Raw genomic sequence first — 1153433 nt, 5'->3', positions numbered from 1 at the left:
CAGAGGAAGACCGCGGTGAAGGTCACGCTGCGAGTGCAGAGCAACACGAAGCGTGTTCTGCAGCTCGGGCGTGGCTTAAATAGTCTGCAGGTACCCCAGGTGCCTTCAGGCCTGACCACACCCTGAATGCTAGACCGCATGGTTCAGTTCTGGAACTGAACCATGTGGGGGCATCCATGTTGTGCTATTGTCATTGAAAGCTCCAGGCCCCCCTTCTGCCATATGAGCCTGGCGCCCAGAGTCTTGGGGGGCATGATTGGGCCCTTGGGGCCATGTAGGGACACTGTGATGCGGCCCAGAGGACCTGAGTGCCACGGCCAGGGGGAATGGTCATGACAAGCGGACACTTTCTAAATGTGAATCAAGCTAACAAGAACAAGTTCTAGGTGAGCGGGACAGGCAAATAAATTACAGAACTATCTCGGAGGGCACTTTCTAGATGCGAATCAAGCGAACAGGAACAATTTCTAAGTGTGTGGGAAAGGCAGAATAAATTACAGTACTGTTTCAGTGGGCACTTTGTAGTTGTGAATCAATGCAACAAGAACGAATTATTGTAGCAAGAACAGATGTGAATCAAGACAATCTGAACAGCTCCCTAAGGTGCAACGCAGGCTAACATTTACAGTGCTAGGATAGTTTGCAACGTGGTAAGGCTTCCAGGGTAGAGTAATTGCTCTAACTCCCACCCCAGCCAAAACTACCTTGGCTGTAGTTGCTGGGTGACGGCTGACCACTGGCTTCCCCTGCTGACACCTGCAGACACAACCTGGAGCCGCCTCTGTGGGAGCAGCCCTTTGCCTTGGGGTCCTTCGCCCCAGGGGCTGCATGGGCAGAGGGCTGCCCTAGGAAGGTCAATTATGACCGGTAGATGCACCAATTAGGGGAGATGGGCGGTCTGGGACACGGGAGGATCGGAACGGGGAAGTGAATGCATGGAGAGGGTCGGGTGGAGAGAGGTCGCACAGCGCGTTAGGGGGATTATTTGCAAGGTTGAAAAAAGCAGAAACAGAAGGCCCAGGAGGGTCTCAAACACACTCTAGCTCACCTGCTTGTCAGGAGAAAGAAACGAACAGCGAGAGTGAGTGGGGCTGTAGTCCCAGGTTGCTCACAGTGGAAGCACCAATCAGGGGAGGTGGGCGGGCTGAGAGGTGGGTGGATCGGAACGGGGAAGTGAATGCACAGAGAGGGTCGGGTGGGGAGAGGTCACACAACGGGGCAAGGGGATTCCTTGCAAGGTTGAAAACAGCAAAAATAAAAGACGCAGGATGGTCTCGAACACATGCTAGCTCACCTGCTTCTCAGAAGAAAGAACGAACAGCGAGAGTGAGTGGGGCTGTAGGCCCAGGTTGCTCACAGTGGAAGCACCAATCAGGGGAGGTCGGCGGGCTGGGAGGCGGGAGGATCGGAACGGGGAAGTGAATGCACGGAGAGGGTCGGGTGGGGAGAGGTCACACAACGGGGCAGGGGGATTCTTTGCAAGGTTGAAAACAGCAAAAACAAAAGGCCCAGGAGGGTCTCAAACACACGCTAGCTCACCTGCTTCTCAGGAGAAAGACATGTAGAAAGATGGTAGATCAGCCTGCGGAAAATGTGTGGGGGCCAATCCGCACACATTTTCCTATGCTCACCGCATGACATACACATAGACCTGTGTACTCTGGGTGGACACAGCCTACTGGCACAGCCCCCCCCTTTCATATTTAGTTGGGATCTGACAGGTGGAGTACACAATGCATTTCAGAAGGGGAGGGCCAAACCTTCCTCCTGCCATGGCCAGCCTTATTAACAAAAAAAGGCTCCATGGATCCGCCCTGTCCTTTTGTTCAGCCCTGCAGATGGTGGCAGCAATAAACACAATTAACATACTAATAGAGTGTACTTGAGACAGGCCCACATGGGGCCTGGCTGCAGAGGTTAACAAAGGAGACCGGAAACCGCAACACACTTTGATATGCAATGTGTCAACCTGAAGCCAGCTCCAATGGACAGCTCCAATGGACAGTGAAATGTCATGTCTGGGTCTACGTGTATTACCGTAGTCATCCCCACAGTCCTCAGATCTTGAGAGTTTGCAACACCACGAACCGACAATGGAGAGTCTGGAGTTGGTAGCTGCCTTTCAGGGACTGACGGTGGACGTACAATCCCTCCGTGCCGAGAATATGGCATTACGATAGCAAGTGGCTGTTAGAGATGATCAGAGAGGGGACCTACCCCGCTTGACATTTACCTTCGGGAAATATTATGGTAATCCCAGGTGTCTAAGCGAATTCCTTGACGCATGTTTGGTCTACTTCACTTTTCGCCCCTGAGCTTATGATTCTTATAGGGCCAAGGTGGGATTTCTCGTTTCTTACCTTGTGGGGAATACCTTGGCTTGGGCAACCCCCCTGATTACCATGTCAGACCCTTCACTGAATGACTATGCCCTGTTTATCCAACAGTGCAAGGCTCGGTTTGAAAGACCAGAAGTCCAGTAAGCCTCCTACGAAAGCCTGCTGGACATACAAGGGACATTAGATGTACAGTCGTATGAGTCTATGTTTCAGAGAGTAGCAGCCGAGGCCGGATGGCCAGAATCAGCACAACAAACCTTATTTTGGCATGGCTTACATGAAGACATTAAGGATGAGCTAGCTCGTATAGCCAGACCAGCAACCTTCCATGAGCTGGTCACTTTGTCCCTCCAGATAGAGTTCTGTCTGCCTGAACGGAGACTCAAAAAAAGATAAACCAGACAGTTCCAGCCCATACCTACAATCCTGCCTTTTCAGGATGAGAAACCAATAGGGGATGGATTAGCCGATGCAGATAGTAACCACCAGAGGACCATTAACCACTGCTGAATGCAAGAAGCGGAAGGAGCAAGGACTGTGTATGTACTGCAGATCCAACAAACATCTCCTAAGGAATTGCCATGAAGTACCCCCACGTCATCAGGGAAACGGATACCCCCGACCTTAATCATGGCTAAGGTAGGGGAAGACAACACCAGTCCCTGCAATCTCACCAAACGGCCAGACTCCTCAAGTGACAAACGATTGATGGTCTTTAGTTGTTCCTAGAGAAGCGTTCCCCCATGGAAGTCCTCTGCATGTAAGACTGTGGAGCAGCGGGAAACTTCATGGACGTAGCATAAGCCAAGGAAAACAACAGTTCGCTTCAGGACAAGACAGATCCTATTCCTATTGAAGGGGTTGATGGCTCCCCTTTAACCTGCAGGCCCATTATTCAGGAAACCTGCTCCATTCCGGTTTCTATGTTCCTTCACAAGGAATACATCACCTTCAACTTGAGTCGTGCAGCCCACTTCCAGTTATATTGGGTATACCTTGGCTGTGTAGACACAACCCCAGTATTGACTGGACCTCAAACACTATCAGATTCCAATCACAGTACTGCAACAAATTCTACCTGGAGGAGAAGATTGAGGAACCCCAAGGGGGAGTGATGGTATCTTTGTCCGCTTCAGTAGTGAAATCTATTCCCTTACATTATCAGGACTTCCAGGAAGTCTTTGAAGACGTGACACCAAGAGAACTACCACCACACCGGAAGGAAGACTGCAGAATTGATCTGCAACCAGATGCCCCGATCCCTTTCGGCAGAATGTTCCCTTTATCTTTGCCGGAAAAAAGAGCACTGAAGGAATATTTGGACTGCAATCTCCAAAATCGCCTTATTAGGGAATCTAAGTGAGCTGTGGCACGTCTCTTTTCTTTATTCCCAAGAAACGGTCTCAAGAGCTTAGACCCTGCATAGACTACCAATGGTTGAACAGTCTCGCCATCCGGGACAGGTATCCCATGCCCCTCATCAAGGATGGCCTTGAAGCGGTACAAGGGGCCAGCACATTTACCAAACTAGACCACCGGGGATCCTACCACCTCCTGTGAATCAGGACCGGTGGATAAATGGAAAACAGCCTTCCGGACCCCCTTGGGTCATTTTGAGTACCAAGTTATGCCATTCGGGCTAGTAAATGCTCTAGCCATTTTCCAGACGTTTATGGACAATGTTTTTCCGATCTCCTGTTCTCCTCGGTGGTGGTCTACCTTGATGATATTCTGGTCTACTCCTCAAACTTGGAACAACACCGAAGACATGTCACAGAAGTTCTACATCGTCTATGGCAAAACCGATTACTGGCCAAACCTGAAAAATATATTTTTGAAGTCTCTACTATCTCCTATCCAGGATTCATCCTTTCTAACGGAGGAATACAGATGGATATTAGCAAGACCAAGGCCACCCTCCAGGGCCCAGAACCAAGATCCGTCAAGGATATTCAAAAGTTCCCAAGTTTGGCAAACTTTTACTAAAAGTTTATTCCAAGATTTTCGGACATAGTTTTACCCATAACTACTCTCCTCAAGAAGGGTGTTAGGTTTGAATGGGGAGCCGAGGCGAATGCCGCCTTCTAGAAGCTTAAGAAGACTTTTGTTTCAGCACCCATTCTTCTTCAACCAGACCAGACAATTCCCTTTGTGGTTGAGGCCGATGCCTCTGGGGGCGCATTGGGAGCCGTTCTTCTGCAGGAAGGAGAAGACGGGATAGAACATCCTGTGGCTTATCACTCAAGAACTCTTACCCCCAGCAAAAATAACTATTCAGTTCTTGAAAAAGAACTGCTGGCTATACGACAGGCGTGTGAAGAATGGCGCCATCTGCTCCAAGGAGCTGCTTTTCCATTTCTGTTGCGCACAGATTACTGCAACCTATGCATTCTCCAACAAATGGAATGTCGAAATTCCAGGCACGCCCGATAGGGGTATTATTTTTCTCAATTTGACTTTACCATCACCTACATCCCAGGTCAAGAAAACGTTCTTGCTGATGCCCTGTCCCGCAACCTAGGAGAAGATTCTGGACTGTACCAGGGCCATGAGAAGATTCTGGCAGGGAAAAGATTCCTAGGTGAGGTCAATGCCTTCCTACAAGAAGTTAAGCAAGCCACCATTAAGTTGAACACCCCTTGCCTTCCCAGACATCCCTTAATTCTAAAGAAGGGACTTCTCTTCAGGAACGAAGCCTTGTTTCTGCCTTCCAAGGAATTGCAAATATTAGCACTGTCATGGTGCCATGATCTACCCACCGCTGGCCATATAGGCCAAACTGCTACCTTGGGACTGGTTTCACAATGTTTATGGTGGCCTTTGATCAACAGGGATGTGAAAGACTGGGTTATATCATGCCCAATCTGTGCCCAGAACAAGTACTCCAGAGCCAAACCTTTGAGTCTCTTACAGCAAGAATCTTCCCCTTTGGGACCCTGGCAACATCTCTCTACTGCCTTTATTGTTGACCTACCCCCCTCACAGGGCTATACTGCCATAATGGTAACTATAGATTCTTTTAGTAAGTTGGCGTATTTCTCCCCCCTGAGGGGGCTTCCCCTTCTGCTCCCATGACTGCCACTGTTGTCTTGAGGGATATAGTCAGGTTACATGGACTCCCTCTCACCAGCATGTCTGACAGATGCACACAGTTCATCTCTGTTGTTTGGTCTACCCGGCAGATGGCTAGGTATCCATAGAGCCCTTTCTTCGGGATATCATCCCCAGAGTAACAGACAAACAGAGAGGCTCAATGCCACACTTGAGCAGTACCTAAGTGTTTTTGCAGCAAAGGACAAGACAACTGGGCTGACCTCCTCCCCATAGCTGAATTTGCGTACAATAACACAAAACACACAGCTATCGGGTTGAGCCCTTTCTATTTTACGTATGGATATCATCCCAAGCATATACCCAAGACTGGATTCTCTCCCTCTAAAATACCCTCGGTCAACCAACTCTTGGAGACCCTAAGGTGCACCCACAAGAAGATGCTACAAAATCTGGAAACAAGTAAGAAGGGCTGAAAGACCTTGGCTGATAGAGGAAGAAGACAACATTCTTCCTGGGACACCAGTACTAAGGTTTGGTTGTCAACAAAGTACTTACCTAAGTGGATGCATCCTGGCAAGTTCTCTCCTCGTTTTATTGGGCCATTTTCCATTGAATCAAAGGATACCCCTGTGGCCTTTCGATTGAAACTACCGCACAGACTAAGGAGAGTGCATCCAGTATTTCATACCTCCCTCCTCAAGACCCATCTACCAGATCCTTACTCATGTAAGTTAAGAAGACAATGAATCCCCAAGAATGATGAACCCAAAGAATATCAGGTATCTAGACTTGTGGATTCACGTACAGGAAGGGAACATTGCAATACCTAGTACATTGGAAGGACTATTCCGATGCGGAGAGAACCTGGGAACCCTTTCAAAACATCCATGCCCCCCAGCTTATACACCAGTTCCACAGGCAACATCCAGTTAAGCCAGGGGGACCCCCGAGGAGGAGGGTTCATACTGTCATGCGCCAACCTTGGCAGTTATGGAAGCGTTGGTGGCTCCATTAACGTTCCGCTACGTTCCTTTTGCCTGCGTCTGTCAGCAGTCTAGTCTTTTCCAAGATGGCCATCGCAGGCATATACCGGCTCCTATCCCGCTGGTCAGAGCGTTGAAACCCTATCCTTTAGTGGTGAGATGCTCGTAGTTCGCTACTTGCTGCCCTGTCCCTCATTGCTTTCCCCCCTGTTTTTCACTGCCTTTCTTGTCACCCCTCTTATTCCGTTGCCATCGGAGACTCCCGCCCACGGGCTCCCTTGTTGGGCGCAGCGGCTTGTCTCCCTCCTCCTTGCTTACCCATGTGGTACGCTGCTGGATTCTCTCTCCCCGGCTCCCTCTTTCCTTGCTCAGCTGCTCTCAGTGATTGCCTGGACTTGCAAAGTGCTGCTCCCCCGCCCCACTTCTATTGGCATCCTCTCTTTCCTCCTCCAGGCTTCTCCCTCATTATTGTTATGTTCCCTAAAAGAATCTTCATACCCTTTGGCTAGGTTTTTCACGTAGTTCTCTTCCGTGGATATTCTTGCAGTCCATACTCACCTAACCTGTACACCCTCCTGGCTCAGGAACGTTGGTCCTTGTACAGACATCAGATGGATCTCCATGGTTTGTTCCGCCGCAAGGCTTTTTCCCTGGTCAGGGGTTGGCTCCTCTGAGTCCCCACTGCCTGGCGTGTTGCACATTCAGGCAAAGTGGCCTCCAGAGGAGCTCACCCTTATCTCTTCAAGAAGAAAGAAAAGAAGACAGAGACCAGAAGAAGAAAGAAGAAGAGTGAATCCCCAGAGGAATCCTCCGAAGAGCAAGGTGAGGAGATTGAAGAGGAAGAGTCCTCAGATCTCGAGAGATACTGAATCCAGAATACCCTCCATCAGCTCCAGAACCGGTACCCAGCCAGCACACAGCATACCCTGATAGGCTCTGCAGCAAGCTTCATAGGTGGAAAGTGCCAGAAAGTCTTTAACCAAACCTAGGACAAGGTAGCTGCCTGAAACACTCTCCTCAGCTTTGGCCCATCTGCTTTAGAGAATGACACAAGCCCAGTGACGAAGCTAGGAGTGCATCGTCAAGCATCTACCGAAATCCGCCTTAAAGGACATTTTTGAACCAGTCGAGCCCCTCAAGCTGCAACCAATTGCACAGCTGACTGTTGATATGCTGCAGTCGCTAAAGGCGTCAGAGGTGCATTGACCAGTGCTTCAGAACCAGCACTGAGACAACGATTCCTGACCCTGAGCCACCGTGTAGGCCAGCCTGTAGCTGTCCATCCAGCCTCGCTCCCCAAACTGCCTGCCGCCCGATACCCGCAGCTGTCTCCCATCATGCAGAAGCTGCAAAGTGCCCTGAAACCGACTCAACCCTGTCGAGCACCAAGAACTTCTACAGCACAAGGTACATTGTGGTTCTGTCCCCCTGGACCTTTCCTGTAGGCCCCTAGTGACATTTTATGACCCATTGCTCCCTTTGTGTTAAAACCAAGTATCCTTGAACTGTTGAGATTATTTACTATACCGACTACCCTCCTGTCAGTATCCAGAGTGCACCCATTTTCCTTCTTTGAGACGGTCTGTCCACTGCATTCACTTACATGGTGGGTTATATTTTGTAGTGTGCTAGAACTGTCTGTTGTGCTAATAATAAAGTAGATATTTTTGTACAACCATGACTGGACAGTCCATTTTATCATTGGGTAATAATTGTATGTTTGCTGTGTTGCAACTAACTAACACCTTGCGAAGATAAACCTGCCGTTCCGCCCAGGTTACCAAAATTGGACAAAGAGTTTTATAATTGACTTGTGTTTCCAATATGTTCGGATCCCTTCTGGTGTACCAGAGGTGGGGGCTGATTGGTGGTTTAGAAACCGATATTCATCCCTGGACCACTGGTGCCCCGTTAGTTTTGTTTGTGTTTTTACATATTTATTAAGCATATAAACAATACAATCAACAATTCGACATTTTTTACAATTTAAAAAAAACAAAAAAACATAGACAGTTCCCCCACCCACCTTCCTAGTAATGGTCAACTAACAATAATAACATCACTTTATCCATTTCATCGTATTTCAAATAGAAAGGTACATTGGAAGCATAGATTACAGCCCCAAGAATCTTTCCCAGATTTGTTCATAAAGGTTGCATGTCTTATTCCTATACATGATCACCATCTCCATTGCAGACATTTGCTGTAAATCCTTTACCCAAGTAGAGGCAGAAAGCACCTGCTCACTCTTCAAAACCCGCAGTATAATTTCCTTGGCAGATAACGATGCCTTGAAAAACCAACATCGCTGCAGGAATGACAGATCCGCTATCAAATCCTCCTCCCGCAAGACAATGCTTGCAGAATCATAATCCACATCAAGCATCAGTACTTTGTTCATAGTCATTGTGACTTCTTTCCATAATTCCCTCAAACTACTACACTCCCACATCATATGCTCAAACGATCCCAATCCGTCTTTGCATCTCCAACATGCCTCTGACTCTAGCCAACCCCTTTCATAGAGTTTCTGCGGTGTCCAGAACACTCTGTTCAAAACTTTGATCTGTCTCGCCCTTTGTCCCAAGTTTAATGATGTCAAGGTCACATTCTCGCACAAGTTGTTCCACCTGCTCACACTCATTTCTGAGTCTAATACTTCTGACCATTTATGGAGTAGCCTCCCATTGTGTTTTGTCAGATGTTTATAGACCTTTGAAGCAAAGTGCCCTTATAACTTGAATTCTTGCAGCAACTCAGCCCCGTCTTTGTACTCTTCAGGGATTCTCTCACCAACAGCCCTCTTTAATCTTCGATATTCCCCAAATGCGCAATCTTCTAGACCTGTTTCAGTAGTTAATCTGTTAAAAGTGATACATTTTTTATCTTCAAAAAGATTGCACAGCCATTGGATACCGCTCAGAAACCAATTTGGCCAGAACAGCGTTTTCCCTTCCAACTTAATCTCAGGGTTTAGCCACAGTGATGAATTACTTGAGCAGGAGACATCTTGTTTGGTCAGCTTCAAGAGGCTTCGCCAGCATTCTTTCAAGAATTTCGTCGGTGTATACGATTTGCATCCATTTGCATCTTCCGATGATTGCAGCGCCCTGGGTGACAGTGGAGCACATCTGCTCGTTTCTGCCTGTGTCCAAACATCTGGTGAATACTCAATAAACAGGAGTAAATGTCTTGCTCCAAATGCCAGGTGGTAGTGTACAAAATCTGGTACTCCTAAACCATCTTTCTCAGCTGGTATGTGTAGCGTCCACAACTTCAGGCACAGTTGTTTACCGTCCCACAAGAAAGATTGTATCAAACTCTCTGTCTTCTTCATTACCTTTTTCTTCGCCACCATAGGAACCATGCTTCAGAATGTGATTTATACATGGAGCCGAAGTCCTCTTGATTGCGTTCACTCTCCCCCACAGGTTCAGCCCCAGTTCGTTCCATCTTCGTAAGTCATCCTTCAGGTTAACATCCATCATGGGGTCCACTCCTTTGTTAGCCAAATGTCAATATTGCATTCTCTCCAGGCACCAACTGAAGCCATAATTACTCAGCCGTTGACTAGTACATGCTTCTGAAGCTGGCAAAGCTTCCGATTTTGACCAGTTTAGCTTGTAACCTGAGTGATCATGGAAGGTATCAATTTGACTCATTGCCACTGGGACGGAAGTGACCACACCTTGCAACACCAGTAGCATTTCATCCGCATAAAGCCATAGTTTTTGAGAAGCCTCTCCAAATTGAACCCCCTGAATCAAAGGATCTCCTTTGATCTTTGTGGCTAACGGCTCCATTGCAAGGACAAATAGCAGTGGCGAGAGATGACAACCTTGTCTCGTTCCTCTTCCTAGTTCAAATCCTTCTGAAGACAGTCCATTTGCATTCACACTTTCTCTAGGTTTTGAGTACAACAGCTGTACCCACTGAATTATGTTTTCTCCCAGACCAAAACCTTCCAACACGGCCATAAGCTACTCCCACTCTATGCGATCAAATGCCTTCTCCGCGTCCAATGACAACACTGCCACCTCTAATTTCCTGCTCTCATATAGGGTCAGGATATATCTGCTGTCACACCTTGGGGAAGATGGCGAGTTTGGGATCGCTGGCGTCGCGGGACGCCATTGAATGTTCCACCACGACTTTCCAAGCGCTGGGTGCGGGACTAGCTTTCTTTGCGTCGCGTACGTAACCGGTAGCACTTATTCCCCCGCTTCCAGGTTACGGACGCGTTGCAACGTTTCCTTGGTTCCTCCTTGGTTTGCCTGCGCTCAGTGTTTACCTTCCTTGCATTTTTTTCCCGTTTTGGCTTGCTCCCCCTCTCCCGCTTAGCCTGCCTCTGGTTCTGCCTTTCCTTCCTCTTGCTCTTTCTCTTGCCTCCCTGCCTCCTCCCGCTCAAAGTTTTTCCCGAGTTCCTTCCCGTAATTTTTCGGACTTCTGTCCGTCTCTTTCCTTCGCTTTGCTTCCATTTCCTCCTCTTCCTGGCTTACTCTCTCTTCCTCTGTATTTCCCGCTTCCACCGGTACCCTGACCCCGGCCTGTTTACTTTTCTGTCTCAGCCTCCCGATCTGTGTTCCGCATTGACTACCTGTGTATCAGACCTAGCCTGTTTATTGGACTGCTCCTGCCTCCCGATCTGTGCACGCATTGCTTACCTGTGAATCGGACCCGGCCTGTTTACTGGACTGCCTTTGCCACCTGAAGTGCTCCCTCTGGTCTATCCACGTGTATGCCTTGGATCTTCTCCTACTGCACCTGACTTCATCTTGATTTCCAAAGACTTCAGACTTCTCTACTACAGCCTGAGGATATCATCTGTTTTTTTTTTGTGCCTTTGGCTTTTTCCCCCTTCTGCTGACGGTCACGGGGATCATCCACCGCCCCACCTATACGGTGGCACTGTGGCGGCCTTCCGTGGCCGTCCTTACCTGCATAAAAAAAAGGAGTGACCCAGAATCAAAGAACAAAGGAAACCCAGGAGAAAAGACAAAGGTGAGGAGGAAGGGGAGGGATTCGAGACGGAGACCTCTTTTGAGGAAGAGGACATAGCTGACCCTGGTGACATCTGCGCATGTTCTCCAATGCATGTCTCCCTTGAACAAAACCTGCTTGTTCAGGGTCAATAATCTCGAGTAAATGGTTCTCAAGTCTCATAGCCAAGACCTTTGTGAAGGCCTTGGCTTCACAAAGAAATGTGTGAACGCATCAAAAACACTATGGCCCTATGGATCAATAGTAAATCCCTAGAAGAACTGATGGAGATGTTAACTCTAGAACAATTCACTAATTCCTTACCCCCTTTTTTTTTTACAGAAAGCCGTTCTACAGTTAAATCGGCCTAACCTAGCCACAGCCATTGAGACTGCACAAAACCACTCCGATGTAGCTAAACAATTCCACTCAGCCTATTGTTGGGAAGAACGGAAGCATCATAGACCTATCCACCAACCTCCACCTCAGGGAATAGATAGACAAGGGGGAGTCATATAAAAAAAAAGAAGGGATTCCACCCGAAAAAGTAGAAATCAGACAACTGATCCTAAAACCAAACATGAAAGTAAAAGGGAGGAAATAAAAAGAAGTAGACCACCTCCTTATGTTTGTTTCTCTTGTAGAGAAACAGGACATGTAGCTCGACATTGTCCAAAGAACCTAAGTGTCGAACCTATGGAAATAGGGTGCTTAAAAGTGGAAGAATGGAAAGAACCCAAAAAAATCTGGAGACCTTTAGTATATGCTTGTGTCAATCCTCTACAGATTTTACCGACGAAAAGGCTTTAGTGAATGGGAGACAAGTAAGGGCCCTCGTTGATTCAGGTAGTAAACAAACTGCTATACGGGCCAATCTACTTACAACCGAGGACCTGGAAAATGCGGCCCTAGTTATGGTTACATGTGTACATGGGAACAATGAAGTGTACCCCAAAATATCTGTAAACATTAATGTCCGGGGCGAGTCCTGTGAAATATCATCAGCCATAATTTCTGGACTCCCCGAACAGACATTTCCACCTTGCATAGGGGAAGGGTATGTGAGAAACCTGAAGGTGTCTCACTTACTAGTCCCCGGGGATCTGTCTTCCAGGTGGCTAGGACAAGCCCATCGCTATTGGATCCAGTTCCTGGGGGTGGACCAGTGCGGGAGGATCAATTGGATGGGGAGTCCTCAGGAAGTGGAAGTGGGACACCGACGGGTGAGACGCGGTATTCCCTTCTTTACAAAACCTTTTCCCTAACCTACTCCGTAGGATACTTAAAACCTCAACCACTCCCCCTTTTATGTTACACAAACACTTTCTCACAGACTGATTACCCTGAAAGACAATGGACTAACACCAAAGCCGTATACCTGACATGTCCCAACTCGAGGGTCAGGCAGGGTCAGGCAATTGCCACTGATTTCACACACCAGACGGTCCTTTCCCTTCCCCACAGGGATAAAAGGCGGAGCATAAGAGCACACAGACCAAGGCGGAACGTACGAAGAAGCAGTGATTCCAGGATGGCAGTTCAATTGTACGAGAAAGACGGCATGACCTGAAAGGACGTCAAGGAGGGAATTGCCCTTGCCCTTTTCAACCCAGACCCACAAAGCCTCCAAACAAAGAAGCGTAAGACCGGGAATCGCAGCTGGCGGATGGTGTGACGGATGACAACGGTACATGGAATCCTCCCGCACTGATAGCCAGGGCGAGGAGACAAGGTTGCCATTGTGGTACCGTCCTTGACTCCAGTGGCAGAAGAAAAGCCAACGAGTTCAGAACAGCCGGTGAGGGGGAGGAACCTTATAAGAGCGGGACTGTGTTAAGCTCAAGGATGCAGTGGCAACATTAAAAGGTTAAAGGTGCAAAATGCAAATACAAGAAAGCCCTAGGGGAGGCCGATGAAAGGTATCAAGGTGGTCATACAAGGGTGCAGCCAAATCCATTGTAAAATCAAAAGTTGTTGACACATTGTTAAAGTTTTGAGCATTGTGAAATAGACGTTTGAACCCAGCTGAGGGGAATGCCGTACGAACAACGATTTCGCGGAAACAGAGTGACCCAGCAAGAATTGATCCCCCTTCGGAAGTCTCTGTGATAAAAGTTGGCAAGTGCTATTGGAAGGTCTGAGCCCGGCTGAGGGGGACCTAAATTAATGCAATACTTGTTTAAAAAGACATTAAGACTTTTGAATACTGCACATGATGAAATTGGGATTGAAAGGCAGTAGTGAAACCGACTGAGGGATGCCAGGTGAAAAGTTAAGGGAAGTGAATCCCACAGAGGTGAAAAAAGGCTGTATGAAAGACATTGTGGTAAGAAACGGGAACCCGACTGAGGGATGTCCACAATGAGTGGTTGGTCTGAGCCCAACTGAAGGAGACTAACGTTGAGAGAATGTATCAGAGCCTGGCTGAGGGGGATCCACGAGTGAAGAATAATCGCCCGGTGTGAGGAGGAAGAAAAGGAACTTTTGTGTTTACCATATCAGACCCTCTGAAGCAAGAGACTTTGTGTGAAAAAGACTTGGGCTCAGAAGGCCCTGATAATGTGGAAAGGAACTGTAACGTTGTACTGAAGAAGCCCAGAAGTGTGCTGTGCTCGGGAGTCCCACCTTTGTCCCGTGCTAGAAAACGTGGGGAAGGGAGACCCCGGCCATAACATCTGGATTTATCATTTTGTGAACACTTCTTTCTTTTCTTATGAACACTATCCCACACAGTTTAATAACTTAGCAGTAAGGATTGGCAATAGTTATTTTTTAGATAGGCCCTTTATTTTGACAAGACACCACTAGGACTGCTATATTTTTATTTGATGGTCGTAGCTTGCTCCCATCTTAGGTTTATGTTTAGATTAGGCGTTTTCCTCACCCAGTTATACAGTTTAATAAACACCCTTGAACTGTGATCACTTGTGTCTGTCTTTACTGTTGCCACCGTGAGTTCCTTACAACATGCTCAGAGAGACCTGGGACGAAAGGGAAGAGGCACCTATTCCCCTTTCACAAACGGCTACCCAATCACGTGAGCATATGAACTTTGTTCGAAATCTACTCTACATTCACATGGAAAAAGCTCAAGCCCAACATAAGTCCACCTATGACAAGAAGTACATTTAAGATCCTTTTCAGTAGGACAAAAGGTATTAACCCTTGTACCTACCTCTGAAAATAAACTTGTCTGAAAGTGGCATGCGTCATATGAAGTATTAGAGCAAACCGGGACCTCTACCTATAAAATAGTCCAACCTGATAAGAAGCAAAACCCCCACTTTTACCATGTAAATCTCTTAAAGGAGTGGAAAAAAATGCTTCCGCTGCCTCAACCTCGATATTGCCTTGTTTGAAACCGGAGGAGAAAGACAGTTGAAAGCTCATTCCCCAAGAACTATTTAGACAAAAGCAAGAAGATTTAAAGGACCTGGTCATGCCATTCCCCGATGTATTCTGCGAAAATCCAGGGAGAGTACATTGTACTTATCATTATATCAAAACTCCAAAGGGAAAAATGGTCCATTTAAAACCCTATAGACTCCCAAAAGCCAGAAAACAAATAGTGGTAGAGGAAGTGAAATAAATGCTGACGGCAAACATTATCAAGCCTTTTTCTAGCCCATGGTCCTTCCCTATTGTATTGGTACCAAAACCTGATCATTCTTGGAGGTGTTGCATAGAGTTCAGACAGATTAACGCTATCTCCACCTTCGATGCCTTTCCTATACCGCGCATCGATGAGTTAATAGATAAACTCGGAAGTGACATCTTTCTATCTGCTTTTGACTTAACCAAGGGATACTGGCAGGTCCCCGTACATGGACCTGATAAGGAAAAGATAGCTTTCTCGATGCCCTTTGGACTATTGCAGTGTAAAGTCCTCCCTTTTGGCCTGCATGGGGCCCCAGCCACTTTCTAGCGGCTTATGGACATGATATTACAGCTCTTCTCCGATTTCTGTGGGGCTTATATTGGTGACATAGTCATTTACAGTAACACTTGGGAAAACCATCTTTTCAATCTCTTTACTATTATGATAACCCTCAGAGAAGCCGGCTTAACTGCCAATCCATCCAAATGTAAGCTGGCCCAATTAGCAGTGAAATACCTCAGCTTCTTTGTAGGGAATGACAGTGTCCAGCCCCAATGAGAAAAAGTGAAAGCTGTCCTAGATACCCCCACACCTAAAACCAAGAGAGACCTCAGGGCATTCCTGGGATTGATTGGTTATTACTGTCGGGTTATCCCTAATTTCTCAGTTAAAACAGCTAGGTTAACCGACAAATTAAAGAATGCTGAACACCAGAAAATGCCAGAACCCAATCCTAAAGGTGGTAGACTTTTCAAAGGAGTTTGTATTACAAACTGATGCCTCTCTCACAGGGTTAGGAGCAGTCTTATCGCAGATTTCTGATGGATTAGAACACCCTATCCTATCCACTAGTCGAAAACTCTTCCCACGTAAAAAGAACTACTCCGTATTGGAGTTAGAGGAACTTGTGAACAAATGGGCAATCATCTAAGATACTATCTTTTAGGAAGGAAGTTCACCCTTGCCGCAGACCACTCACCTTTAGTATGGATAAGCCAACAAAAGGATTCTAACCCTCGAGTCATGCGATGGTTCTTAGACCAGCAACACTACTGTTACACTGTGGAACATCGAAAAGACAAAGACCAGGGGAACGTCAATTTCTTTTCCCGGTTTCCCCGTGAAACAAAAGCGGCTACATCGCGTAGGGTAAGGGTATGTGAGAAACCAGAAGGTGTCTCACCCACTAGTCCCCGGGAATCTCTCTCTCAGGTGGCAAGGGCACGCCCATCGCCTTTGGGTCCAGACCCTAGGGGTTGACCGGTGCGGGAGGGTCGCCTGGGTAAGGGGTCTTCAGGGAGTGGGAGTGGGACATCGGATGGCGAGACACTGTATCCCTCCCCCTGTAACACCTTTAACCCATCCTACTAGGTATGAGACGTGTGAACTCCCTCCATCCCCCCTTTCCCGTCAGAAACACTTTCACAGGGAAAGACCATTCTGGGAGAAAACAGAATCGCACCCAAGCAGTGTACCTGACATGTCCCACTACTATGGTCAGGCCAAGTCAGGCAATTACTGACAATCACTCACACCCGAATTCCATTAAACTTCCCCATACGGATAAAAGGCGGAGCACGAGAGCAGACTCTGAGGGAGGCAAAGCACACGAAGGAAAAGCAGTTTTGAGCCAGCAGCTGAACAAAGGGAGAAAGACAGTAAACCAAGAAGGGTTTGCAAGAAGGGAAATACCCTTGACCTTTTCGGCAAGAAATTGTTACTTTCCAGAAACCTTTGAAGCAGAAAGCATAAGGTCAGGAAACCAGACTAAAGACTCCTGCATTGTGTGTCGGAGAAACCGAAGGGCCTCCTGCGTAAACAACCAAGGTGGGGAGGAGCGGCAGCCGCTGGGGTATCATCGTTGGCTCCAAGAACAAAGAAGCCTTAGAGAGATCAACACAGCCGGTGAGTTGGGGAGACCGATGCAAGACCGTTCTGTGTTGAAGTGAAGGTTGCAAGCAGCAACATTATATAACGTGCGCTGGAACGAACATTGTTACACGCACATGATGAAAGACGCGAGTGAATCTAAAATGCTGGTGAATGTTTGAACTTGAGAAGGAAAGATATGATACCATTAACAAAGTGGTCCATCACTGTGAATGTGCTCAATTGAAGGTCTCTGTAAGGTATCACGCCAAGAGAAACGAAAGACAATAGATTGATGAGAATATTGTATGAAGTGAATCGAAGTGGTCCTGCGACGGTTTAAGCAAAACCGATTGCACATTCAAAAGTCATTCGATTTTGATATCAAGAGGATCTAAGCCCGAACAAGGGAGATCCATAGTCGGAGCCCGAACCAGGGAGACCAAGAGTAAACATTGTGGTACAAAGGGGTCTAAGCCTGAAGGAGGGAGACCCATGAAAAATACTGGAAGCGAGAACTTGTGCATGTGAAGATCCTAATAGAAATGGAACTTTGATATTTGTTTGTTATGACAGGCGCTGCGCAGTAAGAGACTGTTATTGGAAAATAGACTTTGGCAGAAGGCCATGATGTCTATGCTTTGAACTGTGTCCTCCTGGCAGAGAAGCCAGAGTGTGTGTGTGAAGCTTCAACGTGCCGCCTTGCCCCGCGCTGAAAACATGGGTAACTGCTCGTCCTGACATATTATTTCTTGAACACTTTTCTTTGTTGCATAGATTATTGTCCAACACCTTTTGAATTTAGAAGTAAGGATTGGCAATAGGTTTATTAGCATAGGCCCTTTCATTTTGACAGAGATCTGACTAGGACTGTGTTATTATTATTTGATGGTCGTAGCTTGCTCCCATCCTTAGATTTAGGTTAGATAGGCGTTCAACAAACCCATTGAAGTTCAATAAACACCCTTGAACTGAGATCACTTGTGTCTGTCTTCACTGTTTGACAACATGCCTTCTTTACCTATATCACCCAATTTCATCAACTGGCTGTGGAGACTTCTTGGCCTGAACAAAAGAAGACAGCAATCTTTTACAAGGGCTTAAGTGAAGCCTTGAAAAACACTTTGGCAGTCATTCCCGCTATAGCCAGTTCCTACCTGGAGCTGGTGGATTTGGTTCTGCAGTTGGATGCCAGCATGGCTGAAAAATGTGGCGAAGCGCGACATCTGGGTTTGGGTATTCTGACTGTTACGCCATCTAGAAGCACAGACTCTGGTGAACCTATGTGGAACTGAGGCATTGAGGGCCCTCTTACCCAGATGGCACGGGAACAACAAGTTGAGAATTTGTGTTTTTATTGTAGACAGTGAGGACATTATATTTGCCTCTGTCCTAAGCAGCCCCTTAAGATGGAAGTAAACGCCAAGACTCATCTGTAATCGAGGCCAACAGAACAAGGGGCAAGGATACATGGCCTCCCAAAGGAAAGACAGGAAGTACAGTCCATGTCTACATCGAAGGTTCCTTGTCTGGGAATGGGTCACACCCTTCTTTCCAGAAAATTATGGTGGATTCAGGGGCAACAGGGAATTATATGGTCTATGCCTTTGATAAAACCCATTGTGTTCCCTTCTGAAAAAAGGAGTTCCCCAAGCCCATTAGTGCAGAGGACAGAACAGCTCTATTATGGTCCTGTGACCGAACAGACACTGGTATTGACCTTAGAAACAGAACAAGGACATTCCGAATACATTGTCTTTGACTTGATAGACGCCCCTTATTTTGGCATGCTTTGGAAACCTATTCTTCACATCATTTGGGGCTCCAGTAAAGACTGTCTCCTTTCATCCAAATCCATTGCTCTGGAGTGGCCAGATGGAAAACCCAGAGCACCTAAGCAAGTGTTGCCCACTGTGAGAAACCTGAGGGTGTTCTCACTCCCATTCCCCCTGGATCCTCTACGCAGGTGGCCATGGAAAGGCCATCACTGCTTGGATCCACTGGGGGTGGACAAGCAAGGGAGGATCACCTGGGTGGAAGGTCTGTGGGGACTGGGAGTGGGATACCCTTGGGAGAGACATGGTATCCCCCTTTCCCTAATAAAAAACAAACCAACCCATCTCCTGTCTTTATGGGGTATTCCAAAACAACTCCCCTAGACTATTCCCACATGACCACTAAAAGTACTGAGACGAGGAAGAAACAACTGAGAGCAGTAAAGACTAGTTGCTTCCACCACTTAGATACTGGGACGAAGAAGAGGCCTGCTGGGAGCAATAGAGGTCAGGCATGCCCCTTCAATGATGCTCAGGCAGGGCTAATTGTGAATTCAACATGCAGCCTGTTACTGGGCTGCAGGTGTATTAAAAGCCCCACCTAATGAGTGAAAGAATAGGAGGAATGGTGACAGAAGCAGCAGTGGTGATTTTACAGCAGCAGAGAGGCCAAGAAGTACAGCGAGGTGCTGTTCGTGAGTGACACACTTTTGGTTAATGGAGGAGCGGACCACAAGTAGGGGCTGAGTGGAACTGACAGAAGTGTGAGAGGGGAGCCATGCTGGGAGGCTGCCCCTTTTTCAACTGTTCAGGGTTCTTGTTCTCCTGGGGCCAGGAGCCGACCCAGGAGTGCCTGACGGCAAGAGGTGGAGCCCTGAAGCGAAGGTGAGAAGGCAGGAAGATCTGCGCTGCCAGCATCAAAGCAACCAGTGAGTTTCTAGACAAACAGAAACCCGGTGTGCGAGTGTTTAGTGCAGCACATAAGGATACTTTGTTAAGGAGTGGTTGCATGGATTGAAGCACGTTGTCGAAGGTCTCCCCATAGAATCTTTATGAATCAATGACCACTAAAAACCTGTTAACTCATGAAAGCCGCATGAATACTTTGTTACGGAGTGGTCACATGCAAAGGAAAGAATGTTATCGAACGTCTCTGAATAATGAGGACAAGTTCATGGCACATGGGAGTTGCAATACTTAACGAACTGAACAAGTATATTCAAACCCTAAAATCTATAGTAATTTTGAATGCTGCACTGAAATTAAATTGCATGAGAATGCTACGCAGATGCCGAACAGCAAAGAACCTTTCACTTACAAAACTGTATCATCTTGAATACTGCTTTAACCGCTTAAGTGCCAAGGACGGCCTATCTAGTCCTTGACATTACCTCTGTGTGCCTTTTAGGCACAAAACTTAAATCCAACCAACGGGCTATGTGAGGGGGAGGTCCCTCCTCACGGCGCAGGGGTTGGATTTCTTTGAGTTTCACATCCGCGTGCGTAATGCACACGACATGAAACTGAAAGTAATTTTCACTGCGGCAGCCATTTAGGGCTGCCGCAGTGAAAATGAAAGGTGAGTCTCCACCTTTCAAGGGGGAGAACCCCCTTGCTCTGAACGGCTATTGTGCCATTCAGAACAAGGGGTGTCGTTGGAAAGGGGAGACTCTCCCCTTTCCAACGACACCTTTTTTTTAAGCATTGCTGGGCGCGGATCGTGAGCAGAGCGCTCGTTCCGCGCCAAGCAATGCCACTAGACCACCAGGGATCTGTTTGTGACGTGGGGAGCGGAGGGGGCTGCTTACAGTAAGCAGCCCTCTCCCCTCTAGCCCCCAAAGCATGGGGCCATAAGTATTGGGCCCCCTGGGGGCAGATGGATGTCCATCTGCCCCCAGGAAGAACAAATATATATATATTTGGGTGGGGTGCAGTCCGGGGGGGGCCCACTAGACGACTGGGATTTTTTGTGCTTGAAAGGAGGGTTGCCTTCTCCCCCCTCACCCTAAGTGGATGGGGGGTGCCTTATGTAGCCCTCCCTGGGGGCAGAGCTCTGGCCCTAGGAAGGGGTAAATGGGATGCCCCCCATCCATTTGGAGTGGAGGGGAACCAGAAATATTGACACAGGCCCCCCAAGCCTGGGGCAGTACGTTTTGCCCCCTCCCCCTTGAGGGCAGATGGGCACACACATGTGCAATCTGCCTCTAGGAAGGAGTACATGAGATGCCCCCTCATCCATTTGGGGTGGGGGGCCAGCAGAAAACACTGGAATGCCCCCCCCAATGCATGGGGCAGTACGTTTCGCCAAACAAAAAGAAATATGTTTTGGGTGGGTGTGGGAGGGCACTAAACCCACATGGATGTTTTTAGTGGAAAGGGGGGTGGCCCTCTCCCCCCACCCCAAATGGATGTGGGCATCTCATGTAGCCCTCCCTGTGAAAGGGGCAAAACAAAAACAAAAATAAAAAAAATAGTAACTTGTTTTGGTTGGGTGGGGGTTCACTAAACCACCATGGATGTTTTTAGTGGAAAGGGGGGTTCCCATGGGTGTCTTCTTTTCGGAAATGCATGGGGATCCCTGTTTTCCTTGGTGGCTTCGACACCCTAGACCCAAATCTGTAGGTTGTCCACATGAGCAAAATCTGCTCTGCTGAAAGGCTTGGGGTTACCAGTGTTTTAGCCTTTTCCTTTTGCGCCCAGGTAAGTGCACCCACACATGCGAGGTACCGTTTTCATCGGGACACCTGTGGGAACCGAGGATGGTAGGACATGTGTTGATGGCGGCGTGTTTTGGTGGGTGGGTGGAGGGAAATGTCTGAAAATAGTGTGTTTTTTGCCAAATTTCAGACTTTTCCAGGGATTGTGGGTAATACATTCTGGGCCGATTCGATCAAGTCAGACCTCTGTGGATTCCCACGGGTGTCCTCTTTTTGGAAATGCATGGGGTTCCCTGTTTTCCTTGGTAGCTTTGACACCGTAGGCCAAAATCTGTAGTTTGTCCACATGAGGAAAATTCCTGAAACTCTGCTCTGCCGAAAGACTTGGAGTTACCAGTGTTTTAGCCTTCTCCTTTTGCGCTCAGGTAGGTGCACCCACACATGTGAGGTGCCGTTTTCATCGGGACACCTATGGGAAAGCGGGAAGGTAGGAAATGTGTTCTTCTCGGCATGTTTCGGTGGGTGAGCAGAGTGAAATGTCTGACAATTGGGGTTTTTTTGGTCAAATTTCAGGCTTTGGCAGGGATTGTGGGTAATACATTCTGGGCCGATTCGATCAAGTCAGACCTTTGTGGATTCCCACGGGTGTCCTCTTTTTGGAAATGCATGGGGTTCCCTGCTTTCCTTGGTGGCTTTAACACCCTAGGCCCAAATCTGTAGGTTGTCCACATGTGCATAATTCCTGAAAATCTGCTCCACCGAAAGACTTGGGTTTACCAGTGTTTTAGCCTTTTCCCTTTGCGCCGAGGTAGGTGCACCCACACATGTGAGGTACTGTTTTCGTCAGGACACCTGTGGGAATGCGGGAAGGTAGGACAAGTGTTGTTGGCGGCGCGTTTCGGTGGGTGAGCAGAGTGAAATATCCGACAATTGTGTTTTTTTGTCAAATTTCGGACTTTACCGGGGATTGTGGGTAATAGCTTCTGGGCGATTCACGCAAGTCAGACCTCTGTAGATTCCCACGGGTGACCTCTTTTCGGAAATGCATGGCGTTTCCTGTTTTCCTTGGTGGCTTCGACATCGTCGGCCAAAATCTGTAGGTTGTCCACATGAGCAAAATTCCTGAAAATCTGCTCTGCCGAAAGACTTGGGGTTGCCAGTGTTTTAGCCTTTTCCCTTTGCGCCCAAGTAGGTGCACCCACACATGTGAGGTACCATTTTCATCGGGACACCTGTGGGAGCGCGGGAAGGTATGCCATTTGTTGTATTTGCGTGGTCTTCATAACGTTTCACACACTTGCTGCTGCACTTTGTCACACAACCCTTTCATTTCTCAAATGTGACCTACATTTAGTCGCTGCTTTAGGCACTATATACTTTTGTAACCTGTACAAGTCACCTACCCTTCAAAAGATCTGCCTGTACTCTTTCAAAAAATGTATGCTAGCCCTTCCTCACCACATTTGTTTTCCTTATTTACACATGCTAAGTACGTCTGTTTAGGCCGCAAGCATAAACATTGTGTGTACCATGGCTCAGTCTTTGGCTTGTGGTATTGCTTGTTTTGTGAATCATTACGAAAAATGTGTGATTTCCTAACTGGAAGAGTAGGGGGAATGATTTTTTCCCCAAACTATGGAATTTTTCCCTACATAGTTGTTGCCTGACCTGCGCAAATCACTCCTTCCTAAACTTGGAATTCTGCCTACTTTTCAGAAATGTATGCCTTTCTGTCTTCCCATTCAGCTTTCCTACCCTTCTCTTCCATTCTGTTCACGCATGTCTTATTGGACAAAAAAGGCCAAAATCGCCTACCTCTCACAAAACGGATGATTAGCATATCAAAATATGTTTTATTGGTTTCCACTCAACCTACTCTTGAAAGCCTGGAAGATGGTGAATCCAGCACAGTAAACCATTTGTTCCTAGCTCTTACAAGGAAAAAACCACAGGCTTCTTTGTTCAACATTGTATTGGCATTTTCTGAAAAAACCCAACATTTTCTCACTTTTTGGTTATGTTCTCTCACCCCCCCCCCTACAGCAAACTAGGATTCGCCTACATGTGGGGAAAAAAGGGGTACATTTGGCCGAGATATCTCACGTAACGAAAAAGCTACAAGGGATTGAATGGAGACATACCTAAATCACCAAATAAAAGCCTTGGTGCTGGGGGTTGGGGGAGAGGACCCATGGCAGTTAAGGGGTTAAAAGAAACCCTTTACTTATGAAGAAACCAAGAGAAGGGAAGCTTTCTCTGAATAATTACCTACACCAGGTGATAAATCCAAAAGTGAAACCACTTTCAACAATGTTATTTCTACAAATCCAGTGCATATAACTATAAAGATACCAACAGATGATGAGCTACGAAGTGAATGCAAAGATCTGCAAACCCAATCGGTATTATTTACCAAAGTGAAGGGGAATTTGGGAAATGAACTTTGCAGAGGTGAATTTAAATGATTTCTCTATTGCAACTAAAACATTTTTGTTTTACAAAGACCAGCCATATACAGAGGGTCCCAGTGTGGCACAGAACATTAAAGAAATTGGGAGACGGCCTCAAGTAAATACATCACTGGAGTTGGCGTTGGCTGTTTGCCTTGAGGACGGAGCCTCTAGATATTTTGTGGGTTGGAACTGTGCTTTGGAACTCGGGAAGGGAACCCTGAGTATTGCTCAAACTTATATTATTTTGGAACTTAAGGCTATCCTAAGACTTGTTATAAGAACTGCTTGATACTTCGGCAAGGGGGGCTGAAAGAACATTACATGCTGACTCAGGATCTGAACTTTCTGCTGAACACTATTTTGTTGGTTGCTGACATCCATACACGTTGTAGAAGACTAGTTGTGAGGGCAAGCGTAGGTTTTGGACACAGACAGATTCTTAAATTGAACTTATTGACTTTGATTTTCCTTAATTTTGGTTTGGTAGGGAAATCCCACCATAGTATAGGGCATTTTTTTCCCACCCTGACATTTAATTTAATAAAAGAGTTTGTTTTGAACTTTGAACCCGTTGTCTGTATCTTACTCCAAGATGCCCTCTGGTTGGTGCTTTTCCACCTGGACTATCCCCTGAATGCCATGCGATCTCTGATGTCTTTGGTAAGAAACAAGCCAAACACCTGGCTCGTTATCAGCCTTATGATTGCCCTATAGATCAAGTGTAGGGAGTCTGAATACATGTATTCTTTGACTTCTACAGAAGAGCTTTGGTCCCCTGCCACCTGGATGGTGGAACACCCTCTTTGTAGGTCTCCCAGCCTCCATTGGAGTACTCTTGTAAACCTTCCAACATGCTGCATCCAACCTCATCACAGATCCAAAGAAATGTGCCCTCATCCCCTGCACCTTCAATGAACTTCTCTTGAGGCCCATATCATCTTGAAATCTGCATGCATTACCTGAATGGCCATGATAACCAAGAGACCTTCATACCTACTTAAATAAAATGCCATTTCAGGAGTCCAACACCCCAAGAGAAGCAAGTGCATTTCCTGGCTGGACAGCAAGAAGTTAATGAAAGCTAAAACAAGACAATGGACATTCTCTTGCTTCAGACTAGGACTCTAGACTACTTCCAGGAATGAACTGAAGACACTGGTCTTTAAGGAGCAGCTTGTCAGACTCTGCAAGCTTCTGTTTTCACTCGACTTCCTGTAACTCTGTTGCTCTGCTGTTTCTTCTGTGCAAAGCTCAGAAATCCTGCAAATCCAGTTCAGTGTGCACCCTACTCAATTCCAGGGTCTGGAATTGGGTTCAATGCCATCTCCCTTAATTGAGCAGCAGCCTGATTCATTAATCATCACCACTCCCAAATATAGGGAGGAGGCTGCATTTGCAAGAGCCTAAACCTGCACCACCCTTTCAGATAAGCAAAATCTTGTTCCCCAATAGCCCTACCACCAAGATAGCGGACTGAGGGTGCACACTGATGGCATGTGGGGTAACTCTGAGTGCTTAAAGTGGGGCTGGGATCTCCGGTGTTCAGCCCCAGCATCATTCAAAATTGCATTTGAGTCACTGCCCCACTAACAACACCCCTACCCCCGCGACCCCCAGGTCTCCAAACCTTTCTCTCTTAAAGCGGCAGCTAAAGCTCAATGAAAAGATGAGTGGCACTACTACTCTTGCCAGTATATGACAAAATTGTCCCTTGTTTAGATTCATATCTAGGGCTGGCCTCAGGCAGGGATGACCTAGGCGTCTGCCCAGGGCGCTGAACCACATGGGGGGCTGCCTGGAGCATCAACTTTTCACAGCCAAATTCTATAGTCCTCAGTGCTTGCAAAGGTAACTGCGAGCTAATGACACCTTCAGCCTCCACAACACTAGCAACAAAATCAGCAGGGAAGAGCATCGAGGCCTTTCAATTGAAATGGCCCATCCACGCCCTGTGTCCTTGGAGGGACGCAGTCACTCTGATAGAAAGAATGCTCTAGTGGGTATTTAGAGTTTCTGCTCAACTGATGGCTTGCTTTCTTTGTTCTGCTGAGCAAAGGGCAATCACCACCCCATTGCCTGCAAAGATAACAGACTTGCTTTACCATGCCCTCTCCTCTTTTGTGTGGGGCAGTGGCTATGCTTAGAGATTAATGAAGATCAAGGTCTCGCTCTTGTTATTCAACCCCTTTGAAAAAACTGGGGAAGCCATCCATTGCCATTTGCATTCGGAAACCTACAGTCTCTTTTCTAATCTATGCAAAACACAGCTATGACACTTCTGAAATAATTTACCTATGAATATTCACTGGATTGAAGGCACAAGCTCAGATATCTCAAATTGACCATTGCCATCTTAGCTCTCAAATTGACCATTGCCATCTTAGCTCTACGGAAGGATTTTCCTAATTTGTGAAGCTTTGAGGAGTATAGTCTGTTCCACTAAATGTATCACTTTATGCTGTCCTTATCAAAGACTTGGATAGGGGGGCTTTGTTCCATGTTTGGAACATTGTTTCAGTATTATTCCTTGCCCTGTCTGGACCTCTGCTTCCATTGAAATGCATGTGTTCCTTTGGGTATAAGAGAACAGTGCTTGGAGGGAGGAGGATTCTCACTTGCGTCTAACTCTCGTACTGATGTTGGTTTGTTTTTGTCCTGTTAATTGCTTTTTACTAATAAATTGTTCACCAATCCACCGTAATAGTCAATGGTAATTATTTTCAACAACACTCTTAAAACGTGACTTTTTCAGCTAGTAAGAAGGGTGGAACAAAACGTTTACATTGATTACAATATTTTGGGAGTCATTATAAGTTTGCTGGTCTTGGAAAATTGCTGGCAATTCCGTGACCGGCAATTTTCCTGTTGCCGGTGAGGGTTCATTGATTTACCTCTAGCTGGAGAGAAACCAGGCCCACTCTAGCAAAGAATAGACGGTATTACCGGCAGTGGTGTGACCGGTGCCGGAAATACTGGCAATCCCCTCCTTGAAGTCCTGTGGGACTCCATGGAATCGGGATTTACTGCTCTTTCTGGAAATTCCGGGATATCAGGCGGTGGAAATGGTAGGCCAGTTTGCCGATATCCCGCTGGAATTACCGGCAAACTTGTAATGACTGGATGATCAGATATGGCCTCCAGAGATTCAAAACTGCACCGACTGAAACTGTTTGTGCCCCAGAATGTGGCCATTTTCCACTGTCCTCTTGCATTTAAAATCTTAAATTACAACACATTAAAGCACCATGTTTGTCAACATATGCAAGTGCATTTGTTGGCAAGGGGCCCAACACAGATATAATTTTGACATGGGCTCCTGCGCATCTCAACCCCGACTTTGCGCATTGTCCGGTATGCGCAGCCGCATAGAGCCTATTGTGTAGGACACAAATGTCTGTTTTAGAGAGGTGGGGGCGGGGGGCGAGATGAGATAGTCTCAAAGGACAGTTTTATTCTGCCTTTGTATTTAGATAAATTGTACCTTGCACAAAGTATTTTTTTTTTAAAACTGTGTTGTTTCAAAGAGGCCCCCGGTCGTACGTGAAGCACCCAGGCAGGCTTCACTTCTTAGCCAAACGCAACTGACATCTGAGTCTCGTAGTTTCCTGTTTCTCCAATTTAGATCTGGGTGTCAGAGGAATAACTTTGCTGAAAATGTTGGGTGGTACATGACATCTAAATGAAAGGGGCCCCTGCCAAATGAGTGGGTCAAAATGGTGTGCCACAAAAGTTGGAAGGGACAAACACTCGTCACGCCCCAAAATTACGCCCACGATGGGTGTTATAAGCCCATTGGCCGGCTTGTAAAGAACTGTTGGCTAAATTCCCTGGACTGAAAAACGGTGCAGCATGTAACTTGGGCCCAGTTGGCAGCTGAGGCATGTTTTCCATCTTAAAAATAATGTGTTGCGCACAGCCACCCTTTGCAGTAGCATACCAAGCCTCTTTTGAATTATCAAGCATTTTTGAGTGAAAAAATGGCAACTTCTCATTACTTTGCAGACAGCATGTATAATGCGTGACTTCACACAGTTCAGCCTCCAGTTCTAAAATAGAAAGAGTTCTCTGCACACTGTACCCTAGCACTCATATTTCTGTCAGGTTGTTGGAAAAATAAGCATATGTGTTCATTTACCAAATATTGATTTTTATTTTATATATACCATTGGTCATTTGGCCTAGATAGTTAAAAAGGAAGGATGAACGACTTTTTTTCCAAATTGCAAATCCATCATCATGGAATTTAACATGTTTTCGGGTTCCTCAAGTTGCTATAGTTTGGCCATGCAATAAATACATACTCCACCTTAATAAAAACCAGTGGCTTTCCGATAGAAACCGGAAGGTGTCTCACTTGCTAGTCCCAGGGATCTGTCATCCAGGTGGCAAGAACCCGGCCATCGCTATTGGATCCATTTCCTGGATGTGGACCAGTGCCGGAGGATCACCTGGATGGGGGATCTTCGGGGAGTGGACGTGGGACGCCGACGGGTGAGACACGCTACCCCCTTCCCTATGACACCTTTTCCCCATCCTACCCCGCAGGATATTTAGAAACTCTACCTCCCTTTCCTACACGAACACTTTCTTACACAGTGAAAGACAACGGACTAACACTAGAGCTGTTTACCTGACATTTCCCAACACAGGGGTCAGAGGTCAGGCAGAGTCAGGCAATTGCCACCACATATGCTGGATATCTCCCAGAAAGGATTTTGAGGTGGCAGCAAGGTTGCACGCCACATATAAAGATGCAGACAGAACTGGGGAGAGAAATCACCTCATTAGACTGAAGAGATTTAGAACTATGTTATGACAAACACATTCCCTGGGAAATTACGAAGTCCCAGAGCAAACACACAGTGGCCCTAGACAACCCCCACGGGTAGAGGCTGACCCAAGGATCGCTGGAGAGCTCAAGGAGGGGCCAAAAAGGTGGAAGACCAGAAGGAATGTGGCCTTCTTTCCCTGGATATCCAGGGAAACGACTACCATGGAGGAGGTAATACATCTTTTATGTTACAGGGCCAGGGTCTTCTGTTATGGGTTAGAGAGTGGGCGAAAGTGACCCTTCTCAGCCTGGATCAAGGGGCTTTCTAAAACAAAACTCAAAACAAGCCTGCCCCAGGCATGTGAAGTGGGAGTTGGGGGAAGGAAAGAAGGGCACTGGTCCCTAAACAATCCTCTCCTTGTGCCACTTATGACAACAACGATGCCACTCATGTCCTCTCAATGCCGTCTGGTACAGTTGCTGGCTACAGTTCAGTTTTTCTCATTTCAGAACCACAACCCCCAGAATCCCATTGTGGAACGCCATGAAAACCAAGAGTGGAGCTAAACAAATGGAAACCCAGAAAGGGAGCAGACTGTGAAGCTGCACCATGTCTCAACAAAGGTCAGCAAACCAGTGAAATAGAAAGCCCTCCACCAAGGCAGAATATCGAATTCCAGCCCAAAACATAACAGAGAAACACCTGACCTGGTTTATGCTCATTGCATCGAATTCCTTGCATCTAAATGCATTTGCATCAAATGTTTTGTATCGTTTAAAATCATCCTGTACAAAAATGAACCCTTTACCCCCCAAAAACATGCATTTGATGGATATTTTTTAGATGGAATACATTTAATGGAATGGCATTAGATGGAATGACCAGATACCACATGACCCTATTGTAGGGGTAATGGAGAAAGACAGAGATAGTGTGGGAGAAAACAGCAGAGTAGTGTGCTAGTAGTAGTTAATGTGAGTAGGTGTGTTAGGAGACAGTGTGGAGATGGGTGTTGAAGTGGGGTGTGAGGAGAAGGGGTGCAGTAGAAAATAGGGGGGGCTAAAGTAGGGAGAGTGGGTGTAATGGAGGGGTGTGCAAGGCACCATATCACTGTGGTTTGTGGACAGAAGAAGAACAGTGATAGTAGTAGTAAGAAGAGCGGGGAAGTGATAGTATTTGGACGGACAGAGTAGTGAGATCAAAGGGTGGAGGCAAGGACTAGTAGTGAGGGTAGGCGTTTTATAGAGCAGTAGTTGTGAAGGCAGTAGTAGAGGGAGAGCATAGTAGAGATAAAGAGTGTACTAGTAGAGAAAGCATAGTTCTAGAGAGAGAGGCAGAGTAGTACCAGAAGAGAGACATTAGTAATTGAAACAGTGGTAGTAATAGAGTGAGAGTGGCAGTAGTGAGAGTGATAGTAGAAGTAGTACCAAAAGTAGTTGTAGTAGTGGTAGAGCAGGGAAAGTGGCAAAAGAGTGGAGAAGGCAGAGGGACGAGAGTGGTAGGGAGAGAGGTAGTGACATCGAAGAGAGACTTGGAGAGAGAAGGTGGATGGGGTTGGTAGAGAGTGGAGAGATGGGGAAGGAGTAGGGTAGTGAAGAGGTAGGAGGTGATAAGATCAGAAGGCACACATACACCACCTTCTAGGACTAACATTTGTGATAGTGTAGCGGTAGGTAGGAAGCCTCTGACGTAGACACCTAGGCAGCGTCTAAGGGACCTGAGCTTAGTGCAAGGAAGAAAACAGGCAGTCGGGGTTAGCAAACTAACTGGGGCCAAGGATGCCTGGGCTTTTTGGGAATCCCAGGTGAGGCAAAGGAGCAAGGGATGACCCTAGCACCACTTCTTAGACCCCTTTTCTTGCAGGTACCCCTTTTGTGCAACTATTGCCTTTCTGTTTCCGCAATCCTACCGAACTTCCAAAGAACCACACCATACCTCATCCATGCGTTAATAAAAATCCTTGAAATAAGAGTGAGAATCAGGACAACTGTTACACTTAGTAAATTTACACCAGCTGCTCTGGAATAAGATAAAACACAGAGAACCATCCCACAAGGTGGGAAGATGAATCAAGGGTGACCCCAGAGGTGGGTCCTAGCAGTAAAATCAGAAGGGCTCTAGATACCAAGGTTTTTCATAAATTTTACCAGAGATGAGACCCTGGGCAGGAGTGTAGCATAATGTTGTATTATTATTAATATTATTTATTTTTATATCGCACCACATGCCCATGGGCCTAAGGGCGCACAAGTAACAGTCGGAACATAGACAGGACGAAGACAGGACGAATCAGGGGGCAGGTGGGAGGTTGACTATAAAATCAGGATCTCTTCAACCTGGTGTGAGGTTAAACAAATGGGTTTTAACAGATCTCTTGAATTCTATCAGAGATCGCGATGCTCTCAGTGCAAGCGGTAGAGCATTTCACTCTTTTGGTGCCTGGACGTCAAAACCAACTCCCCCAAATTTAGTCAACTTAAAGCGTGGTTGCATCAATTTGCAGTTGCCGTTGGAGTGCAGGTTCCAACTTGGCTGATTCATGTATGCCTCTAAAGGATTGAGGTGTGGGGAAAAATACCCATGGATGCTAAAGTGAATGGTGAGAAATGCAAGGTCTGGGAGAGACCTAAAGTAAATGCTGAGAAATCCCAGATCTGTTGGAGAACTTAAGGGAAGACTGAGAAAGTAAAGGGTGGGGGAGAGCTAAAGTGAATTCTGACAACCCTAGAGTGAATCCTTGATAAGATTCAGATTTGGAACTTTTCTGTTGAACATTACTTGGTAGATTAGGAGGCCTCTGGAGGGACAATGCCTCTTAGGCATAGGTTAAGAACATTGTTACTGGAGGGACAATGCCTCTTAGGCATAGGTTAAGAACATTCTTACTGGAGGGACAATGCCTCTTAGGCATATGTTAAGAACATTGTTACTGGAGGGACAATGCCTCTGAGGCATAGGTTAAGAACATTCTTACTGGAGGGACAATGCCTCTTAGGCATAGGTTAAGAACATTGTTATTGGAGGGAAAACGCCTCTAGGGCATAGGTTAAGAACATTGTTATTGGAGGGAAAACGCTCTTAGGCATAGGTTAAGAACATTGTTGCTGGAGGGACAATGTCTCTTAGGCATAGGTTAAGAACATTGTTACTGGAGGGACAATGCCTCTTAGGCATAGGTTAAGACCATTGTTACTGGAGGGACAATGCCTCTGAGGCATAGGTTAAGAACATTGTTATTGGAGGGAAAACACCTCTTAGGCATAGGCTAAGAACATTGTTACTGGAGGGACAATGCCTCTGAGCATAGGTTAAGAACATTGTTATTGGAGGGAAAACGCCTCTTAGGCATAGGGTAAGAACATTGTTGCTGGAGGGACAATGCCTCTGAGGCATAGGTTAAGAACATTGTTATTGGAGGGAAAACGCCTCTTAGGCATAGGTTAAGAACATTGTTGCTGGAGGGACAATGCCTCTTAGGCATAGGTTAAGAACATTGTTTTTGGAGGGAAAACGCCTCTTAGGCATAGGTTAAGAACATTGTTGCTGGAGGGACAATGCCTCTTAGGCATAGGTTAAGAACATTGTTACTGGAGGGACAATGCCTCTTAGGCATAGGTTAAGACCATTGTTACTGGAGGGACAATGCCTCTTAGGCATAGGCTAAGAACAGTGACAATACCTGTTAGGCATAGGTTAGGCTTAGGTTAAGAACATTGTTACTGGAGGGACAATGCCTCTGAGGCATAGGCTAAGAACATTGTTACTGGAGGGACAATGCCTCTGAGGCATAGGTTAAGAACATTGTTACTGGAGGGAAAACGCCTCTTATGCATAGGTTAAGAACATTGTTGCTGGAGGGACAATGCCTCTTAGGCATAGGTTAAGAATGTTGTTACTGGAGGGACAATGCCTCTGAGGCATAGGTTAAGACCATTGTTACTGGAGGGACAATGCCTCTGAGGCATAGGATAAGAACATTGTTACTGGAGGGACAATGCCTCTGAGGCATAGGTTAAGAACATTGTTGCTGGAGGGACAATGCCTCTTAGGCATAGGTTAAGAACATTGTTACTGGAGGGACAATGCCTCTAAGGCATAGGTTAAGACCATTGTTACTGGAGGGACAATGCCTCTTAGGCATAGGTTAAGACCATTGTTACTGGAGGGACAATGCCTCTTAGGCATAGGCTAAGAACAGTGACAATACCTGTTAGGCATAGGTTAGGCTTAGGTTAAGAACATTCTTACTGGAGGGACGATGCCTCTTAGGCATAGGTTAAGAACATTGTTACTGGAGGGACAATGCCTCTTAGGCATAGGTTAAGACCATTGTTACTGGAGGGACAATGCCTCTTGGGCATAGGCTAAGAACAGTGACAATACCTGTTAGGCATAGGTTAGGGTTAGGTTAAGAACATTGTTACTGGAGGGACAATGCCTCTGAGGCTAGGCTAAGAACATTGTTACTGGAGGGACAATGCCTCTGAGGCATAGGTTAAGAACATTGTTACTGGAGGGAAAACGTCTCTTAGGCATAGGTTAATAACATTGTTGCTGGAGGGACAATGTCTCTTAGGCATAGGTTAAGAACATTGTTACTGGAGGGACAATGCCTCTTAGGCATAGGTTAAGACCATTGTTACTGGAGGGACAATGCCTCTTAGGCATAGGCTAAGAACAGTGACAATACCTGTTAGGCATAGGTTAGGCTTAGGTTAAGAACATTCTTAATGGAGGGACAATGCCTCTTAGGCATAGGTTAAGAACATTGTTACTGGAGGGACAATGCCTCTTAGGCATAGGTTAAGACCATTGTTACTGGAGGGACAATGCCTCTTGGGCATAGGCTAAGAACAGTGACAATACCTGTTAGGCATAGGTTAGGCTTAGGTTAAGAACATTGTTACTGGAGGGACAATGCCTCTTAGACATAGGTTAAGATCATTGTTACTGGAGGGACAATGACTCTTTGGCATAGGTTAAGACCATTGTTACTGGAGGGACAATGCCTCTTAGGCATAGGCTAAGAACAGTGACAATACCTGTTAGGCATAGGTTAGGCTTAGGTTAAGAACATTGTTACTGGAGGGACAGTGCCTCTGAGGCATAGGCTAAGAACAGTGTTACTGGAGGGACAATGCCTCTGAGGCATAGGTTAAGAACATTGTTACTGGAGGGACAATGCCTCTTGGGCATAGGTTAAAACATTGTTTCTGGGGGGACAATGCCTCTGAGGCATAGGTTAAAAACATTGTTATTTGGGGGGACAATGCCTCTTAGGCATAGGTTAAGAACATTGTTATCAGAGGGACAATGCCTCTTACGTTTAGGTTAGGATCATTATTATTGGATGTTCATGTTTGGAGATGGTGATCATCCGGAGAAAGAACACTTTGTGTTGTCCCATTCCTGACATTGTTTGGTTTAGGAACACCCTTATTATTTGTAGACGTTTCCCTGGTTCTTATAGGCATTTGACCAACCTCTTCCCCAACAGAGTGTGCGACACAAACCATTGTTTTAAACCACATTTATGTGGTGTCATGTGTGTTATTGCTCAGCCATACCACAACACACAAACAAACAGCAATACCAGTACTTGGTCCCATTAATCTCACGAGTCCGTAATGTCTACGTGACAACAGTTGGCAAATGTTGGCTGTGCCACCAGTCAGCCATATTTAATAAAATGCACAACGCAAGGCACTGCTCCCATAGGAAGTATTGCACAATATTACGTTTGAGTGTATTTTTCATTATTTGTTTGCCCTGTTGCCATAAAGTTTTGTACCGATGTGTGTGGGGATTCTGTTCCAAAAGTTGTAGCTAATGGAAATATGGATGGAAATGAGAAGATTTTAATTTAATTTTTCATTTACAGACACCTACCTTACTCCTAGCAACAATTCTGTCGCTGCCCTAACCTCTGCACTGAACTCTGCCAAATCCTCCTGCTTCTCAAACCTAATCTCCTCCGTTCACATCCCCTCCCCAACGCAAACCTTGATGTACCCTCCAATCTTTGCTCACACCTCCTAAGCCAGTCCCATGGCCTCCTTCCTTTCTGCTATTTACTTTGCTCACTACTTTTTCTCTAATATCACTAACATTTGTGACACTGTCACAGCCCTCCTCTCCCTCCTTCTGTCCACCACCTCTCCCTCTACCTCTTCTACTCTGGACTACTTCTCCCCTTCCTCTACTGTTGAATTACCACCCATCCTTCACAGTGCCAACCCATCAACCACTCCATCTTCAGTATTCAACTGGTAGTCATGTGCGTTGGCTTAAAAAGCTATTCTTTGACATTCCATTTTCTTCCATCTGTTCTTCCTTGTGCAGAACTCTTGTATTTGGGCAGGGATTGATGATGTTCTGACAGACCTTCAAATACAACTTCGGTTCTGTCAGTTCTAGCTTGCTAGTGCAGCCAGCAAGTACTTCATTGTAAACAGGTTCCTGCGATGTACTCATGCATTCCCTTGTGGTTGATGGAGAACAAACATTATGTGTTGGACTCATTGCTGTTTAGGAACTCGGACCTTTAATGCAACATATATTGAACACCATTATCAGTTATGAGTTGAGTTGGTGCACGTTGCCTTATGAATATCCCTGAAGAAGACCAATAGTGGCAACAGCCATGCTGTTTTCCATTTACTGGATTTCCGGCCAATTGGATGTATAGTCTGTAAGAACTACGGCAAAACTTTGTTCCCGATCCACATACAACATTGGGCCCATGAAGTCTAAGCCTATCTTCTTTTAGACTTCTGCATCCCAAGTCTACATTTTGCAGTGGCGCTGTTCATGTGGACATACTCTCTTGTCGCTCTCGTGACCGGGGTGACAATGCTCTACTGTCTGATCCATGTCATTGTCCATGCTTGGCCACCAGTAGTCCATCCTTATACGGATCTCTGTTACTCTTTTTCCTAGATGCCCTTTGTGATGTGTGTTCCTCTCTGTGATGTCAGTGTAACTATTTTATCAGTATGGAGTAGTAGGTTAGAATTCATTTGTAGTTTACTCACAGTTTACAGAGAGGTTGGATAGTTGGTGGTACAGTTTTCTAGGCTGGGAAACCTTTTGACATTAAACCCATTACAGCAGTACGTTTATTGTCTGCTTTCCACTGAGTGGTCCATTCTTCCTGGATGACCCCATTTGTTTGGGTTTCTGCGTCACTGATGCTGGCGATCATATTTTCGCCTTTCAAATATGTGGTATTTCTCTTGCCTTTGATGGTCATTCTTGGCCTACAGCCCGCTTCGGTCTTCTGCCAAGCTGGGCTACATTTGAGGGTGTAGTTATACGCCTGCATTCTGGATGTCAATACAACTAATCAGGGTGTGAGATTTCCCTAGATGTCGGGCCTAGCATGTTGACCAAAAGTTGGTGGTCAGTCTGAAGACCAAATTGCTTTCACCCCAGATAGCTTTGAAAGTGATTAGTTGCCCTTGTGCAGGCCAGCGTCTCTCCCGAGGAAGGAATAATGCCTCTCGGCCTCCGTGAGCAATTCAGAGTCAAATGCAATGGCTCTTGTTGTTGCCTATCTTTTGCATGAGTGCTGCGCCCAGGCCAGATGCGCCGGCGTCTAACGGCACTACGGTTTGTAGAGTAGAAACCTGAAGTGGTAATGCCCCCCCTGCTCAGGGCCTATTGCTTAAGTATTCAGCTAGTGCCATGAAAGTCCATATTTGTCTTTGGTCATCTAGTCTTGGTACTTTGGAGTGAACGCCTTCTTTTGAGATGGAATATCGCAAATAGTCCAGTTGTTTTTGCAGCAAACAGCATATGTCCTTGGGGACACAGTCTCATAAGTGTTTTAGGACTTTGTTAAGGGTCTCATTGTGCTTTTCCTTTGTTTTGCCATGCAGAGGTATATCATCTTGAAAGCATTTGACTCTCATAAGGCTGTTGCGTTCCCTGGTCATGAGCATCTGGAAAACCAATGCTGCTGAGCATAGGATGAAGGGCATTTGGGTGAACGGGGGGTTGCTAGGTCTGGAAAAGATCTGGGGCTACACTAATGTCGGGACTGTTGAGCCTGGGGGCTGGCTAGCCTTTTGGTTGTTGCCCCTGAGCTTCGATACAGGGCTACAACCAAAAGACCCGGGGCTATAGCCCCCTCAGCCCCTCCCTAGCAACGCCTCTGTTTGGGTGTATTGGAAGACAACAAAAGGGGTGATAGACTGTGAGGTGTTTTAATTAGTCATGTAACCAAACGTGGTGGTATACCATCCACGTGTCCAACTGTGAAAAGAGGGCAGCGCCATTTAAGGAAAGGACCAATTCCGAGATGTTCTGCACTTCAAAACGATCACAGATCACCTCTCAGTTTAGGCTGCAGAGGTCAAAACATAACATCAGCTTTTGTGTCCCTGCCTTTTTAGGGATTATAATTGAACTGAGCCATTGGGTTGCTTCCCCAGGTTGAATCCCACCTTCTTTCAGCAGGACTTGCAGGAGCTTGTCTAATTATGACCTTGCCACGACAGGAACTATCTGACGTTATGTTTCCCTGCTATGACATTTTTCTTCACACATCATTTGGTTATGCATCCTTGGAGTATCCTCATCCCCGGATGCAATACAGCTGTGTAGGTTCTTCTGTATGTCTTCTATTTTGGCTGTCTTGACAGTCATCCCTTGCTCAATGGCATTGGGGTCAGGTTTGGTGATGTCACCCCAAAATTGGACTACCTTTTTCAGCTAGGTAGACCCTGGCACTGGTTGAGCCATCTTTGAATTTCATGTCACAGGTATCCTACGAGCGGTTTCACCTGTTCATTGTAGCTAAATAGACGTGTTCTGGTTTTTCATATCATGCAATGGCCCCGGGCTACAACTCTTTACATGTGCTCTCCTTTGCAGGTCACTGCCCTTATATCGTTAGTCCTTGTCAAAGTCATCATTTACATAAGTGCCTTCTGTTTTCACATCTAAAACATTCTCTATTGACTTGTCTCACCACTCCTTTCTTTTGTCATCATGTTTGCATTGTACAACAGTGACTTCAGGCACACTCGGTTCTTATTTTAAGAGTTTCTCCGTGGGTACTTGCTTAGCTATTTCTTCCACGCTATTGGCACTGGTCCGGAATGTGTTGTCAGTGTTGGCACTAAAATGGCAGGTTCTTGCCATTTCTATACTTTCATTAGGTAGAAGCCTCTTGTTCCATTTGCTCTCTTTTCTCTGTTATGATATTCTGTTTGATGTGCTTCAGTGTGTTGAATATCCTGTGCCCCGCGCTACAGGCACTTGGTCTGCTCCCAGTGCTTCCATGTATAGTCCAAAACTTTGTTTCTATTGACGCCATGATAGGGTTGGTGTACCCAGCATTGGTAAGCATGGTGACTGTGGTGCGATTACCTTCGCCATGCGTGTGACTGTTTTGTCTGTTTGCTTCTCTTTCTTCTTTATCTTGGGTGGGATTATACAGCTTCTCGAAATCATCACAACTTGTAAGGCTCTGTTGCTATGTACTGTGGAGGGTCTTAAGGACGTGGACACTCTGAGGACATGTTCCAAATGTTTTTGTATTAAAGAATAAGAATAAGACCTAACTTTCCCTATCACTATGGGATGTTCCCTACATATATATTTAACTTGTCAGTCTTTCGTGAATGTCCAAATGAATAAGTCTGCTGTCCAAAACAAATCTAACTGACGCTACCGCTATTCTAAATAAACTAAGGTCAGGAGAATGGCTCCCTCCTCCTGAGGATACTTCTTGTATCAGTCTTTGGATTTCTTCTTAATAGGTCATCTTTAGATCTCTAAATACTTGCTGTATCAGTTCATGCAGTTCTTTCACGCAATTGTTAGTTTTTCTCTCCTCCTGAAGAATATCTTTCCTGGACTTTTTATACTCTCTTTGATTTCTTTTAGAGGACTCAGAACAACCTGGAACTGATTCACCTTATACTGACATTCTCGGTCTTGTATATTGTTTACTTTGGTGGTCTCTCTGGCCTCCAGTTTATAAGACTCTCTCTTTGTCTTCATTCTTTGTTGAAGGTTTTGGTACTTTCCCCTTTTCTCCAGGGTAGTGATATCCAAGGTTGCTTTATCTCCCTCTCAGGGGCTTCAATGATTCCCTTTCTTACAGAAAAGCAATTTGAGTTCATCAGTTTTTTATTTAACTTTTCGTTACTTGTACTGTGACAATTCATTTTTTTGCGCTCCCGGTCTTCCCGTTCTCTCTGTTACCTTCAACAATGTAGGGAAACGTTTCTGGGCTCTGGGCCTGTCTGGGTGCTTCTCTCTCGCTCCTGGTTGCTGTCAGCTCACTGTTGCCAACGTCCTCATCCTGGGATTCTGTCTTGCTACCGCCGCATCCCGGTGTTCCTCCAGGTAACTGGTCAGACTGGCGCTTCGTTCTCGGGATGGTATTAGCATTGGTTTGTGGGCTGCCTGCCCACCACATATCCTTTGTGGTCATTGTGTCTCTGGCGTCTCCTCTTCAGTTCAGCGCAAGCTTGAATGTTGCAGGCTTCGCGGCTCTGTTCTGCTCTGCCTCCTTCAGATGTTAAACAGGAAGGGGGCTTCCCATACGTGGGTCTGTATTCCTCTCTCTTTCTGGTATTCTGCAGGTACTCGCTATTCAATGTACTAATCTGAGTTGATTGAACACTTGTATTTAAAGGGACATGTTTTCTTTCTTCTTGATAATGATATAGCTTGATTTTTTTCTTCACTCAAGTCTTGGGACTTGTAAGTCCTTGGGCCTCATCACGAGTTGGGCAGTATCCCGGCGGTATTACCCCCGGGATACTGCTAGGGCTAATAGCGTTACCACCAAACCTCGAAACCATTACACATAACAGCATACATGGGACTCTCTAAAATACAAGCGGGGTCATCACGAGTTTGGCGGTAACCCTGCAGCGATAACGTTATTACCTGCACATTTAAAGGCATGGTTTAGTAAAATTTTTTATTGTCCCTATGGGTCGGCCATGTTTTTTTAAGCCTAAGTGGCTCGATTTTAGAAAACTTTCCTATGGACCTTACCCGAGTTTTCGTCCATTGAACGCACGCGAAAACAAGCACCAGGGAGCCGCCATTTTCTGATAATCCTATCTTTTCCCCGATCGCCCTGGCTGACCTGCTTTTGCGGCACTAAATCAATTCCGCCGCCCCTGAGCCTGACATTATCAAAACATTCATATTCCCCGCCTCTCCCCGTGACGTTACTGTGCTGCGTAGGCAAACGCGCCCAGTCGTCTTCTGCGCGACTCCACAGAGAACCCGGAAACCAACACAGATCAACTCACAACACAGCGCGCCACAATTCGGAATATGAAACTGTACTTTAAAATGAAACAGCAACACGGTACTTTTGGTAAAGTACATTTATTTGACATTAAATGTTTAGAGAATATTTAGCAATTGACATATGAACTCCGGAAGCCATTTATTTTCTTTTATCTTTATCCGCAATAACTGTTCCGTTTCATCTTGAGTCACGCGCTGTTCCTTTATGGTACACAGGGTGTTCATTTTCGTAAAAAGAATCACTTTGGAAGCACGGTGAACCGCAAGGCTGTTCCATCTACTAGGCACTAGTCCAGCCTAAAGGTTGATATGTTTCTTCTAGCCACTAGTACAGCGTAAGGGCATGTGGGCCCTTGGCGATCGTCCCATAATATGGTGATCGTGCTCCAGTTGTTGACACGAAGCTGCAGGTGTCTGCTGAAGAATCCATCCGCCGGTGTCTCAAACAGGTGGCAGTGGCAGAAAGGGATCAAATACCTGTGATGAAAACAAAAAAATGATAATTAGTCTCGCTAGCCGAACTTCATTAATATTACCCATTTTATTTATTACGGCCGATCAGAAACTATTTGCTTGCAAGGATAGTTCAATGGAGTATGTTCGTCTCTAAAATCAATGCGAAAAGTAACGAGATAAATCGAGGCCAACACACAATGATAAACGACAGTTTACATGCGTGAGGAATGATATGATATATGATATGCCATTTGTAACGCGCCTACACTCAAGTGTTTCTAGGCGTGACGAGGCAGGTGGGGAACAAGGGCAGACAGACAATGATCCTACTAGGCCAGGTGTCTTTCTAATCGCGCATGGGGAAAGGCTGAACATGGTTAGTTGAATACAAATTAAATAATAGGGCCAGCTGGTGGCAAGTGCAAGGTAAATGCCGGGAGAAGTGGCTGAAGGATACAGAGACAGTCCCGTAGTGCAGGAAAAAGTGGCTGGGCCAAGGACCGAGATCGCTGAGACCAGTGGACGTGCATGACTATGTGCCCACTACGAACAGTTTTACTTGCTTTTCCTAGCTCTTCATTCATTCATTTATTCATGCATCCATTCATTAAATCTTCATTCCGGTATAAAAGCGTGTAAAGATTTACTTACATTATATTTGAAATTTCCATTGTGTCTCTTCGTAATGCAGTCTGTAAAACAGACCGTGCTTTTGACAATAATTTTTCGTATACTGACCTAAAACTGAAACTCGGTCTAGTTTCTGAATTTTCTGCCTTATCGTCTCTTACGTTATTGCGCACTCCCTTCAAATGTAGTTCTTTCGGCATGGTCCCTGTCTCAAGGTCAAAAAACAATAGACCCTTATACTTCCAGTGCGACTTGTGGGCCTCATCTGGGCGCTGTCCTTCGCATTCTTTATTTGCAACATCACGTAGTATAGGCATCTGTGAGAACTTGAAGTTTAGAATCCGTCTATGTAGTGCGCCTCAATGTGCAAATGCGAACTGGCTTCTCTCCCAAATGCCACGGGCCACTTGGCTGGCGCGTTCTAAGTGCCCCAATTTTGTCCCCGTTGTCTGCGAGCTTTGCAGCCCAAATTGAGACATTTAATTTTTGGCGGAAGGTCGGGGAAAGTATAAAGTACCACAGAAGTTGAGTTAAAAGTGAGATTTATTGTTTGTTTGTTTTATTATTTGCAATACGCAAGCCTCCACTCCGTTAACAGTGCGCAGCATTTACATTTACATGAGATGAGACATGAGAAAAATATATACATACACATATATGAGGTGAATAGAGAGAATTCAAAGATGACACCCAGCTTGTTCGCCACCCATGATGGTGAAGGTAGGGGTTAGGGTTACAGGTACACTGTACAATAACATTTATTTACAAAAAGACAATCGTATTGCAATTATTTAAACCGGGATTTGTACTTCACAATCAGCTGTGCTTCGGGTGGGCATGGCACAGTCGCAATGTTCGGTGGCAATGGATCACTGCTCTGCACAGAAACGTCCAAAATTCCATATCTGTGCTTCTCTAACACAGCAACAATAAGGCCTTTCACAAAGTCGAACTGCATTTCATCATAGACTGGTTTGATCACCCATTGCTTACTTCGTTTTGAAAACACCTTAGTGTAGCGAGGCATCCTTACTTTACCCCTAGTCCTAGATTGTTCACGTCCGACATTGCTGTTATGGGCCAAGACCGCTAGTAGAGTGCGATGTTTCATGCCCCGAAAGCTAAAATGCAAGCGCTTTGGCCTGTACTTTAGGCACATATTGTGGAACACCTCCAAATCTCCAGTGTGACAGAATTCTGTCAGTCCTCTCAAATCTCTTGATAGAGTTTTGTCGAAAACAATCTTCTCAATGGCTTTGTGTGTCGGTGAAGATGGAATCAACCACTTCTTCTTCTGTGCCTCCTCTGGGGACAAAGGGCCATGTTCACATTGGTGGAAATGTTCATTTGCTGTCCAGCGGTGAACGTTGGTTCAGTGGTGCATCAGTGACCGCCATTTTTCAAGTAGTATTTCCACTGACCCCTCACAAGTTTTTGAGCTCCACCAAAGATGGTTGGTGATAGAATGTGACCACTGCAAAATACTTTCAAAACCTTTTTTTTTCCCTGCAGCCGAGATTTTCTTATTGATTGATTTAGCAAGATGCCATACGTCAAATTGATGTTTAATATGTGGGAACTGCTCTCTCATTGTCTTGGCAATTGAAACGTGTCTATCCGTGGCTATGAGGTCGATGTGCATTCCCCTCGATTGTAGATATTCCACTGATTTTATAAAACCTAGTTTCTCCATGGCCACTGAGGATGTACATTGTGTTACCTGCACGACCACCGAACTCACAATTTTCTTACTATCCATGTCCTGAAAGTGGTAGGTGCAGTACTTGGCAGAAAATCTAGGGCTGTCGCACTGTCCATCGCCGGCTAGCCTGAATCGTTTGCCTTCGAATGGACTTGCTAGAGACAATTGTTCAATTTTCCAAGCATCACTAATGGCCGGAAACAGATAATCACGTTGGTATGTGTAGTACAGTGCTTTAGAAATGAAATGGAGTCCCACAAACTGAAAGAAAGCCTCTAACTTTCTAAAACTGGAGCCACTAAAAAGTGATGCAGCTGCACACAGTAGATTGCCTGCTGGCAGTTTCCCCAGCATCGGTTGTGCAGACCATGAGAACCTATGATTTAATCTACAGGCGGCATTTATTTTGACGTTACTGCCTTTTATTTGACGAGTCACATTAATCAATGGCTTCCCACATACTTTCCCTCTAATGGAATGCACACATTTCAGCATACTTATAATTTCCATCAAACAACTGTCGAATACAATGTATTTGCTCTCTTTCATTAGACTGTCATCCTGCGTCAACGTTGTTTCGGCCTTTGACGTTGTGGAGATTTCAACACATTGGCAAGTTATATCGCTGATATCAAGTTCTGATGTGCCTATGGATGCTGCGGCTGGTTGATTCTCTGTCATTTCAACATCTATTACTTCGACATTGATGGGAGAACACAACAATGTCGACAGGTTTTTTGGTGGCAAATTTTTGGCGGGTGTAGATTGTGTAAATTGATCTGCAACTACTTCAGAGCTATCTTCAATACATACAATAACATCTTCTTGTGGTGGTGCGGTCGCACTGTAGCTATGGTCCAATGCAACTTTGCTGTAGTCTCCAAACACAATTAATTCATGTTCTGGCCATTGGACATGAGCATCTCGAGCCTGAACACGCCTCGCCTGAATTAATAGTTCCTCCATAGTGTACACGGTCTGGCAAGCCACATCTCTCATTCGCTTCACTGTCTGTGTGTGTGTATAGTTATGACACCCACGGGTAACTGGAGGAGAGATTGGAAAAGGGATGTTCAGTTTAAACACAAGATGGAGTGTAGTAGAATTGACTGGAAAAAAACATAAAATAATCCCCAGCACAAACATTTTTTTAAAGTTATGAACTGTTTGTAACTAACCTTTTTTTGTTTTTTTTTCTTTGCAACTTTTTTGACTGGACCTTCAACATCTGCATGCTGTAGCTCTGATTCGTTTCCGCATGTCCTCCCTTCCTCTTGCGCTGCAACGACTATATTTTCTGTATCCGCATAGACAGCACGGAATAAGGCTCCATCGTCTCCCTGAAACATAGTACTTTCATTACTATGTATCAAAATATTGTTAGCATAAAACACACGTGAGGACGAACACACAGGTACATCTCAATAGCCAAATACGATTTAAACATTGTGTGCAACAATCAAACGACAAGTATTCGACCAGTGATGATGTATTTCGATGGAACTGTCAGTATCCATACCTCTGGCTCTGCATGGACTGCCATGAATGGTTGTATTGGAGAGGAGGCATCCGCATCTCCCTGAAACACAGTACTTGGATTAGTATGGTTTTCAATATTGGAAACATAACACACAATTGGGGTCGAACGCACAGGTACATATAAAGAGATAACCGTGAAAAATGCATTGTCCAAAAGAATCAAAGAAAATCCAAATATGATCACATTTCATCGACTTATCTCAACGATTCCTTTACATCTGCATCATCTAAATGAGATGTTCTGATTGTGGTGGAAGCTTCGTCGTCTCCCTGAAACACAGCACTTGCGTTAATAGGGAAGAAAGTATAGCAAATGGAATCACGTTATATGATCACGCATGATGGAGCTGTCATTATCCATACCTCGTGCTGCTGAAGAATATCTATGGATGTTGCAAATGTAGTGCGCACTTCCGAAAGCTGTTGCGCCGATTCGTATACTTGAATGTCAGGCTCTGCATCAAGTGCAGGGGTTGACGCTCCATCAACTGCCTGAAACATAGTACTTGCATTAGTGAGGATTACAATTGTGAAAACATAACACACACCTGGGTACATATCACAGGTACATATCAACGGCTAACCACGAATGAAACATTGTGTAGAACAATCAAACGACAAGAATTCCAGCTCTGATGATGACGCTCGATGGAGCTGTCAGTATCCATACCTCCTGATGTTGAAAAACATCTAGAAATGTTGTAGATGTAGCGGACGCTTCAGCATCTCCCTGAAAGACAGTACTTGCATTAGTATGGATAACACTAATTATAACTGAAAACAAACACCAGTGGACGATAACTAAGGTGTATATCAATTGGAAAGCAGTAACCAAACATTCAGTAAAATAATTACACGATAGAATAAAACTATTACTTGACATGCATAAAACAAGTATGTAGCGGATTAGCCTAGTAAGATTACCTGATACGCGCTAGAAGTGGTTGATAACTGCGACCACGTCAAGGATGTAGAATGTTCTTGCTTCAGATTCAAGGGATAGTCAAGAAGTTGTAAAGGTCAATTAATGATTGATAATGAAATGCCAATATTAAAAATAGCCATGTAAGCCGACAGAATACTTGAAAAATGCTCAATACAGCACAGTTCCCTGTCCCCATATATATATACATTGCGTTTGTGGGTTATGAAATCGAAAAAGAATATATTGATAAATGTCATTATTCAAAAAACTATACACTCATATCAATATCAAAATTATTACAAGGGATAGAACACCTACAATATCTATTAATCCATTCGGCTACACACTACCGCAAGGCCGAAAGCTAAATCCGGACACTTGACTCACCGGTGGCGGAATGTGGACGAATAGAGTGAGAATAGCGTTTTCGCGCAATTTCTGTGTCGTTCGCCGTTTATTCTTCTTTGTTACCCAAGAAGTTGTGTACATGTCCAAGGAAAAGTTCCGGCTGCAGATGCGGTATCGATCACCCCTCTTGTCCTCTAAGACTTGTTGGATTCTACTTTCCAGCTCATCCAGTGGATATCCACAATGTCTGACCCATTCTCTTATTCGATCAACAGTTTTCGGGAATACATGCATTGTAGTTCCTTCGGATTTCGCATGGGTCTTCGAAGGGCAACCGCTAATCGAACAGGCAGGCATTGTTGATAAATCTGAAAAGTAAATATCGACATTATTATACAATCTTCAAGAGTAAAGATTTGATACAAAAGTAAATGAATCATACAATGATCAATGCAAGGTTTGTTTTGGTCGCAGGAACTATACCAGTTCATTATGTGCTGCTTAGTATTTGCATAAATTGCAGAAATGTATAATTGATGTGACTGAAATCTGAACATGTGACTCGTCCCTTGGATGTTCTGTCTTGCACGAGAAGGAAACATGCTTACATTATTGACTGGACCCCCGAAGGATGCAATTCAATCACAATAGTCACAGATACAAATAAATAGATCGATTGATAGCATAGCAATGGAAACTCAAGTCAATACCAATGAGACCAATGAACATAGCACTATTGTGTACTCTACTCGAAAATAGATAGAAATTTAAAAATCTGCGAAATATGACCAGGATACATGGCCTTACCTTGACCAACAAACAGTTGGATTCAGCAAGCAGCGCAGTATGTTGCGGGAGAATAGGTGGATGGCCACAGGTAGCGCACTGATGGGTATGCTCGAAGCGGTCACAGAAGTTAACGGATAGCACGACGACGAGCAGATTAGCATAGATCTCAGTGGTTCCCAGGTAGCACATTCAAGAGTTGACTTGCAAAGCACAAAGATGTTCTCATGAGACACATCGAGTGGTTTTTAAAGTATTAGAAACTGGGGTGTGTTTGTGAATGAATGACGTATGTATGTCGTGGTATTAGGGGGGCGGCCTGCTTGAAGGGGAGGCCTGCCTGGAGACACAGGGTCTGAGGAGGCCATGTGACCGATGGCCCCTTGGCGTGGGACACCGTTTGAAGTGTACATGCAGTTTGGCACCTTGGCCTTTCGCGCCCCTGACAGCCCCCCATGCCAGCGCTCATTCCCGGGTGTGAACCGCCTTTGATAGAGGGGGGTGGGATGGATGGGCCTGGGGCGTGCAGATAAGGCACAGGAAGACTGCTGAATGGAGACACACTTATGTGGATTGCAGGGGGCAGCCTGCCTCAGGGGAGGCCTGCCTGGAGACACGGGGTCTGAGGAGACCATGTGAACAATGGCCCCTTGGCGTGGGACACCTTTTGAAGTGTACATGTAGTTTGGCTCCTTGGCCGTTTGCGCCCGTCACAGCCCCCCATGCCAGCGCGCATCCACCGGCGCGAACCGCCTTTGATACAAGGGGGTGGGATGGATGGCCCTGGGGTGTGCAGATAAGGCACAGGAAGACTGCTGAATGGAGACACACTTATGTGGATTGCAGGGGGGCGGCCTGCCTCAGGGGAGGCCTGCCTGGAGACACGGGGTCTGAGGAGACCATGTGAACAATGGCCCCTTGGCGTGGGACACCTTTTGAAGTGTACATGTAGTTTGGCACCTTGGCCGTTTGCGCCCGTCACAGCCCCCCATGCCAGCGCGCATCCACCGGCGCGAACCGCCTTTGATACAAGGGGGTGGGATGGATGGCCCTGGGGCGTGCAGATAAGGCACAGGAAGACTGCTGAATGGATACACACTTATGTGGATTGCAGGGGGGCAGCCTGCCTCAGGGGAGGCCTGCCTGGAGACACAGGGTCTGAGGGGACCATGTGAACAATGGCCCCTTGGCGTGGCACCTTGGCCATTTGCGCCCGTCACAGCCCCCCATGCCAGCGCGCATCCACCGGCGCGAACCGCCTTTATATCAATATACAGTATATCGCCTTTAAATCAATGATAGTATATCGTTGCTTATCATTAACAAATGCCACATACCGGAGATTCTTGTGAGCACAGACCCACACTTCAACCGGTGTATTATAGTGGTCAAGACTGTATAATCCAATGGTAAATGTTAGTATAGATATATGTGTGACTTTTATAGAGACATAACCTACTGAAAGACTTTGAACAAGTGTGTTTTAGTGCTTGCATTATCGAGAATATGTTATGTTAGCTTAGATAGATAGTGACCACCCTGCTTCACAGCAACCAGACCTTCACCCATTCGGAGCACAGATGTCTGACGTCCATCCTTGAATGGAGACACACTTGATTCATTTAAAAAATCGAGACAACCGTTGTTAAAATATATGTGGTGTTTTATTTTGTATCTTATTTTCATGACACAAAAATACAAGACTTTAAAGATTATACAGGTCAGGTTGCAGCACAGCGAGAGAAAATCCCCTGTACTGACCGCTGTCACTCGGGAACGTTTCTCTAATGGCACAAACGGCACAGGCGGGTATCACTCTTCGAAGCCTCCCCTGAAGCCACCATGTAAAGGTACGATAGGCCACCAGCCTGTACCACCTGTGAAAAGGAATGAAACAAACTGTTTTTAAATTACCAAGATAAGTTTAATAAACGTTTGTTGTCAATGACAATTCTTGTAACTAATGGCATTCTGCACGGACAAATGCTATCTAGACAATGCACACTATTCAACGACTTACATGCGTTACAATGATATGTAGATGTAATTTTGGATATAGTAGAAGACCATGAAATAGGAGTGGCATGACAAGCAGAGTATACTTACTCGTTACTCGGATTACGGGGACGAACAGTTGCTCGAAGTTCGTGCATAAGCACCATCATTATTCTCAACACGGCCCGTGTGAGGCAGGCTGCCCTGAAGTCTGGCATCTCGGTGATGCATTGCGGTCGTGGCTCGCCTTCCGAAATGTAGGCCAGGCATCCCGAGTTTTCTCGGCAGCAGCAGTTCTCGTCCTCGGTTGGCATTAGCTCGTACCGATTGCATGTGCACCAGGTGGAGACGCCGTCCATTCGACTAGGCCCAGGCTCTTCATCTGTTGATTCGTCCTGCCAACTGCCGTCCGAATCCCCATCGTTTTCGCGTGCTTTCCTTTCCAGTAGTTCCTCCTCGGTATGCTCGGGCTCGTACATGTAGGGCATTATTGTAGCCATTGTGTGTGAAACAAACTAAAATAATTTATAGCGGTGGTACTGGTATCTGTTCACACGGGCTACAAGCGGCAAAGGTAGCTGACCAGAGCACTGAAACGAGTCACAGAATACTCAAAGTAACACAGAGAGAGGAATGGAATCGAAAATCGGCTGCTGTGTGTTGTGAAACGGTCTGTTTATACTTATTGAGGAGAGAGGCGTCCTGCCATTTCCATGGCGACACGTCATTAGCTGAAGCGCAGCGAATGTTGACACGAGACGTGCTTTGGCGTTGGGAAATGGGCGGTACGAGTCTGCTGATGACAGGCTCAGGGGCGGGGCAATTGATTTAGTGCCGCAAAAGCAGGTCAGCCAGGGCGATCGGGGAAAAGATAGGATTATCAGAAAATGGCGGCTCCCTGGTGCTTGTTTTCGCGTGCGTTCAATGGACGAAAACTCGGGTAAGGTCCATAGGAAAGTTTTCTAAAATCGAGCCACTTAGGCTTAAAAAAACATGGCTGACCCGTAGGGACAATACAAATCTTTACTAGACCATGCCTTTAAGGGTCCGCTAAATCACAGGTTTGCAGCGGATTTGCTGATTTTTGGTGCAATTACCACGTGGTAATACCAACGACGGTAGTCACGCCGAAAATTCCCCATTGGTCCCAATGGGGAATGGGGAATTCCTGTTGCACCAAACCCGTGATCTGGCGCTAATAGCGCTGGGGGTTTGGCGGTAACGCTATTAGCCCGTGTTCAGTCTTCCAAAGTTCCTTTTCCCTAGCAGGATATTCTTTCCAGTCTTGATACCAAATTTGATAAGGAAAACTGTTTCTTGATGCAAACAATTCCATTCCTCCAGGATTGCTTGGGAACACACACAACAAAAAAAGGTTTCTGCCATTTCCTCCTTCGAGTAGCTGCAGTCCATAGACAGCTTCTTTTCTTTCACATAAGTTATTTTGGATAGGGTGGTGTCCCGCCCTGGTTGTTCAAAGTGTTGCAATCTTTTTGGCTTTCTTAGCCTTAGTTAAAATTATTAATATCTGCTTTACTTCCCCCTTTCATGTGTTAGTTGTTTACTCAGGTTTCCCATAATCTGAATAGCTGTTTCCAGCCATTATACACAGTGTTAGTACTTTTTCTCAGTCCCTCTATCATAGGGATTTTTCCATGCCCGGATTTCTCAGGTTCCAGTAACCTTTGTGGCTTTTCTCAGCTGCTGTCTACAATATACTTGTAACTCTCAATTCCCCGCTTTCATAGGGTGTTTGTAAACTCTGGTTTCTCAGCTTTTCCAGTGGGTTTTCACAGTATTCATATTACTCTCACTTCCCTTTTATATAGGGTAATTGCACACTCTGGATTCTCAGGCTCTCATAATCCGGATACGTTTTTCCACCATCATTCACAATGTTCTGGTTAATCTCCCTTTTATAGGGTATTTGTACGCTCAGGTTTCTCAGACTCTCATCACCTGGATAGTTTCCCTTGCTATTACTCACAATGCATGTACCTTGTAGTGGTATGTCTTCCGCCTGGTTTCTCAGGCTCCCAAAGCCTCACTGGCTTCCCAATGGCTACATATCTCTGTAGCTACGGTCCGACATGCACAGAGCTCTGGGATGTGGGCCCCCTCATACGGTCTGGTGTCAGAATCTTTTACCGGCCTGCGGACCACCAGTGGTCATTCGTGGTCGCTCGACCAGAAGAGACAGGTCTCTTTCATTCTCTGCTCCGGTTCCAACCTGGGTTTCTCAGTCGGATTGAACACCAGCCTGCAGGAGTTCGGTTAGCATTTCGCTCACACTCCTTGCTTCTGCTGGCTCTGCATCCGGAGCTTGCCTCCAGGATGTCAATACTGCGAAGGATTGCCTCTCCGCAGCAGTCCCACTGCCTCCGTAGGAGTTTCTCTTTGCTCTACAGTCTGTCCTATTTTTATACACATCACAGGGACAATTTGAGTGATCTTCTTCGTTGACCAGGGCAGTAAGGTTGTGTACAGCATTACCTGCAGCCAAGAGAGGTAAAGGAGGATTTTTGTAAAATACTGTGGTTGCAGGAGATATACAAGTCTTTTCTATATTCATATATGCGGACAAGGTGGTTTGGACTAGGAGCTCCATTTTGGAATGGGAGTCCTTGTCCTCAAGAGGGGAGTCAATCCCAATGAGGCCCCACTTGCCGAGACCTCTAGGGAGGGGCATGCGATGCAGGCTCACCTGCCAATCCTCAAAGGGGGTGGCTGCCCTCTGGGGAGAAAGGATGAATCATCCAGATTCATCACAAAACACATCCAAACTCAAATGATCAATGTCACACTATGCAATGTTTGTTTGTTTGTTTATTCATTTGTATAGCGCTCCAGACCCGAGGGTATCAGGGCGCAAAGGTTACAAGGAAATTATCAGCTTAGTTACACAGAAAAGTTTACAATATGTACATAGAAAGATGCTAGATAGATTTACATTACATACATATATAAGGCGGAAACAAGGAGAGCAGGGAATTCTAATCTTAGTTACACAGAGAATTATACATTATGTACATGTATAAATGCAAGATAATTTTGACATTACATACACATATAAGGTGAAGACAGGGGTTGCATGTCTTAAAATCGTGGCAAAAATGGCTGTGAATACGAAATTTTGCCGCAAAAATGCTGTGGTTTTGCCGCCACAATCATGCAAAGGATGCGGGGGACACCCCCGCAACCCCTTGACCCATTATACCAATTAAGAGGACCGGGGGACACCGCCGCAACCCCCGCTTCCCTTAAATGGTATAATGGGGTGCACCTTTACCGGGTCAAACCACAGCATTTTTGCCGCGATTTCTTTTACTGGCAACACTTTTGCCACAATATTATTACCCAATACCAAGACAGGGAGAGCAGGTGGTATACAATATAATGCATTGCAGATGCATACATATGGTGAACATACGAGAGGAGTGAGGCTAAGTAGGGGATACCAATGACATCATTTGGGCCCCCGTGGGGTATACTGAGAGAAGTCCAGGAAGCCCAGGAGGAAGGTGAGGAGCTAGTGAGAGGTAGGGGATTAGTGATCAGTAGATTTCAGCCAGTTAGTGCAGTTATTTCTGAAGTTCTGGTAAGATTGGTCTTCCCGGATTGAGCGTTGCAGATAATTCCAAAGCTGGGCCGCTTTGACGGGAAAGCTGCTGCCTCCCACTTTCGCCAGTTTGAAGCTGGGGACCTGGGGGCAATTAGTGTAGGCAGGTCTGGAGGGTCTGGTGGAGGTCCTTCTGTGGAAATATTCTGATTGGTAGCTAGGCGCAGCGTTGTTTAAGGATTTATACGTAAGGGACGCAGTTTTTTTACTTGATTTTGTCGTTTGTGGAGAGTCAGTTGTTATGGCACCTGATCTCAGAGATATGGGGCCTCATTACGAGTTTGGAGGCAGCCATGCTCTTAATAATAACCTTGGAGGACCCGGTAATACCTCATTCAAAAAACCCATCCCCATTCCGATTTGAGCCCCCATAGCTCCCTGGTCCCCTTGCGGGACCCGCAAAGGACGTCTGGTCTGACCAGACATTCAGAGCGGGTCCCTCAAGGGAACCTCGTAATAGGGCGGAATGGGTTTACCGGCACCATTACCGGCGCCGTTAAACCCATTCCGCCCACCTCGTAATGAGGCCCATGGTCTCTCCTTGCCACTCCAAGGGCAGCTCTAAGGGCATTATTTTGGAGTGTTTGGATTTTCTTGACGATTGCTTTGTTAGATCCAATATATAGGGCGTTACAGTAGTCAAGCCTTTACAGAATGAGGGCTCTGGCCAGGATGATGCAGCTGTTGTTGGATAGGAAAGGTTTTCCAGTTCTGATAAGTTTACAAGTGTAAACTGTGGTGGAGGCCAGGGTATTAACTTGTTTGGTGAAGGAGAGTGTTGAGTCGAGGTAAACTCCAAGGGTTTTCACCTCGTTGGCTGCTTTAATGATGTTGCCATTGATTATGAAAGAGGCATATTGAGGCCCTAGTTTCTTGAGGTTGGTGGAGGTGCCCAGGATGATGATCTCTGTTTTATCATCATTATGGCATAGACCGTGAGTAGCCATCCATGTCTGGATGATGAGATAAACTCTATTCACCAAGGCCAAATCCTTGTCGTAATCCCCGGAAAGTGGGAGGGAGGAGAATCTGTGTATCATCCGCTTAGTTAGTGTAGGTGATACCGAGATTGTCTAGATCATCGAAAAGGGGCTTGGAGAATATGTTATATAGCGTAGGAGAGACGCAAGATCCCTGGGGTAAACCGCAAGTGATGGGGATGGGGTCTGTAGCTGCCGAGGGAGAGAATATCCTCTCACTTAGAAATGACTCAATCCAGATTATGGATTCCCTGGAAAAGTGGGCAGTTGAGTCTAGGTGACTGCATAAGACCTTGTGGTCCACAAGGTCGAATGCAGCCGAGAGGTCGAGGAGGAGAAGGAGGGCTAGTTTCCCTTTGTCTCTTAGTTCATTGACTTGGGTCTTTAAGTCAATGAGGGCAGTCTCTGTTCCGTGTTGTGGACGGAAGCCAGATTGACGAGCACCTAGGAGGTGGTAGAGTTCCAAGTACTTCTGGATTTGTATATAGGCAACCTTATCTAGGATTTTTAGGAGAAAAGGAACGGTCGTGATCGGTCGGTAGTTGGTGGGGATTGAAGGGTCAAGTGTTTGTTTATTTAGTAAAGGGAGCACCCATGATTCTTTGAGGTTGGTGGGGATGGTGCCGGATGCAAAGGAACCGTTGATAAGCTTGGAGACAAAGGGAGCTAGGTCCCTAGCTGCATCCTCAATAAATTGGGCTGGGCAGAGGTCCCCCTGGCAGTTGGAGGGTTTGAGTGAAAGTAGAACTTTTTCAACCTTGTGAATTGTGGTTATAGAGAAGTTGAAGCGAGTGGGTGGTGTGGTGGGGGCCAATGGAGTCATGGGACGAGAAAGTGGGACGTTGGAAGGAGGAATGTTGAAAGGCGAAGAGTTCACGGGTGTGTTCAGGGCTGCTTTCTTTTGGCCTATATTATTTTGCAGTATAGCTACTTTGTTAGAGAGTGCATGTTGGATGCCAGAGCACCATCTTTTGTCTTTAATACAGGTATCTGGTGTGGAGATAGGGGATTCTAACTCTTTGAGAATTGTGAATAACTCCTTCACACTAGAGTTAGCTTGAGAGATCCGGTTGTTATAGGATTCTTTTTTGGCCAGGCATATTTCTAGAGGGTAGAGATCTTGGTGAGAATGGTTTGTTAGCTTCTGATGGGAGTGTGGATATAACAAAAACCATTATTGCAATAAGCTAAAATTCATCCTACTAAATCCCAAAAGTGCATAGTGCTGATCTATTGTATGACAATCTTCTTTAAGTTAAGTGATATGCCTCAGGTTCTTCAGTTATAAATAGCTGAGTCATTGATACTTTTGAAATCATTCTGGTGTAATATTACAGCAATCATTCCTTCATTGGGGCTGTGTTTTGGTCTTGAATCAGTGGGCACATGATTAATCAACATTGTGGTTCAATGGTATAGCAATCATTGTTAATGGGAATATGCAACAATACAGTCTCATGTGGGGGACAGTGGTTTATGCCAGCTCATCTTCGGCCCGTCTATAAAGTCATTATGTGCTCATATCATTCATGATAGGAATTCTGCTTTGCAGCCTTTATCAATGCTGCGCTTCTACACCATGCACTGGGTAAATATTTGGTTGCTGCCTACGTGGTAACCTCATCATCCGTGCTTCTACATGAGAGAATTGCTACAATGTTACACATAATGCTGTGCCTGGTGAACTTTGGTTACAAGTACAATCTTTTTTGTTTTATATGTACGCTGTACATAGAAGGACACAATGCTCCACTTTGTCGCTCTGCATAATACAGTGGGGGCATTTATCTGACAGTGTATCATCCCACTTGTTTAAATGTAAAAGTAGAGGTAATGTACCCAATCTAATTTCATGTATAATGAGCGCATGGCTTTAGGTTGCATGTTTTCTGTGTATATCTCGTAATCTTCACTATATTTAATTCTTCAGTATGTCTATTATATGTTTGGCTTGGACACTTTTTCAAGCAAGATTGTTCTCATCTTTTCTTTAAAGGCACTTGTGATAACTGACTTAGTTACTGCTGTAATGTCTTCTGGTTTATTCCAGATGTTAAAGTCTGCCCTTCTTGATTCATGAGGTCTATGAATGCTTCCCTTTGTTTAAACAGTGCAGCCGAGGACCACAAAGTAACCCAATATAAGAGCGATTCCACTGTCGCCAGCTGACTAAAAGAGGGTAAATCCTCCTGCATATGCATTGCGATAGACGGTGTGGTGAGGGGTCAGAAATGAGAGGCAGACAATTTTGTGAAGGTTTTTCAAAAGATGCCATTTCATTAACTAAAAGAGTTGGATAAACGACCCACTATCCCCACCCTGAAAAGGATTTCCCTGCTTAAAATAAACTAAAGGAAACACTAACAACATGTTTCTGTCCCTCACACTTAGACACACACCAACCTGATATGGTAATATACGGCCGTTTCAACAGCAACAAATATAAGAATTAAACTCACATCATAACAACTGTTTCACCTTCTAATCTGGGTGAAGTCCCTTTCCCCAAATTCAAGCAGGATTTTGTTCAACAATTCCAAAAAGGCTAAGGAAATCCTGACTCTCATAACAAAGATCCACTTTGCTACTCTTTTGGTTCCTATTTGATTACACACTTTTCCAACTTGTAACACAAAGTTCCAACTTGTATTCAACCAAAAGTTCACAAGCGTTCAACAAAGTTTCCTTTTTTTAACTTGCGACAGGGATCTTGAAACAACTTCTTTTCACCAGAACAGAATATTTCCTTACTTCATTGGTTTCAACAAAAAGGACTTTGTCAGGATATTTCTGCACCTGTTCACAAAACCACTTGTTTGACAATATTAAATATTTCTGCAGCAGTACTCAGAACATTTGCTTCAATTACATCCATTTGCCAGGCTGGTTCTTGAACAACTTCATCAAGATTTGTAACCACACCACAGCACTTCAATGGCTTCCACCTGCTCGACTGACCTTCCAGGTTTACTAGGACAAAGGTCTCTGCTGTGATGTACTCTCCTGCTAGAACAGATCAAAATACTACAACGTTTTCTAACCTGGTGTACTCTCCTGCCATGCCTGAATGAACTACTACTTGCAAGTACTTCTGTGATGAAGGTTAAGCTCAAACAGGTTAGAAATGTCTTTTTCTCCACAACATCAAGTATAAGAAACTCTTCAAGGGAAAGAAGAACCACACTGGTTCTGTTTGTTACACCTGTGTGATTGCCACACTCTGCAAGTTATGCTCCACTCCTTCTTAATGTCTTTCAGAAGGGCAGCCTTCGTGCCACTCTTGTTTCTTCCCTTTCAGACTAACCAATTGCTGATAAGGATTCTGTTTCGCTTTCACACACCTTTGGCTTTGGCAATGTGGATTCAAGCCATTTTCTCCAAGAACCTTCTTTTCATATAGGCAATAATTTTTACCAACAATGAAATTCTCAACTACCTTCCTTTGGCTTGGGCAATTCAGGTTCTTTATTAATTGCCTAGGTATATTTTCTTTTGTCTTTGGCAATAATGGTTTGTCTTTTCTTATATGGATACTGTCCTTTCTTGTTGCTGGCTCTTATTATGCCCCATAATGTTGTAATCACACTCTTCTCGTATGATTATCAAGTTCTTATTCTGCCCTCTGCGCCTTTTCTAAATCAGCTTGGTTCACAATAGAAAAAATAACGTTACTTTGTTTATCTTGTGTCTGGGGTTCAGATCCCTGGACTTGGCCAGCGTGCGGTTACAGGGAACTCTGGGGTCACAATGTAACAGTGAACTCACCAGGTTTGGCGTGCACGTCTGTTCGCCTCACTGCCTCCAGGTCTTCCATTTGGTTTCCCTGTGCGGGACTTGCCTGCCACCAGTGCTTGTGTGACAGTGGGAGAATCTGCTAAATGGTGCGTTTTCCACTGTGCAACCTCTGCAGCTGAAAGGCCAGGCATAGGAAACCCTCTCTGGACCGGCATTTAGTTTACACACTACATGTGGTCCCGGCGTCTTAGGTCACATCTGACTTATGCTACCATGTGGAAGTAGTAAAACAACCCCACCTTCTGCTACTGCTGTTCTTCACTTTAATCTCTCTGGCCTGAACCTGATGATGATTTTTAAGCCTCCCAGTCTCCCTCAGGTGTGAGTCATTATTCCTAATTGACTGCAACTTGCGTTCTTGTGCCTCTGCAGTCCTCTTCTTCATCCCAGTACTTTGGGAATTGTGGGACTTGAAGTCCGCAATATCAAATTAATCTTCTTTATTGAATTTACCATCACCAAGTTTATTACTTTCCTCATACATATTCCTCAAATAATTACCATAAGGATTCCATGAAGTATTTGGCTTTACAGAAGAATAGAGTTTCTCAGAGTTTAAATTGGTAACATTTTAAGACTCCACTTCTGTATTTCTGTCAGGTGAAGTCCTTATCTTTTTGCTTCTGGACTCCTTTGCTGGGAAGAGGTAAGGCCTGTTCTTCCAGGTAGCCAACGTGCAACCTGATTACAGGATAACAGGTAAGTACTACGGCTACCCCGAGAGCCAGGTCCCAGATAAAGAAAAACCTTGAGGGGAAAAAAACAGGGTGCTGAGAAGACGTTCCAGGTAAGTTTGATAATCTGGGAGTTTGTCTTAACAGGGAGAAGACTCCAGATACCAGGTTGCAGACCCAATGAAAAGGAGCAGTGTCCAGTGAAGCCAGCTGAAGGTAAGGGTAGCTCTGCTGGCGAGCTCAAGCGAACTGAGGAAAAGGCAACGAAGGGAGCGGAGGCTTCGAGAAGGTAAGAAATAATAGGGAGAAAACGGAGCGAAGGCTCGGAATATCAGGGAAAAGAAACCGGCTGAGCCGTACCGGGGGAAAGCCAGCGCTACACGGAGGGAGCACAAGGAAGGAACCCAGGAATCCCAGATAAGGGAAAGAGAGGGAGCAAGTAGAAGATACAAGGTCACGAGGTAAACTAGCGTTCCGCAATATAAAACAATTGCAACCCAAGAAGCCTTCTGACTTAGCTCTATTTATTTACGGGTATCAGATGTTACCCGGGCACGTGACCGCAATGAAGTGACTGCGTGCCCAGAGCGTCTGGGTGCCATCTTGCATCGGGACGCAATGTCAAAGCTTTTCGGAATTGAAACCCGATCAGATAAGCGCCAGGCAGGCGAAAGCATGACATCATGCCCCCTCTGTATCTAGTTTCCCCCGGCTTCCAAGGGTTCTGTTGATGAAATCTTCAAAGCAGGCCAGGGGTGTGAACATGGCTCAATGGTTCCCAAGACCGTTCAGAGTTGGAGCACCCCTTCCAATCTATCAGAAACTGTAAGGTTCTGTGGTAGTACCTGGAATCACATATCCTGTTCACTTCAAATTTCACTAAATTGTCTTCGCAGGGAGGCACTATGACTTTCCAGACTTTTCCTTCAAAGGACTTCAACAGGGATACATGGAATACGGTGTGTATTCGAATCCAGGTAGGAGGTAACTTCAGCCTGCAGGCCACAGTGTTGATTCTTTTCAGGACTTTGAAGGGACCGAAGTACTGTGGTGCAAACTTCCAGGGCTTGAGTCTTCTGGGAAGATACTTGGAGGAAATCCACACTAATTCAATTCGCCTTCTTGATGTCCGTTTTCATCTTTCCTCTTACGATCAGCAAATCTTTTAGTCCTGGCTTTTGACTCTCTTAAGGCTTGAAGAGGTTCCCGTTGTACAGTACTGCGATGTTCCAAATGTTGTTCCACTGAGGGCATCAGGGTGATCACTGAGGAGATCTTTGGAAACCAGGTGGGGTGATAACCATATGAACAGTAAAATGGCGATTTCCAAGAGCAAAATGAACTGCGTTATTGTAGGAGAACTCTGCTATGGGTAACAACATGAGCCAGTTGACTGGGATACATTCGTAAAGCACCTTAAATACTGTTTGAGCATCTGGTTCAACCGCTCTGTCAGTTAGTTTCAGGATGATAACCAGATGACATAGCCCTCGAGATCCCAAGTTTCCTACACATGGGAGCCCAAAATATGGACGAGTACTGAACACCTCGACCAGATATCATCGAGTCTTGGAGTCCATGTAGGTAAAAATGGCTCTTATAAACACAGCACTCATTTCTTCTGCCACTGGAATCTTTTGTAATCCGGAAAAATGTGCCAGTTTGGTGTACATGTCTACGGTGACCATTATCGCAGTACAACCGTGAAACTTCAGGAGGTCTACAATGAAGTCAGTCAATATCTTTTGCCAAGGACGATCAGGTAACGTGGGTGAACAAAGGCGACCGATTGGCTGCTGGCGGGGGGTCTTGTTTTGGGCACAGACAACACATAACGTGATGTACTCCTTCACAGTCTTGGACAGAGTAGGCCACCAGAAATATCTTTGTACCAATTCCAGGGTTGTGTTTTGACCCTGATGACCTGCTACCAGTGAATCATGACCCAGTTCTAAGATCCTTTGACGAAAGGCTGTACTAGGCACATAAATCGCAGAATGGTGATAGAACAAGCCGTCCCGGAGAGAGAGCATCTCCTTAAGTCCTGCTGGTGGTTCACGGATGGTTTCACTCTGTAGCTGTTGTAGCCATGTTTCCAGAGAACAGACATAGGTAGTGGTGGGAAACATCTTGCTCTGACACTCCTTCTCTGAATTATGAAGTCCATTCCGGGATAACAAGTCAGCTTTGACGTTCTTGGTCCCGGGTATGTATGTTATAACCAGTGGATAATGCGAGAAGAAATGTGCCCACCGGGCCTCTCTACTGTTTTGGCATTCCAGGTTCTGTAAGGCCATCAAGTTCTGGTGATCGGTTCGTATCTCGGTAGGTGTTTGGGCTCCAAGGAGTAGGTGTCTCCACTTAGAGCAAGCCAATTTAATGGCGAGTAGCTCTTTTTCCAAAACCGAGTAGTTACATTCTGCCGCGGATAGAGTTTTTGAGAAAAAGGCTTTCGGGTATTCTTCATGGTCTTCAAATTTTTGTTTAAGGACCCCTCCCACAGCAGCGTCGGAGGCATCAGCTTCCAAAATGAACGCACGCGGTTAATCGGGTTGCTTTAACAATGGTGCTGATGTGAACAGGAGCTTTAAGTCCTCAAATGCCTTTTGGGCGGTGGTAGACCGGACAAACTTGGTGATTTTCTTTTACAGAGATGTGAAGGTGAGAAGGGTGCTGGAAAAGTTCTGAATGAATTTTCGATAACTATTGGCCATACCTATAAATCTTTGAAGCTCTTTGATAGAGCGAGGAGGCATCTGCAGGACGGCAGTAACTTTTCGGTTTTGTCCATGGAAATCCACTCTCCAGACAAAATGTACCCCAGGTAGGACACGGAAGGGACATCAAAGAAACATTTCTCCAGCTTCACTTTCAACCGTTGTGTCTGTAGCTGTCAGGTTCCTGGGGTCTGGAGGCTTAATTTATGCAGTTTTAGGTTGTGTGTAAGTTGTATTTGCAATACATTCATTGACCTTCATGTTAGCCTGCTGTCCTTCTCCCAGTTCAAGATGGGGATCTTCCTGATCAGCAATAATTAACCAGAAACTACTATGATGCAGTTTGGAACCTCTGTAGAGGTTCTAAACTGCCTTTCATTCTAGAAGAGCTCCTTGGAAGACTGTAGAAATCAAGTTAAAACCATACAACCAAGAAGATAGCCCAGCTGGGAAAGTCAGAGACTGAAAACCAGATAAGTGACCCTTTTAGAAAAATGTTTAAACTACTTGCCAAGAGAAGATTGCATGAGTATCTTTAACAGAAGATCTATTAACAGAAAAACAGAAGAAGAGAGTCTGTAATTAGTAGGCTGTTTAATTTTCTTTCGAAACTGTAAATATTTGAGTAGAAATCTGTATAGATTAAAAGTTAGCACGTGGTTGTAGATGCGCAAGTAAATGAAACGTTATTCTGGCGCGTGCGCGTGAGTAAAGGCGAGCATTGCAATGCTAGAATCTTTGCGTTGTGAATGACACAAACGTATTAGAAAAAAGGACCTAGTGGCGTGAATCAAAGCGTTCGTGTGCGCGCGATGAACAAGATTTCCACAGTTCAAGGCAAGTCAGTGAAGCAGTAGTCTTGGGTATTACATTTTCAAGCACTTCGCATCTACTAGTGAAGCCAGATAAAATAAATATGTGAGAAGCAGCTGATGGTTGTGCGGCAAAGAAGTTACAGTTGTGCAGCAATTTTAAAAATAATCAGCAGTCTTGGTGCTAACAGCAGTCAGGCCTAGAGACAGAGAACGGCAATCAGTTTAAGAGAGCAGTAAAGCCAAAGTTCAACAGTTTGTTTGTTTTCAAGTTGAAGTAGCAGAATAGAGAAGTAGAGAATTATTGACTACCAGAGTAAGGAACTGGAGGGGAGAGTTCATTGTCTTCAGCAACATGGCAGAAGAATGAGTAGTTAAGAATTAAATCCTGTAAAATAGCCTCTTAGCAAAGAGCAGAGGCAGACAAGGTAAAGGGAGGTTGGGAAAATAATTGTTTAAAAACTTAGATAAAGAAAGTGTATTGGTTAAACTAAATTAATGCTGAATTTTACAGGGTTTCCAGTGTTCAGAGTCATTGGAAGCAGAAGAGAACTAGAAGAACCTTGTCTGTTTGTTTTTTTCTCCACTTCCCCTCTGGTCTTGTCAACTCAACAGTTGTTCAATTTGACTGTTGGGAATTCCGGTTTGGGGGATCTGGTGGGCTATTCATCTGCTCCTGCAGGATTTCGGCGCAGGGACCTCACAGAATGAAAGGCCCACTTTAAATACCTGGCTGAGAAGAGATGGAGCCCGAAGCAGAGGTATCTTTGGGCTCATTAGCATGGATGCTAGCTGAGATGAGGGAAGAGATGTTGGAGTCTAGGAAGGAGGCATCCGAGTTGTGTGTAAGAGTAAAGGAGTTACACTTTCTGGTATCTTAGGACGGTTTGGAGGAGGAAAAGCCAGGTGTCTCAGTTATGAATTCTGATAGGGAACCGCCGGTGCTGTCTCCTGAAGTAGAGATGCGAAGAGCAGCAGGGATTAGGGAAGTGGTGAAGCATGGAGGGAGAGTGGCAGCAATATCTTTAGTTACTACTCCGTTGGCTCCAACAAAAGTTTAAGTCATTCCTCATGCAATGTGAATTGCATTATATGTGTAGACCAGAGTCGTTCCTTAATGAGAGGGCTAAGTTGGCTTTCTTGATTTCTTGTTTGTCTGGCGAAGCGGCTGCTTGGTCGGCACCTTTAGTTGGCGCCGGGGCTAGAGAGTTAGAAAACTGGGAAGCATTCAAGGTCGAATTCAGGAAAACATTTGACAGACAAACTCTGACCCAGAGTGTTGATAATGAGCTAATGGAATTGAAACAAGGTAATAGGGATTTATCTGCCTACATAACACAATTCTGAGAACTGGTATTGGAGAGTGCTTGGCCGGAGGAGAAAAGGTCTTCCCTTTTCTATAGGGGTTTACGAGAAGATTTAAAGGACGCTTTGGCGATAGAGAGACCAGTCCTTTGTGAGGAGTTAATCACTTTGGTGTTGAAATTAGATGCTAGGTTGATGGAGATGTCAGGAGCGTAGGAGGTCAGTCCCAGAAGGAAGGCTTTGGGTTCGTAGTGAGCTACCTAGAAGGGATAGTGTTCAAAGGGGCGTTAAGGGTATGGTGAGAGAACAACAGTTTAGACACTCATTAACTAAGGAAGAGAAAGAGAAAAGACGAAAAGAGAATCTTTGTCTTTACTGTGGGGATAGTGGCCATTTTGTTGGTAATTGCCCCCAGAACTCCCCGGAGATTTCAAGGTTCAGCTGTAAGAGGTCAGATGGTGGCAAACACAATTCAAGCTTCAGTACCACACATTGCAATTAACGTATCCTTGTATTAGAAGGGTGGAATGAAATGTGGGGGTCCTTGTGTGCTTGACTCAGGGGCGACAGGTAACTTTAATGATAAGACCTTGGCCATGCGGTTAGGGGTGCCACTAATAGATAAGGACATTCCAGAACAGGTCAGGGCTGTGGATAGAACTCGGCTTACCTCCGGTCTTATTACACAAACCACAGAATTCCTTGGGCTCAAAATTTCTAAAGGTCACTGAGAACAGATCATGTTTGAGTTAATTGATGCCCCTCAACTTCAGATAATTCTGGGCATGCCTTGGTTGACTTTGCATAACCCTTTGATTGACTAGGCCAAAAGAACAGTGGAATTTAGATCTGAGTTCTGTCCGGAACATTGTGTAAGAGCATGGGAAGAGTGTGATACAATAAAAGGGGAGAGTCTGGGAGGGTATTTGGCAGATGGTATGGCTGAAGAACATGTGATTGGAGTGTTATCAAGAGTTTGAGGATGTTTCAGTGAACGAGAGGCAAATTAATTACCACTACATCGTCCGTATAATTGTAGGATCGATTTGGAAGATGGGGCGCCAATCCCATCTGGCAGAATATATGCGCTGACTGAAAAAGAAAATGAACACCTGAAGAATGATCTGCAGGAAAACTTAGAGAAAGGTTTCATTCGCCATTCCCAATCTCCGGTGGCCTTGCCATTGTTCTTCGTGCCGAAGAAGGATAAAAGTCTAAAGACTTGTATTGACTACAGAGCTATCAATAAGATAACGATTAAGAATCGTTACCCGCTTCCGTTGATCTCAGTAATGCTTGATACCATCCAAGGTGCCAAGACATTCTCGAATTTAGACCTTTGTGGATCTTACCATTTAGCAAGAATTCGAGAAGGAGATGAATGGAAGACGGTTTTTCGACCTCTTTTCGGATTGTTTGAATATCAGATAATGCCGTTTGGGCTTTGCAATGCACCAGCAGCGTTTTAATATTTTATCAATGAGGTGCTGCGTGAATATCTAGATGTTTTCGTAATAGTTTATATCGATGATATTCTAATATTTTCTGGAGAGGAGCATCAGCATCAGGAGCATGTCCGAAAGGTACTATTGAAGTTACGAGAGAACCATCTATTCGCCAAGCTGGAGGAAAGTCAATTTCACACGACAAGAGTGGAATTCTTGGGATTCGTGATTTCTCCAGCAGGTCTGGAGATGGATTCCAGCAAGATTAAGGCGGTATTGGATTGGCCAACTCCTTCCTTTGTGAAAGATGTGCAAAGTTTAATTGGCTCCGCTAACTTCTATCGCCGGTTCATTCAAGACTTCTCGTCCGTGGTTACTCTAATCATGCGGTTATTGAAGAAGGGAGTTAAATCCTGGTGGGAGAAATAAACTGAGGAGGCTTTTCTTTTCTTAAAGAAGAAGTTCACCTCTGGACCAGTACTTTTACATCCAGACGTGGAACAACCATTTTTTGTAGAAGCAGATGCTCCAAATGTGACTTTAGGGGCTGTGCGGAAAGGAATAACACCATCTCCGACAGGGAGCTGCTGGCAATAAAGGCTGTGTTCGGAGAGTGGAGGAACTATTTACTTGGGGCTCGGCATAAGGTAACAGTACTCACGTATCATAAAAATTTGACCTTCTGGCGCTCAGCCAAGACGTTAAAGCTGCATCAGTTAAGATGGTCTCTCTGTTTCGCTGAGTTTGATTTTGTGATTACTCTTAAGCCCGGCCGACAAAACAGAAAAGCTGATGCCTTGTCCAGATGCAATCCAGGAAGCTTAAAGGAAGATTCTCCGACACCAGTGCTGTTGCTTAAGGGTTAAAAATTTTTAATAGCAGAGGTGCAAAAGGGATTAAGTATGAGTGAACAGGTGCAGAAAGAAATGACTATCGAGCAGATGAACGAACAGGCTAAATTGGATCCAGCTAGGGTTGTTAAGGAAGGTCTGCCGTTAATGGGTGCAAAATGATTTTTCCCCACAGTGGAATTGTGGGAGCAGGCTCTTCGCCATTGTCATGACTCTCTCTTAGCTGGACATCCGGGGTTTAGAAAAACCTTAGAACTTGTACGCAGGGAATTTTGGTGGGATGGTATGCGTAAGGATGCTTTGAACTATGTGAGGACGTGTGAGGTTTGTGCGAGAGCTAAATCTGAAAACCAGAGACCTGTGGGTTTGTTGACTCCTTTGCCCATTCCTCCACGACCATGGCACACCATCTCATTGGATTACATAGTAGATTTACCATTGGATCAAGGTTACACCACACTTTTTGTGTTTTAGTGGTGGTAGATGTTCTTTCTAAGGCCAGTCATTTCATTCCTATGAAGGGTTCTGCAACAGCAACTAATTTAGCTCAAGCATTCCTACAACATGTAGTCAGGTTACATGGCCTCAACTACACAAGTAATTTTAGATCGGGGGTCGCAGTTTGTGTCCAAATTCTGGTGGGCTTTTTGTAAAGAACAAAAAATTAGGTCAATTTAACTACAAGTTTTCACCCAGAAGCCGATGGTCAGACCGAGAGGATGAATCAGGAGCTTGAGAAATACCTGCGTTGTTATCTAAAATCAGATAAGCGTTGGGTGGAGTTGATTTGGCTAGCAGAGTTTTGTTATAACAACACATCTAAAGATTCAACAACAATGTCTCCTTTTTATTTAAATCAAGGGTTTCATCCTAGGTCTCTCCAAGACCTGACACACATGTTGGTCATGTTCTTCTTGGGTCTGTGAGAATACCAGGATGTTGTCTAAGTACACCACGACAAAATGCATTAGTAAATCTACGAAGATATGGTCCATGCATCTCTGGAAGATCGTTGGTGCATTGGCTAAACCAAAGGGCATAACACGATACTGGTAGTGACCAAAAGGCATTTGAAAGGCAGTCTTCCACTCATCCCCTTTTCTGACTCGGATCAGAACATTGCGAACCGTCTATAGGATGTCTGGAATGAGTGGTAGGGGGTATTTATTTTTATTTGTAATTTTGTTCAAGCCACGATAATCAAGGCACGTTCTCAATTCGGTCGAATCTTTCTTTGGCACAAAAAACAAAGACACCCCTCCGGGAGATTTGAATGCTGTGATGAGTCCATTCTGCAGCTGTTCGTCTAGGTATTGCCGCAAGGCTTGTTTCTCTACTGGCGAGAGCAGAAACATCTGACTGAAAGGAACACTGGAATCTGGAAGGAGATCTATGGCGCAGTCATACTCTCTATGCGGCGGCAGGATCTTTTGTTCTTCCAGACTGAACAACTCCTGGTATTGTTCATACTTGACTGGTAATACCGTGGCTGTGGATGACATGGAAGCAGGTAAGCTCAATGATACGTTCCGGAAATCCTGCGGGCAGGAAGAACACAAGACTGCATACACTGCTCTGATCCCAAGAAAAGTGTACTGGCTGACCAGTTAATTTAAGGATTATGCTTGGTCAACCAAGGTATGCCCAGGATAACGGGGTAATGTGCAGTTTTGATCAAATCAAAGCACAGTTCTTCCTGATGTTGTGATTCTGGATGGGTAAGCTGGACAACGGAGAACCGTTGACGCCTTTGGCCGGTATTGCTGTGTCTTTGCTTTCGGCAGGGATATTCATCCGATTTGCCCACTCCTGGTCCATGACTTAACCCACTGCTCCTGAGCCCACCATTGCTGTTGTAGCTATCTCCTCCTGCCCAGGTAAGGACAGACAGATACGAAGAACCTAGAGATCCATTCCTGGAGCCCGTTCTGTTTTACAGTTCTTGGGACAAGGCAAAGACTCCCGAAGGTAGGTCCCAACTACGAGCAGGAACCACCATTTCCCGACCATCGAGGAGGTGCCAAAGGACAAACTCTGGCCAAATGATCACTGGATGCACAGTACATACAAAAGTTGTTCACTCTTTGTCTCTGTCTCTCTTCGTTGGTGAAGGGCCCTCGTGCAGCCCCTATCTGCATGGGCTCATCTTTGGTTTTAGGTGCCGCAGTGGGTAGGGGTGGAAGAGTACGAGGAGGCATGCTCCGGGCCCGTCTTCTTTCTTGCTTCTGTTCCTGGAGATGGTAGTCAATTTGCAGGACCAATTTGACCAGATCCTCAAATGTGGCAGGTCGTGGTATTCCGGCAAGCTCATCCTTCAGCTCATCTGATAAGACTCTTCTACAAAGGCCTTTTCTGGCCCGGCGGTCTGCTGGGCATGTTGCTTGAATTTCGTCACATAGGTGAGGACATCCAATGTCCCCTGAGTTAAATTCAGGAGGGAATCTTGCTTGGTAAGTTCTGGGCGGTCAAAAATGCCCGAAAAGGCTTCTATGAACACTTTGAAGTCATCCATGAGCGGGTTACCAGAAACCACCAAAGGAGTAGCCCAAGACAAGGCGCTCCCGGTCAAGTGGGTGATTATAAACCCTACACGGGAACGATCAATGGAGAAGGTAGTCGGTCAAAAGGTCAAAGCTACTGAGCAGGCATCCATAAATTCTCTGAACTTCTTCGGTTTTCCATTGTCGTTCTCTATGGTTGGGGCTCGGTACTGTGATTGATCCACTGATGGAATCCCTTGAGGCAAGGCCTGATGCAGCACCGCAATCTCTGTTTTCAAATTTTGGACTTCCTGGGATAACCCCTGGACTGCAGTCAAGAACTCCTGCATCTGCTACATGGTTTTTGTCTTCTCCTTTTCTTTCTTTTGGCGTTGCAAGTTGTCAGGGTCAGTCCTTACCTCTTTGCTTCTGGACTCCTTTGCTAGGAAGAGGTAAGGCCTGTCCTTCCAGGTAGCCAAAGTGCATCCTGATTACAGGATAACAGGTTAGCACTACGGCTACCCCGAGAACCAGGGTACTGAGAAGACGTTCCAGGTACATTTGATAATCCGGGAGTTTGTCTTAACAGGAACCAGGAAGAAGACTCCAGATACCAGGTTGCAGATCCCACGAAAGGAGCAGTGTCCAGTGAATCCTGAGTGAAGCCAGTTGATGGTAAGAGTAGCTCTGATGAACGGAGGAATGGACAACGAAGGGAGTGGAGCCTCCAGAAGGTAAGAAAAAATAGGGAGAAATCGAAGCGAAAGCTCGGAATGCCAGGGGGAGCCGTACAGGGGGAAAGCCAGTGCTACGCAGAGGGAGCACAAGGAAGGAACCCAAGAATGCCAGATAAGGAAAAGAGAGGGAGCAAGTAGGAGACACAAGGTTACGAGGCACACTAGCATTCCGCAATATAAAACAATTTCAACGTGAGAAGCCTTCCGATTTAGCTCTGTTTATTTCCGGGTATCAGATGTTGCCGGGTATGTGAACGCGATGATGTCACCACGTGCCCAGAGCGTCTGGGCGCCATCTTGGATCAGGACGCAATGTTAAAGCGTTTCCGAAATGAAACCCGATCAGATAAGTGCCAGGCAGACGAAAGCATGACTATTTCTCTGGGACTCATAGGAGCTTTCATTTCTATGATTGTCAGTAACTTTAAAGCGGTTTTTCTTCCTCCTAATACATGACCGGTTATAACTGCCTTGACCCCCATCCTGACATTCATTTTGAGAAAATAACAGCTCTCTCTGAACCCAAGTCATTACATATTCCGGCATCAAGGATATTCCCTTTCTTGAGGAAGACAAATACTGTGTCTTATCTCACAAAGTCCTTCTGTTGTCTTGAGGACCCTTCTCCCAGGTGATCCCCAGGTGATCCCCCCCCCTGGCTAATAGCACCCACAGGGTCAGGATCCAGAAGCGTCTGCCTTTCCCTGGCGACCTGGGAGGAGGCTTTAGGTAGGGTTTCTGTGGGGACTTCTTGGCAGACGTAACAATCTTTTAAGAATCCGATTCGTGCGACATCCAGCCTCTTACAATCCACATGGCCCCATAGATGGTGGCCTGCTGAGCCTGTGATTTATAAGCAACCAAAACTGGATTTAACCCGCCATTCCCATGATTCCAAGCAAACTGTGCAGTTATCCCACTGTATCTCATCTGTGACTGATTTGCCTTTGCTAGTTGTAGCTCCCATTCGTCTACCCCTGCAAATCACAATCCCAGGTAATCGTATTTCGCGACCTGTTCAATTCTATTGCCCTCCGATGCAAGCTGTAATTTTGGCTGCTTCTTTCTCCTTTTAGTAAAAGCCATTTGCTGTAATTTATGGCTAAGCCATTATTTTCAAAAGCTGGTAAAAATAGATCGCTGTTTCTTCAGTCCGCCTGGAGCTAATGATATCAAGATTGCATCGTCTGCATACATTGGGATTGGGTACTTATCAACTCCTATCGTTCGGGCATACATGGGGGTTCCCTTGTTAATGAACAGTCAGAAGAGCATTGGCGCCAGTACGCACCCCTGACTGACCCCCTTCTGGACCTCACATTCTGTTTTTGATTCTACCCCCCAGGCCCTATCTTACCACAGCCTTGTTGTCTTGGTATAATAAGTGCAGTGCAGTGAGTAATAGATGTGGGATACCTAGATTAAATAGTATTTTCCACAATTGTGACATACAAGTTAATTTTCCTTAACATCACATACTTCTCTATCAACCTGGACAGTCTGAAGGACTGGTCTGTCATGCTCAAACCTGGTTGAAAGCCCCCTTGTAGATGGCTTATTACTTTGTTCCCACCGATCCATGTCTTTACATGGCCCAGTATCACTCATGCAAAAATGTTCACGGATTAATCCAATAGTGAAATTGGCCTGTAATTCGAAGGGCATGTACACCCTATACAGTGCGACAATCTCAGTGGACCTCCATGATTACGGGAACGTATTGGACGATACCACTGCATGAAAAAGAGGCACAAAAAATATTGGGCTGCGATCATATCCCTGTTTTTTTATACGTCTGCCGGTACTTTGTCCAGACCAGGAGCGTTATTACTACACTGAACTAGGATAGCCATTCGTGTCTCACTTCATGGGAATACCAGTGGATCACTTGATTTGTTCTCTAAATGAAGGGAGTTGGCCTCCACCATGCCCTAACCTCCATCTTCTCTATATAAACACTTAAAATGGTTGCCCCAAATGCTTTCTCGGATACAGCCCTGGATAGTGCTGCTCACTTCCAGGATTTCAGCATTTCTTTATTATTTATCGCTTCCAGCATGGATTCCCATGCCCTTTCAGCGCATCAGCCTCTTATCTTTAAGCCTTGCTGTGCCTGTCTCACCACTATCTGGGATGGTCATATTTTTAAAGTAGCAAATAAGGTGCTGCTTAGCATGTCTGCACTCCTTATCGCATGATGGTGCACGTTTTAGTGCCTCTTTCTCGCTGTGAAGTTGCGGTTTGGTCCAAAAAGTTTTCATTGTGTCCATTATTGCTTCATTAAGATTAATTAGGCCCTTATTCGTAACTGAGGTGTCTATAAGTTCCCGTTCTAATGGATTACTTGTTCTGTGAATCATTTTTGGAAGCACGTCCTCTCTGTTAATCTTTGCCCACTTTACTGTAGTCTTAGCGTGTCCCAAAATGTCAATCGGTGCTGCCCTGGTGCTGTTATTTCTCACATTCAGAGCTAATACAAGGGGGTGGTGATCACTGTCTGATCTTCTCACCACCTCAAAAGACTTCAGTGCGGGCCTTGGTGTAAAGCGCTCTATAAATAAATCAATCAATCAATATCAAGGAGGATATAATCTCGGTGACTACTATGCTGCCCACTCTTAAAGGTTACCTTAGCTATTTTCACCAGCAGTCCTTCCATTGCATGCTCTTAGGTACAGCGATGCTCAGGTGCACGCACGTTCTATTGCACATCTGTGTTGGCTTTTTGGTTTTGATGCCTCCGGGTCTGGAATATACATGCTTCATCCTGATCCTCTAGCAGCCCCTGCAGTCACCTTTAGTGGTTCGTGCTGCAGATTTAAATCCCCTGCTACAATAATCTGGGGTGTTTCTGGCCATCGTCCAGTTTTGCTTTTGGCACAGTTACCTATTGATAGCCCATTCCCCATGTTTGGTCTATTATACAGATTTGAGAGCAGGAGCTCAACCCCCTCCTGAAGCCCTATCTGGAAATGCTGCATGTCGTTGGTGTTACAATCAACAACCTCCAAGGTGGAGTTTAATTCAGAGTCTATCCAGGTTGCCAAGCCTTCGTTTTCTTTGTGCCCCACTTTCCTTGTATTCCGGGGAAATTATACCAAACAAATCCTTGGTATGATGTTAGTATGGTCGCCCAAGTTTCCTGGAAGCAAACTATCTCAAACAATCTTATAAATGCCTTCCAGGCATCATCAAGCCTGCTATGTTCCATAAAAAGATTCACACTCTGCCAACAGCAGAGGCCCCTACCCCGCAACATCGGCCCCTGAGGTCTCTAGCATTCACACAGTGCTCCGTTGGTCAGTCTACACCCTGAAGCCCTGCGTCTAGGTTGTTCGATAATTCTGAAATGGCAGTCTGCCATGTTCTGTTGGGTAACACCAAACATAGGACCTTTGGTGGTCTGCCATCTTGGACTAGGTAATTCTCTGGGTTCAAAGTATCATTTGTATTCACATAGGCTCTTGAGATCTCGTTGCCTTCTATCGAGCTGTGAAACTAAGAATGGTGTGCACTGTGATATATCTATGAAAACAAAACAAGAATGGCAGAATCACAAAGACACAGGAAATCGGTTCACTTCAAAGTAAAATTGCATCTTTATTCATGCATGTCACTAATCACTACATAAGCAAGCAAGTCAGCATTCTCTGAGCATAAGTGAAACTTCCCCAGCCCCTCCGGCTTCTCCTAGCAATGCTCTCAGACCAGCTGAGCCTAACCTACTGCATCTCTAGCAATGCTCTCTCATGCATTAGCAAATAGCAAAACCCCTACTAGCTCTAGCATTTCTGTGCCCCCATTCAGCTCTCTCAACCCCTGCTGACAGGACAGCTCCCTTCCCTCTAGCTCTCTCTACCAGCAGCTCTCCAACACTCCTAATCCCCTCTGCTGCCGTCTCAATCTGCCATCTGCATCTACCGTCTACCTTCTGAACTCTCTCTCGTCTGCTACCGCCTCCCTCCTAATGCTTATCTGATCTAATGAATCAGAACAGAAAAGCCATTATTATACAAAGCAATGACACATTTCTACAATTGTGTGCGTGCATTTCTATACTTCGTACGTACTACATACATTTCAGCCAGCAATCATATTTGACTAGTTCATGGTGACATTTCTACATTCTAGGGACAAAACATCATATCGTATAAGAATCCTGTCTTCGGAATGACTCCCAACCAAGACTCTCCCCCATACACTGCAGCGGTATGGATCTCTGAAGCAACTGCCTTGTATACTCTCCGGCCAGGGCTTTCTTAGATGCACTCACTTGCAATTGCCTGGTATACTCTCCTTCCAGGGCTTTCTTATATATGCTTCTTACACTTTTTACTTGCCTGGTACCTTTCCCTGCCAGGGCTTGTCTCAGGTGGGCTATGTGCATCTCTCCAAAGAGTATAGTCTCTTGTTTCTGTTTTTTTCTAATATTTTATTTGCCTGGTATTTTATACTTCCGGGGCTTTCTTATATATGCGTATCGCATACACTCACACTTTTGAAAGCTTTATGGTTTCCTTCCGTTTCCTCTTTAAAAAAAAACCCTCTTTCTAGCCCTCTCTCTCATGTGCTTCATTAATGTTTACTTGGTTTTGCAATGGCTGCCAAAACGCCCCGGCGTCCTTGTTTTCCCTGGGAGGCTCACCGGCTTTGGCTGGCGTATTCTCCTTGTCTTGTGGTAAGCCGGCAGCGTTTGTTCAGCATCTCCTCTTCGGTTGCCGTATCCACTTCTTGGCTTCTCGACATCCCGCGTTCACTGCTGGGCTCTTCTGCTTCATGGCTTCAGGCTCCGGTAAAACGACGGCTGCCTCCAAACACCCGCGAATGCTGATAAGGCCTCTGCTGGCTTCTGGCGTTCCTGTGCGCGCATCGTATTCTGCTTCGTGTCTTCAGGCTCTAGTAAGGCGTTGGCTTCTGGTGTTCCAGCAGCATGTTACTTCTTTCTCTCAGCTTCCCTGTTTCGGTTCTCGAGCCGGTCGGCTCCACGGCTGCCTCTTCAGCCTCACGGTCTCTTGACTCGTTCTGAGAGAAGCAGCTTTCTCTCTCCAGCTGCTCTCTCCTGTCAGCTGCTCCACTAGTTTAAATCTCGCAGGCACAGGTATCCGTTTGCATGACTAGAGCGCAGCCTGTGTTTCTGGCTTTCCTTGATTTGCATTCCTCTCTTCATCTTCCTCATTGCAGTTCTTTGGTAGTCATGGCAATGGAAGTCCATTCTTCACTTTCTATAGACAAAATCTGGAAAGTCTGGGCAATTGGTCTTTAAAGGTTAAATCAGCTGTAGATGATTTGTGGGTAGAAGCTGAGAAGATGTTTTCCTTAATTTTAGAGGGTAAGTCAGATCGTAATGGCTTACATAGAACTCAGATTAGAAGGTCTTTAGCATCTCTCCTAAGTGGATGAGGGGAGGTTTTACAGTAAGGCATTAGGCAGGGATGTTGTATCCTCAAAAGAAGGGGGATACCATGTCTCATTCTGATGGCATTATGATATTCTCTCGGAGGTTGTCTCCCCTCATGTGACCCTCCCTCATATAGTCAGGGGCAGGATCAGGTAGCGGCTGCTGTGGGAGAGGTCACCGCCGGGAACGAATGATACCACCATCGGATTCATCACATAGGGAACACCCTTAGTATAGGGAAAGATGGGAGTTCTTACCTTTCAGTAAATAAACAACAGCATTGTGAGGAAAAGTCTGGCTCTGTGTTCTTCTTCTGACCCGCCACAGGGGACAGGAAGTCTTGGAGCCCTAGAAAGGTCCAAGATCATGCGACTCCTCTGTGGACTGAAGCTCACCAGTGGGCTACTCTGACTCTGCCTCCTTCCTCTGTATGCCTACATCAAAGGGTCAGTAATCAGCACACTTGTGTGAAGTGGCCATTATATTGACAGATGGTCTTTGAAGCACAGGTTGCCAGTGACCCTTCCAGGGATTGTCCGCGATCTCTGGAGGAAGGTGACAACAATTTTCAGGGGGTATGGGCTGGTACCAACGTAGTTGTTGTGGTTACAGGCAGTCAAATTCCCGCTAGGCCCTTTCATGAATGAGTTACTGTTCACCATGGTGACAATAAATGACATCAAATGCTTGTGGATGTAAACTTGTGTGGAGTCTCAGTAGCCACCATGTCAAAACTTATAGGTCTTATATTTAGATATTAACAACTGCCACCAGGCTGCTGGGGTACACAATTATATTTTGAAACAGAGGTGCCTGGAGTTAAAAAGCCACCTCTATCTGTTGGAACTTTGTGGTGCAGCAGCTGTGTCTGACCCTTAAACCTGCTCTTCCACCACTGTAGGGCCTCTGCTGGGGATGTCAGGAGATGGTCACAGCAAGGTACAGGTCTGCATTATGCTTTATGTCATGGAGCATTTTGAAAGTGGGTTCTGATTAGCAGGTCTCACTTTTAGATATAGAATTACTACCTTGGGGAGGAAAGATAGCTCAGGGGCAACGTGTTTGTCTTGGAAGCAAGACGAGCGCAACGCAGGTTTGAATCCGGATCCCGTGCTTAGAAACCACTTGCCGGCATTAAGCGCGTTATAAACGAACAAAATAATTTAAATACATCATTTTATTATTAAAAATCAAACCAGTCCGATTTCCCGCACTCACAGAAGCATTTTGTTAGGCGAGGAGAGTAGAAACTAGAGTATGGCACAATAACAATAAAATGACATTGGGGCGTGTAAAAGGTCCTAGACTGAAGAGGAGAATGTGTGCTGAAGGAAACTGTGAGGGACATTCTGCAAAAGCACGACTGGTGGGACATACTGAAGTGGATCGTTCTGTGGGACACTTAAGTATTCATGGACCGAAAAGGGGGAAAGAATTCTGGTTGACATCGTCCCGCTGGACATGTCATTTAGGGATGGGCTAGTTCCTGGATAGGGCTGGTGCAGTTGAGCTGCTAGCTACAGTCTCCATATCCACTATCACACAAATGGCTTCTTAAATTATCTTTGGAAAGAAATGATCAGGCATGAAACAGGGCACAGGTAAGGGGCATGGGACCTTTGCTTTATCTCTGCCAAATAAGAAAAAGTGGAGTTTTGGTAGCTGTCCTCACCTGCATTACAAGCAAAACAAGCATTGGTACTGCCAACAGCTTTAGCTTTTATGTAGTCATGGGAAAGGCCTTTGACAGTAGTGGTATTAACTGGCCATCAATGGTAGCAGCTGCACAATACTGTAGGTGATTGGGCATATAATAGCAGTGCTTGGCAAATACCTAATACTTGTGTACAAGCCAAGACTGTTGGCTTTGTCAATGCATTTCTTTTTACAGGACTTCAGTGAAGGACGCCCATAGTGCATATACATCGAGTGGCTGAATCTACAGCTGGTTAAGACATTTGTATTACACATGTAGCCCATTTACAGCTCCAATTAAGTCATTAACTGTCTGAAGACTTCTTTGAAAAAACACTGGCATCCTCTTTGAGCACAAAGTTTGATGGTAAGGCTTGAGACAGCTAACTCAAAGAGATCCCTGGAGGATGTGTTTTGGGTGTGGGGAAGGAAGTGGGTGGGAATGGCCATGGGTGGGAATGACCATAGGGATTAGCCTGGCCATGGGCAGTGAATGGGTGGGTAAGTAACCAAACAATACCTATAGGATTTGTGTTCCTCCTCTTATGCTATTTCTCCCTAGCTGTACTCGAATGCAATCGTTTCGGCTTAGCACCACCTAATCAGCAAAACTAAAAATGGCGCCAGCAGGTCATGAAAATGTGTGAACTGAGGCGCCAAGTCTATATTTTTATGTGGTGTATTAACACAAGCTTTTCCGTCTGTTATACAGGTGGCCAATCTCGGCAGATAAGCACACACGTGCATTTGCCAGGTGCACACAATGTCTGTCAGTTGTGATTAGAGGTCAGGTCTGCTGGGTCCACGGTCGGCAATTGAACAATCACATCTAATTTCCAGGCCCTAGGTTTGATCGGTTGCCATAGGAGTATATTTATTCTGCCTCAGGGGGCACATTCCGCCACCGGTCCCTCGTGGTTTTTTGGGGGTGTGCAGGCAGCTGAGCGGGGAAGCCCATGTGCAATCGCTGTATGGATGTGAAGGGTCTGTGAAAGGTAACTCCTCCCTGTTTTCCCTTTCCCACCCTCGATAGCAGCACCTGTGCAGAACACACGTCCTCATCAGCCCCCGTGCGTTGTTGTCCGTGTGTTACATGGAAAGCTGCTGTTACAGTGGATGTCCTAGTCAGGAGAGAAAATAACCCTCTCATTAATGCAATGGCCAATGAGTGCCGTCGGCGCTGGAAAGCTGGGCTGCTCGCAACCCAGTGCCATTTTCAGCAGGGCCGGAAAAGCTGTGTTTAAATATTTATAGGCTTGGATTACTGAAAGAAAGCAAGCGATGGCCCTGGCTGACTGTACTGCTTTTCTCCAATGTGCAGTTGCAAACCAGAGTAAACACATAACACCTTTATTACATTATTTGCTGCCTTGTCAGTAACATTTGTACACCTACAGAGACGGTGCATGCGCAGGGCCTATAGGAATCGTGCTGCAACGAGAAGCCATATGGACAGCAATTAAATTAAATAAATAAATGCAAATGTCATGCAGGGGAATGCCAACATTGTGCCCCATCAGACCCTCTCCTCCTCAGCTAGTCAAGCTTATTGCCCCATTCGTGGCCTCTCACCTCTCTAAGCTCTTCAAGCTGCCCTTCTACTCTGCTTGCTTACCGTCTATTTTCAAAACAGCCACAATCATCCCTCTCCTAAAAAAGCAAGTGGCTGAACTGCACACACCGGCTAGCTATTGCTCTGTGTCTCTCCTTCCGCAGTACACTAAAGTGCTTGAAAGCAGAGGCGTAGCCACGATTATCTAACAAGTGGGACCTGAAGCTAATGTAGTTGGGCCCACCCCAGTGACATTAACATCTGTAATTGCCCACATAGTGCTGCTGAGTGGGCATTTACAGACTTTGGGTGGGCCTTGTCCGCTCAGGCCCTACCCTGTCTACCCCTCTGCTCGAAAGGGTTGTGTTCAACCGTCTTACCAATTTCTTAGACATCCACAATGTTCTAGGCCCCCTACGTTGCCTCTGCTAAGCACTACAACCTATCCTCTATCCTAATTCTCCTTGACCAGTCTGCTACCTTTGACACTGTCTATAGACACCGACATACAAAGCTACCTTCATAGACACTTTTATAGAAGTAGTCACTAACATGTCCGTTAAACATGATCACCCGATCATTCTCTGCGACTTCAACATATAGCTCGGATAAGAGAACGCAAACTCGCAGAAAACACTAAAGAGCTTGAGACAATGCAACTATGACAAAAAGTGAAAGGAGCAGCGCACAGAGCAGGCCACACTCTAGATGCAATCTTCGGCAATATAAATCCAATCAAAACAGCGCCCCCAATCCAAATACGGTGGAGCAACCACCTCATTATACCCTTTGTTGTCCAAATACTATAAAAAGCATCCAACAAACCGCAAAATAACACCCTGGTCTGGAAATAAAACTGGAGAACTGTCAAGAGCAGTGACCTAGAGGAAAAACAAGAATCATTAAAGCCATTGATCAGTTACCTGAACGCAACTGACATAGACGAAAGAACAGACATAATCCGGAACTGGATGACAAAAACAATGGATAACATCTCAACGGAAAAATCTGTCATCCCATAGCAGAAGAAATCAGTGGCTAGATGGTTCATGCCCCACCTCAAAGCAATGAACAAAATACTGAAACTAGAGTACGAATGGAGGGAAAACTAATACCAAGACAAAAGAGTACAATTTCAAAAGACAGATCTGATCATATAAAGCAGAAATTCTCAAAGCAAAAAAGAAATACTACAACAAACGGATCACTAAGGCCAACAGCACTCAGAAACAATTGTTCAACATCGTAAAGGAAATGAGGAATCCTCCTGGGTGGAGTAACACACCAGTCCCCTCGCAAAAACTATGCAACAATCTCTCAGATCATTCTAAAAGTAAAATCACCAGCATACAACGGATCGTACATAATAGACCGACCCACCCGACCGGTCTCATCAACCAACCAATCCCTGGCCCACAGACCAGGCTGAACCTCCTTCCCCAAATATCAAGAGACAAATGCATCTTTCTGGTGAACAAAAGCATCAAGGCATGCTCACCAGCTGACCCCTGCCCACCAGACATCTACAAATCGATCCTCGCACAGGGAACACCATCAGAATACTAACTGAACCTCTTCAATCTGTCACTCTCAACGGGAAGAGTACCGCAAGCCTTCAAATCAGCCTACAACAAACCGCTCTTCAAAGATACATCAGGCGATGTGGAAGAACTGTCAAATCACAGACCGATCTCAAACATTCCATATCCAGCAAAACTAACAGCGACCTATGTCGACTAACAAATACTGGAACACGTCGAAAACAATCAGCTACTGGATCAGGCACAAGTAGGCTTCAGACCCAGGAGAGGAACGAAGACGGCACTACTCTCTTTATGCGATGACCTGAAGACTAATGCCGACTCCAGCACAAACTCAGCACTGATACTACTCGACCTCTCACAGCATTCGACACAGCCAACCATAACACCCTAGTCAAGAGACTTGAAGACATAGGGATCAGCAACACAACGCTCCTTTGGATTCAATATTTTTTGTCCGAAAGAACAGAAACAATATGGCTAAAACCATTCAAATCCTGACAGCAGTACACAACTTGTGGAGTCCCCCAAGGTTCATCGCTATCCCTGCTATTGTTCAACATCTTCATGACGCCCCTAATAAACCTCATCAAAAGACACAGCCTCACATGTTACAATTACACAGACGATACCCAAATCATCTACTAAATCAACGGCAATGAGCAGGAGAACCCCACGATAACAGACCGTCTCAGTGAACTCTACCAATGATTGAACACGAATAACCTCAAAACGGAAATCATGTTTTCACCAAACAACCAAGGAAACAACCAGAGTATCCCATGGCCCACAGAACTGAGAACCCCATTGGAACCATCATCCAAAGTTGTCAAAAACCTTGGAATTCTAATGGACAACAAGCTAACTGTAAGGACTCACCACCAGAACACTGGGACAGCTCAGAATCTTCTGTCTGGACTATAGCCAAATAATTCTTCCCCCTATTGTAACCCCTTGCTGAGCAATAAATGACCTACAGAGGGATCCAATGGGTGGAAGATGAGACACACACCCACGATTCACCGGCTGCAGAGAGACAGGTTCTTGGTTAGATCAAGAACTCTTATGAACAACCCACCCTGCTCCCTGAGAGAATAGACCCACCTCTAGTACTGCAGATTTAAATTGACAGGAATAGAGAGGAGGGTGGTGATGGAATCAATCCTCTAGATCCTCCAGATTCTAGTACAAGAAGGAAAAACAAGGAACTGTACTAAGTACCAGTAGGTAACAAAAATGGCACAGCAAGAATAGAGACACAACAAAATCAAAACAAGGTTGCAGATTGTCTTACTAAAGTCACCACCGGAGGTGGAAGAGAGTCCAGACTCCAGATGTGCAAAAGGACCTAGCTCGACGGCACAAGGACACCTGAACAGTTCACAAATCCAATGTCCAATGTCCAACAGAGCTACCCCGACGGCACAAGGATGCCTACTTGATGTAGGGCACACACACAACAAGCATCTCTAGTTCCTTTTGCCCCCGTAATACATGGCAGTGTGTATAAGACCAGTCAGCAAAATATATTAGGCAAGGTAGTAACTAAGTGTAAGTGGAAAGGCAATCTGTGTCGGCAACGTGCAGGTTAGGAACAAAGATGGAACGTTGAGCAGAGACAATCCTTGGGGCTTTCCGTGTCGGCAACGTCAGCTGAGCGTCTGCTGGTACAGACGTGATGTGAACGGCCATACGTACTCCGCCCCATTCAGTGATGCGTATTGAGACGCTGAAAATGTCTCCATGGTAGCAGGTAGCGTGAAAGAGCTGGCGTCCCATTGTGCAGGGAATAAACAGGTAAACAAGGTTGCAATGATGGAGCATCAGTAGGGGACCTGGCGGAAGGAGCTGTCCTCTTAATTGCCTGCCTACGTGTGCACCCGAGATTCCTGACAGTTTCCCTCCCCAAAGGAACATCTACCCCATATTAGGCATGGAAGCGAGCCAGCAGACGATGAGCATGAATGTTGGATACCGGCCCCCAGGTATGATCCTCTGGACCACAGCCTTTCCAGTCAATCAAATAGTGCTGAATACCATTCCGCATTTTCGAATCCAGGATAGCCCGTACCTCAAGCTCAATAGTACCTTGAACTTCAAGCGACGGGGTGCGAGCAGGAAGGCGAGTACCAGGGCGGAACGGCTTCAGCAGGGACACATGAAAGACCGGGTGCACCTTCCACGACCTAGGCAAGGCCAATTTAAGGACCAGAGGTTTGATGACCTGTACCATCTCATAAGGACCCACGAAATGAGGAACAAGAGGCCGACGGCCTGGAATCTGCAAGTTCCTGGTAGATAACCAGACTTTCATTCCCGTCTGGTAACATGGGGCTGGTAAACAATGGTGATGGGCATACGTCTTGGCATGCTCATGAGCTTCGTGCAGACGCCACTCCACGTTTCTGTGGACATCCGTCAACTCCCTGACGAAATCAAGTGCTGTGGGATTGTGCAGGGGAAATGAAGGATCAATGGGCAGAGCCCGCGGGTGCTGCCCATACAGGGCATGAAAAGGCGATGTCCCAGTGGCTGTATGAAACAAATTATTGTGTGCAAACTCTGCCGCAACTAAAACTGATAACCAGGATTCCTGATGTTGCAGGATCAGACATCAAAGGTACTGCTCCAGTGTGGCATTCAGTCTCTCTGTTTGACCGTCGGTCTGCGGGTGGCACGCGCTGGTGAAGCAATCCTCAGTGCCAAAGGAAGCAGTAAGCAGTAAGCGACCTCCAGAAGTGAGACGTGAACTGTATACCACGATCCGTCACAATAATGGCCGAAAGCCCCAAAAAGCGGAACACGTGCCGTAAGAAGAGATCCGCCAAGACCGGAGCCAATGGCAGGCCTTGACAGGGTACAAACAAAGCCATCTTAGTGTAATAATCCACAACCACCCATATGGTGTTGTATTCTTGCACCATGGGAAGCTCAACAATGAAATCCATAGATAACATTGACCATGGTCGTTGTAGAACAGGAAATGGCTGAAGGAAGCCCATTGGCTTGGATGGAGAAGATTTGCACTGTATACAGATGGCACACAAGGATATGTACATCAGGACATCCCTCCTAATGGATGACCACCAGCACCGCCTCTGTAGTAGTTCTGTGGTCTTCCTGAGACCCGGATGAGCAGAGAATACTGAGTCATGGCACCACCCCAAGGCTGTTTGATGTCACTTAGCATCAGGAATTAACAAACGTCCTTGGATGTAAGGAAGTAAATTCACCACATCCAGATTGTATTCCGATATCTTCTTGGGTCGACCTGCCACCCAGTCCTGCAGAGAGGACCAGAGCGAAGTTTGAGGTGTACATGTACAAACGGCCTGATGAGCATAGCTTCATCCGCCTCAGAAGCGGGAGAAAGTCTGTGCAGGCGAGAAAGGGCATCTGCCTTTGAATGTTGGTGGCCTGGTCGATAGGATATGGTAAAATCAAACACGTCGAATAACTCATACCACCTGGCGTGACGAGAAGTGGCACATTTTACAGATTTCATGGCCAATAGATTTCGATGATCGGTGAATACCTGCACGGGATGAGCGGCACCCAAAAGGTGGTGTCGCCACTCCGTGAATGCATCGTGAATGGCCAATAATTTGCGTTCAGTCGTGGTATAATTTTGCTCATAGGATGAGAGTTTCCTAGAAAAGAAAGCCACGGGGTGTAGTTCAGCAGAATCACTGCATTGCTGGGACAAGACGGCACCAATATCGATTCCCGAGGCATCAGCCTCAACGTAAAAAGGCGGTGTAGGGTCTGGATGCTGTAGCACCAGAGCGGAGGTAAAGGCGGCTTTTAACGTATCAAATGCTGTTTGTGCTTCTACAGACCACTGGAAGGGTTTCTTGCTACTGGTGAGGGACGTTAGAGGGGCCACCATCCCTGAGAATGTATGGATGAACCGTCTATAAAAGTTGGCGAAACCCAGAAAAGATTACAATGCTTTAACTGTGCTGGGGGTTGGCCAGTCGAGAACCTCCTTGACTTTGGACTGGTTCATCCGAACCCCATGACTGGTCAGGTCGTAGCCGAGGAATTCCACCTCCATTGCGTGAAAGACACACTTCTCTGCTTTTGCGTATAAATGGTTTTCACGTAATCTTTGGAGGACTGAGGTGACGTGCTCGACATGTTGCTTAGAAGAGGATGAAAAGACCAGTATATCATCCAGGTAAACCACGACATATTGGTCAATCATATCCCTGAACACGTCGTTCATGTAGTTTTGAAATGTAGCTGGGGCATTACAAAGGCCAACGGGCATCACACAATACTCAAACAGACCGAACCGCGTCTTGAAGGCAGTTTTCCATTCATCACCTTTGCGGATTCTAACCAAGTTATACGCCCCTCTAAGGTCCAATTTGGTGAAAAGGACCGAAGACCCCAATGGATCCAATAAGGTGGAGATTAAAGGTAGGGGATATTGATTACAAATTATTATGGCATTGAGGGCCCTGTAATCAATGCAGGGCCTTAGGTCACCCTCCTTATTAGGAACAAAGAATAACGGGGAGGCCGCTGGGGAGTGACAGGGGCATATAAAACCTGTGCTTAAGGCATTGTCAATATACTCCTTGAGTATTGCGGTTTCTTTTTGGGTGAGGTAATAGATCCTTCCATTGGGTATACTCGCACCAGGTATTAAGTCAATTGGACAGTCGTATGGCCGATGGGGTGGCAATTATTTGGCTTTTGCTTTGTCAAACACATCGCCATATGTGCTATATTCTGGAGGAAGGAGAGTGCAGGTTACCGTTCCCACAGTTAGGGCTTAGTCCATAAGCGGGCGGCAAGGCCCTGTAGGAGGGTACCCATCTTGATTTAGACAGTGTGATTCACAGTAGTCGGACGTAAAGCAAAATTTGTTTTTCCTACCAAGGATACACGGATTATGGAGAGCAAGCCATTTCAACCCAAGGATTACTTTGAACTGCGGTGCCGCAATGAGGTCAAACATAATGGTTTCTGGGTGGCCACCCTCAGTGTCCATAAGCATATCGACTGTGCGCTCCGTGACTAATCCAGATACTAGAGTGGTGCCATCCACTGCGTTTACCACTTCTGGTTGGGTTTTGGGAACAATTGGGATACCATTATCCCGGGCGTATTCAATGTCAATGTAGTTCCCTGTAGCACCCGAATCTAGGACTGCTTGAGTGGTCCATGGCTTCCCAGCAGGAAACGAGAACGACACCAAGAAAGTGAAGGGCGTCCCTGTGACCGTAGGGTTGGAATCCTTACATGAATGACTCGACAGACTGATTCCATCTACTGACGAGTCCTGGCATTTCCTGATTTCTTGGCAGGATTCTTTGGACAAGAGCGAATGTAGTGTTCCGAAGAACCACAGTAAAAACAGAGATTGCGGAATCGTCTATTTACCGGTTCACCCGGTGTTAGGGGACCCCGTGCAGCCCCAACTTACATGGGTTCATCTGTTGCACCTGATGGATCCGCACGGGGTGGTACAGGTATTGCCGGCTTATGTTCCCCCTTCCTCTCTGCTCTTCGATCATCGATCTGTAAAACCAAATCCAGTGGTTCTGGGAAGGTCGTAGGAACGACAGGCACGGTGGACAAGGTATCTTTTAAGGACTCTGATAACCCTTTGTAAAATACGCCCACCTTTTTATCTTCAGGCCAGTTTGTTTCTGTGACGAGTTGATTAAATTTGGCTATGTAGGTAAGGAGGGCAGAGTCTCCTTGCCGGAGGTTGAGCAACTCCAAGGCAGTTGCTTGGGTCTTATATCGGGTGTCAAACACACGTCCCATGGCAGTAATCAAAGCGTCGCAGTCATAAAGCATAAAGCTATTCTCCTCCAAGAGGGTATTAGCCCAGGCTACCGCAGTTCCCCCTAAATACGATTGAACAAATGCAGCCTTAGTGGTGGAATCAGGAAACGATGCAGGTCGGCATAAAAAATGAAGCCTACACTGGTTAATGAACGTCCGAAACTGTTTGGGATCCCCATAAAATCTCTCGGTAGCTGCTAACGGGAACTGGGTTGACCTAAGATTTGGAACCGGATCTTGCCGAGGTACAGGGATCCCCGAGCCGGAGGCTGCTTGGGTCAGGGAAGCATCAGCCCCGATGGTGTGTGCTGATGCCTGTAAATCATTGATACGACGATGCGTCGCCTGGTGTGCTGCCGTCATGTCGGCACGTAGTTCAGAGACCAGGCAAACCAGATTCTCCAGGGCATCAGTAGGCTCCATATTATAGGTTTTTGATTCTGTAAGGGCTCACCGCCAGAACATTGGGACTGGGGAAGCTCAGAATCTTCTGCCTGGACTGTAGCCGAAGAATTCTTCCCCCTATTGTAACCCTTTGCTGAGCAATAAATGATAGACAGAGGGATCCAATGGGTGGAAGAGGAGACACACAACCACAGTTCACCGGCTGCAGAGATACAGGTACTTGGTTAGATCAAGAACTCTTATGAACAACCCACCCGGCACGCTGAGAGAATAGACCCACCTCTAGTACTGCAGATGTAAATTGACAGGAATAGAGAGGAGGGTGGTGATGGAATCAATCCTCTAGATCCTCCAGATTCTAGTACAAGAAGGAAAAACAAGGAACAGTACTAAGTACGAGTAGGTAACAAAAACGGCACAGCAAGAATAGAGACACAACAAAATCAAAACAAGGTTGCAGATTGTCTTACCAAAGTCACCACCGGAAGTGGAAGAGAGTCCAGTATCCAGATGTGCAAAAGGACCTATCCCGACAGCACAAGGACACCTGAACAGTTCACAAATCCAATGTCCAAAGTCCCACAGGGCTACCCCGATGGCACAAGCACGCCTACTTGATGTAGGGCACACACACAGCAAGCATCTCCAGTTCCTTGGGCCCCCGTAATACATGGCAGCGTGTATAAGGCCAGTCAGCAAAATATATTAGGCAAGGTAGTAACTAAGTGTAAGTGGAAAGGCAATCCGTGATGCAATCCGTGTCGGCAACATGCAGGTTGGGAATAAAGATGGAACGTTGAGCAGAGACAGTCCTTAGGGCTTTCCGTGTCGGCAACGTGCGGGTTGATATGGTAGCAGAGCATAAGGCAGAGGAGGTCCGTGTGACAGTCTGCATCGGCAATGTGCGGGCTGATATGGTAGCAGGGCGCAAGGCAGAGGAGTTCCGTGTGACAGTCCGGGTCGGCAACGGGGAGGCAGCCGGAAGTGTAGATAGCTAGAAAAATCCAAACGGAGACTCCAAGTAGAAAAGCACAGCAGGATAGACAAGGGGGTTGGACAAAGGCAGAACACACGAAGGGAAACCAAGGAGAGCAAACAGATACCAGGACTAGGCAAAAACACGGGAATCAGGCAAACGAGTCAAAAAACCTTGGAATAGAATGCAAAGGCAAGCTAGAATGCAGAAGTCCAAACTTCAATCAGAAGAACCAGTAGCAGAGCAGAGGCGGGCTTCATGGTCAGCTGAGCGTCTCCTGGTACAGACGTGATTTGAACGGCCATACGTACTCCGCCCCATTGAGTGACGCGTATTGAGACGCTGAAAACGTCTCCATGGTAACAGGTAGCATGAAAGAGCTGGCGCCCGATTGTGCATGGAATAAACAGGCAAACAAGGTTGCAATTATGGAGCAGCAGTAGGGGACCTGGAAGAAGGAGCCGTCCTCTCTATTGCATGCTTACGTGTGCACCTGCGATTCCTGACACTAACACTAGAACCACAGGTCAATGCAATCATTAAGGAATGCGTCTTCCATCTGCACACTATCAAAAATATCCTACCCTTTTTCTCCTACATGCACAGAAAACTTGCCATTATCTCCCTCGTCATGTCCAGGATACACTACGCCAACAGCATGTACTTTGGAATGCCGGAATACTTGCTGAGGAAACTACGAGTAGAGAATGCACCCACCAGACTTCTCCTCAAACTCTCCCGAAGAGACCCCATCACCAGAGCAAAAGATGCTACATTGGCTCCAGTCAAAAAAAGAATGAACATCAAAACAACGTGCATAACACACAGAGCAATTCACAGCCAGGGAGCGGAACATACAAAAAGAAAATCACCATCTACAAACCAGCAAGAACACTTAGATCCAGCAACGGCATCCAGCTAGAACCCAAACTGTATGCGAGGAAAACACTTGGAGGATCAGCCTTCTCTTGCAGAGCTGTACATCTCTGGAACTCCCTCCCGAAAGAAATACAAACTACGTGAACTACGAAGGACCATCTAAAATTCAGAAAATGTCTAAAAACCTGTCTCTTCGGCACTGATGGTGATTAAAACACCTGAACAGCATATACATACCAAGAAATTAACAAATACACGGAAAGGAACCCCTCAAAACCAGGGACTAACAGAACTCACCCGACATGAAGCGAGACTGATCAATCAATCTACCCCCATCAACACAACCCAACGCGATAAACCAAGCAAAATCCAGCACAAGAAAATGTACTAATGTACTCCAGAAAAACAACCTATTCTAATCACCTGATATCATATACCAACCAGCATTTAGCTTTCTTGCAAAGATTAGCCTTATTCGGCATGTAACCTAACTGTATAGGTTACCACTTCCACACTTGACCTGAGTGTGTGGGTTGGCCTCATTCTGCATCTGGTCTGGTGGTGTAGCTGGCACAGTGCACCCTGCTGCGCCCAGGTACAGGCCCTGTGTGGCGTCTGTATCATGAATGGTTGATTGAGACAGACTGTATGGGGTGGGAGGTGCATTGCACTTCGATGGATTGTTGGGGGCGAGAAGGGTGTCACACCCGGAAGAATTGTTTGCTCGTGAGGCGTGTGTTGCACCAGGATGGACTAGAAGGGATGGGAGATGTATCAGACGTGGATGGGTTGCTTGAGATGAGAAGGGTATCGCACTTGGGTGAAGTGTTGTGGGTGGAAGTGTGCCTCAAAAGAATGGACAGCTAGGGGCAGGAGATGTTTCGCACTTAGATGGAACGTTGGGGGTAAGAAATGCATGGCACTAAGAGGGATTGGATGGGAGCAGAAACTGCTGCACTAGGATGGAATGCTGGGGACAGGAATGTATGTTACCTGGATGAATTTCTGGGGGATATAAGTGCATCACAGTAGAACGAACGGTTGGGGATGGGAAATGTATCACATTTAGACAGAATGTCTGATCTAAGAAAAGTATTGCCACCAACTAACCATACTAAAAACTCACCATTCTGCATAAGCTATGTGAGGAAACTGAGGGCGTCCTCACTTTTGCTCCCCCGGTAGTCTCTGCTCAGGTGGCCAGGAAAAGGCCATCACTTTTGGATCCCGACCGTGGGGGTGGATATGCGAGGGAGGATCACCTGGATGGAGGAGACTTGGGGAGTGGGGCAAGGGTGTCCTCAGGTGAGACATGGTATCCCCCATTTCCCATTCACCACAAACCCTCCATCCCACAAACCTTTATAGGTTTTTGTCAACCATCTTATTATGACTCCCCTATAATAGCCCCCAAATGGCATCAATATGATGCTGGGACGAAGAAAAGGACAACTAGAATAACACACTCATTTTCTGAAAATATACAAACATCAGCCCCAACCAAGTACTCGGACGAGAAGGAGGACAACAAGACCAGGAACTGCTGCTTTGCTGATGAGCAGCCTAGTCTTTTGTGTAATAGCAATGGAGGTGGGAACTTTAAAAAGGGGACGCCCAGCAGAAATTGAGTCGTCAGCTGTAGCACGATCAGCTGTTGGAGGCATTCCGTTTTGGGCAACAGTTCTTATCACACTTTGTTTGGGCTTGCCTACTCCAAGATGGCCGCCCGCACCTAGAGCACCAGAGTGCCTGGTGTACAGAAGCTGGGGCCGTGGATTGGTTGAGGCCATCATCATCTGGGCCTATTGCAAAGCCGGCAGGCTTGGCCGGCCCTCCTCCCAAGGCCCCACTCCTGGCTGCTCCCGGTCCAATGTCTGGCATGGTCTGGGGGTCCTCTTCTTCCCCCAAAATGAAAGCATGGTGGCTGATGAGAACCTGCACTCTTTCAGAGCCCACTGAAAACTTTGTGACACTTTCACTTCCCTGTGGATTAGTCGCCTCTACTAAAAAAGCTTCCTACACTGACTGTCCCTCCCTCACTCCGTCTCACTTAGACTCCCACTCTCAATACCTCTACCTGTGCCCAGTGACTGCATTAAGTTCTAATTCTGTCCTGCTAATTTTGAGCATAGCTGTGCCTAGTGGCTGCATTGTGTTTCATTCTGTCCTGCTAATTTTGAACTTGGCTGTGCCCAGTGGCTGCATTGTGTTTTCATCTGTCCTGATGATTTTGAACATAGCCGTGCCCAGTGCCTGCACTGTGTTTCATTCTGTTCTGCTCATTTTGAACGTAGATGTGCCCAGTGGCTGTATTGTGTTTTCATCTGTCCTGCTGATTTTGAACTTAGCTGTGCCCAGTGGCTGCATTGTGTTTCATTCTGCTCTGCTAATTTTGAACTTAGCTGTTCCCAGTGGCTGCATTGTGTTTCATTCTGTCCTGCTAATTTTGAACGTAGTTGTGCCGAGTGGCTGCATTGTGATTTCATTCTGTCCTGCGGTTCCTGTCTTGTTCCGTCTCTTCTGCTTGCACCCCCCTGTGTTCTCCCCCTGTGTCTCCCCCCTCATCTCTTCTCTCATTCCCCACCAGCTCCCTCTCTCTCCTCTTTCCCCTCCTCCACATCACCTTTGGTGCTCTCTGTTTCTCCTATCTTCTCCAACTGTTTCTCTATCGTCTATCCTACCCATCTCACTAAGTCTGGTAGGAAGAAGTTAAAAAAGGATATCCTGGTCTCCAGCCCAGGCCTCCCTATCGCGGATACCTACACAAGCGCTTCCTCCAGACAGACCCTCACCAACATCCTCTTTGTTGTTCCTTCTCCAAACCTATGGACTCCTCTTATGGTCTCTGTGCTCTCTCCTTTCTCTTCCTCTCCCATTAATGGTGGCACTCAGTGGGAGGCCTGCCTGGCTTAGTTCCACTCCTCTAAGGTCATCATTAATGTTTACCTTAAAGGCACTGTCTTTGTCCCAGGCCCTCAAGCCAACCTCCTCTTCTTTGATAGATGCTTCCTAAGCCTTATCAAATCCTTTTCCTCTCCCGCTGTCCCTTCTCTCCCTTCTTTGGGTTCCTTGCCTTCACCCTCTGCCACTTCTCTGGTGCTCTCCTCCTACCTCCTCTGCCATCCCTCTGGCTCCTTCTACACCTCTGCAGGGAGTACCTCTGATTTGTACCCCTCCCTGGAAGTCTTTCAAAGATGGCAACCTTCTCCACCTCGCCACTCTTAACTCTTGCCCTGCTGTCAAACACTACTCTGACATCTGCCGTCTCCTAGAAGAACTCACCCTTGATGTCCTTGGTCTCACTGAGACATGGTTCACGGCTAGCTCTGTCATGAGCTTGGACACTCTCCTTCCTGATGGCTACAAGATCCACTCTGCACCTAGATCCAACCATTCCGGTGGGGGTGTAGCCTTGATCTACCTGGAGTGGATTGCTGCCTCCATCATTCCTATGCAGGCTTATTCTTCCTTTGAATCCTGGTTCGTAGGCTCTTTCGCTATCTCCTGGCCACTCTCTCACAATGCCTATCTACCGGCCACCTGGTCGGATCACCTCCTTCCTCTCTGAGTGGGTGGACCTCTCTTCCTCCCTCCTGGCCTCAACCACTCAACTCCTCCTCCTTGGTGACTTCAACATCCACCTGGATGCTTCCTGTCCCGCCACGGGACTCTTTCGTGACCTTTGCGACTCTCTCTCTCTCTCTATTCTTCCCTCCGGCCCGACTCACTCTGCAGGGCACACTCTTGATGTTCTGATCTCCTCAGACCTTCCCCTCTCTAACCCTCTCACCACTCCTCGCTCCTGGATTGACCACTTTCTCCTCTCCTCTCATCTCATCTCTCTCTCTCTCTACCCCTCAGGCAAAGCCTACCCCTACACTGCCACCCACCTTCTCAGTCATTCGACCCATGAAGCGTGTGTCAGTTGAGGCCTTTGCCGCATATTTCTCTCCACCTCATGCACCTCTGGCTGACTCACACCCTGACACAACCCTTTCCATGCTCCACTCTGCTATGATATGATATGGCATTTATAACGCGCCTATACACAAGTGTTTCAAAGCGCGATCAGGCAAGGGAGGGGAACATAGGGAAGACAGGGACAACAATCCTACTAGGCCAGGTGACATTGAGATTGCGGAAGTGCAGGGGATGAGGGAAGGGGAAACGTGCAAGGGGGAAGGGAGAGGTGAAGCGCAGTACATATGATAACAGTAAATAATAGAAACAATAAATAGGAACAATAAAATAAGAAGTGCGGCCAGCAGGTGGCAGGTGCAAGGGTAAGTGCAGACATCAGGTGTCAAGTGCTGTTAAGGGGCTGTAGGGATACAGAAACACCTTTCTGATACTCTCAATGTACTTGCCCCTATCAGGAGGATCTGCATGAAGCCTAAAATCAAGTGCAACACCTGGTATGACTCAGACCTCGTCACCCTTAAATACAAGTGTTGGGTGGCTGAGAGGAAGTGGTTGGCATCTTGTACATCCTCTGACAAACTGGCCTGCTCCAAAGGCAATAGAGACTCTCTTCCCTCACTAAGAAGAGAGCTCACATCCAAGCCTGTGGTTCTGCGGCATCTAATAACTCGGCCAAACTCTTTCAAATCTGCTAGGAGCTGGCCAATCCTGCCGCAGCATCTACCTCTCCTGTCCCATCCCATGCCCTCTGTACGGCCCTGGCTTCTCACTTCATCTCTAAAACCCAGGACATCCTGTCCACCATCTCGGTGTAACGTTCACCTGGTATCCATGGGGACGTCACTCAGCCTGTTCTGACCTCTTACGACCTCAAACCCTTCCCTGGATTCTACTTGACAGGAGACTGGGCCTGAAACACAGGATTGGTAGAGTTTAAATCCCTATTGTCTCTGTGTGCTTGAACCCCTTCTTCGCTGGGGTCCAACCTTTCCCTTTGATCCACAGCTCATCGTGTTTTCTTGGAAAGTGTGTGCTCCGTCCTGCTTTCAGCGCAGGGGCGCGTTGATTGATGCAGGCTTGTTGCTGCCTAGTTACTTCACTGGCAAGAGTCTGACAAGTAAGTATAATGAGTCTTTTGAACAGTTCTCTAACTTCGTTCCTCTCCTTCCATAGATGATGGCCGGCGTCCGGGGATGGCGACGTGCTGCTGAGATGAGCAGCGCTGAAGGTGAGTGAGAGCACGATACGCGATGCGACCCTTTCGTATTGAACTGAGTTCTTTTTCTGTGTCTTTTAGGTGCCGCAATGTTTTTCAGCGTGGATGCCGGTTATGAAGAAGAAATGCGGTGAGTAAGCGCGGTATGCGGCGCCTCTAGATGTTTCCACGCTAACCTGGAGTGTCTTTTCCCTCCTCTTGCAGATGGATGAGAAGTTCCGGAGACAGAGGTTCTCCCAGAGCGGCTGGGATTCAGGTAAGCGTTTGAAGCTCGTACAGTCTTTAAAAATAAGCGAAGATTTGCTGAATGCTTACTAATGCCTTTTCTCTGTTCTTTTCCGTTTTCCATAGGAAGCGACGTGCCGGAATGGGAATGAAACCGCCGAAGATGCCTGCAGAACAGAAGAAGCGATGAATGATGGGCAGAAGCTCTGCAAGGTAAGGCTGTTCCTAACGGTGTTCTTGCAGGAGCTGAGCGCAGAAGAAAGATGCAGGTCTACTGGAGCCGATCCGAACACGGTGAGTGTCACGCTGCAGGTGCAGAAAACACAAAGCATGTTTCTAAGCCTGGGCATGGCTTAAATAGTCTCTGAGTATCCCAGGTGTCTCTGGGCTGAACCACACCCAAACCACTAGACTGGGAACCGAAATATGTGGGGGCATCCATCTTGTCCCCATCAATTCACTACAAGTCCAATCCCCAATGTTATCCTATGGGAGTGAGTGAGTCTGGTGCCACAATTGCCAAGTCTGACTCCAAGTGGGTCTTTGGAGGGATGTAGAGGCCCTTGAGGGCCATGTAGGTGATTGTGGCCTGGCTCCAGCCTGACATCTTGGAGGGCTGGGGACATGAGGGGCAGGAATCATGACAGCACTCCCCCCCAAGGCCCCTCTCAAAGTGGCTCTTCTGTCTGGTCCTGGTTTGTTTGGATGGTTTTGATTAAATCGTCTAAGCAAGCGAGGTGCATGGATGTACTCACAAGGCTCCCATGTCCTGTCTTGTGGACCATACCCCTTCCAGTCTACTAGGTAGTATAATTTGGATCTGACGTACTTTGAATCCAGGATGTCCTTGACTTCGAATTCTGGCTCCCCGGCGACTACTACTGGCTGCGGTGGCGTTGCTACCCGGGTCCCAGGTTGAACAGGTTTGAGGAGAGACACATGGAACACAGGATGAATATGGATGTTTGACGGCAAAGCTAGTCTGGCCGCCACAGGATTTATCACGGTGTCAAGGAGTTCCCCCCCTTCTCACCTGGGTCCGTTCATTGCTGGAGTCTTTGGTCGCTGCCTTCTTGCGGACAGACCTGGTTTTGACCAAGGCTGCCCGAGTCTCTTCCGACTGCAGAGTGCGTTCAGTTTCTGGGACGCGGATCCAGGAATCCGAGGAACTTGGAAAGGTGCAACTAGCACACAAGTCCAGGAAATAGGAGGAAAGAAAGGGGCAAGGAACGGGTAGATAGACAGGTACAAGGAAACAATACCGCAAGCTATGGGACACACGTCGGATCGCTACTTTGCAATAGCATTGAGACGCGGTGAGCCGCGTGGTCTATTAATAGAATACGTTACGTCCAGCGCGTGGAGCGAGAAAGGGGTTTCATGCTGGACGACCATTTTGGGAGTATTATGGAGTGCACGCCCCGTTGTGACAAGGACCAGGAAGTCCAAAAGGGACGTGTTCTGTAGTTCATGACAGCATGCCTCCTCCGAAGACCCTTTCCTCCAGGTTTGCCCGGGTGTATGAGGTGAAATCTTCTGAGCAACTGAGGGGCCTTGATATTAGAAATAGGTTCCCAGGTTCTTTCACTAGGAGAGTATCCTTTCCATTCAACCAGGTATTGAAGCTGGCCCTGTTTATACTTATACTCTATATATATATACTCCAGTAGGTTGTGACCAACAGAGGGGGAGGTCTACAGGATTTCCCGGGAGGATGGAATGTAGGGTTTCAATAAGGAGGTATGAAAAACTGGATGAATTTTCTTCCAGGAGTCTGGTAGTTTGATCCGGTATGAGACAGGGTTAACCATTTCCTTGATGGGAAATGGACCATAGTACCGGGGGGCCAATTTGTTTGGTCGTAGATGTCGGGGTAGTAATTTTGATGACAACCATACTTGGTCACCGACTGCATAAGAGGGGCCTGGTCTTCTTTTGGAATATGTATATCTCTTGGTCTGCGTTCTGGCCTTCTCCAAGTATTCCTTGGCCTCCTGGTGTATGTTGATGAGGGTTTTGATCCAGGAGTCAACAGTAGGTACCGGGGTAGAATGAGGAAGAACAGAGGGTAAAACCGATGGATGGAACACTTGACTACAATAAAAAGGACTGGTTTTGAGCGCTGAATGTTCGGAGTTGTTGTAGGCGAATTCAGCTACGGGAATCAGGAGTGACCAGTCATCCTGGACCTTGGTGGCGAAACATCGAAGATACTGTTCCAGGGTAGGATTCGCACGTTCTGTGGCTCCGTTGGTTTGGGGGCGATACCCTGAAGAGAGGGCACTTTGAATTCCCAGAACTCGACAGAGATGTTTCCAGAATTGTGAGACGTATTGAGGTCCTCTATCAGATATGATTTTGGAAGGAAGTCCATGCAGGCGGAATATGTGTTCCAGAAAGATTCCAGCTAGTTCGGAGGAGGATGGTAATTTACTGAGGGGCGTAAAATGAGCCATATGAGTGAACAAGTCTATGGTAACCATGATAGTAGTGTATCCTCGAGATGGTCGTAGTTCCACAATGAAGTCTGTAGCAATGAATTCCCATGGCCTAGTTGGCAGTGTTGGTTGCAGTAGAAAACCCGCCGGTCTCTTGTTATCATGCTTATTTTGAGCACAGACAACGCAAGCTTGGACGTACTGCTGTACGTCAGTCTTCATCTTAGGCCACCAGAACTGTCTCTGTATAAGACAGAGGGTATTGGTGATGCCACAATGCCCGGAGTGAAGTGTGTCATGACAGAGGTTTATTTTTTCTGTTGTAATTTCTGTGTTGGAATGAGCAGTGCATTGTCCTTGAATAAATATCCTTCCTTGGCTCTTAGATTCCATTGGTCTTTCCTTGACATATCCTTCCATAACTCAGAGGATTGGGTTTGCGCTTGGATTTCTTCCAGGAGGTTGACTGCTTGAGCTACGAAGATCGTGGGGGAAAACATCTTAGGATAGGCCTTATCTTCAGTGGTTACGTAGTCAGGAAGTCGAGACAAGGTGTCAGCAATCAAGTTATGTGATCCGGGAACATGAGTGATGCGGCACTAGTACTGGGCAGAAAAGTAGGCCCAACGCGCCTGACGACTATTTCTACATTCCAATGACTGTAGAATCTGAAGATTCCGATGGTCCGTACGGACTTGGACTGGATATCTAGCTCCCAGAAGTGGATGCCGCCATTCAGAGAAGGCTTGGCGAATGGCTACCAATTCCTTTTCCAGGACGGAGTAGTGTGTTTCACTCGGAGTCAGGGTTGTGAAAGATAAGCAATGGGGTGTTCCAGCTTATCTTCTAATTTCTGTTTCAACACTGCCCCTATGGCGTAATTAGAGGCACCCGTTTCCACTAGAAATGGTCGGCTTATGTCGGGTTGGGATAAGATAGGAGCTTGTGTAAACTCTGTCTTCAAACGCTGGAACGCTGTGTCTTGCTGTGTGGACCAGATAAAAGGGGTGTCCTTCTTTAAAAGAGCAACGATCGGTTGAACAATCTCGGAAAAGGTGGATATGAACTTTCGGTAGAAATTGGCAAGCCCCAGGAAGGATTGAACTTGTTTCACGGACGTGGGAGCAGGCCATACCAGAATAGCCTTTACCTTTGAAGGGTCCATACCAATTCCCTTTGGGCTAAGGATAAATCCTAGGTAGTGAACAGAGGTAACGTGAAACAAGCATTTTTCGGGTTTGGCTAAGAGTTGGTGTTCACAGAGTCTTTGAAGTACTGCCTTTACGGGTTCTTCATGCTTTTGAGGGTCCTTGGAAAAGATCAATATGTCATCCAGATATACAATGATGAAGAGGAACAACATGTCAGAGAACACCCTATCCATAAAACGTTGGAAGACTGCCGGGGCATTAGCTAGTCCAAAGGGCATGACCAGGTATTCGTAATGGCCAACGGGTGTTCTAAAGGCGGTTTTCCACTCGTCTACTTCACGGATATGGATCAAATGATAGGCACCCCGGAGATCCAATTTGGTGAATATTACCACGCCTCTTACAGCTTCCAGGATATCCGAAATCAAGGCTAGTGGGTATTGGTCTTTGAGGGTGCATTGATTTAGGCCACGATAATCGAGGCAGGGTCTGAGTTCCTGGGTATCCTTTTTGGGAACAAAGAATAACAAAGCACCTGCTGGAGATTTTGAAGGTTTTATGGTGCCATTTTCAAGGTTGGTATCCAGGTATTCTTTGAGGGCCTTTTACTCGGTTTCAGAAAGGATGAACATCCTGCCAAAAGGAATCACTGCTGAGGGTTCCGTTTCTATTGCGCAGTCTTCAGGCCTGTGTGGGGGTAAGGCCTGGACTATGGCAGTCGAAAACACATCAGCGTAACCTTGGTAGGCCTCAGGGACTTGTATGATATTGGAAACCATGAGTGGTGTTTCTTGGTCTTTATGCGGTTCCTTAGGGGGTGTTAATGAAGGTTCCAGGAATAGACAGTGAGACATACAAAACTCTGAGCCTAGGAATAGTGATCCTGCTGTCCAGTTGATATACGTATTGTGTTTTTGTAACCAGGACATACCCAATACCATGGGGTAGTGGGCTGACTTAATGATGTCGGACCTAATCAGCTCTTGATGGTGATTTATTGAGGAGGTGGATCTCCTTGGTCTGCAGGCTTATGGGCCCTGAAGTGAGGGGTCTTCCGTCGATGGCTTCCACAGGCTGCAAGGTACTTCGTGTCTCATACGGAATCTGGTGACTAGCAACCCAATCATGATCAATGAAGATCCCCATAGCTCCGCAGTCTACCAAGGACAAAATGGGATGGGTCTTGCTCTTGGAGGGTGATAGAAATGCCTGTAGTATGACCAATTTGTTTTGTCCAGGAGAGTTCACGGATGAATTTGATGTGGAGCAAACATCTCTCTCCCGAAGCTCTGCGCCATCTAGGATCGGGAGCTGGCGTTTCCCGAACGCCGAGGGGGGGCTAGAGGACATTCCCTAACCAAATGTTTGTCCGAAGCACAATACATACACAACCCCGTATGAATCCTTCTCATCCTTTCTTGCGGGGATATGGGTCCACGGAAGGCTCCTATCTGCATGGGTTCTGGTTCTGTGACTGAGCCTGGGTTTGTGTCCGTTCTGACGGTGCTCTCAAAGGACACCTTGGAAGGATTTCCACTGTATTTCTTCTTTTCAGCCTTTCGTTCCTGGATACGGAAGTCTATTTGCATGGCAAGGTCCATTAGTGCCTGGAATGAGTTTGGTCCAGCCACTCTGGCCAACTCATCCTTAATCTCATCATTCAGTCCTCTCCTGAACAGGGTGAAACTCGCCTCAGAGGACCAATCAGCTTCCTTGGCCAATTGTTTGAATCGGGTCACATAAGTGAGCATATCCTGGGAACCCTGCTGAAAGTCTAACAGACGTTCCTGGGCACTAAAGACCTGCTCAAGGCGATCAAACATGTTTTTAAGGGCCTGTATTAACCCATCATAGTCATCTAGGAGGGCATCGCCGGAGTTAACGAGGGGTGTGTAGAGAGGGGAAAAACCGACCGGTGGGGGGTGTCTGTACTTCTGCTCTCTATATGGTAGAGGAGAGGCACAGAAGACCCCAGCCAAGATTCTCTATTACGGTAGCAATGGTCGAGCAATCAACGCCTAGCTTCTCAGGAGGTGATGCAGGCTGGTTCTTAAGTACAGTGTAGTCCCTAAGCCCCCACAATGAAATGTCCACACACTGTATTGGTTAGAACAGTCTTTATATAATCAATATTCAAGGTTATGTACACTTATCATGATAACTCACTTTGCACTCAGGAAGATCAACAATAGCAAATATATACAATTCTAAAGTGGTACCACCCTTTGTATTAGATCTCGTTAAAAGTGCATGAACAATACTGTAACAATGCCACACAGATCAATAGAGTGAAACCAGCAATGGAGAGAGGAGAGAAAATAAGATGGTTGAGCAATAGGCAGAATACTGGCCCCTACCACTAGACACAGTTCTGTGTGGAGATCCCCCCACCTGGGCAACCTGTAGAATAAGATATAGCACAAGCCCAGTCCATATATTGCTCTGCAAGTCTTATTCCCTCCTATAATGTTTTTACCCCCCCAATGTACCTGGTGGAGTCGAGTTCCTCGAAGAGGCGTCGACAGATCCTTCTTGAGCGACCCCCTTTCAAGCGGGAGTCACGGATCGTCGAGAGACGTTGAGAAACTCAGCGTTCGGCGACGGGGAATCGACGGCCCTTCTCGAATGCCTTCCCTTTCAAGCGGGAGGCACGGGGCGTCGAACGTCCGTCGACAAACAGGGTAGAACGGCGTCGATGAGGCGGCAGCTTCGTCCGAGCGGTGCTCGTCGGTGTCGGAGCGTCGGCGTCCTGCAAGGCAGAGGCGTGCGGGGCACCTCGGTGACAATAGTTCTGGACCGCAAAGATTGTGGAGACGGAGGCCCAGTAAGGGCGTCGAGTCGTTCGAGTCTTTGTGATCTTCGGGTGGCGGGAAACCCACCGGCAGGTTTCTCCTCGGCGCGTTGGTCGTCCTCCACTTTCTCCGGCCGGATAAAGCGGTCGACGGTGCGAACGAGGGAGTCCTTCGATTCGAATGTTCTTAGGCAAAGGAGCGGACGGCTCCGGTCGTCGGCGGCACGGCGTCAAGTGGTTCCCACGGCTGGGCAACACAACTTCGACGGGCCTCCAGCGGTTACACAAACCTGCGAACCCTGGTCGACGGCAACGGACTTCGACGGCGGCGATGTCCGGGTGCTTCACTTCCATCTCCTCGGCGGTCCCGTCTCGGGTCGACAGCCTTTCGAGGGTCTGTCTTCCAGGGCGCTTCGGCCCTGGAAGGAGCGATGCTCGATGGTCCCTCGGAGCACGGGAAGAGGGCGCCTTACCAGGTCCTCTCTCGGGTCAGCCTTCAACGATTTCGACAGCCTTCGGATCGGTCGAAGCAAATGCCACAGCAAGTCTTCTTCTTCCAGCTGGACGTCGAGGATCAGCAGTTCCAGTTACTCTTAGAGTGGAGACTCAGCTCCAGGATGCTTCTGAAGGTTCCTGAACGTTCCGGAACCTCTGGCTGCTTCTGAACCCCCTACCAGTGGTGAGAGGTCCCCAGATATACTATCCTGCCTCTCATCCACACTGCTGGCACACACTCAGCAGCCAATCATACAGAAGGGCATTCATGCAGTCAGTCAGCCAATCAGGCACACAGTGCATTCAGGCCACACTCCTCCCTTTCAGACACTCACAACAAGGAATGTGGATTGGGACAAGTACCCAGCCATTCAACACTACACACTGCATTCAGGCCAGTTTCGGGCAGGGCTGTCTCAGTCTTTGTCTCTCATGCCAGAAACCAGACAACCACAACAAGGAGTGTATATTGGTCACACACTCCATTCACCCAGGTCCCACCCACAGGAGGTACCCACAACATACAGTCACTGGGAAGGCTCCAGTCAGTCTAGCTGGGCCTTCACAACAACACCATATATGGAACTTCCACCCAACAGCTAGTCAGGGGGAAGGGACAGAGTCAGGGCTTCCAAGGACTTTGGGAAAACAAGATAACAGGCAATAGAAAGCAAGAGGCCACAGGGGCCATCTTGTTTTCTATCAGGAATCAACTGATCCCAATGGCAGGGCCTGGGTATCCCAAAATGGAGGACACCCAGACCACCTGTAAAATTCAGCATGTAGCTACCACCAGCCCATACCCTGCTCTGGGGCCACCCACAGGTGCCCAAAAACATACACTAGGGGCACAGGGTTGTACCCCTACCCATGGGTGCCATAAGGGTATCCCATGGGTCTGTTCACCAAACCAAAAGAGAGAGCTGCACTGCCAGGAGTCCCACATGGACACCTGGGCAGAAAACATGACAGAACACACGATAAAAAGCAGTAAAGGACAAGGATTCAGAGGCCCTGTCCCTCTGATGCATTTCCAGCATCACAGTCACCCCCCCCCCCCAGACTGAGGTGGAGGGTGTCTAATCTCCCACGGGATAGACACCCTCATCCAGACGGTCAACATACCTTCTGGAAAGGCCATCTGCATTATCGTGACTCTTCCCTGGTCTGTGCTCTATGGTGAAGTCTAGCCCTTGCAGGCTAATGGACCACCTGAGCAATTTCGGATTCTCACCCTTCATCTGCATAAGCCACTTCAGGGGCTTATGATCTGTTTGTACCTTGAAGATAGACCCCGTAAGGTAGGGCCTAAAACACCTAAGGCTCCAAACTATGCTAAAACACTCCTTTTCAACAGTAGCCCACCTAAGTTCTCTACCCTTGAGTTGTCTACTGATGAATATGATAGGTTGTTCTCTCCCTTTGTCATCTAACTGGGACAAGACAGCTCCAATTCCGGTGTCGCAGGCATCCGTTTGGACGATAAAGGGTCGGCTGTAGTCAGGCGCACTCAACACAGGTGCCCTACACAGACTTTCTTTCAAGCCATCAAAGGCCCTCTGACAGTCTTCGGTCCAATTAACCTTCCTAGGCTGCTTGGGTGAGGTTAGAGCTGTCAGGGGTGCAGCTATGGTTCCATAGTCTGCCATGAAATTGCGATAGTACCCAGTCAGGCCCAAAAAGGCCCTCACCTGGGTTTGAGTAGTGGGAGTCTCCCAGTTCTGTACATCCTGTACTTTACTGGAGAGAGGTTGGATTTGACCCCCTCCTACCTCATAACCAAGATAGGTAACTTTCCCCTGAGCTATCTGGCACTTGGTGGCCTTGATAGTGAGGTTAGCCCTTTTCAAGGCCTGCAACACCTTATCCAGATGTGTCAAATGCTCTTCCCAGGTGGAACTGTAGACGGCAATGTCGTCTAAGTAAGCCACACAAAAGTCTTCCAGCCCACTGAGCGCATGGTTGACCAATCTCTGGAAGGTGGCAGGGGCATTCTTCAACCCAAAAGGCATGACCCTAAACTGGTAGAGTCCCTCAGGTGTTGAGAAGGCCGTCTTTTCCTTGGCATGGTCCGTCAGAGCTATTTGCCAATAGCCTGAGGTAAGGTCAAAGGTGCTCACAAATTTGGCAGCACCTATGGTGTCCACGAGCTCATCAGCCCTGGGCAATGGGTGCGCGTCAGTTTTGGTGACGGCATTGACTCCTCGGTAGTCCACACAGAACCTCCAATCCTTGGTACCCGCCTGGGAACTTGCCTTGGGGACAAGGACCACTGGACTGGACCAGGGGCTGGTTAAGGGCTCAATAACACCCAGATCCAACATCTTGGCGACCTCAGCCTGGATGTGGTTCTTGACTGTATCTGACATACGGTAGCACCTGCTTTTGACAGGCACACTGTCACCAGTGTCAATTTCATGCCTACACCACGGTGTAAGGCCTGGCGTCAGTGAAAACAGAGAGGCATACTGTTGGAGCAAAGCCCTGTAGGCCCTCTGTTGCTCTGTTGTCAAATCTGGAGAGAGATGTACTCCCTCCACTGAGCCATCCTGAGGGTTGCTATGCAGCAAATCAGGAAGGGTCTCACTCTCATCCTCCTCTTGCCCAGAAGCTAGCAAGAGACATGAGACTTCTGCTCGCCGGTGGAAAGGCTTGAGCCTGTTGACATGGAATATCTGAGGGGCTACCCCAGAGGCTCCCATGTCGACCAGATAATTGACTTCGCCCATCTTGGAGATGATCCTGAAGGGTCCAGTCCACTTGTCTGCCAAAGCTCTAGGCTTGGTAGGCTCCATCACAAGGATTTCCTGTCCCGGAGTCCAATCCACTTGCGAGGCTTTAAGGTCATGCCAGTACTTATTCAATTCCTGGCTGGCCTTGAGATTTGCTGTTGCCTGACCCATCATCTGTGTCATCCTCCGTCTGAGGCCTAACACATAGTCCCCCACTTGCTTGGCGGGACCTGGAGGGGTGGCTTCCAAGCCTTCTCTGATCAAGGCGAGGGGCCCCCTCACGGGATGTCCAAAGAGTAACTCAAAGGGGCTGAAACCAACACCCTCTTGAGGTACCTCCCTGTAAGCAAACAGCAGGCATGGCAGGAGGAGATCCCATTTCCTCCTTAGGGGTTCTTCCAAAGCCCCTAGCATGCCCTTGAGAGTTTTATTAAATATCTCAACCAGACCATTGGTCTGGGGGTGGTAAGAGGTGGAGAACTTGTAGGTTACCCCGCACTCTTTCCACATGGTTTTCATGTAACTAGACATGAAGTTGGGTCCTCTGTCAGAGACAATCTCCTTGGGGAATCCAACACGGGTGAAAATGCCCAGGAGAGCCCTGGCAACCACCTTGGCAGTAACAGTCCGAAGGGGTATCGCCTCAGGGTACCTGGTGGCATGATCTACCAAGACCAGGATGAACCGATGTCCACCTGAAGTGGGAGGGTCAAGGGGACCGACGATGTCGATGCCCACCCTCTCAAATGGTGTGCCAACCACTGGCAATGGCTGCAGTGGGGCAATGACACTGCCTCCAGTCTTGCCAGACAACTGACAAGTTGGGCAGGTCCTGCAGTGGGACTCCACCTCTACTCCCATCCGTGGCCAGTAGAAATGGGCGGAGAGCCTCTGCTTAGTCTTCTTGGTCCCAAGATGACCAGCCAAGGGCACCTCATGCGCCAACTGCAGTAGGAAGGGCCTGTAAACCTGGGGTACCACCAACCTCTTGAGGGCACCAGGTTCAGGCTTAGTGGGCTCACCAACAAGGAGCTCACCCTCCCAATAAATCCAGAATGTCCTAGGCACTTCTCCTTGTGCCTGGGCCAGGGCCTGTTTCCTCAGTCCCTCGAGAGAGTGGCACTCTCTCTGTCCCTTACAGAAGTCTGCCCGGGAGGGTCCCCCTTCAGCTAACAAGCATTGAAGGTCAGGATGATCCTCCGGGTTGAGAACCTCTCCCACAGGGGAGTCTTCTGTCTCTTCTCCCACAGGAGTTGAGTTTGGGTTTTCCACTGGACCCAGCCCGTCCGGAGCATGGATCCCAATGGGTGCTGTCGGAACAGCAGGAAGAGAAGGTGTTCCCTCCACAGAGGTGGCCTTCTTGGTCTTCCTTCTTCTTGCCTTAGGCCTCGCCTTTGGCTCGGGTACCTGACCCACAGCCAGACCCGGTGTCACCTGTGACCTAGTGACTGCAGCAGCAGTCATGGGAAGACCATCCGAGATCAACCCCAACTCTACTAGATCATTTCCTAACAAGATGTTAGCAGGGACATTGTCCTGTACCAGGACAGGAAGCTTTGCTGTCTTGTCTCCAATCATGAGTGTGACTAAGGCTACAGGTGATAATTTGGGAGGCCCACCAGCTAACCTGGTGGTTTGCAGAGGAGCACCTTCATAGTCCTCTGGCTTGAGCAGGGTCCTGTCCACCACTGTCATGCTTTCCCCAGTGTCTCTCAAACCAGTAGAAGGCTGGCCATTCAAGAGGACACTTCTCAAAAACCTACGGGTGTTCTGTGGGATAGTCGCCAGTACTTCTGCATACTGGTCCCAGGCCCCAAGGGACACTAAGGAAATCTCCACCGGAGCACCAAATGTGATCCCGGCAGAGGAGGGGAGGACAGTGGCCTCCACCTCAGACACGGGGTAAGGGTAGGTCAGGCTGACAGCCTGTACTCCAAGTGCCTTACCTTTACACTTGGGGTCACCCCTTTTGTGATCCAGAGCCCCACAGTCCCAACAAGCGCCAGGAGTGCGGGGTACGGTACTGGAACCACTGGGAGCCTGCTTTGCAGCAGGTGGACCACTACTCTTATTCCCACCCCCAGATGACTTATCCCCACTAGATTTGTGGGTTTTAGGAGAGGAAGGTTTTGGTTTACCCGACTGTGACTGCTTGGGGGACTCCTCAGCTTTCTGAGAGGCCCCCTTTTCTTTGTCCTTGTCCTTCCCACTGGAGTCCTTAGGGGACACCCGGTGGGAGACCCACTTGTCAGCCAACCTAGCCAGCTTAAAGGGGTCCAAAATGTTCTGGTCAGCCACATACTGACGCAGCTCTGGTGAACAGGCTTCAGAAAAATGCTCAAAAAACAAGAGGTGGGACAATTCAACAAAAGTCTTAACCTTGTATCCATCGATCCACCCCATCATGTTCATGTGCGCAGCACTCACCCAGTCAACCCAAGACACATTCTCTCTTTTCTTAAAATCCCTGAACCTTCTAAGGTATTGGGTAGGTGTCTTGCCAAACTTGGCAATCAAAGCAGACTTCATACACTCATACTGACCCCTTTCTTCCACACTCAGCTTCAGAATACAGTCATACCCGGTTTGAGGCATTCTGCTTAACAAACACTTAGTCCAATCTCTTTTATCAACATCATGAATCGCACAAGCCGTTTCAAACGCTTCGATCCATTGGAGGATATCTGAACCCTCCAAAAATACACCAACCAAATCTTTCATAAACTTGGTGGCTGGGGACCTGACACTCTCACTGGTTTTAGCTGAAGTCTCCACTCTAGCTTTCTCTAGCTGGATTCTCTGACATTCAGTGTCCTGGCTCTTGAGTTCGAGGTCCTTATTTCTGAGTTCAAGATCCCTATTCTTGAGCACCACTTGTTGAGCCAACTCCTCTTTCTTAAGTTCAGCATCTATTTCCAACTTGCGGTATTCAAAGGCCAATTTCATCCTTAATAACTCAAGCTCCAAGGAATTGCTGGGGTTTGGAACAGAGGCAGCAGGAATGGCGGCATTCCCAGAAACAGATTCAGCAGAAACCCCAGGGGCAGAGTCCTCATTGGTTGCATTCCCCCCCTCATCAAGAGTTTCACTATCAGTCTGGTAGTCCACCAGGGCAGCTATCAGCTCAGCCCTAGACTTATCCACAAAGTCTAACTCCCTGGCTTCACAAGCACTCTGGAGAGCCTCCAAGCTCATCTGAGTCAATTTGCCATTTGCAATAGATTCCATTGTTTGTAATGCAGTTATCTTGTACACAACTAAACCTTAATTTAATAAAGGGCAGATATCCTTTGTAAGTGGCACGGTTATACACCGATTCTTAAAACCATAAGCATCCCACCGCTGGCCACCAGTGTAGAGAGGGGAAAAACCGACCGGTGGGGGGTGTCTGTACTTCTGCTCTCTATATGGTAGAGGAGAGGCACAGAAGACCCCAGCCAAGATTCTCTATTACGGTAGAAATGGTCGAGCAATCAAGGCCTAGCTTCTCAGGAGGTGATGCAGGCTGGTTCTTAAGTACAGTGTAGTCCCCAAGCCCCCACAAAGGAATGTCCACACACTGTATTGGTTAGAACACAGTCTTTATATAATCAATATTCAAGGTTATGTACACTTATCATGATAACTCACTTTGCACTCAGGAAGATCAACAATAGCAAATATATACAATTCTAAAGTGGTACCACCCTTTGTATTAGATCTCGTTAAAAGTGCATGAACAATACTGTAACAATGTCACACAGATCAATAGAGTGAAACCAGCAATGGAGAGAGGAGAGAAAATAAGATGGTTGAGCAATAGGCAGAATACTGGCCCCTACCACTAGACACAGTTCTGTGTGGAGATCCCCCCACCTGGGCAACCTGTAGAATAAGATATAGCACAAGCCCAGTCCATATATTGCTCTGCAAGTCTTATTCCCTCCTATAATGTTTTTACCCCCGCAATGTACCTGGTGGAGTCGAGTTCCTCGAAGAGGCGTCGACAGATCCTTCTTGAGCGACCCCCTTTCAAGCGGGAGTCACGGATCGTCGAGAGACGTCGAGAAACTCGGCGTTCGGCGACGGGGAATCGACGGACCTTCTCGAATGCCTTCCCTTTCAAGCGGGAGGCACGGGGCGTCGAACGTCCGTCGACAACCAGGGTAGAACGGCGTCGATGAGGCGGCAGCTTCGTCCGAGCGGTGCTCGTCGGCATCGGAGCGTCGGCGTCCTGCAAAGCAGAGGCGTGCGGGGCACCTCAGTGACAATAGTTCTGGACCGCAAAGATTGTGGAGACGGAGGCCCAGTAAGGGCGTCGAGTCGTTCGAGTCTTTGTGATCTTCGGGTGGCGGGAAACCCACCGGCAGGTTTCTCCTCGGCGCGTTGGTCGTCCTCGACTTTCTCCGGCCGGATAAAGCGGTCGACGGTGCGAACGAGGGAGTCCTTCGATTCGAATGTTCTTAGGCAAAGGAGCGGACGGCTGCGGTCGTCGGCGGCACGGCGTCAAGTGGTTCCCACGGCTTGGCAACACAACTTCGACGGGCCTCCAGCGGTTACACAAACCTGCGAACCCTGGTCGACGGCAATGGACTTCGACGGCGGCGATGTCCGGGTGCTTCACTTCGATATCCTCGGCGGTCCCGTCTCGGGTCGACAGCCTTTTGAGGGTCTGTCTTCCAGGGCGCTTCGGCGACGATGGAGCGGTGCTCGATGGTCCCTCGGAGCACGGGAAGAGGGCGCCTTACCAGGTCCTCTCTCGGGTCAGCCTTCAACGATTTCGACAGCCTTCGGATCGGTCGAAGCAAATGCCACAGCAAGTCTTCTTCTTCCAGCTGGACGTAGAGGATCAGCAGTTCCAGTTACTCTTAGAGTGGAGACTCAGCTCCAGGATGCTTCTGAACGTTCCTGAACTTTCCGGAACCTCTGGCTGCTTCTGAACCCCCTACCAGTGGTGAGAGGTCCCCAGATATACTATCCTGCCTCTCATCCACACTGCTGGCACACACTCAGCAGCCAATCATACAGAAGGGCATTCATGCAGTCAGTCAGCCAATCAGGCACACAGTGCATTCAGGCCACACTCCTCCCTTTCAGACACTCACAACAAGGAATGTGGATTGGGACAAGTACCCAGCCATTCAACACTACACACTGCATTCAGGCCAGTTTCGGGCAGGGCTGTCTCAGTCTTTGTCTCTCATGCCAGAAACCAGACAACCACAACAAGGAGTGTATATTGGTCACACACTCCATTCACCCAGGTCCCACCCACAGGAGGTACCCACAACATACAGTCACTGGGAAGGCTCCAGTCAGTCTAGCTGGGCCTTCACAACAACACCATATATGGAACTTCCACCCAACAGCCAGTCAGGGGGAAGGGACAGAGTCAGGGCTTCCCAGGACTTTGGGAAAACAAGATAACAGGCAATAGAAAGCAAGAGGCCACAGGGGCCATCTTGTTTTCTATCAGGAATCAACTGATCCCAATGGCAGGGCCTGGGTATCCCAAAATGGAGGACACCCAGAGCACCTGTAAAATTCAGCATGTAGCTGCCACCAGCCCATACCCTGCTCTGGGGCCACCCACAGGTGGCCAAAAACATACACTAGGGGCACAGGGTTGTACCCCTACCCATGGGTGCCATAAGGGTATCCCATGGGTCTGTTCACCAAACCAAAAGAGAGAGCTGCACTGCCAGGAGTCCCACATGGACACCTGGGCAGAAAACATGACAGAACACACGATAAAAAGCAGTAAAGGACAAGGATTCAGAGGCCCTGTCCCTCTGATGCATTTCCAGCATCACAGGGTGTAGCCCAGGTTGAGGCATTCCCGGAAAGGTGGGAAATTATGAAACCCTCCTTAGCCCTGGGAATCGAAAAGTAATAAGGCTTAAATGTAAAGTGGACCAAACATGAATCCAGGAATCCACGAAGAGTTTTTGCCGACCCATCGTATTTGTCAACAATGCCGCCCAACAAGACGCTTTCTTTTGTGGCCGAATCCCGGGATAGGACCAATTGTTTGAGTGCAGCGTTTTCCGCCTTTAGATTTTGGACCTCGGTTGATAGTTCTTGCATGCGACGCATCAGGTCCTGAACGGCGGCTTCCATGTCGAGTTCGGTCGGGTGGCGTCTCAAACTGTCAAGGAGTTCCCCCTTCTCACCTGGGTCCATTCTTTGCTGCAGTCCTTGGTCGCTGCCTTCTTGCGGACCGACCTGGTTTTGAACAAGGCTGCTCGAGTCTCTTCCGACTCCAGAGTGCGTTCAGTTTCTGGGAAGCGGATCCAGGAATCCGAGGAACTAGGAAAGCTGCAACTAGCACACGAGTCCAGGAAATAGGAGGAAAGGAAGGGGCAAGGAACGGGTAGATATACAGGTACAAGGAAACAATACCGCAAGCTACAGGACACACGTCGGATCGCTACTTTGCAATAGCATTGAGACGCGCGGAGCCGCGGAAGGTGTGGTTTATTAATAGAATACGTTACGTCCAGCGCGTGGAGTGAGAAAGGGGTTTCACGCTGGACGACCATGTTGGGAGTATTATGGAGTGCACGCCCCGTTGTGACAAGGACCAGGAAGTCCAAAAGGGACGTGTTCTGTAGTTCATGACACACGGAGGTGATGGTGAATGGACCCAGGTATCTTGGACGGAAAGTTCTGGTTCCTTTAATGGACACGTGTTTAGACGCCAGCCAGACTTTGTCTCCCACTTGGTAGTTGGGGGCCTTTGCTCGGTGTTGATCAGCAAACTTCTTTTGGCGATTCTTAGCTTTAAGTAGGTGTTCAGATGCCCCTTTAAAGGTTTGAGAAATGGTTGAGTGCAAGGTATTGACTGCTGGCATTTCCAGGGTTGTAGGAAGATCTAACTCAGAAGTACGTGGGTGCCTGCCATACCTGGTATAAAAGGGTACCTGCCCAGTGCTGGTGTGTAGGGAATTATTATAAGCATATTCAGCTATCCATAATAGGTCGAACCAGCTTCCTTCAGCTTGGTGTAACATGCAACGCAGATACTGCTCGAGCGTCTGAATTGTCCTCTCAGTTTGACCATCCGTTTTGGGATGGTGACTGGTGGATAGCCGGATGTTGATATGGACCATATAGCAGCATTTTCTCCAGAAGTTAGATACAAATTGAGTACCTCGGTCTGAGACTAAAACTGAAGGAAACCCATGGAGCCGTACGATGCCTTCAAGAAATACCTTTGCCAGAGTGGAAGCATTTGGGAGCCCCTTAAGAGGAATGAAATGAGCCATTTTTGAAAATAGGTCCATGACCACAAGAATAGTGTTAAAACCTTGACTGGGTGGTAAGTCAGTAATAAAATCGAGGGACAGCGTGTGCCAGGGTGCTGGTGGGATTTCCAATGGTTGTAGTAGCCCAGCCGGTTTCTGCTTGGATGACTTGTTTTGAGCACAGACTCCACAGGATAGGATGAATTGGAAAATGTCTTTAAGCCACGTGGGTCATCAACAATTTCATTTTGCCTAGGCTAGGGTTTTAGCATTTCCGGGGTGGCCCACGATCAAGGAATCATGATAACCGGACATGACTTGTTCTCGTAGTTCTTGGTTTGGTAAGAATAAACGATTCCTGAAATAGGGCAACTGATCTTTTATCATGTAATGTTTTCCTTGTGCACTCCACGCTTGTAATTGCTCCGGACTCATTAGGTTTTGGATTTCTTCATGTAATTCTTTCTGAGTTATGGTTGCTGTGATTCCTAGGAACTTGTCACTCGGGATGATTGCTATTGGGTCAGGGGTCCGATACCCTTGCTCTTCCACCCCCATACGTGAAAGGGCATCGGCCTTCCCGTTTTTTCACCCCTCGTCGAAATGTAATCACAGTCATATTCAGCAAAAAAAAAGAGCCCAACGTAGTTGTTGTGAGGATTGGGCCTTTGCTGTTTTTAGGTACTGGAGGTTCCGGTGGTCAGTTATTACGGTGATTGTGTGTCTGGCGCCCAAGAGGTAGTGCCGCCATGCCTTAAAGGCTGACTTAATGGCCAGGAGTTCTTTGTCTGTGATAGCGTAATTGAGTTCAGGGGGTGTGTATTTACATGACCAGAAGGCAACAGGGTGTAACTGGCCCGTTTCGGGGTCCTTTTGTGAGAGGACGGCTCCCATAGCCATGCTTGAGGCATCCGTTTCCACCAGGTATGGGAGATCAGGGCGAGGGTGGCATAAAATTGGGGCAGATGTGAATCTTGCTTTGAGTTCCTGGAAAGCTTCCTCGGCTTCGGTTGTCCACTGGAACTTTTTGTTGCTTTTCCTTAGCAATGACGTGGTTGTAGGTCATAGGATCGACGGGTCAAAGGATCGACACAAAAGGATCGATGGATCAAAGGATCGAATTTCTTTTTTCTTTTTTTTTCTCACATTTTTTTTTTTGGGGGGGTCCCTCCTCAACCCTTGTTTTTGTGGTAAAAAACACTTTTTTTCCATAAACGAAAACCCACCAAAAAATATATAATTAAAAACAAAATGTGATCCTTTGACCCGTCGATCCTTTTGTGTCGATCCTTTGACCCGTCGATCCTTTGAATTCGATCCTTTGACCGGACACCCAATGACGTGATGGGATGCACGATTTGTGAAAATCCTGGGATGAACCTGCGGTAGAGGTTTGCAAAACCCAGCATTCTTTGAACCCCCTTGAATGAATTTGGGGATGGCCAGTTCAGGATAGCATCTACCTTGTGTACATCCATTCGGATTCCATTCGGGCTGAGAATAAATCCCGGGAATTCCACCTCGGAGACGTGCAATGAGCACTTTTTTGAGCTTGGCGTAGAGCTGGTGTTGACAGAGTTTCTCCAATATGGATCGGACGTGTTTAACGTGGTCCTGCTTTGATGCGGAATATACTAGAATATCGTTGATGTACACTAGAGCACAGACATCAATCAATTCCCGTAGGACATCGTTCATGAAGTATTGAAATGCGGCAGGCGCGTTGCAAAGGACAAGGGGCAATACTTGATATTCGTACCAGGTATTGGTCAAGATAGGCCTTCAGGTGCTGGTTTCCTGGTTCCGTGAGTGCGTACATTCGCCCACAAGGAATTTGTGCACCGGGTATCAGGTCGATTTGGCAATCGTATGGTCTATGCGGTGGCAGGGTATTAGCCTGTTCTTTCTGAAAGACATCTTGAAAGTCCTGGTATTCACTTGGTAGGGTGTCGATTGCCACAGTCGCAAGCGTGGAGGTTCTGGTGTCTATTGGTTGTTTCTCTTGGCGATAACATGTGTGAACGCAAGTCTCGTGAAAGACCAATTCTTTTGCTCGCCAATCGATTCGAGGATTGTGAGCTACCAACCATGGCATTCCCAAAATAAACCGGAACTGTGGTGCCTTAATGAGGTCGAAAACTATAGATTTTTAGTGTCCATCCTGGCACAGAAGGGTTAAAGCTGCAGTGCATTGGGATACTGGACCAGAAGCTATTTCCGTGCCGTCAACAGTGGTAACAGTGCCGGTGGTTGATTTAGGGCGTAACGAAAGCCCCATCTTTGCCGCAAGATCCTGGTCGATGTAATTCCCAACGGCTCCATTGCCAATGTAAGCTCTTACTGCGTGCATCCGAGATGGTTGTTGAGATTGATCAAGACCACAGAATGGGAGGTCTGTATTTCACTTTCTTCGCTCGACAAGTGGACCCCTACACTTGCCGGGCTGGGGAGTTTTCCGTTTCCTTGATGGTATCTTCCTTGTCCGTGGCCCCTACCGTCCTCCTGGTGGCTTCACAGGGCACTCTTTAAGGAAATGACCTGACCTTCCACAGCACAGACATAACTGCTGCTGTCTCCTTTTATCCATTTCCGCTTTAGTCAAGGGGGTTCTGACCCCCCCGATTTGCATTGGTTCTCCTGAACCTTCCGTTGTGCGGGCAATATTGTCCTTTGAATGCACATACATAGGGCGAGGGTCCGGTCTGGTTCGATCTGCTCTTCGGTCCTGCAACCTATGATCCAGTTGAACAACAAGGTCAATGAATTCTGAGCAGTCTTTCGGGGGTTCACTACTTGTGCGAGAACATCCTTGAGCTCCCCCCGCAACCCCTGATGAAATAACATGGTTCTCTTCTCCACTGGCCATTCTGCTTCAACTACGAGTCTATTGAACGTGGCTATGTATGTTAATAGGTCTTGATTCCCTTGGCGTAGGGACAGAAGTTCGTTGTCTAATGCCTGCCCATGAGTATGACGGGCGAACAGCTTTTCCAACTCCTGCTGAAAGCCCCTGAAGTCATGCAGCAAAGGATCGTCTTGGACCACAAAGGGTACAGACCAGTCTGCGACGCTACCACTCAGCTAGGATAGTACAAAAGCGACCTGTGATAGGTCATTCGGAAAGGCCCCTCGTCTACAAAGGAAGTGTAGGCGGCACTGGTTCATGAACGTTGCAAACCTCTTGGGATCCCCCGTAAATCGTTCGTGCGGGGCCAAGGGAACTGGCCCAGGAAGGGTTATCTGAACGGGATTGGCTGATGGCGCTGGCATCGAGGGCACGCTTCCCGGCAATGGGGCATGCCCTGCTTGTGACTGGAGAAGTTGCCGGCTTAAATCATCAGTGCGTTCTTTGGCTACTATCAGCTCTCTCCTCAGGGTGTTGGTCTCCTGCCTGGCTGCATGTACTTCGGAACGTAGCTTCCCCAACATGTGGGCTAACTGGTCGGTTTCTGACGTTTTCATGTCGCCCAGGTGGATTTTGATGTGAGGCTTTGTGTTCGGTAACGCTCACCTGGTATCCACGGGGACTTCACTCAGCCTGTTATGACCTCTTACGACCTCAAACCCTTCCCTGGAGTCTACTCGACTGGAGACTGTGCCTGAAACACAGGATTGGTAGAGTTTAACTCCCTATTGTCTCTGTGTGCTTGAACCCCTTCTTCCCCGGGGTCCAACCCTTCCCTTTGATCCAGAGCTCACCTTGTTTTCTTGGAAAGTGTGCTCTCCGTCCTGCTTTCAGCGCAGGGGCGCGTTGATTGATGCAGGCTCATTGCTGCCTAGTTACTTCACTGGCAAGAGTCCGACAGTTAAGTATAATGAGTCTTTTGAAGCTTCTCTAACTTTGTTCATGTCCTTCCTTAGATGATGGCCGGCGTCCTGGGATGGCGATGTGCTGCTGAGATGAGTAGCGCTGAAGGTGAGTGAGAGCGCGATGCGCGATGCGACCCTTTCCTATTTGTATTGAACTTAGTTCTTTTTCTGTGTCTTTTAGGTGCCGCAATGTTTTTCAGCGTGGATGCCGTACATGAAAAAGTAATGCGGTGAGTCAGCGCGGTATGCGGCGCCTCTAGATGTTTCCACGCTAACCTGGAGTGTCTTTTGCTTCTTGCAGATGGATGAGAAGTTCCGGAGACAGAGTTCCCCCAGAGCGGCTGGGATTCAGGTAACCGTTTGAAGCTTGTACAGTCTTTAAAAATAAGCAAAGATTTGCTGAATGCTTACTAATGCAATTTTTCTGTCCTTTTCCCTTTTCCTTAGGAAGCAGCGTGACGGGATGGGAATGACACCGCCGAAGATGCCCGCAGAACAGAAGAAGCGATGAATGATGGGCAGAAGCGCTACAAGGTAAGGCTGTTCCTAACAGTGTTCTTGTTCTTGCAGGAGCTGAGCGCAGAAGAAAGATGCAGGCCTACTGGATACCGATACGAACACGGTGAGTGTCACGCTGCAAGTTCAGAAAACACAAAGCATGTTTCCCAGCCTGGGCGTGGCTTAAATAGTCTCTGGGTATCCCAGGTGTCTCTGGGCTGAACCACACCCAAAAGACTAGACTGCACATGCATTTCTGGGAACCAAAATATGTGGGGGCATCCATCTTGTCCCCATCAATGCACTACAAGTCCAATCCCCAATGTTATCCTATGGGAGTGAGTGAGTCTGGTGCCACAAGCGCCAAGTCCGACTCCAAGTGGGTCTTTGGAGGGATGGAGAGGCCCTTTAAGGCCATGTAGGTGATCGTGGCCTGGCTCCAGCCTGACATCTTGGAGGGCTGGGGACATGAGGGGCAGGAATCATGACACTGGGCTTCTCCTGCTTCTCGCTCCACTCTCTCCTCTTCCTCCAGCCCCTCATGTGGCCACCCCTCCTCCCTTCTCTGACCCTCCTCTCTTCTCCCCTGATGAGGTTTTGAGGCAAGTCCGATATATGAAAACCTCATCAAAACAGCTTCTTCCCTGTTCTTCCAAAACCATCAAGGACCACATTGACAACCTTGCTCCAGCCTTGGCTGATTTCTGGAACCACTTGTTCGCCTCTAGAACCTTCCCCTCCCCCCTCAAGCACTCTCTTGTGCACTCTCTTCTCAAGAAACCCTCAGCGAACCCCTCCCTTCCAGCTAATTATCGCCTGATCTCTATCACTCCTTTATGGGGCAAACTCCTGAGAAGTTGGCCATTTCCCAGCTTAATCTTCACGCCAAATCTGTTGGTTCTCTCCATGACCATCAGTCTAGCTTCAGAGCAGCCAGAAGCACAGAAACTGCTCTCCTGAACATCCGTGAAGAACTGCTCTCTAACCTTGATTCTAATCTCCCCTCTGTCCTCATCCTACTTGATCTCTCTTCTGCCTTTGACATGGCCAACTATGCCATCCTGCTCAACCGGCTCCCTGATAACCAGGGTATCACTTATCAGGCTCTGGCCTGGCTGACTTATTTCCTCTCGGACCGACCCTCCCAGGTCCAACTTGGGTCCTTCTTCTCCTCTATCTCTCTCTCCACCTGTGGTGTTCCCCAGGGGTCTAACCTTTCTACCTTGTTGTTCAACCAATACCTGGCACCTCTCGCCCACTGCATTGCTGCTCTCTGCTCCAACTTCAAGTGCTATGCAGATGACACTCAGCTCGTGTTCATGCTCCCCTCTGCCACCTCTTCTCCTTCTCTCATCCCGGGTTGTCTGTCTGCAATCCAGGAGTGGTGTGCCGCCAATGATCTCTGCCTGAATGCCTGCACCCTTCTTTCCAGCCACTCTCTGGCCGGCCTCCTTTGGCCCTCTTCCTGCTCCCACCTGTGTGGCTAAGAACCTCAGGGTTATCTTTGACTCCACACTCTCCTTCTCTCCTCACATTTCCGATGTCTCTTAGAAGTCAAACTACCAACTGCACCTCCTCAGAGGTATTCTTCCTTTCCTCTCCTTCCCACAGAAGCCTCCTGTCTCCAGAGCTCTGGTTCTCTCTAGGCTTGACTACTGTAACAGCCTCTTTTAAAATCTGCCTACCTCTACTCTCCGTCCCATGCACCTGATCCAGAACATGACTGCAAGACTTGTCCTTCGCCTCAAGCCAGGGATCGTATCTCTCCAGCACTAAAATCTCTTCATTGGATCCGTGTGGCTGCAAGGATCAAGTTCAAGACCCTTTGCATTGTCCACAAGGCCTTCTGGGGCCTGGGATGAAAATATATCCAGCTTTCTCCACGGAACTATCTTCCTAGTCAAGCTCTTAAAACCTCCACCTCCGACTCCTTGAGGGTCAGTCGCTTTTACAAGCAACGATTTGGGGGAAGATATCTCTCTTCGGCTGGTGCCTCCCTCTGGAACAGCCTCCCTGCCTCTCTGAAACTTGAACAGAACCATCTCTGGTTCCAGAAGCAGTTCAACACTTTCCTCTTTGCTTCTGCCTTCTCGCTTCTTCTTCCCTGCTGATCCCCTGTCTGATACTGCACTGGTTACCTGTCTACCTTCTGGACCACGGGCCCAGGTCCCTGGCCGCCCAGTTGCACACCTCCACTTGCTCCTGGCAACCCTGCACTTGGGGCTGTATCTGCTTCCCTACAGTCCCCCTACCTGCACTTAGCTAACACTTGTTGTCTGCACTTAACCCCTGCACTGCCACCCACACTTCTTGCTTTTTGATGTTTTGATCCTTTGCCTTGCACTTGCTCCTCCACCCCTTCCCCTGGCACTTTTCCCCTTCCCTCTCAATGTCACTTGGCCTAGTAAGATTGTTATCTTGTCCTCCCTTTGTTGCCCTCCCTTGCCTCGTCGCACCTTGAAACACTTGTGTATAGCTGCGCTATAAATGTCATATCATATCAGATCATAAACATGAGCACTTACATGCTGATGAGTCCTCTTCATGTAATTTACAAAGCTGAGTGCAATTGTGAGGAGTACATCAAGGCTAAATCACCTTTAATCTGCTCTTTTATACTCTGTTGAGTCCCCACAATTACACAGATGCTTTAAGAGGAGGAGGGAAAGGGAACGGTGCATGGGGGAAGAAAGGAGGAAGGGGAGTAGCGGATTGAGAATCAGGGTTTTTTATGATGTACGATGAATAAAGTGAAGTCATACCTTCCAGTGGCTCCCGCTTAATTTTTTACGTTAAGGTGATTCCATCACAGAACACCTTTGCCACAGGAGAACCCACTTGCAAAAATCGGCATGAGACTCTCCTCCACGCTGCCCTTCCTGAGACGGTCAGTCCCTCCACTGTGATGAATCTGATGATGTCATCACTACTTTCCCACGGGTAGCCTCTGCTCGTGTGGCCAGGGGATGGCAGATGCTACCTGATCCTGACCCTGGGTCTGGTTATATGAGGGAGGACCACATGGGGGAGGCGACCCTCAGGGGGATGACATGACATCATTGGGTGCGACGTGGTATCCCCACCAATCAAGAGATGCTAAACCTCCTTCCTATAACTAAGAACAATCCCTTCCCTAATGGACTCATGGGTTGTACTTATCCTACCATTCCCCTAAAAAGAACTGGGATGAGGAAGAATATCATGTACCTAAATTAAGATCTCTTTCCCAGTACAAGAAAGATCCCCCAATGACTCACAAGGGAGATATAAGATCAGTACTGTGACGAGGGAAAAGCATGGAGAATTACATGTAAGAACCACATACAGCAATCTAGTCTTTTCCCAAATCCTATGGGCCAAAGACAGTATAAAAGCAAGGAAAGACTCAGGAAGTATGTGAGAGGCCCTCCCTGGAGGACCTGGTTGGGGGAATCATTTGCTGCAGAAGAAAGGGGCCTTGGACTGCTGTTCCAGAGGAGAGAAGAGGGAACCCCCTCTATAAACATAAAAAAAGAAACTTCCCGCCCAGGTTTTAAAAAACGGTTAAAAACCTGGCTATTCAACCAATATTAAAATTAAGTACACTTGCTCGCTTATGTAATTGGGTGGAGACAACTGTACATTCTGCCTTCTGTAATAATGTCTTGTAACTGTACAAATGTATTACCAAGTTGCTTCAAGCTGTCTGTAACCACGCTGTGATACCCCAGGGTCTGGGCGTGTAACAAATGAAAAAATTAAAATAAAATAAAATAAACCCTTGTACCCCAACAGCTGGCGGAGAACCGAGGAGCACTGGGGGAACTGGTGTGGACTCCAAAGAGGGGGAGAACCCCTGAGCATCAGCAGTGTGCCAGAACGAAGCTGGAAACTCTCTCACTAGGGAAGAGGCTACCTGGAGAGGCACTGCCTGATGAGAGGCTTCCTGGACAAAGGCTGCCTCGTGAGATGTTTCCCAGAGAGATGCTGTTTTGGAGAATCTTGTCAACTCTGCACCGACCGAGGGACCACCATGCTGTTGAAAAGTCTTGCAGCCAACTGTCTCACTGAGGAGGCTGAGGAGAACAGACTGCAGGAGCCAGTCCGCTGAAAGGATGCCATGAGAGGAAGCAAAGGTAAGACTTCCTGACATACGCAGGTACCGAAAAGCAGCCTCCAAGCCGCTTGAGCATGGGGAAACCCATGAGCAGGCATGCAGGAGCCACAAGGGACACATAAGCTACAAACCAGAAGCGGCAAACCCGCAAAGAAGGAATGGAATGCCAAAGAGCCATGCTTACCATGGAGAACCGACGCACGCCACAGAAAGCCGGTGAGTCCACCAAAGGGAAGCTGGGACACTGGGGAATGTCAGCAACCCTACCGAAGGCAAATAAGAGTAAATGAAGCATATGAGAGAGAATAGGAGACTCAATGTTTCCTAAATAGACATAACGGAATTAATACAAAATGTTGTCAAGTTTGAAACATGTGAGAAAGTCCTAGCAGGAGAGTATACCAGGCAGATTCAAGTTGCAAGTGGGTTAAGTGAAGTACAGAAGAAAGTCCTGGCAGGGGAGTAGAATAGGTAGATTCAAGTTGCATGTGGGTTAAGTGAAGCACAAGAGAAAGCCCCGGCAGGAGAGTATACCAGGCAGATTCTAATTTGCAAGTATATCAAATGAAGCGTATTAGAAAGCCCTGGCAAGAGAGTATACCAGGCAAAGTCAAGTTGGACATTGTTCAAAGTAAATCACATAAGGGAGTCCTGATAAGGATATATCAGATATAGCCAAAGACCCTGTAGAAAGTATACTAAAGAGGAGAAGAAACTTGGCAGGCGAGTACACCAGATATCCAACCAAAATTAAGCCTAAAAGCCAAGTTGTTTTGTATACAGGTTGTTTTTATGACCAAAAGGTAGCTCAAAGAAAACATATAGTCTTAAAAGTTTAAAGCACACTGAAGAGAAATCCATGGGAAGGCAGTCATCCTTAAATGAAATATTGAATCACTTTCGATGTGATTCAGGGGTTATGGTTTTCATTAATATCACTGGATACTGGAACCTTTGTGTTGGAGTTACACCTTCCCTTTTTGAACATTTGTACACTTCAAGGCCAAAGACAGTTCTCTTTTCACCTTAGAGTAGATTTTTCGAATGTGAGGGCCAGGATAACATTCAGACACAGGACATTTTTGCTTTGGGCATCTTCACATTTGACAGACCCTTAGTTTTGCTTTACCTCATCCAAAAACAAAGGGGTCTCTCCGTTGGCAAGATGTCCAAAGTACAAAGACGTCATGTGTCCAAAATACTATTCTGACCCTCACACTTTATAAATTAACTCTAAGGTGCAAAGGATATTCTCTCTGGATCTCAAGGTGCACAAAGGTTCCAATTCAATGAAAAGCTATAACTCCAATCAAAATGTTCCAAGTGGACAATGTACACGATGCAGGGAATGGCCCCCTTCCCCAGTTTCTTGGTCCCAAGAGGATAGCTTCTCCCTCTTGGCACACATAGAGTTCTCAGGGAAATACTTCCCTTCCCCAGGTTCCCTTTTGCAGGTAAGTGCAAAACTAAGAATCATGTTTCAAAAAGTTCAAGATCCTAGGGCATGTGACTTCTTGTTATGGACTTGATGGTCGTGCAGAGTATGAATACCTCCGTCCCCAAGTACCACACAGACAACACCAGAAACACTGCCTGTGCGGTCTTTGAGGCCACAGGTGGTAGTCCGTCGGGCCTGGATTCAGGAACAGCCAGAAGAACACCTTGAACGCTGTAAGGCAATGGATTATGAGGTTATGCACAGAGCAGGAAGAATAAACACAAGAACAGAGGTAACTTGACACTGCTTACCTATGTGTACTGAAAGATTGCCCAGAGACGTGAGGAAGGCTGGACCCCAGGGCAGGAGCTGTATGAGGGCAGGAGTATGGGCAGGTAAACACCAAGCGTGGAGCCTGAGGCCAGGTTTCAAGAGACGTGATCCGTAGAGTATCCAGGGACGATACCGTGGTCAGGCAACAAGAGGACCAAAGTTCGAACAGTAGAAGGGTGAGGCAGAGCAATCCGTGGAGCAAAGCGTAGTCAGGCAACAGGAGGTCCAAAAGTTCGAACATTAGAAGGGTGAGGCAGAGCAGTCCGTGGAGCAAAACGTGGTCAGGCAATAGGAGGTCGAAAGTTCGAACAGTAGAAGGATGAGGCAAGGCAATCCGTGGAACAAAGCGTGGTCGAGGAACCAATGCGTAAGTCAAACCGAAGAACTAAGCGTCACGTGATCCAGGAGGAAAACAGCTGTGAAGCAACGCTCCTTGTTTCCGGAAGCCTTTAAACAATGTCAGAAGGCACGTGATACGTGACACAGAAGCGTTGCTGCGTGATGGAAAATCACGTGATCCGTGACGCGCGGGTCTCCGTGGGCAGCGCAAGCCGCTCCGACGAGACGGAATCCTCCAGTTCAGCTGCCAAGAACGGGAGGGGCGATAGACGTCAGGTCTGCCATGCTGCAATCTGCCATGATGGGCGAGTGGATGCAAGGGAGTACGTGAGTCAGGGTGCGTGTGTGGGGTAGTGGGAGGGACGGAGGCCGAGGGCGGGGAAAGAGCACCTGTAGTGGATGCACACGGTGCGGGAGACGTGACAGAGTCCCCCCTCAAAGGCCCACGACCCCGTGGGCCGGCAGGGCAGTCCCTATGAAAACGGGCAACAAGAAGCGGGGCATGGACATCACGGGAGGAAACCCAAGAGCGGTCCTCAGGACCATAACCCACCCAGTCCACGAGATACTGAAGGCGACCCCTGTGAAAGCGGGAAGCCAGGATAGCACTGACTTCGAAGACATCCGGGGAGGACACAGAGACAGATGCGGGTGGAGCACTGACACGGGTAGGAGCAAGGCAGGGCTTGAGGAGAGAGGTATGAAATACTGGGTGGATCCGCCAAGCAGGAGGAATAGCAAGGCGGAAAGCAATGGCGTTCAGGACTTTTGCGATCTTGTAGGGACCCACGAAACGGGCCAACAGCTTGCGACACCCAGGGATACGTAAGTGCCGGGTCGACAGCCATACCCGGTCACCCACGCGGTACTCAGGGGCCGCTGACCGCCTCCGGTCAGCCTTCGTCTTCATAACCGTCTGGGCCTCACTGAGATGGACAAGGGTCTGAGCATGGACACTCGCCAGGTCGCGAACACAGGCATTGGCAGCAGGGGTGGCGGAGGAGAGATCAGGGAGCGGGAGGGTGCGTGGATGTTGTCCATACATAGAATAGAAAGGGGAGAAACCAGTAGCTGAGTGTCGCGAGTTGTTATATGCAAATTCAGCGAGGTGGAGCAGATTGGACCAGGAGTCCTGGTATTGGAGGGTCAAACACAGCAGATACTGTTCCATGACCTGATTCACTCGCTCAGTCTGCCCATCGCTTTCTGGGTGATAGGCTGAGGAGAAGCGAGCATCAATACCCAGGAGTTTGGTAAGGGCACGCCAGAAACAGGAAGTAAACTGTGACCCGCGATCCGATACGATGACCTGCGGCAGACCAAAGAGACAAAAGACTGTCTTGAAGAATAAGCGGGCCAATGTCGGGGCTGAGGGTATGCCGGTACAGGGAATGAAGCGGGCCATCTTAGTGTAGGAGTCCACAATAACCCAGATGGTGTCATAACCTTGTCTGTGTGGTAGGTCCGTGACGAGATCCATGGAGATAGTATGCCACGGCCGGGGGGGAATGGGCAGCGGCTGGAGTAAGCACAGGGGACGTCCTCTACGTGACTTGCATTGGGCATATATCGAACAGGTGTTTACATAGTTCTCTATATCCCTTCTCATGGACGGCCACCAGCACCACCGGTGCAGCAGATCCAGGGTGTGTTGCTGCCCTGGATGACCGTTTATGGCAGCATCGTGAGACCAGACAAGCGCCTGGTTGCGTACATCACACGTGGGAAGGAACAGCTTGCCCTGGACAAACGGCAACCCCTCCCGAAGTACAATGTCCCATTCAGTGAGTGCATGTGGGTGTTGGGAGACCCATTGCCTAATGGCGGCAAGCATGGGCGGGGATGGTGTACATAAACAAATAACATGGCCCTTCCCCAACAATGTGTCTGGGAATGAAGACAGTGGTTCCCCCCCGGGAGAGCGAGAAAGGGCATCCGCCTTGCCGTGAACAAGACCTGGCCTGTGTTTAACCACAAAATCAAAGGCAGCAAAGAACAAGTGCCAACGCACTTGTCTACTATTCACGCACTTAAGAGAGGCCAGGTCCTGTAGGTTCTTGTGGTCCGTGTATACTACCGTCTGGTGTTTCGCCCCCATGAGGTGGTGTCGCCATGATTGGAGGGCGTCCTTGATGGCCAACAGCTCTTTCTCAGTCACTGTGTAGTGGGACTCGGCTACGGTGAACTTCCGTGAGTGGTATGCTACCGGATGCAAACTACCCGTGGCTGGACATGGCTGGGACAGTATGGCACCCAGAGCGAACGAGGAAGCGTCTGCCTCTAGTACAAACGGGAGGTCCGGGTCAGGGTGCTGTAACACCGGGGCAGACACAAACCTGGACTTAAGCGCCTCGAAGGCCTCCTGATGTACAGAGGACCAGGCGAAGGGGACAAGAGGGCTGGTCAGCGCGGTCAGTGGAGATACAATGGAAGAGAAGCCGGCGATGAAACGCTGGTAAAAGTTAGCAAAGCCGAGAAAAGACTGGAGTTGTTTGAGGTTGACAGGGACTGGCCATTCTGTGACAGCACAGACCTTTGACTGATTCATGGATAACCCTCCAGGGGTGATGTGAAAACCCAGGAACTCTACCTCCCTCGTATGAAACAAGCATTTCTCGGGCTTGGCGAATAGGGCGTTCTTCTTGAGGATGGGGGAGGACCTCTCTGACATGAGCGATATGTTCTTTCAAGGAGGACGAATAGATCAATATGTCGTCCAAATAGACCACCACGTACGTATCCAGGATGTCAGAGAATACGTTGTTGATGAAACGTTGGAACGTTGCAGGGGCATTACAGAGCCCGAAGGGCATCACGGTGTATTCAAATAATCCCTGTTGGGAGCAAAATGCTGTTTTCCATTCGTCTCCTCGCCGCATGCGGATTAGGTTGTATGCCCCTCTCAGGTCTAGCTTGGTAAAGAGGGACGCCTTCGTCAACCTGTCAAGTAGCGTGGAGATGAGCGGAATGGGGTACCTGTTCTTTACGGTGATAGCATTTAACCGTCTATAGTCTACGCCTGGGCGCAGATCGCCTTCCTTTTTTGGCACGAAAAATATAGGACTGGCAGCTGGAGAACAGGAAGGGCGGATATGACCCAATCGCAAGGCTTGCTTGATGTATTCTTTTAAGGCCCGTTCCTCAGACTGCGATAACGAGTAGATTCTACCCCTTGGTATGGGAGCATCCGGGAGAAGATCAATAGGACAGTCGTAGGGTCTGTGTGGAGGTAGACCTTCCGCTGTGACTTTGTCAAAAACCATATGATAGTCGTGGTAGTCCACGGGAATGCCTGCCATAATAGCTCCCGCTCCCACAGTATGTGATTACGTGGTGTCGGGAACTATGTCCCTGATACTGGAGGAAGCCAAAGCACTGAGGATCCTGGCGGGAGAGGAGAGTGACTCAGGTTCTGTTAGGCAGAAGTGCTGGCATTCCTCTGACTCGAACGTTACTTGACCCGTTCCCCAATTAATCAAAGGGTTGTGGTGCCTTAACCAGGGGATACCCAAAATGACACCGAACTGTGGCGTGGTGATGAGATCAAATGACAGGTTCTCCTTATGGGTGCTCTGTATCACCACTTCCAGAGGCGCAGTTTGGTGTTTGATCGGACCAGAGGCCAAGGATGTGCCATCGACTGCTTGCACTGTTTCCGGGTGTTCTTTTTTAATCAGGGGCAGATTGAGACGATGGGCTAATGCGATGTCTATGAAACAACCAGTGGCCCCTGAGTCGATCACGATCTGAACAGCATGGATGATCTCCCTGGTAGGTTTCAAAAGGGCGTGAACCACAACCAGTCTGATAGGACCGAAGGCGGGTTCAGTGGGGGTCGTGGACAGGCTCGCCGGTGCCCCCTGTATCATGGGCGAGCCTTCTGAAAACCCAACGCCTTGTTCTTTGGTCATCGGGGGCACTCCCTTACGTAGTGTCCATTTAGCCCGCAATAAAAACAGGCGTTGTCGGTTCTCCAACGTTCCCGTTCGGACTGTGTTATCGGGCTTCGAATCCCGCCTATTTGCATGGGTTCGGAACCGGCGGGAGAAGGGGCCGGGGTTGACTGGCCGGCGAACGTGGTTTCTGCCTTCCGTTCGGACCTCCGGGCGTCCACCTGTAGTGCAAGGTCTACAAGATCCGTGAACACAGAGGGAAGGGCAGGAACCACCGACAGGGCGTCCTTCATGGCGTTGCATAGACCTCGGTAGAACACGATAGCTTTCTTTTCCTCTGGCCAGGAAGTCTCAGCGGTGAGCTGATTGTACCGGGTGATGTACTCAATTAGTGTTTGTTTACCCTGTGAGAGATCTAGTAGCTCCAGGTCCCTTGACTGGGCCTTATAGTGGGTGTCGAACACTTTAGCCATCTCTGTTACGAGAAGCTCGAAGTCGTATAAAGCAGGGTGGTCGTTTTCTAGCAACAGATTTGCCCAGGTAGCCGCTACTCCGGATAGATGAGACAAAAGGAAGGCGGCCTTTGTGACAGAATCAGGGAAGGCTTGGGGTCTGCACAAGAAGTGAAGCTTACATTGGTTTATGAAAGTGCGGTATTTACGTGGGTCACCCTGGTAGCGTTCTGGGGCAGCAAGAGGGAAGGAGGTCGGGAGCAACACGGGAGTGGGGGCGGGGGCTGGAGCAGAGACAGGCTGGACTGGAGGGGCAGGGTCCCCGAACTCGGTGTCTGCAGGTAGAGGATAGCGTGTGCTCTGCAAAGCGTCTAGGCGATGGTGAATGGCGGTCGTGGCTGCGGCCATGTCGGTCCTAAGGGCCGCCACGGCCTGCATTAAAGCGGTCACTGGGTCCCCGGCGGAGGGATTCATACTCTGAACGGCCAAAGGCTTCACAGTCTGTTATGGACTTGATGGTCGTGCAGAGTATGAATACCTCCGTCCCCAAGTACCACACAGACAACACCAGAAACACTGCCTGTGCGGTCTTTGAGGCCACAGGTGGTAGTCCGTCGGGCCTGGATTCAGGAACAGCCAGAAGAACCCCTTGAACGCTGTAAGGCAATGGATTATGAGGTTATGCACAGAGCAGGAAGAATAAACACAAGAACACAGGTAACTTCACACTGCTTACCTATGTGTACTGAAAGATTGCCCAGAGACGTGAGGAAGGACTGGACCCCAGGGCAGGAGCTGTATGAGGTCAGGAGTATGGGCAGGTAAACACCTAGCGTGGGGCCTGAGGCCAGGTTTCAAGAGACGTGATCCGTAGAGTATCCAGGGACGATACCGTGGTCAGGCAACAAGAGGACCAAAGTTCGAACAGTAGAAGGGTGAGGCAGAGCAATCCGTGGAGCAAAGCCTAGTCAGGCAACAGGAGGTCCAAAAGTTCAAACAGTAGAAGGGTGAGTCAGAGCAGTCCGTGGAGCAAAACGTGGTCAGGCAATAGGAGGTCCAAAGTTCGAACAGTAGAAGGATGAGGAAAGGCAATCCGTGGAACAAAGCGTGGTTGAGGAAACAATCCGTAAGTCAAACCGAAGAACTAAGCGTCACGTGATCCAGGAGGAAAACAGCTGTGAAGCAACGCTCCTTGTTTCTGGAAGCCTTTAAACAATGTCAGAAGTCACGTGATACGTGACACGGAAGCGTTGCTGCGTGATGGAAAATCACGTGATCCGTGACGCGCGGGTCTCCGTGGGCAGCGCAAGCCGCTCTGACGAGACGGAATCCTCCAGTTCAGCTGCCAAGAACGGGAGGGGCGATAGACGCCAGGTCTGCCATGCTGCAATCTGCCATGATGGGCGAGTGAATGCAAGGGAGTACGTGAGCCAGGGTGCGTGTGTGGGGTAGTGGGAGGGACGGAGGCCGAGGGCGGGGAAAGAGCACCTGTAGGGGATGCACTCGGTGCGGGAGACGTGACACTTCTGTACACGTTGGGTTGTGGGCTCAGCGTGCAACTTGTCATCTGCTGCAGTGTTCAGTGTCTGCGGCCTTTCCCGCTCGAGCAGCTCAACCTCTGCACTCTGTTTCCTTCTACTGCTGGGGGGATTACCTTTGGCAGCGTTTCCCAGGGCGTCTTCGCCCTCAATGTTCCAGCCGGTGCTTGTGCAGGTAACCACGCAGCTCAGCATCTGCAGCTGCAGCTCTCTCTCTCATTGCTATTGGCTGTGTGGGTTTAAATCTCCCGGTCCGATTACAGAGTTTCAAAAGACTGCATCGTAGGCTTCCTGCTCTTAGTGATCTTTACTGTTCTTTGTCTCTTCCTCGTCTCAGTAGTTGATTGATGATTCTTCATGTGTTGTTGAGTGCAAAGACTGGAGGTAGGTATATGTACTGCTGCCCTCTATATGGTTGGGACAAAGGATCAGAGCACCCCAGCCAAGGTTCTCTATATGGTAGCTTGGATAAACAACCAAGGCTTAAGCACTCAGGAGGTGATGCAGGCTGGTTCTTAAATACAGTGAGTCCCCAAGCCCCCACAAAGGAATGTCCACACCCTATGTTAGGTGACAACACAGCGTCTTTATATAAAATAAGGTTCAATAAAATATATACATATAAATAATAACAATTTGTACTCAGGCAGTTATATTCAATGAATGGCAAATTTATATACACTCTATGTGGTACAACACCATACTTAAATTCAGAAATAAATGCACCAGCTGCAGTTTCAAATGTGAATTCTTAAATGAGGTGTAACAGCATAGATTAGGGAAGAAAGGCAGGTTAGTTGTGAACAGTGGCCAAATGCTTTCTTTACACTAGATCAATAATTCTGGGTGAGGATCCCCTCCACCCGGGCAACCTGTAATGTAAAGGTTAGGGAGTAACTTATCCGATATTTTACTGCCCAGTCCAATCATTTTCAATAACACTCTACTTTATTTTGAAAGGTTCCACCACCCCAAGGTACCTGAGAGAACACAGGAGAACAGGATCCAAGATGAATCTGGGACCCCTGGATGACTCCAGAGGCTGGCGCTCTTCCTCATTATAATCCCTTTGGTGCTTTGGCAGGTGAAGTGGAAGAGTTTCTTGGTTTCACTTGAGGATTCCCCTCGAGGATGAACCCCCCCTTGGAAGAAGGAGCCACTGGGATGCTGAATCAAAATAGAAAAATGGAACCCAATTCTCTCTGAAGTGCAGCAGTGTGGCTCTTCAACGTGCTCTCTGTTGCTCGACAATTTCTACGACTGTAGGAACCCTGGGAAGATGAAACTTGCTGTGGACTCCTAAAAGGCTTGGCAGATGAGCGTAAAACCCCTGGGGACCTTCGATGACTTCTGGCAGCGACGGGTGCAGAGGTCGTTTTTGGTGTTGGGTTTCGGTATATCACGGTTTTCCACCTTTCGGTTCTTCGATGCTTCAGCCACAGCACGGACCTCTGGATGGCTTCTGGCAAACTGGACTTGACCACTGGAGTGGACCACAGACCTCCACTAAGTCTGGACCCTCAGGATATCTTTGTTGGATTCTGGTGGCAGGAAACCCACAGATGGACCTTCCTCTGCACTCAGCGACCTTGGACCTTCTCCGGCAGGGAAAAGTGGTCAGTGATGATGGCCCTTGAAGTATTCTTCAGCAGTTTGGAACTTTCACAGCTCCAGGCATCTGGGTATCAAGCAGATTATGCCTGGGTCCCCCTTCTTTTGGGCGTTACAGTGCAATTGGTTTCCAGCGATCATGAACACACCTCTGGAACCTGGGTGACACCACTGGACTTCTTTGACTCCAAATGTCCAAGTACTCCACTTCTGGATTCAGAAAGACCCCTTCTCCACGTGGTAGGCACACAGGACTGGCTTCCAGGTTATTGCTTATGAAGAGCAGCAGGTTGCATGATGGTCCTTCATAGCTCAGGGAGAAATCTCCTAGCCAGGCCCTCTCTTGGATCAGTGCTTGGAGCAGCACAGCAGCCTTTGGAATTCAATGAAGAGTAGTAGCTGCAATCTTCCTCCTCCAGCTCAACTCCAGGGATTATCTTTGGTTTCGAGGTCAGCTTCTGAACAAATTGGTGAGTGAAGGGACCCTAGATATACACATTTGCCCCCCATTCACTCACGCTGAGCCAGGCTCGGTCAACCAATCACACCAAAGGGCATCCATGTTGGCAATCAACCAATCAGGCTTTCAGGCATTCAGGCCATTGACTACACTCAGACACCCATAACGTAGAATGTGGATTGGAGTAAGCCCCCAGCATTTCAGAGCACTACACTGCATTCATACCAGTTTCAGTCAGGGCTGTCTCAGGCATTGTGTCACACACAGAAACCAGACACCCACAACACAGAATGTGAGTTGACTCCCAACTCCATCCCCACAGGTCCCACCGCAAGAGTCTACCCACAACACACAGTTCCTTGGAAGGCTCCAGTCAGTCTGACAGGAGGCAGCCCCAGAGACATGTATGGTATTTCCACCCCAACAGCCAGTCAGGGGAATGGGACAGAGTCAGGGCTTCCCAGGATTTTGGGAAACAAGCTAAAAGCCAATAGAAAGCAAGAGTCCACAATGGCCATCTTGCCTTTGTTCAGGAATATATTGATTTCTATGGCAGGGCCTGGGTGTCCCAAAAATGGAGGACACTCAGAGCCACTGGCAAATCAGCATGTAGCTGGCACCAGCCCATACCCTGTTCTGTGGGCAAACACACATAAAGGGTACAAGGGTGTACCCCCACCCACAGGTGCCATAAGGGTATCCCATGTGTGTTGTTCACCAAAAGGAAAACATGAAGAGCTGCATTGCTAGAGGTCCAGGCTGTACCTCAGTGGCATACAGAAAAAACATACAGAGAAATGATAGGACAAGGATTAGGAGGCTCTGGCCCTCAAACGAATTTCCAGCATTACATTGAGGAAGCTGGTATGGGATTCTTTCAGGAGTAATCATTACTGGTCCCAGCCTCTTCCTCGTCTCAGTAATAAATGTATTACTCTGGTTATCATGTTGGGGAATATTTACACTGGACTCAGTACATGGATGAGGATGATTGCTGCAATATGCCATTAAGACCTAAGGAATGGAGGAAGCATACCTAAAGGGTAAAAGGGATATGTGTCTGAAGATATCACATATCTCCCCCAATGGTTGCCTCTTTCCCAGGTGGTCCTCCCTCATATAGCCTCCCTCAGGGTCAGGATCAAGTAGCGGCTGCCATCCCCTGGCCACATAGGGAGAGGCTGCCTCAGGGAAAGAAGTGATGATACCATCAGATTAATCACAGATATCATAATAAACATGTCCTTGGTATGATGGTGGTATGGTTGCCCAGGTTTCCTGGCAGAATACAATCTGAAACGATCTTATAAATGCATTCTGCTATGTTCCATGATAAGATTTGCACTCCGCCAACAGCAGAGACCCCCCCTAGAACATCGCCCCTGACGTCGCTCACATTCACAGAGTGCTCTGTTGGTCAGTCTACACCCACAAGCCATGTGTCTAGATTGTTCGATAATCCTGAATTGGCAGTCTGTCATGTTCTGTTGGGTGACACCAAACATATGACCTTTGGTGTTCTGCCATCTTGGAATAGGCAATTCTCTTGGTTCAAAGTATCATTTGTTTTTACAGAGGCTCTTCGGGTCTCGCTGCCTTCTCTCGAGCAGCGAAATGACTCCCAAACTAGCCTCCCCCGCCCCCGATACACTGCAGCAGTACAGGTCTTTGAAACAGTAGCCACAGATCCCCTGCAGCACTGCCTATAGAAAGGACCACCCCCACCTGCAGTGAATGGCAACACCTGTTGAGGCTCCTCACCTGGATGCCCTATTTTGCAACCTGTGGAAGTCTTTGACTTCCCGCCTCCTATTTTTGGATATTATTTTGTCATTTTATGTATTTAAAAACATCCAAAAAGGACTTCATTGATGCTCTAACCAAACTTTCAGTTACATACGCAAAATGTCTTTTAAAACTCCTTTGTTACTTGCGATGATTAGGCAGCACCAGGAACTTACTATACCGGTGGACAAATAAAGTTTTGTGACAGTAGGTCACCCTGTCATTTTCATAACCCACTTAAAGCACTGGCCACACTACACTGGGGGTGTGACAAACTTGCTTCTGCTCTGCGGGAATCCAGAGATGAGTAGTGACTTGAGGGTTTACACTACTATTAAACCAACAGTGCTCCCAATCATACAGGCAAAACAAGCATAGCCCCAAAACTATACCTCCTTTAATGTTTCAGGCAGCGCAGGCCGAAGGAAGACTATACTCCTCGGAAGGGATGTGAGCTTGTACAGAAGCAAACTAAACAATAGTACAGGGGCACCAATATAAAAGAATGTCCAACCAAGGATCTTTAAAGATAGAATCTTTAATCAAACTTAGCAAAAATACAAACAACTTCTAAAAATACCACTGGCCCACATCGTTAAAGGAAAACACAGTGAAAACAGCAGACTTTAAAATAAAAGGGTACTTGGGTTTGTAGACCGGGGTGCTCAGGGAAAGATCTCAGCAGCAAAAACCATTGTAGAGCAGGGGTATTAAAAGACTCTAGGGTCCTTTAGGACAGGCCAGGAGGACAAAGCCACATCCAATACCTTTGTTTCTGGTCTTAAAGGGCTCAACAGCATAGAGCTAGGTTTTTTGGTGTCGGATCGGGAGTCTGGACAATTTGGGTGGTGAGGTGGGGTCAAGTCGTTGAGCAAAGGTGATGGCTTCCAAAGATGCGGTTACGTTCACAGCAGTGATGTCTTGGGGTCCAAGACACCTGGGAATGGCTGGGAGTGTTGGATTAGTGGCCCTGGAAGAGTCGTCAGCCTCGGACACAGAGTGATTTAGTGTTGAGGTGCTCGGCTGGCTCAAAAAAGCATTGCTGTACTAATGCAGTGACGGCGTTTGGCCCAAAGAAGCTAGTAATCGGGCAGGTGGTGTGGAGTTTAGGATGCTAGAAGACTAAGCAGATCTCAAATCAGAAAACGGCAGAGCTTCGGCGTCACTGTCTAGCGAAACTCTGAGATGCCGAGGCTGTCTATAATTTTGGTTGAAGATGACGGTGTGTGTATTGCAAGTGCTGGGGTTGTGAATGCGACCACAGGATGGGGCAGAATGAAGCATGCGGGCCACTGTGAGAAACCTGAAGGTGTCTCCCTAGCCAGTGCCTGGGGATCTTTCATCCAGGTGGCCAGGACACAGCCATGGCTATTGGATCCAGTTCCTTGGGGGTGGACCAGTGAGGTAGCATCACGTGGAGGGGGGGGGTCCTTGGGTAGTTCGAGGGGGAGTGGGAGATCGATGGGTGAGACACTGTATCCCCCTTCTTTCAAAATCTTTTCCCCATCCTACCATGTAGGATATTCCAAAACACTGCCCCCCCTTTTCCGACACGAAAACCTTTGTACAACACGAAAGACAACAGACTAACACCAGAGCCATTTACCTGACATGTCCCAATACAAGGGTCAGGCAAAGTCAGGCAATTGACCAGCATCACACACACCTGACGGCCCTTTACCTTCCCCACAGGGATAAAAGGTGGAACATGAGAGCATAGAATGAACAAGGCAGACGCACAATGCGAGGGATAATGCAGCACGGCAGTTCAAGAGGAGGCGAAAGATGGCAGATACTGAGAGGGTGACAAGGAGAGAAGTGACCATGTCCTTTCCGATCAAGGCCTGTGAAACCTCTGGAGATCGCAAGGAAAGGCCAGCATAGGTTGCAGCAGGTGTCAACGGTACATGAGACCCTCCTCCGCTGATAACCAAGCCGGGGGAGAGAGACGCTGGTCTCCATGGTACCAACCTTGACTCGAAGGAGAAGAAAGCCAAGCCGTTCATGACAGCTGGTGAGTCGAGGGGAGAGTCGATAAGAAACCGAACTTTGATGAGCGAAAAGTAGCAAGCAGCTAATCTGAACTTTTGAAAGATATAAAGAAACTATTGCGAAAAGAGGGGGAAAACCAGCAACAGAGGAGTCTGGCACCACGTGAGTGCTCAAGTGGGAACCTCTGGGTGATTACCCGATGGTATAGACTACCATAACCAGAAGGCCTTAGGAAAAGGCGAGAAGAGATCAAAGTGGTCATACAGGGGTTTCGTAAAATCCTGTGTACCGTTGAAAGTCTTTGACCGACAGATGATTGTGAAAGAAAGGGAAATTAATCCAGCTTGGTGAATGGAGCACTTGAACTAAGTGTTGTAAAAGTTGGCGAGAGTGAACCCGGCAAAGGGAAGCTGACAATCAGGGGCAAAGCCTGAAGAACTGTTTGAAAAGACATTAAGATTCGTGAAAGTAAGAAGCATTAGAAAACCAGGGGAAGTGAATGGTCATCCTTGTCAAGTGGGTCCGAGCCCGGTCGAGGGAGATCCAGGGGTGAAAAGTTCTCACCCAAGTCATTGTGCAAAGGAACTTTTTGTTTGTTTGTTGTTGAATACATCAGGCTCTCAAAGGCAAGATGCTTTTTATTGAAAAGAGACCCCTCGAAGAACCTGATAGCTGGAACGGAACTGTCGTCTCGTGCTGAGAAAGCTCAAGTGTGTGCTGTGCTCCAAAGTCCCTCCTTGTCCTGTGCTGAAAATGTGGGCAGGGGAGACCCCTGGCAATCACATCCTGACATATTATTTGTGAACACTTCTTTCTTTATTGAAAACCTATCCCACATCTTTTTGTAATTAGTTGTAAGGAATTGGCAATAGGTTTTGATTAGTATAGGCCCTTTTATTTTGACACAACGCCCCCAGGAATGACTTATTTTTCATTTGATGTTCGACGCGTGCTCCCATCTTAGATTCAGGCTTAGAGCACGCGTTTTTCCACTCTGCGTTTACAGTTTAATAAACACCCTTGAACTTGTGTCTGTTGCCACCATGAGTTCCTTACAGCCCATGGTACACGGCTTCCGGTGTGCCTGGTGTGTGCCCACTCCCCTTACTGGTGTTAACCTTCCCTGCAGATGCCAGGGCTGGGTGCCTTGTGAGCCCTGGTGATGAGGAAGGGGAACGTGGGGCAACAGTGGTGCTGTGTGAAGGTGTGGTACCTAAAGAGGTAAGTAGCATGCCTCCTCTCCTTTGCGTACCCCCAACCTTAATAGACAAGAGTTGGGGAGCATTGGAAGCAGCGCATGCCAGCCAGCCATGAAAGGAAGGGGTGCTTTGGGCTGGCTTCCAGCCAGATTAAAACAACTGTAATATTAAGATTGCAAAGGGGTCCTACCTGTCGCCTCATTATGAGAATGATGGCAAAGGTCAAGATGTGGTCATTTAAATACCTCCCGTTTTTAAAATATGACCTAACTTTGAGCTGGGTTTGCATGGGGGTATTTACTGCATCGGGTGAATATAACCCACAATATATCCCCTCCCCCTATGCAGTTATTTTTTCCCCAAGGTTTTTAAGAATGTTTTTATTGTGTTACATGTACTGATATGTTACATTAGAGATCGCTTCATACTGCAGCTTCTATGAATAACAAACAAAGTTGAGATTTGAGGGTGTTGTTATGTCCGCCTTGCGTCCCGCTACGCAGTGACGCAAGGCGTCCAATAAAAGCCCTGCCCCCGCTCCGAAGAGGCAGTTCCGGGGCACATCACCAAGCCGAGCGAGTGTGTGTTTTATGCTCCTGCTGGAGCTGCGCAAGTGAGGCCTGCCCGCGCGGGCCCAGCCTTCCTGTCCCCCACCGACGCATCGGCTGCGACAGGACTTAACACTGGCGACGAGAGACGTGAAACAAAACGGCACACGTGCCGATGCATAACAGCTGAGCGCACCTTCACGCGACAGCGAATTGTTGGAAACACGGTGGGGGGGGCACACAAACCCCACCCTCTTCTTTCCTGCAAATTCGTTCCTCCACTGCTGGAACTCAAAATCATCTCCTGATCCACTCACAATGCTGGATTCAGCCACAACTTGCAGCTGCACAGCACCAGGAGCCATCGACACTGAACAACAGAATCCTGGCTGGGGAGAAGGCATTACACTCACGCCTCACACGTGGACACACTAGGAATGCCAAAGACCCTCACAGGGACACGCCGAGGTGAGACTTCGACCCCCACACGTGACCAAGTGAAGCCCAGCCATGGCGACCGGCACATCCACCCCCAGGCCCGGCACGCCATCCAGACTGGCCGCAAACCTGTCGGGGTCCACACCGCAAGCCCGCCCACAAGGTGGCTCCTCAGTGATGATCCAGCCTTTTGACTCCTACACTGACCCTTCATCGGTTGGCCCAAGATGGCAACTGTGGCTACAAAAGTTTTAAATGGCTATGGAGTGTAAGGACATTACCACTGCAGGAAAGATGAGATCGCACCTATTGTTGAATGTGGGGGATGAAGTGCTATGCATTTTCAATTCCCTGACAATTGATGACAGCCTGGTTGTCTACCAGCAAGCGAAGGATGCCCTCAAGGCCAATTTTCTCCCACAGCTCAACCCAAATTACGAGACTTTCATATTCTGTACAACAATCCAGCTGGAAGAGGAGACACTAGATGCATACCACACCAGACTCCGGAAGCTGGTGATATCGTGTGAATTCACAGACATCGAGAGGGAAATCCGAAGACAGCTCATCAACGGTATCCAATCAGAGAAACTGAGAAGGATGGTACTAAGTGAAAAGGGCATCTCGTTGACACGAATCATTGAGCTGGGCCGCCAGAGGGGACTAGCTCACGCCAGAGCAGCACACATGGGCACAACCCTTCAGAAACTACAGCTAGCCCTCACATCGGCCACGGTGGCCCAGATCACAAATCACCAACCCACGAGGGATGAGACCGGTGGAAACTCCACGCACTCCAGGTGGCAGCCCCGATCCCCGGGACACACGGAATGTGGGTGGTGCGGAGGGCCTCGCTACGGAAGACACAACTGCCCGGCCCAGGGGACCACATGCGGAGCATTTGGCAGGAAAGACCATTATGCCAAGGTATGCAGGTCGTCAGGCGCACAGCAACAGACTCCGCAAGCACCACAGGAAAGGAGCAGGGGAAAGAAAAAGAAACAGGCCAACGCTCGGCGAATCGAAACCACGAACTCCTCCACGGAGGAAGAAGGTGACGACGCAGCACGTGCCCAACAAGACTCCGTGAACGAACAGTGGAAGAAAGGGAGGAAAGTCTACCTGGTGTCAGCCCTCAATCATGGAAACGCCATGCCAAGGAAAAAGCTCAGAAGACGAAAATGCCAGGTGGCGATCCACAGCCAGAATGTACTGATGACAATAGACACCGGGGCCTCGGTAAATGTAATGCCACTAACCACGTTCAGGACACTCCAGCCCCAACCTGACCTGAAAGCGACGGACACGCTACTATTTGCATACGGGTGCAAGACCCCACTACCCATAGTAGGCAGGTTCCGTACCACCATCAACCAGGCCGAGAAGGCGCTACAATCAAAAATATACGTAGTGAATGCGGGCATTGAATGCCTCCTGAGTGGAGACTCAGCTGAAGACCTGGGGCTGGTGAGTGTCATCTGCGAAGTGACTGACTCACGAGAGGTCGAGAACGTGTTAGGAAAATACCCCAACCTACTCAAGGGAATAGGATGCCTGAAGGGGAAATTGATCAGGCTACACATTGACGAGTCAGTCCAACCAAGAGCAGTACGGCACAGAAGAACGCCATTCCACATATGTGATCAAGTGGAGAAGGAACTAAGGGCACTGGAGAAAGTTGGCATTATCGAAGATGTGACGGGACCCACGCCTTGGGTCTCTCCCATGGTGGTCATGAAGAAGCCGAAACAACCTGGCAAGGTAAGAATATGCATAGACATGCGCCTACCAAACGCAGCAATCAAGCGGGACCGCCATATCACCCCGACACTGGACGAGATAGTGGCAGACCTCACCGGGTCCAGGATATTCTCCAAGGTAGACCTGAACGCTGGCTATCACCAGTTGAAGCTACACCGGGACTCCAGTTACAGAACAACTTTCTCAACGCACATTGGCCTACGCAGGTACAAGCGCCTGGGTTTTGGAATCTCCTCGGCCGCCGAGGTCTTCCAGCAAACAATACAGAAGGTGATCCGCGACATACCAGGGGTACTAAATGTCAGCGACGACATTCTAATTCATGCCAGCAACAGAGAGGAACACATGAAAAGATTCCACATGCCCCTTGGCAGGTTAGAAAGCACAGGACTGACGATTCATAAAGAAAAATGTGAATTCCTGAAGGACGAAATATCATTCTTTGGGTACACGTTCAATAGCACAGGCATATCAGCGGACCCACAAAAAGTGGCTGACATCCAAGCTGCCACCCCCCCACCACGCCAACGGAAGTGTGCAGTTTCCTAAGAATGGCCACCTACTGCGGGAGGTTCATCCCAAATCTGGCCACGCTCTCGGAGCCCCTTCGTGAACTCACAAAGGCCAGCACAAAGTGGGAGTGAGGACCTGCCTGCCAAGAGGCGTTCGAGCACATAAAACCCGACACCACAATGGCCTATTATGACACAGCTCTCCCAACTGAACTGTATGTGGACGCAAGCCCTGTGGGCCTAGGGGCCATCCTCACACAAGTGACACAAACGGGTGAACAGAGGCCGATTGCCTACGCCTCCAGGGCACTAACAACGACGGAGCAATGATATTCCCACATCGAAAAAGAGGCAATAGCCGTGCTATGGGGTTGCCAACACTTCCACCTATATCTGTACGGCCGAAAATGTACCACTTATACAGACCACAAACCACTGCTCCCCATATTCATGGGCACGTCCTCTCACCCTCTGGCCCCGATCGCCAAATGGCTATTGCACCTCCAACAATACAATTTCGAACTGGCATACCAGCCTGGCAGTGGAAACCCGGCAGACTTCCTGTCAAGACACCTGAGAGCGGCAACACCTAAGGAAATCAACGTGGCAGAGGAGACGGAAGAACATATCTGCCAGGTGATACACACCATGATGCCTCGAGCAATCAGCCTGGATGACATAGTTGAGGCCACACAAAGAGACCCCTGCTGCAATTTGATAAAGGATACAATCATCTCAGGGGAATGGAGGTTGTTCCTGCGGAACATCCACAACAAGACAGCAGAGGCAAAAGATTTCCTCACGGGGGTCTTCATGATCCGGCAGGACCTCTCCATCACGGAAGAAGGCCTCATCCTCCCTGGAACTCGAATCATCGTCCCCCTGAGCCTTCAAGACAAAATCGTGGCGTTGGCACACGAGGGCCACCAAGGGATAGTACGAACCAAAGCCCGGATCAGACACCGCGCATGGTTCCCCCAGATAGACGACAAAGTCGAGCGGCTGGTCAGCACCTGCCTCCCATGCCAGATAACAGGGCCTCCGCCCAACCCGCAGCCCATCCAATGGGCAGTGCGAGGGTCCGGCAGATGGGACGCAATAAGCATAGACTTCTGCAAGTTACAGGAAGGCCTCTACCTACTGGTGGCTGTTGACAACCACTCCCGGTACCCGGAAGTCGAGGTTGGCAACTCCACTGCAGCAGAGGCGGTCATACCCGCGATTGAAAAAATGTATACGACGCACGGACTACCAAGAAGAATCAGGAGCGAAAATGGCCCACCTTTCCAAGGGGAAGAGTTCAAACAATATTTCAAAGAGCTCAACATCCGCTATCACCACATCATGCTGAGATGGCCGCAGGAAAACGGCGATGTGGAGCGCTTCATGAGGACAATCAACAAGGTAATGCGCCTGTCACGTGTCAACGCCAGCCCATGGCAGGTCGACCTGTAACGATTCCTGCGGAACTACAGGGTCACTCCGCACAGCACGACAGGCATACCACCGGCAGACCTGATGTTCGGCACCATCATAAACTCCTCCATACCACGCTCGACAATGAGCGAACCGAGTCAAGAAGGACAGGAGCTAATGCACACATGAGCATCAAGAGGCGTGCCAAGCAGTCCGATCACCGAGTGGGCGATCAAATGGTCATGATGAGGAATCCGTCCAAATCCAAACTGCACACCCGCTATGACGCAGCCTCGTGGACAATCAGCAAACGGCAAGGCACGATGTTAACCGCAAAAAAGAGGCAGAGGCAAGTGACAAGAAATGCTTCATGGTTTAAAGCAGTGCCAAGGAGACTGTGGACGGATGGCAAGTGTCCCCCAGAAGAAGAAGAGGAGCCGCCAAGGGACGAGGGACCAGAGGACCCGCACGGCGGAGAAAGCATGGATGGAGGAGGCGAGGAACTACTGAGCGAACCAGAACCGGGCGAGCAGGACAATGAAGGTGAGCAGCCCGAGGGGACACTGGGGTGGACGATATGGGTTAAGAACCGCCACCCGGCCTCCAGCCAGGCTCAGAGACTATGGGCCTCATTACACGGTAGGTGGTAAGGGTTTACCGGTAAGGGCACCGGTAAACCCTTACCGCCTTACTACAAGGTCCCTTTGCGGGACCCGACCTTAACGGCTGGTTTTACCAGCCGTTAAGGAACGGGCCCGCAAAGGGACCTTGGTGCTAATTACGGTACCGCAATTTGCGGTACCGTAATTACCTCCTTCCCTATTCCCATTGAGCACCATGGGGGCAAAATTGGGAATGGGGAAGTGCCTTGGTGAATGGGGAATTACCGCCCCCGCTCACCTTGGAATAGGGCGGTAATTCCGCCATCCACCAAGGCGGACACGGTAAAATACCGGCGGCAACCCTGGCGCTAATAGGATAATTTACCACTTATAGGGCCTCATTACATGGTTACCGCCTACCATGTAATGAGGCCCTATGAGTGGTAAATTATCCCCACAACTGACTCGATAAAGAGGGGGCAGCCAGTTGGCTGAGAAATGTATGTTTTGTTTAATTGTTCAGTTAAAATAAAGGAGGAATGTTATGTCCGCCTTGCGTCCTGCTACGCGGTGACACAAGGCGTCCAATAAAAGCCCCGCCCCCACTCCGCGGAGAGGCAGTTCCGGGGCACATCACCAAGCCGAGCGTGTCTGTGTGTTTTATGCTCCTGCCGGAGCTGCGCAAGTGAGGCCTGCCCGCGCGGGCCCAGCCTTCCTGTCCCCCGCCGACGCATCGGCCGGGACAGGACTTAACAGGTGTGAGAATGGCCCCTTGTTTTATCTCAGGCGGCGTTGAGTGTTTTTGCTTTCCCCCTCACACCTCTGTTTACAGTAATAGGCCCTTTTCAGAGAGACAATTCTCTTCATTTCTCTATTAAAATGGACGTTCGTGCAATAAAACCTTCTTTGCCAGATTGCCGCATTCCCAACTACTCCCTTGAGGAGGAAACGACACTGTGGCTATAGAGCTTGTATGGAAAGGCTTCTGTCGTGTGCTCTGGAAGTCAAGGAAACCCCAGACTGGCGGATTGGGCCCACATTTTCATGAGACTGTTTAGCAGCACCGGGTGCGGCTTCTGAAATGAAATGATTATTTATTTATATTGCGCTTGTACACAAGTGTTTCAGAGCGCAACCAGGCAAAAAGGGAAGGGAACAGGGGAGAACAAAAAAGAAATCTGCGATCTTACTAGCCCCAGTGACATTTAAGAAAGCGCAAGTGCACGGAAAAGGGGGGAGAGGAAAGTGCAGAGCAGAGGAGAGAAAACATAAAATAAATATTAAATAAAATAAATAGTAAATAAGGTAAATTAACCATGATAGTGCAGCCAGCAAGTGGCGGGTGAAAGTTAGTCAGATTAGGTCGATCTGATAAGTGCAGAAGAAAAGTGGGAGGGGGACTGTATGGGTACAGATACAGAAACCCTAGTGCAGAGGGTGGCCTGGAGGCAGCGCAGGAGGGTGGCAGGGTGAGCAGGTACCTGGACCCGAATGAACAGAGGGTGGCCAGGTGCACAATGCCAAGAGAAGAAACAGATCAACAGGGGAGAAGGGGGTCAAAGGCAGAGGCAAAGAGGAATGTCTTGAAATGCTTCCGGAACTCGAGGTTTTCCTCAAGTTTCAAGGTGGCTGGGAGGCTGTTCCAAAGGGAGGCACCAGCCGAAGAAAGATCTACCCCCAGCTCGTTTCTTTGCAAGGCAACTAAACATGAGGGAGTTAGAAGTAGAGGAGCAAAGGGCTCGAGAGGGGAGGGATAGTTGAAGGTATTTTGGACCCAGGCCCCCTTGTGGACAATGCAGAGGGTTTTTAACTTAATCCTTGCATCCACTGGGAGCCAATCAAGGGATGTCAGGGGTGGAGAGATACAATCCCAGGGCTTGAGGTCAAGGACAATTCTCGCAGTCCTGTTCTGGATTAGCTGTAGAGGGCGCAGAGTGGAGGCAGGTAGATTTAGAAAGAGGCTATTTGTCAGAAAGCACCAAAGTATTAACCGAAAAGGATATGGTACTCAAAAGGATACAGGTGGTAGGGTCTTCCGGATCCCTGTTCACGCGTTTTGATAGTTGTGAAGTCAAGTTAAGACCTTCCAAATGATACAACTCTCTGACCGGTAAAACAGGCAGAGCGAAGGATCACTGGAAAGGGCGTGGGTAAGGTATAGGAAGTCAGCCTAGAACAAAATAAAGTATCATGAATAACTGCCCCAACCTGGGTATGATGGAATAGAAAATGTCATGAATGCACACACTGACCTTGAGTCTAGGGCAGACGAATCCAGCAGAGTCTCTTGAGGAATCCAAGGTAGAACAAACGACAAGGAAGGGAAGATTAGTAAGGGAGACTTATCCCGAACGGAACGAGGCTCACGCTAGATACCGGGTTGATGCACCACAGGATAGCGTCCAAAGTACTGTTCACTGTCACCTTCCAATTATCCTTGAAAGCTTCCTTCCCACGTAGAGTAAAGTATAGAAATGAACCAATCCCCCTGTTAATATCACAGGTACAGGAGTTGAAAATAGCGCTCCTTTTAAGGTATAAACAAAGTTCACGCGGTTCTGCACAGCCGCGAAGAAAAGAACGTGTGCGTGTGGATTTACACGCGATTAGGATTCACGCAGTCCAGGCCAGCAGCGCTTGAAGATAGCGTGCGCGTGTGGATTTACACGCGAGCAGGATTCACGCAGTCCAGCAGCGCTTGAAGATAGCTTGCGCGTGTGGATTTATACGCGAGCAGGATTCACGCAGTCCAGACCAGCAGCGCTTGAAGATAGCGTGCGCGTGTGGATTTACACGCGAGCAGGATTCACGCAGTCCAGTCCAGCAGCGCTTGAAGATAGCGTGCGCGTGTGGATTTACACGCAACCAAACAGCTCCAGGAATCAGCGTGTGACGGAAAACACGCTATAGAAGGCCCAAAAAGTAGCTGTAGTAACCTGCAAGGATGCAGACCGGAGGTTCAGCTACACAACGCCAAATGATTCGATCAGAAGCAGCGAGTGAAGTTTCCACGCTGCTTAAATACGTAATGCCGTAGTTCACGTGACGAAGCAGAAAACACGTGAAGTTAGCGACGTGAAAAGTGCAAACGTCGTTTTCCCGGCAACGTATCGAACAACCGCCATTTGGAATAGAACGGTCTAGCTGTTCTACGAGCATAGGAGGTAGGACCACGTCCAGCATGCATGACAGTGCCATCCCCCAAAGGGGCAACCTCTACCCTTCTCGTGTGAAAACGCTTCAATAAAGCAGGAGCATGAATATTAGAAAGAGGTTCCCAGGACCTATCTTCGGGACCATAGCCCTTCCAGTCCACCAGATAAAACGGCCTACCAGAACGTAGTCTCATATTCAGTATGTCCTGTACTTCGTATTCATCCGAACCCCGCACAGAAATAGCAACAGGCCGGACAGGCAATCTAGTAGCTTCAGAACATGGCTTAATGAGTGACACGTGGAATACTGGATGCACTCGCCATCGTTGTGGCAAAGCCAGACGGACAGCAGCCGGATTGATTACTTGGAGCACTACATACGGACCAATGTATTTAGGCAATAATTTCTTTTTGCCTGGAATTCTCAAGTTCTTAGTGGACAGCCATACTTTCATACCAGCCTTGTAGACGGGTGCGGGTATTCTATGAGCATCGGCATAGAACTTGTCACGTCTTTTAGCCTGCTCTAATTGCTGCCTCACTTTCCACTGTAATATCTTCAGATCACGAAAGGTACGGCCTGCGGCAGGAGTATCCAAAGACAAGCTGGAATCCAAAGGTATTGATCGGGGGTGCTGTCCATAAAGCGCATAGAACGGCGAAGTGCCTATGGCACTATGATAGGAGTTGTTATAGGCGAATTCAGCTGCCGGCAGGACCGTGAGCCAATCTGATTGGTACTGCAGACACAGACACCGCAGATATTGTTCCATTGTGCAGTTGACTCTTTCGGTCTGTCCATCAGTTTGAGGGTGATAAACACTGGACATTCTATCATCAATCAGTAATGCAGAGGTTAGTGCTCTCCAAAAGCGTGACGCAAACTGTGAGCCCCTGTCCGTAATGATTACTGACGGTAGACCAAAGAAACGAAATACATGTCGGATGAATAGGTCAGCCAGAACAGCAGCGGTTGGTAAACCAATACAGGGAATATAAAGAGCCAATTTAGTGAAATAATCCACTACAACCCATATGGTATCGTATTCCTGGTTTGGTGGGAGTTCTACCACAAAGTCCATAGATATCATGTCCCATGGTTTGTTAGGGACAGGTAGGGACTGGAGTAAGCCCACTGGTTTACCAGGAGTGCTTTTACATTGGATGCATACAGAACAAGTTGATACGTGATCTATGACATCTTTTGACATGGACGGCCACCAGCACCATCTTTTGAGTCGTTCTAGTGTTTTCTTACATCCAGGATGGGCTGCGATCAAGGAATCATGATTCCACTTGAGGGCTTTATTCTGCGTTGAAGACGTCGGTAGGTAGAGCACTCCTTGTGTGAATGGTAAACCGTTATGTACGTCCAGATTCATATCCTGGATAACTTGAGGATGATTTTTTACCCACTCTTGTACTTCGGTTTTTAAGGATGGTTGAACAGAACAACTACATATTACATGATCTGCCAACAACTGATTCTGTACTTGTGCTTCTTCCTTCGCCTCTTCACCCATACGGGACAACGCGTCCGACTTAACGTGTTCTCGGGCAGGACGATATGTGACCTGGAAATCGTATTGGGCAAAAAAGACATGCCATCTGGCCTGTCGGGCCGTAAGGCATTTCATGGATTTGAATGCTTGAAGATTCCTATGGTCAGAGTACACTAACACCTGATGCTTGGCCCCAAGAAGATGATGACGCCATTCTCGGAAGGCATCCTTGATAGCCAGCAGTTCCCGCTCAGTGACGGTGTAGTTTCGTTCATATGGGGTAAGTTTGCGAGAGAAGAAAGCCACTGGGTGCTCCTCCTTGGTTTCTGTGCAAACTTGTGAGAGTACCGCTCCAGTAGCGACACTGGATGCATCCGCTTCAACGATAAACTGGCGATCTGGATCTGGATGTTGAAGCACGGGTGCAGTGGTAAATGCTTCTTTCAACTTTTCGAATGATGCTTGGGCATTTGGGTTCCAACAGAAAGGAACTTTAGAACTAGTTAAGGCCGTCAAAGGAGCTACTGTTTTGGAGAAGGAATGAATAAATCTGTGATAAAAATTTGCAAAGCCTAAGAAAGACTGTAATGACTTGACATTGTGCGGAACCGGCCAATTCAATATGGCTTTCACCTTGGAACGGCTCATTCGAGCCCCTAAATTGGTAATGTCATAGCCCAGGAATTCCACTTCCTGTGAATGAAAGACGCATTTCTCGGCTTTCACATAAAGAAGGTTCTCCCTGAGTCTTTGTAGGACTGTAGAAACGTGTTTGACGTGTTCCGAAAAAGAAGACGAATAGATCAGAATGTCATCCAGATAAATCACCACAAACTGGTCCATTATGTCCCTGAATATATCATTCATGAAGAATTGAAAAGTGGCGGGAGCGTTGCACAGACCAAAAGGCATCACCAAATACTCGTAAAGACCATACCGTGTCTTGAAAGCGGTCTTCCATTCGTCGCCTTCACGAATGCGAACTAAATTGTATGCTCCTCGCAAATCCAATTTGGTGAAGTAACTGGAAGTACCTAATTGATCCAATAGAACGTTTATCAGTGGTAAAGGATATTGGTTTTTTATGGTGATGTCGTTAAGTGCCCTGTAATCAATACAAGGCCTTAGATCTCCCTCTTTCTTCGGAACAAAGAATAGAGGAGACGCAGCAGGTGATTGTGATGGCTGTATGAAACCCATCGCTAAAGCTTTGTCAATGTATTCTTTCAACACAACGTCTTCTTTTGGGGTTAGTGAATATAAACGACCTGTAGGGATTTTGGCACCAGGAATCAATTCAATAGGACAGTCGTACTGTCGATGGGGAGGCAATTGTTCTGCCTGGCCCTTGTCAAAGACATCAGCATACTCAGCGTATTCGCATGGTATGGTAGTGTCGCTTTGATGAACCACGCTGATAGTCGAAGCTCCCAACATAGAGGCTAATATGTGTTGCTTGTTTGACACCTCCTGACTGGTAAAGCAATGTTCATTGCAATGAATCGAAGGATACTGGAGCAATCCCGAAACCCAGTCAACGGCGGGATTATGAAGGGTTAACCATGCAAGACCAAGTATGATCTCGTACTGCGGAGCAGCTATGACATCGAAGATGATTTCTTCCGAATGATTATTCGATAATGTCATCTGAACAGATACCGTCTCCTGGGTTACCATACCAGAAGTCAAAACAGATCCGTCCACGGTATTAACCGTTTCAGGTTTGTTCTTGTTTACAAGGGGTATGGAACAATTCTTGGCATACGTGATGTCTATGTAATTGTTGGTGGCTCCGGAATCAACCATGGCCTTGGAAACCAATTCTCGTTCACCACAACGTAACGTCACCTCAACAATTACGGGTGCGTGTTTAGGAATGGAACTGGAGTCCGATGAAACACTCGACATAGGGACTCCTGCTATTGTCGAGTTTTGGCGTTTCCCGAACGCTTGATGGGTTTTTTAGGACATGTCGCCAATAAATGCTCAGATGAACCGCAATACATACATAAATGGTTCTTTCTTCGGTTCTCTCGTTCTGTATTGGACAACCGGCCTCTCACGACGCCAATCTGCATGGGTTCGGGGTCGTTAGAGAGGACTGCCGGTGTCTCTGAACGCCCCGAGGCTTGCATGAAAGGCTTTTTCTCTCCTTTCCGAGCATTCCTTAGGGCATCGATTTGTAAAACCAAATCGAGCAACTCTGTGAATCCCGTAGGAACCACCGGAACTGTAGATAAGGCATCTTTCAGTTCTTCTGAAAGACCCTTGTAGAAAACAGCCGTTTTCTTGCCGTCAGGCCATTGAGTTTCGGCTGTTAGTTGATTGAACCGGGCAATGTAAGCAAAAGAGGCTGATTGCCTTGTTGTAGATTAAGTAACTCCAGATCCATAGTTTGAGTAGCATAACGCATGTCAAAGACTTTACTCATAGCAGCCAAGAGATCGTCACAGTCGTACAACAAAGGGCTATTTGTTTCCAACAAAGGGTTAGCCCAAGCAGCAGCTGTGCCCCCTAAATGGGAAAGCACGAATGCTGCTTTTGTGGTTAGGTCAGGAAAAGATGTAGGACGGCAAAGAAAATGGAGTCGGCACTGATTAACGAAGGTTCTATAGGTTTTGGGATCACCAGTGAACCGTTCCGGAGGGGCCAAGGGAAACTGAGTGGGCATAACCACATTAATAGTTTCCTGTGGGGGTGTCATAGTCCCCGATCCAGATGCAGTGGCCATTGGAACCTGTGCTCCCTGAGGGCTACCGTGCATGGCGTCTTGCATAACGTCCATACGGTGCCGTAACATGTCCTGTGCCGTAACCATTTCATTTCTCAAATCGCTGATCAACTGAGTCAAAACAGCTAAAGGATCCGTACCCTCCATGGCTTCTGATTCTGTCAGAAAGCACCAAAGTATTAACCGAAAAGGATATGGTACTCAAAAGGATACAGGTGGTAGGGTCTTCCGGATCCCTGTTCACGCGTTTTGATAGTTGTGAGGTCAAGTTAAGACCTTCCAAATGATACAACTCTCTGACCGGTAAAACAGGCAGAGCGATGGATCACTGGAAAGGGCGTGGGTAAGGTATAGGAAGTCAGCCTAGAACAAAATAAAGTATCATGAATAACTGCCCCAACCTGGGTATGATGGAATAGAAAATGTCATGAATGCACACACTGACCTTGAGTCTAGGGCAGACGAATCCAGCAGAGTCTCTTGAGGAATCCAAGGTAGAACAAACGACAAGGAAGGGAAGATTAGTAAGGGAGACTTATCCCGAACGGAACGAGGCTCACGCTAGATACCGGGTTGATGCACCACAGGATAGCGTCCAAAGTACTGTTCACTGTCACCTTCCAATTATCCTTGAAAGCTTCCTTCCCACGTAGAGTAAAGTATAGAAATGAACCAATCCCCCTGTTAATATCACAGGTACAGGAGTTGAAAATAGCGCTCCTTTTAAGGTATAAACAAAGTTCACGCGGTTCTGCACAGCCGCGAAGAAAAGAACGTGTGCGTGTGGATTTACACGCGATTAGGATTCACGCAGTCCAGGCCAGCAGCGCTCGAAGACAATATATGCGTGTGGATTTTACACGCGAGCAGGATTCACGCAGTCCAGGCCAGCAGCGCCTGAAGATAGCGTGCGCGTGTGGATTTACACGCGAGCAGGATTCACGCAGTCCAGTCCAGCAGCGCTTGAAGATAGCGTGCGCGTGTGGATTTACACGCGAGCAGGATTCACGCAGTCCAGACCAGCAGCGCTTGAAGATAGCGTGCGCGTGTGGATTTACACGCGAGCAGGATTCACGCAGTCCAGTCCAGCAGCGCTTGAAGATAGCGTGCGCGTGTGGATTTACACGCGAGCAGGATTCACGCAGTCCAGACCAGCAGCGCTTGAATATAGCGTGCGCGTGTGGATTTACACGCGAGCAGGATTCACGCAGTCCAGACCAGCAGCGCTTGAAGATAGCGTGCGCGTGTGGATTTACACGCGAGCAGGATTCACGCAGTCCAGTCCAGCAGCGCTTGAAGATAGCGTGCGCGTGTGGATTTACACGCGAGCAGGATTCACGCAGTCCAGTCCAGCAGCGCTTGAAGATAGCGTGCGCGTGTGGATTTACACGCAACCAAACAGCTCCAGGAATCAGCGTGTGACGGAAAACACGCTATAGAAGGCCCAAAAAGTAGCTGTAGTAACCTGCAAGGATGCAGACCGGAGGTTCAGCTACACAACGCCAAATGATTCGATCAGAAGCAGCGAGTGAAGTTTCCACGCTGCTTAAATACGTAATGCCGTAGTTCACGTGACGAAGCAGAAAACACGTGAAGTTAGCGACGTGAAAAGTGCAAACGTCGTTTTCCCGGCAACGTATCGAACAACTGCCATTTGGAATAGAACGGTCTAGCTGTTCTACGAGCGTAGGAGGTAGGACCAAGTCCAGCATGCATGACACTATTACAGTAATCCAGTCTGGAAAAAAACAGAGCTTGGGAGACCGTGAGCTTTTGAGGGAACGAGAGAAAAGAGTACCTCTAAGGAGGTGCAGTAAAAAGTTTGACTTTTTGGAGACACCAGAGATGTGTGCGAAGAAGGAAAGTGTAGAGTCAAAGATAACCCTGAGGTTCGTAGCCACGCAGGTGGGGGTAGGAGGAGGGCCGAGGGAGGCCGGCCAGAGGGTGAGAGGAAAGGATGGGGATGGTGTACCAATAAGGAGGATCTCAGTCTTGTTGGCATTTAGACATAGATCATTGGCGGCACACCACTTTTGAATGGTGATTAGACAATCAGAGATGAGGGAAGGAGAGGAGGAGGCTGAAGGAAGCCTGAAAATGAGTTGGGTGTCGTCAGCATAGCACTGGAAAGTTGAGCAGAAAATGGAGATGCAGTAGGCGAGAGTTGCCAGGTATTGGTTGAAAAGCCAGGGCAAAAGGTTAGACCCCTGTGGAACACCACATGTGGAAAGGGGGATAGAAGATAGGAAGGACCCAAATTGTACCTTTGAGGGTCGATCAGAGAGAAAAGAAGTCAGCCAGGCGTGAGCCTGATCAGTGATATCCAGTTTGTCACGGAGACGGTTGAGCAGGGTGGTATGGTTGACCGTGTCGAAAGCAGAGGAGAGATCAAGTAGGATGAGGACAGAGGGAATGTTAGAATCGAGGTTGGAGAGCAGGTCTTCACAGATGTTCAAGAGAGCAGTTTCCATGCTTCTGGCAGCTCTGAAGCCGATTGGTGGTCATGGAGGGAGCCAATAGAGTTGGAATGAAGATTAAGCTGAGAGATGGCCAGTTTTTCCAGGAGCTTACCCCAAAAGGGAGTAATGGAAATTGGGCGGTAGTTTGCCAGACATGATGGATCAGCAGTGGATTTCTTGAGGAGAGGATGCACAAGGGAGTGCTTAAGAGGGGAGGCGAAAGAGGCAAAGGAGAGGTTGCAGAAATCAACAAGGGCCAGAGCAAGGGTGTCAATGTGGTCCTTAATAGTTTTAGAGGAACAGGGGTGGACCTGTTTTGATGAGGTTTTCATAGATCGGACTTGTCTAGCTACCTCATCAGGGGAGAAAAGTGGAAAGGAGGAGAAAGGGGGGTGTAGTGGAAGGAGGCTCAGCAAGCTGAGAAGGTGAGGGAGGAGGAGGGGAGAAGAGGAGAGGGTGGACAGCATATCCTGGGTTTTAGAAATAAAGTGGGAGGCGAGAGGAGGGGTGGAGGCTGCAGCAGGGTTGGCCAGCTCCTTGCAGATCTTGCAGAGTTTGGCCGAGTTGTTAGATGCCGCAGAGACACGGGCTTGTATGTGGGCTCTCTTCTTAGTGAGGTCAGTGAGTCGGTATTGCCTTTGGAGCAGGTGGCAGGCCAGTTTGTCAGAGGATGAGCAGATTTCTGAGTGTGACCGTGTTACAACCTAGAACAGCGGGATAGGTTCCAACCTGCATGGTCATTCCTGGCATTCAAACAGTTTAGATGCAAAGCCCCTTTATTTTTGGCAATGGCCATTGCAGTTTTTATATTTAACTAAAGTGCTGCTAATAAATTGGCGGGAGCGTACCTTGTTTCTACACGATGTCCATTCTCCTCAGAATCGGAGCATGAGCCCCTCTTCTCTCCCCATTATCTAAACCGTACCTTTCTGATTATTTGAATAGAACACAATCTGAATGCCAAACATGGCGATCTTAAAAGCCCACCAGGTGACGATAGATAGGTGAACTGGCTACTGAGGCACATGATGGAGATGGTGTCCAGAGGACTCAATTTTGGTCAATTGGTGAAACCGCAACACCTCAGGACTTCTGGTGAGTTATGGCCCTGTCAGGCATTGAGTTATGGCCCTGTCAGGCATTGAGTTATGGCCCTGTCAGGCGTTGAGTTATGGCCCTGTCAGGCGTTGAGTTATGGCCCTGTCAGGCGTTGAGTTATGGCCCTGTCAGGCGTTGAGTTATGGCCCTGTCAGGCATTGAGTTATGGCCCTGTCAGGCATTGAGTTATGGCCCTGTCAGGCATTGAGTTATGGACCTGTCAGGCATTGAGTTATGGTCCTGTCAGGCATTGAGTTATGGACCTGTCAGGCATTGAGTTATGGCCCTGTCAGGCATTCACAAGCAATCTACTAAACCACAAATGTATCATCACTCCCTCTTGAGGGCCCAGAGACTGCTGTGCAACCTGTGGAGCTGGCATGCGATTTGTGGCACCTTATGTATTCTGCTTTATTAAGACCATCAATTGGTTTATACACGGAAACATCTTTATGGGAGAGCAAAATGGGCAAGCGCCATAGGCCCCCCCACCTTCGTAGCTGCCCCCACTTGGCTGCATTATGCAAAGAAGTCCGTGCACGTTTTTCCAAGACATAAATCACCTACCTGTAACCTTGTAAGCTTTGTATTTCCTTACTGCTGTGCCCTGTCACCTCTGGGTTTGGTACGCATTAGAAATAAATAAACAAACAAACAATAAATAACACGTGACAATAGTGTACTGCGCTGCTGAGGCTCTGAGACTGCAGCCCGGACGCTGCTGACAACTAAGTCCCAAAATGATCAATTGATCCTTTCAGATTTTTCTCTAGTACCTACAAGGCGTGCATTTAATATAACGCATCTTGTGTAGCGTTTTCTCCTTTCTTTGGGGAATATATTGCTCGTCTGCGGAAACAAAATGTGAAATCTATTTTCATAAGTATTGCATGCTTGACATGCTCAGCGTTAGCCCCCTTTGAACCGGTTGTAAAATAGTTTGCCTTTTTACTCTTGCGGAGGCGCGGGCATTGGAAGTGTTGCATACACAGTGACATCATCGATGCACCTCCATTCTTCATGCACTCAAACTATGAGAACCCCCAGGCCTAGGGTCCTTTCTGTCTAGCTTTCTTCTGCGGGAATATACAATTCTATTTTATGCATCAAATAGATTCATGGCCAGTGTGGAAGGAAGCATCACTATCGCTGACGAGCAAGCTTCGCTTAACCGCCCAAAATGCTCTTTGAAGGGGAGGTGATGGTTGCAGGAACCCTGATGACCCCCACAAGCAATCTACTTAACCACAAATGTATGAAACATTTGTGTATGAGTGCGATACAAATAAAATATCAATACCCCCACCTGGAGTGTAGTGACATTCCAGATATAGGAGGGCGGGCCTGCTCAATACAAGCTGCTGCAAAATACACCATCACACTTGCACACGTAAGAATAATGTACCACCATTAGTACCTAAAACCTAATACTTTTTAGGTCACATTTGTGTGGGTTTGGACAGTAAATTGAGCATTTTGGAAGCCAGTTTTCCAAAATGTCCATGGGAGGGAGAACCCCACTGCACCCCCCCCTTGATGTGGGTTGGGCTCGCTCGCTTACAAATTTGCAGGGAGAAATGTATGCCCCACCACCTTTTAAAGTGACTGGCCGCCACTGGGGCAGAGTCACAGTAGCCCAGGGGTGAGCTTCAGAGGGCAGAGGGGTCTCACCATCTTGCACCTTTCTAGGGCTCCCAGACTTCCTGTACCCTGTGGCGGGTCAGACGAAAGAGCACAGGTTCTTACTTTTCATCTCACTGCTGTTCATTAACTGAAAGGTAAGAACTCTTATCTTTCCCTATACTAAGGGTGTTCCCTACCTAACAAAGCAAAATAAGGTGCTTGTCAGTCATCAGTTATAGTTCAAATCAAGGTCAGTTCACTGTCCAAACTAATCTATCATAATTCTACACCTATTACAACAAAAATAGTATAGGAATAGGAGAATGACTGACTTCTCCTGTGAGGTGGCTTTTCACCAAGATCAGTTTAATAAAGTATCCGTAGGTAGTTCTTCTTAACTACTTTTATCAAATCATACAGTTCTGATACTGGGTTCTTCAAGGTTTCAACCGTCTCTTTCAGTCGATTATTCCTTCTTGCCTTCTTATTCTCTTCTTGTTCTATTCTAGTTGATTTTGCCCCTCTCCTTTCCTGGGATAAGTTTGTTCCTTTCCTGTTTTCAAACTTAAGATCTGCCTTTTATTTAATGTCCAGTCTTTATCTTGACTGGGACGAGTTTGAGGGCTTCAGTATTCATTCTCACTTCATGTTTTCTTGACACTTTATCTTCAATGGTATCTCTCACTCTTCTCATACACTCTTGATACTTTGTCTTGACTGGGACGGGTATGAGTGTTCCAGTAAAGATTATCACTCGCTTCAGGTATTCTTGATACTTTGTCTTGACTGGATGAGTAGGAGTGTTCCAGTAAGGATTCTCACTCTTCTCATATACTCTTGATACTTTGTCTCAACTGGGATGACTATGAGCGTTCCAGTAAAGATTCCGTTCCAGTAAAGATTCTCACTCTCTTCAGGTATTCTTGATACTTTGTCTTGACTGGATGAGTAGGAGTGTTCCAGTAAAGATTCTCACTCTCTTCAGATATTCTTAACACTTTATATCGATGGGATGGGTATGAGCGTTCCAGTGATGATTCTCTCTCCCCTCAGGTATTTTTAATAACTTATCTCGACTGGGACGAGTATGAGCTTTCCTCTAAGGATTTTCGGTTCCCCACCAGCGTCCCCCGTTTTCCCTGTTACCTGGATAGTACAGGCATAACGTTACCGGGTCATGTAAAAGGATAGGGCCTGGCTTCTCGCTTCTTTGGCAGTGTCACTAAAAGTCTCTCCCTTTGTTCCTCGATTGGCTTGTATCTGCGTTGTTAACAGACCTCCAGGTCCACTGCGACCTGCCTGCGGTCACCCCACCACTTGTCTCATACTCAGGTTCAGGATGCTTTGTATTCCCCTCGGGCTCTTACGTATCTTCTCTTTTCCAACACTGTGCATTGGGAGCTGCGATTAAGCTTCTCTCTAGCATCAGACGCAATGTGTCCGAGTTTTCCTCAGCATACCCTGGCCAGCTGATTCAAAAATCCTGGGTTCTCTTTCTCTCAAGGTCACCGCCTCCATGTTTTGTGACATTGTCATGGGACTTCTGCAGCGAACTGTCAAAGTCATTCTTCTATGCTTCACTCATACTCTGTTTTCTTCCAGTGGTTTTCTTCATCACAGTACTATATACATTTCCTTTCACAGGAACCAATAGGATATTTGAATAACAATAACAGATTCTGATTTGTTCTTCATCTCTTTCTTCAAAGGATGTTAGTCAAGGAGGGTTAGTTGCTTAGGGAGTTCCTCATAAGAACATGAGTTCTTGTCTTTGTTTTGAAACAGAGGTGCCTATAGTTAAAACGCCACCTTTATCTGTTGAAAGGTTGCGCCTGTCCTTTAACCTGCTCTTCCACCACTGTAGGGCATCTGCTGGGGATGTCAGGACATGGTCACAGCAAGGTACATGTCTGCAGTATGCTTTATGTCATTGAGCATTTTGAAAGTGGGTTATGATTAGCAGGTCTCACTTTCAGATATAGAATTACCTATCTTGGGGAGGAAGGATAGCTCAGGGGCAACGTATTTATCTTGGAAGCAAGACGAGCGCAACACAGGTTTGAATCCCAATCCCGTGCTTATAAACCACTCGCTGGTATTAAGCGCGTTATAAAAGAACAATCAAATAAATAAATACATCATTTTATTTTATTAAAAATCAAACCAGTCCGATTTCCCACACTCGCAGAAGCATTTTGTCAGGCGAGGAGAGTAGAAACTAGAGTATGGCATAATAACAATAAAATGACATTGGGGCGTGTGAAAGGTCCTGGACTGAAGAGGAGAATGTGTGCTGAAGGAAACTGTGAGGGACATTCTGCAAAAGCACGACTGGTGGGACATACTGAAGTGGATCGTTCTGTGGGACACTTAAGTATTCATGGACCGAAAAGGGGGGAAATGATTCTGGTTGACATGGTCCCGCTGGACATGTCATTTAGGGATGGGCTAGTTCCTGGATAGGGCTGGTGCAGTTGAGCTGCTAGCCAGTCTCCATATCCAGTATCACACACATGGCTTCTTAAATTATCTTTGGAAACAAATGATCAGGCATGAAACAGGGCACAGGTAAGGGGCATGGGACCTTTGCTTTATCTCTGCCAAATAAGAAAAAGTGGAGTTTTGGTAACTGGCTTTAGCTTTTATGTAGGCACGGGAAAGGCACTTCCATAGTGGTATGAACTGGCCATCAATGGTAGCAGCTGCAAAATGTTGTGTGTGCCTGGGCATATAATAGCAGTGCCTCTCAAATACCTAATATTTCTACACAAGCCAAGACTGTTGTCTTTGTCAGTGCTTGTTTTAACAGGACTTCAATGAAGGACACCCATAGTGCTTATAAATCGAGTGGCTGAAGCCAGACCTGGTTAAGACATTTGTATTACACCAGTAGCACTTTTAGAGCTCCAATGAAGTCATTAACTCTCTGAAGACTTCTTTGAATAAACACTGGTACACTCTTCGAGCACAAAGTGTGACGGTAAGACTTGATAAAGCTAGTTCAAAGAGATCCCAGGAGGATGTGTTTTGGGTGGGGATCAGGGGGGTGGGCTTGGCATGGCCAGGGGCAAGCAATGGGTGGGTATGTAACCAAACAACATCTATAAGCTTTGTGTCCCTTCTGGCATGCCGTTACTCCCTAGCTGTACTCTAATGCAATAGTTTCGACTGAACACCACCTAACAGGCAAAACTAAAAATGGCGCCAGCAGGTTTCTCTACTCAATGGCCATTGAAAATTTGGTAACTGAGGCGCTGTCCTGCTTGGTGGAGATGCAATGCCAGAGAAGGGGGCGGCATCTAGATAAAATTCCTCAGAAAACCTATTTGGCCCCAGGGCAGGTGTTCCTAAGCTTCTACCGTTTCATAATTGACCCAGAGCAGTGATCTTCAAACTGTTTTACACTGAGCGCCCCAACGTCTCCCTTGAGTAAAAATATTGTTTAAGGGCTCCCCACAAGCTATAACTGCTCACTTTTCTATTAAATGCCTTTACTGATTCTATTTTCTATTAAAAAGAGACACCGTAATCTTTTTTTAAAGACCCTCTCCTCCCCATCGCCCGACCACTGACCTACAGGAATAGGAGACCACCATAGGAGTGTTTCTCCTACTTCCACAAATCAGCACTAGGCTAGGACAGGCAAAGGACCGCCCTCTCTTGTAATTCTTATTTCTACCAGTGCTTAAGTTCAAGGGTCTTAAACGTTTCAGAGTGTTCCAGAGGCTTAGGGGGCCACTAACAGAAAAAAAGCTCACAACGTGCTTTATTTAAATGCTTAATATCTAAATGATGACGGAGCAAGTGCGCCATCAAGTGGTCGACACACACCATTTCCAAATGCTAAGATTATATTTGTATGTGGTGCTTATTAATGCAAGCTTTTCCGTCTGTTATACAGGTGGCCAATCTCGGCAGATAAGCACACACGTGCATTTGCCAGGTGCACACAATGTCTGTCAGTTGTGATTAGAGGTCAGGTCTGCTGGGTCCACGGTCGGCAATTGAACAATCACATCTAATTTCCAGGCCCTAGGTTTGATCGGTTGCCATAGGAGTATATTTATTCTGCCTGAGGGGGCACATTGCGCAAACAGTCCCTCGTGGTTTTTGGGGGTGTGCAGGCAGCTGAGCGGGGAAGCCCATGTGCAATCGCTGCATGGATGTGGAGGGTCTGTGAAGGGGTAACTCCTCCCCGTTTTCCCTTTCCCACCCTCGATAGCAGCACCTGTGCAGAACACACGTCCTCATCAGCCCCCGTGCGTTGTTGTCCGTGTGTTACATGGAAAGCTGCTGTTACAGTGGATGTACTAGTCAGGCGAGAAAAGAACCCTCTCATTAATGCAATGGCCAATGAGTGCCGTCGGCGCTGGAAAGCTGGGCTGCTCGCAACCCAGTGCCATTTTCAGCAGGGCCGGAAAAGCTGTGTTTAAATATTTATAGGCTTGGATTACTGAAAGAAAGCAAGCGATGGCCCTGCGGCCAACAGGAGGGGCGGCGGTCCTGGCTGACTGTACTGCTTTTCTCCAATGTGCAGTTGCAAACCAGGGTAAACACAATACATTATTTGCTGCCTTGTCAGTAACATTTGTACACCTACAGAGAGGGTGCATGCGCAGGGCCTATAGCAATCGTGCTGCAACGAGAAGGAGGCGATATCCGTAAAACACTGAGTGCACAGCAATTAAATTAAGACCAATCATTTTTAAAAAAATGTGCCAATGGTATGCAGTGGAATGTTAACATCGTTCTCTTGTGCCCCATCAGACCCTCTGCTCCCCAGCTAGTCAAGTTCATTGTGCCATCCCTCTCCTTAAAAAGCAAGGGGCTGTCCCAAAACCTACCGGCTAACTTTCGTCCTATGTCTCTCTGTCCGCACTACTTTAAATTGCTCGAAAGCTTTGTGTTCAACCGTCTTATCAATTTCTTGGGCCCTCGAGGTCCCCTACAAGCAGGTTATCACTCCTCTCACTCCACGGAAACTGCTCTCATGAATGTGTTCAACTTCATCGCCTCTGCTAAGCACTCCAACCTATCCTCTAGCCTAATTCTCCCTGGCCTGTCTGCTGCCTGTGACACTGTCCATCATTCTGCTCTCATTGGGATTCGCGATGGAGCACTTGTGCGGATTGAATCCAACCTTGCACCTTGCCAATTCCCTGTCTGCTGGAGCAACAACACCTCTCAACTCAGTCCTCTGACTGTTGTTATTCCACAATTCTCCGTTTTGGGTCTGCTCCTCTTTACACTCTAGACCTCTGCTCTTGGGGCACTAATCTCCTCCGTTGGGTTCTCGTACCAATTCTTTGCGGAATACACCCAAATCTTCTTCTCTTTTTCCTGAACTCTCCTCTGATTATTCTATTCAAATTTCCAACTATATCTATGCATCAAATATTAGATGTTTTGCACTCTCTATGACCCTTCTCCCACCTTCTTAACTTTCATCTCCAAAACTGGAACAGCAGCTTCCCTCAACCTCCTAAATATTAGGAAAACCAGGCACCTCCTTCTTTTCAACACCGCCAAGCATCTCAACCACTCTTGTCTTCTCTAAACTTGACCACTGTGCCAGCATCCTCTATGGTCTCCCTAACTATGCTTTCTGACCTCTCCACAAGATCATTAACTTCACCACCAGGACTCTCTTTGAACTCCCTCACTCCTAGAGCTGGGGGAGCCAGGGATTTCATGGATAGGGCCAAGCGAGGGCTGAGCCTGGGGGACAGGCCTGGCTCTAGGAGCCCACCACGGGCAGAGTCCATGAAATCCTTCTCTGACCCAGAAATATTTAAAAAAATAAACGTGCCCCTGGTGCCTTTTCGGCACCCGAGCTGCCATCAGGGCCAGATTATTTTCTTCATATCTAGTCATTTCTTTCCATTTTGCCTGCAGAGAGCAGGCAAAATGGAAGAAAATGCCCAAATATGAAAGAAAATCACATTTGGTCCTGATGGCAGCTTGGGTGCTGAAAAGGCACCAGGGGCGCATTTCTTTTCTTTTCATATTTGGACATTTATTTCCATTTTGGCTGCTCAGCGCCGGCAAAATGGAAATAAATGCCCAAAAAAGGAAGATAGGACGGGGAGTGGGGCCTAACTTAATTCGTTGCTGCTGGCCTGCTGTACGCCTGCCTCCTGCACCGAGTGACTACCTGTTCTGCCCCCTGCCAATCGGCCTGTCTGTGGGCAGAACAGGAAGTCATGGATCGGAGGGTGGTGTGTGTGCGCGCCTGCAGCATGCAGCGTAGGCTGAGCTGCTTTCTTTTTCTTTTTCTCGCGGATTGTGTGCATACTGCTGGGCAGCCATGATGGGGCCCATATCAGGCCCATGGCATCCAGAGTACATGCCCAAAACGAGGGTCGATCTGGAGTCCCGTTTGAGCCTGGGCTGGCCCAGACCTCGCCAGGCTTGGCCACCTCAACTCACTTCACACCTACTTCCTTGTACCGTCACCAAGCTGGATGGCTGGCGATACAAATCGGGGCTAGCTTTAAATGTCTTCTCCTGGTTCACAAACCTATCCATGGTACGGCACCACTGTATCTATCTTCTATCCAACTATACAGGCCTTCTTGGAAGCTCCACTCTGCCTCCTCGAATACCCTTGTGGGTCCTCGCCCTCCTGTGCTTCATCTCGCTGCTGCTATTTCTGTGTTCTTGCTCCACTTTGTAATTCTCTTCCCCCAGACGTCGGAGAAACAGTCCAGAGATTTGTTCAAAACCAAACTAAAAGGCTACCTCGTGGCTTACCCTCTGAAGCTACCTCTCATCTGCCTGCTATCTAGCACTCTGCCTCTAGCTAGCCTCTGCCCCTCACTTTCTCTGCCTCACTCTAGCATTTCACCCCTCACAGTCACATCTTGAGCACAGCGGCCGTAACGCCAACTGGCACTAAAAATGTCCAATGTTGGTTGTCCTTAATCTATGCATGTCCTCTGATGTTTGTCCCCGGTGACTGTTCCATTTACTCCCCACCACAACCTGGTCAGAATGTCCCTCAAACTCACTCCATCGTAAGAAGCTTGCAGCTTCGCATCAAATCTGATTTTGTATCTATTGTATGTTCTTTTGTGATCAAAAGAGCATTATTCCTATATATATATATATATATATATATATATATATATATATACAAATAAATATTAGCACTTACATGCTGATGAGTCCTCTGCATGCAATTTACAAAGCAGAGTGCAGTGGTGAAGAGTAAATCAAGGCGAAATCGCCTTTACTCTGCTCTTTTATGCTCTGTTGCGTCCCCACAAGGAAATTGACGCTTTGAGAAGAGGGGAGAAAGGGTCGGGAAACAGGGCGGGTGGGAGAAAGGAGGAAGCAGAGAAGCTATTGTGGATCAAGGATTTTTCTGCTGTATTATGAATGAAGTGAAGTCCTACCTTCCAGTGGCTTTGGTTAAATTATTTATGTTAAGGTGATCCCGCCACAAAATAACTGGCGACGAGGATCCATGAGCCTACCGTGCCACAGGATAATCTGCAAGCAAAATCGGCACAAGCCTCTCCTCTATGCTGCCCCTCCAAAGACGGTCAGTCTATCCCCCCTCTGTCAAGTTCCACATCGATGCGCAGCGTTCCTCAGCGGCATGAAAGTGAGGTTGCTCATCCACCACAGACTCCAGTACGTTGCAGACAAATGCCCACTACATTCGGGTGTTCCCTGCTCGAGCCTCCAACAACCATGGCCTCCAACATGTTGGCCGCCGCATAGACACTGCTCCTGGCTCATAGTAAATACCCCAAGCGTCCTGAAGCCTCCAGCCTTCATGTCCACTTGCACCAGTAAATAAGCATCCTTCAGCCTCCAGGTAAGCTCATATACCAAAAAATAAATAAATATATATATATATTCCTCAAAGAGGCACCGCTTGCACTCAATTTGAATCCCTACCATAATCACATCATAAAGTACTGCTCCATCATAGACTTCAGCCATGGCTCCTACATCCTATGCAGCAACTCCCACAACACCTAAATGGAAGGAGACCACGTGGCTGACACGCACGCCTCTCTGGCACCTGCTTCCAGAGCATAATTCCTGCACAGCCCATTGCCATTTCAAATCCAACCATAGTAGGACAGTGGGCTTCGCTGGGAAGAATGGCTTGAAGAGTTTTCAGATTTCATCAAGGCCGTATGCGATTACAAATCACCAGCCCTACTCGACAGCTTGACAAACCTGGTGAGCAAAGAAATCAAGACAGTTATGAAGACCTTGCCAGAGCATGACAGGACAACATATGAGCTGACAATCGCAGCCCTCAATAGGAAACTTGTCATTCCACCGAATGGCGATTATGAATTGTACGCCAGCAGCTCCCACAGGAGACGATAGATGAGTTCATCACCAGGCTTACGAAGAAGGTGACATACTGTCAATTCGCAGATTTCTCAGATGAAGAACCTTTCCGCTTGCAAATTATGGAAGGATGTACATCTTCCAAGGTCTACAAACACTTGTTGAAGAAACCACTTAGGTTAGATGAAATAATAGAGCTGATGAGGATATAAGGGTGGATATCTGAGCTGCAGTGATCAAGGCGCCAAAGAAAGGAGAAACCATACCAGCTATCCAGCTACGACAACGCCCACCAGTACAGCAGCGGCAACCAGACCACCAATGTCCAGGCCACACACCTCCTCATCCCAAAGGACAAAGGGCAGATTTGGTTGTGCGTGGACATGCACATTCCCAATGTTGACACCCAGAGGGAGAGACACCTGGGGGCCAAACATCGGGGTCATGATTGTTAAATTAAGCAAGGCTGAATGATTCGCAAAGCTCGATCTCAATCAGGGCTATCTTCAGCTGGTGCTACATCCCTCCTCCCGACCAATCATGACATTCTCACCACATGATGGTCTGTTCATATATAAACAACTAGACTTTGGCATCTCATTAGCAACAGAAATATTCAAGAAAACTAACAGACGCCTCTTAATGCCAGTCAACACCACAATTAACTACAGCAAAGATATCCTAGTTTTCAGGTAGTCACAGGAGAAACATGATCAGATGCTCATGAGAGTGTGGGCTACCCTGCATTAAGCATGCCTGACACTTAATGAGAACAAATGTGAAATCAACAAAACCTATTTAATGTTTTTTGGGACACATTTTCTTGCACAAAGGTATGAATCCCCAACCCAGAAAAAATGCAGGCACTCAATGCTCTGCCTTCTCCAAGGACCGTCATTCAATTATGCTCCTTTTTGGGATGGCAGGCTATTGTGCACAATACCTGCTAAACTATGCCACCATGATGGAGTCACTCAGGCAACTCCCAAAGAAAGATAATACATTCCTCTGGAGCCAACAGTGCCAAGATGCATTTGCCCAGTTCCCAAAGCTCTCACAGAGGCCAGACACCTGGCATAGTTCAACCCAGAGTGACACACAGGAATAACGGTGGACGCCAGTTCAGTAGGATTAGGCACCATAGGCACCTAGGCACTGAGTGAATCCAAAGAGGCAGCTGTGAGACATGTTGTTGCATATGCAAGCAAAGCACTGTCGGACACAGAAGCCACATACTCCCATGCCAAGAAGGAAAGTCTGGTGGCTATCTGGGCATGCAAACACTTCCACCACATTGTGATTGGCAGATGGTTCACACTGATCACAAACCACCAGGCGCCATTATCTCTTTTGAGGAATCCAAAAAGGAATCTAATGGTGGGGCATCCGACTACAAGAGTATGATTATCAAATCATTCACAAACCGGGAAGTGACTTGAATCCGGCTGATTACACGTCCAGACACCCCAAGGCCTCCAAAGAAAGCTTGTTGAGCGACAAAGCTGGACAATACGTTAGGTACTTAGCTGTCAATACACTGCTGCTGGCTATTACTATGGAGACATTTGGAAAGGAATCAGAGAAAGGTCCAACCATCCATCTTGCCGTGATCCTGACAAAAGAAACCAAGTGCAGAAACTATAAGAAGATCCTACCGCAGCAGCCAGAAGCCAATAGACAGGAGGTGGAGCGCATGTCAAAGATACACAAGAAGCTAGCAGTCACAAGCCACAATATCCTACTGACAGGAAACATTAGTGGCACCCAAACACTGCTGATGAAGGACACTGCGGCATAGTAAGTAGCAAGAGACTGCAGTGCAACCAAGTGTGGTTTCCACAGACGGATGAGATGGTGGAACAGAAGGTGCAACAATGTGTAGCATGCCAGTTTGCAGCGACAAAGGATCCTCCACTCTCATTGACACTCACACAGACCTCAGAGGGCCCATGGAAAAGGGTGGCGCTAAGACCTTGGTGGGACGAACAGAAGGTAGGGGAACACACTCCTGGCAGACACTAGGGAGTGCGATTCATAACAGCCACATAGGCCTGGCACGCATACTGCTTTTCGATGGCAGAAAAAGCCCGGAAGGGGAATTCCAGACAAACCATCATAGAGGCCTATACACAGAAAGAGGTCCCATAGTGGAGGCCATAGCAGCATTGAAAACAGTGCTGGAGTAAATGATCGACGCAGTTATCATTGACGTGGGCCTGCTCCGTCAGGATGTACAGTCACTGGTGGATCGTCTGGGAACAGTGGAACAGCAAGAACAGGATGACATGGCGAGCATAGCCAGTGCTCGGACCCAAGTGGCGGACCTGATGGACAAAGTGAAGGCTCTGGAACACCATTCAGAAGATGCAGAAGGGAGAGCCTGCAGGAACAATGTTAGTATACTCTGACTCTCTGAGGGCGAAGAAGGAAAAGACCCTATGGATATTGCTGAAAATATTCTGTTGCACTAGGTGGGCCCAGGCACGTTAACTCAGGGATTTACGGTCAAAAGGGCACACAGATCACTGACAAGAGACATCACCGGGTGCCTCTCGAACCTCCCCACCCGAGACCAATAATAGACAAAATCATAAACTATAAGGACAGGGAAAGGATCCTGGCTTTTTCTAGAAAAGGAGGGACGATCCTCGAAATTGGCAATATATCCTGATTACACTGCTTTGGTCCAGAGATGAAGGGCAATGTTTGGACCAACTAAAGAATGACTGAGGAGAGCAAACCTATGTTACATGTTGATTTATCCTGCTAACCTGAAGATACTGTAGAATGGGAGGTTGCATTTCTTTGACAATACAAGGGAGGCGCAATCCTGTATGGACATACAAGGGATACCGCAACTTCTGCATAGAAATAACAATGAACCATAGCGAGATGACACCAAGCGCAGTTTGGAAATGGACTCTGGGGGCTACCACCCTCTCAACGGGCCTCAACACGAAGGTGCAAGAAACATAATAGAAAGAAATCCAGGGGCATCTGGAACTGTGACATCGTAACAAAGGTCATGTAGTCACAAGACGGCTGCCTTGGCAGTGGCCGCATGCCCCAGTTGAAACTTTAGATGTCAGTTTCAAGGCATCAAGCTGCTACATGTTGCCGGTGAGATGGGAGCGGGAGAAGCAGCTGGATTTGTGAGGGAACATTACTGCTGGGCCATTGTTTGGTTTGGCAAAACCTTTTTGGGTTGTTCTTGACATAGTTGGGGATGGGGGGATGAGGGAGGAGGATAGGCAATGGATTTGGTTGGGGGGACTATTATGTTACCCGACAAGTGGAACCGAGAACATTGGGAAGCAGGTGGGCAATCCACGAAAGCAAGATGTAGTCGAGATTTCGATCAACATGTTGGGGTGATATGTGAGGATAGGCTACCATGCAACGACAGTCATTAGTGGGTAACATGGCCTCAGTTCACAAAGGGACGATTGAAGCACGGAGGACCATTAGGTGGATTGATCGGGCGGTGGGAATTAGACGGTCCGAATGTGATCAGCTATGTCAAAGTTTAAGGGCGTGGGCATAATCACCTGGAATGTAAGGGGTCTTAACAATTATGTAAAGAGATTGCAAATACATGCTTATCTGATCAGGAAGGGCAGTAAAGTGGCAATGTCATAGGAAACGCACCTAACAGCGGCCAGGCAGGCCACACTGGCTGGGAAATGGGGAGGTAAGCTGTATGGCTCGCCTTTCTCTGCGTATGCCAGAGGTGTCCTTGCCTGGATCACGCCAGCAGCTCCCTTTCAGCTGTTGGAGTTTAAAAGGGATGATGAGGGAAGGATGGTTGTGGTACACGGAATGTGGGAAAATAGGGAAGTCTGCTTTGTAAGTACATACGCTCCAAATCATGATTCCACTGTGTTCTTCAAGTCGCTATGCTCAAGGTTGTCTACGTATCAGGAGGCGGCATGAGTTTTGGGGGATTTTAATTGCACCCATAACCCTGTACTGGACAGGCTGGATGATACACATAGGAAACCTGCGCTGCCGGTTAAAGTCCTTAGCTCCCTGCTGCAAGACTGGTGGACATATGGGGGGGACGCATGGTGAAGCATGAGGTTACTCACATTTCTTGACCCCCCCACACATCACAGGGAGGGAAACGTTGGGCGACTTCGTGCATATAGAATACAAGGCCAGGGCACTTTGACCATTCCCTGTTAATTGCAACATAGCAAGGCACGGCCCGAGACCCCAGATACCTACCTGGAGCCTAAGGTCGGAAGCCTTGCAAGATGAGTTGTTTAATGACTACCTGAGGAACCAAATAGAGGAGTACTTCAACATGAACACAGATAGCATAGCGAAGATGAGCACGGTAAGGGACTGAAATACTGCGGGCCCTGGAAAATATCGAAAATGAGACAGCAGGAGCGGAAGGCGCTGAGGAGGGAATACTTGGGGAATCAAGGGAGCTGGTGGAACCGAGGCAAAAATGCATGGAAGAATAGGAAAGGCTGGGATGCTTTGACTTTGCAAAATACACTAAAAACCTGCATGCAGAGGGAGACAAACCTGGGAGACTGTTGCCGTGGCTATGTAGGCTTGAAGAACCAAAAGATGTGATCAATGCCATTGCTGATGCACACAGGAACATAGCTAGGACCCAATGTGAGATTAATGAGGTTTTTCCTGGATTCTATAAATCCCTACACACTGAAGAAGGAGTTGAGATGGACAGAGACATTGACGAAGCACTGCACCAAATCGACCTACCAAGACTAGGGGATGACCAGGTCAATGCTCTAGACTCCCCATTGATGCTAGATTAAATAAGTGAAGTGCTAAGAGAGCTTCCGATCTCCAAGACCCCGGGACCAAATGTACTCCCAGGAGAGTTCTACGAAGCATATGCGGAAATACTAGCGCCCAGATTGCTGGGTGTCTTTGCAGAGGCATACGAGTTGGGAGTGTTACCCACTAGCTTGAGCGAAGCAACTAATATACCTATCCTTAAACCAGGCAAGCCTCCACAGTGTTGTGGATCATACAGGCCTCTCTCACAGGGATCTCATTTCACGAAAATGCCAGGGGTAGCGGAAGTGACATCACACGACCCTTGACGGCATCACAGGAAGTGATGTCATTTGACCCCATCTGGAAGTGATATTGCGGGAAGCGATGGAACACGACCTTTCACCCATTGACAAAACAAGAAGTGGCATCACATAGCATTGTACACTACGAAAAATATGATTATGATATCACTGTAATGTGATGTACTTTTCATACAAGAATGGATTGCCATATGTATCGTTAAGATCAGTGTGTATAGGCCCATATTACCAAATTACAGTGAATGCAAGCAGACGCCCATGACCAAATGATAATGATGTGTTATTATATAGCACCTACGCTTAAACTCTTTATGTAGAAGAAATATACACCCAATATCACCCAACCTGGGTTGGTACTCATTTATCGACCTCAGAAGGATGAAAGGCTGAGATGAGGCGTTGAAGAACAGATTGAATTAGTGACCCCCCCCTGAAGTGTGCCTGAAATAAACCTTTAATGAGTCTAGCAATTATTGTAAAGAATTCCAGAAAGACACATTATTTATTATTCCTATTCTTTCTTATTTAGGGCAATTGCTGAAAGTGTTAGACGTGTGGCACTCCTGTTCTTATTTTTCTTCTTTTTTTTAAGGGGCCTGAACAAGAAAGCCAGCCACTCCAGACGTAAAGAGCCAAATGGTGCTGACCACAGCCCAGGAGCTTGCATTACAACAAAAAAAGTTTTTTTTCTTTTATTTTTTTAGAGGTAGCAAGGGAGACCTCAGATGTCGCACTTGCGACCTCTGGTGACCCCGAAATGATGTCCCTGCTCTCTCGCTGTTAAAGCAAGATTGTAAAATCCTGAACACGGTACTGGCAAACAGGCTCAAGAGGGCAATAGGGGATCTAGTGCACACTGACCAAACTGGGTATGGTCTAGGACGTAACACCGCATGGAACTTAGGGAGGCTACGTTATAGACAGTACTAACCAACTGACGGAAGATAGCATAGTCGTCTAACTGGACGCAATCAAGGCGTTTGACTCGGTCCGCTGGGACTGGCTCCTATCAGCCCTGACACGTTTTGGAATTGGTAAAGCTTTTTTGCGATGGGTGAAATTGATCTACACAGCACCCATAGCATGGGTGAAGATGGGAAAACAGATCTCTGAGGCATGGGAGGTGCAGAAGGGTACCAAACAGGGCTGACCATTGTCACGGATGCTGTACATTCTAGCATTGGAGCCATTGGCTGCGTTCCTTAGGAAGGAGTATTGTAAGAAAGGCATGGTGTCAAACAGTAATACAGACACAAAGGATCACAGTTCAAGGGTGTTTATTGAGCTTCAATCGGATTTGAAAAATGCCCATCTAATCCTAAATCTAAGGATGGGAGCAAGCTACTACCATCAAATAATAATAACGCAGTCCTACTCAAGTCTGTCAAAATAAAAGGGCCTATACTAATACACCTATTGCCAATCCTTACTTCTAAATACAAATAGTGTGGGAAACAATGTTATGTAAAAGAAAAGTGTTCAAGAAATGATATGTCCGGACGTTGGCTTCCCTTCCCCACGTTTTCAGCACAGGACAAGGCGGTACACTGGAGCTTAGCACACTCTCTGGCTTCTCTAGCACGAGGATGCAGTATAAAATCTCAGTATCAGGACCTTCTGTGCCAAAGTCTCTTTGCCATTCAAAGTCTCTTATTCCAGAGGGCCTGATGCGACAAAAATTAAAGTTCCCTTCTTTATAGGATTTCACAGGATTTTACATGTACACAATGTCTCAGGTGATTCTCTATTCACCTCAGACCCCCCTGCGTTGGGCTCAGATCCACTTTAACACAAAACCTTCGCCTGGTCTTCCTCTGCTGGGCTCACACCGAATTCATGCACTTTTCCAAACTTTCTCTACTTGCCCAAGATCAAAGACTTTCGACTGTGCGCAAGAATTTGCAGGACCACTTCGATTCACATTTACTTGTTCTCTTTAAATTGATTTCCCTCCATCAGGCTCGGACCAAAATTATCTCCTTTTGTCACTTCTCAGCTGGATACCTTACAGAGACCTGCGATTGAGCACCCACGTGGTGCCGGACCACTCTGTCAATGGTATTGTAGCATGCTTTAAAGTTCAATCACTCATCAGCAGTCCAACTTCACTTACGCCTCTTATCACATGCATTTTAACAATGTTTTTTCCAGCACTCGCCATAAAATGTTGCTGCTTGCAACCTAGGCTTCCACACAGACCGGTCTTCTATCGGTCTCCCCAACTTATTTCACTGATGCTGCTTTGTTTATGGAGCCAAGGTCAGAACCACGGCAGCTGCCGATTGTTCCCGCCTTGATTCTTGATGCGGGAGGGCCCTGGGTACCTCTGACAAACAATACAGGATTCTTCAGCCTGGTTTCCTGGTTTTACGCTTTCTATTCACAAGGTCTCATGAAAGTAACGGTTCTTAGTCGGGAAGGTCAAGGGAACCTCCCTCCTTGCAATCCCCTTCTGTTTCACCGTCTTTCGTCTCTCATTAAACTGCCATCATGGAACTGCTGTTTCCTCGTGTGCTTTGCCTCGCTCAGAGTGTGCTCTCGTCCTCCGCCTTTTATCCGTGTGGGGAAGTTTAATGCAAGTCAGCTGTGTGTGATGGTCAGTAATTGCCTGACCTTTCCTGACCATTGTATTGGGGCACATCAGGTATACGGCTCGGGTATTAGTCTGTGTTACCTTATGGGGGGCTGCCAGTGAGAACATGTTAGAGTAGTAAAAAGGAGGGTTGAGTTCCTAAATATTCTTCCTGGTAGGATGGGGTAAAGGTGTTATAAGGAAGGGGATACCGCGTCTCACCATTCAGTGTCCCACTCCCACAAGACCCCTCTCCCAGGTGATCCTCCCACACTGGTCCACCCCGTGGTCACCTGGATGATAGAGCCCCAGGGACTAGTGGGCGAGACACCTTTCAGTTTCTCACATGCCCTTCCCATATGCAATGTAGCCGCATCTGTTTCACAGGGAAACCAAGAAAGGAAATCGATGTTCCCCTGGTCTTTAGCTTTTCGGTGTTCCACGTGTGAACCAATAGGGTTACAGGTCTAGGAACCATTACATGACTGGAGGGTTAGTGTCCTTTCGCTGGCTTATCCACACTAACGGAGAATGATCTGTAACGATTGTGAACTTCCTTCCTAGGAGATAGTATCTTAGATGGGCGATGGCCCATTTGGTGGCAAAGGCCTATAATCCCAACAAAGAGTATTGTTAGGGCACCTACCTGGTCTTCGTCTGGAGCACATCCTCAGGCTTGGCAGTTATACCCACGGTTCCGACTCTGGAGGGACGGCATTTCCCAGCGAGTTGTTTGCCAACATAACCACTCGCATGCGCGGGTCTCGTGGGTAACCATGACCAAGGGGACATGCTTGTGTTCCAGGCCTCGTTCTGGTTCCCGCTCGGCCACGGCGCACGCGCGGTCCTGCCTGCGCTCCAAGCCTCGCTCTAACGCCGAGCGCAGTAAATAGAGTCTGGCTTCAGGAACGAACCGCGTCTTAACGCGGTTTGTTCATGACCTACCGCAGCGCATGGTACTCTACCTGCTTCGCTCCTGAACCTCTTGGTCTGCTTCCTGGCTCTGTGCTCCCTCCTCGCCAGGGTTCCTGGTTTCCTTCCGGGGTCTGGGTTCCCTGATATGTACCTGGGGGCTTCTCTGTTTCCCTGTTCCATCCCAGAGGTCTTCTGGCTCCCTTCCTTTTGGTTCCCTTCATTGTTTGGCGAGTTTCCTTTGCCCTTCTGAGAACCTCGCCCCCAAGGTTTCCTTGCCTGCCCGTCCCGGGGTTCTTGGTTTTTTCCTTCCCAGTACTTCTTGTCTGCTTGGGTTCCTTGGGTTCCTCCCGGGGTACTATTGTTCCTGTTCCACCTTCTGGACCCTTCACTTTTTCTTAGTTTGGGTGCCGGTTCTTTGCCTGCCCGGCCGGGGTACCAGATTCCACAGACTTCTTCCAACCCATCCAGCACAGCTTATGGGATTCTTTCGAAGAATATCTTCCTGTCGTCCCGGAGTACAGAGACTGCCACACACCTTGGACTTGTCTACAGTTTGAAGAACTCACCACCTTCCCTGTCAGTGCTTGCACTGTCCTGACGTCACGTTAATCCGCAGGGAAGTGTATCAGTGGCATCAGGAGCTGGTCCCCATCCATCCCTGTATCATTAGGGTTGGGTCGGGGTTGCCTCCTTGTGCCATCTTTTCCTCACCCTGCTTCTGGACCAGTCAGTCTGGCTTCTCCGGTACGAACATCATCAGAAAACACAGGTACGCAGCATTCTAGGGACGCTCACCTTAACAAGTATTTTTTTTTCACGTGGGAAGAGTTTTCGACTAGTGACTAGGTAGGTTGTTCTAATCCACCACAAACTTGGGACAAAACTGCTCCTAACCCTGCAAGAGAGGATTCCGTTTGTAAAACAAACCCTTTTGAAAAGTCTACTACCTTCAGGATCAGGTTCTGGCACAGGGTGTGTTTAAAGCTGTTATAACATACATCATCCTCGTCAGTCCAATGAATCTTCTGGGGTTCAGTGTTCTTTAATTTGTCTTTGGCATTTTAATTTTTGTTTTAAGCTGAATACCAACGTGTGGTTGGGTGTGTGAGGGAGCGCGAGGGAACTGTAGGTTTGTAGAGCTTGCTGTTAAGTGGCTGTCACTATGCGTTTGTGGTAAACTACTTGTTACAACATTTTAAGGCAGCAGAACACTAGAGAAGTAGAGATCCAATAGGACCATTCTGACATTGACAGGAAAACTCAGTTGGGCCACTTGGTTGTAAGGAAGTGAGGTAACCCCTAGCATGAAGGTAAGTACTTTTGTCAGAGGGCGGCGATTAGCAAAAAATGCAAGAACACACCATATAATTCTGCAGTGAGACCTGGGAGTGAGGAGATGCGTACCAATGTATTTAGTGGAGAATGGGAGAAATAGCTGGAGGGCAGAAGGATTAGCCCCATTTATGATGCCAACCCCACACCATCTTGATTGTCACTGAGAGAACAAAATTGGTAGACTGAGCATTTAGCGATAAAGGTAGCAGTGTCTTGGGGATCAATCCATGTTTCATTTCTCCCAGAACAGTGGGCTGAAGGAAGTCAACATGGCAGAAGAAGGATATTCTTAGTGGTTGGGCATACCCGTCACTAGTGTGAAAGGATGTGAGAAGAGTGGACAGTGCTTGAGGAGAAGGGAGACAGGATTGGTGAACTGGTAGGATCTAAAATTGTTGAGAAGTACATTCTGCTTTGATCAATTCATCCTTTAAGGATTTCTGTGTTCACTGCGATATTCCTTGCTTGTGTGCACAAGTCTGCAATATAACTCCTGTAGCTTTCCCAGCTTTCTGGGGGAGTATCTTGATCATTTACAATAGCGAAAGTTGAAATGCATATTGGTGCATTTGAGTGCTTTGATGGTTAAGAAGCTAGCTCAGTATGTTAAGCACTCATTGCAGAGATCTGTGTTCATATGCAAGATGGCAATACGAAATGTATGCATGTGGACTCAGCCCTGCTTATGTCTCAAGATGATAAGCCTGCATGTATATGTACTTGGTTTTGTAGCACAGCATGTGCTATTATTAGTAACACAACTGCGCCAGGCAGTGGTTGCTATAAAAACGAACAAAGCTTCACTATGGTCATGGTCTAGACATTGGTTTGTTCACATGGGGACTTGCGTTGATTAGGTATCCAAATTCAAGACTATGGAATCAAAGAGTGAATTTGTGTATCCTGGCTTTGACAACAGGCAATACAGTGATCCGGGACAAATCATCTAATAACAGTGATATTACTGTGTTATCTACTGTGAAAAGGGTTGACTTCTCACATGTTGGTGGCATTATTTAGCTCATTGCTGGAATGAGTGGAAGGGGTTCTACACAGAAGAGAGCGGATCAGATATCACAGGCCTCCAGCAAACATACTTTAACGTCTGCTCATTTGTGGACGTATTTAAAACTTTAAAATACAAAAGAGAAAGCCATATGAAAGCTTTTAAGATAACATCATTTGGTATGTTGATACTTATATGCTTCGATTAATGGTATAGGTAATGATGGTAGAATCATTCCCATTTAGCATAATACGCTTCTATAACATTTTGTTTTTAAAAATTGGCATGGTTTGTTATGTGATTTTTCTACTTTCCAAGTCAGTTCAATAACATGGTATTATTTTAGTTCATGGTAAGTGCTAGAAAAGAAAGTGGTAAAGTAGAGAAATTGCAAGATGAGCACAAAACTCAGCTCCACCTCTTAACCAATGTGTGATGCTGGGCATCTCATTTAATATTGTATTGCCTAACCTGTCAAAATTGCCAGTCCTTAAACCTTTCAAAATTGTCGCCCTTCAAAGTGATTTCTTTCTCAGGGTATAATCTACAAAAAAGCCCCACTCATCGTTTCACTGGCTATAGTGTTGCTTCCTCTATAATAATGGCAAGAATTAATACAATTCACACCATTGTCATTTGTTTCTTTTCTCTCGAATGGTAACATTACTTAAAAACCATATGCCTCTTCGAATCTCAATCTGTCTGGGTACGGGCACCTTCCTGGTAGCTTAATCTGCATCCACTATCTATGCTGTGGTATGTGTAGCTTTCTCCTTGCTTCCCATTGGTCTCTTGTATCCATGCTTGAGCACTATTGCATTCTGGGAGGCAGCTAATCTGAGTCGTCTGTCTATTCTAGATTATGTGCACCTTTTTCATACGATCTGTAGCCTGCATGTATACTATGGTTGGCATACCTTTCTCGTTGCTAATATTGACGACAAGTGCCCTGCACCTAGGCTAGAACACAAGTATTCTCATCATGAACTTCTAATGTTGGCTCTGAAATGCTTCTGGTTTATCATTTTGATTAAAGCATGAGGGTACGGGGACTGGCAGGGAGTACCCCTGCCTATTGTGATTGCTGCAGGGCAACACATCAAGCTATGTCTTGTGATCCTAATGAGGGGTGTGTGACCAGATATTCTGGAATCCTTTATTTCTTTGTTCGGTGGAGGTAGTCCCAAAGTTGTCTGTACCCCGGGCACCCAAAGTGATTAAGATGGCCCTGAAAGAATGGAATCCTTTGTCAAGAACGGTGCTAGGGCAGTGACTTTGCTGTCTCTATTGCAGGTCAGTGTAGGTCAGTGTGGTACATCTGGTCGACTGGACCATCAATGTGGTGACATTGGTAGGGAGCAGCACACTTAATATTTCTGCACATCTGAGGCCTTAACCCTTGTGTGGTGCCTAATGTTTGGGCATGATTTAGGGTGCCTGTGCAAATGTTTTTCTTCAAAGTCTCCATAAAATGGAAGGTTGTGTAAGGAACTCATGGTGGCAACAGTAAAGACAGACACAAGGGATCACACTTTAAGGGTGTTTATTGAACTTTATAATGGGTGAGATAAATGCCTAATCTAAACCTAATCTAAGATGGGAGCAAGCTACGACCATCAAATAATAATAAGGCAGTCCTAGTGGCGTCTTGTCAAATAAAAAGGGCCTATAGTAAAACATAAATGACTGCCAATCCTTATTCCTAAATTACAAGAAGAGTGTGGGATAATGTTCACCAGAAAAGAAAGAAGTGTTAAAAAAATGCTAAATCAGGATGGTAAGGCTGGGTCTCCCTTCCCCACGTTTGAAGCCCGGGACAAGGAGGGACTCTCGAGCACAGCTCATTGGCCTTGTCAGCACAAGGTTCACAGTTCAGTTCAACAATATCAAATCCCCTTCAGAGGCTACGTCTCTCTGTTCTTAAAGTATCTTGCCTTAGAAGGTTTACTGATTCAAAGTAATAAACAAACTAAAGTTCTTTCAGTGTTCGTACACCTTGGGTAATTGTTCTTCCCTCGGATTTCACAATGACAAACAAAGGTTCTGTGGACGATTGCTCATCGCCCCTAGAATCTCTCTCTGCTGGGCTTGGATCCTCCTTATAAAAATGGGCCTCCCTTAGGTGGTTCACTACAGCCTTTCATCAAAACAGTTCATGTATTCCTAATACAGTTCATGTATTGCTCAGTTTTATCAAACTTGCCAATTATCACAGTTCACAATTGACGCCTCATGCCACCCTTTCCTCGGGCCTTCTGGTTATCATAGTTTTAAAAACAGGTCCCGGTCAGAGCCTTTCCAATGAGGGATCACGTGGCGCCGGACCACTATGCATCTGGACCTCTACTGGGCTTTCTTTAAAGTTCAAACATACAAACAAGTCCTTTCTTCTTGCGTTCAAAATTTTGCTACATGCAACCCTGGGTTTTAACACAGTTGGGTTTGATATCAGCTTCCTCCGACTCACCAGCTGTGCTGAACCCTTTGGCTTCTTTATTCTCTGGAGTCAAGGATAGTACCACGGTAGCCAGCTTGCCTCTCCGCCTGCATTATCAACATGGGAGGCCTCTGTGTACCATTGTCGTCTGCTGCTCTGCACGCCAGATGTAACTCCCGGTCTTACGATTTCCCTTCTGGATGCTTTGCGGATCTGAGTTGAAAAGGGCAGGGACAATTCCCCCTTCGTTTTCCTTTCAGGTCTCACTGCTTTTCTTCTCTGTTTGAACGGTGGGTTTGGTGTAGCTTTCTCTTTGTGCGTTCGGCCTTGCTCGAAGTGTGCTTTCGTGCTCTGCCTTTTATCCCTGTGGGGAAGGTAAAGGGCTGTCAGGTGTGCGTGGTTATTGTAAATTGCCTGACTCTGCCTGAGCCGTGTGTTGGGACATGTCAGGTAAACGGCTCTGGTGTTAGTCCATTGTCTATTACAATGTAAAAAAGTGTTAGTGTGGGAAAAGGGGGGTAGAGCTTCTAAATATCCTACTGGGTAGGATGGGGCAAAAGGTGTTACAGGAAAGGGATACCACGTCTCAAACCTCAGTGTCCCACCTCCACTCCCCAAAAACCCCTTGCCCTGGTGATCCTCCCCCTCTGGTCCACCCCAGGAACTGGATCCAATAGCGATGGTCATGTCTTGGCCACCTGGTGGATAGATTCCCAGGGACTAGTGAGACACCCTTGGGTTTCTCACAGTCTGTTATTTGTAAAGGAAACTGAGATGCAGACTAAAAGGTTTACAGATTACAAAATGGCTTCCTCACAACCAGACGTTTCTGGTCTGCGCTGTAGGTTAACATCTCTACTGCAATGTCCTTGGTAGGTCTTCTGGCAGATGTTGCCAGGATGTCTGGATCCTAGGAACACAACTGTTGCAGCCTCTATATGGATTTGATAGAAGGCCCTTATGAGTTCTCCAAAAGTACTGAGTCTCAATGGTCCTTGTGCAGACGCCCGGCCATGAATGATCGCATTTCCCTTAAAACACTGGGTAGCATCAGGACTAAAAGCTTATTCGACCAGCCCAGCAGTCAGCCACTTGAAGTTGTCCAGCAGTCTCTCCAAGGCACGTCATTGAACAGTGATGGTAATGAACCTTCGTGAGACTAGTACACACCGTGACCATTCAATTGGCCCTCAGTTTGGAGCAAACAAGCCCTTCCCCTTATAAATGTGGAATCCTGTGCCTATCATTTGCTGTTTTTAAAGAGGTGCCTCCCTGCTACAAGGGTGTTTACATGAGGTCATTCATTGAATTACTTTACTCCGTGTTAACTGTATTCCCTTGTGCTTCACTCCGAGAGATTTGCCTGGATTGTTTGATCAGCTACCAGTGGGTATGCCAAGGAAAGCCATAGTAATCTGTCCTGCATGTGTCGGTGATCCCATTCGCCACGCTGTTGTTTATGTCACCCCAGAGGCTGACCGTTGGTTTTATCATGGATCATATGTTGGTGGGTTTTCTTCTCTGGAAGGCCTTAATATTTTGCATTTTAAGCCAGGGCACCATCTGTTGGCGTCTAGTCCCATTGGATGTCTTGCAGGCTTTGACTATGGGGATAACAGTGCAAAGTGTTGCCAAACTGGCCATAGCTAACTCATTTCTTAGCTTGAAGTGCCTAGATCTTTTTAGAAAGATTTTTCTTTACAGCACAGAAGATGGGTAACCCCTTCATCGCTGACAGAGGGGAAGCAACAGACAATATTCAAACGCAGCTCATGTCAAGCGGAACAATGCTTAATAGACAAGGCAAAACCAACAAAAATGACAAGAAGGAGACCTGAACATACACTACAAATCAGTTCTTGTGTAGATTACCATTGTTTGACTGCATAGCTCTGTTTTTCCAGCCCGGCTGCATTCTAGTGGCACGGACAGGTTAGACCATCCTTCCTTCAGATTAGCACTTTATTGTGATGCACTTTATTTTTATATAAACAATAAGCTAATATTCAATTATGTATATTTAATATGTATTTTTTAATGTTGAAATGATAATAAAATGATTACAGTTTTTTAATCAAATGATGTCTTTTCTGGGTTGATCTGTAGTGTATATTCTGGTCTCCTTCTTGTCATTTTTGTTGGTTTTGCCTTGTCTATTAAGCTTTGTTCCGCTTGACATGACCTCTGTTTGAATACAGAACTTATTACAGTGCAGTAACGCCTTCAGCTTCACTATGCTGGCTTTTGCTCATTTGTCATGGGGAAAATGACATGTCAATACTGGGAAACATTGTTTGCCTTAGTCTTGTTACTTTGTTGCCCATTTTGGTAACATGTTATCATTGTACAATGCAGTACAATGGAATACACTTTTTGTTTTGCCGTATACCAACACTCAGAGGAGATTTGGTTACTTAAGTGAGCCTAAGGTTTGTCCCTTGGCCATCTTTTCACTAACCCTTCTTCCTGGCCTGTGAGGACAAGAAATTCCTATATGGACTTCAAGGGCCTGGGAAAGCTGAGGCTTTTCATGGTCTACTGCAGGGTCATGTGTGTTGCTGCCATGAGGTGGGTTGGGACAGCCTGGTCCCAATCAACAAACTTGTTTCATTGTCTCTGAATGGTATGCATGAGCTGTGCCACCGATGGTCCTGATTGGACCACAGCACGGGTCTGTGGGAGCTAGATCCTAGATTGGCTAGTAGGAGGTTTGACTCTTACCTGTCTTTTGGATAAGAAGAGAATGCCTGCACCCATTTCCAGAGAGATCCTGAAAGAAACCTGAAGGAGCCAAGTATCCTGCACAGCTGCAAGATGTGTAAGGAGACCGTGAACCTGTTGGAAGAAGGCCTGGCAACCAATTTCTGCTGCTGTCCTTTAAGAGCCCTGTCTTGTAGGTGATCTCTAGAAATCCTGCGAAGGAGCTTCGGCAGTTGGAGTGAAGGGAACATCCATTCTCCACGTCAGTTCTGAGTCCTGTGAAGAAGAGCCCTTGGAAGTGTGCCCCTGGATCACCCAGTGGCTACCAAGGTCAGAGTTTGGGCTACCGTGCTCCAGATGCCACTGTTCCGCTTTGAAGCCTGGAACTTTGGGGATCGAGAGCTTGTGCTACATGACTCACCTCTGCCAAATGGTGTGGCTCCAGCATCAAGGGGACCCAAGATAAGAGGCAATGTCTGACCACAGGTGTGACCCCTTGCGTGGCCATCATCCAAAACAGCTTTCCTGCATCCCATCCTGTGCTTAGAGGGGCCCTGCATCGAGTTCTTCTGCATTCTCCATCCTGAAGACCTTACACCAGCATTTGTTGCCGACCAAAGAAGTGCTCAAACCTGCAATCTCTGGGCATCCAGGACCAGAGCCAACAGTGGGAAAAGTGAACTTGCACCCTTTTCTGAAGACTTGCTAAGTCCTAAGAGGAATTGGAGTACAGAAGTGAGTTGTAACAGTACTACCTTGAACTCCTATCGCCCTTCTAAAAGTTTGTTAACTTTTGTAACAGTTTGGCATTGCGATTGCTTGCTCACGCAAGCGCTCTGAAAGTGGGGGACACTTTTATTCACTAGAACAACTTGTCCTCTAACCCTTGGAATTCTTTATTGGACCACCAGAAGCCCGCCACTAACTTTTTCCCGTCTACCAAAACTGTGTGGAACCTTTGTGAACTTTTTAGGCACAAGCCCCAATACATCTTATGGATGGACTTTTAAAGTTAGTGTTGTATCTCTGTGGACCTGTAGTGCTGCATACTAATACTTACCTTCCTTTGCAGGGTGGTGTTATATATTTTGCCCTACTCCAGTGATTGTATAGATGTATTGTTTATTTAGTGTTGTGTGATATTAACTGCAAAATTTGAGATTTTGTTGTATGCATGTTGTGGCATCTGGTAGGCTGAACAGTGGTAGAAAATATTGTTCAAACTAGCTGCTGCTGGCTGTAATTCTATTGGCGAACAAAGCTTTTTGAAATTACTTCAACTTTCAACTTATCTGAAATACTTCTGAGATATTGCTTATTTACAACTGGAGCGCAACGCAGAATAACACGTGCTTGCCGACTTTGTAGCAATTGTATTATACGAAAATCAAAGTGTGCTAACTTCCTTGAGTAGGACTACATCTCCCATCGGCCCTGTGCCATACTTCTAGACATGTCAGGCGTGTCAGCGCCAGCACGTCTAAGCTGGTTTGTGCGGGTTCATGATGCGGTGGACGTGCCAGGCTACTGTTCTACTACAGGTAATCAATATATGTATACTTACATGCTCCGTCCCTGTTGATTATATGTCACACTTTCTATACAAGTAAACTATGGGCCATCCAGCAGCTCTTTCTTTCATTTTGACTGCTAGGAAAGCCTCAGGTGAAGCCATAGTCAATAGATACCTGACTGAAGCTAAGTACCTTCATCCTCCGATTACTAACTCGGGAACCTACCATTTCTGATACTGGTACCGATGTGTAGCCAATAGAGTCGGCAGCAATCGGTCACCTGTTCTTTTTGTCTCCCAAGTAGACAGATAATACATGATCTTAGTACGTCTAGCATACCTGACAGCAGTCCTGCTATTACAACAACACTCCCCTTAACTCATAATGCCATGATCAGTAGGCCTCTAACAAAACAGACCACTTCCATATTCTCCGGCCCTCAAAATAAGCTTGGCCAGACAATTAAGGGGCAAAGCTTGCAAACTATTTGAGTTGCTCTACTGAATACTGTAAGAGGATTCAATTCAACACTACAGCTAAGTCAATGCCTAGTCTGGGATACTGAATGGAAACCCTTATTACTATATCTTTATGCCCAGTTCATGCGTTCTGGATGACTACCCCTATAAACCCCTCTCTTGGAATCCCCCTGACCCCACTAAGCCAAGAAGTAGTTCTGTTTTGCAAGTTTAAAGGTTTATTTGATAATTTAAACAATAGATATATATATCACACTTTATATTTGTATTTGTATTTAGTTTATTTATAAAGCGCAGCCAGGCCCTGGGGCATATGGGCGCGTAAGGTAGAACTGGTTACAGGGGAGCAGTTAAACAAAGTTACGTTACAGTTACAGTTGCAGGAAGGTTACAGTTACATAAGTGTGCAATCAAAACAATACGGTCGGCCAGGTTCCAAAATGGTTACAGGTGGGAACTGGCATAATAAGCAAGTGCATGTGCAGAAGTTAAGCTGTCAGGAGTCCGTGTTATGGAGCCAACACTTCGTGCTATGTTTGAACCGGTTGAATGAGGGTTCTGCGCGTAGATGTGGGGGGATGGTGTTCCATAGTTTGGAAGCTTGTACTGGGAAGCTAGCTCCACCCGAGTTGAGGAGTTTAAATCTTGGTATGGTCAAGGTGTTAGTTTGGGCTGCTCTAAGAGGTCTCAAGGCGGAGTGTGGTGTGAAGTGGTTAGTGAGGTATGCTGGAGCAAGGTTAGCCCTGACTTTGTGTGTGAGGGCAAGTGTTTTCAGTGATATTCTGTGCTTGACAGGGAGCCAGCGTAGGTTACGTCTAGTCTCAGATATGTGTGCTTTTTTGGGGATGTTCAGGGCAGCTCTGATTGCATTGTTTTGGACTACTTGTAGTTTATTCATATTTTTATGGCTGGTGCCCAAGTAAAGGGCGTTGCAGTAGTCTATTTTGGAGAGGACTAGAGCTCTCGCTAGAGTGATACAGTTAGGTGCGGAGATGAATGGTCTGCATGCAGTGATAAGCTTGCAGGTGTAGGCAGCTGATGACGCTACTGCGTTAGTTTGTTTAGAGAGGGATAAGGTAGCATCGATGTAAATACCAAGAGTTTTAGTGTTATTAGAGACTGGGATGAGATTGCCATCTATGGTAAATGCTTTGAATGAAGGATTGAGGTTTTTAAGTTTGGCATGAGTGCCCAAGATAATCAGCTCGGTTTTATCGTCATTAAGACACAAGCCATGGTGTGCCATCCATGCTTGTATAACGGAGTAGATTTCATTGAGGGTCGTGCTGTCTATTTCGTAGTCACCCGTGATAGGAAAGAGTATCTGGGTGTCGTCCGCGTAGTTGGTATACGTGACACCCAGATAGTCTAGGATATCGAAAAGGGGTTTCGTGAATATATTATAAAGTGTCGGGGACACGCATGAGCCTTGCGGGACACCACAAGGTACTTGGGCCGGCTCAGCGGAATCTGTGGGAGAGAAGACCCTCATAGTTCTGTTCGCCAGGAAGGAGCTGATCCATGCCGTGGCTGCATCTGAAAAGTGGGCTGCAGATTTCAGGTGTTGGCAAAGTGTTTGATGGTTAACCAAATCAAACGCTGCTGACAGGTCAAGCAATAAAAGGAGTGCAAGTTTGCCATGGTCTTTCAAGGTTTGGATCTGAGTGGTAAGGTCAATAAGTGCAGTTTCCGTACCGTGTCTTGGTCGGAAGCCTGATTGCCTGAGCCCTAGGAGATTGTTGGTTTCTAGATAAGCCTGTATTTGTAGGTAGGCTGCTCTGTCCAGTATTTTTAATAGGAAAGGTACCGTCGTTATTGGTCTGTAATTAGACGGGTTAGCTGGGTCAAGCGTAGGTTTTTTAAGGAGTGGAATGACCCAAGCGTCTTTAAGATTGTCAGGAACTATTCCAGATTTGAAAGAGGCATTGATGAGAGTGGTAATGAATGGCGCCAGATCGTGTGCAGCTGCTTTAACTATCGGGGCAGGGCAGGCATCGCCTTGGCAATTTGAAGGTTTCAGTTTCCTGATGATGTTTTCTACTTCTACTTATAATAAATTAATAATTGAATATCACACTTAATCTGAGCAGTAATCAATAATGGATAGTCCGGCACTAGCACACTTCTTTATAATCAATGATGAGTGGTTATAGGATGGATAAGATAGCAACACTGGTAAATAGGGACAGAAGAATAATGTGGTAGAGAATGCTTTATAGGGTTCAAGGAAATGCAAGGTTGAATGAATGAAATGCAGTATAGAAATACTCAATATGACTTCAACAAAACAATGTAATCACTTTTCTCTGGCAATCCCCTCCCCCCCTTTATGCAATGCAAGGAAATGGAAGGAAAGCACACAGTTCTCAGAAATGCAATCAAATGTAATTCAGTTCACCCCAGCAAGCTTAGACCACAGAAGTTGGAAACACAAGCCCAAAATGCTTTTATATGTGCTGGCAATGAAGTGAAAAATATGCTAAAATGCTTTTAATTCCCTCTAGAGGTTCAGGGTGAGTGGTATCTATTTAATATTAGTCCAGGCTCACTCTAGCAATGATTCAGGGATGGTTCTTAAGAGGCAAACAAATTTTTAGCAAGGAAACTGCTGTTTTCACACGTGGAGAAATTTGCAAATCGTGGCAAAATTCGCGAGTGCGTTTTTCGCGATTGCGGCAATAGTGTATGGAATAGGAATGCGGTTCTAGGTTCGTTGAAAAGCCAGGATTCCCAGCTTTCAGAGGAAAGTTACTGCAAGTCTCTAAGACAAACGGTCACAGAGATATGAGCGATATGGTAAAGGTCGTTTTTCAGATTTGAAATTTTAAAGTTCAAAGTGACAAGTGACAGCTAGCTACTAGAAATGACAGGTGACGGCTTTACAAAATGACAGGTGACAGTTAGGAGGCAGTTCTACTTAGATTAAAATAGATTGAATTATATTATTTTAACTAAGAGATTGGTTCTGCACAGTTCTGCTAGGTACTCACAATATATTTAGAAATAGAATGGGCCTCGCCACGGATCTGGTCAGGTTTTAGACTGGACTCTGGTCTGGTCTCGGCACTTCACAGTGATCTGGGTCAGCTCTCTGGTTCTGCTAACAGTGGTCTGGGTCAGCTCTGCTCTCTCTGGGTACAGCACTGCTTCTGGATCTTTCTGCACAGCTTTCTCTGGAGATTGATGGATTTGAAGTCTGGATCTCTGGATGTGGTATGGTCCGGCAGCATGCTCCGCAGCAAATGGAATTGAATGTCCCTATCTGTCCTGACTGTCTGCTTTTATGTGTTTTGAAAATGGGTGGAGAGGCTAGCTTCCTAGGCCCTACCCCTCTCCACTTGTCATTGGCCACTTCATCCTCTTCCCCTTGATTGGGGAAATGAAATGAAGTGTCATCATGATGAGGTCTGTTTATGGTACAGAGAACCCACCCCTGTCAAATTACACACAATCTATATTTTGACCCAAAAGACATATTTGCACAGGTACACATTTGTTTAAAATTACATGCACCCATCACATATCACAGGAGGTATACCCTGTCCAAATCTGCTCTTCCTGAGAGCTTGCATTGAGAAATGGCAACATATTTCACTTTTTGGTCAGGTTACCAATATCAGATTCTTACTCAAATTTACCCAAATGTGTGCAAGGCATGCAGGCATTAATTGATGAAGTATCAGACTTTTAACATGCATACATTTTAAGTAATACCCTCTTAACTGCTAGCTTGCCCCCAGATCATGCCACCGGTTCTAAAAACCTCTTAAAATGTGGGCAGAAAAATCACAAGAATTATGGTATCATTTAAATAACTATGACAAGTCCGTACTATGAGTTATTCATCTTTTTCTAAAACCATATTCTGGCTACAGGGGGTGTGTCTTTTCAGGTCACATGGTACAGAAACCAGTCTTTCCACTTTCTTCAAGCTCAGCCTCTGTCTCCAGTTTCTCACCCTCCCAGTTTCTGCCAAGCCAGCTTGCTCTCACATGCAGTGCTCCTCCCCTTTCCTTCCAGGAGGAAACCACATTTACGACTCCCACCAATAAAACATTTGCCTGAGTCAGGACAGGGCTTTGTTCAATTTCCTGCAGAGCCTAGGTAATTCAATCAGAGAAGTGTCAGATCCCTTTTGGTGGGAGCAGCAAAAGGCAGCTAGGCCTGGGAACACAGCTGTAGTGCAAGTCTCATCTCCTGTCGGGGGTAGCTGGTGGGCAGAATTCAGTTCCTTAAGCCAGGCCCCAGCTAATGTCACTTTTAGTTACCCAGTTTTCTGCATTCAAATAAAACTAACCATTTTTTACATATGCAGCTAAAATGCTGATTCTAAGTTTAAACTATGACATTTAAACAATTGCAACCTATGTGACACTCAAAAGTAGGTCACTCATTTCTTTTAAACATTTAGATTTTTAGTGTCTTTCAGTCCAAATTTACTTAAACTGCTGAAATCCACAGCTCAGCCAGTCTTGTTATAAACCTTCAAGTCACTTCAGAATATAACTTTACATTGGATCCACCTCTTAGTAAGTCTTTCTTTGGCCTGCTTTGGGTTCATTTATTCAGTTTTACACAAAAAAAGTCTGGTGTTGTTTTAAAACGCCGGCTTTCTGATAGTGGTGAGTACTGGTAATGCAACCATTTTGGGGATTTTTCTTGGATTAATGCATTCCAAACAGGAATGGTTCTTACATGGTAGTAAATCCTTGCTTAACATTGTTTTGATGGGGCTCCTTACAGTAAAATGGTTATGTGGAACCCCACAAAAGGGTTGAATCTTTAAAGTGGTCCAATGAGCCACGATTTCGGCAACTTTTTGACATCAATAACAGTGGATTTTGTTAACAAAGATCTTTCTTTACACTGGTGGGTGGCAAGTGAGGTAACCATTTTGGTGTGCGCACAAACTGCGTGGTTCTCCTGGATTCTGGCGCACTTGTGGGCTTTTTGGCCATCTTGGATTTTCTAAGCCCACAGCACCAAATGTTGCAGCATGAAAGCTCAAACGTGGGTCAGGACACCCAACAGATCCCCCCACGTGACTGCCCTTTGAATTTGAGTCGATGGGGAGTCGGGTGCACAAGGGTTTTGACCCACGCACTGGTCTGTCCGCATAATCTTCTTCCAATTCTGCAAATGGCACAGTTCAGCATCTTTTCCTCCATCCGGTACTGATCGATCGGTTCTCCTCGCCGGTCCTGATGGGAATATTGGGCGGTACCCTGGGCCCCCCGCGTCTCTGCTCCCGGTCTCCGGATCGTCCTCCTTGGCCAGTCTCGAGGTTTTCTTTCTCCTAGGACGACAAAGGAAGAGCGGCAATACCTATTCATAGACATTTTTTCCCCCACCATTGATATAGTGGGGTGGCATATGAATTTTAGAACTCAACAGATATGCACATGCACATTTTTTTAAATTAAGAGACAGGAACACAAACTTGAGAAACACAGAATTTGATAGGCGATATGTAGGATATTTTAAGTTAGAACTGAATTAATCTGAGACAGTACCCTCTAGGATTCCAGAGGATTCCTCCAGTTGTTGCAGAGTGTGCCTGGGATGGCAACACTTCAACTGGTTTATGTGGACCCACTTGTCTTCCCCCTCTGCCAAACCGCCTTTGGGGATACGGATCTTGTAGGCCACAGGGGAGATTTTGTCTATAATCTCAAAGGGTCCCTTCCATGTAGGCAAAAATTTTCGCTGTTTGGCCTGGTTCCTTTGGAAATTGTATAGATAGACCCGGTCCCCCACCTGATATTCCTTCCTGGAAGTCTTCAGGTCATAGTGGGTCTTCATGGTATCAGCTGATCTTTCTAGATTCCGCTGAGCATAAGCAAAAGCATGCTGAAGGTGTTTCCTTAAATTCTCCACATACTCATGAGTTGTGGAGGCATTTATCAGTGTCTGCTCTTGGGTCCTGTAGAGCAAATGCTGAGGAAGCACCATCTTGCGTCCAGTCATCAACTCGAATGATGACATTTTAGTTGCAGATGAAGGGGTAGATCTGATGGCCATTAGGACCAGCGGTAATCGGATATCCCAACTTGGCCCAGAATCTGCCACAAACTTCTTTAATATGCTCAGAATGGTTCGGTAATATCTCTCTACTGCCCCAGAAGAAGCTGGCCTGTAAGCAATATGTAGCTTTCTCTTGACCCCCAGTATCTCCCACATCTTTGTCATTACTTCACTGGTGAAGTGGCTACCTCTGTCTGACTCAATCCTTTGAGGTAGACCAAAACGGGAAAAGATGTGGTTAATCATCAGGGCAGCTGCTGTTTCTGCCTTGCAATTCGGGGCTGGGAGACATTCCACACACTTGGTAAACAAGCATGTAACGGTCAACATGTACTTGTTTCCTCTAGTCAAGCGAATCACGGGGCCTACAAAGTCGATTTGTAAATCTGACCATGGCAGTGTCATCCCCCTCTTTTGGAGAGGCGCACGGTGCGTGAGGGATGATGGCTGAAATTGTGCACACACAAGACACCCCTTCAAGTATTGGTCGAGGTCCTGCCCCATGTGTGGCCAGTATGCAACCTCTCTTAAGATTTCCAGTGTTGTGTGAAACCCCCTATGACCGGCGGTGGCCGCATCATGGGTGTGACTTAACATCAGGCTTCGGAATGAGGTAGGAACCACCCACTGATCGTGGCCAGCTTTGGATTTCCTTACCAGCAAACCGTCTTGGATCCGGAACATTTTTGGACATTTCATCAACACCCTTAGGTCCTCTTTCCCAATGTAATCGGTATCCGTCAGGAGAAAGTTCTCAGGGTCCTCAAGGTGCTGGTAAAATTTACCAATTATTGGATCCCCCTTCTGAGCGGTAATCAAATCAGCATCAGGGGTCTCCTTACTCCATTGTCCAATTGAAAGGTTGTTGTGAGCATTTGTCTGGGACCTAGTGATAGCAGTGACCTGGATTTCCCCCAACAGGGACTCAATCTCAATTAGATCCCCTTGGATGGCCCCGGTTTTGGCCAGCTGATCAGCTAAGTCCTTTCCAGTTTTGTCTGGTCCCTCTACTTTGGAATGACCCTTGATCTTTTTCCAATAGATGGTCATCTCATTCGAGGTGACCAGATCATCAATGTTTTGGATCAACTTCCCATGTTTCAAGGGTTTGTTGTTAGCACATAACATGCCTCTGGTTTTCCAATTAACCAGGTGCTCCACGAACCCGTTCCGTACATAATCCGAATCTGTGATTATGACCAGTTCGCGGAGTTGATGCTGGACAGCAGTGAGGATGGCCTGATGCACAGCCATCAATTCTGCCACCTGACTACTTCGGGGACCAATTTTGTATCCAGCGGAGGGTTCTGGGGACTCATTCACCCATGCATTCCCTACGCCGGCCACCAGTTCTTTCTCCCCGTGGTTGTCAACATGGTACGAGCATCCATCCACATAGACAGTGGGCATTCCCTCACACTTGTCTTCTTCAAAGACTTTGTGTGGGGAATTAAGGTATGCCTCCGTGTTGTCCTTGATTTTTAGACTTTCGTCCTCGAGACAGTTTTCTCTGGCACAATCATGCAAGTCAGCCAGACCTTGCGCGAGGGGACTCTTCTTGTTTTGGCCATATCTGACCTCCACAGGAAAGCCTTGCATTGACAGAATCCAGGAAGTAATTCGGGAATTACTCAGATTTCCGGCCCGGATTCTATCACTTTGTAGATATTGCAGAGGCTGGTGTGGAGTCTCCACTATGATGTGTTCCCCCTGGATAAACGGGAGGTAATTCTTCAATGCCCACACCGTTGCCAGGAGTGCCTTCTCACAATCGTTGAATTTCTCCTCCACAGAGGATAAAGTTTTGCTCGCATAGGAGATTACTTTATTGACCTTGTCATGCTTTTGGTATAATACTGCTGTCAAGCACGTATTAGAGAACCCCGTCTCCAGGAAGAACTCCTTGTTTCTGACAGGGTAAGCTAGGCAAGGCGCTTGTGAGAGGCTTCTTTTGAGTTGTTTTACTGCCTCGGCTTGTTCTGGACCCCATTCCCACTTGACCCCCCCCTTCAGGAGATGAATCAGGGGTCTGGTGATCTCTGCGTAGCCCTCAATGAACTTTCTGCTGTAATTAGTCAGTCCAAGGAGGCTCCTTAGTTCCCGCAGAGTTGTGGGGTCTTTCAGTTTCTGAAGTGCTTCCACTTTCTTTTCCTGGGGACAGAGACCCTGAGGAGGAATCTCATGCCCCAAGAAATTAACACTGGTTCTACAACACTGTGCTTTCTGAAAGGAAAGTTTTGCTCCGGCGGCCCTCAACTGTGTCAGAACATAACGGATCTCCTCTATGTGTTCCTCCACAGATGAACTTTTGATGAGGACATCATCTACATAAGCCAGGTTACCCCTCGCACCCAGGTCGGGCATGGCCTTATGTAGGAAAATGTTGAATTCATTGCCGGAGTTGAGGTATCTGAAGGGAGTCCGGGTCCATGTGTATTGCTGGCCCCCAAAGGTAAAAGCCAGTTTGTATTGGTCCTCCCTGCTGACAGGCACGGTCCAGTATCCATTGGTCAGGTCTATTGCAGTGAATACCTGTGACCCCTGGATCTGGGCCAGCCCTTGGTCAATGTAGGGCAGAGGCCATCGGGAAGTATGGACCCGTTTGTTGAGCTCCCTGAGGTCGGCGCAGAGTCTCCACTGGCCGTTTGGCTTCAATATTCCCAGCACCGGATTATTGAAGGTGCTGTGAACTGGACGGATTATTCCCCGGGACTCAAGGTTCTTAATTATTTCAGTAAGGGACTCCATGGATGCGAGAGGCAAACGATATTGCTTCACAAACACTGGAGTCATGCCAGGGTCCGTGGGGATTGTTGTTGTGTGGATGTCGGTGCGGCCACAGTCATATGAGTCTACTGCAAAGAGATCTTGGAAATCCAAGAAAACTTGTTTCAACTTTTGCTTTTGTTCCAGAGTCACACAGGCATCAGCTAGGTTGACTCTCTCTTCCACCATCTGCCTGAAGCCTGGAAAGACTTCTGGTTTGGCTATCTCAGCGGCCTCCTCCAGCTGGGTGGAGAAGTCCCTGGTCAGAGTGCTGATTTGGACTGGAGGCTTCAGGTGGGAAAGGCAGCCCTCATGGACCTGGAAAATCACCTCATCCCTTCTGAAGTCACAAGTCACATCTTCCTTACCATAAGGGCAAGAAGTGTACACCAGGAAGTTCCCCCCATGCCGGGTAAAAATCCTGTCTGGTGTTGTATTGTCCTCACTGTCACTGTCAAAACAGTCCTTGGGGATTGGTCCTAACAGTTCATTACCTAAATCGATGGAAAAATGTCGGTCATCAACCGCCATTCCAATAATGGTGCCTGCGGCTAGAGTAATACTCTTTAAGTCGCTGTTATCCACCTCTATTAGAATGGTGTCATGTTCTATGTTGACTAATGGTGTTGGGTTTACCCCCAACCCTTGCTGTTGGAGAGAAGCGTTTAGATGTATGTAAGCATCAGGGTTTTGCAAATATTGTCCTCTTTTAACTTTCACTTCCAGGGAGAATTGTCGGGTCCTTTCTGGGATGGTGACTTCCTCTTTGATCTTAATTTCAACTGCATAAGGTAGCAATTGAGCTGACCTAAATGCTTTTTCTGGATCATCAAAGCCCATGGGATTATCCGCTAATCGGGACCAAGCTTTGAAGTTTATTAGGTCCAAACTAATGGCAAAGCGATTGAGAATGTCACTGCCTAAGTAAAAGGCGGCAGTAACGTCTCGCACGACCCAACAATTATGGACTATGCTCTTGTTGCCAATGGAGATTTTGAGCATACACCTGCTTGGCAGGAGATGTTTGGAATTAGGTGCTTCCAGGTCCATTTCCCATTTGTCTATCAGTTTGAATGTGGGAATGGCTGGATCTTTTGGGAGTTGGCGGAACATGGCTTCGCTGATGAAGCTCTTACCATTGCTCACACACACTCGAGCGAGAACAGAGTCCTTCCCATCATTTAACTGAACAGGGATGAACAACTGCTCTCCAATTTGCTGAATATCAGCCAGGCTCTGAGCTGATTTCACATCTTTCTGGACTATAGGAGTGGGAGTTTCTGATTGTGGATTAGTATAGAATTTCAGAGTATTTCCTTCCAGCGTGGAATACCACTTTAGACTGGAAGGAAGGTTGATTTTCAGAAATAGAGAGGACCCCCCATCACCAGTCTGTTGTCCTACTGCTATTACTGTCACGTCTGGAATTTGGCTATTCTGGAAGTGAAATTCTACTTGGTCAGATTTTTGTTCAACCATGTGGCAGGTGCCGTTTAAACTAACATGGTTGACACTCTGTTTTAATTTTATTGGTCGGCTAGTCTGGGTCCAGAGGACCTTGTTTACGCAATCTATTAAGGGTGACAACCTCCTCAGGAGGTCATTCTCCAGTAAACAAGGGGTGCCCTCTGGAGTCACTACTATGACCGGGTGTTTCACCTTGTGTCGCCCGATCTTAATGTCCAAGTCTGCAGTCCCCTCAACGGGAATTTCCTTCCCGTCAAAGTTCTGCAGTTGTCCAGGAAGAGAGGTGAGAGGAATTTGGTAATTCTCTCCCCTTCCTGCATTCAGTTCGTCAAGGGCCCTTCTGGACAGAAGGGTAGCTTGAGATCCAGTGTCCACCAGTGCCAAAATTGTACCCTGCCCCTGTACTTGTACCGGGACATAGTATCTTCCCTCCTTCTCCTCAAGGGGGCACAGATAATGCACATTTTTGGACAACTGGTGGGCTAACTTTCTGGTTTTGGACATCGCTAGCGAAGAGATTTGGGCAGAATTCTGTGGAGAGCCTTGGGAATCTGAAAGAAAAAATTGGCAACTGGAGATCAGAGCCATTGTGGGTTCCCCTGGCTCCGGTTCCGGGCCGCCCCCCCCTTTTTGGAGGCAGTCACCAGGATGGGCTTGAACCAGGGGATTTTCTTGCTGTTGGTTCTGGGATGAGATGGTGGGCGGCGGTAGCTCAGTCTCCACATCTCCCCAGTCTGGATTTGCATCCCTAGGGACCAATTTTTCTTTGGGAGGAGTTCCCCCCTCTCTGAAGGAGAAGATCCTTTCCCCAGGATCCTCTGAGGATCCCTCTCCCTCAAATTGGAAGATCTGTACCTCCTCCTTAAACTGAGTATGTTTGGGTCTTTTGTTTCTCCTACCCCCCCTCTGCTCCTTAGGAGGCAGACTTTCAGGGGCAAGAGATTTTGTTTCCGGTTCCTGGGTTTCCAGGGGCTGTTTACAAGTGAGGAAGGAAGCTTCCTCCAAGGCTTTACACCCCCCTTCCCTTTGTGCCTCCTCCCTGGGAACCGGTGAGTTATCGGGGTGCTGCCCCCGTCATTGTTCTGGAGCACCAGGTCCAGAGTTGGGTGCGTTCTGCGCCGGCATGCCGATCTGAGGGTTCTGCTGAGCCCTCAGTATGTGACCCAGATCCCGCACCATGTTTTGAACCTGGCGCTCTAACTGGGAAACCCGCTCAGGCTGATACGGGGCCCTGTTTTCTCCCCTGGGCTGATCCCGGGAAGGGTAGCTATCCCTTCTTTGGTAGTACCCCTGGTTGGGAAGATTTGGATACCCCTCCACCCTTGGCCTCCCCTCTCCCGGATTCGGTTGTCTGGGCTTAGGGAATTGGGGTGAGAAGGGTGGAGAATCTTGGGGCTGGAAGTTGGGTGGATACCTGGGGAAAAAGTTCTGCCCAGGATTTGGAGAATTTCTGCCCTCCTGTGGGAAGTTGGGAGGGAAGTTCCCTGGGTTAGGTGCTCGGCTGGATCCCCCCCCTTGGGCTGGAGGAGTCCACACATAACCCAGGATGGGTCGACTTCCCTTGTAACGGGGACTTACATAGTCAGGAGAGCGAGGGACCCCATTTGTGGGGCTGCCTCCCTGGCTCCCTGTCTGTGACTGGCCCGAGGACCTTCTGGGCCTAGCATTATTAGGTGCAGGTAGGTTTTTAGGCCCCCCCATCTCCAAATCCAAAACGGGGGCAACCTTTACCTCTGCCACCTTGGCAGCAGCAGGGGTGCTGTTAGTTTTGGGGTTTTTGGGCTGGTTTTTGTTTTCCACCGGTTTCTGCACCTCGTAGATGCGGGTGGCTTGTTCAATGACCCAGTCTAAAGATCTTTTCTCGTGAAAATCCCTCACGAGCTGGGTCATTATGTATTTGGGCAAGGCATGGAAAAACGTATTAATAAATTCTCTGCTATCCGTGCGCACCCTTCTTGTGGTCTGTGCAAAAGCACGCTTTAACTCCTGCACAAATTCTTGTGGGGCCTGATCCTCCCCACATTGTAAATTGTAGGCTGCCTTGCGAGCCTCTTGGGGATTTCTGTGAACAGAAAAATGTTTTAATATGGCCGCCCTATAGGTGGACCACCTGGAATGATTTTGGTCCTCCAGCCCTGCAAAGAAACTGGAGTACTCTGGGGAGAATGTCCACTTTACATATTGGATACAGCTTTGGCTGTCCTTCAAATGAAAAGTCTCCATCATTTGCTCATAGAGCTCCAAGTGTTCCCAAACAGAGTACTTGGCGTTCTTATGATAAGGCGTGATGACACTCCTGATTGCCTTAATCTGTTTCAATTGGTCCTTAATCAAGGCCCTTTTTGCCTTATTGGCCTTTTTGGTTCGGGTAACCCTTGTCCATTCGTCCTCTGACTCAGAGGCACTGCTCCCAGAGGTTCCTGTCTGACCTTCCAGGTTTTCCCGGATTCTGCGAGCCTGGGAATGGCTGGCAGAATGTGGGGACCTGGTCTCCTGTGTCCTGTACCGCTCAGAGGAGTCTTCAGATCCCTCCTTGCTGCCAGGATTTGATGGGTACCCCCCCCCACTGACCTAACTGGGCAGAGGTTTTCAGGATGCCCTTAATGGGCCTACTCTCCTGGGGTTCCCCACTAAATTGCACTGTGCTTGGGTGCCCATACCCGGATGCCCCCCCATCCATTCCTGGGAGGTACTGGCCTATGAGCCCCATGCTTCTGGCTGGATAGTAATCTGCCATCCCTGTGGCCCGGTGCTCATGTGCGCCAGGGGACATGGGGGTGGCAGAGTCCAGGGACTGAGAGAGATAAAGGCCTCTGGTACTAGGGCTCCTGAGGTTATGCTCAGGAGTTTCCCTTTCCCAGCGAACCTGGTCTCTATCGGCCCCTGCTCCCTGTTGCAATGCAAGAGCCTGCGCCTTCAGTTCCTCAGTTAAGGCCTTACTAGACTCTCAGTTTCTCCTGCATCGCTACCTGTTGTTGGAGCCTATCATTGTGCTGGCAGAGAGCATCATTCTCTCTCTGCGTTTCCTGATTGGTCCTAGAGCACTGGGCCAGTCTTTGCTGCAGGAGGGTTACCTCCTGAGCTGTGTCCCTATTGGCCTGCTCCTTTCTTGCCAGAGCATCCTCCACCTTCCTGGTGTGCTCTAACAAGTTATGGTGTTCTTTTTGGAGGTCACCCAGTCCCTGGAGGGCCAGGTGATTTTCTTCCATTTTGCTTTTTAAGTGGCAGACTTCCTGGCCTAAGGTATCCCTTTCCTGACTAAGAGCCTGCATCTGTGCCGCCAGGTCGTCCCTTTGCCTTTGGAAGGCACCAGCTTTCTGGCGCTCCTGGTCCAACTCTGCCTGGGTATCCAGGTCTTTCAAAATCAGTTTATTGCTCTCTGCCTTCTCCCTATCTAGGTGGCTTTGCAGGGTGACTACCTGCTCAGCACATGCCCTATTGAAGTCTAACTGTTGCTCCAGCTTTTTCTGGCTCTGCAGTAGGGAGTCCAAACCTTCTTGGTACTCCTTCTGCAAGGCCAGAAATCTGGTATCCTGGTCAGCCTTTTCCTGTTGCAGGATGTCCATATCCCTCTTTATTTTAATGATGTGCTGTCTACTCTCATTTTCTGACTCCTGGCTCCCCTGCAGCCTCTGCTCAGAAGAGACCAGGTCAGATTGGACTTTCTGTAATGCCAGCAGTTGCCTCCTCGCCAGATCTTGGCCTTCAGCACATTTGTCCTGCATGGCTCCCATATGTAAATATAAATATGCCGCTACCCTGGCAATCTTGTTGTGCTCATTCTTGGCCTTAGAGGACATATATAGTTCACTCAGGGCCACATGTAAGGGACCCTGGTCTCTCCATATATCTGACCCTGTTTCCGTGATCTGGGTTGCGATTGCTTGCAACCAGACCGTCTGGTCCTGATGAGTCCACTCACCTCTCACAAATAGCTTATGTAAGAAGTGCTCTCTGGCTATTTTCATGTCTACTAAGGTCGTCATTCTGGAATTTGAGTTCCTTCCTGACTTACAGAAGTTTGTATTTTATTTTTGCAAAACAGACCTTTTGCTTAGAGCGTTCCTTTGAGGAGTGCTTTACAGCGTAACACAGCGTGGTGATCCGACCGGATATGTGTATCTGGTCAGCTGGCACACTGTATTAATCTGCACAAGTGATAGATCTAACCCAAATGTCCCGCTCGAGCCCCCAATTTGTAAGAGGATTCAATTCAACACTACAGCTAAGTCAATGCCTAGTCTGGGATACTGAATGGAAACCCTTATTACTATATCTTTATGTCCAGTTCATGCGTTCTGGATGACTACCCCTATATAACACCCCTCTCTTTGAATCCCCCTGACACCACTTAGCCAAGAAGTAGTTCTGTTTTGCACGTTTAAAGGTTTATTTGATAATTTAAACAATAGATATATATATCACACTTTATAATAAATTAATAATTGAATATCACACTTAATCTGAGCAGTAATCAATAATGGATAGTCCGGCACTAGCACACTTCTTTATAATCAATGATGAGTGGTTATAGGATGGATAAGATAGCAACACTGGTAAATAGGGAGAGAAGAATAATGTGGTAGAGAATGCTTTATAGGGTTCAAGGAAATGCAAGGTTGAATGAATGAAATGCAGTATAGAAATACTCAATATGACTTCAACAAAACAATGTAATCACTTTTCTCTGGCAATCCCCTCCCCCCCTTTATGCAATGCAAGGAAATGGAAGGAAAGCACACAGTTCTCAGAAATGCAATCAAATGTAATTCAGCTCACCCCAGCAAGCTTAGACCACAGAAGTTGGAAACACAGGCCCAAAATGCTTTTATATGTGCTGGCAATGAAGTGAAAAATATGCTAAAATGCTTTTAATTCCCTCTAGAGGTTCAGGGTGAGTGGTATCTAGTTAATATTAGTCCAGGCTCACTCTAGCAATGATTCAGGGATGGTTCTTAAGAGGCAAACGAATTTTTAGCAAGGAAAGCAAGGAAACTGCTGTTTTCACACGTGGAGAAATTTGCAAATCGCGGCAAAATTCGCGAGTGCGTTTTTCACGATTGTGGCAATAGTGTATGGAATAGGAATGCGGTTCTAGGTTCGTTGAAAAGCCAAGATTCCCAGCTTTCAGAGGAAAGTTACTGCAAGCCTCTAAGACAAACGGTCACGGAGATATGAGCGATATGGTAAAGGTCGTTTTTCAGATTTGAAATTTTAAAGTTCAAAGTGACAAGTGACAGCTAGCAACTAGAAATGACAGGTGACAGCTTTACAAAATGACAGGTGACAGTTAGGAGGCAGTTCTACTTAGATTAAAATAGATTGAATTATATTATTTTAACTAAGAGATTGGCTCTGCACAGTTCTGCTAGGTACTCACAATATGTTTAGAAATAGAATGGGCCTCGCCACGGATCTGGTCAGGTTTTAGACTGGACTCTGGTCTGGTCTCGGCACTTCACAGTGATCTGGGTCAGCTCTCTGGTTCTGCTAACAGTGGTCTGGGTCAGCTCTGCTCTCTCTGGGTACAGCACTGCTTCTGGATCTTTCTGCACAGCTTTCTCTGGGGATTGATGGATTTGAAGTCTGGATCTCTGGATGTGGTATGGTCCGGCAGCATGCTCCGCAGCACATGGAATTGAATGTCCCTATCTGTCCTGACTGTCTGCTTTTATGTGTTTTGAAAATGGGTGGAGAGGCTAGCTTCCTAGGCCCTACCCCTCTCCACTTGTCATTGGCCACTTCATCCTCTTCCCCTTGATTGGGGGAATGAAATGAAGTGTCATCATGATGAGGTCTGTTTATGGTACAGAGAACCCACCCCTGTCAAATTACACACAATCTATATTTTGACCCAAAAGACATATTTGCACAGGTACACATTTGTTTAAAATTACATGCACCCATCACATATCACAGGAGGTATACCCTGTCCAAATCTGCTCTTCCTGAGAGCTTGCATTGAGAAATGGCAACATATTTCACTTTTTGGTCAGGTTACCAATATCAGATTCTTACTCAAATTTACCCAAATGTGTGCAAGGCATGCAGGCATTAATTGATGAAGTATCAGACTTTTAACATGCATACATTTTAAGTAATACCCTCTTAACTGCTAGCTTGCCCCCAGATCATGCCACCGGTTCTAAAAACCTCTTAAAATGTGGGCAGAAAAATCACAAGAATTATGGTATATTTAAATAACTATGACAAGTCCGTACTATGAGTTATTCATCTTTTTCTAAAACCATATTCTGGCTACAGGGGTGTGTCTTTTCAGGTCACATGGTACAGAAACCAGTCTTTCCACTTTCTTCAAGCTCAGCCTCTGTCTCCAGTTTCTCCCCCTCCCAGTTTCTGCCAAGCCAGCTTGCTCTCACATGCAGTGCTCCTCCCCTTTCCTTCCAGGAGGAAACCACATTTACGACTCCCACCAATAAAACATTTGCCTGAGTCAGGACAGGGCTTTGTTCAATTTCCTGCAGAGCCCAGGTAATTCAATCAGAGAAGTGTCAGATCCCTTTTGGTGGGAGCAGCAAAAGGCAGCTAGGCCTGGGAACACAGCTGTAGTGCAAGTCTCATCTCCTGTCGGGGGTAGCTGGTGGGCAGAATTCAGTTCCTTAAGCCAGGCCCCAGCTAATGTCACTTTTAGTTACCCAGTTTTCTGCATTCAAATACAACTAACCATTTTTTACATATGCAGCTAAAATGCTGATTCTAAGTTTAAACTATGACATTTAAACAATTGCAACCTATGTGACACTCAAAAGTAGGTCACTCATTTCTTTTAAACATTTAGATTTTTAGTGTCTTTCAGTCCAAATTTACTTAAACTGCTGAAATCCACAGCTCAGCCAGTCTTGTTATAAACCTTCAAGTCACTTCAGAATATAACTTTACATTGGATCCACCTCTCAGTAAGTCTTTCTTTGGCCTGCTTTGGGTTCATTTATTCAGTTTTACACAAAAAAAAAGTCTGGTGTTGTTTTAAAACGCCGGCTTTCTGATAGTGGTGAGTACTGGTTATGCAACCATTTTGGGGATTTTTCTTGGATTAATGCATTCCAAACAGGAATGGTTCTTACATGGTAGTAAATCCTTGCTTAACATTGTTTTGATGGGGCTCCTTACAGTAAAATGGTTATGTGGAACCCCACAAAAGGGTTGAATCTTTAAAGTGGTCCAATGAGCCACGATTTCGGCAACTTTTTGACATCAATAACAGTGGATTTTGTTAACAAAGATCTTTCTTTACACTGGTGGGTGGCAAGTGCGGTAACCATTTTGGTGTGCGCACAAACTGCATGGTTCTCCTGGATTCTGGCGCACGTGTGGGCTTTTTGGCCATCTTGGATTTTCTAAGCCCACAGCACCAAATGTTGCAGCATGATAGCTCAAACGTGGGTCAGGACACCCAACAATACGAGGTCTCTGAAGGCCCATGCAATTGATATACACAATTATATTCTCGAACAAGACCTGGACTTGATGTGCCCCACTGAAACTTGGCATCAAGATCCAAGTGGCCCGGTGAGGGATCTGGCAATACCGGAAAAATAGAAGTTCTTTATTAAAAACCGGCCGATTAATGAGGGTGAGGGTGTGGCAATCATTGTAAAGGAGGAATTCCATTTTCTGAAGTAACTAGAATTTGTTTGTGCACCTCAAACTCAAGCCTAATTTATTAATTGTTGCCTTGTGTACCGGCCACCTGGGGGACATGCCACATTTTAACGAGGAACGTATACAACTTTTACAGCCTTTAAATAAATCTGATAGTGCAACCCTAGTTCTCTGTGATTTTAACCTTTGGTGTAGTGATAAGGCAGATTGTTAGGCAATCCATTTGAAGCACATCTTAGTAAGTACTGAATTCACAGTTCTTAATCCCTATCCTATACATGTAAAAGGAAAAATACTAGATGGAGTAGCCTGCCAAAATGTAGATGTTAAGATCTCTGAGACCAAATCTTGTATTTGGTCTGATCACTTTTTCACTACATTTCAAATACACCAAATACAGCAACATAAAAATCAGGCTAATCCACTTAAAAAAATTAAAATGAGGAATTTAAAAACAATGCCCATCTCTGATTTTACTGAGTGGATAAGTCTAGTTATGGAGCATATGACAGATGAGGACAGCCCTCAGTCTTTTGTAACAGCATTTGAACTATACATGACTCTAATGTTGGCTCATGGTGCACCACTATGAACCATTACTGTAAGAGAGAAGCACTCTCACATTAAATGTTATCTCAACACGTGTTTCGCCATTCAAATTATGAATGGTTCAGCAGGAGAGAAAGTGTAACCTTTGTTAATGTCAGTTTTGATAAGCTGTGATGATTCATTCACAGAATCCAGTTATGCAGGATGACAAAAGATTATTGGCTGGTAAGTTCTTTTTATAGCTGTTAAGCTTGAAAATATATGATGAAATGGCCTTGATAAGCCAGGTGGTCCTGTGTGTTCCTTTCAGAAGCATATTATCCGATTGCCTCCATTATTAATAGAGATATTTCCATTTAATTGATCGTTACTTTTCTCTTTGGCTGCGGCTCACAAAGGATAGGAGGGGGAGGGGATTGGAGGGGGAGCCATGTCTAGTACGAGTTAATTGGCACTTCTATTAGTGACTGTATAATCAAAAGTTGACATTCTTTGGCCACTGACTCGCGTAGCACTTCTATTGTAATCACTAGGACAATTACCATGCAGCATCAACAACTGATATTTAAGAAACAAACTGGCCCATGCTTTTCCTTGTCGATTTGAAGTGCTATGTCCAAAAGGACCAGATTCATGCCCTTCATCTTCACACTCAGGAGAACACTCCATGTTGACATTCAGATCGCCCAACAGAATAATGGGGGTAGCTGCGTCGCATTCTTCCAGAATCCGAGTTTCTGTCAGAATGTTGGCTTTATTATACACTCTATTTGGAGGATAATAAATATTTACTACTAATATTAGAGGTGCCGTTGCCTGGTCGCATCGTACCAAGACTGCCAGCACCATAGTAGTAGACCAGATAGTGTCACAGCCCAACCCAGGGTGTCTAATTGAGGTCAGACGTTCTCGCTTTGGGAGGACCTTGGGCAATTTAATTGCTGATCTTTGTACCGTACTACGGCCATCTATTTCACGGTGTTCCCAGAGCCAGGTCTCTTGTAAGGCTACCACAAAGAAGAACTTCATTTTAGCTAGCAGACCATCTCCGCTGGTAAGATGTGAGTTCCCTCTAGTATTCCAGGACATAATGATATCGATGTCATCGATGATGTCTCTCAAACTGAGTTTTAAATTCTACCGGCAAGCATTGCCAGTAGCCTTTAGGCATGTCAGCTTGAGATTCTCCTCTGGGCTCACTATCAGCATTCTTACTATCCACAGATTTTGGATATGTGATTTTCTTACTCTTATCCTGCTGGAAATTGTCATCCATATGTGAATTCTTGCTCACAGTAGTAAGAGACCTACTAGTACTGGACTGATATTTCACTCTGTTTCTAAATATCTCAGTTACAGGAGTAACCCAAATTCCTGACATGAGTGAGATGTAGTAGGATGTATTGCAAAATAGATGGATTCGCACAACATACATTCATGGGCACGTTCGCCGAGGCAACGAGTTGATTGAAAATTTTAAAGTCCTTCGAAGACACCATACGCAGAGGAACTATAGAGTGGCATAGCTCAATTAGGCATGCTCTGTTCAAAAGGACGGTTTCATTGGTTTTCTCCGTTCCCTGGAATTAAAGAGCACGTATAGAGTCCTGAGAATGACTCTCATGGGACTGCCTATTCTTGTTACCTAGGTTATCATTATTTACCTCAATTACTTCCGGTTCTTCCTGAGATTTCTGTCTTGCACTTTTTGAGGGATTAGAATGAATGTTATGTTGTTACATACACTTATAAAGCGCACGGTCGTCCAAAGGCATCATGGCGCTGGTAAGGAAACTGCAAGCTAGGGAAAAACAATAGGGGCAGAAAGCTAGAACAAAGTGGTCTTCAAGGCTTTCCTAAAAGCCAGATGATTAGCAAAAGATTTAAGTGGTAATGGAAGAGTGTTGCAAAGCTTGGCCGCGGCAATAGAAAAGGCTCTGCCGCCAAGTCTTTCCCAATTAATCACCTCGGAGCTCTTAGATGCGCATTCGATATCTATCGTTTCTACAAAGATATTCTGGATATCAACCAGATCAATGACCAGAATGCTCATATCTTCTTTGCCTTCTTTCTTCTCTTCGTCATTCTTTTACGTTCACCTTGCTAAGAAGGGATGGGAGAAGGATGCTCCTTCTGGACAGGGCTTACTAAAAAGCACCTGATGTCATTGGGCTTCATGGCGTTCTTATTTTCTATGAGCAGAGGCCTCTCATGCGCGGCAAGTAACGCTGCTGCACGGGCATTACTACTTGAGATCTCACCAGTCGATTGCGCATGTGTCTGGGGCTGTCTCTTAGCCAGACTCGAATCTGAAGGGTTTTTAACCATATCACCCTCTGTATGGGGTGTTTGATGGTCTATAATGATACCCCCATTATTGATCAGAGGGCTATTTTTATCCCTATACATCACCGCGTGCGAGATTTTCTTATTCTTTTTTGTGTTTTTTTTAGGTTTTCAATTATTACCTTTCAGATTTGAACTTTTTTTGTTTTTAGTTGACAATATTTTAGTTTTCTGAGTAATATTAGGTCTCTCGCTTGATTGATTTTGTAATTTCTCATTAGCAGTACTATTCATGGTCTCCTTGGGAAGCAGTATGCCAACAGGTGATGGTATTATCTCAGTATTTGTGCTGCAGTCTTTCAGGACCTTTCTAGCTTTGTTGATACTTGTGTGTAACAACAAGGAATACACATCCAGTTTGCGTTCCATGCTGTCACACTTGTCAACCAGAGTTGTAAGTACATTTTGTAAAGCCTCAAACATTGAATTCAACCTCATGCTAGTAGAACTTATGTCTAACTGATTGAGGCACACTCGTTAGACGCCATGCTCAAGGCATCAGGGCAAGGGGTGTCGTCAACAGCGGCCAAAACATACTTATTCATTTTCTGTCGAGTCTCAGCATCAATTTCATCCCCATTTGTATTATTTTCAGGCACCTCCACCGCGTCAGGGCACGGTGCGTCCCAGAGATAAGGTAACATCCCGTTCCTCGTAACATAATGCACCATCCCCAATTGGCGCAACCACATACTTATTGTTTCTCATAAATTCCTCAACAGAGTCTACAGAGTGGAAATAGACACCATTCGTACTAGGTGATTCCAATTCAGCCTGACAAGGTGACAAGGGGTCCTGAGGCCTGTCTCCACTGGGTGGGATGCCGGGCGGGAACATGTCGCGCGCAACACCAGCAGGTGGGGAACAGCCAGGGGGAAACATGTTCACCCTAGGCAAAACCACAACTCCAATTTCCGATGTATTCGCATCTCCAATCATACTTTCAGCCGCACATACAAGGGCAGGTGTTGTTAGATTTATGCAGCCATCAGTTGCGTGTCTTATTTCAATAGATTGATTTTACACCTGAGAGAGTAACTTGGTGCCTATACAAGGGAGAGCGGAGCTCAACTCCTCAACTATAGAATACAGAGCATTTTCGTCTCAAATCAACACTCTAATGTACAGTGAAAAGTATAAACTTACTAACTTGCGCAGCTGTGGTCCATCTGATGTACCTGTGTTACACCAACCCGGCATACAGAAAGTATAAGGCAGATCTCCCAGCCCGCTGCAAGTGCCGTCGCTGTCGCGACCCAGCGAACAGCACTTGCACGGGCACTTGCGTGTGTGCGCGTGCGCCACTGCTAATGTAGAGGAGCCGCGTCAGGGGGGCGTGGCGAGCAAAACCTACAATTAATTTAGATAAAAACACCCCAATACTGCAACAGAGAGTAGAAAAAAGATGATGATGTAAAACCCCACTCAATACGTTTCTCAAAAATAACAGTCTGTCATGTAGAAGTGGGAAGAGTGTCCATATGCAGCAGATGTCAATTCACTTTGGTGCAGGGCTCTCCTCCAGTGAGCAGCACTTGCATGGGCACTTCCATGTGTGTGGGCGCGCGTGCGCGCCCACTGCTAATGTAGAGGTGCCGGGTCAAGAGGGAGAGTGGCGAGCAAAACTGCAATTAATGTAGATAAAAGAACTCCAAAACTTGGTGCAGGGGTCTCCTCCAGCAAACAGCACTTGCAAGGGCACTTCCACGTGTGTGCGTGCACGCCACTGCTAATGTAGAGGTGCTGGGTCAGGGGGGTGTGACAAGCAAAAACTGCAATGCATGTAGATAAAAGCACTCCACTGCTTGGTGCAGGGGTCTGCTCCAGCGAATAGTACTTGCATGGTCACTTCCACGTGTGCGCGTGCAAGCCACTGCTAATGTAGAGATGCCGGGTCAGGAGGGCGTGGCAAGCAAAAACTGTCTATCCAGCTATCCCAAATCTAGGTGTTACTGCATTTACTATTATACCCCCATTTTAGGGGGTTCTCCCTCTACCCAGCTATCCCAAATCTAGGTGTTACTGCATTTACTATTATACCCCCATTTTAGGGGGTTCTCCCTCTACCCAGCTATCCCAAATCTAGGTGTTACTGCATTTACTGTTGTGCCTCAATTTTAGGCATTTCTCCCTCTATCCAGCTATCCCAAATCTAGGTGATACATTTCCCTCCCCCTCACCCACAGGCGATTGTACATCACTCCCCCGTCCCTCCGGGCCCCTCTCCCACTGCTCAGGCTTCCAATCTAGGGAGACAACTGGCAAGATCAGCCAATCGCGTTGGACCTAGAAAAACAACACTGAAGATTAATTCCATCTGAGCTTAAGATATGTACAACGTCTGTGGAAACAGACCAGAGGCACGGCCACCCTTCCATGCACTTTAGAATGCAGCTATGGCTATGCCATTCCATTCTAGCAGCTCACATAGCCGTCCACACTGAAACCCCTGACGTACCTCAACACCTCTGCCATTAGTATACAGCGACAACCTACGAACAATGTCATTCTAGCTGGGCACACATCGAGTCTCTGACACTAGCACTCTGTCCAAAACCACCAACAGCACCCGCTCACGTGCCAGACCTCTGGGCTGCTTACTGGAGCTTAGACAGCCCACCTAAATCCTAACCTGGAAAAATGCACACACACATCTTATAAATTAACTCTTAGAATCTCCCACACATGGACTATGGTCACTGAGGGCGTTCCAACCGCAAAGCGCATTGAGGCCATACATATGGGGAAAGGGTGCTATATAAAGACAAATAGAATACAAGACAATATAGGGGCAATTCTATAACCAGAAAGGGATTCTCCTATATATCAACACAAATGTGGTCTTCTTCCCAGGTGCGTAGCACCTTAGTCTTGTAGTTTCTGAATGAGATTAATAACTAATCTCCAAAGACCTTGTCTCCCCTCAAAAGACCATAATATACAACATAAAGTCTCAAGGAATGTGGACGAATGCAAGTTCCAACTTAAGCCTGATAAGCCCTGTAGCCTCCCGGCTACCCTAAACTAACATAAGAGCTCCAAGAGTTGGCCAAAACAGGTTTCAAATCATAGTTTTAAAAGTCCATCCCTACTCTGAAATAACAAATGGCCAATGCATTGGGGAGGATTCTGCTAGCGGTTGCTCACAGTCTGGTCCAAGCCTCGTTGCTTTCGTGTGCTTCTGTAAGCGTTGCACTCGGGGTTTCAGACTTGTTAGGCCTTTCTCAGCCTAGGCACAAGTCCTTCTTCCAGGCCCTTTTGTTCTCAATGATTCTTTGCAGGCCCCTCCAAATCATTCCTTCGCTCTGTTCATGAGACAGATGCCGATTGGACTATGAGTCCCTCTCAGCTCTACAAAAGGCCCTCTCTGGACCTTGACTTTTTGTCAGGGTTCACAAGTCCCTCCTGGACCTCACCTTTCTCTTCAGATTCAAACAGGTCTTGTCTGAACCTTGGCTTACGGTCAGACTGCTAACAGGTTCCCGCTGGGCCTTGACACTTTCTTTCAGGATTGGAACACGTGTCTGCTGAACTTTGGTTTCCTCTTCAGCAGTAATGGTCATTTCTCCCTGCTTCAAGGGTTCAGGTTCTCCATTCCATACCTCATGCTCGTTGGTGGAGGGCCTCTGGCTTTGGCCTTCCATTCTCTTCAAGTCAGAGACTAGTCCAGCACACCACACCATCAAGGATCCTGTCCTGCAAGGGCTCTCCAGCCTGCACTACCTACAACCCTCTGGCGCATAGTCTGCTTGGCATTGGAATCCTCTTACGTCCGCCCACGTAGTGATGGGTTGTACATGAATCTCCCCTTGCATCAAGCGAGCAGTTTGCGATTGGTGGGTTTCCTCCGAGAGTATCCCCCTAACTGAGTTTCCCCAGCCTCATTTATTCCCCCAGACAGGGGATTTAGCTTTGAATCCTACCCCCGCCCCTAAGCCCCCTGTCTGAGTTCGTACACATCATCAAGTATTGTCAGGACTGGTATCAAAGCCACTCAATATCGACTTGGTCATAGCTATTTGGTATTGGCTAATGAGCTTATTAGGTTTTGGGCCATTTGCATGGCCTGCAAAGCTTTGCAGCACCAGCTTGGAGTTCTCAGCGTCATGGATTGCCGCTCTGCCTTGCCTCACTGCTCCTTCGCTGCAAACCAACATGGACCCTGTAACGCTCTTTTGTTGCCCGAGCTTGCAGTGTGTTGTTTGCTCATTCACTAGATGGGAAGACATTCTTGGTGTTTTTGCATTACTCATGAGCTCTGTGTTCTTGGAACAGCACTTCTTTCCTATTACCGGCTGTTCCATCAATCTTCGCTTTACTACAGTATCCCTCGGTAAATGTGGTCTTGCAGTGGGATGTCCACTGGAGTGATATTGCATCTCTGGGGGGAGAAGGTCAGCGGCAGGATCCCTCCTCTTTCACCCCCTCGGAGGCCCATCAGGGAGCACCCGGACCAGCCCAGTCACCACAGCCTCACTTCCCTCACCTGCAAGAATAGGGGGTTCAGGCAACTCACCATACTCCTGCAAGAAACATCCATTCCAGAAGAATGCTGCCTGCAATTGCCCATTTTCAAATCTGAATTGGAAAGAGACAAAAATGGCAGGGATTATTACAGGCCACGGTAGGTTGTGCGGACACTCACGGGGCTGAGTGAAGCCACCGACTATGTGATTTGACCCATGAAGGTGGTGTGTGGCGGATCTCCATAGCAGCTCTCCACCCTTAAACCTGGTAGAGTCACCTCAATAGCCTAACACCCTGAGAGGGTGAACCAGGTTATGAGTATGCCATTTTGAGGGAAGTAGGGTGCTGTGCCCTTGTGACAAGTTGTGAAGAGAGAGAAAGAGACACACAGAGGAGTAGTCAGAAGAAGAGAGGCACAAGAGAATGGTTGGAGAAGGGGCAGAGAGAGGAGGGTGAAAGGAGCTAGTGAAAGGCTGGAGAAGAGAAAGGGACAGAAACATGAATGGGAGAAAGAAAGACTCACTTGAGAAGGCAGAGGGAGGCAGAAAGCAAAGGTTGAGAAGGAGGAGAAGGTAAATGAGGGAATGATCTGAAGGTTGGAAGAAGTGAGCGCAGAGGTGGGCAAAACTGTAGAAGGAGGCAGAGGATGACGGAGGTTCTTCAGTCTTGGGTCCTGCAAGGGAAGGACATTGCGCATAGGCTGCTGGGGGCCATAGTCCAGATCATGAGACAACCTACTGGAATGCTAATCCAAGACTCTGAGGCAAAGGCGACACCAACACCAGAGCTGGCAACCCTACATCACATTCCTAGGATGCGAAGCCAGCCGAGTGAATGCAGCTTGGAAACTGATGCTGGAGAGTGAGGGGAAGAAAAGCTGGTCAGCGTCCAAAAGCCTAGCACACAGATGAACACTGTTCCAGCAGGAGTCTTCCCCCCACCAAGCCTCGCAGGGCCATTCCACAATGGAAGCTCTGAAGAAACGTTCTCAGGCGCTTTACTTTTCCTTGTGACTGTGTGAACCAACCTCCAAAAGGCAACCCTGGGCTTGGATTCTATTAGTTCAGGGAAACTGGACTCAGGACATAAGGTGCTATTTAGATTAGGATTTGTTCATACTTCAGACTTGTTTTCTGTCCCATCTACTAGCTGCCACTGTTGTTGTACTTTGAAACGTCCCCGGTGTGGTCTAGTTCCTCCCGATACTCCTTCCTGCAACCGTGCCCAATTAAGTAATGAAAGGGTTTGAAGGATGCCCCACAAAATCATTATTGGCACCATTATACCACAGACCAGGGCATTGGAAAGCGGAAACTGAGGCAATTTAGTTTGGAGACCTTGTAAAATAGCAGAGTTAGATGAGGGGAGTGAGGGAGCAAGTGGAAGGAGGCAAGAGCACATGAAGGGAAAGAGCAGGAGGAGGAAAGCACAAAAAAGGAGATGGGCGTAGGGTCAGAGGAAGGGTGATGGTGACAGAAAGAGGAAGACAATGAGGTCCAGGGAGAACACACGGCATTGGCCACGGCACGATGGCCAGAAGGAAAAGGGAGTGCCAAGATCTGGAAGGCAGAACCAATGGGTCCAATTTGGGGTGAGGCAAAGCGAAGATGCCAGGGCTGCAAATGTTAAGAGCCTTGTGGAATTGGGGATAGTGTTACTGGAAAGGTTAGTCTACAGGCCCCTGAGAAGCTAATGGATCAGAATAGAGGCATGCTAGCCCGGCCCCATAACCCAGTTCTGGTGGGAACGGCAAGCTCACCAAGAACAAATATTGTCCCACATTGGCCTTGGTGGGAGGCTAGAATTATGACAGCCTAAAAATCCACACGGGGCTGACTTGGAAGAATACCAACTGTCACTCACCACCCCCCCCCCCAACAAACCCCCAAATATCCCTCCCTGGAGCCACCCATCCTGCCTATGAACTATTGTAGAACTTTACACTCAGAAGAACACCACTGATACTCTGGAAAATACATATAGTTATTTTTAAACCACTGAAACTGTCCCTTATGAACCCTCCCCGCACTTGCTCAAATCGCCCGACACTATTTATTTAAAGGCAACACACCCAACTATTGCTTCAAATGTACTCCTTCCAGGGTGTGTTTCTCACAAACCTTGATCTATATGTCAAGGCCAGTGTTGATCCTTAAGGGCGTGACACTTAAAAGGAACTGCTTTGGGATTCTGGTTGAGAAATCATCGAAATGGAACAAGCTGTGAAGACACTATCGTCACCTTTCAGGTCACATCGTCTGTCGTGTCTGCACATTTCATTTCCATGAAATGTACCATCACTAAACCCTGTCTTGCACTTCATCTTGGAGATTTGAAGCCTTCAACCTGGCTCTTCTTCTGGCTGCAACTCCTGTTCAAATATCCCATGCAGCTGTAACCACGTGACCATGGCTCAATGCCAACCTAAGTGCAGAAACTGGCACTGTTTGCTTCCACAAGACCCCAAGCAAATAAAAGTCCTGCTCATCTTGTGAGGGTTCCTTAACTGATGGATATCATGTCAAGTCAAGTTTATCACCATTTCGATAAGCTGTCATAGGTAAACACACATTATAAAAAGCACATCATAAGACAATTAACATATTTAAAACACAATCTCAAGGCTGTTTAAGCTATACATCTCAACTATAATTATAAAAATACATTTTAAAACGCTATTCTGGCCAGAATATACAATTAAGTGCAGGTACAGATCCATACAGGGAAGAATTGATCAGGGGATGGACGGATGAAACATTGGTAAACCAGCTCAATGGCCCAATGTATGTACTCCACTTAAGTCATATTGTAATTTGGCAAGGCCGTCACTCCTTCATTGGTTACCAATCAGTCTGAAGCAGCCGGGCGGCGAATTACAACACTCCTGGCCTCTGTACACAACCAGGGTTTAGCAGATGGGGTCTTCTCCGCCATGCTCTATGGAGAAATGTGGCCACCATATGCACCAGTGTTTTATCATCTGTTCTATTGCTCAAAATCATTGAATTTCAAGTGCATCCTATTCCCGCTGCAATCAATAAAGGCCTGGTGGACTCTAAGCATAACGTTTACATCTTCCAGTTCAGAATAGGCTTTTTTTTTTATATTGTCCTTGGATGTCGGATTCAACACATCCGGTGTGGCCCAGAACTCCACATGGTTAATTTCATGGCATTGCTTCTTTACATTTTAGCACCAGAGCAGGTTTTTCCCGCCCTCGTGATGTAATAGGGCTTTCAGAGCTGCTCTATAGGTCTCTAACTCGTTTCCATATGTTAATATCCCAGCACAAATATCGCCATACAAAAATATCGCCATATTTTCGTGGCAATGTTAAGGCATGGAACCTGCGGGGGACACCCCCGCAACCCTTGTATTATTTTAAAAGGAGCAAGGGACACCCCTGCAACCCCCGCTCCCAAAAGACCCTAATATTATCCCCACTAAAAATACCGCCTATGGCTGTTCCCGACGACCGAATACAGCAATATTTTTGGTGGGGATAATATTACCGGATACCTCTAGCTCAGGAGAGCTCAAGATTCTGTCCGGGCACATCAAAGGCCGCATTTAAGAAAAGCTGCTAACATTACGTAAATTAAGTTCCATAAACAGGGTGGTACTTGACGGAAGCCCTAATATGTTTTTTATGAAGCCATTTTCAACTGTCAATAGTGAATTGGCTTTCATGTAACCCCCATAGTTCCTCACCGCAAAAGGCAGCCTGGCGGGCTTGTAATATGTAGGCTTCTAAAGACACTCTGGCTGCCCCATCCCCCAGTTTTCTTGCAAATCTTGCTATCACTTGACAGTATTTGGTTTCTCCAGCCTCTCTCACTGGTTTTGTCCGCATACCCAGGTAGTCATAGGACGCTGCCTGTTCGATGTATTCACCGTCAATATTAAATATTAATTTAGTGGGCTTGCTCCTCATTCTGCTAAAGACCATCGTTCTGCAATTAGTACTGTTTATTGCCAACCCGTTATCCACAAAGTGTTTAAAAGAATAAATTGCTCAGCGAGGCCAGCTGGTGTGAGTGGAGATCAACGCTGCATCATCCGCGGACATTCATACGGGAAGCTTGACCTTGCCTAGAACAGGCGCCACTGTGTCATTGGATAATAGTTTGTCTATCACTTGGTAAATAAATCGACACAGATGTTTTGGGGCGAGCATGCAGCCCTGGCGCACCCCTTTATGGATTGTAAAAGATTGTGTCAGTTCCCCTGAGGATTGTAAAAGATCAGTGTAGCTGAAATGAGGGCTGCTGGAATTGCCACATTTCTTAGGTGGGACCAAAACTTTTGCCGAGGCACACAATCGAAAGCCGTCTTTAGCTCAATGAATATTAAATATGAATTCATTTTCCTTAGGGCAAGGTACTTCTCAATTAGTATGATAAGTCCTAGGCATTGGTGTATTGTACTGATCCCTGCCTGGAGGTGGTGCAGAATACTATGTTCATCGATCCACGCTTCTAAATGAGTAAGAACTGCCCTTGCAAATACCCCCCCCGCCCCTGTATCTAGCAGCGAGAGGGGTCGTAAATGTGCCGGGTCCTCCTAGCCTGCCTTTTTATAAATAGGGACAATTTCCGCTTTAGTCCAAGTAACAGGAGCTACATTCTGTATCAAAATAGCATTAAATTAAATACCCATGTCAAGTAAGGTGCCCAGATGCAGGTCCGCTTTTTTAAAGATATCCATATGTATTTTATCAGGCCCTGGAGCCTATTAAACATTTGTCAATCTATTGCTCTTATCGCCCCACTCACTGTAAAGACCCGGGGTGTAAACACTGTCACACTCTGTGGTTCTAGGACTGTCCTAGCTGCAGCAACCTTGGATCCTAATGAGTAAAGATCTTTAAAATGCTCAAGCAACCTATCGCAGTGGTATTACCATGTCTGGGTGGCTGGTCATCCTCTTGCACTTGGTTAACCTATTGCCAACATTTTGCATTATCTTCTTTCATTATTGCATCGAGCAAGATATCCCATGTTTCTTCAAAAAGACCTTTCTTCTTTGTGGCAAATAATCCCTTATGTGACAGCCTAGCTTCCCCTAGGGTCTCTCGCCCATTGCCATCTAAGTTTCCAACGCATTGGATTCGACTAACGTGCCCAATGCTTTCATAGCTTTGGGGTTGCACCCGATAACCCTGCATCATTGTTAACCTGACTCTTATGAGCTATTAGTGTTAACATGTATTTGACTAATTATCAAAGAATTTGTGTTCCTTTGCAAAGAAAGAGTTAGATATGCTAATTACTGTGTCAACCTCATGGCAGGTAAGACTACTAAAGACTGTGCAGGTATGTGCTGGGGTTGGGTGGGGATAAATAATTTCTCAGCACGCAGCAATCTGTATTAATTGCTCATGGCCTATTGACTGGCATGGAAAAATAATGTTTCTTGCCAAATCTTTAGGGCTACTGTTATGACTTCTTCTTAGATTGCAATGCCAGACATTTGACATTTCCTGCCCTTTGTTTGGTATAACCATCCCAAAGATATCTGTGTCAGCAGTAGTAATTGGAAGAGCTTTTAGACCTTCTCACTCGATGACCATGTGATGAAATCCACTGCCTTGTCCTTGGGACTTCTAGTGGAGTGACCAAGAGGCCCAGGCTCTTCCCCATAACTAGTGGACAATTGGCCTGGGAGGGGGATTTTGGGGGGGATAGGGAGGATCCCCTAGTCACCCCCACTTAGTCCTTGCTAAGGGACAGGAGTCAGTCACATTCTGGGCAAGAGTGTTATTGGCCCTTTAAGGGGCTTGCCACTGTCACTGTTTTGGAACAGTAATTCTTGAAAGGACAACTTTTAGGTCTAAAAACGGCATTTTGTATATCCAGCTGACATTTTAAAAGCTGACATTTTGAAATGATTGCTTTTTTCCGTGGTTTAACATGCTGAGTGTTGCATGCGGTGGCAATGTTTGTGAATGTCCCATTTTAGATGTTATACTGCAAAACCAAAGGAGCACACACTTTGGTTAAGTACATTTCATTCCTTTCTTTAGTTAAATCCACCCACTCCTACAACCTGTTCCGCTTAACTTCCAGGCTTTCAGTCACCCAGAGCCAAAACGATGGTAAGCGAGTTAAGAAATGCAAAGATGACTTACTTAGAGTTTTGCAAATAGATTGATTCTACTTTACCTTCGGCACCCCCGACACCCCTCCCCCCGACCCACACAACTCTTTTCTGGGCAACTTAGATTGAAGCCTCCTTGGCCTTGGTTGTTGGTATTTCAGTCCACAAATCACACATTTGTGCCAATTCAACCTTTAGAATAACATAACATTTTAATACCACCATTCAATGTTTAATACTCTGTTTTTAATAGAGCTCCCATTGGTTTGTAATACTCTTAAGGACTTTGTGAAATTCTTTATTTTAGAAAAACAGACAATTTCATCTTCATCGACACATATGGGTCTCTTACCAGCCAACAAGGGAACACTCTTGTCCATTTTCCAGGGTAGATTTGATCCCATCTAACAGGGTGCAATTAAAACCTTCTGTACAGCCATTAGATTTCGGATGGTCCACCAATCATGTTCTTAATGGTTCTTAGCGCTCTGACGTTGACACAGGTAGGCAGAAGCTGATAAGCAATGCAATATCAAGCAGGAAGTGACACAGAGTGAAGCCTCACTCACACCATGCCACCACAGAAATAATGCATATCTTCACCTTATGAATGAGTTACGTCCATTTCTTAAAGTCTACTATTTAAACATTCCCAGCAGCAGTCCTCGTCTGGTCTCTTCACTGGTCTCCTCCAAATGCTTTTTCTTCTACAATCCCGATCATAACCCTTCCTCTGCTCATATTCTATATGAGTCATCCCAATCTGTGATGTCACGTTTCATGGTTGCAGAATAGTTTCTCACTATGTACAGTAGTGAAAAATGCAGCTATAACATTTCTTTCAGAACCTCAGTACTAGATTTAACAGATCTGGGTTGTTTGACCGTGGCAGAATTGTTTGCGGCGGAATTGACCGTAGCCAATTTCCCAGTGAATACAATTTTACCACGGCCAAACTCACAAAATCTAAGTCCCCCTCAGCCCCCCAATACATCCCTTCCATCCCCCCCAGTTACCTTTTCTCTGTCTGCTGCCTCTCCTGACCCTGCGCGTTAGTTCCGTCCCTCTAACACAAGTCTGATCTGACACCGCAGGGTCCTCTTTTCTTTTTGTCTGGCCCCGTCTCGAATCCTCATGAAGTGAGGACCCCCCATCATCCCTCCAAGGGCAAAAATACCAAATATGAAGTGGGGGATGACATCCCCACAACCCCCGTTCCCCATGTTTTTTTTTTTACCTAACTTGATTGAATCAATCGATCTAATGGTACTGGCCGAATTTGGTCAGATGTACCATTCGATAAATAATATTCGATCAAATTGGGTAATACCAATTCAACATTGGACCTTGCAATTGCATTCTGTGGTACTGGCACCAGTGGCACTGGTGAGCAGATTCTGGGTCTCCGGAGATCGATCTTACGTGTGATGTCTGCAACTAATGTGATACTTCAACCTGAGAGAATGTACTGTGCAACCCAAGATTCCCTTGTTGCAAGGGAAGACAATCACAACTAATATACACAAGTTCCCACCATTCAGTGTTGAAATGTTTCTCCAGAGTACTTATAAAGGTGCTGCGTCCCATATTCATCGGCCTTCAGGCCAGATTTGCTCCTTACAACTGGAAGTAGTGTGTTTGTGTGTGTGTGCATACTGCTCATATAATGCCTGGATACTAGTACAGGAACCCCCCTGGTGACAACCTAACATTAAGTTTAGTAAACAAGTTGTAATACACGGAACCAACCACTAGTAAGTGGGCAATGCACAGCATGTGAATCTAAGACAGATTTTCTGCAAAAATGCACAGACATCCACATTTACAAACGCCACATACACAAGAGATACACAAAGGACACTGAAAAATGCACTTTTTTTTAACCAAATATTTTTTTTTTTATTGTGAGTACATATAATTTATGAGTACAAAAAATTGATATACAACAGTTCACAAGTGATGGGTGCTCACACTGTTACATGATGCTTGTGTGAAAATATTTTACAGACAGTAAGATTCAACATTCCGCAGTCCTACATTTCTCAAATAACGCGACACAAACACACTTAGTTCCTACAATGCTGCTTCCAGCGCTGTGCGTAATCACAGTGTTCGTTCCGAAGCTAATTTTCACAACAATACTCTTGTGCAGCAGGCCTTTATATTTATGTATAAAAAAATAGGGGCGGGGTAGCTGTGCTGGGCCATACTCTGTCTGGGGTAGAACTCTGCGGGAGTCTAAGAAAAGAACACTCCCACTGATGCTCTCTGCAATAAATCCCTCTATGCATAAAATGGCACCAAATAGGAAAAGATTGGCAAGTGAAATGAAATGGACCCAACCTAAATATTCAAAAGGGGTTTCTTCTTTGACAAGTAGAACACAGAAGGTAGGAGACCTATGTTGTGCGTGTCAGGTGTATGTCTTTGTGAAGTACGTTTGTGGATGGTGCTCTTTGTACTTAAACAAGGTTTGCTGTCTAATGGCTTTCTATAGACCACACTGTATACTTAAAGTGCTTGCACTACAGAAAGGGCTATTTCTTACAGACGTGCCCATTCCCTCAGCTACCCTCTAGTCTACCATCCCCAAACTCGGCCGCGGTAGGTAGTGAAAACCTGCTCATGTTATACTTGCCCGCTGCACCATACCCATGAAGTATTTCTCATATTTCACCGGTATGACCTCATGACCTTGAATACTGAATTTCAGTCACTGAGTGGTCGACTTTTTTATTTATAACTTGGATAGAAAAATAAATAAATGGGGGGTAGTTTTCAATCCCCTGGACCTCAAAAATCATGCATAAGAAGCATGCATAAGTCTTTGCATGCATTGGGCATCATTATAATTCAGCCAGTCCCGTATTAAAGTACCGGTATTAAAGTATACTGGCACTTTACTGGACCGGCCGACTACAGGTTTGCCCGTGGGGCACCTGACCGGCACTGGTATTGCTGGTGCCGGTAATGACGGCAACTCCCCCATGCAGTCTCTGTCACTCCGGCACTCGTAATCCGGCCGTAATGCTGCCGGGACGAGTGCAGGAAACGGTAATGGCATTTGCCGGTATCCTGGTGGATTTACTGCCAGTATACCGGCGGGGTCGTAATGAGGCCCGTTGACCGGTATTACTGATACAGCCACCCCATCCAATCCACCATATAATACCGAATGCATTCCTACTGGCGGAAAGTCCTATGGAATCCGCCAGCTTTTTGACCCCATGAACATGGCAGGAAGCATTTACGATTGTTTATGAGCATTGTTTGCACACAAAGAAATGTATGGCGTGGACTGCGTGCACAAACATGCAAGCAGATGCAGTCCGCTCTGTGCAGTTAACACGAACTTCGAAAATGGGCACCATATTGTGTAAAATAGTCAGCTAAAATAGTTAGGGGTTCCGGGAGATGTTCACTAAACAGTCTGCATTCTCTGTCTTTAGTACCATGTCATGTCACTAGCAACCCACGATGGCACTGTAGGACCACAATGAAATGACTTGTAAGCAATCGCGCACACATGCACGCACAGTGCATTCTCCTCCGTCCCCACAGACCCTCCTCTGCCTCATGAGGTGACATCAGCAGCCACTGCAAGTGACTTGTGGAAGTGGAGAACGACTGTGGGAATGGTATGCCACCTCTCGGAGAGGTTTTTTTTAATGTTGAGAAAGAGCAGTTTGTCTTTCATACATCATGACGACTACCTGAAGGAGGGGGATGCCGTTTCTCAAAAGAGCCCAATAACGTAATATTTTCAATATTACTTCCTGTCTTTCTGCTTTTTGAAAAAACCCTGCTCTCTATTCCTCTTGGAAAACCCTGCTCTCTATTCCTCTTGGAAAACCCTGCTCTCTATTCCTCTTGGAAAACCCTGCTCTCTATCCTCTTGGAAAACCCTGCTCTCTATCCTCTTGAAAAAACCCTGCTCTCTATCCTCTTGGAAAACCCTGCTCTCTATCCTCTTGAAACAAGCCTGCTCTCTATCCTCTTGAAACAAGCCTGCTCTCTATCCTCCTGGAAAACCTTGCTCTCTATACTCTTGAAAAAACCCTGCTCTCTATCCTCTTAAAAAATCCCTGCTCTCTATCCTCCTGGAAAACCTTGGAAAACCCTGCTCTCTATCCTCTTTGAAAGCCCCTGATCATCAACACAACAGACTCACTGCACAGGCCCAAGAGCTATGTGATTCTAGGAAATTCTTACATTGCACAACTACAGTCTTAAGTTCAGAGGACTTGATTCAGGAAAGCAAAGCTTGCACCTTTTCTACCAAGAACCTTTCTCGTGACTCCAATCTACGTGTGGTGGCTGTAGGGCAATTCTGATATTCATGTTGATCTTTTGAAAAAGATATAATAATTTCAGCAAGACTGTGGGGCAATTTCCCCTGCATGATGGCGGGCCAGGTGGGGAAGGTAACCGTGGGGGAGGGTTCTGCCACCCGCTCCGTGATGCAGGGTTAAGGAAAGGAATGGAGAGGATTTCCTGGTCACCACCCCAACATTCCCATCAAGGGGCAGTGGTTTGCCACATTTATGGCACTCAGACATCTGACCCTTTAAAATATTATTTAAAACGGCAGCAAGAATGCATATTCCAAAAACCCTTTAATACTGGCCCCGTGGTTAAGAAATAACCAGTGAGATCAGATTTTTTGTGTGCGGTGGAGACAAGTAACGACATTGTGGCATGGGCGCCACTTAGTATAGAAGCCAATACTGGTGCAGCACCAGGCTCACTGAACCCTCACAGACCCTCAGGTCTCCTAGTGAATGCGGGAGCAACAAGAGAAATCCAGTATGGTAGACTGGCTTTTTTATGCCGCGGTCTATAGGACTTGCGCATTCCATGCTCCTCGATCAAAGACACCCGCATATTTGAAACTCACCAATCCTTCACCAGCAGAGCAAATCACACAGAGGCTATCCCTCATGGCAAGCATGGCTGATGAGGAGGGAAGAGGCAAATACATAAAAAGACCCCAATAGGGGCAGAGGTGTGGGAGTGCTGAGAAGGGGGTGGCTAAAGGAGGAGATGCAGAGGTGGCAGAAAAAGGAGGAACTGACAAGCAGGGAGAAAGATCTGAGGAGGTGGAGAAAGGAAGGGTGCAGAGGAGCAGGAAGGTGGGATTAAAACCCAAGAAGGAGGTAGCAATGAGAGGCCAAGAGAACAAGAGGAATCTGGAGCGAGACTAGAGAGCCACTCACACCTGAAGCCTATGAATGGTGCGAGGAGATATCTAGCAGGTCACACCCAATAGAATTTCTGTTGTCGAGGGTTCTGTGGTATTATTGGGTGAAGGCAGCGTTATATATGCGAGAACCACAGACTACCTCCTTCTCCTGTATTCAAAAGAATATTTCGTAGGTGGGAGGAGATACAGGTTTGTAGCAAAACTCTGAGTGTTATTTGAGGAGCAGAGGGGAAGCTAGCACCTGAAACCTAAGGTGAGAAAGTTACCCCAGACATGAGGTTACGTCAAGGCATTCAGTAAAATACTCTATGGGGCAGAGGGGCCACCCAGATAAGACCTTCGAAGAAAGGGGATCACCAGGGACCAGTCAGCTAGCCGCAAACCCTCCAAACCAACCTCATTTTTGGCCTCGACCATGTCGATCAAGCCTAATACAGCTGTGGTGGTGCTGGTCCAAAGCCTAGCAACACATTTTAGCTGCCATCTACGGTTGGGCCAACGCTCCATGAGAGTCGAGTCTGAGGCCCACTGACTGTGCTATCGGAGGTCATGCACACAGAATGACAAAGGAATAAATGGCTAGCCTTTTAGTCAAGTGCCATTGAACCCAAAGACTGAGTAACAGCAGGGACAGGCCCGGGGAGACTTGACCAGAATCATTTTGTATAACTTTGTGTTGATAGTTTCTATGGAAAGATTTGGCTTGAAGAGAACTGGACATTTGCATTCAAGGGAGAAGACTTGCCTGAGACACAGGAACTGTAGTTCTGACACCTCTTTGAAAGCCCTTGTAAATAACCCTAGTCAGTTTCCCTGAGACTGAAGGAACCGCCCTAGAAGGTGGGGCAGAGGAACTGTGGGAAAAGCTACACTTACATCGATTCCTCTTTGTTACATACTAAACTTTTTGTGAAGCGCCAAACTGATGTCTCCCCCTCTGATTAGCCACTCTGTGTTTCGTGGCAACTGTCAGTCAAAGTCTGCATTAGAGAGAGACTGTTCGAGATAATTAAGACTTGAACCCTGTATTTCATGCATTTACGGCCAACATGGCGATAGTTGTATCATTTGCTCTAGCCCAACCATGATATTTGTATTACGTCCAACATCAACGAAAAGTCAAAATAACTACATGCCTGAATATTGATGCGTTTCCCCATAACTTTGAAAACAGTGACAGAGATGAGGATGAATGGAGGAGATGGCTGACCGGACAAGACCCCTGGTATGTGTACAAACTCTGTTCTTTATATTGAACTATCTTTATTTTAATCGTTTCCTGCATCTCATTCAAGTCGTAGTGCAAACTCGTATGCATGGAACAATTGTTCAGATAGGTTAGAAAATGTAAAAATATGGTCAGGACATTTAAAAATAGGGTCAGGAAATGTAAAGATGCATTTGCAAGGGGAATGAGTGCTGTTTTCATTTTAACACAAACCAAATCATTTAGGGATCATTCTTTTCATTGCCAACAACGCAACCCTTTGTTATCGGTCAAACATTGAGAAATTGTGATGCGCCCAAGTTATTATGAGCAAATTAATGCAGTCACTGTTTGCAAATATTGAATTCAATCATGTGTAAACAAACATTCTTTAAGGTAGGATGTTGTTTCACGCCGATTTTTTGGGCAATCCTCTTTTTTATTACTACAACTAAGATGTATTGCTTATAATCACCCCGGTTTATTGCTAAAACAATGACTCATCCAAATTTCAAAAGGTTCATTTTTGTCAGCACTGGCTCAAAACTGAGGGTTCCAGCCCTTGTAACAGGGTGCTAACGCCATAGTAATCCATGAGGCAGCATCTCAACACAATGACGCAGCTCTCACAGTGAAAGCACAGCCACCTGTGAGTAACCTGAGGGTATTCTCCCGAGCAGACCTCGAGAAGCCTTTATTCAGGTGGCCAGGGAAGCAGTGGATTAACTTTGCTGAAAATGTTGGGGGGGGGGGGCATGCCATCTGAAGAAAAGGTGCCCCAGCCAAATGAATGGGGACAAAATGGTGTACCATGAAAGTTGGGGGGGGGACAAACACCCCTGTGCCCCCCTAAAATTACACCCATGCAGGGAAGGGCTGGCGCTCTCAGATCCCAGCTTTGGGGGCGGTCGCGCGAGAGAGTATCACCTGGATGGGGGAAACTAGGGTTGTGCTCGGGGAAATGCCCCAGGTGATAGGCGGTATTACACCAGGGAGGACAAAGTCCTGGAGGCCTTCATAGGCTATTCCAAAGTAGAACTCCTCCCCCACAGTCTCTCTCCCTTATCAAATTCCAACAACCCTTCCTCGTCTATGAATCCCAGTGGAAACCTTAACGACGTTATCATGGGAAACTACATCTCCCAGAATCCCTGTTTTCTCACCGTGTTTCAGAATACTCCTAGCCATTTTTCTCCACGTCCCTCTGATTATTATTTCCCGAATTCCCAGTCTACTTTGAAAAAACACCACTGCACCCCCCCATTCATTTCACAAACCCTACCAAACTCAACCTTCCAAATTCACCTACCCCATAGGATATCTAGAAACTCTACCCCCCTCCTTTTCCAACAGGAACACTCTCTTACACTGTGACAAACAACGGACTAATACTAAAACTGTTTACCTGACATGTCCTAACCCAAGGGCCAGGCAGAGTCCGGCAATTGACAATCACACACACCTGACAACCCTTTACTTTCCCCACAGGGATAAAAGGGAAAGCACAAAAGCACACTTCGAGCAAAGCCGAATGCACGAGGAGACAGCTACACCAAACCCACAGTTCAAACGGAGAAGAAAAGTGGTGAGACCGGAAAGGGAAATCATAAGACTGTGGGTTCCAGCTGGCGTGCGAAGCAGCAGATGACAATGGTACATGGGGGCCTCCCGCATTGATAACGCAGGCGGAGATGCAAGCTGGCTACCGTGGTACTATCCTTGACTCCAGAGATCAGAGAAGCCAACAGGTTCAGCAAAACCGGTGAGTCGGAGGAAGCCGATAGCACACTGAATTGCATTGAGCCCAAGGTTGAGCGAGGCAATATTTTTGAAAGCCAGGAATTCGCAAGATAAGGAACTTGTGTGTGTGTGTTTGAACTTTGGATAGGGCCCAGTTGAGGTCCAGGTGCAGAGGGGTCCGGCGCCACCTGAGTGCTCATTCGAAAGGCTCTGACCGGGGGCCTGTTTTTAAAATACAAAAATACAAGAAGCAGAAAGCCAGAGGAAAGGATGGCGTAAGGCGTCAGAGTTGTCCTACAAGGGTTACGTCAAATCCCTGGTACAAGAAAAAGTCTCGGACCCATTGCCGAAGGAAAGCTAGGGGAAGGGAACCCTGCTTTACAATAAGGTTGTGAATTGTGGCAAGTGTGAACCCAACAGGGGAATGCCGAAAGAAAGCTAAGAGAAGGAAAACCTTGATTTCTAATGAAAATTAGCAATGTAAGCTTAACTTGAAAGGCCATAGTGAGCCGAACAGAAAGAGGCCCATTTTTACAAGCAGGATCCAAGGCCGGCGGAGGGAGATCCTAGGGGCAAAGAGCAATCGCCCAGGTACAAAACCACAGAGAGAACTTTTGTTTGATAAATTGTTTGTGAATCCAGAGTATTACACCCGTGAACAGTTTGCCAACAAGAGTAAACCCGGTTGAGGTTTGTCTGCAACGGGAAGTTGTTTAAAAGGACAGCTGAATATGACAACCATTATTTGAAAGGATGTAGTGAACCAGGCAGAGGGAGACCCACCTTGCAAGAGGGACCCGAGCCCGGCCTTGAACTGTGATCACTTGTGTCTGTCTTCTTACTGTTGATACCATTGTTTCCATACACTGGCTATAGGCGACTCATGACATGGGGGCTAGCTGGACTAATTGGCAAATACGTACAAAAGACAGATTGCCCAGGAAACGTCACAAGCAATACAACTACCCACTTGCTTGAACACAATCTATATCTTGCCAAGTAAACACTGTTGTCAGAAATTGCTTCTGATAACTGAATTTTCACCAACATAAACATTCACCTCAATTATTGGAGTGGCCCCTTCCTGGGCCTATCTCCCATCTCAAAAAACATCTGTAACAAGACCTCTGCACTTTTGCCAGCCTTATTACCCACAATGACCACAGAGAACATACTACTGCAGCACCGAGACCTCCAATGGCTAATGGTACATCATCAGAGCATTTTCCAAATCCTTTGCATCGGCCATCACACCTACTACGGGCAGGGCCCCACTCTTCCTTTGCAGTGCGTTTCGCCAACAATGTATTGATGCAACGCTCTGTTTTATCCTCATCCTTCTCCTTGAGGGTCTCTTGTTTCTGCAAGGTCTACAAAGAGTTAGACATAAACCCCATGTCGCTCACCATAGTGACTGCTGTACTCCTAGTCCATAGTCCCATTTTCTCCATATTTATGGGACATTCCCCAGATAAGAGGATGGGACCAGAGAATGATGCAGAGCAGCATTAATTGAAATTGTTTTTATTCTTATTATTAATAAAGTATTTATTGAACACAGACTTAGCTTTGGGAAGCAACAGACTGATTTACAACCATAATGGGAATACGGTAATGGAATCAAAGAAACAAGGGAGGAGGGAGCCAACAGAGAAAGGGGAGGGCAGAACATTTGTCAGCAATGGATCTACATGCAACCAGGGGAGGAAACGGGGTGGGGGACCAGATCACCTAGTCTCCCCTTGGGTGGCGAGTGACGTGTGTGTGGGCCCAGGTGTTAGGGAGGAGCCATTCCTTGAAGGGTAGGGTCTTGAGCTCCTTCCTGAACTGTAGAAGAAAAGGGGCAAGTCGTTGATAGTGAGGAGGTTCCAGAGTCTTGGGCCTCGACAAGGAAGGCCTGTAGTCTGGTCCTTTCCTTCATGCACCGGTAGAGTTCAAGTCTGCACATGTCTTTACTTCTAGTGGATCGTAGGCTTCCGGTAATGCTGAGCCTCCCAATAAGGTAACTTAGGGACTTCAGGGTGAGAGCCTTGTATATCATGCACCAGGAGTTGAAGTTGAGATAGAGCCGATGGAGGCTGCTTGAGGAGCAGCAGCTGAGGAGGCTGGTGAAAATGTGGAGGAGACGGTTGAGGGGGAAGGCTGTTAAAGGAGGCTGCTGAGGCGGTAGTGGAGAAGGATGCTGCTGGGGGAGTCGTCTTTGGGGATTGATGGCATAAACCCTTGAGATAATGTCTCTCCAAAAAGACCTCACCACCGGAGCCATCGTAAAAGTAAGGAACTTAACAAATAAGGTATTTTCCTGGGATTCAGGCCTCATGCACAGACAGGATGGCCCCACCGTGCGTGAAGGCATATGCAGCATCTGAGCAGGCTTAACATGGGAAAACGTCCCACTTTGAATGGGAGAGACCAATTCGCTGAGGGTTCCAGCCCAGCCCTATGCGGGATGGTAAAGCCAAAATCCCCTCTGCCCATTATAACATGGTATGATAACCTGTGGAGGAACTGACCCATGTGAGGATATCTGCCCCTAGGTAGCTGATGTTCCATGAGATAAGGCAAGCTGTGGCCACAGCAGACCATAGCTGCCCGTTCCTCCAGCTGCACCCTTTGATCAGAAGGCGTATTCTTGCCCTTTTATAGCCCGGCTTTCTTTGCATCTGCCATTTTCTGCCTCAGGCGCACATGCAGGGGCTTTGTGGTGTTGCAAGAACTGGATGCCACTTGGTGGGATCCCCAAGTCTTGCACATGCAGTAGTGCCACCAACGAGGTGGCCATCGGACTCACCTTAGGAAAGGGAACAGCCTGAAAGGGGAGCTTAATGGACACGACAGAGTGGTCTTCAAGAGCACTTGAACTCACTCCCTCAGCGGTGCAACCAAGTGGTGCTGTCTGAGATGGGGAGCTTGTGTACGCAGAGGGTAAAAGAGTAATGTATAGGCACCTAGAAGCCTTTTTGACTGTTCCCAGTTGAGCCCTTATTCTGGGTACTATTTTTAATTAGTGCTGCTGAGTTCCTTGATCTGGCCCCATCCCTAGCTATCTGAGAAATGTCCCATAAGTATGGCGGACGGCACAAAGGAGTCAGGGGTCAAGTCCTAACAAAAAAGAAAATGGAGGACTTATTAACAAACCAATAGTATGCAATGTCACCAGAAATTAGCATATCAAGGTGCCCTCTGAAAAAAGTGGGGGGGGGGCTCCATCCACATGTGTGCATTCTCGACTTGAGCCCTGATGGGAGGACTTGAAGGGCGTTGAGTGTATCTGGTATGCATTTGATCTTTGGCGGGAACCTGGATGATTTGCAAATTGGGATCTATTGCAATGGCACAGATGAGAAAAAGGCATTGGTGGTCTAGAGGGCGATCGAAAGAAGAATTCTTCACTTAATAAAGTGAAGTATCCCTCGTTTGAGTTGATTTCGCACTGAATATTGTGTGTCTGAGCGCATTCATTCCTTGGGTAAGCATGCTCATATAGAGCTTTTAGAGCAAGGCCGACTGTTGGGAAAACGTGGAAGCGTTACCATTGCAAAGAACAAGTTACTTTCTTACCTGGTAACGTTCTTTCGATGGGATGGTCCGACGACTTATTCCATATCTATGACAGGTAATGTCCACAGCTGTGCTGCTTCGGAAAATCTTTGGCGTCTGCGTCCTGCGTCGATGACGTCGATGCGCCGTCCCCGAGGACCTCCTCCGACGGCCGACGTCACCCGATGTGATAAGTAGGACGCACAACGCCCATAGCCTCAGTTATAGTTTTTTCCCAGAACGTGGGCCACCAGTTTTCTGCCAGTCAGACACACAAGGCCTTGCGGAACGCAAGCTGCAATCGCATAAGAAATTCTGCAGCGGGGAAGGCAGGGAGGGAGAGATATGGAATACGTCGTCGGACCATCCCATCAAAAGAACGTTACCAAGTAAGAAAGTAACTTGTTCTTCGAGGGGATTGGGTCCTCCGACGTATTCCATATCTATGACAGACTCCCAAAGCAGTACCAAGCAAGGAGGTGGGAAAGAATTTAGAATACAAATTTTGCATGCCCAATCAAATTGCGGAATGGAGAACTGCCTTGCCAAAGGCCATATCTTGCCCCCTGATGGAATCGAGGGAATAGTGACGTACAAAAGTATGTACTGAAGCCCAGGTGGCTGCATCACAGATGTGACGAATAGGAACTCTCCTCTGCAGGGCAGTAGACGCAGCCACTCCTCTGGTAGAATGGGCCCGCAAGCCAGCCGGAGGGTCCTTACCCGCCAAGCGGTAACACTCGGAGATAGCTAAAATAACCCAACGAGAGAAAGTCTGTTTCGTCACAGCTTGTCTCAAATGCTTTCCAGCGTAACCAATGAAAAGTTGATCGTCCACTCTGACCCGGGACCTTAGCCACAGCCTTTTTAGGGGCAAACCCCGTGCCACGAGGCCCCTCCGACCCCATCGCCTCGAAAGGCGTTGAGGGCGCCGAACGAGTCAGCGCCGACAGAAAAGGCGTCGAGGGCGCCGAACGAGTCGGCACCGGCGTCGAGCGAATCAGCGTTGACATCAGCTGCAACACCTCCAGTATCGGCGGCGTCAACACAGTCCTCGAAGCCGGAGCTCCGAGCATGTCTCTCGACAACCTGGGCGCCGACGACCCCCTCGAAGACGATACCTCGAGAGAAATCGTCGATGACTTCGGTGCCACAGGCGTCGACGTCTTCTTCGAAGACGGCACAGGATCACGCGGTCTCGAGCGCGTCGAGGACCGGGACCTGGAACGGGCATGGCGAAAACGGCTACCCTTGTCCGAGCGGGACCTCTCCCGTGAGCCGTACCGACCACCCGAGCCCGAAGGCGTACGGGCGGTGTCTCTCGACCGGTGCCGACCGACCCCACTCGGAGGCGCAGACGGACCGGTGCCCTGCGTTTCCAGAATCGCTAGCATCTGCTTCCCGAAGGAAGCCCATTCCTCCGGTGTCGCTTGCATAGAGGGATTAGCGACCTGCCGACGGGCACAGTCCTCGGAAGAGGACGGGGAAGGCGACCTATGCCGGCGCTTCCTGGAATACCTAGAAGAGGCGGAGGAGTGGCGAGACCGACTCCTGGAAGGAGACCCACTGGACTTCCGACGACGACGCGGAGAGTCACCCCTCGAGTCATCGGTAGAAAGCCCTGCGGACCTCGACTTCCGGGGCTTAGACACCCCACCTACCGACAGTTTCTTCTTGCGTTCTCGCAAGGCCTTTGCAGTGAGCGACTGGCAGTCGGCACAGTCGTCCGTATCTTGGGCCTCCCCAAGGCACCAGAGGCAGGCGTCGTGCAGTCCGTGACCGACATCTTGGACCCACAGTCCCCGCAGTTCTTGAAGCCCGGACGCGGGTTCGAAGATGAGAAAGACATCGCCACAAACAACCGAACAGGTTCAGCGAACCGAGAAAGAAAACAGTAACTCCAACGAGTCGACGCATACCGAGATTCACGAAGCGAGCACGTTCGCGGAAAAAACGTAACTGAGGCTATGGGCGTCGTGCATCCTACTTATCACATCGGGTGACGTCGGCCGTCGAAGGAGGTCCTCGGGGACGGCACATCGACGTCATGGACGCAGGACGCAGACGCCAAAGATTTTCCGAAGCAGCACAGCTGTGGACATTACCTGTTATAGATATGGAATACGTCGGAGGACCCAATTCCCTCGAATATTGCATTTAGTTATTAATAAATATAGAGCAAAATGCAGTAACATTTTTGCTTTTAATGTGTCTAAAGTCATGTCATATATTACCTATCTCTAGAAAAGCTGCCATTGCTAAAAGAGGAAGACCCACTCAAGTACCCCATGTATGCTACCTACAACCTCAAAAGTGTAACGGTGGCCGATAATGATCAATTGATAAGGTGGGAAAAAGGATTTTTAATTGTTAGTACTATTTTCATTGTTAGTTTTATGTAGTAGTTTATTGAATAGGATGACATTTTGATGATTCTAATGTGTGAAAAGTTCAATTGACCTGTAGCACACTAAAATAATAAGTGGGAACATGTAAAAAGCATATTAAAATTCATTACAAACCTCTTTCTCAAAATCTATGTTTGTTACAATGCATCCAGCGTGAAAATATTTCAAATGAATGCATTAAACTCCCATTGCAAAATAATACTGTGTGCATGCCCAAAATGAAACTAACCCGCTGCCCCCGTTTACATTTCTTTTTTATAAATAAAGAACTTAATCACACTATGCATGTGTAAACCAAGACAATCCTCTACAAATACAGATCATTGACGAACTGTTTGCAAGTTTCAGGTTGACTTTGTGTAGACTTTGGAAAACCCTAGGCTCTGGAAAGAGGTATGGAATTTGGATGTTTTCTACAGCACAAAAAGAAATATAAGGGGCAAAACAACATTATTTTGCCATCAGGGACAACAGCCTGTCTTGATTCACCAGTTAACGGGCACACATATGGCGTTGACTGCGTGATGAGAATGATGACGACTGAGATGGGCGACATGCAGAAATCCAGAGAACGCCCTCCAGCACCTGTGACCACAGCCCTGTATTATTGGATAACGCATTAGCGTGCCGCCCCTCGCCCCAAGGCAGCATGTGAGCCATCATGGGCGGCTGACCTGAAGAAAATCTTCTGTGCTTGAGCCGGATCTTCGCGAATGACCGTGAGGAAACAATTACTGGTCTAAGGATCGAGGGTCGTTCAATGGCTAGCACCAACAAAGTACGCCCTTCAGAATTTCCCGTCACTAGAAAAACATTTTTTTTAAACTATTTTATTGGAAGCGAATGCCTTTATTTTGAGGAAAAGTGGTATGAGGAAATTGAAAATCGTTTCAATAAGAAGCCCTTGTCGCCTATTGCTTTTACGCCGAGTAGAAACAATGAATGCTATGTGTGAATAGGAATATTTGGTTTGTATTTTTATAAACACTCCATAACTGGAAACCTTTTATTGGTGAAGGAGAAAATGATATACTTGCATGGACCAAGGAGTACCTTATTTTCTAGTGACTAGTCAGTACCTGACTTTGGAACCTTGGAGCCAAACACATATTCTTTGCTTCTAAGCAAATCATTTAATTTGACGTTGTTTCCAATTGTAAATATGTTCAATGTAAATATTAAAAGCCGCAAATGTGCATGTGCCATCCTGTCCTGCCACAAAAGCACCGTCTCCGTTACATCTGGAATTCCGAAACTGCACAGCACACCCTTCCATACCAGCATCTCATGCTGAAGATACTCAAGCTAAGAGAATTCCAATTATTATCTTATCTCAATAAAACTTATTAGCATCCTGGCAGGGGGATCCAGCCAATCAGGTGGCTAGGAATGCCGGCTTGAACCGCTGGTGAAAGCCGTGTTCTATCCCACCTGATGGCCTGGTCCCCCTGCCGTCATCTTCCCCTAACCTCCGTCCTGTTATTTCCATTCTCCCCCCCGCACCCCTAACTTACTGTATCTCCAAGGCATTCCTCTCTGCTCCTGCAGGCCTCCATGGAAAGGGAAGAGGGGCCCCATCATGGCAGCCATCTTGGAAAAGGATTTTCCTTCATACAACGGGACGCCGCGCACGTCCTGTTGTACGCAGGAAAATCCTTTAGCATCCCAGGTTACCGCTTTGGCAACCTGGGGTGCTAATAGCCTTCGCTCTGGCCTATAACTTGGGCTGCCGGACTGTTACCCCCGTTTCAGCCCTTGGAACGGGGGATTACCGCCATATGAGAGTTCAATTACAAACTTGTCTTTTGCAGACAATTTTCATTTCCAATAATAAGTTAATAGCACTGAACACACGCTCAGGGAAGAGAATAGCACATTCTGAGCTGGGCGATGGGAGACGCTCCTGATGTAAGAACTACTTCTGCTAAGGTGTGTGGAAGCCTCCCCCCATAAATCCTATCCCTTTTAGACCGCCTTAACACAGACAGCCCACACGGGATCATGTTTTGCGGCAGAGCACTCCCCAGAGTACATGCTTCCTGGTTGACTGAGATCCATGACATTTTCTGGGGGAGAGCGCTATTTAACACAATCATATTTGGCGACACCTCTTTTGCTGTTAAAATAATATTTTCAAAAATTATATTTTTTTTATTGATATTTAGTATCAAAAGCAGCTAGTACTGTTAACATGCTGCTACCAGGTATAAATAAACTAATGAATATTTGAATTTTTATACAAAGTACAATGTCAGCGGAGTCGGCTCCAAGTCCTCAGGCTTTTTACGTGTGATGAAATGGGATGGTCTGTGGTTTCCGGGGACGGGAGGTGAAGGGGCTAAAGTACTCCAAGATACCACTCAGACAGACTCGTAAAACAAAAAGTTGTGCCTTCCAGTAACTTTACGCGGTAACCGTTACAATAAATGGTATATGCATACTTGTAGGCTGTGTCCGTGCATTACGACCAGCCTGGGTACCCTAAAGGCTTACACCTCCAAAGAAAGCTGCCAAGTTCATGAACAGCAAACAAGCAATACAACCAGCAGACAGTTAAACGCATTGGGCATGATAGCATTTTTAGAGGCATTTGGTTGAACAATGAACAATAAAAAGAAATTACTTTTGGAATCGAAACATTTGCGTGTCGATGCAGACGTGGGAAACCCAGCGGCTTGATGCAGCAAACGAAACAGCAGCTTCATGACCAATGTGAAAGAGTAGTCTTAGAGATATATTGCAATGGAAGCTTCAACTTGTTTGCATTCGTTTTTAATTAAAATATTGTTACACTTTAATATGGATACCACTTTCTACCCCCTCCCCCTTCCAATCATCCAGCCTCGTAAAAATAGAAAGAAGATCAGAGCCGCAAGCCAGTCCACAGCTGTAGAAATGCATCCTGACCTTGTTGACAATGGGGGATTTTCATTTACTAGTCAAGACAGGAACATTCTTTTAAAATAACGTGGCATGATATTTGTCATTAAAAGTCTATTTTCTTAACAGTTCAATACAAAATGGAGTGCAGGGAGGAGCTCTTGGTGGAATGGATTACATATAACCCATTCCCTGTTAATTAAAACACTTAAAAAAATAAATATTAGCCATTCCAATATGGCTGCCACATTTATGTGAAGCCGGGCGGGGCTTTACTACTCGAGTCTTACTTCCAATTTTACTACTTCCCAATTCAATTGAATAGGGTGGACCTGCTGACAGTTGACTGCATGATTTTTCTTTTTTTAAAAGAGCCTTTAAAGGCCCTCTGAAGGGCACAAGCATCCTGCCCACTTCATTGTTTATAAAAAATGCCACTGTGCTCACTAAAAACTCCACCTTGGATGACGATGATTTTTTTTGTTTTCAAATGATGGTTCAAAACTGAAAATATATCCCAAAAAAAATCAAGTAATCCCTATGTTTTCACATTAGAAAAATGCACCTTTCAAATTGTGTTGCTAAAAGGAGCACAAAGTTTTAGGAAAAGAGCCGTTCTCAATATTCATTCATGGTGCTTTCACGGAACATATTTCTGACATCTAAAATGGACGCCAGCTCCAAAATATGCTTTTGCAGGTGTATGTTCTCTACCGTGTCCTCTTTTGGCAGCGGAGGATATGTTTCTGGATAATTCAGCGTTTCCTATAAAAGAACAGAGTAGTGCAGACACATGTTGAAACTCTGCAATAAAATATGTACGTCAAATACAAATAGCAGACAAGAGAAAGAACCAAGCTTTGTTTTGTATAACTTTACAGCATCTGTATGAAATTGCATTAATCACTTTAAGAGACACAGGCATCTCCTTCTGATCCAAGTAGTCGAGTAACACTTGAGTTACGCAATTCTTTGCGTTAGCAAACACACAGAATGTGTGATTCTGGGTTGATGGGATAAAATGATATTATTTGTCATTTATAACGGACATGTACACATGTTTTTCTAGGCGTGACAAGACAAGGGAGGGTACGGAGGGAGGATAAGACAAACGATCTTACTGGGCCTTGTGTCATTCAGATCATGCACGTCTGGTAACGCAAGGGGGAGGAGACGGGGGAAGTGCAAAGGGGGGAAGGAGAACATGCAATCAGGGTAGCATTGCTCTGAGTAAGTGCAGCCAGGGCAGCGCGGTCTGGGTAAGTGCAAGGAGGCGGGGGACTGTAGAGGTTACAGTTACAGCCACTAGTGCGCAACAGAGCAGTGCTTGGGAGACCTGTCAAGAGGAGCCAAGTACCCAGTGAGACTCTGATGGTAACCAAGCAACCAGTCGATGCAGCAGACAGGTAGGTCAGCAGGGGAGGGCGGGAGAGAAAGCAGAGGAGAAAAAGGTTTTGAGCTGCTTCGGGAACTTCGGGTGGTCTGGTTCAAGTTTGAGAGGGGCAGGGAGGCCATTACAGAGGGAGGCACCTGCAGAGGAAGGTGATATGCCCCCTACTTCTTCCTGGCGAAGCTGCTGACCCTCAGAGAGTTGGAGACAGCAGAGTGAAGGGCTTGAGAAGGAAGGTATTTAAGAAGAGAGTTTTGTATGTAGTGCGTGCCCAAGCTGCAGCAAGCCTTGTGGACAATGCAGAGGGTCTTGAACTTAATACAGCAGGCACCGGGAGCCCGTGGAGAGATTTCAGGGCTGGAGAGATATGGTCCCTGGGCTTGAGGCCAAGGATATGTCTTGCAGTGCTGTTCTGGATTAGTTGCAGACGGCGGAGAGTAGAGGAAAGCAGATTGAGAAAGAGGCTGTTGCAGTAGCCCAGCCTAGAGAGAACCAGGGCTTTGGAGACAATGAGCTTCTGAGGGAAAGTGAGAAAAGGAAGAGTACCTCTGAGGAGGTGCAGTTGGTAGTGGGCCTTCTTGGAAAATTCAGTGATGTGAGGAGACAAGGAGAGGGTGGATTCGAAGATGACGCCAAGGTTTTTTGCCTCACAGAAAAGTGAAGGAAGAGGACCCATGGAGGGGGGCAAGAGTGAGGGAGGGAAAGCGGGGTCAGGGGTCCTGATGCGAAGATCTCTGTTTTACTGGCATTAAGGCAGAGATCAATGGAGGTGCACCAATCCTGAATCACGGATAGACAGTCTGGAATGTGCGTGAGAGGAGAGGAGGCTGCAGGGAGCTGGAAAGAGAACTGCATGTCATCTGCATTACACTGAAAGTTAGAGCAGAAGGTGGAGATTAGGTGGGCTAGAGGGGCCACATAGAGATTGAAGAGACAGGCTGAGAGGTTAGAGCGCTGGGGAACAGCACATGTGGAGAGAGAGGTGGTGGAGAGAAAGGACCCAAGTTGGATCTGGGAGGGTCGGTCCAGGAGGAACGAGGTCAGCCACTCCAAGGCCTTATCTGTGATGCCCAGGTTCTCACGGTGTCTGTTGATCAGGATGGTGTGATTGACCATGTCAAAAGCAGAGGAAAGGTCAAGGAGGATGAGGACTGAAAGGTGCTGGTGTCGAGATTGGAGAGCAGATTTTCACAGGTGTTCAGGAGAGCAGTTTCCGTGCCTCTGGCTGCTCTGAAGCCAGAGCCAACAGTTTCAGTGTGGAGAGTAAGCTGGGAGTTGGACAGCTTTTCCAGACGTTTGCCCAGGAAAGGGGTGATAGAGATCGGGCAATAGTTAGCCGGGCAGGTAGGATCGGCAGAAGGCTTTTTAAGGAGGGGGTGCACAAGAGAGTGCTTGAGGAGAGAGCGGAAAGCACCAGTGGCGAAGGAGTGATTGCAGAAATCGGTCAAGGCTTGAGCGAGGGTGTCAATTTGGTCCTTGATAGTTCTGGAGGAGCAGGGGAGTACCTGTTTGGACGAAACCGTCATAGATAAGACTTGTCTAGAAACATCATCAGGTGTTATCAGAGAGAAAGAGGTGAAAAGAGGAGGAGGGGGGAGGTGGCCAAGAGTGGTAGAGGGGGTGGAAGAGGAGAGCGAGAACAGGATGTCCTTAGTTTTAGTAGTGAAGTGAGACGCCAGAGCCATACAGAGGGCCTGGGAGGGAACAGGAGAGGTGGAGACTGCAGAAGGATTAGCTAGCTCCTTCCAGAGTTTAAAGAATTGAGCTGTGTTGTTCGAGGCCGCAGAGATGCAGGCTTGGATGTGGACTCTCTTCTTGGACAGGACAGAGTCTGTATTGCCTTTGGAGCAGGCAACAAGCTAGTTTGTCAGAGGATGCACCCGAAGCCCTCCACTTTCTCTCAGCCACCCTGCACTTGCGTTTCAGGTGGCGAGTTCGGAGTCATACTAAGAGTTGCACTTGGAGGTAGGCTTCAGACGGGTTCTCATGGCAGCGGCACATATGTCCAGAGTGTTGGAAATGGCAAGATGCAGATTAGAGAGGGCTTTGTCAGGGTGTGAGTCAACCAGAGGAGTAGACAGAGTAGAGAAGGTGGAGGCAAAGGCATCTACTGACACACACTTCATGGGTCGAATGACCGAGAAGGTAGGTGGCAGTGCTGGGGTGGGCTTTGCCGGGGGGGGGGGGACAGAGTGTCAGGTGAGAGGAAAGAAGAAAGTGGTCAGTCCAAGAGAGAGGAGTAGTGAGAGGGTTAGAGAGAGCGATGTCTGAAGAGATGAGAACATCCAAGGTGTGTCCGGCAGTGTGTGTCGGGCTAGAGGGAGAGAGAGAGAGAGTTGCAGAGGTTGGGGAAGAGCCCTGTGGAGGGATCAGATGCATCCAGGTGGATGTTGAGGTCTCAGAAGGCCTGATACAGCAAACAAACAAAGTTCCTTTCCTTTATGTGTTTCACATATACACCATTTTCTTAGGTGATTTACTTTTCACCTCGGATCCCCCTCCGCCGGGCTCAGATTCACTTTGACAACAAATCTTCAATCAGTCTCTCTCCGCCGGCCTCGGACCAATTTATCTACTTTAATACAAACTTGCTTTAACACAAAGCTTTCACACACAAAGCTGATCTCCCTCTGCCGGGCTCGAACCAACTTTATCTACTTTGCTATCGACTTTCTTTACTGTATCAACATCGAAGACTTTCGATTGTGCACAGGATTTTGCTTGACCCGTTGCAGGACCACTTCGATTCACAATCCTTTGCCACTCTTTCACTTACTCTCGGCTGAATACCTTACATAGATCTTAGATTGAGCAGCCATGTGATGCTGGACCACTCTGTCAAAGGTATTCCATCTTGGTATCAAAGTTCAATCACTCATCTGCAGTTCAACTTTACTTGCGTTGGTTATCACACGCGCTTCATACCATGTTCCTTCCAGCACCCGCCATACAATGTTGCGGCTTACATCCTTGGCTTCAACGCAGACCGGTCCTGCATCTGTCTCCCCAACTCACAAGCTGTGTTGATCTCTCTGAGGCTGCTTTGTTGTTGGAGCCAAGGACAGTACCACAGCAGCTGGCAATTCTCCCTGCCTTGATTACTGACGTAGGACAACCCGGGTACCTCTGATAAACAATTAAGGATTCTTCAGTCTGGTCTCCTGGTCTTACGCTTTCTATTCTCGAGACTTTGTGAAAGTAACGGTTCCTTGTCGAAAAGGTCAAGGGAACTTCACTCCTTGCATTTTCCCTTCTGTTTCGCCATCTTTCTCCTTGTGTTAAACTGCCATCTTGGAACTGCTGTTTCCTTGTGTGCTTTGCCTCGTTCAGAGTGGGCTCCCGTGCTCTGCCTTTTATCCATGTGGGGAAGTCTAATGGAAGTCAGGTGTGTGTGTGATGGTCAGTAATTGCCTGACCTTGCCTGACCATTGTATTGGAAAACGTAAGGTATACGTCTCGGGTGTTGGTCCGTTTTCTCTCGTCGCGGGCTGTTTGTGAAAACATGTTTGTGTTGTAAAAGCAGTGGGGCTGGGGGGTTGATTTCCTAAATATTTACCTGGTAGGATGGGCAAAAGGTGTTCCAGGGAAGAGGATACCGCACCTCTCCATCCGGATTCCCACTCCCCGAAGACCACTCACCCAGGTGATCCTCCCACACTGGTCCACCCCCAGGAACTGGATCCAAAAGCGATGTCCGTGTCCTGGCCACCTGGATGACAGATCCTCTGGGAGTGGTGGAAGAGATACCTTCTGGTTTCTCACCCAGAGGAGGAGAAGTTGAGAGGTAGAGGCAAGGAGAGATGTGGAGAGGTCAGCCCACTCAGAGGAAGACGGCAGCCCGACCAGGTGGCCTGTAGATGGTGGCCACAGTCAGAGAGACGCCAGGAGAGATGAAGAGCCTGCAAACCAGGCATTCAAAGGAGGAGTAGGCCTGCGTAGGAATGACAGAGGCAGGTACCAACTCTGGAAAGATGAGAGGTACTCCCCTCCGTGTCGGTTGATTCTGGGCAGAGAGGATCTTGTAGCCATCAGGGAGGAGAGTGTCTAAACTTGTGACAAGTGGCTGTGAACCATGTCTCAGCAAGAGCGCTGACATTCAGGTCAAGCTCTTTGAGGAGGTGGCAGATGTCATAGGAGTGTTTGACAGCAGAGCGAGAGTTGAGTGTGGGAATGTGGAGAAGGTTGCCACATTTGAAAGACTTCTGGAGGGGTTGGGGGTGCAGGCTTGAGGTACACCCGGAGGAAGTGGTAGAGGTGCTCGAGAGTGGACAGAGGAGATAGCAGGTGGTTGCAAGGTAGCCAGAGAGGAGGAGCAAGGTGCCGGAGAGGAGGCGGAGTAAGGAGGAGGTCGAGGGGCCAGAGAGGTGCTAGTAGGAGTAGCGAGAGAAAGAAGGAAGTTGATAAAATATGGGAGACGGCCATCAAAAAGGAGGAGATTGGGCTGAGGGCCCTGGACCAAGACGGTACCATTAAAGTAGACATGAATGATGGTGTTGGAGGAATGGAAGAAGGCCAAGAGGACCTCCCACCAAGTGCCACCATTAATGGGAGAGGAGGATATAGGGGAGAGAGCCGAGACCATATGAGGGGTCCATAGGTCCAGTGGGGGAACAACAAAGTGGATGTCGGCGAGGGTCTGTCTGTAGGAAGCAATGATGTAGGTTTCAGCGATAGGGAGGTCAGGGTTAAATGAAATTAAAGAAAAGGCAGAAGACCGGATAATAGCAGCAGTGCAATATTGGAGACGTGACAATGCCACATGTCCTGTTCTTCTGTCGAAGTAAATTACAAGGTGGTCATTTACTTTGACAAAACGTCTTGAATGGGGGAGGGCACATATGTTATATTAAGGGTAAAGGATGTAGGTGGGTTGGGGTGGTAGCAGTGGGGAACGGGAGGTATCGAGGGATCCTACCCATTGTAAACATCAAAAACCCCTGAGATAAATCAAAGAAATGTTGTCAAAGCAAATTACAACATTGTAATTTGCTTCGGCAAAAGAATGTAGAACCCAAATAAATATATTTAAATATCGCACACATAGTAAAAGGGAAAATAGAAACTCATGTGTGCAAGGATGTATGGAAGGAGGAATGCAGAGGTATGGGAAAGAATCCGCAGATGTTAAGCGCTGGACATGTGAATTCGAAGGTTTCATCTAAAAGTGGAGCATACTTCATCTTGGCAGTGAAGTGGGAAGGCTCGTATGGTGGTTTTAGCAAAGATGGTAGTTGGAAGCCCCCATCATTTGGTTGGTTTGGCACTATTGGGAAAGTCTGGCACCCTGCTGTACACCAAGATTCCAAACTGATTTGGTGAAAGTGGAAGAGAAGCTTTTGCCAGGTCACAAAAAAGCACATACGAAGGATAAAGACCTCAATTATCTCAGTGTTGAGGGGTAAAATTCAATGTTCTGGGTCACTCTGGGAGAGCTTCAAGAAGGGACTGAGTTTGGCTAGAACCTAGTCACCCATGTCTTGGGAACTTTCATCACGGGGTGCGTGCCATCTGCTTACATGTGGAACTCGGCGTTCAAATTCTGGTATTCTCCGGAGTGAAAATGTCACCAAGGAAAAAGTAGTAAAAAAATACAGCTGAAAAGTAGCCAAAAATGCAGTGCTGTTAGGGTAAATGTTACGGTTAAGGAGGGTTGAGTGGGCTTGTGGTTTCCTGGTTTATGGTTAGGATAGGGGTTAGCGCTAGTCTAGGTGTTGGGGTTAGAGTAAAGATGTTGGTTAGAGTTAGGGTTGGGGTTGTTGTGGAGAGCTGGTGGTATTGGGGTTTGGGTAATGGTTAGGGTAGGTTAAGAATCAAGGTTAAGTGTTAGATCAGGCATTATGGTAAGGCTATGGCTAACAGTGTTAGGGTTTGGGTCAGTGTGAATTAAATGGATAGGGAGATTGGGGAGGGCTGATATTGGCACAGGATAGTAGAAAGGAAACACCTAGGGTTTAGGGTAGAGTAAGCATCATTCTTAGACTTGCGGTTAGGGTAGGGCTAAAGTTAGGATTGGAGCAAGGGTTTGGGTTAGGGAAAGGGCTATGGAATTTGTGGAGAGATGCTGATGGGGTTGGAATTAGGGTCATTGTTAATTTTCTATTTATTTGGGGTTTACATTGATTCACATGCAAATAAAATTCATTAGCATGCTGAACTGTTAGGGAAAGCCTTAGGGGTCAGGGCAAAATAAGGGTTGTTATTAGAGTAAGGGTTAGGCATGGACTTACACTGATTGTGGGGGGCTGGTGATCGGTGTATGGTTCATCAGTAGGGTTACAGCCTTGTACTTGTGTATTCCAAATGGTTTTCTGACAACCTTACCACTGGCAAAATGTTTACACTTTTCATTGCTTGTATTGAATGACGCAAAAAACAAGGGGTATCCTGAGAGTCCCTCTGCCAGAAATAAGTCCTGGTTACGAGAGCCTTACCCAGAGTCTTTAGCTCACTATCTTTCACAGAGGAGAAATAACCAAAACATATAATTCTTTGTCCTGCCAGGGGCGGTCCAGCACTGAAATGCTAGGCGATTCTCCTATGAACAAGAGTACCAACAGCAACCCCAGACACATGTTTCCGTCTGGTTGGACCTCATCAGTAGGGTTGCTGTTGGTACTATTGTTCAGAGGAGAATTACCTAGCGTTTTGGTGATGGACTGCCCCTGGGTAGGACAAAGACTGAGATGTTTGGGATATTTCTCCTTTGTGAAAGATAGTGAGCTAAAGAATCTGGGTACGGCTCTTGCAACCAGGATTAATGTCTGACAGAGAGACTCCCAGGACCCCCCTTGTTTTTTGCATATTTAGGTAACTTTGGGTCTCACCCTAAGTTACTAGGGGAATCCAGACATGACCCCTTGCTCACTATTCTTAGAGAGGCACAGCTCCACCCTACTGATGAGGTCCAACCAGACTGAAACACGTGTCTGGGTTGCTGTTGGTACTCTTGTTCAGAGGAGAATTGCCAGGCATTTCGGTGCTGGACTGCCCCTGGGTAGGACAAAGACTGATATGTTTGGGATATTTCTCCTCTGTGAAAGATAGTGAGCTAAAGAATCTGGGTAAGGCTCTTGCAACCAGGACTAATGTCTGGCAGGGAGACTCCCAGGACCCCCCTTGTTTTTTGTATTGAATGACGACATTTTGAAACCGATTTTTGCTTACTACGTTTTCACCAGACTACATTTTTGTAGCAACGTTCTCACATAGAACCAATATTCTTTTTATCTTCAGTTTGCTGGTGTGTATAGTTAATAAAAAAACAACCATGGCCGGGAAGTTCTATGAGGCCCTCCGGATTCCCCGGTGTGGGACAGAGGCTTGACCTGCTGGGGAGTAGTTGGTTATGAAGTATTTCCGCCAGGCTGGGGCCAAGCTCAATATGCTGAACTAAACATTTACACTTTCAAGCAGAATCTCATGGTTGACTATATCGAGAGTGGTAGCTGCAAGAATTAGCACAGCAGGCTGATTATCATGGAGTTCGTTCATGAGATGTTCTCCAATGTCTTGGAGAGCTTGATAAGTGCTGTCTATGCGTCAGAATACCGATTGGTATTCTGTGAGTAATTGACTGTCTTCCAAGATTCACAGTGATTGTCTATTTAAGTGAGCTTAAAGATTATACATTGACAGGCTATTCAGGGTTTAGGAAGGCTTCCTTCAGGAGGGGGGTAACGATCGGCTTAGTATCCTTCTTGGGAGGATTTGTTAATGATGATGGTAAAGTATGATGCACAGGCTTTGGCTAAGAGTTTGAAGGTCACTGTTGTACAGGGATGTTAGCAGGATCCAGAATTATTTCAGGTTTTGAAAGCTTTCAGGTCACAGCTGTCTGCAACTTTGGCTCTCCAAATGTTTTGGATTACAACTCCCATTAGCTCTAGCCAGTATAGCCTTTGGTCAGAGGACATGGGAATTGTATTCCAAAGGACCTTGAGGGGCATTCGCTGCAGAGCCCTGTTTTTGGGTCAGATCAGAGAAAGGCCAAAGTAAAAAAATACTTTGCTTGCGTTGTGACGATTCATCTACTGGCGTCACTTCTCCCCTCAGGGGAGCCCCTTACCATGAGGCTAAGAGGGTGAGACTGCTACCTAATAGTCCACCTAACGGTCGTTTAATGTGGGAGGACCTCAAAGGAAGGGACAACCCCTCTGGGGAAAAGGACTATCACCTGGGGTACAGCCCACTGAATGTGTCACTCCCTGACATTGCATAACGCTCCCCAATGTTCAGAGCCACTACACATTGAGGGCAGACCTAGGTATCAATGTGGGTTGCTGGGGGAAGCTGTTCGGAGTCAATACGAATGCCTTAACACTTGTGATGCTGTACTTGTGCGGTTAAATGATGATTGTTTCATCACAATTCCGGCTAAAGACACGCTCCTTTGCGGTCACCCCTTCCTAATTGAATGTTTGGAGGATACAGCACAGAGCATTTTTTCAGTGTTGCACCGGAAAGTAATCTTCAAGCAATATCCTTGAATTGACGGGCTGTGATGGATGTGTTCAAAGAAATCCATCATGACCCATGTGAATTGTCCGGAATAAGCCCTTTTTATTCTAGTGGATCACTCAGCACAATCATTTTTGATGATTTTCATGAAGTGCTGGGAATCCATTTCTTAGCTAAATGTCCTTTGACGTCCTGATGAAGGCCCTCCAAAACAAGTTGGGAGACATCAGGGATAAGTGTACTCCATACCGTGGGGCCAAAACACTAAGTGTCGACACGTGTTAAATAGGCATTATTTGTTTGATGTCCACCGGTTTGTTATTCTTTGTGGGATTTTGAGTCCCAGTAGGGGGAATATTGGTTGCAGCACCAGCGATTTAAATGTGTTTTGACTAAGATAGGTACAGAATGACCATAGGTATTGGTTTGTGATGTGTTCATTTTTGACCACGTGAGAATAGAAAAAAATTGTCTCTGGTATGTTATTCAGCAACTGGGTATCGTATCGCCCCTATGTCAATTTTGATGTATTTGTATTTCGTAAATAGCACTTTAATGCACTTGCACTTTAATGTATTTTTGCACAAGATAACTTTTGTGTTAATATGTATTGTTGAAGATATGGAAAATATATATGTACACAATCTAAGAATAAAATAATAAAATCTGTATTTTTTTTAATAACTCTAGATTTGTCTGCAGATTTGTGTAATACAAATTAAAGAATTTTAGCTGAGTGTGCCATCATACTGTTCTTTGAGTATTGAAGAAATTAATAGACTTTGGTGTCCATTTGAACAATAGGAGGGCAGGGCGACTTACTCGATGTGCTTGTATTGCATTTACTGTGACTGGGGACATAACGCCAAAAGTACTAGGACGAGGAAGAATACAGGATACAAAGATCATTGACTGTATTTATATTGGTACAAGGTGGCCCGCGGAGGCAGGATGATCCAATCATCAACAGAGTGAAAGGGCTCTTGTAAACTGCATGGGAGGAACTGGATACAAAGTATAAAGAGCAACAAAGGACAATCAGATCTGGCCAGCATGGCTGCGGAGTCAAGCACAGCCATGAAAGGACGCAGGTGCAGGCAATCACCAGCGCAGGAGAAGCAAATCCTGCTGATGGTCCAGCAGGAGAGGGCTGTGAAGAACGCTGGTGAGCAGCTGTGGGGATTCTCCAATGGGTCTGGCGGTGCAGACCCAAGTTCACGACCAAGAGAAGGGTAAGCGGAGCTATGCAGGGAGATGCCATGTTGCGGATCCTGATCTGGAAAGAAGCCCAAAGAGTCGACAAAGCTGATTCTGGTCTCGGGAAGCCCTTGTGACATACCTAGAGCCCCAAGGGGGTATGGGAAGGTACGGGAGACTCAGAGGGGATGTGGGAGCGGGCGGGAGAGATGCTCAAACAGTTTTACGTCAGCCCAGTGAGAGTGAGACTGAAGCAGTTATTGGGCCTAGCCAGTGTCAGTCGTCACTCCAGCACCATCTTCTTTGTGTCAGTGGCAGCCAAAAACCCACTGACCACCAAGGAAGGTTTCTGGACCATGCCACGAACCAGAGAAGGGTCTGGGATACAAGAGCAGATACTGAAAGCATCAATGGAAATCTTCCTTGTTACAGTGAGAAGGAGAAAATCACTCACCATCAGAGAAGGATCTGAGACCCAAAAGCAGATACTGAAGGCAGAAGAGGAAATCTTCCTCGTCACAGAGGGAAAGAGTAAAACCACTGACCACCAGAGAAGGGTCTGGGACCCCAACAAGACTTGGGACTTTGCTAACAATAGATCAGATTGTCAAAGTGTGCAACAAAACTAAAAGCAGTGAGAAGGAACTGTATCAAGCAATACCAGGAGATGGGAGTCATTCTTCTGGTATCGAACCAGGAGTGGTATTCTAGATGCCAGGAGAAGGAAGTCATTCCCCCTGGCCTTGTTTTGAACTCTGCAAAGCCATACCAAGAGAAGGAAGGCATTCTCTTGGTCCGTAATGGAGAGTTGAGCTACAGACAGCAGGGGAAGGGAGTCATTCCCCTTGGTTTTACTGGACATTGTACAGATCCCTATGAGGAGAAGGGAGTCATTCTCCTGGGCGTGATACTGTGTAAAGACTGGCTGAAACCTGCAAGCCAGGCAAACAGAGTCATTCCCCCTGGCATTTCTTTTGCGAGAGAACATTCTTTTTTAACACTATCAAAGAAGCAGGAGAAGGGAGTCATTCTCCTTAAAGATGGAACCTTTTGTTAGTTCACCTTTTAGTTGTAGTGTGAGGAATAGAAGTAGGTTGTCATGCAGGACGGTGGAAATTACTTTGACAGACATTCTGACAGGACCCTTTAGTATTAGTTTTGAGGAAAGGAAACCACTCTTAGAAGTTAGGGATAGTGAGGATCTTTTTTTCTTATATAAAATAAAAGTCTATAACCAAACCCATGCCACCTTTTGTCAGCTTCCTTTGTTGATACCCTTACAGCGTTCAGTAGGTAGCTTTGGGTGAGTAAAAACAAATCCTTTAAATTTTGGACCAACATTTGGTGTTGAAGAAATCTTCTAGTTCATGGCCAAGATTTTGGGGATTTATTCATGAGCAATATTTGGTTTCAAAAGCTCAGTGGTGTAATATACATCTTTCTCTATAGCCTGGATGCAGTAGGCACTTGGCTAACTGATGTTGCATTTGATGTAATTCTTTGTCGAATACGGTAGGCCACAGTATCACTCTCACTTTGGTGAGGTAGAAGGCGAGACATTTGGTTAGAGCAGGGTTGTCCAACTCCAGGCCTTGAGGGCCGGAATCCTGATGGATTTTAAGGATACCCCAATATTCACTAGAAAAAATGGGTATACATTTAGAATCATTGTATGGAAATTCATCCCATGAATATTAATTGGTGGTATCCTGAACATCTGACATGTTTCCGGCCCTCAAGGCCTGGAGTTGGACAACACAGGGTTAGAGGATGGGGGTGGTGGTGGGTTTTGTAATCTAGGATTTGGAGGGGGCCTGCAGGATAAAAGCTTATTTCAATGTATGAAACTGTGTTTAGAGTTGTTGGGTAGTCGAGATAGCTGCATGTTGAGTGTTGATTGGTTTTACACAATTTGCAAAATATTATATGACATTTTGGTCAGGAACAGAAGAGAGTTCTATATGGGAAATTGAGTTTCATGGGTGGGATGGTGAAAGGGTAATTAGAGGAAATAAAGTGGTACTCAGCCCTGGAGACTGAAATGGATGTTGTGGCCTTTCAATTTTAGGCAAGAAGATGGGTTCCACAGAGTGGCCAGCATAGATGTGACCACTTTGTTAATGATGCAAGATGAGGATATCAAGCGTGGCTAGGACGTCGCCTGTGAACAAACTGCCCCAATTGGCCCAGATGTCGAAGTGTCAGGAAGCAATGACTTTGTGGAGGCATAACTGGACGTCTCCTCTAGATGACGGATAAGTGTGTCATTAATCAAAAGCACTATTTTCGTTGGTCTGAAAGAAAGGTTGATCGTAAGGTGATGGAGTGTTTGATGTGGCTCTTTGATTACCTTGAACACATCACCTCCAAGACTTTAGCGTCATACATGTTCTGATCGAAGGAGCAATGACTGCTAAGCTGACCTTATTCTGAGCAGGCCTGTAAAAGCAGATGATGTTGGAAGCTTCTGGTGTGCTATCACAGAGTGATGCTAAATTGGCGGTCTGAGAACCCAGTTTTGGTGATGCGGATAGTCCTAAGCCTTGGTAGGTTATCAAATCTGTGATCAACTAAGTTATCACCCGAGGGTCTACCATGCATTGGGCATAATATTAGTTGCAAGAACTTGAAAGAAGTTGTATGGGTAGGGGCTGCTCACAGCTTTCACGTTAGCGTTCAGGTTGGTCTTTCCAAATATGCAAGCTCTTGTTATTGGTGTGAAGTTGATAAAGAATTGTTCTGCTTGTATTGTTTTGATAACGCAAAAGCTCAATGTTACAGCACACAAGTCAATGAATTTCCTTGACAGGGATCATACTTAGGTAGCTAAAGTTTAAAGAGTTGAGAGGGTGTTGTATTGTTGTGGAGGATCCTTCAGGGATAGACATTGAGTGGGGAATATAGTTCTGGATGTAGAGAACTGTCAGTACAGTTACTGTAGAGGTTGAGTGGATCCACAGAAAGAGGAGAGATGCCAAGACACTCTGTAAAATAGAACGGAAGAGAAGTGCAGCATAAGAAATATGGGTTGTGGACAGTGGGTGGGACAGTGTGGGCTCAGTCTGTATGGAGGGCTAGAACAAGGGAGTCTCTACCAACATGGCTGCTGATGTAGTGCAATCAATGGCACATTCAGAAGATTTAAAAGAACATGCTCACTGACATTGGTGAGGGCACTTGGATATAGTCAGCAATAATAAATTTCTTCTAAGATGGTGGCAGGTGGGTGTAATAAATCTATACTTATGGAGCATTTTGGCATTCTTCAATGACAACAGACTTGATTTACCGTATCTTGGGGTACCTTTCCTCTGTTGGCCACTGACTCCACAGTAAAGGGACTGATGTCAATACAGCGAACGATGGCTTCCTAGGTGACCCGGCCAATACATTTTATATCTTCAACAGGCCTCACTTACCCCAAAAGCCCGCTAAGGTCTTTACAAAAGAAGGCATACGTGTAAGACCCTCAAATGAGCATTCGCTTCCGCACATGCGTCCATGCGCATTGCACTAATAGTCAGAAAAGGTTGCCTCAGGTAGGTTACGGTGTGGCCGTATGAATAAGATGCTGCAGGTTTTCTAACCCTCTAGAGAGCGCAGCACAAACACCAGGTGAGAGTAGATCAATGGATAACTATAGGAAAATCCCAGCTGTAATCAGGCAATAAACCAAACTGCCCTTAAAATTTATCTGGCATGTTCACAGCAGTCTATACAACCAAAAAGGTCCCCTGAGCAACCTTAAACCATGTTCAAACAGAAAAATCAATTATAAAACAAATATTGTATTGTAATGAACAAATACACAGATGGAGTAAATAATGAATTTCAAACTCAGTATGATACGTGACTTTGTGCGTTTAAACATGTATTTATTTTGTGTACTGTTAGATTGTCTTCTCAATATATTTACATAGGGATAAGTTTAGTTATATGTTGTTTGACCTGCTTTTTCTTGTTTTACCTAGTTTCAAAGATTTGTTATCATATAAGCACTGTGGCGAACTCATTTGATAAACACTTTTGTCATAATACGCGTTTGGAATTCATTATATAATAATTCCTATATTTTAACACATTTTCTTTATCATTATGTATTTCACGTTTACTTTTGTGAGTTAAATACACCACATTTTTTCATCACTATAGAATTGTTTTTCTTTGACAAGTGTTCGTTTGTATGACTGATTTCCTGATTCAAGGGACCTTTTTTGTAACTAAATGGTCAACTTGACTATCCCAAGCGGTTTTCCTGGAGGTAACCAGGAAACATGGATTCATCTTCGGAGAACGCAGGGCAAAAAAGTGGAAAAAGGGCTGGTGGGACTGTCAAGAGGGCAGCAGATGGATTTCCCTGCAGTGCTAAAAATGTGTGGTTCATATGTACACCACAGAAGGATATTAAAACTATAGTGGAATGGGTATGCTGCTAGAAAATGATTTATGAACGAAATCTGTGGGTTGAGAGTTGTGAGGATGTGTAATGAAGGAAGCAGTGTGGCGGATTCTGCCGCATCCAACGAAATCTGTGGGCTGAGTGTTGTGAGGATGTGTAATGAAGGAAGCAGTGTGGCGGATTCTGCCGCATCCAATGAAATCTGTGGGCTGAGAGTTGTGAGGATGTGTAATGAAGGAAGCAGTGTGGCAGATTCTGCCGCAACCAATGAAATCTGTGGGCTGAGAGTTATGAGGATGTGTAATGAAGGAAGCAGTGTGGCGGATTGTGCCGCATTCAACGAAATCTGTGGGCTGAGAGTTATGAGGATGTGTAATGAAGGAAGCAGTGTGGCAGATTCTGCCGCATCCAACGAAATCTGTGGGCTGAGAGTTATGAGGATGTGTAATGAAGGAAGCAGTGTGGCAGATTCTGCCGCATCCAATGAAATCTGTGGGCTGAGAGTTATGAGGATGTGTAATGAAGGAAGCAGTGTGGCGGATTCTGCCGCATCCAATGAAATCTGTGGGCTGAGAGTTATGAGGATGTGTAATGAAGGAAGCAGTGTGGCGGATTGTGACGCATCCAAAGAAATCCGTGGCCTGAGCATTGGGAGTATGTGTACTGAAAGAAGTAGTGTCGCGGATTCTGACGCATCCAACAAAATCTGTGGGCTGAGCGTTGGGAGGATGTGTAATGAAAGCAGTGTGGCAGATTCTGACGCATCCAACAAAATTTGTGAGCTTAGCGTTGGGAGGATGTGTAATGAAGGAAGCAGCGGGCGGATTGTGTTGCATACAGCCCATCTTTTCTTTTGCCACAGGTTCAAATTCAGAGTGAACTGTTGCACACGTTTCCTTCAGTTGAACTAAACACTTTGATTCCTAGGCTACATGGTGCTCCATGAAGTCAGATTTCAAGAAATACTGAAAGCCAAGGACGTACCCTAAAACTTTTGTGTAGCCGTATGGTTGCAGAACAGAAGACAAATCTCGTCAGCAGTAAGCGAAGAAATTCATCACCAAAAAATTGAAGAAATGATTGATCTGTGAATAAAAATATACAATATGAGTAAGACACAGTATATTAGCAAAGAATAATGACTTGTGTACACTGTGATAACACTGGTATTCTTTTAAATATATTGATATATTATTTGAATAAAGCTTTATGTGATCAAAGAATATTTGAGAGGAAATGACTAGAACAATAAGGTTTAGTTACCCACTATTTTCTACTCTACAGCAAGGGTCATTTGAACTGTACAATCAATGCCTTTTGTACAAGTCCTAATTAAAGTCATAGCAAACAGCATTACTAATGTTTTTATCCCACAGATTTGTGCTATGGTTCGCCATCATTCCTGCACCCTAACATAATATAAACACAGGGCTCCATTCCATCTAAAGCATTCAGTATCAGTACATTTAACACCTCTGAAACTTGCACGATTTATTTATTTCCATTTTTATGAAGCGCCACACACCCAAAGGCTTGAGAGCGCTAACAAACACAAGACAAAACAAACAAGCATAGTCCAGAGTATAATGCAGAATGCAAAATAAGATAAAGCTTTCTAAATTGCAGACATTCACTTATTCTCAGGGTGATGTCCCTAATAATGTGGTGGTCTCGTTGCTTGCCATAAAACTACAAATCTTGCGTCTGACCAAGAGTTGAAAATGTTTCAAAATGTGTGTAGTTGTCTTTTGGCGTAGCACCCGAGTGACATTTTGCAATTCCCAATGTTAAGTCCCAAAATATCCAGCAAATACAATTTTACTTTTGAATTTATATTCTTTAATCTTAGTATTCAGAAATGCAGGTGATATCATCGTAAATATAACGTTTGCACTAACATACACCCAATAACAAACTAGATTGGAATAAGTTTTGCAGGCATAATACCGACTGTCCACATAATTACCATTATGATTTTGGACTTCACAAATTCCTTTCAAAATATCAGGTCAACTAATTGGCAATTGGAAATTATTTTACAAATGTAAAGATTGCTCGAATACATATTGATAACAATCTTCACTGGAATGATTCTTTGCAGGACTAATAACTGATGTTTACATGACTACTATTCATTTTTGTCTTTTTAAAATTCCCTCAATAATGGAAGGTTGAATCTTTTGACAACTATACACCCACACATATTGCTAAAGCACACGCTTAATAGTAAACTCCGTTTTCCAGATTGCGCTTGGTAAACGAGCGATCGCGGGATGACATCATTGTGCATCATGTTATGCGCAATGACGTCACCACGTGGATTTCAATTAGCGGGTGCCATTTTTGAATGCCCAAAATTCACTGCGAGTAAGGAGGACCATCGCATCCATCCTTGCATATGTTTCTGAAAGGTAATTGAGCATTTTTTATTATATTGCAGTTCATTTTTCTAAACATAAAGAACAAGCCTTAGAAATTAAGAATAGCTTAAGGTCACTTCCACAACTGACAGTATGCCTCTTCAATTTTGCCCCTAGAAACCAGACTAATTTACCAGCCAGAACATTTACTAATTTAACTTGCATGAGCACCAGACACATTTAAAAGCAAGGCACTTGCAAGATCAGGGCTGTGTAAGTCATATTAGTTTAAATACCAATTGGTTCAGAACATTGCTAAGAGGAAACTCAAATGTATAAAATATAATGACCCAATAGTCCCGGTATTTTAATGATTATAGCCTTTTCTTTTATTTTGTACCATGTATGTTATTAGATGAGAATAAGCAGTCAATTCCTCCTAATGATCCACCAGAAGGTGGTGAAACACGTGTAGAGTATAGAGAATAAGGACCAAATTAGTTTATAGCCAATCACAGAGACTTGTGAGGACAAGTACTAAAATCATTTAGAGGCCAAAAATGAAGACTTTTGAAGAACTGTCTGAAGATTTATAAGACATAACAATTTTGTGAATTGGCAGGCTACCCTAAAGGGCATTAAAAGGATAAGCATCAAAACCATTTATTACCAAAAGCAGAGATGACTCATAATGGAGAGCTTGGATATGACACATTTTTCCTTAAAGAAATTTTGGAGAATCCGATGCCTTAAGACTTTAATGTTCACTTTTGTAAACATTTTGACCTTAAACATTTTGACCTTAACAAGAACATTCATTTTGACCTCAAGGATTGATGATTGACATTTTTGAAATCACAAAAGTCTCTCAGCGGAATTTCAAGAAGGTCTGATGGCTCAAGACTTCAATGTTCATTTTTTGTAGCACTGAAGTTTTGAACAAATAATATTAATTTCTGAATACTAAAAATTAAAGAATACAATTTCAAAAGTAAAATTTTCTTTTCAGGATATTTTGAGAATTAACTTTGGGAATTGAACAATGTCACTCATGCGCTCTTCCAAAGGGCAACTACACACATTTTGAAGAATACAAAACAAGATAAAGTATAACACAATAATGGATAAAACATTCCATGCTGTGCTGTAGATCCTACTCAAGATCAGACTACTAGTTTCAAGTTAGAAAAACCCTTAGGAAAATTTTTACAAATACTCAAAAAGAGTAGCAGGTTACTATCCACACACCCCACAAGTACACCGTCCCTATTGTTCAACGAACACCAACTATCTAGATCAATCCTCGAAGAACCTTCAGGTTGGAGGTTCTAATAACCCCAGGCCCAGTCCTCTGTCGTAGGCAAGCCAGAACTTTGTTCATCAGGGATTCCTTAGGTTAATTCCCTACCAGCTTCTCTACGTCTGTGTTGATGAAGTTTGTTTGATCCATAACCAAACCCCTTAAGATCTTGTCCTCAATCTCTGGGTTTTGCCAGCGTGCGCGCTCTTAGGAATACCAGGTTTCGTTCTGAAATTGGTACGTCGTGTAGAGCAAGAAGATGCTTGTATTAGCTCTCTGGCTACAGCCAGCAGTGTTGGTATCAATGCTTGTACTCACTCTCCAGATGCCACAGGCACAGTTGGTGACAAATCCTGGGGGGTTAAGTATAGCTTCAAACACCAGACAACTGGTTTAGTTATGGATTGTTTGACGAGACTGGTCTTATTGAGCATTTGGGCCAGTTTGGCACAAATTGTCTATCTCGTCCGGATGATACTGTGAAACACACTTTTCCAGAGATTCCACCCATAGGCAGAAGTCTGCAAAGGTATTGCACTGATTGAGCTCGTATGAGATGTTTTCCCTAACTCGATGCCACTGTGCAGGAGTAGGGAGTAGTTTCTTACCTGTAACTCAGGGAAAGGGTGCCTCAGGGTTCAAAATCCCTCTTGCCACACGTGATCTAGAATGGGTATTGCAAATCCAGCTTTCTAGCTTACCCATATGATCAAAAAGAAAGCACTATTTTCTTCTGCTGTGGTCAGCCCAAATTCTTGGCACACCTTTGAGACCTCTAACGCTCACCTTATATCCACAGGGACGCCTCTCGACTGGTCTGGGACACTGCTGGGTTCACTGCACCTTCCCCGGACTTCGTTCTGCCAGGAATCCATTCTAGAAGATAGGAGGGGGAATTTAGCGACTTCTCCTTCTCTTCAGAGACCCACCTCCCTGCGTTCCCCTTGCGGTTTCCCATTGGGACTTTGCTCACCTTGATTTTCGTAATGTCGTGCTCTCCGTCCTGCCGTGCTGGGCAGGGGCGGTCGTTGTTGGCTCGATCCGCTGAGTTACTTCACTGGCGATAGCCTGGAGTCCAGACAGGCTGCGACTCCACCTTTCAGGTATGTCTTTAGTGTTTTTTGAGTAATATCTATATCGAAGAATGCCCCAATAACCTTCTCTTGTCTTGCAGAGGCTGATGGAGAGAGCCGAGGCTGACTGCTGAGTTCGAGGAGGTAAGGATAAGCTAGATGTGGCACTGAAAGCGTCCTTGCAGGTCACGAAGAATTCCTGGAAGCAGCGATGTATTGGGACAAGAGGCCGTAGATGATGTTCGGAATGGCGGAGGCCTTCCAGGAGAGATGGTAAGTAGCTTCTGATTCTTGCCTCTATTGTCCTAAAGATGTAGCATGAGATCGATGGAAAAGTTCCCAAAGGCTCCGACTGGATGGAGGAGCTGGAGCTGAACAGGTAAGGATAGCATTGTTCTTTAGAGTTGTTCGCCCATGCAGGCCAGGATACTGAGCAGGACCCGGTGAACGTCCCGCTGCAAAAGCAGAATAACGCGAAGCGCGTGCCTTGGGTCAGGCGTGGTTTAAATACCCGGCAAGTATCCCAGGTGCCTTTGGGGCGGACCTCGCCTTGAAGCTAGACTGCTTGTTGCAGTTCTCTGATAATCCTTGTGGGGGCAGCCATGTTCACCCATTGTCCATTGGAACCCATACTTGCCAAGTGAGCCTGATGCCAACGGGGCCAGGATTGCGTCCAAGGCACCCGCAACGGGCTAGCGTGGGCCTTTCTGGCCTTGTAACAGTACTGAGGCGGGGGCCATGGTGCCCGAGACCCATTGTCTGGGTTCAAGGTCGTGACAAGACCATGGCGTGAAAAGCACCAATGTTGTCTGGTGGAGAAGGATGTGCTGGGCTACTTTGTGTTTCCTGGCCTGGGTCATCTGTATCCCAAGTATCTATCATCCTGGTGAGGAGAGTTGGAAGTGGTGGAAGAGCTTGAGTCCCTTGGATCGGTGTCCTGGTCTGTATCCACTATCTCCCCTTCCTGTTGTTCTCCCATTAATGGGCTCCCTCTCTCCATGGAGGAGGCGGCTTGGGTGGAGATTGAGACTTGTGTGCTGAACGTGAGCGTTTAACATGGTCTTGAGACAAGTGTCCTTGATCTCTTCCTTGTACTGCTTGCATTTGCTGACTTGGTGTTACCTGGTCTCCCCTGTATTGAGGGATCCCCTGATGCTGAGGCGGTTGAAGCCTAGCGTTGAGTTGTAACAGACTTTGTAGAGTTGACAGTACTTGCAGGAATAGCAGAGACTGTGGGTTGGCGTCATTCCTACCTATCCTGAGGGTGTGGAGGGAAAACCGAGGGGTACACTTTGCAGCCTTACTGGTGTTCTTTCCCAACTTGGCTTGGGCCGAGATCTGCCCTGTGCCTGAGCTTGGATCACTGTCCACTCTTCGGAATCCGAATCTGACTCCTGGGCACTCCTCCCTAGGAGGCTCAAAGTCAGATGTTATTTCATGTTGTAGGATTTCAACCTGCATGATTTCAGTGTATTTTATGGGTGACACACCTAGAGGGAGTTTCCTGGGCTCTACTGGATCCTCTGTGGGAGTTCTTAGTATCCCTTTAGTACAGGACAGTGTAAGGAACTCCTTGTGGCAACAGTAAAGACAGACACAAGGGATCACAGTTTAAGGGTGTTTATTGAACTTTTTAATGTGTGAGATAAACGCCTAATCTAAACCTAAATCTAAGATGGGAGCAAGCTACGACCATCAAATAAAAATAAGCCAGTCCTAGTGGCGTCTTGCCAAATAAAAAGGGCCTATACTAAAAAAAAAAAAACAATTGTCAGTTCCTTACTGCTAAATTACAAAAAGAGTGTGGGATAATTTTCACCAGAAAAGAAAGAAGTGTTCACAAAAATGATACGTCAGGATGGGATGGCTTGGTCATCTTTCCCCACGTTTGAAGCACGGGACAAGGTGAGACACTCGAGCACAGCACACTCCTTGGCCTCGTCAGAATGAGGTTCACAGTTCAAGTTCAATGATGCCAGCAACTTCAGCACCGGTCCTCCCTCAGCCTGGGTTCACTACAGCCTTCTTTAACACAGCACATGTATTTTTAACACAGTTCACGTTTTACTCAATTTCACCAGAAAGCGTTGGTTCCCTTTTCCTAGCTTTATTTTCGGCATCCCTCTGTCGGGTTCACACTTGCCTTATTCCACAGTTCAAAATGTTATTGGAAAGTGGGGTTCCCTTCCCCTAGCTTTCCTCTGGCAATGGGTCAGAGATGTTCGATTGAATAATTTGACATAATTTTGACATAACCCTTATAGGACCACTCTGACGCCTCATGCCACCCTTTCTTAGGGCATTTTTGTTCTTGCAGCTTCTTAAACTGGTCCCGGTCAGAGTCCTTCGAATGAGAGTTCACGTGGTGCCGAACCCCTCTGTACCTGAACCTCAACTGGGCTTTCTTTAAAGTTCAAGCACATACACAAGTTCTTTCTCTCAGGATTTCTTGTATTCAAAATGTTGCCACTTGCAACTTTGGGCTCAACATAGTTTGGTTTACTATCAGTCTCCTCCAACTCACCGGCTGTGCTGAACCCGTTGGCTCCCTTGTTCTCTGGAGTCAAGGATAGTACCACGGTAGCCAGCTTGCCTCTCTGCCTGTGTTATCAAAGCGGTAGGCCTCCGTTTACCATTGACGTCTGCTGCTTTGCACACCAGCTTTAGATCTCGGGCTTCTGATTTCCCTTTCAGAGGTTTCACAGGTTTAAGGTGAAAAGGGCAAGGGCAACTCCCCCTTCGTCGTCCTTTCAGGTCTCCCTGTATTTCTTCTCCGTTTGAACTGCCGGTTTGTTGTGCTGTCTCCTTGTGTGTTCGGCCTTGCTCGAAGGGTGCTTTTGTGCTCCCCGTTTTCTCACTGTGGGGAAGGTAAACAGACGTCAGAGATGTGTGTGATTCTTGTCAATTGCCTGACTCGGCCTGACCCATGTGTTGGGACATGTCAGGTAAACCGCTCTGGTGTTAGTCTGTTGTCTGTTATAGTATAAGCAAGTGTTTGTGAGGGGAAAAGGTGGGGGGGGGGGGAGGCAAAGCTTCAAAATATCCTACAGGGTAGGATAGGGAAAAGGTGTTACAAGGAAGGGGATATCGCGCCGCAACTCTCTGTGTACCACTTCCACGTCCCGAAGACCCCCTCGCCCAGGTGATCCTCCCCCACTGGTCCACCCGCAGGAACTGGATCCAATAACGATGGCCATGTCATAGCCACCTGGACGACAGACCCCCGGTGACTAGTGGGTGAGACACCTTTGGGTTTCTCACAATAGTATACTCCTCCTGCAGCTGTAGGATAGGTTGGTCGGGATGTTCTGTGAGTTGAGCCATGGTATAACCCGTTGTCGGGGTTGTGTGTACTGTCGTTTCACTCCCTGGAGATTTTTCGTAGTCGACGAGTGACGTCCTAATTTCATCGAAGTATGTACTGTCGACGACTCTTGCTCGGAAGAGGATCTATGCCCCTCTCTGGAATTACGGGACTCTGACAACTAGTTGTGTTTCTTCGTTGACGAAGGTGGAGTCCTCGTGGACGATTTGGCCTCATGCTTGTCTTTTGTCGGCGAATGGGAGGTTGAGGCTGTTGACGGGGGTCAGCCCTTGTTCGTATGCTTTGACGATGATACTGTTTTAGTCGTTGCTTTCGTCGATGGGTTTTTCAATGACTGTTTTCTGGCTGACTACGGGGCTTTGTGGCTAACCGGTTTCTTTTTAGAAGGAGACCACAATTGTGTGGTACTCTTATTGTGGCTCGTCGACTATTTCGTCTTACCTGATTTCTGTTTGTTCGTAGGTCATTCTTCTGACCTGATGGTGATGGTTTTTGCGAGGGAGTGATAGCTCTCCCACTCCTTGACGAGCCCGCCTCTGGCGCCAGATATCCCCCTTTTAGCCAGCAAATCAATGCTTTCTGTCCTTGAGGGTTTTCTGAGAGAATACCTGACCGATTTTGCATTCTTCTGTGAAATAGATACAGTATAGGCAGTATATACAGTCTACATGCCTGTCACCTTCATAAATGTTTTTTGGGCCGTACGTCCCACAGGCCCCGAATAAGGATTCTTGTGGAGCCCACGGTGTCCGTGTTTGTTGCCAACACCGCCGAAGAGTCGCTGGTTGTTCCGGGTTGACTGTGTTGTACGAATATATATGTTTTGTGCATAAAGAAGATTTCTTAGTGACGAGAAGAACTCTAGGAATCCCACCAGCTAAGAAGACAGTTGAAATCTGAGGGGAATCTGCTGGGGCGAGCTACATACTCGATGTCCTATTGGTAGAGACCAAAAGCACCCACAGCGACGCTGATGGGACACTCAAGGTGTCCAAAGTGTTTCCATAGGAAAACTACAATATTAAAATAACGACGGATTCCCAGCCTGACGACAGGGAATATTCACAGCATGTGAATCTGTGAAAGATCCAATTGTGGAATAATTTGCTCAGTATGAACAATATGCTCATAATCAGACCCCACAGGCCTCAAAGGAAATTGTGATGGTAATTCCATGGTAGACTTCTCTGTTCTATCCACGGGAGATTGCATAGACACAGACAGAGATGAAGTTAATCCATTGGTGCTTCCCGATTGACTACAAGTGGTAACACACCTTGATGAACACCTATGATTTACCAGACACGTAAAACCTTCTATTTCCACACCTGTCATGTAGGTGCCCGAGGACGAGCCATGGGCATCATCATCATAGGAGGTACCTGTTCACATATCATGAAGCCTCTGTCTCCATCGAGCACTTGGTCAACAGATTCCTACCAGGTATTGGTGATGCAAAAGCCATATCATGCTCAGCAGAAGCCAAATATGACACCCCATATATAGGGCCGTTTTGATAGGGCCCTTTTGTTGCCCGCAAGCCAGGGAGCACAGGACAGCTTAATATGCAAGGGAGATCCACTTACGGCATAGGTGTCATTTTAGAGGCATGGGCTCTAGTGACGGGCATACTGAAAGTTGTACATCAAATTTCCAAAAGGATAATGTATCCCCCAACAATGCTCAATGCAACTATGCAATTAATTCATGGCTTAGAGTGGACACTTCCACAATGGATGATAAAAGATAATGGACATATACTGTGTGGAGTGGGGAGGCCATCTCGCCGCCTCTATGTCACCTAATCAGCCTGTCCCAGCTACAGCCAAGGAAAATAGACAACGACAATCAAACCGAGCAGCGGCAGGGCTAAGCAGGGCGAAGGCAGGACAAAGCAGGGCAGAGTGAGGCGCTTGCACCAGAGCAAACAAAAGTCACCCTGCACATTTCTTGACAAATAATCCCTCCAATAAAATGGCAGGAAAAAATAAAAAGGTAGTGGCGGCAGTGATGACCAACATACATTACCACCCACCGCCCATCCAGAAGCACCCCGTTAAAAAAACAGAACTGCATCAAGAAATACACAGGGGGCCCAAAACGGCCAAGCCACACAGACCTATCCTTAGCCTGGGCCCTCACAACGCGCTTTGCTGAATTTCACAAGGGCAATAGACGGCGGAACCACTGAACGGTTACTGACATTACCTCGGTACGGCTACCCCAATATGCCTAATAGTTGCCATCAACGCGTTCCTTCGTGCTCCGTCCCGTGCTGGAAAGAAAACACTAGAGGAACTCACCTACAGACGTGTGGCGTGCCATCAAGCCGCACTGACCGAGGCCAGCCGCTTCCGATAGCATGATGTCATGTAAAAACTTGACAAATGATGGTCAGTTGATATTTTTTTAATACTTAATTTCTAATGCACGGACTAATTTTATGGTGGACTCAGGGAGGGGAAATGCCTGAGGCCAAAGTTAACAGCTGTTTTTAAGAGTGTGGTAAGAGATACTGCACATTATTAAGCCTGTCAGTTTTCCCTGAAATATCATAATTCCTGTCTGCACAATTCCAGTTTATTTATTCATTTTAGTCGCTGTCTGGATACTGTATAAAGTGGGTAATTACACTGATACTCTGCATCAATGCGTAGGGAATTTTGTGTCGGTGGTACGCATTGAATAACTATTTTAGAATTTGAAATTTAAGAATCATGGATGTATGAATGGATCACATCTACACGGGAATACATTCATGGTGTATACATATAAGTTGTCCTGATGAAGGCCACACCACTAATGGAGCAAAGTTAGCTCGAAAAAGGCAGAAACACATTGGGCCTCATTACGAGTTTGGCAGTAACCCGCCGGTGGTACTGGCGGGCTGCTGCCGAATTCGTAACACTGTTTCTACCGACTGATATCCCGGTGCCACCGGGATATTATAAGTATCGGTGGCCCGGGCTATCAGGCGGGGGAAAGTGCAAGTCCCCATTCCCATAGAATCCCACAGGACTCCATGAAAATGGGGACACGGAAGCACCGGCACCGTTGCCAACGCAACAGAATTGTAGTGTGGCGGTCCTGAAAGGGTGACAGTATGTTGCTACCAGCACCCTTATTTCCGGACCACCACACTTGTAACGAGGCCCATTGTGTCCGAGTCAACATTCATGATTGTGAATGACTTGTGAATCCATCATTGTGTGAGATTTTGAATCAATTGAATTGACCCGACAGAAATGGTTGTGAGCTTGACATTACTGAGCCAGAAGTTGACAATTATTCCATGTTAACAGAGACTCGTTCCGTGTATTTGTTTTTGAAGTATTTTGAAGTGTTTCTTCATAATAAAAGTATTTTTGGATATATTTTTGAATTCAAACATGAATTTGTTCTTCTGCGTGTGCACCGCTATCCATTTCTTTGTATTGCTTTATTAGTACCCGGCGAGGGACAAACAGATTGTAACATGGAATCTGATTGGCCCTCGCCAGGGCTTTACCCGACCGGGAATCCCTCTCCCAATGTTCCTTTCCTTTATGTTCCCCGGCAGGGGGATTAGGTGGGGGCGAATGGCAGCCACTCAGCCAATGAGGAGACTCGGAACGGGGTAATCCCTGCTCTGAGCCACCACACGGCTGGAGGCTGCCATCTTCCCCCGCCGGGGATCGAGGTAAGTGTTTTCTTTCCCTCCCCTCCCCCATCCAAACAATTGCCTTACCACCCTCCCAACCTCGCCTTCCTTCTTTTTGGTCCATTTCGGGAGTGGGCGCGCTGGGAACTCTTCTGTCCCCAGGGCGTCCGCTCCGATACACGACAGGCCGTCATGGAAAGGAAGAAGGGACTACACATAGTCCTTTCTCTCCTTTCCATGGTGGCTATTTTGTTTTGTGTACTTTTTTTCTATTTTTTTCAATGGCCGCCATGGAAAGGTAAAACAGACTTTGTTTCCCTTCTCCAGCAGCCTTTTTTTAAAAACATTTTACAGAAAAAAATTACTTTTAGTACCCCGGTCTTATGGGCCGGGGTCCTAATAACAATAAGCCCCTCAGATAACTATGGGTCCCGGAGCTTTACCTGACTCGGTAATGCCCCTGCGGCTCTGGGCTTATTGCTTAAAAATTAACATTTGGTGGTAAATTAACATGATCCAACAAGTAACAATATTGACACTTGTTTACAGTTCTTAACAATGTTATTGGATTATATATATGGTATACGGTATACTGGGAGGTCAAGACTGAGTACCTGGTTCCTCAGAGTGTGATGGATACGGTCTACTACACTCACTATCAATTGACATACAGCAGTGGTCTTCAAACGCTTTCATCCTGCCCCTCCTCCCCCCCCGAATCTAACCTTGAGCAGGCCGCAGGCTGCACCCCCCACCCCTCAAAGTGGCAAATAGCTAGTAAGTTCCATTCACTATGAATTATTGCATGCTGTTGCATAATTCCAGTGCTCTCTCCACCCCTTCGAGTTCCTGGACTCTGTCAACTCCGATCCCAACACAGATGCTGGGCTCTCCCATCCTTCCCCCAGCACAGATCCTGGGCCCACTCCCAGCACGGTCCCGGGGCTCCCCCCTCCCACTTAGCACAGTCCATAGTTCCCCTCTTCTAGCAGTCCCTGGGCATCCCACCCCACTTAGCACAGTCCCTTGGCTGCACCACCCCACCAGCAGCACAGTGCCTGGGCTCCCCCATCCCTGGGCCGCCTACCCAACTCCTGCACAGGAGCAAACCCCTCCGCACAACCCGCTTACCTGGTGCCACAGCTGCTGTAGGCGACTTGCCCACTCCACTGTTGGTGAAGGAAATAAACACACTGGGAAGCACGGTGGTCAGTCAAAATGTCGAAAATAAAATGTAGAATGACAATAATGTTGAAAAATAAATGTAGAAAAACAAATGTCGAATTCCCTTTTTTTAATTATATATTTATTTTGGGATCCGGGAATAAAAAAAAATAGGTAAAACAAAAAAAAAAAAAGAAGAAAAAGGGGGGTTGGAGGGAACCCCCCCATTTCGAATAAAAAACGTCATAAAATAAAATTCGACATTTTTTTTCTACATTTATTTTTCGACATTTTGACTTTCTACATTTTGTCTTTCTACATTATCACTATAAACCGGGAAGCACGGTCTCTTGCGCTTCACAGTGTGTTTGTTTCCTGGATCAGCCGCGCCCACTGACACTACGCCTGTCCCCGTCAAACAGGAGCCATGTTGGGATGGAATATGCAGGATACCACACCCCATGTCATCTTTTTTTTTTCCACCAGCTTTTTTTAAAAAAATCATTTTTCAGGCTGTAGGGCTGCGCCCCCACTCCCCGGGCATCATGGTGTGCTCCCCAGTTTAAAGACCAACGCCACACAGTATATTCCCATACAGTGCAGTATATTACTAGTGTCCGTGCAACTGCAAAACTGAATTTTGGGGACAGTTTCTAAGGATCTGTAAAACATGGCAACCTTGCCCCTGGGAGGCTACCCTTCCCATAGAACTCTTACCCAATGGAATAACAGCAGTTTCTTTAAAACGGACGCCCACCTAAAGCTCTCCTCTTCCACTCGTTCATAGCAAATTGACTGCCGGGAGATGAGAGGTACAGTATTTTGGCAATGCTTCAAGGTATTTTGCGCTGTGTTGCGTGACCCCCACCTCCAACAGAAAGGCAGCACATTAGCACAGCCTTCAATGCTTGGCGCCTTAATCAGCCCAGTGGTCTTTGTATCCTGGATAGACAGAAATGGCCCATCGCGAAAGGTGCACTTTGCAAACTGCCGAGGCAGCACCGGGCGCTGTGTAGGAGGCCGACACAAGATTCTAGATCAGTGGGTGCCTGGCTCAATATTACAATAGCACTGGGGAACAGAGAGGGGAAAAAAGGGGGGAAACACAACTCAAAAGGCTGTTCCCTTTGCCAAGTCGAGCATCCAAACCTTAGCACAACAAATACAGTGGCAAAGAAGCCCGAACAAATAAAATGAGTGTAGATCCGAACGTTGAACTGCAGCACAGCAAGGCACTACTGTATGCCACACAAAGACTAAGGGCCTGATTCACAGATCATTTTCCAATGGGATTGTGCCCTTATGAAACACTTCTGTGAATCAGGTTCTAATTCTTTTCATCTCTGTCAAATGCATTACACGTTGAGTACACTTTAAAAAAATCAAATGGAAGAAAGAAAGAATTCAGCACACGCATTTTGAATAGCATTGTGCTTTTTGAAATGTACTAATTCAAAATGGTGCTACTGTTTGTCAAGGCAAATACGAAAATATCAGCATTGGCCATTAGGGAAGTCCAACCAACTGTAGGGGAAGACCTGTCATCCTGTAACACAGCACCGGAAGCTTCCAAGCACAGAGAGACCCCCTCAGTTATCACGTCATGAGCTCGATTGCTTGCATAAATAAATAAAATGTACACTTCATGTATTAGCATTCTGTTCACACCCATGGACATTCAAAGATAAAAAAAGGGGCGTGTGTGATAGTGACACTCTGCTCCCAGCCACTCCCTTTTTGGGGACGGTCGGTTGAACCCCTGAGCTACAGTACCAATGCCATGACGTCAGGGGTCTGTTTAAGTAAACATAAGCGCGAACATAGCACAGGACAACGGCGTACCTCACCGTGTGCTCAGCCAAAACCGTATGGTTGGCATATAGCCGCAAAAAAAAGCGCGTGTCGGGCTACTCCTCCCTCTTTTGTGCAAGTGAGTTTGCTTATCTCTGGAAAAAGTGCAGTTGTAAAAACAAATACTGTACATGACCTAAGTTTTCATACAAGAAATGCATTACAACACATTTCATTAAAAAAGACTAATACGTGTGGCCTTATGACAATCGTGGAGTACAATTTTTAGTCCCAAATTTTCACAGGTCGCCACACGATACAAATGTCACACATGACATAAAAGACATCCTTATAACAAATAGCGGCAGGATCTATGCAAACGAATTTGTCTCACTCCTTACAGTAGAATGATACCATGATTATACATATACAATACACACAAGGTTTTCTAAGGGTTACTGCAATAAATTGTACCGCTCAAAAGCAGAAACATCTATGCAGCGCGTTCTACACGAAAAAAAAGAGAAAGTTAACATCGCAAGCGCAAGCTGTTGAAAAAAAGTTTGGCCGCTTCTCGCTACTCCCCGTCATTAACTTCTACAGAACGAAGGTTATACCATCTATATCCTATGGAGCAGAAGTTATGCCATGTCTCTGGAAAGCCATTTCTGGAGAACGGTTCTCAATTTGCCTAAAACAACCCCAATGGTCTTGATTAGGCGGGAACTAAGCCAACTATCTCTGCAGGGAATCATTGAGAGAAACAGCACAATGCTCTACAGGAACACGCGCTTGGAAAACCGCCCCTGGCTATTCACCCTGATCAATGTGGAACTACCAGGAGGCCGCTATAAAATATTGAATCAGTGGGGAAAAGAGAAAGATGAAAAACTGTTAGAGATCCTGAGGTCTAAAGAAGAACTGACCCAGAATCCATCAAAGGTGCAAAAGAAAAGGAACGAACTATACTGGACCCTTACCCTCGACACAGCACTAAAATACAAACTGGTATCGCACCTACCGCCGCAGACGAGGAAATTCAATGAATCTATGTCAGATAGCACAGCGAGTAGAGCACTCACTTTGACATCTGTGCAGAACCTGCTGACTCAGGTTCGAATCCCGGCAGGGCCAAACTCAGCCTTTCATCCTTTCGAGATTGATAAATGAGCACCACACAGCGCTCAGATGCCCAAGGGTTCGTAGCTCTATATAAATGCTAAATTATTATTAATGAGACAAGAATTCCTGAAAAAATATCTAAGCAGGGCGCTAAGGAACATCTTTTTAAAAGCTCTCTTCAATCTCCTTCCGACAAAAGAAATGTTGGCGATTAGAGGCTTATCAACTTCGAATAAGTGCAGATTCTGTGAGAACCAGGATCAGATTGAAACTACGAGACACCTTCTGCCGTCGTGCCCAGGAACCCATCATATTAGGTTACCGAATATGAAAAACCTCTTTTCCTCATCATACATCTTCGAGGAAGACTTCTGGTGGGCTGGTATGATCAGCGGAGGAAAGACCTCGTGGGTAACAGCGACAGCTAAAATCATGGAACTGATCTTATTGAATAAGTAAGAGAGCAAAGCCGAAGTCTGCAATCAAGAAACAACCAGCCACCCGACCCTTCAGATGGAAGAGGCCTAGAAACAAACACGGGACAGAAACTAAGAGACTGATTCATGGAATTATTTGTGCCGAAAAACAGGGATTTGTGCGCCAATCTGCCCACAAATGCCTGTTTGACAAATGATGGGTTACGATGGGTTTTTCACCAATTTTTTTCTTGAAAAAAGCTCATCTAAATTTGTTTTTCCTTTGGGGAAGGGAGGTTCTGTTTCCAACCCCCCTATTAATTTAACACTATTCCCTACCCTCACCCCTTATATACTCTTCCCTACAACCCTAATGTTTTTGAGGAGTTTAAAAAAAAAAAAATTCAGCAAAAAAACCCATCGCAAAAATGACCGTCAGTAAATGAAGGTCATACCCTGCCAAGATGTGGAATGAGTGGCGAGTTGCTGTTATTTTCTCTAAGGGCCTATTGGCGATGGGGGGACAAATACATTTTCCAGAAGTCGCTCGCTGAGACAAACGTTCTCATATCACGGAAAAGGCTACAACACAACATTACAAATGTTGACGACAAGTACTGTACATAGAAATGTCAATTGTACACCATCTATGAAGGTGCCACTCTCCCAAGACTTACCTATGGATCGGGAATGAGTCATGAGCTGCGCAATATCGCGGTGGATTTTCCTTACATACTCTTGGCACTTGTCCCATAGACCTTTCCGCATACTCGAGAGGCCACAGATGAAGAGAAACGCCATCAGAGGATTATTCAGGAAAAGGGTAAAGAGGCTCCCCCGCTGGGACTGATCTGGAAGGCAGAAACAGACGATCACAAACAGCGGGCAACAGCAGATCATGAGAAACCAGCCAACTCTGTTCAGCAACCAGAGAGACACTGGACCATTAGAGGAAACAAGATGGCACCCAAGCACTGCACTCAACGCAAGCTCACAATGAGCGCTATCCTGAGGATTCAAGGATGGAAACATGGCACTGGGATCCTGCCCACCAATACCTCCATTTCAAGGCAAGTAGGGGGAGGGGCATGGTGGCACAAGGAATAGATGGATACTTAGAACTTCATAAAGGGACCAGGGCAGGAGAGGATGAGTGTGGTATTTACTGACACAATGATTCAGAAAGGATAGTGTTGCAGTTTCCCTCGTCTTTACATGAACACACCCCTGAATATTGCTGTAAACTGTGAATAACCACATTATGCCAAACAGGTTTCAGAGTGGGTGTGGTAATAAGCATGGACCTGGTACTGGAGGACCTTCCGAACACTGCATTAACATGTGCTCTTATGGAGAGAAAACAAAAGCATGCAGAGTTAAGGGGGGGTCATTAAGGAACTTGTAGATTTAAGAACTGTGGGGGTCATTACGAGGTAGGAGGTAACCATGCCGCTATTAGTTAATAACGGGCCTATTGTTAGCACCCTGGTCTGATCGCGGGACCCGCTAAGGTTCAATCATTTCATACATTGCCAGAGGCTGAGTGTAGGCAAGTGAGTGTGTTTGCTCCAGATCGGGTGCCAAGGAGACATTGCTTCGTGAATTGGGCAGCGTGGACCCTTTCAAATACGTTGCGTTGAGCAGTTGTTTTCCAGAGTCTCATGGTTTCCACACAAGTCTGACCTCTTCATAGTACAATGCCTTTTTTGTACCTTTAACTTCCAGCTAACATAATGGTGAATTTGAAGCGAGGAAGAGGGGTCATCTGTCCTCTTTGCACAAGCTGCCGAAGTCCTGGCAAATTGCAGAAACCTTTAAGGTGCTTTCCATCTTGCTCTGTAAAGCAAGTGCTGGAAATTGACACTAAGTGCACACTCTGGATTTGGTCCCCGCCGGCGAACGAGAAGCTAAAACGAGCAATTGTAACTTATCCAGATGACAAACAAGACTGCCCAGCTGAAAACAGTCACCCATATCCCAGTAGGCAACATTGCTTCTGGTAATGCCAGAGTTTGCACACTCGTACCCTTCTCAACTAGTCACAAAGTCTAAGATCTTCAATTGTCAAGACAAATGACATTTCTACGATAATTATCCCCATCGCAAGTGTACTTGCTCTTTATTTTGGATACCCTTTAATAAATATTCTCCAAATCCATTTTATGCCATTGCTTTGTTCATAGAGCATAGACTACCTCTAGCACCGGGGTACGATGGAAGAATTTGCCAACACATCCCTCAATACATTGTCAAACCATATCCCTGCAAGCGAATCAGGCCTTTGTCGAGACTCAAAATGTAGACCTCTGGCATGTAACCTGCAGCCCTGCAGATGTTTTGCAATACGGCTCCCATGATCCCTCACTGTTGACTATGCTGGCCAGGGCTGATGGGAATTGTACACATCTACGAATAAATCACACATGTTATTATGCTCGCTTAAAAACGGACAATGGGGAATGGCTCCCCCTTGAGCTTTTGTAGTGGTCAGAATTTTCATTTGTGTTTGGGTTGGTTTTGAACATGTTGCTGACGCTGGCTTCGGTTTCCCTCTTCGTCTCGGGGCCTCACTCAACACAGTGATAGGACTCCGTTCTGAATCCATAAATGCCAACATTACCCATTCCATTCGGGAGACACTAAGCCAGAGAGGTGGTCCATGATTTAATCGAATCAGAAAGGTCTGAGGGAGAAAAAAACGAAAGTCATTTTATACAAAAATAACTTTCGGTTATTTCTCCTGCGGACATTTCTGGTAACCCGTGGCCCGCTCATCCCCCGACCGCTTTAATTACCTTTTGGCGGTACACTCCGCTGTGCGCTGCTGGCTCCTCCATCCCTCTGCAGTGACGGGGAAACGGCGCTGCAGGGTCCATTTTTTTTTGCTTTCTTTTTTACGGAATGGGGACACCCATGCAACCACCTCTGCGACTGTGGTGAACGAGGGTACGGGGGACACCCCCGCAACCGCTGCTCCCCTTGTTCACTCTAATGGCACTGAATGAGATATGTATTTGAAATTTCCGACTGTTCGAAATTTTCACTTAGCCGAAATTCGAACAAATATCCCATTTGTTTTTTTTCCATTTTATTCTATGGATTCTATCCAGGCATGGTTTTACCTTTGCATTCTGGGACTTGTAGTCATGTATTTCCCCCATTATAAACGCACGAAAGATTAGTGTCTCCTGAATGGAATGGGTAACGTTGGCCTTTATGTGAATCTCACCAGTCCATGCTTCTGAGAAGGTAAGAGTGGAATGAAAAGAGTTGAGAAGGGAGGGGTATTTTTTGCATCTGCTTGGAAAAAATACAATGCTCAATAAGTAGGCAATGGTCAAAGAGACAAAGGGTTCAGCCTTTGCTGTGGGTGATAGATTCTTAACCGCAGTAAGAAAGCGTGACAGTGTGGGTCCGCCATTTTAGCACGGCCCGCTTGGACGGGGACTTCCACATCTTCTGCAACTAAGCAGTTAAAATGAAGATGCAGGGACCAGAGCAACAATACCAAGTAATTCTGAGCACTGAGCCTTTCTTCAAGCACTACTAAGTGGAGAAGTCATTTCTATGGGAGAGAAATCCCCTGCTCAGAGCGCTGGAGCCATTTCAATAGAGAATGGCTCCCCAGGGGCGAGCCTTGGCCATTGTCACAAAACCTTTACTTTCAAGCACTTCTTTTTCCATTTGAAAAGAACAGGAGGATATACGTGCCCCACCACACAATATAGGACAGAACTAGGTCAACTGAAAACACCCACGAATGTCGCAGTGCAGGAAATCGATGCATAGCATGCAGTGCCAGCAGAAGGCCATTTTACCTTGTAATGCTTTGGGGTACACAGTTGGAGAAAGCAGGCACACCAGGGGTTGTCCAAACAAATTGGTGAAATTCTAGAATATATAAACAAAAGGAACACTGCATTTTTTTTACCATCAAACCAGAAACACACACAATTAGGGGCACAGGACACAGCAAGTGCACTTCACATACAGTAGATAGGACAATGCACACATTATACCACTGAAGAACCTAGAAGATTCTACACGGAATTTGCCTATGGCGATGACCCTTGGCTATGGTCTCATCAATCAATAACTCCTGCGTGCCACTACCCTGCCACCACAGCACCTGTCCTTATTCTGGATGGTCATGTGTGAGATCATAATGTTCAAAGCAAACCATCTCAACATGGAGAAACCCCCAAATCATTTGGTCAAAAACATGTACCTTGGTCCATAAAACGCCAATGCGCAATGCCTGTAAGAAAGGTCACGCTTGGGTGGCCACAGAGCCTTAAATGCACCCGAGTGCACTGCATTTGCGCTTTGTTTAGATGCTTTGTAAAGCGCCAACATGCTACCTTCAGGGCACTTCCGAGCATTTTGTGATCCTTTAAACCTACACCATTGCGCTAAACAATAGTGGAATTGGACAAATAGTGAGACACCACAGAAGGTACAAGCATCGGGCCCTCAAAGTGTATGAGTGAGGTGGTGATGTGAGGAAAAGTGTTCTGTGATGCTTAGAAGCCCTCTAGAGGTTCCAGAATTCATAAGTGTCAGCGGGAACTGTCCGGTAACCAGGCACGTAGACTGCCTATGGTATTTCCTCAGCTGGCGCCGCACCTACAATCTTTGACTCTAGATTTACCCTGGCTGTACAATCTTTTGCTCCAATCGAATGGTTGTAGGCTCTTTACATTTCTGCACTCTTCCTTCAGAGGCCAGGGGCGCAAAGCAACCTACATTTGGGGGTGCTAAGTGGTAATGGGAGGGGCCAATCCAAAAGTGGGCAGAGAAAACTTGGAGGCTCCACCCCCCTCTGTTCTACCCAAAGGGTTGTATGGCGTGGGGCCCAAGAACCAAATGGTAGCAGCCCAGCATTACACCTAAGTGCGCGCGCACACACACAATTACACATTTACATCCCATTCACCATAAACTCACTCATTTTCATGTGCACCCAGCCCCCATACATCACACACTCATTCACATATACATTTCATACACACTCCTTGCACACATGTATACCGAGCTAACATGCAACACCCTTTAACACTGCTAGTTTCCTTACAGGCTTCCCTCGCCTCTCAGCCTAACAAAAAGCAAGTGTGCACATCAGCCCCTCCCCTCGCATGCCAGAGAACACATGACGTTGTTTTTGTTTAGGAACACAGTAACACTTTAAAGCTGCCAGTTTCAGGAAAGACTTCTCTCCCCTCTCTAACAAAATGATATGTGTGGAAGCCCCACCCCTCAGCTCACATTTCCGCCGGATGGGGGGGGCTGAAGCCAGTGTAGCTCAATAGCGTTGTGTGCCTTCCCTCAACGCACCCCACGCACCGCCCCTCACCTCAGTCTCCTGACTCCTCTGGCTCCTGCCCCCTTTCATCTACCTTTTCGGGCGGGCCTTGGGATGCTTAGTTGATAAGGGTCTTCAGGTGGGGGAGAGAAGTGAGCGTGCTGTAACTGGGACTTGTACCAAGAGACTACAAGGCCATATGCAAGCAGTGTTGGTTGCTTTAGGTCGCCCTCTTGGCTTCAGAGTGTGAACCGCTAAGAGGTTGATTTCCAGATTCGCTTAGGGCCCTGTGTGCACCGTGAGGTAGGTCCTGCAATGTGCGGCACAAGCTGAAGACAGTCCACGGACGCCATTTCACCAAAATGCCAGAGGTAGCGGAAGTGACATCACACGACCTTGGACCTCTGATATCGCGGGAAGCGATGGAACACGACCTTGCACCCCTTGACAAAACAGGAAGTAGCATCACATAGAATTTTCCTAATTACACTACGAAAAATATGGTTACGATATCACTATAATGTCATATACATTTCATGCAAGAATGGATCGCCATATGTATCATTAAGATCAGTGTGTATAGGCCCATATTACCAAATTACTGTGAATGCAAGCAGACATCCAAGGCCAAATGATAATGATGTGTTATTTATTATACAACACTTACACTTAAGCACTTTATATAGAACAAATATAAATACAATATCACCCAACCTATGTTGGTACTCATTAATGAGCCTCAGAAGGATGAAAGGTTGAGTAGAGGTGTTTAAGAACAGACTAAGGGCCTCATCACGAGTTGGGCATAATGCCGGCGCTGATGCACTGTCGCCATCTGCCCTAGCGCCAAACCCACCGGCGCTATTAGCGCTGGATCACGGGTTTGGCGGATTTGGAATTCCCCTTTGAGCCCATTCGGGAATGGCTCAATGGGGAAATTTTGTGCTCAACCCACCGGCGGATTTCCCGCTGGTGGTATGCGCGCAAATTTTCGGGGGATTTCCCCCCAGCTCAGAGCTGGGGAGAAATCCGCCAAAGCCCTGATTTGGCGGACCCTTAAATCCGGCGGTAACAGCGCTACCGCCGGATTTAAGGGTTACAGCCAAACTCGTGATGAGGCCCTAAATCAGTTACTCACCCCCTGAAGTGTGCCTGAAATAAACCTTTAATGAGTCTAGCAATTATTGTATAGAATTCCAGAAAGACACATTATTTGGTATTCCTATTCTTTCTTATTTAGGGTCACTGCTGAAAGTGTTAACAGTTGTGGAACACCTGTTCTTTTTTTTTTTATTTATTTATTTTTTTTTTTAAGAGGCCTGAACAAGAAAGCCAACCACTCCTGAAGCAAAAACCCACATGGCACTTGCCACAGCCCAGGAACTTGCATTTAAAAAAAAATAATAATAAAAAAAATAATAAAAAAAAATAAATAAAAAAGACATTTTTCTTCCACAGTCATACGTCATGTGTGGCAACCAGGACCTTCCCAGTATTTTATTTCAGGTGCTCAAGAGTGCATTTCCTTTTAGCTGCCAAATTGGGTGTCGGGATCAAATGGAGTAGCTTGCACAGTCCGGGCTCTTCCGGTTCTCACTCGTACAGTTGCAGAGGTGCATCAACAAGCGGATGCGTGTTTTTGAGACTACCAGGAAATATACACTTGAAACAACCCTCTCTATATCTCTGTGAAACCATCTTTGTTGGCAAATGCCGCGCAAACCTTTGACAACTTGTTGTGTGGGTTACACAGTCTATAATTGTCCTCCTGATATTGTGGCAAGTTCTACTCTGCCAAGAGTCATTGGAGTTCCCCAGCGTGGCAGACTCAGACAATGCTGGGGTACCTGGGGTATCTTCTGTATACCCCATTTCGAGTCTGCATCACAGAGCATGTGGCAGACCTTTCCCCAGGATCACCCTGGTCCCATCCCTAGCCTCTAGTAAGGGGCTTCCTCACAGGTTACACAGGCCCTGAGATGTCACTTGCCCTAGGAATCATTTGTACATCTGCAGGGAGGGAAAGCATGCATGCATTCAAACTTCTATTGCACAATTTGTATAGTAAGTTGCACTTCTCAAATCTGTACATGGCTGAAAGCAATTGAAAGCAGCGGTTTAGGACAGATCACCTGATCTTAAAATGGCTGCTATATGAGTTGTAACGCAAGGCAAGATGATCGGCAAAGAAACAAGGTCACGATAGAGTCCATTGAAAATGTCAAATTGACACTAATAATAAAGACAACCCCCTAAAAGAGCTGTGCCTGGTTAAAGAGGGTGATTGTAGATGCAGGTACTGCTATGAAGGGCTAGAATGTACTGAGTTGAGTGGCATATTCATAAACATATCCTAGCCCACAGAAGCTCCCTAAATCGTGGCATAGTGATGCTCCCCAGAATCCTGTCCCGTGGAAGCTCCCCGGAATCCTGGACTGTGGAAGCTTCCCAGAACCCTGGCCTGTGGAAGCTACCCAGACTCTTGGCCTGTGGATGCTCCCCAGAGTCCTGGCCTGTGGCAGGTTCCCAGAAACCTTTCCTGTGGAGGCTTCACAGAATCCTGACCTAGGGAAACTCCCCAGAATCGTGGGCTGTAGAAGCTTCCCAGAATCCTGGCCAGTGGAAGCACCCCAGAATCTTAGCCTGTGAAAGCACCTTCAGAATCCTGGCCTGTGGAAACTCCCCAGAACCCTGGCCTGTGGAAACTCCCCAGAATCCTGACCTGTGGAAGCTTCCCAGAATCATACTGTGTGGAAGCATCTCAGAATCCTGGCGTATCGAGAATTCCCCGAATATTGGCGTGCAGAAGATTCCTAGAATGCTGATGTGTAGAGGTCTCAGAATTCTGGCTTGTGAACAACTGTCAGAAACAGGGCATGGGACAGGGGAATATTCACAGCATGTGAATCTATGAAAGATCCAATGCCGGAGAATTAAGCATTGCAGTTAACATCACCGTAGGTTCCTAATATGATGACTGTGTCATCTGTGCAATAGTTCACATGATGACAGTTGAGTGGAAGGAGGGGGCACTTAAGACCCCACACACCCCTTATTCCTATGCTTCCCGGGTGGGCCCAGCCATGGTTGCTTTAGGTCCAGGGCCCCACCCCTGGGGCACTCATGCGGGAACACCTCCGAGAACCATGACCCCTTTCTTATAAGTACATCCATGGGTGCTGCCATGTCCCCGTACACACCCTTGTATAGCAAAACCAGGACTACATTTTGTAACATACAGACTCCATTTGCAAATAGCAAAAGGCCATTTAGATTTACCTCCAGCCATCTCCGTCAAGCACGCACAGCCAACGCGGCTCCCCCGCCCCCCACTCCTCTCTGCCGTCCACATAACCACTTGGTTCCCATGAGAAGGCTGGCAGCAGGAATGCAACAAAATCTACACTGTATCACTTGCCGTCCGACTCCCTCCATTGATTCAGATGCAGCCCAGAGGGATAGGGCCAGAGCCAGGGCCATCTGTCTCTGTAAACCTTTCCTGCACCCCACAGACTCTGGCCATAAAAACATAATCCCTGTGCACCCCAGAGCAAAGTCAACAACCAAAAAGACCCTTAAATCAGTGAATGTACCTTCCCTTCTGACTTACATGAACACATTGTGGGCAAAATGATATAAACCTGCTGATAACCTAAGAAGGCTTATGAGTAAACAATGTAAATATATATACGTGTGCCACTGGACGCTTCTATGCTAACCTGTTATATTGAAAGCAGGATATATGTCGACTGATAATGTTGAAATGTTTACACGACTAACAGTAATCTCATAACAAGTAACGAACCATAGATCTGTGCAAGCTCACACAATGCTACCTCACTGTTGATAACACAGAATGTAATTGTATGTACGCTGTTAGAAAATACCACGTGAAACTTAGTCGCCCTTGGCTGCCATTGTTGTGTGATTAGTTGTCAGCAATCTCTCTCTTACCATTCCCTGTTTTGTTGTTATAACATTGTCCAAATTGTATAGAGTTAGAAGCATGTCTTAAGTATATTCCACTCAAATATAAAGCAGCTAGCTGTATGTGAGACGGTAACCCGTTATGTGTAAAAATAAAGTCCTCCATTCATGTAGTGTGGGACTAAAACTGTGAAAGGGGGGCCTTGGCCCGTCTCTGATCACCTTGGCATCATAAAGAGTTATGTCGTTTGGACCTCTAGTCACTGAAGCCCCCTCCCAAGGAAGTGCATGTCTAAAATGAAATGTAATTATTGTAATTCAGCCATCACAGCCATATATCCCAACCTTCCCCTTGTCAATATCGAATGAACACCCCTGACCATACAGTGACCCCACAACCCCCACCCCCAACCTAGCATTTGACTATGTTTAAACAAGAGAGTGATACGGTTGATAGAAACATATAATTCATGTTCACGTCCAGTAATGAATAAGCATGCTTCAGAGCCTTGTTTTCACACGTGCAAACTGCTGGCCTTGCTTTTGGACGAACTGGTCAAAAGTATGAATGGATGAGAATGTGTGGCCAAAAGGGCAAATTGTTACTGTGGTAGGATGTCAAGTGTCAAGTGCCAACGGATGTCAGAGTGATGAGCCCAGCTGAACGTTTGACCCCACGTATCACATCATCTCGTGCCTGTGGACCAATCAGCCATCACTGACCGTATAGCACCCATAGGTGCCTCCTCTTAGTGTCCAATCCCGATCAAACCTGTGCCCCTTAGGCCTTCCCCTTGTTGATGACACATAACCTGTATAAAAATGGATTGTAACATGTTTCCTGCAGAGCGCTCTCGGCGTGAGCAGAGTAGATTCTGTTTGCCCTAACTTTAGCTAAACAGCCTTTAATCATACTCTCACTTGGTCTTGATCTTATTCCCTCCTGGGATGTACCTTTATTGACTCCGTTGGGCGATTTACCAGCAGGCCTGGGGGCCTCTCACCTTCACAGATCTGCAAATAATTCAAGTCTGCAAACTGAATTAAGCCATATAAACAGATGTACGTAACTTGAGCCCATGAATGAGCTGAGTTAATTGGGTTATGTAGGTAGTAATCTTTTCATTAACTAATCTGATTGAGTGAGCCACAAAGATTTGAATAATTTTGATTGAGTTTAAACGTTGCAGCTTTCCTCTCACAGTTAACTATTAAGTGCAGCATTTGACCCCGGAAGGTTAATATATATTTGCGATCTGGCTAATGGACAGTGACAATTGTAATCTGAACACATTTACCTCTTGTTATGGGCATTATGTAAGTCCCTTGCCCACTGTTCCTTTGCAATCAAAAAACAATCTACAGCTTGTTTTGAAAATCACAACACCAGGAGTGGCGTAACACAAAAGGAAGGGACCCACCATTGAGACCTGGTGGTGCCCCGCCCAGCGTCCGGAGACCCGCCAAGCTCCTCAAAGCGTATTCTGTGCCAGAGTCTTATGCCTAATGATTATGATGGCCATGCTGCCGCAGCAGCATCATGCCAAACGCACTAGGTGAAAGATGTAAGGTTTTGAATTAAAGCTTACACCTAACATATAAATAAGGGGGGGGTGTCGCCTGTTCCCCAAATGTTCCAGCCGCTACTGCGTGCGCCCAGTAACATTATTATGCACATGGCAGTAACAGAGGCAGCTTTTGGTTCAATGGGCTCCGGAGGGGGCACTGGCATTGGAAGCTATTAAATGTCAGTGGTAGCAAAGAAATATCTTTAGTGTGTTAACATCTTCTACAAATTAGCGCAAGTGAGCAGGCATAGTGTGATAGCCCCGAGTAAAGTAGGGGAAACGCAGGCATAGCGTGACAGCCCCGAGTAAAGTAGGGGAAACTGGGTGTTTCTCCCGAGACATTTCTGTTAAATAATCAGTTAGAATAGTGCATTTCCCGGCAAATATTTGAGAAATGTGCGTAAAAAGTCTTAATTTACAATTGGCTCCCCAAGGGGAAGCGAGTCCGCTACACAAGAGACTCCGTAGGTGACAGAGCAAGTGGGATCTCACTGGGGGTAAGGGTAAGGAATCCCCCAATCCCAGCGGCTACCAGATTCGACTTGCATTCAGACGCCCACATGTTTATTAGTTATATAGGAACTGAATAGTGTCAAAATATGCAGTGGCCTTTAAAGAGGCGTGGCTTTGTCTCTGCCCCAGTGTTACTGGCCCAGTTGCCTGAAGAATGGATCCAATGGTCTCCTCTCCCGTTTCAGCGAGTATAAAGAAGCTGGCACAGAGTCACAAAGGGAGAGAATCAGCCAGGGGGCGAACAACATGTGGGAACACATGACGGAAGGGATGCCGAAGAACCTGGAGGCCGGACCACAAGCAGAACGTGGGAGGCGAGAATCCAGAGTCTTCAGAACACTGCTAAACCCAGGAAGGTGGAGAGCCCGAGAGATGCAGAGCCGCCGAACAAAGGGGGAAGTCAAGTACTGTGGCAGCCGCACACTGGTGTCCAGCTATTCAGATGCGGAAGTCTCGACGGCCCTAGGTGGGAAGAACCGATGAGCCGCGAACAACTTTTCCACCGCCACCACCACGGATTCCACGAACTCCACCTCGGGGTACCGGGAGTACTCGTCCATCAGGACCAAGAAGTGGGTGCCCATGGTGGTGGACCAAAAATCGGCACGAACCACCTCCCACGGATGGGTCCCCCTCGGCATCGCCTTGATGACCGGCTCCCGCTGTAAGGGCGAGGCTACCTGACACCAGACACAAGCCGCCACAAATTCGTCCACCTTGCGTTCCAGCTCGGGGAACCACACCTTCATCCGGAGGCGGGCCTTGATCTTGGCGGCCCCTTGGTGGCCCCGCTGTGCCAGTGCGATCACCTCACCCACCTTTGACTGGGGGACTACAATCCGGTCACCCCGAAGTAGCAGGCCCGAAGCAGAGAAAGACAGTTCTTCATGAACCTTCCATAGTTGTTCTAAACCAGTCCGGGCCTCCTGAGTGCATCCCGCCAGGGCCTCGCGCGCTGACTTCCAGGAGCCTTGCTGCATGGACTGCCTCAACACTTTGAAGCACTCATCCTGTGCCGCCGCAGCCTCCAGCTCCTGGAGAGGCATGGCATTCGGCGTGGCTGCTTCTACCACGACTTGGACATGCTCCTCAGCTTCTTGCTCACAGATGTCACGGTCTCCTTCTCCAGGTGCTCCGGGGTGTCTGGATAGGTAGTCAGCTGCGTTGTTTACCCCTGGCCGGTAAACCAGGGTCACCCCATACTCCAAAAGAGCCAGCATCCACCTCTCAATGCGTGCTGGTGGTTTGGATGACGACCCTGCTAAGATGGGCAGCAGTGTTTTATGGTCAGTAACCACCGTCACCGGGCGTCCGAGTACATAGAGCCGGAAGTGGCGGCATCCCCACAGCACCGCCAGCGCCTCACGCTCAATCTGCGAGTAGCGTTGTTCGGCATCTGACAGCGCTTTGCTGGCATATGCGACTGGCCGGACGCCGCCATCACGGTCAACCTGTGTCAACACCGCACCTAGGCCAAATGGGCTAGCGTCAACTATGATCTCCGATGGTAGGGCAGGATCAAAGAACGACATCGTGTCCTCGGCCGTGAGGGCACCCCTAATGTCATCAAAAGCCACCTGTTCCAGCGGACCCCAATTCCAGATGGTGTCCTTTCTTGTCAGGGCCCGGAGGGGCTCAGACCTGGATGCCAGGTTCTTGATGAACCGGCCACAGTACGTGACCATGCCCAAAAAGCTTCGCACCTCCGACACAGATTCCGGTGGTTGGGCCTTCTGTATGTCCAGTACCTTTTTTGGGTCAGGAGACACCCCCCCCCTCCTTGAACACGAACCCGAAGAACTCCAGGGAGGGGCGCAAGAAATTCGCACTTCTCCTTATGTAGTGTGAGTCCCAACGACTGCAGCCTCTCGAATGTTTTCGCCAGACCCCTCAGGTGGTCCATCTCCGTCCTTGCGAAGACCAGAATGTCGTTGCTTATGTTTAGGACGCCCTCGAGGTCGGCTAGGGCACCCCGAATGATGTTCTGGAATACCTCCGTGGCCGAGGACACCCCAAAACTCAACCTCTTGTAGCGATATAGTCCCCGGTGTGTGGTGAAGGTGGTAATGTACCTTGAATCGGGGTGGAGGACGACCTGATGATAGCCGGCCCTGAGGTCGAGCTTCGAGAAGAAACGAGCGCCCTGCACCTCCGCAATGATGTCATCCAGCGTCCCTCTTGATGGCTTTTTTGGGGATCCTCATGTCTACGCAGATCCTGACTGCGCCCGGTTGTTTGAGTTTCCTTGCCACCACTATGGGGGACACCCAAGGAGTCGGTCCCTCCACCTTCTCGATAATGTCTAGATCGACGAGGCTGTCCAGTTCTTTGTCTACCTGCTCACGGAGGTGGGAAGGTACCCTCCGATGTTTGAGGGCCATCGGCTGTACCGAATCATCAATGTGCAGCCGCACCGGCTCCCCGGCCATCTGCCCAATCCCCTTGAATAGGGCATGATGCTTCTCCAGGCAAGTCATTAATGTCCTCCTGGTAGACGGAGTACGCAAAGCCGACGATGCCGAGAGCCTCCGCCGCTGCACAACTCAACAAAGTGTTCTTACTCACTGGGGTCACGTAGAAGCGGGCTGTGATGTGGGAGCCATCGTGTTCTACTTTTGCTATAAAGGCCCCGTCCAGAGGGATGGGCTCCACACCACCGAATGCGAAGATGTGGGCCTTTGGAGTGACCAACCTGGGCGGCTGATCCATGGCGTTGTAATGTTCTCGGGCCATGACGTTCACCGATGCCCCTGTGTCCACGAGTACAGGGACTGGAGACTGGTTCACTTCGACCACGCACCTTGGTTGTCGTCGGTTCCTGCCTCTTAGAAGCTCCATACTTGAGACAAAGAATATGTTCTCTTCGTCTTCTTCTTCTGCTTCTTCCACCTGAGCCTCCTCCTCGCCCTGGTCCACCTGGGTGACATTGGACGGCCGACCTTGGCGAGTGGAGACAGCTCGGCCTTGGCCCCTTGGCACCAGTACAGGCAAGGCCGCCCTACACACCCTTGAGAAGTGGTCTGGCAACCCGCACCGTCCACAGGTCTTTCCAGCTGCAGGGCACTCCGCTGGGTGAGGCAGGTCGTATCCGCATTTTTGGCAAATCTCGCCTGCCCTCCCAGCTCTGTCCCGTGTGCCGCCGCCATATCTCCTAGCACCTCTCCCCCCTCGCCACATCGCGCAGATCTCTTCAGTTTTGATAGGGCGCGACCCGGCCTCCATTCTTGCAGCTCTCGCCTCTGACACCTCGTGGCACCTTCCTAGCTCAAGGATGCGCTGGAGCGTTATCCCAGGCTCCCTCAGCACTTGGCGCCTGAGCTTGCCTGATGAGCACGCCTGGATAAGCATGGTCCTGATCATGTCCTCTGCATCGCCCCAGGCGCAGGCGAGCGACAGACGCCTTAGGCGCCCATAGAACGTGTCCAAGGTCTCGTCATCTTTTTGTTTGGCAGAGAGCATCACGAATCGCTCATAGTCCGCGTTGGCTAGGGGCAGAAAATATGCCTGGAGGGCGGCCTTTGCATGATCGTAGGTTCCATTCCCTTGTGGCAAACATTCAAAAGTCTCCTGGACAGAGGGCCCTGCCGAGTACAACATCGTGGCCAGCCTGGTGTCATCATCGACCACTTGCGCAGCCCTGAAGTACATGTCCAGGCGGTCCACCCACCTTCTCCATCTGGGCCCCAAGCTGGATGGCGGGCCCGACACATCGAATTCGGGGATGGGCTGCAGGGCAGCATGCGCACGTACCTGTGCCATGGCAGGCGCCGCCTGCTGAACACCAGGAGCAGCAACAGGTTGAACTAGGGGTTGGAGGGTGGGAACCGCTGCCTGACCATCTGCTGGAGCTGCCGGTTGCTGCATTGGAGGTAGTAGACCCTGCGGGGCCACTGGTGCACGAGGATGAAACTGCGCCGCCACACCGCGTGCGCCGTCCTGATCCTCGGTGTCACTCATGAGTTTGAGCGCACAGGCACCCCCATAATGCTGATCGGGGCCGCAACTCAAACATTCAGCCCAAAGTGATCCTCAGCATGGACCACCTCTGGATGCAGTGACTCCTGCCACCTCTGTGATGATGAAGAGGATGAAGATAGGTGGAGTCACCAGGATGATGATGAAGGGGATGAAAAAGCAGTATGCCTTTGGTTGTTCCAAAAATTGGTAGCCAAAATAATAACTGGATTCAGCAGGCCCAGCCAAGATAGGCCTTCTCCTAGCTTCCACTCGACGTAGGAAACCCAAAATTGAGTCGATGCACTAATTGGGAATAACTCTGTGTAGATGTAGCTGTCAGCTACTGGAATGTCCAAAAATTAGGCCTGGGGTCGTTTCAGGGCCCAAACCGGAGCTCCTTGAAATCTCACAGCCCGTTGCACAAAATGGCCGCCAGCCGCGTGGGCAATGCACTACCCGCGGCATGAAACGAAGTCTGTCTTCCGACCTCGTTTCGGTGAAAAATTATTCCGATGATCACCGCCGGGCCCGGGCATCGTTTCCCCCACTCGTCGCCACTGTTGAGGGTGACTGACGCCCCCCGCGCGCATCGCCGCAAGCCCCGGCACCAAGAACTGAGACCCACACGTCCGTCTTGGTTCGGGCTTCCCGGTCGCTCTAACGCGGCCGGGAAACGCCCCGTTTATTTGTACTGCACGCGACGGCGTGCAACGTCAAACCGCCACGTGCGCGCCCGTCATCGGGCGGCGCCACAAGTGGAATCTGCTGAGTGTTTTTAACTATAGACTGCCCTACTTTTTACTTTTTACCAGAGGAGGTCTATTTAATTCTTAGATCCCGCACTATCCATGGACAATATATATTGCCACAGCAATTGGGGGTTCTAGTCATTCAATTTGAACCCATGGGCTAATTTAATATGGTCTCTTTTACGAGCTGGCGTCTTTATGCATAGCTCTCAGCCTTTTTTGTCAGCAAGGTGGGTGAAAACACCCGATTTTCTTTTTGGCGGGCGAGAGGCCCATAGAAGTGAATGGGCGTATGAGGGACTTGGCGGGTGATTCATCTGCTTTCAAGGCGGGTGACACCCGCCAAAAGTGGGTGAGTTGAGAGCTATGCTTTATGAGTTGGGGTCCCAGCCATTCCACTCAAGATATGGGCCATTATCTGTCACACAAACCACTATTAAGACCCTATATGGTAGAACCAAGGCGACCATAATGTTTAAACTCTTGTCTATCCGAATTCATATAGTTTTGTGATTGGTGCTCTTGTTGCTTTACCACCAAGGGACGTGGAACATCTGTGTGACTCAGCCTCGGACATCCGCATCTACCCCCTGGTTTATGTCACTAATTAGACACATTAGGTAAGATTTGTTGACTTTAAATTCTAGACCTAGATGAATGGCTCCAACCTGGATAGGTTTATAAATATATTAACATTTTACAGGGTGGGGCTCCGTTGTGAGCTCAGCAATTCCGTGTGCAGGAACTAACCCTAGGACGCTATTAATTAGAATATACAAGTCGACCCAGTCAAAAAACAAAAGGAAGCCATGTACAGTCTTCCTCCGTCAAAGCCAAGGTCAGTTACCACCATCTCAGTCTCTGGCTGCATGAATTTAATAAGTTCTACTACGGAACAAGGGATCACATTGAGGTTTCCTGTACCATCTCATACAAGCTTGGCCATTTTTCAGGTTTGACAGTTAGGACATTCATATATGTCTAAATTGTAAAAGTGAGCAATTATCTGGCCAGCAGTTTCTGTACACCTTGGTAATAACCAAGCCAGCCGGGGTTAGTAAATATCCCCTGTCTAAACTCCAAAATGCTGGTGTCGGTTCCGTTCATAACCTGGTTCCACTTGACTTTAGGACATTAATTCATGATGGTAGCACTTTTTCTGTCTGACACCTAAGGTCCACCCCAGAGAGTCTTACTCAGGGTGAGAGCAGGTTGTTGTTTTGGTCTATCATTTGAATTTTTAATGATTCTATATATGTTTTTTGATTTGGTTTTAATATATATCGTTTCATGTTGTCATCAAAATAAAGGGAACTTATGAGCTTGTGTTTCCCTTTCCTTCCCTCTTTGTAGAATGTAAACTTTTACTCTTAATAAAGATGTCACTATACTAAAGTACATACGTTGAAACCGGTAGAGTGAAATTTGTGATGAGGTCATGGTCGGAGACTTCTGGGACCCATCTCAACTTTTCGGCCACCTGCATTATCTATTGTGGCCCTACATATTGATCTAACATTCTTTCTATAAATAATCCTTTTTTGATGAATTATATGTCATGGGTTTTTATAGATTTTATATTGTACACCAATTGATGCTTGGTATGAGTGGACTGATGCAGGTGGATGAATGCTTGAATGATTGAACAGTAGGAATTTTATTATTTAGATGTGTTCTTAAAAATGTTCTTCCTGCTATGTAAATTTTTGCCATAAGTGCAGATTAAAATCATGATTTGACTCATATATTTAAATTGTATCAGGTCTAATAAATATCCTTGATACCAAACCTTTGAATTGTATCCTCCGCATGTCTTTCCGTGATTAACTTAACCAGAGAATCACCAGGCCTGGAGGGCCGATTATCCCACAAGGGGTGGAACTAGAGAATACTGAATGAAGAGGTGAACCAAACCAGGGACTATCCTAGACGGTCGACTATGCCACTGGGGCTAAACCACAGACTACTCTACGAAGGGGCGAAGCAAAGAAAGAAATCAGAAAGATAAGGCCTGGAGGACCAGACAGCTTATGCCAAGCTGAGAAACTCTAAAACGTAAAACGATCCACTCTATTGAACCTGAACAAACTCACTCCTGAGCAGCCAGGGGAATCTACAAATATTGCCAAACCAAGGACAAAGTTGGAGAAACACAGAATTGTTTGGCAGCACACAGAATTGTGAAGATTAGCCATGCGTCAAATTTAGATATTTTTGTGAAGATTAGCCATGCGTCAAATTTGGATAGATTTGTGAAGATTAGATTTACCTCACATTTAGATAGAATTGTGAAGATTAGCCACTGAGAAGAACTTTGAGAGTACCCAAAGTACTAACCACCCCACTGCTGCTCACCTCCTACACACATCCTTTGTACTACACACGCCCTAGGGCTAGCCAAACTACACACAAACACCCCCAAAATATCTAACACTCACCTAATGACCCAACAAGCCAATGCGCACAACCATAACCTTAAACACCAGCCAATTTACACATAAAACACACAGACATACACCCAACATAACATTCACATTGAGCAAATAACCCAGCCATTGGGCCTCACCCTTACGGATACAATAAACCAGTGCACACAATCAACCCAACTGCAAACGAACACACACAGATGCCAGTTTCTCTTGGTTCTGCACCTATCCCATCCCTCTACCCGCACTAACCAACCCAGTCCTCTTTCTTGCAGAGCCACGTGAGCGCCTGGCGACTGCCCCTAGGTGGTAGCAGTGCACGGTATAAATCAACATAACATAACAGAAAGACGCACACTTCGAGAAACCAGGACTCTGAATTATACGAACTGTATGAACTTTGGGAATTTTGTGAACTGTACTTGGGCAGAATTTCTGACATTTAGGTTGTTAGAGGTAGGGCGAGCATAGGACAAATTAGGTTTGGGACGGAGGGTGGAATTTTTGTAAGACATCCTGACGGGCTCTTGTTATTTTTTAAACATTTCAGCTTCGGGAACTTCATCATCTTCGTAGTCTGTAGGAAAAAGAGGCATTTCTTTTATTTAATACAATTCTAAGTTGAATCGTGTCCTCTGGTCTATCCCTGACCCCTGGCTTGCCACAATGGTCACTGTAAATCACATTGATGAAGCTACAGACACTATTTCAAAATTCTCACTATAATAAATTGGATGATGTTGCACAAGCAATATAAAGCAACATTGTCACTATCAATAACTTCCATGATGCAGCCTCCTGCAGCTAAAAACTATGGATGCATTGCACACACCTGTACATCGCCCCCAAACACAAACATCACTTACACAATAGACCAGAAGCAATAAAATGTGCAGAATTTAACTCTGGGTGTGCAGGAAGGTTCGACCCAGAAGGGAGGCATATTCTGCCTATGTCCCCAGACTTTGGAACCTCATCCCTTTCGGTTTTACATTTCAGGACAGAGCTCCAGACCATCCTCTTCAAGGACTGGCTTCTCCCTAACTCTTAGGTACACACATCTTTCATTCTCAAACTAACCTGAGACTAGGTAATGTGCTCCCCTCTGCTTTCTCACCACGTTACTTGTACATCTTCTGGTGCCAAGTTGGCCCCCCGCCATCACCCCGCTGTAAACTCCCCTTGTATTGATCCCTTGTGATATGCTTCCCTCATTCTGTGTGTCCCCTATGACTTGTAAAGCTCTAGGTTGCCCCCTGAAGCTGGGTCCACAATCAATAAATAACGTATTATTAAAAATAATAAAAATCATGAGACACTGCAAGCACGCATTGTGGGTCATTCAGCATGATCTCGGGTGTGGGGGGCCGGGGGGTGTTTGCATCCAGCATACATATTTTAAATACATTTCTCTGGCTCAGTTTGTAAATAAAACACAGTTCATGAATAAACAATTCTCTCACTCAGCATATAAATTCAATAAGCAAATAAATCTCCCTCATTTGGTAAATAAATCTAATATGGGAAAGGGAATGGCACTAAATGACACAACAGTACCTGGCTGCTTTGTATAAAATCATAGAGCATTTTGGGAACACAAATGTAAATATCTATGTCCCTTTTATCTGACAGTGATAATGATGTAAGCAACTATTTTGAGCACTCTATGCACAGTGGACTTGGCTTTTATTCAACACAATGTTAACCCTAACAGTAAAATGTGGGCAAAATAAGAGTCCTATAGATCAAATTGGGCATTCTTTTCATTCGGCTGTGAGGCCTCATTACAAGTTTGCCAGTCTGGTAACAAAGGTACTGCTAAGCTTGCCGGTACTGTTGTTACTGGACCGGCAAACTACGAGTTCAGACCTCGACGGATGCACTGGGACCATTCATGAATGGCGCCGGTGCATCCGGCCTCCCCATTCCCATCGAGTCCTATTGGACTCAGATGGAAATGGGGAGAAATTAATTCCGGCACCTGGCAATGGGGAAATGCAGGGTCCGCCAGGGCTGTAATGCCCCTGTATTTCCCCATTGCCAGGCGCCGGAACCATCTGCAAGGTCGGCGGCAGCCTGCGGGTTTTATCAGCAAGGCTACTGCCGAGCTTGTAATGAGGCCCAATGTGTCTGGTGATTAGTTGGGGAATGCAGGTTGCTATTGTGGTCTCTTTCACGACCCCTGCCCCCACCCACCGAGCCCCTATTATGACAGTGAACACAGGCCCTGCCTGGATGCCAGATTGTACCACTGCACAGCAGCAATGCCAGCAGTAGAGTCATAGGCTTGCATGAGCACTGTGAGCAGGAGATGCAGTCAGTAATGAGGTTTGCTCCCACTGTCGCATTGTTTGTATGCGCTTAAGAGCTTGGAATCTGCTGAATGGACAATAATGCTTGCAAACAGGCAATCAAATCACACTACAGGACGCACAAATGATGTCAGGCTCAAACGTTTAATTAGAACATGTGTTCTTCTCTTTAGGGAATCAGACCGTGTTGGCTCCAAGCACCAGTAGAAACCTGCATTCTATGCTTCTCCTTTGTTCTTCTCACAGCTCTTTAGCCAATCAGCAAGCTTGGAATGGAGACTCTAACCACTTGCAAAGCCTGCACTGTCCAGCCAATCAGAAAGCTTGGAATGGAGGCTCTAACCGCTTGCAAAGCCTGCATTCTAAGCTTCTCTTTTCTTCTTTTTGCAGATTCCAGCTGTCCAGCCAATCAGAAAGCTAGGAATGGAGGCTCTAACCGCTTGTAAAGCCTGCATTCTACGCTTCTCTTTTTTTCTTTTTGCAGATTCCAGCTGTCCAGCCAATCAGAAAGCTTGGAATGGAGGCTCTGCTTCTCTTTTCTTCTAGCCAGTAAGCAAGCTTGGACTAGAGGATGTAGCCGGCTGGGAAGGCAGCATTCAAGCTTCCCTTTGCGATGCTTACACACTGAGCAAGGAGAGATGGGTAAGCTGTGTCAAAGGAGGCCCCAGGTAAGGCTGCCCCCCCGTAAAAGCTTTCATTGGCGTAGGGAGCTTAGCATCAGCATCGGGCTATATTGTGTGACCATCCTCCCCATTAGAAACCTTCATCTTTGGCTTGGGGACACTCACTCGGGCAGAGGACACTTAACACACAATAGAGGCCCACGGCATGGCCACTAATGCATCAAAAGGAAAGACAGACTGTCACCTATACAGTTAAGCCATTAATACTTGCCCTTACTGGCCCCTACAGTGTAACTGACTTACACACATGTGAACTGTCGGGATAGGGAAATCATTGCTCCATTTGAGTGTTTTCCCCTTTTATGCTGGGGGTCCTCCTGCAACCAGACATGCTGCTGGAAATCACCCACCTTCCCCCGGGGCTCTCTCATGTGGCATGGCCCTAGTATGGCTAATACTTTCCTGTCCCTCCTCCCAGTATGCCCTCGCTGCTTTTTGATCCTCAGAGGGCTTAGTAATAATTCATGGTGTGATGTGTGCACTACAAACATGTAAGATTTGAGAACCAGGGAGATGAGGCCTCCCTCCCTTCCGCCCTCTAGCTGCAAAAGAGCATGACCAAGGAGGCTACAAATGCCAGAGACTTGACCTATGACAGAAACCGCAAGATTGCAGGCATTGTATTGGAATTATTAATGCTTTACCTGGGGCACTGGCTATATACCCCACGTGTTACCACTTACCTTGGTGTACAGCAGTCCTGGCACTAAGTATGTCCTCCTAACCCAAATACAGATGTTTTGGGAAACTTATTCCACGTCTGGCTCATGTCTGATCATTGTGCAACTGCAGTCTGTCATGAAGTATGCAGACAGCTCATAAGCAAGCACTTAACTTGCAGATCTATCTTTTTGGCGCTTTCCGGTAATAGTTTTACTAATAATGTCAGGTTTTATACAGTGCTTCATGTTGGATTCCTCCTGTTTCTAAGCACTGTAATAATAGGTGATATTACCGAATTTCATGGTATTCAATGTATCGCCCTAAAGGGGGAGTAAGGGTGGAGTCGACCCTGCCAGGAAGTGAAGGCTGGTCCTGGGTTTGAGGTGAGTGCCACATTGTTGGGCTACACTCCCAGACAGCCTCTGCTGTTCCACCTGCCCTGGTCGGCTACATTACACACATTCTGAAAATAGCCTGAGTTTGATATTGTTCCATTGCAGACGCCCAGTGGTCATGGGTACCCTGCAATGTTTACTTTAGACTGAGACATCTGCACATGAGAATCTGGCTCTGGACTATCGCCTATCCCCTCTAAGCGGAACATGGCGTACACCCTTTACGGTTACTGTAACCGTGCCAGGCTTTCCTTGGATGCCCTACATTATTAGAGCACTCCCCTTCACTTCCAGTCCACACATCACTACGTAATACACCGGTCAGGGAGGTGTGCTTCATTAACACTTACGCCCCCAACAAGAACGCTACAGTGTTTGTTAATTCTCTTTATTCCAGGGTGACTAGGCTCAGGGAGGCAACGTGGATCTGGGGAGGCAGACTTTAACTGCACACCCGACCCCGTGTTGGACAGGTCAGATGATAAGTACCGGAAACCGTCTTCTCCGGCTAGGGTTTTGGGTTTGTTACCGAGGAATCTGGAATTAGTGGACATTTGGAGGTGGCACCATGGAGGAGACAGGAGCTAATCACACAACGCGGCACCATGCAGGGTACTGTAAGGAAGGCATGGTATCAAGGTAAGACATACACAGGTGACCACAGTTCAAGGGTGTTTATTGAACCTTATCTATCTAAACCTACATCTAAGATGGGAGCAAGCTACGAGCATCAAATAATAATAAGGCAGTCCTAGTGGAGTCTCGTCAACAATAAAAGGGCCTATACCTATTGCCAACTCTTACCGCCAATTTACAAATAGTGTGGGGAAAAATGTTCACAAAATGATAAGTCAGGATGTTCGGGCCGTTGACCTGCCTTCCTCACGTTTTCAGCACGGGACTAGGCGGGTCACTCGAGCATAGCACACTCTCGGGCTTCTTACGATACGGCCTTCTATGCCCAAGTCTCTTTAGTTATCAACAGTCTCTTGATTCAGAGGGCCTGGTGTATCAAACAAACAAAAGAGTTCCTTCCCAAGTATTCAAGTAGGGCGATTCACTCTTTACCCTGTATCCCCCTCAGCCGGGCTCAGATTCCCCTTTTACCATTAGTCATTTCCCAATCTTCCCCTTTTCCATTCTCCTTGGCCCACTTGTGTTATCACCCCCGACTCCAGTGTGGCTGCCGCCTCCACCCAGAAAAGGCTTGGTGCTCTGAGGGCACTGTGGCAGTGGTGCCACCTCTACCCAGAAAAGGCTCGGACCTTTGAGGGCACTGTGGCAGTGGTGCCACCTCTACCCAGAGAAGGCTTGGTGCTTTGAGGGCACTGGCAGTGGTGCCACCTCTACCCAGAGAAGACTCGGTGCTTTGAGGGCTCTGTGGCGTGGTGCCACCTCTACCCAGAGAAGGCTTGGTGTTTTGAGGGCACTGTGGCAGTGGTGCCACCTCTACCCAGAAAAGGCTCGGACCTTTGAGGGCACTGTGGCAGTGGTGCCACCTCTACCCAGAGAAGGCTTGGTGCTTTGAGGGCACTGTGGCAGTGGTGCCACCTCTACCCAGAGAAGACTCAGTGCTTTGAGGGCTCTGTGGCGTGGTGCCACCTCTACCCAGAGAAGGCGTGGTGTTTTGAGGGCATTGTGGCAGTGGTGCCACCTCTACCCAGAAAAGGCTCGGACCTTTGAGGGCACTGTGGCAGTGGTGCCACCTCTACCCAGAGAAGGCTCGGACCTTTGAGGGCACTGTGGCAGTGGTGCCACCTCTACCCAGAGAAGGCTCGGTGTTTTGAGGGCACTGTGGCAGTGGTGCCACCTCTACCCAGAGAAGGCTCGGTGCTTTGAGGGCACTGTGGCAGTGATGCAACCTCTACCCAGGGAAGGCTCGGCGCTTTGAGGGCACTGTGGCAGTGATGCAACCTCTACCCAGGGAAGGCTCGGTGCTTTGAGGGCACTGTGGCAGTGATGCAACCTCTACCCAGGGAAGGCTCGGTGCTTTGAGGGCACTGTGGCAGTGATGCAACCTCTACCCAGAGAAGGCTCGGTGCTTTGAGGGCACTGGCAGTGGTGCCACCTCTACCCAGAGAAGGCTTGGTGCTTTGAGGGCACTGTGGCAGTGGTGCAACCTCTACCCAGAGAAGGCTCGGTGCTTTGAGGGCACTGTGGCAGTGGTGCCACCTCGACCCAGAAAAGGCTCGGACCTTTGAGGGCACTGTGGCAGTGGTGCCACCTCGACCCAGAAAAGGCTCGGACCTTTGAGGGCACTGTGGCAGTGGTGCCACCTCGACCCAGAAAAGGCTCGGACCTTTGAGGGCACTGTGGCAGTGGTGCCACCTCTACCCAGAGAAGGATCGGTGCTTTGAGGGCTCTGTGGCGTGGTGCCACCTCGACCCAGAAAAGGCTCGGACCTTTGAGGGCACTGTGGCAGTGGTGCCACCTCGACCCAGAAAAGGCTCGGACCTTTGAGGGCACTGTGGCAGTGGTGCCACCTCTACCCAGAGAAGGATCGGTGCTTTGAGGGCTCTGTGGCGTGGTGCCACCTCTACCCAGAGAAGGCTTGGTGTTTTGAGGGCACTGTGGCAGTGGTGCCACCTCTACCCAGGGAAGGCTCGGCGCTTTGAGGGCACTGTGGCAGTGATGCAACCTCTACCCAGGGAAGGCTCGGTGCTTTGAGGGCACTGTGGCAGTGATGCAACCTCTACCCAGAGAAGGCTTGGTGCTTTGAGGGCACTGTGGCAGTGGTGCAACCTCTATCCAGAGAAGGCTCGGTGCTTTGAGGGCACTGTGGCAGTGATGCAACCTCTACCCAGAGAAGGCTTGGTGTTTTGAGGGCACTGTGGCAGTGGTGCCACCTCTACCCAGAGAAGGCTCGGTGCTTTGAGGGCACTGTGGCAGTGATGCAACCTCTACCCAGAGAAGGCTCGGTGCTTTGTGGGCACTGTTGCAGTGATGCAACCTCTACCCAGAGAAGGCTCAGTGCTTTGAGGGCACTGTGGCAGTGATGTGTGCAGGTCCTTTACATGCCGGGAAAGTTGTAGATAAATCCGACACTATTTGAAATGAATCAACTGGGTTTTTCCATTGCACGTGAATGCGGCGGGCCCTCCTTTTCAGTATTTCATTTACAAATATGCGCTTTTCGTGTTATCCTAGTGAACACTAAGCACTCGCGGGTAAACAAAATGGTGAGTACACACAAATAAGTGCCCTTGCACATGTCCCAGGAATGTCAACATGAATGCTTCACAACTTGCTATTTGATGATTCCCATAGTGGTAGCTTTGCAAAAAAACTCAATTTCCCACTTTAATTCGTCACCTGTTTATGGCTGACCAGAGCATCCCTGCACTTCTTTTTTCCATTTAAAACACTGTGGTAAGTGAAGGGCGTATTCGTTTATTTTTTTTAATCAGCTACTGCAGTGATAGCCATTTGCATCGGGTTCAGGCGGGGTAAACTCTGCCTGGATTTGGTTTACGCTTGCATCCGGCTAAATTCGCTGTGGTCTGCGCCGACTGAACACCCATACGGATATATGGGGCCTCATTACGAGTCCGGCGGTAACCTGCTGGTTTTTCCGGCTCGGTTACCGCTGGACTCGTATTACCATTCCTCCTCCGTGATTCCCGGAATTACCGGGGCATTACAACCCCGGTGACCCGGGAATTCCGGAGGCGGAATTCGGTAAATCCCATGGAAACACCAGCACCATCACGAGGCAGGCGGGCGGTGTTAAACCAACCAGGTCAGACCTGGCGGGAATGACATCTCTGCCTGCAGGACACCGAATCACCCGGTATGGAAACAACGGTGGCGGCGGGTTTAACGCCACCGTTATTTCCATACCGGGAGACTCGTAATGAGGCCCATGGTCTTCGGCCTGGCTGGACAGCAAGCTCCATCTACAATGCTGGTCTCTCCTGCTCGAGTTCACAAAAGTCCAGGCCACGCCTCTATCGTATTAGATCACATTAAATGTCTTGAGGATGACTTAACCAGTCGCCGACATCACCGACATCACCGGCCCCTACTGATCACGTTCCCTTTGTTCATCGTCTTCTAAATGTGGATATTTTCCCACTTACGGCCAGTAGGTGGCAGCAAAGTGAAATTCAAAGAATGCAATATCCCTTTCCAGTAATACGTTCTAACAAGTGACCGGGTAGGTAAAACGGCATATTTAAGAAGCAATATTATCACTTATCAGGAAGATCATAACCCAGCCAGGGCAGTTTCTAGCCAACTTGCTAGCCAGGGCGAATCACTAGAATGTGCCCACCGCGCCGACTGGCACACATCACTCCTAAACTACACCTCTGTGTCCACTGGCGTAACACAAAATGTGGGGGCCTCCCTGCGAGCCATGCTGAGGGAGACCCACACCCCCCACCCACCTAAATCGGCAACAAATCACGGGTCGCGCCACACTCTGGGCCGACCTAGATTGTCACACGTGTGCAATATACACAAACGTGCTGCTGAAGGGGTATGCCGCACACTGCACTAAGAGAAAAATATAAATGTGTCTTAATGCAATATACCGCACACTTTCTGAGAAAAATTGGCTATAAAGCGATTGCAAGTGTTTGCAATTGTTTTGTAGGGTAACACCAATCCAATACATGCAAGTCACCAACAGTGCACAGGAACATTAGTGCTTTGCTATTAAAAATGCCATGCCACAATGAAAACATGTCCAACTGGCTGCACAATGTAGACCAGTGTAGACACGTAATAGCATTACAGTAAAGCATGCCAGGCCACCTTTAGACATACATAGGCTGGTTGCATCAAAATGCCAGTCGAAACAGTAACACTCATCAGGAAGAGAGCACACATTCAAGCCCGGGTCTCTGCGGCCTCTAACAACACGGCCAAACTCTTTAAAATCTGCAAGGAACTGGTCAATCCTGTTGCGGTCTCTACCTCTCCTGCTCCCTCCCAGGCCTTCTGTATGGCTCTGGCCTCTCACTTCTCCGCTAAATCTCAGGACGTCCTGTCCTCTATCTCCTCTTCCTCTCCCTCTTCCTCTCTCAGCCCCCTTTGGCCATCTCTACCTCTCCCCCTCCTTTTTCCCCTTTCTGTCTGACAACACCTGACAAGGTTTCTAGACCGGTCTGATCTATGAAAGCGTCATCCAAATAGGTGCTCCCCGGCTCCTCCAGAACCATCAAGGACCATGCTGATTCTCTTGTTCCAGCTTTGGCCCGTTTTTGTAATCACTCTTTAGCCACTGTAATGTTCCCCTCTCCCCTTAAGCACTCCCTTGTGCACACACTCCTCAAGAAGCCATCTGCTGATCCTACCTGCCTGGAAAACTATCGTCCAATCTCCATCACCCCTTTCCTGGGCAAACTGTTGGAAAAGCTGGCAATCTCCCAGCTTACTCTCCACACTGAATCTGTTGGTTGTCTCCATGACCATCAGTCTGGCTTCAGAGCTGCCAGAGGCACGGAAACTGCTCTCCTGAACACCCGTGAAGATCTTCTCTCTAACCTTGATTCCAGCATTCCTTCTGTCCTCACCCTCCTTTCCTCTGCTTTCGACATGGTCAACAACGCCATCCTGATCAACTGACTTCGCGAGAACTTGGGCATCACAGATCAGGCCCTGGAATGACTGACCTTCCTCTTGGACTGCCCCCCCACAAGTCCAACCTGATCCCAATCTCTCTGACCTCTCTCTACCTGTGGCGTTCCCCAGGGCTCTATACTCTCGCCCCTTTGGCCCATTTGATCTCTACCTTCTCCTCTAACTTTCAGTGTTATGCAGATGACACTCGGCTCTCTTTCAAACTCCCCTCAGCCTCTTCTTTTCTCTCGCTCATTCCGGTCTATCCGCGATTCAGGATTGGTGCTCCTCCAACGATCTCTGCCTGAATGCCAGTAAGACGGAGATCCTTCTCATTGGGACCCTGGCTCCAGCTTTCCCTCTCTCACTCTGACCATCCACCTTGGGTCCTCTTCCTTCACCTTCCTGCGAGGCAAACAACTTTGGTGTCATCTTCTATGCTTCTCTTTCTTTCTCTCCTCACATCTTGGATGTCACCAAGAAGTTCCACTACCTGCTGCTGCTCCTCAAAGGGACTCTTCCCTTTCTCACTTTCCACCAGAAGCTCACTGTCTCCAGAGCCCTGGTTCTCTCTAGGCTGGACTACTGCAACAGCCTCTTTCTCATTCTGCCTTCTTCTACTCTCCGTCATCTGCAACTAATCCAGAACAGGACTGCAAGACTTATCCTTGGTCTCAAGCCCAGGGATCATATCTCTCAAGACCTGAAATCTCTCCACTGGCTCCCGGTGGCTGCAAGGATCAAGTTCAAGACTCTTTGCATTGTCCACAATGCTTTCTGGGGTCGGGGCCTGCTTTACATCCAACGCTCTCTTCCAAAATACCTTCCTTCTCGAGCCCTTTGTTCAGCTACCTCCTACTCTCGAAGGGTTAGACGCTTCTCCAGGCAGAGAGTGGGGGGGTAGATCTCTCTCCTCTGCTGGTACCTCCCTCTGGAATGGCCTCCCTGCCCCTTCAAACTTGAGCAGGACCATCTGAATTTTCGGAAGCAGCTCAAAACTTGACTTTTCCCCTGTGCTTTCGCTCACTCCCTCCCTTCCCTATCATGCACTTAGGGGCTGTAACTGTAACCCTGCAGCCCCTTGCTCTCCTTGTACTACCCATAGCTGTGCTGCCCTGGCTGCACTTACTCAGAGCGTTGAGGTCCTGTTTTCCACTCCTCTCTCCCTTGCACTTCCCCCCCCCCCCTCCTCATTGAACCTCTCGTTCTCACAATGACACAAGGCCTAGTGAGATTGTATGTCTTGTCCTCCCTCTATCTTCCCTCCCATGTCTTGTCGCGCATAGAGACACTTGTGTACAGGCACGTTATAAATGACTTTTATCATATCATTTTATCACAGATGCCCAGAAAAATATACAATGCCGCAGTAAGAAATGGCTAGACTGGCAGCACCCAAATGCCAATCTAGTCAGGTAATTACACTTAGCAGGACTGCTTTATCAGAAATTCCCAGTTAAAAGAAAGTCATACTAAACTGAGGAATGACTAGACTGGCTGCACCAAAATGCCTCTCTAGCCCCTAATACCACTTATCATGCCTGCTTAGCCTGGATATGGACAACCATTATGATTTATCACACAATCCCGCCCCCCCACAGATCCCCTCTCCCTCCCACCCCCTACCTCCAAAATCAGTTCCTTGGCCAAGAATTACCTCCACGTCCCTCTTCCTTGTCCCAGAGCATACGTATGAGGCTCCTTGCCTCATATGTAACTACTAGGATGAGGAAGAGTGGGACTAGGAGTAATGAAGATTACAGGTAGCTAAGTCAGGCAATACCTCCATGTACCTCTACCTCATCCCAGTACTTGTGTATGAGGCAGAGTACACAAGTACTACCTCATACATAAGTACTGGGACGAGGAAGAATAGGACTAGGAGTAATCAAGGCATTAAACACAAGTAGTGGCGCAACACCATTGAGTTGACTGGGCTTCAGCACCCCCCCCCCTGACATTTTGTGCTATGTTGACTCAACCTGGCTGATCTTTAGAGCAGTTGCCAGACCGAACAGGACACAGATGTTAAACGGCAACTGGGTTTTGCTGTTAATAAGGGCCCAGCAATTACCAACGTAAAGCATTTCACTGCTAGTACCTGCATTCAAATGCCACATTTTTTAGGCAATTGAAATCGCGATGTGGGTCCAGCACTTGCATGCCAGGGGAGTGATTGGAAGGGAGAAAGTTAACTGCTTGTAACACTGGAGCTGCACTAGAATAGTCTAAAACGCGTAAAGAAGTTAGATGCCCCCACACAAATAGGTTTGCCCCTCCCTAACACCCATGAAGTTAGCGCCTCTCCCAACATTTGAAGGGTTAGCCCCCCGAAATGTATGCACATCATTCACCATATACAAACCCAGCCATCCATACATTTAAGTGTGCACTCTTTCACCATACAGGTACACGCAGGCAGCCACCTATACATTTAAGTGTGCACCCTTTCACCATACACTCACACACGCACACGTCATGGGTTTGAGGGGAGCCCTATTACTTCAAAAAGAAATTGGGGCTCATTACGGGTCTGGTGGTAACCGTGCCGGTGCTACCGGCAGGTTGCCGCCAGACCCATAAAACATTACCAGTGCCTGACTTCCCGGTGCCACCGAGCTCTTCCAAGTCCGGCAGCTGGGAAGTCGGGCGCCGGTAATTTCGGTAATCCCCATTCCCGTGGTGTCCCATAGGACTCCATGGGATTGGGGACACGGAAGCACCGGCACCGTTGTCAACGGTGCCGGTACTTCCGTGACGGGTCTGCCTTCCGTGGCCGCTGTGCCCGGCAGGGTCAGACCTGTCGGGCACAGTGGTCCCAGCAGGTAGACCTGTAATATGCCGGTTCGGAAATTACGGTGCTGATACGATTACCAGCACTGTTGTTTCCGGGCCGGCATGGTCAGAATGAGCCCCATTGTAACTTCATTAAGAAATTATTCAGTTAAGGACCAAACTATAACGGAAATCATTTCTTTATGAAGGCAGAGTGACTTCAAAAATAAACTATTTTTGAAGTCATAGGGACCCCCTCACCCCCCACACCATGACATGGAGCCCTCCAGCAGCCTAGGGTCTTCCATGTCATGGGTTGAGGGGAGCCCTCAGCCTACAAAAAGAAAGTTTCTTTTTGTAGTCACTGTGCCTTCATAAAGAAATGATTTCTGTTACAGAAATGATGTCTTTATTAATGCAGAGTAAATTCAAATCTAAACATTTTTTTGGGAGAAAAGAAAATCTTTTTTTCTTTCTTTCTTTCAAGTGGAGCCCCCTCCCAGGACATGTGCTGGTGGGGCCCCCCACACCGCAGGGGCTGCGGGGCCACTGTTACGCCAGTGTCTGTGTCGTGTGACAAAACCCCTCAATATCAATGAATAATTGCTATATAAATTAAGCTGGTTTCATTACATTGTAATTCAAGTATTTTAAAGAAGAAATGTAATTTGAAAGCTGTTGCTTCTCAAGTCAATGGTTCTTCTGTCACCTGATCTTATTGAAGGACTTGCCTGAATGTAGTTTAAAACTGTCCGTACTGGCACATTGCGATGTGAACAGTCTGCCGGGGTGTGAGGGCCCCCCGGCCTGGCCCTCTGTTGCAGATGTTCTGTTCATACCACCTCACTTGTATTTTGCAAGGGGCAATACTAGACTAATAATATGAATTATTTTTTGATAGGGGGTTATCATACCAAGAAGGGCAGTGCCGTACGCTCTTATTGTACTCTTTCAAAATACCTCTGCCAGAGTGGGAAAAGGGACACATGGCACCAATGAGGATTCCTGTATGCTTTACATTAAATCGCAGAGCATTTCAGGACTAGAACAGTGATCATAGATCTCTACATTTCATAAACAAGTCTGTGATAAAAGGATTGTAAGTGTGAATCTCTAAATTCATAACCGATCCATGGCTTGGTGCTCACATCACGGTTCACAACACTCACTAACATTAAAATGTTTGTAACCATGAAGCATACATACGTATTCGAATAGCTTACATTTTTGGATGCAAGTATAAAATTGCAGGAACATCATCCACTCAATGGGGTACAAGGGCTCTTTTGCTTCTTGCTTCTGGAGAATTTTTGATGAAGAAGGGGTGGGTCTCAGTGTGAGCGTGCCTAACCCCCAATACAGAAACATTTTTAGAGAATTAGATCTATAGACAGGAAAGGATACCCTACAAGAGATACCCAATAAACAATGCACAGAAAGGCTACACAGAAAGGATTGTACCTCTTACAAACTTTAGCCTGACCAGTAATAAGCTGATGAATCGTTAAAAATAAATAGCTTCTAATGCATGGTAAAGGGTCCACAGTTCCTCAGCCACTGCCTCCTCACTATTACACAGGCCTCAATGGGTTATTTCTGCAAAAAAGAGCATTCCTATGCTTTATGTAACAGAACTGCCGTTAGCAGCTCTGTAGGGCTGGCCCCCATCCAGTGAGGTCATGGCGTGACAGTGTAGAAAGGGCGCTTGGCCTAGTGGATGTACAATTTGTGGCAACTTGTTTGATTATGTGTTTAAGTGTGGGCACAGTATGGCATACTCGTCAGAGCCACATACACAAAACGTTCCAGATATATGTGCTGTTACATACACGAATGCCACGTCGACACCATTAACCAACAGGGTGGTGACTTGTGCAGCGCACAAATCATTGCTGCACACATCACTGCATTGATTTGCCATGGACTACTGTCTGCATGGTGACACACAATGAGCCCTGCTTTCTTAGTCAAGATGCCAAGTTACATTGAGGTGCCATCTGGTGTGCGCGCTAGGCAGTGGTTGGCTTATTAACAAAATTAAAAGACCTTTGATGCTGAGCAGATGCATTTAGGCCATGTCCCAAAGCAGCCACTAGAATACTTAAGCAAGACAATGACAGTTAACCTTCCCAAGGGATGTGCCATATGTAACTAAAAATTAATATACAACAAAAAAAAGTGTTGGTGTGTCAGACAAAGAGACATGAAAATAAAGAAAATAGTTTAAATCATTTTCTGTGTGGCACGTTAATTCTCTTTGAAGAATGCATAGGTTGGGTCAGCTAACTGATTCTTGTTCTGGACTTCTGAATAAAAATGCCCCATGGTCAGCTCTTAACACTCAAATGTTGAGCGCATACTGTGTAAAAACAATGGCTTGTTAAATGAGCCATCACTTATAAATTGCCCCACTTGAAAGGCTGTCAACACAAAGAATGAGAGGCACAGGGTGTGTAATGGCGTAGTGTGCCCTCGCCTGGGCCACCAGACTGTTACTAGTATGTGGAGGACAGAGAAATGAAAACAGGACAACAGGTGGGGTGAGGAGAGATAGGAAAGGGACGCCCAGTGCTAAGAAACAGGAAGTAAGCGTGGGATTGTGGTAGAGGGAATGTGATTGTGTAAGTACGGGTGAGTGTGTAATGGAAGGCTGTGGATCAGACGGAATTCGGATCCAGGAAGAGGGAAAATAGGAAACCCGTTGTAACGAGCATTCTCTAGTGCGAGTGGTGTCTGATGGCGTCAGAGAAGGACTAGCTTTAGTGTTAGCACGGATGTGCGAGGGCCCGAGAGATGCTTGGGAAGCCCTTGAAGTGTGGAGGCCGGAATAAATGAGAACGCGTTCAGTTGGCACACCTGCTGAAAAACCCAGGCCTGTCATCTGGGATGCAGGGTCAACTGCCAGAACCGACAGACAGGGTTCTGTCTGTCGGTTCTGGGCCATACAATTGTCTCGGGCACTAATGAAAACGTGGGCCACAGTTGCAAATGACTATTCATTCCTTTTGTGACACAGTTTGAATAGTACCAGGAGTTTTTTGATAAAATGTGAACAACACTGGTCAAAACTATTAGCCGCATAGTGAGCTAACTCATCAAACTGGCCCACTTAGACCAAAAAAACTGGCCCCCACCAGCATTTTGCGTTTTTGGTTCGGCCCTGCGCCTATTGCCCTACAGGCCAGTCCGAGCCTGGCGACATAGCCAAGGACAGGCTGTGCATAAAGGTGATGGTGGGGAAACAACGAGGGGAGAAAGGAAGTAGAAACACCTTACAAGAACCACAGGGGCACAGCCTCTCCATGAGGGCGAATCCACTGATGCCAGCTGTGGCGGATGTGGAGCCCATGATGCAAGCGAGTGTGCCACATATGAAGCTTCCTAAACTAACCGACGCTGCAGGGCAAAGATGCACAATGGACTACAAATAAGTCGCAACACCTAGGAAAGAGTGCGCAAAGTATACGCCATTACATACACATAAGAGTCTTTTGGCCCCAATTTATCGATCGGGGGCAAAAAAAGGCCTTATACCAGAGCCCGCAACCCGGTCAAGTCAACGGATTACTTATCGAAAAGTCAATAAAGTAGGACATGTATATAAACATTTTTATTTTGCCGTCTAAAAATGTCACCGTTTCAAAAGATGGTGGTGTTGAGTTCCAGTCGGAAAGATGGGTGGGGAAGGTATCCCCCACAATCGGACTATTGGCATTAAGGTAGGTCCTGTTAAATATTCTGTTTCTTTCAGCATTGGTGCATTATCGTTTAGTCCTACACACTGGGTTTATTTACTTTTTGGTGTTTCTGATCCTTCTTCATACGTCTTGTATTGCCTTTTCTACAATATTAAGTGCATTTCCTGTGTTAACACTGGCTCAGACTATTTCTGGCACTGCCTTCTGGGAACTAAATGTGAACAAGGGGCATTAACAGCCCCTGCAGGATTTCACATTTCAAAGAGACTTTTAGACGGATAACTGTGACCAAAAATTCTTCTCTATCACCACATTAAATGCCAAGAACCAAATATCAAGGAATAGTTATTTGGAAGACCAACAAAGTGTTGAGTAGGCCCCAAGGATCACAGAACCAGTCAGGAAAAATACTCAATGATGGAGGACTCAGGTGCACGTCAAAACCCAGCTTTATTCAGACAGCGAATCTAACCCGGGACAACATACAAGCATTTCCTCTTGTAGCGCTTGTATTCCAAATTATTACATGCTGGTTTTTGTTGTAATGTACTTGTTGCCAGTGCATGCCTGCAAGGAATGCTGCTGGCATCTAGCATGGAACGCTCTGTGAGCCTGCGGAATGTTTCGCTATGAATCCAGCTCCAGGGTTCAAGCTTGGTCAGTTGAGCCTGGGTGATGGGGCCCGGTGGTCTCCTAGATAACAGCTTATGTAACTTACTAATAAAGAACTTATAAATAAACCTAAGAAGTCTACAGAAGCTGCTTTGTAACAACGGCAACAAGGAATTCCAAGAACCTGCGCAAAGAGAAAGAAGGAAACGGCTGAGATGGGAACAGCAGAAGAAGGAGAGACCACTGCCCCTCAAACATCCAGAAGTAAGTACCGTCACCCAGGGGCGCAGAGCGCAGGGGGTTAGGAAGAGACAGTGGAGTTCAAGAAGTGAAGAAGTTCAGCTTTGTAACAGTTGTTATAAAATGACATCAGAAATGACATTGCATTATCAATATACAAAACCTACGTGGAATTGGGGTTGGTTAGTAGGTCAAGCTGCATATAGAATGTTTAGGGGTTAGTCACTCAATTGGTGGATACCTATCTGATGGCTCCACCAGGGCCCATCCTATCTACAAATACTATTTCTAATACATCATTATAGGGCTAATTGATTGATTGGCAACATCAACCATGGGCGGTGTGGCAAAGGGGTTTCTTATTGGCTGGCATCTAGCTTACCAACCTTGGAAACTTTGACAGGATGTCAAGATACAAGTAAAACAAAGCATGAAAGGGTGTTCATATCCGTTGCATTGGGAACATCAAAGAGGATCATCACAGCAATGTGGGGCTCTACATACCGCCCGCCGCTCAGCCGATGGACAGCCGAAATTGATAGATATATGTCCCTTGAGAAGCATGTATACAACGGCAGCGGTTGCCCCAAAAAATAGCAGAAGGTGCGGGGCGGGTGGGCTGGGGAGGATTGAGATATACAGTGGGTGTAGATCGCGAGTCTTGCCTTATGTCCTGCACTAAGATACGGATTACTATGGGAATGGAACAAGTTACTTACCTGTAACTGTTGTTCTCCAGCATGGGTCTGGCATGGATTCACATGCTCATGAATATTCCCCGTCGTCAGGCCGGAAATCCTCGGTATAGAAAAAATCAGTATCAGTTTCGTTTCTGATCTGTCTTTCTTAGTAGTAACCAATCACTGGTCTCTGGGTCATACTGCCCCCAGCCAATGACTGCCCTCTCCCCAAGCCCCGCCTCTGGCAGCCATCCTCAGATTTGGTAGCATGTAAAGTGGCAGTATGACCAAGTGAAGAGCCGCAGAGGGGTAGGCGGGAGGGTTCGCATGTGAATCCATGCCAGACCCATGCTGGAGAACAACAGTTACAGGTAACAGGTAGGTGGGGTCTGGCATGGATTCACATGCTCATGAATATAAGAATACATAGCAGTATACACATGCACAACCACGGGAGGAGGCAATAGGCTCAACATTAAGCAATACAAAAACTCAACATTAAGCATCTCTTACCTCCTCACCAGGCTTACCTTAAGCGAACAGGTTGCGCAGCACTGCTTGGCCGACCCTGGACTCCTCCCTGGAGTCCCGATCGACGCAGTAGAATCTCGTGAAGATGTGTGTCGACCTCCACGTAGCAGCCCTGCAGATGTCGAGCAGGGGCACTCCAGACAGGAACGCCGAGGTAGCAGCGATCGCTCTGGTCGAGTGGGCTCTCGGACGGCCGGGCAGCGGTCGGTTTGCCAACCGGTGACCGTGCATGATGCAGCCGGAGAGCCATCTGGAAATGGAAGCCTTCGAGAGAGCCTTCCTTTGATTCACAGGTCCAAAGTTTACAAACAGCTGTGATGTCTTCCGAAAACTCTTCGTGCGGTCCACGTAGAACTTCAGCGCTCTAGCTACGTCAAGCGAGTGCAGAGTCCTTTCAGCCGGCGACCAAGGAGACGGGAAGAAAACTGGCAACACCAAGGGTTCATTGAGGTGGAAGTCCGACGGCACCTTGGGCATGAAGGAGGGGTGCGTCCTCAGCACCACCCTCATGTCGTGAAACGTCAAGGATGGTGGCTTGCAAGATAGGGCCTGGATCTCTCCACTCGTCGTGCGGAGGTGATGGCCACGAGAAACGCTGTCTTCCACGACAGAAACTTCAACGGTGCCGAATGCATAGGCTCAAACGGGGCCCCCCCATGAGCCTGGTCAGCACCACGTTGAGCTCCCACGCCAGGGCAGGGGCCTTCACCGGCGGGAATGATCGGAACAATCCTTTCATAAATTCTTTCACCAGTCGATGAGACCACAAGGACGCCCGTCCCGTAGTTCTGGTGTATCGTGAGATGGCGGCCAGATGTATCTTGATGGAAGCGTGAGCTAGTCCAGCCTTGACCAATGACAGTAGTACGGCAATACTTGAGGGGCCGTAATCTGCAGAGGGTTAATCTTCTGTGCACGGCACCAGACAGAGAACCTCTTCCATTTATGTCCGTAGCATTCGGCCGGGATGTCGTACCCTCCAAACTCTAGTGCTGCAGGAGCCAGGCCTGCAAGTTCAGCGACTCTGGGTTATGTTGAAGAATGGCGCCTCCTTCTCTGTAGAGAAGATCTGCGTCCGTCAGCAGCTTGACTGGTGTGGACGTTGACAAGTCCAGAAGGTCCGGGAACCAGATCTGTCTCGGCCACGCCGGTGCAACGAGGATCAACCTGCACCAGGACCTCTTGAGCTGGTTGATGAGCTGGAGCAGCAACGGCAACGGAGGCAACGCATAAAGAAATAGGCCGTCCCAGGGGAACGAGAAAGCATCGCTCATGCTCCTCGGCTGTGGGAACCTGCTGGCGAACCTCCGGCACTTGGAGTTCGTCGCTGTCGCGAAGAGATCGATCTGGGGTTTGCCCCATCGTCGGAAGAGTCGATCCACTTGATCCTGGTGTAGTTCCCACTCGTGGCACGAGCGCAGCTCTCTGCTGAGTGAGTCGGCGATGGTGTTTTTTATTCCTGCCAGATGAAAAGGCATCAGAAACATCCCTTGGGCGACGGCCCAATGCCACAGATCCTGGGCTTCCGTGGATAGGGCAGGGGATCTGGTTCCGCCCTGCTTCCGGATGTAGAACATCGTGGTGGTGTTGTCGGTGAAGATCCTCACCACCTTGCCCTTGAGGGATCGAAGAAAAGACCTGAGGGCCCAGAACACTGCACGGTGCTCCAAGATGTTGATGTGGAGTGACTTCTCCTCCGGGAGCCAAAGGCCTCTTGCGTGAAGGTCTCCGGAGTGCGCTCCCCAACCTTCCAGGGAGGCATCAGTCGTCACCGTCACCTGGTGAGCTGGGGTCTGAAAGTCTGTGCCCGCCGACAGATGAGAGCAAGTACCCCACCACCGGATCGCCTGACGGAACGTCTCTCCTCTAAGCTGCCCGTCGACTGGACCCAGCGGGCCTCGAGGAACTCTTGTAAGGGGCGCATCCGAAGCCTGCAAAGGCGCACCAGATAAATGCAGGAGGACCTCATCCCGAGGAGGGACTTGATAGATCTTACCCTGGCCATGTCTGTGGCCAGTAGACGCTGCACCTTGCCCAGGATGGTCCTGGTCCTTTCCTCCGACGGCGAGGCCAGCCGTGCCACTGTGTCGAGCTTGGCTCCCAGAAACAGGGCGACTTGCGACAGAACCAGGTGGGATTTTGGAAAGTTGATGGAGAACCCCAGGTCCGTGAGCAGCTGGACGGTCTTTGCAGTGTGCTCCATGGCGAGCTCCCTTGTCCTTGCCCGGATGAGCCAGTCGTCCAGGCAGGGGTAGACGTGGATCCCCTGTAGGCGCAGCCGCGCCGCCACCGGTGCGAGGCACTTGGTGAACACCCTGGGTGCCGACTTCAATCCGAACGGGAGGGCCTTGAACTGGTAGTGCCGCCCTTGGACCACGAACCTGAGGAACTTTCGGTGTCTTTTTAGAATGGGGATGTGGAAGTACGCATCCTCCAAGTCCAACAACGACAGGAAATCGCCCTCCTCCAGCTGTCCCAGCACGTGCTGGAGGGTGACCATCCGGAACTTCTGTGCCTTGATGTACTTGTTCAGTCGTCGCAGGTCCAGGATGGGGCGCCATCCTCCTGTCTTCTTTTTTACGAGGAAGTACCTTGAGTAAACGCCGGAGCCCCGAAGCCTCTTTGGGACGAGCTCGATGGCACCTTTCTTGAGCATCGCCCTTACTTCCAACGGTAGTTGAGGAACGTGATTTTCCTTCCTGGCCACGGGTGGAACGCGAGGGCACTTCTTCTGGAACTTGAGGGCGTGCCCTTGGGCCAGGGCGTCCAGCACCCAATGGTCGGTGGAGATGGACTCCCACATGCTGACGAACCTCGCCAGCCGGCCTCCCACCGGGGTGCTTCGGCGGGGGCCCGACCCCACGGTCGGTTCAATCTTGTTTGGAGGCCTCCTTGACCTCCCTGTCGACGACAACGGGCACCACCTGACTTGCCGCATCCGTCCCCTGTAGGCTTCCTGGGACGAAGATCTGGCCGCTTGGCGGTACGTGGAGGAGCCACTGCCGGATCCCTTGGAGGCACCTTGTATGCCTCCGGAGTTCCGAAAGGAGGGCCGTCGTTGTTGGAGCACTCCCAGTGCCCGGGCAGTCTCCGTGTCTGTGTTGATGGCTTGAAGGGACTCATCAACCGCTTTCCCAAACAGGTTGTTCCCGTCGAAGGGCATGTCCAAAACCTTGGTTTGTACGTCCTGGCGGAAATCCGTCGCCTTGTGCCATCCTCGTCGTCGCAGGCAAACGCCGTTGCCCAACTGACAGAAACCGGTGTCGGCGATGTCCGTTGCCACCGTGATGGCGTGGTCCAAAGCAATCTCACCTTCCTGTAAGATTTCAAGGGCCTCAGCCCTTTTGGTGTCCAGAAGGAAGTCCAACAGAGGGGCGATTTTGAACCACAACTCCCTGTCGTAGCGGGCTACGATAGCCAGGGCGTTGGCCGCCTTGATACTCGTCGCTGCGGATGAGATGACCCCGTCGTCCCATCGTGTCCAGCTTCCTGCCCTCGCCGTCTGGCGGGGAAGTTGATGTCGAGGCCGATGCCCCCCCAGCTTTCTTCTTTGCCGCTGCCGAGACGACCGAATCCGGGGTAGGTTTTGTGCCCAAAGGCACAAGGGGGCAGCGTCGGGGACCCGGTACTTCTTCTCGTACCGGTCCCTCTTTGCCTGCGCCGTGGCAGGATTCTTGAGGAGGGCGAGCCCCATATCCCAGATGTCAGCAAGAAGTGGTACGGCGAGGACCGTCTTCCTTTTAGCCTTGCGCCGTTGGTAAAGGAACCCTTCCTTCTTCTCTTCTGGGCAGAGCTGGAAAAGCTCGGATGCCCTGGAAATCATGGCATGGAAGGATCCAATCTCGTCGGGTGGGGACGCCCGAGCAGGGGCGATGGGGGACACGTCCCGTCGTCGCCTCCGTCGTCATCTGTACCTGTCGTAGCCGTGTTCGTGCCTGTATCATCCCCGTGGGTAGTAGACCGGGGGGAAGACAGAACAGGCCGCAGAGGTGGGAGAGGTGGCGTAGGATGCGTCGACCTCTTCTTAGGCGGTGGACTTTCCGAAGGTCCCGGCTCCGGTTCCCCCGTCGGGTCTGGCTCAGGTCCCTCCGTCGGGGGGAGGGGCAACCTTGTCCTTATCTCAGAGCATAAGGACAGAATCACTGACAAAATGGCCGCCGAAGTGTCCTGCGGCACCGGAAATGACGGGCGCGAGGGCTCCTGAGGAAACTCATCGGCGACACCGTCGCTCTCGTCGTCGCCCTCGTCGGGATCCCTCCCGGTGGCCTGGGCCTCCTCCATGACTTCGATGAGCTCTTCTTCAGAGGTCGTGTCCGTATCCACGATGGCCACCTGCCCCCCCCTCCTTTTCGAACGATGACTTTGTGGGGGTCTTCTCAATGGGCCTGAAAGACGACTCCCTCCGCAGTGGCAGGGAGACTCTGGATCCTGAGGTCGCCTCCACTGGCGTAGCCTCCACAGGCTGAGCCAGGGCCGCTGCGACATCCTCAATCGAGGTCTTAGCAGGGTGAATTAAGGCCATTGTCACCTTTTGTACGCCTGGGGCCTTCACCTTGGGGGGAGGGTCTGAGCCTCGCTCCCCCTCTGCCGGAATCTTCGAGATCGACCAGGGCCTCTCCAGAAGCTTCGCCGGGTTCTCGGACTTCCTCTTACCCGAGCCAGAGCGTTGGCTCGTGGTTGATGGCGCTGGGGAGGATGCGCCCTGCCTGGCAGCCAAGGAGCCCGACCGTTCGGTGCTCCCGATGTCCGCGGACTCGCGGTGCTTGGCCTGTTGTTGGGCCCCCGTCGCCTGGGCGCCCTCACAGGACTTAGAAGACCGCTCTGACTTCTTTTTCTGCTTCTCGCCTGACAGGCTCTTCCCTTCCAGCCAGTTGGCGAGACAGAGGTGGCGATCTTTCATGATCCGCTCCGACATGTTCCCACAAAACGCACAGTCCTTCTCCGTGTGCGTCTTGTCCTCATGGAGACAGTAGAGGCATAACGAATGCTCGTCCTCCTTGAAAACATTCTGAAGCTGGTATCCAGGGCAGGTCCTGAACAGCTTCCCAGGCGTCGAGCTTACTTTCTCCTGGGCCATGTCCGGGGTAGGCCTCGGAACTTCTGGAATCCTCCAAAAGCGTAACTCGACGAAATCTTCACCCTTGAGGGGCGTAGAAAACTCCGAAACGGATCCCCGTTGATCGGATGTAGAAACGGTGGAGCTTGAGGCTCTATTTAACCGAAAAATGAGAAACAATCTCCTGAAAAAGCATGAAAACGCAGCAAAAGCTCGAGAGCTACAGCACGAGGACTCCCAACACTTGAACGTGCGGTAAAAATCCGAGGATGGCTGCCAGAGGCGAGGCTTAGGGAGAGGGCAGTCATTGGCTGGGGGCAGTATGACCCAGAGACCAGTGATTGGTTACTACTAAGAAAGACAGATCAGAAACGAAACTGATACTGATTTTTTCTATACCGAGGATTCCCGGCCTGACGACGGGGAATATTCATGAGCATGTCAATCCATGCCAGACCCCACGCTGGAGAACTATATACTACTGCATGTTGACCTCATGTACGTACCGCCAATAATGCTACTTCTAGCACTGCTACTTGTTTGCTGTGCTTTTCTTTAAAACAATTAAAAGTTATATAAAAGTGGGGGAAGAAACGTCTATGGTCTGCCATATTTTCAATTAGAGAATACCTCTAATCATCCCAAGACGTTGAGGTCTTCCCTTATTCTTTGAATTTGGCCTTGTGTGCCATCTAGTGTCTGTGTGCATATTGACAGAGTTCCGCAAATGTTTTATCTACGTTTGCCACATAATGACCAGGCATTGTTTTTCATATCTGGGTCACGTGTTGGGATACAGTGTTTGAGAGCGGATTTCCTTCTATTTATTAAGGTTTTAGCCAATTCTAACATGCATGTTTTCTTTGTGGCCACTCATGGCACTGGTTAGTCACTTTCTATAAAGGCTTTTGGCATGCTGATCATGTGCATCCGGACATCAAGGGTTGTTTTTGTGCTTGTATAAAACTTGATTAACTGTGGAGTCTACCACTTCCCGTCCTGGGAACAGTTATCTTGTGTCTGTGTTTCGTTCATCCACTACTCACTTCCTAGCTTCTGACCTTGGCTCCAGCTCATAGGCTACTGCTTGAGCTCTGCACGAGTTTCTACATTACATTTAACATCTTGGGTTCTGAGGCTTTGCTAAATATTCTGAAACCTGGTGAAGCCTCTGCGTTTCAGAAAATGGCTGCGCTTTGGTTCATTTTTTATCATATTATGCCCTGGATCTTTTACGTGTTAATGGTTTCAGGGGCTGCACCTATTTGTGTATATATTCTTCGTGACTGTGTGCAAATATGCTTCATGTCTATGTGTGAATATTCTTCATGTCTATGTGCACTTTGTGTCTATAGGTACTTGCGTCTGCTATGTGTACTTCGTGTGTATGTGTGTAGCCATCTAGTTATTCTCTATCTCTATATACATGTATATCACACCATCTATTCTATTCAAACTGACATCTTCATTATCTTAGTTTCTTTCGCCTTTTACCCCAGACTCTGGGGACCGTAGGGCTGTCTCAGTTGGTATTGTTTCTCACCTGAACGATACTGGTGAGGGGTAGGAATAGGAAGTGCTGCAAGGCATAAAATAAGCAGTGTTGCATAGCAATTTGCTATGCGATTATGCAGGTTTGCTAATTTAATTGACACTTGTGTAGCAAAACGTGCTATTTAAGTTACCCTGTTCATTGAGAGTACAGTTCACCCTACATTCCTCTCTCGTCCCCGGTCTCTCTCCACCCTCTTATTTTTGTTCACTGCAAGTTCAAAGGGGGCAATGGAGAGAGGCTGCAGCAGTAACCCTTTCCTCCAATCTTAAGCACCAAAGGCCTGTGTTGGAGTGCTAGGCACAATTTCTTTTCGTTTGTTTTTTGTTTTTTCAAATAATTGTTAACAAAACTTAATTGGGATGATACTTTTGCTAAGCAAACTATATCCGGTCTGGCAATGACCAGTATGTGTTAACTTTTCTTTTTTCTTTTGAAAGGACAGTCACATAATTGCATTCCTAAAAATGTAAGATGTTACATAATGCATAATTACAGTATTGCTACTGTAAAACACTTTTGCCTCCAAGCTTTAATTAGTGCATCTAAATTTCTATAGTTTGAACTATATTTTATTTAATTGGGGAAGATGCATCACATTGACAAGTGAACACTTTTGAAAATGTATATGATCACACAACCAAATGCTTTGGTGGAAAACCTAGGTCTGTGTCAGGTTCGTTGCATACATACGTGCAACTGGTGCTCAACCCCTGAGCGGATCCCATACTCATTGACATTCTAACTTATCACCCTGTTGCTTGATACCAGGTACCCTGAAAGTGGGATGGCCGAAAACTGAAATATTACACCTAAGTTTCCCAGTTCTTTGCCTGCTACGGCATCCACTCTGATTAGTCTCCAACTCTCTTGCATAATGAATACACAAGGCTAACTAGATGTTAACTCAAAGTAGTAATCAATAATTCCATCCACTCTGTACATCTACAGATCTGCTGCAATACCATACACTCTAGTTAGCCTCCAGAGCTATGATTGTGTCCGTTCATGCAGCCAACCTTTTACATTTTACTGGCACTCATACAGGGCCTGCAAAATCTACTCGCACACTCAAGTGGATTTTATGAAGGGCGAGTACCGTTTGCTGAGGATGTTTGAATGTTTTATTTAACATTTACTTTGTTTGCAATAAATGTCAAATAAAAGTTTCACTGTGAATGGGTGGCCTCTGGTGGCAAACATAAAGTAGGTTTGTGGTGACATGCACCATTTTCAGAAAGCAGGTTTACATTTTTTTTTAATCATCCGTTGCCATGGGCCGGGTTTATTTCTCTTAGGTCCAGTAGATAAACAAAGTTATGCGACCTGTAGGTCTAGTAGAATTTTAAAGAATTTGCCAAGCCTTACTCATCTCACTAATGTCTTACTTCAGCGGTAGACAAAAATGCTATATTGCTGCTCATGTTATGCTTTGGATACACATATCATCTGTTGACATTAAAAACATGAGTACAACATTGCTAATCAAATGGGTTGGTTTGCTAATCAAGAAAATTGTAATGAGCAAACTCTGCTAATCTATTTTTGTAAACTAATTTATGCCTTTTGGTGCATGAATACTCATCCGAGTAGGGGCGGTGGGTATTACCCGAGCCTTCATCTGCCCCATTACAAATGTTTAATGTGGATAGGTTCAACATAAGGTCTTAATGCCCTGTGTAGGGGCGCGGTTGCCCAACCTCAAGACAAGCCTTGGAGCACAGCGACCACTACAGTGGCGATTTGGTGCTGTACAAATAATGTAGGGCAATGGAAACGGACACAGGGACCCCCCTCAGATTAGAAAAAGGAATGTGAAATGTTAGACAGCATTTTCATTAAAAGTACTGTCTAGGTCAAGAGTAACAGGAGAGAGGCACCGAAATGTAAAGCTGTCAAAGTATAGTTCATCTCACAGCAAGCGATCGAGTTGGGAAATACAATCTGGATTTCAGGGAATCCTCAATGACCAGGAGAACCCTAATGACATGGCTAGCATTCCTAAAGGGGTTATTTGCAAAGGTTTCATTCATTCTCAAACAGATATTTGGATACATCTTTTCAACTCTACAGCAGGTATCATTTCGTGATCCATACTTCTATATGTGGCTGTCTGATGGCTTGACAAGCCCAGCCCTGGTTAACACCAAAAATAGCATATGTAATTGGTCCAATAATTCCTCAAATTATAAAAGGCTATTTAACTCTGTGCATGCTGACCCCATTTGCCCTCCAACCAAGAACAGCGCAGCTCCAGGGGAAGCTTGAGTCCCACCCCTCAGGGCAACAGCCTTTCCTCATAGGACATTACAAGCAAGAACAGACAGGGCTTTAAGTGGGCCAGGGTTAGCCAGGGCAGAGCCCTGGCAATCTCCAAAAAAGGCTCCTAAGCTGTGGTCCTTCTGGGGCTCCCCACTCCCCCAACTATACCCAGATACGCCAACCCCCAGGAGGCAGTCCTTTCAATCAGGGCGGTGTGGTTAAAGGGCTGCTAGCAGTTGTCTCCCCTGCCGATAAACCTCCTTTTGTCTAATCAGATGCACCAACACCTGAAGTTAGCCATTTAACCACGTGGCTCCTTGAGTGAATGGGCTGCCTGCTGGAGGTTGGCTCCTCACTCAAGGAAACAAAAGGAGATGCCGGGCATCCACGATCTCCAACAGGCAGCCCTTTTACTCAGGGAGCTGTGTGGTTAACGGGCTACATGCAGATCCTTGTTTGAAAAGGCTTCCTGCTTGGGGTTAGCGTCTCTCATTAAAAAACATTTGGAGAGCTGGGGTGCACTCATACAATACCTTTGGTGCGCCCAGCATCTCCTTTTATTTTTTAAACACGGGCTCTGACCCCCCACAAGCAGTATGCCAGCGGGGCTCTGAGCCCGTGATTTAGGAACAAAAAGGAGAGGATGGCACACTAATGGTATGATACCAGTGCTTCCCAGGTCTCCTTCTTGGATCCCACTGCCTGGCAGCCACTCACCTGTCAGGCCCCCACCAACCGTACTTAAGACATATCCCCCCCAACTAGAGCTCCTACTTAAAGCACTGGCTGCCTCAATCCATCGAGAAGCCTGAGTCCCTGCTTCACATATTACAGAGCCACAGCACGGCCCCAGGGTCCTTATCACAGGAACAACCTTAACTGTCAGGTCAGCTGAAGCCCCTGCTTTGAGCTCTCGCTCAATGATGCAGAGGAGAAACGGAGCTCAGGTAGAAGGTTAACAGACTAGAGAGCAGAGGTTAGGAGTAAGTAAACAGAGTAGAGAGCAGAGAGGTCAGAGCACGTGAACAGAGTACACAACAGAGGTCAGGGGTAAGCAAGCAGAGTAGAGACCAGAGGTCAGAGCAAGTGAACAGAGTACACAGCAGAGGTCAGGGATAAGCAAGCAGAGTAGAGAGCAGAGGTCAGAGCAAGTGAACAGAGAACACAGCAGAGGTCAGGGTACATGAACAGAGTAGAGAGCAGAGGTCAGGGTAAGCGAACAGAGTAGAGAGCAGAGGCCAGGAGTAAGTGAACAGAGTAGAGCGCAGAGGTCAGGGTAAGTGAACAGAGAGCAGAGGTCAGGGGTAAGTAAACAGAGTATAGAGCAGCGGCCAGGAGTAAGTGAACAGAGTAGAGAGCAGAGCTCAGGTAGAAGGTTAACAGACTAGAGAGCAGAGGTCAGGAGTAAGTAAACAGAGCAGAGGTCAGAGCAAGTGAACAGAGTACACAGCAGAGGTCAGGGGTAAGTAAGCAGCGTAGAGAGCAGAGGTCAGGGGTAAGTAAGCAGCTTAGAGAGCAGAGGTCAGGGGTAAGTGAACAGAGTAGAGAGCAGAGGTCAGAGCAAGTGAACAGACTAGTGAGCAGAGGTCATGGGTAAGTAAGCATAGTAGAGAGCAAAGGTCATGGGGAAGCGAACAGAGCAGAGAGCAGAGGTTAGGGGTAAGCAAACAGAGTAGCGCATAAAGGCCAGGGGTAAGTGAACAGAGTAGAGCGCAGAGGCCACGGGTAAGTGAGCAGAGTAGAGAGCAGAGGCCAGGGGTAAGCAGAGTAGAGCTCAGAGGTCTGTGGTAAGCAACCAGAGTAGAGCGCAGAGGCCAGGGATAAGCAACCAAAGTAGAGCGCAAAGGCCAGGGGCAAGTGAACAGAGTAGAGAGAAGAGGTCAGGGTAAGTGAACAGAGAGCAGAGGTCGGGGGTAAGTACACAGAGTATAGAGCAGCGGCCAGGAGTAAGTGAACGGCGTATAGAGCAGAGGCCAGGAGTAAGTGAACAGAGTAGAGAGCAGAGCTCAGGTAGAAGGTTAACAGACTAGAGAGCAAAGGTCAGGAGTAAGTAAACAGACTAGAGAGCAAAGGTCAGGGGAAAGTGAACAGAGTAGCTAGCGTATGGTACAGCTAGCAATCCTAATTCGACTTCATTGTAAAGGGAGGGCTTTAGTATTCATCACTGACGTTTAGGAAAATAAAAGTGCCGGGGTGGGAGGGGAAGATGGCTAGCTCAGGGGCAATGCATTTGCCCTGGAAACAAGACCATGCAGAGAAGCACGAGTTCGATACCTGGTCTCGTGCTTAGAGGCTGGACTGGGCATGAAACACCATATAAAAATAATCAAATTATTATTAGCATCACAACCCTTGGATCCCATGGGTTGCCAAGTGTCTAGCATCTGTTGAAGGAGGGTATTCGCCTTGCGCCCCTTCATTCTCCCCATCCTGGGAGGCTGAGAGTTCCATGGAAGAGAATTTAGGAAAATCGTAGGAAGAGGAACCACTAGAGCGGGCAGGGAAGACTATCCAGTGAATAAAAGAGTCCTGAAAAATCAATTCCCAGCAGAACTCTGTCTGAACTCAAACTCCTTTTGGAAAAGCATCCTGGACTGTGGTGATTCAGCTTATAAAATCACACCGCGATAAAAAGTGGGTCTTCTATATTACAGAATTTCAGCATTCGCGCGACCGAAGGATTCTGCTGGTTTAATTGGCTGCCTTTACCCTGAGGAGGCAACAACAAAGAGCGTGTGTTTTCTGCAGATTCACAACCTATCAATTATGCATAGAAGAATAATACACGAGTCAACTAATGGGTTTCAGCATGAGCTGCGCGAGATGCTCGGCAAACGTCCAGGGCACCCAAGTACCGAAGGCGGGGGTTCGCGCCCGCAGTAAGGGCACGGTGCACTCTACACAAATCAAATGCACTGCTGCTGGGCGAGCCCCAAAGTGATTTGCCCTGGGAAAGGAGGGTGATTAATCCAGGCCTGCCAACTCCCTTTCCACACAATGAAATCTACAATGTCATAAAAGAAATGCATTTATGATCACGCAAGGAAGTCCATCAAGCACAGAGCCAAAGCCTTCCAGACGAGCACACATAAAACACCCAGAGGCGTCTCGGCATTCCTTCATGCACGAGGACACCCATAAAATAGAGATGTTGACAAGGTCAAAATGTGCACTGGAACCGTGATCGCTCTTTACAAAAGGGCCCGGATGGTTATTCTGTAGCCAAACTTGGGTTCACCCCTTCTTTAAAGGGTGCATATGTTCCCACTAACCCGGGATGAGGGACATCACAATTGATTAAAAAGATATGGGGCCTCATTACAACAAACCCGCCGCCACCGTTGTTTCCATACCGGGTGATCACGACTCCTGCTGGCGGAGGCGTCAATCCCGCCAGGTCTGACCTGGCGGGCTTAACACCGTCCGCCTGCAGGAGGACGAGGAAACACCGGCACCATCACGAGATGGTGCCGGTGTTTCTGGGGATTCACGCCATTCCGCCTCCGGAATTCCCGGGTGACCAGGGCTGTAATGCCCTGGTAATTCCGGGAATCACGGAGGTGGAATGGTAATATGAGTCCGGCGGTAACCAGGCGGTTTTAACGCCTCGGTTACCGCCGGACTCATAATGAGGCCCATGGAGTTCATTGGAGGTGACCTATTTCAGCGGATCCGTTCTTCCTCATCAATTTGATGAAACAAATACCCTTCGATGGCCTTCCTCCTTCCTGATGGGTGATGGTCACGCTTAAACAAGCACTTTGACCGAACACACAGTTTACCCATGAGACCCAAAAGGTCTTCATGCATCTCACCTGGTCTATTTGTAAGCCAATGGTGGCCTACTAAAATCCCCTTAGTATGCAGAAGACAAGGATCTCTCTCTCTCCCCAAATACTGCTGTAAATGAATGTTTAAGTGCTTCTCTGCTGAGTGACACGCTCTGGGAAGCCGAGGAGCAGGCGACCAGTGGGCAGGAGAAGGGACCAAGATCAGGTTCCTCGAGGTGCCCCTGATCCAAGTCAAATCCTGATTTCTGCAGCATGATTTTCAAGACACTGCCTCATCAAGAAACTCTGGGACCAATCGGATCCTTAGCATGCCGATGAAGATCTTAATTCGATTTTTGGAATCCTAATTTTTTAACCATGCTTGACAAGTTTTCTGAAATTTAAAATCACCTTTGAAGAGGTTTCCTACTCAATATAGCATTTATGATGTAGTCTGATGTGTGGCTTCAGATTACATTTGTATTTCTTGAACGTATAAAGCGCTTTTGCTAAAGCGCTATACAAAAGTAAATTGGTACAATAACATGGAAAAAAAAATCAAGTGGAAATACAAAGAAACAGTTGTGAGGACAGTAAATGAGTATTTAAGAGAGGAGCACAATGTAGAGAGAGAAGGAGAGGAGCGGGCGGTGACTGGTAAGGAGTTCCAGTGTCTGGGGGATCAGCAAAGTAATGTAGCGGAACGAGAAGGCGCGCCAGGAGGGTTTGGGCCTGTTATAAGGAACAGAGATTGAGAGCGTAGAGAACGAGCAGACATAGAAAGAAACAAGAAATGAAAGATGGGGGTAGGGGCAATTAAAAACAATGAACAGGGCATGAAAAAGAAAGCGAGATTCGAAGGGGAGCCAAGAAACCGATCTGGGCGAACTTGATATAGATGTGCAAGCTGAGGAGTGGAACATAGACCGTAAAGGAGCAAGGTGGCAGGCAGGGAGACCAAACAGAGGAGAAGAGCAATAATCAAGTTGAGAAAGGATGAAAGTTGATAGAAGAAGTTTGGAATTTCAGATTAAGTCTTTTAAGTTTATGATGTCAGCCTATGTTATCGACGAATTGTTTGCTTGTACGAATCAGTGGTTACCTGCACCAGTAGAGGCTGGGAATCCATCCTTCTTGCCACTCATGTTTCACATCCAAGGGCAATGTTCCAAATCTGAAAAGATGCCAGAAGAGCGGGATCTGATCCGGAGGGACTGTGGGTATGTTTAGAAAAGTCAGAGGGTAGCGAGGGTCCCACCACCACCTTCCATGGCGGTAGAAGGATCTCTGGTGCTTTGGGTTGGATCCACTTAGATCACCTGGGACGCCCAGAGTGGAAGCTGTCTTGGTGCCCACTGAAGAGTGGTGGTGATGGGACAACAGTCACGTGACCGGATTAAATCAGCGCCAGGGAAAGAAGTCACATTTCTAAACACCTGCTGCAGGTTTCAATACACAGAAAGCTACCCATGATGCACTCGGTTTCTAGCCAGATGTTGTGCATGTTAACGCCGTTGAAAAAATAGGATCGACAAACAATAGCATCGAATAGTCAAAATGCAAAAGCACTCACAACCTCATAACCTATATTTTACATTTAAAAAGTACAATTCCATCGAAACCAGTCATTCGACAATATACATGGACTGGTTTTAATGGAAATGCACTTTTATATGTAAAAAGTAGCATTTTCATGCTTTTTTGTAACTTTACAATTTAAAGGGCGCTGTCCAGTGCTGAAATTTCAGCACTGGCCAGCTCCTTGTACCGTTTTAAAGTTTTTCTGTATATTGGGGGACGGGAGAGGGTGTTCCACCCCCAGGCCCCCGAACCCCAACGCCCACCCTGCCAACCCAAACCCTAATCTAACCCTAACACTAACCCAAACCCTAACCCTAATGTAACCCTTAATCTAACCCTAGCCCCCACCATAACCCTAACCCCCAAAAAATGTAATACTTACATTTCGATTCCACCATCGAATTATATACAACGAAATGGTCATTCATTGGTTGCTTATAATTCAATGCTTTGGTATTCGATGGTTTACCATTCGATGGTTTGACTGGATACCATGTTAACTTTCTGACAATTAAACACACACATTCCTTGGCTGCTGCTTTGGGGCTACGGAACAATGTGAAGCCACATACCAACACTGAACATAACATAATGCTTAAAATAACATGAAAACTAACCAAAGAGAAGAAACTCAAGATACAACATTACATATTAGAGAGAACATAAAATACATCATAACAAACTGTATCATAATAACACAATACAAAAACATTGGCCAACGCCAAACATCTCAAGAGCTAGTCAATGCCACTGGCACACTACCAACCACTGGCACACTACCAACACATCCTGTGGCGGACCATTTCGACGTACTACTCGGGCGCAGGGTAAAGGGGATGTACGCAATAAGGTGCCCAAGGTCTGGCCCCATGGGTCTGCCTATATAGGGGGGGCCTGCAACCTTTGGCTCTCCATACGATTTGGACTTCATCTCCCATCAGCCCGAGCCAGCAAAGTCAATGGTGAGGGATGATGGGAGTCGTGGTGCAAAACCTCTTTAGAGTTGCAGACCTACATGCAGAGAGTGCAAATGGTGGGAAGGAAGCTTTTGAATCTGTATTGCAGGGTTGACTTTGAGAGGGCAGGCAGTGGTCTCAGGGGCCTGCTACTATGCACCCATGCTGTCCACAAGCAGCCCCTGCTCCAAGCACCGCCCCCTTGTACCTTGTGAATGCTTTTTGGCTGCACGAGCATTGCAAAGAATTGACACATTCCCTTGCAATTTGCAAGAAAGGAGGGCACACGGGCCTCCTTCCTCTTTCAACTCACAAGTGGCCACAATGCTGATATTATAAATCGCATTCATAATTGCAAAACTGCAAGGTCACTTTGTTCTTTGCAAACAGGATCTTTGCATTTGTAAAACGAGTGCATTTGCTTTGCTTTTGGCTTTGCGGATGCAGAACCAATTCGTACACACAAACCCTCTTATTAGTTTGGGGCATTAGAAGGATATTGCCGCTATGTCCCACCAGAGGCTGTTGGACGAGGCACAGGCGGGGGCTGTCTTGGCTGTAGCATTGCGTTGGTAGTGCTGGATGTCATGGATGGTGGTTAGCAGAGGGGCAGGGGTTCATCAACCTTTGATACTATTGACCACGGTCTCTTCTTGTCAAACCTACATGACTTTGGCATTAGGGGCAGAGGTCTTGATTGATTTACATAGTTTCTTACGGGTAGAATGCAAAAGGTGGCGATTGCGCCCTTTGAATCAGCTAGTACGTCCACCTCTTGCGGAGTACCGCAGGGTTCTGCCCTCAGCCCCTCTGTTGTTTAATCATTACGTCAGCAAAAACAAAGAGGTGATGGCTGGAATGTTTAGACTTAATCTTAACCACTAGCAATGCTCTGGGGAACCCTCCAGACCACCGTTCTTCGCCTGCCAAGCCATTACAGAAGGGAAAGACCATATGCAAATCAGGCTTGGCCCCACCCCATTACGTCAGACCTCTGGCCGACCAGATAGGACCTTGTGGAGCCAAGGTTTTATATTTAAGCGGATGATACGCACTTGACTCTGGGCCCGGATCATTCTAACAGCCAACGGATAGATGATCATAAGCACTGTCTAGAGTAGGTAAGTCGTAATCGACTTAAGGTAAGATACGTTAGCACCCTGGAAGGGGGCACTGGCCAATCAGGATGCTAGGAATATGGGTAGTATTGTCTGGTAGGAGCCCGCATTCCGAGCAACCTGGGTGCTGCTAGCCAGCGCTCCTTTCCTTCTCCACTACCGCCCTCACCTCTTAGCATCCGTGTAGTTTCCTACCAGCACCTTGCCGCATGGTCCGGTGGGCGCAGTGGTTCTGCAAGCCCGTTTTCAATGTTTATGACGCCAGTCATCAACATTGAAAAACAGACTTCGGAAGCGCGGCACCGTGCTGTGCAGCAAGGTACGTTTCTTTAAAAAAAATAAAAAAACACAGTTAGCAGCCACGTAGGGAGCTACATGAGTGCGAATGACGATATGCCTCTCGGCATCAGGCCTACTGCCACCGGCTAGCCGCCCGCGTTAAGGGGCCCTTGCTGTGCTCGGGCCCTTAACTTGGGCGGCGCCCGTTACCGACAGGTTCAGCCCACTGCCTCGGGGCATATCGCCTCAAAAAACAGATTCTAATCTGGTCATCTCTGTCCTTTAAATATGTTGATGACCATGTCCTTAATGTTTCTGAAATAGTCTGATGAACCGGTCGTTGGTTAGAGGATCCCTGGCCCAAAGTTCTTGGCACTTGTCCACTTTCCTAACAGAACGTCGGGATCTAGGAGTTTGGGTGGACACAACGCTGTCTCTGGAGTGTCCAATTTCTGCGATCTCCCGATTCCGGTTTTTCCATCTATGCTCCTCGAGGAGATTTTGGAACTATTTGGCTTTTCCACATAGACTTCAACTGGTAAATGCGTGTCTGTCTAATCGATTGGATTTTTGTAATGCTCTTTTTTTGGGCTACCTAAAGCGCTGATCCACAGACTGCAAATAATTCAAAACATGGCTGCTGGGGTGGTGCATCACCTAGGACGCTGAACTTGATGTGTTGTTCCACTGGCGAAACATGTGCTCTAAGCTGTGTGCCTCCTGAACAAGGTTTACTATGATCTTACGCCTGTGATTTTTGGAGATAGTTGAAGTTATATAAATATCGCCACCTAGAACTTTACGTTCAGCATCGGCAGGACTACTGGTTGTGCCCAGAGTCAGTCTAGCGGGCTGGGGGGCTCGGGCTTTCTCGGTTCAGGCTGCAAGGCTCTGGAACTCTCTTCCAATTAGTCTTTGCCCGACTGATCGTTATATGGAATTTAGACAAAAATCTAAGACTTTCCTACTCGCTCGTTCGGATGTCTTCCCGCCCTTATGTAATGTGGCAAAGAGTTCAGCGGCCCGCTTCCAGAGGGCCTTTGGGTGCATGGACTGGCACGACCCGAAGCTATCGACGGCATGTGCCCGACCCAAACAACAAAGGCAGCACTTTAAGAGTTCCAATATGGGCCTCTGCTTGCCACAATTGTTGCAGGACTTGAAGTCTGAGACCCTTGGAGGAGAAACGATGGCGTTAACAGATGCCGAAGAGAAGTGGTAATTCAAAGTAGCCTGTGGAGTGCGCAGAAAAGAGGAACCAAGGAGAGGGCGCGCAGCTCTTCCCAAACATACTACATATGAAGTGACATCCAGGGTCATTGAAGCCAACGGACCTGAGCGGAGCCGACACTTGCTGAAAATAATTCAGAGGCCAGACTGAAGCTGGAGGTTATGTTTCTAAAATAAGGAATCTGTGGAATGGAGAAATCTATTGGATACTGCTGATATCGAACACAGAGTTAGTGGACAGTGGGGAGGAGGCAATCCACGCTACAATCAGTAAATTCAGAGACTATGGGAGACATGGCAACATTCCTAGGCGAGCCAGTGACAGGTGAGGCTAGTGGAAGTAGGAGACGAGGCTATGTTGTAGCCATGACAAACAATCCAGATAGACAACACAAGGGCTCAGGGGAGTGGACTATGTGAGGTAAGTGAAAACCTAAGGGAAGCCAGGATTCCTAGAGTGAAAGGGAATAAAGCTGGCCAAGAGCCACAGACCAGCCCCCCAACAAGAATCCCAGGAATACCAGTCCAGCTAAAGAAACCATTCCGACAGTTAGAAACATGGGTTCCAGTGAAAAGCAGACCCAGTCACACACTCACTTTCGGATTCATCATAAGATTATCTCGCAGATGCATTGAACATACTTCGGACTTTGTGAGGGAATGAACTTTGGTGTCAAGCATTTTTCAGAAATCGTGTGAATTATACTCTTATAGATGCCATATTATAGTGCCAATTTCTAAGAATTTTGAGTCTGCTGAAGCCTTTTGAGGCTACTGAAGCCACCTACAATAAGGGTCACCAAATATACATAACAAAACATGAAGCTACCCAAGGATGCTGGATGCATGTGCTCTTTTATGTCCTTCAGTGATAAAACAATGCAGAGACCGCGATGGAAGGGGCTCTGCGAAGCCGTGCAATGGAGCAGTAAGAAAGAGGAGCCGCTAGCAGTGTTTGATCTACGAGAGAGGGCCCGAGCCCACGGCAAGAACTGGTTATGCCAATCTGGCAGACTGCAGGTAAGGGTGCGGCAGGAGACCCGGGAGGGAAACAGGGCAGGAAGAGCCCTACGGGACTCATCATATGCGCCCCAGTGGTTGTGAATACCTTAAAGAAAGTGAAGAGTACAAAGGAGCTCATTATACCCGTCCCAGTGGTTGTGAAGAAAAATGAAGAAACTTTTCAAATACAGTTCATTAACATCAGGAAGTGGTTGAAACCTAAACCAAGGGTAGAAAGTAAGAAAGAGACACTGCAAGAATCCCAAAGGAATAACGATCAAGACCCTATCTTGATAAACCAAGGAACTGTCTTTGAAGAACGACAGGGGAGACCCAAAAGGTGGGAAAGCCCTCTAGAAGAACTAAAGGAACTTGTTCTTGTAATCACAAAGAACTATTTGAAGATAAAATATTAAGGATAGAAAAGCCTGTCCAGGAGAAGGAAGTCATTCTCCTGGACCTCTTTTTCATTTGAGATTTGATTAGTGGTAGGGTCAGCACAGGATAACTGTTGAGTATAGCTGGATTTTAAAGGGGGAACCATTAGGTGGCAGATTGGTTGGTTTCGTTTGGTTGACCTTTTGGTTTAATGTTTCTGGGTTGCCTTGCTCAAACCTTCACCTATACACATTACACAATTGAAATGGTGGTTCTATCTGCCCCGAGACACAGATGTTAAGACTACCAGACATAGTTAGCCATTGTGTTCCGCACCATAGCTAATTTGTGTTGAACATTGCCATGCCGTATGACTAGCCATCGTAAGGCGATTGGGCGGGAAGCACAACCATTACTGTGCTCCAGAAACCCAGCCACTCTTACACTACTACTCTGTAAAGGGTGCTGACGTACTTGGCCTCTGTGTTAAATTGTGCTACCCTCCATGGTCCGTCATTGTGATACGCTTCCTAGTTAGCCATTGTACTGAATTGTGGAAGGAAATGTGTTGCACCTACATGCATACTAGGGGGCCGTTGTCATCGAGGATTTAGATGTATTTTGTCGGAAAAGAAATGTGTTGCGTCCAAATGTATTTTGGGGGCAAGAAAAGTGTTACAATATACAAATTGGGAAGATTTGCCATGCGTCACACTTGGATAGAACTGTGAAGATTAGCAACCGAGAAAATCTTTGAGAGTACCCAATGTACTAACCCCCCCCCCCCCCCCCCCAACTCCTGCTCCTCTCATACACATCCCTGGTACTATGCATGCCCATCGGCTAGCCAAACTACACACAAACACACACCCAACATAACAGACATTCACATACAGCAAACAACCCAGGCACTGGGCCTAACCCTTACGGATACACCAGCCAGTAGGCTCAACCACAACCTTAAATGCCAGCCAATTCATACCTAAAACACACAAACATACACCCAACATAACAGAGATTAACATAAACAAACAACCCAGGCATTGGGCCTCAGACTTACGAATACAACAGCCAGTGCAAGCAAAAACAACCCAACACCCACAGACGCCAGTTGCTCCGGGTTCTGGACCTATCCTATCCCTCTACCCTCACTAACCATCCCTGTCCTCTTTCTTGCAGAGCAACGTGAGCACCTGGAGATTGCTCCTGGATGGTAGCGGTGTACGGTATAAGTCAACATAAGATAACAACATATGATTTAGGTTACACTTAATTTTAATATTAATGATGAACATTGTAAATGTTTTCCCTTGTCTCTGATGTTATGCTACATAACTCCACAAACCGCTGACATCTGCATGGTCTCCAGACACAGAGGTGCGTGTTAGGATAGTGGGAGAGAGGCAAAATGCAAGATCTCTTTGCTGCTGCGTTGATGCTTGTAGTTTGGAAGTAGTGGGGTACAATGTGTGGGTGTGTGTCTACGTGGTCTGTGTCGAGGGCAAAGAGTCTTTTGTGTCGAGATGGGAGCCTCCTGTGCCCATGATGCTGGAGTACATTAGCAGTGTGAGTTGTATGAAAGTTAATTATAGAGATATATAGTTCTTTTGTTTGAGGTCTATAGCGATGCCATTGCTGTGTGCGGGGGGCATAGCCGGTCTGTGTATAGTGATTTTGGGTGTCAATAAGAGTGTTAGTGTTAGGGAAAGCCATTCATAATGTGGGCAAACCATCTAGGATGCTAGAAAGCGAAATTAAACTATGTCAACAATTGCTTTAATTGGAGACATAACTTCTACTGTGTATACGTTTATCTACTACCAGCTTGTAAATGTTGTCCTTTGTGTTGCAATATGTGATGAATCCAGTGAAGTCATCACTGATTCTCCGGCGGTAACCTCCTCCCATGAGGCCAGGGGACAGCAGTCGCTACCTGATCCTGACCCTGGGGGTGGCTATATGAGGGAGGATCACATGGGAGGGAACAGCCTCCGGGGAGATGTCATGATTTCATTGGATGAGACATGTTATCCCACATTTCTCCCGGGGAGTTTCAGCAACTGGGGCCAAGCACAAACTGGGAGGGTACCAGGCCAATGCAAATCTACCGAACAAGTGTGTGTGAATACAAGAACCCCTAGTAGGAGAGTATACCAGGCAATCATAAGTGCATTGAAAGTCCTGGCAGGGGAGTATACCAGGCAATTGCAAGTCTATAGAAAGTACTGAGCAAGATATAGAACTGTGTTTGATAAGAAACCTTTGAAAGAAGTGGAAACCACAAGACTAACCAGCCTAGTAAATAACTGTTTGGTTGTGGGCTAAGAAAGACACAAAGCACTGTTAAATTAAGAATCCAGGGGAAGGGAACCACCCTCTGGAACCAGGGATTTTTTTTTTACCTTGGAGAACTTTTTTGGAGTTGGTTAATTTTCCTTTATGAACTCTTTTTTAAATCCCCGAAGGTTAAAGACATTTCCCCTTTCACCTGATAATGGACACAAGGACAGTTTGATTTTGATATCCTGAAACAGATCGATCCTTAGCTTTTGGTTTAGGTAGGAAAATTCCTCCATGCAGGGTCAAAGAGGCCTTTTCTCAACCCTTTTTGTTTCAATAAAAGTCTTTAACCAAAAACATGCCAAACTTGTGCCCGACTCATTTCTGACTCCTCACAAAACATTGTGTGATTATGAACTAAATATATACACATAGCGTGTAACTAATGATGATGCTTGTGCTTCAATCATTTGGGACATTTATGAAGTGCTGAAGTCTGCACAAGAGGACTTTATTGTGCGATAGGTGACTGCTGCCTAAGAGAGTGGACTCTAGTCGAAGGTGAGGGTCTCCAGTGAGGGCAAAAGTTGCCTAGCACAGAACAGAGCCTGATGGCACGGCCTCTCGTGCTATTTGAGCTTCAGCAGGAGGAAAAGTGGGCAGCCTCACCTGGGGCTTCCACCAACACAGCTTGTCAATGTCTCCTTGTTAAAAACACAAAGGAGAAGCATAGAAGCAGTTTTCTACAGTTTTCAATACTATTACACTCCGGCCCGGTTGAAAGAGTTCTTCCCAGAAACCTCTGGTAAATGTAGCAGGTGCGATAATGCACCAGCAGATTTTCTCCATGTAGCTTGGGGGTGCCTCGACACCCGGGGATATTGGGAACAAGTAATTAGCGGCATCGCTGGGCAAGAGGTGGAACCAGATCCGATGATGGCCCTGCTGGGTTACACCAAACCAATACCCAAACACATTAGAACATTGGTGAGACTGTTCCTGATACCGGCTAAACGAAGAGTGGCAATGATGTGGGGGGGCGGAGGGGGCAGAGTCCGAGGGGAACTCAGTGGAAGGCAGAAATTTTGTATTGCAACGATATGGAAAGCCGATGGGACACTATGACTGGTAGCCGGTGTGGTGATAGACACACATGTGGGAGGCATACACGCAATTCCTAATCGGGCAATCTGATGACGGAGAAACTGACCCTCCTACACCCTGACTCAACATCAAGAACGTGAGGGACCAAAGTATGCTGGGCATATATAGGCAACCTCTCTCCAGACAGAGCCCTATCAATTGTAACTTACTGATGGAAAATGTACTCATTAAACACTCCTCATTATGTTTTCACAACAGGATGATGAAAGAACTGTATAATGTTAAATGCGATGATGTACTGGGGTGTTTGGGGGTGAAGGGGTTAGGACTGTGTTGGCACGTGGTGCCGGTTTGTTTTAAATGCCAATAAAAAGAAATACATTGAATTTTTTTAAAATAGCTTTTTGGGCGGCTTTATTACTGGCAACAATGTCACACTGTGCATTTATTATTTTGATTGACTACATGTTTGAAACCGACTTTTTGCTGGCTACCTTTTCACATGACTGCATTTTCCTGGGGACATTTTCACTTAGGGCCGAATAATTCATAAGCCAATTGGTTCTTTAGATCCGTCGCCCCAGGAGTTCAAGAAACTGGATTTAAAAATGTCCAATAAATAACCGCTGAAGCTTTCACATCTCTGCCATCTTTACATTTCGCTGACAGAAGAAAACATATAAAGGTATGTTATCTGTGTGCATTTAGCGAGCGCTGTATATTTCCATCGCTACGACACATCTGTACATTATTCCTTGCCGGTGTTCCGTGGCGCTCATTAAATGTGTTACCGGCGAAGTAAAGAGCGAGCCGAGAAGCAGCGTTTGTTCTCGCCACGAGAGCTAGTGTCGTCATTAAAATGTCTACCTGCTGTCACTATTGGGTTATCAAACTGACAGGCGTAGAAGAATGGAAGTTGGGAAACGTGAAAACTGCCCGGCTTGGAATATTCTCCCCGGGCAAAGGGGGATCTGCAGTATTCCCACCAGCCTTAGCGCTCACTACAATTATCTGAACGTGTTCGTTTTGGCAGATTGTGGAGCAACCATCAATTGGCAACTGTTGTCATGTGCATGGCAGAGGGGCCTGACCAGACTAAGGCTCGTTAGGAGTTTGCCGGTATTCCGGTAGTAAATCTGCCACAATAACGCCAAACAGAATTACTGATACAGCCACTTGGTCAGGCCGTATTATCAGTGGACGTATTACCGCCAGACTGCAAGTGGTGGTTTGGCGGTGTAAATCCCCATTTTATGGAGTCCATAGGTTATACTGCCAGAGGAAATACCAGCAGACTTGTAGTTTGGTGGTGCAGAAAAAATGGAGGTAAACGGAATTACCTCTGCTTTTTTACCGCACTGCAAATCTCGCAATGCACCCTACAGAACTAAATTCCACGCAGTCGGTAGCCTTCCACACTCAAAATAGTGTATTGCAAAGGATCACAAAGCACAGAATCCTTTGGAGAGTATGGTTACTGAGGGGCGAGCAGGGCGTTACCTTACTCTAAAGCCAATCCACTTTGAGCCGTGCCCAACTTCCCCTTATGCATACAGGTGAGCGAGCCCGGTAGGTAGGCTCCCAGGGCTCTCCAGATCTCCGAGTGGGGCTCACCTCAGAGAAGAAGACACAACAGAATTACACTCTACAAGCTGGTCAGGCATCTGAAAGTTCCATTCTCTTAAATGGGCTTTGCAAGTCAGTAGCCCATCTCTCTGAAAGGCTAAATGACCTGAGTTTGGAGGAGAGGAAAACATTGTCCAGCTACTTCCTTCCAATTCTTCGGTAACAGAACTGCAACTCTTAAAGAGATAAGGTTATTAAGGCCTTTTCCTGCCGTGAAACGGGGAGCAAGTGCGAGTGGCCAGGGGTTCTTCCCCATACCACCCTGGGTCTCCTGTCAAAGCACTCATGGGCACATCATCTGCTAAATCGGGGAGGTCCCTGGCGCCCAGAAGCACTCCACTAGATGTCCTCAGAGCCAGGCAGCGGACTTCGTCGCAGTAAGAAATATACATGGCATAGGGAAACTGCCCAGCCAGTCAGTTTCTGGGGTACATTCTGCACCTCCAATTTACAATTCAGTAACAAAACTACTAACAGAAATAAAATTGGTGTACGCCATTTCATTATGAACCTATTGTCTTCTTCTCAGTGAATGCTTGCCTTAGCAGGGACATGTAGACATTGCAGAGGTATGTGTCTCACGTTCAAATCTCTGACACCCGCCTTTGTTTTTAAGCATTAAGGAGATCTTTGAGTGGAGCTTTAAGAATGTTGGGGGATGTGTTTTGAAGGTTTCGGTGACGAGGTGCACTCAGACATTTTCCAAATGTTGGATCACCGATAGGGACTCGTTACTTTGCTCTTCTATGGCGACTCCTTCAAACCAGTTTGGAGAATCAATGCTACACATTCAAGGCGGTGCAAAATCTTTTGCCTGAGAGAAGTTGTGCATCAGCATGGACCTTCTGCATAAGGGCTCTTCCTAATCCTTTTGGAGAGGTGGGGGGGGGGGGATTGTGATGTTCTCCAGCCAGCACTAGTTTGAATGAAATATATAAGCTTTACGTCACACTCGTCACCATTAGTTTACACGGTCACATTGCCCCTGCCCGCTTCTCTGGTGTCAAATCAATATCTCAAATCTAGATGGATAGGAGGTGTTCCCCTGGGGGTGGGGTCAGATCTCCAGTCTATCATGCAATGGCAGAGGTCAGCTGCCATGGCATGGTGCTTAGCCATACTATCCCAGGCATCTAGGGTGGTTAGCTCAAGCATTCTCACTGCAAATCTTGACTTTTTCCGGTCTGTAAAAGACTTCTTTCTTCTGTGCTCTAAGACAAGTTATCCGGAACCACAAACCGTGAGCAGACAACAGTTTAAAAAAATGCCAAGTTGCCAGGCCAATTTAAATTAATTCTAATGCGATGAGTTTCATTAGTCGCTTTGCTACAATTACCTGCCGTTCTGATGGCCATTAAAATCTTGCACAGACTCCCCTTTCCAATGTAAAAACTCAGTCCCTACAGAACAAATGCGGAGTTTCCTCTTCATAATTTCTCATCTGCTCCTGCAGGTCATTTCCTTTTCAAATTCAGAAACGCACTTCGATGTAGTAAAGGGACCACAGGCCCTTTGAGTTGCTTGACAAAATCAAGTTATTTCTTAAGGGTGAATAAGTACTAAATTGCCAGATGTGTCTAGAAGACCAGAGTTTGAATCCTCACACCGCGGCTTAAAAATATGGGCCATACCTCTGGCAATTGATTTCAACAACAAAAAGGCTGCCCCTCTCAGAGTATTTGGTGACCAGGCTAACGCGCAATTAGCAGTACACAATGTTTCATTATCTTAAAGAAAACGGTTCTGTCAGTGCAACATGTTTGTCTTGCCATCTGCCACAGCGGACAAATCCAAAAATCTAATCCTGTGAGAGGCCCTCAATGTACCATGCTCAGGTACCAATCAGTACATTTAAGTGAAGAATGTCCCAATGGCAGATACACAACCATCTAGGAAAAGTTCAAAGAAATTCAACTGTTTCCTGGTAAATGTTATGTTATGTTATGTTATTTTGCATTTATATAGCGCCTTATATACCATTGGTATGGTCTGAAGGCGCTGGTAGGTTGAACGCCCTCGGGAACCGAAGTTCGGGTCAGTAGAGAGAGAAGAGAGAGTCAAAAGTGCGTGTGTGCACCAGGTATGTGTGCAGCTGATGCGGAATTCAGGTGGTAGCTGCTTCTTAGCGGTAGGTGTGGTGGTTGAGAGATCAGGAGTATGTGTTCGCTCTGGCTGGCTTTATCCAGGACGAATGTGGCTGCGTTAGGCCTGAGGAGAACGCCTGGCTGGGGGGTGTGAAACCAGCAGTGTTTACTTAGAGTGTTGTGGAGTGAGCGGGAGATGTAGATATGAGAACAGTTATACCGAATGGTGTCATAGTATCTCTGTGTTCTAGTTGAGTGGTGATGTAAGGGAGAGAGTAGGCGTGAGGTGTGTTATGATAAGTACTCTTTCAAATGTTCACTGCATTCCAAAACATATTATGTATGTCACGCAGTTCCGAGCGGGCAGGTCCGTTCTATTCATTTTGTTCATTTCAGGCGTTCGGGATTGTACTACACATTCATGCTTGCTTGACCTATTCTTCTCCAGTGTGCCTCACGCATGCTCTCATGTGTTCCATAAGTGTGCACTCCTGTCTTTCTTGTGCATGCATTCCAGTCTACCCAGCGCATGAACTCCTGTCTGCCTACGCACTCATCCGCTTTGTATACTCAAACGCTTTCTATACATTCATCCGCACCCCACACTCATCCGCTCCCCGCACTCATCGGTACTCCACATTTCTCCGCTCTCGCACTCATCCGCTCCCCACACTCATCCGCTCCCCAACACTCATCCGCTCCCCAACACTCATCCGCTCCCCAACACTCATCCGCTCTCCAACACTCATCCGCTCTCCACACTTGCTCTGTGCTTTCCACATTCAGTCGCTCTCCACGCTCCTCCGTTCTCCATGCTCCTCCGCTCTCCACCCTCATCCCCTCTCCACCCTCATCCCCTCTCCACACTCATCCCCTCTCCACACTCATCCCCTCTCCACACTCATCCCCTCTCCACGCTTATCTGCTTTCCACGTTTCCCACCCATCCGTTCTCCATACTCATCCGATTTCCACGCTCATCCACTCTCCATGCTCATCCGTTCTCGGCGTTCATCCGCCCTCCTCACTCGTCTTTTCAACATGCTCGTTCACTCTTACACTTTCGTCTGGTTAAACGTCGTCCGCTCCGCACATTCGTCCGGTCCGCACATTCGTCCCGTCTACATACTCGTCCTGTCTATACATTCCTCCCGTTTACACAGTCATCCCGTGCACACACTCGTCCCGTCTAGACACTCGTACAGTCTTGATACTCGATTACCCGGACCACCCACACATCGGCCAAGCATACTACTCGTTGGCCTGATAATATTACTTGTCTGTTCTGCGTGACTATCCGTTCCAGACAATCATCCGCACTGTGTATTTGTTCGCTCTACACATTCATCTGTTTCACACATTCGTCCGCTCCACACAGTCGTCCGCTCCACACATTCGTCCGCACCAAAACGCTCATCCATTCCACACACATCCATTTCACACACTCACCCGACACCACACATTCATCTTTTCGCACATTCGTCCGCTCTATCAGCTCATCTGCGCCGCTCGTACGTCTGCTCCACGTATTCGTTTGTTTCGGAACACTCATCCGCTCTCCGCACTCATCCGCTTTCCACACTCATCCGCTCTCCACACTCATCCGCTCTCTACACTCATCCGCTCTCCACACTCATCCGCTCTCTACATTCATCCGCTCTCGCACTCATCCGCTCTCCACCGTTGTCTGCTCTCCAGGCTCACTGCATCCTACGCTTCTGCGCTCTTCACTCAGTCGTTCTCTACACTCGTTCTGTGCTTTCCATACTCATCCTCTCTCCACACTCATCTGCTCTCTACACTCATCCGCTCTCCACCACCATCCGCTCTCCACCGCCATCCGCTCTCCAGGCTCAACTGCATCCTACGCTTCTGCGCTCTTCACTCAGTCGTTCTTCACACTCGCTCTGTGCTTTCTACATTCAGTCGCTCTCCAGGCTACTGCGCTCCTCACACTCATCCGCTCTCCACACTCTTCCGCTCTCCTCACTCATCCGCTTTCTACACTCATCCGCTCTCCTCACTCATTCGCTTTCTACACTCATCCGCTATCATACTCATCCGCTCTCACACTCATCCGCTCTCGCGGCTCAACTGTATCTTACGCTTCTGCGCTCTCCGCTCAGCCGTTTTCCACATTCGCTCTGTGCTTTCGACATTCAGTCGTTCTCCACGCTCCTCCACTCTTCATGCTCCTCCGCCCTTCAATATTCATCCGCTCTCCACACTCATTTGTTCTCCACACTCATCCGCTCTCCACACTCATCCGCTCTCCACGCTCATCCGCTCTCCACGCTCATCCGCTCTCCACGCTCATCCGCTCTCCACGCTCCACACTCATCTGCTCTCCATACTCATCCGATTTCCATGCTCGTCCGTTCTCCATGTTCGTCCGTTCTTGACGTTCATCCGCTCTCTTCGCTCGTCACTTCTAGATTCTCATTCACTCTAACACTTTCGTCTGGTCAAGCGTCCATCTAGATCTCCTAGTTTTCTGATGATTTATTCATATTATCCACTTCACTGTTTTGATCTACATTATTCGTTTGGTATTGTTTGTCTTATGGTTTACATTCGATTTTTTTTTTTTTTTATTTTTTTTTAGTTGTACATTTCTTGCTTCCGGTCAAATTGCTGGTTAGTTTTAGGAGAAGAGCCAGGTTTTCAGTAGTTTGCGGAAGGCCGTTAAGTCTTCAGTTAGGCGGATGTGGGGTGGGAGCGAGTTCCATAGGGTTGGGGCTAGCGTTGAGAATGATGATCCGCCTTAACCTGGTTGAGTTTGTCTTAGGGATTTGTAGGAGGCCGGCTGAGCTTGATCTTAGGGTGCGAGTGGGGTGATAAGGTATTAGCTTGTCTTGAAGATATTGCGGTCCGGTTTTATGTAGTGCTCGATGGGAGAGGCATAAGGTTTTGAAAGCTACCCTACGGGCTACTGGAAGCCAGTGCAGTGTCTTAAGGGCTGGGGATACGTGGTCTCTTGGACCGAGCGCGAGTAGCATTTTGGCTGCCGTGTTTTGTGCTCTTTGGAGTTTGTTTAGTTGGTAGGCATGAATTCCGAGGTATAGGGAGTTTCCGTAGTCCAGTCTTGATATGACAATTGATTGGACCGCGGAGACTCTGTTGGGAAATGAGAGATATGGAAGGATGCGCCTAAGATTTTTGAGGTGGTAGTGGCAGGATTTTGAGACATTGTTGACTTGTCGCGAGAGTGTTAGGTCGGAGTCTAAGGTGCATCCAAGATTTTTCACTGTGTTGGAGGGTGTCGGTGAGTTGCCCATGGCGGGTGGCCAGGGTAGTGGGTGCGGAAGAAGATCGAGCTTGCCGCAAATCATGATTTCTGTTTTGGAGGGGTTTAACAGGAGGTGGCTTTGGGTCATCCAGAGTTCTATGTTAAGGAGGCAGGATGCCAGGTCGGGTCGGGATTCGGGTTTCGAGTTCAGGATTTTTAGAATTAGTTGAGTGTCGTCGGCGTAGTTGTAACACAGGATGTTGTGTGAACGAATTATTGGTGGGAGGGTGATCAGGTAAAGATTGAACAGGAGGGCGGATAGACATGCTCCCTGAGGGACTCCCGTGTCTACAGGTCGGGGTTGTGAGGTAAAGCTGGAGAGTGTCGTTATTTGGTGCCGGTCTTTGAGGAATTAAGCTATCCATTTAAGGGCGGTTCCGCGGATTTCTATGGAGTGTAGTCGGTCTAGGAGGATTGAGTGATTGATCGTGTCAAAGGCGGCCGATAGGTCGAGGAGGATTAGTGCGGCGCATCCGGCGGAGTCTGCTGTCATTTTAAGGTCATCCCAGATCGAGGTTAGGGTGGTTTCAGTTCCGTGGCGTGATCTGAAGCCTGATTGGGCTGGGTCTAGGAGGTTGTTGGTTTCGACAAAGGAGTTTAGTTGGGAGTAGGCGGTTCGGTCAATGAGTTTGGCAAGGAACCTAGTGTTTGAGATTGGGCGGTAGTTTTTGGGCTCGAGTGGGTCAAGCAATGGTTTTTTAATTAGAGGTTTGACGTGCACCGTTTTGAATGCGTCGGGAAAGATACCGGAGGAGAGGGAGGAATTTATGATAGATCTTGCGTATTCTCCTGCGCAGGTTGAGGCAAAAATTTCTTTAAGGGTTGTGGCTGGGCAGGGGTCCAGTGGTGAACCAGAAGGTTTGCGGGCAGATAGCAGTTTGAGAAACTGTTCTGGCGATATTGGACTAAAGGATTCAAACGTTGGTTGCGTGGAGGTTACGGTTGCAGGGCTGGGCGGTATGGGCGGAGGATTGCTCGGTGGCTGAAGTTGAGCCATCTTAGTGTTTAGAGTTTTTGTTCTTTCGATAGCCGTGTTGTGAAAGTGGAGGGAGAGTGAGTCGCACAGTGATTGTGTGGCGGTCGGGCTGGTTGTATTGCAAGCAGGATTGGTGAATTCTGAGATGATTTTGTGGAGTTCTTTGCTTGGGTTTTTGCAGTTTAGGATTCGGGTGTTGTAGTGGGCTTTTTTTGCTTTCCGGATTTCGGACTTATATTGATAGAGGTGACGGGCCAAGGTGGTCCTGTTTTCGTGGGTTTTCTCTTTCTGCCATTTGCGTTCTAGGTATTTGTAAAGTCGTTTAGTGGTCTTCAACTCAGGAGTGAACCATCTGGGGAAAGGGGCGCAGCGGGTTGATGGTTTGCATGGGGGGGTGAGTCGTAAAAGAGGTGCGTTGAGCCATGAGTCAAAGGCCTCAGGGGTTAATTTGTTGTCGGGAGGGCAGGTGGGTGGTGGAGATTGGAGGAGTGCCTCGGCTAGGTCCGGGGTGATCGTTAATTTTTTCCAGCATTTGCGTAAAATCGGAGGTTCGGATGCAAGTACGGGAAGGGGGTCAGGTGAGTGGATGGCGAACGAGAGAATGAAGTGATCTGACCAGATGATTGGGGTGGGGGGCTTTAAGTGAATCAGGGTGTTGGAGCTAAAGATGGCATCGAGAGTGTGTCCTTTGTAATGAGTCGGGCCGTTTATGTGGGGTTGGAGATTAATTGCATCTAAACCATCAACCAGGGAGTGTGTCATAGGGTTGGTGGGGATGTCGAGCCATATGTTGAAGTCACCAAGGAGGGTGAGGTTGGAATGGTTTAGTTGCATGGTGGCGATTGAGTCGCAAAGGTTGTTTGCGAATTGTCTATCGTAACCAGGGGGCCTGTAGATTATTAAGAAACTGTGAGAGAGCGATGGGGAGAGGGAAAGTTTAACGAGGAGAGATTCGCAGGAAGGGATGGAGGGTTGGTTGTCGATGATCAAGGCGCGGAAGAGAGATTTGAAGACGAATGCTACCCCACCTCCTCTGGATGGACGGTTCAGTGGGATGAGGGAGTAGTCAGGGGGAAAGGCTTCACTAGCGATTGGGTTGAAGTCATTGGAGAACCAGGTTTCGGTGATGAAAACTAGGTCTGGTTTGACAGAGGTGAGGAGGTCATAGATGCAATGTCTGTTTTTTGCTACGGAACGGGCGTTAAATAGGATACAGTTCATATCGGCAGGCAAGTTAGGTGTAGGTGCTGGACCGGGGTGTGGCGGTGGCGGAGAGAGCTGAGGAGGGGGGTTAAGGTCGGTGATGCTAGAAGGGAATAGTGGGCGGGCTGAAAATTTGGCAGGTTCCTGGCGGGGCTGGGTGGCTTGGTGTGATAGGATGATTGGATTTGGGTTGGGTGATTTGAGGGAGGGGTGTGGGCGGGGGGGAGTTTCAGTTGGAGTTGATGAGAAGTCGAGGGAGAGGGGTTTCAGGAAGGGGGAGGCCACGGGGGAAGGCGGAGAATGTGGGAGAGAGGGGGTGGGTCGGGACAGGGGAGGGGAGGAGTGCTGAGAGATTGGGGGGGACCAGGCGCGTTTCCTCTTTAGTTTCTTTGCTGCGACTGGTGTGTGGGAGAGGGTAGGGGGTTCAGAGGGGGAGAGGGAGGCAGCTTCGGTTCGTGCTAGGGCTCGGCGCGCAGTTTTTAGGGAGGGGAAAGAGTGCGGTCGGGGGGAGGAAGGTGGCAGGGGTATGAGGGCAGGGCGGAGGGTGGGTGATTTCCGGGTGGGGTGTGCTAGGTCTGATGGAGAGGGGAGCGGGTGTGGGCAATGCTGGCGGGTCGGGGGTGGAGTTCAGGAGATGAGTGGTTTTAGGGTGAGTGCTTCGCCATCGTGCTCCTCTGGCTTGGTGTTTGGAGAGGGGAGTGGCTGCTTGTGTGGAGGGGGGTGGGGTGATATGGGAGGGAGGGGTCGGGAGGGAAGGTAGATCGGAGAGTGGGGGTGGTCCCCTGTGGTCGTTTCTGGTAGGCTCAGGTGGAGTGGGTGCGCTCATGATTGGTGCTGGCGTTCGGTTGATTTAGGAGGGTTTCTGATTGTAGTTCTAGGATCTGGGGTGTCACGCCTTTAGGCGCAATTCTGGGTTTGATGATATTAGACTATTTGGTGCTCTCTAGGTACAATAGTCGGCCTAGGATCGGGGGTGTCACGCCTTTAGGTGCACTTCTGGGATTGACAATATTAGACTATTTGGTGCTCTCTAGGTATAATAGTCGGCAGATGATTATTAGTTTATTAGGTACGTTTCTGAGTTCTCCTGTACACAGGAGAAGGTGTTCGGTCAGTCACTAGATTCAATTTACTTGGAGGGGGTGTTAGATTATTTGTCACTGCTATTAGAAACGCTTTCTAAGTTCACCGAGAGATATATGGGACATTTTAGTGGAGCTTTGGACGGTTTATTTGGGCGTGTCACTAAATTCAACTTTCCAGACAGGCTATTGGTAGCATTTTAATTGGTCGACTTGCAATTGGGAACACTTCTAGAGAGGCTATTGGGCGAAAATTCTAAGTCCAGTTGGGAACACTTCTATAATCAACTTTTCTCAGAGAGGCTATTGGGTGTAACTTCAAATGCAATTGGGAACACTTCTAAAATCAACTTTCTCAGAGAGGCTATTGGGTGCAACTTCAAATGCAATTGGGGACACTTCTAAAATCAACTTTCTCAGAGAGGCTATTGGGTGCAACTTCAAATGCAATTGGGAACACTTCTAAAATCAACTTTCCTCAGAGAGGCTATTGGGTGCAACTTCAAATGCAATTGGGAACACTTCTAAAATCGACTTTCTCAGAGAGGCTATTGGGTGCAGATTCAGTTGGGAATACTTCTAAAATCAACTTTTCTCAGGGAGGCTATTGGGCGCAACTTCTAAGTGCAGTTGGGGACACTTCTAAAATCAACTTTTCTCAGGGAGGCTATTGGGCGCAACTTCTAAGTGCAGTTGGGGACACTTCTAAAATCAACTTTCTTCAGAGAGGCTATTGGGTGCAACTTCAAATGCAATTGGGAACACTTCTAAAACAACTTTCTCAGAGAGGCTATTGGGTGCAACTTCAAATTCAGTTGGGAACACTTCTAGAATCGGCTTTTCTCAGGGAGGCTATTGGGCGCAACTTCTAAGTGCAGTTGGGGACACTTCTAAAATCAACTTTCCTCAAAGAGGCTATTGGGCGCAACTTCTAAATGCAATTGGGAACACTTCTAAAATCAACTTTCTCAGAGATGTTATTGGGCGCAACTTCAAAATGTAGTTTGGAACACTTCTAAGATCAACTTTCTCAGAGAGGCTATTGGGAGCAACTTCAATTGCAAATGGGAAACTCTTCTAGGATCAACTTTTCTCAGGGAAGGCTATTGGGCGCAACTTCTAAATGTAGCTGGGAACACTTCTAGGTGCAATTGGGAATACTTCTAAAAACAGCTCTTCTCAGAGAGGCTATTGGACGCAACTTCTAAATGCAATTGGGAATACTTCTAAAATCAGCTTTGTCAGAGAGGGCGCAACTTTTCTTAGAGATGCTATTGGGCGCAACTTCAAAATGCAGTTTGGAACACTTCTAGAATCGATTTTTCTCAGAGAGGCTATTGGTTACAACTTCTATATGCACTTGGGTACACTTCTTGACGCAATTGGGAACAGTTCTAAAATCAACTTTCCTCAGAGAGGCTATTGGGCGCAACTTCTAAGTGTAGTTTAGAAGTTCTAGGTGCAGTTGGGAAACACTTCTAACTTCCAAACTTTTTCCGAGAGGCTAATGTGCGCAACTTCTGAATGCAATTGGGAACAGTTCTAAAACAACTTTCCTCCGAGACGCTTTTGGACGCAGCTTCTAAATGCCATTGGGAACACTTCTATAATCAACTTTCTCAGAGAGGCTATTGGGTGCAACTTCAAATGTAATTGGGAACACTTCTAAGATCAACTTTGTCAGAGAGGGTGCAACTTTTCTTAGAGATGCTATTGGGCGCAACTTCAAAATGCAGTTTGGAACACTTCTGGAATTAACTTTTCATAGAGCGGCTATTGGGTTCAACTTCGAATGCAATTGGGAACACTTCTAGAATCAACATTGTCAGAGAGGCTATTGGGTGCAACTTCAAATGTACATGGGAACACTTCTAAAATCAACTTTGTCAGAGAGGGTGCAACTTTTCTTAGAGATGCTATTGGGCGCAACTTCAGAATGCAGTTTGGAACACTTCTGGAATTAACTTTTCATAGAGCGGCTATTGGGTTCAACTTCAAATGCAATTGGGAACACTTCTAGAATCAACTTTGTCAGAGAGGCTATTGGGTGCAACTTCGAATGTAATTGGGAACACTTCTAAAATCAACTTTTCTCAGAGATGTTATTGGGCGCAACTTCAAAATGTGGTTTGGGACACTTCTACAAACAACTTTCTCAGAGGGGCTATTGGAGCGATCACCTGCTCCAATCAACTGGTTAACTGTGTGAAACACATGTGTGTGGATGCACCCTTGAGAGCCGTGGGTCGGGGTGTGTAAATCGATGTATAAAATGGCTCTGGCATAGAAGACTATGGCGATTACCTCAGATGAAGCTCAAAACGCAATCCTTTCAGTTATTTGCAAACCCCCTTTGCATTGGTCAATGGCTCAGAACTAGAACTGGAACTGAACTTCCAGGGATGGCCAACAGGTGGCGCTGTGTTCTGTGTGATTTACCTGAAACGGTGTAATCTACTCTTATGTTACAGGTAGAAACATGAGAGTAGACTACACCGTTTTCCTTGCATATTACTCCACCATAATATAGTGGTGTATGGTAAATCAAAAAAGTAATCAGTCCACGTGTGTAAACAAGTTAAATGAAGACGCATCAGTTGAATGACATGACCGCCAAGCCAGTTAGTTATCAGGAAGTATGTCATCGATTCCTTCTGATAACTGCCTCGTCGGAGATCTCCTTCAACAGTTGTTTTTGATGAGCGGCATTTGTCTGGGGGCAGAACACCTGGGTAGCCAGATGTTCCCATACTCAGAAGGAGGATTCTGTCCCGATGAAGAACTATCAGCTCTGAAATGCGCTTGCCCGATTGGACCAGTCTTCTGTACATTGAGAATCAAGGGGCCGCTTCATAAACCAGCTTACACACGTGGCCGGAATTATGCTTGGGCCACGATTTCATTGCCTGTGGTTTATTATTCTGTTTTAACGGGTTGCAGTCTGTGCACTACTGGGGGGCACCCAGTTGCTAGAAAAGCAGTTCCTTGTTGTACTGGTTACTCTTGACTTCCGCATTTGTGTATAGGTTTCCCGGGAGCACAAAATACACGTGTTTGTAAATTATAATATAACTTCTTTATGTGGAGTATTATGTCTAAACTACAGAAGGTGCAAGTCGGTATTGTTCCCACAAAAGACTGCCCAGAACACAAGCTTCCATAAAAAAATATTGGAAAGAGAAAATGATAGCACAGTTTACATGCAATGATTTTATTTAAATAACTATCTACTGACTTAATTGGAAAAGGGATTACAAAAGGGGGGTGGGGGGAGAATGTGATTGTAAAGCACACGAACTGAGAATGGGTTACGGGTTACCTGCTGCGGCGTGAGTATTTACGCCTATAAAGGATCTACATACTGACTACAACTTTACGTTCTTCATATGAGCTTTCGGGATACACACTTCACTGAGAAAAAACAATTAATGGCAGGGTTTGACATTAAGAATGAATGGGCAGGAGATAACACCAACTCCTGGGTGCTGGGCATTACCCAGTTGGCAGAAGCTACCACTGGAGACCCAGGAACGAATATACAGCGCACCACAAATCTGACTTCCACAAGAGAGGTAAACTTCAACCCTTTGCACATTATGTAGGTTACATTATGTTTAAATGTATACTATATGTGCCCTAATTCTTCTTTACTAACATTCCCAAATACTCAAAGTTAATGTCACATATGCATGCCTGTAAGTGACCAGTTGGACTGGGGAGCCAAAAGGTATCTCTTGGTAGCCCTTGGCTTCACGCTAACACTGGCTCTCCTTCGGTAAAAGCAGGAGCTGAATAGCTCCCAGCAATTTCGAACCATGAATGGTTAAGGCTGTGTTGAAGAGCTGGTCCAAATGTCTAACATTTAAGGCTCAATCTAGCAACAGAGATGCAGCCAAATATTACCAATATGTTCCTTTACTAATGAGCATTTCAATGCTTCCTTACACACTGTTATAAAGGATCCACACCGTATAATAAGGTGACGTCTTTACTCTTCGTAAATGAAGTAGTTTTGGTCAAAGCCCCAGCCACCTTTCTTACCAACCTTCCTTCAAATCAACCCTCTCCTTGGAATCTCTGTAGTCCAATGACATACCTCACTCCACTGCCACATCATACATCAACATCACCACCGATCCCAACATATACATAGAACACTTCTCCCTGCCTTTATCATCTGATTCCTCACATATAACTTGGTCTCCTTACCTTCAGCACTCTCCCCAAATCCACACCTGTCCACCTTCTATATGCATCACTCCCCTCATCACCTTTTCCACCCTTCCAGGATCAGAATATAACAAACCCCACCCCCCTTCCTACTCACCACACCTTTCCGGATCCTCAGCCAATCTACCACACAAACACACAGATCTCCTTCATCGGTCGTCTCTCTTTCGCTTTCCTAATTTCCCTTTCCTTTCTAGTACACAACTTCTCCCTCACATCCTTCATTACTACACTCGATACTCTTGCCATCCCCAACCACACAGGGCACACCACAGTATTTGATTTTCTTTGTCTCATCATCTCTAACGGATTTACACCTGTGGCCGCATACTGCATCATCCTGAGTGCACAAATCCTCTCACAGCTTCCTTTTTGCTCCGTCTACACTGAGAAACCTGAAGGTGTCTCACTTACTAGTCCCTGGGGATCTGTCATCCAGGTGGCCAGGACACAGCCACCGCTATTGGATCCAGGTCCTGAGGGTGGACTAGTGAGGGAGGATCACCTTGATGGGTGGTCCTCGGGGAGTGGAAGTGAGACACTGCACTGACAGGTGAGATGCGGTATCCCCCTTCTTATATCTTTACCCCATCCTACCCCGTAGGATACTCAAACACTCTACCTCCCTCCCCCTTTCTGACACAAACACTTTCACCCATCGCGAGAGACGACACAAACACCAAAGCCATGTACCTGACGTGTCCCAACGCCAGTGTCAGGCAAAGTCGGGCAATTGGCCAGAATCACACACACATGACGGCCCTTTCCCTTCCCCACAGGGATAAAAGGTGAACTACGAGAGCACACTATGAGCAAGGCAGACCGCACAACGAGAAAGCTAACTCAGCACGGCAGTTCAAGAGGAGGAGGAAGACGGCACGGACGGAGAGGGTGACAAGGAGAGAAGCGACCTTGCCCTTTCCGAGCCAAGCCTGTGAAACCTCGACAGAAGGAATCATAAGCCAGCGTGTGTTTAGTTTATAGTTTAGTTTATTGATTTATAATGCGCGCCTCACCCAGAGGTATCTGGGCGCAGTACAAGATAATGCAGTTTCTTAGTTACACATAGTAGAAGAAGGTAGAAACAGGGTGTTTAACATATATACATATATAGATACAGGTTATTCACAGTGTGTTGCAGCAGATGTCAACAGTACACCAGGGCTTTCTTCGCTGATAACCAAGCTGAGGGGAGACGCTTGCCCTCATAGTACCGGCCTTGAATCCAAAGAAAAGAAAAGCCGAGCGCTTCATCACAGCCGGTGGTTCGAGGGGGGAACCGATAAGAAACCGAACTGTGTTGAACAAAAGTAGCAAGCGGCTATGAAAGGGGAAAGCCAGCTATAGAAGAGTCAAGCACCACATGGGTCCTCACTCAGGAAACCCTGGACGATGACCCTGTTGTTGAAACTACCGTTACCAGAAGGCCTTGGGAGAAAGGTGAGTAAGGGGTCAAAGTGGTCATACAGGGGTCTAGTAAAATCTTCTTTACAGTCGAAGGCCTTTGAGCAACAAATGATTGTGAAGCTAAGGGAATTAAATCCTGTATTGTAAAGTTGGCAAGAGTGAACCCGATGGAGGGATGCCGATAAAGAAGGGACGAAGCCAAAAGTCCCGATAAACGGTGTGTTGACAGGAGTGAACCAGACAGTGGGATGTCCACAGTGAACTGCATAAAAAGCCATTAAGATTTGTGAAATAGATGTCACAGATGAGATTGTGTTGAAAGCCATAGTGAACCCGGAAGAGGGAGGCTAACAATCGAAAAGGGTTTAAGCCCAGAAGAGGGGGATCCAGGGGTGAAGAGGTATCATGCAAACACAAGCAGAGAAGAACTTTGGACTTTTTGTTAACCTTTTGTTTAATTTTTTGGAGCCCATCAGACCCTCGGAGCGAGAAGCTTGAATATCGAAGGGCCTGATATTGCTAAGAACTTCTTGTGGATCTAAGCCCGGAAGAGGGGGATCCGTGGTTGAAAAGACATCATCCAACGTACAAGCAGAAAGGAACTTTTGTTTATTATTTTGTTGAAGTCATCAGGCCCTCAGAGACAAGAGACTTTTTGTAGAAAAGAGACTTAACCACAGAAGGCCCTGATAATCTGAGAAGGGAACTGTTAGCTTGTGCTGGGAAAGCTTGAGAGTGTGCTGTGCTCCAGAGTCGCTCAAAACGTGGGGAAGGGAGACTTGACAACTGCATCCTGGCTTATTATTTGTAAACACTTCTTCTTTACCTGTAAACCTTATCCCACACTCTTCGTTTGTATTTAGCGTAAGGACTGGCAATAAGTTTTTCTTAGTATAGGCCCTTTTATGTGACAAGAAGCCACTAGGACTGCCTCATTATTTGATGGTCGTAGCTTGCTCCCATCTTAGATTTAGGCTTGGATTAGGTGTTTTTCCAATCCGCATATACAGTTTAACGAACACCTTTGAACTGTGATCACTTGTGTCTGTCTTTACTATTGCCACCATGAGTTCATTACAAAGCACAGCATCCATAGTACCCCTATTCACCCTCTCGAGCACAACGTTACATTCCGGATGATAAAGAGCGGTTCTTTTGTGTGCCACTCCAGTCCTCCTTAAGTATTTCTCCATCACATTCCCCACAAATTGTCTCCTATTATCTTTCAAGATACTTCTCAAATACCCTTCTATCTCATATACCTCCTCCAAAAACTCATCCACAATCGCAGTACCTGAACTTCTTGCAACCTTGAATTCCATCCACTTAGAGAGCATATCCATTAACACAAAGACAAATCGGTCACGTGATCCGCCAATGTCGACAGGAAACAAAAAGCCCATGGCCAGCTCATTCCACACCCCTTTAGGAACCTCTTGTTCCACCAACGGTTGTGCACACACCTTCAGCCCTCTACCAGCTGTTTCGCATTCCACACAACTTCCCAATCTCTTCTCCATAACTGTATCAAACATTGGCCACCAATAATCCTTTCTTAGCACTGCCTTAGCCCTCAGAATGTGCAATACCTACCAATTTATTCCTCAAACTTCCAGGAACAACCACTCTGTCCCACATATACAAAATCCCATTTTCCACGCTCAGTTCATCTCTGACTTCACACAATGCCCTCTATGCGCCTCAACCTCAATTTCTGCGGCCATCCATTTTCCACTCCCTGTATGGCACACATAATATCTCTATTCTCCTTTACTGCATTCTCCCACCCCATGCGTTACACAGATTTGGTCCATCCATTCTACTTCCATCGAACCATCACTACCACCTAGAGGTGATAAGTGATCCGCCAATACATTATCGCGATCTGGAATTACTTCCATCTTATACGCATGATTTTGCATTCTTGCCACCCAACCTGTAACTCTTTGTGATATCTTATCCAATGATATCCTTTAATGGCTTGTGATCCATTCTTAGTATGAACTCAGTACCCCAAACAATGTTTTTAAACCTCTCCACAGCCCAATCAAACGCAAGTGCCTCCTTTTCCAACGCAGAATATCTCGTTTCTGGTCCTCTTAACACACACAGTGCATGAGTAATCACCTTCATCTCACCCGACATTTCCTCTTGTGACAAAACCGCTCCTATCCCTATGTAGCTTGCATCCACCATGATTAAGGCTCTTTTTGCTTGTGTGAAATTGGCTCAATGCCTTTGCCATGCCAATTTCTGCCTTTATTCTCCCTCACACTTATTACTGCAAACAAATTCTTCACCTCACCCCAATAATTTGCGCATTGCGCTTACCTTGTCTGTAAAGTTCTCAACACATTTATGGTAAAACTCAATCATACCCAAAAAAGAACATAGTTCCCCCTTTGTTTTTGGCAACTCACCACTGCCTGATATATCATGTCCCAAATAGTCTGCTGAATTTGTCCATAATATTCACTTATCCTTCATGAACGTCACACCTCTCCTCTCTAAATATCGCATCATGTTCTCCTTCAGTATCTCCATATATCAATATACTATCCTGGAAGCTGTGCACTCCTTTGATATCTCTAAAAAATGTATAGATAGCCTTCTGGAATTCCGATGATGCTGGTACTACACCAAATTGCATCCTGTGGAACTGGAATACGCCCTCATGTGATATGAGCGCAGTCAACTTTCTCGAGTTGGGCTCCAACTAAATCAGGTGGAGTCGAACAAAAACTATAAAAGGCTAGCAAGATCTTCTTCCTGAAAATGTCTGGCTGTTAGCGATGTTGTAGACACTTTTGCCAGCTAAAATCCAAAGGTAAGACAAACAATCAAAGATTCTTGAGCAGGATTTATATTACGTTTCAATTATCTTCTCCTATTGATGCAATCATGTTTATAATAAAATACATTAAGAATGGGATGATTTGATATTTTACAAAATTGAAATGAACATATTGATGCAGCGATTTCATTTTGGCCTTTGCTACAACGAAACAGAATAGACACTGAGGGTCATTTTCCAAGTCCAATAAGTGAACAATGTGTAAAGTTAGGCATTACACATTAAGCCGTCTTAACACATTATTAAGAAAACAGGGGATTTTCTATAATTCTGCAGGCAGAGTGGGGGCATAGAAAGGGCTGAACATATCCACTGTGCAAAAAACCTTTGTTTTAACACCAGCATGTCATTTTCATTCTCCCCTTAGACCAATGGATTCCTATGGAATCCACCTGAATGTACAATCTGTTAAAAGCAGGCAGATTCCATGGCAATCCATTATAAATCCCTCTCGCAAAGATTAAATGCTGGTGGGATTTTCACTTTTTACAAAGCTGAGCAGAAAAGTCAAGAGTAAAGGTGAATTTGTCTTTGTTTTACACTTTACATTTCCACTCTGATAGGGACAAGTAGAAAATTGAACAGAGGGGATCTCGGACGTCAGTGCAAAAATACATTCTCCGCTCCAGTGCAATTTCTTTTTTAATTACCCCCCCCACTGTGATTACACTACCCTATGTATGGTTGTTGGAATACCCATAACTATTTTGCTGCAAAATACTGGTTGGTTACCCTATGCAGGGCCACCACTCCCAAGTGCATAGAAAATGGCTTACTCCTGGAATTAAGGACTACAAATTACAGACTGGACTATCAGATTAACTAATTCATTAATTTTTTTATTTCATCTTGCAACACATTTAGTGAAAGACTCCTGCTTTACTGATTACATCATTACATTTAAGTGACTAAATGTGTGATCTGTAGCCTGTTCGCGGTCCGGAGGCCACGCCCTCTAAAGGTCAACATACGGAAGGCCGGAATCAGAAGGCCGCCTCTCGAACATAGGTCTGTATGGGGGGGAGGCCTAGACGGAAGCCGGAAGGGTGGTGCCGGCAGCTGCCGTAGCAGATCAGGTAAGTGTGGTAGGAGCGTATGGGGTGGGCAAGTATGCGGTGGGGACCGTGCAGCAGAGTATCTACACAAATCTACAAATTCTGCTTGTTGTTAGCAGCCAATGGAATTTAGCTGTTAGAAGTGGTAAATAAAAAAACCCATTAGGTGATATGAACATATCCTTTTTTCCTTCAGTATAGTTGTGTAATCCTCAAATAGGCAGCAGCTATGTCAACTTTTTGTCCTGCTCTTGAAAATGACAAAATGCTGTTGACCAAACGAATAACCACAAAAGCCACCTCTACTTTAGGCCAAATGGGACACTGATATAGGCCTCCTTGACTCGGAAGAGTGGATCATAGCATTGATGTTTCTACATGAGGTGGCAATATCCCCTAGGCTACCTCTGATCCAACTACAAATCCTACATAGAATTTACTATTCTTGCACAATGATGTTCCAGTGCAGCCGAGCGAGACACCCACGCTGTTGGCGGTGTAGAAATATGGAAGGGACTTTTTCCCATAGAATTTGGGAATGCCCCCAGATACGTCCGTTCTGGCAATCGACTCTGGAAAGACTAGCGATGGTGATGGGCTGGGATGTACCCGACGATGTGAAGTTGCTACTGTTGCAGGTCTGGGGTGAAACATCCTTTTTTTTTTTTTTTCAAAGTATTTTATTAGTTTCGTGGTAAGGTGAAACAATACAAACTCGTGAATTAAACAAGTGAAGAAGAAGGAAAGAAAGAATGAGATGGGGAGAAAAAGAAAACAAAAGGAAACTTATCTTAAACAACGATAGTCTTCGTGTGATGTGGTAAGTGAAGTTCGTGATGGTGGTTCAGTCCAGAGTGTGGCTTCTCAGGAAGTGGAGGGGAACAGCTGCAGGAGGCATATACTTTGTGATGGTGGGAGCCTGTTACTGTGAACCGCAACAAGTGTTCAAGGGGGCTTATGGTCCGCATTGAAGAGCATGTTCGTCAGAAGGGCCCTCCAGGCGACCAGGGAGCCGCTTGTAGCTTCTCCGCTGGATGTAGTTCCTTCCTGCCAGGCTCTGGTCTCTGCAGCCGTCCACCTCGCCATTTCGTTTAACCAGCGCTCATGTCTGGGGCCCGCTGGTGTCTTCCAAGCCATCGCTATGGTCCTTTTGACAAGTATACATGAAATGTCCATTAGTTTCACGAGGTGTTTGAATTTGCTCGGTCTGGGGTATGTACCCAATAGGCACTCTCCTGGTGACCATTCGTATCGCTCCATGCCGGCGTCTCTGCAGGATTGCTTGGCTTTCGACCAGAGTGTCGTCACTTTGGTGCAGGACCAGAACATGTGGATCATGTCTGCCCTGTCGTTCCCGCACCATGGGCACACCGGTGGGACCTTCGCGTTGAACGAAGCAACTCTGTGGGGGGTCATGTAAGTTCGATATAGGACGTTCAGCTGTATCTGGCCAAATCTGGAATTTCTCGACACTTTCTTGGGGAATATTAGTGCTCTTTCCCATTCTTTATCAGTGAGCGGGGCTGCGAGGTCTGCTTCCCATTTTGCCCTCAGTGTCGGTCCCTTAGGGTTAGGTTTGTCGATGAGCCTGTTGTATAACCTGGAGACAGGTCTCCATCCATCAGAGAGGTCGTACATTTCTTGTAGTAGAGGGTCCGAGATTGGTTCCTCTGGCCAGGTGGGCCACTGATTCTTGGCGGTACGTTTGAGCCTATGGTACCAAAGGAACTGGCCTTTGGGTAGCCCTTCGATTTCTTGGATCGATTCGAAGTCCCTGAACAGTCCATCTTCAAACATATCTCCCCATGTGTATATCGCGGCTTCTTCCCACCTCCTTGCTATGGGGAGGTCTGCCTCCTTCTTGCACACATCTGCCATTATGGGATGGTCCGGAGAGTATGGGTGTTGCACCTTCCTGATGTGGCAAGTCCTGGTCCATATCTGTCTGCCAAGCTCGACAACCATGGGGGTTTCCGGAGAGCGGCAGATGGGAACCCATAGGATTTCCTTGGGAGTTAAGTTGGTGTGGTGTTGCTTCAGTAGCCCCAGTTCGGCTGAAGATTCGTCTGACAGCCATCTCGTGATGTGACTGAGCTGGGCGGCCAAGTAGTAGAACTGAAGATCTGGTAGTTTTATTCCACCTTCTCTGTGTGGGAGGGTCAGAGTGGCCAGTGACAGCTTATGCCTGTGAGGACCCCATATAAAGTCCTTGATAATAGCTTCCAGTTTCCTGAAGAAAGGGGGCCGTATGTAATGGCAAATATTCACAAAGAAGTATAAGAAGCGAGGGAGGATTATCATTTTGACGATCGCCGCTCTTCCCACCATCGCCAGTGGGAGTTTGGACCAGAATTTTATGGACCGTCGGAGGTTGGTGACGGCTGCTTCTGTGTTGTGCTCATGTGTGAGCTGTGGGGTGTGGCCGAGATTAATCCCCAGGTATCTGAACTTCTCGGGTTGCCATTTTATCCCTATGTTCGGAAGGTCCTCCGCTGAGACGTCTCTCAATCCGGCCAGGGGGAATGCTGAGGATTTGCGTCTACTAAATTGGATTCCGGAGTATCTCGCGTAGTTGTCGAGTACCTCCAGTGCCGTCGGTGCATTGAGCTCTGGGTCTGTTAGGTACAGGAGAACATCATCAGCGTACAATGATATTATGTTATGAACGTTGCCCACCTTGATGCCGGCGTCAAAGAGTTGCTGACGAAAGTATAAAGCAATCGGTTCCAGTCCCAGTATGTACAGCATGGGCGAGAGTGGGCATCCTTGTCTCGTGCCCCTCTGTATTTTCCAAGGTTCTGAAATTGTTCCGCCTGTCTTGACCCTGGCCACTGGGGAGTTGTAGAGAACCTGGACCCATCTGATGAAACCATTTCCGAAGCCAAAAGCCCGCAGGGCCTCCACCAGCCACTCCCAGTAGATGGAGTCAAAGGCCTTAATGGCGTCAAGTGACAGTATCGCTAGATCTTCCTCCGAGTCATGAGTTTCGGCCATGATGTGTTGAAGCCTCCTCAAATTGGCTGTGGTGTTGCGACCTGGGACAAATCCGTTCTGATCCTCATGGATTATGGACCCTAGCACTTTAGCAAGTCTGCTGGCCAGTATTGAGGTGAGGATCTTGCTATCATAATTGAGCATGGCCAGGGGTCGGTATGAGTCGCAGTCAGTAGGTGGTTTGTGGGGCTTGAGCATGGGGATGATTATAGTTTCTCTCATGGTGTTGGGGAGGATCCCGTTTGTGTAAGCTTCCTGATAGACTTCGTGTAGGATGGGGGTGAGGATGGGTTCGTATGCTTTATAGAATTCCGGCGTGAGTCCGTCGCTACCTGGGGTCTTGGAGGTGGCGAGCGACTTGATGGCCCATCTTACATCGTCGGGAGTAATGTCCATGTCTAGTTCAGTTCTCTGTTCGCTGGATATTTGGGGCATATCGATCTCATCCAGGGTGTCTGTTATTTCGGTGGTGGGGATCCGGGCTTCATGAGCATATAGTTTTGAGTAGAACTCGGCAAATGCTTTGTTGATCCCCATCTGTGTCCTGTGGGATGCACCATCTGCATCTATTATTTCTGTTGGCAAGTGTTTAGGGTGCTCTCTTCTGCATAACCAGGCCAACAGCTTACCTGGTTTGTCTGATTCCCTGTGGGATCGAGCGGTGTATGTAGCGAAGTCAAATTTTTCCAGCCTGTCCCAGGAGAGCTGGCATTTTTCTCGGGCCGCTTTCAGTTCCGTTTCGACTCCTGGGGAGGTGTCAAGAGTGGACTCCAGGCGGGTGATCTCTGATTCTTGGGCCTCAAGTGATGTCTTTAGTTGTCTGCGGATGCCTCCAGCTCTAGATATGATTTCTCCTCTGGTGACCACCTTCATGGCTTCCCACAGTGTGCTCCAAGTGGAGACGGATCCTTTATTGATATCGACGTACTCCTCTAGCCTCTCGGCAAGGTCCTCTCTGAACTGTGGGTCCTCTAGTGTCGCGGAAGGCATTCTCCACATGGGAATCGGGGGTCTGGGTCCTCTCTGCCTCCATTGCATGATTAACGGGGAGTGATCAGAAATAGATCTCCCCAGATACTCTGTGGTTATCGCCAGCGGGGCTTCGTCACGATCAATAAACAAGTAATCTATCCTTGTGTGGACGTTGTGTGGGGCTGAGTAATGGGAATAACTCCTATCGGCTGGGTGCTGTATCCTCCAGATGTCCACTAGGTTGAGTTGGTCTAGTGTTTCTGCCAAGGCACGGGTTGCAGGGTTGCTAGATTGGGGGGGAGGAAGCGATCTGTCCATAGTTGTGTCCATAACACAGTTAAAGTCTCCTCCCCACAGGAAGGTTTGGCCTCGGTGGTGTGCCAGCTTGGAGCTCAGTGTGCTGAGGTACGACGGGATTCCATGTTGCGGGAAATATGTGTTAGCTAAGCAGATCGGGGTCTGCTCTATAGTTCCCCACATTATTACATATCTGCCGTCCCTGTCAGATTCGCATCCATGTAATTGGAAGGGCACATTAGGGTTTATCCATATTAACACACCCCTTGCGTATTTGGAATATGGGGATCCTCTCACAGTTCCTTCCCATCGGTCTGCCAGTTTAGACAGAGCGTCCTCGGTGAGATGTGTCTCCTGTAACATCGCTATCGAGACTTTCTTCCTCCTGAGGTAGGACTGTATGCGGTTCCTCCTGAGGTACGAGCCCATTCCCCTTACGTTCCACGTCATAACATTGAGTTGTGATGCCATTGGTGTGGTGTTCTGAGTTTGGCGTGGGGGGCAGCCGCGGCGGCCCAGTGTGGCATCAGAGCGTGATTGATAAGTTGTAAGTGATAGGCCTCTGGTTCATCAATTTTTGAAGCGTATCTTGTGGCCATCACGGTATTTTCAAGCATCAGTGGAACGAAGACTATGGTACTAACTGAACTGATAACATAACTCAAACTGGTGCGCCCAGCGACTACAACTATGTCGCGGTGCTCAGGCGCTCTCGCGCCGTCTGTGCCCATCCGGGAGTCGGGCGCGAGTTGGGTCGGGCAGAAACTCGCCCGGTTGGTTCTTTCGCTGGGGGCGGGGTTGCTGCGAGGCGGCGAGGCCAAACGAGGGTCGTTTCCATGTGATATACTGTTAATTGAGTTACCTGCTTGGGTCCGGCTGTTTATGCTTCATGTGTGGGTGGTGTGGGGGGTCCCTGGGGTCCAGCCCTGCTCCCCCAGGGTTCAGTCTTCCCCACCTGGGTTATCTGCACCGTCGGCAAGGTTATTGTCTTCTAGCCACATGTTGGCCGCTTCTGGATTTTCGAGAAAGATTGCTCGCCCTTTGTGGATAACTTTCAGGCGGGACGGGTACAGCAGTCTATATTTAAGGTTCAGTTGGCGAAGCCTCGCTTTGACCGGAACAAACGAGTTCCTCTCCCTTTGTACTTTCTGGGTGTAGTCCGGGTATATGGAAATCTTAGCTTCGCCCCGTGTGATAGGGCCTGTTTCCCTGGAATATCTTAATATGGTTTCCCTGTCCTGGAAATTTAGTATCTTGGCTATAATTGGCCGTGGGTGTGATCCAGGGGGGGGTCGTTTCTGTAGGGACCTGTGGGCCCTCTCCACCGAAAATCCCTGAGTCAATTTGCCGGCCCCAATTTCCTGTAGCAGCAGGGTTTCAACATAGGACGTGGTATTTAGGCCTTCATTCCCCTCCGGGATACCTAAGATTCTGATGTTCCCTCGTCTGGCCCGGCCCTCGGCCTCCTCCGCCCTTTCTTCTAGGAATGTGACCTTCCTTTTCAGGTCCGAAACTTCAGATTGTAGGGTCGCCGCGGCCGCGGACCCCGCCTCTGTGGTTTTCTCCATGGCCGTCACCCTTTCCGTTAAGTTGCGGGCATCTTGGCGAATGAGTTGTATGTCTATTTTAAACTCGTCTATCTTGGAGTCGATGTGGGTCTTTAATGAGGCAATAGCATCCATTATCTGGGAGTGGTTATCTTTGGGGTCCGTCTCTTGTGAGCGAATGGTTTCGGTGGAGCTGGCCCTGGCTTGGGTGGGAGTCTTCGCCCTGGCTGAGACAAAGGAGTCCATGGTGGCGGCCCTGGTTTTATTTTTGGCGGCCATGTTGGGGACGTAATAGTGGTTGCCCCGAAGTCTTGAGTCTGGAGGGGTGAAGTTCGGGGCCGCTCTCTTGTGTAGCCCGGAGCGGTGTTCTAGGGTGGGTTGTGCCCTGGGAAGTTGTTGTTTCAGTAGTTGGAGGCTGTCCAGGGCGCATGAGGTGGGGCGCTCCTCCGTACTTCCAGGTGCTCTATCCGCTATCCTAGCACCTGCGTCGCTGTCCCTGGGCTTAGGGGTGATAGTGTTGGGGCGCTTAGGGTAGAAGTTGTCCCCTCTTGGTGAGGGAGTCCTGCTGGGCCGCCCGACCACGGGGACAATGCAGGCTGTGGTTGGGGAGGGTAGTTGGGGCCGTACTCACAGTTGCTCCTTGGCTCGGCGCACCGTCACGGCTTTCCGGGTCGTTTCCGATTTCCAGGCCTGGTCAAAGTAACGGGCCACAGTGGCCCAGCGCCCCAGCAGCTCCTCCGGCTCAGCCACCGAGCGGTGGCCTCCCTGCAGTTGAATGTAGGCTCAGGAGGGGGAAGGCCGGAGTTGTCCCCCCCTGGTGGAGGAGTCCAGTTGGGCGGCCCGGCTGCATGGACGATGCAGGCTGTGGTTGGGGAGTGCAGCCGGGGCTGTGCTCACGATTGCTCCGTGGGTTGGCGCTTCGTCGCGGCCCTCCGGGCCATTCCTGATTCCGGGACACCGGGCGAAGCAACGGGCCACAGCGGCCCAGTGCCCCAGCAGCTCCTCCGGACCGGCCACCCGGCAGCGGCCTCCCTGCAGAAGATTGTAGGCCCAGTAGGGGGAGGCCGATGGTGTCGCCGCGTGCTCCTGACCCCGGAGCACGCGGCGTGTTCGTTTTCGGCTGGGTCTCCGGTAGAGGGGAGAAAGTTGGAGGCAGGTGAGCTCCCCACCGCCGTCTCCAAAATGCAGTTTGTGCCTCGGTGGAGCTCCGGAAATAGGGCAACTCCGGCACGTAGTGTCGACCGGGGCCTTCCGAAGTGGTGGTAGGGGAGTAGGGCGAGGATCGGGTGCCAGCCGCGGTCAGGTGTTGGGATGGGGGCCGCTCCGCTGTGATGCTCCTCCGCGGTGTTCCCCGCCTGGATGTGCTGGCGGGGGTGCTATGCGGAGGCTTCGCTAGACTCCGTGAGCCGCCATCTTGGATCCAGGCGCGGCGGGGGGAGGGAGTGCGTTCGGTGATCAGCGCCGGCGTCTGGGGGGCCGGAAAGTCCGACCCCTCGAGGAGGATTTATGTGGGATCGCCTCACACACCGCTGCGTTCTATTCAGGGGGCTGCTAACCCGCTGAAGCCGGAGATAAATGATTCGGAAACGGCGTCTCGGCCGGAGCTCGGCGAATCAGCCTCTGCTCGCCATCGACTCCAGGCCACGCCCCGGTGAAACATCCTTTACCCGGTATGAGAAACTCTCTCTCCAATGATGTTGGTAAACCTTAAAATTGCTATGTTGTGGGGAAGTGCGGAGACACCCAGCTATGGTAAATGGCCTTCAGATGTGGATATCTGCATGTTGCTTGACGAAAGAATCGATAACTCCGGAGGGTGTCCTGGAAAAATCCAGAAAATGTGGTATTAATGGAAAGATGCATGTTACATAATAATGTTAGTCCCTACAGTCAGGAGATGTGGTTGTGACGAATTAAGGGAATTCATCCCTTCAAGGGGACGCCCCCATCTGAGGCTAGGGAGGTGAGCCCGCTCTGCAATACCCTCCCTAGGAGTAGAGGCAAGTGGGACATCACCGAGAGAGACTCCCCCTTAGAGGACAAGGACTCTCGTTTCGACGAGGATCTCCCCAAAGATGGACGTATTATGTTATACATGGGATGTTTTAAAATACCAGAAACTGTGAAGTAGCAAGACTGGGACGAGGAAACTCATAACAGATGTTATATTATGGAAAAAGAACAGGGCCCCTTTAAATCAGAATTTCCAATCCACTGGGACGAGCAGCATGCACTCAGAGAGAGACGAGAGAGAGGAACGTCTACGCGAGGCTGGAAAGGTCCCGAACCTCGTAATACCTGGAGAAGACGGAAACTAGGAAGTCTGCCTTTTTTCAAACTGTTGCAGAGCGGGACACCAGAGCTATGGCAGACCCTAGGTATGAGGAACCAACAGGGCTGGAGCCCAGGAGCAGGTGGTGGCAAGACCACGACAGAGAACTTGTGGTGGATCACAGGTCCACAAACCATCGCCTATACCACTGCCATTAGAGGGTCACTGGGTGTCCGGTGGAGCAGCAAAGCACCTGAACACTGGGAGGATATAAGACAGCACGGGGAGGGAGACAGCAGAGAAGAGAAGGCGCCGGCGGTACAGGACGAGAGAGAAGGTCCCAGAGGCAGCGGGCTCCCGAAGATGTTCTCCTTTAAGAATGAAGGTAACAGGGAGAACGGGAAGCATTGGAGGCCACAGGGGAATTATTATACTGCACAAGCAACCAGTCTCAGTAGAAGATATGAAACAGAGTTAACCTGGAAGCAAATAAACTCAAAATGTTGTGAAAGAAGCGAAAGAGTAATTGAAAGGCTGAGTAATGACAGAGAAGAACAGTGGATAATAAAACCCTGTGAAAAGGGGAACACATTAAATATTCTGTACAAGAAGAATACCATAGCAAAGAGAAAGAAAGATATGAGCCAGAGTTAGAGAAACTAGGCAATTGAGACACACACAAGGTCAAGTAGGCCAAAACAAGCTGAACTGGAATCACTGTGGGAAACCTGAAGGTGTCTCTCTCTAGCTAGTCCAAGGGGATCTGTCATCCAGGTGGCCAGGACACGGCCATCGCTATTGGATCCAGTTACTGGGGGTGGACCAGTGAGGGAGGATCACCTGAAGGGGGGGTCCTCGAGGAGTGAGAGTGAGACACTGACGGGTGTGACGCGGTATCCCCCTTCCTTTGACACCTTTTCCCCCATCCTCTCACGTCGGATATTCAAAACCACTGCCCCACCCCTTTCCAACACAAACACTTTTGCACAACACAAAGGACAACGGACTAACACCAGAGCTGTTTACCTGACGTGTCCCAATACAAGGGTTATGCAAAGTCAGGCAATTAATCAGAATCACACACACCCGACGACCCTTTGCCTTCTTGACAGGGATAAAAGGTGGAGCCCGAGAGCACAGTACGAGCACGGCAGACAGCACAACGAGACTGCTAATCAGGCGCAGCAGTTCAAGAGAAGGAGAAATGCAACAGGACTCGAGACAGTGGCGACGAGAGAAGTGACATTGACGTTTTTGTCCCAGCCCCGCAGAATCTTCTACGAAGAAAGCCTTAGACTGCGGACAATAGTACAAGGGTCTTGCAGCAGATTTCAACGGTACACGGGGCAAGCCTACGTTGATAAGCAGGAGCCAGGGAAGCTCCCACGACTGTGGTACCGGCCTGATTCCAGATAAGCCAAAAAGCCAAGCGGTTCATCACAGCCGGTGAGTCGAGGGGAGAACCGATAAGAACCGGGCTGTGTTCATTGAGGATCGCAAAGTGGCAAGTTTTAACCAAGTTCAATGAACTATGAAAGAACTGTAAAAGTGTTAAGGGGAGACCAGCTGCAGAGGGAAACTGGCATCACGTGGGTGCTAACTCAAGTGACTCTGGTCGATCCCCATCTGAGCGAAACTACAGAAACCAAGAGGCCATAGGAGGGCCACCGAAATAGCTCAAAGTGATCATACTGAGGGTCAAGCAAAATCCCTGTACAATCGAAAGACTTTGATCTACAATCTGTGTAAGAGAAATGGAAATGAATCCCACAGTGAGAAAACAAGGGAAGCAAATCCCAAAAGGGGCAAAGTCTAAAGTCCCAAGAAACAGTTTGTGGACAGAAGTGAACCCAGCCGAGGGATGTCCACTGGAACGGTTTAAAAAGACATTAAGATTTGTGAAGAAGGAAAAGCCATACTAAACCCGACCAAGGGAGGCTTAGATCAAGAGGGGTCAGCGCCCAGAAGAGGAAGACCCAGGGGTGGAGAATCCTCACCCTAAGTGAAAAGAAGAAACAAACTTTCATTTGTTGAAGGAATCTTTGTTTTATTATTCTGAAGAAATCAGGTCCTTTTGGGCAAGAGCTTTTCAAGTGAAAGGAGAATTGGCCAACAACGGCCCTGATAGTTGAAAACTGAACTGTCATCTTGTGTTGGGAAAGCTCGAGAGTATGCTGTGCTCCACGATCCCACCTTAACCCGTGCTCAAAAACGTGGGAAGGGGAACCCAGGGTACCACACCCTGATGGATTATTTGTGAACACGTCTTGCTTTTCTTGAGAACTATGCCACACCCCTTTTTGTATTAGTTGTAAGGTTTGGCAATATGTTTCTCAGTATAGGCCCTTTTATTTGACACAACGCCACTAGGACTGCCTTAACTTTCATTTGATGGTTGACGCTTGCTCCCATCTTAGATTTAGGTTTAGATTAGGAGTTTTTTCAACCTGCATATAGCATTCATTGTTCAATAAACAGCCTTGAACTGTGATCACTTGTGTCTGTCTTACTTGTTGCCACCATGAGTTCATCACATTATCCAGGAGGGAAAGCCTACCAGAGCAATAATACAGTAACAGGAAACACTGAAATCAACAGCCAAGAATATAGATCTTATAAGAGATCCCCCAAAAGAGGGGAGAGAACTCAATAGCCCATCTGAAGAACTAAAGAGACTGATCCAAGAAGTCACAAGAGACTATTTGCAGATTATGTATTAAAGAGTATCCAATAGACTGGTACTAGGAGTACCCTCAGTAGAAGGGAGTCATTCTCCTGACCCAGGTTGGTTTTCATAGTGTTATGGTCGTTTTGGACAGTGAACTCATTTGTTGGACCTTCACGACTGACTAACGAGCACCTTAGTTAGTAACATAGGTGGGGACCACCTATAGTGATAGGGAAAGATAGACCTTTTAATTTTACTTTAATATAATATCGTACACCATGTCCTTAGAGAGTCCATGTTCTTCGTCTGACGTGCCACATGGGGCAGACCAACATTTTATATGGGGTGTATATCATATTGACATTTTGGGAAATACATTGTAATGATTCGGGACTCTATATAAAATCAATAAATTGTATTATTAAAAAAAAGAAAATTATAAATTGCGTCAGAACTTATGTGAACAAATAATTTTAAAAAAGGGTTAGATTTAATTGAACTAATTTTGGGGAGTACAAAGTAGAATTGAAGTTTAAAGAGAGAATACAACTCTCCTTTCCCATTTTCAGACAATGATCAATGGGCAGAGAGGAGAATATAACATCTGAAGCATGGATTCATGGTCATACGTTACATGATTTACAATTACACATTTTGCAATGCTCGGTACAAAAATATAAAACAGACTTGCAGCGTCAATCCCAAACATGTCAATTGCACTGCCAATTTCATGGTCACATATTTTGAACTCGTTTAAATTACTATACTAGAGAACATGCATGAAATTCCCCAAAGATTATACATTGTCATTACGCGATAAAGCAAATTATCACTTCAAGATCACTTTCCATAAAGCTCACAGGTAAATGCCTACTGTGGTACTTTATGAGGTAACCTATAGGACAACAGAATAGACACGTGGTGGGGAAGGTTGGACAGACAAAGCCCAGAAGAAATATATTTAAACTAATAGAGATAAAGGTGTACGCGTGAAGCCATCTACCAACAAGACTACAGCAAATACACAGTTTCAAGTGTGGATAAGAGCTAGAAGTCTAAGGCAAGTTTACAAGATCTGTCAAATTCATTCATGCATTTAAAATGTCCCTCGTTTTTAACAGAATTTTTTCTAGCGAGAGGCTAGGAGACTCCTTTCTGTAATTCAGTTTTCTGTAACCCACATGATTTTCCACACTTTTAGAATGAGTCATTTGGAAAGAATGAGTAACCTGAGCATAGACTCTCTTGGACCACAATTATGGGAAGAAGCGTTGGTCTTCAGGTGTTGGGTAATAGTGGAGGCTTTGAGACTCATTCCTGAACCAGGGAGGGGTTCTTCCCTATCAGTTAAGGACGTCTACGGTTGTTTTGCTCTGCTAGAGTCCCACAGAAGGTGAGTTAAGGTCTCCCCGATCTTTGCTGCAGGCCCATCGGCTCTCATCTTCTGCTGAACATAGCAGAAACATCTTTGCAGGAGTTTAGTATTTATGAATAAATATCTGGCGTTGAATGCATGTGAGGGATTGGTCTGCACAGGTAACTATTTGCCTACCAAGGTCCTCACTCGACAGCATTACAGATATTCTACAATCTGAATCTGAGGCCGCGTGTCAAACTAAACAAAGTGTAGAGTTGCTGATCTTCAGTTTCTCCAATACAGTAAACAAGGTGTCCTTTTCTAAAGGCATTTTGCATGGAGTCTTTCTGGAAAGGAGTTTCCTTTATTATACACTCAACTTATGCTTAAACTTTCAAAGTAAACTCAAAGCATAGGCTTAGTCTCTAACAAATGTTCCACTGAGGTTATACTCTTTTCAAGCTATGTCTTTTCAGCTAACCATTTTCATATGTATTTTAAATATTTTAACATCCAACATGCATGGTTTTGTGCCATTATCCTCACAGTTCTATGCAAGCATAGAGGGTGTCTTTCGTAGCTTTCGTAATCCTGTGCCCTATGAATATGCTCCAGTGAGCACACTGACTAGGTCTAGGGGAAATGGAGAGCCATACTCTATTTCCCTCCATGTGATTTAGCACCCTCTTAGGGGGCACTTGCTACTCAGGAGGCTGACAATGTGCGTTGTATTCAGTGGTACAAGTCTGCTTTCAATCTTGCCTGAGCAGTGCCCCTCACCCCCTTTCTTCCTCTGGTGTCAGTGCAGCTGCCTGCACAGCCATTAGCACCAGTGATGGCAACACACAGGTGCTAATGACTCTTGACTAAAGAAAATGAGATACTAAACCTGAACTGAGAGATCCCTGAAGCCACGTTGAAGTTGCAATGTCCCATTTCCTTGTTGATGATGTCATGGACTTCAAGATAGTATAGAGACTTTGGAAGTACCCCATGGCTGCAGGGAACCCTTAGTAAAGTTTTGATTTTAATTTTAATTTTTTCATAGGAGCCTTCAGCATTACATACAAGGTCGGCCTGAAGGCCTGGTTAAAGGAATGGTTCGGTCAACATTTTTTATTGCCCCTATGGGTCGGCCATGTGTTTTTAAGCCCAAGTCGCTCGATTTTAGAAAAATTTCCTATGGACCTTACCAGAGTTTTCGTCCATTAAACGCACGCGAAAACAGGCACCAGGGAGCTGCCATTTTGGGATAATCCTATCATTTCCCCCATCGCCCTGGCTGACCTGCTTTTGCGGCTATCATATCCCCCGCTCCTGAGCCTGTCATCAGCAGACGCGTACCGCCCATTTCACAACGCCAAAGCACGCCTCGTGTCAACATTCGCTGCGCTTCAGCTAATGACGTGTCGCCATGGAAATGGCAGGACGCCTCTTTCCTCAATAAGTATAAACAGACCGTTTCACAACACACAGCAGCAGATTTTCGATTCCATTCCTCTCTCTGTGTTACTTTGAGTATTCTGTGACTCGTTTCTGTGCTCTGGTCAGCTTCCTTGGTTGCTTGTAGCCCGTGTGGACAGATACCAGTACCACCGCTATCAATTATTTTAGTTTGTGCAACACACAATGGATACAATAATGCCCTACATGTACGAGCCCGAGTATACCGAGGAGGAACTACTGGAAAGGGAAACACGCGAAAACGATGGGGCTTCGGACAGCAGTTGGCAGGACGAATCAACGGATGAAGACACTGGACCTAGTCGCATGGACTGTGTTTCCACCTGGTGCACATGCAATCAGTGCGAGCTAATGCCGACCGAGGAGGAGAACTGCTGCTGCTGTGAAAACTCGGGATGTGTGGCCTACATTTCGGAAGGCGAGCCACGACTGCAATGCATCACCGAGCTGCCAGACTTCAGGGCAGCCTGCCTCACACGGTCCGTGTTGAGGATAATGATGGTGCTTATGCACGAACTTCGCGCAACTGTTCGGCCTCGTAATCCGAGTAACGAGTAAGTATACTCTGCTTGTCATGCCACTCCATTTCATGGTCTTCTACTATATCCTAAATCACATCTACATATCATTGTAACGCATGAAAGTCTTTCAATAGTGTGCAGTGTCTAGATAGCATTTGTCCGAGCAGAATGCCATTAGTTACAAGAATTGTTATTGACAACAAATGTTTATTAAACTTATCTTGGTCATTTAAAAACAGTTCGTTTCATTCCTTTTCACAGGTGGTACAGGCTGGTGGCCTATCGTTCCTTTACATGGTGGCTTCACGGGAGGCTTGGACACCGCGTTCGAAGAGTGATACCCGCCTGTGCCGTTCGTGCCATAAGGGAAACGTTCCCGAGTGACAGCGGTCAGTGCAGGGGATTTTCTCTCGCTGTGCTGCAACGTGAACTGTACAATGTGTAAACTTTTGTATTTTTGTGTCATCAAAATAAGCTACAAAATAAAACACCACATATATTTTAACAACGGTTGTTTTCGATTTTTTAAATCAATCAAGTGTGTCTCCATTCAAGGATGGACGTCAGACACCTGTGCTCGGAATGGGTGAAGTTCAGGTCGCTGTGAAGCGGGGTGGTCACTATCTAAGCTAGCATAATATATTATCAATAATGCATGCACTAAATAATACTTGTTCAAAGTCTTTCAGTTGGTTATGTCTCTATAAAAGTCACACATATATCAATACTATCAATGAACATTGGATTATACAGGCCTTAGGTCAAGGGTCTTGACCACTATAATACAGTGTTTGAAGTGTGGGTCTGTGCTCACAAGAATCTCTGATGTGGCATTTGTTATTGATAGGCAACGATATACTGCAGTAGGGGTCTAATGTTAGTTGGGGATCTGCTAGGTGGCCATCATGGCGTGGTCAGTGGTCTGGCACATGAAGAGAATACCTTGCAGGGACACAGGGTCAGAATGGCAGTAACTTTCCACTGGCGAGGGTGCATGGGCAAGGACACGTTTGTGGAGATGAACGAGCCGTGTGCTTGGTTCAGGCCGGTTCACATGCAGGACCGTGATCTCAGAGAGTGATGCGTTACATTTATTAGCTGTTGCAAATACCTCTTGAGTTTTCCAGTCAGAGTGGGAACGAGGCTGTGGGCCATGTGCTCTGCGCGCTGTACTATCGCAGTGAGGCCTGGTCACCAAAATGGAGTGGAAAGGGGGTACAAAAATGGATGCCCCGTGTCCTGCTCAGTGTTCCCATCTACGCAAATGTCATTAACATCACATAAAGGCAAGGGACGGGCGCAAACGGTCAAGGTGCCAAACAGCATGTACACTTCAAAAGGTATCCCACGCCCAGGGGCCATCGTTCACATGGCCTCCTCAGACCCCATGTCTCCAGGCAGGCCTCCCCTGAGGCAGGCTGCCCCCCTGCAATCCACATAATCCACATAATACCACGACATACACACGTCATTCATTCACAAACACACCCCTGTTTCTAATACTTTATAAACCACTTGATATGTCTCATGAGAACATCTTTGTGCTTTGCAAGTCAACTCCTGAACCTTCTACCTGAGAAGCACTGAGATCTATGCTAATCTGCTCGTCGCTGTGCTTCGAGCAAACTCGTCAGTGTGCTACCTGTGGCCATCTACCTGTTCTCCTGCAACATACTGCTCGGCCTGCTGAATCCAACTGTTTGTTGGTCAAGGTAAGGCCATGTATCCTAGTCATATTTCGGTCATTTTTACATTTCAATCTATTTGCTATTACAGTACACAATATAGCTATGGTCTTTGGTCTCATTGCTTTTGACTTGAGTTTCAATTGTTATGCTATCAATAGATCTATTTATTTTCATCTGTGTCAATTGCCATCGAATTGCTTCCTTCGGGGGTCCTATCTATAATGTAAGCATGGTTCCTTTTCGTGCAAGACAGAACATCCAAGGGACGAGTCACATGTTCAGAGTTTAGTCACATAATTTAAAAAATGTCTGTAACTTATGCAAATACTAAGCCGCACATGGTGAACTGGTATAGTTCCGGCGACCAAAACAAACCTTGCATTGAGCATGGTATGGTTCATTTACTTTTTTATTACATTTTTATTCATCAAGGTTTTATAATAATCTTAATATTTACTTTTCAGAATTTTAAACAATGCCTGCCTGTTCGATTAGCGGTTGCCCTTCGAAGACCCATGCTAACTCTGAAGGCACTACAATGCATGTGTTCCCGAAAACTGTTGATTGAATAAGAGAATGGGTCAGACATTGTGGATATCCACTGGATGAGCTGGAAAGTAGAGTCCAACAAGTCTTTGAAGACAAGAGTGGTGATCGATACTGCATCTGCAGCCGGCACTTTCCCTCGAACATGTACACCACATCTTGGGTAACAAAGAAGAATAAACGGCGATCGACACGAAAATTGCTCGCAAACGCTATTCCCACTCTACTCGTCCACAATCCGCCACTGGTGAGTCAAGTGTCCGTTTTTAGCTTTAGGCCTTGCGGTAGTGTGTAGGTAGCCGAATGGATTCATTGATATTTTAGGTGTTGTTTCCAATTTGTAATACTTTCGACATTGATATGAGTGTATAGCTTTTTGAATAATGACATTTATCAATATATTATTTTTAGATTTCATAACCCACAAACGAAATCTATATATGGGCACAGGGAACTGTGCTATATTGCGCATTACTCAAGTATTCTGTCTCCTTACATGGCAATTTTAAATATTGGCATTTCATTATCAAACAATAATTTACCTTTACAACTTCTTGACTATCCCTTGAATCTGAAGCAAGAACATTCTACTTCCGTCACATGCTCGCAGTTATCAACCACTTCTAGCGCGTATCAGGTAATCATACTTGGCTATTCCGCTACAGACTTGTTTTATGCATGTCAAGTAATAGTTTGTATGTATCGTGTGATTATTTTACCAATTGTTTGGTTAGTGCTTTCCAATCAATATACACCTTAGTTGTTGTCCCCTGGTGTTTGTTTTCAGTTATAATTAGTGTTATCCATACTAATGCAAGTACTGTCTTTCAGGGAGATGCTGAAGCGTCCACCACATTGACAACAGCCCTAGATGTTCTTCAGCAGCCTGAGGTATGGATACTGACAGCTCAACTGACCGTGATTATCAGGACTGGAACCCTTGTTGTTTGATTGTTCTACACCATGTTTCATTTGTGGTTAGCCGTTGATATGTACCTGTGCGGTCGACCCCAAGCGTGTGTTAGCCGTTGATATGTACCTGTGCGGTCGACCCCAAGCGTGTGTTGTGTTTTCAATATTGTAATCCTTACTAATGCAAACACTATGTTTCAGGCAGTTGTTGAATCGTCAACCCACGCACTTGATGCGGAGCCTGACATTCAAGTAATTCCGGTGGAAGCGGGACCATGCGGATACGAATCGGCGCAACAGCTTTCGGAAAGTGCGCACCACATTGACAACAGCCCTAGATATTCTTCAGCAGCATGAGGTATGGATACTGACAGCTCCATCGAGCGTGATCATATAACGTGATTCCATTTGCTATACTTTCTTCCCTATTAACGCAAGTACTGTGTTTAAGGGAGATGATGGAGCTTCCACTACAATCACAAGATCCCATTTAGATGATGCAGATGTAAAGAAATCGGAGAAATAAGTCGATTAAATCTGATCATTTTTAAATATTCCTTGATTCTTTTAGACAATGCAACATTTGTGGTTATCTCTTTATATCTACCTGTGCCGTCGACCCCAAGTGTGTGTTATGTTTACGATATTGAAAACCATACTAACGCAAGTGCTGTGGTTCAGGGAGTTGCTGATGCCTCCTCTTCAATGCAATCATTCATGGCAGTCCATGCATAGCCATAGGTATGGATACTGACCGCTCCATCGAACTAGGTCATCAGAGCTCGAATACTTGTCGTTTGATTGTTCTACACAATGTTTAAATCGTGTTTGGCTATTGAGATGTACATGTGTGTTCGTCCTCACGTGTGTTTTATGCTAACAATATTTTGATACACAGTAATGAAAATACTATGTTTCAGGGAGTCGATGGAGCCTCATTCCGTGCTGTCTATGCGGATACCGAAAATATGGTCGTTGCAGCGCAAGAGGAAGGGGAGACATGCAGATACGTATCGGAGCAACAGCGTGCAGATGTTGAAGGTCGAGTCAACAAAGTTGCAAAGAAAAGAAACAAAAATAAGGTAGTTACAAACAGTTCATAACTTTAGACTTTTTTTGTGCTGGGGACTATTTTATGTTTTTTTAAAGTCAATTGTACTATACTTCATCTTGTGTTTAAACTGAACATCCCTTTTCCAATCTGTCCTCTAGTTACCCGTGGGTCTACGAACTATACATACACAGACAGTGAAGCGAATGAGAGATGTTGCTTGCCAGACCATTTACACTATGGAGGCTATGGAGGAACTATTAATTCAGACGCGGCGTGTTGAGACTCGGGATGCTCATGTCCAATGTACAGAAAATGAAATGAATGTGTCCGGAGAATCCAGCAAAGTTGTATTGGACCATTGCTACAGTGCGACCGCACCACTGCAACAACATGATACTGGATGTATTGAAGATAGCTCTGAAGTAGTCGCAGATCAATTTGCACAATCTACACCCGCCAAAAAATTGCCACCAAAAAAGCTGTCAACATTGTTGTGTTCTCCCATCAATGTTCAAGTAGCAGATGTTGAAATGACAGAGAAAGAACCAGCGGCAGCATTCACTGACGCATCAGAACTTGATAGCAGCGATATTTATTTCAAATGTGGTGATATGTCCTCAACGTCACAGGCCGAAACAACTCTGACGCAGGATGACAGTCTAATGAAAGAGGACAAATACATAGTATTCGACAGTTGTTTGATGGATATTGTAAGTATGCTGAAATGTGGGCATTCCGTCAGAGGGAAAGTATGTGGGAAGCCATTGATTCATGTGACTCATCAAAAACAAGGCAGTAACGTCACAATACATGCCGCCTGTAGATTACATCATACGTTCTCATGGTCTGCACAACCGATGCTGGGGAAACTGCCAGCAGGCAATCTACTGTGTGCAGCTGCATCACTTTTTAGTGGCTCCAGTTTTAGAAAGTTAGAGGCTTTCTTTGTTTGTGGGACTACATTTCATTTAAAAAACACAGTACTACAAATACCAACATGATTATCTGTTTCCGACAATTAGTGATGCTTGGAAAATTGAACAATTGTCTCTAGCAAGTACATTCGAAGGCAAACGATTCAGGCTAGCCGGCGATGGACAGTGCGACAGCCCTGGATTTTCTGCCAAGTACTGCACCTACCACTTTCAGGACATGGATACTAAGAAAATTGTGAGTTTGGTGGTTGTGCAGGTAACACAATGTACATCCTCAGTGGCCACGGAGAAACTAGGATTTATAAAATCAGTGGAATATCTACAATCGAGGGGAATGCACATCGACCTTATAGCCACGGACAGACACGTTTCAATTGCCAAGGCAATGAGAGAGCAGTTCCCACATATTAAACATCAATTTGACGTATGGCATCTTGCTACATCAATCAATAAGAAAATCTCGGCTGCAGGGAAAAAAAAGGTTTGGAAAGTATTTCAGAGTGGTCCCAGTCTATCAGCAACCATCTTTGGTGGAGCTCCAAAACTTGTGAAGGGTCAGTGGAAATACTACTTGAAAAATGGCGGTCACTGATGCACCACTGTACCAACGTGCACCGCTGGTCAGAAAACCTACATTTCCACCAATGTGAGCATGGCCCTTTATCCCGAGTGGAGGCATGGAAGAAGAAGTGGTTGAATCCATCTTCACCGACACACAAAGCCATTGAGAAGATTGTTTTCGATTAGAAAAAGAGATTTGAGGGGACTGACAGAATTCTGTCACACAGGAGGTTTGGAGGTGTTCCACAATATGTGCCTAAAGTACAGGCCAAAGCGCTTGCATTTCAGCATACAGGGCATGAGACATAGACCCTACTTGCCATCTTGGCCCATAACGAGAATCTTGGCCATGAACAATCTAGGACTAAGGGTAATGTAAGGATGCCTCGCTACACTAAGGCCTTTTCAAAACGAAGTAAGCAATGGGTGATCAAACCAGTCTATGAGGAAATGGAGTTTGACTTTGTCAAAAGCCTTATTGTTGGTGCATTAGAGAAGCACAGACATGGAATTTTGAACGTTTCTGTGCAGAGCACTGATCCATTGCCACCCAACATTGCCACTGTGCCATGTCCACCCAAAGGAGAGCTAGTTGTGAAGTACAAATCCCGGTTTAAATAATTGTAATACGATTGTCTTTTTGTAAATCGATTTTATTGTACAGTGTGCATACAAAGTACGCTAACCCTAACCCCTACCTTCACCATCCTGGGTGCCCAACTACCTGGGTGTCATCTTTGAATTCTCTCTCTATTCACCTCATATTGCTGACCTTGTCTATATGTGTATGTATATATTTTTGTTGATGTAACTAATTTTCGCAATCTCTTATAAATGCTGGGCACTGTTAACCGAGGGGAGGCTTGCGTATTGCAAATAATAAAACAAACAAACAATAAATCTCACTTTCAACTCAACTCCTCGGGTACTTTATACTTTCCCTGACCTTCCCCAAAAAATTAAAAGTCTCAATAGTTATGGTTCTTTGGGGCTTCAAAGCTCGCAGACAACGAGGACAAAATTGGGGCCTTAGAACACGCCAAGCGAGCCGTTGCAGATGGGAGAGAAGCCAGTTCGCATTTGTACATTGAGGCGCACTACATAGATGTATTCGAAACTTCACTTTTACTACGGCTTTACTACGGGATGTTGCAAAGAAAGAATGTATGCTAATTTCTAGTGAAGGTCAGCGGCTTTGATTTTCAGCTCGCGCCCTGAAGAGGCCCACAACTCGCACTGGCAGTATAAGGTTCTATTGTTTTTTGACCTTGAGAGACAGGGACCATGCAGAAAGAACTTCATTTGAAGGGGGGTTGGGGGTGCAATAACGTTTGAGACAATAAGGCAGAAAATTCTTAAACTAGACCGAGTTTCATGTTAGTTCAGTATACGAAAAATCGTTGTCAAGAGCACAGTGGGATTTACGGACTGCATTACGCAGAGACACAATGGAAATTGCAAATATAATGTAAGTAACTCTTTAGACGCTTTTATACCGGATTGAAGAATTAATGAATGGATGCATGAATAAATGAATGAATGAAGAGCTTTGAAAAGGTTTGTGGGATCGTCCTTGTAGCGGGTACATGGGCATGCAGGTCCACATTCCACACGCATGTAGACAAAAAGTCTTTTCTCATTGTGTACCAACCTCGATTTATTTAGTTCGTTTTCGCATTGATTTTAGAGCCGAACATACTCCATTGCACTATCCTTGAAAGCAAATAGTTTCAGCTCGGCCGTAATAAATAAAATGAATAATATTAATAAAGATTGGCTGGCGAGACTAATTATAAATTTTATGTTTTCAAAATAGGTACATCCTTCCCTTTTGCCCCTGCCACCAGTTTCAGACACCGGCAGACGGTTTCTTCAGCCGCCAGCTGTAGCTTAATGTAAACAACTGCACCATTCTGATGATCTTATGGGACGATCGCCAAGGGCCCATATGCCCTTACGCGGTACTAGCGGCTAGAAGCAACATATCAACCTTTACGCTGGCCTAGTGCCTACTTGATGGAACAGCCTTGCGGTTCAACATGCGACAAAAGTGCCTCTTTGAACGAAAACCAACACCCTGTGTACCATAAAGGAACAGCGCGTGACTCATGATAACATTTTAAGGATTTGCGGATAGAGATAAAAGAAAATAAATGACTTTCGGAGTTCATATGGCAATTGCAGAATATTCTATAAACATTTAATGTCAAATAAATGTACTTTACCAAATTTACTGTGTTGCTGTTTGATGTTAAAGTACAGTTTCATATTCCGAATTGTGGCGCGCTGTGTTGTGAGTTGATCTGCGTTGGTTTCTGGGTTCTGTGTGAAGTCGCGTAGAAGACGCCTGGGCACGTTTGCCTACGCAGCACAGTAACGTCACGGAGAGAGGCGGGGAATATGAATGTTTTGATGTCAGGCTCAGGGGCGGGGGATATGATTTAGTGCCGCAAAAGCAAGTCAGCCAGGGCGATGGGGGAAATGATAGGATTATCACAAAATGGCAGCTCCCTGGTGCCTGTTTTCGCGTGCGTTTAATGGACGGAAACTCGGGTAAGGTCCATAGGAAATTTTTCTAAATTGGAGCGACTTAGGCTTAAAAACACATGGCCGACCCGTAGGGGCAATAAAAAATGTTGACCGAACCATTCCTTTAATATAGCCTCATTATAATTTTGGAATGTTTTGAAGCCATTGTAAACAATGGGTCAGCAGATGACCTTAACCACTTTTACAATATAGAAATCACTCTCCCATTCAGAGGTGTGCATTGCTAATAACAGGCCACAAGGGTTTCTGCCAGATGTGTAGGGCAAAGTCCCCTTCTTTTCTATTTTTATGGCGGGATGGCGAGGGAGCATGGCAGCCGGAATTGAAAACCACAGGCCAGCAGGTAAATCGGTGGGGAGTGGAGGGAAGCGGGTGCGTGGTGTCGTGGGAGCATAGGTTTTGTGGAGGGGCAGCACCCAGGAAAGAGCTGTAGGTGGCTGCGAGAATGCGGGCAGACACTGGCAGTTTGCATCTACATTTCCAGAAACCTGATTGGTTGAGCGCCCATCCCCAGGTGAGAATTTTTGATGTTTATAACCGAACATTTCACCTCAATGCTGACCACGAGGACTGAAATAGATTCTTTTTATAGTTTACGCCCTTAGGGCTAAGAATGTAGGAAGAATTCAATGATGGAGAACATCCACTCTATATTTTAATTCAAACAATTTCTTGAACCATTTGAAAAGATTGCTGTAATTGAATCCAAGGAGATTTCTTTCAGAGAATAACAGGTCTTATGTTCACTGACAAACTGAAGTCTTATAAAATCAATATCTAATGTAGTGAATTCCCAAAGAAACTTTAGTCCTTGCCCCTTCCCAGAGACATCTAGTTCCCATCATTCAGGGTTGAAACTAAACTGCAATTTTAAAGAGAGGACTGTGATTCAACAATGCACATCTAGATTCCAAAGCCCTTACCAACAAGTGTCTGCTATTATAATATACATCACAGCTCAACCAAAAGAAGATGGACAGAGCCTATTTATGTACAATGAAAACCTCCATCCAATGTGGTTGGCTCCACACGGAGATTCACAACAGCTCTAATATTTTGGCCTTCCTTTGGGGATTTTCCACCCTGTTTGTTCTTGGTTACCAACCCTTCAGACCTGTGAACCAGACTAACAATGCGCTTTGTTAGTGTCCCGCTATGGGCTGCTTCACTGCTTCTAAATATTCCACCCTTGGTCACTACTGTATAGCAGAGAGGGGTACACAAAAGAAAGAATGAACCCAAAAGTAGGGTCCAAATAGGCTTTACTTAAAGACAAAAAAAGCTCCTCTGTGACGCAAATGCAACAAAAAAAAGGCCCGGAACAGTGTTCACCTACACGCCTCTCAGGTCCAGGCTTAAGGGCTTCCCACACCCTTCTTCTGCTTTATATTTTAGTTCTGGATTGAAGGGGCGCTCATACCCGTCTCCTCTTCTATGTTTTAGTTTCAGATTTAAGGGTTTCCCGCAATCTTCTTCCGCCTTTTGACCATCTCGTAGTTGCAAGAGGTGCTTCTCCTGAATGTCCAGTTCAAGCCAAAATGTGTCTCCTTCCCCAAACTCCATAGATGGGTTGAAGAGGACTTTATCACCTCCCTGTCCAATGGCCATGATTGATCACCACCTAACAGGTTCAGAATCGCTGGGGGCTATTGTAGCATTTGAGAACCTGGTTAGGTTGATACCGACAACTTCCAGGAGTTCGTTTTCATTACTTATGCCAACTGGCCCCATACAAGCATACAATATGATATTAACTCTGTATGTTTGAGAATGTGTAAAACAGAGAATAAAGGACACCTCTCAAGGAAATCTAAGCATGATGGCTCATATAGAATTGAAGAAAGTGAACGTATGCCTCTTATGTGGAAGTTAGAGTTGTTCCACGTTATGTACTAGCTCCCCTTTCCTCATAGGTTGTGCTGGTCTACCGGGTGTTGCCCAATATACAGGAGCTGCTTTTAGCTCCTGCTCACCAATTGTTAATGTTGCTGCCTACACCCCTCTACTCCCGCTCGACATACCATATGCTTGTTCTTCCTCTCACCATCGGATCAACCCCTTCAGACCCAGATCTCGCCATTGATTTGGGCTAAGCATGCCCTCTCAAACTGTTTTGTTCTTGCAGGACTCCTGTACCTCTTGTTGTGCCCCTGACCCATTTGCCAACTCATGGCATTCCCCTCCTGATTGTCATAGGCCACCAGTTTGTGATATTCATCCTGCCATTCACCGTCTACCATCTCCTGATATTTACCACCTATCGCCTCCCGATGTTCACCTCCTAAAACCTTCTCCCCTCAAGTCTCCAACCACCCCCACTATGACAGTTTAAAATATAATGTTCTTTATTGACCCATATATCTGGTAACAGTTACTAAAAGATATTTCAAGTATCAGAATTGGCAATCAATCACACCCAGTCACTGAACCACACTTCTACGGCTGTATATGAAACATCAGGTGCCTCCAGTCACACTCTGCCTCCAACTTGCAGCATTCTCATACATGCTCCAGCACCCAACTAACTGTATGATTAAGATACAATTAAATGGCTTCAGCCAGAGGTCTGCAACCTTTGGCTTTCCAGATGTTTTGGACTACTACTCCCATCTGCCCTAGCCAACATAGTCGATGGTGAGGGATCATGGGAGTTGGAGTCAAAAACATCTGGAAAGCTACAGGTTGCAGCACCTGGCCTAGGCTGTTCCCTCCTCTCTACAAATGCAAGACTAGGGCACATCCTAAGAATTTCCTGAACTAGGAAAGGATGGCAAAGTCTACAGTGCAGGACCTTGGACTGCTGCACACCCTCACTGCCAACTTGCACTCATAACACAACTTTCAAGATCTTCGGAAATGTTTTAAAACTCACCTCTTCTAATCCCTGCGCGTAGCCCGCTATCTTGTCCAAGGAGTGCCCAGAAGCGACAGTGATTGAGTTTTCAGCATTATGCTATACAAGTCCCATCTCTCATTTAATATTAAACAAGGCTCACAGTAGAAAACCTGATTCTTCAGCAATTCATGGCACATATTACCACATACAATTATCACAAAACTAGGTCAGCTTTACCTTATAAGCCACACTGTTCGAAGAATCAACGATGATGAAGAGAGGTTTTCGTGTGAAAGGGTAGAGATCTCCTGGATGAAGACTGTCAAAAGAATACATGACGATTCAGGAATACTTAAAAGAAATATGTGTAAAATAGGTTATTCTAAAGTCCAAGTTTTTAGTCTAACTACTGGAAAGCCAGTAGCGGTATCCTGTGGAACATTCTCCCCAACCCCCAGATAAGATCATTATGTTCAACCTTCTGCAGGAGCCCACAGACCACATGGTGAACTCTTGCAATCGGGCAGACCCCATGGATCAGACATCCGCTTGTTGCTGTGGAGCAAGCCACAAGGTTCAGCATGCCCAATCAAACCCCAGCTGTGGTGCAGGATCCTGCGAATAATCAGATCTATCCTCTCACGTAGGGCACAACCCTAGGTGTCACCATGTCCAATCAAACCCCTGCTATGGCGCGTGATCCTGCGAATAATCAGATCTATTCCCTGATGCGGTGCACAACCCCATAGTTCATCATGCCCAATCAAACCCCTAGTGTGGTGCAGGATCCCGCAAAGAATCGTATCTATTCCCTGATATGTTGCACAACCCCGTGTTTCATCATGGGCAGTCAAACCCTTGCTATGGTGTACGTTCCCATGAAACATCAGATATACTCCCCGATGTGATGCACAACCCTGCAGCCCAATTCCATGCTGAGATGGTAGGCCCCATGGCCCATTGCGTTCCATCACCCGCTTCAGTGCACGACCCATGAACTATCAGATAGAGCTTGGGCACCATGGGCAATTATGCCCAACCAACCCCCTGATGCAGTGCAGGGTGCCATGAATCAGACAGTCTGCACCCATTCTCTGGCACTCAACCCATGTCCAAACACTTGCCATAGTGCGCAACTGCATGCATCACCATGTCCAATCCCCACACCGTGGTGCACAACGCCATGGATCATGACAGTTTCCCTGCTGTGGTGGAGGGCCCCAGGGGCCATTGTGTGTAACCCCCTGCTGTGGTGCAGGAACCATCACCATATTAATGAACCCATTTCTTAAAGAAAGTTTGGTTTGCGACCTTTTGCTGACAAGCACCAGCCACGTTCTATTGCTGACCACTCTAAGCTTTAAGTATTTGGAAGTTTAGGGACATTATCACAAAGACATTACTTGCTGCATGCGGGGACCCCCGGCTTCACACATCGCTGGACCTCATTGACTTTAAACCTGCAACAAGTGGACGGCTGGACAGATGAGAGCGCCTTGCCAGCTTGGCTGATGAACAGTGAAAGGGATCTCTGCGGGCTAGACAACTCTAGACCCTTGTGGTGGGGAGAAGTGGTAGGGCTGAAAGTAAGTGCTGTACAACTTTTACAAAAGAGGAAAAGTGAAGGGAATTTTGATGTGCTGGAGAGGCCCTGGGAGAAATGGGGCAATAACAGGGTTTGCAAGGCTTACTTAACAGTATTTCACATAAACTGCCACTTTCTTGTCTACAGCGTGTAATGGGCTCAGGGAACGCTAGCAGAGGTGGTGGGTGATTGAGGGATTTGGTTTTCATTAATCACAACTTGTGTGTGGTTACGTCAGACTGCATCAAACCCATGCATAAAATTGTCCATTTTGCGCGGTGCATCTTCTCCATGTTTAATCGTACGTGCTAATGGAATAAGGCGAGATCTCGTTCGGTTTCATTTTCCATGGCGATCTTTGCCCATGATGTCGCCAATTCTGTTTTTGCTCTAGGGTCACAGGAAGCAGCAGCATTATCTTCAAGGTGTTCAAAATTCAAGCAGCGAGCTAGCTCAGCAAACTAAGCAAGCTAAGCAAGCTAGCTCAGCAAGCTGAGATTTCACCTCTTACATCTGTTTGCAACCTGCCGCCACAGGTGAGAAACTCAGTGTTGCCAAGTCAGCCTTTCATCAATCCGAGGTTGATATATTGAGTACAGTTACATTGGGGAGTAGAAACACCCATTACAGTGCTTAGAGGCAGGAAGAATCAAGCTTGCAGTCTATCATTATTACCATTATCTATCTGAGATGGACACTTCTATTGATTGTTTGAAGTGCTGTAATAACAGGGGGGATGGACCCTGGAGAGATACCGGCCGACCTTAGGTACTTCTGAGCCTTGTGCGTGCCCTGGGGAGACAATCGTCCACTGACTCTACTGAGCATGCCGAGACGGGACACAAAGAAGGTAGCGAGATCTCACAGCAAGTTCACTGCTCACCACATCCTGTTATCATATAGTTACAAAGAAGTCTGACTACATTTCCGGAGATGGTTATTCGTAAAGGGAATACTTAACCGTTGGAGGGGCACTCTCCCAATTCCTTTCTCCTGAAGAGACATTTGAACACAGTTGGGGTTTGAAGGACCACAGCAACCTCAAATGAAGCACCAGGCATGTATGTATTGAGGCCAGATGGATCATCCCCATGTCTTAATCCCCTACATTTGATTATTACACAGAAATTTGACCCAGACACATTGTAGTGCGGATGTGCTTTGATGTAATGCATTATAAGCTGCTTTTGCCAGATTTTAGATTTGTAAATATATTATATAAATACCTAATTTTATTGAGCCTCAGTTTAAGGATTAATTTTTGGTTTCGCAGTACTGCACAATGCCAACACATGTAAAAGGGTACCTAACCAGGCATCGGCATTTAGGTCATGGAAGCTTGTACATGCAAAATCTCCCACTCTACTGTTGGGTCCTCATGACAAGGACTTTATTAACATGTAACCTGTTTTTTCTATGTTTAGGTCAGTACTGCCTGAATGCCTTGGATTTAGAGCCTCATCTCACATCCTCCATCAGCATCCATCTTCCATTACAACGGAACAGGGTTCTACACTCACAATCCAATCAGCTTCCAATTCACGCACAGTAAATTTGTCCGGAATCCAACAGTCTAGGTTGGAGTTCAAAGAGAAAAAGGGAGAAAACAATGGATTTACTCCGACGCCGCATCTCCGTGGCCAACACGTCACTTACCAATGCATCTCCTTGTAGGACTGATTCCGTTTATGGAGAGAATCCCCATTCAGAACATCGCGGTTGCTGTTTGTGAGAACGCCACCAAAATCGTAGGGCCCTATAGCAAAACAAGTAAGAACACTTTACAATCATCGGTATAAGACAGCATTTTACCACTGGCAGAATGACAAATACGACCAGCAAATCATTGCAGCAGGCTCTTTCTTGCATTGCCGGTCTCTTACCTCAGGCGCCTTTGCTATTAACTAAGTCTCTACCTTTTTTCTTTTCACCAATTACAATTGTTCTGAACACTCCACACTTTACTGGATTCCAAATGTTATGCAGAGAACACAGCTAGCTAAAAGGTGAGAGGAGCATTACACATTTGTAAAATGGATTTTTATAAAATCACAAACCTTTTAGGGTTCACGGTCTTCAGGGGATGTAGGGGCAGGATGTCCGATGGGGTTCCCCAGTCGTGTGAGAGAAAGCACCTTTTGCTCTGGCACTTTGCCCTCCCTCTCCCAGTACTAGACAAAGTGATCAGTGATGAAGTGCTGCCGGAGAGAATGGATGAATACATAGCGACTTGTTTCTAATGTAAGACGTCGGCACACTACCCAGCCGACATCACGTCCCACATGGTAGTGTGTCCTACAAAACACTTTAGTGCCGAACTCTGTGTTCTCGCAATCAAATCATTCCTCAGGATTTCATTGGGGTGAATACTTTGCCTAATCCCATGAACTTAAGTGGCCCAAAGGTCAAGCCTGGACAACCTGAATTACAAGTACCTGAATTCCTCAGGATTTCATTGGGACGAATACTTTGCCTAATCCCATGAACTTAAGTGCCCCAAAGGACAAGCCTGGACAACCTGAATTACCAGTTCCTCTTCATTTATTGGGTAGTTGTTACTCTTTTGTTGTGCTTTGCTGCCAGTGAAACAAATTTGTGCTCGAGTGCTACGTGGATTATTTATTCTTTGATTGAGTCTTCACATCCTTGCACCAACCGGGTGCCTAAAAGCAACCCTTTGGAATTTACTTGAGTCTCACTGAACACCCCAAAACTGGATGTTAGCCTCCAACCTGAAATCCAGGTATTATACATAGTTTGGGGCTCATTAGATGAATACACAGAATTATGGGGCAAATTCTGATTAGCACTTCACCCTTCTCTTTCTCTTCTACAGCTCCTAGCCCAGATCCCAGTTTAGATCACACATAGCACTACTGCTTTAAGTGAAGTCCTCCTACCTGCGATTAATTACTATGGGGGAAGGGTGGTTCTCTATGAGCCCGGGTGTACTTCCTCTCGGGCTCCTGAGAGTCTCTTTACCTGCCAAGCCCATGATTGACCGGCTGTAAGAACCACCCTTTCTCTCCAGAGCGATGGAGTCAATTATCAAAGACATCCCTGCCACAGCACAGAAACTGCAGGGTGAGGTGGCTACCACCCCGCCCCCGGTCAAGAGAACGCTGTTCTATTCGTATCAATGGTGTCTGCTCAAGGGACCAGAGACCAATTAACCTGTAAAGCCCAGAGTGTAGGGAGCCCATGAGGATCAAGACACTGTGACCAGCTACAGGGACAATTCCTTGGACCAATTCATGGTCAGTTTTTAGACCAGCCACAGTTTCTGAAGCCAAAATTACACCCCCCACAATGCCAACCAAATTTGGGTGATGCCCAAGTCAAGAAGCAAGCACTGACATGATTACTGCGGTCTGTTGAAGCTTATGGAGGGATCCCCTGGAATATCTGTCCCCTGAATAGATCACAGCAGGTCGTGTAAACCCAAGGAAACCCTCCTGGGGAAGAAAACCCTGGATGCAGCTCCAGCGGCTGGGAGATGATGACTTTTGCCACAGAAGTCCTTCAGAAGAGGAATCCAACTGCTGGAGAAACAGCAAGGAGCATGAGCACAAGCGCAAGAGGAAAAGGAGAAACAAGAAGGAGCAAGGGGAAGGAGGACCAGAAACCGGCAAGGAAGGCCAAAGAGAGGTAGAGCAGAACAAGGGAAAACAGTGTCAGTGCTAGGAGAGAAGCGACGCAACGAGCTTGCCGTTGGCCGTAAATAAATGCCATCCAGCAGAGCTGTGATCGTTACTGAACCCGAGACGCACGTATGGAGCCATCTTGGCTGTCAACTGAAAAACTGTGCACAATGCGAAGCAAACCACCGACATCTTAGAGGTATGGAAAATCAGCACACAGTAGTGCGTTTCCATCCATGTCACAGGGACCACAGCGGGTACAGATTCCTGACACCACCCGATGTAAAATTATTGCTTGAATTGCCCACAATTCTATGCCTTTCGATCATGCCGAGGTTGTCTTAATATTATTTGACATGGATAGAATCGCTTTGGCATGGGCCACTCCCTATACTGAAAGTGTGAGCCCTTCACTAACCATATGTGAAGGTTTATTCAATACCTTAAAAACTATGTTTCGCATGCAGTACGCTGGACAATCTTCTAGAAACTAACTGATTGATATTAAACCAGAAAATAGGGATCTTCTCACATTTATTGTCCATTTTCAGAGGTTAATAGTACAGGTGTCTTGGCCTGGGAATGCCCAGTTGGCAATCTTCTAGCAAGGGTTGAGGGAGAACTCCACCAATACATTATCTGAATATATTGTCTTAATAGTCAGATAGGAACAATGGTGTATTGAACTCAGGTCAGAAATAAATAGACAGAGGCCCTGGTTAGATTAAGAAAACTATACCTCCCTATAGACTCAAACCCATGCAATTGTGCAATAGACTGGGACCTCTGCAGGCAGAAGAGACACACAAAGGCGATTATTTAATTTGTGTTTTTATTGCAGATACGCCAGCCACTCTGTACTCATGTGTCCCAGGATGGTCCCCAACACCAGCTGGAAACGCTATGCCTCGCCCAGAGCCGGATGCATGAGGGCGAACATTCTCTATACTGAGTCCCTACCCTCGCTCTTTCCCACAGTGCTCAGCCATTCATTACACTTGTGTGTACTAGAGATTTGATTTCCACTCTATAATGGGAAAGGGTTTGAGCTTTTATAGACAGTGGGGCAATCAGGAATTTCATTGATTTTGGTTTTGCAATGGGATCCCCCTTACTCCAAAGAGGTGGTTATGGCTCCACCCTCAACTCCAGGCCCATCTCTTTACACACTAGCCTCTGACAGATGATCTTTGCCCAATTTCCTCAGAAGGTCAGAGTTTTAGATGCCATATTTGCATCTAATTTCCAAAACATCCTGTAAATTGCTTGGTTGGGATATCACAATACAGCATTTGACTGAAAGAGCCATAGAGTCGCTTATCATGGACACCAGTGTCCTTCTTGTTCTCAGACAAAACCCTTAAAGATCCAGACAGAAGAAAAGAGACTTAGCCGTTCAGAGACACAACCTGCCCAAATTCCCCTTGTACAAGAATCGCTCCCTCTGGAATATCAAGACTTCTCTGACTTTGTGTACAGGCGCGTTATAAATGCCATATCATATTTGATCCAGCTGAAACGTATAAACTCCTTCCTGACACGGGTGATGATTGAAAAATCGAATTCCAGGTGCTCACATACCTTATGGAAGGACCTATGCCCTGTCCCAGAAAGAAAATCTAATACTCGGGAACTACATGAATAAAAGCCTAGAAATAGGATTTATCCACCACTCCAGCTCTCCTGCAGAAACCCCCACATTTTCTATACCAAAAAGGGATGGCACAGAAGTAAGACTGTGTGGACTATAGGCATTTCTGTACCATTACCATCAAGAATAAGTTTCCCCTTCCATTGATTCAGGTCTTGGTCGATCAAGCCCAGAATAGCAAGACTTACACCATACTAATTTTAAGGAACAAGTTACTTACCTGTAACTATTGTTCTGCAGCATCGGTCTGCTCATGAATATGCTCATGAATATTCCCAGTCGTCAGGCTGGGAATCCTCAGTAAAAGAAAAACAGTTTCTCCTTTCACTTACAAACTGTATTTCTCCTTTAAACCAATCACTGTCCTCTGGGTCATACTGCCCCCATCCAATGACAGTCCTCTCCCTAAGCCCCTCCACTGGCAGTCATCTTCAGATTTGGTAACCACGTAAAGTGGCAGTATGACCAAGAAGAGCCGCAGAGGGGACGCAGGGAATCCATGCCATACTCAAGCTGGAGAACAATAGTTACAAGTAAGTAACGTGTTCTTTCTCCAGCATGGGGTCTGGCGTGGATTCACATGCTCATGAATAACAAGTGCAAAGCAGTACAACATTACACAAAAACACGGGCGGTGGCAAGGCTCAACAGAAGCAATCAACTCTTACCTCTGAAACAGACTCAGCTCAAGGGAACAGGTTGCGTATCGCTGCTTGGCCGACTCTGGACTCCTCCCTGGAATCCCTGTCGATGCAGTAGACTTTCGTGAAGGTGTGCGTGGACCTCCACCTAGCCGTCCTGCAGATGTCCAGCAGGGGCACACCAGAAAGGAACGCTGCCGTTGCAGGGATCACTCTGGTGGAGTGGGATCTCGGAGGCCAGGCCTCGGGCAGTTCGCCAACCAATGGAAATGCATGATGCAGCCGAAGAGCCACCTTGAGATGGAAGCCTTGGACAAGGACTTCCCATGGTTCACAGGACCAAAGTTCACGAACAGTTGAGAAGTCTTCTGAAAACTGTTCGAGCGTGTCATGTAGAACTTCAGGGCACGAGCAACGTCCAGCGAGTGCAAGGCCCTTTCAGCCGGTGACAAAGGCTTTGGGAAAAAACAGGTAACACCAAAGGCTCGTTGAGGTGGAATTCAGATGGAACCTTCGGAATAAAAGAGGGGTTTGTCTGCAGCACCACCCTCGATTCGTGGAAAATCAGGTATGGCTGTTTTCAGGATAGGGCCTGGATCTCACCTACCCTACTGGCAGAGGTGATGGCCACAAGGAAAGCTGTTTTCCACGAGAGGAACTAAAGAGGGGCTTGATGCATAGGCTCGAAGGGGGCACCCCATGAGCCTCGTCAGCACCACGTTGAGTTCCCACATCGGGGCAGGAGCCTTCACCGGCAGGAAAGATTGAAACAGTCCTTTGAGGAACTCCTCGGCGAGTTGGTTAGACCAAATTGAATATCTTCCTGGAGACCTGATGTAGCGCGAGATAGCCGCCGGTTACCTTGATAGAGGCATGTGCCAGTCCGACCTTGGCCAGGGATAGCAAGTATGGAAGAATCTGCAGGGCCGTGACCCTCAGAGGGGTAATCTTCTGAGACCGGTACCACATAGCGAAACGATTGCACTTGTGACTGTAGCACTTCAAAGTCAACGGTGCCCTTGCCTTGGTGAGTACCCCCGCCTACAGTCCGCAGGCAACTCATCCTCCAAAATCTAGGGCTGCAGAAGCCAAGCCCTCAGGTTCAGCAATCCTAGGTTGTGGTGAAGGATTGTGCCTCCTTCTCTGGTGAGAAGATCCAGAACCACTGGCAGCTTGCCCCGAGGCGATGCTGACAGGCTGAGAAGGTCTGGGTACCAAATCTGCCTCGGCCACACCGGGGCGATGAGCATCATCCTGCATTGGCAGTGTCCGAGTGTGTTGATGACTCATAGCAGGAGAGGCAACAGAGGAAATGCTTACAGGAACAGGCCTGCCCATGGGAAGGAAAACGCTCCCCCCAGGCTTCTCTGTTGGTGGAATCTGTTGGCAAACTTCTGACATTTGGAGTTTGCCCCCATCACAAACAGATCGATCTGGGGCCTGCCCCACCTGACTATGCACTCCACCTGGTCCTGCCGAAGTTCCCACTCGTAGCAGGAGTGCAATTCCCTGCTGAGGGAGTCTGCAATGATCTTCTTGACTCCTGCTACGTGAAGAGGAACAAGGAACATCTCTTGTCCGACGACCCAGCGTCACAAGTCCTCCGCTTCCTCAGAGTGCTGGGGATCGAGTGACCCCCGCTTCCTGATCTAGAACATTGTGGTGGTGTTGTCCGTGAAGATCCTCACCACCTTGCCCTTCTGAGACGGAAGGAAAGACCCGAGGGCCCAGAACACTGTTCCAGGATGTTGATATGGGGATCCTTCTCCTCCGGCAGCCAAATGCCTCTGGGGTGCAGACGCCCGGTGTGGGCTGCCCAGCCTTCCAGGTAAGCGTCTGTGGTGACCGTCTTCTGATATGGAGGGTTTTGAAACCCTGTGCCCCGGGCGATGTTTCAGCGCATGCCCCACCACCTTATCGCTCGACGGAACTCCCCATTGAGCGGGATCTTGTCCGCGAAGCATCCAGACATCTGTATCCAGCGAGCATCCAGGATCTCCTGAAGAGGTCACATCTGTAACCTGCAGAACCGGATAAGGTAGATGCAGGACATCATGCCGCGCAACGACTTGATGGTTTGCACCATGGCGGTCTTCGTCCACAACAGCCACTGTACTTTCCTTTGAATGGCCGCTACCCTCTCCTCTGAGGGTGATGCCAGGCAGGACACCATATTGAGTCAGGCTCCTAAGAACAGCGCATTCTGTGATGGTATCAAGCAGGACTTTGGATAGCTGATGGAGAACGCCAGACCCGAAAGCAGCTGGACAGTCGCCTCTGTGTGTCCGACGGTCAACTCTCCCGAGAGGCCCCAGATGAGCCATTCGTCGTGGTACGGTATCCCCTGTAGATGCAGATGGGCCACCACTGGTTCCAGGCACTTCGTGAACACTCTGGGGCTGACTTCAATCCGAAAGTTAGGGACTTCCACTGGCAGTGCTGTCCCTGCACTACGCAGCATAGAAATGTTAGATGTTTCCTGTGACTGGGGACATGGAAGTAGGCGTCCTCCAGGTTCAGCAACATCAATAAGTCTCCTTTATCCAGTTGACTGAGCACGTGTTGCAACGTGACAATCCTGAATTTTTGGGGTTTGAGGTATTTGTTCAGATGTCGCAGGTCTAGAATGGGCCTACTAGAATGAGTAGACTCCAGATCCCAAGAGTCGCATAGGAACTAGCTCTGTCGCCCCTTTTTCGCAGCATGGTCCCTACCTCCTCCAAAAGCTGAGGAATGCTCTCTCTTTGACCCCCTGCTTCCTCGCTCACTGCACCCTGTTCCACCCTTGTGCCTTCCTTCTTTAATACTCCCTGCTAATTTTGATCTTGTCACCAATTTGCATTGTTTGAGTTTAAGGGAATTCTGCTCCATTTCGTTCTTGTTTGTTTATCCCCAACCCTTCATTTTTTGGACATAATGTTGATTTTGTTAGGCTAACTGGTTAATCCATGCTACGTCCTATTATATTATGCCATGTTTTGTTGTGTTGTATGACCTTAATGTCATGTTTCTTGGTACAAAGCCAGCACGTGTGTTAAATTAACTAGAATGTGACAGCACTCCACAAAACTCCCAAATAAATAATAAAAGGGGCTTTACCATCCAAGGTAGACCTTCAAAAGTAAGCTGGTAAGCGGACTCTACACACATGTTGCACCCAGGATCCGACTGCTCCTCTCTTAAGAAGACAATGTAAACTGCAGCTCAAATTGAGAAGAGTAGACAAGGCTGAATGATGCAGATTAACTTCCTTAAGAGCCCAGACTCAAACCAAGAGGAATCCATCCTCCCAGACCACTAGAATCATCCCCATAACGCACCTAGCAGGTCTCAGAACTGCCAGGCGCCTGGTCCAGGGCATTGCAGGTATAGCATCCACAGCTGTAAAGCCCACGCTCATTAACTAAAGTGCCCGTAGTTCCTCTGAGCTTTCTGTAAAAAGCCTAGCCATTTGTGGCTCTTCTGGGCCTGCTGAAGAAAGTAGATGGGCATTTGCTATCCTGTTCTATGGTGTATTTGAACCCATCTAGGCTAATGACACCCAGGTGTTTTGCGGAAGGCCTCAAACCTGACCATGCTGCATCAAAGACACTAGAACTTTTGAACAAAAAATGGTGGCAGACTTTCACTGCATACAGAAGGACAAACATCTGGTCCATTCCTTTTGACGTACCCTGCTTCTCTTGTTCCACATTTGCCTTTCTATTCTTGACTTGGCCACTCGTTGCTACAAGCCATGGCAGTCTCTGGATGACTTCCCTGGATTTGTTTTGTGGGAGTAATTAATCCTCATCCCATCGCAATAAAATCTGAGAAACGTTAAGGGTCTGCTTGAGCACACCTTGAGTCCATCAGACAGTCACACACACGCTACTTTGAGCAGTACCTATTTATCTCTATGTGTCACACCTCAGGGAACCTGGCGGCTTTGGGCTAAATGGAAGCTGCGCCCTCCATTGCGGGTTCCTTCACGTACAACGAAGCGCAGAGTACGAGTCTAGTCTTTTTTCTACGCATTCCGACGCCCGTACTTAAGCCACTCACTTCCGGGGTCGGATGCGTTGCAACGAACAGTTTTCCTGATCGCCTGCGCTGCCGTACTCCTTGCACTTCGCTCCTCAGTGTTTTGCGCTCTTACCCGCCTCTTTCCTCACGTTCTTCCTCTCTGTATTTCCAGCTTATCCTCTCGCCTCCGTTTCCTTGACCCTCCTCCTTCTACTTTCCGCTCCCATCTTCCTCCTGTCCATTCCTCCCGTCTTGTGTTATTTTCCTTCTGTCTTACCTTCTTTCATTCCTTTCCTCTCTGCCTTTACCTTAGCCTTTCCATTCCGTGTATCGACCTCCTTCTGTTCAACGGACTGCCTTGCCTCATCCCCATTGGCATTTTCTTGTACTTCCTGTGTATCGTCTCCTGCCTGCCTAACGGATTGCCTGCCTTTTCCTGTACTGTATTGTTACTACCCGAACACTTAACCCGTGGTACTCAGACTTTCTACTACTGGACCTATACCCGAGTTAACCATCTCTGGATATTCCTCATCCAGTCATCTCTTCAGCTGAAGCATACCTTTCTGGGGTTTTTTATGCCTCTGGCTTTTTCCCCACTGTTTAACGGCTGAGGAGGGTAGCCACAGTTCACCCATTGGGTGTCACTGTGGCGTCCTTTCACGGTCGTCCTTATCTGCAAAAAAAAAAGGGAAAGACTCGAACCCAGGATAACCCGAAGCTTGCATTACATCGGAAAATCAGAGGTGAGGAGGAAGGGGAGGACAGGGGATCAGACTCTTCACAAGTAGAAGAGGATATAACAGATATATCCGACACTATGAAAATGCCCTCAAGTAAGTATTCCCTCTCCATCAAATACCTTAGAATTTACCCTCCAGATTTTTGCAATCCTGATCTACAACCTACTTTGATTGGATCAACATGCACTCAAGCTACTACAAACATTATCCTTCTTCCTCTGAAGTTCCCCCACATCCATCTGACCCCCCGGATGATGTGTACCCTCATTTCCTCACCGCTTCACCCCTTCTCTCTTCCGTTCCGAATATGCCAACTTCCACTTCCTGGAATTCACGGGTTTGATTATTATACAATATCCTATTTATGATGTCAATATATACCCCCACCTCAATCATTACCCTTGCTTTTGTTCCTAGGTACAAGGCTTCAACTGTGCAAAATAGCTGGCCAGGACATTTAAAAAAAAAAGTTGCAATGGTGTTTGCAAGTGTTTTGCATTATTAGGAGGATGCTTGCAACATTTGCATCAAAGAAAGAGGATGGTGGGAGGATGTGATGTTACAGTGTGGGAAGTGAGAGATTGGTCTTGCGATATTAGATCTGTTAAATGATTTAAAAGGACAGAGACCCAGATTATGCTGGGAAAGGTTTATATTGCTTCTTAATCCAAAAGTAAAGATAGTGAAGCTAAACAGTCACCTATACAAAAAAGGTAGCAGGCGCCCCTCTCTCGAAAGAACACGGCATAATAACCTGTTCAGTGGTTTTTAACCACTGAGAGTTTGCAGCCATCTGCTTTTTGCTCACGGTACCTTTCAAAGATGGGAAATATCCATTTGCATATCAGTCTTTGTCCCGCCCACATGGGCAGTCCAGCAGCGAAATGCTATGGCAATTCCCTTCTGAACAAGAGTACCAACAGCAACCCCACACGTGTTTCATCCTTGTTGGGCCTCATCAGTGAGGTGAAGCTGTGCCTCTCTGAGCACAGTGAGCAGGGAGTCCACGTCAGGTAACTTAAGGTGACCAACCCAAGTGGTTTCCAAAAGTACAAAAAAGGTAGCAGGCGCCCCTTTCTCGAAAGAACACGGCATAATAACCTGTTCAGTGTTTTTTAACCACTTTGATAGTTTGCAGCCATCTGCATTTTGCTCACTGTACCTTTCACAGATGGGAAATACCCATTTGCATATCACTCTTTGGCCCGCCATTCACCTATGTATTTTTAATAGAATCAGGGCCATCATGTCACCCCTCACGCCACCTGACTCGGTAGACCCCGCACGCCCCTCTCCTCCCATCACCCGGTACAATGTACCTCTCCTCTGTCCCCCTCTGTATGCTAATCCCCTGCTGTATATCTGTTCTGTTGTTACCGTTACCACTGAAAAGCTCTCCATTTTGCATCTGTAATGTACATTTCTGTAAAGCGCTCCATTATGCTATCTGTATTGGTGTATACCTCTGTAAAGCACTCCATTATGTTATCTGTATTGGTGTATACCTCTGTAAAGCGCTCCATTACTTCTCGAAGGAAGGTCCGTGCTCAATAAATATAATAATCATGAAACACTGCACAATCCTGTACAGAAATATGCATTCTCTTCTGTTTTTTTTAATTTTATTGTGATTTAGTTATTACAACATTACACATGTATACAAATTGATCTAAATATCTGTTTAAACATTTCAGTATACAAAGTAAAAATGTCTTTTACAAAATTCAAACTTTTATCACTACCAGCATTAGAATAGTAACAATCAATTCATACAATAGTTCCAGTTTTTGCCCATAGCCCCATTCCCTGAGTGATAGAGTAGCCTCCTCTTTAGGTGTTATCATGCCCTATCCAATACCATCTTTATTTGGGTCCATATCATGAACAGTGACATATTACATTTCGAGTCTGAGGCCAGCAGGACACTCCCAATGTCTATTAGGCTGTGTACATGTGGCCACAAATACTTTATATATGGGTCATCCATACACCTACAAGCCGCCAGAACATGCTGTGCAGATTCCAGTATGTGCTTCTGATGGCACAACCTACAGTCCCTATCATTGTGTGGCTTCCCCATCTGGGGCCCAAAGTCTCCATTACAGGCAACTGATTCAAACATAGGAGTATAAGGAATCTTCTCATAGCAGGGGAAGGACACTTAATTATATATTGTTGTGGTGTCAAGTAGGTGGTTTGATTTAAGGCAAATTCTCTATATGTTTTGAGTGTGGCTAAGTGAGCATAATTTAAGCCCCAATTCCACACCTGGGCCTTGGCCGTCAATTGCTTAATCAGCTTAGATTTGTCCTTGTCCCAGTCTGGTGTCCACTCGATAGTCTCAAACAGGTTTTCTACCTGTTGACAAAAGGCTTTTAGGACTCCTTGGTTCTAACTACTTAGAATGTCACCCATACAGGCCAACATAGGGCACAGAGGCTAAATGTTTGCTTTTATGTATAGAATGCTTCGTCCTATATGTGGTTTATAGTGACTTTTTCGAATGTCACATTTTCAAATGCCTTTTTCTCGACACAAAAATGCTGAAAAAAACAAATTTTGCTTTTTTTTTATTATATTTTTTTTATTTGGGGGGGTTCACCCCCAATCCCCTGTTTTTTTAAAATTTACACTTTTTTGTACTAACTAAACAGAAAAAAACATAAAATAAAAAAAAATAACACATGCAGAATATTTTTTTTGGGGCAAATTTGGTTTAGACAAAATGGCATTTGAAAATGTGCATTCGTCAATTTAACTGGATACCCCTATATGTATCAGGCCAGTAAGCGATGTGATGCCCATTTCCAGGCAAATAGCCTAGATGGGTACACAGTTGGGAAGCCCCAGGATACATCTCCTTATACCACTTTTTTTTTTATTTTTTTAGAATTAGATTACATAGGTTTAAGAGAGGGGGGGTGAGGTTGAATGAAGACTTAACCAGAATATGTAAAGATATGAACAATGAAGAGTTGGGCAGATAGTGCACACCCACTAATTTCCAGGGCTTCCTAAGGTCAGTGGAACGGCCGGAGGAACATTTGAGAGGGCAACGCACCAAGCATCTGCACTCATTTAATGAAGAGGTGTGCACCACGAAAAGACTCCTTAGGAACTCCATAAGGGCCTTATCTACCTCCAAACTCAATCTGATTACGTACAAGTTGAAGAATACATCTCTTCAGATGGAATATAAGAATTGGGTAAGGGCCAAGACATCTGAGATACCAGAATGATAGAGAGGCAATGCTTAGAGCCTTGGGAAAGGGGGACACTCGAAATTTCTTGTCATTAATCAACCGGACAGAGAACTCCCAACCCTCGGCTCTAAGTAATGTTATGGAAGAAGAAATTGTGTAAGCATGGTGTGAGGCAGGTGAAATGCCTGGGTTTCAAATTATATATCTGTCTGTCAAAAGTACAACTGAACCTAGACTTGAATGAAGAGGTAAAGGGCTTGGTCGGTCAGATGAAGAAAGTGCTTAGAACGTATTGTACGTTTCCCATGGAGCCCCTATTAAAATTGTATATTGCAAAGGTGCTCCCTGCCTTGCTCTATGGGACTGACAAACCCCTTAATTTGGGAAACCAATGGGTACGAGTGGAGGGGCGCCTGTGGAAAAAGGTGTTGGGGTTGCCATCCTCTTTACCAATGGCAAGTCTCAGATTTGAACTCAGGTTCCCCTCCCTAAGATTGCATGTTGACTGGCGTTTAATCTCACTGTATAGAGCAATTATTGTCCCTCAGACAAACTCACTATATGAAGACATCATTGCTATCCTGGATCGGGACTCATCTGGGTTTTTGACAAAATTAAAATGGTTAGCCAAAAAGCTATTGTCAGACTGTGAAAGTAATCAAGAAGAGCTAATTTCCAATCCATTACGTATTAAGAGACTGATGAAAAGAATTGATTCGATACGACCATGCGCTCCCTATTCTTGGCTAAATCATTTCTTGTCATAGATGAAAAATTGGGAATTGTCCCTAGGTATTTGAGGAATTTCCCTAACCCTAAAATGAGACAAGATTTTCTTAGAATACACCTTAACCTACTGCACACGGGGGAAATTCTACAGTCACATGAAGGGGGCAACGAAAGTGAGATAGGATGTCCACTCTGCCGAGAGAATGTAATTCACATATCTTAAACATATTCTGATGAATTGCAGAGGAACATGGGAGTTGAGGAAACAACTATTCCAGTAAGAAGATAGACAAGAAGGATTAGGTCTGGAGATGTTCTTTTCTGCTCCTGTAGAGGTTCACGCTGTTTTGTCCTGTGCTATCACTCTGCAGCTCACTTTCCTACAACTCCAGAGACTTTTGCTGTTTGCTCACACTTGCCATTCCGTGGGTCATCCTTGTGCCTATTCGCAGAGCTTCCATCAGTTTGTTCTTTTCTCTCACGGAATTGTCTTTCAGCTGATACCACCTTGCCATGTTTGTTTTTCTAACATAATACTGCACTTCCAATTCCTCTGTATCATGTCGCATTGGGACTCTCCTTTTCATCAGCTACTAAGTCTCTCCAGCATCAAGATTGGAAAACAGTCCTTTTACTTACCTTGAAATTGGGATCCTTTGTATCAACATCAGCTTCTGGATCCATTTTCCCTCTGTCAGAGGGTTTTACCGGAATTTACTTGTCGGTCTCTCCGGGGGTTATTCTACCAGTGATTTGTCTGGACAGGCAGGCTGGCTTCATGAGAGGAACATCCGTATCTCCAAGAATCCAGAACAAGGCAAAAACCACAAAGGACCCGGTCTCCTGCTTCATCCTCACAGCGGAAACAACAGGTGAGCCCCTCATTAGATTAATCTGACACTTCCCTTGATAGCAGGGCTGCTAGGAGCCAGCCATCAGCAGAGCAGAGGTGGCGATTAAGTCTCCCTAATAAAGTTGAGTCCCAAGTAGAAGCAGAATTTATGAGTGGTACTTGGGAGTCTTACATACTTCTATTTTTTCAACCGCTAGCCAGTGTAGATTTGCCAAAATCGTTCACACTGTCGCTGCTAGAACTTCCATGATTTCCTATGAGAATTAGAATTAATGTAGACATCCCAGAAAAGTGTAAAGGGTTCAAATGTGGTACTGACACAGTCTTTATCTGAGTAGCTGCTGCATTTGTGATCCTCTACAACCATTTTGTAGATCTTAGGAAAGACAGAGCTATAGTGCATTGGTATAAGTGATCAGGTATGGCACCTGGTATTAACCACCTGCGACACATCAGTGCTGCCAGAGTTCATTCCTTTTTTAAATTTTATTTTTATTTACATTTTATAAAAATGTACAGAACAGTTGCAAGAACCCACCCACCCCGGCCCTTCCTAACAGTGTCGCAGAGATTAGTAAAGTTCCAGAAATCTGCCCCAGATGTCCTCGAATAACTTATTTTTCTTCTGATGCCTGTAAATAACTCGTCATCGCAAGCCTGCCCACAGCATCAACCCATGTTATCTCTGTGGGATGAACTGTTGACTTCCAGTGTCTCAAGATCAGTTTCTTGCCCATGAAAGAGCCTCCAAACAACCGCTTTTTCTGTGCACCGGTGCAATCATCAATGAGCGGATCATCACGCAATATAAGGTATCAAAATCTTAATCAGAGGACATCATCAGCACCCTATTGAATACCAAGGAAACATTTCCCAGAAGAGCCTCACTTTATTACATTCCCAGAGCATGTGTTTCAGTGTCTCCGCCCCTTGGGAGAACATCGCCAGCACAAATCCCTATCAGTCGTACTACGCCTATACATTTGTTCATGCGTCCAATATGCTGCTCAAGATCTTAACTTGTCTCGACTTCTCCCTCAGGCTAATAGAAGACAGAACAACATTCCTGCAGACGGTCTCCCATCGCACCTCAGTCATCTCCCCAGACAATCTTGCCGACCATTCTTGCAATAATGCAGTATTGCTATTGGCCGACGACAAAATCAGTATGTAGAACCTGCTTGCCTGGTGCCCCTCTGATTCAGCCTGAGCAACTACACCTCCAAAATCAATCTCAGCCTTCTCTGAAACATCTGAAATACTTCTCTTCAGAATGCAGAATTCCTGAATTGTGCAGTCTGGAACATGCTTAGTAACCTGTAGCTGGTTGAATGAAAGCCATTTCCAATCTGCTCTAAGGTCACCAATACACTGAACACCACCCCCCGCAGGAACCAATATGGCCAAAACAACATTTTCCTCCCACCTTTTATCTCCGGATTGTACCAAATTGAAGAAGCAAGACTTGGGAACGGCTCCCCCTCCAGAAGGTTCAAAAGCTCCTTTCAAGACGCCCCCAAGGAAAAAGATGCCTGACAGCTAGATGGTAGGCCTGGAAGTTAGGAACACCCAAGCCACCCCTATCTATTGGTAGTCGAAGTTTCCAGAGCTTCATCTGAGGTGGCTTGTCGTCCCATAGAAAACCTTTTAACAGAGCATCGTTTTCCGACAACCACACCTTGCTACCTGCTGGCAAAAGCAACATACTGAATATATAAGTAATCTTAGGTGTAGAATTAATTTTCAGCATGTTAACTTTCCCCCACAGGGACAGTCTCGACAGCCTACATCTTTCCAAATCTGATTTCTGACCTGACAGCAGCTTCCGCATAGTCTCCAACATATTCTTGGCCAATCTGCTGGTCAGCCAGACACCCACATATTCTATCCTTACATTGCATCATCGAAAACCCGAATCCACTATTGCTTCCTTCCGTCAACGTGGCGAAACAGGTAACGCCTTTGACTTGGACCAGTTCATTTTGTATCCAGATCGAACATTGAACCCTGCAATATGTCGGCAGTGAGCTGTCCAGGTCGCTCAGCAGCAAGAGTAAGTAATCTGCATAAAACCAGAGTTTTTGTGTGACCCCACCATAATTAACTCCAGTTCTTCTTACATTTCGCCTCTTTTGTGAGGCCAGGGGCTCAACTGCAATTACAAACAGCAGATGCAACAGAGGGCAGCTGTGTCGCATCGCCCGTTCCAAATTGAAGGGTTCACAGCGTATCCCTTAAAGTTGACACATCCGCAGTGGGAGTTGTGTATAATAACCTAACCCAACTCACTGAAGGCCATCCTCCTCAGCACAGCAAACAAGTAACTTCAGCTTACCCGATCGAACGCCTTCTCAGTGTCCAAGGAGAAGACCACTGCCTCCTGATCCATGCCAGTTGCCTGTGAGATAGTATGAAGTATATAGTGTAAAGGTATAAGTAATCAGATATGGTGCATGGTATTAACCACTAACAGATGGGTTAGTCTAAAGCCCCAGACTTGGAATGATCTCGAGCCCTTTGTAGACCCACCACTTTATCCTTCAAGATCCCGCTGATGCGGTTGGAGAGTCCACTTTACACCATGAGGGTCACTTGAGCATTTTCGCCGAACATTGGTTAACTCACTAGACATGAGATGGGCCATGACTGAACATTGGATTTTGCCATGTGTCAACCCTGCAGGCATATGTACCATAGCATGTCCACATTTAGTGGCATGCGCTGGCGCTGCAGCTGTCAATTCCTAATATGGCCTTTGCGCCTACCAGGCAACCACCCCATGCACGCCACCATTTTCAACGTACATCAATGCAGGTACATACACTATAGTTGAGACCGGTTGGCCTTCCAAATTGTAACCTTTATTTTGGCCATTATATCTGTGAAATAATGCCCTGCAGACATTTAGCAGTGGTCAATGGCCCTTGTTTTTTGACAGGGCATCCATAGCAACCAGAGCCAGTTTGGCTAAGGTGGCTATTCCTGTTTTCCCAGGGTGCAATTCCAACTTTGACCACATGTCGGTCTCTGATGGCGCTCTTATTAAGTTTGAGCCGTGTTCCCAAGGTTGGGTTTCCATAGCGACCTGGACACAAAGCAAGGAGACCCTATCCACCGGATTTGCGACCATACCACAGTAATCCAAGAGTTCACAGCGCGCTCGCTTCAGTATAGATCCACGATACTGTGCTTACCCTGCCGGGACCCCCCTTTTCAATCTTTCTTTTTATTTGCTTCGCTATTACAGTGATCTACTTCTTGGTGCGTCCTCAGCCTGACCCCAAGGCTGCACAACAAGGCAGCGCGGATGCCAGTAGCACTATAAGGTATAGTACAGCCTTTTTGGTCTTGCTTCAGCTCTTGCTTATCAGGTCTTTACTAATATAATGAGCCCATGTATACTGCCTCTTTGTGGCACTCTGGGGATTGCGTGCATATCACATATATATTGTTTCCCCTAGTTGCTGTCGGACGGGTTGCCTGTACAAATTGCAGCTTGTTTCAAGGCTTTCCAGCACGCTTGCATCTCTGTGTATATACTGATGGACTCCATGTGACACACAGTTGCCTCCACAACGCTTAGCGCCGGTGAAGGTAATGGTGTCTTTTCTTGCCTTGGCTCACCGGGAAGCATGCTTAGAGCCAGCATGACACAGAGCGCTTATCTTGTCAGGGTAGATGGTGTCCCCTACTTAATGTCCATTTATTCTCATGCCAATTTGCATGGCATTGGTATTGTGGGCCTACTATAGGCGCTTGTTTTTGTTCTCTTGGTCGTACCATATTAGGAATTTCAGCCTGAAGGGGGGCCTCCCTGGTGTACACTCACAGCAGTAGTTAATTTAGTGTGCATGCTCACAATCACACTCTATACCTTCAAATGACAGGGGACATCACTTGCATGGCCATTGCGCCACACTTTGGACATTCTGTTAGACTCCAACTAGTGCCCCTCTCCTCCAGTCTCGGTCTGCTGGTCTATGGTGTCTGAAGTGTTGGTATTCTCGCTATATATCTACCTATATCCTGTGCTTTGGATTATGGGAGAAAATTCTCTACCTACATATTGCATCTTAATATGACTAAGCTCTGTGCTTTTCTTTATTCTACAGAAACCTATTTATTTTTGAGTTTTTCTTAATTCACTCCTCTTCTTTTCAATTTCCTAGTGGTGTTGGGAGGGGACTGGAGAGCCAGGCACTTTCATTTCTCTATTTTATGTGACTTGTTCTTCTTTCTGTTTTTATCTTTTTTCTTTTAGGGGTCTTACACATCTGACGTTAGGTCTGGAGGAAGGTGGCCTGTTTTGATCGATATGCCGAAACGTATTTCACCACGCCATTTTGACTCTTCTAGCAGGTGTGAATGATGTGCCTGTGCACGGACAGACAGGCCACATACGTAGACCTTTAGCAGAGCTGTAAGAAACAGTGGGGTATTGTTCACACTTGAACCAATTTCTACCAGCTATAACCCTAAGTTCTACAATAATTGAACTTTCTTTGATACTGTGGGACAATTTTGACTCTCAAATTGAAGTAGAGTTGGAATACTTTTGAGACTTTGTTCTCAAATCCATTAGTTACCAATGTTTTGGAATTGGATGACTTTTTTGGAAATAAAGGATTATGCTAGAGGGATTTTTTAGCACTCTTTTCTGAAGGATAGTAATCCAATTTTTGTGATTTTTAGTGAAATGTCATGCGCATTGGGAAGCTTCTTTTCTATCTTTTCTGCTTTGCTTGTAAATATTAATTATTATTGATGATTTTGTTTAACCATGCTGGTTCTTCTTTTTCTTTTTTTGAAATATGTTTAAATTTGAGTTTGTTTAAAAAGAATTGCTATATGTTTTGCAAAATAATTGTGAGAATTGTGTACAAAGAATTGATATATGTTTTGTAATACATTGTGAAAAGTACTTCTGAGTTTATTGTTAGATTCCATGCTCAATGAAGTTGATAAATTGAGAAAAATGACTCCGGTCAATGTATAAATTCTGGACTTGCATATATGTGATGTTATCTTGTATGCATAGAGAACATTAGGACACTATCTGGGAACAGTGATTATAACATCCAGATAGGAGTGATCCGTTATTGCCCATTTGTTGCCTTTTCTGTTTGGATAAAATGGGGGTGCAGGTAATTCATATACCGCATCACCTATAGAGACACATTTTGCTGTTTTTTTATTAACCACCTGGGACACATCAGTGCTACCAGAGATCATTCCTGGTCCATGTGCACTCCAAGTTTTACACTACTGTTCAGTTTTCAGGCCTCTCTCTAAAGCAACCAACCATTTGGATTTTAATGTGATGGCTGACTTAGTTTATTTTATTTAATAAGGAAAAAACTGCTGCATTTCTGCAGAACTTCAACACATTAGACTCAGCCCGAAAAGTAGTGATTTTAGGCTCACATCAATTGCTGAAACTACAAATACCTTGAAGAATTTCAGAGATGCAACTGAGTTTTATGTACCTGAAACATACTTTGGTGTACCTTAAGGAGAATCCGAAAACATCTTGGGATATGTAAGGAAGGCATGGTATCAAACAGTAAGACAGACACAAGTAAACAAGTAATCACAGTTCAAGGGTGTTTATTGAACTTCAATTGGGTTTGAAAAACACCTATCTAATCATCAAACAATAACGCAGTCGTAGTGGTGTCTGTCAAAATAAAAGGGCCTATACTAATAAACCTATTGCCAATCCTTTTTGCTAAATGCAAATAGTGGGAAACAATGTTATGCAAAAGAAAAAAGTGTTCAAGAAATGATATGCCAGGATATTCAAGCCGTTTGCTTCCTTTACCCAGGTTTTAAGCACAGGACAAGGCGGCACACTCGAGCTTAGCACACTCTCGGACTTCTCTAGCATGAGGATGCAGTTCAAAACCTCGACATCAGTGCCGTCTGTGTGAAGTCTCTTTGCCATTCAAAGTCTCTTATTTCAGACGGCCTGATGCAACACAACAAACATTAAAGTTCCTTTCGTCTCAGGATTTCACATATACAACTTCTCAGTTGATTTACTGTTCACCCCGGGTCCCCCTCCGTCGACCCACTTTAACACAAAACATTCAATTGGTCTCCCTCCGCCGGATTCGGACCAAATGTATCTATTTTTCCAAGCTTTCTTTACTTCATCAAAATTGAAGACTTTCGACTGTGTGCCGGATTTTGCTCGACCCGTTGCAGGACCACTTCCATTCACAATTACTCATTCTCTTCTTGATATAACCTTCTTGTACCTTCCTTTTAAATCAATCACTCATCATGAGTTCAACTTTACTTGCGTCTCTTATCACACACGTTTTAACAATGTTTGTTCCAGCGTTCGCAATACAATGTTGCTGCTTGCAACCTTGGCTTCAACACAGACCAGTCTTGTATCGGTCTCCAGAACTCACCGGTTGTGTTGATTTCACAGATGATGCTTTGTTCTTTGAGCCAATGACAGTACCACAGCGGCTGGTGCTTCTCCCTGCCTTGATTATTGATGCGGGAGGGCCCCGGGTATCTCTGACACACAATGCAGGATTCTTTAGCCTAGCTTTCTATTCTTGAGATTTCTGGAAAGTAACTGTTCCTTGTTGAAAAGGTCAAGGGAATTTCCCTCCTTGTGATCCCCTTCTGTTTTGCCGTCTCTCTTCTCTCGTTCAGCTGCCGTCCCAAAACTGTTATTTCCTTGTGTGCTTTGCCTTGCTCAGAGTGTGCTCTAGTGCTCTGCCTTTTATCTGTGTGGCGAAGCTTAATGGAAGTCAGGTGTGTGTGATGGTCAGTAATTGCCTGACCTCACCTGACCATTGTATTGGGACTCATCAGGTATAACGCTCGGGTGTTAGTCTGTTTTCTCCAATAGCGGGCCGTCTGTGTGAAAGTGTTTGTGTTGTAAAAGGGAGTTAGTGGGTGGAGTTCCTAAATATTCTACCTGGTAGGATGGGGTAAAGGTGTTGTAGGGAAGGGGATATCGCATCTCACCATACAGTGTCCCACTCCCACTCCTCCTCACCCAGGTGATCCTCCCGCACTGTTCCACACCCAGGAACTGGATCCAAAAGATATGGTCGTGTCCTGGCCACCTGGATGACAGATCCCCGGGGACTGGTGGGTGAGACATCTTCTTGTTTCTCTCAGATAGCCGAGAACTGCAGAACCAGAAAGGACGAGGGGCATACAATTTAGAAGGAGGCACAACTGCTTTAAAACAAGATTTTAACCTGCTGAGTAAGTAATCGTGATTGTTTAAAAATGTTTAAAAGCTAACAGTGCTGAATATTATTAAACGGAACTGCCCTGCCCTGTGTGGGCGACATTTTCTGCCAGAAAATGTGGGTATCAATGAAGCTGTATCACAAAGGGGCCGGTTGCTTGTAGGATACTAGAGCATTTCTCAGCAAGAAACGGGTACAGTGAACAGGGGGAATTTGAAGGTGGATTATCCCCAAACATGTCAGTTCTAGGAAAGACTTTCTTTTATCCGCTGCCCAAGTAAAGAGAAACAAGGACAGCTTGCTCAAAAACCTGGGCACAAATCATTAGGCAGGCTTTCCATTTGGACAGGCGCTTGAAGTGCTACAATAAGATTCATGCAGTAACGTGGCCGTAAATCATTTTTTCCCCGAATTAGCAGCACATGGGCTGCCGCATCCGAGGCAAGCAAGGGCAGCATGCCTCGGATTACATGGTCTAATGAAAAAAGTGTCTCCGTTATCAGAGCTGCTTCAAGACAACAGCAGAAGAATCTTAACATTTCATATGCAAAAAATCAATAGGTTTTAAATACTGCACCAATCAATACAAGATTTAAAAATAGAAAGTCAGCCTACTAATAAAAGGTTCTCAAGAACAATTGATATAAATAAATAAAATCTTTTTATGAGAGTGCTGTGAGGAACCAGGAACGAGACGCGGACACAGAGGACTCATGATGATTGCTATAAACTTTTACTCAAATAATAAAGGGGGCAGAAAAGGCCTCACTGTCCCTAATCTAGGAGGTATTTTCCTACCTCAACCAAAATCGAAGGGCCTGTCCTGTGTCAAAATGTCCAAAACAAAAATGTCCTGTGTCCGAAATCCTATCCTAGCCCTCTGTCATTCTAAAGGCAACTAGGTGTTACGGTTATTGCCATTGGCTTAAAAAGTGCACAAATGTTCAAGTTCAACTAAAAAATCCAACAAAGGTTCCAAAAGGATAATGTTCACAGTTCCTGATAATGACTCCCGTGCACAGGTTTCTCTCCAGCAAAACAAAAGTTCAAAAGAACAACCAGGTTCTTTGTAGCCCCCGATGACAACCCCCTCCTCTTGGTGTTGCAGCCGAATCCAAGGGAATCTATTTCCTTCCCCAGGTCTTTTCCACATTCAATGCAGTTTAAAATTTTAAGGGCATGAATTTTCCTTCAGACTCTCTCTTTTCAGAATACCACTAGCCGGTCGGGTCGCTCTCCAGTTCTGCACGGTTCCATCTTTGAATTCCTGCGGTAGTGAAGGGAGTTGTTTGGAGCCAATCGGATTCCTCCAAAAGCTAGACCGTTCACTTTGGTCTAACTGAGTAATCTTCATTCTGTATGCTCTCTTCCTCGTCGTCGAGTTGGGAAAAACGGAGGATTACTGCCACAATATGCCATGTGGGCCTGAGGTATTGAAAGGGTGTCCCTAAAAGGGAATGGGGGATACCACGTCTCGCCCAATGATGTCGCTTCACCCCCGCACCCCCGAGGGACGACTCCCCCATGTTGTCCTCCCTCGCATAGCCACCCCCATGGTCAGGATCAGGTAGCAGCTGCCATCCCCTGGCCACATGAGGAGTGGCTAGCTCTGGGAAAGCGGTGATGACACCATCTGGTTCATCACATTGCCCAAGTATGATCCTTCTCCACATTGATGCAGGATTCTAATTTGTAGGTTCATTGTGAAAATAAGATTGCATGAAAGTTGCCCCTCCTTCTGTAATTTAATGGTTAGATGGACTGTTTTTTCTTTGAGCACTTGGACAATTAATTTGTGAAATCAATCCAATCTGATGTTTCTTTCCTTTACCCACAATAACAATCCAGCTCTAGCTTGGTCTTAAAGCTGCTCAACGTTCCTACCTCCCAACCCACTGCCATCCTGACGAAGCAAAGCCAATCGTTCACTGTGCAGTACAGCAAGCCATCGCTATCCAGATTTACAACTTCTATTTATTCACAAGGCATCTTTCTTCCCATAAGGAACTAGACACAAACTTCAAACTACATTTTGAGTGGGTGTTTTAAATGGCGTTATGCAATTTTTCACTGACCTAGCGAAGAGTTTTCAGCAAGGCAATATATTTTCTTTGGTGATAGAATCTGAACGCCATCATTTGTTTCCGACATCCCACCACGACAAATCATACTTATTTGAGGTTAGCAAACAATAGAAAACAATGCAATGTAAAGCCCTTTGACGGCACACAACATCATCAAACTCATTCTAAGGTCAGAAAGGTTCCTTCTATTGTAAGCCTCCAGCAGATGGACTTGAAATGGCCACTTACTTCAGCACATGAGCTGAGCATCTAATAAAGGAATTACGTAGACAGTGACTGACCTCGAGATGTGGGAGATTAAAGAGGAGGCCTTCTAGGATAAGCCAAAAGGTACTCAAACCAGGGTCTCATTTTAGATACATACAGCACAAAAAGCCATTTCTTCTTATCAGGATTGTTTTTGATCAACATTTTCCCACTGAAGACTGTAAAAAGTAAATGCTTTTTGTATTGCCATACAGCTGAGAAGTCAATGATATGCAAATCCCTGGGTGTTTCTGATCCCATAATGTGGTTATCTGAAAATACATTCTTTGCCTTGTGATTGAAATATCTGGGGTGGGGTGTCTCATTTAAAGGCAATGCAGCCAATGGGCTCAGCTCCTGCAAGCCTTCCATCAAAGACTTCAACATTTCAGAAACATACTGGACATGACATAACTGAACAGACAGACATGTGAAAGGGGCAGAACAGATATAATTACAACACAATAAACATCAGCTTTTTCTTAAACTCTTGTTTTCTAATGGCTTTTGCCACCATGAACAGACTACCTCTAATTGGTCTGTGTACAGCATCAAATAAACTACAGCGGCGTTCATGCAAGTGAAGCAGAATGGGCCAGCATGCTTCTGATAAAGGAATGCATATTTAAACCAACAGATGGACTGCATGAAATATATGGGATAGCCAGGTCTTTCTCAAAATCATACATTTTCCACAGGTGTGTACTTCATTGTCCTCCAATATCCGGTCTACGGAAGTGAAAGTTGATCTGTGCACACACTCTGTGGTCTACAAGGCCAGGCCAACTGCACTTCGGTGAGTGCTACATAGGAAGCTTTCGGGCCAGTCATAACCAACCTGTTACTTTCCGGATGTTTTGGCCTACAACCCCCCATGATCCACCAACACAAATTATGCTGCTTGATACTGATGGAAGCTGAAAGCTAAAACATCTGGAGTGCGACAGGCTGGCTAACCCAGTTTTGGACCATACTCGAATCCCAATATTTCACGGGTGCAAACAAGATGGCAGTATGAAAATGATGATTTAACAATATCATGACGAGGGCTTGAATTTGAACATTGACAAACACGAGACAAGTACAACAGATCCATGCTGTGGCTTTCTGCAACTGTGTGGTAGCCCAAAGTGGCCACCATAAACAGGGAGGATAAGCCTCCTTCAAGAGGTTGGGTATTTGTGACCTGGGTACTCTAGGGGCAATGCTGTCTGCACACCAGCATTTAGCAGCTAGATTGACATAGATAAACTCAGACAGAGGAATTAAAAGGTTATGATAACTAAACACACGTGAACTCAATTCTACTTCTAGAAGGTTCATCAATTTAAGGGCACTAAATCAAAGATTGAGACTGTAAACACTTATTCGATGTACGGTCGTCTCCCAAATGCCAAGGATACCATGATGCAATGACAGGGTTCCTATCCCGGCGACGTTAGCTAGCAGGGATCTACGCCAATATGATGGCGGCGGCATTCCTGATTCTTTCTTTACCAGGGTGGTTCCCCAAACCCTGCCCTTCACTCTTCCCATTAGCGCCAGAATGCCGCTGATGGAACAAAGACCCAGAAAGAGCCAATTGAAGGTGATCTCTGAAAGAGATCTTTCCTCTACGAAGGACTTTTGAGAAAGCCTCAGAGGCTGCCTTTCGCACGATACGAAGATAATTCAAGCCCTGCTCATGACAGGGAGCATTCCTTTATTGTACCTTCATAATCAGAACGACCTGTAGGGAATACGCCGGTCGCTGAGAGGTAGATCAGGAGCACGCTGTTGGCTGGCAGCTCCTGCAATAGAGAAACGCACCAATTAGCACACTCCTTGCTGAAGGGCTGGACTCTGAAAATAAATGGCAAGCCATGTCATCAAATCTAAAAAAAGACCATGTACTCCCGTCCAGCCCACCACTTTCTGTCAGTGCTTGCATGAAAATGCTTATCCAATTTGTGTCCATGGAATCAGGAGGCACAGCACCCAAGGATCTGAGAGTGGATAGAAGTCCAGGGTCCATTCCACTGAAGTCTGGGATACATCTCCTACCACTTCAACATTTCACCCAAATTTCAAAGTGTTTTGGACAGTGTGAGGCCTCTTCACGATTTTCACAAGTGTTGGCAAAGGGCGCACAAGGGTAGGGGAGAAGGGATGACTTGTGGTATTTTCTTTTGCAAGTGTAACGTGTGTATTCTCTTGTAGTGCAAGTTAACAAAGTGTTTGTATTATTCAACTTCAGGGGACATGCTTTATCATCAATCGACGAATATAAAAGCACTACAAAGCAACCGTGTTATCGGTTGGGGCTTTGTATAACTATAACAAATACCAATTAAAAAAAAGAGGCGGAGTCAGCCACACTACGATTGAAATCTGTAACCTACAGGTTAATCACAGCTGAAAGCGCCTCAGCCCACAGGCATCTTAGCAGAGGATAGATATTGCTTATTAATGGCCTACAAATGTGATAAGGCATTTCAGTCTTGGGAACCCAAACGCAGTGTAGGCAACAAAAGGTTGAGCAATACATAGTTCACATTAAAGAGAAAAACTATTTCAGGAATGTCCCTCTACCTCCCCCTGCTCAGTTATTTAACATCTGTCCTCCTTAGAATTGCTATGAGAAATATTGCATCCAAAATACTTGGGGATCCCTACTTATAATGGCTTTACTTATATCTGGGCGGTAAAGTAATGACAGACCTGCAGTTCTTCTGAACCACATGTCTATTTTCCCCTAAAAGGTAAAATATATTTCCATCTCTTTTTGAAGGACAGCAGCGATGTGGGTGCCAGGCAGGAAAAAGGCACAGAGGGGTTTAATGGTGACCCCATCTGTGCATTTCCAGGGTCATCTTTTTACCTTTAAAGTGCACAACCTTCATTTATGGGACAAACAATTTTCTGATGTGGCAGGCAAGAGACAAATGTTCCTCCAGGTTTTGGGTTGAGGTAATACCATGGCAAACAGCTAGATTTTCTTGTAGTAATTTCACCTCATACTCATGCAGTGGTTACACTGCCAGCACTCTTTCCACTGTATAGAAGGAGGCAGAGAACCCAACATTCATAATTAGCAATGTCAGTAAAAACAGGCAGCATTCCAAAAAGCCTCCGTCTTTACTGTTAGCACCACACTCACAATGAGGCCGAGTTTATTACTTACAAACTCATGCTCGTTCAATACACCTCACTTGTAATTTACTATTAATTCATCTTCTATAACGTGCTTAATACAGGGGACCAGTCTCTAAGTGTGGGAATGGGATTCAAACCTGTGTTGTCTTGCTTCCAAGACAAATGCGTTGCCCCTGAGCTATCCTCTCGGCCCTATCCTAGGACACTTGCTGTTACGTATTTAAGTTGAAAGCTTCATATAATTTAACAAGAGATAGTCATTGCACATCTCCCTTTTTACATGTTTGGAGATGACCTTCTTTTCCCCGGTTGCTGGTCTTTGTTCCATACTAAACTAATATGGCAGCCAAGGAGTCTTAAGACTGCCAGGAGCTTCCTCTGTGCGGTTGACAGGCAGTCTCGAAGACCATGTGACTAGGCACCCTTCTTTTTGTCTCACGCGGTAGGGTGGCACAGCAAAGGAAGATTTGGCAAAAAGTTTCGACTGTTTCTTGACCGGACTCGCCTTCCCCCAAGCTTAAGATGGCAGCCTACCAGTGCTACTGCTGGTCGTACTTCAAAGTAGACCCCTCTTTTTAGCTTACTCTCTCCTCCAAGCGCCACTACCATCCCTTTCCACCTTGTAAAGTGGTTACAACTACCAGGTTGCCTTTGTTTTATCACCACCTTGTTGTAGGGGTGTCCACTTACTGCCTTACTGCTTACAGCCGTCTCTTGCATCTTGCTGTTCTGAACACCATTTAATGCCTACACAATGTAGTACAGTGTGTCTTGTTTTTATACTGTTTTGTATGGCTTCTGCATATGGCCAAGTCCACAAAGCTGGGCTGCTGGATTTTTAGGACCTGGTTTGGCTATCCTGGTTGTGCCCTATATCTGTGTCCTGCACCTTATATCTAGTTCTGGCGGCAGGACATTTTTCCTGGGATGTCCTTTGTCCTCCCCTGGTCCTCTTCACTGGATGGACCCGATGTCTTGGGCCTGAGGTGTGTATGGGTAATTTTTTCAGTCTTGTCCTCCTGCCTGAAGCACCTTGAGGAAGAAAGCCTCCATTATTCAAAAGGGTAGTGTAACATTAATACCCCACCTCTGCTCCTCATCTGGGTCATCTTGGTTCGCCTCCACTCCCCCCGCCACCCCTTCCCCAATAGCAAGAATGTTTTCTGCTTGCTGGCTGCTCTGGTTTGCCCTTTGAGATGTCTAGATCCGGTTGGTTGGGTTCCTCCATCTTCCTGGTGCCTTGTCCATATATGCTTTCACTCCAGGCTGGTGGGTTACCCTCCTGGGAAGGCAGATTCTTCTTCTTTTAGGTTATCTGGGTCAGTGTTGGCCCAGGGTTCTGGTTCCTGTGTGACCGGGTCCTGTAATTTACCCTGCAATAGAAGTATGGTGCTTTGTTTTGGTGTTCCTGAACGAAAGTCTGATTACTTCCCCTGGGTCATGGTCTGGTGGGATGTTCTTCCGATTGACCCTTCGGTTCCTCCGGGTCATTGGTAATGGGTTTCTGCGGGTTCCCTTCTACTGCAGTTCGTCATTGACGTTCATTGGCCTGAATCCTGCTTCGTTTCCTTTCTTCATGTCGATTCTGGGTCTCTAACCAGGAACTCGGACTCTTCCAAGAGGGTCTCCTCTGGTGCCACCTATTGTGCACATGTGGGGTAGAACAGAGACTTACCCAACTTGTCCTCATAACTATGGCTGTGCCTATTGAATTTGTCCTGTGTATTCCAATGGGAAACTATAAGCAACTTTACAAACTCCTATTGAGTGACTTTTGAAGGTACTTACTTATCTGGACACTGACATTTTTCCTGGGTCCCCGGATCCCTGGAGTTTGCTACATGAGACCGGGATTTTAACCTCTAATGCTGATTTAGCGCATATATTTGAAATCTCTGCATTACACACCTGCCAATCAAAATGTTCTAAGTTACTTTGCATAACTGCTTGTTATTATTGTATCCAATTTGTAACTTTTTTTGGCTGTCTGGATATCGTAAGCTAGATGTTCACTCCCTGTCCACTCTCTAGGTGCTATGTGTAATATATGGTGTACATTTGTATAATTAATGCTGCTATGTAATAAAGTTGAGGGGACCTATTTTGAGTACCCATGTGCAGCATTTTGGGTCCTGGGCATGACTCTGCAAATATGTTTTACTGTTGTGTGGGGTTGCCTTTTTCTTCCCATCCCTTAGCACTTATGTGTATGATGCCACCCAGAAGGTATTGTGCATGCACTTAGATTAGTATTAGACCGGGTCTGTATATGGCATTTTACTGCTTTTATAGAAACACTGTGTCCTACTTTGTGTCAGCACCTTGGAGTTGGGCACTGACGAACCAGATGGCTAAGAATGTGGGCATGCATCCCTGCTATTCACTTGCATTCTTCTGTGGGCAGCTGGCACCTCTACCCTGTCCATCTTTATTTTCTACATAGTTGCCTTGTCCACTTGCTCTGCCCTGGCCCTAATCCTAGCCCTGTGTTAGATTATGCCCATACAAAACACTGGTGCCCATACATAATAGGGGTGTGCATGTGATTACAAGAGGAATGTCGCATGAGAATGTTTATGTGTGAGGTCACAGCTGCATTCCAAGGTTGTCAGTTGGGCAGATTACTACTGAAGGGTGGCCAATCTTTGTAACCTGTTTATCTGAATGTTACAACCTGAGCAAGTCTAAATAAAGACTCTATATTTACCTACGGACTCAAGTGCTATATTTAAACCAGCACATATCTTCAAAATACACCGTCCTAATCCGTCCTAATCCTAGCACCTCACCCACTAACTTACATGGAGCAGCCTCGTCCTTTGTCTCTGCGTCTAAGATTTGTCATTTCTTAATGGCAAATCGGAATGAGCATGACGCGTGCAACTGGATTCCATTTAATAAAAAAGTGAGGAAAATAACTATCAGCACAGCACCCCGAAGGGAGTCCAGCATGATTCAGAGGATGGCAGCACCTAGCCACCAGGACCACCCCACCCTCTACCCCAAGACACAGGCAAAGGACTTCATCACACCAGGCAACTCTGCTTCATTGCACTTGAGTGCGATTAGGCGGAGAATGAGAAATGATCATGTAAGGCAATTTTCTTGATATGACCTCAGAGCAGGAGTTCACAAAAGAATGTGTGTTATTCCCTGGGAGTGACTGTAGTTGTTGCTTCCGTGGGACTTTTCTGGAATCTGCATCCGCAATTATGCCCGGGCAATGCCTGCATCAAGGGTGACCCTCTACCCTCCTGGCATAAAAGCTGACTGTGCACCAGAAACTTTGTCAACTACTGGGATTTGATGCGGAAGATCCAAGAGGGACCAAAGAGCAGAGGGATAGCATAGATGCTCAGCACAAGCAGATTCTGGGTCTGCCTCCTGACCATGAGGCACTGTCTCCGGTGCTCCTTTCCTCTGATGCAGAGGGTGCAGCTAGATCTGTTCTGTTGGAGGCATTTCTGTGGCTTTTCAAGTGTCAGCATACGCCTATACTGCTTGAACCCTGAGCAGTGACCCCTGTTGCCTCGCCCGGACCCTGTAATCTATGATTCATCTCTGTAGGGCATCCTCCAGGCATGGAGAACTCCAGTGGCATGTCCTGCTGCACTTTCTTCAAAGCGCAACCTGTGATGCCTGCTGTGAACGACTAACACAGACTTAAATATTCAATTATCACCATTAATTGGGATCATAGGTGGCTCAGGAATAGGAGGGAGGGAAAAGGAGTGGAACCTCTCAACTCAGCCCATCAAATACTAAGATACACACACAAGGGAGGCCTCAGTGGGTCATCTGGGCCTTTTTAAGTAGATTAAGTAGATTTATTTTCAATGATATAGATCTATCCCCATCTTGTGAAGTCCATCCATTCTCACTAAGCCTGGGTTGACGAGAGCAAAAGCAAACCAGTCCTTCAACTGGTAAGAGCTGACTGGATGGCAAATTCAGTAATAATAATACAACATTTACAACCACCAGGTGCAGGCTGAGGGAGGAGCCAGAGGATTCCTCTCTGTGTTGGTCATGGTATCAGACAACCATCTTTCCTGAAGGTCAACTACATCGGCATAAGCAGAATCTTAGAGTAGTTTATACCTTAGAAGCTAAAAAGCCCACCTACCATTAACACGGCTATTCTTCCAGGCACACTGCATGAGACTTAGCAGGATCAGGTGTGGGGGCAATATCTTGAGTGCTGTGTTCAGTTGATGAAGGTGGATTCATTTTCTTGGCCCCAGTCCAAATCTATCTAAACGGAACTAGAGGTCTGTCTACCAAAAGGTCTCTGATGGAGGATATGGCCAGAGCCTTTCATGGCCTCCGTGTAACTGGCTGATTTTGGATCCGGCCCTTTGAGTTATGCCAATGGACAGTGCCAGAGCCAGGGGAGGGCAAATGGGGTTGGCGGCCCCCATTGGGTCCCAACTGGGACCCAGTGTGCCCTCTGGCCTCCCTGGCACCAAAAGCTGCCTCCACTACTGCCAACGGTACTACTCTAGGGTGTCCTAGATCTTAATGGCCACTAAAGGTTTTGAGTAAAGCCAATCCAGTTGATGGGATCACTGGAGGGCAAAATATGAGAGGGTGTTTGTCAACGGAGAGCAAGCTCATCAAGCTCTGTTAACGGAGGTAGATGGCGCCCGCAACATTCGTAAATGCGCAACCAACTCGCTGCTTGCATGATTATAAATGCATCCTGGTATAATGTAAAATCAGGTAAATGTAATCCTCCTCTTCCTTTGGCAGCAATGCACTGCGCTAGAGTTCTATTGGCGCTCGTTTGCCTTTCTAAAAGAATTTAGGAACTGAAGAGGCAAATTTGGCGAAGACATGACTTGGAGAAAGGATGTGGGTATCTTTAAAATGCAGAAGAGTTGCAAGGCATTTGCATTGTGACAGCCTCATCGCAGCCAACACAACAGCCATTTTGAAGACCATCTGGAAAGGGTAGTCCTAAAAGAGGATACAATTTTTCCTACGATTAATCAAACGGTTGCAGGCATACTTTTAGAAATGATGACTGAGTATTTCATGGAGGAGTTTGCCTACTCTAAGCTTCCTCAGAGTGTAAAGAGAATGAAGGGGCAAGAATTCTGTCTTTTAATCATGAAGGTGTCTACAGCAGTGTTGTGTCCTCCTCCTGGTTTGGATGTACCTGGTGGAGGTGAGGAATCTTCTTGCTGCCTTCCTCAGGCCCACCACTGTGGCCCACCCTGATGGTTTTCTGTTATTATTCTGGCAGGCAGGGGAGCTGGCGTTGAGTGCCACATGGTGCTGCATCAAACAGACTTTGGAGGCACAGATGTTGCAGAGTTTGATTCCATTAGCTATTATTGCTCAGTGTTGACATTAAGGACTTGCAATATGGCTTATAAGCTAGGACACATAGTTACAAAGCAGAAAGGGGATCAAACTTATCTAGGTGTCCTTGAGAAATCCTTTGAAGCTATCTCCCATTGAGTACTCCATTTTACTTGGGTTCAAAACATTCTTTACATAGGCATTTCTCTGTAAATATTACTCCATAATGGCTGTGGTGGGGGTCGCGGGGGAGTAGAAGGGGCACGCGGGAGTTCTACAGCCAGTATCAAAGTCACTTATTGTATACACATTGAAAAAGAAAAGAACCTACTTATTCCCTGCAATGGCAGCTACAATGAACAGTGGTATAGTTGCTTCAGGGTCTGCAATGGTGCATACGAAAAGGAGTGCAAGCAATGTAGCAAGACATGCATCCGGAGGCTCCCCGCATAGATCCTTGGATCCTGCAGGCAATGCCCACTGCAGAGAGACCATCAAAGAACTCTCAGCCCTGGTATGCAAGCAGCCAATGCTGCGGCGCACTCTGCCTACAGATACAATATTGGCCCCTGTCTGCAGGCCGGCAGTATCTCCGGTCTGGTTGGCTTCCGGCATGTATTACCAGATGCACAACCACATCTGAGGGATGGCTAATGTGGGAATTCTATAGTGGCTCAGTGGGAAAGGGAAAATGATACCAGCAATGCAGAGACAGTGGCAGAGTTCCCTCAGAAGGTGTCCATCTTGCACCACGCACATTAGTGCCCTCCTCTTCCCTATTGTCTTTGAGGATTACCCAATTGTCAGCTATTGCCACCCACTGCGTAATATGTAATGAAGTACAGTGCTGCGGTTGTGCAAACCCCTTGGGGGAAGAGAGGCAGGAGACAAAGAGGGACAGAGAAGGCCAGTGCAAAAGGGGGGGGGATGGAGGGTAGCCAATGGATCAAGTGGCACCCGGACAGAAAATTAGGCAATGTAATGTTGGTTGCAGTGCTAAAATGGCCCTGAGGCTACTTCAAGTGTTGCTGGTGGAGAAGTGAAATGAGAGAGGAGGTAAAAACATTTTTAAAAAAGGATGGAGAATACAGAGGCGAAGGAGGAAGGGACTGGAAGAGTGAGCAGGAGGGCATGTCAAGTGTAAGACCGCTCTCTGATTCTACATCACTTAATTTCTTTTGAATGTTTCTGTGATCTCCATCCATGCCAGTGCAGTGGGGCCACCACCTCGCAATGAAGGCACTGCACCCCATGACTCAGCTGTGAAAGACACACCTTGAAAGATGCTGCTAGGAAGGTGAATAGCTGGCTGAAGGTTGGCTTGTAGAGGAGGTATTTGTGTGGGTTCTCCCGCTTGGCAGGCTTCTCAGTCGGGTCCTGAAAAAAACAAGCACAATCCAGAGACAGATTTAATGACAGCTCTTCTCATCTGTATTCTTTTCATCAGCTGTGCGCCTACCCATTCCTGAAATGGCTTGGCATTGCTCTTTAATCAGGAGGAGAAGAGTGACATGCCATTAGCAGAAACAGAACATAGAGAAACAGAGCCATTAAAGGAGTTATCTGCAATCTGTGGGTAAAATTGCACTACTTTGGTTCAACATGCTGACAGTAGGAGTGTCACAGAAATACAACAAAAGAAATTGCCAATTTACCTGCAACGCTGATTCTTGACAATGTTCGCTCTCGACTAGTGATATTCTTCCAGACTACCTGGCATCTAGTTTAGATCTTCCTTGACTGGGCACATCGTCGACCTATCTTCCCATCTTGCCCCTGACTGGCAACTTCCACCTTTTTATTCTCTCTGATCCTCACTGAGGCATTCCATGATGGCTCCGCCTCTTCTCATCGTCACGCATTGCTCCATAGATTCCTCCACTCCCTCGAAGCTTCGATCTTCGCTTGGTTGCATGTTCCTTACCCACCATCTGCAACTAAGACACCTTTACCCGGATCTTTGCCCAATGGCCCCTTGAAATGTAGTCCAGATGATGCAAGAGATATAGAAGATAGTCCAACCAGGTCCTTGGATGGACAATCGCGTCCATCATCTTCTGCGCTACTATATTCTCCACTCATGGAAAATATAGTCCTTATTGGAACTTCTGAATGTATTATATGTTGCTCCATGTATGCTGCAGATCTATATACTGCAGATCTATATAGTTTGTGTGGAATCTTTTGACCCTAGTAGGACGTGCACTGCTAGACGGTATATAGACAACACGCAGAGTTAGTTAACATTCTTAACTATACAGTTTTAAGATATGCCAAAGAGCAACCCTTAATATTTCGGTGAATACTGAAGAGTTTATCACATTTCCAAAGTATGAATACTTAATAAAAAAAATTAAATTAAGGCCTAAAACTGATCTAAAAAAAGCTATATAAAACTGACAATTGTGTGTTTTATTTTTCTTGTATCCCTTTATTTTTATCAGCAAATCTTATACAATCAAAACATAAAATAAACAATTGCCAGCAAAAAAATAAATCCATTTTCAAAATTACTATATGTAAAGTACTTGCATAATTTAATTAAAAGTATCTTTATGGCAAGTTGATTTTACTGCAGCAAACAGTGATATTAAGTAGAAGAAAGGACGTCTGGCTGAGCCGTCCGCCTTTCCTACTGCTCATGTAGCCCGTCCCAATTGCACGCCTGTGTGAAGCACAAGCATACAATTGTTCAAGTAATGATGTTCAGTGGTGCATTGAGAAGCTACTGAATGTTTCTCAGATTTTGGTTGCCCAGATGTGTGTATACACACACCCACACACATGCACCCCAACACCACACCCATACACACCACACACACACACACCTTGTCTTTTCATCTCCCACAAAATTGCGCGACTCTAGCCCTTCCATCAGAAGGTTGTCTGTCATTAGAAGGGATGAGGGCTTATGCATTCTTCACTCTCTATCCAGTCTTTAGCAGAGTATGTCTTCTCAGGTGCCTTGGACAAATCCACAATGAAGAATTTTCTGAATGAATAAAAGGGTCGCACTAGCGCAGAAACATTCCTCATCGGTACTTATCAATAAAAAAGGGACATAGTTTTGCCAATCAGAACCAAGGAGTCAATCTAATTTCGACTGTCATATGCGAAAAAGTCTGCAGGCTTCTGAAGGGGTTAGTCAGGGGTTGGGTACCTGCGCGAGTCAGTGAAAAGTGGATGATGGGTGCATGGGCACTATGAGGAGGGTCTCCTGGTCACCTACACTTAGTGTCCGCCATCACTTGCACACAACCATTTTATCTGGATCTTTAACCAGTTGCCGCTCGTTCATTTCATTTTCTAATTGGGCGGGTGTAAATGTGTCCCTTAAGTTTATGGGAGCGACAGAGCGCAGCAAGGGAGCCCAAACCAACCAGAAATATTTTTTAAATAATGGGTTAAAATTGTCCATTTTATAGCACACTTTTGAAAAATTGGGTAATAAGTCACAGAGTTTGGAATTGCTTGTGTTGGGTAACTTAAAAAATCCAATAGATTCAAGTCACTAACTGTGCACAGGAGCATTTTCATGATGCCTTTTCCCACAATATATTCATTTATGACAGAATAAAAAAAAACATTCCATGCTGGCTGTGCCCATATATTTCTATGCTGGCTGCACCAATATCTGCCAGCACTCCAATATAAGAACATAGGCATGTTTACTTTGTGCATAATGCCTGTAATGTACACGTGTCTTTGCATGAAATAGCAACATGGGCATCAAGAGTAAAGTAAATATGAATCATGTTTGCTTTACTCTTGATGCACATTAAAAAATGCCATGCCACATTATCAAAATATACACAGACTGACCGACCAACGCACGCCAGTCTTGCCATGTAAGGCCTCAAGGGAAAAGAACAACATGATGGAGTGGGGGGCAAGTCTCTCTTTGGCTGGTGCCTCCCTCTGGAACAGCCCCTCTCAGACTTGAGGCAGGCCTTCTTAAGTTCCGGAAACGACTCAAAACTCTGCTTTTCTTTACCCCTTTACCTTCCTTGCTAATCTCCCCACTGCCACTCATACCAGTGGCCTGGTCCTCATGAATCTCACAGGATACCAGGCCCTTTATCCAGTGGACACGTGCACCGTCCTCCCCCACTGCACTGCCCCATGCGGGCCCCTGCCTAGCGGCAGTGCATCCCACCCTTGGGATTCACCCAACCTAGCACTTAGCCTGAGGCCTCCACCTTGGCACTTCCGTACCGGGCCCCCACCAGCACTTGTCCATTCCTTGCCCCCACCTACCCATCCCCATCTCCTGCACTTTTCTTCACTGCACTTGCACGTCCGAATGCCACAACGCATTGTTGGACCACAATGGTTTATTTACTGTTTTGTCAATGGTATTCACTCCCTTTGTTCCCTCCCCACTTTGCCTTGTGGCACCTGGAAATTCAATGCTGTTGTATAGGAGCCTAACAAATGCAAAAAAAAATCTATATAAATAAAAATGTAAATGTTTGTCTAAAAATCTTAAATCTCCGAAAGTTCTTCACCGATTGCTTTGAAATTTAGACACAACGTTGCATTCGAATAGGCGCGTGTTTTTGTATACCTACTATACATAGATGTCCCACCTGTGACAGGTAAAAACATGCTTTTTCTGAAAAACAGCGCCATATGTTGGACGTAAAAGCAACACACGCTATACTAAATATTTTATTGAAAAACAGCGCCATCTGTTGGATGTAAAAGCAGCTTCAGATCTGCTTCATTCTCAACAGAATGAATGCGACAGGCTGAGAGTGGTTGAAAGACGTTAACGAGAAACAGCAGATCAGTGTCAAACACGACACCGTGCTCAGCAATCACGCTATTACAATCGCCTTGCATTCTGCTACAACCCAGCTGATGATTATAGTTTGAGCAGACATGTTCTCATCGGCACCATGACTGAAGTGTGTCCTTATTGCAAGGGTCTGATTTAATGGAGAAACGAAAGGAATGTGTTGCGCCGCCGGGAAAATTAAACTGCCTCAACTTGGAGAACCGCCAGAGCCATCAAAAACTTTGCTTGCCGGATATACCACCGAATCAAAGCATTTCCTATCTCAGATCAGAAAATACTACTCATGCTTCCAAATGATGTTGTTCGGCGCAGAAATCGTAACAGCTCAAGTCATGCCAAATTGCGTTTGCAATCACCATCAACAAAGCTCAAGGGCAATCGTTAGAATTGTGCGGTTTAGAGCTAGACACAGATTGCTTCTCACATGAACAATTATATGTTGCGTGTTCTACAGTCAGCATATCTGCACAGACAATGAAACAACAAAACATGTTGTATACCCACAAGCATTGTGAAATTAAACATATTAGAAATGTGCACTTTCTCTTTTCTTTCTTTTCCATTTAACCAGACTGAGCCACAGCAACGCGTGGCCGGGGACAGCTAGTAAAATAATAAATAAGTGTTATTACGTGGCAAGAATGGCCTATGTTGGTGGGCCAGCATGTATATATATTTTGATACTCTGCCATGGCATGTTTTAATTGGCATCGAGAGTAAAGCAATAAAAAGTAAACATGATTCATGGTAGCTTTACTTATGACGCCCTTTGAAACATGCAATGTCATGGCCCTGGCATGCACCCTCTTCCTCACCCTCACTGTGAGGTTTGGGGGAGGTATGCCAGGACTTTGCAGCCTCACCCCCACTCCTTAAATCTCCAGGACTGCCTCAGATTGTGCACAGGGAAGGGAGGCTGCCACCTCCCTTACCGCGAACAATCAGTGGTAGGAATGGTATCCAACACATGCACGTATTCATAGACATTCATTCATTCATTCATTCATTTCTCTCATTCCAACACGCATCCGTAAATCCATTCACGTCCCCATTCACTTGCACACACCTACAAAAGACAGGCTCTCATTTGCTCAAGCGTAGTTAAAGATACAAACATTCGGATGCACGCATACACCCACACATACATCTATACATACAATACATTCTCCTTACCTGCAGCCCCGGTCCCGAAATCTTCCACGGAGGCCCCACCCAGCTCACACACAGCATTAACAGAAAGCAAGGGGCAGAGAGCGCGCTTCCTGGCTCATTTGGGCATGCTCGGGAGACAAGAGCCTCTCCTGAATGCCGCCCAGGGAGGCCTAAGTGTGCAGGAAGGCACAGGAGCGCCCACGACGCACATTTAGGCCTGCAGTGTCCTAGCCTGCATCCCCAATGGGCAGTGCAAGGCTGGGGCAGCTGGTGGGGAGTTTAAGTTATCATAGGAAAACTTTTACTTCCCTTTGATAGTTGAAGCCAGCCGAGGAGCACTTTCCCGGGGATTAATTTGGCTTGTTCATAATGGGCGACAAGTGGATGGGCGCCCCATCGCCCATTATAGTGGAGCTATTCCTGCCTTTAAGAGAAAGAACTGTGTGGCAGAAGCCCAGGGGTACCCCCATCCTAAGGGTTTGAGCCAGAGAAATATACAATCGTTCCACATGCCTTGTTTAGCAGGAAGGAAAACATCATTAGCAATTCCCTGCTTCACATAAACTGCGCTTCACAAGGGCTTACCCAGCAACAGCAACCAGATTTAGATGGGGCTCCGCTCCCATTCAGCTCCCACCAGCACAGGGAGAGGGGCTCGACCGTGTCAAGATGGCGGACAACCACAGTCCAGCCTATGCATGTACATCATAGCAATCTCAGCTCGCACCTTGGCCGCAATAGCTTTTCAAATAGAATCAACGGCATATCCAAGCAAATAATAATAAAACACATCTGAAAACCTTTAGCACAAGCCGAGCACCAGGGCAGGAGAAGACCAAAAAAAAGGAGTGACGAGGAGGGGGGACAGTATGGGCATTTAGAGAAGGAGAGGAGCTAGGTTTAAAGAGAGTTGGTGTCAGAGAGCTACACGGATAATGGGAGTAGAGTAGTAGGAGGAAGAGTGGTGCAGATTGGAAATGAGAGGGAAAGAAGAGAAAACAGCAAAGGGTGTAGGAGACCAGCAGGCGGTGAAAGGAGAACATCAGGTGGTAGAAGGGGAGAATAGCAGGTGGTAGAAGTTGGACAATTGGGGACGGAAGGAGGCGAACAACAGAGGGAAGAAGGAGAACAGCAGGTGGCCGAAGAACCGGAGGTGAGGGGGAAAACTAGTGAGGTTAGAACAAGTCAGAGCATAAAAGGTACAAGAGGATACTCTCTGCCGAAGGCAGTGGTTTCGGGGTGAAGCCCCCATCTGAAGTGGATGAGCCCACGATGGGAGGTGGAACAAGCACATGACAGGGCGACGAGGAGGGCAAGGACAGTAGAGGTTTAGAGAAGCAGGGCAGAGGGTAGACATCAGGACCTCAGGAAGGAGAGGTGACAAGAACCTTAAACACCCTTTTATGGAAACTGGTGCCAGACGTGCAGACTGGCTGGCCCTGCCCATAGACTCAAGTCACAACTACTACTGACCTCATGGCTGACAGGCAGCAACTGCTCCGGGGACTGGAGAGGGCAACCTCCCAACCACATCTGGAAAGACAAACAGGAGTATCATTGTGCGAACGAAGCGACAAAGCGATTGAGTTCTGGGGCGTTATTCCAAACCCTTATGGACTTTTGAAGAGAAGCCTTTTTTTCAAGTTAATAACCCTGGAAGAGAAAGACCTGGATGAACTTTGGGTTGCTAAAGCTTCAGAGGAGATCTCTTTCCTTTCGGGCCAGAATAAAGAATGTCTACATTAATTTAGGTTTCTGAACTCTTTGTAGACCTCACACAACCTTAGCACACGCCCCTTCAAGGTATGTTGCCACAGAGACCTTAAACTAAAATATATTTTAAAAAAATGTTGAATATAACTTCAAACGCAAGTAGTCGGAAATATCAAAAAGTCTATAACAACCTATACGACAAAAAGCAACAACCCACTACGATGGGGGTATATGGAAAAGACAGCTGATCTCAATAGCGGCAACGGTGGTGGTGAAAAGAGATTTGGTGGTCAAGTGGGGATCCAGAGACATGCCTAAGACAGAGAACTGGAAAATAGGAAAGGAGCATTGTCACAGCATGGAGAAAATAACATCGGGGGATGTCTTGGAAATAACGGAAAATATGGGGGAAGTGGGAGGAGACCAAGGGTTAAGGGGGAGGATAGAGACCCGGGGAAAGGTTGGTCATTGATCGCTCAAAGTACAAACTTGCAGTGGGGGGGTGGGGGGGACATGGACCGGGGTGGTCCTAAGAGGGAGGGTAGGTGGGATCCACATTCTGTACATTGATATTGCTTGGGGATGTTTATTCATGAAAATGCCAATAAACTGAGTTATAAAAAAAAACACACTTGTAAATAGATTACAATGGCGATTTTTTGTCACCCCCTTGATAGGAATGGCCCGTGTTCTTGTCATATCTTAAATACATTCCAGTGTGAAAGTGTTAGGCTTCCTGGCCATCTCCTACCACTGTGAGCTTGTGCACAGCTACACTGCTGCTCTTCTGCACACACATGGCCTCAACCCTCACTCCCACTCTGACAGAACGCCATCTGGCGAGGGCGGGGTAGCCTAAACCTTTTTGATTTCTAATAATCAAATGATGCTGGTAATTCTGTCATAACACACACGTATAGCTTGCTCTAACCGTCTCAAGGCACCCCCTGCAGCCACTCTATATTAGCAGCAGGCAAGGCTCAAAACTTGCACACAAACACAACTCTGCCTGTTGGATTACAAAGTTCCAAAGGCAGAGTCGGCTTGTTAACCATATGCACCCTTGAATCAACATACAATTGTGACACAAGCTGCCAAGCACTTATTATTAAATATTATCCATGTCTGGTTAGGATATGGTGGCTAGTGGAGGTCATATTATTTTCAGCCTGTTGAGCAGAGACTAATGCATGACAGGGCCTGGTGTGTATTAGCTGTTGGCCTGGGTGCACCCACAGCCACCATGTGGGGCCCAGCAAAGGAAGCATCTCTATGATCCCCCTGAGGATAGTCAACTCCTTCCTCCCCGGGAGGTCCCCTGGGAACCATTCATGTCATGTCATGTCAATGGCCATCTTATGGTAGACCTTTTGTTGCAGGTAGACTGAGGAAGGGGAGGAGTTGGTAGGTGAGAGAAGAGGTTCAGATCACAGAGGGATCTCTCCATCTAGGTTTTTGCTAGGGCTCTCAAATTTCCTGTCACCCGTGCCCAATTCCTGCAGACAAGGCCTGGGTATGGCCGCTGCAGGCAAAAGACATTATTATTATTATTATTATTATTACAGCAACCTGGATTGGACCACCAACAGGCTTGCTCTGGACCAATCCACCATAGCATTTTTCCTATATAAGGGGGGAGCCCTTCTCTTAGTTGATTCATCGCTGAACTTTAGGACAAGAAGGATTCACCTGGAACTCTGTTGTGGAAACAGTCTGTTGCAAATTTCTCTCCCATACAGGTGAAGACAGAGAGCTCCAATGAAGAGGAGGAAAGTTTGTCTCCCTAACAATTCCTGGGGCCTATGTGGCATGACCAACTGGCTGGACAATGCCTCCTGCAACTGAGGCACTTGTACTAGAAGTGACAGACCCACTGCAAGTGACCGCTACAAACCTTCCTGGATGGAAAGGGTAGAAGAAAGGACTCGCCTTTCTGCTGACACCCTGGACTTTGTTTCCCAGTGTCTGAAAAGCCCAGAAAGCAGTAGAAATCATGATATATGATATGATAGGTTATTTATACCGCGCTTAATACCCAGAGGTTTCGAAGCACAGACCTGGGGATCGAACCTGTGGAGCTCTGTGAAGTCTTGCTTCCAAGGTGATCATGTTGCCCCTGAGCTATCCTCCCGAGACTATCACATTAACTGCTTAAAGGAGCTTTGAGTCAGACTGACCGTGCTGGTCTGGCTTCAAGCTGCTACAGGACCTCTGATGCTGCCTTTGGCACTCCAAGTACTTCAAACCGCTTGCCTGCTATTTGAACCATCTTAGCACTGACTCAACTCATTGAACCAGATCCCCTCAACTATATTGCTGGCTCGACCCCTTGGAAGCACATGAATCGTGGCATCTCAATCACCGTTTCGATCCAACGAAAGCATCAACTCATCCAGCCTCGACCTGCTGGAATCCATAGACTTGGCCATCTTGAACACTAACTCGACCCAGCAGAAACATCGTCTTGCCACTCACTCAACCGGTCTCGAAAGCCAACTTGATCCATGGAGATCCCTGGCCTTGAACCATCTTGAGGGCAACTTGACACTGGCTGGCCTGCACTAAAGCGTCTAGAAACTGGGTCCGATACTATTGAGGTCCAAAGAAGAAAATTAAAGCTATGTGAAGAGGCCCCATCCTTGTGGTCCACCTTAAACAACACTAGTGACATTTAAGCCCCCCCCCTCTACCTTTGGAAGACCTATCCGGTAGTATCTGGATCATATCACCGGAGACCCCATCCAGGCTGACTATTTGTCCCAACGCCATTCTGCGACAGAGCATAAACATCTGGCGTTGGAAACAGCCTGACCTGGGCGTTGGATCATTCCATATAACCAAACACTGGAACAGGGGCCAGCCCAAAAATCTGCTCATCCTGTGAATCCATAGCAAAAAGGAGAATGTGTAGATACAATTTGTGAACGAGTGTGAAATCTGCAATTGCAAATCAAACTGCCTCAAGCTGCACTGGCCTCAGGACTAAGACGTGTGCATTTAAGAGCATTGCCCAGAGGGAAGAGAACAGTTTAAAAGATTTTCCAGTGTGAGGTGCTTGGTCTAAGGGAAAGAGGAGAGGAAGTTGTTTTCCATCTTGGGGCCTCAGTGGGAAAAGAGCCAGTGTCAATTAGTGGTGTGAGGCATAACTTGAGGACTTGAGATAAAAGCCTGCTGATCAAAGAGAGCAGGTGGGCTATGGAAGGAAGGTAAGCTCCACGGTCGTATACAAGCTGTATTACAATACTTTACTTAGCCCCAACATTTGCAGAACTTGAGAATGCGTAAGGGCCAGAACCATTGCTAATGCAATTATAGAATAGGCAGAGATGACAGACTGAGTCTGCCAAGTTTAACTTTCTTGATGAAGTTCAAACAATGCCTTAGCAAGCCTCAAGAGGAACCTACAAAAAACCCTGCGAGAAACACTGGTGATTCTGATTCCAAGAAAGGAAAATTACAATAAAAAAATGGCCTCAAAATAGGAGATTAAAAGCCATCAATTCTTTTCAGTGAGGAAAGTTCCATAATTATCTATCTCAGGTTTTAAACTTTGTGGTGATCATTCACAGGACTCTGGTAGAATATTCTGTTAAGGCGCTTTATTGGCCAACCTGCTAAGTGCGGGGAAGTAGACAACCTCCCGGAACCTAACCCTTTGCTACTGCTATAGTTGGCCTTGCTGTACATTTGAAATCCATCATAGTATGAGATGTTGTGCAAAGCTTCAAAAAGGCGGCCCCTTGTACAATTCAGAACCTACATGCATCTCACCTGTAGCCCTGGTTTGTTCATTTGCGATGACAGATTCATAGGTTCTCGTTCCAGGGCTTGTAGCATTCTAAACATGTCGACTGTCAGCTCACTGAACTTTACCTGAAACACAAAAACTGCAACATTTATACACAAAAACAGGTTGCGTGCATTAGAAACTAGGCATAGAGAATTCCTTTACAAGAACAGCATGCAGAACTCAGAAGAAGTGTACCCTACTGAACTCACAACAACACACCACAAGAGGGGAACAATGAACAACCTCTCAAGACAATTGAAATGCATGACAGACTATATGCAATCTAAGAATGTGCTGTTCTAGCACAGAGGCAAGCACAACTTGCAGATACAAAAACGTTTAAGTAAAATAGGAGTAAGGAGCAGGCACGTCTATGTAGTTTGGCACTGGCAAAGAGCTGTTGCGGAAGGCTACACATTCAGAAATCCAGGTATGAACAACCCATTTTGCAATGTTGCCAACATTTGCACAACCCTCCTGCAAATCACAGAGTTTGCATCACTTTATCAATTATGGAGACCAAAGGCAAAGTTGGCAACAGACAACCTGTAAAGAGAGGGGCCTGCCAACATTTATGAATATGCCATACAATTTTGGCAACAACTGTACTGAAAAGTGAGGGTGTTTTCATCACTTATGGATCTACAAAACAATGTTAGAAAAGGTTCTACTGCAAAGCGGGGGGGAGGGGTTCATCGCTTATGGATAGACAAGACAGTGCTGCCTACAACCCTACTGCAAAGAGGGAAGGTTCAATCAGCTATTGACAAGCAAGGCAATGCTGGCAGCAGCCCCGGCACAAAGCAATGGGCCTTGCATCACCTAAAGATACGCATGGCAATCTAGGGCAGGGCCGGTTGTTCACAATGGGCGACAGGGCTCCGTCCTGCCCATACCATTGCCAATCATGGAGGAGAATGGTTAAACTGTCAAAAGGAAATGTAGTTTCCTTTAGACAGTTCAGTTTCCGAGCATGCATGTCTAATGGACCATGCAGGGCACAGGGGGACATTTGCTTCACCAGTCTTGCATGGCCCGTTTGAAATGCAGGCTGTGAAACTACACCTCTGATTGTGCATGGGGTGCTTATGTGCCTCCCCACACATTGAGACTGTCTAGGGCGGCAACCTTGGGGCACTCTAGTTCCCGCGCGTATCTGCAGGAACTAGGAAGCGCGCTGTGGTTCCTGTTCTTGAGTGTGGGAGCCATCGAGCCTTCATTATAAGAGGTGGAATTGCAGCAAACGGCAGAATCCGGACTGAGGTTTGTGACGAATTGCAGGATTTCATCCCTCCTTCCCAAAGGGGAGTCCCCCTGTGAGGCTAGGGAGGTGAGCCTGCTCCGCAATACGCTCCCTAGGTGTAGAGGCAAGCAGGACCCGACTGGGAGAGACTCCCCATGTGGGAACAAGGACTCTGTTGCTGTGAGGAACTCCCTAAAGAGTCTTCGAATTTGACCTCTAACCATATCCCAACAAGGACCTGAACGAAGAAGGAATACAGATGTGTAATTGTGAAACAGAAATTGGGCCTATCCCGTTAACGGAAGAACAGTATTTTACTGAAACGAAGATGATGAATAACAAATGCGAAGAGCTTCATGAGGTCGAGAGAGACAGCCAGGAAGATGAAGGTACAGGTACGCAGGGGAAGGCTCACGGCTACTTCAACTCTGCAAGAGGAGCATAGCAGGAACTCCAAGAGGCCCACGAGTTACAAACCGTCTGTCAAGCCAGAGATGAGGTGGTGGATGTGCAGTGTCCTGTCAACTGAGGGAGAGAGGAGCAGTAAGATGTGGTGTGGCCACAGAGAGCCAGTGGTGGACCAGCGGTCCGAGCAAACACGTCAAGATCGTTATGCAGCTGAGACTGCGCAATAAACCTGTTACCTGGGATACCAAAAAGCCACCTGGAAAGAAGACCGAGAACAAGAGGTTGGAACAGGAAAAGGGCACAGGCGAGCGAAAGAGAAAAGGCAAGCCGAGCAAAACAGAAACCCAGTGACCCGAGAAAATCGGGTAATGGGGTAAACAAGAGACCCAGGGAGGAGAATGGAAATCATTATATGAACATTCATGCTCGTCACAGTCAATATAATGAAAATATACCAGTGAGAAGAGAAGTGAATGGAAATCATTATATGAAGTGAATAAGAATCACTATAAGAATATTCACATTCATCCAAGTCAAGACAACCAGGAAATAGCCTTTAGAATAGGAGGAGAAAGAGAAGATTGTTATCTGAGTACTCTTCACAGTCGAGATAATAAAACCATTATAGGGAGGACAAGAGAAGTAAAGGGGAATTGTTATCAAAGAGTTCCAAATCGTCTCAGTAAAGACATTGAAAATATAATGCGGGGGAGATAAAGAATTGGAGGATAATCGTTATAAGAGTAATCATACTTGTTGCAGTCAAAGTAAGGAAAGCATCACCATTCAAGGAAAGGAATATGTCAGAGAAGGTCCTAAGAGCAGGGATAAAGAAACATATATCTTAAAGGATATATACCCAAATGAGGCCAGAAGCCGTGAATCTTAGAACAGAGAAAGAAACCTCACAGAGAATCACAGAAAGGTTGGATACTGGGAAAGGGAAGAATACATATTAGAAAAAGAGTTAAAGAAGAAAGAAACCAACAAATAAGAGACATTAACTATAGAAAAGATATCAGTGCTGAACCAAGGAAGGCACATGTTGAGAAGAACAAAGAGTACAGAAGTTCGAAAAGAACTGTGTGAGCCAATTAAAGAAGTCACAAAGAACTATTTGAAGATTAGATATTGAATATACCTTTGCGAGGAGTAAGAACCCAGAAGAAGGGAATCATTCTCCTGTCCTTAGTTGTTAAGGTAGTAATAGGGTAATTTAGGGTTAGTTTAGGACAGTGGACAGATTCTTTTAAAACGTTCACTGACGACTGACGAGCAGCCCATTTTAGTTTGTTAGGTAGGGAATACCCCATAGAAGTAAGGAAAGATAGGTGTTAACCTTTTTCTTTAATAAATACACATTAAGAAATGTCTAACAAGAGTCTGTCTCCTTCCGACCTGCCAACATAAGAGCAGAAATGGAATTGAATTGTATTTTGTATGTTATGTATGCATGTATGTGTGAATGATCAAGGGTTTGAGTGAGAACGCGTGAGTGTATGGTTTATTGGTGCGCATGTGAATGAGCAAGTGAATGTGTGTGTGCTTCTACTGCCGGGGCTCTGCATTGGACGGGTGGGGGGGGGGAGCTAAGGTAGATCATTTTTTACTGGCCATCTAGGAAAAAGCAATCATAATGTGTTATTACGTGGCTAGACAGGCATTTAGGTGCATCCAGTCTAGCTATACTATCATACTGTGTCATGATTATTTTCTTCTTCTGGGCATCGATGATAAAGCAAGCTTTCTAAGTGTAATTAAGTGGCTAGACTGGTATTTTGGCAATCTAGCTATAATATCATACTGTGGCATGGCATTTCTTACTGGCCATCTGTAATAAAGCAAACATGCTGTGTTATTACATTTTTATTTATTTATTGGTCATTTGTAATGAGCAATATACAGCAAGAATTGTGTTTCGAGGAGCATCAAGACAAGGGGGATAGGGAAGAGGAAAGCACACATTCTTAAAAGGTCTTAAAACATTCGGAATGTGCAAGTGGTAAAGTATGAGCGTGAAGGAGGGGAGGAGGGTGTGAAGGAGGGGTAGCAGGGAGGAAGACAAAGAAAAACATTCTGGCTAGGTTGTGAGATGATTGGGAATGTGCAAGTGCTGAACATGAAAAAGGGGGGATGGGGAGGAAAGGGGGTGCACGAGGGGTAGAGGAGAATTGAAACAAAAGACTAAAACACATAAGTGCAGGGACAGGTAGGCAGAATGCATTAGGTAACCAGAACGCAAGTAGGTCAAGCAGGAAGGTTCCCTTGTGCACCCCCCTCCCTTCCTGCACACAGGAGTCTGTCCTGATACATTCTGGTTTCACCATCACTGTCTTGTGGCCAATGCTGAATTTTACTTTTATGGACTTCATTGATTCACGGTGCGTCACCCTTTCTCAACTCTCATGCTGGACTTGCTTTGCATCTTGTACTCATGGTGGCCCTGAATCATGCTGTTTCATCTTCATCTTGTATCCTGGCTTGCAACATTATGTGTTACTACTGACTTCTGCAATTGTATTTGCTCTCCTCTCTTGCTTGTCCACTCTTTTTGACTGCTTACTCTCTGTTCTCTCCTCCCCTCTCCCTTTTCCTATCTCCTCCCCTTACTTTCTTCTATGCCCTTACTCTATCAGAATTGTCCTTGGACCTACTATGATAGCAACCTCGTCTGTCGCTCCCCTATCCCCTTACTGTTGCCCCCCTCCCTACAGCACTATCTGAAACGTTGTCAGGCCTAATACGATAGTCGCTTGTTTTGTTCCTCCCCTCCCTTTCTGTGCCCCTCTCCCTCACCTTTTGTTTTTCTCCGGCTCTACCAGAAATGTCGTCAGGCCTAGTATGGTAGTCGCCTGTCTGTTTCCATTTCCTTCCCACTCTCCCCCTCCCTTCCTTCCTTATCTATGGCTTAGCTCTTGCACTATCTGAAATGTTGTCAGGCCGAGTACGATAGTTAATTTGACATCCTTACTGTTCATGGCCTGTAAGAATGTTGTTGTATTTTCCCTTGTTCCCTTCCTTGCCTTGAAGCGCTTTGAAACACATTGTGTATAGGCGCTATATAAATAAACTATCATATCATATCAGCAATGGGCGATTGCAGACTGGAAAAGCCTTGCCTCATGGAACGAGGGGCTACATCAGACATGCAGACAAACAGTTGAAGACTCAGCAGGTAGGTTACTAAGGGTTGGAGAAACCACGTAAAGGGCAAGATGAGAGACAAACAGGCAGATAAGTAACAGTGAAAAAACAAGGGGAGGAATCATAGTAAACATAGAGGGCATAAGAGAGGTCAGGAACGAAAGGAAACAGCAAGCACATAGAAGAAAATGTAGCAGAGACAAGAGAGTAGAAGAGACGGGGGAGAAATGGAGGGATGCGGGGGCTGCCCAGCAGAATGCGAAGTGTGCGTAGTAGTAAAGTCACAACCACAAGACATCAAAGCAACATGCCAAAATCAACATTATATTCCGATGTAAACAGCATGACCAGCATATAGTTTGCGAAAACAAGGCAGGCCAAGAGGAGAAAGAAATTAAGTGTCCAAAAGATGTGAGAGTCATATGAAGTGAGGGACCAGGTTCAGGATACAGAGCGATCAGGGCTGTGGCATAGGAAGCAGTCACGAGGGAGTGAGCCAGCCGGAAGGGGGTTCAGGCCATCCTTACCTTTGGTGCGAGCAGGAGTGGCAGTCAGCAAACACATCAAGATGCATACAGTAAAGAAGCGCATCAGCAGAAGATGAAGGGGAATAGCATTACACTGAACGCCCCGGACAGACCCATAGAGGCAAACAGGCCTTTCATGTGGGCGTTAGATGTGTGGCCGGCTGCGCCATCCAGCGCCGGTCCTGCTAGAAAGAATTGTGCCTGCCCAGCCAATTGCGATGCTCTGCAAGAGCAGGCTGGGAGGCGAATCTGGCCTCAGAAGGGCTGTTCGGCTGGCGGCCATGATTGTGATCGTAGGCACTGCATCAGGAAGAATGCACAGAGAGAAATTAATAAATGCGGCCAGTGCAGCGGTGATGGAAAATGCCTGCCTGCACTGCCCGCTCAGCAAGAGCAACAGGGGAAAGATGGCCCAGACAGGCAATAATGCCCTACATTGGTGAAGAGAGTTTGGACACGTTTTCTTATTGTGGCCTGGTGTTTTTAAAGGTAAAGTCGACAGAAATATGTTCTTACGTGGGGATATTGGCATATATTGGCAGAGTCAACTTGGGCATGTTTTTTTTGCATATCATGAGTTAAACACAAATTACTTTTCTCTCTGAAATGTTATTTCTGATGAATATCCCACCCAGGTATTCCTCATCTATGATAATCCTATCCAGAGCACAGCTATTCTCCGGGAACCTTTCCGCTGTCAGGGGGTGCAGCGCAGCTCCACCCGATGCCCTTTATGCATCCTGCACCGCAATCTTCCAAGAGGGGCAGGTAAAGCTGGGTGAAGAGATATGCTTGGGAGGAACATCCATCAGAAAGAATATTACTGAGAGGTAAGTAATTTGTTATTCTAATGGATTTCTTGCTCCCACGGATTCCTTCTCTATGATAGACTCCCAAAGCAGTATGAAAATCTGGAGGAGGGGGTAGTTACACCAGAAAACTCTGGAGGACGGCCCTACCTAAAGCGAGTGTACTGGCCCGAAACACAGCAGAGACGCTCATGTTGCTGCTTACCAAATTTGCAGGACAGGGACTCCTCTCTGCAGGGCAGAGGCGACAGCCACTCCTCTCATAGAATGGGCTCGGAGACCCTCAGGCACAACCTTCTCAGCCAAATCATAGCATTCCGGGATGCATAGAAGGACCCACCTTGGCTGGGTCTTTTGGGTTACAGCCCTGCCAGAATGAACACCAGCATAACCAATGAGAAGCTGGTCATCTTTCCTAGACTCTCTCATGCGAGAGACGTAATAGCTGAGGGCCTGCAGCTGGTTCAGCCGATGGAATGGTTTCTCTGCCATAGATGGTTAGGCAGATATAGGAAAATGTTTCTTCTGAGAGAGAGGAAAATCCGAGACCATTTTTGGAATAAAAGATGCCCTCGATCTCAAAGTCTCCTTCTCTTTGGAGAAAACCAAATAGAAAGGTTTAACAGATCACAGCTAGAGACCACTTACCCGTCTTGCGGATGTGATGGCAACCAAGAAAATATCCCAAAGGGTGAGCAATCTAATAGAACAGGAATGAAGGGGCTCACATGGAGCTCTGTAAGGAACTCATGGTGACAACAGTAAAGACAGACACGTGATCACAGTTCAAGGGTGTCTAGGAAAGAAGGAGAGAGTGGAGTCGAAGATGACACCAAGGTTTTTAGCCTCACAGGAAGGAGCAGGAAGAGGGCCCAGAGTGGGCAGCCAGAGTGGAAGGGAGGGAGCGGATGTCCCAATGAGGAGGATCTCAGTCTTACTGGCATTAAGGCAGAGATCATTGGCAGTACACCATTCCTGAATTGCGGTCAGACAATCTGGTTTGAGAGAAGAAGCAGAGATGGCTGAGCGGAGCCTTAAAGAGAGCTGAGTGTCATCAACATTGAAAGTTGGAGCAGAAAGTAGTGATGTGGTGGGTGAAAGGTGCCAGGTAGTGGTTGAAGAACCAGGGAGAGAGGTTAGACCCCTGGGGAAGACCACAACTAGAGGGAGAGCTAGAAGTGAGGAAAGACCCCATTTGGACCAGAGAGGGCCGGTCCATGAGAAAGGAGGTCAACCAGTCCATGGCCTGATCAGAAATACCAAGGTTGTCGTGAGACGCTTGAGCAGGATGGCATTGTTGACAGTATAAAAGGCAGAAGAAGGATCGAGGCGAAAGAGGACAGAAGGATGGTTAGAGTCAATTGTAGAGAGCAGGTCTTCACAGGTGTTCAGGAGAGCAGTTTCCGTGCTTCTGGCAGCTCTGAAGCCAGACTGGTGGTCGTGGAGACAATTAACAGATTCAGTGTGCAGATTCAGCTGGGAGATGGCCATCATTTCCAAGAGTTTTCCCAGGAAAGGAGTGATGGAGATTGGGTGATAGTTAGCAGGAGAGATGGGATCGGCAGAGGGCTTCTTTAGGAGGGGGTGCACAAGGGAGTGCTTAAAAGAGGAGGGGAAGGCTCCAGTGGCAAATGAGTGATTGCAGAAATCACCCAAGGCTAGAGCAAGGGTTTTAATGTGGTCCTTAAAAGTTCTGGAACTTTCATAGATCTGACTTGTCTACACATTTCTTCAGGGGTGAACGAGGGAAAGGAGGAGGAGAGGTGGCCACAGGCGGGCCAGGAGTGGAGGAGGAGGAGGTAGAGGAAGAAAGGGTGGACAGGATGTCCTGAGTTTTAGTGATGAAATGAGAAGTCAAGACACTGCAGAGGACCTAGGAGGGAACAGGAGAGGTAGAGACTGCAGCAGGACTGGCCAGCTCCTTGCAGAATTTGAAGAGTTAGGCCAGTACCAACTAGTCCAGCAGATCGAGTGTTTGCAGGATCTGGACTAGTGTAACAAAATTACATATGTCCTCGCGCAGGAACACATTCAACAGCCTCATATCCAGTATGGGACACAAACCTTGTCTTTCTTCATCACCAGAAAATAGCCTGTATACCAACCCTTGCATCATTCGGAGTGTGATCCCAATGCTATAGTGTTGTTTGAGATAAGCTGACTGACCACCACCTAGAGGATGAGATCCAGAGGCAAGGTGCTGGTTTAAGGGCTGTGGGTCAGAGGATGCTGCATGAAAGGGAGACAATAACCCTGCTGAATGACCTGTAAGGCTCAGGCATCCGACATGATCTTGACCCATTCCTTGCTGAACAGGGAATGTCTCCCCGCCCTCACGGGCGAAACGTGGCAGAAAACCTCAGAGGTTTCACTCCTTGCTGTGCTAAGGGGACAGTGGCTGCAGCTGTTCCCTCCTCTGGGGGCACCTCTAACTCTGCCTCTCAGGAAACACCTGGCCTGAAGTGTGCCTGGGGTGGCCGCTACCCCCAGGCCTTAGGAGTCTGAGATGCAAAAACCCTGGCATCTAGCAGAAGAGGTGAGGGCTGTTGCACGGCTAGGCCCAAAGTCTTTGCCTTGGTCTTCGATGCCTGAAATTACTGGAGAGCATCATCAGTTTCCACCCAAACAGGTTTTGGCCATTGAAAGGCATGTCCAGAAGTTTAGCCTGTAACCAAAAAGTGATGGGTGGAAGGTTTTGAATAAATCTGAACCACTGGAACTGCTCTGGGCAACCTTCCCCACCACTGATTTTTAACCTGTTTGGACCATTGCAAAAAAGGTTCAGCCATATGCAAATCAGTCAGGAACTGCCCCCAATGGGAGCAGCCAAGCTCAAACTGCTACACAAGGTTCCCTCTCCACGGAAACAAAAGCAACCCAGACATGTTTTGGCCAACCTTCAGACCGGTATGCCAGTCTTTCCCCTTTCTGTAATGGCTTGGCAGGCGAAGAACGATGGTCTGGAGGGTTGCCCAGAGCAATGCCAAAGGTACACATTAATTTAAAACCTTCCAGCCATCCCCTCTTTTGTTTTGCTTTAGTCACTGAGTGGGATGGGTATGCCCAGAAGTCGGTCCTCTGCCTGCTAGGCCTAGAGACCCAAGCTACATCGCACTGATGAAGCCCAATGAGGCTGAAACATGTCTGGGGTTGCTTGTGCTCTCGTGCAAAAGGGATGTGACCTAGCAGTTTTGGCTGAACTGCTCCTTTTGGGGTGGGACCAAGCTTGATTTGCATATGGTCTTTCCCCTTTTTGTAATGGCATGGGAAGCGAGAAACCGTGGTCTGGAGGGTTGCCCAGAGCAATGCCAAAGTTTCAGATGAATTCAAAACATTCCAGCCATCAGCTCTTTTGTGTTGTGGAGGTTTAGCTTGGACAACATGCGCGAAGCTGGACAGCCTCATTCTAGATTGACGCCTGAGCACTGCACTTTTGGCCATCGACCTGCCCACACAGCCATCTGTGTCCTGTGAGAAACCTGAAGGTGTCTTGCCTGCTAGTCCCTCGGGAGCTGTCATCGCGGTGGCCAGGACATGGCGATCGCTATTGAATCAGTTCCTGGGGGTGGACCAGTGCGGGAGGACCACCTGGATGAGGAGTCTTCGGGGACTGGAAGTGGGACATGAAGGGTGAGATGCGGTATCACCTTCCCTGTAACACCTTTTCCCCATCCTTGTCTCGGAAGGATATTTCAGGGGCAATGTGCTCGCCTTGGAAGCAAGACGACACAGAGCAACACAGGTTTGTGCCCCGGGTCCGTGCTTAGAAACCTCTGGGTATTAAGCACGTTCTAAATAACCTATCATATCATACCAGGTAGGATACCTAGAAGCTCAACTCCCCCTTTCCCAACACAAACACTTTCTCACGGACAGTTAATCGTCAGCGACAACGGACTAACACCAGAGCCGTAAACCTGACATGTCCCAACACAAGGGTCAGGCAGAGTCAGGCAATTACTCATAATTACACACACCTGGATTCCATCACACTTCCCCACATGGATAAAAGGCGGAGCACAGAAGCACACGAGCAAGGCAAAACGCACGAGGAGCAATTCCGAGATGGCAGTTTAAACCGAAGAAAAAGGCGGTGAGACCAGAGAGGGCTGAAAGGAGGGAACTACCCTTGACCTTTTCGGAGAAGGACCAACACTTTCTATAGGCCTTGAGGAAAAGAAACATAAAACCAGGAATTATAGCTGAACAACAGTGCAGTGTGTGTAGAAGGTACACAGGGCCCTCCTGCATTGATAGCCAAGGTGGGGAGAAGAGATTGCTGCTGTGGTACTGTCCTTGGTTCTGATAACAAAGCTCCAGTGAATTCAGCACAGCCGGAGCGTCTGAGAGAATGATAGCAGACCGGACTGTGTTATTCTCAAGGTTACAATCGGCAACATTGTATGAGGAAAGATGACTTGTATGTGATTGAACTTTATGAAACCAAAATAGGTACCAGATACAGAGTCGTCCGGCGCCAGATGGGTGCTCACTCAAAGGTTTCGGTTTGGTATCCAATGGAGCGTGTGAGAATCATTGAACTGTGAAATCGAAGTGGTCCTGCAGTGGGTCAAGCTAAATCCTGTGCACATTCGAAAGTCTTCGACAACTTACAAATTGAAATTAGTCTGAGCCTGGCTGAGGGAGACTAATTGTATAAAAGGGGATCTGAGCCCGGAAGAGGGGAATCCGGGGTGAACCGCGAGTCACCCGAGAAGATATTGCTGTGGCAAATGTGAACCCAACAGAGGGATGCCTGCAAACTAAAATTAGTCTGAGCCTGGCTGAGGGAGGCTAACTGTATAAAAGAAGGATCTGAGCCCAGCTGAGGGGGATCCAGCGAGAGTGAATCGCCCAACTAGAATATTTGGAAAGGAATTTTTTCCGTTGTTTTTGGTACATCGGGCCGTCTGAACCAAAAGACTTTCAACGTAAGAGACTTGGGCACAGTAGACCCTCATGTTGGTAAAAGGACTTGTATCATCATGTAGAAGAAGCCCAAGAGTGTGCTATGCTCGAGTGAACCGCATTGCTCGTGCTAAAAATGTGGGGAAGGGAGGCCAACGGCCTGAACATCCTGGCTTATTATGTGAACATTTATTTCTTTTTCATGAACATTTCCCTACACCATTTGTAAATTAGCTGTAAGGATTGGCAATAGGTTTTGTTTAGTATAGTCCCTTTTATGTTGACAAGACTCCACTAGGACTGCATTATTATTATTTGATGGTCGTAGCTTGCTTTCATCTCAGATCTAGGTTTAGATAGGCATTTATAACACCGTTGATAAGGTTCAATAAACACCCTTGAACTGTGGTCACTTGTGTCCGTCTTACTTTGTTACCATGCCTTCCTTACAGTCCAGTCCTGACTGCAGAATCCCAGCCGTCTGTCACCATAGACAGGAAGCCGTCTAGTATCTTCCCCTCAGGGATATGGTAAGCTGTATTTGCCACAGCAGACCACAGGACAAAAGAATTGCCAGCATGCAATAAGTGTTCACTGCACGAAGGGCGTGGCTGCAAGACACGAAGACCTTCTTCGCCCAAGCGTCCAGTCCTTTTGCTTTCCCGGTCAGATGGGAAAGAAGGAAAAGTAGAAGACTTCAATTTGCTGTCCCGGCTTACACCACCAAGCTATCTGGGGAGGCATGGTTGGATAGAAAATCTGAGTCAGAAGAAGCATGGGTGATGCTTCCCTGCCAGCTGCCTGTCAACCGCAGATGTGAAAGCAGGCTTCTTCCGTACTTCCAGTACAGGGGCCTCTACAGCTTGTTTATTCAAACTGACATTTTGGCCTGGATGGAGCATAGAGCCTCAGAGTATCGGCCACCTTTGCCGTCAGACTCTGAAAGGATGCCTAAGGCTCAACGGGGGCAGTCGCTGGAGGAATATCGAGCTCAAGGGAGTCATCTAGAACAATGTCTTCTTGGAGTTTGGAGGCCAACCCTTGTACTTCCTCACTCTCTTCATAGAAATCCTAGGGGAAGCCCCTCTCTTCACAAGAGACCAAAGGTTCAAACCAAAAGGGTACCCGATCCCCCTCATGTCACATATCTTAGACATGTAGGGTTTGAAAGGAAGAGGAGGATATTACTGAGGTTTTTCTGTGCCCACAGTGCTGATAGCATAGAGGAAAAAGTTGGGGCCTGGTTGAGATCCCAAAGCCTGAAGGCTGAATCGGTGGAGGGGAAACTCTTCCCTCTTCTTGGCCAGGTGTGCGGGAGTGGTCGACATCGGTCCCTGCCCGTCACGGAAGATATGGTGGCTCTCATTGGCACCAGGGCCGTAGTCAGCAGAGCTGTTGCCGAAGGCGACTTGGCGAAGATGTGAGCATCTTCTGGCAAAATCGCTCCCCTTTCTCCGGGTTGGAGGACTAGGTAAGAAAAGGTAAGTTATCTATCTCTGGTCAACCTCTAAACCGTGACTCTTCTTTTTGGAAGAGGGGGAATAATGCCAGTGCCAGTATCCACTCAGAGAGCGGGATCGCTTGCAGTGCTTCTTTTCAGTACGTGGAGGCAACCATACCTCGAACGAGACTACGTGACATCACCCTTTGTCTTGTGGACGAAGGTAAAAAGTTTTGCTGCCCATTCCTATAGAGCATACGGGTGCATGGACTGACGCAACCAACAATCCTGGGTGTCATGCTCCTCATCCAAGCAGTATAAAACACATCAGGTATGGATCTGAAATTGACTTCTGCTGGCTACAGTCCGCACAGGTTTTGAACCTTTAGGCCTTTAGAAGGTTGGGTATGGTGACGGCGAATTCGAAAATTCAGACTGCGCGTTCCTGATGCCTGAGTGCATGTAATAGCCCATGAGGGGCGTCTTAAAGGTCCCCACACCATCATGATATCATACGTAATATAGACGATTCAAACATAGCGCGTGCAATTAAGTAGATGCCATTTTGCAGATGTTGAGTAGCCATAGTCGAAGCATAGGGCCTGCAGGGCCAAGCAGTATTTAGTGTGTTAAACACAGGGCATGAGCCTGAAGGGAAATACTGAACAGGCCCAAGTGCTAATGAGAGAGTCCCTAGCTGCTAACTTCCACGGAAACCCTCTTTTGTTCTAAAGATGTTGCTAATATGTTTGTTCTAAGGAAGAATGTGCCCTGCAAGGCCGCAAGAAAGTGCTGGCCGTCTTGGTCTATGTGTTATCATAAACCGGCCAAAGCAGGCCTCCGACCCTACCCAGCCAACTACGAGTTATAGCCCTTGCCTATGCCCCAGTCCCAAGACCCCTGAATTCCAAGATACTGGTTGAGCCCAGACCACCGAACATAAACCAATCAAGGGATACATTATAGTTCAAAAGCGGGTGGAAGCCTTGGAAGCCGTGAGACGAGACCGGGATGAGTGAAATGTGTGTGTTGGTTAGTGCGACCTCAAGACTCCCCCTGTGCCAGTCTTTGAGCATGGCAGGTGCACTGTATAATGATAGTGTAGCACTATTTTCAAATGTAACTAATTGCTCCTTTGGCCTTGGTTCCCTGGAGACGATGAGCCCAGCAGACCCCACGTTATGGAAGACGGACAGACTGGGATGGGACCAATAGCCTGTAATCCCCTATGGAGCAGGCAGCCCATGTATAGGGCTGCACCAACCAGCCACGCGGGTTTTCACTGTATGTAATGTTGTCACCGGTGACGCTGTGCCTCCTTTTAAGCTTCTGCTTGTACCTTATTTTGGCAGAACCTTCACAGCCAGCAAAGAGCTCTGCTGCCAAAACCTATTTTTTGTAGAAATAAAACTTGTTATCCTTGCAAGAGTTTCTTGGGCTTTTATCCCTAGCGGGTTGTATTTCTTGTGGTGTGAGCGTTTAGGGGCGTGCCTTCAGGCATCATGAAAGTGCATTGGCAAATGCTCCTGTGCACTGTTGGTGGCTGCACATATTGTATTTGTTCATGAGTTACCCTACAAAACCGATTTGAAACTGTCTGGCTTTTCACCCAAATTTCCAAAGAAAGTGTGCTGTATAATGCACCATTGTAACTAATTATTCATAAACTTTTCTCGTTCCCGGGAAGAGAACACCCCTGATCCCACCTTGGTAGGTTCGGGCTCCTTCACTAGGCTCGGTCGCTCTTGCATATTTGTGATGCAGATTTACGCCCTTCCAATTACAAAATTCACCAGCCACCACTGGGTCAAACCACATTCACATTTTATAACTTAGAGAATCTTAAAAGCAACAACAGTGGCCAACCTGTGCTAGGATAAACCTTATACTGTCAACGCAGTAACCATCACAAAAGGTAATGGCCCAAAATGTCGCCCTTGTGATGGCGACGGGCGAAATGTCCGACTTTTTTTTTAACCCCCCCCTAACACCACATATATATGTGGTGGGGGTATGTGATATTATAGGGCTATGGGGGGTTGAGGGGTGTCTCCCCCGCATATGTATGTGGTGTAAAGGGGGTCAGAGCTGGCATAAGGCTCATGGGAACCTATACTGATGTGCCTCTCTGCAAGAGTGTGTGTATGTATATATCATCCAAAAGCATGTTAATGCATGTTAGGTAAGGTGCAAAAGTTCCTCATTTAATTAATATTGATGAAAAAGCACGTTAAAGCATTACAACATTTCATAAAGACCCCTTAATTACTTACATGTATACATATATTTTCACATGCCCGGCATTTAAGAACGTACTACACATTGGTAACCATTCAAGTAGGAAAAACTGGTCTAACGTTTATTCATCGACAGCCATTTTTTCTATGATTTTTTTCCAGACATTTTTTACCTCAGTGAAAAATATATGGGTGTGTGATCAAGGGTACGTAAGGGGTGCAGAATAGGGTACAATTAATATGGGGGAGGTGTTGGTGCAACCCCCCCCAAAAAAATATATTTTCGATGACAAATAATTAGGAAAAAACATCGAAAAAAAGACAGTCGATGAATGAACATACAACTGGATACATTATGTTCATATTGTACCCCATTGCAGACTTGACAGGCACCAGCCCCTCCTCAGCTGAAGGACCACACCCAACCAACCAAAGGATACTCCATTAGTTGATGACTTAAAATCCAGATGAAATAACAGATAAGAGGAACAGACAATTATTGTGGCTAGTCCACATGAGGGCTGATATTCCAACTTTACACAGCAGGTAAGTGCTTGCAAGGCAACCACTAGAGCTTTGCAGAGCACCTAAATAAATGAACATTGCATGCCCAAACTTGTTATGGTCTAACCGGGGGGGGGGGGTATAGGTGAAGGTTGTTTACCTGGTTATTACAGTTCCCAATAATTAGCGCATCAGCGAGAGTCAACTGGCCAACAATCATCCCCTGCTCCAGCAATGGGCTGCTTCCTTCTATGAGCCGGTTTGCAATGATGACAATGGTGTTGTCGTCATTCAAGACCATCACGGGGTCGGCCTGTAAACATAAAACAGGTTTTGGCTGGTTATCACGCAGGGATTAGCCTGTGAACAGAAAGTGAAGTGACAATGAAGACTGTATCCAACAGGGGTCAGCCTGTAAACATAGAATATCATGTTATTGCTTGTATCAAGGAGGGATTAGCTTGTGAACAGAAAATTAGACCATCAACATAAAATAACATGCTATGGCTTGTATCAAGGAGGGATTAGCCTGTGAACAGAAAGTAACAATGAAGACTGGATCCAACATGGGTCAGCCTGTGAATAAACAGGGACGTGCCTGTGAAGAGAAAATCAGACCATCAACATAAAATAACATGTTATGGCATGTATCAAGCAGGGATACGCCTGTGAAGAGAAAATCAGACCATCAGCATAAAATAACATGTTATGGCTTGTATCAAGCAGGGATTAGTCTGTGAACATAAAGTTACAATGAAGACTGGATCCAACAGGGGGGGGTCAGCCTGTGAACAGAAAGTATTGGTGGAATATTGATATCACGCGTTAGCCTGTAAGGAAATGTAACAAGTAACACATGGATCAAGCAGGAATTTTCAGCATTCAAAATGTCATCCATCTTTTCAGTCTTTGTAATGAGGGAAATACATTGGCTGTGACCCGCAGTGATCTTCACAGTTTACAGAACACTTCCCTTATAGTGCCCGAAAATACAACAAATGCGGGTCTACCCTCATGGGAGCAGGGACGGGGGGGGGGGGGGTAAGAAGTGGGAACAGAAGGTTAAGGGTGAAGTCCCAGTCCCAGCTTGGAAACAAAGGGCACCAGAAGCAATAATGACAAAAGAGCCCACTGTGCCCACTGTGTGAAGGTGGTCCAGGTTGTACAATGGGGCTTTCAATGGGCAGTGTTTGGGATAATCTCGGGTGCGACAATTATGCATTTTGGCTGCCAATGTTACAATTGGCTTGCTTTCAAACTTTCTCGTTTTAAATCCCGATAGACTTGAGGGCCTACTTAATTAAAAATACACAACAGCCTCCATGGCTCCCAAAGACATGCAGATTAGGATCTGAACGGTAAGACCAAATGAAAAATATGCTGCATAACGGAAAATGTTCACTTTTACACGTCTGCGCTTTCAACGTGCAGTTTGTGCCGCAGAGTTGGTCTATTTTTTCTTTATTTGTTTTTAAATGTAGGGGATTCCACTCCAGCTCCCCATGTAACCCAGCCCACCACATTAATCTAACTCCCCACCACATAGACATCTTAAGCACTTCTAGAGCCGGGCCACAAACACCCTTGGGACCCCCCCCTCCACCGAAACAACTAAGCTAAGTTATCCAGGATACGTGGTTGGGCCCCCCTCGTCACGATCACATCCATAGCTTGGTATGCTGCCTCACAGCAAGCCCAATCACACCCTTGGCTTGATATGCTGCCTCACAGCGATCCCAATCACACCCTTGGCTTGATATGCTGCCTCACTGCAATCCCAATCACACCCTTGGCTTGATATGCTGCCTCACAGCGATCCCAATCACACCCTTGGCTTGGTATGCTGCCTCACAGCAATCCCAATCACACCTATAGCTTGGTATGCTGCCTCACAGCAATCTCAATCACACCCTTGGCTTGATATGCTGCCTCACAGCGATCCCAATCACACCCATGGCTTGATATGCTGCCTCACAGCGATCCCAATCACACACTTGGCTTGATATGCTGCCTCACAGCGATCCCAATCACACCTATAGCTTGGTATGCTGCCTCACAGCAATCTCAATCACACCCTTGGCTTGATATGCTGCCTCACAGCGATCCCAATCACACCCTTGGCTTGATATGCTGCCTCACTGCAATCCCAATCACACCCTTGGCTTGATATGCTGCCTCACAGCGATCCCAATCACACCCTTGGCTTGGTATGCTGCCTCACAGCAATCCCAATCACACCTATAGCTTGGTATGCTGCCTCACAGCAATCTCAATCACACCCTTGGCTTCATATGCTGCCTCAAAGCGATCCCAATCACACCCATGGCTTGATATGCTGCCTCACAGCGATCCCAATCACACACTTGGCTTGATGTGCTGCCTCACAGCGATCCCAATCACACCTATAGCTTGGTATGCTGCCTCACAGCAATCCCAATCACACCCTTGGCTTGGTATGCTGCCTCACAGCGATCCCAATCACACCTATAGCTTGGTATGCTGCCTCACAGCGATCCCAATCACACCCTTGGCTTGATATGCTGCCTCACAGCGATCCCAATCACACCCTTGGCTTGATATGCTGCCTCACAGAGATCCCAATCACACCCTTGGCTTGATATGCTGCCTCACTGCAATCCCAATCACACCCTTGGCTTGATATGCTGCCTCACAGCGATCCCAATCACACCCTTGGCTTGGTATGCTGCCTCACAGCAATCCCAATCACACCTATAGCTTGGTATGCTGCCTCACAGAAATCTCAATCACACCCTTGGCTTCATATGCTGCCTCAAAGCGATCCCAATCACACCCATGGCTTGATATGCTGCCTCACAGCGATCCCAATCACACACTTGGCCTGATGTGCTGCCTCACAGCGATCCCAATCACACCTATAGCTTGGTATGCTGCCTCACAGCAATCCCAATCACACCCTTGGCTTGGTATGCTGCCTCACAGCGATCCCAATCACACCTATAGCTTGGTATGCTGCCTCACAGCGATCCCAATCACACCCTTGGCTTGATATGCTACCTCACAGCTATCCCAATCACACCCGAAGCTTGGTATGCTGCCTCACAGCGATCCCAATCACACCCATAGCTTGGTATGCTGCCTCACAGAGATCCCAATCACACTCATAGCTTAATATGATGCCTCACAGTGATCCCAATCACACCTGTAGCTTGGTATGCTCCCTCAAAGCGATCCCAGTCACACCCATAGCTTGGTATGCTGCCTCACAGCGATCCCAATAACACCCATAGCTTGCGATCCCAATCATACCCATAGCTTGATATGCTGCCTCACAGCAATCCCAATCACACCCATAGCTTGATATGCTGCCTCACAGCAATCCCAATCACACCCATAGCATGCGATCCCAATCACACCCATAGCTTGATATGCTGCCTCCCAGCAATCCCAATCACACCCTTGGCTTGATATGCTGCCTCACAGCGATCCCAATAACACCTATAGCTTGGTATGCTGCCTCACAGCGATCCCAATTACACCCATTGCTTGGTATGCTGCCTCACAGTGATCCCAATCACACCCATAGCTTGATATGCTGCCTCACAGCGATCCCAATCACACCCTTGGCTTGATATGCTGCCTCACAGAGATCCCAATCACACCCTTGGCTTGATATGCTGCCTCACAGCGATCGCAATCACACCTGTAGCTTGATAAACTGCCTAACAGCGATCCCAATCACACCCTTGGCTTGGTATGCTGCCTCACAGCGATCCCAATCACACCTATAGCTTGGTATGCTGCCTCACAGCGATCCCAATCACACCGATTGCTTGGTATGCTGCCTCACAGCGATCCCAATCACACCCATAGCTGGGATCGCTGTGAGGCAGCATATCAAGCTATGGGTGTGATTGGGATCGCTGTGAGGAAGCATATCAAATCACACCCACAGCTTGATATGCTGCCTCACAGCGATCCCAATCACACCCATAGCTTGATATGCTGCCTCACAGCGATCCCAATCACACCTGTGGCTTGGTATGCTGCCTCACAGCGATCCCAATCACACCTATAGCTTGATATGCTGCCTCACAGCGATCCCAATCACACCCATAGCTTGATATGCTGCCTAACAGCGATCCCAATCACACCGATTGCTTGGTATGCTGCCTCACAGCGATCCCAATCACACCCATAGCTTGATATGCTGCCTCACAGCGATCCCAATCACACCCATAGCTTGATATGCTGCCTCACAGCGATCCCAATCAGACCCATTGCTTGATATGCTGCCTCACAGCGATCCCAATCACACCCTGATATGCTGCCTCACATCGATCCCAATCACACCCTGATATGCTGCCTCACAGCGATCCCAATCACACCCATAGCTTGATATGCTGCCTCACAGCGATCCCAATCACACCCATAGCTTGGTGTGCTACCTCACAGCGATCCCTATAAGCTCAGGTGCTCCCTTTCAGTCCCATTGTCCCTATTCATTCTTGCTGTAATCAGAATGATAAACAAGTAGCATTTCAAGGGAAACGTTAGCAGTCAATGACAGCGACACCTTCGTACTAGTGTGAGCACAAGCCACCTTTCAACAACAGCAGCCACGAGCAAGACATAGTGGCCATACTACACCTTCCTAATAGTTAAATGCAGAAGACAGATTGTATGAAAAGAAGTTAACATAACCAGAAAAGACTAATGACTTGGATTAGCTGTCTGACAGATTGCAAAAGTGCGCACACATGCATACAGAAAACCAATTGGAAGCAAGGAGACAGCTACACACATCATAACATAGACATAGGATGAAGATTAGGAACTCATTGGAAGGTGTCCATGTCCAGATAGATGAGATTAGAAGAGGGACATGGTTTTCAAGTAGTGTTGCCATTATCGAGAAGAGGAACAAGTGGCTGTGGTGTGCAATAGATCAGTGCTCACTATTAGGATAGAGGAAGCAACACTATAGCCAGTGAAACCACGAGTGAGGCTTTTCTGAAGCTCATGCACAGAGAAGGAAACCTCTCTCCTGCCCATCCACCTGTGGATGGGCAGGGACTGGCTCCACCTTAACGGCGATAAAACCGAGGTGTTGGGAGTTGGCTCCTCTCTGGCATCCCCTGGATGGACCCCTGCCTCTGGCCTACTGAACTTGGTACCTTGCCTATGCCTCGCTATGCATGCAGAGCTAGATCAGCGCGGTCTGCCAGTCGGTCTGTTATTGCAGAAAGTCCTCCCCTATCTTCCCATCCACCTCCGAACACTGGTCGTGTCTTCGCTCGCGTCCGGCCCCTTAGACTATTGTAACGCGCTGTATCTTGCTCGGCCGGCTTTCTTTCTTCAGCGGCTGCAAGTGCTGCAAAGCACTGCAGCCCGACAAGCTGTGGGGGCTTCTCGGTTCTGCCCGACTACCTCAATTCTGATAAAGCTGCATTGGCTCCCAGTGGCCAAGCTTATGAAATTCAAGGCCTTATGTGTGGCCCATCGAGCGTTCTACGGTAGTGGGCCGGAATTTCTCCAGGCTACATTTAGACCTTACACCCCAGCTCTGCTTTGTCCCTGAGGATCACGGTTCCCCGCTTTAAGCTCACTTGTGTGGGTGGTTGTTCCTTTTCAGTTGCAGCGGCCCTGCTTTGGAACGCCACGCCACCCCTGTCTGAGTGCGACGGTGAACCATTTCTCTTTTTGTCGGGCCCTGAAGACCTATCTTTTTACATCCTAATTCCTGGCCCCCCTCCGTTTCCTGCTTTCTTTCTCTTTTCTCTTCCCCTTGTTTAGTCCCTTTACCTCTGTAGCGCCATGATGCCCTAGCTGGTGTAGATGCGCGTTAGACATTCTTTTTACATTACATTGCTATGAAGGGCGACCATTTTTAAACGTTTAGGGACTGGCAATGTGGACAAGTTAGGAGATTGGAGATTAAATTAGATGCCCAGGATTACAAATTGCTTAAGAGTTGATGCTGGGATTTGCACCCTCTCTGCAATTTCAGCACAGTACTGCTTTCTTTTCCAGTTCTTAGCATGAACTAAAATGATTCCATTTTGTCTTGGGAGGTTAGCTCAGTGGCAACGTGCTCGCCTTGGAAGCAAGAGGACACGAAGCAACACAGGTTCGATCCTCCCCGTGTCCGCGCTTAGAAACCTCTGGGTATTTAAGCACGTTCTAATTATGCAACTAAGACAACAACAACAACAAAATTCTGTAACAGTGCCTCGATGCCCACGGGCTGTGTGAGCACTTTAAAAATGCAAATAAGTAAAAAATAAAATAAATAGAACTGACTAGGCAAGTACACAAATAACAAACCAACATGATAATTTTTAAAAACAAAATGTTTATGAAATGTATTATGCAAAACTGGAATGATTCTGGGTTCATTGACTCCATCATCAAGGGAAAGTATCCGAGTAACAGCATACTAATTTATGTGATTGTAAAAAATATTATCCAGGTTTCTCTTTTGCATTTAAAAACTGTAAATATTCCCCCAAAAAAGGCTGAAGTTATTCATAAACATGCAGAAACAAAAATCAGAATTGTGCAAAAAAGCAAACCGTTTTTTGTGTCACATGAGCAGACCGTAAAATATGCTTGCCAGAAGCCTGCTATATGTGACCCACTTTTGTCTGTCTAGATCCATTCCACTCAAATGGTCTAAGTAAAAAAGACAGATCATGTAATGGGCTAAACAATGCCACCAGCATGTAAGAAGGCCACAGTATGTTGCAGAAGACGGCACAGTAATGTCAGTGATGTGATGATGTGTCTAGGATCACTGTATTGTCTGCTGACAAAGCCAGGATACAAGCATGCACACTTTTGTTCCACAGTCTTGAATTTGGATACCCAATCACCTATCCGGACTAACACTTGCTCATCATTAGTGGGGGCTGCCTAGGTTTTGAAACTCCCCATCTGAACAACCCAATTTCTAGACGCTCACCACACGGATGCTATGTTTTTATAGTAATCAGTATCATATGCAGGTACATTGCTGCTATTACCACCTGCTGTGCTACAAAACAAAGTGCATACACATGCAGGTTTATCAAATGCAGAAATAGGAAAGGCAAAGTAGCCCTTGCTGGAATGTGGTATTGTAATCTTGCACATGAACACAGATCTCTGCAAAGAGTGCTTATGACACTGAGCTATCTTCTGAACCACCGTGGCACTAAAATGTATCAACATGCATTGCAACTTTTGCTATTGCACATGACCAATATAACCCTCATAGAAAGGTGAGAACGCTTCAGGAGTTGTGCCATGGTGAACAAACAAACTATGTAAACCACAGTCAACACAGAAAGCATAACAGAATTAACTGATCAGAGCAGAACGTACCTGTCAAAACAGACAGGTGATAGGTTTACAGCCTCTGCAGCATGCCATAAAATATCCTGACGTGCTATTAAAGTTTGGTGAACAATGGGAACCGACTTCTTTAGCTCAGGCAGCTTTGTGGGGCCCCCCCTCCACGGTGGGGCCCTGGGGCAAGGGCCCCTCTTGCGCTCCCATAAAGACGTCTCTGAACCCACCACCCTCTAAACGCCAACCCCAAACACACAACACATTTGTATTTTAAAAGAAGAAAAGTCGATGGAAATGGCTGTGCCGAAAACTACACGCTGAAAGTGCAGACGTGTAAAACACTGGCGGGGAAAACACAGCAAACGCTGCAAACTGCACACAATTATCTACCACACCAAACAAATAGCAGAGGGTCTCCATACAAGTGCAGTAGGGTAGGAGGGACAATACAAAATGTAAACAATACCGTGAAATGAAACATACTCCACAAAATGCACACAAACATGTGCAGCGCCCAATACACGCATGCAACACTCCTATTTAGTCATGTGCAGTAGGGTCATTGATAAGGAAATTGTACTGGAAAAGTAAAACTGTTCCACAAAGCACACCAAATGATGTGCCCCACCACAGGCTTAGCAGGGCCACTATAGAAAGGGACAAAATAAAATGTTAATATACCACTAAATGAAAAAAGTCCTCAAAACACCCCAAAACATCCACAGTCCCCTATACAAGAAACACACCCCAATTCAGCCATGGACACTCCGACACGGCAACATGGCCCCAGGGACCAAACAAATGAACCTTTCCTTAAACATAAAACTAGCAATTACACTAAATACAACATCAAATAAAAATAATATTTTTGGAAACTTAGTACAGCCTCACAAACAAGAAAAAACGAATGTCAACACAAAGGTATACAGTTGCACCACATACAAAAAACACACAGCCAAAATACTATGCATTATAAAAACAATCATTACCATTGAAATAATTAGGGAACATGTACACTTCTTATTGCATGACCTAAACACCTACACCAGTAATCGCATCTTATATTAAATGATAACAAAACAGACACATGTAACCGCACCTTCTATTTGATGGCCTCAACACATACCCGCAATTAGTAAAACCTCTAGCTCAAAAAACATATCCTCTTGCTAACATTGCCGCACATCACGCCAAACAACTAACATTAATATGCCAATAATATACAAGCACACACACACACACACACACACACACACAACATCCGTACACAACCTAAACCAAAAACACTAGGATAGGAATACATCAACTTTCAGCAATATTGGGTTTATGTTCGGTTTTTTTATGGTTAATGTTTTGTTTTATGTTCAATAAATAGTTAAACCTTAAACATTTATAGACAATGTTTTGTAGTTTGTAAACTTAAGGTTAAAACTCACCGAAACGCATGTGCCATCTGATTTGCAATACTTCTGTGGCTAATACATTGTGATCCTTTGGATGCATCTGCACAACATTGGGCAAAGACCGAGTATGGCCTGTCCCAGAGGTATTGCTAGGTCTGGAAAAGATCAGGGGCTAAGCTAATGTCGGGAATGGCTGGACTCGGGGCTAGTTATAGTCTTTTGGTTGTAGCGCCTGAGCTTCTATCCGGGGCTACAACCCAAAGACCCAGGGCAGCCCTCTCAGCCCCCCCCCCAGCAACGCCTCTGGCCCGTCCCCTCTCCCCCGAAACAGGAAATTTCATACAAATCCATCCAACGGTTCAAATATAAAGTGAGGAAAAAGGTGTTTAACCTTTTGCTTGGTCTATCCCAAAAGGAAAATCATAATTTTGAGAGCAATGAATAGCCAAAACGGCTTAATGTCAGGTTGATTTGGCTAAAATCTGTCCATAGTTTTTTGTGCACCCACAAAATTAATAGCTATATTCCCCATGAAGCTTTGCGGGAGTGAAGGCTTTTCAGTTATGGCTGCAAAACAATAACATTTTATTAACAAAACGATTTCTTGACACTTGTGATGGTTTCAACCTGGAGATCCTATCTAGAAAACCTTCACGTAACACGGACTAGGCCTCACCGCCTCAAGCGTCACCGTTTCCTCTGTCATCTGGTCGGATCATCCTCAAAAACGTCCTCCCTCACAAAACCCAAACCGACTTAGAAACAATGACTTCTAGAGAAAGGCCCCTCAACTCATTCCCTTCAGCTGCCCCAACGCGTCACGTTCAGCTCCATTTTGTCCCTTTCAACACTTAAAGTGACATGCGCTGGTGGACTAAAGTGCTGCGACCTGCTTGCTAGTCAGAAGACCTTTGTAACACTTGTGTATAGGCGCGTTATAAATGCCATATCATATCATTTGCGCGGATAATTCTTCCTCTACCTTGTCAGATTTCCTCAATTGATTACTCTCACTCACCTGGTTAAGTTCTGTACATCCCAAAGCATTCTTGATTACCCCCCTAAACAACTAAAAAAGCCCTCCTCCGAACTCAGCACTCCACCCCCCGCCCCCATGATAACCATTTATAGAGAAAGTCTCTGCTGCTAAACAAAACGCACCCCTGAGTGAATCCCCTTACTTCTACAGAAGCTTAGTTTAGAATGTAAGCGGTCCTGCATTGTCCTTTATTTATGCAAGTATCTTCCAGCCTAATTTCTTTAAAATTCATGCATTTTCAATTGAGATTTCTAAATACTGTTGGCATTTTAAAACAATGAGACAACATGGGAGTGAACATGGCAGTTTCATTTTTAAAAAAGAAAGCCAAACTAACACTCACTTAAAAAAAAAAAAAAAACAGTATAAGCAATTATACATTCTTCTTTTCTTCAACATCCAACGTTTACCGATTTCTCTGGATTAAAAAAAGCATGTTTATATAACACCTAGTCATTGAAAAAGGTCACGCTTCTCTATAAACTCAGGTGCTAAATTGGTTCACTCAGCTCTTCCTTCAGTTATTCAGCGTGTTCATCTGCTAAAGGTAAGCCTTTAAAAGTCATTACACAATCACTGATGAGCCGTCAGCATGCAAAATCCGACAGCTGCAATACAGTGAAAAATACTTGTGCAATATATCGTGAAAGTTAACCCAAAATAAAAGGTGCCTTTGACAAAAATGATCCTTCCATATTCAGTGACGAATCGGCTGATTTGTACAGGCGGCTGTCCCTTCTGTCTGCAGCCTCTGGCCGGTGTGGCTTCGATCGCGAGCCTGCAGCCTCACCACTTTAAACCTATGTCTCCATATCACTACACCTGTCCCTCTGGTTGTGGGAGTCTTTATATGGTGTTTGATTAGCTGGCTTTGAGTCCAAAACAGCTACAGACCTTTTCACCAGTGTCTGTTCTAATAACGAAGAGTGAAGGCCCATTCTGACAACACTTGTTTATGTCAAAATATGTCCAGGTGTCCACTATGCTACTGAAGACTCCTGGCCTTGAGCCAGCTGCCTTGAACACTTGATTGAGTTGTCGCTATATTTTATCTAATCAGTTGAGAGGTCTCAGGCCGCAGGGTTGCACCAGAGACTCTCGGGAGTCAGAGCGACTCCAAATCCGCATGGAGAAGGCGGCGGCGGCGGCGACCGGAGAGAGAAGGCGCATCTAGTCAGGCAGCCACAGAGCCAGCAGTCCCGCAGACGCGGAGAGGAGCATCTGGATGCGGCTTACCGGGTGAGTCTAGACCAAGCGAGTAACTCTGGGGCGCTCTGGTGCAGGCTGCATGTGCTGCATAGACGGATCCCCCGCGAGTGAGTGAAAAGCAGAGTAAGCCAGATCATGAATACCGAACTGTTAATATACGCGAACAAGCTAGTAAGCATCACGAAAACCGAATTATTGCACGCCTACAAAGGCAAGCCAATGAATTTTACAAATACCAAATTATAGCAAACTTACCAAAGTGGCTGCCATTAAACCAAACGAAGCCTAGAAATGTGAGTTTGGTCAAACACCAACCACCCAGTGGAGAGGCCTTAGCAGAAACCCAGGCATACCACCAATACCCAAGCCAGAAGACCTTGAGAACCAGGCAACATCAGTCTGACAAATACCAGAAGGGAATGTTGAAAAGCCCCAGAGTTGTAAAGGTTGTAACTCAGGTGCTAGGATGCCTATCAGTGTGGTTGATATAAGTTCACAGTGCTACAGCCAAGGCAGAAGCAGGAAAATACTTATTCCTGAACATTATTTTCAATATGGATGTAGAAGGGAAATGAAAGGTGGCAAACAGGCTGCCCTTCTGGAGGTAGTTATCCAGAGGGAGTTGAGCATCGTTCGTGGGACGTCCCAATAAGGATCAATGTGAATGTTCTATTCCCTGAAATCTGCTACCATTTGTATGCTAAAGAAGACCCTTGAAGTTGTTGTTATTCTACTGTGAAAGTTACTATTTAAGCACTTAACTGTTTTGGTTCTTAAGAAGTAGACGGGCAGACGAGTATACCCGTAGGGCAAGAAGTGATTGCCCAGAAGAAACCTAGTGAAAGGTGTGAGAAACCAGAGAGTGTCTCACCCACTAGTCCCCGGGGATAGGTCATCCAGGTGGCCAGGACACAGCCATCTCTTTTGGATCCAGTTCCTGGAGGTGGACCAGTGTGGGAGGATCACCTGGGTGAGGGGTCTTCAGCGAGTAGTACACCGGATGGTGAGACGCGGTATCCCCTTCCTTACGACACCTTTACCCCATCCTAGCAAGTAGGATGTTTAAGAACTCCCGCCCCCCGAAAACTAACACCTGAGCCATATACCCGACATGTCCCAATAAAATGGCCAGTCAGGGCCAGGCAATTACTCACCATCACACACACCTGACTTCCATTAATCTTCCCCACATGGATAAAAGGTGGAGCATGAGAGCACACTCTGAGTGAGGCAAAGCACACAAGGAAAAGCAGTTGCTTTCATGAGCCCTCCAGATTGGAAAGCGTAAGACCAGGAAAACAAGCAGAAGAATCCTGCACTGTGTGTCGGAGATACCTGGGGCCCTCCCGCATCAAGAATCAAGCGGGGAGAATTGCCAGCCGCCATAGTGCTGTCCTTGGCTCCAACAACAAAGCAGCATCTGTGAAATCAACATAGCCTGTGAGTTTGGGAGACCAATACAAAACAGGTCTGTGTTGCAGCCAAGGTTGCAAGCGGCAACATTGTATGGTGAGCGCTGGAACAAACATGGTTTGAAATACATGTGATAAAAGACACAAGTAAAGTTAAACTGCTGGTGAGTGCTTGAACATGGAAACTGAGATATGATACCTTTGACTGAGTGGTCCGGGACCACGTGGGTTGTCAATCGAAGGTCTCTGTAAGGTAACCAGCTGAAAAGTGAAAGAGTTGTAGAGAATTGTGAATCGAAATGGTCCTGCGATGGGTTAAGCAAAACCCTGCACACAATCGTAAGTCTTCGATGTTGATACAGTAAAGAAAATTTGTGGCAAAGTTGATCAAGTTGGTTTGAGCCCGGTAAAGGGAGATCAGTTGAAAGCTGTGTGTTAAAGTGGGCCTGAGCCCGACGGAGGGGGATCCGGGTTGAAGTGAAAATACCCAGAGAAGGTTTTGTGTTGAAGTGGGTCTGAGCCCGACGGAGAGGGATCCGGGGTGAAGCGAAAATCACCCGAGAAGGTTTTGTGTTGAAGTCGGTCTGAGCCCGACAGAGGGGGATCCTGGGTGAAGCAAGCAAAAATCACCCGAGAAGGTTTTGTGTTGAAGTGGGTCTGAGTCTGGTGTAGGAGGATCCGGGGTGAACAGAAATTCCCCCGAGAATTTGTACGTCTGAAACCCTAAGGAGAAAGGAACTTTGTTGTTTGTCGTATTACATCCGGCCCTCTGAAAAGAGACTTTGAATGGCAAAGAGACTTGCCACAGAAGGCCCTGATGTCGAGGTTTTGAACTGCACCCTCGTGCTAGAGAAGCCAGAGAGAGTGCTAGGCTCGAGAGTGCTGCCTTGTCCTGTGCTAAAAACATGGGGAAGCCAATTCAATGGCTTGAACATCCTGACACATCATTTCTCGAACACTTTTCTTTTGCATATAATTGTTTCCCACACTATTTGTATTTAGAAAGATTGGCAATAGGTTTATTAGTATAGGCCCTTTTATTTTGACAGACTTGACTGGGACTGCTATATTATTATTTGATGGTTGTAGCTTGCTCCCATCTTTAGATTTAAGATTAGACAGGCGTTTTTCAAACCCATTTGAAGTTCAATATAACCTTTGAACTGTGATCACTTGTGTCTGTCTTACTGTTTGATACCATGCCTTCCTTACAAAGGGTAAACCAGGTAGTTGAGGGTGCAAGTGCTTGTGATATTTGGGGTGGAATTGTGAAAGCTGTTTGCGGGAAAGTTACAATACTTCCTGCAGTTATTCTTGAAGCCGACCATTCTGACCAAACCATTTGTTGTTGCTAAAGACGTGAAAGAGTTCCTATTCCAGAAGGAGTGAGAGCTTATGACTTTGTCAAGGTACTTTATTGAACTTTGTGTTAAATTGGATTGCCTCATGTTTCGTTTGAACTGTGGAGAAAACCCTTGTTTGGATCTGGGGAGGGGAAGTTCACCCTGTCCATGGCAAGAGACATTGATCATACTATCAACCAGGTTATATGTTGCATAAATATTTGTTGAATTGAGTTGCCATTTAATACCTTTTTGCTTTGAATATTGTATAAGTGTGAGGGTTAGAAATCCATTGGCGAGAGAGTTCCCTTTTATTTCCTTTAGGCAGGGAAATCCTTGTTAGGGTAGGAATAGTGAGGCGTTTATTCAACCCATTTTATTTAATAAAATGGCAGAAGTTAAAAACTCTACAAAGTTGTCCACCTCACATTTCTGACCGCTCAAACCCACAAGGATCTTTTCCAGAGCCAGTCCTGCCCCACAGGCAAGCTTATGAGTTGGGAGCTGTCTCTTCTACCTTTCCCTGCATATTTGAAATGGGTACCCCTTGCCTGTACTGTACAATGCTGGCCAGTTTATTTCTTGCCCCCTAGGACTTCAAGTACCAGCATGCCTAGCACTGGGAGAGATGCAACCTGACAGAGTAAGAGACTAAGAGGAGCAGCTGGGACACAGAGCAACGACGGGCAGCCAAACATAGTAAAGCCGCTATGCGACACAGCCCAGAAAAAGAGGAACAACTCCAGAGTAAATTTACCTGTGGCAGGGCCATGGAGCAGTCCCCTTTTCAAACTGGCGTCCCAAATCTGCCAGAAAGCCCTCACATAACTGGGACATTGACTTCGATTCACGGAGCCGTGGGTCACCATTTCCTGGAACCAACGGACCCACGTGCAATTAGGGGCAGGGCTTAAGACCCAACTTGTATGTTTGTTCATCTATACCATGTCCCCAGGGGAAAGCAAAATCAGTGTTTGGGCCAAGGAAACAGGTGAAGGAGAGGGCCAATGAGGCGGTAAGAGGGAGGATAGAAAGAGGCTCAGGAAACCTAAAGGTGTGGGTTATCTGGGTGAGTTCAAGGGTGGAGAAGGACGACCAAGAGACCAGGCAGAGGAAGGATGTGCAGATGAGCATGGAGGAGAGTGGGCAAGGTGAAGTGTTAGTTGGTGGGAGAAAATGGTCCTATGGTTTGAGTGTGAGTGCAAGGTGTGAGTAAGGATTATAGGCGGAGAGTAGGGAGAGAATGGGACGGTGAGGGTAGACTGCAGTGCAGTGTGGCGAGGAGCAGTAGTGTGAAGAGGGGAGAGTAATATTGGTGTGGATGAGAGAGAGTAGTAGGGAGTAGGATCAGAGGGTGGGGGAGGTACGAGAGAGAGAGAGAGAGAGAGAGAGAGACACACAGATGGAAGAAAGTGTGAGGGAGAGAGAGGAGAGATGGTGGGTGGAGTAGTAGGGAGGAGAGTGGGACAAGGAAAGGGAGAGACATAGGGAGATGAGTGCAAGGGCGTGGATGGAAAGGTCCAAGTGCGGCTTGAGTGACAAGGCACCAATCCTTGTGTTACATTATACTATATCGGGGGATTAAGGCCAGGAACCACCTATATTGTTCCCAAAGGGGGATAGCCACGAGATTTGCCTTTAGGCCATCACTATTAGGCAGACGAAACTTAGTTAGCAGGGGTTACCGATCACTAGTGACCATCACGATTAGGCAGACGGAACCTTAGACAGTAGGGTTACCGATCACTATTAGGCAGACGGAACCTTCGATAGTAGGGTTACCGATCACTAGTGACCATCACTATAAGGCAGACGGAACCTTCGATAGTAGGGGTTACCGATCACTAGTGACCATCACTATTAGGCAGACGGAACCTTCGATAGTAGGGTTACCGATCACTAGTGACCATCACTATAAGGCAGACGGAACCTTCGATAGTAGGGGTTACCGATCACTAGTGACCATCACTATTAGGCAGACGGAAACTTCGATAGTAGGGGTTACCGATCACTAGTGACCATCACTATCAGGCAGACGGAACCTTAGATAGTAGGGGTACCGATCACTAGTGACCATCAGGCAGACGGAACCTTAGATAGTAGGGGTTACCCATCACTAGTGAACATCACTATCAGGCAGACGGAACCTTAGATAGTAGGGGTTCCCGATCACTAGCGACCATCACTATCAGGCAGGCGGAACCTTAGATAGTAGGGGTTCCCGATCACTAGTGACCATCACCATTAGGAAGACGGAACGTTAGATAGTAGGGGTTACCGATCACTAGTGACCATCACCATCAGGCAGACGGAACCTTAGATAGTAGGGTTACCGATCACTAGTGACCATCACTATCAGGCAGACGGAACCTTCGATAGTAGGGGTTACCGATCACTAGTGACCATCACTATCAGGCAGACGGAACCTTAGATAGTAGGGGCTACCGATCACTAGTGACCATCACTATTAGGCAGACAGGATCACTAAACGCGCCATGGGCTCTTGGCTTGAAACTTTGCAAAGCGCCATGTAGAACTGTGCTTTTCTCCTATTAAACACAATTACAGCACACGTTTGGCTTTTGAAAAGGTGTACGCAGAATTTGGTTTTCTTCGCTGTAAATAACCCTGTAGCATACGTGTAACACGTGCCATTGACACATTTTACATTTATGCTACTTTTGTTTAAAACTAAATTTTACTGCAACACGTGTGCAATTGTATATGGTTTCATTTTTTTAAAGGGTTTCCATTTAATTTTCTGTTCAATGTAAATTGATAGAATGTTGATATGAAATTGCATCCCTTTCATTAATTATTTAACATATGCATCTGTGCCAGCTAAAGCATGCCCGACTAGACAAACATTTGGTGTGATTTATGTATGCCTTTGAAGCGCAATATTTCCACATGAAGTACATTTTAAAAATCAATGCATCTAAAACTAAAAAGCCGTTTGTCGCTTATGGAGTACATCGGTGTGTGGAGTACGAGACGTTCTCGTATGGCTGATTATATGATGGAGGGGAGGTTACCAAGGCTAGAAAACGGCAAAGAAAAGACTCTGAAAGGCAGCACACAGAAGAAAAAGAGGAGAAGAGGGATGGCAGGAAGGGGATAAAACAAAGAAAAGGTATGGACATAAGGACTATAATCGCATGGAAAAAGGCATGAGAAAGATGAACATGAAAAAAGAAAGGAAGAAAGGGAAGAGAGAAAGAAAGAAGGAACAAATAACAGCTTAAAAGTGGAGAAAAACATCAGTGCAAAACAGCATAAGAATTAGCCAATTTCAGGACTTTATCAGAATGCTTCAGAAATGTCAAATCCTTCGTAGCAGCAGCTGTGACACCTCAGAGTCCCACGGATGGTTCTGCAGCGATCCAGCCAGTCTATTCTTGCTCACGTGAAGCAGCGGCGATGGCTTCATGAAAGATGACTGCCCCAGGAGAAACGGGGGGGGGGGCTCGTGTGTATGGCTCTTTACCAGAGTTCTCCAAGTCACCGCTGACGATGACTGCGATTCTTACTAAAAGCATTCATGGCAGCGGCCCGTGGGCGTTATCATGCGCGCGCGCGCGCGCATTTTGGAGGAAGGCTGCGAATGTATCAAGAAGCATATTAAGGTGAAATGCACTTGAGCTTCGCGGATGAACACCTAATGGGCTTTAACAGTAGCTCTCTCATACATAATTAAAGAGAACAGTGTTGTCTGCCCTCTGGTACATTAAGCAAAACACGCTCATCTAACAAACCTCAGGACACCAGAAGGTTACCTGCGAGCCAGGCACGGCAAAGGAAGGCCTGCTGGGCTCGTCCATTCGGGGATTCGGGGACAGGCCTATACACCGCAAGGTAGCCTGTGCCGGAAAAACCTGCATTATTGATGGGCTGAAATAGAGGTTGACAGGCCCACTAATCCCCACTACCCTCCTTCCCGCATTAGAAATCACCTTGATGAGTTCGATTGCGCTATGATGTATGGCTCCGCTGCTCTGCTGGGAGATAAAATACATAGGTGAAGGCTGACCAACGTCACAGCCCTCAAGGTGCTCCCTGCCACCTGCCCGCCATTCAGTCTGAGCTTCCCGGGGGCTTTCAGTAGAGAATACACTACCAAGGCGCACAAACCAGCTCCTCAAAACGACGAGGAGTCCCACCATGAAAACACGGCTCAAGTCTAACATTCCCATTGTAACAACAGGACACAAACACTGATTCGGAAGGGTTACAGAAGGAAAGCGGAGGAAAATTGTGGGTGGGCACTCCTAGACAGGGATGGCTTGACCTCAATTACCAGCAGGTTTGCACCTTGATTGCAATAGACCTCAATTACCAGCAGGTTTGCACCTTGATTGCAATAGACCTCAATTATCAGCAGGTTTGCACCTGGATTGCAATAGACCTCAATTACCAGCAGGTTTGCACCTTGACTGCAATATGCATGGAAGTCATGGCTGATTAACAAATCAGCATTATATCGTTATTTAGTTCCAGGCAATCAGCAACGTTATGGGGATATTGCGTGAATCAGCACGACTACAGTTCCTTGCAATGCTTCCCCATCGGCGCTTTTCCAAGAATGATCCTGTGCAGCGCAAATAAGTATTGTGAAGGAGGAGGTGGACTGTTACAGTTAGAATTTAACTGGTTAAGGAGCTGGAAGTGCCAGGGAGAGTTACTGGGGCTTTTGAATGGCCTGGTCGCCGTCTGATGGCAGAGAGGTCTGGTAAGGTTAGAATTTAACTGGTTGAGTAGCCAAGTGTCAGCAAGAGCTGCTGGAGCTTTCGTACGCCATCATCAATGTGATGTGCGAGAGGGCTGAGAAGGTAAGAATGTAACTGGTTAAGGAGCCGGAAGCGACAGAGAAAGTTGCTGGAGCTTTCCAACACCATCATCAATGTGATGGGTGAGAGGGTAACTGGTTAAGATGTCGGAAGCGACAGAGAAAGTTGCTGGAGCTTTCCAACGTCATCATCAATGTGATGTGCGAGAGGGCTGAGAAGGTAAGAGTGTAACTGGTTAAGGAACTGGAAGCGACAGGGAGTGTTGCTGGAGCTTTCCAACGTCATCATCAATGTGATAGGCGAGAGGGCTGAGAAGGTAAGAGTGTAACTGGTTAAGGAACCGGAAGCGACAGGGAGTGTTGCTGGAGCTTTCCAACGTCATCATCAATGTGATAGGCGAGAGGGCTGAGAAGGTAAGAGTGTAACTGGTTAAGGAACCGGAAGCGACAGAGAAAGTTGCTGGAGCTTTCCAACGTCATCATCAATGTGATAGACGAGAGGGCTGAGAAGGTAAGAGTGTAACTGGTTTAGGAGTCGGAAGCGACAGGGAGTGTTGCTGGAGCTTTCCAACGTCATCATCAATGTGATAGGCGAGAGGGCTGAGAAGGTAAGAGTGTAACTGGTTAAGGAACCGGAAGCGACAGGGAGTGTTGCTGGAGCTTTCCAACGTCATCATCAATGTGATAGGCGAGAGGGCTGAGAAGGTAAGAGTGTAACTGGTTAAGGAACCGGAAGCGACAGGGAGTGTTGCTGGAGCTTTCCAACGTCATCATCAATGTGATAGGCGAGAGGGCTGAGAAGGTAAGAATGTAACTGGTTAAGGAGCCGGAAGCGACAGAGAGTTTGCAGGAGCTTTTGTACGCAATGATCAACATCTGATGGATGCGAGGTCTGAGATGGTTAGAATATTGCTGGTTCAGGAGCGGAAGGGGCCTGGTGGAAATGTAAAGGACAGCTACTGTAACTTTGATATGCCATGGTGGATGGCAGAGGCGTCAAGGGGTTGGAGCTGTTATAGACAGTGGAGTTGTGGAAAGAAGAATGGTGGAAGTGTCAGAGAGAGTTGCTGAAGCCTTTGTTCACCATGATGGATGCCTAAGGGGATTAAAACGACCTTTAAGGGGGGCGTGGCTTAGCACCGTACGGAATGGCTGCCTAGTCCCAACGCTCTCACTCTGAAGGCATATATCATCCCTTTTGACTCATTTCTACTAATATATTTTCTTAAAAAAATGCATTAATCCTTATATAGAACTTCCCTGCTGATCTGTGGGGCTCTCCGTGTCCTGTACAACGTCTGCAGCGGTGAGGCGCATTGAAGGGGGCGCTAGGCCTACGCGCCAGGGAATTCAGTGACACGCTCACCGACGTTCCTGTCAGCTGGCCGGATACCCGAGAAACGAAAACCTCGCTTACGAAGTGGGGCAACTCTCTTTTCACAACACGGACCCGGCACTGGTAATTAACCCTTGACAGCATTTCTATACGATATTTAAAGGCATAAGACTGCTTTTTTCTTCTTTTTATTTCCTCCTTTTTGTGGATTATAAGGAAAAGGCTTACAAAGAAAAAACTGTAACATAATTGCTGGCAATACTTATATTTATACTAACCTAAATACATTAAAAGTGAATGGAAAAAATTCTGAAACCAATTTACATTGTTCTGCATAAATATTATGGAAACCCGAGTAGCAATTTTTGCCACATTATTGTAAGAAACTTTGAACATAGCACCTACTACGTTATGGTGATTGCCACAAGATAAAACAAGCAGCTCGACTGTATTTGGAATTCTGAACTCAAAACAGAGACTTATTGAGTATTTTACTGCCATCTCTGACACCCTTCCTAACCTCAAAATCAAATATTAGCCGCCTTGCTAGTATATTTAGTGACACATTCGAGTGAATTTGTGCTACGTGTAAGTGAACTGTGCCTTATCAAGGTGCGCACACTTTCCTCAAAATGGCGTCCAAGAAAAATCAAGTCAAGGAAGTACCTATTCCTGTGTCAAACAAAAGACCCAAAAATGACTCGCCAACGCAAAAGGAAGACATACAAGAGGACACCATGCTAACTATACTCACAGAAGTAAAAGCTTTGAAGCCCTTTATGGAAACAATCAATATTAAGTTACAACAAATGGATGATAAATGGTCTGTCTTTGAGGCTATAATTTCAGAAGTTGAGCAAAGAGTTAGTACAGCTGAAGATGTTGTAGGAAGAGCAAGCACTTTAGTCTGTACAGAAACATACTGAAAATTTAGAAAATTCTAACAGAAGAAACAACTTGTGCATTGTTGGACTAGTGGAGGGTGTTGAAGGAGATGACAATTTAATTTGTCAACACTCTCCTGATGACACTTCTGGAATTATCACCATCAATCAAGCTAAACATCCATAGGGCACATTGTATTGGTCCATATTTCTCTACACAGCCGTCGACTAGTGCCAGCAATAATTCCTCCAGGACTATGATACTTGCTCTTTTAGATTATACACATGTGCTCATGATCTGGAAAAATTCAAAATGGCGAAACATCTTACATGGAATGGCAGACATTTTTTTTTATCACCCAAGATGTAGCTAATGTGAGAGCAGCCAGAAGAAAGGAACTCCTTGCACTCAGACCTGCTCTTAAGCAGCTTAATGCAAGATATGGCATGCTACACCTGGCCACTCTGAGAGTGACCCTCAATGGTCACACATCTTCCTTCCAAGACCCGGTTGCCCCAAGACATTTTATCCAAATTTAGAGGAAAGATGATATGGACACGTCTAAAGCACCTACCTCAAATATGCATATCAAGCCTTAATTATATGCCAATAATATATGCTATATATCCTCGTTAAATGTTTAGAATTCTTCGGAGTGTGATGTGAGGTTAGCCATCCCCTTTACAGGTTATTCCTCCCCCTATTTTATTTTCTTTTCTTCTCTCATCCAGCATGGATGGAAGTGGCCCTTCCATGTTAGCCAATACCATCATCAAAGTTTTTTTTCCAGCTTGCCATTATCCATGCTGCATTTGTTTGTCTCCCTCTTCCTACTGTGTCTCATCCCTCATGTGTCCTTGTTTAGTACAAACATGAAAATGATTATTTTCTTAACAATAACTTGGAAATTTTGGTCTAATCTACTGTTTGAAACACCCTACATACATCACATATTATGTTCCACTACAGACTCCATGTCATATTTTAGTATACTACCCTAATCCCTTAAATTCAATGTGACAACATGGAATGTCAAAGGGTTACATAACCCTCTCAAAAGACAGAAAACCCTGTCTCACCTTAACAGAACAAAACCCTTCACTGCTTGCATTCAAAAGACACATCTTTCCAAAGTAGAAGCAGCGAAACTAAGCGCCATTGAGTAGGTCAGGTTTACTCTAGAAAAGCCAATGGGAAGAAAAACGGTGTCATTACCTTGATAAGCAAAAAAGCATAAATGTCATATATTAGCAAACAAATCTGATGACATAGGCAGATGGGTAATGGTCAAACTTTTTGTTGACTCTGCGGAATTCACCATTCTTAATGTCTACGGACCCACATCGTCAGATCCTTCTTTTTGGACTCAACTTAAAAATCATGTTTTCCTTTCTAATCCCATCCACCTGATTGTGAGCAGTGATTGCAATGAAAGTATGGACCCTTATCTAGATAGGAAATCTGATGCACGCTACAAACCCAGAAAATCCCATATAGAATTTATGAAATGTATTTCTGAATTAGGCCTCGTACATACCTGGCGAATTACTCACACATCTAATCCCGATTTTACATTCTTCTCCAGGACTCACAAAACTTTATCTAGGTTAGATTACATCTTTGTCCCTCAATCCCTTGGTAGCTCTATTATTGATGCCAAAATTGATTGTATCACATTATCTGATCATGCTCCCGTCCATTTACAACTAACCTTTCAGCAAAAATCGTGGACCCCAAACAGATGGTGATTTAACTCAGCCTTACTTAAAGATGAAACTTTTATTTCTTTTATATCACAACAGCACAACCTTTACTTTTCAGAAAACCTAGATCAGGATACCTCAGTCCCTAATTAACTGGGACTGTTACAAAGCGGTCCTCCGAGGACATATTACATTCTTTGTAGCCAACAAAAAGGAAGAGCTGAAGTTACAGTCGGAAAACATTCTCAGAGAACTTAAAGCTCTTGAATCCCGTTATGCTCGTACCAATTCTGCAACTCTTAATTCCATTATCAAACTCAAGAGTCCAATACAATAAGATAATTACCCAATATACCTGTGATAACCTGCTGAAGTATAAAGTGAAAATCTACCAAATATCTAATAGAGCAAGTAAATCCTTAGCGTCCTATTTAAAAATAAAGAAAGAGAGAGCTAAGATTGCTGTTGTTAACAGAAAGGTTTCTGATGAAGAAATTGTTAAAGTCTTTACCGATTTTTACAAAAAACTGTACATGTCAGAAAAATCTCAACCACCAAACCATAAAAAAATTACTTGACACCACCCCTCATTCTACATATCCATTGGCTAACGATCAATCAATTAATGCCCCTATTTCTTCCAATGAAATTCATAAAGCCATCAAAGACCTTAAAAAAGGAAAAGCCCCCGTGTGGATGGTTATACAAGTGATTTTTTTTGCATCCTTTAAAGATATCCTAGTACCCAAACTTAAAAAACTATTCTCTCATTTTACTTAAGAGGGCAATGCTCGAGGATCCTTCTTAGAAAATATGCTTGTTATATTTCCTAAACCTGGTATAGATCCCAAGCTCCCCCAGAGTTATAGACCTATATCCCTAATCAACACAGACTGCAACATTTTCACAAACGTTTTAGCCAACAGACTTCTACCGGTCATGCCCAAATTAGTTAAATATGATCAAGTAGGTTACGTCAAAGGTAGACTTTCCTCTAATATAAGATTGTTCTTGAATTCCATAGATATTAGCAAATCTAATGACCCGTTTGTAGTGGTTGCCCTGGATGCTGAAAAAGCATTTGACAGAGTAGAATGGGACTTGATGTTTGAAGCACTCAAATGGCATGGCCTAGAAACACCCTTTCTCACAATGGTTAAAGTGCTCTACTCCAACCCAGTAACCTCTATTTTTATTAATGGTCATATATCCCCTTTATTTCCCTTATTTAGAGGCACTCGCCAAGGCTGACCACTATCCCCACTTTTGTTTATTTTTGCCCTTGAACCTTTTTTAGAGAAAATAAGAAAAAACAGGAATTAAAGGTATTACATGTGAAAAGGTACATATCAAACTAGCAGCATATGCTGACATCATACTACTACTTGAAGACCCTAACCCATCCCTACCACATATTTTAGATTTGATTTCACAGTTGTCTGCTGTCACTGGATATAAACTAAACACTGATAAGTCAGAGATTTTACCCCTTAATATTCACTGCATGAAACATCATATATCAACATCAGGTATGAAGTGGTGTCCAGAGGGTTTTAAATACCTTGGTATTCATATATCTGCCTATATTAAAAACATAGTTAAAATCAACACTGCCTCTCTCATATCAAAAATTGAAGAAATTATTAGTACCTGGTCCCCTCTCTATCTTTCATGGTGGGGCAGATTGGAATCCATTAAGATGATGATCACTCCTATTATCTTATATTTACTGTATATGCTACCAGTTCCTCTTCCCCCATCTTTCTTTAAATCTGTTGACTCTAAATTAGCCAATTTCCTTTGGGGTAAAAAGAAACATAGGCTATCCCTTAATAAACTCAAATTATCGCGAGAGGAAGGTGGAGTTGGATTTCCTAATTTCAGGAGTTATCATATTGCCTTTGTTCTAAAGCAAGTTCAGCTGTGGTTTACTCAAGAATATTCAGAAGATGTACCCCAGTGGATGTGTCTGAAGAGAGCGATGGCATACCCCCTTAATCTAGCGGTTTGTTTCTTAATTAAGACCAAAACAAAAATTATTAAGTGTACAACCACTATTCTGTCTTTGCGCTATAAAAGAGGATATTTGTTTCCCTTTGGTACTAAGTCCTACCAATATATTTCTTCATATATATGGTTTAACCCATTAACCAAGATTAAGGGAAGATCACTTTTCTGGAAGCCATGGCTCTCTCTGGGCATCAAATATCTAGATCAGCTTATGGTCTCTGGTACTCCAATTGACTTTGATATGTTTACTGAAAGGTTTAATGCACCTACCTCATTTCAACAGCAATTTATATCGATTATGAATGCTATTGTGGACAATTATAACTCTCTTATAAATAGAACGACCCCCTTAAACACAGAAAGGTTACAATTACTTTACAAGTCAACAATAACAGCTGCCATGTACTATAAAGCGCTTCACCAGAATTCCTCACATATTATATTAAGTGACACTCTCTCAGCAGGGCAACAAGACTGTATCATACCGGATAATCTTATAAAATGGCCTGAAATCTGGAACCACACAGCAAGAATTACACCAGCAGCAAATGTAATACAGACCATGTATTTCTTTCACCATAGAATTTCTGTCACTCCGCTACATATTTTCAAATGTGGTCTCCTATTAAACGATAATTGTTGGAGCTGTTTTCAATCCCTGGGATCCTTCAAACAAATGTTCCTAGACTGTAAATTTGTTTAATCCTTTTGTACTAGTATCTGGAAAACCATTAAGATTATCTTTAATATTTCAACTGAATTTTGTCCTCAAATACTTTTCTTAAGGAGTACCATTATTCAAAATATTACTCGTAAATATGAGAAATCTTTATTTGATCTGTTCATTATGTTAACTATTAACACAATCTCATCTAATTGGAAAAATGTGCATAAACTTCATTGTTTGTTGTTTTATTATTTATAATGCACAACATACCCGAGGGTAACAGGGGGCAGCGGTTACAAGTATATGCGAAGCTTTGTTACAACAGCAAGGTATAAAATCACCATCAATTATTAATTACATAAGGGTATATACAGAGGGTGCAAATGTACAGGTTGAGGGAATAAGAAAGGTATATACAGATGAAGCAGACATATTAGATCAACAATGTATGCAAGGTTTAGATGTTTGTAGAGTATACAGGCAATAGGTGGGGTAGTTGTGGTTGCCACAAAGTGTTAGATTGAGGGGAGCGGGCAGGATGATTATAAACTCTGGTGGAATTATATATGTAATACGCATAGAATGGAATGATGTAATGCCTCTACAGAAACTTTATTATATAAGCACAAAATCAAATGGAAGACTTTTATAAAATATCTTGCACAACCCTAAAGTGATGTAACTGCTTATATATTTAGATCTCGTCATGTACTCTCTCCCTTTTTTTCCCTGAACTCACCCCTCCTTTTATGTGTGTGTCTAGTACATTTTTTGTCATGTCTTTGTCCATTAAGGTATGTTTATGTGTCTCTCCCCCGTTAGTATTTTTAAAATCATTATGCCAGTTTTACCTAAGACTTTGTACCCTTATAAAGCTTCATTGTTCTAATTATAAGTTGGATATTACACTGTATTTTAGTATATGGCATACCGATATGATTAGTTAAATGTTATCTATGCAATGCTCTGTAAGATGTGATCCAAATAAAAAACCTTTAAACTTTAAACAAAACTACCTTTAATAATGTAAAAGGAGTGGAAAACCTGATTTCCTTAAAATGAACTATGTTTCCCAGAATCCCACAAGGACTGTGACGAAGAAGAGGGCTGAGAAGGCATGCAGAAGTAAAGGACGGGCAAGTATGCCTAACAGCCTTTGCCAAGGTCAGGCAAATAACATTAAGGGTCTGCATCTGAAGTCAATTGCCCCACCTTAGAGGCATAAAAGGCTGCAGCAGGAAGGAGTAGAGAGAAGGAGCTGGAACAGGAGCTGGAAGGCTGGCAATTGTAGCAGAAGAAGAAGAGCACGAGACTGGCAGTTCATGAGGAAGTGTGACCACTTAAGGGACGATGGGACCAGAGAAGAGCAGATTTCACCTACAGGTTCTGAGTTGTTCCTGTGTTCACAAACCCTGTTTAGCCGTGGCTGCACTGAGAGAGACATGCTGAAGTTAAAATTCTTCCCAGGTGCGCCTGAATCCAGAGCTAAAATCGTGCTGCAACCCGAAGTCTGTGTGCAGAAGCAAGCTGAGGAACAGAGGAGTGAAGGAGACTCCCTGTGGTCGAGGCCAGAGACACCCATTCTGCCGAGGGGTGTGGGTCCCAAGAGTGCCTGGAGTAGTAGAAGTAGCGGGAGGAAAAGTCAGGAAGTGGAAGCCACCCACAACTGCAGTGTTTCTGGAGCCGGTGAGTGAAGCTTTGTACTCGATTCACTGAAAACCGCTTGCTGGCAACTGTAACCAGCTCAATAACAACTCGCGTAGAAGGAGTGAGTAAAAGTTGTTTGTTGCTAAAAGAAGTCCTAACAACAAAGGTAATGTATCACGCGCACACTTAATACTCGTTAAGAGTGCGTACGCAAATGAAAAGCTTTGCTTTTTTCCACTGTTGACTAAATAACTTTTCTGGTGTGGTCGCGTGTCTCCAATTGAGAGGGAGAACGCCGTTTGAAATCACCCAGAAAGCTTAAAAGTGAATTTTACAAACTGTTAGAAGTATTAACACATCGAAGAGAGGTTGCATATGGAAAATTATGATTCCAGACAAGAGTCCAAGTATAACTCTGTATGAATGAAAGGAAATGCATGTCCTTACTGTTCTTTGAAGCTAAAAAAGAGTGGTCGCGTATATCTAAATCTGTTTTTCTTGTGAAGCTTGAATCTTGTAACATCCAGAACAAGTATTCAATAATTGTAGACGTTGCTGAAGTAAAGAGAAGAACATGCACTACCGAAGCTAGTAGACAATTCCTTTCTACAGTGAAACCAGACCTATTAAAATCTAACTGTCTTTTGAAGTGGTTAAAGGTCCAGTGTCCTCTGATATAAGGGTGATAAGGTTATCCAAAGCTGGAAGAGTGACAATACAGCTTTGGGCTAGCTACTGGAATTAAGAAGGTGCACATGAAGTTGGGGAAGGGAGCCGGGTGATTGTAAGAAGATTAAGTCCATAATCTGTAAGGCTGAAACTGCTGAAGATGAGAGTCAAGCAGTCTGGAAGCAAAGGCCCATTATATTGGTAGAAGTATGTAGGGAAACCATGCTGTCAACAATAAGACTACAGACACACGTGATCACAGTTCAAGGGTGTTTATTGAACTTCAAAAACGTTTTGGAAAATGCCTATCTAATCCTAACTCTAAAGTTGGGAGCAAGCTACGACCATCAAATAATACTAACGCAGTCCTAGTGGTGTATTGTCAAAATAAAATCCTTACCTCTAATTACAAATTGTGTGGGAAACACTTATGTAAAAGAAAGAAGTGTCCACGAAATGACAAGTCAGGACATTCAGGCCATTGGCCTGCCTTCCCCATGTTTTCAGCATGGGACCAGGTGACACACTCGAGCTTAGGACAATCTATGTCTTCTCTAGCACAAGGATGCAGTTCAAACATTAGCATCAGGGCCTTCCATGCCCAAGTCTCTTTGTCCATCAAGGTCTCTTCTTTCAGAGGGTCTGATGCGACAAACGAACATTAAAGTTCCTTTCTTCACAGGATTTCACTCAATCAAATATTCTCTGTAGCTTTGGGGCTTCTCTCAGCCGGGTGCAGACCCCCTTTCCAAATAACTGTCCAACAGGTCTCCCTTGGTTGGGTTCAGACCCTTTTTATACTCAAAAGTCACAATAGGTCTCACTCAGCCAGGCTCGCCCCTTTCGTTCTATTTATAATTCTTATTAACAGTTTACTTGAATCAAAGACTTAACTGTGCGAAGGATTTGTCTTAGACCCTCGCAGGGAAACTTTGATTCACTGTTTCTCTTAATTATTTCCAATCAAATTCTGCTTCGTGAGATACACTAATTCAGAGACCTTCGACTGGGCATACCTGCAGAGCCGGACCACTCAGCAACCTTGTATATTTTCAGGCTTTAATGTTCAAACATAATTATCAGCTTTCAGTTCCTTTTGCTCACGGTTTATAGTGATAATGTCGAAAAAAAATGTCGACTTACAAAAATGTCGGAAAAAAAATGTCACCCCCCCACCCTCTCACTCCTCATACTCAACATATTTTAATTATATATATATATATATATATATATATTTATTTCTTTATTTATTCAATAAATAAATAAACAAGAAGAGTATCATTTACTAGGGGGGTCCCCCCCAGCCCCCCTCACCCAACACCCCCCTGCAACCCCACCCACCCCCCACCACCTCTCACCCCTCATACTCAACACATTTTAATTATATATATTTATTTTTTTCGAAAAAATGTAGAAAAAATTCGACATTATTGGTTTTCGACATTATTATTTTCGACATTTTTTTCGACATTTTGACTGTCGACATTATTGCATTCAACATTATCACTGACCACCTTTGCTCACGTCTTTCATCAAACGCGTCCATACTTGTTTTCTTTAGGATATATTGCTGCTGCTCGCAACCTCTGTTCAAACACAGACCAGTCCCGCACAGTTTCTTCCAACTCACTGGCTGTGTGGAACTTGCGGCTTGCTGCTTTTATCTTGGAGTCAAGGACAGTGCCAAAGCAGCGGCTGTTCGTCCTCGAATCCGTATTGCAGGAGGGTCCCTGGTATTGCAGCCACACAATGCAGAATTATTTGGCTTCATGTCCAGCACTTACACCTGCTGTTCTCAAGGTTTCAAAAGCACAACGATCACTTGTCGGAAAGTTCTAAGGCAATTTCCTTCTTGGTCGCTCTTCTCGACTCGCTGTCTTTTCCCTTGATTTAGCTGCTGCCTGCAAATTTTGGACCCGAAGTCCCACTTCTGGATATTTTGCTCATACTTCTTCAGCTACCCAAAATGGCCTTTTTATAGTTTGAGAGCATCAGGAGCAAAAAAGTGATCTTCTGCTTGAGGTCGGGATCCTACCAGCTGCCCCTCAAAGGCCTGGGTTCTCTGGTTTGGCCCAGGGGAGGACCTCTGATGTGGGTGCCACCAGGTGACTCCTGCCCCTGGTTTGGCTTGCTGGAGACAGCTTCCACTCCACACTGCAGCCTGCCCTGTGCTCACTAGTCCAGTGTCTGGGCAGTTTTTTCTCCTCCAGGCCCTCCAGGTTTTCCTCTGGCAACAACGGTCTCCATCTGGCGTCTCGGCACCCTTCAGCATCCCTAGCTTGCTCAAAAGGCTGTTTCTGTCTGCTGCTTTTATACTGCCAGCTAGAGTTGATTGGAGTCACGTGTGAGTAGTTGTCCCTCCGTGCCGCACTCTGCCTGACCTCATTATCGGGATAACATGTAGACTGTCCATAAGAATCCATTGCCCATGGATTCCTATGGGTAATCCTCATGACTGCCATCTGCCTCTTCTTCGTCCTAGACCTTGGGTATTTGAATAGGGGAATGGGATGTTCTGCAAAAAAGGATAAAGATGTTGTAGATTTCTGTCAGGAAAAGGGGTTTGAATGTAGTATTGTTGAAAAGAGGGTCTTGAGGAAAGAGGGGTAAAACTCATGTTGGAATTTAGGGATGGTCGTTGTTTTCCCTTATTGTTTCTCCTTTTCCTTACCGAAAGGTACTGGGGTATGATGGGACTCTGTTGACAATATCCCATGACAACTGGGGGGATGTCGGGTATGGTTGTATCGCAACGGGAGGAATACCATGTCTTGCTGAGTGCGTGTCTCCCATAGTCCCCAAGGACCCCCTCGCTCGTCTGCCCCCAGGGGTTGGGATCCAAGAGCGATGGCCCTCTCCAAGCCACCTGAACAAAGGAATAGACTGGGAGAAATGTCTCAGGTTTCTCACAAGCAAGACAGACAGAAGAGGCAAATAGGCTGGCCCTTTCTTATGGCATAGGAAGGAAGAGTGCCTTGCCGACCTGTGGAGGTCGAAGAGATTTATCTTTGAGTTACCTAACAATCATAAAGTACCAAGTAGAAGCAGAGCTAACAGGACTGTGGTTGTCTATAATATTGGCAGAAAACGTTATTTTGAAGGTTGTTGAAGCAGTAGAACACTGTGGAGCAAAGTCGCCTGCGGCCGCAGTGAAAGTAGCAGAAAAGGGGGTTGTCGAGAGGAGAGCAATGCCCTAAGAAGAAGCATCCTGACAAATTATAATAATGACGCTGCAGAGGCTACAAACATATGGACAGTTGTTGAAGTAGAAGCGGTACTTCTATATTTTGAACTATATCTAGTCCATCCAGGATTACCAGTGGTGGCGTTTTCTTCTTTGAAGGGGAACTTTTCAACAGACGGATAAGAACTGTTGCCAACAGATTTTTCGAACTTTTAAGAACTGATTTAAGACTTTGTTTTCTTTATGGGAGCACCAGAGGACCACTCCGGTGGTGATAGTCCGCGGTACAAATGTCCTTTAACATTAACATTAACATGAACACTTGGAGGGAGTGACTTTTGACAATCCTGGGAAAAGAATCTACCCAGTGTGAGAAACCTGAAGGTGTCTCACCCGCTAGTCCCTGGAGATCTGTCATCCAGGTGGCCAAGACATGGCCATCGCTTTTGGTTCCAGTTCCGGGGGGGTGGAACAGTGTGGGAGGATAACTTGGGCGAGGGGTCTTCGGGAGTGGGACACCGGATGGTGAGACTCAGTACCCCCTTCCTTGTAACACCTTTACCCCCATCTTACCTGGTCGGATATTTAGGAACTCTATCCCCTGCCCCATTTTACAACACAAACACTTTCTCTCCGACAGCCTGCTCTAAGAGAAAACAGACTAACACCCGAGCCGTGTACCTGACATGTCCCAATACTATGGTCAAGTGAGGCCAGTCAATTATCGACAATCACTCACACCTGACTTCTATTACACTTCCCCACACGGATAAAAGGTGGAGCACACTCAGACAGGCAAACATGTGCGGAAAAAGCAGTTTCAAGATGGCAGTTTAATGAGAGAGAAGAAAAACAGCGAAACAGGAAGGGATCGCAAGGAGGGCAGTACCCTTGACCTTTTCGACAAGGAACCGTTGCTTTCATGAGTCATCGAGATTGGAAAACGTAAGACCAGGAAACCAGGCTGAAGAATCCCACATTGTGTGTCGGAGATACCTGGGGTCCTCCTGCGACAATAATCAAGGCGGGCAGAATCACCAGCCACTGTGGTACTGTCCTTGGCTCCAAGAACAAAGCAGCGTCACTGAAATCAACACAGCCGGTGAGTTGGGGAAACTGATACAAGACCGGTCTGTGTTGAATCCAAGGTTGCAAGCAGCAACATTGTATGGCGAGCGCTGGAACCAACATTGTTAAAATGCATGTGATAAGAGGCGCGTGTGAAGTTAAACTGCTGATGAGTGATTTAACTTTAAAGCAAGCTGCAATACCTTTGACAGAGTGGTCTGGGCACCTTGTGGGTGCTGAATCAATCTCTCTGTAAACTATCCAGCTGAGGAGTAATGAAAGTAGATACATTTGATCCAAGCCCAGCAGAGGGAGATCATTTGAAAGTGAACGAATAAATGTGAATCGAAATGGACCTGCGACAGGTCAAGCAAAATCCAGCACATAGTCTAAAGTCTCCGATTTTGATGAAATAGAGAATGTTTGGAACAATACATGAATCTGGTCCGAGCCTGGCAGAGGGAGACCAATTGAAGATTTTGTGTTAAAGTGGGTCTGAGCCCGGCATAGGGAGACTTGGGGTGAACGGTAAATCACCCAAGACGTTGCTCAGGAGAATCCAGAGGAGAAAATAACTTTTGAATGTTTGTTTGTCGTACCAGGCCCTCTGAAGTAAGAGACTTTGAATGGCAAAGAGACTTTGGTACAGAAGGCCCTGATACTGAGATTTGAACTGCATCCTAGTACCAGAGAAGCCAGAGACTGTGCTAAGCTTCAGTGTGCCTCCTTGTCCCGTGCTGAAAACCTGAGGAAGGGAAGCCAACGGCTTGAATATCCCGATATATAATTTCTTGAACACTTTTCCTTTGCATAACATTGTTTCCCATACTGGTATTTAGAAGTAAGGATTGGGAATAGGTTTATTACTATAGGCCCTTTTATTTTGACAACACTAGGACTGTGTTATTATTTGATGGTCGTAGCTTGCTCCCATCTTTAGATTTAGGATTAGATAGGCGTTTTTAAAACCCAGTTTAGTTCAATAAACACCCTTGAACTGTGATCACTTGTGTCTGTCTTACTATTTGACACCATGCCTTCCTTACACTAGGACAGGTGAAGGTTATCCAAGTCATTGGTTGTTGGATATTCATTTATTTATGTCGTTTATTATTCGTTTTGTATGTTTTGTTGTTCAGTGTGAGGGCCAGTTTTGTGTATGCTAGATCCAAGATTAGGTAGAGAATTCCCTGCTAGAGTAGGTTTACTTAGGTTTTCTTTGCACTTATTGGTATCAATAAAATGTTGAGAAAACCATAAGCAGTTGTCCGCCTCGCATTTCTCACCCCTCACACATTTCACTTTTGTTCTTTTACTCTTAGCTCCTAAACTCTGGAATGCTCTGCATCTTTCTGTGCGATTGTCTACGCTAACGAGGTTTCTCTCCGCTCTTAAAACTAATTTTCTCACTTCATTTGAAGGACGTTTGCTTTTCATGACTGATCATTTGCAAACATTTGTAACAGTTTGTATAATTTTGTACAGTAATCTGGTGAAAGTGCTCTATAAATTCAAATACATAAAATAAACATTTCATTCGCCCTTAATTAGCTAGACACCAAACAATAAGAGAAATACACTTTCCAAACCCATATTTCATCTACGTTCTGAAACTGGTAAGAAAAAGGTTACATGAATCCTGAAGCTTGAAAATTCTGCACGAATTTGTAGATTTCAACTGCTGTCTGGCTTACATAAAATAAGAATTATTCATTTGGAAGTACGCAGAAACTGACTTTTTCTGCAGGCATTGGATAGGCATTTGCCAGGCATGATATGATATTTTATTTGTATCGCGCTCGTACACAAGTGTTTCAGAGCGCGCAGTACTAACTACATGGCCATAAAACAGCAACAGTTGGAAAATGTTCTGAGTACCTGGACAAATGATGCCAGTGTCTGGCAAAGGCTAGTTTGCTACCCATTCTCAAGACAATACTGTTGGCTGTGCCACTGCTTGTTTTAATAGAAATCCAGTGCAATGAGCAGAGGCAACAACATATAATGCTCTGGCTGAACGCATACCTTGTTAAGACATTTGTATTGTGCCAGGAGCAGCAATTAACCATTACTACCAAAAGATTACTTAGAAATATCACTGGCAGGCCATATACAACATAAAGATTACTGCACGATAAAGCTAGCTCATCTCAAAGAGATCCCAAGAGGGTGTTTTTTGGGCCAGGAGGGGCAGATAGTGGGAGGGGCAGATAGTGGGAGGGGCAGATAGTGGGAACGAATGGCCGTAAGGATTAGCATGGCTATGGGCAGTGACTTGGCGGGTAAATAACCAAACAATGCCCACAAGCCGTTGTGTCCCTCTTCCCATGGTTCTATGTTCTTTAATTGCCAGTTGTTTTTTCCATGAGTTTTTTTCTGAAAATATTTTACCAAAAAAATAAGCAAAATGACTTTTTATATTTGTGTGTGATCCCCCAAGCCCTCCCCTATTATTTAATCCCAATACCCTCCCCCCTCCACCTGCTCCCCCCCCCCAACACGCGTATGTCCCCTTAACCACCCACTATATGCATTTTGCTGAGTTTTTCCATTAAAACATTTTCGGCGAAAAAAATGTAATCAATCGTAAAAAAAAACCTGACGATGAAACAACGTCGTAACCTTCCCATCCCACTCCTATCTGTACTCCAACGCAATAGGCTTGCCTCAAAGCGCCACCTAAGAGCCAAAACTAAAAATGTGCAGACTCTAGCATGGCTCGGACATTTTAGACATATTTTGAATATGGTAATAATATCAAGTCTTGGTAATCATCGCTTAATCACAGCAGGTGGATATTGAAGTAAGCAATGGGGTTCAGCACACAGGCTGGACAGTGGCATACATTCAATCACAAGGAAATGAGTTTCCATGACAACTGCACAGGCCTCTTTGGAAGGTTATGTGAGTGGCCAGCCACATGGGAGAAGGTGGGGGTTGAGGGGACTGCGGGGGGCAGCATGCATGTGCAGAGTTTGGAAATGCATTATAATTTTCTGATCGGGTGGCGGGATGCTGAAATGCGTCACCGGCTAAAAAGCCAAACCTCCGTCCAGCTGCGCACTTGTCATCTCCCGCCACCTCTTCGGTTGCGTGCAGAGCCCCCCTCGGACGTCCACCCCGGAAGCGCGGCCTCAGAGAAGTGATTCATAACGGGGGCGGGGGGCGTTTCATTTCTCAAGGGTGAACATGTTATTTATGGCGCAAAGTGCAGCAGTGCAGCGTCAGCAGCGCCAGCGGGTAGTACGTTTGCCCGCGCATCCCTGCACAGGTGACAGCCTGTGACGGGCGCTGCGCACGGGGGCGAGCGCTGAAGGCCAGAACACTCCAGAACCGCCACAAGACCACTGCATGGGCTGGGCATTCTTCTCCACACATACGCAATACAGTGTACGTATGTTGACACGTGGATCATCTCCACATGTAAAACAAGTGACGCAATAAAAAAATCGGGATAGGGAGGTTTTGTCGCCGGAGAATTCATGGAATTCGATTGCACTGAATTTTTTTCAACACATTTTGCCACAAATATATGTGGGGAAGGGTTTGGGTGAAATAACTAATGTGGGGATGTTATGGGGTGACCTGCGGGGGGTCTCCCACTGCATATATTTACTGCTAAATCTACCCAAAACAAACCCATCAATGACATTGAATTCGATGGATTATTTTCGAGCAAGTCACATAGCAGCAAATCAATCTATGATATGATATGTTTATTTATATAGCGCCTATACACAATGTGTTTCAAAGCGCTTCAAAGCAAGGGAGGGAACAAGGGAAAATACAATGACATTCTTACAGGTCATGAACAGTAAGGATGTGAAATTAACTATCATACTCGGCCTGACGACATTTCAGATAGTGCAGGTGCTAAGACATAGATAAGGAAGGGAGGGGGAGAGTGGGAAGGAAATGGAAACAGACAGGTGACTAAAGTACTAGGCCTGACGATATTTCTGGTAGAGCCAGAGAAAACAGAAGGTGAGGGAGAGGGGTGCAGAAAGGGAGGGGAGGAACAGAACAAGCGACTATAGTACTAGGCCTGACGACATTTCTGGTAGAGCCGGAGAAAACAAAAGGTGAGGGAGAGGGGTGCAGAAAGGGAGGGGAGGAACAAAACAAACGACTATTGTACTAGGCCTGACAACATTTCTGGTAGAGCCGCAGAAAACAAAAGGTGAGGGAGAGAGGTGCAGAAAGGGAGGGGAGGAACAAAACAAGCGACTATCGTACTAGGCCTGACGACATTTCAGATAATGCAGGTGATGGGGGGACAATTAAAGGGAGGGGGGGAGGAGACAGACGAGGTTGCTATCATACTAGGTCCAGAGAAGATTCTGATAGAGTAAGTGCTATCCCTCTTAAAGTACCTTGGTGCATATACACCAAAACCCAAAAGTGTACAGAAATAAACATGAAAACACACTATTTATACACCATATACTCTCCTACAATGATGGCTCTCAGTTTTGGTTCTAGATCCCTAAATGGCAGGAATAGACTTTATTCTGAACTTGTGGGCCCGAAATATGCACTAGGAGACACCAATTTCGGCCTAGATATTGCCAATGCTTCTGCAGAGCCTTACAGCAGATGCAAACGACCAGACCCCTTCCACTAGGATTTCTTTCACAAAATAACAAGCATTGGCAATGCCAATAGTGGTGTAGGCATGGACTAGCCCTTAGGCACTGCCGTAATGATACCAACTGACAAGTAATGGAAGCAGCTGCAAAATGAAAATGGTGCGAGTACCTGGACATATGGACTCATTCACTCTTTTTTCGGGAGAAGGGAGGGGTGGGGGAATATGATGTCAGTTTCCTTTTATGGTAGCTGGTTAGGTCATGTTATATTATGATGAAGTTTCATTAGAATGTTTGGCTTTAAATGTCTAATTTTCAAGCGCCTTTGAAGCCCTCATAAGACAGCAGGTTGCGCCCCCTACCCCTAAGCAACCCAAAAAACCGCAAAAAACAGAAGGGAAAACTTGGAAATCTAATCTGTTAACTCGACCATACACACTTGATTTGACCCAACATACGCATGAAGCCCTCTACTAACAGGACACAGTAACTGCAGCCCAGTGTGAGAAGGCTGGTACAAGGCCGGATTGTGTAAATGAACTCTGATAAGCGTCCAGCCACAGACTAAGAGGATTCCTACCTCGCACACCAATATAATCATCCCATAAGGGTCCTAGAAGGACTCTGGAACCTCAGAAGGCCGGACTGGGGCTCCTGCGACCCAAGGAATCTGTTGTCGAAATCCCACCCTCAGTTAATAAATGTGCCCATATTTCCTTCCAACTGAGCCATCTATAAAACCATTCGGGTCTTAAAGGAGTAAGTAGGGGGTCTTTGCTCTGTGCTTTCTTGCGCATGGTTTCTACATGGCTTGGCTCACCATGGTACTGTGGAGGGTTCAAAGTTCTGGCCACAGCTAAGGGTAGGTTATTCTTTTTAATATATGTATTATGCGGCTAAGAACTCCCACATACACAAAAACCAATGGTTCCTTCTGTCCTAACTGCTATCAGAGAAAGGCCCGTAATGAAGAGCACACCATGCAATAACACCTATCATTAGACCCCTCAGAAGTCAAATATTACACTGAAGGATCAGGGATCATGCATTATAAGGAATAAAATAAAGCTGAATTGCAAAGTTACACGCTGTTCAGTCAAAGTGGAATAAACTCCTTTAGACTCTGAGCTTGCAGTGACTCCATTTAAGCAACCGTTATCTGTAAGTAGCGGCGGCATCAAATCAAATACATGCATTGTCGCCATTTTAAGTTAACATTCCTTACAGGAGGATTGTACTGAAACTGTCCGACAGCCGTTTTCTCACAAAAGGAGGCTACCCTCCAAATAGAACTTGAATAGAAATTACGCCACAGTATGCAGAGGCAGTACACATTAAGGTAATGAAAACTTGCCTGGTGGAGTCTGACATACATTTATGAAAGTTGAAGTGGATATACAAAGTCTAACATTCCCCATAAACATATCATTTACAGGTGATCTGACCTTTACTTCACCTCAACTTTAAATTTGAAACAAAGTCCACTAATTCACAACACCATGAAGAGAAAGTAGGTGAAGTACTAAGTAATAGAAGTATTTAAAGTATTGAAATGTTATAATAGTCATGAGGCTAGATTTTCTGATATATTCTTTTGAATTTGTTTCTAGAATATGTTGAAAATTGAATATGAATTGATCTTTAGCTCCTGAAGACGAGATGGAAGTCTCAAAACGCAAAAGAGCTAATTTTTTTAAAATTGTTTTGCTCGGATTATTTCATGTTGAATTGTAATTAATATGATGAGGTACTAATAACATGATGTATCATTGATTGTCCAATCTGCTCATGTTGTCACCAGTAAAGAAATCACAGACTGCACAGAAAAACAGCGCATAAGAGTGTATTTTGAATATAAGATTGTAAAATTATGTAATTCAAATCAAGTAGTTGACTGAAGCCTTCGTCAGTAAAATAGGTGTGCATGGGATGGGAGTGTCCATAAGTGAAATTTAGAGATGAAATTAGGTGAGAACCTAGGGTGAGTACGCAAAACCAGTTTGTCCTTGTATATGGCAAAGAAAGGATCCTGCACTGACAAGGCTTTTATTTCACCAACTCTTCTTATGGAAGTGATAGCCACTAAGAAGGCAGTCTTGTAGATCATGCGTTTAAGACTAGACTTATGCATTGTCTCGAAAGGGGCCTCATGAGCTTAGCGAGTACAACATTGAGATCCCAACCTGGCGGCGGGTTAGAAATTGGAGAGTGAAGTGTCGTTACTCCCTCAATAAATGCTTTAATAACCTTCCACCAAGAGACGTTCTTGTGGGAGGTGGTGTAAGATGATAAGGCTGCCAGGTGGACCTTTAAAGAGTTGAATACTAACCCAGAGTCTAGCAAGTGGAGTATATAAGTTAGAATGTGCGATGGGGTACATTCTATGGGGTTAATTTGTTTAGTCTGGCACCAAATAAATCTTCTCCACTTGTCAAAATAACAGTGCCTAGTGTTAGGCTTTCTTGCTTCCTTGAGGCTATCCACACACCTTCATGGCAGGTTAAGATGTTCGAACTCTATGACTTCAGGAGCCATGCTGCCAAGTTCATTGAGTGAGGTTGAGGGTGCACTGTTATCCCTCTGTGCGGAGTGAGCAGATCGGTCCGGCACGGGAGCTTGATGGGATCGCACAACGTCAGTTTGCGCAGATGTGGAAACCAAGGTTGTCTTGCCCACATAGGAGCAACTAGGATGAGAGTCACCTGTTCCTTGTGTATTTTGTTCACCACCTTCCTCATTAGAGGTGTTGGGGGGGGGGGCGTAAGCAAATACATTTCCCTGACCAGTTCATCCATAGGGTCGTCCCCCTTGGAACCTGGCTGGGGGAACCTGGACGCGAAGTCTGGGCATTGACTGTTTTCGTTTGTAGCGAACAAGTCTATTGTGGGGTAACCCTAAAGAGACAAGAGGTGCTCTACGACTTCTGCGTGTAGTTGCGATTCGTGTTCCTCTGGTAGGGGATCTCTGCTCAGAGAGTCTGCCAGAGAGTTCCCCTGGAACGTGCTGTGAGGATAGAAACATTTTCCGTCTGAGCCCATTTCCAAATTTTCTGCGCTAGTTTGGACAGATTTGGAGAACGTTTCCCCCCTGTTTGTTGATGTAAAACATTGCTGTAGTGCTGCTGGTTAGGACTTGCACTGACTGGTTCGCTAGGTGAAACTCAAAAGCCTGAAGAGCCTTGAACACTGCTATCAGTTCTAGCAGATTGATGTGGTTTTGTGCTGTTGCATGCAACCATAGACCCTGACCTGTGTGATGGAGGTAATGAGCCTCCCACCCTGTGAGTGAGGCATCTGTTGTGACAGTAGCTTTCACTTCTCGATCGTGGAAGTGCGTCCCCAAGTGAAGGTTTTGTATTAGAGTAGGCAAAACGACAACTAGATCGTCCCACTGACCACTTGCCTGAGACCACTGTTTCGCCAACCACTCCTGCATGGGTCGCGTGCACAGGCGCACGCGAGCTACCAGGTAAATGCAAGATGCCATCATGCCTAGCAAACGCATTGCTTTGCGTACGCTTATCTGGCGGCCGCTTGATAATGTTGTATTTGCAGTAACAAGTTTTGGACTCTTTCCTCTGATGGAAAGACAAACCCCTCTTGAGAATTTATCACAGCTCCTAGGAACTCTTTGGTTGTGCTTGGCACTAAGCTTGTTTTTTTCTCGTCGATGGAGAAGCCCAATTGAAAGAGATGAAAGAGAAGGTTGATGGTTCTTTGAATGTTTTGTCTGCAAATTTGGGGAGACTTCACTGTAATCAGCCAATCATCCAGGTAAGGGTAAACTGGGATTGCTTCTCTGCGCAAGTGTGCTGCCACTACCGTCAGTACATTTGTGAATACCCTTGGAGCAAATGCTATTCCGAAGGGCAGCACCTTGAATTGGTAGGGCTGGTTCGCTATCTTGAAAAGCAAGAATTATCTGGTGTGCTGGGAGCATTGAAATATGAAAACAGGCATCTTTTAAATCCAGTGTGGCCATGAAGCCCCCTTTCTTAACAGGAGGATTACCTCTTGTAGCAATGACATGCAGAACCTTTGTGGCTTGACATACTTGTTTGCAGGGCGCAAATCTAATATTGGGCGCATTGTTAGATCTTTCTTTGGCACAAGGAAGTAGGTTGAATATACCCTTGTTTACCTGATTGGCCGGGACGACCTCTATGGCGTCCTTTAGGAGCAGCGTGGCGATTTCCTCGAGGAGGATGCGCTGGTGTTCTGGCGTGGGGGGTGGTTCCGGGGTTGGTTGAGGAGCTCTATACAATATCTGCCTGCTACGGTGGACAGCACCCATCTGTCCGAGGTGATCCCCTCCAATGCGTGGGTGAAGCTGGAAATGCGCCCTCCTACTGGAGAGGCATGGGAGGGTACCTGGAGCGGATAATCACTGCTTTTGAGGTGGGGTACCACATCGGGAGGAGTTGCCCCTACCGCGACCGCAGGATCTGCGCGCTCCTCATGGGTAATTCTGGGAGGACTGACCCCTATTGTTCCCCCAGAAAGTGCCTTGGTTCTGGTTATAGTTGGAACCCGTCTGGGAATTTTGGCTGCGTGAAGGTTTATTGATCAGTTGGTCCAATGATTTGAGTGTATCATACTCCTCCTTGGCTGTCATTAAGGCATCCTCGACAGCGCTGCCAAAGAGCACATTGGCCTCAACAGGCATGTTAATGAGGGTGGCTTGCGTCTCTGGTTTAAAACCCGATTGGCGCAACCAAGCGTGGCACTTGATAATTGTCCCTTCTGCTATTATTCTACTGGCGTCAAGGTTTGTCTTTAATAAGCAGCTTGAAACTGCCCTGCCTTCTGTGGTCACCTGGGCAAGTTGAGACTTAAGTGGTTCTGGGGCCGATGATAGTAAGGCCGAGACCTCATCCAATTTGCGGCAGTTGTAGGTAGCTAACAGGGTGGAATTGTTAGTTATCCTGGTCTGGAATGCTGCAGAAGAGGCAACCTTCCTGCCCATTGTGTACAGCCTCCTGCTTTCCTTTATCAGGCAGAGCCTCAGAGGAAGCTAGGGGAGTACCCGCCCTCTTTCTGGTTGTAGTAACCACTAACAATTCAGGCTTTAGTTGACCTCTGATGTATAACGGGTCAGAAGGGGCAGGTTTAAACAGTGTCGCTATGCACGGATTCACTGCCTGCGTAAGATTAGGAGTTTCCAGCGAGGGCTGCATCTTTCGCTGAATAGACTTAAGGAGACAGATAAACTGAGTAACAGTTTTTTTTATCTCCTAAGATTTCCTCTATGAAATCCCTATCTTGTAGGTCTTCCTGTGTAGCTATTTGAAAATGCTCCGCTGCCTTGACGAGCACTTCATTTAGCAGAGGTTGATTGTCTATGGGTGAGTCCGTCACCGCGGGGTCCTGATCAACAGGAGAGTCCATGACATACATACCTGCATCAGGATCAACCTCATCATCCTCATTATCCCCGAAATAAGGGTCTGCTGCCTCTTGAATAGAGAGGTCTTCATGATCGGAGTCCGGGTCATAGAGATCAATGACTGTCTTGCACTGTATTCTCAGGGCGAGACCACTTAGCAGGGGGTTGCGCAGGGATTTGGGACCCAGAGGGGGCTGTAGTGGGGGAGTGGAGTGGAAGCTTGTGAAATAGTATGGGTCCTTTTCATAGACATTTGCTATGAAGGACATTCTCCTCATGACCCTGTCAATATCTTCAGCCGACCATTGGGCCGAACTAGGGATGACCAATGGTTGAGAGGGGAGCCCCAAATTATCAGGTGTGGGAGGGAGTAAAGTAGAAGGAGGAGCCTCTTTTTCAGGGTGGAAGACAGTGAATCTAATCCTAAACCTAAAGATGGGAGCAAGCTACGACCATCAAATAAAAATGCAGTCCTAGTCGAGTCTGTCAAAATAAAAGGACCTATATTAATACACCTATTGCCAATCCTTACTTCTAAATACAAATAGTGTGGGGAAACAATGTATGCAAAAGAAAAGTCTTTAAGAAATGATATGCCAGGATATTCAAGCTGTTGGCTTCCCTTGCCCACGTTTTCAGCACAGGGCAAGGCGGGACACTCAGGCTTAGCACACTCTCTGGTTACTCTAGCACAAGGATGCAGTTCAAAACCTCAACATCTTACAAAAGGACCTGACACCTGAAGAATGGACTCATTCTTTCAGGTGCAGTTCCCACCTGCCAATTCGAACTATAATCCAGTGTCCAGAAGAAGGGAGTCATTCTTCTGGGCCAAGAAGATCCAGTATCTCTTTAACGTACAGAAAACTCCCAGGTGCCCTAATGCACATTCGAAAGTCTCAAACCGTAATACACTCCACACTGATCATGACCTCTGGAAGCCATCTCAACCGAAGGTCACCTCAAACCATAGTACACCAAGCTGCCATGAAATGGAACAAAGAAATCCCACAAATGGCCTTCCCTAAAAAGTGAAAAGATATGAAACAGAGTGAGAGCCAAAGGAGAGCAAGACCCTGGGAACCATGCATTACCCTCATGCCAGCCCCAACCTAAATAGCCGAAACAAGTGTTGGCCCACCAAATTAACCACTGCTGCTACTAACACCAATTCTCATACATCCATGACCATAAAATAACCGCAGAGTCGAGGGGAAGTAATAATACTGATCTTTATCCTGCCCAAATTACCGGTAGAACACTGCAATTGCTTGAAATATTGATTGCTCAAGCCCAGCGCAGGGACCCACACTATGCTACACGTCTCCAAGGTGCATGTCAGAGTTGGGGATTCAACCCACAGGACATATAACTAAGTTAACAGGGCTCGCACATAAGGATACACAAAGGATACACAAAGCAAGAGAGAACGCAAGAGAACGTGAGAGAACAGGAAAAGGAAAAGGAAAAGGTAAGTAGAAGAAAAGGAAAAGAGAAAGGGAAAAAGGAAAAGGAAAGCAAAAGAAGAAGGAAGGAACAAATTACAGGGAACATCACATTAGTCAATCTACCATGCAGAACACCCCAGATTAAATAAGTTATCCCAACCTAAAATCAGATAGCCCGTTCTAGGAAGGTCAAGTTAAGGGTGCATCAATCCATGCAATTTACACTGTGGAGACAAACACAAAGGTAATATTTTCTCACAAGTTGCCACTTAAATAAAAAAGGGGGGAGACAAATGCCTATCTTTCCCTAACCTCAAAAGGATGTCCCTGCCTAACAAACTAAGGCTAAAGAAAAATGACCTAGTGTCCTAAAATTATCCGACCCTCACTATACACAACACAATTATAGGTTTGTTTGGCAGTCTTAAATTCCACAAAATAACATATCAAATGAAACTCAAAAGTAATAAACAGTAATCCTTTGTGACCAGGGTTGGATTCCCTTCCTCTGAATCAATTCAGGAATATCTGGAACAAAGTTCAGTTTCAAGAAAGTTCAGGGTAATAACAAATGTCCATTCCATGTCACATACAAAGGGCCTCATCAGGGGTTGGGCGGAGCTTCAGAAATGTGGCGGTAACGCATTACCATTCCACGCAATCCCGAGTTTGGGCGGAAAGCTGGAGGTAAATCTCCAGCTTTCTGGCCATTTTCGGCGCTATTACCACCAGCGCTGTTACTGCTGGCGGTAATAGCACCAAAAAGCCCGTAGAATCTTAATGACTCTAAAAATAAATGGGAAATTACAGCACCCCCGCAACTCGGGATCCGGTGCAAATTGCACAGACTGATTTGTGGCAACGCTAATAGCATTGGCGGTACCCCAGCGCAATTACCGCCGGGACACCGCCAAGGCCCTGATGAGGGCCAAAGTCTTTTCCATTTAATATATCCTTTCACTTGGCAAAGTAAATACCTCTCTTCCAAAGACTTGTTTACAAATGAAAGCAATTGTAAATTTGTTAACAACCTCCTGTTTGATAAAACAAAAGCATTTATCTCCAAACAAATTCAAAAATCAAATGCAAGGTGATGGAATGAACACTTCTTTTTCACCACAACCTCTTACAGCACTCTAAATCCTTTTCTTCCTGGTATACCCGCCTGCCAAGACTAACTACAATTGGTCCTTTCCTAGTGCACTCGCCTGCCAGGATAAAACTCCTTCTACTACAATTTGTACCCTGTGGTAAAGCTTGTTTCAAACTCTCCACAGTAGAATCATAAATAAGGAGATTTGCACCAACAACTGCTTCTGTTGATAGTCTTTTGACTCTTAAAAGGTGTTATATCTCTTTCCAAGTTGATGTTCCACAAAAGAAAAAGTGCCCTCATGATGGTATTTTGGCTTTAGGCAATGCAGGTTACAGTTCTCTCCCCCTTGGTTTCTCATATGCAGGGCTTTGCTCCTGCGGCTTTTGCGTTCTGGTTGTGCAACCTCTTGGCTGCTGGCAATGAGGGTTACAATTATCTCCCAATTTACATCGCTTTTTAGGAGAGTTTTGCCCAGTTTTTCTTTGTATCACGCTTCTACTGACTTGACAATGCGGCTTACAATAGTCTCCTAATTGACATTCCTAGTTAGGAGAGTTGAGCCCAATCTGCCTTATTCTCACTTTTCTCTGGTGTTAGCAATACGGGTGAGGTATCCAGTGATTTTACCGAATAGATTACAGAGAACACTTTTTTACTGAAAACATGAACAATGAAAAAAATACCAAAATTTGGTAAAAAGGGATGTGGGATGTGGGGGGTAATGGGGTAAAATGGTTGGGGTGGGCTTAGGCTTAAAGAAAAACAGGGGGCTTACCCTCCCCAAAAATAATTTGGTATTTCTTTCGTTGTTTTCAGTTCTGTAAAAAAGCATTCTCTGTAATGGGATCCGTTAAAATCACAGATCCTGCGGGCTACAATGGTCCTCTATTTGGAATCCCTCACTAGGAGATTTGCACCCAGTTTGCCTTATACTCACTTTTCTCTGGCTTTGACATTGTGGGTTACAATGGTCCCCTATTTGGAATCCCTCATTAGGAGAGGTGCGCCCAGTTTGCATCAATTCAATTGTTTGGTATTCAAAATAAGCATTCTCACCTAGCGGTCTCCTTTGGAGCGCCCCAGCGTCACCTGCTTCAGGCCAACTCACTGGTATGCCTTGGCGTTTCCTTCTGACTTGCTGGTGTTGCTGTGGGTCTCTTTGGGGCTTCCTCTGCTTCTGCCGGCTCCGGTTGGTCTGCCGCCATTCGCGCAGACCTTTAGTCAAGCTCTCGCAGCTTCATTCACTATGCGGTGTAAATTCAATCCCGGAGCAGTTCAAGGCGTGCTAGAGCTCCTCTTCCACACAGAATGCCTTGCCTCAGCACCGCTTCCCGTGGCGCGCTCTCTGCATGGCCACGTCTCCCCGACATCTACCGCATTTCCTGCTCAGCGTCCTGCTGCCGCCACAACACCATCAGCTTCTGCTTCTCCCTGCTGCTGCTGTCTCGGTTGAAAGTCTTTTAAGGTTTTAAATGTCCTGCTCATGTGCTTTTTTCCTTTAAACAACTAGACCGCTGATAACACTTCATTAACTCTGAGCCCCTCTTCCTCGTACTATGGGCATTATGGGACTTGAAGTCCATAACGTTCTTGTTTGTTTTATTATTAGTTAACCCAATCTGATTGGGTAATAGAGTGTTCAGGCTTAGGGTAGATTGTTATAGGAGTTGGTATTTTACCCTTGGCTTTAGGACCTTGATGGAAGGTAGAATCATAACAGCTAGAAGTTGTAATATTAGCTTCCTGATCCCTCATTATACCTTTTCCATATATGTAAAAAGGGTCTTCATGTTCTGCATTTTGGTGGGGCTGAGCTTCAGATATGCACTGAACATCCAAGACTTGATCAGTGAGAGGCAGGTTTTGAACCTGTGATGTCTTTGATGGAGTCAAACTTGAGGTATAGCTGTGTGTCGTCGGCATATTGGCTCCATGTATAGACTGAAGATCGCTGGGGAGAGGATGAAACTCTGTGGGACTCCACAGGTGACAGGTAGCACTGGTGATCTAGAGGAGTCCATCTGAACAAACTGCTGGCGGTTGGCGACGTAGGACTTGAACCAGCGTAGGACTACGTCGCTGATTCCCAGGGTATCGGTGGCCTATTGTATCGAAGGCGGCCGAGACGTCGAGTAGAACCAGGAGGCAGGTGTGCCCTCGTCAAGGATGTTGAGGGCATCGTCGACCCCCTGTATGGTTGCCGTCTCTGTGCTGTATCTGGGTCTGAACCCGGATTGGTAGGTTTGGAGGAGATTATTATTGTCGATGTGTTGCTGCAGTGACGTTGTAACTTCAAGGAGTTGTCAGCTCTTAACATGTAGCCCTTTATAGAATAGTGATTACAATGTTATTTTTCCCTTTTCCCTTGTCACTTATTTTCCTTCTCTCATAACCTTACCTTTGTCCATCGCATTCCGCTAAAGCTCTCCATCCGCTTTCTATGAGGGAATTCAACTGGCTACATTTCTTTAAGTGTTTCTCGTTGTAAATTACACTATGGTTTACCAAATATTCATATGTCAACGGGACACCACTTTTGCAATCTGAGATTTCCTTTAACAGGTGTGTTAGTCCCATTTTAAAACATTTTAATAAACCAGTTCTGCAGCCCCCAGAAGGGTTGGGTTTGTTAAAGGAGTTACCTGGCATTACATCCTCTGCATACAAAAGGTAAACGTGAACAATGATGGCGCAAGCTATCCTTTCCAAGCAGCTAGAGTTTTGAGAATGTCGAGGTTGCTCAGCTCTGCTGACTGTAAAGTAGGAAGGACAGTGCAGGATGACAGATGCCACCTGACATCAACTACAGCCTCCATTCCCTACAATATCTGAAGCACCAAAGACGCCTGCTTCCCCAGGCAAAAGCCATCATCTGCATGATGGGGAGCCAGCCCTGTCGGCGTACAGGAGCCCAGTAGAGAAACGAAAGACATCATTTAGAAATTGCCACGGCCTTTGTGGGTCTTGAGAATAGCCAAGTACATGAACGGATTACTTGATAGGTTTATTCAAAAGGTTATCATTGAAAGGGCTTCCCCAATCAGCAATAACATATACACATTACAAACATTAATGTCCACAATAACTATATTATTTTGCTATAGATTAAAGATATGTGTTCCACTGCAGAACACAGGTGAATACAAGTTGGAAGATATTACAGCGCTCATCACTGAAAATTCCAAGCCACTAGCACAAATTATTATCCTCGGCGACTTCAATCTGGGTTACAACGACCCCAAGGACGCACCAGCCGCATCCTTAGCAAACGCCCTAACTGAGCACGGAGTCGCTCAACTCAGTATCTCACCGACTCACCAGAAAGGCAGAATTCTCGACTGGGTAGCAACTCTTAACTGCAACACTACCTGTAAGGACCCCCAACCTCTCACATGGACGGATCACTACCTTATCCCACTTGGAATTCACATCAACCAAGCCACGCCCGAGAAACACCCCCTGGCACCACCCTGCCCAACCAGAAACAAGCACAACATCACTGCCGAAGCCCTACTACCTCTGGTCCTACCTACCCTTAACGCTCTACCGGACAATGCTGATCTTAACCTACTAGTTGACACCTTTAACAACTCCATGGCAACCGCCATCGATACCATTGCCCCTTTGAAACTACGTAAAAGTAAACCAATAAACCACTTGAATTCGTGGTACACTCCCGAACTCAAACTACTCAGGAAAAAGAAAGCTAAACTAGAACTACTAAGGAAAACCAACCAATCACCTGAAAACAAATCCGATCTCAATAACATCTCCGCGCTATACAAAAGTGAGATCATTTGCACCAAAAAAGATGCCTATAACGTCAGGATTGACCAGGTAGGCTCTTCCACCAAAGAATTATTTAAAATTCTAAAGGAGCTAGAAAATCCCCCTCCAGACAACTGCTCAAAAGATAAACCCTGGTGCACCAGCATCCAGAATGCTCTCAACAATAAAATCACAGGGCTCCAGACCAAAATGGAGAACAAACGTCATCAACTCTTCAGCAACAAAACCACTGAACCTAGCTTAAGCCCACCAACACCTAACAAAGCCAATATAGGCTTCACCTTTAAGAAAGTAACTATCTTAGAAGTCCAAAAAATCATCACTTCCCTAAAACCTTCTAATTGCAAAGGGGACAGCTGCCCTGCCCAAATAATAAAAGACGCTTCCAGAGACCTCTCCCCTTTTATCACTAAGCTAATCAACCTTTCATTTGCTAACAATTCTGTCCCCAACAACCTAAAACAATCTTGGGTGCTCCCTCTCCTAAAGAAAACAATCCCTAGACCCAGCCATACCAACTAATTATAGACCCATCACCACTGTCCCTTTTCTGCAAAAAATTCTGGACAGAGTCGCCTACATCCAGATTCAGGAGTACCTGGAAGCTAACCAACTGCTAGGTATACGTCAATCGGGCTGCAGACCTCAACATGGAACCGAAACCGCTCTGGTTGACCTCAAAAGCCAGATTGACGAAATCAAAGACAAAGGCAATGCAGCAATCCTACTGCTCTTAGACCTCTCAGCGGCCTTCGATTTAGTCGACCACGAAATTCTATGCAACCACCTATCTATCGCAGCCCACTTCTCCTCTGCCTCCGCATGGATACAATCCTTCCTGGCGAATAGAACCATGCAAGTCTTCTCCACAACAGCTGCTGCTGACCCAATCCCCCATCACCTGTGGAGTCCCACAAGGCTCCTGTGTCTCCCCCACCCTGTACAATATATTTACGAAGCCTCTATTCGACAAACTGGACCGTCTGGGTGTCACCTACACCAACTATGCAGATGACACCCAGATTCTCCTTACCATCTCAGGCAACTACAATGCGGACGTCACCCGGATCAACAAAATCTTCTCCATCATTCAGGCATGGATGGCCACCCACAGCCTCTGCCTGAATGATGAGAAGATAGAGCTTCTGCTAGTCGGCTCTCATTATAACCTGTCTAAACTCAGTCCCAGTTACAAGAACATCATCATAGACGGTAACACCATTCCTATCGCTAAAAGTGTGAAAACCTTAGGCTTCCACCTTGATGCCAACAGTAACCTCTCCAAACAAATCAACTCTACCGCCTCGGCCACTGCCTATACGGGTAAGATAATCAGGGCTAGCAGAACCTTCCTATCCCCCAACAGCTGCCTCACTCTGGCCAGAGCACTCATTCAATCCAAACTTGACTATTGCAACAGCCTGTACCTAGGAGCCAACCAATCCGTAACTAACAAACTCCAGGTTCTCCAGAACAATGCTCTGCACGCAGCACTTAACATCCCAAGGTGTGAGCAAATCTCCACAACCAGGAAAGCGTGTAAATGGCTCTCCATACAGCAGAAAAATCGACCTCAACACTATCTGCCTCACTTACAAGGCCTTAAACAACCTAGCCCCACTGTACCTCTCCAACAAATTCACTTTAAAATCCACATCCAGAACCACTAGATCTTCCAACTCCTTATGCCTGTTAGTTCCCAGATTTGCCTTAAAAAGAGCAGGAGGCGCTAGCTTCACTGTGCTAGCCTCCCAACTTTGGAACACCCTACCACTCAAAATTAAAACCACCGAGTCCTTCCCGATCTTTAGGAAACTTGTTATTGGCTGGTTACTGAACAAAGAGTAGCATTTACCCTCATCTCTAATATCTAACAGCCGCAACCATACCTGTATTATATGTAATTGTTGTACTATGTACATTTTTTCTTGTAAATTGATGTACTCTGTAAATGTAAATGCTTATCTTATGCCTGTAACCGCTTCCTTAAGCGCCCTTCTACCCACGGGTCCGGAGCGCTCTACAAATAAATTAAACAAACAAACAAACATTTAAAATGTAACGGAATCCAGCTGACCGAAAAAATGGCAAAGCCTGTTCCTGTGCATTGGATTTAATGTTAAGTTGACTGCAAAAAAACCCGATTTAAATCAAGGAAATTACTTAAGTTAACCGTCTCCACTGTCTAGAGGAAGGTGGCGACAGCAAGATATTTGCAAAAATTCAATTATAAAGAAGCAAAATAGTCTTAAAACAGTACATTCCTTGGTGAGATTTTTTGTTGGAAGCCACTGAAAAGTTCACATTACTTTAAAATTAAAATTGGAAAGGAACGCCTTACTGGAAAGGTACTCTCATAGGAACAGCTGAGAACTGACAAAATTAATTGAACTACAAATCAGTGTCAAATGCTGCAGAATCGTATGTTCTTTAAAAACATGTGCTTGCTGACAAGCAGCAGCTCCAGGGTCATGCAGGCAGCCACAGAGAGTCAAAGTTAAGTTACAAAATAAGGCTTTTTTTAGTCAAATATAATTGAAAATTGTATACAATTGAAAATCTAATACTACTTGCAAGAAACTACTCCAGTTTTCACACCACCAGATGTGGCACACAGCGTCCTGGACAGCTGTTTATGGATCACAGTTCTGCAACCAGGCAACCAGTGCCCGCTACTATGAGGGTGCGGCTGCGTGAAAGTGACTGACCTAACCGGATGATCTCTTCTCCAGGGGCATACATGAGGCGCCACTCTGTCTCAGGCTCTCCCTTAAGAACCCATAAAGCAACAATAATAAAGTTACAATGTTACAAGCAGCAGGTGGGCTGGACTCTAATGTGCTGCTGCAAGCACAGGATGCTGCAGGGAAACATTAACAAGTCGCTTTGCAGTGCAACAAGCTTTATCTGGTTGATCGCTGGCTGAGCAGCGGCATTTTCACGTACCTTCCTGGGCCTTAATGTGGGCTCCAGTGTATCTGCATTCCTTGCACCAGTGGTAGGTAGTACTACCGCTGGAACACAGGTTTTTTTTCCCAGTGTTGCTAGCTGGTCAATAGTGACCATAAAAGAGGGTACTCAAACATCCCCAGGGGGTATTAGCATAATTGACCTAAAAACATTTGATGGCATTTCTTTGACCTTTTTTTCGGTCAAATTTAATTAAATTATATATATATATATATGCGAGTGGGTAAGGGTTTGGATTAGGTTGTGGGGAAGTAGGAGGGGTTTCGGGGGGCATCCCCCTGAATTTTAGACAGAACAAAAGGTCAAATTTGATCAAATGTGATTAGGTCAAATAGACCCAAACCATCCAGGGTAAAGGACAGACATCTCAGCCAGAACTACGCTCTGGGAAATGTAAGAAGCCAAATTCCTATCAGCAGCGCATTCAATACAGCTCTACCAATAATCGTCATTAGCCGACACACGCAATGTAGTCAGACCGAATGATCAGCTCCTTTAAAAAAAATGAAAAGTAATAAAATGTCAGTTCTCATTCATATATCCGGGCTTCTTTCTGAAGGTGAGTCTATACGATGCCCCTAGAAGCAGACTTGGCCCGTATTGCAACAGTGCCACGTGAGATTATTGTTCAAAGGACCTGTTTAACTTACAAAACCATCTAGACCGTTACTATGCCAGGACCCAAACAAGTCAGGGTGCCTGGAGTATGCAATCACCCTAGGTTAGACCAGTATCCCTGCACCAACTTCAAAGAAATCCTGTACATAGAGGGCGGGGGTCTTGGTGACAATGATGGGACTGATGGAGGAACTTCTCAATAATGCCAGGAAGTTGTCCGAAGTTACCCAATGGAGCAGACATTGCGAGAAGCATGCTATTCCAGCATTCAGAAATGCCCAAGGAGCACATGTAGGACTATACAATAGAACGAGAACTCGGATCATCCAGTCTGGTAGCCCTGCAACTGGCCTTGTTTATGCACCCCTAACAAGCCCCCAAAGGAAAGTGTCTCAGACCACTGCAGATTCTTGGCATTGACCCCAAATTCTTACAGAAGATCACCCGGCCAGATGACAGCCTCACATGCATGTGTGGTCTGCTGCTGCTGCTTCTACTAAGGAGCTTATGTAGTCTCTTATAGAAGATCACCGGGCCAAATGACAGGCTCACATGCATGTGTGGTCTGCTGCTTCTACTAAGGAGCTTATGTAGTCTCTTATAGAAGATCACCCGGCCAAATGACAGGCTCACATGCATGTTTGGTCTACTGCTGCTACTAAGGATCTTATGTAGCCTCTTATAGAAGATCACCCGGCCAAATGACAGGCTTACATGCATGTGTGGTCTGCTGCTGCTACTAAGGAGCTCATGTAGTTTCTTATAGAAGATCACCCGGCCAGATGACAGCCTCACATGCATGTGTGGTCTGCTGCTGCTGCTTCTACTAAGGAGCTCATGTAGTCTCTTATACAAGATCACCCGGCCAAATGACAGGCTCACATGCATGTGTGGTCTGCTGCTGCTACTAAGGAGCTTATGTAGTCTCTTATAGAAGACCACCTGGCCAAATGACAGGCTCACATGCATGTATGGTCTGTTGCTGCTGCTGCTACTAAGGAGCTTATGTAGTCTCTTACAGAAGATCACTCGGCAAGATGACAGGCTCACATGCATATGTGGTCTGCTGCTGCTACTAAAGAGCTTATGTAGTCTCTTAAAGAAGATCGCCCGGCCAAATGACAGGCTCACATGCATGTGTGGTCTGCTGCTGCTACTAAGGAGCTTATGTAGTCTCTTATAGAAGATCACCCGGCCAGATGGCAGCCTCACATGCATGTGTGGTCTGCTGCTGCTGCTAAGGAGCTTATGTAGTCTCTTATAGAAGATCACCCAGCCAGATGACCGGCTCACATGCATGTGTGATCTACTGCTGCTACTAAGGAGCTTATATAGTTTCTTATAGAAGATCACCCCTCCAGATGACAGCCTCACATGCATGTGTGGTCTGCTGCTGCTACCTACTAAGGAGCTTATATAGTCTCTTATAGAAGATCACCCCGCCAGATGACAGGCTCACATGCATGTGTGGTCTACTGCTGCTACTAAGGAGCTTATGTAGTCTCTTATAGAAGATCACCCGGCCAGATGACAGGCTCACATGCATGCATGGTCTACTGCTGCTACTAAGGAGTTTATATAGTCTCTTATAGAAGATCACCCCTCCAGATGACAGCCTCACATGCATGTGTGGTCTGCTGCTGCTACTAAGGAGCTTATATAGTCTCTTATAGAAGATCACCTGGCCAAATGACAGGCTCACATGCATGTGTGGTCTGCTGCTGCTTCTAAGGAGCTTATATAGTCTCTTATAGAAGATCACCCCGCCAGATGACAGCCTCACATGCATGCGTGGTCTTCTGCTGCTGCAGCTAGTAAGGAGCTTATGTAGTCTCTTATAGAAGATCACCCGGCCAGATGACAGCCTCACATGCATGCGTGGTCTTCTGCTGCTGCTGCTACTACTAAGGAGCTTATGTAGTCTTTTATAGAAGACCACCCGGCCAAATGACAGGCTCACATGCATGTGTGGTCTGCTACTGCTACTAAGGAGCTTATGTAGTCTCTTATAGAAGATCACCTGGCCAAATGACAGGCTCACATGCATGTGTGGTCTGCTGCTGCTACTAAGGAGCTTATGTAGTCTCTTATAGAAGATCACCCAGCCAGATGACAAGCTCACATGCATGTGTGGTCTACTGCTGCTACTAAGGAGCTCATGTAGTCTCTTATAGAAGATCACCCAGCCAGATGACAGGCTCACATGCATGTATGGTCTGTTGCTGCTGCTGCTACTAAGGAGCTTATGTAGTCTCTTATAGAAGACCACCCGGCCAAATGACAGGCTCACATGCATGTGTGGTCTGCTGCTGCTACTAAGGAGCTTATGTAGTCTCTTATAGAAGATCACCCGGCCATATGACGGCCTCACAATGACAGGTTCACATGCATGTGTGGTCTACTGCTCCTTCAAAGGAGCTTATGTAGTCTCTTATAGAAGACCACCCGGCCAAATGACAGGCTCACATGCATGTGTGGTCTGCTGCTGCTGCTAAGGAGCTCATGTAGTCTCTTATAGAAGATCACCCAGCCAGATGACAGGCTCACATGCATGTATGGTCTGTTGCTGCTGCTGCTACTAAGGAGCTTATGTAGTCTCTTATAGAAGACCACCCGGCCAAATGACAGGATCACATGCATGTGTGGTCTGCTGCTGCCACTAAGGAGCTTATGTAGTCTCTTATAGACGATCGCCCAGCCAGATGACAGCCTCACATGCATGTGTGGTCTACTGCTGCTACTAAGGAGCTTATGTAGTCTCTTATAGAAGATCACCCCGCCAGATGACAGGCTCACATGCATGTGTGGTCTACTGCTGCTACTAAGGAGCTTATGTAGTCTCTTATAGAAGATCACCCGGCCAGATGACAGGCTCACATGCATGCGTGGTCTGCTGCTGCTACTAAGGAGCTTATGTAGTCTCTTATAGAAGATCACCCGGCCAGATGACAGGCTCACATGCATGCGTGGTCTGCTGCTGCTACTAAGGAGCTTATATAGTCTCTTATAGAAGATCACCTGGCCAGATGACAGGCTCACATGCATGTGTGGTCTGCTGCTGCTACTAAGGAGCTTATAGAGTCTCTTATAGAAGATCACCTGGCCAAATGACAGGCTCACATGCATGTGTGGTCTGCTGCTGCTACTAAGGAGCTTATATAGTCTCTTATAGAAGATCACCCCGCCAGATGACAGCCTCACATGCATGCGTGGTCTTCTGCTGCTGCAACTAGTAAGGAGCTTATGTAGTCTCTTATAGAAGATCACCCGACCAAATGACAGGCTCACATGCATGCGTGGTCTTCTGCTGCTGCAGCTAGTAAGGAGCTTATGTAGTCTCTTACAGTCCTGTCGGACGTCCGGTCAGTGGAAGCAAGTCCCACTGACCACAGTAGCCTCAGTAAATTGCAAACAACATCATTTAAATCTAAGACATATTTTTAACTGTCTCTTTCGTATAGAAGCAGCAGCAGCAGAATATTTGCAAAAATTCAATTATAAAGAAACGAAGTCAAATTAACTGGACTGAATGCTCTTTCTGCTTGGACTTCCAGGATCCTTAACGTTTTCCAACTGCTTAATGCCAAGGTGAAAGTAGCAAGTAAGTTGGTTATATATTTGTGTTAAAAGAAGTTTGCGTCATTATTCAGTGATGGGATATGTCCGTATGAGGTACAACATGTTTGATATCATATGTCATTTATAACGCGCCTGTACACAACTGTTTCTAGGCGCGACACGACATGGGAGGATGGACAAAACAAACGATCTAACTAGGCCTTGTGTCATTCAGATCGTGCAAGTGCGATAGGCAAAGTGCAGGGAGGAGGTGCTGGGATTTTGTCGGGAAAAATGCTAATTGTTGATTTCGTCCAAATGTCGGTGGCATTACCGGCCTCGTTTATCTCCATACGCCGATCTACCAGGATTACAATCAGTTCTCATCGGAAGCTTCTGTAAATGTCTACTAGCCCTGCCACTTTGCACATTTTCAAAATGTTTATTTCAAGCTTGATTTATTGGGTAGTGTCTTTCTCGTTTAAGGGTACAACTTCCTGTACATACGGTGCTATCCCTGCCAGGTCGCAGAGGCGTTGCTAGGGGATTGCTGGGGGGGGGCTATAGTCCTGGGTCTTTTGGTTGTAGCCCCGGATAGAAGCTCAGGGCTACAACCAAAAGGCTAGCTAGTCCCCAGTTCCGACAGTCCTGACATTAGTGCAGCCCCGGATATTTTCCAGACCGAGCAACACCCCTGCCAGATCGTGAACATGTGTGGTCTTGTCTAGCAATGGCAGCGTGTAAGATTTGAAATGCTTGCCCTTTACTCGCTGTCAAGTAATATACCACTTGCACTACGAAGTGTTTTAACAGGATTAGGGCCTTCTGCAGCCACTTTCCCAATCTTGTGCAACTTTTAATACAGAGATCGCCTGTACGTTTCCATTTAGGTTCGGGTTTTTTAGCAAAATTTATTTGCAAGCTTTGATGCCTGTAATCCAGTGATTTTAATGAATAAAAAACAGAGAATTACTTTAATAACAAAATCATAATATCAAAAAAAATAGAATTTTCAAAAAAGATAAATATATGGGGTGGGGTAAGGGGTTAAAACAGGTGGGGAGGGGTGGGGTTAAAATCATAGGAAAACAGGGGGTTGGGTGACCCCCAAATAAAAAAATCAATAAAATAAAAATAAATACATTCCCAAAAATTGCATAAACAAATTATAAAATCGATATTTTTTCTTTATAAAAGTTTCGTTGTAAAATCATTCTCTAATTGAATTTGCTAAAATGACACAGTACCGACAGCCTCACTCCGCCTGATCTAGTGGACTTCTGCACGGTTTACAAGATGTTTTCTAACTATTCAGAAAAAGACCTATAGGGTGGAAATATGTTCTCTGTGTTCTATTCGCTCTTAGAGAGTACTCCAATAAGGGGCCTTTTATATGCAGTCATTGAGGCCCATCGAATGTTAGCCTGAGTCGTCATCTCTACTGTAGATTAAAATGCTTAAAACCTTTAAGTTGTGCCTGCGTATGTTTTATCAATAAAGGATTTAGGAACAGTGATCGGTTTATTGTCGAGCTTCACTAAAGAGTTTTTGGTTTCCTTCCTACCAAGCATACATTTATAAGGCAATGGTCTGAAAGACATATAGGCTTGAGAGAATGACTGATTATTTGTTCAGACTGTAATTCTGACAGAAATATACAGACAATTCTAGAGGAGTGTCAGTTGTTGGAGCTTCCAGAAAATGTCCACCAAGTCTAGATCTTTCACAGGTGTATTAATACATACGCTGGCCGCCTTCTTCTGGCACCTAGACTGGTCCTGGATGACTTATCTTTACATAGGTGGAAATATGTGTCCACATCTCCGCCTTGAATGAATGATCCCCTACACCAAATAGCTCAACTAGACGTTCTTAAAATACCTTAGGCACGTTCCACCCTGCAGTATCCTTGCTGCTCATTGGACTAAAGCAAACACAACAAGGCATCCGGGTCTGGTTATTGGGTGTTGGACCCAATCTTCATTTACAAAACTTCAGCAAGCCAGGGGGCTAAGGGAGGCCTTGGAGGCGCCCACACCTAGTGGGGACCCCACCAGCCGTGGTGATCCACCGGCTGGGGGGCTAGGGGTGCAGGCAGCTGCACGGGGAAAGGACGCCTGGCAAATGGGCGAGTGGGAAGAAAGGGAGGGCTGGTGGCAGAGAAGACGATGGCATGGGTCAGAAGGACATGGGTCGAATACTGGGGCACGGTGTATGGGCTGTCCGGGGGCGGTGGTGTGACAATGGGGGGTGGGAGGCCGGGTAATGCTTATAAGGACAGGTTTGGGGAGGAGTAGCCCCCTTTGTTGGTGGACGTGGAAGGCGAAAGGTTTAAGTCAGTAAGCAGCCTGCTATGGATCTACAGAGAGCTCTGTAGCTTTGCAGTGTCAAAATAAAACTAGAAATGAGGGTGGCACTCCATTCAAAGTCTTATCAACTAAACACGATGCCTTGCGCTAATGCCAACCACGAGAGGCGGCCTGCACAGAATTGCTTGGCCTCAACCTACATAACGTTGCATATCATGTGCAAATAACTGTGTGGGGCAAACCCCTGCTAATGAAATGTACCGAGTGGAAATGTTAAGTGAATTTTAACTTTATATCATGTTATCTAAATAAAAATAGATCTATTTTTGCTTGCAACTGTATTTATAATAAGATGAATTTGTATTGTGGTTTTTGATATTATCCTGTTTGGTTTGTGAAAAGTCGATTTATTCGGCTGGAACGGAATAAAAAAAAAAATAAGTGTGCCCTATTTACATTTATTATGTCTTGGTTGTTATAGAGTGATGGTTAAACTATTCTCTAAGATACGGTTGTGCTCTGAATGTGCTTTAAAGCCTTCATTGGTCCACAGCAAATGCCACTGATCAGCCGTCAAATGTAGACATGTTGTATAACGCATGCAAGTACGGGATTGGCACCCGTGGCATTGACCATGGCCTTTACACGGAGTATCAGAATATGCATTCCGAGGATGACGGCTTGCCGTGGGGGTAGGGTCTCTTATGACACTGCAAAGCTATGCAACCCTCTTGAACTATGCAAGCCAAAAGACCCCAAGGACTTCAAAAGACTTTGCCCCACCATCCAGACGGTCCCGCAACTCACCTCTATGAAGGCAGCCACCTCCCCACCAACCAGAGCCTCCCGCAACTCACCTCTATGAAGGAGGCTACCTCCCCACCAACCAGAACCTCCCGCAACTCACCTCTATGAAGGCGGCCACCAACCAGAACCTCCCGCAACTCACCTCTATGAAGGCGCCCTCCTCCCCACCAACCAGAACCTCCCGCAACTCAACTCTATGAAGGCGCCCACCTCCCCACCAACCACAGCCTCCCGCAACTCACCTCTATGAAGGCAGCCACCTCCCCACCAATCAGAGCCTCCCGCAACTCACCTCTATGAAGGCGGCCGCCTCCCCACCAACCAGAGCCTCCCGCAACTCAACTCTATGAAGGCGCCCGTCTCCCCACCAACCAGAGCCTCCCGCAACTCACATCTATGAAGGCGCCCACCTCCCCACCAACCAGAGCCTCCCGCAACTCACCTCTATGAAGACAGCCACCTCTCCACCAACCAGAGCCTCCCGCAACTCACCTCTATGAAGGCGGCCACCTCCCCACCAACCACAGCCTCCTGCAACTCACATCTATGAAGGCGCCCACCTCCCCACCAACCAGAACCTCCCGCAACTCACCTCTATGAAGGCGGCCACCTCCCAACCAACCAGAGCCTCCCGCAACTCACCTCTATGAAGGCGGCCACCTCCCCACCAACCAGAACCTTCCGCAACTCAACTCTATGAAGGCGGCCACCTCCCCACCAACCAGAACCTCCCGCAACTCACCTCTATGAAGGCAGCCACCTCCCCACTAACCAGAACCTCCCGCAGCTCACCTCTATGAAGGCGACCACCTCCCCACCAACCAGAGCCTCCTGCAACTCACCTCTATGAAGGCAGCCACCTCCCCACTAACCAGAACCTCCCGCAACTCACCTCTATGAAGGCGGCCACCTCCCCACCAACCAGAACCTCCCGCAACTCACCTCTATGAAGGCGGCCGCCTCCCCACCAACCAGAGCCTCCCGCAACTGAACTCTATGAAGGCGCCCGCCTCCCCACCAACCAGAGCCTCCCGCAACTCACATCTATGAAGGCGCCCACCTCCCCACCAACCAGAGCCTCCCGCAACTCACCTCTATGAAGGCAGCCACCTCCCCACTAACCAGAACCTCCCGCAACTCACCTCTATAAAGGCAGCCACCTCCCCACTAACCAGAACCTCCCGCAACTCACCTCTATGAAGGCGGCCACCTCCCCACTAACCAGAACCTCCCGCAACTCACCTCTATGAAGGCGGCCACCTCCCCACCAACCAGAACCTCCCGCAACTCACCTCTATGAAGGCGCCCGCCTCCCCACCAACCAGAGCCTCCCGCAACTCACATCTATGAAGGCGCCCACCTCCCCACCAACCAGAGCCTCCCGCAACTCACCTCTATGAAGGCGGCCACCTCCTCACTAACCAGAACCTCCCGCAACTCACCTCTATGAAGGCGGCCACCTCCCCACCAACCAGAACCTCCCGCAACTCACCTCTATGAAGGCGGCCACCTCCCCACTAACCAGAACCTCCCGCAACTCACCTCTATGAAGGCGGCCACCTCCCCACCAACCAGAACCTCCCGCAACTCACCTCTATGAAGGCAGCCACCTCCCCACCAACCAGGGCCTCCCGCAACTCAACTCTATGAAGGCGCCCGCCTCCCCACCAACCAGAGCCTCCCGCAACTCACATCTATGAAGGCGGCCACCTCCCCACCAACCAGAGCCTCCCGCAACTCACATCTATGAAGGCGGCCAGCTCCCCACCAACCAGAGCCTCCCGCAACTCACATCTATGAAGGCGGCCACCTCCCCACCAACCAGAGCCTCCCGCAACTCACATCTATGAAGGCGGCCACCTCCCCACCAACCAGAGCCTCCCGCAACTCACCTCTATGAAGGCGGCCACCTCCCCACCAACCAGAGCCTCCCGCAACTCACCTCTATGAAGGCGGCCACCTCCCCACCAACCAGAGCCTCCCGCAACTCACCTCTATGAAGGCGGCCACCTCCCCACTAACCAGAACCTCCCGCAACTCACCTCTATGAAGGCGGCCACCTCCCCACCAACCAGAACCTCCCGCAACTCACCTCTATGAAGGCAGCCACCTCCCCACTAACCAGAACCTCCCGAAACTCACCTCTATGAAGGCGGCCACCTCCCCACCAACCAGAACCTCCCGCAACTCACCTCTATGAAGGCGGCCACCTCCCCACTAACCAGAACCTCCCGCAACTCACCTCTATGAAGGCGGCCACCTCCCCACCAACCAGAACCTCCCGCAACTCACCTCTATGAAGGCGGCCACCTCCCCACTAACCAGAACCTCCCGCAACTCACCTCTATGAAGGCAGCCACCTCCCCACCAACCAGAGCCTCCCGCAACTCAACTCTATGAAGGCGCCCGCCTCCCCACCAACCAGAGCCTCCCGCAACTCACATCTATGAAGGCGGCCACCTCCCCACCAACCAGAGCCTCCCGCAACTCACATCTATGAAGGCGGCCACCTCCCCACCAACCAGAGCCTCCCGCAACTCACATCTATGAAGGCGGCCACCTCCCCACCAACCAGAGCCTCCCGCAACTCACATCTATGAAGGCGACCACCTCCCCACCAACCAGAGCCTCCCGCAACTCACCTCTATGAAGGCAGCCACCTCCCCACTAACCAGAACCTCCCGCAACTCACCTCTATGAAGGCAGCCACCTCCCCACTAACCAGAACCTCCCGCAACTCACCTCTATGAAGGCGGCCACCTCCCCACTAACCAGAACCTCCCGCAACTCACCTCTATGAAGGCAGCCACCTCCCCACCAACCAGAACCTCCCGCAACTCACCTCTATGAAGGCAGCCACCTCCCCACCAACCAGAACCTCCCGCAACTCACCTCTATGAAGGCGGCCACCTCCCCACTAACCAGAACCTCCCGCAACTCACCTCTATGAAGGCGGCCACCTCCCCACCAACCAGAACCTCCCGCAACTCACCTCTATGAAGGCGGCCACCTCCCCACTAACCAGAACCTCCCGCAACTCACCTCTATGAAGGCAGCCACCTCCCCACCAACCAGAGCCTCCCGCAACTCAACTCTATGAAGGCGCCCGCCTCCCCACCAACCAGAGCCTCCCGCAACTCACATCTATGAAGGCAGCCACCTCCCCACCAACCAGAACCTCCCGCAACTCACCTCTATGAAGGCAGCCACCTCCCAACCAACCAGAACCTCCCGCAACTCACCTCTATGAAGGCGGCAACCTCCCAACCAACCAGAACCTCCCGCAACTCACCTCTATGAAGGCGGCAACCTCCCCACCAACCAGAACCTCCCGCAACTCACCTCCATGAAGGCGGCCACCTCCCCACTAACCAGAACCTCCCGCAACTCACCTCCATGAAGGCGGCCACCTCCCCACCAACCAGAACCTCCCGCAACTCACCTCTATGAAGGCGCCTCCCCACCAACCAGAGCCTCCCGCAACTCACATCTATGAAGGCGGCCACCTCCCCACCAACCAGAGCCTCCCGCAACTCACATCTATGAAGGCGGCCACCTCCCCACCAACCAGAGCCTCCCGCAACTCACCTCTATGAAGGCGGCCACCTCCCCACCACCAGAGCCTCCCGCAACTCACCTCTATGAAGGCGGCCACCTCCCCACCAACCAGAACCTCCCGCAACTCACTTCTATGAAGGCGGCCACCTCCCCACTAACCAGAACCTCGGGCAACTCACCTCTATGAAGGCGGCCACCTCCCCACCAACCAGAACCTCCCGCAACTCACATCTATGAAGGCGGCCACCTCCCCACCAACCAGAGCCTCCCGCAACTCACATCTATGAAGGCGGCCACCTCCCCACAAACCAGAGCCTCCCGCAACTCACATCTATGAAGGCGGCCACCTCCCCACCAACCAGAGCCTCCCGCAACTCACATCTATGAAGGCGGCCACCTCCCCACCAACCAGAGCCTCCCGCAACTCACATCTATGAAGGAGGCCACCTCCCCACCAACCAGAGCCTCCCGCAACTCACATCTATGAAGGCGGCCACCTCCCTACCAACCAGAGCCTCCCGCAACTCACCTCTATGAAGGCGGCCACCTCCCCACCAACCAGAGCCTCCCGCAACTCACCTCTATGAAGGCGCCCGTCTCCCCACCAACCAGAGCCTCCCGCAACTCACCTCTATGAAGGCGGCCACCTCCTGCAGCACAAGGTTCCACTCCACCTGATCCTCCGTGTTGAAGCGGTGAGTGTAATCTTCAATTTCATCCGACAGCTCCTGAACGGATACAACAAAGGGCTTGAGTGAAGAGCGGGGAGCATGTTTCTCAATAGCAGGTGTGTGGGTTCAATTACATGCAGTGTTCCACAGAGATCAATGAGGCTTGCTATGTTCTTGGTATGAGATTAGAGAGTGGGACCTGGGCAGACAGTGCGCATTCTCTGCCGCTGCAGTAAGGATGGACATAAGTGATGTGTGTCACACTTGCGTCCCAAGCCACACTAAAAGCCATGAGAACAGCAAAACAGCCTTGGATATAAAGGATGAATGCATGGAAACAAGTGGCTGATTGTAGACACTATAGGTACTGCAAGTAGATTCCTGCTTCTGCTAAAATCAGATGGTGAACTCCTCAACCCCCACAAGTAAAGGTACTTGAACACAAAAACGACAGTCTCAGGATGTTTTAAGAGGAGTGAATGTACAGCTTCAGAGTAAGCGGCAAGTTAATCAGCATTAGCCCACGTTCAAGTCACATAAGCTTCAGCAAATGGAGGTATGGGCGGGAGGTGGGGCAACCCAAACATCTATAAGGTACAACTCTTGGCTTTCCGTGTGGGCTTTTAGTTTTCTTTTCTTCGATTGCCAATAAGAAATATTAATTTACAAAACAGGTTAATTGTATGCACTCACACTAAGAGGTGAAACAATGGGTGATTAGACTCTTTACCGGTTACCCGGCCTGCCATGGCAGACAAGGGGACACAGATCTGCTTTCATCTATTGAATGGCGAGCAATCACAGACTCCAAGGTCCAGCCCCAGCGAAGGAAATGAGTTTCACACAACCAATACGCCATGGCTGGGGTTTATATTGAAGTTGTAGTTATGCATATCAAGCAGAAAGATGGACTCTGACCGGCACCTGGTGCATTCTGGGTAAGCCGTCATCTCATAACAAGTGGAGTTTGGCGCATGAAAGGGTCTGATGGTGACAGCACATGAGGTGTGGAGATGTAGGTTAGTAGCTGAATCGCAGCACCACATACCCTGCTGCTGGGAGGATAGCTCAGGGGCAATGTGCTCGACTTGTAAGCAAGAGGTTCGATCCCCAGGTCCGCGCTTAGAAACCTCTGGGTATTAAGCGCGTTATAAATACCCTATCATATCACCGAGGTGAGTCATATTCTAGGAGGAACCTCTATGCTGTAAAACCATCTGTTTGCCATTTGGTAAGGATTATTGCACGTAATTTAGTGCCATGCGGGAACATTTTAAAAACAGGGTGAATGTCTCTTCTCTAATTCAGTACCTTGTGATAGTCAAGTTACAAGAAAGATTGTTGCCATGAGATAAAAAAGGACAAACAATGGGACAGAATTGGCCTACTTTCAGAACATTGTGCGGCACAGTAAAACATTGGATCATTTAAATCCCTGGACATATAGTTTAATGGTAAAGCAATTAAGATGTAATCCCATTCTTCATAAATTACAAGCCACAGACGTTCTGTGTGTAGTGCAGCGTCTGGTGCAACCTAAACAGCTCCCGGGCGGCAAGTGCTTACCTTGACCAGTTCCTTCACAATGTCCAGTTTGTTCAGCAGCAGGCAAACTACGATAAACCGTGCATAGTATCGCAACTTCTTCACAACCAGCTCAGGCCTACGGAGTGCAAAGACATCAGAGCTTAGGACAGGGAGACAGCTGCAGCCAACATGCAGTATTCAGGTGCCAATTCATCAGCAGGGCAGGGCCTCTGATGAATGGGACAGTACACGTTTTCTAAGCTACCCATTGCTGTTCTTGCACTCAACCAGCTCAGAATATAGCTTCATAAAAATAAGTACAGCCTCGCCATGCGGGGGGTTCAATCCCTGCAAAACTATGCTGCGGCCAGGATAGATCACATTCCCAATGGAGGAGCGGAGCTAGAATAGAATACTGCTCCAAGCAACGATTTGGTGGTAGGTCTCTTTCTTCGGCTGGGGCGTCCCTCTGGAACAGCCTCCCTGCCTCCCTGAAAACTGAGGAGAACCATCTCCGGTTCCGGAAGCACCTCAAGACCTTCCTCTTTGCTTCTGCTTTCTCTCCTCCTCTCCCCTGCTGATCTCCTGGCTGAAACTGAAACTGCACTGGTCACGTGGCTACCCTCTGTTCTCGGGCCTAGGTCCTCCCCCGCCTGTTGCACACCTGCACTGCCCCCCTGGTAACTCTTGCACTCTGGGGCTGTTTCTGCATCTCTACTGCCACCTGCTGGCCGCAGTTCTTATTCATTATTCTTATCTATTGTTTTAATTTATTTATTGTTTATCCTATGTACTGCACTTCCGCCTCCTCCTTCCCCCTCGCCCTCACACTTTTCCCATCCCCTCTTCCCCTGCACTTCTCAATGTCACCTGATCTAGTAGGACCGTTGTCTCTATCTTCTCTCCGTTTCCCCTCCCTTGCTTCGTCGCGCCTTGAAACACTTGTGTATAGGTGCGTTAATAAATGCCATATCATATCAATATAGGGAAAACATGGCCCTCATTACGAGTTTGTGGGTACCCCGCTTGTCCTACCGGCGGGTTACCGGCAAACTCGCCTTAACGTTACTGGTGCCCGATATCCCAGTGCCAGGAACGGCAGTAAGTTCCCATTTCATCGAGTCCAATAGGACTCCATGGGATGGGAACTACTGAATCATCGGCACCGCTGTTAACGGTGATGGTGATTCAGTTATTTATCTGCCGGTAGGGGCCTGAACTCCCGGAAGGTCAGACCACTGCCCCTACAGGCAGCCGCGGAGTGAGTCGGTCCTGAAAAAAAAGTCTGGAGCCGGTAGTACTGGCATTTTTACCGAACCGGCTCACCCGTAATGGGGGCCAACGTATAGTAACGGGTAAACCTATAATCCATTAATTTTGTGAAAATTCTATGGGTAATAACAGCATGAAATTTTCCAAAGATGCTTTTTGTGTGATATTTTCCAAAAATTGGAAAGGTTGGTGAAAATTCCCCCAATGGTTTCAAAGTTATAAAACAATGAAACATGGTTTGTTATTCACCTTTTTGGTTTCCTAAAGGCGTACATGTGCATTCATTGAATAGGCGCAAAGCAAAAACCTCTGGACGGACTTGTTCCAAATTCAAAACAATTTGGGCTAAAAACGGCGCAGATGTGTCTTTTGGTGGTTTGGCATAAATCAATCCAGTAGTTTAAAAAAATGATTCGGCAGCGAATAGGGTGCCCTGAGCACCCATATCATTTACCTGTCACCCATGGTGCATTGTGGCAAGTGAGGCTTTTCAGAAATGAAAGGTGTCTTTTGTTTTCCACTGATGCAAGCCATTCTCAGAACATTCTGAAAACGATATTATTAGAGGGGAAAAAGGGGACGTTTACCTTCAGGGGGTGGGGCGGCTGGAGCAGTACCATCCGTGAAGTTAGAGGGCTTCCGGTGGGCTTGGCTAGTGATCACATTTCTTTTATTCCTTTTCCTTCTATTCACGAGAATGATGTTCTCTAAAGAAATGCTTTTTTGAAGTGCATCACTGTAATGAGACAGTCTTGCCTGCCACCTGGCATTCTTGCAGCAAGACATTAAGTTCAATTATCACCGTCATTTCACAGTAAATTCTTGCTGTATATTCACAGGGTAAAACGTTGCGAGAACATTTAAGGCGGTCGTGGAAAATATTTTCAAAATGTATGATGTAACCCTACATGTTGCACACATTCGTGTTCTGGTCCTGTATTCATGCAAAGTGCCACTGGCCATGGAAAGTGGTCCATGCCCCAGTAATGGGGAAACATGCCATAATGCTTAGTTTAGAAACATACTGGCAATATTGACCTTGGCACATCTGACAACCTTAGTGCCACTGAGGGTGCAAGATCCAGCATAACAAAACCCTCAGTTGAGGTGATGTTAAGGTGATGGTTTAATGCAACAAAGACCTTCAGATTCAGCAAGTGTTGGAAGCTATGTCACCACGCGGTATGGCCAGTGGGCATGGCCCGTGGCCCACAGGACTGCTATGGGGTAAGGTGGTTACTGGATCTAGCCTAAGGCCAGGCCCAATGGCTACTGTTGATGGCCTGGACAAAGGCCATGCCCTGCTCAATGTGGACAGTGGTCATGGCCAGTAGCCCACAGTCAGTCATCTATGATTTATTTCGGTAAAGAATACCAAAAAATCAATAATGTGTAAAATAAAATCAATATCACAATCTTATGTATAAATAGGTACAAAACTTCCAATCAGCAACTCCAGACTAGAAAGATTCAAGAGAAGTTTCATATAAAACAAGCAATTAAGAGTTCATTAAATGCTTTTTCCTAATTGCTAATGCTGACCTGATATAGGTCAGTAACGCGCAAGAGATCAGAGCAGCATCAGCACCAGCACAAGCACCAGCACAAGCACAAGCACCAGCACCAGCAAAAGCACCAGCAAAAGCACCAGCAAAAGCACCAGCAAAAGCACCAGCAAAAGCACCAGCAAAAGCATCAGCAAAAGCATTGCGGGCCTAAATTGATGGAAGTTAAAATTGCGGAACAAAGGTACCTTAGTACATTTGCGAGCACAGTCGTACAAAGGAAAACAAAACAGCAAGTGTAAAAAATCATCCAGACCATGATTAGACAATTCACACATGACATTCTCTGAATCACCCGAAACCCAAGGTGCACTAACTAAGCTATAGTACTCAAACCACGCTCGTTTAAAAGCTTAGTATATAACGCATCATTTTGAGGAGAATTCGAGGACAGTAAGATATATTGGCGAGTCGCAGTTTTCATTAATTCTACTTCTTCCCTCTAAATCTGGCCGAAGTCTGTTTTGGTATATTTGCACTCACGCTCATTTAATAACAGGATTAGTATACAGAGAACCGCCATTGATCATAGTTGCTAGTTTCTGGACATGTGCGAACCAAGGAATGGCAAAACATATTTTTCTCAAGAGTTCAGAATCCAATAAATAATTGGATGAGAGAGCAGCTTTAGGATTTAGCCAGATACGTAACCACAGGTACAAAGGTTTCTAATTGAACTCGTCCTCCACCCATTTGAGCCCTAATTCCTGATGAACAGCAAAATTGGCAGCAGACTGTGGCAAGGCCAGCAACTGCTTCAAGAACTCGTTTTCGCTAACCTGTAACTGTGACAGGTTCCCAAATCCCCAGCGGCCCACACCATATTTGGCAGTGGCAATAGCTTTGGCATTGTACATTTTTAATATAATCTCAATTTGGGGAGATCTATAGGATTTAGCGAATAGATGGATTCCATCAATGGCCTGCGCCGTGCAGTTCGCTCGCTTAGTGCAGTGGTCTTTACAAGATAACCAGGTGATGAAAGTCATGCCCAGGTAATCAAAAAGAGAGAGAGAGTATCCTGCCCGTCTGGAAGAAAGCGGGGCTCAGAAATCATCACTGCCGATTTGGTCACATTGACTTCTAGTTTCAGACTGCACGTGCATTCAGTGTAAGCATCTATCACACCTTTGCAGTGCACTCGCGTCCTCGCTATCAAGACCGTGTCATCCACGCAGGCAAGAATGGGCACAGACAAATTGCCAAAATGCAGATCAGCAGCTTGGCAGCTTCAAGGTTTGGCATAAGGAACAAGTTACTTACCTTTAACTGTTGTTCTCCAGGGCTCTGTGTGGGAGCGACTCCCAACTACTTGAATCGGTCCGCAGATATTGGGAACAGGTAGGCCTAGCCACCCTCGGGGACATATGGCAGGAAGGGGAGGCGGTGGACTTTCAGCAGCTGCAGGAAGAGACGGGAGTACATGGTGGCCAATATATAACCTACACTAGGCTGGTGAAAAAGACTAGAGAAAGATGGCCGGAGACAGTGCTCGCGGAGGATCCAGATGCCTCCCTGGAAACCCTGTATAATGTATCGGAGGGCGGGCACGAAATATCGAGGATATATGAGCTCCTGCGGGCAAGGGCAGGGAAGGAGTTGCTCCAATTGAGACAAGATTGGGAGGAGGAGGTGGGAGGACCCATGACGGATGGGCAGTGGGAACGGGCCCAGAGGTACCATAAAAAGGTGTCCCGCAATGCTAGATTCCAACATCTTCAGTTGTATGTTACCCACAGGGCTTATTTAACCCCCGGGAAGATTGCAAAGTTTGGGGGATCAGCTATACAGCAATGCCCCAGGTGTGGGGAGGTGAACGCGGGACTGCTACACATGTTTTGGGCTTGCCCGGAGGTGCATAGATTTTGGAATGAGGTCAAGACGAAACTGGCTGGCGGGGGGGTAGTGCTGGATGTGGAATCAGCCTGGTCATGCTTGCTTGGACTCTTCCCTAGACCCCGGCATTTGAAACACATAAGCAAGATGAAGGAACTGGCCTATGTCTTGGCCAAACGTAGGATCGCCATGGGCTGGAAGGCGACCCATAGACCCAGGGTGGAGTTGTGGTGGACAGACCTCTTGAGATGGGCGGAAGCTGAATCCGTAGTCTGGTTTGAAGCGGTCACCAGGGGGGGGGGCGAAGAAGAAGTAGGGCCCTTGTTGGCCTGGCGGCAATCGGTGGCCTCGTTGGCAAACCCTCACCAGGGTGACAAGGAGACAGAGGACCCGGTTGATGGCAGTCTAGGTAGTGTGCCACCCAGTGATGTTCCCGTAAATAATTTGTGAGAACTGGCTCTAGTTTAAAGGGGGAGGGGGTAGTTGGGGAGTTTGGAAATGTGTTGAAATATGATGCTTTCTATGTTTTGAAACGGTTGTAGTGTGTTTGTTGGACCTTAAAAATAAAATAAAAATATATTAAAAAAAAAAACTGTTGTTCTCCAGCATGGGTCTGGCATGGATTCACATGCTCATGAATATTCCCTGTCGTCAGGCTGGGAATCCTCGGTAAGGAAAAACTCAGTATCAGTTTCGTTTCTGATCTGTCTTTCTTAGTAGTAACCAATCACTGGCCTCTGGGTCATACTGCCCCAGCCAATGACTGCCCTCTCCCTAAGTCCCGCCCCTGGCAGCCATCCTCAGATTTGGTAGCACGTGAAGTGGCAGTATGGCCAAGCTAAGAGCAGCAGAGGGGTAGGAGGGAGGGTTCACATGTGAATCCATGCCAGACCCATGCTGGAGAACAACAGTTACAGGTAAGTAACTTGTTCCTTCTCCAGCATGGGGTCTGGCATGGATTCACATGCTCATGAATACAAGAATACATAGTAGTACACACATGCACAAGCACGGGAGGTGGCAAAGGATCAATATTAAGCATCACATAAACTCAACATTAAGCAACTCTTACCTCCTCACCAGGCCCACCTTCAGGCGAACAGGTTGCGCAGCACTGCTTGGCCGACTCTGGACTCGTAGCAGCCCTGCAGATGTCCAGCAGGGGCACACCAGACAAGAATGCTGTGGTAGCAGCGATCGCTCTGGTCGAATGGGCTCTCGGACAGCCGGGCAACCGTCGGTTTGCCAACCGGTGACAGTGCATGATGTAGCCGGAGAGCCATCTTCAAATGGAAGCCTTCGAGAGAGCCTTCCCTTGGTTCACAGGTCCAAAGTTCACAAACAACTGTGACGTCTTCTGAAAACTCTTTGTGCGGTCCACGTAGAACTTCAGTGCTCTCGCTACATCCAGCGAGTGCAAAGTCCTCTCGGTCGGTGACAAAGGCGACGGGAAGAAAACTGGCAACACCAAGGGCTCGTTGAGGTGGAAGTCCGACGGCACTTTGGGCATAAAGGAGGGGTGCGTCCTCAGTACCACCCTCATCTCGTGAAAAGTCAAGTATGGAGGCTTGCAGGATAGGGCCTGGATCTCTCCCACTCGTCGTGCGGAGGTGATGGCCACAAGAAATGCTGCCTTCCACGACAGGAACTTCAATGGTGCCGAATGCAGAGGCTCGAATGGCGCCCCCATGAGCCTGGTCAGCACCACATTGAGCTCCCACGCCGGGGCCGGAGCCTTCACCGGTGGGAACGATTGGACCAGTCCTTTCATAAATTCCTTCACCAGGTGATGAGATCACAGGGATGGCCGTCCTGTAGTTCTGGTGTATCAGGATATCGCTGCCAGGTGTATCTTTGATGGAAGCATGCGCTAGTCCTGCCTTGGCCAGCGACAGTAGGCACGGTAGCACCTGAGGGGCCGTAATCCGTAGAGGGTTAATCATCTGTGCACGGCACCAGACAGAGAACCTCTTCCACTTATGCCCATAGCACCTGAGAGTTGAGGACGCCCTTGCCTTTGCAAGAACCTCTTTGCAGTCCGCCGGGATATCGTACCCTCCAAACTCTAGTGCTGCAGGAGCCAGGCCTGCAAGTTCAGCGACTCCGGGTCGTGATGAAGAATGGCGCCTCCTTCTCTGGAGAGACGATCTGCATCCGTCGGCAGTCTGACTGGTGGGGACGCCGACAAGTCCAGAAGGTCCGGGAACCAGATCTGTCTCGGCCACGCCAGTGCGACGAGGATCATCCTGCACCGGGACCTCTTGAGTTGGTTGACGAGTCTGAGTAGCAACGGCAACGGAGGGAACGCATACAGGAACAGGCCGTCCCAGGGGAACGAGAAAGCATCGTCCATGCTCCTCGGCTGCGGAAACCTGCTGGCGGACCTCTGGCACTTGGAGTTCGTCACCGTCGCGAACAGGTCGATTTGGGGTTTGCCCCATCGCTGGAAGAGTCGATCCACTTGATCCTGGCGTAGTTCCCACTCGTGGCACGAGCGCAGCTCCCTGCTGAGTGAGTCGGCAATGGTGTTTATTTATCCCTGCTAGATGAATCGGTACCAGAAACATCCCAAGGGCAACGGCCCAATGCCACAGATCCTGGGCTTCCTTGGACAGGGCTGGGGATCTGGTTTCTCCCTGCTTCCGGATGTAGAACATTGTGGTGGTGTTGTCGGTGAAGATCCTCACCACCTTGCCCTTGAGGGACAGGAGGAACGACCTGAGGGCCCAGAACACTGCTCGGAGCTCCAGTATGTTGATGTGGAGCGGCCTCTCCTCCGGGAGCCAAAGGCCTCTCGCGTGAAGATCTCCGGTGTGCACTCCCCACCCCTCCAGGGAGGCATCCGTCGTCACCGTCAACTGGTATGCTGGGGTCTGAAAGTCAGTGCCCGCCGCGAGATGCATGCGGGTGCCCCACCACCGAATTGCTTGGTGGAAGACCTTGTCGAGCGAGATCTTGTCCTCGAAACTGCCCGCCGCTTGAATCCAACGGGCGTCGAGGAACTCCTGTAGAGGACGCATCCGAAGCATGCACAGGCGCACCAGATAGATGCATGATACATCATCCCGAGAAGGGACTTGATGGACCTCACCTTGGCCACGTCCGTGGCCAGCAGACGCTGCATCTTTCCCAGGATGGCCTTCGTCCTTTCCTCCGACGGCAAGGCCAATCGCGCTACTGTATCGAGCTTGGCTCCCAGAAGCTGCGCCACCTGCGACGGAACCAGGTGGGATTTGGGGAAGTTGATGGAGAATCCCAGGTCCGTGAGCAGCCGGATGGTCATCGCTGTGTGTTCGACGGCGAGTTCCCTCGTTCTTGCTTGGATGAGCCAATCGTCCAGGTAGGGGTAGATGTGGACCCCTGCAGGCGCAGTCGCGCCGCCACTGGTGCCAGGCACTTGGTGAACAGCCTGGGTGCCGACTTCAATCCGAATGGGAGGGCCTTGAACTGGTAGTGCCGTCCTTGGACTAAGAACCTGAGAAACATTCTGTGTCCTTTTAGAATGGGGATGTGAAAGTATGCATCCTCCAAATCCAAAGACGATAGAAAGTCGCCTTCCTCCAGCTGGCCCAGCACGTGCTGGAGGGTGACCATCCGGAACTTCTGTGCCTTGATGTATTTGTTTAGTCGACGCAGGTCCAGGATGGGACGCCATCCTCCTGTCTTCTTTCTGACGAGGAAGAATCTTGAGTATACTCCGGAGCCCCAGAGCCTCTTTGGGACGAGCTCGATGGCCCCTTTTCTTTTGAGCATCGCCCTTACCTCTAACAGCAGTTGAGGGACGTGGTTTTCCTTCCTGGCCACGGGAGGAATGCGGGGGCACTTCTTTAGAAATTCGAGAGTGTGCATCCAGCACCCAACGGTCGGTGGAGATGGACTCCCACACGCTGACGAACTTCGTCAGCTGGCCTCCCACCGGGGTGCTCCGGTGGGGGCCCGACGCGACAGTCTGTTCAATCCTGCTTGGCGGCGGCCTTGCCACCTTGGCCTCCTTGGCGACGACAGCAAGATCCACCTGATTTGCCTCGTCCCCTGTAGGCCTCCTGCGACGAGGAGCGGGCCGCCCGATGGTACGTCGAGGAGCTGCCGCCGAACCCTTGGAGGCAGCTTGCTTGCCTCTGGATTTCCAAACGGCCGGCCGTCGTTGCTGCAGAACTCCCAAGGCCCGAGCCGTCTGTCGGTCTTGATGGCCTGAAGTGACTCATCCACTCAATCCCAAACAGATTGTTCCCGTCAAAGGGCATGTCCAAAACATTGGCTTGTACGTCCTGGCGGAAATCCGTCGCCTTGAGCCACCCCCTGCCGTCGAAGGCAAACACTGTTGCCCAACTGGCGGAAACCGATGTCGGCAATGTCCGTGGCCACTGTTATGGCATGGTCCAACGCCACCTCACCCTCCAGGAGGATCGCCAGGGCCTCTGCCCTCTTGACGTCCGGAAGTCCAACAGGGGGGCGATCTTGTAACATAACTCCCTGTAGCGGGTCACAATCGCTAGGGCGTTGGCCGTCTTAATTGTCGTTGCCGCAGATGAGATGACTCGTCGTCCCATGGCATCTAGTTTCTTTCCCTCGCTGTCCTGTGGGGAAGTTGAAGCTGATGCCCCCCCGTGCTTTCTTCTTGGCCGCTGCCGAGACGACCGAATATGAGGTCGGTTGTGCCCTAAGGCACAAAGGGGCGGCGTCGGGGACCCGGTACTTCTTCTCATACCGGTCCCTCTTGGCAGGTGTCGTGGACGGGTTCTTCAGGAGAGCAAGTCCCTCGTCCTAGATGTCATCCAGCAACGACACCGCGAGGACCGTCTTCCTCTTGGCCTTGCGCCGTTGGTAGAGGAAGCCTTCCTTCTTCTTTTCTTCGGGGCAGAGTTGGAAAAGCTCGGACGCCCTGGCAATTATGGCGTGGAAGGAGCCAATTTCGTCGGGCGGGGATGCCCGTGGAATCGGCAACGGGAGGTCAGTGCCGTCGTCACCACTGTCATCCATCCCCGTCGTGGCCGTATCTTTTCCGTGTCATCCCTCGGGACCGGGGAAGGCGAGAAAGGCTGAGAGGGGCAAGACTGCTGAGAGGGCGGGGCTCGATGAATTCTCCTCCTCTTGTTTGGAGGGCTTCCCGACGGACCCGGTTCAGCTGGGTCATCTGTCGGGGGTAGGGACATTCTCGTCCTTATCTCCGTGCATAAGGCTTGGATTGCTGTCAAAATGGCCACCGAGTTGTCCTGTGGCTCGGGTTGCGACGGGCGCGCTGGTTGCTCCTCCTCCACGGGAGCCTCGTCGTCGCCACCCTCGCTCTCGTCGTCCCTCTTGTCGGGATCCTCGCGTGGGACCGGGCCTCTTCCAAATTCTTGTCGAGTCCCTCTTCGACCTCGACCAGTTCCTCCTCGGAGGTTGTGTCCGTAACGACCACCGGCCCCCCACCCTCTTTTTCCACCGGGGTCTTCACGGGGGTCTTCTCGATGGGCTTAAAAGAGGATTCCCTCTGCGGTGGCAGAGAAACTCTAGGCCCGAGGTCGCCTCCGCTGGGGTAGCCTCCATAGGCTTCGCCAGGGCCGCAGCGACTCCCTCAATAGAGGTCTTGGCCGGTGGAATCAAGGCCTTCACCACCTTGGGCGCTTGAGGCCTTCACCTTAGGGGGAGGGCCACCGCCTCGCTTCCCTTCGGCCGGTTCCTTGGAGATCGACCGGGGCCTCTCCAGAAGCTTAGCAGGGTTCTCAGATTTTCTCTTCCCCGAGCCAGAGCGTTGGCTCGTGGTTGATGGCGTCGCTGAAGGAGCGCCCTGCCTGGCAGCCGAGGAGCCGACCGTTCGGCACTCCCGGTGCCCGCGGATTCGCCGTGCTTTGCCTTCTGTTGGGCGCCCGTCGCCGGGGCACCCTCACAGGACTTCGAAGACCGATCGGACTTCGCAGACCGCTCAGACTTCGAAGACCGCTCAGACTTCTCACCACCTGCTGGGCTCTTGCCTTCCAGCCAGTTGGCGAGACGGGTCCAACGATCCCTCATAGTCCGATCCAACATGTTCATGCAAAACGCACAGTCCTTCTCCACGTGCGTTTTGTCCTCGTGGAGGCAGTAGAGGCATCTCAAATGTTCATCCTCCTTGAACACATTCTGTAGATTGCATCCGGGGCAGATCCTGAACAGCTTGCCGGGAGTCGAGCTTCCCTTCTCCTGGGCCATGTTCCTCTTGTCCGCGAGGTAGGCCTCAGAAACTTCCGAATCCTCCAAGAAGCATAGCTCGACGAAAACTTCACCCTTGAGGGGCGTAGAAAATTCCGAAATGGGTGCCTGTTGATCGGAAGTAGAAACGGTGGAGCTTGAGGCTCAATTAAACCGAAAAATGAGAAATCTCTTGGAAAAAGCGCTAAACGCAGTAAAAGCTCGAGAGCTATAGCACGAGGACTCCCAACGCTTGAACGTGCGGTAAAAATCTGAGGATGGCTGCCAGGGGCGGGGCTTAGGGAGAGGGCAGTCATTGGCTGGGGGCAGTATGACCCAGAGACCAGTGATTGGTTACTAAGAAAGACAGATCAGAAACGAAACTGATACTGATTTTTTCCTTACCGAGGATTCCCAGCCTGACGAAGGGGAATATTCATGAGCATGTGAATCCATGCCAGACCTCATGCTGGAGAAGTCTATTAATATAGAAGGAAAACAGGATCTGAGTCATAACACACCCCTGCCTAACTACCAGCTGTACTGGGAACCATTTTGTACAGTGGCCATTTCTACCACTTTTGACCCCTGCTCAAAGATAATGGTGACCGAGGATTAGTATATTAATAGGTTTGTCTGGACAATTATACTCCCGAAGACATTGACAGAGCATACCTCTGTTCACTCGGTCAAAAGCCATCTTCAGATCCGTTATGCTAGTAAACGGCCAGGCCCATTCGCTACATTGGGTGGCTTGGCAGGGCCTGAGGGTATCAGGTAATATTATCCCCACCAATAATATCGCCATATATATATGGTCGTCGGGAACGACCATAGGCGATATTAGTGGGGACAATTTTTAGGGTAAATGGGACCGGGGCTGCAGGGGTGTCCTGGACTCCCTTTAAAATATTATGGGGGCATCCCCGCAGATTTAAAGGGTTAATATTGCTGCAAAAATATGGCACCATTCTTGTATGGCAATATTTTTGCAGGGATATTAACACATGGAACCGGCCTGGGGACTGCTCCGGATAATGTGGGAGCAGGCCATGGGTGTCAAAAGTATGCTCTGGTTTCCAGAGTTATCTGTGGTGTCATCGGGTAGTATAGCTCAGTGGCAATGCGCTAACAATTATAATTATAATAATCAGTGTGCTCATGGTCTGTGCAAATCGAGCCTCCAAGTTAAGGTGGCGAAGCTTCCAATACTTGCTGAATTGCTAGGGCTTTGGTGCATTAAACCATCACCTTAACATCACTTCAACTAGAGATATCTCAGAAAACTCACAGGGTGGGCTTTCCTTTTTCTTTTTTTTCATCCCTCTATTTAGTGCCACCGACCCTTGCACCACTCAACACAGCGTACCATTCAAACCCATAAAACTGCAATGTATGACGTGTTTTAATGTCTGAAATGCATGCCTTTCTGAACAAGCTACAAATCAGGTGCACAGACAGGCACAGATAAATTCCAGAAGGGGCTAGTTACGCTGTAATGTTTTTGAAGCACTTCCATTTCTTCTCTGTCTAGGTAAGTGGTCCAGACCACAAAAGCTAGCAAACAAATTACTTTCTTAGCCTGAGTTAAAGTTTTTAAGTGCTTTCTTTTGGACTGTTAGGCAGAATTATATGCAGTACCCTTTGGGAACACCACACACAATTAAGACTACAAGTGACAGTACAAACTCACCTTTGGTACAAGCCTGTACTACACAGTAAAAGTGGTAGCGATGGCTGAGCAGTCAGACTTATCTAAAGAATAAGTGAGCAGTATCAAATAGTTACACAAACAACAGCAATTACTATGATTCAGGTAAACACTGACTCAAGGTTTTCAAGTAAAAGAATATACATTTATTTCACTCTTCAGTTGTATAACATTACACTATTATACACAGTTTAAAAATCACTCTTAATACACCACACCACTCCCAATAAGTTCCAGACAAGTTAAGCTCACAAAATGAAGTGGGAGCAAAATGGCACTCTAGCAATTTAAAAGGGAGGGAAAAACAAAGTTAATAGAAATTGAACCACACCAACAGGTAAGTACTCAGGACAATTGAACAAGAGAGACTACAGTGATAGAATCAGGTAGAAAAGGCTTGGGGACAAAGTCAATGGGTAAAAAGTCTTTTGCTCAAGATCACACAGTTCAGGGTAGTTTGCGGTAAAGTTTGTGCCACGGATTCCGGACGAGGTTGGTTGGCAGAAACGTTAGTTCAAAGAGAAGGACAAGCCCTCGGCTTGGAGAAATATTTCAAACACTTTCACTGGGGCTGAACGAAACGATCAACCGGATTTACACAGTACCTTAAAATGGAGAGGAAGCTGTAGCTGAGGCGGACGTCCTGGTAGTTCCTGCAGGCTCACGGTTCCTGAAGCGACTGTCGGACTGACACGAAGTAGGAAGACTGGAGGGTCCTGCACTACCCAGGGAAGAAACCAGCAGCAGAGCAAAGCAATGAATAAAAGGTGCGCTCCTTAAAACCCAAGCAGGGTCCGACTTTCCTGGCTATCCGGCCCACTGTAGCTCTGTACAGCGAATTCGACCAGAGGAGGGGTCCTGGCTTGCAGTTTGACCGAACTGGTTGGTCCCACCAGCTCAAGGGAAGAAGTTTCCTGGCGGATCTTCTCTGTCGTCGCATTCTGAAGATTCGGACCTGCAGCAGGGCTTCACCGGGCCGTTCAGTCTCTTCCATCAGCTCCTCATTGGTTCTTTCGTTCCAGTGACGACTCTGCCTTTCCAGTCCCAAAGACCTGCTTTTTATGCAGTTTTCCCCCATTCATACAGCCTGGCTGTCAATCACACAGCAGGGTGGACAGTCGCCCAGCCAATCAAACAGGAGTGCGACTTGGGTTACCAAGGGAACCCATGGCAGGGGTCCTAAGACCCCTCCCTCACATCCTGTCTACCCAGACTTTCAGGCACCTTAAGGAGGGCTTCTGTGCAGAAGCCCGCCAAAAGACGGCGAACAAAGGGACCAATCATGGTTTGGCGCGCAGAGTAAAACACGAGAAAAACATTTACAAAAAGAAATGGCGAATAAACCCAGCCGGAGCCGTAATAAAATATATATGGTCAAGCGGGTTTATGTTTGAGGCTAATATAGTAGCCTAAAACAATACCATGGTTATTTAAGATAACCGCAGTATAAAAAATAGGGTTTTACCACTGCCACCAGCCAAGTCTTAGTGTAAAGGGAGCGATACAATGCTCCAAGAGACACAGACACAAAGGGATAAGAAATGACCCTTTCCAATACTCCATGTAAGATGTGGTGTATTGGGTCTGTAGTGTAAAGTGACTAAAGTAAAGTTAATGGCAACTTTACCTTTTCTGGGGGACAGTAGTCAGCCCTAGAAAATGGAGTCAGGGGGAAGTCTCAGAGACAACCCTGTGTCACTGCACTGAAAGGCCATGGAGTAGGTGAGGCTCCAGTGCCCAAGGACACACAAAAAGTGAAAACACACACAGCAAAACACATGTACGAGTGGGAAAAAGGTTCACACTCTTACCAGGTGAAAAAAATAAACTCTAGAAATCCAGCAAAGCTGCTGAGGGACTATTTAGGTAAAGGAAATCAGCCATTTATGAGAATTCTCGCTAACATGGACCAACACCAATAATATAGCAGATGTGTATTTATTTATTTATTGTTAGCTTGTTAGGCGCTTATACAGCAAGTAAATACTGTTTCAAAGCGCCCACAGGGCAAAGGGAGGGAACAAGGGTGTGAAAAAAATTAACAACTTTGGAGGGAAAAAGGACGAACCTACAATGCCTTATGAGTATTCAGAATGTGCAAGTGCAGCAAGGATGAGGGCAGAGGGGGTAGGTGCTGGAGTGTCCGTGTGCGTGGGTGAGCTACCGATGAAGTGCATGGTATGGTGAGTGCTACACGGCCAAGAGCCGCGTTGGGTGTAAGTGCGAACCTCCAAGCCGGAGGGTGTGCCGAAGCAAGTGCCACCAGATCCTTTGTGTTTTCTTTATCCAACAGCACACCGTCTTCTTCTCAGCTCCTCAGACGGTCTTTTCTCATCATTCGAACTGGGAAGAAGAGAGGCTCCTCTTCCAAAAAGGTCTGGACAATTGTTTTAAATTAGGCAGGCGGGTGTTTTACCACTGAAGGAGCCTGTCCCTGTACCAATGGGCAATGAGGTGCAAGGAAGAAAGGCCCTCACACAAACACTCACTATGCCCAAACATGTTCCTAGCCAGATTGCTTTTCTAACCCATCTGCCCACTTCATTGCGCTAGCACAGTCCCACGCTCATACATTCCTGCTCATTTGTGCAGTTTTAAGAACATCAAAGGGCAAAATGAAGCTACTTTTACAGTATCCGTCGAGAGACGGATAGGGGAGAGGTGGTATAACATATTTAGAATTTCAGGGGAATCATCTAACTCTAGAAAGAGAAATGATTGTATAAAATCTAAAATAAATATATGATAGGTTATTTATAACGCGCTTAATACCCAGAGGTTTCTAAGTGTGGAACCGGGAATCAAACCTGTCTTGCTCCGTGTATTCCAAGGGGAGTACGTTGCCCCTGAGCTATCCTCCCGAGCAAACCAGTTTAATGTAAATGGCTCTTTACTCATGTGCTGTAAGCAGTAAGTGCTCACAGAAAGCAATACATGTACGTTTCCAACCAAAGGATTGATTGATTGATATTTTATTTCTATCGCGCTCATACACAAGTGTTTCAGAGCGCGACCAGGCAGGGAAAGGGAACAGGGGAGAACAAAAACAACAATCTTACTAGGCCAAGTGACATTGAGAACGTGCAAGTGCAGGGTAGAGGGAGAAGGGGGAGAAGTGGATGGAAGGGGGAACAAAAGGAGAGTGCGGATCGAGAAGGAAAAAAAACAAAAGGAGGAGTACACAACAGAGTAATCGCTCCCTGAATCAAAGGAGCCAAACAGCAAATGAAAGGGAGACACACAAAAAGATGGATCCTTCAAAGTTGTGAGATTGGGCTACAATGATCAAGTCACTGTAAAAACACAGTTCACTAACAGAAGCCTAAACAACCCTGCAGATAACCTACCAACACCCCAAGAAACCAGCATATCATGATCAAATAGAAACCGTCTCGTGTTCAATTTTCCTGGATATTGCGAAGAGCAGAAAGGAGTCAGTATCCCGTGACACCAGACTTGACAAGACACAATATCCGATTAGACAGCACTTTGCAGTTGCTTCAAGGTCATTTGCCTTAGATCTGTAGCAGCTGCAACATGCAGTAACTTACTAATCGTGTGGTCCTTTGGAGGAAGCTTCCTATTGCCCACTGCTATCAACAAGTGAGCATCCAGTTTTACTTCTTCCATCACCTACAAGCAGGAACATGAGTGGGTTCACAAAAAAACCTTCTCAGGGTCAAAGTACTGACTGTGGCAAAGTCCAGGGCTTTGTCACTGCTTCCAGGGGGGGCGGGGAGGGGCTTCATAGAGGTCAGGGAGGTGAGGCCGCTACCCCATAGTCCCCCTGGGGCTGGTATTCAGCGGATGGATCTCATGGGGAGGGAAACCCTCCATGGGACCAGTGATGATTACTTTGGGAGAACGTGATATTCCCCTCCTTCATTTCAGTCCCCTCCTTCCTATCACCCCACTCAGTACCCTGTGGACCCCACACCTCCATCTGTTTAGAGTAGAGGAGACCAAGTCCCAAGAGAACACCGAGACGAAGAAGAATGCTACTGAACTCTGTGATGATCATCAGTTCAGTACTGTGATGAGGAAGGGTGAAGCAATGAGGAATACCTATTGGAACCAGCTTACGCAGGCTAGTTGCTGGAGACTGCCTATTGGTTACCCAAATTAGAAGAAGGACTATGCCATTTGCCAACCCTGCTCCCGAGGAACCGAGAGCGAAGTTTGAAAGACAGAGAGACATGGGAAGAAACTGTAGACCAGGACGTCGGTGGAGAGAAGTCGCAGTCTCTAAAGGCGCTGCCAAGAACCAGCAGGCAACGAGATACTGAAAAGAAACCAAGTACGCGGAAGAGTTGGGACGCCACCTGGAGGGAAGCCCGACTCGCTGAAGCAGGGATGCAGACGACAGCGGGAGCAGAGAGAGAAGGATCGGAAGGTCCCACAGAGAGTCGGAGAAGCCCGAGCAGGATGCCACACAGCAGGAACACAAAACAAGGTATGGGGTTCTGCCTGCGTTCATGTGAAGGGCTGGGGACCAAACTAAGGGAGTCTAAGGAGGGTTGGGATACAAATACGAACTGAAGATGATGATATATGGGTCAAGGACCCTAAGGGAAATGTAAGGACACAGACATAAGCCGCGTCAGTAGACTCTTCGCAGGAGAGTAAACCAAATGCCCTGGAAAGCCAATACAAAGGGGTCAAGGGCCCGAGTGAAACACAGAGGCAAAGCCAAAGTAAATGAATCGGGGACCTGAAAGCAATACAAGGGCAAAGCCAAGATCACAGGGTCTAAGACCCTGAGAATATCAAGAAGAGAGAGAAAGAAACAAACTTAGTAAAACATATGTGGAACAGTAGCTGGCAGTGGAATACATCAGGTCTGTTCAGTTGGACATTAAGTGAAGCTGGGGTAAAGAACCAGTGAAAGCAACACACCAGGGTCTGGGAACCAAGTGAAGTTGGGCGAGGCCCACAAGAGCAACGCACAAGGATCAGGGACCCATACAAGAACGAAGAGACATAGGGCCTCATTACACGGAAGGCGGTGAGCCATGGCGCTATTAGCGCCATGGCTCATGCCGGTAAAATACCGGCACCGCCTTGGCGGAAAGGGGATTTACCGCCCCATTCCAAGGTTGGTGGGGCGGTAAATCCCCCTTCCGCCATTGCCCTTCCCCATTCCCATTTCTGCCCCATAGGGCTCTATGGGAATGGGGAAGGCGCTAATTACGGCACCGCAATTTTGCGGTGCCGTAATTAGCTCCGAGGTCCCTTAGCGGGTTGGTTTTTAACGCCTGCAAAAAGCAGGCGTTAAAGCACCAACCCGCTAAGGGACCTCGTAGTAAGGCGGTAATGGTTAACGGTCACCGTTACCATTAACGGTGGCCGTTAACCATTAACGCCTTCCGTGTAATGAGGCCCATAGTCAAGGGGCTGAGACCTAGAGCAAGTCAGGGAGAGCCCAAGAGAATATAAAGGACACTGAGACCCAAACAGAAGAGAAAGGAGTTGCACAACAAGCCAGGGAGATCCCGAAACAGCCCAGAGGGATCTGGGACCCATGTGAAAGAGAAAGAGAGGTGAACGTAGCTGAAGCAAGGGGCCCGAGGACCCATTCCTAAAGGAAGAGAAATGTTCTAGAATTCTGAGTTCTATAGTCAAGTCTGGCAGGATAGTGCACCAGACTTGACGCTACAGTTTTGAGTTTGAAGACAAGAACAAGGGGAAAAGACTACACCCAGCCCCACCTGATACTTGGGAACTGTATTTAGAGTCACTCGTGTTTTCACACCACAAACTGAACTGTAATGGTCTGCATCCAGAATGAGAGACTCCTCCTGCTGGACCAAGAAGACGCCCAGTTTTTCATTAGTTTAGTGTAAGGGAGGGAAATAGGTTTGGACACAGGACGGGTGACTTTATACGTTACAAGACATCCTGACAGAATCCTTAGTGTTTTTGTTGAGGCAGAGCAACCCCTCATAGAAACAGGGCAAGATAGGCTTTTCCTTTGCTTTACTTGTGATAATAAAAGTCTTTACCAGCAAGCATGCCACCATGGTGCCAGACTCCTACCTCTGCACCCTTACATGAGTTACTACGAAGGGACTCAAATCGGTAGCCATGCTACAGAACAAACAGTCACCCAGAACACGGTGCAACGGAACTGGGCATCGTCTTCGATTCTTGCAGGACAGCAAAGAAATCTGCCATTAGCGTCTGACAGCACATTATTCATGCTTTAGAACCACACATGCTCTAAGACAAAATTTGTTTAAGATGTGTATGTTGCACTGGCATTAAGCTATTAAGAGTAAGGAAAAGCCAAATAGGTCTACCACGTGGTATGACAGACATTAGCATTCCCAACAACATGTTCCTGTGGCTTAAAAGATTTCCTTACACAGAGAGACCATTCAGGAGAGAATCCTTCCCAACAAGGGTGGTAAGGCCCCATGAGGCTCTGCATTCTATAGTGAACTCATTAAAAGAAAAGGACAGAAACAGTGGGAGTTGTTAAGGGACATTGATCGTGAGGAGGCCACAGGAGGAGGCAAATTACAATGTACTCGAACAAAACAAACTAGGAGAATTAAAACCAGGACTATTATATTATAGATGCGTTTGGTTAATGGACAAAAAAGAAATCCCAAACACTAAGGGTGAGAACAATAGTGGAAAATCAAAGCAAACAGACTATTGCAACTACAAGATTAAAATCATAAGAGAATTGATTAAAACTCAAATGTTATAGAGAACTCAAAATGCCCTGATGTGGCCAGGACATGGCCATCGCTTTTGGATCCAGTTCCTGGGGGTGGACAAGCATGGGAGGATCACCTGGATGAGGGGTCTTCGGGGAGTGGGACACCGGATGGTGAGACGCGCTATCCACTCCCTGTAACACAATTTCTCCATCCTACCAGGTAGGATACTTAGGAGCTCAACCCCTCCCACTTTCCCGACACAAACACTTTCTCATGGACAGCCTCTGTGAGCGAAAACTGACTAACACCAGAGCTGTTTACCTGACATGTCCCAATACAATGGTCAGGCAAGCTCAGGCAATTACTGATCATTACTCACACCTGACTTCCATCACACTTCCCCACATGGATAAAAGGAGGAGCACAAAAGCACACGGAGCAAGGCAAAGCACACGAGGAAGCAGCAGTTCCAAGATGGCAGTTTAATACGAGGAGAAAGACAGCGAGACCAGAGAGGCGTTCAAGGAGGGAAGTGCCCATGACCTTTTCAGACTGTTACTTTCGAGATTCTTGGAAAATAAAGCCAAGACCGGGGACTAAAACTGACGAAACCTGCATTGTGTGTCGGAGGTACCCGGGCCTCTCCCGCGTCGATAACCAAGGCAGGAAGGAGTGATTGCTGCCGTGGTACTGTCCTTGGCTCCTACGATAAAGCAGCACCAGTAAAGACAGCAGAGCCAGTGAGTCTGAGAAACTGATACCAGACCAGCCTGTGTTAGAACCAAGGTTGCAAGCGGCAACATTGTATGAACAAATCTAAAGAGAACGGTGTGTGAAAAGTACGCGCAACACGAATATAATTGAAAACCCAGAGGAGTGACTGAACTTTGGAGGCCAAGAAAGATACCGTAGACAGAGTGGTCCAGCCCCACGTGGGTGCTCAGTCGAAGGTCTCTGTTAGGTATCCAACTCGTTGGCAGCTGTGGAAAGGGAATTTTGAGATCGAAGTGGTCCTGCAATGGGTCAAGCTAAACCCTGTGCACATTCAAAAGTCTTTGATAGTTTAATGCGAACTGAAATTGGTCAGAGCCCGACGGAGGGAGACTAATTGTGTAAGATGAAAGGATGTGATCCCGGCTGAGGGGGATCCGGGGGGGGGGGGGACGTAAATCACATTCGAGAAAGAATATTCTCTGAACATTGTAAAAAGGGGAATTTGAGTCCGCAAAAGGGGGATCCACAGTAACGATTGTGATATAAAAGGGATCCGAGTCCGGCTGAGGAGGATACAGGGTGAATCACATGAATTGAGTAAGAAGAAAGGACTTTGTGTTTTGTTTTGGTTCATCAGGTCCTTTGAGTCACGAGACTGTGAAGTAAGAGACTTGGGCACAGAAGGCCCTAATGCTGGTAATGGAACTGTATCCTCGTGCTGAAGAAGCTAGAGTGTGTGCTTTGCTCGGGTGAACCAAGCCAGCGGATATAAACAAGTCCACTATAAAAAACACAATCCCACCAGTATTCGGGGCGGTCCCTCAATCAACCCCTCAGATCACTACACGTAATGCATAAACAAGTTTTTTTGAAAAATGTATTTATTTTTCTTTATTTAATTAGAAACATTAAAATGATTATTAAATAGATCAGAGCTCATATAAGAGCAAGTATAAATATAGGACATACAGTTATACAACATGAATAAAGTGCAAAATGTGAAGAAAAATGCTAATATCACAATAGAGCTGCTGGGAATTTGCTGCCCAATTACAAGCTGGGTAATAACCACCATCGTCCAAAATAAGTCCAAGTCAATGTCGAAGGATAAAATCTACTCGAGAGAAGGGAATCCCTCGGGTGGAAAAAAATCCTAGTCAACCGAATGTAGTCAGGATGGTTTCAAAATGAATTTGAAGATGGATTAAATCCTGATAGTGGCAGCAAAGAAAGTTGTTCGTTCCGAATTTAGCAGTTTAAACATTGCAACAAACAAGAAACTGAAAGGTCTTCACAAAAATAATATTCATAAACCCATACTCTAAAAAGTCTAACATGGGATGCTATACGTCAACTACTAAGGTGACATGCAAAATAAACCACAAATACGTAAAACAGTATCGTGAGCATGGCGCCTTAAACCAGGTAGTTTCGATGGAAAACACATGTAGCTGGATTACAGATGATGTCCATCTTCATCAGGACGTAGCATTCCCGTATAAACATTCATGAAGATTCATCTGTGTCTTGAAATTACCTACACAAATGTTATAGATTAAAAAGAGACACTAAAAATGTATACACTAAAATACATACGTATATAATTAGAAACAAACCAAAAAAAACAGCCAACCGTAGCCTTATCCATGGAGTCCACTAAACTGGCTCCTCCAGGATCGTCAACACTTCAATAATAAACCTAGGCAGGGCTAACACCAATGAAACACTATCACCCCACATCAGTCGGGCCCAGAAAGGGTCCCCCAAGTGCTTTAAAATGATGAATTGTAATCACGGTAAGTTTAGGGCAGTAAAGAATTAGATGTTGAAGGGATTCAGGGGCAGAAGTGCAACTACAGAGTCTACAATAGAAGGGGTGCAGTAATTGCAGTGACCAGGCACCAATATGTTCTAGTGTTGGCAGTTGGTTCAAACGGAAAAGCAGATATAAATTACGAGCCTTGTTGCATGGAAAGAGATATATTTCGGTACGTTCTCTCTTTTCCTCTGGAATTTGGCATATTCCTTGTAAGTCTGGTACGAACCTAAAAGACCTATTGTATCTGACCAGTCCTTAGTAAATAGCTTATGCTTTGTTTTAGCTCGTCTGGTGACAAGCTCCTCCTTGGATGATTGTATATCAATTAAAAGCTTATTGTCCTTAAAAACATTTAGCGAATTCGATTGAGATGTTAGCATTTCCCTTAAATCAATCTACATATAATTTGTTGGGGGACCTAGGATCTTTGCGCTACTAGGCAGTTGCCTCCAATGAATCCTGCTTTGCAGGGAAATCAACCCTAGTTCATGCCTGATGATAGCATAGGGAATTGCTTTGGACAAGACCAAGGTTTCCTTCCATATACCTCCCTGGTGGGTATTCAAGTAATGGCCCGTTTCTGCTGTCGCCAAGTCCAGACCATATAAGATTACTGGTTCCACTTTTGCCAAGTAGAATCGCAATAGAGGAAGGAGCGAAAATTGACATAGCTTATTGTTGAATTTTTTTTGCTGTGTTATCAAAGGCCCAGTTTTAGTTTTCAGCGAGATTTTACAAATCAGATATTGGGCAGCTGTTAGTAAGATTGTATCCCAAACATTTAATAGAAGAGACCCATTCTAGCCTTTGCTCGCCCACTTTCCAATACATAACTTTAAGTCTAGTTTTGGTTCTGAAGATGACAATTTTTGACTTGTTTCCATTAACCAAGAGGTTGTTGTAGGTGGGCTATGCGAAAAAGCTGTAACCCGAATGGGGTCTTTTCAAAGAAGACCAGGTCATAAGCGAAGGTTAATCAGTTCAAATTCAGGTGGCCTAGCTTTATCTGAAATGTGCGTGCAAGTGACCAGAGGTCATCAATATCACTGATATATGCATTAAAGAGGGCTGCGGCCAGGACACAACCCTGTTTGAGACCCACATGGATCTCAAAAGGTCCTGACACCAGCCCCGCCTTGGTCAGTCTCACTTTAATCGATGTGCCAGTTTGCAAAGTTGCCAATAGTTGTACCAATTTGAGCGGGACACCCCAAGTTAACAACTTATTCCACTAGATGGCACGCTTGACTATCAAAGGCACTACTCCTGTCTGATGAAGCCATGTAGGAAGTGCCAATGGAACCCTTCTTAACAGCCGCCAAAAAATGGGCCATGATGGTGGCATTTACTGCTGTAGCCATCGATGGGCGGAATACCACTTGGTAGCGTGAAATAATACCCAAATACACAAGCCAACTGTTTAGATCCCTCAAGAATAAAGTTCAGAAAGTTGTGCTAGGGGCTTCCAGGAAAGCGATGGGCCTATAGTTGCTAGGATTGGTGGTGTCTCCTTTGTATTTTGGGATTATGATTGATTCTAACCCCGTACGGGCAAGATACTTACAGGAGCCACGGACCGACGACTGTTTTTTAAATAAATATTAGAAACAAGCGCATAGAACACAGCTTCAGGAATGTAGAATTTTGAAGATGGGAAAAAATGTGCACTCTATGTATAGAGAGGCTATAACCTGCTCCGGTATCTGGCTACAGTACTACCAAACATTACAAAAAACATAACATAGCTCTGTTTCACTCTAGTGTGGAAGGCACCATTTTTATTAACTATGTTTAAAACCAATCTTTAAGGCCAGTGAAAACAGACTCCTTGGAACAGTTATGTATGAAGGCAGGTTCCTCCCGGAGCGGTTTCATAGTGATGCATGTAAGCAGATCTCTTACAAGCTTCACCCAGGGCGCCGGTTCTGCCCAGCTGATTGCAAAGAAATCCCCTAATGTTGCTTTATAGCTGCTAGACCAGGACGAGGACCACACGGCAGCCCAATAGAATCCTACCTTGGGCTTTATGCAAAAAGCAATGCCCAGAAAATCCAACTCCATATAGAAAGCTAACGTTGCAGCGCTGCATGGTAAACCTAACATTGACCTTACACCAGAAAATCCGCTTCCTCTACCCGTCAACTCCATCTAGAATGCTAACGTTGCAGCGCTGCATGGTAAACCTAACATTGACCTTACACCAGAAAATCCGCTTCCTCTACCCGTCCAACTCCATCTAGAATGCTAACGTTGCAGCGCTGCATGGTAAACCTAACATTGACCTTACACCAGAAAATCTGCTCCCTCTACCCGTCCAACTCCATATAGAAAGCTAACGTTGCGGCGCTGCATGGTAAACCTAACATTGACCTTACACCAGAAAATCCGCTTCCTCTACCCGTCAACTCCATCTAGAATGCTAACGTTGCAGCGCTGCATGGTAAACCTAACATTGACCTTACACCAGAAAATCTGCTCCCTCTACCCGTCCAACTCCATATAGAAAGCTAACGTTGCAGCGCTGCATGGTAAACCTAACATTGACCTTACACCAGAAAATCTGCTCCCTCTACCCGTCCAACTCCATCTAGAATGCTAACGTTGCGGCGCTGCATGGTAAACCTAACATTGACCTTACATCAGAAAATCTGCTCCCTCTACCCGTCCAACTCCATCTAGAATGCTAACGTTGCAGCGCTGCATGGTAAACCCAACATTGACCTTACATCAGAAAATCTGCTCCCTCTACCCGTCCAACTCCATCTAGAATGCTAACGTTGCAGCGCTGCATGGTAAACCTAACATTGACCTTACACCAGAAAATCTGCTCCCTCTACCCGTCCAACTCCATCTAGAATACTAACGTTGCAGCGCTGCATGGTAAACCTAACGTTGACCTTACACCAGAAAATCCGCTTCCTCTACCCGTCAACTCCATCTAGAATGCTAACGTTGCAGCGCTGCATGGTAAACCTAACATTGACCTTACACCAGAAAATCTGCTCCCTCTACCCGTCCAACTCCATATAGAAAGCTAACGTTGCAGCGCTGCATGGTAAACCTAACATTGACCTTACACCAGAAAATCTGCTCCCTCTACCCGTCCAACTCCATCTAGAATGCTAACGTTGCAGCGCTGCATGGTAAACCTAACATTGACCTTACACCAGAAAATCTGCTCCCTCTACCCGTCCAACTCCATATAGAAAGCTAACGTTGCGGCGCTGCATGGTAAACCTAACATTGACCTTACACCAGAAAATCTGCTCCCTCTACCCGTCCAACTCCATCTAGAATGCTAACGTTGCAGCGCTGCATGGTAAACCTAACATTGACCTTACACCAGAAAATCTGCTCCCTCTACCCGTCCAACTCCATCTAGAATGCTAACGTTGCAGCGCTGCATGGTAAACCTAACATTGACCTTACACCAGAAAATCTGCTCCCTCTACCCGTCCAACTCCATCTAGAATGCTAACGTTGCAGCGCTGCATGGTAAACCTAACATTGACCTTACACCAGAAAATCTGCTCCCTCTACCCGTCCAACTCCATCTAGAGAGCTAACGTTGCAGCGCTGCATGGTAAACCCAACATTGACCTTACACCAGAAAATCTGCTCCCTCTACCCGTCCAACTCCATCTAGAATGCTAACGTTGCAGCGCTGCATGGTAAACCTAACATTGAAATTCATTCAAGCTCATTTGCTGTTCATGCCCATTTAATCGCAGGCCTATTTGCTGAAGGGCCACTTGTTCACAGTTCTGTTATACATTTCCTTGCTAATAAATACGGGGGTGGGGGTGGCTTTAGGTATTTAATTATGGTGGGGAATCTGGTGGGATTGGGGGGGGTCTCCCACCGCATTTTATTTGTGAGGAAATGTGTCTACCCCCACACCTTCCATGTTACTCCCAGGGGGTGATCCCTATAGACCGCGCTCGACTGCTTCCCAGCTAGGTTAGCACGTAGTATTTTTTAATTTTATATATGTGTTGTATTTATAATCGGGTTGCAGCTACGGGCGAAAACCCAACCCGTTCAGGGTCTGGCGTGAATGTGTCAACTCCCTTACAGAAAATGGAACAGATTCTACTACAGACAGAGCCCTTTTCCAAGCAGACAAGGATCTTTTGTAAAATATAAATTACTGTAGTTTTAAAAGCAGAACCTATGAAGACGGAATCTGCCTTCTATGTCGGTCCGATAGCACAGTGAGTAGAGCGCTTGCCTTTGACATCTGTGCAGAGCCTGCAGGCAGCAGGTTCGAATCCGGCAGGGCCAAGCTCAGCCTTTCATCCTTCCGAGGTCGTTGAATGAGCACCACACAGTGTGGGTGATAATAAGCAGCGCTCAGATGCTTGAGGGTTCGTAGCGCTATATACATGCAAATTATTATTATATAAATACACAAGGAGAAATGTCCTGAAAAATAAAAAGCTAAATGATGATATATAACGAGTAGCAAAGTGGGTGAGAGTTTTCGGCTTCATTTAGAAATGTAGCTCGGCATCATTGAAGCTAAAATGGCTTGCATCAGTGCCATGATTATGAGGTGACATCCAGTGATGGGCTGTAGGGCGGCTGTGTGTTGGCTATGGTAATTATACATTCCCTGATGGAAAAACTAAAACCAAGGGTGGTCATGTGGCGTGATCAAGCTCAAAAGCTGAGTGAATGCTGGGGAGGTCGAACATGGCACTGTACAAGGGCACAGCAAGGCCAGCATCCACTAGGTCCGAAACAGAACAATCATTTTCCACTGATCAATTTGCCAAGTAAAACATAAAATAAGCGGGTACAGGAGCCTCCAGAAAGCCAATTTTCCATAACCTCTCACAGTGATCTGGGCACACGGGCATGATCACACTGCACAGCTTAAGGTGGATGATTCGGGAAGTGTCGAAAACATTAGAGCCCTGCAGTTAAAACAGATAGGAAGCGAATTATTGCCTTCCTGTCTCTATTCTTTGGACTGCAGTTCACTGCTGCCAATTTCAGTTACATGGCGGTAATTGCCACCGACATCAATGACAAACGCTGGTAAGGACACAGATCAGATATGGGCTTTTCTACTGCAGATCCCTGCCAACAAATCTTCAGGGGCCGTGCAATGATCATTCTCAAAGCTTCATTAGCGTGTGCAGGAATTGACGCTACCTCCCGGGTGGCCGGTTTCTTCGCTGCAGCTTTCTCCAAAACAATGAGAAGGTTACTTTTCTGTAATGAATTTGCCGCAAGGTCTATGGTAAGTGACGTTAAGGTTCGGAGCTGCAACCGATTTGTTCTAACTTACCTGTCCTCCTTATTGACCTGGGAGTAATAGGATCTCTGTCTTATCGCAGAGTAGAACGAAAAGGCCTCATTCAGGTAACTCGTTTCAGATGTTCGCAAGCTGCGGAAGAAAGACGATAGCAATTATGATACGTACAAAATGGAAAACGAGACGCGAGCAGCAATGCGGTTAGAGGTTTTTGGTGGGTACGGTTACGTTGTCAATTTGAGATTTGAAATTGACCAGGTAGTCTGAAAGAAAATATCACAGATTAAGGGGCTGATTCGTGGAATTTGTGCACCAAAAAACGGGCATGTGTGCGCCATTCTGCCCGCAAATCCCTGTCTAACAAATGGGGATTTGCAGGCAGAATGGCACACAAATCCCAGTTTTTCAGGTGCACAAATTCCATGAATCAGCACCTAAGTCTCACTCCACCTGCAAACGGACATGATTAACTAGAAGCATTAATGTGGCCAACTCTCGCTCCTCTACCAATTCCACTTTCCTCTTTAGTGAAACTATTTTTGGGTTTAAATTTTTCATTTTTATTATGTGTAAAACTCTTGACACACATTATAGGTTCCATCAAGAAAACAGCAATAACATTATACAAATAAGAGGACGGGGCCTTAATAGCACACATTTGGCGGATAGAAAACAAAACTCATTGTCATTGGTCTGTTTACATGCTAACCTAAGAACGGAAATTAATCACAGAAAAAGAAAACTGGACACCCAGAACAACACAGCGATTTTGAGCACTATTTGGCATTTTCAAAATGAAAGACAAAACATAGGACACGTGGTTGCTCACAGAATTAAATGATGTAAACTAAAACAGGATAGAGTTTTAACAGTTTATTTAAGTTAAGTACTGTTGGGCGGTCAGAACACTAACCTTGGTCCTTCATGTTGCCACAGTTCTTTATTCCACAGTTTCTCTCAATCTCTTTGTAAGCCACGTCTGGGAGTTTGGCAGCGGTTCTATTCGGACTCTTTAGCAATATGGTCTAGAAACCTGGGCTAGAATTCCCGGCATACAAAATGGCGTGCTTCGATCGCTTTATCACTGAAAGGTTTGGGTTTCAACTTGTACTGAATCCCCTTTCAATACCTGTGTGAACAGTGGCTGGGCACTGGGGTGTTAATCGGAAGGGGAATAGCCGTACTGGACACCCCTCTAAAGTAATCACTGTCAGACGATAATGTAGGTCAAATCTGTCTTCTAGTTCAAATGTTATTAGTCATTTTATATCAACATCTGTTTCATGCACCCGACGCTCTCCTAAAGCAACACATTAATAGAGCAATTTCAGTATGATAGCTGGCGTGCACAGGTAGCCTATTTAATCTAATTCCACTTGGCCCATGTCACGCAGGATTGTTCGACCAATTTACTGCCTTGTTAACAGGTTCCAGGTGTACGAAACGCGTGTTGGCATAATTGGGCCCCGTTACAAATTGGGCAGTATTCCGGTGGTAAATCTGCTGGATTACCGCCCAACTGAATTACCGTTACCGCCACTTGGTCTGGTGGAATTACACGTGGTGGTGGCAGAGTAAACCTCCTTTCTTCCAGAGTCCACTGGAATGTCCGCCGCGGTAATTATGCTGATTTTTCGGCAGACAGTGGGAGGGTTTACCTCCAGCATAATGCTGGTGGTAAATTCTGCACTCCAGAGCCATACTCTTAGTACGGCAGTGCGGGAAAAGTGGCGGTAATACCATTACTGCCAATTTTTTACCGCACCGCCATAGCTGTAACGAGCCATATGTCCAACAACATACGAAAAAACACATTAAAAACAAAATGAACAGCTTTTACTTGCATTATGGTGTAAAAGTTCTCCTCGTCCCAAAGTAATCAAGGACTATTAGCTTCTGAATAATGGGTGATTTTTCAGGGCATGTGGGTGCATTGCATCTTTCCTTAATCTCAGTGCCCCCCCTACTTAATAGGATTCAACAACAAGGATGCCAGTTAACTCACCCCCAATCTCTGACAAACACACAAGACAGGGTATGCTTTTGCCTCATTGTCAGAGAAATGTGGACGCTTAACAACCAACTCCCGACGTGTAATTAATCTCTTTTCAGTCTCTGCATCACCACTGTTTGGGAATCTGGACTGCAATTCCCAGCATGCAGTGGTGTGTTGGCTTCTGTAACCGAGTTCCTTTCAATCTCTGTACCAATGTTGAGGGAGCTTGCATTGATGTGGTCCACTGTCAATGCTTTTTCCAGGGGTGGCTCGGAGCTTGGACTTCCTTTCCCAGCATACAGCAGTGTTTTCCTTCTCCAATCTATTCTCTCTGTGTTCTAAGAACGATTGCTCCCAGTTAGAGCCATTAGCAGCACCCTGCAACACTTCCACTTTCTTTATATGTTAAAGGAATGTTTTTGCCCTGTTCCCGGCAGCAGCTCATTGTGTGGCCCACTCCCCCCCTCATTCTGAACTGTAAACATGGCCACATTCACATTCGTTCTAGCTTATAATTGATTGGGCTGGGACCAACAGGCAACCCCGGCACAGCCTTTTGCCAACTACGGATGTGGTTACAACCCACTGCTACAGAAAACCCTGGTTACACATCCCACATCTTTCAGTTCCTGGGAAGTCAAGTCAATCCAGTTCCCTGAAATGAATCTCAAACAGATTTAAGTCTGTTGCCAAAGTGGTCAGATATTTAAATCAATATCTCAGATGGTTTGGAGGCAAGCCACATTGGAAAGCAAGCTGGTGGCTATTGAAGGTCTTTGCCACTCCCTGATGGAACAGATCGGTAGGGCTAATCAGATCCTTTGGCCTGGTTGTATTGGGGGTATTGATCAATCTAACAGTTCAGGCGGTACGGTTGGTGCTTTGATGGTTAATGGCCCATTGGTCGAAAGGGCATGGGAGTTCCAACGCTAGCAGCTGATAGATTGTTTGAAGTGAAAGATGTTTAGGTAGTTATTTGTATTTATATTTTATTGAAGTCATGGGTGTTTCACCTAGAAATACTTGGTATCAGGTAATAAAATCGCAGCAAAAATATCGGCGGTAAAAAATATTGTGGTTTGACCCGGTAAAGGTGTACCCCATTATACCATTTAAGGGGAGCGTGGGTTGCCGGGGTGTCCCCCACTCCCTTGAATGGTATAATGGGTCCGGGGGTTGCAGGAGTGTCCCTCGCATCCTTTACACGATTGTGGCGGCAAAACCACAGCATTTTTGCTGCAATATTTTGTATACACGGCCATTTCTGCCGTGATTTTAAGACATGGAACCGAAATACTTACCAAAGCAGCCAATGGCCAACGGGACACCACCACTAAATCAGAAGCTATACATTAGATTGGGATACAGTGAGCATCTGACCAGTGGATGAAGGTGTCGTAAATCTCCCCCCGTCTCACCTGTGATCGGGATCTCCCTTGTTCGGCCGCATGACTCTTCCTGTGGATGGTTCGGGTCTTGAATAGGCTCGCCCGAGCCTCGTCAGGTTGCAGGACGCGTTCAGAGTTCCGGGAAGTTCGTGGTTCCAGGGTATCCAGGATAGCGATGAACGAGTAAGTAGGTGGGGTAATCCAGGAACAGGATAAAAGGCAAGGAAGGAAGTAAGAGGATCAAGGAAACCAATGTAGAGAGTAAACACACGTCGGGTCACTACCGAAGATAGCGTTGAGACGTGCGGACCCGCAGGGGCGTGACCAATTTATAGTACGTGCCACGACGTGAAAGCTAGTGCGTAGCACGGAGCTTGGTACGGCCATGTTGGGAGGAACAAGGAGTACCAGCCCTTCGTGACAATGACCATGAGGTCCAGAAGAGGCAATTTTGTCGGGTCATGACAGCATGCCCCCTCCGAAGACTGGCTCCTCCAGGCTTGCCTGGGTGAATAAGATGGAATCTTCTGAGCAAACGAGGGGTCTTTAAATTAGAAACTGTTTCCCATGTTCTCTCGCTAGGGGGGTAGCCTTTCCACTCGACCAGATATTGTAGTCGACCCCTCCTATACCTGGAATCACATATCCTGGACACCTCATATTCCAACTGGTCGTCCACAACAACAGGTGTGGGTTTGAAGGGTTTTCGAGTAGAACTAACGTAGGGTTTCAACAGGGAAGTATGGAAGACTGGATGTATCTTCTTACAGGAATCCGGGAGCTTAAGTCGGAAGGAGACAGGATTGATGATCTCCTTTATAGAAAATGGACCATAATAGTGAGGAGCTAATTTGTTTGGTCGTAGATGTCGAGGTAACATTTTCGAGGCTAACCAGACTTGATCGCCAACTGAATAGGAAGGTGATGGTCTTCTCTTAGAGTCCGCATATCTTTTGGTTCGAGTCTGGGCCTGTTCTAACTGATCCTTGGCCTCTCTTTGTACGCCGATCAGCGTCTGAATCCAAGAGTCAAGGGTAGGTACCGGAGTAGATTCTGGAAGAACTGATGGTAAAACAGACGGGTGATGACCTTGACTTCAATAGAAAGGGCTGATCTTGAGAGCCGAATGATCTGAGTTATTGTAGGAGAATTCAGCTAAAGGTATAAGGAGAGACCAATCGTCTTGAACCTTGGTGGCAAAACAACGAAGATATTGTTCCAGGGTTTGATTTACTCATTCCGTTGCCCCATTGGTTTGTGGATGATAGCCTGAAGAAAGGGCACGTTGGATTCCTAGAACACGACAGAGATGTCTCCAGAATTGTGAAATATACTGAGGTCCCCGATCCGAAATAATCTTGGAAGGAAGGCCATGAAGATGAAAAATATGTTCCAGGAAAATTCCAGCAAGTTCTGAGGAAGATGGTAGTTTATACAATGGTGTAAAATGAGCGAGATGAGTGAACAAGTCAATGGTTACCATGATGGTTGTATATCCTCGGGAAGGTGTAATTCAACAATGAAGTCAGTGGCAATAACTTCCCAGGGTCTGGTTGGCAACGTAGGTTGTAGAAGCAGACCAGCCGGCCTCTGATTATCGTATTTGTTCTGACTACAAATAGCACAGGTCTTGATGTATTGAACTACACTGGACTTCATCCCTGGCCACCAGAACTGTCTTTGTATAAGACGGAAGGTGTTGGTTACTCCTCGATGGCCGGAGTGAAGCGTATCATGGCATAGATTCATTACCTTCTGTTGAAGTTCTTTTGTCGGAATGACCACTGAATTGTTCTTGAATAAATATCCTTCCTTGATTGTTAGACGCCACGGATTTTTCTTCGATATTTCCTTCCAGAGTTCAGATAATTGAGTCTGTACTCTGATTTCTTCCAGGAGATTGATCGCTTGAGCTACAAAGATTGTGGGTGGAAACATTTTAGGATAGATCTTATCCTCCAAGGGAACGTAGTCGGGACGCCGAGAAAGGGCATCGGCAATCAAGTTTTGCGATCCGGGAACATGTGAAATTTGAAATTGATATTGAGCAAAGAAGTAGGCCCATCGAGCTTGTCTACTGTTCCTGCACTCCATGGATTGTAGGACCTGAAGATTTCGATGATCAGTACGGACTTGAACTGGATATTTAGCACCCAGGAGTAGATGTCTCCATTCAGTGAAGGCATGACGAATAGCCAATAACTCCTTCTCCAGAACTGAGTAGTGAGTCTCGCTGGTGGTCAGGGTCCGTGAGAGATGAGCAATGGGATGTTCCAACTTATCATCGGATTCTTGCTTTAAAACTGCTCCTATGGCGTTATTGGAGGCATCAGTTTCCACTAGAAAAGGACAATTTATGTCAGGTTGGGCCAGGATGGGGGCCTGAGTGAATTCTTCTTTCAAGCGTTGAAATGCCTTGTCTTGTGGTATATACCAGTTAAATGGAACGGCTTTCTTCAGGAGATTAACAATGGGTTGAACAATCTCGGAAAAGGTGGGAATGAATTTCCAGTAGAAGTTGGCAAGCCCCAGGAAGGATTGTATTTGCTTAACAGATGTTGGGGCGGGCCAAGCCAGTATGGCCTTCACCTTTGAAGGGTTCATACTAATTCCTTCTGAACTAAGGACAAATCCCAGATAGTGAACTGATGTAACATGAAACAAACATTTTTCTGGTTTGGCTAAGAGTTGATTTTCACGGAGACGTTGAAGTACTGCTTTTACATGTTCTTCATGTTTCAAGGAGTCCTTGGAGAAGATCAATATGTCATCCAAGTAGACGATAACATTGAGAAATAACATGTCAGAGAACACCCTATCCATAAAACGCTGGAAGACTGCAGGAGCATTAGTCAGACCAAAGGGCATGACTAGGTATTCAAAGTGACCAAAGGGTGTTCTAAAGGCTGTTTTCCATTTGTCTCCTTCCCGGATACGGATTAAATGGTAAGCACCTCGGAGATCCAGTTTTGTGAATATCACTGCACCTCTCACAGCTTCAAGGATATCCGAGATCAGGGGTAGTGGATATCTGTCTTTCAGGGTGTATTGATTTAGGCCCCGATAGTCCAAGCAAGGTCTAAGCTCTTTGGTATCCTTTTTTGGAACGAAGAACAATGAAGCACCAGCTGGTGATTTTGAAGGTCTTATGGTGCCGTTCTCAAGATTAGTGTCTAGGTATTCCCGGAGTGGCTCTCTTTTCGGGTTCTGAAAGGATAAACATTGTGCCAAAGGGAATCACTGCTGAGGGTTCAGTATCTATGGTACAGTCTTTGGGTCTATGTGGAGGTAAGGCTTGAACAATGGCAGTAGAGAATACATCAGCATACCCTTGATAGATCTCTGGAACTTGTACAATATTGGAAACCATGAGTGGTGTCTCTGGACACCTTGGTAGACTTATAGGAGCTGTGACTGAGGTATCCAGGTTTAAACAATGGTTCATACAGAACTCCGAGCCCAGAAATAAGGATCCGGCCGTCCAGTTAATATATGGATTGTGCTTTTGTAACCAGGGCATGCCCAGAACCAAGGGGTAATGGGCTGATTTTATAATGTCAAACACAATTCTTTCTTGATGATGATTTATGGAAAGATGGACCTCCCTTGTTTGCAGACTTATATGTCCTGAGGAAAGAGGTCTTCGGTCAATTGCTTCCACTGGCTGTGAAAAACTTCTTGCTTCATATGGAATGTTATGACTTCTGACCCAATCTTGATCAATGAAGACTCCCATTGCTCCGCAATCCACCAAGGCCAGTATAGGGTAGACCTTGTCCTTGGATGGCGATAAAAAGACCTGTAATATCACCAATTTGTTTTGGCCAGGAGAGTTCAAGGATGGAATTGATGTGGAGCAAACATCGCTCTCCCGAAACCTTGCTCCATTTAGGATCGGGAGCTGGCGTTTCCCGAGCGTCGGGGAGGCGCCAGAGGACACTCTTTAACTAGATGTTTATCTGAGGCACAATACATGCATAAGCCTGTGTGTATCCTTCTTAACCTTTCCTGCTGGGAAATTGGTCCACGCAAGGCTCCAAGTTGCATGGGTTCAGAATCGGTGCTCGGATTCTTGGCAGATTCTGTCCTTGTAGTATTCTCTGGGGAGTTTCTTTGAATTGAGACTTTATTCTTTTTCTTTTCGGCCTTTCTTTCTTGGATTCTGACGTCTACTTGCATAGACAAGTCCAGGAGGGCCTGGAATGAACTAGGACGTGCCACCCTGGCTAACTCGTCCTTAATCTCTTCATTTAGACCTCTGCGAAACAAGGTAAAACTGGCTTCCAGGGCCAGTCCGCCTCTTTGGCTAGCTGTTTGAATCTGGTAACATAGGTCAACATGTCTTGGGATCCTTGTTGGAAGTCAAGTAACTTCTCTTGAGCACCGTGGACCAGCTCTGGTCGTTCGAACATGGTCTTGAGTTCCGCGATGAACCCTTCATAATCATCCAGGAGAGCATCCTCTGAATTGAGTAAAGGAGTGGCCAATGTAAGGGCATTACCGGAAAGATGCGATATTATGAAGCCCACCTTAGCCCTAGGAGTTGAGAAATAGTAGGGCTTGAAGGTAAAATGTACCAAACAAGAATCCAGGAATCCACGTAAGGTCTTTGTTGAACCGTCGTATTTATCAACCACTCCTCCCAATAATACGCTGTCCTTGTTCGCGGAGTCATGTGACAAGACAAGCTGTCTTAGCGCCGCATTCTCGGCTTTTAAATTCTGCATCTCTGTGGAAAGTTCTTGCATTCCGCGCATCAGGTCCTGAATAGCATTCTCCATGGTAGAATCCGTATTGATTGTTTGGCGTCTCAAACTGTCGTAAATCTCCCCCCGTCTCACCTGTGATCGGGATATCCCTTGTTCGGCCGCAGGACTCTTCCTGTGGATGGTTCGGGTCTTGAATAGGCTCGCCTGAGCCTCGTCAGGTTGCAGGACGCGTTCAGAGTTCCAGGAAGTTCGTGGTTCCAGGGTATCCAGGATAGCGATGAACGAGTAAGTAGGTGGGGAAATCCAGGAACAGGATAAAAGGCAAGGAAGGAAGTAAGAGGATCAAGGAAACCAATGTAGAGAGTAAACACACGTCGGGTCACTACCAAAGATAGCGTTGAGACGCGCAGACCCGCAGGGGTGTTACCAATTTATAGTACGTGCCACAACGTGAAAGCTAGTGCGTAGCACGGAGCTTGGTACGGCCATGTTGGGAGGAGCAAGGAGTACCAGCCCTTCGTGACAATGACCATGAGGTCCAGAAGGGGCAATTTCGCCGGGTCATGACAGAAGGCGAATACATGTTACAGAAACAGAGGACAGGATTGAGATTACCATGGAGACTGGCTACATGCAGGTTAGCACGTATAGTGGTGATGGATACAGGTTTGTCATGGAGGGGAGTAATGCGAGTGTATGTAGAGGGTTCCCCCTTCCGGGTTCAGGGGTGTGGAGCTTCAGCAAAGAGTTGACAGAGTAAATAGTAGTGGCATTTTTAACCCGGGGAAGCAACTCCAGACCACATGGATCCAAGATGGTACCCCGGACCCAACAAACCCTGGGCGAGTAGTCCATCGTCCGACTCTGCTAACAGATCAAAGACAGCTGCAAACTTTGTAGTTCACTAAAGCGAGCACTAATCACAACGTTCACTTGCTGCCGGCAAAGAAATATAATTTGTGAAACACTTAACCATCCTGTCTGAGGGAACGCTGGTAGGTCAAAAAAGGAGCAGGAGAAAAGGTGGAATGTGGGAGTGAGGAGATGAGGAAAGAGGAGAGAAGAAGTGTGTGGTGGAGCACAGAGGAGGAGGTGGTGACAGGGAAGCAGAGGATCAGGGTAGAGGAAGGGAAGGAGGGTAGAAATGATCTAAAGCAATGAAGTTGAGAAGAAAGAGAAGAGCAGTTTGGAAGAGGCAGAGGGAGAACTACCAGAGATGGAAGGAGAGGGGGTAAATGAGAAGGGGAGGAGAAAGTCATGAGGAGCGTTGGTGAAGGAGAAGATCAGTCTGGGGGAAGGAGAGGAGAAGAACTGGGGAAAGAGGAGGAAGAAGGACAAGTAGGAGGTGAGCAGTCGGCTTGAGTAGCTGGAGAGGAGACAATCAGTACAGAAAGGAGGAGGTGATAGAATTGAGAAGGAGAAGCCAGGAGGAGAAGGTGTGATTAACATCTTTAGAGAGGAGCAAGAGAGAATTTCATGAGGTAAAAAGTGGAAGGGGAGGAACATCCAGAAAAGGAGTGGGAAGGAGGTACAAATCAGTAGATGACAGCAATGGGAGGGGGGAGAGAGAGAGTGCGGAACAGAGGTTGTGGAGGAGAAATGTATTGCATTGTGGCATGTGGCGGAGGAGAGAAAGGTGAGAGACGGCTGGTTAGGACTCAAGGCATTAAATAGGGAGGCTCCTACTTTGTTTATTTCAACACTCAATGTTCTATTTTGAAAGCTCATCCCCAAACCCGTGTGAATGTGTCTGATCAAGACCTTCCGTTCTACGCTCCATTCCGCCGGGCTCCAGTAGAATGTTACTCTGAGACACGTCAGATTTTTGTCTGATTTAACCACGCAAGCAACTATACTTTTCTACACTGTTTGCAAGAATATTTGAGACTCTCTTACAGTTCGATGTTGGCCTTCGGTGCTCGAATAGATATCCGCAGAAGATTAAATTGGATAAATCAATAGACAAATGCAATTCAGCTTGTATGTACATGGACCGTAGGTGTATATGTTTGGCCATCTCTTATGAAACTCTCTATGCTCTGAAGAAGGCTGGGCCACAGGAATCGAAAGGCCTCCTCCAGCCGAAACACGAGTAGGCAACCTGACATTAAGTAGCTGACCTAGGGGATATTAACACTTTTGTTTGTGGTATCTACCTTTTCTCTGAATGAATCAGGCACCTGTACAAATAATAGGTGCCGGGCTGACATATAATTGCAGCTCAAGGTTACTGAGCAATAACTTGTGTTTTTGATTACTTTTGTGGAAATATACATTGTTTTCGTTGGAGGTGGTAGCACATCTGGTGGCGTGTCTATATGGAGATGGTCACGGTTTGATAGTTAACAATGTAGTGTGTTAAATGTTTTATGCTTTAGTCTTTGAATATATCTTTACTTTATGTCTGCAGAGTATGTGATGCCGACTACTGCCTTGTGCCTAGTTTCAAGACTTCTTCACTGAATCCTTTTTCCAAATTTCTTTTGGAGCTTTATAAGTAGTTTTTCGAGTCCAATAGAGACCCCTTTGTTTTCTTGTATGTGATCTAGGCAGGGAAACCGAGACCTGCATCCCCAAGGAACCCATGGGTTGTTAATGGCACACTGGGGTTGTTAATGGCACACTCGGATGGTAATGCACCAACATGAACAATGTACTGACCTGAAGCCTATTGCTCTTAGTGGAATGATTGACAGTTTTTTATATTTTTAAGGAATTGGGAGTGAAAACAAACATTTGTTGTCCTGGCAACTGAACCGAAGGCACAGATTGGGGGGAAATAGACCTGTTTTTTTCCCATGGCATGTTTCAATACAGTCATCTGGCCCATCAGCGTGACACATTCATATGTCTTGCATGCATTTTACAGACCAACAAACGCAAAAGAAGAATAGTGATGTACTTACTAATAATGGTAATACAGCTGTCCAATTTTAGATGCAATCTCCCCAATCTGCCACCGCTTAAGGCCATACCTAGTGTCAAGTATTTGTCTATTTGAAACAGAAGACAGGAAGACATCATTGTACTTGCAATCAATACATCAAATCATTTACAGTATCACAGGCACTTAGTACAGAGGATAAGTGACAAAGCATAGTCCCTGCTCCCGTAGATTCAGCGTTCAAGATTGAGGGGAGCTTGGAGCCATTTAGCTCCTGCTTGTAGCCTAGAAGAGCCTGGTTAGCTTGAAAGCAACAGTTGCCAGGACCTAATTTTGGCTCCCAAGGCCAATTGAAGCTGAATAACCGCACCTATGTGAATTTAACTAACTATATATAAAAATTAGGTCACATTGATAAGGCATATAAAGCATACAGGGTCGTAAATAATGGACACAGTGATTTGTTTGCATCCTACATGCTAGCCCCTAGCGCCCCCGTGGTCACTGGTCAATGTTCGATACCCAGGAGTTGCTTTTAGCTCCCGCTTATCCAACCTTAATTTCGATCCCTAAAATTTGATCTAAGGATCGGATATTTCAACGGGATAGGTAAGCGCTCACTGCAGGTCACAGGTTCGAACACTAGTCAGGGGAACTCGGCCTTTTCATCCTTTCGGGGTTGTCAAAGGAGTATACTAATAATAACAATGGTACATGAATTGCTTTATACACATAACACATCATGATTATTATTATTGCTAATCTACCTGGATAGCGAGAAATCGCTTTACCTGCTGCAGAATTAGTTTAAAAACATGACATTGGTTTCTTATGCCGCAATATACAGCACTAAGTAGGGGATCTTTCTGCACGGTGTGCCAGTATTGCTGTACCACTGCCATTATTTCAAGATACTCCGCTAGCACTGCAATCAGGGTATGAATACTTCTGCACTGCTTTTTCAGTGAATGTACCGCACAGAATTGCAAGATAAACAAAAGGTAAACCATTATGTCTGAAAATGTAAAACGGTTTGTAAAATCAACAGAAGCCAAGTAATTGAGAAAGAAAGAAAAGTAAATTGAGAACAAATTCTGAAAATGACAGCTGGACGATTAAGGGCATTTGCCGCCAAGGCCTGGATCCGTGCGTCTCAAAGGGAATTCTAAATGAGACTGAGGCAGAAGGGAGGAATAACATCAAAGGGAAGGAACACGCGTGGCTGTCTGAAGCTTCATGTATGTTACTGTACAAAGATAAGAAACTGACGAGCACTAGAGTTACGGTCTCCAAGCGCACCCATTGTACCCCAAATGTGCTCTTACAGAGTCAAGGAGATGGCTTCATGGACGTCATTTGGGGTTCTCAGCTGCGACCCTTGAGGTCTCCTTCGCTACCTATGTGGTCTCCTCTAACAAAAAATAAATAAATTAAATATATATATTCTTTTTTGTTCAATGGAAGCTTCTGGGGCCAGCGCCATGTGGTTCTTTGTTTCTGGAGTGGCTGGCTTTCTTGTTCAGACCTCTGCAAAAAATACAGGGCGTTCCACAAGTGTAACACTTTCAGCAGTGACCCTAAATAAGAAAGAATAGGAATAACAAATAATGTGCCTTTCTGGAATTCTATACAATAATGCTAGACTCATTAAAGGTTTATTTCAGGCACACTTCAGGAGGTGAGTCACTGATTTTGTCTGTTCTTAAACACCACAAATTCACAATGCAGAAAAAAACGTCCAAAAGCATTTCGAGTAGAATAAGCATCCATTTCGGACTATGTATTTTGCTTTTCGCAGGTTGCAGTTATAGCATGTTTTTTTCTGCCGTTGTCTCTGTTACGATCATCACAAGACATTCCATCTCGGTGTCCTCGGTCACTTGGCAAACTCCTTCTGCCAAAAATGCTTGACCATAGCACATAAAGTGGCCCTTGATTTCATTGTGCCACATTGAATGCTTTGTTGTAATGTGTCTATCTTTCCTGTCTCCCTGCCATGCTGTTCAGGATGTTTGTCTACATGTATGAGGTAACGAGTGCCCAGAGTATAGGATGCCGTGCGAGTGTGCTGCTTTCCCTGCGCTACTCTAAATTCTTTAATAGACATTATGAATCCTCCCAATGGTATGCATTTTGCCAACCTCTGAAGTCTGAAAAGTAGATCCACACAGGTTGAGTGGTACTGTATGTATATTTGTTCTATATAAAGTGCTAATCATAACTGCTGTATACTAACTCATCATTATCATTGGCCTTGGACATCTTGTATACACAATAATTTGGTAATATGGACCTATACACACTAATCTAAACGATGCATATAGTGATCCATTCTTGTATGAAATGTATATCACATTACAGTGATATCGTAACCATATTTTTCGTAGTGTACTTAGGAATAATGCTATGTGGTGCCACTTCCCGTTTTGTCACTGGGTGAAAGGTTGTGTTGCATCGCTTTCAGTGATGTCACTTTGGAGTGGGGGTCAAATAACAGCACTTCCTGTGATGTCAGAGGTCAAGGGGCTTGTAATGCCACTTCCGCTACCCATGGCATTTTGCGGAAATGACGTCCCTGGGTGGCTTCAATAATTCCGTGAACGTAGAAAAAAAACAGTTCTAGTCTTTGTTATGGTGGGAAGACTGCAGGTTGATCTGATGAAGGAGTGAGCCTAACCGCTCCCTCAATGTCACATGGGCTCCTTGCCCTCCAGCCCAGGCCTCCCTATTCCGCAGAGGTGTAATGACACCAGCGATCACTAACCGCCACTAAGTTATCCTAATCGGATGTATCTTTTGCAGCATGGCAATTTGGTCTAGTTTTTATTGAAAGAATGTGTCACTTTTTTCAACCACAAAAGGGTGGTGGTGGGAGCCTGCACTTCCTCGTTCCCTCTGCGACTTTTTAAGGATTCCCTAATCTACTGGAGACGCACAACGTGATAATGATGTTTAAGATGGGCCTGTCCTCTCGCACGCTCTATTTCTCTCTCTTTCCCTTGCTCTTTTCCCTGATCTTGTTCCTTCTTGTTCTCCTCCTACACTCTCTCCTCCTCCTCACCCCTTTCTTCCCTCACCTCTAGTCTTTCTAGGTCCTCCCTCTCTCCGTCTCCTCCTGTCCCTCCGGTCTTCGCACACTCCTGCCATTTATATCGACACCCCTCCCCCTCGCCAACCTCACTCCTCTGCACCTGTCTCCTCCCCCTTCCACTTGCACTTCCACTCTCTATTTCACTCTCGCAGACTCACTGTCCAATCTGTCACCACTCTATTCTCACGACCCTCCTTACTATCACCCGCTTGATCATACACTCTTAACACTGCACTTCAAACTTTCACACTTGGCACTACTCTCTCTCAGATTCAATACCTTACCTGCACTCTTATTCAACAACCCCACACACTTCGCAGCACTCCACGCCTGGTCTCTCAGCTCCACACCTCCTGATCACACCTGAACACCTTCCATTCTGTCTTGTGAAAGCAGGAATTGTATACCCAAGACCTCTTGTTCCCTGGTTCCTCTCCATTCTGTGATGAATCAAGGGTATTCGCCCCTTCTCCCCAGCGGGGAGCCTCCCACTTTCAGGATAGGGAGGTGAGCCTGCTGTGCAAGACCCTCCCTAGGGGTCTGGGCAAGTGGGACCTCACTGGGAGAGACTCGACCTTAGAGGACAAGGACTCCGATTCCTGTGAGGAACTCCCTAATATCATAGTAGCATATATGGAACTATCTGCTATGAAGAATAATGTGACCTCTGCAGATATGGCTGAAAGCAATGCTGAAACAAACCAGCCTGAAAAAGGAAAAGAAGATGTCTCTTTAAGAAGAGATGTATAATTAACTGAGACTGGGACGAGTAGCATGGAGGAGGAGGGGAGAGTATTGCATGCAGGGGAAGCTCCGGACGTGATCACGCCTTGGAGAGGCAGAACCGAGACGAGACGCAGAGCCTGCCACTTTCGAGGAGTCAAAGAACAAAAAATCCGATATGCCGGAGGCCCGGTGTAGGCAACAACGGAGAAACCACTGTGAAGCAGGAGAGCGGAATCATGTACCAGGTGGTGGCAGCACCACGGGCATATCGTGGTGGGCAGGTCAGCGCAAACAGCTTCCTAACGCCAGCACCCATACACGGCAGCAGCCAGAAGGTAAGCAGAGAACAAGAGGACGGCGAAACCGAGGAACAAGAAAACAAACACCGAAGAGGAATACCCAAGCAAATGCCATGCCCTGCAACATTCCCCTTCATACAGCGAGGTAACGGGGCAAATGGGAGAAGCAGGCCGCCACTGGGGCAACATTATATGGAGTGAGAAACTCCCCCCAGTAATAACAAAATACTAAATATAAAACAGTTTAACAGTTTAACTGGAACTGTGAAAAGCAGATAACGAGAAAAACAAATAAACCTGTGCGGGAAGCAGATACAAACTGGAAACAAAGACCAGCGAAAGAAGCAAAAATAACCTATGAGTACAAAGGTGAAGAATGGAAAATGTATATAGCATAAAATCCTGTAATACAGGAGAGGAGATCCGACTACAAAGTGAACAAGATAGTTAACCCAGGAGGGGAGAGATATCAAATTGAATCAACCCACATCCAAGCTGAGAAAGCCTGGGTTTATAGACTGTGAGAGGTCTACAAGTTCAGACAGAATGTAGAATGTGTGAGAATGTACCACAAGGAAAGGTGTCACAGACACATCACTAAAGAGAGTACAAGGCCCAGGAATATGGTGGAAGAGCTACAATAATTAATCGAGGATATCCAGAGATTATTATTGGAAACAAAAACAAGAAAGAGAGACATTGATATAAAGAGACTAGCAGAAGATAAGAGAATACCAGCGGAATTAAGCCATTCTCCTGGCTTTGTTTAAGTTGGTTGTATTAGTGGTAAGGTCAGCTACAATTAGATTTGTACGGAAGACATCATTTCTCTGGGACTTCCTGACAACCGACAAGCAACTTTACTTCCTTAAGATAGGCAGGGAAACCACTCTAGCAGTAGAGAAAGATAGGCCTTCTTATAAATTTATTAAAAGCAAGTCAGAATGTCCTAAATGTGTCCGACTCCTTATTCTGACCCATCACAATTCCCATTGGTTCTTGCTTCATCTAACTGCTCGGCCAATCTAGTTCTAAGCTTCCCCCCGGGGCCGGGTCATCATCATACACAGTTCCCAAAATAAACTTGACACAGCCCCTTTTCGTTCACGGGTGATCGTGCAATCTTAATGGGCCGGGCAGGTTGCACTTTGCTGGGTGTCTTGCTTTCCATCTGCCTTGGGAGGCTACAGTTCATGCCGGTAAGCAAGAGGTTGATGCAACAGAGCTTCTTGGCCGTGTTTTCCCTCCATCTGATTGTTGTATTTGTTTGCTGCTGTGCTGGATTCTGGGTCTTGCAGTCTTCTAAAGGGCAAAAGAGAAGACTGGTGTGGCGAACCAGAAGAAGGAGCCTGACTAAGTAGTGACACCTTATAGTTTTTAAAGATTCAAATAATAAGAAAAACGCCTCTCTAGTCCGACCACCATGAGGGAAGTTCCCTGCCCAAACAAACTAAAAGTAAGGGTGCTCATGAAAGTCCAAAGGAAATAGTCCTTAGTCCAAATCCTAATAGCTAACTGGCCCTACAACTTAGGAAAGGCTAACAAAAACAAGAAGGCCGGAGCCTTCTGCCTGGACCAACACTTGGATCCCTTTTCCAAGAAGGTTTTGAAAGGTTTGTCTAGTTCTGTAATTCTTCCACAAAGTTAATCAATTCCTCACTTAACGGTCCTCAGTGTGAGGAACCTGACGGTATCCTCCAATCTACTCCCCTTGGATCTTCCTCTCAGGTAGCCAGGGAAAGGCCATCGCTTTTGGATCCTGGCCCTGGGGGTGGATATGCGAGGGAGGGTCACCAGGGTGGAGGGTCCTTGGGGGGTGGGGAAAGCATATCTGCAGGTGAGACATAGTATCCCCCTTTCCCTATGAAAATGAATCCTACCCTCCCCCCTTCCTTCATAAGGTTTTGTTGAACTATACATCTTGCGCACACACACACTAGAACTTTAAAATGTGCCCCTTTAAAACTGGGATGAGGACGACGCGACTTGGAGCAATACAGTTTCACCACTTTAGTACTGAGACGAGGAAGAGGCATATGAAGGATCAGATATGTCCTTCTAATTTTCATAATAGGGGTCAGGCAAACTACCAGCACCTGCAGCCTATTGAGAGGCCACAGGTGTTTAAAAGCAGACCCGCACCGCACTTCAGAGAGAACCTGCCTGAAAAAAAGGTGGCTGGCATGTGGCGTGGAGCAGACATGAACCGGACTGGCAAAGAGGATGCCCAGGGAAGGAAGAAGGTGCTGCAACCTGAGAGCCATGTGAGGACCTAAGCACCAGCACTGGCTGGTATCATGTGTTCCCAGCTGGAACTGGGGAACACAGAGAGGTCCGGATTGCTGCAGTATGCAGCCTAAAGGTTCTCCGAGAGCAAGCGATGTTCGCTATGACTCCAGACGCGTACCCGGGAGGAGAGAGAGGACCGGAGACCAGCGCAAGGACACCTGGCTGATCAGAGCAGCTCCGGTGAGCACGAGAGAAAAGGTACTCATACCGGGGTGCTCTGGGGAAACAGCAGGACAGGTCATGTTACCACATAAGCAAGAGGTGCGTAACAAGAGGGTTTGGAATCCGGGTGAAGCCAAAAGAGTGGTACATTAATGACCCAATAATTGTGAACAATTAATGAGGCTTGGAAAAGAGGCGAAGTATTGGGGAAAATACAACAGCCAATATTGAATACCGAACTAAAGAAAAGATATGGAAAGTGAATAACGCCAAATGTTGAAAGACGTGAAAATAGTTGCAAGCATTGAGAAACAAAGTGAAAGTTGGCGTGAACAATTTTGAACTGAAAGCAATTGTGAAAAACAGGTTGTTGAGTTCAGAAGAGCAAGTTGAATCCAAGTTCTGGAAAAGCCAAAATATTGCCAACATATCAAGGGTGAACTACAAGTTGTGGCTAAGCCAAAATACAGCCACTATACAAAGGGTGAAATGAAAGTTGTGGCAAAGTCCAAAGATTGCAGAAAGAAATGATAGCAAATGTCAAGTGTTGACACTGGTGCTAAGTGGAAAACCAGTGTTACTCAAGAAGGATCAAGAGCATAACAAAGTGTCATGGGTTATCGGTTGCGTGACCTGTAATGGGTAGACCGTGTGGTCCAACAACTGCGCCTAGACCGAGTAGCCCGATCTGGGAAAGAGCGAAGAAAGAGCCCAGAGACCAAGGCTGTGTGATATCAGTGCTGAAGTGAAGAACAAGCATTTATGACACAAGTAAAAGGAGTGTCAGTGAGAAGTGTGCAATACTGGTGCATCTAAAAATACTTCAACCTTTTTGGAACTGTGTTGATCTTGGGGAAGAGACCCCTGAGATACTTCTGTATTGTGGTATGCTTAGGGAAGGGAAGCCCAAGCTTTCCTTTGTGGAACTATTTGAACTTGGGGAAGGGGAAGCTGAACTAAGCCCGAGATGGAAGAAGCTCAGAATATTTAGCTTGAACAGTTTCTTTTTGTGCTGACACCTCCACACATTGTATATCTTTAGTTGCGAGGGCAAGCAAAGGTTTTGGACACAGACCGACCTTTAAGTTGAACTTGTTGGCACAGACTATCCTTAGTTTCTTTAGGTAGGGAAATACCACCTAAGCGCAGGGCAAGTTAGGCCTTAATCCATCTGCTATAAAAGTCCTTTTCATCAAGAAAGTGGAATGTCATCTGTGTCTTACTTCATGATGCCTTCACATCAGTCTCTCTGCAGGTTCTGTATGCCATGTTTTAAGGCTTTACATATATTCCATACGGTTCCCTTTTCTCAGGAAAGAGCAGGTTTTCTTAACACAATTACACCAATTACCCACTCAGGTTTTCCAGGCTCCCATAACCCTTTTGGCTCTCCCAGTCTCGAACATTAACGTCTCTCCATTTTCCAGAGCTCTCAAAGCCCTCAGGCCCTCTGATAAGCTTGCGTTAGCAGGACCTTGGGTAGGGCATCTGCCCGTTCGGGCGTTCTTGGCCCCCGTAACCTTTATAGCTTCCCCAGCTTCTGGTACCATGGTTTACCCTCTATCAACAGCATTAATTCTTCGGGGAACGGTTGCTTCCCTTACTCTGCCCGACTCTGCAGTTGTTGCACCTCGTATGCGGAGATCTGGAATCCGACTTCTCTGCTGCAGGCTGGTCTCTGTATCAGTTAACGGGTGCCAGGCCCACCACGGCTTCCGTGTTGTCACGCCACCAGGCGGGAAGGTTGCATTACCGTCTCAGTCTCGCTCACAACCTTTGCTTCTTGGTCGGTCAAGATGTCAGCCTTCTGGCGTCTTGCTAGCGATTCGTTCACTCTCCACGCTACCACTGGATCTGCGATCTAGCGTGGCTCTGCCCATCCAGGACGTCATCCCGTCAGAGGCTTTCCTCTGCCTACGGTTCTCTCTCCTCCATTGATATGATATGATATGATATGGCATTTGTAACGCGCCTATACACAAGTGTTTCAAGGCGCGACGAGGCAGAGGAGGGGGGAACAGGGGGAAGACAGACAACGATCCTACTAGGCCAGGTGTCATTCAGATCGCGCAAGTGCAGGGGTAGAGGGAAGGGAAGAAGTGCAAGGGGGGAGGGGGGAAGTGCAAGGGGGGGGAGAGGGAAGTGCAGTACAAGGTAAGTAGAATAAAATAAATAATAAATAAATAAATAAGGAGGGCCAGCTGGTGGCAAGTGCAAGGTAAGTGCAGGTAAGTGCTGGGAAGGGGGGGCTGGAGGGATACAGAGACAGTCCCGCAGTGCAGGGGTTGCCAGGGAGGCAGTGCAAGTGGAGAGTGACTGGGCCCAGGGTCGGGGAGTGGCCCAGTTGCAGATTCAGTGCAGTTTCAGCGAAGAATTAGCAGGGGAGAGGGAGAGAGAAAGCAGAAGCAAAGAGGAAGGTTTTGAGGTGCTTCCTGAACCGGAGATGGTTCTCCTCAAATTTCAGGGAGGCAGGAAGGCTGTTCCAGAGGGAGGCCCCTGCCGCGGAGAGAGATCTACCCCCAGCACGTTGCTTCGAGAAGCGGCTGACCCTGAGGGAGTTGGAGACGGATGTGCGAAGGGATCGGGAAGGAAGATATTTAGGAAGAGAGAGTTCAAGGTATTTAGGCCCCAGGCCCCAGAAGGCCTTGTGGACAATGCAGAGGGTTTTGAACTTTATCCTCGCAGCCACTGGGAGCCAGTGTAGAGATTTCAGTCCTGGAGAGATACGGTCCCTGGGCTTGAGGCCAAGGACAAGTCTCGCAGTTCTGTTCTGGATGAGTTTCAGAGGGCGGATAGTGGAGGCAGGCAGATTAAGATAGAGGCTGTTACAGTAGTCCAGCTTCGAGAGAACCAGGGCTCGGGAGACAGTGAGCTTCTGGGGGAAGGAGAGGAAGGGAAGAATACCTCTGAGGAGGTGCAGCTGGTAGTGTGACTTCTTAGAGACGTCGGATATATGCGGAAAGAAGGAGAGTGGAGTCGAAGATAACCCTGAGGTTTTTTGCCTTGCAGGTAGGAACAGGAAGAGGGCCAAGAGAGGCTGGCCAGAGAGCTGCAGGGAAGGAGGGGGTGGGTGTGCCGATGAGTAGAATCTCAGTCTTACTGGCATTAAGGCAAAGGTCATTGGCAGCACACCATTCCTGGATAGCAGACAGACAGTCAGAGATGAGGGAAGGAGAGGAGGAGGCCGAGGGTAGCCTGAAAATGAGCTGGGTATCGTCCGCATAGCACTGAAAGTTGGGGCAGAGCGGCGATGCGGTGGGCAAGGAGTGCCAGATACTGGTTGAACAGCCAGGGGGAAAGATTAGATCCCTGGGGGACACCACAGGTTGAGAAAAAGATGTCAGAGAGGAAGGACCCCAGTTGGACCTGGGAGGGTCGATTGGAGAGGAAAGAGGTCAGCCACGCCAGAGCCTGACCAGTGATACCCAGATTATCACGGAGACGGTTGAGCAGGATGGCATGGTTGACAGTGTCAAAGGCAGAGGAGAGATCGAGCAGGATGAGAACACACGGAGTGTTGGAGTCGAGATTCAAGAGCAGGTCCTCACGGATGTTCAGGAGAGCAGTTTCCGTGCTTCTGGCAGCTCTGAAGCCAGATTGATGGTCATGAAGACTTCCAACAGATTCAGCATGGAGGTTAAGCTGGGAGATGGCCAGTTTCTCCAGGAGCTTGCCCAGGAAGGGAGTGATGGAGATTGGGCGATAGTTAGCCGGGCAGGAGGGGTCAGAAGAGGGTTTCTTAAGAAGAGGGTGCACAAGGGAGTGCTTAAGGGGGGATGGGAAGACTCCAGAGGCGAGGGAGTGGTTGCAAAAGTCAGCCAGGGCCGGAGCCAGGGAGTCGATGTGGTCCTTGATAGTTTTGGAGGAACAGGGGTGAACCTGTTTAGATGAGACTTTCATAGATCGGACTTGTCTGGAAACATAGTCAGCAGAAAAAAGGGGAAAGGCAGAGAAGGAGGGAGGAGGAGTGGCTGCAGAAGGGCCAGAGGAAGAGGCGGGAAGGGAGGGAGGTGATGGGAGGAGAGTGAGGACAGAATGTCCTGAGTTTTAGAGATAAAGTGAGAGGCCAGTGCAGTACAGAGGGCCTGGGAGGGGACAGGAGAGGTAGAGACAGCAGCAGGGTTGGCAAGCTCCTTGCAGATTTTAAAGAGTTTGGCCGAGTTGTTAGATGCCGCAGAGATGCGGGCTTGGATAAGGGCTCTCTTCTTGGTGAAAACGGAGAGACGGTATTGCCTTTGGAGCAAGCGGCAGGCCAGTTTGTCAGAGGATGAACATGAGGCATGCCATTTCCTCTCTGCCACCCTGCACTTGCGTTTAAGGGTGACGAGATCCGAGTCATACCAGGAGTTACATTTGGCTTTGGGCTTCAGGCGGACTCTATTGACAGGGGTAAGGATATCAAGAGTATCAGATATAGCAGAGTGGAGCATGGAGAGGGCTGTGTCAGGGTGGGAGTCAGCCGAAGGGGGAGGAGGGGGCGAGAAGGTGGTAGCGAAAGCCTCAACTGACACGCGCCTCATGGGTCGGATGACCGAGAAGGTGGGTGGCAGTGATGAGGGTGGCATTGCCTGTTGGGTAGGGAGGGTGAAGTGGGAGGATAGCAGAAAGTGATCACTCCAGGAGAGAGGAGTGGAGAGAGGGACGGAGAGGGGAAGGTCGGAAGAGATCAGAGCATCAAGAGTCTGCCCTGCAGAATGCGTAGGTCCAGACGGGAGAATAGAGAGTGAGAGAGAGTCGCAGAGGTCACGAAAGAGTCCCGTGGGGGGACAGGAGGCATCCAAGTGGATGTTGAAGTCACCAAGAAGGAGGAGTTGAGTGGTTGAGGACAGGAGTGAGGAGGAGAGGTCAGCCCACTCAGAGAGGAAGGAGGAGATTTGACCAGGTGGTCGATAGATAATGGCCACGGTAAGGGAGTGGCTAGGAGAGAGAGAGAGAGAGAGGCGGCAGACAAGTCATTCGAAAGAGGAGTAGGTCTGCGTAGGAGTGACAGTGGGAGGAATCCACTCAGGGAAGATAAGGGCTACACCCCCCCTACACGGTTGGGTCTGGGCACAGATAGGATCTTGTAACCGTCAGGTAGGAGTGTATCAAAGCTGGTGACAGAGCTGGCTGTGAACCATGTCTCAGTGAGACCGAGGACATCAAGGTCCAGTTCCTCAAGAAGGTGACAGATATCAGAAGAATGCTTGATGGCAGAGCGAGAGTTAAGAGTGGCAATGTGGAGAAGGTTGCCATCCTTGAAGGACTTCCGGGAGGGGTACAGATCAGAGGTACGCCCTGCGGAGGTGTAGAAGAGGGAGGTGAAGGAGCACGAGAGGGGGCAGGGAGGGAGGGTAGAGGCAAGGTAGCCGAGGACAGAGGAGGGGGGCCAGCAGGAGAGGAAAGGAAGTTGATGAGGCGTGGGAAGCGTCTATCAAAGAGGTGAAGGTTGGCCTGAGGACCTTGGACCAAGACGGTCCCATTAGCGTAGACATTAATGATGGCCTTAGAGGAGTGGAAGGAGGCCAAGAGGACATCCCAACGGGTGCCACCATTAATGGGAGAAGAGGAGAGAGCACAGAGACCATATGAAGGGTCCGTAGGTGAGGCGAAGGCACGAAAAAGAGGATGTCAGTAAGAGTTTCCTTGGAGCAGGCACTAGTGTAGGTGTCAGCGATAGGGAGGCCTGGGTTGGAGACCAGGATGTCCTTTTTAAACTTTTTCCTACCAGATTTAGTGAGGAGAGCAGGATAGTCAATAGAGAAGCAGTTAGAGAAGATAGGCGAGATAGAGAGCACCATGGAGTAGGAGGGAGTGGGGGGGGGGGAAGACAGACAAAACGAGAGTACGCAGGCAGGAAGTGAGCGGCAAGGCCAAGTTTACCACATTGCAGAACAGTGAGTGCGTATTAAGTACAGAGGCCACCTAAGTTTGACAATCCTGCGGGGGGGGAAAAGTCCCTACTTTACCACATTACAGAACAGTGAGTGCGTATTTAAGTACAGAGGCCTCCTAAGTTTGACAATCCTGCGAGGGGGGAAAAAGTCCCTAGTTTACCACAAATGTGGGACACGGTGGGTGAAGACACAATGCGAACGAAGTGACCAGAAAGGATGGGGTGTGCTGGGGGAACGTGGAGATAGAAGTACAGGCGCCTGGCGTCTCCTGCGGACACCTGCAGACACACAGGGAGCCATGACTTTAGGAGTCGCCCTTGGCCTGGGGCCCTTAGCCGCAGAGGGCTGCCCAGGAGGGGGGTGGATATAGGCAGAAAGAGAGGAAGGGGAGTGGGGGTGTGGGCCTGCAGGGTGGCGGGAAGGGAGAGGAGGACCAGGAAGTGGGAGGGGGGGGCAGGAACAGGCACACCAACAACGTGCTCAGAGCGCGAGAAACAATTAATCCTCTAATGAGGAAAAGACACTCACGGAGGCCCGCAGGGGCCAGGCAGGGCTTCCTTAGCCTGAAGATTCCTCCGGGCTAACGGTGACCGCTCTCCCACGCTCAACTAAAAAAAGAAGCGAGCGGGGGGAGCGGCCGTCGAGTAGGCCAGAAGGGACCCAGGCACACAGCCAATCAGAGGGGGGGTGGGCGGGAAGGGAGAGGAGGACCAGGAAGTGGGAGGGGGGAGCAGGAACAGGCACACCAACAACGCGCTCAGAGCGCGAGAAACAATTAATCCTCTAATGAGGAAAAGACACTCACGGAGGCCCGCAGGGGCCAGGCAGGGCTTCCTTAGCCTGAAGATTCCTCCGGGCTAACGGCAACCGCTCTCCCACGCTCAAATGAAAAAAGAAGCGAGCGGGGGGAGCGGCCGTCGAGTAGGCCAGAAGGGACCCAGGCACACAGCCAATCAGAGGGGGGGTGGGCGGGCAGGGAGGCGGGAAGGGAGAGGAGGACCAGGAAGTGGGAGGGGGGAGCAGGAACAGGCACACCAACAACGCGCTCAGAGCGCGAGAAACAATTAATCCTCTAATGAGGAAAAGACACTCACGGAGGCCCGCAGGGGCCAGGCAGGGCTTCCTTAGCCTGAAGATTCCTCCGGGCTAACGGCGACCGCTCTTCCCCCGCTCAGCTGAACCGGCACGGCTACCGCCAAGGTCGTAATGACCCCCACTTGAACGATTTGGCCAATGTTCTAGCGTGTATGATTTTTTACTTGAATGTGTTTAAAGGTTATATGCTATTATGCTATGCGATTGGCTAAATAATACTTTTAGGCGATAGAATGAGTCTGTTTTTAGTTACTGTGTCATACTAATCACACACTGTTCTGCACAGATCCAATTAAAAATCATTATTGTATTACGGATCTGAGATAACGGGACTGAATATTAAAAGGAGGTGCTGTTGGCATGGCTTATGTGATTGTAAATTATTTAATTTCGCTTTGCATTTCATTGGTTTGATGATGAATATGACTAAGATGATTTATTAGTTCATAAAATTGTGATTTTTAATAAAATATTAGCAGCCTTGAAAACGTAAACGTACCTATTGGCGCGAAACACGGGTTGGCTGTGTAACACATTTTCTAAATGACTAAGGAGCTCTTCAGTCATCCAATATCAATTTGTGTTTTTAGAAAAACAATTGTAAATATTTGCAAAAATAATCTGTAAGAATGTTATGCATCTCTTTTTTTGTATTACTAAGCACAAATCCACAGGAAATTATTTGTGTTTAAGTATACATATATTGACATTTGTTGAGCCCATACAACATGCAGAAAGTCTTTTGTTGTTAAGACAACCGACTGGCTCATGGCCTTTAATAATAAGGGAGCAGATCTGTATAATTTGAAGTGGGGGAAAAGCAGGTTTTTTGAATTTTCTGGAAGGTCTTGTAGTCCAAGATGGAGTAGAGCGCAAAGACTTATTGTTGGGCAGAGAGAGGAGCGGAGTGGAGCCCTACTGGAGTCTTACTGATAGAAATAGGCAGAGTGGAGGCAGACAGAGAGGGGAATAGAGGGGAGGCCTACTGAGAGAGGGGAGCAGTGTGGGGGCCAATAGAGAGGGGAGCAGAGTGGGGGCCATCACAGAGGGTAGCAGAGCGGGGACCTACTGAGAAAGGGGAGTGGTGGTACAGGCCTATTGAGAGAGGGGAGCACAGTACGGGCCTACTGAGAGAAGGGAGCGCAGTACGGGCCTACTGAGAGAGGGGCGCACAGTACGGGCCAACTCAGAAGGAGGAGTGGAATACGGGCTTACTTAGAGAGGGGAGACCAGTACGGGCCTACTGAAATAGAGGAATGCAGTACGGGCCTACTGAGGGAGGGGGGCACAGTACAGGCCTACTTTAAAAAAATAAAAGTTTATTGTATTTTAGTCAAACATAAACAGAGAAAAAGATCATTTACACCAGCTACATTGAGAAGAATAAAAACAGAAAAACAAGAACAGAAAGAAAGAAAGAGAAAAAAGTTCAAAAAGAAAAAGAAAGAAAAATGAAAAAGAAAAAAGATATTGTTACTTGTACAATGTAACACAAAATAAACAACGTTACTAACATTCCACCCTGTTATCTGGGTAATGTTACAAAATGCAGTTCGTTTAGCAATCTGAGAAGCTCCAAAGATAGGAAAAGGTCAGTCCCCGCAGATATTCTAGACCAGAACTCCTCCGTCTTAATCCATTCCTCATGGCGTACAAAGCGTGTAAAGTATTTGCGCCTTAAGGCCTCAGTGGATTTCCACTTCATTAGGAGATGTTTTATATGTTGGGGGGTCCCTCCCGCATAGTTATCAATAACCATTCTGAGGTTCCATTTTACTCCGAATCCTTTGAATTTCTATGGTGACAATTAAATTTAATCTGAATCTCAGGAGTTCTGTTCTCCATCTGTTTCATCAGATGTTGCCAGTATCGTACATGCATTTTGTTTTAAGGCATTCTAATAATCAAAGTGTCCTAAATGCATGTGCTCTCGAATATCCTCGTACAGGGAGTTCTTTCCTGGCAGAATCACCAATCCATACAGATCCAGAGTCTTCCAATTCGCATGAGCACCTAGTGATTGTAGGCCGAGCTCATAGCATAGTCGGGCAATGAGTAAGGACCTGGGAAGAGATAAAACCTTCTTCCATAACTGATCCTCTAGGCACGATCAATTCAGTTTATGTGCAAGGGAGTTTGTTTCCATACCATGTAAAATAATCGGAATTGCTTTTCCGTTGCAAACACATGATCACGGGTAATAGCGAGAAACGACAGTGTGTGTTCATGATCGTCTTCATTTGGCATACTAACAGATATTTTACTCTCTAGGTCTTTCACCGATGGTGAGGGTCTTAGCAGGAAGCCTACGTAGTTAACTTTTTTTGTCGCCGGCAATGGGAGTGTGTCCACCTTCAAGGTAAATCTAGGATTTTTTTTTGCCGGACTATTAGAGACCATGATATTTGTTTTTATAGGGTTTACTGTTAGGTCATTGAGTACTGCATACTTGTCCAAAGTGGTAATCATGCGTTGGAGACCTACGGGAGTATAGCCAAATAGGACTATATCATTGTGTATGCCATGTAATTAAACTACATGCTCCAATTCTAGGGCTGGCTAGAGAGCTGGGAGTGCAGTACAGACCTACTAAGGGAGGGGGGAGCATAGTACGGGCTGTATGGAGTCAGAAGCCAGACTCGAATACAAAGGTGGCATGGTTTTGGGTAAAGACTTTTATTAAATAATAAAACGGTTGAAAAAGGCCTCTCTGTCCCTATGTCTATGAGGGTTTGCCTATGTCAAGAGAAACTAGTGAAATTGTCATGCAGTCCGAAACTAAAAAGTTAGTCACTGTTGCGTCAGAAAACCCTACTTCTGTTCCTGTCACAAGTCTCTCCCCTTCTCACCTGTTTCTGTTGTGTACTTGCGACCTTCTGGGATTTCTTCTTCTTTACGGTCTGGGATTTGTATAGTCCCGAACGCCGGTCTTCGGCGTCCAGCGTGAGAGTAGCGGTTCAGTTTCCAGGAGCGTTCTACAAGTCCAGGGTAATTCCAGGAAGTAATTAAGGTACGCTCGGAGGCACGGAAGACCGTGAATCAAGCGCGGAAGGTTTTCCAGGAGATTGGGGAGGAAAGGGAACAGGAGGGAATTCAAGGGACTGGGAACAAGGAATCAAGCGAGAGCCCCGATCGAACTCCGGCTAAGCACGTCCGACTACAGGTAGCGGTAGCGTTGAGACACGCAGAGCCGCGGGGGCGTGTCGCTTTTGTAGGATGAGCAGCGTGGAACGCATAGACCGATCCAGAGAATTCTGTCCCGGTCGGCCATGTTGGAAGGATAACTGCATACAATCCCCTGCGAGTCAGGGACCAGGAGGTCCAGAAAGGACGTAGACGATGGTTCATGACAGTATGCCTCCTCTGGAAACCAGCTCCTCCGGGTTTGCCCGGATGGATCAGATGAAATCGTCAAACCAATCTGGGAGCATTCATGTTTGACACAGGTTCCCAGGTACACTCACTGGAGGGGTACCCTTTCCACTCAACCAGATATTATAGTTGACCCGTCAATATCTTGAGTCACAAATCCTGGAAATCTCGTATTCCAGTTGATCATTTACAATAACAGGGGTAGATCTAGGAGCTGTTCAAGATGACTGAATGTATGGTTTTAACAGAGAAGTGTGAAAGACTGGATGGATTCTTTTCCAAGATTCAGGTAACCGAAGTCGAAAGGCCACTGGGTTGATGATTTCTTGTATGGAAAAGGGACTGTAGTATCTGGGAGCCAGTTTATTGGGGCGCAGGTGTCGAGGAAGTAGCTTTGAGGATAACCAAACCTTATCCCCTACTGAATAGGAAGGTCCAGGTCTTCTTTTAGAGCCAGCATAACATTTGACATCTTCTCGGGCCCGTTCTAGGTATTCCTTAACCTCCTTGTGTACTGTGATGAGGTTTTCGATCCAGGAGTCTACTGCAGGTACTGGAGTAGGATGTGGGAGTACAGAGGGTAGGACTGATAGATGGAATCCTTGGCTACAGAAGAAGGGACTGGTCTTGATAGCTGAATGATCTGAATTGTTATAGGCAAATTCAGCCATAGGTATTAGGAGTGACCAATCGTCCTGAACTTTGGTAGCGAAACATCGTAGATATTGTTCGAGAGTCTGGTTCACACGCTCCGTGGCTCCATTGGTTTGTGGATGGTAGCCAGAGGATAGGGCACGTTGGATTCCCAGAATATGACATACTTGCTTCCAAAACTGAGATATGTACTGAGGTCCTCGGTCTGAAATGATCTTTGAAGGCAACCCATGAAGTCGGAATTTGTGTTCCAGGAAAATTCCGGCAAGGTCTGATGAGGAAGGTAGTTTGGATAAGGGTGTAAAATGAGCCATATGAGTAAACAAATCAATAGTGACCATGATTGTTGTGTAGCCTCTAGAGGGTGGTAATTCCACGATCAAATCAGTGGCGATGACTTCCCAGGGTCTTGTTGGTATTGCTGGTTGGAGTAGGAGTCCGGCTGGCTTCTTATTATCGTGTTTGTTCCGATTGCAAACTGCGCATGTTTGGACATGGATCCTAATATCATACTTCATCTTGGGCCACCAAATCTGTCTTTGTACTAGATGGAGTGTTGGTTATCCCGCAATTTCCCGAATGTAATGTATCATGACATAGACTTGTGATCCTTTGTCTCAGTCCAGGAGTGGGAATGACTAGGCAATTATCTTTGAATAGATACCCGTCCTTAGCTGTGAGATTCCATCTGTTATTTCTCTTGTGCTCCTTCCAGAGGTCCGAAAGTCGAGTTTGGCCTTGGATACTCTCCAGGAGGGTGAGTGCTTGGGCAACAAAGATCGTGTCCGATCCTCAGAGTTTTCATAGTCAGGACATCTGGAAAGGGCATCGGAAATTATGTTTTGTGATCCAGGGACATGATGGATGTGGAACTGATACTGGGCAAAGAAGAAGGCCCAACGGGCCTGACGACTGTTCCTACACTCCAAAGATTGTAGAACTTGAAGATTTCGATGGTCCGTACGGACCTGGACTGGATGCCTAGCTCCCAGGAGTAGGTGTTGCCATTCTGTGAAGGCTTGGCGGATGGCTAGCAGTTCCTTTTCCAAGACGGAATAATGAGTCTCACTGGGCGTCAGGGTTCGTGAAAGGTAAGCAATGGGGTGCTCCAATTTGTCCTCAAATTCCTGTTTTAGTACTGCTCCTATGGCGTAATTGGATGCATCCGTTTCCACTAGGAATGGTTGGTTAATATCGGGTTGAGCCAGGATGGGGGCTTCAGTAAACTCTGTCTTTAATCGTTGGAATGCCTTGTCTTGATCTGTAGACGAGAGAAATGGTGCATCTTTCTTCAAGAGAGCAATGATCGGTTGAACAATTTCAGAGAAGGACGGTATGAACTTTCGGTAGAAATTGGCAAGTCCCAGGAAAGATTGAATCTGTTTCACGGATGTGGGAGCCGGCCAAGATAGTATGGCATTTTATTTTATTTTTTTAAATTTTATTTTGGTTTTTTCAAACCTTTAAAAAAGAAAAACAACGACCAAGAGACAATAACAAACAGTAAAAAATACATATTTTTGCATCCAGTTCCGTAGATAAATCATATCTTTCGTCGGCAGGTCGCATTTCCAACCATCCCCTCAATTAAAGAGCGGCCTTTGCGTCCAAGCGGTCTTTTATGACGCGAAGAAAGGAGACCAAGGCATACAACACAGATCTATTTGACCCGTCAAACATGGCTCTCCACCAATCTTCCCGAGATACGAGCTGAAATTTCTCTATTACTGGGCCAAAGATGGCGTTTCTTTCTTGTTCTAGCCCAGAGCAAGTCATTGTCAGATGCTTAAGAGTTTCATTTGTGTTTTACAGAGTCGACCCACTAGGTCCGAATCATTTGACTGGGACCAAAAGCATAGTCGCTCCTTGGTAGGCAGTACATTGAGCCTAAACTGTAAATATATGGTTCTAGACCACTGGTCCGGGAAACAAGTCAAGTATTCTGGAAGACGGCCGTGAACTCTCGCCTCTTCACGGGCTTCTTTCATTGTTCGTGATTCCGATCTTAATTTACAAGTGTTGATCCAGTCGGTTCTCCACAGTTTCAATTTCGGAGAGTCAGGATTTTCAAGCAAGGTTTGTGTCATGATGTCATATGTGTCAAAAACCTCGTGACACAACTCATTCCATTGATACAAGATTGTTTGAGCTTTTTCAGAGTCTGGATTGTGGAGTATTGCGATTTGTAAAGGTGGGTTCATTTGTATTGTTTTCCTGAAAAGACTTAAAAGATTCCAGGCAACTCTTGCTTGAATTGAAATGTACCCGAGTTTGTATCTCACACATGCTGTGGCAGTTCCCTTTGGGAGGTATAGAACTTTGGACCAAAAGATGTTTTCAAGCGAGTTCCACACCTCATGCCCACAGCCAAATGCGTTTTCTCCACCATATATCAAGGATGGAACCACCTTCTGTTGGAAAAAAGTTACTGTGGGTTTTAGTGAGAATTTGCCAAATTTTTTGTTGATCAGCGATGCCTGGCATGCCAACTGCCGGCATTTGCCCTTTGCTGTCTCTACCCAGGGTGCATCATTTCTACTAGCACTGATTCTCATCCCCAGATAGGTGGTGTTCTTCACAATCCTGATAGGTTCTTTATCCAGGTACCATTTGAATTTCTTCTTGTTTCCTTTAGAGCCCTGCAGTTTTTCAAAAACGATAATTTCACATTTCCCCTTGTTGATGTTAAGACCATTCTCTGTTAGATACTTTTCCACAACGATAAGTTTACGTTGGAGTCCTATTGGTGTTAAATCCAACAGAATAATGTTGTCCGCATAAACAAGGTAATCAATCTGAGTACCATGTATTTTCGGTGGAAACGTAATCAGCCCTTTGAAAATGTCTTTGATGTCTGATCTGAACAGGTTGAAAATGCTCGCTGCTAGGGGACAACCTTGTTTAACACCTGTAAATGTGTCAATTGGGGCCGATAGATTGCCCTTGAGATCTAGTCTGACCCTAATAGAGGTGTTTGTGTGGAGTTCACGAATGGCGGCCAGCAGGCTAGATGGACAGTTCCACTCGCTCGGTTCCCCCATAGTAGATCTCTATTTATACTGTCAAATGCATGAGATAGATCAATTAGTGCCAAATAGATCTTACAATTTGACCGATGAGCTTCCATCCTCAGTAGATTTAACAGTAGGAAGTTAACGCAGCATCCCACACCCTTGACAAATCCAGTCTGTCTCAGGTCCACTGGATTACATTTAGTAGACCACTCCAGGAGTTGTTGTTGGAGAAGGGAGGCATACACTTTCCCCAGCACATCAAGCAGGGCGATAGGTCTATAATTTTTAGGGTTTCTACGGTCATCTTTTTTGAAAATCGGTATGATCACTGCCGATTTCCATGATTTCAGGGTCTTGCAGCACTTGATAATTCTGTCGAACAAAATCTCACAAAAGACTGACCATTCTTCTTGGTGGCGTTTAATAGAGAGGTTCGTGAGCCCGTCCGGTCCTGGTGCTCTAGAGTCATGCACATTCTTAATGACTCGCAAGATATCTTCATAGTCAAAGGTGAGCTCCCAGTGTGTTAGTTTTGGGGATTCCCATTCTTTAATACCTTTCTCTTTGCGATAGAGATCAGAGTAGAAGAAAGTCCAGTCTCTAGGACCAAGTTTGCCTGCAAAGCGTGTTGTGGTACAAGGTTATCATTTATGAGTCTCCAATAATCGGCTGGATTAGTGCTCGCCATTTTCAGCAGCATAAGCTCTGCGTCATTTTGCAACATGATGGCCTTGTGAGATTTAAGCCAGTTCTTATAGGCTTGTTTGTATTTTCGTGATTGTTCGCTGGCATCTGTAGAGAGGGATTTTCGCAACTTTCTCAGTTGCCAACGCAGAAGTCTTTTTCGTTGCGAAATCTCAAGATCAAATTTGTGTTTGCATGTAAATTCAATGTTTCTTGGATTTTTCTTCTGTTCTAGGTATTGAGTCAGAAGGTGGTCGTATTCCAGAGTTCCAGAAGTCTGAAAATCCGCCGAGATGAGAGCTACCTCATCAGTGTCTAGGTGTAGACGGATGCGACCAGCACCCGTTCTGACTGCATAAGCCCAGCGCTCCTGATTTGATCGAGTATGTGAAGAGAATTTTAGGATCACCATGTCGTGATCACTGTGAGGCATTTTTGTGACTAGAAGACCATTGGTTCTCATATGAATATTTCCAGATACCAAGATGTAGTCAAGAGTTGAACTTAGATCTCCTCTTCTCCATGTAGCGGCCGCCGGGATATCCCCTGGTGTTTGGCCATTGAGCATCGTTAGCTCACGTAAGTCCATTTCCACACATAGTATGGCTTTTACCTTTGAAGGATCCATTCCAATTCCTTCTGGACTAAGGACAAATCCTAGGTAATGAACGGAAGTGACGTGAAACAGGCATTTCTCGGGTTTAGCTAGGAGTTTGTGTTCACGTAATCGTTGTAAGACTGCCTTAACATGCTCTTCATGCCTTAGAAGGTCCTTGGAGTAGATCAAGATATCATCTAGGTAGACGATAATGAAGAGGAACAGCATGTCCGAGAACACCCTATCCATGAAACGTTGAAAAACTGCTGGGGCATTAGCAAGTCCATAGGGCATGACCAGATATTCAAAATGGCCGAAGGGAGTTCTAAAGGCTGTTTTCCATTCGTCACCTTCCTTTATACGAATGAGATGGTAAGCACCCCTTGGGTCTAATTTTGTGAAGAGTACTGCACCTCTGAATGATTCCAGGATATCCGAGATGAGGAGTAGAGGATAACGGTCCTTGAGAGTAGACTGATTTAGACCACGGTAGTCCAGACATGGTCTGAGTTCTTTGGTATCTTTCTCTGGAACGAAGAACAATGAAGCACCCGCTCGAGATTTGGACGGGCGTATGGTGCCATTTTCCAGGTTAGTATCCAGGTATTCTCGGAGAGCCTTCCTTTTCAGGTTCAGATAATATAAACATTCTGCCGAAAGGAATCACAGCTATGGTTTCGGTATCGATGGCACAATCCTCTGGTCTGTGAGGAGGGAGAGCTTGGACTATCGCGGTCGAAAAAACATCAGAAAAGGCTTTGTGCCTCTGCAGCCAGGGCATCCCAAGAACCATCGGATAATGGGCTGATTTAATGAGATCAAATTTGATTCTCTCTTGATGGTGATTAATAGAAAGTAGAATCTCTTTACTCTGAAGGGTAATGTGTCCTGAAGAAAGAGGCCTTCCATCAATTGCCTCTACTGGTTGCATTGTAACTCGGCTTTCATGTGGAATTTTATGAGCAGTGACCCAATCTTGATCTAGAAATACGCCCATAGCTCCGCAGTCAACTAATGCCAGGATGGGGTAGGATTGTCTTGGAAGGCGATAGTAGGGCCTGCAGAACCACAAGGTTATTTTGTCCAGGAGAGTTCAAGGATGGAATTGATGTGGAGCAAACATCTCTCTTCCGACACTGTGCTCCATCTAGGATCGGGAGCGGGCGTTTCCCGAACGCCGTGGAGGAGCAATGGGACATTCTCTCACAAGATGTTTATCGGAGGCGCAATACATGCATAGACCAGTATGGATTTGTCGCATCCTTTCCTGAGGGGTAATGGGTCCACAAAAGGCTCCTTTCATTTGCATAGGTTCTGGGTCCGGGGTAGAAGGAACAGTTGACTCTGCTCTAGGGGCATGTTCCGTGATGGTCTTTTGGAGACTTGCCTTAGACTTCCTCTTCTCTGCTCTTCTTTCTTGGATTCGGAAATCTATCTGTAAGGATAGATCCATAAGAGCCTGGAAGGAGCTTCGGCGGGCCACCCTAGCAAGCTCGTCTTTTATTTCTTCGTTCAGCCTCCTTCGGAAGAGTGTAAAACTAGCTTCTGGAGACCAGTGTGCTTCTTTCACAAGTTGTTTGAAACGAGTAACATAGGTGAGCATATCCTGGGACCTTTGTTCAAACTTGAGTAGTCTCTCTTGAGCACTATACACCTGCTCTGGGCGATCAAACATTTCCTTAAGGGCTCTCACAAAGACATCATAGTCATCCAGGAGAGCGTTGTTTGTATTGACTAGGGGGGCTGCCCAAGTCAATGTATTTCCAGTGAGGTGTGAAGTCATAAAACCCACCTTTGCTCTAGGAGTGGAGAAGTAGTAGGGCTTGAACGTGAAGTGAACTAAACACGAATCAAGGAAAGCGCGGAGAGTCTTGGAAGAACCGTCATACTTGTCCACTATTCCACCCAATATTACATTTTCTTTGGTTGCGGAATCACGTGATAGAACTAGCTGCTTTAATGCTGCGTTCTCTGCCTTGAGGTTCTGTACCTCCGTTGTTAATTCCTGCATGCCTCGCATGAGGTCTTGAACGGCGGCTTCCATCTCTGAATCTGTATAGTTTTTAAGCCGTCTCAATCTGTCACAAGTCTCTCCCCTTCTCACCTGTTTCTGTTGTGTACTTGCGACCTTCTGGGATTTCTTCTTCTTTATGGTCCGGGATCTGTATAGTCCCGAACGCCGGTCTTCGGCATCCAGCGTGAGAGTAGCGGTTCGGTTTCCAGGAGCGTTCTACAAGTCCAGGGTAATTCCAGGCAGTAATTAAGGTACGCTCTGAGGCACGGAAGACGGTGAATCGAGCGCGGAAGGTTTTCCAGGAGATTGGGGAGGAAAGGGAACAGGATGGAATTCAAGGGACTGGGAACAAGGAATCAAGCGAGAGCCCCGATCAAACTTCGGCTAAGCACCTCCGACTACAGGTAGCGGTAGCATTGAGACGCGCAGAGCCGCGGGGGCGTGTCCCTTTTGTAGGATGAGCAGCGTGGAATGCATAGACCGATCCGGAGTATTCTGTTCCGGGCGGCCATGTTGGAAGGATAACTGCGAGTCAGGGACCAGAAGGTCCAGAAAGGACGTAGACGATGGTTCATGACAGTTCCTACCACTAATACTCAAAGATAAATGTGCAAGGAGCATCTTTTCTACAAATCTCAAGTGTTCGTAGTATTTTCACTAAGCAGAAATGTTCGTAGCTTCGCTGGTATTTTAAGTAACAAAGAAAGCAATGTTCCAGAATACAAAGTTCCATGGCTGAGGGGTGCTTCTTTTCCCATAGGCTTCTTACTCTCCTTTAGTACTATATAGTATATGAAGGATTGTCTCTTGAGCTCCCTCTTTGCATCCTGCCACCCTAAGATCTTCTAAAAGTGGAGGAATCTCTTTATCAGTCTCAGAGTGATAGACTTCCTGGTTTCTGGTCCCTCGTATGATGGGCAGAGCCCAGACTCAAAAAGAGTTGTCTTGGTTCGTCTTGATTCATGCCCCTGCCAAATATACAATTGTCTCTGTATTACTTCAGGATCCCAGACCCTCTCTTTGTGGTGCCGGCCCTCGACTCACACAATGGCATTGGTCTCCCCTTGGTTCACTCACCTGCCAACTCTCCCGGGCTTTATTCAGGGTCCCAGACCCTCTCTTTGAGGTGTGGGTCCTCGACTCGCACAATGGTGTTGTCTCCCCCCGGTTCACTCTCCTGAGAAGTAGACAACTCTCTTGTGCTTTCTTCAGAGTCCCGGGTCCTCTCTCTGAGGTTCCCGTGCCTCCCAGGCTCTCATACAGCTCCCGGACACCCTGCATAACTGTTTCTTCTCTCCAGGTTGCATGCGTGTTCTCCAAGCTTCCGTTGCTTCTGGAGAGGCTTTGGTCAGATGTGGGACTTTGTTGCAGTCAGCAGCGGCTTGTTTGGCGTCTGCTCCTTCCCAGCCAGGTGTCCTTTCCCCAGGCTCACTCTTCGATGCAAGGGAAGCCTGGAGGTCTCCCACGGCAATAACGCAAGGAGTCCTAGTGTCAGTGACCCCTCTCACGTTCTACACTTCCGTGCTTGGCTTCCCAGGGGCTAAGCCTCATCTCGTTCATTGCTCCCAAGCTTGCCACTGCAGCTGAGCCTGAACGTCTTTGAAACTCCCGCGAAGGAAAAATATACTGCTTTGGGCCAATCAACAGTCTTAGAAAACTCGGCCCTCCTCTTCATCCCAGTACTAGCCTTAAAGCTATGTGTCTGATATTTGGAAGTACTTAGATTCTCATACTGGTCTGCTAAGCCAGAGGGAGCACATTGGCAATAGAACATGTCCGTTCTATCTGAACAGGTATAAGAAGGGTTTATAGAGTTTCGTGCAGGATGCATTACTTTGGGTAGACCCTTTTTTTCTGGTGGTGTTTGTCTCTAACCGCACATAATCCTCTCCCTGTTACCACCTGCAGGAGAATCATTATACTGTGCATGTACTGCACAGGCCTTACAGGAGAGGCCTCCCCCTAGGGAGGAAGGGACAACATCCTCAGATTCGTCACATGGTCTACTGAGAGAAGGGAGCGCAGTACGGGCCTACTAAAATAGGGGACTAGAGGGGAGGACTACTGAGAGAGTGGAGTAGAGTGGGGGACTACTGAGATAGTGGAGCAGAGTGGGGAACTACTGTGAGAGGAGAGCAGAGTGGGGAACTACTGTGAGAAGAGAGCAGAGTGACCTACTGAGAGAGGCGAGCAGAGTAGGGGCCTACTAAAAGAGGGGACTAGAGGGGAGGACTACTGAGAGAGGGGAGCAGAGTGGAGGACTACTGGGAGAGGGGGGTAGATTGGGGGCTACTGAGAGAGGGGAGCAGAGTGGGGGCCTACTGAGAGAGGGGAGCAGAGTGGGGGACAGGGAGGAGCAGAGTAGGGGCCTACTGAGGGAGGGGAGCAGAGTAGGGGCCTACTGAGAGAGGGGAGCAGAGTAGGGGCCTACTGAGAGAGGGGAGCAGAGTAGGGGCATACTGAGAGAGGGGGGCAGAGTAGGGGTATACTGAGAGAGGGGAGCAGGGTAGGGGTCTACTGAGAGAGAGAAGCAGAGTAGGGGACTACTGAGTGAGAGGAGCAGAGTGGAGGACTACTGAGAGAGGAGCAGAGTGGAGGACTACTGAGAGAGAGGAGCAGAGTGAGGCACTACTGAAAGAGAGGAGCAGAGTGAGGGACTACTGAAAGAGGGGAGCAGAGTGGGGGACGACTGAAAGAGGGGAGCAGAGTGGGGGGCGACTGAAAGAGGGGAGCAGAGTTGGGGACGACAGAGAGGGGAGCAGAGTGGGGGACTACTGAAAGAGGGGAGCAGAGTGGGGGACTACTGAAAGAGGGGAGCAGAGTGGGGGACTACTGAGAGAGGGGAGCAGAGTGGGGGAATACTGAAAGAGAGGAGCAGAGTGGGGGACTACTGGGAGATAGGAGCAGAGTGGGGGACTACTGGGAGGGGAGCAGAGTGGGGGACTACTGTGAGAGGGGAGCAGAGTGGGGGACTACTGAGAGGGGAGCAGAGTGGGGGACTACTGAGAGGGGAGCAGAGTGGGGGACTACTGAGAGGGGAGCAGAGTGGGGGACTACTGAGAGAGAGGAGCAGAGTGGGGGACTACTGAGAGAGAGGAGCAGAGTGGGGGACTACTGAAAGAGGGGAGCAGAGTGGGGGACTACTGAGAGAGGGGAGCAGAGTGGGGGACTACTGAGAGAGGGGAGCAGAGTGGGGGACTACTGAGAGAGGGGAGCAGAGTGGGGGACTACTGAAAGAGAGGAGCAGAGTGGGGGACTACTGAAAGAGAGGAGCAGAGTGGGGGACTACTGAGAGGGGAGCAGAGTGGGGGACTACTGTGAGAGGGGAGCAGAGTGGGGGACTACTGTGAGAGGGGAGCAGAGTGGGGGACTACTGAGAGAGAGGAGAGAGTGGGGGACTGCTGAGAGAGAGGAGCAGAGTGGGGGACTACTGTGATAGGGGAGCAGATTGGAGGACTACTGTGAGAGGGGAGTACAGTGGGGGCCTACTGAGAGAGGAAAGAAGAGGCCTACAGAGAAGGGAGAGTGGAGTTCAGTGGTGGTTGCCTGGAGAATCTCAGACTTGCAGCGACCCACTTTCCGTTTGCTCAGGACATGGTTCTCTGTCTTTACCATACTATGTCCTGCTCGGATCAGTCAGCAGTTGTCCGGTTTCATTTAGTCGCAGTGGACTTAGTTTGTCGAAAAACATTAATTTTAATTGATTTAAAAGAAGGCTTCACGGAGGCCATTGCAAATTCAGAAACCTTTCTTGGTGGAAGTTCATGCCCTTCTGCAATCAATATTTTAAAGAAAGGGTTGTAAATCCCCCGCCTAAGATCTGGGAGCACAACAGCACAAGGATCACAATACACCAGAAATTGGGAGCAGAAAACGGAGACACAGAAGCAAACTAATTCCCAGAGGCGAATTCCTGCACTAGTATATGCAGTTATGATTGACTGTTAACACTCACCCTAGTGCTGGGCTGATGGTGAGCAATGGTGCTTTACATATTTAAACGGTGCAAAACACTGAATATGCGAGCACGTTGACTTTCCCGGAACCCATGGTAGCAATTCACCAAATCGTAACAAAGCACACAAACTAACAAACCCAACACAAACTAACAAACCCAGCTTCCCAGTAATGCACCAGACTCTGAAACACAGAGAAACAGTATTGCTTGCTGGATAGGAGAGCCTGCCAACATGCTGGCCAGACTAACCATCCCGCCCCCATTGCATACAGCCTACCACTCCCACTCCACCCCACCCACAAACCAAGAAATTAACCATTAGAACACCTGCTAGGCCTAGATCTTAAATAACTGTTGTTCAAATTAAGCTTTAAAAAGTAGGAATTTGCCATGGGAGGAATAACAAAATGCTTGGGGAGCCCATGGCTGTCACTGCAAAGACCTGGCCTTCCAGGGTGCCCGAAGGCAGCAGGCATAAGCATGGAGCACCGGCGTGTTTTTCAGTGAAAGTGGCTGGTACCGACCCGAGCGCAGGAGCAAACAGGGCACGAAGGGGGGAGGGTGGGGCCTCCGCTCCTTGCAGGACAGCAACTGCTGGACCTTGGAAAGATGTAGCTGCAATGGTGCTGTTTTTGTCCTAACTGACTGGATGCGTCCATGCACAGAGATGTGTGTGTGAGTGATGTGGGCATTTGTGCCTGTGACTATGGACACGCGCCCCCCATGCATGCACACACTGATGCCTGCGCACTTGCACCTTGATGCAGAAGACCAGCTACATGCATATATGGGCACCTCCAGGAACATATAGCATTACTCCTCCTCCTTGACCTGTCAGCCGCATTCGACTTAGTGGACCACAAATTCTTATGCAGCCACTTGGACTCAGCTGCCCATTTCTCCAGGGAAGCATAGTGTGGATACAATCCTTCCTCAGTGACCAAACCATGAGGGTCTTCTCGCCATCTGCAGCTGCCGACCCTATTCCCATCACTTGCGAGGTGCCCCAACAAGGATCATGTGTTTCTCCAACTCTGTACAATATATTCACCAAGCCCCTGTTTGATGATCTTGATCATCTGGGTATCACCTACACTAATTATGCAGATGATGCCCAGATCCTCCTACCACTTACTGGGGATTATGGCAAGGATTTGGCGTAGGTGAATATAATTTACAGCATCGTTCAGGCATGGATGGCTACCCATGGCCTCTGCCTGAGCGAAGATAAAACAGAGCTCCTCATCCCGGGATCTGCATCTCTTCTCACCAGACTTGGCACTGATTATTCATCATCGATGGGAACTCTATTAAGGTGGCCAAAGAAGTAGAAACTCTAGGTTTTTACTTAGATTCCACCCTAACATTCACTAAACAGGTAAACACCCTTGCCTCCTCTACAGCATATACATGCAAATGAATTAGAGCTGGTAAACGGTTCCTTTCATCCAACAGTTGCATGATCCTAGCCAGAGTCCTTATTTTATCCAAACTCGATTACTGCAACGCCTTATACATTGGTGCCAACAAATACATTATTAATAAAATACAGATACTCCAAAATAATGCCCTTGGAGCTGCTCTCAGTATCTCAAGGAAACAACATATTTCTGAAACAAGAAGGAAATACAAGTGGCTGTCCACATATGAGAAAATCTGACTAAAAACATCATCCCTTATCCACAAATGCCTAAACAATAAAGCACCCAGTTATCTGATAGAAAGAATCTCTAGAAAAACTTCTACTAGACCCACGAGACTAGTCAACTCCAACTGCCTTCAGGTGCCCGCTTTAAATTATCCACCATTGGAAGCACTGGCTTGCCAGTCAAAGCAGCCCAACTCGGGAGGATAGCCCAGGGGCAACATGCTCGCCTTGGAAGCAAGACGACCAATAGCAACACAGGTTCGATCCCCGGGTCCACGCTTTGAAACCTCTGGGTATTAAGCGCGTTATAAATAATCTATCATATCATATCATATAACTGTGCAATTCATTACCGACCCCTCTTAGAATGGACCAAACGTTCACTAAATTCAGGCAAAATATGATCAAATGGCTCCTAGAAAATGAAGATAAATGAACCTTTAGAATATGACTACATCTGTAAATAACTGCATGGATCGGCTTTTGTATAGATTGTCTGTATATTCTTTACGTCTGTTTTATTGTATGTACTTTATATCCAATACTTGTTAGTTTAGATGTTATTATACACCCTTGTAATCATTGTAACCATTCTAACCTGTGTACTAAACGTCACGACTTCTTACTTTCTGCGCCCCGATACCCTCGGCCTGGCGCGCATAATAAATCAAAAACAACAACAAAAACATAGGCTTGTGAATACCTCCAATACAGTGCATGCGTGTGCACACATAGCTGCATGCACAGATGATAGCACACACCTGCACGCAGGCTCACCCACATGTGCATTCACACAAAAACCTCTGGCAAAGCACCTTGTACACCTGCACGTGCCCGCGTGCACGAAACCACACACACTTGCACAAGTGCCCTTGCACTTCTGCACACACATCTCAACATGCAACATTTGTTTTCCATATACTACTGGTATACAGCCCCACATTCCCTTTCCCCCTCGCAGAAGCTGCAAGAGCCTGCAATGGAAATGAAAGAGGGGCTTTGCATGGAGCTCTGCCTTCCATTTCCATGGTTACCATCCTTTACGAGATTTGTTTTGTCTGAAACAAAGGGCCACATGCTTGCGCCAGCCCGTTATTTCAGACAAAATTATTGCTTTCAGCACTCTATTTAGAACACGTTGCGTGCTAATGGAAATAATCGCCCATTCCCAGGTCTGTACTGGGTAGTATCCGCCCAGTGACGCTTATTAAAGTCCCTCGCAGTGCTCGGGACTCTTAACTCTAGAACCGGTCTGTTACCACCAGGTACAGACCGGGAAACGGGCGATTATTGCTTAATTCGCACATGGAGTTTTATTAATGACCTGCTCTCAGCTACTCAGAATGCAGTCTATAACTGCTGATATTGTTTGCATGCCAAACATTGTCATTTCAGAAGCAGACAGGAAAAGAACAGAATACATTTCACTGCATTTAGGAAACAGCAGTGCAATTACCCAGCGCAAGTTACTTCTCTACACATCCAATGAAACAGGCAACATCCAATTTAGCGCACCAAAGTGAAAGTTAAAAAACAGACCAATCCCTTCACTTTCATATAATGAAACCATTCACTTTTCATTATAAGGACCATGCGAATGTTAAAACTGTTACAGTACAACCAAGTGTACCATTAAAATGCTTGACTTATAAAGGAAACCTTGCTATTACAAAAAATCACATACAATTTGCTAACAGTATACATTTACATATCCCATTAATGAATTAACATGTTTTACTTCGAAATCTATACAGCTGTCTCCACAATGTGCTCATAGTCTTCTAGGCCCCGGGAGGGAGTCATTATCACTTGGGTAATGACCACTCCCCAACTTCAGGCCCTCAGTGAACTGTGGGGAGGGTCATTATCCCACGATAATGACCTCTCCCTCGGTATGTAGCGGCTATAACACCACTTTCCAAGCACAAACTTCACTGGGACTCCCAGATCCCGAATTTCTTATGGCATGTGAAAGACATATAGGAAGCCTGGGAAAAGGGTGAGGGGCCGCTATTGCATACTGACCTGTGCTGTTGCTGAAACTTCCAAAGTTTGGTGTACACATCAAACGTTCTTCCAAAATAGGACTGCCATTGCTTCTGGCCATATTGAGGTAAATCTCTGCAAAACAAATGAGTTAATTATAGACAGACCATATGGAAGAAGGCAACAAAAGAAAAGCACATTAAGATATGCAGATGAGGTACGTGTTGATAATGCTGCGCTGTCGGCTGCAGAAAATGAGCCATTTATTGTTTACTCGGGCCTTCTACTTGAAAGGGGGCAGAACAATTGGAACTCCAGTATTTTTGAAACGCGTGGACACGCGTGCAGGCCGCGTGCCGTCTTGGCAAAATGTGAATGATGCCTATTGCTTTTCTATAGAACACGGAATCCAATTAATGCATTTTTTCAGGTAATGGAATTCCAATTTGGTGCTTCTTTCATACAAAAATTTCCTATTTTCCCAAAAACAAAAAAAAACTAAAATTCAAATGTGACATCCCAATAATCTTAAAGAACGATAATGAAATGATCAGGAAAAAAGGGTTATAAAATGGCAGGAGAAATCGCTCTTGGGCCAGTTTTGATGATCAGAACGCCACACTTACAATGGGCCTCTCTGGCAATGGAAAAAAATAGATAAATAAATATTTATATTTATAAAAGTGATGATGTGCGGGTTTGTGACTTGGCAAAGCGTTCTTCCTTATACAATTCCACACTGTTCCACCAATCTGCACCAAATGTCGCATAGTTACCTGTTAGGACCCTGCGGACATTACTGGCTACATGACATTTGGAAACCCAACCCCTTTCCCCTGGATTTCAGCCCCTTCACACATGAGAATCAGCAAAGCGGTAATGTGGTCGTAGAAGGACTGGTCCTCGACCCTAGAATGCGTGGTTTCTGCGCCATGCCAAGGCGAGGCAACAAGTGGGGAGGGAGCACATTAGGTCCCAGTATGCTGCAGCAACCCCAACTCTCGTCCCCTCCCAACACCCCCCAACATCTGCTTTGGGGTAGGTCAGCCGGCCACATGCTCCCTCTCTCAGAGTGCAAAGCACATCAAGCGATAAGCGAATCGGAACAGCGACCAACAGACTTGCAACAATTGATGAGTGTTGTCGTGTCTGTGTCTGTCCACAGAACCCGTTCGGAGAACGGCTACTTTTTGCTAGTCCGAAATAAAAAACGACCCTTTCAGTAGAAAATTAAAAGTAGCGAAAGAGTACTATCAATTTCCAACCTTGCAAATTGACAGCGACATGGTTTTATTGCGCTCAAACTTTACTACTTTATTTTCTTTAAGTTTAATACGTGTTTGTTTTTATATCCACATTTCTTGAACATAACAAAACACAAGAGTATTGCAAAGTTGAAGTAAAGGTCGACCTAAGTAACAGCACTAATGCTTCTCTGGTAATGAACTGATGGATCGCACTCCCATTTAATCTTAGTAATGAAATCCTATATCCTGTGAAATGGCGATTTCTTCTTTCCAGACATGTCGCCTATCCGATGTCGCAGTGGGGGAGCAGCAAAGGACGTGAGGCGCAGAAATGGTGAGAAATGTCCTCGTACAATCCACCCGTCTTTCCACAGGGAACAGGTCCTGGTCCCCCTAGTCTGTGCAAGAGCAGCCAATCTGCTTGGTTGGATCAAAGGGGGAGGCAAGGATGTCCCCTCACCACCAGGGCATTGCCATTCCTTGGTGACTCTGGCCCTGCCAGGAGTTGCCCTTCCTGCTGGCCGGAGGGTTCCATCAGCCCTGGTCCCATTGCCTAAAGGTTGGGTCGGTTCCATGCCCACAGGATCGAAGGTGTGCACGTAAACACGCTAAAGGCAGCCATCTTGGGAATCCAATGCCTACTCCAATCAAAGGTCCTTCAAGTGACTTCTTTGCTTGGTTCTGGGGGTTGCCCCCGGCGATGTACAAGCTTCCGGGTCTTTCTAATCCCATGATGCGCTCCTCCCAGGCAAGACCTTGCTGCGGCCACGTGCTCTTGTCCCAGAGGCCTCTACATAGCCCTTAGAGAGTCAAGCAGGATCTGCACTTGTCCCTGGTACCCTAAAGGTTCTTAGACAGGATTTCGTCCCCAGTCAGGTTGCAAGTATTATACCCCTCCCGCAGCCAAGGACAACCCTCTTGAGTTTGTGCCCATTGGAGGCTCTGGTCACGTCCACCTGGTGGCAAGCTTCCATTTCGCTCTGGCGGCTTTGCTGCAACCACCAGGCTGTGTGGAAGGCAACTTTTTCACGCTTCAATATCTTCTGGCTCCAGCCATCTTGCGGATGGGAGTGGGATCGAGGACAGGGAGTATGGGGGGACAGGTCCCAGTCTAAATATGTGGTGTGGGAGGGACTATGGGGGGCTGGCCCTCATAAAATGGGGTGAGAATAGGTGGGCACTGGGTAGGGTCTGCGGCAAGTTGGCTCATACTAACTCGTCACAGATACCCCCTACCAGCTTCAAAAGGGGGCGAGCGGAACGCCCCAGTGTGGGGGCCCAAGGAGTCCAGTGACAGGGAGACAGCATGCATTAGAGGGCTAGAGGAGGGTACATTCATTCCTCCCCCCCATGACAGAGGCACGGGGAAATCCCTCCGTTTTATTCTCCTTTCTTTACACCTTTCACCAATCTATGTTACCACCCACGGCTGGCACCCCATTCCGTGAAGTCAGGGCCCCACGTCTGGCAGCAAGACGGGAAAGAATATCAATGTCCCCATCCCCTCCCCCACATGCCAGATGGCGTCCCTGGCGCAGGCAGCTTCTCCGTGTATACCGCTGTGCCCCGTTTAACACTCGGGCCCAATGGTGTGGGCACGGACTTAGTATCCAGTGTCCCGCACTGAACACCACAACAGATCATTTTAATGCTCCTTGCATACATTTAAAAGCATTTTTAAAAAGCATAACACTAAACAAAGAGCATTTAACAGTTTTCCTTGGCTTATTCTTGAAGCCAGACGACCAGTGAAACTTTTAATTGGGTAACAATAACACTTGCCACTACAGCGCTTAGACGTGTAAGTAGCCCACCATGCTGCGCTATATTTTAAAAAAAAAGATTTACTACTATATATTATTGGCAGATTGAAGTCATTATTGACTCGCTCTCGGCCAATAAGAATGATCGGACTGCGGTCAGTAACTACTTGTATTGAACGCTTTCTGAATATTCTGAATTATACATTTATTTTTCAAATTTAACAAAATAAAAGCACATTTAATTTTGCCAACAAAGTCTGAGTGTTTGTTTTCCTCGCTATTAAACGAGTTTTTCTACTTACTAGTCACAACTCCAAAATCTGTGTGGCTGTTGCCTTTTGGGTGGGGGTAATTACCCCTTCCTCTGTCTAGAATATCGTCTGCCCAGCAGTGACCAATAATTACCTATCAGCCATGGATGTATTTCAAAATGCGAATACATGATGGCTCCACATGAAACTCTAGTCGTCTCTTAACCCCACCCGCGCCCCCACTAGAACCTCCCCCTTCCCCACACGACATTTCTTGTGTGAACCCCACTTTCACTCAAGCACTTTTCGGGAACAATCACTCCTTCGAGTGTTGGTTAAACGTTCCTATTAAATGCTTCGCTTTCGATGAAAGGGCAAGGGGTCATATCACAGCTGGGCTTGCCCATGAAATAGGGGCGCAGGCCGAGATAAAGCAGAAGCAGGGGGACCAGGTGATGTGCACTAACGAGGACCCCCGCCAAAGAGAATTTATAGCACCGCCGAATCGGGGGAGGGGCAGATGGGACGCGCCATCGACGGAGCGCTCCTGCAGGCACCGAACACATCCCGCCAGCCAGAGAAGAAATTAATGGGGCGTGGAATGAAATAACGGCCCCATAAGTGAAACGACCTTCAGGAGCGTGGAGGACCTCCATTGCCAGCAGCTCGTGAGGACCATGTTCAAGGAGCCTGCAGCACTCATTCTAAACCCCCACCCCCACCCCAGAGAGGTGGAGAGTAAAATGTAAGAGGATGTGTGCAGGGCCTCCAGCCAACAGTGTCTGCCTAGATCACCCAATCTAATCTGATGTAGCTAACAAAATAATAAAAGGCCAGAAGTATGTTTGTCCCTGTATGTTTGACTGATGCAGTTGCTTTCCTTTCTGTCACCACTAGAGGGAGCTGTTGCCTTAGGATATATAGAGGCAGTGCCAATTTGCGTAGCTTTGCCTGTTCTCGTCGCTAGAGGGAGCTGTTGCCTTGGGATATATAGAGGCAGTGCCAATTCGCGTAGCTTTGCCTGTTCTCACCGCTAGAGGGAGCTTTTGCCTTAGGATATGTAGAGACAGTGCCAATTTGCGTAGCTTTGCCTGTTCTCACCGCTAGATGGAGCTGTTGCTTTAGGATATATAGAGGCAGTGCCAATTTGCATAGCTTTGCCTGTTCTCACCGCTAGAGGGAGCTGTTGCCTTAGGATATATAGAGGCAGTGCCAATTCGCGTAGCTTTGCCTGTTCTCACCGCTAGAGGGAGCTGTTGCCTTAGGATATATAGAGGCAGTGCCAATTTGCGTAGCTTTGCCTGTTCTCACCGCATCCTACATTGAAAGCGAGCAAGTAGTGGAGAGGGCAGGATTCAAAGAGTGACAAGAAAGGTAGCCGGCACAATTAGCACCAATACATGGACATCAAAGTAGCATGGCAAACATACCTGGTCCTGCTTTTTTTGCCCCAAGGTTGTGGGGAACCAGCTATTTGTGGGGGGAAAAACTGGAAAGAGAACATTTTAAAGTTCTTTCTCGCCATTTATGGACCAAATTACTCTATGGAGAGAAAATATGCCCTTTTGTATCGTTGTTTGGGTTATGGAGGTTTGGAGGTGTTTAAGAGGCTCCCCAAGCCTACGGTGTAGGAAGGCTTAGTTTTGAGTGCATTTGAAACTAGTATATTAAAACATGGTACACATTAGGATGTCAAGGAGAATAACACCCATGCAAGATATTGATTTGCCACCAGGGAGCAAAGAAAACCTGAGCGCATTGAGGAATTTCGTTTGGCATTGAAAAGATTACCTGTCAAATGTCAGTTTAAGCCATGTTGTTAAGAGGAACAATTGAGAGGCCAATTAATGATAAAATGTGCCAAGAAGAAAGTACGTGAAGAGCTATGGAAAGAGAAGGACCAAGATCTTGACAGAGCTGTGGAGATAGCCAAGAATGTGGAACACGCGGCACACTGAATTAAGGAGTTGGCCAAAGAAAGTAGGGTCATCGTGGACAATACAAGAAATGTTGTTGGACAGACTGAAACCAGCATGGTGCACAAGGACAGGCCGCCCACTAATGCCTCGTGCAAAGGGGAAAATGTCCCTGCTAGGAATAAGGAAGGCGGCTGGAGGAACAGAGGAAAAGATAAAGATGATTACTGGAGGAACAGAGGAAGGAGGAGAGGATTTCCGAACAACCAAAGAGAATTAGCTGGCGGTCGTGAAGGCACTCACCCCTTCAAGTGTGGTCATAGATGTGGCAGTAGTGAACATTTTGCAATGGACAGAGTGTGCAGCTGTATTTGTGGAATGCAGACGCTGCGGTAGAAAAGGACATCTTGCTAAGTGCTGTTGAATTTGGAGTGGCAATGTAGGAACTGTGAAGGAGGATGTGTATGATTTTGATGACATGTATGACGGGTTGGATGTGGTGCAAGTGGTGGATGCCATATGTCAGGTTAAAATCAAGAAACCCAGGACTTTGATCAAAGTCAATGGAGTAGCGATTGAGATGTTGGTTGGCAGTGGCACAGACTATACTTTGATCAGTAAAAAGTCATGGGAGGAAAGTCTTTCCAGATGTGTGTTGAAAGAAGTCATTCAAGGATAAAACTACTATCAGCAAAATATATGTAACAAATGTAGGGGGAAATCTATTGTCTTGGAGTTGACAAGCTGCCCTTGGCATAAAGTTAGACCCCAATGGCAAAGAGCAAGTGCACAACGGATGTAATATGGGGGTGACAGAGTCTAGTGAATTGGTAGTGACAGTCTAATGAACTGGAAGAGCGTGAGGAGGCTAAGAGGGCTCCTAAAGTCTTCAGGAATGAAGCTGGGGTCTTGAGGGGTTTCATCCACAAAATCAAACTTAAAAAGTAATCTGTGCCATTTTTTGCTAAGCTCAAACCAGTTCCTTTAACATGTAGAAAGGAAGTTGAAGCGGAACTTGATAGGATTTTGGAGGAGGGCACCATTGAGCGATCTGAAGCATCAGAATGGGTGAGTCCCATCGTGGTTGTTCAGAAACCTAATGGGTCGATCAGATTATGCATAGACCTCAGACAAGTCAACAAAAACATTGTTACTGAGAGGATGTCTTTACTCAAGGTTGACAAAATAATTACTGATTTTAGTGGTTTCAAAATGTATTCATTGTTGGACTTCAAATCTGCGCATCACCAAATCTGCATGCACTCTGTTTCACATGATATTCTTATGTTTATCACCCATGTTGGTCTGTTCAAGTGTGTCAGGATGCCAATTGGGCTTATATCAGCTGCCAGCATTTTTCAAAAAGTGATGCACACCGTTTTGGGTGGTGTGAAATTATACCAGGATGACATATTAGTGGAGGGGGGGAGACAGGAGAGAGCATGATGTGAGGCTAAAAGAGGTGTTAAGAAAGTTGGAAGTTGCTGGTTTGACCCTGACCTTAGATTAGTGTACATTTGGTAAGGCACAGGTAGACTATTTAGGTTATCATTTATCTGGAGATGGAATGTGCCCCAAATTGAGCACGGTCAAGGTCACTGTAGAGATGTCATCACCTGACAACAAGGCAGAGGTATCCTCCTTTTTGGGCGCGAAAGAGTATTACGCGAAATTTGTCAAAGGTTTGGCCAGTAAAACAGTGAATATGAGAAAACTCACTAGAAAAGGGGTGAGATGTGATTGGAATGAGATGTGTGAAGAGGTGTTTGTGGTGCAAAAGGACATCAAAAGGTCACAGGTATTACAAGGGTTTAGAGAAGGAGCTCGCACAATCGTGTACACCGATGTCTCAGAATATGGCCTTGGTGCAGTGCCCATGCAGGAGGATGGTGCAGGGTTGCATAGCATATGCCTCCAGGGCACTCAAGGATGTGTAAGGACGCTATTCTGTCATTGAGCAAGAAGCTTAGGCGGTATTGTGATCCATAACCAAATTCAAGGTATATTTGTATGGTAGGGCGTTTGTTGTTCGAACGGACCACAAACCTTTGGTGGCAATTTTTAACACAAAAGGATTGGATGGCGTGTCTATGAGAATGTCCAAGTGGATTGCCAGACTGCAAGGTTCAGAATTTGTGGTAGAAGACGTACACGGTAAAGATAATGTCGCAGCTCGCGCTCTGTCTAGGCGTCCACTTGTGGAGGATGATGAACCCACACATTGACAGATGATGGTGTCAGGGACACCTCTGTTGCTGAGGAGTGTCTTCAAGAGAGTGAGTGGCTGGAAGCCTGTCAGGATGATGCGGAGGATCAAGAGGTGAACAAGCTGGTACAAGGGAGATGGAGTGGGAGTAATGATCAAGATTGGAGCCAACCACTCAAATAGTTCAGGAAAATCAAAGAAGAATTGAGTGCAGTAGATGGCTTTGTTTGAGAGACCGGGCTGGAGTTGGGACATAAGGCGCATATGGGAATAGGCACCCCCAAATCCCTCATTAGGATGGATTTCTGGTGGCCAAGTATGGATAGGGTCATTGAGACATGGACCAAGGAGTGTGAGGAGTGTAAGAACAGTGACAAGGTGTTGGAGACAAGAATACCTCCCATGGCGATACCACAGGCTCCCAGAGTTCCATGGGATACTATTGCCATAGACGTCTTAAGGTCGTTGAATTCATGAGGTGCCAAAGACGGCTATGTAGTTGTGGTCATGGATTTGCTCACGAAATGGCCAGAACCAGGTGTGATCAAAGATATCCCGTCCAGAAATGTGATCAGGTTCCTTGAAGCTTTACTTTGGTAGGGAAGGTTGGCCGCCGGTTTTGGCAAGCGACAACGATCCGCAGTTTGTGTCCAGGGAATTCCAAGGTTGGTTGGAGGAGAATGGAATCCAGCACAAGAGGCTGGCCCTATACCATTCACAGAGTAATGGCGGAAAGTTGCAGCTGTCACAGACCAAACCCCTGGATTAGAACAGGCTAGTGGTCGAAGTGAGCGGGAACAGTCGGGAGCAGAGTTCCACTACTTTTCATTTTTACTGTTAGCAATTCCACTAATTGCACTACTTTTTTCAACCATGTTCACCATTCTGGAACTCTTCCTTGTGAATTTAAAGCACTCTTCTCCACTTTACCACCAGATATCAGTTACTGCTAAACTGAAATCTGTTTCAACTCCATTGGCTGTCAAGCAGCATAGCTGCAACCCTTGAGAAATGTGTTGCACGTTGCTTCCCGCCTGGGTCACAGTCCCACTACTTTTTTTGGTACACTTCTACCACTGGCCTAGGCAGGCTTTCGGGTTTAGGGACAGCTACGGGGCACACATGGGGTCGTGTCGACCTTATCCAGGAAGTTTCCCGAACTTCTGTTACCAGCCTCATTATCTGAAAGTTATTCAAGAGATACCCCGAACTCGAAAGCGCGACCGGTACCGAAGACCCTAGAAATCTTATGCAGGCGGGGGGGTGGGGCTCGCGAGTAAAGCCGCTGTACTCTGACGATCCGGAGGCCAAAGAGGACAAGGGGCATCGTCTTCAGGCAGGTGTCTCTACTGCAGACATTTGGGCTCATTAGGAGGAGGGTCACACAACCAAAGGCGCCCAGAGGACCGACCTAAAAGCGCTGGCCTCGGACAGGAGTACTTCCCAAGTACGAATCCCTTAGCAGCCCCGGGTTAGCCTCCCATCCTTCCGCGGTCCATACATTCAGTACCATTCCAATAAAACGGGGTATTAATAATAGCTGTTATTGTAGCGCTTAGAAGGAATCCAGCATGAAGCGCTATATAAGAACGCAGATTATGCATTATTATGACTAGCTGGTTATAGTTGAGGTATAACGTAGGCTAATGTCGGGCAGGTGTCTGATGCTCGCCTTTGCTCTACAGTTCTCATTGTTGCTGCTGGAAAAGACCGCGAACGTGTCGGATAGAAAGTCATCACAGCATAATCGCAGGTGACACATCAAAGTGGCATTGCGTGACAGGAGGCCCGCGCGTCTCCATGGAAACTCTGGGGGATGCAGGAATCCCTGAGGCTTCCAAGCAATGCGCACAACTTTACTTTACAGACGAGCGTCAGATGAGTCCCTAGCACTGTCATGCATGTTTTGGTCTAGAAGTCGGTACATGGCACAATGAGGCCTTTTCTCTGCACATCGGGTATTTGAATATCACGAATATCGCCTATGTGCTCCCTTTCGCTGCATAACAAGCGCAGCAGCGGTTACTACTAGTCAGCGTTTCATCCTATCAGCTTCGGTCAGTGACTTGCAGATTAGAAACCAAGCTCGGCAGCAAGCACTCAACCCACGGAGCTACCGTGACAGCATTCCTTCACCTATTGTCTTGTCATTGCACCACAAAACAGGAACTCGAGAAAAGCACATTTGCACACGTTAAAGCCCATTGTATTATAGAATAATTGACGGGAAGGGGGACGCCACACCCGTGAATATTCGATTCGTTTGCAACCAGAGGCCACTGCTCTGTTGAGTTATCAGGTTTGTAACATTTCTTTAGGAATCGTTCACTGTGATCAAGTTTCCCGAGCAGCGATTCCTTTGACAGCAGGTGACAGCATCGTGGTGGAGCCTGCTAGTCACCCGGGAAAGTGTGTTGACACTTGAATAGTTAGCAAGCGCACTGCAAGTAATGAAACAATGCCGACACATCCCACAAAGCCTGGGCCAGAGTTAACAGCGGTTTTCCCTCATCTGAGGGGTTCCACGTCTTTAAGTCTGTGCATTTGTATCCTCATAATTAGCCCTGGTGCATGTGCTCCCCAAGGCGCTGCATGACTGCGATCCACGAGGAAAACAGGGAAACGTGGCGGGAGTGGGAGGGAACCCGGAAGAGGCACACGTGCAGAGATCTGCTCTCCATTCTTGGGCCCCTGAGGAACTTAAACTTCATCGCTTTTCCAATTGTGGGTCTCATGGCTAAAGGTGCTGAAATCAACAGGTGGAGAGAGGTACTGGAGGAAGCCGAGGCGCCCCGCCCTTTCCTCCGGAAAGAACGGGCATATAACGTAAGGTAACGTAATTGTCATTTGTATAGCGCCTTTCACCATTCGTATGGTCTCGCAGCGCTGTTGGTTGAACGCCCTTGGGGGACAGAAATCCAGGTATGCAAAAGTCGCCAGAGAGTTATAGAATGCGTGTGTGCATTTTAGTCAAAACAAAGGTAGGCAGGTAGGGGTGACCAAGACCTTGCTAGCCACCCAATGTCGAGCTTTCATGTGGATGGGTGCAGAGAGGTGGTCTGGAGAGCATGGGAGAGCGGGAGACACCTTATGTGTGCAGCTAGACCGAATGTGTATCGTGGGGGATAGCTGCATTCTAATGGCAGGGGTGCTGTGTATGCGAAATTGGAGATATCTCCAGGTGGCCCTGTACAATGATCTGATATGGCATTTATAACGCGCCTATACACAAGTGTTTCAAGGCATGACGAGGCAGGGAGGGGGAACAGAGGGAAGACAGAGACAGCGATCCTACTAGGCCAGGTGTCATTCAGATCGCGCAAGTGCATGGGAAGGGGAAAGGGAAAAGTGCGTGGGGGAAGGGAGAGGGGAAAGTGCAGTACATGGGATAGTAGAATAAATAAGATAAATAAAAAAGGCCAGTTGGTGGCAAGTGCAAGGTAAGTGCAGACATAAGTGCTGGTAGGGGGACTGTAGGGATATAGAAAACAGTCCCCATGTGCAGGGGTTGCCAAGGAGGCAGTGCAGGTGGGCAACTGGCGGGGCCTGGGCCCGAGATCAGAAAGGGTGGTCAGGTAATCAGTGCAGTTTCTGTCAGGAATTCAGCAGGGGAGCAGGGGAAAGAAAGCAGAAACAAAGAGAAAGGTTTTCAGGTGCTTCCGGTACTGGAAATGGAAGGTCCTATGAATAAAGGGTCCTTTTAAGAGCATACCAGTTCATCCTGAATGCCCGCAAGAAATCATTGCAGGCTCCGCCCACTCCTGCAGTTAAGCCATGTTGCTAAGCGGCTGGCCAATGCATCGTCAGTGAAGATGAGCTCCGCGTAAGAGGCTAGCAGCCTCCTCTTAAACTGCTGCTTAATGAGGAAGTCTGGACCGCCAATGTAGGAAGAGTTAACATAGCCCACCCTCGAGCCTATGCCCCAAGTAACTACATCAATCTAAATGAGGGTGTAACAGAATGGGAGGATTTTCTGGAGGACCTCTGGGTGAAAATGTCACGCTGGAGGAGTGCGGGGTGGAGGGCACGCCAACATGAAACTAAGTTTATTTTTTACAGAGGTGGCGGGTTCACAACAAGAAATCATAACATAGGGCCTAAACGTGAAGCCCCAGAGATCCTCGCTGCCCCTTGAATCAAAAATTCTGTCTGAACGAACTTAAGTTTAAGCCAACTCGAGAGCTGTCAAATAGGCCGACGACACCCCGTACCCATCGCCACGAAGGAGCCCATGGGTGGCGTAGAGAGAGAAGCGCAAATTGAAGGTGGGTATGAGGGCAGCCAAATGACAGATGTCGCTGGTCAACAATATTGACGACAAGAAGGACACCTGAGCCAGATGCCAACATTTGTATTGCACAGATTACATTGGACACGTGCATAGAGTGCGTCTCTTGCGGACTCCATTCAATATCACCGGACAGGCCCATCGGGCAATAGGCCCAGGGCCGAATCAAAACCGCCAAATGCTAATGGGGGCCACTTTTTGCCCAACGGGTAATTCACTCTGCGGCTAGCAGTTTTGAGCAGAATAGGTGAATACCTATTCTTTAAAATGCACAATTTGCATCACATTTAATCAAAAAACTCCCCCTTTGGTACTAAGGAATGAGTGGCCACTTGCAACTGTGGGCCACTTTTTCATTGGTGCAAGAGGCAATTTTATGCCCCAGCCCGACCCTGAATATCTCTCTGAATGAGGCTCGGTTCTATATTGGCCCACACCCACCCCCAGCACAGCAGGTTAGACATCATTACTTCTCTAAAATAAAGTGCATTAATTTATATAAACCGTCGACGCCCAAGAAAAGTGGCTGGGTGGAACCTGCCAAGTTGAACCCCCCCCCCCCTATTTCAGCAATACATTTAGTGATCTGGTCTTGAGGAGACTGAAATGGCTGCATAAAATACTTGCTAGTTCTTGGCCATTTTTAGAGAGGTAATCATTGTTGTGACTTTTGTAAGACCATGGGGGAGTGTGTTCATTTAATGCAGGGCACCACCACATTTCGCACCTACGAGCTGTTGCAATTTTCAACTTTCACAAAACGGAGTGCAAAAGGAAAGAGTAAATACAGGCCCGACTCTTCCCTTCTGCTCTCACTTTTGTGAAAAATTGTAAAAGCCACCCGCAAGTGAGGCTTTGCAGTCGGCATTTACAATGGCTTCCTCGGGAATCCGCCTGCTTTTAGCAGGTGCTAAAACCTGGTGCATCCATTGGAATCCATTGATTTCACGCAAGCGTAGGAAGCACGTGCTCCTTCAAGCTGGAAGAGGAAGGCGCGAAAAATATGAATTCCATTTCGTGCTCCTTCTCTGCCTCCAAACGGCTGATGGCCTGGAGTGTAAATGCCAGGTGCAAATGGCCCAGAGCCCGCTTTAAATGGCTAAACACGTGTTCCATGCCTTACCTTGCCACCGGGGGGCTTAGAAAACGAGCACCAGGGCATATCTTTTGGGGTGTAGTTAATTGAACTTGCACATGCATCTGTTACTCTGAGTTAGGGTTTGGAAAATATAAAATTATTAAAAAATAAAATAAGGCGGCCCAGATCTTTAGGTTTTCCGAGCCTGGGCTTGGGTTTTTCTGTGCCCTAAGAGCCGATTAATGAGAAGACTTATTCAACAGGAGAAGTTCTTGCGGCACCCATAGGAGAATCTTACCCCTACTCCCACTTCTCATAAAACTTTAGCACTAAAAAAAAAAGTCTACACAGTTATACAGTTCATCGAAGAACGTCTTCACTAAATTAGCTTCGATAGCAGAAATCTTCCATACGTAGAAAACACAAGTGTGCCCACCTCACGGAATAGACCTACCTCCTCCTGAGGCATCCCCAAACCCAGACAACCGCCGTACCGCCCGAGCGGTACAATTACATTCGATAGATGCCCTCAACTGAGAACTCGGAGCGCAAGACACGACCAATAGCGTCGCAAAGTCTCCGCAAGAGAAAAGGTGGGCGCTATATACAAACATGTTGCAAGTTGCCTGTTGACGTCCGCTGCTGTGGCATCTTTTGTGGCAAAGTCACATTGTGCCATGCTTGCAGGAACGCAGCCACTGCTGAATTGAGCGAGAAGCAAAGCTTAGACGAGTAGAATGTTCAGCGAAGAGTAATTATTCTGACATGTTACCCCAGGAGCACATTACGTCGTATTAATTTCAGAGTGAGAACTAAACGTTTAACAGCTAGCAATGCCTCCCTCGAAGCGCCTTCTCCTCTTGGCGTAAGCGTTAAGAACACTTCTCCTAAAGCAGAATATAGGACACTTAAAGTGTCTTGAGCAGGGACGTTAAGGTGAGAACTTAATGCAACAAAACCCCCAAAATTCAGCTAAAGCCACCTTAACTTCGCACCCCCTGTGGTGCAGCCCATGACCACAATGATGACATCCCTGATAACATCACTGGTGACATCAGTAATTACATCATCTATGACATCACTGATGGAATCTCGGATTAGATTACAACACTAATCTGCTATGGCCAGTGCGCACGACCTTTGGCCATACCCACTGTATAATTTAACACATTAAGGGGCCACTAGTCATGGCCTTTGGCCATTGTCAGTGGCCACAGCTTTCGTCTTTGCCCACTGTATATTTCACAACAGTAACCAGACACTAGCACTGGCCTTCGGTCATGCCCACTGTATATTTTACCACAATAGGGGGCCACTGGACATGGCCTTCACCCAAGGCCAATGACTACGCCCTTCGCCCATGCCCTCTGTATATTTCACAAAAATAACCAGCCACTAGCCATGCCTTTGACCACGGTCAGTGGCCAAGCCCTTCGGCAAGCCCTCCTTGAATGTTATAACACATTTAGGGGTAGTGGCCATGGCTTTCAGGCCTGTCTAGTGCACACGGCCTTCGGCTATGCTCACTGTATATTTTCAAATAGTAACCGCCGCCGAGCCACGGCTGAAGGCCGTGCCCACTGTATATTTTAGAACACTACCAGACCACTAGCCGTGGCCTTCAGCCATAGCCAGTTGTCACGGCCTTCAGAATTACCCACTGTATATTGTACAGCACTAACCAGCCACTAGCCATGGCCAGTGGCAACAGCCGTGGCCATGACAAAGGCCACGGACAAGGCCACGGCCTAAGTAGTTTAGTTAATCAAAGCTTTTATTAGGTAAGTCATAAATGATGTTATTTCTGATACCAACACAGATTCAATCAGCTGTGTCAAATATGATCTAATTAGTGATGTCATCAGAGGGTTCATCATTGTGGTCATAGGCTGCACAGCAGGGGGTGCCAAGTTAAAGTGGCTTTAGCTGAATTTCAGGGGTATTGTTGCATTAAGTTCTCACCTTAATGTCCCTGCAACTAACGTTTTTACCTTGAATTTCGAGAGTTTTTTTATTCCATAGATTTTTTCCACACCACTGGCCGAATGCCATGGCCAGTGTCCACGGCCTTCGGCCATTCATACTGTATATTTTAGAACACTACCAGACCACTAGCCATAGCCAGGGCTGGTGGGCACAGCTCTGTATATTTTAGAACATTACCAGACCACTAGCCATGCACTTTGGCCTTGGTCGGTGGGCACGGCCACCCGATTTTAAAACATGTGCAATCCATCGCACAAAGACGTTCATCAATCACAGAATGATTATGTCCTGTTTCAGTGCTATTATAGATGGCAGGCTTTGAGAACTAGGAAGTACAGGGGGGGTGCGGATTTGGGTTGCTAAGTATCAACAGAAGGGTTATGCCCAAGCATAACTGGTAACACAGAGAAAGAAGAAGGGGTTGGCAGGCAAACCCTAGCGTCAATGCGCCAACGAACATATAGAATGCTCATAAATGATCCTACATGTCTCAGAGGAAAGAGGAAAAAACGAGAACAATGCTCACCTGTGATCGTGTACGGTGCTGCAAAAAGCTAGCTCTGTAATCTACAGGTCACAACAAGAAGTGTCTGGGCCTGTCAGTAAGCGGCAGAGTAGTAGATTGCAAAGAGGGACCGAGAAGGTTCTAACTGTCCCTACCTCTGTGGGGTACTATCCCAAGTCAGCGCTGGTGGGCCGCCTGTCTAATAGTGGATAGAAAAAGAGAGCACTATGCTCCATTTTTAAACCGATTTTTACTTTTGTTCACAAACGGCTTATTGAACTTGTGGCCCAGACCTTGTTGTGTACAGAACTATGCAGTTCGTAAACAAGACAGGTGGCATTGATTGACCAAACTCTTGCTTCTGATCAATATCAAATGATGGAGTACTTTCGAATACCAAACAAGATGAGGGCAAAAACTATTACTTTATTGGCCATTACTGGAGGTAAGTGGACCCTGTTTAAAAAGTATTGTCTCGAAATGCAGGACTAAAAGTGGTATTGTTTTGTGAAGACTATGGCAGGGACGTAAGTGCTGGAGTTTCTTACACGCCCCCGTGGTGCAAGCGTGGTTTGCTACACTTGTGAGTCACCCGGCTTCGGTGGTCTAAGCAGGTAAAGCCACCCTCTTCAGGACTGTCTTCAAAGTTTATATGCCCGGAACATGGCTACTGAAATGCCTACTACCATGTGGCCTTCTCATAGGCTGTAACCAGTCTCCAATCGTGACAACGGAACAGTCTCACCTCGGAATTGTTCCCGGAGACATTCAGGCTGCCAAGTCACCCGTCTGACTAGAATGCATGGTAGCGGCTCTGTTGGATGCCCATAGGCGCACGGGTATTGTTGTGCCGGCCTTTGAACGCGTGACTACGTTTGTCATGTAGGTATAGTGGTGTGCTGGATAGCAGGTCTAACGGAATGACAGCCTCTCTCGGTCTGGCGCTCAGTCCTGGCAACTAGAGGTGCCAGGCAGCCAGATCCAGGCAATATTAGCCCTATGTGACATCAGCCTGTGCACAAAAAGAAGAGGCATGCGGTAAAAGAAGGAGGGGGGCAGAAGAAGGTAAGAGGAAAAGCGGGCAGCATTATTATATAGAGCTTAACAGCGCCCAGAGGGCGTTTCATGGCGCTTTAGAAGTAACGAAAGAATGGATGCAGTGGAACAAGTACTATGCCAAAATCGGGAGTCAGAATCCCTCACAGAAATGTCATGGCTTTTTTTCTACTCTACTAATCGATTTGGTGTCTTTTCAAACCCCATAATACAGCACCGTTTGGCAGCAATGCCAGCTCTCTTTAGGAACTACACGAACGCCAATGCCTAACCTTGGGAGTGGACAACTTTCTCCGCCATAATATTAATATTATTATACCTAGTGAACACTTACCTTGCTCCGAGAAGCAACGCAGCGCTTTACATAGGTGTACAACAGCACAGATGCACATAGCGCTTTAGAGGTGTACAACAACAGCACAGGTGCATATCGGAGCGCCTTACAGAGGCAGAGGTGTACAACTGCACAGGTGTATATCGGAGCGCTTTACAGAGGTGTACAACAGCACAAATGCATATAGCGCTTTACAGAGGTGTATGACAGTAAAGGTGCATATCGGAGCGCTTTACAGAGCTGTACAACAATACAGATGCATAACGGAGCACTTTACAGAGGTGTACAACAATACAGATGCATAATGGAACGTTTTACAGAGGTGTATAACAATACAGATGCATAACTGAGCGCTTTACAGAGTTGTACAGCAGCACAGATGCATAACGGAGCACTTTACAGAGGTGTACAGCAGCACAGATGCATAACGGAGTGCTTTACAGAGGTGTACAATAGCACAGATGCATATCGGAGCGATTTTACAGAGGTGTACAACAATACAGATGCATAACGGAGCGCTTTACAGAGGTGTAAGACAGCACAGATGCATAGAGGTGTACAACACTACAGATGCATAACGGAACGCTTTATAGAGGTGTACAAGAATACAGATGCATAACTGAGCGCTTTACAGAGGTGTACAGCAGCACAGATGCATAACGGAGCACTTTACAGAGGTGTACAACGACACAGATGCATAACGGAGCACTTTACAGAGGTATACAACATTACAGATGCATAACGGAGCGCTTTACAGAGGTGTACAGCAGCACAGATGCATAACGGAGCGCTTTACAGAGGAAACAACAGAACAGAGATACAGTGGGGGGGGGGTAGGATACCACAGGGAAGCAGAGGAGAGGTACAGCTGTACAGGGTAGCAGGGAGGACGGCGTCTAGCAAGTCAGGTGGCGAGGGGGGAGGGCGACGTGATGGCCTAGGTGTTGAGGACATGAATTCGGACACATTGACTGCACTAATGAACTCAATACCGTGTTAATCCACTGGCACGAGGGCCTAGCAGCAATTCTACGCATCTCTAGCCAGAATGTCTTAGCAAACCAAAATGCCCTTTCCTCGCTGTTAATAATTCATGTTGTGGGCTTGCTTTATCACTCCTGCCATTAGCGCGTCCAGGCTTCAGCCACTGGCTTTTCAATTAGTTCTCTAGCCATTAGCAACCAAGCCTTGAGAGGCCCTGCCTTAAGAGTCCGCCTTCCTAAGGGGAGCAGGACATCCATGATGGGGCCAGACCTCGGATTCGGAGAGTCCCACGCCCCTTCCCCGTCTTTCATTGGGTGCAGTCACTGGAAGGGACCAGGATACGGCATGTAATGAATATTTTTCAGTGGTCGAAGTGAGCGGGAACGGTCGGGGAGCGAGAGCGGGTGCTGTGTTCCACTACTTTTATTTTTTACCGTCCGTTAATAGCTCCACTACTTTTTGCAAGCATTTTCTCCATTCCAACAGTGTTCTTCATCAAGTAAAAGCACACTTCTGCACTTTACCACCGGGAATCAGTTACAGCTAAACTGAAATATATTCCAACTCAATTGGCCGTCAAGCAGCATGACTGCACCCCTTGAAAAATGTGTTGCACGTTGCTGCCTTACTTCCTACACTATCCCCCGCCCGATTCACAGTTTGACTACTTTTTTGTTACTATCACTGATTTATTTGTATTTGTAGACCGCACTGCAGCCCGCAGGCATCGAGGCGCTATAGCAGTGCTTTAGAAGGCTTGATTCAGGGTTACAAAGAAGCCGCCCATTGGAATATACTTGGAGCAGGGTACAATGAAGGGTAAATGGTTACTGATCTTTTATACTGCGCCAATCTCTCCTACAGTGGTTTCAAAGTGCTGAGGTTTGCCTGGATGTTGGCGCCTTAAGGCCTCGCCAGAGGGATCCAGACCATAGCCTATGGAAGAATGGAAATGGGAAGCAGGGAAGCGGTGGGGAAAGCAGTATGGGTAAATAAATCGGGGTGGGGACCGAGGTAGGTTGAAGGAAGGGTAGGATTCGTGCAGGGTGGTCAAGCATAAATAGATCACCGATCGGGATTTCAGAAATCAGGAGGGTCCATTCTGAGGCGTCTGAAGCAGAGGGAATACTTACATGAGGGATGCGCAGGTATGACTTGTGGCTGTGCGGCCTCCTGCCTGCAGCCGCAGGGTTACACAACTACAAGTACCCACCACTGGGGACTCATTTTGGTATTGCTGAAATTAGCGGTGCCAGTCCCGCTAAACTCATTTACCATTACCGCTGGCCAGTTTGGCGGTAAAACGGGCCCAATCAGAGAGTACAGGGTTGCCCACTGGGGACTGGAAGAATTACTGCCGGAAGTAATTCCATCGGCAAGAATTCCTTCCTTTTCCTGGAGGAAATCCCTAGAGCCCTTTTGCTGATGAGATTTCCTCCAATTGTCCTAAGTCCATGTAATTTGGTGGATCAGCAAAAGTGGCTGCAATTCTGTTACTGCCATTTATTTTTACCACTAGCGCCATACTCCTCAGGAGAGAGCATTAGACACATGACCTTGCCCGCAAGCCTGGTACTGAAAAGTCTACTAAACACTGCACTTTGCATAGACAACCTGCTCACTTACCTAGCCAGTGCCCCTTGATCATTTCATTAGAATGGCCATGACTTGCACATCTGTCTCATTTCTGCAGCCGCCTCCTGCGTCGTTACCTCGTGCTGGGCAATTGAGGTGGCTAGGCCTCATCTTCAGTCCAGCTGTGGTTTGAGTCTCTTTCATGTTCAATTGAGGTGGCTAGGCCTCATCTTCAGTCCAGCTGTGGTTTGAGTCTCTTTCATGTTCAATTGAGGTGGATAGGCCTCATCTTCAGTCCAGCTGTGGTTCGAGTCTTTCATCCCTTTCATCTTCAGTGGAGGGTGTCTGTTAGAGGCTTCATGTATGCTCTCAACGGTATATGTCCCTGCATGTTTCGCACCACTGTCGAAGATGGTCGAAACTTCTCATAATACACGTGGCCCTACCACTCCGAGAACAGCATCATAATTCGATTCAGTTTCAGAGTTTGTGTGAGCAGTGCTACCCCTATAACAGTGTCCCGCACCAGCTGTCCGGTGTCACAACCTTGAGCCCTTGTATTCTCCTGCCTCAGCCTCTACGTAGGTCCTCTGTCCTTACCGTTCCAGGATTACCTGGGCAACACCGGATTATGGCCTACCAGCTTTCCCAATGTTGCTATGACAATACCTCGGGCTCATTATGCTAGAGCCTTACTATTGCCTCCTAAGTTGTTGTAACCACTCAACAGTAAGGTAGTGCACCGGCCCAGATGCATCACTGGCGGACTGCTACAGATATCTCAAGCTTGTGAAAGAATCCCAATATACCTGGAAAACAGCACCACAGATTCCCCCTGTCTTTAATGTGTACACAGGGTGAGTTATCAGTGTCTTTTTTGATCCAGACCAGCAGCACAAAATTATGTTTTTCCTTAGAATAAGTCCAATAGAGTCCTCACAACACAATTGTTTTATTCTTCTCTGCCCCCTTTAGGGAGAAAAATCCCATTACATCACCCCTGCCCTGCGGAAGGCTCTAACTACTGATGCATTTTGGCACGCCGAAACGTGTTCTTCATGTTTTTGTTCCATTTTGTTTTGGAATAACATTGGGAACTATCTTTATGATCTCTCTTACATGTTGGCAGACAATAAAAATCATGTAAATTAACATCCCCCTTTAACCTAGAAGGGTAATTTTTTATACACCCTGGTAGCTCTTTTCTGCAGAAACAATTGGTTTCCTACAGAGTTCCTTTCAATTAATTTGACAAAAATCATTGAAATTGCTTTGATGATAATTTTTTTCAGTATTTTTGTAAATCATTTATATATTATGAATGCTTTGTTTTATGTATTTTTCTTTTTTCAATTTTTTTTATTACATTTCTGGAGACCAGTAGCATAAGATACAAATACAGCATCTGCAGAATAATAACTCCTCCAACTCCAACATGCTTCTCCGGAGCAGGAATTGAGCGCAGGCAGATGAGGCAGGCGGCAGTAGGGTTTTGGGGAGAATGGTTAATCCCGCCCCTCTCCCACATGCAGAAAAGCGTGCACAGTTATTTAGCTGTACGTGCAGCAGCATGCTCTTTGCAATGCATGTTCATTCCTTAAACCCCAAAAACAAAGAAATGGCCTTAACAGGGAACATGAACGGAAGGCCTTACTAGGCCCACAAAAAACCTGCTACTGTCCAGAGATTAGCCTTCATTTTTACATCGGTATCTTACAAACATGACCCTTATGTCACAGGTCTGTCACAGGTCACAGGTCTGAGTCCTTTACAGTGAATCAGAGGAGCATATATATCGCCAGAATTAAATGCACAAAGATACGGAAGAATTCTAAAAACACATATGCACACGAAAGAACGACAGTCCTCAATATGCACAAAATAATCAAGCAAATTCACTGAATGAATAATTCCCCTCAACAGTTTGGTTTTATTATTAGCACAATACAGAGAAAGCATTATCTTGAGAAGAGGATGGAGCACTGAGCTTGTTAAGTCTAGTAAAATTATATGAAGCACTCAAATTCATGTTTGTACCTTTTCAATTCAATAACTGAGTAGGAGCTCGAAAAGAGAAACATTTAAAGAAAATAAGACTTCTGTCGTATTTGTTCCATACATTTGAACTAAGGAATAGGACGGATAAAGTTGGCTTGTGTCTGCTGTGTACGACAACGGCAGGGCTTATATACAGAAAAGGAAACTCGATTTGTGTCATGAAAACGACATCCAGGTTCACCCTTAACAATTACAGGCACTGTCACAATAATAATAAAACAAAAAGGTTTACAAAAAAACATAAAACCCTTTCTTGCACACTTACTCCAGTTATACCAAACGATTGGAAGTGACGGAAAGGCATTGGCTTTTAACCTTTTGGGCTATAGAAGCCATTTTACTTTTATCTGTAAGTACTAACAAATCTGTGTTTTACTAGCATGGTGTCAAGCAAGAGTAGAATGCAGCGGTTTAGGAGATTTCTCTGGAACACCAGGTAATATCATTTAATTCATGTAATCACCATGAAAGGATTTATTGTGGCAATAAGCCACGAGACAACGGGATAATACCGCCCCAGGTAATGCCCCCGGGGGCTCGTATTAACGCCCCCGGGGGCTCATATTAACGAGCCCCCGGGGGCATTACCGTGGGCGGTATTGGCCCACTGTCGAGGGGTTTATAGCCATTAGTATCTCGGCCTGTTAGACCGGGGTACTATTAGCATTTTCTTCTGCTCCCGCGTTTCTAAACAGAAAAAAAGGCAGATAAAATGTCCGCCGGGAAAAGGAAAATGTAGTCCATTTTCTCTTTCCATTGCAGCCATCGGGAGCGGATGCGCTGGGAACAGAAGTGTTCCCAGCATGTTCGCTCCAGAGAAAAGAAGAAAAAAGAAGGAAAGTGGGGCTGGGAAGGGGTTGAAGAGTATAGTTTGTAGGGGAGGAGGGTGGAGGAAAAAACGTATCCGAGTCCCCCGTGGGGGACGAAGGCAGCCTCCAGCCACTGCTAGGCTCGGACCGGGGATGGCCCCGTTTCGAGCCTCCTCATTGGCTAAGGGGACGCCATGCCACGCGCCGGGAACAAAAGGCACGTACTGCGTGCAAGGGATTCCCGGCCGGGTAATGCCCGGCGAGGGCCAATCACAATGCTTGTTGCATTCTGGTTGACCCTCGCCGGGTACTAATTTCTATTAGGCAAGACCAATGCAAGAACTTTGTCGACTTCTGAATTTTCAATTTCTTTACAAAATAGCCCCACCACTAATAACCGTGCATTTCTCCCTTCGGATTGCCGTGCTAGATTGGTTACTTCAGCTATTAGGGGCTCCCTGGATTACTGCAATGGGATCTATCTGGGACAACCACTCTATCAGATACAGCGGCTGCAGGTGCTTCAGAATCCCGTGGCTAGGCTGGCTTTAAATGCCCCAAGACTTACTGCTTCTATAAGTAAGTTGTGGCAGCTGCACTGGCTGCCCGCAAAGTCTAGAGTGGAGTTTAAGACTTTATGCATCACTCATCAGGCCCTTCATGGCACTGGGGCAATTTACTTGAGAAATACGCTGGAGCGTTATCTACCTACTAGGTGTCTCTGCTCAGCCTCTCAAGTTTTGCTAAAAGTTCCACGATGTCAGAGAGCTCGGCAGGGGGTGGCCGTTCTTTTTCGGTTCTTTGCGCCTATCCTGTGAAAGAAGTTACCGGCCTCAGTGCCTGATATTGGAGACTATCACCAATTCCGCAAAGTCTATGCTGTGGTTGCACATTGATTGTCTGCCCCCTTTAGCGCCGAGATGCTTTCGAGACTTAGTGCTCTAAACGTAATAAAATACAATACAATTTTTGTCTTCATCAGGACATCAAAAATACCCTTCATAAATATAATTCGTACCCCAAGGAGTGGCGTGGCCTTCCGTGATTGGCCAAACTCTGAGATGTAATGCGTAATAAAACTCCCAGTTTGAGCCATATCACAAACCTCCCGCAGAGGAGATGCTGGCAACTCTGCCTCTCCGGCCACCATCTTCCTTCTCCTCAGCTGTCTCTGCCCTCCTGATTCACCCTGCCCCTGGCATCACAATCTTAGGATCCCTCTCAACCACTTGAGACATTTCTTAGTTAACCGCCCCAACTCTCTGTTCTTCCCCAGCAGTCTCCTCTTTTTCTTTGTCACCGGCTCCCATATTCGTGCCAACGGCGCTTCCCACAACCTCTCCTCCACTTCCTGGTGCAGCCCACAATTAGTACCCGCGGGGCGCTGTGGTACGCGCAGCCTCTATTGACGGTACTAATCGCTTTGTAGACTTCATGTGCAGGGTACCCTGGCCAGTAATGGACGTGAGCCAGCGTCAGCACACTTCCAATCATTATGAGCTGGTGTAACCCACCCTGAGGTCTATAAAACTATATTAGCACCAGGATTTCATTATAGAGCTCACAGCAAATCTCAATGCGCAGAATGCAGTCTATAATCTCGAGTTTAGACCTAATTTCACACTTTGAGTTGAGCAGCAGCGGTTTATAGTGATTGCATCGAATGGCAAAGCATCGAATGCCTTAGCATCTAAAAAAAAGCAATGAAAAAAAGCATTGAATGCAATTTTTTTTTCTTTTCTTTTTTTTAATGGGGCCCCCCAACCCCTGTTTTTTTAACCCTTAAAACCCATTATTAAAATAAAACCTTTACCTTTGAAAAAAATGCATTCAATGCTTTTTTTTCTCGATGCTTTTGGCATTCAATGCTTTGTATTCGATGCAATGACTGGATACCGCAGCAGCCTAAGTTCATTCATTTTCCATTTTAGTCGCACAAACCCACGTGCCGATAGCCCTCTACCCCTCAGGAAACGTGCCACTTGGGATAAACATGGAGTGGCTGATGATCCATCATCGACATTATGACCCTCGCGCTCGTCTAATTAGGATTCTGACATCACAGGGAGAACCCGTTGCATATCCTGCTTTGTTACCCTTTCATTGTTCTGCGTTCTTCACAGCGAGTCCAATATATTTGCATTCATTATTTCCTGTATGTATATTATTGCAGCATTACTTTTGCTTTGGATATATGCACACTATTTCTGAAGTGCCCTGAAGAAGTGCACAATACTCAAAACACCTGGAAATTCAATCACTGTCAGATTACGACCAATCACAGCAAAATGGAAGGAATCCAATAAAGATCCATTCCCTTATAAAAAAGTAGGCGGTCCAGTGGGTTCTATTTTTTAAATAATCGTGAACGGTGATGATAAGCCGTGAATCCCATGATGTAGTAAAACATTCAAGCTTCACCTCAGCAGCACCGAAAGTCGCAGGGACCGCAATGAACTGAGATCACCAAAAACAAGTAAAGAAACATGGCAGGTTCAGCAAAGCGGCTCACCACGGTCAGGGTCAGAGCGTGTGTCTGATCGCCGCTTGTGCTCTGGAAGCTGAGGCCTGCTACTGCGTTTATGGGACTATTGGCCTCATTACGAGTTAGGCGCTAAGGGGTCAAATTGGCAGTAACTGAATCATCTCCAATTTTACCACTACACCAAATTATGAGTTTTGGTTTTGAGTGGAGGATTAACCTCCAGCAAAACCCTGGAGGTAAATCTTCACACTCAACGCCCCAAAGAAATAGGCAGAATTGCCGGAATTACCGCAGAGGAAACGGACCCAAAATAAATGGGGAATTACACCGCCACCACCACATGTAATCTGGGGGAAATTACACCTGACCAAGTGTTGGTAACAGTAATTCCTTGGGGATATTTTTGAAGGATTTACCTCTGAATTTCCGCCCAGCTCCTAATCAGGCCCAATGAGACTCAAAAATATCAGCGTCTGGGTTGATAGCTGCCCGATCGTGGTTGGGGCAGTCAAGAAAGTCCTCACCAGTTCCCAGAAGGGTAAATTGAATAGTTCTATGCAGTCCTCCACGCTAACAGCACATTTGAAGGTTTTGAGCTCAGCATACTCTAGCAAATGGTCTTTCCCCTTCTGTAACGGCTTGGCAGGTGAAGAACGATGGTCTGGAGGGTTGCCCAGAGCAGCAACAGAGGTTAAGAATAATTCTAACCCTTCCAACCATCACCTTGTTTGTTTTGCTCTTGGGACCTCAACGGGGAGGCAGGAGGCCTATAACGAATTAACACTGTTGTCCTGTGCAAAACGTGCAATTCTTTAGGGGGTTTATGTGGGACCCAGAGAAGTCCAAAGATCCCATAGGATGAGCAAACTCATTTGTGACATAGTAACGCAAGTTACATTCATTAGAGAGTGTATGTTATTTTATGTAATTAGAATTTGTAGCGCACACCACTGTCATTTGCATGATCTCCAGGCGCTCTGTCGGATTTGGAAGAGTTCATACTCAAGTTTCCTAAGGACATTGATCACAGAGTTAAAAAATCCATGTGAGAAAAACATGCACGATTGTGATCAATTGACCAGTTATCCAACACTAATGGATTATACTGCCAACAGTCATTGAGTAGGTATAGCAGAGACAGTGTATTCTAAAGTATACACAGATGAATGTAAGGGCCATACATTCAGGGAACGCAAGAGGAACACAGAAAGTTACATTTTTGATACCCTTTGTTTACCCAAGATCCCCCACACCTGCACATTTATTCTCCTAACCAAGTATGTAGTCTTCATTAAATCCCACTACCCATCCAAAAACACTATCTTGCCTTCATCCCCACGTTTGGTAATCTCTGCTGTGGTTACATGGTACCCTGGCAAGAACCATATGAAGTGCCACCTTGAGGCCTCCCCAGGGCAGGGATAGAGGAAAACGGTTTGGCTCGAGGAATGTGCAAACCCCCACATAGAGCTATATTCATACTTAAACTTGAACATATGCGCAATCGCAATGTGACTTGGCCTAGTAAGATCGTTGTCTTTTGTCCTCCCTCTGTTTCCACTCTCTTGCCTCGGCGCGCCTTGAATTGACCTCCCTACAGAGAGGGAGGTCAAAAGGGAAATACACATGCTTCAACTAATGAATACCCACAGAAACCAGAATGACTACCAATGAAATGGAAGCCTAGTTTAGAGCTAAAATGTGACATCAATTGACTCAATGAAGATGGAACCCTGGTTTACACAAACAATGCACCTTCACTCATGCAAGGATCTCAGCAGACACCACCTCCTACAAGAACACGTGCACCTGCTCCAGAGCCCAGATCCCTCAAGATGGCACCCCCTACAAGAAACGTGCACCTGTGCCAGAGCCCAGATCCCTCAAGATGGCACCCCCTACAAGAACACGTGCACCTGTGCCAGAGCCCAGATCCCTCAAGATGGCACCCCCTACAAGAACACGTGCACCTGTGCCAGAGCCCAGATCCCTCAAGATGGCACCCCCTACAAGAACACGTGCACCCGTGCCAGAGCCCAGATCCCTCAAGATGGCAACCCCTACAAGAACACGTGCACCTGTGCCAGAGCCCAGATCCCTCAAGATGGCACCCCCTACAAGAACACGTGCACCTGCGCCAGAGCCCAGATCCCTCAAGATGGCACCCCCTACAAGAACACGTGCACCATGCCAGAGCCCAGATCCCTCAAGATGGCACCCCCTACAAGAACATGTGCACCTTCTCCAGCGCCCAGATCCCTCAAGATGGTACCCCCTACAAGAACACGTGCACCTTCTCCAGATCCAAGATCTGCCAAAGTGACACACCCTACACATCAATGTTCAAAATGGGAAACCAGAACATAAGCCATGATTGCAGTATACGGGTAGTGTACATTTTACAAATGCAGTATGCATACATACAACACCCACAAACTTTAGGTTGTCTTGTTCTGGACTAGTTATTACTTTTCTAAATGCAATTGGACAACCTCCAGAAGAAGACTATAGAGGGCACAAGTGGCGACAACTAAAAGATATTGGGTGAAATACAAAGAGAGCACGCTGAGGAGATACAAAAGTAATATGAACAGCAAACAGAGCCTTTACATTTCAAGAAAGTATCTGGATAGCTTAGAAAAGCAAAAACACGAAGGCTATGCACAGTGACTGTATCCTGGAAACGAACAAAAGGCATGCGCAACTCCGATATCTAGGAATATGGACCAGCAGCCGAGCACAGAAAGGTTTAATAGCTCACTTTCAACCAAAGAGGACTTTAAAAGATGGGGTCATTTTCTGATTGCGTAGAAGGACCAACCTTAGTAAAATGATAAAATTACCACAAGTCTTATTTTTATGCCAAATGTTACCACATACAGTAACACAAGAAGCTTTCTGATGGAAATTAGTAGATTCAAGTAGACCTAACAAATATTTAGTGGAAAAAACAGGGGCGGCGTGAAATCAAAAGAAGGGTGGGACTGTACTAACTCTTTCTATTGTCATGGTTGATCAAATGATCGTAGAATATTAGACAGGAAAACAAATCCGCAGGTGCAAAGGGAGGGCCCTATCAGATTTTTCTTTAATGTGACAAACATTCAGCAGCAAAATCCTCGGATTAAAATGTACAAATGAATACAAGAAATGTGGGCTAAAGACCTAGAAATGATGTAGAGAAATGTGTAATACTATTAGGAACGAATTACAAACATCAGGTGTTAACATGTAAGCATGACCATTAGGGTTATGCACATGTCCCATTAGGGTCTTGATCAAGTCTGGGTCATAATTGGGTAGCTGTGCAGCTTCTGTGCCCGGCGGGGAGATGAGTGGGCTTCTTCTTGTCATGGTGATCATCTGGTTAGGGAGGACAGTATGTACTAGTGTTCATGCCTTGAGAAAAACCTATGGTTGAAACACGTGTCGGCACTGTAAGCGGAAGCAAGCAGCTTATGATATAAGTCTGAAAAATGTACGCAGAGATGCACGTCACACATGTGACAACTATGTCTGGCTTAACGTACAACTGATCATATGGCATAATAAATACATCTAATCTCAAAGCACAAAATGGTGTCACTTATCATTGAAGACTGAACCTTGAGTACTGCAATTGAAATAGGTTAACACCTGATCCAGTACCACTGTACAGCAGGATTCCAACCCCAAAAATCATACGTTCACAGGATTGAGTACTTTTGGGTACTGAAAATTTCAGAAGCGGAAATCCGCTTGGGAAACAAGATAATAGTCTTCAGGCTCTTAAACAGATGCATAAGGAACAGCAGATGTTAGACAGATCACTCAGACTATAGCAAACCTGTTCACAAATTGGAAGCCTTCAGATCCACCTTCTTGCCAAGAGTGGCAGATGCGCTGCAGATAAAGCGACGCATCGAATGAGACAATATCTTAGCGCAAGCGCATTTTAATAAAAGGCAAACAGCTTTGGGCTCGATCAAAAGAGACACCGGCCAGTGAAGAGAGCAATGTACGATAGCCAGGACCGGCCAAGTTTAGTACCTTTAAACAAAATGATATTCTTTAGCTAGTCAATGTGTTATATTATTGTGTTTGTTACACTGGTTGATGTGTGTACTTTTCCATTATGTGAGAGATTTAGTTTGTGGGAATCCGGTCTCATGAAAAATGAATTAAAGCAAAAATGCAAATACATTATTTTGGATATTTCACAAAGCACTGGGGAAAAGGTTGATAGAGCATGAGAACATTTAATTAATCTGTTCCCTAGAATTCATTAATTCATTTATTTATAAGCTAACGATTAATGGTGATGCAAGACTGTCTCAACCATCTGTGGGTGGCTTTAAAGAGTTGAGCTTGTTAGGGCAACACGCATCACTCAAGTACCCCATCCGCACAGCTCTGCATGCCTGCCTTTCCCCAAGCAAACCATGCTTCTTCCAGACCCTCTGTGCTGAGCTCACACAGGCCAGAAGGAACAGATCCCTCCTGATTTTAGGAAGCCTTCTCTGAGAGGATCCATCAGATCCAGACGCTAGCTTTCACTGCTTCGTCCACGCATGTAGCGGAAAGATCTTCCTGACTCGATGCTGACATTGTGGAAGAACAAACGTTGAGTCCAGTATGGGAAGATGGTCCATGACCTTCCAGCATTTGCCAGGCTTTTTCAAACATTCACCCCTGCTCAAGGGGAATGTTTCACGGTTAATGAGTGGAAAGGTGATGGTGGATGTATAGGGACCCCAGCCCCTATCTTCCACCGCGCGTGGCGACACTCTCCAATGCACGCTCAGACAAGCCTCAGCACCAGGAGACCACCAGGATGACAATGGGTGCAGTATCAATGCACCTTACATCACACTGCGGTCACAGCACTCGCTCTCAGTCTGATGAAACATGACAGCCCAGAATACTCTAAGGAAAGGGAATGACCAAGGGGGGGGGGACTAACTCGAACATATTGTACAAGGTGAGGGAAGGCATAAATGGACTGGTGATCATTAAATGAATTTTCCGCATCACTTGCCAGTTCACTTTCTCCTTCCCTGAATTTCAGGTGTGCTCAAGAGACCCACGAGCAAGAAAAATTGCTATCACTTTAGAAACAAATCCTGCAAAGAGAACAAGAACTAGGTGTCGTGGATACAAACGAAAGCACGCAACTTTAAGAACTACCTGCATAACAAAGAATCTGGGGCGGGTAGATGTGTTACGCAGCGGGTTCGCTATGTAGAACACCACTCTGGCCTATACTGTATAGTGCACACCGCTGCCATTTGCATGGTCTCCAGGCGCTCTGGCAGATCTGAAAGTGGGGGATGGGGCCATGAGGTTAGCGGGGAGAGAGGGGCAAATGCAACATAGCTTTGCTGTTGTGCTAATGCGTACAGACTGGAAGCACTCCGAGCTCGGTGTGGGGGTCCGCTTCTGGGTGTTCTAGGTGTTCTGTGTTAAGAGCACAGATGCATGTGTGAGAAGGGGAGCCTTGTGGGCCCGTGATGCTAGGATGCAGCACTGGCTTGGGGTACTGCATGTTAATTGATTGCAGCGGTCGAATGGTTGATGTCTGTTGTGAGGGTGTTCAATTGCCGTGTGTGGGTCACTTCGCTGGCAAGCGCATTTTGCGCCGCGATGTAGAATTTGAGCGCATTAGTGCAGGAAGCAGTCAGGGAGCTTGATGGGCAGGCAAACCTGAAACCGCATTTAGTAGATCCTAGCACGGCATAGCCAGGCATGAAAGTCATCACAATGCATTAGCAGTCATATGGAGAAGCCTTCCAGCCTGGCGCGCGCGCGCTCCCGTGCTCCTACCACTAGCCTCTTGCAGAGAGGTTCCATTTCACTTTCTCACATTGCCACTGCCAGACCGGGTCTGTCTATCGATCGATCGATTGATCGATCTATCAATCAATCCCTCGGTCTATCTCCCTCTGAAATTACATTTTCCCAAATGTACCACAAGAATCTGGAAGTTGGCTGATGCAAGGAGCGTTTTCTGGACACTCAACCAATGACCATAAACTAGGTGGTAAGGGTTATGGCAGGCAATGAAGTTTGGATCAGAGAATCCGTTTCTTTATTTATTTTATTGCTTTTTTGAAACTTTATTTTCAATTTTACAAAATACAGAATTATGAAAATCATTTAACAATTTCAGAACAAAATAAACCGAATAGACAGCAAAACTATATACACAATTAAGGAAGTACATATCAACACCCCCTTCTCAATGTCAACCTCAACTCCCTCCCACCCCCAACCACCTACCACCCCCAAACATCTCCCACCCCCCTTCACCCCAACCCTCCAGGTTGACATCTTACATATATTAGGTTTAGTACATTGAAAGAAATGTCCCCCAGATCTTTTCAAACAGCGCATTTTCCCCATCTTTTCTGGACAATACTCTTTCCATTTCTGCCAGGGCGTGCATATCCGAGACCCATACGTCTATTTTGAAGGTAATAGCAGATTTCCAATTGCTTAAGATTATTTTCGTCCCAATCATGGCACCTCTGAACAGCCACTGGCATTCCTTTCAGCTTTCTCAGTATGTAGGTCGGCAGGCCGAGTGCAGTCGCAAACCACACTGCAACTTGCTCAGGTGCAAAGCCTGTCTGGGAATAGGACGGCGTTGGTAAGGCAATCTCCAGGTGATCAGGGAAGTGCGCCCCCAGAAAGAAGTCTACCCCAGGAGACGCCAAAGGTCTCACACTAGCAACACGGGAAAAGGAAGCCACCCCCTCACCTGGTTTTGGGCTCTTTGCAGAACTTCAGTTTCGAAATGATGCTGAAACCCTGGAGGGGTTTCGTCATGGTGAAAGGAAGAGCTGGAAAGTTAAAAGGAGTAGTCAGGATTCAGGGAACTGCTCCCTGAAACTCGTGCTCCATCCTTCAGGTCTAAAGGGGTGGCACAGCTGCAAGAAGGTTTTAGAGACACATGCTGCCAAGTCAAGGGGAGTGGGGGTTTAGGCAGGGGGATTGGGAATTTGCAGTAAGGCCCGAGCTCCTAGTAAAGCTTTGGGCCAGAACTAACTCATGATAACAGGGCGGGGGAAGGTGTACAGTATTTATCTATGTTTTAGGGCACTCCTTACAGAGATAGGGTGGGTTATCGAATGCCAAAGGTGTTACCTGTCCCCAGCGGGCTTCTCCTGGAACCGGGAAGGAACCGCCTCAACCATCAACAGCTATTTCCATTTTAGGGGGAGGGGTGGGGTTGCCTTTCTGGAGCAAGCAGAGGTGGACCAGTTTGTACCCTTAATATTGACACTTTTACACAAGTTGCCAGGTTTGTATTCTGGGAGGCGTGTTCAAACATTAAGCTTGCATGCTTTTGAAGCTAGTTCCAAAGACGCATATGTTTTGTTCATGTCTGCTCCCTTCGCTGGCCTAGTTATGGTCTGCCGCCTTATGACAAAAAGGGACCTCCCGCGGGTCCCAGTTTTCCTTTGCCCGACTATTGCAGGCCCATCCCATCTGCATATGTCCTCCCATCTCTTGGCACACCAGTTTAGCGTGGTCTCAAGCTTTAGCCTTGCCTCTTCAGTAGCTACTTGCTAGCGGTACGCATGGTCTTCATGGTCTCCATCCTTGCCTGTGCCTCTTCAGTAGCTACTTGCTAGCGATACGCATGGTCTTCATGGTCTCCATCGTTGCCTGTGCCTCTTCAGTAGCTACTTGCTAGTGATACGCATGGTCTTCATGGTCTCCATCCTTGCCTGTGCCTCTTCAGTAGCTACTTGCTAGCGATACGCATGGTCTTCATGGTCTCCATCCTTGCCCGTGCCTCTTCAGTAACGTTCACCTCCTTCTGTCTGTGCCTGTTCTGCTTGCTAGCTACACGCATGGTCTTCAAGGTCTCCATCCTTGCCCGTGCCTCTTCAGTAGCTACTTGCAAGCGATACGCATGGTCTTCATGGTCTCCATCCTTGCCTGTGCCTCTTCAGTAACTTTCACCTCCTTCTGTCTGTGCCCGTTCTGCTTGCTAGTGATACGCATGGTCTTCATGGTCTCCATCCTTGCCTGTGCCTCTTCAGTAGCTACTTGCTAGCGATACGCATGGTCTTCATGGTCTCCATCGTTGCCTGTGCCTCTTCAGTAGCTACTTGCTAGCGATACGCATGGTCTTCATGGTCTCCATCCTTGCCTGTGCCTCTTCAGTAGCTACTTGCTAGCGATACGCATGGTCTTCATGGTCTCCATCCTTGCCCGTGCCTCTTCAGTAACGTTCACCTCCTTCTGTCTGTGCCTGTTCTGCTTGCTAGCTACACGCATGGTCTTCAAGGTTCCATCCTTGCCCGTGCCTCTTCAGTAGCTACTTGCAAGCGATACGCATGGTCTTCATGGTCTCCATCCTTGCCTGTGCCTCTTTAGTAGCTACTTGCTAGTGATATGCATGGTCTTCATGGTCTCCATCCTTGCCCGTGCCTCTTCAGTAACTTTCACTTCCTTCTGTCTGTGCCTGTTCTGCTTGCTAGTGATACGCATGGTCTTCATGGTCTCCATCCTTGCCTGTGCCTCTTTAGTAGCTACTTGCTAGTGATACGCATGGTCTTCATAGTCTCCATCCTTGCCCGTGCCTCTTCAGTAACATTTCACCTTTCAGGCTGTGCAGGTTCTCTCTTCTTGTGACATGTGGCCCCTCGGGGTCTCAGGCATGTGCATTGTAGGTGGACAGCTCTGCTCTCTAAACCCCGACCCTGTAAGGTGCATGATCAGCGATTTAGGGGAATCGCTGTACTGCCTGTAGCCAGACCCTGTGTGAGTGAAGCCTGTCCTGCTGTGGTCCCTGCTGTACTTGTTCTGTGGGAATTATGCCTGCACTTGCTGTACCCATACTGTGTGCAGGGAGCTCGCTGTGCTGTCGCCTAAGCTGCATCAGTTCTGTGCAAGTGAATCTTCCTCTGCTGTGGACCGTGCTGTGCCTATTCTGTGTGAGTGTGGCTTGCACTGCTGTTGCCCATGTTGTGCCTGTTTCATGTGGGAGAAGCTGACCCATGCTGGGCCCGTTCTGCGATTGAAGCATGCTCTGCTGAGCCCAATCTGTACTCCTTCCTATTCAGGAAAACTTGCATTGCTGTGGCCCTTGCTGCACCCTTTCCGTGGAGTGCTGCATGCACTGTTGTGGCCCATGCAGTCCCATTCTGTGAGAGTGAAGCTCCCCCTTCTGAGCACATGCTGTACTGAATGAGGGAAACTTGTCCTGTTTTCTGCTATGGCCCTTGCTGTGTCTATTATGCGTGAGTGAGGCTTGAATGCTGTGTCTGTTCATGGATGGTGCGGATGCCGTGGATGGTGCCGATGTTCGGGATGGTGCCGATATTAGGGATGGTGCGGATGCTAGCGATGGTGCGGATGCTAGGGACGGTGCGGATGCTAGGGTCGGTGCGGATGCTGCAGATGCTGAGGATGTCCTGGATGATGCAGATGGTGCTGATGTTGCCGATAGTGGCAACACCTGTTCGCCATGATGTTACCAAATATCTGTACCTCCTAGATATCCTATGTACCTGTATCCCCATATAGACATGTGTATCCCATTTATACCTCTATCCATCATGTCGCTATAAATATGTATGTCACTATGTACGCCCCAGTGTTCTGCTCACATACCTGGTCTCAAGCGTTAATACTGATGGCCACCATATCACACCACTATGCCTAATCTCTACTATACACCATCATTCAACCAGAACACAGCTATACTCCAGTTAATTCGGCCTAGCTGTTCACATACGAACACGACTCCACGCTCACCTCAACAACCTAATAAAACACAGCTAGCTGAAGCACATTCCGGGTTAGCTTAGGGGTTCCTCAGGCCTAATGCAGCCAGAATCCAGTCTGGGTGTCCACCCTCCAGACTGGACTCATCCAACCGATTTCCTCCGCACCACTCCTACCACTAAGAAGCAGCCATCATCAAACAACTACACCAGCTGCACACATATCCGTTGCACCCACGCACCATACAACACTCTGTCTCTACTGACTTGAACTACCGTTCCCGAGGGCCTTCAACCTACCAGCACTTTGATGTACCGATGATACATAAGGCGCTATATAAATGCCAAGTAACATAACATAACGTGAGACGCTTTCCCTTCTTTGGCCCTTGCTGTACCTGCTATGTGAGCGGGAAGCTTGCTCTGTTGAGCCTGTGCTGTACCTGTTCTGGGCAAGGGAAATGTGTGGAACCTGAGGGCATCCTCACTTCTTTTCCCCTTTTATCCTCTGCTGAGGTGGCCAGGGCAAGGCCATTATTTTTGGATCCCGACCCTGGGGCTGGATATGCGAGGGAGTATCCCCTGGGTGGAGGGAACTTGTGGAGAGGGGAGAGGACCTCCTTCTGTGAAACATGGTATTCCCCATTCCCCTTTCAAAATGAACCTTCTGTCCCAACAGCCTTTGCAGGTTACGGTCAGCCTTTCCCCTTTTCTTCCTTACAAAATTCTTCTCCGAAATCCCATTTTTATCAGGGACGAGGAAGAGATCAACTAGGAGGACACCTCCCCATTTGGGTGGGATAAACACATATCAGCCTCCTCTTGTTAATACAGACATATATCAACCAAGTACCAAAAAGAGAAGCAGGCCCCATAGAGTTATGGACACTTCCTTTAATGTAAACCTCCCCAAACATCACTTTGGTACTGGGACGAAGAAGAGGGCTTTGGAGGATTTCAGTTGGAATAGCCAGGGATGTCCAGCTAATAGGTTTCACCATGGTCAGGCAATTAAAGTCAATAACTTGCACCTGTGGTCATTTAACAAGCTCCAGGTGTATAGAAATGGTGACAACCCAGCACAGGGGGAGAGACGGCCAGGTTAGAAAGAAGCGCCCTGGAGTATCTGAGCGGGCTGAAGAGGAACAGGGGCTTGAGAGAAGCAATGTCGAGCAGGAGAAAGATGCTGGGGCCAAAGCTGGCAGTGAAAGGGTCTAGGATCCTGCTGTCCTCCCCGTCCAGTGCGCACACCAGGAGCTGTGGGGCACCAAAGCCTCCCGATCGCCACAGGTCTCCGAGAGGGTGAGTGGTGCTCTCCGTAGCTGCCGCCGCTGGGGAAGAGCAGCGCAAAGTGCTGCAGAATACCAGGATGGTGAGAGCTGATCGCGGGGGCTCCCGCGAATGGAAGGCGGAGCACATAGATGCTGGAAAGCCGAGCAGAAAAACACGAACGAGCTGTCGTATACTACCGGTGAGTGAAAAGAAGGGAACACTCATACTGGTGCGTTCCGGGGACTGGGATCAAGAATGTATGAATGCTGAGCAAATTGAAAACTGTTATTAGTACTATGGAAGGCCAAAACAAGGGATTTTAGATACTAAAGAAGCCACAGGCTATTACAAGCACTTTTGAAAGTTGAAACAAGTAATATTGAATAACGAATTGACTGAAAGACATCGTGAGCATATTTGAATGCCGCACAGAACTAAAGCAAGTGATGAACACTTATGAAGTGAACGCAAGGTGGTGCTAACGTACACACCCACCACGGAATGAGTTGTGTGAGCCGCAAGTGGTGGCAAAGCCAAATGATTACCAAGGAGGATATAAAATTAGAAAGTAAGTATTGGCCAAAGATAAAGGAGCCCAAGGAACTACAGGTTAAGAAACGAAACCCGTGTTGGCAAAAGCCAGATGAGTACAGAAAAAATAAACACAGTGCACAGGGGTATCAGTCGCGTGACCTGTAATGGATGGACTGGGTGGTCGGACAACTGCACCTGGGATGTGTACCCCCTACTGGGAAAGAACCAAGGAAAGTAAAATGTAAAGAAGCTTGTGTTTTGCAACAGTTGCTGAAGCGAGTTTGAAATGAAAAAACAGAGCAATATATGTGAACTATTGAAAAGTCTGCATGACCAAAGATTTGAACTGGTATTAATCTGTTGAAAGCTGGAAGATTTGAACTCTTGGGGAAGGGAACCCCCAAGACTTTGTGAACTGTGTTATCCACTTGGGGAAGGGAGCCTGTGAGAAACTTGAGGGCATTCTCACTCCTACTCCCCATGGATCCTCTGTGCAGGTGGATCACTTTTGGATCCTGACCCTGGGGCCGGAGAAGCGAGGGAGGATCACCTGGGTGGAGGGTTCTCCACAATTGGAAGTGGGGGGCCCTCAGGCAAGACATGGTATCCCCCTTTCCATACTGACAACCAATCTAACCCTCCCCAACCTTTATGGATTATTGTAAGTCAGCTCCCCTCACTTCCCCTCTTGTGACACATGACAGTACGGAGACGAGGAAGAGGCAGCTGAGAGTAATGAACACAATGCCATTTCCCTACTTTGGTACTGGGACGAAGAAAATGCCTGCAAGGTATTGTGAAGGTCATGTATGTCCTCTTAATCATGGTCAGGCAAGGCTAATTGAGAAAGCACACCTGCAACCTGTTAGAGGGTTGCAGGTGTATAAAAGGAGGGGGGAAAAGCAACACAGAAAGGAGCAGCAGGGAGGCCTGTGTGATCAGCAGGGAATTGTGTTGGAAGAGAGGAGAGTGGCTGGAAGAAACTGCTTTGGGATGGTCCGGTGGGTGTGCGCAGCACGCCGAGACGCTGCAGACTGCAAGTAGAAATGTTCTTAGAAAGCTTGGCCTGGGGACTGGGGCTCAGTGGAGCAGACTGACGGCAGAGGAGGGAGCTGTGTGCAGATGCTGCCCTTTTTCCTTTCATTCAAAGTGCTTGTTCCCCTGTGTCAAGCCGGCACAGGAGTGTCTAAGGGGCAGTAGTTGGTCCCATGGCAGCAGAGGCTGCAGTTCGTATGTTCGGCGTTGCTAGGAGAGCAATTACAGAGAACAGGGAGTTTCTACCAGATGAGAAACCTGGTGCGTAAATGATTGAACATTGCCATTATTGCAGAATACTTTGTATCAGAGTGGTCGCCTGTTTCTGAACAGAGCTTTTGCAAAGGTCTCCGGTGTAAAGTCAATTCCATTGTTGAATGTTGCAGCATAAGGAACATTTTGTATCAAGGTGGTCGCATGTCTTAAGAAGAACGTTTTTTCGAAAGCCTCTGTAGTGCTGGGCATTTCAATTCAAGTGAAACAAACAAAGATTAAACCGCGGGCTGAACGAAACTGAACTTTAAGCCAAAGCAATACCTATTGAATACATAACTGATAAACGTAACCATTAAGCAAAACAACAGCTTGTTGAATCCAGAGGTGAATGGAAGCTTAAAATCTAAGCAAAACCATTACATGTTGAATTCTGAATTCAATGCAACTTCAAACTTAAGAAAGATTGAATTAACAGAACTTTAAAAAGGAGCAAAAGAAAGGCACTGCAAATATCAAACTGAGAGCCTCAAAAGCATGAATATATATTGAAGTTAATTCTATTACATGAAGAACAAAATAGAGAAAGTAGCCAAGAGGTCACCTGTTTGCGATACTTAGATGAAAGACTTGGGGAAGGGAACCCCGAGACTTGAGGAGCTCCACTTGGAAGGGAATGCTGAGACTTTAGGGGCTACATTTGTTGTCCGGAGCACAGAGCCTCAAGACCCTTTTGTGCTTGAATTGTGTTGCATGAAACTTTGGGAGCCACGAGTAATGTTTATAACTGTATAACCTTGAACTTAAAAAAGGTAACCTTGAGACTTTTTGTTGACCTGTTTTAAACTTGGAGAAGGGAGCTGAAATGAAGCTGCGAGCTATAAGAAGCTCAGAACTTTTTGTTGAATGTGGTTTTCTTTTGATTGCTGGAATGCCTACACATTGCTTAGCTTTAGTTGTTAGGGCAAGGATAGGGTTTGGACACAGACACTATTCTTAAGTTGAAGTGGTGGACTCAGACTTACCTTAGTTTCGTTCAGGTAGTGAATTCCCACCTTGGTATAGGGCAAGTTAGGCCTTTTACCATCTTGACATTTATTTTAATAAAACAGTTTGTTTTGAACTTTGAATCTGATGTCTGTTTCTTGCTTCCCGATACCTTCACAAGCTCAGATGACTTTTGAACAGTTCTGAACTTGGGAAAGGGGAAGCTTGAGTACAAGCCAAGAGCTGGAAGGAGCTCAGGGCATTATTTTGAACACTATTCATTTTGCCGCTGACATCCCTACACATTGTATATAGTTAGTTGTGAGGGCAAGTATAGGTTTTTTGGACACAGACAGACACTTGAGTTGAACTTACTGACACAGACTATCCTTAGTTACCTTTGGGTAGGGAAATCCCACCTTAGCATAGGGCTAGTTCGGCCTTACTCCATCCTGACATTTAAGTAAAATAAAACTTTTGAATTGAAATTCTGAATCGGTTATCTGTGTCTTACTTCATGATGCTTTCACAGATGCTTGACCTTCTGTGATCCTGATTGCTGTACCCATTCTGTCTGAGTGAAGCGTGGCCTGCTGTGGCCCATGCTGTACCGGTTGCGTGTGAGGGGAGTTTGCCCTGCTGTGGACACCCATGCTCTACCTGTTGCGTGTGGGGGAAGTTTGTCCTGCTGTGGCCCATGCTGTACCTGTTCCGTGTGGGGGAAGTTTGCCCTGCTGTGGCCCTTGCTGTACCAGGTCCCTGTGGGGGAAGTTTGCCCTGCTGTGGCCCTTGCTGTACCTGTTCCGTGTGGGGGAAGTTTGCCCTGCTGTGGCCCTTGCTGTACCTGTTCCGTGTGGGGGAAGTTTGCCCTGCTGTGGCCCTTGCTGTACCTGTTCCGTGTGGGGGAAGTTTGCCCTGCTGTGGCCCTTGCTGTACCTGTTCTGTGTGAGGGGAATTTGCCCTGCTATGGCCCATGCTGTACCTGTTCCGTGTGAGGGGAGTTTGCCCTGCTGTGGCCCATGCTGTACCTGTTCCGTGTGAGGGAAGTTTGCCCTGCTGTGGCACTTGCTGTACCTGTTCGCTGTGAGGGGAGTTTGCCCTGCTGCGGCCCATGCTGTACCTGTTCCATGTGAGGGAAGTTTGCCCTGCTGCAGCCCATGCTGTACCTGTTCCGTGTGAGGGAAGTTTGCCCTGCTGCAGCCCATGCTGTACTTGTTCCGTGTGAGGGAAGTTTGCCCTGCTGCACCTGTTCCGTGTGGGGGAAGTTTGCCCTGCTGTGGCCCATGCTGTACCTGTTCCATGTGAGGGAAGTTTGCCCTGCTGTGGCACTTGCTGTACCTGTTCCGCGTGAGGGATGTTTGCCCTGCTGTGGCCCTTGCTGTACCTGTTCCGCGTGAGGGAAGTTTGCCCTGCTGTGGCCCATGCTGTACTTGTTCCGTGTGAGGGAAGTTTGCCCTGCTGTGGCCCATGCTGTACTTGTTCCGTGTGAGGGAAGTTTGCCCTGCTGCACCTGTTCCGTGTGGGGGAAGTTTGCCCTGCTGCGGCCCATGCTGTACTTGTTCCATGTGAGGGAAGTTTGCCCTGCTGCACCTGTTCCGTGTGGGGGAAGTTTGCCCTGCTGCGGCCCATGCTGTACCTGTTCCGTGTGGGGGAAGTTTGCCCTGCTGTGGCCCTTGCTGTACCTGTTCCGCGTGAGGGAAGTTTGCCCTGCTGTGGCCCATGCTGTACTTGTTCCGTGTGAGGGAAGTTTGCCCTGCTGCACCTGTTCAGTGTGGGGGAAGTTTGCCCTGCTGCGGCCCATGCTGTACCTGTTCCGTGTGGGGGAGGTTTGCCCTGCTGTGGCCCATGCTGTACCTGTTCCGTGTGGGGGAGGTTTGCCCTGCTGTGGCCCTTTCTGTACCTGTTGCGTGTGAGGGGAGGTTGCCCTGCTGTGGCCAATGCTCTACCTGTTGCGTGTGAGGGACGTTTGCCATGCTGTGGCCCTTGCTGTACCTGTTCCGTGTGGGGGGAGTTTGCCCTGCTGTGGCCGCCCATGCTGTAACACTGTGCGAGTGAAGCTTCTACATATTGCACATCTTTAGCCGGGCTACTAGGGGTGAGTCATTTGAGAGAACAGCGTATTGGCGGTAGGCAGCCCACGATGAGCCCACAGCAGACCACAGATGGGCCACAGATATGCGTGGGAACTTGGCCAAGCCTTAGCTAAAGGTACATGGCTGTACCACTGCATCTGACATCGAGGGTTATTGCCACAATGGAACAAAATGGAACAACCTGGGTGTACAGAACACAGTTTACTTTCAAAATGAGTGACTGCATCAATAACATATAGAGTAACAGTTAAATATATAGGACCAGCAATTTGTAAAAGATAAAAATGCTCATGACATACTGACTTCTTAGCAAGAGAGAAACTTTTGACTGCTAGCCGTTCACTCCATATGTAGAGGTGAACTAAATAACTACATTATGCAACAACTTGTCCAAAAATCGCTCAATGATATGCATCCAGAAGGATTTCATCTGCAACTCTCTGATTCATCAGCCTGTCCTTCCGGAAACACATAGCCAAGAAGGCCCGAACCGCACGGCTCTAAATCTCCACGCTCCGCAAAATCAAACTATTCATCCCGCCAAAGGACTTTCAGACCATAGTGCAGGCCCTTGTGGTCTTGCACATTGATGGGGGAATGCCCTCCCAACAGGTCTCCCAGCCACTCACTTGGCTTCCCTAAAAGCAGTCCACCGTGCTGCGGCAAGTCTTATTAGGGTGCACTGAAATTTGACCAAATCACCCCATTCTATGTGAACTATATTGGCTTCCTCTCCAGGCCATGGTAATGTTCAAGACTGCACGTATCATCTACAAAGCAGTCACGAGCCGCACATCAGCGTACCTGGCGGCTAAGCTCCACATATCTGGTGGTACACGCTTCTCACGCAGCAAATCGACCCAACCGCTCAAATTACAACTTGTCTGCAAAAAGAGGACCCACAAACAATCCTTTTCTTGTCACACACCCACCCCCTGGAACTCGATCCTAGTATAGGCTTGGAGTGCCCTACTATTCTCCAATTTAGCAAATCTCTCAAAACATGGCTCTTTCAACAACATCTGGGCACAGACCGCAACTCACTAGGCAACTGTGCTACTATTAAAAGATGCCAGTACAAGTGCTGGCTACCCACACCCTGTACAGCGCTTCACTGCTCTTGAACTAGGTCCGTTCTTTAAACAATAAAATAAAATACATCATGCGCAACCAATCCTCAGTAATTTGCGGACCAGAGATATTTGGTATACAAGCAGCCCAGGATGAAATATTTGGCACACTTGAGAGAAAGAAAAGTTGTATGTAATATTGGAAATGGGATTATTGTGCATTAATGCACCTTAAAGGAGCCCTATCACACATCCCATTTCCCAACCAGTGACTCTGCGTGCATCTTGTATCAGCCACTGCATTCATTAAGCCACATTATCTGCCCCGAAGTTAGTTGGTGATGGATAACATGCTGTTTTCGAAGTTATAACTGTTGGACAATTAATCGATTAATTGTGAACTGCTTAGACTAACACTTTTTGGGAGGTAAATGATAGTTATTTCATGAACATGAAGCACATGGATCGCATGTTCAGACCATGGATGGTTTCACTGTTTGCAGTTATAGAATGTTACTCATTTTATGTATGTTTTTATCAACTACCTTCGTACAACTTATGCTAAGCAATACAAAGAGTGTGATTGAACTAAAATGCACACGTCTGCTTCCTCAGAAAGGCCCTGGTTGCATGGGGGGGGAATCCCTTCTGCCTCCTTGCTCCACGCCAGTGAGGGGAGAATGAACGGCTGCTTCTTGTGGCTCGGAATTGATGGCCCTCATGGTTCGGCTGTGGGTGCCTCCTGTAATGACTTCCCAAAATGGGCCGCCTGAGAATTATTTCCACTGTCAGGAGGAAGGCGTGGGTCGATGCCAAGTGCCTAGAGCTCAGTTTCCATCGATACCTGCTGTCCCGGTGGGGGCAAACCATAGGGTGGGACGAGAGAACGCCTTCCCCACAGTGCAGCTGCCTGGGCAGCAGCTGATGGGCTGTCCCGAGGCAAAGCATGGCTTTGCGGAGTGGCCCACGCCCAAGTGGAGGAGTATTGGCCACTGCGACTTCCTATTCCGCGAGCACATTTTGACTTTCAGCTATTAGGCGGTGCCTCCACTAAGCCAAAACTATTGCATTAGAGTACAGACAGGGAGAAATGGCAAATGAGGAGGGACACAAAGCTTGCAGGTGCCGTTTGGTTATTTACACACTCACAAGCTAGACGGGAGGCCCACTGGTTGCCAAATAAAGCCTGCATTGAGTTCAAGATTCTATCAATAACCCACAGATGTGTCTGCCACGTTGCACCCGCTTTTCTCAACCCTCGCTGCCTACACTCGTCCACTGCCTTGCCATTATCCATTCCCAGGTTCACGAGGAAAGGAAAGAGCAGGGGGTGCCAGTTTCACAGTCATTGCTTCCACCATATGGAACGCCCTCCCCATCCACATCCAAGAAGAACCATGTTACCGCATCTTCAGAAAAAGACAAAAAACGTGGCTATTCGACAAATATGACTAATCTGACTACGGGTGACTCCCCCCCCCTACTGTACCTAAAGCTACAATCTCTGTATATTAGGGAGAGGGGCAGTTGACTGAGCGCTCCCCGCATTTATTGCAAATACATCATAATGCATATGTAATTGGCTTGGGTCCCATCGCAGCGCTTCTGGAGGAGCAGGGTAACTAGGTAACTCCGTTATCTGGACAGCATTTTTTCAGTCGTGGGTTTTCAAATTACTCTGGCACTTAGTCAAATTATTAAAACTGTAGACTACACAGCCCAGAATGCATCTTTGCTAAATGGAAGCCCAGGACTGGAAAACTGAAGCCCTGTTAACATGAAGTAACCTAGTAACTCTGACAGGAGCAAGCATTCCCAAGATCTAATGTGGTGTCCTCATGTGACTATGAGAGGGTACAGAGTGCAGACTAGGGGGAAAGCTGGCAGTGATGCCACCCCACTTCTCTACAAGAGCATACATGTCAACATTATACATTCCATTCGGAAAACACTAGTCCAGTCCTGGTTTTAACCTTGCATTCAGGGAGTTGTAGTCCCGGATTTATAATGGGTAAATCCGAGCGTACAAGTCCTTGAATGCAAAATTGAACCCAGGACTGGAGTGGGATCTCCTGAATGGAATGGATAATGTTGGCATGTATTTTAGTTTCTTTATTTTCTCATTTAGAAAGCGTGACAAACCGGTAGGTATCAAGGCGCTGAATGTAAGAGATGATGTAAAGGAGAGGGGAGGAGGCGAAAGATGTAAAGGAGAGGTGAGGAAGCGAGAGATGTAAAGGAGAAGGGAGGAGGCGAGAGATGTAAAGGAGAAGGGAGGAGGCGAGAGATGTAAAGGAGATGGGAGGAGGCGAGAGCTGTAAAGGACATGGGAGGAGGCGAGAGATGTAAAGGAGATGGGAGGAGGCGAGAGCTGTAAAGGACATGGGAGGAGGCGAGAGATGTAAAGGAGATGTAAAGGAGGTGAGAGATGTAAAGGAGATGTAAAGGAGGCGAGAGATCTAAAGGAGAAGGGAGGAGGCGAGAGATGTAAAGGAGAAGGGAGGAGGCGAGAGATGTAAAGGAGAAGGGAGGAGGCGAGAGATGTAAAGGAGATGGGAGGAGGCGAGAGATGTAAAGGAGATGGGAGGAGGCGAGAGATGTAAAGGAGATGGGAGGAGGCGAGAGATGTAAAGGAGAAGGGAGGAGGCGAGAGATGTAAAGGAGAAGGGAGGAGGCGAGAGATGTAAAGGAGAAGGGAGGAAGCGAGAGATGTAAAGGAGAAGGGAGGAGGCGAGAGATGTAAAGGAGAAGGGAGGAAGCGAGAGATGTAAAGGTGAAGGGCGGAAGCGAGAGATGTAAAGGAGAAGGGAGGAGGCAAGAGATGTAAAGGAGATGGGAGGAGGCGAGAGATGTAAAGGAGAAGGGAGGAGGCGAGAGATGTAGAGGAGATGGGAGGAGGCGAGAGATGTAAATGAGATGGGAGGAAGCGTGAGATGTAAAGGAGAAGGGAGGAGGCAAGAGATGTAAAGGAGATGGGAGGAGGCGAGAGATGTAAAGGAGAAGGGAGGAGGCGAGAGATGTAAAGGAGAAGGGAGGAGGCGAGAGATGTAAAGGAGAAGGGAGGAGGCGAGAGATGTAAAGGAGAAGGGAGGAGGCGAGAGATGTAGAGGAGATGGGAGGAGGCGAGAGATGTAAATGAGATGGGAGGAAGCGTGAGATGTAAAGGAGAAGGGAGGAGGCAAGAGATGTAAAGGAGAAGGGAGGAGGCGAGAGATGTAAAGGAGATGGAGGAGACGTTATGGTGGGAGGAGTTTATGATTGTAAAGATGTTAGCCTTGGCTGAGAAAGGGAGTGGTTTTGGGTTGATCGGGGACAGGCCACCCGTGTAGCTTGACCCGTGAACTTGCAGGGAATACATCTTAAATGTACACCACAGGGGTCAAGTCCTAAAAATATAAGTGGGGGGACTCGTCAACAAACACAATGGGATGTGAGGTCTCCAGAAATTAGCATATCGAGGTGAAATTTGCACATTTCATTAAATTGGCTTTGCATAACCACCCAAATTGCACAGGACAAATGGCATTCGCCTCTCATAAAATCAACTAACACACACAAACAAAACCAAGAGAGGATATTTTCTTCTAATAGGGCCAGATTCATGGAATTTTTGCAAGGTTCAGTGTAACTTTGCACTGCCGAGACAACCCCATATTCATGGAACTGTGCAAAGTACATTTTTGCAGTGTGAAGTCAGTGCAAGTGGTCATTTTTGTAGTACAAAATGACTTTGCACTGCTGACACAAACCCCGATTCATGCAATTGTGCAAAGTCACTTTTCAGCAGTGCAAAGTCACTTTGAACCGTGCAAAAACTCCATGAATTGGGCCCATAGTGTTCTTGAAAATGTTGAAAGGTGTGCATGTTTTAAATTCCGAGGACCAATACAAACATTTTCCCTGGAACATGCAGTACCGAAATGTGTCATTTCACCTTTAGTTGTTTGTTATCTTTAATAAGTTTGTATAGTGCAGTGGTGAAGTGTCTGGCCTGCAAACCTGACAACAGCAGGTTCGATCCCCGAGGTCGGCTTTAACTTATAAATTCAAGAAAGACTTTCAGTGTTTCTCATTTTAGCTGGGGTGGGATTGAGCCACCCTCAGAAAAAGGTGGGTGGACTCTGTCCACCCGCATGTACCCTCGACTTTAGCCCTGGTCCAATAAGACACAAACCCAGGGAGAGTTTGCACTGCAGAATGGCGTCCACTTCTGGGAGATTTTAGGAATGTCGTAAAAGGCTAAGGGAGAGAACTCTTGTTGGGAATGGCCCACTCAGTAAAAAGCAGTAGGAAGCAAAAGGCAGCGGTTGAGAGTGGAAGTTCATTGCCACGTCGTTTGGCAGCAAACAATTCCCAGGAGTAGGACGGTGGGGGCCAAGCAGGCAAATGCTGGAAACTGACCCATGTGAATATAGCTTCAATGCAATTCAAGACTAGAGTGAACACATGTTGACCTCCTATTAAATGCATTGTACAACAAAGCAAACATATGGACATCAGGATGTGAGAAACCTGAAGGTGTCTCCCTAGCTGGTCCCCGGGGATCCGTCATCCAGGTGGACCGGACACGGCCATCGCTACTGGATCCAGTTCCTGGGGGTGGACCAGTGAGGGAGGATCACCTGGATGGGGGGTCCTCGGGGAGTGGGACACCGACAGGTGAGACACGGTTTCCCCCTTCCTTTTACACCTTTTCCGCATCTTCTCACGGCGGACATTACAAACCACTGCCCCCCCACTTTCTAATTTTAATACTTTGGCACAACACAAAGGACAACGGACTAACACCCGAGCCGTTTACACGACATGTCCCAATACAAGGGTCAGGCAAAGTCAGGCAATTGATCAGCATCATGCACACCTGACTGCCTTTCCCTTCCCCACAGGGATAAAAGGTGGAGCCAGAGAGCACAGGACGTGCAAAGCAAGTACAGCACGACAAGACGGCTACCACACGGCAGTTCAAGAGAAGGAGAAAGGCAGCAGGAATCGAGAGGGTGGCTAGGAGAGAAGTGACCTTGCCCTTTTCATCCCAGGCCTGCAGAACCTTTGAGGAAAGAAGCCTAAGACTGCAAACAATAGCATGGGTGTCTTGCAGCAGATGTCAATGGTACACAGGGCAAGCCTATGCCGATAAGCAGGCGCAAGGGAAGCCCCTACGCCCGTGGTACCGGCCCTGGCTCCAGAGGAGCCAAAAAGCCAATCTGTTCGACACAGCCGGTGAGCCAAGTGGAGAGCCGATAAGAACAGGGCTGTGAGGAGTGAGAATTGTGAAGTGGCAAGTTTTGAACCAAAGCTGATGAACTTTGGATGTACTGTAAAAAGTGTAAAGGGGAGACTAGCTGCAGAGGGAAAGAGACTGGTGGAGCCCCATGTAAGGAATACTACAAGTACCAGAAGGCCAGCGAAATATGTCAAAGTGATCATACAGAGGGTCAAGCAAAATCACTGTACAATCGAAAGACTGATCTGCAAGCAGTGAGAGTATAAATTGAGAAACCAAGGGAATTGAATCCCGCAAAAAAAGTCAAGAAGGGTCCGAGACCACCGAGGGAGATGCAGGGGTGGAGTCACACCCGAGAACTAAAGTCAAGAAGGGTTAGCGCCCAGAAGAGGAGAACCCAGGGGTGAAGTCATCACCCTACGTGAAACTGATAAATAACCGAGAAGGGTCAACTCCCAGAAGAGGGGGGATCCAGGGGTGACCCGTAACCCAGCAAACTTTGGAAAAAACTTTCATTTGTTAAAGGAATTTGGGGATTTTATTATTTGAACACATCAGGCCCCAAAGGCAAGAGACTCTGTGGAGACGAGACTTGGCCATCGACGGTCCTGAGAGCTGCCATTGGAACTGTCATCTCGTGCTGGAGAAGCCCAAGACTCTACTGTGGTCCAAGCTCCCATTTTATCCATTGTCCAAAACGTGGGGAAGGGAGACCCAGGCTATCATAGCCAGACATATTATTTAAGAACACTTCTTCTTTTCTTGGGAACTATCCCACACCCCTTTTTGTATTAGTTTTGAGGTTTGGCAATAGGTTTCTTAGTATAAGCCCTTTTTTTTCTTTACAAATTACGCCGATGATACACAGTTAATCTTCGAACTTGGAGGAGATTATGCTACAGATAACGCAAAACATAGCAGAGGTCCATAATACGATAGACCTCTGGATGCAACAACATTGGATGTGTCTGAATAACACCAAGACCGAATTGATGATCTTCGGAACACGACAGGCCAGATCCAAGCTTGGGGCGGAATATAAAGCTTTACTATCCAAGATGCTAATATCCCGGTAATGCCTCAAGTTAAAACGCTCGGGATGATGGTCGAAGCATCAATGGGCTCAGAAGTACAGGTTAACTACCTGCAGAAAAACAAGGCTTACTATCTGCGCTTACTGAGAGCTCCAAGACCATTTATCAATGAAGTAAACACAGCCACCATCGCGGGAACAATTATATAAGCACTCAGATTACATAACGTAACATAACCAAACCGACGCTCATAAAAATGACTTCAGTACAATTGCGAAACTCTACAAATCTGTCACCATTGCTGCGAAATCCAACTCTTTCAACTCTAGAATAAGCAACGCAAACTTTGATGTAAAATATATTTTCAATATTTACAGAGAACTTGAGGTACCGGCCCAACCGCCCTCTACTCTCACCAACGACGCCTCGTGGTGTTCTGACATTCAGGCAGCACTACTTGGCAAAATGAATACCCTAAATGCAAAAATGATCTATCAACAAACATTATTCAACGCCCATCCCATAGCCACCAATACAAGCTGCTCCCCCCTCACGACATCCTACACACAGCAATCCACACAGTTCTACTTCAGAGATCTCTCTGAAAACGAAGTCCTTAAATTGATGAACAGCCTAAAGCCCCCTTATTACAAAGGCTACCATCTGCCCTGCTACTCTCATTAAAGATTGCGCCGACATGCTAGCCCCAGTCATAACCGCCTTCATAAATGATTTCTTTTGCAAAGAGTATCGTCCCGGTCAGCCTTTAAGAAGCCTGGGTCTTCCCGCTCCTAAAAAAACAAAAAAATACACTCTTGACCCCGCTATTCCATCAAATTATAGGCCAATCACCACAGTCCCCTTCTTACTAAAAATCTTCAACCGTGCAGCCTATCTGCAGGTCCAAAATTTCTTGGAAAACAAACAAATTCTAGGGAAGCGTCAGTAAGGTTTCCGCCCAAGCCATGGAACTGAATTTGACCTTCTCGATTTAAAGAATCAACTTGACGAGATTCGAGACAAAGGTAATTGTGCATTGCTCCTCCTCTTAGACCTGTCTGCGGCATTCGACTTGGTCAACCACCTAATCCTTTGCCACCACATCACTACCCACTCCAACTTCTCCCCACCTGCCACTGCATGGATTGCATCCTTTCTGGAAAGGAGGGTCATGAGGGTCTTTTCAAACACTGCACATTCCGCGCCGTCTCCAATCACTTGCGGAGTACCACATGGGTCCTGCATTGCACTAACTCTCTACAATATCTTCACCAGGCCACTCTTCAACATCCTTGATTCATTAGGCATAGCCTACACCAACTATGCCGATGATACTCAAATCTTGATCCCTCTATCAGGCAACTACACAACCGACTCCACCTCCCTCAATAATATCTACTCGGCCATACAGGCATGGATGGCAGCCAACCACCTTTGCCTGAACAGTGATAAGACGGAAATTCTAATTGTGGGCCCTCCATATGCCCTGAAGTCCCTCGACAAACAATACTCTGCCTTAAAGAAAGCTAACTGCACAATTCCAGTCTCATCAACACTGAAGACCTTACAAGTCCACCATGATGCCTCTCTTAAAAAGTCCATGCAAGTAAGTGCCATTACCTCCTCAGCTGCCTATTCAACCAAGGTCCTGTACGCAGCCAGACCATCCCTCACCAAAGAAAATTGCCTCACAATTGCCCACGCAATCATTGGCTCCAAGATCGACTACTGTAATGTCCTATTCACAGGCACCTCAGCAAGTAATATACAAAGATTCCAAGTGGTACGAAACAATGCCCTCAGAGCGGCCAAAAAGAGATATTTCTCAAGCTAGAAGAGAAGCACACTTGCTTCCCATTCAGGAGCGCATTAGATTTAAAACCCTCTCCATCACCCACAAATGTTTATCCAACACAGCTCCCCCGTACCTCACTTACAGAATCATCAAGGCACCTACCACCAGGCCTATAAGGTCCCCCTACACTGACCGCCTAGTCGTGCCCAAAGTCAAGAGATGTAAAGCAGGAGGTTCCAGCTTCCCATATATTGCTACAAAACCTCCCCGCCTCCCTTAGAGCTGAGAAACCTTACTGGCCGTTCCGCAAAGCACTCAAAACACAGCTCTACGCATAGCTTGCATCCCCTGCCATTGCAACCCCCCCACCCATCCTCTAGACTTGTATTTGCCATTGTATGCGGTCAATAACATGCATGATAATACGGTTGTTCTTGGTATTGGATCCTATGCTCTCACTACTGATTGACGTGAACTGTATGAGAAACTACGCTTACCTGACTTGTACCTGTATGTAACAGCGCCTCAATGCCTCTGGATTGTTTGTGCGCTTTATACATGAAATAAATAAAACATACGAAAAAGGCTACATTAACACAGGATTCACCATTACCATATCCGACCCGTTGCACAGCCACAAGCCCTCTCCCTCCTTTTTCCCCCCCATCATCCACCCCCTAAGAAAATACCAATTTAACACTGCATATGATCAAAATTTCTAAATCTCTTTTTGGGCTTTTTTAAAATATTTACCATTGTAATTTGCATTACCCAAGACTTGCGAATGTACCCTGGCCCTGATGGGTCAGTCTAGTCTACTGAGCAAGTGTCCACCATTGATGGTCAAGAAACTGTGGTAACAATGTGCCAGTTGCTCCCGCGTTCCCGGCATAGACTTGGCGTGGCAGTTCCGGGGTGCGGTAACCATGCCATAAAGGAAATGAACTTTGGAACACTGCAACCACTGAATCACCATCTCTTTAGGACCTGCACAAAGAATTGGAAGACCAAACCACAACGCAGAAGCTCCACATCTATGTAGGCCCCAATCTCAAGCGGGAACCTCTTGTGGTTTGGCCGTCCACATTTGGTGGTCTTCCACATTTGGTGACGTATGACACGCAAGGCCAGCCTTAGAGCAGGGCGGGCCGGGCAACTGCCCAGGGTGCCACAGCCCCCCAGGGCCCCACTAGCCTCCCACCATGCCAGCTTGGGGGAGTCTTTCAAGGGCTCCCCGAGCTGGCGTAACCCGACAAAGTGGCGCACTACCACAAGGAGAACACGCTCATAAATAACTCACTCCAGCAGTTCATCCCCGCCATGGCACCGCTGCCAGGCTCCACCTGCTTCATCCACTCCGTGGCACCGCTGCCAGGCTCCACCTGCTTCATCCCCTCCGTGGCACCGCTGCCAGGCTCCACCTGCTTCATCCCCTCTATGGCACCACTGCCAGGTTCCACCAGTTCATCTGCGCCATGACACCGCTGCCAGGCTCCACCTGCTTCATCCCCTCCGTGGCACCGCTGCCAGGCTCCACCTGCTTCATCCCCTCTATGGCACCACTGCCAGGTTCCACCAGTTCATCCCCTCCATGGCACCGCTGCCAGGCTCCACCTGCTTCATGCCCTCCATGGCACCGCTGCCAGGCTCCACCAGTTCATCCCCTCTATGGCACCGCTGCCAGGCTCCACCTGCTTCATGCCCTCCATGGCACCGCTGCCAGGCTCCACCTGCTTCATCCCCTCTATGGCAGCGCTGCCAGGCTCCACCTGCTTCATCCCCTCCATGGCAGCGCTGCCAGGCTCCACCTGCTTCATCCCCTCCATGGCACCGCTGCCAGGCTCCACCTGCTTCATCCCCTCCATGGCAGCACTGCCAGGTTCCACCAGCTTCATCCCCTCCATGGCACCGCTGCCAGGCTCCACCTGCTTCATCCACTCCATGGCACCGCTGCCAGGCTCCACCTGCTTCATCCCCGCCATGGCACCGCTGCCAGGCTCCACTTGCTTCATGCTCTCTATGGCACCGCTGCCAGGCTCCACCTGCTTCATCCACGCCAGGGCAGCGCTGCCAGGCTCCACCTGCTTCATCCCCTCTATGGCACCGCTGCCAGGCTCCACCTGCTTCATCCCCGCCATGGCACCGCTGCCAGGCTCCACCTGCTTCATCCCCACCATGGCACCGCTGCCAGGCTCCACCTGCTTCGTCCCCTCTAGGGAACCGCTGCCAGGCTCCACCAGTTCATCCCCTCCATGGCACCGCTGCCAGGCTCCACCTGCTTCATCCCCTCTATGGCACCGCTGCCAGGCTCCACCAGTTCATCCCCTCCATGGCACCGCTGCCAGGCTCCACCTGCTTCATCCCCTCTATGGCACCGCTGCCAGGCTCCACCAGTTCATCCCCTCCATGGCACCGCTGCCAGGCTCCACCTGCTTCATCCCCTCAATGGCACCGCTGCCAGGCTCCACCAGTTCATCCCATCCATGGCACCGCTGCCAGGCTCCACCTGCTTCATCGCCTCCATGGCACCGCTGCCAGGCTCCACCTGCTTCATGCCCTCTATGCCACTGCTGCCAGGCTCCACCTGCTTAAATGCCCTCTATGGCGGCGCTGCCAAACTCCACCTGCTTCATCCCCGCCATGGCACCGCTGCCAGGCTCCACCTGCTTCATGCTCTATATGGCACCGCTGCCAGGCTCCACCTGCTTAAATGCCCTCTATGGCAGCGTTGCCAAACTCCACCTGCTTCATCCCATCTATGGCACCGCTGCCAGGCTCCACCTGCTTCATGCCCTCCATGGCACCGCTGCCAGGCTCCACCTGCTTCATCCCCTCCATGGCAGCGGTGCCAGGCTCCACCTGCTTCATCCCCTCCATGGCAGCGGTGCCAGGCTCCACCTGCTTCATCCCCTCCATGGCACCGCTGCCAGGCTCCACCTGCTTCATGCCCTCTATGGCACCGCTGCCAGGCTCCACCTGCTTCATCCCCTCTATGGCACCACTGCCAGGCTCCACCTGCTTCATCCACTCCATGGCACCGCTGCCAGGCTCCACCAGTTCATCCCCTCCATGGGACCGCTGCCAGGCTCCACCTGCTTCATCGCCTCCATGGCACCGCTGCCAGGCTCCACCTGCTTCATGCCCTCTATGACACCGCTGCCAGGCTCCACCTGCTTCATCCCCTCTATGGCACCGCTGCCAAACTCCACCTGCTTCATCCCCGCCATGGCACCGCTGCCAGGCTCCACCAGTTCATCCCCTCCATGGCATCGCTGCCAGGCTCCACCTGCTTCATCCCCTCCATGGCACCACTGCCAGGCTCCACCTGCTTCATCCCCTCCATGGCACGGCTGCCAGGCTCCACCTGCTTCATCCCCTCTATGGCACCGCTGCCAGGCTCCAACAGTTCATCCCCTCCATGGCAGCGCTGCCAGGCTCCACCTGCTTCATCCCCTCCATGGCAGCACTGCCAGGCTCCACCTGCTTCATCCCCTCCATGGCACCGCTGCCAGGCTCCACCTGCTTCATCCCCTCCATGGCAGCATTGCCAGGCTCCACCTGCTTCATCCCCTCCATGGCAGCACTGCCAGGCTCCACCAGCTTCATCCCCTCCATGACACCACTGCCAGGCTCCACCTGGTTCATCCCCTCCATGGCACCGCTGCCAGGCTCCACCTGCTTCATCCCCGCCATGGCACCGCTGCCAGGCTCCACCTGCTTCATGCCCTCTTTGGTACCGCTGCCAGGTTCCACCTGCTTCATCCACGCCAGGGCAGCGCTGCCAGGCTCCACCTGCTTCATCCCCTCTATGGCACCGCTGCCAGGCTCCACCTGCTTCATTTTCTCTATGGCACCGCTGCCAGGCTCCACCTGCTTCATCCCCGCCATGGCACCGCTGCCAGGCTCCACCTGCTTCGTCCCCTCTATGGAACCGCTGCCAGGCTCCACCAGTTCATCCCCTCCATGGCACCGCTGCCAGGCTCCACCAGTTCATCCCCTCCATGGCACCGCTGCCAGGCTCCACCTGCTTCATGCCCTCTATGGCACAGCTGCCAGGCTCCACCAGTTCATCCCCTCCATGGCACCGCTGCCAGGCTCCACCTGCTTCATCCCCGCTATGGCACCGCTGCCAGGCTCCACCTGCTTCATCCCCTCTATGGCACCGCTGCCAGGCTCCACCTGCTTCATCCCCGCCATGGCACCGCTGCCAGGCTCCACCAGTTCATCCCCTCCATGGCATCGCTGCCAGGCTCCACCTGCTTCATCCTCTCCATGGCACCGCTGCCAGGCTCCACCTGCTTCATCCCCGCCATGGCACCACTGCCAGGCTCCACCAGTTCATCCCCTCCATGGCACCGCTGCCAGACTCCACCGGTTCATCCCCTCCATGGCACCGCTGCCAGGCTCCACCAGTTCATCCCCTCCATGGCATCGCTGCCAGGCTCCACCTGCTTCTTCCCCTCCATGGCACCGCTGCCAGGCTCCACCTGCTTCGTGCCCTCTATGGCACCGCTGCCAGGCTCCACCTGCTTCATCCCCGCCATGGCACCGCTGCCAGGCTCCACCAGTTCATCCCCTCCATGGCACCGCTGCCAGGCTCCACCTGCTTCATCCCCTCCATGGCACTGCTGCCAGGCTCCACCTGCTTCATCCCCGCTATGGCACCACTGCCAGGCTCCACCTGCTTCATCCCCTTTATGGCACCGCTGCCAGGCTCCACCTACTTCTTCCCCTCCATGGCACCGTTGCCAGGCTCCACCTGCTTCATGTACTCTATGGCACCGCTGCCAGGCTCCACCAGTTCATCCCCTCCATGGCACCGCTGCCAGGCTCCACCTGCTTCATCCCCGCCATGGCACCTCTGCCAGGCTTCCCCTGCTTCATCCCCGCCATGGCACCGCTGCCAGGCTCCACCTGCTTAACAGTAAGGACATATGCCCCCTTCTTAGCCACTTCTCCACGGCTCAGTTTTCTTGATTGATTTTGCCTCGCCTTTATTCATTTGCTCCTATAAAAAAAAAAAAAACCTTCACTGTGCTACCCACACCGTCTACAACCTCTGCCTACCTGTGCACACTGCCTCCATGCTGGCTGCCGGAATACGCAAGACTACCCCTATGCAAACTCCTTCCACTAGTCTAAAACATTCCTTTAAAACCAAACCACCTGTACCTGGTATCTATCAAACGGGATTATTTCAGTTATTATAAATTACGCACAAAAGAATTTCTCCTAAAACTGAAACCATTGCGTATTGCTTCTGGTTTACGAATATTCAGACATGTATGTCCAAAGGGCCCAAAAATAAAGCAGGGAAAAAAGGCGGCCATTAAAATCCTGTTGCATAATTATTTCAACAGCTTTAAAAATGTTTGGACCCCAATGCACGTTTGACTGTAGACGTTTTCTTCAGGGCCCCTGTGCGTGATTATAACTTTACACTAATAAGTAAGGATGGCATATGACCACAATGCGAGATGCCAGAATAGCGACGTGTGGTGACAGTGACACGGCAGAATGTTGGAGGGCTCCAAATGAATACATTGATTGCGTTGCAAGTGGGGATTTATTTATTATTTTTTTATTTGTTGGCATTTATTTTTTTAAAGCGCACAACAGCCCGAGGGCATCATGGCGCTGTTACAGACAGCGCACTTCATTGCAAAATACAAACTTAATTACAAGAGGAATGCATAGTACATACTTAGTTACAAGAAGAGTGTGTGAGAGGGGAATCATACAACCATTCACGAACACACACACAAACATCTGCATATGGGGTTCAGGAGTCAAAGAATCTCATCTGACCTTCACTTGACCTTTCTTTAAGAAAAAAACAAGATGTATAAACACAGATGTATAAACGATATGCCATCCTTGCTTATTAGGGTGACGTACGATTAATACACCCAGAAGTAAGGTGTTGAAATCTTGTGAGCGATGACCGCCATATTGCATTTGATTACACACTTTTGTAACCGATTGGGTTCAAATAATATCTCGCAAAGAGTGGTTGGCGTCCGGAAGAAGGCTATATCTTGTCACCGTGCTGATAATAGGATGGCAGCAAGTATATATTGTACATACTTGTGCCAACAATGAGTATTATTCTGTATAGAACTACTGACCATATGAGTCTGTCTGTGCTGTCCCTCAATGTCACCACTCTGCCCCAGAAACACTCCCAAACCCCACCGCTCCTACCAAGGCAAAGACCCAGAGCCCTCCAGAAAGACATTCCACCATCACATTCCCTCAAGAAGCGGGCGATGTAGCAACAGTGCACTTGTCATTTCAAACAGAAACAATACGGGGGCTCCACCTTCCGCTTCTTAGCAACCAAATTGTACCTCAAAACCCTCAGAGCAGAAGAAATCTTGCTACCAGTGCCTGAAACATGGCTCTTCAACTGATCCGCCCACAAGAGCACCGCCGAAACCTCTCGCCCATTAGACCCAAGAGCCTTACTCTCTACCCAAGGATATCATCTTCATCACTACAGATAATATCGGGCGCCCTCCCTTACGCCAATGACCAGTCCTCCACAACGAACCTACAAGGATCGGATGCGACAAAACCAAAAGGCAGACCAACAACTATCCCGGAAACATGCACCAAACAGCCAACCTAATCCACTAATAGGTGCACACTTCCACGGAGACTAGCCCGCTTGCACGTTTACTTCTTCCCCTCCCACCATTCCTTCCCTCATATATCCCCCCACTAACGCTCACTCCATATGGCAGCGCCCTACTGACCAACCCCTCTAAACCTCACCCATACACCATACCCCATGCCTCATGCCAGAACGCATCTCATTGAGTGCAATCGCAGGCCTAGTCAACACCGTAGGAGATCGCGACGCTATGAACAGACGCCCCTATAATCTCGACCTCACGCCCCGCTGTGGCAGGAAACAATGCCCACTGCGTTCCCTACCCATACCCCAAAATGCCCAAATGACTGCCGACTACACAGAAAGCCCACCGGCACACAGGAACTGGGCGCTTCCAATCTGCGCCCATCAAAACCACAGGTTTCACATCTGCCTCTCCCCCTAACCACCCCGCCTGCTCCTTCTTAATAATAATAATAATAATAATTAGGCTTTTATATAGCGCTACAAACCCTCAGGTATCTGAGCGCTGCTTATTATTACCCACGGTGTGTGGTGCTCATTTATCGACCTCGGAAGGATGAAAGGCTGTGTTTGGCCCCGCCGGGATTCGAACCTGCGTTAACAGGCTCTGCACGGGTGTCAAAGCGGGCGCTCTACTCGCTGTGCCACTTGACCGGCTTGCAGTGCCATGCGCAGCGACGCCAAAAGAAGATGGCGGAGGGGCGCTTCATAAGACCGCATCATTACTCTCATTATCTATCACATGGCCACTGCCCTTTAATGATCCACTTGCCCTTTTGTAAAGTACCCTTCGCTGTGATGGCCCCTCTTCCTACTTTGTGCCCCGATATGCTGCATTTCGGATCGAAATGCTCCCCTTGAAAAGAAATATATAAATAAACCCAGCCATGCACTCTGGGAGCCGAGGCGCGCCTTGGGGTGGTCGGTGATCATCGTCCGCACATGACGTATGCTTCCAATAACCCTTGGCGCGCGCGCGCTGCTGCGGCAGCTCGTGAATTTCCATTATACTGCGTGATATTGCTAATTCCGCAAAATCTATCTTTCATGCACTTTCTTTCCAATTACACAAATCTATATGGTTTGCTCGTTGTCGATGCGCCAAGTCATAAAAGGACTACAAGCTGATGGTGACTGTGTATCGACTGTTAATGGCTGTAATGTATTACTCTCACATGCCATCGCTAGCCATGTCACATTGGCCCCAATTCACAGACAAATGTGTCAGATCACAGACACGGATCAACAGACAAGAGCAAGCGTGTTGTATGGTTTTAAGGAATTTGTAGTTTTATTCTTTATAATACAGCAACTTGGCGTGGAACTCCAGCCTAAACTCCCCTCTCCCGAGGCCACGGGCGTCCATAGTGGACAATGGTCCGTCGCCACGCCGCTCATTCTGGACGATCCAAGCAAGTCCAGTGAAAACACTGAGCGATCCCCCTAGCTGCAGCAAGCAGACGAGGGAGCACTCCTGGGATGGCTTTAAATGTCAATGTATAGTTGTATTCCTAACAAGGCTTCCCTGTGACAGTTTACAGTTCCCAAAGAGCATGTCCAATGGACCATGCTAGGCCAGGGGCGTTCTGCTACCCCAACCTTGCATGGCCCATTGGGGATGTGGGCTTGAATGTATGTAAGGGGTGCTCCTGCGCCTCCACGCACTTTCAGGGCTCTGGGGGCAGCATGAAGGAGGTGGTGTAGCTCCACCATGCATGCCCTCAAGTAGCAGAATGCCGTCTCCGATTCCTGCTTCCTGTCGCTTGCTGCACAGGAGCCGGACCGGAATGCAGGTAAGAGAAAAGATGTATGGATGCATGAATGCAAGGGTTTGTGTCTAAGTGTGCACATGAATGAAAGAGTGTATGTTGTTTAGGTATGTGTGTGACAAAGGGGGTCATTACGAGATTGGTGGTAGTCATGGCCCCATGACTGCCACCAATAACGGTACCGACTCCGGTTTGGTACAATGGGGACTCACCGGTCCATTCCGACCCTGGAGGGACCGGTAAGTCCCCATTGACTAAACCAGTCCCCATTGACTAAACCAATCCCCATTCCCATTTGAGCCCCCATAGGGGGGCTTGCGAATGGCAAGCCCGTTATTTGTGCACTGGTCCCCTAACGGGACCCGTAAGGTACGTTTGGTACGGGTCCCGTTAGGGGACCTCGGAATCGGGCGGTAGGGGATTACCGGCACCGGTCTCCTTAACGGTGCGCGGTATCCCCTACCGCCGACTCGGAATGAGGGTCAAAGTGTATGAATGCTGTTTGAGTGCCAGTGCTTTAAGTGGGGTAAGAAATTGAGGGGGGGGGGGCTCGTTTGGGGGCGTGGCTTCCATTGTGGGCGTGGCCTAAAAGTGCACAAATCATAGTAAGGTGCGCAAACAAATATGTAAATGTATTTGAGCATCTATATATTTGTTTGCGTACTACTATGGTTTGTGATTTTTCAAGCCTTCTTTTATATACATAGCAATGTTACATATCTCTATGTTTAAAAGGTGGCTTGTAAGTGCACAAACCATAGTAAGTTACGCACACTTGTGTGCTTACCTTACTATGGTTTGTGTACTTTTCAAGCTGCCTTTTATAAACATAGACATTTGTAACATATGTCTATGTTTATAAAAGACGGCTTGAAACGTAGGCATCTTTTATAAAGCGTTGAGGACGGACAAAACCCAAGGTGGCTTTGTCCGTCGACAAAGCTTTATAAAAGATGCCTTGAATTGTGTACGATTCAAGCAGTCTGTTATAAACCTAGAAATATTTCTACGTTTATAAAAGATGGCTTAAACGTACACAGTTGAAGGCATGTTTTATAAAGCCTTGCCAAAGGAGAAAGGCGCCTCGGGCTCAGTGATCTCTGCTCACAGCAGATAGATCACAGAGCCCGAGGCGTCTTTCAGCCTCTGCGAACCCGCGGGCTCCGTGATCTAATCTGCATATTAGATCACGGAGCCCGCGGGTTCGCTGAGGGTCAGTGACCTGGTGATGGAAAACTAAGGGACTCTAGCTTCCTCTGATGGCCCCTCAGATGAGGGGTCATCAGAGAAAGTGACTGGAGGAAGTGCCAGTAAGTCACAGCAACGCTGTGCCTGGCTACACTTCTGTCAGCTTGCCTGACGTTAAAGTGGCGGGCGCATCTCCCATCGCGTGGCGGGATAATGCGTCCTGCCATGGCGTGATGGGGCTGGGGGGGCCCCGGCCCACTTAAAGCACTGTTGAGTGCACATGTGTAAGTGTATGAATGTGGCGTTGGTGCGTATGTGAATGAGAGAGTGAAGGTTTATGAATTAATTCTGAATGAATATGTAAATTACTGACCGGGGATCAGGTCTGTGATTGGGGGTGCGATGAGGAGGTGTCCAGGACATGTTTTCTTACTGTGAAATGGAATTGCTTGCTGGGCATAAAGGATAAAGACAACATGATGTGTGTGACGGGCAGTGGGGGAGATAAGGTGTGCAGGAGAAGCCCGATTTCATGCTTTCTTATTGTGGCATGGTATTTTTCCTACTGGGCATCAGGTGTAAAGCTAGTATGATAAGTGTTATTGCTTGGATAAACTGTCCTACAGTGGTGCAGTCAGTCTGAATGTGAATTCTTACGGTGGCACAGCTTTTTTTTACTGGGCATCAAGGGCAAAGCAAACATAAGTGGTACAATTTGCTAGACTTGCCTACATTGGTGCAGCAGGTCTGGACATATACTGTTACTGTGGCATGGCTTCTGTACTGGGCATCAAGGGTAAAGCAAACACAATGAGTGTTCTTATGAGGGCGTGTGTGGCAGGGGGACATCATTTGATGGGTGGCAGTGTGGATTATATGCTTTCCTACTCTGTCATGACATTTTTTACCGGGCCTCAAGAGTAAATCGAGCATGATGTGCGTCATAACGTGACTAAATGTACCTACATTGGTGCAGCCAGTCTGGATACACTTTCTTACTTTGGCATGGCACTTTTTACTTGACATTTAGGGTGTGATGAAATGACTACTGCTCTGCTAAACAGCCAATTCAGCAACCCCCAACTGCTACTAAACCAGCAGTGCTCCCAATCAAAGATGAAACGGGCACAGACTGACGGGTGTACAACCTTCACCTCTTTTAGTAGTGCAGGCGAAAGCAGGATAGATCTTGAGGAAGGGTGAGAAGTGTTATCAGTAGTAACCCTAACCGCAACCCAAGTACAATGGGTCCAAAATAAAAACCTCAAATCAAGATTCTATAAAAACCTACACTTTTAATCACACAATACAATGCAGAATTAATCTTACTGTGAATGTGGGTACTGTGTCCCGAGAACCTTGTCCAAAAAATACCAACTGTTAAAGCCCAGCATCTAGTGTGCCTGAGTTTTGTGTGAAAACAAGATACAGCAAAATAGCTGTTGTGCCAGTAGAAAACAGCTTTTATGAGTACATAAAAAATACAAGGCAGCTATAGTGTGTCACTAAGTCAAACAAAACGTATCTGTGTCAAAACCGTTTCTGTACCTTACCAGTAGACCGCTTTTATGAATAAATGAAAAAATAGAAGGCAGCTAGTTCATTGAGTCAAATAAAACACAACAGAAACCTTCTGTGCCAAAACAACTTCTTTGCCAACATATGTTTCGAGCACTGAGCTCTTTCTCAGGGCACGTGATTGGTGTTTGTTAGTAACCAGTGATGATCATATAAAACGTAACATGATCATTAGACATTAATCTACAGTTAATATCAAGAATTCCTGTGATTGCTTCTATAAAATATTTGCAGTGTAAGCGTTAAACTTAACCACTATCCTATTGTATTCGGCATTAGAAATCTTAACTTTAGTTCTGTTATATATAGTGAATGAGTCACCTGCAATGCCTAATCGTGACTGCGATGTGGTCGTCTCTTCATTTTTCAATATTATGGAGCTGTGTGCCCAGCGTGATAACTAAATGCATTTTCCTGTTTCCAAGACACTGAAAACCGCAATCAACTGATTAGAAACTGTACAGATGGCCCCTAATATGGATGGAAACCTGGTATACAGTTGTCTGCCGCGTTGAGAACGGTCTGTCTTAGGTTGATTACGCCATGCGCGTAATTTTAGGGGGGGCAGGGGTGTTTGTCCCCCCCAACTTTCATGGCACACCATGTTGTCCCCATTCATTTAGCTGGGGAACCTTTTCTTCAGATGTCATGTCCCCCTCAACATTTTCAGCAAAGTTACTCCACTGGATTACACGATGTATAAAATAGCACTTCCCTGTACGAAAAGACAATTATCTGGAGCAAAAGGCTTGCATTTGGGATAATGTGCAAACCCACAATGCTTTGCTCATTTGGCTCAGAAGTGGCACTGAACTTCCAGTGATGGCTACTCAATGGTGCTGTGGCATGTGTGACTTGGCTCAAATTAGTTATTCATCTTTGACATTTCATGTGTTCAAAGCGGCTATAAATTTGCATATATATATATAAATATGTAGCCAGAAACGTCAGCAAATCACCTTCCTGATGTTTTCGATAGTTATTATGTGACATCAAATTACTGCTATATTTTCTATTAGCACCCAGGGCGGGGGGATTAGTCAATCAGGTTCCTCGGATCGCGGGCTCTGATCTAAGCCAGAGTTCCATGGAACCGGTTGGCTGCTTCCCCCAGCCCGCTGTGCCATCTTCTCCCCACCCTCCCTTCCCTTAATTTTTGAAGAAATTCCAACCTCCCTCCCCAGCCCCACCAACTTGATTGTGGCGACCGTGCCACCCGCCGCCTCGTTCCTTCTCCCTTTGCCGGCTACCGTGGAAATGGAAGAGGTGCTCTGTAAGGAGCTCCGCCTTGCAGCTCCGTGGCGGCCATCTTATGTAAGTATTTTCTTTCCATGAACACGACGGCAAGAGGCGTCCCGTTCATCGGAAGGAAATATAACGCTCTCAGCACCTCGGGTTGCCAGATTGGCAACCCAGGGTGCCAATAGCGTTAACCACCCATTCCAGGGGATGAAACGGGTGGTAACGTCCTGGGGCCCTCGTTAAATGGCATCGCTATGCTCGGGCCTTTAACTCAGACCCTGGGCTGCTACCACCCGTTCCAGCCCTTGCAATGGGTGTTTAATGCTATAATATCAAGCTACTTCCGACATCTCAACACAACTGATCTAAGATCATGTAACAATTCCCCATCAGTGGCTTATTACAGGTGATTTCCCATGCTGCAGCAGTAACTGTCCAAGCACATACAGCACCCCTTAACTGCTTTCTCGCGGTGTTAGTAGGTGGGCAACCATGCACTTAAGCAGTGAACCATTGATACAGGAATTGTGGGTGCCCCATGCTGGCAGCACAGTGTCAGAGCTGGCCACAAAGCTGCCATCTTCCCCAAATGGGCACGTAGTGTGGGAAGGCAGACTGGAACTCCTGAGCTGGCACTGCATTCCTTTGATGAAGGCTGCTCAGGAGAACAGCTTTTCACTGCTTTACCAACTCAAGCAGGTTACCAACATCACACTGGGCCACAACAAAGTCTTCTTCATCGATTTGATGTCATGTTAAGAAAAGTGGTCTTCTATAAAGGCACTTTGAGAGCCCTTATTTCTGCATCCAACAATTGGTGCATGTTATGGCAGCGGGTAAGAAGAGCCTTCTTCCAGAGAGGGTCTGAAGAAACATTTCCTCTCCTTCCTTGATTGACATGAAGTCAACCATGGCCAACATTCTGGACTTACTATTCAACCACCGAGGAGCTGATGAAATTCCCAACTGGACACCAGCTGTATTAGAAATGTATCAAGGCCAGCAGTGTTACTGGGGAACAGGTAAGGAAGCGGGGCTGTGTATCAGGGGTAGAGGGGGTTGGGCACTGGGTTTAGACGCAACTTGCGGGGCACTGAAATACTCCTGGTGTGTTTTCAAGGTTTTGCAGCAAGGGCACGGGAAGAGGAGGTGTTGCCCACACCTCGTGCATAGGCTTGGACGTAGTTTAGGCCGGATATCTTGCGCTTCCAGAATTACTATTCAAATTCAGGTTTCCAGTGGGTTTCGTGTTTATTTGGGTGAGATGGGTGGTCAGCCTGAGTATTATGAGGCATCAAATCCAACCAAAGGTATGGCACTGGGATACGGTGTGCATCATCAGAGCTCTAAGATACTGTGAAAGCAGATGTATCAGACCCTTTTGGGACAGGCGCCCCTTTAACCTGTAAAGGCAAGACGCCCTTTAACCTGTAAATGTAGGAGTTCCCTGACCATATAAAGGCAGGCGTCCCTTCAACCAGCAAAGGCAGGCGTCCCTTCAACCAGCAAAGGCAGGCGTCCCTTCAACCAGCAAAGGCAGGCGTCCCTTCAACCAGCAAAGACAGGCGTCCCTTCAAGCTGTAAAGGCAGGAGTGTCCTAAACCAGTAAAGGCAGGAAGCCCCTCAACCAGTAAAGGCAAGGGTCCCCTCAACCAGTAAAGGCAGGAGTCCCCTCTACCTGTAAAGGCAGGAGTCCCCTCTACCTGTAAAGGGAGGGGGGTCCCTCAACATGTAAAGGGAAGGAGGTCCCTCAACATGTAAAGGTAGGAGGTCCCTCAACGTGTAAAGGGAGGAGGTCCCTCAACGTGTAAAGGGAGGAGGTCCCTCAACGTTTAAAGGGAGGAGTCCCCTGACCTTGTACTGTGACCTTGTAAAGGCTGGAGTTAAGTGTCATTGCAAAGACAGTTGTCCAGTGGCCTTACAACACTGACACAGAACCCTCGTACCTCTATATGGTCAAAGAACTCTCTAGGAACTTGCAATCTTCGGACTACGTGCTGTTAGGGGCCGATTGCTCAATTCATGGCAGAGTTCAATGTAGAGTGGCAATTATCAAGTTAGTTTCATAAGGGGCTAGTATTGCATCTTGACTGCAGATGCTCACCCACCCTGTTTATCATAACAAATGGGCACCTTTTTCTCAATAGAGCGGATGCCCTCAGTACAGTACGTTCCAGCGAGGGGGAGAGCAACCCCCTCTATCCGAGAAGAGGGGTGTGCTCTAGTGAGGGTGAGAATAGCCTTCTGAACCCCAGAAGCGTGGTGTGTTCGTGTGAGGAGAGCCCCTGGAATCCAAAGGAGGGGTGTACAACAACAAAGAGCGAGAGTGTAAGCATGTCACTATATCCCTGGAGTGTGAGCAGGGCACTATATCCCTGGAGAGTGAGCAGGGCACTATATCCATGGAGAGTGAGCAGGGCACTATATCCATGGAGAGTGAGCAGGGCACCATATCCCTGGAGTGTGAGCAGGGCACTATATGCCTGGAGTGTGAGCAGGGCACTATATGCCTGGAGTACGAGCAGGGCACTATATGCCTGGAGTACGAGCAGGGCACAATATCCATGGAGTGTGAGCAGGGCACAATATCGCTGAAGTGTGAGCAGAGCACTATATCCCTGGGTGTGGAAGGGCGAGCAAGGCAATATAACACCAGATCCGTGGAGTGTGAGCAGGGCACTATATCCCTGGAGTGCGAGCAGGGCACGTTATCCCTGGGGAGTGAGCAGGGCACTATATCCCTGGGGAGTGAGCAGGGCACTATATCCCTGGAGTGTGAGCAGGGTGAATGAGGCATAACACCAGAGAGTGAGCAGGCCACTGCACCCCTGGAATGTGAGCAGGGCACTATATGCCTGGAGAGTGAGCAGGGCACTATATCCTTGAAGCATGAGCAGGGCACTATATCCCTAAAGTGAGAGCAGGGCACTATATCCCTAAAGTGTGTGGAGGGCACTATATCCCTAAAGTGTGTGCAGGGCACTATATCCCTGGGTGTGGAAGCGTGAGCAAGGCATTATAACATTGGAGAGTGTGCAGGGCACTGTATCCCTGGAGTGTGAGCAGGGCACTATATCCCTGGGTGTGGAAGCGTGAGCAAGGCATTATAACATTGGAGTGAGCAGGGCACTGTATCCCTGGAGTGTGAGCAGGGCACTATATCCCTGGGTGGGGAAGGGTGAGCAAGGCAATATAACACCGGAGAGTGAGCAAGACAATATAATACTGGAGAGTGAGCAAGGCACTGTATCCCTGGAGTGTGAGCAGGGCACTATATCCCTGAAGTGTGAGCAGGGCACTATATCCCTGGGTGTGGAAGGGTGAGCAAGGCAATATAACACCGGAGAGTGAGCAAGGCAATATAATACTGGAGAGTGAGCAGGGCACTATATCCCTGGAGTGTGAGCAGGGCACTATATCACTGGAGTGCGAGCAGGGCACTATATCCCTGGGTGTGGAAGCGTGAGCAAGGCATTATAACATCGTAGAGTGAGCCGGGCACTGTATCTCTGGAGTGTGAGCAGGGTGCTATATCCCTGGAGTGCGAGCAGGGCGCTATATCCCTGGAGTGCGAGCAGGGCGCTATATCCCTGGAGTGCGAGCAGGGCGCTATATCCCTGGAGTGCAAGCAGGGCGCTATATCCCTGGAGTGCAAGCAGGGCGCTATATCCCTGGAGTGCAAGCAGGGCGCTATATCCCTGGAGTGCAAGCAGGGCGCTATATCCCTGGAGTGCAAGCAGGGCACTGTATCCCTGGGGAGCGAGCAGGGCACTGTATCCCTGGGGAGCGAGCAGGGCACTGTTTCCCTGGGGAGCGAGCAGGGCACTATATCCCTGGAGTGTGAGCAGGGCACTATATCCCTGGAGTGTGAGCAGGGCACTATATCCCTGGAGTGTGAGCAGGGCACTATATGCCTGGGTGTGGAAGGGAGAGCAATGCATTATAACACCAGAGAGTGATGTTGGGTGTCCTGACCCACGTTTGAGCTATCATGCTGCAACATTTGGTGCTGTGGGCTTAGAAAATCCAAGATGGCCAAAAAGCCCACATGTGCGCCAGAATAGGAAAACTGTGCAGTACTGGCATGGAAAACATCATGATGGCCAGAACTTCCCAGAAAATGCACAGGGAAATGCATGAAGAATAGGCTGCCACCCATTTTTGCCTATGTTGTGAGCACAGGAGGGCACTGCCTAAAACCACCATTGGGCTACCCACACAGTAGCCTGAAACCATTGGGAATGGCAATGCTGATTGCCAAAAGCAACCTAGAACTGTGGGGAATTCATTTTCTTAAATCCCAAAAATGGTTGCATTACCAGTACTCACCACTATCAGAAAGCCGGTGTTTTAAAACCACCAGACTTTTGTGTAAAACTGAACAAATGAAACAAAACCAGACCAAGGAAAGACTTCCTAAGGGGTGGATACAATGTAAAACTATATTCTGAAATGACTTGAAGGAAGTAATTATTTAATGTGTATGTAAAAATCGTAAGTGATTTAAACTGGGAACAAAAAAATGACATGTAGCTAAAAACTGGCTTAAAGAGATTGCAATTCTGCCTGACATCTACCCCCACAGGAGTTAAAACCTGCTCAGCCACTCTTCCCCTTGCCAAAAGGAGTCGTCACCTCTCTGATTAGATTAGGAGTGGAGCAGCTACAGGGAGTTGAACAAAGGCCTGTCCTGGACTCAGGCAAATGTTATATTGGGGGCGTCGTAAAAGTGGCTTCCTTTTGGCAGAAACGGGGAGGGGCAGCCCCCTCTGAGGACAGGCTGAGCTTAAAGAAAGTGGATAGACTGGTTTCTCCACCATGTGACCTGGGAAGACACACCCCTGTTGGCTAGAATATGATTTTAAGAAAGATGTATAACTCATAGTGCGGACTTGTCAAAATTATCTACATGATACCATAATTCTTGTGATTTTTCTGCCCACATTTTAAGAGGTTTTAGGACCCGGTGGTATGATCTGGGGGTTGCTAGCGGAAAATAGGGTCTCACTCCAAATGTTTGCATGTTAAAAATCTGACACTTCTTCAATTCATGTCCATACTCCTTGCGCACATGTGTGTAAATTTGGGTAAATGTCCGATATTGCAAAACCAGTTAAAAAGCGCAAAATGTTGTCATTTTTTAATTCAAGCCCCCAGGAAGAGCAGAGTTTGAATAGAGTATACCTCATGTGATATGTGATGGGTGCATGTAATTTTAAACAACTGCGTATCTGTGCAATATGTATTTGGGTCAAATATAGATTTGTGTGGAAACTGACAAGGGGAGGTTCCTCTGACCATAAAACCTACAGCATCACTCTGACTCACATTTCCTTCCCCCAATCACGGAAGAGGGGAGAATTGGGCCAATGACAAGTGAGAGGGGCAGGTTTAGTGATGCTGCGTACACACCCACTTTCAAAACACATAAAAAGAGCCACTAGAAGCTAGAGAGGACATTCAAATCCAGTTGCTGTGGAGGGTTTTGCCGGACCACACAACATCCAGAAGATATCAGTTCCAGACTGACTCCAGCTACATACTCCAGAACCTAGAACTTATACTTTAGAACCTAAATCAGAGGCCTAAAACCACAAGCTGAGTTCTCTGCAGCAGGCCTCAAATCATTGCAAGCTACTCACAGCCGGGCGAGCTGCTTGAATCCCTTGCCAAGAACTTTTGCCAGGACCAGTGCAGAGATCCAGGAGCCGTGCAGAGACCGCTGTATCCGGACAGACCAGACCAGTGCCAGACCAGACCAGACCAGACCATGCAGAACCGCAGACCCAGAGACCAGATCGCTGTGAAGTGCCGCTAACCTGATTGATCAGATCCGTGACGAGGCCCAGTCCTTCCAAAATATATTTCTGAGTACTTAGGTCAGATTGTGACAGAAATAAGCTCTTAGTTTAAAATAATCTAATCCAAACTATTTTAATCTAACCAGAACTGCCTCCTAGAAGTTGTCACTTGTCATTTTGTAAAGCTGCACCACTGTCATTTGTGAATTCTGCAGCTGCAAAGCTGTCACCTGTCATTTTGAGTTTACTTTAAATCCGAAAAACTACCTTTATTTAATCATCCGTATCTTTGGAACCGTTTGGGCTAGGAACTTGGTTTAACTTTCCTCTGAAAGCTTAGAATCTCAGTTTTACAACAAGCGTAGAACCTACTCCTTATACTATTTCCGCAATCACGATTCACGCACTCGCGAATTTTACCGCGATTTGGTTAAAAATCCAGCCACGTGTAACCATCAGCAGTCATTTCTTTCCTTGATAAAAATTCGTTTGCCTCTTAATCACCATCTATGAATCATTGCTAAGTGAGCCTGAGCTCATCCCAAGTATCTCTCACTCACCCTGAACCTCCTAAAGGGAATTAAAAGCATTTTCAGCATATTTCTCACTTCATTGCCACCACATTCAAAGCACTTGGGCCTGTGTTTTAAAACCCATACCGGTTTTCTCTAAGCTTGCTGGGGGGGAACTGAATTTCGTATTGTATTTGATTGCATTCCTGAGAACTGTGTGCTCCTCTTTCCATCTACTTCCATGTCTTACATTGCATAGGGGAGGGGGGTGAATTGCCAGAGAAAAAGTGATTATATTATCTTTTGCTAAAATCATCTCAAGTATTTCTGTACTGCCTTTTATTCCTCATTGCTTTTCCCTTGAAATCATAAAAGTATTTTTGCTACTTGATCCATCCTATACTTACTCCTCATTTATTATAAAGAAGTGTGCTAGTGTCAGATTACCCATTGTTGATCAATATCATATGTCTAAGTGTACTATCAGATATTAATTTATTATAAAGTGTGATATATATATTGTTTAAATTCTCAAATAAACCTTTTAAACTTGCAAAACAGAACTACTTCTTGACTCATGGGGTCAGTGGGATTCTAAGAGAGGGGTGTTATATAAGGGTAGTCACCCAGAACTCATGAACTGGACATAAAGATACATCAATAAGGGTTTCCATTCAGTATCCCAGACTAGGCATTGACTTAGCTGTAGTGTTGAATTGAATCTTCTTACAGTGAGCAGGGCACTATATCCCTGGAGAGTGAACAGGGCACTGTATCCCTGGAGTGTGAGCAGGGCACTATATGCCTGGAGAGTGAGCAGGGCACTATATGCCTGGAGAGTGAGCAGGGCACTATATCCCTGTATGTGGAAGGGTGACGTGATCAAGGCACTATAACACCAGAGAGTGAGCAGGGCACTATATCCCTGGAGTGCGAGCAGGGCGCTATATCCCTGTAGTGCCAGCAGGGCGCTGTATCCCTGTAGTGCCAGCCGGGCGCTGTATCCCTGGGGAGTGAGCAGGGCACTGTATCCCTGGGGAGTGGGCAGGGCACTGTATCCCTGGGGAGTGAGCAGGGCACTGTATCCCTGGGGAGTGAGCAGGGCACTATATGCCTGGGGAGTGAGCAGGGCACTATATACCTGGGTGTGGAAGGGAGAGCAAGGCATTATAACACCGAAGAGTGAGCAGGGCACTGTATCCCTGGAGTGTGAGCAGGGCACTATATACCTGGAGTGTCAGCAGGGCACTATATCCCTGGGTGTGGAAGGGTGATCAAGGCATTATAACACCAGAGAGTGAGCAGGGCACTATATCCCTGGAGAGTGAGCAGGGCACTGTATCACTGGAGTGCGAGCAGGGCACTGTATCCCTGGAGTGTGAGCAGGGCACTATATGCCCGGAGTGTGAGCAGGGCACTATATGCCTGGAGAGTGAGCAGGGCACTATATGCCTGGAGAGTGAGCAGGGCACTTTATCCCTGTGTGTGGAAGGGTGACGTGATCAAGGCACTATAACACCAGAGAGTGAGCAGGGCACTATATCCCTGGAGAGTGAGCAGGGCACTGTATCACTGGAGTGTGAGCAGGGCACTATATGCCCGCAGTGTGAGCAGGGCACTATATGCTCGGATTGTGAAAGGAAGAGCAGGGCAGCATATAGCTTAGTAACAGAACAGCAGGGGAGCGCGTCTTGGCCACAGAAGAGTGGAATAAGTAACAAAGAAGGTGATCCCCCAATGAGGGGAGAGGACTTTTGGGGCACTTGGCAAAGGGAGGAGGAACCCGAGATCCTGAGGAAGGCGGAGAGGCCTTGGGATCGCAAGTAGAAGTAATAAAGACGGAATGCTAAATCTGCCTTACCAGGAGAACTGTCTGGAACGTTTTGAATGCATTTTATGAATGGATATTTTCCGCTAATTATATCCTGCTTTAATGTTTTGTAAATCAAGGTTAGCCAGTGTAATCAGGTGCATGGAACTCTGGAGATAAATCTGAAGAGTGGCTTCTATTCAGAGTTGCCTTATGAAGCCATTAAACACTGGCACAGGAAATGGCAGGACAATCTTTGAGGTGCTGCTTACTGACTTTTGGGGCCCACAAGGGCATTACTATAAAAAAAAAACAAGATGTGGAAAATGTGGTAGGGTCTGCTTACCGGTTTGCTACCTTGGGAATGTTGCTCTTTTAGCAGAAGAAGGCAAAGAAGAGAAGCACAGAAGTAGAACGAGGACCTCAGCACAAGTTATGAAGGTTACATTGTGTGAAACTCGCAAGTGTGAATAAGCTCCAGCAAGACCACAGCATTGGATCCACCAACAAGTCATTCAAGAAGGGGCCCAACTCCCATCCTTAACTTGAATCCCTTGCCTTTAACCATCAGTCTCCTCTCCCCAACATCTTCTAAGGGTACCCTTAAGAGTCCATCCTAATTGTATAAATATTGTAGCCCATCACTGTGTGCCCTGGTTGTACAGCACTTGGGAGCTTCACATCTAGGTGTGTGCTATATAAAACCAAGCACACACATAGATACACGCATACACCGACAGACGCCCTATAGACCATAGGTCTGCAAACAGTGGATCACCAGATGTTTTGGACTACAAATCGCAGGATCAATCACCATTGACTGTGCAGGCCAGGGTTGATGGGAGTTGTAGTCCAAAACATCTGCAGTGGCAAGGTTACAGACCCCACCTTGCTCTACAGCACCCAGAATCTTGCTTAGACTTGTGCTTCCTATTGTTCCCGTGTCTTAGGTCAGTGGTGTGCAGATAATCAGTGTATGTTTCACTTTTACTGTGCTGCAGAGCTCAAGAAAATAATGTGCATGGGAAACATGTGGTTCAATCTGAGAGGCTTCCAGGTGTTTTACCTCTAATTATGTAATCCCGAAATGTTTCATTTTTTAACTGTTACCGTTTTTTTAAATTCAGAGCAGCACAACAAAATGGGAAATGGGGATCCTCCCCGACCTCTGCAATTCCCCATTTATGTCCAATCCCGCCGCCACCCCTAACAAACATTATTGCTTTTCCCAAACTATCTGTTCTTTTTAAATTCTATATTGTATGATATATGTCATTTATAATGCACCTGTACACAGGTGTTTCTAGGCACAACAAGACAAGGAAGGAAAGACAGAGGGGGGACAATAGAAACGACCTTACTAGGCCATGGGTCATTCAGATAGTGCAAGTGCAACAACGCAAAGTGCAGGGAGAGGGGGAGTGCCAGGAAGAGGGAAGGGGGAAGTGCATTCAGGGCAGCATTGCTCTGAGAAAGGGCGGCAGGGCAGCAGGGCTCTGGGTAAGTGCAAGGAGGAAGGGGACAGTAGCTACTACAGTGACAGCCCCTAGGTGCGTGGTAGGCCCAGGGGGGCAGGGCAGTTGAGACTGCTCATGGAGGAGCCTGGTACCCAGTGAGACTCAGAGGGTAGCCAAGCAACCAGTCGGGGCAGCAGACAGGTAGGTCAGCAGGGGAGAGAGAGAGAGAAAACAGAGGAGAAAAGGAAGCTCTTGAGCTGCTTCCGGAACTTCAGGTGGTCCTGCTCATGTTTGAGAGGGGCAAGGAGGTAATGCCAGAGGAAGGCACCTGCAGAGGAGGGAGAGTTGCCCGGTACCCCCTCACCCCCATTCTCTGTCTGGAGAAGCGTATGGCCCTCAGAGATTTGCAGGTAGCTGAGTGAAGGGCTCAAGAAGGAGGGTATTTTGGAAGAGAGAGTTGGATGTAGTGCAGTCCCAGGTCCCAGAAAGCCTTGTGGACGATGCAGAGAGTTTTGAACTTGATCCTTGCAGCCACTTGGAGCCAGTGGAGAGATTTCAGAGCTGGAGAGATACGATCCCAGGGCTTCAGGCCAAAGATAAGCCTTGCAGCCCTGTTCTGGATTAGTTGCAGAGGGTGGAGAGTAGAGGAAGGCAGACTGAGAAAGAGGCTGTTGAGGTAGTCCAGCCTAGAGAGAACCAGGGCTCTGGAGACAGTGAGCTTCTGGGGGAAAGTGAGAAAAGGAAGAATACCTCTGAGGAGGTGCAGCTGGAAGTGGGACTTCTTGGCAAGGTCCATGATGTGAGGAGAGAAGGAGAGAGTGGAGTCGAAGATGACATCAGGGTTTTCTGCCTCACAGCAAGGTGAAGGAAGAGGGCCTAAGGAGGGTTGCCAGAGTGAGAGATGGAGAGCGGGAGCGGGAGTAGGGGTCTCAATGAGAAGGATTTCCGTCTTGCTGGCATTAAGGCAAAGATTGTTGGAGGCGAACCAATCCTGAATCGTGGATAGACAGTCAGGAATGACCGAGAGAGGAGAGGAATCTGAGGGGAGCCTAAAAGAAAGCTGTGTCATCTGCATAACCCTGAACGTTAGAGGAGAAGGTAGAGATCACGTGGGCCAAAGGGGCCAAGTAGACATTGAAAAGCCAGTGTCAGAGCATAGAGCCCTGGGGAACACCACATGTGAGAGAGAGAGAGGTGGTGGAGAGAAAGGACCCAAGTTGGACCTGCGAGGGTCGCTGCAGGAGCAAGGAGGTCAACCACTTCAGGGCCTGATGCGTAATGCCCAGGTTCTCACGGAGTCGATTGATCAGGATGGCGTGATTGACTGTGTCAAAAATAGAGGAAAGGTCAAGGAGGATGCAGATAGAAGGAAGGTTGGAGTCAAGATTAGAGAGCAGATGTTCACGGGTATTCAGGAGAGCAGTTTCCGTGCCTCTAGCTGCTCTGAAGCCAGACTGACAGTCATGGCTAAAACCAACAGATTCAGTGTGGAGAGTGTGCTGGGACATGGCCAACTTTTCCAGGAGTTTGCCCAGGAAAGGAATGATAGAGATCGGGCGATAGTTTGCCGACCGGTACGATCGGCAGAAGGCTTTTTAAGGAGGGGGTGCACAAAGAAGTGCCTGGGGAGAGAGGGGAAAGATCGAGTGACGAAACAGTGATTGTAGAGATCGGCCAAGGCAATAAATATAATGCATTGAAAAATGTGTGCAGTGAATATTGTGCAATTAAATCTCTGGCTCTAAGTACCATTGAGAGAGGTTGGTTTTCTACTCATCTGCGCTAAAGAATTTCCCATTGGTCTTAGTAAGCAGAGCGGTCACTTGCCGGCTGTGCCCTCAGAAAAGGCTCAAGAAATAGTGTCCCATTACTGACCTTAAACCGTTGAAGAGCTGCTTAGATTTATCCAGAAGGTAGCAGAAATCGGTTACAGTCTTTCGCTCACCCTGAGGGACATCATCCTCGGCACCCCCGGTGGACATAATTTCGTCAGAGGCAAGATCACTCCTGGAAGAAAAATGGACACAGTGATGATCAACTGATCACAAAGATGTACAAATCAGGATTTGTTACATTATTTTGCACACAGCACACTTAAGAATGCACAAAATGGGTTTATATATTTTGCAATCTCTGTAATTTGTCTTGGACAAAACAAAAAAGCAACCTCATAGACTTCGACTGATGCACTGGGACCAAAGCACACCCACACTTTGAATAGCGGGTCAGCAGCAGTCTGCTGGCATGCTTTCTTCCAAGGTTACAAAGAGCTCCAGCAAGCATGTCACCTATGGGCCCAGAAAAGAGTATTGCCAGTGCTAAGGAGGTGGAGTAGGTGTCCCCTTGGCATACTCCAATCTCAGACTTTCCATGTCACCCAAAGAATCCATAAAAAACAATGGTTGCGACATATGTGACTCATGCGCCAAAACGGCAGACGTTTGCTATACAAGGCCACTTTAGATTACATTGCTCCAATGAAGGCTAACACAGACATCCTCATGATGAATATGGGACTATATGAGAGCCAACATCCAACCGACATATAGTACACATGCCTTCATGTAATGCTACAACATCCAACAACCATGAAGTACTCAAAGCTCCATTGAATGCTAGAACATCCAAGGACCATGAAGTACGCAAGGCACCAGGGAATGCAACACCATTGAATCACCTTGACTTACATGAGGCCCCATGGAATGGTACAACATTGAGCCGCCATGAAGTAAGACTCCATGGAATGCTACAGTATCCATCTGACAAAAAGTACATGAGGCTACACAGAATGCTAAAACATCCATCCAACATGAAGAACACAAGGCTTCATACAATGCTAGAACATCCAACCACCATGATTTACACAACTCTCCATAGAATGATACAACATCAAACCACGTTGAAGTACACAAGACTCCATGGAATGCTTCAACAGCTAACCACCATGAGGTGCACAAGACTCTCTTGAGGTTACTACAACCACCCAGCATGATGTGTCTGATTACCGGGGACCGCAACATCCAACTACCGTGAATACCTCAAGTTTCCATGAGATGTTAGAACATCCTTCCTCATGTATACATAACAATGCCTCTCGAGGGTGCAATTCTTAACCCCTCCTGATTTATTGACCACACATCCATGTCCTGCCCCATCGGTTAGCCATCTTAGTAACATATGCCAGTGTAAGGTGTTTCTCCCTTTGTTTCTGTATGAAGGAGTGAGCAGTAACCTGTAGGAGACCTGAGCTGGGATCCTTACACCTTACTGCGCACATGTGTAAATGAACTCCGGAGGGATAATTGATGAACCCTCATATGGAGGCCTATGGCATACCTCCGTATATGCAGGCTGCCCTGAGGGAGATTAGGAACTCTCTTAGGGTAGGCCAGCCCTGATGACTGACAGTTGTACCTGAGGACCTGGTTAAATAAACAGCCACAGTCTTATTTCATTTAAAATGATTGAACAGTTTTTTTTATAGAACTGAATGGATAAAACTGGTTTTCGTTACAACACTAGCACCTTTACAACTCTGTGCCCTTAAGAGTGGGGTGCGCTCAATTCATACATGAAATAAATAAATAAATAATTGACCTCATAATGATTACTTAAATAGCATCAATTCAGTCACCTGGCAGAGGGGTGTTTGGATGGGGATATTTCATGAATGAATAAATAACTGGCTAGGCAGCACGAGTTCATTGACATCTGATAATAGCCAATTAGATAGCAGGCCTCCTAGTTAACCTTTACGGTGTCCATATATTTGGTAATGTCAACACTGCCACTTTAGGATCCTGGGCCTCCAGTTCCCTGGTAATGACTGGAGGCAGCACCTGGACATCTTAACTAACGGTAGCTGCAGACTACCGCAAGACACACAACACACAAGAAAAAACCCCACACGTATAGACAGCTGAACTCATTTACTTAAACCGACCACTGCTCCTTGTCACAGCGTGGTTCTAAATAAAGTTAACCAGAGTCTCCCATATAAGGAAGACCTAAGATCCCTTCCCCCCCCTTGACCTAAAATGGCAAGTGACCTCCTTTAAGTACCTGGGAATCACGATACACCGGGACCCATACACGGAACATATACTCAACACGGTTAGAGCTAAAGACTCTCTTGAAAAATCTATGGAATTCTGGGGCAAGCTCCCGCTCTCGATGGCCGGAAGGGCAGGTCTCCTCAAAATGGTTGCACTCCCCCGCTTACTATACAATTTTACAAACGTCCCCTACAACATTCCCCCCTCCTTCTTCAGAAACATTAATAAACTATGTAGACCGTTCCTCTGGCAGGGAGGCAGACATAGGGTGGCGCTGGACACACTCCAAAGACCCTACGAGAGAGGTGGAATCAAAGTCCCCAACTTCGAACTGTACTACCTTGCAAGCCAACTAAGGCACGTGATGCGATGGATGGCCGACGAGACCTCCACGGACACTAGGCTCCTCCAACCTGCATTGCCCAATCTCCTCCTAAGGGATCTACTCTGGGTCCGGAACAGACTCCCACAGCCCTTCCCATAACTAATCAAACTTGGAATAAAGCTCTGGAACAGAGCATGCAGAACAGTGGGGTCAGCTGATCCCTACTCCCCACAAATCCCCATCGCAGCAATTATGGCCTACCAGCCATGGGGCTCTCTCGAATCGCGCACCCAGTGGGAACCCTATGGAGTGGCTACCCTAGGAGACCTAACACGAGACCAAGAGATCATACCCTTCCCCGATCTCACTGAGACCACGGGATTACCTGCTGGCCAATTCTTGCTCCATAGGGCAGTGATACAAGCCATAATGGTTAGATGGCCAGAGGCTACTACCCCAAAGACGGAAAACGAGGTCATAGAAACATTATTAAACACAGCCGAAGGTGGCCATGAAACCTCGCGACTGTACGAAACCCTGCACCAGGGCACGACAAACAACAAGCTCAAAAGCAAAGTAAAGTGGGAAACCGAACTAGGCCAAGACTTTGCGGACGAAGAATGGGAGAAAATAACTCACTACCACAAGAAAGTTTCTAGGAATGCCCGTTTGCAGCTCATTCAATTATACATCACCAACAGAGCCTACCTACCACCTGAGGCCATATCTAAATTCAAGGGGGCTGAGGGCCAAGTATGCCCCAAATGTAAGGTGCCCAGAGCGGGAATGACGCATATGTTTTGGGGCTGCCCAGAGATACGCAATTTCTGGACACAGATACAGGAGAGGGTGGCGAACGCAGATATTGAGCTTGAAGTGATCAATCCCGCAGCCTGCATCTTGGGCCGATGCAAACGTAACCACAAAAATAAGCCTCTAAACAAACTCAAAGACCTGATATACATAACGGCGAAGAGACGCATAGCCATGGGATGGAACAGCCCAAGGGCCCCGACCGAGGCACAATGGTGGGGGGACCTTACGAAATGGATAACGGCTTAGACTGGCGCATGGGAAACGGCTATCCTCGAACAGAGGCTGGACTCCAGTGGGGAACTGCATCGCTGGGTGGCGCTAACAGTGCCACTACTTCATCCTAACAATACGGACGATACCTCGGACGGTTCGGACTGTCCTAGCCTTCAATCCGGCCCAATAAGAATGGACGATAATGTTGACTGTGGTCTTGTGTTTGGGGTGGGTGGGGATGCGTAATTCTGTTGATTTGCGGTAATTATTACTAGTGATGCCAATTATGTTTGTTATACTGTTAAAATCAATAAAGAAATTTAAAAAAAAAAAAAAACAGTCTCCCAGACTCTCACAGGTCCCACTATTCCCTGGAGTCAGTTGCTTGGCAGTATGAAACACTTGGCCGGACTCCACTCAATGTCGACTCACAGAGTTCCGTGTAATCCCGAAACCATGGATGCATCAGGCAACCAGTACTCTGTCCTCCTGAGTTGTCTCCCTCCAACCTCTTACTCATTCACCCCAGAGCTGAGTTTAACTTCACCCACAGGAGCGCAATAGGGGGTAAAGAGGAAAAACCCTTTTTGTGAGCACAGCGCCCCCAACTGGCCATTTGCCCATGCTCCTATCCTCCTCCTGGGCTAGCTGATCGCCAAAGAACAAGTTACTTTCTTACCTGGTAACGTTTTTTCGATGGGATGGTCTGAAGGAGTATTCCATATCTGTGACAGATAATCACCACAACTGTGCTGCTTCGGAAGATTGTAGCGGGGCAGGTAGGGGAGGGAGCGATATGGAATAAGTCGTCAGACCATCCCATCGAAAGAACGTTACCAGGTAAGAGAGTAACTTGTTCTTCGAGGGGATTGGGTCCTCCGACGTATTCCATATCTATGACAGACTCCCAAAGCAGTACCAACGTGTGGAGGAGGGACAAGAATTTAGAATATAGAAATTTAGAATGCCCAATTAAATTGCAGAGTAAAGGGCCGCCTTGCCAAAGGCCAGATCCTGCCCATGGATAGAGTCTAGGGAGTAGTGTCTTACAAAAGTATGGACCGTAGTCCATGTGGCTGCTTCACAAATGTTATGAATAGGAACACCCCTCTGCAGAACAGTAGAGGCAGCCACACTCCGAGTAGAATGGGCCCGTAAACCTACCGGAGGGTCCTTACCCGCCAAGCGGTAACATTCAGAAATTGCCAAGATAATCCCCCTAGACAAAGTCTGCTTAGTAACTGCTTGTCCCAAACGCCTTCCAGTGTATCCTAGAAGAGCGGATCATCCACTCTGACCCGGGCCATGCGTGAAATGTAGAAACTTAAAGCTCTCCTAGGATCCAACCTATGGAGCCTCTCCTCTTCCTTACCAGGTTGCGGAGGAGGCTAAAATGCCGGAAGAATGACCTTCTGGCTTCAATGAAATTCCGACACCACTTTCAGAAGAAAGGAAGGACGAACCCTAAGGACAACACTGACCTTATGAAACACCGTGAAGGGTGGCTTAACAGAAAGTGCCTGCAACTCACTCACTCCGCGAGCGGAAGTAACCACAACTAAAAATACAGTTTTACGGGTTAACAGTCTCAAAGGACAAGAATGTAAAGGCTCAAATGGAGCACCCATTAGGAATTTTAGAACAAGGTTCAAATCCCAACCGGGCATCTGGAAAGGTGACGGTGGAAACACATTAGTGAGCCCTTTCAGAAACTGAGAAATTAAAGGAATTTTAAAATAAGAACACTCCTCAGACGAGCGCTTAAATATGGACAGCGCCGCCAGGTTACCTTTAATAGTACCCACTTGCAGGCCCTTGTGGGCTAAAGAAAGCAAAAAAGACAGAACCACAGGAATGTCACATGAAAAAGCATCCACATTCTGAACCCTGCACCAGTCGCAGAACTTTCTCCAACGGCAACGGTACAGGGACTTAGTTGCAGGCCGTCTGGCCGAAAGCAACACCTCCATCACGTCTTCAGGGAGGTCCCAATCCTTATACCTCAACCTTTCAGAAGCCAAGCGTGAAGGTTGAGGGACGCGACCTCTGGATGGAGAACCTAACCCCCTCCCATGAGAGCAGATTGTCTCGGTAGGGAAAACGGCGTGGAGGGCAGATGGGCATGTCGAGAAGGTCTGGGTACCACAGTCTCCTGGACCATGCCGGAACAATGAGGATCATCCGGGAACCGAACCTCCGTAAACTCCGCAGCACTTGCGGGATGACAGGGACTAGAGGAAACGCGTACAGCAGTGGGAAGGACCACTACACCACAAACGCGTCCCCGAAGGCTCCTCTTGGAGGAAATTCCTGCGAGCAGAACCTTTCGCACTTCCGATTGACACTGGAGGCGAAGAGATCCACTTGTGGGGTCCCCCATAGGGCGAAGAACTCCAGGAGAATCTCCTGAGCCAGCTCCCACTCGTGAGAGATCGTGCTCTGCCTGCTCAGAGCGTCCGCTGACTCGTTTTCGTCTCCGGCCAGATGAACTGCCGAGACCTTTCATCAGATTGCCTTCGACGGCCCACCACAGAAGGTCCTGGGCGACTGAGGGCGGCACCTGAATGGGGTCCGACATCCTGCCGGAGGACTATGACCACTGCATCTTGAGAGCCCACTGCAGAGATCTCATCCACAGACGAGCCTCTGGCACCAGAAGAATGCAGGATGCCATGAGGCCGAGCAAACCTCAAGAACTCGAAATCCGGGAGACTCTGGGCATGTTGAAACTTGTGCACCATCTGCAGAATGTGATGAGCCCGCACCTGGGGAGGGAAACACTGCCCCAGGGATGTGCCGAGCAATGCTCTGATGTACTGGAGCCGCTGGGTTGGCGTCAAGTGGGACTTCTTTAAATTGAGGGACTAGCCCAGCCTGTGAAGGGAGTGGTAGGTGACTGACAGATGATCCAGGACTAGCTCCGGAGAGCGCGCCATGACCAACCAATCGTCCAGGTAGGGGTAGACATGAATCCCCCCCTTTCCTGAGATACGTTGCCACCACCACCATGAGCTTGGTGAAAACACTCGGGGCGGAGGTCAATCTGAATGGCAGGACACGAAACCGAAAGTGCGAGTCGCCAACCGCGAACCTCAGGTACTCCTTGTGCTTGGGATGGATCGCACATGAAAGTAAGCGTCCTTGAGGTTGAGAGACACCAACCAGTCCTGAAGTTGAAGGGCCTGGAGGACTTGAGAGAGAGTAACCATCTTGAACTTGTCCTTCCTAAGGAGTTTGTTCAAACCACGCAAGTCCATGATGGGTCTCAATCCCCCGTCTTTCTTCGGAATCAAAAAATAAGGAGAATACCATCCCTTGTTCCTCTCCGCTACAGGCACCAGTTCTATGGCGCCTTTCTCCAGCAGGGATTTGATTTCCTGTGCAAGGAGTGGATCCGGACTCTTCAAAGAGAGATTCCCTGGTTGATTGTCTTGAGGCCTCTGCCGGAAAGGAAGACAGTAGCTGTGGGCTATGATCTCCAGAACCCACACATCTGAAGTAATGGCACGCCATTCTACAAGATGCTGTGCCAGCCTTCCCCCAACCAGTGACCATGGGACATGGCCTCATGACTGAGCTGAAGCGGCTGCGGCATTGCCTGAGGGTAAAGAGGCAACTGCCCGGGCGGCCTTGGCACCACGAGTACCTTGTTTTCCACCTCTGGCACTCCTAGGGTGGCCCCTTTGACTTGCAGCCCCTCTCGATCTACCAAAGGAAGAGTAGTATCGAAAGGAACCTTCCCTCCATTGCTGTCCCCTAGGATGAAAAGGTGCAGGTTGGCGAATTGCAGCGCTCAACAACTTTGCTGCAGCTTTGGAGGTCTGCAACCTCTCAAAGCTCTCGTCAGCCTTGCTGCTAAAAAGATGTTCACCATCAAAGGGCATGTTGAGAAGCCGGGCTTGCACATCAGGAGCAAACCCCGACTTCCGCAACCATGCAAATCTGCGCATTATGGTGCTCCCCGCCATGGACCGGCTGACACAATCTGCCATGTCCAGACCCGACTGAACGGATTCACACATGGCATCCTTGCCATCCTGAACAAGAGCAAGAAAGCCATCCCGTTCCTCCCCTTCGGGAATATGTTCAGCCGCCAAAGAGACAATTCCACAGAGTATGAGTGAAACGTGCTAAGGCACACACGGAGTTGGCTGCCTGTAAAGCCATACCCCCTGAAGAAAACACTTTCTTCGCCCAGCCATCAAAATGCTTGTCGTCCTTATCAGGAGGGATGGTAGGGTACGACGCCTGTTTTGCTGGTTCCATAGCCGCCTGCACCACCAAACTCTCCGGAGTGGGGTGCGTAGTCAAGTAGCTGGGGTCGCTACTGGCAGAATGGTATTTTTTGGCAAAGACTTGCCCACAGCCGGGAGACTCTCCAGAGCAGTCCAAGCCGCTACCACCCTTTTTTTGCAAGGCCATATGGAATGGCAGTACCTGGTCAGTTGGTGGACCGTGGTCCAAGATTTCCGTCAGGTCATCCTGCAGAAAATCCCCTGGTGGTGCAGACCACCCCAAGTACCCGGTCACCCTCGACATGAGGTGCTAGTACGAGGATTCAGCATCCATACCCTGCTCAGGCCTGCCAAACTTAACCTCCGTGGAGGTGTCCAGACCACTGGCGTCGTGCAACGATTGACACAGGTCTTCTAACTGGCTATGACCAGATAATAGGTCATCAGGAACCTCCTCAGGAACCAGACCTTCATCAGACCCTTCATCCACCTCAGAAATATAGTCAGGAGGCTGGAACAACTCCCTTGATGAGGGCACAGAAAAAGGCACGTGTTTGGACTTGGCCAGAACCTTCCTCGGGGTTTCCACCCGTCTCCGAGGCACCTCTGAGAAATCCTCCTCAAAAGGTGTCGACGGACTCAGCGTCGACGTCGAGCGTGGTGCCGATGGCTTCGACACAGGCCTCGAGGGCAGAGCCTCAAGCGTGTCCTTCGACAGCCTCGACGTCAATGGCGTCCATGGCTTCCTCGGAGGCGGAGCCTCGAGAGAGTCCTTCGACGGCTCGGCACCGATGGCTTCCTCGGAAGCGGAGCCTCGAGAGAGTCCTTTGATGGTCTCAGCGCCAAAGGCGTCCACGTCTTCTTCGAAGACCTCACAGGCTCCGACGGTCTCAATGGCGTCGAGGACCGGGACCTGGAGCGGACATGGCTAGAGCGATCCACTTGTCCGACCGGGACCTCAAAGGCTCCCGGTGATCGCGACGACCGCTTGAGCTCGAAGGTGTGCGGACATTGTCTCTAGCACGTTCCCTGCCGGCGTCTTTCGACGGCGCGGACGGAATGGAGCCCTGCGACTGAAAAATCGCCATCATCTCCTTACGAAATGAATCCCATTTCGCAGGAGAGGAATGCTTGGTGGGACAAGCAACCTGCCGACGGGCGGAGTCTTCGGACGAGGACGGGGAAGGCGACCAGTGACGGCGCTTCCATGAGTGCCTCGAAGAGGCAGAGGAATGGCGGGACCCACTCCGGGACCCAGACCCCGTGGACTTACGCCGACGATGCGGAGAGTCACCCCTCGAATCGTCAGTCGAAAAGCCCAGTGGATTTCGTCTTCCGGGGCTTGGACACCTTACCGATAGAAAGCTTCTTCTTACGCTCCCGCAAGGCCTTCGACGTTAACGACTGGCAATCGTCACAATCGTCCGTGGCGTGGTCCTCACCGAGGCACCAGAGGCAGGCATCATGCGGGTCCGTCAGCGACATCTTGAAACTGCAGTCCCAACACTTCTTGAAACCCAGCCGCGTGGTAGAAGAAGGCAAAGACATCAGGAAATCTTCACAAACGGGTTTGAATAACCGATAGAATAACTCAGAAGAACGAGGTACGCCGGGATCTCCGAAGCGAACACGTTTGCAGAAAAAATGGAACTGAGGCTACGGGCATCGTGCTGTAACGCTCACCTGATTCCCACGGAGGCGCAGGTCTGGCTTCGAGTGCTGATGCTTCTTCAATGGTGAAGCGCAGGACTCTGAAGATGGACAGGAAGGGCCCTCAACTCTGGCTTCTCCGGCTCGCAGGAATATTCCCCTGTGCGTGAAAAGGGAGTATTACCTACTGACTGAGTTATGATCAAACCTCCCACTCTCTTCCAACCCTCCACAACACCCTTCCACGATTCCCCGTGAAGTCTCACCTTAGGGTCAGGAAGGATGAGCTCTCCATCCTGCTTCTGATGCAGGGGCGCGTTGAAACGCAGTTACTTCACTGGATTGAGGATTGATGGGGGTTCAGGTAAGCTTGACTATTCAGGTAAGGCTCTGTAAAAGTTCTGTTGCAAGTTCAAAAGTCCAAGCTTAATAATAATGTTCATTGTCTTTTTGCAGCAAGCGCTAATGTTTATGTCCTTTTTTCCCCTTAGGGGCCGGGGTTCGGAATGCCGGAGATATGGCACCGACCCGAAGTGAAACGTGCAGTTCCAGTTCCAGTAAATGGCAGGTTAGTTCTGGATGAGCGCTCGGGAACTGACTTTGCATACGCTCATTCAATGTCTTTGTCTTTTTTCCCCATAGGGGCCGGGGTCCGGAAAATGCCTGGAAGCGGCAAGACCCAAAATGAAATGAGGTAAGTCTTATTCCCTTCCTTCTCTCACCTCTTATTCTTGTCTTTTTCTCTAGGCTCTGCGAAGTGGCTGTGTATCCGGATGATCGCTGCTGAAGATGGAGGAACCCAGGAAAGGTGAGTGAAATGCAGCGCTGCAGCGATCGTAACGAAATGCTTTTAAAAATGTCTTCCCTTTCAGGATCGTCGGTGATGTCTCCGTGGTGCAGATTTAGCTGGTAAGGTCTCTTGTCTCCCTTTGCAGGTGACCCAGGATGCTGACAGGCGTGGCTGAAGCCCAGAAGCAGGAGCTGACACGGTGAGCGTCCAGCTGCGAGGAGCAGAACAACACGAAGCGTGAGTTGCTGATCGGGTGTGGTTTAAATAGCTTTGGAAGAAGTCCCAAGTGTGTATCCTTCCTCCGATCAGGTATGTATCCTTCCCCGACCACACCCGGTTGGAAAGTAGTCCCACAGGTAAAGTAGTTCCATTCAGGCCTCAAGAGGGCCTGGATGTGGCAGCATGGTCTGCATCAGGTAAGTGCACATGAAAACACTTCCACACATGTATAGCTTTATGAGCCTGGCACCTAAGGTGCCAGGACAGAGGTCCAACATGAGCCTGGCGCCTAAGGCGCCAGGACTGCATCCAAAGGGCCCCAGCTTGGGCCCGCTGGCACTCCCCTGGGGGAAATGATGCCTGCCTCTGGGGTCGCTGGGTCGGACCTGGCTCCTTGGAGGTAGGCATCATGACAGTACCCCCCCTCAAGGCCCCTCCCAAGGTTCTTCCCTCCGGGGGTTTGGGCTTGTTTGGAAATCTCAGGTGAAACCTTTGTACTAATCGAGGTGCGTGGACATGGTTACTAGGCTCCCACGATCTCTCTTGAGGTCCATATCCCTTCCAGTCAACAAGATAGAAGAGTTTCGACTTTACCACCTTGGAGTCTAAAATGTCTTTAACTTCGAATTCTAATTCCCCTTCAACTTGAACTGGATCTGGAGGCTTGGACAATCGGGTTCCTGGTTGTACTGGCTTCAAAAGTGATGCATGAAAAACTGGATGAATACGCATGTTGGACGGTAGATCCAGTTTAAAGGCCACTGGGTTGATTATAGCTTTGATGGGATAAGATCCTATGAATCTGGGATTGAAGGTTCGCGGGCCCTTGAGGGGTAAATGTTTTGTTGCTAGCCATACCTGGTCTCCTACTTGGTAAGGAGGAGTTTTACTTCGGTGCAAATCAGCGTTTTCTTTATACTTTTTCTTGGCTTGCTGTAAATGAGTTGCAGCTTCTTTGACGGCTCGGGTTATTGTGGAATGCAGATGATTTACTGCAGGCATTTCCAGGGTCAGAGGTGGATCTAGGTCAGAGGTCCGAGGATGGTGACCATACAAAGTATAAAAGGGGGTTTGTCCGGTTCCAGAATGCACTGAATTGTTGTATGCATATTCTGCGATCCAAAGGATGTCTTTCCAATTTAACTCGGATTGGTGTAACATGCACCGAATATATTGCTCGAGAGTCTGATTGGTTCTCTCGGTTTGTCCGTCGGTCTGGGGGTGGTGGCTGGTGGATAACTGCACATTTATTTGTGCTAGTTGGCAACACTTCTTCCAAAAATGTGAGATAAATTGACTTCCGCGATCCGAGACTAATATGGAAGGGAAACCATGTATGCGAACTATATTCTCCAGGAATTCCTTGGCCAAGGTGGAAGCTGAAGGCAAACCCTTTAAAGGGATAAAGTGGGCCATTTTGGAGAATAGGTCGACAATTACAAGGATTGTGTTGTAACCAGCACAAGGAGGCAGATCTGTTACAAAGTCCATTGACAGGGTGTGCCATGGCGCCGGTGGAATATCCAAGGGTTGAAGTAGGCCGGCTGGCCTTTTCTTTTGAGCCTTGTTTTGGGCGCAAATTCCACAAGACAGTACAAAAGACTTTATGTCTTTTCTCCAAGAAGGCCACCAGAAGTGGCGTTTGATTTTTTTCCTCCGTTTTAGCGATACCAGGGTGTCCTTCCATTAAAGATTCATGATGATGGGCAATAACAAGTTCTTGCAATTCTTTACTTGGCAGAAACAACCGCTCCTGGAAGTAGGGTAAGACATCCTTAACGGTGTAATGAGGACCCTTTTGACTCTATTCCAGTAAGGTTGAAGAGTCTAGAAGTTGTTTTACTTGTGTTTGGATGTCCTCAATAGTTTGCAATGAAGTTAAGCCTAAGATTCTTTGCTCAGGTATGATGGGCACAGGTTCTAAGCTCGAATTAGGTTCTTCCATGCCAATCCGGGATAAGGCGTCCGCTTTTCCATTCTTGCAGCCAGGGCGATAGGTAATTACAAAATCAAATTCCGCAAAGAATAGAGCCCATCAGAGTTGTCGTGAAGATTGAGCTTTGGCCGTTTTTAAATACTGTAAGTTTCTGTGGTCCGTAATTACGGTGATGGTGTGTCTTGCCCCGAGAAGGTAGTGACGCCAAGCCTTGAAAGCAGATTTGATGGCCAGTAACTCTTTATCGGTGATTCCGTAGTTGATTTCAGGAGGAGAACATTTTCTGGACCAAAAGGCCACTGAGTGTAGTTGGTTAGTTTTTGGGTCTCTTTGCGACAGGACAGCTCCCATGGCCGAACTGGATGCATCGGTTTCCACTATGTACGGGAGATCTGGGTGCGGGTGCTTCAATACAGGTGCAGAGGTGAATTTGGTTTTCAGGTCCTGGAAGGCTTGTTCGGCCTCAAGAGTCCATTCGAAGCGTTTGTTTTTCTTTAGGAGAGCAGTGATGGGTTGGACTGTTCGGGAAAATTCCGGGATGAATCTTTGATAGAAATTGGCAAAGCGAAGCATGTTCTGAACTCCCTTCACCGAGCTTGGAGATGGCCATTTGAGGATGGCGTCCACCTTTCGCGAGTCTATTTGGACTCCTTGAGGTGTCAGGATGAATCCGAGAAACTCAACTTCTGTGGTATGAAAAACGCATTTTTCGAGTTTTGCAAATAATCTGTGCTGGCGCAGTTTCTCAAGAACTGCCCTAACATGTTTTCTGTGCTCAGATTCTGAAGAAGAGTACACCAGGATGTCGTCAATGTAAACACTGACACAGACATCGATAAGTTCCCGAAGAACATCATTCATAAAGTACTGAAAGGCGGCAGGTGCATTGCACAAACCGAAGGGCATCACCTGATATTCGAAGAGCCCAAACTTGGTGCGGAATGCAGTCTGTCATTCGTCGCCTTCTTTTATGCGCACCAGGTGATAAGCTCCTCGGAGATCTAACTTGGTGTACATACAAGCGTCTTTCACCTGGTCGATAAGCTCAGGGATCAAGGGCAGAGGATAACGATTCTTAATCGTTATTTGATTTAGGGCGCGATAGTCTATACACGTTCTAAGGTCGCCTTCTTTTTTCGGCACGAAGAACAGAGCTGAAGAGACAGGAGACATGGCCGGGCGGATAAAACCATTGGCTAGGTACTGATCTAAATACTGACGCAAATGCAGGTTCTCAGGTTCCGTAAGAGCATAAATCCTACTACAAGGTAGTTGAGCATTGGGTACCAGATCGATTTGGCAATCATAAGACCGATGGGGAGGTAACGTGTTAGCCTGTTCTTTCTGAAAAACGTCTTGGAATTCTTGGTATTCTGACGGTAGCTGTACAGGGGTGGAAGTTGCTGAGGCTAGACCCATAGCTGGATTTCTTGGATAACAAGTTGGTTCACAATCAGGAAAACTTATCTTCTTTGCTCGCCAGTCAATTCTGGGATTATGTGTTTCTAACCAAGGAATTCCAAGAATTACTTGAAATTGTGGGGCCTTGATCACATCAAACACGATTGCTTCCCGATGTCCATCCTGACCCACCAGTGTCACTTCAACAGTGGAATGCGTTACAGGCCCTGAGGCTATTTCGGTTCCATCTATTGTAGTAATGACATGTTGGGTTACTTTCGGGCGGAGAGGAAGCTTAATCCTGGAAGCCAATTCACGGTCTATGTAATTTCCAATAGCTCCACTGTCGATGTATGCTTTTATAGCATGCAACTGCTGAGGCTGTTTTGGGTCCACGAGCACCATTGGCATGACAAAATGCGAGGGCAAAGAGTTAGTTTTCAAGCTCGGCAAGCGGACCCCTACGCTTGCCGGGCTAGGTCGTTTCCCGAATCAGGTGTCACTAATTCGCTATCAGTAGCTCCAACCACCTTCTTAAGCGGTTTAACTGGACAATTTCGAAGAAAGTGACCGGAAGTCCCGCAATACAGACAAAGTTGCATTTGCCGCCTTCTCTCTCGTTCTTTCTGCGTTAATGGTCCTTTAACACCACCGATTTGGATAGGTTCAGATACGCCGGTACTCTTGGAGTTAGCGTGAGTTTTGATCGGTGCTCGGTTTTCATACTTGAACCGATCTGCTTTTCTATTTTGAAGTCTGTGATCAAGTTGAACCACCAAGTCAATGTAGTCTGCGCAGACCTAGGGTGGTTTTACTATCTGAGCTAGAACATCCTTAAGCTCTCCGCGCAGGCCTCGATGAAACAATGTGATCCTTTTGCTTTCTGGCCATCCAGTTTCAACAACCAGTCTGTTAAAGGTGGCTTTGTAGGACAGAAGATCCTGATTACCTTGTCGTAAGGATAGCAGTTCGTTATCAAGGGCCTGTCCTTGAGAGTGTCGAGCGAACAATCTTTCCATGCTGGCCTGGAAGCCCTGAAAATTCTGGAGAATGGGATCATCCTGATTTACCAATGGAATAGACCAATCGGCAGCACTACCACTGAGGTAAGATAGTATAAAGGCTACCTTAGTCTGGTCGTTAGGGACGGCTCCGGGTCTGCATAGAAAGTGTAAACGACATTGGTTCATAAAGACGGCATATTTCTTGGGATCCCCCGCAAAACGTTCAGGCGGGGCCAAAGGCATGTGTCCAGGTAGATTCATTTGTACCAGGTTACTCAAACCCATTGATGTGGAAATGTCTCCGGAATTAGGTAAAGGAGTGTGCCCTGCCTGGGCCTGTAATAACCTTTTGGCTAGGTCATCTGTTCTTTCCTTGGATAAGATCAGTTCTCTTTTGAGAGCGTTAGTCTCCTGGCGGGCTGAGTGCACCTCTGCCCGTAATTCCCCCAAAAGCTGGGCCAGCTGGTCAGTCTCAGAAGTCTCCATAGCGCCCGGGTGGGAAATTGTGGGTAGGCTTCGCATTCTGTAACGCTCACCTGATTCCCACGGAGGCGCAGGTCTGGCTTCGAGTGCTGATGCTTCTTCAATGGTGAAGCGCAGGACTCTGAAGATGGACAGGAAGGGCCCTCAACTCTGGCTTCTCCGGCTCGCAGGAATATTCCCCTGTGCGTGAAAAGGGAGTATTACCTACTGACTGAGTTATGATCAAGCCTCCCACTCTCTTCCAACCCTCCACGATACCCTTCCACGATTCCCCGTGAAGTCTCACCTTAGGGTCAGGAAGGATGAGCTCTCCACCCTGCTTCTGATGCAGGGGCGCGTTCAAACCCAGTTACTTCACTGGATTGAGGATTGATGGGAGTTCAGGTAAGCTTGACTATTCAGGTAAGGCTCTGTAAAAGTTCTGTTGCAAGTTCAAAAGTCCAAGCTTAATAATAATGTTCATTGTCTTTTTGCAGCAAGCGCTAATGTTTATGTCCTTTTTTCCCCTTAGGGGCCGGGGTTCGGAATGCCGGAGATATGGCACCGACCCGAAGTGAAACGTGCAGTTCCAGTTCCAGTAAATGGCAGGTTAGTTCTGGATGAGTGCTCGGGAACTGACTTTGCATACGCTCATTCAATGTCTTTGTCTTTTTTCCGCATAGGGGGCGGGGTCCGGAAAATGCCTGGAAGCGGCAAGACCCGAAATGAAATGAGGTAAGTCTTATTCCCTTCCTTCTCTCATCTCTTATTCTTGTCTTTTTCTCTAGGCTCTGGGAAGTGGCTGTGTATCCGGATGATCGCTGCTGAAGATGGAGAAACCCAGGAAAGGTGAGTGAAATGCAGCGCTGCAGCGATCGTAACGAAATGCTTTTAAAAATAATGTCTTCCCTTTCAGGATCGTCGGTGATGTCTCCGTGGTGCAGATTTAGCTGGTAAGGTCTCGTCTCCCTTTGCAGGTGACCCAGGATGCTGCCAGGCGTGGCTGAAGCCCAGAAGCAGGAGCTGACACGGTGAGCGTCCAGCTGCGAGGAGCAGAACAACGCGAAGCGCGAGTTGCTGATCGGGTGTGGTTTACATAGCTTTGGAAGAAGTCCCAAGTGTGTATCCTTCCTCCGATCAGGTATGTATCCTTCCCCGACCACACCCGGGTGGAAAGTAGTCCCACAGGTAAAGTAGTTCCATTCAGGCCTCAAGAGGGCCTGGATGTGGCAGCATGGTCTGCATCAGGTAAGTGCACATGAAAACACTTGCACACATGTATAGCTTTATGAGCCTGGCGCCTAAGGCGCCAGGACAGAGGTCCAACATGAGCCTGGCGCCTAAGGCGCCAGGACTGCGTCCAAAGGGCCCAGCTTGGGCCCGCTGGCACTCCCCTGGGGGAAATGATGCCTGCCTCTGGGGTTGCTGGGTCGGACCTGGCTCCTTGGAGGTAGGCATCATGACACGTGCGTCCTACTTATAAAATCCGGTGATGTCGGCTCGACGGAGGCACTCAAGGACAGCGTATTGACGTCATCGACGCAGACGCCGAAAATTTTCCGAAGCAGCACAGCTGTGGTGATTACCTGTCATAGATATGGAATACGTCGGAGGACCCAATCCCCTTGAATATCCCCTTAGAGGGGAAAACAGGTGAGGGTCATACCCCAGCACCAGAAACCATAAAACAATATAAGGGAAATACCCCGCTACCCCCATGGCCAAACTGGGCCTCAGAAGCAAAACACAGGGCTAAAGCCAGGAGAAGGGGTCGTCGGCCTTCCACCAAGACGGTACCCCTGAGTGCTACCCAAAGCTGTTCTGAGGGGGGAAATACGTCAGCCACACGTCACCGAGATCAACAGTAAACAGGGGCCTTGCTCCGTACACACCTGCTGACGGGACTTGCCCAGTCCGGCACGCCTAAGCTGGGCTGAGGTGTGATACTTCAACTCCACTTAGCAGAGGCTGACCTTAAAATGGGCCTGCTCTCTGTAGCTACTAGCTGACAGGACTTACCCAGAACGGCAGGCCTGCCTGTAAAGACAACAGTGGGAGCGTTCAGCACACACGCTGTATTTATAAACTGCTCCGCCCCCTCACACTTTCCCACTCCTACCTCGCAGCAGCGGCACGGAAAGAGGAGAACTCATCTAGGCTCTGTCCCTCACCACTGTGCATAGGACAGTACCAGCAACTTTTCTCCCTCAGTTCTTATTCCAGCACACCCCCTCAACCCTGGGTAGGGGAGAGAGAAATACTGTCCTGGAGACTGGACGGCCTCAGTGGACGTCCCTCTGCAGCGGAGTGCCTGGCTGCCCTCTGTGATTCCCCGGAGACTCTTCGCGCCACAAGAGGGCACCCTTTATTTTCTTTGGTCCCTCCCACCTGCTGCTATGACACAGGGCACTTCTGACAGGAACTGAGGTGGAATCACCTCATCCACACTCCCCTTCCCCCTGCTATCGGAGCCTACCATGTCCCTTGGGAACTCCTTGTGCTGGACGCATGATAGAAAAAGAAAAAAAAACGCCCGCCAACAATGTGCACGCACAGCCCCCACTCACACAGAACACCACAATAAATTCGGGTTTACACCGGTTATATACAATTTCTTGTTTTTATATTGTTTCAAGCAGTACAACAATGATGCTATTAACAGTATTAATTCAATAAGTGAGTGTGGTTCAAATAACGCCTCCAAAATGTTTGGTAAATTATAGCTATCTTGGCCTTCACCATCCTGTAGGCACAGTTCGAATACAGAACTGCAGTAATGCTGGTCAGGTTTCTTTTTAGGTTATTTTATTAATTGGGTTTTTATAATGCGCCCATACACAATGTGTTTCAAGGAAGGCCCAACAAGACAGGGGTGGTGGTTGGGAGGGAACAGGGATGACAAGACAAAAACGGTCCTACTAGGCCTTGTGACATTAAGATCATGCAAGTGCAGTAAACAGAAGTGCTGGGGAAGAGGGGTGGGGGAGTGCCTCAGGGTAAAGGGAGTGCCAAGGCAGGTGAGACCAGGTGGACAGAGCCAGGGGAAAGAAGAGTGCAGGGGCAGAAGGTCCACGTGCGAAGTGCGGGGAACGGGGCTCGAAGGGCTCAAGGGATGTAGGCCACACCAGAATAGTGCAGGCAGAGGGCGGGCAGAAGGCAAATGCAGGTTGGGGGGGGCATCAGAGGAGACCAAGTGTGGGGGCAGACTGGTTGGAGAGGGCCTGGTGCCCTGTAGGAATCTGAATGACCCAGGCAGCCAGTCAAGTGGCAGAGGGGGGCGATTAGCAGGGGATAGGGAGAGGGAAAGAGGAAGAGAAAAGGACGGTCTTGAGAAACTTTCGGAACTTAAGGAGATCTGGCTCAAGTATGAGAGGGGCAGAAAGGCCATTCTTAGAGTGAGGCCCCTGCGGAGGAGAAGGATCTACCCCCCACTCTCTACTTGGAGGAATGCCTGATCTGCAGAGAGTTGGAGCTAGAGGAATGAAGGGCTCTAGCAGGGAGGTATTTAGGGAGAGAAAGTTAGACGTAGCGGGGTCCCAGGCCCCAGAAAGCCTTGTGGATGATGCAGAGGGATTTGAACTTGATCAGTGCAGCAACCGTGAGCCAGTAAAGAGGTTTGAGGGCTGGAGAGAGGCGGTCCCTGGGCTTGAGGCCAAGGATAAGTACTGCAGTCCTATTCTGGATTAGTTGAAGGGGGCAAAGGGAGGAGTTAGGCAGATTGAGGAATAGGCTGTTGCAGTAGTCCAGCCTGGAGAGGACCAGAGCTCTGGAGTTGAGTTTCTGGGAGAAGGTGAGGAAAGGGAGAATGCCTCTGAGGAGGGGCAGCTGAAAGTGGGCCTTCTTGGCCAGGTCGTTGATGTGAGGAGAGAAACAGAGAGAGGAGTAGGGGGCCCATGGATGACCGCCAGAGTGTAGGAGAGAAAGAGGGAGCTGGGGACCAAATGAGAAGGATTGCACTCTTACTGGCATTAAGGGAGAGATAGTTAGCAGCGATCCATGCCTGAATAGCAGACAGACAGCCGGGAATGAGAGAGGAAGAGGAGGAGGCAGAGGAGGAGGCAGAGGAGGGAAGCCTGAAAGAGAGTTGCGTGTCTTCCGCATAACACTGGAGGTTAGGAGAGATGGTCGAGGTCAAATGGTGTAGGGGGAAAAGGTAGATGTTGAAAAGCCAAGGCGAGAGGATAGAGCCCTGAGGAACACCACAGGTCGAGAGTGAGATGGAGTAGAGAAAAAGGGGCCAGTTGAACCTGGGAAGATCGTTCAGAGAGAAAGGAGGTTGGACAGTCCAGAGCCAGGTCTGTAATGCCAAGGGTATCAGGAGAGTAGGAGGGAATCTATCAGAAAAAAAGAAGTATAGAGTCTGTGAATCTCCAAAACTGCGCCAATGTGTGCGAAATTATAATATTATCCAAAGTTCTGTCAGTGAAATCTAATTAGTGATATCTCCTTGCTGCATGCACCTTATGTGGTGGCTCCCTTCACCCGGTAACAAATATGAAACATGTATTACCATGTGTCCTCGATGCGCAAAGGAGATACAGTGAGTATCCTGTATCTTTGTATGTGATCCATTTGTATGAGTGGGTACACATTTGAATATACATCTTTGTATTCTTACTTTGAATTATATAATATGGCTTTCAATAAAGATATTGTCAAAACTAGTTGGCGTCATGCATATAGACGTGATGATGTCATATGTTGATGATGTCAATTTTATATAAACATATGCTAATATGGCGGCAACCAGCCCAACACGCGGAACGCTGCCAATAGTAAAACAATGCAGCCGAAATAAGCTACCAACATTCAAGGTAGTTCACCAGTAGATTGAGTCGCATATCATGCTCAATTTACATTCCCAGTTACCACTACCAGCAACATTTTCTTTTTTTCTTTTCGGACTATCCAGTCATCGAGAATTAGACACACGGAAATACCTTGCGAATAGTTGGGAAACCATATTAATAGTCACCACACACATCTCTAAAAACCTAACAGGTGAGAATGCCAGAAGCTTGTGATTTCTTAATATTAACTCTATAAACAATACACATGCGTCACTATAACATAGGACAAAAGTATTTTATCCTCATATTGTGGATTTGGAATCCATAATTCAATTCATTTCGGCCATTCCACATTACATTTATGATGCACAATGATTTGATGTATATCACGTGATTCTCCAGATTCAAAATCAAAACATAAGAGGTTATGTACTTTAAGGGAAGCATGATAACAAAAGCAAGACAGACACAAAAGATACTTTTGGAAAACCTTTATTGTTCTCGAAAAAGGGGTTGGAAGAATGCTGATCTTGCCCTACGTCTAGGGTGGGAGAACGCTCGCCCATCAAATAATATATAACACAGTCCTAGTGGAGTCTGTCAAAACAAGATGGCCTATGCTAACAAAAACCAAATGCCAGCCCTTACTGTAATCTAACAAAATGTGTGTGGGACAAATGTGTATGCTAAAGGAATAATGTGCAAAACTATAAAGAATCAATGTGGCTAAGTCAGTTCTCCTCCCCATGTTGGACAGCACGGGGGAAGGTGCCCCCCTTAGACAGGATGACACACTGGCTCAGGTTCTTCAAAATTATAAGCAGTTCAAAACGTGGATAGAGGCCCGCCTGGCCTTCCACCCAAATGTCTTTCTTTACAGCTTCAATATATAGTTCAACAAAAGGTTCACACCGGTCTCCCTTAGTCGGACTCTGACCTTTTAAAGCCTCAAAGGTTCACGTTGGTCCCCTTCTGTCGGCTTCAGACCTCAAAACGAAATTCACCTAGGTCCCCCTCTGTCGGGCTCAGACCTCTTCAAACATTGTTCAATAAGACTTGCAAGGAGGCTCCCTTCCCCAAGCTTATTACACTTCGGGTCTCCCTCAGTCGTGGTCAGACCACTTTCTGATGTCGAAGACTTTTGAATGTGCGTGGCTTGCTTTACAGACCTTTGCAGGACCACAACGAATAACAGTTCACTTGTTTTCTCGCTACAAAAAATGCACCTTTCGCAGAGACTTTCGAGTGGGCTACTTCCTTTCACCAGACCATTCCATTACTCAGTACCGCTGATTTCACAGCTATATTTTTACTTCAAAGTTCATTCCCAGGTCTGCCACTTCAATCTTTAACACACACCGGTCTCTCTGGTCGTTTGCCAACCCACCGGCTGTGTTTGCCTCTTTCTTGTTTCTCTCGAGGGGTCTCCCTCAGTCTGGCTCAGACCCCCGCCAAAGGTCACGGATGGGTGTCCTTCAGTCCGGACCGGACCCCTCTTAATGTTCACAAAATAAATGTCCTTGGACTTCCAGTCCCAGAATCCTTAATTCTGATTTTGCTCCCACTTCACAAGCTCCCCCTTTTGGCACTCTGGCGGTTTTGGGAGATGCACGAGTTTATGGGGATTCTTGTTGAGGTCACGGTCTCGCAACCTGCCCATCAAAGGCCTAGGCTTGCCGTTTGCCCATGGGAGGAGCTCTGGTGTGGGCACCACGAGGTAACAAAGCTGCCCCTGGTTTGGCTTCCTGGAGGTACAGTTCCCTTTCCACACTGCAGCCTCCCCTCTACTCACAGGCCCAGCAATCAGTCAGTCCTCCTTCCTCCAGGCCTTCCAGCTCAAATGTTCTCCCTCTGGCTTCTGTGCACCATCCAGCATCCCCACCTGGCGCGTGAGTGTGCCCGTGTGCTCTGCCTTTTATAGTGAGGGGGAGGCTTAATAGGTCTCAGGTGAGACAAATTGTCAAGGGAGGCCTGACCCTTGCCTGTCCTTGTTAAGAGGATAGTGTGTTGTCAAAAGGGAAGAGTGTCTCCTGTGTCTGAGTGTGTTTCTTCTCAGTGATCTCAATTCTCTCAAACCCTCTCTTCTTCATCTCAGTGTTTGTATAAAAAGGGGGGGGATGCGCAGTCATAGTGTGTTCTGGTAATTATGGGAAGATTGGGTTTAACATACCCCATGTAGACTGAGGGGGTGTCAGGTAGGGGTGTGTCAGAAAGGGGGGTATACTGCGTCTCTCCTGGGGGCATTCCTCCGGCAGTCCCCGAGGACCCCCTGTCCAGGTGATCCTCCCGCACTGGTCCACCCCCAGGGTCTGGTTCCAAAGGCGATGGCCGTGCCCTGGCCACCTGAACAAAAGATCCTTGGGATCTATTCTCACAGTACCCAATTAGAAGGACTTGATTATGTATACCTTCATACTAAAGGTTTAATTTTATAGTGATTTTTGTGTGATCAGAAGACCACTGTTACTAATATCGATTTCTTTTTTGTCTCCCCTGACCACACTATCTTCCTCAATATCCACACATGCAATGTAATGATCTTGTCAACTGATTGTAATTTATATATTAATTTTCTTAAGAACTTAACAGGCATGAATCTTTAATGCCTTGATCGATGTATAATTGAATTTTTATCAGCCTTCACAGAGCCACAGCACTGGCGAAGCGCAAGCACTTGCAAAAGTGCAGGCTTATCAATATGAGTAATGAAGTATCAATAAAAGCAATATAAAGGCTTAATAATATGAGTTACAAATCTTTAATAAAGCAATATCAATGGACTATATTCAAATGTGTACACACTCATAGGAAGGGTTGACATGCATAGGTACAGGATACTCGCTGTATCTATTTTGTGCATAGCTACTTTGGAAGACACATAATGCATGTTAGAAGCTATCCGGTGTTAAAGAAACACGGTATTAGGGACTACAACGCCCAAAATGCATCAAGCCTAGAGAGCCAAAACCCGGAGCGGATTCCAGATGGTCTTTTAGGGATTCAGGGAAAGTTAAGCTATGATTAAACATTAGCACGTCCGCAGAGGCCAATTATTCAACATGTGCAGATCCTCAAAGGGAAAACCTAACTTATGCCAACCGCTTCCCCCTCCCCAGGGTATACTCAAAATGCTCACCCTTCTGCATACAACCCTCAAACGCTGAACTAAATGCAACTATACCTCTACAGCACAACAAACTGCACACTGTTCACAACACCACCACAACGACGACGACTACAAACCACACATTTTCTTGCCCAACACCAGTGGCTACCGACCAAAAACCACACCTATGCTCAGTAAACGGTGTCACCGAACTGAAGATGCCAACAGCACATCACAGCTCTCTTGCTCTTTTATCCTGCTCAGACCTACTAACTTTCCCGCCTTCCTCCTTGCCTTACAGATCTGCCAGAACGCCAAGAAACCACGCTGGCAGCAACAGTGCGTGGTTTAAGAACCTTTAACATGGCATAACATGTGAATGAGAACGGTTTTCCCTCATCTGCAGCTACAGCATTTAAGAAGAGAAATACTTCCTTCCCCTTTGGCCCCGGGGGTCGCTTTTAACCGCAAGAAAATCTCAAAACTTACTTCTGGGCCGGGGGACAGTCGGGCGGCTAGGCAGGAGCAGAGCAGGAAACACCAGCTCCTGCATCGGAAACCAACTGAAAGAAATCCAAGATGGCGGCAAGCCTGTCAAAGACGTCCTTCCCCTGCAGGGGTCAAAATTAAGGTTCGATGAGCAGGAGCTAAAACGGCATCACCCAGTAGGCAGGAGCTACAGCTGGGGAACCAGGAGCGAGTACACAGCGGACTGCAAATCTAACTTTCACATGAGATGCACACTTTAATTTTTTGCCCATTATGTACGATCCATTCTATTTAAATGTGTTAGATGTGTCGTACTTTTTCTTTATTTACACTTTATTTCACATATACGCAGCTTTGTATGGCACTAGTTGGCCTTGGGAGCCAAACGTATCTCCTGGCAACTGCTGATTGTAAGCCATCCAGGCTGTACTAGGGTAGAAGCAGGTGCTCAGTAGAACGCAGGTATTTCTGCACCTGGCCTGGAATAGGAAGCAAATCGATCAATGAATTCAAATGTTCGCCTCAGCCAATTAGACGATTGGTAACTGAGGCTCGGAAGCACAGTATCTTTTGGGCTGGAAGCTAAGGAACGGGGCCTGCTGAGGAAGTGGGAGAGCACCAGAGCAGGGGGGCCTCTGAAGCCCACTAGAGGGGGGTACTCCAGTGAGGGGGTGGTAGCCTCCTGCAATCTAGAAGAGGGGTGTGTTCAGGTGAGGTGGGGAGCAACCAACCCCCTCTACCCGAGAAGAGCGTGTGCTTTAGTGAGAGGGAGAAGAGCCTTCTGTAGCCCAAAAGAGTGGCGTGTTCCTCTGAGCAAGAGGCGAGCCCCTGGGAGCCCAGAAAAGGCTGGGCTCCACTGAGGGGGGCGAGAGCCCCTTGAGACCAAAAGACCGAAACCAGCTGACCCAAGAGGAGGGAGGGGAGAGACTTGGAGTGTTTTAGGGGGGCACAGGGGTGTCTCCCCCCCCCCAACTTTCATGCACACCATTTTGTCCCCATTCATTTGGCTGGGGCACCTTTCTTCAGATGTCATGTCCCCCCCGCCCCCCACCGCCGCCCCCCAACTTTTTCAGCAAAGTTACTCCACTGGCGGCAGTCTTGTGCTTTGGTGGTACTGGCCAGCAGCTCCTGCATCTCTCCAATGCAAGGACTTAAGGTAAAGAGAAGCCGTCAGCAGGGGTCCATTAAAACCCCAGGACAAGGCCGTTCTGCTCAGAAAGACTTTCTGGCTGTGTTTATGGGGATCGCGTCCGCCCTTTTTATTTGGTCGCGTTCATTTAATTGAAACCTGCGCCAAGTGCCCGGCGGCCGCTGTTCAGTGCATGCAAGTGGAACAATGAGGCTTCTGCGGCTCTGGAAACCCGAACTCGGGAGGAAGCTCTCGCATCCCGGGGCGAACACGCTGTTGTTCAATGTGACCTTTACTAAACAAACCATTACTGCGCCTCGATGGCGACGCAGCGCCCACTGCGATTAAGCCATAAAGTTGCACGCTAGAAAAACTCCGGGAATATAGAGTTCCCTCCCTCTCGCCGGCTCTGGGTGGCACAGGCGGCCGCTGCATCGCGAAAGCCACAAAAATACACGGTGCCCTTATGCGTGTAGCGAATACGCAGTATTATCCCACCCGCCCCAGAGGGTACATCCCCAGAGTAGCGGGGACGGGCCTTATGGGGTCACAGCTCTCGACGCCCACCCCATGAGGCCAGGACTCTACTTGTCCTTCCTAGGGCCAGCTCCTAATGGTGCTGGGAAGTGCAGGGTGGGCGAGTCCTTGGCAATTTCCCGGAACATATAATGGAGAGTATGAAATGCAACACCTCCGCTTATCGACAGAGTAACGCGATGAGCCGCGCGGAGACGTCATTATATGGGCTCACGCGTCTTTAGAGGGAGACAGGATTTCAATCCGGGTGACCCCGGATTGGATGTGAGTGAGGGTAGTCTCCTACGTGTAGCCGGTGGACATCTTTAAATTCTCAAAAAGCCAAACACATATCACCTCAAAATGCAGTGAGTTGAAGACGTGGGTGTACACTGCAGTGTATTTAACATATGACTTCCATTTGCGCAGCCTATGAAGAATTCAAACTTGCTGATGTTTTTTTTTTTTAGGGGGTTTGGTCACAGAAGACATTTACTCCCTACATTGAATGAACTGGAAGTTTGTTAGTTTCTATAGAAATTGATTTACTGGCACATTTTAGGGATGACATAAACCTTCCTCTCCCAAAATGTGAACAGAAGTTTTGCTTGTAATGTTTTTTGTGGACTGCCCTGTTTGCATTTTTTATTTATTTATGTTATTTACGTAGCACCCAGACCCGCAGGTATCATGGCGCTTGTACAGAATCAGTAAAAAGACAGAGGAACAGTGTGCATAGTTACACACACGTTATACGTATGTGTTGAATAAACAGGTTTTTAAGAGACTTTTTAAGGCAAGGTACGGTGGTTCATTTCTAATTGGTCGGGGAGAGTGTTCCAGAGGGTGGCAGCAGTGATGCCCAAACTGGAGCCCACTGCTCGCTTGCGATCGAATGTGGGAGTGAGCACGGCGCAACAGAGTGAAGATCAGAGGCATCGAGTGACTATTGGCCGGCCGGCATTGAGACATCTCAACCCTTCATAGCAAAAGGAGCCCGTATAACTTGAGGGACCTCCTGTGGTTCGCGACAGAACGTTCAGAATGTTTATACAGTGGTCTTGTCGGACTCCCCCACTCCATTGCTGATGCCTGACTTTGGTCAGCACTGCAGTTAATTAGAAAAGCCTCCCTTGCTTGATACTCTTCCATGAGATGATAGTGCCGATCCATCAGTCCAAAGATACTCTTCCATGAGATGATAGTGCCGATACATCCCTCCAAAGATACTCTTCCATGAGATGATAGTGCCAATCCATCAGTCCAAAGATACTCTTCCACGAGATGATAGTGCCGATACATCCCTCCAAAGATACTCTTCCATGAGATGATAGTGCCAATCCATCAGTCCAAAGATACTCTTCCATGAGATGATAGTGCCGATACAACCCTCCAAAGATATTCTTCCACGAGATGATAGTGCCGATCCATCAGCCCAAAGATACTCTTCCACGAGTTGATAGTGCCGATCCATCAGTGCAAAGATACTCTTCCATGAGATGATAGTGCCGATACATCAGTCCAAAGATACTCTTCCACGAGATGATAGTGCTGATTCATCAGTGCAAAGATACTCTTCCATGAGATGATAGTGCCGATACATCCCTCCAAAGATACTCTTCCATGAGATGATAGTGCCAATCCATCAGTCCAAAGATACTCTTCCACGAGATGATAGTGCCGATACATCCCTCCAAAGATACTCTTCCATGAGATGATAGTGCCGATACATCAGTCCAAAGATACTCTTCCACGAGATGATAGTGCTGATTCATCAGTGCAAAGATACTCTTCCATGAGATGATAGTGCCGATACATCCCTCCAAAGATACTCTTCCATGAGATGATAGTGCCAATCCATCAGTCCACAGATACTCTTCCACGAGATGATAGTGCCGATCCATCAGTGCAAAGATACTCTTCACGAGATGATAGTGCAGATCCATCAGTCCAAAGATACTCTTCCACGAGATGATAGTGCCGATCCATCAGTCCAAAGATACTCTTCCACGAGATGATAGTGCCGATCCATCAGTCCAGAGATACTCTTCCACGAGATGATAGTGCCGATCCATCAGTCCAGAGATACTCTTCCACGAGATGATAGTGCCGATACTTCCCTCCAAAGATACTCTTCCACGAGATGATAGCACCAATCCTTCCCTCCAGAGATACTCTTCCACGAGATAATAGTGCCGATCCATCAGTCCAAAGATACTCTTCCACGAGATAATAGTGCCAATCCATCAGTGCAAAGGTACTCTTCCACGAGATGATAGTGCCGATCCATCAGTCCAAAGATACTCTTCCACGAGATGATAGTGCCGATCCATCAGTCCAAAGATACTCTTCCACGAGATGATAGTGCCGATACTTCCCTCCAAAGATACTCTTCCACGAGATGATAGCACCAATCCTTCCCTCCAAAGATACTCTTCCACGAGATGATAGTGCCAATCCTTCCCTCCAAAGATGCTCTTCCACGAGATGATGATAGTGCCAATCTGTCCCTCCAAAGATACTCTTGTACGAGATTATAGTGCCAACCCATCCCTCCAAAGATACTCTTCCACAAGATGATAGTGCTGATCCATCCCTCCAAAGACACTCTTCCACAAGATAATGCCAATCCTTCCCTCCAAAGATACTCCTCCACAAGATGATAGTGCCAGTATGTCCCTCCAAAGATACTCTGCCACAAGATGATGGGTCCAATCCATCCCTCCAAAGATACTCTTACACGAGTTGGTGGCCTTCCAAGATACTGTTCCTTTTACATCTGAGAAATACTGTAAAGCCCAGGGCTCAAGTGAGAGGTGCAGGGAGGGGGGTCGGGTAGGGGGTGTGGGGGGGGGGAGGTCGAGTATCTGAGGTACACACCCGCCTTTCCGTAAGTGCTCTAGGCTCCAGGGATCACAGAGACATCACAGTTGGGTGAAGGGACATAACCAGGGAGCCGATGATGAGATTCTGATACCTTCTTCTGACGCAGGAAGTGTGGCTGAGGATTTAATCGCCCAATCAGATAGATCAGGCAAGAGCTTGCTACTGTGGCCTGTACTTAACACATGTGTTTCATGTATTAATCCCAATTGGGTCTTCATCGACTACATATCATTGGATTGAGTAATAACATTTGTTATTTACAGCACAAACGAGCACCAAAAACAAACAGTGGTAGCAAGCACTTAAGATCCATGTATTAGCACTCTTATTTTCACTAGTACACTCAACTGGATGTTGCAGCGTCCAAGAGGTCTTGGCAGAACAAGGACTTGGGTTTGCGTTTCAGATAATTGATGCAGGCGGGATGTACACCAGGGGGGTCACCAGCCTTTAGCTCTCCAGATGTCTTGAAGGACAACTCCCATCCGCCCCATCTATGAGGGTCAATGGGGAGGAGTCATAGGGGCCATAGTGCAAGATATCTGGAGAGGCACAGGTTGCAGAAGTCAGACATACACCTTCCGCAGAGGAGAGCAGAAGCATAGTATTGGGACTATCTAGGAGGGTCAATGGGGAGAAGTCATAGTGCAAGATGTCTGGAGAGGCATAGGTTGCAGAAGCCCGAGGTACACCTTCCGCAGAGGAGAGCAGAAGGACAGTATTGGGACCATCTAGGAGGGTCAATGGGGAGGAGTCATAGTGCAAGATGTCTGGAGAGGCATAGGTTGCAGAAGCCCGAGGTACACCATCCGCAGAGGAGAGCAGAAGCACAGTATAAGGACCATCTAGGAGGGTCAATAGGGAGGAGTCATGGGGGTCATAGTGCAAGATGTCTGGAGAGGCACAGGTTGCAGAAGCCTGACGTACACCGTCCACAGAGGATAGCAGAAGCACAGTATTGGGACCATCTAGGAGGGTCAATGGGGAGGAGTCATGGGGGTCATAGCACAAGATGTCTGGAGATGCACAGGTTGCAGATGCCTGAAGTACACCTTCTGCAGAGGAGAGCAGAAGCACAGGAGGGTCGTCCCTCCCCCTCCCTTTGCAGTTCTCATTATGATTCATGGGGGCGCGTTCTGTGGATTGTTCTGGATCAGCAATATTAGGTCAGCCTTGCCTTCCAGGTGACTTTAATTAGCTGGGGAGTGTGTTTTAATAATTGCACACCACGACTGCTCTACGCTCCCCATTAAGAAGCGCTTTCATTTGATGTCCGCATCATTACTGTAACATCAGCCACTGGCAGGGTACGCATTACTCATTCTGCGTGATCTCTTTGCAGCGTGTACATCAGTGCACGTCCTCGTGTCTGTGCATACACGCCCCTCATGGTTGAAGTGGCTGCTTGGAACATTTTGGAATGTGCCTATCTGCGGGCCCGGCTCCTGTTACGTGACTGATGCTTGTGTTATGACACCGACAGAGAAAGAACCTAACCAATCAACAGCACAAGCAAGAGAGGAGGCGTTCCTCACATACCGTCACTCGTTCTGTAATTGAAAGAGCTAGTCAATTTGCTATGTTGCACATTTAATTTGTGTTGTTAAAAAAAAGTATTATTTGGGAATGTTTTTTGTTCCTTTTGAATATTTTCCACAGCATATTGAATCTTGACGGTCCAATATTGGGTTGGGGTTTTGGTATAGTGTCCTATATGGACATATCCAGCCATTTATTTAATTCCGAAGAGGTCCTAATATTATTGTCTGAGAGAAAGAGGGGAGAGAAAGAGAAATAGAGAAGGAGGGGACGAGAGGGAGAGGCGAGAGAAAGAGGGAGGAGAGAGAGGAGGGGAGAGAAAGAGGCGAGAGAAAGAGGGAGGGGAGAGAAAGAGGCGAGAGAAAGAGAGGGTAGAGTGGAGAGAGAGGGAGAAAGAGAGGGCAGAGAGAGAAAGAGGGGGGATGGAGGGGGGATAGAGGGGAGAGAAAGAGGCGAGAGGGAAAGAGGGGAGGGAGGAAGAGAGTGGGGATAGAGAAGGGAGAGAAACAGGCGAGAGAGGAGAAGGAGAAAGAGAGAGCGAGAGCGAGGCGAGAGGGAGAGACATACACCTGGCTATGAAAACCAGCATGAAATAAAGGAGAGCACGGGGGCGAAGTAATTATTAAACCCCACACTGCACTGCTGCTATTTTGAACGTACTTACTTTCAACATATTTCATGTTTGTGCACCAAAGATGAAATAGCAATGAATGACGGGAGTGATTTTGCAGTCAGTCCCCGAAGCATGGACCCGGAACCCAGTTCTTCTGGTTCGGAGCTCAGTAGCTTAGCCAGTAAGCCACGTCTCGACATGGCCGCCTTCGAGAGAGAGAGAGAGATCACCACCGAATCACCACTGTATCGTATCCGGCAACTAACAGGTATCCTTCATTACTTTTGCTCCGATAGTTCACCATTTGTCCCCAAAAAATTGAATCTGCTTTTAATGTCCATTTATCACTGAGCCAACATTTTACAGAAGTAAAATTCTCGATTCTAACATTCCCTCTGTCCTCATCTTACTTGACCTCTCCTCTGCGTTTGACATGGTCAACCATACCCATTACTCAATCGTCTTCATGACAACCTCACCATCACTGATCAGGCTCTGGCCTGGTTGACCTCTTTTCTCTCTGATAGACCCTCCCAGGTACAACTTGGGTCCTTCCTATCTTCTATCTGCCTCTCCACATGTGGTGTTCCCCAGGGGTCCATCCTCTCGCCCTGGCTTTTCAACCAATACCTGGCAACTCTCGTTTACTGCATCTCAATGTTCTGCTCAACTTTCCAGTGCTATGCTGACAACACCAAGCTCATTTTCAGGCTTCCTTCAGCCTCCTCCTCTCCTTCCCTCATCTCCGATTGTCTAATCGCCATTCAAAATTGGTGTGCCGCCAATGATCTATGTCTAAATGCCAACAAGACTGAGATCCTCCTTATTGGTACACCATCTCCATCCTTTCCTCTCACTCTCTGGCCGGCCTCCCTTGGCCCTCCTCCCACCCCCACTTGCGTGGCTAAGAACCTTGGGGTTATTTTTGACTCTACACTTTCCTTCTCCGCACACATCTCTGATGTCTCCAAAAAATCTAACTTTTTACTCCACCTCCTTAGAGGTACTCTACCTTTCCTCTCCTTCCCTCAAAAGCTCACTGTCTCCCAAGCTCTGGTTCTTTCCAGACTGTATTACTGTAACAGCCTCTTCCTAAATCTACCTGCCTCCACTCTCCGCCCTCTACAACTAATCCAGAACAGGACTGAGACTTGTCCTTGGCCTCATGCCCTGGGATCGTATCTCTCCAGCCTTGAAATCCCTGCATTGGCTCCCAGTGGATGCAAGGATTACATTTAAAACCCTCTGCATTGTCCACAAGGCTTTCTGGGGCCTGGGTTCAAAATAACTTCAACTATCCCTCCGTAAATACCTCCCCTCTCGAGCCCTTCGCTCCTCTACTTCAAACTCCCCCAGGGTTAGTCGTTTTGCAATAAAACGAGCTGGGGGTAGATCTCGGTCTTCGGCTGGTGCCTCCCTTTGGAACAGCCTTCCGGCCACCTTGAAACTTGAGGAAAAACATCTTTGGTTCCGGAAACTTCTCAAGACCTTCCTCTTTGCCTCTGCCTTTGCCCCCCTTCTCCCCTGTTGATCTGTTTCTTCTCATGGCATTGTGCACCTGGCCACCCTCTGTTCTTTCGGGCGCAGGTATCTGCTCATCCTGCCACCCTCCTGCACTGCCTCCAGGCCACCATCTGCACTAGAGTTCTGTATCTGTACCCATACAGTCCCCCTCGAACGTTTCTTCTGCACTTATCAGCTATACCTTTCTGACTAACTTTCACCTGCCACTTGCTGGCTGCACTACCATGGTTTAAAGCCCTTATTTATTATTTATTCTATTTAATATTTATTTATGTTTCCTCTCCTCTGCTTCGCACTTTCCACTCCCCCTCCACCCCCTGCATTTCTCCCCCATTTTCCTTTCCCTTGCACTTGCGCTTGCGCTTTCTTAAATGTCACTGGGCCTAGTAAGATCGCAGTTTTCTGTTTTTTCTTTGTTCCCCTCCCTTTCTGCCTGGTCGCGCTCTGAAACACTTGTGTACGAGTGCGATATAAATAAAATATCATTTCATTTCAAGTATAAAGATTGATATTGAAAGATGAGGCGAGCCAGCAATATACACACAAGGGTGATTCAAGAATGTCAACCTGGTCAACTGGAGTTCAAATGACCATTCCAGATAGAGGATAAACAACGTCCTGCCAACTAACAGAGTTCAACAGCTCCCCAATTCACAGCGGAAAGAGTGAGTGAGTAACCAATCAGCCAATTAATGAATTCCGGATCGCAAGAGCCAGGATCCGAAGGTAACTGAACGCAGGTAAAGGGTGGCCAGTGGTTCTGGGCTACCAAGCCAGTCATCTTAGACCAACTAGCAAGAGCGACTTCCTAAGCCGCTGCTACAGAACGCCAATAACTGCTTGGAATGGCGGTCCGGTACCATTGTTAGTTCACTGGCTGAGAAACCAGGAGACCAAACAATACTCCAATATCAGGCTGCCTGCTCATCCACCGTGCTCATTCCTTCCCTATGCGCACCCAAGAAAGGTAGAGGCTAGCCGGAGCAACCACAGAAGCAAGCACCAGGGAGGAGAAGGCTGCAGACCGTTGTTGCCATCCTTGGTGCCGGTTTCTACATGCTAGCCCCGTGGACGTGCACTGTGCTGGTGCCTTTTCTCCAGAAAAGCGCACTTACTGCTGAAGGTAGGTGGGTGTCCTCGGCCCAGCCTATCCACCACAGGTAACAGTCATGTCTATTGGAAGGGGGAGGCACTGACGTCCTGCTGGCCAGTGCTGAGTGCAGTTGAGTAGTTTGGGACAGGGGGACCCATCATTTGAGTCAAATAATCTTAATACATCTGTAAGCGACCTCTAAAGAGGTAAATCCATGGACCAACTTTAATCTACTCCCCACTGACTCAACGCATGTAGGTACAGCATTGCATTACAACTGCACCTTCTCCTTACTTCGACTGTAGTAATTCCAATGTACGCCCTACGGAGTAAGGGGAGCCAACTGGATTCTATTCCGACACAAGTGAATAATAAGGACAAAGAGTAGGAGTTGTTGGATAGGGGTCCGGCTTCTGTACCCCAACCACATTCAACTAAACCATGTGGATTTAAGGGAACACCGGCTATTACTACTTTCTTCCAAACGTCCCTAGACCCCGAACTTTGCTTGCTGTTGGGCGAGTCTTCCAGAAGTGTTTCACCTAGCCTTTCATCAGCAAAAGAACTAACTTTGTCTTTGGTCAATGATGAGTCAATGTGCCAGGTGGCCTCCAAGCCACAGGATGGAAGCAACATGTTAAACAACACCAGTGGCTCTATTTCCTTTGGTGAGACAGGGGATCTTCCCTGTAGCCCTTCTTTTGATCCCGTCAACACAGTGCCACTCCTGCTGAGATATCACCAGGAAGGGAGCACCATCTCTGTCGATGACCAGATTAATGGGGCTGACTGCAGTTTGAGAAGCACCCGTGAGTGAGTAATGCCTCGAATGGGTGTGGGCACTCTATTGCCTGAACTTTGTTCTTACTTCCTTGGTGACCTTGTACGATAACATTGGTCACGACATGAAAAAAAATAAAGCTATCTTGCCAATAATAACTTCAAAGATAAGCTTTTGGAAGGATGCAAACAAGCCAAGGACTACAGAGCTACCTACCAAGCCTCTATTAAAGAGCAACAGGGATTTTACCTCAGCTGGATTGTCACCATATTTTGCATCACATTTACCAGAGTTAAATACTCAGAACAATGTGATCACAGTTCTAGATAACAATTTCACAGATCCAAATACAGAGGAGGCCGTTAGGCCCTAATCTTCTATTGATTTGCAACTGTCTGTTTGGTGATTCCTCCAGTGTCCCCCATTAGTAAAAAATAAAAAAACAAAAAAACAAGGAAAAAGAAGAAACCGAACCCTCCTAAAAGAAAAACATCTAAAAATGTGAAGAATATCCCTACAAAGAAAAAACAGTCCTTGCGAAAATTCCTAAGAGCATTAAGAACGTCTCCAAACGCTTTAACCCTAGTGATAGAAGACACTGAAATTAGTTATTCCCCATCTTATACAAAAGAGATGGGTCCAGCAGCAACATATCGAATGGCGAAAAAGAAATTCTGAAACATAAAGGCCCCCGCAATAGCCCAGTTCTTGAGGTGGGCACAAATAAGGTTCAGAAGGATGGTTCCATAATCCCTTATCTAAAGAAAAGGGGAGCATCTGCACCTGTTGTCAATGACGGACAGTCCCTACTTCATCTTTCAGTATAGGAGGACTACTCTCCACAAGTGGAAGGTGACTGTCGGATGGGCCCGGCTAAATCCCTAGATGACAAATTGTAGCAACAACCTCCACAATGACCGTGTGCTTCCAATCCACTGGATTCCAGGGTCTGCGTTGGGGCTTCGAATGCAACCAACCTTCCCTTAAGCCACTCTATCAAAACTTACCAAAGCCTGAAAAAAAATCATGGGAATTGAAATTCCCCAAAAAGACCCACTCCTTTTCAAGTAAACTGGGACTCTAACACATTCTAAGAAAAAACGTTCTATAATTCTTAATCGAGACAATGTTCCAAATCTATTTTCAGACATACCAAATCTATGTCTTTTCATCAAAATACTTGGAATAAAGTGAGTATTACGATGCCCGCCAAAATGATATTGTGATCTTGCATTTGCTTGCAAAACTTTAACAAGATCTGCTGTTAGCGGAAAAAGATGCTTTGCTGGCTATGTGTTACGATGTATTTGTCATACCAGAAGAGTCATCCTTGTGTGACTTGGTCAATGTGTCATACCCATCTTCTCACACTATAAGGGAACAAGCCCATTGGCCAGTTGGCTAAAAAATCCAGGAGGACATAAATGCCCCAGGGATGAAAGAGGTATGATCGGAGAACCCAAAAGACACGAACATCTTAAAATCCTCTGATTTTTCTTGGCTCTGTACTGCATTGGGGGACTCGTTGCCGACCGACCAGATAGGATTCATATTGAAAGATTTGTCATGGAACATGAAGGGCTTCAATCGCTTAGTCAAACAAATTGAATTAGTATTACTTTGGAATAACTATCACATTTTAATTCTGCAGTAAAATTGGCTTTGTGTGGCCTCACTATTACAGCCTGCCTTTTAACCGCCATCAAAAGTTATTTGGGGGTGAATTCTAAACGCATGAAAGGAAATGAGTTGGGATTTAAATTGTCCAATATATCCAAGGGTATGTCGCTGTTTGAGAACGTGTTAATTTTAAACGTTTATTGAATGAATTTACTATGAAGGAATTATCTTTTATTGATTTAATTTAATTGCAGAATGGTCAAGCAATGGAAACCCTGATTATATTATAATGGCAGGGGACCTGAATTAGGATTGTAGGAATTATTTGCAGCACCCTAATTCGATAAGAAATGGCCATGCTGATTTGAACGGCTGGAAATGGTGTGATCTAATGGGTCTATGGAATCTACTCTGCCCTAACCGTGAAATGGAGTCTAAACCAACGCTTACTTAAACTTAGCAGAGAGGTGCCCAATCATCAACCATAGACTATATCTTCCTAATGCAGGCTCTACGCCAGAAATGTATCAATGTCAAGATATTGCAACCAAAATATAGTGATCATAGGGTGATAAGCTGTACCTTTTCCAACACTTATTTTAGGCAGAGAGCACATTGTGTACAGGGTCTTGAGACTAACAAATGGGTAGGAGCCTCACCTGACTACATCATGCCAAAATCAAATTTAAATAAAAGAAAACTACAGTGGTCCCTTGATAGCTTGACTGACGGGGAAAGAAGTCCCTATTTGGAGTAGACATCTATTCAAAAAAGTTCATACAACTAACGTGTACTCAATCAGCTTCTCAACCTAAACCTGTACCTCGTCATTATACATTTAATTGAAATATACAAGAGGCAAAAAAAACTAAGAAAAAAGCTCAGAGACCTCAAAAAGAACAATTTCCATAATGTTTTCGCTCTGATCAAAACACTGAAACAGCGTCATAATAATTGGATCAAGAACTATACATACACCCTCTGGGCAAACACGTGTAATCTAATGCTCTGTACGTTGTTAAACAAAGAGGGGCATTGCTTTTGGAAACTTATAAACTCAGCAGAAGGAAATCAAGATAAATCACTTATAAATCCAATACCCGAGAAAATCTGGAGGGACCACTACAGCGAGTAGTATTCAGACCCAGGAGGGAACTATAAGATTGCTAATTCAAACCAGGGCAATCTCCCTACTTTGGAGCTTACATGGAAAGATATTTATAAGTGGGTGATCAGCTGAAACCTTCAAAAGTGGCTGGCCCAGATGCCTGTCCAATGTAAAATTAAAAGATAACCCAGCACTGTAGTCAACCGTTCTCTTTACCCTTTACAGGAACATCGGGCAGAATGAGATTATCCCCCTCCTCTTGGAAGGTTTCTTACGTCATGCCATATTTCAAGAAGGGTCATCAGGAATTACTGCCAAATTATCGCCCAATAGCCCTTCTTGATGTGATCGGCAAGGTATTTGCATCTATCATACTAAAAGAATTAAATGATTGGACTAAACTTACCAACCACTTTGATAAGTTTCAATCAGGATTCCGGAAAGGGCTGGAACTAAATAAAATGGTCTCCTACTTTTTCTTCTGCAACACCAATCTCCTGTCGAAAATTGGCCAGTATATATAGCGGCCATTGACCTACATTCGATCTGGTCAACAGAAACACCTTATGGCACAAGCTGGAAATGTGGTGTTTTCCCATCACACTATTTGATTTAATTATGCAACTCCACTCAAACACTAAGATCAGCATTAGATTCCTGCCCCCATGTGGCCAGGGGATATCAGCCGCTACCTTATCCTGACCCTGGGGGCAGTTATTTGAGGGAGCACCCACTTGGTATTATCTGGGGAGCGGGGGTAGCTCTTAGGAAAACTGGATAACATAAATGGAGGAAATGAGATGTCCTCCTTCTTCCTTAAAGGGTACTTTGCCAGTCCCCCACATGCCCTAATGGCATGTTATTACCATCAATTCTCATCTCAGTGTAAGGATGGAGTGTCTAGCCATCAAATACCTAGTAGGGGGACTATGTGGAAGAGGCAGGGGGTGATGAGGATTAGTCTCCAGGTAACTGATGTTCATCTCCCTCAAGGTATCAAAAACCTGACTTGCCATCTGAAACTATTGGAAATGCTTTTTCCCACTCTGTAGCTAAGCTGCCAAACCTCCGACCTAAAATAACTGGAAACATTGCTTCCACCCCGGCACATGAATCATCCAACGTGTCCTTGAAACATATTAAAGGCATCTCCTCAAACTCTAGCAGGAGACCAGGTGAAATACCCAGTCATACAGCCGCTCTCCGAGATCCCAATCCCGAGTCTGCTCTGACCTCTCCGTTCTCCGTGATGATACCGCTGTAGCTGTCTCTGGCCTTGAAAAGTATATAGATGTTCAAAAGTAGAAACATTTAACTCCAACACAAGTTCCAAGTACATATAGCTCACAGCACCAAAGGGTAATTCCCTTCCCCTGGATTTGCAGGTTGCAGTTGCAGAACGGAGAGGTCAGTCTGCTCTGACCTCTCCGTTCTCCGTGACGATACCGCTTTTCAGTGACACGTACCTCACTGAGCTCGGCGGGGCAGTTCGTTTATTTGACTATGACAGCCCTAATTCAATTTGCTACGTTTGACTTACGTTTGATTTACCATTTTCAGACTTGCCCTGATGAAGGAATATCTATTCCGAAATGCATTGGCATTACTTAGTCTGATTATTGAGTTATTGTGGCAAATTCTTCCTCACTAAAACGTCATTAGTGACAACCTTCTACTTTTTCATAAAACTATGGTTTGACAGATAAAATCATCGTTGAAACACAACAACATTTTTTGAGTTTTTTTTAACATTACCTCTACAGTTGATACTGAATGCCTATATGATCTGAAATTAATTATAACCCAGATTGGGATCTCGGAGAGCGGCTGTATGACTGGGTATTTCACCTGGTCTCCTGCTTCAGTTGTTATTGTTGGCTTGGGTGTCTCCAAACCTTTTACAGCCTGCTCCTGCACAAAGGATTACTTCTGAAAAGACTGGTATCTTTTTGAGATTTGGTATATCTTTTACAAGTAGATGAATTTTCCAGTGGTGCCCACTCATTTTGCTTCCTGCTTTTTTCTTCATCTCCTCAAACTCTGCCTGTAAAAGAACATAAGTTGACTTTCCTTTTTCTAATGTTGAAAATACTGCCACGAGGAAGATGAGCTGAGTAATGAGGATCATGAAAGGCCAGGAACACACGCAGCGTTCTAGCGGTTACGAGCGCCTGACTGCAGGTGGGGCATTCAAACAGAGAGATCAGCTGAGTATAGAGACTTGAGGGGAAGACACCTATCCACTTGTTGCTGACTGAGGAACTGCCAGCCAGAAACAAGGTCCATGGAGCCAACCACCTCAGGAGAGGAACCGGAGGAGAAAGACTGCACAGCCCGGCAACAATGAAGAGGAAATTGTTCCGACATGCAGCTGTACCAGGGAGCAGCTTCTGCGCTACTGGAGTCCAGAAAGACGTGAAGCAGGCGAGCTAGACATGCAAGCAGGATGGGAACTGTTACGGCAGAGGCGGCGAACCCCTGAGAGGACACCAGGACACCCTCAGGCCATTGATGGTTCACCGCGAGAGAAGCTATTCCCGTTGCAACAACCCGGTGAGACCGCCAGAGGGACAAGAGGGGCACCGGGACATGCAAACAGTGGTGCTGAAAGGAAAGCGAAGTAAATGTAATGAATGACACGGAACGAAAGATGCCATATCATTTAAAGAAACCAAACTATATAATAACTAGAGGCTGTCAAAGTTGCAAATGTGTGCATTTATTCAAAAGATTGTGCTGAAAGGAAACAGAGCAAAGGAGCTGAATGAGATGGAACGAAAGGTGCCAGATAACAGAGAAACCGAAAAGTGACAGAACAAGAGACTAAAGTTTGCAAGTGTGTGCAGTGCAGGTATAGGAATACCAGGCAGGAGAGTATACCAGGAAGTCCTGAGCTACAGAAATGTGTATTTGAAAGGAAGTGCTGGCAGGAGAGTATACCAGGCATTTCAAGACACAAGATTATGGGAATGAGTGTAAAGCCCTGGCAGAGGAGTATACCAGGCATTACAAGTCACAAGTAAAAGAAACCCTGGCAGGAGAATATACCAGGAATTACAAGACACAAGTGTTTGAGAATATGAGAACAAGTGTATGAGAACAAGTGGTGTACAGATAAACAAAGCCTGGCAGGAGAGTACACCAGGCATTTGCAAGCAAGAAGTGTTAATGTAAAAGGCAATCCCTGGCAAGAGGACTTTCCAGACAAGATCAAAGTGGACAAAGTTATATGAGAGAATCCTGACAGAAAGATAGCAAGAGATGATCAAGGAGTGTGAACAAAACATATCCTGGAGTAAGAGGATGCCTGGCAGGAGAGTACACCAGGCAGTATATCCATCATTCTATTCAGATAAAGAAACTCTGAGAACTGCAACCTGCAAATCCAGGGGAAGGGAATTACCCTTTGGTGCTGTGAGCTATATGTACTTGGAACTTGTGTTGGAGTTAAATGTTTCTACTTTTGAACATCTATATACTTTTCAAGGCCAAAGACATTCCACTTTCACTTTAAAGTTGATTTTATAATGCAATGGTCAGAATAGTACTTTGGACACAGGACTTGTTGATTTGGACATTCTGACAAAGGACCGACCCCTTAGTTTTGTTTTGGTAGGGAAAATACCTCTTCGAGCAGGGACAGAGACGTATTTTTCCATGCCCATTTTGTTTGATCACAGTGTATGGCCAAAAACAGGAATCCACTGTATCCGAGTTTCATTCCTGACTCTTCACAATTGGCTAATTCAGGCTCAATGTCTGAACCCATCGGCACTCATCAGTAACATCGACAGGTATGCATCTTAGACTCCTGCACTTTTTTTATCTTTACATATCTGGACTAGGATCTTTGAAAATCCATTACCTGACTTACGCAGACCACCTTGTAATTTTTTATAGGAGCCTGATCAGACTTGAACGTAGCCTGAATCCTCTTGAAGGCTATACAACTGCTAACAATCTAAATATTAATAGCAACACATTAAATGTTTTATTTTTGACAAGGCCAAACGGAACGATCTTTTTTCATGGCACTCAGAACATGCAAAACTGGAAGTGGTGGATGAGTTTACCTATCTGGGCTTCTTCCTAGATAGGAGGCCGGCAACTACTCTCACGTTTAATAGGCTTTGCAATAAATGCAAGAAATTTGCAGCCCAAATTAAGTCAATAAATTCTAGGTTTGGTCGCTTTCCTTTAACATCTGTGCTAAAGTACTAAATGGTGAAGGCAAGTACCAGTTTACTTTATGGAGAAGAGTTTTGTTTTCTATAAATGGTACGTTTCTGGCTGAAACTGGAGGAAATCCTTTGGAAGAGGACTTTAGCTCTCCCCAAATGCCTCCCTATGCCAACTCTAAGGTACGAATTGGGCCTAATCTCCTCTGATGCACATGTTAGCTGCAGAGTACTAGCACTGTATAGAAAAAAACGTTGGACCCTCCTCAACGTTTGTCCTCAGAACTAAATGCAATGATAGCTGATCATAAAGCAGTAGGCTGGACAGAAAGGTTGATAACTGAGAGGCTGCTGTGGATGTTGACTTGAACACATTGGGTTGCTGGAGAGACCCAGGCTGTCAAAGAAGCCATCTGCGATTTACATTGGTGTACCACTAGAGACAAGATTTCAACCTCTCATCTGTTGTATATTGTAGCGTCTGAAGCGAAAACCTATAATCAAGTAATATTTATCCCAATTCCCATGTCACAAACCGAGCTCTGATCTTACACTTTCGCCTAAACCTATTGCCCACCAGGGAGGTCCTAGGGTTAAGATCCAAAATTGCTTCGGAAAGTCTAGTTTGATGCTTCTGTGACAACATCAGGGAAATTGAAACTTTACAAGACTTGATTATTCAATGTCCCAACTCACAAACTATAAGATATGAGTTGTTTAAAGCACCCAATGGTAGGAGAGAAGCTAATAGGTGATCAACTATGGCTTTGTATCTGCTCTGGATCAAACGTCTCAACACTAGCCACGATAAGAGATCTATGTAAGGTTTTGGATCTTTGAAACAAGATTGGGAATCGCAAATTCTTCAGGGTTGATTATAGTCTCTGCTCTGATAGATTGCCTATGCATAGTATGTTCAAGATAGAAAACATTTAATATTTTAGTATGTGGACATATAGATATCTGATAAATGATAAAGGGTTATGCACGAAATATTTAAAAGCTTATGACAATAGTATTGAACTGGATGATATCTCTGATATATGGACTACGTTTTTACATGGTTGTGATTCCAACTTAATATTTCATCTTGTTAGATTCTATTGGAAGTGTGTTGAAATTATTGAATATTGTAGTGTGATGCTGTGATTAATTTTTAAGAACAGTGTATCGTTTTATGCTATTATATTAATATGTTATATTTATTCATGCATTTTTATTACAATTGATGGTTTTAATTATTATTCTTGATTCTGTTTTATATCATGGATTTTTTACAGCTGGTATTATATCAATATTAGGATATTAAGTGCATTGTAATGTTTGTGGCAGTGGCATCTTTCTGAGCGCCACCAGATCTTGAAACCCTCACCCGCACTCTGAAGTACACTGAAGTACTGTTAACGTTGGGAAGGACTCTGCGAACGTTACCTTGCACTTTCTGTTGGACATTGACAGAGCTACTTTGCCGGCTTTAAACCAGGAGGACTGCATTCGCGGCAACACTGGAGTGTAACTGGCCGTTTAAGAAAAGTAATTAATTGTGTGGATTGAACAGACTGTTTGTTGTGAATACAAGTAGAGATTTCAAGTCCCTTCTTTTTGTTTGATGTTCCCTCTAGGAAAGTGACTCCACCCCCTAAATCCTATCAAATCTCATCATGTGAAGTGCACCGAAGTACTGTTAACTGTTCACCATGCACGGTGCTGGGTGCGCTGGCGATATACAATTGTTGGGAACTTAAACAATGGTGATTTATTTGTTCAAGTGTGTGGACAAAGGCAGGAGCCTAACAGAGGGTGCTTTCTATCTTACGACATTTTACGTGTGTTCGAGTGAGGGGCTGCTAATATAGCAGGTTGTATAGCTGGGCAGTGGGCTGCGATACTTGTAGCAAACAGCGAGCTATTGGTGTATCATAGCAGTCTATTGGTGTGACCCTTAAAATAGCGGAATCTTTGTAAAACATAGGTGTATATACTTTAAAAACAGGTATGCCCTGTGAACCTGACATGGCTGATGGCATCTAGTACCGCTATTAGAAAAAAAATGCAACTCCCGAAAAATGTCAAAACAGGAGCTTTAAAAAAAATAAAATTCAGCGCTCAGTATCCCTGGCATCTGACATTCATCAATTTTGCATCAGCGATCTAAAACCATTAGTTCCGAAAGCATCGGACCCACGGGAATAAGATCTTACCATGCAAACGCCAGCAGAGATACCAGGCTCATTGAAATCAGTCGATAGCATAAATACACGTCTAAATCAACTGGAACACACCCACAATGTAACATCTGAACCCGCGAAATTACGAGTGGAGACAATTAAGTTCCACACTGGAATCCTCACCGAAAAAGATGGGTAGGACACCTCAGGATACAGCTGCTACCATACATATTGATTCTGTAAAGCAAGCTGGCACTGACACAAACGATCCAAATGGCTTTAATCCATTGCAGACCTCAAACATCTGATTCTACAATGCTCACTGCATATAATAGCGGCGAATTGATGGCTACGCAGCCTACTACAATGCCACATATCTTGCACCCATTACAAGAGACTCCGTTGTTTGATTTACCCCCCCCAACCTTGCACTGTTGTAGCACAACAGAAGCTGGGAGCATCGCATGAGGCGCTGATAATTGCGGGTGAGGTTGATGAAGATATGATAAGCTTCATGAATACTACTAACAACACTTGTATTGAGACTGGTGATGTGATGTACATATGTTCAAATACAGGTGATTTAACTCAATTGAGCCGTAGGAGCACATCATCAGAAACACACAAAAAAACACCTTCTAGGCAAAGAACACCCTCAAGGCAACTCACAGGGGAAAATGAGACAAAAATTACATGCCATGAGTTATCTAAATCACTAATTATGTTTGATAAATCACCAGATCATTCATTAAATAACTCGGTCTCATTTATAGCATCAACACCACGAGGCACCCGATTTGATGAGCTGGCCTTAAAGCATAATTTCTTCATTAATGGACAACGATCTGGCCGTCCTTCTTTCCCTGAGGCACCAGCGTTAAACAATACTTTAAGCGCTATCAACACTGCCCTGATGTCCATAGTGAGATTATACGAAGTACTTGAAAGTAAAATGAATATTCAAACGAAAATACTAGAGCAACTGGTAAGAAAGTGCTAAAACTACTGATATATCCAAATTATTTTCAGATGTACCACCTCCAGTGGTTGCTAAGATTCCAGTGGGACCACATTTGTCACCTCTTATAACTCCCTCTGATACCCAAATTAATTCACCAAAGATCACCAAAAATGTATCGAATGGAACTTTAGAGGTTGAAATAATTCAGAATAGAAATCAAGCGGCTGCCAATGGTAGAGATATATTGAGTGAAAGTTGTGCTGTTAACAGTAAAATACAAGTAAAGGCATGCTCAATCCCAACCAGCTTGGAAGGAGATAGGATTGTCAACAAGAAGACACAAACCTAAACACTGACAGCACCTGTCAACACGGATGAAGTTAGGGAAATCCCTGGTTTAAACTTGTTGAAGAAGGTGGTTGATTTTGATAGTGCAAATTCACAAGTGTTTGAGAAATGTAATAGCCCAAAATTGACCAATCCATTCTCCTTTTTAGGGAAAACGACGACGTGCTATCAGTCACGAAGACATAAGCCGGTGATGACAATGAAGCGGAGAGCCCCTAAAACTTCACAGACACAGAAACTGACTGTTAAAAAAACCTATTTAAATATTTCAAAAATGAAAAACTCAGATTTAGTACAAATTAACCAATCTAGAAAAGAACAGACAGGACATACCTCCCCCTCAAGAGCATGAACCTTTAAACAGTCTGGTAGCCATGATTTCTAACCCGACAAATCTAAAGGTTGAGATAGAAAAAGACAACCACGTTCAACATCTAGTCCAACAAGAAATGAGCAAGCCAGCCTGCCCTACAATTGAGGAACTTCGAAATGAAATCAGGGTGTCTATAGTCCAATATATTACAGAAGCAAAAATATCCACTGCGGTACAAGAGAAAGAATATCAACCACAACATGTAGATGGTAAACAACAAGAGATAGGCAGACAAATGCCCCCACCATACAAGAACTACGAGATGGGATCAGAGAGTCCATAGCCCAATACATCACACAATCCAAAGATGCACTGGGAACTGTAGCAACATCTCAGAAACCTCAAATACTGATACCAAAATTGTCCCTTCTGTTGAAAGGACCAACTGGTGACAATGATGGTTCTGATTAACCATTAGTAAAATCGCATATTACAAATGCATCTAGTAGCAAAGACATAATGGGGCAAGACAGACAAGCTCATGACTGTAGCGAATATAAGCATTGCCATCGATTAAAAAGGATGTGCCGAGATCACCCATTTCAAAAATATGATCTAAACCGCATGAGCATTCTAAATATATGCACTGAAATCTCAAGCCTGCAGGATTTAACAAGCTCAGATATTGACTTCTTTGAGTTCACTGATCATAGTGATTTGTCCAGCGTAAGATTATTTATGAGATCTGGGATCACGCTGAATGCTCTTTGGCAAGCAAGATCTGAATTTTTTAATTTGGGTTTTCTTATTGCTCAGGATATAGCAATATGGATGCCCCCAGCGACAATTTCAATGCCTCCCAGAATGTATCCAAACTTGATGGACACACATCAGAGCAATTGATTGAAAAGGTATTCACATAGTGGTTGGAAATCACACACAAATAACTTATAACAATACGAGACAGATGAAAATGTGAAATTACACTCCTGGAACACACAAGGTCATAAACATTTCATAAATACGAAGAACAAGGAACTTAACGCCTTTGAAATCATCGTGCTCCAGGAGACGTGGCTCATTAATGAACCTATATGGGATCCATACTATATCTTCATGACACCAGCTATCAAGAATTTATTTGGCTGACCTATGGCAGGCCTCCTGATAGCTCCATGAATCTCAAAATAACTCCATGCGTCTCTCCTTCCTCATACGTCCAAGTGATAAAGATAAATAAGGCCTCTCTTACGATCGCCATAATTAATCTATATTGGGGAAGACAGCAATTGGCATCTGACAAGTTTTTTTCTCTTATGAATGACGTGCTCAATTCCGTGATTCTGGATAAAACCATAAGCCATACGATAATAATGGGTGATCTTAACCTACATTTACTCCCATACAAGTCCAAGTGACACTTGTATGATGACTTGCACTGGATACAGATGATGAGGGAAAGAAACTATGCAATGTTAAATGGATCCATTAAGGGGGACATTCTGGCTAAGGCAACCTGGCATAGGGAGTCATCCTTTGCGTGCCTAGATTACATCTACTCTGATGAAACATTTTTTAATATGGTCACTTCATTGGTCATAAAAGAAACCAAACTGAGTGACCACAGTCAACTATGCTTAACATGGAAATGGCCGTGCCTTTCTGACCCTAATGTCTTGAGCATTCAGCAAGAATTAAAACATATCGAAGTCAATCAAGCATGAAATTGCTTAAAATGGACAAATCATAAATTGCTGATGTTCGAATGTGCACTAGAATGTGATTTAGGAGGCCTTAATGCCAAAGAGGGAGGATGTTCTATAGAATCAATGCAAATGTTTATGGAAAGGGGGCACCCAGCCATCAGCATAAAAACAGAAACACCCGTGCATTTGACCTAGATTTAAAAATAAGGAAATCTCAGCGGAGAAAAGACATACAATATTTATCCAAAGAATTACCTCAAAAGAACATCGAAGGGATAAAACATCTAAAGCTGATTTATAAAAACTGGCAATGAGCAGGGAAGTCTGCTCAATATCAGCTTGATGGCGAGAGAATGGTGAGCCAAATTATATCAAAGTCATCAGGCAGCATTTGGTCCTTACTCAATGAGGCCACCTCCACGATGCAAATGGCATTACAAACAAACCCAATATCAGAAGAAAAGTGGACTGAATATTATGCTGATGTCTATTGGACCCCTTTTCCCCAAATTGAATTTGATTGGTCAGCGTTAAAAATGAATCATTGCTTCGTCTTTGACAAAGATGATGCAATTCATTGCATATCAAAGCTTAGTCAATCCAGAGCACCTGGCCTGGATGGCCTGCACAACCTCATGCTGAAGCAGAACCCATCAGCAAGGGCTTCCATTCTCTATAAAATGTTCACACATGTGTTGCGAGTAGGTACAATCCAGCAGTCTTGGAAGAAATCCATAATAGTCCCGATCTATAAAAAAGGGGCCAGAACTGATCCAAGGTCATACCGACCCATTGCATTATTAGACTGCACGGGTTAGATCTTTGCACGACTTCTATTAGCTGCATTTAACACCTGGCTAACAGAAATAAATTTAAGGGATGAATTTCAAACTGGATTTGTACAACAATTAACTTGATCGCTCTCAATATAGTTATCGAATTAAGCAAACAACGCAAACAGCCGATCTTTGCAGCATTCATCGATTTTCGGATTGCATTCGATGCTGTAACGCGTGAACTATTGTACAAAAAACTACTGAATGAGGGCTGTCCCTGGTCAGTTTTGAAGTGGCTAGTGCAGTTTCATACCGATACAAGCATCCAAATTCGCCTAAGGAGAGATGGCTTGCTGTCTAAAGATATAAAAACAGAGTGTGGCTTGAAACAAGGATGCTTGGTAGCCTCTGCAGAATTAATTTATTTTTTATTTCTGATATAGGACGTAACTTCAAAGGGTTGATCACTGATGCACCGAGACTCATGGGGACTCCTATCAATTGGTTGCTATATGCCGATGACATGGTCCTTTTGTCAAAAACACTGCAAGGTCTTAAAACAATGCTGAGGGCACTTGATGATTATGCACAAATAAGCAACCAACCTTCTGATATACCCTATGATGAAAGTAAACATATCAAATTACACACAGCTATATCTCAAGCCAGGATCATTAGAGCCAAATATTGTAAGTTTTCTATACATCCTCTAATAGTCTATTATAAGCAAAAGATGACACCAACTTTATTATATGGCAAAGAGACCAAAAGATTGCGCTCATATGCCTTTTGGGCCCAGATTGAGGGTGCATATTGGACAGAAATCTTACAATTACCCATGGCGGAGCCTCTTCCGTTAATTCGGTATGAACTAGGCCTAATTTCGCTACATGGTATGTATAAATAGAAATGGTGCACACTGTACCGGAAACTGTTGATGGGTGACCATAAAAACGGCCTAATTAGATTAATATCAACATACATGTCTCAAGAAATGCATGATGAGTTTGTAAATTCATGGAGGCTGAGAGCGATGAAATTGCTGCACGATGCAGATATAACGATAAAATTGCTACTTGATAATCCAAATAAGGCGAAACAGAAATTGTGGGAGTACGATTGGAACTTAACACGTGCCCATTGTTCACGATATGAGAAATTTAGAGAAAATCCTTTTGAACTAAAAAAATATGGACACGAGCACATTATTTACTAATATCACCTAGCCCACAGCATCGTTCAGCATTTCTGCGCTTCATGCTTCAACTTTGTTTAACTGCAGATTTATTATGCAGGCGCAATTTATTGTCTCAAGATAAAATATACTGTCGTTTGTCACATGGAAGTTGAGACATTGAGACATTTGCTAGTTGACTGTGTTAAGTTGCTACCACTGAGATGTAAATATTTCAAACCTTTCTTTGAAGGATACGAAAATGTCACGCATGATCAACTGTGGCTTACCGTGTATCTGTATAGAATTTCATTTTTAGGAATCACAATTTGATTAAGTTGTATAACCATGAAAGTTACAATTTTATTGCAGAATTATTTATGAACTTATTTTCAGATAGTTTGAAGTTTGTTTTGATGAAAAAGAAGGATATGTAATTTTCTTTTATTTTTGTTGTAAATAAGAAATAGAAATTGTTTTGTATTCATATATTATGTAAAATGTTGAAAGGTTGGGAAATTTCTTTTTCTTCAACCAAAACAACAATAAAGTAAATAAAAAAAATAAAGAAATAATGTTGTTTGTATGTTATGTATGTTGTATATTCAAAGCTAATTGCTGTGTGCGTATTAAATTAAATAAATAGATAAATGATTTGTCTTTCAAAGGAATTTTATATGTATTTGATCTGTAGGTTTCTTTTTTCTTTGGATATTTTTGTACAATATGTGTAAGGTCCATAACACAATAAAAAGCTTTTTTTTATAACATGTGTTTATTTTAAACCAAGGAATGATAAATTACAAACAGTGCATGAGAATTTTCCTCCTTTATGCCAATTCCCTTTAAACTTATACTCTTCCTCATTTCCCCCGTTCATCAGACCCCCCCAGTGTCCCCATTCCGTAGGGCCGACCGGCACTTCCGCCCCTCAAGTGGGCTCTTGATCCTTCAGGGCCCATCGAGTGTTGGGCGGTTTGAATGTTAAGGCGGGGAATCGCTGGTCGTAGTCTAGCACTGGGGCCCATACATTCTCGAAGCGGTGCAAGACCCCCGCCCTCGCTGCGGTCACTTTTTCCGCGATCAAGATGTCCCATAATTTTCCCCACCAGTGGGCCATGCATGGGCCGTCCGGGGACTTCCAGAAGCGGGCCCGCACAGTTTTGCCTGCCAGGAGGCATTGTGTCACTAGTTTCGCTCTGTTTCTGGAACGGGGGTATACCCCCGGGGGTCGGGACCCCTAGAAGGACCGTTTCGGGTTCCAGGGGGAGTGTTATACCAGTAATTTGTTCGATCGTCGCCAGACACCGTCCCCAGAATTGACAGATCTTTGGGCAGGTCCACCACATGTGGAAGAAAGAGCCAGGCTGGGGGCATCCTCTCCAGCAGGAAGAGTTCACCCGTGGGTTCATGTGGTGCAGTCTAAGGGGGGGTGGGGTGTAGTACCATCGCAGCATGAGCTTATATGCACATTCTTTATTGGTCACGCAGGTAGATGAGGAGTGGGTACTTGACCAGATGTCCACCCAGGTCTGGTCGTCAATCGGGTGGCCCAGGTCAGCCTCCCATTGGGCCATAAATCGCATTCTTGTGTTTAGGAAGTCCCCCAGGAAGCGTCTGTACAGGGTTAAGATCCTGCTCTAGGATGGTAGGTCCTTAAGCGTCAGTTCAAGGGGAGTAAGGGGGCGAGTGGCAGCCCGGAGGGTCCGGGGGTGCGAGCACCAGTGTCGGAGTTGGCAGTAGGTAAATCTATCTCTTTCCTGTAATTGAAACACCACCTTACATTGCTCAAAGGTGCGGGGAATGTTCCCAGCGTATAGCTGTTCCAGGGTCTGAAGGCCGCCGTCGATCCAATTCTGGAAGTTCCGGGGGTTCAACCCTGGTGAGAAGTTTGGGTTATGGAAAATAGGGGAGAGTGGGCTCTGTCCTCTCGGGATTCCTTTTTGTTTCAGGACCCAGTCCCATGAGCTTAGCGTGTGTTTGGTAGTTAGGAGAAGTGTCTTCCAGTGTTCTCTCTGGGAGGGCTGGATGTGCGGGAGGAATCGCAGGGGGAGTGGTAGTTGCGCTTGCTCCAGTTCCACCCATGTGGGGCGGTCTGTGAGCACCTGCCAAGCATGGACGGGTGCTAACTGTGCTGCAACCCTATAGGCCTGGAGATCGGGGACCCCCAGTCCTCCAAGTCTAGAGCTGCCAAGGAATGTTTGTGGGGGATTCTGTCTTTCTTGCCTTTCCATATGAACTTCAGCATTTTCTTCTGGAGGTCCTGGAGGGCCGGCTTTGGGATGGCCACTGCAAGGGAGGAGCAAGCATAGAGGAATCTCTGAAGCACGTTCATTTTGGCTGCCGTGATCCGTCCCATTAGTGAGATTTCCTGAGTGGACCAACGCTTCAAATCCCCTTCCAGTTCCCGGAATAGTCTGGGAAAGTTTGCCTGGTATATGTATCTTGGGTTTGCAGTAATGTGAACTCCCAGATAGGGGATGGCTTGACCATTCCATTTGATTGGGCATAGCCTGGTTAGTGCCTCCTGTTCCTCCCGATGGAGGCCAAGGCCACTGATTTAGGGAAGTTGACACCGAAGCCAGTGACCCTCCCGAAGTTGGCTATTTCCGGCAGGGTGTGTTTAGCTGAGGAATTGGGTTCTGAGAGCGTCAGAAGAACGTTGTTGGCGTATAATGCAATTTTGTGTTGGGATGGCCCTACTTGGGGGCCCTTGATGAGCTTGTGCCGTCTGACTCTCTGGGCAAAAGGTTCCATTGTTAACGCAAAGAGAAGGGTTGATAATGGACAGCCCTGCTTCGTCCCGCAGGACATGGGGATCGAGGTCGATAGGGAGCCATTGATCCTTAGGAGGGTCTTAGAGGATTTATAGTTAGCCATTATCATAGACCGGAAGGTTGGACCAAAGCCAAAGGCCTCTAGAGTGAGCTTCATAAATGACCAGTCTACCCTGTCGAATGCCTTGGTAGCATCTAGGGCCATCAGTGCCAGGCCCTGGGAGTTTCGGTGGGCGATGTCTATCAAGTTCAGGGTTCTCCTGATATTGTCCCCTGCCGCTCTGTTCAGGATAAAGCCTGTTTGATAGGGGTGGATTAAGGCCGGAAGGATGTGCGACAGCCGGTTGGCCAAGATATTAGAGTAAAGGTTAGCGTCTATGTTCAACAGGGCAATTGGCCTGTACGACGCTGGGTCTCTCGGGTCTTTCCCTGGCTTGGGGAGGAGGATAGTAGTGGACTCCTGCATTGAGAGGGTCACCGAGCCTGTTTCCTTGAATGAGTTGAAGAGTGTCACCATAGGGGGGGGGGATCAGTTGGGATTTAAATACTTTGTAGAATCTTGAGGAGAAACCGTCTGGGCCAGGGGCCCGTGTTTTGAGGGATTTGATGGCTTCGTCGACCTCCTCGCCTGTGATCGGTGCTTCTAGGCTCTCTCTCGTTGCAGCGGGCAGCCGTGGCAGAGCTGCCCCCATAGGTATTCCTCCTGCTTGTACCGGTCCTTTGGGGGTGCATTCATTACTTGGGTTAGGTGGTCCATTGCCAGCCGTTGTTTCTCTGGCTCAGAGTAATGCATCGTCCCTTGTGGGTCGCGGAGCCCCGTGATGGTATTAGATCATCTAGTTTTGGCCAGTTTGGCTACTAGTAGCTTGTTAGCCTTGTTATTCTTGGCATAATAGAATTGCCTAGTCTTGGCCATTAGTTGCGTGGTATGTTCGGCATAGTGCGCCTCTAGTTTCTTTCTGGCTGTGCGGACGGCTCGTTGGGTTCTGGCGGACCACCCCTTCTTCTTTTAGATATCCTCTGCTGTTTGCAGTTCCTCTTCAAGGGCTTGCCGGGTTTGTCAGCGGTTCCGGTGGAATGCCACCCCTTGTGCTATCAGGGATCCCCTGATCACTGCTTTCATTGCGTCCCAATTGTTTGCGGGAGAAGTGTCCGAGACCGGGTTTTCCTCGAGGAAATTTTTAATAGTGGTTGCGATCCTATCTCTGATCAGCATGTCGTTGAGGATCGGGTCATAGAGCGACCATCTGCGTGTGGGGTTGGCTTTGGGGTCATGGGTCCGGAGCTGCATGATTATTGGAGCGTGGTCCGATAAAATTATTGGGCCGATGGAGACCTCATTGGCGTAGGCGAGGGTATGGGGCGAGGTTAGAAGGAGGTCAATCCTCGAGAAGGTGCGGTGGACGTGGGAGAAAAATGAAAAGCTTTTTAAAGATATCCCGTTTGAAATAAATAACAGTAATTAAGTGTCCTCCCAATGTATGAAAGTCTGTAAAAACAACACTATGTCAACAACTCGAACTCTGTCAAGACTGACACTTATGCAGCATCAGTGGCTAGTGCACCCTACTGAGCCAACGTCGAAGGACGGTATCCTAAAGAGTTGCCAAAGCCAACTCATGTGCTCTGGACAACCCAATACATAGAAAAGTTCCAATGGCAGCCAGAATTCAGGCAGAGCAACTTAAAAGCATCGAAGACAATCTACAGCAAAGTTAACTTTCTAGAATTGCAAGGAGGCTTCAGCTGAAGAAATTATCTACGTGGGTTCACATCTTCAAAAGGGTGGCTGAAGACGGACCATAGACGGGTGGTCAAAAGGGTGCCTGGTTTAAAACAAAGTTAACATGAGGAATGGCAGGTGGCATCTAAATAAACACTGCAGGGAAGGAGCGGGTGTCGGCATGAAACACATTCATGTTCCTGAACAGGATAAACTGAATCTAAGGGTTGAATATGCTGCAGCAGAAAATAAATAAATAAATCTCTGGCATGAGCTGGAATAAGGGTGGCTCAACAGTCAAGACATTTTCCTGGGCCGTTGTAGTGAATGTAGGGACCACCAATGCTCCCAGCTCAAAACAACACTAACATGGAACACAGGTTTATGGGGCTTTTGATCTAGAAATCTTCTCAATCCTCACTCCTCTTGGGCTCTAACCCCACCCACCCCCTCAGAATAGACATGGACCTTCTGGGAATAGCCTTCCCGGAAACTGCATTTGCTTTCCCAACATCAATGTTAATTGTACATCTATCGGGTGCAGGATACTCCTGGGCTGGTCGTGAAATACTAAATATTGTACATTTATTTCATCAAATGTGGATAATAAGCGTAGACGAGGTAGCTAACGTGGAGTAGACGGTAATTCCATACCCTTCCATAAACAGGACACCACGTCCTCAAAGCACAGTGCAGCATCTGGGCATGTACTAAAGCCCTGAAGACGAGATGCCGGCAAGCTTGATTCAGCGAGTTAGTGGGCTCCACCCCCTCCTCCCATCACCGACCACAAATTCCTGCAATAGCCAGGCTGCTTCTCACAAACGTTTGCAACACATCGGTCTAGCAGTTCATGGTGTACGCAAGATCCAGGTTTTGTCTATGTTAATTTTAAAGGACATTTGTACCGCACACTCTCACCACCGGAGTGGTCCCCTGGCGCTCTGGCGGCTCTGAAAAAGGGAGAAGGGGGGGGGGTGTTCGTTAGTGGGAATAAGCTGGAAAAGTGCAAGAGAGCAGTGATGTGCTGTTGGCAGCCTCAGCCCGGTGGGTCAGTTGGCTGGGCTTGGGGTGTTTTACAGTCGGTAGTCGTCGTGTGCTGTTCTGCAAGTCTATGTGTGGTTTGTTTTGTTGTTTCAATGTAGTGAAGTTTGTGCGGATTGCTGTGTTTAGGCTTGTGCTTGTGTTTGGTTAGAGTGGATTGGTTAGTTGGCATTGCTGTTCTTGCAATTGTGTCTAGGTGTGATGCCCGCTATCATTCACTATTCCATCCAAGTGTGGCACTTGACATCACTCACAGTTTCATTCAAGTGTAGCACATGCTAACATTCATAACCCTCTCTAGAAGTGACGGAATCTAAAATTAAGGATGACATCTAAGTGTGGCACATGCTAACGTTCACAATCCTGTCTAGATGTGAAGGAAGCTAAAGTTAGGATGACATCTAAGTGTGGCACATGCTAACGTTCACAATCCTGTCTAGATGTGACGGAAGCTAAAGTTAGGATGACATCTAAGTGTGGCACATGCTAACGTTCACAATCCTGTCTAGATGTGACGGAAGCTAAAGTTAGGATGACATCTAAGTGTGGCACATGCTAACATTCACAATCCTGTCTAGATGTGACGGAAGCTAAAGTTAGGATGACATCTAAGTGTGGCACATGCTAACATTCACAATCCTGTCTAGATGTGACGGAAGCTAAAGTTAGGATGACATCTAAGTGTGGCACATGCCAACGTTCACAATCCTGTCTAGATGTGAAGGAAGCTAAAGTTAGGATGACATCTAAGTGTGGCACATGCCAACATTCACAATCCTGTCTAGATGTGAAGGAAGCTAAAGTTAGGATGACATCTAAGTGTGGCACATGCCAACGTTCACAATCCTGTCTAGATGTGAAGGAAGCTAAAGTTAGGATGACATCTAAGTGTGGCACATGCTAACGTTCACAATCCTGTCTAGATGTGAAGGAAGCTAAAGTTAGGATGACATCTAAGTGTGGCACATGCTAACATTCACAATCCTGTCTAGATGTGACGGAAGCTAAAGTTAGGATGACATCTAAGTGTGGCACATGCTAACATTCACAATCCTGTCTAGATGTGACGGAAGCTAAAGTTAGGATGACATCTAAGTGTGGCACATGCTAACATTCACAATCCTGTCTAGATGTGACGGAAGCTAAAGTTAGGATGACATCTAAGTGTGGCACATGCCAACGTTCACAATCCTGTCTAGATGTGACGGAAGCTAAAGTTAGGATGACATCTAAGTGTGGCACATGCTAACATTCACAATCCTGTCTAGATGTGACGGAAGCTAAAGTTAGGATGACATCTAAGTGTGGCACATGCCAACGTTCACAATCCTGTCTAGATGTGAAGGAAGCTAAAGTTAGGATGACATCTAAGTGTGGCACATGCTAACATTCACAATCCTGTCTAGATGTGACGGAAGCTAAAGTTAGGATGACATCTAAGTGTGGCACATGCTAACGTTGATATTTCTATCTAGATGCGATGAGGGCTAAAGTTAAGGATGACATCTAAGTGTCTATGGAGAATGAAAGGGAACACATAAGGTTTGGGGCATCACATTTAGAAGCCACTCAAAAAGTGTGCTTTCTGTGGGTAATCCAGGCTAACTAGAACTACAGAGTCACTGTTGCGGACTGCATGCACCCCACAGGACCGTAAGATTCTAGCTCTGTTCTAACACAGATTAGGTTGAACATTACACGGATGGTTACACCAATGATTGAAGCTGGAATTGCTGTAAATATTCATGCCAAATTGGGTCACTTAATCAAGGGTTAGAATGTGGTTGGCCACATCCAATTTAGAGCCGCCTATATGATGATATGATAGGTTATTTATAACGCACTTAATAACCAGAGGTTTCTAAGCAAGGACCCAGGGATCGAACCCGTGTTGTTCCACGTCGTCTTGCTTCCAAGGCGAGCATGTTGCCCCTAAGCTATCCTCCCAAGATATACATCGAAGCTGCTCAACAAATTACAAAGAGGTGAAAAAGGAGGGGGCGCAAGAAGGCACTTGGTGGAACAGACTAGCAATTTGGGGTTTCAAATTATAAAAATACAGGGTGCACCTTGAGTAAGAGCACAACAATATTGGTAAACTGGGCGAAACCCAGATAGAGGCTGGCAGCAATACTGATCTTACATAAATGACAGTCCTTGTGCTGCTATACAGCCATCGATGCATATAGACTTCTAATTGTGCATCATTAAAAGATGCAGCTTTGGCTATCAGTGACTCTAAAGTGCCACGCCCAATGTCTAGTGTCACTATCATCACTACCCCCCTCCAGTAACCACCTCCTCGACCCCTAAGCAGGCAGACCCAATGACGTAAGGCCAGAGAAAAATAGCAGGTCTGCTTGCCAGAAACCAGCTCACCAGCTTCCAAATGCAGACTATACTGGCTATGAATAACGTGAGTTGCAGTCCAAAATATGTGGAGAGCCACAGGTTGCAGACACCCAACTAGATCAAGTTCCTGGGTTTCTGTCTGAAATGTCAGTGGAGGGAGTGGGGCATTTAACCCACGTTTGTTGAAAGCAAGAGAGAACTTTACGAATGAAAGACCTCTAGTGGGCGGTGGCCTGGTGCCCCCACTGAAGCCTCAATCGTAGCACCAAACAGGAAGTAAAAACAGCTGCAAGAGCAAAGGACAGCTTTCTGTGGGGAGGAGGGAGGTGTCCGACTCTAGAGTGTGGGGAAGCAGGAGCCGTTCCTACTGCCCAACTCCTGCAGAAGGAAGGATGAAAGAGCAACAACAATATCACAACACCACCAGGCAGACCTTTGGCACACAGAAAGGCTTTGAAGGGAGGCCTCAACACTGCAGGACTGGGCAAAGAATGGCTGAGTCAACCGAGCCTCCCAGACATCCCTAAATCAATCGACACAGAAGAAGGGCAATGATCCGTGTGCACGTATCACACGCACCTGCACATTGTGTCTGCACGTGGACAGCCAGGGAGAGGCTACGCTATCAAAAGTACTCGACAGAGAATTTGAGGATATCGCAAATACGCGACTTCCGCAAGCAGGTCACCTCCAGGTTATGCTACGTTTTTGATTAAATTGATCAAATAGAACTACAAAAATGAATAATAACAATTCATCCAAAAACATACCACATTGATGTTCGCCCCATGACACAGACTGGTTGAGATGCCAATTATATCAAGGGATCAAAGCCCCTATAAGATTGGGGTGCAGTACTGGCAAACTTGCTGTGTCGCTTTGGGAAATTTATTCCTTCTGTTAAAATAAACCTCTCTGGCATTGTTCTCGAATCTCATTTGAATAAAACAAACATTCTGCGCCATCATTTAGGGAACTGCTGCCGACGTTTATCTCAGTTTGAAATTCCTTTCCGCTAAATTATCGCTTTACGAAAATTGCCAATTTCAACGCGCCTTTGCAAGATGACTTATGGGTGGCGTGACAGTCTGTGTGCGGCGGGAGGGAAGTAGCCCCCAGCAGATAAATCTCATTCCATAAAATGGCAGAGTGCAAAGTAGATCGGAGAGTAGGCGTCCCCTGAGCAGGACGCCTGCACCTCAACCCCATTGATTCATCGCCCTGATTTTTGACGAGGTTCCCGATATGAAATACTCACCCCGAGAGCGGTAAATCTCAGACAGCCATAATCAGCTCCCGGAGAGTAAATCAGAACCGCCATCCATCCTGGAGACGGATGACCCAGCCCTCGTGCTAGAACCAACGAGAAATTGTACCGCTATACAGGTATACTAATCTTCTCGTCGACGTTCCCCTCAAATGCAGACACTAGATATCGGTGACTTTGCACCTGCTTTCCAACTGGCCATCTGCGGCGATGAGGTATGTAATGTTCTAGCCACAACTTCTGTGGGATAGTAGATCCACCAAGTACTGCCGGTCTCTAAAAAAACAAATATTTACATTTCACATCGGTTTTCGACCTTACACAGACCGTGGTCACCAGAGTACAATCACACCTCCACTGAGAGGCTTTCCTCTTGGATTGTCATCAGAAGAAAGGACACAAATTCCACCACCAGCTTCCATCATTGATCAGGATGGGTCCTGTGGTCCCAACTCTGCATCAATTATGGAGGCCTTCTCTGAAGTGCCTCTAAACTAAGGGTCACCAACGCCGATCTCCAAAGTCCCACCCAAACCAGATTTTCATGATGACCACTGACTTTGTGGCCACCTCACATCTTGAGTCACTACATATGTATTCTGTGAGGCTAAACCCTGGACTGGATTTCTCTCTTGAGGGCCAAAATTGAAGCCCTCTGCTCTATTCTTGCAATCCAGGAGAACTGGGCTGCAGAAAAGCGCATTACCCTTCTTCAATTCCCCATCTCCACGCCTGGCCTAGAAGGGCATTTACAGGTTACAACTACTTCAAAACTCTCCCACGTCATTAAGAAACCATGGAATCAAAATACCCCTCATCAAAAGAGGGGCACGGGTTGTCTGTGGCATCTTACATCAAATAAAAGGTACTTTCTTCGATGTATGTATGAACTTCAGCGAAGGGTGATAAATGACTCCTGCAATATATACATCTTTGCCACTGCATCTAAGAATGTTTGTCAAGCTAGACTTTGGTCACAGCTGATAATAGAATCTCCACCTTGTGTTTGGCTTGGCATAATATTCTATGTTGCAGCCCTGCCAATCTGTGTCCGCGGGGGTCAAAGTATCAACAATTCTGTTCCAAGTATATACAAATTCTGAGTTGAATGCTGCAGTGAGAAAGTGCCTCCAGGCACTTTACTTTGCTGATGGTCCTACACAGGTAGCTTCCCTAAACAAAAAGGTATCCAGTGGCAACAACACCTTCCTGCTACTGACGCTTCCTCGAGAAACATGTTCGGTATGGTGCTGGGGTCTGCAACCTTTGGCTCTCCAAATGTTTTGCACTAGGACTACCACCAGCCCTAGCTAGCAATACCAATGGTGGATTATCATAGGAGCCATAGCTGAAAACATCTGGTGAGCCACAGGTTGCAGCATCCTGGTCCAGTGACTTCAGTATCCTTGGGTCTCAGGCTGCTGGCCTATTTCCATCCAATGGGTGCAGCCACATCATCGGATTGGACGACTACTCCGAAAAGAGCAGCTACGGGGCAGTATCTGAGTGAGCTACACAAAAGTAGTCTGCTGCAAACAGGGGCATAGCTGGAAGCTTGACTGTAGTGTAATGCGCTAAACGGATAAGCGGCCGTGTGAAGAAATAGCCCTCATATGCAGTAGCATGTGACTAGCCATGTCAGCGCTCATGGTTCCCGCTACTGCAAGCCAATAGCACAGTCTATATGCACAGCCAAGCACAAGACACATCTCAAGGTAAGACCTACCGCAAGTTGCCCAATTCTTGGCATCAAAGGTTGATCATGGCATCCAGGATATACAGGTAAGCAGGGTACAAGCCACATTTATGATCTACAGGGGTCTGCAACCTGCGGCTCTCCGGGATTGTACAACCCCCATGAACCCCTCACACCATCGGCGATGATCTAGAGAGCCAAAAGGTGACAGACTCCTACTCTAAAAACAGGCAAATGCCCACTCACCCCAAACAAGTAGAGACTAAAAATACTCCGAACCCAAAACAGCAAACTTGCCCTCGGCGTCCACCCACACAGCTCCACAGAGGTTTACTTGGAAGTGGTGCCAGCAGTGAAGGGGGACAGGAAGGAGCCCCGCTACTGCCACTGCTCCACCTGTCGATGGACTTTAAGCAAAAAATGCACCTTTTAATGTGCATGAATTGCTAGTATGGATTACACAACGGTATGTGCATTTTAGAGTAAAAACGATTTGTACTCACCTAAAGCTAAACCCCATCAGGAATGGGAATGCCCATGTTATTCCTCCAAAGATCCATGAGTCTCTTACTTCAATGCATAGGGAGTACAAATACTCCTAGTTGAAAATCTCTTCTGGAGCCCTGCCAACATCAATAGTGAACTGCACATTTTACGTGGCACCGAGAGGATGCAGAATATAGAGCACTTTGTTTAATATTCCGAGAGCCATCCGCAGGGTGTCGCAAGTAGTCGTAGCAAGTCGCGCTGCGCACAAAGAACAGTGGGCCACTGTCCTGCGTCCAAACATGAACCTCGGATGAATCGCCAACACATACACTTGAGCATCAAATGTTTTCGGATCGCGATTGCTGGCGGTATTAATGTGTTTCTGTATCTAATTCTAAACACAATGGCCATTGTTCTTTCTAGACTGGAATAAGAAAGCTATCAGCTTCACAGACCTTGCAACCCTGTAGAGCGGTACTGGCATCACCCCAACCCAGGACCGGGACAAACACTAGGCAAACTAGGCCACTGCCTAGGGTGCTGGCCAGCAGATGCGCCAAACTGCAGGGTTTTCCTTCTGCTTTCATGAAGACTTTCAACTAGTCTATTGCCAAATGTACTGCCTCCAATGCCGTTCCTATGTAACCCTGGAACACTCTCATGTTTTTACCTGTAACACTGCCTATGAATTATCTGTACCATGTCATAGGTCAATATCCTGCAACAGGGCCACGATGCCCTCGGGCCGCTGGGCACTTTATAAATCCAAATAAATAAATAAATAAATAAGACAAAAGAGACGTAAACCAAGCAGAGTAAAAGTAGCTGCATAATGTCCTCCTGCAATTAGGGGCTGCCCTGCTGCTAGTCACAATGCTCACATTTCTAGGAATCTCCAACGTGGCAGTGGAAGCAGGCCTATTGACGTGTTTGAGCAGCACAGTACATGGTCTAGCTAAGAAACAAAAGAGCACAGAGACCTAGCAGGAATAAATGTTGAGAGAAAACGTGGTCTGAACTGGAGCACTCACACCAGATAATGCCAGTCAGGGCAGAAGCCGGCTGACACTTGTGGCAGGAGTGCATGGGTCGGACGAAGTACACCCTTACAGGCTGGAACAGGAGGGAGATGGGGTGAGCGTAAAGGGCTCATGCAAGTTCAGCAAAAAGGATTTAAAGGGTCATATCCACATAGTCTCAGAAGAGGTCAAAGTGTGCTGTGCTTGCATTACATTTACCCTGAAACATTGTTATTATCTTGAATAACTGGATAGAGATGGCTTCAGGCAATGCTGGAAGGGCCGTCCCCGAGTACTGACCCTACAACCCATGTGTTGCAGCATTTGCTCTCAAGTGGAAGTAATGCATATCTATTCTTGCAACTTTAAAAAGTACTTCATGAGTAAGAGTTTATTTTGGGCAGACACGCTATTTGAAAGTTGAAATTCTTTGTATCTTGTGTGGCGAATAATAGGATCGCGTCACTTCTCCCCATGGAAAGACCTTCCCTGTGAGGCTAGGGCGGTGAGGCCACTACCCGACATTCCCATTGAAGCTCCTGGGCTGTGACCAGCGCCATGTGGCTCTGTTTCTGGAGTGGCTGGCTTTCTTGTTCAGGCCTCTTTAAAAAAACAGGGGGTTCCACAAGTGTACCACATTGACCCTAAAAAAGAAAGAACAGGAATAACAAATAATGTGCTTTTCTGGAATTCTATACAATAACTGCTAGACTTATTAAAGATTTCAAGCACACTTCAGGGGGTTAGTCACTGATTTAGTCTGTTCTTAAACACCTCAAATTCTGTTACGATTATCGCAAGACATTCCATCTCGGTGTCCTCGGTCACTTGACCACGTCCCTGTTCCTAAAAGCTTGTGTACAGTGTAGAAATGTTTGACCATAGCGCATACAATGACCCTTGATTTAATTGTGCCACAGTCAATGCTTTGTTGCAATGTGTCTATCTTTCCCATCTCCCTGGCATGCTGTTCAGGATGTTTGTTTGCATGTATGAGGTAACGAGGGCCCAGAGTACGGGATGCCATGTGAGTGAGCTGCTTGCCCTGCGCTACTCTAAATTCTTTAATACACAGTTATGAACTCTCCAAATGGTATGTATTTTGCCAACCTCTGAAGCCGAAAAAGTAGAGGAACGCAGGCTTGACATGTGGCCACCTTTGCACCAGACCTGCAGATAAACTGGCCTGCTGTTAAATCTCAGTTACCAGTGTAATGGTATTCACTAGAGAGTGTAAAACGCTTTTGGACTTTGAGAACATTCAGACATGTAATTGCTAATGTTACTATCGCTAGTAAGAAAGCTCTAGCCAGTAATATAGCTCAGTCTGTAAAGCTCTCGCTGCTGCAATGTGTGTGTGATCTGCAGGTTGCAGGTTCGAATCGCGGCAATGCCAACTCAGCATTTCATCCTTCTGAGATTGATAAATCACTACCAACACAGGTTGGGTGATATTGAATGTATATTTGTTCTATATAAAGCGCTTAAGCATAAGTGCTATATAATAACACATCCTTATAATTTGACCTTGGAAGTCTGCTTGCATTCACAGTAATTTGGTAATATGGTACATACTGATATTAATGATACATACAGTGATCCCTTTTTGTATGAAATGTATATCACATTACAGTGATATCGTAACCATATGTTCTATAGTGTACTAAGGAACAATGCTATGTGATGCCACTTCCTGTTTTGTAAAGTGGTGTTCCATCGCTTCCTGTTCTACTTAAAATGACATCACTTCCTGTGATGTCATCAGAGGCCATGGGTCGTGTGATGTCACTTCCGCTATCCCAGGCATTTTGGTGAAATGACATCGCTACCGACCAAGGCAGAAGTGATAATCCGTTTAACAATTGTGTGACCTTAGCGAGGTGGACCGTTGGGTGCATTAACCACGCCGATATCAGAGGCCCTGCAGGACCGGAGGAGGGTAGAGAGAAGAGATGTAAAAGTGGCGACAAACGCAGAATAACGGCCCCATCATCCCAGAATAACCGGTGACATGGTCCCAGGAATTAAGAGGTAAAGGGAACCACGCTAGACCTGGTAGGGGGTTAGGGGAGACTAACGAATGCATCAGTAGTTATTTCCCTCATCTCAGAAAAGACCTGCTAATCTAATCAAGACATCAGGTGCAATCTCCCTTGTCTCAATAACTGTGTTAAAACCAAACAAAGAGAGGTAATCTTCGGGTAATCTTCAGGAGGGCCCTCAACCCCAGCCCCTCATCGAATTAGTGGTCATAAGAGTAACAAAGATGAACTAAAACTTGCGACTGGTCCTCCTTCTTGCAATACTTATTATAAGAAGAAGCAAAGTGGACTAAGCAGTAATTATTGTAAAGACTATCAAAGTCTCAGGAGTGCTTTCCCTCATCTCAATGATTCTGGCAAAGATAACCAAAGACACCGGTTGAACCACGAAAAAGATTGGGGAACCATCGCAAATAGATGGAGAAACATGTGTCGAAGGAATCATTATGAAATGAGGCTCAATGTAAAAGGATCAAATATGTAATTGATGTACAATGTTCACATGGAAAGTGAAGATAATGCTCAGCAATTAATGTATAACTGCATGCGAAATTCACAGTGAATTAAATTTGGGGTGCAAAAGTAAGAATGCTCAAGCTTTCTTTTCTTTCAAGTTGATCAGTTTTATTGGGCAGCCTCAATAATAGAGCATCCAACCATTGCAGCCTGCAATCATCAAAAAACGACTAGTAATCCACAACTAGGAGAGATTTGCCAACAATTGTTTAAAGGCTGCATGAACTGTAGCTGAGGTGGAATCTTGCAGTAGCCCCGTCAATGCTGTATGTATGCTTGGTTCTTCTGGTCTTGCCTGTGCTCGGTCGATACCGGTTTTGTTAGTGAGGGAAGCGTGTGCGGCTCCTAAGCATATAGTAACTGCACGTGCTGTATTTGTGAGGAAAGTTTGTACTTCTGGAAGCTTTGTAGCACTACTGCCCAGACAGGTGTGTGGAGATGTGTGTGGGAATTTGGACCTGCTGATACCCATGCTGTACCTATTTGGTGTGTGATAGTAGCTTGCAGTGCTGCTGACCCTTATGTTATTTGTCCAGTGTGTAATGGAAGCTTTTCTCCCTAAGCAGCCCCTGTCTTTCGTGTGAGGATCACTTACACTGATACCCATATGGTACCTTTCGTGTTTGTCAGGGACGTTTCTGTTGCATGCGTTGTCTTTTCTGTGTGTGAATTAAGTTAGCACTGTTTGGACCAGTACTGTGCCTGTCTAGTGAGTTAAGGAAACAATGTGGCACAAATTCCTGAAACACAATTAATTGCTTTCCACAGAAAACCGAGTAGTACCAGAAGGACCTTTTGGGGTAGTTTGTGCGAAATTGGACATTTAAGGGATATTGAACCAGTAAAATGGCTGAAATATCCCAGATGCACAGCACACTAATACCCATATTTAGAAAACGCGGTGGAAGCAGAGCTTTCACCTCCTCTCCATTCCATCTCGTGTCGGCCTGGACAGGAGGCTGAGCCCCTGTTCCATTTTCATATCGGCCCTAATAGTAGCCCATTGCCGCTCATCAGCCTGGCTAAAGAAGGTTCACAGGGTGGACTCCTTGAAACACCAAATTGCGCTGTGGATAGTGTACCATCTGCTTGAGGATGGCAGGGGCTGGCTCACTCCTGTTCCCATCTCCATCTCTGAGATGCCAAAGAGATTCCCTCCACGAGCCTGTGAATGTAGTCATGCAAAAGGGTATTTCTCTGCCATTCGGGATACCTGGGAAGAGGATGCAAGAGGGGGGGCTACCATCACCCATTGCTAACGGCGGTGGTAGCAAAGCTACTGAGAGCCACTAGAACCCTTTTATTTTCAGTGACTCGAGCAGCGGTTCCTGCCACTCTCTTTAGTCAGACCCTCCAGGATATTGCAGCATGAAATTGAATATTTTGCAATATAAAAAAGCTAATTTTGTGGCACAACATTGTATTTATTGCAGCATTTTTGCAGCACAATTTGTATTGACCGGAGGATATAAGATTTGCAGGTTCAAATAAAGTGGCAGTGTGTGTGACTACAAAGATCCAAGTTGTCATTATTTGCATCTTTGAATCAATTGAATAGGAGGAGTTCCAGATGTCCCCAGCTTGGCAGACAGCATTTGTTTTCCTCCGTTTGTGGTTTACTATGCGTGTCTATTTAATATTTTTAACTTTATTGATCATTATCAGTTGTAATGGTGAATATATTCCCCTTCTCTGTTCTTCAAGCAACCACACCCCCCACTCGCCAATACCCCTTACACTCACCAATTCCCCCATCACAATTTACACTCCCAAAACTCCCACTTTGCCAATCATGCGCATTCCTCACTGTGAGAAACCTGAGGGTATTCTCCCAAGTAGACCTCGAGAATTCCTTTTTCAGGTGGTGAGGGAAGGGCTGGTGCTCTCAGATCCCAACCCTGGGGGAGGACGAGTGAGGGAGGATCACCTGGGTAAGGGAGCCAGAAGTTGTGCTCTGGAAAATACCCCGGGTGAGACGCAGTATTATACCATGGAAGGAGAGGAAGACGAGATCCCAGAGACCTTTGTAGGTTGCACCACATCTGTCTCCCTTCCTCCCAATGGAGCTCCCTTGATAGAATCGAACCACCCTACACCTCTGGTAAACCAACAAGGAGCCCAAACCTTGTTACTCTCAAAAACCACAATTCCCAGAATCCTTGGTTTTCTGTTGCCTACCCGGATATTTCCAATCATTCTTCTTCACGTCCCTCTGATAATTCATTCTTGAACGCCCAATCTACCTTAACAAAACATCACTGTTCCCACAATCCTCTGTTCAGTTCATGATCCCGGCTATCCCCGTTTGCTTCAAACCCTACCACTCATGTCCCTCTGATTGTCATTTTCCGACTTCCCAGTCAAAGGTGACCATCAACTACAGTCCCCACAAACCCTCTTACTCATGGCACAAACACAACAAAAACCACCCTTTCAAGATTATATCACAAACCCCTTTAGTACAAGGGTTATAATCCCATACAACACCTTTTCATCTCTATATCCCGTAGGATACTCTAACACTCTAACCCTCCCTTTTCCAAACCGAACACTTCCTTACATTGTGACAGACAAGGGACAAATGCTGAAACTGTTAACCTGATGTGTCCCAACCCAAGGGTCAGGCAATTAAACAGAATCACACAAACCTGAGGGCCCTTTCTCTTCCCCACAGTGATAAAAGGTGGAGCACCAGAGTGCAATACGAGCAAGGCAGACCGCACAACGTGAGAGCAAACTCAGCCCATCGGTTGCAAAGGAGGAAGAGGACAGCGCGAGTGAAGGATACCAATGGGAGAAGTGACCTTGCCCTTAACGACAGAGACCCGTGAAGCCTCAAGAGAAGGAATCGTAAGACCACAAACAATAGCCAGCATGTGTCGCAGCAGATGTCAACCTTAAGCGGGCGCCTCCTCTGCCGACAGCCAAGCCGGGGAGAGAGACGCATGGCCCAATGGTAGCAGCCTTGACTATACAGACAAGAAAGTAAAGCAGTTCATCACAGCCGGTGAGTCAAGGGGAGACCCAATAAAGAAACCAAACTGTGTTGAACGAAAGTAGCAAGCAGCTAATAATTGAACTTTCAGTAAACAAAGAACTGTTGATATAAGAAAGGGGAAAACCAGCATAGCCGAATCAAGCAGCACGTGGGTGTTCACTCGAGGCAATTACCCTGCTGTTGAACTACAGTTACCAGAAGGCCTTGTGAGAAAGATCAGAAGAGAGGTCAACGTGGTCATAGAGGGGTCTTGTCAAATCCTCTGTACCGTTGAAATTCTTTGACCAAAAGTTCATTAGGAAACTAAGGGAAATTAATCCTGCTTGGTGAAATGAGCGCATGAACAGTGAACTGTTTCGTAAAGGTTGGCAAGAGTGAACCCGACCAAGGGATGCTAACGAAAAGGGGCAAAGCCTAAAGTCCCTAGAAAGAGTGTTTTGAAAAAAGTGAACCCTACTGAGGGATGTCCACAGTGAACTGTTTTTGAAAAGGTGGCCAGAGTGAGCCCGGCAGTGGGACGACGACAAACAGGGGTGAATCCTGAAGAACTGTTAAAATAGACATTACGATTTACGAAAGCAATAAGTATTGTAATACAAGGGGAAGTAAAGTGTCTCCCGTGTCATTTGCAGTCCGAGCCCCGCCGAGGGAGATCTAGGGGTGGAAAGTCATCACCCAAAGTTTGTAGAGAAAGGAACTGTTTAATTGATTTATCGAATCTGACTGCTGAGGGGTCTGCGCCCGGAAGAGAGGGGACCTAGGGGTGAAGCCGTCACCCAAAGTCATACGTGAAACAGAACTTTGTGTTTGTTTCTTGAGAACATCAGGCCCTTGAAGGCACAAGACTTTTATTGAAAAGAGACTTAACCATCGAAGAACCTGAGAGCTAGAACTGAACTGTCGGCTCGTGCTGGGAAGGGTCGAGTGTGTGCTGTGCTCAGGAGATCTACCTTGTCCTGTGCTTAAAACATGGGGAAGGGAGACCCCCTGGCAATCACATCCTGATTTATTATTTGTGAACACTTCTTTTCTTATTGAAATCCCTATCCCACGCCCTTTCTATAATTAGTTGCAAGGATTTGGAAATAGTTGTTTTTAGTATAGGCCTTTTACTTTGACAAGACACCACAAGGACTGCCTTATTTTTCATTTGATGGTCGACGCTTGCTCCCATTTTAGATTTAGGTTAGGCGTTTTTCCAACCTCCATATTGTTTAAATAAACACCCTTAAATCGTGATCATTTGTGTCCGTCTTTACTGTTGCCACCATGATTTCCTTCTATCACATGCTATCACACTGCCAAGTCACAACTCGCACTCCTCAGTCCCTGCCACACTTCCATCAATGGTTCCCAACTCACACCTTACTCTCCCCAGTTCCTCCTGCAGTCTACATTAGTTCTTACGTCTTCTGCATTTTGCATCCGTTCAAGTATTCTCTCGCATTCTTCCCCATCCTTTCTCCCAATTTGCAGATTGCTGCTGCCTCTTTCCAGCCGTCCTCTCCCTCTGTGCTTCCTGCCCCTCTGATCCCCTTCTGCTTCTGGCCCACCACTCCCACCAAGATTTCTAGCTCACCACCCCACTTCTGGCCCACCAAGCCCTCTCTGCTCTTTTGTCCACGCTTTGCCCTCTGGCGCATCACTCCCCAACTGGCCCCATAACTATAAAATGTGATCCACACCCGGTTTGATTAGAAATTGCAAGTGCAACAGCAAAGGTTCATACCGCTGCTGTGCAATTAAAACAGTTTGCATGACATGGTCAGGAAAAAAACCTGTCAACCCCCCCTGCGCCTGTTCCAAGTAGGCCCATGGGGATGGCTTAGTTTTCTTCCCATTTAAAAGCACACCCTGTTTGTGAATATGGGATGCACTTTTAAATGAGCCGAAATGCCCCTTGATTTGCTGATTTGCGCAAATTCTCAAAGGGGTGAAAAGGGGCTTCTGAATGGGCACATATACAATGCACCAATTCAGATGTCCATTATGAATTCAGGTGCTGCTTTTTCTGTTACAAGTGTTGAGATGCGCTAGCGCATTCCATCACTTGTGCCAATGAATGTTATGAGAATCAGGCCCTTTGTTTTTTTTATTATAAAAAACTGCTGTTATTAAACACTGATGGGGTCGCAGTTGAGCAGCCGTAGAATGCAGACGTCAGCCCTTAGTGCTCCCCAAGGCTGCTAGTGTCCTGCAGGGAAATCCTGGTCGGAAGCGATACATTTTGATACATTTGAATGGGGTGAGATGGTGGATGTCCCAGCTCTGCTGCCTTCCTGAGGCCAATTGGTGCCTGGAAGCCTTTGGAAGAAGACAATCTTTGGCAACATTCTAGAACGGGCGCCATCTTGTCCTGGAGCCGCTGATGCTTCCCATCGCATCAGGCGGATGCGTCGGCCCCTGTGAAGCCGCAATATGGATATGGCTGCCACTGGGACTCATAGGCTGCACCGTGGCTGACAGCAAGAGATAGAAAGAGGATTGTGGGGACACTGCGCTCGCCACCTGTGGTGCAGGGTCCCGTGTGGGCCGACTGCTTCACTGCCAGTGTGATACGCGGCAGAGCTGCCTGGGTGCTCAGAATCAACGAGTGGACACTGACTGGTAAGGGGAGGCTGCAGGGGTCTATAAATACGCTGTGAGCCCGGTGGTGTTGGGCTTCCTTCAACCTTCTTTCTTGCTCCCCCCACCCCTACCGGTCCAGTCCTCCTTCAGCCCTAAGCTCAGCAGACACACGGTCTTAGTTAATCTGACCGGAACTGGCGTGTCCTGCCGTTAGGGAGCCTTACTCTACACAGCACCAAAAATTGATGTTGGGTACCCTTCTTTGCAATTTGAGTCTATCTCTGAGCATGATACTAGAATATATCCAGTATTTTTAAATGGGGTGGTAACTGTTATAGCCATTTGCACCCAGTGATGTGAGCGGGAAGGTCACTGCTTATCCTGTCAGGGTCTCTTATTTCTCGTGTGTCAAACACTATTCGTGCCTCGCTGTGAATACCGAGGCCTGTTCAGGTACATTGACGCCATACAACTACTAAGAGCTCCATCAATACTCCTGCGAGGAGGCAGCGCTGCATGCTGAATTCTACTTCATCTGAACGTTCTACACAGCAACATACTGAAGGATACATTCAGGAAATCAGCGCAACAGTGCAAAATAGATTGATTCACAGTTAATAGTCCTCCACCTTCCCAACCTCCAGTTTCGAATACTTAAACTGTGGGGGCAACTGGTCAGGATCTTCCCATCACGCTAGCGGACATCGCAGGGGCCATCGCTGAATCTCAAACTTCAGTGGAGAAGATGGACTGTCCTCAGAGGTATACTTCTTGCGCCAAGACTTCCACAAGTTATCTTCGACAGCGGGGGAGGCGGAGCAACGGATATCAGATTTGGAGGATGCCATCAGACAGATGGAGAAGCAACTGTCCTCCATCTCTCAAAAGCTTAAATCTCTGGAAAGCCGTGAAAGGAAGCTCAAGACGGAATAACTTTCATATTTTAGGGCTGACAGAAAAGGAGGAAGGGCAATGTATGGAACATTTCCTGGAGCAGTGGTTGACTAACGTTATGGCAACGAAGAAGATCTGCAATTTCTTTCCGGTCGAACGAGCCCACCAAATTCCTTCTGGCAGACCGGTACCGGGTGCCACCCCACGCACCATGATAACAAGGCTATTGAACTATAGGGAGGGATATGGACACACTGCTACAAAAGGCAAAGGCAACTGGCCCGATCAAGTATAACCGCTCTGGGGTTGGGTTTTCCCCAGATTACACTAGAGAGGACCGCATGCACGGCAATCATTTGATGCTGTAGAGAAGAAGCTAATCTTGCACCGCATCAAATAAGTGTGTGGTTGAGGATGCTAGTGTGCAAGTGAGTGTAGGCATGTGGTTTCTTAGGTTAGGTACCAATTTGTGGAGCAAGAGTTGCTCAGGTCTTGTGCCAATTGTGGTGCGAGTTTGGATGCCTTGTGGGCAAGCGAGTGTGAGCATGGGTTGCTCAATTCTGAGCATTTGTTGTTCAGTGTTGGTGCCTGTAGATGGAGCACATTATGGCTCATGATGGATTGGTAAATGTCGAACATGTTTAGGTTCATTTTAAGTTTTGCCACCAAAGTATGGATTTGGTGTGTTAGATGTGAGTGTCTGGTCGAAAATGCCACAGGAAAATGTATGCCACAGGAAATCCTGGGAGGTAGCGCCCCACGCTGAGCAAATAGTATGCCTAGGAATGGACACAGCATGGGTTTGGTCTACGTGTCTGGTGAGGTTTCTTACAGGCTAAGTGAGAGGTGTAAGATATGTGTGGATTTGTTGATCCTATGAGTTGTTGGGGTAGTGCCCTGATGGATGCTGAGTGTTGGGGTAGCGCCCCAGTGTGCGTGTGTACATGTGCTGTTGACCTAGCTGGGTTTGTTGATTCTATGAGTTGTTGGGGTAGCGCCCTGATGGTTGCCGAGTGTTGGGGTAGTGCCCGGAGTATATGATTTGGGTAACGCCTTGTCTATATGCTGAAGTATGCGGGAGTTGTCTCCTGGTTAGGATAGCAAAAGAGGTAGCACCCTAATCGCTACAGTGTAGTATTTATGTCAGATAGAGTTTATAAGAGGACTCATTGCAAAGGGACAGGATGTTTTGTTCATGAACATAGGTGGAGGTGACTGGCAGGGGAGGCCTGCAAGGTTGTCAAATAGGGGAAAAGTGTAGGATGGTGTTCAAGGTAATGAATTTGGTTCATAGATCATGGGGTGAAAAAGCTTTGCTCTTAAATAGTCCACGCAAGTGATGTGGGAATGGTTCAAAACACATTCAGTCTGGACCAGTTTCTGCACGATAGAGAGATGTCCTGAGACCGAAGCAGGAGTTGGAACTATCCTCTGCCCCACTGAATCCCCGGGTTACAGAGTTGCCCGATGACAATACCGATGAGCGTGAGATGACGGTCAATGGATGATGCTATGTTCTGCTCTGGTTGGTTGCTTGGGTGGGTCCAGTTCACTCAGTGCTGATCAGTCTCCTTCTTCCAACTTGTGTAACTCCAACTTGTATAGCATTTGCGCATTTGAGTGCAAGACGATGAGGTCTTTTGTGCCTTGACTGTCCCAGAGGACTCCCTGCATATGGTTGATTGTTAGATTGTGTCTGTTTTGCAAGGGGTTAGGGCGACAGGTGCTTCGGGTAAGGGTGATGGGCGGGTTTGGGGAAGTTGGGAACGTTTTCTCTTTAGGGTTTACCTATATTGCTTGGCGTTGTCGCTTGGGATTGTGTGGGATGGGGGCCTCTCCCCCTCTGGGAAGTTAGGTGTGGGTACGGGTTCTCTTAATGTACAACCTCTGCAATGGCTCTTTGGGGTGAATGGCACATGATGGGATGGTCTCTATTAACATGGAATGTGAATGGGCTGTGTTCTAGCATCAAACAGAGGCTGGTATTGCAGTGTCTCAATAGATATTCTCCAGATGTTGCCCTTCTCACAGAGCCTTACTTAGCAGGGTCAGTCTGCCAGTTCTTCTTGAGAACAAAATCTGCCTTTCATGCAGGACCTTCCAGGGGAGCACAGGGCCCTTTGATTCTTGTACATAAAAGTGTCCCACCAAACTTACAGAGGTACGGCCGGATTCCCAGGGATGGTTGGTTTTTATCAGGGTGGAGCTGTGGGGAGCCATCTCGAGCATTGTAGCGCTTTATGCACCTGCTTCGCTCACGTTGTATTTACTAAATGATCTTCAGAAGCTAATCGTGCACAGTCAGGTTGATTCATGGGTTTTACGGGAGGATTTCAATGATGTCATGGATCTGGGGTTGGACTGAACCCACCCTGGCAGCAGGAGCACTGCTTTTCCCACTAAACTAGGCTTGTTTGCCTCAGCAATGGGTTTGGTGGACACCAGGAGAACGTTTCATGCCTTGGAACAAGGGTTCACGTTTTTCTCTGGGGCTCATGGCTCAATGTCAAGACTGGATTATTTTTTCATCCCACAATATAACAGTCATAAGCCTTTCTCTGCAAGGTTTTTGGCAAGAGGGATCTACAATCCTTCTTTGGATCTTATTGAACTAAAAAAAAGGGTGTGTAAAATCCAGTGCAAGATGGCGATTAAACTCGCACTATTTAGGTTTCCCTGAATTCGCAGAGGCAATATCTCTTACAACATCAGAGTACTTTGGACCGTTTACAGACCCTTCATTAATGGCAGTTACTTTTGTGGAGGAATACAGAGATGTTCTCAGGAGTAAATCAATCTTGCTGGTGTCTGCAAAATGGAAACCACACACGTCAGCGGTGAGGGAGGCTGAACCGGCCTCATTAGCAGCCGATGAGGATTTCCTTGCCAATCAGTCCTCAAAGGCGCAGGAAGCGCTCCTTGAAGGTCCAGGATGAGCTTCGTAATATATCCTTGGACAATGCTCATGAGGTGCACTGGGTTGTACGTAGTGTAAGGAAGGCATGGTATCAACAGTAAGGCAGACACAAGTGACCACAGTTCAAGGGTGTTTATTGAACTTCAAAAAGGGTTTGAAAAAAACCCATCTAATCCTAAATCTACAGATGGGAGCAAGCTATGACCATCAAAAAATAATAACGCTGTCCTAGCCATAGTGGTGTCTTGTGAAAATAAAAGGGCCTATACTAATAAACCTATTGCCAATCTTTACCTCTAAACACAAATAGTGTGGGAAACAGTGTTCCAAAAAAGAAAGAAGTGTTCACAAATGATATGTCAGGATGTTCAGGCCGATGGCCTCCCTTCCCCACGTTTTAAGCAGGGGACAAGGCAGTACACTCGAGCTTAGCACAGTCTCTGGCTTCTCTAGCACGAGGATACAGTTCAATCATTAGCATCAGGGCCTTCCGTGCCCAAGTCTCTTTGCCTTTCAAAGTCTCTTCTCTCAAAGGGCCTGATGCAACAAACAATATGTTGTTTGCCCCTTAGGATTTCACAAGTACTCAATTTCTCAGGCGATTCACTATTCACCTCGGATCCCCCCCCAAGCCAGGCTCACAGCCTCTAAACACAATGTTTGCAGGATATTTAGACATACAGATTCTCGGGGTGATTCACGGTTCACCCCAGATCCCCCTCAGATCCTTTTCAACACAATATTCAGTCTCCCTCTGACGGGCTTGGACCGATTTCTATTTCCAACTTAACTTTTAACACACACTTGTTTTAACCAAAAAGCTCTCAGCTGATCTCCCACTGCTGGGCTCGGACCAACTTCATATACTTTGTCATTGTAACAATGAGACAGTCAGGCGGTGTTGAGAGAAATAAAAATGGGTCTTTATTCAGACTTAAGAAAAAAAATGGTAAAGAGTAAAATAGCTTCACGCAGACTTATTTTCTGCAATGTCCTTCCTTGTGCTTATGCTGGGTTTCTTCTCCGTTCTTTGCAGGGAATGGGGTAAGGACTTCTGGCAAGGCTTCTCCTCCTAGTCCTCATACGCCTAGTCCTCATACGCCCACCAGCCTTCAGTAGCTCCGGATGTTCTGTCTGGTTAGATCTGCAACAAAACCAAGAATTAACACCCTCTTGCCTTCCAGTGTTGTCTTTATATAGCCAGAACTTAACAGGCCAATCAGGGTTCTAGTCTATATAAACTCCCCCAAACCCCTCCCCTTTTCCCCTTGATGCATTGCAACTTGTCTTCGTCCTCGACCTCCATCCGCTCCCTGTCCCAGTCTCCACTACCCAGGTAAGTGCTTAATTTCTCCCTGGAAGGGACTGTGTGCGTCTCTGTGAGACCCGTGCTTTTGGGCTGTATTGTTATTGTGTCACAAATTTGTTCTTTTATATTCCGCGGCTCCGCGGCACTTATGTGGGCTGTTGAACAACCGCGGCTTCCCATGCCGCGGCAACCCCGCCTCTCACGGCTTGCGGTCCTTTGACTGCTGCCGGAGTCGAACGTTGATTGCGCTGCTACTTCGCATGAACATGCATTACTGCTCGAGTGTGACCGCCCGGAGGTTCCATGTCTTCCTGACGACTGCCAGAGTCGAACGTCGGCATCTCTGCCGTCTCGCATAAACGCGACGTTCCTACTCCTGTGTCCCCGTCTTGGAGCTCCACATTATATTTTCCTGTCCGTTTTTCTCCAGGATTAGCCTGCTCCTGACCCCACCATTCCCCAACCATGTGGGTCTCTGGGCCTCGGGCCCCTCCGTGGTATAACGGACCCTCTTGACTGTTAGTCATCAACTTTCTTTATGCCATTGACATCAAAGACTTTTGAATGTGCACAGGGTTTCGCTTGACCCGTTGCAGGACCACTTTGATTTTCTTAACACAATACTTTATCACTCTTTCGCTTTCCCACTTTTCAGTTGGATACCTAACAGAGACTTTCGAATGAGCACACGCGTGGTGCTGGACCACTGTGTCGAAGGTATTGTATCTTGGTTTCAAAGCATCTGTTTCATTATGTTTGCTTCGATTAACATATATGCTTCATACACTGTTTGCTTCAGCTTTCTCTACACAATGTTGCCGCTTGCAACCTTGGCTTCAACACAGAATGGTCTGGTACCAGTCTCCCCAACTCACTGGCTGTGCTGACTTCACTAGCGCTGCTTTGTTTTTGCAGCCAAGAATAGTGCCACAGCAGCGAGCGAGTTTCCCCTGCTTGGACCTCCACGCGGTAGAGCCCGTGTACCTCTGACACACAATGCAGGATTCTTCAGCTTTGATTCCAGGTCTCACGTTTCCTATTCCCAAAGGTTCATGAAAGTAACAGTCTCTTGTTGAAAAGGTCAAGGGTACTTCTTTCCTTGTGATCCCCTTCAGTCTTGCCGTCTTTTGCCTTGTATAAAACTGCCATCTTGGAACTGCTGCTTCCTTGTGTGCTTAGCTTTGCTCAGAGTGCGCTCTTGTGCTCTGCCTTTTATCCGGGTGGGGAAATGTAACAGAAGTCAGGTGTGTTTAATGCCCAGTAATTGCCGGACCCTCACTGACCATTGTATTGGGACATGTCAGGTATACGGCTCGGGTGTTAGTCTGTTTTCTCTTATAGTGAGCTGTCTGTGAGATAGTATTCCTGCCGGGAACGGTGGGGGGTTGAGTTTCTACCTCAGTATCCTAAGTATTCTACCTGGTAGGATGGGGTAAAGGTGTTACATGGAAGGGGATATCGCATCTCTCCATCCGATGTCCCACTTCCACTCCCCAAAGACCCCTAACCCAGGTGATCCTCTCGTACTGGTCCACTCCCAGGAACTGGATCCAAAAGCAATTGCCGTGTCCTGGCCACCTGGATGACAGATCCCCGGGGGCTAGTGGTGAGACACCTTCAGGTTTCTCTCATTAGTAAGATTCATGAGTCTTGGGGCTGAATTGGGCAAAATGTTAGCGTGGTTAGAAAGGAGGGGTAAGAGTACTGGATCTGTGACAACTTTGCACAATGATAGTGGGAATGTTCTAATGGACGATGCTGTAATTTGCAGCGTATTACGAGTCCTTATATCGTGCCCAGCAGGAACAGCCCATATCCGAAAGGCATGCAATGATTGTGCTAGCAGGCCTTCCACACCTCACAGAGCAGCAGGAACTGAGTTTGGAAAATGATATTTCAGAGGAAGAAATAGCCACCTCTCTCGCTCAGCTTTAGTCTTGGAAGACCCCAGGCCCAAATGGTTTCCCAGTGGAGGTTTGCAAGAAGCTTGGGGATCATCTTGTTGGGCCACTTCAGTACTTATTCACTCAATGTCGGCAGGTTGGGTGCCTCCCCCGAGACCTTAGGAAAGCATGCATCTTAGTTCTGCCCAAGCCAGGAAAAACGCCAGAGCGTTGCGCATCTTACAGGCTGATTACGCTCATAAATGGAGAGGGGGAAATGTTGGCAAGAGTTTTAGCTAACCCCTTATTAAGGGTAATTGACCCCTTAATTCATCCCGACCAATGCGGTTTCATGCACACTAAATCCACAAGTATGAATTTAAGCAGAGTGCTTTTAGCCAGCTGTCAAGCCTCTACGATACCAGCCTCACTGGCACTTCTCTCAGTAGACTTTGAGAAGGCTTTTCATTCTGTTCACTGGGACTCTCTCTGAGGCATTATGGAAGGAATGGGGTTTGGGGGGGAACTTTTTAAGAAGGATACACCTACTATATAATTCTCCAGTGGCTGAGACCAGAGTTAACAGGGTCTCTTCAAGCACCTTGCCCAAGGGACGGGAACTGACAGGGGTGCCCCTTCTCTCCCTTACTTTTTACTTTGGCTATAGAACCTCTGGCAGTTCAACTTAGATCAGACTCTGGTTGGCAGGGATTCAAATGGCCTTGGGGGGTGAGGACCGGGTTTCGCTATATGTGGATGACCTATTGATCTACATGTGTAACCCCTCGGACTCCTGCAGTTCAGTGACTCAAATAGTGAATAACTATCAAGGGTTTAGTGATTTGAAAATCAATTGGCAGAAATCGGTTTACTTCCCTATACAGGAGTGGACTTAGCAAATCCACCCTGGATCTACCCCTTTGGAATGCAATCGCCTGCCGGAGATACTCAAAAGGGGACCCTTTCGGGTTTGGAAAAACTGTAGGATATTAATTCTGGCAGATGTGGTGCGAGAGGGATGCCTCCTCCCCTTTGAGACTTTGCAAGAAGTGTTTGGTCTCTCGAGTAAGCAAGCGCTTCAGGTATATGCAATTAACCCGCGCTATGAGATCCCAATTCTCATTTCTGTATGATATTCACCAGAGTTCCCCCTTCCCAAACGCATTGACACCAAGGTAACTTTTTGGGACCAAGGAACTGACTCGCCTTAGGGATAGGTTAGAAAGAGATGTAGGTTCACTAGACCCCGAGGAATGCATAGAAGCGTTAATGTTTCCCCGAGAGATTGGGATAGCTGCTAGACTCCGTCTTCTACAGTATAAGATCTCAAATTGTGTTTATTATTCCCGAACAGCATTGTTTGAATGAGGGAAAATGGACAGTGATTTCTGTCTGCGATAGGCCGAAAGATACAAAACTTGTGCTTCTTGGAATCTGGAGAAAAGCTGGGTTCACTAAATGAGAGAACGTGTTTTTGTCTGTAACTTTGGGACTGGCAAAAAGAATCATTGCCTCGATATGGGGTGGTCCGGCACGTCCCCGAATGAGCCAGTGGTCTGCCGAAGTGGACATGTGCATGGCCCTGGAGAGGAGAGTCTATACGTTTCATAAGGTTTGGGATAAATCGGATGGAAGGGGTTTAAGAATGTTATCAGATCTTACTTTGCCTTCCGAGACTTTATTATCTGACCCTGTTTGTGTCCTTTCTGTCGCAACTTCTTTGTTGATGATAACATTTGTGACAGATCCGGTCGAGCAATGGTAAATGTTTTTTGTTATGCATTAATACGAAAACCAATAGTTTTATTTTTTTTTAAAACCTCATGATGTCACTGCATTTTGCGGGATTGTGAAATCGCGATTAGCTGGAGTGTCCGTTTAGTACAGGATAATGGCTTCAGGTGGAGGCAGAGATGAGGTACTTCCAACTCTAAATAGGTGGTGCTTGCAGAGAACTCGTGGGTTTGGTGGAACGAAGCGATAGCCTCCTTACAACAACCTTTAAATAGATGCCGACTCTATGAGAGGCCGTTGTCTTGGCTATTGTGAACCACTTTAATTACAGAGGCACACATGTGTGGATGTGTGTGGGCAGGGAGGGAGGTGGCAGGGTGTGACAGAATGTTTGAGGGACATTGTTTTCAATTCTACTGAGATCATAGATTTTCCATGATTCTGTCTATTTGCTGATCTGGTCATATTGTCTAATGCCGCCTAAATATTATACACTGTGTGTGTGTCTAAGAGAGAGCGATTTAATTTTACATAGCTATGAAACGTTTTCAAACATTATAGAGAAACTGCAGCTTGTGAACGTGGTTGACAAGACGTGCATGTGCAGTGGTGATAACACACCTGGGATGAGAGTGTTGCATAGTTGGGACACATGGGGTTGGTAGTGGGGACGGCAAAAATACCTTTCACCTAGGGTGGCAAAAATACTTGCACCGGCCCTGACCCAACCAGATATTCCAAAATGCAAAGGCTGAGAGAATTAACCAACTTCAAGGTTAAACATTTCTCCAGTTGATCTGGTCGGGGCCTACGTACAACCTTACAGAAAAGATAAGGATGCAAATAACGGGGCCTCGGTTATTGGGGTGTGGTCCACTTGATGTTCAAGGCCCGAAAGAGTAGACTGATAGGAGACGTCTTCAGGTTCTTGAGAGTGTAATGATCGATCGAGAATGTTCCACTGCGGGTCATGGAGTGTTCCAGAGAATACTTTACCAAAGGAAGTGGCTTTGTGGCTCTGGGGCCACATTCCCTCCACTCCCTACATAACCTGATACTGGGCGATCGCCACCCACACCCACCTGTTTTCATCCCCTGGTTCCTTGTAGATCCCTTGCTGTCAAATACTCTGCCCTCCCCCTTCGCCGTTGTTAGCTGCCCAATCCCTTGCGATCTGCTTCCCTTGTCGTTTGCTTCCCCCTATGATTTGTAAAGTGCTCTGTTGCTTCGCAAAGTAAGGTCCGGGTTCAAATAACCTAATAATAATAGTAACATCCACCGCCATGTTTTAAGAGGCAGCTGAAGATGAGGCACTACCTCCTTCATGATCACCATGGAGCAATGAGAACTGATAATGAGAGCAAAACCACAAAATTGAGGAGATGCAAAAGATAAAAGTGCTGTGTGAGGCTCAACTTGAATCCAAAGTATTTAATAATGCAGTGGATCCCGGAGAGGGGAACACAACTATTGCTTTGTCTTGTGACCAAAGTGAAATATTTTGCAAACATTCCAGTTCTATATGAATAGTTCAATAGCTGGTGACTGATCTGATTTGTTTCCAAAACAAGGCTTCTGAAGAGTGGCACATGGACGGAATGTGCGGCAATATGCTACAGTCGGTGTGGAATCGGCATCAAGGGATTTCAGAGAGGCGTTCTAAGGATCCGTCAAGCAGAAGACTTCTGTGGACTCTGCATTCCAACCCCCACACCCCACTTGAACTTCTGAAGCTGTTCCTCCAGAAAGCCATGTAGAATTGGATCCATCACGTGGGGACAGGTAGATCCAGAGCAGGGCATTGCCCCAATGACCTCCCAAACCTCAGTAGAGAAGCTCATCAGAGGTCGTCCATCGTGTATCGGGATATCTATCCTTTATGGAGCAGTCGTGGTAATAGACTAACTGAACTGCATGGACGTAGTGCACGATGTCCAACATTCATGGAAGAGAGAGGAAATCCGGAGTCTGGAGCCCAGCGGTGTGGACAATGGGTTCTGGGTAATATGGTCAATGGATAATGGTGCAAACTTACCTTTGATACTTCTCCAGGTAAAGGAGATGTGGTTGGTTGGGGCTGCAGCTTTTACAGCAAACTGAATAATGCGTCCTCATACACACGGGAACCGACAGCGAACGCAGAAACATAAACCAAGGGTCAATAATACATATAAGACCCGATTTTGTGAATGGTGCAGAGGAAGGTTTTTAATTCAATCAGAAACCTCTCCTTGATCTCGCAGTAAAGTGTATTTTAGGGTCACAATCCGCCCTTTAGAAAATATATGCGGGGTAAAGTAACCCGTGCAAAACAAAAGAGGTGATAGTTGGAAAGTTAAGAATAAATATTAACCTCTGGCATTGCCCTGGACAACCCTCCAGACCATCGTTCTTCACCTGCCAAGTCATTACAAAAGGGGAAAGACCATATGCAAATCAGGCTTGGTCCCACCCCTAAAGGGGTAGTCCAGCCCGAACTGCTAGGTCAGATCCATTGTGCACGAGACCAAGCTGCACCTCACTGAGGAGGCCCAACAAGGCCGAAACATGTCTATGGCTGCTTGTGTTTCCGTGCAGAGGGGACCTGGCCTAGCAGTTTGGGCAGGGCTGCTCCCATTGGTGGCAGTAGCTGACTGATTTGCATATGGCTGGACCCCTTTTTGCAATGGCACAGATGGGCTAAAAAACTGTGGTGTGGAAGGTTGCCCAGAGCAATGCCTGTGCTTTAGATTTATTTATTCAATACCTTCCACCCATCACTTTTTTGGTTTCAGTAAAGTAACCCGTCCCAAGTGTTTCAAGAAAATGCTCGTCACGCAGGTGTTGAATGACCGAAGGGAGAAATGAGGCTGAAGGCAGAGTTCCTTTATCAGCAAACTTGTACTATCCCTTTTACTCAGGTTAGGGGAAATTAATTCCTTATAATACATGGTTGCAACGCCTTCAATGATTGGTCTGATTCAAACTAATGCAAGATATCCTCCATTCATTCATAGGCAGAATACATTTACAATGTGTTTAATGTCGGCAAAAAAAAGAAAGCGACAACAACTCATTTGCAATATGTTGCGTATAAATATGGTCAGGAGATTTGATTAAATTGCATTTTAGAGTAAAGTTGTGCTATGAAGTAGGTGCTAGCATGCAGACAGGTGACAACTGCTGCAATAAAGCCGAGCAGCGGACTAAAGACACTACCACCAATATCTCCTGAACAACTAATGGCTGTGAATTGCCATGGGCAGTTTAGAAGAAAGGAATCTGAAAAGCTTGTTTAAAGCGCAGACCTAGCTCGAGAGCAGCAGAGCGCTCTACAGAGTGTGGGTTGGCAGCATTTTGGCTGGCATCTTTAAAAAGTAGCGCAGTACTGCGAGTTGCTTTCTGTGCGTCTGTACGTGCGTCCATTGGAATTAGCCCTTGGCCAGGTGTTGTTGAAATAGACGTGTTTGAGAGACTTGGAAAATTGGAGAATTGTGGGGTCATTCCGAGCCGACACCGGGATCGAGTTCCAGAGGGTGGGTGCATGACAAAAGAAGGGTTATTTGCAGGTCCTTTGTTTGCAGACGAGTTGTGATTCAAGCCGGTTGGTCGATTTGCTGCGCGAGGAGTGTGCCGAATTGACCAACCGGCTTGAATCGCAACTCGTCCGCAAAGAGAGGTCCCGCAAACAAGAAACACCTTGATTTAAATAGTCGAATGGCATCTGTAAAACTGCTCTCTGCTGGCTGAAACAGCAGCTATTGGGACACCACAAGCCAGCTGTAATACGCTGTTACAGTTAGGTAGTGATGTCATCTTCCTAATACAGGCGAGTCGTGGTGTCACAACTAGACTGTGATAAGAACATTATTTATGTTTTCACACAGATGTTGAAGGCTTAGGCTTCTATGTGCTATATTCTCTCCTCTCTCTGTATGACATTTTGCAGTGTAAATTACTTCGACACGTAGGATTAACTAACACCAAACGGAGTCTTTGTGAATCTGCTCCATATTGTCTTAGAATAACCGAGAGTTTAAAATGTATAAAAACATTTGAATAGATACCGAACATCTAGTTGGAAAAACACATTGTACATGCATTTCACAAGGAAAAGTTATGAATAAAGCAATCACCCCTGCATGCTGGAACGTACAGGGCCGGTTAACAGACCGCTAGCCTGAGCCTAAGGTAGGTCCATCTATAATATGAATAGATTTAAAGTATTATTTGACAGGAGATGGGCACTGCACATATTGCCCATGCACAATTTTCCACCAAAACTAAAGGTGAAACCAAGATGGCTGCTACCATGGGAAATAGAAAAGGGAGTAAGTACTGTTTCTATTTCCATTGTGGCAGTGACACGGAGGGGGTGCAAGAGACCCTGGGACAAGTAAGTAAGCATGGGGGGTGTGGCATTCTGTGGGGGGACGGGAAAGGGTGGGGATGTGGGTGGGAAGGGGTGCCAGAGGAAAATAAAAGGGCGGTGATCCGGGAGAGGTGCTCGGGTGGTCGAGAAAAAGTCAGCGCTCAGTGACCATAGGGTTTCCGGCCACTTAATGGGCTGAGCACACCACTAGGGAGTGAGTGAATCTTAACCACAGGCAATTGCTCTGGGAAACACTCCATACTATCGTTTTTCATCCTGGCATACCAGCACAGAAGGGGAAAGACCATATGCAAATGAGAGTTAAGCCGAAACATCAGGAGAGTCAAAAATGGTAGACCTCGCCTACTAATAAAATACGGAATCATCATTACATGTCTCGGGTTAGGAGACATTTATCAGGTTAACTAAAAGTACATAAACATCGTTTGCTTTTCCGACAAAGACAAAGTGGCCCATGTCCACTACAACTCGGGTGCAGAATTTATTTTCCTCTCACTTAAAGGACGGCTGACCAGGTTTCATCTACTGAATATTTAGAAAGAGTAGTCTGTGACAGTCCTTGCCCTGGTTACGGGGAATTCTATGGGGTACCAAAAATACTCCCTAGTCGCCCTCGTCACATGGCATGACTGGGCAACCTCAGAACACTGCCCCATTAAGGGAACCGAGGAACGGCCCCCTTATACCCTCTTGTGAATCTACCAAGAGAATAAAATCCAGACAGGAAAGTCAGACAGCCCTCCATGAATCCATCCATCAGACCAGACCCCACTCTCTTACAATTAAGAACAGATAGGCTAAGAGAGTTCACCCAAGGGACAGGGCTATGGTGTCACAAGCAGAGAAAGAAATGCCCAAGAGGAAAGATTGGGCAGCCCGAAGTCCCACATCAAAACTGGAAGCCATCCTCAGGGCGTGAGCCCACCAGCCAATCCCTGCAACAGCTTTCTCAAGTAGGAAATCTGAACCCCCTGTCACCAGAGAGACTTGAAGGCAGGGCCCAGGATGGCAGACAGTGAGAGGACTGACCAAGGAGAGAGAAGAACCAATCACAAATCTCACATCAGGGCTATGATCCATCCCCAGAGATAGAGCCCAAGAGCCGAACCCCATCCTAGCCATCATACCCAGGTCCCTTTTCACCAGAGGAAGGTTAAACGGTCAGGCAAACGCCCTATAAACCCCACAGTTTCAGTCTAGCAGTCCAGGGATAGAGATCATTTGGAGACGGCTGGCGAAGAGTGTAGAAGGTGCTGGAAAAGAAGCAGAGAGGGACCCAAAAGGTCATAGGGCCAAACAGACCCACAAGGCTGAGGGACAAAATAGAGCAAACAGACGGGCAAAACAGAGCCAATAGGCCACAGGGAAAAATAGAGGAGGGGGGGGGGAACAAAGCCAAGAAGCCGTGGGCGGGGGGTTGGAGGGAACATAGACAAGAGGTTGTAGGGGGGAATCAGAACCAAGAGGCCACCGGAGGGGGGGCTCCAGAACCAAGAGGCCAAGGGGGGGACAAAGCCAGAAGGCAGCAGGGGGGAAACCGAGCCACCAGACGGCAGGAGGGAAACAGAGCCACGAGGCGGCAGGGGGGAGGGGGGTAACAGACCCTGGAGGCGGCAGGGAGGGGGTAACAGACCCTGGAGGCGGCAGGGAGGGGGTAACAGGCCCTGGAAGGGGCAGGGGGGACAGACCCTGGAAGGGGCAGGGGGGACAGACCCTGGAAGGGGCGGGGGGCAGACCCTCGAAGGGGCAGGGGGGGCAGACCCTGGAGGCGGCAGGGGGGGCAGACCCTGGAGGCGGCAGGGGGGGCAGACCGCAGACCCTGGAGGCGGCAGGGGGGGCAGACCCTGGAAGGGGCAGCGTGGGGGGAAACAGACCCTGGAGGCGGCAGTGGTGGGCAGACCCTGGAGGTGGCAGTGGGGGGGCCAGAACCTGGAAGGGGCAGCGTGGGGGGAAAGCAGACCCTGGAGGTGGCAGGGGGGGACAGACCCTGGAGGTGGCAGGGGGGGGACAGACCCTGGAGGTGGCAGGGGGGGGACAGACCCTGGAGGCGGCAGCGTGGGGGGAAGCAGACCCTGGAGGCGGCAGCGTGGAGGAAGCAGACCCTGGAGGCGGCAGCGTGGGGGAAGCAGACCCTGGAGGCGGCAGCGTGGGGGAAGCAGACCCTGGAGGCGGCAGCGTGGGGGAAGCAGACCCTGGAGGCCGCAGGGGGGCGGAACAGACCCTGGAGGCGGCAGCGTGGGGAAGCAGACCCTGGAGGCGGCGGGGGGGAAGGGAACAGACCCTGGAGGCGGCGGGGGGGGGGAAACAGACCCAACCCTGGGGGCAGCAGGGGGGAAACAGACCCAACCCTGGGGGCAGCAGGGGGGGAGGCAGACCCAACGCTGGAGGCGGCAGGGGGGGAGGCAGACCCAACCCTGGGGGCGGCAGGGGAGAAACAGACCCAACCCTGGAGGCGGCGGGGAGGGGGGACAGATTGAGGAGGCAGCAGGGGGGGACAGACCCAGGAGGCGCAGGGGAGGGGACAGACCCAGTAGGCGGCGGGGGGGAACAGACCTAGGAGGAGAGAAAGGGGATGAGGCATTAAGAAGGAGATGCTAAGAGGAGTTGAGGAAAAGGAGGAGTCGCTCAGAGCAGTTTGGGGAAGGACATTGTGGCAGGTGGTTGGGGAGAGTTACGAGTGTTAGGGTAAGAGTTTGCAGTGGAGGTTTTAAGACAAAAGGGGAAGAAGAGGGTGGAGAAATTAGGTGAAGGAGTGAGTATACCAGAATGAGGAGTTTAAAGAGTGTATGAAGAAGGTGGGAGAATATCAGAAGAGGAGCGAGTCTCAGGAGAAAGTTGGAAAAAATTAAGAATAACTTGATGGAGAACCATAGACAGCTCAAGAAGGTTTTGGCAGGCCTGGTTGGCCCTAGGCAGGTTTTAGAGGCGGGAGAAGGAACAAGCATACGACGAACTTTTACAAAACGATCAGTTTTGTGTCTCAAACATCACAACATTTTCAACATCTTCCTTGCTGGATTACAGGCCTCCCAGATCAGTATGATACGATAGGTTATTTATAACGTGCTTAATACCCAGAGGTTTCTAAGCGCGGACCTGGGTATCGAACTTGTGTTGCTCCGTGTCGTCTTACTTCGAACTTGTGTTGCTCCGTGTCGTCTTACTTCCAAGGCGAGCACGTTGCCCCTGAGCCATCCTCCCGAGACACATAATGCCAAGTGTGACTTCCTTAGTGAATATATACATACCCACAGCTTTTTTATCTTCTTGTTTTCTGTAGCGCAGCGATCACTGGGGATCCAGTTTCAGAGCACTTGGTAACTAATGTTACCCACAATGTATTACTCAATTTATCGGCCTGGGGAAGTGGAGGGGTGAAGGGCTCAGTCGACCAGACTGGGGAATCAAACCCATGTTGCATACGTTGTCCTGTTCCCACTGTGTGTTGTGCTTGAACTAACCTCCTGGCTTGGGCCGTGAACCGGTTGCAAAATCCTAACTACAGCAATGCAGTGGGCTTGTGGTGTGCAAAAAAAGCAACTCGCAGGAGAGCTGAAACCCTTAATGACCACTTAGAAGGCTTTGGGCATTCTTTGTCTGCGCCACACCCCATAATGTGGAGGCAGATTTCAGATGAAATGGCTGAACTTCCCCGGATTGTATGGCCATGTGTGAGTGAGGGAGCGAGCAAGGGAGACTACAGAGGAGTGAGCAGAGGAGTACGGTCAGGGGTGGACTGGGAACCAAAAGAGGCCCAGGAAATCATTTTCAAAGTGGACCCATAATAAATCTTTTCAGCAAGGCCAGCCCTTTTCCTATCGGAACATTTGATAATACCCCCACAAAAGCGGCCCGGGGTGCAGAGGCCTAGCGGGAAATCTCCAGAGTTCCCTATAGGCCAGTCCAGCCGAGTACAGTGAGGAGAAAGGAGGAGAGAACAGAGAGGATGAGTATAAAGGAGAAGAATATCAGGACAAAGGAGGTGGGGGCAATAGAGCAGATCAATGGGAGTAGTAAGATCGGGGGGAATGCGGGGAACAGAGATAAGTGAGAGAAGGCGTAGAGGAGAAAGGAGGAGAGGCAGGATAAAAACTTAGCACCTTTTGGGGGTATAGGGAGCTTGGGCCAGGGAGGAGGGGTCCCCCTCCAAGGCTGAGGGAGAGGCGAGAGCCACTTCTTCCAAGGTTGAGGGCAATAGCACAGGACCCATCCAGAGCCTTGTAACACAATTGCCCTTAATCTGTATGTTTCACATTAATAAGAACTAAAGCTCGTTGATTCGGTCACATGGTTTTGTTGAGGAAGGGGTCACATAGGGCTTCTGACAGCATGGCGGCGGCGGCTCTGGAAAACTAGACGACCTCTGGCTCCCGCCCTGCCAAGGAGCAGAACAAATGCATAAAGGGACAGTGCCTTCTCTGCTTTTCTGTGGTAAAGAGACAAGGGAGAGTTGAGGGGGTGGCCAAGGCAGTCCTATGTTCTGGTGTTATGTCCTAATGGTGGAATATATATGTATATTCAAGACGTTACATCCGGTAGTAGGGCACCGTCTTTCAAAAATCTTTCATGTGCAAATGGCATCCTACTTAAGCCATACACAGGAAGCCCAATGTTGCTTATAAGGTAGATTCTGGGCGAGCACTCGTCACAGGTACATCACGCGGTGCGAATACCAGTAGAACTAGCATTCCCGCTTACACATGGGTTTCTTCACACACGAAGGGGTTAACTTTCATACCAAGAAAGTAAAGTACATCAAAGCAGCGCCAGCCAAGTCCTTATCTGTGTCTCGGGAGAGGCTGGTGGGGGGGGTGAAGCCGGAGTGGGAGTTGTCAGGAAGCAGAGAAATTGGGCTTTGAACACGATTGTAGCGAGTGGCGGGCGGGGGGGAGGGGGGGGGCATAAACGAGGCTGCTTTTGTTCAGCGCCGCCGCCTGCATGCAAATAAGGGCCGACCACGCGCAGTCATTCCCATGACTTTCACAAATAATGTATACGGAGCAAAAACATAGAGGACGGACTTCAAATGCTCTGCTGCCACCTGGGCCTCTGTTCGGACCAATAGCCCGGGCGGAAGTCCAGAAGCACGCAGTCCGCCCCCCTCCCCCCAAGAACCCACCCACCATGGTGTGTTTAAGGAATTGTCCGCATCCACGTTTGTATTTCAGATTTCTCCATTAACAGTAAATGCATGTACGCAATACCACCCATAACATAGACACTACATCTAGTTTAACAGCTTCGCCATCCACTCCAAATATGTGCTGTTAAAACAGATGATGTCAGATCAAATACAGGAAGTTCCTCATGATGGCTCGAGTCCTGTAGCATGCAAGATGGGCAGCCTCAGTGTTACAGCTCTGTTTATAAACTCGGCTAAATTATATAAAAACTGGGCGTCCTCGGAGAGTATTACAGAAGACATGGCTCCCTTGCACGGAAGTATGGTCTCAACCATTCAACCCACTCCTTGTGGTATTGCGGGCACATCGGGAGAAAGTGAGCCAGGCCACACTGACAGCTTTGTGGCACCTTCAGCCAGCTCGTCCTTTTGAGTAGGGGGATGTCATAATCTGTGTGGGATTGATTATGGTTATTAGTGTTGTGGTGAAGGGCGGTGATGTCACTGACATTCTAGGTGGAATGTTGGTGTGGGGATGTCACTGGGACTCTAGGTGGAATGTTGGTGTAGGTTTGATTGCAACGTTCTACTGATGGCAGTTAGACCTAAGATACTGGACCAGATGGATGTCCCAGTGCTTTCTCTACTTACTAACTAAGAGAATAAAACTTACATGTAAACTACTTACCTTCTGGTGTTCCTGATTGGTGAAGGAGGCTTAGTTTATGTCACGGGAGTAAGTTCAAACAGGCCATAATTAACCGCCTCCTGCCTGCTGGTGAGTTTATGTCAATGATGGGCCCTGAACTCCCCTTAAAATTCGTCAGATCTGCATACATCGCCAGACGGCCAGAGACGATCTAGATGGAATTTTCTCTGCATCAAATTCCAGAGCCTTTCTTCAGTTTGGATGTTTAATTTGGCTTGCTTCAAGGTGCCCTTGACTGAGTGGTCCCCATTTGCAGCTATAAAGTCATGCCATCCATTTCTGTACCACACGCATATGCCCACGCTCTTGGATGCCTCCATCCCTGAGAACCCTGCGGCCACGTTGGGTTTGTCTGCGTGGCTTAGTTTGGATTTTGCAAAATAAGATAAAAATCCGGACTCTGTCAGTAGTTCCACACTCTGGAGCCCCAGCTCAATCCTCAAAGCGCAGCTTGGACTACCCGGTGGGTGGTCCGGTAATTGTCTCAGGAATCTGTTATGTTCTACCTCCCCATACATCACCCATGATGATACCTTCAGCTTGGAAACATCCATACACTTCTCGAACCGCAACACCCCATGCAAATGGTAGAATCTCAGGGGCCCTTTTGGCCCAAGGACTGCTCTCTCTGCCGGATGTCTTAAATGGGTGGTCCATAGGCCATTCCTACCAAACAGCAAGCTTAAATACACACGAGCTTGCTACTTCAATTGTTACTCCTTTTATATTCCAACTGTAAGATTTACCTTGCTTTTCGAAAATCATAATTAAGGAATTAAAAAACAAAAATGGATGCTCCCACTTGTGCAGTAGCCAGGATTCGAACCTAGGTCGTGCGGCTGTGAGGTGAGACACTTTCTCACAAGAACACGAATAGCGTATCATGGACTTGTGATGTGTCTTATGTTTCCAGCTTGCTTTACAGGACATGTTTTATTAGAAAATTGTTGATCCAATAGGTGCATACCTTCGATAACATCCGTTCTTTTGGCAAATGCCCAATTGTCCTGTGCACTTTCTTCAACTGTGAAAGACAAAATTAATTTAATTTGCGTATTGTGCTTCAGGATATGGTCACTTCCTGTGGCATCACATCGCAATTCTTTTTTTTAGCACTCGAGCCCTGAAAAGAACTCTGAACTAGTCGTAACAAGGCATTGATTCAAATGTAAATGGTACAGCGGCAAACCTATCAAACAGAACATGTGGTTTACTACAAGCGATAGCTGCAAAAAAATAGTAATTCTTCTAAAAAGAGGATATTTATTAATCAGCCAAAATACATTTTATTGTATTGTTATTTTATCGGTGTTTTATAAAGTGCACAATTACAATGACTCATTTCAAAGCACATTAGAAACAACAAGGTTCCCAAAACAAAAAAGTGGGAAGTGGTGTGGGTCTGTGAGGAGAGGGGACCATGAGAGGGAGTATGAGAGGGGGGGGGGGGCATGAGGGGGAGCATGAGCCACTGCTTGTTGTGAAACAGTCACAGATTCCGGGATGGCCAAACCGGTAAAAAGTAGGTGCATTGATGTGTAGGGAGAGTGAAGTATAGCTCAAATCTCTGACATAACCAAATAGTGCCAAATTATTTGGCTAGAGGCTTTACATATTAAGTGCGTACACACTTGACAATAACCTCTGTCTGTTCATTAATAAAGTGTATTTTGGTCACTCTAGGGGCCTGGAGACAGACGACCACCCGCTGTATGTTGTGGGTCCGGGGGGGGTGGGGGAGGGGTAGAGACCTCTGTGAGAAACCAGAAGGTGTCTCGCCTTCTAGTCCTCTGGAATCTGTCATCCAGGTGGCCAGGACACTGCCATCGCTTTTGGATCCAGTTCCTGGGGGTGGACCAGTGCAGGAGGATCACCTAGGTGAGGGGTATTTGTGGAGTGGGAGATCCGATAGCGAGATGTGGTATCCCCCCCCTGTAACACCTTTACCCCATCCTACCCGGTAGGATATTTAGGAACTTTACCCCCCCCAGCCTCTTTCCCTACATGAACACTTTTACACGGACAGCCCGCTCTGGGAGAAAACAGACACACCCGAGCATTGTACCCAACATGTTCCACTACTATGGCCAGGCAAGGTCAGGCAATTACTGGTAACCACTCACACCTGACTTCCATTAAGCTTCCCCACATGGCTAAAAGGCGGAGCACAAGAGCACACTCTGAGCGAGGCAAAGCACACAAAGGAACAGTATTTTCCAGACGCCAGCTGAACGAGGGAAGGAAGACGGCAAACCAAGAAGGGTACACCAGGAGGGAGATACCCTTGACCTTTCCAGCGAGAAACTAACTTTCCAGATCCCTTCATATAAGAAAGCGTAAGGCCAGGAAACCAGACTGAAGAATCCTGTATTGTGTGTCGGAGATACCCCGGGGCCTCCTGCATGGCTGACTGAGTCGGGGAGTAACAGCAGCCGTCGTGGTACTGTCCTTGGCTTCAAATTCAAGCAGCGCCAGAGAGATCAACACAGCCGGTGAGTTGGGGAGACCGATGCAAGACTGGTCTGTGTTGAAGTCAAAGTTGCAAGCGGCAACATTGTATAAAGAGCGCAAGAACAAAGATTTGGTAACGCTCGTGATGAAAGACGTGAGGAAAGTTTAATTGCTGATGGATGTTTGAACATTACGGAGAATAGATACAATACCAGTGAGAGTGGTCCTGCACAGCGAGAGTGCGCAATCGAAGGTCTCTGTAAGATATCCAGCCCAGAAGGGACAGAAACGAAAATAGAAGAATGATAAGTGGTCCTGCGACGGTTAAAGCAAAACCCTCTGCACATTGGAAAGTTTTAGATTTTTGATAAAAAGAGGAAAACTTAGCAAGTGAGGTTACATGGTCCGAGCCCGAACAAGGTAGACCAATTGTGAATATTGTGTTAAAAGGGGATCCGAGCCTTAAGGAAGGAGACCCATGATGAACACTGGAAGCGAGAACTTGTGAATGTGATGCTTGTTTGTTATGACAGGCCCTCTGCAATAAGACATTGTTTTGGGAAAGAGGCTATTGCAGAAGGCCTCGATACCTATGCCTTGAACTGTATCCTCGGGGCAGAGAAGCCAGAGTGTCTGCAAAGCTCGAATGTGCCGCCTTGCCCGGTGCTGAAAACGTGGGGAAGGGAAGCCAAATGCTCAACTATCTTGACATATTATTTCTTGAACACTTTTCTGTTTGCATACATTATTGTCCCACACCATTTGTATTTAGATGTAAGGATTGGCAATAGGTTTACTAGAATAGGCCCTTTTATTTTGACAGACTCCATCAGGACTGCGTTATTATTTGATAGTCGTAGCTTGCTCTCATCCTTAGATTTAGGCTTTGATAGGCCTTCATCCAACCCATTGAAGTTCAATAAAACCCTTGAACTGTGATCACTTGTGTCTGTCCTCACTGTTTGATACCATGCCTTCCTTACACCACCCAGTAGTGGGGGCCAGGAGAATTGACTGTGAGAAACCCTAAGGTATCCCCAACACCTATTCCCTTGGATCCTCTTCTCAAGTGGCCAGGCAAAGGCCATCGCTTTTGGAGCCTGACCCCGGGAGTTGAGATGAGAGGAAGGATCACCTGGGTGGAGGATATCCAAAGGTGAGACATGGCATCCTCCCTTTTCTGGTGAGAATCAAACTTTACCCTCCCCTATTTTTATAGGTTAATAGGTTATCACTCTTCACTCTGTTACATACACCCACTGTCCCACATTCATATCACCATAGTACTGGGACGAGGAAGAGGCGATTAGGAGTAGTATACACTAAATTGTCATTTCACCACTCTGGTAATGGGACGAGGAAGAGGCCTGAGGACTGTTGAGTCGGGCATGGCCCAATAACTATGGTCATGCAATGGGAGCTAAGAACTCACACTTGCAACCTGTTAAATGGTTGCAGGTGTATAAAATGAGAGACCAGCAGAGAGACCAGGAGCAGAGGAGAGATACAGCTGGGCAGGAGAGCGCAGCAAACCGAGGTAGAGCGGGCTGAATATGGACTGGTGAAAAGGATGACGACTACTGCCGAGGAGCCAGAAAGACGCAGAGGCCAGAGTGGGCCGAGAGAGGGTCAGGAGCTGTGCAGAACCCTATGCCATGTGTTCCCCGTTGGGAGTGGGGAACACAGAGACTTCCCAGACGCCGCTGACTGCTGCAGGAAAGTCTGGAGGAAGTAAGTGCTGCTTGCCTGAGCTCCCCGGGAGTGAGAGAGAAGCAAGCGAGAACCCGAGAGTGAAACCAGAGGACCCTGAGGAGCGGCCGCACACCAGTGAGTGACAAGGAAGGATCACTCAGGCCGGGGCGCTCGAGCGGTATGGTGTGTGTAACGGCGGATGCTAGTCAAGTAAAAGTACATGACAATACTGAACAAGTTGACAAGCATTTAATGAGTTTTGAATGCTGAACGGAGGAAAAGATATAAGGATATCACCCAAATGAAACAGAAAGTGATGTGCACTTGCAAACAAGATGAATTTAGAGTGGCAGCATTGGCGCACTAAGTGATACAAGAAAAAAGCAAAACACTACTGGATAGTGTGAAAGCAAGGTGGTAACCGGGAGAAATACTACGAAGGAAAATGTGTAGAGTCACATGTTGGTAAAGGCAAGAAGTTGTTAAAGTGAACCAGAAGCATATGTGGACTTATGACACGGATACACAAAGGAAACCAGAGTTGTCGAGGAAGCCCTATGAGAAAGAATGAACTGTTGCAAAGTGCCTAGGTTTATCGGTTGCGTGACCGGTGATGGGTGGACTGTGTGGTCCGACAACTGCGCCTAGACTGAGAAACCTTTACTTGGAGTAAATCAGTGGAAGTCAAGAGGCTGGACGGCCTACGTTTTTTCAAGTGACAGAAAGGAAAAGGTAGACTAAGCACGTTGATTTGACTGTGAATTTGAAGCCAGAAGAGCTGCCTACTTGGGGAAGGGAACCCCAAGGCCATTTTGTGGGACTGTGTTGAACTTGGGGAAGGGAACCCCAAGACCATTCTCTGGAATTGTGTTGAACCTGGGGAAGGGAACCCTGAGGCCATTTGGTGGAACTGTCTTGAACTTGGGTAAGGGAGCCAAGAGCCTGTTAGGAGCTGGAAGAAGCTCAGAACTTTAGTTTAAACACTGTTTCGTTGGTTGCTGACATCTCTGCACATTGTTCATCCTTAGTTGTGAGGGCACGTATATGTTTTGGACACAGACAGACTTTCAAGTTGTACTTACTGACTCTGGCTATCCTTAGCTTATTTAGGTAGGGAAATCCCACCTTAGTATAGGGCAAGTTAGGCCTTCCACCATCCTGACATTGGAGTTAATAAAGATCCTTGGTTTGAAATTTGAATCTGTTGTCTGTGCGTTTCTTCATGATGCCTTCACAGGACCAACACAATGATATATGATATAATTGTATGATATGGCATTTTTAACCCACCTGTACACAAGTGTTTCTTGTGTCTAAGCGAGGCATTGAAGCTAACACAGCTATTGTCCCTTTATGAGACGCCCCATAAAACAGAACTTTGGACTCTGCAGGCCCAAGGTGCTTGCCACAATTGGGTAACCATCAGAATGTAACCAGAAAAGTGTAATCGGCTCCCAGACAGAGTGGAGAACCGTAGGAGAGATGTGGGAATGTCCACCCACAAGCCCTGTGTGCATGTCCCTCCTCACAGGTCATCTCCTGCCTCTGTGTACTCCAATGCAATAGTTTCGGCTTATGGGTGGCGCTTAAACACTACCTGATAAGCAAAACTAAAAATACCTGTGAGCGTGGAACCAGAAACCCTACCAATACCAGGGGCAGGGAGAATATTATTCACAGTGACCACTCATTACAGGAAAGCCGGCCAAGGGGGGATACTATAAAAACGCCTGTGGGGGAAGAGCCCTTTGAGGTAGCTGAACAGTGAGTGGTGGAGAGGCGCACGGGCTGAAGGAATTGAAGGTGCAGATGGAGGTGGTGCGGATACATTGACGCTGCAGGAGGAGGGGAAGGACCAGGAGGGAGCACAGAGAGAACAGAAGGCTTTGGACGCAGTTAACATCAAGAAGGAGGGAGAAGTAGAAAATAAGGAGAAGGGAAGAAAGCAAAAAGAGGTGAAAGGAGGAGAAGGAGTGGTGAATAAAGAGTTAAACCATCGCCCGGGGAGTAAGTCAGAGAAACGTCAAGGAGGAGACAATCAGGCAGAGGAGTGAAGTGGGAGAGGAAGAAAGGGGATCAAATGGAGGAATGAGGACAGCAATAGCCAGAGATTAAGAAAACACCACTCAACCCATTGTCTGGGGACGACGGAGGAGGAACGAGTACGAGGGCAAACATCGAGAAGGTTAGGAGTCAGTCGGCGCGAGGGCTAGTGGCAAAACTAAGCGACGGGGCCCCCAGGCATAAAGGAGCGTCAGCTCGGCAAGAAGGAAATTAAGACGAGATTAGGAAGTACGCTCAGGCCCCCAAGACAGGGAGGGCTCCCAAATCATGTCCAGCATATGGTGGCCTATTGTAGCCTTGCTCACCCCTGGGAGATGCTCCGTGCTTTGCTGCAAAGGAACCTAATCTTTAACACAAATACTTGAGGAACCTTCCACCAAAGGGGCAGTCAGTGACCAGGCTCTCACTTGGTGGAGCTACTTTTCAATTCAGGATTGCAAGTGACCCAGGGAAATTACTCAGACAATTATGGTTTTTGGGTGACATTACTTGGTAGAGAGCAAGACGGATCCGTCCTGGAAATTCGTTTCACCTTTCAAAGCACTTTGTAAAACTTGGAAAAGGACTAGTCCCGCCAAGTGAGCCGAGGGACTTTGGTGTGAAGAGGAAAAAGAACCACGGTGCCGAAAAACCTCACAATAATGTAACCATCAAATTTGGAGGGCAATCCGGGTAATACATTGTAGTAGCAGGGCATATGGCCCAAATACCTATTTGCATATAGAGGGGCATGGCCTATCGTCAAGACACATGTTGCGCAAGACGAGAACAGTTAAGGAGACATCCATTGGATTAGTTAAATGGTTTTTTTTGCACAACCAATAGGAAGAGCTTTATTCTATTTTGTTTCCATTGCAGGATAGCATCACTCTTCATTTGAACGAGGACCATAATCCCCCCAAAAGGCAGAATGGCGGTCTCCAAAGAGAGCTCCGAACACTTAAACGGTTACAGATATGACAAGTCCTCCAACGAGGGCTTGTAACTGTAGCACGAAAAAACGGAACGTTTGAAGCGTAATATCGACAGCCATTTGTGGAACCATTTCAGTGGCCTTCTCTATATTCCATTTGGGATAACAATTCTAAGGCCACTGACGCAGTGGGTGTAAAGGTCTTAAAGTGGCTGCGGGTGAGCCATACCTTCTATGGAAAGTCTTTCTGCAGCAGATAAGACATGTGCTCAAGTGTGGCTTAATACAACAGTAAACCCAGTCAGAGTCTGGTCTGCTGGCGTTTACCGAGAACAAAGAGGGCAGTCTCGAGATACTTCAAGCAGGTCAAGAGATTTGGCCTATTCACTGAAATCCAGGCCAAAGGGGGGACTTGCTTATGAAAAGACCGACCTTGTCAGTTTCCAGGCAAATACATTTCAGATCATTGGCAGAAGCGAACATGCATGTACCTTCTGGGAGGATGGAATCCATACTCACACTCAAAGGACGTCCCATTTCTGTACTTTACAGACACTTGATCTGGGAACCTAACCCCTTTCCCCTCAATATTTCAGCATGTGGTCCTTACTCTAAAGTAGAAAAGATGTTGCTGCGTGTTCTTGACCCTGGCATGATTACCCACAATACACTTTGCATTGAATAAATAGCACTGCAAAGAGCTTAACTGATGTATCATCATAATTAATTTTTCTAAGAAACTAAAAGGAACTATAATTTGCACAAAGTAACACGACTCACCTTACCAAACCGAAATCTTGACAACCCAGTAGCCTGATAGCTCACAAAGTTAAACCCTTTCTTAAAACATGTGTGTGCAACCTGGAGTCACAGCTCCGAAACCCGGCATGGATGACTAAGCCCTCTGTAGTCCATACATTGAGTGCCATTAAATGAATTGGTAATAACACCCATGATTGGGCCAGGAGGATAGCTAAGGGGCAACACGTTTGTCTTGGAAGCAAGATGAAGTTTACCGACACAGATTCGAACCCGGGCTTCTGCTTAGAAACTGGTATTAAGGGTGTTCTAAATGAACAATTGTAAATTATTATTCTAAATTATAAATTGAAGCTCTTAGAAATGGGATGAATTCACCACGAAGCGCTATATAAAAACGTGATAATATTCATCCCCATTGGATGATATTGTGAGGAGAGATTTGCAATAATTCCCTTTGCTCTGATAAAAGATTAAAGATAGAACCACCGTTCAGGACTCGTTTAAAGAAAAGGTTATCGGGAGCAACTCTGGCTTACCTCCGGACTTGTCCTTTTTCCAGGAGTAACTAAGAATTTTGCCCAATAACGTCTTTGTGAAACGAATTGTCTCCGAGTTATTATTACCTGTAACAACGACCAGCGTTAGTACCCGTAACTTCTTTGAGAATCAGCCACTAAATGTTTATTTTGAAACCCTCAGTCCAATGTTGATATGCCGCTTATCTCGATAATGCAGAGTAAAAAAAGATGCATGGGCCCAGGTTGGTCGTTATAACTTGAAGAAACAGCAGCTGCATAATGTCTCATTTGATAGGATCAAAACGGTTTCCTTTTCATTGTGATCTTGGGTATCCATTTTACATTACTTCTCAGATATATTTATTAACGTTTGCCCTGACGAAGTTGTGCTTTTTTTTTAAGCAGGAAACACGCATTGGTTTACTGTGTAAGCCGTACCTATCTACTAAGTCTTTTTCAATACATGGGAATACTGAAACAGAATACATGCATTTAATGTGGAAACAGGCATGATGTGTTTGTGAACGTTAAACAAGAACAAACAGATGTTAAGACGAAGGATAAAGCAGGAGCTTACATTTTCTAAACTACAATTGATACCTGTAAGCAATTTTGCAGCAAACTGTTTTTCTTGGCTGTTTCTCAAGGGCGCTCCTGAAACTGTTCATGCGAAGAACAAGGCAAGGACGAACCCTATCGATTGCATCTTCCTGCCTTTGAAAAGGGCAGATCAATGGACAATAGAAGCTCTGCAAAAGATCCAGGAGGAAGTGTGCCCTTGCGCATCAAACTCAGGGTTTTTCACAACTCCCCTCCCCGCTGCTCAACCAGTCGACAATAAGACAGCCTTTAATCCGCCGTTTACTCTGTGGGTCATTTATTCGAGGAAAAACAGAAAGAAACCTCTACATTGGCAATGGACAAGAAATACACTTTTTGGAATCAATGCATGCCCACTGTACTCACCATGGGCACACCCCCATTAAGACACATAGACACACACCCCCATTAAGACAGAGATTACAAGACTCGCCCATTGCCGGGCCGAAGATGGGGTGGAAGGGCAAAAAAAGCTTTTAAAAAAAGCATTGAAGCTGAAAAAGAACAGAGCGAACAGCAACGTGGGCATGTTCCCAGGCAAAGAGCCATCACAAGAACGAAAAGAATCATCTTCAAAACCCTTGCCCTGACGCACAAGTGCCTCCATGACATGGCCCCACCTTACCTTGTCCAAAGCATCGCCAAACCCTGCACCACCAGGCCAGCCAGAACAGCATATGCCAACATGATCACGGTTCCCAAAACTAACAAAGCACGTGCTGGAGGGAACCAGCTTCCCCACCATGGCTGCCACCCACTGGAACACCCTACCACCACACCTCAGGCAAATGGAATCCCATGGTGCCCTTTGTAAGGCCATCAAAACCAAGCTCTTCGTGTGAACCTGCAGGCCCTACGTGTCCATCCTAAACAATCTGTACGTTTACTTTTGCTAATGTATGTACCAACTTGTTTGTAACCTGTAATTTCAAGACTACTTGCTGGGCGGCTTCACAGGACCACACTACTGTTGTGTTACTAGTTACTATTTCCCAGAATGTGGACTTAGTTGTATGCATTTATATGTCAAGTCTTATGAAGGGCAATCCGAGCAGAGGGCCAACGGAGCGCAGTACAACAAAGGGATACATTAATTTATGGTTCTAAGGATCAGTTAAAAGGATATGGAGAGAAGCAATCCACATGCCAGCAAACACCAATCGAATGCCAGGTTTAATGTAATGGGTTTGCTGCATGGCTAGCATGATAGCGTATATCAGTATCTGTTTAAAGGTAACCCTAAACTATAAAGACATTGTTGATAGGTGGACTATCATGAGCACCCCTTAATCTCAAACACAGGTACTCCTCGCCCTAAGAACCAATACTGACAACAGGTGCTTATTTTCCAAGCATAGGCTGTGCCCTAAAGAAAGCACAGCGGCCAACGCAATCCTGGAAGTGCTGCACGAACACCATTAGATATGAGGCAATGGCCAACATAGCTGGGGAAGCAAGCTTAACGCTACCTGTGCTCATCTCCACGTATTTGTATAGACCAACAATGGGTGTGCTCATATTTATTTGGCTCATAAGGCATCACGGGTGGATAGCTCAGGGGCAACACGCTCGCCTTGGAAGCAAGACCACGTGGAGCAACACAGGTTGGATCCCTGGGTCTGCGCTTAGAAACCTCTGGGTATTAAGCGCATCATAAATAACCTATTATACTTACACTTATTTAACTTTCATAAGCAGAACACATTCTGAGTGGGAATTGGAAGGTATTTCACATTACTACCCTGCATTCCTATCCTCTCAGATATCGTTTGAAGTAATGCTGTTACCACAGTTTCTGTATTTTGAGTGTTGGGCTCCAGTCTATTAATATGAGAGTTCAAAGTGAAGTCAATCCAAGTAAAAACATTTTTAAAAAAGGAAGAAATGACTGCTTGTGTTTTTATAAAGCGCTCAAACCATGGGGTGCTGAAATCCTCCAATAAGACACTTTTTGTGTCACCCCACTCAGCGGCTGATTTGCTAATTTTGTGCAGCTTTGAAGGATGAATGTTTGAGTTAGCCCTTCTGGGATTATATATCAGTTAATTAGAAATCTTTTTTGCAGCCGCATTGCTTTTTATTTGACTGGGAATGACTGCCCACGGGCTAGAGTTAGAACTCTGTAGCAGACATCCAGGGGTGGACTGGCTTATAGGGAACTCTGGAGATTTCGCTGTAGGCCTCTGAACCCTGAGTCTCTTGTGTGCCAACTTTTTTTATTTCCAAATTTTCTCATAGGAAAAGGGTTGCGCTTGCTGAAAATGTGTAGTATGGCGTCATTTTGAAAATTATTGTCAGGGCCTCTTTCGGTTCCCAGTCCATCCCTAATGAGCCACTCTGAGTACTGGGTGGGATCTTAAACAGCAGAATTGCAATCTGTGACCTATTTGAAGGTTCCAAACACATTTCTGCGGCAACCAAATTAACCCTTGATCACTAGTAACTGAACCTGCAGCCCTTTACACACATCGCAGCTGCAGGTAAATATGCGCCATGAACATGTGAGCATCCAGTTGCACAGAGACTGAGTTTGGCTTATTTAGGCAATATAACCATCAGAGGAGGGGGCATTACCAGTAAGGTAATGCCCCCAGAGCCATAGTTAGAGGCCCGAGCGAAGCAAGTCTTAACAAAGCCCCTGAGCCTACCGGTAATGCCCCCCTCTGAGGATTACATTGCCATTAGTACCCCAGCACGTCGTACCGGGGTACTAAGAGCAATTTCTTTCAAGTTGAGAAACCACGCTGTGACAGTTTCTCGACTCGAGAAAAAAAAGCAAAGAATATGCCTGCCAGGGATTGGGGAGAAGGGGCTACACATAGTCCCTTCTCCCTGTCAAGGGCGCCCATTAAAATGAATGAAAAATAAAGTTAACAAAATCGCCACCATGGAAGGAGCGATGGGACTACTCATAGTGCCTTCTCCCTTTCCATGGCGGCCACTCGAGGGAAAGAACTCTGGGACACTGCAGTGACAAACCCTTGTCGAGCAGTTAAGGCCAGGACGGGGACCAATAAGCTTGCTTTTAACAAGCTCATTGAACCTCGCTGGGTACTAATGCTCAATGTAACGGCAATCATTTTAGTGAACTGGGAGCGATGAAAAGCTAAGCTGACCCATCCGAGAAATAAACATGCGAATCCCCGACAGAGCTCCACTGAATGTTCATTCAGCCACTGAGCTATCTTACCAGACTGATTAGTGCGCTGTGCATGCTTTGATCTAATAATCATGTTTTATGTTTAAATTAATTTTAAGCTCAAAACCAAACATTGTTTAATGTAAAAACAGCAACAATAAATTAAAGTGAGTGAATTCGGGATGCATCTAAAATCCCCAATAGTAAGATCAAGTTGGTATTGGACCCTTCAGCACCATCGACCATGAGCTGCAGTTGGACCCCTCGCCAGTAGGGAATAACTATTGTATTTTGGATGGGTTAGCATCATTCCTTGACAATCTCCGACCCTTTACCTTTTCTTCTGACTCATCTCCTATTACTTGTGGAGTCCCTCTGGGGTCGGTGCTGTCCCCAGTTTGATGTTTCATCCTGCATTTCTATATGCACACAGATGTAACGAAAATTTAATTTTGCCCTAATGATTCACCAGACACTGTAGTCAATTTCCAGGCCTTGGTTGGTTATGAAGTGATTCAAGCTTAAAAAGGTTCTAAAACTGAGGTCTTTCCCCCTTTGTAAAACTCTGTTCTTGGCTCTCCAGCCCAGCCCACTCCACCCCACTCCACCCCATCTAGATGGCAGTCCTTCTCTTATCCCAGAGTGAAAGACCCAAGTGTCAAAAATGAATTCCCCTCGGACTCCTGCACCACATAAGTCTAGTACAATCCTGTTTTTTTCAACTTTGAATCCTGCACAAAATTCTTGGTTTTTTTCGTAATAGTTCACGATTATAAACGTTGTATTGCCGGAAGATTAAACTATTCGAATTCTTTTTTCTTGGTCTCCCTAAATTCTAAATATCAATTTGACAAGCTTCAGCGCATGCATAACTTGGCAGAGTGGCTCCTAACGGGCCTACACCACTCTGACCGGGTCTTTCCTGTAATATGTTCCCTTCTTCTGACTCCCAGAGGCGGAAAAGTATAAAATGGAAGGCCCTCTGTCTTGTATTTAAGACCATGCAGACTCAACGCCCTACATTTCTTGCATCCAAATTCTCAAGATAGCACCGTCCTCGTCTCCTACGTACCCAATCTATAATCATCTTCCTGGTCTCACTTTACACTCTTCACAGCTTGGCGACCGTGCCTTTTCCATATAGGCTCCCCACCTATGGAAATCTTTGACTGCTCCAAGTTCACGGCTTCTCTGAATTATTTCTCTTTGGAGAGCAGTGGAGACCTGGATTTTCTCAGATGATCCCTGAGGGGTCTTCCGTTGCATGCTTTACCATGGCTTTCCTCGTAACCCACCTAAGTGCTTATCTAGTTTCTTAGCGCCAAGGTACCAGCAATGGCGGAGGCAGCGCTATAAAAATAGAATAAATAGAAACAGAAATGTTGGCATGATTATTAAATATGAGCCAAATGTACCCACTACCACTGACCCTGGCCTCACCTCTGGCTTTCAACTACTCTACAAGCCACCGAAGGTAACCCCTGATGGTAATGGGGGAGAGGTTGAGGGGGCAGGAGGGTGACCAGTCTGGTCTCGAGGACGACAGAGCAATGCCTGAAGAGCCGGTTCAACGGTCTCATTATTTCTGGGCCACCATAAGCCAGTTTCATTACTTGTATCATAAAGATTGCGTAAGATGCATAAGCACACTGCAACCTAATGTGACTTGAATCAGTAAAAGTTACTTTAAACCTATTTAACAGCTCGTGTGATCTGATACGAAAATAACATTTTGTTTGTATTTTATCATTGATTTATTTTTCTTTCTCTCTCTCTCTTTTTTGGTTGATACCCACAAACCACCTACCCTTCCCCCTCCCCAAAATGGCCATTTATATTTTATTATTCATGTTTACATACAACTGTTTTATTTTCCGTTACAATGCACATGGATACTTACAATGTTGATTTTTTCTCTCTCTTTTTTCACGTTGAAACTTGGCAATGATTACACCAATTGCGAATTATTATGATTTAATTTGTCAAACAATTGTGATTTATTTTGTACTGTTGGTAAATAGCCCTGATTTGAAAAAGACGGTTAATACGTCGAAACACGTGTCATCACAAAAGGGCACTGAAATAAGGAATATATATAAAATAACACTGTGTGAATCAAACAAAAAGACTTTGGATCTTTTTCTTTTGAATTTATATTTGAGAAATGGGTGCATTAGCATAATGTAGTGTAACTATCCCAATCAACACAGTTTCATTACTTGTGGGTCAAAGATACCAACTACAGAGTTCACGGTTATTAGCCCAATGTTCTTTAAAATGTCTCCTTTGCCACCAGTGTTCTCAGAATGTGCCCCTCAACAGTAATCTAGCACATTATCACAAAAAGTTGCAAACTGTGACTAGCAAAGCTGGGTCCATTTCCTTTGCTACCGCAGGCACCTATATTATTGTGCCAGTTCAATCGTGGGTTGGGGGAGGGTCACGAAAGAGAGAGGAGGAAATGTCAGCATCCTGTCTGAGCCTGTGGGGAAACCATTTTCTGGGCCATGGAAACTGGCAAATTACCTTTTAGGGGGCATTTCAAAACGACAAAGATCATGCCATTAGACATGGAAACTAGCACAATAACCAGAAATTCAGTGAATAATAGTTTGAACCAATTAAAACAAGTGAACAGGGCTCCAGATATGTTTTTGAAGTGGGAGTATTTTACTGCCTATTTTTTAAAGTTGGGAGTAAAACTGATTTTTTGGGCATAAAAACGTAAGCCCAATTCCCAATGGGAGTATTTTATAAGCGAGTAAATATATATGTTTTAACTGGAAAATGGAATGTTTTTAATAATTATTCCTTTGCACCCAGTTATTCATGCACAGTAAAAGATACAGGTTTACTTCTTCAGTTATGTCAGCAAAAGTAGTAGTTTCTTCCTGTGGCTACATGCACTTCTTGTCTCCATTTTAATTTTTTGGCAGCATTTGCCAATTTTTAGGGAGTAAAAGTGGCCGATACCGCCCCCCCTTATCTGTAGAACTGCAAGTGCCAAATAATTGCAATTCAGTAATGTGTTTTTGCTTAGAAAAGAATGTTTACAAGATCATATGGGCTGTGTGCATCGCAGTATTCAGCCATTTCTCCCCAGGGGGAAGCATTTCCTTGTGAGCCTAGAGAGGTGAACCCACTACAGGATACCCTCCTTAGGGGTAGAGGCATGCAGGACCTCACCGGGAGACTGCCCCCTATTTGGGACAAGTATTCCGATTTTGAAGAGGAATTCCCAACGTTACTCACTCTCTACCCACCATTAACAGCTACAACACCTAGAAGAACAAGCTAATGTTTGTTACTGTGGTGTAGAACCATTGTTTCATCAGGAGGAAAAGTATTCTTGAAATACTGAGAAGAAGGGTGCCTGAATAATACAGAAAACTCAGGCAACAAAAAGAAAGGACTATGAGGCTCCACTGGGGGGGACCCAACAAATGCGTTATGAAAGCAGAAGGAGGAGTTCTATTGGAAGGAGAACCCGAGAGTTTCAAGTCAGCTGTGCAGCGAGAGATGAGAGAGCCTGGAACGTGCAGTGTTTAAACCTGGTTGAAAGCTGGCGTGTGAAGCTGACACAAGAAAAGCTGGAACCAGGAGAAGCTGGCGAAAGAGAAACCCAACGAAGACACCAATCCTTAGGGGGTGGCATGACCATCGGTGAACAGTTAAGTCCTGCAACAACGCTGAGACCACAGACACGCTCGCATCACGGCGCAGACACCGAGCGAGCAAAAGAGAAGTAGAGAAGCTCAAAGCCAACCTGACGACACGAGAGAAGCTTTCCGTCTTAAATGCAGGCCCGGTGACGCTAACCCGTGTGAAAAGAGGGGAAAGCGGAAGACTCGAGAGGGATAACAAATGCATGCATCATATTCCTTTCAGTGAAAACGAAATAACGGATAAGACTGAGAATTACTATATGAACTCTGAGGAGGAGAGAGCCCTACAGAATCAAGGGAATCATTACTGGAACATCCATACACATCCCATTCAGAGTAAAGAGTGGAAATCAAGTGAGAATCATTATTGGAGTATCCATACTTGTCCCAGTAAAACTAAAAAGAGGTTGAAGCAAGTGAAGAGCATTACTGGAACCTCCCTATTCATCCCAGTAAAACCAAAGAAATAGAGAAAAGTGAGAATCCATTTGAGAGTGTTTCTAACTGGCCCAGCAAGCGAGAGAAAAGTGTACATTGTGTCAAGAAAAAGTAAGAAACCTAATAAATCAAGCGAGAGAGAAGAACCTCAGAAGGAGAAAGCAAGGTGTCAAGGATACAATAGAGAAGCTGAAGAGCCCTATTTCTTAACTGTATGAACTGGCAAAAGGAGTTTCTAAGAACTACCTACTAATAAGGGGATAGGAAAATTGCATCACAGGAGATTTGGTCATAACAAATCCAACACATGTTTTTGACTGAATTTCCCCTCCAATATATGTAGGGTGGGGGCGTGGGTAATACTTAAGATGGGGTTAGGGAGAATGTGGGGTGGTCTCCTCCTGCATATATCTGCAGCCAAATGGATTTTAAAAATAATTTAAAAAATACATTTAAAACAATTAAAAAAAACATTGATTCAGATTCGGCTATATCTCGATGAAATCACATAGGACCCAATTAAGTTAGTAAAGTGACTGTGCTGAAAAGCAGGCCACATGAGAAGGGAGTCATTCTCCTGTGCCTTAGTTCCTATTGATAGTGGCAGGGACAGAATAGCTAGGTTTTGGACAGAGGACAGATCTTTTGACGGCTGACGAACACCCTAGTTAGTTTTGTGTTAGGCAGGGAAATGCCATAGTTAAGTGATAGTTGGGAGATTGCACCATTTCATTTAATCAATAGAATACTTGGAAATGGAAGAGATCAGTCTCTGTCCATCTTCTGACCCACCACAGCACCTTACTATGAACAACCTCTTTCATCCTCATTTTAATACTAAACCAATCCCACATATCTTCAATGAAGGCTTCTTTGAAGCTTTGGGGCACTTTTGAAAAATTAAAGCTTGTGGAGCTTTGAGACAATTTAGCGTATGAAAATATGTACATCCTAGAATGTTGTACACACTTTCACCAACAGCATTTAATAGCACAATTCTTTTTGGAAACCTCACTGTCATCTAAGGGGAATAATAATATTGTTTGTGCTGGGGAGTTTGTACATGCACGGTTGGGCAGTTGAGCTGCAGATAAATATGCAACTATCCTTTTAATCATGATTTGTGGCACGCCCCCATCACTTTACGCTTTGCCACTGATCTCAAGCCCTAAGAAGACATCACTTCCTCTGACCCAACCACATGACCCCCAAAGCCTGCCACCCTAATCAACAGTAGATTGGATGCCAAGTTGATCACAAGTTAGATAAAAGAACATGCTCGGAAATTGATACACATCACAACAATCTGGTTCTAGGCTTCTGGGTTAGCCTCACAAGAACAGATCTTGCAACCATAAACCACCTGAAGAAGCTGTGAGGGAGGCATATGATCACAAGGAGACACTGACAAGAGCTGCAAGTTTCAAAACCTTTATTGAAGGTTTAAAAAGGGTCGGAAAACTCCTCTCTTGCCCTATAACTAAGAGGGGAGTATTCTCAACCATCAATCAAAAAAGAAAATACAGTCCCAGTCAGTATTTGGTCAAAATAAAAAAGGCCTAAACTAATAAACCTAATGCCTGCCCTCTTTCTAATACAATACATGTGTAAGGGGAATGTGAAATACAAAAAGGAAAATCAGTGTTTAAAAGAAATGTCAATATGGCCGCGTAAACTCCCTTCCCCGTGTTTTGTAGCACGGGGTAAGGTGGCACACTTGGACCTTGCAACACACTCTGGTTTTCGGACACAAGGATGTGGTTCCTTTTGTGGACCTTGGCCCAATTGGCCTTCCACGAAAAGTCAACTAAAGGTGGTTTCCTTCTGGTTACCACAATGCAGCGAACCACCCTCCAAAGAAAACCTAGTGGTAAACATCTCAAAATCTAAACTTTCCAAATTTGAGATACAGACACTACAGAAAGGGATATAATTTGTCCCACATTATAGTAGTACACTACTTACAGAGAAAATTGCATTTTTCAGACTGACCAGAAAAATGAGGTTGAAATTATTCTTTGCTACGGTAGAAATTTCAAAGAACCAATATCGCTCTGGGTTCTTGGAGCTGAAACCCAAAAGCACCTTTTCACCGCCAATACAGAATACAGTATCAGATACTTTCCAGAAGCAGGTGTTAAAAGATATGAAGAAGATCAAATTCAATAATAGAACAAGAGGAAATCTTACCTCAATGGAAAAACAAACATTGGAGCGCCTATGGGAGAATCCGGAGATTATCGTCAAACCAGCAGATAAGGGAGGTGCCTTAGTGATTATGGACACCAGTAAATATAAAGCTGAGGTAGTTAAACAACTGAATGACCAAGACACATACTTGGAAATGTTTCAAGATCTGACTGAACAAGTACGTGAAATCATTAGGAAAACATTGGAAGAAGCAGAAGAGGAAGAGTACATCACTCATAAAACCAAAAGTTTCCTCACGGATGAATATCCATTGACACCTGTCATCTATATTGTAGCCAAAATTCATAAAAACCTGATGGAACCCCCGGGACGACCCATCATTGCAGCGAACAATAGCCTATTGGAACCAATCACTCAATACATTGATAAGATTATCCAACCACTTGCTCAAAAATGTACAACATATATAAAAGACACCAACCAATTCTTGGAGAAGTAACCTTTGACACAAGTACTGACATTCTATTTTCAATGGTCGTAACAAGCCTATACACCAACATCACGCATCAAGCTGGATTAGAGGCTGTCGAATGGATGTTACTGAATACAGCAGAACCAGTTAAAAGCGATCCACTTTTCATTTTAAAACTCCTGACGATTGTACTGAACAACAATTTCTTTTCCTTTGAAGATAGATTTTTTGTCCAAATATCAGGCACGTCAATGGGTGCCGCAATGGCCCCAAGTTACGCGAACATCTACATGTCCTATTTGGAAGAAATACAAGTCATTAACAACCCAAGATGGAAAGACAAATTGAAATTCCTTACAAGATTCATCAATGATTTATTTGGAATTTGGAAAGGAGAGGAAGATGAGCTCTTAGAGTTCTTTGACTTCATGAACAACTTAGCCCCACGCATTAAATTCACATACAAATACAGCCGGACCACCATGGAGTTCCTAGATGTTCAGATATATTTGAAAAATAACAAATTGGAAACAACGATCTTCACAAAAGAAACAGATTGAAACAATTTACTTCTGGCGACAAGTTTCCACCCAAGGAAGACAATATCTAGTATCCCACTAAGTCAATTTTTGAGGTATAGAGGCATTATCTCAGAAGAAGATGAGTATGATACAAAAACAAGATAACTGAAACAGAAATTTGTCCAGAGAGGATACAATGACGAAACATTGAGTCAACATGCGACAACAGTCAAGAATATCACTAGACAAGAATCTCTTACTACAAAAGTAAAAAACACAAAGACAGATTTGATATATGTGACCACTTCCTCACAGCAAAGTGGCACAATTAAGAAAATAATCAAAAAGAATTGGGAAACATTATCACAGGATGCCACCATAGGCAAATTATTTCCATCACCCCCATTATTTGCTTACAACAAAAGCAGATCACTGAAAGATCATCTGATCAAATCCGACTTCAGTCAGAGATACTGTACCACTAAAGAAATATACAAAGGTACCATACCGTGCAATAACTGTGGTTCGTGCAACAATGTGATGAAGGGCAAATTAATTAATCATCCTCACACAGGACAACGCATCTTGTTAAAACACACCTCAACCTGTGACACTAAGAATGTCATCTATGGCATTAAATGTCCCAGTGGACTGTACTATATTGGATTAACAACCAGGAAAGCAAAAAACCGTTGGGGGGGAACACAAATGCAATATTCGGAACCATTCAGCCAAATCGCCAGTAGCACAACATTTCGATGCAGCAAAACACTCAATCGCAGAAATACAGTTTGTCATTCTAGAACATGTTAAATTACCGAAAAGAGGAGGCAACATCATGAAATTGTTACAACAAAGGGAAATATTCTGGATCGAGAAGCCCGATACAATGAACCCCAGAAGGATGAATTTAGATTGGGATCTGAATTGTTATCTATAGAAATGTTTTCTTGAAACTGAAATGGACAGTTATGTTCTGACCGATGAAATGTGATGAGTTTATTATATGTGGATTTTCTGACCAATGAAATATGATGAGTCTTTTATATGTGGACTTGTTGTAAGCAATGTATTAAGCATCATGAAAACACACAAACAAAATTACGGGGAGTATTGTAAATACATAGGGACCCAGCGGTCACCCAGGAGAATTGTGTGTATATTTGATATTGACTAGTTACACGATAGATCAACACACTGTGTCATATTTTGTATCAGGAATTATTGGGTATAAAACTAAGAATTATATATCAAGGCTTTATGAAGATCGCCCAGCTTTAAAAAATCTAACGCAGACAAATACGTACGGTGCTAGATCAGTAGATTTCTTAATACGCTAAACGATCTTAGACGTTCTTTAGGGTTTGTAACACCCTCTTAAATTAGAATCTATTGTCAGGCACCCTGGCTAGTAGATAAACCTAATTACAATAAGTATCACTTGGTTTAAACTATATCTAAGTTCTTTCAATATGGCGCCGCTAATAACAGAGATTTTTGCTCTGTTTAAACAACATTACAGTTCTTCCAATATGGCGCCGTAAACAGCCCATGTTGTTCTAACTTAGGCATAGATGAACAGCCGCGGTTGCCTAGCGACACGCGCCGCCGCTCACCGCCCATGAGCTTCACTTGGAACAGCAAGTCGCGTACTCGAGGAGCACCCACATCGGCTCTTAATGGGTAAGAACAGCCCATCGCGTCTGATCGCGTATCACAGATATAGAACAGCTTCTCACTGTGGTTCCGCATGCGTAGTAATAATTGTATATCTATATTTATAGATCCCCGAGGTCAGCCCCGACAGAGGCAAGACACATCACGGCCGGTTGAAAAGCCATTAACTCTCCTATATCTGATCACACAGAGATATCAAGCAATCCTTATCAGGAAGGCAAGATATGAAAGGTGGACAACCACACAAATATACCCATGTTACTTTGTCAAATATTTGATAGCACAAATCTGTAAGACTCGTACCTGTTTTTTCAGGTACTTGCCCACACGTCTACAACCACATAGATGACAGTGGAAGCCAACTACAAACTTGACTACTGGTCCAGTGGTGAGTTTGACATTGTACTCGTCTTATTATGTAATATTCTTCCGAATTTCCATTTATTAGGTGATGTGCAGGGGGACTCAGCGCTAACCACAGCGACTGTTCCCTCTGCACATCGCCGCCTCACACATACAATTATCACCCACTAGTGAAACACATCTTTATTATTGTCTTTTACAGCCTCGTAAATTTACCCTATTTGGGCAGCAAGCCTTTCTGGAAAGGGAGATGCGAATTCTAAAGGTTAGTCTATCTGCACTGAGCTACCACAAGAGTAATTTTTCTAATCTTGGTAAGTAATTGAAACATACCAATTTATGTCTTTCAGAAAAGAATCCAATATTCTTATAAACCTGAAGAAGGGTATTTACTACCCGAAACGCATAGTTTAAAGGATAGGAAATAAGATTGGAAACCTATCAAGTTTATTGGATCACGTGAACAAATAACATTTGGCAACATATAAGGAAATATGTGAAAGAAACGTGAAAGAAATCTGTATTGTTTTTCTGTAAAAACACATCTGAGTAAATATGTCACATTTTTTATAATGTACTACTTGGATTTATTTTATGAAGTCAAGTTCTTGGTGAATAACTAAAAATAAATGTCTTTTTACATTTAAGATACAGTGAATTTGAATGAATAGAAACTCATTGAACAACCAATTATATGAAAATACTTCTGGTAATAGAACAGAATCTTTAGCAAGACTTGTTTTTGCCTCAAGCTGTGCCTCGGTTTGTACATCAAGGTTTGTTGTTGTACCACTTAGTTACCACAATGCAGTACAGGATTCCCTCTGCCAGGCTCCAACCTTTCAATCACAATTTGTGGGGTTCCCTTCCCCAATCTTCAATCACACCTTCACAGGCTTCCCGCTGTCGGGCTCATGCCTCCTTTCCCTTTCCTTCTGCTGTCGAAGACTTACGAAACTGAGAGGTTTTTGCTCTCACCTCGGCATGATCACGCCGATTTTCTTTCCTCAAACGCCACTTTTCCTCTCATACACCAAGGCCTCTTGGTAAATATAGTTTCGAGCACAGAACTTATTTCAAAATTCTAAGATCTCTCTCACATCCAGGTTTCCCTCTGCCGGGATCAAACCTAACAGTTCAAACCTTGCATCTCAGTTTCGTTCTCTTCCCGCCGCTTCTACGGCATCAGACATTTCACAGAGACTTTCAATTGGGAAATCTTCTTTTGCCGGACCTCTGTGACTTTTATCTTTAATTTACAGTTCTTTACAATGCTCTCGTGTCTTATCGGCCCACGCGCAACCTTCATTCGTGGGATACTGTTGTCGTCAAGTTTCATTTAACACAGGCCAGACTTTCATTGCTTTCATCAACTCACTAGCTGTGTTAACTTCTTTCAAGGCTTTGATCCTGAAGTCAAGGCTGATACCACAACTGCTGCTGCAGCTCCCCAACTCTGCCATTAATCCGGGAGGGTGGCTGATAACTTTAAAACACAAAACAGGCCTCCTGGGTCTCTCCTCGGTCTGGCTCTGACGCCTCTTTTAGCTTCTCACACAGTTCTCCCTCAGCCGGGCTCGTACCCTCTCGCTTTGCACAAAAGTTCAACTATAAGAAATAACTCTGGACTTCAAGTCCCATAATGCAATCTTCTTATTTTACTCCCAGTTCGCCAGCTCCCCTAAATAAGCATTCTGGTGGTTTGGGGAGCTACATGTTTTAAATAGGATGTTTTCTGAGATCATCGTCTCACCTCCTGCCCCTCAAAGGCCTGGGCTTTAGTATCCGACCCAGGGGAGTGGCTCTGGCTTGGGCACTGACAAGTAACCCCAGCTGCCCCTGGTTTGGCTCCCTGGAGCCAGAACTCCCTCGCCATACTGCATCCTTCCCTGTACTCACCGGCTCAGTATTTTGGCAGTCTTTCTTCCTACAGGCCTTCCAGGGTTCCTTCAGCTGCAGTTCCCTCCTTCTGGCCTCTGTGCTTCCTCCAGCATCCCCAGCTCGCTCAAAGTGTGCCTGTGTGCTCCACCTTTTATACTGGCTGGGAGAATTAGCAGGAGTCAGGTGTGAGTGGCTGTCCAGCCCTGGCTGACTCTGCCGGACCTGGTTAACGGGACAATATGGAGACTGCCTATAGGAATGCATGGTATATTGGTTCCTATGGGTAATCTTCATAGCTTCAGTTTGCTGCTTCTTCGTCCCAGTTGTTTTTGGAAAAAACAGTGGGGAGGAATTATGGGAGTTGGTGTTTGAGTGGTGGTAGGACAATTATAAAAAATTTAGTTAGGAAAAGGGGAACAATTTTGCTGCAGTAAAACATAGCATGATGCATGTGCTCTCCTTTTGCTGGGTCTCCTACACCTCCCTTTGATCTTGGTATCTGTTGGCGTTGGGCAGGGGGCAACAGTATAGGATTCAGATTGGTATATGACGGCCGAGAGTATGTCGGGTAGGGAGGTGTTAAGAAAAGGGGGACACCTTCTCTCACCTTGGGACGCCTCCTCGCTCTCTGATCCATTACCCGGGTCCGAACAGCAATTACCCTTCTCTAGCCACCCCAGAAGAGGATACCAAGGGGGTTGATATCCCTAGTGTGACGTCCACTGTACCCATGAACCCTCATGCGTGTAGGACCCTCAGATTGTATTTTTTCTGACATGAGGTAGCATGAGGAGTAGCGCGAATACAGATTATCCAAGCAGATAGAAATATAAGATTACAAACATCCTTGCGCCTTCTCTCAGAGGGGGTGAAGGGTGGGCGCATGTGAATCTAAGCAGATACAAGCATCAGAAATACGATTACGGTGAGTAATGTATCCCTTCTGAGGCTTGTGGAATCTGCTTAGATCACATGCTGTGCATAGATTAGCGAGCAGTGTTAGAAGGCGGTGGGATGTGAGAAGGGCCATGAGCAAATAGATGTTTTTGAACCGCTTGTCCCACTGGAGTAACTGTCTTGGAATGAGTGTCAATGCAGTAGTGCTGGGTAAAAGTGTGAATAGAGCTCCATGTAGCTGCTTTTCAAATGGTGTCAAGGGGTACATTTGCAATGAAAGCCAGAAAGGCCCCAATGCCTCTTGTAGAGTGGGCTCTTGGCGTAAAAGGCAGAGTCTTTTCAGAAAGGGAGTAACATAGTTGGATACAATTGACTATCCACTTGGAGATGGCACCTTTAGAGACGCGATCTCCTTCTCTGCCAGTAGCTACGGAGACAAACAGTTGGTCTGATTTTTTTAGCGGCCTGGTCTTGTCTACGTAGTAGAGGACCGCTCTTCGCACATCTAGAGTGTGTAGTTTCACCTCAGCAGAGCTTCTGGGTTCTTGGAAGAAGGCCGGAAGCTCAATGGACTGGTTAACGTGGAATTTTGAAATGAAATTAGGTGAGAACCTAGGGTGTGTTTGTAGAACCAGTTTATCCTTATGAACAGTAAAGAAAGGATCCTGCACTGACAGAGCCTGAATTTCACTGACCCTTCTTATGGATTTAATGGCTACTAAGAAGGAAGTTTTATAGGTCGGGTGTTTGAGACTGGCTTTATGCATGGGTTCAAAGGGTGGGCCCCTGAACTTAGCAAGCACCACATTAAGGTCCCATCCAGGTGGTGGGTTTGAAATTGGAGGGTGGAGTCTCTTTACCTCTTCCATAAAGGCTTTAACCACTGGTACCTTCCACCACGAAACCAGGTGTACCTTGAGTGAGTTAAATACCAACCCTGCGTCCAGCAGGTGGAGCATGTATGTGACAATCTTGGAAGGAGTGCAATCAACCGGGTTGATTTGCTTATTCTGGCACCAGATAACAAATCTTTTCCATTTATCAAAGTAACAGTGCCTCGTGTTAGGTTTCCTAGATTCCTTTAGGATGTCCATACATCTCTGTGGTAAGTTGAAATGTCCAAACTCTATGACTTCAAGAGCCATACTGCCAGGTTCATTGAGCTGGGATGAGGATGCACTGTTTGACCTTGGTGCTGGGATAGTAGGTTGTACCAGCACGGGAGTCTGATGGGCTCGTACACCGCTAGTCTGCGTAGGTGTGGGAACCACGGTTGCCCCCACATGGGAGCAACTAGGATGAGCATCATTGATTCCCTGTGCATCTTGTTGACCACCTTCCTCATGAGAGGGGTTGGTGGAAAAGCGTAGGCAAACATTCCTGACTAGTTCATCCACAGGGCGTTCCCTTTGGATCTGGCTGAGGGAACCTGGATGTGAATCCTGGGCATTGCCTGTTTTCGCTTGTGGCGAATAGGTCTGTAGTGGGGAAACCCCACTGTGAGAAGATGTCTTTTACGACTTCTCTGAGTAGACACCATTTGTGTTCTTCTGGGAGGGGATCCCTGCTCAAAGCGTCCGCTAGCGAATTGAGATCCCCTGGAACATGTTGAGATGACAAGTAAATGTTCTGTCTGAGTGCCCATATCCAAATTTTCTGGGCAAGCTTGGACAGATTTGGCGAACAAGTCCCTCCTGTTTGTTTAGGTAAAACATTGCTGTTGTCCTGTCCGTCAGGATCTGCACTGACAGGTTCAACAGGTGGGGTTCGAACGCTTGAAGCGCTCTGAATACTGCCATAAGCTCTAGCAGATTGATATGATTCTTGGCTACTGTGTGAGACCAGAGACCCTGAGCTCCCCACCCTGACATGCGCCTGTTGTAACTACAGCCTGTACCTCTGGATCGTAAAAGGGTTTCCCCTTTGACAGGTTCTCTCTTGTCCACCGTGAAGACTTTGTACAAGTGTTGGCGAAACGACCACCTGATCGTCTTACTGACCACTTGCCTGAGACCACTGTATCGCCAACCATTCTTGCATGGGTCACATGCGCAGGTGCGCGTGGGGGGGAATCAGGTAAATTCAGGACGCCATCATGCCTAGCAAATGCATCGCTTTGCTCACCCTTATCTGGCGACCAGGCTGGTATAGAGGAATTTGCAGTAGTAGATTCCGAATTCTTTCCTCTGATGGAAAGGCCAACCCCTCTTGAGTGTTTAAGACAGCTCCTAGGAACTGTTTGGAGGTGCTTGGCACCAGACTTGATTTATTCTCGTTTATGGAGAAACCCAATTCGAAGGGGAGGCCGATCGTTCTTTGAATGTTTGATCTGCAAATTACTGGGGTCTCCCCCGTGATGAGCCAGTCGTCCAGGTAAGGGTACACCAAGATTGCCTCCCTGCGCAGGTGTGCCGCCGCCACTACCAGTACCTTGATGAATACACTTGGAGCTAAGGCTATACCGAAGGGCAGCAGCTTGAACTGGTAGTGCTGACTGTCCACCTTGAAGCGTAAGAATCTTCTGTGCGCTGGGAGCATGGAAATATGAAAATAGGCATCTTTCATATCCAATGTTGCCATGTAATCCCCCTTTTTTAGGAGGGGGATTGCCTCTTGGAGAGTAGTCATGTGAAACCTTTGGGGCTTGACATACTTGTTTGCAGGGCGCAAGTCTAAGACTGGGCGCATTGTCAAATCTTTCTTTGGCACAAGGAAGTAAGGTGAATAAATACCCTTGTTTACCTGGTTGCCCGGGATGAGTTCTATCGCGTCCTTTGCTAGAAGATTGACGATCTCCTCGAGGAGGATCTTTTGGTGGTCCAAGGAATGTATCTTTTGATGTGGAAGGTGGTTTCGGGGACGCTCGAGTAGTTCTATGCAGTATCTTGCGGACACTGTGGACAGCACCCATCTGTCTGATGTGATCTCTTCCCAAGTTTGGGTGAAGTTGGAAATGCGTCCCCCTACTGGGGATGCGTGAGAAGGGACCCTGAGCGCAGCGTCACTGTCTTGCGGGATGCGTGCCACCTCTGCTGGGGCTGCCTCTACCACGGCCCCTTTTGTTTCCTCTGCCGTAACTCTGCGTAGTCTGCTGGTTGTTACCCCATGATGTACCCTGCCCCTGTGTATAATTGGAGCCCCTTTGTGAATTTTGGCCGCGTGGGCGATGAAAATTACCATTGCCACTTTGATTAGGGGGCTTGTTGGTCAACTGTCCCAGGGATTTCAGAGTATCATACTCGTCTTTGGCAGTTTTTTATGCATCCTCAACCGCCTTGCCAAATAGGAGATTCGGTTCCACCGGCATGTCAATTAGGGATGCTTGTGTCTCGGGTTTAAACCCTGACTGTCTTAACCAAGCATGCCTCTTAATGACCGTCTCCTCTGCTATGAGCCTGTCTGCGTAATCCGCGGCATCAAAGGTTGCTTTAAGGATGCAACCGGACACGGCTCTCCACTCCGACGCGACCTGGGCCAACTGACCCTCTAGTGGTTCCGGTGCGGAGTCAATGAGGGCAGCTACCTGCTCCCACTGGTGGCAATTGTAACTTGCCAGCAGAGTGGTGGTGTTGGCAATCCTTGTCTGGTAAGCGGAAGTGGAGGCTACCTTCCTTCCCAACCTGTAAATTCTCATTCTCTCCTTTTCTGGGGGGCCTCAGATGATGATGATAGAGGTGTCCCTGCCCTCTTTCTGGTGTTAGTAATTACCAAGAAGTCGGGCTTCAGTTGACCCCTTATGTAAAGTGGGTCTGACTGGGCTTCCCTGAAGAGTTTCTCGATTCTGGGGTTTACGGCTCTGGTGATGTTAGGAGTAAGAAGGGAAGGATCAATTCTCCGTTGGATGGACTTGAGAATTGGAATGGTTTGGGCAATGGGTCTCTTCTCTCCCACTAGTTCTTCTGCAAAGTCCCTCTCCTCCTGTGCCCCCTGAGTGTCTATGCGGAAGTGCTCCGACGCTCAAGCCAAGACCTCATTTAGGAGGGGCTGGTTGTCTACTGGAGAGTCGGTAACCTGATGTTCTTTGTGAACATGAGAGTCTATCCTGTAGACTTCTGCGACGTCATATTCCTCCCCATCTTGGCCCTCGTCATCCCCATAATAGTCCACCCCAGTTTGGTCATCCAACATTACCAAGTCTGGATCCTCATCGTACTGTTGTGGATCCTCACCATACTGAGTGTAAGGTTGTATGTAAAAAGGGTCTGAAATCAGTCCCTGAGTTGGAGTCTCAACCCAAGGTTTCTTAGTAGGGGGCTGAGGGTCCCTGGATCCTGAAGGAGTAGCACTGTCAGGGGTATAGGTGAGGAAGTGCTCTGGGTTCTTGGGAGTAGAAGTCAGCTAGGGAGTACATTCTAGTCATTACCCTGTCTATATCTTCACTGGTCCATTTTTTGGTGCTGGGAATGACCATTTCCTGAGAGGGTTCCCCTTCTATTCCTTGTTTGGACCTAGGGGCCTGGACAGGGGTCTTGGATTTATGCTTATCTGAAGACTTTGAACTCTCCTTATATGTCTGTGGTGCAGAAGAAGGGTGAGATGGTTTCTTCTGCCGTTTACCCCCTTCCCCATGAGTAGAACAGTGTTTCCCTGATGTTTTCACCTTCTCTGAGCTTTTCGACGCCTGGCGTTGAGATTCGGGGGTAGTGTTTCTTTCCTTCGAGTGAGCACGTCGGGACTCTGAAGCAGCCGCCGAACGGTCTGCCGGAGCCGACTCCTGGAGTGCGGCCTGGGGCTGGAGGTCGGATTCGTCTTCTGACGAGCGTACCTCTGTGACTTTGGTGAGTGAGGCACCTTTGGCAACTGTGGACGGTTGCCTCGTGTCATGTGGCGATCATGACCGGGAACGCCCAGAGGACACCGATTCGGTGGACTGCTCTCTTTGTGCCTCTTTCTGAGAACTCGACACGCGTGTCGAGTCTCGGTTGGACTTCGAGTGTTTAGGTGTAGAAGTGGTGTGGGTAGCACTCGTGTCGCCAGGTGTGTTCCCCATAACTGCCCTGCCAGGCAATCGCCCGAGGTCGGGGACTTGCGCTTGGGCGTCTTTCGACACCTCTTTGCCCTTGCCGTCCGAAAGTACGGCCTCGCTGCCATCACTGAAGGAGCCCTCCGCTTCCATGGCCTCGAGTTGCCTGGCATGATGGGCCCAACGTTTGGTCGAGCGGTCCTTTAGTGTTTTAGCCTTGAACTGGCTACACACTCTGCAGTTCGCCTCGGGGTGATCCCTCGGCAAGCAGAGGTTACAGGTGGTGTGTTTGTCAACCCAAGGGTACTTGCGGTTGCACTTGGGGTAAAATTTAAATGGGGTACCCTCCATACGCACCCTGTGGCAGCGGGCTATTGTGTGTAGGAAAAATAAGTGTAGAGTATGTTTCCACCCCCCATTCTCCCTACTTGCAGGGCCGAGGACAGAGGCCTTCCGAGGCCCAAAGTCTGTCATGCAGCTCTCGACGGTTGTTTGTTCTCCGGACCGGCATCGATCTTCGAACTTCGATGTCTCGACGTGGGAGTGGAAGAATGGGGAAATTATATGATATTTAGCAAAATATGGCTGAAAGCCAGGGAACTCCGCGCAATGCTTCCGACAAGTATGGCGGAAAAAAACTGAGGACTGAGGGTCCTACACGTGTGAGGGATCATGGGTACAGTGGACGTCACACTAGGGAGAGTATTACTGGCACGCCCTGTGTCGACGCCCATTTTCGAGGTTTCGAAAAACAAACTGTAATACTCCACAGCTTCCACTAGATGTCAGCATGTGATCTAAGCAGATTCCACAAGCCTCAGAAATATATATATAATATTCATTCAGGGAAAAAACATTGTTAAAGGGATGTTACGGTTAAGTTACACTAATAAAAACCTATGAAATTCAATAAAAAAAACTTTGTTAAAGGGACGTTATGGTTACAAGTAAAATGGAAAACACCCAGGAATTTGCCAATGGGTGTTGCCAATTTACACAATGGTAAGATAAGCAACCATAACTCGTGCCACCACCGTGCACTGCTAAGACTAACACACAGGACATGAAAGACGACATCACAAATGTCATTGAGCGCAGTACTTGAAAAGACAATGAAGAAGACCAGGAAGATGAGGTGGAGGAAGTGCCTACCTCTAGCACCCAGAGAGAATCATGGGTGTCGCAGTTCTTTCCAACTCTTGGGAATGCACCAAAGGCTAAAGCTACCAAAGTGAAATGCACTGAGTGCTCAGGCGCGGAATACCTGGGCAGTACTCCTACGGGACCACCTCTATGCGCCGCCACACCAAATCCAACCACTGCAATGCTCTTAGAAAGGCTGTTCCTTTCTTAGGAAGTAGAAGGCTGTCTTCCTCTACCTCATCTTCCTCAATCAATACTGTAACCACACAGCCTACCTCTGTGGGACACAAAATCCCACCAACTGCCTTGCAAGCAATAAAAGAGGCTGTTGATCCATATCTTTAGAAGACAACAGTACTCTGCAGGGGGGAGCAATTTCAAAGTGCTTTTGAAGCTGTAACCAAGGAGCATGAGGAAAAACTTCCCCGACCTTAGATGTAACACACACGCAATATCGTCCCCTGTCCACCTGCCCCGCCAAATTTGTGGTTGGTGCCCCTTCCCTTATTTCCCTCTCAGTCTTCTTTCTGGCCTCTCCTGCAGAATAAAACCCATTAAAAAAAGGTTCCTTTAGGAACCACTTTTCAAAGTAGAACAAAAAAAATTATCTTATAGACTCCATCTACTTTAAATTCATTTTTCAGAGAAGTATTTAGATTCAATAAGATTCTCCAACATTCCCATTAGAATGTTCTACTATGCTAATGGAAATAATGGACAATTGTGTACTAGAGAAAAAGAAAAAAGCACAAACAATTTTCTGTCTGAAATTCTTCTCTCTAGTATACAATACACAGTATATAATCCATTGCCCTTCATGACTATCCCCGGTCTCGCACATTCACACCATCACACAAGACAGCCCTTCTACACTTTACTTTATGTTTGTAACACTCCCTCATTACCTGCTTTAAACATCCCCACATATATCCACCAATCACTTACAATTATTCTACGTATAGCCTATCAACATATTAAACTTCCACCCACCAACTGCCAATTAACAATGTTCAACAATTCCTTTGCATCTACATTTCCAATACGTGTACCAACAAATTAGACAGTGCTCCCATAAATGCACATATGGATTGAGCAGTGAGAGAACTCCATAAATAAAAGGGGCAGAATGGATGGACAAGTGCTCATGGGAGTCCAGGAGGAAAGTGCCAACGGATGCCAAGGTGGGAGGATGAAACACCCTGGGTTGGCTAAAAATGCTGCATGCCCCAATAAGTAGGCACTCATCCTTGCTGAGGGAAAGGCCCATTGCTCATGCACCAAACATATATCACTATTTTTTGTACTTACATTTGGACACTTTGGAAAAATAAAACACAAAACAGATTTGCAAAAGCATGCTTACTGATACTGCTCGCGCAGGTTTGTTGTAATCAAGACAGCACTTCAGGCTGTAGCTGCAGGCAAAATATGTTTTCCACATTCAAACCTAAGACTTGGGCCATGGTGCATGCCCCAATAATCAGAGCACACAATGATCAAGTAATTTCACAGCGGTAGAATGAGGAGATGACTGTGCTTCCTCTAGTGCTTTAAACAGATTACCCTGCTGCTAGTGATGGTAGTGATAATAGTGATATATGTTTGGTGAAGGTGCCCTTCCTTCTTCAAGTGTTAGGTTTCGAATAGGAGAGGGAGCCCTGTGCACCTTAGCACTCGGTTATTCAACAAGTAACATTTGTCATAATAAAGCAGTCTTGAAAACCATTGTTGGTGCTATTTTTATTGTTAGAAGTCACCCAACACATGTTTCGACTTTCTAGGGTCTTTCTCAAAGCGTGTGGATTGTGGGCCAGTCATTGCTGCGAGGTTGTGTAAATTAGTCTGGCACGCAATCCTAATATCTTGTCCCGGTATGGTCACAAATAAAGGTGGTTAATGATTTGAAGGGGTGGCCTGGAGACCATGTGGGCACCTGGTTCAGCGTCCTCTGTAATTATCTGCTGATTAGCATTGTCTCAGAGTGTATGCAGTGGTAGTCACTGCGATTTGTTAATGCAATCCTGTGCAGCACTTTGAGCTGTAGCCGCAGGCAGAATTTTAGCCACAGGAAAAAAAAATGTCCCATTCAAACCTATCCCGATTTTGAAAAACATTACCACGTAGCCATTCCCTGGGGGCCATGACGACTGTAACCCCATTGTCAGTTCGTTGTGGTCATGGCCAGTAGCCACATTACTGGGTCATGGCCTTTGGCCATGATTCAGACATTCTGGCCACTGCCCATGGCCACATCCATGACTTGTACAATCTAGCCACTGCCCATGGCCACAGGCTACACCTCTGTCAACAAAAGTATATCACTATTTTTTGTACCAACATTATGACATTTTTCAAAAGATAAAACATGGACACATTTGCAAAACCATGCTTCCAGGTCCTTGCCAATGCTACTTGCACGACTTTGCTGCAAATTGGTCTATGTTCTATTTTTTGAAAAGTGTCAAAATGTATGAACATAAAATAGTCATAACTTAGCTCCCACTTGACAAAATCCATTAGAACCTTGCACAAGCATTCAGGGTCGGGCCTATAATCCTTCCACACTCTTTTGTATACATTTGTCACACGGCAACAAAGTTATAAGCTATCTAAAAATGTTCAAAACCCCCTTTAATTTTGCCCCCTCTTGACAAAATCCCACTAAACTTTGCAACAACATTCAAAGCTGGGTCTTTTTGCAAACATTTTTGTAGATTTGTGAAACGGCACCAAATGTATAAGCCTTACAAATATTTTGGGACCCCGCTGTGAGTTTGTTCCCTCTTTGCAAAACAGCACCACACTTTGATATCATTCTAGATCTGACCGTGAATATTTCTACACACATTTTCATTCAGTGACGCCAAAGTTATAAGCCATCCAAAAACTGCTTTTCGCCAACCCTGTAATGCAGAAATATGTATGTATGCCCCCCGAACATCTGAGATGTTCCCAAACATTACAGGGCTGTCCCAAACGGTTTGCGAACTTCACAGGTGGAAAACCACCTGTTTTTTGGCTTTTTATGTTCATATCCCATCCCATCCTGATTACCCCTCACCTCCCCAGAGATTGTTTCATTAATTTGACATGTGCAATGTTGTATTTTTTAAATATGGTTTTACCGCGATGTCCACAAACAACGGGTGCTGTTTGCTAATCCAACATTGTGACAGTTTCAAAATATCTGGCGCAGCTCACATTTTTCACCATGCAATCACCGGGTGAGTCTGTTGTCCGCAGACATCACGCCAGACCTTGATTGGTCCAGGGGGCTGCCCGCTGAGCGAATAGGGAAGCGAGTACACGGGCCGAAACCCAATAACCTCATCAAACGTTACTTAATCAATCCGAGGGGGCCATAAACCTTTTTTTGCAAGGTTTCGTGAAGAGTCGTCCAGGGGGCACGAAGTTACAAGCCGCCCAAAAAGTGCTGTTCCTATGGGTTGAGCAACTTAAGCATAGCTACACGGCCGCTACCGCAGGCTGTGACCAAGAAAGTTATGGTGGGGTAAAAAGGTTTGAAAAAAAGCCTTTCTCCTGAAGTGTGAAAGTAGGAAAATCCATTTGAGCCGAGTCACACACTCCACAGCGCCCCTAGTAGCCATTGCTGGAAGTTCACTTCCAGTTTTGAGACACAGCAGCAAGGCACTGGGGTTATGCAAATTAGCCCAAATGCAAACATCCAGGAATGCAAACCTTTTCTCCTGGCATTTAGCTTTCCCGATAGCCTTGTAAAGGGTGCGTTTTGGTTGATTACGCTATGTATAAAATAGCACTGCCCTCTTAGACAATTTCCTGGCGAAAAGGTGTGCATTCCTGGAGGTTTGCATTTCGCCTAATTTGCATACCATCAAGGGCTGTTTCTGGTGACCCTGGTACACTGAGGGCTGGCTGCCAAGCTGGATGAAGGGCTGGCTGGAGGCCTGTCCCCTGATGATAGATGGGGGCCCAGCCCCTCTTCTTTCTTCCGGGTGACCACGGCATCACATGGGGCCAGTGCGATCTGCTTGTCTTCTGTGTTACCCCCTGCATGAGTGGGGGTCCGGCCGCAATCACTGTCACTCTCCAAGGCCTCTTTCATTCTTCTGGGTGGCTCAGTTGGAGTGGGGGCACCAACGACCACAGCCGCCTCTACAGCCCTTATTAAATCTTCTGGGTGGGCCCCGTTGGCGGGGGATTTGACCCATACGCCATCTTCCGTCAACACACAGTTGCCTGCTACGGCAACGAGCACCAGCGCTCATTACCTTGTACAGAGGGCACTAGCGCTTTAAACAATCTGGACCAATCACAAACACACCCCCTGTGCTTCACACCGATTTGAACCTGACCTCTAGACACAACACTTTTCTAGCATGAAGAGGGCAGCATGGGCGTCCTTTGGGGGTTACCAGTGGTTGCAACTGCGACCCGAGGTCTCCCTTGTAACCCGTAAAATAAAAAAATGAAAATATATACATTTTATTTTTTAACAACTGGAAGCTCCTTGGCTGTGGCCAGCGCCATGTGGCTCTTTGTTTCTGGAGTGGCTGGCTTTATTGTCCAGGCCTCATAAAAAAAAAATAGGGCGTTCCACAAGTGTAACACTTTGAGCAGTGACCCTAGATATGAAAGAATAGGAATAACAAATAATGTGTCTTTCTGTAATTCTATACAATACTTTCTAGACTCATTAAAGGTTTATTTCAGGGACACTTCAGGGGGTGAGTCACTGATTTAGTCTGTTTTTAAACACTTCAAATTCACAATGCAGATAAAAACGTCCAAAAAGCATTTAAAGTAGAATAAGCATCCGTTTCGGACTATGTATTTTGCTTTTCGCAAGTTGCAGTTATTGCATGTTTTTTCTGCCATTGTCTCTGTTACGATCATCACAAGACATTCCATCTCGGTGTCCTCGGTCACTTGGCAAAATCCTTGTGCCTAAAAGCCTGTGTAGTGTAGAAATGTTTGACCTTAGCACATAAAAGTGGCCCTTGATTTCATTGTGCCACAATTAATGCTTTGTTGCAATGTGTCCATCTTTCCTACCTCCCCGGCATGCTGTTCAGGATGTTTGTTTGCATGTATGATGTAACAAGTGCCCTGAGTACGGGATGCCGTGTAAGTGCACTGCTTTGCCTGCGCTACTCTAAATTCTTTACTACAGTGTTGAGAACCCTTCCAATGGTGTGCATTTTGCCAACCTCTGAAGCGTGAAAAGTAGATGCACGCAGGCTTGACATGTGGCCAACTTTGCACCGACCTGCAGATGAACTAGCCTGCTCTTACATCTCAGTTAACAGTTTAAATGGTATCCACTACAGAGTCTAATTTGCTTTCTGACTTTGAGAACATTCAGACATGTAATTGCTAATTTTACTATAGCCAGTAAAATAGCTATAGCCGGTAGGATAGCTCAGTGGGTTGAGTGCTTGCCGCTGCAATGTGTGTGTGATCTGCAAGTTGCAGGTTTGAATCCCGGCAAGGCCAACTCAGCTTTTCATCTTTCTGAGGTTGATAAATGAGTGCCAACACAGGTTCGGTGATATTGCATGTATATTTGTTTTATATAACGCGCTTAAGCGTAAGTGCTATATAATAACACACCATTATCATTTGGCCTTGGACATCTGCTTGAATTCGCAGTAATTTGGTAATATGGGCCTATACACACTGATATTAACGATACATATGGTGATCCATTCTTGTATGAAATGTGTATCACATTAGGGATTTCATAACCATATTCTTCGTAGTGTACTTAGGAATAATATGTGATGCCACCTCCTGTTTTGTCAAGGGGTGAAAGGTTGTGTTACATCACTTCCTGTGATGCCACTTCAGGGTGTGGTCAAATGACATCACTTCCTCCGGCAGAAGACGCTTTAACAGTTTTTATTAATTCCCGGTAAGACTAATTTTACCAATGCAGCCAATTACACCCCGCCTGGAGGGTCCGTACCAACTTCAATTAACCCCTCTGCCTTCCATCCTTTCCCTTTTCTCCCGCTCTATAAGTCCTGTGTTTTCATCTGGTATTTGTTTCTCCCTCACCCCCTCATTTCACACATCTTCTCACCCACCTCTGGGCCACCCATCCATATTCATGACATCATGTGTTGATCGCAACTGCCCAAAAATGTAGGTGACACAAACTAGTTGTAAATTGTCATGGGAGGATAGCTCAGCTCGCCTTCGAAGCAAGACGACACAAAGCAACACAGGTTCGATCCCCGGGTCCGCCATTATAAAAATAACAATTACGAACTAAAAACAAGTAAATCGTGTAAAAGCGCCTCGATGCCCGTGGGCTTTGTGAGCGCTTTAAAAATGCAAAAATAAAATAAATAAAACGTTATTATGATAAGCCTTGAGAATGACCCCCCCTGAGGTCGCTGAGGTTGAAACACGTGTCAGCAATATCTTAATAAACACCTCAATCTCCAAACCTAGGCTGAGAACTTGCGAACATAATTAGAGAGAAATACTCCGCTGGGATTTTGTAGTGTCCAGTACGAATGTGTTTGGTCTCAACACAAACTCCGAATTCCTACCCAGGAACAGTAGGGCACTGTTCCTAGTAGACCTACTACCCACGCAGCAGGGCATGAGACAATCTCACCTGGAAGCGTGGTGGTCCAGCTGTTCTATTGCTGAGACCCAACAATACAGTACAAGTTTTTAACAGGGCTTCATTGAAGGATATGCATAGTGCTTATAAATAGAGCGGCTGAAGACAGACCTGGTTAAGACATTTGTGTTACAGTAGGAGCCCATTTACAACTCCAAATAAGTCATTAAGTAGTATTATTATTATTTGATTCGATTCATTAAAAGAACCTTTACAAAAAATATAAATTTACTTTTCACATTTCACCACCATTATCTTATAATTTATTTTCACAATTCTACTAATAATAAAATCCATCTGTCTCTTAAAATCTACAAAATCTATACAATTTAGAACTAGGAGTACAGCATAACAAGGCATATCATAGCAACATAATATACCATATCAAGACATATCGTATTAGAAGCTAATTTCACACTTTCCCAATCTCGTGATCACATTTAGTTTAATTTCAATTTTAGCTTATAACAATCCTCCCTTCCATCCTGCTATTTTATAAGGTAGGTTGCCATCACACTTTCCTCTTCTAACACGTCAACCGTGTCGATATCAACCTCCAGATTTGATACAGGGCGATAGGGACCCTTTCTAAGTCGGTATTTGAGCAGAAATCCCAAATCTCATTGGTTTTGATAGCATCATACCTGCCTACAAACTGTCCCAAGAGTGTGATATACATATCCTTAGGCAGAGTGTCAGTACATGTCTTGGTGTTTCGATGTTAGCGTGGGACTTACAGATGCAAAATATTCTTTGGTCCCTTGGGATTTTTGCCCAGGCCCTCTGTAGTGCTAGCACAGGGAGTCGATTGACGCGGAGGTGCAGTACAAAATAACGCACAGCTGGGCTCGGCGATTGCAGAAGATATCGCTGTGGTTTGAGGTTGGTGTCGCTGATCCTATTTACGTATTTAAAGTTGCGTAATGTTTCGTGGTGTTAAAGATTATTGGTCCAATCCCGTTGCTCGACCTTGTTCTTACATATAGTTTTCAGCACCGCGAATGAAGTGCCACGTTTAAAGTCCGCGGACCAACATATATTTGCATTGCACTCTTCGTTTAGCTCCACATAGTTACGGGAAGCAAGCATGTCCTAAATTGTGCCCATAAAATGCAACAACGGACACTTCGGTTGCGATCAAGTCTTCATATAAAGCAACCCTCTACTATCAGGACCCGACTCTTCAGGGAAACTAGTCCCAACTCAAGACGGAGGTAAACCATGGGAATAGCAGAGGATAGGTTTAATAACTTCCTCCAAAGTGTCCCTTAATTACATTTAGCCATCCCAGTTCCTTCATGGTTAAGGATTCTATGCCATGCACAATTGCTGGTGTGTAGCTCCGCTTGTAAAGCTTAATGACCCCTTCCACGGAGTAACCAGCCGTTTGTTTAGCAAACGTATTTATTACGGCTGTTAATGGCCTGTGGCTTTTCTCTTCTTCCCCTCCATAATGGTCCAATAGTCCGCGTCAGCCCTTAGGTCGAGTCCAAGGTAGCTCTGCACATAGTCTAGGTTATTGTCTATGCCAGCCTGTTGATCTTTCCTCCGGGCAGCACCATCATCATCATCATCATCATCATCATCTTAGTCTTGCCATTATTGGTTATTAAGTCGCTTTGCGTCGCATATGCACAAAGTTCTTTATATTTGTTTTTAACTCCCCTTATCGTGCGATCCAGCAAAACCAGATCATCAGCATACAGTAAGCTTGCTATGTGTCAGGGGCCTAACTTAATTGGACAGCTTTCAGCTGTCAAGAGTCTCGGGGGGAGGTCAGCCAGGTAGAGGTTAAATAGCAGGGAGGGACGCTAATGAACAACCCTGTCTCACCCCCTTATTTGTCCCCACTGGGGTCATCACCAAGCCTGCATTATTCAGTCGCACTTGCACTCTGTTATTAGAGTAGAGTTGAATCACCATGGCCAATAACCATTCTGGGCACCCCCGTGTTTGTAACTTCTGCAATAGCCGTGTGCGATTAACAGTGTCAAATGCCGCACCGAAGTCCACCCATATCACATATAGCACGGGGTTCTCTTTCTTTAACGCCTCCGTCATCATAGTATCTAAACACTGATGTTACCATGGATGTCATTTGAGGGTCGCAATTGCGACCCCTAAGGTCTTCCTTGCTACCCCTGGGGAAAAAAAAGAAAAAAATATCATTTCTTTTTTAATGGAAGCTCCTGTGTCCAGCGCCATGTGGCTCTCTGCTTCTGGAGTGGCTAAATTCTTGTTCAGGCATTTTTTTTTCAAAACGGGGTTGCACGTAATTATATATAATAAGATATCATTATCATTTGACCATGGATGTCTGCTTGCATTCACAATAATTTGGTAATATGGACCTATACACACTGATCTGAACGATATATATATGGCGATCCATTTTTGTATGAAATTTATATCACATTAAGGTGATATCAAAACCATATTTTTCGTAGTGTACTTAAGAACAATGCTATGTGATGCCACTTCCTGTTTTGTCAAGGGGTGAAAGGTTCCATCGCTTCCCGTGATATCACTTAGGTCTGGGGTCAAATGACATCACTTCCTGTGATGTCATCAGAGGTCAAACGTCATGTGATATCACTTCCTCTACCCCTGGCATTTTGGCGAAATGACGTCCCTGGATGTTATGTATAGTTGCCGAACCTGGGCGAAAAACAGTTCGCGTAAAATGCAGCATATTGCTGTCATCAGCCCACTGCTGCAGAGCCTTTAATACGAATGTTGAAAACTGTTTGCCAGTAACGTCTAATAAAGACAAGAATCTATATAATGCAAGGGGCTCTCTCTATCACCCTTTTTATAAACTGGCACTAAAATGGCCGGCTGCCATGTAACTGGCACCATTTTATCCTTGCAGACCTGATCAAATAACATTTCAGCACACCAGCCCATAATCCTGGGTCAGCCTCAAGTACTGAATTCCACAAACCGTTGGGTCCAGGTGCTCGGGAACCATTTAGCCCCACAATGGCGGTTATAAATCTCCTCCACACTGTGACAGCAACCAATTCCCCTCATATCTTTCACACTCAGTTTCCTCCCTGTTCACCACGTATTTTAACCTGATGTGTTCAATCCATTTACACTCAGGTATTGGGTTTACCCTGGCACATCTGGTATCCCCCTTTGCCTTACCCAAAATCTGCCATATTTTCCCCACATTGCCACTACAAAGTACAGTGAACATGTGCTGCAAACCTCCGGCATCTCGACCAGCACTTCTATTCTTTTTTAATGTTCCTTATTTTTTGCATTAGCAACCATTTGGGGCAACCCCTCCGTTCTGGTTTTTCGTATCTGTCTACGCATCTCACGCTTGGCGTCTCTTACTTATACGTCAAAACCGTTGAATGCTTTCACTCAGAAAATGTCCCGTGGTAATGTTTAACCGTCCCCGTCTGCGGTGCCAACTTTTCCAACCAGACACCTATAGCATTCACACTGTATATTTCCAGCAAGTTCCCCTCCTGCTTTACCCGCTGCTGTAGTGCCCTTGATGCATTACTTATATTTCTGCCCCCCCCCCACCCCGTTCAAATCTACGCCACTCACCCCCACCAATTTCTCAGGCATTACCTGAAGGTTCAGGGTGAGTATCGGCATACTGTGGTCACTATATACAGTATTCCGGGACTCGAGTGACAGTACTTTCGCCGAACAGGAGTTTGTTCCGAACAAATAATCTAATGTAGCGGCTTTGTTCCGCGTAGACCATGTACACTGGCTCAGACAGTCCACTGATGTTCGTCCATCCAAATTTCTGGTTACCTTTTGGCTTTGACATCTTACTGGTAGACTCCACGCATCTATATTGAGGGCCTGTGTCATAATCTCGGCAACCGGCATTTAAGTCCCCACCAAGCAGTATACGTTCATGCCCATCTACAACTACCCAGGACGCCCCTACTTGGTTAACAGCCGCATGTATCTATTCCAAAGCCTCTATCTGGTGATCCGTAAATGTTAATAAATAGGGCCGCCATGTGGGTAAGCTCCCCATTCACTACTACCTCAATGGACAATATGTTTTCGTACTCATTATCGGCTTCACACTTATCACAGGGACCGTCTGCTTAATTCCCATGATTAAACCTCCTTATGGTCGCCACCGTTCCCCCCTTTTCTGCCAATTGCTGGTATAAAGTGAAACCATCCATATGGATTTTAGCAGTTAGCCAGGTTTCCTGCAAGAACACTACATCAAACTCTTCTAGTAGAGGTCGTGACCCACTTATCCCCAGCAAGTGGGAATGGCACCTGGTGTTCCAACTTTCAATTTTTAACAATCATTTGGTTTCAACCACTTGCCTCATCAGGAACTTCTTAAACCATTCCCAATCGATTGCGTCTTCCAATACTTACGGTGGGATCTCAATATGTGTCGGGCAATCCACTACGTAGCCCGCATTCTCAACAGACCTTAGATGACTACGTATTAGAGTGGATACCTCTACTGTGGCACAGTGTACACGTACGAAGTTTCCACCCTTAATATCAACAGGTTCCACGAAGCTCAAATCTGCAGTAGACAGTACACGTAGGGCAGGTACATTCTTACATAAATTCAAAAGATCTGATCTGTTTTTCCGTAAATGTTTTTGGTTCCGTACCCATGGTAAATGCTTTTGGTCCGTTCATTGTACAATCCGACACCTGTGCCACAATCAGAGGTGCGGGGGAGGTTTGTATAGCCAACAGCTGTATGGGATCGATGTCCCTCTCCTCCAACAAGTCATGTTCGTCTAATAAGGAGGTCAACTCCCCCACTCTCCACTGTCGTCTTAGGCTCGTACTCACCTTACCACTGTGCCCTTGGTGTAGCAGTCTGGAGGATATCCGCTGCATTCACCCTGTAGCCCCAGTATAGCACGGTACACCACTTAAGGCCACTTTTCTGCCCGGGCGGTCTGGGGGATTAGAACAGTGTTCGAAGCAGGTCACACTAAGGGGCTCCTCCTCCAGCAAGAGCAACTGAAGAAACACTGTAGCCTCGTTCAGCACGGTACACCAGTTCAAGCCTCTTCTCCGCTCGGGCGGTCTGGGGGATAAGAACAGTGTTCGAAGCAGGTCACACTAAAGGGGCTCCTTCTCCAGAAGAGCAACTGAAGAAACACTGTAGCCTCGCTCACCACGGTACACCACTTCAGGCCACTTCTACGCGATTAAATAGCAGAAGACTGCTTTGAAAAAAAGAGTGGCAAGCACTTTGGGTGCAAAGCGAGCGCAAAGAGTTCCCATGAGGAGGTGTTTTGGGCAGGGAGGGGCACGAACCGGGTGTGAATGCCCATACGGATTTGCATGGTCATGGTTAGTCAAATAACCAAACAACACCTAAAAGCTTTGTGTCCCGCCTGAGTTTGATGGGCCTGAGAAGCTTATTTATCACAGCTGTCCTAAAGAAAATACATTTCGCTCCTGCAGAGCTTAGCAGCTGCAGCCAGTCCACAGTACTACCATGGCCCTCCATGATAGTAGAGAAAACTTGTGCCTCTAAACACCAGCATCACACTGAGAAACACACCATACCCGATCGCTGCCTAATTTGGTTTTCACCCTCTTCAGTTCACCCACAGGAGCTCCGTCTGGGACAATCTACTCAATTAAGCAAACTAAGTCTCACTCTTAAGGCTGAAAATACTCAACTTTTCCGCATCTCTCAAAGCAGTAGACCATGGTGTACTGGGCTGACTGTGAAAAGTTGCCAGTGTCCAAACCTCCCTTCCCGGTTCCAGTCCTTTACACTGAGAAAATGGATGCATGGAAGTCAGGAACTTCACTTCCTAAACTAGGACGTGTTGTTTCTCAAGTCCCTCAATGGGTAAAAACAGAAGTCACATTAATCAGAACCACACCGTTCCCATAACCCAAATCCCGTAGTCTCCATCCTAAAGCAACCACAAAATCCAGGAAGCGAGCCTTGCTAGTCAGCACCTCACTATCCTTCGGAACCCCAAATCAACTCAATCTGGAAAAATGCCAATTCATGAATTCACAAGCTGGGGACCTGAAGACCCTTCGTGAAAACCTGCGCATTTGTGAGTGGCCTAGTACTCCCACACCTAGACTATTGCATTAGCCTACCGGAAAAGTCACTAAACAAATTCCAGTGGCAGCCCAGAGCGGAGCTAAAACAAAGAGCTGATAGCTGGAAGGTTTAGAATGAATTTAACCACTGGCATTGCTTTGGGTAACCCTCCAGACCATCGTTCTTCGCCTGCCAAGCCATTACAAAAGGGGAAAGACCATATGCAAAACAGACTTGGTCCCACCTCAAAGGGGCAGTGAGCCCGAACTGCTAGGTCACATCCCTTCTGCACAAGACCACAAGCATCCCCAAACATGTTTCGGCCTTGTGCCTCATCAGTGAGGAGTAGCTTGGGTCTCTAGGCCCAGCAGGCACGGGACCCACGTCTGGGCATACCCGTTCCACTCGGGGTGACAAAGCAAAAACAAAGAGGTGATGGATGGAAGGTTTAGAATTAATCTTAACCACTGGCATTGCTCTGGGCAACCGTCCAGACCATAGGTCTTCGCCTGCCAGGCCCTTAAAGACTCCAACATGGAGTGAAGAGATGACCTCTGAAGGACCTTCAGGGCCATCGTCAAACAGCGGGTTACCCTCAGGATCGGAAGCATCATCTGCAAAGGACTTCCTGGCTCTGACCCAGATCACGTAGGTAAAGTACTCAAACCCTCTGCACGCACCCAAGCACACCAATTAGTCAAGCAACACCCCAACATCAAGGAAAACAAGAACTTCCGTCACTGTACCAAACTTGGGGAATACGTTCCCAGATCCATAGGTAACTATCGGTAATTAAACAAAAGTAAAGATCCACCTCTATTCATAAACGAAATGGAAATGCCTTCAGATGCCCACCAGCAACCACCCCATGAGGCATGTGTTTGCCCATCACCTGAGCCACCCACCGTCCATGTGAACCACCGTCTTCATTTTCATCCTACCACTGCACAAAGGGCTCAAAAGCATGCCCAAGCCATACTCAATGTTCACTTTTAATACTGGTGTAGTGCACTAGTGTTGTCCAGGCTCAATAATGAGAAGAACAGCTACTTTCCACTGCCACGATTCGCTAAAGATGGCCACGATAACATAAAACAAATTGGAAGAACTTAGCAGTATAGTGCTGTATCACATCCTAAGCCCATACACATTCAAATCTGAATTGGTAGCTACCACTTCATCCCACACAATTATAGAGGCATCCCAGTACATCTGGGTAGATCTCTGTCCTCGGCTGGGGCCTCCCTCTGGAACAGCCTCCCTGCCACTGTAAAACTTGAGGAGAACCATCTCCGGTTCCGGAAGCACCTCCAGACCTTCCTCTTTGCTTCTGCCTTCACTCCCCCACTCCACTGCTGACTCGGCTCTCTCTTGGCACTGTGCACCTGGCCACCCCCTGTCCCCTGGGGCCAGGTACCTTCTCACCCTGCCACCCTCCTGCACTGCCTCTTGGCCACCCCTTGCACTGGTGACTGTATCTGTACCCATACAGTCCCCCACAACATTTTCTTCTTTTTCTGCACTTATTCAGTCTGCTGCCATAAACACAGCACCTGCCGCTTGCTGGCTGCACTATCATTGTTTATTGCCTCATTTATCTGTTTAGTTTTATTTATTATTATTTATTTATCTGTTATCGTCTGCTCAGCACTTTCCACTCCCCCCCCTTCCATGCACTTTTCCCTTTCCCATGCACTTGCATGTTCTCAATGTCACTGGGCCCAGTAAGATCGTTGTTGTGTTCTCTCCTGTTTTCCCTCCCTCGCCTTGTCGTGCTCTGAAACACCTGTGTAAGAGCACATTACAAATAAAATATCATTCATTCAAACAAGCCCCTATCGCCCCAAAACCTAGACCTAAAACTGGTTGGGTAGCAAAGTCCTCATTTTCTCCAGCAGAGTTAGTTCTGAAGCGCTAACCCCAGGGAGCGAGCCTCTCTGCGCGGGGATCTAGTGCCTGCATGGGCCCAGGTCTCTCTCTGCTGCCCTCTGTAGGAAGGAGGAGGTAACTGCAGCGAAGTCCGAGGAAGTAAAAGATGTGTGTAGAGTTGCCCAGCACCAGCCTGATAGTAACTTAACCTCCCACAGTGTCAATGCCATCCATCCACATAATGCTTCAAACCGGGCTCATGATTGCTAGGTGAGCACCATTTATGCACTCTACCATTGTGAGTGTGCGCTCTTAGCTGCATCCAGCTCACTCCCTAAATCAGGGTTGTCCAACTCCGGGCCTCGAAGGCCGAAAACCTGGTGGGTTTTCAGGATACCTCAATATTCATGAGCAAAAAATTGCATACATTTAGAATAATTGTATACACTTGTGTCTCATAAATATTAATTAGGGGTAGCTTTAACATCCGACATGGATCCGGCCAGCGCTGCTCTAAATGATCTACCCATTCACGGCCATTCCACAGGTGAGTACAATCGAGGCGGGGCAGAAGGGCTGCACTACCCGACCGCCTGGCCATTTCTGCTGCAAGCGGAAAAAGTGGCAGAGCGCAAGACGCTACTCATGTCAAATGGAAATGGTATTTACAGCAACGTGCGAAAGGTCCAGTGCACAGCTTTTACATTCACTACAGAGCGGTTATGAGGCATATGGCGGGGATAAATATTCGGCTGGGCTTGAAACCAGGCAAGGGGAGGTGCAATGGCACAGGACTTGGATCGGACACGCGTGCCCTTGCCTCTGACTCTGGAATGATAGACATGCATGGTTATCGGCCATCCTTGAGGGTGGCCGGTGGGCTGTTTTTCTTGTTCTTCCTGCAGGTGGTAGAACAGAGGCACATCCACTGCCCCCAAGCCAGCCCCCATGGGATCTGTCGCCCATGCTGCGAAGGACTGAGCCACAGCAATCGAACACTCCACCTTCTATTCTCCTGCAAGCTCCAGATAACACATATAACTGATGGGTCATTCAGCCGGTAAGATAGCACAGCGAGTAGAGCGCTCGCTTTGACATCCGTGCAGAGCCTGCTGATGCAGGTTCGAATCCCGGCAGGGCCAAACTCAGCCTTTCATCCTTCCAGGTCGATAAATAAGCACCACACACCGTGGTTAATAATAAGCAGCGCTCAGATACCCGAGGGTTCGTAGCGCTATATAAATGCTAAATTATTATTATTATTTATTATTATTCAGACGGTGTGAGCTTCTAGCTTGGACGACAAGTGTGCAGTGACCAAGGTGGGGTCCTTCCACCATAGAGCACACTGGAACCAGGTAAGTTACTTGTAGTTTATTGGGCCCAGTTGTACAGGTAAGTTCATCAGTACAAGGGAAGAATTGACAGTGGCCCATCCACCCAGCTCACTCTCTCTCCAACTGACACTTTGGAACCTCTACACTCCAAGCTCCACACTCCACACCAACAGTCCACCCACTAAGAGAGTCCACAGCACCAGTACCTCACTGCAGCACTTTAAATTGGCTCTAGGCGACATGCATGAACAAGGAAGGCCGAAGGCTTGCACTAGACTTTAGGGCACAGACCCTCATGAGGGTTTACATCTGCGATGAGGATGGAGGACGCGCACTTGGACACCCGCTCTCACCGGTCACAGACAGTGGAGGCCGCGACGGGTCACCAGCGCTATACAGGCTGCCTGGCATCCCGATCATGCTCAATGCTGCGGGTAGTTGCTCATCCTTGCACCGGCCCTTTGAATGCTCCTGCCCTTGGCAGACATGTTCACTACACAGTGCATTCAGTGCAGTGCAGTGAGCCGTGCAGAACTTTCACCGCACACCTTCCTCAAGTCATCACCGAGTCATGCAGTGATGGGACCAGCATCGCCCATATCGCCTTCTGCCTTCCAGTTCTTAGAACTGGCTTCGGCAGAGGCAGCTGAGGGTGCAGATGGCTCCTGAGGGGGCACCAGGACTCTAAGACTCATGGCGGAGCCCTCCCAGCTGATGGATATTTCAAACAAAGACCGCTAAATGTTTCGCCAAATTCGCGTCAGCAAGTGAGGGAGCCCGAAATGGGTCATGGGATTTTCAAATGGGGGGTGGGGGGGGGGTTTCTTCCCCTGAGAACATTTTTCAATTAAGTGCCTTTTGCAATACCATTTTTGTAAAAAAAATTGGAGTAGAGAGCCATACACATTACAATTAGTTCTCTACCATAACATACAAAAATCCAGTAAATGTCATGATTGTGGACCAGTCAAGTCTGACTATTTTTAGCATCAATATTTCCCCAAATTAGCGAAAGCGACCGAGGATACCAAGGAAGCCCCAAAAAAAGCACATTGGCATTTGGAATGGCGCTGGAGGGGGGTTCTCCTGAAGAAAAGTTTATAAAAATGTGTTGAAATGGTGTATTTTAAAAGCATAATTTTTGAGAAATATGATGTACAAAGCCAGAGAATCTGCAATGGATTCTCTTGGGTAACACATAAATAACACCCAGTAAACGGAACGCCATCAATCGGTGCAGCACTGTTGCCACAATCTATCAATGCTAGTAATGGTCACCGTAAATCACTTGAATGAAGCCAAGCCCACAATCTTAACTATGACATGTAACGGTCATGGTAAACCTCTCGCATAAGGTTCCGACCACGTCTCCATGCCAGTAAACGTACCTATGAATCACATGCACCCTGATGCAGGCACAGGCGATCTATGCCAGTAATGCTCACTGTAGAAGAAATGCATTAAGCTGCGGCCACAACTTCTGCATGCCAGTAATGGTCATTAAATCCCATGCATGACACGGCACATGAAAACAATAGAAATCAGCATTGTTCTGCCCAGTGCTCCAGACATGATTTTGCAGTGGGATTATTTTACTCCCTATTTTTTAAAGATGGGAGTAACATTTTTTAGGGAGTAAAAAAGAAACTGGCATGCCCAATGGGAGTATTTAATAAGCGAGTAAAAATATGTTTCAACTCCAAAGCTGCAATGTTTTTGTAATAAACACTCCTTTGCAACTAGTTACTTATGCAGATTAGAAGATCCATTTTGCCACTTTGGATTAGTAGTAATAGTCATTTCTTCCTCTGGCACTATGTGTATTTCTGGTCCAAAGATATCCAGGAGCCGGGTGATGGGCCCTTCTGGGTCTATTTCCTATTTTTGCTTGGAGTATTTGCACTGTCTATTTTTATTTTTTGGGAGTATTTGCCTATTTTTAGCGACTAAAAGTGTCGTATGCACCCCTTATCTGTAGGGCTGGTTCTGCCCCTTCACCATTTTATGGTTGTGGGAGGAGCAATACTGATTTTTTTTTGTTTTCTGTACGACCATGTGCACGCACGCACACTCTTTTTTGTTGCCGTTAGCTGCTTCTGACAGAGGCAGGCATCAGTGCAGACCATACCGGAAGTGCAGACCATACCGGAATACACAGGGGGCGTGGCGCTGCTAATCAAAATGCCTATGCCGTTGTATTGCCCCTGGGGAGGTAAGGTGGCAATCTAAGCATCAATGGATCAGGGGGTGGCGGGGGGAGGACATCCACCCCCCACCCTCCACCTCCCTGGCTCCGCCACTGGGCCTCGGCACGCTTAACTCGGCGCCTTGTACGTGCTTGCCAGCTGCTCTGTTAATGCTTGGTCTGCAATGGGCATGGCATAATGACACATGGAGGTGGGGCTACTTGCCAACATAAGATTTAAAATGATACAGAAGTGGGCCAACGTCAACTGCTCACTTTAAAACCGAGGGCCACAAATTTCGAAATGCACAGTTTTAATATCAAACTTAAAAAACGAACAGACTCACATTTTTATCGCACATTTCAGAAATCACAAGTCAATAAAATCCACTATCTTGAAAAAGCGCCCACGGAAGTCGTTGTTTACAGGTTTTGGGTCTATACAATTCCAAGCAGATAATTAAATGCAATTGCACTAGGGTGACCAGACGTCCGGTTTTACCGGGACTGTCCGGGGAAATCACCCTCTGCCCCGGGGTCCCCCGAGTTTTTTTCATTTTTGAAACCCCGTCCGGGTTTTGCAGGTTGGGGGGACTACGGTATTTAAAACCGTAATTATTTTTCGCAACAGTTTCAAAATTTTGAAGTTGGAGGTTTGGCTCGAACCCCCAACCCTCAGGTACAAGTCAGAGCACTTATGGACTGTGCCAGAGACTGGCTTGGAAATCATTGTACAGAAAGCGATGTTATATCAATTGGAGCAAACGCTCGTTTTGAATGAACATGCCACGATTCACAGACAAAACTGCACAAACGAGATTATATACAGTTCATAGAAAGGAGAAGTGGTGGAAATATGGGTGAGGGCGTGTTGGGGGAGGGGCGGTAATTGGTGGGCTGCGATGGGATAGTGCCTCTTTTATGTTGTTGGCCGTCCCGGTTTTTTGTTTTGAAAATCTGGTCACCCTAAATTGCACCCAGTCTCTCACCATGCCCAACACAACATGACCCTAAAAAAAACACAATGTAAATCGGTATATTATGTAGTGAGGCCAGAGACAACTTGGGTGTGTTTTAATTGATAGGATTCAGAGCAGGTATTCGTGCTCCTTGTGTTAATGTTAGTGGGGACTAAAGTAGATGGAGCACATACGAATTCATCAAAATCAAGAAACACTCTCCCCAAGCTGTCCCCAGTCTGAAGTGTGAAACCTCCAGTTTATCAGAGCAATCAGCTGACAGCATCACCAGACAATTCACTTTTCAGACCTTTATTCATTAATATGAAATAGGTTTACACTGCAGAGCAACTCAACTCGTTATCACCCAACGCTATACGCTGGGCTTAGATTTTAGGATTTTATTAAAGGGATTTTAAAAAAAAGACGAAGGAGACCCCTGGCTGGATCTTTCCGTGCGGCTAGGCATTTGGCTGTGTATTTAAATAAATCGCTCGATAAAAGATGGAGATTATCCGTGCTCCCTGAGCGCAGAATCTCTGGGAAGCGATAGAATAATTTACCATGCCAATTAACCAATTTTTTTGAGCAGATGCTGTTCCTGTCTCAAGTGGTCACAACTACTACATTACTTATGATATGTCAGTTATTACGCGCCTGTACACAAGGCTGCTTCTCCCATCAGAAACCTCAAGAATTCCCCCCAAAAAGCCATCGCAACCATCTGAAAAATCGCTGTGCGGCATTATGAGTCTGCACACAAAATGGCTGACACGCCACTGCGTGGCGTCGTGCCCCCCGGTGGTTCAAGAGCAGGCCGGTGACAGCTGCCTGTAGAGCCTTTTTTTGCTTGCTTGAGAGCACCTCCAGTTTAACTGTTTCCAAGGTTACGGGTTGGAACTGCGGTGAATCGCTCAGCTCTTGCAGAAGCCGCGTGCCGGTAAGAAAGGAGGTTTGATTGGCACCGTTACCTGATTACTCAGGAAGGCAACACTCGTAGACTTCATGCAAGGCCAGAGGGTCAGTATGATGTTGTCCACAAAGTGGAACGGGGCCATGGGGTGGCAAATAGCACTACGCAAAACAGAGAAGTGCATAAGACTGAGTGGGCCTCTGGGAGGTGGGGCATCTGGCAGCTATCTAGGTAAGATATCACCAAGCGGTTAATGCACTCTGTAAATGCATTGTTATAATAGCAGAAGAAGGACTTCTAGAAGGTGAAACAATGGCTTTTTGGTGGCCACTGATCACTAACCTGTGTTTTGTGCCCCACACACCACTTGCCTCCATGATAGGTCTACCCACGATGGCAATGGTCCGTGGGGGCCCTCGAGGTCGTCAGTCGGTACAGGCGGCAGTTGCATGGTATTACGGGCCGGGCATGGTTCAGCAGCAGCCCCGGCTTCCATGGGAACCGCCATCTTGGAGCAACCATGCATGCGCAATATGGAACGCATTCCCCGCTGCCATGGCAGCTGGTACAGAGACGCAAAGCCTCAATTTATTGCCTGCGGTGCATTTAAACCGCTGGCAATTAAGGTTCAGGTGTCTCAATGCTGCCAGAAACACCTTGTATTTCTGGCTACTTTTTTTTGCCAGTTGTGCCGACTCTGGACTATTCGTCCCGTCTGCCCAGTGGGAAGCCAGCACAGTTGAGGCTAGGGAGGTGAGCCAGTTAAGACCCTCCCTGGGGGTCTGGGAAAGTAAGACCAGACTGGGAGTTAGTCCCCTCTTGGGTACAAGGACTCTGATTCCTGTAAGGAACTCCCTGTCCAGAATACATTGTCTGTCTAAATGAGAATCAGAAAGACTGTTATTTCCATTTTGGACTCTCCAAATAGCAACATTTCTTCCAAGCACTTTGACTTCAGGTAATGCTGGATCTCGCCTGAACGCCACAGTCAAAGAGGAACGACACACCCCTTTTGTTTGTGACGACACACATAAAACAACAAGCGACTTGGAATGGAAGAAAGAATTCTACACAGTGCCCACCCCCCCCCCCTCTGGCTGCAATTTCCAGTACGCCCCCCTGTACTTATACCGCGCTGCATTGTTAGAGCCCCCTCAATTCCTCATCCCACTTAAAGGACTATTAAAAACTGCAGCTAATCAGGTTGCTCAAAACTTTGGCTGAGTGTAACTGTGTCCATATGCATTTGGAGTATGTTGGCTGTTCTGCCTCGCTCCTCACCACAATTTCTTTTAAAGAAATACTCACTTTCTTGCGACCTCTGTCATTCGGCTCCTCTGTCTTTTTCGTTCGCCATGGAAATAGAAATGGGGCTCCATCAACAGACCTCTTTGCATCACAGGCAGGTATTCTTTTATGAAAAACAACTTTGAATCTCCCTGCTTACCCTATTCTCTCAAATAAAGAACCATTAGTACCCCCAGAAGTTCAGCCGGTTTGCCAACGGCAACAGTGCCTTGTGTGATGGGCTATGGGTGTACCAGGCTGTAACATCCAGCCGTCCTATTGGCTCAGGCCAATCTACTGCTGCAGCGGGCCGTTACCAACCGGTACAGCCCACAACACAAGGCATTATTGTGTATGCGTGGTAAATCATTTAGAGCAGGACGGGCCTCAGCATGGGCAGCGCCGATCAAGGATTGGGTCGGCGACAGGGCAAAGCCCACAAACATTTTGGCAAACCGATGTTTGGTAGTGTCCCGGTAGGGCTGCATGCTGGACTGCAGTTCTCCATTTTCTTTTAAGCAGAGCTTTTGGATGGGAAGGGCATTGCTTGTCTTAGGAGGATGAGACAAACAAAGGTGTGGAATTCAGAGTGGGATTTCTCTCTCAAGTCACAGTTCACTGAGCTTGGGCCATTAGCGCTGCAAAGCCCACTTTTCAGTCTGTGTCTATTCATTCATGAAGTAAACCTCTTTAGTTTAACTTAACAACGGTAACTAGTCAGCGATGTCTCATTTGTTGAGCCCAAAAAAACGTGTTGAGCTTTTTTGTGGGGCTGCAAATTTGCATTGACATTATGCATAACAGCAAATTGCATGCCTGTGTTAAACAATGACTGAAATGCGTCGTGGTGTGTGTTTACATTTTGAAAGCGCTGCAAACTATGGTTGAACGTAACACAGAACCTGAACCACCAAAGCGCCAGAGTCAAGAGATCAGGACAATCTCATGCATTTGAAACAAAATACTCTAAGAATATGTTTATATACATTTTCAGAGTGAGCACAAAATACATAATATCAGCCAACACGTGTTTCGACCCACTGGGGTCTTTTTCAAGGCACAATAGCTAGACTCCAGTTGGTGGAAACACGTGTTGGCTGATGTTATGCCCACTCTGTAGTATTTTGTTTTATATGCATGAATTTGCGCTTTGGTGGTTTTGGGTCTCGGTTGAAGCTGCTGCAGGTGCTCATGTTTCACCCTGTATCGGCTTTGTCTAGGCTGCAACATTGTTTCTCTAAAACTGTAAAAAGAAATCACGGAATCATCGGTAAATTGATCATTAACTTGTGTGCATAAGTGCATCCCTGTGTCGACTTTGTCTAGACTATAGCATTGTTTCTTTGGCAAAGGAAAGGCAAATCTATAAACGATCATCTTGGCCGTTTTTGTGGATTGTGTGTTGAAACCTCGAAACATTTGTTAATTGAGTGCAAACAGACAGTTAAGCAACGTTCACTACACCTTGGAAGGTTTACCCCTCTAGACGAAGAGATGGGTGGGTGGTGGACTAGGAGTATCTCCAGGAACAATATAAAACTCGCCTGTGCAAGTGTGAACTACATGGACATGATCTTGAAAGGAGATGCTTAATGTAGTTTCACTGTTGTTAAAACTGACTTTTTGAACGGTTTTGCGATCATGCCAAGAAGGAACATAATGAGTTGTGAGATTTTAGTGTTAGGAAATGAGGGAGTGAACACTAATAATTTTGCTTTGGAAAATGTTCTTTTTGGTTTTATTATTGGAGGATTTGGGTGAATTTTCTCTCTTCCTTTTTTGAAACAAAAGTTTGTTCTTGTTTTTAAACTGCAGTTTCTTTCAATAAAAAAACAACAACATTGTTTCTGCTAAAAAAGAAAAGAAAATCACAGAATCACCAGTACATTAAGTATACACTGTTGTACAAAAATTTAACGCAGATAATCCTCCTGTGGATTGTGTGTGTTTAATGTATGTACAAGCGTGTATAGTTAACGTCCTGGTGATTGTGATTTTTTAAATAGAAACAATGTTGTAGCCTAGACCAAGCCGACACAGGGCGAAACATTGGCACGTGCACCAGCAGGTAGATGTTGCCATCGGTCAGTCCAGCAGCCACAGCTGCAATCTGTGTAATTTGATTTAGACATCAATGCATACATGATTTGTGAATAATAGCCAACATTACAACTTGGTGAGATGGATGGGAGGAAATGAAGACGTTTCAGTTGTTACTTCTATTTAAGAACCCTATAGCGCCACCGACACTGGAGGCGTTCGCTTAGTGGCAGTTAGAGCGTGGTTGTTTGCCCCACTCCTTGTCCGTTGCAAACTATGGAACGGTATTCAGTGATGTACAGAAATCTCACAGCACTCCACAGCCCTATCTATGAATCACCTATGATGTTTGTGCACAACGTTAGAGGTTCATTTATTGGGGTAGATCATGGCACCCATCGATGTAGGAACCGCTTCTAATTAATCGTAATATTCCAATCTTATTAAAAGGCTGGGTGATCTGTCAGAGTCAGGGTGCCTCATGCCAGCTGTGAAGTAAGCTGCCAGTCCTGGCTTTCTGGCTCACTTCGGATAGCTTTCTGGCTTTCACAATATGGAAAAACTGCAAATCTACAAGAATTCAAAATGGCGTGCACAAAACAGAACTTCTAGAATATTTCTCAAGAGCTCAGCATGAGCATATGTTTGAGAAATAAGAATGGGACCGAAATAGTTATGTCAGGTGGTTTGTCTGCGTGACTAGCGTACACGAGATTCAGAACGCATGTATAACCAGCAATTCGACTGCATACACATTACACCTGTGTTGGTGAAGAGAACACACTTACTAAAGCCAATTAAATGGGTTTCACCCCCATAGATCTGTCGAGATCTGGAGAGCTGTGCGCAAGCGGCATCCCATTGGGCAGTCTCCGCCTTTCATCCTAAGGCAGTCTATACAATTAGTAATACCCGGTAGTTGGAATGCGGTTAAGTAGCAAGGGTTACACAAAGACGAGTCTTGGATGAGAACTAAGGAAATGAAGGAGGCCATGTCAGAAGCCCTTAGCCGGATGGGCATGGATGGATGGGGGAAGACCTGGCAGGATGGGCATGGATGGATGGGGGAAGACCTGGCAGGATGGGTATGGTTGGATGGGGGAAGACCTGGCAGGATGGGTATGGTTGGATGGGGGAAGACCTGGCAGGCTGGGTAGGGATGGATGGATGGATGGATGGGGAAGACCTGGCAGGATGGGTATGGTTGGATGGGGGAAGACCTGGCAGGATGGGTATGGTTGGATGGGGGAAGACCTGGCAGGATGGGTATGGTTGGATGGGGGAAGACCTGGCAGGCTGGGTAGGGATGGATGGATGGATGGGGAAGACCTGGCCGGATGGGGATGGATGGATGGGGGAAGACCTGGCAGGCTGGGTAGGGATGGATGGATGGATGGATGGGGAAGACCTGGCCGGATGGGGATGGATGGATGGGGGAAGACCTGGCAGGCTGGGTAGGGATGGATGGATGGATGGATGGGGAAGACCTGGCCGGATGGGGATGGATGGATGGGGGAAGACCTGGCAGGCTGGGTAGGGATGGATGGATGGATGGGGAAGACCTGGCCGGGGATGGATGGATGGATGGATGGATGGATGGATGGATGGATGGATGGATGGATGGATGGATGGATGGATGGATGGATGGATGGATGGATGGATGGATGGATGGATGGATGGATGGATGGATGGATGGATGGATGGATGGATGGATGGATGGATGGATGGATGGATGGATGGATGGATGGATGGATGGATGGATGGATGGATGGATGGATGGATGGATGGATGGATGGATGGATGGATGGATGGATGGATGGATGGGACCTGGCCGGATGGGGATGGATGGATGGGGAAGACCTGGCCGGATGGATGGATGGATGGATGGATGGATGGATGGGAGGGACCTGGCAGACTAGTGAAGGGAGAAAGGGAAAGAGATTTGGTTCAAAATGGAAGAGGAAGCACAAAGAGGCCGACACAAGGATAAGATTCTTAAAGTTCCTAGTTACCGAAAACACAATGATGTGTGGATACGTCTCCTCAAAGCAAACTGTGAGTAAAATAAAGAGTCACTTACACATTTCTAGTGTGGGCTGGTCCCTGTGCCAATGCCAACATTCTAGGAGATTACCCTCGCCTTTGTCTTCCAATTGAGGGCATGTATAGTTCCCCTTGCCCTCTTCTGATGAGTCGGGGGGTACAAGCCGTCCAAACCCACAGTTCTTTGACAGTGAGCAGCAGTGGAGTAACTTTGCTGAAAATGTTGGAGGGGACATGACATTTGAAAAGGTGCCCCAGCCAAATGAATGGGGACAAAATGGTGTGCCATGAAAGTTGGGGGGGAACAAACACCCCTGCCCCCCCCCCTAAAATGACGCCCAGGGCGAGCAGTCTGATGGTCTCCACCAAGAGAATGGAGTACTGGTGTAGCTTATCTCACAGAGGTCCCTCTCTCCAAAGTCTAGTATCTTCTGGTGACCTTCCGGCTCTGGGGTTCTAGTCCAGGGACACAGCCACATTGACTGTCCCCGCCGTAAAGCTCCCAGGCCCCCGTGTGTGGGGCGTGGGGGGTTGCACCGTCTTGTACCTCCTCCCGCCTCTGAAGTCTGCGCCGGACTGATACGGTCCGACAAAATATTCCCGCTCTTTATTACTAGTATGGGTACCTGTTCTCCTCCCACCTCCTGAAGTGTTGTCATTGTATCCCCCCTCCTAGCTTTCTTCCATACTCTTACCCAGAAGGTATTGGGTCTTTTTTGTTCTGTTAATCTCTCCACCTTTACTCTACGTGATCTCTCTCTCTCCACACACCACATCCCGCCCCAAGTGGTACTAACTCCACTCATCTCCTTCCAACCTCCAATTCCCTCCTCTAGATGGTACTGGTCTCCCTCCAACCACCAAGTTTCACCTCCAACTCTGAATACAGCTCTAGCTCGGCAATCTTCTCGAAACACTTTCCTCCTGCTCCTTCTCAAATGCCCCACCTTAATATGGCGGTTCCCCTTCCCCAGGGTGCTGCTTGGGAGTATTAGATGTACTGGGCTGTGCAGCCCGAACTGTTTTGTGATTGGGTCATGTGCTTCCGAGTCATGTGGGCTGAAAGGGGATTAGACTAGGCTTATTACATACCTGATGGCCTGGGTGTGTGGGAGGACCACTTAACCCTTCTAGGAATCTCTGTTTCCACTGCTTTCTTTACTCTGAGCTTTTCCTCTTACCGGTGTGTGAATTAAACCTCGGAAAACTCTCTGGCAAACCTGAGACTTCTTCACTGCAGAAGTTGCCCCCCCTCTCATCCCCCCGCCACCCAAATGTTCACTGCAGTGGTAGAAAGGGCTTCATTTTCCTTTTCTGGCATACAACGCAAGTCGGTTTCACATTTTTTCACGACATGCTCTATGTGTGGGGTCTCCCTGCTGGGATCTAGTGTCACTCAACATGGAAGACGGTCCCCTCTACATTGGCGCTGAAGAAAAAAACTATTTCCCAGCTCGCTGGCAGCTTTGAAGTATTGCAAGTTTGATTCTTTTTTTTATTTTTTATTTTTTATTGTGCCTTCAGTTTATATTCCGTTAAGAACAAACTTTTGCACATTTAATATAAAAAAATACAAAATCACATTTGTCAATCCAAATGATTAAAATAGGTCATCAGACAGCACCGTAATAAACATATAATGGAAATATTCTTATATTAAAAGTAATCTTACAATCACGTAGTCTAGTTATCAAGAGTTGCCAATTTCCAGATGTTATGGGCCGCTGTGTTAACTACAATAGAGTCACCGCTTATTAAGGCTACCCAAAATTGGTTCCTGCTTATATTATCTATTGAGCGGACAAATCCCACATATCCTTTGCTATACAGTGCGTTCGATGCTGGAGAAGAAGTCAATAAATGTCTGCTGCTTTCAACTTCCCCAGTGCAAGTTTGTTTCTTGGATTCTAGAATGGCAAGCTATAGAGTAGCTGCTTAGTTCAACTGCTCCTCGACCTCTCCCTGAAGACATTTACAAGAAATTATGAACTCAAAAAAAAGATTTCTGGGGCTGAAAATCCTGCATCAAAGAAACCTAAGCAAGTTGGAGAAATGGAAGATACCCCGAACAACCAGGACATCTACAAAATTCTTCTCCAGGTGGCCCAAGATGTCTGTGAAGTCAAGGTCACTTTGGCTGATCTCAATTCAAAAACAGGTCAGCTTGATAGCACAGTGACTGCTTTGGAAGAAACATCTTCATCTATTAGCTCTGAAATTGCAGGCAGCTTTCAAGCTTCTAATAACTTGAAGACAGATTTACAGAAAGAGAGAGAAATGCGCTTGGGGCTGGAAATGGGGCTGAGGGCTAAGAACATCAGACTGGTTGGTGTGGAGGGCCCTGCTGATATGGAAGATTTAACATCTTTGGTCATTCAAGTATTTAAGAACAGTTTCAATTGTGATTTGTTCTCTCCTTTGGACATTGACAATGCCTACAGAATCGGTAAGGCTATGGGTCCTAAAGCGAGACACATCCTGGTGACTTTCCAGAGTCAGAAATCTAAGGAGAATCTGATGTCTGCTGCTAGATCAAAAGGAAAGCCCAATTTTAAAAATGTTGAAATTTAATTTTTCTATATATTATGTCACTCCAGAATAAGAGGCTGGAGAGCCATTGTAATTTTGTATTTAGTATTTTCTTTATTTTTCAATTTTTATCCAAAATTGATTGAATTATTCTAGCTACATTTAGAATTGATTCTTTGATTGTGTATGCATTTGGAGATTGGGAATAATATTAGGACCCCTTGGGTGATCCTTTTCTCTCGTAAGCTCCTTTTCCCCTTTCTCTTTCCTTCTCTTTTTGATTACGCCCCTGGGACGATAGACGCGGTGTCGTCTGTATTTTGTTCCCATCCTGTACTGTTGGGTGATTATTTAGTTGTCATGCACTTTACCTTTTTATATTCAATATTTATTGTTTGTTTTTATGCTGTTTTATCATGAATTCAGCACTATGTGTTATGTGATTTAATATGTGAATAATAAAGATTATCTGATTTTATATTATCCTTGGCCTGGCCTATCCCTCATTGGGTTCTCATACTGATGGTTACTTATTTCGCTTGATTTTTCGAGCGGTCAGTCCCGCGTGACCCCATTCTTAATGGTTGCTTAATTTTAAAGGTAAACCAGTATTTATTTACCCCGATTACCCCAAGGAGATATTACTTTTAAGGAAGTCATTTCAGGGTGTCAAGGATTTGGCCAGACAACTTCACTTGAAGGCCTTTTTGAATAAAAATAACGTCTTCACTATTGTGCTGCCTGAGGGAGAAAAGAGCACTCAAGATCCTGTACAAGCCATGCACTGGCTGGAGCAACACAAGAAAGATTCCCCAATTAATGTTTTCTTTGTCCCCCCCCCCCCCCATGTTCCCTGTTTTGAGTTTTTTTTTTTACCCCTTTTGGATGTTTTTACAGTGATTTTATTGGACTTCATTGGTTTTAGAATGGCGCCGGATACATTTTACAGTTAATTTTCAAATGCGTATTGGAATCCTTTTCTGCTGTCCTCGGTCCTTTTCAGGCATCATTGTTGGTAGTGGAACGCTGCTTGATACTTTCTTCGGCATTTGTATTCACTTGTGTATTACGAAGTGAACAAAGTAAAGGACCTTCAGGTGCCCCGATCAGCTGTCCTGGAACGTCGATCACGTGCAGCAAGTTGGAGCCGGAGCGGTCTTCTAAGTCGGCGAGAGGATCAGCGCCCGCGACGGGATGATGGCTGCCACTGGAGAGAACGAGAATACCTTGACGGTAAAGTGTTGACATCTTGCATCGTAATACCCCACTGCAAGGGCTCTGTAATCATATCCCTTGAGCGTCAGTTGCACAGGAGAGCTACCCAGTCCTGAGTATGTGTCCTATTGCTATTGCGGGGCTTGTGCGGCACGCTCCGGGCCGCTATGCTGTGTGCCATTTCCCAGTTGTAACATCATACTTCATTTTTGGTACGTGACAGGCTCTCATACACTTGGATTATGGATTGCAGTCAGCTGTTTTGAGCGTTGTATTCAGCCCCAGATATAAACAATGCATGCACATTTCAGGGATGATAATCCCATTGAAACATTTCCCTACACCTTCCACTAAGCATTTAATGCAGGCGATGTTTGGCACTTTGAATTGCTTGGCGTCAACATGTGTGCAATTGGACTATTTTCTATACTTAGCATGCAATGTGTCACAGATTTAAGGATGCTGCAATCATTTTTGGATACAAAAGTCCTATGTCTCATTTCTAACATGTCATATAACCTACTGGAATGGCTCTGAACTTCTCGTTACTACTTGAAGGAATTACTTTAAAAAGTGGATCTCACTACATTAATTGTGTTTGTGTAAGTGTCTGGCTATAAACTGGATATCTGGAAATCTTGAACAGGAAACACTTTACCTTCTGAACATATCGCCGTATATTGATGTTATGATGTTATGAATGTCAAGCTTTCGTTCTTCATCCGTTTTGCCAGCATTCATGCATTCCATCTTTAGGACCCAGGATGTTTATTCCGGCCCCATGTTTTCCAGACTATGTTCTGGGCCGATTACAAGTTTGCAGTGACAGTGGTTTAGAATGCGTTTGCCCACCTTTTGAGAGACTGACATGTTCATTCTCTAATAGCCCAATATTTGGTTTGCTATTTTTATATTTTTTATGTTGTATGTAGGCGTGGATTTTGTGATTTAGCGTGAATACTGTTCATGAATAGGGACATGGTGCCTCCTGCAAAGGATTAATATGTCTGTCTGTATTTTCTGTGCTATGCAATTCTTCTGGTCTGTCATCTGTTTGTTCACACCTTTACCTTATTTTTTCACTTCTGTCTATATCTCTGCGTCTCTTTTAGGCACCTATGCTTTAATTTAAGGACAAATTGTTATATGTTTTTCTTTGCCTTATGTTTCAGTCATTTATAGATGGAGTCTTGGGGTACTTATGTATTTTTGTTATCTTGTATGCCGTTTTATGCTATTCGTTATGTTTGGCTCACTCTGTGGGAACTCGCTTTTGTTGTTGAATATTTACTTTTGTTGGGGTGTTGGAGGGAATTGGAGGGTATTTTTCTCTCATTTGCTGGTGATTTGGACATTTAAGGTTAAAATGTTGCTTTTGAAGCTTTTGATCTATTCAATTTCTGAAGATATGAACTTGCTTGTTTAATTTTATGCTTAAGTGATTAGTATTATTGCTAGGTTTTGAGATTTTGGGAGAGGTCCTAGGGACTCTCCTTTTGATGTTTTTTCCTAAATTCATTAGGCTGAATAGTCTTTATGGCTCTGCCCGTTCTGTTAATGGTTTACTAATTTTGGGTTTTTGCATTTTCTTTATTTTTATTTTTTTTGTTTCTGTTTTTCACATTGATTGTGACACAATGGCCCTGAAACCGAATTGTAAGGCTAATGGGGACTTTAATGTTGTGTCTTGGAATGTTAATGGGGTTAATAATACCCTTAAGAGAAAGAAAGTATTTGCAATTTTGAATGATTTGAAAACTGATATTTGCTTTCTACAAGAAACTCATTCTGTCTGGTGAACTCTCGAAATTAGAAAAATAACGGGTGGGCTTGGCCTTTGGCTCTTCTTTCACGTTGAGATCTAGGGGAGTGGCCATTCTGATTCACAAAAAGTTCCCTATTAAAATCTTGCGAGGATGTACTGACAAGGAAGGGAGAATGATTGCTTTATTGGTGGAGATTCAGGGTGAGCAGATGACCCTTTGTAATACTTATGCTCCCACGATTGACAACGGTTCCTTTTTTAGGATGGTAGCCCAGACTCTCTTGTATTTGAACTCTATCATTCTTCTTGGAGGGGATTTTAATACTATTATTGACCCGTTGATGGATAGGAGTAAAGTCAGGAAAGTGAATTGGAGTGATTTCCATCATCAAGCTCTTATGGCATTGTTAGATGAGCACAATTTAAAAGATAATTGGCGCCTTATGCATCCGGAAAGCCGTGAATATAGTTTATTCTCAGGTGCACATAATATGTATTCTCGTCTAGACATGCTTTTGACCGGTGGGGCTGTGACAGAGTTTTATCTCCTGTGACATAGGAAACATTTCTGTGAGTCATCACGGCCCTGTGACAATGCACTTGAGACTTAAACACCAATTTCACAGGACTTTTTCTTGGAAGATGAATACTTCCATTTTGATGGATGATGATATTTTGGAGAGGATTGTCTCTGAGACTAATTTCTTTGTGGAGGAGAACCGTTCTGATGAGGTTAGTGTACTATCTACATGGGAGGCTTTCAAGTGTTGTATGCATGAGATTTGTTTGGGGTTATCGAGTGGTAAAAAGAAGAAGGAAGAGAGCTCTAGACTGGAACTCGAACTAAATATTAGCGAGGTTTCCAAAGAATTGATGATTGACCCGTCAAATTCAGTTAAGCTGATCGTATTGAAGAAGCTTAAAAGAGAAATTAATGATATTCTGTCTTGGAGGGCGGAATGTAGTTTGTTCTACTCGCATTGTACTTATTTTGAGAAAGGTGAGCGATGTGATAAATGGCTCGCATATAGATTAAGACAGAAAATGTTGGAGGCCGCAATTGCTTCCATCATTCTGATGGTAGGACTACATTCGATCTGCATAAAATTATATCGTAATGAGGCAGAAATTACAGGGGTTGGAAAAGATTTGTTTGGTAACCTTGAGCTCCCCAAGATTTCGGACGTTGAATGTCAACTTCTTGCAGCGGACCTAACGGTCGATAATGTGAAAACTGCAATTTCTAAATTGAACATAGGTAAATCGCCTGGCCCTGATGGCCTTCCATGTGAATTCTATAAAATTCTTCCAGAATTGGCTCTCGATTTGCTAAAAGATATGTTAATTGCTAGTAAATCAGCTAAGGCGCTTCCTGTCAGCACCTGCATTGCCTCTATATATCTGTGTTTTTAAAGAAGGGAAAGGATGGCAGCTATCCGGCAAATTACCGCCCTATCAGTCTCATCAATACTGATGATAAGATTTTAGCTAAGATTTTGGCTTTACGATTGGAAAAACTTCTTCCCAACTTGATTAGTATAGAACAATCGGGTTTTATGAAGAATAGACGCACGTCCAGTAACATCAGACAACGGTATCACATTATGGAAAGGGCTAATGAGATTGATTGTGATGCTGCTGTCTTCTCCCTCGATGCAGAGAAAGCGTTTGATCAGCTTAATTGGGACTACTTGTTTTCAGTTTTGAGGGAGATGAACCTTGGCACAGAATTTATCACATGGATAGAACTTTTATACTCCAATCCGACAGCTGATGTTAATACAAATGGAATCAGGTCAGAAAAATTTGGTTTGGAACGAGGAACTCGTCAGGGCTGTCCCATATTACCACTTTTGTTCATTCTGGCGATTGAACCGTTAACCATTTCGCTGAAGGAGGACCCTGGTTTGGATGGTGTTAGTTGCTGGGTTATTACGCAGAAAACATGGTTTTATGCAGATGATCTTTTGTTAGTTCTTAAGAATTTGGATGAATCTCTCCCGTGTTTAATACAAATTGAAATTTTACACATCCTCTGGTTACAAGGTGAAATGGTTGAAATCGGAGGTTTTACCTCTCTCATCACGTTGTAATAAAACTTTGGTGACTGGACTGGGATTTAAATGGTGTGATTTGCGAATTTAGGCATTTGGTTGATGCCCTCAGTTCTGAATATTGTTGATGAGAATATGTGTGTGATTGTGTGTGATTGGTCAGGAATGCAGACTAGACCTTGATAGGTGGTTACTTCTTAATTTGTCTTATGGGGGTCCTTATGGGGAAAAGTCAACGCCCTTGAGATGAATTTGGCTCCCAAGGTTAATTTTGTGACAAGTATGCTACCATTAATAATCAGTAATCGATATTGGAAGGATTTAGACCGTCTCATCCAGGAATTTTTCTGGGACAAGAAAACCCCCGAGATTAAGCATTTGGAAACTGCAACTTCCAGTTCACAAGGGTGGACTGGGGGTTCCGAATTTTAAGGCTCATCATTTAGCCTTTTCTTCACATACTTTCATTCCCTTTCTGAGTGAAAGTCCGGATCGTTGGGCTTTGGTGGAGTCAAATGCCTTTGGTCCGCTTGGCATAGAGGCCTTGTTAAGCACTAATACTAAAGTCCATGGGTGCAGATCATTAGTGATGACATATTTACGCGCTACCTGGTGTGGATGCTTTCAGATGCTCACGAGATTCCATTTGGCTGAATCCTAAGATTAGGGATGATACCAAAACCATTTTTTGGCCCGATTGGTTTCTTGCTGGCATTAGACAAATTGGTGATCCATGATGGTCGATGGATGACTGCGAAGGAATTGAGAGGGAGATGGGAATTCAGAAGTTTGACAGACTCATCATATAGACGTATGAAAAGGCTGATGGGTGATGTGGATTGGTCTGATACCTTGGATTTGAATATTTTCCGTGTATCATCTGAACTCAAGGGTGGTGGCTTGGGGAGTCGAGTGTACAATTTGGTTGTGTCAAACTATCGTAGTAATGATGCCCTGCGGAATATTTGGAGTATGAGGATCGGTTCAGTAATTACACCAGATTGTTGGCAAAATATTTGTAGGACTGTTTCATTATGCTCTTTGAACTTGGGTGAAAGAACGCGACAACTCAAAATTCTTAGTGAGGTTTATTGGTGTCCAGAAAAACTAAAATTACGGGGGATGCTAGATAGTGATGACTGTTGGGGTTGTATACATGCGGTTGGGTCCTTGGAACATATGTTGTGGAGTGGTGTCAGGGTTGCTGGTTTCTGGTCTGAAGTTTGTGAAGCTTGTGTTTATATTTCCGATGGGGTTCCCAATTTGGATTTCAAGACTATGGTGTTGGGTGATGATTCTGAGCTTGGTGATCTCAGCTCTTCCAACAAAAAATGTCTTTTTAGAGGTGCCATTGTTGCCAAATGTTTGATACTTCGGGGTTGAAAAAGCAGGATTTCTCCTTTATTTGAGGATTGGGTGGAGGAGATGCAAAAATTGTCAAGGGTTGAAAAATTGATTTATAAACTGAAATGCAAATTGTCTTTTTATGATAAAATATGGGGGAAATTTAATGATCTTTACTGAAGGTGTGTTTTTCCACATATATATGCTGTTCTGGATTTGTATTGTATTCTGTTTCTGTTGTAAATACCTGTAAACAGATGATAAAAAATAAAAAAGCAAGTTTGTTTCCTAAAAGCAGAAAGCTCCATTTCCCACATGGAGTGCTTGGATCTGCATTGGAAGCTGGAATGGCTGCCTGAGGGGGTCAATCTTTCAGATGAGGAATCTTCAGGGGGTTTTGACCCCAACCCCCACCTTCCTTCTCTCCCTGTTGTCTTTGGATGTCTGTAGGGACTATGGGTGACCACCCACTGCCTTAGTGCGGGCAGCCAGTTTGTGTAGTCAGGGGATGCCCCCACATACCTCCTCCGAGTCCAGCATCCACAAGCTCAGGGCACCCCCGGATCCTTTGATCACACCCCCCTTTCATCTCCAAGCTCATGTACACAAAAATAAAATCACTTGTGTATCGGCAAAGGTAGCTGGCCAGGTGTTGTGTTGCGCTGTCTAGCGAGATGCGTTTGCACCGCAGCTCTTAAGTGTCCAATTTTGTGAAATGGAAGCTTAATCTGGTTCTGTCTGTGCATTACCAGTGGGGTAGGAAGCTTGCACCACAGCTACCAGTACTGCTGACAAGGAAGCACACACTACTGCCTCTCCTGACCAGGTAATGCATGAAGGAAGCACGGACTGCTGCCTCTCCTGACCAGGTAATGCATGAAGGAAGCACGGACTGCTGCCTCTCCTGACCAGGTCATGCATGAAGGAATCACGGACTGCTGCCTCTCTTGACCAGGTCATGCATGAAGGAAGCACGGACTGCTGCCTCTCCTGACCAGGTCATGCACGAAGGAAGCACGCACTGCTGCCTCTCCTGACCGGGTCATGCACGAAGGAAGCACACACTGCTGCCTCTCCTGACCGGGTCATGCACGAAGGAAGCATGCATTACCTGGTCAGGAGAGGCAGCAGTCCGTGCATGAAGGAAGCACGGACTGCTGCCTCTCCTGACCAGGTAATGCATGAAGGAATCACGAACTACTGCCTCTCGTGACCAGGTCATGCATGAAGGAAGCACGGACTGCTGCCTCTCCTGACCGGGTCATGCACGAAGGAAGCACGCACTGCTGCCTCTCCTGACCGGGTCATGCACGAAGGAAGCACACACTGCTGCCTCTCCTGACCGGGTCATGCACGAAGGAAGCACACACTGCTGCCTCTCCTAACCGGGTCATCCATGAAGGAAGCACACACTGCTGCCTCTCCTGACCGGGTCATGCATGAAGGAGACCGGGTAATATATGAAGAAAGCACAGACTGCTGCCTCTCCTGACCAGGTAATACATGAAGGAAGCACGGACTGGTGCGTCTCCTGAAGAGGTAATGAGAGGTAATGCATGAAGGAAGCACACACTACTGCCTCTCCTGACCAGGTAATGCATGAAGTAAGCACACACTACTGCCTCTCCTGACCAGGTGATGCATGAAGGAAGCGTGCACTGCTGCCTCTCCTGGCCAGGTAATGCATGAAGGAAGCACACACTACTGCCTTCTCCTGACCAGGTAACACATGAAGAAAGCACGCACTGCTTCCTCTCCTGACCAGGTAATGCATGAAGGAAGCACACACTGCTGCCTCTCCTGACCAGGTAATGCATGAAGGAAGCACACACGGCTGCCTCTCCTGACCAGGTCATGTATGACGGAAGCACACACTGCTGCCTCTCCTGACCAGGTAATGCATGAAGGAAGCACACACGGCTGCCTCTCCTGACCAGGTAATGAATGAAGAACACACTACTGCCTCTCCTGACCAGGTCATGTATGAAGGAAGCACACACTGCTGCCTCTCCTGACCAGGTCATGCATGAAGGAAGCATGCACTGCTGCCTCTCCTGACCAGGTCATGTATGAAGGAAGCACACATTGCTGCCTCTCCTGACCAGGTAATGCATGAAGGAAGCACACACTAATGCCTCTCCTGACCAGGTAATGCATGAAGGAAGCACACACTGCTGCCTCTCCTGACCAGGTAATGCATGAAGGAAGCACACACTGTTGCCTCTCCTGACCAGGTCATGCATGAAGGAAGCACACACTGTTGCCTCTCCTGACCAGGTCATGCATGAAGGAAGCACACACTACTGCCTCTCCTGACCAGGTAATGCATGAAGGAAGCACACACTACTGCCTCTCCTGACCAGGTCATGTATGAAGGAAGCACACACTACTGCCTCTCCTGACCAGGTAATGCATGAAGGAATCACACACTACTGCCTCTCCTGACCAGGTCATGTATGAAGGAAGCGTGCACTTCTGCCCCTTCTGCTGCAGTTGTGCTGTGGGTGCCAATGCTGCGCGGATACCTGTGCTGTACATTGTACGCAGGGATGCTTACACTTGGCCTGGCAGTGCTGTACATTGTATGCAGGGGTGCTTACACTTGGCCTGGCAGTGCTGTACATTGTACGCAGGGGTGCTTACGCGTGTGCCGGCAGTGCTGTACATTGTACGCAGGGATGCTTACACTTGGCCCGGCAGTGCTGTACATTGTACGCAGGGATGCTTACACCTGTGCTGGCAGTGCTGTACATTGTACGCAGGGGTGCTTACACCTGTGCTGGCAGTGCTGTACATTGTACGCAGGGATGCTTACACCCGTGCTGGCAGTGCTGTACATTGTATGCAGGGATGCTTACACCCGTGCTGGCAGTCCTGTAGATCTATGCGGGCGGTGGAAGCTTGCGCTCTTGCTGACTGAGTTGGACCGGGTGTGGTGAGGGAAGCTTGCACTGCTGGCATCTGTATTGAGCCCGCAGGGGCACTTGCAGGCCTGCTATTCGGTGCATAGAAGCCCTAGACTACCGGTGACTGTGCTAGAGCAAAGAAGCAAAGGACGCTTGCACTGTCGCAATATTCAACGCAAAGGGGGAACTTTGCACTGGCGCTTCCTGTGCTGTAACCACTCTGTGAAAGGGAAGCTTTCACACAGCCTACCTGTGACAGGCCCCCTTTTGAGGGTACGGGGCGGGGGGGTCGTACCGCTGCAGTCTTTGCAGGACCACTTCAGCAACAGAAGCGCCTGTTGCTGCTGCTTTCTTGCTCAGTTCAAGTGAGTGAAGGCTGCCCTGCTGCCTGTGCTGCAGCGGGCAACGGCCAGGCCACTTTCTGGGGGCACTACATGGGCGTGTTAAGTGGAATCGGTGCAGGGAAATCTACTTCCGGCATCTGTACAAATGGGCGCCTGGGTCTGCCAGCGTACATGGGTTTGTAGAGGTGCATGTCTACTTAAACCAGATCATGTGAAATTGCTGCCATATAAGAGGCAGCACACAGGCATGTGGAGCAGAAACTGGATTTATGAAGCCATTCTGGAGGCATAGGGGCACACGGATGCACACCTGGGAAAGTGAGGGTTACACTTGGGGTTTGGCTGCTAAGCATGGGCATGCGAGGCAGTGAACGTAGGTCTATAGGGTGGTCCTAGCATATTATGGCTTTACACTGGACTGCATGGCTGCACCCAGGCACATGCAGGGGGCTGGGAGGGGGGGCTCTGGTGGTAGCTGTGAACGTGCACTAAATGACTGTACTGTGGGAAGGCCGGGCAAAATAGTTTGGGATTTAAACAAGGTGTTATTGATGTGATTTTCAGGGTAAGGGTTGGGCGGCCCAACACTTGCAGCATCTTGGGGAGTCTCTACGTCTGAAATGAAACCTCCAGATGTTAACAGGGTCAGGAACAGGTCAGATATAGTCCAGTATTTCTCCAGTGTCCATCGCCTTATGCGGTGTAAGTCCAAATCATAAGGTTCCAGACAAGCAAATAGGTCTTTGTCACTCCAGAGACCCCCTAATATACAACACAAGAACAGAAGGATGTGCCCCAGAGAAGGCTCAATTCCTAATCCCAATCCATCCTTCACCTCCTGGCTAGTCCCCAAGCTAAAACGCATTGGTTTTAAGTCTTGTCCAACAAAAGAGTCTCCAAAACCTACTGTATGATGGTCATCCCTAGACTTGAAGAAAGTAGCAGGGCTTCACCTGGGAAGGGTCTTCCCAAGTGTACTCACAAGTCTAGGCCCTCCCTGATCTCCCACTCAGATCCTTCAGCCTCTGGTTCCTCCTCCAGTTTGGGTTTATCAGCCCCATCCAAGCTGTTGAATTTCTCGTTAACCCCTTGATTTCTGTCACAGTCTTTCTCTGACCTCTGTAACCAGCGTAAGTCATAACCGGTTTATAGTGATTCCCTCGAAAAAAAAATGGTCGACATGCTAAAGCAACGAATACAAACAGTCGAATGCCAAAGCATCGACAACCTATATTTTATATGTAAAAGTGCAATTCCATCGAAACCAGTCCATCGACAATATACATGGGGGGGTCATTACGAGTATGGAGGTAGCCATGGCGCTATTAGCACCTTGGCTACTCCCATACCGGGACCGGGGTGCCTGAATGGTGAAATACCGGGCCATTTCAACCTTGGAGGACCCGGTATTTGCCCATTCAGGGAACCCATCCCCATTCCCATTCGTGCCTCCATAGGGCTCAATGGGAATGGGGAGGGAGCTAACGGGCCCGTTTATAACGGGCCCGTTAGCTCCCTGGTCTGCTTGCGGGACCTGCTAAGGGCCCCTGGTTTTACCAGGCGCTCGTTGCGGGTCCCGCAAGCAGACTCATAATAGGGCGGTAAGGGGTTAATGGCGCCGGCATCATTACCGGCGCCGTTAACTCCTTACCGCCCAGCTCGGAATGAGGCCCATGGACTGGTTTCAGTGGAAATGAACTTTTACATGTAAAAAGTAGTATTTCCATGCATTTTTGTGTAACTTTAAAACGTTACATGGTGCTGTCCAGTGCTGAAATTTCAGTACTGCCCAGCCCCTTGTAACGTTTAAAAAAACAAAATTATATTGGGGGTCCCCCCCCAAACCTCCACGCATACGCCCCAATCCTAACCCATGCCCCAACCCTAACCCTAGTTCTGGCCCCAACCATAACCCTAATGTAACCCTTAAACTAACCCAAGCCCCAACCCTAACCCTAATTTAACCCTTAAACTAACCCTAGCCCCAACCCTAACCCTAGCCCCAACCCTAGCACTAACCCTAATTTAACCCTTAAACTAACCCAAGCCCCAACCCCAACCCTAACCCTAACCCTAGCCCCAGCCCCAACCCTAATTTAACCCTTAAACTAACCCAAGCCCCAACCCAACGTCTTAACCCAAGCCCCAACCCTAATACTTACCATTACATGTCGATGGAACCGTCAAATTTTTTTCAAATAAATAGCCATTCGATGGTATGGTATTTCAATGAAAAGAATTCGATGGTTTGACATACAATGGTTTGGGTTTAGATGGAATGACCGGGCACCGTCATAACATCAGACATATGTCCCAGCAGGAACTCTGACAAGGTCAGTAACCTGATCCTGTCACAAGGAAATAGGAACCCCTCTCAGCCTGGGGTGGGAGGCTTATCGGGTGAAGGCCAGAGCCAGGGAGATGGCGCCAGTTGAAAGGGCCCCATTTCCTGTCCCCTCCTCAAGTGCCCATCGTTATATGGGCAGTACCCATGTGCACCACCCGTTTCTTACCTCAAATGCTCGCCAGGTTTTCTCTCCGTTTCAGCATTGAAGTCAACGCTGCAGCCGAAATAAGTACCATCAGGAGCAACACAACCCATCGGTGCACCACGCTGTCTGTGTCAAAACGCCAGACCAACAAAGAGAGAGAACCAACAGAGAACGCAGTGCAGAGCCTATGTGGCTACACGATAAGCCGCACACCGTTCCCCACAGCCAGCACAAGCTGTAAGGGATTTCAATCAGGCACACACCCAAGTCTCAGCCAGCATGTAGTGTACAAATTAAACCCTTATTTTTGTCTAAAAGTTAAATATTCTGAATGATATACCACTCATATCACACCCTTCTCAAATACCCTCCCAGGTTACACTGAATTAGGCTAGTTGTAAAGGTAATTATTTATTTATTTAGAATTTAAAATCACAATATATTTTTAATAGGTAACAACAATCACCAATGGGGTGACAGGAACAATAATAATATCTTTAATGCACTGGGAATCAAGTAATGAGCACCAAAAGAATGCAGCAAAGAAAAGAATACTTTTGTTTTGGTTTGGAATAGATAGCACTATGGTTAGAGGTTCCCCCTGCAACACCCCTCAACCCACCAATAGGTAATTTAAATAGATGTGAGGAGAGAGCAGGTACTCATGAATAACACAGACGAAACAGAATATCAGTCCCTCCTTCCCCCTTTAAACACCAGAGAAAAACGGATTTGACTTTTCAACTGTCAGGATGGCTTTGAAATTGGCTGAGCAAAAACACTAAATATGTTCAAAAATGCTTATCAATTCCTACAGGAGCTGCTTTGAACAGATGCAAGCAAGCACAGGCAATGATTTAATCAAAATAAAACAGTTGGAATCTCAAAGGCCAAGTAGGAAATAATTTAAAAGCAATTCACATGTGTAAAACTTTTTCAAAATGTAAATTTGCGGCAAACTTTTACTATGCAACTTTTGAAAAAAACGGGTCAACTGTTTCGCAATGCGATTTTGAGTTGTGGGCATAGCTAAGGATGTTAGGTGTAAGTGGGAGTTGAAATTTCGTTTCCATCTTAAAAACTGAGGGAGTTATAGAGGTTTTAGTGAGAGGTATTTTTCGGAAATAAAGACACAAATTTGGACAAGAACTTCAGACTAGAGCATTCAGACTAGACCACCAAGTTGGGACAAAGTAAGCTCTGAGACCGATTCATGACAGATCCCCATCACTTTCCCCGGCGGAACCAGTCCAAACACTCGAAGTGGGATTTTTGGTTCAGAGTTGCACAAATAAAAAATGACTGAAAATTACGCTTTTAGCAAAGAGACAGAATAAGATAGCACTAACATTTTGACACGGCTGCTGGTTATAGAAGTAAGGGTAGTTCAGAGATTAGGGTAGGACAAGATAATGCAAGGTAGACAATAGTTCTCTAGCGTCCTGTTAATACTCTCAATCCACTGGGATTTAAGATTTTAGGCCCGTCAAGATTCTGGTCAATGGATCGAGTCTATCAAGGAAGAACAGCACATCAATCTCAGGACAGGATCAGCTATGCCGGTCACCGGAACCGCACAGGATCTGCCCTTCTGGTTTCTGGGTATTTCAAATGAGCGGGATGGCGAGTTCATCGGGCAAGCATTTGTGGTAGCAAGCCAAATAGTTTCAGGATGCTTTCCCACACCACAGCGCTACACTGGGTTGTGAGGATAAGTTGAGGATTGAGGCCTTGCTGAAAATGGTTCAGCTATTGCTTGGCCTGGTCCTTGGCATCTGGATCTGGAAGGATGGTAAGAGCTGGATGTTGAATGCTGGATCAGAGTGCTTCGCTGGAATCAGAAGAGAGAGTGTGTTTCTGTGTGCTGTGAGCTGTCTCCATTTATCCTTTCAAATGACATCACAAAAATGGGTGTATGGGCCGGCTTAACTAAGCTTGCCCCTGTGAACTGGGAATGGATCAGAGCCTCATCTCCGCCTTGCATCCGAGTGATTGTCTCAAAGACAGATGATGTCAAATTTATGGTTTCGTTTTTACAATCCTTGGAAACCAGTATCAAAATCGTATTTTGTCCTAAATACATATTTATACATTCGTAACCTCTACAGAAATCACATACAAGGATTCCATATTTTATGGAGTATCTGTTCCTCAAAATCCTGCAGCTGTGAGACCTTGTTTTGCCTTTCTGCTGCATTTTGTCCATTTCTCCATGAAAACATTTTCCAAACTTTCTCCAAAATTACACAAATAATGTGTGTGCAAAGTTTAACACTTCTAGCATAAATACAGTTCCCATAAAACCACATATATGGCCATTCCTGTTAAGAATATGCTACATAGTTCCCCCACGTTTTGAAATGTAGGGCCAAAAATTAGAGTGACAACTTTGCCCTTTTTATATTTTTCCACCATTTCTGATAGCGAGTTATAAGTCTCTCAAAATTGTTCATTACATATTCTTAGCAGAAAATGGTCGCCTTCGTCTCTCTCAGGAGCTCAAGGAGTATCCCCCTCCTTTGGGATTTCCTTCAGCAAGCCAAGTTTACGACCTCTTCACACGTCCATTTCCTGCCCTGGAGGATCTGCCATTGTTCAGTCTCTGGCTGCAGACAAAAGTCTGTCCTACCCCACAATTATCATATGTCAGTGAGTATCTGCTGTGAGGAATGCCCTCCCCTTGGGTGGAAACCTGTTTTCCAACTTCTGGCACGCCCATCCAGGCTAATTTATTCTTAATCTTTTTAACTTGAAATCTGACATGAAACAAACTTGTTGCATCAACTGACATAGGTAAATTGCATTCTGAGATTCAACCTGTGGAATCAAAAACAATTGAAATCTGTGTTCATTTCAGCAACAGTCCTTTTATATTTGCAGATCCGGCAGACTTTTCGTTTTAGACCACTTTGAAGTTTAATCAGGACAGCCTCATTGACAGGGGCTGTCATTGAAGTTTAATCAGGACAGCCTCATTGACAGGGGCCGTCATTCACTGGTAGCCCAGTGTGGCTGCACACGGATTTTTGACAGGAACTGTCATTCACAAGTAATCCAGTTTTGCTGAGAAGGTGTATTGCTCTTAACATTTCAGGACTTTGTACATTCACAGTGCTTCCTTAGGTTAAATGAATTTTAGTGGCAAGCAAGATTTTGAGTGTTGGACAGTGCTTGTACAGGCACTTTGAAGTTTCAGCAGCAAAGTAAATGTCAATTACAGGAGAATTTTGGAGTTTCACTTGCAAAGCGCTGCTTCTCCCTCTGTACTCTACGTTTACTTGTCCTGGAGCCCACTGGCACATTTTCTGCAGCGTGTGCTCTGTTCCGCCACACATGCACCATGGGTGGCTGGTTGTTCAGCCATCTTTTTGTGTGTTGAAAACGCGGTTTTGGAGGTTTTGGCGCACCCAAGGGTTTTGCCACCATTTTACTGTTTCTTGCACTATAGATAGTAGAGTGATGCAGCATAGTATAGCAGAGTGGGTCAATACATCCCACAAAGCATCAACCAAAGCACTGCAGACACCCTAGACTAACAGGTACTTCAGCCAGCAAAGTGAACTGTACTTACCTTGGGGCAAGCCATGCCGGGGCCCTCCAATGCAAACTTGGGCACCCTGCAATGCGGACCGCCATTGCTACATCACAGCGGGCCTGCATTGTGAAAAGAGGTGGGGCTTACCCGCTAGTTCAACATTTCTCTTTATGTAACACCTACCAGGCAGGTAAGAGGGGGCCAGATTGGGCAGGAAGAGACAACCAACTAGAGGATGGGGAGGAGGGTTCATAAAACACCAAGAAGCAGGGAGTTGTATAGATATTGAAAATAATATTTTATTTGTATTGCGCTCGTACACAAGTGTTTCAGAGCACAAAACACCTGTAGGTTGTTAGGGTGGGATCAGAAGAGGAGGTGGCAGACCAAGAAACCAGAAGGAGGAAAAACAGTGGACAAGAGCATTGAGGTGAATTGTAGATCAGGTGAGGTATTGGTTGGTGGGGGCAAGTGACACTGCCTTGTGAATGTGCATGTAAAGTAGTGAGTGGGATTGTTGGTGGGAAGGTAGGGAGTGAATTTGAGAGTGAAAGGAGGAGGACAGAGTAAGTAAGGTGACATAGTAGCGTGGAGGACAGAGTAGTGCGGTGGAGGAGGGAATAGATTTGCGGTTGAGAGAAAAGTGGTATGGAGGTGGAAGTATTGGTGTCGAGAAGACAGCAGTAGTGTGGAGGAGGCAGTAGTGGTGTGGAGGAGGCCGTACTGGTGGTGTGGAGTAGTGTGGGGGAGGGCAGGGTGGAGGAGGGAATACATTTGCGGTGGAGATAAGTGATATGGAGGAGGGAGTAGTGGTGTGGAGGAGGCAGTAGTAGTGTAGTAGTGGTGGAGAAGAGGCCATAGTGGTGGTGTGGAGTAGTGTGGAGTAGGGGGTATCAACATCCAAGGGTAAGGGCAGTAGTAGATGGAGTGAGCAACATTGGGGGGATAGAGGAGGGATAGAGGAGGAAGCAAAAAAAAAAAATGTAGAATTCATGATACATGAGAACTCCCGTCCCCTGCACACAGAGGAGGACGACCAGGCAGTAGAAGGAGGGAAGTTGGGTGGAGTTGAGAGTGTAGGATACAGAGTGAGGGAGGGTAACATCAGAGCATGAGAGGAAGGAGACTAAGTCGGGCAGATTATCTGAAGGCATAACCCCAGATTTTCTGGCAGATACCAACAACTTGGTAGTATAGGGCTAGATCGTCCCTGGGGGAGTCTAGATAGATAAGGAAATTGCCTTTGCCCTCCTCCCCACCAAACAGCTAGCCTAGTCATTACACAGTAGGGGTCAGGATTTGCTAGATACTAACCCGGGATACAGGAAACCTGCGTTATGGTGGGAAACGCTACTTTGAGATGAGTCAGGGAGGGGAGAACCTAGAGCCCTGCTTAACTGACAGAAATCCTTGAAACATCTGGGAGTTAGAGCATTCTTTCACCCACCTGCGACATCAGCTTTCATGAGTACAGGTCTCAACGCCCAGGTAGGTCAGCATTCGATGATGCAGGTCTAAGCCCAACCAGGTGTCGGCATTCTTGTAGGGAAGTCTCACCTTAATCTATCAGTATTTACAAGGGTGGGTAGAAGCACATCCTGGTATCATCCTTCACAAAGGTAGGTCTCTACATGACTCAAAGTCAACTCACAGGACCGGCTCTCTCCCAGGATCTGTGGTAGACTTTTCCTCGGGTCCTGGACCGGATAAAAAGCAGCTGGCTTAACAGGGTCACCACCTTCTTCTGCAAAGTGCCTCTCTTCGCGCTCCGACAGGAACATGCATTGCATGCAACTTCTTGTATTTGGTCTTCTCTGGACACAACTCTAGTTGCCTCTGCCATTGCCTCGACCACCTCTTCATGGTTTGGGCTTTCAGCCCTTTGCATACGAGGGCTAGTGTTTCTTCCTGTGCTTTAGCCCTGCTCATTTGTAGGGCTCTTGTTGTGCATTTGCCACTTGGATCAGGATTTACTCCTAACTAACGGTTCTTTACATTTCATGACTTGAACTGCGGGATACACCCCCCTGTTGGGAGGTGCTGCCTCGAGGCAGTAGTGGTGGGTAGGAGGCCCTAGTGGTGGTGTGGAGGAGGGAGTATCAATATCCAAGGGTGTAAGCAGTAGTAGGAGTGAGCAACATCGTGGATGATGGGTGTAGAGCTGAAAGACCACGTGGGCGCCCCCTAGGCATTTGGGTGCCGGCCGTGTGTGGAGAGGTCCCCATAATGAAGGTTAAGCAGGGTAACTTATGTCGGGAATAGGTTATATGAACAGAAAAGTTAAGTTGGTTGAAAGTTAAATAGGTGTAGGATGTTAATGTTATAGGAAAAGGGAGTAGAGGGCAGGTAGCCTGGCGTGAGGTAGCGGAAGGAAGCCTTGGCCTGCCGAGGCCGCCTTGGGGCATGGGACCACCACAGCGGCCATCCTCTGGTCTCACACTCTATGTGGGTGGTACCTAGACTTAGAGAAGGGGGTCTGTTGGTACTCATACCAGGGGAACGTTAGGAAGGGGATAGGACATGTTTTTTTTTTCAAACAAATAAGTGTTTTTATGAATAAAGAGGGGTCCCCGTTGGGATCTCTATAAAATCCACTCAGGTGTCTGTGTCCAGGTAATTAGTCAAGAGCTCAGCCCATCTCCTGTTAACAGCAATTCTATTTTACGGGTGCAGCGCACCTTCATACCAAACTGGCCTGGGGGCTAGGGGTGGTGGTTTCCATGGTGACTGCCCCTGCTCCAGGGAAGGGAAGAGTACACCCTTGCACGCACAAGGGCTGGAAATCAGGGGTTACACTTAGACACCATGAGTGCATTCACAAACACTGTCGGTCTAACGGGCGCTTTCTAGCACACTGCCCAACATGTTCTTTCTCAGAAGGACTTAGAGTCAAATCTTATCATAACCAACTCCAGCTGTTAGACACATATTGTCCTCATCTAAGGATTTAATAGAGGGTTATAGAGAGGGATTTCTAGGGGATGTTAGAGGGTTTACACATCCCTGATGGTATGTTAGGGGGTGTCTTTCAGTGAGGGTTCTTCAGCACCCTTAAACATGTCATACTGTGCCTGGATGGGGTGGCGAGCCTGCGGGATCCCATTCCTATCATTTCTGGGAGGCACATTTGGTAGCGACTGGAACAACCCAACCTTTGCGCTCGCACCCCTCACATGGGGTGGGGAGTTCATCCAGCTCACCGTAGCGGACACTCCAAAACGACATTGGGATTCACACCCCTTTTACAAGGAATCTTCTTACCACCCTGTGCCCAAGTGGTATAAATAAACACACACATTTTTTTTCTTCGTCTGCAGGTTTCTTGCATCTGGTTAGGTTTCCATCTAGTCTCAGCCTGATGATCCTCCTCTCTGCTGCTTTCTTTAGTCCGGCCATTCTCTCGGGGCGTCCTCAGCTGATTTCCAAGTCTTTCAGCATGATCAGGCCTTCTCAGCGCCACATACTTTCTGGTTTCTCAATGTCCCTCTTTGGCCCCAGGCACTCGGGGTCGATAACTACTGTTCTGCTCCGAGCAGTTTTCAGGGTCCCCTCTGTCCCTCCCAGGTGCTGGGTGCTTTTCAGGGTCCTCAGAACCTCTCTCTCTCACTCTCTCTTCGGATCTAGGTGCTTTTCAGGGTCCTCTGTGTCGTTCTCAGGGGCTGCGCGCTTTTCAGGGTCCTCAGAACCTCTCTTCGGATCTAGATCTTTTCAGTGTTCTTGGTGTCCCTCTCAGGGGCTGCGTGCTTTTCAGGGTCCTCGGAACCTCTCTTCGGATCTAGATCTTTTCAGTGTTCTCAGTGTCCCTCTCAGGGGCTGTGCGCTTTTCAGGGTCCTCGGAACCTCTCTTCGGATCTAGATCTTTTCAGTGTTCTCGGTGTCCCTCTCAGGGGTTGCACGCTTTCCAGGGTCCTCAGAACCTCTCTCTCTCTTCGGATCTAGGTGCTTTTCAGGGTCCTCTGTGTCGTTCTCAGGGGCTGGGTGCTTTTCAGGGTCCTCAGAACCTCTTTTCGGATCTAGATATTTTCAGTTTTCTCAGTGTCCCTCTCAGGGGTTGCATGCTTTCCAGGGTCCTCAGAACCTCTCTCTCTCTTCGGATCTAGGTGCTTTTCAGGGTCCTCTGTCGTTCTCAGGGGCTGGGTGCTTTTCAGGGTACTCAGAACCTCTCTTCGGATCTAGATATTTTCAGTTTTCTTGGTGTCCCTCTCAGGGGATGCATGCTTTTCGGGGTCCTCAGAACCTCTCTTCGGATCTAGATCTTTTCAGTGTTCTCGGTGTCCCTCTCAGGGGCTGCGCGCTTTTCAGGGTCCTCGCAACCTCTCATCGGATCTAGATCTTTTCAGTGTTCTCAGTGTCCCTCTCAGGGGCTGTGCGCTTTTCAGGGTCCTCGGAACCTCTCTTCGGATCCAGATCTTTTCAGTGTTCTCAGTGTCCCTCTCAGGGGTTGCATGCTTTCCAGGGTCCTCAGAACCTCTCTCTCTCTTCGGATCTAGGTGCTTTTCAGGGTCCTCTGTGTCGTTCTCAGGGGCTGGGTGCTTTTCAGGGTCCTCAGAACCTCTCTTCGGATCTAGATATTTTCAGTGTTCTCAGTGTCCCTCTCAGGGGCTGCGCGCTTTCAGAGGTTCTTCAGGCATCATTATCTCCCCACTAGGCAGCCATGTGCTGGGAGTCAAAGGCTCTCTGTATCAGCCTCAGTACTTTAGTGCAGTGCTTCCTCCTCCTGCTAAATAAACAATAGCTCACTCCCTTCCAGAAATCTTGGTATTAGCCCATTACTGCGCGGCCGACAATCCCGAAGCCCAAACTGCCGAATTTTCAATGTCGCATTTCGCAGCATATATATGTGTGCTGGTGTGTTAGGATGATGATAAATGTGGGGGTATTATGGGAGGTCTCCTGCGGAGGTCTCATATATATGCGGCGAAAAGGGTTTATGGGGGGCTAAATGAATAAACAGGCGTTTTGGGCTTCCAAAGTGATCACACAGATCCGAAATGTTCCATCCCTCCTCATATGCCGCGTTTTGTACAGTTTCCCTACCCTCGCTCTCAAATTATGCTGGCACTAGGGTCTCCAGGCGAGTCCCTGCAAGCCAGGTGACATAGACCCAGCCAGCCATCTTGGATTGCGTCCGATTATTTCAAGTGCGTTTCGTGCTGGGGACGTAATGAGCACTTTTCCACAACGCCCAAAATTGAAAACTGGATCTGCCACAAGGCTTCACAAGCTTCCGTGTCAGCCAAGTACAAGCCACGCCCAGCTTCCACACTCACCACCAAGTGCAGTTATGGACATTTAGTAAACCATTAAGCCCCAGAGGGGCATACCATTTAAACATGTGTATGCATGGTTTTCCGTAGGGTTTTTTCCATTTACCAGGGGTTGCGAGGTCATAAACATCATGTGACTGTAGCCAGCTGCCTTTGGGTTGTTTCCAGTAATGCGAGTGCCAGATGCCTGGGAAAAGGCGGGAGCAGGGTTTCAGGCCGTCAGTGACAGTATATGCTCAAGCTTACATACCGCGTGCCCAATGGCTCTAGGGAGGCGCCCCTCCTCTTTATAGGGTAGTGCTGGCACAGAAACGTCCAGCAACCAGATGAGTTCATGTCACTGGTGCAGAACATTCCCAGTCCTGGGGTTTGCTTTCAGAAACATGAAGTATCATGTGCTTAAGAGCCGTAGTTCATCAGTGGGGAGCTGAAACACTAAATGTCCACTGAAAAGCTGTTAATAACTGTCAGCAAGGACCTGAAGTAGAAACAAACAGAGTAAAAAGGCAACGAGGTGATAAGAACGCTCCTGGATACCGCAGAGAACCAAGGGAGGCGACGGCCTGAGGGCGCCAGGAAAGGCAGCCTGTAACGTGACAGGCAAAGTGCACGTTTAATGTCCTGAATAAAAGGAGTGTGTTGCCATGTCATAAGAATGCTGACTGACAACTTCGGGCCATTTCAGGTGAAAAACCTGAAAGGCCCCCATGCCGTCCCTGGAGTCAGAGCTGACATGTTCTGGCACAGGAAGAATAAGGGCCTTAGGATGCAGAAGAAGCTGTTGTGCGGTGATGATGCTAAGAGGAGCAGCCAGGTAGGAATGAGAACCTCGAGTGACTGCTGGGAATTAATTCGTGTCTAGAATGTTACCCACGTCTTTGTTTCTGATAGGCTAAGCCAAGCAAACGTTCTAAAATGCATGCTACTTTGCACTTTGTGTTCAGAACACATTTGCGGAAAACCTGCAGGTTTTTGTAATATTTGGAAATGTACAAACATCGGCAGAGACTTTCAGAAAGAACAACCACTAGCATTATGAACGGAGAGTACTGCTACATATCAGCAATAACAAAGAGGCGATGGCAGGAAGGTTTAGAATACATCCTAACCTCTGGCATTCTCCTGGACAACCCTCCAGACCATTGTTCTTCACCTGCCAAGCCATTAGAAAAGGGAAAAGACCATAAGCAAATCAGGCTTGCTCCCGCCCCAAAAGGGGCAGTCCAGACCAAACTGCTAGGTCACATCCCTTCTGCACGAGACCGCGAGCATTCGCAGACATGTTCTGGCCACATCAGTGAGGAGCAGCTTGAGTCTCTAGGGCCAGCAGGCATGGGACCCACATCTCAGCAAAACCGTCCCACCCTGTCACCCCATTACAGAAGGGGAAAGATCATATGCAAATCAGACTTGGTCCCCCCCCCCCCCAATTCAGGCAGGACTGCCCCTTTTGGGGTGGGACCAAGCCTGTTGTGCATATGGTCTTTCCCCTTTTGCAATGGCTTAGCAGGTGAAGACCTATGGTCTGGAGGTTGCCCAGAGGTTAAGATTCATTCCAAACCTTCCAGCCATCACCTCTTCAGTGTTGCTACTACATATTAGGTAATTAGCAGCGGTGAATAAATGAAAAAAGGACATGCCTTTCCTATTGCCAGTCTGTGACCAGCTGTTAGCCAATGACATTTGAGATATTAATGAAGAGTTAGGATTAGGATTCCTTCTGGCCAGCTTGGTATGTGGCCGAGTGCCTCAAGCACAGCACCCTCCGAGTAAAAAAAACCTGTCCTCAAATATTCCATTCCCCAGCAGAGCCTTCCTTCCTTCCTGCTGTCCCGAACCCGGAATCTGGAAAAAGTACAAATGAAATTGCAGTCGGGCAGTGTGAAGAAAATGCAGCGGTATTACCGTATACGGCCACATTACCTCACCACCCAACTATGAGTCTGGGGGGAAGTGGGAGGATTCACTTCCAGCTGTGGGCTGGAGGTTAATTTACCGCCTTTCTGTCAAATTTCGGACTCCAATGAAATGGGGAATAACACTGCCTGCTGTCACTTGTAATCCGGTGGTAATACCACCAGACGAACTGGCAGCAACGGTAATACAGTTTGGTGGTATCTGGGTGGATTTATGGCCAATCTTACAGCCTCGGTGCCTGTGGGCTGTAGTGCGCTCTACAAATGTTAAAATAAATAAATAGATAAATAAATCTTGTAATGAGGCCCGGGGGAGGAAAGCCAGACTGTCACCGTCGATGCTGTCCTATGAAACGTTTCTTTCAAACATCCCCGTGGCACCATCAGATTCTCAAACGATTGTTCAGTGGAATTTAAAATGGCAACATTGAGAGATAATTAAAAAGAAGTGCTCTGTGCCCTCCACGTTACAGTAATTTACACTGGGCACTGTGCTCATGCCGGAACTGAGGGGTGCAAACCTAACTGAAGTGACTAGTGATGGCGGAGAGGTGTGGTCTAGTGGCTAAGGTGCTGGCCCCCAGGTCTTGTTCTAATCCTAGCACCGGTAGTTGACTAGAACCAACTGTGTGATTGTGGAACATATGACTTTATCTCCTGTACATAGAATGGTACATTTGTACAACGCAAAAAAACAGCTCTGGACATATATTCCTCAGAGAGAGCAGTCCTGTCCCGGTTTGTCTTTGCATTCTGAGACTTGTAGTCCAAGATTCCCACATTATCATCCCAGAACTACAAGTCCCAGAATGCAAAGTTACAAACCAGGACTGGCCTACCACCTTACGCGTGGAATGGGGCATGTTGGCATGCATGTGGAATACATTTTCTAGCATGTTGATGACATATATCAGTGAGTTAAGGACTGCACTGCCCCATAAGTCTATGTTCTGTCTGCGAGGCGTCTCCGCCCATCATCTTTCCAAGGTCGATACTCTGTCATCGAGTTATAGCAATTGCCCCTTATACAACAGCGATTAGAAGACAGAAGAATGGCAATAAAGCACTACAAAACAACATGCGATTACTCTTCCAGTTGCGTAATTGTACCCCACCGACTCGATACCGTAGTATCTAGCGCTGGTCATTGGGCCGGCTCGCGCCGGATCTCAGGATCCGGCCAGAGTCAGCCGCCCCAAACCCCTGCTCTGTGCTAGGGGAGAAGAAAAAATAAAAATGCACGCGAGCAAACTCTAACTTCCTCTGGTGACCCCATGCAAGAGGTCACAAGATGAAGCTATAGTCCTCAGCCACGACACGGTTTATTTATTTATTTATGCAATGTTTGTCGGATACCTGTATCCGACAAACATTAAATAAATAAATAAATATACCGGTATCCTACAAATATTGCATATATAAATCCCCCTATTAACATCACACACGATGCAGCCACCCAACTGCTTTCAGAGGGGAGCTGCAGGAGCTGTGCCGGGTGTAGTTCAAGTGAAGGAAAGTGTTGCTTATGGCAACAGAAATTACCCTGTTTGAATAGTACCCAAGGGGAAGTTTTTTTTTCTCATAAAAATGGAATCCAAATTGTACATTTTAAAGAATATTTGCTCAGCAACACTGGTCAAAACTATTATCGGCATAGTGAAGTAACTCATCACCAGTGCCGTGGAAGTGGTTTAAAGTGGAATTGATATATAGTTTGGAAAAGAAGCAGCATGTAAGAAATAGCGCTGCTTGAAACTATTATTTTGAACATTTCCTTTGATCGGAGGTCAACTATGAGCTCCGACCCCCTTAACTCCGCCCCCACCCTGACCTTTGTGGGATACCCACCCAATTTTTTTCCATTTCCACCACTGGTAGGATCACAGTAAGTGGTCTCTGTAAAGGGCACCTCAGCTCCGGAATTAAGGCTGTGTCAAATAACTGACCTATAAAGAGGTCATTCTTGGAGCACTGTCCACCTAGGCCAGGCAGGGGGCGCTGCTGGCCCGAGGCAGTCCAGAACAGCTCCATTGATCACCGAAGTCTTCCTGGACACAAGCGGGAAAACAAAGCAGGGCCTTCCGTCGCCCACCGGCTGCCAGGAGAAAGCAGACAGCAGGCGACCCGTGGCAAGCTCGCCTCTGCCCCTTCCGAATCGCACAGAACCATGGGGGCTCGGGTTATAAGGACACGGTGGGACCCTAGACCCACCAACATATAATGGCCTGGGGCCAGTGCTTTAAGTGGGGTAAGAAATTGAGGGGGGGCGTGGCCTAAAGAAGAGCATGTCAAAATGAACAGGGGTGGTCTCGTCTACATAACTAAGTGCATACTGCAACACTGCTGGTACAACCAAAACGTGTGGTCGTGAGCAAATCATTTAATTGCACTGTTGAGGGTTAAGAATTTGACTGCTTGTAATATAAAATACAAGCAGTCCTTGCATTCAGGGAGGGGAGCCTACTAACAACTTTTTTACTCAGGGGGTTCGACATAAAAAAGTTTGTATACCACTGCCAATGCCTAATGCGGCCAGGGCATGGTTGCAGAGCCCAGCGCCTGCACGTGGGTGTGCTGCAGACAGGGTAAGGTGACAGGTGGAAGATGTTGGCCACGAAAGCATACTATCAGGGGCCCTCATATCACCCCACCCCAACAAACAGAAAAGTTTAGAAATGGTTCTGTTTTTAAATGCACTGGGGTGTCCTCTGGAGTGAGGCCGCGATGCCTGCACGCAGGGGCGTTGCGTAAGAAATAAGAGACGGTTATGAGCGTGTGAGGAAGAGAGGGTGGGAGCAGGGCAGAGGTGGTGTGTGTTTGGGTTCCACTGATAGGCCAAGGTTTGTTAAACACTGCGTCCGTTCTCAGCTCTGTTCATGCAAATGCTATAATGGCCCCTAAAATTAATTACTTCCTTCCTCCCTCCCTACTTCCCTCCCTCACTCCCTCCCTCCCCTCCCTCCCTCCCTTCCTCCCTCCCTCCCTCTCTCACTTGAGTGAACTCCTCCTCTGCCCCCTCAGAAGGCCTCCCCGTATTCCCTCACCTGTACTTATTCTGACATCTGTCACTGTCCCCTCACCGCCCAAGCTCATCACCAGTGACCTTTAGGTGTGTAGATCCCATGAAAAGTACGTCCAGTTGTTAACACTGATGAGTCATGTGCATTTTTAAAACTATATATTTTTATTGAGTTTAAAGAACACAGAACCCTATAGCTGAAATGTAAGGTTATCTCAGTATATGCATACATTACTCAAGAAAAAACACCCCATCAAACCGAAAGAGTTCATTAAACCCCTCCCAAACATAGTTTTAATCTTCACGTTTACCTTCCCTTTGATAACGCCTCCTCTCTATCCTATAACCTTCACATAACAGTGTCTTAGCAGTCTTCCAGCTGTCTTTTTTTTAAGCTAGAATAACAGCTCCATACAGTAAGGTCATGTGTATTTTAAAGCAAAATTCCCACCATACTTGTTTGCCTAAAGGAGTAGAAGAAGGATGTATATGATATGATGTGGCATTTATAACACGCCTGTACACAAGTGTTTCTAGGCGCGACAAAACGAGGAGTGAGAAACAAAGGGAGGACCAAATAACGATCTTACTAGGCCTTGTGTCATTCAGATCGCGCACGTGTGTGGAAGAGGTAAGGGGAGAAGTACCAGGGGGGAGTGGAAGGGGGAAGTGCAGTTAACTCACAAGTGCAGCCAGCGGGTGGCTCATTAGTGCAGAGAGAAGGGACTGTAGGGTTGCAGATACAGACCCTTAAGTGCTGGGGAGCCCGGAGGCAGTGCGAGTGCAAGTGGACATGCAGGAGCCTGGGCCCGAGTTTAGAGGGTGACCAGGTGACCAGTGCGCAGAGCAATCAGGTGCATCAGCAGGGGAGAGGAAGAGAGAAAGCGGATGCAAAAAGGAAGGTCTTGAGTTGCTTCCGGAACCAGAGGGGGTTCTGCTCAAGTTTGAGAGGGGCAGGGAGGCTGTTCCAGAGGGAGGCCCCAGCCGAGCAGATAGATCTGCCCCCAACTCTCTGCTTGGAGAATCGTCTGACCCTCAGAGAGTTGGAGGTTGATAAGCAGAGAGCATGAGAAGGAATATGTTTTGGAAGAGAAAAATGGTGGTAGAGCTGTCGCAGGTCCCAGAAAGCCTTGTGGATGATGCAGAGGTTCTTGAACTTGATCCTCACAGCCACAGGGAGCCAGCTGAGATTTCAGGGTTGAAGAGATACAATCCTGGGATTGAGGCCAAAGACAAGTCTTGCAGTCCTGTTGTGGATAAGTTGTAATGGTTGAAGAGTAAAGGCAGGAAGATTTAGAAAGAGGCTGTTGCAATAGTCTAACCTAGAGAGGAACAGAGCTCTGGAGACATTGAGCTTCTGGGGGAAAGTGAGAAAAGGAAGAATACCTCTAAGGAGGTGCAGTGATAGTTTGACTTCTTAGAGACGTCAGATGTGAGGAGAGGGTAGAGGCAAAGATGAGACATCAGAAAGGTGAGGGAGAAGGAGAGCGTGGAGTCGAAGATAAGAGATGGCAGAGATGTGAGGAGAGAAGGAGAGGGTGGAGTCGAAGATGTACCAAGAGGTGTGCTGGTTTTTGTGCAAGCCCACCACTATTCATATAATGCATGATTGCAACTTACATGCCCTGCAGGGGGCTTAATCATACACCACAGGAGAGCACACAGAAATCTCCAGTTGCCTCATGACAGTGTCAAGAGAACATCCTGCGCTGCCTCCTTGACTATCTCCATTGCAGGCGTGCAATTCTAACCGAAAAGAAAAACTACAAGCACCATAATGCACTGCAACAGAGCACAGATCTCTCACCTAAGACGGGGCATAGCTAATTGTCAAAATGCTGCACACAGACTGGGCTCTGCACCAAGACGTGACATTCTCAATACAACTCCAGCTGTCATGTGTGAGCAATCCATGCAGTGCAGATTGTTTTCCTGACATTCCAGCACCTCTAGTTATGGATTTCTAGCGGAATAAGAAAAAAAAGTGTGGGTGGAAGAATTCAAAGAAGAAAAGCCGGATGAACCCCCCCCCCACGCCTGACAAGGTCTGGGGGGAATGGATCCTTCCTTCCCAACAACCTTACCTTATAAGTAAGCAACAAAGTAGCTATGTCTGCTTTTTAGGCAACAGCGCATTCCACGTACTCATTTGTAGGCCCACAACTAACGAGAAGCAAAATTAGACATTATGGGCCTTATCACGAGTTGGGCGGTAACCCTTAAAATCAGCAGTAACGCTATCAGTGCCGATTTTAAGGGTCCGTCGGATCACAAGTCCAAATACCGCCAGCGCATTACAGCCGGCGCAAGTACAGCCGGCTGTACAAGCGTTGGCTGTAAAAGCGCCAGTAACCATTCGCGCTAAAACATAGAAATCACGAGTCTGGCGTACGCACACTTAGCGCCAGAAAAGTGGCGGACAATCCGCCGAAAAACCCCCCAGCAAAATGCTGGAGGTAAAAGAACACAGGACACAGCAATACGGGCCCAAGTGAAACCAATGCAAATCAGAGGCCTACAAAGGACCCACCCATGCACAACACACCCTCCCCAACACCATTCCACCAGTAGGAGCAGGGAGGAGACCACAATAAGGGCCCAGGTGGAACCAATGCAAATCAGAGGCCTACAAAGGACCCACCCATGCACAACACACCCTCATCAACACCGTGCTGCCATTTGGAGCCAGGAGCCTTGATGTGGACTTCTACCTGCTGCGCCCGGAGCTACAGAGGCCAGCCAACCAGACCAGAGCCCTGGGAGCGCAGGGGTTGGTGGGGATGAGGAGAAGGAGGAGGAGAGCAGCACCAGCAAGGTGGCCAGCCATCCCCAGGGTCAGGCCAACACCCTGGGCCCTGACTGATGGCCAGTTGGTGACCGAATATCAGCTGGACAGGGCACCCATCACCCAGTTGCTGGACACAATCCAGGCTGACATAGGCAGCCGTATAGCCATCAGCACAGCAGTACCTCCGCTTGTGAAGCTCGTGCCGGTGCTACAATTCCTCGGGAATGGCAGCTACCAACACACCATTGCCATGATGCATGGAATGGCCCAGTCCACATTCAGTGCCATGCTGGGACAGGTGCTGGATGCACTGTTGAATCATGTGAACGAGCACATTGCATTGCCAGCCACACAGACACAGGTGAACCAGCTGAAGGGTCAATTCCATGCAATTGCCCAAGTCCCGAATGTAATAGCAGCCCTGGACTGCACACATGTAGCACTCGTACCACCCCAGGCACATGAGGCAGCCAACAGAAACTGGAAACAGTACCATTCCCTGAATGTGCAGATGACATGTGGCCCTGACCTCACTTTCAGCCACTGCTGTTCCCGCTACCCAGGATCCACTCACGACTCCATGGTCCTGCGCAACAGTACCCTGCCAGCGTACATGGAAAGGCACCGAGGGCAAAACACATGGCTGCTGGGTGAGTACAAATATATACCATAATGCATGTTAATCCACATCTGATGGGGCTGGTCACACACAGTGAAATCCCTGAATGGTAATAGGCAGCACCATCAGTGCAGCATTTCCATCCAAGCACCTTGCACGAGAAACGTGGACATGTCCAACACAGCAGAAGACACCCATTCAGGATGTAAAAGACATGTGGCAGCACAGGGACATATGGAAGGCCTACCACCACAAAGCCTCCTGCACCTGACAGTCATGCAAATGTAACACAAAAGTCAGCACATCCACAAAACCACCACACATAAGTAGTCTGATTAATGCCAATGTACATCCCACAAACACTGTCCCCTGAATGGCCAATTAAATGCTTGGAGAATAGTACACAATAGTGACAACCAGCAAATGCAACAGCAGCCAAAGGGAATGGCAATGACACATGAGGTAGCCACTTCTCGCATTCACAAGCAGATGGAAGCGTACCTTTCCCTAGTGACAAGGGAATGAGTACTGTTACAGTCTGAAACAGAGACATACCAAGTTGTGAGTACCTCATTGAATCAATGCTGCTCGTAGCACAGCACACTCCACAATGTTAGTGACCAAATGACAAGTATGCCAAAATGACACTGATGACTGAGCCCTGTACACCCACTCTACTTACCTTCTCCCCAAACCTGCTTTCTCTCCCCTGCAGGTGATTCTGGATATCCCCAGTCACATGGCTCATGACCCCTGTGCGTCATCCACACACTGCAGCAGAGCGGGCATACAACATTGCCCATGGTCGTACACAGATCTGCGTGGAGAAGCCATTTGGACTGCTGAAAGGCACGCTTCCGGTGCCTAGACCGTACAGGAGGGGCATTGATGTATGCACCTGAAAAAGTTGGAAAAACTGTACTGACATGTGCCATGCTGCACAACATCTGCTGTCGCAGGAATGTGCCACTGCCCCCTGATGCTCATGTGCAGCCACCTGAGGATGGAAGTGAAGGTGATGACGTGCCGGAAGGTGTTGCACGTGCACAAATTGTTGGGCTGAGGGAGGGGAGGTTGGCCAGACAGGGCTTGATTGATGTTTTTTTTTTATACGGGTGACGGCTACATGTTGCACATGTGCTCTTTAATGTTGAAGTGACTTCATCACAATCACTACTGTCCATGCTTTGTGAATTTTGAAATGTGATTTATTCTCAGTTTAACCATCCCCCCTTCCCCCAGTGAACACCCAGCACACAATCCCCCTCCCCCCAGTGAACTCCCCACAACAGTGCAGGTAGGTGCATGTTTGTTTTCAGGGCACCCACAACGATGCCATGTCCAACTACAATGGTCGTGGGCGCTTTCCATGTCAAGGCCCCTCTGGTGTGTGTGACCTCAGGTGGCGCATTGAACGGCACCTAGGAGACGGCTCAAGGGATCCCTCCGTGGGTGTAGTGGAGGTCGATGGGACTGACCCGGTTGCTTGCATGTACTGACGGAGAAGGTTGTTCCTCTCCTTTGTCTGCTCAGCAAGTGCTGATACTGCCTCGCACAACTCCCTCACCCTTTGACCAAACCTTGTCAGGGCTGCGGAGCATTGCTCCACCACTCTGCGTATGGATGCACTGATGGCCTTGATGTGCCGGCTGTGCACTTTGGCCATAGATTCAACTTTGGCCTGTTTGGCCTCAATCACGTCCAGTCGTCCCATCACTGCTGCCCCCGTGATGAAGGGTACTCCTGGTGTGCCAGGTACCGGCCTGCCACTTGTGCGCTGTTGGGGTGGGGGGCTACATGGGGATATGTTGCCGGCTGGTATTGGGCTGCCGGGCTACGAGTGCCTGTCTTCAGGGCTGCCATATGATGGCGTGTCTTCGTCTGGCTGTGGTGTGCGGACACGACGCACATGCACAGGTGGTGTTTGTGATAGCTGTGTGCCTGGCCCTGGGGTCCCCTGTGATGTGCCCATCCCTTCAGCGTCACTGCTTCCGGGTGAATGCAGACGTCCTGCCTGATGCGCACATGGAGGTGTCACTCCCACGTCGGGCTCCGATCCACAGGTGACTCCCTCTGCATCGGGACTATGCCTGCTGGCTTGGGGCGAGCTGGCCGCGGACTACCTGCGAACATGTGGGTGCTGCAGCGGTCTGGTTGGGTTGCGTTGTGGTGATGTGGGATGTGGCCTGCGTCGGTTCCCTTCCGTGCGGCCCCCCTGTGGGGTGATGGTGCTGGTCGAGGCACACTGCCTCAGGCGCCGTGATGGTGTGGCCTCCTCCCCAACATCTTCATCCCGTGGTGTTTGCTGTGTCCTGTGGGGTACATAGGGTGTGGATTGAGTTCAAGGCAACCTACATAAGTATCAAGCAGTTCATGCCATCAAGTGGGATTGTTGACAGTACCAATTATGCATTCAACTTGCATTTTGTTCAGTCACCATGTGATGATTGGTTTAATGTGCGAGTGTGGAGGTACACTGCATGGGAATGTTTGAGTGACAAGTTCAGATGCAGGGTTGGGGTGCACTGCGCTCAGGGTCCTGGGGGTGTATTCTTGCACACTCACACTCTACGTAGCTGTCCCATGGCCATGAATGTCTGTCCCCTGGCCCTTCTATTGATGCACTGCACATGCAGGGTAGTCTAGGCAGCACTACGGTTCAATGGATCAAGGGGTCACTTATGGGTGTCTGCAGTGCCTCACACGCATTTCTTCACATTCATTCACTCAGGGTCTGCATGTGGGGTACTTTCAGTTGCATGCATTTGGGGTGGGACTCACCTGCAGTCGGGTCAATGCCAGTGCCTGCCTCCGCGCCCCCAATTCCCTCGATGGTGCCGATGTCAATCAGGGCACTCATCTTCTCCTCCCAGGGTGTGAGTTCGGGTGGGGGTGGTGGTGGCCCTCCTCCTGTGCCCCTGCTTGCACTCCTGTGCTGTGAGAGGATGCCGCGGACTCTCACACCCAAGTCGTTGAGTCGTTTGCGGCAATCCTCGCCATCCCGGGGCACGCGCCCCACTGCAGTTACCCTTTGGCTGATGTTGCGCCAAATCTGTGCTTGGCACTGGCCACTGGTTTTGCGCTGCTGCAGCTCTTCATGGTGGATCTCAGCCTTCTCCAGTACGGCCAGCTCCTGGTTGCTAAATTTGGGCTTCCTCACTCTGTCCAGGGTAGACTTGCCCCTAGTGCGCTCCTGTGACATGTTTCAGTGTTCCCAGGGGTGGATGGCTTCCAGGGGCTATGATATCCGACGGATTGTGATTTCCAAGATGGCCGCCACTTTGTTTCCCGTTACGGCGGTGACGCGTTTCCCGCACGCTCATGGCGCACGCTATTAGCGCAATATGGCGTTAGCGCACGGTGCGCCGGATTTACAGGTTCTTCCCGTCGAGCGCTATTTGCGCTACCGCCATGTCCCTGTGCGCATGCACAATAACTCGTGATCTGGTGGACTCTCCCCCGGGGGGCTTGGCGTTAGCGCTGTTTACGCTCGACGGGAAAACCGCCACGTTACCGCCGAACACGTGATGAGGCCCTATGTGTGAGAACGTCATACAGTCATTTTTTTCCTCTTTGGATTCTGTGACTTGTTTTTTTCTCTCTCCCATTTGAAAATTTGGAAAACTACAAGTCCCAGAATTGTAAGCAAAAAAAGGATTGGGTGGCCTTCCCACGCATGGCCACGGGAGACCACTGATTAGGTAGGCATTTGGCAGGCACTGACGTAACGGTGCAACTGACCATGAATAGCAGCTGCACAATGGTGCGAGTACCTTGGCACGTACTGGCAGTGTATGGTAAGTCCCTATGCAGTACCAGAATTACCAATTCTCCCAGTTCCACTCACGGTTTTTCCCGCTGCATGCAGGGACTTGTAGGCCCATCCATACAATGGGAAAAATTAAAGTCTCAGATGGAATGGGAAAACCAGGACTTGCTACGACCCATGTCACAGGGCAACTTGGCAGCTAGGCACTACCAGCATACAAGCCGAAACTATTGGCTTTGCCAATGCTTGTTTTTAACAGGACCTCACTGAAGGTGGCGTCAATTAAACCATGATCCATCACAAGACTACTTTGGAATAACACTGACAGGCAGCTACAGCACACACTTTAATGTTACTGCATGATAAAGATGGCTCAAATAGATCACATGGGGGGGGTGTATGGGCGAGGAGGCGCAGGAAGTGCAGTTAGAATGGCCATAGGAACTAGCATGATCATGGCAGCAAATGGGTTCGTAAATAACCAAACACCTACAAGCCTTGTGTCCCCTCTCAATCCCATCTCCCTCCTAGCTGTACTCCAATTCAATAGTTTTAGCTTTTATGTGGTGCTGAGGGACTCCATAACGTATGTAATGGAAAGTGACGCAAACAGGAAGTGAAATATGCAAATTGCATTTGATTTGTCTTTCCCAATCAAAGAAAGCATACAGGAAAAATAAGCGTTTGCCTCTCCGAAGATGTACCCTGAACATCCGAATAATAACCCAGGAGAGACGCGTTTCCTATGATCTAGCTGGCAAACTAGAAAGGTGCGCACATTTTAGACCTACAAACGCTGTGTTGAAATATGTCCTGGCCTCACCAGCAGACCTCCAGGTGGTCTTGGCGGCGTCTCGCCCCAAATCCTGATGTTCCTGGCTGAAATCCCGGCTGCAGGCTAAACCGGCTGGAGGGCACAAACGAATGATTTCATTTCTGAAACGGGCAGGAGGGCTGGCACTGCCCTCTGAAACAAGTGGGTGGCTGCCGAGTTCCGCCAGAAAAGGATTTTCTATTAGAAATAGTCTCCATTCTCCCTTTCTAAGGACCCCTCCCCCCCCCCCGGACATCCTACGGGCACCATTAGGGGCGCGGGGTTCGCCCCACAGTTTGAAGACCACTGCATTATTACATCCTCCGGTGAACACCCCTGGGACCCTGGCTACCTCTTCATTTGACCCTCTACAGAATTAATGGAGGTACATGTTTTTCTTTTCATAAACTGTTGATAAGTCTACAGCACAATACAGTGGCGCAACACATGCCGATACGGGGCCAGATTTCTTACTGTCAATCTTCATTACAGAGTCCTAGTCTTCCTCGTTCCAGCCTTTAGTCACGTGAGGTGTTGGCTCCTCGAGACAGCCTCTTCCAACTACCCTTTCCAACACAGCAGACAAGACAGGGCCCATCCAAGCGTTAGGGCCTCATTATAAGTTTGCCGGTCCGGGAACTACATTACTGGTAAGCTTGCCGGTACCGTAGTTCCCGGACCAGCAAACTACGAGTTGTGCTCGTGGGCGCCTTTCTGCCCGCCAGGTCTGACCTGGCGGGCAGAGCGGCACCCGCGAGCACAGCATGTTGGATCCACCGGCACCGTCATAAACGGTGCCGGTGCATCCGACCTCCCCATTCACATTCAGCCCTAATGGGCCGAATGGCAATGGGGAGCATCTTTTTTCTGGCGCCTGCATATGGGCAAATACCGGGTCCGGCAGGGCCGTAATGACCCGGCAATTGCCCATTCGCGGGCGACGAAAGAAGAATAATCCCGCCGGCAGCTGTGCCTGTATTACAGGCATGCCGATGTCATAATGAGGCCCTTAGTCCTTCTTCCATTTAGGGACAGTAAGGTATCCTCATCTGGGTTCATATAAATAATTAGGCAGCTCACAGTTCCCATCCAAGACAGAGACTACTTTAGTACAATAAATAAGGTGTTTTATTTTATATATTGGTTATTTGTAAAGCGCCTATACAACAAATGGTGTTTCAAGGCACCACGGGACAAAAAAGGGGAGGATGAGAGACAGGGAAGAAAACAATAACAGTCCTACTAGCCTTGTGTCATTCGGATCGTGCAAGTGCAGTAACAAGAAGGGTGGGGGAGTGGGGCAGGGGGTGGTGTAGGTCGAGGAGGAATGGCTAATGCTATGGTGGGAGGCAGGTGCGGGGCAAGAGGAGGTATACAAGTGCAAGGGGGAGGAAAAGGGGAAGAAGATGGCCCCTGGGCCAAGGAATATGTTTCCATGCCGAAGGGATGGATAATGATGGAAATGCATACGTTAAAGTGCAGGACGCAGTTCCAATAATCCAAGTGATGCTTTTGATGTCAGCCCAATGACAGCCATGCTAGCCTTCCTCCCAAAGGCTTTCTATAGTGCAAACGCCATACAAACAACACAGACAGGCAGAGGCAGGTACCCCTACCAGGCAAATAGGAAAAAAGAGAAACCTTAACGGACGCAGGCTTCGTGTGCCCTTAGGCTGGCCCCCAGATACACCATGTGACCCTGAGCACACGGCACAATCCAGGACCAGATCACCTCTACAACGCAGGCGGATCCAATACTGCCAACCACAGTCAAGGGACGGAGGAACAGCAAACATAGGCTGTGGATTCCAGGGAGACCCAGGAAGTCCCCAAGCACAGAAGCCTGGCTTGAGCCGAGTCAGAAGTGGAGAGACATGGAAAGAAGTACTGGCGAGGGCCAAGGATGGAAGCCCGGGAGTACTAAGGAGCCTCTTATTGGTAGTGGGAGTAATAACCGAGGCTTTGTGGCTGGAGGGAGAGAGCTGGATGATCGGAAGCAGGCAAGTGGAGTGGGGTCCCACCTGGAAAGACAGAAGAAAAGGTGCCATCTTGGCGAGACAGAAGAGTAGAATAGAGAGGGAAGCAGATCCACGTGGAATGAAAGATGAAGGCTCTAGAATAAAGGAACAAACGCAGTCAAGCAGGCAGAGGCAGTGAAGAGAAAGCTAAAAGATGGGATGAAGTGTAGGAAGATTGTGCAGATCGCTAGAAGGGCACAGCGAAAAAGGAGAGGATTCTAGTAGGAAGAGAGGATAACCAGAGACACACTCCACCAGAACACATCCCTTTGGCAGACAAAACCTGGAGTGGAGTAAAGGACGTGTGTGTGTTCAGAAACCCAAAAGACGGTGAGCAAGAGAGATTCCAGTAAGAAGAGAGTAAAAAGAGACAACCCATTGATAGTAGCCAGGTGGCAGACCTGGAGTGGAATGAGGACGTTTGTGTGTTCAGAAACTCAAAAGACATAGTGAACCCCAGAAAAGCAGAGAGCGGGTGGGGAGAGAGAGAGAGATTCCAGTAAGAAGAGGGAGTAAAAAGAGACAACCCATTGGAGAGTATCCTGGTGGCAGATAAAACCTGGAGTGGAGTAAAGGTAGACAACAAGACCGGAAGACCACAAGGGATAGTGACAACTAAAAGGGAGAAGAGGAAGGAAGTAAAAGAAGATGGCAATAAACAGTGAAGGAAGGTAGGGGAACAGAAACAGGGAACCCTGTAGACCCTGGAAGAGAGTGAAAGGCCGATGTACGAGGAGAGCAGGAGAATTGGGGGTTGAGTAAAATAGACAATACCAAGAAAGAGGAGGACGGAAACCAGACATTATAAAAGGAGGAGGAAGTCAGACCTCCTAAGGCCAAAAGACAGAGGGAGAATGGCCCTTGGAGTGGGGGGGGGGGGTCAGGAAGACTGAGGACATGTTGGTCCCAAAGAGCGTATAAAAGAGGGAGGCTGGAGAAAGAAACAGATAACAAGAGCAAGCAGAGGAATAGGAAAAAGCTGAGGAGCTGGCGGGGCGGAGGAGAGACCCAGACAGAGCACCAAGGGCAACAGAGCAGGGAAGGTTAGAGTGGGGCCCCACTTCTATTCCGAACCCCAAGCTCACGACAGAGCCAGCAGTGGGCCTCACCTGGGATGAAGTGCTTGCCAGAGGTCAAACACCTAGCGGCCCCAATATGGTGGCTGCAGATGGGGCAAAAATTCCACCAAACTCCAGAGACAACAGGGCGAACAATCCGGTCCTGGGAGAGGCAGCGCCACCCACCGACCCACCGCCCTGAGGAGGAAACCTTATAGACTTTGGCCTCGTCCCTTTCGAGTTAGATTTAGAGACACTTTGATTTGCCCCTTCACCCATGAGGAAAGTTTTGGACTTTCTTTTAGGAACTCGATAAAGCTGAACATTTCTTTCCTGGGAACCCCTTTGGAGCAGAAGGGGAGGCCCTGTTCTGTTGAACATTATAGAGAGGGACTAGCCCCGTCCTCACCTCACATATGGACACAGTGCGACCCCATTATCCTGACACCAGAAGCCACTATTATTCCAAGCCTTTCACTTTATGAAGACACTGCAGCACCTGCCATCTTAGATTGGATCAAGGGCATTGAAATACATTTAAACTACATGTTTGTGCGTCCGAGTTTCCATTCTTATTCTTTTGTCTGAGTTTCAATTCTGAGAACACGGTTGTGCGGATAGAGGAATTGCCCAACTCGGTATAGCGGTCATTCCGTCTTTCTCTGGTGAAAAGACAAACTGAGAAGCCAAACAGGGGCTTTAAATGAAGACGTGCCCATCTCAAATGCGAACACTTGAAAGCAGGGCTTTATGTGGCCTGAGGCTCTCAGAGGCTTAGTGTGGGGAGGGTTCAAAAATGCTTGAGCCCGGGCTCCCCACACGGATTTGCCCGAAATGCAAAAATCATGGTGCCCGACAACACAGCTCTTGCCAAGTACATCTCATTAGCCCCCAATATTTAGGGTGGCATCCGTTCAATATGGCTTGCCATTAGAGTGATTACATATGAACCATGGATGTCCTTCAATGATAAACCCTACATTCACCCATCATGATTTGATATTTTTGATTAGATTTTTTTATTTTGGGACATGGGGGACTACAGGAGCACCCCTGGGGTGGGAAAACCTGCTAATGCCTGATACGGGGCAACCTGCAGGCTTTGGTTGTGTACCTTCTACTTATTTTATAGGCATATGTTAAGAACCAGCTTTAGTGAATAATTACATTATTTTGACGCGTACATCAATTAAAATGTACAACAACAAAAAAGCACTGCAAGTATGTGTTTGCCCACGTGTATGGGGTGGGGGTGTGGTTGTCAGGCATCCTCTATCATGCGGACCTCATCCAATCCAGATCATCATCCTTGATTTCAAGCGCAGCCCTTCTGCTTAAAGAGAGAAGACCTTGGCCAGCTTAATTATTTGATGAAACAGAAAGTACTTCAAATAAGAACTAGTAAGACACATTGTTTTAGAAAAGCCCATCTTTTATCCATTTAAAAGATTGATTATATCTTTGATATGAAATGGTGTAACAAGAAACCTTTCAACAGTTAACCAAGTAGGTGTGTTTGTGTCATCATTAATGGGGAACCAGTTTTTGGCTTGTTTGAGGACAAAGGTTCTATGATCATTTTTATTAAACTTCTTTTTATTAATTTAGCATGGCAGCAAAACATGGGCGAACAGCGCCAGGAGAATACAATGTAAGCTCATTATATGCAGAACAGACATACAGCAGTTACATTACAATATAAACGTAAACATTAGGCATTTTGGAGGACATGAGCAAAGTGGCCGGGTGTTATGTGAGGGGTGAAGTCCCGTGAAGGCGAGGAGAAGCTGCTGGGGAGGATGTGTCCGATGTCGTACTCAGATCCGACATGTAGGATCGGAATCTAAGCCAGATATTCCTGGGTCTGGAGTGGGTAGGCTGCAGGTGAGACCAGGTTTCCTCTGTGTCAGAGGCCCATGTGACCGCCCTTAGCCATTGGGCATGTGTGGGAGGTGAGGGGCGAAGCCAGCGAAGTAGGATGGAACGTACTGCGAGAAGCATGCAGAGGCCGGCAAGTTTCCTGGGATTCCGGGGGAGGCCAGGGAGGTCGTGAAAGAGACAGACCAACGGGGAGGGGCTGATGGGATGGTCGAGCATAGCAGTCATCGTCGAGCAGACTGCCTCCCAAAACTGTGAGATCCGGGGACAGGACCAAATCATGTGGATGTAATCAGCTGAGTCTTGACCGCATCTGGGGCAGCTAGACGGGTTAACATTGGATATGCGGTGCAATCTGCTCGGGGTAAAGTGAAACCTGTGTAAAACTTTAAACTGAATCAACTTGAAACGAGAGTTGAAAGACACACGGTGTATGCGGTCACAGAGGTGCGCCCAGCGCTCGTCGGACATTTCAACACCCAGGTCCGCCTCCCATGCTCGCTTCAGTTTGGAGAAATCTGGGATGGATCTCGACTGCAGCATAGTGTATAATCTGGATATTTTACCTCTAGTGGGTGAGGGGGAGGTGAGTTCCTCAATAATAGGGTCGTCAGGTGGTATTGCTGGAAACATCTGGTAGTGGCGTTTGAGGAACCTGCGAAGGGATGAGTATTGGAGCCATACGCACTGGCCAGTTCTCAAGGGCAATGGGAGGTCGGGCCATTCAATAAATACACCCTGGTCAAACACATCGCGCATCAGCTCGTATCCCGCCCCGGCCCAGCGTCGAACCATAGCAGGTGATACCCGTAGGACCCCGGGGAAGAAGTTTCAGAGAGGGAGGTTGCCGTGGAAGGTATAAACAGTGCCAGACAGCTTCCACGTTTTGGCTAATGCCAAGGATGTGCAGGCGACTGGGCTCTGTGAGTCCAGCGCCAGGGGGACGGGCTGTACCACCAAGGAGCGGATGTCGCGGTCGCAGACCGCAAGCTTCTCGAGCTTGACGTGTGGGGGGGGGGGGGGGGGGGGAGTCCTCTATTCTGAACCAGTGAGATGCGTATTGAATTTGGGATACCAGCCAGTATTTCAGGAAATCAGGAGCTCCAAAGCCCCCGTATATCATGGGGGTGGACAAGGTTTCGAGTTTAAGACGGACCGCGCCTGAGTGCCAGAGAAATGTGTTGATTGTGCGAGTCAATTCGCTGAAGAAGTCCCCTCCTGGCCACACGGAAATGTTGGTGAACCTGTATAATAGCTGGGGCAACACCACCATTTTCAGTAGGCCTATTCTGCCTGCAAGGGATATCGGGAGTTTGTCCCAGATCCGAACTTTGGATGACAGGTGTGTAAGATATTTCTGGTAGTTTTCGTGAAAAGTCGAGGCTCGGTGGCGTGTCACCTCAATCCCCAAGTAAGTAACAGTAGACTGGGCCCACGTGAACCCCTGGGTGTCAGGAGGGGGGAGGGTGCATTCTGTAAGTGGGAAAAGTATGGATTTCGAACAATTCACCTTGAGGCCCGAGATGCGGCCAAAGAGCCTGACGTCTTCCAATATTGGGGCTAAATTGGAAGAAGGAGAACGTATAAACAGCAATGCATCGTCCGCGTATAGAGACACTATGTCCGCATGGCCGGCGGTGCGAAGACCTCTATGTGCGTGAAATTGGCGGAGCATATCAGCGAAGGGCTCTATCGCTATAGCGAAGATCAGGGGAGAAAAAGGGCAACCCTGTCTCGTCCCCCTGGCGATCTCAAAGAGGGGGGAACAGCGGTCGTCAGAGCGGACCCTAGCCACAGGAGACGAGTACAGCAGTTTAACCCATGAGAGAAATGAGGGACCAAATTTGCAGTTCACGAGGACCCGCCACAGATACCGCCATGAAACGGAGTCGAACGCCTTTTGCATGTCGAGCATGGCAGCCACTGCTTGTGTCTCAGGGTGGATTCTATCAAGTATGTTGAAGAGGCGCCTAAGGTTCAGAGAGGTGGAGCGACCCGGGATAAAGCCCCCCTGATCCGGGTGGATAATAGATGGTAGAAAGGGAGCTAAGCGAAGCGCCAGAGCCTTGGCATATATTTTTACATCACAATTGATAAGTGACAGCGGGCGGTACGAGCCGCAGTGCGTGGGGGATTTACCCGATTTAATCAGTACTGTAATTGTGGCTTCCCGGAGTGAAGGGGGAAAAGCACCAGCCTCCACCGATTCATCCCAGAGCGCCATCAGGTGAGGGAGTAGCAGTGGCTTATAGCGCTTATAAAATTCGACTGGGATACCGTCCGAGCCGGGAGCCTTCCCTGAGGACAGGGAGTCCACAGCGTCGGAATGCTCTTCCAGTGTGAGTGGAGAGTCCAGAGAGCCCGCGGCCTCCGGGGAGAGAGTAGATAGGGGGAGAGCATCAAGAAAGGAATCGATCTCCGTCACCGGCACCTCATCGGAGTTGGAATATAGGGTTTCATAGAATGTAAAGAATTCCGTGTTAATGTCCTGTGAGGTGACCGCCATGGAGCCATCCGGCCTCTCGATCCCAAGTATACGCGGGGCCCCCGTCTCATGGCGGAGCAGCCTCGCTAGAAATCGGCCAGGGCGCTCGCCCTCTCCATATCTCCTTGCCATGCCAGGGTTATCCAGAAATGTTTGTTCGCGCTCCGCAAGGGACCGGAACGTGTCAAGCTCCACCCCGATCTCCGCCAGAGTCCCCGGGGTGGAGTGTAGTGAACATTTGGTCTCAAGGATCGATAATTTAGATTCACTCTCGGTGAGAGCCCCACGGATCGACTTAAGAATACCACTCTCCCTCGACAGCGCCATCCCCCTAATATAGACCTTGAAGGACTCCCATAAGGTAGCCTGTGATGTCACTGAGGCTGTGTTTGTCTCGAAAAACTCCTCGATAGACGCCTCGAGGCCAGAGCTGAACTCCGGGGTTTCAGCCTCCAAAAACGGGTTCGACCAGGATCCGGGCCCCAACTCACAGTGATGTTAACAGGAGAGTGATCGGACAGGTTTCTGGGGAGGATCGTCAGTTGTAGGACATTCTTAACCAACTCATTGGAAATCACCCATCTATCGATGCGGGAATAGGAATCATGGACTGAGGAGTAGAAGGAATAGATTCGAGAGTCCGGGTAGAAGAACCTCCATGCATCAACCATGGCGAGACGGGGTAGGGATGACAGTGCAGCATAGGCCGCTCTGGAAAGCCGGCGGGGCCTGGACCCAGATCTGTCAAGGGTTACATCAAAAATTGTGTTGAAGTCGCCCCCCCAGAGGATGGGAATAAGGGGGAATCCATCGAGGCGAGACGTGACCTGAGTGTAGAAATCCGGGTCATCTATATTGGGACCATAAATGTTTAGCAGGACAACCTCCCTGTTTTGAAGTGTGGCATGCAACAACACATATCTACCTTGAGGGTCTATTTGTGAAGAGATAAGAGTGAACTTGAGGCTCTTATGTATGAGGGTCATTACCCCGCGGCTTTGGGAAGAAAAGTTAGTGAAAAATCTATGAGGGCCCCATGTTTTGGCGAATTTCATGCATTGTTCCGCGCGTGCATGTGTCTCCTGTAGGAAATGGACCCTGGACCCGTGGCGCTCAGCCTGCAGCTGGAGCTGCCTCATCTTCTTGTAGTTACCCAACCCCCGCACATTCCAGCTCATAAAAGTCACGTCACCCTCAGACATTGATGCCGGATCCAGTAAAGTATCCCTGACCTGTGGGTCAGATTAGCTTTCCTGCAGTGCCAGTTTTTGAGTATCACCCTGCTGTCCGTCCCTGCTGCCAACATCAAACTTTTTATAACATAACCCCCAACATGTCCCACCCCCTCCCACATCCCTCCGCCAAACAGAGGGATGACGATCCCAAACCCCCTCAACGAGAACCAAACCAAAGGCATCAGCGCCTGGGGGGCTGTAGGCCGGATTGGCCGTGTCTCTCCGGGCATGGCAGGTCAATGTGAAACTTAAGGTGCCATCAATGACAATTTGTACGTAGCTTGGACGGAGAGTTTGCACATATTGATGTGGCACATAACCATACAAGAGAAACCATCAGAACAAGGCACAGAACTAAGAAACAGTATGGTTCCAGAGTAAGGGAATGACCGGGCCTGGTCCCTCCACAAAGGGCTCGAAAAGAACCCCTAGCCATGATCAGAGGGCGGGGAGGTCAGCCCGGGAACTGTTCGTCCAGGAATCTGGAAGCCTCCTCCGGGAGTGTGAAAAAGAACACCCGGTTGGCATGTTCTATGCGAAGTTTAGCTGGATAGAGCATTGCGTATTTGATTGAATGATCACGAAGCCTGCGCTTTACTGCTAGAAAAGACTTGCGTTCACGCTGGACAGCTATGGAAAAGTCTGGGTAGAGATGGATCCTTGCGCCGTCCAGTAAGAGCTCGCCTTTGAGTCTCGCGGCCCTAAGGAGGGCATCGCGGTCTCGAAAATTCAACACACGGGCTATGATGGGACGAGGAGGAGCACCAGGTTTGGGTTTAGCCGTCAGAGCACGATGTGCACGCTCTATAGCGAACTGCGGGGAGAGTTTGGGAGAATCTAGGAGAGTCAGCAATGTGTGTTCAACAAAGTCTTCCATTGATTCATGGATCTCATTTTCAGGGACCCCTATAATTCGGAGGTTATTGCGTCTTGATCGGGATTCCAAATCCTCGTTCTTTTTCTCCACCTCCAGGACTCGGTTGGAAAGAGCGACGACCTCAGAGCGTAGAGAGCCCAGTGCATCCTCAGCTGAGCTCACTCGTGTCTCGACCTCCGCCACCCGGCTATCTGTCCTCTCAATGTGGGCTTTGATAGAAGAAATAGTGCCGTTCATGTCGTCCAGTTTGGAGTGGAGTGCGGAGAAGCCCTCCCGGATAAAGTCCATCATGTTTTGGGACTCTGGAGCTGTGGCGGATGATGATGCAGTGGGGGCTAGGTCAGCGGCCTCCTCCGATGATCTCGCCGGTGGTTTCGCGAACATATTGATGGAGCCCTGTCTCTTTGCAGCTCCCTTGGTCATAGTGGCGGCGTTGAGTTTCAGTGGTATGAGATGGGGAGCACAGCGGCTCAAGGAGAGAGAGCCGGGGAACTCAACCCGCTGAGGAGCGTGCAAGGTATGGTGGGGAGCGGGGGGAGGCAAGTGGCGGCGGCCACACGTGGGTAATGCCTGTGACCGCCGATGTAGGCTGCGAGGGATCAGACAGCTCCAGATGATACGGAGGGTGCGATCCGAGGAGTTCGGGCGTAAGGAAACGCAGGAGTGGTGAGCAGTGACGTGTGATGGTTACCACAGAAGCGACGGTCCAGATGTGGCTATCCGGGCGAGATGGGGAAGCGCCCCACACAGTCTTATAAGCTGCCGGTGCGGTGAGTGGGTTGTGGTTCAGGGCCGTATTTGTGGAGCGCAGGTAGCGGTGGTCCCCCGGGCAAGAGGTCCGCCAAAGCCGAGGCGTGGATGGTACCGGGATCTCCCAGTTGGTATCTCAGGTATAGGCAGGTCCGTGATGGGTGGAGGTCCCTGTAGCCGCGGGGCGCACCCTCGCGCCCAGGGGTCGGCCTCGGCGGCACCCGGGCGCGGAGCAACCCAGGGAGCGACCCCCCCCCAACGCACCTTATAGGATCCGGGGTCCGGCGTCGTGAGACAGAGGGGGGGGGGGGCACGGCACCAGGCACACAAGGGTGCGCCGCAACTCGACGCCGGGGGCAGGGGGGTCCCAGGGAGCCCAGCCACGGCGCAGGTCGCAGCGGAGCCAAGAGAAGAGGGGGTCCTCGCCGGCGCGGCCACGGCGTGTAGAGTCTCCAGCGTGCTGTCCCCGGCCGAGGCAGAAGGCAGAGCCGCGGCCGAGGAGGAGCAGGTCCGCGGCGGCTTCAGCCGAGTGTGTCCACCCTCCGTGGAGGAGGGCGGAATGAAGACTCCGCAGGGGGGCCTCGATGAACGGCCCGTCTCAGCAGGGGCGGGTGGGGGTCACCGCCGGGGGCGGGTGACGGCACCGGTAGGTAGAGAGGCCCGGCGCTTCAGCCCAGTCGGGCCCGGTCGTCAGCGTGAGCCGCCTCACAGGTGGGGGAGGGGCGCAGAGACAGGCGGTGTCCGGATCTCACGGTCCCCGGCTCCGTTTCTCCTCGGGGTTCGGGCCAGATGGAGCCCAAGCCCTCCCCCGTCGAATCGTGCCCTCTGGATACGGGTGTAGGAGCGGGAAGTGCCACAAAAAAGGATTTTGCAGCCCGTCTGCCACAGAGAGTCACCTTCAGGCGGCCATCTTGAACGGCGCTCAACAGCGCCCCCCTATGATCATTTTTAAAGTTCGGAAATTGACACCACCATTGGAATATGGATATTTTAGTTTGCTAGAAGCAATTTCTTTCTTTTTCTTAGAGCCCCATGGGAAATCAATACATGTCTTGTCAATAGACTTAAAACAAAAGAGGAAAGTAAAGGAATGTGAAGCATTTGTAAGTAGTATAAAATCACAGGTGTGAACATCATTTTAATGGCCTCTAATCTTCCCCACCAAGACAGGTATAAGGGGGACACATTCATTTAATTTTGTTTGAAATTTGTGTAGGTTAAATTTAATCATTTGAGGAAGTGAGGAGGCAATTGAGATACCTAGATACTTAATAGGGACAGGATTCCAACTGAGACCAAAAAAAGCAAGATCTTCTTTAACACAGTAGGCATTGAGCGGAAGCATTTCTGATTTATCTTTGTTCAACCTATACCCCGAAAACTGAGAGGAAAAAAGTCAGTTGTTTCTAGTAAATGGGTAAGTGTTGTGGTTGGGTTGTCAAGGAAGATCAATATGTCATCCGCATAGGCACCCAATTTAAACTTGGATCCCCCAGAGCTAATACCAACAATGTCTCTATTAGTTCGTATTAACTCTAATAGTGGTTCAAGGGCCAGTACATATAAAATAGGTGAAAGGGGACATCCTTGTCTAGTAACACTATGGAGGGAGAACCCAGGAGAAAATTGATTATTGATAGAAATTGAGGTGTTTGTATTTGAGTACAAAAGCTTAACTAATTTAATATAACCATCTCTAATGCCATGTCATTTTAAGGCTTGAAACAAAAAATCCCATTCAACGCGATCAAAAGCTTTTTCCGCATATAGTGCAATTGCCATATAGGATTTATTTTAAAGGTGATTATTTCTATTTCTACGGTGCAAGAGGTTTATAAACAGTCTGGTGTTCGCTGATATAATTCTGCCTTTAACAAATCCTACTTGATAAGGGTTAATTAATTTATACATAAAGGATTCTATTCTATTGGCCAAAATCTTTGCAAAAATCTTAGTGTGAGTTAATTAACAAAATTGTGATTGTTCTTGTGTAATTCACTATCTTTATTGCGTTTTGGAAAGAGGATCAGAAGGGCTTATCTATTTTAGAGAAAAATGTGTAAAGTGATTCTAGCTTAGATGAAAGTGGAGAAGAAACGTGTGCAAAACAATCCATCAAAATACCATCAGGCCAAGGAGCTTTGCCCTTCATCAGATCTTTTATGGCCTTAGTGATTTCATTGATATGAATAGGACCATCTAAGCTTCTTAAATCAATATTAACAGGGTGGTTGTGTTTCAAGCGGTCGAAGAAATCATTGAAGTGAATATTAGTATGAGAGTGATCGGAGGAGTATAGATTTTCATAGAATTTGTTCAAAACACCCAGGATATGTGCATCAGAGGATACTATTGCCTGAGTCGTCGTTTTCAACAGCAGATATCCTAGATCTTTCTTTTTTGATTTTGAGATACTAGGCTAAAGCTTTACTGGATGGTTGATATATTTTGGATTTAAATGATTTCAACACCACAACACAAGCTTGTTCCGTGATTTTTTTGTTAATAGAGAAACAAAGATGTAGAATTTGTTTAAGCAAAGCATCACTCGCTTTAGCATTGTATCTTTTCTCTAGAGCTCATAATTCATTATATAGGGCATCTAAATATTTTTTGCCTCTTTCTTTCTTTTGGCTACAAATGAGATAAGTCCCCGTAGGGCCGCCGGAGAGGTGTCATCATCTTTATTAATATGAAAGAAAAAGTGGTGAAATCAAGAAAGGATTTTTGAAAGTTGGTGTCCTGAAGTAGTGAGTTGTTAAATCTCCACCTGCTTATGCGATTTTTAACGCATCCCAATTCTATATTAGTGATTACAGGAGAATGGTCCGATATTATGAGCATTCAATATTGGAGTAAATTATTGCACATACTGAGGATTTGGCAACACAAATGTAATCAATGCGCGATTGCAAGTTATGTGGGAAGGAGTGAAAGGTGAACTCCAGATCAGCAGGATGTGAGAACCTCCATGTGACAACTCCAATTTCCACTAAACATTTTGTAAATTCAGTATGTGATTTGTTGCGTTTGATTTGACTTGGGGATCTTCTGTCTAGCAAGGTATCGATTACTTTATTAAAGTCCCCACATATTATCAAATTAGGAAGATCCGATTGTAAAATCATTTGTTTCAACTCCCTCGAGAACATGGGGTCAGGGTTAGTGGGCCAGACAGTATGAGAATTGAGATTTTGCTAAAACCCATCTACCAGTAGTATCTGTGTGCTTATGTAGAACCCGATTGATAATTAGAACCTTTTTTGATTCAGATTGACACTCTGTTAGGTTTACCATCTGCCTGACTAGCTAATACCTTGTCTACCCAAAATCTCTTCAATTTCATGGATTCCTGGAATGATAGACGCATTTCTTACAAGCAATCAATAGTTGGTTTACATTATTAATTTGAGCTAGGACCCTTTGTCTTTTAATCGGGCTATTAAGACCTTTAACATTCCATGTCATACACCTAAAGTCCATAATCTAGGAAAGAATAAGAATAGTAATATTAACAAAAAGTAAACATTTAAAACCTGCCCATAGTCAAAATGTGTTTCGCTTACCCAGAGGTTTGCATACTCCAGAGTAAAGGTAAAGTTCCAAAAGTGGTTATAAAATTATTTAAGTGTGTATAAAAAACAAAAAGGAAAAATAAAGAAAGACCAACATTGCAACATCTGACAATAGGGTGTTGTCGAGTAGGAAATCGTAGCTTGATGGTCCTTGAAACATTCCCACCCAACGAATATGAGGACGTGAGCAAAAATAAAACATTCAAAGATCAGCGTCGCAATGCCAAGTGCCATAAGGGGGTGTAGGCGCATCCCACAAAGGGCGAAACAGCGAACAAAAACCAGAGAAAAGGTCAGCTCCAAAAACTCCTTAAATTGACAGTTCCATAGAGATGATTATTCCAAGGAATTTCCTTTTGAGATGAATCATAAGGCAGAAACCGGTGAGGAGAGAAGGAAGGTCATGTGTGACTGGTGTTGCGCCTGTATCCATCACCTCCATCTTTTGCAGTCTTATGTAGCTCTTTAAGTCAGCTGTGTCATCAAATGAAGATGTCTTGCAATTAATGGTGCCCTTGAAAGTGCACGGGTGGATCAAACCATATCTCGCATTTAATGGCTTGAGCGCAGGACGATATGACATTAGGTCGTTTCTTTCCAGGTCTTTATTTTGTTTCTGTAGGGTAAGTATGGATTGTTGCACATGAGCAACTCTAGTGGCAACGTCTTCGGCCACGCTGACCCATTTTTTCTACTTCTTCAATTCTATTCTCAAACCTTACCCATCTTTCATCTAATTGTTGGAGTTTGGTGTTAGTGGTCTCCATAAAGGGTTTGAGTGCTCTTATTTCCAGTAAAATAGTCTCCATATTTCATTCCAAGATTGTTTGAGGAGGAGGAGGGTAGTCACTTTTAGGCCTTTTTAAGGTGGCCGTCGATGCTTCTGTACTAGCAGAGCCTTTTGCTTGGCTTTTTTAGGAGGACATATTGAGAGGTGGATCAGGGCAGCAAGAGGGTCTTTATAATGCACCAGGAGGGTCAAAGTATCTTCGTCTTCTATTATATCTAAGTGTTAAGGTCACCACATATTATCCATACAGCTTGTTGGAACAAAGTCATTTGTAGGAGACCACCATTAACTCAACTTCCATAGTGATAGTTTATGGTGCAGAGAATCACAATATGCACTCTTCGTCCCAGAAGATCAGTTAGCCACCTCCTTTATGTGAACATACTGGCAGAATTTTCTTATTAAGTATTTATTTGTTCAAATGACCAGTTGTGAAGAAACAGTTTCATGGATATTATTAATAACAGCCTTAAGCAGGGGCTGAAGGTAAATTCATTAATGCGTCATAGCGCGATCCGACGTCTGACAGGAAATGCAGAGTCACTCACTGCTGGGCACCGGTGCTCCAGGCCTAGTCGCTGCATCATTTAAATTCATGAAATGGAGCCGGGAAAGCTCTCCTTTGTACTCCGGAGGACTGGGACTCCAGGACGAACCAAGAGGAAGGTAAGTAATTAATAATGTTATTGGAGATGGAGCTCCTAATGAGTCTGCCATTCCGTACCACGCTTGGCCGCGCCCCCCCCCCGGACGGGGTTTTAAAACCCAAAAAGGTCTCCCTCTCTCTAGACGCCGGGGCCAAGGGGTAAATACTGCCATGGTCTCAGCAAAACCAGGACGTCTGGTCACCCTATGTATGCAGCACATGACTAGTTGAATAGGTGATCTTTATTTAGCAGTTTGCTTCACATGACTTTCTCTATAGCTGGTCTGGGGAGGGGTTGATGGATACGGCACTCCCACCCTGGCCTGGTGGCCCGGGCCAACCTTGTGGGCCAGGACAAAAAACACCCCAGCTACAGCATCATGCACATCACGGACATTGTAGGCCCAATGTGGATGAGGGTTGCAATATTGGCACCTGCTACTGGCACCCGATTTACATTCCATACGCCAGCATGGAAAGGGACGCCTTTGTAGTTGTTATTAAACAGTGGATGTTTGTAGGAACCTTCAGGATGGGAAGCAGTGAATTCCAGAGTACGGGCCCTCCGCTCAGAAGGACCTACTCCTATTGTTCAATTGTTTCTCAGTGAATGTTTAATTTCAGGTGTCTTGTAACTTATACAGTCACAAACGTGAGGAATTGAGAATCTACAAATTCAACCGCACCATTGAAAAAAACAAGCACTGACAATGGCAACAGTTTGGGCTTCTGTGTAGGCATGGGAAAGGCACCTGCCAGGCACTGCTGCCGTGGTATTTACTGGCCACTGATGGTATCCGGTGCAAAACGATGCGAGTACCTGGGCATCTAATAGCAGTGCCTGGCAAATGCCTAAAACGGATACCCAATCCAAAACTGTTGGCTTTGCCAGTGTTCGTTTTTAACAGGACTACAGTGAAGGACACGCATAGTGCTTATAAATCGAGTGGCTGAAGGGAGATCAGGATAAGACATTTTTATTTCACCTAAAGTGCGATTACAACTCCAATTAGGTCACTAATTCTCAGAAGACCTCTTTGAAAATACACTGGCAGGCATATCCAGTGCAATGTTTAATGGTAAGGCTTGATTAAAGCAAGCTGAAAGAATTCCCATGAGGAGATGTTTTGGGCAAGGAGGGGCAGGAACTGGGTGGGAATGGCCATAGGGATTACCATGGCAATGGACAGTCAATGGGTGAGCATATAACCAAACAAAACCCACAAGCTTTGGGTCACCCCACATATGCCATTTCTCCCTATTTGTACTCTAATGCAATAGTTTCGGCTTTTGGTGCCGTTAAAGCGCCACCTAATAAATCAAACTAATAATGTTAGGAAAGGGAGCGTGTGAAGGTCTGGAAGGGACATAAAGTGAAAAGGGGGGAAAGTATTAGAGGCATACAAAAGAAGGAATTAATTGGTGTGGAAGATGCTGGGACCGGTGGCATAGAATTAAACACCCAAATCGATTAAATCTCAAAACAAGAAAAAGGAAATAAAGGACCAATATAGCCCATTCTCAACAAAAAGCCAATCAAACGTATGGCCCATAACCCTCAGAGCTGTCTAGAGAACAAATGAAGAAGGAAAGAGCTTCTAACAGCTTCATTAAAGAACCAAAGTCAGAGCGGCTTCCAGTGAAGCTACATATCTATGTTATGTCAGCTTGCATTTGCATAGTGCCTCCTGCCGTAGATGATGGCGTTGAAGCGCTTTTGCCTGCCAGAGAGGCAAAGCAGGAGTGTGAAAGAACAGTCAGTAGGGGTAGGGAGGAGCAAAAACGGATAAATAGTTGGGATTAGGGTGCACGATGGATAAGATGTTTCTGAAGCCACGAGAAGGAAACCGTGGAGGAACTATGTGTACAATTGGACCACATTTATAGTAGAACTCAACTGTATTCTATGAGGTGCAGCCCCAAAAGGAGCAATAGCGGGAGAGAGGTGCTTGCCGCGCCAGGGGATATGTCTGGAACATACTCACTGCATGGTGAACCAAGTAATGATAAAGCCATGCCCAAAATAACACATATGGCAAATCCCTTCTACTTACTTCCCCAGGCCCCGGACATCGTAAAAAGAAAATGTGCACTTTAATAGGAGTAGAAGATCCTCAACATTTTGGAGCTTTACAAAGGGGGCGACTACAGTATGGCCCGATTACTACATGACAGCAGCACGTTACTCTACGCCGATCACCTACAACATAGGTTTGTGTAAAATAAGATATACTATGTGGTCTAACATAACTTCTGATACAGGTGATCCTTCCAATTGAACCCAACTCGTTTTCTTGGGGAGTTCTGTAGTTGCGCACTACAGAAACACAATTTCACATTTCATCACATGGTCATCTCTCTTAATGCGGGTGGCAGGATTGGGATTTCCTGGTCAATTGCCGAGGCGAAGTGCACGTTAACTGTAATGTTGCAAAATCTTTAAAAGAAAGATTGCTAAATGTTTTTGGGAAGAAAAAACCCCACAATAAGCTCATAAATATGTCAGCAATAATATACACTCGTTTCAGATTGGAATCCTGGCTGCTCATTGACTAACACCAGGCCTAAAATGCACCGCTAAGCAACGCTGGAGTGATGCCACCGTGTTCACATATATTTGGTTTAAAAGAAATATTTAACTAAACAATTCGTGCACAGTATACTCCGGGCTCTTGCTCGCCAGGATGCGAAGCTCTGTGGACCATGTGGGCAGAAGAAGGGAATTATGCGAGCGTGATATTTTTTTTTAAACCGGTCTATAACTGTAAACATAGGCGGAACATATTTGTTTCGATCAGCTCGAGGCTGCTAGACTAAAATAATGTGCGTGTTATGACAGAATGGCACTATGCGCCAGCGTGTGTGTCGCTTTGCAGGGGAACTGTTGGACGGCGGCCATGTTTGGCGCGCACTCGGGTAAACAGTGGCGGAGGAGCCTTCCAGAAACGCGGCCCAGCAGATGGCGCCTGGCAGGAGTAGAGCGGCTGTGGAGACTGTGAAGGGAGCTGCGAAGCACAAGGGGAAACAACGGGGGAGACTGGGAAATCTAAATGGATGACCCCCTGTCCAAATCCCAAATAAAGGGGAGACAATGCTGAGGTCTGGTGAAGGAAGATGGCGGGCAACGTAGGGGGAGCGTTAAAGGGGAGAAGCATAGAAGCAGTGATCGATTCCATACAATAGCAGTGGAGAAAAAAAACAATACCGGCAATTGAGCATCTCAGTGTGAACAAATATGTTGTTTTTGGATTTGTTGGCCATGGTGCAGGTTTTTCTCTCTTCAACTGACCAAGTTGCCCCCTTAAATAAACTATATCCCGCTTCTTCTTTTATTTATCCCCTTTTACTTTATATTTATTTATTTATCCCCTTTTACTTCTCAAATGACAGCGATATCAGAATATATATATATGTGTCTGGACTGAAAAACTGTGCTTTTGAACAAGGGTCCCAATTCAAAACTGAAGTCAAAATGCCAAGCAAGATCCTACAATAGAGGATGATGGCTCCTGTAAAACAGCGGTAAAGGTGGAATCAAATACAAGCGGGAGAAAAACACTAGAGTGCAGGGAGGAAGCCACTATCATTCAAACAGTATGGTAAGGTAAGGGAGCAAAGGAAATAAGAATAATGAAGGGGAACGTACGAAGCAGTCCAGGAAAGTAGGGGGTCGGACACTGGCTGCATGGTTTCTCATCACATCACATCACAGAGTGAGGAGCACTGGACCAGTAAAAGCGATTCGTCATATCTTGGACATAGGTTGGAGGGGAAAAAGTGCCGCCATCAATGGGCAAGTAGCTCAGGAAAACGGGACCGGCCACTAAACTGACTGCACTGGACTAAGGGATTCCTCTGTCCAAAGGACACGAGTGAAGAAAGCATGGCATGCACAGCAGTGACTTCCCATAGGCGCCCTAAAGAGACAACTTCCATCCACCTGAGAAATACCAGCAGAGTAGGCCGCGACTAGAGCAACATGGGCATCAGGCTAGCCCTGAGGGGGCCAGTTCAAACGTATTCCTGGAAACCAAGAAGCCACCTCCGATTAAAAGCTTCAGAGTCCTGCACCTACCAAGACTATGCCGCCCATGAATCCACAGCCGAAACTTAGCGCACAATCGCCAAACCCTTATAATAGGAAAAGCAACAACCAATGTTTCTTATTTCCCCTGAAGGAATGTGGGTGGCCGGAGAGAGATGCTCAACCATTTTTGAAGACTAAACATATGACTGAAAGCCAACCTGCAGAATCCAGGACACAAGTCGAGGGAACACTCGGGCGCACGGCACCCCCCATGTGTATTTTTTAAGAAATAAGAAAACAAAAAAATGTGGTGCTGCCACTTGCTAAAGCCGAGGGCAGGATTCGAACCCTGGTCACGTGGCTGCAAGACCAGAAACGAGCCACTAGACCAGACGAATTTCACAACCAGAAGGTGTCCATTCTGCTGTATAGGACATATGTTGTTACACATTCCAAGCCATAAAGGTGGCACCTTTTCTACTAAGGCAGCAAAGTCTCTGGAAAATATGTTCTTTTGGCAAATGCTTATTTATACTTTGCCCTTTCTTGAGTTGGGAAACACATCCCAAAGTAAAATATGCAAATTTCTTTCAATCGCTGATCCAGAACCCTCCCCCAGTTTTTGGTTAGTACTAGAGCCCTGGCAGAACCCCATAATTACACTATGTCAATTCCCAGATGAGTTCTAGAAGCCGTGGTTCTATGTCATGTCATCAACAGCAATTTTTCCGACAGGTTTTTAAACGAACATTTTTAGGTGAAAAAACCAATCGAAACCTGTTTCTTTTTCTTTTTGGGGAGGACCCCCTCAGGCTCCCTCCCCCATCGTTTTTTTTCCCGATCCCCGCCCCAACTCTTTATATGCCCTTTTCCACCCCCACCCCTATATTTTCTGATGGGGTATTTTCGTTAAAAAAAAAAAACAGTCGAAAAAATAGCTGCCGATGAAAGGACGTTGTATTGAAGCCAATACCCATCTTTTTCCTGGTCCACGACATTAGATAGCACAAGGCAAACTGTTGCACCCGACGGGGATAATCGCACTACCAAAAACCAGTCCAAAAGTTTGCGTCACTTGCCAGGCTGTCTGAGGTTCCCCGGCATTAAGCAAAGCTTCCCACTAACCAAAACTCCTATTCAACAGAGAACAATATCCCAGTTTTTCCAAATGGAGAACCCTAGCTTGCGAATAGGAAACCATGTAACCACATGAGAAGCGAGCATCTCGGCCCTGAAGGGCACAAACGTTTCTGCAACCATTGATCCTGAGGGTCAAAGAGCGGGAAGAAAATGCTGCATCGCCCCGCTCCTCCCCTCAATCGAACGACAGGCGTATCTCCCATTCATCTTAGGAATCGGAAACACGACAGACGTTCCAGACCCAACAAAGTCTTCCACATACTTGAAGGCAAAGAAAGCCCACTCTTAAACATACACAACAAGTAAGGAGTAGGTCAACTGATCAAGAGCTAAGGAACCATACCACATATTCTATTGGAAATGCAAACATCCAACACACGCCTAGAGATCCTTGACTTGACAAACCAGATGCAGTGCAACCCTTCCATCTAATCCCATAACCTTGAAATGCGAAATCATTAACCATGTAAAGACCCCTCTGGAAATGAAAATTGGCTTGATCAATAGATTCTCCCCTGCCAAACACTCACTCAAGTGCACAGCCCCTGAAATAGCTCCAACTCCACCTCCACCGACTAAACGAAACATGGTCTCCAACAAACCCACCATGAAGCCGGATGTGAGGGTGCAAATCACCACCCACGAGGGGGAAACCAAGAAAAGAGGTGAAGCAACAGTGCTCGATTCAAAGGAACTTACGTACACAGAAATCCGCTGCACCCCACTACGGCCTTTGAGTTTCACCCCATAAACTGCATGGTCAATTCTAGTAGCGCCCGAGTCCTAGAGTATCCAACTACAATACAACCTTCCTAGAAGACTTCCGCAGCCGCACATTACATATCCAAAAATGATCAGAAAGGATCTGCGTCATGAGAGGTGGTAATCTGCATGGTGACATCAACGACGACAACGACGAGGACAACAACCACACCACCAGTGTGCTTGCGGACCTACGGCTGCTGGGATACGGAAATAGATGAACTTGCCTACCCACAAGGCTGGTCCCAGACTGGACATAGGGCCTCATTACGAGTTTGGAGGCAGCCATGGAGCTGTTAGCTCCATGGCTGCCTCCAAACCGGACTCCATTACCGGGTTCCTGCAATGAGGAATAACCGGGTCATTTCGACATAGGAGGACCCGGTAATTCCTCCTTGCAGGAACCATTCCCCATTCCCATTTGAGCCCCGATAGGGCTCAATGGGAATGGGGATGGAGGTAACAACGGGCACATTACAAGTGTCCCATTGTTACCTCCCTCTTCCCCTCGCGGGACCCGGAAAAGACATCTGGTTTTACCAGACGTCTGATCCAGGACCCGCAAAGGGAACCTTGTAATCGGCCCTGACAGAATGAAGGGGGCCGGCCCCCTTCATTCCGTCAGCGCCAGGGTCGTAATGAGGCCCATAGACTTTTCACAGAAACTATATGTTATGTTGCTTCTCCTTAGGGGAAGAGTCTTCCCATATGAAAGAGTAATGCAAGAAGCCTCTAGTGTGAAAGAGCTGTACATTATGATGTCATGAAATGTTGGTGCAGGTTCCCTGTTATAGTTTGAGGTTTGTCAGTTGGAGGAGAGAGCTGAAGGGAAGGGAGCCCATGAGATGTGGGGTCTTCTTTTCTTATTTATAATCTTAATAAACCTATATTTCAAACTTACCTGCCTCCGTCGCATCTTCATAACAATGGCGACGAGGATGGGATGAAATGCCATGGAAGGCAGGTGAAGAGAAGACCCCAGCTGAAGTACGCCTGATCCAACGAGTCCTGCATTTAGCAAGCTCCTATGAACTGGTCTCCCTTGCTCTCCAAGTTCGCCCTGCGTGTGTCGGTGCAGCGCCTTAAGGCCAACCCATCCTTGGTTCCTGTGTGCGGCTCCGGAGGGGAACGCTGTTCACACGACAAGCGTGAAGAGGACCTGTGCCGTTCGCTGGCTGCTCTGTTTGAAACAGTGTGACCGGCTGACGTGTTAAGCGGTGGACACTAGCGGGACCTGCGAGCGCTTCCTCTCCCGCAGGGGCCGCCGTGAAGAAGTTTACCCGGCGTATGAAGAGCAGGACTGGGAGGGCTGCTCCGCTCTCACGCAGCGTTGAGCGGCCCCGTGCGGAAGCCTGCGTGTTGGCCGCTCCGCTCTCTGGTAGCGTCGAGTGGCCACCGAGGAGGTCTGCGTGCTCTGCACTCCGCCAACCTGACTAAAGTAAGTGTGTCTTGGCTATTCCAGCGCTCCTCTAGGGTCACCCTTCCGAACTTGTTTAGGTAGGCCCAAGGTGTTGCCGGGCACCGTCATTTTAATGGAAGCTGTGGGGAGCGGACTCTCAACCAGAGTACCGTATTCCACTCAACAGAGGGAGAAGTAAACGGCGTATTACCGTTATCTACTTAATAGAGGGGCAGCCCTAACTTTAAGAAGGTGTCAGTTTCCCGCACAACGCCGTTTTATGTCAAGGCATCAAGGGGGTAACTAAAGGTATTAAGGAGAAACGCCTTTAGGGGGACTGAAGGTAATAAGGGGCCTTTAGTTATCGCCAAGCAGGAAGATGTCAACTAGGCGCAGGACATCATGACATTGTTGTGCTAGCCCTGACGGTGCGTGGACTAGTGAGCAGTCAAGGAAGTATTGTGAAGGACATTTAAAGTGCCTAAAGTCAACAGAGCCCAAGTGGTACCTGGTGCTGGGAAATTAGAACACGCGCACGCCAAGAGACATTTTAGCTGGCAGCGGACATGGCAGCTTTACCAGGGATATCTGGTCCCCCCATTTTTATGCCTGCCCCAGGCACGGCGAGGATCGCCTGGCCACAATGGCGCAAGGGTTTTATGCACTACATGAAAGCAGCTGGCGGAACGGCCTATTCCAGCGAGAGGAAGGTAGCATTGCTATTGCATTTTTTGGGCTTCGAGGGCCAGAGAATTTTTGAAACTCTACCCCAACTTGCGAATGACGGAAGTGGGGATGAATTAAATGAGTTCGAGTCCGCATTGGTGAGACTTGATAAGCATTTTAATCCAAAGAGGAGCACGATTTTGGAGAGGTACAATTTCCGGATGCGCACACAAGCCCAGAGCGAATCTGTTGAGGATTATGTGACTGCGTTGCGTCATCTGGCTCTTACATGCAAGTTTCAAGGAAATTTCGATGAACATATTCGTGATCAGTTCATGACACATTGTCGGTCGAATAAGATAAGAGAGGAATTGTGGCTAAAGGATGAGCCAAGTTTAGATGAAGTATTGGATTTGGCGAAACGTGTGGAGCATTCCTTGGCATGTGTGGCCAAACTCTCCAAATCTGAAGGAGGGGAGCCCAAAGAAAATAAGCCGGAGGTATTGTCTGTGGCCGAGGGGAAGAATAAAAAGAGAGGAAAGAACAGATTGTCAGGGAGGAGCAATCCCGAAGAGAGGAAGAATCAAGAGTCGATGCAGAGATATGAAAAAAAAGAAGATAGGAAGGACGAAAGGCTATGTTATCGGTGTGCCAGTGCAACACACTTTGCAGCCTCGGTTGTTTGTCCAGGGCGAAAGAGTACGTGCTCAAAATGCAAAAGGAGAGGGCATTTAGCATCATGCTGCAAGAACTATCAATTTGGACAGTCAGGCCAACGGAGAGTCCTGTATGTGAATGAGGAGGAAGATGGGAGATCATCTGAAGACGAAGTTGTGTTTCCATTACAAAATGTTATCGTGAATACTGTTAATGTTGTTACTAATGGTGGAGACCCCGATGATTGTGAACGGCCCTATGCTGTGGTGACAGTGAATGGGCGCAAGGTATCAATGATGGCTGATTCAGGGTCGAAGATAACTTTAATATCCAGGGTTGCCTTTGAGTGCGAAATGAAAGGGGTAGTATCTGAGTTGTTAGAGCCCGACATAAAACCAGGAGGGTTCAACCAAGATCGGATTGATTTATTGGGTTATGTATGGAGTAGATTTGAATTTAAGGGACGCAGTTGTGATGGCAAAGTGTATGTTACTAGGAAGGGGCAATCTTTGTTAGGATGGAGAGAAGAAAAGAATTTAGGGATCAGACTCGATCCCAATCACCCAGAGCAAATACTGCAAATCTCCGAAGTGTCTGTGAGTCACAACAGGTATATGTCGGATTTTGGGAAAGTATTCAATGAGAAGCTGGGAAAGATAAGAGGGTTTCAACACCAGATAACATTAAAAAGGGGCAGTATACCTGTTGTGGCGAAACTCAGGCCAGTGCCTCTTGCTTTGAGGGAGAATGTGAAAAAGGAATTACAGAAGCTATTGGAGTCAGGTGTGATTGAGAGAGCTGGGGGGGGGGGTTGAATGGGTATCCCCAGTGGTGATTGTAAAGAAAAGTTCAGGAGACATAAGGTTGTGTGTTGATATGCGCAAATTGAATAAGTGTGTGTTGGTAGACAGACACCCGCTGCCAAACATGGGCGAACTATTGACCATGGTGGGTGGAGGAAGATATTTCTCTAAATTAGACATGACGTCAGCTTATCATCAGGTCAAATTGGTAGAGGCATGTAGGAAACTTACAGCCTTTGTGACGCATGAAGGTGTTTTTCAATTTAGGAGGATGCCGTTTGGGCTGGCGTCCGCTTCATCTGTATTTCAGAAGATCATGGATCGTTTGTAGAAGGGATTTAAGGGAGTGTTCTGTTCTCAGGATGATGTGTTGGTGAGTGGTGTTACAATGGAAGAACATGACAGGAACCTACAGAATGTTTTGAGGATATTTGAGGAGAGAGGTATTACTTTGAGAGGTGAGAAGTGTATGTTTGCGGTGACGAAAGTGGATTATCTAGGACATGAAGTGTCGGGGGATGGAGTTAAGCCCAAGGAAGACATGGTGAATACTATTAAGAGTATTGAGAAACCGAAAAACAAGAATGAGCTACGCTCTTTTCTAGGGATGACGGAATTTTACCACAAATTTGTGATAAACTATGCTGACAAAGTACAGGAGATGAGAAAGATTCTTAAGAAGGGTGCCGATTTCGTATGGAATAGCCAGTGTGACATGGAGTTTAACAGGATAAAGGAAGAAATAGATATGGCCAGTCCATTAGGATGCTTTGACACGAGGAAGCTAACCATAATCACAGTAGATGCGAGTGAGGGCGGACTGGGAGCTGTGTTATCCCAGAAGCAAGAAGATGGTTCTGAAGAGGTAATCGCCCATGCCTCGAGGGGTCTCAAGGGAGCGGAGTTAAGATATTCTGTATTAGAAAAGGAGGCTCTGGCATGTTTTTGGGCTGTGGAACGATTCAGAAATTTTGTGTGGGGAGTGGAGTTTGTGATACGAACGGATCATAAACCCTTAAAAGCAATTTTTGAAAATAAAGGTCTTGACAAAGTCTCTCGGAGAGTGGCAGGCTGGGTTACCAGGATGCAAACACATTGTTTTAGGATGGAGATCATACCAGGTAGGGAGAATGTTTTGGCTGACAGTTTATCAAGGATAAGGGTGGCAGGACCTGAAAGGATGGAGAGTGAGGAAATGGAGTTAGTGTTTGTCAGCACTGACGGTATTGTGTCCAAGCAGGAGTGGTTGGACGAAGTGGAAAGAGATGATATCATAAGGAGGGTGATCACATATGTTGAATCTACAGCTTGGCCCAATAAGGTGGAATTGGCGGAAGAAATTAAGCCATATTGGGAGGTGAAGGATGAATTATCCGTTAGTGATAATATTTTGTTCAGATGGGGTAGGGCAGTGGTCCCGATAGGTTTAAGGAAGAAAGTGGTCGATCTAGCACATAGCAGTCATATAGGGATTACCAAGACCAAAGGAGTATTAAGAGAAGATTATTGGTGGCCGGGTTTTGACAAGGAGGTGGAAAATTGTTTGGCAAATTGCCAGTTTTGTGTTAAGAGTGGAAAGGGAGTGGTGGCCAGAAAACAACCATTAGTGGACGTCGGTCTTCCGTCCAGGATATGGTGTGATATTGCCATGGACATACTTGGTCCCGTGGAACTTGGTTATGCCCGTGGTAAGTATATTGTTTTGGTGGTGGATCTATTTTCCAGATGGGTAGATTTTAAGATAGTGAGGGACATCACGGTGAGTGTATGATAAAGGTTCTACAGGAGATTTTTTGCAAGTGAGGGTTTGCCTGAGACCGTATTGACCGACAATGGTCCCCAGTTTATTGGAGAAAGATTCTCTAACTACTTGAGGAAGTGTGGAGTTGGTCACAAACGAACTTCATTGTACCATCCCGAGTCAAATGGTGTAGTTGAGAGAATGAATAGGTGTGTGATGGAGTGTGCGTATGGGAGAGGAATGTGGTTTAGATAAGGTAGCTTTGATACAGAATAGGATGTGGGCTTTGAGGATGGCACCGCATTCCACAACTGGTCTATGCCCGTTTGAGCTCATGAGGGGAAGGAAGCCATACTCTATGGCTTGTCCGCCATGGCTAGGAAGGTGTAGGGAGACCGATCTTGTTGTGGACGAAGTGAGAAGATCATTAGTGAGGAAGAAATCAGATTGGGTCAAACGTGAGAACTTGAGGAGAGGAAAGAAGGAGTTACGTGTGGAGTGTGGTGACTGGGTCAGGATAAAGAGAGGAGTGATAAGGAGGAAAGGTGAGCCTCTTTATTCGGATCCTGTCAGAGTGGTGGCAGTCATGAAAGGGGCAGTGCGAGTTGCTGGTGGGCAAGTGTGGAATAAAGATAGAGTTGCCTCTGTGAGGAGAGGCCACATGTGAGGGCAATACCCAGGAAAGGAACCTGGGGATGGTAACTGAGCCATTCATGGCAGTTTGTTTTAAACCAGTTTTATGAAATGTGAAATGATCTGATGATGTATAAAAAATAAAAATAAAAAAAAAGGGGGAAGATGTGTTATGTTGCTTCTCCTTAGGGGAAGAGTCTTCCCATATGAAAGAGTAATGCAAGAAACCTCTAGTGTGAAAGAGCTGTACATTATGATGTCATGGAATGTTGGTGCAGGTTCCCTGTTAAAGTTTGAGGTTTGTCAGTTGGAGGAGAGAGCTGAAGGGAAGGGAGCCCATGATATGTGGGGTCTTCTTTTCTTATTTATAATCTTAATAAACCTATATTTCAAACTTACCTGCCTCCGTCGCATCTTCATAACACTATACTTAAATAAAATAAAGATCCAAATCCTGTCATGCCCTTTTAGATGGCCCCCAAGGCCTAAGGGCTCTTCTGAATCACGTGTGTGACAATACAAATATCAGTGAGCCGCAATACAAATTCAATAAATTCCTTTTTTAATTTAAAAAATGATATAAAAAAAACAGCAACCGGGATTCATGCAGCCTAGGTGGGGTCCCTGTACATCTTTCCATCAACATTGAGGCGGACTCCCACCTCCATGGCCCATAACTTCACTCTCTCCATGTACTCCCACCTCCATGGCCCATACCTTCACTCTCTCCATGTACGCCCAAAGTCTCCTCCAAGTCCCCTTTCACATGCTGCACCCTTCTCCCTTATCTCTTGGTCTTCCTCCAGGTCTGCCACCTCACCCAAATATCTTTCACTGTCAACTGACTCCACTGGCTTTATAGAGCCTTCCCTCTCTCCCCCCCATCCTTCCTCCCTAGAAGCTTCCCAATTCTCCCACTGGTTACCAGAGTCAGCTGTTTCCATGGGCCAATCTCTGTCTGAGCTACTCCCTTGCATGCCAGGCCTGCCCCTGGAAGTGTTCATAAGGACCTTTAGCCTTGCCTCCTTTTCCTTTTTCGCCTCCATCTTTGCCATCTGTTCCCTGTGGTTGTTTGTTCTCGGTGTCTACCCATGACTCTAAGTCAGTTGCCCAACAGGGTTTGGGGAGTGTTCCTTGCTAGTTCCCGCCCTGCCACAGCTGCCCCATTGTTCCACTGTAGCAAGGCTATGGTTTCTGGGATAGGTGTTGGGTCTCCCAGATGTGAAAGCCTACTCCATTTCTCTTTAAACTGTTACTCATGTTCCAGGCCATGTCCTGTCCTTTGGGCCAAGGTGCATTGTGGAACTTGCAGGTTTCCTATGAATCGTGCTGCTTCCCAGGAACTATTATCCATCACAGGTGTCTGATGAGTCTGATACTGCAATCTCTCCAGAACCACCTGGAAAAGAAGAGAAAGACCTGGCCAGGCCGGAGGCTCAGACACTGTCAGGAAAAGGGGCACCAATGTGCATATACGGCTGCAGGCATACCGAGGAGCCAAGGACCAGGGTCCACCAGCTCCCCTACACCACTCCAGGGGTAGGTTTGCTCTGGTAGGCCCCAGCAGGCCACCTGCATCTAATCAAGAGGGGCACTTGGCCTTCCCTTGACAGCGTGAGACCTTTATAAACCAAGTCAGGCGAGCAGGATTTCCATATGGCCCATATTAGCCAGGCTGAATTCTTCAACACAATCCACAGCCTGCGTCTCTGCACAAGGCATATCCATCCACAAGCAACTCATAGCTAATTATTGTGTAAACAGCAACACAATGCTGAACGTGGTCACCCCCTCCAACTAAGGAAATGCTTATCAACAAAGGATTAAATGAAGGCCTTGCAAAGCAAAGACAGAAGGCTGCAACCTGTGGTGCAAATGAAAGCCCCAGGTAGACAAATTGTGATGCAAATTTCATGAGTGGCCTCATGACCATAAGCAGTAATTGAAGGGTCAGCGAACAACCGAATGGAGCAACCTTATTTTCCATCTGCTCCCCTCGTGGCCCGGCTAGGTCCATAATTATCTAATTTTCCGAGTGTTACTGCCATTGATGAGGGTGGCCTTGCTGGGAGAACTACTGCTGCATCGCCCGGTGGCCTCTTTTCAGGGTTTTCTCATGGTTGTTTGCAAGCGAGAGGCCTCATAGGAGAGCCCAGACAAAATCCAATATAGCGTGTGGGGCTGGTGCTCTGGTTTATGACTGAAATCAAGTCATTTACTTAGTATCTTCTGCCTCTGTGCTGCACCATGGGTGGCTAGCTGCCTTAGGCTGATCACCGGACCCAAGCGATCAGCCCCCCTCCCATCACATCCTGCTGTTAATAGAACTGATGCTACCACCATCTACATTAACTTTAGAATGGTGGATGGGGGAGGGGTGTTGGTTTAGCGTTGGGAGACTGAAGTGTTGGATCGTGTTCCTGATTCTGAGGTTCGGTCTGGTTTCCTAGGTGTCTGTAGTGAGAAGAGTATCTCTACAGAGCCTCTTCGTCATCTGCTCGACCCAAGGCCACAGACAAGCTTCACAAACAGGACAGCAAAGTAAAGTGGCCAACCACACAATGGCTATAATGAAGACCCAAACCAGACAGCATGAACGACAAAGGCTGAAGTCACCCTTTACTGGGGCAGGCGTTGGGAGTTCCACTACTCTCTAAAGTCCCCCAGGCCCATCAAAGAATGGAGAGAATTAAGGGAAGAGAACACAAATGCACTTGGGGTGGACATGGGGGCGCTATATCACAGTCTACAAAGTACCTCCTCGCGTGTTGCAGAGGCAGAGGGTAGTATCGCGAGGGGTTTGACGACTCGTCCCTTCACAATGAAAAAGCAGGCACGAGATCTGCTTGGAAGAAGGAAACGGGTGGAAGATGGGAAGGCTTTTCTAGGAGAAGTAATGGTTGGACTAACAGAGCGTATGGAGGGGTGCTCTGTGGATCCGTTTCTGGAGGACTGGTTAAAGAAAATACTTGGCCCATCTGGACTGTGGAGATGCTACATTGGGTACCCACGAAACCACTACCACCTGGAGCCCTACCAAGGTAGGGGGCTCCAGATTTGCAATTCACCCGGCAAACCACGGGATAGTAGAATTGGCCAAGCAATGATCTGGTAATGTAAAAAGGAGACTGTGTACCCTGTAACGCTCAAGGTAATGGTGGACAACAACACTTCCGGAGGCCTGGAACTTGGCTGACCTGCAAAGCGAAGGGAGACTGCAGCCCACTGTATATCATGGTGCTTCAGAGATGGGACCAAGTGACAGCCCCACATGGTATGTATAGTGAAGCACCATAAAGCGGGGTGGAAGTTGCTACTCACATGCATGGTGGTGGACATGATCAGAGACTAAAACGGTCCTGAAAAGACAAAACAGGGGGTTTAAAAGAACACCATGCTATGCTCGGCTTTATATTGCCCTTCTGGATTTAGTAATAGGTGGGGGCACGGGTGGTTTCCCAGTGATGGCAGCTGCCTGGGCCCTATAATGGTTGGTGTTCGGGTGACAGATACTTCTCGGTTTTGAGAAGTATGGCTGGTAGTTGCCACATAGGTTTGTTCTTAATGTTCGGGCCAGCGCATAAGGTTCTCCTGCTATCCCCTTGCACCCTTTGGTTTACAAAGTTCATACTAAGTTGCACGATTCTTCTTCTATTCCCTTGGGCTTTTCAGGATATGTTGTCATGATTTACAAAGCTTGTATCAAGTTGTACAATTTTATCCCCTTGGGTTTTTTAGGACGTGTTTACTGGGCTTCTCAGTGTTTACAGGCCCCTCAAAGCCCAAACAAGCGGTCCGACCCTTGCCCTACCTTTGGGAAGTCGTGGGGAGGTCTCCAGTCTCTTCGGGAAGTGGAGTGGAGTTTCTATGCTGCTACCACGTTCAGCGTTCTCTCCTTCGTCGCTACGCAGCTCTGGACTGTTCTTCGCGTCTCCAGCTGATCACGCCTTTGTTCTCGGTTGGATCTCGAAAAAACTGGCTTCCTTCCTCACTGCCACTGTCCAGGTCCACATTGCTGGGACCTCTCAGAGTGTCACAATTTGCCATGCCTCAGTTTCAAACCTTTGGGTCCTCTGCCACTGAACGCGTGTCTCGTTCCCTGCTCCTCGAGGGCTGGCTCGACCCAACTGCCTCTCTCTGCAATGAGCCTCCAGCCAGCTTACAGTTCCCAGAGGGAGGATCTGCTTTCTGGTTCTTACAGGGAGGGTTAGTCTCTCTGCCGGGTCCTTTAGGAAGGGATTCTCGTGGGCTCCTAGTCCTTAGTGCTGTGCAGGCGTGCCAAGGTTCCCCCGCCTCTGGTCCAAAGCCTCTTCTGCAGAAAAACGTCTCTGCTCCTTGCTCCTTCAAGGAGGACTCAACAAAACTTCCTTGTTTCCCCCTCCTCTATTTCTACTCTAGATGGACCAATCAGAAACCAGCAACCACTACACTGTTCCTTGTGGTTCTCAAAGGTAATCCTCATGCTTCAACGCTTCTCCCTCATCACAGTACTGATCTTCTGGCTCCCTTGTGGGTCAATGGAGGGCCTCCTCGTCACAGTACTAGGAAAGGGATTTTGACTGGGGTAACTCCTAATCTTCCTCGTCCCAGTACTTACTAGGGGAATGTTCGGGTGTGTGAGAAACCCAAGGGTATCCCCACACCTACTCCCCTTGGAGCCTCTTCTCAGGCACCAGGGAAAGGCCATCACTTTTCGATCCTGACCCTGGCGGTGGAGATTAGAGGGAGGATCACCTGGGTGGAGGGTCTTTGGGGATTGTGAAGAGGATATCCACAGACGAGACATGGTATCCCCCCCTTTTCTGCTGAGAACCGCCTTTAGCCTCCCCCTGCCTTTATAGGTTGTTACTAATCACTTCCTCTCATTTCCCCACCCACATTCCTATCACCATAGTAATGGGATGAGGAAGAGGCGACTAGGAGTAGTGCACACTAACTTGTCATTTCACCACTCTGGTACTATGACGAGGAAGAGACCTGGACTGTTGTGAGGGTCAGGCATGTCCCAATAACTATGGTCAGGCAATTGGAGCTAAGAGCGCACACCTGCAACCTGTTAAATGGTTGCAAGTGTAAAAAAGGAGAATTCAGAAGGAGAGAAGAGAAGGAGATCCAGAATGAGATCAAGACCCACCTGAGCAGGAGAGCGCTGCAATCCCAGGTGGAGCAGGCAGAATATGGACTGGTGAAAAGGACGCGACTACTGCAGATACAGAAAGACACTGAGGCCAGAGCAGGCCAGGAAAAGGTCGGAAGCTGTGCAGAGCCCTATGCTGTGTGTTCCCCGTTTGGAGTGGGGAACACAGAGACTCACCAACACCGCTGACCGCTGCAGGAGAATCTGGAGGAAACTAGCGCTGCTCGCTGGAGCACCCCAGAAGTGACAGAGGACCCAGCGAGAACCCGAGAGCAAAACTGGAGCAGCAGCCATACATCAGTGAGTAACGGGGAAGAATCACTCAGGACGGGGAGCTTTGGCAGATGCTGGTCAAGTGAAAATACATGACAAAGGAGTCTGGAGACCAAACATGAACGTGAAGCGCATTTGTGAACGAGATAAATGTAAAGAGACAGTATTTACGAACAAAGTGAATATTGGATAGTGTGGAAGCAAACTGGTAACCAGGAAAAATACCACAAAGGAAAGTGTGTGAGAGTCAAATGTTGGTAAAGGCAAGAAGCTGTTAAAGTGAACCAGAAACATATGTGGACTTATGCCACAGATACAGAAAGAAAACCTGTGTTGTCACAGAAGTCCTATGAGAAAGAATGAACTGTTGCAAAGTGCCAAGGGTTATCTGTTGCGTGACCTGTGTTGGGTGGACCGTGTGGTCTGACAACTGCACCCAGACCAAGGTACTGTTACTTGGAGTAAACCAAGGGAAGTCAAGAGGCTGAGGCTGAATGGCCTAAGATTGTTCAAGTGGCAGAAAGAAAAGGAAAACTAAGCAAGTGGATTTGACTGCAAATTTAAAGCCAGAAGAGCTGCCTACTTAGGGAAAAGGAACCTTGAGATCTTTTGTGTGGAAATGCTTTGAACTTGGGGAAAGGAGCACAGAGACCATTGTGTGGAACTGTGTTGAACTTGGAAAAGGGAGCCCAGAGCAAGGCAGGAGCTGGAAGAAGCTCAGAACTTTAGTTTGAAAATGGTTTCTTTTGTTGCTGACATTCCTGCATATTGGTTAGTTTTAGTTGCGAGGACAAGCATACGTTTTGGACACAGACATACTTTTAAGTTGTACTTACTGACTCTGGCCATCCTTAGCTTATTTAGGTAGGGAAATCCCACCTTAGCATAGGGCAAGTTAGGCTTTACACCCTCCTGACATTTGAGTTAATTGTGGCACAGGCATGGTATCAAGAGGGAGAGAGAGACAGACAGACTCAAAAGCAACAGTTCGAAAACCTTTATTGAAAAACTTTGTTGGGTTGGTGCAATGTCTAACTGGTCCTAACTCCAAAGGGGTTGTTCCCTCAACTGATGTTTCTAAGGGCCTTCGATGTCTAAGTCAAAACCCAAAGTCTGTATGTGTCAAACGCTATGCTTGCCCTAACTCTTAGAAAATGTGTGTTCTGGGTTCTTCTTAAAGAGAAACAGTGGCCAAAAAGAAATGTAAACCACAACTGTTTCAGGTGGCCTTACCATCAGGTGCAGGTCTGCCAGTTTCAGAAAAAAGATAGTTCAACACAAAAAGGGGTGGCCCTTGGTACCTTCCACGTAGGGCTCTTGCAGTAAATAAAGTTCACAATGTCTCTGGGTCACTTGGAGGCCCATCCCCTAGCTTTACTCCTTCCAATTCCAAACAAAAAAAAAAACACAGTTCTGGTCAGGCCTCTCAGGGTTCCCTTCCGCAAGTCTAGGACTCTCCTGCAGAGGTTCCAAATGTCTCTGTGGGCCTCTCAGGGCTCCCCAAGCTTAGGCTCCTCTGGTCTCAAACAATATTTCACACAGCTCCTTCCATGGGGCAGTGTCAGAGACTTTAAAAAATGCAGGGCTTTTGGCTCCACCCCTGCGCATCTACTCTGACCTTTGACACCGCTCCTCACTCTTTGTAGCTTTTCTTCGCTCTTGTTTCACGTTCCACTTTGCAGTGCACCCCTGCACCTTCTTTCTCTTTGCTGTGCATCTTGCACACGCCTCTTGTTTTGTCGTGCGCCTGGCACACTTTTTAAACTTTGCTGTGCACCCTTGCACCTTCTTCTCTTACTTTCGAGTTGTTTGCCCCCTCTCTTGTGCTTTCCAGTTCTTTCAAATGCACTCATTCTGTCATTCAGGTCGCTTGCACCATCTCTTCTGCTTTCGGGTCGCTCGCGCCCTACCTTCTGCCTTTTCCTATATTTGCGCTGCTCGTGCACCTTGTTTTCCTTGCTTTTCTTTTTCTGTGCCGCTTTCCACTTTCAAATCTCTGCTCCTGCTCCAGCCACACGCGCGCCACTGGGTTTCTTTCTCTCTCCTGCTACGAAACTCACCCAGACAGCGTGGCGCGGGTGAGCAGATTCTTCGGGTTCTGTGGGCCAAGGTCAGGGTCTCACCACCTGCCCCTCAGAAACCCCTGGGATCGGCACACGACCGAGGGGAAAGGGCACTGGCCTGGATACGGCCAATAATTAGCAACTTGCCTCACTACGGCTCCATGGAGACACGCTCCCTCGCCACGCAGCAAGCCTGTGGCCACCCAGGGTCAGCGTCCGCTCTCCTCCCAGGCTTCCCAAGCAGCAGCCTACACGTTCCAACCAACAACCCCAGCTCGCTCATCTTCTCTGGCTGAGCCACATCTTTTATACCCTAAATGAGGGTCAAGTGGAGTTAGGTGTGAATGGTTAAGGTAAGTAACCTGACCTTGCCTGACTATTAGTGGGACATCGTAGTGGTGTAATATGGTAATCTTCACTGCTCCTGGTCGTCTCTTCGTCCCAGTACATGGTGGAAATGGGGAGGAGGTGATGGAATGAGATTGGAAATATCCCATAAAAGCTGGAGGAGAGGGTTTTGCTGTATAATGGGAAAAAGGGGGATGCCATGTCTCGCCTTTAGGCACTCTCCTCTCAATCCCCCCATGATCCTCGACTCAGGTGATCCTCCCATGGTCGGGATCCAAAAGTGATGGCCATTCCCTGGCCATCTGAATGGAGGATGCTGGGGGAGTAGGTGGGAGAATACGGTTCGGTTTCTCACATAATCAAGATCTTTTGTTTCAACTTTGTATCTGCTTTCTGTGTCTTGCTGAATGGTGCCTTCAAAGTGGTAATAACTCACAGGCCCATTAGGGATGGGGCTGTTAAGGTCGAAAAGAAGGGGTTGTCACTGGTGCCACAGGGGGTTTCCCCTCCCATGAGATCCACCAGCCAAGCACCAGCCCCAGGGGGGATTCGTCACACCACCCACTAAGCTCATGGAACTCCACCCCTCTGAATTCAAGATCTATGCTGCAGTGGTGGGGAAACAGATTCAACCCTGGAGATTCCAGGAACCAACCTGAGATTGATAGCCAGCGCCATGGATTCTTTTGTTCGTCTCAAAACGTCCTGTCTCAGAATAGTGCAAAAACAGACGTGTTGTTATTTGAAAACAAATCTAAGAAATCTTTGCCTTCTGCGTGCCTCTGCTCTCTCGGCAAAGACCCACTCCGACTAGAACGGCCAAAACTATTGGTTGTGTGTTTGATACCGAGATGTTGATTGGCTCACAGAAAAATTTAGCAATTCATGGGACAAAATTAAGACTATGCTAAGGGACTGCTCTCACGCGGCTATAAATGAACCAGACTGAAGACATTAGACTTTGGATCAGATTGCGCATGGACTACTTTAACAGCTCAAATCAGGGATAGGTGTGATTCAGAACCAGGTGCCCCAAAAGGATCCTAAAAAATGAATCACATACAAGCTGTGAGAAACCAGAAGGTGCCTCACATGCTAATCCCCAGAGATCTGTCATCCAGGTGGCCAGGACACAACCATCACTTTTGGATCCAGTTCCTGGGGGAGAATCAGTACGGGAGGATCACCTGGGTGAGGGGTCTTCGGGGAGTGGGACATCCGATGGCGAGACGCGGTATTCCCTTCCCTGTAACACATTTACCACATCCTACAAGGTAGGATATTAAGGAACTTAACCTCCCCCCTTCACAACACAAACACTATCTCACGGACAGCTCGCTAGGAGAGAAAACGGACTAACACCCGAGGCGTATAACACACAAGAAAACAGCAGTTTGGGGACTGCAGCTGAGCAAGGGAGGAAAGACACCCGAGCCGTATACCAGACATGTCCCAATATAATGGTCAGGCAGGGTCAGGCAATTATGGACCATCGCACACACCTGACTTCCATTACACTTACCCACACGGCTAAAAAGTGGAGCACGAAAGCACACTCTGAGCAAGGCAAAGCATTCGAGGAAGCAGCTGTTCCAAGGTAGCAGTTTAACATGTGAAGAAAGATGGCAAAACAGAAGAGGATCGCAAGCAGGGAAGTGTCATTGACCTTGTCGACGAGGAACCGTTAATTTCATGAACCCTCGAGAATAGAAAGTGTAAGACCAGGAAACCAGGCTGAAGAATCCTGCATTCCGTGTTGGAGGTACCCGGGGTCCTCCTGCGTCGATAATCAAGGCAGGGAGAATCACTTGCAGCCGTGGTACTGTCCGTGGCTCCTACAACAAAGCAGCACTCGTGAAATCAACACAGCCGGTAAATTGAGGAGAAGGATACCAAACAGGTCGGTGTTGAAGCCATGGTTGCAAGCAGCAATATTGTATGGTGAGCGCTTAAGTGAACAGTGTATGAAACGCATGCGATAACCAACGTGAGTAAAAAGTGAACAACAGATGAGTGATTGAACTTTGAAACCAAGATTCAATAACCTTGACAGAGTGGTCCAGCACTGCATGCGTGCTCATTCGAAAGACCATGTAAGGTATCCAACTGAGAGTTGAGAAAGGAGAAAGAGTGGCAAAGAACTGTACATCGAAGTGGTCCTGCAATGTGTCAAGCAAAATCCTGTGCGCAGTCAAAAATCGTTGATGTTGATACTGCCAAGCAAGTTGGTCCGAGCCCGAACGAGGGAGATCAATTGAATAAGTTGATGGCAAGACAGAAAAAGATGGTCCGAGCCCGAACAAGGGATATGGCGGAGGGAGACTGATTGAACATTGTTAAAAGGGATATGAGCCCGGCTGAGAGGGATCCGGGGTGAATAGTGAGTCACTGATAAAGTGGATACATGAAAATCCTACAAAGTTTGTATTAAAAGTTATCTGAGCCCAGCTTAGAGGGATCCGAGGTGAATAGTGAATCACCTGAGCAATTGATTAAGTGTGAAATTCCAAGAGGAAAATAACTTATTGATGGTTTGTCGCATCAGGCCCTCTGCAATAAGAGCCTTTGAAGTCAATGAGACTTGGGCACAAAGGCCCTATACTAATGTTTGACCTGCACCCTCGTGCTAAAGAAGCCAGAGACTGTGCTAAGCTCTAGTGTACCGCCTTATCCCATGCTTAAAACGTGGGGAAGAGAGGCCAACGGCCTGAGCATCCTGGCATGTCATTTCTTGCACACTTCTTTCTTTTACGTAACATTGTTTCCCACACTATTTGTATTTAGAGGTAAGGATTGGCAAAAGGTTTATTAGTATAGTCCCTTTTATTTTGACAAGACACCACTAGGACTGCATTATTATTATTTGATGGTCATAGTTTGCTCCCATCTGGAGAGTTAGGTTTAGATAGGTGTTTTTCAAACCCTTTTTTTGAAGTTCGATAAACACCCTTGAACTGTGGTCACTTGTGTCTGTCTTACTGTTGATACCATGCCTTCCAAAGCCTATAAAAGCCTTGCCTTGAAAGAACTAAGCAGGATCTAAGGATAAAAAAAGTGTGTCATGTAGCATGCAACAGGTCTTCTGGAAAGGGTGCAAAAGAACTTAAAAAAAGATCCGCACAGCGCCTGCCCACCAAAAACCAGAGATCAACAAATGTCTTGGAAAAAGTGGCAGTGCAACAGTGGGGCGCACAAAGCTCCGGACCCTAAAACGGAAGCTCAGACTGCAACTGCTCTGCTACAGAATTGAAAACCACCCTGTTCAAGTGAGCATTTGGAGCGCGCACACATCTCTCCAGGCCGCCCTCCACACCACTTCCCTCAAGGACTGACGACTGACCCCTGCCCACAATCATCAAATGTATGGTCCACCTGAGCGGCAATGTGGCACGGCGTTATCATCCACCTACCACCTTGGCAGTGGGTGTGATCCCAGGTGCTCAGCTTCAATGGTAACTCTCCCCCAATTGGCATTCTCTGGAGGGGGTGCCTAGCCTAGGCATCCTATTGAGTTCCACCTGGTGTCGTCCACTGAGCAACGTCACTGCAATCAACACCCCCCACAAGTCAATCGACTGGTTGTCAACATCTATAGCCCCTCTCTTGCAAAGGGACTAGAGGCTAATTTTTTGATCATTGTTGTACTCATTTTAGTAACAATCGACATTGTGGGGTCCATCCCATGATTAGTGCGTGGATGCCACTCTTCTTGCTATGTGCAGCAATAAGATAGCTCAGCGAGTTACGCACTCAGCTCAGGTATGTGTCCAACCTGCGGTTATGGTCACAAATGCCAGAAGGGCCAACTCAACCCACCATCCTTCAGAGGTCGATTAATTGGGTACAGCTGAAATGATAACAAATGTGACTATGGCACCATACTGAAGTGTGTTCATAATATTGCGTATCGTGTCCCTTTTGAGAAGTGTGTTTCCAGGAAGCTCATTGGTCTCCCTTAAGCTTGGAGTCTGCAATAGGAGGCCCCTCCTTGAGCTGGTGCTTGGTATGCCAGTCACCTAACACGCCTCGGTGTTAATGCCGATTTAATTAGCGTCCGAAATAATCAGTATGCCTGTCCACAAGACCGTGATAAACTTATGACCCAGAGGAACTGATCAACGAGACCCACACACCGAGGGCTCCTTTTGTTATTGCCTCACTCCCGATAAAATTAGAAGAAAAAAATGGATTTTATTTCAGGCTTCAGCGGTTTCCATTACTGAGCGATCTGCGCCGGCCGTTAATAACCCGCAGGCGACCTGCGCCTCGGAGCGGGGCTTGCATTCAGCTGGGGGGGCAGGGGAAGGGCAGCTTGGCTTCTGTAATGGCACGAGGCCGGGCTGTGCTGCTTTTCCCCGTCTGTGCTTGCTTGCCTGCTTGCTCCATTACTAGCAGGCGATGAATTGCCTGTAGCCCTGGCAGCGGTCCTGGGTTTGCTGTGCACAGGTCTGCATGCAATGCCTGGCTTTGCAACAGCACCAGGCCCAATCACCGCCTTGCAGGTGACACTCGATCGCATTTGCGAGCTCCGTTTATAGATTTGTTCAAAGCCTACACATCAGATATGTAATTGATCAAAAAGATGACCCTAGCCTTCATGACTTTGCTCACCGCAACTGCTCGCCCTGCAAATAAGGACGACCCTGGTAAAAGTCATGAACAACCGCGGTCTTCCATGGCCGAGTATGACGAGACCATGGCTAACCGTGCCCCACGGTCTTCCATGGCTGGGTATGAAGGGACCACGGCTAACCATGCTGCGCAGTCTTCCTTGTCCGAGTATGAAGAGACCACGTCTAACCATGCTACGCGGTCTTCCATCGCCGAGTATGAAGAGACCACGGCTAACCGTGCTCCGCGGTCTTCCATCGCCGAGTATGAAGAGACCACGTCTAACCATGCTCCGCGGTCTTCCATGGCCGAGTATGAAGAGACCACGGCTAACCGTGCTCCGCAGTCTTCCTTGTCCGAGTATGAAGAGACCACAGCTAACCGTGCTGCGCGGTCTTCCATGGCCGAGTATGAAGAGACCACGGCTAACCATGCTCCGCGGTCTTCCATGGCCGAGTATGAAGAGACCAGGGCTAACCGTGCTCCGCGGTCTTCCTTGTCCGAGTATGAAGAGACCACGACTAACCGTGCTCCGCAGTCTTCCTTGTCCGAGTATGAAGAGACCACAGCTAACCATGCTCTGCGGTCTTCCATGGCCGAGTATGAAGAGACAGCTAACCATGCTCTGCGGTCTTCCTTGTCCGAGTATGAAGAGACCACAGCTAACCGTGCTCCGCGGTCTTCCTTGTCCGAGTATAAAGAGACCACGGCTAACCGTGCTAACACAGTAACCAATACAAGAGTAAAACCATCTAATAATTTGATTTGCAATGACAACATATCTTCCATTACAAATCTCATATCAATGATATCTGCACAAAAATCCACGAGAGCCAAACGCTAATTTGCACACTGTGCCGACCTTGAGTTGGAGAAGGCAGTTGGGTCCAGTGAATGGCATTTGTTGTAGTCAGAGAGTGTGGTGTGAGCGAGATGTGCAGGTTATAAAAGTAAAAACCTAAATCCAGAAACCCGAGTAATAATCCTGTGGGCAGAGTCAGTCAAACAGCGTTTACGGGTCAGTGGTAATTGGCAGGGGCACTAGACAGGGGTGCCCCATCATCTAAAGAGTTTACATTTATTATGAAGCCATTAGCTGCAAAACTGAGGGTTGCATTGGAAGAACTTGGCAGACAGGTAGCAGGCATTTACTATGTTACATCTCCGTATGGTGATTTTTTTGTTGAATATTAAACCACTATCGACAATTTTACTAACTATATTAGAAAGCATCAAGCAATCAGAGTTGGTGTTTAGTCTTAACAGTTGGTATCTCAGCCTGTCCCAGTACACAGTATAAGAGTTGGTATCTAGTCTTAACGTCAGCCTGTCCCAGTACACAGTATAAGAGTTGGTATCTAGTCTTAACGTCAGCCTGTCCCAGTACACAGTATAAGAGTTGGTATCTAGTCTTAACGTCAGCCTGTCCCAGTACACAGTATAAGAGTTGGTATCTAGTCTTAACGTCAGCCTGTCCCAGTACACAGTATAAGAGTTGGTATCTAGTCTTAACATCAGCCTGTCCCAGTACACAGTATAAGAGCTGGTATCTAGTCTTAACATCAGCCTGTCCCAGTACACAGTATAAGAGCTGGTATCTAGTCTTAACATCAGCCTGTCCCAGTAGACAGTATAAGAGCCGGTATCTAGTCTTAACATCAGCCTGTCCCAGTACACAGTATAAGAGTCGGTATCTAGTCTTAACATCAGCCTGTCCCAATACACAGGGCACCCATTGCCGGGCTGCATGAGGGAGGCTGGATGCATTGCCCCCGAGCTAACTTCTCCAGAGTCCTACAGACAGTTCTGAGATTTGATTAATGCTAATTTTGCGAGAGTAAACATCTATAATGTGAGTGACACCCTAGTGGAATTCTGGGAAGAGCCACCTCTATCACTCATGGGCAAAGTTGCAGTTACCAAAAGGGTTGTACTGCCGACAGTGGAATGTTTGAACTGTTGTAGGTCACACGCACATGGTCATGTAGACTCACTATGAAAGACTTTGTGATTTGCCTTTTTTTTGGAAGGGTGGGTGGGTTCCCCAACGATTACTCGCTCTACTCTGAAATTCCCCTTTGAAAATGACTTGGATTGAGGGTTCCCGATTTTGATGCATTTTATCAAGCTGCACAAATTCCCCATTTCACCCCAGTGGCTGTGCATGTATTTGGCCTTAATTCTCTACTCAGTGTGCACAGTGTAAGTGGCTGGGATTACTTTTGAACACGTGTGGGATTCTGACCCTGTGAAGGCCTTATATGTGAGTCACAAGAGTTCGTGGGGGGTAGGCCACTTGTCTGCAGTTTGTTAAATGGGCAAAGTGGCTTTGCAGATTAAGTGCACACCATCATCCAAGCGCATTGTGCTAGGCCTGCCAGTGCCGAAGATCCTTATGGCACAACACTGAAAGAGAATCACTCATCCTACCTTCGAGACTTCATTACATGGTCCACTGCAGAAAATGATGCACGCAGAGCGTGGTCTGCAACTGATGGTTTTCACCCATCTTACCATAAATGGGACCATTCTTCCCGCCTATTCTCCCGTTTAAATCTAGATTTTTAAACACATGTTTGTTTTGTTATCCACTATATAAACTAGTTCAGCTGTAAATCAACCGCAAATGAGGGCAGGTGCAGACTTGAATTCTGCCGAGGCAGGAAGTAAAGAACCAGAAGACAGACCTTCTCGGTCAAAGCTCAAAGACTCTGGAACCTCCTCCCCGTCCGTCAACATCGGTCTCGCCCCCTTGCTACTACAGCTCACGAAGGAGCTCAAAGGCCTCCTCTTCAAGGAATGGCTCCTCCCTAACAAGAGTGGACTTTTTAGCGGTGCCTTTAATGTTGGTGCACGATTAATTGCACGTGATAAGACAGAACTGTTAGACCACTGGTTTGAAAACAAGTGTCATGCCAAAACGTGTTTCATGCAAGGGCTGGTCCTTCTTCAAGCCAATTGGCAAACATTATCTATCTGGTTTTGACCAGTTATTTACATAATGGCACAGGCCTACACAGATACAATTTGCAAGAAAGATGTAGAATCAGGTGCGACTGTTTGCATGATGTGACTCCCTAAACTACTTAGAGGGGCTTGGGAAAGTGACGATGATTCAGGGCATAGGAAAGGACGTGTGTCAATAATGGTATCTGGACTTTCCATCGAATTTATATCCATCGAAATGTATTCATTGAAATCCTTTTCCATCGAAAAGCATATTCATTGAATGAATTTCGATGGATTTTAGAATTAGGGTTAGGGCAAGGGTTAGAGTTAGGGCAAGGCTTAGGGTAGGGGTTAGGGTAAGGGTTAGATTTAGGGCAAGGGTTAGGGGTCAGCAAAGGGTTAGATGTAGGGGTAGGATTAGGGGGGTGCCCTTGCGGTTAGGGGGAGTTGGGGGGACCCCCTCCAAATAAACAATGAATACCGCAAGTTATAGGGAGCTGTCCGCTGTTGAAATACATGAACGATTTCAGCACTGGACAAGGGTTCCATTTTGAAAATGGGGGTTGGTGTGGGGGGTTAGAGGGGAAGGGCCCCTGGGGGCTGAGGGGAGTTTGAGGGGGTGGGGGAGGAAGACCCCCCCCAATAAAAACGAAATATTGTAAGTTAGAGGGAGCTGTCCAGCTCCCTGTAACGTATGTTCCATCGAATTCCCATGCAAAAAAATGTAAAGTGTTTTTCGATGAAAGGGTTTTGATGGATAAACACTTTGCATTTAATGTATGGGAATTCGATGCAGCATTTTTCGAAGGAAACAATTAGATGGTACTTACCTTCGATGCAATATATTCGATGGAAAGACCATAAACCGTCAATAATAGGCCATGACATACTAAAAGCAGTGCGACTAGCTGACAAAACGACCCCATTACTGGCACCATGAAAATCACTGAGGTCTGATTATGTGGTGATGGGTTTATGGTCCATTGCTTGGAGAATGCTCCCTCTGACAGGGAGCAGACTGAGTTAACCCCTCCTTGAAAATATGCCACATTTGCAAATGGACATCAAACATGGACAGAAAAACAATCCATATCTACAGAAGGATATATGTACTTTGCATGTAGCTGCCACTCAAGATCTGGGAGCTCGGCACAGTGTGGAAATTATCGTTTGGCTCTCCTGGATTTTTGTGCAGATATCATTGATATGATATTTGTAAGTGGAGATATTTTGTCATTGCAAATCAAAGTATTAGATGGTTTTACTCTTGTATTGGTTACTGTGTTAGTTAGGCAGGATTTTGTATCAATTGATCAGAAGAACTCTCCATTCTGTCAATGTTATCACGCCGCCCACAGGAGATGCTCATATAGTGGTGATCAGGAGTTTGAAGGACCAAATAGAACCCCTTGGAGCGTCTGTGGGTCTAATGAACAATGAAGATGAGGCTTGGGGGATTCCTCTGCATGTGCCAGTAAACCCGGCTCATCAATATCAAAATGTATTACGATTGTGAAGTGTGCCGATGCGGTAAGACTTAGACCACGTAATGGTAGATATATGGGGGAAACGCCTGCCCTACTAATCGAGTAACAAGCATACGCATGTAATGTGACGAATCCCATGATGTCGTCACTGCTTCCAAAGGGGGAGCCCCTTCCCATGAAGCCAGGGTGGGGAGGCAGTTACCCGATAGCCCCTGTGGGGGTGGTGCTCAATGGGTGGATCTCATGGGAGGGTAGATGCCCTTTAAAACCAGTGACAAACACATCAGTCGAAGGTGGTTTTCCCACCCAGCACATGATCCTAGTGCCCCTTTCCAGAGTTACCCCACCGTTCCTTCATCTCCTCATTCCTCTTCACACTTACCCTCACACCCTATCTACTTTGCTAAGGTAACTCGACTAGAGAGTACTGAGACGAGGAGAACTAGTGAGTTACCATTTCAATACTCACTGAGTACTGAGATGAGGAAGGAATGTGGAACAATACCGGGTAGCATTGACACCACTTTAAAGCCTGTTTCCACCAATTGTGATGATGCCCCATGCATTGTGAAGCCTGTTGCCACCAATTGCAATGATGCCTTATGTACTCCCACTAATAGTGCTGCTGCCCCATGCATTTTTAAACCTACTGTTTCCAAACGTGCTACTGCCCCATCATCCTCAAAACCTTCCGACGCTAAATGTGCTGCAGCCCCTTGCACCCTGAAGCCCAATGCTCCTATACTCACGAATAGTGTTCAGCTTGGGAAAAATATGCCTCCTTCTCCCACTACTTCAAGCAAATTCCACTGCACCCCTGAACGAGTCACTTCAGCCGTTACCCACACCACGTGTACATTAGAAATAGCTGGCATAGCACTTGCCAAAGCCTCTGCTCTACCTGAACAACTGACCTCTGCATCCTTAAAACATGGATCTAGCAAGTCCTCTCGCACTGATGGCACCAAAGCTGATGCAACAATATACCTCAAGGGAGCGCTTATAAATGCGAGATACCTCCCTGCGCACGCCCTAGATATATCTGACCTCATCACCTCCAACCCCCTCGACTTCCTAGCCATCACGGAAATGTGGCTGCACGCAGCCTCTAGCCTGTCCCTCTCCCTAGCCATCCCAGGCAGTTCTACTGTTTTCGGGAAAGACAGACTGGCCTCCAAAGGAGGCGGAGTACGTTTCATAGCCAAAACTTGTTACCCATCCGAGAAACCACTAACCAGACGTGCAACTCAGGTGAGCTGCTCTCCATCAAAATCTCCCTCTCTGCCACAGCCACCCTCTCATTCCACTTAATTTACAGACCCCCAGGTCCTCTGCCATCCTTCAAAGAAGGCACTGTGCAACTCCTTTCTAACAACACCAAGCCGTTCTCTAGAATCATTATTTTGGGAGATATAAATTTGAGTCTTAACAACCCCTCCGATGACCATGCACTTGCCCTAGCAAACACCATCAAAGCCTTAGGCTTCACCCACTGCATCTTGAGTGGCAGTCATGATAAAGGCTGCATATTAGACTAGCTAGCAGACTTCAACTGCAACACTGACATCCTAGCTAATGTTCCCTGCCCTTGGTCAGATCACAGCGTTCTCATTCACTATCCAAAGACCACTCAAACGGATGCTACACTCCCACCTGCTCTGGCTTCCCTCTCGAGAAATGAATGCAACATTGCACCAGCTAATCTACTTCCACTGTTACAATCGCTAACAACCTACTCACAGGCAAACACTGACCCAACCTCCAGGGTTGAGCTCTACAACCAAACGCTCCTAGAGGCCATCAACAAAGTAGCACCTATGAGCAACCACAAGCCCTATCCATTTGCGCATCTGAATTCCTGGTACACCCCTACCCTAAAAGCCCTACGCTCCATCAAAGAGTAGCTGAGACAGCCTTCAGAAACGAACAAGGAGCACTTCATCCTTAATGCAAGTAAGACTGAGATCCTACTCATTGGGACACCGCTCCCTCCTTTCCTCTCTCACTCTGGCCGCCCACACTGGGCCCTCTTCCTGCTCCTTCCTGTGAGGCTAGGGACCTTGGTGTCATCTTCAACTCCACCCTCTCCTTACATCTCTGACTTGTCTAAGAAGTCAGTCAAACTATCAGCTGCTGCACCTTTTCAGAAGTATTCTTCCTTTTCTCACGTTCCCCCAGAAGCTCACTGTCTCCAGATTTGTGGTCCTCTCTAGGCTGGACTATTGCAACAGACTCTTTCTAAATCTTCCTGCCTCTACTCTTCAACATTTACAACTTATCCAGAACAGGACTACGAGACTTGTCCTTGGCCTCAAGCCCAGGTATCGTATCTCTCCTGCTCTGAAATCTTTTCACTGGCTCCCCGTGGCTGCAAGGATCAACTTCAAGACCCTCTGCATCGCCGACAAGGCATTCTGGGGCCTGGGACTGCTCCAAACAGCTTCCTTCTCGAACTCCCCGCCCATCCACCTCCAACTCTGAGGGTCAGACGCTTCTCCAAGCAGAGAGTTGTGGGCATATCTATCTGCTCGGCTGGGACCTCCCTCTGGAACAGCCTCCCTGCCTCTCTCAAACTTGAGCAGAACCACCTCCGGTTCCGGAAGCAACTCAAGTCCTTCCTTTTCGCTTCCGCTTTCTCTTCCTCTCCCTTGCTGATGCACCTGAATATTCCATGCACTGGTCACCTAGTCACCCTCTGAACTCAGGCCCAGGCTCCTGCATGTCCAGTTGCCCTTGCACTAGCTGCAGGCTCCCCAGCACTTAAGGGTCTGTATCTGCAACCCTACAGTCCCTTCTCTCTGTACCTCTGAGCCACTCGCTGGTGAGTTAACTGTGCTTCCCTCTTCCCCTCCCCCCTGGCACTCATCCACTTCCCTGCACTTGCCCGATCTGAATGACACAAGGCATACATAGTAAGATTGTTATTTTGTCCTCCCTTTGTTTCACCCTCCTTGTCTTGTCGCGCCTAGAAACACTTGTGTACCGGTGCATTATACATGCCACATCATATTATACCTGCAAATCCAAAAATATCTGGAAACCCACAACCTTCTAGGCCTCTGGCAGTCAGGTTTCCACCCTGGTCACGGAACAAATGGACGAAATCAAAAGACAATGCCACCTGGCCCTCCTCCTCTTACTTGACCTTTCAGCAGCCTTTGCTCTGGTGAATCACAAAATCCTTTGCCAACACCTCTCCTCAGCAGCCTACTTCTCCACCAAAGCCATAGCTTGGATAGAATCCTTCTTATCCACTATGAGAGTGTTCTCCACCTCAGCAGCGTCCCCCCGCCCCTGGCCCCAGTCCCTCTTGTGTCTCACCAGATGTATACAATATCTTCAATAAGCCTCTATTCGACCTCCTTGACAACTTGGGTATCACGTACACCAATTATGCAGATGATACCCAAATCCTCCTGCCTATTTCTGGCAATTATGACACCGACTCCAATGCACAGAGCGCAATCTACCAAACCATTCAGGCTTGGATGGCACGACACAGGCTATGCCTAAATGACGAGAAAACCAAAACTGCTTCTCAAAGGCACACAAACGCGGCTAAACAAACTCAAGGACTCATACAAATCCTTTAACATTGACGGAAATATTATCACTGTCTCAAAAGAGGTAAAAACCCTTGGGGTGTACCTGGACTCTGCATTATCCCTAAACAGACAGGTAAATGCCATTGCATCGGCAGCAGCATACATCTCTAAACGTATCAACGCCTGCAGACCATTCCTGAATTCAGACAGCTGCACCATAATTGCTAGAGCCCTCATTCCATCTAGGACAGACTACTGTAACGCCCTTTTTTCAGGCTCCAGCACTAACATAAAACAAATTACAGGTCATTCAGAACAATGCCCTAAGAGCTACACTTAACATCCCTAAAAAAGACCACTACTCCACGGCTAGACGAAATGTCCACTGGCTGCCTATTCATTAACGCATCATGTTTAAAACTCTTTCGATGACCCACAAATGTCTCTCAAATAATGCCCCGATTTACATGTCCAGAAAATGTTCCAAGCCCAATCCATCAGACCCACACTACTCAAACCTACTCACCATTCCCAGATACAAACAGCAGAAAGGTGGGGGCAGCCGTTTCCCAGTGATCACTGCCAAACACTGGAACGCCTGGCCACCTGCTCTTAGAGGAGATGCCTCCTTCTGGTCCTTCCGCAAAAGCCTGAAAACCTGGCTCTGTGCCCAAGATCTCCTAACATATGGGAGTACCTAGAACTCACCAAGCACAAAGCACTTGCTTCTTCCACCTTGCCTAGAAATTCTGATCTATGGATACAGGTCTTTGCCACCTTCTCTGTCAGTGTAATCACCTTTCACTTGTCCAGTGCCTAGATGGGCTCGGTACGCTATACAGTAGTGAGAGCAAAAAGAGAGAATAAGCATTAAAGCAACAAAGTTGCAATGCAGCGAGCAGCGCTGTAAATCAAGATGTGTTCGTTTGTGAAAAGCTCTCCCCGGAGTGCGTGTGACGAGAGAAAGTGTGTACGGCCCCTCTTGTGGTTGACAATGAATGCGCTTACCAGAATGGTTGTCAATTATGAGGGTGGCTTGGCATTCCATACGCATTCTTCCAGCGATCCCATTGCGACCAGTGTCAGGGTCAAATCATAACACTGGTCCAGGGCGAGAGGACCACGCAGCGCAGATACAGACCAAGACTCCAGGCGACCCAAAGACCGGGGGACTGCAAAAGCACACCAGCACCCCATCCCTGAGCAGAAGAAACCTGGGGAGCCGCTGCAGTGAGAAGAAAGCTACGGAAAGTGACCAGAGTACCCCAGGTGAGCTCAGCTGCCTCAAGGGAGTCAGCACTCGCGTAAGCCATAACACAAGGTACGCAGGAACCCAGAGGGGTTGGAAACCTCCAGGAGGTTGGTGCAAAAGTCAGGAAGGAGAGTCTGGGACTCACACTCAAATTTTTGACTCACACCAAAATTGTACATGGACATGTACTAAGGCTTGGCAGGAGAGTGAACCAAGTCTACAGCTTGGAGAGAGTATCCAGGCAACGCCTCTTCAGTGCAACACTTGGCGAGAGGGAACCAGGTCTGCACCCCAGGGTCAGGGACCCATGACCGCTTGGAGAGAGTATCCAGGCAACGCCTCTTCAGTGCAACACTTGGGGAGAGGGAACCAGGTCTGCACCCCAGGGTCAGGGACCCATGACCGCTTGGAGAGAGTATCCAGGCAACGCCTCTTCAGTGCAACACTTGGCGAGAGGGAACCAGGTCTGCACCCCAGGGTCAGGGACCCATGACCGCTTGGAGAGAGTATCCAGGCAACGCCTCTTCAGTGCAACACTTGGCGAGAGGGAACCAGGTCTGCACCCCAGGGTCAGGGACCCATGACCGCTTGGAGAGAGTATCCAGGCAACGCCTCTTCAGTGCAACACTTGGTGAGAGGGAACCAGGTCTGCACCCCAGGGTCAGGGACCCAAGACCGCTTGGAGAGAGTATCCAGGCAACGCCTCTTCAGTGCAACACTTGGTGAGAGGGAACCAGGTCTGCACCCCAGGGTCAGGGACCCATGACCGCTTGGAAAGAGTATCCCGACTGTTACTCTTCAGCGCAATAGCTGGCGGGGATAAGCTAAAGCAACCAACCAGGGTCTGGGAACCCAAAGAACTGATTTGTAAGCATGAGGAAGGCTGGGGAAAGAAAGACATTCCTCTGACAGCCAAGGAGTGGCTGTACTTAGATAAAGACAATCTGATCAAGACAAGAACTGTCTTTTGCCCAGGGTAAGGGAGTCACCCCCTCTGGATCAAGAAGACATCACCTTTGATTTAGTTAGCTTAGTGTGCAAGGGACAGATTCAAAGAATCCATTGAGAGGCAGAGGGGAGAGAGAGCAAGAGGGCGAGGGAGAGAGCGAGAGAAAGAGAAAGAAAGAGGGAAAGAGGGAAAGAAAGAGAGAAAGAGATGGAGAGAGAGGGGAGAGAGAGAGGGAGGGAGGGAGAGGAGGGAGAGAGGTGGGAGAGAGCGAGGGAGAGAAAGAGAGAAATAAAGAAAGAGAGAGAGGGAGAGAGAGAGGGAGAGAGACGTGGGAGAGAGAGCGAGGGAGAGAGAGCATAAAAAGAAAAATTAAGTTCTCATCCTTCAGAGTTCAATTAAAGAAAGCGCATTTAATTGGTTAATAGTAACACTTGGTAATTACAGCCCTATGGAATGGCAAAAACGGTGGTAGCAAAATATGCATAATAACATGCAAGCTGCTTTCATGGTTTCTTCCTTTAGAAGTGTGAGGAGAGCTGCGTAAAAGAGGCCTCCACCTCCATCTTACTCCGCTTGCGCAGTGCGTGACGCCATCATCCATGCGGTCCCCAAGTTCTGGGTCTTTCCTTCAGGTCACCCACTGGGTCATCCTGAGAATCTCTCGCACCCTCGCCGAGACGGTCTAACAAAGGCACGGTCTCTGCCCCCACCCCACCCTACCCTACCGGTAAAGTGCATCCGTCACAACCCCCTCCTAGATAATTATATAGCAGAGGCAGAGAGCCAACGCTTGGGAGAACTAAGCAAGTGACGAGGAGAATAACAACAACATTCAAATTAAAACGCTGCGACTTTATCTCCGGGGACAGCGCGTCAGGAGCCTTCACGGCTGATGCTGCCCATCACCTCATGATTACACACATCCAGGTACTCAATGTATAGAACTGGCGGGAGAGTGGCCTGGCATTTCGGTGCTGGACTGCCCTGGTGGGTGAGACAAGACTGATCTATGCAAATGCACAGGTCTTCTCTATGGCGGGTACAGTGAGCTCAAACGAGACTGCACTCCTTCCCGAGAGGGAATCACAGAGAACGGGTGGTTTGGCTGTGTTCGCTCTTAGTTGAGGGGCCGTTTTTAAAGAAACTTGAACTTGACTGCGTTGCCCTTTTACTCCAGTTCCGACTACATTAGCATCGTGTTGGCAAAGAGCTTAACATCTTTTCAGTGGACATTTGGCGCTTCAGCTCCCCGCTGGCTGCTTATGCCGTGGTAATATGCAGCTTTTAACCCCCCGCGTGCATTCCTTTATCTGTCCATTATAATCTATGCGACCCTCAGGTGCCTCAGACTGGTTATACCATCAGCAAGGAAGGGAGGGGCGCCAAACATTTTGAAATGAGCACATCTTCAGCCAACAAGGGCCCCAGACGAGAGTCATACTAACAGCTTGTGTATTTTTGAGACCGAGTAAAAGAGCGGTAGTGCCCCTGTCCCAGCAATCCAGGATTTAAATGCGTGCTCCGCAATATAGAATCGGCGTCATCAATGTCTCCGGCCAGACACATACCCCACTATACCACGTGACAGCACGATGGAAACTCTTGTAAAGCCTCGCATATCAGGAGTATACGCTGCAGAGTACGGATTCTTGAGTTTAAAAAGTGTGCCCCTTTTATTCTTTTCCAGCAGAGTTGTAGGAAAATCTCAAGTTATTTTTAGGGTGTCGATACATTTTCTGAAAGTTCAATGCTCATTTTTCCTGTAACCATTCTTCGATCAGGAGTGCCTATGTTCACTTCCGGTGACGCCACTTCCGGTGACGTCACTTGCCATGGCATATGCCGACTCCCCCGAATGAGCTCCGTCGTAGAACATAACAGGTTGCCGGAGGTTCAACGTGAAAGTCTTTCTTGAAAAGTTTTAATTAGTTTTTTTCGTAAAACATAAAATAAACGTTATTTCAAGCTGCACTTTTAATCCACACATTGCATTTGAAGGAACACACATGGTGAAAGTATGCGTGAAGCTCCTGAAAAGAACGTGAGATGCTAACACGGGGCCAGCAGAAGGCCTTTCCCTTGGTGTGTGTCCCAAAGGCGGGACGTCGAACAGGCTTGCATTTAATTTACAAGATCCCTTCACAGATTACGACTCCTTGCACTTTAAACAGCGCTCATAGATAAAATAAAGTAGTCATAAGAACGCACGCGTGTCGTGAGTCACAAGGCGAGGGAGGGGGGTGGGGTGGGGTGCTTAGGGCACACAAAGTCCCACCAGCCGGGCGATAAGTAGACTCTACTGCCCTCCAGTGGCAGAACCCCAATTTCACAAGCAAGCACTCTCCTGCACATGCGCCATACCTCACGACACGCCTTTCCGTGCTTCTCCCTGAAGTAGGTGAAGTAGTACAGTGGAACCAGGGCTCAAGTCCCAAACAAAGGGGGTGGAACCAGTGGTAGAAGAGTACCAAAACAAGAAGAGGAACTGTGCCCCGACAGGGTACAGAGTAGGGAGGGAGAGAGAGAGTAATGAGCAAAACATGTTCAAGGGATGCAGCCCTGCTGGTTGACTGCCAATGGAGTTGAAATGGATTTCAGTTTAGCTTTAACGTCTATCTTATGGTAAAGTGGAGAAGTCTGCTTTAACTTCACAAAGAACACTTACGAAATGGTGCAAATGATGGCAAAAAGTGGTGGAACTGTTAACAGTAAAAAATAAAAGTAGTGGAGCAGTGCTCCCGACCGTTCCCGCTCACTTCAACCACTGGGTGGAACTCTGACAGAGGCAATGGGAAGTGATGTCAAAGGGGGTGAAAAAGTGAAATATGCTAATTTCATTCAGTTTCTCTTTCCCGTTTGAAGTACACAGGACAAATGAGCATTAAGCAACAGAACAGATTTCTCTATAACGGAGCTGGTTTAGTAGAAAAGGTTGCACTTTTTTACATAAAAATCTATAACCAAACCTTCCTGTATAGCAGCATGCCAATATAAGACCTATTCGAGCATCACACGGAGACATTCGTATGGTCTTATGGTTGAATGTCTGGCGTTGCAGCCGCGTGCCAGTGTTCGAATCCCAGCCACAAAACGGTTTCCTGAAGCCGGGTACTTCTTATATTTTATATTTCTTAAAAACACACAGGGGTCGCTCTCTGCCAGCGTGCTCCCTCGACTTGTGCCCTGGGAATGATGGTGGACTGTATGGGTCCCTAGGAACGGGAGTGTGAAGTACAGCACATGTGAGGGACTGTTAGCACAGACCTTTACCAAATGCAATGCAAACACATGCCTGAAAAGGATGCTCGCAGTCTCTGGAAGGAGGGGTGTGGGCACAGAGCCGGCAACTTCCGGACCGCCAGATGTTTTAGACTACAACTCCCATGATCCCTCACCATTGAATATGTTAGCGAATGGGAGTTGTAGTCCAAAACATATGGGGAGCCAAGTCTTCGTTGCTTAGCTTCCTATTACAAGTCACCCACTCCCAGAGTGCCGTTTCATGTAGGAGTCTTTTCCCCCTGTGCTCGCAAGTTGATACTCCCCAAATGTCTCTTTGGTATGATCTCTTTCTAATCCTCAGGATATGTGGGGACTTTCCCCTTTTCACAGGATGACAAGCTTTCAATTTGATTTCTCGCCCACTCTGCTTTGTTTATTTCTTGTTATCTCCTGTATACAGTTCTGGTTCAACAAAATGCCTCCAATCCTTTTCTCATTAACACTGGGACGAATTTCGTGTAACATGGGAACCTCTCCAGACTTTTCTATATTTCCGTTCCCCGTAACGTTGCCGGTACCTGCCGGACTTTGGACTCTCTCTCGGTGTCCTTGTAGCTTTGCGGCTTACTTCCGGTGGTGTCTTTTTCACTTCCCGTTCTCTCTCAGTTGATGTCACTGATTCTGTGATTCAAGTCAGGAGTTGCTTACTCCTGCGGGTGGTGGTCGCGTCATTGCGTGGGTGAGCTGCCCACCACGTCTGCTTCGTGGTCACGCCACCACCGACCTCTGTATTCACCAAGTCGGAATATCCTCCGGTTTCACACGCCGGCCTCCCAGCGTTTCTCGCTCCGCATCAGATCTGATCTGGCTTACGCGGGCTTCGTGTTTGGCAACAGCCCAGCCTTCTTCCCTTCTGCTGGGATTCCCCTTGCTTCTCTCGGCCTTCGGCACTCTCGTTCTCTTGGCTTGCTGGCCTGTCTCATCGGTTCTTGGATTCCCTCATCCCTTTTCAGCCTTCTCGGCACAGTCCATTGGAGACTCTTTTAAAGGGACATCCTCAAGTTGTTGTTGTCAACCATATAGATTCACGTCATCTTCGTGAGAGTGATAGCCTACCGAGTTATCATATAAGTCCATAAAGGCCATCACTTGGGACCCATCAGGAAGTTCCTCACAGGAATAGGAGTCTTTGTCCCCAACAGGGGAGTCTCTCCAGGTGAGGTCCCATTTGCCTCGACCCCTAGGGAGGGTGTTGCAGAGCAGGCGCACCTCCCTAGCCTCACGGGGGGCGGGCTCCTCGTGGGGAGAAGGGACAAATTCCCTCAATTCATCACAATAGATGCTTTGACATTTCCCATGACATAAATGTGTTTCAGAGAAAATCCCCACGTTGAACAGTGTTTCAATGATAAATCTGTAATACAATGCTTTAGTAAGCCTTCATACTTTTAACTGACCTTTTAGATTTGTGTATTTGTGTACTTGCATCACGGTTATTTTTAACTTTGAACCTTTCCCCGTGCATTTATATACATCCCCACTACGTTGCTTACCAGTTCTTTATTAGGGCATTTGTTTCTGTAACCATTTGCTATTTGCACAGGCTCGTGCTTGCATCCTTTTCCCTAACGAGCAGTGCGATTTGAATCAGGAGGAGCCTACTCCACTGCACGCGCTGTAGAATACTTGAAACTACAGTCCCCTGAAGGACTGTAGTTCCCGGAAGTCAACTTCGCCATAAACCCAGTGCCGAACACTCCGGCGCGGACGTAAGGGGCAGTCTGCAGCAGTCCGCGGCTGGACGCTGTGGCTGCGGTAAGTACTATACATCCAACACCTACACCCAACCGAAACCGTTCCGATTCCATGGGTCTAAAAGAAGCTCTCGAGGCCATTTCCATGAAAAGAGAACCGTCCGTGGCAAGGTCCCTTATCTCAGAGTCAGCAAGGCTTCTGGTTAAACATAGTGCACGGGCAGGAGTGGGTAGTAAGGGAGAGAACTGGGATAACGTAGTGGAAGAGAACCCCAGGACGCCCACCAGTGAGACCCATGAAACGAGGGAATAGGGAGGGACACGTGTGGAAACAGCCATTAGGGCTGGGAATCGGTCTATAGATCTGGTGGCACCACCTAAATCGGCACTATATATATATATATATATATATATATATATATATATATATATATATATATAAAGCTCACCGCACCATCCAGGAAAGACTCGCCCACTGAGACTACCGGGAGGCCAGTAAAGTCCCTCCTGGTCCACCCAATAACCACTAACCTACATGAGGGGGAAGGGCTTGCATCTCCTTTCCATGTAGCTGCTAAGATAGATACAAACACCTTAGTTGATGGTTTGACCAAACAGCACAACCCTAAGGTTTTAAAATCATGCCTACTGAATACACGCTCCCTCAGCAAGCATTCAGAGAATATCCATGATCTGATCCTGGAGGAAGATCGGGACATGTTATTCTTAACGGAGACATGGCTCAAGGATCCAACTGGTCCAGTTTGCAACAAAGCCGTGCCGGAAGGATACATGCTTTATATTCAGAATAAAGAGAGCGGGGCTGGCGGTGGGGTAGCGATAATAGCAAGGGAGTCAATTCATTTATTCAAAGCATCACTGACCTGCACTGGCTGTGAAACTTTCCACCTTAAACACTCACCTACTCCCAAAGAATGTATCAATTGTATTGTGATATACAGGCCCCCATCCCTTGTTTCAGAGTTTAGCTGTGAAATCACCAAACAACTGAATATGCTGAAATCCACTAACTGTGCCTCAATTCTGGTGGGGGATCTTAACAGGTGGCGTGGAAATCCTCTGGACAGAGAAGCAATCCTTCTCAAGAAAACCAAGAAAAACATTGGTTACATAGCCCAGAATAGTGAACCCCCCACATGGAAAGTAAATCAGTTGGTTTGGATTGCTACACAGAATCTTAATATCCAGAACATCAGAACCCAGCCGTGTATCTGGTCGGATCATTTCAAAGTTATCGTTGAAATAAATCAGCGGGACACACCTAAACCAAGTCATAGCCCCCATATTAGGATACAGAGCAGAAATTTCAAAGACCCAGGCCCAGCTCAGCTTGAACCATGCCTACGTAAGATAGCTTTCAAACTGGGGACTCATGTGACCAAATGTTGAAGTATTATTCCAACCAAATACTTGATGTGGTGGAGCAGCATGCGCCCCTCAAATCAAAAATGTTTAGGAAGTACAACAATCCCCAGAGATGGTTCAATAGCACACTATGCGAGCTCAAAATTGAGAAAAGAAGATTGGAAAGAATCCGGCAAAAGGATCCGTCGTTAGATAACAAAGAACGTTGGAACTGCGCCAACTCTGAATACAGAAGGGGTATCAGAGAGGCTAAAGCCAATCATTATAATGAGCTGATTGAAGCTGTTCCTAACTCAACAAGCAAACTTTTTGACATTCTCAACTGAAAAACCCAAAGCTCCCCCCCCCCACATATTCCAACGGAGGAGGATTGTGAACTGGTGAAAAAGGCTTTTGCAGACAAAATTCACAAGGCCAGAGAGTCCATTATCCTGGTTAGAGAAGCCTCAAAGGAGATCCACTCACCTAACGCTGTAGAACTGCAGCGTTATGAATTGGAGAACTTCAACTTTCAACCCATCTCTGAAGAAGAAATGGTTAAAGTGTTGTCTAAGATGAAACCATCTTCCTGCGCAGAAAATCTAATTCCTCACAAAATAATTGTAGAGAACAAGGAACTGTTTGCGCCAGTCCTGACAAAAATAACTAATGCCTCCTTTCATGATGGCATTGTTCCCCAAGACATTAAGAAGGTGACCATCACACCCCAGGCAAGAAACCGGGCTGGGATCCTAAGGACCCTGGCAACTTGCGTCCGATAACCAAGACCAATTTTATCATGAAAAGTATGCATACAATAGCGACGGAACAATTGCAATCTCATGTTGAAGCCAACAACATATTGCATGAGCAGCAGTCGGGATTCCGTGCTGCACATAGCACGGAAACCGCAATGCTCGACGTACAATCACATATGCTATCCATAGTGGAAAAGGGCAAGACAGGGATGCTAATGCTATTGGATCGAAGCGCGGCCTTCGAACTTGTGGATCAGCTACTACAGCAGGTCTTGGAGAAAACAGCAGGATGCTCCAAGGCGGCACTTACCTGGCTGGCATCTTTCCTGGCAGACCGAGCAGCAAGAGTACTTTGGCAAGAGAATTTCTCAAAGCCTGCCCATATAAGTGCAGGTGTTCCACAGGGAGCCAGTATATCCCCGCTTCTCTTTAATCTTTTTATGAAATGCTTATGTGTACTTTTAGAATCCATCTGCGTATATTTTACCAATTACGCCGATGATACACAGCTGGTGCTGTGCAGAGGGTGATTACCAAACAGACAAGGCCAAGGCATTAAATGGTATAATTGAGAAACGGATGGAAGAACATTGGATTTGTCTAAATAGCAAAAAAACGAGTTGATGATATTTGGCTCCCGACAAGCGAGAGCCAATCTAGGAGTAGAATATGATGCGTTCGTTGTCAAAGACTCATGCATTAAGGTAGGTTACCCAAGTGAACACTCTTGGGATGATGATGGAGGCCACTTTGGGCACGGAGGCTCAGACTAACTACCTGCATAAAAATAATGCCTACTACATCCGGCTCTTAAGAGCCATTCGCCCCCTTCTAAATTAAAATAACTCACCCACTATTGCTAGGGTCATCATTTTGTCGCGCCTGGATTATGGCAATTCACTGTTGCTGGGGGCAACCAAGAAATGCATTGAGACATGCCAGATAATGGAAAACAATGCAGTACGTGTGGTAAAGGGGATAAACAGAAGGGACCATGTGACAGAAGGAAGGAGAGCACTTCACTGGCTCAGGATTGACGACAGAATCCTGTTCAAAGCCATGACTTTAGTGCACAGATGCTTGTATGGAGTGGCCCTGACGTACCTCAGGTCGAAGTTCTTAAGATACACCCCTAACAGGACCCTGAGATCAGAAGCACTTGGTAGAGCGCAAGTGCGGCCGGATAATCAAATGACTGGTGCCAGGAAATCATTCCCTGTTCAGGCGGCTCACCATGGAATAAACTTCCTCTGACTATCCGCCTAGAACCTAATTACAGAATCTTTAGGAAGCACCTCAAGACTCACCTCTTCAAGTAAATCTTATATAGACAGAAGTTCTTCCAGCACCACTGTTTGTTTACTCTGCCTGATGTATGTCTCTGCGACCCGATGCCTGCGGGCCTACGGCGCATTCCAAACACACAAAAAATAAAATAAAGTCCTGGTTGCAAAGAACCGACACAGTATCTCTATTTAAGGCCTAAAGTGGCAAGGTCAGTGTCCAATGGTTATATCTTCCTTACCAGTATGTATTTGGGGTACAGTTGCCACTGTCGGATTTGGCCCACAGACGGCGTTTCGCATGGTTCGTAACCTCGCAGTCGCCATTTATTATTTGTTTAGATTTTACAAAAAAATATGTCATGCGTATGACGCGTGATATCAGTGATGTCTAAATCAAAATGGGTTCTGTGTAGAAATCTCAGGAAGAAGCATATTATTTTGAGAAAAAAAATATTCTAGGTCATCTTTAGTGATGTGGGTCAAGTTGCTACAGTGAAGGTAACCACGATTGATTCTTTGTGTAGAGCATAAAAAAGTATGAGAAGATAAGCATCTGGTCCCTGGTTCTGCTAATATCTTATGGAAGAATGTACACTAGTAACCTCCAGATTTAAGAAAGCAGAGAAGAAGAAATCTGCCCTTGATGGAAGTGACTAGTTGACCCGAAAACAAGAACTGGAGTTCAGACGAGCGAGACAGTGGGATTCATCACTAGATACAATTCAGACAGACACAAATTACACAAGATCATCACAAACCACTTCCACCTGCTGAGATTGGAAATGGACATTCATAATTTCATTAAAGAAGAGGCAACATTCACCGGAACTTTCTATTGTATTACAGATTCATCATTGAAACGCATTATAAAGTTTGAATATTCCTGGCACGGGGAGTAGGAAGGAGCCCTGCGATAGTCGTGGCCTATTCCTAATATTCCTGGCACAAGGAGTAGGAAGGAGCCCTGCGATAGTCTTGCCCTTTTCCTAATAAAGTTTGAATATTCCTGGCATAAGGAGTAGGAAGGAGCCCTGCGATAGTCGTGGCTTATTCCTAATATTCCTGGCACAACGAGTAGGAAGAAGCCCTGCGATAGTCGTGGCCTATTCCTAATAAGGTTTGACTATTCCTGGCACTGGGAGTAGGAAGGAGCCCTGCGAAAGTCTTGCCCTATTCCTAATAAGGTTTGAATATTCCTGACACGGGGAGTAGGAAGGAGCCCTGCGATAGTCTTGCCCTATTCCTAATAAAGTTTGAATATTCCTGGCACAAGGAGTAGGAAGGAGCCCTGCGATAGTCGTGGCCTATTCCTAATATTCCTGGCACAAGGAGTAGGAAGGAGCCCTGCGATAGTCGTGGCCTATTCCTAATATTCCTGGCACAAGGAGTAGGAAGAAGCCCTGCGATAGTCGTGGCCTATTCCTAATATTCCTGGCACAAGGAGTAGGAAGGAGCCCTGCGATAGTCTTTCCCTATTCCTAATAAAGTTTGAATATTCCTGGCACGGGGAGTAGGAAGGAGCCCTGCGATAGTCGTGGCCTATTCCTAATATTCCTGGCACAAGGAGTAGGAAGAAGCCCTGCGATAGTCGTGGCCTATTCCTAATATTCCTGGCACAAGGAGTAGGAAGGAGCCCTGCGATAGTCTTTCCCTATTCCTAATAAAGTTTGAATATTCCTGGCACGGGGAGTAGGAAGGAGCCCTGCGATAGTCGTGGCCTATTCCTAATAAAGTTTGAATATTCCTGGCACAAGGAGTAGGAAGGAGCCCTGCGATAGTCTTGCCCTATTCCTAATAAAGTTTGAATATTCCTGGCACAAGGAGTAGGAAGGAGCACTGCGATAGTCTTGCCCTATTCCTAATAAAGTTTGAATATTCCTGGTATCTATGCCTTGGACGCTACCAACTGCATCCTTTTTTGGCAGGGAATCCAGTAAACAGCCCTTATTGGCTTTCGATTTCCCATTCTCTTCTCGGTTTCCCGTTTGGTGTCGTCTGTGTCTTCGCCCAATAGTGCGCACAACACATGTAATGCAACAAGGAGTAGGAAGGAGCCCAGTTGATCCACTGGTAATCTCCAATCTGTCTTGTATAGTCTCTCCTTGGTTTTAGTGGGGTTATTGATCAACTCGCCCACATCTGAGCAAATCTCGCTAAACAGCTTATCTAAAGGTCTTGTAAATTTGACTAACGAGGGGATAGAGTCATCATTGAGAGCCTTCTTGAAATCAACAAAGCGGATCAGGTGGTGGGCTAATAATTTAGGCATAGAGGGAAAGCTTTTCCCATCCAACTAATGATTCCAGTGAAATAAGACACAATGCATGTCTCATTACACAATTTGGAATAGATGGGGCTAAACCCAATTTATTTTTTCTACACAGTGCCTTCAAGGCAATTGAGGAATGAACCCAAGTTAGGTGCTATTGCAAAAAGCATATATATTCAATGGATGTTTTCACCAGTGCAAAGTTTGCCCTAGTTCTAATACCATTCCATATTAGCACTTGGAGAAACGTTGTCCTTGTGCCAAAATGCTTGCAAAGGATAGTGTTTGTTGGAATGGGGCAATTGTTTCCCTATTGCAAAAATCATGCAGAATTGCACTTGTCACGGTGCAAAGGTTCTGCAAGCTGGCCCCTGATGGATAACTGGATGATAAACATGGCGGTGCCTGGTCGCTGGTTTGTATCATCCTTATACTTCCGGAAGAACACCTCGAAGCGCCGGAAAAGAGAAGGATACTTCCATATTGCTTCATTCTGGATTCCTTGCACGTCTGTGCACTGTAATAACAGGTTTAGTTATTGCCCAATTTAATGGTAATGTATTTATCTACACCAGGCTGGCCAAGTACCGAGTCGGCCCGGCCGGGATTTGAGTGCATGCTGGCCCCATGTCAGAAGTGACTGCTTAACCCACGAGCTATCCACCAGGGTACAGGCCTGGGAGTATGGAGGACAGAGAAACAGGGCACATGATATTGTTTCATGTTTGGTTGCAAAGGGCTTATTCCACTCCAAGTCAGCCTCAATGCGCTGCACAGGGAGAAACGAGGGATTGGGATTGAGGAAAGGGGGATACAAAAAGAAGAGGTCACTTTAATGAAAACTGACTAAGGCTTTTTTTCCCCGATAGCGCAGGGTTGAGTGTTGGTAGGAAGCTTTGGGCTGTGAGACCGTTACATTCCGGTGGGAATTTGTGTGTGCGTGCTTTTTAATTCAGCGCAGTGGGTGGTGACGATATTTCTCTGGCGGCATTTGGTACCCGCGAGCAAAAGCAGCATTTCATGTCTGAATACTGCACCGCCTAAACATCAGGCGAGAGCGCCCCCTGGCACTGGGGAAGGGCAGTGGGTGGGATCAAAGGAGATTTGGTCGCAGTCAGCGATGCAGTCTGCCAGACACAACAGCAGCGGGCATTTCCTGGGCTAGGCTCCGAGGCGAAGCAGCAATGCTCTGGGGGGGCGAGTGGTGGCACGAGACAGGTATAATTAGTAACAGGAGGCAGACGCTGGTAAGCCTGCGGGGGCCAGAAAAGCTTCCAAACACGGGCAGTTTCCATCCTTTAAACACACAGCCTACGAGAAAGGGCCTATTTCACAACACATTCCAACTGCTGCCCAGAGCCACCTCTAGGGGTTTCTGTCGCACAGTGCCGGACCCCTGCTAAAATTCATTAAGGAAGTAAAGAGGCACGGCTTGCGGGGTTTAGGGAAAGGGGCACATGGAGACGGCTGGCATGATTCTGGCTGCGAATAAAGCCTGTACTCTGGCTCTCCGAGTACAGGCATTTTCTCACGGGTACTAAAAGGGTCACTATTGGGGAAAATCCGTGCATTGGGTACGGGAATGCGGTGGACAGCTGAATGGAATTCCGAATGCTTTGTAGCAATGATACATTTTTAACTTCCGTGCAATCACTGGTCGAAGTCAGCGGGAACGCCTACTCTGTTCCCCTGTCGCAGTCGCGGTTCCATTACTGTTTTGGTGCAATTCTATCACTGCATGCAATTGATCGCTTCGGAAAACCATTTTGCAATAATGCAAAATACACGATTCCCCCATTCTCCTCTAACTGTATCCACTGGTGGAAATTGAAAACAATCGGTGGGGGATCCCACAACGGTGGGGGCGGAGTTTGGGGAGGCGGGGGTAAGGGGCGGAGCTCGCAGTTGACCTCTGATCAAAGGAAATGTCCAAAATAATAGTTTCAAACGGCGCTATTTCATTCATGCTGCTTCTTTGCCAAACTATATATCAATTCCACTTTAAACCACTTCCATGGCACTGGTGATTAGTTACTTCACTGTGCGGATAATAGTTTTTGACCAGTGTTGCTGAGTAAATATTCTTTAAGATTGCACAATTTGCATCCCATTTTATTAAAAAAACCTTCCCCTTGGGTACTATTCAAACACTGATGTCTGTTCACCATAATAAACGTTATTTACTGCAACCACACCCAGCACAGCTCCTGCAGCTCCCCTCTGAAAGCAGTTGGGTGGCTGCATGGTGTGGAATGTTAATAGGGGGTATTTATTTATGAAATGTTTGCTGGTACCTGTATATTTATTTATGCAATGTTTGTTGGATACATGTATATTTATTTATGCAATGTTTGTTGGATACTTGTATATTTATTTATGCAATGTTTGTCGGATACATCAATCCGACAAATTTTGCATAAATAAATAAATAATCCGGATCCATGTATCCGACAAATGTTGCATAAATAAATAAACTGGGTCGTGGCTGAGGACTGTAACTTCCTCTTGTGACCCCTTGCATGGGGTCACCAGAGGAAAATACAGTTGATTTGCGTGTGCTTTTTTTCCCCTTCTCTCCAGCGCAGAGCAGGGCTTTGGGGCGCTGATCCCAAGATCCGGCTACACATCTGGTGCCGGATCTCGGAGCAGCCCTAGTAAGGATGGGTCTCCTGTACCCGGTCCAGGCCCCGCCAGCAGGTTCAACATCTTGCAGCCCTAGTAAGGGTGGGTCTCCTGTACCCGGTCCAGGCCCCGCCCGCAGGTTCAGCATCTTGCAGCCCTAGTAAGGATGAGTTTCCTGTACCCGGTCCAGACCCCGCCAGCAGATTCAGCATCTTGCAGCCCTAGTAAGCGTGGGTCTCCTGTACCCGGTCCAGGCCCCCCCAGCAGGTTAAGCATCTTGCAGCCCTAGTAAGGATGAGTCTCCTGTACCGGTCCAGGCCCCGCCAGCAGGTTCAGCATCTTGCAGTCCTAACAAGGATGGGTCTCCTGTACCCTGCCCAGGCCCCGCCAGCAGGTTCAGCATCTTGCAGTCCTAGTAAGGGTGGGTCTCCTGTACCCGGTCCAGGCCCCGCCAGCAGGTTCAGCATCATGCAACCCTAGTAAGAGTGGGTCTCCTGTACCCAGTCCAGGCCCCGCCAGCAGGTTCAGCATCTTGCAGTCCTAGTAAGGATGGGTCTCCTGTACCCGGTCCAGGCCCCGCCAGCAGGTTCAGCATCTTGCAGTCCTAGTAAGAGTGGGTCTCCTGTACCCGGTCCAGGCCCCGCCCGCAGGTTCAGCATCTTGCAGCCCTAGTAAGGATGAGTTTCCTGTACCCGGTCCAGACCCCGCCAGCAGATTCAGCATCTTGCAGCCCTAGTAAGCGTGGGTCTCCTGTACCCGGTCCAGGCCCCCCCAGCAGGTTAAGCATCTTGCAGCCCTAGTAAGGATGAGTCTCCTGTACCGGTCCAGGCCCCGCCAGCAGGTTCAGCATCTTGCAGTCCTAACAAGGATGGGTCTCCTGTACCCTGCCCAGGCCCCGCCAGCAGGTTCAGCATCTTGCGGTCCTAGTAAGGGTGGGTCTCCTGTACCCGGTCCAGGCCCCGCCAGCAGGTTCAGCATCATGCAACCCTAGTAAGAGTGGGTCTCCTGTACCCGGTCCAGGCCCCACCAGCAGGTTCAGCATCTTGCAGTCCTAGTAAGGATGGGTCTCCTGTACCCGGTCCAGGCCCCGCCAGCAGGTTCAGCATCTCGCAGTCCTAGTAAGGATGGGTCTCCTGTACCCGGTCCAGGCCCCGCCAGCACGTTCGGCATCTCGCAGCCCTAGTAAGGGTGAGTCTCCTGTACTCGGCACAGGCCCCGCCAGCAGGTTCAGCATCTTGCAGCCCTAGTAAGGGTGGGTCTCCTGTACCGGGCCCAGGCCCCGCCAGCAGGTTCAGCATCTTGCAGCCCTAGTAAGGATGAGTCTCCTGTACCCGGCCCAGGCCCCGCCAGCAGGTTCAGCATCTTGCAGCCCTAGTAAGGATGAGTCTCCTGTACCCGGCCCAGGCCCCGCCAGCAGGTACAGCATCTTGCAGCCCTAGTAAGAGTGGGTCTCCTGTACCCGGCCCAGGCCCCGCCAGCAGGTTCAGCATCTTGCAGCCCTAGAAAGGATGAGTCTCCTGTACCCGGCCCAGGCCCCGCCAGCAGGTTCAGCATCTTGCAGCCCTAGTAAGGGTGGGTCTCTTGTACCCGGTCCAGGCCCCGCCAGCAGGTTCAGCATCTTGCAGCCCTAGTAAGGATGGGTCTCCTGTACCCGGTCCAGGCCCCGCTAGCAGGTTCAGCATCTTGAAGTCCTAGTAAGGATGGGTCTCCTGTGGCCGGTCCAGGCCCCGCCAGCAGGTTCAGCATCTTGCAGCCCTAGTAAGAGTGTGTCTCCTGTACCCGGTCCAGGCCCTGCCAGCAGGTTCAGCATCTTGCAGCCCTAGTGAGGACGGGTCTCCTGTAGCCGGTCCAGGCCCTGCCAGTAGGTTCAGCATCTTACATAGGTTATCAGCTCCTTGGCCGCCTCTTACAAAGCCTACCTGAGCCGTGTGGGTCAGAAAGGGAAGGAGCACATGTAGGCGCGTCACCAGGATCCTCGTGAAAATGTTTACATCTCTGTTTAGGAGCGAGACAGGCCTATACGAGCCACAGAAATGTTAGCTCTACCGTGCTTGGGTATTATGGAAATGACTTCCTCTTAAAAAAGATAGCGGTGCTGAGACTTCTACCAACAGGTCATTAAACTCCCAGGACCTCTGCAAAGCTTTTATTGAAATTAAACATACACCCATCTAAAGTGTCATGAAGGGTGTTAAGAACGTAAAACCTCCCTTGTCTGGATTGCCCGGTCTCCACTCGTCAATCGGGAAAACATGATCCAGATAGGTTTTAAGCTTACTACCAATCTCTTGTCTGTCCCTCAAGCCCTCTTCTTCAGAGAGTACCGATATAGCCACAATCGGATGAAAGATTTAAATCCTCTCCCAATAGGAAACATCTGTCAACCCAGCCTGTGATATTTGACAATGCTGTCTTGGGGCCGTATACTGATCACAGCGTAACCAACATGTCTCCTATAGAGCCTTAACCAGTAGGCGCCTCCCTTGGAGCGCCACTTTCATGGCTCCGAATGTTGGCCAGGATCCCTATCCCGCCCTGATTTTTCCCCTCTGAGCCCAGTAAGAGTAGCCAATCTGCTTTCGTTAGAGCCGTTTTCTCTCCCCTTCCAGAAACGTGCTCTCTTGTACAAAGGGGAAAGATTCACGCTGTTGTTTTGAATTCCATTCTTAAGAAAGATCTCTTACATGGTGAAGTTGACTCTTCGCATTTATACCACTGTTATTGTTCATGTAGTAAATGATGAAGGGGGGGCTCTTTACAACTAAAATACCCCAATTCAAAACCCCGACATTCAAAACCCAACCAAAATTCAACCCAACCTTGTTAATTTTTCACAACAATCCTTTTATGGAGAAGCCCAGAACCAGCTGGGCCGCCAAGCAGGTTCAGCCAGTCCTCGTCCCTGTAAACCATCTTTCTAATTAGAATAGATAATCTGCCACTCAAGAATTGCGCCACACTTGTTAGTTCAATATTTTCAAAAGAACATTTCTTTTTATTCCTTATTTGCCCTTTGAATTCTTGTTGACACGTGTTTCGGCTACTCAAGAGCCTTTCTCAAAACAAAACAGGGCTTGATTAGGTACATATCTTATTCTATTAACACAATTATTATATAATGTTCAAAACATTTTTGTATTCAAAAAGGTTTAGGTAAGGAAAAAAAGGTAACGAAGAAAAGAAAGAGATAGGAAAAAGGGGGGTTATGCAATATTAAGTCACATATATTTTGAAAAATAAATAAAAATAATAAATAATTCACAAATGCAATACATCGCAATACAAATAATTACATCAAAATGTGCATCCAAATCATAATAAATACAAAACAATATAAGTGATAAAAGAACAATAAAAAATAAAAAATAATAATGGATAATAAATAAATTACAAACAGAGAAACAGAAAAAATATATTATTTAAAATAATTCCTCATACATAAATCCACATTTTATATTTAAGGTTTCAATATTAAACACAAATTCTCATTTGTATTATTTCTATAATGATTCTATCATGTATTACAGTCTACAGTATCGTTCCCTCTAATGGGTTGCAGTAAATCTACATTCGACAGACCCAAGGACACTAAGAATAAATGGCGGAATATATGTTGAATCGTGAGGAGGATGCGAGTAAATTATTTACTCCAAAAGGCAGTATGGAACATGGTTTCTCTAACCCTGGTATAAAGAGAACGGAAGATCTACGATACAAATTCATTAAACTCGAACGAATATCTAGAAAAGAAATAGATAAGTATTGGGAATTGATATAATTGAAAAATTATATTAGTAAGAAACAAATACCAAGAGGCTTAAGAATACTTATATTTCCAGACTTAGCCAAGGATGAAGATCGAGATCTGGCAGAGGAATGGGAACAAAATTTGAATGCCAGTTCGGATAATATGGTTAGGATCTTAATCCAACATGCAGAAAGAGAACACGTACGAGCAACGGAACAGATTGACATAATCACCAAAGAAATTGCCGAAACCCAAGCGCTTGAAGCAACTAAGGAAAAAAACTACAAAAAAATGTATGAAATATTAAAAATCTATCAGGATGAAATCAAACTAAGAAAATTGCGAAAATTTTTCAGAGATGAAAGGGATTATAACGAGGATCGTGTATATACTTTTCAGGAGAAATTTGATAAATTTACAAAACCGCTATCTAAGGCCAGTACACCGAATACATCCTCTGGCAGCTCAGAGGTGGATTCAGAATCAGAGAAGGAAGGAGCAGAGGGAGAGGAACCACGTCAAGATAAAACTAATAACAAAAATCAACAACATGCGGGTTTTCTGAATCAAATAAGAAGATATAAGAAAGGAACAAGAGTCGGAAACCAAAAACAGGTCCGTTTTCAACTACCAAATGCACAACCCAAGAGTACTACTACCCAAGGAGGAGAGGAAGGAGGGGGGGCTGTAGACACAGGCAACCCAGATGTGCTGGAAGATTTTCGTCGCCTAACGCGGGCGGCCGCCCGGGATGCAACCAGGAAAAAACAATAATTGACTTAGTGTTGAACCTATCAGGACATATCCTAACGGATGATGAGAGAACTGTATTGAATAAAGGACTATCATTTGCCCCGACCTGTAAATTGGATCTTATCAATACTCAGATAGATCTATTTAAATTTGTAAGAAAACTTAGATTAAAAAAGTTTTTTGCAACTGCACACAAGAGTGGCCCTACACGGACCGAGCAAGAACTGATAAAATCGGACTTTACCATGGAGGATATTGAGAACATTCATATTCTAAAAACATTGGGAGATGGAGAAGACAGTGAAATTCACAACACTCTTTATGACTTGAAAATCAGACCGAGTTGTCTTATAGAGAAGGAACTTAAACCTAAATCCAAATTTTCACCGCAACTCTCAAATGAAAATATGACTGAAGTATTCTACAAAGCAACATCACGTGATATATATAATATGTATGATGAAATCAGAATGAACGTGGACAAACAGAACCTAACAAAGGGGGAAAGGCAAGCATTGAAGGATTTGGAGAATGACAATAAAATTGTTATAAAGGAGGCCGATAAAGGCGGGAATATTGTATTGATGAATAGAGAGGATTACATCATTATGGCTCAGAATCACTTAACAATACCAAACTGTTACCTGAAACTACCAGGCAATCCCACAGTGGACATTATAACTCGAGTGGAGGAACAGATACATGAATGGCATAGGAAAGGTCTGATTACGGATGATGAAAAATCGGCATTATCAAATAAAACTCCAGTGATCCCAACCATGTATTTTTTACCTAAAATACATAAACTGTTTGACAAGATTCCTGAAGGTAGGCCAATACTTAGTGGTATTGGATGGCTAACGGAGAGAATTTCTGAGTATATTGATAACATATTAAGACCACGTGTACCAAAACTAAAGGCGTTTATTAAAGATACTACAGACACTATCAAGGCAATCAGTAGAATAACTTGGAAACCATCATATCGACTTGCAACCTGGGATGTCCGCGCACTATATACTATCATTGAACATCCAGCGGCTATACAAACCATAGATTTTGAATTTAGACAAGACTCGGCATCGCACTACCAATACATACAAATGTTGAAGGAGATGTTGGCAGTAACATTAGAGAATAATATTTTCTTGTTTGATAACAAATACTATCAGCAGAAGAAAGGGATTGCTATGGGCACTAAGTATGCACCAGCATTGGCTAACCTTTTTATGGGTATGTTTGAGGAGAAATCAGTATACACGGAGGAGGTATTCAAACAACATATGATTCTATGGGTCCGGTTTATTGATGATGTCCTCATAATCTGGGATGGAACAAGTTCGGATTTGAATGAATTTAAAATCAAATTAAATGACAATGATCTGGGCATTGAATTTGTAGGCAATGATGACAAGTGGTCCATAAATTTTCTTGATTTGACCATCTTTGTACAGAACAATAGATTGGTAACACGAACTTTTCGCAAGGAAACGGAGGTGAATTCAACCCTCCATGCCGGTAGCTGCCACCACAAACCGATAAAATGGAATGTCCCGAAAGGGGAATTTATTAGAGCGCGGAGAAACTGTACAAACACTATTGATTTCAAGTCAGAATGTGAGCTACTGCAGGATCGTTTTGAACAGAGAGGTTACTCAAAGAAATGCATTGAAGCAGCACAAAAAAAGGTAGCTAAAGTAACCTGGGAGCAGACTCTGATGCCTAAAGAAAGAAGGACAAATACTGAGCACAGGATGATTAATTTCATTACAACATATAGCTCCAATATTGGAGTACTCAAGAAAACGTTAAACAAAAATTGGCATCTTTTACAACTTGATCCTCACCTAACGGAGTATATTGGAGAAAGACCAAAAATAACATATCGTAAGGCTAAAACTTTGAAAATGACTTTGAGCCCTTCTCTTCTACCAGATGTAAAACCTGAACCTAGCAGAACATGGTTGGACCCAAAGACGTCAGGGTTCCGAAAATGTGGTACCTGCACTATGTGTGATTTTGCACATGACATGACGATGGAATTTGTGGACTCAAGAGGGACGAAAATGAAAATCAAAGAAAATATAAATTGTCGCTCAAAATATACAATATATGCAATAATATGTCCATGCAAGATGATCTATATTGGAAGCACGATTAGGGAAACGAGGTTTCGTATAAGAGAACATTTCTCATCCATTGGAAGCCAGGATGCAACATTACCGCTGGCACAACATTGGCAGCTCCAACATCAAATGGAAAACAAAAAAACTCTGAGGTTTATTGGACTGCAGAAGATACGAATGGGGAAAAGAGGTGGAAATATAGAGGAGAAATTAAGACAGATGGAAGCCAGATTGATATGCAAATTTAGATCGATTGAGTTTGGTCTCAATCATGATAATGAGATGGGACATTTCCTCTGATTTGATAATGCTCATACATGTCATGAAATGAAAGGACATTGTTAGGGCATGGTATTTTATTTCTGGTGGAAGGAAGCAAATGGATATTGAAATGGATGTTATTCTTTATGGTTTGAAACCTTGATTTTATATGTAAAATGTATAAAAATGATAAACAATTTGATATGCAAAGGTAGTTTGTAATGCCGAGTCCTTTCAATAACATTTATTTGTATCAAGATTAATTGAGAAATAATGTTATGTAAGGGTGGTTAATGGCTAATCACATTCGACACAAACTGAGTCGGAACACCATTTGGATAATAACAAGAATTTAATTTCTAGGGGCTAACATAAATTTGTATCAAATATATACTTCCAAATTGGCCTATAATAAAGGGTAGATGTCCGTTCAGAAATATATTCATTTATTTCAATATGTAAATGGGAGACGGGGAATATGACACACCATCATGATACAAACAATGATTAAGTGAATGGATGATATGTGCATTCTTAACCTTTCCAATATGGCCGCTCTGTAAAACGATGCTAGAAAGAGAAGAAGGAGGATTCGCGTAACTTTGGTGATGCTATACATTACATGGTGGATCCCCGCGGCGGCTCATTTCTGTTCGAGGCCGACGCGAGGAGACGGATTGTTACCAAGCTGCAGGTAAGCCATCAGGGGTGGGTCCCCGAATGAAAGGGAAAAGAGACGTTTTTGCACGCCCGCAGTCGGGCGATCTAAATGCCCATATTGGAGTTTATTCAGACCGGGGCCTTTTTGCTAACGGGGAGACTGTGAAACCAAATAAGACAAACCGAAATTGTTGATAAATTAAGGTGTGGAGTGGCGAGGTAGATGTGATGGACTTTTAAGTGGAAGGTTAGAATTTATGGCCATACGAAAGGTTGAGTTTAACCAAAACCTTTGGAGAATTAATAGATTCAATTCCTGTGTGCGAATAACAATTGGATTGGAAATATTTCTTTCTGCATTATTTTCACTATAGGGATTTACCCGGGACTTATGGAATTAACGGGTAAGAGATTTCTACTGTTCTATGTATTGCGCTCAAACATGAATTTATTACTGTGTGTCGAATGTAGATTTACTGCAACCCATTAGAGGGAAAGATACTGTAGACTGTAATACATGATAGAATCATTATAGAAATAATACAAATGAGAATTTGTGTTTAATATTGAAACCTTAAATATAAAATGTGGATTTATGTATGAGGAATTATTTTAAATAATATATTTTTTCTGTTTCTCTGTTTGTTATTTTACTTATTATCCATTATTATTTTTTATTTTTTATTGTTCTTTTATCACTTATATTGTTTTGTATTTATTATGATTTGGATGCACATTTTGATGTAATTATTTGTATTGCGATGTATTGCATTTGTGAATTATTTATTATTTTTATTTATTTTTCAAAATATATGTGACTTAATATTGCATAACCCCCCTTTTTCCTATCTCTTTCTTTTCTTCGTTACCTTTTTTTCTTACCTAAACCTTTTTGAATACAAAAATGTTTTGAACATTACATAATAATTGTGCTAATAGAATAAGATATGTACCTAATCAAGCCCTGTTCTGTTTTGAGAAAGGCTCTTGAGTAGCCGAAACACGTGTCAACAAGAATTCAAAGGGCAAATAAGGAATAAAAAGAAATGTTCTTTTGAAAATATTGAACTAACAAGTGTGGCGCAATTCTTGAGTGGCAGATTATCTATTCATATTAGTAACCAAGGAGGTAGGGGATTGGTTCCTCCAACGAGTGCCACATAGGATGCGACACGGCTGAGAGGCCAAATCAAACCCATCTTGGTCGCCAACAGGAGAAGTTGTACCGACACATATCCCAAAACACCAACATCTTTCTAATTAGATTAGGTAAAACAGCTTAAGATCTCTCCCCCGCCATGCGAATTTGGGATTCAGCTCTAGGAGCCATTTACAAAATGTCCTAGACAAAAACTGTGGAGCCAACCACATTATTCTAGTCCCTCCAATCCAGGGAAAGGAGCATCTCCCAATGCATGCCTTGAAGAGCTTACATTATCTTCTTCTGGTCAAAGTCACATGATAAGTCATGGAAAATACACAATTTTATCCCATTATATTCAAAGCGGTCCACCTTTTCATTTTCATGAGGACTCAAATTTTTCTCGCTAAAAGTCACACTTTGCTAGAATGCATCTGGGATGGGACACTTTGGTTCCTCTGGCCCCTATGAGCTCTCTCCGAGGAGGCCTCCTGGCCTCCCTCTTCTTTGAGCAACATCTTTGGTATTTCTTTGACCATTCCCTCAACATCTTTAGGCGCTTCCCCTTCTTTCTATGTCACAATGAGAATTCTATAGGTAGCTCGCTGTTCTCGATCCTCCCCATCATCCAATTTAAGAACGCGGTCTGGCTCTCTCCCCTCAAAATGAGTTAATCATGCTTCACATCGCATCCCAATCAAGGATTCCTTTCCAGGGCCTCCACTGTATCACCCTATCGACCCTGTCCATGAACACTGTTTTGGAACCTTGTCTACCTGCTCTTAATGCCTTGATCTTCGTCCAGAATGTCTTTCAAGGGGGCCATTTACATCTTCCTCCAACACGGGGCCACAACCTGGACTTCCCCCACAACGCCACTCTGTCCCATCTTTCGAAGCATTGGAGGGAATGACTAGTGCTACACATCTGGCCCACAAACCTCTCGTAAGCAGGGCTTTAAAAATGTTTTAACAAGAGCTCAGTTCCAGGTCTTCAGCCCCAGCCTTGCCTCCAGTGCCCTCCACGATTCGGATCTTAACAAAGTGTTGTGATTTGGGAGTAAAAGTATGCCATGCCTAAGCCAGGGGTGGGGCCTGTATGGAGACAGTTACCTCCAGGGGATCCACACAAGCAAGTGAGCTTCCCCAAAGGCCCTGCCGCCTGGCCCACTACTTTTAACCTTCACTCATTCACAATACCCTCCGCACAACCGGGGCCAGGTGTCTCCTCCTCCCGCGTTCTGGACTAGCAGCCACTTCCAGAGGGCCCACGTGACATGCCCTTCACTCGGTCACCCCAGACCTCGTTCGGGTGCCAAGAGCTGCCCCGCGCCCACTCCCAAAATGTTCGTCCTGCCATGACGACGAGACCCAAAAGGCCTGCCACTGACAGATCCCACGTGACGGCTCAGTTCAATGATCCACTTCAGTCTGTGGACTCTCCAGAACTCTGCACAGCTGCAACGGTCCACCTGGAGTCGCCCAGTGGCAAAATACCCTGATCTGTAGAGGAAGGCACTCCCACCTGGCAGGGCGCAAGGGGGGTCTCCCACGCCTCCCAGCCTTTTAGCTTCTATGCTTGTCTCGATTTACCAAAGACTTTCAGGGGTAGGGGGTGGAGAGTAGTTTAGCCAAAGCTCTCCTAGCAGGCCGCCATCTTGCCTCTTGCCTGAGCCCCCTGGTGTTCTCCCTGGTCCACCTTTGGGACCATAATGACCAAGTCCTGCTCCTCTGCCTTTTTCTTCTAAGACCTTCTTGAATATTGACGTTGTGCCAGTGAAGTGCCTGAACACCCTTGCTCATCTACCCAGAATGCCATTCTACAACAGTGGGTTTTGTATAGAGGGGTGCTTTTAGGTAGTTGATAGCATTGCATTGTTTGATTATAAGTTTATATTTTCATAGAATCTTGATTGGGCCTTTTTTTATTTTGGAATGTACTTCTGTTTGGGTTGCTTCCGTTCTGAGCTCACACCACACTTGAAGGTATAGCCTGCCATGCACTACTAGAGGACTAAACCCGTCTTGTGATTGGGGTCACTGCTGGCTGAGTGGTAGTGTGGGTCTGAGTAGGCGGTTTAGCCACTACTCATCCCTGTACACCAGCAAAGCAGTAGTCTGAAGCTGTCGTCGGGAAACAAAAGAAAATGGAGGAGGCCGCCCGGTATGCCTTGCAGGGTCCTTCTCTACCGCGCCTCCCCTTCTCCCTGGGTGAGTGGAGGACTCGGGCGCAAAACGGTGCCAAAACCACCCGAAGCCTGCGAAGGGCAAACAATGGAAGGGGACGTGGTAAGCCCTTTATAATGAGCGGGCGTCCTACGGCAGGGTAGCATCCAGCCCCTGCGGCGGGACGGCCGCCGCGCCGCCGGAGAAGAGAAGGCCTACTATGGACTTGGTGCAAAGGAAAAGGGGGAAGCAGGTGGATTGGACACGGGGCAAGCGCCACACTTCCCGACTGAATTTCACTAAATGTGTGCAGTGATTCTTTTGTTGTGAAAATAAAACTGCGACCAAGTTTGCTATTTCTAAAAAAAACTGTCTCATTCCAGCTAATTTTCTGAGAAGGGAAAATAAAGGGAAGTGGAAAAATGAGGAAAATATGGCTTATTGGCTATGGGTACAAATGGACAAATGCAGGGGCTACTTTCATCACACTCGGCCATTGCCCTTTTCCGCCTTTGGAATCCAGGCGTGCAGCCTCCGGTCTCCTGTACTTTATGGAAAGACCCGCAGGGTTAAGGAAAGGATCGCCCCATTACTCTACCCATCACAAGCTGCGCCCCATTATTTTATAGCGTGATCTGTATCCACGCTGGCTACATGGCGCCTGCCGAGGGAAAGCTGCTGGGAGAGAGATAAGACTTCACAAGAATCAGAATTCTGCAGAGGTGCGCAGCGTGCACGGCCTGGCCAGCTGCCGCCAGGCTGTGGTGGCCAACGAAAGGCTCGTAAACATCGAAATCAGGAAATCGGAGAATAAATCAATCGCAGCAACTTGAATGAATGTCAAGGGCTTAGCGGAGCTGTGTGCTGCTCTAGGCCTGAAGAAAGGTTTGAAAAAGGGGACTCTGTTGGCGCGTCTATGTTTTGTGTCTGCATTCATTTTGTATTGGGATTTTTTTGGCTGGCATCTCTACAGTGTAGCAGAAATGCTTTACAGAGACCAATTTCTGAAGCAGGAGCCTCTCGAACATGGATGTTCTGCCCATAACACAATCGGGGGAGGGGAGGGGGCGGTGCTGTCCGGAGGATTCCAGAAACCAGCATATGAGAGAGCTAGCACACAGCTGGGCCGTAGGCGTGCTCTACAGTTACATTGCAGAGTAATGCTCCCCCAACATCACATGGTTAGTCTGTTTTGAACCCAGGTCAGCAAGTCTCAATGTCAGAAACTTCGCCACTATGCCATAACACTCCCACTGCTGATGGCTCGTGACTTTTAAAGACCAGAAATTTCACAAAAGTTGATACTTCCCGGAAATATGGCAGCCATTTTTTTAAAGCAATTCACCCCGTCCTGCACCCACATAACCTAAAAGGGCGTGGGGATATGCAGAGGGGTGGGGGGGAAGTATACAAGCTTGGCTCCAGGATCGTGAGACGGAAGCAGCCTCTCTGTGGTGGAAGGAGCAGGATGGGAGAGGTCAGGAGATGCAGACTCTCTCTGGTGAATGGAGCAGGATGGGAGAGGTCAGGAGATGCGGGATCAGCCACTCTGTGGTGGAAGGAGCAGGATGGGAGAGGCCGGGAGATGCGGAAGCCGCCTCACTGTGGTGGAAGGAGCAGGATGGGAGAGGCCAGGAGATGCGGAAGCAGCCACTCTGTGGTGGAAGGAGCAGGATGGGAGAGGTCAGGAGATGCATACTCTCTGTGGTGAATGGAGCAGGATGGGAGAGGTCAGGAGATGCAGAAGCAGCCTCTCTGTGGTGGAAGGAGCAGGATGGGAGAGGTCAGGAGATGCAGACTCTCTGTGGTGAATGGAGCAGGATGGGAGAGGTCAGGAGATGCGGGATCAGCCACTCTGTGGTGGAAGGAGCAGGATGGGAGAGGCCAGGAGATGCGGAAGCCGCCTCTCTGTGGTGGAAGGAGCAGGATGGGAGAGGTCAGGAGATGCAGACTCTCTGTGGTGAATGGAGCAGGATGGGAGAGGTCAGGAGATGCGGGATCAGCCACTCTGTGGTGGAAGGAGCAGGATGGGAGAGGTCAGGAGATGCATACTCTCTGTGGTGAATGGAGCAGGATGGGAGAGGTCAGGAGATGCAGAAGCAGCCTCTCTGTGGTGGAAGGAGCAGGATGGGAGAGGTCAGGAGATGCGGAAGCAGCCACTCTGTGGTGGAAGGAGCAGGATGGGAGAGGTCGGGAGATGCAGAAGCAGCCTCTCTGTGGTGGAAGGAGCAGGATGGGAGGTCAGGAGATGCAGAAGCAGCCTCTCTGTGGTGGAAGGAGCAGGATGGGAGAGGTCAGGAGATGCAGAAGCAGCCTCTCTGTGGTGGAAGGAGCAGGATGGGAGAAGTCAGGAGATGCGGAAGCAGCCACTCGGTGGTGGAAGGAGCAGGATTGGAGAAGTCAGGAGATGCAGAAGCAGCATCTCTGTGGTGAATGGAGCAGGATGGGAGAGGTCAGGAGATGCAGAAGCAGCATCTCTGTGGTGAATGCAGCAGGATTGGAGAGGTCAGGAGATGCGGAAGCAGCAGGATGGGAGAGGTCAGGAGATGCGGAAGCAGCCTCTCTGTGGTGGAAGGAGCAGAGTGGGAGAGGTCAGGAGGAGCGGAAGCGGCCTCTCTGTGGTGGACGGAGCAGGATGGGAAAGGCCAGGTGATGGGCCATCTGTTTTGAAGCTGAAGCAACCAGCCATACACGTCTCATCAATGGTGAAACCTATAGATAGAGTAAGATCCTGGGTGTCATGGGTCTGTAGCCCATGGCGACTGACAGGGAAGGGGGTGGGGCTTATGTGACTGACTGGCACGGAGAAGCAATCTCAAGAACAGGGAGGCGCAGATCACAGGCCATCAGTCCACGCGGGTATCAAACACAGGGGCTTATGGAACCATCAGGGTGGGGCAGCATTGCCCACATACAGACAGCAGGGATATTTGATGATGTGATCTTCCTGCAGAGGGACAAACGCAGGCCCTGCTGGGAGTCATGTAGGGCTTCATCAAATAGAACAACATGTAATGCGTCGTAGGAAATACCTAGAAAGAACTGGTGGGCAAAGCAAGACATTTAGAGGGATGGTCAAGCTAGAGCTTTGCCAAAGGTCTGGTCTGGCCCGAACAGCTCAACCACGGCTGAGCTACTGCTAAAATGCATATAAATAAGACGGCGTAATCTCTAAATAATAGAAGTGACATAACAAAAATATAGTTATCTTCATCATAATATACCACAAACATGTAACATTGTCATTACAGGAACAATAGTGGACTAAGAGGTGTCAAGAAGGATTCATTCACATCATTACAATTAACCAATTGCATCGAAAAAGCATTCAAGCGTAGCGGAACCCTGACTCCATGAACTCTGCCAGCCTCCCTGCAATAAACGGAGTGGCATGTACACTTACTGTTGTGTGGTTAAGGAACAAGTTACTTACCTGTAACTGTTGTTCTCCAGCATGGGTCTGGCATGGATTCACATGCTCATGAATATTCCCCGTCGTCAGGCTGGGAATCCTCGGTAAAGAAAAAACCAGTATCAGTTTCGTTTCTGATCTGTCTTTCGTAGTAATAACCAATCACTGGTCTCTGCGTCATACTGACCACAGCCAATGACTGCCCTCTACCTAAGCACCGCCTCTGGCAGCCATCTTCAGATTTGGAAGCACGTGAAGTGGCAGTATGACCAAGTGAAGAGCCGCAGAGGGGTAGGCGGGAGGGTTCGCATGTGAATCCATGCCAGACCCATGCTGGAGAACAACAGTTACAGGTAAGTAACTTGTTCCTTCTCCAGCATGGGGTCTGGCATGGATTCACATGCTCATGAATAAAGAATACATAGCAGTACACACATGCACAACCACGGGAGGTGGCAAAGGCTCAACATTAAGCATCACATCAACTCAACATTAAGCATCTTACCTCCTCACCAGGCTCACCTCAGGCGAACAGGTTGCGCAGCACTGCTTGGCCGACCCTGGACTCCTCCCTGGAATCCCGGTCGACGCAGTAGAATTTCGTGAAGGTGTGCGTCGACCTCCACGTAGCAGCCCTGCATATGTCCAGCAGGGGCACACCAGATAGGAACGCCGTGGTAGCTGCGATCGCTCTGGTGGAATGGGCTCTCGGACGGCCAGGCAGCGGTCGGTTTGCCAACCGGTGACAGTACATGATACAGCCGGAGAGCCATCTGGAGATGGAAGCCTTCGAGAGAGCCTTCCCCTGATTGACAGGTCCAAAGTTCACAAAGAGTTGTGACGTCTTCCGAAAACCTTTCGTGCGGTCCACGTAGAACTTCAGCGCTCTAGCTACATCCAGCGAGTGCAAAGTCCTCTCAGCCGGCGACGAAGGCGACGGGAAGAACACAGGTAACACCAAGGGTTCGTTGAGATGAAAGTCCGACGGTACCTTGGGCATGAAGGAGGGGTGCGTCCTGAGCACTACCCTCGTGTCGTGGAAAGTCAAGTACGGGGCCTTGCAGGAAAGGGCCTGGATCTCTCCCACCCGTCGTGCGGAGGTGATGGCCACGAGAAAAGCTGTTTTCCACGATAGAAACTTCAACGGGGCCGAGTGCAGAGGCTCGAACGGAGGTCCCATGAGCTTGGTCAGCACCACGTTGAGCTCCCACGCCGGGGCCGGAGCCTTCACCGGCGGGAACGATCTGAACAGTCCCTTCATGAACTCTTTCACCAGACGATGAGACCACAAGGACGTCCGGCCCGTGGTTCTGGTGTACCGGGAGATCGCAGCAAGATGAATCTTGATTGACGCGTGTGCCAGACCAGCTTTGGCCAGCGTCAGCAGGTACGGCAGTACTTGGGGAGCCGTAATCCGTAGAGGGTTAATCTTCTGTGCGTGGCACCAGACAGAGAACCTCTTCCATTTGTGTAGCATTTAAGAGTCGAGGACGCCCTGGCCTTTGCAAGAACCTCTCTGCAATCGGCCGGTATGTCGTATCCTCCAAACTCTAGCGCTGCAGGAGCCAGGCCTGCAAGTTCAGCGACTTCGGGTCGTGGTGGAGGATGGCGCCTCCTTCCCTGGAGAGTAGATCCGCCTCCGCCGGCAGCTTGATTGGCGGGGACGCCGACAAGTCCAGAAGGTCCGGGAACCATATCTGCCTCGGCCACGCAGGTGCGACGAGGATCATCCTGCACCGTGACCTCTTGAGCTGGTTGACGAGCCGGATTAGCAGAGGCAAGGGAGGGAACGCGTAGAGGAACAGGCCCTCCCAGGGGAACGAGAAAGCATCGCCCATGCTCCTCGTCTGGGGAAACCTGCTGGCGAACCTCCGGCACTTGGTGTTCGTCGTCGTCGCGAACAGGTCGATCTGGGGTGTGCCCCACCGTCGGAAGAGGCGATCCACCAGATCCTGCCGTAGTTCCCACTCGTGGCACGAGCGCAGCTCCCTGCTGAGTGAGTCGGCGATGGTGTTTTTTATCCCTGCCAGATGAAACGGCACCAGAAGAATCCCTTGGGCGACGGCCCAATGCCACAGGTCCTGCGCCTCCTTGGACAGCGCTGGGGACCTGGTTCCGCCCTGTTTCCTGATGTAAAACATGTTGGTGGTGTTGACGGTGAAGATCCTCACCACCTTGCCCTTGAGGGACGGAAGGAAGGACCTGAGGGCCCAAAACACTGCACGGAGCTCCAGGACGTTGATATGCAGGGACTTCTCCGTCGGGAGCCAGAGTCCCCTTGCGTGCAGATTTTCGGTGTGCGCTCCCCACCCTTCTAGGGAGGCATCCGTGGTCACAGTCACCTGGTGGGCTGGGGTCTGGAAGTCCATGCCCGCCGTCAGATGCGCGCGGGTGCCCCACCACCGTATCGCTCGTCGGAAACTCTCGTCGAGCTTGATCCTTTCCTCGAAGCTGCCCGTCGTCTGGATCCAGCGCGCATCCAGGAATTCTTGCAACGGGCGCATCCGGAGCCTGCACATGGGAATGAGGTAGATGCAGGAAGACATCATCCCGAGGAGGGACTTGATGGACCTCACCTTGGCCGCGTCGGCCACCAACATCCGTTGCACCTTGCCCAAGATGGTCCTGGTCCTCTCCTCCGACGGGGAGGCCAGAAGGGACACTGTGTCGAGCCTCGCTCCCAGAAACAGTGCGACTTGCGCGGGCACCAGGTGGGATTTGGCGTAGTTCACGGAGAATCCCAGGTCCGTGAGGAGTTGGACGGTCCTTGCCGTGTGGGCCACGGCGAGCTCCCTCGTCTTGGCGCGGATGAGCCAGTCGTCCAGGTAGGGGTAGACGTGAATCCCCTCGCGGCGCAGCTGCGCCGCCACCGGTGCGAGGCACTTGGTGAAAACCCTGGGTGCCGACCGTAGTCCGAAGGGAAGGGCTTTGAACTGGTAATGACGCCCTTGGACCACGAATCTGAGGAATTTTCGGTGCCCCTTTAGGATGGGAATGTGGAAGTAGGCATCCTCCAAATCCAACGACGATAGGAAGTCTCCTTCCTCCAGCTGACCCAGGACGTGCTGGAGGGTGACCATCCGGAACTTCTGCGCCTTGATGAACTTGTTCAGGCGTCGCAGGTCCAGGATGGGGCGCCATCCTCCCGTCTTCTTCTTCACGAGGAAGTATCGCGAGTAGACTCCGGAGCCCCGAAGCCTCTTTGGGACGAGTTCGATGGCGCCCTTTCTGAGCATCGCCTTTACCTCCAGGAGAAGTTGAGGGACGTGAAGTTCTTTCCTGGCCACGGGGGGGACGCGCGGGCACCTTCTTTGAAACTCGAGCGCGTGGCCCCGGGCCAGGGCGTCCAGCACCCAACGGTCGGTGGAGATGGACTCCCACACGCTGACGAAGCCCGCCAGCCGGCCTCCCACCGGGGTGCTTCGGTGGGGGCCCGACCCCACGGCCGGTTCAATCCTGCTTGGACGCGGCCTTGCCGCCTTGGCCTCCTTGGCGACGACGGCGGGGTCCGCCAGACTTGCCTCATCCTCTGTAGGCCTCTTGCGACGACGAGCGGGCCGCTTAACGGTAGGAAGCGAAACCGCCGCCGGAACCTTTGGAGGCGCCCTTGCCTCCGCCGCTCCGAAAGGGCGTCCGCCGTTGCTGCAGTACTCCAAGGGCCCGGGCCGTCTCAGTATCCGCCTTGATGGCCTGAAGGGAATCGTCCACTGTCTTCCCAAACAGGTTGTTCCCGTCGAAGGGCATGTCCAGGACCCTGGTCTGGACGTCCTGCCGAAAGTCCGTAGCCTTGAGCCATCCACGACGTCGAAGGCAAACGCCGTTGCCCATCTGGCGGAACCCAGTGTCGGCGATGTCCGTCGCCACGGTGATGGCGTGGTCCGAGGCCACCTCACCTTCCTGCAGGATCTCAAGGGCCTCCGCCCTCTTGTCGTCCGGCAGAAAATCCAGCAGGGGAGCTATCTTGTACCAGAGTTCCCTGTCGTAGCGGGCCACGATAGCCAAGGCGTTGGCCGCTTTAATGGTCGTCGCCGCCGACGAGATGACTCTACGTCCCATGGCATCCAATTTCTTTCCCTCGCCGTCCGGCGGGGAAGTCGACGTGGAGGCCGCACCCCCCCCCGCTTTCTTCCTGGCTGCCGCGGAGACGACGGAGTCCGGGGTAGGCTGCGCCCGGAGGCATAGGGGGGCCGAGTCCGGGACCCGGTACTTTTTCTCGTACCGGTCTCTTTTCGCTGGCGTCGTGGAAGGGTTCTTGAGGAGGGAAAGGCCCTCATCCCAAATGTCGTCCAACAGAGGCACTGCGAGGACCGTCTTCCTCTTGGCCTCGCGCCGTTGGTAAAGGAAGCCTTCCTTTTTCTTCTCCTCAGGGCAGAGTTGGAAAAGCTCGGATGCCCTGGCGATCATTGAGTGGAACGATCCAATCTCGTCGGGCGGAGAAGCCCTGGTGGGAGGCGACGACGGAAAATCCTCGTCGTATGCCTCGTCGTCCGTACCCGTCGCTGCCGTGTCAGTCCCCGTATCATCCCCTCGGGTGGACAGGGAGGAGGGCTGGACGGGGCGCGACGGTTGAAAAGGAGGCGGTGGATGGATCCTTCTTTTCTTGGTAGGGGGAACACCAGAAGGTCCCGGTTCTGGATCCCCCGACGGGAGAGGTTCCTCCGTCGGTAACGGTAGTCTCGTCCTTATCTCGGAGCATAAGGACTGTATAGCCAACAAAATGGCCGCTGAGTTGTCTTGCGGCGCTGGCAAAGGGGAATCCGACGGGCGAGCAGGGGCCCCGTCGGTATCCTCGACGATGTCGTCGTCGTCACCTGCGTCGGGGCCCATTCCGACGGGCTGGTCTTGTTCCACGCCTAGGCCGTGGCTTAAGACCTCGATCAGCTCCTCTTCTGAGGTTGAGGCCGAATCTACGACGCCGCCCTGCCCCCCCTTCTTCTTCCCCACGGAGGGTTTCACGGGGGTCCTATCGATGGGCACAAAAGAAGACTCCCTCCGAGGAGGCAGGGAGATTCTGGGCCCCGAGGCCGCCACCACTGGTGCAGCCTCCACAGGCTGGGCCAGGGCCGCCGCGACCGTTTCGATAGAGGGCTTGGTCGAATGGATCAAGGCCTTCACCACCTTAGGTGCGCTCACCGCCTTATCCTTGAGGGAGGGGGCACTGCCACGCTCCTCCTCTGCCATAGAGCTCGACCGGGGCCTCTCCAGGAGCTTCGCCGGGTGCTCGGCCTTCCTCTTACCCGACCCAGAGCGTTGGCTCGTGGTAGATGGTGCCGGGGAGGGTGCGCCCTGCCTGGCGCCCGTAGAGCCCGACCGTTCGGCGCTCCCGGTGCCAGCGGACTCGCGGTGCTTGGCCTTATGTTGGGCCCCCGTCGCCGGGGCGCCCTCAAAGGTCTTAGAAGACCGCTCAGATTTCTTCTTTTTCTCGCCAGACGGGCTCTTACCCTCCAGCCAGCTGGCGAGACGTTGATGGCGGTCCTTCATGGTCCGTTCCGACATGTTGCCGCAAAACGCACAGTCCTTCTCCACGTGCGTCTTGTCCCCATGAAGGCAGTAAAGGCAGAAAGAGTGTTCGTCCTCCTTGAAGACGTTCTGCAGCTGGCATCCAGGGCAGGCCCTGAACAGCTTTCCGGGCGTCGAGCTTCCCTTCTCCTGGGCCATCTCCGAGACCGGGCCTGAGAAGCTTCTGGAGTCCTCCGAAGCGTAGCTCGACGAAATCTTCACCCTTGAGGGGCACAGATGAATCCGACACGGGTCCCCGTTGATCGGATGTAGAATCGGTGGAGCTTGAGGCTCTTTTGACCGAAAGAATCGAAGTTTTTGTGAAAAAGCGCGAAAAAATAGCACTAACGCTCGAGAGCAATAGCACGAGGATCCCAACACATGAACGTGCGGTAAAAATCTGAAGATGGCTGCCAGAGGCGGTGCTTAGGTAGAGGGCAGTCATTGGCTGTGGTCAGTATGACGCAGAGACCAGTGATTGGTTATTACTACGAAAGACAGATCAGAAACGAAACTGATACTGGTTTTTTCTTTACCGAGGATTCCCAGCCTGACGACGGGGAATATTCATGAGCATGTGAATCCATGCCAGACCCCATGCTGGAGAAGTACAATTACACGGTTCGAAATTGGGGGGAGCGGGGAGCTATTTACAAGCTTTGTAAGCTTGACACCACAAGCTACTTTTGGCTCCACAGGCTAACTTATGCAGAAAAAAACACACCTACGTGAATTTAACTCTGTGCATTTGGGACAATCTATAAATAAACATTAGGACACATTTATAGCATAAGTAGTCATAAATAATGGACAAAATTATATTTTTGCATCTTATGTGGAAGTTATTCTTGAGGAACGTTATGCACTTGCTCATTGACCTGCCGTTGTAGCACCTGGTTACTGCTTAAGGCTGGATACTGTACAGAAGGCATGGTATCAATAGTAAGACAGACACAAGTGGCCACAGTTTAAGCGTGTTTATTGAACTTCGAAAAGGGTTTGTAAAACACATATCTAACCCCAAATCTAACGATGGGAGCAAGCTACGACCATCAAATTATAATAATGCAGTCCTAGTTGTGTCTTGTCAAAATAAAAGGGCCTATACCAAAAAACCTTTTGCCAATTGTTACCTCTAGTTACAAATAGTGTGGGAAACAATGTTATGTAAAAGAAAGAAGTGTTCAATAAATGATATGTCAGGCTATTCATTCCGTTGGTCTCACTTCCCCATGTTTTCAGCAGAGGACAAGGCAGCACAATTGAGCTTCGCACAGTCTCTGGCTTCTCTAGCACGAGGATGCAGTTCAAACATTAGCATCAGGGCCTTCTGTGCCCATGTCGCTTTACCTTTCAAAGTCTCTTCTTCCAGAGGGCCTGATGCGACAAACAATATGTTCCTTTCCTCTCAGGGTTTCATAAGTACTGAATTTCTCAGATCATTCACTATTCACCACAGACTCCTCTCTCTCAGCCGGGCTCAGATCCCCATCAACAAAATGGTTGTAGGATTTTCATGTATCCAATTTCTCGGGTGATTCATGGTTCACCCCGGATCCCCTCAGCTGGGCTCAGATCCATTTTAACACAATGTTCAATCAGTCTCCCTCCGCCGGGCTCGGACCAACTTTATCTACTTTGTCATCAACTTTCTTGGCAGTATCAACATAGAAGACTTTCAATTGTGCACATGATTTTGCTTGACCCACCGCAGGACCACTTCGATACACAGTTCTTTTACACTCTTTCACCTTTGTCAACTCTCAGTTGGATACCTTACAGAGGCCTTCGAATGAGGATGCACACGGTGCCGTACCACTCTGTCAAAGGTATTGTATCTTGGTTTCAAAGTTCAATCACTGGTCTGTTGTTCAATTGTACTCGCGTCGGTTTTCACACGTGTTTCATACACTGTTTGCTTCAGAGCTCACCATACAATTTTGCAGCTTGTAACATTGGCTTCAAAACAGACCGGTCTGGTATCGGTCTCCCCAACTCACCGGCTCTGTTGATTTCACTGGTGCTTCTTTGTTGTTGGAGCAAAGGACAGTACCACGCAGCAAGCAATTCCCCCCACCTTGATTATCGACGCAGGACGGCCCTCAAGTACCTCCGACAAACAATACAGGATTCTTTTACCTGGTTTCCTGGTCTTACGCTTTCTATTCTTGAGGTTTCTCAATACCCAGGAGCTGCTTTTAGCTCTTGCTTATCCAATCTTAATTTCGATCCTTGCAATTATACTGCAAAAGCCTCATAAATGACAGAAACAGAGATCATCTATCTACCAGGCTCCAGGTTGGACTGAGTTACAGTGAATTTGGCTACATCGAGGATTTGCAGGGTCAGAAGCAAGTTTCTCAGGGTTACCTTCACTTGAATGTGTGCCTTTGGAACATCTTTGCAGTGTTGTAATCATGTCAGAAAGCAGGATTGTACCCATTCAAGTCTGTGAAATCACTCACTTGCTGCAAATTTCACAGCAAGGAAAATCTAAACGTTCCCAGAAGTAGGTGTTGGGCTGAAGGAATGTTGCGGAAGGTCATGGCAAGAAAAAGGTGGCTGAAGGGTAATTCAAAAAAAAAAAAAAAAAAAATCAAGAATCTTCATTTCATTGACTTGTATGTGTTGAGGTATACGTAGAAACCGGAGAAAGTTGAGCCTTTAGAAAAAAAAGGAGTGTAAAATAGGCAGCCTGGTATTTAGTAAATAATAGGAGTGACATAACAGAAGATGCTGTAGTTGCCATCATCATTATATTATACAACGAAATGGCTACATTTTAATTATCCAGGGAGTAAAACCAATATGTGCTATTCATTTACATAGCACTGTACAGCAATCACACAGGGGTCCTGGTAATGGAACAATACCACTTTTTATATACTGCTTCATTTTCATATACTGCTTCCAAGCGCTGCAATAATTTGTGCAATTACTCACAAATGTATCAATCTCAGAAGGATAAAGGGCTGAATATCCCCTGCTGGGATTTGTACCTGTGACTATGGGTTGCAGATATTTGAGACCTGTGCCTAACCAGTTAACCCGATCAGCCATCTGTGACGAATCTAGCGATGTCGCCACTACTTTAGCATAGGAAGTCTCTCCTCATGTAGCCAGGGAAAGGCAGAAGCTCCCTGACTCTGACCCGGGGGTGACTATTTGAGGGGAGAAAACCCTCATGGGGGTGGTGTAGACTTGATAGATCCGAGCATGGTATTCCAGTTCTCCATTAGAGCCTCATAGCTCATCCCGGACTCCCCATTCCTCTATGGCATATTGTAGTATTGCACAACATCCAGACATAACTGATAGTATCGTTCCTCAAACTATTCCTTTTTATTTGACAGATAACACTGGGACGAAGAAGAACAAAGGAGTAGCGAAGATCTGTAAAGCTGGCAATCCAACGCTGCGCTCTAGTTTTTGGAAATGGCCATCAGGTTCCGGGAAATATAAAAGCACCACATGGGGGAGAGGAGAGCCATCGTTGGCCAGGAAGCTGCACTGCTACTGAAGTCGAGTGGGAGACCTGAAGAAAGCAGGTCAGGTCACGGAGCGGGAAGGCTGTGAGCAATGGCATCTGCAAAAGTCTGGAGACAGAAGGCTTACTGTAACGGTGTCAGAGGCAGCAGGAGCTTTCAGAAGAAGTGGAAACCAAGGAGAAAGCCAGAAGGCAGACGAGACACCTTCCAGATCGGGGGACGAGTTGTGATGAAAACGGAGGAGCATGAGGGGCACCAAAGCAGCCGACGAAGACAGGTGAGCCCAGAGGGACGCCAGGGTGCTTCAGCATGGATGCCGCATACCATTGGTTGACCTGGGTAGCCCGATTAAGAGGATTGGGAAACTGGGGGCAATAAGAGACTTTTGAGAGATTGGATAGCAAATATCCTGGCAGGAGAGTACACCAGGCAAATTGAGAGTCTGGGACCCAGTACCCATTTGTTTGAAAGGAGAACATAGACAGCCCACGAAGAAAGTCTGGCAATTGGCTCACAGGGATCTGTGAACTTTGAAGTGAATCTAGTAAAGAGAAGGGGTTGGCGAATCAGTCCCGCATGCATATGGAAACTAGGGGAAGGGAGAACCCCTGGTAAGCGTTTGGAATTGTTGTGATCAGTAGTCAAGAGACAGTTTTACCTGCCATAGAAATAAAGGTCTAAAAGGATTTGCCTGAGAAACTGAAGAGAGGAGTATTACCTCGAGTCTGTGAACTGTGGAAATAGAAAAGTCTGAGAAACTCCATACCCCTTGAAAGTGGAAATCATTAGAAATATAAAGAAACTAGGGGAAGGAAAACCCCCTGAGATTGATGGAACTGTATTTTTTTTTAATTTTGACTTTTGGAACTATAAGTTGGAACTGTGGAAAATAGCTGCAGAAGGGCAGCTGGAAGACATTCACTCCGCTTTCATTTTATGGTAGGTTTAGCATGTGAGGGTCAGATCAGGGGTTGGACACAGGATGGAGGACCTTTTTCTTTGGGACATCCTGACATGGACACTAGTTCGTTTTGTTGAGGCAGGGAAACCCCTCTTAGAGTTAGGGCGAAGTAGGATTTTCCCCCAACCCTTTCTTTATTTCACCTTAATAAAAGTCTATGACCAAAAGCATAATGCCACTATGTCGGACTCTTATTTTTGATTCCTCACACATCCTAACATAATAATTTGTTATTTATAATAATTTGCTATTTAAATAGAGCTTCTTTATCCAAAGCGCTTTACATAGGAGATATTTGCATACATTATTTTCATCTAATCGAAATTGGTACTTACTATCGATCTCGGAAGGATAAAAGACTGAGGCGACGATACAGAATTTGAACTTGCGACCTGCAGATCAAACGCAGATCACAGCAACGAGCCCTTAGCCCACTGACCTATCTCACCAACAGCTAACATCATAACACATTCACGTTGGAAAATGTGGCCCTGCTAGGTGGCACGGAAGAGTATGTTTAAAGTGCCTTTTGAGGAGGGTTGATGGATAGTGGATATTTTGCATATATTTCAGCTTCACGACCTTGAACATGGCTGCCTGCGATTTTCTTTCCCATGATCAGTTGACTGTCCATTTCATGCAATGGAAAAAATTGATATTAGAGTGGAGTAATGATGTGTCTGTACAGAGTACAATACAGAGGCATGTTTGCATTAGGCTGTGCGGATCCTAAATATCTGTATTCAATGAGCTCTGCTTGAGGCTTTTCCAAAGATGATGTTATGATTATTTATTGCGAGATTAGATTGGAAACTGTATTTAGAGATGGCCATTTGCTGCACTCTAATTCACACTTAGTGTGCCTCCCTCCCCATAACTGATGTTTCAAAAGGTGGCCGTCACCCACATGGTTTTTTCATGAAGAGCAGAAATATTGGTGTGAGTGGGCTTCTGAAACAGTGCATGTGTTGTTGTGATCCACTGCATGTTTACTTAAGGGGTGATCAATGCTATGTGTGCCATTGACCCCAAAGCGATTTAAAAAACAAATGGACTACCACCGCATTGAGGGAACTGTGGAGAATCCTGCAGATCCCCCACTAAAACCCAGTATACAGTGATTTCAACGAATTGACAATAACAAATCACTTTTATAATTAATAAAAAATAAAAAAAATTCTTTGTTAGAAGTATATATAGGAGTGGTGGGGGGGGGTAATAAAGCTGGGGAAACAGGGGACTTGGTGGGAATCCCCAAATTGAAAAACGAAATGCATTGGATATTTTTCGTTATTTTTTGTTTGTTATAAAAGTTTTCGTTATTTGGGGGGCGTGGCTACGAGGGCCATGTAGGAGGACGCGTTCTGGAGGAGCTCCCGAGATCCTGCAGTGATCCGGGCAAAAAAGTGCGTGAAGGCGGGCCGTCGACCGCTGAAAATACACATGCCGGTGTGTGAATGATTGGGTTACGTGTGGTGAACTTCTGGATGGTGCAGGAGTGACGGCAGCAGAGATCGGTGCGGAAGAGATAAGGAACACCGGAGACGAAAGACGACACAAAATGGCCGACCAGGGTCCGGAACAAAGGAAGAAGCAGGCCGCACGGTGACCCAGCGAAAGCGGCGCACTGAGTGCACATTTCTCACTTGAGCAAACTATAGGTCCCCTGGGTCATGTCGAATAGAACGGTGAGGCCGAAGGCGAAACAGCCCACCCTAGACGACTTCACTAAGACGTTCCCGGGTCAAGACATTACCAAGAGCAGGGACAAGCTGGCTGCGAGCGGCATGACGACTTTGGGCGCTAACCAAGAAATCCTGGCTGCGATTGCGGACCTAAGGGCGACCTGGGAATCTAAGCTCGAACTAGCCGTCACTGAACTAAAACCGGCACTGGACCTCAAGGTAGGAGAGGTGCAGGAGGACGTTAACCTACTCCGACAGGATGTCAGGGCCTTGGCGGAGCGCACAGAGTCCCTTGAGAAGGAAGTCGGCCCGAATACTGCGGATTGCGCCTCTCATAAAGCCGAACTGCACGCCCTGATACAAAGAGTGGGCAACCTGGAGAGCAGAGCGGAGGAGGCGGAAGGACGAGCCCGACGAAACAACATCCGCATCGTGGGCCTGCCGGAGGGATTGGAGGGCCACGATCCCACGGAATTCATTGAATCCATGTTATTGCAAGAGATACCTGGAGGAGCCCTATCCCAAGGATTTGCAGTGGAAAGGGCACACAGAGCCCTAACAAGGAGGCCGCCACCGGGGAACCCGCCTAGGCCTGTGATCGCCAAAATTCTTAATTACCGTGACCGGGAGAGGATACTGGAACACTTTCGTAAGGGAGGAACAATCACACGAGGAGCGGCAAACATCACGGCTTACCCAGATTACACCCTGCCTGTGCAGCGTAGCCGCATGAACTTTGGGACAGTAAAACGGAGATTGAGAGAGGCGGGCCACAAATATATGTTACTTTATCCGGCAAAATTGAAAGTCATTCATAAACATAAAACTTTGTTTTTTGAAACCCCGGAGGATGCCATGGGATGGCTCGATGCGCAAGGATGTCCCCAGGAGTCAGAAGTTCGTACGGAGAAAGAGCTCGGAAGAGATAAGCGATGCATGAAGAAGGTGCCGCAAGATGGCGTGGCATGTGGGACTTGAATATAGTCGCTTGCGCAGCCTTCATTAGAGGAGGTCAGACTATTGCACTATTTGTCATAAACACTGTGGTTAATGTTGACTTAACGGGAGCCTTACGGAGCGATTCTCTCTACCCCACAGCAGTTCTAGTTAAGTGGCCATTAGGGCGACTTCACCCTACTGAGCTCTGTGCATCGTTCGGTGCCTGCAGGGCTAGATGTGGGGGTGCCTGAGCTCCGAGGATGGAGCTGGGCAGCAGTTGGGGTGTGTGATGTTGGGGAAGGGACGGGTGGGGGCAGGGGAGGGAAGTTGGGGTTTTGTTGTGTACATAGTTATGGGGAGTTTGAGCTGGTACGAGAAGCTACAAGTAAACAAGGAGGGCTGTATCTGTATCACATGGGCAAAGGGGAGTCGCTACATGGGAGGCAGGAAGACACTCATGACCCATGGGAGACCTTAAGATCGTAACATGGAATGTCAGGGGACTTAACAGCTACTTAAAAAGGAACAAAGTCATGATGTACCTAAAAAGACAGAGGATTGATATTGCGCTGTTGCAGGAAACACATCTGACCCAGCAAAAATTGGAACTGGAGGGGAAGAAGTGGAGAGGCACTGTAGTGGGCTCTCCGTATTCTGCCTACGCTAGGGGAGTGCTGGTCTGGGTGGCAACGCACGTTCCGCTCCAACTCACACAAGAGGTGGTGGACACGGAGGGCAGGTTGGTCATATTGAAGGCCTTGGTAGAGAATAGAGAGGTGTGCATTATAAATACATATGTCCCCAACCAAAACACTGCTACGTATTTTAGAACCCTATGTACTCATCTGGGCGCGTGTGTGGGGGGAGCGGTTATTTGGGGAGGGGACTTTAACTGTGTGCTCGACCCAAAAGCAGACGGATCTGATGGGAAGATTGATCGGCCCACCCCAGCGGCCAGGGTATTACAGACATTACTAGAGGACTTTGGGCTGGCGGATGTTTGGAGACTGAAACACCCTAATGAAACACAGTACTCTCACTACTCAGCTCTGCAGAACCTGCACACGAGGCTGGATTATTTTTTTGCCACGCCAGATGTGATGATAGAGACCACCCAAATAGAATATAGAGTGAGGGTCCTGTCGGACCACTCGCTCCTGGTGCTGACCTGGCAGCACTGTCGCCCCAGGGCGCGGATACCGATGTGGCACCTCCGGGCGGAGGCGCTCAGAGACCCAGTCTTCAGGGAAGACATCAGGGATGCGATCTCACAGTACTTTGAGGTGAACACAGGCAGCGTAGATTCAGCGTGTACACTCTGGGAGGCCTTTAAGGTTGTGTTGCGGGGTGCTGCTATTGCTAAGTCAAAAGGCCTACAGGGTGGGGTCCTAACAGAACTAGAGGAAGCGGAAAAGAAACTGGAGCGCGAAAGCGACAGGGCAGGAGGGGACGCAGAACCTGTACTCGAGTTGCAGCAGAGGTGCGCGGAGCTTTGGGAAAGGCTCTGCAACCTTAACTACAAAAAGTATGTCGAGAGGCAACATGCAGGTGGGGATAAAACTGGCCGCTTGTTGGCGTGGTTATATAAGAGCGAAACCCCCAGGCCCCCGATTAGGACAATAACTAGAGAGGACGGGGAGGTGGTTGACACCCAGGAAGGAGTCAACGAGGCATTCTTGGACTATTATAGAACAGGAGGGGACAATCAGGAGGAGATTAGAGAAACACTAAAAGACATGGAATTACCTAAGATTAGTGATGAAGAAAGGGAGGAACTAGACGCACCAATTACCCTGGAGGAATTAGAGGAGGTTGTAAAACAGCTGCCCACCTGCAAGACCCCGGGTACAGACGGATTCCCGGGCGAGTTTTCAAAACATATAAAGCAGAAGTACTCCCCCCTATGCTAGAGATGTTTAATGAGTCTTTTGAGAAGGGTCGGCTACCGGATACACTCAGAGAAGCACTATTCGTGCCGCTCCCCAAGCCCAACAAGCCAGGGCATTGCTGCGGCTCCTATAGGCCGTTGTCAATGTTGAACCAGGACAGTAAGATCTTGACGGCGGTCCTGGCTAATAGGCTACGGAGGGTCATCAGTAAACTGATACACCCGGATCAGACAGGCTATGTCCCCAATAGAAACATAACCCACAACCACAGGCGACTCCACCGGGTGATTGAAGAGGGGAACAGAAGCGATGGGGAAATGGCAGTGGTCTCCCTAGATGCAGTCAAGGCTTTTGATTCAGTGAGGTGGCCATGGTTGCTGGCGGCCCTGGAAGAATACGGGATGGGGCCGGATTATGTTAGATGGGCGAAATTGTTGTACAGTGAACCACTGGCCAGAGTACGCACAGGATCGGTGATATCTGAGAGGTGGCAACTCAGTAGAGGCACCAGACAAGGGTGCCCTTGGTCCCCGATGTTATATATTCTGGCCCTAGAGCCCCTGGCAGTGTACCTCAGACAATATGACATGGTCGGTATTGAAGCAGGGGGAGAGAAACACCTAATATCCCTATATGCTGACGATTTGTTACTGTATTTGAAATACCCAGAGGAAAATCTTCAGTATATTCTAGAGGTCAAGGAAAAGTATGCAGAACTGTCCGGCATAGCGGTGAACCCCCAAAAATCGAGCATGTTCCCATTGGGGAGCTACATAGGAGCTGCTCTGGAACGATTGCCGGTGTTGTCCGTACCTTGGGCGGCTGATTCTTTCCGCTACCTCGGAATAGATGTGTATCATACTGTGGAGGGGGAACACTTGCACCGAGGTGGCGGTGAAGAAAATCCGCACAAATATGAAGTTTTGGGAGAGGCTGCCACTGGCGATGATGGGGTGGGGGGCGATGCTCAAAATGGTGGTCCTGCCTAGGCTGTTACATTTCTTCAGTAATATACCATACCTGATACCCAGGAAGTTTTTTGTCAAACTGAACAGCATGTGTAGGGACTTCCTGTGGCACGGTAGAGGGGGCATTAAGCTGCCGAACTTTGAGGCCTATTATGTAGCCAGTCAGTTGCAATATGTAGCCAAATGGCTCTCTGATGAAGAAACTCCTGAATCTAGGCTGCTTGGGCAGGACTGCACCCCGTTTTACCTAAAAGAGATCATCTGGGTTCCTAGACTTGAAATGAACGAACGCCCGGGTATGTTGATGCTTAGGTGGAAGATGTGGCACAGAGTACGCCAACTGATGGCGAACCCATGCCCGTGTTCCCGACAGGTGCCGCTGGTTGCCTTGGCTAGGGGAGACAACCAGCTCAGGATGATAATCAGGACCTATTGGGAATCGGTTGGGCTGGCCACATTGGGAGACATATGGCAAGAAGGGGCTATTAAAGAATTCGAAGACCTGGAGAAGAGACAGGCTTGCATGGAGGCCAATATGTCACGTACCTTAGGCTAGTGCAGACTATTCGCAAAACCTGGCCGGAGACTGTACTGGCGGAAGAACCAGACGCTCTAATGGGAACAATATATGACATATCGAAGGGAGGGCACAAGATCTCTAGACTATATGAGATGGTGATGACCCGGGTGGGGAAGGATTTGACTGATCTGAGGCTGGACTGGGAAGCGGAGGTGGGGGCACAGTTGACCGATGGAATGTGGGAACGGGCCATAGGATACCACAAGAAAGTGTCCAGAAATGCTAGATTGCAGCAGATACAGTTATACATAACGCATAGAGCCTATATGACCCCGAAGAGAATATCTAAGTTTGCAAACGCAGGAAGACAAGCATGCCCGAAATGCGATGAGGAAGACGCTGATATGACACACATGTTCTGGTCTTGCCCAGTGATTGAGGCTTTTTGGGGGGAAGTGGCACGGAAACTAGCGGATAAAGGCGTCCCGCTCAACATAGATACGACCTGGGCCTGCCTGTTGGGAGGGTTTCCCAGACCACGGAACACTAAGCACCTTGGGAAACTGAGGGACCTGGCATATGTGCTTGCTAAAAGAAGGATAGCCATGGGCTGGAAGCAATGCCACAAGCCACGGGTAGAGGTATGGTGGCGGGACTTGCAAAAATGGGCGGAGGCTGAAACGGTGGTGTGGCAGGAGGCATGTAGCAATTGCGGGGAGGAAGATGTAGGCAACCTGATGGCTTGGAGAATGTTAATAACAGGATTGTTTGGCACAGTAGTGGATCCTGCAGCTTCGGAAGGAAGCAATACCCAGCCACACGCAGCGGATACAGAACCGGAAATGCAAATAAGCTCTTGAGAGGGGGGGGGGGTTTGGGGAGCAGTAATGAGTGTTAATTGATATTCACGAGTTTATTGTAAATAATGCTGCAAGTTTGGTTTGTATTGTTTACTTTTCAAAATAAAATTAAAAAAAATATATATATATAAAAGTTTTCGTTATTTGTTCATTCATTACCATCACATGGAACCCTAAAACCCAGCCTAGAGTCTCCTCCCAGGTGGCCAGGAGAGGGCAGATGCTTCCTGATCCCAATCCTGGAGATGGTGTACTGCGAGAGGATCACCTGTGTGGAGACAAGGCACAGGGACGTGGGGGGATTTCACAGGATGAGGCACGATACTTTGCAGTGGTTGGGGAGATTTGTCTATCCCAAACTTAGAGGAGGTATTAGCTTATTGCCATTTTAAAATCTCATCCTCCTACTAAGGGTATAAAGGTAACATCCAAAGAAGCATTTCTACCTAGTGTTGAGCCTAAAGGACCTATCTATACCCCAAAAGATCCATATCCTCCACAATGTAAAAGGCCTGTGACTTTCTCAACCCCATCTGTCTCTAAAAAGAGTAAATGTATTTACTCCTATTATAACAACATCAAGTTAGAGAAATCTTTACATAAGCCTTTTAAAGATGTAGAGAAATTGAAACTTTCTACAAAGGACTGCAAATCCCAAAATCCCTTGGGTACTGTGATGAAGAAAGCTAAAGAGACATGCAGGAGCTCAGGTCAGACAGGCAATCCTAATAGCTTTTGGCAGAGTCAGGAAATTAGTTCTAAGTGCCTGCACCTGGAACCAGTTAACCCACCTGAGGGGAATAAAAGGCTCCTGCAGGGAGGAGCAGCAGAAAGAAGCTGGAGTGGGAGCTGGAATGTCGGCTGTATCAGAATTAGAAGGAGCAGAGCACGAGGCTGGCAATTCACAAGGAAGTGTGACCACAGAAGGGACACTGGAGCAGAGGAAGGGCATATTTCACCTGCAGGCCCCAAGTTGGGCCTGTGCTCACAAATCCTGTTTGGCTGTGACAGCATTGGAAGAGACTGGGGGAAACAGGCAGTATTTCCAGGTGCATCTAATTGCTGTGAATGCAGAGCTGAAGGCGTGCATCAACCCAAGGCCCATGTGCAGAAGCAGGCAGAGGGAAACTGGAGAGGGAAAGTCTCTCCTTTGATGAGGCCAGATCGGAGACACCCATGCAGCTAAGGGGTGTGGGTCCCAAGAGTGCCTGCAGCAGTAGTAGTAGTTGAAGAAACCAAGCCGGGAAGCAGAAGCAGCCCACAGTCGCAGTGATTGTGGAAACGGGAAAGTGACATTCTGTACTCCAAATCAACTAAAATACCTTACTGGTAACAATAGCCAGCTTTTTAACACTTGCGTGCATATTTGAGCGAGATAAACTTGTTAGTAGAGTGAGATGTCCTATTAACACGATAAAAAGTAACACGCAATGAAAATATCAAAGCTGAAACACCTGCATGTTGTAAAAGCCTTTTCTTTTCCCAATGTTAAGCATAACTTGATGCTGGGCGGTTGCGTGGCTCTTGTTAACAAAGAACGCGGCCAGTCAAGCTAATACATCTTAATTGACTCCCCTGAAGCGTTACAAGCACAGTTTTCAGATCTTGAGAAGCTGTGCATTAAACATTGTTTCCCGAATGCCATGGATATCTCCGGCAGCTAGAGTCTGGCTCTGTGCTTACTGAGCACAGAGCCAAACGCCAACTGCCAGAGGTCCCGAGATATCCCGGACACTAAGTACGTCAAGAAGGCATGTGGGGGGAATCATTCAACCCCATACTCAGAAGAGGCATTACCAAGCCCCACGATACTATGGCCTGGTAGACACTGCAATTTGGATGCAGTGACCATCTCTAGCCAAGCCTCTTCTCTTTTGTGAAGGTGCCCAAACTGGTACCGAGGCCCTGAAGAAAGTGGCACATTGTATAAAGCCACTGAAACCGGTAGGCCTGGTTGTTGTATTGTTCTGAGGGCTATGCACCACCGCCCGATGGAAAACAAGTGGATAAGCACCATTTGTAAAAGAGACACCTCAGAGTTTCTATACTGTGAGGTGGGACCCGGAGTGGAGGGGGTGCCGGGAGGGGTAGCGGGACTCCGCGGGATCGCGGCAACGGGCCGCGAGACAGAAAGCGCAGCCCCATCCCACCCGTCCTCCCCGGGACTCTACAGGATCGCGGCAACGGGCCGCGATACGAAAGGAGCAGCCCCCTCCCACCCAGCCTTACCTGAGCCCGCCGGGGGTGGCGCCGCGGCTTGTAGCCCGGGATCCGGGTTGGTGGCGGCGGGCCCGCGGGGAGCGCGGGTGGTCGCAGAGAGCCGGCCCACGCGGCCCGCCGAGCATCTCTCCCCGCCAGGAAGGGAGAGGAGGGAGAGACGGCTTGCTCGGCGGGGCGGTCCGCTCTGGAGCGGCCGCGTGCGCGAACCCACATGGCGAGAGAGAGAGACTTCCAAGGGGGGGAGGGACTCACGGGATGGAGTTGCCTGGGACCGGGACTCTCCTGGCAGGCAGCAGAATCAGGCACTTTGGGAAATCACGGCAGCCTTTAAAGGAGGCGGGACATGGCAATACCAGCCAATGAGAAGCCAGATTGACAGGGGAGGTTTCCATTGGGGGGGAAGCAAGTCACTCACATCACATAAAAGCCCGGGAACTAATCCAGCGTTGGTGGTTGATTTTCCTAGTCATACGAAGAGGACGAGGAGAGAAGGAACAACTGGTGGGCCTATCCGGACACCAAGGAGACTTAGGAGGGTTTAAATCACGTCCCTGGAAGGCTGCCTAAGAGTGGAGTAACTCTCAAGGAGTTCATGGACTATATTTTCTTTAGTTTAAAATCACAAGAATAAAGTATAATTTCAGCAACCCAAACCTGGTCCGGGTCTTGATTTCTACATTGGCGACGAAGGTGGGATTTGCGACAACGCGATGGAGACCCTAATTAAAACCCTGACGGATGGCCAACAGCAGTTGCAGCAATTAATACAGCTGCAAACGCAACAAGCAGTGGCTGACCGCCAGGCGTTCCAGCAAGCCATCCAATTACAGGGCACCCTACAGACCACGGCCCAGGACAAACAACAAGAGAACATTATCAGGCTCACAGATGCAGTGACCAGCACGAGGAACCAACCCATGGTGCCGTCCACCCTGCTCCAGAAGTATAAGGAGGGAGAGGATCCAGCCTTTTTCTTAACAAGTTTTGAGAGGATTGCAAGAAATGCGCAATGGCCAGCTGAACGCTGGGGACAGTATGTTGCTCCCTTATTATCTGGGGTAATGCAGGGTGCTTATCAGGCTGTGAACCCCAATGGTAACACTCCATATGGGGAAATTAAGGCAGCTGTACTGGACCGTCTAGGCCTGGATGAGGAGGACTATCGCCTTCAGCTAAGGGACACCAAGTTAAGAAACGGAGAGAGTCCCAGGCAGATATATTACCGCATTAAAGATCTGACGGAGAAGTGGATGCAATCCCCCACACCAGCCAACCAACCCCTCCTAGATAAAATAATCCTGAAACAGTTCATAGAAGCCTTGCCGAGCCCAATGCAAAGATGGGTTAGGCAACACCACAGGCCTACATTGGCGGAAGCCGTGGACATTGCATCGGTTTAGCAAAAGGCCGGGTATAATCGCTTCCCCTCAACAAGTATACCAGGAAGGACGAGCTTTGAACATCAGATACAAAAAGGCCCAAAAGTGGCACCCACCAGATGGAGGCAACCGGAGGAGGTTTCCAGGAAACCAGAAGAAAGGAAGACTGGATACGAGGAGAAACAGTCACCCATAATCCCGGGAGTTCGACAACCCCAGTGCTTTGAGTGTGGTGAATGGGGTCACATTGCCCGGTTCTGCCCCAGAAGGAAGACCACAGAGCCTATGGAAATTGGCTACATGAAGCCACATCCGGAAGTACGTAGCCCTGGTCCATACATCGTGGATATAAGGGTTGATGGATGACCGACCCGGGAGCTGCTGGATAGCGGAAGTCGACAAACAGCCATATCTCCCACCGTGAGTAATAACCCTAATTTACCTAACATTTCTATACCGATAAAGTGTATACATGGGGACATTAAAACATACCCGATGAGAGAGGTACAGATAGAGGTGAATCATGAAACCACTCAATTAAAGGCTGCCGTCCTTCCTACCCACCCCAGTGGTCCTGGGAACAGACCTGCCCCACTTTGGTAAAGCACTAGATGAAGAAAGAGCGAAGAGTAACAGAACCACGAACATAGGTGACTCTAGAAACCCTCCCGGACATAAAAGACGGAATACACTAGAGTGGTGCCAAGCCAGTTACATGACCCGACCCATTAACTGGCAACCCGAGGATCATGAGGACTCCGAGGGGGGAAACCCTAACTGATCCCACCCTTCGGGTAGCCCGTGAGAGAGCTGCCAATGAGAAAGATCCAGACGTAACAAAAGGACCTGACTTTCTGTTCCGTCACGGACTATTGTACCGAAAAAATAAGGCGGACGATGGGACTGTAAAGGAACAATTGGTATTACCAAAACCCCATAGAATGGTCATAATGCAACTGGCACACAACCACCCCTGTGGCGGACATATGGCCTCCCTGAAAAAGCAGCAGAACATCCTGAGACGGTTCCACTGGCCAGGCATATACGGTGAAGTATCCCAGTTCTGTAAGGCGTGTCCCACTTGCCAGCTAACAAGTGGCGTCTTACCAGCAAAAGCCCCTTTGCAGAAGATGCCCCTTATTAACATTCCTTTTCAGCGGATAGGCATGGACATCGTTGGACCAATAGAACCCGCATCCCGTGGATACAAGTATCTACTAGTCATTGTTGACTATGCTACGCGGTATCCAGAGGCATTTCCCTTGAAGGGAACATCAGCCCGACAACTATGCGACCAGCTCATTCCCTTCTTCGCAAGAGTGGGGTTACCCTCGGAAGTTATCACCGACCAAGGGACCCATCTTATGTCCACCTTACTTCGGCAGTTATGCGAAAGACTGCAGATACATCAGTTACGCACCTCGGTATACCATCCCCAGACTGATGGCCTTGTCGAAAGGTACAACAAGACGATCAAGAAAATGATACAGAGAGTGACCGGGTCAGATGGGAAGAACTGGGACCGCATATTGCCCTTGGTCTTGATGGTATTACGCGACACCCCACAGTCGTCTACCGGTTTTTCTCCATTCGAGCTCCTTTTCGGAAGACAACCCCGAACCATCTTGGATCTTGTAAAAGAAGAATGGGAGACTTCGGATGAGATCTCTTTAACAGAGTACACCGAAGAGTTGAAGGAACATCTGACAGCACTCCGCTCGATGGCCGAGACAAATCTGGGACACGCACAGACAAACCAGGAGAAAAACTACAACAAAGGAAGTCGGATGAGAACCTTCCGAATAGGAGACCAAGTACTAATCCTACTACCCACCAGTACTAACAAGCTATTGGCCAGATGGAGAGGTCCTTATGAAGTTAAGGAGGTACTCAGCCCTGTGACGTATCGGATCCACCAACCCGATCGTGCCACACCAGACAAGGTATACCATGTGAACCTGCTAAAAGCATGGAACGCGCCTGTATTGGTAGCCACAATGGATACCGGTGAGGATACCTCAGAACAAAATGTGAATCGTGAACAGGGCAAGCTAGAAGACGTGCAATGGGGAACCATCTTGACTCCTTCGATGAAGTCAGAACTTTTGACCAGACTGTCACCCTTTGGAGAAGCGTTCTCGGCCTTACCAGGGAGGACCGATTTAATCGAACATGAGATCAAAACCGATCCCGGACAGATTGTTAGGCTAAGGCCCTATCGTATTCCAGAAGCACGAAGGCTGGTTATCCGAAACGAAGTAGAAGAGATGCTCCGTATGGATATAATTGAACCATCAACCAGCCCATGGTCATCCCCGATAGTGTTGGTACCAAAGCCCGATGGTACAATTAGATTTTGTATGGACTACCGACAATTAAATACGATTTCCAATTACGAAGCATATCCTATGCCACGAATGGACGAGCTGTTGGAAAGGCTAGGATCCGCCAACTTCCTAAGTACGCTTGACCTAACTAAGGGTTATTGGCAGATTCCCTTGGAATCCACGGACCGGGAAAAGACTGCCTTTACAACTCCCCAAGGTCTATACCAGTTCAAGGTTTTGCCATTCGGGCTACACGGTGCACCAGCCACCTTCCAGAGACTGATGGATGTCATACTACATCCCCATGAGAGTTATGCTGCGGCTTACTTAGACGACATCGTCGTGTATAGCACGACCTGGACAGACCATGTACACCACTTGGAACAAGTGGTGTCTGAGTTGTTTAAGGCAGGCCTACACATTAATCCGAAGAAAACAGTGATAGGGGCACACGAGACGAAATATCTGGGACACTTGGTAGGCGGAGGCACGATACGACCACAATTCTCGAAAATCCAGGCCATTCACGAGATTCCTACTCCATCCACGAAGAAACAGATCCGTGCCTTTTTGGGTTTCATAGGCTACTACCGTAGATTTATCCCAGATTTCTCCTCGGTGGCAGCTCCACTAACTGACGCTTTGAGGAACAAAGGGTCTCCCGATTTGACCAAGAACACCGCTGCTTTGGAAGCTATCGATGTCCTAAAGCAGAGGATCACCTCAAATCCAGTACTTCGGTGCCCCGACTTCCATAGCCAGTTTTTTCTTCAGACGGACGCATCGAATCAGGGGCTGGGAGCAGTACTTTCACAGGAACAAGAGGGCGAACTTCAACCCGTCTGTTTCGTGAGCAGGAAGCTCATACCTCACGAGGAGGCCTATTCCACTATTGAGAAGGAGTGTTTGGCCATCAAATGGGCGGTAGAGACCCTCAGGTATTATCTCTTGGGTCGCTGATTTACGTTGTATACCGACCATGCCCCCTTACAGTGGCTCGCAAGACATAAGGATACCAACCAGCGGGTGCTTAGATGGTTCCTGTCTCTACAACCGTTCGATTTCCTTACCTTACACAGACCTGCGGGTTTCCAGCTGGTGGCTGACTATCTGTCCCGGAATGCTCCCTTGCCCAATCGGCCAGGGTTTGTGATGGGGAGATGTGAGGTGGGACCCGGAGTGGAGGGGATGCCGGGAGGGGTAGCGGGAATCCGCGGGATCGCGGCAACGGGCCGCGAGACAGAAAGCGCAGCCCCATCCCACCCGTCCTCCCCGGGACTCTACAGGATCGCGGCAACGGGCCGCGATACGAAAGGAGTGGCCCCCTCCCACCCAGCCTTACCTGAGCCCGCCGGGGGTGGCGCCGCGGCTTGTAGCCCGGGATCCGGGTTGGTGGCGGCGGGCCCGCGGGGAGCGCGGGTGGTCGCGGAGAGCCGGCCCACGCGGCCCGCCGAGCGTCTCTCCCCGCCAGGAAGGGAGAGGAGGGAGGGACGGCTTGCTCGGCGGGGCGGTCCGCTCTGGAGCGGCCGCGAGCGTGAACCCACATGGCGAGAGAGAGTGACTTCCAAGGGGGGGGAGGGACTCACGGGATGGAGTTGCCTGGGAGCGGGACTCTCCTGGCAGGCAGCAGAATCAGGCACTTTGGGAAACCACGGCAGCCTTTAAAGGAGGCGGGACATGGCAATACCAGCCAATGAGAAGCCAGATTGACAGGGGAGGTTTCCATTGGGGGGGGGGAAGCAAGTCACTCACATCACATAAAAGCCCGGGAACTAATCCAGCGTTGGTGGTTGATTTTCCTAGTCATACGAAGAGGACGAGGAGAGAAGGAACAACTGGTGGGCCTATCCGGACACCAAGGAGACTTAGGAGGGTTTAAATCACGTCCCTGGAAGGCTGCCTAAGAGTGGAGTAACTCTCAAGGAGTTCATGGACTATATTTTCTTTAGTTTAAAATCACAAGAATAAAGTATAATTTCAGCAACCCAAACCTGGTCCGGGTCTTGATTTCTACATATACCCAAGCTGTTATTTTGCATATTTTCGATGTGTTTCATTGTGTATAAAATTGAATTTGCGTTTTTGGATTTAATGTGGGGTCGCTAAACAGGGAAAATTAAAAAGCGATTGTATACCTGTAATTGTGTACCTGTATGGCCTCCAGCACACCGTTGGGCCTATTTTTCATTGCCCATAGGAATTTGTGGGTTTTAAAACATTGGTATTTCATAGACCACACTATTGCCAGATCAGTCCCCTAACCCGAGATAAGCGACACACCAGCGCTATCTAGGGCCAAACACCACAGGAGGGCCAAGATAGAACAGTTGGAGGGCAGGTTTAGGTTGCACATAAGGGCAACATTAAAATGTGAATGAATTTAACCACAGAAGGGAAAGGGCTGTCAGGTGTGCGTAGTTATTGTCAATTGCCTGACCCCTGTGTCGGGGCATGTCAGGTAAACGGCTCGGGTGTTGGTCCGTTGTCTGTCACGGTGTAAGAAAGTGTTTGTGTTGGAAAAGGGGCGCAGGGGTAGAACATCTAAATATCCCATGGGGTAGGATGGGAAAGGTGTTATAGCGAAGGGGGTACCGCGTCTCACCCGTCTGTGTCCCCCTTCCACTCCTTGAGGACCCCTCATCCAGGTGATCCTCCGTTACTGGTCCACCCCCAGGAACTGGATCCAATAGCGATGGCCGTGTCCTGGCCACCTGGATGACAGATCCCCGGGGACTAGCAAGTGAGACACCTTCAGGTTTCTCACATACGTTATCTGCCAAAATGGAAAGCAGGTGGCCACAGGCTCAATGGCAATATTACACATTATATAAAATCCTATACATCCTTCAACAGATGTGCCAACATAAATAGGCCATATCAATATAGGTGAACAATTGCCAATAACCCAGACAGCAGGAAAACATTTATGATTGATTTTATCTACTAAAATAAAGGAGATCCGTCCTTTGTATTGATAGTGAAGCTACAATAAGCATAAAAAGGAGACTGTTGTATAGATGACCCCTAGAGAAGTCATTCATGTATCCATCATCCCTGCTACCAATGCATGACTTTATCCCACGCTAAGTAAGCTGGAGAAGATGCTGGCTTGTCCAAGAGCTTTGCAGACAATTGAGTAAATCCCGTGACAATTACCAGCATGCAGTGGGAATCGCCTAAAACTAGAAGGCAACAGGGTCACTACAACAACAAAAAAGATAACCATGCTTTAGCAACACCACACCCACCAAAATATGAACACGCCCAGCATTGCCATATTGAAAAGTACAACAGCCTGGCCTGTGACTCACTCTGCAGAGTGGACCGATGGCTGGCTTATCGTCCATATACCCGCCTGCTTGTTGCTGGATTACCTCCGACAGGGTCAGTTAGTGCCAACTCTGACAGTCGCTTTTGCGAGGAGAACACCTGTCAACTTGGAACTGGAATGGCACCAAACTCATTTGCAAAAGGAATGAAAACACTAATTAGCTGCTAATGCCGCTTGATGGCTAGAGCGCGGAGCCAGACTCCAAATGGAGGACAGGTGAAAAGAGGCTCCGTCTCTCTGGCAACCTGTTATTTCATGCAGTCATTTCGGGGAATTATTTTTATTTTTTATTAAGCAACATTATTTGGGAGAATCAGGTGTAGGGTTTGACATATCCAGCTTAGACATCTGAGCTAATTTGATGGTGACCGAAATATGAGCATTAGCAGACGAGAATATTAATCATCCATATTTATGGGTAGAAACGAAGTTAATATCATTGTTTTGATGTCAAACCATACAATTGTAAATAGTCTCACCAACACGTAATTGAATATTATATGCACGTGTTCTTTCGCCCCACTTTTAATGTTCCAGCATCTTTCCTGCATAGAGTTTTCACCTGTAGATCGGGATAGCTTCCAATTTCTGGTTGTTCCTACTTTTTTGTGCTTGCACTTGTCCACTAGTATAGTGAGGTCATCTCCCAGTGCAATATTATCACCAGTAAATGGGGCACAAGTCCATGGTGAAGACAGGAGGAGTCTCACTCATGTTGAGGGTTGTCTCTTTTTGGCAAAAAAAGAAATGAAAATCCCTGAACACAAACCGCGATCTGCAAATTATCCCTTCAAGAAAAAACTAGAAAACACGAGACGTGTGCAGCTGCAGCAGACTGCAGCGTGTAAGCATTCCACCAGGGCGCCATGCCATCCACCTCTTACCTGACCAAAATCATGCAATGCTATGAGCCATGGGACACCAAATCACGTGCCGGATTGTGCACCTGACCAAAGATTGGATAGCAAAAGGTGATCTGCATGGAGGAAGAGCATCAACTGACCACTGACGTGCCGTGCATTGGGTCCCTTCAAGATGGCTGCCACGTGTTACAAACGGCAAAGCAGTCGGTGTCCTCTCACAAACAGAGTGGTAAGGCATGATCCACCGATGAGGCCTCCTGCCCTAGCAAAGAGTTCAGACCTAGTGTCAGATCATACAGCTTTGGGGACGTCGATCTGCGGCCGGTGCTCTGTTGCCTTCTACGATACGCACTAGGATTCTCGAAACGTTAGACTCCATATGCGTAGTGCTGGATAGTTCCTTCATCTTACACTGGAATGGCAAAAGTGGGCCATGACTACCACCACAAGGGCCAATGGGACCACATCTGCCTCCTGAAAAACTCATTGTAAGTATTGAAAAGGGGACTTCAGCTGTACAGCATGGAAAGCGTGTGGAATGGGCTTATCATTTCAAATAAAATAGTTCAGAGAAAAGCAATCTGGGCTTTCAAACATGAAGTGGATGATCTGCTGATGGAAAGGAACGCAACTCCAGCATTGCATGATAATGAATATAACACACAATTCTATTCAATGGTCGTGAAGTCATTCACTTATGGAACATAGGAGTTCTTTAAATGTGTTAAGCAAGGAACTGCAATTATATGGTGGGTACAGGTAATGGGGGGGGGGGCACTGGAGCATGCCGGAGAGGAGGAAGAGGATGCAGAAGGTATATAGAGAGGATTACAGGCAATTGGTCAGTTCCACATAAACTGAGTTTTAAACACAGCCAATGACATTACCCAAATGTCTGGCAGTACTGCAGCGACATGAGCCAGAATGAACCCAGGCTGCTCGTGCCCATATAGCCCTCCAAAATGCCTCAAAGTCAATAATATAAAGTCACTTCAAAACTCATTTTTAAACAAGAACTTCTTTATATTGTTCTATTTTCCAAAATCCAAAACAGCCAGCAAATGTTTCGGCCACCTCTTAGCCTTCCTCAGGGCGCACGTGAACCCTGTTCCTAATTGGTCAATCAAACACCTCCAAAATGATTGAACTTGCAGTGCTTCTTCGCACTCTGGGAACTCCCTCAATTAATCTAGTCAGCCATTATCTCAACGGTGTGTGACAGCATAGTGTTTTGCCACTAATGCGGTAAGCGTTCCTTCTTATTCATATGCTGGGAGATTGTATCCGCTCCCTGCTGGAGAGACTGCGATGTCAGCTTTTATCTCAACGTTGTCTCACAGATTAATGTTCTACCCCTATTGCGGCTAGAGTATCTTCTTATTCATATGCTGGCAGGTTAGAGCCAGCTCCCTGTTGGGAGAACTGCGGCATTCCATGCGGTTTCAACAAACCGACCACAGGACCAGTCTATGTTTATATTGGTGAGCTAAAAAGTAAGATGGGTTGGCAATTGCAAGCCCACTGTGGCTTTTGAGTGCCCCCGAACCGAGATAAGCATCTCAACGCACAAAAGGCATGATGCGGCATCCGCACCACTGGTCGAAGAAAATAGGTTTCATAAATAAGCACAAGTAGAGCAGAGACAAATGCCCATGGCTGTGCATTATGCAATCTATTCGGACCAGAATAAGCTGAAGCAGGACTTCATCGCTGGCAAATGAGGCCATTTTATTGCAATGGCCATTTAACTGGCATGGGACAAACGCGCTACAGAAGAAGCTTTGTGCAAATTCTAGAAATGCACAGAATGGGACTCTTCAACAGTTGGGTAAAACCAAAGCGGGGTCCTGCACATCTGTTCCTGTTCATTTGCTTTGCCAAAGCTCCGAGATTTACACTTATTGAAGCTTTTCGCTTCGTTTGTTGAGCACAAGGAGATTCACTTTAACTCCCAACAATGGGCGCACCATTGTCGAGTCCTGGATTCAGTCCAGGATGTGGAATGGAAGATCTGTTGTCTGTTGCGCTGCTCTATATTCCGCAGCCGGTAGGAGAAAATGTACATGCAGCCGGGAGGTCGATTTCCAGAGTCTTAGTACAAGGTCACTGCCAGTGTTATAGAGTTTGAAAGGTAGGACCTCCTTTAAAACCAGTTGTCTTTTTCAAAACATTGACGCTCCACTAACTTCGTTGATCAGCCTTGTGACAAAGAAACTTTGCCGGTGCCAGTTAGGAGAGACTGGGAACTCAAGGAGTGCCTCCCACTCCGTAATGTTACCCCTAAAGATGATCAATGGTGCATCCCCAAAATCTTCCCGTTTTCCCACTGCTGGTAACAAAGAATGAGAAGATACATGATGTGGAAGAATATCTGGTAGGGTAGACCAAAGGAAACCCCGAGGCGGGGATGAGAAACCCCAGGCCCCAGGGTGGGGAAGAAGAGACGAAACCCCGAGGCGGGGATGAGAAACCCCAGGCCCCAGGGTGGGGAAGAAGAGACGAAACCCCGAGGCGGGGATGAGAAACCCCAGGCCCCAGGGTGGGGAATAAGAGACGAAACCCAGAGGCGGGGATGAGAAACCCCAGGCCCCAGGGTGGGGAAGAAGAGACAAAACCTCCAGGTGGGGATGAGAAACCCGAGACCTCGGGGTGGGGAAGAAGAGACAAAACCTCAAGGTGGGGATGAGAAACCCCAAGCCCCAGGGTGGGGAAGAAGAGACGAAACCCCGAGGCGGGGATGAGAAACCCCAGGCCCCAGGGTGGGGAAGAAGAGACGAAACCCCGAGGCGGGGATGAGAAACCCCAGGGTGGGGAAGAAGAGACGAAACCCCGAGGCGGGGATGAGAAACCCCAGGCCCCAGGGTGGGGAAGAAGAGACGAAACCCCGAGGCGGGGATGAGAAACCCCAGGCCGGGGAAGAAGAGACAAAACCTCCAGGTGGGGATGAGAAACCCGAGACCTCGGGGTGGGGAAGAAGAGACAAAACCTCAAGGTGGGGATGAGAAACCCCAAGCCCCAGGGTGGGGAAGAAGAGACGAAACCCCGAGGCGGGGATGAGAAACCCCAGGCCCCAGGGTGGGGAAGAAGAGACAAAACCTCCGTGTGGGGATGAGAAACCCGAGACCTCGGGGTGGGGAAGAAGAGACAAAACCTCAAGGTGGGGATGAGAAACCCGAGACCTCGGGGTGGGGAAGAAGAGACAAAACCTCCAGGTGGGGATGAGAAACCCGAGACCTCGGGGTGGGGAAGAAGAGACAAAACCTCCAGGTGGGGATGAGAAACCCGAGAACTCGGGGTGGGGAAGAAGAGACAAAACCTCCAGGTGGGGATGAGAAACCCCAGGCCCCAGGGTGGGGAAGAAGAGACAAAACCTCCAGGTGGGGATGAGAAACCCGAGACCTCGGGGTGGGGAAGAAGAGACAAGACCTCAAGGTGGGGATGAGAAACCCCAAGCCCCAGGGTGGGGAAGAAGAGACGAAACCCTGAGGCGGGGATGAGAAACCCCAGGCCCCAGGGTGGGGAAGAAGAGACAAAACCTCCAGGTGGGGATGAGAAACCCGAGACCTCGGGGTGGGGAAGAAGAGACAAAACCTCAAGGTGGGGATGAGAAACCCGAGACCTTGGGGTGGGGACGAAGAGACAAAACCTCCAGGTGGGGATGAGAAACCCGAGACCTCGGGGTGGGGAAGAAGAGACAAAACCTCAAGGTGGGGATGAGAAACCCGAGACCTCAGGGTGGGGAAGAAGAGACAAGACCTCAAGGTGGGGATGAGAAACCCCAAGCCCCAGGGTGGGGAAGAAGAGACGAAACCCCGAGGCGCGGATGAGAAACCCCAGGCCCCAGGGTGGGGAAGAAGAGACAAAACCTCCAGGTGGGGATGAGAAACCCGAGACCTCGGGGTGGGGAAGAAGAGACAAAACCTCAAGGTGGGGATGAGAAACCCGAGACCTCGGGGTGGGGAAGAAGAGACAAAACCTCCAGGTGGGGATGAGAAACCCGAGACCTCGGGGTGGGGAAGAAGAGACAAGACCTCAAGGTGGGGATGAGAAACCCCAAGCCCCAGGGTGGGGAAGAAGAGACGAAACCCCGAGGCGGGGATGAGAAACCCCAGGCCCCAGGGTGGGGAAGAAGAGACAAAACCTCCAGGTGGGGATGAGAAACCCGAGACCTCGGGGTGGGGAAGAAGAGACAAAACCTCAAGGTGGGGATGAGAAACCCCAAGCCCCAGGGTGGGGAAGAAGAGACGAAACCCCGAGGCGGGGATGAGAAACCCCAGGCCCCAGGGTGGGGAAGAAGAGACAAAACCTCCAGGTGGGGATGAGAAACCAGAGACCTCGGGGTGGGGAAGAAGAGACAAAACCTCAAGGTGGGGATGAGAAACCCGAGACCTCGGGGTGGGGAAGAAGAGACAAAACCTCCAGGTGGGGATGAGAAACCCGAGACCTCGGGGTGGGGAAGAAGAGACAAAACCTCCAGGTGGGGATGAGAAACCCGAGACCTCGGGGTGGGGAAGAAGAGACAAAACCTCCAGGTGGGGATGAGAAACCCCAGGCCCCAGGGTGGGGAAGAAGAGACAAAACCTCCAGGTGGGGATGAGAAACCCGAGACCTCGGGGTGGGGAAGAAGAGACAAGACCTCAAGGTGGGGATGAGAAACCCCAAGCCCCAGGGTGGGGAAGAAGAGACGAAACCCCGAGGCGGGGATGAGAAACCCCAGGCCCCAGGGTGGGGAAGAAGAGACAAAACCTCCAGGTGGGGATGAGAAACCCGAGACCTCGGGGTGGGGAAGAAGAGACAAAACCTCAAGGTGGGGATGAGAAACCCGAGACCTTGGGGTGGGGACGAAGAGACAAAACCTCCAGGTGGGGATGAGAAACCCGAGACCTCGGGGTGGGGAAGAAGAGACAAAACCTCAAGGTGGGGATGAGAAACCCGAGACCTCAGGGTGGGGAAGAAGAGACAAGACCTCCAGGTGGGGATGAGAAACCCCAGGCCCCAGGGTGGGGAAGAAGAGACGAAACCCTGAGGCGGGGATGAGAAACCCCAGGCCCCAGGGTGGGGAAGAAGAGACAAAACCTCCAGGTGGGGATGAGAAACCCGAGACCTCGGGGTGGGGAAGAAGAGACAAAACCTCAAGGTGGGGATGAGAAACCCCAAGCCCCAGGGTGGGGAAGAAGAGACGAAACCCCGAGGCGGGGATGAGAAACCCCAGGCCCCAGGGTGGGCAAGAAGAGACGAAACCCCGAGGCGGGGATGAGAAACCCCAGGGTGGGGAAGAAGAGACGAAACCCCGAGGCGGGGATGAGAAACCCCAGGCCCCAGGGTGGGGAAGAAGAGACGAAACCCCGAGGCGGGGATGAGAAACCCCAGGCCGGGGAAGAAGAGACAAAACCTCCAGGTGGGGATGAGAAACCCGAGACCTCGGGGTGGGGAAGAAGAGACAAAACCTCAAGGTGGGGATGAGAAACCCCAAGCCCCAGGGTGGGGAAGAAGAGACGAAACCCCGAGGCGGGGATGAGAAACCCCAGGCCCCAGGGTGGGGAAGAAGAGACAAAACCTCCAGGTGGGGATGAGAAACCCGAGACCTCGGGGTGGGGAAGAAGAGACAAAACCTCAAGGTGGGGATGAGAAACCCGAGACCTCGGGGTGGGGAAGAAGAGACAAAACCTCCAGGTGGGGATGAGAAACCCGAGACCTCGGGGTGGGGAAGAAGAGACAAAACCTCCAGGTGGGGATGAGAAACCCGAGACCTCGGGGTGGGGAAGAAGAGACAAAACCTCCAGGTGGGGATGAGAAACCCCAGGCCCCAGGGTGGGGAAGAAGAGACAAAACCTCCAGGTGGGGATGAGAAACCCGAGACCTCGGGGTGGGGAAGAAGAGACAAGACCTCAAGGTGGGGATGAGAAACCCCAAGCCCCAGGGTGGGGAAGAAGAGACGAAACCCCGAGGCGGGGATGAGAAACCCCAGGCCCCAGGGTGGGGAAGAAGAGACAAAACCTCCAGGTGGGGATGAGAAACCCGAGACCTCGGGGTGGGGAAGAAGAGACAAAACCTCAAGGTGGGGATGAGAAACCCGAGACCTTGGGGTGGGGACGAAGAGACAAAACCTCCAGGTGGGGATGAGAAACCCGAGACCTCGGGGTGGGGAAGAAGAGACAAAACCTCAAGGTGGGGATGAGAAACCCGAGACCTCAGGGTGGGGAAGAAGAGACAAGACCTCAAGGTGGGGATGAGAAACCCCAAGCCCCAGGGTGGGGAAGAAGAGACGAAACCCCGAGGCGGGGATGAGAAACCCCAGGCCCCAGGGTGGGGAAGAAGAGACAAAACCTCCAGGTGGGGATGAGAAACCCGAGACCTCGGGGTGGGGAAGAAGAGACAAAACCTCAAGGTGGGGATGAGAAACCCGAGACCTCGGGGTGGGGAAGAAGAGACAAAACCTCCAGGTGGGGATGAGAAACCCGAGACCTCGGGGTGGGGAAGAAGAGACAAGACCTCAAGGTGGGGATGAGAAACCCCAAGCCCCAGGGTGGGGAAGAAGAGACGAAACCCCGAGGCGGGGATGAGAAACCCCAGGCCCCAGGGTGGGGAAGAAGAGACAAAACCTCCAGGTGGGGATGAGAAACCCGAGACCTCGGGGTGGGGAAGAAGAGACAAAACCTCAAGGTGGGGATGAGAAACCCGAGACCTCGGGGTGGGGAAGAAGAGACAAAACCTCCAGGTGGGGATGAGAAACCCGAGACCTCGGGGTGGGGAAGAAGAGACAAAACCTCCAGGTGGGGATGAGAAACCCGAGACCTCGGGGTGGGGAAGAAGAGACAAAACCTCCAGGTGGCGATGAGAAACCCCAGGCCCCAGGGTGGGGAAGAAGAGACAAAACCTCCAGGTGGGGATGAGAAACCCGAGACCTCGGGGTGGGGAAGAAGAGACAAGACCTCAAGGTGGGGATGAGAAACCCCAAGCCCCAGGGTGGGGAAGAAGAGACGAAACCCCGAGGCGGGGATGAGAAACCCCAGGCCCCAGGGTGGGGAAGAAGAGACAAAACCTCCAGGTGGGGATGAGAAACCCGAGACCTCGGGGTGGGGAAGAAGAGACAAAACCTCAAGGTGGGGATGAGAAACCCGAGACCTTGGGGTGGGGACGAAGAGACAAAACCTCCAGGTGGGGATGAGAAACCCGAGACCTCGGGGTGGGGAAGAAGAGACAAAACCTCAAGGTGGGGATGAGAAACCCGAGACCTCAGGGTGGGGAAGAAGAGACAAGACCTCAAGGTGGGGATGAGAAACCCCAATCCCCAGGGTGGGGAAGAAGAGACGAAACCCCGAGGCGGGGATGAGAAACCCCAGGCCCCAGGGTGGGGAAGAAGAGACAAAACCTCCAGGTGGGGATGAGAAACCCGAGACCTCGGGGTGGGGAAGAAGAGACAAAACCTCCAGGTGGGGATGAGAAACCCGAGACCTCGGGGTGGGGAAGAAGAGACAAGACCTCAAGGTGGGGATGAGAAACCCCAAGCCCCAGGGTGGGGAAGAAGAGACGAAACCCCGAGGCAGGGATGAGAAACCCCAGGCCCCAGGGTGGGGAAGAAGAGACAAAACCTCCAGGTGGGGATGAGAAACCCGGGACCTCGGGGTGGGGAAGAAGAGACAAAACCTCCAGGTGTGGATGAGAAACCCCGAGACCTCGGGTGGGGAAGAAGAGACAAAACCTCAAGGTGGGGATGAGAAACCCGAGACCTCAGGGTGGGGAAGAAGAGACAAGACCTCAAGGTGGGGATGAGAAACCCGAGACCTCAGGGTGGGGAAGAAGAGACAAAACCTCAAGGTGGGGGATGAGAAATCCGAGACCTCAGGGTGGGGAAGAAGAGACAAAATCCCAAGGCGGGGTGAGAATCCCAAGCCAGGGTGAGGGACACAAGACTCCAGGGTCAGTTGTGGGGGGAGGGTTCAGAAGCCAGCAACCAATCACATGCTTAGGGCCTAGGCACAGTTGTATTTCGGTGGAGTTTATGTATTTCTTTTCTAAGCTGTAGGGGTGAGAACTTAATGTTCGCCGTCTAGTGAGCGCAGCCTGAAGACCGGGGGCACAAAAGGTTGCTCACATAAGTGCGATGTCCTATGCCCCCGGGCTTCCAGCCACGCACTGTGGATGGCAGACGGGGACAGGCAGCTGGAGCCCACAGCACGTACATCGGGGAGGGGGCAGGAGCATGTGGAGGGGGTGGGCGGTGCCGCCGAGCGGTTGAGGGTTGTGGGGGGGGGGGCTGACATGGGGATGGAGAGGGCTGCACACAAAAGCCTGCACCTCACAATGCAACCTTTTGTGCTGCAGGCCCGGGTGAAACCTTTTGTGCGTGGCCTTCAGACACAGATCCGAACTTAGGTAGCATAGGATTCTGGACAGTGGACATACATCTTTTTTTTACCCTTTTCTTTGTAGATTAGGTCCAAGCACCTTAGAGTTATGGACAGCTTAGTTATCTTGTGATTTAAAAATAAAGCCACAGCTCCCGGTTCTGGCCTAGTGGAATAATTGATGACCATATCATCCATTTAGACACAACTGAAGAACCAGCTAAAGCATTGTGTGTGTAGATACATGCCGGCTTCTCTTCTGCAAGAGCTACACAACAGGGCCATTATTGTGACAGTCGGTCGCAAACAATCTATTGCTGCATAAACACAGTATCAGAATGCTTTTTTAGCTTGCTGGCAAAATATTTTTCTTGCAAATGTGCACTAGCCAGAAACATGTCCAAGGCCGATCATACATCACTTTCTGGAAGGTCAGCAGAACCGTGCCATCATTCACTGCACAGCTCATTAGGCCCAAGTAATCAGCAGCCTCCCTTCTAGGCAGGTGTCTGGGAGCAGGAGGCAAACCGCAAGAGGGGGCAGCGCAAGAAATGAGCAACCGCCCCCTCCTTCACAACCCCACCGACGGAGGAAGCAACCGCGCCTTAAATCCAATCAATACATGATCTGGCGTAGGCATGTCCAAACGCCCTACTTCAGTAAGTCTACAATTGTGACGAAATGACAACTGCTCTGCTGGAGTACAGGGGTGAGTAGTAGCTAAACCCCCTACTCAGACCCACACTACCGCTCAGCCAGCAGGCATCCCGAGCACAACCCGACAGGTCAACCTCCTTCGCCTCGTTTGGCAACCTGGGCCAAGGGCAGGCTACACCTCCAGGAGGGTGCGGGCTGATACAGTTGCAACACAAGCCTTTTACCACAATCAAGCTGTTGTTGCAACACTATTTGTGCGTTCCCACTGGTGAGTTGGGGTAAAGTCTGCTTGATGTATGGGGTCTAGTTGGGTCAAGTCGGCTTTTGAGACAGTTGATGGCTTCCAATGGTTCACAGTGGTGGTCGAGTCGGCACAAAACAATGCTTCTGCTGCATCGAATCTGCATTCGAGGTGGGTGAATCGATGGCTTCTAGAAGGTTCAATCAACATTAGAATAGTTTTTTTTTATAAGGCGTGTAACACCTAATCTGTATCCAAGTGAATCCTCTGTAACAGCAGCACGATGCCGCAGGGCAGTTGCACACTTTATAAATTCAAATAAATAAAAGGTGTCTAAGTGCGGGCCCTCAACGCCATTAGAGTTGCGATCCCTAGACCACAAGGGAATTAAATGGAGGGGTACCCAACCCAAGGAACTTACCTCACGGATGTCCCATATTCAGGTCTTGATTATGGACAGGAACAATTGGCCTGCCAGGATGCCAGCAATACTCTGCAGCAATCCAGCGTTTCAAAGCCCCTTTATTATGAGTTTTGGCTGTAAATACTATAAGGGCACAGAAGAAGGCAACTGGTCAGGAGGTGTCATGGTGGTTGGCAAAGACTTTTATTGAATTAAAAAACCTAGCTATCCCTAACTCTAAGAGATTTCCCTGCATCAAACTGAAAACTAAAGGATCTATCACAATGACCGTAACTGAAAAAGCACCATCCTGAGTCAAAACCTTCTTAATCAATAGGAAAGTTATCTCATCAGGAGAATGATTCCCTTCTGCTGGGGCCTTAAAAGAAAGTCTCTTCAGGACTCCAACCGATCCCAGGAGGAATGACTCCCGTCTCCTGGCTTATCCAGTTATGCGCAAACTGGATCCAGGGGGAATTTATTTATTTATTTTTATTTTTTTATAACATTTTTGTAACGCCCAAACCCAAGGGTATCAAGGCGTTTGTAGAGAGTAGACAGGAGTGTAAGACAGCGTAGAACAAACAGGTAGGTAGGGTGGGGAGCAGAGAACCAATGTCATTAATCAGATTTATTGAAGAGCCAGGTTTTCAAGAGTTTCTTGAAGCTGGTGTATGAAGTTTCCAGTCTGATGTTTGAGGGCAGAGTTCTCGAGTGAGGGGGCGGTGACCGCAAAGCTAACCCCTGCAGCTCAAGCCTTCTCAAGCCTTTTTGAATCGTGGAATGGCAAGAGTGGTATTGTTGGGTGAGCGAGTGGTGGTGACCCTTGAGTGGTGTTTCAGAGAGATGCTCTTGTTTAGAAACATAGGGGCAAGATTGTAGATTCAGCAGTAGGTCAATGTGAGAGTGTTTAACTCTTTGCACGCTCTTTTGGATAACCAGTGGGCTTCGCGCCTGGTGGAGGAGATGTGGTCAGATCTGCGCAATCCCAGGGCGGTCCGGAGGGCTTTGTTCTGTAGGAGTTGCAGCTTGGCTAGGTTGGCTGCTGATGTGCCCATGAGGAGGACGTTGCAATAGTCAAGCTTGCTGATGATAATTGATCTGGCAAGTGTGGGGCAGGTGGTTGGCGAAAGGAATTGCCTGCTCAGAAGAGAAATTAGTTTTGCAGTGTAGTCTGTAGAAGATGCAAGGGCGGTAATGTGCTTAGTCAGGTTGAGTTTAGCGTCCAGATAAACTCCCAGCATTTAGACATGTCTAAGGACAAGGATGGAAGTGCCATCAATAGAGAAAGAAGAGTAGGTGGAGGCAAGCTTGCTGAGACGGAAAGGGGAGCCCACAATCGGTAGCTCAGTTTTATCATCAAAGGGGAGCCCACAATCAGTAGCTCAGTTTTATCATCATTTAAGCACAAATTGTGAGCGACCATCCAGTTTTGCATGGTGGCATAGATCATGTTGATGATGATGATGGTGATGGTGGTGGCGTCATCAAACCAGTTACCCGTGATGGGGATGAGGATTTGCGTGTTATCGGCAAAATTGGTGCATTTGATGTCCAGAGAGTCAAATATGTCGAAAAGAGGCTTCCTGTAGATGACAGGCAGGAACCTTGAGGGACGCCCAGAGGAGCTTGGATGGGGTCCACGGAGGAGTTCCCAATGGATATTCTAGATGTGCGATCCCCCAGAAAGGATTTAATCCAGGCAATTACATCTGAAAAGAAGAGGAAGTGAGAGCCAAGGTGTCGGCAGAGCGTGCCATGGTTAACCAAATCAAAGGCAGCAGAGAGGTCAAGGAGGCGCAGTACGGTGAGATTACCTGTATCCCTAATGCCGTCTAGCTGCATTTTCAGGTCCAGAAGAGCTGTTTCCATGGTGTGCTTCGGTTTGAACCCGCATTGTCTAGTGCCTAGGAGTTGCCGAGCTTCTAGGAAGTGTTGAATTTGTGAGTAGGCGATGCGGTCAAGAATTTTAAGTAGAAAGGGGACGGTGGTGAGAGGTCGGTAGTTGGTGGGTAACGAAGGAAAGAGAGGGTATTTTTGTGGAGTGGGGTAACCCAGGTAGTTTTCATGTTATTAAAAACAGTGCAGGTTTTGAAGGAGGCATTCACAAAGCCAGTGATAATTGCTGCAACCGTGGGCACACACAGCTTGATAATCTGCAGTGGACAAGAGTCGCCCTTGTAGTTTGAGGGTTCGAGAGGATGGTATTCAGCACACAAAGTCCTCCGAGATTTATGAGATTAGGGTTTTCCTGGTGCCAATAGTGACAGAGGAGGGGCATGGGGAGGGAGGAAGCTTTGGCACTAGTATGTTTTTTATAATGGAATTTATATTTTGTAGTACAGTGATTTTGTTGGCAAGGGCATCCTAAATGACAGTGCACCCACCATTCTTTGTCTCCCTTTCCCTGGATAGTGGTTGTAACCAAGTTCCAATTGTGTCCAGGGTGAATGACTCCCTTCCCCTGGATTCAAGTTTCAACAAAAGTTTCAAAGTAAGATCAGGGAAATAGCTTCCTTACCCGGTCTTCTTAGGTAACTTTCCCACACTTCCAGACTCTCCTTAGCCCGCCAGTGGTCTTTTTTCTTTTGCCCTGTTTGGAGGGTTGTTCCCTCTGATATTTAACTGGTTCTTAATTGAGTCCCAGACCGTGCTCGCTCCCCCTTTGTCAGGACCACTTGGTTCACTCTCCTGCCAAGTACTGCCACGAGGACAATGCCTTGTATACTTATATCGGTTACTTTGTTTTGGGTCCCAGATCCTGGTTTCTATTCTTCTTTCATTGGGCCCACTTGGTTCACTCCCCTGCCAAGTGCTGCCACGAGGAAGAGGACTTGTATCAATGTAGGCTTCACCTAGGTTCGAGTCGCAGACCCTTGGACCTCTTCCCTTCTCACTAGGCCCACTTGGTTGACTCTCTTCCCAAATGCTGCCACGAGGAAGATCTTATTGTTATCCCTGTGTGGTTTATCTCTCTCTCCCGCACCTCGAAGCCCTGACCATTCCCTGTGAGGTGCCCATCACCGTTTCTGCATCCGGGACTCTGGGCCAGTTCTTCCTAGATGCTTAGTCTTCTCGCCCGGCTCTGCTGGTATCTCCAGCTTCTGCTGCTCTTGCGCTGTGTACCTTCGTCCAGATTGCCTCACCAACGGTGTAGGTGCTGTTACTGCACCACTCAGTCCACCTCCCAGAGGTTGCGCCATCGTCTTCCAGGCTCCAGTCATGTCCTTGACCTGCTCCACAACACAGGGCAAAGGACTCCCATCGTCAGTCTCTTGCCTTTAGGAGTAGATTGCTCAGTTTTCCCACTGCATCCTCTGCGTCTCCTTTGAACTTCCCGGGCTGGACTGCGGCTCTCCTACTCAAAGTCCTTTGTCAGTTTTTATGTATTTCTCTAAGGGCGACTCCCCCCACGGAGGTCTATACCGTTCCTGTATCTTCTCTGTGCCATTCTTCATGGCTCCTGGTGGCCACATCGTCTCAGTACCGGCCTTGCTGGTAATCTTCATGATTTGGGTGATTTTTTTCATGTCAGTACTGGAGTTAGTCATACTATCTGTATTGTTAGCAATCTTCGTCTCAGAAGAAATAACTGGTATAATGGTACAGTAACAAATAGAAGTGATATCAAGGGGAGGTTGGGGGAAACGTGGTAACAGGCTTGAGAGGGTTAGGTTCGAGATGTTGTGCTGACTTTTACCCAGGTAGTCGTCCTTATACCCTGGAGGGGAGTCCCTGCCCATGAGGTCCTTCCACATTAAACCGCCCCTAGGGGGAATATAGGGTAGCAGCCTCACATCCCTAGCCTCATGAGAAGGGTCTCCCTCCTGGGTCGTAGTGACGACACCTAGTGAATCGTCCCAATACACAGCCTGGCTAGAAAAGACCGGACCAGATTGTCCTGAGAGAGCTGTCCAATCAAGCGGCGGGAAGGAGCATTTAAACCAAGGACAGGAAACAGGAGGTGTGGGTAGTCCTGGTGAGGTCAGAGGAGAAGGAGGTAGACCAAGAAACCATCAGGAGGATGGAGGAAGCACCAAGGGGGTGGGGGGCTTTTATTTCTGAAGGTAAATTATTCATTTAATGAATGCAAGGGTACTGCCGTGTATTTGTGTGATGAGTGAGTAGAGAGGGTAGTGTAAGGGATGAATGTGACTGGTAAAGAGTGTAAGGTGGTTGTTTGAGTAGTAGTTGCGGGAAGAGGAAAGTACTAGTGGTGGGATGGAGAGAGTACTAGTGGTTTGAGGTGAGAGTAGTAGTGCGAGAGGCAGAGAGTAGTTGTAGTAGTAGTAGTAGTAATGTAGTAGTGGGAGCAGGAGAGTAGTAGTGGTGGGATGGGGAGAGTACTAGTGGTTTGAGGTGAGAGTAGTAGTGCGAGAGGCAGAGAGTAGTTGTAGTAGTAATGTAGTAGTGGGAGCAGGAGAGTAGTAGTGGTGGGATGGGGAGAGTACTAGTGGTTTGAGGTGAGAGTAGTAGTGCGAGAGGCAGAGAGTAGTTGTAGTAGTATTGTAGTAGTGGGAGCAGGAGAGTAGTAGTGGCGGGAGGAGGAGGAAAGGAGTGGTATTAGGAGCAGTAGTGAAGTAGATTGGAGGAGGGGTAGCATCAAAGGATGTAGGTGAGAATTGGGGGGAATAAAACATTGAAGGAACAGAAGATAAATGGGCAGAGTAAGGTGGAGGGGAGTCACTAAATGTAGAAGGGAAAGGTAAGCTTGCCGTGCGTGAGCCTGATTCCAAAGGAGTAAGTGCAAGGCACTTTGCAACTCCCTTAGAGCACTAACAACTGGGTAGAGTACAGGGTTGGACTGGCAGCATCGGCCCATCGGCCACTGGCCGATGACCTTTGGGACCTGGGGGCCAGTTTTGACCTGAGGTGGGCCGGTTTTTTATTTATTAAGTGTTTGTTTATTTTGTCAGGCGGCGCCGCGCTCTGCGCGCATGGTGCATCATGTCCCGTGCCGTGCCTCGCCTCGGGGGCCGGGCCGAAAAGTAAACAAATACAACAATTTAAATTGAAAATGAAACTGACACGCTGACGCTGTCAGCCTGTCACGCATGCCTCGCCCTCGCACTCTCTGGGGACAGGGGCCCTGGGGCCGCCCACCCAGCCAGGGGGAAGCCTCCCTCAGCCAGTGGCTCAGCCTGGAGCTGCCGCCGGTCCTCCTGACCTGGAGGGTGGAGCGAGCATATGCATCAAAGCAAGGTAACAACACACACGTTGTTGTTACCTTGCTTTGATGACGATTTGCAATGCATGAGTCCTCCTGACCCTGGGGCTGGGCTGGGAGCTGGGCCTGGGGCCTGGGTTCGGCCCCCGGCACTTCGGCACGGCAGGCAGCCAGGCAGTGACAGACACATACATTAACATTTCACACTCACATACATCAGTTGCTTCACTTCAACTTTGCAGGAAGTAGCAACAAATTAGTTGCACTTCTTGCAAAGTCTAAACAGCAACTTGTGCCTGGGGCCTGGCGGCCGCCGCAGAATAAGGCGGGGGCCAATGAAAATTCTTCTGCAGAGCGGCAGCGCCCGAGTCGACAGACTCTGTGCCGCCAGGTCCAACGACGTCGTCACACCTCGTGACGTGATGATTGAGGATATTTGCAGGGCCTCTCTGACCCTGGGCATGATTTTGGCGGCCACACCAGTGCACCACACCACGGCGCATAGCACAGCGGGCACATACGAGAGACGACTCTAGAGACAGAGAAAGTCTGAGCCAGCTGAGCACGTCTGCAGCCGCTCACCAGTGACCAGTCCAGTGGTGGACCACCACCACAACTCGCGGGAGGGAGCCAGCCCATGTCTAGTGCCCACTAGTGCCCTGCCCACAGCCACTGAGACCAGTAGGGCTGCAGCCGGGCAGGCGAGTCGGAGGAGGCCGGCCGCCAGGGCCACCAGGCCAGTCCACAGCCTGCCAGCGATTCGAACTGTGCACTGCAGAATCAGGTAAGGACAGGACTTCAAGTTCATATCTTCGTTTTACATCGGTTAGGTTAGGTAGGTTCTTGCGCGCTGTCCTTCATTCGATTCTGCCCCAAATTCTTCTCAGTGCCTGCCTTCTACCTCATGCCATGCGGCTCTAGTCCTCTCCCAGTTCTATTCCAATTCTGCTCTCTTGAGCCTAGATTTGCCCATGCCGCTTTCTGTACAGTACTAGTCTCGTACTCCCCCAAAACTGCCCCTTCATGCCCGTGGCTTCGTTGGTCCAGCATGCACACAGGCTGCGCGGCTGCAAGTTGTGCCCAAAGAAAATTACACACGAATCACAAACTAGGTAGTCTCGGGAGGTCTGCCAACAAGGGAGGGCGTGCAGCAGCATGCACTCGATGCCTTCAATGGAATGGTTTGAAACATGCAAATGTGCACATTGCTGGAAATGGCCAAAATGTACTATGGGACCCCCCCCCCTTCACAGCGATGCAGTGGGGCTGAGGGTGAAGCCCAACACTAGGGTGAGCAGCACCTGATCTCTGCAAGCAGATGGGGCCGGCCTCTCAGGGATCTCGATGTTTACCCAGTTCTCGGATTTAGGGGGTCCGAGTGGGTTCATTGGCGCAGGTTGGTAGTGGTACCAGAGCTGGCATGAATGGGCTGCATTCCCTGCATGGCACTCCGAGTGCAGTGCCACTCCTAGGAGCTGTGATGTGCTGCAGCACGACTGTCAAGTAAGGTAATGGTTCGTGGGGGCGGGCTCGTGTTTGGTGACAGTTTCATGTGCACATTTCCAACTCTTGGATAGCTGCTTAGGGGCCCGGGGGGCAATGTGCTCGCCTTGAAAGCAAGACGAGTCCCACATGGAGCAACACGGGTTCGATTCGATCCCCCGGGTCCGCGGTTTAACTTTACCCTTCATGTCATAGCCTGCGGGGGCGGCGGCGGGCCTGAAAGAAGCAGGTTGGGTCCTCGCCTCGGGTCCATGTCCACCACAGCACAGGGCTGCCTTGATACTATAGGCACAGGGCGGGCGGGGCTGTGTGTGTGTGTTTTATTGCCTTAACATAGGACTTCGTTCGTATGCGTTTTACATTGCGGTTACGGTTCTGCCCCAATATATCGCGCGCTGTCCCCTTCATTCTATTCTGCCCCAGTGCCTATGCGGCTCTCCCTCAGTTCTATTCCTCCAATTCTGCTCTTAGTTAGAGGGAGCCCAGATAATATTTGCCCATGCATGGCGCTTTCTGTACTCTCCAAACTGCCCCTTCGTGGCTTCGTGTCCCCTTCATTCTATTCTGCCCCAGTGCCCGGTTCTACCTCATGCGGCTCTCCCTCAGCTCTATTCCTCCAATTCTGCTCTTAGTTAGGGGGAGCCTAGATTATATTTGCCCATGCATGCCGCTTTCTGTACTCCCCAAACTGCCCCTTCGTGGCTTCTTCCCAACACAGGCTGCTGCAAGTTGTGCCCAAAGAAAATCACACACGAACTAGGTCTCGGGAGGATAGCTTAGGGGGGCAACATGCTCGCCTTGAAAGCAAGATGACATGGAACAACACGGGTTTGATCCCCGGGTCCACGGTTTACGGTCCCTTCAGCGCATCTCTAAAAGGCACACAGATCTGTAAGTTAACAAAGCGTTCCTGCCCAATTAGAAAGATCCAGAAACCATATGGTCTGCCATAAGAGAAGATGGATGGCCTTCCAAAATCAAAACTGCACTAACAGCCTTGTGCTGCATGACCGACCAACTAGAAACGTTACTTTTATACTGCACACAACTGACTATATTTGTTTCGAGTGCTGCAGTGCATTATTCCCCACTGGGCACACAACTGACGTTTATCCAGATCTGTTCCCATGTACAGCAATGTCATCACGTGTGGACCAATGGCAATATAGATGAAATATAAGCAGGCCCCAGAAACAAAGTGTCAGGTTGTTGTGAGTGTGATGTTTTGTGAATCTAGCTGTGCCAGAAACCTGAGGCTCCACTATAGGTTACCTCCGTTACCAGACTTCTCAATTTTTGCATATATGCCGCTCACCTACTATTTTTGAATACTTTAGCATTGCCTCACTGCTATGCAAAGGCTACATAACATTCACCCTGGCTGACCGACTCCTCCATTGCCAATCTTCGCTTTGAGTCACTCTCACATTTCACCACAACCTCAATGTACAAAACTGTCAGCACATCTTCCTGTTGCATTACCCCATCCCAACTCCACATCAAACATTGGGTAGTGTTGGTAAGTGTAGAGCTGAACCAGCAGATTTACTAGGAAACGGAGTGGCAGACCCACTTAAACTACTGAAAGGATCCCCTAAAACGCACATACCTTTTTTGATATCGTGTCTGATGAAGTTAAGTAACATGGGTGAGCATAGTTATTCAAGAATGACCCCGGTATGCCCTAATGGGGACGATTAGACATTTAATCCCTAACAAGGAAGAGCACCTAGTCAAGGATTAAATGGTGAATTCCACACGGTACCTTGGGGAAATTGAATTGTCCAACCAAACAGTGAATCAAGTGTCATAGCCTGCGGGGGCGGGCCTGAAAGAAGCAGGTCTTCGGGCCCACACAGCACAGGGGCTGCCTTGATAGGAGGCACCAGGGAACCTGCGGTTTTATATTTTATTATCCTGCTGTGTGTGTGTTTTATTGCCTTACATCCCCCAACCTATCCATAACCTCTCCCTAAACCTGAATCCGGTTTCCCTACCCTCCTCTTATCCAACCATCGTCACCCTAACCCTCATTCCCTGCTGGGGTTGCAGAGCCCTGTATAAGCATTGACTTGCAGCAGGTCCCAAAACCACACTGGGGGTGGTTGGTTCATGCCACTCCTGCGCCTCAGAGCTGTGGACGGACCCTGTCACAGAACTGTATGCAAAGTAATGTTATTTTTTGAGTTGTGTTGTAATGTAACAGACACATGAACCCTCCATACATAGCATTTTCTGTAAAGCCGTGAATTGACGCGATTCACGGATGATGATGGTTTGAGGGCCACTTTTTTTAAGGCACGGGTGGGCCGCTTTTTTGAGGCGAGGGGTGGGCCACTTTTTTGAGGCGAGGGATGGGCCACTTTATTTTTGGTGTCCGGGCCTATTTCTTGTCCCAGTCCGACCCTGGTAGAGTAGAGACAGTTAGGAAGTCCCTGAGGGATTATAGACAGGCGGCAGTTAAGGCGCCACCCCTCGCAGAAGGTAGCCATTCGACAGTAAGAATTACAGTTGGGTAGAACTAACCAGGGTAAGGATTGCTGGAATAGGGAGAAAATCCCAAAAAAAGACTAGAAAGAAAAGGACGGCCCAGGGCCCACAAATATTGATTGAGGACGATTTAACCGACCTTCCATTTCAGAGTGTTTTTGTGCCACCTGTGACAAAGCAATTTAATATCACACTAGCGTCAGCTCTGTGAGCAGGGCCCACATACGACAGGGTCGATATATATTGGAATGTAGTATGTCACTGCAGCTGCTATGTGGAACAAAAGGCAGGGTACTGCCTCTTTTATTCTCCCGCAGGAAGGGTAACACCTTTTTCCCCGAGCACGAGAACTTCCCATGGGGTCCTCTTGTGAACCAGTGTTTCAGAGGCAGCACTTACATTAACAAAGCCCCTCTTGCACCAGGGTGCCAATGACTGGAGACCAGCAGGCATGGGAAGGGGCAAAGTTAGAGAATCCAGAGGAGAGGTGGGCTGAGTAACTGCCATCTTGGTTTCTGCTAGGGCTCACTTAGCTTTCCTGTCCGCTCTATGTCCTGCAAGCATGGTACTCTGGGTCTGATGTCATAAGGTCGACACTTGTTATAACCATCTAGATGGAACCCCTTACAGAAGGCATGCTTTGGACCAATCCCCTGTGATATGTTGCCTTAAAAAAGGAGAGGGGTGCCCCATCATTCTTCTGAAAGAACAATTCACTGGACCTCTGTTGCGAGTCCAGTCCATTCCAAAGTCCTCCAACACTAAAGTGAATAAAGAAGGCATTGATGACAGAGGCAAGCGCTGTTCCCTAACCATCCCTGGAGAACAGTGGAGGTGAGCTGTGGACCAAGGCCTGTCTCTCTGCTGCCTGTCTCACTGGAGGTGCCAGCCAAGATCCCTGGATAGAGAGTGCAGAACTGAAGGACACATTTTATCTCTGGAGACCCCGGACTGAGGCTCCCCAGAACCTAAGAAGTAAAGGAACAGTTCTGGGCCACGATTGCCGCATCAAACTGCTTGTCAGCCACACCACTCCGACACTGCCTACCTGTCCCAAGATTCTTGTGCCACGTGCTGTTGAAGCCTCGCTTGATGCTGTTGAGCTGCAAGAACAAGCTCAAAACGAATTTTAAGAAATCCTGCCCCCCCCCCCCTAGTCCATTTGAAAGGACCATACTGGCTTTTCAGCCTCTTTCTATGCATATCCTTGAACAGCGACGCTGCTGCCAATCTATTGCCTGAACACCTCGGCTCATCTACCCTGATGGGCCTTTTTTACTAAAGTCAGCATTCTCTGTTTTTTTTTGGAGGGGTGGAACTTTCTAATAATAGAGACTCGGGGGCGGAGTAGGCACTTTTGCCACTGCTCACCCCTGTGATCCTGCAGAGCAGTAGTCATTTGATTGCGCTGTACGATGGAAGGACAATAAGGGATAGTGGCGTTATGCAATAGCACTGTGTGATGGAAGGACATTAATGGATAGGGGCTCTATGCAATAGCGCTGTGTGATGGAAGGAGTTTAAGGAATAGGGGCTCTATGCAATAGCGCTGTGTGATGGAAGGACATTAAGGGATAGTGGCGCTATGCAATAGCGCCGAGTGATGGAAGGACATTAAGGGATAGGGGCGCTATGCAATAGTGCTGTGTGGGGTGGAAGGACATTAAGGGATAGGGGCTCTATGCAATAGCGCCGAGTGATGGAAGGACATTAAGGGATAGTGGCGCTATGCAATAGCGTCGAGTGATGGAAGGACATTAAGGGATAGGGGCGCTATGCAATAGTGCTGTGTGGGGTGGAAGGACATTAAGGGATAGGGGCTCTATGCAATAGCGCAGAGTGATGGAAGGACATTAAGTGATAGGGGCTCTATGCAATAGTGCTGTGTGGGGTGGAAGGACATTAAGGGATAGGGGCTCTATGCAATAGCGCTGAGTAATGGAAGGACATTACGGGATAGGGGCTCTATGCAATAGGGCTGTGTGGGGTGGAAGGTCATTAAGGGATAGTGGCGCTATGCAATAGCGCTGTGTGATGGAAGGACATTAAGGGATAGGGGCTCTATGCAATAGCGCTCAGTAATGGAAGGACATTAAGGGATAGTGGCGCTATGCAATAGGGCTGTGTGGGGTGGAAGGTCATTAAGGGATAGTGGCGCTATGCAATAGCGCCGAGTGATGGAAGGACATTAAGGGATAGGGGCTCTATGCAATAGCGCCGAGTGATGGAAGGACATTAGTGGATAGGGGCGCTATGCAATAGCGCCGTGTGATGGAAGGACATTAAGGGATAGAAGGACATTAAGGGATAGGGGCGCTATGCAATAGCGCCGTGTGATGGAAGGACATTAAGGGATAGGGGCGCTATGCAATAGCGCTGAGTAATGGAAGGACATTAAGGGATAGTGGCGCTATGCAATAGCGCTGTGTGGGGTGGAAGGTCATTAAGGGATATTGGCGCTATGCAATAGTACTGTGTGATGTAAGGTCATTAAGGGGCATGTCGTGGGGTGCCCGCAGGACCCCCGCCCCCGAGGAAAGCACTCCTGATTCACCTCACCGAGCCGATATCTCCGTCACTTCAATGCGTGTTGAACCCGAATGCGGCTCGTAACCGAAAAAACAAAATGAATGGAAAAAGGCAACCAATCGATTCAAAATACCACTGAAAGGAAAGCGCAAAGCCTTCAAATGATGGAAGAAATGCCGCTCGCGCTCAGCGAGGCCCCGCGTAATCACCCCGTCTGTTATGGCGTCTGGGTGCCACTTAAATAGACAATATGCGCTTCTCAAGTTTACGATCCCACTCGGGGGGGAGGGTGGGGGGCGCGATAATGCCCTGTGTATACAAAATAGGTCATCACAATGGTGTACGCCGTGCCGAGAATTGCGGGTCATTTCTCCTTGAATAATGCACACTTGTTATTTGTGTCGGGTGGCTTAATACACGCTTTCCCAGCCTGTTGCGCGGGGGGCCTGGTGGGGGGTAAGTGAATGCGGGCCCCGAGTGCTCCTCGGGCGAGATCGCTTAATAATGGATGACTCTCGGGGCTCTCTGGGGCCACAGCGCGTCTGGGCTTCACCGGAAGCGCATCAGCGGTCATTTCATTTCTCTAGGTCTGCAGCACAGCCCGGGCCGGTCATTAACGGGGGACAAAGCACATAACAAATTCATTACATGTATTAATGAACAGGCGCGAGACACGTTATTCGATCCATAATCTACAGGCACGCGTAGCATTTAGCCAGTAAACTGCCTGAGTAAATAAACCGGACTGCAGCGAGGCGATGCCGGGGCCGTTATCCGCACGGCTTGGCCTGCCACACACGCGGCATTATTGCCGTTAGCACCCTCGTGCAGGGTGGCAAGGCCCCTTTTTGCGCAATTTACTGCAGAGGACTGCAAGTAAGGCGAATCCAAGAGGAGAGCAGGGGGGGCGAAGGCAGGAGCTGAACAGAGACAGGTGAGTTCCAAGTGATAAATAGGAGAGGCAGGGGACGGGGGGCGAAGGGCATAGCCGGAGTAGCCAACAGAAGCTCACCACACAGCAAGCATGTGCCATTCGGTAATGCCTGCCAGCGGAGCAACCAATTGGCTTTTTCCCACCCCAGAAAAAGAACACCTGGAAACAGAGCTGCATCTAACACAGGGGTGTCAAACATAAAGCCCCTTGATAAGTAACTGACACAGACAGTGTACATTCACGACTAACGTGCTCTGGTCGAGGAGAACCAGGACGAGGCTCACCTGTGGCACTGGCTTCAGATTCCGTAACGTGAGAGACAGACACGGTCACTTCTGGGCCAATCATTCAAGAGAACCACTGTGCAGCATTCAACAATGGGTTATTACCAGGGCTTTAAGTGGGCCTGGGCTAGGTGGGACTGTGTCCTGACTCCATAAAGCGGGAGAGGGGTGGGGGAGGTGGGGCTGAAAGAGAACGGACTCGTCTCCCTTTCAGTTCCTCCCCACCACACTCATGTTGATCGAGCACATCATTTTCCAAAGGCTTCCTCCTGGAGGAGGGGGGCAGCAGGGGGGGTCTGTGCCGCTGCAGGTGCAAAGACAAAGGGAGATGGGGGGGGGGCGGGGGCACAAAAGCAATGATTGCCGTGTGCTCCTGGCTCCTCACTCACCTTGATAAACGAGGAACTGCAGGTGGCAGCGACGTGTCTCGAGCAGCGAGTCAATTGCAAAGGAGACCAGCACTCTAACAGCGCTTTGAAGTGAAAACGTTTTAAAGCAGCTATAATCGTCTTTGTTGTGGCTGTACTGTGTGGCATGTTTTTGGTCCTTAGTAGGAGAGTATCTGTTGTTGACTCATATTGTTCGACTCGTCAGTATGACTCCCCGCCACTGCATAGGCTGCCTGCCTTCTGGGGAGCCACGCCCAACATTTAGGCCACGCCCCTTGGTCGAGTCCGCCCCTTCGATTTCTCACCCACACTTAAAGCACTGGGTATTATAGCAAGGTAAACAATTTTAGGAGCAGAAATGTGTTCAGTGGAATAAAGAGAGAGAAATAAATAGGCGCCTTTCCATTTAACTGCAATTTTTGTTTATTTATTTAGTGGTTTATTTTTGTATTCTTTTCAGCGCACTGAACCCTTAGGTATCTAGGCGCTAGTTACATTGGGTGAGGCGATACGTAAAGTATAATGGGGAGGGGAAAAGGGGATATCTGGTATCAGACATGGATACAAATCAAGGTGGGGGTTTGTCCGCTTGGGGAGGTTGCGGGAGCAGAGTGCCTTAGGGGAACAGCTAGGTTTTCAGGTTTTTCCTAAGGGTCCAGTAGGAAGGTCCTTTTCTTCTCAGGGTGATGGGGAGATTGTTACAGAGCTTTGCAGCAATGACCGAGAATCCCGATCCTCCTGCAGTCTTGCCAGTGAAGTTAGGTACTCTGAGGAGGTGGCCGCATCTATATGGAATGTGTTTCTGCAGGATGCTATGTGTTTCTGCAATGTGTTTCTGCAGTATGTTATGTGTTTCTGTAATATGTTATGTGTTTCTGCAGTATGTTATGTGTTTCTGCAGTATGTTATGTGTTTCGACAATGTGTTTCTGCAGTATGTTATGTGTTTCTGCAATGTGTTTCTGCAGTATATTATGTGTTTCTGCAGTATGTAATGTGTTTCTGCAGTATATTATGTGTTTCTACAATATGTGTTCTGCAACATGTTATGTGTTTCTGCAATGTGTTTCTGCAGATTGTTATGTGTTTCTGCAGTATGTTATGTGCATATGTGTTTCTTCAATATGTTATGTGTTTCTGCAATGTGTTTCTGCAGTATGTTATGTGTTTCTGCAATGTGTTTCTGCAGTATATTATGTGTTTCTGCAGTATGTAATGTGTTTCTGCAGTATATTATGTGTTTCTACAATATGTGTTCTGCAACATGTTATGTGTTTCTGCAATGTGTTTCTGCAGATTGTTATGTGTTTCTGCAGTATGTTATGTGCATATGTGTTTCTTCAATATGTTATGTGTTTCTGCAATGTGTTTCTGCAGTATGTTATGTGTTTCTGCAGTATTTTGTGTTTCTGCAATGTGTTTCTGCAGTATGTTATGTGTTTCTGCAGTATGTTACGTGTTTCTGCAGTATGTTACGTGTTTCTGCAGTATGTTATGTGTTTCTGCAGTATGTTATGTGTTTCTGCAGTATGTTATGTGTTTCTACAATGTGTTCTGCAACATGTTATGTGCTCTGCAACATATGTGCTCTGCAACATGTTATGTGCTCTGCAATGTTATGTGTTTCTGCAGTGTTATGTGTTCTGCTATATGATGTGTTCTGCTATATGTTATGTGTTCTGCTATATGTTATGTGTTTCTGCAATGTGTTTCTGCAGTATGTTATGTGTTTCTGCAGTATGTTATGCGTTTCTGCAGTATGTTATGTGTTTCTGCAGTATTGTATGTGTTTCTGCAATGTGTTTCTGTAGTATTTTATGTGTTTCTGCAGTATGTTATGTGTTTCTGCCGTATGTTATGTGTTTCTGCCGTATGTTACGTGTTTCTGCAGTATGTTACGTGTTTCTGCAGTATGTTACGTGTTTCTGCAGTATGTTACGTGTTTCTGCAACATGTTATGTGTTTCTGCAACATGTTATGTGTTTCTACAATGTGTTCTGCAACATGTTATGTGCTTCTGCAATGTGTTTCTGCAGTATGTTATGTGTTTCTGCAATGTGTTTCTGCAGTATGTTGTGTTTCTGCAGTATGTTATGTGCTCTGCAACATATGTGCTCTGCAACATGTTATGTGCTCTGCAATGTTGTGTTTCTGCAGTGTTATGTGTTCTGCTATATGTTATGTGTTTCTGCAATATGTGTTCTGCAATGTTATGTGTTTCTTCAGTATTATGTGTTCTGATATATGTTATGTGTTCTGCTGTGTGTTGTGTTTCTGCAATGTGTTTCTGCAGTATGTTATGTGTTTCTGCAATATGTTGTGTGTTTCTGCAATGTGTTTCTGTAGTATTTTATGTGTTTCTGCAGTATGTTATGTGTTTCTGCAGTATGTTATGTGTTTCTGCAGTATGTTACGTGTTTCTGCAGTATGTTACGTGTTTCTGCAATATGTTATGTGCTCTGCAACATGTTATGTGTTTCTGCAATATGTGTTCTGCAATGTTATGTGTTTCTGCAGTATTATGTGTTCTGATATATGTTATGTGTTCTGCTGTGTGTTGTGTTTCTGCAATGTGTTTCTGCAGTATGTTATGTGTTTCTGCAATTTGTTTCTGCAGTATGTTATGTGTTTCTGCAATATGTTGTGTGTTTCTGCAATATGTTGTGTTTCTGCAGTATGTTATGTGTTTCTGCAATATGTTGTGTGTTTCTGCAATGTGTTTCTGTAGTATTTTATGTGTTTCTGCAGTATGTTATGTGTTTCTGCAGTATGTTATGTGTTTCTGCAGTATGTTACGTGTTTCTGCAGTATGTTACGTGTTTCTGCAATATGTTATGTGCTCTGCAACATGTTATGTGTTTCTGCAATATGTGTTCTGCAATGTTATGTGTTTCTGCAGTATTATGTGTTCTGATATATGTTATGTGTTCTGCTGTGTGTTGTGTTTCTGCAATGTGTTTCTGCAGTATGTTATGTGTTTCTGCAATTTGTTTCTGCAGTATGTTGTGTTTCTACAATATGTGTTCTGCAACATGTTATGTGCTCAGCAACATGTTATGTGCTCTGCACCATGTTATGTGTTTCTACAATATGTGTTCTGCAATGTTGTGTTTCTGCAGTATGTTATGTGTTTCTGCAGTATGTTATGTGTTTATGCAATGTGTTTCTGCAGTATGTTGTGTTTCTGCAGTATGTTGTGTTTCTGCAACATGTGTTTCTGCAACATGTGTCTCTGCAACATGTTATGTGTTCTGCTATATGTTATGTGTTTCTGCGATGTGTTTCTGCAGTATGTTATGCGTTTCTGCAATGTGTTTCTGCAGTATGTTATGTGTTTCTGCAACATGTTATGTGCTCTGCAACATGTTATGTGTTTCTGAAATATGTGTTTTGCAGTATTATGTGTTCTGATATAAATGTGTTCTACTATATGTTATGTGTTCTACTATATGTTATGTGTTCTACTATATGTTATGTGTTCTGCTGTGTGTTATGCATTTCTGCAATGTGTTTCTGCAATATGTTATGTGTTTCTGCAATATGAGTTCTGCAACATGTTATGTGTTTCTGCAATATGTTATGTGTTTCTGCAATATGTTTCTGCATTATGTTATGTGTTTCTGCAGTAGGATATGTTTCTGCAGTATGTGTTTCTGCAATGTGTTTCTGCAGTATGTTGTGTTTCTGCAGTATGTTATGTGTTCCTGCAGTATGTTATGTGTTTCTGCAGTATGTTATGTGTTTCTACAATATGAGTTCTGCAACATGTTATGTGTTTCTGCAATATGTTATGTGTTTCTGCAATATGTTTCTGCATTATGTTATGTGTTTCTGCAGTAGGATATGTTTCTGCAGTATGTGTTTCTGCAATGTGTTTCTGCAGTATGTTGTGTTTCTGCAGTATGTTATGTGTTCCTGCAGTATGTTATGTGTTTCTGCAGTATGTTATGTGTTTCTACAATATGAGTTCTGCAACATGTTATGTGTTTCTGCAATATGTTATGTGTTTCTGCAATATGTTTCTGCATTATGTTATGTGTTTCTGCAGTAGGATATGTTTCTGCAGTATGTGTTTCTGCAATGTGTTTCTGCAGTATGTTGTGTTTCTGCAGTATGTTATGTGTTCCTGCAGTATGTTATGTGTTTCTGCAGTATGTTATGTGTTCTGCTCTATGTTGTGTTCTACTATATGTTATGTGTTCCTGCAATGTGTTTCTGCAGTATGTTATGTGTTTCTGCAGTATGTTATGTGTTCTGCTCTATGTTGTGTTCTACTATATGTTATGTATTTCTGCAATGTGTTTCTGCAGTATGTTATGTTTTTCTGCAGTATGTTATGTGTTTCTGCAGTATGATGTGTTTCTGCAGTATGATGTGTTTCTGCAGTATGATGTGTTTCTGCAATGTGTTTCTGCAGTATGTTATGTGTTTCTGCAGTATGTTATGTGTTTCTGCAGTATGTTATATGTTTCTGCTCTATGTTGTGTTCTACTATATGTTATGTGTTCCTGCAATGTGTTTCTGCAGTATGGTATGTGTTTTTGCAGTATGTTAAGTGTTTCTGCAATGTGTTTCTGCAGTATGTTATGTGTTTCTGCAATGTGTTTCTGCAGTATGGTATGTGTTTCGCAACATGTTATGTGTTTCTGCAACATGTTATGTGTTTCTGCAACATGTTATGTGTTTCTGCAACATGTGTTCTGCGGTATGTTATGCGTTTCTGCAGTTTGTGTTTCTGCAGTATGTGTTCAGAAATATGTTATGTGCTCTGCAACATGTTATGTGTTTCTGCAACATGTTATGTGTTTCTGCAACATGTTATGTGTTTCTGTAATATGTGTTTTTGCAGTATTATGTGTTCTGATATAAATGTGTTCTACTATATGTTATGTGTTCTGCTGTGTGTTATGCATTTCTGCAATGTGTTTCTGCAGTATGTTATGTGTTTCTGCAATATGCGCTCTGCAATGTTATGTGTTTCTGCAGTATTATGTGTTCTGCTCTATGTTGTGTTCTACTATATGTTATGTGTTTCTGCAATGTGTTTCCGCAGTATGTGTTTCTGCAGTATGATGTGTTTCTGCAGTATGATGTGTTTCTGCAGTATGATGTGTTTCTGCAATGTGTTTCTGCAGTATGTTATGTGTTTCTGAAGTTTTATGTGTTCTACTATATGTTATGTGTTTCTGCAGTATGTTATGTGTTTCTGCTCTATGTTGTGTTCTACTATATGTTATGTGTTCCTGCAATGTGTTTCTGCAGTATGTTATGTGTTTCTGCAGTATGTTATGTGTTTCTGCAGTATGTTATGTGTTTCTGCTATGTGTTTCTGCAGTATGTTGTGTTTCTGCAGTATGTGTTTCTGCAACATGTTATGTGCTCTGCAACATGTTATGTGTTTCTGCAGTGTTATGTGTTCTGCTATATGTTATGTGTTTTTGCAGTATGTTATGTGTTTCTGCAGTATGTTATGTGTTTCTGCAGTATGTTATGTGTTTCTGCAGTATGTTATGTGTTTCTGCAATGTGTTTCTGCAATATGTTATGTGTTTCTGCAATATGTTATGTGTTTCTGCAGTATGTTATGTGCTCTGCAACATGTTATGAGTTTCTGCAATATGTGTTCTGCAATATGTTATGTGTTTCTGCAGTATGTTATATGTTTCTGCAGTATGTTATATGTTTCTGCAGTATGTTATATGTTTCTGCAGTATGTTATATGTTTCTGTAGTATGTTATATGTTTCTGTAGTATGTCATGTGTTTCTGTAGTATGTCATGTGGTTCTGTAGTATGTCATGTGGTTCTGTAGTATGTCATGTGGTTCTGTAGTATGTCATGTGTTTCTGCAATAGGGTATGTATGTTTCTGCAATATGTTATGTATGTTTCTGCAATATGTTATTTATGTTTCTGCAATATGTTTTTCTGCAGTATGTTATGTGCTCTGCAACATGTTATGAGTTTCTGCAATATGTGTTCTGCAATATGTTGTGTTTCTGTAGTATGTTATGTGTTTCTGTAGTATGTTATGTGTTTCTGTAGTATGTCATGTGTTTCTGTAGTATGTCATGTGGGTCTGTAGTATGTCATGTGGTTCTGTAGTATGTCATGTGGTTCTGTAGTATGTTATGTGGTTCTGTAGTATGTCATGTGGTTCTGTAGTATGTTATGTGTTTCTGTAGTATGTTATGTGTTTCTGCAGTATGTTATGTGTTTCTGCAGTATGTTATGTGTTTCTGCAGCCACCAGGTCAGAATTTAGCACTGTTAACACATTTCTTTGAGAAGGAGAATATAATTATTCTGAGCTAGACAAGGCACCCAAAATAGACTATAAAATAGTAATGGGCTCCATTGGGCACACCCTGCCAGGAATCCAAGCCTAACTAACACCTGTTAAATATCTGAAATAAAGATGGCTCTGCAACCATTATTAAAAAAACTTTCTGACATGCCTGCTGGAATCCAGCACAGTATGGCTGGCTAGTGCAATGCAAGGGCACCTAGCATGACACCCTACAACGCAGAATACAAATAGAGCTGTGGGTCCAGGTGCAGCTCTTCCAAACCCTACAATATTTCAAAATGGTGTAAGGACATATTCCCCAGTGGGTTAGCAGCAATTGTATAAGGCTCTGCTTCAGTGATGACGTGCCGCCCATGTGAGGAATTGTCCACTGTGGGTGTATGGGGTGCGCACATTTCAGATGGGCACCGCCATTATTTACAGTAGTTAAATGCTCCATTGCACTCTGGGTAATTTGACACCAGAAGTATTCCAATATTTCATCTTTTTCCCTCAGCAGAAATATTTGTAAATCTGATGGTAATTTAGAAAAGAAATCCTTGCGAGGGAAATCCCCTGTGAGCCATATGGAGCGGTTTCAAGCTGGTTCACTGAACTTGCAATCATTGTGGTAAAACGTTTACTCACACCACTTTAAAAATGCAGCACCCCTACTGCAAATTATCCTGCTCTTCATTTTCATAAATCCAACTATGCGGCTCGCGATGGCTGAACTGGAATCCAAACAAGCCTCCTGGACCAAGGAGTTTGACCCCCTCTGATGTAACATGTGCTGACAATGACACCCACTGGAAACTACTCCAGTAGAAGCCCCTGTGAAACCCCTTTCCCATCCGACTGTCAGCAGTTCCAGCCCCTCCAGTCGCCCGAGCATTGGCGCACAGGTCCACGGGAAAGTCTGGCCATTTCCCGGGGGGCCTCCTTCTTAAGAGCACCCAGGATGTGCAATATTGCTGCACGCAATACACACAATTAAGATGCAATGTTGTACATGGGCCAGGGGGCCGGGGACTCACTTTGGAAACACACATCTAGGTCCTCCTTTCGTTCCCAGTCATGGCCCACGCTATAAGAAATCGATAACCTTAGATTATAACTTTGCTATTATGTCTTTCAAGCTAGAACATAAAGTCACCATCACCAAAGGCCTAGGCGTGCGCTCTCTGGGGAGGACAGGGGCACGGAGGCTTACGGGATGAGTTGTGGTGGGTCTGTGACGTGTACACCCAATGCCATCTTTCCCTTCCGAGATGTCACAGAATCAGAACCAGCCTTTACAGCTGCCAGGCAAATGCCCCACAAATGCGGCACCGACTACGGGCAAATTGGTACGGCCCAACTTTCCCAGTCCCACCATCAAGAGCACTGCATCTCACCTCATTGGGTGGGGCTGTGGTCACTGGCCCCAGCATCTGCATGAGCCCAGAGCCCTTCTGCAGCACGCAGAAGTGAAACCGCACCATTCACAAGCAAGAATTGTAGATCGCTATTGTGACAAATCCAGGAAATTCGTCCCTTCTCCCCAACAGGCAGCCAACCCCTTTGGGACTAGGGAGGTGAGCCTGCTAAGGTGAACACCCACTGGTGGGAAGGGCAAGCAGGATCCCCCTGACGGTGACCCCACCCCCTTGGTGAACAAGGAATCCCAAGAAAGGGATTTCATTCATCCTTCCTCATATGAAAAGCCGCCCACCCCACCCGTGTTTGTTGGCTATATGGAGATTGAGCAATATAATTGTACTGGTCGCCCTTTAGAAGTGGCTGGTGTGGTTTCTGAACCTTGTATCAGACACTCGTCACGAGAAAAACAGAATCAATGGAACATCCAATCTCATTGCAGCATGAATTATAAAGACGACGAAGGAGCAACAATTAAGGGTAAGAAACTGGAAGATGAAGTCCCGCAGAGCGACCCGCGAGAGGGAACGTCCTCTTAGAGGGTGGAGCTAAGCAGCAGACCGACATGGAAGGCATCTGGTGCGCCAGAGCAAAGGAGCCCTTGGAGCGCTTCTAGCTCCAAACTGGTCTGGAGCCAGTCAGGCTCAACCGAGCGACCGGAGAAGCTATGCCCAAGCCAGAAGCGGTTACCGGCCGGCCTCAGTCCATGGCGCCGACAAACCAGTAAGCCTATGGCCGAAGAGGAGGCCGACATGGAGCACCGACGCCAGGAACGCAGGAAGAGGCCGTCCTGCGGTCCCGCGACTGCAAAGAGACCACCTCCTCTGAGGAAGGTACGTGGCTGTCCCTGGGAGCAGGGAGGAAGGCGGGAAGGCGGGAAGACCTGGCAAAGCCACACAGCAGGGTGTGAAACTAGAGATCCGTGGCAGGGCGAACGCCAAAAAACCACCATAAGGTGTAAGAAATGCACATCCCCACGACGAGTGAGAAGCCAAAGAACCCTTGGCACGGTGAAAGCAAAACGACGCCAAGGCAGTGCAAGAGACATACAACCCCAAGATTGAGTAAAAGGAACTACACTCCAGAGTCGAGGGCTCACCATTCCGGTGGTAAAGTGAAAGACTGCTGTACGCGAACACAAGGAAGGCTCAAAAGATATTCTCACGAGAACGGTGAACTATCCAGACAGGTGCAAGGACAACAGGGTGGGGGTCAGAAGCCAACCACCAGTTCAGCCATTGAAGAAGCCGTGCTTTAGAAGACCTGGTCTGGTCAACTTTATGTTAAACCTTTCTTCATTAGTGGTAAGATCAGCACTTAGGGTAGATTAAGGTTTTTTTTAACAGAGGACTGTGTTAGATTAGTGAGCACTGGTTAAGCTTCTGTTATTTTGTTAGATAGGCCTAAGTTATACCTTAAAGGTAGGGAAAGAATAGACTTTTTTGATTTAAAATAAAAGTCATTTTGAACAATGATCTCTTGTCCGCTTCCTGAGTCTGACTTACCACAGTACTCATCTACGCACAGTTGTTTGACATCTCAATGCTACTGATGAGATCATACAGAGTGAGGGCAAATCTCGAGTGGTCTATCATGTCAGTGGAAAACATCCCTCTTGCTGGGACCTACCCACTGGAGAGTCTTTATGTAGTCCTGCCTTTCCAACGGGAAAAGGAAACCTATAATTTGCATGAAGAAACTAAAACATAGGACTTGGTGAGCTACTTGAATATAATGTAGGAAATCTTGACATCACTGGAATTCGCCACATGTAGCAAACTGGACCGGCAACCTGCAGCTATCCAGATGGTTTGGACTACTACGCCCACCATTCATCACCATTGATAATTCTGGCTAGGTCTAATGGGAGCTGTAGTCCAAAACAAAAAGGTAAGACAGAGTTTGTGGACCCCTGTGCTTAGAAGAAAGTAATGAAGTAAGAATGCCCTGCATTGCATCTGTGGTGCATGAGATGTCTGACTCTGGGGCAATAATCAGGTGCATTTCTTCTGAATTGATTATTGCCGTCTATGGATTTGATTAGGTCCATCAAACCTGAGTTATCTTAGACCAACTTCCTCCACTCTTAGTTCCATCCCTGCCTCATAATCAGCCTGTGGCACTTCCCTCAATCGCACACACTTACAATAGTGTAAGGGGGAGAAAAGATCAAACTGAAGAGTCAGTGGTAGCCCTGGACTCTGATCACAGGACCTCGACAGGCAAAGGCTGTTCTACCCAAGCCCACCTGAACCCCGAGATCACAGCCTGCTTCTCAGACTACAGAACTACAGAGCAAATGCAATATCAAGGCTCATCTCGGGGCCACACCACTGCACCCCTTTGTTTTTGCCCATACAGTAACAGAACATGGAAAGTACCTAAAAACATTATGTGAGATGCGCAATTTAGCACATTTTGAAAGCTAAGAGGATGGCCCGCTCTTGGAAGGTGCGCTAGAGAGACAGCCTGCATAGCGGGCCGCTCCTCTGGCCACGCCCCCAGGGGTACACAATGCCTCGCCTCTCCTGGGGGAGGCACAAGGGGCGTTCCCCTGGGCCGGCCAAAACCGGCTCTGGGCCCAGGGCAACAGTAAAAGTCCAGGACTGCAGGGACAGCTCCACATTTTGTTGTCCCTGCAAAAAAAAAAAGATGCTGTAGGACATTGTGCTAAAGGATGCTGGGATCGCCCCCCTCGCCCCCCAATTCTATGTCAAGACCGGAAGCTCGGATTATGCCCTTTCTTTACTTCAGTCTCGTGCAGCATTATAAAAACCAACAACAAACATGAATGAACACAAAGAAGAGACTATATTACCCAATAAAATAGTCTTCTTTTTGTAGTCCATTTATGATCGGCTATGTATTGGAACATCTGATCATTTCAACCAATCTCCTCGCTACTAGCCCATAACCTCAGTTTCATATCCTTGTCCTTCCACGTTCTTTGCTGCTGGGGCGGGAGTTAAGTACCTTATTTTTACTCTGGTGTGGCATGCGTTTCATTATATGTCATTTTGACTTTAATGTGTTTATATTAGATAGCGCAAGCAGGAGCACACAATCTGCTTGTACGGGGCGCAGCTCGGGTATAGACGGAGCATCTCTGTGTGCCCGGAGGCCGCAGGAGCGACAGGCCTCTGCAGGGGTCCGACACTGCATTTAGCAGCACTTGAGGAGGCGCTCTCTTACAAAAGGCACAGGGGCGCGATGGTCGTTATCCTGCGCCGACTTCGAGTCACTTTCGTGAGACCCGCCCATCTCAATTAACGGTTAGCGCGAGCAAGGAGGAGCCGAGAAGGACTGTGGAAAGTTACCAACTAGGTTATAAAGGACTCAGGAATAATGGCAAAATACACTGTGTGCACACACTTGGCAGCAAGGCGCGGTGATAGACAGAGGGAAACGCTGTGAGGTGAATAAAGCTCAGCCCGTTGAGGTGAGACAGCACCGCCTAGTGGCTGCAATACTGCAGACACTGATAGTGTTGGTTTACAGTTCACCTGCAGTGAAGGCAGGGAAAGGCAGTACTTAATTTTATTGTGAGCGCTAAGCACTATAGACAGGTGCAGACCCAGGTGAAACAGCAGCACAGTAAGCCACCCCAGACCCACATAAACTGCTTTTAACAGCGACAGGCCCAAGAATCCTGTAGAGACCCACCAGTGTGTCAAAATGCACAGCTCCAGCGAAGATTATGAAGAACCCCATACTAACAGAAAGTGGGCAGAACCCAGCAGGGGGCAAGCAGTACAAAGAGTTCTGAGGACAAGCTTGGGATCATTGTCCCAAGGAAGGAGCTTGGTGGAGGACCCGATCACGTTCTACCAAGGGATGCAAGCCCAGAGGGGAGAGGCTCCAGACAGATATCATGCAGGACAAAGGGGAAGAAAGCAAGGCTGTAAGGCCCGCAGCAGCCAGACCCCCCCGGGGCACACCACGAAGAACGAGAAGTGGTGAGCAAAGAGTGAGGTCATGGGGGAAGAAGCACAGATATTATGCAGACGAAGAGTCCACTTCGGACGAAGCAGACGATAGGGAATGGGATGTAACGTCCGAGGAAAGCTCTAAGGAGTGTGAGTTATCATCCCGAGCCCTACAAAAAAGCATAAGACTGGCAAGAAAACGAAAAAGGCAAATGGAGGAAGAAGAGCTGGGCGAGGTTTTCGAACCAGACTCTCGAATACATCCCAGGTCAGCGAAGTGGGAGCCCCCCTGCCAAGATTGCCAATTACATTAAGAAAATAATTTCTAATCCTCTGTCAAAGGAGGCTAGGAGCAAACTCTGGGTGGAATGCCCAGGCCGCATGTGACAGACGGTGTCGCTGAAACACCAGACATCGACGAGAAAATGCTATCCTTCATGCTTCATGGTAAGGTATGGTAGAGATAGATAGATCCGGGCGATCAGGCCAGGACAAAGTCTTGGATATTCTGTTGGTCAAGGAGGCGAAACAGCCCGGACAAAAAGTGGACCCCAAAGTTTTAGCTGGATGGGCACAGAGGGCAATATGCTTACTCGGCAATGCCAACAGCGCACTGACACTGAGAGGAGGAGGTCTATCTTACTTAAGATAGCCCCCTAGATTGGGGAGCTGGCCACCTCTGAGTCAGTGTCGGATACAAAAGGCAAGCTCCTTGGGGATGCCTTCATAAAAGAGATGGCAACATTCACAAAAACTTCTGCCGCTATTGGCAAATTTCAGGACTCATTGAGAAGAGTGTTTGGGCAAAAGGTTTTTGGGAAGGCTGACAACGGCAGAGGCCGCTAGGTAGGTCCAATTACAATATCCGTAGCAACTGGAGGGACCAGGGGGAGCGCAGGCCCAACCCTTTCTATCAATCGAGAGGAGGGGGTAGAGAAAGAGGCTGGAGAGGCAGCAACAGAGGCCAGCAAGCAAACGCAGGTGAGACTGGGCCAGACAGCGCCAATACGAAAACACCAAGAGGAGAGCATATTTCATCCGACATGAGAGACCTACATTGGCTGGCGGTGAAGGATCGCAACACCTTTAAATCAAAGACTATGGTACATTGATGTCTTTTTGGAACAGCTCTGACCAACCTGAAGTCACTTGTCTCCCACTACGTACCAAGCAGATCTCTGCGCTCGGGAAATCTGGGACAGACTAACTGCTGAAGCTTCAGACATTCTAACAGTTTGCGCAAATCCTTCCCTGTAAGAGCCACAAAGCTATGGGACGTCCTCCTGCTGGCAAGTAGACAAGAAGAAAGCAGCCTGGCCTTTTGTAGGGCTTTGAAGACCTTACTGTTTAAGTAATCACATGGTTACAGCAGGGATAAGCCATTTGTCCGGTTAATCTTTCTTGTTTGTCTTCTGTCTGATTGTTGTGCCCTGATGCCTGCGGGCTTCAGCGCAATATAAGTAAATAAATAAATAAGGCAAGTGGGACCAGAGACCCCAGAGGTAGGGGGGAGGATGGCAAGATTCTTTGAGAAGTCGAAAGAGTTATCAGGAGATGCACGAGTCAAACAGTCTGTACAGGGTTTCCAATAAGAATTCTGCCAGGACCCAGTTCAAACAGATTATCCAAGACCTATGACCTATAGTATTTAGCATAGAAGACGAAGCCATGTGGGACAAAGACATCTTAGATTTAGAACGAAAGAAGGCCATCACACGGGTGCCAAACTCATCAGCCGGCTTTATAAGCAATATGTTCTTAGTAAAGGGCAAACGGAAAACCAGGCTGGTGATAAACTTGAGAAACCTAAATGCATTCATTATTTACAGACATTTCAAGATGGAAGGAATCCATCTCCTAAGTGACGTGTTACAAACTGGAGATTGGCTAGTGAGGATAGGCCTCAAAGCAGCCTATCTAATGATCCCAATAGCAAAAGAGCCTCAGAGGACAGAAGTGGGAGTTCAAGTGTCTGCCGTTCGGTCTGGCATCAGCACTCTGGTGTTTTACGAAAACGTATGAGAACGGTAGTGAGTCAACAGAGGGCAGGGTATCAGGCTGATAGTGTACTTAAACAATTTCTGCCTGATGGGGCAGGACAAAGTAATCTTAAAACAGCAGGCGAAGGTAGCACTCGATTTGCTGCAGTGCTTGGGATTCCTAATAAACAGGGTAAAATCAGAATTGGAGCCGACTCAGTCGCTCGAGTTTCTAGGTTTCGTGATGGACACGAGGGCGGCCACACTCAGTTTGCCATTAACAAAGGTGAATCTGATCAAGAAAGATATCAGTGTATTATTAGCGAGGGAAGATATCTTGTTGAGAGAACTGCCCAGGCTAGTAGGGAAACTGGCCTCATTCATTCAGGCGATTTTCCTAGGCCGTTACATTAAAGGGCAATGCAACACTTACAAATTCAACACCTCGCGAGAGGTTTATCTTACAAACAGAGAGTACTGATCTCCACGGAGGAGAGGACAGCGCTATGGTAGTGGTTCAAGCACATGGAGGTTTGGAACGGGAGAGCGATATTTGTCTCATCCCCGAACCTCATCATAGAATCGGGCGCCAGCCGATGGTGCCGGAGAGCCTGTTGAAGGGAGATGCCAACAAGAGGAAGGTGGTCAGAGAATGAGCTAGATCAACTACCTGGAGTTAATGGCGGGATCCTTCGTGGTGAGGTGTTGGACCAAAGACAGGGCAAACTGTTGTGTGTTACTGAAAATGGACAATGTCTCGGCAGTACGATACATAAACAAGTTGGGCAGGACAAAGTCCAGGATGCTAGCAGAGCTAGCGAAATATTTTTGGCAAATGTGCCTACAGAACAGGATCAATGTTACAGCAGAATATCTCCCAGGTCTGAAGAACGAGGTGGGAGACTGGAACCCAAGACACTTGAGAAACACCAGCGATTGTCAACTAGACAGAACAATATTTCAGACCCTAATGAATCTGAGCGGTCCATGTCGGACGGATCTGTTCGCATCCAGGCTAAATGCTCAGATAATGCGTTTTCTCAGTTGGAGACCAGGCCCAGCAGCGGGAGCGACGGACACCTTTCTACAGAAGTGGGGTCCGGAGAGAGAGTACGCATTCCACCATTTGCAATGATTCAGAGAACGGTAGCTCAGGTCAGAAGACAGCAGGCAACTTTAGTTCTGGTGACCTCAGAGTGGAAGAGTCAGGTATGGTCCCCGGACCTTCTGGAATGATCAATAGACACGCCATTGCTACTGCAGCAATTCAGAGCGATAATTCGGGGTTCAGCAAGCAAGATTCATCCCCTGATAGAAGTGGGTAACATGAGACGGATAGCTTGAGCGATTTCCAGGGAGCCTGGACTTTCGGGAGACGCTGAGAAATTTACTGAAGGCATGGGCACCAGGTACCAGGAAAGCCTACAGGTCGGCTTGGTCACGATGGAATAGCTGGTGTGTGGCACGCCATATACATCCCTCTAGAGCAAATATAATTTAGGTAGTGAATTTTCTCACTGCATTGGTGGCTCAGAATAAAGTATACAGGACAGTGAATACCTGCAGATCAGCTATATTAGCTGGACACCCCAAGATAGAGGGAATGCCAGTAGGGAACACCTGCTAGTATGCAGACTCTTTAGAGGGGTAAGGCTTTCAAAGCCTCCAATGGCCAAGTACTCTCAAACATGGGACGTTAATGTCGCCCTGAATTTATTTATTAACTGACCAGACAATTATCAGCGATCGAGGAAGGCATTATCAGCAAAAATCGCTACGCTGCTTTGCCTCATATCAGGTAAATGTGCCGGATTTTAGAGCTCTAGAAGTGGACCAAAAATCCTTCAACCCCTCAGGGGTCGCATTTTATTTTAACAAGAGAACTAAGACAGGTATCAAAAACATTTCATACAAAACTTTCCCAAATCAACCCAAGCTCTATCCAGTACGTTGTTTGAAGGCTTACGAAGCTATGACTGACAGTCTTAGACCCGCAGGGGTAACTCAATTATTGATCGCTTTGGGGAGACCATTCGCTGCAGTGTCTGTGCCAACCCTGGCTAATTGGGTTAAATGGAGTATGCTACAGGCGGGTATTGACATTGGGGCCTATGGAGCTCATTCAATTAGTGGAGCAATGACGTCTAAAGCATAGAACGCAGGAGCACGGTTAGATGGAATTTTAAAGACAGCAGTCTGGTCGAGTGAGTCAACGTTCAAGGCCTTTAACTTTCGACCGGTAGATCAAGTGTCTACGTTGGTGGTGAGTACGCTTTGAACATGCATAATACAAGCCTCCGGTCTTGACATAGAATACTGATTTTTCATACTAGCGTTATAGAAAGTCAAGATTCTATTAAAGACAGAGGCAATGGATTATCCCACCCAATCAATCGTTGTATGAACTGTAATTGATTTATTGATGGAATGTTTATGCAATAATGTTGTTACAAGGAATTGTGTTCAAACAATTGCCCACCACATCATGGCTAGCTTCAGCCTTGTTATTCGATTATTTGACAGGAACAGAGACTATGGCAGCGGAATCCTGACAAAGGCAGGAGGAAGAAATACGGTTTCAGCGTCTATCGGTTGGGGCGTACAATTTAACATTTTCGAGGCAAAGAAAGAGGAAGGACAAGGGTATGAAGCTGAGTTTGTGGACTAGTAGAGAGGAGATTGGTTGAAATTATTGCATGTTCCAATACATACTCCATCATAAAGACAAAAAGATTGGGAAATGTAGTTTATTTTTTGTGTTAATTAATGTTTATTGTTGGTTTGCTGTTCGATACTGAAGTAAAGAAAGAAGAGCATAATCCTTTGCCTCCATGTTTTTAATAGAATCTTGACTTTCTATAACGCTAAAAATCAGTATTCTGTTTGCTGACTCAAATAAATGTGATCTTTTGTTTCCAAAAAGTATACATCGTCTCTGTGGTTATTATTGGGAAAGTCATTATTGCCCCTGGGTCTGGGGTAGGGGGCCAAAGTACTATGCAAGATGACTCGCTGAGGCGCAGTTTCTGAACGAGGCGCTAGATGAGATTGAGCCTTTGTGAAGCTCGCTTCTTCTGTAGTGAAAAGCAACTTCTGCAGTAGTTCACTAGAGTTAGCGCAAAGCTGAAGGCTATGGCCATTCGGAAGCTAATTGCATTGCGGTTACAGACCTGGAAGCTTGCAGGGCAGACATGGTTCAGAAGTTGAACACCCAAGCGGTGCCATAATTCCAGCTCTTTGCAGTGGCACACAGATCAAATGAAGCAAATAAAACTGTTATGCCATTTTGTGCATTGCAAGGATTGTGGCATTTAAATCGGCAGTCTAGAAGGATATTTCAGACGGTGATCCAAGTGGCACAATCAATGCAATTTATAAGAACAATGGCAAAATGATGCATTCATTTCCCTGTTTCCATCATGCAGGTAGTACCACAGCGATGTCCTTTAACAACTGTAGTGTGCGGGCGCCGCATTGCAATGCGCAGGCTGCACGACCTTGCAAGCACGCGCATTGACTGCGCGCACAGCGCTGATGATGCAGGGTACTCCACAGTTAGTGCCACCACAGAGGGAAGGTCTACGCCACAAAATGGCGGCCGTGCCCTACAGCTAAGCAGCGTACTAGCCACCATCACTCCCTAAAAATAGGCAAATCTACACGACCATAGAAAATAGGGAGTGAAGATGCTCCACAAAAAATAAAATAAAAAATAATTTAAAAAAAAGAAGAGGATGCAATAGACACCCAGCTTCATTATACACATCACTGCTTGGCTAGAGGAGTTCTGATATTATTACTCTTATATTGAGGGAACCCCTAAGACAAAACAAATCTTCATTTGTATGCATGGCTCCAGATAGGGAGTCAAATACTTAAAAATCCTGTTTGTTGAGGTTTGGAGAAAAAACAACGTAGGGAGTCGAAAAAAGGAATAATAATCCAATTCCCAATCAGGGTGTACCCCTTAAGTGGTAAGGCCGTGTATGTTCGTTTGGAACCCCTATAAGGGATCATTGTAGGCGGCGCCCACTCCGACACTTAATGGGCAAGCATAGATTTGGACTAAAACTCGATATCTTTGCGTTCTTCATACTTGATGTTCTCTTCTGATCAAACCGTAGTACCGCAGCTCCTTCCCGTGGCCTGGTTAGGCCGCGGCCACCTATTTCAGTTGCTGGAATATTTTTACTCCCCATCTTTTGTTGGTGCAAGAATAAGCCAGTACAGGGTACGTGGACTGCCCGACTAATCACCAAATACAAACCTCTATTCCCGCTCCACTGTCCTTCTCAGCAGAAAGAAAACCTTCTGTCCGATTGAGTTGACGCGTCGCATTACCACAACATTTTGAGAACGCATCGGTTGGTTCCCTGTACATAATTCCTGGAGATGTAAACCTAGACGACTGGTCTGTCCATGATCAATCTGGCTCCGATTGCCCCCAATTAGTGTCTGAAGGATATGCAAACTGCAGGATTATCTAATGACTTCTAGCATCTTTAATGGCACATGGTCTGGCAGTTTTTAATCACGCCGATCCAATGATTTGTGATGAAAAGATGCACAATTACATTTTCATTTTTGGTGGAATACATTTATTTTGTATTTGTAAAGCGCACTACAACCCTTGAGCAACGAGGCGCTGTAAGAATATGAAAGTAGGCTTACTTCGGGGTTACAGGTGAGCGGCCCCAGTTGGACAACAAAATGACAATTTGTGAAATGGAGGCACTCTGCCAGGCAGGGCACCCGCGTTGGCCCAAAGGGAAGGTGATGCTCCTGCTTGTAGGCTACAAGAACCTGGTTAGCTTGATACCAACAGCTACCAGGAGCTACTTTTCGCTCTACCGGCCAACTGATGCCGAACACACACTTATGTGAATTTAACTCTGTGCATTTCCGACAAGCTATGATTAAACATTAGGATAAATCTATGCAGCATTTAAGGCATAAGGGGTCATAACAAATTTACAAAATTAGGAGTTTGAATTGTAGGCGCAAGTTATATTTGCGGAACACTATGTACTAGCTCCTCGCTGCCCAGTGGTAGCTCATGGTCACTGGTTAATGCTGGATACCCAGGAGCTGCTCTTAGCTCCTGCATATCCAATGTTAATTTCGACCCCCGTTATAGTGTATGGAATACAATTTGCCATTAAAAGCAGGCATCCTCTTCTACCATTTATAGCACTCGTCTACTGAGGGTCGTCGGTGAACATTTCTACCAAGTTAGATCCATCCGGTGAGTATAGTAAGGGTAATCCTTGTGGGCCGGAATCCCGACGGGTGTTCTGGATATTCCCTCATGAATGTTCATGAAGACACATTTGCATACATTTAGAATCACTGTATGCACATTTTTCTCAAACTATTAATGAGGGATATCCTGAAAACCTGCCACGGATCCCGCCTTCAAGGCCTGGAGTTGGACTGAGCCTCAGAGCGAGTAGACATACTTTAAATGGATGTCCCGAGTTTATGATGCTGCCTTTTGGGAAATGCAATAATCCTAAATAAATAAATAACCAGTAAATAACATTTTCAGAGACAACTATTATTAGAGAAGTTATATTTCAATGTGTAAATATTACAATGAATTAAAAAGAGCACCACTGCTGATTGTATCCTATTTATCATACAGCAATTATTTGGCTTGTCTTATATCCAAGCGGAGTCAAAAAAAGGCTATACACAATCCAATGTAAACACAAGTATTAGTTAACACAAACTCTCCTTTTTGGGGTCAAGTTCAAACTGTCAGGACAGTCTTTGTCAACAGTTCGACCAGTTCAAGGGCTTAAGTAACTCCCCCCCCTGCACACATCTTCTCACAGTCCCTTTGGTTCTTTCTCCAAATGTCCTCCAACGTGTTTCCTGTTGATGGGAGGGATGGGGAATACGACCACCTCCAATCTTACTTGGAGTTGCTCTGGGCATTGAGGTGTCCCTGCCATGAGGCGTAGATAAAGCTGGTTTTTCTCTTCCGCTTGCAGACAGATCAAACAGGGGGCTCCTTTGCAAAGAGGAGCTTAAGACGTCCCCGTTCCCCTTTGCCTGGATCCTGATTTCTACCAATCTCTCTGCTCCTCCTGTGGTCCCAATCCTCCTTGAAGCCACGTCAGGTGCTTGTTCCTCCTTCTGATTGGTGCTTCACTCCTACCCTTTAGCTTGGGTGAAATGTGACCTCGTGTTCCTTCCTCCTCTCGTTAGCTACCACATTGCTAGCTCTTTGGGCTTACTCCTGGGCTTCCTCCTACTGCCTCCTGATAACTCGTCCGCCCTCATCTCCAGCCCCCTCTGTTCTCTTCTCTCTCTTTCATCAACATCTTCCACCCTCTCCTTCCCCAATTGCCAACTCGCTCCAAACTCCAGCCGCAACCTTCTCCAAAAGCTCACTGGGAGGTCCCCTTTATATACTAGGTGGTCCTCCCCTTGGGCAGGTCTGGGTGCTAGGGCCTGTCTGTGTGTATCCTTATTAGTGCCGTCATATGATCAGTTGCTGTGAGATTGCCTCTTCACCTTCGGTGTAGCGTATGTAATCTGAAAGATGTCTTGACCCAGGTTTAAGAAGCCATTCCACTTCGATTTCTTGTCTGTGTGAATCTGCACATATGAGATGCAGTCTGTGAGCCCCAGCAGAGCCGTGTCCGCATCAGGCCCCATGTCCCCATTTTAGAGTGGATAGGACGGTTGCGGGTGGGGTTAGGGTCTACAATTTAGCATGTCTGGTTTGGTTAGGAGGTGTGTTGCCCCACATGAGGGCGTGTGTCTCCTGGCAGGGCCCTAAAAGGGCCAGTAACTCTGTTGGTGTGACAGTCTCTTGCCCAGTGGAGGGCTAAGTCCTCTGCATACTGGCCCCGGGATGAACATCCTCCAACTTGGGAAGGACCACGGGGCCCAATGGGCACCTCACGAGATGTCCCCAGGACTAGGCAAGGGACTTTGTCGAAGGCTTCACTTCACAACACTTAAAAATCATGCTTAGGCAGAGGCTAAACATTAATTGCATGTCCCGACCACAACCACTACTTTGCAAAATAAAATAATTGCTCCTACAACAGAATAGTCTTGCCTAGAAGCTATAAAACATCCAACTATTTCAAGAATGGCAAACAAACCGACAGCAAGACCCTCAAACATTGGAACTAAGAAATGAAATCACAATTTGAAATTCTCTTATATAAACCTATTGACAAACCAAACCATAGTATCGCATTGCACGCGAGGAGGGCATCCAGCTTTACACAAGGTTGTGATGGTGGGCCCATTTGGTTATAGTTACCGGAAAACAGGAAACAAACAAGACAACATCATCAACGTTGCATGACTTAGATCAGTCAAATATTACCAGGAGGTGGGCTTGCCCCAACCATTGCCTACACCTGGAAAGGCCCAGTGTTCCTGTGAATTATAGTGTAGGATGTACCTATGTAACTAAATTAAGGACATTTCAACAACGCCCATTAGTTATGATAACTAACTGGTATACTGGTGATCTTGAGTACATTTTCAAAAAATATTTGTTAGCCAGCCTTAATCACTAATCAAGAATCTTGATCCCTCTTAAGCTTAAGAGGTATTGTATATTCGATTGATTAGTCAGTTCCTTCATTGAAACAGTAAATCAAACATTAAAACAGTATCTTCAAAATGTTTATTTTTAAGACGGTAAGAGAATTTGAATATGTTCTAATGCACACCACTAACCTAGGTTTGCCTAGTATATTGCACCTTGGCTTACAACACATGCATCCTTACGGATCTGTAATACGAGTCCAGTACTGTCTTCTCCATCAGCACAACAATATTTTCAACATGCTCTTCATATTAATTGAGCCAGGGAAACAAGAAATCGAATACATTGAAATAAAACCATGACCAAAACAACTTATGTGATAAACTGTTAAGTTCTACCTTCTTGAGAAACAATTATTATAAACGAGACTGATGGGGGCGCTAGCGAGCACCGGAAAGATGTCCACTCTTCTGTAAGACTCTTCACTCATGCCCCCACTGTTACATCTATGCAGAAGCACCTCTACCCCAGTTATTGTATCTATGCATCAATAGATCTGTTTTGTGAAATCTTATGGTGCTACCAATGCGATCGCGGAAGGTCTACATGCCTCAATCCGATATGACTGAATCAGGCCCTCCCAGCGGCCATCCCGTGGTGCCCACTTCATGAGCTGGTGCAGTGAGTGAGGCCCTGCTGCCGCCACTTGCAGGTCAGGAATCCTGGGCCCAACAATCGGTGTGATTGCGGGCAAGACTCCTTTGTGACACCAGGTACCAAGGAGCTTAGTAGGAATATGGACGCTTACGGTGAGCATTAAATGCTCACCAATTCTGAACCAGTAATGGGTTGTGGTTTTCTGTGCCTGATCTGTCAATCCTGCTGTCACTTTCTGGAGGTCAAGGCTCGGACGGTGCCATACTCACCATCACTATAGAGAAACACTGTCAACTATTGTGATGATCGCCAAGGCGGCGTAGGTGTGATGGGAGACCGAGCGGTGATGTGGTGAGTGCGAACCAGTGGAATAACTGTGCGGGCTGGTATGCATCATGCTTGCGGCAGCTGATCCCATTGCTCTCCTCACTCCCACGCAGTGAGGTGTAACCGAGCATTTACTTAGTTACGACATGATCTTGGTGTCCCTCAACCCTGACTGACAGTTATGGGCTCTGCTCAAAATCCCAATTATGGTTGAGCTCAGATTGTTGCCCACATGCGGAAGCACATATTTGTGCGTGATCTTCATGAACTGTCAGTAATGAGGGTCTGGTGTTTTACATTGCAACAAGGCATTTTGACATCCCAGTGCAGTGTTTAGGTGTGGGTGTTAAGAGTTCCTGTTCTCCAATCAGAAGCAAGGGCTACACAACTTGCCCGCGCCTTTGTGTCATATAGGATGTTATAATGTATGGGTGAGTCTGTTGGTTTATCTCACTTTGGCCAGGTAGCTTTCCCGTACTGTGATCCAGTGCTCTGGTGCATAGCAACCGTGACGTAACCGATCTGGTGATTCGTACTTCCACTTGTTAGTCATACTCCTGTTCAGTTGCTGAAACACACTTGCTGGAGCCAACCTCTGCTTTGATCGTCTCCTGCAGGACTTAACTGATAGGGTCTGATAGGGTCTGAGACGGTGCTGTGAGCCTGTGCAGATTTGTACCACGGTTCACCTCCTGACAGTGGTCCTCCCACAAATGATCCTGTTTGACATCGGGAGGACACAATGGTACAAAGCCCTCAAGTTGAGAACCAGTAACCCGCCAATATCTCTAAACCGTCAGGAAGAAGTGATGAAGAGCGGGTCTTGGGGGCTGCTGCCGAAAAGACGGTGAATAATCCTCCCTTCCTGCCCGCCCAACCAAGTCTACACATGCCCTTTCCTGCAGAGGATTCTGGAGATGGTTCAGGACCTGCAACCATTCATGGGGGTGATGAACCAAAGACTAAAGTCTATTAACAAGTGGGATGACACCATAAAGAAGCTGGATGTGGCAGAGCAGCGAATTAGCGACATAAAAGAGGTCTCCCCGAAGCCCGCCAGTTCTCTGAATATTACAACAATTATGCAGTAGGGAAAACATGTGAGAAACAACTTTTTCTTGTGTGGCCCTCTAGAAAATGCTCAGTTAGGATACCCTAGCTTTCTGCCTTATTGGAGCTCAAGACTCCTATGTCTTAAATTGGAATGACTCCTAAATATCTCAATTGCCCACCGGCTGGAGACCATACCACCCACTGGGTCACCTGTGAGTAAACCTAGGGACATTCTCATGGACTTGCAGCAGCGCACACTGCTCCGAGCTGTCCTAATGGCAGCTAAAGGGAGAGGTCGGGTGGCGTGGGATGGACACAAGCTCTTCTTGTCAAAGGACGTAGCGTGGGAGGCTGTGGACAAAGAAAGGCCTTTTTAGCTGCTTGGCCATTCCTGAAAGTAACTCGGTGTCGAATACAGTGTGTTTGATCCATGCCTTTTAAGAGCCACAGGAAAAAGGCAGAAGTGGGGCATACGAGGGGACATACGAGGAGCCGCAAGATCCGAGGATCTTTACCCCCTTAGGAGGGAAGGCATAGACCTTGATCATCTCGCGGAAGTGGGAGGAGCCTGGTTCTTGATAAGAATATCTCCAGAGATGCTCACAACGACGCATCATTTGGTTGACTTCCCACCCGACTCTGGATCCACATTCTTCTGGCGGAGCTGGCTAATGTGACGGTTTGGTGGAGGCCTATTTATACATGTAATACACGTAATTACATTACAGACAGGGTCGCCACTGTGAACCCCTGAGGTCTCCTTTGCTACCCCTAAAAAAATAAAACGTTTTTGTTGTGGTTTTAATGTAAGCTCCTGGGCTGTGGCCAGCGCCACGTTTCTGGAGTGGCTGGCTTTCTTGTTGTTAAAAAAAAGGGGGTTGCACAATTGTAACACCTTGAGCAGTGACCCTAAATAAGAAAGAATAGGAATAACAAATAATTTGTCTTTCTATGGAATCTTATACAATAATTGCTAGACTCATTAAAGGTTTATTTCAGGCAAACTTCAGGGGGCGAGTCACTGACCTCAACTCAGCTTTTCATCCTTCTGAGGTCGATAAATGAGTACCAACACAGGTTGTCTACGTATATTTGTTCTATATAAAGCGCTCAAGTGTAAGTTAACACTTCATTATCATGTGTCCTTGGACGCCTGATTGCATTCATAGTAATTTGGTAATATGGGCCTGTACACAGTGATATTAATGATACATATGGTGATCCATTCTTGTATGAAATGTATATCACATTATAGTGATATCATAACCATATGTTCATACTGTACTTAGGAACAATGCTATGTGATGACCCTTCCTGTTTTGTCAAGAGGTGATATGTCGTGTTCCATCGCTTCCTGTGATGTCACTTTGGGGCTGGGTCAAATGACATCACTTCCGGTGATGTCAAAGGTCAAGGGTTTTGTGATGTCACTAACGCTACCCCTTTCATTTTGGTGAACTTATGTCCCTGATAACCGAGCGTATGCATCATGCATTTACTTGGCTTTGAACAACTCTTATATGTAATGTCACACACCTGCTCTCTTAAGTAACACATGCGGTACCGCTCTATAGACGTTTTGCGGCTCTTTTTGTGGGGGCTGGGGCGCGGATGTGGTTTGCGTGCCTGGATGTTTGATCCTTCAACATGCTTGCACTGCATGCAGCATTTCTTTAGGGACCACTAGCACACCATGCAATGTACACTTTGTTGTGGGTTCACGTTTACTGAAACCTATGTTTGCATTATAATAAGATATAAAATTAGGAGGGCAGTCGTTTGCGGGCTACCTCTCCACCCACCCCCCTACACCCACTTTTATTCTTGCAGCAGAGGCACAGCATTTCACCCCCCAAACCTTTTAAGCTTTAAAGCTTACAAGGGTCCGCTACTTAGTGTGTCTAATTGGAACTTGCAGGCCACCTTGCCAATCTGAGGCATAACCATTTCTTTTCCATGACACAACTTTCCAGTTTGAACTTTTTCGGATACAGAGAATATATTCGCGTTGCATTCCTTTTTACTGATCGAATGTAAAGTAATGAACACTGTTGTCAGGCACACCTCTTCCCCGTTGCACTGTTATTTTAATTATGACTGGTTTTCCAGCTCACCAACGCCTTGCTGCAGCACTGTTGCTTCCGCTGGGACACTGTGCCCAAATCACTCGCAGCCAGTGACCCGATATGCATTCACACGATCATGCTACTTTGGATGCATGTTATTTGCACTGCATACATGAGCTTGCTGATGCGCACATCTATTTATTATATTGGCTATTATCAACGACTGCCCTCCTGGTGGGTAGTCTCACATCCGTCGGGGTACCTACAGTTTAATAGTCTGCAAATATTACCCTTCAATAGGTTCATGCCACTGACTACATGCTTCTAGCGGTGTGTGCCATACTTCAATAGAAGGGTTGTGGCTGTGTCTGGTGTTGGACCCTTGTAAATGCCTTAACCCAGCATGTACCTTGCTATTGGGTGGTGCAGACAGCGCTTCCTTTAAGCATAAACTAATGTCATGGGAAGTGAAGATAGAAGAGAGATGACAACTGAGCAAGAACACTTGCTTTTGGGTGTTTATTTGCCCACCCACTAACCACATCTAGCCTTGCTAGTCCCTATGGCCATTCCCACCTATTACATGCACCTTACTACCAAAAACCCACCCTCCTGAGAGCTGTATGAGCTTCCTCTAGCAAGCAGTAACATCAAACTTTGTCCTGTGATGGGCTTGCCGGTGTTATTTGAAAGCACTTTTCTGAAAGTGATTGGCTTAATTGCATCTGTAAATGTGCTACTCGTGTAATACAAACGTTTAGACCAAGTGTTCCTTCCACCACTCGATTTATAAGCAATATGTGTGTCCTTCACGGAAGCCTACTTAAAAGTAAGCATTGGCAAAGCCAACATTTTTAAGTCATGTACAGGCATTTGCCAGGCCCTATCGTGTACACAGACACTCACTCCACTTTCCAGCTGGTGCAGTCTTATGGCCAGATTGTGCCATTATGGCAGTGCCTGATAAATATCTACCCAATATCCGGAAAATAAAACTTGTTACTGCCAATGCTTGTGTACGGTAACTGTGCGCCTAGCGTAAAGACCCACAAGGCCAACCGTGTACTCAATGTGGCTCTCTGGGCTCTCTTGATGGTTTGCTCCCAGGTCCTATTTGGCACAAGCTTGAGGAACTATGTAGCTCTTGGTCCTTGTGACCAATACGTTTCTGTTGATGGAAGTAATAGATTTAAAAGTTATTTCGCGGTTGTATCTTCTGACTAAATATATCTATTTATTGTCTCTTAGTGCTGAATATACAAGCTGCACTCTATGTATTGTCATACTGGGGCTGTGAGCTTTTGTTGAGCCCGGCAGTCAGCCTTTCCTGAGCAACATAGCCCTCACTGGCTGCATTGCCAGTGGTGCACAGATCTACCTCTAGTTCAGACTTTATTCTAACCTTCTCTATTTTCTTGCATCCCGCTCCCTTCCCTTCCCTTCCCTTCTTCCTCCTAGGAGTTCTGGGCCTGTTACTACGTGCACAGCCTTCCACAGACTGCTGTATGCAACTTTAATAGTTAGCATTCACATCGATTTCTGTCTGCGCGCCCTTTCAGGATTGTCAGAACATTGACTAAGCAATGGCGAATCTAAACATGCTGTGCAATATCCGTGGAAAAGCCTTCGATTGTACTTCTCCAGGAGGTCCATCTTGGTTCGGGGGAGTCTGATAAACCCAGAAGACAATGGGCACTCAGGTTGTATATTCCTGCCCTATAGATATAGATAATCCATTCCCACACTTTCACTTACACGGTTAACATAGGAAACCAGCTCACTTCATATAGATTACACTGGGCCCTATAGGTGTTAGTCCCGCACTTATCCTGGCAAGAACCAAGTCTGTGTGTAACATATATATCTTTGGTTGTGTGTTCTGTTGGTCCACCACATAATGCTACAATCTATGTGAAAGTAATTTCACCCTGAAGATTGAAAGTGAACCTGCTTATATCCTATTTAACTGATAAAATCCGATCCGGTGGGCCGCATCAGGTGGTAATGGCCTGATGCCCTCTGCTCTGACCTTACCAATGGGCCTCAGTGCCGTTACCACCCAATCCAGCGGGTCGGATCGGGGGTTACTGCTATTAGCACTCCAGGCATCAAATCCGGACACTCGGGGTGCTAAGAGCAATGTATTTTGTTTCAATGAACGGGATACCTCGCAGCGCCCCCTTAATTGAAATAAAATACTTAAGATGGCCGACATGGATCTGGAAGGCGGGGCTGCATACAGGGCCCCTCTTCCAATTCCATGGCGGCCCAGGAGGCTTGGATAGCGGCGTTTGCGGAACTACCGCCAAAAGAAATCAGGTAAGTGGGGGTGATAGGGGACCGTACACCCAAGGGGAAGGGAGGGGACGGCGGGGTAGGGCGGGGGAAAATGGCATGGCGGGTGAAGCAGCCAGCAGGTTGCTTGGATCATGAGATTCAGCCTGCGATCCGAGCAACCCGATTGGTTGTCTCCCCTGCCGCAAATGCTAATCATGGTAATCTTTCCTGCATTGAGTATATCTTTGTCACTAAAGTACTCATTCCATCAGTAACAGATGGAAATATTAGCCCAGTTATTAGAGCTGAACATGCTCTTGGGATAATTCACTGTGTGATGTGAAGTTCTATAATAGATGGGATTACATATGGACTGGTTAAAGGACAGTGAATACATACAGCTTCCCTTCAGTTTACCTCAGATTACTTTCTATGTTACAGCCCTCAGAATACAAACCTTAATAACAACTCGAGTGCGTATAAGGGAGCCAGCAGACACAATATCCTTCACTAGGTCACTAAGAAAAGGTATGCCCAGCATCAAGAGAGAGAATTCCTGAGGAATATTAAAAGTCTATAAAAAGTATCTCAGCACTTCTTCTGCAGATGCATACCACTACACCTTCTTGGAGATTGGCTTGAATTTAGAAGAGTATCCTTTAACGATACTGTTAATATGATTCTGTCTATCAGGTCCAAATATCAGAATGGAGCACATAAGGTGGGCAATCAGTAAGGGGAGGTTCAGTGAAGGATGGGGACTTGTGGTGGAGAATATCAAGAGGAGTAGGTTGGCAGAGAAGACCAGGAGAAGGAGGTTGGGAAGAGTGGATGGTGGAGTACATCAAGAGGTGGAGGTTGGCAGAGAGGAGAGGAAGGTTGGGAAGAGCTGGTGGTGGAGAATATCAAGAGGAGTAGGTTGGCAGAGAAGACCAGGAGAAGGAGGTTGGGAAGAGCTGGTGGTGGAGAACATCAAGAGGTGCAGGTTGGCAGAGAGAGAGAGGTTGGGAAGAGCTGGTGGTGGAGACTATCAAGAAGGGGAGGTTGGCAGAGAAGAACAGGAGAAGGAGGTTGGGAAGAGTGGATGGTGGAGAACATCAAGAGGTGCAGGTTGGCAGAGAGAGAGGTTGGGAAGAGCTTGTGGTGGAGAATATCAAGAGGAGTAGGTTGGCAGAGAAGACCAGGAGAAGGAGGTTGGGAAGAGTGGATGGTGGAGAACATCAAGAGGTGCAGGTTGGCAGAGAGAGAGGTTGGGAAGAGCTTGTGGTGAAGAATATGAAGAGGAGTAGGTTGGCAGAGAAGACCAGGAGAAGGAGGTTGGGAAGAGTGGATGGTGGAGAACATCAAGAGGTGCAGGTTGGCAGAGAGAGAGAGGTTGGGAAGAGCTGGTGGTGGAGACTATCAAGAAGGGGAGGTTGCAGAGAAGACCAGGAGAAGGAGGTTGGGAAGAGTGGATGTTGGAGAACATCAAGAGGTGCAGGTTGGCAGAGAGAGAGGTTGGGGAGAGCTGGTGGTGGAGACTATCAAGAAGGGGAGGTTGGCAGAGAAGACCAGGAGAAAGAGGCTGGGAAGAGCTCGGGGTGGAGAACATCAAGAGGAATGGAGGTTGGGCATAAAGAGAAGGCTGTTTGTGGGGAGCATCCGGTTGAGGAGGTGGAATTTATAGAAGAGGCTGGCAAAGATGGATATCAAAAAGTGTTGGTGGTGAAGTATCAGAAAGAGTTTAGTGTGAGAGGGAGTATTGACCAGGATAGAGATCAGCGGGAAAAGCTCCAGAAAAGAAGGGAATCTAATAAGGAGAGAAAGCAGAGGCGGAAGAATGCACTGAAAAAAAGGAGATACGTTTTTAAAATGTACAGCATACATAATAATAATTTAGCATTTATATAGCGCTACGAAACCTCAGGTATCTGAGCGCTGCTTATTATTACCCACGGTGTGTAGTGATCATTTATCGACCTCGGAAGGATGAAAGGCTGAGTTTGGCCCCGCCGGGATTGGAACCTGCGTTAGCAGGCTCTGCACTGCTGTCAAAGCGAGCGCTCTACTCGCTGTGCCACTTGACCGGCTTACATGAATGACTGTGTCCCAATCAATTGCCTCATGTCTTTCTAAATTGCTGCTTTCTCTTGCTTCTGCAGTGATCACAAGCACCTATACAGATTTTCATTTTTTTCTAGAAAAAAGCACTGTGCTTGCATCTAATGTGGCAGAATATTGCTTTTTAATTACATCTTTTGTTATTTTAGGACCTCAATAGTTCCAAATTAAAGTCTGGGGAGCGGTCTGTAGACCTGCCGTCTAGCACAGACTCACCTGGTGTGTCCTAGATCAGCAGATTAGGAGAATGTGGTCTAGTGGTTCAATTGACAACATGGATTTCAAATCCAGCTTCAGCACTTGATGAAACCATTGTGTGCTTCTGGGTAAAGCACTTGGATCCCAGTTCCCAAACATTAAGTGCCTATCATGTAATGAACATAGATGAAAAAAAGTACACTGCCCAGGTTATCACCCCGCTCCTTCCCAATGACATCCTGATCTTCGTAATCCAGTCTAAATAGGGCCCCATGCAACATCCTGCACTATGCGCAAAACCGTGGGTCCGGTGTTATCAAGCTACAACAAACGTTCTCTATTAAGCACTACTACTAGCAGCCGAATCCACACTATATCTAAAACCTGAAATAAAAACTACTGTTATGGCGACAGGGTGAAAAGATTAGGTCACATGCAACAGAACTTGCTGCTGGCAGCAAGGGCGCGTCTACCTATTCACTGGAGAAGACCCTGGCTTCCGTTAATTTAAATAATGGGTGGGCAAGGCGAAAGACATTTATGACATGGAAAATCTGACGGCAAATCTACAGGAGCGGCAGACAATGATTGGATACGAGTGGCTAATATTCCTGAAAAAATATGAGTAGTGAGGTGGGAAGCGGGGTGCAGGGGGGCAAGAAGGGTGGGGTGAAGAGGGAGAAAGAACGGACGGGGAACATCTACTGAAGAGTTGTAGGGTAAGGGGATCGGCCGGGAGAGCAAAAAGAAGGTAGCTGAAAGAGACTGTTCCTAAAGGGGAAGGGGAGAGGGTTACAGGGAAATGGGGAAGGAATGGAAGAAAAGACGAAGTGACAATAGCGCAGGGTTGTAGGGGTGTTGATTCAGTTAATGTTTAATGGAAAAGTATCATGAGATAGGAGTTTTGGCCAGTGGGCCATGCAGTGCCTTTCTGATCACTGCACCACCATCATGGCCGCCGTCTCTCCTTGAGGACCGAGTGCTCAGCTTCCTGCCGCTCCTTCAATGTGATTGGCCTTCCGGCAGGCGAAAGCCTGTGCCCAACACAAAGGACCACCAACTAAGGCCCCTGTCTGAGCCTGTCTGGAGCCCCCTTCTTGCTGCCACTCCTGCATCTTTCAAGCCCACGCTGCACACTAAACTTTTCCATCTACCCTGAACGCTGGATCTTAAAACAATGTGCCACCTCTCAGCCTCAGTAAGCACGCCGGACCACCTGTCCCTGGGCCAAAACCCTCCATCGGACTGCCTGTTTCCACTGTCACAGAGCCTGACTGCTGTCTCCTTGTCCAGGCCCACTTCACATGGCTAATCCCTGAACCTCTTACTTACCCTGCTTTCTGATGCCTACCTGTGCCTAACCTATTCTTCCTCCCCAAGATCGTCTTACACATCTTTGCACTTCATAGTGCTTTTTGGCAAATTCAAAACTAGGTGTGCTTTTTAAATTATCCACTACTTTCGGCTACTAGGCCACCTGGTGAGTCGCTTGTGCACTCCCTCTCTATCACTTTGATGGCTCTTTCCATCTTTCCTAGCTACTCAAACTGCTATTCTATTACCTATCCTCCCTCTCTCACGAAGTCTGGAAGAAAACATTTCAAGAAAGATCTCCTTTCCTCTAATCTTAGCTTACCTATCACGGACACCTTTGTCAGCACTACTTCCAGACAAATTGTCACCGACATCCTCTTTTTCTCCGCTCCAGACCTTTGGACTCCATATCTCCTCTCCACTCTCTACCCTTCCTCTTCCTCATCCATTAATTGTGGCACCAGATGGGAATTTCTCTTGGCGTGCTTCTCATTCTCGAGGTGCATCATTAATGTCTATCACAATGGCTCCTGCTATTCCTCCTCCCCTCTTACTCAGCACCTCTTTCACCACCTCCAACGGGTGTTAAACCCACCCACCCGGTACCCCACCTCGGATATCCTTTAAGGGTGGTGACCGGCTTCACTTAATGATCGTTCAACTGTCAAACATTCTTCCGACATCTGCCTCCTCCTTGAAGACTTTGATCTCGATGCTGCTCACCGAGCCGTGGATGAATGCCAGCCCAGTCACGGCTTTTGACTTCTTTCTCCCTGATGGCTACAAGATCATCTCAAGGCCTTGTCCCAACCAGGCTGGCGGTGGAGCAGCCTTGATCTTCCCCGAGTAGGTCCCTTCTTCCCTCATACCCGCCCAGCCCTACTCCCCCTTTGAAAGCCTGGTCTGCAAGCGTGGCATCTCCCCTACTTTCTCTCTGACCATTGACACCATCTTCAGGCACCTAGGCCCTATCTCCTCTTTCCTTTCAGAATGGGGTCGATTTCTCCTCCTCCTTCCTGACTACCACCTCTAAACTCCTCCTTCTGGGTGATTTCAACATCCACCTTGATTCTTCAATCACGGCCTCCACTCTCTTCCGTGACCTCTGCACCTCTCTCTCCCTCTCCCTCGCTATTCTCCCCTCGGGTCCTACCCACTCGGCTGGACACACCCTTGATGCCTTCATCCATACTGATCTTTTGCTCTTTACCCCTCTCTCCACCCCTTGCCCTGGTCTGACCACTCCCTCCGCTCCTCCCACCTGAACCTCTCGGCCCTCTGACCGAACCTCCTCCAGCTCTGCCAGCCTCTTTTGCGGACATCCGTCTGATGAAACTAATATCAGTTGCTGCATTCGCCTCCACCTTCATCGCCCCCTCCTCCCACTGCCAATTCAACTATTGACTCTGCTCTCAATAATCTCAATGTCGCTATCACTAACACTCTCGATAGTCTTGCCCCCGTCATGAGGATCCATTTGAAACCTGTCACCAAGCGTAACACTTGGTATGATTCTGATCTAGCAGCCCTGAAACGCAAGTGCAGAGCTGCTAAACGGAAGGGGCTGACCCCAAGCTCATCCTCAGAGGTACTCTGCCTTGCCTCTCCTTCCCCAGAAGCTCATTGTCTCCCAAGCTCTGGTTCTCTCCAGGTTGGACTATTGCAACAGCCTCTTTCTAAAACCTCCTGCCCTTACTCTCCGCCCTTTAAAACTAATCCAGAACAGGACTGCAAGACTTGTCCTTGGCCTCAAGTCCTGGGATCGTATCTCTCCAGCTCTGAAATCGCTCCATTGGCTCCCAGTGGATGCAAGGATTAAATTAAAAACCATCTGCATCATCCACAAGGCTTTCTGGGGCCTGGGTCCTAAATACCTTCAACTGTCCCTCCGTAAATACCGGTCATGATTCCTGCCCCTCATGTCCCCAGCCCTCCCAGATGTCAGGCTGGAGCCAGGCCACGATCACGTACATGGCCCTCAAGGGCCTCTCCATCCCTCCAAAGACCCACTTGGAGTCAGACTTGGCGCTTGTGGCACCAGACTCACTCACTCCCATAGAATAACATTGGGGACTGGACTTGTAGTGCATTGATGGGGACAAGATGGATGCCCACATATTTCGGTTCCCAGAACTGCATGTGCGGTCTAGTCTTTTGGGTGTGGTTCAGCCCAGAGGCACCTGGGATACCCAGAGACTATTTAAGCCACACCCAGGCTGAGAAACATGCTTTGCGTTTTCTGCACCTGCAGCATGACACTCTCCGTGTTCGGATCGGTCTCCAGTAGGTCTGCATCTTTCTTCTGCGCTCAGCTCCTGCAAGGACAAGAACACCGTTAGGAACAGCCTTACCTTGCGGCGCTTCTGCCCATCAGTCATCGCTCCTTCTGTTCTGCGGGCATCTTCGGCGGTGTCATTCCCATCCCGGCACGCCGCTTCCTAAAGGAAAAGGGAAAAGAACTGAAAAAAGGCATTAGTAAGCATTCTGCAAATCTTCGCTTATTTTTAAATGCTGTACGAGTTTCAAACGCTTACCTGAATCCCAGCCGCTCTGGGGGAACTCGGTCTCCGGAACTTCTCATCCATCTATAAGAGGAAAAAGACATTCCAGGTTAGCGTGGAAACATCTAGAGGCGCCGCATACCACGCTTACCCACCGCATTTGTTCTTCATAACCGGCATCCACGCTGAAAACGTCGCAGCACCTAAAAGACACAGAAAAAGAACTCAGTTCAATGCAAATACGAAAGAGGTGCATCGCGCATTGCGCTCTCACTCACCTTCAGCGCTACTCATCTCAGCAGCATGCCGCCATCTCCGGCCGCCGACCATCATCTAAGGAAGGAAAGGAACGAAGTTAGAGAACTGTTCAAAAGACTCATTATACTTACCTGTCGGACTCTTGCCAGTGAAGTAACTAGGCAGCAATGAGCCCGCATCAATCAACGCGCCCCTGCGCTGAAGGCAGGACGGAGAGCACACTATCCAAGAAAACAAGGTGAGCTGTGAATCAAAGGGAAGGGTTGGACCCCGGGGAAGAAGGGGTTCACGCACACAGACAATAGGGAGTTAAACTCTACCAATCCTGTGTTTCAGGCCCAGTCTCCAGTCGAATAGCCTCCAGGGAAGGGTACAAGGTCATAAGAGGTCAGAACAGGCTGAGTGACGTCCCAGTGGATACCAGGTGAGCGTTACAATACCTCCCCTCTCGAGCTCTTCACTCCGCTAACTCCCTCAGGGTCAGTCGTTTTTCAAAGAAATGAGCTGGGGGTAGACCTCCGTCTTCGGCTGGGGCCTCCCTTTGGAACAACCTCCCTGCCACTCAAACTTGAGTTGAACCATCTCCGGTTCCGGAAGCACCTCAAGACCTTCCTCTTTTCGTCTGCCTTTGCCCCCCTCCCCTCTCCACTGCAGATCTGTTCTCTCTCGGCACAGTGCACCTGGCCACCCGCTATCCTCTGGGCACATGTACCTGCTCACCCTCCTGCATTGCCCCTGGGCCACCCCTTGCACTGGGGTCTGTCTCTGTACCCATACAGTCCCCTTGACCCCATTTCATTTCTCTCTGCACTTCTCAGACATACCCTGTCTGCCGCCTTAAACACGGCACTTGCCACTTGCTTGCTGCACTACCACTGTTTATTGCCTTTATTTTTTATTTGATTTATTAATTATTCATCTGTTTCTCCTCTGCCCGGCACGTTTCACTTCTCCCCCTTCCATGCACTTTTCCCATATCCCTTTCCCATATGCACTTGCGCGTTCTCAATGTCACTGGGTCTAGTAAGATCTTTGTTTTGTTCTCCCCTGCTCCCCCCTTGCCTTGTCGCGCTCTGAAACACTTATGATATATTTTATTTATATTGCACTCGTACACATCAAATCCTCTGATAAACTGGCCTGTAGCCTTCTCCAAAGGCGACATCATCTTTCCATTCGCTCCAGGAATAGGGCCCACATCCAGGCCTGCATCTCTGGAGCTTCGAACAACATGGCTGACCTCTTCAAAATCTGCAAGGAACTAGACAATCCAGCTGCAGTCTCTACTTTGCCTCTTCCCTCCCAGCCCCTCAGCACTGCACTGGCCACCAACTTCACTGATAAAACTCAGTATATTGTGAGTTCTCGCTCTTCCTCCCACAACCTCTCCTCCCTCCCATTCCCCCGACGTCGGCCCCCTCCCACTCTTTGCTCCTTCTCTCCTATCAGATCAAGTTGGATGCCTGCATGACCATCAATTTGGATTCTGTGAGAAATCAAAGGGTGTTTCACTTGCTAGTCCCCCGGGTTCTCTTTCTCAGGTGGCCAGGGCAAGGCCATCACCTTTGGATCCAGACCCTGGGGGTGGACCAGTGCGGGAGGATCAACTCGGTGAGTGATCTTCAAGGAGTGGGGGTGAGACAACCAGTGGTGAGGCGCGGTATCGGCCCAGTTTCCTGTGCCAATACCCCATCCTATTTTATATGATTCTCAGACATCCCAACTACCTCCGCTTATCTACACAAACACTGGGCCGAGGAAGAGGAGGAATGTGAGAAAAGAGGCTGACCCTTACATATCCCATTGGACATGTCCCGTTAATAAAGTCAAGCACTTGACCTTAATCACATACTGTTACACTCACCTGGTTCCCACAGGGGCGTCGATCAGACCCGGACAGCTGCGGTCTCCACCAACGTGATGCGTAGTGCCGAGAGGACTGTCTGGACTGGCCCGCCTAACCTCGTCTGCTTGATCCGTAGAAGTATTCTCCTGCAAGCGGAGAAAGGGATTTAGCCACCCGTGGATATGAGTGATAGCCCCCTGCCACTGTTCTTGTTCTCCCTTCTTGTTACCTCCGATATCCCCTTTTTGGAACCTCACCTTATGTTTTTAAATGATGAGCTCTCCATCCTGCGTGGATTGGAGGAGCGCGTTGATGTCAGTTATTTCACTGGCTTGAAGGCGTGGAAGAGTTCCGGAGAGTATTGACTCTGAGGTTCCTGGCAAGGTTCGGTAAGTATCAAGTTCATAGAGTTCAATATGTCCGATAATTCACTCTTGTTCCCCCCTTCCTTCCTTGTCTTGCAACTAAGATCGTGCGAAGATACCCCTCGTTGCAGTTGGTGGCGGTCAGGTAAGAGTCTGTATTACCCGACGCCGTCCGGTAAATGTTGCCAGTGTTTAACGTGTTGTTTTCTCTCCCTTTGCAGGTGCAGCACATGAAGATGTGGAGAGTTATAGAATAATGCCTCCGGTGGTAATCAGGTAAGTCTATGATGATACGTGTTTTATTTGTTGGTTTTCTCGGCTCACCTTGTTGTTTTCTTTTGTCCCTCAGGTGCCGGAGTTCGGCGAAGAAATGATGGAGGCAGCGCCGAATCGAAAGATGCTGCGAGGACTGGCGAGAATGGCGCGGCGCTGCAGCTGGAGATGTGACGCATACAGAAATGATGTTCTTTCCAGGTCCGGAGGCGAGATGGATCCGAAATCAGGTGAGGAATTTGAAATAGTTTGTTTTCTAATCCTGTCCTTTTCTTTCCTCTTGGTTTTAGGAGCTCCAGATTTGAGGCGGGCGTGGCAGAAGACTGGATGCCGACTGCAGGCACGGTGAACGTTACGCTGCTGGATGCAGAATAACACGAAGTGTGTGCTGTTGTTCGGGCGTGCTTTAAATAGCCTCCAAAGTAGTTCCAGGTAAGATGTTCCCTAGAACCACGCCCGAGTAAAAAATAGTGCCTGTAGAAAAATAGTCCCATCCGGGCATCACGTTGGCTTGGACTCACTAGCAGAATGGTCTGCATCAGGGAAGTAAAGTCTATGAGCCTGGAGCCTATGGCGTCAGGACTGATTTCCATGATGAGCCTGGTGCCTAAGGCGCCAGGACTGAACCCAAACAGCCCCTAGCCGAGGCTGTGGGTTTTAATAAGTATCTGGATGCCTGCTCCCGGAACTGATGGGCTTGGTCCTGATGCCCGGGGGTAGGCATCATGACACATACATCTGATGCCCATTAGCTCCCCCCACACGAATAAAAGGCAGAACATAGAGACACACTCAGAGCAAGGTGGAACACGTGAAGGAGCAGATCTTCCGGGGCAAAGGTGAACCCACTGGAGCAGAACGACTGATCGAGGGACCAGAGTGAGGGGCTGGGAAACCCTGAACATCCTTGCAGGAGGTTGTTGCCTCCAGGAAACCGTAAGAGATACGCGGAGAAGGCCAGAGCCCAGACAAGAAGAAGCCTGCATTGTGTTTCAAGGACGCCAGCAACCTGTGGTATTAACCTTGACTTGTGAATCAAAGCCGCAGAGAGCAGAAAAGAACGCACACAACCGGCGAGTTAGCAAAAGACATGAAAGGCTGGTTTGTGTCAAGGAAAGATTGAAGTTGCAACAGTGTATCTCACAATTGAAGGTTGCGCGTGTGCTGATGAGACGCGAAAGAAAGCAAACCTGTAGTGAACTTTAAAATTAGCAGTAACTGTGAAGCCAGTGATACAGAGTAGCAGAGTGGTCCGGAGAAAGGTAAAAGCCCACTCGAAAATCTCAGCGACATGTTTGAAGTTTGTTATAAAGCAACAAAGTGAAGGAACTTGGAAATACGCGATAGTCAAGATTAACCCAGACGAAAGGGGGAGTTAAAAGGTGATTGCTTTAAGAGAAAGAACTCTTTGAACTGTTTGTACTACCCAGACCAAGAGACACTGGGGCAAATATCATAAGGAAGAACTGAAGTGGAAGTCGGAGTGGTCCTGGGGAGGTTTGTGGAAAAGCCACGCACATTCGAAAGTCTTCGTCATCAATGAAAGATCAGAGCCCGACTGAGGGAGACCTAGAAGGTGCTTTTGTTGAATGTGAATAAAGCTTGGGGAAGGGAGCACCTGCAAGTGCTGTGATTGCGAGGTCCGAGCCTGATAGAGGGAGATCTACGTGAATTTTGTTGAATCGTTAAATAACTGTCAATTGCCTCTTAATACATTGCCCTCTCCCAATCTTCTGTGGAAATTAAGGGCCATATTGCCACCTAAAATTGTTGCATTTTAACAATCGTGCAACATATTCCCAATACCTCAGTGGGAAAGGTTGAGAGGGAAGTCTTCCATTGTGGGAATTACAATCCATATTCCCAATACCAGTGAGGACAAGGCTGAGAGTTGAATCAACCAAGTGAGAAACATTACATGATGGGAAGTTAAGACAACCTTCTCAATATCCCTGAGAAAAAGAAAGAATAATTCAAGAGCACGGACTGCGGACAAAAGTGACCTTTTCACGAATGCACAATGTTACTGAAGTCAATGTTCCTGCACCAACTTGGAATAGGCAACTGAAGGACCTCCTGAACTCTGGGGATTGAAACACACGTTTTTAGACCAAACTGAGGAAAGGGCATTGAAACTAAGTTACAGTCGCTGAGAACTGAACTTTAACTCCCCGAATAAGCCTACACAAGGCACTAACAAAACTCTGGCCCTTAACCAGCCAAACCTACAACACCCAGGCCACATGGAAAAATATTACAGAGAGTTTGAAATGGAGATTCGATGAGCATGAGCTAAAACCAGGTCTCGGGTATCGGGCATCACTCTGTAGGCAGGAGCTAGCTACCACAGGGGAACCAGGAGATACCAGAGATGCTCCTTTAACTTTTTGTGCATTTTGTATGAACTATTGTGTTTAAATGTATATTAGATGTGTCCTAATTCTTCTTTATTAACATTCTCAAATACTCAAAGTTAATGTCACATTTACATGTTTGCAAGGCACCAGTTTGACCGAGGAGCTAAAAGTAGCTCCTGATAGCCATTGGTTTAAAGCTAACAAGGCTCTACTATGCTAGAAGCAGGAGCTTAATAGCTCCCAGCTCCCCTCAATTTCAAACCCTGTATCGTATTAATGAAATCTTTAAACTTCACGTTTAATCTATTACATCCTGTGTAAGAAAACGCCACCAGGCTTTCTTTGACTCTCTTCCTTGCAAATGGACTACATCAGAACAGCCGAATACATTTAAAATGTCATTCTGAAACCTTGCAAGTCAAAATAAACCAGCCTAATTAAGGTATCATTTTTGTTTTTGTTTAAAATAATCTTCAAAAACAAACCAACAGATGAAATTGGCCCTCGCCTTATGGCAAAATATGAGGATGCCCTAAACAGGGAAGAACTTCCCAAAACTACCTGTATCGAAGCTTATTTTGTTACTGAAGTCAGGTAAGGATGCAGAGAATTGTGCAGACTACAGGCCCTTGCCATTAATACATATTGACAATACAATAAGAGCAAAAATATTGGTGTAGAGATTACAAGGGCATATACCAGGTCTGATAATGGCAACCAGGCAGGGTTTATTCCCAGCAAGGCCACAATGAAATAAAGCGCGACGAACATGCCCATTAGACAAGCCGTCATAGCTACACTGGATGCTTAGAAGGCATTTGACTCAGTCGAATGGCCATTCCTTTTTGGAGGTGCTAGAAAAGGGCCAGATTCAACTGCATTATGTAAACTTGGTATGGTTGTAGTGTAGTAGCCCAGATGCCGTGTGCTGACGAATGGGTTAATTCCGACCCCTTTCAAATGCACAGAGAAGGGTATCCCTCTCCCAGTTGCTATTTGCGCTCGCTATAGAACCACGTGCTTGCTTAATAAGTCAGAGCCACGTGGCAAGGGGTGTCCAGGTGTGCGCCATGGAACATGTGACCTCACTCTATGAGGATGACATGTTGCTCTATGGGCAATACTCAGAGGTGAATCACATCCCACTGGATAAAGAAATGAAGTGTGCCTGTTTATAGTGGTCGGAGTATTCATTGGACAAAATCTGAGCTCTGGTAATTTACTCCACTTACTAATGAAGTCTATGCATGCCAACACGTTATCTCTAACAAATCAGGCTAGATTGTTGATCTTGGATAAACAGGACACAGATTTAGGGATCATAATACCAGATGAGGAATGGCACAAAGCGTGTGAACAGACTACATTTGTTTCATTTAACTACCAACACAAAATACTTAATTTTAAACTTCTACACCAGGTGTATTGCTCTCAGAGTAAATTGTGTGGCTATATACCTGTGGTGAGGGACTCCTCTGCCAGGTGTGACAAGAGCGGAATGGACCATGCACATGGCTTTGGCATTGTCCATAAGCAAATGAATTATTTTTTATTGGAGGGCGAGGGACATGGTCAATGATCGAGACTGTTCTGCCGTGGTTGCACATCTTATCCGCAATCCAAGATAAAAAAAACTAATTTTTAACTGTTGCATGCATAGTAGCCGAGACGTAGCCTGGCAATATGCTTAGGTAGCCCCCACTGAAGACAAATGCTTGATGAACCCGTTTATTGTAATTTACAGGTGCACATATACTTTCTTCATAACTTCGACACGTAGACGTACAGTGGCAACTGCATGCCTACCTCCGAACAAGGCGTGAAGGAGAATGCACATGGGGACAAATGATGTGGCGGGGGGTGATTGGTTCAATGTTTCTTACAGCGGAAGAGTCGATGTAGATTTCGACGAAATACAAGGATGGAATATTTCGGATTACTGGCCTGGAATTGTATGGGGCACTGCATTGTTCGCCCCGTGGTATGCATGACTGGTAGTAGGATGCTTTTACTCTCTAGGCATTTTACTAATAACTGTGTTTTATTACTACTGTTCATGTAATGGAATATAAATTATAAAGGAAGGTTTAAGAAAACCCCAGCAAGCAATACGTACGACGACAAAAGCTTTTAAGGAGAAACAGTACAAGAATATACTTACTTTTAAAATATTTCTTTTGAGGGTGGATTGGAGGTAGGAGGGTTTAACTGAAAAGGAAGGTGGAGCCCCTTATTTTGGAGGACATTGTTTTGGAAGTGAAGTGCAGCACGTCTCTGAGGCTAGACGTAACACTAATTGGCTAGCTGTGAAGGACAGATTCAACTTTAAGTCACTTACCCGTACTCACAAATGTCTCGCAAACTCTGCCCCGAAATATTTAGTGGACAAATTTACCAAAAACACTTTGGCACGACCCACCAGGGCCCTACACTTGCACTGCCTCAAGACCCCTAGATGCAGCACAAGAGAGCAGGGGGTTGCAGCTTCCCTGTTCTAGCGTCCAATCTATGGAACTCTCTGCCTGTTAACTTAAGGTCAGAACCCTCCGTCCACTGCTTCAATAAAAAATGTCAAAAACTGGCTCATCTCTCGTGTTGTGTAACATGGCAACTCATTCTTCAACTGTTCATAACTGGAATGGAATGTAATTTATAATGTCTGCTGCCTCAAACAAGTGCACCATGAAAAACAAGTCAGAGCTTTTCAGAGAAGTCAGGGAAGGTGCTGTGCCGTGTTGACATGTTCTTGTAGACCCCAGCGTTTGCCACACAGTGGCTCATAGGCGTTGTGGGCAACATGATCCACAAACAGAGGTCGAAGTGGACGGGAGTGGTGCTCCTATACTTTTTATTTTTAAGTTTCACTGTTCCTATACTTTTATTTTAAAAAGAAACCGTTCTTGAACGGTTTAGTTTTAAAATAAAAGTGGTATCCAGAAAAAAAACATCTATAGATTGAGATTGAAGATAACTTGAATTTGATTTGAACATCAGTATAACACTAGAAGGCCGCATTTATTCGTTTTTAAACCTCTTGTTATTAATAGGAAGGCATCATGTCAGTTTAATTTTGCTTTTATGGGAAAAATGTATATATATTTTGACATTGTTGCTTATGTGGTTGATTTTTATTTTTGTTGATTTTTATTACTGTGTTCTATGTATTTGTGTTAGTGTGTTTATGATATGTGTAAAGTTTAAGATACTTAGACTAAATCACATTAAATAAATGATCAAATAAAAGTGTAGAAATAAGTTGAAGCTTGCACTTCAGTGCACTGCACTGAACATTCCCTTAAATAACAGGTGTGTTTGTTTGGGGGTTGGGATTGTGTGTGGGAGGGGCGCAGCGATGGGTTTGTCGAGGGAGGGGCAGACCGGCAGGGAACATAGCTCCACTACTTCTTTTCGTACACTTCAACAACTGTCCACAACCATGGCACAGAAGGAAATGCAAAAGAACACTTGCGAACTGGAGTTTTAACCCCCTGTATTAGTTCAAGAGGGGTTCATCTGAACATCATTCAGAGACATCCCAGGGCAAATCATGCATACAAAGGGGGTTAACATAGGTTTAGAATTATAGGATCCACTGTTAAATGTAAATGGGTATCAACTGCATAATTATACACATTGACCGCCATTTTGAGAATGCAATGGATGAGGGACCAAAGACATACAGTGAAAGGAAGGGAGCCTATAGCTGCCCTCTACAGGATACTGCAATCCAACCTCGGCTGATGAAAAGCGATGGCGGGAGATGCATCTTTTGGCTACAATACTTCAGAAATAACTGCACCCGGTCTCTAACAGTGTTGCTTGTTCCGGCTTCGGAGAGGCTGCCAACTAATATCTTATGGTTCATTGTATTGAAAGCAGCAGACAAATCCATCAGCACAATAGCTGTGGTGCTTTTTAGTGTCCAATTAAGAACAGAAAATATAACTGTCCCGCTTAAAGGTCTGAAGCCAGCCAGAGCTGGATGCAAGGCGATATTCGTTTCTATATCATAGTGCAATTGTTGTAGCATAGCTCTTTCCAGCAATTCTTTCGGAAGCGTGGGGTGGGGCGGGCTGATATCAGTTGGGCCCTACATAGGACACATCTGCAGAACCTGCCTAGGACTTTTTAAGCCGGGGCACTGGGCAATTCTAAATCACTTAATTTACCAAGGAGCAATACAACACTTTTTTTTTTTTAATTTAATTCAAAGGTGGTTGGTCTGCAACATGCCACCCTTTCATCAACACTTGTAAACCCAAGATAAAAACTGGGCGTCATTTTACAATAAAACATTAAAATATTAAAAAAACATTTAAAAAAAATCAATCCTTCAATCTTGAGTCAGAGGTGCATGGTTATTGTGTCCATGGATCTGATAAGGATGCAAATATTCTTCCAAGAATCTAACCACCCCAATGATCAGAGGGTTTCTCTCCCCTGTCCTGATCAGCCCACATACCTCTTGCCGATTAAGGGTAGAGAGAGTTCCCCCAGGAATTTTTTCAATTGGGGATTCCTCAGTCCATTCGCACCTGGGAATTCCAGAACTACATGTTGTAGTGTTTCTGGAACTTCAGTTATTTTACAAAATCTACAGTCTGGACCACTCTTGCTCCACGGCCTCCTTGCCAACAGAATCTCCTTTGTGGGATACAGGTTTAACCAAAATGTCAAACATTTCGCATGGTATTGGCTACACAGGAATCTCCTTAAATATTGTGGGAGAACATCCCTCTCCCGAGATTCCCCTGGAGTAACAGGGAATAATGGAAACCCCTCTCTTTGTTCACAAGTTAGGCACCAATCCTTCCTTCACAATTTTCTTTTTTATTAACAAAGGGTTAAGGACCAGCATCTCCTCATTCGCATCCAATTCAGTTACAATGGTTAAGCAATGTGCTTTCCATTCTACTAGACTCCGTTCACTCCCCTTAGCAATTGCTTTTGTAGAGGAGCAGCCAAATGCCTCTGCAGGAAGTCCCGCCCCCACCCTCCACCTATATGCTGGAAGCCAGATATCGTACCATGCTTGACACCAGTGGTTGTGCCTATTCCACGGAAAGTCTTTAAGAAAAGGTATCCACTAAGAAAACCCTATCCGATGTATCCCCGTAGACATGACAATCTCTTGGAAGAAATCCCAGAAGGAATATGAAGATGAAAGAAATAAGTAGGTGACGTCAAAAGAGATGAGCATGGCGCACTGGGAAGAGACGCTGAAGAAGAGGATGTATAGATCTTATGGAATCTGATAACGAAGTAAAAAAAGAAAATCGAGTAAACTTTCATATGCGAAGTGAAGATTGAACGTGTGAAAAGCACTGCAGAAAATGCAAGCCGTTTAATAACTGTACAGATGCAGCAACGCAAGTAGACTAAGTTATCATAGAGGCTTCCTATACGTAGTGAATAGACTGTAGGTGGTGCCACCATTATATAGAATCTGGACTTCGGTGTCACACTTTCAGTAAGTTTAAGCACATGGAGAAGATGGCTGAAAGTTGTGTCGCAGCAAGAAAGCAGCTGGAATCGAGGAAAGGCTGTGAAAGGCTGTCTGGCCTGGTGCTAAAGACTGGAGCAGCCAAGAACTGGTTATCTATCCATGAAGAACAGTGAACATGAGAGGCCGAGTCATCCCTTCTTAAGGTGCAAAAGAAAGAACACTATGAGTGCCAAGTTTTATTCATTTAATTCAATTAATGCTAGAAAATTTGCCGAATTGCGATCTCCTGTCACGTGGGTTATGGATGGAAATAGAAGGTGGGCATGCAGCTCTAGGCCTAAGATAGCGTGCTCACACTCCCATATATTCCCAGAAGCAAGGAGACTTTGCAATGCCAAGTTCATAGACAATCTACATGGCAGAATGCATAGACGATGAGAGATGTTGGGCTAATTGGGTGGGGAAACACGGTCAAAGTCCACCCACTGAAATCTGGGCTGTCGGTTTACGTGCTGCTAGTGAGCTGAATGTTCCGGAAGGGCACAAGCGTGCCAACCAATTATAGAAGGCCATATAACGAAGAGTCTTATAGTTTGATAGCCAATGATGCGCTGTGAATCAAATAACTGTTGAAGATGACTTGCACTATGGGTGGGCATACATTGTCCACCTGATTGTGGAGACCCAATCACAACCCAATCCCTTATAGAAAGCATACTTAGGTGGCCCCTTTGAGCAAACCACAACTCCACGCAGGTTTTTCTTATTTGCCATGTAGTATGATGTCACGTATTACACGGTTTTACGAAATAAATGTAATTTTTTATGAAATGCTTTGAGTTCTCGAGTGAGATTATGCTGTGCGATGTCCATTGATGTCCGTTGTAATTCCCTGTTTTAGACAATTGATAATAAAACAGTTGAACGACTTTGCCTTCTTCCTGAGTTGGTCTGATTATTTGGTGCAAGAGGTACTCTGCACCCCATCTACTGCATGATATGCTACTTATTTAAGGGCCATAAGCTCACACTTCCCTCAAGATTAGAAAGTCTCCTAGCCTCGGCGAGTATGCATTTCCGGAAAAGGGATGAAGATTTCCAGGTTGCCATAGCATCGAGGAATAGTAATGCCAATTCATGTCTGATGACCTGAACGGGGACCCCTCCCGACAACCACAGGATTTTTCTCCAAAAGAGGGCTTCAAACTTCGGCCATACCATGTTGGAGGTAGCTAGGGAACAGTCTGCGACGAAGGTCAGTATCGGTACCACCTTTTGACGGTAGAAAAAGATTATCGGGGTCAAGGTAAATTTCCAGAATCTCTTTAAGAGTACCAAGCCCTGTCCCATCAAGCTTTGCACTTTCACCCGTAATGAATCCATCCTGAGTGCGTCATTCGCACTAGAATTTAACAATATTCCCAAATATGTAAATGTCTCCACTTAGAAAAGGCGTTCTCCGGCCAGAAACCAGCTCCCCTGCTTCCCCCTCATACCCAATAGGGTCTGCAAAATTAGCATCCTAGATTTAGATGCATTTATACTCAACCCGTTATCTGCCACATATGAGTTCAGTGCATGCAGTTTCCTCTGCAGACCCACTGGGGTTTGGTTGAGAAGGACCAAATCATCTGCATACAAAATATGACCAATCGGTTGCCCGTTGATTCCTGGAGGAAACCCCCTGACTGTATTCAATGTATCCTCAATGTCAGAGATGAAAAGATTGAACAGAGCGAGAGCAAGCGGACACCCCTGTCTAACGCCACTTGATGATCTTATTGGCCTAGAAGACCTGCACCCTTCAGTCGGACCCTAAGGGAGGTTCACAAATGAGGGGCCCGAATTGCCAGAAAAAGGCCTGGAGAGCAATTGCACCGGGCCAATTTCTCCCATAGGGAAAATTGATTAACCAAGTCGAAGCCCTGAGCCAGGTCTATGAAAGCCAAATAGATCTTACTGCCCTTTTCCAGAGCTTGGGACTTCAACACATTAAGCAGCAGAATGTTACAGCCAGTCACCATTCCTGCCACAAAACCAGACTGGAACGGATCAAAGCAGCCCTTTAAGGCCCACTCCTCTTGTCTCTTCAGGAGTAAACCTGCAAAAAGTTTTCGATCACATCCAAGAGGGAAACTGGTCTATAATTTCTCAGGTCTTCCCCCATCTCCTTTCTTAAAGAGTGGGATTGTGATCAATGAGTTCTGGGAACTCGGTACCAACCCCACTACCATAATTTGAGTGAATAATGCTACTATAAATTATGACGACAGTGTAGGGGCTTTTTTTTTAGCATCACATTAGGGATCCCATCTGGCCCTGGGACCCTAGAGTTACTATTACCCACAGCATGGTACCCACTTTATTGACCTCCGAAGGATGAAAGGCTGAGTTGGCCCTGCCGGGATGCATCAGCTGGCTATGCATGGATGTCAAAGCGAGCACTCAACTTGCTGTGCTATCTGACCGGCAACGCTCTTTTGGCCAACACTATCTCCCTATCATTTGTTTGTTTATTCTTTTGCTGGTTCACCCCCACCTTTTCTTCAAACTCTGCTAAGAGCACAGAGTATTCTATGAAAGGCGGCTACTCACCATCTTTAGTGGCTTCCATGGCCACCAGTAGTTTCTCTGTGAGGTTCACAATTCTAACGGGGTTCATCCTGAGTCTGTTGCAGCCTTGACAAACCTCAAGATCGTTTGGGCCCCACACCGTTTTTTTGTGTGATCCATAGCGCCAAGTCATTTGCAAAATTCTGAGATCGCTATTAACCGTTTCGATGACCTTTAGGGTGTCAACCTGCAAATAAAGGTTACTTGAAACATAGATGTGGTCGATGGTGGAAGTGGCAACCCCTCTCTTCCAAGTTACCTTGCTCGGAATATTCCCTCGAACCTGCCAGTTCAAAATGTGCCAAGCCTTTATGCCTACTTCTTCCAACCTCTCTCGCTCACCCCCTCTGGTTTTGCCTCCCCTTACTACCCCATCCGTCGTTTGCTCCCGGACACGGCATGTTGAAATCACCACATAAGATAACGTGTTCTAAGGCCAAATCCGTACATTCATTCAGCTTGCTTTGGAGATGGCTTCAAAAGGCTCGAGGGGAAATGGCACTGCATAATAGCAGGTCAAAACGCCCAATACTACAAGTATCCGTGAACCTAATCAGGGGGGCCTGGATGGATGAGTTAGGCTGGAACGTAGTTATCACTCTCAAACCCAGGCCTGTTCTTACAGAAATTAAACCAGAGACTGGCCCTTCCCTTCTGCCCTTTTATTGCAGGAGTAAAAAAAAAACCAGAGTAAACAGCCTAGCATGGTTTTCTTATAAGCCAGATTTCCTGGAAACACAAGATGTCAAATAGTTCAAAGACACGATCCCCCTTCCCAAATAAGTGGACGTGGCCTTGCATATTTTTTGCGAGCAGAACAGTCATTTAACCTATTTAAACATAACACTAAGCGCTGGCTTCACAACATGGACTGTATGACAGCCTAACTGCCTGATTCTAGCATGATCAACTGTCACTATACACTCGGGTAATTAATATAATTATACTAGACTATGTATATATGCATCTGCATGACTAAGTTTGTACCCACTTGTAACTGCAATGTAACGTAACCCTATTGAATGCCTTCAACTGCAATTGTAACCAGATCTAACTTATGCGCCCGTATGCCCTTGGGCCTGGCCGCGCTTTATAAATAAAATAAATACAAATACAAATATTCCAAGAACATAAGAACCAGCAGCTCACAACCTCAACCACTTCTAGTTAACATTTCTCTTTGTCCAAGGCCAAGGCTAGCGTGTCCCAGGACTCCCCCCCCCCCCCGGCCCACCCACCCAAGTCTCCCAAGAAGGCACTCTGACAATAGGTTCCACCATACTACCCTTGCCCTCCGGGCCCCTGATGGTTACTTTGTAGGCTGGTCTCTCATCCCACCGTAAGTTAACATTTGGAGGTTGAAGGTCCACCAGGTCACCCGCCTTTTTTTCACTGGGTAGAAGAACCCCCGCTGGTTTCCCACTTTGCCTCCGGACCCCCAGCAGCCTGCAGTCTCTCTGTGAGTCATCAAGGGGCCCCCCTGGGACCAGGTGATCATAAATCAAGTCAGACCCTAAGGGCAAAAGGAGCACAGCATCCTCCATCAGTCTATCGAGAACAGACACAATTTGACCCTATCTAAACGTTAGTCGCACATAAATTCTACGGACTCAATGTCCTTTGAGCACAACCTAGGTAGATGCTGGAATAGCCTTAACACATTTCACCGGTTCAACAACATTCTGTTTTTTATGTCCAGTATCCTCACAAGTTGGACACATCTCCCATGGTATCGTGGTGTAACTGGGTCCCTTCTCCCGAACTCCCCCGCACCCCACCCCCTCCCGAAGCAGGGGTTTCAGCCCCTCCAGGATTAAACCGGCCATCCCAGACCAGGATTTTCGCACTATGTTCCGCCACTGTTCCAAGCGTAAAGAATTCTTCTTGGGTGCTTAAGCTCTTTCCGGCTGGACCCTGAGTGGCAGCCTTCCTTGAGGTTTGATACGATTTTCCAGCAGCAAAAGGTTCGCATGAACCTTTTGTTCTAAAGATACCACCAAAGGTTCGAACACCAAAAGTTCGAACCTTTGGTGGTAGCATTATAAAAAATAAAACAAACAGGGGCTGCGGTGGTGTCCCCCGCATCACCCCGCTCACTATACTTCAGGGTATAGTGAGCGGGGGCGCTGCGGGGGGACACCCCTGCAGCCTTCAGTTTCAAAAAAAAAAAAAAGAAGAAAAGGACCCTGCAGCGTCGGTTCCCGATCACGGAAGTGAAAGGGAACTGGCGCTGCAGGAACCCAGCATGAAGACAAGGTACTTGTGGTTTGTTTAAGTTGGGGGTGTGGGTGGGAGAGTGTTATGGGTGTGTTGTGTGTGTGGGTGTGAGTTTGTATGTGTGTTCGCACGAGAAAGATGCAAACTTTTGGTAGTTCGCACCTTTCTCATGCGAATGATTTGCCCGCAGTAATTTCAGCCGCGGGCAAATCACCCGGATACTTTCTTGACACTACTTTGTCAACTGGTTTAGTTGCTGGCCTAACAGCATGACGATCCTGGGTCAAGCTCAGTTCAGCGAGTAGTATCTCCATGTCATAACATAGTATGCTAACAAATTCATGATCTTGCTCATGTTGTCCATGGAGATCTTCTTATCCTTCAGAAGGTTTTTGGAACCCCGTCCCATGATGTAAGCGTCCGGGTCCAATTCACGGCTTGCCTTCTTATTTTTTGTTTTTATTTTATTCGTTTTTACCACCCCGCGGCATTCTTAGTTCGGTTAAAAATTGGGCTTGACTAGGAGGGGGAGTAGCGAGTTGCCTTATAGATTTTTCCGAGCCATTAGACTTCACTTTTTTCACTGCTGGGCCGGCATATTTTTCATTTTCATTGTCTGCTGAGGCGGTTTCTTCTTGATATGCCATTTTCCTCCCAGTCTTTGTGAAGATTGAATAGGTAGGAGGTTGTTCTTCGGATTATTTTACCTTCTGATGTCAAATCCTGCTCCCACACTAAATCTTCTATCGGCAGCTCACTAAAGTCCTGGGAGGATAGCTCAGGGGCAATGTGATCATCTTGGAAGCAAGACAACGCGGAGAAACACAGGTTCGATCCCCGGGTCCGCACATAGAAACCTCTGGGTATTAAGCGTGTTTTAAATAACCAATTATATACACACACACACATGCAAAAATGCACAGTCAGACTCAGTAATGGTCATTAGGCAGCGTTTTGAAATGGTCATTTTTGGTACACACATAATAATCCTATGAACCCACTAGGGTACATTTTCATTGGAAGGCATTAGAGCAGTACCATTCTACCATGAATACCATCTTTTAGAGATCAAGCCAGCTATTATACATAAATAATCCTCTGGTGCGGAGGCGAATGTTAGGCATGAGTAGTGTACCATGCCCGATTCTAATTGGGGAACTGCTATTTGCACATGTCATGTTCTTATGGGCCTTATTTATAAGGTTCAAACTTGTTATTTGTACAGCACATGGCACATTAGGCTATACTTCTGGTATCTTGCCACCATTTGAATAGTGTTATGCGTCTCAAATTTCTATTTTAAGATCAGTTACCCAAATAGTCTTAGGAACCCACTTGGGTCAACACACTCTGTATGACAATAGAATTGTACCACCACACCATGTAGATCATGTGTACGGATTAAGCTGCCATCACGCATATGTATAGAATGTTTCAGAGATTTGCTGAATGCTGGCCACAAATTGTTTATTATGCTTTATGTCAATTGGAGAATTGCCATTTGCCATTTGTCCAGTCCATGTTTTTACAAGTTGCATTTGCAAGGTTCAACTTGCCAATTTGCACAGCACAATGCACTTTAGGATACACTGCTGATGTCTCGCTTCCTTTTCCTTTTGTAGAGTTTGCAACGTGTTGATCTTATTTTGTAGACTAGCATACAATGAAAGTCTTAATTGGAATTCGCCATTTATTTTATATCATATTGACAATAGAATCTGTGTTCTGTATAGCACGTTGCACTTTTTGCTATGCTGCTAAGGTCTTGCTATCTGTTGTACAGTGTGTTACGTCCCAAACATGGGCACTACTGATTTGCACAGTGCACAGCACTTAATATATACACACACAAGTGCAATAATACTAAAGAGCCCTACAATCTGGTGGATGTCTATTTAAGACACGATGCCACTTTTAAATTGCAATACATACAGCCATTCCAGGTACAATTGACAATTTAGGCTATACCAATACAAGTACCAACAAGGTGTGCTATCTCAGAGTATATAAGAACTATTTCGAATGCATGTGTCTATCTACACACATGACAAGTTACAATGAATGTAACAATTGCAATGCTAAATACTAGTGAGTTATATAAATATTTTAGTTTTGAGTTACCACAAGGTATAATTGTACTCTTTAATCTAGTTCTATTTAGTATCTCACTACGTCAGCGCATTGTCATATGTGATCATAAAGTATGTTAAGACATAGCAATCTGATATGACTAAATGAAACAGTATGCTGTACGTTTGAGCCAGTTCCATTCGAAGATGTCCGCCAACAATGACTAATCAAGTAACTCTATACTATAATGAACTGGCCATGAGCAGCAACATCAACAAAGGACTGGCTTTTTTCAAATACATCCAGTGTGCATTGTATTCTCACAAACCCGACGAAGACCGTTCAGGGTGAAATGCGTTTTTTTCTTGAACTGCCTACATCCGTCCACCGTGCTTATTTAATAAAGGACACTCTTTTTTTGCAGCTGAGTCGGTGTACAAGACTCATACTTTGCCGGTTAATTGCTTGTGTGCCGCTGGGTCCTTTGACTGCTTCCCTCGTCTGGCAACCCCAACCAAACTGGCTTCCAGTAGCATAGGTTCCGCACCAGCATGTACCAAGGCGCAGGCCTGGGTTAAAATATTAGGGTCTGGCCCCTCCTCACGTACTAAAGGCCCCTCTTCCACCAACTCCACGCTAGGTCTAGGTTGATGAAGTAAGGCCTCTGTCTGTATGGGCACTTCCATTTCCTTGCAATCCTTAAGGACCTTTTCAAGGATATACTGAAACGGTTTTGGTTGCTGGTCCTGGATCTTGTCCAGGTTACACCGTACAGCCATGATAAAGCCCTCCATAAAGATGAGCTTTGTGTGCATCATCGCTAAAAGCATTGCCTGGTTCTTTATAGTCTCACTTAAAGATTCATAACGTTTTGTGAAAGGGGCCAGAACGATTGAGAAAGATGCCACCGTATTTGGATTAATTGCTGCACTCCGGTCATCCTGTTTATCCAACCAACTCGGCCGGCTGTTCAATTCTGGGCCACTTTCCCTAGGGGCTACAGTGTCCGACTGTACTTGCGCGGATGTGTGGATCGCGTGGTAACCGGATGTTAGATCGCTCAATTCACTCATGTACCAGCGGGACGGTGGTCTGTATAGAGCAAGAACAGAGGTGTTGGGGCCCAGTTTTTTTGGAGCCCTAACCTCCACAAAGGTGATGGCCTGTGTGATCCTCTTTACTTTCTGGGTCATCTGGTGCAGAACGGGGATTTTAATCTGCGACGTCAGGTCAGTGGTTATGCACTGGAAATTAGGGCCAGCTTTTCCTAACTTTAATTTCCATAACTGACCTTCCACCAGCTGTATAGATGCATTGTAAATACCCAATAATAAATACATCTTTGAGTGGTGCAGGGAGAGCGAGTTATGGAGTGTTGCACATCAGCCCTATAAGCTGCGATGATGAACCCTACACCAGAGTACCTGGACTACAGTGTCCCAGCAGCAAGTTAGCAGCGTCTTGCAGTGACTCGAGCAGTAACAGTGAGTATGGTGCCAGGAGGCTGTGGAAAGGTTCTGGAATTCTTGGGCTGGAAGAAGGCATTCCCACATTATGTCCGATAGAATCCGGTATCAGTCTGAATAAGCTACTGCCAGGTGAGATCCAAGACAGCAGACTAACACTCTAGCACACTGGCTTTCCCAAACTGCCAGGAGTGACGGAAGAAAAGGCAGGGGTAAAAGCAACAATATTCACCACTGCTGGGTGAAAAGCAATCATTGGTTAGATCTGATAACAAGGAAGCATGGGCTAGGCATACAAACGTAAGGATTTTCCGCTGAACTATTACGTGCTGAGAAAAGACTTATCATTGAGCCTGAAACATGTCTCAATGAAAAACTGCTCCCTTTCTCACAAAGCCTACAGGTTGTAGACAGCATCTGGACAAACTTGCCATAATGGCAAAGGCAAGAGGCCAGGAAAAGCCTTTGAAGAACCTGGACCTATCCACAATGCCAAGTGATTAGATAAAGCCTATGAAGAACCTGGACTTATTCGGAAGGCCAAGAAGTAAAGGAAAGTCTATGAAGAAAATGAAAGGCTACAGCAGACAGGTGAGTTTTTCTTCTTTATGTCAGAGCTTATCTACGCCGCACTAGCTTCCTTCAAGTCAGCTCTCTTTCTGCTACTCTGTGCTTCTAGGGATGCACATTCTAATGGAAGATGCATCTTGTTACCATTCAACCTGAAGTTCTCTACATTCTAGTGCTCCAGGCACAGATGTTACATAGTGCAGAATGTTACACATCTCCCTTCTTTACAGAATATTCTCGCAACAGAATACCCTTCATTCACAGGACGTTGAAATAAAGAAAGTTAACTATATACGCTGACACAACCCATTTACAAATTGAGTTATTTACAACTGTAATGAAGTCAAAGCAAACATGGGGAAGGTAACCACAATAGACTACAAGTGGTAATCATCCAACCTTGTTGTCCACATATCCGCTCAGTTCCTTTAGTGGCGGTCACAGAAATCACACTACATATTCCCTCAAGTAAGATGGCTTGCGACATTCTCTTCTTGGTCGACCTGTATCTTTACTGCTCGATGTAGTACTAAACGTCATTTTATTATTCCTTTTCCCTTGGTCAACCCGACTGCAAAACACTCTATTATTGTTCCAGACTTTACCATCAGAGGTTCTGACAGCACCATGCAGCACCTTTATCACTTTGATCGGTTCTGACCAACTCACTACACATTATTTGCTCCCTTGAGGCAATTTAATATGCACTTCATCACCCACAAGAAACCTCCTCTCTTTCACAGCTTTCCCGACATCAAAGCACGTCTTGTAATTGTTTCTTAATAATATAATTTCTAATGTTCTGTAAATCCACGCTTCTCACCACTGCTCTACTAAGCCAATGAGGACAAACTCTTGTATTGAGCTTCCTGCCCCCCCAGCATCTCAAAAGGCTCGAATGCATGTAGTGGAATGAGGAGTGAACCTATGCGCTACCACCACTTCATCAGCTTTCTTCCAATCCCTCCCGTCAGCAATGGTCCCCCTGATGCTATCCTTGATGACACGATTAAACCTTTCTACTATCCCATTGGTTTTGGGATGATGGATAGAACTTGCCTTATGAATCCCATTGCTTTTTAAAAAGTTTCCATTTCCTCTGACACAAATTGCATATCATTATCTGTCATGATACTTGACGGATATACTTCCCTCTTGAATACCTCATCTAGGAATTTAACAATGTCTCTTGTACACATATTTTGTACCAATGATGTCTCCACCCAATGAGACATGTCAACCAATACAATACAGTCAGCCCTACAGATAAGGGATGTATCAGCCACTTTTATTCCCTAAAAATAGGCAAATATTCCCAAAGAATAAAAATAGGGAGTAAAAATACTCCGAACAATAAATGGGAAACAGACACTTATGACCTTTCACTCACACAACTTGAATATTGAACTAGAAGAGAGTATACAGCTACTCCTCCCTTGTGTCCAAACCTAGTGTGACCTCTAATTTTTGTGCAGATGTGGAATAAATACGGTATAGCGCCTTGCTCGTCTATTTCTATTAAATGTTTTATTCCCTACATTTCATCACACAATTAAATTTCATCAGTGATACCAATAACCAAATTCACATACATATAACTAACAAATAAAACGGTGCGTTTCATTTTTCTCATATGACATATAAATTGGTATTTAGTCATGCAATGTGGGGTTAGTATTGGGTGTGCTTCATATGCAATGACTATCATTTGGTCAAATTCACATCGTTTTCATTTGGGTATGCACGGGCAACCACAGTTTCCTGCATTTAGTATGAGTTGATTTTACAAATTTCTACCATGTCTAGATGGCGTCATTTATTATTTGGCAGTGGTTTTCAAAGCATTGCCCAATGGCTACAAAAGAGTGGGCATATTAGCTGCTTTTTTATTTTAGCACAGGCGGTTTCTTATGAAATTGCTTAGACATGGGATGTTTCGGCCCTTATGGTGGTGATTCGCACATCCAGGCGATCATCTTATTGGGTATTCTCGTGGGCCTTCATCAGGACAGACAATAACTTGAATGCCGAACCTTAGTCCTTCACCTAACCCTGTTTGATCTATATAAAAAAGATGACATAAAAAGAATAAGCAAGTGTGAGAATACTTATGGCATATCTAAAAGTTGTGTTTAATAGTGAAATGACTTAAAGGGGGATCACTGACCTGGCGGTTGCTAAGACACTGGGGAAATCATTTCTTGAGATAGATATGCGATGACATGAATATTCCCAGTTTGATATCTTCCTCACTTAATGAGATGAAGCCTATAACAATGACAGATATATATATATATATATTTTCATGTGCTGCAAAAAAAATGTGCGGTGTGCTGTTCCACCACGATTCCCTGACCTTTACAATATTGCCGCTCTGCATGTGGAAAAAATCTTGGCAGCCGAGTGCTGGTATTATCTGCTACGACTTTCTATCCTTGGTAGCTGCAAGGGGAAAAATACGTGTGCAATCATTGCTACAAAATCCCTTCTGGGGGTGCCTAGTTATGGCTAACTACGTGAGGGGGGACGGTTATGTACCATTAAGAGCTGTGCGCATGATGGTTACTGCACAACTTGCTTTATTTGCATTAGCATCGCAAGCTCAACTAGTCGCAGGCTACTGTCCAGCCACATCAGGACGCAGCACTTGGCAATTCCTTTTTAGGACCGCACAAATCTCTTAGCGAGATTGGTATCTTCTTTACACTGGTTGTCTCGGTATAAGCAGATAAATACTTGAGAAGGCAGGCGTAGATCTAACTCTTGCTGTAGCACCGGGGCCAGCGTTCAGTATCAGGTCATTAAGGCTCCCGCACGGGGCTCATTACTGTCAGTCGGTTGTTAATCATGAAGAGACACACAACAGTAAGGTACACTTACAGCTATTCTACCAGTTTTGTAATTTCAGTTCACTGAGGCGCCGTCGGCACGGTATATTCAGGGCAAACCCTGATGCTGGAGCTCACTTTGCCATGGTAATCAGTACTATTTGGGGGTTGCGGGGCTTACATGTGTGGCTGAACGCCGAACGGCCTGCAGGGAAGTCGTTGGCTTCCTTGGATCAACCTTGGAGCCGATCTCTCAGAGCTTATATTCGTTGCCTAGGTAATGTCTCATTGTTTAGGTCTGCTTCTATGCCCCAATAGTGCAATGAGGCAACCTGGTGGCCATCTTACTATGTGTTCGCAAAAGCGGACAGAGCAGCGTTTTTCCTTTCAGGGGGTTTCCAAGTTCACTCACACAGCTCCATGGATATGTTTGGAACAGCAGTTCACGTTCTACCACAGGAAGAAACTGCTATTATTACCTAGTGATTAGCAGAAGTAAACATGTATCTTTTAATTTTTATGAATAAATAGGTGCAAAGAAATAATTATTGCAAAAACATTTCTGTTTCCTAGTTAAATATTTTTAACCGCTTATAAAATACTCTCATTGGGAATTGGACTTACATTTTTACTCCCCAAAAAAGAAATTTTACTCCCAACTTAAAAAATAGGGAATAAAATACTCCCATGTCAAAATCTTATCTGGAGCACTGAATACAGGACTTTAAACCTGTTTGACATTGTACCGGTCCCACAATGTCCAGACTTACCCACTCCCACGGAATTTCAGGAATGGGCATTAATGTCATTGGCTCAACCCTCGTGACAGAGATGTTGCCAGATTCTTCATAGATATGACATCCTCTCAGCAACCTCTCCACATGGCCACCAATAATCTTGTCTCAACAACTGCTTAGTCTTTGTCATACCCCGATGGCCTTCATGTGCTCGAACCAATATTTTGTTTCTCACACCTTGAGGAACTAGCTTGTCTCCCCTCATCAACATATTTCCCTTCCAGCGTAGCTCATCAAATACTAGTCTCATGGCATCAGGTATAGAACCACCTCTCCTTATTTTGGTGCTGTTCATTCCATAATTAATAAGTTCTTTTGTGTCCCTCAATACCTCATCTTCTGACACGGCTTCCCGCCATTATTCTTCCGACTCCACATCCCGATTCATTTCAATTACCAACACTTGATCACATCTATTGTTTGCACCTTGTTCCTCAACCACATTGGTCAATCGATACAATCTGCAGCTTTGTTTTTAACTCCTGGTACATACTCCACCTCCCATACATAATCCTGCAGACTGGCCACCCACTTCCTAATCCTGGAGGATACGTCGTCTAGACCCTTGGTAGCTAACATTTCTTTTTTCTGCTTCTTTATTTAAGAGCTTATCTGTGCCCCACGGGCTTCCAACTGGCTTCCTTCAAGTCAGCTCTCTTTTTGTTACTCTGTGCTTCTAAAGATGCACATTCTAATCTGGCATTAGCACCCGAGTTAAAGGCCTGCCCGGATCAGGTGTTAAGGCCATTAGCACCCAGGATACCAAAGCGGCAATTTAGCGCGGCTTAGGTGCTAAACCCACGCGTCTCGCTGAACGAAGGAAAATCCTTTCTCAAGATGGACACCATGGAAAAGGAAGTGGGGCTTCACAAGGAAGCCAGTGCCGTCACTGCCAAAAGGTAAATGGACGAAGGTGTACATTAAAAAAAAAATGAATGTTTAAACGATGGCGGCCCGCGGCAGGGAGGCAGCCTGCGGGTCCTGTAGAACGCAGGCCGAGATCAGAGATTTCAGCCTGTGTTCTGCGGAATCTGATTGGCTGCGGCCCCCGCCCCGGGTGCTAATGGATGATTCATCTTGTTACCATTCTACCTGAAATGCTCTACATTCTAGTGTTCCAGGCTCAATTGTTACATAGGACAGAATGTCACAGAAAATTGATTTATTGACAAAGTCAATAGGCTGGAGAAAGCATCTGAAAAATGTTGCCCTCTTGACAAAGCAGAGTGGTTGGTGAAAACCTCCAAGAAGAGTTTAATACTAGAAAGAAAAAATGTTGATGAAACACTTTTGTTGCTGATGAAACAATCATTTGCGAGCAACCAAAAAGACCAGACTTGATCATGAAAAAAAATAAAAATCCAACTTTCTCGACTCTGTTATATTCTTGAAGGCAATTCGCCAAACAAGTGATAGGAAGGCATGTGGGGTAGTGGGTCCGTTGACCTGAGCATTTTGACAAAGAGAAAGTACAATAATGTTGCTCAATAAAAAGAAGCTGTTCTTATATAGTGCGGTGCTTCTATTACCCAATGCAATGGCAATTATTTTTTTATTTAATGACTTTGTAGAGATGAAGAGTGGGATTGTTCATCCCCGGATTCACGCCTCGGCTGTAGGTTTCACACAGATCTACGGGAACATGCACTCTACTGGATGAGCTATAATCCGTACATCGCAAGCATAGTGGTCTACTGGCTCAGAGACGTTATGCAATGGCCTTTGTGGCACTACATATACTTGGCCCCACCAACGTACATCCCTGGTGCATAATGCCACTTGCAGTGCAGGGGCAGTGTTTTTTCTTTAATTCCAATAATAGGTTTGCATGCTTGTCAAGAGCTCTTACGTGGTCAAAAGGTAACAAGTTGGTACTACACACAACAAATAAAGGCACATAGGGAGGCTGGGAGCGTCTGGTTTTCAGCAAGGGTGACAAGAGTTTGGCACTTCAGAGCCAAAAAGATAAAAGACATTCTTTGCCATCTGTGTCATTTGGCATGCTAAGCGTAAACAAAAATACTTGCCCAGAAGGCATGGTGCTGAGCTGCGAAAAAACTTGAGCATTGAGATTGACACTGCCCCTGAACTCGAATGATGCGATGCTGGAAGCCAGACAGGCAGAAACTACATTTCCCAAGGCTCCGAGGGCTAGACTTAAGCCCCAGCCAATCAGGCCCGGCCGGGCCAGAGGTGAACTTCCCCATTTCTAGGCTGAGAGTACACTAGGCACTAGCTCATGAAGAGGTTGGTCTGCCGATTAAGGGCCTGATTCATGTAAGTGTTTTATAATGGTGCAATCCCATAGGAAAACGTTCCATGAATCAGGCATTAAATGTGCTGTGCCAATGTACACTTGGAGCTCACAACACCAGGCCGAGCAGGAGCCGGGCTCCTCTGGCAGAGTCTGGCGCTGCCGTTGTCGGCCCACATGTGCAGTATCTCCCTCAGTATTTGTCACTGTCCCAGCGGTAGCCGCGCGCACTTCCTGGCCAGAGCAAGCCTGGGATTGCGCGCACTTTGTTTGTGTTTCTGGGCCTGCAAGCTGCAGTGTTAAGTTTGGTTTTGCAGCCGCATTGGCGGGCTGAAGCTTCCCTGGAGGGCTTCTAGGGCAGGCGCTGCGCTCTGGCTTGGTGCAGTACCATGGCTGGAGGTGCTGAATTTTGCTCGACAGCTAAACGCAATCTCATTTCCTCGCGCAGTAGTACAGCTTATGCATGTATTTATGTGTGTGCAAGGCTTCAGATAAGATTTTCAAGTGGCAGTCTTTTACTTACTGAGCGTAAAATGATTTTTAGGCAGTACCAAAGAAATTCCAGTACCCAGTGGGGATTTATTTTAGGCGAGTGAAAATATATTCACTCCAAAACATAACTCTTTGTAATCTATACTTTGGATCTAGTAATTCTAGCACATTAAGAAGCATTTTCACTGTAAAGTTTCCCAACAGTTCAGGCATTAATAACATTAGAGCTCCTTCCATTGGTACTGCTCTGCTGGTACCACTGACCCAAACATATGGTTGGAACAGAGTTGGGGAGGGAAGGGTCCTGCTTGTTTGCTGTGACATATTTGTACTTGTGTGCTTTGTTTGACGCAGCACTTGAACTGTGAGTGTTATATCATCTCTTAACTTCTCATGCTCACATGTTCCTCTCCTGATACAGCAGTATTACTTCTGCATCTCTTGGGCGGTTTACCTTTTCTTTGTCACTGTTTCAATTCCAGATAAGCTGGTACGGTTGGAAACAAAGAAAAGATCGCAGGGATGAATTATCTGTTAGATGGTGTGAAGAGATGGAAACAAGAGAACTCCACCTGATGAATGGGAATACCACGGGAGATATACCAGCTCAACCCACATGGAAAAGAGACCATCAACGATCAGTCCTTGATTATTTCTTTTTGTCTTCTAACCTTGCTAAACGCGCCATTAAAATGCAAATCACAGACACACCGCAGAGTGATCATAACCTAGCCACGATAAACTTAGCAGGTACGGAACCCATGAAAATTATCAGCAGAAGGCCTGAACTCGTGGTCGACTGTAGTAGGATTCGACTAAAATGAACAGAATCAGAAGTGAACACGGTGGTCGAATCGTACAGTTCGAGCACGTGAATTTGTTAAAACAATTTACTGTGGGGAACCAAGAGCTGCGAAATCTCGCATTTAAACCAAAACACGTGTTTGATGTCACAATTGCGCACAGGAAAAGAGCACTCCGACAAGAACTCAGGCAATGTGTACACCTGGAGCTGCCCGAACGGCTCATACAAGCAAGAGTTGCTAAACAGAAATATAATAACTGGTTGAAAGCCCACAAACCTCAGCTCGAACAACATGATGCCGAAGCCATGCTGACGAGACTTGCAAAAAAAGACGCTCTCGAATTTTGGGAGGATCATTAAGGAAGAGTCCTGTCCTGACTCTGTGGTGCAACTCAACATGGTAACTGCAAGTGGCTGGGAATAACACTATACTGAGCTTTATGCCAAGAAGGGCCAACTAGCTGACTGTGCTGATTTAACAACTGACAAATGGGATCCATCATTTGATGAACACGATATTTTAGGTATCATCAACAGAGCAAGTTCATCAAGAGCCCCAGGCCCGGATGGTTTGACAAACTTTACCCTTAAATATACAGAAAAATGGGCCGAGCTGTGTGGTCTAATAATTGCAAGGATTGTGAGAGAAGAATCACCTCCAGCATCATGGAAGTCTGCTAAAATTGTCCCAATATTCAAAAAGGGCAACAGGTCGAATCCCAAGGATTACAGACCAATTGCTCTTCTGGACGTTTTGGGCAAGGTCTATGCTACACTGCTACAACAGAAATCGTTGGCCTGGATTAAATCTATTGGGAGGTTTGACGTTAGACAAACCGGTTTTGTGAAAGGGGTAGGCTGTGGGCTCAACCTTCTCATCCTGAACATCATGAAAATGGAAGCTATAAGGGCAGGAAAATGTGTCTATCTAGCATTCATTGATCTCTCCCATGCGTTCGACAACATCAACCGTGAGCTCTTATGGGAGAAGATGCCTGCTGGCGGCAATTAAAGATCTACACGCCAATACCAACATAAAAATCTGGCTGGATCGGAGAGGCACCCTATCTAACCTAATTAAAACATATTGTGGGGTTAAACAAGGATGCCCTTTGGCCGCATCGTATTTAACCTATTTATATCCGACATAGGGGACAAGTTTGAAACCATCGCCGCATTCCATCCAAAAATTGGCACTAAAGAAATAAGCTGGATCCTCTATGCGGATGATTTGGTTTTGCTGGACTCTACGCCAATAGGTTTAGAGCGAAACTAAATTGAAAAATACTTAGCTAAAAATGGCCTAACTATTACCACCAAGAAAACTGAAATTCTGACACTGCAAAATCTGGTAACACACAAATCCACTGCAAGGAAAAAAAATATATAAATGGTATTTGGGAAAGGAACAGGTGAGGTCGGTCTCAAATACTAAGGTATACAAATCAGTGCCAGCCATAATGATATGATCTGGGTCAAATCCATTAAAGCCACATGTCGCCAACTAGCCGTACAGGCAGCAGCCCTACAGAAGAAATATGGGAAGTTCTCTCTGCTGCCAGCCATACGATTTTACAAACAAAAAGCATTACTTGCAATGCTACATGGTGCAGATTGGGCCTTGGGATGTCCGGACACAATTTGACACACTGGAAAACATGTTTTGGTCGAAGGTTCTGTGGTTGCCTAAAGGGATTCCAACGGTGTGCATAAGACACGAACTAAACTTGACATCCCTAAGTTCAAGAGTCTCTTGGAACATGTTGGCCGTCTATCGCAAAATAACCATCAAGCCGACCCTACCCCAATTTGAGATACTGAGTTTTCAGATGGCCTAGACAAATCCAATGTGCTTGCACAGTGGATGACACGATGTGAGCAAGTAATGGAACACTACGACTTAGATGGAAACGCTTCACACAAACCCAAATAAAGTTAAGGAAAAACTTTTTCAACAAGACTGGTATGAAACTGGCGAGCTTAGACACAAACAAAAACAGATGCTTTTGTCTCCACCAGAAGCAAAAAACTTAACGAAATCCAGAAATATCAAGTAAAATTTCTGGATAAACGCCAGAGAGACTTATTTCTGAAATTTCGTTTGAATGCATTTAAAACTAATGAAGTTCTGGCACTTTGGGACAAGGGCTCAACAAAAGATAAAAAGTGTCTTCTGTGTAATATCGAACCAGAGTCCATAAAGCACTTGGCTCTATATTGTTTTGCATTGCGAGAAGCAAGAATTATTTACTTGGGCAGGGTTCTGGGTGATCATCAAACATTGAGTGCCGACGACTTGTGGGCTCTATGTTTTGAAGACTCAAAAAGAAAACCAACAATCGCATTAACATCTTTCTTAGAATTTATTATTAAGAGATTTAATGAAAAATCAATTGTCATCTAAGAAATCTCAATGCTTTGTAAATTGAGTAAAGCCTCAGATTGTTTTATTTCTGTTTGAGATCACTTGTGGTTGTTTCAGCTGAAATAAGTGTGATATATATATATATATATATACACACACACATCTTTTTTTTTAAAGGTTTGTAACAAACCATATAAAAAAATATAAAAAAGATAACCTTTTCAACGCGAACACCAGTCGCGAGGCAGGGTCATTAGGGGTACCAGTGGCAAACTGTATTGGCCATTGGTACAGTAAGCATTGAGACACACACACACACCACACCCCACACCCCACACCCCCCGCACACCCCAGGCAAAGTCACCTTAAAACCTGCCCCCAGGCGTCTGAAACGAAAAGTGCCTCCCCACACCGCCGTGTAATGGGGAAGTGTGCAAGTGCAACCATGGCAACAAAGAACTAATGCTATGTGGGCAGCAACACGGGTGAAGACTTGGCAGAGGATTTTAGGGTGAACGGAACCTGCGGGCGCAACAGAGGTGATGAGCAATGGCAAGGCCAACACCCCCCACGCCCATGCCCACCCATCCCGGCAGCAATGTTTACACCAAAATGTCTCCCATATCACCTCTAGTTAACTCCTACACCTAATTCCGAGCATGCGTACACCACACCATTTCTTACTCACAAGAGAAATGAATCCTTCGCCAATAGCTCGTGGTGAGCAGTGCACTCACTTTCTGCCCTCTGCAAATCTTAACTAACCACTTACAGGTGTTGATTCCCCGTGTGAGGAAAGACAAATGATTGAGCTTTTCTACACATTTTTTGCTTATTTTATTCTGGAAGATGTGTAAGAACGGGCTATTAAAAAAAAAAAGAAAATCAATACACCATTTGTGTGACTTATTTACACTTGTGCCAAAGGGACGCTGAACGAGTGTTGTTCCGTTCACAGTTTGAATCGTTTAATTCCTTTCATAGATGATAGTTAAAAGATGTTGTTGCTCATGTTATAAAAACACAATTTAAAATAACCACAATAAAAAAACAAGGTCCACAATGAAAGCTGGAGAACTAATTGGATAATTCTTGGCTGTGAAACGTCTGTGCTAAACGCTGCTGTATTTGTGGTAGGCTGTGCAAACCCATGTGCAAAGTATCTTCATCTTATTGTGGTGGTTATTCTGCACTAAGAATCTGCATACAAATGTACATTTCACCTGAAGGCACTTTCTATAGCGCATATTAACAAGGAAACGACATGCACACGGTGCAACCTTTCCATTCACAAACGCCCCCGGAAGACGACAGATCTCGAGCCAAAGGCGGGAGGCTGACCCAAGGTCTCGTCAATTACATGCAAGGTGCACTGTTTCCAGGATCCTGGCCAAGCAGTGAAAGGGGCGCTGCTGGAGCACCTCCGACAACGCACACAAGACGGCAAAACATCAAGATCTTTCCATCAGCAAGAATTGTGGCACACAAACATTTCACCCCCCCCTCCCCTCCCACATCTGCTAACCCCAACACACTGACAGCAAAATACCAATGCCTTAGAAAAAACACTGCACATCTCATTACTGCAAAGAATGAGCCCCAACACAGAGTTCAAGGCTGTGTACACGCATTTACTATAAGCAGCGACAGGGTAACCACATTTCACATCAATAATTTCAAAAATGGCAACAGTGCTGGTTTTACACAATGGAAATGCAGTGGTATGTATGCAAAAAGACAGTGGAAAGTGAGGTGGGAGGAAACTTATAATATTAGGAATCCTTTGTATCCCTTAATAGGGTGGCGCTCAGGCCAGAGGGTGGGAGAGCTAAGTGAACGGGGAAGGGTAGCAGAGCTAGCGAGGGGTAGCAACACTCAGTCAGGCGAGAGAGAGAGCGAGATACAGCCGGAAGTGATTTAAAGAGCAGCAATGCCTAAAAATATAAAACAGGTGAAACTGCATTTCTCGGTTTTATTGCCCCCACTTCATTGTTATGGGTCAAAGGGCCTATTTTCATAAATCAATGTAGTTCCTCCAATCTCTGGAATTTTGAAAGAATAAAGAAGAGTGCATGTGAATCTTCACCGCGCCCCAGCATTCAGCATTTGTAGGACCTTCCCCCCCGCCCCACCCTTAGTGAGATCCCTCTTTGGGGGGTTTGCGACACAGTCCTTTTTTTGGATGCATTATCTTGTTGCAAAGGAAGTCATATCAGAGAAGACCCCCTCCACTGTCTGTGCTTGTGTGCTGTACCTGGAGCACTCCACTGTCTCTTGTGTGTCATCTTTTACTGACCAAAGATGAAGGACTACCCAGAACTAAAGAAGCACTTAAATACAAACATTCCAGTTCTAAGACTCAACTGAAATGGCCCATTGCCTCCCAAAAGGGCTGAAGACTTCTATAATGACAGACTAACTGCATTTCAGGTAGCAATGCTTCTTAAATTCACCAATTGCTAGATTGATCCCATTCCTGCTGAACTGTTCATCATTTTGGAACCTATAGCCTTACCACAGACCCCTTGTTGCTCCCCAAACTTCTCCTCAAAGTCCTTGCCTCACCCGGCACCTCAGCTCTTTTCGGAAGTCTGCATATCAACTTGTTGATATCAATAGTCACCTGTGTCTGTTTCCTGGTCTGTGCTAAAGGCGAAACCCATCCTTCGGCTCATTTCCTTAGATCATTTTATTTACATCTGTTCTGATTATTTTTCCCATCTCTTTTTTTGGAGTTGCCTCAACAAGTTAACTATCTAGATGTCTTGAGCTTCCCTTGTTTTACTTGGAGAATGTGCTCGCTGCATGTTCTGTACTTGCTCCGCTCACAACCCTTCCATGCCACTTTTCACCTCTCTTACTTACACAGGACTTTAGTGAGCAGCTCCTGCCACCCTTACAATTCAAGTCCTAATTGAAGGAATACAAGTCAGTCTGTGACTAACCATGCCAAGGTAGAGTCTGGCATGTCACAAAACCTTGCCAATCCCTACGATCACTCCCATAGAGCGACTCTTTATCTGTACTCCTCTCCCTTAGTGGTAGTTCAAGTTGCTTCTGTGCCAGTTGGCAACAATTATGCACTGCTTGGTGCCAAGACATCTACCTTCTACTTCTCGCTCCACAGCAAGTTTGTAAACTATAACTTTTGCCTCTTTATAGACACCAAATTGCTGATTTGGCACAGCGCGTATCAGTTTACATTGATCATTGGGGCCAGGGCAGCAATGATCGGAATCCGGGAAGTGCTACCTTAAAACAATTTATAATTCAGCTATTAATGTGGCTTTTGTCATAGAATATAAACTAAGCCCTCCTAACAGTATGCCAAGGTGGCAAATCAAGAGTCTAGCCAGGTAGCCCTTAAAAATACTGTGCACAAAATCTATGCAATTGGCATTTAGTGCAGCCGGTCAACCTATTTTACCAATGAGGTCATATTCCTTTTTTGAGCAAATGCCACAGCACAGATGGCCAAAGGACCATCCTCCTTTTATTTAAAGGAGACCTATCACTGGTTGAAATACTGCGTTCTGCCCTCGTCCCCACTCATGACCCATATGGTCCACAATCCTTAGTCAAGCAACACGTAGTCAGCTCTTTCAATGTAGATAGTGTGGAAGGTCAGAAGCAGGACGCAGACTGCAATTGGACATTTGAAGGGTATATTTATTAAAGAAAATTAATAAAGCCTGTCTTTCCCTATTCTACAAGGTGTCCCTACCTAACGAAACTAGCTAAGGTGCTCATCAGTCATCAGTGAATGTCTATAAATGAAACCGTCCATTTCTAACCCTACCACCATTAGCAACTCAAAGTCATGAGAATGTCTCCCTTCTGAGGTCTGTTGACTGATCGTTCAGCCACTTTCAATACATATTCAGATAATCTCTAGTGATCACATTGATCAGTTCTTACAGTTCATTTATTATTGCTTTGAACTTTTCTTTCTTCTCTTGTTTTCTTCGATAATAGGGGATTCTTTTCTCCTCCCCTGGTGAATTGATCCGACAATTAACCTTTCCTTCTGGGCTATTTCTTAGGTTCCTAAATAGTTCAATCGTCTTTGGTTTCCCTTTCTCTTTTTTCTGGATATCTCTTTTCAAAGTCCAACTTGTTTTCAGGTTTCTTGTAGAACATGTTCTGTTAATTCACTTAGGCCTTCTTGGTATGAATTGGGTCTTTGGCAAAATATACCTCTTCCACTTCTCTTTGTACTTGCTGTACAACCCTTCCTTCTAGCCTGAGAGGAGTAGAAGTATCCCAATGATGATTCTCATTCTCCATCGTTAGGTTTTCTCTCTCTTCACTGTGACGAGTATGAGCATTCCTGTAATACTGCTCTTCACTCACTCCCCAGGTCTCCTGTTATCCCCATTGACTTCAGTTCTTAGGGCTTACGTCACCAGGGTGTTCATATGTAGAGGATCAGCTTCCTCTTCTCCTGACCTGGCATCTCTTGTCCTTTCACCAGCTTAGATGTCAATCGGGTATCTCGGGTATTGGCTTCTTGCGAGTCGGTGTGTCAGACTGGTTTTGGCATGGTTACGAGGACCTGTGGTCCACCACAGTCCTCCCGTGGTCACTCCACCACTCTCAGCTTCTCCATCTGTCTTGGATTCGGAACGCCATGCATCTTGCGGTAGCACGTCTGTCAGATGTCAGCTCTCGGTCTCTCATATCTCCAGGACGCTGCACGTCTCTGCTTTGCTCTTGAGTCAGCATCTGCGCCCTTTTGAAATTTGCTGGCTCTTCCTTCATTTCCCCAGGCCCCTCCCCTTTTGGGAATGACGTAGCTGTGGGGCTTTCCCAGTGCAATTCTTTGTTCCTTTTTCTCTCTCTTTCTCTTGTGGGTTCTCTTCTCCATGCATCCTCTTCTTAGTCCCAGTGGAATGGGGGCTTAGAAGGAGGTTTTCCATTTCATGCTCCCAATAAACATTTTCATCAAAATGGTTTAAAGATGTTATTTTGCAAGGCCCTCTAGGGAGTTACTCCTGGGAATGGGAGTCCTTGTCCCCAAAGGGGGAGTCTCTCCCGTCGAGGTCCCCCTTGCCTCTACCGCTAATGAAGGCATATGCAGCGTGGGCTCATCTCACTGCGGGGGTGTGCAGAGGCTTCCACCTGGGGAGAAGGGACAAATTCCCATGATTCGTCACAACGGCCACACCCATGACCTGGTCTGGACCCCGAAGACCTCACAGCCATGAATGAACTGCTTCCACCTAACATAGAATGAACAAAATGGTCGTTCCTGGGTTGGGGTCTCCAACCAAGCTCTCTCCTACAAATTGACCTCCCCTCTCATCTGCCCTGGCTATGTATATTCCACCTTCTCGACATGATCCCTGGCATTCTCTGAAAGAGATTGTAGATTGGCATAGACAAGGTTGCCCCTTTTAAACTCCTAACATCAAAAACGCAATCATCTTCCCATTTATTTAGACCTGCATTAAAGGAGGCCAAGCTGAAAAAAGCAAACATCCCTGGCATTCCAATTATGCCCTCCCTATACGTGGGTCTTACCTATACACACACACATCTTCTTTGCGCACTTTGCTGTATTCGAACTTGAAGAGAAATTGCCTCTCTGCTAAAGCAATGCCCCTAACCAACATCAAGAGCATTTTTAAATTCACTTGGCATCCCTGGACAGCCTCTCTTCTGTGGTCTACCTCATTCATGGGCTGCCCAAACGAGATTTTGGACCTTTTTCAGGGAATGCAAAGATCTGTGTCACACTCACCTCAAGATGCCCGCTATGGCCCATCAGACCTTCCATGGCCATGGCCCTTAGTTCAGTCATTCTTGCTTTTGGCTCAGTGTGTCCCCCACAATGGTCTTCGCCCTAGTTCTAGATTTCTTTAATTATTAAATCCACAAAGGCCATAAATAGCGATCACTCCTTTTTAGTCTTAGCACTTCATCTGAGAATCCACTGCCTTTGCCTCAACTGGAAATACGAAATAATTTTAAAATCGGTCAAAACCTCGATCTTTCCCTAGAGGTACTGTCTCTGTGTGGGTTATTTTCCCGCAATCAGTTGATTATACGAGGGATGAGCTCTTACAAATTACTTTAAGAAAGTGTGCTTTGCTGCATAGAATGTTGTATGCTGGGGCAGCAGACGCAGAGTACTAACATGTCAATTTTCCATTTAGACAAAATCATAAGGCAGTTTTTAAACCAGGTTTACATTACACCTGAAATAAAAGACTGAAATATAAAATGACCAAAAATGTGCTTCTTCTGCGTTTTATTAGAAAAGAAACACAAGGCGAAAAACATTCTATTTCTTGTTCTGAAAAATGTCACCAATCATGGAGACAGAATGTAGTTACCTTAAAATAAATTCCTGTAGTAATTGACAAAGCAGGTGGTGATGTTATGACACAACATCCTAAACATTCACCTGCCACTTCTGCAGCAGTGAGCACAGGTGAAGAGCAGGCCAGTCGAAGCCAATCTGAACCCCTTACCCCCTCCCCCCCAGTACCCATCTCCATACCTAGCTTCTTAAACAGAGGCTGTTGCTTCAATACCCTCTCACACACGGCCTTTAAACAGGGGTGCCCTACCATAGAACATCTTGCCCTCTCTACGCCACTTATTTACCACCCCATGGGAATACATATTTTTCACCGGCTTTATACATTCCTACTTTGATATTAAGGCGTTTTTGGTTAAATTAAATTGCATCTTTATAAATTCGTTTTTTATTTTTATTCTAGGTTTAGGTTATTAAGGCATTTTTGAAATTCCTCATTAAATTTTTCATTGTAATAAATGTGTTCTCGAGTAGTTAAGCGGCCGATATCAAGGGGCCTGGTTTTACAGCACACAGTGACGCATAATGAACTGTTCAAGAATTGGGACCTTCCCGAGTGGGGTTGTCCTGAGTGGACACTTGTACAGACTCCAAATCACTTACAGCCCAAGTAAAATGGGTATGTTGAGAAGGGGTCCACTAGTTGCCCCCCCGCACCCCTATCAGTTGTACTTATGCCATGGATCTCATCGCCTATACATTCTCAATGTAAAAGGTTTTTTTGCTCAAATCTACTAGCAATAAAGCTTGCAGGATATTTTTTGTTTAAATGGTGGTGTAGATTTTAATGACAACCAGTATTCCAAGGACATAACTGTCCAATTCCTGAAGCCACATTTTAAATACATGTGGGAGGAAGAGAGAAGTATCAAACTGTTTTGGTATGTGTGTCACATTAATCAACTGACCACTGAGGAGGACTGCGACACCCCCAACGCACCACCTGGATCTGGATAGTGGGGTGCTTGGGTATTGCTTCTAAAAAGGTACAAAGTGGAGGCTGCCATGGAAAACATTCTTACATTTCTAGATAATTTAGTTCTCAAACTCCTCATATGTTTTCAACGGGTAGTAATGTTGAATCATCCCCTTCAAAGTTTTCTGCAGGCAGTGTGACACTGCAGTGATTAAGGGAGTAGGGGAGCTTTACTGCGAAGGGAGGCGGGGGCTTCGGGGGAGCAAATATATTGTCTCACGGCAAAAGAGTACTGCTGCATTCTGACCAGCATAGGCTCCAAAAACCTATATAGTTCAAAACGTTAGCAACTCAATCACTGTCTGCCTGTCAGAATGGTGTGGCGTGCAACAATATGACAGCGTTCCACGCCTGCTATGATAAAGAACAAAAGAGGACTGGAGAACTTTAGAAGCTTGGAGTCAACATAGCCTTCCACAAAGGGAGTCTTCCAGGGTCAGGATTTACCTAGAAACACGTTCCTAGTCATCTCCAAATTTTAAGATGTCAAACTGTTACCACTATGTGAATTAATCATTTGTGGAGTAAATGTATTTTTTAAGAATGTCACCTCTGCTGACACTCACTCATGAAATCGGAAAAGCGAGTATACAGGTGTTAATAATCATTCCTGGACAAAAGTAGGGGGGAGTGGAAGTGAGGACTCCTGGGGTGCCACTCAATGCTATGAGTCTATACACAGTGTTAATGTTGCTAATGGAATAAACACAGTAACTTTTTGTGAAAGGGACGCATTCATGATTAGTACGTTGCGGAGGCCAAGCCACGCATAGCTCAATAAGCTTGTAGCGTCTTCCCCATCGCCAACAAGAACTCATGGGAGGCTTATTAGGAAAAGGAGACGGGTGTAGCACCCATTGAGTGGGGGGGGGCGACAGGGAGGAGCAGAAGAAAAGCGGAAGAGACGAGGAGTGTCACATATGTATCACGGTATCAGATTTATAGCAATTTAAGTCTTTAATACAATGCACCATTTTGCCTTTATTCTAAAGGACTTGGACGAACCTCTTTGAGGAGCTTCTCCTTCCTCTCTTCCCCATCCAGCCTGAAAAACAGATGTTGGTGTGCGTCAGTATAGCAGAGGGAGCACGCCTTCCACACTAGGTCTACTCAAATATCCTATGCTTAAACATACGCTCCATAATCACCTTCCATGCGGTCATCACGAATAACACAGGCACTATGGAATGATGGTCAGCACAGAAGCCATCAGAACCTGCGGCACAAGTAAAGCAAACAAGCGCAGAACATCTATGTATGCAAGCTGAGGTCATTAGTTCTAGGTTAGGCTAAAATGGAAGCAACACCCATTCGTCTCCTAGGACTTCACAGCCCATTGATATTACACTAGGTCTAAACATTAGGGCTGGTCTCTGGAGTACAAATGCAGAATGATCATGGAAAACGTTTAGGTCCACTATGCAACAAAATCAATATAAACACACATCATGGAAAGGCCACACTTCAGACAAGCGGCAAAAAGAAAAGCATAGGGAAGAACTACGGTGGGGACTTACTTGTAACGTAGACTCTCATCTCTTCCTTTTAAAGCCATGAAACTCATGAGAAGGGCTGCCCCATGCAGCAAACTTTTAAGCCTGATTGATTCACTACAACTACAGTACATTGGCAAGTAGGTGCCCAATGATTCCCATTGTGTGGTACAGACTCTGCTTTTGGTTCAGGCCCATTGACCTGGATGGCAATGAATGCAGGTAAAAGGCCAGAGCTGTGGCAGTGCGGGCGGGCAGAATTAGATGGACAATCTACTCACACTCTGCCACACTTTCTTTCCTAATAGGATCTACAACTGTCAACTTCATCCTACATTTCCTATTCCACACCTGAGCTTTGTGAGCACATACATTTGGCGAAATCGGACATAATGGTGCTTTCTCAAACTAAAACCATATTGGCAGCACCACAGCTTACACAAGTAAGGAGCGGTTTGTGGTTTACTACTATGTTTTGTTTAACGGGTTTAACACAAACCATACAAACATTTAACAACACAGAACAACAATTTTTAAATTTACATTTCAAAACCTCCCTTTATGAACACATGTAAAACACATACAATGTATACAGAGTTATGACTATGTAAAACTAGATAATTACAGAATTCATCTAACCTGTGCTTTTACATGACCTGCTCCAGCTTGGATGTAACTCGAATCCCTGCTAAGATGCATCCATTGTTATGCCACATATCACATTGAGTAAGGATGGGACAGGCAGACATCCCCTGATCTGCTCTTCATATTTACCAAATAAGCAATGTGTGTTCTGGACTTTGCAACCAAACATTGTATAACTTTCAAAATCCTAAGTTAGCAAACCCGCTCCCCTCACTACCGCAATACGTGAGGCAAGTCTATACAAATGGGTACGAAGTGTCTCCTGTACCAAGAGAAAAGATGCGGCCCATTCCACAACAGTCTCCAACCACTGCATAAAAACTATTTACGTATTACTCCAAGTTCTTCTGTCAACCAAAAAACCTTCTTTAAAAATGGTCATGGTTTTAAAACAAGCACTAGGATCCAAGCACACATTGAGCAGCCTGAGCAATCCCGGACATTCAATTTAAAGCCACTTGCTCCCTAACACAATAGAGTGACCTGCTGTTAGGGTCCCAGATGAAGCACGTCAAATCTAAAACAATCGGTCAATCGAAAAGAGCAATTTATACCACACAGATTAAATTTGATTGTGTGAACAACAGGTCTTTGGAAAGTTGATTTGAGAAACATTTCTAATAAAAGATTGTTTTTTTGTTAGGAAAGCATCATGTAAAGCTGGCCTACAAGTTTAACACTGCAAACCAGTTGATGGTTCAATGGCTAACCAATATCACTTTAATAAAAACAACATTGAAATCGCTACGCTGTAGGTTAATTTTACTGCAAATTATCCTTTCCTTTATCCTCAAATGATGACATGCTTTTGCAATTTTTTTATGAATTTAAGCAGCTTAGTACCATCATCGTCACTAGGCACCGACAAGTGATAATTGACTCTCAGTGAGTAAGAAATGGTGAGATGTATGCATGTATAGAAACAAGAGGGCCAGCAACACTTATACCAGGCAGGAGCTTGTCAATTGAAATGTGTACCCATATCCTAACAGAAACAACAATAAGATGTTATCCTCCAAAGGGAGTGAACACATCAATTTGCAATCTACAAAAAAAACTCAGATTTGGAAGAAATTCGACTAGCTCAAAACCAACATGGGCTACAGTGCTGTCAAATATAACAGCATCAAATCGGGGAAGAAAAGAAAGAAAAAAAATGAAAAATCTGATGTGCAAAATAACAATGTCCCTGGGGGCATGTCAGTGAAGTTTCTTTCCTAGATAGTCTTCCGAAACTCTCCAAGACCGTTGGCTAGCACCGAGAAGATTAAACCTATTGTGAGGAATCTGAGGGCGTCCTCACTTCTTTCCCCAACATATCCTCCTCCCAGCTGGCCAGGGAAAGGCCGTCGCTATTGGATCCTGACCATGGGAGTGGATATGCGAGGAAGGATCACCTGGGAGGAGAAGACCTTGAAAGTGGGGCTGAGGCACCCTTGGGTGAGACACGGTATCCCCTCCGTCCCCATTTCCCTTTTCCCATGAATCCAATGTCCCCCCAAGCCTTTGTATATTACTACCAGTCCATTCTCTATCTTGTGCATGAATTATCTCACAGTAAACACCACTTTGGTACTAGGATGAGGAAGAGACACCAGAACCATACATCACACAAACACCATTTTGGTACTGGGACGAGGAAGATGCAACAAAGACTGACAACAGACTACTGAACTAACTCTGCGCAGTCTAGTTATCGAATACCTAATCCAGCTGGCAGTATATTTAAAGGCCAGTGTCAAAAGCAGGAGAAGGACGTGAAGGAGAGAGCAGTTGTGTGGAAGCAAAACCCTGAGAAGTCCAGAAAAGCCAGAGATGGATGAAGAGCAAGCGCAGCGGTAAGCCAAATGGAAAGCAGGCCGTCGCGAGAAAGCTCTGCAGAGGAAAGCTGGTACTTCCCTCTGAACCGGAGAAGCATCTGGAGAGGCCGGGTGAGAGCCGGAGGATCACTGCTGAATGAACCACAGCAGTGAAGGAGCTGGAGGTGTCACGGCGGCAGTGAGGTGCATCGGTTATACCGGCGGGCGAGAGAGAAGCTGTCCACGAAGCTGCAAGAGGCCTGGGAGGACAGAGAACGCTTCCCGGAAACATGATAAGTGCTGCAGCCCCACACCGTAGGTTGGACATGCCAAGCAATACTGGTGAGTCTGCCCAGGAGCGCTGGGAGCCCGGGGCGTACCGACACAGGTTTCAGGGGTATAGTTGTTATATATGACAAGTGGATAAAAGAAAGACTGCAATTAAGCAAAATCCCTAATTTAACTCAATTTGGGGAAACTACAGAATAAGTACGACGACGAAATAATGAACTGTAATGAAACCAGAGAAAGTATTGATACCAGTGAAGTGAATTGGTTATAAACTGTCATGAAAGCAATGGTAATAAGCAAAGCTAAGTAAACAAGCATAAGTGAATGATTGATATGAACATTGCCAAGAGTCAATTGCGCACTGCCCAGAATCAAGCAGATATTATTGCACATTATTAAAAAAAGAAATGAATTGCTGAGAAAAGTAAATCTGTATGCAAACCTGGCCAAAGGGTGTCAGAGGTTGAAATCAGAAGACCTGAAACAGTGAATAAGTTTCCTAGCAGGACAGTGTATTGGGAAGCTTATGTTGGTCATTGCAAGTGAAAGCTACTAAACCAGTGAATGATGATAAAAGCGGAAACAATAAAGCTTCAAGGGCAAGTGAAAGGAATAAGTCGAGCCTTCTTGTGAACCTGGAACTGTGGTAAAATTCCTATGAAGCAGACGCAAGAAATGGGTGTCGGCTGCGTGACCTGTAATGGGTGGACCTTGTGGTCCGACAACTGCACCTAGACTGAATACACGCACCTAAGGAAAACCCACTTTGTGAATGAATAAAGGAAAACCCGTGTGAATTGAAACTGAGGAGCTGAACTTTATAAACTGGTGAAAGGTAACCAAACTGAAGAGCTAGGAAGTGAACCAAAGAATTGTTTTATTTTGGAACATTGACTATCCTGAGGAAATTGATTATTTTGGAACTTTGATAGAATCGAAAGCTTGGGGAAGGGAACCCCTCTTTTGTAAAGGGAACCCCTCTTTTGCGAAGTGAACTGTTTGAAACTTGGGTAAGGGAAAACCCTTTATTATCCAAGAGCTGGAAGAAGCACTGAACTTTCAATGGACCACTTCTTATTTGATGCTGACATCCCTACACGTTGTATACAATTAGATGTGAGGGCAAGTACAGGTTTTGGACACAGGCAGACATTTGCTCTGGACTTCCTGACACAGACTATCATTAGTTTTATTTAGGTAGGGAAATCCCACCTTAGCATAGGGCAAGTTAGCCCGTTTTCCAACCCGCCTTTTTATTTAATACAAGTGTGTACTAAAATTCTTATTCAGTTGTCAGTGTCTACTTCATGATACCTTCAGACTATCAGCAGAAGATCACTAAAGCTTCTCTCTGGGCATGACATTTCAGATGAGTGTTGAACAGAATCTCTACAACCTCAATCAGTGCTTTATGGGCAGTGCACAGGCTGTAGTCCTGGACAGTGTTCCAATAACTTACATTAAATCACACCTCAAGATAATGGGGCATCAAAATGGACAAAGACTGTGCTATTGAAGGATTCAACAGCCTCTGTAAGGGTGGGCGGGTATTCCTGTGAACAGTAAATGCAAAATGGGTTTCCTTTTTAGAGCAGTTGAAACTAATGGGTTTCCTTTTTAGAGCAGTTGAAACTAACTGCTGGGCACATGGGGTCAGTCCGTGCGTAAATGTGTGGCATTGAACATGCTATGGAACACTGCCTCATCTCTACCTGTAACTCTACTGCCATTTATTACTCTCCTACCCTACATCATCTTATCCTATTACCAAGAGGCCACAATAAATAACATTATATAATATGCTTGATTTACATTATAATCGACTACTGTAATAGGCTGTATTATGTGTTATGTGGTATGTGTTTCGATATGGGCAATGCTCATCACTTTTTAGACTTACGCTACCAAATCACAGTGTTTCTGAAGCAGCTGCCCATCTGAGGGTAGCATTTTATAATTTAACCTAGCAGTTCGTGCTGGACTGCCTCTTCAGGAGTGGGACGAAGCCTGATTTGCATATGGTCTTTCCCCTTTTGTAATGGCTTGGCAGGTAAAGAATGATGGTCTGGAGGGTTGCCCAGAGCAATGCCAGAGGTTACGATTTATTTGAAACCTTCAAGCCATCACCTCTTGTTTTGCTATACCATTTTCCAATTACAGCATAATCTTATTGCGGCCTCATTCTGTCAACATTGTAAATATCTGAGGGTGTCCATTTCATTTTATTGGGGATTCCTATTCTTACCCTGAAAGAAAGTGGAGGTGTACAGTGCATCTGTCAAGGAGAACTGTTTGAACCTTTGCCTTTTTGTTGCCACAAAATGTTTACCCCTGGAAGGGAGCCATTCCCCTGGGAGGAAGCCAACCACTGGAAACAAACGTCTTCACCCAGTCCAGAAGACTGGACCAAGAAGGACTACTTTATCTTTATTTTCTAATATAGAATTTAAGGGAAAGAAGTAGGGGTTTTTGACGGTGGGCTATTGATTTATAAGGTCATTCTGACAGAACCCTTACAAAATGTAGGTGAGACAGGAAAACCCCTCTTAGAAATAGAAAATAAAGAGAAAACATAACTTACCCCGACTAAATAAAAGTCTATAACAATCACAATGCCACCTGTGTGTCAGTCCTCTCCTTCTGCACCCTTACACCAGGCATAGAAAGGCAATAGTCTTCTCAATTTTCCACATGCAGACTGAAGACGGAGGTCCATTTGTGGCCCTCGTGACCCCTACTCAACTTGCAGCCCAAAGGCAGAGAAATGAGAGATGACAAGACGCCAAGAATATGTACAATCATTGCACATGCTTAACTGCGACTAACATGGACGGCCATGAGAACAAAGATGGAAGCCATAGGTGCACTGAAGTGAATAGGGGAGGCAAGACATACTTGAAATACGTGGAGAAGCTGACAGGCTGGTTCTGCAGAAGGCAGGCAAACAGAGCTTCCAGCACAGACACAGTGTACATCCTCGTCAAAGATGAGGAGAGATGGAAAGTTTACAGTTTACCAAGGCGCTAAGACACCTGCAAGGAATATAGCTTAACATCCTCATAATTACAAGCAGGAGAACTCCATTCCGTGGTGAACACACACGTGGGCCTGGAAGACTAGGACAGTGCCTATTGATTCGAGGCAGTTGGAGGAAAGCTGTTCCCATCGAACCAGAGGTGGAAAGATACAATTGCTACACAGGTTCAAAGCTGGATGTACGCTCTCAGGACTTAGACGATCAGAGATGGCAACATGATGTGAACATACAGCAGCTTTGTTATCGTTCCCGATTGCCTTGAGTAATTCCACTCAGTCTGGTAGCTGTCCAAGGTCCCAAGGCTGGGAAGACACTTTCTGTGCAATCCTTAGTTACCTTTTACGTTAAGGCACACTATGTTGAAGTGGGCAATAATTTCCCTGTTAACCTGCAACTTGGTATTTGTTTAGATTATATTTAGAGGTGGTCATAGGAGGAGCCACCAGATATGACGATCCAATAACCAAACTAACCCCTATGTATTATGTATATAGTTTTATATAGTTTTCCTAAACTGACCAATCCCCATCCCTGAAGGGTTAGGCAGCGACCCGCGAGGATCGAACCCAAGACCACGCATGGGAATAATTGAAGAGGTCGTCAGGAGCTGCCTTGGAGGAATCCCTCCCCGCTCCCCGTGGGACACTAAGCAGACTGGACGGCAAAGTGGCAGATTGTTAGAGAGTCGGTGTCTGGGGGGCTTCAGCAGATCACGGAGTGCAAGTATAGACTCGACTATAAAGCAAATATAGGGGAAGGGGAAGTTCTGCTCAGTGTTGCGTTTGTGTTTTATACAAAGGTCACCCCTTCTTTAGGCGGTCAGTTAAGTTTACGTATAAAAAATAAAAAAATATATAAAAAGGTTACTTGTACTCTGCTTGGTTTATGGATGAAAAGTACTTTAGAAAAACACTAAAAAAGGATACCCATGAGTTAGGCAGTTTAGCTTGGTTCATGGACGATTATGTATGGTTACCTGTGCATAGGTATTATCAAGAGACGCTAGTTTACATCATGGAAGGGGATTTTTTTAATTTTTCTCATTGAGATGTATTCCTATATGCAGAAATATATAAGAAGGACCATATGATTATTTGGGATACCTTGTGCGGCAGGAAGACAGTCGTGCGTTATGTTACAGTTGTCATTTTGTTTATGTGGTCAAAAGCAGCGGCTATATATCAAAGTATTAGGGGTTGGACAGTTGGGAATGTCACATGTTAGGTTGTTGAATAGGACTTGAAGTGCTTAGAAGTTGGTGGATTACATTCTGTTGGACTGTTTGAATTGATGAAGTGTTGTGCCATTTGGGCGGGGCTCAAGGAGCACATGGACAAAGTCGCGGTTGAACCTTAAGGATGAAAAACGCAGTGTGAGCGATGCACGGAACAGGCTCTTGTTGATGGTGGTGAGCCAGAGAGGCTGTTGAGAAGGTTCTTTGGATTGTTATGGTTTTGATAATTTGATCGAAAAGTGATGTTAATTATGTAAATTGTGAATTGACAAAAGGTAAATTGAACGTGTCGAAAAACCAATTTGAGGTCAAGTACTGAAGATTACAGTTACATGTCAAAATGAGGTATACACCCCTTCAACATTTATGCAAGTCCCTCCCGCGTTATCAAGACAAAATATGCACGTATAGCGCAGAATGGACTCGCAATACAGAGCGCAAATTGGCAAAGCCATGGCCCAAAGACGGAAGATTTTGCAAATGTGTGCAGCAACATATGACCACATACTTATATGCAGCTTACAAGAAGAAGAAATTAGGTAACTAATGGCTATATTAGACCTATTGAAAATGTTTCAGAATCAGGAAGGGGACCCGACCTAAAAGCAATGGATGTTGAGTCAACGCGATGCGGGAGGCAAATCGCCTTCAGCTCCTCCTCCTCCTCCAACTGCAGATGTAGACCTAACACCAGAAAGTCAGGGATTTTACCCCTTAAGGGAATTGAAATCAGCGGCAGGATACACCTATTTTTGCACCTTTAGCATATAGCAGCGAAGACACACTTAGCAGCGCAAAACAGGGGAATAAAAAAGCATAAGTTATCAGTGGCAAACATAAGGAGCACAGCGAATTACAAGTGAAACTGAGAGGAGACGACAAGGGACGAATCAGATATAGTGGGGATCATGAGGCGACATTTGGATGGGTGGGGGGACAGATATTGCTTAAATTGGATGTGAAGACCACAAGTGTTCTAGGACATATGGGAGAGGAAGCTCCAAGACGTAAAGATGCGGAGGAAGAAGCTCAAGAATGAGCAGCGATAAAGGGAGGAAGTACAGAGAAGAGAAAGGTAAGATAAGGAGGAATGTGACAGGATAAGAAGAGAACGAGCAGAAGAAAGGGAGAGGAGAGGGAGAAGAAAGGCAGAGGGAGCTAGAGAAGGAAGCAATGAGGAAGGCAGAAGAAGATTAAAAAAACAGTTGCAAATAAAGAGAGAAAGGAGAAGGTTGGAAGTCGAGGAACACGTTAAAGAGCGCTGATGCAGAGAGGAAGAGACAGATAGGAAACGCGAGCAGGAAAGAGACGAAAGCAAAGAGACAGCCTAAGGAAACCGCGGACACTATGACAGACTTGACGCATCTAAATGACGATGAGTAAGAGGGGATACGAAAAAAAATAGGGGAACTCAATAGGAGGATAAGAGACAGTTCGGTTGCCTCAAAGGCAAGTAAGAGTACAATGGGGTCCTCGCTGAGGGTGGAACAAGGTTCTTTAGATAGAACGGAGGGGAAACTGGGAGAAACCGATGTTAATGAGGCTCAGCTTTGAGGACGAAAGAAAGGAGACGGTGGTGATAGTATTGGGACTATGGGGTCAGATGAATATCGACAAGAAAGTGACGATGACGAGAGGGAGAGGCCTCGCTGCTGCTCCAAGAATGTATGCCTGGACAAAGACACATTATGGGGAGAAGGGGAAGACACGAAGGAGAACCCGGATGACGACTGGAGCGTCCCATGGACAGTGCAGACAAAATTACTCCATATGCGCAGAGGCTCAGGGCCCTGCCAGGACGGAAACGGGCAGAGATAAGGGCGTTCACAGCCATCAGAGGCATGACGTGACTAGGGAATGAGTCTGACACAGTTCCCATTATTAGAGAAGGGGGGGTGGGCGACCACAGTATATACTGTGGCAACAGATGAATTTGAGGTGTAAGCTACCCTCGTTGACTGCAGGGGCTGGGAATTGAATTTCTGAGATAAGAAGACTGACAGCAGGGACGACACTGGCAGTGGGTGACATGAAGAGCCTACCCTCAGACATTCTTGGGGATGTAGTGGATGACGTTTGGAAAAGAGCATGATACTCCGAAGTGACAGCACAGAACACAGTACACGATGGCGCACCATTCAATAACTAAAGAGCAGCCGTATGGCAATTTCTAAGGATACAGTACCCAGACACATCTGACATAAGCGCGATTATGGTACACAAAATGCATGAAGACGAAGATCCACTCCAATGCATTCAGGAGATTCATGAGCATTGAGGTCTTCAAACGAGATAACCGTGGGATAAAACACTGGGGTTATTTTACCATGTATTATGTCAAGGGATGCCAGTACAGGTACAGAAAAAACTGAAGAAATTAGCGGGGATGGAGGCTAAGCCATGGTCAGACATCCAACTAACTATAGTGCACTATTGTCGGTTAATGCAGGAAAATACAAGAAAAAAGCACGAGGATAGAAAGCAGGAAGAAGCTAAGTTAGGGCAGAAAAAACTATTGAAGTACACAATGGATGGGGCGATGTTGACAAGCGGGGAGGGAGTAGTTTCCCAGAATATGCAAAATCGACTGCAGATAGTAGGAGGAGGCAGATTTAATGGGGGACAGCCGAGACCAATGGGGGTACAATACAATGCTGGCTATGTGGAAGGATAGGTCACATATATCAAATGTTCAGAAGCAGGGGCGGAACGCAACAGAATGAGGGAATTCCACATCAGCCAACTTATCAGACAGAACAAACCGACTAATAGGCCCAAGATCACACAAACGTGCAGACCTACATGCCACAACCGGCGCAGACACAGAGCATGCCAATGCAGCCATACTAACCCATGATGCATACACCGCAAGCACATCAACATGCGCAGCCACCTCAACCAACACATCAAGCACAGATGCAGCAGAACATGGTTGCGACGACACACACAGACTCCACGATGTAGACTCCCGTACGAATGTTAGGAGGAGCGACTAGTGGGGGCAATCCTTTTACCTGCATAGGAATGTCATTATATCCACAATAGGACACCCCACAGACAAACCTGATGTGTTTGATCCAATCCATTACACCCAACCCGAACGAGGAACCATGTATAGGGGGTGACACTAGGTGACAAGACTTTCTCCTTTCTCATAGATATGGGAGCAACTCGATCTGTATTAGGGAGGGGAGATGCCCAATGTCAGGCATTGCCATGAATGCACAGGGATTCTCTGGGAATACAGATTTGGTTCATTTCCCAGAAGAACCTCCGATTTAAATAAGAGAACACGACACGACTATGCCATTGTTGTATTCCCGACAGACACCAGTAAACCTAATGGGCAGGGATATGATGAGCGGCCTTAACATGGCCAGGGGATAGTATGCCCGACTCCAGGAATTCACTACATGAACGTGATGGACATTCAGGCATATTGCAGGTAGACTGTATAGAGAGGGGTGCCAGAGAACCTTGAGCTTTTCCAATATGGATTGCAAGTGCTGATAGCATGCTTTCCAGGGATACAAGGCAAATTGCTACATATACCCAACGAGTTAATGTTCAGACCACAGGTTCCCTTAGATGAGAAGGAAGGACAGGTGGTACAGATAAACCTGGAGGCGGTTAGAGTAAAGGACGAGAGAGTAGTACTGCATGGGACTGACGACATAGGATGAGCATGGAGGACAGTAATCATGGTGGGGGTAGGGCACAGATTGACTTGACAGATGAGGAGCTGTTTCGAGACAATCGTTCAGATCACGAGACAGTGTTTTTCATGAGCATTACCCATTGTGGGCGATACATTACAGGGAAGTACCACAGAGAATGGTTTTGCTGAAAAAATGCGCCACCACCATTTCTCATGGAAGACTTGGCACGAGTACCCAGTGTTCTATGCACCAGCATTCCATATGACGTGGGCCTGTTAAAGGGAATAGGAGCTGTTAAAGTAAAGCTCAAGCCAGGGGATATTTTACCGAGGGGAGAGGGGAGAGAGAGAGAGACAGAGACAGAGATGTATGAGACAATCGCTGCTTTAGTAAAGCAAGGCATTCTAGTCCCTTCGGAGTCAGTGTAATACCGCTGTGTACCCAGTGAAGAAGGGGACCGGGGATTGTGGCATTTTATCCAAGATTTACATCCTTTGAACCAAATTGCTGAGGCAGAATTTCTGTTAGTTCCCAATCTAGCGACAGTTTTTTGTAGCATTCCGCTGGAAGCTACACATTTCACGGTAATAGATTTGAAGAATGCCTTCTTTTCCATACCACGCCACGAGGTGTCACAGGACTCGACATCTTTCCTATATAGAAACCGGAAGTGGAAACACACGAGATTACCACAGGGGTACTGTGACCCGCCCTCCATCTTTAATAAGGTCCTCCAACTGGACCTTGGAAACATACAGATGGAGAGTACCGTCATTCCGTACGTAGACATTTTGATTTGCAGCAGGTCCGAAGAGCAGTGCCAAAATTACTCAGTGCACTTATTGACAGTACTGGCAGACAAGGGTTACAAGGTAGACAAGGCAAAACTACAATATAGCCTATAGGAGGGGTTGTACATCGGATAGCGGATAGCGGATATCACAGGAATGCCGGAAAAAGGTAACTCTAGAGAAAGGGCAGAGACAATCTTCAGAACGCCGCTGCCACAGACATTAAGAGAAATACAACAATTCTTCGGCCTCTGTAATTATTGCATAGCCTGGGTATTCGATTACAGCACATACACAATACCTATATTAAGCAGACTCCGTGAGGCAGAGAGGGGGGGACAGTAACCTATCATGGACACGTGGAATGACAAGCCTTTGAGGAGCTGAAGAAGGCCATATGCACAGCTCCAGTGGTAGGGATTTCCAATTACAATGATGAATTCTATTTGTTCTCACACTCGAACAGAGTAGTGATGACTGTGGTGCTCACACAGAAGACAAGCTTAGCACACAAACGAATGTCCTACTATAGTGGACGTTTAGACCCAGTGATGAAAGGACATTACCCTTGAGAGCAAGCCTTGGCTACTGCTCCATTCACAGTAGAGAAGTTGGCGAGTAACACAATGCGGTGCAGCACCACACTTTATGTGGAGCATGCCATCTTTGCAATCCTCGAAAATCCCAAAAGCACATTGACTACCCAGAGAGCATCTGGGTACAAGGCAATTATCTCAAACCCAGTTATAAAAGGTAGTGAGATGCAGAATCGTAAACCCAGCGACATTTATAGCTGACCCAGTGGAAGAGGCAGACTATGTGCACGACTGTACTACATGCATGGAATAATAAGACAGCATTCCTAAGGTGAGGAAGAATGTCCTTTAAGGGGGGGGGGGGAGAGAAATGCTTTGCATTGACGGGTCATCAACTATAGACCAGACAATGGGAGAAAGACATACTGTGACAGCAGTGGTGAAAATGAAATAAGACGGGACAGCCGAAGTAGTAGCAAGTGCAAGATTGCCTTCACATTTTTCAGCACAGGCAGCAGAATGAGTGGCTCTCATAATGGAACTAGAAGCGTACAAAGACAAGGTTGTCACAGTGTATTCCGGTTCAGCCTATGTCGTCTACAGTACACGCTGGACTGTCACAGTGGCAGAAGAGCGGATTCCGACGTGCTAACGGCACACCAGTGCAGCATGCGCCCCTATACGGTAGACTCAGACACGCTACAACTTTCATCAGCCATATCGGTGATGAAGTGTCAAGCATAAATGAAGGGGGATGACTTAGTCTCCTGTGCCAACGAAGCCATAGATGCAGAGGTAAAGTGCATATTTTGCAGAAATAAATTAGTTTGAGACTCCATCTAACACACAGATACGTGTGCACAATATGATAATGAAGGAAGTGTATAGTTCACTACCTGCCACGCAAATAATGGCGTTTTAGTAAAGGCACCATTAGTATTAAATGAATTTTGGAAAAGGAGGGCTTGTTCAATATTCCCTACAGACGCATTATGGTGACAAGTGAGTACAGGCAAGCTAGTGATTCCAGTATTCCAGTAGCAATTGCATCAACCCACTCATTTGAGTAGGACCATACTTTCTGCACACATTGGGGAAGAGTGATTCTGTCCGAACATGAAGAAGCATATAGCCGCATTTATGGAAAATTCTACCTTCTATAAAAAGAATAACGTAGGCCCACCATGCGTGTGGTGCGAGGAGTAATAACCCACCCAATTGGGCCTTTCCAACAACTCCACATTGATTATGTAGACATGATGCAAGTCTGCCAAGGCTATCGTTACATGATAGTACTGGTATACCCTTTTTCCCGATGGATCAAAGCTGGTCCGTGTTCACGCCCCGATGCCCTCAGAGTCACAAAATTCCTCATTAGAGAGGTGTTCCCAGGATGGGGCGTGTGCGAGGTCCTGCGGTCTGGCAATGGACCTCATTTTGTAAATGAGACCTTTGAGCATATCACAGCTCAACTGGGGATTAAGCACAGGTTTTCCTGTGTGCGTCACCCGAAGCAAATGGAATATGCAAGCGCCTCGATGGCCTACTAAAAGAGAAAATAGCCATAATTAAAGCCACATTGAGAAAGGCATGGCTCCGTTGCCTGGCCTTAGCTTTGTTTGCATTGCGCAATCAGCCTTTAACCGACCACCATTCAACCCCATATGAGGTGGTGGCCGAACAACGCATGCAGCTTCCACTTGCTACTCCCACTAGAGCACTGTCAGACGCCAACAGTTCTGCTGTTGCATTAGGAGATGAGATGCACGATTACATCCCTTCGATGATGACTAGCACTTCTCTTATCTCTCGACTGCTTTAATCCTGGAAGGAGAGGTGGAAGAAGATTGAGGAAGACAACACACCAGAAACGTGCACCGAGTTCCTTAAGCAACCACTACTTTATCCAGGAAACTCTATTTAACGTAGTTTTGTCAGGCCTTGGTTCAAACCAAGGTTTTAGGGACCCTATTTTATAGAGCAGGCCACTGGCTGCGCTGTTAAGCTGAGTGGCAAAAAAGCCTGGCAATATATTTGAGACATGAAACCCTGCCGGGGTGAGACCGCCTCCCGCCACAACAAAGACCATTTGATGCAAGAAGAACAAGATAAAGGAGAAGAATCACAACAAAGATTGATTGCCTCAGTCTATGACCAGAATTAGGGAAGGAAAAAAAATGCAGAATTAGATAAGGTACACTATCCTTTCTCACAATAGGTATTCATCGTGAAAGTAAGAGGACTGTTTAAAATTCTGCAGCTGCATACAACATTTGAGCAGCACTTTATTAGATTTGTAGTTTAAACTGATACTGAACGTATGATCCAGCCTAGAATGTTTTTTCATGCTTTTCTGCTTTACGGGGCACAAACTCACCCACGTCTGACCAATGGGGATCCATCCGTCAACACGTTGTTGAGCAGCGCTAGGATTCGTATAGTGTGGGAACGATTATTTTATGCAGCACTCGCTCACTATTTTAGACAGAGAGCTACACTAACACACTAAAACAATATTCATATGTTTTTGAGGATTTTTTAGGTGATTCTTACGGACATTCAGAGTAACACAGAAGACATCCGGTACTTCAAAAAATGGCAAATGTAATTCAAACTGCTGTATTGATGTTTCGTGCCTTCTGTTGTCTCTACTTCTTTACCCTCTTTGCACTACGAAGCATTTAATTTTTGCATGCACATGCTTGGACGCCTACTAAAGCAAACCCAATCCATGCTTTAACAGAAGCCATATCTGCGCAGGTGACAAATGCAGCCAAAGAAGTAAAAAGATTTAAACGTAGTGCAGATGCAGAGGTAAATTTGTATCCAACTGATTTGGTCCATATTTCCAGCAACATGTGTACAAGCACATATCTAAGGTGGGTAAAGAAACTATGATGGAGAGCCGTTAGGTAAGCTCTCTCATCCCCTCGCCAGGAGTACATCCAGAGTACAATGCCTCATGCAGTTGTCGCTCTGCACCACCAGAGGCAGATTTCTAGGGAGATGGGCTGCACTACGATTGATGTCACAGAAGACGTAACTGTATGAAGATAGCTACATCAAGAGCCCAGACATGATAGTGGACTACTGTAGCACTGACGAGAAAATAGAATACATTTCTGATGGCCAACACAAAGGAGAAGCAAACATAGTGACACAAAAACAATTACAGTGTCCCAAGACAGGACAAAAGGAAGTAGGAAGAATGGCAGGATTCTGGGAAGACCACAGCTGTTTGTATATGGACAAATCTACACAACAAGGGGTGGAAAGAAGGGATTGTTGGGAGCAAAGCACACACGCTCCTAACAGTTCCAGTAGAAGTGGTACAAAAGGAAAATGCCAACTGCCTCAAAGAATGGGATCGCAAGTGCAAAACTGCTCACATGGGTAGCGAATGAAGCATGTCCTATGCCAATTCTAATACTCGAGAGAGCTTCGCTGTGTTTCCAGAATGATGGTTCAGTCAAGGTTGGAGAGAATAAAGGATGCAAGCAGATATCGAAGATACCTGGCATTAAAGGTCGGCAATGCAGTGCTAATGGACCACTACTGGGCCTGCCGGTCAAAGGCATACATGCAATTTCCACCCAACTGGAGGGGGGGATATACTCTCTCGTACAGCTGAACACACCAGCATTAGTAGTACCCCGGAAAGGAATACAAGTAGACTGGTTCCCTAAGATGGATGCCCATCAAAGGAAGAAGTGATCTGTAGAGCTGACAAAAGTGAAGAGAGGGACCTATGCATCATCAAAAATGGAAGATGCACTGGACGCAATACCACCAGAACATAGGTTGTTCAGCAGGACCGAGATGTTCTTAGCATACATCGTTCCTGCGGTTCAAGCTAATCTGAATGCCAAGTGGCTCCAAATCACACGATGGGAGCGGACGCAGACGATAAACTCAACCGTTAAGGAGTTCAACGCCATCAAAGAAGAATTGAGAGCTGTCAGATTAATGGCCCTGCAGAATCGATACGTTCTAGACCTTCTCACGGCTATGGAATGAGTTGTTTGCGCCAAGATCGTGCATTCTTGCTGTATATGCAGACCTGCCCACGATGAGGAGAATGGGACCCTGACTGACAAAGGCTATCACCCGACTATCAGACCTGCATGCTAAAATGGAGGCAGAGACAAATGCTGTAGGAAAGGATGATGACTGGTTATGATAAATTCTTTCCTCGATACCATCATGGATGGCCAACAGATTTAAAGTACTGATAACGGCCTTGATACTAGTGTTATTTGCCTTCTGTGTCATCAGCGTAGCAATATCACAATGCAGGAAGACTACATGGATGAAAGTGGTACTGGACGTAGAAACAGAAGACGAGCACGCAAAAATACATAATGCGCTGAAGTCGCAACTGACGTCGTTTCCTCTGTTCCCGCAAGACACAATGTTCAAGTTTGCTGCCAACTCTCGTGACTACTAGGGAAAATTGGTATGGTGCGCCCCGGACGGAGATGACCTGGAGTTTGGGCGACCTTGCAAAGTATCATGACATCTAGGAGGAGTAACGAAAGTTTGGGTCCCAAAACTATATGTGAATAGAGAGGGTCGTTTGGGGAGTGTGGTCGACTTGTCGACCAGAGAGGGTATTGAAGACGGAGGTCCAAGTGTGACCCCCTTCAACTTGCAACCCGAAGGCAGCAAAATGAGAGATGGGCATCACTACTGGCCACTTCATCGCCATTGTCGATCTATCTTAGATGTGAGAAACGTTACTCGTTCAGACAGCCATTCAAACTGTACCCGACTGACAATATAGAGGAGATAGAGTTGTCATTGATCAAACAAGTTGACGCACTAGAACTTCGAAAGCTGATGATGTTACTAATGAAATAATGAGGTAGATGCATTTAGACATGAAGCATATAGGCCTCCATGCACAAAGCTACACAAACACTTTTAGTTTATTGCCGATAGACAAGAAACAAATGCTTATGACTCATTGGTAGTTAGAGGACTGATACACTTACACCAGTAGATCTTAAGCTACGCGGAAACAGCAAGAGACCAAGAATACGTACAATCAGCTTGCACATGATTAACTGCGACTAACGTGGACGGCCATGAGAACAAAGATGGAAGCCATATGTGCACTGAATTGAATGGGGGAGGCAAAACCGACTTTGAATACATGGAGACATCGACAGCCTGTTTCCGCAGAAGGCAGGCAGACAGAGTTTCTAGCACAGACACAGTGCACATGCTAGCCAAGGATGACCAACATTTTCCAGTTTACCAAGGCAATAAGATACCTGCAAGGAATATAGTTTAAAATCCTCATAATTACAAGCAGGAACGCTTCATTCCATGGTCCACACACACATGCATGACCTGAAGACTAGGACACTGCCTACTCATTTGAGGCAGATGGAGGAAAGCTGTTCCCATCATACCTATGCCATTCTAGTGTGATTCCCGTCACTTTGTTTGATAATAAAGGCAGTTAACATTGCCCTATGGTTGAGTCTTCCGTTCTTGCGGCTGGGATTTTGTTGGGGCCCAAGTACCCTCTTACTGGTAATCGGGGTAGCAGCTAAGAGTGCCCCTGCTGCTTCTTCACACAGACAGTACACCATTTCTTAATGGCCAAGAGTAAATTGTCACTTGCCAATGGCTAGTAGCCTGTGCGCATTCGGAGGCTCGATTAACCCATAGGGGTGGCCCTATAATCACAATAAACACATTCCACAATCTTTATCAAGTACCAATAACAATAATGTTTTTTTTTTATTCTGTGTAAAAGCTGGAGGGAGCATTATATCTCATAGTCTTTACTGTTAAAACTCAGCAGCAAAGGTTTGGCATACAAACTAAGTACATTTTACCAAAAACCTAGAAAAAGGTTTGCTTTTTCTGAAACATGCAATGCACACCCTCATATCCTCTCCTGTACTTGCCATCTTTCTTTGCTGCTCACTCAGCAGATAAGTTGCGCCTTCTTCAATGGCCTCTATGCGTAGTTTGATACTGTTACTATGTGATGCTTTAACGATGCTTAGGCTTTATGCATTGGTAAGCGATTGACTATATTGCCATTGTGTATTTGGGAAGAGAAGACACTGCATAGGGCGCAACCCCTGTGCTCCACCTTAGGGCGTCGCTATTTAGCTGAAGTCAATTTTCCTTCTTTATAGCAGATAAAGCCAGGTGCCAGCCACTTCACTGATGCTGCTCGGCATCTGCAGCACTGGCACAGTTGGCAGAAACTTCTAGGGCTGAGAAGCCCCCAGAACGCCTGAGCTAAGTCACACAGGCTGAGGCGAGGCCTTGAAGGAGCAAACAGTCAGCCAAGCACAGAGTCTCTCACTTCCGCTTCTCACTGTGCATGTGCAACACCTGATCATTCACATCGGGCACATACACACTGCATCACAGTCCTCTGTTAGTGAGAGTCTGCTCATATAGCCAAGTGAAAGTATAGCATCTTATACATGTCGAGCCTATGATTGGACACGGTTATTACCAACACCAGGCAATATCCTGAGAAGCCAGTCAAGAGGGGTCGTACTATAATCAAGATGAGCAGTATGACTACTCTGCTGAAGCCCTTGCTAGTTTTAATAAAAAAGGTCCTTATTTTTCAAGGTGAAGAGGACAGGGCACCATGCAGTGCCCAACGTCTTCAACTCGGTTAACAACTGCCTCATTGCAGGCCTGGGTAGGCCACACCCAACCTGAAGGAACATCCAGGAAACTGCACCAGAATAGCAGTGGCAGGAGGTACCATGACCGATGCTCAGAACAGCTCACTCGGATCCCGATGTGCTGTACCATGGAGAATTAAACACGCCCGTAGAATATCACACTGCTCTACTTATGCTGGCTGGTCCAACGCTCTTCCAGAAGTTAAGTCCAACGGGTTTACACAGCCCCGAATTGCCCTCTGTGATGAATCCTACGGATCTCTCACGAAACCCCTGCCTAAAGTCTCCTCGCAGGTGTCCAGGGAATGGCAGACGCTTCCTGATCTTGCCCTTTGGAGTGGTGTACTGCAGGAGGATCCCCTGGGAGGACACAAGGCCCAGGGTGGTGAGGAGATCCCGTGGGATGAGACGCAGTATTTGTCGTTTAAAAGTGAGAACCTTTTAAAGTTGCCAAAGCATGTATTATTGTATGTATAACTTATCTGAACCTATCTGAACCACCTACAAGATCCGTGGCCTTAGGCACAAATGCCATACAAACTGAACAAGCTTTGACAGCAGAAATACCATTCAAGGTATTTCGAGATAAAAATCCTCCTTACTCACAAAGGCAGAATGTACAGGAATCTAAAAATATTGCCTTAACTAAACTGTCTTCCTCGGTAACCACGAATTCTAAAGGTTAATCTCTAAAATGATTCCAAGGGAAATAAAACTCCCCTTAAAAAAAAAAATCAAGAAGTTGCTTAAAAGAGCTTGTTTTTAAGGACTACAAGTCCCATAATCCCACAAGTACTGGGACGAGGAAGAAGACTGGAGAGTTGTGCTTTAGTAGTAGTCAGGCAATTAAGCCTAACAGCCCACACAAAGTAACCTCAGAGGCACAAAGGGCCCCCTCAGGTGCAGGCAATTAGAAGGAGTTGGAACTGTGAACGGAGTATGTGTAGTAGCAGTAGAAGCAGAAAGAAGGCGGCACAGCTTTTTGCAAGCCCAGCAGAAGAGCAAGAACCAAAGGGACGCCGGAACGTGGATGCAGCAGATTTCACCTGCTTGTTCTGAGAGGGTCCGGTTCCCCCAAACTCTTAAGTGCAAAGGCTGCGCAGCAGAAGGCATGCAGGTAGGCTGACTTTCCCCATGTGAGCCTGAATGCAGTGGTTGCCCTGCAGGAAACGTGTCAGAGACTAAGGCAAGGAGCAGTTGTCAAGCCGTGGATCTCAGGAGCGAGAGAGGCTCCTTAATCGAGTGGCCAGGCGGAGAACCTAAAGCGAGGAAGAGTGTGGGTCCCAAGTGAGCTAGATGCAGTAGAAGTTGTGCAACACACAGAAAGAGATTCACAGAAGCCAATGAGTCAAACCTGGCGTTCTGATTCCTTCCGCGAGCACAGCCGGCAACAGTATCCAGCTTAATTGTTCACTTGTGTAGAAGCAGAAGCGAGTTGAAGTTGTTTGTTGTAGTTTCTAACAAGGGGACAATGGAAAGTAGCACTCGCGTGTGATCAGAAGTATTCCTTTTACTCGCGTAAAAGCAAACACTGTTGAAAGCCATTGTTAAACCCTTAAGGTATGAAGAAGTGGTTGCGTGTCGCTCATTAAACAACGAACATTGCAGAAAGCATTGTTGAACATTTAAACCTTGTAAAACGTGAGAAGTGGTCATGTGGCCTCATTTTGATTTCTAAGTGAAGAGTGAACTTCACTTCTTTATTCACACGACAACACTGTGCTTAAAAGAAGTCGAATCTTTAAACATTGTATCTGCAGTTGGAGAGAGCGCAAGCATTGCCCAAGCCAAGAGTATTCCCTTATTAAGATTGAAAGCAGCCTTTCTCAAAGCTAGAAAATGGTCTAACAATTACTGTGAACCTAATAGAAGTTCCACCTTGCCTAAGTTACACGTGTGCAAGCAATACCTGAAGCCAAGAGAGTGGCATCAAGGTTTCTTGGTAATTATTTGGCTAACAATTTGGCAAAGAGGTGGGGGCAAAGTTGGGGAAGGGAAACCTTGGTGCTTATACATAATACAGAAGCTGCCGTGGTTGCAGACAGACAAAAGAGTCAAAGATGCTGCCCCTTTTGAAGAGATATATTCAGAGGAAGAGTGCCTTGCCTATTTGAGGGTGTTGCAGTGTCTTAAAGTGAATCTTGTCAGAATCGGTCTTGAATCACAAAGTACCGAAGCTGTGGTGGTCTATTTGGTTGTCAGTAGACGCTAGGCTTCAGTAGTCCAGGTGAAGTAGAATACTATGAGGCAAAGAAGGATGTCCTCATGGTAAACTGTAATAGAAGTGAAGTAGAAGTAGCAGCACTGAAGTCATCCTGACAACTATACCTACCGTTAATCCTAATCCTGTGAATGAAGATATAATAACTATTAATCAAGACTTGTATTCCACTAACTTCGAGAGGTTGTATTTCTTCTGAACTGTGTAAAGATTTCTTGGATAGCTGGAAGTGGTGGCAAAGCATCATGGCTGGGAAAACCATTGGTGCTATTTTGAGCAAGTGGAAAGTCTTTATTTCAGCAAGAAGAAGATCTTTGTTTATGTTGGAACTCTGGTTAACAAAACTTTACCTTGGCATTTAACTTCCAAGAACTGAATTGAGACTTTGCTACCTATCTGAATTTCCTTATTTCTTTTGATGAACATTGAAGTCGAATACATCTTGATCCTGGGGAAGGGAGTTCACCCAGTTTGCTAAACAGTTATCAAGAAACTGTGAATATCGTTGTTGATGTTAATTGAATTGCCATACATTTTCTTTTGTATTTGATGATTAGTCTGCGGGCCACACCTCTTGTGTTGGAGTGTTTCCCTTTAATTTTGTTAGGCAGGGAAATCCTCATGAGATTAGGAATAGTGAGGCTTTGTAATATAATTTTGACTTTAATAAAATGGCATATTTTGAACAATCATCAAACAGTGGTCCGCCATACATTGCTGACTCCTCATCTCCTATGAGCGAACTCCTTCCTGAATATGTCACCTCAAAGTCTAGATTGCAAATGCATCTCCCAGAACCAGAGGCACTGTCAAAAAAGCAGAATGATGGAGCTGTCAGATCCAGATACATGGCTGAAAGTCACTCCTATTGGGGACGAGCATAAGGATGACATGTTTGACCCTGACAAGGGTGCAACACTCCAGGTCATTGGCGTTGCCCAAGTCCCTGCAAGTCAGAGTGCTTACGGTTTTGAGTGCGCTAACCCCTAGAAATGGAGGAATATTAAAAGTGAAGATGCCCCTAACACACAAACTGATGGATGCTGATTTGGTTACAAACAAAAATCACAAGAATGGTATCGACCACTCCTGGCATACCTGCTAGGTTAAGTTCCAAGGCAGGTTGGGCGTGAGGTTAAAGATCATAGATCTGGCTTTTAGGGCTAGTAACATAGGAGAGTCTGTACACTGAGCATAGTAGATAGATGGGTCTAGAGACTGTGAACCTCAGTGGAGGGATTATTTTGAAAATAGATTCAAAGTTGATCGGGCTGGCACAGAGATTCCTTTTTGACAACCCCTTTGTCGGGGAGCTCAGCAAGTTTATGGGAAACTATATAGCTCTTGACAAAGCCGAGGCATCCATCAAGAAGGTTTTCCCCATCTAAAATGCTTGCCAGGGCAGAAACCGCTTGGCCGGCCGTTTGCAAAGTGGCCTCCTGAAGTTGAAAGGGGGCTGAGCTACTCCCCAGCACCAGGAAGCCAGCAACTGACCATCTTCTTCCTATAAAGAGGCAAAGCAGCTGTAGCCACCACTGGGGAGGTAGTTCTAAGCAATCAGCCCTTCTCATAGATAAGCAGTCACAATTTCAGTACCCTCTAGTATTAGGTCAGACTGCATTTTTTTAAGACAATCCACAAAAGGCCTGAGGGGATGCCTCTGCTCTGAAGCATTCAGCAATTCATACCAGGTCTGTATGGGACGCCCTTAAAGGCAGGCCCCAGCATCAGTGCAGTTTTCCAGGTAGGAAGGGAATTGAAGGAAAGAGATCAATGAGCTACAAAGGAAGGAGTCTACTGTGCCCACAAGGTGACATGCCAGATGATTTATTTGAGCCCTTACTTGGTGTGAGGAAACTGAGGGCATCTTCCCATCTACTCCCCTTGGATCTTCCTCTCAGGTGGGGTCATGTACTTACATAACAGAAGGTGAGAAGATACTCACGAGGCTATGGCTAGGTCTTGTATACCTCGACCAGTGTTCTGGCCTGACAATTCTAGGAACCGTCAATCTGAGGGTCTCTTCTAAAGAGGGTGAACTTTATTATGAAACTCTGTTCTGCCCGTTATTATTGGACAGACAAAACAGAGGTTCACACGAAAGAGCAGATACCACCAGGTCTATGCCAGACTGTAGAAAGAAAGAACAGATTGTATTAGCGTAAGTCCTAAATGAGGGTATACTGAATGTGATATTAGAAGGACTAACCTGAAAAGCACCTGGTCGTTGTTTAGGAAAAGAGTGGAAGGACGTCTGGTGGGATCACCCGACATCTATGTCTGGAGAATGAAGGCAGATATGAAGGACTGAAGGAGAGACCAGGAACACTATTAGATGTATTGGAAATTAACCTACCCTGGATTTGCACAATGAGACCAGAAGAGCGGGATAGGTAGGAGGCCTAGAAGCAGAAGGGAAGGGATGTTAGTGTGAGTTAGTATGGACCTGCCCCCTGGCGGAACAAGGACGCACTCACGTCTAATGGAGATGCGCTTTGCGCAATTACTGCATAGCGTTCGTGGTAGTCCAGCGCAAAGTGTAATCTCCTATTAAACTCATGACACCAATCCAAACTGTTCAATCCCACGTTGTGAAAGCGTGAAGTAACCGTGTTCCGAGAAGAATGCACTCTAAGGGTAATCCAATCTCAATCTGTATAGTCAAAGCGTAGGTCAGACAACAAGCGAGCATAACAAGGCAAAGGGTTATCCAGAAGGCAGTCTGTTAAGACAGAAATGGATCAGAGGTTTCAGGGCGGAAGATACGGTACGGTGTAGTAGGAATCCGAAGAGAAAGTCGAGAACGAAGGCCAGGATCAAAAACAAGGAAGTCAAACAGGAAACTGGAAGTCACAAAGTAACTGCGAGAGTACTAACTTCAATTAGAAGCGCACGCATTTGGCGTCTGTCCTCTTAAGGAGCGTGGCGATATGCGATGATGTACCACTGTGTTTCCTGTTTCCTGGACCACAGAAATATAGGCGGTGTGGACGCAGTCTGCCTAGATGCTCCTGGAATTAACAAAGCCACCATGATAACCACCAGGAACGCAGAAGAAAGCATGGAGAGTCACGCTGTCTGCGTATCGATGAGCGCACCTTGTGGTGAAGTGTGACAGGTGGCCTGGGAAAGGCCATCGCTTTTGGAGCCTGGCGATGGGGGTGAATATGCAAGGGAGGATCCCTCACCTGGGTGGAGGGACCTCGAGGAGTGGCGAGAGGATGTATTCAGGTGAGACATGGCATCCCCTTTCCCATATGAGAATGAGCCCTATCCTCCCCCTGCCTTCGTAGGGTATTGTCAGTCTTTATCTCTCTCACTCTCACACACACACACACACACACAGACGAGGTAACTAGGAGTGATGTACACTTCTAGCCAATTTCTCCACTGTGGTACTGAGATGAGGAAGATGACTATGACTTTAGAGGGTCAGGCATGTCCAGTTAATTGGTACCTTTGTTGTCAGGGCTGGAGCAGGTGTGGGGGTAAATGCACCCATGGTGTGCATTAGGGGTGGAAAGGGAGCCAGAAAGCACCCCACCAGGTATTCCAGGCGTGTTCTCCGCCCCTTCTACAGGACCGTGGCCCAGGGATGGAGAACAGCCCGGAAACTACACTTCCCAGCAGGCCGTCTTCCAACTGGGCCTGCACAAGGGAAAATCGCCACATCCCCGGCCGCGCCCGCACGAACGCGCATGCGTGAGCCGCGCCCGTGGGACGCCGCTCGCAATCCTGACCGGCGAACTGGAAGGACGTGTCTAGAGGAGCTCCGGTGGCAAGCTCACGCGGGGCGTTTCCGGCCACCGCCTGCAAGACCCAGGCCCCGCGTACAAACTGAGATAAGTGCATTACTTACCTAGCGCTGAAAGCCTGTAGCATCCGAGGGGCCACGTAATAGGAGCGGCTCCTACTCTGGCCAGCCCGCACTTAGCAGGAAGCGGGAACGAACTAAAAGGGGACGCTAGATGTCATAACATCATTAACCCTGCATGCGACTTGAACTAACAATGCCCGCATGTGTTTAGACTTGTAGTCGCTTGAATCCGGAGCGGTTGTTCCGCTGCGCGGATAACCTTACTAAGAACCAAAACCCAGAACTCAGTCGCACACACATTCCGCACCTGTATTGACTCGATTCTTGCTTATTGCAGAGACAGGAGAAAGCTGGTGAAGATTGTGGCCAACCAACACGAAAAGGCTAGAAAAGCCATAGGGCTCTAGCAAAAAGAAGCTAAGTGCACTTTCAGGTTATTTCTGGGGGAATTGCAATTGTTGCTGCATGAAGTTAATGCAGTGTGAAAAACCTCGCATGCAGCAATGTGGGGGCAAGAGTAAGTCGTACATGAGTTAATGTATGATCTGCTGCAAGGTATATACTTGTGATATGTATTTTCTGAGACGTCTCAGAATGTCCTGGTTAGGGCTCCATCACAAAGGCCCAGTGTGAAAACAGACACACAGTAGAAGAGTGAGTGGAGAGTGCAAGTGTGAAAGGGCGGAGTAATCTTGGAACTGGAGCCGAGGAGCATGTGACCCTGCGTTTCCCCCTTCCCATCCACAACCTCTACCTATCCCTCTTACCGGTGTTCCTAACTTCCCGTACCTATCCATCCAACGGACCCTAACCCTCTTTCCCCGAAGGGTCAAGGTGGCCTGTGTTGTCAATTCCCAGGTGCTAAGACCTAACGGGGAGGGAGGTGTTCTTGCTGCGTTTGTGCTGCCTCTGCGTCAAGAAGAAGCAAGCTCTGACTGTGGTCAGACAAAGGACTTGCACCTGAAACCCATTGAAAGGCCACATGTGCTTAAAAGGAAAGCCCAGAAGTGTGAAAAGAAGAACCTGCCTGGTGAGAATGATGCAGCTGCGAGAAGCAGGCTGTAGAGGGGCCGTAGAGAGGACGCTGTGAATTGCAGGGGGGTGAGAGAGGCACTACAACCCCAACGGGCTGTGAGAAGGTTGGAGCCCCTGAAGTTCCCTATTCTGCGTGTTCCCAGCTGGAGCTGGGGAACACAGAAGAATCTTCAGAGCCATTGGACGCTGCCACGATGTTCACAGGCTGCTCGCTGGAACTCCCGACAAGTACCCGGTAGTGAAGTGGAAGACTGAGAACAGAAGAAAGATGCCCGGAGGAACAGACAAGCCCTGGTGAGTGCGAGACAGGGGAAAACCTGTACTGGGGCGCTGCAGGGATGGGAATTCGACATTTACTAAGAGCACTCAAACTGAAACTGGTGCTTGGAACCCGAATGAAACATTGAATCACAAAAAAGTTGTGAAGTATTTTGTGAAATACAACAGATATTGAATACCGAAAAAAAGAGAAGACATGGATATTATGTGAAAATACAGCACGAGTGGAAAGCAAGTGATGTGCTATTGTGAAAGTATTGAAAACCGTTAAGAAGCATTGATGAACATTATGAAAACCTGTAATGAATACTTACGAACTAAGTGAAAGTCAAGTTGCTGAACTTGAATGGACAATGTGAAAGCAAGGTGGTGGAAGAGGATATAAACCACTGAATACAACTGTTGGTAAGACAAGGAGAAAACCACAGCACTTGTTAAGTAATGATACAGGTACAAGGTGGAAAACTTGTGTTGGTCAAGGAAAACCAAAAGCATTACAAAGTGCCAAGGGCTATCGGTTGTGTGACCTGTAATGGGTGGACGGTGTGGTCCAACAACTGCGCTTAGACCAAGTAGCCCTGACTTGGAAAACAGCCAGTAGAAGCCAAGAGACAAAGGCTGTGGGATAGAGGTGCTGAAGTAAAAGAAAGCATCTGTGCGAAATGTTATGACGTCTCAAGGATTATAAAGTGAAACTGGAAGCCTCATTGAAAGTCAAGAGACTTGAACTGTGTTGGGCTTGAGGAAGGGAACCCTGAGATATCCGGGAACTGTGATGTACTTGGGGAAGGGAACCCTGAGATATCCGGGAACTGTGGTGTACTTGGGGAAGGGAACCCTGAGATATCCTGGAACTGTGTTGAACTTGGGGAAGGGAACCCTGAGATATCCTGGAACTGTGTTGGGCTTGGGGAAGGGAACCCCCAGATATCCTGGAACTGTGTTGTACTTGGGGAAGGGAAACAGACACATTGAATTTAGGCTTAACATTCATACTGACTCAGAATTCCAATTTACTGGAAGAGAAAATTAATCTACACAGATTAGCACAAAAAATGAGACTGAAGATCTTTTTCGACTCACAAATGGGAACAAACATCGCTCAAGTCCCTCATCAGTATTTAGAAATTAAACCTAAGAGCCACTTTGACCCTCAGGTCAATAACATAACCATAAAAATGTTTGAAGAGCAGATGACGAAGGACCTGAATAGGGTTAACTTCACCAGGTCCAGAAACTACAACACCAGGAGAAGGCAGAATGAAATTATAAACAATCTAGCTGATGACAGAAGTCTAACTCTTAAACCAGCGGACAAAAGAGAAGCCATTGTGGTTATGGACACTACTTACTATGAGGAAAAGATCTTGGAACTTTTATCAAACAAAAACACATACATAAATATTGAACAAGACCCTGTTTGACAAATTCCTGACATCATCGAAACAACACTTGAGAAAGCTGAAGATCAAGGATGGATCTCCAACAAGACCAAGCAATTCCTGACTAATGAACACCCCATCACTCCAATATTTTACGGGTTGCCCAAAATACACAAGTATCTGATGAACCCTCCCCTCAGACCAATAGTAGCAGGGACGGGCAGTATCTTTAATCCTTTAGCAATCTACGTGGACAAAGCTCTGCAACCCATAGTGCAAACAACATCTACGTACTTAAAAGACACCACAGACTTCCTCAACCATCTGGCCACTTTAACAAACATAAATGGAGATGACTTATTAGTCTCATTTGATGTGAAAAGCCTATATACATGTACCCCGCATCAAGACGGTTTGGAAGCACTCGAATGGTCTCTACTACAAAATGAATGTGAAGCCAACAAAACCTTTATATTGGAGTTAAGCAAAACCATATTAGTCAATAATTACTTCAGATATAAAACCCAATTCTATTTTCAGGCATCAGGGACCTCAATGGGGTCAGCCATGGCCCCTGCCTACACTAACATATTCATATACCATCTGGAGATGAAATGGATACTAATACCAATGAAATACAGTGACAAAATCGTCATCTGGAAAAGATATATCGATGACGTATTTGTCATATGGAGAGGAGAACACGCAGAATTGGAGGAATTCTTACAATGCATCAATGAAGGCCATGAAAGAATTAAATTCACAATGGAAGTGGGAACCCCAAAAATACACTTTTTGGATGTGGAACTAGAGATTGGCCAAGGAGGAATCATCACAAACATCTACCACAAACCCACTGATGTCAATAATACACTGCATTTCATGAGTCATCATCCAGAACATTTAAAGAACAACTTGCCTTATAGCCAATTTCTTCGATTGAAAAGGATTATCTCGACTCCAGACACCCTTAAGGATGAAAATGTATGCATGGCAGAAAGGTACAAAGAAAGAGGTTACCCCGAAACCATTATCAAGAAGGCAGAGGAGAAAACACACAACTTGGAAAGAAAGGATCTCTGCACACCTAAGAATAAATCAAAGGAAATCCCATTCCTTTATGCACTGAGATACTCAGCACAGAGCCACCACATAACGAGGATGATTAAAAAGAACTGGAGAATAATCAGTTTGGATCCCCAATTAAAGAGACTATTTCCAGAACCACCCATTATTGCCTACAAGAGAGGTCGGAACTTCAAGGACAGTCTAGTGAAAGCCGAAAGACCCCGAGCTGATAGTCAGCGCACACTCGCAAAGAAGAAAACAGGCCCTTACACCTGCCTGAGCTGTTGTAATTGTAATAACATAATGAAGGGAAGTTATGTGAGACACCCATCCAACAGACAGAAAATCCCTCTAAAGGATTTCGCAACATGTGACACAAAATCCATTATTTACGGTTTAAGTTGCCCTTGTGGCATCTACCATGTCAGACAGACACAAAGGAACGCCAAGGAGCGCTGGAATGAGCACGAAAGCAACATAAGAACTAATAACACACACTCACCAGTAGCTAGACACTTTGCCCAAAAGAAACATAATATTGCCCAACTAAAAGTGGTAATCTTGGAGATTGTAAAGAAAGGTCAAAGAGGTGGGAATCATGCCAGACGCATGAACCAGAGGGAAATCTTCTGGATAGAAAAATTGAACAGCCTAACTTCCCATGGGATGAACGAAGAGTACAGTTTAGCAGCATTCTTATAGACAAGAGGCCATGAATCGTGATATCCAATAAATAATCCTGCATATAAGCCAATAGATTTGAACCCAACTTAAACACTTGTGGTATACAAAATATCTGTTATGATGACTTGAATAGAGTTGTTTTCAATTTGTGAGATTTATTTATTGTGTGTCAAGGATAACAAAATGAAGAATGTGAGCATGTTCTGTTTGGAGTAATAAGCACATGGATGGTCAATATTACTCCCCCCATGGGATCCATACATACATGACGCCAAACGCCCAGCTCGGCTAAACTCAGGCAACACCAGGTGATTTTTAACACCCATTTCTAGAAATCAACATAAACGACACCAGGTGTTTCCAACACCCACTTCTAGAAATCAATATGATAAGTTAACCAGTGGGCATAACTAGTGACATGTAGATTTATCAACTCATGAATACTTACATTCGACCAGTACTCGCATCAATAAACCGTATTTACTTGCGTATGTATGCATGACGATTTTCACGTCACATGTTGACGTTGTAAATACAATGACATCACCACGTTTGTACGTGATGACTTCATAACATAAACAACATCCATTTTGAGTGTTATTCGCGAGGAGCAATGCGAAAAGCAGAACCTAATCCCGGAACGTCTTTGCCTATAGTAAGGTAAGGCAGATGCATTGAGCGCACTGACTTTTTCTATGTGTCTGTTGATTGACACCATGAGAATATTTGCAAATTTTTCGATCGATTTGAATATACTCGTCCTACACGGGATGAGACCTCGCTAGACAACACAGACCCACTGCTTCCATAGAAGCAGTTGTTTATAACCAGTGCCCATGAGTTGCTTAGATCATTCTCCAAATATAATTCGTAGTTTACTCTAGCCCCTAGATGGCTATACCTTGACCATCTACTACAACACATGTATAGGTGTTTTACAGATACGACTTGCATAATTATTCAACCTAGATACCTTCCCTCCACGGGATTTCCCTAGCGGTCCAGCGGCGACATTAACCAACTTATAGAGTGACACCGCATATGAAGATACGGCAGGTAAATTTTGATGCACGTGATGCACGTTAATGATTTATGATCTTCCAAAAAACTTTTAACTAGAATTCAGGACTCATTTTCCGATTTTAACTTAGCTTTTCTCTACTGTTTTTCTATTATTTCTACTGGTTCCATACCAACTACGATTTTATACAACATACTGGTTGTTTTTCGAAAATACCTCTATCTTTATCAAGTTAGGAAATTTAACATTGAACATCCAGGTGATTATTATTATATATATATGGTCATCAAAAAGAACATGACAGAGATTAATTAAGATGAAAACTGAATATTGTATTATATATTATAGGTGAAGAATAAAAGAAGGAATAGAAAGAGGGCAAACAACTCTTGAAGAAGGGGACAAAACAAACCCCGAAACGCGTCGAGTAATATATGTTAACGCTTTCTATGATCAATATATGCAGTTTAAGGCAATTCTTCATAGAATTGAGGAAAGTGTGTTAAACATACTGTGTGCCCACAAAGAATATTGCGCCAAAAATTGAGTGCGATTGATAAAATGTGTATGTTTACGCTTGATAAGCAAAGTTGAAATCAGCATCAATATAGATGACAAATACTTAATGAATCAATATGCAAAAGTGTAGCTTGTGTTTAACAGCAACATTAAATTGATGGTCATCATTTTTCTACATAATCACTGTCCTAAATCGTTTTTTACAAATATTTCTTAAAAACATATTGTTGCAATTGTCAAATTATTGATTATCTTTACAATTGATTGGGTGTGCAGGGGACGGGACGGAAGAGTTCCACAAAAGTGCGGACATCTGTTGGTTCTACATAGGTTAACACAACCCAGTGTCAAGGTTGTTTTTCTCCCCGGCACCCCACAAATGTTTCACCAACTTCTGGAAATAATTCAACATATAGGTGTGCACTAGGCCATAGGTATATTGGATTCTTGGGGAAGGGAACCCCCAAGCCTTTTTTTGAAACAATTTGAACCTGGGGAAGAGGAAGCTGAAAACACGCCAGAGCTGGAAGAAAGTCAGAACTTTATTTTGAACACTCTTTCCTTTGGTGCTGGCATCCCTACACATTGTATATCTTTAGTTGTGAGGGCAAGTATAGTTTTTTTTTGTTTGTTTTTTTTATAAGGTTTTGGACACAGACAGACTTAAGTTGAACATACTGTCCTTAGTTTCTTTAGGTAGGGAAATCCCACCTTAGCATAGGGCAAGTTAGGCCTTACTCCATCCTGACATCTAAAATAAAATACCATTGGTTAAGAAAAGTGAATCTGTTGTCTGTGTCTTGCTTCATGATGCCTTCACATTGGTGAAAAGGAACGAGAAAGCTCAACCTGTTATACGCCTGATGGAATTCGACAAGGATAGTTTACAGCCATTTGAAGATGGCATGTAAGGCATTGATCTGCCCAGGGACATGCGAACATGCCTACGAAATGTGTATGGGCACCAAGAGCGGCGTTAACAGTTCCACTGGGGTGGATGCATGCCAGAGTGAGGGAGGTAGGGTCCCGCGTGCTGGTGCTTTATTACTACTTACCAAGATGCTACAGCATTGGTATGTGCTTTGCTGTTTTGGGGATATTTTCTCTTGATTACAATCATGCAAATAGTAAACCTAATCGAAAATCAAAACAAGCTACTGTAATCAAAAGTGTCTATTCCTGGAGATGGAAAAAAAAAATCTGTCAAATATTATCTGCTTGCCTATTTAAAGTGTTAAACACTAGCAGAGAAAAGGTTGGAAAAAGGAAGCAGCACTGTCTTAATGATTTTTCGCCTTTGGGCAACACATTTGATCCTCTCTCAGAATAGCAGGGAACATGTGAATTTGTGGTTACTGACCCAGGGACTTCCAAACTTGTTTCTATGTTCAAGACCCACCTCTTCAAGCAATCCTTCCGCCTCAACACCTAGGCCATCACACAGCCCCTCGCACCACCTGACTCACAAGACGACGCCCACCCCTTCTTCCCCGCCACCTAGAACAGCTTTACCCCTCTTCTGAATCTCAACCCAGCTGTATATCTGTATTTGTATTTTATTGAATTTATATAGCCCTTTAATCCAAAGTGCTTTACATGACAACAAGCAAAAATGCAACAAGCATAAAATGGCAATTGAATCACAACTCGAAACCAGTATAAGGAACAACTGACATTATTGCTGAGGTGAGGAGGGAGTGGAGAGAGACTGAGGTGTGAGAGGGAATGGGAGGTATGAGTGGAGGTAGAAGCAGAAGTAAGAGGGGAGGCGAGAGAGTGTGAGGAAGAAGAGAGGAAAGAATAAGACTAGATAAGAGCCAGAGGTAGGGTAGAAGGGAGTAGGGAGGATAAGGAAGTACAGGAGTAAGAGGTGAGGCATGAGGCTGTGGGAGAAGTAGGAGAGGAAGCGAAAGGTGTTAGGGAGGGGAATGGAAAAGATACGATTTTACAGAAGAGCGTAAGGAAGGGTAGGAGGGAGAAGAGCGGATGTGGAGGGGGAAGCGAGCGAGGAGTTGGAAAGAGCGGAAGCGGGAGGGGGGCGCAGGGTGGTGGAGGAGGAGAGAGTAGGAAAAGATTAGTAGAGCGGAGAGAACGAGAAGGGGTATAGAAAGTAAGAAGGGAGGGAAGGTAGGGGGGGCAAGACCATAGAGGGATTTGAAGACAAGACAGAGGAACTTGAATTTGAGCTGGTAGTGAAAAGAGAGCCAGCCTAGAGAGGTGAGAGAAGAGGAGATGGAGTCAAGAGGTGAGAGAAGGCAGAGGTTGTGGATGGTGGAGTGTTCTGTTGTACACCTCTGAATAGTGATCTGTTTATGCATCTTGTGGGAAACCGGAGTGTATTCTCCCAGGTAGAGCCCAGGAATCCCTTATCCAGGTGACCAGGACACAGCCATCGCTGTTGGATCCAGTTCCTGCGGGTGGACCAGTGGGGGATGATCACCTGGTTGAGGGAGACCGGGTTTATGCTAGGGCTAATAGCCAAGGTGAGGCACTGCATTATACAGAGGAGGAAAGTGAGGGGACGAAGTCCCTGAGGTTATCCTTGGTTATTCCACTTCTACCTCCCTTCCGCCCAAAGAACTCTTAATAAAATAAAATCACCCTTACACCTCTGGTAAACCAACTAGAAGCCCAAACCACGATAGACCAGGAAACAACGTCTCTCAGAACCCCTGTTCTCCTATATCCTACCCAAAGACTCCCAGTCATTTTTCTAACCGTCCCTCTGATTATTTTCTGCACTTCCAACCTGCTCAGATGAAACACTACCGTTCCCACAATCCGAGAAAAGTCCTGATCATTCCCTTCTGTCTCACAAATCCTATCAGTTTTATCCAATTTCATATAACACCTTTTCCCCTGTCTGTCCCACACGATACTCAAACACTCTAACGCCCCCCCTTTTTTAAACCAGAACAGACAACCGACTGGTAATAAAACTGTTTACCCAACATAAAGGTCAGGCAAAGTAAGTTAATAGACTTAAATCACACACACCTGACGGCCCTTCCTTTTCCCCACAGGGATAAAAAGGTGGAGCAAGAGAGCACAGTACGAGCAAGACAGACCGCACGACAAGACATCTATCCAGGTCCGGCAGTTCAAGAGGAGGAGAAAGGTGGCAAATATCGAGAGGCTGACAAGGAGAGACACAACCTTGCCCTTTCCGACGCAGACCTGCGAAACCTCCGCAGAGGGAATCGTAAGACCGAGGGCAATAGCCCAATAGCCGAGGGCAATAGCCCAAGTGTGCTGCAGCAGTTGTCAACGGTACACAGAGCTGGTCGACGCAGATAAACGGGAGCAAGGGAAACTCCTGCTAACATGGAAAGACAAGCGGTTCATCACAGCCGATGAGTCGAGGGGAGAGCCGATATGAGCCGGGTGAACGAAAGATGCAAAGTGGTAAGTTGAACCAAGTTCAAAGAACTGTAAAAGTGTTGAGGGGAGACCAGCTGTAGAGGGAACCAGGACCATGTGGGTGCTAACTCGAGAGACTCTGGTCGATCCCAGAGTGGAATTACAAATAGCATAAGGCCGCAGGAGAGCCACCAAGATAAGTCAACGTGGTCATACAGGAGATCAAGCAAAATCCCTGTAAAGTCGATAGCCTTTGACCTAAGAACTGTGGGAAAACAAGGGAAATGAATCCTGCAAACATTTGTGAATGTGAAGTTGGCAAGAGTGAACCTGGAAGAGGGATGCTGATGAGAAAGGGGCAAGTCTAAAGTCCCAGGAAACAGTGTGTTGACAAGAATGAACCTGTCCAAAAAGACATTGAAAATTGAAAGGGGTCTATGCCCCGGAAGAGGGGAACCAGAGGTGAGCCAGTATCACCCTGATCAAGTGAACCAGAGGAAGGGAGGTTTACAGCGAACTGGTGAAAAGACTTTATACGAGAACGAAAGGAAGATTGTTGAAAGCCATAGTGAACCCGGTGGATCCTTCGAGTCAGTTGAGAAGGATCTGCGCCCGAACAAGGGAGACCCCGGGGTGAATCCATCACCCGAGAAATACATAGAACAGAACGTTTTGTTTCTTTGTTGTTTTGATTATTTGAGAATCTATCAGGCCTTCGGAACTAGGGGATGCAACCATCGACGCCTTGATATCGAGAGGAATAAGCGTCAGCGCCCAAAGAGGGGGACCGAGGGGAGAAAAATTCATTTTTGTTGAAGGAAATTTTATTTGTTATTTACTTCAGGCCCTCGAAGGCAAAAAACGGAACAGAACGGAACTGTTGACTTATGCTGGGGAAAGCTTGTGTGTGTACTGTGTTCCAAGATCCCATCTTACCCCATGCTCAAAACGTGGGGAAGGGAGAGCCAAGCTACCACATTGTGACATATTATTCAATCTTTCTTTTCGTAAAATGCATCCCACACCCTTTTTGTATTAGTTGTAAGATTTGGCAATAGGTTTCTTAGTATAGGCCCTTTTTATTTTGACACAAAGCCACTAGGACAGCCTTTTTTTCCATTTGATGGTTGATCAGGCGTTTTTCCAACCTGCATACAGTTTAATTAACACCCTTGAACTGTGATCAGTTGTGTCTATCTTTACTGTTTCCATCATGAGTTCCTTACAATCTGTACTGTTGTATACCTCTGTAAAGCGCTCTGTTTTGTATCTATATAGTTGTATACCTCTGTAAAGTGCTATGCTGCTTCTCGAAGCTGGGTCAACTCTCAAATACAATAATAAGAATTATGTTTATTACTGTCCCCAATTAATTATCCCCTTGTACTCGACTGCTTCACAGCTAGGTCTGTGCCATAAGAAGCCCAATGTATACAGCTGCTGGGAAGCAAAGGCCAAAACATCTGGAGGACTGTGGATTGCCCACCACTGCATGATACACATACATAACATGTACACAGAACCTCACCAGGAACATGGCTTTCGATGGTCATTTATCTCTATACAACAGGATCTTCAAGCTCCACGACCAGCAGTCTAAGAGAGAACAAGTCAAGGCAGCAACATATCAATGGACATAACCCCAAAACGCAAACTGGTGTAGTAGTTAATGAGGAATACCGGGACCACAACATGGACGCTTCCAGTGCAAAAAGTACACACAAGCATCAGGAAATGGAAAGCAATGATCAGGAAAGCTTATATCTCACAAAGATGATATGCCTATTGACCTACTCGGTTAAGCACATATTTCTGGTCTGTTGCACCACACAGCTTTTAAGATGTGGAAGGTTCAAGGTATGTGTTGGGCCTCGTGCATTTTGTCCCACTTTCAGAAGTGGCTTGTACCAAGCTCCATTGTTGACTTTATCACATGGAGTCGGCTTTCAACATACAAACTATTTGTGTTTCATGCTACAAGAGGCACCAAAGGTTTCACAGTGCAGCGCTAGCAAGAGGAATCAGTAAGGCTAAGAAAGAAAGGTTTTCAATTTGTTTTTTTTTAAACAATAAAAGAATATCAATCTTGCATATATTTGGAGGGAGAAAATTCCAGAGTATGACGACCAGCACTGGATCATAGAAACGTTTCAGATCGTTTAGGGAAAATAATTAACAAAGAATTGCAAGAGCGGGCTCGTTGAGTTATAGGAGAATGAGAACCACTTATAACGTTGTTTAATATATAATATAGAGCATTGAGTTTCTATGAAGAGCTTTGAGCCAGTGTGGGCAGTTTAAAAGCTATTCTGCGCCTAACTGGCAACCAGTGCAGCCTCCAGGCAATAGGGGCGATATGTTCAGCTCTGGCTTTATTGGTCACAACCCTAGCCAAGGAATTATGTAAGGCCTGATGTTTTTGAATGAGGGACAAGGTAGACCATGCATACAAAGAGTTACAGTAGTCGGAATAGTGCAGTGATGTTCTGTGAGAAGAGGACTCATTTGACAGAATCATCCTATATGATAAAAGGCCAGGTGTAGGTTTGTCCGATGCAGTCATGTACAGTAGAGACTGCCTGCTTTGCTTGTTATCACTGCTAGAGGGAGCTGTTGCTTTAGGATATATAGTGGGCCTACTGTGTTAATGAAAACCTAAAATAATATTTGTTTTCTATTAACATGAATTACAATCAATTCCAATCAAATATACATAATATATTAACACTGTTAATGCCTTTCTTTATGCACTTTGGCCCGTGTTCACAGGCTTCCACACTGGTTAAGAAATCATCATTCAAGATAGTGTGAGGGTAATCTGGGAAAGAGTAGAATCAAAGTTCATACCCAGAGATTTCACCGTAGTTTGAACCTTAAGGGTATGTCTGTCCTCCTAATGTAAAATCATGATGGGTCAGAAGCAACTAAGAGAAGGCCTTAGCAGTGCCCACTATCAGGATTTCGGTTTTGTTTTGATAGAACCCAAGGCAATTTTGGACCATCCAGTGTTCAATACATTTGAAAATAGATTGAATATGCAGAATATTGGTGGCCCGATCCCGATCTAAACCAAAGACTAACTGGGTATCATCTGTATAATTTTAAAATTGCGAATGAGCTCCATAAAAACATCGAAAAGAATTGGAGAAATACATAACCCTTGTTAAATCTCAAATACCACAGGTTCCGGGCTCGAGATCTAAAAGCCCACTTTTGCATAAGTCATATGGTTACTTAAAAAAGACACAAACCATTTCACAGAAGTGTTTGATGCCAAACCCACCTCCCTCAAGTGTTGGCACAGCAATGAGTGGTCAATAGTGTTGAACGCCACAGAGAGGTATCAATAATCCCACGTGGCCACGATCCATTATTTAGAAAAGTGAATCCTTGATGTCCACAAGGGCCGTTCCAGTGACTCTGCCCAGGCGAAAACCAGATTGCTGATCGACAAAAGTTGATCAAATTCAAAATTGGCTTGTAACTGAAGATCAATCTACTATGTTAAGAAGAAATGGGAAATTCATAGTAGGATGATAATTGGCAGAGTCATGTGGGTTTAATGAGGGTTTTTTAATACAGCCGTGACCCATGCTTGTTTAAGCTTATCCGGATCCATGTTTTTAGTGAAAGAAGAAGTAATAAAATGACTGAGTGTTGGCCCGAGGGAGCCAATGCAATATTTAATAATCAGAGGCGAGTCAGGATCACTTGTGCAAAGGGTGGGTTTGAGTGAGGCAACTATGTCCGTACTACCTAACTCAGAAACCGGATGAAAATTAAACAAATGGGGATCATCAAAGGGTACAACTTCGGTAGTGTGAGCAGACATTAACTAAGCATTGCTATAATCATTCTGAGTGCTGGCTATGATAGGGCAGTATTTAATATGATCCCTAATCTTCAAGATTCTGTTTTTGAAGATGTCTGAATTTTATCAGGCCAGGAGGGAGAATTAATTGCCAGAGGTGGAACCAGCGTTTTTCAGATTATTGAACATTTTAAAAAGCTCTTTCTGGGAATTACAGCAGACATAGACACATTTCTTGGCCTTGATAATAGCCGATTTATAAACAGCTTTAGCCAACTTGCGAATTTTATTATCGAGACTGTTCGGGTCCCTTCTCCATCTGTGCTCTTGGCACCTAAGAGTAATTTCTAACACTGCAAGTTCAGAAGAGAATCATTTCTTGCCAAGGTGTTGAACTTTGATCAATTTGGTATTTAAAAGAGCAATAGAATCAACAATTTTCATAATCTGCGTATTATAGTAGTCCACCATGAATGAGCTCTGCACTGGCATTGCTATCCAAGATGCTAAAACTATCACAGATAATTAGGTTGAGTGAACTAGCAGTAAGGTTAGATTTATCTCGAAACATAATAGTCTGGCATTATTATTATAATGGTATTTATTGAGTGCAGACCTAGTTTCAATAAGCAACAGATCTCTTTACAGAGGTATACACCAACACAGATACATAACAGAGTGCTTTACAGAGGTGTACATTACAGATGCATAATGGAGCGCTTTTCAGTGGTAACAACAAAATGTCTAGAGAGTCAGAGGTGACGTGGTTGCCTAGGTGTTGAGGTAGGTCTTGAGTTCTTTTCTGAATTGTAGGAGTCTGGGGGCGAGTCTGATGCCGATGGGGAGGAGGTTCCATAGTCCTGGGGCACAGGCAAAAAAGGCTTGTTTTCTGGTCCCTTCCTTTTTGAGTGGCGGGTTTCAAGTCTGCACGTGTCCTGGCTTCTGGTGGTGCGCTGTCCACCAGAGATGCAAAGTTTCTCTGTGAGGTATCTGGGTGACTTGGGGCGATGGCCTTATGGATGATGCAGCAAGACTTGAAGATGATTTGTGAATGCAGTGGGAGCCAGTGAAGGTTGATGAGGGCCGGGGTGATGTGGTCATAGCTGTGTAGACCCTGGAGGCGTGTGGCCGCATGTAGGTCATTTTTCAGGAGCCCATGGGAGGATGACAGGATGCCTTCGAGGGGTGCATTGCCACAATCCAGTGGGATTGGGCCAGTGCATGAACGCCGGATCTAAAGCTGTCCGGAGGGAGGAAGGGCTTGAATTTCCACAGGATAGAGAGCGGACACCAAGCTGTCTGAGTTTTGTTAGCTATGGGCAATAGGAAGGAGCGTTGTTTGTCTATGTGGAACCCAAAGGACTTGGCACAGGAGGCGAGTTCAGGTGTGAAACCCTCAGAGTTCATGGTTGATAGGCATGTCTGTATGTTCAGTGTTGTTGGTGAGGCGTCGAGTAGAACCAGGATGCAGCAGTGGCTATTGTCAAGGATTTTGAGGGCGCCATCAACCACCTGTCTCCGTGCTGCATGCATTGCTTTGGGGATGGTACCCAGATGACAAAGCTCGATGAATACCCAAAATTCTACAAAGGTGAGTCCAGACGTTTGATAAATATTGGTTGCCTCCATCTGATAAAATAGAGGTAGGGAGTCCATGTAGACGAAAGATACCTGTAAGAAAAGCAAGAGCCATTTCTGCTGCAGTGGGTTATTTGGACAGGGGTGAAATGGGCTAACCTGGAAAGCAGGTCAATGGTGACCATAATCGTAGCATATCCCTTGAAAGGAGGAAGTTCAACTGTGAAACTGGTAGCAATAACTTGCTAGCGTCTGTTAGGTATGGAAGGCTGATGTAAAATATCCACAGGTTTCTTAGATGAAGTTTTGTATTGTGCACGTGCCTGAATGTGATTTTATGTGTCTAAAGCCATTGTTGGCCACCAGAAGAGTCTCTGTAAAATCTGTAAAGTTGTTAATACTCCTAAATGACCAACTATGAGGGACTCGTGACAAAGATGTAACGCCAGTTATTGTGTCCGTTTTGAGGGTAGATACAATTGTTTATCCTTAAAAAGATCATCATTTTTATATAATTTCCACGGATTGTTTTGCTGAAACTTTAGCCATTCTGGAGGAACGGCGGTTTCATTCCTCACCCTCTGAAGAGATGAATCGACACGACAGATGGACACTTTATCTTGAACTACCTTTGCATAATTGCTTCCATGAGACACAATGTAATATGATCTCTTAGACAATGCATCTGCAATTAAGGTCAGAGTTCCTGGGATATAGGCAAGATGAAAATGGTATTGGGCAAAGAAATAGGCCCATCTGGTCTGTCTGCTGTTTCTACATTCCAGAGATTGTAGTACTTCAGGGTTTCTGTGGTCTGGTCTTATTTGTACTCGATGAGAAGCGCCCAAAAATAAATGTCGCAGTTCAAGAAAGGTTTGACAGATGGCTAACCACTCTTTTTCCAAAACTAAATAGTTTCTCTTACTTTCCGTTAAGGTTCATGAAAGGTACGCCAGTGGATGCTCTTCTCCGTCATCATGAAATTGCTTTAAGACTGCCCCAAGGGCTGCATCTGAGGCATCAGTCTCAACAATAAAGGGTTTGGACGGATCTGGTCGTAACAGCATTGGAGCTTTGGTGAATAATGCCTTTAGATGTCGAAAGGCCTTTTCCTGTTCTTCTTTCCACTGAAATGGAACATCCTTCTTTAACAAATGGGTGTTAGAAAGAGTTATGTTAGAAAATCCAGGAATTAATTCCCGGTAAAAGTTAGAGAGACCTAAGAATTACTGGATTTGTTTCACCGACCGTGGTTGTGGCTACTCAGTTATGGCAGTAACCTTTTGTGAGCCAATTGCAATTCCTGACTTGCTGATAACATAACCTAGATAATGAACGATGTGACTGTTAAAAATGCATTATTCTGGTTTGGCTGTTAGATGGTTCCCGTAAACAACATAATACCTTTTTTAACATGGTATATATATGTTCCTTGAATGACTTAGAATAAATTAGGATATTGTCCAAATACACTATGGCGATTTGAAACAATAGGACTGAAAAAACGTGGTCCATGAATCCTTGGAAACAGCTGGGGCGTTCATTGGGCTGAAGAGCATTACTAAATATTCGTAATGCCCATATGATGTTCAGAGCGCCGTTTTCCACTCATCACCATCTCTAATCCTTAAAAGATGGTAAGCTCCTCTTAGATCAAGTTTAGAAAAAATAACAGCTCCTCTTAAGACTTCCAATATATCGGAGATAACAGATAGAGGATATTTATCATTCAGCGTTGCCCGATTCATGCTGCGATAATCCATACTTGGATGCAGCTCTGTGGTGTCTTTGGTACAAAGATAATGAGGCACTAGCGGGAGATTGAGGGTCTGATGAGTCCATGCTTTAGGTTAAGATCTAAGGAGTCTCGTTAGGCAACTTTTTCGGATGGTGATTGGATGAACATTCTTCCAAATGTTATTATAGCATTGGGTACTGTTTCCATAGCACAATCCTCAGGACGGTGAGGAGACAGCTCTTTTTGCTGGGAAGATTAAGACATCAAGGAACATTTGGTATTCTGTAGGTACATACTGTATGTGGGTAAGTGATCCTGACCTTGGTGAATTGCTCTCAGCAGATCGGGTAACCAAGACTTCAGAGGAATCATTGAAACCATGAGACATACAAAATTCAGAGCCCAAAAACAAGGTGCCAGCAGTCCAATTTATATACGATTATGGCATTGTAACCATGGAATACCCAACACCAGAGGGTAGTGTGCTGTCTTGATCAGATCAAAATGTAGGTGTTCGATATGCTGTTCTATTTGTAAGCCAAGCATCGTGGTTTGTTCCGTAATAGGACCTGATGATAATGGGCATCCCTCAATGCCTTCCACTGTTTGTTTTATTGCCTTTTCTTGTGACGGTATCGAATGTTTGCCTGCCCAGTTTCTTTTCCATAAACAGACCCATTGCTCCACAGTTACCAATGCTGGGGCTTCAATAGGATATTGCTCCTGTAAAAGGATTGTGACTTTTAAGACCACTAAGGTAGTATGCGTGGCTTGACTTGAATGGTTCATGATGGAGTCTGTGACGATCTCCTGCTTCCTTGCTCCATTCAGGAACGGGAGCTGGCATTTCCTGAATTTCTAGGTGGAGCTATGGGACAGTTGCACACCAAATCTGAAGAAGAGGCACAGCATAGAGATAACCCTTTTTGATCCCAAGATTCCTTTCTTCACAGGTTAAAAGCTCTCTAAGTGATCCCAATTGCATTGGTTCTGAGTCATTCGATTGTGTGTTTCCAGATGTAGTGGTCTGAGGTTTTACTGGTACCGGAAAGGATTGTTTACATGATGTATATCGATATCTTCTTTTTTCAATCTCTCTCTTGGATTGGGTAATCTATTTAAAGGATATGGCAACACAAGCCTAAAAATGTGGTGTCTGGATATTGTTGCCAGTTTGTCTTTAAACTCTTCGTTGAGAACCTGGCAAAATAATGTGAAACAGGCTGCCTGTGACCAGGTAGCTTCTTTAGCTAATTGTTTAGATCAGGTAACATAAGTGATCCCATCTTGAGATCCTTGTTGGTAGTCCAATAACTTTCCTTGAGCTGAAAAGAATACCTTTCTTATCTTTTCATTTTGACAATTTGGGCACTGTTAACAGCGTGCAGTTGATCATTGACCAGACTAAGTTGGGCGCCTCTTCAAAGTTATTTTGTCAAACCATATGGTTTTCTCTTGCTCCATCCCTACGAATAAGCCTTCCACATCTTTTTGAAAAGCTATCCACTAGAGACTTGAATTCCTCTTTCATTCATTTCATTCAGCCAACTCCCAATCGAAGGAACTCTTCACAATCTTTAAGGAACTCAAAGACCCACTGATTTGTACAGACGAAATTATTAAGGATGAAACATGGTATAACAGTATACAATCTGCCATGCTAAAAAAAAAATTGACTTGCAACAAAACAAAGTCCTATCGCATTACCAAACTCTCCCCAATCAAAACCATAGCCAGCATGCTCTACCACCTCGCACTAGCAAAAATACCAATTTTCCCAAATTCAAAGCCATCACGGAAACAGAAGTCACTGACATTCTCAAACATCTCAAACCATCGCGATGTAAGGGCGCCGTATACCCCCCTAACATCATCAAGGACTGTGCCGAGACACTGGCCCCTCTCCTCTGCGCTTTCATTAATGCCTCATTTAAATCAGGCATTGTACCCAGCAGCCTTAAAGAGGCATGGGTGCGCCCCCTCATTAAAAAAACCACACTAGACCACACCCAACCTAACAATTACCGGCCCATTACAAACGTCCCATTTCTACTCAAACTACTAGACAAAGTAGCCCACACCCAGATGCAACTCTATCTAAAAACTAATTCCATCCTCGGTAAAAGTCAGTCAGGATTCCGCAAAGGTCATGGGACGGAAACCGCACTGTTAGACCAAAAAAAATCAAATAACTCGAATCCTAGACAAAGGTAAGCCTGCCTTACTCCTCCTTCTCGACCTCTCGGCAGCGTTCGATCTTGTTGATCACAAAACACTCACATCACATCTCACCAATGATGCTCACGTCTCTGAGCATGCTGCCACATGGATTACCTCTTTCCTTGAGGGTAGAGCGATGAAAGTCTTTTCCAACATTGCTTGTGCTACGCCCACCATCATTCACTGTGGCGTACCGCAAGGATCATGTACTGCCCCCACGCTCTACAATCTTTTCACTAAGTCGCTCTTCGACAGACTGGACGCACTTGGGATTGCATACACTAACTATGCTGATGACACCCAAGTGCTCCTCCCCCTAACCGGCTCATACACCCAAGATGCCTCCACCCTCCAACAAATCTACGCCACCATACAAGCATGGATGGCCACCAATGGCCTGTGCCTCAACGGAGAGAAGTCGGAGATCCTTATGCTTGGCCAAAAATCCACCTTAGCTAACTTAGACAGTCTCTACACCAACTTTAACATCGACAACTGCACCATTCCAGTGCGACCATCTGTTAAAACGTGAGGAGTACATCTAGATGCTACGCTATCTATGAACAAGCAAGTTATTGCTATAGTCTCTGCCTCCGCCCTTAGCACCAAACCCTTCCTAACTAAGGACAAATGTCTCTCTATAGCCAGAGCCACTATAGGAGCTAAACTGGACTACTGCAACGCCTTACTCGCGGGCTCCTCCACAAAAAACTTAAATAGGCTCCAAACCACTCAAAACAACGCCCTAAGAGCTGCCCTTAGCATACCAAAAAGAGATCACATTTCGCAAGCAAGAAAAGATGCTCAATGGCTCCCAGTCAAGGAACGCATCACGTTTAAATTTCTTACCATTGCACACAAATGCATCAACCTCACCGACCATCATACCTCTCGGACCCTTACCTAGGTCCACCTCCACTAGGCCCACCAGAACCTACTAGACTAACCAACTGACCATCCCATGCATCCACAGAACCAAAGCTGGAGGAATAGGCTTCCCATACTTGGCGCCCAAGTTATGGAATGCACTTCCCCTCTGGGTTTAGGTTGAAATGATCTAAAAACAAAAAGGTCGAAATGACCAAAAGTTCGAAAAATGCTGCCACCAAAGGATCGACCACCAAAAGTTCGATCCTTTGGTGGTAGCATTTAATAAAAACGGGGGCTGCGGGGGTGTCCCCCGCTCACTATACTTTATGGTATAGTGAGCGGGGGCTGCGGGGGACACCCCTGCAGCCGTCCGTGTTAAAAAAAAAGAAAAGAAAAAAAAAAGGAACATGCAGCGCCGGTTCCCGATCATGGAAGTGAAAGGGAACTGGTGCTGCAGGAATCAGCGTGAAGAAGAAGGTAAGTGGGGTTTGTTTATGTTGGTGGTGGGGGTGTGCTGAGGGTGTGGATGGGGGTGTTATGGGTATGTTGTGTGTGTGTGTGTGTGTGTTTGAGAATGTGTGTTTTTTCGGAATTATAGGGTCTGAAATGACCGAAAACAAAGTGTTCGAACTTTTGGTCATTTGAACACTTCGTTTTCGGTCATTTCATTTCCGATAATTTGACATTCGGTCAAATCACTTGGATTCTTCCCTCTGCACTCAGGGCTGAAACGTCACTCTTCACTTTCGCAAAAAGCTCAAAACAGCTCTCTTTAACTAAACTCCCCCATCACTCGCAATTATGACTTCCTGCTCCTCACTGGTTTCTCTTCCTTCCTTTAACCTCTGTAACTAAATCGTGTTTTTTTACTACTCATTGTAACTAAGTGTGACCTCTTGATACTGATTCCTGTGTAATTAAAGTTGCTCACCAATATATGTAACCAGCGCCACGATGCTTTTGAGCTGCTGGGCGCTTTACAAATCCGAATAAATAAATACATTTAAAACCAAACCCCTATACCTCCCTCTCAAATCCATGATGAAGCCTGTAGTGATTTTGAATTACAGAACTTTAATAGCCCAGAGGTATCACATCAACATGCCTACCGTTTGCCTTCACAACTGCTGTGCTGGCAGTAGCACAGCAGTTGTGAACCACATTATTAACAACACAATGTGGGTAGTTCAAGGTTGAAAGAAAGTTTTAAGCTAAGCTACTCGCCACATATGTCAGTCACCAACTACCCGGCCTGAATGCCATTTCCCCCACATGCATGTAGCGTACAATTGCATAGTCACCAAGAATAAATCCTCACTCGCTAGTGGCAAGGGTAAGTGCTGCTAGCGCGCACGTGACCCGTTAAAGAAACTCGGACATTATGTTTTATAAAACATGACTTTAAGAACATATGTTAGCACAATACATGTCTGATTCGTGCATACGGCCTTGATGTATTGAGCAGTGAGGGCTCCTTTTCGTCCTTGGGCGTTTACTCGCTGGCTGATTTTGCTGCATTTGAGGGGTGGGGCAGGGACACACAACAGCAGTACCAAATCAACTGCCCTCCTCCTACCTGTCTCCCAAATACAAGAGCACCTCTGACCTGCAGGGATGTTGACACGGGCAGCGATGCAGTGGACTCTGATGGCATCTGCTTGCTTTTAGACCCTGCAAAAAGCAGGCCCCTTGCATAGGAACCCACGTAAATGCCATCTGTCAGGAGGGGATATGGTAGGCAGCATATATGATAGCTTTTGTTAATGGTGTAAAAACAACCTGGAAGCCTGAGCCAAACCCCCCTCCCGCCGCCGGATTATTGATCAGGCCATGGACAAAACTGATCAGAAATCGCACAGAGGTGACACTCTGCACATTACTCCAATCAGACGTGGTCTCTTACATGCTAGCTTCGAGTTCACCCCACATGTGTGTAAAAACATGTCCTACTTTATTTGCATTAAAAGTCCAAAGATCATAAAAGCTATAAGGCCCTGAAAATAGAAGTATTCTGCGCTTGTCTGCAGGGCACATGGGTGGCTGGTTGCCTATACCTCAAGAGCACGTGCAATCTAATGAGAAGCACATGGCTGCCCTTGTCCCTGCTCTAGCCAGAGTTCCGATGGCCCTAGGGTGGCCCAACTCAAGCAGTGTCTGAAATACTTCTGCAAATCGCAGAATCCACTTTTTTTCCTTACTCTATAAAGCGTCATCTGCGCTCTTCGCCCAGTTCTCGATGCAGGCTTCTGGGCTTTCCCGATTTTTAAGCATCCACGCGTTTTGCTCCGGCTCTTCTTCTTGGCATGGATTTCTGGATTCCAAGTGTATTGGCGACTTCTATTTTCCCTGGTTCCCATGTCCTCTTTCTAGCTCTGCTCCCGCCCACTGGCCTGATTGGTTGAAGCATCCCATTTCACCATTTTGAAATTACTCTGCACTGCTGGGTTATGGAGCGTTCATTCCGCTAGGCCGTCAAGTGTATTGCTCTACATCGCCACCAGGGGACGTCCTACTGTGGCACTCTTGGCAAGGCCTTGGTCTGCCACCCCATGGCATCCAGACGGTTCAATCACGGGCTTCATTCCCCATTCACTGGCAGGATTCGGGCAGCTGAAATCCCACAGGCACACTCATTCCAAGGTGTAGTGAACATCTGCTGCTATCCCAATTTCTTTCCTCCCTGCACCTTTCGGCAAAGCCCAGGTTAATGCATCCCCACTTCGATCCTTCAACACCTTGTCCACCCATTGAGCAGGCGAATAGGTGGCTTGTAATCGATTACCGGTGACTGTACAATGACAACAAGCAAGTGTGGGTGTTGCACAGCATCGCATGATGACCGACTCACAAAACAATCGGCCAATCTAATATTAAAACCCGGATAAACTCCCCAGTTAAAGACCTTGCAAGAGGAGTCCAATTGGCTTGCTAGTGTGGCAAGAAGCAGACAATCGGGGGCAAAGTGACTCAATACAGGCCAGCTATTTCCCTGCAGTCTCTACTTTCAAAAAGATGCAGTGCCAAAACCAGAAGCAATTAAGGTCTGGGCAGCTTCCAGGTGAATAACCTAGCACTTGGCAATAGGACTCTTTCTGTTTCTTCTTACCATGTTCAAGTTGGGGCAAAGTTATTGCCACTTGGCATTTCAGCGTGCCTTCAGTCCACACTATCACAGAGTAGCTCTTGTGTAGGCCTGTCCTCTTTTCGTGCCAGCCTGTTGCCCACATCTACTGCCCTGGAGCGGTAGTTGTCCATGTGCCGCTTCCCTGACATGCAACGTGTCTCTTCCATAAGGCTATGGTGATGCGTTGCGTTGAAGGCATCCTCAACCACCAAGGACGCCTAGTCGAAGATCACCTACATGTTCACAGGGGCTCCACATGAGCCCATGTTCTGCCGAGGCTTTTACGGGGCCATGGGGGTCTTCCACTTTTGGAGGGCACGCAATAATTGAAGTAAGGAGCCAAGCAGGACAGGAGGCAGCTGGTCCAGTCCAAGAAATGTGACCGTATTCAGGTATAGGATACAGCAGTTAGTCACCAGACCAATCAGGCTTATGCAGGGAGAAGACATAAGCAGGACAACGGCCATCCAACACCATGGGGAAGACAGCAGAGACTGAGCAAGTGACACAGTGACCCCATTCCATCAGAGGACATGCAGCAGCCTGCCAGGCACCCAAGAGTCTATTCACCCACAGACAATCAGGACAGAACAGGGCACTAAACAAACCTTTAAAGGGATTTCAAAAGGGAACAGCAACAGCTTTCATGAAACTGGATATAATGAAGAAGGCCTTGCCTTCAAAGGGCAGTGTGCTGTGCCCTGCAAAGGCGATCTAAGCTGATCACTGGGACTGGACACTCAGATATCCGAGTATGCACTCTGGCTGAACAGTAAAGGAGATAGGCCAAAGATGGAGTCATTTACCCTCAAGCTACAGAGACTGAGCTGTGAGTACAAGAGACACTATGAGAAGAGCATTACGGATCAAAGGCGTCTCTGGTGTGGAGCCCATACGCGCACATCTGTGCGGTCACCTCTCAGAGGGGTTTTGTTTCAGCTTTCTTGCTGCTCCAAGCAGAGTGTGTGCCATCTTGTCCAGCTGTGAGCCGGAGCAAAGCGTGATGAAAAGTCACAGTGATAAACGTGAACTTGCTAGAGAAAGACCTCCAATGAGGTTTCTGGCAGGTCCTCCTGGACTGCAGATCCCAGAAGATGAAAGTGAATGATCATGACTCCTAAAATATTGGAGTGCTGAGTATGCATGCAAGCAGACTCTCTTAACCGCAACTTCTTGGAGAGTCTGCAAGAAGGACAGGGCTGTGTTGGAGCCATGAACATTGCAAGAAACAGTGGAAAAACAAAATGTCGGACAGAGCATTTGTTAACTCCTATAGTGAGATGCAGTTGCAGAGGAAGATGAAGGATTGACCGAGTCCCGCCAAAACCCTTCGACAGTCAGTGGGGAGGGGTGAAAAGAATAGACAGAGGAGCAGAGCAGAGGGATATAACAGAAAGCCCAGGGAGAAACAAATAATGGTGGTCGTCACTGTTCAGGGCTGGTCGACGGATGTTTGGGGCAGAGTGCTGGTGGTGGGCAGCCAAGAGAAGCAGAGAACACGTTGAAGAGCACTTGACGCAGGAGGTGCCAAGAAACAGAGACCGGTACTTGAAAGAGGCGCCAAGAAGTCTTGAAGAGTGCTTGACACATGGGGTGCCGAGTAGCTCAGAGAAGCCTTTGCTGTCAAGGAGCACTGGGAAATCTTGAGGAGCACTGGGTGAGCTTGAGCGGCGCTAGAATCTAATTGATCTTGGGAACCTGAAAAGGCATTTGAGCCAAGAAATTACAGGTAGCCACAAGCCTTAGAATGAATCAAGGCACTTTAAGCAAACAGGTATGGGCAGCCCAGAGGTGTACAGAACTGGAGATCCAAGAGGAATTGAGGGCATTGGGAAGCCAGACTGTTTTTTCAGAACAAAAAAACGAACAGTACCAACTCATTTTTCGGTATTTCCAAGCACCCCGTTTTTCTGATCCCTTCCGTATCTGCGCTGTTCGATTGCCTCCTGTTGGAGGCAGTCTCTTGCTAGCATGTCTCGAGATGGCACTGAAGCAGGTCTCTTTCTGAGGTTTTGAGGGGCCTCTATGCCACAGCCACCACTCGCACACCCTGCCCCCGCCACGTTTGACCCCTAGCCGCATCAGTCAATTGATGAACAAAAGAAATGATAAAACACAGCATTAGCACTGTATTAATTCCTAATGGCTGTTCCAGGGGTGTGATTTATTGATCTTTGTCCCGAGAGAGAATTGCATGGCTTATTTTTATGAGCTGTGTCTTGGAAGGCTACTCATGCACGTAGTGGAGCCTGGCATGGCAGAGGGAATGCAGAAGCTCTTTGGTTTTGTTACCCTTTTCTTTTTAATTTATGTTTTTAATCTATTAATTGAATTTATTAATTTATGTTTTTAAGATGGCAGATGAACAAGGGTGGTGCACAGCTTTTCAGATTTTGTTGGGCATGGAAAGAGAGCAAAAATGGCCATATCGCGCCAAACTATTAGCTTAAACTACAGTAACCGTTATAGGGAGGTCTAACGCTAGAAACAAACTACTGTACATAGCAAAACGGTAAGAGGATAAAAGAGGGAGTGGTTTACAGATTTTGCATCTTTCAAATCACACAAATGTCGCTTCAGAAAGCACATTAACCCACTCGGCTATTTTAAGGGTGTCGGAGCAAGCAGATTACCCAGAGCCCTTTGCCACAGGCGCACACTAGGAGCTTGTTTCAATGTGATTGGAATCTATGGCCTGCTCGTTGCGCCCACTTCTGTGCACTGGGACCAACAGACCAATTCGTAGTTTGTCTGGAGTTAGAACCTGTGCCTTACAGGTCACAAACAGGTCTTGGCGGTAGGCACATAAACACTCTCAGCTATCATACAGTAACTCTCTAATCCAGTTTACAGGCATTCATAGGGAAAAATGGAGAATTGCAGTGTCTAAAGATTTCATCCAGGTTGGGCTTTATTTGGCCCTTGCAACAAGCCTAAATCAAGTTGAACTATGTGTGTGAGTGTTATGTTATGTTATGTTATGTTATGTAAGCATGTCTTATAACTCCTGCTCATTCGCCAAAGTGGCCAGACTGCAGATGGTACTAGAGCAATGGACTGCAACCACAGGAAAAGATGGGTCTTCAGTTTTTAGCCCCCCCCCCACCCACCAGGTCTGAGTGTGCTACTATTCTCCTGATCGCTTCGAAAAGGGAGCAACTATTGGGAATATTGTTCCCCTATAGTAGCACCTGTCCCAACAATCTGATGAGGCCACTGAAGACTGGCATCATTAGAGCAACCAAACTTTATTGCCCCGGCCCCAACCAAGGCCAAAGTGCCATCATCAGGGTGCCAATTATTACTTTTTATATAGTTTGGACGCTGTATGGAACCCAAAGGTGAAAAGAACCTGGAGAGATCCTCAATTTGAGGCGGTGGTGGGACAGCTGCACAGCACTTGAGTTACTGAAGCTTTAATGCAGAGGTCCTATGCAGGAACACATTGGAATATAAAGGTTCCAAGACCTACATGTGCAAGAGAGGTGTACTGTGCAAGTGCCTAGAAGCCTTCCCCAAAAGCAACCAGAAGGGATCGCAACTAGAGAGTTGATATTTTGAAAGAAATTTAGGAGGACAATCCAGAACCATTGTGTCAGCAACTCTGGACTAAAAGGTAAAACCATGGAAGGGTGAAGGCATGTGGAGCCAAGAGTGGACCCACTGAAATAGCAAGAGGAGCAGAAGGCACCCCACAGAGCCGTGGCGAGAGAAGGAGAGGAGACACTATACTCCCCACCCACCACCTGAGTGAAGTGGTAAAGATCGGCAGACCATGAAAATAACTAACCAGCCCGACTCAAGGAGAAACATTACGTTGGCTTGTAATCTCATCAATAAAAGAATTACTCATTAGAATATTTGGCCCATTTTGTAATTGCATGAGCCACTGCTCCACAGTACTAAATGTATGTTCATCTGGCCACTCGTTGTTCTGTCCGAGCCCCCGCTTGTCTTCTTCTGCTACGCCAGCCTCCTACGCAGCAGTGCGAGTGGGACGTCTTGCAGATTGCAAATGGCAGCTCTGGAGGACACGCAAGGACACGCACGGACTCACAGATCAGCTCCAGCAATTCAGTGGTTTTTAGAGAGGACGGCTGACTTCTTCCTTGGAAGATGCACACTCCCGAGAGGAGACACAGGTTATGCATCTCAATGCTGGCCACACTACTGCATGGATGGCACGTGCCCGATTAGGATCTATGCACCACCTCTGCAGGAAGGAAGGACTGAGCACAAACTCTTCTTATGTCCCTCATCTGAGGGTCCTCTAACAGAAGCCCACTTTAAAACAACATAGAATCAGACATCTCCAGGCTGCTTTAGCCCTATGCAAATTCTCCAGTAAGAATTGGATTGTTTTACGCAGTTTAGAAATTCATTTAGAGCCTGGCGGTAAAACAGAAAACACCACCTGGCATACCAGGGGAGGAAAATGATGGACACAGACCAAATGCAAGTGCTTCCACTACTTGAACCCCATCTGGATGTTTCTCAGTTCAGAATGAGTATCTACAGCAAAATGGCAGTGTGGTTCTGTGTCTGCAACAATCCTGGTTACCAGTGGACTCATCCCAGAATCAGGCCAGACAGATTCGCCACGTGACAAGTCTGGATGTGGTTCATCTCAAGGGGCGGGGCAGCCCACTATCCCACCATTGATTATTGCAATTCACTGTCAGTTAAATTGCTTTTTAGATATTCTTTTAACATGTTTTATGCTATTTATTGTATTATGTATGTTTGATGGATTTATCTGAATAAACATTCATTGATTTATTTTTTTTAAAAAGTATGCAGTAGTAATACGAAATTATTAATTTTCATTTAGGACCGGGTATTCAACTTTCCAGCCATGCGTGTTTCTTCTAGAGCCTCCGAGTTTGCACAAGTCTTGTGTAGTTATTGTACTGGTATTGTGATTGATCAGAAGTGTCCACTAACACCTGCTCTCACTTCCCATCTTGGATTCTAGTCCTGTCTCAGATTGGCTTAAATTGTCAAACACAACATGCAGCCTTTCTGAGCTCCCGAAGCAATTTAATCAATGGATGCTTAAGAGCTTGCCAAGCGCTTGAAAATAAGCAAAGAGGGGGGGCTGGAGGCCCAGTGGCAGCGATTTTTCCCAAACTCTCAATGGTTGTAATACGTCTCAACTGCCCAGGGCTTTGCCACTCTTCCTGTTGCATAGATTCTGCCAACCAGTCACTCAACACGATGCAAGATTGTATGTTAGTGCCGTTTGTGCAAGTTATGAAATGAGACACAAGCTTTGTTCAGACATCTTTGCCGCTCCTCCTTGATTAAGATGAAATGAAATTATACGTTTTCTTTATTTTATTTATATCGTGCTCGTACACAAGTGTTTCAGAGCGCGACCAGGCAGAAGATGTGCGCCTCATTTCCAACTCTGTGATTACTGTCTGCCACCGCTGAGGTGCCCAAGACTGACTCAACAGCTCACTTTCAAAACGTAGGCTTATGAGGCTACCCCCCCTCTTGAATCCGTATCCATCATCCTGCGTACCTGTGAAGGATGTCACAGAGACAACACAACCAATAAGCCTTTGCTTTAAGCATAAACTCATTCTCCTCGTGTTTCTTTATCTACCATTTACTCTTTCTCCCTACCCATCAACACTCTGAAATGGTCAAAATTGGTTTTGTCACGCTGTGTTAAACCTAAATAATTGCGATAATCACACATCCCACTTTCAAACAAATTTGCTGATAACCTACGACACCAGCACACAGGTTTTGAAGTTGTAGCAAAACACACACCGAACATAACACTGTAAACATGTTGTGGACACTCCAGCATGTCAAAAACAAAAATGGGCAACAAACCATTTAAATAATCCCTTACAGAATGCAGTTTAGAAAGATTTGTGCAGCTTTTCTTAGAAACCATGGGGTAACAGCCCATGTATTGGGCAGGTCACCCCTTACACATGGATTAAATCAAGGGATCATATAATACATTTGAAATAGGCTGAGCCAAGTGTGGAGCATACAGAGGGTGCGTTATGGTCCTGCGGAGGTGTAACACATGATTTGGTATGCTCGAGTCACAAAGACTTCATGAATCTGTTGAATTCCACCACCTCACGAGACATGTGAACATGAACATTGATTAATGGTCAAAGATTCAAACGAGGATATTCAAGGTGCACAGTAGTTTTGTGAAAATCAAATTTAAATTATGAAGAAAGATGTAAAGGATCTATGGTGTGCACACACAGACTCGCGAACACAACAGATAGACAGTTCACATCGCTTTCCTGTGATATTGAACACGCACAATGATAACATGGAAACAAACGGGGATTGGAGCAGGAAACATCAACGTGTTAGACAAACAGTTTTAAAAAAAAGAAACATAGCAACTATGGAGTTACACTGAAGAATACAGAGAATGCTGACCCAATACAAAGTCTGCAGTGGTTTGGTTCCTCACTACAAGAATAAGTCATCGCTGATTCTGCAGCACTAATCCAGCTCTAAACAAACGGTAAGAAATGGAGTGTTTAATTCCACTTTACTGCATTTGTAATACTCCATAAACATCGAAGCAATACCAAGATATTGCACTTTTAAATATGCAAGCACACAATTTCTTTACAAACAAATTATAATGAAAAGAAACTAGGATTTAAATGTAAAACTCTGAAATTCTATCCACATTTTGGTTTTTGAGATCCCTTCCCATATACTGCTGCATTGGGGTGCATTATTTGCTCTGCACGGCCAGTCCACAGCGGAAACAAGACACAGAGACAGTTGCACACAAGGACTTTTGAAATGTGTAAACACAGCTTGCATACTGTGAGGGCTCAGAAAAGTGAGGTGGACAACTTTGTGAAGGTTTTTCATAAGATGCCATTTAATTGACTCAAAATGGGAGTTGACAAACTCCTCACTTTCCCTACCCCAACGAGGATTTCCCTGCCTATCAAAATAAACTAAAGGAAACACTAACAAAAGGAATCCGTCCCTCACAATTGGGTTCTATGTTCATCCCCGGATTTCTTTTTGCAGAGTTTTTTGCCAAAATCTGTTCGCCGAAAAAACTAATTGTATGTCTTTTTATTTGCGGGGGGGGTTACCCCCACAACTCCACCTTCTCATATTTATTCTCTACCCTCCTACCACCCCTACCCCTACCCCTAATATGCCATTACTCACCCCCCACCCCCATATTTTTCGATTCGTTTTTTTCCAGATGAAAATATTCCGGCAAAAAAAACGGCGATGAATGAACGTTCTACCCACAAATGTACATACAATAAACTTAACAATTCAAATATAACAGAAATAACAGTTATGTTAAAACCCCTGATAACTGCTTCTCCTTGTAATCTGGAGGAAATCCCCTTCCCCAGATTCAAACAGGATTTTCAATGAACAGTTGAAAATTAGGAAAGTTCCGTCTTATAACTAAGTTCCAATGATAAAGGTTCTTCTTGCTTCAAAAAATCCCTCCCCCCCTCTCTTGAAATGCAAACTGAAATTCCTTCTGTGGACCTCCAAACCAATCAATCAATGAGTATATGTTCTACAGAATAGTGAATGAAATCATAGTGTACTCCGGCTCTGTACATAATGACTTTAAACAGGTTCTTGATGAGCAGAGCCCGAGTCAAGAGGAGACATTGCCAACCTAATATTATATGGCCTGGCATTTAAATGCATTTCCATGTATCCAAATTCTTGTTTGAATTCTTCATTACGTACACATCATAAATGCTTGTTTAATATGGATCTACATTCTGGCACTCAAGATGTATGATTAGGATTACGTGTTCACCAAGTAGATAATATATCACATCCTCACAACATGTTATCAGTACTAGCACACTTCACTTTTTTCATGGTCTTGTACAGTCAACTAAAAGTGTACATAAAGCAGAGGTTGTATCATCTCCACTTAACATTCCACATACTTTCGCATAGGACTTGTCCAGGTTGCAAAATGTGCACTTGCCACTATCTGGTGATATCTGACTCTTTGCACGTAAGAAAGGGTTTGCTGTGTGCATTTTGACGAATCCAGACAATTTGTCCCTTCTCCCCAGAGGGGCACAGCCCCTTTGAGGCTAGTGAGGTGAGCCTGCTAAGCAGGAACCTCCCCAGGGTACTGGACAAGTGGGACCTCACTGGGAGTGACTCCCCTCTTGGGGTCAAGGACTCCCATTCGAGAATGGAACTCCCAGTCCAAACCACCTTGTCTGCATATATGAATATAGAAATGACTTGTATATCTCCTGCAACCACAGTATTTTACAAAGATCCTCCTTTACATCACTTGGCTGCAGGTAATGCTGTACACAACCTGAATGCCCTGGTCAACAAAGAAGGACACCGTTCAAATTATTTCTGTGACGTGTATACAAGGATGGATGGTAAATCAGAGGGAGACTCCTACAGAGGCAGTGGGACTGCTCTGCAAAGGCAATCCTCTGCAGTATTGAGATCCTGGGAGGGGCGGAGCCAGCAGTAGAAAGGAGGGTGCGCAAAATGCTAACCGAACACCTAAGGGTTGACGTTCCATCCGACCCAGAAGCTCAGGTCAGAAAGGGAACAGAGGCGGAAAGACACCCGTCTCGTGTCAAGGGGTTGGGTGCCTGAGAAACCCGACAGAAGACATACTGCTACAAGGTATGAACACTGCGATTAATAGCTGGGGGGCACATACAGGTTATGAAAGCCTGAGAAAGCCAAGTGTGCAAATATCCTATATAAAAGGGAAAGTTATACGAACATTGTGAAAACCGCTGGAAAAGCTATTCAGGTTATGCCTGAGAAACTTAAGAGTACAAAAAAAACAAACATAAAAGGGGGACTGAGAAAAGTACTAACTGTGAATAACGGCTGGAAAAAGCTATTCAGGTTACGGGAGCCTGAGAAAAAAACTGAGTATGCAACTAACATGAAAGGGAGAAAGGCAAAGATATGAATAATTGAAGTAAGACCAGTAAAGCTAGAAAGATTGCAAAACTTTGAACAACGAGGGTGGACCACCACCCTATCCAAAATAACTTGTGTGAAAGAAAAGAAGCTGCATGAGGAATTCAGGACTCCCAGAATCTCAAAAGAGGAAAGGACAAACGTTTTGCTTTTGTGTGTGTTCTCAAGCAATCCTGGATGGCGTCATCACTGATTGCCCGACAGTGACCTCCTTCCATGTGGCCAGGGGACGGCAGTCACTATCTGATCCTGCCTGATCCTGGGGTGGATATATGAGTGGGGAGCACAAGGGAGGAGACAGCTGTCGGGGAAGGTGGTGACTCCATCAGACGAGACGTGGTATTCTCCCCTTCCTCCTGAGGAAGAACTTACAATATCGAAGTTCGTGATGGCTTGTTGTCATCCCACACATACCCTATTGTAAAAATCAGAAACCCCTTCACTTATGTCACTGTAGACAAAATTCCAAGTAAACTCAAACATACACAACACACATAACATCTCCGGTTTCTGATGTTTCTCTGAATAAAACTTCTGAACATCATTTTAGAAATCCAATACCATCTATGGACTTCAGCTTCCATAAAGCCTCAAGTGCTGAGACAAAGTAGAGGAGGAAGGAGTTGATGCAGACGGGAGAGGGAAAAAAAAAAGAGAGAGAGAGAGAAAAAAAAGGAGAGAGAGGAGAGAAAGAGAGAGAGAACAGGCACATCCATGCAGCGTTTTGCAAACGCGAGTTACACCCACCAGCATGGCATGAAGGAAGGAGAGACGCACCAGGCACACCTGAAGGATTATGAATGCAGCATTCTCCGGTCCAAGCCACAGAGGGAATCTGGTGGGTGTACGCGGAGCTGCAGGAAATGTTGGAGAAATATCCACACTGTATAAGAAGCCATCCCAGGGAGGAAACTTCACTGCAGAGGCACGCCATAAGTCACAGACGCTGCAAAATACCAGCAAGTCTGCCCAGAGACATATGGGACCCTGGGGCATACCAATACACATCCAATCAAGTGAATTAATTGTTTGAGATTGCTAGTATGGACAATGCTCAAAGGCCGTTTAAATACAGACAAAACCCAATGTTAAAGCAATGCCCAAAAGAAAGAATATATGAATACAGACAAGATAAAGTGCAGCAGCAAAACCTGAACAAATACCTATGCATTAAATGTTAATGTGGGGGAAAGCTGGAGCAAGTGTTACCCTAAGTAAACATATTGAAACACAACAAAGTTGATACGACTTTGGCATGTTGGAAACGACTGTGAGAAACATAAGACGTCCTGGTAAAAGGAATACATCAGGCAGTGGAGATTTGGGGAAAGATACTTGGCAGGGAAGTATACCAGGGATCTGCAGAACGCCAGAGAAGGATTCCTGGCAGGCAAGTAAACCAGGCCACCACCAAAGTTGTATTAGGTCCCTAAGATTGTAGCAAGATTCCTTGCAGAGAAGTATACAAGGAGGATCTAGGAAGACCATAAAAGAAGTACTAGCAACCAAATATATCAGGCATTTTGAAACTGCAATAGACCTTTAAAACTGTGGGAAGATACCTGCCAGGGAGTACACCAGGGGATCTGACGAGCCCATAAAAAGGATTTCTGGCAGAGAAGTATACCAGGAGTTTCACCAAAGATGTAGAGGAAAGTTTAACCACATTACAAAATACCTGCCAGAGACGAATACCAGGAAATTGGAGAAGCACGTGAAATAAGTCCTGGTAGGTAGATACACCAGACAGTTGGTGTTGTGCAAAGATGTCAGACTGTGCCACACTGATGAACCCTAAAGAGGGTGAAATATGTATGAGGTTGTCTGCATCCTTAAAAGTGGTCTGTCTTGGGTTCTGTCATCACTTCGTCCGGAGGGGGAGCCACCACCTCTGAGGCTAGAGAGGTGAGTCCGCTAAGCAAAACCCTCCCTAGGGGTTTCTGAAAGCAGAACCTCTATGGGAGTGACTCCCCTATAGGGGACAAGGACTCCCATTCCTGTGCGAACTTCCTATTGAAAATATATTTTCTGCTTAAATTGGAGTAGCTGGTGTGGATGAAACCACTACGTATTTTACTTCAAAGAATGTGGAACATTCTATGCATTTAAAATCCTGTGACAACCGATCCGCCCCATCTCGAGTCAGCTACGAAAATAAAGAGCCAGTGACACTGAAGTGGAGGAGAGAACCCACGCAAATGCAAGGCTTTGACATAGCAAAGCTAACAAGGGGCAGAGCCGCGCAGAACCGCGGAGCCAGCTGTGGTGCGGAAGGAAGCAAACATCGGGTGAAGACGCTGCCGTGTACACCTGAAGTGGGGCCAGATCAGAGAAGGAACTGCGAAGCACGCCAACACCTACCTGGAGGCGCGGCCAAGTATGCGAATGGCAGCTGAGACCAAGGGAATCAGAGCAGAGTGACTCCTTCGCTCACGGAAACGAACAACACGATTTCTTTATTCCCAGCGAGAAAGCGCAGGGGAGCGAGAACGTCCAGACAAGCGGAAAGGTACAATAACTATAGAAGATGAGCGAAAAGCCTTGGGGAACCTCCATGAAGAGTCCAGCATTACCTATGGCAGACCCTTCAAGATAAAACATACACGGGTTGCACAGGCCCTAGAACCTTAGAAAGTAGAGAGAGCAAGTGGGGAGAAAAGGAAGCATATTTAAACCACAAAACCAAGCGTACCAATATATCCCCAGGAAGGAAACGAGAAGCAAATAAATGGGATTCATAGAGGGACCCAGTTTCTGTATGTGATCAAAAGCACAAATACGTGGAGAAAAGGGATCAGGGAAATATCCCTCCACCTAAAAACATTTAGACATTTTGTTTTCTTGGGAATTGAAGACATTTTGGGTTCTGTGAAGTGCTGGAGAACTTTGGGAACCATGGAGTGATTGGCAAGAATTTTATATTAAGAACTGTTAAACAAATGGAACAATAACTTTATCCAGGGAAAGGGCCCTGCAATACCTGAAGAGACTTTTCCAAGAAGCCTAAGAGTACAGGGTACTCCACCTATTTATGTTACGTTTTGATAAGTGGTAGGGCCAATTTGCCAACAGTTTTGGACAGAAGACTATTTTCATTTGGACTAACGATGAGCACCCTAGTTTAGTTTGTTAGGCAGGGGAGCTAAAGGGTTAATAAGGCATTTTCTTGGAGTTAAATAAACAAGACTTTAAACCTCGGGGCCGAGTCCTTCTTTGGGCTTACCACAGTTGCTCAAGTTGTATGTAAAATAGTGCTGCCTTATAAGAAAAAAAGACATCTTGCACTTTAGTGACACGGACAGTTAGCACTTTAGTGACAATAGATTTAGCACTTTAGTGAAACGTAGATGACAAAACTAATGTTCCATCTCGGGGGTATGGGAACTATTTGTCTCTTATGGATTACCACAAGTTTTTGATTCTGCGGTATCCTTTTTTGCAAATACCCTTTTGCACACTTTTTGATAAAACTGGTTTCATTAGATTTGTGATAAATTAGATTGATTTTAATTATACCATGTGCTTGTGAAAACATGACAATGGTTTTTGATGAATTGATGTTAATAGAAATATGAAATGCATTATTCATTAGGACTCCTGACCGACCACACTACTTTCTGCTGTTTTGAGTACTTAATTTGTGAAATGGTTTCTTGTTGTTCCGTGAGACGTTGTTCAATGCTTGTACTAATAAGAAAAACAATGTAATTTTCTAGGAGCACAAATGCATGATTTTCAGCTAATGTGCATACCCACAAAGCACTGCTCACCGGCTCCGAGATGGAGGTGAACTTCAGGGGCGGTTACTGGGGGTTGCGGAGGCATGTGCGGCTGTCTAGCTGAAGTGACCTATTCTGCTCCCACCAAAAACATTAAGAAGGCATAAAGTCTGCTTCTCCTAGATTGCAATCATGAGCATAATTTGGAAATGTCACTTTGGGTTTTTAATTGTAAATTAGTCATTTAAGAGTATGTGTTTTTCAAACGTCTTACACTTAGGAAAATACCCTGTTCTGCATGAGGGTTTAAAAGGGTGTCCACACTTGGATTATTTAAGTGGTTTTACAGTGCTCAGGCTTATTTTCACAGTGTTATGTGTTAAACCCGTTTTTTATTACTATCCAGACTGCAATTAAATACTTCCTAATATAATTAAGTATTGCAATCAGAAAATACAAAAGGTAATTCTTATTCATCATACCCGAAATAGAAGTACTAAATTCACTGCCTTAAGAAATATGACTCCACATTTAAAGTAAGCTTTCTCAAGAGATCCATGGAACAAAACAGTTTTTTAAAGATATTTTAATATTGTTTTGAGTTTACATCATTCTCCATTATGAAATATGTATTACCAACCTAGTATTTGAATTCATATCTCATTGAACGTGAGGTACTTTAACTCAGGGCCGCTCCAGACCACTGGAGGCAAACCTGCTTGGAAATTGACCTGTGGACGCAGAATAAAAAAGACACTGCTTTCCTCCTTTCCAAAGGAGGGGGAATCATTGATTTCGCCAAACCTCAGACTATTCGCCTACTTGTACAATCTATTTTGGGGACCATTCAATGCCTTGTGTAATTGATTTTTATGGGCTGCGGATAAATGTGAGGAGTGAGTAAAAAATATATATAATTAAAAAAATGGTTTTTCTCTTTTTCTTCTTTCTCTATTTTATTCACCGTTATACTTTTTGGGGGGTTGGTCTGGTGTTTGTGTGGTGTTGGTGTTTGTGTGTGTGTGTGTGTGTGTCCTACATTGGATGTTTTTCTGACTATTGTATTTTGCTCTTTTATTGTCTGCATAAAGGTTTCTTAGTATGTCTGGGGGGTTACTTGATTGTGATGTTTGTTTATCGATATGCAATTTAGTTGAATGATTTTGAATTGTATTATTTGGTTTACTATTCATTTCTGTATTATACTGTTCTGTAATTTATTTTGTTGACATACTAATAAAAAGATGTTACAAGTTTGTTGTGGTAAGGATTCAAAGGAAGCATGTGGGTTTAGGTGTGTCTGAATGAGGGTGCCTTGAGATGGGCTATGTAATGGTCCTCGCCCGCATTGGCAACGGCAGCCACACAATCCCTCCACTCAAGATGTTAGGCAATTCCCCAACTGTCCTCCTCTTTGGACTCAAAAGACAGGATTATAGCAAATCGGATTTAAAAGCACTGCACCAGCTCCAATCAAGCAGGGATGGGGATGTATTCAAAGCACTCTGCCTGGCTCAACAAGCCCCTAGATGGTCACCTAAATGCAGCTACCTTTTCAACATACCGGGAGCCCCGGGACAGTCGCCAAAAACAGACTTCTTCTCTGTCCACATATGTACCCATATTTAGGGGAAGAGCGCTTCACACATAAAGCTATACTCTATGGGGCCCTTTCCTTCTCCGCTGAGGAGCTTATGTTGGCATTTTATTTTACCAAGGCCTGTGCTCTGGCTAACAACCTATGTACTTGGTCACCCTGGTTGTGTGTTCCTCTGCGTGGAGTGCCCGCTTTCCACACCACATCGTCCCCACTCATCCTCAGACCACACGGCTGTAAAAACGATATGGTGGTCGTTACACAAAAGCACTTTGTGAACCATATATAATGTATAGGCAGCATAGAAAAGTACGTCAGACCATGTACGCATTGCCAACTTTGGGAGGCCAGAGGACTATATAACAGATGAAAGGACAACATTAATTGTCTGGTAATACCACTCTGGCCTCTTTATAGTTATAATCGATCTTTTATAACGCGCTTAATACCGGTGACCAGTTTCTAAGCGCTTACGGTGACCCGTTTCTAAGCACGAGCACGGGATTCGAACCTGTGGTGCTATGCGTCTTGCTTCCAAGACAAACACGTTGACCCTGAGCTATCGTCCAGGCCTCTTCAAAGCAAAGTCCTCTGCTGTTGCCCTCCCGGACTGGCGCCCCTAAGGTGTGCCACGGTCTGGACTCCCGAATTGTCAGGAGGCACTGAGGCTGCAAGTTCTGCTAAAAAAACTTCGAATCCACCTAGATCAAAAGAAATGAAAGGGGAGGTGGTATAAACGGTACCAGCAGCTGCAATATTCCAGGTGCGTTTCCTCATTCGACTCAGAGCCGTTCATGATTCCTGAGATGAATTAGCATCCTGCTGCCTTGTTGGGACTCTAGACTCCCCCTCCTCCCCCACCTAGAAGCACAGTCCTCTGGCTTTTCCCAGAGACCACTCATTCTCGCTATCCACTAGAACATGCTGGCTTTCCCAAGATTCTGTGGAAGAGCTTTTTTTTTTCTTTTTTCTTTTTTTTTCCTACAACGCGGGTCACTAGAAAGGGCCCCCCTAATGTGACTCATTGGTAGTTCCTTTCCTAGTCTGGCCCCCATTCACGACGACCCAGACGCACTTGGGAACCACCAATATTGACTGTGGTCTAGACAAAGCAGCATCCGTGTGTGGATGTTGGCCCTATTTTGGACCAATGGTGCTTGATGCAGTTTTACAACAGCATCAAGCACCTTGTGGATCGGGGGAAAAAAACGTGTTATACAAAATAGATGCCATTCAAACTAGAGATTAGAGTATCCCATATCTCTGGTACAATCCCAGTTTAAGCCTCTTGCCTCAGGGCAGTGGTACTCACATGGAAGCCTGCCACATATTTTGTACTACAACACCCATCAGCCCCTAACCATCATAGATAGTGGTGAATGATCATGTGACTTGCAATCGAAAACATCTGGAGGGTAACAAATTGAATACCCATAACTTAGATGGAGAGGGTGTTAGGCCATTATCCAAGGCACTACAAACATGGCCTTCCAATCCCAGAGCGCTTTCACGGGGGCCTCGTTACGTTTCCGTATCAGTTGCCTGGTGGTGGATTACTTGGTTAGGATTTTACACTGCGGATAGGCAGTCCGAAAGCACAGAGGGTAAAGAGAAAAAAAATAAGGGATAGAGAAGCATTGGTAGAGGGAATAACAGAAGGAAGGTGAAACGTCACAGTATGTTCTTTAATTGCAATGAGCTTTGCAGCTCTGACAGGCAATGTCACATTGCTGAGTTTCTATTTCTTTTCCTGAAGATGAATCACAGAGGATATCCACTTCTTCGTGCAGAGACATATATACTTTGGAGTCTTGGTGCATTTAATGTGACTACCAAAAACTGTTGAGCAATGTTACCCCAAAACAATCCAGTTGTGGCAGAACTGGCAGTGTTGAAACAGGGTAACCAGGATGTTGTGGCTTAGGCTTCTCATTTTCAACAATACCCTCCACCTTATAGCGATTTTGACGCGAGTATTTGATTGTTCTACATGGACCATGGGCATAGTAAACTTTACAAACTCCCTCCCTACCATGCATTCCCCGTTACCTACACACACATCCTTAAAGCCTTTCACCTTTCTCCACCTTTGCCCTGACCCCTCCTCCGTCATATACTATTCTCTTGCAGACCAAACTCTGGATACCACTAGCTTTGTCAGGAGGCCGGGTAAGGGGGGTGGGGGGTCGGGAGGGTAGAGGGGGAGAATGGGTGTGACAATAGTGATGTTAGACCACTTCAGTGGCGCAGGATGAGAAAAAACTTCACATAACAGAACAGACACGGCTTGCAAATCTCAGTTGGATTACTGCAATATCCACAATGACACTATTTGAATAAACTCATTAACCTTCTATGAGGAGCTCTGAATACTATGGACTGCTTACTTTCAGCCTGGGAAATAGTATTCACAAACCAAGCACCAGGCGAGCATTACACAGATCACCAAATCAGAGTTTGACTTAACTTTGGCACGTGTAACTTTCAAATGTACTGCCTGGTTCCCGAGTACCTCAACCTTAACCTTAAATTCCCAGATTAAACCTCCAGCACTGCCTAGGGACTCTTCAAGATGTTCCCCCTAACCAGTCAAAAAGTTCTGCAGGAGATAATGGCCTATCAGGGCACAAAGATCCTTCAAGCTCTTCCTTCTAGCCAAGCTTCCTCCTAACAGTCACAACTTGGGCAGGAGGTAATGCCACAGCAAGAGCACAGAGATCCTTTAAGCTCTTCCTCCTAACCAGTCACAACATCTGCATGAGATAATGTCCCAGCATGGCAAAGAGAACCATTAAGCTCCTTCTCCTAACCAGTCACAGCATTGGCAGGAGATAATGCCCCTGCAGAGCAAAGAGAACCATTAAGCTCCTTCTCCCAACCAGTCAACATTTGCAGGAGATAATGCCCCTGCAGGGCAAAGAGAACCTTTAACCGTCTTCTCCTAACGGGTCACAACATTGACAGGAGATCATGACCCTGCAGAGCAAAGAGAGCCTTTAAGCTCCTTCTCCTAACCAGTCACAGCATTGGCAGGAGATAATGCCCCTGCAGAGCAAAGAGAACCTTTAACCGCCTTCTCCTAACCAGTCACAACATTGGCAGGAGACAATGCCCCTGCAGGGCAAAGAGAACCTTTAACCGCCTTCTAACGGATCACAACATTGACAGGAGATCATGCCCTTGCAGAGCAAAGAGAACCTTTAAGCTCCTGCTCCTAACCAGTCACAACATTGGCAGGAGACAATTCCACTGCAGGGCAAGGAGAACCTTTAACCGCCTTCTCCTAACCAGTCACAACATTGGCAGGAGAAAATGCCCCCGTAGGGCGGTTCGGAAATAACCGGCCATACTACAACGATGCTGGAAGAGTCCACGTATCCCCCCGCAGACCTGAGCTGCTGGGTTTTCAGGCCCCTGCCGGCATGGTTGTCACTGTGTCGCCATTTCCATGGAATCCTATGGGACTCCATATTTAGGAAGGCAATTAAGACTCTCCTGTTTAGCTAGTTTAGTGTTCATTTTGCTAGCTGCCTCTACCGTGGATGTTTGCCCCTCTCACCAGCGCCAAGATACGACCGTGCGCTTAAGAAATAACAGTGACATAACATATAGATGGGGCGTAACCGTTACCGCCGCCACTTGTGATATCCTAGTGCTACAGGGATATCGGGCAGTGGTACGGCTGTTACGGGGTTGCTGGAAACCCGCTGCCTCCCGGCTGGGTTTCCCAGCAACCTCGTAATGAGGGCCATAGACACTTTAAGCTCCTCCTTCTTCTCATTTGCACCTTCCAACTGATCTCTAAAGGAGATAGTATTTGAGTCTTGGATGACAAGAGTCTATGAACTGTATACTCTTAAACTACCACCAAAACCCCAATGCAAACTGAAAAGCCATTTCTTCCAAGTCAAACTCTAGGTTATTCTGGTTTTCCCTCGGTCCTTAGAGACCGCTTACCGGTACTGAGCGCAATAGAACTGCTGTTACTCACTCGCCGCCTACGTTTAACCATGGAGGGGATGGTCCCATTTGCGAGCCGGTTGGTGAAAACATTGCTATAATTTGAACTGCTGCTTCTGATGCAAGGCAGTTGTATGCGTAGAATTTAATTTTGTGCAAAAACACAATTAAAATGATAATACGGACGCTTAAAGGACCGCAAATCAACAAAAAGCCTTCATGCCTTAGGCGGTCCCATCTGGCTCTCGGAGCTGAATCCGTACCCGCTACTGTGGTACATTAAGCGAAAAACTGTCAGGAAAAAAAAAAAGATCTTCTGAGACAGCAGTTTCCAAACCCCTTGCAACACAATAGCCTTGCAAAATAATAATTAAGAGGTGGCAATTCAATTAAGTGTTAAATAAATCTAGCGATGGTTCCCGCTGGGAAGCTTTGAAGAGCTGATTACACTCACCGTTAAATTAGAAAAGGTTTTTCTGCTTATGTCTGGTTTTTCCAATATAAAAAAGCCGAGCAGTCCCAACTACCATTGAAATGAGAGAATCTGTTCATGAGCCTTGTCTCAAGGTATTGAGTCTCTGCTGTTCATCAACTTGAGTTGATCAAATGTGCAGCCGACCCCAGAAACACACACACACACACAGACTCTCTGCCTCCCGGTGCTCACTTACCCTAAAAGAATATGGGCAAACCATGCCTAATCTGGGTCTTAAATTAGTCTAAAGGATTGGCGCTCAATGTTAGCCTATCAAATCTGGGATAGAAGTACTTTTTGCTTGCACCATTTTGAATATGGGATGCAAGGAATCAGTTGTACAGGCCACTTACATTTCGTTTGACCAGGATGCACAACTAAATGAGGCAAATGGTATACACTACATTAACGGGAGGGATACCCCTGCCGTTAGGTCCTGGGGAAGAAATGTACATAACAGAGAGATTGACCTAGCACAAAGATTCATCTGCAATGTTCGTGCAACATCATTTCACAAGTAGCATTTAAGGCCTCATCATTCCAAACAGTTTTTCTAGAAAAGAAGTCCCTGTTGATTTATGGCGTATTCATCACCCAAAAGCAAAACATTGTTACATTTTTCAAACCATGCTTTGAATTCAACACGTAGCGCACCAAAGTCCTTCTTTATTCAACTGTAAACATATACACATACAAACTCTAAAACAGATACCTGAATACTCACAACATATATATTGAATACTCACAACATATATATTGACAATGTGCGAAACACTCAATATTTCACAGGCCTCTAATCACTCGAGAGATTCCGGATGTGTGTGTAATGGGCAGAACATCACAAGCCAAGAACAGTGGCAAGTGCAAAATAGAAATCCAATGCACAAAGTCAAAGAAACAAACTACGCAAAGCTTCACAATTGGCTGTAGGAAGTACACTTCTTCAGTGGAAACCATCATGTTGGTTTCACAATTTTGAAATCCTCTATGACAAAACCCTGAACCCTTAAAATTGGAATCAGTCCAATGACCCATTTACTCTTCACCATTTTGGGGACCCATTCACGAGCAACGTCGGTAGACACTCAATTGTGACAGCTACTGAGACTGACAGGTGTTCCAAATAGCCTGCCTTCCCTGGACGTTTCGGCATTACATAGAGGACTGTCTTGCTCTGGACCAAAAAAAGGGGTACCTGCATGCTTAAATGCTCCGTTTCTGTATCCCATCTAGAACCCTCCTCACCCCCCGATCCCTCACAAAATAACTGATACACAGGTCCATCTGCAATTAAAAGTAAATACTATTGCGCCATTAAATGGAGCATTAAAGCATCCAGGTACCCCGGCTTTTCAAATAAAATGATTGTGAATTAATTCTAGTAGATTTGCCTTAGACCTGACACAGAGTCTTGTATCTATGTGTTCCAGGTCTAAGTACAAAGATGGGATTCAGGTCCCTGTCATTTAAAGTATCAGAGCAAGATTTATCCTTTCATCCCCGTCTACCATCCAATCGAGAGGTCTTTTTAACTAAAGTCAGTAACTATCGGGCTGCCGCGAGCAGCATGTTGCAGTCTTTCATGTTGTATAGGACAAATAACCCAGTAACCCAGTTTTTGATGTTTTCCAACAGGGTACACATATGCTTGGTCCAGAGGAAGTGGTGTGAAGGCACCATGAAGTAAGACATACAAGTTCAAAATTAAATGATTTATTAACTCAAATGTCAGGATGGTTGAAGGCCTTACTTGCCCTATACTAAGGTGGGATGTCCCTTCCTGTACGAAACTATGGAAAGTCTTCGAGCCAGAAAGTTCAACTTAAAAGTCTGTTTCCAAAACATATCCTTGCCTGCCCAACTAAAGCTAAACAACGTGTAAGGATGTTCGCAACAAAAATAATATTGATCAAACATAGTTCTGAGCCTCTTCCAGCTCCTAGCTCACTTTTCAGCTTCCCTTCCCAAAGTTCAAGAGAGTTGCACAAATGTCTCATGATTACTGTTCTCAAGTTCAAAACAGTGCCATAAATCCTTGGGGTCCCCTTCCCCAAATTCAAGGCAACACAGTTGCACAAATCCTCAGGGTTCCCTTCCCCAAGTTCAAGGCAACACAGTTCCAAAGAAAAGGGTCTAGAGGGCTCTGTCCTCAAGAGGGCATCAAAGTTCATCAAGTCTCAGGGTTCCCTTCCTCAAGACTTCAATTGCCAATTTACAGTCTTTCAATGTTCAAAGACATCTCCAAATCAACTCAACACTTCTTCTGGATAAGTTTAGCAACTCAATCAGCTTGCCCCTTCTTGGTTTGCTTTAACAAGATCTTTGGTTTTCACAATTGAGGGTTCCCTGGTCTATGCGCAGTTGTCAGACAACAGGGTCCACCAATTACAGGTCACGCAACCAGGAACCCTGGTCTCTTGGCCCACAGGTTCTTCTGCATCTGCCCCCTGTGTGAATGCTCACACTCACTTGGCTTCTCCTCGTCAGCCTCTTAGCTTTATGCGAAGGTCTCAACCTCACTTGGCTTCTCCTTCGTTATTATTTGACTCCTTTACCACCTTGCGGCCATGCTCTCTTGCAATCTTCCACTCTTACTTTGCTTTCAAACCGGTAATACTGGCACTTCATATTCATTTGTTCGTAACACTTCTCATTAAGGTGTTATTCAGTTCGGTAGTCCATATTTGCAATCATTTGCTTTGCCGCTTAACTCACCCAACCCGCGGCTTCGGGTTGGTTTCATTATTCATAAGCTGTTTTGTTCGTTCGGCATTCACGTTGCTTCCCCAGATCCCCCACAAGCGGCTCGGTTCCAGTGACTTTCTCCCTTCACTCACCGGTCTCCGGCGTTCTCTCTGGGCAGTTTTGGATCCACCTACTGGCTTTCTTTTAACCGCGAGCCCCGCTCTTACTTCGGATGCTCTTCTGTGCTTGCTGGTAGCTCTGCTTCCCTTCTGCAAATGCTGGCGGCTACTTTGTTTCCTCTTTTTCACCCGCAGCTCCTGCTGCGTATCGCTGACAACTGAGGCTCCCATACCTGTAGTTTCCTTTGAGGCTCGCCTGCTTCAAGACTCCACAGTTCCTTGGGATCGTCTGCCAGCGCCATGGCTTCCCAGCAGGACCAACCATGGCTGCTTCCTCGCACACAGAACTCCCTGGTGTCTAAGTGCTGCTGGTCTCCTCCCTTCCTATACGCCTGCAACCACTTGACAGGTTGTAGGTGTGAGTTCCCAATTGGAAGTGCCCGACTTCAATTAGAGTAGAACTTGGGACAGGCCTGACTTTTACAATGCTCTGCAGGCATCTTCCTTGTCGTAATAGAGTGGTGAAATGATTTACTAGTGTTCACTACTCCTAGTCGCCTCGTCCTCATCCCAGTACTAGAATAGTTTGAATGAGGAAAAATTAGGGGAGCTCTTTTACAGTAGCTCATAACGGTCGGGTGAGGGTTAGGTTGGTTCTCATAAGGGAAAGGGGATAGGGAAAGGGGATACCATATCTTGACTGTGGGTACCCTCCTTCTCAATCCTCAAAGACCCTCCACCCAGATGATCCTCCCTTGCTGCTCCACCCATAGGGTGGGGGTCCAAAAGCAATGGCCTTTCCCTGGCCACCTGAGAAGAGGATGCCGGGGGAGTAGGAGGGAAAATAGCCTCAGGTTTCTAACAGAATGCAGTCAACTATGTAATGCTGAAACGGCCAGGGGAGGGAGGCAGGCCATTAGGAACACCCGTCAGTCTCAGTACTTATCTCAATTGAAGTTAGTGTCGAGCGACATCGCCCGTAAATGGGTCCCCAAATTGATCAACAGTGAATGGGTCATAGGACTGATTCCAATTTTGAGGGTTCTGGGTTTTGCGTAAACGATTTCAAAATTGAGTAACTGTATGTAGGTGGAACCAACATGATGCTATACACTGAAGAAGTGTACTTCCTACAGCCAATTGTGAAGCTTTGCGTAATTTGTTTCTTTGCACTTTGTGCATTGGATTTTGTATTTTGCACTTGGCATTGCTCTTGATTTGCACATTACTCATAAGGCATCTCTCGAGTAATTAGAGGCCTGTGAAATATTGCTTGCTTTGCACATTGTCAATATATATGTTGTGAGTATTCAGGTATCTGTTTTAGAGTTTGTATGTGTATATGTTTGCAGTTAAATAATTAAGCACATTAACCCTTAATTAAATGGGCACTATGTGTTTAACTAAAACATTGTATACTGCCATAAATTGAAAGTAGGGTTTGAAGAATTAAATTGTTTTTTGCTTTTGGGTGATAAATACGCCTTAGGTCAACAGGGACTTCTTTTCTTGAAAGACTGTTGGAAATGAGGAGACACTAAATGCTATTTGTGAAGTGATGTTGCACGACAATTGCATATGAATCTTTGTGTTAGGCCAATCTCTGCGTTATGTAAATGGTACACAATAGCCATTTTTTAGGATGGATTTACTCAAATATTTTTCATTGCTGGCCTGGCCAAAAAAAAGGAAAGAACTCACTATACCAAAAACACAGGTTGCACTGAAAGCAAAAGTGACAGCCTGGTTCTAAACATCGCCAGGGCAGTCAAAGTGATTTTGAACCATTATGGAACCATCTGAAAATTGGACACAGTAATTTGGCTTAAGCAAACGAGAAGCAGGGCGATAAATCACATTGGAAAATGGAACATCGAAATTAGATCAAAGTCTTTTTTCAGTGGCAATAGTCAGTTCATGTGAGAAGTGGTACCGCAACCTCTTCAAATATCCCCTACGAAATGTGAGGCAGAGTGGCATGGTTCATCCACTTGATGTGAGGAGGTAGGGGAGAGGATGAGAGCAGGGGCAACACCACCACCACCAGGGAGATGAGGGCGTGTGCAGAAATCATTTAGCCCCGAACCATCTGTGCAAGCTTCATGATAAAACACCTTTGCCACGAGTTCCGGCGAGGACAAAAAGGCAATCCCAGCCAAGTGGAGAAGGGCCTAAAGTGCGCTTTCTAGAAACCAATGCAACTGGGCTCAGGACACGGTACGTATTCCATGGAACCTGGGAGACCCATCCACATCGCAGGAATGGCCCGAGAAACGATTAGACTACACCTTTCCATAGAGCCTGAGAAAAACAAGCCCACAAAAACCTAACCAAAAAGCCAGAGGAAAGGATTTCAGCAAAGCGTGCAGAGCAAGGTGGAACGCGAGAAGGAGAGTGCGGGAAGTAATAACTTTTCACGGGATGGTTGTAACATATGCATCGAAATGTTTTTGCCACAGCAAGGCTGTGGATTGCCAAGTATGATTTCTCTTGTTAGGTTACTAAAACCATCATTGTGTTCTTTACTACGCTTCATGGGAAGCGATTCTAGTGTACATAGTGACCGATTACGAATTAACAGCTTGGCCGTTTAATCGGTCTGCTTTGCTGCCAGCTCCTTTATAAGAAATGGAAATCGAATGGTATAAGGATCCAATGACATGCTTGGAGTGAGCATATGGACGTTGCTTAAAGTCAGCAAGAACAAAACATTCAAGATTGATATGGCAGTGTACTCTGTCCTCCACGATATAGTTACAAACACTATATCTGCGCTATGATATGTGTCATAAATCACTTTATTAAGAATATTTTAAAATGTAAGTCGGATACAGCAACAGTTATCCTTGGAGGATCACGTAACTGGCGCATCAAGAACTGTATCTCTAAACTAATTTAAAACCAGCATTACATAACATGTTTAAGAAGCCATCTTGAACCCTTCGCCCTTCGCCCTGCTGCTTAATGACCACAGGTCCATCCAGCCCGCTCCCCCATTTGTCAACAGAGAAAACTAAGGGAAGTGGCGACATGTCCGGTTCTGACATCATAGCATTTCGTATTGGCTCTGAATGTTCATGCATTCTTCATCTATACACCTGCAGTCGCGACATGCCGCTACCGCCATATCAAAATCAGGGAGTGCAGCAACACCCCAGTTAGTTGAGATGTGACTGTTTCGCTGTGCTCTTTAAGTGGATAATTGGAGAAAAATATATTTAGTATAGTATGCAATAATTCAAAGTAATTTAAAGCCAGCATTTGTCTTATGTCTATGAAAATGTTTTCTTCTGTTACATAACAGAGACTATTTTCAAAGGCTTTTGTTGGAGAACTATGGCAGGATTGTTAACATACTTTTCCCCAAAAAAATGCTGCTTTTTAATTGGCGACTCATTTGCTCGAAGGTTGAGAGAAAGAGAAAGAAAGAAAGAGAGAGAAAGAGAGAGAAAGAGAGAGAAAGAGAGAGAAAGAGAGAGAAAGAGAGAGAAAGAGAGAGAAAGAGAAAGAGAGAGAGAGAAAAAAGCAGGGAGCATAGCCGGGATGTGGAAGGGAGCAGACACGCCATTCTTGCCTAGTGGGTGTTGCCCAGGACTGACCAACAAGTGCCAACACTCAAAACGCAGGTAGGAAGATGAGCAACTCCTGGTACCTGCTGTTTAGGTGAATAATAGCAATGACCGTCATGGCACAAGCATGTTTCAGCCGGGGTAGGAGCAAAGACTAGATGTTTGTGCCTCTTCTGGAATATATAAGAGACAAATGTCAGCGGCGTTGATGAGCTTGCCTTCATGGGCATTCAATACCTTTAGAGAAATTCCTATTCTGAAAGCTACCAGTGGGTAATAGAAGGAAGTCAAATTGAACATCAGAAGTGGTGATCTCCCCGGACCACCGGATTACTAGACAGATGAACCATCTCTTGCCCCAACCCTGATTGACCACAAGGTGATAGCCATTCACCACATGCAATTAGAGAGACTCGTCAATTCCATCTTTTCACCCTGCTTCCTTTTTTTGACACCCACACAGATGACACAAAAGGAAGTCACTGCTTTGACATGATCTCCCATTGTCTACGCCAATGGTGTGTATCAGGGCACGCCAGAACATCTGGGGCACTTCAGGAATATGAGCCCACAGCCCTTTCTGGACCTCAACAAACAGAATCAACCATCCGCACTAGTCTGGAGGCGTGTACAGGTCAAAGCCATTCGCATCGGACATGGGGTTGCACGCTATGTAGACCCAAGCCAAGGCACCTCACTGGCAAGATTCCTGCCTGTACTCAACATGGTCTCCTGCAGGCCTCTGAAGCTTGGCTCCTGAGAATAATTCGATATACGATATCGCACTTAGGAAGACACACATTGTCATCACAAGCCCAATGCCACCGAACGCCTTATCCATCTTCACTAACTTACACGCAGGCAGAATTCAGCTATGTCTTGGACTACTCTTCAAGTGGATCAAGTGCCAATGTGGAATACAAATCCCAGTAACACAGTCCTGGGAACAGCAACTCGCAGGGGTTCTTTTAAGAGTTTGAATTAGGACAGATATGAGGCATGTACCTTTCTGCAGGCGCAAGCGAATTTCTGTACTACGGACAGGTTTCTGTAATGAAAGGAAGTGTGGTGCCTGGGTAATGAGAACAGCAATTTCAATGCAGGTGCTTTGAGTGGGTTTATTACCAGTGATTGCAATCTGAATCAACTTAGATATCCACAAAATCAATATAGTGTGACGAGAGGGAGCGGTGGGTGGAGGGGGAGGCGTACAAAGGTGTGCAAGCACGAGGAACATTCACACCGTAACTGCTGGAGGGGGGAGGGAGGGAGGATGGACTCCAACTGCTTCCGATTGTCCTTGGTGACCGTTTCAATTGGAATCCTTCTAGAATAAGGCCATGTACAGAATGAAAAACACAACCTCGAAGACATTACAAGTAAGGTGTCGATGCAATTGGAAAATGCTACTCCAACATGCATGTGCCAGCTGGGCGGGAATCGGGCACCAATGAAGAAAGGAAAAAAGGTTCTGCTCCAGTGCTTGGCATTACAGTACAGTAGCTTGTGTGCTCTTGTCCAAGGACACATATTCTGCCTTAGTACTATTCCTAAACTCACAACACCTCCGTGCCACATGTAGCAGAAACCTCGATACCACCACAGGCCAATTAGTCTCGAAACAGCATCTGCAGCCCAAACAGAATACATTCCCAAGGCCTCTCACTGAAAGAAAGACACAATGTGCAATGCTACTAACTTGCTAGGAGGCTCCGCACCTTGTACCAAGATGAGTCTCCTGTACAAGCTCCTTTGTTGAGGGCGCCCTTGGGAAGCCCAACCTTGATCAAACATTGCCACTCTGAGTGACCAAGAACAGAAAGTACCCACAATCAAAAGCTGCCCAGACCTGTGATCCAGAATGTCCACTTGCAACACCACACTGCGTGTATCAAGGTATCAAGGTACGTAACCTCCACACCCGGCACCAATCAAACACTGCACATGCGCACAACACAGTGCTGACATAGGGGGCTATCTATATTCAGGGTCAGATATTTTTGCCACAGTCCAAAATAAATAGCTTATCGATTACACAATGGGAAGGCCACAGCTGCTTGCGCCCGCGCCTTGCCGCTGCCTGTTGCCCAAGCCGGAAATCAAAGTCTGCCCGTGTCGCAAACAAAATGTGGCCCACAAACAACTATATTTTGTCCGTAATCCTATGCTAACCGTCTTCATCGGTGGTCTTTTATACTGGACCAGTTAACAATGGTGGTCTCCCAGGGGATAGGGAGATTACATTGCAGCAGAATTCGTGGAATTCAAATTAGTTTAATTTCTTTAGAAGAATGTGGCCGCAAATATATATGGGGTGGGTAAACGCGATAATAAAGGAATGGGGCAGTCAGGGATCTCCTCCCCCATAAATTTGCAGCCAAATGTAAAAAATAAAATAAAAAAAAATCGACAAAATCAAATTAGAAAAAAAAAACCTCACCCAAATCACATTGAACCGTCTCCCAGTGCTCAGGCCTGTCTGTAGATATCCGGAACAGAGCCCGAGGAGGAGAGGAGCAAGGAAGGGTGGACTAAGAGGGTAAAGTGGGTGCAGGTACATGAACCTGAACATTAATTATTGGCGAGGTACAGGATAGGCAGGAAGAAGGGTAAATGCTTGTTCAAGCCCAGATGAGTGGCGCCTCATATGCTGACTTGACTTCAGTGGAGGGAGGAGGAGCAGGAGGAGGAGCAGGAGGAGGAAGCCAGTAACAGGTCATACTATTCTTGAAGAGACCACATCTTGGTGGCAGAACACTAGTAGTAAAAGCAAGTACTGCTATAATGGGCATGGCTGTGCGCCCCTTTGATACATGGGGGCTTGTGTAGAGATGTGTTCATAACAGAGCTCGCGCTTGCCGTCACTCGTGGCTCCGCAACATGCCTCACATAGGATTCCATTGCGGGCGCGTGGCGAGACGCGAGTGACGGTTGGCGGAGCCATGTATTGAAGTGTGCTCCCTGCGGGCCTGCTATTAAAATAAAGCTTAAGCTTTAAATCTTACCCGCCTCGACCACATCTTTTCAAATGGCGACGAGGATGGGATAGGCAGGCCCGCGGGGGAAAGGATGTCAGCGGTATCGCTCGTGTTTTGTTTCGTGGCTCCTTCGTAGTGCTCCGTGGCCGTGTCGCGACCCTGCCTTCATCTGATAAGGATTGCGGGGAGGTTTGTCTGGGTTGACGAGGCCAGTGTTCCCTGGCGAGGAGCTCCACACATATTTCTTCGCACTGCTGTGTGTCGGTCCTGCCCCTCCCTTCAGGACGTTACGTGCAGAGGTGAGGAGGAAGGCAGGAGGGAGGGGTTTGGAAGCAGCGCAAATCAAATTGGAGGATTTGGCACTCAGAGAGCGGCCCTTTCTTATCGCTGTTCCTGGACATCTCAGTTACCGTATTGCTGCTAGTAAGTGCTCAGAAGAAAAAAAAAAAAAAATAAAAAATAAAAAGGAAACAAGCGTTTGGACCGGAATCCTGCTAGCATTGGGGCACAGTGTGTGGTGATCTTTTGTTTTTTGGGCAAAGGCAGTGTTTTGACTCCAAGGAGCGGTTGGAGTGTAACAGATCTGAGTATTTGGAGTAAATATACTCTTGTGGGATCTGGTGACTGGAATTAAACGCTGGAGAGCACTATTTTACAATTGGGTAAAAGACCACTGTTAACAAGAGTACAGTTAAAACCGGGGCACTGTTTCTGATTCAAGCTTAATCTCAAAGAACAGGGGCACTATGGCTGCGGCAAGTATGGCAGCACCTCCACTTTTCCTTCCGGAAGCAGGCACACCCAATATAAGATGGGACAGATGGAAAAGGCTGTTTGATACCTATCTCATCGCAATAGGTGGAGACAAATTTTCATCTGCAAGGAAGGAAGCCATCCTTCTACACAATTTGGGCGCGGAGGGGCGCAGTGTGTACGATGGGTTACCAGAACCAGCTCAAGAGGGCCAAGGGGAGGCTGACCCTTATGGCACAGCGGAAAAGAAACTTGAAACTCATTTTAAACCCAGGAAAAATGTCACGTTTGAGAGACATAAGTTCTTTAAGAGGGGTCAGGAACCGCAAGAACCAGTTGAGAATTTCATAGCTGCGTTGAGAACTCTCAGTCATTCATGTGATTTTGGTAACCTTGCTGACTCATTAATAAGGGATCAATTAGTACGTTGTACTAATAGTGAAAGGATACAGGAGAGGTTGCTATCCAGAGATCTTCCACTAGAGGCGGCGGTAGAGTTGGCACGAAGTATGGAACAGACGACCAAATATATATCAAATATGAAGGCGGGCAAGTACGGGAGTGAAGTTGCTGCAGTTAGAGGTCCTACTCCAAGGAAACCAACGCTTTTCAAGGAAATCAAATGTTTTAAATGTGGCAGTAATCGGCATATAGCCTCAAGTGTTTTCTGTCCGGCCAGGAACATTAACTGTTTAAAGTGTAAAAAGAGAGGTCATTTTGCAAGGGTTTGCAAGGAGTCAGGTCAAGTTAACAGTGTGGAGATGAGTAATCCGGAACAAGAGGAAAATCGTGGTGCACCACTTCAGGGAAGGCACGTTTTGGAAATTGCCGAATTATACCCAGAGGGGAGAGGTCCTACAGATGTTTTTTTGGTCCAGGGCAGAGTGGTAACAATGAAAGTTGACAGTTGTTCACCGTGGACTCTTATATCGAAGAAGACGTATGAAGGATGTGTACAAGGGAAAGTGGAACAGCTTAGCGAGCATGATATTGAGCCGTATGCTTATGGAAACATTAAGATCAAGGTTCTTGGAAAGTTTTGTGCGTCCATTAAATACAAAGGGCGCAGTTGCGATGCAGATGTGTATGTTACACATGAAGGTTCATCCTTGTTAGGGTGGGCAGAACAAAGGAAGTTGGGTATAAGAATCCAGGCTAATGCAGAGTGTCCTGTGACGGTGGCAGAAGTGAAAGATGTTTGGGAGAAGAAGTATCCTAGGGTGTTTACAGAAGATTTGGGGGTATTGAAAGAGTTTGAGCACAGTATTGTACTAAAGAAAGGTGCAGTACCCAAAGTGCACAAAGTTAGACCCCATCCCACACAATTTGTATGATAAGGTAAAGCTAGAATTACAAAAACTGCTACAGGGTGGTATCATTGAAAGAGTGGAGAGCTCTGAGTGGCTTTCACCGGTGGTGGTAGCAGCTAAGTCAAATGGTGACATCAGGCTATGTGTGGACTTAAGGGACTTAAAAAGAAATATTTTGGTTGATAAACACCCTCTTCCAAATATTGGGGAAAAATTGTCCACGCTTGAGGGTGCAACGGTGTTTTCTGTGGTAGATTTGTCACAAGCGTATCATCAGGTACCTTTGCTGAAGGAGAGTCAAATTTTAACAGCATTTGTGACTCCTTTGGGTACATTTAAATATTGCAGAATGCCTTTTGGCCTGGCGTCTGCAGCCGCTGTTTTCCAGAGAGTAATGGAAACTGTGTTAGAGGGTGTACAAAATGTAGTGGTTTTTCAGGATGACATTCTTGTCTATGCTGGCTCGGAAGATGAACATGATGTGATTTTTGCGAGGGTATTGGAGAGACTGGATGAAGCAGGATTGACAGTAAAGAGGAGTAAATGTAAGATAAAAGTGAAGAGTGTAGAGTTCTTGGGACATGTAGTAGACGGTGGTGGTGTGAGACCTAGAAAGAGTTTGGTAGAGTCAATCAAGAATGCGCCTAGACCCGAGAAAAAGGAGCAGGTGAGATCGTTCCTTGGCCTTGCTGAGTATTATCACAAATTTGTTGAGAACTTCGCAAGCTTATCTACGCCATTGAGGTTACTCCTGGGCAAGGGGGCAACATTTTTGTGGTGCAAAGAGTGTGAAAAGGCATTTAAAGATATTAAAGAGGCAATAGTGAAGGCACCGTCAATTGGGAGGTTTGTGGTCCATGACAAGTGTGTGTTGGTTGTGGACGCTAGTGGTATAGGATTGGGTGCAACTCTTTTACGGTTTAACAAGGATAATGTGGAGAGAGTGATTGCATTTGCTTCACGACCACTGAGGGGGGCTGAAACAAAATATTCAGTTATTGAAAGAGAAACGCTGGCTATGTTCTGGGCGGTTCACCATTTTAAATTTTTCTTGTGGGGTAGAAAGTTTGTAGTGAGGTCTGACCACAAGCCTATGGTCCAGCTTTTTGAGAGTGCAAGATGGGCGATGGGCTCACCCAGGATTAACAGATGGGGATTGGGGCTGCAATTGTTTAATTTTGAAGTGAGTTTCTTGCCCGGGAAGAAGAACGTCGTAGCGGACTATTTGTCTAGGTTACCAGGGAAAGAAGAAAGAGAGATTGAGAAGGGTATGAAAGAGGAGATGTTGGATGAGGCAGTTGTAGCCGAGGTTGAGCAGGCGGTTATGCGTGATGTATGGTTGCGAGAAGGGCAGAAAGATGAGAACTTGGAAATGGTGAAGACATGGACTATGGAAGGATGGCCAGAAAAAAAAAGGTTAGACAGAAATTTCCACATATGGTGGGACATTAAAGATGAGTTGTATTGGATGGATGATAAGTTGTGGAGGGGAAAACATTGTATACCACCAGAGGGTATTAGGAAGTTATTGATAGACTTGGCTCACCAAGGTCATCCGGGAGAGGGAGCAATGAAGAGGAAGTTGAGGCAAAGCTATTGGTGGCCAGGTTTAGACAAAATGGCAGAAATGAAGGTAAAACATTGTGCAATGTGTCAATCCTGTGATAAGAGTAAAGTGGTTTGTGAAACTCCAATGATCCCTAATACTGTTCCCAGTCAGCCTTGGGTGAAACTGGCTGTTGATATTATGGGCCCCATTGCAGGTTTGGGAGAGGGTGGTAAATACTTGCTAGTATTGGTAGATTTCCATTCTAAATGGATAGAGTGGGAGTCAGTGAGAGATGTGACAGCAAATGAGTTAATCACATTTTTGGAAAATATCTTTATGAGAGAAGGTGTTCCATCCGAACTGGTAACGGACAATGGTGTGCAATTTGTTTCAGTGAAAATGAAGAATTTTCTATCTAGTTATGGTATAACACACACAAGAACTGCGTTATACAATCCCAGAGCTAATGGACTGGTTGAGAGAGTAAATAGGTACCTTAAGGGCGGTATTCAATTAGCTTTGAACAAGGGGCAACCATGGAGAGAGGTGTTAAAGCATGTGACGTGGAGTTATGTAACCACTCCACATTCTATTACTGGGGTTGCACCTTTTGTTTCTCTCAAAGGGAGAGAACCAGGGACTAAGTTGTGTCCAGGTTGGCTTGGTTTGGCAAAGTCGGTTGTGATTGATAGAGAAGAGATTATGAAGTTAATAAGGGAAGGTCAAGTGAGGAACAAAGAACATTTTGATGACAGGAAGAAAGTAAAGGAGCGTGAATGGTATGTAGGTGAAGAGGTATACATTAAAAATCCTAGGGTTGTGGAAAAATGTACTGAAAGCAAATTTATAGGACCTAAAATTATTTCTGCTGTAAGAAATGGTGTTGTTATTCTAGAAGGAGGTGAAGTTTGGTCAAAGGGAAGACTAGCAAAAGCTAATGAGATATATCAACCTGAGGATCATGACGTAGATTGCCAGAGCAGAATGAATGAAGAACTCAGGGGTCAGAGTGGGATGTTTGAAAAGTCAAAAGATATTGTTGGTTATGATCTGGAGCCGATGTGTGAGGGAAGTGAGGTTATTACTTCAAAAGGAAGAATGGTTAAAAAACCAGGTTGGATGAGAGAATATCTTGGTTGAACTATATCTTGTAATTGATATTCTTGGAATTTCTGTTAATCAAGGTATTTACATAATAGACGTTTTAGCATTGTTTAAATACATTTGTTTTCTTGTTGCATTGCAACTAAATGTTTGATATTTTTTTTTGTTGGGAAAAATAATTAGAGTGTTTTCACAAATGTTTTTTTGTTATTACGTTATTTGTTTTAAGGGGGGGAGATATGTAGAGATGTGTTCATAACAGAGCTCGCGCTTGCCGTCACTCGTGGCTCCGCAACATGCCTCACGTAGGATTCCATTGCGGGCGCGTGGCGAGACGCGAGTGACGGTTGGCGGAGCCATGTATTGAAGTGTGCTCCCTGCGGGCCTGCTATTAAAATAAAGCTTAAGCTTTAAATCTTACCCGCCTCGACCACATCTTTTCAGCTTGTTTGGCTAGGGGAATGAATAGTGCCCCCCCCAAACCCCAAATCCAATCTCAATAGGTTCATCATGGGACTGCAGAGCCTAGGGCTGTCAGCGAAGACAGTGCCAAGAGAAAACAAAGTGGCACAGAAGGGTGAGAGAAGAAGTAAAACGGGGGTAGTGGGGGGGCGTGGGGGGTGGGGGAGGGAGGCAGGGAGGGAGAGAGGGAAGTACAGAGAGGAGCCAAAAATCTACACGCCAAACCAATTTCACTACCGCTGGAAAATATGCTGATCTGTGGGAGAGGCGGTGTATATTGTATTGAACCACAGGGAAGTGAATGCTCCCTGTGGCAGGGGTTCCAAGCATGCTGCAAATGGGAGAGAAGCACAAAATGCAACCACCATCGGCCCTGAAGGGGGAAGTACAATGCGTGCAGTCCAGGTAGGCTTTCCTCTAAATGAACCGCTGCCTGGTCTGGTCATCCATCATTCAACGCATGACCTGCAATCAAACGATACCCAAATCCGTGATCAAACACTGCCCCCGCTTCAATCAGTGCCTACTATTTGATAAAACCCCCCAACTATAAGACATTGCCCAGGATCCTTCACGGTCCGCAAGCAACATCAAACACTGATTGCCTTCGCCCTTGCAATCAAATGGCAGCCACAAACTGGATCAAATGTTTACATTCTGCTTGTAGCCATAATTAAGCGATGACCAAAGGCCGGCGGTAGGAAGCCTGATGAAATTCGAATTATTGTCCGTCGCTCCAGCAAATTATCCCCACTCCTGATAGAACACTGGCCGTGATCCGAAGCGCCAAGCGGCTGTCTTCGAATGCGGTCTGTCACATTATACTTAAATGCTGCATAAACCTCTCATCAAATGCTATCCACATACACTTGCAAGCTCTGCCCACGAGCCAAGAGTGCACGCATACATGCGCAAATATCATTTGGGATTCTAGGTTTCAATCCTGCAAGCAAATTCTGACCTTATGGCACCATCGGATTTGGCTTGTGCTTAAACGGAAATCTCTCCAAGTATGTGGAGTTCTAGCAATATAGTCTTTCAATAGCTTTATCGATCTGATATTTACAATTGAGTCCATAGATAAACAGAAACTCTGGCATTCCCTTAGAAGCAGTTCAGATACGTCATTCTGATAATGCTTCAATAATGGCTCCTTGATGGTCTACTGATAACTCGAAGACTAGCTTAAAGGGCCATATTGGCACCAATGCCACTTAACACGGCTTTGAAGGCAAACCCACATATGTTTCTCGTCTATCGGGACCACAGGGCTATAGTCACCAATATTCAAAATGGATGGAAAAATATTAGAAAATTACGATGTAATACAGGTCTCCGGATATACGGTTTCCCAAAATGCTCTTTGTGAAAGGAAGTAAATCCCCAGGATTCGAAACTGAGGGGAGCTGGGAGCTATTTAGCTCCCGCTTGTAGCCTAGAAGAGTCTGGTTAGCTTGGCACCAACAGCTACCAGGAGCTACTTTCGGCTCCCCAGGCCAATGGATGCCAAACAAGCACACCTATGCGAATTTAACTGTGCATTTGGGTCAATCTAAAAATATGCATTAGGACATGTGTATATAACATTTAAAGAATACGGGGTCACAAATAATGGACAAAATGATATGTTTCTTATATGGAACACTATGTACTAGCCCCTCATTCCACTATGTACTAGTCCCTCATTCGCAAGTGGTAGCCCTGGTCCCTGGTTAATGCTGGATACCCAAGAGCTACTTTAAGCTCCTGCTTATCCAATCTTGATTTCGAACCCGGAATCTCTCTGGCCTCTATGCTTAGGATAGATCATCAACCTGCTGCGATGGTCAAGATCTTCGACGGCCTTGGAATAATATGTGACCAGTCTATTACACAGCTGCACCAAAGAACAAAGTCTAATCGGACAGACATCCAGGGTTTCTAGCCATTGCCCAGCCCCAGTATCGGTGTGGGTAAGTCTCTTTCCCAGCTGAGACATCTATAATGGGGCGTTATTAAATGTTCTATTTCTGAACATCGCAGAGTTTCTAACGTAGATTAGATATGTCTAGCCTACCCTGCCTTGCCTCTTGTCATGGGAAATGAGAGATCACTCGCAAATTTAAAGCGCCATGTACTGAGATGGGGCAGCAAGTGGTGGAGGGAAGAACTTGGACCTCTGCCAAATGGGTTTATTCTATGACAGGGAAGCGTTCCCAGGCTGCACGTGCCTAGTTAGACAAGATCCTCCCATTAAAGTGACTCCAATATAGCCTCTGTGCAGAAAAGGCCTAAAAGTGCTAATATGTGAATTTTGGTACACCAGTTCTGTTGAGGCTGTTTTACAGTTGTTTTGCTCCAATATGAATGCCTTAGGGCAGTTACCCCCCCAACGTGTAGCTCGGGAGCAACATGTTGCTCGTGGCACCCTAAATAGTTGCTCGCCAGCTGCTCTGGGCCATGGTGTGGAGGCCTAGAAAGAGGTGCTAAAGGGATAAGACCTCAGCAGTGTAGCCAGGACAGAGTCCTGGACTGTGAGAGAATATTTGACAATGAGCCTGCTGTGGGTCCAGTTCGCTTAGTCTTTCAGCTGCAAGATTTGAGTTTGTTGCCAGCAAGCTAATTATTTTTCAGCAAATGTCCTTTCTTATTATACCAGTATCATTGTTAAAACCCTGTCATCTTCAGATACTTTGCCCAGCTGACTAATGTATTAATAAGCACAATAAATGAACCAGGTTCCCAGGTTTGTGGCCTGGGGAAAACTCTTCCTTCGTGCACCTGGGAGGAGCATAATGGAAAAAATAAGTGGCATGCATGTCCTACTTTCCTTTATTAACTAATATGCATGCACTGCTTTTTGTACAAGTTAGGTCCGCATTTGATGCCACCATGCATTATATTTATCAGAAAAATTACTTTTAGTGTCACCTATATTTATTTTTACATAGTGTCCATGTGGAAAATGTATCATCGTTTGACACTCTGCCCATCTGACACGTGGATAACAGGCAGATAAGGCAAATGCATGCCACATCTTTCATAATTCATTTGCCCTTTATTCAAATTCAATTGCGTTACTGTTAAAAACATTTAAATTAACAAACTATTTCCAAATACCTAGTTAACGCCACCACACTCCTCTATGAAGTGGCGGTCAAATGCTCAAAGTTATGACCAATGTTTGTCACAGAGTTGTGTAAATTCTGTTATGGGCAGAGAAAAGAGGCTCCAAATCCTTCAGAAAAATGTTATTCTTATTCCTAACAACTTTTCACCAATGTAACAGGCCCCAGATGCTTACAAATACAATATTTCCCATTACGTAGCAAAAGAATGCGTAGGAGGCAACCTCCAACAACCCCAGTAAAGTGGTCTGGAAAGCCTAACATGTAATCTCACCGGTATGACTCAACCAATCGTATTTCTCCGTGATGTGCTCAGAGTGAGGCAGGGGTCTACTGTAATAAGCCCTCCCCTGAAACCTGATTGGGCGGGCTTGAATATATTGTTACTCTGACAGTCTGAGCAACAAACATTTGGAGAATATCTAACTGGCAATTTCGAGCAAGGAAATTGGCATATAACTGTGGGTGGTAGGTAGCCCAAGGACTACCTATCCAAGGTGAGGACATAAGGCCTGCCTCAACAATTGCATTAAACATATAACTATTTGGCGTCATTGGAAAACACATCCCTCTCTAAAGGTTCCCATTGTTTTTCAATAATCTTTTTTCTCTTTTTAGCAATTTTCACATGCCCCATTGAAACGATTAATCTGGACAGTCGTGTACACACCACTCAGTAAATCACGGTTCAATTTGCAATTAGATATTCTGCATCGAAGCATGGGGCATCCCCTCCTATAACCTGGAACTGCTGAACTGAGGGCTGCCGTTTGCCAATAGCTGTGTGCAGGATAGTTTCAAAGACTCAACCAAACAGACACTCTCCTTTGTGGCCTCTGAACTCCTAACAGTTTTAAGAGAATATCTTTTAATTTCTTGTAAATTAGTAATTCTTTCCAAAGCCTCCTTGTTCAGCTTAGGCATTGCCAACCAGTCCTGCTGCTTGTTAGATATCTTCATGATTCCTACCCAGGGCCATTGGAAAATTAACTCAAGGATAGTGATCACTATGTGTTCAATTAGAAGTGCAAAATGTCATAACATTCCTGAAGAACAAAACAGTCCACGTTGACTGAGGAACGGTATTACTTTTCGTGTATGCCGAGACATGCAACTTTTGCTACAAAGATTCCGGAAAATTCCGGGCAGAAGCACGAAGTACACCTGAAAATCAGTGCTCTATTTGTATCCAATTTTACAGTCCAAACATTTGCACCAATTACTTTAACATGTTTTGCCTGAGATCCTGAAGCCCCTGGTAATGGTATTGTTTACTTATTCCTATATCTTTCAGCAACTTGGCCGGTCCTATGTGTCTAAACATGTCCTGCTGAGCACTCAATTTCCTTAACATTTCCTGCAAAACAATCACTTAATATCAAATGACGTTTAAAAGGCCTTGCAAATGTCATTTACTCGAATTGCCTGTGGTCTAGATAACTGTTAAGTACTGCAAATTAAAAATGTCCTATTAGAAGTCTTAAGTTTATTACATTTCTAACTTGTAATGAAATAATTTTTCCAGCAACTGAACGCTGATATGTTCAGTAGAAGATTGGAAGTTGCTCACCAATTAATTTGATACGCAAAGATTTGCTCGCTGCGCACAAAATGTCGGGGACGCCTGCCTTAGGAAGACCACATATTCTATCTACATGTGCACTTTAATATATGTAGATGAGCAGAAGTACCTACACTTTCCAACCATATGGATTCACTGTACCTTTATATATTGGTCTCCCTCTATACATTTAAAAAAAACATTCTAGACTAAAGAAATAGCCATGTTTTAGTTCATGTTCGTAAAAGATTTCATTTAGCATTTTCACCAAAATAATGTTTTTTTAACACGTTTCATTAATCCTAATAAACTATTTTACTCCTTATATTTTGCCAGCGATCATAAAAACAGTATACGTGTCCACCAAAAGAGGGTTCTGGCCATCATATGCTGAAGTGGTAGATCGCAAAGCGCAGTGAGGGGTGGAGCGTCACAATTTATAGAAGAATCACTTGAGATCACAAGAGAACCACCAAAAATCTTGCACGAGACTGCTGTCCATCCAAGCTTTCAGCTGGTAAGAAGGCGTACGAAAATCCCCGGTTTGATGTCGGAGATCAAATGACTTGTAGGCCACAGATCAAAGACTGCACTAAACCCCAACCCCATTCAGAATGCATCTGCAACTAAAATACTACCACACAAGACTGCTGCACACTACCAAATGCTTCCAGCAATCAGGTGGTAAGATTTCAGGAAAAGAAAAAAAGAAAAAAAAACACTGAGTTTATTATCAAATGGTACCAACGATAAGGCATTACCTGAACCAACTGCAAGATATGGCAATGTACTGACGGGTGCCCATCATTTGATATGGTGAGGTTTGCTTTTTGAGAAAAGAACCTTACTTTCCAGCGGTGATGTGGCAAATGGACAACGCTGTGCTTAAAGCAGGCAACACTGTCATTGGAAGAGAAGAACTGTGTAGGCCTTGTAGGTAGATCACTGCCAATATAAGCTTGCATGCCACACTAGTTTGGAGAAACGGCGATGCAACAGTCAGCTTATCTTTTTAATATACCTTTTTTTTTTTTAAAAGGTGTTAAAAAAAGTAGATCGGGATAGTTCTAACACAAAACAGCAGAAAATGAAGGCAGAGCGAGGACAGCAATACAAAAATAAATTCTTGCTCAGGTGTCACTATTAGCATCTTAAACATCTATAAACTAGGGTGATGACGCCATCTGTACACTAATGTATGATGACTGCAGTGAATAACAGTACATTGTAGAAAAGAACAACAACAAAAGCTGGAATCAAACGATCTCAATAACAGAACAAACAAATTCTGTATTGATATCCAGTGGCATACATGAAATTGACTTGGTGCGATTCTCATTTATTGGTAGAATGCCCTTGCTCATTTCTCTGGTCCTATGTACTCTATTTCAAAAGTGGCTGTAGAACTACTCAAACAGCTAATTCAGCAAGAAATCTTCCAAAGTGGTCAATTGGAATTTACTCAGGATAACGTTTGGCGAGTATATTTAAAAGGAATCATGCTGTATTGCTTTTTATACAACAGATAATCTATACTAAGCCCACCTTATGGTACCCCCGAAGTTGTGAAGCAAACAGAGGACGCAGAGCGGTGACACAGAATTAGTGTAAGGACATTTGCTCATGATCTGTACAGTATGCAATATCGAACACTACCCTGCAGTTCTACAGTCTATTCGAAGGAAGGCTTTACCGGCAAGCTACACAATGCCTTCCGTTTCATTGGGCAGCTCTTCAATAACAGCGCATGGGAAGTCAGCCATACACGGTAACAGCTTTTATTCATATATGTTCCATCAAGGGGGAAATGAATAACCTGAGGCAAAAACATCTATGAAGGTGACTGTTAAACCTTGCAAAATGTCGGCGGAATAGTCTGGAACGGCGTTACAGCTCTCGAATAAGGAAAAGCTGCAGAACTGCAGTGGCGTCAGCTACGCATTTCAGCGGCACCATCCCAAAAATATCGTCTTCCATGATAACATTCAAATGAAAAAGGTAATCCTGAACATGAATTAAAGACTAAAGTATGCAGACCGCCATAGCAAAGAGGTACCACTTGAAAAAAAAAAAAGATTATTTGAACTACCAAAAATCCACACAACTAAAAAAGGCAACAATGCATTTGGATGCGTTCCATTAAAGGCCTCTTCAGCCTTGTGGTCCATTTGATCTGGGGCAGCTGAGAATGATGGCAAGCTCATCATATAAGACTGGAACCATCTTATGTTGGATAGTTTTCACACATCGTGTCTCGTGGAAATGGTTAAATTTCATGAAGCAGAAAATCCACAAATCAGTCGAATTGGTCTCCCAGCAAATACCAGCTCTGAAGAATAGCTGTGCCACCAAAGCCCAGAAAAACACTTGATACCGATTTTTTTAAAATTAGTCCTGCAGTACAAATGGCAACCCAAAGCACAGCAAAAACGAGCTAACCACAGAAAGACTGCATTTCCACCGGCCTTGATACAGGAGTAATCCTAAGGAAAATGTACTGGGTATCCACATTCTAAAGCAGAAGAAACACACTTGACTAGAGGAGGTCTCCACAAGCATGACCCAGCAGAGTAGTATCTAGGGATACCTTGGCTGCTCTTGGCCTGTGTCTGAATGATGAGAAGACTGAACTCTTGCTTATGGGAGCACCGGCCAGAATCAACAAACTTAGCAATCAGTTCCAGTCTTTTAACATTGACGGCATTGACATTAAAGTGACCAAGGAAGTAAAAACATTGGGTTTTTACCTGGACTCAGCCTTGAACCTACATAGGCAAGTTAACGCCACAGCATCAGCAACAGCTTATACATGCACGCTTATTCATGGCTGCAAGCCATTGCTATACACTTCCACTTGCATTACACTTGCAAGAGCATTCATTCGCTCGAAACTGGACTATTGTAATGCACTTTACTTGGGCTTGAATAAACAAAACACTAATAAACTGCAAATCGTACAGAATAACGCGCTAAGAACTGCCTTAAGTATTCCCAGAAGACAACGTATTTGAGGCTAGACGGAACAGCAACTGGCTATCCATCAAGGATAGGATACAATTTAAAGTAGCCTCACTTGCACACAAATGTCTGAATAACGCGGCCCCTAAATACCTTATGGATCTTTCTGAAAAAAACATCTCAACACGTCCCTCAAGGACTGCACAGTCCTTCTGTCTAAAGGTCCCCAGATACAAGCTCAATAAAGCAGGTGGAAGCAGTTTTCCTATCATGGCAGCTCAGCTATGGAACTCTATGCCCACCATCTTAAGGACTGACTAGCCTTTCCACAGCTTCAGAAAGAAAGTTAAAAATTGGCTGATCGCTCAGGATGCATAACTGTCTCTAGGCGATTGCGCTGACTCATTGTCCAGAACGTCATGCTCTGTGTATACCTATATGTAACCTGATGCACTGCGTTGTAAATTACGTTGTAAATTGCTCTATATTCCCTGTGATATATAATATTGTTAAAGAATAGGGATAATTTACAGTATCTTTGTATTGTCCACCTATATTCCCCCGTACTTGCTCTGACATCTGTCATTTGGAAGTAACTCTGCAATGCGCCCAGATACCTCCGGGTGTGGAGCACTATACAAATAAACAAACATCAAACAAACCTTCCATCAGACTCCAAAGGGGGAGTGGTTTGCATAATGTAAAAGGTGGCCACGGCCCCTTTTGGTCTCAGCTCCACTAAACAGGGACAGTGTATTAAGCCCCCGTCCATTAAGGCGCCGCAGCAAAATAGAATCAATACGGTCAATGGAGTCTCAAAGGAGATGAACCGCTGGGATACTGGTAGGCGATTGTCAACATCACTACAAATTGGCCTCCACCCACAAAACTCTTTCAAAACACTGTACCACAAAACCAGCCCAACGCAAGCATCAAAGACGAATGAAAAAGGGTCTCCAACACAGTGCAAATGTTACAGAGCTACCAAACATTCCGCTTCAAAATGCCAACTGAACTCCAAATAGAGGAAAGAAAAAAAAAAGTTACTAAAATATACATCAAACTTGGAATTAAGAAGAACTTTTCCATATGGGTGTCTCTGCGCTGTTGCAGCTTACTAGAATGCAAAGCCCGGGCACTGGCTCATTCCAGGCACACAACGGTACCGGAAAGGTCTAGTGGGGAATGGTTTGTCTCATTACCTATCAAAACTAGGTAAAAATAGATGGTAACATATATATATATATATATACACACACACACACACACACAATACAAAGCAACAGTCCTCTTTCTAGTGCAAATCTAATTTAGCCATTTCCTTTAAATTTTGTAGCACCAAACCCACCACACCAAGGTTGTCTGACCAAATGTCTGGTCTAAACAAAATGACCACCCAAAAATTCACAAGAGAGCAAGTAGCTGCCGACAGTTTTGTTGTGAATTCATCGACGTGACGTCAATTGTCACAATGAAGTACGGCCGCCAAAGAAAATGGGTGACCGTGCATAACCTGCATTGTCTCTTCACTTGTTCACTGCCTGGGGGCCGGGGGGGGGGGGGGAAGTGTTCTGCTGAGAGGAATTTGGTGAAGGAAAAGGTCTTTTTAGACTTTTCTGAAGCAGGAGTGTGGGGAATGCTCATGGTAGTAGGGAGAAGACCAAGCCGCTTGGGGGGATAGCAACGCAAAATGCCCGTCTCCGTGGCCCTTGAGTTTGGAGCGAGTGGTTGTGAGGGGAAGAGAGTTGCTAGGTGAAGCCTAGGACTCTATTCCGGTGTGCAATCAAGATAACAAAATCACAACTGCAATTTTGATTTTACCCTTTCAAGCATACACTTAATTGAAAAGTCAGCAGAAACGTATCCAACAGAAAGTTGGGGGTCCACAGACAGATTGAACATTTAGAGCATGCCAGATTCCGGAAAATTCTGGGAACACAGAAGCGCCCATGGCCATGGGTTCTATGATCCAAAGACGGGGTCCATTGAGCGGATGCTTTTGGGAAATACCAACAGAACTGAGATATTTGAAGGCATTTGGGGATTGATTTCAGTGCGAGTTGCGCACCCGCGCTCCGCATAGCCGCATGTTCTTAAAGTGATCTCTTAATATTCTAACTGCCCATCTAAGCGGATATTCGCCAATGGATGCTTCCAGAATACTGGAGATGTGTGCAACCCTAGTCAATTGCCGCAGTGTCCCTTCCTTCATGAACCCGTTACATGACAGAAGGATTACTGCGCAGGATTCCCAATATTACGTGTGTCTTGGTGGAAATACATACAATGTGTACCGTATATAGCACGCACCTTGGCACCAACATTCCATGCACTTCCACAGTAAGAAGACACTCCTTCCTAAAGCACACCCTGCGGGAGATGAGATGGAAACATGGTGTGGAAGTAGGCTCTGATGCCATCTCGCTACATTTTGGTTTTCTAGCAGGGCTCTGTGCTGATAACACAATACATGGTCAATAAATGCGTCCTTGAATTGATGGTGTGATTTGAAGCTGCAGGTCTGCATTACAATCTTACCTTTGTTTTGCGTTACCGGTGCAGACGAGGTTACTTTAATTGCTATTTCCACAGCAAAGCCCCTAGAGAAAAGGAAAACAGATGGCATTAAAAAAAAAAATGTTTTTTAATTCGGGCAAGGCATCCTCCTGCATAGAGCTACAGAAAAACTTGAAATCTGAAACTTGCCTTCACTCCGCCTCTCCCCTGTTGATCTGTCTGCTTCGGCACAGGGCACCTGGTGGCCACACACCCGCACTGCCTCCTGGCAACCCTTGCACTTGAGTCTGTATCTGTAACCCTACAGTCCCCTTACCAGACACCTCTTGTCTGCGCTTTAACCTTGCACTTGCTACCTTGTTGGCTGCACTACCAGTTGTTGTTTTATCCCTTGCTCAGCACTTTCCACTCCTCCCCTCTTCCTTGCACTTCCCTCTCCCCTGCACTTACGCGTTCTCAATGTCACTGGGCCTAGAAAGATCGTTGTTTTGTCCTCCCTTGCCTTGTCACGCTCTGAAACACTTGTGAATGAGCGCACGATACAAATAAAATATATCATAGCTAGTAGACATCTGGAAAATACACGAATGATGAAAGGAGGGGAGCGGGAGGCTGTTCTCCAACTCGCCGCTGAGGTGCAAGGAGTAAATCAAGTGATTTTTGGAAACATTGTGTATGAACATTCCCGAAGAGAGAAACATTTTTGGATCCCAAATTCAGCACTGGATTTCATATGAAATGAAATGTGTCCCATCTATAAGGTGTGAAAGTGGCATAGGTCCACCCGGTCGTCTTGTGCAGGGCTGCCATGCTTCTGTATTCCCGCCCAGTGTTCCCCTCCAATTCCCTTCTGTACCCAATCCATTTCCTGTGGGGTGTGCACGTGGTCCTGTTAATGCAACATGGCCGTAGCCTTTTAACTCTGCTTGTGTGCACACTATAAACACTGACGATCTTTGGATCACAAACACAGTCCATTCAAGTACTGGCCAGTGGCTGCACGTTTTGGGTTTTGTCACGAGGACAAGCAATGGATGTTCAGGTCATTACACGTGAAAGAAGCAATGACGGGGCGAAGAGTGGAAGCAGCACAGGGGGCGCGATCCCAGCCGGAGTGCAAGTCACCGGCCAGAGGAGTGGCCGTACCCATGGCCAGGAAACCTTGGGTACATGGACATATGCTTTGCAATTAAAAAAATAATCGGTACTGGTTGTGTTCATGGTGGAACCTCAGGGGGGTAGTAGGGATGGGCATTTTGGTTATTACAAAAAGGGATGTAGGACGGTCTTACAAAAATGAGAATTTGGCATTCAAGAAAATAAGACACTTAGAAGTCGTGCAGAAAGGTCACCTTGGGTTCTACAGATGCGAGAGTACAGACGAGTCATTGTCGGACAGTAATGGAATGAAGGCACACAGGACATTTCTACAAAATGAGGACATTTCAACTAAAGGAGGCCAAGAACAACATGTTGGGTGAGAGATAGGGACCTGCTCTCCCCCCACCCAGTCCATCCGTGAGTCATACAACTGCAATTGTACCAGAACCTGAGTCTATGGCTGGAAAAGGTGCGTGCAGGCAGCTGTGCTTTCCAATAAGAGGGTGTTTTAGTAATGCACGATGAAGCATGGCCTCCCAGACAGGGCAGCTTCCTCCGGGTAAATGGAAGTAACGCCAGTCTAGCCATGGCAACTCGCCACTTGCAAGACTCCTCATAAGCTCTGTCTGCAGCAGGTCTCTAAGCTGCTGGTGCCCTCCGCTGCTCTTCCAAGGCTGCTCGCAGCATGGCCTCCAAGACAGGGCTGCTTCCTCCAGGTATATGGAAGTAACGCCAGTCTAGCCATGGCAACTCGCCGCTTGCAAGACTCCACATCAGCTCTCCCTGCAGGTCTCTAAACGCTAGGCTGCTCGCTGACCACATGCGCCGCTTCCAGCGAAATTAACGTGTTCTCAGACCACTGGGCAGCCCCGATGACACCCACACAGCCCTAGACATCTCCTAGACAGGCGCTTGGAGACAGGCAGACTGGTGGTCCTCCTCCTGTGCCATTCGATTGGAGCTGCCTGCTATCTTCTTCTAAATTGAGCTTCTGCGAGGTGCCCCCTACCCCTCTCCATGGTCAGGCTAAAACAGACAATCCCCTCCCTGGAGTCAATCATCCGGAACTGCCCCTGTGCTGGGGCAGGCTACTCATCCTCTCTGCTGCTGCAGACTGCCCCCGGACCCCCCAGCTCCCCCTGATTCTTGGGGCTGCTCCAAGTGGCCCCTGTAGTGCTGCAAACTTTGATTTCTACCTCGATATTAGTACTGCTGCAAACTACACCCGGTCCCTTTTCTAGTGAAGGCTGCCCCCTACCTCGGTGGTGATAGTACTTTTAATCAGGAGTCCTGGCGGTGGGTACATATTTAGACAATCCCTGTACTGTTGCAGACTGCTATCAGCCCTCCTGTGCTGTGGATGCAGGCTGCCTCTGCAGCTGCTGCCTGCTCCTTTGCGGCGGAGGCCTGCCCTCCGGTCCCTGCTGCTGCTGGGAGCTGCCCCCTGGCACTTGGCTGATCGAGAAGCCTGTTCCTCTGCCCCTGTGCTGACGCAGCCTGCTCTCAGAGAGCTTCTGCACTGGTGCTACTGGTTGACTGAGCTGCCTGTTGCTGCAGTAGTCTGCTCTGTGTGCTTCTGCTTCCTTTGTAGTCTGGCCCCTGTTGTGCTGCAAGCTACCCCCGGGCCCTGTACTGCTGCTGCAGGTTGCTTCTTATGCCTCTGCTTGTGCTGCAGGTGGCTACACCTGTCCCTATGCTGCAATAAGCTGCCTTGTGCCAGGGTTGTGTTGATGCTTTAAGCCCGTCTGCTGCCCTCTGCCTCTTTTTCCTGTTGCTCCCTGCTCCTGTGCTGCTGCAGGCAACCTTGTGTCTTTGTGCTGCCCTAGGCAGTACTCTGCCCCCCAGCGGTGCCACGGGCTGCCGCACACTGCTCTGTGCCCCCATGCCACGGACTGCAATTGCATGCTGCTCCCCGCCTCTGAGCTGTTAGCTGCCCCTTGTGTCCTGCAATATGCTCCAGACACCTCTGAGCTACTACTCTCCATCCTTGTGCAGCTGCAGGCTGCTGTCTGCCACGGTGCTGCACCTCCCTCTGCGAGGAACATGCAGCTGCCACTAAGCTGCTGCATGCTTCTCCTTACCCCGGTGTATCCCCCCAGGCCCCACGAACCACTCACCTAGAGCTGCTCCCTGCCCTCAGTGCTGCAGCTTCGTGCTGCTCTCCTACAATAATACGCCCCCTCTCCGTGTGCTGCCCCTTGCCCTTATGCCACTCCATTGCAGATGGTCCTGTGATGCTGCCCACTGTACCACTGCATCGATCCATCCACCCTCCCGCCCCCATCACTCACCTGGAACGCACCTCTACCGCTGCAGGCTGATCCCCGCCCCTGTGCTGCTGAGACTGCCACCTGCCCCCTGAAAGATGTCCCTTTACTGCCCCCTTATCCCTCCCCCCTCCTTGACACTCACCTGGAGCTGCCCCTGTGATGCTGCAAGCTGCCCTCGGCGACCTGCTCTGCTGCAAGCTGAATCTGGCCACTGTGCAGCTCCAGGGTGACCCCCTCCCCCTGTGCAGCCTCCTCCCCCGCGTGTCACTCACCTGGAGTTGCTCCTGTGCTGCTCCCTGCCCGCTGTGCAGCTCCTCTCAATCCCAGGCTGATGCTGCTGCTGCTGCAGTACAAACTGCAAGCAGAGGCTTCTGTTGTGTGCAGCGCCCTGCAACCTACCACCAACGCGCTAGTTCCCTCCTCTAACCCGATTGGAGAAGTCTGTCTGAATTCAGAAGTTGGACTTCTGATTGGTCGCCTGGCCCGCCAATATTACTCTGTGTCACTCCGCCGGGTTTGATTCTGCACCGGTGTAGCCCAAGGAGGGCGTTCAGCGCCATCTTCTGGAGACCAAGCGCATGCGCACCTGTTTTACTTTCATTTTCTACCATTGCCTCACGTAACCCTGGCTTCTCAGCATGTAAGGGTTGGGGGTGCACCAATCTAGTTTCCTTTCAATGCTTATTTCACCAAAATTGCTTCCCCCTTTTTTTGAATAGCGCATTTTCATTTATTTGGATTGTTAAGGCTAAGTCTTTTCGTTACTTCCCTCATTAAAACATGCTTGCTCAGGTTTGGCTAACTTGCTTCAAGTAGATTATGTGGCTTTATACTAGGCTCTGCTGTCATTTGCATGGTCTCTAGGCGCTCTGGCAAATCCGAAAGAAAGGGAGTGGTTGAGGTTAGTCAGGAGAGAGGGGAAAATGCAAGATAGCTTTGCTGTTGGGATGCTACGTTAAGGTCACTTATTTATTTGTATTTCCAGCGTTTGGCTTGATAAACCTTTCGCCTTATTGTATGTATGTATGTATGTATTTAGTTTTTATATAGCGCCGATAGCCCACAGGCATCAGGGCGCTTGTACATAAAACACTGCTCCTGCAAGACCAAAGACAGACAACACGTAAGGGACGAACAAACGGTACAGCTAACTAATAAGCGACACGAACTCTAACTAGGACCTGCGCCCACGGATTCTTATCTAAAGAGGTATGTCTTCAGCCTCTTCCTGAAGACTGGGAGACTGGCTTCGGACCTAAGTGATTCAGGGACGCTGTTCCACAGTTTGGGAGCCAGCACGAGAAAGGATCTACCCAACCCTGTTTTTAGCTTAAACTTGGGCACAAGCAGAAGACATTTTCCACCCGAGCGAAGGTTTCTGGTGGGGTTATTCAAAACTTATTACACCATAACATTTAGAAATAATTTACATCGTATTAACCACCAATAAAAACAGTTAGATATGTCAGTTCCCACATTTATAAAAAATACATATAGTTTACATAAAAGGCATTTACATCTTCCTCAAATTAATCTAAAATCACACATTTGTAATTGTATCTAGAATTACTCATTCACAAGACCAGTTCTTTTTAAAAAGCACACCACTTCAATTGTTGTACTAACCACATGCCCACTTCTCAGTAGCGACAGCATGATTTCATTATTGTATGAGGGGAAAAATAACTAAATATGACTCAGACACATAGTTCGCGCCTCACCCAGATCTGCGCATTCTACTAAAATATGAAAAAGCGTCTCCAGCTGAAAAGGCATGCCGCAATACCTGCAAATATCAAGTTGCCTCTCAGCCTTAGCTCGGATAAGAACGTATTTCTGTTAAATGTATTCATACCGCGCACCGTTACCATTTGCATGGTCTCCAGGCGCTCACGTGGCTCTGTAAGAAAGTGGGTGTGGTAGGTTAATGAGGGCAAATGGATAGGATAGAGGTTGTGCTCTTATATTGGTGCTTGCAGAACCAGGAGAAACTGGCGTCTGTACGTGTCGTCTTTCTGAGTGTGTTTGGATTGTGCGCACTGGGATTATTGTGTCCAGATGGGTTTGGGTTGAGAAAAACAAGGTCGGGACCCTCTTTTTTGAAGGGGGCTTGACTCAAGAGGGTAGGAAGTACAGTAAGAGCAAAAGTGAGTCGGTGCTACCCTAACCAAGGGCGTGACATAGGGTCACAATTTTGCAGCAGAGCTAGACAGTTGCTAGCTTCAGAGAAAACACCTTCGATACAGAAATGTTTAAACAATACTTTTAATTTATACTAACAAAAAACAAGAACTATTTACAAACGGCGCCGTGGCGCTGAAGATGTACATTGTTAGGTACATTATGGTGTGCATATTTGTGGGTTAGTAAGCAGAGTGACAGAGGTATTTCATGTATTGCTTGAAATGACAATACAATAACATTGTCGACACACAATTAGGTGTTTCTGGTTTGGATTACAGATGGCAACTGTCATTGGCTGTATCGAGTAAAGCAGCGCTGCTTAGTGGTATCGAACGGTCTTCAGGACAGTCTGTTTGTGGTCGGGTTGAGGTTTAAAGGACGTCCACCTAAGGATGACAGGGAACTGAGTTAGTGGCGGGAGGGTGGTTTCTGATAGTTGTAAAGAGAGATGCTGCAAAATAGTGGACCTACCATGTTCAGGTAAGTAGACGCCTAGGTTCAGGTCTTGATGGTCCAGTGATAGATTTAGACTGGGAGGCTATCTGCGAAAGTCAGAGGCCTAAAGATGAATAAGAAGGATATGAGTCAGGTAAGTTGACCAAGTGCATGAACAACTAAAGTGGCTAATGGTTGTTGTGGTGGAGCCATTATGGTGGTGTTAACCAGAGCCTTAGGTGCAGAGTGTATGCTGCCCGAGATGGTGATGCTGCTCCGAGTTATAGAGTAGCGACGGCATGGCCGTGATATTTATAATACCATGCTGTTCGAATTATTCTGTGATGGACAGATTATTCATAGTGCCGGATAGCACTGGTGGAGACATATTGGAAAAGACAGTGGGTGGTGGCGCCTCGGTGCAAAATTAGACTAGGGGCCGAATTTTAGTGCGGTCTAAGGCTGCTAGTAGAGCCTGATGGACTGACATTGCAGGAAATTGCAAAATATTTTTGCCGTGTTAGTTAAAGTGCCTGTGGTTGCCTCCTAAAAAGTAATACAAGTTCGCTGGGTGCCCTGCTTAAGGTGCATAAGAGTCATGCAAAAGGTCCTGCGAGGGACGTGGTGCGGATGGAGTTACCTGCTGGAAGGTTATTTAGAGCTGAGCCGGCGGCAGGAGCTCCTCATCGAATGGTGGAATCGAGCTGTGTCATTCACTGCGGCGGTGCGCATGTGCGGAATGCGGGCGCTACTTCAAGGAGACGCGTGGCGAGGGCAGGATGCGTATGTAAATGGGGATAGTGTTATGTCTTAGGTAATGCGCAGGTCGGGGGGAGTAGTGTCTCGCCCTGGAGGGGAATTTGGCTCGGAGTAGAGTAGTCATTTAGAAGGGTGGTTGATGACGTGGGAAAAAGGTTGACCACTGTCATTATGGCCCTTTAGAGACAAGGCATGTGCATATGATTGTCTTGTTGCAATTGGGAAGCAGACAAGTTGCAAAATCGATTATACTGATTGACAATTCAGAAAACAATAAATTACTTTGTTGATTTAAACGGAGAAATGGGGCATTTGAAAACAGAATATATAATTATATATATATATATATATATATATATATACAAAAGCCACATTGGTCTCAATCGGTTAGCCAAGGTGGCATGGCAAGAAACCCAGACTAGGGTTCCAGTGATTGCAGTGGTATCTCCAAACTGTGAGCAGAGACGGGCATTATTTGTTAACGCAACAGGCGTATATGGTTGTATATGGGTATTATAAGCAGTGTGATAATTCAAAAACAATTGTTCATGATATATGATTTGACAGGAAAAAGGTCCACATTTTGTCAGAAAAACTTGATGGCAAAAAGCGGGATTGCAGAAAAACCCATACAGGGGTACAGTGATCACAATGGGGCCACACGGCTTGTATGCATGTATAAAGAGTCATGGTTGTAACATTACCAAGGACAAAGTCTAGATGGTGTGGACAAAATGTCAGATGCAAGTCTCTCAGTGGTTTTTGAAAAAACTGAGAAGGTTCATAGATGTTTTAGGATGACTTTTCTGATGGAGTTGCTTAGTGGAGTGAATGTGGTTACGCAAGTCATCTTGGTGGTTGATTGTTCTCTCTTGCTTGGTGTGAGGCAGGAGTCCCGATTGGTGTTTTTTACATGCTTGCGGGCTTGGCGGACTATGTGTCTTGGGTAGCTTCTTTCTTTTAAACGGATAGCCAATTCTTTACTTTTTTAATCATATTCGCATGGTGTGGTTTCTTCTTATTCGTAGAAATGGACCATATGGGAGGTTCATTTTGAAGCTTGAAGGATTAAAACTTGCGTATTCAAGGAGGGTGTTTTTGGACGTTGGTTTGTGATAAAGAGTGGTGCCTAGAGAGTTGTCTTGATTTTTGTAAATTTCTAGGCCCAAAAAAGGTATATGGGTTTTACTGTGGTCGATGGTGAATTTCATGCAATTGTTGCGTGAATTGAGCCATTGTTGAAACAGGAGGAGGTCTTCTTCTGTTCCTTTCCAAATCATGAAAACGTCGTCTATATACCGTAACCAGCATCCAATAGATTGTTTAAAAGTGTTGAGTTCGTTGTAAATTGAGTCTTTTTCAAAAGCATCCATGAATAGATTGGCTACATCCGGGGTGAAAGTAGCCCCCATACTGGTGCCGTGACACTGCTGGAAAAAGGTCTGTTTGTAGATAAAGTAGTTTTCCATGAGAGCTATTCTTGTGCATTCAAGCAGGAACGCTGTAGTTGGTTCTGTTTTTGTTCTTTCTTCTAGGTAAGTTTTAAGAACTTCTAGGCACTCAACTTGGGGAATACTTGTGTACAACGATTCCACATCTAGGGTTACCAGTAAATCATCTTGTTCCGCTTGTAGGGTATCCAGCCTCTTTAGCATGGCCGTTGTATCTTGAATGTAGGAGGGCATTTTGGAGATGAAAGGCCTTAGAAAGTAATCAATGTAGATGGATAGAGGCTCCAAAACTGATCCAATGCCAGCCACGATGGGTCTGCCTGGTGGGTTTACTTGGTTTTTATGGATCTTGGGGAGTAAATAAAAAGCTGGGATGATTGGGTGTTGGTTTACCAAGAATGCTTTCTTATCGTCGTCTATTCATCCCTCGTCGTGTGTGTGGCTCATGAAACTTGTGATTTCGGATAGAATCCTCAGAGTTGGATTGGATAGTATCTGTTTGTAGAATCTTGTGTTGGAGAGTTGTCTGATCACTTCTGCATCGTACAGGGTGTGACCCCAGAGGACTATGCCCCCACCTTTGTCGGCTGGTTTGATGAGGAAGGTCTTGTTACTTTCGAGTGTCTGCAATCTTGTGAACTCTGAGGATTTTATCCAAAATCACAAGTCTCATCAAATATCGAAGACTTTCGAATGTGCACAGGGTTTTACTTGAGCCATTGCAGGGCCACTTCGACATCACCATTTCTCTATCACTTTCACAATTGCCACCTTTCAGCTGGATACCTAACAGAGACTTTCGAATGAGTACCCACGTGGTACCAGACCACTCTGTCTATGGGATCGCATCTTGTCTTTAAAGTTCAATCACTCCTCTTCTGTTTAATTTGCGTCGCTTGTCACATACGCTTCATACACTTTTCTCTTCAGCTTTCATTATACAATGTTGCAGCTTGCAACCTTGGCTTTAACACAGACCGGTCTGGTATCAGTCTCCCCAACTCACCAGCTGTACTGACTTCACGGGTGCTGCTTTGTTGTAGGAGCCAAGGACAGTACCACAGCGGCAAATGATTCTCCCGCCTTGACTATTGATGCGGGAAAGTCCCCGGTATCTCCAACACACAATGCAGGATTCTTCAGCTTTGATTCTTGGTCTTACGTTTCCTATTCTCGAAGGCTCATGCAAGTAATAGTCTTTCGGTGAAAAGGTCAAGGGCACTTCCCTCCTTTCAATCCTCTTCGGTCTTGCCATCTTTCACCTTCTATTAAACTGCCATCTTGGAACTGCTGCTTCCTCGTGTGCTTTGCCTCACTCCGAGTGTGCTTTTGTGCTCTGCCTTTTATCCGTGTGGGGAAGTCTGATGGAAGTCAGGTGTGTGTAATGATAAGTAATTGCCTGACCCTGCCTGAACATTGTATTGGGACATGTCAGGTATACGGCTCGGGTGGTTTCTCTCACAGTGAGCTGTCCATGAGAAAATGTTTGTGTTAGGAAAGATTGACTTCCTAAGTATCCTACACACTAGGATGGAGTAAAGGTGTTACAGGGAAGGGGATACCGCATCTCGTCATCCAGTGTCCCACTTCCACTCCCCGAAGACCCATCCTCTCACCCAAGTGATCCTCCCGCACTGGTCCACCCCCAAGAACTGGATCCAAAAGTGATGGCTGAGTCCTGGCCACCTGGATGACAGATCCCCAGGGACTAGCGGTAGAGACACCTTCAGATTTCTCACAACACCCAATGGGCACTACGAGTACCGGGTGATGCTGTTAGGCCTTTGTAATGGCCCCTCAGGCTTTCAACGTTTCATGGACTCCATCTTTGCCGACTTGATAGGCCTGGATATATCTGGATGACATCCTCATTTTTTCCACTACTAAAAAGGATCATGTACAGCACATGCAGGAGGTGTCGTCTCAATTGGCCAACAATCATCTCAATGCCAAATCAGGAGGTGGTGCTAGAGAGCCCAACCAAGATGGCAGACTCAGGTTGAACTCTGTGTGAGGGCTCTGATTAATCCTGACAACAGCTGCATCGAGGCAGCCAAATTCATCCACCGGGCGTGTGTGGAGAGCGCTGTGCGCCCCCCCCCTGTATTGCATGGTCCACTGCGGCTGAGAACCCTGATACAGCTGACCCACTGACACAGCCGCGGAGCAGCCGGACAACGGAGCCAGTGGTCTGGTGTGGTCTCCATGGTTGGCTTCTCCTGCTGTAGGGACGATAGAGTGGTGCCCCCTGAGCTGGTTGAGTGGTCTTTTCCAGGGGGACCATTGGGCTGAAAGCTGTGGGGAGAGGTGGTGAAGCGCTATACTGAGCAGCCCGGGGGCAGAGGCAGTTTGGAGCCTGCTCCTGGCACCAGAAATATCAGCTAAGGCACCGGATAGCCTGGATTGCAGAGAGGAATAGAGGGAAGCACCAGGCGAGGCAGTGGTCTGGCCCACAGCAGAGTCCGTGAGCCGTTGCGGGGGTGGGCTCTGTGGCTATCCTCCCCCACTGGAGGGACGAAGGGGTGCTTCCCCCCGCCCCCGGGCTGGGTGAGCAGGCTGCTCCGGGAGGACCAACGGGCCGATAGCAGCAGAACAAAGAGTGGCACTGCAGTGTAATGCTGTGCAGCCCGGGGGCAGAGGCAGTTTGGAGCCCACTCCTGGTGCCAGAAATATCAGCAAAGGCAGCCGAACAGCACAGACAGCAGAGATGACCAGAGTGGGGAGTGCCAGGTGAGGTGGCAGTCCGGCCCACGGGCTGCCTCTGCTCCCCCCGGACAGTAGGGAGTGTGGGGAAGTGCAGTCAAACACTGTGACTGCATGGGAGACTGTTCAGACCACGCATCAGAGAAGAAACAGTCCAGTGCAGAGTGGGGTACTGTCTGGCCCTGAGGTGTGGGGCTCTGGTGGAGCTGGGGCTGGAGGCCAAGACTCAGCCAGCATAAAGCACCAATGGCTTGTGCAACTGTGGTCCCTTTTTAGCGGGTTCTTTGAAATACCCCGTTTATTGGAGCAGCTCTGCTATAACCCTTGCACTGTCAGTTCTGAGATCATGCAGAATAAATAGCCTCCTTGGGGGATTCTAGCGCGTCTCTGCTTGATTTGGGTCGCAAAACAGACCAATAACCCTGAGGTACCACCTCTCCTTTTGGACATTTAGCTAAAACCAGGCACCAGCAGACACAAACTTCCCCTAAGGATACTGGAAGGCACAGAAACCGGAGGAGCTGTGCTATGCTGAATTAACCTCCCTTCTTGTGAGTGGGATCAGTTCAGCCACTGGGTCTCCCTATTCCCCATAACTACACCATATCACCAGCAGAGGATCCCAAAGTCTTATGTTTGTGGCGATCAAGTCCCACATTTGCCTTGACTCAATCATATTGTATAGTCAGAGCCCTAGACGGGCGCCTCGGTGGTGGCTCCGGCCCGGATTGATTTCATTGTCCCTGAACAATGTGCAGCCCTGTGAGGGACCGTTGATTCCGTGAGGCCGGGTTCTCTGACCAGACACACCTCACTAGCTGTCGGGGGCCCACGGTGGGCTTCCACAAACAAGGGGAAATCTGACAAAACACAGCAGAAGCTTACCTTTTGGGGGGCCCTCCTCCAAGGCACCTAAGCCACAACAACAGGTGGCGATGCCAGAACCGATGGAGGCGATGGTAGGCAGAGCCACCCAGATGTCGGAATTGGACATTAGGGAAATGCTACTGGATCTCAAGGCAGGCAATGGGGGCTGGACTCCAAATTGGACTCACTCTCCTCCAAGGTTGACCTACTAAAGCATAGGCTAGATAAACACGGCGATCACATAGACGAGTTGGAACAGAGAGTGTCCGTGTTGGAGGATGGATTGGTTTCACTTGTTGCCAGGGTGTCCACCCTCAAGGTATAGATCAAGTCAGTGACCGCCAAGAATGAGGACCTGGAAGGAAGGTCCCACAGAAATAACATCTGCTTGGTAGGCATCAGAGAACGGCAGGGGCAGTTCAAGATGGAGGAATTTGGTGAAACTTTGAGTAAGGAGATCTTTGAGAGAATCAAATCTATCTCACACGTTTGTGGTGGAGAGGGCCCACGGTATAGCAGCCGCTCGACCAATACCTGGAGCAGCCCCCCGCTCCGTCATTGCTCACCTCCTGAACTATAGGGACCGGGACACTATCCTTCGTTTGGCCAGACTGAAAGGAGATCTTCAGTACAACGTGGATAAAATCCAGATCTATCCAGATTTCTCAGCAGCATAATAGACTTCAAGATGATCCTTTTCAGGGGTTAAAAGACGCCTTAGAGATTGAAGTATCCCTTACTCCATGCTGTTCTCTGCAAAACTATGTATTCAGCACGATGGGAAGACCCCAATTTTTACATCTTCAGAGGCGGCAAGCTCTTTTTTGGATGAGATTGGCAGGCGTATTCTCCTTAATAATCCAAGGCCCCAAGATGGTATTAGGGACTGGGGCTGGAGGGGGGGGGGGGAAATGGATCCTTGAAGTGGATATTCATGACAGTCGCAGTGGAATGGGAAAGTATGGTGGTTGAATAACATTGGGGGTGCCGCTGGTTTCTTTGCACTTTAGATCAGGCTGCCTTAGACATGTGTGTACCACAGCGCACCAGGCATAGCATTGGTTTATGGTTGTGGGGGAGGAGGGGATACAGCGGGCAGGTGGGGATGGGGGGTCATAGGAGAGCACTTGGGCCAGTTGTGGGTGGCCCATGGAGCTGGGGGGGGACGGGTTACAGTCAGTTCAGTGGGAGAAGGGGTCCCAGGGATTGACCAGGGGGAGGGGGAATTTGGTTTTGTTCTGTTTGTCTAAGTCTGATTCCCAACCTGGCGTCTCACCACACTGACATCCAATCGCAGCTCGACCCGCTGAACATGTGACGGGCTCATGGGTGAGGGAAAGCTGTCGCCAACGACTGGACATCGCTTGGGCAGATGGTATTTTGGGTAGGAACGTGGAAGATTAGGTGGGGGAACAACCCCTCCAAGATCAGAAAGGTTGCATAATCCCTTAGAAGGCATCAGGTGGAGGTGGCCTTCATCCAAGAAACCCATCCTACTCCCTCCTCCGAAGTCAAATGGGGCGCATATTGGGGGCGCATATTGGGGGTGCATATTGGGGATGTTATAGGTATTTCTCCTCCTATTCCTCTTATTTGAAGAGGGTCGCTATCCTGATCGGTAGGAGTGTTAAGTTTCATCTGGTCTCAACGGCAAGGGACGATGAAGGCAGTGTCCTTCTGGTGTGTGGCATCCTTGAGGGAAAACTGGTGGCTCGGGTTAACTCGTATGGCCCCAATGTAGACAATTATAATGCATTCAACTGGGTCATGGTGAAATTGACCGGGTGTCTGGGCACCACCATCGTGTGGGGCGGGGATTTAAATACGGTGATGGATCCTCTCAGGGATGGATCCAGGACAGGTCAGGGCCCCGTGACTGAGGCGAGCTTGCAGGTGCAAGAAGTATGCAGGACGTATAATCTCAGTATAATCTCATTGACGGTTGCCAACATCAGCACCGGGATGAACGGGATTGCACCTTCCACTCCTGGGTTCACAGATCCAGCTCTAAGCTGGACTACCTTTTGGTATCCCGCGAAGGGGAGCTCACGTGGGGCGACAGCTGGATACTACCTCAAACCCGTTCAGACCATTCTCCTGTGCTCCTCGAGTGCGGGCTGGGAAGAGTAGAGGAGGGGGGCCACTCTTGGCGATTTAAATCTGTCGCATTGCAGGACCCATTGTTTTGCCAGGAACTACGGGAGGACATTCAGTCCTTCCTTCAATACAATGAGGGCTGTGTCTCCTCAGTAGGGGTACTCTGGGAGTGCCTTAAGTGTTATGTCAGGGGGGTGTGTATGGCCAAAGAAAATTGGATTCTTTGGGGCATTAGAAGGGACCTCACGGAAGGGGAATCTTGGATGAAGGATTTGAAGGTAGTATATGCATCTGCGTCAGACCCCTGAATCCTGGCAAAGCTCAGTAAGGAGCGCGACAGGTTTAGGGCCAATGCCGATCGGGAAATCCGGTTTTTGGGCTGAGGTCATCAGATACGTCAGTACGGAGAGGGGCAGAAGCCAGGGGCCCTATTGGCTCAGTTATTAGTGGCTGACAAGCGACCCCCTCATGTAGAGTGCATTAGGAACCTGTGGGTATTGCTGCAGAATTCTGTGTGTTTTACGGGAACCTATATGGATCCAAGTACACACCGGATTCGTAAGCCCTGCAGCATTATTTGGGGGAGGTGAAACTGTACTGGGTGGAGTCACAACTCTGCAAGCCTCTCAATCGAGAGCTATCATTGGAAGAGATCCTAGCGGTGATTAACCTATTAACTGCCAATGGTTTTCCCCTTCAGTGCCAAGTCCTTTTTTGGTGATTTCGCTATGTCACAATTCAATCCCTTGTAATCGTTTTGTTACATGGGATATCTCAGACAAATTTGGCCCCTTTTTTCCCACATGTAGGCAGTCATAATGCCACAAGGAAGCCTAGTTTGCTGTGGGGGTTGGGGTGAGAGAAAATAACCAAAAAGGGAGACATTTTTTCTTTCTTTCAGAAAATGGCAATAAAATGATGTACAAAGAAGCCTGTATTGTTTTCCTTGTAAGAGCTAGGAACAAATGGTTTGCTGTGCTGAATTTGCCAGTTTCCAGGCTTTCAAGAACAGGAGTGGAAACCCAAAAAACATATTTTTATATGGTTACCAACCTGTAGGTGATTTTTCTCCCTTTTTTGTCCAATAGGACATGCGTGGACGGAATGGAAGAGAAGTGTAGGAAAGCTGAATGGGAAGACATAAAGGCATACATTTCTGAAAAGTAGACAACATTCCAGGTTTAGGAAGGGGTGATTTGCGCAGGTCAGGCAACAACTATGTAGGGAAAAATTCCATAGTTTGGGGGAAAAATTGGGAAAATGACAGGAAAAAAAAGGTATGTGGTGGACATGGTTTGCCCGGTAAGGCAATGGCTTCTGTGAACTTTGAGTAAAGCAATGCTCCGCTACATTCCCCTGACTCTTCCAGTTAGGAAATCACACATTTTTCGTAATGTTTCACAAAACAAGCATTACCACAAGGCAAAAACTGAAGCATGGTACACATGATTTATATGCTTACGACCTTAACAGACGTACCTAGAATGTGTAAATAAGGAAAACAAATGTGGTGAGGAAGGGCAAGCATACATTTTCTGAAAGAGCACAGGCAGACCTTTTGAAGGGTAGGTGACTTGTGCAGGTTACAAAAATGTATAGTGCCTAAAGCAGCGACTAAATGTAGGTCACATTTGGGAAATAAAGGGTTGTGTGACAAAGTGCATCAGCAAATGTGTAGAAACGTTATGAAAACCATGCTAAAACAACAAATATCCTACTTTCCCACGTTCCCACAGGTGTCCAGACGAAAATGGTACCTCACATGTGTGGGTGCACCTACCTGGGCACAAAGGGAAAAGGCTAAACCACTGGTAACCCCAAGTCTTTTGGCAGAGCAGATTTTGAGGAATTTTGCTCTTGTGGACACCCTACACATTTGAGCCTGGGGTGTCGCAGCCAGCAAGGAAAACAGAGAACCCCATGCATTTCTGAAAAGAAGACCCCCGTGGGAATCCACAGAGGTCAGACATTCGTGAATCGCCCCAGAATTTATTACACACAAACCCCAGCAAAGTCTGAAATTTGGCAAAAAAACCACAATTTTCAGACATTTCACTCTGCCCACCTACCAAAACACGCTGTCAACACCACATGTCCTGCCTTCCCGCATTCCCACAGGTGTCCCGACGAAAACTGTCACCTCCGCCACCGTTCCTGTCAGAACCTGGTGCTCCACCTATAAGGTGGGATAGGTGGAAGAAGCTGTTTGACACGTACCTGATTGCAATTGGAGGGGATAAGTTTGCAGCAGCGAGAAAAGAGGCGATCCTGCTGCACAATCTGGGAACCGAAGGCAGAAGTGTCTATGATGGATTACCTGATCTTCCACAACAAGGCCAGGGAGAGGTGGACCAATATTCCATGGCAGAAAAGAAGTTGGAAGTTCATTTCGAAGCCAAGAAAAATATAACATTTGAGAGACACAAGTTCTTCCAAGGAGTACAAGATCCGCAAGAGCCAGTGGAGAACTTCATTGCAGCATTGAGGTCTCTTAGTCACACGTGTGAATTTGGGCTGCTCACTGACTCTCTTATAAGGGACCAATTAGTTCGTTGCACAAATAACATAAAGATACAAGAGAGGCTACTATCTAAAGATGCATCGCTGGAGTCGGCCATAGACATGGAAAGGAGTATGGAACAGACCCATAAATATATGACCACTATGAAGGGAGATAAGTCGGAAGGAGAAGTAGCTGCTGTGAAGGGATTTCGCAAGGGTGTCTTCAACAAGGAAATTAAGTGCTACAAGTGCGGTAGTAACCGTCATATTTCCACAAGTATGTTTTGCCCAGCCAGAAACATCTCGTGTTTAAAATGCAAAAGAAAGGGCATTTCGCGAGAGTTTGTCGTGAATCAGGGACGGTGCAGAGCATTGAAGCAGGTGGAAGAATGTTGGAACCAAGTGAGGATCTGGAAATGGGAAAGAGCAACCAAACAAAACATGTATTGGAAGTAACAGAGGTCTCAAGCAAGGGAGGTGCACCTACAGATGTATTCATGGTCGATGGAAGGGTGGTGACAATGAAGGTGGACAGTTGCTCACCATGGACATTGATGTCAAAGGCGACATTCCTGAGTTGCATGCAAGGAGACGTGACAAAATTGAAGAAGCACAATATAGAACCGTATGCATATGGAAACGTTAGAATTGGAATTATAGGGATGTTCCAGGCTTCCATCAAGTACAAAGGGAGGAGCTGCGAAGCAGAGGTATACGTTACCCAAGAAGGTTCTTCACTCCTGGGATGGGAAGAACAGTGGAAATTGGGAATTAGAATACAGGCGAATGCGGAGAGACCAGTTGATGTAGCTGAACTGAAGGATAAATGGGAAAAGGAGTATCCCATGGTGTTTCAGGAGGAACTAGGGACGTTGAAGGGTTTTGAACATGAAAAGGCAGGGGCCAGTCCGAAAGTGCACAGGGTGAGACCAGTACCTCATGGATTTAATGAGAAACTCAAAGATGAAGTGGCGTTGTTACTCCAAAGGTGAATAATAGAGAAGAGTGAAAGTTCGGAATGGCTATCGCCGGTAGTAGTAGCAGCTAAGGCCAATGGAGACATTAGGCTATGTGTGGATCTGAGAGATCTGAACAGAAACATATTAGTGGATAGGCATCCCCTACCAATGATAGGTGACCAGCTATCAGTACTGAACAATGCCAAAGTGTTTTCGGTTATTGATCTCTCACAAGCTTACCATCAGATTCCGTTGAAGGAGGATTGTCAACACCTGACAGCATTTATCACAGTGTTTGGTTCATTTAAATACTGCAGGATGCCATTTGGGCTTGCGTCCGCAGCAGCCGTATTACAAAGGGTCATGGAGACGGTGTTGAGTGGAGTAAAGAACATTATTGTGTTCCAGGACGATGTGTTGATATATACTAATTCTACGGAAGAACATGATGAAGTGTTGAGACAAGTGTTAAGCAGATTGAGTGAGGCAGGGTTGACGGTGAAGAGGAGCAAGTGTAAGATTGCGGTACATAATGTGGAGTATCTGGGGCATGAGATAGATGAGCAGGGGGTGAGGCCTAAAAAGAACTTGGTGGAAGCAGTGAGATGTGCACCCGTACCCAAAGATAAAGAACAGGTGAAATCATTCTTAGGTTTGGCCGAATATTATCATAGGTTTGTAAAGGATTTTGCCAAAGTATCAGTGCCCCTCAGAATGTTACTCAAAAAAAGAGTGAGGTTTGAATGGTCTACAGAATGTGGTGAGGCTTTTGAGTGCATTAAGCAAGCAGTGGGTGAAGCACCATCCATAGGTCGGTTTGACCCTAAGGACAAGACTGTTTTGGTAGTAGATGCGAGCATGTTGGGACTGGGCGCGACGTTAGTGCAGTACAACAAGGACAATACTGAGAGAGTGATAGCATTTGCGTCTAGGACGCTGAGAGGGGCAGAGAGCAAATATTCAGTCATTGAAAGAGAAACGTTGGCCATGTTTTGGGCAGTAAATCATTTTAAGTTCTTCTTGTGGGGAAGAAGATTTGTGGTCAGGTCGGACCACAGACCCATGGTTCAGATGTTTGAGAGTGGCAGATGGGCCATGGGTTCTCCAAGAATAAGCAGGTGGGGTCTGGGGCTCCAAAACTTTAACTTTGAAGTGAGCTATTTGCCAGGGAAGCGAAATGTTGTGGCAGACTGCCTTTCCAGACTACCTCTTAGTGGTGAACCTATGGAGGACAGAGAGACAGAGGAGGAGTTAGTAGTAGCGGAGGTAAAAAGTGCAGTCAGTAAGGAGGAATGGGCAAAAGAAGAGAATTCTGATAATGATCTCAAGCTAGTCAAAAGTTGGACGGTTACGGGGTGGCCAGAAAGGAAAAATTTGGATGGTAAGTTCAATACTTGGTGGGAAATAAAAAATGAGTTAAACCTATGTGAGTATAGTTTAAGGAGAGGGAGGTGCATTGTTCCTCCTCATTCCCTTAGGTCGGTACTAGTTGAGCTGGCTCATCAGGGGCATCCTGGAGAAGCGGCTATGAAGAGGAAATTGAGGCAGAATTATTGGTGGCCGGGAATTGACAGGTGTGCGGAAAGGTGTGTCAAGGATTGTGTAATTTGCCAAACGAGTGACAAATGCAGAGTGGTGAGAGAGGCTCCGATGATTCCAAATGTGGTACCGGACCAGCCGTGGAGCAAGTTAGCAGTGGACATAATGGGTCCTGTAATGGGTCTGGGAGATGGTTTGAAGTTTGTGTTTGTCGTAGTGGATTTTCATTCCAAATGGTTTGAGTGGGAAGCTGTAAAGGAGGTCACGGCAAGGGATTTGATTGGATTCTTGGAAAAAGTATTTCTTAAGGAGGGGGTGCCGGTTGAAATTGTGTCGGATAATGGGGTGCAATTTGTGTCTGGAGCAATGAAGAAGTTTCTTGCAGGATATTGTATAAAACACACAAGGACTGCTCTGTATAATCCTAAAGCCAATGGACTTGTTGAGAGAGAGTGAACAGGTATATAAAGGGGGGCCTGCAGATGGCCATGAAATCGAGGCAACCATGGAGGGAAGTATTAAGGATGCTGACATGGAATTATGTCACTACGCCACATTCTGTGACGGGAGTATCTCCATTTGTTTCGATGAAGGGAAGGGAGCCTGGGACAAGGCTTTGTTCAGGATGGCTAGGAATGGCCAAAGTGGTTAATGTTGACCGGAATCAGATTATGAAACTTATTGCATTGAGTCAGGAAAGAAATAAGGAACTGTTTGATGACAGGATGAGGGTGAAAGAACGTGAATGGAAAGTTGGAGAAAAAGTATATGTCAAAAATCCTAGACTAGTGAACAAGAGTGTGGAAAGTAGATTTCTGGGTCCAAAGAAGATATGTGCGGTAAAAGGTAATGTGGTAGTTCTGGAAGGTGGTGAAGTTTGGTCGAAAGGAAGGTTGGCGAGGGCGGGTGATGAAGAAAGGAGTGAATGTGAGGAACAGTTGAGGAAGGTGGAGGAGGATAATACGAAATTGAATGAGAAGATGAAAGGAGGGGTGCCAGATGAGAACATGGGAAAGACAGGTGGGAAGGTCGGAGAAGATGACCTTCAAAGGTCAAAGGTCAAAGAGGATTCTTCACATAGGGCTAGGTCTAAGCCGGTGTGGATGAGGGATTACGAAACTTGACACTGTAGTGCTCCCGTCATGTGTAAGGTATCCATGATGTAATGGACACTGAGGGTACTCAGGTCATGTGCAAGCTGTGCATTACTGTCGACTTTCTATTATATTCCGGTTCAGATAAATTTTTCTGATTAATTTTTATTAATTGTTGTTAAGATTTACAATACACTTATAAGCATTATTGAAAGTATATTTGCCCTGTTTGAGGGGGAAGATGTGTAGAGAATGTTAAGTGTCTCGCGGCGGACGCGCGTGCTCTCGTGTTTTCCTTTGGAATGAGAGTCGCGTGACCGCAGCGAGGAAGGGCAGTTGGATGAATATGAAAGTGGGCTTGGAGTGAGGAGGGCGACCGGCGAGCTCCGTTATAATAAACTTACTTGCCTGCTCCATCAGTGTGGCCTCCCTTCTTCATGCACCTACCCGGGCGCAAAGGGAAAAGGCTAAACCACGTGTAACTCCAAGTCTTTCGGCTGAGCAGATAATGAGGATTTTTTCTCTTGTGGACAACCTACAGATTTGGGCCTAGGGTGTTGCAGCCACCAAAGAAAACAAGGAACCCCATGCATATCTGAAAAGAAGACACCCGTGGGAAATCACAGAGGTCTGACTTTCGCGAATCGCCCCAGAATGGATTACCTACAATCCCCGGCAAAGTCCGAAATTTGGTGAAAAACCCACCATTTTCAGACATTTCACTCTGCCCACCCACCGAAACACGCCACCAACACCACATGGCCTACCTTCTTACGTTCCCACAGGTGTCCCGACAAAAACGGTACCTCACATATGTGGGTGCACCTACCTGGTGCAAAGGGAAAAGGCAAAACCACTTGTAACCCCAAGTCTTTCAGCAGAGCAGATTTTGAGGAATTTTGCTCTTGTGGACAACCTACAGATTTGGGCCTGGGGTGTCGCAGTCACCAAGGAAAACGGGGAACCCCATGCATTTCTGAAAAGAGGTCACCTGTGGGAATCCACAGAGGTCTGATATGCGCGAATCGCCCCAGAATTTATTACCCACAATCCCTGGCAAAGTCTGAAATTTGGGGTAAAAAAACCTTAATTTTCAGACATTTCACTCTCCCCACCCACCGAAGCACACTGCCAACACCACATGTCCTACATTCCTGCGTTCCCACAAGTGTCCCGATGAAAACAGTACCTCATGTGTGGGTGCACCTACCCGGGCGCAAATGGAAAAGGCTAAACCACTGGTAACCCCAAGTCTTTTGGCAGAGCAGACTTTGAGGCATTTTGTTCTTGTGGACAATCTACACATTTGGGGATGGGGTGTCACCGCCAACAAGGAAACCATTGAACCCCATGCATTTCCGAAAAGAAGACACCCGTGGGAATCCACAGAAGTCTGACTTTCGCCTATCGCCCCAGAATGTATTAACCACAATCCCCAGCAAACAGTGAAATTTGGCAAAAACCCCACAATTTTCAGACATTTCACTCTGCCCACCCACGGAAACACGCTGCCAACACAACATGTCCTACCTTCCCGTGTTCACACAGGTGTCTCGACGAAAATGGTACCTCACATGCGTGGGTGCACCTACCTGGGCGCAAAGGGAAAAGGCTAAACCACTGGTAATCCCAAGTTTTTCGGCAGAGCAGATTTTGCAGGATTTTGCTCATGAGGACAACCTACAGGTTTTGGCCTAGGGTGTCGTAGCCACCAAGGAAAACAGCGACCCCATGCATTTCCGAAAAAAAGATACCCGTGGGAATCCACACAGGTCTGACTTGCGCGAATCGCCCCATAATGTATTAGCCACAATCCCTGTAAAACCCCCACAATTTTCAGATATTTCCCTCTGCCAACCCACCGAAAACAGGCCGCCAACAATGCATATCCTACCTTCCTGCGTTCCCATAGGTGTCCTGACGAAATCGGTATCTCACATGTATGGGTGCACCTACTTGGGCGCAAAGGCAAAAGGCTAAACCACTGCTATCCATCAAAGGGTTTGGGGAACCAACCTACAGAATTGGGCCCGGGGTGTCGCAGCCACCAAGGAAAACAGGGAACCCCATGCATTCTACAAAAGAAGACACCTGTGGGAATCCACAGATGTCTGACTTGCGCGAATCGCCCCAGAATTTATTACCCACAAGTCCCAGCAAAGACTCACATGGGAGATGGGTGCCCAAGGCCAGGGACATTACCCCTGACTTTCTTGGAGTTTTGGCTGGCATGCATTACAGCTTCTCCCTCTGGGACAGGGCGGGGATCCTGCGGAACCTTCTCCTGTCATGATGCCCGCTCCCGGGGAGCCGGTTCAAGCCCTGCGTCCCCGAAAGCGGACATCCAGTCCCCAAGGAAGGACCCAGCAACCTCATATAGGGGCCCTTTGGACAGTGTCCTGGCGCCTATGGCGCCAGGCTCATAAAAGACATTAGTCCTGGCGCCACAGGCGCCAGGCTCATTATGGAAGTGCTTGGGTGCACTTACCTGATGCAGACCATGCTGCAGGATCCCGGCCTCCTTGAGGCCTGAATGGAATTACTTTACCTGTGGGACTAATTTACCATCCGGGCGTGGTCGGGGAAGGATACATACCTGATTGGAGGAAGGATACATACCTGGAACTTCTTCCAAGGCTATTTAAACCCCACCCGAACAGCCACACGTGCTTCGCGTTGTTCTGCATCTAGCAGCTGGACGCTCACCGTGTCTGCTCCTGCATCCTGACTTCTGCCACGCCTGCCAGCATCCTGGATCACCTGCAAAGGAAGAGAAGAAGAGAACAGAAGAAGGAAAAGTCCTTACCTGCTAAATCCGCATCCAGGAGACATATCGCCGACAATCCTGAAAAGGAAGACTTTTATTTAAAAGCTCATCGCGTCGATCGCTGCAGCGCCACATTCCACTCACCTTTACAGGGCGCCTCCATGTTCAGCAGCGATCATCCGGATTCGCAGTCACGCCCCAGCGCCTAGGGAGAAAAAGACCAGAACAAAAGGTGAGAGAGAGAAGGGAATAAGGAAAGCTAAATCTCCATGTTAAGACTTACCTGTTGATTCATTCCCTCTTCATTTCGGGTCCGCGCCGCATCCTGGCATTTCCGGACCCCGGCCCCTAAGGGGAAAAAGAGACATCTGCGTTAATGAGCGAATGAAAAGACATTACCAAAAAAACGCTCATTAAAGACTTACCTGATTTCTACAAGGATTTCACCTCTCATCTCGGGTCGGTGCCTGTTCCCCGGCATTCCGTACCCCGGCCCCTATGGGGAAAAAGACACTAGCATTAGTACATTAATGCATGGACACAAGGGGAACCTCTTATCAAAAAACTTACCTGGAAGCCAAGCAAGTTTGGTTCTCACCAATCCGAAAATCCAGTGAAGTAACTGGATACCAACGCGCCCCTGCATCAGAAGCAGGATGGAGAGCTTGTCCTTCCAGACCCTAAGGTGAGACGCTACGAGGAATCACAGAAGGGTTTCGAGGAGGGTGAGAGGGGAAAGTGGGAGGCTGATTGCATTACCCCGCAGACAGTTAATCCCCTATTTTTGCCTACAGAAGGATACTTCTGCGAGCCAGACAAGCCAGTTTTGGGGGGCCCGGTCCAGTCCGTCTTCCGAACCCTGCGCATCACCTTAGAAGAGGTCACAGCAGCGCGAACCAGGCCAGCGCCTCCGTGGGAGTCAGGTGAGCGTTACAGAACGCAAAGCCTTCCTACAAATTCCCACCCAGGCGCTATGGAAAGTTCTGAGACTGATCAGTTGGCCCAATTACTGGGGGAATTACGGGCCGAAGTACATGCCGATCGTCAAGAGACTAATGCCCTCAGGAGGGAATTAATAATATCAAAGGAAAGAACTGATGACCTGGCCAGACAGCTTTTGCAAGGTCAAGCTGGGCAAACTCCTCTACCCGGTTCCGGAGGGAACCCCGCTCCTGTGGTTTCCAGTAACCCTGTGCAGAATAATCTACCTGGAAACATGCCGCTGGCCCCACCCGAACGCTTTGCTGGGGACCCCAAACGATTCGCCGTATTCATGAATCAGTGTCGTTTGCACTTCCTATGCAGACCTGGGGCCTTCCCTAATGATCAGACCAAGGTAGCCTTTGTATTGTCATATCTCAGCGGCTGCACTGCCGTTTGGTCAGTTCCACTGGTTACTCAAGATGACCCGATTCTCCGTGATTTTCAAAGGTTTCAAGCAAGTATGGAAAGGTTATTTGCTCGACACTCTCAGGGGCAGGCTCTGGATGACGAACATCTATCCCTGCGACAGGGCAATCAGGACCTCCTATCTTATATTACAACCTTTAATAGACTAATTGTGGAAACGGGATGGCCAGAGGATAAAAGAGTCACAATGTTTTATCGAGGCCTACGCGGAGAACTTAAAGATGTCTTAGCCCAAGTTGTAAATCCGCCCCAAGAATGCACAGAGTATATAGAATTAGTGGTCCAATTGGATCACAGACTTCAAAACAGAAAAGCAGATCGGTCCAGGTTTGAGACCCGGGTGTTGGTCAAGACCCATGCTAATCCCAAGGGAGTTGATGTCTCTGAGCCTATGCAAATTGGAGGGGTTAAAGGACCCTTAACTCAAAAGGAACGTGAAAGGAGGCGGCAGTTAAAATTATGTCTTTATTATGGGAATTCTGGACACTTTCTACGAGATTGCCCGGCAAAACCGCCCCGAAAGGCGGTAGGAGCCACTGATAAAAACCATGAAGACTCTGTTTCGGGAGACGACTCCGCCCGACAAGTGTAGGGGTCCGCTTGCCGAGCTTGAAAACTAACTCTCAGACCTCGCATTTCATTGTGCCAATGGTTCTCGTAGATCCAGAACAGCCTAAGCGGTTGCATGCAATAAAGGCATACATCGATAGTGGGGCTATTGGAAACTATGTGGATCGTGAATTGGTCTCTAGGATTAACCTCCCTATCCGTCCTAAAACCAGCAAAGATGTCATCACCACAGTCGATGGAACTGAAATTGCCTCTCGGCCGGTAACACATTCCACTACTGAGGTGACTCTTATTGGTCCCGACAGCCATCGGGAGGGTGTTGTGTTTGATGTAATCAAGGCTCCACAGTTTCAGGTTATTCTTGGAATCCCTTGGTTAGAGACACATAATCCTCGAATTGATTGGCGAGCTAAGAGAATAACCTTCCCGGATTGTACACAAACCTGCTACCCAGAAAACCTGAAGATTAATCTAGCATCTGTAACCTCTGCCTCCATGCAACTACCTCCGGAATACCAAGACTTCCAGGACGTCTTCCAAAAGGAACAGGCCAACACGTTACCTCCTCACAGATCGTACGATTGCCAAATCGATCTGGTGCCCGGTGCACAAACCCCTTGTAGCAGGATTTATGCCCTTACTGAACCTGAGAATCTGCATTTGAGACAATATTTGGATCAATACCTAGCTAATGGTTTTATTCGCCCGTCAAAGTCCCCGGCATCCTCGGCTTTGTTCTTCGTGCCCAAAAAAGAAGGCGACCTTAGAACTTGTATCGATTACCGCGCATTGAACCAGATAACGGTTAAAAACCGTTATCCTCTGCCTCTGATCCCTGAACTCCTTAACCAGGTGACGGACGCTTGCATATACACCAAGTTAGATCTCCGGGGGGCTTATCATCTGGTACGAGTTAAAGAAGGCTACGAATGGAAAACTGCCTTCCGTACTAAATACGGATTATTCGAGTACCAGGTGATGCCTTTCGGATTGTGTAACGCACCGGCTGCCTTCCAATACTTCATGAATGATGTCCTTTGGGAACTCATCGATGTTTGTGTTGTCGTATATATCGATGACATTCTGGTGTACTCCTCTTCGGAATCTGATCACAGAAAACACGTCAGGGCAGTACTTGGAAAAACTGTGCCAACACAAACTATTTGCTAAATTGGAGAAATGTGTTTTCCATACCACAGAAGTCGAGTTTCTAGGTTTCATCCTGACACCCAAAGGAGTCCGAATGGACTCAAGAAAAGTGGATGCCATCCTCAAATGGCCATCACCTAGCTCTGTAAAAGGGGTTCAAAGCATGCTCGGCTTTGCCAATTTCTATCGCAAGTTTATCCCGGAATTTTCACGCGTGGTACAACCCATTACTGCACTCTTGAGGAAAAATAAACGTTTTGAATGGTCTGAAGAAACCGAGCAGGCCTTTCAGGATTTAAAAGCTAAGTTTACCTCTGCACCTATATTGAAACACCCGCGTCCAGATCTCCCTTATGTCGTCGAGACTGACGCATCCAGCCTAGTCATGGGAGCTGTCCTGTCCCAAAGAGATCCCGAAACCAACCAACTGCATCCCGTAGCATTTTGGTCCAGAAAATTCTCGACACCCGAGGTTAATTATGCAATCACGGACAAAGAACTGTTAACCATTAAGTCCGCTTTTAAAGCCTGGCGGCATTATCTGCTTGGCGCTCGACATACCATCACAGTGATTACTGATCACCGGAATTTACAGTATTTGAAAACCGCCAAGGCTCAGTCATCACGGCAGCTCCGATGGGCTTTGTTTTTCGCTAAATTTGATTTCGTGATTACCTATCGACCTGGCTGCAAGAATGGCAAAGCAGACGCCTTATCCCGAATTGGAATGGGAGAATCTGATACAAACTCAGAACCAGTACCAATAATTCCCGAACAGAGGATTCTAGGCATGACTTCGTTACAGACGCTTGAATACATTCAAGCCAGAGTGAAACAACTCCTGGACCCTACAACCTTACAGGATTGGATACAAAAGGGATCAGACTTTACCTTAGATAATGGTTTACCTTATTTCCAAGGACGCTTATTCCTGCCACATAAGGAATTACACGAACTAGTTATTTCCGGTTATCATGATGCATTAATAGAGGGACACCCCGGTATTGCCAAGACAGAGGAAAAGGTGAAACGACAATTTTGGTGGCCCTCTTGGCGAAAAGATGTTAAATCTTTTGTGATGTCCTGTGGTGTTTGCGCCCACAATAAAAGTCAAAAGAAAAGACCAGCCGTCTCCTTCAACCTCTAGACATACCGCCAGCACCCTGGCACACCCTATCAATGGATTTTATTACGGACCTGCCTCCTTGTTCGGGGTACAATACTATTCTGGTAATTGTGGATTTGTTTTCTAAAATGGCCCACTTTATTCCTTTGAAAGGTTTCCCTTCAGCTTTTGTCCTAGCCAAAGAATTCCTCGAAAATTTTGTTCGGCTACATGGATTCCCATCTATACTAATCTCTGACCGGGGAAGCCAATTCATTTCCCACTTCTGGCGCAAATGTTGTCAAATGGCAGAGATCGACGTAAGATTATCGACCAGTCACCACCCTCAGACCGATGGTCAGAACGAGAGGACAAATCAGAACCTTGAGCAATACTTACGGTGTATGTTACAGCAATCTGAAAGCAACTGGAAAGACATTCTTTGGATAGCCGAATACGCATATAATAATTCAGTACACTCTGGAACTGGCCACAGTCCTTTTTATACTTTGTTTGGGCATCACCCTCGAACCTCAAACCTTGACTCACCTCAGAACCTCGGAATGCCTGCAGTAGAACATCTGCATTCTACAATTACCCAAGCCTTCAAAGAGGCAACTACGCATTTACAACAAGCCAAGAGAAAATACAAGGAGAATGCTGATCTACATCGGAGTGAAGCACCTCTGTATCAGATTGGGGATCAAGTGTGGTTAGCTACCAGACATTTACCACTCAAAGGGCCTCGAACTTTTAACCCAAAATATCTGGGACCTTATTCTATTACGGCAATAATTAACCCAGTGGCTGTTAAACTTGATTTACCAGTTAGTATGCAAATTCACCCTGTTTTTCATGTGTCACTTCTGAAACCAGTGGTACCCGGAACCCGACTACTCAAACCTCCAGAACCTATTCTAATAGATGGGGAGCCCGAATTCGAAGTGAAGAACATTTTAGACTCAAAAATGTTTAGGTCAAAACTGTTCTACCTAATTGATTGGAAGGGGTACGGACCTCAGGAGAGGTTGTGGGAACCCAGCGACCATGTGCATGCACCTCGATTAGTCAGGAAATTCCACCGACTCTTCCCAGACAAACCAAAACCCCCGGAGGGAACAACCTTGGGAGGGGCCTTGGGGGGAAGTGCTGTCATGATGCCCGCTCCCGGGGAGCCGGTTCAAGCCCTGCGTCCCCAAAAGCGGACATCCAGTCCCCAAGGAAGGACCCAGCAACCCCATATAGGGGCCCTTTGGACAGTGTCCTGGCGCCTATGGCGCCAGGCTCATAAAAGACATCAGTCCTGGCGCCATAGGCGCCAGGCTCATTATGGAAGTGCTTGGGTGCACTTACCTGATGCAGACCATGCTACAGGATCCCCGCCTCCTTGAGGCCTGAAAGGAACTACTTTACCTGTGGGACTAATTTACCATCCGGGCGTGGTCGGGGAAGGATACATACCTGATTGGAGGAAGGATACATACCTGGAACTTCTTCCAAGGCTATTTAAACCCCACCCGAACAGCCACACGTGCTTCGCGTTGTTCTGCATCTAGCAGCTGGACGCTCACCGTGTCTGCTCCTGCATCCTGACTTCTGCCACGCCTGCCAGCATCCTGGATCACCTGCAAAGGAAGAGAAGAAGAGAACAGAAGAAGGAAAAGTCCTTACCTGCTAAATCCGCATCCCGGAGACATCTCGCCGACAATCCTGAAAAGGAAGACTTTTATTTAAAAGCTCATCGCGTCGATCGCCGCATTCCACTCACCTTTACAGGGCGCCTCCATGTTCAGCAGCTATCATCCAGATTCGCAGTCACGCCCCAGCGCCTAGGGAGAAAAAGACCAGAACAAAAGGTGAGAGAGAGAAGGGAATAAGGGAAGCTAAATCTCCATGTTAAGACTTACCTGTTGATTCATTCCCTCTTCATTTTGGGTCCGCGCCGCATCCTGGCATTTCCGGACCCCGGCCCCTAAGGGGAAAAAGAGACATCAGCGTTAATGAGCGAATGAAAAGACATTACCAAAAAAACGCTCATTAAAGACTTACCTGATTTCTACAAGGATTCCACCTCTCATCTCGGGTCGGTGCCTGTTCCCCGGCATTCCGTACCCCGGCCCCTATGGGGAAAAAGACACTAGCATTAGTACATTAATGCATGGACACAAGGGGAACCTCTTATCAAAAAACTTACCTGGAAGCCAAGCAAGTTTGGTTCTCACCAATCCGAAAATCCAGTGAAGTAACTGGATACCAACGCGCCCCTGCATCAGAAGCAGGATGGAGAGCTCGTCCTTCCAGACCCTAAGGTGAGACGCTACGAGGAATCACAGAAGGGTTTCGAGGAGGGTGAGAGGGGAAAGCGGGAGGCTGATTGCATTACCCTGCAGACAGTTAATCCCCTATTTTCGCCTACAGAAGGATACTTCTGCGAGCCAGATAAGCCAGATTTGGGGGGCCCGGTCCAGTCCGTCTTCCGGACCCTGCGCATCACCTTAGAAGAGGCCACAGCAGCGCGAACCAGGCCAGCGCCTCCGTGGGAGTCAGGTGAGCGTTACATCTCCTCACATAGCCTGGGTGTTGGATTTCAGTTTTGTGCCAAAAAGGATGAGCTAGCTCGTCCTTGGCAACAGGAACGTAATGCCAAGGACGAGATAGCTCGTCCTTGGCAGTTAAGGGGTTAAGGCGCTCCCAGGATCAAAATCACTGGTGCCCAATTGTTTAACCAGCAAATTATATAAGGCATATGCCCCCATTCTGGCTCCAGTGCTCCTGCGGATATTTGAAGAATTGTTTGCTGCTGGGACGCTTCCCCCCACACTGCGTGAGGCGAACACTATACTTTTGCATAAACAGGGGAAACCGCCAGAGGATTGCGCCTCATATTGGCCAATCTCTCTAATTAATGTCGACAACAAAATGTTTGCCAAGGTCCTCGCAAATCGGCTGCTCCCATTAATGTCCGGATTGTTGCTGGCGGACCAGGCTGGGTTTATCCCCGGAAGAAACACCACGTTTGGTCTTTATTGCTTCTTTGCGGTTATTTAGGTGCTTGATCATAAATCCCAGGCGGTTGCTGTTTCCGTAGACACCAAAAAGGCCTTCAACTCCATCGAATGGCCCTTCCTATTTGCAGTGCTCCAAAAACTGGGACTCTGCTTCTATTTCCTCAAACCGGTCTCCCCTATGTCAACCCCTTGGTGAAAATTGTTGTGGGGCAAGCGAGATCCGATAGTTTTGAGATGGGAAGGGGACACAGCAGGGTTTCCCCCTCTCCTCACTTCTGTTTGCCCTTGTGAAGGCGATCCTGTGAGAGCACCATATTCAGAGGGGACTGAGTCTCGGCCCGCACAGGTTGATCATATTTCTGTATGCCAATGATGTGGCCCTCTTTGTCGACAACCCGATGGACAACTTCAGCCCCGTAATGCGGGAGGTGTTGAGGTATGGGGAATTCTCGGGTCTGAGAATCAATTGTAGCAAATCCGTGGTATTCTCCCTTACAGAGGGGACCAGGAGGTTTGACAATGAGTTCGGCATTGGATGGGAGACTTCTTTAGTTCGCAACCTGGGGATACTGGTATCTTGCGATCAAGGTGACCTGTTTCATGACAACTATGGGAGAACAATTGGAAAGCTCCAGGAGGCGGTGGCAAGATGGTGAACACTCCCGCTCACGCTACTTGGGCACATTTCCATTGTCAAAATGATTGTGCTTCCTAAATTTTGATATCTTTTTCTCAACATTCCCTTGCTGCTGTCGGGCAGCTTTTTCCAGCGTTTGCCCGGGCTTATCCTTGACTAGCTATGGCCAGAAAACACATGACAGTGGCATATAAGGTGGGGGCCTGTCTCTACTGGATCTTGAGCGGTACTATTGAGCAGCGCAGGCACACATTCTTGGACACTGGGTACACTACACATTTTGTAAGACCAGATGTGCAGGAGGAGAGAGCTATTGCCGCCCCAGACTTGCTGCATGCAATGATTCTTGGGATGTCTCGAATATCGCCCAATACCCCGAATATTGTCAAGATTACCTGCGCGGTTTGGAAAAGAATTGCAGGAAAAATGGGTCTCTCCACTCTGTATTCGCCTCTCCTTCCGGCACGACATGTGCTCGGGGTTGGCCATAACAAGTGAGCTTGTCTATTTGTATTGGGCAAACAAAGTTGGTATCGTTACCATTGGGGATCTGTTTGGTGATAGCATTTTTCTCTCTGTTCAACAGGCAAGGGAGCGAGGGGGTGACTCTGCGCTGGATGTTTTTCTTTATTTTCACGTACGACACGTGCTTAAGGCTCTGTTCACCTCATTCCCTGCACAACCCTCTTCGTGGCCACTATTGGAGAGGGAGGGCGGCTTGGTCTCACGGATTTATGGTAGTATTATGTCAGATACACTGTGGAGGGGGAGGCCCCGAGGAGACAGTGGGAGGCAGCCATGGGGAAAACCATAGTAGACGAAGACTGGGCATATGTGTTGAGACAAGCCCAGAAAGTATCTTTAAACTCCAAATTCAAGTTAATACATTTTAACTTCCTACACCAAGTCTATCACACTCCGGCCAGTCTCCACAGATGTTTCCGTACCACTCCAGCAGCCTGTGCCAGGTGCGACTTTGCACCGGCAGGATTTCTCCATCTGGCCTGGGAATGTCCACGGGTTTCCAAATTTTGGTTACAGCTATTTACAAAATTCTCCTTGATTTCTGGGGAACCGTTGGAGCCAGACACTGTCTTAGCTCTGTTGGGATGTACAAGGGCCCTGCAGCCGGGGATGAGGCGCTTGGCGGGGCTGTTGTTTGTGGTAGCTCGCAGGAGCATGGCCATGGCTTAGGGGAAGGGATGGCTTCAGGCTGTTGCTTACTGTCAGGATGTAGAGACTGCCTTCATTCAAACTTTACCATTGCATGCCCACCCGCCAGTCTGCCATAGATTTGAGGCCCATACATCCAATATTTGATTGCAACAGTGGACTGATAATGCAGGGCGGAACAACGACAAAATCTATGTCTCATGTATTTCTGATGTGTACAATACTATGTTGGGTAGGCGGCTGGTGGAACCATACTCCTTGTATGTTTTTATTTGGTTGGTAAATAACAAAATAAAGTATAAAAAAAAGAAATCTCTATGCCAAAGCCGAGAAGTTCCTTTTCCACCAAGAAAGCATGGAATTCCTTCGACGTGTGCTTAGTAGTTCTGGGATATGAATGGATCAGACCAAGGTGAAAGCTATCCATAAATGGATGCAATCTCAAGGTTTTACAGCATTGTTTGGGTTTCACCAATTATCTACTGTCACTTTATCCCTGTTTTTTCTCGCCTTCCACCATCCTGACTTGACTCACCAGTACCAACTGCCATATGTTTGGGATTCCAATGCTAAAGAAGTATTTGAGGAATTGAAGTGAGCTTTAGTTTCTGCACCCATCATACAACATCCTTCTGAGGACTTTCCCTTTATCATTCAGGCTGATGCCTCCCAGTTTGCTATCAGAGCGGTTCTTCTGCAGAAGGAGCCAACTTCCGCAATTGAGCATCCTGTCGCCTATTTGTCTCAAAAATTGGCACTGAGTGAACGGAATTAAACCGTCATTGAGAAAGAACTGCTGGCGATTAAGGCCGCTTTTGAAGAATGAGGCATCATCTCCTGGGGGGGTTGGTTCTTTGTGGAAGTCCGTACCGATCACAGGAATCTCCACTTTTTGCACTCCCTTCAATGTGGGAACACCAGACAGGCATGTGGGCCTTTTTATTTTCTCATTTCGATTTTACCATCTCCTATGTTCCGGGTGTCCAGAACCAGAAAGCGGATGCACTTTCTCAGCCTGTGGAATATGAGAAGATGCCCAACAATTCGTACACACCCGTTATCGCTCACAAACACTTCCTATCAGAGAGAGAGAGAGAGAGAGACACTTATATTCTACTTGGAACGTGTGTATGTACCATCGGCTGACCTTCGAATAGCAATAATGCAAGGGTTTCATGATTTGAAAATTGGAGGACACTGTGGTGTGAAAGCGACCCTGGAACAAATTGCACAATAATTATGGTGGCCAGGATGGGCTCATCAAATTCAGGACTATGTGAAGATGTGCCATGTCTGTGTTCAAACCTAGACCACACTCAGGAAACCCTTAAGGTTGTTACAACACACTGAACTGCCTCCTTTTCATTGGCATACCATAGCCTTGGATTTCATTGCAGAGTTTCCACCCTCGGAGGGCCACATGTGTATAATGGTTGTGGTTGACTATTTCATGAAGATAGCACACTTTGTTCCTTTTCCCAAGATACCCTTGGCTATTCAGATGGCACAGGCTTTTCTCCATGACATATATCGTCTACACGGCCTTCCTGAGAAGATTATTTCATACCGCAGGTCTCAATTCCTTTCCTTTTTCTGGTCCCAGGTCTGCAAGCATTTGAGGATACATTGTGCTCTAAGCTACGGATATCACCTGCAGACAAACGGCCAAACTGAGAGGACTAATCAAACACTTGAACATTACCTACATTGTTATACCAATGCTTCCCAGGACAACTGGTATCCGAATCTGGACATAGCGGAGGTGGCCTACATTAACTCTGTGCATTCAACCATCAGTGGTAGCCCTTTTTATTGTACCTATGGGACACATCTTATAGTGGTCCAGTTCTGACCAATTCTGCCTAGTCCTGATCCATCTGAATATGACTTGGTCGCCAGGATCCAGTCACAACATCAGCACGCCATGGAAACCCTAGAGGGGACAAAAATCGTATGAAGGACCAGGCTGACAGACATAGCACTATGGAAACCGAACTTGCTGTTGGAGATATGGTGTGGTTGTCATCAAAGATTCTGCCTTTCTGCAACTTACCCACGAAGTTGGCTCCCTGTTTCTTGGGTCCATCCAAGATCGCCAAGTGCCTGTCCTCTCTGGCTTACCGGCTTCAGCTTCCCCCTTCCTGGAACGTACATCCTGTTTTCATGTCTCTCTACTGAAGCCCTTTGTACCCAATTCCTTTGGGAAAGCCTATCCTTGCCCGGCTCCTTTATTGCTCCATTGTTCTCCTTAGCATGAGGTGCAGGAGATTTGTGACTCTCATATCAGGGGTGGGGTTCTCCAGTTTCTGGTAGATTGGAAGGGCTACTCGGCTAGCGATCGCACTTGGGAACCTCGCTCGTATGTACATGCCCCACGTCTGGTGCAAGAGTTATTTCTTTGACATCTGTGGAAACCTGGTGTGCTTGGCCTTCCTGGGAGGGGGCATAGTGTAACACCGCTCGCACTGAGAGGTGCCTCCACCCGGGTCTTCCATCTTGCACTTTCCGGCACCCTCGCCCCCAGACTGGATAATGGCGCCTCTTCCCACGTTGGCATTTTTCTCAGCTTCGCTCTGCAAGGTTGCGGCATTCCTTTGGTGCAGCCATTATGGTCCCACTGTGCATGCACGGACTTCCACGTTCCTCCTTCCGTGCATGCGTGGTGCACAGAGTGCTTGGCAACAACAGCTTGTGGTACAAGCCTCGTTGAAGTGCCATACTGCTATCAATCTACATTTCTCTCAGAGACGTAGACCTTGGAAATAAGAATACAGCCTGGCCTTCCCAGTCAGTGCTTGCACTGTTCCTGTGCCACGAAAATCTGGGAAGAGTAGTCTCCGGGCGAGGGGAGCGGATTCAGGACTGCCCACTCATACCCTGGTGGGCCCTGGGTTGGTTTTTCGAGTTGCACTAACTTCTCACCACAAGATAGTCTGGCGTTAAAAGCACAACCAGCAGGAAAATCAGGTATGCAGCACCAGGAAGTCGAATTGCTTAAAACTGAGACACCCTCATGTGCCATGCATGTGGATACTGGTACCGCTCTTTGTCGCAAAATGCCTCCCAGCACTTTTTATGGCCAGTGGCCGATATCTTTTCAGTTTCAATACTCCAACTCCCACAGTGGACCTGGGAGCAACTGAGCTAACCCAGACAGAATCCAAGAGAGCGGACTCAAGAACAGCCAGGAAATGGACTGGACATTACCCTATCTAATAAAATTGAGGCACCCAACACCTGACCTGACAATCACAGACATGCCCCAGGTGAATGGTGGCGGGGGCAGCAAAAAAACAAATTGGGAGTGAGGAGAGATTGAAGAGGGGTGGGGGGCGGCACGAGAAATGCAGAAACCTTCCAAAAACTGAATTTGCTAGAAAACTATCCTACACCTGAGGAAAGCTGTGGAGGAAAAAATAAGCAGCTGAATCCCTGCCTGCTACTACACCAGAGAATGAGTGGCTTAGACAGGTTTTCAAATCCTCTCACCTGTTTAACTGTAGCGCTGGGGCTCTCAGGTAAATGCGGAGACATTATGGGAAACAACTCAGTTTTTATTTGTGAACTGAATTAAGCATAACATATATACATATGTATATATATATATATATATATAGAGAGAGAGAGAGAGAGAGAGAGAGAGAGAGAGAGAGAGAGCGAGAGAGAAAGAGAGGGAGAGAGCCCTGCTAGTGTCGCCCATCACTCGCCAACTCCAACAGCCCACTCTCCTTGTGCTCCGCTCTTGACCCTCGAGCTGCCTCCATGGGCTCAGCTAATCTCGTGACATGGCACAGATGTTGCTGTAGTTACCACACTACACATCCCCTTCTCTTCACAGAACAATTTGAAGGAACTATGTAGAATTTGAAGGAACTATGTACAGTTCATCTCCTACATGTATCTGGTCAGAAGTACCCCCATAAATTTTCTTTTTTTTTTTTTTATTTCCAACCGTTGTTTTATTAGTTCGATCAACAAACTTTTACAACTTGTATAATATATACATTTTCTTCCTTTTGCATATTTAAAAACAATATTTTCTGAATTCTAAATTTCATATTATCTAAAAATACTTAACTAAACTAATCAACCTAATTCCTGGTCTAATATCTTTCTCATGTAACCATCAATTCATAAACTGTATTTTGTTTGTCATCCTTCTGTTATCATTATATCATAAAATCCCAGATATACAATCATTCATAGCAGGAATACAAATGGAAAAATAAAACAACTCATGCATAGGCTTTAAGTTTTGATGCATAGAGAGCCCTATTCAGTGCCTACATTAGAGGAGTATTACAGCAGTTTCCAAACTTCATACTTTCAGGAAGTCAAATCATAAGCAATTGTAATTTGGCCACATAAACTCTTCTGTAGACTGCAAGGTTTGTTATATTATAAAGACCTACATGGTGCTTACATTCGAGAAGTGTTACAACAGTTTTTCATATTGCTTGGTTTCAGAACTCAAGAGCTATGTAATTGTATTAGGGACATATCAATGAGTAGCCTATCCGTTTTCAATTTAAACAGTTTCTCTAATTCAGTATTTATGGAGTTTAACAAACGACAAAGGGCTAAAATGAAACTAGTTCGAGTCCCCCACATGCAGGCCATCCATAACCATTCCCTTGTTGTATCAGTTTCCATACAATAAGGTGCGATTGTTAAAATGCGTTCTACCTCAAAATAAGGACAGAATAGAACCATATGTTTTAAGGTTTCCTGGATCAAACCATCCTTGCACAATCTGCATCCTAGCCCTGCTTGTTTTTTCCATAGCGGACTCCAGGCATATGTACGTTCTAAGGTATGGAATTGATTCATTTTAAAGCGCAAGTAGGTGTCCCTTGCCTTGCTACAAGGGAATTGAATTAGGTATGGTTTGTGCGGCCGTCTAGGTGAACAAAAACGAGCTGCCTCTTTGTAGCCCTTAAGCTCCGCCATACCAGTTACCGTTTTACACCAATCATTCTCGATAATGCGATATTTCACATAATTAGGTCTATGTTCTAAGTCAGCTGGTGCAAGTGCAATTTCTGCGAGGAGTGCAATCATTTTTGCATAGTACGTTGTAAGGGATGATCTTTCAGGTATGATCATTAGTTGTCCCAAGTCTTCATAAAGACAATTAGCAGGTGGATATAACATCCTAGCAAAATTCGCCAGCATACGCCAATTCCTACGTGCAGACAAAGCAGTGATACCCAATTCCTGTCTTATCACAATATTAGGTGTGGACTTGGCTAGCCTCATTGCCCCCTTCCACATACACCCTTGGAGTTGATCGAGGTAGCAATTGATATTCACTAAACACATATCTAAGGCAAAAAGAATGATCGACTCTACTTTCAGGATGTAAAATTGTAGCAAAGGAAGCAAAGAAAATTTGCAAAACTTCAGGTAGACTATCCGCATTTGCGTTGCAAGTGGAGCAGCTTTTTCCTTAAGTACATCTCTCCACATTGCTAAGGACTGCGAGTCTGTTATATTGTAGCCCAAATAGCGAATCTGGGGAACTATAGTTAGAGGGAAGTTGTCAATTCTCCAATTACGTGTGATATTCTTTCTCTTGAAATTTCTCAATACTACTATATTGGATTTACCAACGTTACATTTTAGATTATGAGTGTAACAATAGGCTGAAAATAAGTCTAATTTGATTTGCATGCCTTTTGGCGTACGGTCAAATATTACAATATCGTCGGCAAATGCCAACCATTGAATTTTGAGATGACCGAGCCTTGCTGGATAAGAGATTTGTTGTTCCCAAATATCATTAATCCCCGATAGATAGAGATTAAACAATGTGGCAGCCAAATTACATCCCTGTTTAACACCAATATGTATCTGTATTGGGTGTGTCGTTGCACCTTCATTGTTTACTCTTACTAGATAGGTGGTATTTGTGTGGAGCTTAGCTAACAGTTGTATAACATACAGCGGAATATTCATTGCAATCATTTTTTTCCACAATAATGCACGAATAACAGAATCGAAGGCAGAAGTGAGATCTATAGAAGCCATGTATAGCGGTCCTGAGTCTTTGATTTTGTGTTTTGCTATAAGATGCGCCATAATTGTTGCATTTAGTGGCGTACCCATCCTTGCACGAAACCCAATCTGAAATTTTGATAAAATGTTCCGCTCTTTAACTAACTCTTGTAACTCTCCCAACAACAAGATGGCAAACACTTTGGCAGCGGTATCAATTAATGCTATAGGACGATAGTTACATGGGTGTGATCTTGATCCTTTTTTATATATTGGCACCACTATAGAGTTTAACCATGACGGCGGAGTAAATGACGATGTCAGCATGTTATGAAACAGTTTTACATAGTAACCAGCCCACATAGAAGGCTGCTGTTTGATAACACACGGGGGAATCCCGTCCGGGCCTGCTGCCTTCGAGAATTTAAGCGCAGCTATTGTAGCCTCAATATGCGCAACGTCCCAAGGCGCGAAGGATGCGGGAGCCAGACAGGTCCATTTGAATTCGATTTCGTTATATTTCATGGGGAGGGCAAATTTGTGTTCGAAGTAGGTCCGCCAGGTCTGGGCCGAAATAGACAAGGACTGAATAGAGGAAAGTACAGTGGTTCCGGCTCTAAGCAGACCCCAGGTAGAACGTCTATCTCGATGACATAATGTACTAAACATCTTTAAGTTCTCCTGAGTATGGAGAAAATGCCTGTGATCTCTGCATTTGTTGCGATAATTGTTCAAGACATTTTTTTTCTCAATTACATATTGCCCCCATGTCGGAGAAGTTTTAAGAAGTTCCCGCAGAGCTACCCTCTTAACTCTTTTTGCTTCAAGAATAAAGCTTGACTGTTGCCCAGGCATGCACCCACGTGGATAAGATGGTATAGTCTTCAGCGATTTCATTATCTCAGTTATTAAATTATTTATAATGTAAACCTGTTGAGTCAATGTGTTCTGAAGGAAGCAAGGCCCGTAGCATGAATGTAAGCGTGCGGCAATCCTATTATTTACCCTATTACAAAGTTTGGTGTCCCATCGGAGTGACAATCCGGGGCGGTCCCCCATTAAAAACTCGTGCTGCGGATCAATTGGGAGGCAAGCTACGTGTAGGTGTAATTTTAGATGGATCATATGATGGTCGCTCGCCCCTGGATCATAAATTGAGATGTTATCGGCACCTCCCTGAATACCGCGTGAGGTGGCAAAATAGTCTATACAGGTGGCTCTATGCCCTCTTCGCCAAGTGTTACGACAGTCACTGTTATCGAAGGGGAGAATATCCAGTCCCCAGGAGTTGAGGTATTCCTGCCATAAACTGCCTCTGTGGTGTGCTTGACTAAATATCACAGGCTTTGTGTGTGGTAATTTAGCTTCCATCCAGTGGGCATTAAAGTCTCCTCCCAGAATAATCTCGCATGTGGGATGTTGTGTCAAAACCTCATCAAATAGTGTACTAAGTTCATGGAAGGCCTCAGATTGATTAGTTGATACTGGATTATGGTATAAGGATATCAATAAGATTAGTGTTGGTGGCAAGCCCCGGAACATAATTAAAGCCGCCATCATTACAGTTGCATAAAACACATCCAAAACTAATATATTCAAGTTGGTGTTTATACATATCGCCAATCCTCCATACGGCCGCCCATTTGTACCCCGTTTTGCCTTAGTATGCAGAACAGTGAATCCGGGCAACAAAAGTTCGTGTATACACATAGTCTCCTGACATATCATAATATCACATTTGATTCCTTCATGAGGATTACCAAACCATTTTTTCAGATTATTAAATCCACATGAGTTCCATGATAGAATAGATAGGTCGGCAGGCTACTTAATGAGGAATATTATTCATTGCTGAGTTTTGAGTGTTTTGGAGGGCAGATAACCATGACCAGTCCTTGCTGGAGTTGGATAGACTTACTAGTTGTGCAATTACATCAGTATTTACACCAGTCGAAAGAGCCCCAGAAGCCATATTTGGCAAGTGAGATGGCGGGGGCGCAAGAGGCGTTTCGTTGAATGAAATCGCATCATCGATTGAGTCAAACGGATAAAGCATTAATCCAATAGAACGTAACTCTTTAATATATTGCACAAGAAGATTAGTTATGATGGATGATTGCACCTTGCACACCATACGATGGTTTTGGATTGGTGGCAATGTTATCCATTCAATATCATTTGTGTGCAGGGTACGAAGGCCAGGGATGCGGTTGAAGGCTTGCATTAGGGCTGAGCGATTAAGTCTCTTGGTGCCGTTACTAAACAATATAATTTCCCAACCTATGATAGTAGAGGCATGTTTGGTTAATTCACCCACTGGTTCAGTATTCTGCATATGTCCCTCCGAAATTGGCTCGTGGGGATTATGATTGCCCCCTATGCATGGTATGTTCTGGTGTGGTAAGATTTTTTTTTCGAATTCACCAGGGTTACCGGACTGTGGTGTCAGCAGAGGGATGTCGTTGGGCCCCCGAGGCCCAGCAGCAATCGCTAAGTCGTTCGTTATGTCCTCAGAGCCAGCATGAATTTCTACTTCCTTTCCTGGATTTGATATTTTGTTCTCAATAGGTTTAAAGAAGTTAGGTAGTTGCGTCTGCGATGAAGAGTGGGCAGCCTCTTCAGTGGTAGTCTTTGGTATTTGGAAGTACGAATTCTTAAGTTTTTTGTTGATTATTTTGTCTCGGCTACCCATATCATTCCCGGAGATTTTCGTCGTGGCAGATTTTTTCTTTGCGTTAATCTCAATTTTTGGATTTGTTTCTCCAGTTAGTTTTGGTTTGGTGTTCGGTTCCTGTTGGTAATTTTTATCAACCTTTTTACACTGCGCTTTTCTTTTCATAGCCCGAAAGAATAACCTTTTTTCTTTCCGTGATATGAATGAACGCTCTACTGGAGGAGATGCGTTTTTACCAGCTACAGGTTGGTTCCGTGGAGGTGTAGCTGAACCATTAGCAGCTGCAACATCTAGTGAGTTTGTGGTCTCAAATAGTTTGATTAGAGCCGAGGGGCTGTCAGGATAAAGCTCCTGCCCCCTATCCACACTAGTTGAGGAGAACCCCGCTTTTTCGTCCCCCTGATTGGGTTGTAGGAAAAACAGGATCTGCTCTAGTTTTTCAGCATGGGATGCAACTGTCTTACATAATTGGGCATGCGTAAGGATATAACATGTAGTATCAGGTGCCGGAGCGGTTACAGCTTGTGCAAAAGATTGCGGAAACGCATATGTAACCTGAGGGGGCATCATGGTTTTAAGTTCATTCTCTGGAAAATAAGCCGGATCTGTTTGAGTGGATATGGTGTTCCTTACTAATATTTCTTTGTGTATAGAATTATGACATCCCAGTTCCTGTCTAAGGCTATCGGCAAAGATAAAGCCTTCTAATTTGTTAGTTTTTAATAGGATTTCCGAGAGTGCTGTCCTGCACTCCCTCAGTTCATAATGTGTATATTCATGTCCACGATCCAATAGGTTTAATATTCTTGTTAGCACCGGATATGATGCTTCAAGAGAATGCATGTCACCAGTTGGTTCCAATATGTCAAAACCCAGCGGATTTTGTGAAGACTGTTTGTTAGGGGAGTGGTAAGGGTCCACTGTCAGATGGTTGCTATTGGGTAAAGGCACTGGGGGATAAGAAGGCCGGTTGGGGGAGGATGGCCACGAACTAGACACCGGATGAGTGGTGGAGGATGGTACCTTAGTGGAGGGCACTGGGGAGGCATTCAGGTCCTCCATATGAGTGGGTTCTTTGTAGTGAATGTGTACGTCAGCCCGTTTGAAATGAGGGAACGTGACTGGTGTTGAGGGACCTTCTGACAACCTTATCCGTTTTTCCAGTGTAGCAAGTACTACTGGCGCTAGAATCGAGTTGTCAGAGGGCGAAATAAAAATATCGTCACCCAGGTTCCGAGGATCTGTGGGACCAGTGTCCATACGCATACTCAGGAAACTTTTACGAGATGCATTTGGAGAGTGTTTCCTAATGGGCATATTAGATTCTACCGGCAAGGATCCGAGTGATGTTTTTTCAAGTTCCTGAGCCCGCGCGTATGCGAACGCTACTTCATGTTTCACTAAGTCTTGATCAGTGACTGGCCCCCAATGTGCAACTAAAGCGGGGCTTGCAGCTGACGCTGCACCATTGCTCTTAACCTTCTCATTTCGCAATGCCATTTTTTTAATTTTATGATTTTTTTTCGTTGTTTTAAGGGAACCTGATTCCAATTGCCGCCCACTGCGCAAACTTGCCACCATTTAGCCTAAGCATATAAGTTAGAAAATAGATTTAGGCGGTTGGAAAGTAGCCTTACCCCATACTCCCAGCCTAACAGCCAAACAGCACACTTGGCGACACTTGGATGCGCGCGCAGGATGCGCGTGCGTGAGGCTTTTAACCAGGAATCCGGGAATCCGGGGCGGGTTCAAAGAGGGGGCGTGTGCACGGCTTGCAGAGGATCTATAGAGCAAAAGGGATAGAAACGTGTCAGGAGGCAGGCAGGCGTGTCAGGAGGCAGGCACCAAGACCAGAGAGCCAATGGGAAAGGAGGTACGGTCAGGGAAGAGGCAACACTAGCCCAGCCCAACCCAGCCCAAATCCCAGGTGCACTCAATAGCCCAGCCCATAGACACGTTTAGTACACAGAGAGAAAAAAAAAAAAAAAAAAAAAATGCAAATGTTTACTGTGGAAGTTGAAGTCCTTTCGTTATGTGTCCATTCCGGCAGCGTTTCGCCGCATTTGATAAGGTGAAACTTCCTCTTGCGCATACAGCCTTACAGCCTTTAACAGCAGAAGGTTGACGGTCGTAGCTGCAGAGTCCTGTCCAAACGCCAAACAGCACACTTGGCGACACTTGGATAAGTTTTCTTTCTACCTGAAGTAGGAGAACCCACAATGCCCTGGAAGAGGTGGATAAAGTCCTTTGAACACTATGCCAGCGTAATTTGTGGAGCCAACTACAGTGTTCAGAGGAGGAAGCCTCTCTAATTACATTGCCTAGGCACTGCTTGTCAAGAAAAATTCAAAGATTTTACCAAGCCTCCCAGAAAATGAAGATGAAGATCTAAATGAATACGAAAAAGCTGTAAAGAAAATCAGTAAACATTACGAAAACAAGTTGAGCACAATACTAGAGCGCTATAAATTTGGAAAGAGAGTACAAGAAGAGGGCAAAAGTGTGAGGCAGTATATCACAAGCCTGAGGAAATTGGCCAGAACATGCAACTTCAACAATCAATTGGATGAACGTTTAAGAGATCAATTCATGTTAGAGTGCAACAGTGCAAAAGTGAGAGGAAAATGATGGTCAGAAGATGCCCCTCCATTGGATACTGTTCAAAGAGTAGCTAAAGAAGTAGAGCACACAGAGAAATGAAGGCGACAAAGTTAAAGTCACACTACAACCTATGAACCTGCCCAAAGTGAATGACGCCATATCAACCATCAACAATAATACTGTCAAAAGGAAAGTTGTTGACAGAATGCAGAAGTCTGCATGGAGGGATGACAGGACAGGTAGAATGCTTTTTCACACAAGGAGAAGAAGCAGACCAAGGAGGAGCAGCCCTAGGAGATGTTTCAGGTGTGATGGCGCAAATCATTGGGTGGACAACCCAGAATGCCCAGCCTTAAAAATCATCTGTCGAATATGCAAAGGCCACCTCTCAAGATGCTGCAAGACCAAGAAGCCTTCCACTAATTGGATCGGAAGTGACCATAGTGAAGAAGAGGGTGAAAAATGCATATCCATGGTAATGGACAAAGATGAAGAAGAAATAGACAGCCCCAAGGCCCCGGTATTTGTGGATGACACAGCTATGTCCATGATGATTGACTCGGGTGGCAAGTATGCACGATTAGCGAATGGAAAAAACTGGGACACAAATTCTTGAATGAGGTTGATATCAATCCCAGAGCGTTTAGAAGTGTGAACATTAAATTGACTGGTTGGTTTTGGGCTATTCTGAGATTCAATGGATGGGCTAATGGAGCCATGGGCAAAGTGTACGTGACCAAGAAGGGAAAGACTCCCTTCCCTTGCCCCCTTCACTGTGTGAGCTCAACCAACCTCTAGCCCCCCACCCCCTGAATCACCCTCTCATGGATTGAGCCCTTTACTACCCCAGCTTCTGCTTCTGTGAGTTCTCCCAAACCCATTCCGGATTCCACCCCCCCGCCCTCCCCATCCCCCAGGAACCTTCCTATTGTTCGACCTCCCCAGGCTTGCACTCTGTTTAACTCCTTGTTCCTCTTAGTCTGCTTCAGCAAGTTGTGTCCTTGGCAGAAAGGTTCCCCCTCTCCTGCTGTTTTCAAAGTGCCGGAACTTTCAGTTGAGGTTGATATCCACACTTTTTGCTTCTTTTAGGTCTCGCTGTTGACCACTCCCAACTCTTGAGTTTGTTCTGGCCTTTCGCTGGGGGATCCCTTGGGCCCTGGGGTACTCTTCTTCGTTTCCTAAAATTCGTACTCCTACATAGGACGCTATCCAATGGAGTTTCCCTTGCCACTCAAAGACCAAACCAAAGGGAGGGCGCTAGAGAGCCGTCCAAGATGGCGGCTTTCCTGTGAGCTCTGTGTAGCTCCCCAAAGATCCTGAAAATAGCGTGCTTCCGAGGTGATTTGCCGAGCTGCTGTGAACACCCAGCGAGAGCTAAGGCGTTTCTGTGCACAACTCTGGAACGAGCACGGCCGTCGTGTGAGTTTTTGCCCACGAACGACGGCCCGAGAAAGGTCCCACCCCCCTTCCGCCATCTTGGTGGCAGCGCGACCACGGCGAGGCCGAGGCAGGGCCGTCGTAAGGGAGGCGGCTGTGCCCGGCTGCAACAACAAAAGGCACCGACCGTACCACAGAAGCGTTAGTCGGAGCAGAGAAATCACAGCCGGCCGTGCTGCGTCGAGACTCCCGGGAGATGGGGGAGGGGCCGATCGCTGGGAGGCCACGGAGCTCGGAGAAGGCCCAGTGGACAGCCACGAATGAGCCAGAACGACGGAGGCCGATGACCAAACACCAGCGGAAAGCCGGGTACAGCGTGATGAGCGACCCCTTAATCGTCAGCACCCACGTTCAGTAGGATTGGTCTCCCGGCTCTCCCGCGCGTCAACATAGCCTGCGCCCGCAACAGCGCGGTGAGGCCTACTAAGATCCACACTCTAGAGGGTACGGAGCAGGCACCGGAACACCAAGAACGAGAAGGTCTCTATGGATATGTGTGCCACTCCACGGCGGGTTGCCAGTCAATTAAACAGTGCCCCGGATTGCAGCAGAAACCCTTCACCACCGGCCGCTGACGGTGAAACCGCCCTGGAGCCCACTGCTTCAGTTCTAGGCCATAAACGGCGTCGATCGCTGAGCCCATCCCCGCAAATTGCCCGAGTGCTCATCTAGAGGAGGGACGTTGGGGCTTCATCCACAGCCGCGACTCCAAAGCCCTCACCGGCGCCTCTCAGAGACAATAGAGGGGACAGAGGCGAAATAAAAATTTGTAGTGTGCACGCCAAAGCAAGCCGTAAGAGATCCCCGGCAAGCTCGCCACGAACTCACCCAGCAGATACTTGACTGACCCTTCCAAGCTCACTCCGTGTCGCCTTCTCGGCACTTCATCACCCTTTTCCATTGTGATCATGGGGAAAACTGATAGATCGCAACGAAAAATGAACTTTGAGAGCTGCTCCTCAGTCAAAGCGTCCTCTTCCAACAGCAGACCACAATCACCCAACTCAAGTCCGCCCAACGAAGATGAGGTGACACAAGACTTCGACATTCTGTTAGATCTCAAGGTGGGGATAGGGAGCCTGGGGACCAAACTAGACTCGCTTTCCTCCAAAGTTGACCTCCTCCAACATCGGTTGGATAAACATGCTGACAGACTCGACACTGTTGGGTTTCCGACCTTGATGATGGGACATGGGCCTTATCCTCCAGAGTATCCCAACTGGAGGCCCAAATGAAGGCCGTAAACACCAAAAACGAGGACTTGGAAGGCCGCTCACGCCGTAATAACATAAGGATAGTCGGAATCAGAGAACACCAACCCGGCCTGAAAGTGGAGGAATATGTGGAGAAAAATTGCACGGACATGTTTGGTTCAGAAATCCTGTCTAAATGTTTTGTTGTCGAAAGAGCCCACAGGGTTCCTAAAGCGAAACCCATTCCCGGAGCAAACCCCCGACCTATCATTGCGAAGCTACTCAATTATAAGGACCGAGACGCCATTCTCAGAGCAGCCAGAATCAAAGGAGAGCTCCAATACGATGGTGATAAGATTCCGTTTTTCCCGGATTTCTCCCAAGCCGTCCAGGCGCAAAGATGTACTTTCACAGCCGTGAAACGAAGACTGCAAGAAAACCAGATCCAATATTCCATGCTTTTTCCGGCGAAACTTCGACTTCAGCACGAAGGCAAAACGCAGTTCTTCAACACTCCAGATGAGATCAGCGAATACCTAGACCGAGCCGGCTGCCAGCCGGCCCCAATCAACCACATCCCCCAGAGGGGTAACAGACCGAGGAGAGATCCACCGTAAACATAGTCTCCATAGTTGTCGCACCAGGTATGACACCTCAACAACACTCATACAGCGGCTCTTTCACCAGAGACCGTAATTTGCAACAAGAGTTGGGAGCCAGCCACCTCTTGGAGGGCCACCGGCGCCCCTAACACTGCTATGTTGTCTGCTCTGTTTGTAAGGGATTGTTCTCTGTGGGCCAGTTGGGGGTTGCCCACTAAAGGGTGGGATTCCAGTTCAGCCGGGCCGCTACCTACCTCTCACCCTTATTCTACAACAACTATCAGGTTCCTCGCTACTCCAATACAAGCCGGGCCCTCCGGCCACCTTCAGATCGCAAGAATCCAGTCAACACCTCCAGTCCCGATAAACCGGAGCTTAACTGACCACCCAGATGGCGGGACCAACACTTACAATCGCCACCTGGAACATCCGTGGAAGTAACCATCCTGCGAAGACTAGGAGAATCCTCCATTATCTCAGACGCCACAAAATTAATATAGCTATATTACAAGAAACGCATTTCCTGCCTTCATCGGAACAACTCTGGGCGAAATCATTGGGCTGTCACAGGTATTTCTCATCATATTCTTCGTACGCCAGAGGTGTTGCAATCTTGATAGTCAGGAAATCGAACTTTAGTCTCATTAACTCAGTGAAGGATCAGAAGGAAGAGCTCTATTTGTGAGAGGGTTGATCTCAGGGAATGAGGTAGTAATAGTAAATTCATACGCACCAAATACCGATGGGCCCAATAACTTCAACTGGGTCATGACTCAGCTGGGGAGGTTCAACGCAACAACCATTATCTGGGGAGCGGACCTTAACACGCCAATTGACCACATACTCGACAAATCACATAATGCAAAGGGACACCGCTCTAAAGCCAGTGCCCAAGTCTGTCAGATTTGCCACACGTTTGAGTTAGCCGACACTTGGAGGCGCCACAATTGAGACGCCAGAGAGTACACCTTTCATTCTGCTGTTCACAACACTAGTTCCCGGATCGATTAGATTCTAGCATCTATCCACGGCCCTTTTGATTGGGGAGAGAGTCAAATCCTGCCGTGCTACTTCTCTGACCATTCAATGGTCACACTAGAAGCCACTCTTCCAGGCACCACCAATCCTGGTCTCCGGTGACCCGGAGCACTCACTGACACTGTCTTTGCCGATGAACTTCGCAAGGAAATAACATCCTTTATCGAAATAAATCAAAACTCGGTCGCCTCGGCCAGCGCCATGTGGGAAACACTAAAATGCTTTGTACAAGGAGTTTGCCTGGCCAAAGAAAATGGCATATTAAAACTGATCTGAAAGGACATGGCCAGTAGCGAACGACACTTGAAAGAACTAGAGATGAGAGCCTCCACTACTCAAGACCCACATATTCAGGCAGAAATAAAGAAAGAACTGCTGAAATTTAAAGAAATAGCTGAACGAGAAATAAAGTTCACGAGCCGCAAGCATCAGGTCCGCCAATATGGGGAAGGCCAGAAACCAGGCGCCTTGTTAGCCCGTCTCCTATCTATAGACAAAACCCTGACTCAAGTCGAATGTATCAAAGATGACCAGGGTAGACTGGTATATTCTGAAGAAAACATTGTCAAGATATTTCGAGACTTTTATCAAGATCTTTATAGCTCTAAAGGGGCCTCCGATCCAGAAACCATACAAAAGTTCCTCGATGACACAGAGCTGTACTGGGTTGAATCGGAGCTACGTGAACCCCTAAATGCTCCGATAACAGTTGAGGAGGTTCTGGAGGCAATAAAATCCCTCCCAAATGCCAAGGCGCCTGGGCCCGACGGGCTCATCAGAGAGTTTTACAAGGCCCATGCATCCATCCTAGCCCCTCTTCTGCTCCGAGTCTTTGAAGAATCTTCGCAGCTTGGCTTCCTTCCCCCCACATCACGTGAAGCCAACGTAATGGTGCTACACAAAGCCGGCAAACCCCCGGACGATTGTGCTTCCTACAGGCCAATCTCCTTGATTAATTTGGACAATAAAATTCTAGCTAAAATCCTTGCTGCAAGGTTACTGCCTCTTATGCCCGCACTTGTAATCGGAGACCAAGCTGGGTTTATCCCGGGGCGAAGCACAACCTATGGGATCAGGAGACTGTTTGGCGTTATAGAGGCCCTAAATCCATCACAACGGGCTATAGCAGTCCTTCTCGACGCCGAGAAGGCATTTGACTCGGTTGAATGGCCATTCATGTTTGCAATTCTTACACAAATGGGCCTAGGCAAATTCTTCATCAAATTAGTGTCCCTGCTTTACAGTGCCCCCCGCTCATATATTGCTCTTGGAAACTCCAAGTCCGCAGGCATAACACTAGAACGCGGAACAAGACAGGGCTGCCCGCTCTCCGCCCTTATCTTTGCCCTCATTATGGAACCCCTGGCATCCAGGCTTCGCGCCAACCATCTGGCACGAGGTCTCAAACTGGGTCCCCATAGATTAATTGTCTCTCTCTCTACGCTGATGATGTTATGTTATTTGTCAGCGACCCCCAGGCCAATCTCAACCCGGTGATGCGAGAAGTCATATAATTTGGTCGAATGTCGGGTCTCAAAACTAATCATTCAAAATCCGTAATCTTCCCACTGACCCCACCCACAACTGAATTCCCAGATGATTACGGTTTTAAATGGGAAACCTCAAAGGTTCGCTATCTGGGTATCTATATGTCTCGAAATCATCATGAAATTTATAGGGATAACTATGTCTGTACATTAAATTCGTTGCAGGAACGAATTCACAGGTGGAAAACTCTACCTTTAACGATATGGGGAAGAACCTCCTTAACGAAAATGGTCATCTTACCCAAACTCCTCTATTTGTTTACGAACATTCCGCTACTGGTCCCCAGGTCTTTCTTCCAAAAGATCAGGAGCCTAATACTAGAATTGGTGTGGGCTGGGAAACCAGCGCGCGTAGCGTACAACACACTTACACTGCCGGTGGCGAACGGGGGTCTTGCGCTCCCCGATATTGAAAAGTACTATTGGGCAGCCCAAGCCCAATTTCTCAGTCACTGGTATACGGTCCACTTTGTTCGACCCCACGTGCAGGTGGAACATGCCCTAGTCTCCCCCAACCTCCTGAGGGCTGTTATTATTTGTCAAATTCCGGTCCCATATAACACGCTAAACACAGTCCTATCCACCTACGCAATTTGGAAAAAAATAGCTAATAAATACGGGGTGACAATAAGATTTTCCCCATTATTGCCCATTAGATTCGTTCCCGGTATTCACATTACTAATGAGAAAGTGTTCCTAATATGGACAGACAAGGTGTAACAATCTATATTCATTTCAATTCCAAAGGAACAGTGTTCACAGTCCTTAATGCAGATATCAGATATACAACAACACAACACTAAACTGGTCCTGTAGGAATTTGTAGAGCTGCATGGAAAGCTCACCTAACCTCCTCTTCCCGCGCCAAAGAAACCCCGTTCTAGGAGAGGAAGTCAGGGAAACCCTCGTGGGGGAGAAAACCCTGCCGTGCCAGGAACTCGGAATAAACGATGGGCGAGTCTCGATTCCCCAGGAGTGACTTCGGGAGTTGGACTTGCTATCTCGAATTATCCTGATGAGAGAAACCAGGTTGTGATTAGATAAGGGAGGGATTGCGGAAGTAGAACCCTAGTGTGCGATATACCTTTAATTCTGAATGTCTGCTGATGAGATGGAGGATGGTTTGCACGGAAGTTGTAGTCCATTCAGCGAGTTGGAAAAAGTAATTCCCTGGCCATGCTGAGGAGACTGAAGGGTGGAGAAAGGTTAGTAATGGAGCGAATAAAGGGATATGTATGCTAGGGGAACCAAGAAACTATACGTACTGAATAGTGTGGAATGAGTGCCTCCGGTGTATGCGTGTGGAAAGCTGGCAGGGCGGAGAATCGAGGACAGAGGAGTCTTAAACTATGAAAAGGAGAAACGGTAGAAAGATATCAGACAAGAAGGGTTTTCGTATAGTAAAGAGAGCTAGCCTAGAATAGCGAATTTACGGAGCGTGGCCTCTGCGAACAGTAGCAACGCGCTGATCCGAAGACGCCGCCGAAGGAAATCCTTTCTCCAAGGTTGGGGGCGGAGCCACCCAACACTTCCTGATTCGGAAGGCTGGTGCGCTGCTCTTCCTTGCTACCGCCATGTTGGAGGAAATAGAGGCGATGCATGAAACGCGTCTCCACCTGGCCATAAAGACCACGTGCGCCGACCCTTAGAGGGAGCGGTCGTGACACAAGGTCAACATTCACTCCTTTGGTGACCTCTTCCCTGGGGGCACGTTCCTGACCCCACAAATGGCCAAAGATAGAGGCGGCAACTCCTCGTTAGACGTGTTCATCTACTTCAGACTACGCCACACCCTTCAAAAGCTGTTTCCATCCTTCCCCAAACAACCTCCCACATGGGATTTATTACACAATACGATTCAAGCACAGGGGGAGGGAAGATTAGTATCGTTGTTATATAAATCCCTCATTGTAGGCAATGCGCCTCCCAAATCCAAGGCGCAGCAAAAATGGGAAACAGCCATTCAGGAAGCAGTATCGGATGAAGACTGGTCTTATATCCTCCTCAGACGCAAAAAGTGGCAATAAACACTCGGCATAAGTTGATTCACTTTAACTTCGTGCATCAGACGTACTACACCCCAGTTAAGAGGAACAAGCATCATCCGGAACTGTCATCCCGATGTGACAGGTGTGTGGCAGCTAACGCTGACTTCGTCCACCTAGCCTGGAATTGTCTGGGAATCCACAATTTCTGGGCCTCCATTCTACAAGTTACCAAAGACATCATTGGCGAACAAGTGACCCCAACACTCCTCGGAGCCATGCTCTGTCTTACGAAATACTTGCAGCCGGCATCTCGAAAACTTGCGGCCCTGCTTCTGGTGCTTGCCCACAGGAGAATCGCGATGTCATGGGGTCGAGGCCCGCTACCCAAGATTGAAGACTGGAAAAAAGACATTGTTTATTGTCAAAACACTGAATGCGAATTTATAAGACTCCTACCGCTGCATGCTCGCCCCCCCGGATATCTGGGGTCCATACATAAATTACTTGCTAAGAAATGCTGATCCCCCAGACTCTGATATATCTGTGAACTAGAAGATGTGCGGTGAAGTCCAGACCCGCAAGAGGGCACTTGGCAATCTCGAACTGAAATAAGGACGGAACCTACGGGATCCTGTAAGGGTGAACTTGGGGGGCCTGCGGGGTGTCTCTGCAGGGTTGTTTGAAGTTGGGGTTTTGTTTTTTCTTTCTAATTGTGCTGTGTTTGTCTCACTCTGATTAAGCGTGCTAGAGGTGCCTTTGTATGGTGAGAAGATTGAAAAACCAAAAATAAAGTTTTTAAATAAAAAAGACCAAACCAAACGGGAAAGTCCAGCGATACTGAATGTCCTTGTCTCGGAGCACCATCAGGACTGAGGCATTTTTTTTACTTTTGGACAGAGTTATCTGCGACAAGTCCTGGAAGAGGTGTATGTCAGCTCCGTTTAAGGTTATCTGTTTTGCCTTCCTCGAGATTAGCAAAATCTTTTCCTTCGTTGTGTAGTCATGCAGGACTGCCAGGATATCCCTTGGCATGCCTCTGGTTCTGTTCTTCGGGGCCCTACTCTATGGACTCTGTCAATTAATACTTTTGACAGATCTGCTGCTTCCAAGAGGTCTACAAAAATGTTTTTGATCGCTGCTTCCAAATCTTTGTCTACAACCTCCTAATGGAGGCACTTCATTCGAATGTTCAATCGCCTAGATCTGTTTTCTAGGTCTTCTGCCTGCAACTCCAAGTTGTGGGTCGCGTTTGCCAATTGTTCCATCAAATATTTTGTCTTCCGCCAGTTCTTGGATTGCTCTCTCATTAGTATCCACCCGTTCTCCCATTTTGTTCACGTCCCATTTTATGTCCTACAGAGCCACCATCAAATCTTCTCTCATCTTGTCCATTTGTCTTTGGGCCATGTCTGCAATTGTGTCACCAAAGTCATTAAAGTACTTCTTAAAAATTGACTGCATCACTGTTTGGTCTTGGCTTTCTTGTGGTTGTGGTCCCCCGTAATCCGATTGGTCCTGGCTCTGTTGCGCTGCTTGGGGAGAGCTAGCTTCCTTGCCCCACATCTTCTGCAAGCTGCTCTCTTGGGACACCCTGGCCCCACAAAGGTGTTCATGGCTACTTGCCCCTATTTTTAGACATGCTTATTCACCTCCTGTTCCCTTAGTCGGTGCCCTCCCTCGCCGGTAACAAACTCCTTTCTGGTAGACCTCCTCCTCCTCCGCTTTTCTTCTGCTGCGTGCTGTGCTCTTTTCAGAGTGTTTCCTCCATACTCCTTATGTGGAGGGAGTGGTATGTGCGACCCTGCTCTTCGGGCCTAGTAGAATTTGTAGCGTGTATCCCAATTGTTATAAGCAACATTCTCTTGCTTTCTTTCGGGGTGAGGCCCGCTTTTCTTGCTGCGACTGAATATTGGATTTTCTCTCCCCCTGGAGTATAGGATGGGGCGAGCCAATCCCACTGCGGGCCTACTGTTGCCGTATGTGCTTGCCATCGGCCCCAACTTCAGACACTCACTACTTGCGGCCTCCTTCACCCTCATATGGATTCTCTCCCCTTCTCGCCTCCTTCACTGACGATCCGGGCCGATCAGTTTCCAGGGCTGTGCCGCGCTCTGCCCCGGGCTCCTGGGGCTAGCCAGGTGTGCCTATTGCCCCTGGTTGGGCTCAGTTTGTGTTCTTTCCTCCCCTGCAGTTGCACTATTTCTTCCTTGGTCTCCTCACCCTCCTCCCCTTACTGCAAGGTCTTCTCTGGATCGGCCGGTCCGGGGGAGGGAACCCGCTGGAGGTCTCCCTCTGTACTTCTGAAGGCTCTGGAGTCATGGCTGCACCCTCCGCACTCCCCTCTTCGCTTCTTCTTCTCGCTTCTGGGCCGCCGGCTAGATCCGCACCGCAGGAACTTCAGGTCACATATCTCTGCTCTGCCACGCTTATGCGCCGGCCAGCCCCAGGAGGACTGTGTTGGATTATGGCGGTCCCCAACGTCGCTCTTTTCTTCAGGGGCGGAGAAAGCGAACCCCCAACTGTTTGTCCCTTATTTCCGCTACACAAAACGCCTGGGGGGGGGGTTTCTGCTCAACTTATCCGTTGTTTTGGTCCTGAGGTTCGGGAGGGCATCAATTAGGTGAAGCAATCCACAGGTTAGCCTTACAGCTTTCCTCTCTCACATCTACAGCTGGGCCAGTGGCAGATCCAAGATTTCAAAAAGAGCCCGGCAATATTTTGAACATCAGGGTAGGGTGGGAGAAATCAGTGGATGGGACAATGAGGCAGAGTTTCAATCAACAATATTCCCAGTAGACTGTTGTCAATAAGAAGCTAGAGTTTGAAAGTATACATATGGCAGCAGTGCTCCGAATCAAAAATATGTATAAACCAGAGAGCTTCCTTAGAGACAGTCATCCAAGATGGCTTCCTCCATGGAAGAGCTCAAAGAGTTCTGAGATGGGCAGGAATGGGTGAGGTTAGCCATAGGGATTAGCATGGCTAGGGGCAGGGAATGGGGGGTATTCAATAACCTAACAACTGTGCATCCCCCCTCAAATAAAATTTCCACTGGAAAAGCATTACACACCCTCATTCAAAGCCCATATTTGAAGCTCTTATGTTAAAGCTCTTATTTTAATGACAATAGTTTCTGCTTAAAGGTAGCGCTTTCAGCGCCACCTATTAGCCCAAACTAAAAAGCACTAGCAACACGCTGTGAATAGGCTGTACTTTCTAGTGCCACTTTAAGATAGAGGTGGCCACAAAGAAGAAAATCTTGCAACAGGCATGCTTAACCACCCAACTGCATTATGACCTCCAATTCAATGGCCTTCACTCCCACATGAATGCCACCGGCGCAATCCCCACTAAGCCCCCATCCTTTTTCGAATCAATGCAGGAGCAGGTGGGCTCCTGAATCGCCATCTTCCCTTAAAACAAAAAAAGAAGAAAAAAAATGGCTGCTTTTCCAAAACTCTGCCCACCTCCTACCATAATTGTTCCTACTCTCCCTGCGCCCCAACCAGGCCTGCCACCTCGATGGCAAATCGTGCATTGGCCTCACAGGCCTCAGCCGCAATCAGCCGCCATCTTGCCACATGACCCATTCCAACCTGTAGGTGCTCATCCACTTCTGGGTTTTTCTTTACATTGTAGGAATTGTAGTTCCACTTTGCCCATTATAAACTCAGACTACAAGTCCCAGAATGCAAAGAAAAAAACAGGGCTGGATAAGCACACAGATTGGAACGGGCCATGTTGGCAACTATGCGCCCGACTCCTGTTAGTCCCCATAATAGGGGCGTTTGTTTGGGCAACCCTCAACCATCTCCAGGTAGCTACCTACATTTGTGCCTTCTCTCAAGAAAAAAAGAAGTCACCAAACTCCCATGCTTAAATTGCCTACTATATTTCAATGGTCTCTGCATGTTTGACACACACAAAAAAGGCTTATTTGTTGCTTATTTTCTTGGTATGAAACATAATAGCAATCTGCGTGCCTGTGTCAACCATGTTAAACACTGGCTACAAACAGTTGACCGTATTACACAGTTTCATTGATGCCTCTGAAGACACTCACATTTGATGATATCAGCAACCCTGCATTAAGTTCACACTAACAGCAGGCCTAAGACCCCTTGTGAAGTCCCTTTTCAAATCAATGCAGCGGTAGGCAGGCGCCCCATTTCCAGGTAGCTACCTAAATCTGTGCCTCCTCCAACGAATAAAACAGAGTCCCTAAACGCCCATTTTAAAATGATGTACTATATTTCAATGACGCGCACGTTTTCTTGACATTCTGCTAACAGCAACCTGCATGACAGTGTCAACTGGGCCAAACACTGACTACACATAGTTATAGCACAGTTTCATTCCTACCTCCTAACTGCGCCATAGTTGGTGGATGTCCCCAGTCCTGCACTCAATTCACACTCACAGCAGCTCCATAGAGACCTTCTTATGATGAAGTCCCATGGCAATGGGACTTGAGGTTTGGGCTGGTATGGGGAGGATGGCCCTAGTCACTCGACCTTGGTGCCCGTCACATGGCAGGGGACAAACAAGTGGCCCAATTACAGGCCATTCATGGGGTCGAGGTTTCTTCCCTCTACACCAGTCCATTAGGGCAGGCCAGTGCGTTAAGCCTTGGCCCTCCATAAACTCCCTGTGAGCAATTACACGACAATAATAACGGGAATCGCTTTCATTCAGCCAGCATCAGAGGAATGGTTTTAGATACAGTTATAATCAGAAGAGTCATTTCACTGAGTTAGCAAGAACCGCTAGAAACACATGTGCTCGGTAGATACAATTCCATGGCTTTCCGAACTCAGAGAATGCCACAGAACAAACCGATATATATTTATTTTTTTTAGCATTTGTTAGGTGCTTATACAACAAAATGGTCTTATCAAAGCGCCACAAGGAAAGTGGGGAGGGAACAAGGGGAGAAAATACAATGGAAAAAAAGAACGGTAAATATAAAAACGTGGTGCTACTAGGCCTAGGAAGAGGGGTGGGGCGGGGGAGCAAGGTATGGGCAAGTGCTGGTGAGCCCAGGAGGTAATTGCCAAAGGGTGCCAGAAGAGGAGGCCACTGGCAAAGTGGTGGGCGGAGGGATCCCAAGGGTGGGATGCACAGCCGCCAGGCAGGGGGCCCACAAGGGCAGTGCTGAGGGGGGAGGGTACTGGTATCGACTGGGCAGAGGGCCGGGTATCCTGTGAGATTCATGAAGGACCAGGCCACTGGTCTGAGTGGCAGTGGGGTGGTTAGCAGGGAAGGGAAAGGAGTAGAGAAAAGCAGTTTTGAGAAGTTTCTGGAACTTAAGGAGGTCCGGCTCAAGTCTGAGAGGGTCAGGGAGGCTGTTCCAGAGAGAGGCACGAGCCTAAGAGAGAGACCTGCCCCCCACTATCTGCTTGGAGAAGCGTTTGAGTTGGAGTTAGAGGTGCGGAGGACTGTAGCA

At 46.8% G+C, this 1153433-nt stretch overlaps 1 protein-coding gene across 4 annotated transcripts; it reads right to left on the bottom strand.

Moving 5' to 3' along the window:
- Positions 1-223841: 223841 nt before the first annotated feature.
- Positions 223842-1100906, bottom strand: SCAI (suppressor of cancer cell invasion). 4 transcript variants are annotated; one of them, XM_069609434.1, is made up of 20 exons: positions 1100774-1100906; positions 1097152-1097213; positions 1005866-1005905; positions 628293-628424; positions 554943-555038; positions 523460-523546; positions 512494-512592; positions 485502-485598; positions 483894-483992; positions 421626-421778; positions 406226-406327; positions 402215-402274; positions 396064-396165; positions 388058-388136; positions 362984-363083; positions 359980-360061; positions 259418-259490; positions 256277-256450; positions 240393-240493; positions 223842-224730 (listed from the first exon to the last, which is right to left on the bottom strand). In XM_069609434.1, exons 3-20 carry the CDS (start codon positions 1005898-1005900, stop codon positions 224584-224586), a joined length of 1818 nt encoding a protein of 605 aa, XP_069465535.1. In that variant the 5' UTR covers positions 1005901-1005905; positions 1097152-1097213; positions 1100774-1100906; the 3' UTR covers positions 223842-224583. The 4 variants fall into 4 exon arrangements, with proteins under 4 accessions (XP_069465535.1, XP_069465536.1, XP_069465538.1 ...); XM_069609435.1 differs by lacking the exon at positions 402215-402274 and having other exon boundaries at positions 1100774-1100894; XM_069609436.1 differs by lacking the exon at positions 1005866-1005905 and having other exon boundaries at positions 224450-224730; positions 1100774-1100900.
- Between the last annotated feature and the right edge of the window lie 52527 nt (positions 1100907-1153433).

Source organism: Ambystoma mexicanum, chromosome 8 (assembly GCF_040938575.1).
Source record: "Ambystoma mexicanum isolate Mex_15411 chromosome 8, UKY_AmexF1_1, whole genome shotgun sequence".
Taxonomy (NCBI): domain Eukaryota; kingdom Metazoa; phylum Chordata; class Amphibia; order Caudata; family Ambystomatidae; genus Ambystoma; species Ambystoma mexicanum.
The sequence above is the reverse complement of the archived record's forward strand: the minus strand, read 5'-3'. Positions and strand labels throughout refer to the sequence as shown.

What these genes read in the sequence shown, in the direction of transcription:
- SCAI (XM_069609434.1), bottom strand. Translation starts at nt 1,005,900, where the DNA reads ATGGGGAAGAGAGGAAGGAGAAGCTCCTCAAAGAG. An exon ending in AGGTCGTTCTGATTATGAAG is followed by an intron (nt 363,084 to 388,057) that starts GTACAATAAAGG and finishes GTTTTGCTATAG; the next exon opens with GGCCCTACGATTTTGGTGGC. An exon ending in GGCTACACAAAAGTTTTAGG is followed by an intron (nt 224,731 to 240,392) that starts GTACGTCCTTGG and finishes GTTCTTTTATAG; the next exon opens with GAAACGCTGAATTATCCAGA.